Source organism: Loxodonta africana, chromosome 23 (genome assembly GCF_030014295.1).
Source record: "Loxodonta africana isolate mLoxAfr1 chromosome 23, mLoxAfr1.hap2, whole genome shotgun sequence".
NCBI lineage: Eukaryota > Metazoa > Chordata > Mammalia > Proboscidea > Elephantidae > Loxodonta > Loxodonta africana.
Window position 1 is genome coordinate 52,226,087 of NC_087364.1, and position 1,153,433 is coordinate 53,379,519.

Consider the following 1,153,433-nt stretch of genomic DNA (forward strand, 5'->3'; position numbering starts at 1 on the left):
CATAACATGTTTATGAAAATACCTCATGGGGGAGGGTGTGGTTTGCAGAAAAACATATAACACATGCATTATTTGTATAAAAATACGGTGTGTGTGTGTGTATCTGTTTATATGTGTGTATACACATGCACACATGCATATACATACATACATACATGTATATATATAAATAAGACATTGTTGAAGGTATGATTATGCTTGCCAAACCTCCATGATGACCTAGAGAAAAAAAGTGTATGAGATTTTTGGTTATATGAAACTAAAGGGCTGACTCTAGCAATGAATCATGATAAAATTAGTGAAGTCCATTAAGTAAATAGGTACCCCAGTGATGTTTATTTATTCAGTAAGAAAAAAAAAAATGGCCAAAAGGGACTCTATTCTTTTGCTTAGACTATTTTTAATAGTATTTTAGCAGTTGTGTATATATATCTATGTCTATATATATATAGATATAATGTATATGTGGCATAGTGGTTAAGTGCTACGGCTGCTAACCAAGAGGTCGGCAGTTCAAATCCACCGGGCACTGCTTGGAAACTCTATGGGGCGGTTCTACTCTGTCCTATAGGGTCGCTATGAGTCGGAATCGGAGAATTCAAATATATATATAATACATATAATTTTTACATATAAATATATATTATATATGTCATACTTATCCCCACCCCCAAAAGGAGTATTTGGCTGAAACAAAAACAACTATAAAGAATATAAAATACATTTGAAATGAAGACTTCTTTTAATCTAACATTTTAGGGAACAGAGTGAATATTTAGTTTCTAATTCTGTAATTCTTTATAATAGAATTATTTTAAGTGTAGTTGCTTTTATTTATACTAAGTGTGTTTAAAATTTATTATTACTACTTTGTGCTAAAAGCAAATATTTATAGATTTAAAAAAAAGTAATTCAGTGAAAATATTTGTATATCTTGCCTGCCTTGTATATCTTCCTTTAATGAGGTTTTTTTTTTTTATGTTTTCACCATAGCATTTTAATTGATTAAACCATTTTAGCACAAATGTTTCAGACAAGAAGATCTCCAAATCTGATGACATGTTCTGTGCTTGACTTCTGGTATTCACCAGCTTTTAATGGTACATATAAGTCACTGTTAACATTTGTGGTGTCTTACCCTACCTTTTAATCTAAGGATTTCAAACAGTTTTTAGAAATATACTTTAAAGATATCACTTTCTTATTTATTGGAGCTTTAATAACAAAAGTAATCATTTTTTCTCTCTGTCTCTGTCTTTGTCTCTCATGTATATATGTGCAGTCTTTATTGTTTACAAAGCCTTTTTGTACATAATCTCATCTACATCATACAGCATCCTGTGATGTGGGAAGAGATTACTTTCATAGTTTTATAGGTGATGAAACTGAGACTCCATGAGGATAAATTACTTGCTCAAGGTTACATTGCTAATAGTTAACCAAAATTGAGACTTGGACTTACTATTAGAACTAGCTATTTTTTTAATGCATAGCAGAGGTTACAAAATCAGATGCCTGCAGTGACCCATGAGTGAATGGAAATGGGTGATGCTTACTGGATACAAAGCATTGAGTAGTGCTGTTGTAAACTGGAAACACATGCCCTGTTATCTTAGTTTTCTAGTGCTGGTATAACAGAAATACTACAAGTGGATGGCTTTAATAAAGACGGCTTTATTCTCTCACTGTCTAGGAGGCTAGAAGTCTGAATTCAGGGTGCCAGCTCCAGGGAAGACTTTATCCGTCTGTCTGCTCTAGGGGAAGGTCCTTGTCATCAATCTTCCCTGGTTGAGGAGCTTCTCAGTGCAGGGACCCTGGGTCCAAAGGGCAGGCACTCCTGGCTCTTCTTGCTTGGTGGTATGAAGTCCCCATATCTCTCTGATCACTTCTCTCTTTTATATCGCAAAAGAGATTGGCTTAAAATACAACCTAATCTTGTAGATTAAGTTTCATCAATATAACTGCCACTAAGCCCGTTTCATTAAAATCATAGAGATTGGATTTACAACACAGGAAAATCACATCAGATGAGAAAAATGGTGGACAATCACACATAATATTGGGAATCGCGGCCTAGCCAAGTTGACAGATATTTTGGGGGGGAAACAATTTAATCCATGACACCTATCTAAAGGGAGTAGCAACATTTTGGGTGTACCTGCCTATTGCCGTGAGCAATTTTAGGCTCAGAGTTGCTAGAACTTTTGCTTTTTAAAGATAAGCTCAGAAATCTAAATTTTATGTGAAAAGCTTTTGTCTTTAAATGTAGGCAACTAATTCAAAACTTGAAAACTAAAATGATCTAAACAAGATTTGTCTGAGGGCTGATGCAGTTTGCCAATTTAGAACTTGTGATGTATCCTTAATACGTAAGTGGAGTTATCCTTAATTCTTAAGTGGAGTATGTGTGGGGAACCTGACAGTTCATGAGCTAGTGTGAGATGACAAAGATCTTACCCTAAATTTCATTCTCCACGACTGATGAGGTTGAAGAAGAATATTATACCATGTTTGACCTCAAATCTCAGCCCCAAACATTCTAGTGGTCAAGAAAGTTCTACAAAAAAGAAGTGCTGGAGGCCAAGTGGAAAGCTCATAGTGAGGGTAGCACTTGCAAACACATGTTTCATATGTAAAATCGTAGCCCCTTTACACAATGTTGAAGAATGCTATAAGGGTGTATACACTCACATACATAGGTAAAACAAAAGTCTACTCTAAATGTATATTTCATAGTTGCATACAACTCTTTCATGTGGATAACACCAAAAAGAAAAAAAATGCTACCTTATTTTATAAAATGGTTTCTCATATAGTACTTCCTTGTTTTGGTCTGTTATAGTACAAGTGGATTGAACATTGTATAGTTAATCACAACGTGAATTTTCTGAATTCATTTAATTTCTAATCATACTTTTAGTAGTGTTTCATTGTTTTAATGCCACAAAAGACCTTTACACATATAACTTTATATGCAGATGCAATTGTTCTTTGAAAATGTGCAGGTATGAGGAGTATATTAGATTAAAAATTGAACTTGTGTACCTTAGCTGTTGCATGTTTGTAATTGTAGAGATAATAACATACGTATGTATTGTGTGTGTGTGTGTATGGAGAGAGAGTTTTTTTTTTTTTTAATTTTTATTGTGCTTTAAGTGAAAGTTTACAAATTGAGTCAGTCTCTCACACAAAAACTTATATACACCTTGCTACATATTCCCAATTGTTCTCCCCTAATAATAAAAAAAAAAAAAAAAAAATTTTTTTTTTTTTTAATGAGACAGCCCATTCCCTCCCTCCACTCTCTCTTTTCATGTGATTTCACCAGCTTCTAGCCCCCTCTACCCTCTCATCTCCCCTCTAGGCAGAAAATGCCAACATAGTCTCAAGTGTCCACCTGATCCTAGAAGCTCACTCCTTATCAGCATCCCTCTGTATCCCATTGTCCAGTCCAATCCCTGTCTGAAGGGTTGGCTTTGGGAGTGGTTCCTGTCCTGGGGCAACAGAAGGTCTGGGGGCCATGACCACTGGGGTCCTTCTAGTCTCAGTCAGACCATTAAGTCCGGTCTTTTTAGGAGAATTTGGGGTCTGCATCCCACTGCTCTCCTGCTCCCTCAGGGGTTCTCTGTTGTGTTTCCTGTCAGGGCAGTCATTGGTTGTAGCCAGGTACCATCTAGTTCTTTTGGTCTCAGGCTGATGTAGTCTCTGGTTTATGTGGCCCTTTCTGTCTCTTGGGCTCATAATTACCTTGTGTCTGTGATGTTCTTCATTCTCCTTTGGTCCAGGTGGGTTGAGACCAATTGATGCATCTTAGATGGCCGCTTGCTAGCGTTTAAGACCCCAGATGCCACTCTCCAAAGTGGGATGCAGAATGTTTTCTTAATAGATTTTTTTTATGCCAATTGTCTTAAATGTCCCCTGAAACCATGGTCCCCAAACCCCCACCCCTGCTGCACTGGCCTTTGAAGCATTCTGTTTATTCAGGAAACTTCTTTGATTTTGGTTTAGTCCAGTTGTGCTGACCTCGCTTATATTGTGTGTTGTCTTTCCCCTCACCTAAAGTAGTTCTTATTCTTATCTACTATCTAATTACTGAGTACCCCCCCACCTTCCCTCTCTCCCACCCAAGAGAGAGCAGTTTTATTTCCTTTGATGAGTTTGACTGATGAGTGACAACAACCTGGTATCACTAATTGCATTTCTCTTTCTGCCCTTATGCCAGAGAGTTCAGAGCCTAATTGGATATATAGTCTTAGAAACTTAAATTGGCATACTTGTTACTTTCGTTTTTGGGGGTTCAGATTTGCTAATTATATTTTGTACATATCTTTTCAATATATGGAAGCCCTGGTTGTGCAGTAGTTAAGAGCTATGGTTGCTAGCCAAAAGGTCGGCAGTTCAAATCCACCAGCGGCTTCTTAGAAATCCTGTGGTGCGTTCTGCCCTGTCCTATGGGGTCGCTATGAGTCAGAATTGATTTGAGAACAACAAGCTTGTTTGTTTTTTTTTTAAATATGTGGGAGCCTTGGTGGCGCAGTGGTTAAGAGCTTGGCTGCTAATCAAAAGGTCGGCAGTTTGAATCCACCAGCCACTCCTTGGAAACCCTATGGAGCAGCTCTGCAATTGACTTGACAGCAATGAGTTTGGGTTTTTTTTTTTTTTTTTTTTTTTGGTTTCAATATATGCTTATGTATACCAGGCACATAGAACATCTTTGCTCTTCTTAGTTTCCAGTTACCCAGCTGAGTTTTATTTTCAGAACACTGAGAAGCATGTATATGTTTTGTTATGAGCACCACCATCTGTATGGAAATAGGCTGGAGGGAGAAAGGAAAGAATAGCAGAGAAAAAGAAATACGTTCTTCCCTGCTACACGCATATACACAGATGATTGAGTAGAGTATAAACTACTTAGGTGTTTCTCAAGTGTCAGAGTGAGTTCACGTGGGAGCTCAATGTAAGACCTTGGATTCCTATTTCTCTTATCTCTTGATATAAGTAGGACATTTTTTAGACTGAATATCAAAAACTTTTTGTTCTCCTTTGACAGGACATTACCATAACTATCTTGTACCAAAAAAACCCAAACCTGTTGCTGTGGAGTCTATTCCGACCCATAGGATATTCAACAAAATATGTCTTGCACGTTTTTCTAAGAATTGGAAAGATATGTTATAAAGCGTATAGATCAAGAAAAATTTACATATCCTCTGTCATAAAGGTGATCATGTTTCAATAAAAACAAGTCAATAATAATAGCTATAATACTAAGTGTCATGGATTGAATTGTGTCTCCCCAAAATAATGTGTCAACTCAGTTAGGCCATGATTCCCAGTATTGTGTGGTTGTCCTCCATTTTGTGTTTGGTATAATTTTCCTATGTGTTGTAAATCCTAATCTCTCTGCCTGTGGTTAATGAGACAAGATTGGATTATGTTGAAGAGGATTAGGGTGGGATGTAACACCATTACTAAGGTCACATCCCTGATCCATTGTAAAGGAGTTTCCCTGGGGTATGGCCTACACCACCTTTTATCTTAAAAGAAATAAAAGAACAGGTAAGGAAGCAGAGAGTGGGGGACCTCATACCACCGAGACAGAAGCACTGAGAACAGAGCACATTCTTTGGACTTGGGGTTCCTGTGTGGAGAAGCTCCTACTCCAGGGGAAGATTGATGAGAAGGACCTTCCTCCAGAGCCTACAGAGAGAAAAATCCTTCCCCTGGAGCTGATACCCTGAATTTGGACTTCTAGCCTACTAGACTGTGAGAATCGACTCGAGGGCACTGGGTGTGGGTAGACTGTGAGAAGATAAGTTTCTCTTTGTTAAAGCCATCCCCTTGTGGTATTTTTGTTATACCAGTACTAGATGATTAAGACACCAAGCATCTTTTAACCTGTTTTTTTCCCTTCCTCTTGAACAATAAACAGAACCTCCTGATGTTGGTGGAATGTGGCCCAGAGATTGGGAAAGGGAATATAACATTAATTCCAAGGTACCTTCCTTTGGCTAGAACCACTTTGGGTGTGTCTTTGTAATTACTGTGAGGGAGTTTGGATATTTATAGAATATTGTTTCTGAAATAATGCTCTTCAAGATGCTTCTGGAAAAGTCAGTCAAGAAAGTGTGCAAAACACTATATATTTGTTACTGCCTTTGGGAATTCATTGTTTATGTAAGCATATTAAAGACTCCCAGGATGCCTACCATTAAAAAGCTGTTGCATTTAATGTAATCCAGTGTTACCCATATTATCTGACCACAGACCCCCCTCTCTACTAATAACTATATTCACATCACTTAAAACTATTGTTCAGGAGAACACACTAGTTAAAAATCAGTTCCGAAGGTGCAATTTCTCTTAGAAAACTTTTTCTCCTTTTCAGTGCTATTGTAACAGCAATCAGGGTAGATGTGGACCTCATTACCCCCTTGTCTTTTGTTGCTGAGAAATGAGGGCATATTATAGGTAACTTGAGTAGAGAGAACCTCAGTTGTTTGAATAGGAAATTAACAATGCACACAATGTTGTTTCTCTCATTAGATATATTCATTTACTGATTGTTTTAAGATGCCCTAAAAAAGTAATGCCATAGAAAAGTAATTTATTGTGTTTAGCAAAAAAAAAAAAAGGTTTTTGTTTTTGTTTTTGCTGCTTTTATCCTCATTCATTACTTCACCTTACTATGAGAACAACATAATGAGTTCTTTAAGAAAGTCTTTGATGCTCCCTTTTCTTCAAGAAAAAGCAAACAAACAAAAAGTAATCTGCTACCTTATGTAACTTTTGCTTATGTGTTCTATTTTCTAGATTTTTATAACTTTGGAATTGTAGTATAATTTAGAAAATGATTTAAGAATCAATGTTCATGAAATTTGATAATATGTCCATGTAGTATCATTGAACTGAAAATCCTCTGCTCTATTGTTATCAGTGCTTATAATAAAGTTCCTTGGTAACCAGCACAACAAATGCTGCTTAATGCTTGTTTAGCTCCATCCAGGCTATTGGCCTTTAGAAAGTTAATAACTGAGGAGGACAACTCAGTTTATTATGTAATCTAGCTGAAGGGCAAAATAAACCCTTGAATGGATATATGCATCCTGTAGTAAAGTCAGTACAGCATATGAACAAAAAATGATAGGAAAGATCATTGAGAGGAAGCTGAAAAATAGTTTGTGAGCAGCTTATACTAGTAGTGGAAACCTTGGTGGCGTAGCAGTTGAGAGCTATGGCTGCTAACCAGAAAGTTCAGATCTACCAGGCGCTGCTTGGAAACCTTATGGGGCAGGTCCACCCAGTGCTGTGGGGTTGCTGTGAGTTAAAATCGACTGGATGGCAACATCTTTGGGTTTTTTGTTTGTTTGTTTGTTTTTGGTTTTTGGTATACTAATGGCACCTTGCATTTGTATCAGTCTTTAAATCTTGGTTACATGAATCCCTTTTTTTTTTTTAATTAAAGAAATAAATTAGGTCTTATGACTCTCATTGTTTTTGAAAGGAAATAACTGGGAGACTGATATGTTAAGTCATTTGCCAAATATCACGTGGCTAATAACGGGACAGAACTCAGATTTGAAACATTTTCTTTTCTAACCTCTTATTTGTGCGTTTTCTAAAGTTAGGCTACGGGACAGAACTCAGATTTGAAACATTTTTTTTTCTAACCTCTTATTTGTGCTTTTTCTAAAGTTAGGCTTTGATAAATAGGCTAAGAGCATGTTACGTTTTCTTGTCTCTGCCTACACAAAGGGAAACCCTGGTGGTGTAGTGGTTAAGTGCTACAGCTGCTAACCAAGAGGTCGGCAGTTCAAATCCGCCAGGTGCTCCTTGGAATCTCTATGGGGCAATTCTATTCTGTCCTATAGAGTCGCTATGAGTCAGAATCAACTTGACAGCAGTGGGTTTTTTGGTTAGTGGGCCTACAGAAAATTTTGATTTAGTAGCTTCTTATGCCCCTTTATTTTTAAATGAAACTTATTTATTGAAGTACAACATACATATACATAAAAGGAGTCCCTGGGTGGTGCAAACTGTTAAGCACTAGATTACGAGCCAAAAGATTGGTGGTTTGAACCCATCCAGAGGCACATTGGAAGACAGGCCTGGTGATATGCTTCCAAAAGGTCACAGCCTTGAAAACACCATGGAGCAGTCTTACTCTGTACCCAACCATGTAACCCCACACCCAAGTAAAGAAAATGTGCATTACCAGTGTCCCAGAAGCTCCTTGGGTACCCCTACTACTCACTGTCCCTTCCCTCCAAAGGTAACCACTATACTGACTTTTAACGTCATAGATTAATTTTGCTCGTTTCTGAACTTCATATAAACGCAATTATATATGTTCTCTTTTGTATTTGGCCTATTTTGTTCACATTCTTTCATCCATGCTGATGTGGGTAGTGCGTACAGAAACAAACACATATATAAAGACATTTGATTTATGTGAAAGGCAACACAGAAGAGCAGTAGATAATGGACGAATTTTTCAATAGATGGTGCTGGGTTAATTGGATATCCATATGCAAAAAATAAATTTGACTCCTACCATACTTTATGCACAAAAAAGAAATTCCAGATCTAAATGTGAATGATAAAGCAACAAAGCTTCTAGATGATAACTATTTTGGGTCATCTGAGAAACAGGTACTAAAAGAGAATTAGAAGTGCAAAAATCTTAATTAGGGGAAAAACCCTTGAGGGAAATTGGAAAGGAGACAGGGAAGTGGAAAGAGCCATCAGCTTATAATGATGGCTTGACTTCTGCGGTGGAGGTAGGGAAGGAAACAGTTGGGTAGAAAAGTGTTATACTGCCGTGCAATACTAAGAATGTTCAGCAAGACTGATGAAGTCCTCCAGCCAAACCCACCCATCACAGGAGTCTCACACCTCCCAGGAGCAGGCCTGCCTTAGTATCCCTGCCACACTCAGGCTTGGGCTGGGAGCAGATGGTAGAAAGTGTGGCCTCCCTGAATATAGCGATAGATTTCACAGAGCAGCAGCTGGGGCTCTCAGTTAATTATACTTCCCAGAGGTGGAGATTTGTGGCCACAACAGTGCCATAGGGGGAATATCTTAATGATGTTTAGGATTGATAAAGATTTCGTAAAAAGGACAGAGAAAGCACCAACCATTTAAAAAAAAAAAAAAGCTATATTGCATTAAATAAAGAAATTCTATAAATCAAAATACACCTTTAAGAGAGTGAGAAAGAAAACCACAGAATGAGAGAAGATATTTGCAATACACATATTCTACAAGGCGTGCATATGTAGCAAATATAAAGACTTCCTATAAATCAATAACAACCTAACTGAAAATGGGTAAGAGGCCTGAACAGTCAGTTTACAAGAAAATATATCCCATCTCTATGTTTTGTTTGTTGGTTTCTTTTTAAGTCAGTAGAGCAGGTTTGGGGTGGAATAAATGCAAAGATTTCCGTCTTTGGATGTTTACAATTTAGTAGGAGAGAAAAACATAAAAGAAAAACCTTCCTATCAGGTATAATGTGTTAATGTTAGGAGAGGTTAATGCGCTCGGCTGCTAACCAGGAGGTTGGAGGTTGGAATCCACTCAGAGGCACCTGGAAGAAAGCCCCGGTGATCTAATTTTTAAAAAATCAGCCATTGAAAACTCTGTGGGGCACAGTTCTGCTCTGATACACGTGGGATCCCCGTGAGTCCGAATGGACTCGACGGCAACCGATTTGGTATAATGTATGAAGTGCCGAGAGAGGCTGGACCTATTCCTGTGTGATTTCAACACAGAAAGTAATTTTCTTACTGGGAACACTAGGCAACTCTTCATAGAGGTGGGAATGTTTGAGCTGGTTCTGGAATTAATAGTAGTATTTATATGCATGGATGATAGCAGGGTTGCTAGAGTTTAAGGAACTGTTCAACAAGCGCATTGACAAGTATTTTGCAACCAGATATTGGAAGGTCTTTTTTAACTTCATCAGCCAAAACACTCAATAACTTTATGTAAATTAAGTATTAATATTGAGAAGGTATTGATTTATAACATGAAGGTCTATGAATAAAATCATGTTTTATTCTTTCCTCCAGCTTCTTTTGCTTAATCTCATTGACTCCTTAGATTCCTGAGGTTCTGTAAGTCTGAGAAATGCATTGATCACACATAAACATTTTCCTCTGACTTATTTTCAGGAAAGCAGCTAGAGTTTTTCTCAGGATTTATTTCATTTAGCCTTCCCCTCCTGTTGTGTCACAATATTTAGTAATGGAAGGGCTGACCCTTTCTGCATTGCATCATTTATGTCTTTGGCTAAATTCCTCTTGGCATATAGAGAGGAGACAGTGGTCAAATCCTCTTTTTTTTTTTTGCATTATTCTGTTCCATGCTTTTGGTAAACCATAAAACTCTGTCAAGATCTTAGTGTGTACTATAGTTCCTCTGAAGATTTTGAAGGACACAAGGATGCCCAATATCAAATTATCATAAGAAATAGAAAATGTCACTAGGCAGAAATAAAAATTTATAAACAACATTTAACTTTTCAAAGCTGCTTGTTATTTCCTGATTTATTCAATCAAGATTAATCAGAAACTATGATAATAACATCAATGACCATCCTGAAATTAAGAGTCTTGTTGTCTGGTGGTAAATTAAAAAGGACTAACTTGGCATTGTTAGAGAGTATTTTTTCCCCCCAACTGCTATAATTATTCCTAAGAAATAGCTAACAGAAACCTGTGAGATTTACCAAAAAAAGAAACCATCCTGATATTCTAGTAAACATGTCAGAAATACGCATCTAACCTGATCTTATACACAGAAGACCCTAAGGAATCCTCCAGAAAACTACTGAGACTAATAGAAGAGCAAAGTATTGGGATACAATATAAACATACAAAAATCAGTTGGATTCCTCTACACCAACAAAAAGAACATCGAAGAGGAAATCACCAAATCAATGCCATTTACAGTAGCCCCCAAGAAGATAAAATACTTAGAAATAAATCTTACCGGAGATGTAAAAGACTTATACAAAGAAAACTACAGTACACTTCTGCAGGAAACCAAAAGAGACTTATATAAGTGGAAAAACATACCTTGTTCATAGATAGGAAGACTTAACATTATAAAAATGTCTATTCTACCAAAAGCGATCTGTGCATTTAATGCAATTCCGATCCAAATCCCAACGACATTCTTTAATGAGATGGAGAAACAAATCACCAAATTCTTACGGAAGGGAAAGAGGCCCCAGATAAATAAGGCATTACTGAAAAAGAAGAACAAAGTGGGAGGCCTTATTTTACCTGATTTTAGAACCTATTACACTGCCACAGTAGTCAAAACAGCCTGGTACTGGTAAAACAACAGATACATAGACCAATGGAACAGAATTGAGAATCCAGACATAAACCCATCCACATATGAGCAGTTGGTATTTGACAAGGGCCCAAAACAGTTAAATGGGGAAAAGACAGTCTTTTTAACAAATGGTGCTGGCATAACTGGATATCCATCTGCAAAAAAATGAAACAAGACCCATACCTCACTCCATGCACAAAAACGAGCTCAAAATGGATCAAAGACCTAAATATAAAATCTAAAACAATAAAGATCTTGGAAGACAAAATAAGGACAACATTAAGAAAAAAAAAAAAAAAAAAACATTAGGAGCCCTAAAACATGGCATAAACAGTATACAAAACTTTATTAAGAATGCAGCAGAAAAACTAGATAACTGGGAGCTCCTAAAAATCAAACACCTATGCTTATCCAAAGACTTCACCAAAAGCGTAAAAAGACTACCTACAGATTGGGAAAAAGTTTTTAGCTATGACTTTTCTGATCAGCACCTGATCTCTAAAATCTATATGATAGTGCAAAAATTCAACTACAAAAAGACAACCCTATTAAAAAATGGGCAAAAGATATGAATAGACACTTCACTAAAGAAGATATTCAGGTAGCTAACAGATACATGAGGAAATGCTCACAATCATTAGTTATTAGAGAAATGCAGATCAAAACTACAATGAGATTTCATCTCACTCCAACAAGACTGGCATTAATCCAAAAAACACAAAAGAGTAAATGTTGGAGAAGCTGTGGAGAGATTGGAACACTTCTACACTGCTGGTGGGAATGTCAATTGGTACAACCACGTTGGAAATCAATTTGGCACTTCCTTAAAAAGCTAGAAATAGAATTACCGTATGATCTAGCAATCCCACTCTTTGGAATATATCCTAGAGAAATAAGAGCCTTTACACGAACAGATATATGCACACCCAGGTTTATTGCAGCACTGTTTACAATAGCAAAAAGATGGAAGCAACCAAGGTGCCCATCAATGGATGAATGGATAAATAAATTATGGTATATTCACACAATGGAATACTACACATCGATAAAGAACAGTGATGAATCTGTGAAACATTTCATAACGTGGAGGAACCTGGAAGGCATTATGCTGACTGAAATTAGTCAGTTGCAAAAGGACAAATATTGTATAAAACCACTCTTATAAGAACTTGAGAAATAGGTTAAACTGAGAAGAAAACATTGTTTTGTGGTTATGAGTGGAGGGAGGGAGCGAGTGTGGGAGAGGGGTATTCACTAATTAGATGGTAGATAAGAACTACTTTAGGTGAAGGGAAAAAGACAGCACACAATACAGGGGAGGTCAGCACAACTGGACTAAACCAAAAGCAAAGAAGTTTTCTGAATAAACTGAATGCTTCGAGGCCAGTGTAGCAGGGACAGGGATTTGGGGACCATGATTTCAGGGGACATCTAAGTCAATTGGCATAATAAAATCTATTAAGAAAACATTCTGCATCCCACTTTGAAGGGTGGTCTCTGGGGTCTTAAACTCCAGCAAGCAGCCATCTAAGATGCATCAGTTGGTCTCAACCCACCTGGATCAAAGGAGAATGAAGAACACCAAGGACAGAATGTAATTAGGAGCCCAAGAGACAGAAAGGGCCACATAAACCAGAGACTACATCAGCCTGAGACCAAAAAAAACTAGATGGTGCCTGGCTACAACTGATGACTGCCCTGACAGGGAACACAACAGAGAACCCCTGAGGGAGCAGGAGAGCAGTGGGATGCAGACCCCTAATTCTCATAAAAAGACCAGACTTAATGGTCTGACTGAGACTAGAAGGACCCCGGTGGCCATGGCCCCCCAGACCTTCTTTTGGCCCAGGACAGGAACCATTCCCAAAGCCAACTCTTCAGACAGGGATTGGACTGGACAATGTGTTGGAGAGAAATGCTGGTGAGGAGTGAGCTTCTAGGATCAGGTGGACACTTGAGACTATGTTGGCATCTCCTGCCTAGAGGGTAGATGAAAGGATAGAGGGCATTAGAAGCTGGCGAAATGGACACAAAAAGAGAGTGTGGAGGGAGATATCAGACTCTCTCATTAAAAGAGTAATTGGGAGTATGTAGCAAGATGTATATAATTTTTATTGACTTGATTTATAAACTTTCACTTAAAGCACAATAAAAATTATTAAAAAAAAAAAGAAATATGCATCTATATAAAAGTCATCCTTCAAAAGACTCAAATTGGGAAGTTCTTCCTATGTTCTACTGCTGTTTCTGTGGCTCAAATCATTTTGGGGTTGCTTCACATTGGAATTGTTTCTAGTTTATGAGCCTTGTAATAAAGTCACTTTTTTGTGTGATTTTATCTTTACTTTATTTTTGACCAACAGTAGTATTGCATTCAGCAGTTTCTACATGTACAATTCAGTGAGATTAATTTCATGCTTCGAGTTGTGCAACCATTCTCACCCTCCTTTTATGAGTTGTTCCTCCCCCATTAACATAAAGTCACTGCCCTCTAAGATTCCTATCTAATCTTTCTAGTTGCTTTTGTCAATTTGATCTTATTGTAGATAGATCTTAAAAGAGCATATGCTCAAGGCAGACATTTTTTATTAGTTAAGCTATTGTTTGCTTTTAAGAAGACTTCAGGAGATATTTTTGGCTTAAGGTTTAAAGATTATCTCAAGACAATAGTTTGAGGGGTTCATCCAGCCACCATGGCTCCAGAAAGTCTGGAATCCATGAACATTTGCAATTCTATTCTACATTTTCCCCCTTTTGATCAGGATTCCTCTATAGAATCTTTGATCAAAATGTCCAGTAATGATAAGAATTTGATAAGAACTCGAAAAAAGTTTTAAACACAGAAAAAAGCATTCTAACTAGACAGTAGACAAGAATCAACTTTGGTGACAGGAAGGACAACACACAGTATAGGGGAAGTGAGCACCACTGGACCAAAGCAAAAGCTAAGAAGTTTCCTGGGCAGATCAAACACTTTGAAGGACAGAGTAGCTGGGGCTGGGGGGGGCCTCAGGACCATAATTTTGGGGGATATCCACACCAATTGGCATGTCAAAGTTTATTAAGAAAATCCATATCCCACTTGAGTGAGTGGCATCTGGGGTTTTAAAAGCTTGTGAGCAGCCATCTAAGATAGATATCAATTGGTCCCATCCCACTAGGAACAAAGGAGTATGAAGAAAACCAAAGACATAAGGAAAATGTTAGCCTCGAGGGACTAAGGGACCACGTGAAACAGAGACACCACCAGCCTGAGACCAGAACCACTAGATGGTGCCTGGCTACCACCAATGACCACCCTGACAGGGAACACAACAGAGAGTCCAGCACAGAGCAGGAAAAAAATGTAGAGAAGAATCCAAAGTCATATAAAAAGACTAGCCTTAATGGCCTGACAGAGACCAGAGGAACCTCCAAAACTATGGCTGTTAACATAGATCTGAAACCATTCCTAAAGCCCACTCTTCAGACAAAGATTAGACAGGGCTTATAAGACAAAAAAATAATACACGTGAGGAGTGTCCTTCTTAGTTCAATCAGATATAAAAGACCAAATGGGCAGCTCCTGTCCAAAAGCAGGATAAGGCAGGTAGGGACAGGAACTGGTCAAATGGACTCAGAGAACCCAGGGTGGAGAGCGGGAGCGTGCTGTCACATTGTGGGGATTGCAACTAATGTCACAAAACAATATGTGTATAAATTTTTGTGTGAGAAATTAACTTGAGCTGTAAACTTTCACCTAAAGCACAATAAAAAAAAAAAAAGGAGGGGGAGAAATTCAGTAATGGTAGCTGGGTACCATCTAGGTCTTCTGGTCTCATGGCCGAAGTGGCAATTGTTCATGGAGGCAATTATCTACACATTCCACATCCTCCTTCTGTTCCTGACTTTTCTTCTTCCTCTGTTGCTCCAGACAGAGACCAATTTTGCCTTGGATGGCCGCTTGCAAACTTTAAGACTCCAGGCACTATCCAATGAACAGATTATTAGTCTAATTAACTGGGATGACCCATGAAACCATGACCCTAAACTTCCAAACCAAGGAACCAAATCTTACGAGATTTTTGATAGTATATAAGCAGCCTCAGCATCTACTATTTTTTTGTTTTTTTGTCATTGTTGTAAATATATCTATCACATAACTTTTGCCAATTCACCATTTTACAGATGTACAATTTATGGATAGCAATTGCAATAGTCGCTTGCGCAACCCTACCCTTACTCAGTAAGATTTTTCCATCACTGTTATCCCACCTCTTTCCCACTCCTGCCTGCCCTAGTAACTTCTAATAATCTTTGGTCTCTATACATTTGACTTTTTATATAAGTGAGGTCATACAATATTTGCCCTGATTGATTTATTTCACTCAATATATTGTCTTCAAGCTCCATCCGTGTTGTAGCATGTATCGAGACTTCATTTCTCCTACTGGCTGATTAGTATTCCATTGTATGTATGTACCACATTTTATGTATCCATTCATCTGTTGATGGGTATTTAGGTTGTTTCCACCTTTTCGCTATTGTGAGTGCTGAAATGAACACTGATGTACAAGTCTCTGTCTGAGCCTCTGCTTTTCACTTTTGAGTATATATATATTTTTTTAGGAGTGAAGTTGCTGGGTCATATGGTAGTTCTACTTTTAAGTTTTTGAGGAACTGCCACACTCTTTTCCACAACGGCCATTCCATTTTACATTCCCACCAGCAATGGACAAGAGTTCCGATTTCCCCACATTCTTGCCAATATTTGTTATTATCTCTTTTTATTTTTTATTTATCTTAGCTATCCTGGGTTTTTTTTTTTTTTTTGGATCCTAGTGGAAGTGAAATAGTAACTCATTGTAGTTTTGATTTGCAACTCTCTAATGGCTTATGATGTTGAACATCTTTTCATGTGTTTAGTGGCCATTTGAATGTCCTCTTTAGTGATTTTGTCACTGAGATTCATACATGATGTCCAGAGAAATGAAATTGAAGGAAAGGGAAATTGCCAAGTTCCTCAGAATAGATAAAAGAAATTTGAAAATACAGATAGTCTGGTATGACTGATTCATGCATTGAGCAAGATGTTGAACTTATTTTAGCAAAACTTTCTGTAACTTTGAATAGAAGCGGCTTAACTTCCAGCAAGATGTGATTAAATTGAGAAAAGAATTTAAAAAATGAGTGCTGTTGAATAGCAAAATATCACAGAATTGATGTGAATTCTAAGCAATAAGAAAGTGTTGTGTCATAGTTTAATTTGCAGTCATTTTATGTTCTGGTACTAGTATATAAAAATGTTGCATCCGCAACTGATACCATCTTGTAGTTGATGAAATCGGTATTAAGAATAACCAAAAATTTTAGAGATCTAATTATTAGACTTGGTGTTATAGATAAATTATTTTGTTGTCATTAAGTGCCATCAAGTCAGCTCCGACACATAGTGACGCTATGTGCCACAGAATGAAACACTGCCTGGTCCTGCGCCATCCTCGTGATCTTTGCCATGCTTGAACCCATTCTTGCAGCCACTGTATCAGTCCATCTTGTTGAGGGTCTTCCTCTTTTTCACTGTTCCTCTACTTTCTCAAGGGATTAGTCCTTCCTAATAACATATGCAAAGTACGTGAGATGAAGTCTTGCCATCCACCTTCTAAGGAGCATTCTTGCTGTACTTCTTCTAAGAAAAATTTCTTCTTTCTTCTGGCAGGCCATGGTATATTCAACATTCGATATTCTTCACCAATACCATAATTCAAAGGCTTCCTTTCTCTGTTATTATCTCTCAGTATTTTATATTTTAATTTTCTGCCTTCCACTTGTGTTGAAGTTACAATAATACATGGTGTCCTCCTTTTCCTTTTGTTCAAACTTGTTGTTGTTGTCGTTAGGTGCCGACAAGTCAGTTCCGACTCATAGCGACCCTATGCACAACAGAATGAAACACTGCCCAGTCCTGGGCCATCCTTACAGTTGTTGTTATGCTTGAGCTCATTGTTGCAGCCACTGTGTCAATCCACCTTGTCGAGAGTCTTCCTCTTTTCCCCTGACACTGTACTCTGCCAAGCATGATGTCCTTCTCCAGGGACTGATCCCTCCTGACAACATGTCCAAAGTATGTAAGACACAGTCTTGCCATCCTTGCCTCTAAGGCGCATTCTGGCCAAACTTCTTCCAAAAAAGATGTGTTCATTCTTTTGGCAGTCCATGGTATAATCAGTATTCTTCGCCAGCACCACAATTCAAAGGCGTCAACTCTACTTTGGTCTTCCTTATTCATTGTCCAGCTTTCAAATGCATATGATGCGATTGAAAATACCATGGCTTGGGTCAGGCGCACCTTAGTCTTTGCTCTTGGTGACATCTTTGCTCTTCAACACTTTGAAGTGGTCCTTCGTGGCGCATTTGCCCAATGCAGTGCATCTTTTGATTTCTTGACTGCTGCTTCCATGGGTGTTGATTGTGGATCCAAGTCAAATGAAATCCTTGACAACTTCAATCTTTTCTCCGTTTATCATGATGTTGCTCATTGGTCCAGTTGTGAGGATTTTTGTTTTCTTTATTGTTAAGGTGTAATCCATACTGAAGGCTGTGGTCTTTGATCTTCATTAGTAAGTGCTTCAAGTCCTCTTCACTTTCAGCAAGCAAGGTTGTGTCATCTGCATAACACAGGTTGTTAATGAGTCTTCCTCCAATCCTGATGCCCCGTTCTTCTTCATATAGTTCAGCTTCTCGTATTATTTGTTCAGCATACAGATTAAATAGGTATGGTGAAAGAATACAACCCTGACACACACCTTTCCTGACTTTAAACCAATCAGTATCCCCTTGTTCTGTCCGAACAACTGCCTCGTGATCCATGTAAAGGTTCTTCATGAGCACAATTAAGTGTTCTGGAATTCCCTTTCTTCGCGGTGTTATCCATAGTTTGTTATGATCCACACAGTCGAAAGCCTTTGCGTAGTCAATAAAACACAGGTAAACATCCTTCTGGTAGTCTCTGCTTTCAGCCAGGATCCATATGACATCAGCAATGATATCCCTGGTTCCACGTCCTCTTCTGAAACCAGCCTGAATTTCTGGCAGTTCCCTGTTGATATACTGCTGCAGCTGTTTTTGAAAGATCTTCAGCAAAATTTTGCTTGCATGTGATATTAATGATATTGTTCTATAATTTCCACATTCGGTTGGATCACCTTTTTTGGGAATAGGCATAAATATGGATCTCTTCCAGTCAGTTGGCCAGGAAGCTGTCTTCCAGATTTCTTGGCATAGATGAGTGAGCACCTCCAGTGCTGCATCCATTTGTTGAAACATCTCAATTGATATTCCATCAATTCCTGGAGCCTTGTTTTTTGCCAATGCCTTCCAGAGCAACTTGGACTTCTTCCTTCAGTACCATTGGTTCTTGATCATATGCCACCTCTTGAAACAGTTGAATATTGCCTAATTCTTTTTGATATAATGACTCTGTGTATTCCTTCCATCTTCTTTTTTTTTTTTAATTAATTTTTATTAAGCTTCAGGTGAACATTTACAATTCCAATCAGTCTGTCACATGTAAGTTTCCATACATCTTACTTCCTTCTCCCACTTGCTCTCCCCCTATTGAGTCAGCCCTTTCAGTCTCTCGTTTCGTACCAATTTTGCCATCTTCCCTCTCTCTCTATCTTCCCATCCCCCCTCCAGTCAAGAGTTGCCAACACACTCTCCAGTGTCCACCTGATTTAATTAGCTCACTCTTCATCAGGATCTCTCTCCCCCTCACTGACCAGTCCTTTTCATGTCTGATGAGTTGTCTTCGGGGATGGTTCCTGTCCTGTGCCATCATAAGGTCTGGGGAGCATTGTCTCCGGGATTCCTCTAGTCACAGTCATACCATTAAGTATGGTCTTTTTATGAGAATTTGGGGTCTGTATCCCATTGGTCTCCTGCTCCCTCAGGATTTGTCTGTTGTGCTCCCTGACAGGGCAGACATCGATTGTGGCTGGGCACCAACTAGTTCTTCTGGTCTCAGGATGATGTAGGTCTCTGGTTCATGTGGCCCTTTCTGTCTCTTGGGTTCTTAGTTGTCGTGTGACCTTGGTGTTCTTCCTTTGCCTTTGTTCCAGATGGGTTGAGACCAATTGATGTATCTTAGATGGCCGCTTGTTGGCATTTAGGACCCCAGATGCCACATTTCAAAGTGGGATGCAGAATGTTTTCATAATAGAATTATTTTGCCCATTGACTTAGAAGCCCCCTCAAACCATGTTCCCCAGACCCCAGCCCTCCTTCCGTCTTCTTTTGATGCTTCATGTGTCATTTAATATTTTCCCGATGGAATCCTTCACTATTGCAACTCAAGGCTTGAATTTTTTCTTCAGTTCTTTCAGATTAAGAAACGCCAAGCGTGTTCTTCCCTTTTGGTTTTCCATCTCCAGCTCTCTGCACATGTCATCATAATACTCTACTTTGTCTTCTCGAGAGGCCCTTTGAAATCTTCTGTTCAGTTCTTTTACTTCATCAGTTCTTCCTTTTGCTTTAGCTGCTCATTGCTCAAGAGTAAGTTTCAGCATCTCCTCTGACATCCATCTTGGTCTTTTCTTTCATTCCTGTCTTTTCAGTGACCTCTTGCTTTCTTCATGTATGATGTCCTTGATGTCATTCCACAACTCGTCTGGTCTTTGGTCACTAGTGTGTTCAATGCGTCAAATCTATTCTTGAGATAGTCTCTAAATTCAGGTGGGATATACTCAAGGTCATATTTTGGCTTTCATGGACTTGCTCTGATTTTCTTCAGCTTCAGCCTGAACTTGCATATGAGCAACTGATGGTCTGTTCCACAGTCTGCCCTGGCCTTGTTCTGACTGATGATATTGAGCTTTTCCATCGTCTCTTTCCACAGATGTAGTCAGTTTGATTTCTGTGTGTTCCATCTGGTGAGGTCCATGTATATAGTCACCGTTTATGTTGGTGAAAGAAGGTATTTGCAATGAAGAAGTCGTTGGTCTTGCAAAATTCTATCATTCGATCTCCAGCATTGTTTCTGCCACTAAGGCCATATTTTCCAACTACTGATCCTTCTTCCTTGTTTCCAACTTTCACATCCCAATTGCCAGTAATTATCACTGCATCTTGATTGCATGTTTGATCAATTTCAGACTGTAGCAGCTGATAAAAATCTTCTATTTCTTTGGCCCTAGTGGTTGGTGCGTAAATTTGAATAATAGTCGTATTAACTGGTCTTTCTTGTAGGCGTATGGATATTATCCTATCACTGACAGCGTTGTACTTCAGGATAGAGTTTGAAAGGTTCTTTTTGACGATGAATGCAACACCATTCCTCTTCGAGTTGTCATTCCCAGCATAGTAGACTATATGATTGTCCCATTCAAAATGGCCGATACCAGTCCATTTCAGCTCACTAATGCCTAGGATATCAATGTTTATGTGTTCCATTTCATTTTTGATGATTTACAATTTTCCTAGATTCATACTTCATACATTCCAGGCTCTGATTATTAATGGATGTTTGCAGCTGTTTCTTCTCATTTTGAGTCGTGCCACATCAGCAAATGAAGGTCCCGAAAACTTTACTCCATCCACGTCATTAAAGTCGACTCTACTTTGAGGAGGCAGCTCTTCCCCAGTGATCTTTTGAGTGCCTTCCAAGCTGGGGGGCTCATCTTCCAGTACTATATCAGACAGTGTCCCGCTGCTATTCATAAGGTTTTCACTGGCTAATGCTTTTCAGAAGTAGACTGCCGGGTCCTTCTTCCTAGTCTGTCTTAGTCTGGAAGCTCAGCTGAAACCTCTCCTCCATGGGTGACCCTGCTGGTATCTGAATACCGGTGGCATAGCTTCCAGCATTACATCAAACTTAAACATATATAATTTTTAGTATATTATAGATTTCTCAAAAACTATAGTTAAAGATAATGATTCACTCCAGTATATTGCTTCTTAAAATTCCTAATTGGCCCACACATGATCCGTGCCAAAAAAAGCATTTAATTTTTTTGTATATAGATACTTTGTGGACAAAGTATCTATAGTTTTAATCCGTTCTCAGAGATTTGGTATTTAAAAAATGTTAAGAAGCATGGTTTGAGTAATATATGGGAAAAAAGTGTGATCTTAAATTGAAATCACTTCTTTAAACTTTTGTGTATTCACATTTAGTATCTGAGATTGATCAACTCTTCACAACCTGAGCTATGGGGATAGTAATATTAAAAAATATATATATTTAAAAAAAAGAAGAAGGGCTGAGCTAGGAAACTAGGAATAAAGAGAAAAGATAGTAACTAGAAGATTATTTCTGCCTTTTTTTATAGATGGTTTCATTTTAGTGAAGGTATGCACTGCAGTGTTTTAGATTTACATTTTTTTTATTATTATGAGGTTTGTATCAGGTTTAACTAATTTATGCAAGGTTGTTGCTTAGGAAATTTTCTTTTAATGCCTTAATTTTCTACAGATGACATTTTCTGAATAGTTATGATATCTAAGAATAAAGTCCATTTCTTCATCCAAATCAATTACCTATTGGTAATAAATGAAATTTTTAATTGAAACAAGTGTCAACACAATTTGAAATGCCATCATTAAGTTGAATTGCTATTAAATATATACTAATTTTCACTAATTTAACAAAGAAACAAAGAGAAATATGAGCTTATATTTTTCAATATGAATATATTGTTTATTCCTTTTTTTTTTCCCCATTTAAGTTGAAATCTAGTTCATATGCACTACTATATGCATTTGAAAGATAAATAGGAAAAGAACTTATAAGAATGAATTCTTAAAGTATAGGACAATAGCAAACTCATGTTTTATTCTCAAACCCCAGCTTCATTGTTATCATACAATAAATACGCTGGTTATTTTCTGTTTGCCTCTAGAGATCCGTTCTTCTCCTTTCTGCTCTGCTCTATGCCCTAGAAAGTTGATCTCAGTGGACTGCAATATCCAAAACCAACAGCCTTTTAACCCATTGGCTTCAGCCGGTGGGAGACAAGCAAAAGTTTGGAGAACAGAAGGACAGAGGTCACAATATTTATCTGTGACCCTCACGGGGCTAGGGTTTGGGTTGATGAAAACAAATCCATCTACCCTGGATCATATCTCCTGTCGCTTTGTTCTTTTCTCACAGGTCCCACCGTTATCTGGTTCCAGTAACATTGCTCCCTCTCCTGTCCCTTCAGAAAGCAGGGACTTCCTATCGTTGTTAGTCCCTATCTGCTTCACTGTTGGTTCCCTCAACCCTGCCCTCATCTCACTTTGAGCATGCCATCTGTTTATTTCTGGATAATACCCACTGCCTGAAATGGTTGGTGTTCAGTGTGTGCTCTTTGGGACTAAATTTTGAAGTGAATGTAATTATCTGAATATACAGAGTCCAAGAAACAATTTCATTAAAGAATAAAAAAAAGATGATAAATACTTGATAGGTACTTGAATGCAAGCCACGTAGTAATGTCTATTAGTAATTGAATATTTAGCTACTTCCCTAGAATATATTCCAATCTTATATTCACAAATATACATTTATAATAGGAAACTATGTTTTTATTATTTTCAGATACACTAATGGAAGGAAAGCTTATTTAAATGATTACATTTGTGAATTTAGTTAAGCTAGTCTCAGATTCCTCAATGTTTTTGCAATCTTTTTTAACTGACAAATGTAATTTTCACTGAATAAGGTTAACTTATTCAGTATTAATATAAGCATTATTTTTTTTATCTTTACATGATTTGCAGATATTATATGATTGGTCATCTTTACATTGGAAAACTGATTATTTGTATTCATTAGATATAGAAAGTTAAGTCACCTAGATATAAAATGATTTGTTCAGAATCATAATATTTGTTAAAAGTTAGTAGGTTGATTTTGAATCAAAGATATTAATATCTGTTTTAGTATAATAACAATATGCTGCATCTCTGAGGATGTGAAAGGATGAGTTACCCAAAATGTCATATGCAATTTTAAGTTAATTCCTGGACATTTCTTAGTCTTCCTGCATTTACCATGAGAAATTTCGCTGAAATCAGCAGTCTTTTCCCTCTGACTAGTTCTGTTTAAGAAAAAAAAAAAAAATACATTGGATTGATAATAAACAAAGGAACATAATTTTTGTCTTATTATTAAAGCTACGGAAGTACATTCATTTTTTAGAACAAGGGCAATAATATACTGTGTTAAATAAAAAGCCATTGACCCAGAAATCCTTGTATAAATATAGTTTATCTTAAAAAAAAAAAAAGCATTATATTTGAGCCTGTAGTTTCTTTCAAGATTATTAATAGAAAAGCATTATTTAGACCTGTCAGGAAAATCAATATGGAAACACTTAGGTACAGGGTAAAAATGGTGTACCATTATTGATGGTTATTTGATAGGGGAAAATGTAGCTACTACATGTATAGAGGTCTCACTCTTAATTAAGTATGCTTAAATTAAAAGATTCAGTTTCATTAAGATCTTTGGCACCTAAATTGTTCATTTGTTTGTGGCTGGAACATGCCTATAATTATTTTCTGAGGAAAATCTTGGCCTTTTCCACAGTTAATTTTTCAGGTGGCATCTATTCAAGATCGGCTTTGATTAAAACTCTTTAATGCCAACCCCAGAGTTCACCTATTTGATTTTTCATCAATAACATAGAATATTATATCCTATTCTTGGAAGATATAACAACTCAACTGTTAACTGCTCAATTTTTGTGATTGGGTTAGTTTTTATAATTATATTAAATGAGAATTATTTGAAGGATATTCAATTTCTTAATAGTCATGAGTCATTGGGTCTTGTTTAAGCATTTTTTTTTCTTGAGGGATAGAACATTTTTGAATAGCTCTTTGCTATAGTGACTTACAACATGAAGGAAAGCAGCCTAGAGAGGACAAGTCTATATGTTGGGGGCATATATAGTCCCTGCAAGTGGGTCTGATGCCTCTTGGTGTCACTTGCCCTTCTCCCTCAAGGAGGGGTGGATTTACTGATATGCCTGTGTTTATAAGTTACGCACAGGATTAATTGTACTACTTACTGACTAATCTGTAGTACACAATTTCACCCCAAAACAGGTGACACTGTGCATTCCAGATTAGCATAGAAGCACAATTAATCCCGTGCTTACCTTGCTTATTGGGTAATCTGTTTCTGCCCCAAAGTCAAGAAGGTGTAGTAACTAAGAAAGTGATTAGACTGGCATAGGTTATGGCTCAGCGCTAGAGAAAATTTCAGTTTCCTAGTCTTTAAAGGCAAAATTTTCAGTTATGTTGAGGATTAAAGAAATAATTTATATAACACTTTTTATCTCAGCTTGAAATGAAGAATATAAACAGTGTGAAATTTCCTTCTGTATTTATTTATCATTAAAAAGTTATTTAGGATATCATCAAAATCAGTTTCCCCTTTAGGAGGAATATTAGGAGAAACTTTGAACAACTTCATTATAAACTTGATTTCCTAGTTAATCAGAAAGCTTAAGACATAATTTAACCTTTTCTAGCTGACCCATGGTTGTTACCAGTATCAACTATTTTACAGATCTGTGGTCATGTCCTGGAGACAGTAGATAAGGAAATAAATACTTACCCCAACAAGGAGATAAGTGAGGCATGATCAATTGACAGGAGTTTATAAAAGCTTTCCTGGGGAGAGGAAACTTAAAATAGGTAAATGAAATGTGATGAGATGATCTTGAGAAGAACACATTTTAAAAAAATCCAAATTTTAGGATAAGTGTGAAGAAATCCCTTTCGTGGAAAATTTATCCTGGCTGTGTAATTCTTGTTACGTTTGAATTATTGGCTATGGTCCTTATTTACGACCACTGTGTATGATCATGCAGGATGTGCTCTACACCACCGCACTTGGGACATTCATAAAACCAGGAAGTAAGCCACATACCTTGAAATTGTGAGGGCACAATCTTCACAGCCGTATAAGCAGCTCTGAATTTACTATGTATTGACATTCAGGACTTGACATATGTATTTTACATAGATGTCATATATCTAACAAAGTAATAAAGGTTTTAGATGTTGCCATTACTATTATGTAACTGCTTTTTTGTAGCAGACTTCAGTGTTAAAATAATAATACAACAATGGCTTGCAAATTGTTAATTTTTATGTAAACAAGACTAGTTTAAAAACCATATTCCATGGCTCTTAAAAAAGGGAATATAAATTTACTTTGAAATACTGAAAATTAAATTTCTGTTTAAATGTAGTAATGACTCATTGGAGACAGCCATGTTTTTCTACTGAAATTACCTCAGCTCCTTTTGAAAAGTGGGTGAAGTACAAATAATAGGTGGAATAGGTTTAAGTCTTTATAAACATGTACATCTGAGGACAATATTGATCCAGTTGTGGAAATAATACTGAATAGTAATAGAGATATCATTTGAAATATACACTGTGTGTCTTGGCCTATTGCAATTTGGCCAACCCCTCTGAAAGTATAATAAGTAAGAGCTATACCACTGCTGAGAAAATATCAGATCAAAAACAGTAGTTGTAATTAAATGGAAAAATTCATGTAAACCCTATGTTTAAAATGATTAATAAAATGACATTACTTCTTTATACTCTAAAATATTTTATTACAAATAAAAATTAATTGCCTTCCATTATATTTTCCATAGCCATCTGACATATCTTACATAAGATGTCCAGATTGTAGTTAAGCAGATAGTCTCACTTTGACTGTGAGACTTTGATCACTATATAAATCATGAACTATGTGAATCCTTCTGTGGGGTGTTTAGAAGCATTGAGTCTCATACCAATAAGCAATTAATGATTTTTTAATGACTTGTTTCAAATACTAACATCAATTAGTGTTTCCATAAATATTTCATTCTTAGATGTTGTGTCTTTTCTGGTAAAATGAAAAAAAAAAAATTTTTTTTTTTTCTGGTTAAAAAAAAGAAAAAAATCAGTTAAATACTGCCTGTGTTTTAAAATGTTTATACCTACATATGTTTTACCGGTTATCCGTTCGTGGTTCACAGTGGGCGGTTCAATGGTCAAAACATTAAGTTTCTGATATTTGGGTTGGATGATAATTCTTTTTGGTGCCCTTATCTCTGGCAGGTGCTGTGCTGCTGTGCTTACTGCTTTGTCTCATAATTTAAGGAGAATATTGATTTACTATCTCACTGGGTTGAATGTGTCTGGCATTATACATGCCGACTGATGCAAATTTTTCAGCCTTCCTGAAGTTACTTGATAGATCACTGGAACCAGCAAAGTCCCACAGGTCTTCATTCTGTCTTTCAAAGCTTTAGAAGAATTTATCGCGTACCAAGCAACTCGTGCCATGGTGGAGCATTCAGTTGCTGAACCACAAGGCTAGCTCGCTATTTTTCATTTTCTAAATATCAGCACCATTTTTCATTTCAAGGTAGACTCTAAACTCAGTCTTGTGGAAATTGTGTCCAGGTCTGGAACATTTATGCAGCACTTCTCAGCACACTTGGAAAGGAGAAAATGAAACCTGGTGGATGCACAAATTAAGGGAAAAGCATTTTCCTCGGTATTATTGTGAGATTTATATAGGGATTTTCTGCCCATAGTGGGAAAAAATATGTATCAACAAAGTGTCCTGGATTTCCAAATTAGCAGGAAATCATTAGACATGGAGTCAGAAGACCTGGGTTCTGGGCTTGGCTCGGCATCTAGCTATTGATAGACTGTAGGAGAGAGATTTTATTCCCTTGGGCTTCAGTTTGTTTCCTGTATCTCTTCTCCCAGCCCCCACTCCTGGATTTGCGAAGATAATTTCTATGGCTCCTTCTGGCTCTAATATTCTATATTTCCATAACCAAGGAGTTTAAATGTCTTTGTTAAACCCTCTTGGGGTTTAGATTAAAAGGTATTGAAGTGATTTTCTGGATTTCCACATGTTATTCTGATTTCTCAGACAGCAAATTAATGTTGGTTTTTTAAATTATTATTATCAGATTAGTGAAGTATACATACCGAAAAGTGTGCAAATCAAAAGTTTTCAGCTTGATGAATTTTTGGGGGGATAATAATTGTACCCCTATATCTTCCACTCATCACAAGATAATATATTATTATTACTCCAGAAACCTTCCCCCCGACAAAGATATCCATTATCCTAACTTCTAACACTATGTATTAGTTTTACCTTTTATTGAACTTTATAAAAATGAAATCATACAGTATGTACTTTTTCATGTCTGACTTTTTTCCTTCAAATTATGTTTATATCTATCCATATTTCTGCTGTAGCAGTAGTACATTCATTTTCATTGCTATGTATTTTTCCATTGAAAGAATATATCAGTTTATTTATCTATTCTGTTGTTGATAGTCATTTGATTGTTTCTATGAATATTGCTGTCCTGAATATTGGCACATGTATCATCTAAATGCACATTTATATGCATTTTGGGAGAAATATAACTAGAAGTAAAATTTTGGGGTTATATGATATGCATATGTTTTATTTTAGTAGATACCAGCGAGTTTTCCAAAATAAGTGTCCCAGTTAACACACCGAGCAACATTATATCATAGTTCCAGTCACTTCACTTCCTTAGCAACACTTGCTATTGTTAGTGTTTTAAAAATTTTAGCCATTCTGGTGGGTGAGTAGCAGTTTCCCATTTTTTCTGATGACTAATAAGATTGACCAACCCTTCATATGTTTGATGGACATTCCATAATCTCTTTTGAGCATTAACTTTTGAGTCAGGGAAGCCACATTTATCAGTGGGTTTTCTGGATGATGGTGGGTTCTATGAATATTTGCATTCCTTCAATGTAGCAATGGAATAAATTGCTCTCATCTAAAAAGTCATAAAATCATGGGACTCCAAAGTTTCCCTAGCCCAACCATCCCTAACAGATGATGAGACAGTCTTTACGTAAATATCTCTACTGTTCTGAGGCAGCTTCCATTTGGGAGGGGCTCAAATTGTTGGAAAGCTCTTTCTTATTTTGAGTCAAAATCCATCTTCATGTAATTTTGGTCTGATGATCCAAACGTTATTTTAGCAATACAGAATGAATTGACACCCTTTTCCACATGTCATTTCTTTAAATATTTGAATAGTGCTATCCCTCCTGTGCCTTTTAGGATACTTATCTGAAGGCTAAAATATCTATTTCTTACAACCGTTTCATGTTTGTCTTGCTTGCTAAACCATTCATTCTTCTATACGTCTTTCTATGGATACACTTAAGTTTGTCGTTGACTCTTCAAAACTGAAATGTCTAATTTGCCCTCAGTTTTTCAGGTATGATCTTAAAATGCTGAATTGCAACTTTAATATCTATAAACTCATGAATTTGCAAGGTTGAGTTAAGTACTATAATGGGAACCTGCTCTGCTGTCACAGGAAAAAAAATTCTATAGAAATACAAGTGAGGATTTAATAAAGAATTAAGGACAAAGTCCATTTTTATAATACATAATGTAACATGTAAGTTGGTAGGGTGAGAAACTGGTCATTGAAAACAAGTATGTCTTGGCGTATGCAATCATATTCATTTTACAATAGACAGTTGGAAGTCTTAAAAATACATAGCTCATAGATTTTAGGCATCTGATTTCATTTTATGTTTTTTTCCTTGTTTAATATGTGTGGTTTAATATGTAAGAAACATGAAGGTAAATGAAAGTATTGGCATTCAGGAATATATTGTCTGCAATCTTGGCTGTAATTACTTTTATTATTTCTGGGACTCTTACCACATGACAGGTTCTGCTCATTATATATTATTTCATTTAATCTTCACAATGAAGATATTTCTGCTTTAAAAGAGAAAATGGATGCCAGAGATAATAAGTGACTCACTCAGAATTAGACTGCAAGTAATCAGTGGAGCAGGTTTACATCCAGGTTTGTGAATCTCCAATCCCCGGGCTCCTTCATGCAAATTTTGTTCCCTCACACATACCCATGATTGTGTGTATACAGAGGAAAATGTGTAACATTAACACTAGTTTTGTTGGGTGTAGTTAGAATGGAACAGCAAAATAGCATACAGATACCAGATATTTTTACCAACTGAAAAATAGATTGGAATAATTAACATTCTCATTAAATTAACATTCTCATTAAATTAACATTCTCATTTTTTTTTAATGTAGTAATCATAGATGTACAACAATTGCCAAAGGTAAAAAAAGCATGAACCAAAATTATTTTTCAGCTATTATAAGCCCCAAAAGTGAATTGTAAGTACGAAGCACCATTAGAAGTTTTAGTTTGACTCATTACTTTTAAAACAACTATGTCTTTTCTAATTTAAAAATAGCTGTATTCCAGTGTAAAATTGATTTTAACTCTTAAGTCAACTTCTTTATAGATAATTATTCGTGAAGAGTGACTTAAAATTCATGGCTTCTATGGCCATTAAATGATTTTATTTGGGTATAGTATTTGCTTTCTTTATACCAACATGGAAACAGATAATGCATTGAACCAGCTATTGCAATCCCTAATATGGATTAGACTATAAAAATTTGATTTGTCTGCCAATGGATAGCCACAGTCACCCATGTCTGTCATAACTGCTCAATTCTTAAGAATGAGAAGTGAAGAAAATTGGATATAACTTGTTCTGAAGCTTTTAATCCTTTACTTTTTTAGCTACATTTTTAGAGTGGAGCTAAGAATGAAAAACACAGCAGTTTTATTGTTGGCTTGCCTTTCCCTTTCTCTGGGATATATTAGTGTCTTTACCTATCATTTGCTTTTTTCATCTACCTCTTTGTGGCTCTCATTTGTTTATTCTTTCCTCCCACATGGAATCAAACAAATTTTCTAAGCACTAAATGGATTGGTGGTAGGGTTCAAAGTACTGCTCAGTAAGCCTGAGAAGCGCACACCATTTTTCTATACAGGAGGAGATCATTAGTGTTTCTTTGTGCCCTGGAACAGTCGAGCCATGACACGTACTCCAAGTCAGAAAGAGTGAGAAAGTTTATTTATTAGGTGTCCACCACCAGGAATCCGACAGTAATGCAGACTGTCTCTATGGGGTCTCAAAAGACAGTTTTACATTAGAGCTTATACCTGATTTTTATAAGGGTTAGAAGTGTCTTTGTAGCCCACAGATAGCATGGCTGGGGGAGTTATTCTGTTCATTACAAGATAATGAGAAGAAACTCTATCAGACTAAAGAGATACATGCCGGACATCTCCTTATCAGGCTAAAGATACTTATGTCAGATACCTGGGCTTTAATCTCCATGTGGGGAGGCAGGTCATAAATCACAGGTGGCTGGACAGAACAAAACAAAGTTATTTGCATCAGATCAAAACAAAGAACAAAGTCATTAGCATTAGATCAAAACAAAGTCATTAACGAAGGTATGGGAAAGAGGAGGCAGGCAAAGGAAGAAGAACTTATAGGTTCTTCATGGCATTAGTTATGTCAAGCTCTCAGTCATCCATTTTGAAAAGAGTATTAGAGTCACATTCGTTATCAAGTGTTTCCACTGTTGATTTTCTATGGACTGAACCGTATGACATTGCCAATATTTATATTTAAAAATAACAATATCATATAATTTAACCTAATATTTTCTGCTTGCCTTAAAGGTCATCTGGTTCCTCCCTCTGCCAGTGAACCTATCCTTCTGAACTGATTGTTCTGATACCTGCTAATAAGCACTCACTCACTTGCTGTTTATACAACTTCAATGAGGGAAATGTTAGACATAACTGCTAGAAAACTTTGCAACTTTATTTACTAAGAATTTGCCTCTCTGTATAGTCCATTGTTGGAGTCCTAGTTAATTCATTTTCCCCAAAATTATTTGCTCATTATCTGTTGTTGTTGTTAGGTGCCATTGAGTTGGTTCCAACACATAGCGACCCTGTGTACAACAGAACAAAACACTGCCCAGTCCTGCGCCAGCCTCAATTCTAGTTACACTTGAGCCCACTGTTGTAGTCACTGTGTCAATCCATTTCATTGAGGGTCTTCCTCTTTTTTGCTGATCCTCTGCTTTACCAAACATACTCTAGCAATTATTCTCCTAAGCATTAGAAAGTCAGCAGTGAGCAAACAGACACAGACCCTGCTTCAAGGGGCTTAGGTGGGACCACAGAAGAAGCATGGTTAGGGTAGAGCAAGAGGAGCTGTTTCTCTACCTAACACATTTTTGCAAGGTTACACCCTTTCAATACTGTAGGTAGCATGGTGACTTGAAGAATTTTAAGACCGATGAGAAGATGTTAAGTAGCAATATGAAAGGTAAACCATGAAAAATTGAGAGAGGGTAATTAGAAGTGAAAGTTTTTAATGTAGTCACCTCCCCATCCATCATTATGAGCTTGACCATTTACCTCACCTGTTAACCCCAAGTTGCTCTGCTAATGTTGGAAACTTTCTTTGCCTCTGACCCAATGAAAATATATCTAAACACTTTCCAGGAAAGAAAATATCCATTGAATATGCTAAGATAGATTTCCTGTCCCCCTGCCCCCTTGCCTTCTCTTCAAGTGAAAGCATGTACAACTGCCAGAGGTTACTAGCATGGCACTGGAGTTGTAGCATCCTGGGTCTGAAGCCCAGAATTATTACTTACTAGCACTGCAAATGTGAGCCTTGATTTCCACATATATAAAATGGAAAGCGTAGCAGTTCTGACCACATATGGTCTCTATGAAAATCAAATGGGATAACTCATACAAGGTGCTTAGTGAAGTGCCTCTTACTTAGCTCAATAAATGTTAACATCCGTGGTGATGCTGCTGAACACAATTTTTAAACAATCGTGAGTCAGTCTTTCTGAGCCATCTCATGTGTACATCTGTACATTACCTACATTCTAATCAGACATCCTAATTAAGTTAAGCCAGGAGACAACTGTGATTCAATGTTCTCTGTCTTTGTGTGACTCTGCTGCCCCATGACAACACATTCCAATGTTTATTTTTTCCCCTCTCCCACAATGACTAAACTTTCATTCTTTACCCTCAAGTCTTAGGATATATCCATTTCTATTAAAAAACAACAACAACAACAACACAAACTTTAAAGTGGAACAGGGCTACAAATGCCCACAAAAATCTGTTTACCTATTCAAAACACCAATTCAATCAACCTTTCTTAAGTATTTATTGAAGAGCGACTATGGACAAAGCTCCCTTCTAACCTTTGAAAATAGAATGCTGAAAAAAATCAGTAAAAAAAAAAAAAAATGCTGCCCTCTGGAGCTGCTGTTCCAGTGAGATAAATGAGTAAATGTATATAATATGTTAGGTAGAAATAATTGCTAATGAGGAAAAATAGAGCAAGGAAAGAGTAGAGAAAGTGCCAGGGATGTAATTTTATATAAAGTTGCTAAAACCTGTCACCATCGAGTCGATTCCAACTCATAGCGACCCCTATAGGACAGAGTAGAACTGCCCCAGAGAGTTTCCAAGGAGCACCTGGTGGATTCAAACTGCTGACCTTTTGGTTAGCAGCTGCAGCTCTTAACCACTATGCCACCAGGGTTTCCAAGGTAGCTAAAAACAAAACAAAACAAAACACAAGAGAGGTCTAAATAAGATGACTTTTGACCTCTGAAGGAGTTCAAGGAATGAACCATGCGATTATCTAGAAGAGCATTCCAGGTAGTGGGAGACGGAAATGCAAAGGCCCTGAGGTGGGGAAGCAAGTATGCTTGAGAAGATGTGAGGAGTTCACCTGGGCTCAAATGGAAGGGTGAGGTAGACAGTGGAAACAAATAAGGTCAGAGAGACATGGGGAACCACTGTGAGCTTGTGAGCAAAGGGGTAACACACTCCAATGTATGTTTTCATAAGATAACTCTGGCTGCTCTATTCTTTAGAGCCACCTTAAAAGGTGCTGAGTCTTGGATAATGATGTGAGGATTATTTTAAAATATGAAAGAAAAGGTGATGTGTTGTTTTCAAGTATGATAATTAGGCCAACAGAATATTCTCTGCTGGAGGAATTTCAACATAGATAACATGTACATTTTACTAACCCACTTTGTGCAAGTCATTGTGCACGGTGCTGGTGATTACAGGTAAATGACATTCTTCTCTTTCCTTCCAGGGGCTCACAATTTAACTATAATGCCAATCCAGTTTCATAATAGAAGTAAGAACCAATCATGGAAGAAGAAACATTTAATTTGGATTGTGAGAATCTAGAATAGTCTCATAGATGAAATGTATTTGCTTTAGACCTTGAAGGAACAATAGAAAATTGGCAGGTTACCAACGGGATGAGACAGCCATTTCAGGCCAAGGCACAAAAATGCCTTGTTATTGCAGGTACAGAAAACCTACAAATAATGTGAAATTGAGCTTCTTGATTTCAAGGGAAAATAGCCCACTTTCACCAACTACCTTCCCAGTTCTTTGCACCCCTCCCCATGTCTTTATGTGGCCTTTTACTTTTTAATGGTTTTCACATGTTTTTGTTTTTTATATAAAATTTTTATTGGTGAAAATATGCACAGCAAAACATACACTAATTCTACCATTGCTATGTGTACAATTCATTTTCACACATATCACTGAAAATATTTGTTGGGTATTAAGTTTTTGTGGAAAAACTCAGAGAATTACCTTTAAATCACGTATCTGCCTTTTTACTGGGCCCAGAGCAGGTGTAGGAAGCAGCAAATGATTGGAATCAAGGAAGGAAGAGAGTTTATTTTATTAAACAATAATTTTCCTTCCTTCTCTCATTTCTCCTTCCAGTGTTTTTCTTCATCCTCATATTTTGCCTCTTTCTTTCCCATTCCAGAATTCACTCACTGATCTATCTCAATGCAATACTGTGTGTTATTATTTGTTTATAACATTTATACCTTATTTTTAATAAACTATTTTAGAACACTTAGGTTTACAGAAAAATTGCACATAAAGTTCTGACAGTTCCCATTTAACCCCTCACTCACTCCGCTCCCAATCAGTTGTAATTGTTAATAAATATCTTGCCTTAGTGTGGTTATAGTTGATTAACCAATTAATGCATTATTACTTAATGTTCATAGCTTACATTAGGGTTCACTGCTTTGCACAGTACTATGGGCTTTTTTCAAATGCATAATGTCATGTATTCAGCATTATAGTATAATGTAAAATAGTTCCACTGCCCTTAAAATGCCCTGTGCTCCACCTATTTCATCCCTATTCCTCCCTACCCCGCAGCTTCCTGGCGACTGCTGATCTTTTTGCTGTTTCTATAGTTTTGCCTTTTCCAGAATGTCATATAGATGGAATCATACAGTATATAGCTTTTTCAAACTTGCTTCTTTCACTTAGCAATATGCATTTAAGGTTCCTCCATGTCTTCCTGTAGCTTGATAGGTCATTTCTTTTTATCCTTGAATAATACTCCATTGTATAGATGTATCATAGTTTGTTTATCCATTCACCTATTGAAGGACATTTGGTTGCTTCCAATATTGGGCAATTATGAATAAAGCTGCTATAAACATATGCGTGCAGGTTTTTGTGTGGACATGGGTTTCAACTCATTTGGGAAATGTATAGATGCATGATTGCTATATCATATGGTAAGGGTATATGCAACTTTGTAGGAAACTGCCAGACTGTCTTCCAAAGTGCTGTACCATTTTGCATTCCTAAGAGTAATGAATGAGAGTCCCCTTAGCGCCATACCCTTGCCAGTATTTGATGGTGTTAATGTTTTGGATTTAGTCATCCTAAGAGGTGTGTAGTATTATCTCATTTGTCGTTTTAATTTGTGATTCCCTAATAACATAAAGGTGTTGAGCATGTTTTCATATGCTCGCTTGCCATCTGCATGTCTTCTTTGGTGACGTGTCTGTTCATATCTTTTGCCCATTGGGTTGTTTATTTTCTTATTGCTGAGTTTTGAGTGTTCTCTGTATATTTTGGATAAAAGTCCTTTATTAGACACATGTTTTTAAATATTTTCTTCCTGTTTAGAGTTGGACTTTTCGTTCTCTTAATATGCATTCCCTTTGAACAAGGCAAACATTTTACAAAGCCTCTTTACAAAAATTGTACATGTTCTCTTTAATTTTTGTTTCCCATGTGTTGGTAATCCGGGACAAAAAACATTTCTTAATTTAGTTGTGTATAGGCAGTGTCGTTGCTAGGTGCTGTCGAGTTTGTTCCAACTTATAGTGACCCTATAGGACAAAGTAGAACTGCCCCATAGGGTTTCCAAGGATTGGCTGGTGGATTTGAACTGCTGACCTTTTGGTTAGCAGCCAAGCTCTTAACCACTATGCCACTAGGGCTATATACCTTATTAATATTTGCCTGAATGCTGTTGATTTTTAAGATCTGATTTAATTCATTTTTTACCCCTCCATGTTTTAATGATTTCTGCTCTGAATTCCCAAAAGTGCTATGTATTTGCCTTACCTTTCTTAAACTGCAGTTCCTGAGCTTCAAGAGATGTTTCGTTCATTTAGTGACTTTTGGAAATAAGTATTCTATTTTTAAATTTACCAGTTTAGGAGAGGGGAAAAAAACTAAGGAAGCACGGAGATTATTTCTGGCTCTGGGAGAGACTATTTAGGCTGACATTTGCACTTGAGAGCTGCTGCAGAAATGGGTTCATCTAGTTAACCTTCATCCGAATTGCCATCCTCCACTTTATCCTATGAAACAACTGGTGAAGGAGAAAATGTTAATTAGGATGCTTTTCAAGACTAATTTTTTTCAATTTCAGAAAGTGAAGTGTTCACCACTTTCCATGTTAAATAAGGTTCCTCGCTTGACAACATAGGCTTTGCTGCAGTAATTGTGTGCTCGCAGCAAATACTTGATGGTAGAAAAGACAAGTGCAAAAAGCAATTTTTGCAACAGCCAACCAGAACAGCCTGTTCTGTTCCCAATAAATTAATGGATTTAACCTTGCAGCTGTAGCGGTGTTATTATGCAAATATTCTCTGAGTATTATGAAAGCCAACTGATTCTCTATAGAGAAAGTTGTTTTCTTTCTTCCTGAGAATTTTAAGTGACTAGATAATTGACACATTGTATAACCATGTTAAGTGAAGGAAAAAAAAATATTTTCAGTAAGTCTACTGAGTTTCATTTTATGTTCCAGTGTTTTCAGCAATTTGCTGAGCCTTTTACTTAGAACAATATTACTTAGCACAGTAAATTCCAGTGTTCACAAACAACCTCCTAGAAAAAGAAGTAATGGGAAACATTCCACAGCTTTATTTTGTGTTACGTTTTTGTTATTTCAGGCAGAAATAAAAATCCTTTACTTATTCAAATACAGTTTTGTGCCATGTTGAATGGCTTAGAATTAATACATTGGCATTCTGATTCATGATGGGCTAGGGAATTGTAAGCTAATTTTTTGATCAAGTTGATAGACACTTTGGTTTTTAAAGCTGATCTTAGATTCATACCACATATAAAACACTTAGAGTTGAAGGTTCTTTCTTGGTAATTGACCAATTGTGAAGATCACTCAAAGTGCTCTTCACTGAATTGAAATTCCATAGTTAATGGAAACTTTGATGATTTAAAAATATTTAACACAGAGAATAGATGAGTGGGAACACTGGTAGTTCCATTGTGGTATAGCTTCCAGTTAATCTATGGGAAGATGATGATTTTGGGAATACGGACAATTCGCATATATTCTTTTTGGTTTGTCATTACCAGTTTTCACTTTTATATGAGCTTTATATATTACTAAAAAATATATATTACTAGGTTATATAAAATCAAGTGTCTTTAAACTGTACCCAAGAAAATTTTGTAAACGATTGCGTACATATACAGATTGTTGTTGTTCGTTGCCTTCGACTTGGTTCCGACTTATAGCAGACTTATGTACAACAGAATGAAACATTGCCCAGTTATGCGCCATTCTCACAACTGCTGCTATGTTTGAGCCCATTGTTGCAGCCTCTGTATCAGCTCCTCTTTTTCACTGGAAAAAGAGGAAGTGTGACATCATTCTTCAGGGACTGGAACCTTCTGATAACATGTCCAAATACATGAGACGAAGTCTTGCCAACATCACTTCCAGGAAGCACTGTGGCTGTACTTCCTCCAAGACAGACTTGTTCATTCTTCTGGTAGTCCATGGTATATTCAATAGTATTCTATGCTAAACATATACAAATATCAGGTATTATAATAACTGCAACTGTATAATTTAAAGAGCACTAGATTTAGATTCTGAAATCCTAGAGCTTTGTACTTTGATCTTTATTAACCTCTTAAAGATCTTTTCTTCATCTATAAATAACAATATCTGAGAATAGATTTAAATAAGGCAATGTATAGAGAAGAGTTTTATAAACTTTAAATCACATGATCAATATATTTTTAGTCTTTAGTAATGTTGATCTATATGCTCTTTATCTTTCAGTAAATGACTTTATAAACTTACATTTCACCTCAGTTTAATAATTCCCACATTTGCATTTCAAACAAAATATCTTGAAATTACTGTATTAATTCCAAATTATAAAATTTTATCAAAAATTAAGTCAATATAGAAAAATATTTATAAGTATTTATAAAATGTGTAATGTATAAAGCTGACAATGAACTAAATTTAACAAGTATAACATTGCCAGTGCTTTTTTTAAATATTGGTTTATGTAATTGGATTTAACAAAATTCCCGATTTGTAACAGGGTCATCATTTGTTACACATACTCTTTATGTATCTATCTAGGTAGATGTTCATTCATTTATGTATTAATTCCTATATATTAATAATACCCTGAATACTTCTGACCCACTGATCAATTTATGTCTATGTAAAACTTTTCATCTTTTCCTCTACCCCGTCTTCCTTCCCTAGCCCTGCAGTGATCTGTATCCTGAATTTAACATTTATCATTTCCTTGATTTTAGCCCTCATGCTTTGACATACATCTTCGCGTCCTTGAACAATATATTTAATTTTTTACATGGTTTTGAGTTTTATAAAAAATATCATGTGGAATGTTCTTAGTACTTTTTTTTTCACTCAACATTATATTGCTAACATCATGTATGTAATTGCATGTAAAAAAAAAAGCTGTGATTAATTCATTTTCACAGTTGTATTATATTCCACCGTGTGAGTATACCACTATTGATTTACTTTTTCTTCTGTCATTAGTTATTTGACTTGTTTCCATGTTGTATTTTTAATATAGGCAGTGCTTCTGTGAACATTGTTATGTTTGCCTCTTAATGCTGGGCTTCTGAAACATTAGCCTGTGTAAGAACCACTTGGAGAACTTTGGAAAAGTCGGATATTCCTAGATGGTAACCCTAGAGTTTTGATTTATTAGGTTTGGAATAGGGTCCCAGAATTTTAATTTCTAGCTTTTAACTAGTGGAGCACTTTCTTAGTAAACAGTTATAAAAATGGGCTAAGGTATGTACTTTCCCTGTAATTGTCAGACAAAGGTTATGCTAATTTGCCAGGTCATACATTGTGCTTACCTTCAACTTTACATGTTGGAATGCGAATTTTTTCCAATGTTATACAAATTTACATTCAACGTCAGCAGTGTTCTGATTGATCCATGTCATCACCAATATTTGATATAATTAGATTTTCTAATTTTTGCCAATTGTTTGATTTTTTATTTGCATTTCCCTAATCACTGAAAAGGTTGAGCACCTTTCCATATGTTTAATGCCCTATACATTTTTTCTTGTGTAAAATGACACTGTATAAATCTTTTGTGAATGGGTTTTTGGTGGTGGACTAAGTTAAATTATTAAGTACATGAAAGTTTAGAATTGGTATATTTCCTCAGTGAATTGTACCATTTGTCCTTATGTATTGGCCCTCTATTGCTAGTAATTTTTTGTTGGCATATATTCTAAGTTGATGGCTATTTTCTGTTAGCATATCACATTCATGATCAACATTTGTTCCTCTTGCAAAGTCAGCTATCACTTTAACTGCCATTTATTTGAAGGTGACCTACTTTTCTCTTTGGCTTCTTGTAAGAGAAATTCTTTTCAATTGTTGTTCTACAGTTTTAATGTGCTCTGTCTAGATATGGATTTCTTTTTATTTATACTGCGTAAACTTCATTAAACTTCATAAATGTTTAGATTGATATCTTTGACCAGTTCTGAAAATGTTCATCCGTTATCTCTTCTGACATTGCCTGTTTCCCATTCTCTCTTTGTTCTCCATCTGTCACTCCAGTAGAACTTGATTTAACTCTGTCTGTATCCTCAGTGTCTTAACTTGTCTTTCATATTTTCTATCCCCAAGTCTCTCTATGCTGCACTAAGTATCATTTCTTCTATCTATTTTCTAGTTCACTGATTCTCTCTTCAACCTGCCTAAACTGCTATTGAAACTCAAGAAGTATGAAAGTTAATTAGCATATTTTAAATTTTAGAATTTCTATTTGATCCTTTTGCAAATATACTGATTTAAAATAGATTATTCTTTACTGATGTTTTAAATCCCCTCTTATTTATCTACAAACATATTAAACATACCTTAAATACTGTGTACAATAATTCTAATTTTAAGTTACATTTGTGGCTCACATTATACCTATCACTGTTCTACAGTAGTACTCTAGCAATTGAGCAGACATCCTGGACCATGAGGTAAAGGAACAAGATAGAAGGAGCCTGGGGGACCTGTAACCAAGGACCTGGTCTGAATGAACCCCCTCAACTTCTGTTATTTGAGACAGAATCCTCTCTTACGTAGGGACAAAGTAGGTACAGAGAGGAAATAAACAATAAACTAATAAAAACATTTCCGACTAATATAATGTCAGGTCCTGGTAAATGCTAAGAAAAATAAATAAAGCAGGGTGAGGTTATAGAGAATAATTAGAGGAGTGGATCAGTATTTAAGGAAACGTCTCTTTAGTGAGCGGAAATTTCAGCAGAAACCTTAATAAAGTGAGGTTCCAGTCATATTACTATTGGGCCAGAATGTTGAACTAGTATGTGCAATGGAGAAGGGGGAAAACCATACTCTCCTACAGCAGTACCGGAAGTATGACTTACTAGAGCTCTAGAAAATGCAATCTGGCAGCAATTATTAAAGTTAAAAATACACAAACTTATGCACCACAATCCCATCTCAGGGACTGTATCTTGTAGGGGAAAGGTGTAAATACGTTAATGTGTATTTTATATGTATAAGGGCAATAATTGTAGCAATGTTTTTAGTGGCAAATGATGGAAACAATAAATGTCTATTAATGGAAGGGAGTAGCAGAATAAATTAATACACTTTTTTTTCCTGATGGAATATTATGCCACCATTAGAACATGAATTTTAGCCCTAATTATTGTTATTGGAGACGTCCATGTGGCATTTTTGAGGGAGAAAGTCGAGGTGTAGAAAAATGTGTATATTATGATCCTACTTCTCTAAAATAGACACAGAATAAATCCATTTAAGTGATTAAGTGTATAAACTTATAAATACATATGTACCTAATTTTATCAACAGGTAGAAAAATACAAAATTTATTTATTGGCTTATTGACATGAATCACTGGTGGTAGGCGGAAAATACTGACAAAAAATATATAATTCATTGCAGGTCTCATGCTATGTTCACATTTATTCACCTTTGTAAAATAGTGCATAACACATTTGAATTTCTAGCTTCTGCCTAGCAGAACATTGTCTTAGTAAACAAGTATAAGAATGCTCTAAGGTATATACTTTCCCTGTAATTGCCAGTCAAAGGTTATGCCAATTTGCCAGGTCATACATTATGCTTACCTTCAGCTTTATTCTTTTCAACATATACACTTTTCAACAGTTTTCCGTTATGTCTTGAATATTTACCTAATAGTGGTCCTCTACTTGGCCACAAAGAAAGAAAAATACTAAAAATAAGAGATTTGGTAGGTCACACTTGCACGTTTGCTTATTGGAAAGTAATAAAATGAACACTCAAAAAACCCAACAAAAAATACTAAACCAAAAAAAACAAACCCACTGCCGTTGAGTTGTTTCTGACTCGTAGTGACCACATAGGCTTTCCAAGGCTGTAAATCTCTATGGAAGCAGACTGCCACATCTTTCTCCCATGGAGCTGCTGGTGGTTTTGAACCACTACCTTTCAGTTAGCAGTTCATCACTTTACCCCCTGAGCCACCAGGGCTCCTACAAAAACTACTACCATCAACAACAACAACAAAATAACCACATAGGGTGAAACATAGAAACAAAACGTTTTTCTGAATAACCCCTTGACCAAAGAGGAATTTGGAACTAAAATTATGTTACCTAAAAATTAATGAAACGCAAAATATTTTATTGCAAAGGATATTTTGCCATGAATATAGCTAAAGCTATGTGAGAGAAAATATGTAGTGTTAAATGTTCATCTTCAAGTAATCTAAGCATTCTAATTAATAGTGGACTAGAATAACTATACAAAATAAAGCAGAAGAAAGTAGGAGATAATTGATAAAGATTAACACCATTAACTAAAAAACTAAATGTATAAAAAAAAATGTATAGAAAGGATAAATCAAATCAAACTTGGTACTTTGAAAATACTGAAACAAAATGTCTGATGAGGCTGGTTAAAAAAATACACAAAATTGAAAATATAAATTCAGGACATGGAAGGAGCCAAAACCACAGTGTAGAAGATTTTTAAATAATTATGAGGTCATTCTGGATATTTTTAAAACAATGAGCTTGGAATTCATTGAAGTAGGAAAAAAAGTTAAATTCTAAATAAAATTAGAAAAACAAAAGTCATTGAACTAATAACAGGCTTAGTAGGGTATGTTCCGGTGATATAAGATTGGTTTACTTTAGAAAATGCATCAGTATAATCTACTATAATATCAAATTAACATAGGAAACATATGAATTTATGTATCAAGTTGGAAAGCATTTGATAAAATGCATGAATACTTTTGAATTTGAAAATGTAAGAGCACTATGAATCAAAAATTACCTAAGTATGATAGAAATTAACATTAACATGTTCTAATAGCTGATAATAAAGCATTTGCCATTTTAAAAGAGAAGAACTGAGACAAGAAGGGCAACCATTACCACATTTATTCAACATTTTGCTTTAGGTTGTTGCTGATGTAGTCAACACACACACACACATGCACACATTAAATTATATTAATATAGGAAAAGAAGAGATGGAATTGTTAATTGTAGATGATCTGATTACATGCCTGGAAAAATATAACTCTGTTAGAACTAAGTAAACAAGTAAGGTGAATAGATTTAAAAAATACTGTAAGATCTGTATCTTTTCTTGTGACCATCATGAACATTTATTAATTGAAGTAGAAAATAAACACCTTATTTTTAATAATAAAAAATTGTAATACACTTAAATTTGTCATATAAATGGCACAGGATCACAAAACTTACTTTAAAATATTGCTAGAAGATAGAAAATTATCTGAACAATTGTAGATGCTTGATTGGTGTGAAGACATGCCACGTTTCTAGATGGAGTGATTAAACACTAAAATTAAAATAATTCCCAAATGGTTATAATGATATATGATCCCATTTTGGAGTTTAAGGAAGACAGCAGATTGTTCACATTGATTACTGAAAACTGGTGGGATTAGAAGGAATAGAAGAAGGCCACTTTTGCTTTATACATCGCTGCCTTGTTTGAGTTGTTTCAACAAGGTTTTCACTTTTGTGAAAATACAGTAGAAGTCTATGTTTAGTCTGTGGGCTTTGGAGAGAGATGATACCATGCTGGTCCATGCTTGTTCTGTCAAATTTCTAGAGAAATTGTCTTGGGAAAATCATTTAACCTATCTAAACCTTTATTTGCAAACCCTGGTGGTATAGTGGTTAAGTGCTATGGCTGCTAACCTAAAGGTCAGCAGTTCAAATCCACCAGGCGCTCCTTGGAAACTCTATGGAGCAATTCTACTCTGTCCTATATGGTCGCTATGAGTTGGAATTGACTCGATGGCAATGGGTTTGGTTTTGGGTTAAGCCTTTATTTCCTCATCTTTAAAGTGGGGGGCATTATTGGTTATTACCTCCATATGGTTGATGTGAGGATTGAGTGAGCTCTATGAAATGCTAAGAACACAAATGGTTTAGCAGTGTATCACATTTTTTATGCAAATTGCATGCATGTTACTTTTTTTTTTTGCCAACCACACCCTCCCCACAAGGTATTTTTGTAAGTACGCTATGCTGATATTTTCACAGCAATGTTAATAAGTGAAAGCCATTGTCTCTTAGATAAAAAGGGGTCTTACTCTGATGGTACTTTTTTCTGAACCTGCTTATGTTTGTTTAACAGTTTCCCCCCAGACAGTTGTAGTAGAGGGGAAAGAACATTGTGTCTTAAACGTGTGAAGCAGTGAACATGGTAAGTTTGAAGACAGGCTTGTTATAATGCTGCATAAATAATAAGGTTTTAAAAATAGTTGATGACCAAGCTGTTATTTAGTTAATTTTTATATTTTTTGTTATGGACAGCCTGATAAATTTGCATCTGTGACCACTTCTAATATATTGTTTTATCAGTCAAGCTGTCAGGGTTGAAATGTTGCTATTTTTTGACTTGCATGGGATCCTTTATTTTGTTAATTTATCCAAAGTACATTATATTCCTGGCATATGACTAGAATTTTCTTTAGAGAGAAAATACAATCTCTTAGGACTGTCCAGAATAGTTTGATAAAATCTGCACTTAGAATCATGATTCTCGTCTTTGGAAAAAACATGTGCCCTTTGATGGTATGGGAGGGTACTCAATCGTCAGAGCGTGGGTATTGGCCTCAGGGATATCATTTGACTTCATGATATTGACTGTGTTTTTGTTCCTTTCCAAAATGCCTTATTCCTGAAGTACACTAGAAACTTCAGAAGATAACCAGTTATTTCCTACTGAGGAATAATATCAAAATTCTTAATAATGAAATACAGTTTTGGAAGTCCCTCTACAATTTTGCAGTGTTAATAAAACTTGTTTTTGTTTTTTCTCAGTAAATTTAAATACACCTTTGATAACATCATCTGTAATATATGTTTAGACTTAAAGTTAATTTCCTTGTTTGGAAGCACTTCAACATTTGAAAGGAAATATTTTTTCCTTTTTTAATCCAAGCTCCCAAGTCCTAGATAAATTCATGGATGTCCAGTGCTCTCTGGCTTATCACTTGTGAGGATCTTTGCGCTATGCCTGTCTTGTTTCATTCCTCAGGTATGTCCCAGTGTTTTCTGTTACAGTGAAGATCACTCCCATGCAAAAGGATGCTAATTTAAGTAGACTTATTTTTGTTTTCTGATTGCTTTTTGTTTGTTTTGACAGTGTCTAAAAAAAAAGAACCCAGGAAGAACCCTTGATTTTGACTGTAGTGTTATAGTTTTAAAAATTTCTTGACCAATGATATATGAAGAAATCTGTCCCATTATAGCTTATTTTATTTTAAATTTGGAAGCTCAAACTCAACTGGCAATCTCTGGTTTTAGATATTTTGTGTCCTGTTCAGAATTTCTACCCTACAAACTTAAAATGGGGACAGTGACATGCTGCATAGAAAATAATATGATGACATTACATGAATTGTGGTCATGAGAGCAAAAGAAAGGATATGATGAACTTTACAAATAGATGATTCATTTATTGAAGAATTTTTTAAAATGCCAAAACTAGGTGCCATAATTACACTTTGTGATAAAAAAATATAGTTGTTTCATACTAACTTTCATGGATCCTTCATTCTAATAGGTATACTAATATTGGTCAGGTATTCACACACAAAAAATACAGGTATCTCTTGCTTTTTTGAAAGTTCACTTTATGCCACTTTGCTTTTACGAAAGACCTACGTTAGAACCTGTTTTCGCTAACCAAAAGAAATCCGAGAAGGATTTTCACTTCTATGAAAAAAGTAAAAAGGGAAACTAGCATTGAGCTTTTGTTTTGCAGCTAGCCGTTAAAGAGGCAGCTCGCATCTGGAGCGGTGAGAGTGGCTTCCAGCTCCTTTCCCAGGAACTATACTCAGCATATCAGCGTCAAAGCCACCATAGCCTTGAACTCTGTGAAACACTGTATGTTAATGTTATTTTAGGTTTTGTGTTCTCTTTGGTACGATTTGGTAGGTGGTTTTTTGGGTCTGGGAACATGCAAAAAATTTTCCCATATAAATTAATGGTAATTGCTTCTTCACTTTACACCATTTCAGCTTACGAAAAGTTTCATAGAATCCTCTGCTTTCTGATAGCAGGGGAAACCTGTATGTATAGGGAAGGGAGAAGTAAAGGATGGTTAAATCCAAAGGATGAAGAGGACTAAACTACATTACACAAAGAGGAAAGTGTATTCCAGGCAAAGGGAACAAAATGTTAAAATATCATAGTGGAAGTAGGGGGCTCTAGTGACTGAGGCAATGCTGAGTTAACATGCACTGAGACTAAGGGGAAGAACAGAGAGAGAGATGAGAGAGGTAAGCAGGGGCCAGACCATCTTGCAGAAAATTAAAACTGTGATTCAAGGAGAAGCAGACTTTGATTCTCCTTTCCCATCCACTAAGTTGTATGGACCTCAGGAGTTATAATTAAGATTTGGAAACTGTCTTGAAGATCTAGGGTTTGTTTTCATAAGGAAGTTTAATGCCTTTCAACTTCATAGGGCTTAATGTGGTAGAGATCAAATGAAATAGTATGTGCATAAGATCCTGGTCCAGTACCTGAAACAAAGAATTCAGTGACTGTTAGATTCTCTTCATTTGTCAACAGCATCTACTCATAACCACATGTTTCCTTACACACACACACACACACACACACACACACACACAATATCTAGCTATATAGGAAAGTTTTAAGCTAATCTTTTAAATAATGATGATAATTTAAAAGTGTAGATTTATTTGGTGAGGCGAATATTTAGACGTCCTTTAATTCCCTTTTTCTCCTTTGGAAACAAGAATTTTATCAAGCCAGTTCAGGATAAAACCAAACACATTTTTAATATTAAAATTTAAGAAAGTACCTCTACATGTCATCAACAACATGCTGTGGTAGAATATTATATTAATTTCCCTCAGTTTTAAATTAATAACATTAATTTTTTTAAATGTTGTTGTTAAGTGCCATCAAGTTGGTTCTACCCCACAGGGACCCTATGTACAACAGAACAGAACACTGCCCACCCTCACCATCGTGGCTATGTTTGAGCCCATTGTTATAGCCACTGTGTCAACCTGTCTCACGGAGGGTCTTCCTTTTTTTAACTGAGCCTCCATTTTACCAAGCATGATGTCCTTCTCCAGGGATTGATGTTTCCTGATAACATGTCCAAAGCATGTGAGACAAAGTCTCACCATTGTCACTTCTAAGGAACATTCTTACTGTACTTCTTCCAGGATAGATTTGTTCATTCTTCTGGCAGTCTGTGGTATATTCAATATTCTTCATCAACACCATAATTCAAAGGCATCAGTTCTCTTCTATCTTCTTTATTCACTGGCCAGCATTCACATGCATATGAGGCAATTGAAAATACCATTGGGTCAGGCAACCTTAGTCCTCAAAGTGACAACTTTACATGTTAACGTTTTAAAGAGTTCTTTTGTAGCAGCTTTGCACAATGCAACATGTCTTTGATTTCTTGACTTTTTTTTAATTCCATGAGTGTTGATTGTGGATCCAAGTAAAATTAAATCCTTGGCAACTTCAGTCTTTTCTCTGTTGATCATGATGTTGCTTATTGGTCCAGTTGTGAGGATTTTTGTTTTCTTTATGTTGGAGTGTAATCCATACTGAAGGCTGTAGTCTTTGATCTTCATCAGTAAGTGCTTCAAGTCCTTTTCACTTTCAACAAGGAAGGTTGTGCCATTTGCATATCACAAGCTGTTAATAAGTCTTTCTCCAATCCCAATGCAGCATTTTTCTTCATATAGTCCAGTGGCTCGTATTATTTGCTCAACATACAGATTGAATAAGTGTGGTGAAACAATACAACCCTGGTGCACACTTTTACTGATTTTAAACCACACAGTATCCCCTTTTTTCTGTATGAATGACTCCCTGTTGGCCTATGTACAAATTCCACATAAGCCCAATTAAGTGTTCTGAAACTCCCATTCTTTGCAGTGTTTTCCATAATTTGTTATGATCCACACAGTCGAATGCCTTTGCATTGTCAGTAAAACACAAATAAACATTGTTCTGGTATTCTCTGCCTTTGGCCAAGATCCGTCTGACATCAGCAAGGATATCCCTTCTTCTAGTTCCTCTTCTGAATCCAGCTTGAATTTCTGGCAGTTTTCTGTCAGTGTACTGCTGAAACAGTTTCTGAATGATGTTCAGCAAAATTTTACTTGTGTGTGATATTAATGATATTGTTAGATAATTTCTGCATTCTGTTGAATCACCTTTCTTTGGAAAAGTCACAAGTAAGGATCTTTTCCAGTCTGTTGGCCAGGAAGCTATCTTCCAAATTTCTTGGCATAGATGAGTGAACACTTCCAGCATCGCATTCATTTATTGAAACATCTCAATTGATGTTCTCTCAGTTCCTGAAGCCTTTTTTTTCATCAATGCCTTCAGGGCAGCTTGGACTTCTTCCTTCAACATCATCGGTTCTTGATCATATGCTGCCTCCTGAAATGGCTAAACATCAACCAATTCTTTTTGGTATAGTAACTCTGTCTATTCTTTCTATCTGCTTTTGATGTTTGGTGTGTCATCCAATATTTTGCCCTTCAGTATTGCAACTCAAGACTTGAATTATTTCATCAGTTCTTTCAGCCTGAGAAATGCTGAGCTTGTTGTTCACTTTTGATCTTATAACTCCAGGTATTTGCACATTTTATTATAATACTTTTATGTTCTTGAGCTGTCCTTTGAAATCTTCTGTTCAGCTCTTTTACTTCATAATTTCTTCTGTTCACTTTAGCTATTCTATGTTCAAGAGCAAGCTTCAGAGTTTCTTCTGACATTCATTTTGGACTTTTCTGTCATTTTAAAGACCTTTTGCATTCTTCATGTATGATGTCCTTCATGTCATCCCACAACTCATCTGGTGTTTGGTCATTAGTGTTAAAATGCATAAATTCTTGAGATGGTCTCTAAATTTAGGTGGGATATACTCAAGGCATTTTATTTGGATCTACATCCAAAACCCATAGAAGCAGCAATCAAAAAATCAAGCAACATTGCATTGTGGAAATCTGCTGCAGAAGACCTACTAAGAGTGTTAAAAAGCAAAGATGTCACTTTAGGGACTAAGGTGCGCTTGACCCAAGCCATGGTATTTTCAATCACTTCATATGCATTGAAAGCTGGATAGTGAATAAGGAAGACTGAAGAAGAATTTATGTATTTAATTATGGTGTTGATAAAGAATATTGAATATATCATGGACTGTCAGAAAAATGAGCAAGTTTGTCTTGGAAGAAGTACAGCCAGAATGCTCCTTGGAAACGAGGATGACGACACTTTGTCTCACGTACTTTGGACATGTTATCAGAAGGGACAATGCTTGGAGAAGGACATCATGTTTGGTAGCGTAGATGGTCAGTGAAAATGAGGAATACCCTTAATGAGATGAATTGACACAGTGGCTGCAACAATGGTCTCAAACATAGCAACAATTGTGAAGATGGCGTCGCTATGAGTAGGAACTGACTTGATGTCACCTAACAACAACAACATGTTCCAGGTCGTACTTTGGCTCTTGTGGACTTCTTTTAATTTTCTTTTTCTTCAACTTGAACTTGCATATGAGCAACTGATCTGTTCTGCAGTTGGCCCCTAGCCTTGTTTTGACTGGTGATATTAAGATTCTCCATTACCTCTTTTCACATATGTGGTCGATTTGATTCCTATGTATTCCATCTGGTTAGGGCCATGTATATAGTCACCATTTATGCTGTTGGAAAAAGGTATTTGCAAAGAATAAGTCTTCGGTCTTGCAAAATTCTATCAATCTCCTGTGTCATTTCTATAAACAAGACCATATTTTCCAACTGCTGATCCTTCTTTGTTCCCAACTTTTACATTTCAATCACCAGTAATTATCAATGCATGTTGATTGTGTGTTTGATCAATTTCAGACTGCAGAATTTGGTAAAAATCTTCAGTTTCTCTATCCTCGGCATTAGCGGTTGGTGTGTAAATTTGAATAATAGTCATATTAACTGGTCTTCCTTGTATTTTAAATATTGACCATAATTAATTTTTATAGCCATAAAGAAATGCTAGATGATTAGCCAACTTGCGTTTCAATAAGCTCTTCTGTTCCTGAGTACAAGAATCACATGCACTAGGAGCAGAACTTAACAGATGCTGGGGTTTCAGAATACTTCGCATCTATCATGCAATGGTTCCTCACTTCCTTTCTAAAATAGCTCCTCCCTGTTGTTCTCTTTATTATTAAATGTAGCCTGTGTGTAGGATGTTTCAGTTCTAAAATTGTAGACAATTATTATCTTGATGATTGGTTGTACTCCTGTGTGAGGGTGTACAGCATTCAATTTTCTCAGCATCATTTTATTGATTTTGTTCTGGGTCACAATTAGAAGCACCATCAATAATCTCAATACAGCATAATGCTGTAAGGATGCAAAATTTAAATATTTGCTCACTGAGTTGAATCTTACGCTGTCAGAAGAAAAGCACAGTTAATAGGATAATAAGTAACTGTGGTGATATTAAAGCAGATATAACTTTAGATGTAACTAGTAGACTCATATTTATAAGTCATAATCATGTTGTTTGTTTTCTTTATAATGTGCAGAAGTGAGAAATCATCTTCTGTTTTAAATTCTGTATTTTTATCATCGTAAAAATGAATATTAAAAAACAAACATTACATTTCAATTATTTTATATATTCAGTTTACTCTAGTATGCCTACTTGGCATTAGACTTAGAAAGCAACCAACATTTCCACTTAAGTAAAAGATTCAAGATAAATGGAATTTGTACCAGAGGTAACAAAAGAGGTAAGAGTGCCAAAATTGAACCTATTGTAACCGCATTATTTTCTCTAGCTTTAATATGCTTCATTTCTAAACCATATGAAATAAAAATATTGGAATAAGTCAGGAAGGAAAAAAAAACCTGAAAAAAACACAAAAAATACCGAGTACTATACAAACTTCAGTTCCCTCATATAGTTATTATTTATCTATATTGATAAGTATAGATGGATAGAGAGCTTCAAGAGTGTGCGTGTGTGTGTAAGTGCACTTCTTTTTAACATTTCTTTAACAATTTGGGATTTCCTGAACTATGCCCTCTCTGGTAATAGAAAGAAATGCAAGTAACTTTTTCCAAAAAAAAAAAAAAATTGTTACTTCAACTTGACAATTTTTAATCTTGCTTTAACACTACAGCCTAATATTTATCACACTGTGCATGCAATTTAATGTGAAAATGAGAAAAATACATTTTTTTCAGAACTGCAGACTATTGGTCTGTTTAAAATAGCTTAGGTTTTTTTAAGATTTGTGTTAAGGAGAGTTTTTAAAGAAACAGTTCTTATATTCATTTCAATTTTAACTTAATCTTTATTAGGTTTCAATGTATTACATTTAGGGAATATATAAAAACAAAGAAAAAAGTTCCGACTCATAGAGACCTTATAGGACAGAGTAGAACTGTCCCATATGGTTTCCAAGGAGTGCCTGGTGGATTCGAACTGCTGACCTTTTGGTTAGCAGCCATAGCTCTTAACCACTATGCCACCAGAGTTCCAGGGAATATATAAGCTTCAGTTTTTGTTATTCTCATATGCAAGAGGCTTGTCATTTTAATCATTATTTTTACAGATTAAAATCACATGTACACAACTTCTTTGTGGAATTTACAAACTTCCTTTTACATGCTAGATTCACATTTTTCTCTTTAATAATATCTTGACATTAAAAAGAGTATTACACAGTTACAGGACCTGTATATTTGATCAACAGCTAATATAGGTGAACTGTTTAAATACAATTGAGTAGATATTCACAATTTTTAAAAAAAGCCAGTATAAAATATGAAGTTTACAAATATTTATATTATGTATAAATTAAGCTCATGTATTCGTTGAAACTGCGCCTACAGGTGTCTGTTAGTCTTTTATTTTTAGAAAATTGACTTTAAGTTTTAGAGCCAGTTTGAATAACTGCACTCAGTCATAATGAATGCTACTGAATTTCTTTAAAATATTTAAAATTTAAAATTCTTTAAAATTTAGATTTTTCAGTTACTTAAAACATTTAAAGCCTATATTAGTGAGTTTTTTCCCCCATACTTATTTCCAGTAAACTCCAAACAGTATTTTATTTATACTTTTTCTAGGACTAATATGGCAGCTTCTTGAAGAGAGGCTATCTTCCCTGATTGTGCTTTATCATTTATAGATGGTAGCTGGGCCTGTGACAGGCAGTTGTAGATTAAATGTGTGGTTATTTTAAAATTCAGTGCACATTCATGACCAAAATTCTTAGAAAACTGTGAATGGAAGGTTACTTCCTTACCAGGGTAAAGAACCTGATTCAATCCAATAAGCTGTATCATATTCTCATTAAAGCACTAGGCAAATTCTCATTGAAGTCAGAAAAAAGTATTTTTTAAATCACATGGCTACTGTGATGAAGTTGATCTTATAATAGCAGTTCACTTTGCTTCCAGATTGTCACTCTTGGTTTTCCTCTTCCTTTTCTCCCTTACTAAGTCTCACGGTCTCTTCCTGGTTCCTAAAACTTTCCACCTGAAAGTGAAAACCAAACCAAACCAAACCCGTTGCCTTCGAGTCAATTTCGACTCATAGTGACTCAGGGCTTATTTCATGGGCCTTATTTTCTGTGTCTACACTTACTGTCTTGATGAGATCACCCAATCTCATAGTCTTAAATACCAGTTACACACTCAGTGGTCCCAAATTTATATCTCATGCCTAGCTATTTCCCCTGACTTCCTTTGAACTAATATATCAATTGCCTTAGATATCTAATAGGCCATCTCATGTGTAACATGTCCAAAATGGAACTCATGATTTTCTCACCAAACCTGCTCTTCCTTCAGCCCTTCGCCTCTCATCTGAGGCCAGAAACATTTTCCTCGTGATTGTTCCTTTCCTTTCAAACCCATGACCAATCCATCATCAAACCCGGACACTTTAATCTCTAAATATATCAAAAACCCCACCGATTCTCATCACCAACAGCTATCACCAGGTCTAAGCCACAGCTGTTTCCTACCATGTCTCCCATCTTCTGCCTTTGCCCTTTTTCAGTGTCACAGCATCTGGACTGATTTGCTCTAGTTTCTCCAATGGCTTCCCACGCTCCTCAGAGTAAAAGCCAAATTCCTCACATTGGCCTCTACGGCCTCCACAGTCGCGTACCTGCTCCTCCTCTGACCTGTCTCCTAACCCTCTCCACTTCTCTCACTTTTTATCTCCCCACTTGAAGTCTTGCTCTTTCTAGAACTTGCCAACACCCTCCTTCTTCAGAGCCTTTTGTAATTGCTAATCCTTCTGCCTGCAGCGTCCTTCCTCTTAGATCTTTATGGGTTGGTCCCCCAACTTCTTCATGTGTGTATGCTTCCCTTAATACCCTGCTTCAGAAACAACCCACAGACTTACCCAAAATACCCTGTTCACCTTACCCTAACCTTTTTTTCTTCACAGCACTAAGCACATTGGTGTATCATATGTGTACTAGTTTTCTTGTAATGTATGTGTCACCCCGTTACACGTAAAATATAAGAGAATCAACTGCAAAATTTGTATAACCAATGAGAGAATTAGGTAGCCATACACAGTGGTGTGCTGATAAATGTTAATGCCTGGCTTTCTGGGGGGAATAGGAGATGGGGGTGAGGAGCACCTAAGTTGTACCATTTGCTGACTTCCTTGGAGAAACTACCTCCACCTTAGCAGATTTCAAGCTGCTAACATTGTGTCACTAAATGAGGAATTGAGAAAAGATGTGTGCTAGCATCCTACTGTATAGATTTCCACCAGGCAAATATAATAGACATAAATAACTTCATGAGCATAGATAATAGTGAAATGCAATGAAATAATTAGGAAGTGATGAGTATTCATTTCCTTAGTTTTCAATGGAATTTGTTTAATTTTAAGTGTATATGATTGTAATAATGGACGTGTTTAACAACTGGTTTGCAAAGTTCCTGAAAATTTAACTATCATCTTTCTCAAGCCTTTATAAGTCGGCTCCAGCCTACAACTGAGTACTGGCACCACCATTTATGAACTCTATGGCCTTGGGTAAGCTATTTAAGCATCCCTTACTCAGTTTTTTTTTTCATTTTCAAAGTACACGTAATAGCAGTCACCGCTTCACAGTAAATTAAATAATAGACGCAAAGCACTTAGACCTGATATGTAAGTAAGCAGTTAGTAACTGTTAACTATTATTATTAGTAGCGGTAGTAGTATTACAATTATTATTATAAACAACGTTATAATTAGTGCAGAAAATGTAATAAACATATTAGTCACATAAAAGCAAGTGTGAGAGGCGGTGTGAAGAGCAGATGCAATCATAGGTTGTTATGAACATCAAATGGGTATACATACAAAGAGTGTTAAGAATGCTATCTAGCACATAGAAAGCCATCTCTAAGTTTTGGCTATAATTATTCCCAATAAATAATGCATTAAAGTAATTGAGAAATTATAATAGGTATTTGAATAAATGAAAAGTTATTTTATATTTCTATATAGTGTCTTTTTTGAGAGAGAATAAAGGAATACACATATTATGAAAATAGCATTTTTTAAGACAAAGAGCAATGATGAAGAGAGACTTGCCTTAGTAGATGCTGAAATATGTTTTTTCCTAGTCTATAATGGTCACTGGAAGTAGTGTTTTGTGGATCAAAACTTAACTTTGGAGTTTGGATCCAGCACTAACTCATGGTTCAACTTTAGCCAAGGCAGTTAACTTGTGACTTTTAGAATCGTCATCTTTAAAGTGGTTATACCATCACCAACAAAAAGATCTACGTTCCAGAGCTGTTCCAAGAACACACCGAGGAGAACAGATGAGAAAACACTTTATAAGTGGCAAGGCAATCATAGATTTATGTGATTACTGACATGAATGATGAACACAATAAACATGATGTTTAATTTTTGTTGCTGTTGTTGTTAATTATAAACCTCTTATTTCCCCCTGGTAAAATGGATTTTCTGCCTTCCAGATTGTTTCATATCCTCTCCAAACATGCTGCATTTGATATTGTTAGTTTTTTCCCCTTGCCTGGATTGTCCTTTTTCTGTTACCTCTGTTCAGTGAAATAATCCTCAGGCTTCAAGATCTGTAAGAATGCAAATTGTTCAATGAACCGGTTGCCATCGGATCGATTTTGACTCATGGCAACTCTTATGTGTCACAGAGTAGATCTGCTCCATAAGGTTTTCTTGGCTGTAATCTTCACAGCAGCAGATCACCAGGCCTTTCTTCCACAGCACTGCTGGGGAGGTTAGTAGTCCAGCACAAACCATTTGTGCCACCCATCCCCATTCCCATATCCTTTACGTACTGGAACAATCTTCCCTTCTTCTGCATGTCATGGACCTTCTTCCATTTTTCTAATCAATGAGCCCATTCTGCCTTTGAATCCCGTGCATCTGTGAGTAGCCTGTGAATCTTCTGTATGGACATCAGGACAGAGCTTATTAGAAATGCACAATCTGAGGCCACCTCCCAAACCGAGATTTTCAGGTGAATATTTACATATTACACTTTGAGAAGCACGTCCTGACTAGTCATAAACTCTTTGTGGGTGAGGATGTGTGTTTGTGAGGGGACGCCGTATCTTTCCTTAATACCCTCTACAATCCCAGCATAATGTAACACTGTGCACATATAGGTCTTCACTAAGTGGGTAGTGAACTGAATTGAACTTTACTTTTAATATTTGGAAGCCAAAAAAATCCAGTTTAGGAAAACTCAAATGCTGAGGAAAGGTGGTTCTAAAGTCAGAGCCAGAAGAAAGCTATTCATTATTGATGCTATTCACATCAGCTAATCAATATTTCTTGGTCATCAACTACTACTGTACTTTTTCATGCATAAAATATTAGTATGGATTCCTGATCTTGAAAAAACAAAAAAAAGATCTTCAGTCTAACCTTCACCTTCAAAGAATTCACTTAGATAACTGAATCAAAATGTGGTTGCTTTGTCATCTTTGTAAATATTTAATGGCTGCCATTAAAAGTCACGAAAGAACTTTAAGATATTGTGTATCCAAAAATGACTAGTAAATATCTAGACGTGATTTTATTAAATTATTTAAACAAATCAAGTCATTATTTGTCTTGATTTTCTAAAAAAATGGTGAGTAAAATAAACATTTCTCATTTATAATTAAAGTAATATTTTATACTGTACAATATGTCCTTTTTCAGTGTATGATGTTAAGTCGATTGTGGTATTTTCCCCCTTTACGTACTCAATTCTTTTTCTCTCTCGAATTCCATTAAAAATTTAAAAGAGAGATGGTTATGACAACCGTTAACTCACATTTCCCTGTATGGATATGCTATTAAAAAAAAAAAATGCTATTAATGTGGATTAAATTAAGAGAATCATTGTGAGTTGTTTCTTTCCATTGCCTACCCAGCCCCAGTGCCATTGAGTCCATTCCGACTCATAGCGACCCTATAGGACAGAGTAGAACTGCCCCATAGAGTTTCCAAGGAGCACCTGGCGGATTTGAACTGCCTAGAAAGTTGCAAATCTGCCTCTCCCAGCTATCACCTGATCCGTGTATAGGGAACAGAAACTAATCTTAACATTAGCCTAAGCAAAATATAATTAGGAAGGCTAATCTGCTGAAAAATACCCCCAGTAAAATCCCTTTTTTATGTAATGCCGTTTTAATGGAAATGGCGTTTTTTTGTGAAATTCACAGGACAAAGACCTGAAAGATGCCTGAGAACCTTTTATGTAATTGTGTGTGTTCCCTAAATTGTTAATAAAGGGAGAGAGTAGGAACATTCATTCCTACCATTTTAGGATGTGGAATAGATTTCTAAAGTAGAATCCTTCATGTAAATGTTCAAGTTAACCTAAACTCATTTTTTAAAATAACAAATCTAGGCTGTGCTTGGTTTTGTAAAATGCGGAATCTGTTCCTGTGCGTGTGTGGGGCTGTGCGTGTGTGTGTGTGCAGGCGTGTGTGTGTGTATCTGGGATGGCAACCATAAGTAGAAGAGCTTTGGGAATCATCTCATGCTTCTTATCACTGCCTGTTTCCATTAGTGTGGCTAATTGAAATTGAGTTGCCTGTGTGATTTTCCTTTCTTTTTAAAAACAAATATTCTGTATTTAGAATTTAAATACTAAAGGCAACTTCGATTAATAATTCTCCTAAAAATAGCAACTCTTATTATTACCGCAATTTATAAGTTTTTGGTTTGTTCCAGAAACTATTCTAAGTGTTTTGAATTTTTCTTATTTGATGCTATAACAACCTAATAAAAGCAAAACTGTAGATTATGAGACTCAGTTGAAGACTGGGGAAGTTTAAGGGAATTTAATTTTAAATGAATAAGTTGAAATGTATCAGCCTAAAGCCAATACCAGCATTCTTAACCCATAGGCCCTAATGCCTCAGTGAAAAAAAAAAAGTTTCTTAGTGCTATGCTAGAAACCACAGAGACAGAGTAACATGTACACATGTGACGGTTTTTCTTGAGTCGTGTCTGAAAATGAATTTTGGACTTGAATTTTGGTGTCACTGCAATGTGATTTCAGTTTGAGATATCTTCTCTAGAATCCAAAATTATATAAATGATCAAAGCCTTTTGTGAAATATGTGAGGTGCAACTGTGCTTTTCACCAACAGACGTGCGCTTAGATGAGAACAGGTAATTGTCTAAGCACATAGCCATTAGAAAGGAAATGCTAATAATTTACCCCACCCTTTACCGAAACTCAAGTACTTTCTGAAAGGGTTCCTGTTTCTGAATTTAACCACTGTGTCTTCATTTTGACAACCCAGGGTGATTTTACCTTTTGACTTAAATTTGAATATGATAAAAGTTATATCTTCAATTTTGGTAATGTCACAACCTATTTTGGAGATTAAATCATTTTGATTAAGGTATCAGCACTTTGGTTGTATAAGCTAAGGAGAGCACTAGCATTTACAAGATGAGGCATGTGAATCCATGTTCTGCCACTTACCAAGTGGAATGCCACAACAAATTCGTGGAAAGGATACAGAGGAGCGCCACAGGATGTTTTAATGTTCCAAGGGAGACGCAGAGATCTCAATGTTTGTAGGACATCTGTTGGACACCATGGGAACTACTAGTTTAAAATAGTTAACAGTCGAAAAGCTAGATTGCACTGCATTCCTGTCGAGGATACCGTACTGTATCTTTACAAAGCTAGGTTTTGAAAATTTGCTATGATAAAAAGCAAGTACCGTGTGAACAACAATGTGAAACAGGAAATGAGGGTGGCAGTCTCCAATCTGATTTCAAGTCTTACGAAATGGTTAGTGCTCAAGAGGAGCTTGCGTCCCACTACTAAGTAATTGTGGTTATTTAGGAATAAAATGCATATATTACTTTTCCTTTAAATGTGTGTGTGTATCTTTTTTTTCAAACAGCTGCTAAGATTATTAGGACATAAATATTAAGTTGTTTGGTTCTAACTCCTTAAAATATGAAACTTATCTATTTATAGATACATGAAATAAGCTTTATTAAGATATACTTCACATGCTGTTAAAACAAAACAAAAAAACAAACCCAATGCTGTCGAGCCGATTCCGACTCATAGCAACCCTACAGGACAGAGTAGAACTGCCCCATAGAGTTTCCAAGGAGCACCTGGCGGATTTGAACTGCTGACCCTTTGGTTAGCAGTGGTAGCACTTAACCATTATGCCACCAGGGTTTCCCACATACTAAAAATTCATTGTTTAAAGTATAAATGGTTTTTAGTATATTCAAAGAGTGCAACCATCGCCAAATTCAATTTTAGAACATTTCCAACACCCCCCCCCCCCAAAAAAAGCTTTATAAGCATATTCAGTCACTCACTATTTCCTCAACATCCTAGCCTTAGGTAACTGCTAATATAGATTTGCCAAGTCTGTACATTTCATGCAAATGAAAGCATAAAATATGTTGTCTTTAGTGACTGGCTTCTTTCACTTAGCATAATGTTTTCAGGATTCATTCATGTTGTAGCATCTATCAAGATTTCATTATTTTTTATTGCTGAATAATATTCCACTGTTGCTAAGTGCATTTAATTTTTCCATTTCTCAGCTGATGGGCATTTGGGTTATTTCTACTTTTTGGCTATTATGAATAAAGCTGCTATGAACATTTACGTAAAAGATTTTGTGTGAACCTGTGTTTTCAGTACTCTTAGATACATACCTAGGAGTGGAATTGATGGGTTATATTATAACTCTATGTTTACCATTTCGAGGAGCTGCCAAACTGTTTTCCAAAGCTGTTGTATCATTTCATAATCCAACCAGCAATGCATGAGAGTTCCAATTTCTCCATATCCTTGTCAACATATTATCATATGTTTCTTTGAGTATAGACATCTTAGTGGTTATGAAGTAGTATTTCATTGTGGTTTTAATTTTCACTTCCCTAAGGGTTTTTTTTTTTTTAAGGGTTAATTATTTAGAGCATATTTTGATGTGTTTATTGGCCATTTGTAATATTCATTTGGGGAAATGTCTTTTCAGATCATTTGCCCATTTGTTAACTGTTGTTGTTTTTTTTTTTTTGTCTTTTTATTATTGAGTTATTTGTAAGTAACTCAATTGTAATTATTGTAAGTTACTCGTATTTCTTATCATATATATGATTTGTAAATATTTTCTCCCGTTCTCAGGTTGTCTTTTTACTGTCTTGAAGCACAAAAGTTTTTAGTTTTAATGAAGTCCTATTTTGTATTTCGACACGTGTACTTTTGGTGTCATATCTAAGAAGGCTTTGATTAATCCAACTTCAGATATTTGCTTCTCTATTATCTTCGAGGAGTTTTATTATTTAAGTTCTTACAGTTAGGTCTGTGATAAAGTTAGAGTTAATTTTTGAGTATGGTTTGAGGTAGGGGACCAACTTCATTCTTTTGCATATAGATATTCAGTTTTCCCAACACTATTTGTTAAAAAGAACATTCTTTTCCCATTGAACCATCTTGGCTTTTTTTTTTTTTTCAAAAATCGATAGACTGTGAATGTGAGGATTTATTTCTGTATTCTCAAACCTATGCCATTGATCTACATGTCTATTCTTATGCCGATATCGAACAGTGTTTATATACTGCAGCTTTGTAGTAAGTTTTGAGATTAGCGAGTATGAGTCCTCCAAATTTGCTCTTCTTTATCTAACGTTTTGGCTATTCTGGGTCCCTTGAATATCAATATGAGTTTTGTGATCAGTTTGTCAATTTGTGCAAAGAAGGCAACTGGGGTTTTGATAGGAATTTCACTGAACCTATAGATCAATTTGAGGAGTATTGTGATCTTAACGATACTAAGAGTTCCAATCCATGAATGTGGGGTATATATCTTTAATTTCTTTCAGTGTTTTATAGTTTTCAGAGTATAAGTTTGTACTACTTTTGTTAAATATTTCCTAAGGGTTTTTTGTGTATTTTGATGCATTTGTAAATGGAATGGTTAACGCCATCTTCAGATGTTTGTTGTGAGAGTAGAGAAATACAATTCATTTTTATATATTGATATTGTACCCTACAATCTTGCTGATACTGTACCCTAGAATCTTGTTTATTAGTTCTAATGTATTTTTTAAATGGATTACTTAAGATTTTCTGTATGTAAGGTCATGTCATCTGTATATAGAAATAATTTTACTTCTTTCTTTCAAATCTGGATATCTTTTATTTCATTTTCTTATCTGATTGCTCAGGGTAGAACTCCTGTACAATGTTGTACTAAGTGGTGGTAGCAGACAAGTTTGTCTTATTTTTTATCTTAGGGGAAGAGCATTTATCATGAAAAATGATGTCAGCTATAGGTTTTCCATATATGTATGGTGTTTATCCAGTTGAGAAGGTTTCCTTCTATTCATAGTTTGTTGAGTGTTTTATGATAAAAGGGTGTTATATTTTTCAATTTTTTTTTCTGTGTTGATTGAGATGATTGTGTGGCTTTTGTTCTTTATCCTAATGATAGGGCATATTACATTAATTGATTTTTGGTGTAAATCCCAGTTGTTTCAATTTGGTAGTATTTTATCGAATACTGTTGTGTCCATGTTCATACAGTATCATTTTTTATAATTTTAGTTTCTTGTGATTGTTTATCTCTGGTTTTGATATTAAAGTAATACTGGTGTCATAGAATGAATTGGGAAGTGTTCCTATTCTATTTTTGGAGGATTTTGTGAAACTTGGTATTAATTTTTCTTTAAACATTTGGTAGAATTCAGCAGTGAAGCCATCTGGGGCCAGGTTCTTTGTGAAGATGAAAAGTTGTTTTAACATCCAAAAATCAATCTCTGTAGTTTTTATAGGTATATTTTGATATTCGTTATAGATATATCCTGATTCTCTATTTCTTCTTAAGTCAGTGTTAGTAGTTTGTGTATTTCTAGGAATTTGTCCATTGTATTTGTCTAAATTTTAAACATATAGTTATTCATAGCATTTCCTTATAATTGTTTTCATTTCTTTAAGGTTGGTAGTAATGACCATTTTTTACTCCTAGTTTTAGTAATTTTTATCCTTTCTCTTATTTTTTCTTGGTCAGTGTAGCTAATGGTTTTTCTGTTTTGTTAATTGTTTTAAAAAAACAACTTTTGGTTTCATTAATTTTCTCTATTTTTAAAAAATTGTTTATTTCATTGATTTCAAATTTTTACTATTTTATTCCTTCTGCTTGCTCTAGGTTTAGTTGCTCTTTTTTCCCCCAGTATCTTTAATGGAAGGTTAGTTTATTGCTTTAAGATATTTCTTCTGTTTAAATTATAGATATTTATGTCTATAAATTTCCATCTAAGTATTACTTTAGTTGCATCCCATAAGCTTTGATATATTGTGTTTTCATTTTCATCTGTCAAGGTATTTTCTAATTTTCCTTGTGATTTCTTCTTAGAACCACTGGTTATTTAGGAGGGTGTTACTTAATTTCCACATATTTGTGAATTTTCCGAATTTATTTCTGTTATTGATTTCTAATTTAATTTCATTGTGGTTGGAGAACATAATCTGTATGATCTCAATCATCTTAAATTTATTGATGCTGGTTTTTATGGCCTAGCATTTGGTCTACCCTGGAGAATATTCCAGATGCACTTAAAAAGAATATGTATTCTACTAGTATATATTAGAGTATTCTGTTGATGCTTGTTGGGTCTAGTTCATTCTTTAAGCCATGTATTTCCTTGTCAAACTTGCGCCTAGTTGTCCTGTGCATTATAGGAAGCAGGGGTATTGAAATGCCCAACTTTAACTGTTGAATATTCGAGCTATTCTTGCAATTTCACTTCATGTTTTTTGGTACTCTGTTGTTAGACACGTATAAGTTTATAATTGTGTCTTCCTGATGGTTTGACTCTTTTATCAATATGAAATATCCCATCTTGTCACTAGTAACATTTTTGTTTTGTCTGTGTTCTCTGATATTAATGTAACCACTCCAGATGTCTTACAGTTGCTATTTTCACAATATATATTTTTTATCCTCTTACTTTCATATAATTTGTGTCTTAAAATCTAATTGTATATCCTATAGTCAGCATATAGTTGGATCTTAGTTGTTTATCCAGTCTGATAATCTCTGTTCTTTGACTGGAATGTTTAATCCACTCGCATTTAATGTTTCTATTTTTTATTGATATAGTTGGATTTATGTCTGCATTTTACTTTTGATTTTGTATACCTTCATAGGTTTTTTTTGTTCCTCTGTTCTTCCTTCACTCCATTTGTTTGCATTAGGTGAACATTATCTGATATAACATTTTAATTTCTTTGACGAGTTTTTCAGTTTATTTTTTAGCTATTTTCTTAGGGTTGCTCTATGGCTTAGCATGTTCATCTTAACTTATCAGAGTCTACTTCAGATTTATACTAAATTCAGTGAGATACAGAAACGTTGCTCCTTTATAGCTCAGTTCCCCTTTCTGCCTTTTTTAATGTTATTTTTGTTGCATACTGCATGTATGTATGTTTAAAAGAAAAAAAATCCATTGCCATCATGTTGATTCAGACTCATAGTAACTCTATAAGACAGAGTAGAACTGCTTCATAGAGTTTCCAAGGAACACCTGGTGAATTCGAACCACCAACCTTTTGGTTAGTATTCATAGCACTTAACCACTATGCCACCAGGGTTTCTGTATATATGTTATATACCCAGTAATATATTATTATAATTATTATTTTATATAATTTTTTTTTTATTTTTTAGAAAAGCTAAGAGAATAAAGAGAGAAAATATGTATTTTTGGAGTTTATTATATTAATTCTTGTTCCCTTCATTTGTTCTTGTAAATTACAGTTACCTCTGGTATCATTTCCTTATTGTAATACAGCATTTCCCCCACGCATTTCTTTTGTACTGTTATATTATCAAATATATTAAATTTCTGTACATTATAGGCCTAATAATATGGTTATATACATATTGTTTTATATAATTGCTTTTTGAATCAGTAAGACAGGAGAAAATGAATTTAAACTGTCTTTCGCAATTACATGATTATCTTTAAATATGCTATTTTTTATTATTATTCAATCTGATGATAGGGTTAATGGTATACAGTGTACTGTTTGTAGGTACACATGTGAAATCACACCTTACTTGAAATTCAACATATAAACTTTAAGTTCAAATGAGAAATGAATAAGTGAAAATCAAAGTCTCTGCATCTCTTTAAGTCATTGATTAAAGTAGAAGCCTCAGTTTGCAGTATCTCTTGAGAATTAAGACCCAGTAGGCACTAATGGCCTAGCACTGCCCTCAGGGCCATCAGGTCTTCACATCTGGTCATTAAATAAAAAAGACTCACCAGGAAATCTCCTGGTTTTGATCATTATTGCCTTATTTGTGTCAATTTAAAACTGAATGCCAAAGCCCACGCAGCTTGAATGTATGAAAACCAGCTGATTTTATGACATGAAGAGCTTATTGCATTTCGTTTCTTAATTCACATTAAACTTTCAAATGCTTTACTTGATGAAAGTAGACTCTAGGTCTCTGAACCTTTCTTAAAACACATTTCATCTTGAAGCACCCAGAAGAAATATATTCTTAAGGATTGTGGGGAACAAAATGCTCATCTATTAGTCTTTATTTCACTACCAAGTATTTCCCAACTCTAGTATTCAGAATCTATGACATGAAAGTTCATATGACTTTTCTTTTTTTTTTTCTTACTGGCAAAAATATGGAAAAACAACAATTCCATTGTAATTATGTTGGAAAGCTTGATGTAATGTTATATCTTTGAACTGCCTTCAAGCACTATAAAAATACTTAACTACTATTAAAAATTGGAGGTATAATTAAAGAAGTAAGAAAGGCGACTAAGACTTCTATTTGGATTAAAGATGTAAAAGGATGAAGAGGCATTGATTTTCACTTTTCCTTTTACTTATTTCATTTGTTCTTAAAGTCTATACGTTGAATTTCAAAAAAGGTGTGATTTTGCATGTGTGAAGAAGTAAGAAAGAAGTACTGATAACACTGATTGTCAATAGTACAGGAGAGAGAGGAATAGGAGGCAAGGCGTACAATTAAATATAAAGGGGAAAGTTTAAAGGTTGATATAGCATAGCATAATAACTAACACTTCCGTGGTTTACAGAGGACTAGGTACAGTGAAACTTGTGAAAGACAGAACTCAATGGGACTATCTTGTTTTTCCAGATCTCACGCATTTTCCTCCTTTGACAGGGTGCAGTCTTACGACTTTTCTACCACTTGTTTTAGCAGAAAATATTTTAGTTTTCGTTCTCTGACAGGTTTATGCCTTACACAGGTTCCCTCAGGTTTTACTGTATGTTTGCCTGTCAGTCTCCCTCTCCTAGTCAGTGGTCCTTTAACTGAAGAAAGAGTAACCCAAACCCACTCAAACTTACTGCACTGAAAACGGAGTTAACATTATTAGGATCCTGGCAAATTTCATAGACTCCATTTGCTAGAAGTATCACTGGGCCTCAAGGGACAGGAAAGCTGTAGTGTCTTGCCTTTGGGGATATATATTCTTTTCCCTTTGTTTCTTTCTTTGTACCTTCCTCCCATTTACCTCTGAAAACTGGTTATCTTAGCAAGGCTCTCAGTCTCTGCTTCTTCATAATTTCAGTTCCCATGTGGCTTTATCTTGCCCAAGTGCCCACTCTGACTCTCTTTTGCTACATATTTCCCCTTTTCTTCCTCCCTGTAGCTCATTCACTCTGAATCAGCACCTATTTCCAAATTCCACATAGAGAGATTATGATCCTCTGAATTTGTATTAGTTGTTTGCTCTTAGTCTAATTACCATGTCTGAAAGGATCCAAGTCTGTATTGTGTTGGACTATTCCTATGAGGGTTGTGGGTGGTACTGACTTTCTAAGAACAGGAAAGACATATTTGCATATCTATTATGTAATGTCTAGTAAATGTCTTGAGGGAGATATTGTGTCTTATTAATTTCTTTTCCCCAACACCTTGCACAGTTTTAAAAGAACATTGAATAGTCTTCATCATTTGAAGGGCAATTTGCATTTCTGCCTCCAGGGGACATTGCTGTTGTCACACATGAAGAAAGGATTCTAGTCTCTTATTTCTAGTGACTATAATCAAGAACATTTTATCTTGAAAGAATAGTTCTTAACCTTCATTGGAAAGTAGGCTTCCCTGAACAAACTTTGAAGACATTTTCATACCTGGGAACGGAGTAAAAATGGTAGTTGCACCTATCCATTTTTGTAGACCATGATTCTCAAATTATTTTTTAGCGGTGTGTTTATGCTAACATATTATATAGAACCCAAATAAATAAAATATATAAAAATAGAAGGCAATAGTTAGGGCCGATGTAAAAGGCCACGCTCTGCCAATTAACCACCTTCACTGTATTCATCCTCTGACAAACCCTCTCCAAACCTTTGAGATACCTATATAGAACCTCAGTGGTCCTAGAGACCCTGGTTTTTAAACCACTGCTTTTAGATTCAAAGAAAATTACTGTCAACATGCTCAATATTTCAATGTATTTATATGCTTAATTACGTAAGAAGGTGATATAAAATATTTTTAAGACACAAAAAGGGGTTATATTGTGTACTTCTTCCCATTGCTGCAAATGTCTTAGATTCGAAGGCAGAAATTCATTTATTTGATATACTTTTATTGAACATTATTTGCTACGTTCTGTTCTTGGCTTGAAAAGGTGAATAAGATGGGCTTCTGTTTTCACATGTCTAGAGTCTATTAAAAAATTGTAGATGTTGGGAACATTTTTATTTAATTAGACTTACTGTAAAATAGGCACCATACTTAGAGCCATCTGTGAAAAGAACTAGCAAATATTTCAGGAGACAGAGGATGCTGAAGAGTTCGGATTCTTCCATTTTCATCTTGCTTAGGAACCATCGACATAAAACTATAATCTCTGACGTTTCTGTTTCTGTTGTGCCTTTGATTTCTCTCTGAATCCCTAATATTACATGAGACATTGATTGCCTATCAAAAATTTCAAAGCGTCTGGAATTTTTACAATTTGCATTGCTGGACTAGTATAGTTGCACTATACTGAAACTAAAAGAATAAATATATCTGCTTGTATTGAAAAAGTATATTATAGGATTTTTTTTTTTTTGGTTGTGAGAATAGTAAAAGGTTTATAAGAAAATGAGTTTGTCTGAACCTAATGGACCTTCATTGCATTGTAGACATTAGAACTGAAAAAGAGTTTAGAATTCATTGTAGACACTGTGATTGCCTACCAAATATCCATTCACCAGGTCTTAATTTGCAACAGAATTTCAGTTTTGTTCAGAGTGGAAATGTGCCTAACTCCAGGTAATAGATTTTACCCAGAGGAGGTTTCATTCCTCTAAGTAGAATTTAGAAATATTTGAAAATGTTTTAGGGTGTCAGAAGGACTTAAGAGATGCTACTGACATTCAATGCTCTTAGGCTTTAGATACTAAATGTCCTGAAACATACAGAACTGTTGCGCATAACAAAGAAGTTCAGCCTAAAATTTCCCTAGTATCCTCTTTGAAGAATAAAGTTTGCCAGCTTACTTTGTAATGAGTGTAGAACCTAGTTCTGTAGAGTGAGACGTAAGAGGAAGTACTGTGGAAGGTGAGTGTAGTGGGGGGTTTCAGGAAAAAATTAATTTTTGCTCTGGGAGAAGAAGGACAAACATAGCTTGTCGTTTACTTGAGTGTATGTAAATACATGGAGCTATGGCAGCCATCTTGAAATCAGTAAGACCAAAGGCCACCAGCCAAATTTGGAAGAGTAAACAAATGGTAGCACCTGTGTGTCTTTTGAGCCGCTTAATTAACAGTTCTTTTTATGTGGTAGCCAGATTTCTTGTTCTACGGGAAAGAAATCAAAAAAACCCTTGATTGTTAAGCTATTCTTAGTTGGGTTTTCTGTTACCCACAGTTGAAAATATTCTTGACTGACACAGCTGTCATCTAACTAAACACATTGCCTTTTTTCCACCTCCAAATCCTTTATTTTATTGGGAAAAAAAGAAAAATAGGGGCCAGGTAGGCGTAGTAACTTGAAAAACAACTGCTTAGTTAATTTAGTGCAGACTTGAAATACACGTATGTATCTCTACAATACTAACTTGGGGTTATTAGACTGTGGTGTTTGTGTACGTTTGTGTGTATTTTCCATTTTCTGGAAAAAGAATTGTGCATTTCATAATTTTTTTCGTTTGAAATCTTGATATACCTGATGAAAAATAATAAATGAACCTAACTAAATATAATAAACATACCCTGACATTACAAAACAATATTCAGAATGTGTTTTAAAATCAAAGTTTTTCAGCATGGTTCATCCCCTATATTATGAGAGAGAGAAAAAATAGTCTTTCTTAGCAATATTTGCTAAATACTCCCTTAGCCAGTACAAGAGAATTCAAAGCAACTGGTTTTAAGCAGAAAAGAAACGGGCTAGCTCTTGTAATGAAGTAAACTCTTACAGAATGAAATACTATAGAATGTAAAATATTTTAAAATGTAAAGCCATTGCTCATTTTCTGATTGTCTACAAACTTTGGAAATATTTTGCATAATTTTGCCTTTGCAGTATATATATAAAGCTTCTCCCCACCCCCAGTGCTGTTGAGTCGATTCCAACTCATGGCGACCCTATAGGACAGAGTAGAACTGCCCCATGGAGTTTCCAAGGAGCGCCTGGGGATTTATACTGCCAACCCTTTGGTTAGCAGCCGTAGCACTTAACCACTACACCACCAGGGTTTCCATAAAGCTTCTAGATGATCGAAAAATATTATTAAGGAGCTCATCCTTACAGAGCAGCGGTTGCATCTTCTAGGGAGCCAGTAGGTCTGAAAGAAAAATCCGAACGTAGTATTTCCTTAGAAAGATAATCAAACGAGCATACACTTCTATAGAGCTTTTAACCTTGTCTACAATATCAAAGGTGCAATCATTTAAATATTTTCTGTGACTAGAATTCTGTTAGAAGTGAAATGCTACATTTGCAGAAGTGTCATATCCATTAGAAGATCTAATGGAGATAAATTTGAAGGCTTCCAAATAAGACACATTAGCAGAGACTCTTGAATGGTTGAAAGATGCTTCTTTCTTAACACCCAATAAACAGACTCAGTGATAGCCACACTCCAGAGTATGTTGAAGCTGACGAGGTATTTTGAAGTGACACTTAACATGATAGATACAGAAATGGAATCATACAATTTGAGAGCCGAAGGAGATATTAGATATTAATCAGTTCAGTGTTTCTCCCATTGAAATAGCTTCATAGATGCCTATGAATGCAATCAATATATCACGAACCACTGGATTTGACGTACATTATTATTACTAAACATAACCTAAATATGAACAAACATCAAACTACATATACATCTCCTAAATTTATAGCTTTAATGTAACTAAAAAAACAAACCAAAAAAATTTAAATATAAAGCCAATAAAATTAAAATTAAATGTATTTCATATCATGTTTAATGTGATTTTCTCAAAAAAATCATTAATATTGAATTTAATAGAAGAAAGATATAGTCTCAAGTAGGGTTCTTGATTTAATCTGTCTCTGATTTTTCGTTAAACAACTTCGTTTACAGTCACATGGCAGAAACTTTTACAGTTTTTATTTATCTGACAATGTTTTAATTTTACCGCCATTATTGAAATATAATTTTACTCATTTTATAATTTTAGGTAGACAGTCATTTCCTCTAAGGATCTGAGATAATATTCTACTGTCTTCTGGCTTACATATTTGCCATTGAGAAGTCTGTTATATAACTACTGTCCTGCTGTCTTTTCTCTTTGACAGTTTTAAAATAATCCATTTGTTTTGGGGATTCTGTGGTTTCCTTAGTGGCACAGTGGTTAAGTGCTCAGATGCTAACCAACAGGCCCATGGTTCTAACCCACCAGCTGCTCCACAGGAGAAAGATGTTGCACTCTGCTTTCATAATGATTTACGGTCTTGGAAACCCTATAGGACAGTTCTATTCTGTCTTATAGGATCACTGTGAGCCTGAATCAACTCAACGGCAGTGGGTTTGATTTCGATTCTGGTTTCCTTATTTTGTACCTAAGTTTTTATTTCTTTTTATCTTATTTATAATCCTTTGTGCTTCCAGTTTATATAAATTATTTTCTTTACATCCAAAACCGATTGCCGTCCAGTCAATTCCAACTCATAGTGACCCTAAAAAAAAAAAAAATAGGATGGAATAAAAACCCAGTGCCGTCGAGTCGATTCCGACGCATAGCGACCCTATAGGACAGAGTAGAACTGCCCCATAGAGTTTCCAAGGAGCTCCTGGCGAATTTGAACTGCCATCCCTTTGGTTAGCAGCCGTAGCACTTAACCACTATGCCACCAGGGTTTCCACAGAATGTAGTAAAGCTGCCCCAAAATATTTCCAGCAAGTGGCTGGTGAATTGGAACTGCCGACCTTTTGGTTAGCAGCCTAACACTTAATCACTGCACCACCAGGACTCCTTCTTTGCGTCAAGAAGTTACAGAAAATCCAAAGCTGAATAGCTCTTTAAATACTGCTTTTCCTACATTCTCTTCTGTGACTTGACTTAGGTAAATTTTAGGCATTTTCATTTGATCCTGAAGATATTTAAAATTTATTAAGCTCTCCATAACCTTTACTTTCTTTGATGCATTGTTGGTAATTTCTTTAGCTTTTTGGCCACTTCTTCTCTTCTGTATTCATTTTAGTGTAAGCTGGTGTTTAGCCATATATTTCTAATTTGAACAATTACATTTTATTTCTAAGGTATAATTTTATTTCAGTTCTTCCTGTTAATTTTGGTAATAAATTCTTTCTGGTTCTTTTTTATGATACCGTAAGTTATTAAAAAAAAATTTTTTTAAGTTATTACTGTAAATATAGTATACAATTATACTATTGTCCCTAGCTATAAATTCTAATATATGATTTCCCTGCTGGTATAAATCTGAATTTATGAATAAAGAAGATCGAAGAAGAATTGATGCCTTTGAATCATGGTGTTGATGAAGAATATTGAATATACCGTGGGCTCCCAGGAGAATAAACAAATCTGTCTTTAAAAATGTACAGACTGAATGCTCCTTAGAAGCAAGGTTGGCGAGACGTTGTCTTATGTACTTTGGATGTGTTATCAGGAGGGACCAGTCTGGTCCCTGGAGAAGGACATTATGCTTGGTAGAGGGTCAGCGAAAAAGAGGAAGACCCTCAATAAGATGGACTGACACAGTGACTGCAATAATGGGCTCAAGTGTAACAACAATTGTGAGGATGGCGCAGGGCTGGGCAGTTGTTTGTTCTGTTGTACATATGGTCGCCATGAGCTGGTACCCACTGACAACAATGTATATCATTTATGGTTGTTGATATTTCTGACAAATCTCACTCATGGGGTTTTGTTTTTTGCAAGTTTATGAGCTTTAATTTTGAGCTTATATGTGATTAATCTTTACTTATGAAATGTTGGACCATAATTTCAAGATGCTGTTTTTTTTTTTTAAAGAATTACATTTGCTTCTGAGAATCTTGGGGAACTACTGACCTTGGAAAAACCTAATACACCTCTAAGGTCCCAAGAATAATCTGGAAGTGTCAAGTATAATTTTCTCCCTTGCCTTTTATGAGGGCTTATGACTGGGTTTTGGGTACTGTATTTATGTGAAGTTTTCTCTTCTTCTGAGACCATGGATGTAAAAAAAATTCTGTTCGGTGCAAGATCTAGTTGTGCCACTATGTGAATGCCCAAAGGTTATCTAGTTCACAAAATGGATGAAAGCAGAAGTTCTCTAAGTTTATATAGTTTCTGCTACAAAAATTTTAATAACTAACTTTAAGATTGTTTAAGTAAATAAGTAAAGATTTCCACCTTAAAAAAATAGCAATATTTTGAAAATAATTTGACTGAACTTCATTTTATTCAACTTTATATTCCCCTTGGAATACATTTATCTCTAGTCATTATAATCTTAGATTCAATCTATTTAAATAACCAAACCTATCATCAAAATATGCTTCCAAATATAACCATTAAAAAAAAATGTATTGTTTTCCTTGGGACAGCTATGAGAAAGGCACCATACTGACTGACAATCAACCTTGCTTGCCACACTGAAATCATGCTACAGTATTAGCCTTTCATTTATTTGAAAAATACTTATTGAATGCCTTCCTTTGTGCCTGTCTGATCTAAGCTCTTGGGTTACAAAGGTTAACAAAATAAAGCTGGGGCCACACGTTACTTGTATTCTACTGATGGAAGAGAGGCAATAAGCAGTACCAAACCAAAACTAAACCCAGTGCCGTCAAGTTGATTCTGACTCATAGCTACCCTATAGGACAGAGTAGAACTGCCCCATAGAGTTTCCAAGGAGTGCCTGGCGGATTCGAACTACCGACCTTATGGTTAGCAGCCATCGCACTTAGCCATTACGCCACCAGGGTTTCTGCAATAAGCCATAGGAGGATAAAAAGATAAATTCAGAAATAAGTGCAAGGAAGAAAATTATACAGGATAATGTGATAGAGAGTGACTGAGAAAGGGTAGACTTGGCTACTGTGATTTGAATAATGAGAGATGGTTTTCCTGAAGAAGTAGGAGTTGAGATGATGGGGGAGGGGGAGGAGTAATGTTAACAAAGTCTTTAGCAAGTGCAATGGCCCTGAGGGAGAATAGTGTTTAGCATGTTAAAGAAACAAAAAGAATGTTCCTATGACTGCAGAATGGCGATATATTGTTAGAGTGTTATGTTAAAGAGACAGAAGAGGAGTCTTGAAAGCTGTGGTAAAGTGTTTGGGTTATATTTTAAGAGCAGGAAGAAGATCTTTGATAATTTAAACTAGTTGAGTAAATATTTATGTACTTATACATGTTATTTTTTGAATAACGATAATTAATTATAGCAATTTAAATAAATATAATCATAGTAATCAGATTACTATGATTATAATACTTATATGGTTGTTTCAAAATTATAAAATAATAATCATTAATATTTTATAAACAAATTATACATGTGCAGATGTTTACATATATAGGTTCATGTGTGTGTGTATGATATATATCACACAAACTTGAGAACAACAACAACAGCCACAAAAACCCAGTTGCTTTGAGTCAATTCCAACTCATGGCAACCCCATGTTTTGCAGAGTAGAACTGCACTCTATAGGGTTTTCAAGGCTGCAACCTTTTGGAAGCAGCCAGCCAGGATTTTCTTCAAACTTCCAACCTTTCAGTTAGTAGTCAAGTGGTTAACTGTCTGTGCACCCAGGACTCTGGACTTAAGAATAAAACCCAGTGCCCTCTGGACTTAAGAATAACCACCAAAAATTGTTGAGCAGATGCCAAAAAAGGGAAGGGATGCTGTGAGCTAGCCCGAACTCATTACCCATTGCTGTCGAGTCGGTTCTGACTCATGGTGACCCTGTGTGAGCTAGCCAGGTATCTGAAATCAATCTTCTCATTGATTTTCATTACCAAACTAAATGTGTGTATTTATTTATTTATTCATTCATTCTTAGAATCCGTCACCCTTTTATTTTGAAAAGCTTTATTAAGTTGTGGAACCCTGGCAGCGCAGTGGTTAAGAGCTTAGTTGCTAAACAAAAGGTTGGTGGCTGGAGTTCACCAGCTGCTCCTTGGAACCCTAAGGAGCAGTTCTACTCTGTCATATAGGGTTACTATGAGTCGGAATGGACTTAACAGCAACTTTTTTTTTTTTAATTGAGATAAAATTGGCATACAATAACATACACATATTTAAAGTATACTATTTGAAAGCTTGATATACGTGTACACTTTTGGATCCATCACCACAGTCACGAAAATAATCATGTCCATTATCCACAAAAGTGTCCTAATGACCATTTTTAATATTTCAGTCCCACTCTCCTCTCCAATCCCAGGCCAACACTGCTTCGCTTACTGTCACTAATTAAAATTCACTATAGATTTAGAATTTTCTGTAAATGGAATCACTCACTATGTACTCTTTTTTGGTACAGCTTTTTTGACTCAGTATAATTATTTTAAGATTCATATATGTTGTAGCAAATATGTAACAGAGTGACGTTTTGTGCTGAGAAGGATTCTATTGGGTGTGTACACCACAATTTGTTTATCCGCTCATCTGTTGATGGGCATTTGGATTGGTTTCAGTTTTAAGCAGTTTATAAATAACCAAACAGTTGTCCTTGAGACAGTTCCAACTTATGGTGACCCCATATGTGTCAGAGTAGAACTGTGTTTTACAGGGGTTTCAGTGGCTGATGTTTTAGAAGTAGATTGTCAGGCTTTCTTCCAAGGTACCTCTGGGCAGACTTGAACTTCCACCGTTTTTGTTAGCAGCCTAGCACATTAACCATTTGCACCACCCGGGACTCTGTTACAATAAAGTTCCCTCTGAACGTTTGTGAACAGTCTATGTGTGGACGTATGTGTTCATTTATCTCAGGTAAATACCTAGGAATGGGATGACTCTATCATAACTTTTTAAGAAATTGCCAAACGGTTTTTCAAACTATTTTCTAGTTGTACCATTTTTCTGGTGGTGCAATGGTTCAGAGCTCAGCTGCTAATCAAAACGTCGGCTGTTCGAACCTACCAGCTGCTCCTTGGAAACCCTGTGAGGTGGTTCTACTCTGTCCTACAGGGTCATTATAAGTCAGAATCGACACAGTGGCAACGGGTTGGTTTGTTTGTTCACCAGCAGTATATGATACTTCCAATTCCTCTACATCTTCCAGACTCGCCAACACTTGGTATGGACGATCTTTTTAATTTTAGCCAATCTAATAGGTTTGTAGTGGTTTCTTATTGTCATTTTCATTTTCATTTTCATATTGACTAATGATGTTCATTAGCTTCTTTTCATATGCTTATTGGATCTCCATATATCTCCACATATACTTGTGAAGTATCTGTTCAAATATTTTTATTGTTGTATGTTAAAATACTTTTGTTGTTGTTTTAATCAATATGCAATGTTATCCTAGTAGCAGACATTATAGCTTCTTTTCATATGCTTATTGGATCTCCATATATCTCCACATATACTTGTGAAGTATCTGTTCAAATATTTTTATTGTTGTATGTTAAAATACTTTTGTTGTTGTTTTAATCAATATGCAATGTTATCCTGGTAGCAGACATTACAGAAAAATAATTCTTAATTTCATTTTTATTTTTCTGTTTTTAAAGGAATTTGTTTATTAATCCATTCGACATTCATTAAGTGAGCTTCTACCAAATCCCAAGAACTGAATATGCAATGAAGGACATCCTGTATCTATTTTCAATCAGCAGATAATAATATTGCCAATTAAAATCCAATGTAATTATAATGTATTCACATTGCTTAATATTTTACAGCTTATGATTCATTATGTGCATGCTTTCTCTAAAAGACAAGGTTAAGGGAAAGGTATGATATTAAGGTAAAATTTATCCTGCCTCAGTTTTCAAAGAGCTCACACACCTTCGGAGAAGCAGACAGAAAGCTGAAAAGTATGGTACTGAAAGTAAATTCCAATATTAAAAAAAAGTTGCTGTGAAGTTAATTCCAACTCATGATGAACCACGTGTGTAGAGCCGTGCTCCGTAGGGTTTTCATGGCTGTGACCCTGAGGAAGCAGATTGCCAGGTCTTTCTTTTGAGGCACCTCTGAGTAGACTCAAACTGCTAATCTTTTGGTTAGTTGTATTTGTTGTTGTTAGATGCCGTGGAGTCAGTTCTGACTCACAGCAGACCTATGCACAATAGAACAAAACACTGCTTGGTCCTGCGCCATCATCACAATCATTGTGATGCTTCGGCCCATTGTTGCAGCCACTGTGTCAATCTGTCTCAACAAGGGTCTTCCTATTCTTTGCCGACCCTCTACTTTACCAAGAATTATGTCCTTCTCCAGGGATTGATCCCTCCTGATAACATGTCCAAAGTATGTGAAATGTAGACTTGCCACCTTTGGTTCTAAGGAGCATTCTGGTTGTACTTCTTCCCAGACAGACTTGTTCATTCTTCTGGCAGTCCATGGTATATTCAATATTCTTCATCAGCACCACAATTCAAAGGCATCAGTTCTTCTTCGGTCTTCCTTATTCATCGTCCAGTGTTTGCATGAATACGAGGCAATTGAAAACACCATGGCTTAGGTCAGGTGCACCTTAGTCTTCAAGGCAACATCTTTGCTTTTCAACACTTTAAAGAGATCTTTTGCAGCAGATTTGCCCAGTGCAGCCCGTCTTTTGATTTCTTTTTGGTTAGTGCTTGAGTGCTTAACCATTTGTACCACCTAATAAATGTCCTTGTAAATAGAGGTTTCCTGGAGGAAGTGGGACTTAGCTTCCAGAAATTCATATGATTTCAATAAGAAAATAAGAGGAAGCAGTGCGATTAATGAGATGATTGGCAGCAATAGTCTTTAAGCTTTTGAAAAGCAAATGACATGCTGAGCCAACTGGACTGACGCGTTTCTTGGGACTCATGGGAGTTAAGAATACACTGTTACCCTGACCACGGGTATTTGATAATTGGTGAGCTGTTGTCTCATTTCAGATGACATATGCCTTTGAAAGACTTCTTAGTAAAGTTTATACTAAAAACAAAACAAAACAAAACAACCAAACTCGTTGCTGTTGAGTCAATTCCAACTCATAGCTGCCCTATAGGACAGAGTAGAACTGCTCAATAGGGTTTCCAAGGAGTGGCTGGTGAATTTGAACTGCCAACCTTTTGGTTAGCAGCTGATCTTTTAACCACTGCGACGCCAGGGCTCCAGACAAATGTTTAGAGGGTATTAATCTTGTTAGCCAGTACCTGTCTGTCAATTTATTGTACTGTGGTGGCTTGAGTGTTGCTGTGATGCTGAAAGCTTTGCCACTGATATTTCAAATACCAGCACAGTTGCCAGTGGTGGACAGGTTTCAGCAGGCTTCCAGACTTAGACAGATTAGGAAGAAAGACCTGGTGATATTCATCTATAATTTAGCCAATGAAAGATAGCCCTATGGATTACAACAGAACATTGTTCATTGGCTTGCTTTGGACACATCATCAGGAGGGATTAATCGCTACAGAAGGGCATTGAAATTGGTGAAGGAGAGGGCTAATGAGAGCATGGGAGACCCTCAGTGAGATGGATTGGCACAACAGCCACAATGATGGACTCAAACTTGCTGGTGATTGTGAGGATGACTCAGGATTGGGGGACATTTTGTTCTTTCATACGTAACGTTGCTATGAGTCAAGGTTGACTCAATGGCAGCTAACAACAACAGCCTTCTTAGACATCATAAGTGCCTATGAAGGCATGACTTCGCAATTTTTTAGTAGGTGAATAGAATTTTTAGTTATACAAGATTATTCTATAGATCCTGGACAGAATGGAAAAAAAATGTAGAATGGAATTCATATTCACGAAAAAAACAAACAAAAAGAAAAACACAGACTTACTGATCTGACAGAGACTGGAGGAACCCCCGAGACTGTAGCCCCGGATACTCTCAGAACTGAAACCATTCCCAAAGCCCACTTTTCAGACATAGATTAGACAGGCCTACAAAACAAAAAATAACACAGTGAGGAAAATGCTTCTTAGTTCAATCAAATATACAAGACCAAATGGGGAGCTCCTGTCCAAAAGCAAGACGAGAAGGCACGAAGGGACAGGAACTGGACAAACAGACACAGGGAACCCAGGGTGGAAAAGGGGAGAGTGCTATACATTGTAGGGATTGCAACCAATGTCACAAAATGTGTATAAATTTTTGAATGAGAAATTAACTTGAGCTGTAAATGTTCACCTAAAACACAATAAATTAAAAAAAAAAGATTATAGAATTTATAACGTCAACTAAGGTGCAGTGTTCAGCATAGAAAGTGGACTGAGGATCCCACTAGAAGGTTTACTTACTTATTTTTATACCTAGAGACATCTTAAAAATACACTCTACTTTGCTCTAAGAGTTTTACTTTTTGATTTGCTTCCTCCTGTAACAGCTAAAACAACATTCTGAAATTCTGGGGAAGTGTGACCTCTGGCCTCCTAGGGTGGGAAAATTTTCTAAGTCTGTACATGTTCTATGCTGGATTGAATGCTAAGTACTTTAAATTGGAAACTCACTGAAAAAGAAGAGTCTGCTTTATTTATCTATCAGCTCAGAAAGTCACAGGACGTGGGGTAGGAGACACTGATAATATTCATTCTAATGGAATGGGCTAAGACATACCGAGGCTTCAAGCTGAAGGTCATTCACTCACTAATAGATTTTTTTTTAAAACTTTTCCTTCTTTTTTGTGAGTGCTAGCCACTTAGAATTAAAGTGGGACTCAGGAGAACAAACTACAGAAATAAATAATTGCCTTTTATGAATTCCTCATTTCTATAATTTCAAATACAGATTTCATAAAAGGATCATCATCAGACAATATTATACAGTATATTAATATGATTGGAAACCCTGGTGGTGTAGTGGTTAAGTGCTACGGCTGCTAACCAAAGGGTCAGCAGTTCGAATCCGCCAGGTGCTTCTTGGAAACTCTATAAGGCAGTTCTACTCTGTCCTATAGGGTCGCTATGAATAGGAATCGACTCGACGGTACTGGGTTTTTTTTTTTAATATGATGCGAAGAGTGTAATAATTGAAGAAGAATATTCGCTTAAAGCTAGTGAAGAAAGTTTAGAAGTGGCACACTAATGTTTTTAATTAGTATTGACAATTATTGAATTATTATTTATAAATTCATAGAAATAGATTTGTTTATAATACTAAAAAACAGTCATGCAAAATGATACTTAGGATTACCACACACACAAACCCATACGGTGTGATGAAAACTAGGTCAAAACTTCAAAATACAAGGAAAAAAATCATCAATACTAGCCCTATGGATTAACTGGATGATATCAGACCCATTCAGTCTATAATACTTGGCTTTTGAAGACCAAAATTCTGTGATAGATCTGAGTCCATGTACGTAACTGTTACAGAACGCTAAGTGTATCCTCCGCTTTTTGAAAGTTCACTTCACGACACTTGCTTTTAAGAAAACCTACTTTAGTACCTGTTTTCCATAACTGAGAGAAAACCAAAGAAGGTTTTCGCTTTTACGAAAAAAGGCGGAAATAAGGGGTCAGCGTTTGTTTTGCAGCAAGCTGTTGAAGAGGCACCGTACACCCTGAGCGGCGAGAGTGGTGTTGAGAGAATGTCACTCCCACCTGCCTCAGGGCCTTCCGAAGCTCCCTGAGAGTGGGAAAAGGGCAGCACCGTGGGTCTCCAGCCAACCCTTCACGCTTGGTCCCCCCCGCCTTTCCTCCAGCACAACCCTTCCCCACTGCACTTCTTTCGCCCACCCCCTCTCTCCAGGTTCCCTGGAGCCATGATCCATAGTGCCAAGACTCCCGGACAGCCTGGGCAGGCATGCCAGGGGCTGGTGTTGTGCCCTCCTCCCAGGAGAGGGAGCCTCTGGTGGGGGCACTCCAGCGGAGGCCAATCACCCCCCACTCCCCAGCGTGTGCCTTCTGCCACCGGTCAGCCTCTCTGCAATGGCCTTGATCCCAGGCCCTGATGGGGGGGCGGGGCCGCAGATTGGGCCCTCCTTCTTGGCTTCTGCCCAGGCATCTGGCAGCCTCTGCCTTTGCCTTGTCCTCTCTGCGCCAAGCCCCAGCCACCCCTGGGCTGCGGGGGTTGGGGAGCCCCCAGTCCCTCCCGGAAGGCCGAGATGCTGGACACACTGACGCATGAGTTGGGGAGGGTGGTATCCTGGGGGTTGGCAGCCCTAACCTGGGAGGGGGTTGGCCCTCGGCGTCTGTGTCCCAGTTAGGAGATGTGTCTGACCTGGCCAACCTCCTTCCCCGGGAACTACTCTTAATCATCTCAGCGTCGAGCCTCCATACCTTTGAAACGTGTCTGTGAGCATCTGCGCTTTATCTCGATTTATTTATCATGCCATTCCAGTTTTTACTATACAATAGTGTTATTTTAGGTTTTATGTATTATTTGGTAGGTTATTCTTTGGGTCTGGGAACATTAAAAAAAAAATCCCTTATAAATTAGTGATAATTGCTTCTTTTGGCTTTCGAAGGGTTTCATAGGAACACTCTAATTTTGGATTCTTGGAAAGAAGGATTCATTTAAAAATTCCAGTTCTGGGTCTTTTAAGTTGTCTCAGTGTTGGATAAGCTGAGAGGTGTGGGTGTGGAAGAAAGGCCGTTCCTATACTTTAGGCAAGGGGAAGTGAATTTCTCAAGGTCGTACATATATAGCTGTGGTGAAAACAGTTATGGAACTCGAATTTCATGATTCCGAATTTGGAGTTCTGTGTATTACAATATTCCTCTTTTCAATTCTTACTCAACCCATGCTTCCACTTCTATTATTTCTTTACTTGTTCTACAGATAAATTTATTTTAATGTAAAATTTAGCCAGAGGAAGTGCTTGTAATCAGAGAATAATAATACTAGAATAAGGCCATTAATATAAAAAAAAATTTTTTTATATGTTAATATAAACACATATAAAACAGTAATGGAAATATTGTTATAAAACCATCTTATTTATGGTGAATTTATTTTTGCCAAGGAAGTCTAAACTAGTCAGTAAAGTATAATCTTTTCAACAAAAGGTGCTAGGGCAATCAGAGTTGTACGCTGCCTCACACCATATAAAAAAAAAAAATTAAAAACAATCAAAGACTTAAATATAAGAGCTTAAACAATAAAACTATTAGAAGAAAACATAGGGGTGAAATCTTCGTGACTTTCAGTTTGGCAATGGTTTCTTAGACATAACACCAAAAGCACTGATGGAAAGTAGATAAATTAGACTTCATGAAATTAAAAAAAAAAAAGAAGTGCTTCAAGGGAAACCATCAAGGAGGTGAAAAAACAACCCACTGAACGGGAGCAAATATTTGCAAATCTTATTATCTGATAAGAGGCTTATCACATATAAATATACAGATACATAAAAACTCCTACAACTCTAATAAAAAGACAAATAATCCATTTAAAAAATGGGCAAAAATCTGAATAGACATTTCTCCAAAGAAGAATACACAAATGGCCAATAAGCACACTAAAAGGTACTCAACATCATCAATCTTCAGGGAAATGTGAATCAATACTTGAATGAGATACCACTTCACACCCACTCTGATGGCTGTCATCAAAATGTCAAATAATGAGTTTGGTCAAGGATGTGGAGATATTGGAATCCTCTTACAATGAAGGTGGGAACATAAAATGGTTCAATCACATTGGAAAACAGTCCAACAATTCCTCAAAAGGTTAAACATGAATTACCAAAAGACCCAACAATTTCATTCCTAGGTATATGCCCAAGAGAAAGAAAAACATGTCCATGTAAAAACTTGTACACAAATGTTCACAGAAGCGTTATGTACAATAGCTGAGACATGGAAACAGGCCAAATGTTCACCTACTGATGAATGGATAAATAAAATATGGTTTATACATACAGTGGAGTACTTTTCAGCAATAAAAAGGAATGAACTGCTGATACAGGCTACAGCAAGGATGAACCTTAAAACCATTATGCTAAGCTAGTCACGGAAGACCACATATTGTATGATTCCTTTTATATGAAATGTCTAGAATAGGCAAATCTATAGAGAAGGAATGTAGATTACTGGTTTCCAGGCGCTGGGTTAGCAGGGAAATTGGGAAGCCATAGTTAAAAGATATGGTGTTCCTTTTGGGGTGGTTGGGAAGAAATGGAAAGTGACTGCTAAAAGAGTATGGGTTTCCTTTTTGAGCAAGTGATAAAAATGTTTTAAATTGTGGTGATGGTTACACAATATAATAAAAAAACATCCCAGTGTACACTTTAAACTGGTTAATTGTGTGATATATTTTTGTATCTCAACGTAACTAATACTATATATATATATAAATATATATATATATATTTTGCTTTAAAGAAGCTTTAAAATTTTTGACTAGGAATATCTTTTGAAAAGTAAATCTTTAATTTGTGAAAAAATAACGTTATATTGAAGTAAATTTAGGTTATGATTGCACCTGCTATGTGGAGCAGTGAGAACATGGATCAAGTATTAATGCTTCTTTGTACTAGAGTCAGGGGCCTAATTTCTTTCTACTGAGTTTCGTAGGATAGCATCACAATCATTTTTGCAGAAATCCCTAAGAACTAAATTAGTTTTTCCATAGGCCTTTCAACCTTGTGATGTATTTAATTATTCTCTTAAGAAGATAGAAATGGTGATACTATAAATATTGAACCATTTGTATAACTCATTGCCATGGAGTTGATTCTGACTCATAGCAACCCTGTAAGACTCTGTAACCCATAGGGTTTCAAAGGAGCAGCTGGTTAATTCAAACTGCCAACCTTTTGGTTAGCAGCCAAGCTTTTAACCACCAGGGTTATATCGTCAGTTATAAAGCCAAAAAAAAAAAAAACCATTGCCATAGAGTCAGTTCCGACTCATAGCGACCCTATAGGACAGAGTGGAACTGCCCCATAGGGTTTCCAAGGAGCGGCTGGTGGGTTTGAACTGCAGACCTTTTGGTTAGTAGCTGGGTTCTTAGCTGCTGTACCACCAGGACCATCAAAAAAACAAAAGACCAGGGCCATGAATGGCCATAATATATGACTGTATTCCCTGAATGTTCTTGTGGTGTTATCATCTTTGTCAAATATCTTTTATTATTAACTGTTTAATTCTACCAGATCCTTATTGGCCAGTAACTTTGAACATGATTCGAACCATTTTTGAGATCGTTTTCACTGACTTCATGGAATTCCTCAACTTTTGAAAGATTTTCAGTTTCAGCTTGCAATTTATTTGCATATACCTGCATTGTGTACACTGTCTCACAATCAGTGAGAGACGGATCTGATAAAGGCAACAGAAATGTTGATGTGACATGTGGAAGACAGACACAGTTGTTAAATGGAAAGGAATGTTTAAGAGTGGACTAATTTTATAAGTGGTGAATTCCTTAGTGAATATTTTCATGTTTTGGTGAGGTTTACGACTTTTTCACCCATGTTTACCTCCCACCAGGCGCTCCTTGGCAACTCTGGGCCAGTTCTACTCTGTCCTGTAGGGTCGCTATAAGTCAGAATCACCTTCATGGCAACAGGTTTGCGTTTTTTTTTTCTCGATGTCTCTAAAGGAAACACTTCATAGCAGCTAATTACTTCTCCTCTCTCTCTCTTTCTTTAAGCTTCCAAACTTCTTCCAGCCTTTGTTTGCCTTTATCCTAATTCATCCTTTCTCTGGACAATATCTTTCAGCCTTCTCCCCACACCCAGGACAATATCCCATGTCCCCTCACCCCCCCTCCCCCCAGTAACTACTGTTTATAATGTGGATCAATTTAGCTTCTCTGGGATTCTTCATATTTATACTTGCATTCATTATTCTTATTCAAGTCAACAGAGACCCATACTGTAAAAGTCCTTCACTTCCTTTTACCATCAATACAAAAATTCTCTATCTTTTAGGAACTTAAAAATATCCATAATATAAGGAGCCATAGACAATTTACCAACAGTTGCCATTTGAATGTGTCTAAATAAATCAGAGTTTAAGAGCTAGGAATGGATATATTTTTATATTATTTGACTCATGCAAGTTCCTGTTTATATGATTCGACTCAAGTTCTTTTCTATTCACCTTTTTATCCCCCTTTTCTGACTATGTGAAGTTCTGGATATAAGAAATGGAAGGGACAAATGGGAAGGTGGCTTATTTTAGCAAAGTAAAAGCACTTTCTACTGGGAAACTCCCCCCAATGAAATAGGAAATTGTTTAAACTACTACCATCCACACAGTTTATTGCTTGCCAATATATTTGTTTCTCCAAAATATACATTCTTGTTCTACTGAAGGAGTAAAGAATTAATGAGTACCATATCACCTATTCCAATTTTTCGATCAAACTTTGATGCAAGATGAGCCAAATTCAAATCCGTAAATCCAGACTCCTGAGAAATTTAAATCCTCCTAATCTCACCCCAACTTTGGCAATAATCCCTTAGTGGCCATGATGTTTGTAAAACATAGTTATAAATGAATGCCATTTTGTAAATGGCGACACTGAAGTTTATAAACTTTACGAATCAAATGCTGAAAAGACATTTTTGGTTTGTACATTTATTCTTCAGACATACCTGTGTTGCTCAAGGCAAGCGGGTTTTGACTTAACTCACATATGAATCCTTTTCTTAAATGACCTTTTCAGCTTTGCTTGAATTAGTAGCATTTTATGCAGTTCTGTTATGTTTGGGACTATGAATTTAAAGGATTCAGAATTTAAACTTTAAAGGAGGCATTTTAGAAATGCTGCAGTGGAAAAAGAATTTTCCATGTTTGGTTTTCCAATCCAATCTCTTTTAACATAGAAATGATTTTATTTCTTAAATAAAGAACTACATTATTTGAATCAGATATTTTTCTATATTTTTCTCATTATAGGGAAAACCTATTCCTTAATCTTAACTTATCAACCCAACATGGTCTGAATTTACCTTATGTTCTTCAAACAAAATATAGACATTCATAGTATAGATACGAGATTATGGATACTTAATGTATATAATATATTTATTCTTTTCTTTAAACATACTTTCATTCACTACAGAATTACAGGTATCTTGAACAGAGCATCAAGAACAAGGGATAACAGTAGTGTGGAAAATCAAGACAGGATAAAAGAAGAATAAAAACTTGCCATACCAATTTCATATGTATTCATAACAGTTGATAGGCAATTTTGGCTCTAAAATTTCTGACAGCCAAATTAAGAAAGGAGACCTAGCCTCTTCCATCATATTCATTGTTATAATGACACACACACACAAAAAAGTACCTCCATTCCTAGTTATTAATTCTCACAAAATTTTCTCATGGAGAATTTTGTAGAGGGAATTCCTAATTATATGGTAATGGGTTTTTTTTTGCAGTGACAAATTTCTTTGATTAAAGAAAAAGTAACACTGAAACATAACTTCAGGAAGATGATTCTGGGTTTCCTCATTTTTTTTTTCTTCCTGGGGAAAAACTGGCTACATCAGCTTCAGCTTCAAATGCATATACTGGGTATTCCAGAAGCAGAGAGATAGCTTCTTTACATATTCAGCACATAGCATTCTTCAAGCCACCTGGATGATTCAGGTTGCTGCAATCAGTAGGAAACCTGGCACCGGATTAGTGAAGCAACCATGAACACTAAATGTAGAAAATGCCACCTAAGTGAAATTACATAAAATTTTATGCAAAAATTTTCATTCCCTACCCTACCCTAAATATAGATAAAACCAGTTCTTATGAGAAGATCCTGATTTTTCTATTAATTCCATAACAACAATAGAATTATACCTTTCATCCACAATTCCTCTTATATTATGATTAACTATGAAAAAAAGTAGAATACTCAGTTTTTGTACCTCCGGGAAAGTGCAGGGATTTTTCCAGTACTTGGCTCTGCTCTTTGCCTATTTGTTGACCCATTAAGGGTAAACTTCTAAAGTAAGCTTATTTTTTATTAAAATCAGGCTATAGTCCCTTCCATTTTTCAAAAACAACCCTTATTCTCCCTAAATTACAGACCGTTTACTTACTAACTATTCTATCCTGACTATACCTTTGTTTCTTTCTTGGTTCATCACAAGCCCGGGCTTCTCCGGCCAATATCCTGCATGAGTTTGCTGTATCACTCTTACTAATTGTTATATTCTATCACATTGTGGTGCAGTGGTTAAGAGCTTGGCTGCTAACCAAAAGGTCAGCAGTTGGAATCCATCAGCAGCTCGTTGGAAACCCTATGGGGCAGTCCTACTCTGTCCTGTAGGATTGCTATGAGTTGGAAGGTACTCGATGACAACAGGTTTGGTTTTTCTTTTTTTAATCGCATTGTAGTCTATTACGTTCTATCACATTCAAGATAAATACGACTTTTTTCACAGTTCTGATAATTTTTTTTTCTTACTCTTTCCCTAGACAGAAATTTATTATTACCTAGTCTGTATGAGTTGTTGTTAGTTACCCTCTCATCACTTCCAATTCACAGCGACCTTATGTGTAATAGAACTGAACCTTGTCGGCCCCGCACCATCCTCATAATCGTTGCTGTTTGAACTCATTTTGGTAGCCATTGTGTCATTCTCTCTCATTGAGGGTCTTCATTTTTTTCGCTGCCCTCTACTAGTGGTGCAGTGGTTAAGTCCTAGGCTGCTAACCGAAAGCTTAGCGGTTTGAACCCACCAGCCGAACCCACCACTAGACAAAGCCACCAGCTGCTGTGCAGGAGAAAGTTGTGGCAGTCTGCATCCGTAAAGACTACAGCCTTGAAAACCCTATGGGGAAGTTCACCTCTGTCCTATAGGGTTGCTATGGGTCAGGATCCATGCGATGGCAACAGATCTGTATGAGTTAATGATTCTCAATACAACGTGAAAACTACTTGGAGAATATAGATTAGTCACAGAGTCTCTTAATGGATTGTTTGGTAATTTCTAATGGGCTAAACAAGGGTATATTCTGGTCCCCCTTCTTTTTAATATATTGTAATATCATGATAATACTTTTCAATCATGTCTATCTATACGGCCTCTATTAAAAGTGTTACTCCTACCCCTAACCCAACAGTAGTCTACAGAAAAGAGAAAGATACATTTGCCTTCTAACTGGTGACAGTTTTTTTTGTTTTTTTTTTTTAAGTTCAAAAGATGGAAATGGCCCTTGTTAGCTATCTGATTGCTTTCCGGGAAGAATGATTTTAGATCTACTCAAAGTCCAAATTATTTTCAGAAGCTCTTCTTTGGTGTTTCACTGAATTATATCTACAAAGTACTTGCTTCAAATCAATGCTTCTAGATACCTAGGCATACAGCTTGCAACCAGTTTATCTTAAAGGATTCATCAATAGTTATGTTGCATAAAATCAGAAGTCTTGTGGGTGCATGGGTACATTGTTGAGATTATTCTATGTGTCTGTTAGTTATACATGATTTAAGTGTTTTCCATGCTGGATAAAAATTATCAGCACTACTTGTGCATTGATAGAACAAGCCCAGGGTTTTCTTTAAGAAAATACTGGTTTTGTTCTCACATATTTTCTTAACTTATCCCTGTGCTCGGAGTCCTAGTGGCGCAGTGGTTAAGAGACCAGCTGCTAACTGAAAAGTTGGCAGTTGGAATCCACCAGCTGCTCCTTGGAAACCGAATGGGGCAGTTCTACTCTGTCTTGTAGGGGCATTATGAGTCAGAATCAATTTGACAGCAATGGTTGGTTGTTTGTTTTCTATCCCTGTGCTGAGGTAGAGAAGCCTAATATTTAAGTATGAGTAGGCATTCTCAAATTTCATTAGGGAGTAGATTTCTTACTCTCACACTGGCTGACAATGGAACCTATTAAATATGTCTATCATTTACAGTTTTTTTAATCAGCAACAGCTCTGTTTCAAGCAGTACTATGTATAATTCAGGATTAAGCTAGGTGGTTACAGAAGGCATACTTGCACTGTGTTGTTTTGGCTCCTCCCCAGTGTTTTAACGGTGGCTGTATTAGAATAAAAACCCACTGCCGTCGAGTTGATTCCGACTCATAGCTACCCTATGGGACAGAGTAGAACCGCCTGATTGAGTTTCCAAGGAGCGCCTCGCGGATTCAAACTGCCTACCTCTTAGTTAGCAGCCATAGCACTTAACCACTATGCCACCAGGGTTTCCGTATTAGAATAAGAGACTTATAAAACGTGTTACTTTGGATATTTACTTTGGGTCTGCGGTGGTGGTGGGATGGGGAGGGCGTGTTATGGATGTAAGGCTTATAACACCACAGTGACCTCTCTTGTTATTAGGTGCTGTCAAGTTGATTTTCTACGCATAGTGACCACCTGTGACAGAACTGCCCCTTAGGGTTTTCTAGGCTGTAATCTTACCGGAGAAGATCTCCAGGTCTTTTTTCTATAGAGCCGCTGGGTGGGTTTGAACAGCCAAACTTTTGGTTAGCAGCTGAATGCTTAACTGTTAGGCCACCAGTGCTCTTTGTGACCTATTTGTAAGGCCGATTGAAGATATTTCTTCTGGTTTTCAGTTCCAGTAGGATCTGTGATTTTTCCTAAGCAACTGGCCTGTTTTATTTTTTTGAGAATATAAATGTTTCTTTGATTGCTAAAGCTCGCAGAGTCAAATTTTTGGTTCTTCTCTTGCATGCATATACCTTATTCCAAATATTTTGTTTACAAGGCTTCTTCCTAGTGCTTGACCTTTTCTACCCTATTCTTTCCACCTCGTTTCCTTATTCACTTTTTATCTCATCGTGTATGATATCCTTAACCAGTAAATAGTCCTCCTCTATTTGAAAACATCATTCTCTCTGATGGATGGCCAAGCTACAGGAAAACTACCCATAGACAGGTGAGCTAGAAAAGAAATACCTGGTAGGCAGACAGATGAGCTGACACTGGTGGCGAGCGACTGAGCAGTTATTTATGGCAGACCACTCTCACATCCATTGCTTATTATATTTGTTCATTTGTCCCCCTACCCTCAAAGGATACTAGTCTCAAACCCTTTAAGTAACGAGGCCTTTACATAGAGTTCCAAATGTGATGATATAGAAAGACTGGTGTTTCAAATCAATATAGTCTGTATCAGTTTAAGAAAACTCCACATTTGTGTTATATTTCTTGGTATATATAGGAAAAAGATATAGCAATGAAGTCACAATATAGGGCATACATTATTCATTGCCTCATAATAACAGATAATCTGTTAATAGAATGATTCTCTACTTTAGGCTTAAAAAAAGAAACACCTGTCTAAGGTGCATCTAATAAGGAAAATAGATGCCTGGCCCAGGTCCAGAATCTTTTAAGTTTAACCTGGATATGTATATATATTTATATATAAAAACAAAAATCTCCAGGGGTGACTGATGTGTAACTAGGTTTGAGAATCACTGTGTTAAGAATGTATTATCAAGGCACAGAATATAAATGTTATTGAAAACCTAGCTCCAGAGAACAACTCCATCTCTGAATTAAAGGAGAAATGTTGGTAGCTTTATACATATTTGAGACGTGTTTGGGGGAAGACATAAAGAAAATGGGAGTGATATTTTAGAATTGCTTTTTTTTTTTTCCAAGGACTTTGTTTTATATAAAAACAGAGATGAGCGTGGTACATTACGTTTTGGAACGTGAGAGTAGAAAATGCCCTTTCTACCTCAGTGGTCTGAAAACCTAGACTGTTAGAAATAGAGATCATCTTTAGAAGCAATTTTTTACTTCCTGAATACTAATCTGAAGAATTTAATGGTAGGAAAGGAAGGAAAAAATATCAGGCCTTAGAATAGCATCTTCCCCTGTCTTGCTGGTAACTCTATTTTTTTTTTTTTTTTTAATTGTGCCAGTTCCCAGAGAGACTCATTATAAAGCTGAGATTGCAGAAAGTAATTAATTCAGGAAGGTTGATATTGGTTTTGATGTAGCAGAGACTTTTGGTTCGTCTGCTTAGGTGTAAAAATAATGCCAGGGACTGCAAGATAGAAGGAGGGAGGAGTGACATGGCAATCTGATTGGATGCATCTAACAATATACAAATTGAAAATATCTTCCATTTGTAAGAAAATCTATGTTAATTAGAAGGAGGCTGGAAAAAGATCAACCATTTAATCTTTCAATTTAGTAAGTCCAATATATGCTTTTCAGACCCATGATAAAAAGCAATTGAGATTTTTTTCCTGCCCTTCAAAAATATATTACCAGTGTAGTAATTACATTTTAAGGACCTGTAATTTATGTATCATTAGCAACTGCCCCTTCCAGCAGCTTCCAGATGTTCATGACCTTCTCGTGGAGTTTTAAATATGTAATAAGAAATAATGCTGTAGAGCATTGCTTTCAAAATTTAGAAATTTTAGGGTATTTTTCTTTCTCCTCAGTCCTTTGATGTGCATCCAATTCAATTTTTGTTTTGCTTTGTTTCTTCTTCAGATAACTCTTCTTTGGTTATAAAATATGTTATTGAAAAAAATCTGCAATGAAGCATCCTACTTTTTGGATTTATTTTGCTTTTCCATTGCCTATCAGTATTTGAGGTTGTATGTTGTATAAACGATGATAACTGTTTAGTAATTTATGTCATTATCTCCCAGTCAAGACCATTCCGCCATTAAGTTCTTTAAAGCTATTTGCAAAGAATGACTGGCAGAAAGAAGCGACTAAACCCTGTTTTGTGAAATCAAAATGGATTTTTGAAATAAGTAGAATCTTTAAAAGTTACAGCCAAAGAATTCTTACCCTCATTATTTTATTAACAAAGACACTGATGATCAGAGAGGTAGAAAGCTGGTCACAGAGTACTTAATAGCAGAACAAGGGAAAGAAACCATCTCCAAAAAAGTAGAGGAAAGGGACCTGACTTGCATTGAGTGTCCAGATTTTGCCCTCGAGACTGATGTTACTATCTCTATTTAACCAGATAAGGAAGCTGAGGTTCAGAGAGGTAAAGCAATTTAACTAAGGTTCCCAGGGTAGTGAATTTCAGAATTCAGATTAGATTCCGTGTCTGAATCCACATCTGTATCTGCCCAAAGCCTGTAGAATAGCAATCCTCTTTCAATCGCAGGTCCTGAAGGATCCTGCAGTCAACACAAATATGAGTAGAACACCAGTGATATTCACGTAGGCAGTAGTATCTAAATAAGTGAGCAGATTGGTATAGTAAGATCTAATGAAAACAGAAAGAAGTAATAGAAGGGGAAAAAATCGAAAATAAGATTTTTTTTTTTTTAATTTTCCTTCTTCCTGGTTGGTCAGCCAAACCTTTGAGAAGCCACTCTGTGTAGGGGAAAATAACCACGTACACCTGACAAATTTCTGACGTTATCACTGTGTAGTACGTTGCACATGAAGATGATGAATCATTAAAGAAAGGTAGTTTATATTCAGCATGCTCTATTTAAATGGAGCATGCACATTTCATTTAAATTTTTAAAAAAAAATTAAAACATATATTTAAAAATATTCAGGTTATTTTAGTAATTAACATTTGTGCAACTTCTCATGCCAGTGACACTAGATGACTCTTACAGGCCATGACATGTATCAACTTTCTCTTGAAAATTCTCATCTCTTTACACTTTGATGTTGAAAATGCAGAGATCAAAACCATACATTCTGTTTGGAAAAGGTCCTATGCAGTGTTTTTTTTTTTTTTTTTTTCTTTTAAGCCTTAAGTTTATTACAATTGTGATTTTAAATGTTGTTAATTTTCTACTCATTGCTTAGGAGGTGCTGAGCTTTGTTTGGAAACAAATCATGGCGATGGTTGCATGGTGTGATAAACATAATTAACGTCACTAAATTGTGCTTTTAAGAATGTCAAAGTTGCAAATGTTTTGTTACATATACATTTCCACAACTAAAAAAAAAAATACAAAAAAGGATATAACTTTAATGCCTAAATGCTACCTATTCATGAATTCTTGTTTCTTCTGTTTTATAAGTGAAGGAATAAGAAACCAAAGAGGTTGAGAAGAACTTCACAAAAAGCTATTACTTTTATAGGTTCCCTCCCTAATACTAGCTTGCAGCTGTTATCACTATATATCGTGATTGTTTTTTTAAATCTTTTGATTATTTTCAACTTGCAATTTTAACCGTAAACATAGTTGAGAAGTAGAGTGAGAGAGAAGCATCAGTATCTTCCTGAATTTGAGATGTTTGAAGCACTATTACATTTAGGCAATGGAGTGCTGTGCTAATACATTCTGTCATGAAAGCTGACTGAATTTGACTGTAATCTTATTAAAAATATCCAGAAATAATTTGCTTTATGAAAGTCAATGTAATTTTCATTTTTCTTTAAATAAAGGGCTGCAGAGAATTCATTTTGATGTAAACTTCCATTAAAGTAATATTTGAAATGTAATATATTGTTACTTTTTTTTTAAGGTGTATCATTGGTTTAATCAATTTTTTGAAAAGTGAATTCCAGTGTATTTGTGAGTTTTAGAAGAAAGACACTGACATGGCTATCAGTAAAACATTTCTAAAGCAGTATTAAACCAAAAATCCAAACCCACTGCCGTCAAGTTGATTCCAACTCATAGCGACCCTATAGGACAGAGTAGAACTGCCCCATAGAGTTTCCAAGGAGCGCCTGGTGGATCTGAACTGCTGACCTCTTGGTTAGCAGCCGTAGCACTTAACCACTATACCACCAGGGTTTCCAAGTAACAATAAGAATTAATTTTTTGCACATTGATAAGTAATCATATATACTAGATATGTATGTAAAACCAAACTAGTTGCCATCAAGTTGATTATCACTCATGGTGGCCCCAAGTGTTGCAGAGTAGAACTGTGCTCCACAGGATTTTCAACAGTTGTGATCATTCAAAAATAGATCACCAGGCTTTTCTTTTGAGGCACCTCTAGGTGGATTAGAACTACCAACCTTTTGGTTGGTAATTGAATGCTTAACGATTTGTGCCTCCCAGGGACTCCATGTATATATAGCTATAGATATATATACTGTACCCTGTTGCCATCAAGCCTATTCTGACTCATAGTGACCCTATTGGGCAGAGTAGAGCTGCCCCACAGAGTTTCCAAGGAGCACCTGGTGGATTCAAACTGCCAACCTTTTGGTTAGCAGCTGTAGCTCTTAACCGCTATGCCACCAGGGTTTCCAGCATATATATGTATACCAAAAACCAAACCCATTGCAATTCAATCGATTCTGACAAATAGCAACCCTACAGGACAGAGTAGAACTGCCCCACAGAGTTTCCAAGGAGCGGCTGGTAGATTCGAACTGCCAACCTTCTGGTTTGTAGCTCTTAAGCACTGCGCCACCAGAACTCAACTAAGTGTGTACCAAAATCAAATCGGTTGCTGTTGAGTTGATTCCTATTGGACCCCTGGTGGTGTGGAGGTTAAGAGCTACAGCTGCTAACCAAAAAGGTCAGCAGTTCAAACCCACCAGTTGCTCCTTGGAAACCCTATGGGACAGTTCTAGCTTTCTCTATAGGGTCTCCCTGAGACTGTATGTGTAGAGGGATATAAACAGAGATACAGATATGGATATAAATAAAAATATAAATATATGGGTAGAAATGAAAAAATACTTTGTTAGAGACCCTTGTTAATTTAAATTTATATGACACCATGTATTTTAAAGCTTGTAACATAATAACGAGGAGCCTTGGTGGTACAGTGGTTCAGTGCTCGGCTACTAACTGAAAGGTCAGTGGTTCAAACTCACCAGCTGCTCCATGGGAGAAAGATGGGGTAGTCTGCTTCTGTAAAGATTTACAGCCTTGGGAATCCTATGCGGCAGTTCTACTCTGTCCTATAGGGTCACTATGAGTCGGAATCGACTCGACAGCAATGAATTTGGTTCGGAAATATAATAATGCATTTTGCAATTAAAGCTATGGAACTAACGTTTTGGAACTCTGCCGTGAAATGTTTGTTTATAAGCATGTGTAAATGAAAAAAAATCATCATCGTTGCAAAAGTGGGCGTTAGGGATACAGATGGGACAGCTGTTGTTCTTTAATTGTGACTAGATTAATGAATTGCCGTTTTTACAACCCATTTAAGACTTATCACTAGGGAATACATTTTAGTACCACTTTGGGTGTCTTTTGGTTAATAAATTCTTGCCTTTTGAGTGTAAGTATTTGGCTTCAAATCCCAGATACAAGTTTATTAAAAATTGTAATAGTTCTTAGAGACTATAAAATGAAATGAAGTGCACAAAATGTGTGTTTCCGGTGCTTGACTTTAAAACGATTTTTTACATGACTAATTTCAATATTTTCAACTGAAACAGACTGTTGTTGAATTTAAATGATTATTAAATATTTAACCAGGGAGAGAGAAAGAGAGAAATGATATCATTTTTGAGCCAAGTTTTCTTTCAAATTCTTAGTAGTTTTTTTAAAAATAATAAAATATTTATGTGAAACAGGTTGTAACTTTAGATCTGAGGTGTAATAAACATGTTCAGTACAATTAATAAGAAAGATTTGTGGAATAATCTGTCAGAAGATTTTTAAGAGGTGATAAAATACATTTTTTTTTTTTAACCAAAGCTTTTGGACATGACGTTGAGTATTCCTATCTTTTAAAAATTCTAGAATTCAGAGTCTTTGTCCACCGTGCTCTTGCCTTGTAGACTTCACCTCACTGGCTATTAACACTGAATTTTCAGAGGGGGGACTGTTCATTAACACGCTTTTTTTTTTTTCATTCGTTAGTTTGATGGAGAGCAGTTAGTAGGATAATCCTGAAAATAAAAAAACAAAAACCAAACCCAGTGCCGTTGAGTCGATTCTGACTTACAGAGTTGCTATGAGTCGGAATCGACTGAAACCCAGTGCAGTCGAGTCGATTCTGACTTACAGAGTTGCTATGAGTCGGAATCGACTGAAACCCAGTGCAGTCGAGTCGATTCTGACTTACAGAGTTGCTATGAGTCGGAATCGACTGAAACCCAGTGCAGTCGAGTCGATTCTGACTTACAGAGTTGCTATGAGTCGGAATCGACTTGACGGCACTGGATTTGGTTTTTGTTTTCTTATTTTCAGGATTATCCTACTAACTGCTCTCCTTCATCAAACTAACGGATGAAAAAAAAAAAAAGTGTTAATGAACAGTCCCCCCTCTGAAAATTCAGTGTGAATAGCCAGTGAGGTGAAGTCTACAAGGCAAGAGCACGGTGGACAAAGACTCTGAATTCTAGGATTTTTAACGAAAACTGACCTAAAAGGAAAAGGTGGCTCTTCATTCGCAATTCTCTCCCCTTAATAGAATAAACTTTTTGTCTGCATAAAGTAGGTTTGAGGGTGCGGAGCAGAGCTAGAAGAAGCAGACCACTCACTGAAATAACCATATAAGCTAACAAGTGAGACTACCACAGTTCCGTAAATGTTGACAGAAGACACAAGACTCCTGCAGTTACTCAGCACAAGCGGAAGCCAGAGTAGCTGTACTGATTCCCAAGCCCAAAATACCACAGGGTGATGCCGAGCACCTGCTGGAGTGTGCGTACGCAGTGGGTACTCCACTAGGGAAGAAACCTGAGCTTAGGGGGTCCACCACTTTTATAGCAATCAGTAAGCAAGGGAGACTGGGTGCAGTTCAGACTATGTGATGCATGCCTGTGATATGTTACCTCATCACTCAGGAATGCCAGTTTCAGAAACAATCCTTAAAAGTGGCTCTGGTGAAAGAACAGCCAAAGACAAGGGCTCAGCAGGAGTATGGGTACCAGAGGCCCAGCTATGATTGACTGTCTCCCCATACTTTACTCCTTCTTCAGTTATCTAGTGCTCTTCCCCCCTTTTTAACCTGTAAAAATCTCCACTCCATTCATCATTTCAGTCATACCCCTAGGGTTCCCCAAAGGCAGAATCCTCCTCTGAACCTTCCATCACCCCAGGAATACCGTGGTCCTTAACATGCATTGTGTTCCTCCTCTTTGGGGGTATGGTCGTAGGGTTGGGTTGAGGAACCCTTAATATTTTTAGAGGCGCTCAGTACATTGATAAGATACCTGTAATGTTTCTCTTCTCTTCTTTCCAAGGAACCCTAATTTTTCAGAAATTTTCACAGGCTTTAACCTTCCCATATTTCATTTATTTAAAAAGGGGTTAAAAAACAGAATAGAAATAACAAATTTTCATTTATTGACAAAGATCTTTTCTACCAGTTTAGTTACAAATGTTAATAGAATCAGTTGGCACGTGCAAATATATTGCAACAAAATTTAGTTAAAATTATTGTTGGGTTTAATTTTAAAAAGGCATTTTATTCACTTGCTTTTAAAGTAAAAGAGCAAAGGACATTAATTCAGTAAATCATGTGGAAGAGTCCTTGGCCTTGGGTCATCAGCACACTCTAATAGCAGAGTTGACTGGTTTAGCTTGCTAGTAGATCTTCTTTTTATCTTATCAAGTTATATGTGTGTTTTCTGTGTAAAGTCTATATCTAGTTGAAAAGTCTTTCTAACAAAGCTCTTCCTTTAGTTATTGTATACGTATATCATATATTTAATCCTCTTTTCATGAAGAAGAAAATGGAAAAGTAAATCCCATATTATAGCCAGAGAAAAAGAGAATAAGCTGGAGTGAGGAACTAAGAGAGAGGGACTCACTCTTTGTCCTCTGATTGTATCTTAAGCACACTGAGGAAGTTGGGTGAACATAATACTTGAAGTTTTATCTCCTACTAGTTGTGTGGTACTAGTATAAGTTAATTTACCTTTCTGAGCCTCTTTCCTAACCTTTAAAACTGGGATGATAATAAATACAGGATTGTGATAAGGATAATTTGAGAATTGGTTGTGGTTTCTATCAAGTACCTAACACTTGTCCCCAACTTGGTATTTAATAAACAGTCACTATTAATTTGTCAGTTTGTCATACTGTGGTGGCTTTTGTGTTGCTATGATGTTCAACAGCCTCATATTCAAGCTGGACAATGAATAAGGAAGATGAAGGAGTTGATGCATTTGAATTATGGTGTTGGCAAAGAATATTGAGTATACCATGGACTGCCAGAAGAACAAGCAAACCTGTCTTGGAAGAAGTATAGCCAGAATGCTCCTTAGAAAAAAAGGATGGTGAGACATTGTCTCACATACTTTGGACATGTTATCAAGAAGACCAGTCCCTGGAGAAGGACATCATGCTTGGTAAAATAGAGAGTCAGTGAAAAAGAGGAAGACCATCAATGAGATAGACTGGTAGAGCGGCTGCAACAATGGGCTCGAGCATAGCAACGATTGCGAGGATGGCACAGGACTGGACAGTGTTTTCTTCTGTTGTGCATGAGGTTGCTATGAGTCAGAACTGACTCCTTGGCACTTAACAACATAATGTTGCCACCAGTAATTCAAATACCAACAGGGTTACCCATGGGGGACAGGTTTTAGCAGAACTTCCAAACTAATTCAGACTAGGAAGAAAGGCATAGCCATCTACTTCCAATAATTAGCCAATGAGAGCCTCATGGATCACAACAGAATATTGTCTGATATAGTGTTGGAAGATGAGCCCCCTACCCACACAATAGCCGTGACAAGGGTCTCAAACAGACCAACAGTTATAAAGATGATAAAGGACTTGGCAATGTTTCATTTTGTTATACATGAGATCACCATAGGTCAGAGCTGACTCGATTGCAACTAACAACAACAATAACAACACTATTGTTATTGATGGTACTGTGTTGTACTTTGAAAGTAAGGCCCTGAATACAGTAGAAGTTTCGGTGGCCCAACAAATCAGAAGATATTAAAGGGAAGAGAAATAAACGTAGAAATATAACTCATTACATATTGAGGTTTTTAGCATTTATAACAAAACTAACAGTTGGAAAAATATTTAATTTTATACAAGTTGGCCTAATGTAAATTAAAGGGTTGACTACTATTAGTATCATGCCCATCGTTAAAAATCCCAACACTTTGTCTTTGAATAAATATTGATGTGTTTATTCATAACATTTTTGAGTGTTAGAAGAAATTCCTTTAAAGCAATGGGGAACCTATTTGGAGATAACTGTTTGCATGTGACAATTTTTTTTCCCCAGGGTCCTTTTGATTCTTTGAGGCTGTGTAGTTTGTGACACTTAAGCTGATTTTTAGAGAGTATGACATAACACATATTAAAATAAAATATGAAAGTCCTGCTCAAAGAAAAGAAATTAGATGTGAAGTTTTAATAAGAGCTAATAATTAAGAATTATCCTTTTGGAAATTCACCTCCCTCATAGCTGTAGGGCAAGGTTGCATTTTTCACAATATGATCGTAAGTGATGTGTTTCTAAAAATATGTTGAATGCTGTCTTCTGCTTATGTGCTTTTATATTTTGAAACAGACTGTATGATAAGCAGTTGGGTAATTTTGAGATAATCCCTAAAAACTATGTAAGCACTTTTGAATATTTTAGAATACAAATATTGATATACTGATGTAATGCTATGTCTATATTTAAATACAGTTTACTCTTTCAGGAGAATATTGCTATTTTAGGGAAAAGTAAATGACAGACTAGAAAATATTTGAGTTCTGAAAGACTAGAAAGGGACTTAGAAAAATCACATTTAATGCATATGTTGTAAGTTCTCTAGGGATGGGTTTTTTTTTTTTTTTTGATTTATTCATTACAAATAGTAAATATTCAACAAATATTTATTGACTGTATTTTATTTGACACATCCACAGATCTAATGTACTTTGTTATAAGTAATTTCCATCAAGTGATGTTTTTGATGGAATGATTGAACTATTTTGCACTAAATTTCTACTATCAAGTCTATCATGTATAAATGGTAAACAGAAACAATAAGCCTTAAATGTACCTACGTGTCATTTTCAGTGTTTTTAAAAATTTGCCACCCTTGGTAATTACCTGGGGAAGTTTGTTAGAAATGTAGATTCTAGGCCTACCCACTCAGCCTCTGATTTTGGTGCCTTCAAGTCGACCCCAACGCATAGTGACCCTATGGGACAGAGTAGAACTGCCTCATAGGGTTTCCAAAGAGTGGCTGGTGGATTCTAACTGTTGACTTTTTGGTTAGCAGCCAAGCTCTTAACCATTGCGCTGCCAGGGCTCCAAGGAATCTGTATATTGAAAAAACCCAGAGGTGATTGATGGAGTTAGGTTTAGCCTACTTTGAGAAGCGCTGCCTGCCAATATTTGAAGAGAAATTCATTTGCTAACTTGTACTACATTTTTTTCAAAGAACCGTGCAATGTGTTAACTCCATCTGTTAGACATGTCCCTTATGAGTGCTCGTCCATTTCCACTTCCCATAGCAGAAAATGTCTTCTATACTTTTTCTCATTTAGCCACCGGTAAAAATATAGGTCTTAAGGGAATCCTGTTGGCTTGGCAAAACTATAACCTAATTCATCTGACTTTAGCCTTTTGAGATTAGTACCACATAACAATTAAAAACGTGGTTTTCTGCTTGAAGTGTTTAATTCTGTTTTAATTAGAAACCTTCCCACTTTTATTTACTTAGTACTCCTTCACCTTTCATTGACTTTGGAGATTGTTTTCAGTGGGTCATCATGAATACATCTGCATTTGCATATTCATGCCGGAAAATTCTAAGGGTAAAGACGTAATTAAGTTTCAAGGATCATTCTGTATCCGAAATTGCATTTATAAACCAATTTGGAATTTCTCCCATGAGATATCTATGAATCTAAAAGGTTAACAAGTAAATATCTATTACATGTTTCAAAGTGAATACAAATATTATTGCAAAACCATAGCTTTCATTAATTTTTTTAGTTGCAATCATTCAGGTTTAGAGAGAACTGTTCTTTGTAGATTCCTGGGATGTAGTATATTTTTGAGAAAGATATACCGACGTACATATTGCCAGAAACATTTCAGAAATATCCTGATTGAAACCTAAATGATATTGATCAGTTGACATAGAGCCTCCTATGTAAATAAACAATGTGATGTCACAGTGAAGATGCTTGTCTCTAAAGCAGCGCAGTTCGGATGACCAGTGGTTTTCTTTATTTTTGTTTAAACTATATTTTGTCCCCCTGTAGACAGATTTGCAGCGATCAATTTGAATGAAAGAGCAGTTTAGAAGTGGTATTGCCTCATGGTTTATCTACCCTCTATCCTCAAACATCTCTTTTTCTAACTCTTTGCCTTCAATTTATTCTCTCTTCAACCACCTACAGTCTTGCGTCTCCCTTCACTACAGCATTGAAAGTACTCCCACTAAGTCATCAATGGCTTTCTAATCGCTAAACCCAAAGGAAACTTTCCTAGTCTTAGTGTTGGGCCAAGCTACATCAGAACATGTAGCCAAGCTACATCAGAACGTGTGGCAAAGGAAAAATTTGTGTCCCTGTATACACTTATCAAAATATTCTCCCATATTTTGAACCAAGTGGAAGAAGCTAATAAAAGCCCCACAATCAATACACATGACTATATATAAAGCCCATGTCAACTAATCTGTAGGCACACCATTGTCAATCCTCATAAATCTCTTTGGTGGGGGAAGTAAAAGTTATGTGTGTCCAGGCACCACAGGTTGTGACTGGCAAAATAACACCAGATCGCAAAACAAACAACTATCTTTATTTAATATTTTTATATTTTGTTCACTATGGGCTTTTTTGCATTCATTTTTGTATTTTAAAATACTGCGTTAATGTGCTATTCACCTGGATTATTGAGTTTTTGATCAAACATACAATCAAGATTTATTGATAATTAGTGGTGATTGGAATGCAAAAGTGGGAAACAAGAATCAATACTTGGAAAATATGACTTTCTGATAAAAATGATGCAGGAGATTGCACGATAGAGTTTTGCAAGACCAACAACTTCTTCATTGCAAATACCTTTTTTCAACAACATAAATGGCAATTATACACGAGGACCTTACCAGATAGAATACACAGGAATCAGATCAACTACATCTGTGAAGAGAGACAATGAAGAAGCTCCATATCAGTCAGAACAAGGCCAAGGGCCAGTTGTGGAACAGACCATCATTTGCTCACGTGCAAGTTCAGGTTGAAGTTGAAAAAATTAGAACAAGTCCACGAGAGCCAAAATACAACTCTGAGTATATCCCACCTGAATTTGAAGACCATCTCAAGAATAGATTTGTTGCATTGAACACTAATGACCAAAGACTACACAGGCTGTGGAATGACATCAAGGACATCATAGGTAAAGAAAGCAAGAGGTCATTAAAAAGACAGAAAAGAAAGAAAAGACCAAAATGGATGTCAGAAGAGACTCTGAAACTTGCTTTTGAACTTGGAAGAGCTAAAGCAAATAGAAGAAATGATGAAGTGAAAGAGCTGAACAGAAAATTTCAAAGGCTGGCTCAAGAAGACAGTAAAGTACTATAATGAAATGTGCAAAGACATGGAGTTAGAACACCCAAAGGGAAGAACACTCATCATTTCTCAAGCTGACAGAACTGAAGAAAAAATTCAAGCCTCGAGTTACAATTTCAAATAATTCTATAGGGAAAACATCAAACAACACAGGAAGCATCAAAAGAAGATGGAAGGAATACACAGTTTCACTGCACCAAAAAGAATTGGTCAATGTTCGGCCATTTTAGGAGGTATGATAAAGCATACAATCAAGAACTGATGGTACTGAAGGAAGAAGTCCAAGCTGCACTAAAGGGAATGGCAAAAAATAAGGCTCCAAGAATTGACGGAATACCAATTGAAATGTTTCAACTTGACTCATCTGTGGCAAGAAATATGGAAGACAGCTTCCTGGCCAACCAACTAGAAGAGATTCATATTTGTGCCCATTCCAAAGAAAGGTGATCCAACAAATTGTGAAAATTATGAACAATATTATTAATACTACACACAGTAAAATTTTGCTGAAGATCATTCAAAAATGACTGCAGCAGTATATCGACAGGGAACTGCCAGAAATTCAAGCTGGATTTAGAGGAGGACATCAAATGAGAGATATCATTGCTGATGACAGATAGATCCTGGCTGAAAGCAGAGAACACGAGAAAGATGCTTCCTGTGTTTTATTGACTATGCAAAGATAGTTAACTGTGTGGATCATAACAAATTGTGGATGAAATTGCAAAGAATGGAGATTCCAGAGTGCTTAATTGTGCTCATGATGAGCCTGTTTGTAGACTAATATACAATATTTCGAACAGAACAAGGGAATACTGCATGGTTTAAAGTCAGGAAAGGTGTGCATCAGGGTTGTATCCTTTCGCCATAATTATTCAATCTGTAATGTGAGCAAATAATCTGAGAAGTTGGACTATATGAAGAAGAACGGGGCATCAGGATTGGAGGAAGACTCATTAACAACCTGCGACATGCAGATGACTCAACCTGGCTTGCTGAAAATGAAGAGGATTTGAAGTACTTGCTGATGAAGGCCAAAGACTACAGCCTTCAATATGGGTCGCACCTCATTATAATGAAAACAAAAACCCTCACAACTGGCCAATAAGCAACGTGGTAAACAGAGAAAAGATTAAAGTTGTCAAAGATTTCATTTTACTTGGATCCACAATCAATGCCCATGAAAGCTGCAGTTGAGAAATGAGGTATTACATTGGTCAAATCTGCTACAAAAGACCTCTTTCAAGTGTTAAAAAGTAAAGATGTCACTTTGAGGACTAAGGTGTGCCTGACTCAAGCCATGATATTTTCATTCACCTCATATGAGTGTGAAAGCTGGACAACAAGTAAGGAAAATGGGAGACAGATTGACGCCTTCGAATTGTGGTGTTGGCGAAGAGTATTGAATATACCATAGACTGCCAGAAAAAAGAACAAATCTGTCTTGGAAGAAGTACAGCCAGGATGCTCGTTAGAAGCAAGGATGGCAAGACTTCGTCTCATGTACTTTGGACATGTTATCCGGAGGGACCAGTCCCTGAAGAAGGACATCATAATTGGTGAGGTAGGGGGACAGTGAAAAAGAGGAAAACCCTTAACTAGATAGACTGACACATTTGCTTTAACAATGGGCTCAGGCATAACAAGAATTGTAAGGACGGCACAGGACCAGGCAGTGTTTCATTCTGTTTTATATAGGGTCCCTAGGACCCTATGTTTTTACACACGTTACTAATTGTACCCCCACGTCTTGGAGCATGTGTGCTGCCATAGTCTTTAATCCGAAAGTTTAACCTAGTGACTGATAGGCTAGATCCAGCCTGGTGATATACTCTATTTTACTCACACTGTGTGTGTGTGTGTGTGTGTGTTTTAACTGATTTGTCACAAACATTTAAAAACTAAGAAATTATACATCGGCTTTTATTTCTAGTGTCTTTGAACAAAAAGAACTGAGCTCGCTAGATTATCCCACATGGGAACAATCTGCTGGAGCCAAGTCCTTGCACAGTCCTTGCAAATTTTCATTGCTTTGTATCTGGTGGCTTCATTCTGCCTCAAAAAATCTCAAACAGATTTCTCCCTTGAAGCCAATGGACATTTCTCAGTTCTGGTTTTATTTGACCTCTCTGCCACCTAAGCCCTTGCACGTTGTTGAAACTCTCCACGCTTCTGTATCCATGACCTTATTCTCTTCTGAGTTTCTTCTTCTCTTATATGCTTTCCCTGTGGACTCCTTTAAATGTTGATGTTCCTCAAAATCCTATATTTAGTTCTTCTCCCTCTATACTCTCCGATTGGGTAATTTGCCACTTCCAGAGTATCCTTCAGGCCCTGAGCTCCATGCTATTCCCTCTTTATATTACTGGTTTCCATTAATGTCACTGAGATCAAATTCAAAGAAATTGTTGGGGATATAAAGTGTCCCAAGGAGCCACAGAAGTCATCAAAGGAATAGGGACTTGTGATACTTTTTAAGAGGAGTGGCATATCACAAGTTCATTAGTTGGAAGCACTGGGAACAAAGATGGAAACAAAGATACACATCATGAAAACAGGCTGGAAATGTTCAGTTTGTTCTCATTAGCCTAGTAATAATAGTGTGGACCAGGGGGACAGATGAAGCTTCCAAGGCTCATATTTATTTAATAGTTAAAAAAAAAAAAAAAAAAGATTCTAAAATTAGACTTTAATCTTAGAGACCAATCAGGGAAGGGAAAGAATCTTTAGATCTTTCGCTGGTACAGGATAATTTTTTAATAGCGTGTATATTCATACAATGTAATATTACTGAACAATAAAAAGGAATGAAGTGCTGATACATACAACGACGTGGTGAAACTCAAAAATCTTATGCTAAGTGAAAGAAGCCAGAAACAAAAGGCAACATATTGTTTGATTCCAATATCACTTGTCTAGAAAAGACAAATCTGTAGAAACGAAGACCAGTTGTTGCTTGAGACTAGGTTTGAGAGTAAGAATGAACTACAATGAACATGAGAAGACTTTTTGGGGTGATAGAAATGTTCCAAAACTAGGTAATTTTAACAGTTGAATTATTATATAAATTTACTAAAAATCTTTGAATTATATACAATGAGTGATCTATGTAAATTACGTCCCAATAAAACTATTAAAAATAGCAATAAATATTCTTTTTTAAAGCATTTACTAAGGTACAGTTTGGCTAAGTAAGGTGCTCTAGCACACATAGCTGATAAATATCAGGGCCAGGATTTGAACCCAGATAGTCTCTCTACAGTGCTAAGCATTTTGTATGAATTACTTGTGTTTAAATCCTCAGTATAACCCTATGAAATTGTATGATTAACTTTTTTTTTTTTTCCGTTTTACAGATGGGGAAATAAACTAACAAATTAAGTAACTTGGCCACTGTCACAGAGCTTGTAGTGATGTTGGGATTGAAACACAAAGAGATTGACTTGTAACTTACATCTGTTATTTTTCGAGTTAATTGACCAAGCAGCAATTATCCTTAACATCACAGATACGAGTTTATATTTATGGACAGCTGGTGAGGGTGTTGTCACTGTAAATGTGAAACTCAGAAAATCAAAACCAAAGTAGCCTAATGTTTTACAAATAATTGGTTGGGCCAGCCTAGCTGAGATCAAGAACTTGAGATACAATACAAGGCCTAAATGACCAAGGCTAACACCTATGGACAGACCAGTGTGGTCTGTGGAGGAAGAGTCAGACTTTTTTTTTTTTTAACATGAGTGAGAACAACTGTTTATTTACATAGTTAGCCTTATTAAGCAACTGACTCATTTTTAGCAGTACATTAGTAAATAAGTCATGTACTAAGAATTGTGGCTTGTCACTCTTATTGGCCTTTCTGACATATTCTAGACTAATTTCCTAAAATCTCCTATCCTGTTAGTCACTGTACGCACTAGTAGCAGATGGTAATAATATTAGGTTCCTGTTACTGAGTGCCTACTTGTAGCAGGTTCTGTGCTTTACTAGTATTGTCATTAATACTTAGAAAAACCCTAGAGGAAGGTTCTATTGTAATCTCTCTTCATATTCAGATGAAAGAACTGAGGCATAATGAGGCTAAGTAATGTGCTCAAGGACATACAGCTAATAAGTAACAAAGCCAGGGTGTAAGCCCGGGCATCTGGCTTGGGTCTAAGTAACCACTACATTAAGGGTATATCTCAAGGACTTAAACTCCAGCAGAGACCCCTGCCCAGAGGGGAAGTGCTCACTTATTGCTACCCAAACCCCACTGCCATTGATTCGATTCTGACTCATAGTGACCCTATAGGACAGAGTAGAGCTGCCACATAGAGTTTCCAAGGAGTGACTGGTGAATTTGAACTGCCAACCTCTTGGTTAGCAGCTGTAGCACTTAACCACTATGCCACCAGGGTTTCCACTTATTCCGACATCTAGTATTTACTGGTTTCCAACTCTGTGTATACATTGTGTTAAGACATAGTTAGGTAATTAAACATGTTTTTAGCTATGCAAATTTGACTAATTCTTTGAATTTAGTATTTTAAGTGGACTATTCAAGAGTATTCATTACCTCTTAATTATTTCTCTTATCCCACTATCTCCCTCTTTTTTTGAAAAAAAAGCACCATGAGCTGATGTAATATAATGATAGTGAGAATAATCTCTAAAGCATTTCTATCTTCTCACTATTATTAAAATGTGTGTGAAATCACGACAGTTAGATATGCAAAATATGAGTAAAAGAAAAACAAGTTCATTTAGTACAGACCACTAGTATTGAATAAATCCCAATGGTATTTTGGCAAAGATGGGCTCTTCTCCAATTTTAAATAACTCGGTTGAAGAAGCTTCAGCTGGAAGTTGATTCTAGAGGCTAATGGGCTTGTTATGAAAGTTTTCTAACATTTACCCTAATTTTCCACTCCCTAAGACTTCAGAATATTACTCCTTTTTACTTCTGTAAGCTACTCAGCCTTTGCTGCTTCCGTGTTTCCTGCCATTTGTGACCCACCATCCTTTTGACCCACCATCCTGGTGGCACAATGACTAAGAGCTACAGCTGCTAACCAAAAGGCTGGCAGTTCAAATCTACCAGCCACCCCCTGGAAACCATACAGGGCAGTTCTACTCTGTCCTATAGGGTCACTATGAGTCGGAATCTACTCGATGGCAATGGGGAATGGTTTGTATTAAGTATGCCACATTATGTATTCATTAATCTGTGACTTAAATTGGTGAATTTTGAGTTTTTGAATTAGAATCTAACAAATCATCTGAAAGAGTGGTCTGTCATTTGCTGAATTTATAGGTGTAAAATCCAGACCTAGATTTTCCAGTTATTCTATTACATAACAAGTCTGAACACTTATTTTCCAGACATATGTATCAAAATACAAACACTCTTAAATGAATATTGAGTAAACATTTATACAGATTTTAGGCATATGGAATCATGTGTGCCACTTTTCAAAAGAGAAATAATGCTTATATTATTGTGGGGAAGCATAATGATTTTTTTTATGACTAGGAAATAATACGAACTTTCTACAGGCTTTCAGTCAATAGTTTATTCTTATTGATTGACATATGTTTCTTTTAACCTTTATGTACAGACTCTTCAATAGGTTAAATAATTTTCCTGTTTGTTTCCTGATATACCTGCCAAGCTTTCCACATTAAAAATATGAAACATTGAGGCATGTGTTTTTCCAGAAGAAATAGCTTCATCATGCAGGTCTCTTATCGATACTTTGCCATTATTTTTTGTGTATTACAATGCTTTCGTATCAGAGCCATAGCTGCTAATGCTAGGAGTTTGTATTTTAGAAAGAAACAATGAAGAAGGGGGGTTTACTATAAAGTGCGAACATATATAATTTTGTGGAAAAGTGTATATATTATACAATGTGATTATAATATATTTTTATCATAGGGAGTACTAGCTAGTTACTACCTTCCACAAGGCTTGGTGGTGATTATTTCTTATTACTACCCCGGTACCATATGGAAAGGGCTATCTGGCCACGTTTGTGACTTTGAACTGGGGATAAGCATGTTGGAACAAATCCTTGATTAGCAGAGTCTCATTCTGAGCTGCAGTGTGCCTCTCCTGTGTCCCTGCTGGGACTCATTGTGCAAAGGTTTGTCTTGACAGGCAGTCCTGTCAAGACTGGAACTTCTCTGCTATATTGCTTTGATATTTCAATCTATTTTCAGATAGGTTTTACACTTTGGCACTTGGTATATTGTCTTGCCTTTGGATATACAGCTGGTGGCTGTATTAGCATTTATTGAAAGTGCTGTAGCAATTCCCACATCAAGGTAAGCTTGCTCCTTAGCGTTCTTTCAGAGTAAACCCAAGGTGTCACTTTTAGGGCAAATGAAATATGGTTGATGTATTTTAATCGCTTAGAATCTCTGAAGAAACTGGATGTGCCGCAGTCAGGACAAGTCATTATAGCCACATCTGAATAATGTCTCCTCCATTTACCTAATTTAGGGCTTCTCAAATTTTGTGTGCATTAGTGTCACTTGGGAGGAACCCTGGTGGTGCAGTGGTTAAAGCCCTCGGCTGCTAACTGAAAGGTCGGCAGGAGAGCTGGTTTAAACACAGACTGGAGGGCCCCATCTCCAGAGTTTCTGGTATAGTAGTGTGGAGTGGGTCTGAATATTTGCATTTCTAACGAGTTCCTAGGTGATGCTGAAGATCCTGGCCAGGGGCCACACTGAAGAATCACTGGATTACACAGTACTGTCTAACAACTGTTTGCTTAAAGGCTGTCACTGAGCCAAACTCATTTTGTCTGGAGCCTACACTTGAGAACCACTGATCTAATCTAGTGGCTATCAAACTTCTCTGTAATGGACTATGTAATAAATATTTTAGGCTGTGGTCCAGATGGTCTTTCTTGTAACTACTCAACTTTATTGCTATAAAAGAAAAGCAGCAATGGACAATAGGTAAATGGATGTGCATGACTGTGTTCCAATAAAACTTTATTTACAAAAACAGGTGGCAGGCAAGATTTAGCCCATGTGCCATAGCTCACAAACCATCTGTATCCTATAAAGCAACAAGCAACTATGTGCCCAACTCTGATCTACGAGCTGTGGGGGATATGTAAGACATAAATTTGATTTTTCCTTCTGTCTTTAAAGAGATCGTAGTTTAGTTATTTTAGTCTTGAATCAATTAGAAATTCAATGCATAGTCTGGGATAAATGAAATGGTATTGGTAAATGTTAGAGAATGTGTGGAAACTGGGCAAAAGGAAGAGAAAAGGCATGAAGGTAGCAAACAGTGTGTTTTTCCAAGGAATAGTGAGAACACCTGCAATAGGGAAAGGCTTGTGGAAATATCTAGAAATGCTAAGAGTCGCAGATGCTCTTCAACTAACATTTATTGTGCAGACTCTAAATATTGGCACAGTGTCAGATCCTGGGAACATAGCTAACCACATCATAGCCCTTGCTTTCAGGAGGCTCACATGTGAATCAAGATATTAAAGAACCCCAAAGCAAAATACAAGTATTCGGAGTTGATAATTTTAGACCATTAGACCATGGTAGACTTTCCATGGATATTAAATTGCAAATTGAATTTATGTGATTGACAGCAGAAAATTTTTGTTAGATCTTGATCACTAGAGTGGCTTGAAAAAAATTGTTTTGTTTTCTTTGATTTATATACAGTGCTTAAGAAAATTCAAAATTAGTGTATTAATATATTTGCATCAGGACACCATGAGAACTGATGATAATTTCCAAAGAATTGTACCATTTTATAGTTCTGATATAATGCTATGACATTTAAAAGACTCTATATAGAAAAACTCTTCACAGACAAGTGGGACTTTTTATTTCTGATATTTTACTGCTAAAACCTTGAATATGAGAGCTGGATGGAGCCTATTATCAATAAAACACCTAGGGAGACCTGGTGGTAGGTGTTAGTGTGAGTTTTGGAATGAGATAAGCTTCCTTTTAGTTCTAGCATCTGACTTCAGGTAATACTTGCAAGATTCACAAGGAACAAATTCAGGCAAAGTTGCCTAAGATCCTGAGAAAAAAGCATCTTAAATCATGCATTTGAATACAAGAAACTAGCAATGATTTCATTTAGTAAATAAAAATTTAAATTTGGGATTAGAAAAAGCAAAGATCAGTCAAGGGGATTATGTTAGACAAGTTGATATGACTTTTCAGCTAGTTAACCCAACCTATAAAGTTTTATTAATCAAATGCAGGAATGCAGAGGGCAACATGCCATTTTTATCCAGGTATACACCAAATGAAAAGTTGGGAAGAAAGTCACATATGGCTTAGCATTGACTATGATTTGTAGTTCAAGGACATAGCCTCTAAGAGCATACCTATAACCTTTTCGTTATGTCTCCTTTCTCATTTTCAATGTTGACGGCCAGTGGAAGCCAATGTTTTACTAAGATGATAATTGATGTCTTGCAAAACCTTTCCCATGAAAATAATCTTCAGATTCTTTTAAATAAAAGTTGAGAATTGAGTAGTGACCTTGAGCCTTTTGTGTTCTGTATTCCTTTTATTCCCCACGAATGAGATGTTCTTTAATTTCCTGAACTCTGTGTGTTCAGGAGTTGTGTGTGTGCGCGTGCGCATGTGTGTGGTGGACATGTGTGCTGAAGATCTGAAGATAAAATCACTAATTTTGGAACCAAAGCATTTATCTGAGAACAATTGAGTCCAGGAAACAAATCATTCATGTAGTTACTGTATCTAGAGGCTCTAGAATTTGTGAGAAATCAAAGAGGAAGAGTTAGATGAAACTTTCAAATCAAGTGAATCTAAAGCTTCTACCTTAAACAAATTTCCCCTGAAAGCAGAAGGAATTTGAGATAAAGAAAGAAAAATATTATTTTACTCTACATTTAGGTAACTGAGTACTTCATGACACATTACTTGGTAGTTGATTATGGCACCTTATTTATTTCCTATTACATAAAGATTTAGAGAGATGTGAGATTTTTTAAATGAGGAAGAAAAAATTAGGAGAACAAACAGAAAGCAAACTAAAATAACAGAAGGACAAGAATTTTTTTTTTTTTTCTCAATCCCATTGCTTGTACAACATGTCAAGTTCTCCCTGATAGAAGAAAATAATATCAGCTTATTGTGAGTATGGTAATATTCAAAGGAGTATATGAAATACTTTATAGTTTTCAAATATCTCAAAGTTTAGATAAAAAATAGAAAAATAGAAGCAAAAATAAGTATCTTTAAAATAAATTTCATTATTATTTAATATCATAGTATATTACTATGAAATGCAGAATAATTAGAAGATATAAAATACAACACGGAAAGACTGTCAACATCCTAAAAAAAAAAAAAAAAACTATGTAAAACTATCAAACATTTATTGAGTATCTAGTACATGTCTCCTCGAGGACTAAGGTGCAACTGACCCAAGCCATGGTATTTTCAATCACCTATATGAATTAGAAAGCTGGACAATGAATAAGGAAGACCAAGGAAGATTTGATGCCTTTGAGTTATGGCGTTGATGAAGAATATTGATTATACCATGGACTGCCAGAAGAACAAACAAATCTGTCTTGGAAGAAGTACAGCCAGAGTGCTCTATTAGAAGCAAGGATGGCAGGACTTTGTCTCATGTACTTTGGACATGTTATCAGGAGGGACCAGTCCCTGGAGAAGGACATCACGCTTGGTAAGGTAAAGGGTCAGCAAAAAAGAGGAAGACCTTCAGCGAGGTGGATTGACACAGTGGCTGCAACAACGGTTCAAACAAAGAAACAATTGTAAGGATGAGTCAGGACCAAGCAGTGTTTTGTTCTGTTGTACATGGGGTCACTATGAGTCGGAACAGACTTGATGGCAACTAGTACTAGTATTGGTAGTATATGTTGGGCACATACTGGGCACATTATATGCAATGTCTGTAATTCCCCCAATAGTTCTACAGGTTATCTATTTTTATCCTAATTTAGAATCAAGAAATTGAGATTTAAAAAATTAGGTAAACTACCTAAGGTCACAAAAAAGTTCAAAGGAAAAGCCAGGATGTCAGCCCTAGATGTACTTTTTCTACTACATATCTCTTCCCCTGCTTAACCATTTCTCCCCAAAGCGTTCAGAAAGTTCATGTCTAGTTTGTCTACTACTTCTATTATGTTTAGTGCATGGTATAAAGTAAGTTTACCATTTATGTTGGTGAATTAAGGTGCAAATATAAGCACAAAAATTGGAAGCAAAAGTATTTGTATGATTGCGTATGCATTTGTTCTTGACATATAATGCTATGCTTTAAAGAAAAAAAAAAGTATAGATTCTTGACTTCCCAATAATAATGAAGAACTTCAATCTGCTTACGATAAAGAATAAACAAACCAATAAAGTAAATTAATGGAAGCATTAACTAAAGAGTGAAATCCAAGAGCCAATTAATAAATTATCTGATACAGCTCCCAATTTAAATTGATCACCTCTTATTTTTTGATTTATGAACAGGAAGTGAACTTTGACTGTTAGGCACCTGGATGAAGAGCCTTGGATTCAGATTGTCAGGCTCCTGTAACCTGCAAAGACACTCTCGTTGCACTAGGGTCATTCGATTGAAGTAAGACCTAATTGCGTTAATTAGAATGTAAGACTTTTGAATTAACTTTTAATAAGGTGACTTGGCATATCTCTACGGTGTGCCAATAACTACCAATTATGAAAACAAATAAGAATGCAAGTATTATTCTGTGGCAAAATCTTATGTATTCTGCCTTCTCATTTTTTATTTCGTGGGCTTGAGCCCATTTCCTTTCCATAGTATTACCTAAATATTTTAATATGTGTGGCTGTCGAAACTGTTACAACCTCCTTGCCTTTGTGTGTCTCAATTATTTTTGATACAATTGTACATTTTATTGTAACTAATCAAATCAAATTAGTTTTAGCTGGCCCACTGAGGAGCCCCAGTGGCACAGTGGTTAAACACTCAGCTGCTAACTGAAAGGTCAGCAGTTTGAACCCAAAAGCTGGGAGAAAGATGTGGCAGTCTATTTCTGTAAAGATTCGCAGCCTTGGAAACCCAGTGGGGCAGTTCTGCTCTGTCCTATAGGGTCCTATAGGGTCACTGTAAGTTGGAATTTGACTTGATGTCAGTGGGTATTTTTATGCAGTAGGTTTCCCTCAAAAGTGACAACAATGCAACTTGTGGCACAGGACAGAATGGCTTTGCATCATTTATTGACCCCAAGTTCATACAGATTTGTTGACCTTTTGGGACACTCCTCTGTATATGGCTGTTTGCCACAGGTGGACTGTAAACTTCCATTTAGTCACAAAACTTAGAAGATATACCCAGAAGGAGAGTTCATAATTCTTCCTGGAACCCTCCTGTTTTTTTGAAGAGACGATGTCAATATGTTATTGAAATACTTTTTTCTATCAAGCAGTAGGTGCCTTCAATGTTCAAATGCTCCTTCAGGCTGACAATATAGAAATTTTACATGGCATAGATGATGCGGAAGATAAATGACAGCAAATAACCAGAAGCCAGGAAATCTGAGCAGACTCAATGTGGCCACCAACATACTTTAGGAACTTGTGTAAAACTTTAATTTTTCTGAGTGTTCCCTCACTTCGAAAGTGAAGGGGGTAAGATTAATTCAGGGAAGGGTGAGTAATCCACTTGTCTTGAAAGGTCAGGCAGATAATACAAATGTATGAAGTAGGGAATGGTGGGCCTGTGGGGAAAGAGGCTGTGTCCATCATAAACCATTCAGATTTAAAATTTTTAAAACTGGACAAAGAAATAAGCTGTGTCTGGGTTGCGGGGTTTGGTGGAGGTAGAGGTGGGGTGAGTCCTTGAGTTTGGTGATTGGACTGAATAAAGTCTAAGTTCATTTCCAACCCAATATTATGGCTGTAAAATTTTGTTACTATGTAAAGCACTCACAATGTTGCCTAAAAACTAAAAAAAAAAAAACCCATTGCCGTCAAGTCGATTCCGATTCATAGCGACCCTGTAGGACAGAGTAGAACTGCCCCACAAGGTTTCCAAGGAGTGCCCGGTGGATTTGAACTGCTGACCTTTTGGTTAGCAGCTGTAGCTCTTAACCACTGTGCCACCAGGGTTTCCCAATATTGCCTAGCTTCTGCTAATTAAAAATAAATGAGTAAATAAGAATAAATAGCTTTTTGTTTGAATTTTCCTTTGGTTTTTATAATACTTTTAGTGAAAAAAAAAAGTGATTTTTGACTGTAAAATTCTGTATTACATGATTTTTTTGTTACTATTTTATCAGTTTAATTCCCCCCCCACCCAAGGCATTTTTATTTAATTTATTGACATGGAATGAGAACTTTAAATATAGCACTGTAAACCAAGAACAAAACCTAGCCGGAAAGTGACGGGTTAGAAGCTTCTCTTTTAATTGGTACTTTCACTAAGAAAGCATGTGAACAGCCAAGAAGGAGAGTCATACCACCTATCTGAGACTAGTGTTATGACTCTTTAAGAAGTACGTGAAAGTTCTAGTTCCTTTACATTAATATCTAACTGGATGGTACAGTGGTTAAGAGTTTGGCTATAAGCAAAAGGGTGGTTCAAATCTACCAGCCACTCCTTGGAAACCCTATGGGGCAGCTCTACTCTATCCTATAAGGTCTCTGAGTTGGAATCGACTTGATGGCAACAGGTTTAAATATTTTAATAAAGCATTATTTTATACAGAAAAAAAAGAAAATTTCTAGTTTAAATCAGTGTATTTTCTAGCATATATTTCCTAGCTCCATCAGTTTTTACTCTTACATTTTCTTGTATTTCGTCCTATAACCCAGTGCCGTCCTATAGCTATGGTAAATATATTCATTTCTTTTTGGCACATTTTACTGCCTTTCAAACCTGCACTTCAGCTGAGAAAATATATAATCCAACAACAGTATTTGAGGCTTTTGCTTTAGATGTTATTGTTAATAGTAACAACTCATGGCAACCTTCTATGTAACAGAAGGAAACATCACCTGGTCTTGCAACATCCTCACAATTGCCAGTATGTTATAGCCCAGCCATATTGCAATTATTTTGAGTATTGGTGTCCATCTCTTTGATAGCCAAGTCAAACCTGAAGACCTCAGTTGTTAATGCTCAACTGATCAGAACTGGTTGTATTTGTTCTTTGACTGACCCATAGCATCTTATTGACTGTATCATTATCCTCTCTGAAAAAAACAAACCAAACCCACTGCCACTGAGTAGATTCCAACTCCTAGCAACTCTATAGCACAGAGTGGAACTGCCCCATAGGGTTCCCAAGGAATAGCTGATGGATTCGAAGTACCGACCTTTTTATTAGCAGCCAAGCTCTTAGCCACTGCATCACCAGGGCTCCTGTGAAGGCTCTACATATTATGGAAAACAAGAAAAAAAATAATAATCTAAACATACTGAAGTTATATACTGAAACTTTCTAATAGTGCTGTGCCTTGTCTTATATGCTTTATAGAAGTACTTTGTAAAAAAAAAAAAAATTACCAATGTGATTAAGAATTCTCTTTAAGGAAAAAATTCACGTGTGTGTATTTTCAAAGCTTTGGTAACACATAGAATATATGCACAAAGTAGACATTTAAGCAGCAAACCAAACTATTTGTATATTATCATCCTAGACTTAGAGGATTAATGACAGGAATCTCAATCCCATTGCTTGGCTCACTGATTCTCAACATGAAAATAAAGAAATGTAAGTCTCTGTATTGAGGTTGTTTATTTTCACCTTTCTTGGATGTACACCTCTTCAGTGGTTCTGAAACTAAGAACCTTCTGACTTGAATTCCTTTCCTGCTAGGAAAGATGCTCTGATAACCACTTAACATAAATTCACCTTTAGCATTTGACATTTATGAGTCATGGTTTTCAAATGAAGTGCTTAATTAAAATCAAAGTGCTGTTGTTTATAATAACCCAGAAAGAATGGGTCTGAATTAAATTTTATAACAAAAGATATGACAGTGGGTTTAAAAGTGCTATAGCTCTTGTCTGATTACTGTAGTTGTTTGAGAAATTTTATAAAATATTCTTATTATCAAAATCTAATTTAAAGTTTAATGATGCAGGAAAGTTGAGATGTTCACAAAGAAACCAGAATAATAACAGTAAAATTTTAGCCATAGCTTAGTACAATCTAACCAAAATTTTCTGGTCAATTAGATTTGATTGTGTTAAACAGTGACAAACTAAGAAAGTAATTAGAAATCACATATTAGTGAGTGGCTGGATGCTGGGGCTAGTTAAAAGCACTTAATGCCACCCTCTCCTGGGTCTCTGTAAAGCAGAGTAGATGCAGTAAATGCGATTTTTTTTTTTCCTGAGAAGATCTTCACTAAACCGTTTAATAAATATGATTTGTCCCAGAATTTACTCTCTGCTATTTTATTTTCCTTAAGAGGCAGCCTTTGCTTAGGGTGTAAGACCAATAAAATAATTAGGACAGTTAAATGATCTAACAGCAGCTATTCAATGGGAAAATAAGACCTGATCTCATAAACAGTCATATAACACTCCGGAGCTTCGCATTTGTAGCCCAGTGGATTTGAATAAAGAGTCTTGCTGACATTCTAAGTTCTGTCTAAGGGAGAAATAGGAAAGAAAGCTGATGGACAAAGATCTTAAGTTACTTTCCATGTTCTCTCCTTAAATTTTCCTCCTGTCAAAAAAAAAAAAAATTAAACAGTGGTTTTCCAGTTAATCTACTCAACGTGAGATTAGTTCTGTTAGGAAAAGACAGATAGTATATTGGTTTTAAAATACATTTTGATAAAATAATTTTAATGTTTTTGATTTGAACTGTATCATGCACTTGAAAAAACCACTTGCTGTCAAGTTGATTCTGACTCATGGCAACCCTACAAGTGTCATAGTAGAGCTGTGCTCCATGGGGTTTTCAGTGGCTGATTTTTCTGATGTAGATTGCCAGGACTTTCTTCCGAGGTACCTCTGGGTAGACTGGAGTCACCACTCACGAAATCGGTCATGCAATTAAAAACCAAAACCAAATCCATTGCTGTTGAGTTTATTCTGACTCACGGCAATGTCCTGTGTTCCAGGGTATAACTGGGCTCCATAGGGTTTTCTTGGCTGTAATCTTTATGGAAACAGATTGCCAGGACTTTCCTTCGTGGTGCTGCTAGGTGGGTTCAAAGCACCAACTTTTCAGTGAGTAGTGAAGCGTAAACCATTTGTGCCACCCAAGGATCTATCAGCACTTAACTGGTGTACTCATTGCCGCCTAGGAGATTACGGCTCATTGCGACTGTACGTGTTAGAGCAGAGCTGCTCAATAGGTTTTGCTGGCTGTAATATTTATAGAAGCCATTCACCAGGCCCTCGTTCCACAGAGGCACTGGATAGGTTCGAACTGCCAACCGTTAGGTTAGGAGCCAATCACAAACCGTTTGTACCATCCAGGTTCCTTTAACTAAATAAATGCTTACAAATGATTTAGATATAACAACTATTAACATTTTGTTACAATATTTCATAGTAGTAATTTTTGAAAAAAAATTTTTTTTTTTTTTAGAACCTATCATTGAATCTGAAATTATATTAAATTACTTTTTGTATTTTTTTTAAGAATGTTATTTCCTCTTGGAAGGTAAACTTGAAATAGTTTCCTTTCTAAGTAAGAAAAGAAAACAACAACATCCATATGGGTAATAAAAAGTTAGCCATTAAGGTCTAAATAACATTTTAAAGAGAAGAACCCTGACTGATTAATGTTTTAGCTTTATATAGATGTTAATTGTTAGACACCCCTTGCCTAATTTCATGTTTTTTGGAGCTTTTTTCATATAGTTCTTTAGATAAGTTTCAAAGGTATCAACCTTTAACCGTATTAATCAGTTTGGCAGCAATTCATTTAGTACTTGATGCTGAAAATTATCTTTACACAAGTGGTTTCATTTCCTTCTGTAACTGAAAGAAATCTGTAATATTTCCTTCCAAATTTGACATATGGTCTCTTGTTAACTTAAAAAAAACATATATTTTTTTTTAACTTACATGGTATGAATTTCATACTTGTGTGTGCAAAGTGCTTTCTTGTTCTTGAAATGTTTTTTTTAATATTTGTTTTTCCATGAGAACTATTTCTAAAATTGGTTATTTTCAAGCTGAATGTTCACCTTTTAAATAAAACATTGTGCTGCTGCAAAACTCATTCTCATATTTTTCTTATTGTTTTATATATAAAATATTTCCACCAAATGTAACATAGATATTTTAAAAAATACTCTTAAAAATTTTTAATGATAAATTCATTTGATAAATATTTATTGTGAGCCTATTATATGCCAGACACTGGGAGGTACTGGGGGAAAAATATATATATATTACAATTCCTTTCCTTAGAATTTTCATTGTTTAGTGAGAATACAGGTAATTATAATAGAGTGTGATATTATAATAATATAAGCATATAAAAAGTAGCACAAAGGAGGGGGTGTATTTTTAATTCCTCAATATGTATGTATTTCCAACCCAGACCAATCACCTGGGCTTCAGGTACAAATATTAGGGTGACCAACTTTTAGAAAGCCAGCCTGGGACAGAGTCATACTAAACCAAAAAAGGCATATATAATATACTATATGTGATATATATTATACAGGGGCCCTGGTGGTGCAGTGGTTAAGCATTTGACTGCTAACCAAAATGTCAGCAGTTCTAATCTACCAGCTCCTCCTTGGAAACCCTATGGGGCAGTTCTACTCTGTCCTATAAGGTCACTATGAGTTGGAATTGATTTGATGGCAGTGGGTTTGTTTTTTTGGTTTTCTGGATATATGATATACGACATATGATATAATGTAATACAAATGATACACATGTGTTATTATTTTAACATTAAAATATGAAAAATAGGTGTTTATTTCAAATTATATATTAAGCTTTATCATTTACTTTTTTCCATGAATGCTATTATTTAAAAAAACACAATAGGACTAGTTGAAAGTGGCAATTAGTAGTAATTAAAATAAGATTAAACAACTCATTACCCATTGCCATAGAGTCGATTCCGACCCATAGTGACCCTATAGGTCAGAGTAGAACTGCCCCACAGAGTATCCAAAGAGCACCTGATAGATTTTTAACAAATACGTAAGAAAAAACACAATATTTTATGTTTCTTTCTGTCCTCTGCTACAGCAAATTATTTTAATTATTTTTACCTTTTTATTGAATATTTAAATTTTATAGACCATATTATCGTTTTTTTAAGATACATACCATATTTTTACACAAATAGCATCTACCTTCTGTGTTCATTGGCCAACAGTGCCCCCCACCACGAAATATTTTCCTAAGTGCTGCTTTGCCAATTTTTTTTTACAAGTTGCTGTAAAAAAGATTAGCATAGTGTGCTTACAAAAATATGTCATAGGGGAGGGAGCTGTTGGCAAACAAATGTAGAAGGTGCACATTATTTGTGTAAAAATACAGTAAACGTCAGGTCTTAAAAGGAGAATGTAAATATAAAAGGCTAAATAGATTAACTTATATGTAGTACAAAATAACAATGGCACATTTCTTTTTGTCCCATGACACATAAAGGATGTTTTTACTCTTTCCGTTTCCTTTTCCAATAATACTTCTTTGAACAGCCTGCAGCTTCTAGGTCATCCTTCTTTTCTTGTATGTAATGGCAAAACTGAATACAATCAAATGTAAAATTCACTTTGATGTAGCTTTGCTCTTACCAAATCCCAATTCTTTACACTAATTTTTGATACCATGCAAAGTGACATCAAGCTAAATATTCTCTCAACAAAATTGTTTGGCTCTTTAGAATTTTACTTAGTAACAAGAGCAGCAGATTTTTAAACTCGTTGGAATTAAATTCTAGATCTGTCTCTCCACTTTGTATCTATAGGTTTGTTTTGATAGATGAGCTGTTTGCCAACCAAAACTATTTTTTGTGTAAATTTACTGTATAGGCTATGCCTGTCAAAATATCCATCATTTTTAAGCACCAAGAAGCACACTGGATGCCATCATAAGTTAAAACTATCTTTGTCATAGAAAATGACTTTAATACACAGAAGTAAATTGAACTTGTAAATCAAAATTGGAGTCCAAACAAGTTACAGTTTTGGTAAACAAATGAGTAGGTTCAATTTAACTTGGTTATCCTTTTCCCATGACATATTTTGGTTTTCGGAAACGGTCTGTAAGAGCTTTTTTCCTCAGGCTAAACATCAGACAACTCAGGCACACTTCATTTTTTCCAGACTCCTTATGGCCACTATCCAAGATCATGGGTTTTTCAGAAAAACAACATGTAAATATCTGTTTTATTGTAATCCTGTTCTCCAGTCTCATTTCACTTATTGACATGGTTAGGGTTCCAAAGACCAGGTTGTCATATGAAAATCAGGGTTATGCGAAATGGAGGATAACCACATCAGATTACAAAATGGAGAATGACTACCTTATTACATAATTGCCAAATTACGTCATTACATAACTGCCAAATTATATCACTACATAACCGCCAAATCACTGAGGATCATGGCCCAGCCAAGTTGACCCATAACCTTAACTGTCACAGCTAGCATTTCTCTCAGCTCACACCTTGGCATTCAGCACTACCAGACATATGTCTTTAATGCACAAAATAGTAGGATAGTGGATTTTTTTACTATTGTTGTAAATACAAAATATCGGATAACAAGGTAGTCAATAAGTATAATACACTCAAGTTGCATACAAGTCATATCACGTGGCATGATTCAGCACTGGATGATTCATTATTATGAACTACAAATCATGGTTGCTAACATCAGCAATTTGGGGAAAAATTACAATGATGATACCAAAAAAATATTTTAAAAAGACCCATTGCTGTTGAGTCTATTCTGACTAATAGTGACCCTATAGGACAGAGTAGAACTGCCCCGTATAGTTTCCAAGGAGTGCCCAGTGGATTTGAGCTGCCGACCTTTTTGGTTAGCAGCTGTAGCTTTAACCACTACGCCTCCACAATGGTGATAGAAGGTGGCTAATCTATGCCCAGCCATTTGAAACTAAAAGGTACTGCTTTCAGCCTGAGTTTTTCAGCCACCATGTGGGTTTTGTTCTTTTCCCCTTACCTTCTATACCCATTGCCAAAAAATGGCACTTTTTACATACTAAGGAGAAGATTTCCAGGTTGTGGGACTTTCACTGCTAAGCCCAGAACTTTTTGCGTTTTATTTTCTGAGCATGGAATGTATTCTCATTGTTCAGAAATTTTTAATACAAAAAAGTACACAGAGAAAAATTTCTTTCGTTTCCACTTTGTACCCCATTTTCTGCTCCCACCCTCCTATAAATCTATAGCCTCTATAATTAGTTTCTTTATGAATATATGAATATCTTTATGAATATACATGTAAACACAAATATAGTTTTTTACTCTGCCCCATATAGCACTGCCATTTGAAAAGGAATAATAGACACCGCATTGCAGTTAGAGGTTCTTAGCAATTTTGAAATCTATCTGGGTAAATATTATCAGGTCCTGCTAGTCTGAGGGTAAGAAAATTACCTTGAATTAGGTCTTCAAACTGTTCCTTGAGTGTAGTTTTTATTCTCCATGCATTTTGACTTTACCTTTTAGAAATATCTTCCATTTCCAATATGCTTTATAGTAATATTTAGAAGGTATTGGAGAGTGTCCCCTTGTCAAGATTCTCTAGAAAAACAGCCAATAAGCTATAGATAGACAGATAAGTATTAGTTGCCTTCAAGTCAGCCCTGACTCATGGTGACCCCATGCACAATGCAACAAAACACTGCCCAGTCCTGATCCATGCCCATGATCAGTTATGGATCAGACCATTGTAATCCATAGGATTTTCGTTGGCTGATTTTCAGAGGTATATTGCCAGGCCTTTGTAGATGGATAGATAGATCAATGGATGAATGGATGGATGAATGAATGGATGGATGGATATATAGAGAGACAGATAGGTAGGCAAGTAGGTAGGTACGTAGGTAGATGGGACTGGCAAGTCCAAAATTTGTACGTCAGGCAATAACCTGGAAACTCTGGCAGGCTGTCTGTTTACAGTCTTGAAGTAGAACCCTTCTCCTTCAGGGAAACAGTTTTCTGCTCTTAAGTCCTTCAACTGACTGAATGAGGTCCACCCACATTAGGAGGCTAATCTGTATTACTTAAGGTCACAGATTTAAATGCTAATCACATGTAAATACCTTCATAGAAACATCTAGCCTAGTGTTTGACCAAATAACTGGGTACCTAGCCAAACTGGTGTAAAAATTAACCATCACATTCCTCTTTGGAGGCTCAGCAGCTTTCTCAGACAGCTTCCTGCCAGTAGAAAGTTGGGACTTAGAGATCTCTTTTGTCTCACCCAGTTACACTCTCTTTGACAGTAGAGCTCTTTCGAAACCTTATTTTATTTTTTTTCCAGTGTGTTCGATTCATGTCAACTTCATATACCAACAGCCAGTTGATTCTATTAGATATTCTAAGTATTAAAAAAAAAACCCGCTGCCATCAAGTCAATTCTGACTCATAGCGACCCTATAGGACAGAGTAGAACTGCCCCATAGAGTTTCCAAGGAGCGCCTGGTGGATTCGAACTGCCAACCCTTTGGTTAGCAGCCGTAGCACTTAACCACTGTGCCACCAGGGCTTCCATTCTGGGTATACAGCTATGTTTTCATATGGTCTGCAATTATTCGTAGTTTTACCTTTTCCTTTCCAAAGTATGTATTTCTAATTTTCTTTTAAAAAAATGATTGTGGTAAAACGTATATAATAAAACAACTGTCATTTTAACTATTTTTAAGTGTACACCTCGTTGGCATTAACTACGTTCACCGTGCTGTGCAACCATCACCATTATCCATTTCCAAAAGTCTTTCATCACCCCAAACAAAAGCTCTGTACCCCTTAAGCAATGACTCCCCATTCAACCCAACCCTGGTAACCACTAATAAACTTTTGTCTCTATGCACCTGTCTACTCTAGATATGTCATGTAAGTGGTATCGTACATTTGTCGTATAGTGTCTGACTTCTTTCACTCAGCATAACTTCTTCACGGTTCATCTCTGTCATAGCAAATATCAGAACTTCATTTCTCTTTATGGCTGAATAGTATTCTGTTGTATGTATGTACCAAACTTTGCTTATCCATTCCTCTGCTGATGGACGCTTGGGCTGTATCTACATTTTGGTTATAGTGAATAATGCTACAATGAACATTGGTGTACAAATATCTATTGAAATCCCTGATTTCAATGCCATTGGGTATATACCTAGGAGAGGAATTGCTAGGTCGTATGGTAATTCTATGATTAACATTTTGAGGACCTGCTCTATTGTTTTCTACTATTTTACATTTCCAGTAGCAATGCGCAAGGGTTCCAGTATCTCCATATTTTTGTCAACAGTTATTTTCTGTTTTTCTAATATATAGCCATCCGAGTGGGCATGAAGTGATAGCTCATTGTGGTTTTGATTGTGTTTTCCTAATGAATAACAATGTTGAGTATCTTCATGTGCTTATTGGCCATGCACATATCTTCTTTGGAGAAATTCCTATGCAAGTCTTTTTTGTTGTTAAGTTATAAGATTTCTTCATATATTCTGGACATTAAAGTTTTATCAGATATATTGTTTTTTTTTTTATTGTTATGAAATGTTTTCTCCTTTTCTGTAGGTTGTCTCTTCACTATTGATAAAGTCCTTTGAGAGAAAGTTTTTAATTTTGAAGTATTGTACCATTTTATCATCTACTTATATTTTATTGAGTATTTTAATAAAAAAGGTCTATTAAATTTTGAAAAATAACTTTTTAGCATGTATGATGAGAATAAAATATTTCTATTTATATTACCATAAAATTTTATTAACAGATTTCTTAAAATTAACAATTCTTGATATAAACTTCACTTGTACGGGTCCTTTCATGTACAACTGAATTTTATGTGCTAATATTTGCTTTAGGGTATTTGCTTTGATGAGTGTCGTAAGTGCCGTTGACTTGAGAGTTTTGAGTATGTGAGTGCTATCTTTGTTGGCCCAGGTAGCTTTATTCTCTATGTTCCAGAAGATATTTTTAGAAGAGATTTTATTTGACCATTAAATATTTAAAACTTTTCATCAGGAAACCATCTGGGATTGGTGCTTCTGGGTTTATCTCCTGACAAATTTTTCCCTTTCTTCTATGTAGATTTTCTATTTCTTCTATTTATAATATTCAGCCAAATAGTCTATGAGTCCTTTGAATTTACCTTGTGCTTATTTTTCTTTAATCGTTTATTTTGTGAATTTCTGCCTTATTTGTTTTTTAAATCAGGCTCACCAGTGATTTTCTTCTTTAAAATAATGAGGTTTTTTTTTTTAACTTATGTATTAATCCTATTGTTGTTTTATGTTCTTATTACATGCTTTTTCTTTACTAATTAACTCTGTTGTCTTTCAGTATACTTCATAATTCCATTTCTAAGTCTTGAAGTTAGATGCTTAATTTATTTTCATTGATTCTTTTAGGCACACAGTGTTTAAGAATATTAATTCTTCCCTGAGCAATGGGCTTCACTTTGGAACTACATTTTGTAGGGAGAGTGGAAGTTACATATTCCACACACACAAAAAGTTAGTTATATTAAAAAAAAAAAAAGTTATATACAGAGGCATAAAACAGCAAGGTGTGTTTTTCTGCAGCAAAATATTAGCTTGGAATGCTTATGGTAGATAAAGCTGAGTCAGATCAGGAAAGGGCTCTTTACAGATTTAATAGTTTGCATAGAGGCATAGTGGTTAAGAGCTACAGCTGCTAACCAAAAGGTCGGCAGTTCGAATCCACCAGGTGCTCCTTGGAAACCGTATGGGGCAGTTCTACTCTGTCCTGTGGAGTCGCTATGAGTCAGAATTGACTGGATGGCAATGGGTTTGGTTTAGGTTTATTTGGTTATTCATGTATTAACATTTTCCATGCGTATAAGGGTTTATAATGTATAATTAACATTTGTGTATGTGTATATATGTGATTTGGGGGTGTATATCTCTAATAATTTGCTGACAAATTTTCTTGTCGATACCCTTGCTCTTTAAGAATTTTACTCTAAAATTAATGAGAAGGTTTAAATGACCTTTGAGTTAATTCCCTTCTTCTTTATAGTCTTTAAAGTTGGTTTTTGTGTTGGATTTCATTTGTTTTCCTATTTCAGATTTATGGTTTTAATCCTTTTGATTTCTGAGGAAATGGACAGGTATTGCATTGTAAAATCACGTTTTTATGATATTTAAAAGTACTCTGAGGGGCTGGATAACTATGCACTTTCTGGCCTAGCTTCTGGTAGAATCAAAGGATTAGAAGGGTGAGGGTTTAGAGTATGTTCACAGCTCTTCTCCTCCAGCCAGTTGTCATCCTTTGTCTATTCATATCAAGTGACATTTCACCCTTTTAAGGAAGCCTCTGCTATTGACTCTTTCTAAAGTATTTAAAAGATTAGTTTCTATGGTGGCAATGATTATAGTGGGAAATTGGACATTGGGAAACTGTTTTTTTTTTAAAATCAGATTTTCTTTAAAGATACATATATATATTTTAAAATGTGTATCAAGGATATGCGAAGTTATTGTAAAAATGTGAATTTATAAAATGTAACGAAAATATTGTTTCAGTTTAGAACTTACTATTAATATGCTTGATTAAATTCTTGGAAATGTGTGATTTTATGTGAATGAAGATTGACAGCTATACAAGGAGGAAGGCACATTTCTACATATATAAATTTAGAGTTGTTTGTTGTTTTTGTTGTGGCTTTGTTTTTGAAATTGGAAATTTTGACTAAGGTATCTTCAGAATGGGTCAGGATAGAATGTGAATATTATTAGATGATCTTGCTTTGGGGTTAACACCTGTAACTGTGGTTTTTAATCTTTATTTTTAGTCTTGTCACACTCAAGGGTTATCACACTCTCATTAATACAGGCAACTAAGAATGCTTTTTGTGCTTAATATAATTTAGTGTTTACTACCACTCTTTGTGGAAACCCTGGTGGCATAGTTGTTAAGTGCTACAGCTGCTAACCAAAAGGTAAGCAGTTCAAATATACCAGGTACTCCTTGGAAACTCTATGGAGCAGTTCTACTCTGTCCTTGTAGGGTCACTATGAGTTGGAATCGACTCGACAGCAGTGGTTTTTTTTTATAGGACCAGTCTTTGTGAGAGATTTTATTATCTTCATTTTGCAATGAGGGAACTCAAAGTAAGAAAAGGTAAGTACCTCTTCCAAGTTTATATAGCTGGATTGTGGCAGGGCTAAAGGTTTAGATTGACCCATGCTCTAACTCTTAAATTAAGATTTTATGAGTGTGTAGCCAGTGAACTTCCTTCATTAGGTCAGAAACCTGGTGAAATCATGGTTCAATGGAGCTTTGTTTTTCTCTGATGACTACTCTGACCCATTTTTGTGAAATACCAGATACATTCTTTAATAAAAATTTTGAGCTAACCCTGATTTGCTGGTGTCTTAAACAGCATCTGTCTTTTGAATAATGTCGTTCAGCATATTGACAAAGAACTTAACAGAGCAAGGCATCTGGTAGATTTTTGGGAAAAAGAGGACATATATCCCTATCTCCAATAACTATTAGAAATTAGTTCCTTATCATCATTATTTTATATAAGCACAAATTGAATAGTTCTTCCATGACTCTCGTAAGGCTTTAACTGATTCCATTGGATTTAAGATGTTTAGCTGATATGTAGTAGTTGAAATGTCTAGTCAAAATATCTACTTCTCCATAGTTATCTTTTAATGTGTATAATTCTGCTTGCTAATATGTTCTCAAGTATGAATCTCCATGGCCAGCTCTCTGCTGTTGCAATTTCTAAGTGTAACTGTGTCCATAGGTCCATTGTATAGGCTGAGGTTTTAAGCCTATAGCCTGCTGCATTTACTGATCTATTTCTTAATAATTCTATATCAGGCAATCACACAATTCATGAACAGTCTGAGAGGGAGAAAACACACACACATTACCATCAGTGAGAGACTGAAGTAGCCGTGCATTAGAGACCCTACTACACATTTTAGCCTTGTCTGTGTTACGTAGAATGATTGTGAAGCACCACGGTGAGACTTTTAAACAAATCAGAATTACAGCTTTCTGGTTCTAAAATATAAATGTTTCTTTAAGGAATCATTTTGGTACTTGTCTAAGGTTGTTTTCCCCTTCACTATGAATACGATGGGAAATTTTCTAAGTCCAAATTAGGTGATTAGCCGAGCAGTTTTCAGTAATGTTCAGTCTTTGCTCTCAAATGTGCTTTTTCCATTTTGCGGCTCTGCTCAACTGGACTTCTGCTGTGTATTCTGGGCCAAGCAATGTTCAGCTATTCTGACGTCACCTCTGCTCCATCTACTGGAATAATGATTTTTTACTACGTATACTCTTTTTAGCAAAATCATTATTTTTATAATGGCTTTTTAAGAAAGTTTGTCAAATCATGGTGCCAAAGACCATTAAAGTTATTTAGTTAAATGGAGACACATCAGAACAGAATTAAAATGAAACTATTAATCCCATCCAGTTGTGCCCAAATGTATACAGCTGGTGCAGTCGTCTGTCATGGAGAGATAGAGAACCACTTTGCATGGAGGGAGATGCTGGTGCATGAGGGCAGAGAAGTAGGTGAATCGTGAAGTAAAGCTGGAAGAGTGCAAACATCTACAGTATTCTCTTTGCTGTAACTACTGTCTCACAGGCGGAGAGCTCCTTGTTCCCATACATGCCCTGACTTCTCATGTCTCCTTGCCTTTGTTCTTTCTCCTTAAGCCCCTTCCTCCTCCTTTATGCCCTGGAAAACTCCCATCTGTTCTTCAAGATTCCTGACAGTTCCTCGCATGTATTTCTTGAGTCCCTGAGGCAGATACTCTGTGACACTATCCAAAACCAAACTCATTGCCTGCAAGTCGATTCCAACTTACAGCAACCCTGTAGGACAGAGCAGAACTGACCCGTAGGGTTTCCTAGGCTGTAAATCTTTACGGAAGCTGACTGCCACGTCTTTCTGCTGTGGAGCAGCTGGTGGGTTCACACTGCTCGCCTTTTGGTTAGCAGCTGAGCACTTAACCACTGTGTCACCATGGCTCCTTCTGTGGCACTACAGTACATTCAATTTCTGCTTTAGTATGTTTCACAAAATAATTTACTGTGTGCATGTCTGTCTTTCCTCATTGGACTCTGAACTTCTGGAAGGCAACAGAATATTGTTGTTGATGTTATTGTCACTTATGACCAACTGCTTTTGTTAAGTAGGGCAAGTCTCGATCCTTACATATCCTTTGGCTTCCAAAGTCCTTGGGTTTAAGTATTCAAGTCTAGAGAAGTTGAGGCAAAGCAACTTTTCTCTGCATAAAAGAGACATTTGGGGCAAGTGAGGGTGCTGAGACCAAATGCAAAGAGGCACCCAACGAGCAAGGCTGGGACAGAATTGGTGGAGGATCGTGGTGAAGGGGTATCTGGTTAGATGCTTACCCACAAAAACTTTGGCAAATGACATGATTTAGGAGCACTTTGGAGGTGGGAGACTGTGGCATATGAGATGTCTGTCTTCTCCGATCTTTATAAAGTATTCGGTTTATGTTGTTTGCCTATGGTTTTGCGGCTAAAGGATATTTTGGGAGTACACAAAGGGATGCTGTCATCTGTAACAAGGTTGGCCAGGGACGAAAACAAAGATGACATGGCCGGGGGTAGTCAGATACCTACCTAGTCTACAGTGAAAACCTCCAGACTAACAGAATACACGGGACATGAAAGTACTTAAAAAATGAATGAATAAAGGAATGAATGATGAATCTTTAACAAAATGTAGAATGGGCCAATAATGGATTTCAACTTGTTTATTTTCAGGAATTGAAAGGTCTTTAAAAGGAGTAAGGGAGAGAAGAACACATAAGAGACTGAAAAATTATATTCTTGGACTATCATGTTTCCTTTCAGTCCTCAACAGGGCAAACACAGTCTCAATTCTACATTTAGAATCTTTTTTTCATCTCTCGATGAAACACAAATCTCTCTGGAATGTGATTTTTTTTTTTTTCCAAGGAGGCAGTATGTTTTAGTGAAAGATGATGGAGGTCATATGTTTTGATCCCTTCACCAACACTTTGTAACCTTCGTTAACTGCCTTCAGGTCAATTCATGGAATAGTAACATATGAAACAAGCATAGAACCAGGAATATAATAGACTGTCAATGATATTTTCTTTGCCTTCCTTGTCTGTCATTCACCCCCTTGGCAAATGGTCATCAGCGATACTGCAAAGAGTACATTTTGGTTGTATATGTAGCAGAGTGCTTAAGGATAGCCTCCTGGACACAGGATTAAAAAAAAAGTACCTAAAAAAGGGGAGCCTTGGGCTTGGAACACATTCACCTCTTTCCCAGGTTTGCCTGAGGTTCCCTGAAGGATCAACCTTTTGCCTTGTAAGCAGCTGCTTGGCACCAGGAGGAAGCCTGTCCAGGAATGGAGCTTCCTGTTTTCCTTGTCCTTGCTTAAACTAGGAAACCCTGGTGGTGTGGTGGTTACGAGCTAAAGCTGCTAACCAAAAGATTGGCAGTTCAAATCCACCAGGCGCTCCTTGAAAACCCTATGGGGTAGTTCTACTCTGTCCTATAGGCTCGCTATGAGTTTAGTGTTTTTTTTGTTTTTGTTTTTTTTTTGCTTAAACTATGGAGATGGTTCCAGGTTATTGAATGGTTTACCTGTCTTGTAATGTGGATGAATGTTCAGTCTGTCTAGGTTGAGGCTAACAACTCCTTTTCATTTGGATCTTCGAAAAGCAGATATTTTTTTCCATACTGCTGCATCACATAGTTAAAAAAGAAAAAAATCTAACCATTTTATAATGGATTCATTGCTTTCCTGTGGGCCTTATCCAGACTGTTTTCGTTATCTGTAAAGTACTTACGTGTATAGTTTGTAACGGGTTTGAGAAAAATAAGTGAGTGCAAGTAATTATGCAAGTAAACATTCCATCTAGTTATGATTGAAGTCGTTTCATCCACATATTTTCCTTTTGTCAGTAAAACTTGTAAGATTTGTTTCTCAAGGAATTTAGAATTAACTAGAAAATGTGTTTTGCGTGTATGCTACCAAAATTATTTGTGTATTTTGGCAGCTGGGATTAGCCTACTATTTGCATTATTTTATGAAGACTGCACTCAATGTGTGTTGTGAATTTACATTCAGACCATTTATCTGGAATGATTCAGATGTTTTAAATGGATTCGTTTTTAGATTGGAAAAAAAAGATCATGTATCTTTTACACGATTTACATAAAAGATCCAGATGTAAATTTATTTGCCTTTGCAAACTCTTTCACTGCATTTTAAGAGGTGAAATCCTCATTTCCCACACAGGCTGGTTTGAACATGGTGTGCTGCCTAATGACTGGTAAAGCTGCAGGTTTAAAAATGCTTGTTTTCCTGCTTAAAGTTTATTGATTTTCTAGTTCATGGAAATAAAAAAAAAGAGTACACAAAAAGGAGAAACAGCAAGCATGTGTACCACCCACTTCAATGGCTTGTTGTTGTTGTTGTTAGGTGCCGTCCAACTCATAGCAACCCTACGCACAACAGAACAAAACACCGCCCAGTCCTGCACCATCTTTACAATCGTTGCTGTGCTTGAGCCCACTGCTGCGGACGTTGTGTCAATCCATCTTGTTGAGGGTCTTCCTCTTTTCCGCTGACCCTGTACTTTACCAAGCATGATATCCTTCTCCAGGGACTGACCCCTCCTGACAACATGTCCCTTAATGGCTTAAAGGTCCATTAAATATTAGTTTTCATTTAAAGTAAATTTTTATCATCAAAATGGGTATGTCAGTAGAACTTTAGAAGTTGTACTAGACCAAATCTAATAACATGCTTTTCTACTATGCTGTTAAATACCGTAACAATAACTTCTGTTTGGCTAATGCTTTACAGTGTATAAAACATTTTATTACATTTTAGTTAAACTTCCCAATCCCCTATAAATTAAATAGGGTGGGCAAAACTTTTCTATTTTGCACACAAGGAAACTGAGTCTCAGAAGGGTGGAGTAGCAGACAAGTGGAAGGGCTGCGAGGAACCCATAGCCCTTCTCATGCCTTGCTGGCATCTCCAGGTCAGTGAAGCCTATGGTGGCCCCACACTGCTGGTCATTTCTATTCATAGTTTTGAAGAAGCCTCCCCATCAAGGAGCTGCGATAGTGATTCTGTAGTGAAATATGAAAAGGCAGTTGAAATGTCCAGTCAAATTGTAAATTTTCCAGGTTGGCCAATATTGAATGCATTGGCTGGAGATACTCACACAGAAAAATCATTCATTCTCTTAATGTGCTACCATGCGAGGGACTGTGGGCAATGCAGATAAATGAGCCCCAGATTTGGAGTGATTCTTTGATTTATTTTTGGATTTATTTGTGGCGGAGAATTGAATGACTCGTTGGTATAGCATCGCCTAGAATAGGCAACGTGGCTTTTTCCCTGAGGTAGCTACAGATTTAACATGTGAATGATCACGGGATCACTTTTGTCAGGCTCTTGCTGTCGTTGTTGTTGCTTTCTAGGCGTGTCAGTTAAATTTATAATGCAGCCATTTATTAGGGATTTTTGGCTGCTACTTGGAGTTGGCAGCGTTATAAACATTGGCACTGTTTCCTGCTTGAGGAGAAAATGTTCCTTGTTATGCCAGTTAAACCATATATGCTTGTTTTGAATTCTATTCAGTTGTCTTAGTCTTTTTTTCCTCTTCACTTTCAACTTTTGTTCTTTGCCATTGTTCAGGTCTAAAAAATGAGTGGCAAAGAGAAAAGAAGTTATTTCTTTGTGGGCAAACATTGTATGTGATCTCTTAATGCCTAGTGATCTCCATACACTGATGTAGTACTCTAGGGTTCTCCATGGGCCCTTTAAGGATAACTTTCTCTTTCCAATATCAAATCCTAGATCTTTTCTACAGTCATGCACACTGCAGTCTATCACCTAATCTCACATGTCATATTACCTTAAATCCTTCGCTACTTCTAAAGAAAATAATTGTTCCAGGTGAACGGTGCTATACCAGAATTGGTTTTCAAGTGGTTTACAGTCTCCACTTTATAACGATAATTGGATCTGATTTGGAAAATTTTACTGGACCCCGATTTTATTGGTTATCTTATTAAGGCTGTTTGATATTTTTCCACATGGATGCTAATATGGAAAGCTAACACTACAGCAAGCTTTAATATTAACTAAACCTCAAACCTCAGCTATTTTAAGAGAAAGTACTAAATGTGAATTAAAAGATATTTTTGATGTTTTATAGTAGGAAAATGGCAAATTAAAACTTACCACATGACATATAATACACATTATTCATGATGTTCTAGAAGCATATTTCAGCAGAATCTGCTGCTTAGGTTGTTATGTATAGATGATCATATTTATTACGGTTTATCTAACAGAGAAAAAAATTTTTTTTTTCCCGACGGCAGTGGGTTTTTTTTTTTTTTTTTTTTTTTTTTACTATATTTGAATTCTCTGTTCTGAGTTCCTCTTTGCAAGTATAGGCAATCCCCAGATTAAGAACAAGATCAGTTCCTAAGGATGTCTTTAACTCGAATTTGTAGGTAAGTTGGAACAGGTGCATGCGGTTCTTATTTGGCCTCACGTTAGTTCAAGAAAAGCCTCAAAGTCTTTTCAATGGTTTAAAAGCTTCACATGCAGTAAGTGAAGGTGATGGTGATGGAGAAGTTTGTTGTGAGTAGGAGTTGGTTCAATCGTTTCAAAGTGGGGACAAATTTACAACTTTAAAGGGCAGGTACGAGTTGTCGATAAGTCGGATGTTTGTAATCTGGGGATTTACTGTAAATATTAATATTTATTATTTTAGAAAATTTCACATTTTTCAACTTAAGTGTTCAGTGTTTTGCCTCCAAATCTATAGTCACATGTATCATATATTTTAAAGCCCTATTGAATTTCTCTATTTTTTTTAATGAAAGAAAATAATTTCTCCAGAGGAAATGATCTTTTGAAACAAATATCTTCTATTTGGGACCTATATAACCCACCTAAAACCCATTGCCGTCAAGTCGATTCCAACTCATAGCGACCCTATAGGTGAGACTAGAACTCTCCCATAGGGTTTCCAAGGAGCGCCTGGTGGATTCGAACTACTAACCTTTTGGTTAGCAGCTGTAGCACTTAACCACTACACCACCAGGATTTCCTCCTGATATACACATGTTGAAAAATTTTAAATGACCACAAAGTCACTTATAACATAATAAGAATTTAGCATTTAAAACTTTCCTTACATTTAGCATGCAATAATCAGAAATAATTTTTTTGTAATAATCTTGAGAAAGACAACATACTTGGACAAGTTTTGGGAAAAAAAAAAACAGGAATATGTGATTCAGTATATTGTAAAATATATCCCTATGTTCCCCCCCGCCCCCATTTTTTTTAGGAGGTGTGAAGTGAAGGAGAGGGATGTAAATTTGGAGGAGAGAGAATACATCACTCAGGATTCTCCTGAGAAACAGAACCAATAACAGAGAGAGAAAATTTTAAGGAACTGGCTCATGCGATTGAGGAGACGAGCATATCTAAAATCTGTAGGGCAGGCCAGCAGGCTGGAAATTCAGGTTAGAGTTTGTGTTGCAGTCTTGAGTACAAAATATGTGGGGAAGGGTGGAAACTCAGGCAGGATTTCTATGTTACAGTCTTTAGGCCGAATTCCTTCCTCCCCAGAAACCTCAGTTTTTTCTCATAAGGCCTTCAACTAATTGGATCAGGCCCACCCACATTATAGAGGATAATCTCCTTTACTTAGAATCAGCCAATTATAAATGTTTTCACACATCTACCAAATACCTTCACATAAAGTTAATATCACAGAGGGGAAGAATCGTATAATTAAAACAATTCTTAAATTCATCATTACAACCATTCTAAATGAAGTTTCCTGCTTAAAAAGATTAGGAGTTTCCTGTCTGGAGGGGAGATGAGAAGGCAGAGGGGGACAGAAGCTGGCTGAATAGACTCAGAAATAAAGGGTGGAGAGAAGGAGTGTGCTGTCTCATTAGGGGGAGAACAACTAGGACTATATAACAAGGTGTATATAAATTTTTGTATGAGAGACTGACTTGATTTATAAACTTTTGCTTAAAGCACAATAAAAATTTAAAAAAAGATTAGGAGTTAAATCTTTTTTTTCTTTCTTTCTTTTTTTTCCATCTGCCCTGTATTTAAATGCTAAAGAAGATCACTGTTATGTGATTACAGTAAGATTGCCAGATTACTAGGTTATTTTTCCTTCATTCAAATCTTGAAATGATTATTCAGGCTTTTGTAATTTCATGGCTAGGCTACCACCACTTTTCTTTGTTGGCTGGATGATCTGACAAAGTTCAGCTTAAGGTTTTGATATTTACAAAATTCTGACATTTGATTATAATTTTTAATAAATTAGTGGAAAGTGCTAAGAACGAAGTAGACAATTTGAGGATACGTTGAGATCTTTACCCTACTGGAGGTAGCATATCACAATGACTTATTTATACTCTATTCATTTATGGCTTTTAAATAAGGATAATATGACCTTGATTCAGCTTGTCTTCCTGAACCTTTAAGCCAAATTTCTAAAGCTTGGATTACAAGTACACTTGAAATAAACATCACTTCCATGTGCAAATCAGATAATTGCTCACACAGCTACCTACCAATTAGTCACTTACTGATGCAATTCGTTGGATGTACAGCTAATTTGGAGTGAAGAAAACATGTGTCAATTCAAAATGAAAACGGCCTAAAATCTGGACTAGTGGTTAGTTTGATTTGGAATGAAGAAAGCTCATCTTCGTGCAAATATAAGATAGGGCATAATTTGAGGTATTGACTGTAGTATATAACCCAAACTCAAACCTGTTGCTGTCCAGTTGATTCCAACTCATAGAGACCCTGTAGGACAGAGTAGAACTGTCTCATAGGGTTTCCAAGGCTGTAAATCTTTAAGGAAGCAGGTTGCCATACCTTTCTCCTGTGGATCAGGCTGGTGGGTTTGAACCGCTGACCCCTCTGTTAGCAGCTGAGTGCTTAACCACTGAGCCAGCAAGGTTATTCATAAACATGTGGTCATTTGCTCCAGTTTTATCATAGTTTGGTATTTCTGACTTAGACCTTGACAGGCATGGTTGCTGGAGGAAATGCAGGTCCTTTATACGCTGCCTCTTTGTCTTAAAAAATCCCATAAACTTCTGTACCTTAATTTCCTTATCTATCAAATGAAGGTAAGGTACCTTCCTTCAGGGCTGATTTTAAGAATTAAATAAAATTAAATAGCTTAAATCAAATACAGCATAAAATAATCATATCAGTATCTGTCCTTTACTCATCTGCTCACTGAGTGATAGGTACTCCACTAAGTAATTCATATGCATTATCTTATTTTCATCTTCCTTACAACTCTTTGAAAAGATACTGTTCCCATTTTACAGATGGGGAGATTGAGGGTTAGAGTTTACATAATTTGCCCAAGATCTCAGTGGTGGAAGTCAGATTCTAAGTTAAATTTGGCCAACTGTAGAGTCCACCATCCTTAAAATATCACTGTACTACTTTGCCATCTAAAAACAAAACTTGACACTGAACGATCATTGAGTTAAATAAGCTTCTTTCCCTTTTCCCTGGGCCAGGGCTAGGTCTATTCCAGTTACTAAGGGAAAGGAATGAATGGAAAAAAAGTTATTGGAATATTTTGTATCCAGGGCTTTCAAAGTAAAAATTGGAGCCCTTTGATGTATGGATGTACTTCATGGTGATAATACATTCTCTCAGAGTCATACTGAGGCAATTCTGCAACATCAACTCCAAGTTTATTGAAAACTTATTATTTAGAAAATCAGATTGATGACTGATACTCACTAGATAACAGGTGGTAACTTAAGTATTTGCATTAACAGTCTATTAATGGAAAAGTCTCATCTAATGCCATAGCTTTAAAAAAATCAATATTTTAAAAAATTTTAATAACTGGGATATATTATTACAGTGTAAAATTTACTATATCATATGTATCAATTGGAAACCCTGGTGGCATAGTAGTTAAGTGCTACAACTGCTAATCTAAAGGTCAGCAGTTCAAATCCACCAGGCGCTTCTTGGAAACTCTATGGGGCAGTTCTACTCTGTCCTATAGGGTCGTATGAGTCGTAATCGACTCGACAGTGGTGGGTTTATGTATCAATTACAGTGTAATATTTGAAGTGTCTTGATTTAAGAGGGAAGTTTCAAATAATGATTGAGAGTAAAGAAGCAAAGCCACAATTTCAGGAGAATTTAACCAATAAACAGTTACTTTGCCTCTGGTTTTGTTTCTAGTTTGTAAGTTACAACTGTTGAGCCTAATATAAGCAAATTCTCTAAAAACATTGTATTGACCTCATTTTATTAAATTATATGTTCAGCATTGATCTATAGATTTAATTTGTACCTTGAGAATATTCATGAATTTAAATTTCCACTTCTGTTCAGAGGGATATATGGGTATAATAATTAATACAATAAAATCTTAGGACTTTATGCGCTGAAGCAGATTATTAAGAGAGAAAAATGTTGACGTATCATTTATCATGAACTCATTCTTTAGCTGCAGCAAGGAAAGTTCAGTGAATTTGCAAATGTATCTAGTGTTAATGGGGTAGAAAATGAAAAATATCTATGGAAATGGTCAAGTTGATAAATATTGTAGAGTGAAAATAATTTGAAATTGGATTTGTGTGTGTCTCTGTGTGTGTGTGTGTGTGGTTTATACATCAGTTTTCTAGTTTTCCATTCTTGCTGGAAAACTCCAAAAAAATTTAAAATCCCAGTTTTAGAGCCATATCATCTTAGAGATTGTTGGAGCCTAAAGTTCAATAAACAACCCCTGCCCCCATTTTAAATGCGAAATTGAGGCTGAGAAAGAGGAGATAGGGCAACAGAGTCTTTAAAGTAGAAGAGGCTTTGGAAATCATCTAATCCAACTCTCCAGGCTGAAACATTTGCCAAGAACACAGTAGTAATTACTGCTGGAGCCAGGACTATCAACCACCTCCTTTCTACTATCCAATATTTTTCATCAAAGTTAAGATTAAACATTATTATTCACTCACCTGGTAGATTACCAAAAGGTAGTAACTATGTTCATATATACCACAGTTCACAATCTTTTGTCTTAATTCAGTCTTAATCAAGGCAGCTATTGTATGACATGTGCAATTAACTCACATTCCCAAAACTTAGAAATGAAAAGCAGACATAGAAAGCACACATTACACTGCTTTTCAAAGGTTGAAATTGACACTTAGGTCTTAGAAATTAATTTACAGAAACTTTGATCCATAATGAGATAGGCCACCAGTAAGTAATGTTTGGGTAGGTGAAGATGAGGGCATGTATTGGGAGAAGAGTTGGATAATGGGAAATTCATTTGTGTGCTAAAGTAAATAGAGAAAAAAATTGTTAGAGAGAATGTGGAAGTTGTATATGTGCAAATTACTTCCTACCATCTTTGTTTCTTTCTATTTCTAAGGCAGCATGAAAAGAGAGGCATTAAATGGCCAGAAAAATAAAAGCTAACTGAGTGATTTAATTGGAACAGGAATAAAACACACACACACACACACACACACACACACACACACACCCCTTGGCTAAACTGGACCCACTTGAAGATATTAGATACTACACTACATGGGGAAGTTCGTTCAAATATGTTGTAAGGAATATGCATCTTTTTGTGAAGTCCTTAGATTTATGTTGTTGTTGTTAGGTGCTGTCGAGTCAGTTCTGACTCAAAGTGATCATATAGGACAGAGGAGGACTGCCCCATAGGGTTTCCAAGAAGCAGCTGGTGGGTTTGAACTGCCAACCTTTTGTTTAGCAGCCAAGCTCTTAACCACTGTACCACTAGGGCTCCACTTAGATTTGTAGTGTCATCTAAAGTCAAGTTAATAACAACTTTCATTACCAGCAGTAAGAGAACACCAGTCTTATCTGGTCTTTTCTAGGCTAATTGACAGCAATATTGCTTAGGTTCAAAATCTTTGAACCTTAGGTGAATCTTTGTTATTTATTTTTGAATACAGGATTTAGGGCAACTTTGAAACCCCAGTGGTGTACTGGTTAAGAGCTAATGCTGTTAACCAAAAGATCGGCAGTTCAAATCCACCAGGCGCTCCGTGGAAACCGTTATGGGGTGCTTATACTCTGTCCTATAGGGTCACTGTGAGTCAGAATCAACTAGAGGGCAATTGTTTTGGATTTGGTTTTTGGTGGCAGATGAAAGGTTTTTATATCATACAGTAGAATGCCATTTGTTTGCAAAAGGATAACATAAGAAATTGTTCTGTATTATTTTCTATCACTTGAATTTTCTCACTATATAACACCTGCCTGCCAAATGAATGTGATATCCTCACCTGACAGGGTGACGGTGAGAAAAGTAATCAGAGGAGAGAGAAAGGCCCCCTGGTCCTGTGCACCAAACTCGAGGAGTAAATTTCTATTGCCAGTTTGAATGATACTCATGTACAGAGCCCTCAGGGAACAGCTAGACATAATTAGAGCTCTTGTAGGTAAAGCAACCTTATGTGCACTGTTGGGTTACCTCAGGACCATTTTAGATAAGCACCCCTCAACAGTTTCAAAAGTTTGGATGTTTTGACCACAAATTGCTATTCTATTAATATACGTCCATATTAATTTCAGAGATAGTTCTAAAGGGAAGAGGCATCTACTTTCACTGGAGGATACCCACTTATACCATCCTTGTTCTTTCTCTTCCTGTTTGGGTATCATTATGCAATCATGTTACCTTCTTGGGTCAGTTTTGCTTTTCAAAATTCAGTCACCACCCATTCCTTTGATGTGACTCTTGGCCCATGAAGTGGCCATTTAGATGCAGCCTGATATGTCCTCACAGTCACTCTTTCTTAAAGATGTGTGTGCCACAAGCATTTTTGGTCCACACCTCATTTCTTACTGGATGCTTCACACATCGCTCTCTTCAGTTTATCCCTTAGGCTCTCGTGAGGTGTGAGTCAGTAATGAAATAAAGGTAAGGGGTGGGTGGGGCTGTCTTATATGCACACATTATGTTTCAATAAGCAAAGCTATGAACTAAGTAGTTTCTTTTTCAGGCAACATCAAAGGGTACCCACTGCAAAGGAGACCTACAAACCACTTAGAACATGATTATGGCTTCTTTTATTGTCATAACTTCTGTCTTAGTCATCTAGTTCTGCTATAACAGAAATACCACAAGTGGATGCCTTTAACAAAGAGAAATTTATTCTCTGTGTCTAGGAGGTTAGAAGTCTGAATTCAAGGTGCCAGCTCCAGGGGAAGGCTTTCTCTCTCCATCAGCTCTGGAGAAACGTCCTTGTCATCCGTCTTCCCCTGGTTGAGTAGCTTCTCAGTGCAGGGACCCCAGTTCCAAAGGACGCACTGGTCTCCTGCCTCTTATTTCTTAGAAGTATGAGATCTCCCTGTCTCTCTGCTTGCTTTTCTCTTGTATATCTCAAAAGAGATTGGTTTAAGTACAACCTGCTCTTGTAGATTGAGTCCTGCCTCATTAACATAACTGCCGCTAATCCTGTGTCATCAATATCATAGAGATAGGCATTAGAATACAAAAGAAAATCACATCAGATGGCAGAATGGTGGGCAATCACACAATACTGGGAATCATGGCCTAGCCAAATTGATACACATGTTTTTGGGGGACACAATTCAATCTATGACAACTTCTTTCCAGTATTCTCTTTATTTAAAGACTGGTTGAACCTTCCTCCCTGTTCTCTGAATTTAGGGTCCTCAACAAATATTTATTGAGAGTCTACTTTGGAACAGACATTGTTTCAGTACTTGGAATGTATCCCAGAATAAAATAGACAAAAATCTCTACCCTCTACTCAAAAAAGCATTGCAGTCAAGTTGATTCCATCTAGGACAGTGTAAAACTGCCCATAGAGTTTCCAAGGAGTGCCTGGTGGATTCGAACTGCCGACCTTTTAGTTAACAGCCATAGCACTTAGCCACTATGCCACCAGGGTTTCCCTGCCCTCTACTAGAGGGTAGATAACATAAAGTAGCATATTGAGGACTGACCAGACAGAAGTTTCCCCACTACTTGTGGATCTTGGCCAGGGCCAGTATATACAGTTATGTGTTTTCTGTACTACATGACTCCTGGGAGTGCCACTCATCTTTTTTTTGGCCATGTGAATGGTGCTGCTTGAAATTGTGTAGTGCACAACCTATGCAGCATTGGATGGCAGATCTGTTGTTTGACCAGGTAGAGGTGACAGCTTTTCATCCATTCCCACATGTCCTCTTGAGAATGCATGGACTTGAATTTTCTGAAGGACTTAAAGCTTGATAAAAATAAGCACAAATGAGCACTTTGATCGTAGTGTCTTCTAGAAGTTAGAGTAGACTGCCGTTTATTATGAAGGATTATTTTAATAGCAAATTATATCAGGGATATCAGACTTATCAAATCTCCCTATTTCCTGGTTTGAGACATGGTCAAGTTGATGGCAAGGCTAATTTTCCTGTCCTGTGTGGGATTCTTCAAGATACCCTTAAGAAGCCCCTTTTACCAATAACCACATCATTTGAAACATTAGCATATTACCTACCATTGCAAAAACAGCCTGTCTCTAACATTCAACTACTGAGTAAAATTTCTTATTGCCAATCAAGCATCATCATGCTGCAATGTCCGAAAGTTACATGGTGTTGATTAGACAGGCTCTTGCTAGGATCTTGTCTACTTCTGTTGTGATGCTCAGTGGGAGGCTGTGCTCTGGCAGACACATGCCAGAAGGGCTGAACCTGACTGGCCTGGCCAGGGCTACCACGTGTACTTAAGAGAGACAGTTCCTGGTATTGAGACATGTTCACGTAAATGTCCAAGGTTTGACTTTCTCTTGGAACTTCTGTTTTCTGATCCTCTTTTCTCACTCCCTCAAATGTATATTATCGGAAGCATCTAGGCTTAATAGAAGAATTCTTCACGTATTTTTCTTTTCCTATGAAGGTGCTAATGTAAACCTGAGCGATTGTGCAATGAATGCAAATGTAGTTATTCTATTGGGAGTAAAATGCAAAGGTTTGGTTCTGATCTAAACAAGTTTGTGGCTGTAATATGGGCCAGCAAATAAAGCAGCTGCCCATACAACAGAAATATGGAAATAAAGTGACCATTTAGAACCTTGGAAATGCTGGTGTCATAGTGGTTAAGTGTTATGGCTGCCAACCAAAAGGTCAGCAGTTCAAACCCACCAGGCGCTCCTTGGAAACTCTGTGGGGCAGTTCTACTCTGCCCTCTAGGGTCACTATGAGTTGGAATCAACTTGACAAAAGTGGTTTTTTTTTTTTTTTTTTTAAGAACCTGTAGGAGCCCTGGTGGCGCACTGCTTAAAGCACTTGGCTGCTAACCGAAAGGTCGGTGATTCAAACCTACCACCCACTCTGCAGGAGAGAGATGTGGCAGTTTGCTTCCATAAAGATTACAACCTTGAAAACCCTATGGGGCAGTTCTACTCTGTCCTACAGGGTTGCTCTGAGTTGGAATTGACTCCATGGCAATGGATATTAGAACCCGTTAGCTCGGTTCTAGCCTGGAACATTTTGATGTAGGTTAAGTAAGAGACCTAAGGGAAGCTAGTCACCCAAACATATTGGTGGATGTAGAGAAAAGAGAAATCTTATCCCAGAGTACTCAGAAATCTTTCTGCTAAATTACTACAGGCGGTCCCCAGGCTGTGAGCAAAATCTGTTCCTAACTATATCGTTAAGTCAAATTTGTAGGTAAGTCAGAACAGGTGCATATGGTTCTTATTTAGCCTTACGTGTATTTTTGTGCAAGAAAAGGCTTGAAGACTTTTAAATGATTTAAAAGCTACACATGGATCAAGTGAAGGAGACTGAGATAAAGAAATTGTTGCCAGTAGGGGTTGGTGCAGTTGTTTCAGAGTGAGGGCAAATTTACACAGCATTAAAGGGCAAGTATGAGTTGTCCGTAAGTCAGATGTTTGTAACCTGGGCACTACCTGTATTTATTTACTTTAACTTTAGCAATTCCATTTTGGTTTCTTTGAGTAGGAGATTGATAAATTGACTTGAAACTGTGTTTTTCCTGGCACTGCATTCAGTGAGAAAATCATAATAATGAATTTTTATAAATTAGCATAAATAGATGATATAATAATAATGTCTTTAGCTGGGAAATAGTACAATTTAGTGATTAAGAAAATGAACTTTTGAATAAAATAAAATAGGGTTTATATTTTAGTCTGCTAGTTATTGCTGATGACCTTGGGCATGGAATACTAACTCTGAGCTCAGTCCCTTCGTTTGTAAAGTTATAAAACCTAACACAGGGTAGTTGTGCAGATTAAGTCAGATTTGACTCAAATGAAGTGCTCAATCAGTTGTTGCTGTTTACCAGCATTAGTTTACTATTTGGAGATATATTTACTATTTTTTACAATCGTATTTTTATTTTTCTCATAGAACAAATATGGCATATTACTGCATTTTTCTGATATGAGCAAATTATAGGATATGGTTAAAAGTCTGAAAAAGTTTGCTAATCCTTCAGATTTTGGTTTCTTTGGTGGAATGGATTATTTAACAGTCCTCTCAATTACTGAAATGTGCTAATATAGAAAAATTATATATTTGATTGAAGTTTCCCACTTTATCATCATATAATTGAACTTTTAAAATCTTTGGTTACTGTATCACCTTTTTTATTTTTTAAGTTTGCTGTATGTTATTTCCAAAAAAACTTTAAATTTGTATATTAATGATGCTATATTTTTAATTAATATATTTTACCTTTAATTTCATCTTGATAAATGGAGAAAAGATTGAAGTTGTCAAGGGTTTCATTTTACTTGGATCCACAATTAACAGCCATGGAAGCAGCAGTCAAGAAATCAAATGATGCATTGCATTGGGTAAAAAAAAAAAAAAAAAAAGTATTTTGGAAGTTTCTATATTCTCACTTTTTTTTTTTTTTAGTAACATTTTATTTTTTTTACTTTTGAGGAGCCTTCATTTTACTATTCTGGAAATAATTATAATTTTCTTTCTGATTTCTTATATACTGTTTTCTTTCATTTCTTTGAAAAATAAAGAAATAACTACCAGTCTTTAACCTAAATCCAAACCATTGTCTTTACTTACTGAAGTTAAAATCTATTGTCTTTACTTATTGAAGTTAAAAATCTTTTGTTTCTCTAATACCAAATTTTAGGTGATAGACGTCTCCATGTTATTTTACAAGAGACAGTAATTATATTTTTAAAAAAATTATATATTTTCCAATAAATATTACTGTATAAACTATTCAGTGCCCATCTTTAATAATTATGTATCAATGTCATATCCACCTGGACACTCATTTAACCAAATCACAAATCATACAAACATACATGCATGTGCAGGAAATGGACTGTATAACTAACGCATACACCTTCCTCTGAGGAATGTTAGCACTGTGAGTTAAAATGGAGACACTAGAAACTTAGTATTAGATATACTAAGAGTGCCTGCCAATTTGGAAGAGAATCTAATAGCTGATGAAAAAGTGATGTGTAATCATTAGTGTTGATCAGTCAACAAATTTTAAGACATTAAGTTGGTGAGAATGGCACAACATTGAAAGTCTGGAGGTCTGCAGTCTAAGTCTGTGTGAACTTGGGTAATTTCCTTACTTCTCATATCAATCTAGGTAAGATTGATAATAATTGATAGATAAATTGATTGCAGGTTTAGTGAAAAAGCAATTTAAAACATTGTTGTTAGGTGTTGTAAAACTGTGTGGGGGCAGTGTCTGATCTCCTTCAACCCCACAAGAGGTAACGACAGCCAGGATCAACAGCCCAAGGCTAATTCCCATGAGGTGGAAGTCAGACATGCCACCTCTCTCCTCCATCTCTGTCAATCTGACACCAGTTGTCCCTCCCACAGAACTCTCTGCTGGTTTCGATAATTCATTGCAATGGCCACACAGAATTCACAGACCATTTTATGGGGTTTATTAGGGAAGTAACAGTTACAATTCAGGCTCAAGAACAGCCAGGATAAAGTTCTTCCATCAGGATAGCCTCTCCCCAGCTATGCTCTCAGGCACACTTCTCCCTGGCCCTCAGTCTCCGCCCAAAGGCACTCAGCTTTCTCTCTCCATGGGCCAGGAAGCCTGACGTGCTGTCTCCTGCTGTGTCTCTGCTGCTGGTTGCTTCCTTCCTTGGTGGTGGTGGTGGTGGGATCCTATCCTGAGCTCTAGAATTGGCTCTCTTTTAAGGTAAAACTGACCAACTACCTTGGATTATCCTATCACACAGTCCTGCCCAACCACTTGGGTGGCAGTTATAAGACATTGGTTAGAAAAGCCACACAAAAATAATGAATCCGTAATCAATCACACCACAGGTGCTGTCCAGTCGGTTCCGACTCATAGCAAACCTATATACAACAGAACGATATACTGTCTGGTCCTGCACCATCCTCCTAATCTTTATGCTTGAGCCCATTGTTGCAGCCACTGTGTCAGTTCATTTCCTTAAGGGTGTTCCTCTTTTTCACTGACCCCCTAATTTACTAAGCATGATGTCCTTCTCCAGGGACTGGTCCTTCCTGATAACATGTCCAAAGTATGTGAGACAAAGTCTTGCCATTCTTGCTTCTAATGAACATTCTGGCTATACTTCTTCCAAGACGCATTTGTTTGTTGTTCTGGTAGTCCATGGCATATTCAATTTCTTCAACAACACCATAATTCAAAGACATCAATTCTTTTTTGGTCTTCCTTATTGACTGTCTAAGTTTCACATGCATAGGAGACAACTGAAAACACCATGGGTTGGGTCAGGTACATCTTAGTCCTTAAAGTGACCTTTTGGGTTTTTAACACTTTAAAGGTATCTTTTGCAGCCAATTTGCCCAGTGCAATGCATCATTTGATTTCTGGACTGCTGCTTCCTTCGGGGTTGATTGTTGATCCATGTAAAATGAAATCCTTGACAGCTTAAATCTTTTCTCCATTTATCATGATGTTGCTTACTGGTCCAGTTGTGAGGATTTTTGTTTTCTTTATGCTGAAGTGTAATCCATACTGAGGGCTGTGGTCTTCGATTTTCATCAGTACGTGCTTCAAGTTCTCTTCACTTTCGGCAAGCAAAATTGTGTCATCTGCATGTCACAGGTTGTTAATGAATCTTCCTCCAATCCTGATGCCCTGTTCTTTTTCATGTAGTCCAGCTTCTTGGATTATTTGCTCAGTGTACAGATTGAATAAGTATGCGAAAGGTTAGAGCCCTGACACCCATCTTTCTTGACTTTAAACCATGCAGTATCCCCTTGTTCTGTTTGAACAACTGCCTCTTGGACTGTGTACAGACTCCTCGTGAGCACAATTAAGTGTTTCCATTCTTCACAATGTTATCCATAATTTGTTATGATCTACACCGTCAAATGTCTTTGCATAGTCAATAAAACACAGATAAACATCTTTCTGCTGTTCTCTGCTTTCAGCCATGATCCATCTGACATTAGCAATGATATCCCTTGTTCCACATCTTCTTTGAATCCAGCTTGAATTTCTCGCAGTTCCCTGTTGATATATTGTTGCAACTGCTTTGAATTATTTTCAGCAAAAATTTACTTGTGTGTGATATTAATGATATTATTTGATAATTTCTGCATTCTGTTGGATCACCTTTCTTTGGGATGAGTACAAATATGGATCCCTTCCAGTTAGTTGGCCAGGTAGCTGTCTTCCACATTTCTTGACATAGAGAAGTGAGCACCTCCAGAGCTGCATCCATTTGTTGAAACATCTCAATTGGTGTTCTGTCTATTCATGGAGCCTTATTTTTAGCCAGTGCCTTCAGGGCAGTTTGGAACTCTTCCTTTAGTACCATCAGTTCCTGATCATATGCTACCTCTTGAAATGGTTGAACATTGACCAATTCTTTTCAATACAGTGATTCTGTGTATTCCTTCCATCTTCTTTTGATGCTTCAGGCATCATTTAATATTTTCCCAGTAGAATCCTTCAATATTGCAACTCAAAGCTTGAATTTTTTCTTCAGTTCTTTCAGCTTGAGAAATGCCCAGCGTGTTCTTATATTTTGATTTTCTATCTCCAGGCCTTTGCACATTTTATTATAATACTTTACTTTGTCTTCTCAAGCCACCCTTTGAAATCTTCTGTTCAACTCTTTTACTTCATCATTAATTCCTTTCATTTTAGCTACTCGATGTTCAAGAGCAAGTTTCAGAGTATTTTCTGGCATCCATTTCGGTAGTTTCTTTCTCTACTGTCTTTTTAATGACATTTTGCTTTCTTCATGTATGATGTCCTTGATATCATTTCACAACCCATCTGGTCTTTGGTCATTAGTGTTCAATTTGTCAAATCCATTCTTAAAATGGTCTCTAAATTCAGGTGGGACATATTCAAGGCCATACTTTGGCTTTCGTGGACTTGTTCGAATTTTCTTCAGCTTGAGCTTGAGCTCGCATATGAGTAATTGATGGTTTGTTCTACAGCAGGCCCCTGACCTTGTTCTGACTGACGATGTTGAGCTTTTCCACTGTCTCTTTCCACAGATGTAGTCGGTTTGATTCCTGTGTATTCCATCTGGCAAAGTCCATGTGTATAATCACCATTTATGTTGTTGAAAAAGGGTATTTGCAATAAAGCAGTTGTTGTTCTTGCAGAATTCTGTCATGTGATGTGAGGCGTCATTTCTATCACCAAGACCATATTTTCCAAATGCAAGCACTTCTACTTTGTTTCCGGTGTTCTCATTCCAATCACCACTAATTATCAATGCATCTTGTTTGCATGTTTGATCAATTTTAGACTGCAGAAGGTGGTAAAAAAAAAACCTTAATTTCTTCATCTTTGGTATTAGAGGTTGGTGTATAAGTTTGAATAGAAGTCATATTAACTGATCTTCATTGTAGGCATGTAGATATTATCCTATGATTAGCAGTGCTATCCCTCAGGACAGATCTTAAAATGGGATGCCATTCCTCTTCAATTTGTCATTCCCAGCATGGTAGACCCTATGATTGTCTTATTCAAAATGTCTAGTACCAGTCCACTAGCATATCGATCTTTATGTGTTCCATTTCATTTTTGGTGACTTCCAATTTTCTTAGATTCATACTCTGTACATTCCATGTTCCAGTTATTAACAGATGTTTACAGCTGTTTCTTCTTATTTTGAGTCATGCCACAGCAGCAAACGAAGGTCCTGAAAGCTTGACTACAGAAGGTCGACTCTACTTTGAGGAGGCAGCCCTTCCTCAGTCATATATTGAGGTCCTTGAGACACTAATATAATTGAGTAGGTTATTTATATTAAGGAATACGTAAGTTGCACTAAGAAGTAAACATTTCATTTAAATTGTTTATAGATGCTTAACACTGTTAACTATAGTAATTTTAATATTCCTTTTACTACCTTTCCAAAATACGTTGTAATCAAACCCTTTGTCCAGGCACGGACCAGTAACTTGAAATTTGCCTCCAAAAATGGAGGGTGCTGAGAGACCAAAGAGGGAGAAAACTCCAATGTGGCAGTGAAGGGGTCTTTATTAGGGAGATTTATGTACCGAAGCAGTGCTTCCTGGCAGCAGGAGGACCAAAGCAGATCTCCATACCCAGCAGTAGGGGGAAGGGGCAGAGGTTTTATACTGGTCAAGGACAAAAGTGGCCACAGGCCAGAGAGTTGTATAAGACCACCTCAGCAAGATCACGTAACCAAACCAAAAACCAAACCTGTTGCTATTGAGTCGATTCCAACTCATAGCAACCCTATAGGACAGAGTAGAACTGTCCCATAACATTTCCAAGCAGTGGCTGACCTTTTAGTTAGCAGTCATAACTCTTAACCACTGTGCCATCAGGGCTGTAGGTCGTAACAGGGCTTGGAAAACAGAAGAGAACTAGCAAAAGCAGCAGTGAACTAACTGAAAGCATGAGGGCAGCCATGTTCGGCCTCGCAAAGCCTGTTTCTCTCCTTCACGTTTTGTTCAAATACGATAAACTTCATAAATTTCTGTCCAGACCTTGTTTAAACCACAATTAGTTTTAGAAATTGTATAGTCTGAATTATTGAAGTTCTTTTTTATTCAGATATCTGGATATTTATTTCTATCATTTTGTTCATTTATTCGTTGTATTCTTTTTATTAAATATTTTCTGAAAGCCCAGCACTCTTCTGGGTGTCAGGAATATGGATGAGAAGCAAAGCCCCTGGTCTCATGAGGAGATATTGATATAAATAAATACTTGAAATACACAAAAATTAGAGTTAAAATTAAAATATAATAAGAACATATCCACTTCTGTCTGAGGAAGTTGGGTGAGAATTATGTATTTATATAAAATAAGGATTTATTATTGAGTACAATATACATTTCTACCTAGCACCCAGTGCAGGACCAGGGACATGATTGTTGCTGAATGAATGAAAGATGGGGAAAGGTAATATGCAGAATTTCAAAGGCATACCAGAGCATGGCTTGTTTAGTGTGTAGTGAGACACCGGGTGTTGCTGATACGTAGGATACATGAGATTTGGGGAGGAATGGCCAGATATGAGCAGGAACTAGATTAAAGACAAATCATGACCTTGTGTGTTTTACTAAGATGTTTATATTGTATACACAAACCACAGCTAGTGGAGGTATGGAAGTAGGACTGTGATATCTCTGTCCTGTTATTTAGAAGGTTCTTTTCTTTTTTTTTTTTTTTAATGGTACAAGGGAAGAAACTATTGGAGAGATTGTCATAAGACTTTGAGAGGAGAAAACTCAGAATTTTGTGTAGCTTTTAAGAGAAGTGGAAATTCCCGGAGACATTTGGGAGGTAGAACATACAACATTTAGTGACTGACTGGGTTTAAAGAATGATTAGGAGATAAGGTAAAGATTATTTGCTTCATGTGAGGACTTAATCGTTCATCCACACTGTTATTAAGATATGCATGGTCAAATATTGCTGTAGGTATGGGGGATACAGAAACAAATAGAACCCAGTTTTTTTTCCCTTAAGAAGCTCATTGCTTGGTGCTTCTCCCAGGAAGCTTTTGGTTTTGATGATCATGATAATAACTGATGTAAATTTTCTTGATATATGGGATATGACTAAGGTTTCCCAAAATATAGAAATGAGTCCGTGGGTTAATTTCAGTTGCTCTTTCAAATGTTCATTCTTTTTATTTCAATACATTTGATGTCGCTGGGCTGGGATGCTACTCTCTGTCTCTACTTAAGTGAGTGAGAGAATGGAAATGTGTGTGATGCAGGGGTTTTCAAGAGTAATTTCTTACTACATTAGGGAAAAATAGAAACATATTACCCCCAAGATTTTTATTGCAGTTTCCTTTTGAATATTCGTAGATTCAAATTGAGTAGAGAGGATGTTAAATTAGTGTGCAGATTTTTTTAATTGTCTATAATAGGAAGCTAATTGGTGTTTTGCTTAAAGAATGAATTTAAGGAAATGTGATCTGAAAAGCGTAGTGTTGTTAATTGTGCTGATCCAAGTAGCAGAGACTATTGATTGAGTAAAATAAGCAGTTTTGATTGTTTAACTGCAGGCTCCATCCTGGGAAACCAAAATTAGATGGTGGTAGTAATAAAGACTTAATATACAATGATTCTGACCCAACTCTCTGTGGATTTTTATAAAGATTAAATCATTAGTTTATATGACCTGAATTCTGCATTTGGGTATTGGTAGGTTCTGATACAAGATGGTGTAGTAGGTTACAGTTTAGATGGGCACACATGAGATAAACACATGAAAAAATTTATAAAAAGACATTGTGTCAGTATCATTTACTGATATAACATGCTAGAGTGTGATGGGACAAACGACTGAACATATTCAAGCACTCTGCTATTTTGGACTACAGAGAATGACTCTAAAAGGAGTTCAAGGAGTTTAAGAATAAGAGGATGGTATGAATGCAGGTCAGAAGGATGGCTAATAAATGTATTCATGAAAAAATGTGGAAGGTAGGATAGTCGTATAGGTATATAGATTGATAGAATAGCCATATAGGATGAGAATAGTGTGAACAAAAACAAAGCTGAGGCATTGGAGGGATGTGAAAGCCACACTTGTAGACATAATGTGGCTGCTGTCATGCCGGAAATTAGAAAAGAGAAGGGCATAAGGGTAAGAGATTGAGTGGAAAGAAAGATCTACCTTTGGAGGCCTGTTGAGGAATAGAGGACCTTGGAGAGACCAAAAGTGTCTAGCAGGCCAGTTAAAGTATAAAGGAAGAGAGGGAGAAGATACCCTCTGCAAAGATGATATCCCACAGAGTAAAGTAAAATTCTCTCCTTTATTACTTTTAGATAGTTGGGAGGTCTGAATTATAAATTCAGCATCCCCCAGGGAACAAAATAGACAGCTGGGGCTAAAGATAGGCAATGGACTGATCTACCTATGAATTCTGCAAGGGCAGGCTTTGAGTTTGCCATCTGAGGCCCTGCAGAAGATCCCTAAGAAGACAGACTCCCCACCTCTTCAGCTGCAGGATAATGTGGACATGAAACTTGCAAGGGACTGGGAATTTCCACATACATGTGAATATATCTATTTAATGTTGCATATTCTTCCAAATATTACTTAAATTTCTATTTAGGTAATTCACTAGCAAAAATGCCTCTCTCGTATCTAAGGTAGTGCCAGGGAGAAATTAAGGATGAATACTCTAATACAATGAACACTTAATATAGTTGGGTAAGGTCTCAGTAATAGCATTTTAGAATGTCAAATATTTGAAATGATGCATAGTATTTTTAAAGTCTTTCATTAAGTCACTTCACATTAAAAACCATTGGCTGTTGAGTTGATTCTGACTCATAGTGACCCCATATGTGCCAGAGTAGAGCTGTGCTCCACAGGGTTTTTGATGGCTGATTTTTGGGAGTAGATTGCCAGCCCCTTCTTCTGAGGAGTGTCTAAGTGGACTCAACCCTTCAAACTTTTGGTTAGCAGTTGAGCGTGTTTACTGTTTGCACCACTGTGGAACACCAACCTCACATTAGTTAGGTCCATTTGTTTTGAATCATCCAACAGTGACCATTTAATAGCAGGAAACTAATTATCTGTGGCCTTATGGAGACTATTTTGGGGTGTGTGTATGTTTGTGAGAGAGAGAGAGAATGAGAACAATAGAGAGTGCTGATTTACTGAGAAATCTCTATTTGAAGGTGGTATAAACATAAAATTGATTCACCTTTTACACTTTCTGGTTCCCACTTAGCTGTTCTACTTTTCAAACACTTAAAAACATCTTGGGAAAATTCCCTAACTTTCCTATTCCTTCAGTGACAGTCCATGCCAATTTTAAAAGTCAATCTTAGTTTCTATTTAAAGCTCTCCACCTCCCTCTGTACAGGCTAGACTTGTAAATTAAAGGCTCGGTGATACGTATGTGGGGAGGGAGTGGAGGCTATGGTTAGGGAGGCCTAGAAGGCCAGGCCCTGGCTGTTCTTTTCAAATACTCATAGCTGTATTCCTTCCCACCTCTAGGCTGTAGCTGCTGAGTGGTAGAGACTGAGAGGAGGGATGCGATGGGTAAAGGACAAATGTCTCTTAACTGGGTGAATATTAAGTTCTGTCTTCATCAGGATGCGCTGTCCTTTGGCTAACACTGACTTGCCCTATGAGGCAAGCCTTACATAATTCCTCTTTCACTGGGTACAGCTCTGAGTTCTTCATGAGCTCCTCCATCATCTTCCCATTCCACCCTTTTAACTCTCCCAACTTTTCTCCCAAATACTTTCATCTAACCTAATGTTGTTCTTGCTGTTGGAGTCCCACTGCTCTACATGTGGCCCTCTTTGATGGAATTACAACTCTAACTACCTTCTGAGAAATCCATGTAGTCCTCCAGAGACTCATATATCCTGGTCATGTCAAACGTTGGCAATATAGGCTGGTCCTCTACTATCTTTTGTGTTAGCTCTACCATCTCCAACCCTTTTTTCCCATCATTTAGGCAAGCTCCGAGGCAGATATGTTAGTCAGCTGCCTATACAGACGTCTAATCAGGGGATGAAATGCTTAAATCCCTTTTTTGAATGAACTTGCAAAGAGTTTCTCAGCAGTACCTCCACACCCCACTCTTGGCTTCAAGGAGAGACCACAGACTCTCATCCTCAACATGTATTCCTGTAGGGCAGAGGGCTTATAACAACCTTTTACCTCCTGGAGATTGTCCAAGAAGAGGTGATGTGTAGCTAGTGGGGGCAGGGCCAGTTTTTCTTTCTCTTAGTAAGGTGTCTCACCCTTACTTTAGGTGATTCTTACTTCTCTTTTAAATGTGAAATACTTAGCATCTTTGGCAATTTTATGTCAAAAGAAAAGTCTCCAAAACATCCTCTTGGAAGTGTATATACACCTATGTAACCAACAGACTCTGAACACCTTTATCCATCCTGATGGCAAAAGTAATAGAAAAATAAACTTCTAAGCAGTGAGAGAGCTCTGTCTCAGAGAGCCTTGGCCTTTCATTTTCTCTAACTTTAGATTAAAATCTTAGACTTGTATGTAAATTTAGCTTTGCAGTTTTACAAATTGGGTTGTTTCATTTTCACTTCGGTTCCCCCAAATGTATAAAGTTAGGCTGCTCTGTGTTCATGCACTGAGAAGTGACAGTAAAGAATGGGCATGTGGCCTCCCATAGTTCCTTAATGCCACTGTTGTAAGTATAATTTCTCTTAAAACCCAGAAGGTACATAACTAAATAAATGCTTTAACAGCTTTATTGAAATAATTCATGGACCACAAAATTCACCCATTTACAATTCAGTACATTTAAACTATACAGTTCAGCAGCTATCATTATATTTACAAAGTTGGCCAAGCAGCACCACAACCTAATTTTCATTCTTGTCACCCCAAAAAGAACCCTATTAGCAGTTACTTCCCATCCCTCCCCAGCCCCTTTTTGCCTCTGTAGACAGGCTTGTTCTGGACATTTCCTAAAAACTGAATCATACAATATGTAATCTTTTGTGACTGGCTTTTTTTTACTTTCAGTTAGCATAATGTTTTCAAGGACCAAGAATGCTCTGGCATGTATCATTACTTCATTTTTATCACCAAATAATATTACAAATAAATTTTGAAAGCTCTTTGTTGCAAGTTGGATTCTCCCTGAAGCAAACTTAGAGTTGGAGATAGACATGCAAAAGGTTTATTGGTTAGTAACCAGTAACCAACGAGTCAACTCCGATTCGCAAATACCCGATGTGTGCCAGAGTAGAGCTATGGTCCATAGGGTTTTCAACGGCAGATTTTTTAGAAGTAGATTGCTACACATTCTTTGCATCCTGCCTCTGGGGGAATTCTAACCTCCCACTTTTTGGTTAGCAGCTGTGTTAACTGTTCGCACCACCCAGGGATTCCTTATTTGTGAGTAATACCTGTGAAAGGAAAAGAGCAGAAGCAGAATGGATAGGAGCATTATTAGACCTCCATGCAGTTCTCCCAATAGTGTCCCCAGAGCAAAGATTGCCCACTGAAGAGTTCCCCCGTTACAAGGAAGTGTCCAGGGCCTTGTACCATTGCCTTACTCAGAGTCATTGGCCAGGGGCTGCCCTGAGAATATTGTGACCTCAGCTAGAAAGCTGAGGATGGTATCACACAAAGCTAACAGCTAGAGGCTATTAGAATTACACTCCTTGCAGGTAGGCAGCATGTCCTTTCTTAAAGAGGTCACATCTTCTTGGCTACTATGGCTAAAATAAGTGTCTGTTTAAAAAAGTGTTTCAGTTATCTAGAAGTGAATCCCTAGGATGGTGAATTAAAAATATGCCACACTTGTATATTCATTGGTTGTCTTCTCTCCCACAGTAGCTCTTTGAGGTCAGAGGCCCTCGCCTCCTTCCTTTGTGAGTTGAGTTTATTCTCTTCAAATAAGATCCTTCACACACAGTGGGAGCTCTATAAATGCTTTTGATTGACAGGCTCAGCCAAGCAAGATAAATATTCTTATTTCAACCTGAAGTCTTTCTTCTTTGAAGCACATTAAAAGAACATACCCACTTTGGGACATAACGACTTTGGAACACAGCTCGTAACTTGCTCACTTGCAACTCTACACTGTGAAGTTCCAGGTATTACAAAGTAGATATGAAAATTGGCCTGAGGCCATTGGGTGACTTCCCAAAGGGTATACGATCAGAGTAATGATACTCAGAGTTATCACCAGATAGAGAAACCGTCATCCTTTGCCGTGCCTACAGCTCATAGCGCACTGACAATCCTCAACCGGTAGTGTGTGGCCATGTTAGGTAATAGGTTTTAAAGACTTACACCTTTGTTAATGCTGCAGCTCCACAGCTTCCAGAGATACTTTTTATTGAAATCTTCATGTGAATAATATTGAGCCATATGCTTCATCCAGCCCCCAGGTGCCCAAAACCTTTCCAAATTTCACAGACCTCATTGTGAGCTGGGAAACTCATCTGCACTCCCTCAGCCATGAAATTTGCCATTCAGAAAACTACATATTCATAGTTTGGGAACCTGTAATGATGCATTGTAACTGATAGATGATCTAATCTCTAGGCACATATTGCTTTTGGTTTTACTTATTGAAGATGGAAGAGATTTTTCTCATTTCTGTGATGGATCTTTGTATATTTTTTACGAATCATGGTGGCAGTGTGATAAAATTAAGATATTCCATTGAATCACAGTTATGAAGAACTCCACTGCTTGCAATATGTGATAAACTTGCATTATTGTTTGCACATAATATACATATTTAAGGAAATAATTCATCTTCAGAGTGCACGGCACACTGTACGATCATAGAGAAAGCATTTTTCCTCCTTAAAATTCTTTTGGGGCAAAAGCTATGGAAACACGTTTGAAAATAGTGGAAAGTCATACATAATGTGGAATTAATTAACTAATGATTATTACTTCACACACCTTAATTTCAATCACAGTTATAATAAGTAGAGTGATTATATGAATTTGCCAACAATCATAGTATTTTCAAGGAAGAGAATACAGCAGTATCCTCCTCGATACCTTGGACACCAGCCCAGAAATCACCGTCTTACCTCCTGTGAGGAACTTCTCATTGTGAAATATACAATAGCAGAATATTTTGTAAAACGTAAATATGTATTTCATACTTTATTTTAATGAAAATATTGCTAGGGTATAAAAAATATGATACAACTTTTTCTCTGTTCTGACACAAGAAAATTCTGGAAATCATTAAGTAAAGCTGGGTTTCAAGTCCTTAAAATTATTCAAAAGTTTGAAAATATTGGAAAGATAGATTTACACTTGAGACCTAATTGTAATCATTTTTATGGAAGATACTTTTGAACTGGTTGCAAATCATCAAGGTTTCTGGAGTTTACAGGGGCCTTCCTGCAATCTTTGCTCAAAAGATTATTTACTGTCAGAAGTAGAAAAACAAAAGTACATTTTCTGAAGATAAAAGTCAAATGTATCTAATGATATCTAATGTAGACCTGAGCAATGTTACGTATCTTCCAATAACATAGCTGTTGAATTGCACTGGGCTTTATTCTTTCTGTCTTGATGTGAGGTCTGATTTCCTGAATAACTGAAAGTTAAAAGAATGAATAATAAAGCAAATGATATATCAACTCTAAAGAACTTGCTCTTTTCAACATGGAGCTTGGTCGATCATCCTGTTTTTGCAATTTGAGCTTCTCCTTTCCACATGTAGAAACATATACACATTATCATACCTCTTTCCTTGTGGCTCCAAAGTCTTCACCATCAGTTTTTTTGTGAAAAGTTGATAGAGACCCAATCCAGTGCTGAAGAGCTTGGAAGTCATCTCTCCCGTGATCACAACAAGAAAAAAATTTTAAAAGCTGAAAATAAACAAACCTTCTTAGATCCTTCAGAGAATTTAGATACCATGGCTTGGAGGCCCAGAATTAGGTAAGGGGCATAGTTTTGTGAGTTTTACCTCTAGAAGTCCCATCACTGTGAAGCCTGGATAAAAACACCCTTATGCTTCTGACAAGGGAAGAGGAAAATTAACCATTTTAAAATAACGCTCTATATCCTCCTAAACAGTGGCCTGACCCTAAGTGAAAGTACTTTGCCAGAGTCTAAACCAATATAGAGAAACCCTGTTGGCCTAGTGGTTAGGAGCTATGGCTGCTAACCAAAAAAGTTGGCAGTTCAAATCCACCAGGCACTCCTTGGAAACCCTATGGGACAGTTCTACTCTTTCCTATAAGGTCGCTATGTATTGGAATCAACTCGAAGGCAGTGTTTTTTTTTTTTTTAACCAATGTGGAGTAAAGAAATATCTAACTTCAGCTCCTCTAGCTGTGAAAGAAGAAAATTATCAAACTCCAGACCCCTTCTAGTCCTTAATATTGGGGAAGGGAAATACCCAACTCTAGCCCCTTCCTGTTTCACCTAAGGGGTGAAACAAAATGAAACAAAACAAAAATCTGAGAAGGATTGAAGGTGGAGACTTTTCTCATTTCTGTGATGAATCTTAGTATTCTTTTTATGAATCATGGTGGCAGTGTGATAAAATTAAGACATTCCATTGATTCACAGTTATGAAGAACTGCACTGCTTGTAATACACGATAAACCTACATAGTTGTTTGCACATAATATACATACTTAAGGACATAATTCATCTTCAGAGTGCATAGCACACAGTGTGATCATAGAGAAAGCATTTTTCCTCCTTAAAATTCCTTTGGGACAAAGCATTGAAAACAGTGGCAAGTCATACATCATGTGGAATTAATTAATTAAAGGTTATTACTTCACACCTTAATTTCAATCACAGTAATAATAAATAGAGTGATTATATGAATTTGCCAACAATTGTAATATTTTCAAGGAAGAGAATACAGTGGTATTCTCCTTAATACCTTGGACATCAGCCGAAAAATCACTGTCTTACCTCCTTGCAAGGATCTTCTCACTCTGAAATACACATTAAATTAGCTGAGGTAGTATAGATTAGTTTTCCCAGTTGACAATGAGGTCTGTGAAATTAAGAAAGGTTTTGGGCACCTGGGAACTGGATGAAGCATATGGTTCAACATTATTCATATGAAGATTTCAATAAAAAGTGTCTCTCAAAGCTGTGGAGCTGCAGCATTAACAAAGATGTAAATCTTTAAAGCCTGTTACCTAACTTGGCCATACGCCACAGCCACTGGATGAGGACTGTCAGTGTGCTATGAGCCTCATTCAGGGACCATTACAACTTACCTCATGGATATAGAAAGGAAAATAAATACTGTGAACAACTCTATGCCCACAGATTTAATAACTTAGATAAAATAGACCAATTCTTTGAAAGATACAACCTACCAAAACCCACACAAGGAGAAATAGAAAATCTGGGTAGATTTATATATCTAATAAAGAAGTTGAATCAACAACTGATAACCTTCCAAACCAGAAAGCACCAGGCCCAGATGGTTTCACTGGTGAATTTTGCCAAATTTAAAAAAGAATATCAATCCTTCTCAAACTCTTCCAAAAAGTAGAAGAGGCAACCTTCCTAACTCATTCTAGAGGTAGTATTACCTTAATATTGAAAGCAGATGAAGGCATTACTAGGAAGGAAAACTACTGACAAGTATCTCTCAAGAACATAGTTGAAGAAATCCTAAACAAAATATTAGCAAATCAAATCTAAAAATGTATAAAAAATAATTATATACCACAACTAAGTGGGATTTATCCCAAGTATGCAGGGTTGGCTTAACAATCACAAATCAATTAATGTCATTCATCAGATCAATAGGCCGAAGAAGGAAAATAATATGACCATATCGATAGATACAGAAAAAGCATTTGACAAAATCTAACACACATTCATGATTTAAAAAAAAAAAAAAAAAAAATCAAATTAGGAATAGAGGGAAATTCTTCAACTTGATAAAGACATCATCTATAAAAAATCTAGTTAAGATAGTTATTAGTGAGGAGCTAGATGATTTTCTCCTAAGATAAGGAACAAGACAAAGATACGCCTTCTCACCACTTGTATTCAACATTTTACTGTAAGTCCTCACACAACACACAAAGTCCTAGCTAATGCAAATAGGCAAGGAAAGGAAATAAAAGCTATACAAATTTGGAAGGAAGAAATAAAACTGTCCTTGCTCACAGACATATTACTGTCTATGTAGAAAATTCCAATTTATTGACAAAAAAAACTCCTGAAACTAATAAAAAATTATAGCAAGGTTGCAAGATAAAGTTAATATGCAAAAGTTAATTGTTTTCTTATATGCCAGCAATGAACAAATGGACCTTGAAATTAAAAACACAACACCATTTAGTTAAACAAACAAAAAAACCCAGTGCCATCTAGTTAACCACCCAAAAAAAGAAATAATTAGGTGTAAATCATGTAAAATGGTCTTATGAGGATAGCTATAAAACTCTGATAAAAGAATCAAAGAAGTTTAAATAAATGAAGAAATAGTCCATGTTCATGAATAAAACTTGTTTTTTCAAGTCGATTCTGACTCATAACCACCCTGTAGGGCAAAAGGCCCCACAGGGTTTCCAAGGCTGTAATTTTCACAGAAGCAGACTGCCACATCTGTCTCTCACAGAGTAGAGCCAACCTTTTGGTTAGCAGCCGAGTGTTTAACCGTTGTGCCACCAGGGCTTCTATTTCCAGCTTGATTTATGTTGGGTTGTTGGGCGTTGTTAAGGTGATTTTCAACTTGCAGTGGGACCCCATGTGACAGAGTAGAGCTGCCCCAGAGGGTTCTCTATGCTCTAGGGTCACTATAAGTCAGAGTCCACTTGTCGGCAATGGGTTTGATTTTGAGTTTTGGTAATCTTTACAGGAGCCCTGGTGGCTCAGTAGTTAAGCACTTGGCTGTTAAGTGAAAGGTGAGCTGTTTGTACTCACCAGTCACTCCCTGGAAGAAAGATGTGGCAGTCTGCTTCTGTAAAGATTACAGCCTATAAACTCCTTTCCATTGACTCTGTTCCGACTCATAGCGACCCTATGCTGCCCCAGAGAGTTACCAAGGAGCACCTGGTAGATTCAAACTGTCAGCCTTTTGGTTAGCAGCCATAGCACTTAACCACTATGCCACCAGGGTTTCCTACAGCCTATACGGTCTGTCTTATAGGGTCACTATGAGTTGCAATTGACTCGACAGCAACTGGTTAATCTTTACAGGAGAAGATCACCAGGTCTGTGTCCTGTGGAGACACTGGGTGGTTTTGAACTGCCAACGTTTGTGCTAACAGCTGCGTACTTAACAGTTGTACCACAAGGATATAGCAGCCGAGTGCTTAACAGTTGCACCACCAGGGCTTCTTAACTTGACCTATAGATTAGATGAAATCACAATCAAATTCCAAGGAAGTTATTTTAGGATACTGGCAAACTGATTCTAAAGTTTGTATGGAAAGTCAAAGGACCCAGAATATCCAACATAATACTGAAGAAAAACAAAGTTGGGAGGACTGACACTATTCAACTTCAAGACTTACTATAATGCTACAGTGGTCAAGACAGTGTGATATTGGCAAAAGAATAGACAAATAGATTAATGGAGCAAAATGGTGTCCAGAAATAAACCCACAAAAATATAGTCAACTAATCTTTGACGAAATAGCATAAGATACTCAATTAAGAAAGGACAGTCTTTTTAACAAAGGGTGCTTGAACACCTGGAAATCACATGTGGGGGAAAAAATTAATCTAGACACAGAGATTACATCTTTCATAAAAAATAAACTCAAAATAAGCCGTAGACCTAAACGTAAGACACAAAGTTCTCTAGCTTCTAGAAGATAACATAGAAGGAATCTAGGTGACTTTGGGTTTGGCAATACTTCTTTCAGATTAAAACCAAAAGCATGAATTCATCATAAAAGAAGAACATTGATAAGTTGAACTTCATTAAAAATTAAAATTGTCTTCTATGGGAAAGACACTGTTAGACAAGCCACAGATTGGGAGAGAATATTTGCAAAACTCAAATCTGATACAGGACTTCATCCAAAATATACAGAGAACTCTTTAAACTTACCGATAAGGAAACAAACAACCCAGCTACAAAATAAGCAGAAGCTGTGAGCAGATACATTACCAAATAAGATATACAGATGGCAAGTAAGTGTATGGAAGGATGCGCAACATCACTTTTCATTAGGGAATTGCAAATTGAAACAACAATAAGGATACAGCCACACACCTATTAAGGAGCCCTAGTGGCACAATGATTAAGCACTTGGTTGCTAATGAAAAGGTCGGCAGTTTGAGCCCACCAGTGGCTCCATGGGAGAAAGATGTGGCAATCTGCTTGGAAACCATATGGAGGTAGTTCTGCTCTGTCCTATAGAGTCACTATGAGTCAGAATTGACTCAATGGCACACAACAACAACAACACACCTATTAGAATGGCTAAAATCCAAAACACTGACAACACCAAATGCTGATGAGGATGTGGAGCAACAGGAACTCTCACTCCTTGCTGGTGAGTTTGCAAAACGGTACAGTCACTTTGGAAGACAGTCTGGCAGTTTCTTACACAGCTAAACGTAGCCTTCCCATATGATCCAGCAATCGAACTCCTAGATATTTTTCCAAATGAGATGAAAACCCATGTCCACACAAAAACTGGCACACAAATGTATATAGCAGCGTTATTCATAATTGCCAAAACTTGGCAGTGATCAAGATGTCCTTCACTACGTGAATGCATAAACTGTGGTACATCCATACATGTAGTGTTATTCAGCAATATAAAGAAACGAGCTACCAAGTTATGAAAAGACACGGAGGAGCCTTAAATGCATATTGCTCAGTGAAAGAAGCCAATCTGAAAAACTTACACATGACATTCTGTAAAAGGCAAAACAATATAGACAATGAGTAGCCTTTGGGGTCTTAAAAAAGTCTGTGAGCAGCCATCTAGGATATTCTACTGGTCCTACTCTTTCGGGAGCAAGGAAGAATGAAGAAAACTAAAGATAAAAGGGAAAGGTTAGTCCAAAGGACTAATGGACCACATCTACCATGGCCTTCACCAGACTGAGTCCAGTACAACTAGATGGTGCCCAGTTACCACCATTGACTTCTCTGACAGGGATCACAACAGAGGGTCCCAGACAGAGTTGGGGAAAAATGTAAAACAAAATTCTAACTCAAAAAGAAAGACCAGACTTGCTGGCCTGACAGAGACTGGAGAAACCCTGAGAGTATGGTCCCTGGACACCCTTTTAGCTCAGTAATGACGCCATTCCTGAGGTTCACCCTTCAGCCAAAGATTGAACATGCCCATGGAACAAAACAAGGCTAAAGGTGCGCACCAACCCAGGGGCAAGGACCCAAAGGCGGGAGGGGAATAGAAAGTTGGTAATAGGGAACCCAAGGTTGAGAAGGGAGTGTGTTGACATGTCATGGGGTAGTTAACCAATGTCATAAAACAATATGTGTATTAACTGTTTAATGAGAAACTAGTTTGTTCTGTAAACCTTCATCTAAAGTACAATCAAAAAAAAAGAAAGAAAAAAAAATCAGCCCTTGAAAACTCTGTGGGGCATAGTTCTACTCTGACACATATGAGGTTACCATGAGTCAGAATCGATCTGAGGAAAACTGGTTTATGGGCAATGGTAGTTCAGTGGTAGAATTCTCCTCTTCCATCCCAGAGACCTGGGTTTGATTTCCAGCCAGTACACTTCATGGGTAGAATTGTGTGTTGCTATGATGCTGAACAGGTTTCAGTGGAGAGAGTCAACTACGTCTTTTGGGGGATGATCTTAGAAGGCTGTATAAATATAAGGAGCAGATTTGAAGTGGGCCATAAAGGACGGATGCAATTCATTTCATATAAAAGGAAACAAACTGCCTAGGACAAGATAACAAAATAAGTAAAATAGTTGCATAGACAACTGTCAAGTTGTTGAGACTTGTCAAATTATTGGAGGGTGATATTGAGCATCCTGGCTGCGATCATGATTTGTGCAGAGGAATAATGGGGACTTGGGCTGGAGAAACAGGTAAGGTCTCTGCTAAGGAGGGCAGCACACGCCAAACTCTAGCATGCAGTAACTTTGCAGGTCTGTGCGGGGTGGGGAGGGAATGTTCTCCTTTATTGATGGAAATATAAAAGAATACCCTGTGTGTTCATTTATTACTTAATACAAGGTTTTTATGCCCTAGGAGACAGATCAGGGTCACTGTTTCCTTTTTCCAGTGTCATTAAAACTTGAGATATACCGTATTTTTATGCGAATAATGCTTGCCTTCTGCGTCTGTTTGCTGGCTGCATCCTCCTCACGTGAGGCACCCTCGTAAGCACTGCCATGCCAATCCTCTTCCATATGTTCTGTTAAAAAAAAAAAAATTAGCATAGCGCCCTTATGAAAATACTTCATTATCTTGCAGGGGGGAGGGGCTTGGCTGGTAAACAAATGCAGAAGGTGGGTGTTATTTGAGTAAAAAATAAGGTACTTGAGTCTTTTCACTTTGTAGGGAACTGTAAAAATGGACACCCGTTATTTTTTACTGTTGCCTGCTGCTTTCAGTTCACTGCTGAGATAATAGTTTACTCTTACTCAAGCTGTTAGAGTACTGGATAAAAAACAGGGTGTAAGTAGCAAATAGATGATCCAGAGAATAACGTTGTCCCTCAGCGTACAAGGTTACACTTCAATCAAGGGTGATCTTCGAGTGAAATATGGTTCAAGTAGTTAGAAGGCAGAAAAAGAACTAATCCAAAAGTAGTGTTTTTTTTTGTTGTTGTTGTTTTTTTAAATAAACTAGTGACCCTAATTTTCAGTGGTACATTTACAACAGGCTGACTTTTACACAGTTATGTAATGTGCAAAAATAATTCCAATATTTGCATTGACACAAATGGCACCAAAAACAAACAAAAAACTCCCTGCTGTTGAGTCGATTCTGACTCATGACTCATGGTAACCTAATATGTTACAGACTAGAACTGCTTCATAGTTTCCTTGACTCTAATCTTAACTGAAGCAAATTGCCAGGCCTTTCTTCTGTGGTACCACTAAGTAAGTTCAAACTGCCAACCTTTAGGTTAGTAGTCCAATGCAAACTGTTTGTGCCACCCAGGGACTTTATAGGTGATGAAAATTGTTATAGAAATCTCTGAGTGTATGTATGTGTACATATGTTTATATTTAGATACACTAAATGCGTGTATAATAATTTTATTTGAACTACTCACCAAATGGAGCAATAATGAAGCTAAATTAGTCAATGAAGTGCATGCATTCTTTCATTTTTAAGGTGAAGGTTCTTGAATCTTTTAGCTGGTTTTACTCTATTTCTTAGATTACAGCCACATTGTATTTGCATGTAACAATAATCTGAATATACAGATGGCCAAAAAATTTTGCGATACCGACTCATTGAGTCGGCACTTTACTTTTCCATTCATATGCTTTTTTTAATTTGCATTATTTTAAATATTTGTGGCTTTTGAAACTCCCATGTTTAAGTGTAGAATGGAAAATATTATTTGCATGATTTCTCAATTGAGGGCCTCAGCTGGACGAAGATATCATCAGAGTTTATTGAATGAAGATATTATCAGAGTCTTCCACTTCCTGGTTTGTCCCCTTCAGGCTTCTCTGAATTTCCTTTACAAAAGTGCTTAACTGATTAAGATGAATATTACTTCTTGGCACAGGGAGCCCAATGGATGCTGTCCCAGAGTACAAGGATATTGCACTGTGCACAGAAGAACTGGCTAAATCCTAGCCAACCCCAGCCATCATCACTGAGCTTCATCATTGAGATTAGGGTTCATTGTACTTGGTGCAATCAAATAGTGTGAATGCTGCAGTGGTAGCAAACTTCCAAACTGTAGTCTCAATTCAACCCGTAGAACTGTTTCTTTAATCCTCTGGGACTTATATATATATATATTATATATATATATTATATATATATAATATATATATATATATAGAATACCTTAGTGAGGGAAACCCTGGTGGCGTAGTGGTTAAGTGCTACGGCTACTAACCAAGAGGTCGGCAGTTTGAATCCACAAGGCACTTCTTGGAAACTCTATGGGGCAGTTGTACTCTGCCCTGTAGGGTTGCTGTGAGTTGGAATTGACTTGACGGCAACTGGTTTGGGTTTGGTTTGGTTTAGTGAGGGCTGCAACTCTCCTGTTTGCTTCTTAATCCACTTTATTTGGGCACATATACGTTATTTGTCTGGCCTTGCAATCATTGGAGATTGTGTGTCCTGACGTGACTAGAGGAGTCTGTTGTTGAAGTCCGCGGGAGTGACAGCACAGACTCCCAGTCCTAGCCATAGACTGTTAGTTTCAGTAGGATTGGAAGGCTTCCAGGGCATCTGCATTTGAAAAAACAAAACAAAACAAAATGCTTCTCAGGTGATTCTGATGTGCAGGCAAGGGTGAAAAACACTGTGTTAATTTTAGAGTACTTCTCTGGATAAAAGGAACAGTTTGCCTCACTAGATATTAACTAAACCCACAGTATACGCTAATTAAAAGCTTAGGCTGTTGAAGTAGTTCTCAAAGGAAAAAACAAACAAACAAAACCACAAAAGCTATATTAAAGGGGAAGCCTTGGTGGCATAGTGGTTAAGTGCTCTGACTGCTAATCAAAGGGTCAGCAGTTCTAATCTACCAAGCACTCCTTGGAAACTCTAGGTGGGGCAGTTCTACTGGGTTCTGTAGGGTCACTATGAATCAAAATCCACTTCACAGCAACAGGTTCGGCTTGGTTTTTATGTGTTGTTTATGTGTCGAATCAATTCTGACAGAGTACAGCTGTCCTGTAGGGTGTCCTAGGCTGTAATCTTTATGCAAGTAGATCACCAGGTTTTTTCTCCCACAGAACAGCTGGTGGTTTCGAACCGCCAACAGTTATCAGCCAAGTGCTTAGCCGTTGTGCCACCAGGGCTCCTTTACTATCTGCTAAGCACTCAGATATGTTATCTTAGTCTGTACTAATAGAACATTTTCTCATTCTCACCTCTTGGTTTTTGGCCTTGAACTCTGTGTTAAATTCCTCTTTCATCCTTTGCACATGTCGGTACCTTACTCTTTGCCTTCTTACCTGGATTATTTTTTCCCTGGAAATTCATTTTGCAACTAAAATTATTGTATCTCTGCTTTTTTGCTGCCCTTCTCCTCCTCTACAATGTAAGCTCATGTTTTGTTTATTTTTATATTTCATGGGCCTAGAATAATGACTGGTCCATCATCAGAACTCAATAGACATTTGTCAAACGAATAAATACCTATTCATTCCTGTTCTCCTTAACTTCAGATTGCCTCTTCTTTGTTTCCTTCCTGTTGATTAAAAAATTCTAGGATGTAATTTGAGGACAAATTTTTGGTGTCTTTAAAGAAAAAAAAAACTATAACATCTTCATATTTCTGAAATATTAACTCATTATTGCCATAGTTGTGATCACCCAACCTGGATGATTCTGTTATATAGGAATGTTTTAAGAAGAATAAAAATGAATAATGAAATTGCTTTCTCATTTTTACATTTCCAATCTTACTTGTAATGGTAGCTTTACAAACCTCACAGAGGTGTTGTACTGATTAATATCTGTTTAGTAATTTCAAAATCATAAAGCACTCTGAACCCCTGAGGGAAAAAGAGTTCTATAAATGTGCATAATTAGTATTATCGTTTTCTCATTTGTAGAACAGAAAGAAAATTCCTATTCACATTTGCAAGGGTATTATTGGGATTAATTAATTAATGTTTACAAAGCAGCCAGAATGTGGGGAAAAAACAGTTTCCTTGCTATTCAAAGACAAAGAGGCAAATTATATTTGCAGTTTAGAGTGATTTACTTATTTATCCTAAATGCTCAGATAAACTATTTTTCCACTTGTCCACTTGTCATAACACATACCAGATCTTAATACTCTTGTCATTTCTGTGTAACTCTCCGCTTTTTTATTTCTACAAAATGGAGGTAACTGGTCAGTGCAAAATATTTCTTATTTCCAAAAAGGTAGCTTATTCTGAAAAACATACCAGTGCTTTGTAGTTGTTAGGTGCCATCGAGTTGGTTACGACTCACAGCAACCCTATGCACAACAGAACGAAACACTGCCTGGTCCTGTGCCATTCTTACAATGGTTCGCAAACCCTGGTGGTGTAGCGGTTAAGACTTCAGCTGCTAATCAAAAGGTCAGCAGTTTGAATCCACCAGGTGCTCCTTGGAAACCCTATGGGGACAGTTCTGCTCTGTCCTACAGGGTTATTATGAGTCAGAATTGACTTGGTGACAACCAGTTGCTTTAGTCCAGTTATATTCTTCCTTTTCTGAGAAGACAAAGTTTGCCTTTTTAATATGATTTTCTGTAAAACTACTGAGTTTTTGCATTTTCCATCCAGACAGATGTGGGTTCGCGGCTGCTGTTTTGATCCTTTACTGTGACTGTCACACGACTTTGTATCACTGCATGTCAATTGAGTGGATATTACAATACAGAAGCCGAGAGAGTGAAAGACAGACCACTGTCATGTTGCTTTCCTGCCGTATTGATTTATTTTGTCTCATGCTGGTTGAAGTTTCTGAAATTAAAACTATGGGTTTATGATTTTTTTAATTGGTTTCCCGTGTGAATTTTGGGCTGTACAACTTGTCCGAGTGCTGTACTTCCCTATTTGAGATTGCCTCTGCGGCACCTCCTTAGCACACAGTGTTTTCAGTGGATTACAGCAGGCCCTTCTCAGTTGATATTGATTTTTTCCCTAATTTAATGCATATTACACAGCCAGTGATTGTATAAAGGCACAAGGATTGCATGATTAGCTGTGGTAGCTTTATATCAACTTCTGGTTAGTTAACTGGTACCAAAAGGCCAGGACATGGTCGGGAGATGTAGTTAAATTAGCACCAAGCTGCCATCTGATTATTTGTGCAAGATCTCTTGCTTTGCAAAACACTTTATGGAAAAAGTAAAATTATGCTTGTTATTCTTGTGTGGAGAGGAGGACTAACCTGCTCTGTATTTCTTTCCTACCCACCTTCCAGAGACCCTCCTGGCATAGTGGTTAAGTGCTACGGCTGCAAACCAAAGGGTCAGCAGTTCAAATCCGCCAGGTGCTCTTTGGAAACTCTATGGGGCAGTTCTACTCTATCCTATAGGGTTGCTATGAGTCGGAATCGACTTGACAGCACTGGGTTTGGTTTTTTTTGGCTACCCACCTTCCACTTACCCCTCCCTCAATAACAAGGATACCTGAAATTTTTGGTTTTCTCTTTTGTTCAGGAAATCTTTTTGCCAATAATGGATAAGAAATTTAGGGAAGGATAATACATATTGATAAGAAAAGAACAGATGTAAAATTGAATTGTAAAATTACATTAGTGGCATAGGTCCTTGGTGGGTTGAGAGGAAACACAAGGTTTGCTTGAAAATTAGACAAAGCTTATGCCCTGCCGTAGTAACAAAGACAAAGAGAACATCACTCAGCTTCCTCCTTCTACCCCCAAGATACAAAAATCAAATTAGCTTCTTTTCTAGTGCCTTATCAAATAAGTACAGCTATTCTGATACGAAGTTAGAACATCTGGTTAGTTCTGCACATCAGGAAAAAAAAATTAAATTTGGATTTTAACTAACAGGTTAATAAACATTTTGTTTCATATTGCTTCAAAGACCCACGGAAGTATGAGATAACAGCATCTTGGGGGGTTGAAGTTAGATCTGAATTCTTTAGACATGATAAAATTTTTTAAGTTTTTTTTCATTTCTCCTCCAAACTGACAAAATATTTCACAAGTTAAGGGAAGCATTGAAAGTGTAATGAAAACACAATGCCCAAGACTGCATAACTGCATCTTGTTTTATTTATATTTCTAGATTTTGCAAAGCTGAATGATATGATTTCTTCATTGTTTTGACAGAGCCATGCTGAAAAGTAAACTAACATTTCTTTTGTGGTGTTTTGAACTGTAACAGAAACTCACAGGCGAGGCTAGAAATATACCTCAATTAACAGAGGGTTTGCCAGACATGTGCTTTTCTCTCTTGTCTTCAGATTGGTTAAAGATTATTTAGTGTGTTATTTTTATACTTTCAAATTTGTTCAGCAGAAGATGGAACTATATCACTGTATACATGTGGATAAATAATTATATCTTTACAAAGACATAAATAACAATGCAGCTAATTATTGCCTTGTTCTGTTGCACATAAATTTTTTTTTTGTTTGGCTAGTTTGTATGTTATGAAGTTGTTTATATTCATGTAAATTAATACCACTATTTTTATAATAAAGGGTTCTCTGCCTTGAATCCAGATGTTTATTTTTTTTTAATTTAGGATAGAAAAAAATGGACATATGAATATGCAGTTTGATGGTTCTATCAGAGGTGTATTTCTCTAAAAACTCCAGCCACATTATATGAAGATAAGCCATTGCACTGCAGCTCAGCTTTTGTTTGAAGAGCCTCTATCTGCCTTTACTTTTTTGTTTCATAGGCCACAACCCATATTTACTTAAATAGAGTCACCAGTGATCTCATTATGGTATCCCAAGAGTTAGCACAGTGCTGGGTGGAATGAAATAATTTTTATTGGGTAAATGTGTTACAGATGTAAGAGTAAACTTAGATATCATATTGGAAGGTGGTTATGAGGGGGGAAAGGGTGTTAAAATTAAAGTCATTGAGCAATTTTAGCAAATGTTGGTGGGTTCTATGTACTCAAGGTCTTATAATAGTAGAGAATCACATATGCGTAGAGAAGCCCTATCACTTGGAATGAATGTGATAAATTCTTTAGGCCGAGACACAGGTTTCCTGTTTAAGTGGGGGAATAATCCTATAACTCAGAATTGTTGAATGATTAGCCTCTTGTTTTCCATGAACCTTATTGTCTATACCCCTTGTTGAAGCAATTAATCATGCACTGCCTTGCCATGTTTCTTTGGTTGTTGCCTTGTGGAGTTACTTAATTCTTCCATTGTTTATGTCCCCATGTAGAATATAAAAACCCATTGCCATTGAGTCAATTCCTACTGATACCTACCCTATAGAACAGAGTAGAACTGTGCCATAGTGTTTCCAAGGAGTGGCTGGTGAATTTGAACTGCCAACCTTTTGGTTAGCAGCTGAGCTCTTAACCACCGTGCCACCAAGGCTCCATGTAGAATATCCAGAAAACCCAAAAACCAAACCCAATGCCTTCGAGTCGATTCCAACTCACAGAGACCCTATAGGACAGAGTAGAACTGCCCCATAGAGTTTCCAAGGAGTGCCTGGTGGATTCAAACTCCTGACCTCTTGGTTAGCAGCCATAGCATTTAACCGCTACACCAGCAGGGTTTCCATGTAGAATATAGCCTCAAGTAAATTATTGAGGCAGGGAACAAGGCTTTCATATATATATATATCTGTGAAAGCGAGCTCCGAACTCAGTAAACATTCAAAAATATTGCAGATTTGATAGTGTTTTAAAGAATTCCAGAGGAGTCAATATTACAAAATAGGGTAGAGCTGTGTGATAAAAAAAAAAAAAAAAAAAAAACACTACTTACCACTGTATAACCACTGTTGTGTGATTCTGAGCAAGGGTCTCACAGATAAGCGCTGACCCCTAAAAGAAGTTGAAAATAGGAAGGGAATCTATGGACTTGGAAAAAACTGTGAGTTAGTGAATGTAGATGTGGGTAAGGAGAGGAAGTCTTGAATGACAAAACAACTTTTGTATCCCAGATCTAACTGCAATACAAAATTTACTGTGGGAAATAGCTGGCTCTATCTTTTTGTCCATGAAGCTATCTACCACAGTACATTGTATTCTAAAGTTTTGGAATGTATTAGTATCATATACATTAGTATAGTGCAGTGTAGTGTAATGTAATATAGTATAAAAAAATTACAGTATTAGTATATTAAAGAACTCTTCTTATCTAGGCTTATCTGTGATCAATCTGATTTCTTTCAACTGCTAAATTACTTTGGGGAAGTGTATATTATTTTCAGGTGATACACAAAAACTCCATGAAATAAACAGCATGGCAGAGGTGCATTGCTTTTTCAGATTTAAGAATCATTAAACGTTAAGATTTAAGCACCGCCACAAAGAACGGTGACTTATTATAGATTTCCATGAGGAAAAGTGTCTAGGAAAGCAGCCTAACAAAAGGCAGGAATCAAGTCAATGTACACATTCATGGAGGAAAGACAAGCATTGCTATGGTAACAGGTATTTGGTGTTAGAAGCAAACTTTTACTGTGTGTAAAAGATGACTGTAAATGAATAGATAAGTTATATTAGAAAATCAGCAAGGACTGAGTAATTTTTTTTAAATTTTGCTGTTTTCTCAACTCAGGTAATTCAGAAGTAGCTTGCTGAACAAAATTACATACTTAAAACTCTTAGAATTGTCGGAAAACTATAGTTGTTAATCATTTTCTCTTTGGAATAGAGCTCAAATGTATTTTTTAAGCTTTTTTTTTTTAAATACAAGACAAACAATAATGATAAATAGGAAATAAATCTTTCTGGGTTTTTTTTTTTTTTTAATTGTGCTCTAGGTGAAAGTTTAGGGAGCAAATTAGTTTCTCATTAAACAAATAATACACAAATTGTTTTGTGACATTGGTTGCCAACCCCGCAATGTGTCAACACTTTCTGGTTCTTGACCTCAGGTTCTCCATTTCCATTCATCCAGTTTTCCTCTCCCTTCCTGCCTTCTCATCCTTGCTGTTGGGCTGGTGCACCCATTTAGTCTTGTATACTTGGCTGAATTACATGTGTTATTGCTTGTTTTATAAGCCTGTCTAATCTTTGGCTGAAGGATGAACTTCAGGAGTGACTTCAGTACTGAGTTTTAAAAGGGTCTAGGACTTCTGAGTGATTGGAGTACCAGAGCAGGGAGGGATAACAGAAAATACAGAGAGAATTGTTGAAGATTTTTTGGCAGAAAACTTCCCTGATATCGTGAAAAATGAGAAGATATCCCTCCAAGGTGCTCATCGAACTCCATATAAGGTAGCTATTAAAAGAAAGTCACCAAGACATGTTATAATCAAACTTGCCAAAACCAAAGATAAAGAATTTTAAGAGCAGCTAGGGATAAATGAGAAGTCACCTACAAAGGAGAGCCAATAAGAATAAGCTCAGACTACTCGGCAGAAACCATGCAGGCGAGAAGGCAATGGGATGACTTATTTAAAATACCGAAGGAAAAAATTGCCAGCCAAGAATCATATATCCAGCAAAACTGTCTCTTAAATATAAAGGTGAAATTAGGACATTTCCAGATAAACAGAAGTTTAGGGAATTCATAAAAACCAAACCAAAGCTATAAGAAATACTAAAGGGAGTTCTTTGGTTAGGAAATCAATAATATCAGGTATCAACCCAAGGCTAGAACACTGGGCAGAGCAATCAGAAGTCAACCCAGACAGGGAAATCAAAAAAACAAAGCAAGATTAAAAAAAAAAGAAGAAGCAGCTCAAAACAAGGTAACAGCAATGTTAATATATAAAAGAAGACAACATTAAAACAATAAAGAGGGACTAAGAAATGTAATCATACACCTTCCACATGGAGAGGAAGATGAGGCGATACAAAGAAGTAAAAGTTAGGTTTAAATTTAGAAAAATAGGGGTAAATAGTAAGGTAACCACAAAGGAGACAAACTATCCTACTCATCAAAAGAAAATACAAGAAAAAAATACAGACTCAGCAGAAACAAAATCAACAACAAATGTGAGGAAAGGACTATATATAAAGAAAATCTACTCAGCACATAAAATCAAGTGGGAAAAAGAAACAGTCAACAGCACACAAAAAGACATCAAAATGATAGCACTAAATTCATACCTATCCATAATTACGCTGAATGTAAATGGCATAATGCACCAATAAAGAGACAGAGAGTGGCAGAATGGATTAAAAACAAGATCTGTCTATATGCTGCCTATAAGAGACACACCTTAGACTTAGAGACACAAACAAACTAAAACTCAAAGGATGGAAAAAAATATATCAAGCAAACAACAGTCAAAAAAGAGCAGGAGTGGCAATATTAATTTCTGACAAAATAAACTTTAAAGTTAAATCCATCAGAAATGATAAGGAAGGACACTATATCATGATTAAAGGGACAATATACCAAGATATAACCATATTAAATCTTTATGCACCCAATGACAGGACTGCAAGATACATAAAACAAACTCTATCAGTATTGAAAAGTGAGATAGACAGCTCCACAATAATAGTAGGAGACTTCAACACACCACTTTCGATGAAGGACAGGACATCCAGAAAGAAGCTCAATAAAGACACGGAAGCTCTAAATGCCACAATCAACCAACTTGACCTCATAGACATATACAGAACACTCCACCCAACAGCAACCAAGTATAGTTTCTTTTCTAGTGCACATGGAACATTCTCTAGAAAAGACCACATATTAGATCATAAAGCAAGCCTTAGCAGAATCCAAAACATTGAAATATTACAAAGCATCTTCCCTGACCATAAGGCCATAAAAGTGGAAATCAAGAACGGGAAAAGAAATCAAACACTTGGAAAATGAACAATACCCTGCTCAAAAAAGACTGTATTGTAGAAGACATTAAGGATGGAATAAGGAAATTCAGAGAATCCAATGAGAATGAAAACACTTTCTATCAGAACCTTTGGGACACAGCAAAAGCGGTGCTCAGAGGCCAATTTATATCAATAAATGCACACATCCAAAAAGAAGAAAGGGCCAAAATCAAAGAATTATCCCTACAACTTGAACAAATAGAAAGAGAGCAATGAAAGAAACCCTCGGTCACCAGGAAAAAACAAATAATAAAAATTAGAGCAGAACTAAATGAAATAGAAAACAGAAAAACAATTGAAAGAATTAACAAGACCAAAAGCTGGTTTTTTGAAAGACTCGACAAAATTGATAAACCATTGGCCAAACTGACAAAAGGGAAACAGGAGAGGAAGCAAATAACCTGAATAAGAAATAAGATCTATTGTGATCCCTGTCAGAACAGTAGGTAGTGTTAGCTGGGCATCATGTAGCTGTTCTGGACTCAGTCAGGTGGAATCTGTGGTAATTGTAGCCCGTTAGTCCTTTGGACTAATCTTTCCCTTGTGTCTTTGGTTTTCTTCATTCTCCTTTGGTCCATACGAGCTGGGACCAGTGGATGTATCTTAGATGGCCGCTTACAAGCTTTTAAAACCCCAGGTGCTACTCACCAAAGTAGGACACAGAACATTTTCTTTATAAACTATGTTATGCCAGTTGAGCTAGATGTCACTGAGACTGTGGCTCCCAGCCCTCACCCCAGTAACTCATTCCCTCAGGGAGTTTGGATGTGTCTATGAAGCTTCTATGACTTTGCCTTGGTCAGGTTGTGTTGGCTGGGCTTTCTTAAAATCTGTGATCAGCTTGGGTGGCCATTTTTCATAACTTCACGTGCTTTCTGGTAACTTTTTTATCTTTTATTTATGTAATAGTCCCTAACTGAACTGGAAAAGAACAGTGATAAATTTGCTTGGTTAATAACCAAATCGTTGGTTCAGAATCACCTGTACAGTGTTCGTGATATGAAAATTAGATAATAAATAGATGTGTAGTTGTATGGGTAATAAGTACATAAAGATAGATAACCCCCTTGCCCTCTGCAGGAGACTGAAAAGGAGGTATGGGGTCTTTTGCTTACTTTTTCAAATATGAGTTCAGGACCCATTATGGGAGGCTAATGGGCTTTTCATTGAAATCCTAACCCTGGGGGTGCAATTAGAGAGCTACAAGCTTGCCTTGAGCCAGAGAAGCCTCCGTAGAACTTGAAATCACTTAGGTCCAGCAAGATAGAAACAACATGATGTCAAGAATTGTGATATTATTGGGTGGTATTGATCAGAAAAGAAATCTATTTTATTAAAGAAAAGACAAAGGGATCCAAACAAAGAAAAGCAGGCTATAGAGTGCTTACATTTTGAAGATCACCAAACTGAGGTGAACCAAACTCAGAAATCCAAGTGGAGCAGAGGGTTCAGCTGAGACCAAACTTCACAGTCATCACTGCTGGTTACCTAGATTGTAGGTCCCCTTTTCATGCTCTTGGCATCCTAATCCAAAAATCTGCAAGAAAATAAAGAAAACTATTAAGGGAAAAATGGTCATGCACTTGTTAAGCCCGCTTTGGGGGGGAGTTTGTAAAAAAAAAAAAAAATCACAAAAGAGCGAACTAAGTTTTAAATGGAGGGATTGTTGTGAGCCTGTGAGATTGGGATTTGCTTGGCTACTGCAGAGCTATTATATCTTCTTCTGCTGAGGTCATTGTCATGTAAGTAAAATAAGTGTTCTTCATTAATTCATATTGCTTCATTGCTCTTCTGGGTGGCCAACAGAACAAAAAGAAACGCTAGGACTGGGAGGAAACACAGCTGTGTTGAAACAAGGGCTATTATACTCACTACATCTCAAAAAATTCCCGAGATACTGGAATGCTACCAAATGTAGGTTTTTGCAGTGTTTTGACTCTTTACATGAAACAGTTTCATGAAATGGAGTTGATTTCCTACTTAGACCTAGGACAACCAGGAGGCTGCCTTGTGCTCTATTCTTTCCACACTTCTCTCTGGCTATCCTCTGGCCACATCCCTCCCTAATGGGAGGTGCCAGCTGGAGCCCAAGTCTTCCACAGACCATACTATGGGTACCAGGGACCCAGAAATTCCCTGCTCTAAAGGCCCCATCTTGCTTCCTGATCCTATATAGGCCTCTTCCAGCGTGTCTTCTGGGGGAAGATGGGGTGGAGAGAGGCGGACAGGCCTCAAGTGTGGCTGGTGGTCCCCATGCATAGGCAAAACTTCCGATTGTGCTGATGGGACTTAGTATGGCAAGAGAGGGACATGCGGATGAAGGCTGGGGCCTTCATGTATACTCTTACTCCCTGCCTTGCAAATGTTTTCAGTGGGCCCCAATATTGAAACTTTAAAAAACAAATTAGTTGTTTTTGGATCAAAAGTAACATTCATCTGTTTCTGATAAATGAAAGAGAACTAAGAGGCAATTCAAATTGCATGAGTTAACTCTTTAAATGAGTTTATTTTTCAAATAGTGTCCTTCTTTATTGGAAGACTTATGTTCATGAGTATGATATTTACTTGCTAATTGTTGATAACTTTTGTTCATTAAAGACTCAGGCCATATGAAACTCATTATTAATTAATTCTAGGAATAAAACCAAAAGAAAGCAAACAAAAAACCCTGTGAAACCATATGTAGTGCAGTTCTTCTGTATTTTCATATAAGCTGTGTCTTCTTTTCAGTTAGGCTTTTTGTCTTTCTTTTTGTTTTAATTTAAATAAGGCTTATTTGGTCTTCTTCTAAATCTATTCTGTTTACCGAGGACTAGCTTAACCATATTCATGGATTTAATGCAACATATCTTTATATAAGTGACTACTCAAATATTTTGAAGGTAAAGTTTAGGAATTTATGATTTTTTTTTTTTTAGTCATTTCAGGACGGAGTCAAAATTGAGGGGTTATAAAATAAGTTTGGAAGTTATAAAAAATAATTTAGAGTTTGCATGGAAAGTGAGAGCTCAATGTAAAAGAAGCTTCATTTGTACAAAAACCAATTAATTGAGCTTTGTGGTAAAGAGTTTAGAGTTGATGGGAGTTGGGAAGAACATGTAAGAATCATACTATGGAACAGGAAATGATGACTCAGCAATCCACTGTATGGAAGAGAGAAAATAAACATGGGTAGGGAGCGCCATGATTCTAAGTTGGTCCTGAAGTTAGACAGTGGCACAGATAGTGACTACGAGGCACCTGAGCAATAGGCAGTAAGCAGCAAACTCTTATCTGGTTTTAGAGAAGCATCTGAATTAAGAAGAGAAAAATGGAATCAGTATGTGCTACCACAGAAATGTAGACAGCAAAAAAATAGATATATAGATTTCATCCAACAAATATTTATTTAACACCTTTTGTGGTTTTGGGTATATGCCAGGTAAGGGGGCAGTGGTAACTCAGTGGCAGAATTCTCACCTTCCATGCAGGAGCTGTTGTTGTTAGGTGCTGTTGAGTTGGTTCCGACTCATAGCAACCCTATCTATAACAGAGTGAAACACTTCCCTGGTCCTGTGCCATTCTGATAATTGTTGCTATGTTTGAGCCCCTTGTTGCAGCCACCGTGTCAATCCATCTCATCAAAGATCTTCTTCCTTTTTTTTTTTTTTTTTGCTGACCCTCTACCAAGCACGATGTCCATTTCCAGGACGTTTTCATGCAGAAGACTCAGGTTCAATTCCCAGCCAATGAACCTCAAGTGTAGCCGCTACTCGTTTGTCACTGAAGGCTCATATGTTGCTGTAATGCTGAACAGGTTTCACCATAGCTTCCAGACTAAGACAAACTAGGAAGAAAGGTCTAACAATCTACTTCTAAAAAACTAGCCAATGAAAACCCTAAGGATCACAAGGGTCTGCTCCCATTGTACGCAGGGTCACTGTGAATCGGGGGCTACCTTGACAGCAGCTAAAATAGCAATAACAAAAACAACAATATGTACCAGGTACTGAGTTAGGTACAAGACCCTTCGGTGAACAGAACAAAGGTCTTGGCCTTCTGTGGAGTGAGCATGTATAGTTTTAAAACCAAGCTTGTTCTTCAATTGTTTCTGAAAAGATTCATATTTAATGTTATATTTTCCAAAAATCCATAAAGGCTATGAATTAAACACTTAAGATGAAATCAAGATGTCCATAATTAAAAAAAAAAAATTCTTGCAATAACACAAGTTTTTGATGTACAAACAAATGAAATACTAATAGGACTAGGGAGAAATTTATTCTAGAAGAAAATGTTGAAGATATTATTAGTGACCAAATTGCATATCACACTGAACAATTTGACAACTCGAAGGTTGATTAAAAACATATTTTTCTCATTGTAATTATTGCTTCTCTTTCACTTTTATAAACCTAATGGATGTAGAAAGAGTAATTAATTCTTGAAGTCTCTATGTCTAACCCTCAATCCACTACATAATCTTTCTGCTTCCACTGCTCAGATTCTAGCTCTCACAGAATTCTAATAAAACTGCTCCATCTCCTTGCCCTTCAGCTTTAGGGGTGGTAACAGCTTCCTACCTGGAAGCTTTACCATCCCTCATTGGTTTCAATAGTTATTCTGTAGATTATCTATTATTAACTGTCAATATGTCTTTGATAAAAGGTGTTAAATAGCAGTGATGAAAGGTAGCTTGGTTACTGATAACCAGGTAGGTTCAGATTGCCCTCGCAGCATCTTCCTCCATTTGGAGAGTGGAAGAATGTACCCATTCAGAAGATTTTAACATTGAGAAGGCTTGAACAGAGGCCATCAAGGGAGTGCTTCAATTACAAAAGCTGACAGAGTTCATATACTTGAACTTCATGCGTTGAAAACCCACCAAAACTCATAGACATATTTAGAACCACTTTTTCCAAAAACATCTCTTTTGTTACATTTGAAAATATTCTTCCCAGAATTCTATTGCATTAACTTAGTGTCCTTAGGGACACACACCAAATCAGAGAGACTAAGAATTATGTTTCTTCTGTTGCTTAAGCTGATGGTAAATGACCCATGTTGTGTGACAATTCTCTTGCCCCTTATGTAATACTCAATCCATCTTTCTCCAGACTGGTGTAGTGGGGACAGAATAGCCCCTACTCAACACTGCCCTCTGGCCCAGTTGTGAAACATCCATCCAAAGGTAAGCTGTGTAACAGTAAATTGCCTGAATTTGGTTTGTCTCTATCATACTTCCAGAAGATTTTTTATTGTCCCTTCTTATCTTGTTTTAAAGAAGGAAATCATCTCTATCACTTGAACAAATTCAGCTAAAATTTCAAAATTGAAAGCAAAATCCAACAGTATTAAGAATAAGATTCTATGAACTCTGGGTTTATAACTCCTAAGTGGTAGTAGCAAGCATAGATGGAAAATGTATTTTGAATTGTCTTTCCTAAAATACAATGCTCTCTGTCTATATATGCTCCGTTGTCAGTTTTAAAGAGTCTTAGAATGTGTACATATATGTATTATAACTTAGCTGAGTTTTAGATGGATCTATGTATGATAAAAAATAGTCACTTTATCTTCCTACAAAATATATCGTAAGTGTTGAAGTATGAAGACTGAAGTTGAGTCAATGGAACCACTTAACTTAAAAGGTGTTTGCAAGGATAACAGTGTCCTTAAACCAGTAAGTACTTAGTGGATTGTGATGGGGCATAAGTTTTTAGAAAAATAAGCAGAATCCCAGTTCATTTTGTTTTGCTATCATAACATTCACGTGTATTATATGGTAATTTATGATTCCCTTTGGTTAAAATCTCTCTATTGGTCTTCATATATAAAAACTGAATTTAAATGTGTTTTATATTTTATTAACACAAGCCAACTAGAGCCCTGCCATGATGCGTAACTTCTAGCCTGCATTGGGCTACTTCAGGTTATCTAACAATACGTAATTGCAATATATGCTATATATATATATTTTTTTTTTGATTCAGAAAACAATTACCTGTTGGCAATACTATTTGGTGGGCACCATGATGCATGCTTCGGAAACTCTTTAAATAAGACACAAATCACCACTAAAGCTATGGTCAAATCATTTATCCATTGGTAGTTCTAAGTAGTGGTAAGTCATATGGTGCTCCTGGATGAAATTATCCAAAATCCTTTGCTGTTTTGTACAATCTTACTGATAAATGTAGATATTCTCTTCTCTAGCCTCCCATTACCAAGCAAGACAAAAAATATAAGTATTGACTGCTTTATAATGAATTTGGAGTCCTTGTTTGGTACAAAAAGTTAACATGCTTGGCTGCTAATCAACAGGTTGGTGGTTCAAGTCCACCCAGAGACCCCTCAGAAGAACGGCCTGGCTATCTACTTCTGAAAAATTAGTCACTGAAAATCCCATGGAGCACAGCTCTACTCTGACACACATGGGGTAGCCATGAGTCAGAACTGACTGGATACTTTTTTTTTTTTAAATAATTTTTATTGTGCTTTAAATGAAAGTTTACAAATCAAGTCAGTCTCTCTTTTTTTTTTTTTTTAAGTAATGAATCTATTCCTATGGCTAGATCTCATATAAAGAGGGTATAATTTAAATGATCATATCAACTAAATATTGTTTAGTTGTTTTGAAAAAGGACTTATATTGTCCCTGAGTTTTTACAGATCTTATCACAAAAGACCCAAAAATACATAATCTCACTGGATGCTTTTATGTCTGCATAGAAGCCATTTGAATTGTGCAGGATGGAAGACACTTGAGCTCATTCAGTTTCCAAACGATGTTTCCTTTCTTCTCAAAGAAATTACTTGGCTTAACAATAGCGTTTCTTTTTTAAGAAAGAAAAATAAAGCTCAGAATTGTTCCATGTCTACTATGAATGATTCTAATACAGTTACAGTTGCCAAGCAACTGGGGAGAATGTGAGAAGTCCGTCTCCAGAGTAGCAAGAAGCCCAGTTTTTAATAGCGTTGGTTCATTTGGTTCCTTTTGAAAGTAAAACATATGGATGAACTTGATTTTATCCCACTTTTGAATATATTAATATTTGATGACAAGCAGGTTAGATTCAGAAAGTGAAAGCCTTTTGCCTAAGGTGATTGCTCTAATATTTACCCAATAAATCATGTAAAATAATAGGAAGTATTTTACTTAATTCATTCTCTGGCTTTAGAGGTGCTAGACAATCTTACCAGAGCCCTGGTGGTGCAGTAATTAAGAGATATGGCTGCTAACCAAAAGGCCAGCAGTTCAAATCCACCAACTGCTCCCTGGAAACCCTATGGGGCAGTTCTCCTCTGTCCTATAGGGTCTCTATGAGTTGTAATTGATTCAGCAGGAGCAGGTTTTTGAGACAATCTTATGGTCTTAAAAATAGAGTTTAGGCTGTAAAAATCCGCATCAATATACTATTACCATCTTTTGTCACATTTATCCTTTGTATTCTAGCCGTATTAATGAAAGAGGGAGAATGAGAGAGGACAGAGAAAATTTAAGTGTGAAAAATGAGAAAAGGAATAGTTTTCCATGTTCATTGATACCCACTTGCTGGAGGCTGGCAACAATTTCCTTCCAGAGTCATTGGTGTGTTGCCCACCTAGAGAGTCTTTGTTCTGTACTTAAGGTTCACCGGTCACGAAAATATATTCTACATAGAGGTTAACAAAGTTAGACATTATGATCCTTCCCATGTGCAGCTTACTACCCAGTTTAAAGTTTTGATTTTAAAAAGATTTTTTAGAATTATTTTTTTTAGGAATATCAAAAGTTAATGTATACTTGAGTCGTTAAGAAATAAAGTTCTGTAAATATCTAATAGTCTTGGAATTATAATTGAGATATTGATGATTCTTTATTATTTTATTCTCTGTGTATTACTGATATATTGCTTATTAGAACACCAAAATTATGATCCATAGAAAGCCAATGTCCTCATGAAAAAATTTGCATCATGGAAAATTAAATAATGAATGTGCAAAAGAATAAAAGAATTTTTAAAACAATGGAAAAGGAGCATTGTCTTATAATTTAATTTAAAAGTTGAAAGTTCTAGCATATAATTATTTAAATGTACTATAAGAGTTTGGCTAATTGTTTGAGTATATGTGTATAACTTCCTGATATCTTTTTAGAGTCTTAGAACAGTCTAATGTCAAAAATTATTGGAGAAAAAACAAATGTGCATGGTATCTAGCCATGAGTTTATTTCACTACCTCTCTGTCTCTTTTTTACTTTTTTTGAGGTTTCTTACAAAAGAAGTGATCAAATCATTTTTAAAAATGGAATTAAGTGCAAATGTTGGATGACTATATAGAAGCTGGCATCTCTAGACCTAGATTCGTGCCGATACTTCTTTAAGCAATTATTATATTAATTAAATACCTTGTACCCAGTTAGGGAATCAGGAAATGACTTGTGAAAGCACATCCAATTTTCAGATTTTGTCAAGTGTCTTTGAGCTAAAATTGTTTTTAAAAGACCAAAATTTACTGATTTTTTTGGCCATTGATGCCACTTGTAGTTACTGAATTTTAATACTTAGAGCCCAAGAGATAAGAGACATTGTGGGAAATAAGAGTGTTCTTTAAATTAAAATTTAGGAATGAAATATGAATAAATGATTCTTAAAATGCTCTATAATGTCTGTGAAAATGGACTAACAAACATAATAATTGAGTGATTAAACTTTCAAATAAATTGTAAGTAGCTCAGAGATAGCATAAAATAAGAGATATATGCTTAACATTTGAAAACCAAGTAAATTACCTTAGCTAAAGAAATATTTCTTTTTTATTGTTTCCCTAACACACGTTTTGGGTGGACTTGTTTTCATTTTACTGGATATGTACCTAGGAATGGAATTGTTGAATCAGAATCAACTCAACAGCGACTGCTTCTAGAGTAACTTAATATCTAACCTTTTGAGGAGCTGTTATTTTTCAAAGCAGATGTACTATGTTACACTCCCACCAGCAATGTATGAGGGTTCTAATTTCTCTACATCCTCACCAACAGTTGTTATTGTCTGTCTTGTTTATTATAGCCATCCTAGTTTATGTGAAGTGGTATCTCATTGTGATTTTGGTTTATATTTCTTTAATGACTATGATGCTGAACGTTTTCAAATGCTTATTGTCCATTTGTATATTTTCCTTGGATAAATACCTGTTCAGATCTTTGCCCATTTTTTAATTGGGTTGCCTTTGTATTGAGTTGTAAGAGTTCATTATATATTCTAGATACAAGTCTCTTATCAGACATAATTTGCAAGTATTTTCTCCCATTCTATGCATTGTCTTTCCCTCCCCCCCCCCACTTTCTCAATGACATTGTTAGGAGCCCAAAAGTTTTTAAGTTTGATATAGTCCTTTTTGCTGTTGTTGTTACTTTTTCCTTTGGTGTTGTATTTAAGAAAACCCGAAACTAAACCAAACCCATTGCCGTTGAGTCAATTCTGACTCATAGCGACCCTGTAGGACAGAGTAGAACTGCCCCATAGAGTTTCCAAGGAGCACCTGGCAGATTTGAACTGCTGATCTTTAGGTTAGCAGCCCTAGCACTTAACCACTACACCACCCGGGTTTCCATATTTAAGAAACCGTTGCCTAACCCAAAGGCATGCAAATTTACTCTTATGTTTTCTTCTATAAATATTATAGTTTTAACTTTTGCATTTTAAGAGGAGGCTTACTGGTGCAATGGTTAAGTACTTAACTTCTAACCAAAAGGTTGGTGGTTTGAATCCACCCAGAGGCTCTGTGGGAGAAAGGCCTGGTGATCTCCTTCCATTAAGATTATAGCCTATAAAACCCTGTGGGCCAGTTCTTTTCTGTCACATCAGGTCACTATGAGTCTAAATCGATTTGATTGTACCCAGTAACAATAACTCTTATATTTAGGTCTATTATCCATATAAGTTAATTTCTCTCTCTCTTTTTTTTTTAATTGTAATTTAGATGAAGGTTTACAGAACAAACTAGACTGTCATTAAACAGCTAGTACACATATTGTTTTGTGACATTGGTTAACAACCCTACAACATGTCAACACTCTCCCTTCTCAACCTTGGGTTCCCTATTACAAGCTTTCCTGTCCCCTCCTGCCTTCTAGTCCTTGTCCTTGGGCTAGTGTGCCCTTTTAGTCTTGTTTTGTTTTATGGGCCTATCTAATCTTTGGCTAAAGAGTGAACCTCAAGATTAACTTCATTACTAAGCTAAAAGTATGTCCAAGGGCCATACTCTTGGGGCAGGAGCCAGGGGTCTACTCTGGGGCACTATGCTCCACAGGGCAGTGCCAGGGGACGATGAGAGGTAGGGTCTAGTGGTCTGGGGATTCACGCCAGTGCCACTCAGGGGCATGGTGCTTGCTGGGTGGAGCAGAGAGGCAGGAGGAAGGGCAGAGGATGCTATGTGCAGAGATACGTGGTAAAACCAAAAACACAAACCCAGTGCTGTCAAGTCAGTTCCGACTCATAGCAACCCTATAGGACAGAACAGAACTGCCCCATAGAGTTTCCACAGAGCACCTGGTGATTTGAACTGCTGACCTTTTGGTTAGCAGCCATAGCACTTAAACACTATGCCACCAGGTATTCGTGAGATAGGTGGTAGGTAGACAGAAAAGAGAGAAGAGAGAGAACCAAAGGAAAAAAAAAAGAGGCTTGGCAGAAGCTGGCAGTTGGAGGAAGGGTAACCCTGGGAGGACATGTGAATGTGGCTCTCTAGCTGAGAGGTGGGACATGACCCATTGAGAAGGTTCTAGGTGGGTGGTAGGCAGGAGAAAGGAAAGGAAGGAAGGTAAAGAAAGAGAAGAAAGAAACTAAAAAATATGGTGCTAAGTAAGGGAACTAGCCATTGGGGGTGGAGCTGAACCAGGATGGCAGAAGCTGGTGTCTCTCTTGCCAGGTGGCATGGCATGACCCTTCAGAAAGAGGCAGAGGCAGCACAGGCAGCTAGGTGGGAGGCAGAAGAGAAAGGGAGAAAAGGAAAGAGAGAAAAAAAAAATATATATATATATATATATGGTGCTGAGGGAGCTGGCCAATGGGGGCAGGGTAGATTCAGGCAGCAGCGAGCCGCTGTCTCTCTGGCTGAATGACTGTGGCCCATTGGAAAGCAGTGGAGGCAGTGTATGGGGCAGAAGGGTGAAGGATAGGAAAGTAGGTATCCCTGCAGGGAGCTCCGTGAAGTTGCCTTTCCATACCCTCTGTCCAGAGTCATTGCTGGCTCTGCTCTGAGATGGCTAGCTGGCAGGAAACCTCCACTCTGTAGCCCTCCTCCTTCCCTGTTACTCTGTCAGTTTCTTCTTCCATTCGGTTCTTGATCTAATTCTTTATTCCCTCATTTGATGCTTAGGGTTCCAGGATTAACGTTTGTATCTGTTTTACTTAGTTTGTCAGGCCTTTGCTGTAGAGGGATGGCATGGTGCTTCTGTGAATGGCACCATGTTGGCTCCACCTTTTTTAAAATCTTTTTCTTCGAATATTTTTCAGTTTCCAGTGTTCAAGTCTTTCTCTTCTTTTATTAAGTTTAGTCCTAAGTATTATACTTATTTTTATACTACAGTAAAAGGAATTGTTTTGTAATTTTTGGGGGTTGTTCAATGGAGAAGTAAAAAGTACAACAAATTTTTGTATTTTGGTATTGTATCCTGCCCCCTTATTGAACTCATTTATTAATTCTTGTAGTTTTGGGGGGTTTCTTTGGATTTTCTATGTGAAATATCCTGTAATCTTCAAATAGGGTTAGTTTCATTTCTTCCTTTAATCTGGATATTCCCCCCACCCCTTCCTTTCATTGGTCTGAGTAGAACCTCCATTACAATGTTGAATAGAAGTGGCAAGAGTATACATCCTTGTCTTGTTCCTGATCTTGAGGGGAAAATATTCAGTATTTTACCTTTTACTCTTTTACCTTAAGTAAAGCTGCGAGCTTTTCATAGATGCCCTTTATCAAGTTGAAGAAGTTTCCTTTTATTCCCAATTTGTTAAGCATTTTTATCCTTAAAGGATATTGGATTTTGTCAAATGCTTTTTCTGTGACTATTGAATCGATCATATGATTTTGGTTTTTTATTCTGTTTACATGGTGTATTACATTAATTATTTTTTGGAGTTGATATAATATTTGAAGTATGTATGGAATGAGTTCCTTTTTGAGATGGTTTAAGGGACCACCAAAAATGTTACACCTGTGCATCTCTTAATTTGGTTAATGGTGTGTGATCGGTGTTTCAGAAATTAATGTTGAAATTAATTCAGTAATCTCATATCCTTGCCACCAATCAATAATTTAATCAATGATCTTTACACACATTTAAAAGTATTTCAATTGGCATTTTCAAAAATGTTTTCTGTACGTTTACAACATCAAAATCTTTTCTCACATCAATTAGGTATAACATATTGTTTTTTTAAATCATAATACAGTTAAATCTCTGAAAGCCAGAACCTTCTTGCGTAAGGCAGAAATCTGTCAGAGAAAGAAAATGCAAACGTTTTCCACTAACAGAGAACAATAGAAAGTGATAAGACTGCACACTGTCAAAGGCGGAAAACTTGCAAGACCCCGAAAAGCAAGGCAGTCCTGCCAAGTTCTGGCTCTCACAGGTTTCGCTGTACGTATATTGGCCTTTATCATGTGTGAAGTAAATTCTCGATTGTTCACGAACTGATTTTAACTGGGTTACAGTGTGAAGGCTTCTTTCCTCTCTTTCACTAAAACATTCAACAAATAATTATTATTCCTTTACTTGGTCTAGGTCTATGCCAGTTGTTGAAGATAAGTGTAAACAAATCTAGCAGAATTTCTGCTTTCATGAAGTTTATGGTATTGTATGGAGACAATCATTAAACAATTGACTCAGAAATAAATGTATGATGACTGATTGTGATAAGTACCGCAAATAAAATACAAGAGAGAAAACGATGGGATATAAATCTTGGGTGTTTAGGAGGAGGAAATAAAAATAGCTTATTATTTAGCCTTGAAAATCTCTTAAATGGCCTATAAAATATAATATACATGACCTCTATATATAAAGCTGTATAGAAATTTTATGACATGGACACAGAATTAGACTAACTAAAGAATAGAATGGAATTTATATGAAAATGTCAGAACATTTTAAGGAAATAACCTAAAATCCCTATGGTGAAAGAAGTATGGATGGAGATTTCTAAAATATTTCTGTTTTCCTGATTTACTCTTTCATTTAAGACTTATTTATTAACATATTTGACATGTTTGTACCCCTTCTTACTTATCGACTATCTCATTATCCAACGTTTCTCATTTACAAAGACAGTAAAAAATCTACTACCCAACTATTTTGCACATTAAAGATGTACATCTGGCAGTAATGAATGCTGAGGTAAGAGGTGAGAGCAAGCTGGCTTTGATGGTTAGGGTTATTTGTCAGCTTGGCTGGGCCATGATGCTCAGTGGTTTGACAGTTATGTAATGATATAATTTGGCAGTTATGTAATGACGTAATTGGCAGTTATTTAATGATGTAGTCATCCTCCATTTTTGTGACCTGATGTGATCATTCTTCATTTTCACATAACACCAATTTTGCATAATGACTTGGTCTTTGGAACCTAAGCGTGTCAACAAGTGAGGAGAGGTTGTGTCATGGACTGAATTGTGTCCCCCAAAAATGTGTGTATCAATTTAGCTAGACCGTGATTCCCAGGATTGTGTGATTGTCTACCATTTTGTCATCCAATGTGATTTTCCTATGTGTTGTAAATCCTGTCTGTATGATATTGATAAGATGGGATTAGCAGCAGTTACGTTGATGAGGCAGGACTCAATCTACAAAATTAGATTGTGTCTCAAACTGATCTCTTTTGAGGTGTAAAAGAGAGAAGCAAGCATAAAGACATGAGGAAACAAGAGCCAGGAGAATAGTGTGTCCTTTGGAGTCCCTGTGCTGAGAAGCTCCTCAACTAGGGGAAGATTGGTGACAAGGACCTTCCTCCAGAGCTGACAGAGAAAGCCTTTCCTGGAGCTGGTGCCCTGAATTTGGACTTGTAGCCTACTAGATTGTGAGAGAATTAATTCTCTTTGTTAAAGCCATCTGCTTGTGGTATTTCTGTTATAGCAGCACTAGATGACCAAGACAGGGCATATATTGTGAAGATTAAGTAAGATACTGTATTACCTAATTTGGCTTAGGTTCTACACTCTCTAATTATATACAGTAAAACTTGCAAAAGCCAGAGCCTTTGTAAGGTGGAAACCTGTCAGAGAAAGATAACACAAACAAGGAACAGAAAAGTGGTAAGACTGCACCCTGTCAAAGGCGGAGAAAAGACTTGGAAAAACAGGCAGTCCCGTTGAGTTCCAACTCTCACAGGTTTTACTGTATAAGAGTTATTCAAATCCTGGCGGTGCCATTTGAGCAAGTAGTTAATCTTTCTATTGTTCAATTTTTCCATCTGTAAAATGGGACTGATCAATGTTCCTGCCTCATAATGTATCTGTTAGGGTTAAAAAGAAATAATCCAGTTAAAGTATCTAGCATAGTATCTGGAACATAATTGAACTCAATAAATGTCAGCTCCTTCTAGTGGTAATTAGTTTAGGGGGATCCTTTTGCTGTCAAAGTGAACATTTAGAAAAGGTGAAACCAGGAGTGGTTGCTTCCTACCCATTCACAAATCTAGTATTTGCCATAGTGAGATTTGAGGAATGTCATGTATTTTATAAATTTACATTCCTTGTGTCTACCCTTCACTAACGTGGAAATTGGTAAGAAACAAGGACATATCTGTAAGGATTACTTAGTTTCTCAAAAATTATAGTGATTAACTGGTTTGTGTTTATTTGATTAATTTAGTGTTACCCGCTGCCATCAAGTGGATCTGACTCATAGCGACCCTATTGGACAGAGTAGAGCTGACCCATAGGGTTTCCAAGGAGTGCCTGGTGGGTTCTAACTGCCAACCTTTTGGTTAATAGCCGAGCTCTTAACCACTGCGGCACCAGGGCACCTTGGTGTAGTGCATTTAAATATGGCTTGTTGATTGCTGCCCAGTATTGTCTAGAACAGTTCGGCAGAAATAAAAACATAAACCTTTAGTCCTATTAATGCTATCTTATTAACTGCTAATACCCATCAAATCTTTTCTTGTTTAAATAGTATGATGTCATGTTAACATTTCAGGAATTATCATACACCAGCTTCAGTCTATTTTGTGAAGTCTCCACTGTGCCGTTTTTTTTTTTATCTTTACCCACTAATTTCCTTACACAGTTTGTTACAAAAGCGTAATCAACTCACTGTGAAATTGAGATGCTGTCAAAGGAGGGCCACTGAAGAATCCAATGAATTACTTCATCAAATTTTTCCATCTTAGATTATATTTGCATATTTGAAAATAAAAAATATGAGGCAATTTGTAACTATTTAAGAAAATATATTCTGCTTTAATTGTTTAGGCATTTGATATGAAGATATATTTTGGCCTAAATTATGCATATGGCTGCCCTGGATCTCTATCAATCAATTAATTAAACTAACTTTCTTTTTGACTCTGTATTGATATTTTCTCTGTCTTTGTCACAACCCTGGTGGCGTAGTGGTTAAGTGCTACAGCTGCTAATCAAGAAGTCGGCAGTTCAAATCCACCAGGCGCTCCTTGGAAACTCTATGGGGCTGTTCTACTCTGTCCTGTAGGGTCGCTATGAGTCGAAATCGACTCGATGGTGGTGGGTTTGGTTTGGATTTGGTATGTCACAGCAGCAATTATTTATCTGTGGTGGAAGTTTATCATTTAAATTAATTGGTTGAAGATAATCATAATAGCCTTCACTTATGTATTGGATGTTTAACTAGTTGTTAGGCCCTTTCTATATATGTGTAATCTTTTGTCACTGGTTGGGCTTCTCCAGAAGCCAACTGAAACCTGGAATATAGGGTGCAGGATGCTTGCTATGGAGTACAATTGGGATCAATACCTGTGGAAGGGATGGAAAGAAAGTGGGACAAGGGAGAATTTGAGCTGCTCTGCAGGTCCCGTGACAGCCTCAGCCAACACCACAGGGAGATCTGGAGCTAGAATGACTTTTTAGAATTGTTCTGAGTTGGGCCCCAAGGATCAGGTCAGTCATTCAATATGGGGAGTGACCTTGGTGAAGTGATTCTCTGAATCTGAGTCAAATCCCTGAAGAGACAGACAGTGAAGCCTTTCTGCCAATGGCACTCAGCCCCTTCCTTGAAGCAGAATCTGGGAGATGCATCACAGATTTAATAATTCCGTAAATTCTGTATGAAAAAGATACTATTATCCCCATTTTACAGAGAGCAAAACTAACATTTGTCAAATCGCCTAAATAATAATTACCCAAATTAGGACTCAAGACAAGGATTGTTCGTCTCCAGAGCCCTATACTTTCCACTATACTTCATTGCCACCTCAGCTTGTTGGGTAGTGGTAGAAGGGCTAGAAAGATACTGTTTTTTTTTTTTTTTTTTTTTCCAAGCCATGTATATCCAACAATCTGATTTGATATCTGTCATGGATTGAATTATGTCCCCTGCCCCACCAAAATAATGTATCTATCAATATGGCTGGGCCATGATTCCTAGTATTGTGTGGTTGTCCTCTGTTTTGTTATTGTAATTTTATGTTAAAGAAAATTAGGGTGGGATTGTAACACCCTTACTAAGGTCACATCTCTGATCCAATGTAGAGGGAGTTTCCCTGAGGTGTGACCTGTACCACCTTTTATCTTACAAGAGGTAAAAGAAAGGGAAGCAAGCAGAGTGGGAACCTCATACCATCAAGAAAGCAGCACCAAGAGCAGACTGTGTCCTTTGAACCTGGGGTCCCTGAGCCTGAGGAGCTCCTGGACCAGAGGAAGACTGATGACAAGGACCTTCTCCAGAGCCGACAGAGAGAGAGAAAGCCATCCACTGGAGCTGACACCCTGAATTTGGACTTGTAACCTACTAGACTGTGAGAAAACAAATTTCTCTTTGTTAAAGCCATCCACTTGAGGTGTTTCTGTTATAGCAGCACTAGATGACTAAGGCAATATCTATATCCACCTTCATTTATTTGACTATAGTCATTTTATGTAGCTCTTATGCTTTTATGGAAACCCTGGTGGCGTAGGAGCTATGGCTACTAACCAAAAGATTGGCAGTTCGAATCCACCAAGCGCTCCTTGAAGCTCTATGGGACAGTTCTACTCTGTCCTATAGGGTCACTATGAGTCAGAATCAATTTGACAGCAATGAGTTTTTTTTTTTTTTTTTTGGTTTATGCTTTTATGCTGTGTTATACTTTACAGTGCATTTTCACAGATATAATACATTCAGATAAGATTATTGAGTCTTTATAGCCATCTGGAAAACAAAACAGTTTAAACATCATTGTTCCCAATTATAGATTAGGGAACAGACACAAAAGCAATTGGGTGACTTGACACGGTCACAAGATAATAAATGAAAAAACTTGAAATTGAACTTGATTGAGTCTTCTGACTCCAAATCCAGAGTCTGGATACTATCATTCGTTAGGAATGTGCTTGTGTATTTTAGTGTTTCAGCCTTAGAGAATTTAAAATTTTATTAGCTCATGTACTAGGTCTTTATGAAGTACTACTTTAATTAAATAAGAATCTCTCTCTTACATCAGCATTTTTACTATGGCACTTTTTTTTTTTCCCTTCATGAGTACCATAATAGCCAGCCTTTGATGTATTCAACTTCTGCTTCTAGTTAACAAAAATGTGTACAGAATTTGCACAGTGAAGTGAGAAAACACTGATAACCCCATTGGATAGGATTTACATTTGTTAATAATAGATTCTGGTTCTCCCCCATACAATGCATTCAGCTGTATCCAAGTTGAAGCATAAAGATAATAGCCACTCTATTTAATCAGATATTGTATTCACTGGACCCAGAATTTAATTTATGTTAAGATATTCTTTTTTCTGTTTTGCTTTTTCCCTGTACATATTTTTCTTTTATAAGCTACTTGTCTGATATGTGGCCATGCTGATAGCTTGTGTAAGTTTTTCTTCCTTGAATTTGTAGTTTGCAAGTAGTATATGCCTTGTTCAAACCCTAGGAGTAGAACTGAACATGACAGGCTTTAATGTTAAAGATCTTTCTTTTCTTCATCCTCTTTTGTAGGTTATTTTCAATATCGGGCTCTATTTTCTGTTTTTAATTGAAATACAGGGGATTACTGAGATTTAAAACACAATTGCATAGCGATACCATCTATAGTTTCAATGTCGATGTTACCTTAAATTTAAAAATAATAATTTGCTTGTCACTATTCTCATTGTTTGATATATAGTTTGATATAAATATATTTATATTTCTTTTACAGGTACATACATATATTTTTTTTTTTTTTGGCAGAGTAACAGAATATGTCTCTATTATAAACGCAGATTAAGTTACTATATGATTCCTTTTAAGGCATAAAATTTCATATTTTGTCCACTAAAGACATTTGATTTTTAAACAATTTTTTGGTACATTATCCTCAGAAAGATTTATTTGAAATTTGCAATGTGTTTTTTGTTTATTTTATTTTTTGTTTTTAGAATTGTAGAAATACTATCAATGGAAAATTAACAGTTTGGTGTTTTGAATCTCTTAGGTATTTTTTTTTTTAAAACTATGAATTAAAATTCCCACATGCAGGTATCCATAAACAAAGTCACTATGAAGAGTTAACACTTACAAAATGACAAAGTACCTATGGATTAATTCACCAAAGTATGAAAATTTAAAGTTGAGAAATCATTTTAAAAGGGCTCACTGTACCTGGCTAAACATTTCATCACATGTTATGTGATATGGCTGTCCAGCTCAGGTCAGTCATTCAGTGCAGGATACCACACGAGGGCAGTGACCTTGGTGAAATGCTTCTCTGAATCTGAGTCAGATTCCGGAAGGGGCTGACAGTTGAAGGCTTCCTGCCAACAGCCCTCTTAGCAGCTGGGACTTCAAGTCCTCCCTTGAAGGAAAATCTGGAAGATGGGTCACAGATTTAATATTTCTATGAACGCTGCATGGAAAAAAAAATACTCTTATTCCCATTTTACGGAGCGTAAAACTAACATTTGTCAAGTTGCCCAAGTAATAACTACCCAAATTGGGATTCAAGATGAGGATTGTCTGTCTCCAGAGCCCTAGGGGAGTTCTGAAAGTAAGTACAACCCGTCCAGAATGCAAATGGCCAAACAAAAGAAAAAAGAAAGCAAAACTAGGCAGCTACTTTCTCAAATTTAAATAGTCAGAATATTCCCATTTATGCAATTATGTGAGCTAAATACACCATTAAAGATATATGGCACCATAGAATTGAGAAAATGCTGCAAAAGTTAGTAGAGCAACTGCCTTTATTTAACAGGCATAATATACTGTTTGGCTATGCTGAGATTACCATTTTTCCAGAAACCTAGCCACCACCTTTAATAGCTTTATCATTGCTCATTTTTACTGCGTAGATTCTTTTCCCCAAGAAAGGAACCATTTCTGATTGTTAATGGACGATTATGGGAAAAATAAGATTTGGTTTAGAGAAAGCTTTTATAGACAGTTTTCCAAAATCATATTTATCCCCCCCAAAAAGAAAAAAACAGAAAAAACATCGCTATGGTCGTTGTGCTTGTGTGTGTGTTTGTATGTATGTGTGTATATCCATATTTCTATGCTTCTGTATTCCACCCAAACTTTGAGTCCTTCAGCTTGTACGGATGAAATAATTTCAGAAATCACATTAAAAAGCATAATTTACATAACCACAGCCTTCTATAAACCTTTCCTCATGTCTATCAACCGATAATGTAACCTATTTTGTTTCAACTACATATTTACCTAATGAGGCCTCTGTACTATTGAAAAGCTTAATTTTATAACAAAATTAGTATAAATATTTTATGTGGAAAAATGAAAAATTCTAGTGAAATCTTGATTGTGAATATTAAGTGGGTGTTGTTAGCTGCCATAGAGTTTACCCTCTACTCATGGTGACCCCTTGTGTTACAGAATAGAACTGCTCCATAGAGACTTCTTGGTTGTATTTTTTATGGAAGCAACTTGGCAGTCTTTTCTTTTGCAGAGCTGGTGGGTGCGTTCAAACTGCCAAACTTTAGCTTAGTAGCTGACCATGCACTGCCTACTCTACCCAGTTTTCTTCATTAAATAGATAGGAAACCAAATATGTAGTCAGATATAGAAACAGTACTGGGAATGTATATGCAGGCTCCGTTTGCACTGGAAATGTCTCAGGTTTCTTTTTTTTTTTTTTCATTTTTCGTTTTGGCTATTAGTATAGAGTAGCAGCAGCTTGTATTACAAGGAACCATGTTATGTAAAATTAACAGAAATACAAGTAATGAAATTTTAGTCCAACATACTACGTTGTAACCTAGATATATAAAATATAATATTGCAAGAGACTAGGACTTCATTTTCCTCGAAGTATTAATATATTCATATTTTACCAATTGTACTTTGTAATAAACCAAAAAAACCAAACCCAGTGCCATCGAGTTGATTCCGACTCATAGCGACCCTATAAAAAGCTTTGAAGTTCATAGTCCCTTGTACAGTGACCACAAGGGACCAGTCTCTGGAGAAGGATGTCATGCTTGGTAAAGTAGAGGGTCAGCGAAAAAGAGGAAGACCCTGAACAGGATGGACTGACACAGTGGCTACAACAATGGGCTCAAACATAGCAATGATTGTGAGGATGGTGCAGGACCAGGCAGTGTTTCATTCTGTTGTATATAGGGTCATTATAAGTCGGAAGCAACTCCACAGCACTTAACAACAACATAGTGATCAAGTGCGTATAAAGCTGCCACAAGTTTTCAGGGAAACCGTAGCAAAGTGTCAGTGTGTGCAAAATATTGTCCAGAGACAGACAGACCCAGTGCCGTCGAGTTAATTCCGACTGGTAGCAACCCTATAGGACAGAGTAGAACTGCCCCATAGAGTTTCCAAGGAGCGCCTGGTAGATTTGAGCTGCCAACCCTTTTGGTCAGCAGCCTTAGCACTTAACCACTACGCCACCAGGGTTTCCAAAATATTGTCATGCCTTCATATTCAAGGGGTTGACATGACACATCACTTAAAAAATAACCACTGTGCAATTGGTTAACATTTTCTATTACATAAAATTACTTGAGGGCAAACAGATGATACCTAAGTATTATTTAAATTAATTGTCATTTCTTGATCCTCTGTACCAACATCATAAGACAGCTTATTTTCAGGAATCTATCTGTAAAGATGCTACTGTTATCCAGGTAGTGTAAGTGTTCCCATAGATAATATCTTTTTGTTTTTGAAATTAAATGAAAATAGGAAAAAATAAATATTTAAGCTCTGAAACTTTTATGCAAGTATATAGTATTAGATATTCCTTCAACATATATTTAGTGTCTCATATATGTAAGGCACTTTATTCTCCTCCATAAATCCTCATCCTGCTGTACCACATTGTAAAGAGAGCTATTTCTTATGGAAGATTAATGTGAATATGAATAGTGCATGCGTAGAAGAAAGGCTGAGAACTGTTGGTCTAGGTGAATATTTGAGGACTGGGAAAAATTTAAGTGTATCTTATGTATGGTTTTTATATATGGAATCCTATAATTTTGTGCACTTTATGGTATTCTAATGAAATGATTAAAGGACATTTCATGAAGTGAGATCAAACGACTAGGCTTTTGTATTGATTCCAGAGCTCTCAAGACAGAACAAGTCTATTTAAAATTTCCTGAGAGGTCTTACCAGCACTTCACATGAAACTTGAATCTTGCTTGTACCCTATTCAGAGTCTTAATTCAGTTTATGTGGCAATCCCAGCAAATTTATTTTAGGGGCTGTCTTAGTCACCTAGTACTACTATAACAGAAATACCACAAGTGGATGGCTTTAACAAAGAGAAATTTATTCTCACCATCTAGTAGCTTACAAGTCCAAATCAGAGTGTTGGCGCTGGAGGAAGCTCCTTGTCCTCAATCTTCTGGTCAAAGAGCTTCTCGGGCGTAGGAGCCCTGTGTCCAAAGGACACGCTCTGCTCCGGGTGCTGCCTTCTTGGTGGTATGAGGCCCCCACCTCTCTGCTTGCTTCCCTTTCCTTTTGTTTCTTCAGAGATAAAAGGTGGTGCAGGCCACACCCCAGGGAAACTCCCTTTACCTTGGATCAGGCAGGTGACCTGAGTAAGGGTGGTGTTAAAATCTCACTCTAATCCTATCAATGTAAAATTACAATCACAAAATGGAGGACAACCACACAATAGTGGGAATCATGGCCTAACCAAGCTGATACACACATTTTGGGGGGGACATAATTCAGTCCATGACATTCTACCCTTTGGCCCCCCAAAAATCACATTCTTGCAACAAGCAAAACATATTCATCCTATCATATCATAGCAAAAGTCTAAACTCCAAGTCCCAAATCCAAAATTCCTCTTCATCTGTGAAATCTAGAATACAAGTTATGTGCTTCGAAAGGTACAATGGCAGATCCGGCACAAGATAGAAATTTCCATTACAAATGGGAAAAATTGAAGGGAAAGAAGGCATAACACGCACCAAGCAAGTTAGCAGAACATATTACATTAGCCCTCAAAGCTTTGGAAATAATACTCTGTTCTCTGAGACAATTTACACAATGGCCCTACCCTACAGACATACTCTAGATATTGGCCACACTCTCCGGATTTTGGGTGGAGGCCTCTCAGCCCTGGGCTTCAGCTCTGCCTTCCAGGCCCACTGGGACAGCAACTCTGCTCCTTCGGCTATAGGCGCACAGTTCTCCTAATCCATGTGAGTGGCAACTCCACCCTTAGAAACACCAGGGGCCACGGCTCCACTCTTTGAAGTCCCTGAGATCATGGCCATACCTTTTGAGAATGAGGCCACTCAGCTTCTTGTGTTGTTCCTTCAGCTTCTGCTTCCTGGTTTCTTGGCCTCTGGGCTCCTTGGGCCTCACACTTGCATCTGCCCTGCTGGGGCAAGAGTTCCAAAGCTCTGTAGCTCCACCATTAAGTGCCTGGAGGCACAGCCCTCCACCAGGAAGCCTCGTGCACACAGGCACTCAGCTCTCTCACTCTATGGTTCGGCTCCAGCGCCGTCTAGCGCTGGTCTCCTGGTTCTGCTGCTGCTGGTTCTCTGCTGTTGCCACTTCTCTGCCACTGCAGGTTCTCTGCTGTGCAGGTCCTCTGACGCTGTTGCAGTTCTATCTGTTCACAGTTTCAAAACTGCTTCCACATTTTAGGTATCTGTTAGAATAGCACCTCACTTTCTCGGTACCAAATTCTGTCTTAGTCATCTAGTGCTGCTGTAACAGAAATACCACAAGTGGATGGCTTGAACAAAGAAAGATTTATTTTTCCACTGTCTAGTAGGTTACAAGTCCAAATCTTTACAAGTCCAAATCAAGCCTTCAGCTCCAGGGGAAGGCTTTCTTTCTCTGTCGGCACTAGATCAAGGTCCTTGTCCTCAATCTTCCCCTGGACGAGGATCTTCTCAGGTACAGGATCCCCAGGTCCAAAAGATGTGCTCTGCTCCTGGTGCTGCTTTCTTGGTGGTATGAGGTCCCCAACTCCCTGCTTGGTTACCTTTCCTTTTATCTCTTGAGAGATAAAAGGCGGTGCAGGCCACACCCCAGGTAAAATCTCTTTACCTTGGATCGGGCAGGTGACCTGAGTAAGAGTAGTGCTATAATCCCACCCTAATCCTATCAACATAAAATTACAAGCACAAAATGGAGGACAACCACACAATACTGGGAATCATGGCCCAACCAAGTTGATGCACACATTTTTGGGGTAACATAATTCAGCCTGTGACAGGGGTTGAGACTGAACCTTAAGATAACAGTATTTTTCACCTACCATTATAAGTATATGTGGAAACCCTGGTGGCATAGTGGTTAAGTGCTACGCCTGCGAACCAAAGGGTTGGCAGTTCGAATCCGCCAGGTGCTCCTTGGGAACTCTATGGGGCAGTTCTACTCTGTCCTATAGGGTCGCTACGAGTCAGAATCGACTGGACGGCACTGGGTTTGGTTTGATTTTTGGCTATAAGTATATGAAAGATATGTGTCATCCTAAGAGTTGGAATTGACTCGATGACAACGGGTTTTTTGTTTTGTTTTGTTTTGTTATAGCCTGATTGTAGTCTGTGGGTGGCACAGTTAAGAGCTCAGCTACTAGCCGAAAAGTTGGCAGTTCAGATCCAACCAGAGGTGCCTTGGAAGAAAGGCCTGGTGATCTATTTCCAAAAGATCACAGCCATTGAAAATCCTATGAAGTACAATTCTACTCAGAAACACATGAGTTGTCATGAGTCAGAAACAATTTAACATTTTTTTGTAATGCTTTAATAATATAACTTTTTAAAAGTTATTTTGGTCTAGGAATTGCCTTAATGAGGAGTTCATTGTTCAGTTTAACTAATACTGTAAGAAATAATAACTTACAATTGCCTATCCTGAAACAAAAGTTATTGTTTTGGCAGCTATCTTCCAACACGTAATTGGTTTACACATAATTACAGTAACGCACCATATAATGTCTGATCAGGCAACATCTGACCACATATAGGTCCTGACCCCTTAAGGTTATAATACCAAAACCAAACCCAGTACCGTTGAGTCAATTCTGACTCAAAGCGACCCTATAGGACAGAGTAGAGCTGCCCCATAGAGTTTCCAAGGAGTGCCTGGCGGATTCAAACTAGAGTTTAGAAATCCTGATGGGAGAACAGGACGTAGCAGATGTGACCAGACTTAGTGAACACAACAGCTTCCTGCATATAACGTGTATCTCATGTCTCTTGTATATGAAGCATATACATATATACCCTATAACACATAGGCCTTGATCCAGACCCATAAAAAATGCCTGTGTTACTGGCTTATGTATATACTGCATTGTACTTTCTATCATTATTTTATGTGAACTTTCCCTACTTACAAATAAAAAGTTTACCATACAACAGTGTATGCTTCGACTTGTAGGCAGCAGCATTCAATCTTGTGTATAACGCATCTCTTGAATGCTGTAGCATCATCTCTGTTTAATTTTCTTTTGAAACTATTACCGTGAAGTGCATCATGGCTCCCAAACACAGGAAAACCAGTGCTAATGATAGTAGTAGCAAGAGGCAGTGGAAAAGTACTGATTTAGAAGTGAAATAAAAGGTTTCCCATACAGCTTTGCTAGGTATCTAACGTGGTGTTCACAGAATGTCCAAATCACATAACATCTTATTTCACAGAACATATCGTGGACATTAAGTGACTCATGACTGTACTCCATATAGCAAGCAGGTCAGCTCTTTCAGTTAGCTACTTAGAGGTACATTTCACAATTAATTCTTTCTGGCACTTTGATTACAAAGCTATGTTGCTCACAAAGAAGTAGACTGTGTTACATTATTCAGGATTTTCTATGCTTTAGGTAAATGTCTAGTACTTCCACTTCAAAAATTTTCTAGGCCAAAATAATTTCAGACATGCTCTACGACAGCATTTTATTTTGCTATCGTGTGCTTTAGATATTTCACATAATTTGGAATTAATAGATTAAAAAATACAAAGCTGAATTTTTATTAGCCCATGTGCTGGAGGGGAACCAAACTATTTTAAGGGAGTCCTGAACCTAGTTTTATAGAACCCTTGGGCTCATCCCTTTATTGAGGTGACTAGCCATCCATTCGGACAAGAGTATAGTTTAGATATATAGCCCTTTAATTTCAAAAACAAAAAACCGAACCAAAGCCATTGCCGTCAAGTCGATTCCGACTCATAGCAACCCTATAGGACAAAGTAGAACTCTCCGTAGGGTTTCCAAGGAGCACCCAGTGGATTCAAATTGCCAACCTTTTGGTTAGCAGCCAAACTCTTAACCACTACACTACCAAAAGGGGAAAAAAATGAGTCTATCAATTACCCCGTTGATTGACAAAATGCATTCCCATAGATTATGTGATTATACGTGCCTTAATATTATATAGGATACGTGCACCTGATGCACACACACTCAATCATTCCTTCAATAATCTGAGATAGGTTATTACTATTGAGGACACTGACACATAGGAGATTAAGTAATTTCTTCAAGGTCACCCTCACGGCAAGCTGAGCAGCAGGCTTTGAATTCTAACCTAGGTATGTCTGATTCCCAATTCTTGTTCTTAACCACTATTAAGACCTTCTTGACTTTTGTCTTGTTCAAGCTGGTTTTCCCCCAGCTCTGGTAGTTCTTTACTTACATTTTACATTTTATTATTTTTGTTGTGGGAAGTCAGCCCTGGAATTTCTGAAACCAGTTCAGTCTTAAGGAGTGCCATGCTATTGCCAAGCCACCTACCTTCTGGTATTAACTGAGTTGGTGTTGTTGTTGTTCGTTGCCATGGAGTCAGCTCTGACCTAATGTATAACAGTAAAACTCGGCTCAGTCTTGTGCCATCTTCTAGCACTATATTGAACAATACTCTGTTGTGATCCATAAGGCTTTCATTGGCTAATTTTTGGAAATAAGTCACCAGGCCTTTCTTTCCTAGTCTGTCTTGGTCTGGAAGCATTGTTGAAACCTGTTCACCATGGGTGACTCTGCTGGTATTTAAAGTACCAGTTCCAGCATCATAGCAACATGCAAGAGTCCACAGTGTGACAAACTGGCCGACAGGTAGTGGTTCTAAACTGGTACCCAAAACCCAGTGCCGTCGAGTCGATTCCGACTCATTGCGACCCCATAGGACAGAGTAGAACTAACTGCTGCTCCCCGTAGAGTTTCCAAGGAGCACCTGGTGGATTCGAACTGCCGACCCTTTGGTTAGCAGCCGTAGCACTTAACCACTATGCCACCACGGTTTCCTTCTAAACTGGTAGCAGACCGTATACAGGAGTATTCAATGGCGTAGTTGAGAAGAAGTAGTCATGGATGATGTAAAATGTGATGGGAGTGTTTTAGTTCGCACCTTCAGACAGTTCACAAAAGGTACACACTTAGAGCTGAGAAATATGATTTTAGTTTTTGTTATTATTTGCTTTGGTGGAAGTGTTCGAGATGGCAAGACAGATATCAAAAAGAAAGGGAAACAAATTGAGCGACTAGGTAATTCACAGGAATCGAATAAAATGACAAAATCAACTACAGTCTTAATAATAAGTCGCTGAATAACTGAGTTGGTTATTTTTTCATAAGGTACTAAAAAAAAAAATCCCTGCAAACACCTTACATGAACATATGATAATGTGATTCTTATCAAAAGCTATTAAAAGTAAAAATTAAGATGAATATAAAATTAAAAATGAATATTTTCAAAAAGAGCATTAGAGATATTTTATCGCCTTCCTTTTAGAATAATGCACATAAGGTTTTAATTTTACAAACGTAGCTTTTAGTTTCTTTATAAACCCTCAGTTTAGCTCCTTGTCAATCAGCATTTTGGAATTATTTTCTAGCTCTCACATGTGTTTATCTTTTGAAAATAGCCTTATCAGGAAACTTGTTTGTTTTCAAATTGCAGATAGCTGCTTGCTCACTGTCAATAATAAAAACAGCTCCATACATTTCTGTCTTAACTTTATTCCACAGAAAACTCATGACTAGATTTTGCTCTTCAAAGTGCAAGCCCTGGGCTGCCTTCATCTGATAACCATTTTGGATTAGTCATTGATTTGTCTCTGTTGTCAGTACCAGATTGCAAACTCTTAAAGGACGCAGACTGTGTACTCCGTTATACATCTTTACCCCATGGTGTCGTTTGAAATGCCAAGAGCTCTGAAGTTGTTTAATAAAAATCACTTGGATTGATTTTTATCTTTGCAGTCAAGTAGGCGAGGACAGGTGTCATTTCTTTTGACTTTAAGATGGTCAAGCACTCCTGGAACAGAAATTAGGAGTCATATCTTCAGCTTCCAAGCCCAATTCTGATTCCACTAGTTTAATACATGGCTTCTCCCTGAAATACCACTAACAATAGAGATGAAGGAAACACATACCTCTGTGGTGGGGCTTTGTTGGTACAAGATCAGATGTATTGCTGGCTGGAATTTTCCTTGAAATCATCTATTTTATCTAAAAAAAAAAAAAAATTGTAAATACTGCATTGTATTTGTTGTTGCATTTATTTGAATAAAAAAGCAATATTGCATATACTTAACATCAAGCAAAACAGATGTACCAGGAAGCTGTGCCACCTTTTTCTCACAGTTCCTGGTATCCACTACCCCCTACCAATCACACTGACTACACCCTAGAATACGCATGCTTCAGTTTAAGAAGCCCTGGTGAGATCTTTCACTAAAGTTTCTTTGCTTTAAGGTTGACAGTAAAAATACGTCAGATACAGAAATTCACATGGATAATACAAATTCATGAGGTTGCCCTTGCTCTGTGGGATTGAGCAGTGAGTTTCATGGGATCCTGAATTCCTATTGGAGTCCATGAGGGATCACTGCAGGGTGAATGTAGAGGGGAGTGGAGAGGTCTTCTACTCTTTGCTGCAAACTGAGCAGCTCCTCTCCCACCTGCTTTTCTTCCAAGATTTCATTTTGTAAGGAGGTTGATCTATTTTTATTTCTTTAAAAAGAAGCGGGTACTGGTTCAACTGAATTACAGGGAAGAAATAAGGAAATTCAACATAAGAAATGAACATTGAATTTCTATATTCTATTCAACCAAAGGTCAGCAGTTCGAATCCGCCAGGCGCTCCTTGGAAACTCTATGGGGCAGTTCTACTCTGTCCTATAGGGTCGCTGTGAGTCGGAATTGACTTGATGGCACTGGGTTTTTTTTTTTTTTTATTAGACATTTGAAGCCCTGGTGTGCAGTGGTTAAGTGTTCAGCTGCTAACCAAAAATCTGCAGTTCAAATCCACTAGCCCCTTCTTGGAAACAGTATGAGGCAGTTCTACGCTGCCCTATAGGGTGACTATGTGTTGGAATCGACTTGATGGCAACAATTTTGGTATAAGACATTCATTCTTGATATGGGCTTTCTTTATTTCAACCGAAATTCTTATAAACAAACAACAAAAAGGACCCAATATGTCAAAAGTAGATATCACATCAACTCAGAGCTGTGAAAGGGCCATACATGTATTCTAGGCCTCACTTCTCATTCACAGTCATAATCTTTTTAGGCGGCGTACTACTTCCAGAAATAAGGAGTTCACAGCTTTATTCAGCAACCCAATACTTCATTGCACAGCTCTCCTTGTTAGCAAGTTTTTTTCTAAAATGGAAGCAGAAAGTTTTTCTCTGTAATTTTTATCCCAAGCTATATAGTTCCATGATCTACAGAACACATAAATTCCTCATGTACAAAATAACACTTTAGTAGAGCCAGATTTACTGTGAAATTAATGAAACTTAGATTCAAGCCCCTCACGGCATGAACCACTTCCAAAGCCCTTGGAGGGGCCCAGACAGTAGTTCTCATGGTGTATGAATTGAATTTTGTCCCCCCAAAATATGTGTTGGAGCACTAACCCCTCTATTTGTGGATGTAATCTAATCTAATGTAATGCAATCTCCCTCCACAATGCAGTCTAATGTAATGTGATCAATCAATCAGTTGAGGTCTTACTAGTGTAGCATGGATCCTATACCTAATCACTTCTGAATTATATAAAGAGCAGAATGGTCACAGATGCACTCACACAGGGGGAAAGACAGATGCCACGTGAAGATCACCAAGGAATGGAGGAATCCCCAGGGCTACCAAGGAAGGAATCGACACAGCCAAGACCTTGATTGGGATTTTTTAGCATCTAGAACTGTGAGAAAGTAAATTTCTGTTCTTTAAAGCCACCCACTTGTGGTATTTGTGTTACAACAGCACTAGTGAACTAAGACACACAGTTATGTTTTTTCAAATTTACAAAAATAAGATATTTTATTTGCAATCAGTTAAGACAGCTCTCTTCCTGCTCCAACTTTTCCTCCATTCTATGCCCACTCTGGTGGTGTCCAGAAGCTGTAGGCAGTTTTGGTATCTGTGAAAGGGTGGTTGAAGTTGAGAGTGTACTTAGAGTTTAGCGAGGTGTGTTTATGTGGTTTACAGTAGTTTTCATGCATATTTAAGTTATTGCTAGCCATCCTGTTACATGGAAACTGTTTCCGGAAATCTCCTACTGCTCGCTCTGCTGTGACACAAAGATGTGGGGCCTGAAGTCATGCCATGATATGAACATGTTCAAAGATGTCTCACAGCAGAAGTATGTGGGTAATGGAGCTTTGATTATATGGAATCAGACATTTGTCCATGATAATTTGCCTAATTATCAGATGTGCAAAATCGTTAAGTGGAAGATTCACTAGCCACATTCTCTGCTGTCAGGAATATACTCAGTAATGGAGCATATGCAATTATTAAAAAACACCATTCTTGTTTTTGGTGATAATTGCACAAAATCATGTAATTCAACAGAATTTCTGTGTTTGTTGTATATAAAACTGTGTTGTTAGCTGCCATAAAGTCAGCCCCCATTGTGACCCCACGCACAATAGGATCAGACCACTGTGATCCATAGGGATTTCACTGGCTGATTTTTCAGAAGTAAATCACCAGGCCTTTCTTCCTAGTCTGTTTCAGTCTGGAAGCTCCACTGAAACCTGTTCAGCATCATAGCAACACACTTACAGATAGGTGGTTGGTACATTGGCCAGGAGTCAAGCCTGTTTATTCTGAATGGAAATCAAGAATTCTACCACTGAATGAAACTGTGGCAATACTATAAAACACAAGACATCTGTGATGGCTCAGATATGAAAGAAATTTGATAGTGGGTTCCCTAATTTGATGATTCTAAAATTTACATGTCATCTCCAATGATTAGTTGTAAAACTTAAAGGAAACTTTCTAAAATATTTTCTTAAAACCCCCAACAAATTTCCATTAACCACACTGTCTTAATTTCCCAGTGGTGCCATAACGAAAGTCCCACAAGTGGGTGTCTTTAAAGAGCAGGATTTTATTGTCTCACAGTTTTGGAGGCTAAGGGTCTGAATCTAGGGCCTCAGCAGCTTACGCTGTCTGCTCTAGCAGAATCTCACTCCTTGTCTCTTTCAGTCGTGGGCATTTCTTGGCTTTAGTTGGCTGGTAGGTGGATCTTCACATGTGTCTCTTCCCTGTGTGTGGCTTTTCCTGTCTGTTTCCCCTATTTATAAGCCATCAGTCAGAAAAGATTAGGTTTAGGACCCTCCCTACTCCAAAATGATCTCATTAACATAAAAAAAGAACCTATTCCAAACAGGCTCATGTTTACAAGTACAGGAATTAGGACTTTAACATATCTTTTTGTGGGACAGAATTTGATCCATAACACATGCCAAAAAATTAATTCTTTCTCCATTTCCTCTGTAAAAAAAAAAAAAAAATTTAAATCATTATCATAAGAAGGAACAAAGAATATGCAGCCAAAAATGTAGAGAAAAGGGTGCTATAAAAGTGTGCCAGGAAGATAACTAATAAAAATAATATAATACTATTTTCTATGGATGCCTGGGTGGATGTGGCATTTGTCAGCTTTTTAAAAATTTGCAATTTGTTTTTTCCTCCTTCTAAATAAAATATTTACTTTCATAACTAATTTTACATTTGTAATTCTGTGCTGTTTTTCATTGTATGATCTTCAGGCCCCCAAACATCTGGATTCATCTTTCAGATAATCAGAAACAGTCCTTGGGTTTCTTGCCTAGTTTTTCCAAAGTAAACATCTTCATTTGCTTTGCCTTCTCTTCATGCGATTATATATTTTTTCAGATTTTTCATCACCCACCGATCTGTGGTTCTTTTGCTCATTAGCTAAGGGCCCACTCCCCTAATGAGACCAGGAAGGAGCAGTTTTGAATACTTGGAAGAAGACACAGCTGGTGAAGTGAAATCTGTACATGCTTGTCATCAGGCTTAGATAGGTTTGCGTCTCAGAACTTCAGGTTCGCAATTCTATGATAATTAGGCAATATGTTTTACTTTTCAGATACAGCTCCCTCATCTGCAAAAATGGGGATGATAATACCTAATTCAAGTTTGAGGGATATGATTTAAAAAAAAAAAGGGGGTTAAAGTCACTTGGCTCAGTACTTGGCATGCAGTAGATGATATGGAAATATTTGCTCTTCTCTTTATTGGTGTTTAGACAGAAACAAATGCTTTCTTTCTGTACCTTTCACAAAAACTGGAGAAAGCTTGATTACACTTTTTAAAAATGTGGTCTCTCTCATTTTACAAGTGATGAAAAAAACTGTTTTCCCTTGGTGAGCCATCAGACAGATTGAGCAAGGGAATCACTAGTCACTGAAATGAAGCCTACCCGGGCCTGGAGGAATTTCAGGCAATTATATAGGATTCTGACTTCCCAGAGGACCCCGCGGTTGTCAGATGATGCCAGAAACTGTTGGTAGGAACTTCTGGTGCTTCTGTGTTCAACCCTGGGCAGGGAGCCAATTATCTGGGAGGAAGGTAAGAGCACAGGCCATTGTTTAAACGAATTTCTTTACTTATGGATTAATTATTCAGATTGAGAATTAACAATACCCTTCCCCCCTGACAGCCTTTCTTTTGGCCATTACGTGTTTAGCACATTAAATAGGAGAGAAATGGCTGGGAAGGGGATGGGTAAAGATTTTTTAATACATTTAGAAATGAGTTTGAAGTGAGGGAATGAAGAAGTTGTGGCTAAATTGGGTGCAGTTATAAAGGTAATGGGTAGGAATAACTGATGTAAACCAAACACAAACCCACTTCCTGTCGAATCGAGTCCAACTCAAAGTGACCCTATAGGACAGAGTAGAAGTGCCCCATAGGGTTTCCAAGGCTGTAAATCTTTATGGAGGCAGACGTGCCACAGCTGGGTCTGAACCCTGACCTTTCCGTTAGCAGCCAAGCACTTAACCACTGTACCACCAGGGCTCTTTATATGTGTACTTGAATTATCTGTTATGTTCATTTTCCCACAGCTTAGAGGTGTCAAAGTCAAATTATATTGCAGGCTGGGACAACAAAAATAACCGAGATAAACGGGCTTGGTATAGAGAAATAGTTCTTTGTGATAAGAAAAACAGTACAAATATAACTCTATGTGAGAGGTGATGGACACAGAACTGGGGACATAAGAGGGAGGGTGGTGAACCCGAGAGCTCCTGCTTATTCTGCAGGATCAGCTCCATTCCAGGGGGGTTCGCCATGTAAAGTGGGGACCCACTGTAACCAGATCTTTTTTCCAGCAAAGCTGGAAATCTGGACTTTATGGGAAATCATATAATATAAAAATATTAGACCATTTTAAAAAGAAAACACCACCATAAGGGCCAAATACAAAGTTTGCCAGGGCTGGTGTGGCTCATGTGTAGATGTTGTAACCTCTGCCCACAAATGGGCTGCGTAACCATCAGAGGAACACATAATCCCCGAAAGGAACCAGGGGCCAGGAGAGGCAGAAGCCCAGAGAGAAGCAGCTCAGAGGACTGGCCTATGAAATGAGCTGCGTCTTGAAAGATACGTGGGAATTAAGAGCTGGGCTGCTAATCAAAACATCGGCAGTTCGAATCCACCAGCTCCTACTTGGAAACCCTACCGAGCAGTTCTACTCTGTCCTATAGGTTTGCCATGAGTTAGAATCAACTCAATGGCAATGGGTTTGGGTTTTTGTTTTTGTTTTGTATGTGTAAGGTGCATTTTAGATACAAGAAAAGGTACACGCAAAGAAAGACAAGGACAGATGGAGTGTGTGACTTCTCAGATGCTCCATCACAAGTTTTGTTCTGGGAACACTGGAGGTCTGAGGAGAGAATTGTTGGTAGCCTGGATGGTTGGAGAATTTATAATTGTTTTATTTTCCATTCAATTTTACTCCCTGCCCCTTTGTCAGGAGTGTTTAGTTTTTTTCTTGGTCTTTCTGTAGTGGAAAGATGGAAATTTTCATGAGTAAACAAAGAAATAGTTCAAAACAACAACAAAAAAAGAAAACACACAGAATTTCTGTGTCCCTGTATTTTCACTTGGCTATAATATTTAGGTACATTTTGTGAAAGTAAGTTCTGCTAAAGTCATTAAACCTGAAATCAAACCCATTGCCATCAAGTCAATTCCGACTCATAGCAACCCTGTAGGACAGGTTAGAACTGCCCCGTACGGTTTCCAAGGAGTGGCACGTGGATTTGAATTGCTGCAGCCTGAGCTCTTAACCACTGTGCCACCAGGGGTCCACTAAAGTCATTAAAAAAAAAAAAAGTCATTAAGAGGATGTAAAAGATTGGTTTTTATGTTTACATGATTTAGAAGAATTTACTGCCATCAAAAATGGATGTAATTAAAAAACCAGGTTTGCTCTTTATCTCAACTGTCTAAATTTTCCCTTTTTTATTTTTTGTAAAGACAGAAAATACACTTTTACTCTTCATAAAAAAAAAAAAATTGCAATTTTTCTCATTGAAAGATTCTAATTAAAATGTTCCATTTGAAGGATTTTTTTTTTTTTGCCAACCCAAATTCTTGTTAAGCAAATGCTTTATACTCCTTGCCGGAGCATAAAGCTGCAGTATTCCTAGAGGACAAGTTTATAAAAGACCTAGAACCCAAATATGTAGCAACATACATTATAGCAATACCTTGAAATATAGAGTGCTATAGAAATTTTTAATGCAGTGGTCAGCAGATTTTTATATGTATCTCTTTGAAAAAATGAATTAATACTTTAACATCATCTTTAACTGAGTATTCTCTTGCTTTATATATATATATATATATGTATATGTAGAGGGTTAGCAAAGAAAGGGAAGACCCTCAACCAGTTGGACTGACACAGTGTCTGCAACAGTGGGCTCAAGCATAATAATGGTTGTAAGGATGGCACAGTGTTTTGTTCCGTTGTACATAGGGCGGCTATGAGTTGGAACCAACTCCATGGAACCTAAGAACAACAGCATATATACAACACACACGCACACAACCCTCCTCTCACATGCCGCTGCTCCACTTCATCACAAGTGAAAAAAAATTAAAAATGTTTGCCGTAATACAAATCGTTCTTTTTGCAGTATCATTTTAGAATCTACCTTTTTGGGTTTTTTTTTTTTTTTTAACCTAAGAAGCCATCAGTGAAAAAGAAAACCCTAAACGAGATGGACTGACACAGTGGCTGCAACCGTGGGCTCAAACATAGCAATGATTGTGAGAAGGTCGCAGGACCGGGCAGTGTTTCCTTCTGTTGTACACAGGGTCACCAGGAGTCAGAAGTGACTCGACGGCATATGAGAAGAAGAAGCCATCATATATTTCAGCAATTTCTGTAAAGTAAATTTGAAGCCTAGTTACATATTCGTCAATTCTTAACATTTTCTATAAACAGACATTAATTCTTCCCTTTGTATCACCTCTTATTATTCTTAGGGATCAGGGATAGAGGAGAGTAATCCACCATAATAATTTAAATGGATCATTATGTTGCTCAACTGAGTTGAATAGCTAAATTATTGCTTACACTTTGTTATAATTATAATTGTCTATAATTTTGTCTAATGATGTGTCATTTTTTTTTGCAATATCTGTCACATTAAATTTATAACAATGGAAAAATTAGTTTATGTATTTATGGAATCCAGTATTTTAATTTATTAAATATTAATAATTATAAGGACTATTTCTTTTATTTTAATGAATTTGTAGAAAGCAGACATTTAAATGTGTGCATATATATGTTTTACCCTTGTTAGGAATAGAATATTATTGATATTTCATTTTTATCAAATTTTCTGAGAAATATTCTGTTTTTGACTATGAATGTAAATACTATGGTTAAATATATTTAAATAAAGCAAGCTTCTAAAGTATGCAATTAAGATGACATTCCAAGTAAATGATATGATTTATTACTTTGAGAAATATATTTTTTTGAGTTATATACACTTGCCTGTGGGCACTGTACAATAGTTTATATATCATTCATTAAAATAATTGATTTCACTTCTAATCAACATTGAAAATTATAAAGGTCATTTACTTTATTTAACATTTAAAAAGCTGATCAAATAATCAGTAAATTAAGATTGAACTGACCAAGTGAACCATCTGCTTATTATTTATTCTATAGAGGCCTTTGTTTCTGCAACTCGGGTAGCTGCCATTCAGTAATGGCTGTGCTTCGGTTGCTTATGGAATCAAATGGCATTATTGTTCCTTCAGCATAGATACATGTATAACTTTGGGAATTATTTCTTTTATTAAGAAAAATACCAAACCAAACCCATTGCCATTGAGTCAATTCCAACTCACAGTGACACTATAGGAAAGAGCAGAACTGTACCATAGATTTTCCAAGGAGCAGCTGGTGGATTCAAACTGTGGACTTTTTGTTTAGCAGCCAAGCTCTCAACCACTATGCCACCAGGGCTCCATTTCTTTTATTACACATATATAATTCTCTGTGAAAATAAGATTTTAAATTTTGATTAATAGTTCATATTATTAATTTTATAGAAAAATCTATTTTAATGAATAATTAAAGAAATACAAAACCAAAGAATGCTATTTAACTATGTCTTTGCTTCTGGCACACTGGTCTTCCTTCAGTTCTAAGAAAGGGCCAAGTTCTTTTCTTCTCCAGGCATTCTCTCTGCTGCTGGTACACTCTCCTCCCTACCACTCAAATATTCCTATTCCTCAAGTTTTATCTCTGTTTAAATGTTACTTCCTTCAAAACCTTTGACAAGTTGTTATTCTTTCACATTGCATCCTACTCTTTTCTTACAAAACCCTACTAAAATGACAAAAAACCCAACCCACTGAGTTGATTCTGACTCATAGCAACCCTATTAGACAGAGTCCCAGAAAAAAACTGCTTTATTGAGTTTCTAAAGCTCTAAATCTTCCTGAAGTGGACTGCCACATCTTTCTCTAGCAGAGCAGCTGGAGACACCTTTCAGTTAGCAGCTAAGTGCTTAACCACTGTGCAACCAGGGCTCCTTTACTACGATTAACTAAAACAACAACGACCAAAAAAAAAAAAAAAACCTTGCTGTTGAGTCAACTCCGGCTCATAGAACCCTATAAGACAGAGAAGAACTGCCCCATTGTTACCGCAAATTGCGGATTCGTGCCGCCTGCCGCAAAGCCAATACTGAGGCAGGAGGAGGTAAGCAGTAAGAGGGCTGTATTGACTACCGGTATTCAAGAGACAGAGAGGGCTAAATTGCTCTCAAATTCTGTCTAAACTAGAGGACTAATTGGAAGGTTTTTATAGGGGGAAGGTCAGAGTTTAAAGATTTTCAGGAATGTTGGTTTTTCTTTGAGGTAGATGTGATGATAGAGTGATCTATTATTGAAGTTCTGCAAGTCTCTCCATGTCATCCTGTAGTCTTGCAAGTCTATTCACGCCATCCTGGCTTCTGTCACAAGATGGATCTAAGCTTTGTTCAGCTACCTTGGTTTTGTCTGTTTTTTTCTTCCTTGGGAAAGGAACATAGTTTAATCAACAACTAAAAAGTGATTACCTTGTTCTTCTTCATAGAAACAGTCATGAGACGGATTTCAGAGCAAGTAATTATGTTTCAAAAACTAGAAATTAATCACAGTTTATACAGGTATACTAAAACACTAGAAATATATTTTCTCTATTCCAATACTAAAAACACTGATAGAAACATATTTTCTCTACTTTGATACTAAAAACACCAAAATCCAACCCATTGCTGTTGAGTTGAGTCTGATTCATAGCAACCCTATAGGACAGGGTAGAACTGTCTCACAGAGTTTCCAAGGAGCGCCTGGTGGATTTGAACTGCTGACCCTTTGGTTAGCAGCCACAGTACTTAACCACTATACCACCAGGGTTTCCAAAAACACCAGAAGAAACATATTTTCTCTACTTCACCATAGGGTTTCAAAGGAATGGCTGGTGAATTCGAACTGCTGACCTTTTGGTTAGCAGCCATAGCTCTTAGCCACTACACCACCAGGGTTTCCCTACTACAATTAGTATTGATTTATTTGTTTTTTGATTGCTTTCACCTGTCACTCTGGCTAGAATGTAAGTCCCATGAGCGTCAAGACTATGCAGGTATGTTCAGCCCTCAGGGCAAGACACGCAGTAGAAATACTGGCTAGGAGCCACTAAGAGCCAGACTGCCTGGGTTTGAATTTGACTCTACCATTAATAATCACTGTAAGCTTGGGTGAGGTTCTAATGTTTTTTCTGTGTCATCTGTAAAATGGCAAGATAATAGAACAAGGATTGAGTTAATTAACATATGTAAATTACCTGGCATATAATAAAAATATAAGGCCTTATTAAATGTCAGTAAAATAGATATCATAGTGTCTGGTACGTAGTAAATAATAAGCATTTGTGAGTGATACAATGGGGCTTTGGTGTCAGAAAGACTGGAGTTGAATGTCAGTTCCATCACTTATAACCTTGGCAAAATTATTTACCGTTTTGAACCTTAATTGCTCAGCATATAAAATACTGTTGACTTTCTGGGGGTCTTTATAAGGATGAAATGTGGTGCTCTATATGGCATGTTTTATGGTTTACTTTGGTTTAAAAAAAAAAAATTGTTTTTTTTTTTTTGGTTTAAAAAATCTTGTTGTTCTGCCCATAAAGTCATGTTGTTGTTAGTTACCAAAAAGTCGATTCCAACTCATAGTGACCTCATGTATATCAGAGTAGAACTGTACTCTAGCGTTTTCAAGGCTGCAACCTTTTGGAAGCAGATCACCAGGTCTGTCTTCCAAGGCACCTCTGTGTGGGTTCAAAGCACCAAATTTTTGGTTAGAAGCAGAGCTCTTAACCATTTGCGCCACCCAACGAGCAAAAAAAAATTTTTTTTTAATGAGCCTCAGCCCTAGATAGTGTTCCCCTTCTAAGTCTGTGGTGCTCAAACAGCCCTGCCTGAAGCTGTTTTGTCCCTGTTGCTGGGATAGTTATTCTTAACAGTTCCAGTTATTAAAACCATTTGGTTATAAATACAGAACAAGTTCAAGCTAAATTTAGCCTTAATAAGCAAATTTATTTTAAGTGTAACTAGCAGGTTGAACAAGATTCATTCATGATATATTCACAGCCTATTGAATTTATTTATGTTTGTTATTACCCCTTTAAAGTTTGCTTACTCTTCCCTTTTCCTGGATGGTAACCCTGACACATGTCGTGGCTTTTCTTCTCCAACAGGATAGAATAGTCCTGTAGTCACTTTAGGTCACCAACATAATTTCAATTCATTGATCAGAACATCCTGGTGTATTAGTTTTCCACTACTGTTGTAACAAACTTCACAAACTTGGTGGGTTGAAAACAAAACAAATGTATTGTCTTAAGTCTAAGGTGTCAACAGGGATGTGTTTTTTTTTTTTTTTTTGGAGGCTGTAAAGAAGAATCTGTTTTTGCCTTTTCCAGCTTCTAGAGGCCACCCATATTTTCTTAGCTTGTGGCCCTCTTCCTTCATCAAAGCCAGCAAAGGTGGATCAAGTCCTTTTCCTTTTGCATCTCTTGGGTCCTCTCTTCTGTCTCTTCTTCTAACCGTTTTAAGAACTCATATGGCCAGATTGGGCCCACCAGGAAAATCCAGGTAAATCTTCCCAATTCATTAACCTTCTCACCTGATTCATGACCTCATTTGCATCTGCAAGCTTAATTTCGTTTTGCCATTTAACGTAGCATATTCACAGGTTTGAGAGATTAGAACATGTGCATCTTTTCAGGGGGTAGACGTTATACTGCTTGCCACACATGGCCTATATAACACTCAGAATTCCAGCCTGCTGGATTGGAATTTGCTGTATTTCAGCTTTCTCAGGCATGAACCAGATATCTTTCCTTTTTACCTTCCAATGGTAGCAAATACATTTTATATTTCAAAGTTTTCTCTTTGAAGTGCCTTATCCCCAGGCGAGGGACTCAAAGTTACCATTCTCCCAATACTACCCGGAAGAGCCAGATCAGTCTCGGAGCACATCACTGGCTCTGTGCAAAGAAAAGTTCTTTGCCAAATGCTGTCTTCTACTCTCTCTGATCATTAGCAATATCATTGGTCAGGGCAAGGGCTTTGAACATAACAGAACAGAATATTAAAACCAATTCCTTATAAATCTCACTGGTGTGGGATCAGAGAGGGTAGATTCTTCTCATATTGTTTGAGAGAAGAAGAATCTGTGTGTCCTGGCACATAAATTCGGCCATTGGATCATGAAACCCAAAAGCTAGGGCTCTTCAATGACTGAAATTTAGGATTAAAAAACCATAGATAATTCAAACTTATTTCCCCTCCATCTTTGGTTTCTGCTGCTTGCTACAAATCAGCTTCTTTACTTTCCCTTCTGTGAATATCTGTTCTTTGGCCCCTGGATTCTTAACTGAACATATTTATTTATGCACGTAGTTCCTGAGTTACAAGCCCCCAAATCAATATGGAGATCGTGACACTTGCATTATTTTTTATAAAAGTGTGTGTTATGGATTGAATTGTGCCCCCTATGTCAAAAATTTGTGTCAACTTGACTAAGCCATGATTCCCAGTATTGTGTGGTTGCCCTCCATTTTGTGATCTGATAATCCTATGTGTGTTATAAATCCTAACCTCTATGATGTTAATGAGGCAGGATTAGAAGTAGTTATGTTAATGAGGCAGGACACAAACTACAGGATTAGGTTGTATCTTGAGTCAATCTCTTTTGCAATATAAAAGAAAGAAGAGGCAGGAGAATACTGCATCCTTTGAACCCACTCTCCCTGCACTGAGAAACTCATAGACCCAAGGGAAGATTGATTGCAGGGACCTTCCACCAGAGCCAACAGAGAAAGAAAGACTTCCCCAGGAACTGGCACCCTGAATTCGAACTTCCAGGCTCCTAAACTATGAGAGAATCAATTTTTGTTTGTTAAAGCCATCCACTTGTGCTATTTCTGTTATAGCAGCACTAGATAACTACCACAGTATGGGTTTATAAGAATCAAACTGTAAAATATCTGTTAAATGACATTTACCCCTTTTATTCATGAATAGAATATCTAAGCTTTATAGCTTTTTAATTATATCACAGTTTTTCTTCCTATGTTCCTTTAAGGAATTCTTATTAAAATTTACAAAACTTTATTTCCTTACGAACTAAATGTATCAAATATTTATTGACTGCCTATCTATTTATCTATACACAAGTACTTTTTTTTTTTAATATTAGCTATTTACCAACACTTAACAGCTTTTTTTTTTTTTTATTTTTTAACAGCTTAGATTCCTTTTTAGAAACACTGGGGATATAAAATATAAACAAATGGTATATAAGTTTGGCATTTTTTTGAAAACAGTTTAGGTCCCCTTGTCATTTAATCTTCTCAATATAAAGGATGGTCAAAAATCATAAATATTAATATTTTATCGAAATCATAAAAAAAAGTTTTATTTCTTTTGATAATGGAAGTAATACACAGCTTGTTTTAAAAGATATAAAACTCATGAGGCACATACGGAAGAAGTTAGACAATTACTAATAACCTGATAATGCTGAGCTAGCCATAGTAACATTTTAATATATATATATATCTTTTTTTTTTTTACAAGCATATAACACAACCATGTCTTGGACCTCTAAGTCAAAGAATAGTTTTGCATTACCATTTTTAAAGATTGCCTATTATTCCATTGTGTACCTACGTAATTTATTTAAACAAGTTCTTATTGTAGAGCACTTAATTTCTTGCACTTATTCTTACTATATACAACCCAGTTAACACCGTTACATTAACTCATTTGCGCACTTTTCTAATTATTGTCTTAGAAAATTTTCTAGTAGTGAAATTGTTTGTAAATACTATGATTTTTATTTAATATTTTAAATGTGTTTTGCCAACTTGGCCTCTAGAAAGATTACACCATTTCTGCTGATCCCATGAAGAATGAGTCCTACTTAATCCTGCCATAGTACTAAAAAATGGGCAGTACATATGAAGCAACTGTTTTCAGGCCTTAGACAACACACAGCATGGTACTGTGATCCTCGAGAAAAGGCCATCAAATGAGATGAGCCTTATGATCATGCTGGCTTTCTACCTGAATGCAATTTCCAGAGTATGGTGAAGGAGGAAGAACCAAACAAAAGCCTGTGTTGAATAGACAGAGGCTGAATTGACGGATTATGAGCCACTAGAATTTGTGGTGAGCATATTGGAGACAAAAGGGCTATGTATAGAAAGAGCTCCACGCATCTGCAGAGAGGTTATCTCAAGTCTGTACTGAATATCAATCTGTGCAAAGAGTGAAACTCCATGATGTTGGACAAAGAGCAACTGTTGGGGAAAGCATAACTACCAGGCAGTTCTAAACTGAAAAATTTTCAGAGCTTACACAGCACTAGGAATTATTTTAGTTCACACTAACAAGAGTGGAGAGACGTTGTTGACTACATGAGACATTTGGTAGAGATCTAACGGGTCATACCTTAGCACTGGGGCTAAAGTAGCCTGAGAATAAAGGCTACTATAGACCTGCCCTAAAAGATATGCAAAACAATTTTTGAAATGCTCAAGCTGATCCACCAGTAACTTAATTGCCTGCCAAAACAAAGTCCAACATCTTTAAAGAACTACCAAAAAAAATCACTTAGCAATTTACAAGTCACAAAATCACAATATTCTGCATCCAACTAGAAATTATTAGGCATGCAAAGAAGCAGAAGATTTATTCAGAATCAGGAGGAAATTAATTAATAGAAATAGACCCAGAGTGATGTAATTAGCAGATTAGGACTTTAAAGTGGCTATTATAAATATGCTCAAAGATGTGAAGGCAAACGTGAACTTAATGAGGGAAAAATGGAGGATATAAAAATGACTCAAATGGACATCCTAGAAATGAAAAATATCTCAGAACTGAAAATTTTACTGGATGGGATTTAGAATAGAATAGGCATTGCAGAAAGCAAACAAAACAAAACAAAATTTGTTAAATGAAAGGCATAACAAGATAAACTATCCAAACAAATACAGAAAAATAAAAAAGACAAAAAAAAAAATTAACAGAGCTTCAGGGACCTATTGGATGTTAAGCCATATGTACATATATGCATATATAACATATGTGTAATTACAGTAATAGGAGAAGAGTGAGGTAAGGCCAGACAATATTTTAAGATGGACATTATTAAGGTAATTTTTTAATATTTTGGTGAATTTCATAATTTGACATGTCCAAGAACCTCAACAAATAGCAGGTGTGATAAACACAAAGAAAATAACATCAAATCACATAATCAAATTGACTGAAATCAAGTGATAAAGAGAATATATAAAAATGGTCAGAGTGGCCATCTAAGATACTCCACTGGTCCCACCCCATCTGGACCAAGGGAAAATAAAGAAAGCCAAAGACACAAGGAAAAGATTAGTTCAAAGGACTAATGGGCCACAACTACCACAGCCCCTACCGGAATGAGTACAGCCAGCACAACTAGATGGCTCCTGGCTACTACCACCACTGACTGCTCTGACAGGGATCACAATAGAGGCTCCTGGACAGAGCAGGAGAAAATGTAGAAGAAAATTCAAACTCACAGAAAAGACCAGACTTATTGACCTGACAGAGACTGGAGAAACCCCAAGAGTATGGCCCCCGGGTATCTTTTTAACTCAGTACTGAAGTCACTGCTAAGGTTCACCCCTCAGCCAAAGACTAGACAGGTCCATAAAACAAAATGAGACTAAAAGGGCACACCAGCCCAGGGGCATGGACGGGAAGTCAGGAGGGACAGGAAAGCTGGTAATGGGGAACTCAAGGTCGAGAAGGGGAGAGTGTTGACATGTTGTGGGATTGGCAACCAGTGTCACAAAATAATATGTGTAGTAGTTGTTTAATGAGAAACTAATTTGCTCTGTAAAGTTTCATCTACAGTACCATTTAAAAAAAAAGCCGGAGAAAAAATACGTGTGGCATACAGAAGATAATAAGAAACACATAGACTTCTTGTCAGCACTATCTAAACTAGATGACAAGGAACAACATATTTAAAATGCTGAGAGAAAAAGAAACATATCAACCTAGAAATGCAGTGCAAAGGAAATACAGCTTCAAGAATGAAAGTTAAATAAAAACATTATCAGACAAACAAAAGCAGCGAGAATTACACACCTAAGTATTTGCCCAAGAGAATTAAAAATGTATATGTATTCACAATAGCCCACACCTAGTGTGGTAGTTGTAAAATACATTCACAATTTCTATGATACTCTCTTCTTCAAGAAATTGAGCTTAATCCTCCCTTCCCTTGTGTGTAGGCTGAATTTAGTGACTCATTTTAATGAATAGATTATGGTAGGAGTGAGGGTATATGATGTCGGAGATTAGTTCACAAAAGCCCTTGTGACTTTCCTCTTGCTTCTTCTCTTTGATAGCACGCTCTGCAGTTGCTATGTTTTTTTTTTTTTTAGAACACTTAAATAGCTCAACAGAGAGGTTTATGCAGCAAGGAACTGAGGACTACTATCAACAGCTGACAAGGAACTAAGGCTTCCAGTTAATGTTGGAAGTGTATACTCCTGCCCCAGTCAAGCCTTCATATGATTGCAGCCCTGGCTGATATCTTGGCTGCAACTTCATGAGAGACTCTGAACTAGAACAACCTGCACAAATCACTGTGCTTCTGACAGAACTATGTGAGATAATGGAGTACACAGTATGATTCAATTTGTATAAAATTCAAGAAAAGACAAAACTAATTTGTAGAGTCCCTTGGGCTTCAAATCACTTCCAAATCATTCTGAGAATGTGCATTTCTGACAAGTTCCCTGTGGAGAAGGTACATTTTTAACAAGTTCCCAGGAAAGATTCTTATGTATAATTTCCTGGGAACTTGTTAGAAATGCATTCTCAGCAGGGGGTCAAACCAGAACGAACCAGTTTGAAGCCCTGAGTGTCACAGAGGAGATCAGTGTTGACTAGTTTCTGGGTAGAGTAAGAGGTGGAGAAAGAAGAAGGATTAAATGCAAAAAAGCACCAGAAAAAAAAAAAAAAACTTAGAAAATGTTCTGTATCTCAAATGTTATGGTAGTTACAAGAGTGAATACCTTTATCAAAACTAATCAAACAATACACTTAAAATGGGGGTATTATATTTCACATACATTTTATCTCAATAAAATTTAATTTAAAAATTATGGTTATACCAAATTTATTGCAATCATAGTATGAGAGGATGTGTTGTTGTTAGGTGCCATCTAGTTGGTTCTGACTCATAGTGACCCTACGTATAACAGAATGAAACCCTGTCCAGTCCTGTACCGTCCTCACAATTGTTGCTGTGCTTGAACCCATTGTTGCAGCTACTGTGTCAGTCAGTCTCCTCGAGGGTATTTTTTGCTCACCCTCTACTTTACCAAGCATGATGTCCTCTTCCAGGGAGTAGTCCCTCCTGATAACACGTCCAAAGTACATGAGACAAAGTCTCACTCTCCTTGCTTCTAAAGAGCATTCTGGCTGCACTTTTTCATTCAATATTCTTCACCAATGCCATAATTCAAAGATGTCACTTCTTCTCTGGTCTTCCTTATTCATTATCCAGCTTCCGCATCCAGGGTAGGAGACTGAAAATACCATAGTTTGGGTCAGAAGCACCTTAGTCCTCAAAGTGCCATCTTTGCTTTTGAACACTTTAAAGAGGTCTTTTGCAGCAGATTTCCTCAATGCATTGTGTTGTTTGATTTCTTGACTGCCGCTTCCATGGACGTTGATTGCGGTCCAAGTAAAATGAAATTCTTATCAATTTTAATCATTTCTCAGTTTATCACGATGTTGCTTATTGATCCAGTAGTGGGAATTTTTGTTTTATGTTGAGGTCCAATCCATACAGAGGGCTGTAGTCTTTGATCTTCTTCAGTGAGCGCTTCAAGTCCTTTTCACTTTCAGTAAGCAAGGTTGTCTCATCTGCATATCACAGGTCGTAAATGAGTCTTCCTCCAGTCCCAATACCCGGTTCTTCTTCATATAGTTCAGCTTCTCCAATTATTTGCTCAACATACGGACTGAATAAGTATGATGAAAGGATACAACCCTGACGCACACCTTTTCTGACTGTAAACCACACACTCTTGTTCTGTTTGAACGACTGCCCCTTGGTCTACATATAGGTTCTTCATGAGCACAATTAAGTGTTCTGGAATTCCCGTTCTTCACAATGTTATCCATAATTTGTTATGATCCACACAGTCGAATGCCTTTGCATAGTCAATAAAACACAGGTGAACATCTTTCTGGTATTCTCTGCTGTCAGGCAAAATCCGTCTGACATCAACAGCGATACCCTGGTTCCATGTCCTCTTCTGAATACGGCTTGAACTTCTGCAGTCCTTATTGATGTACTGCTACAATCACTTTTGAATGATCTTCAGCAAAATTTTACTTGTGTGTGATGTTAATGATATTGTTCAATAATTTCCACATTCTATTGGACCTCCTTTCTTTGCAATGGACACAGATATGGATCTCTTTCAGTCAGTTGGCCAGGTAGCTATCTTCCAAAGTTCTCAGCATATATGAATGAGTACCTCCAGTGCTGCTTCAGTTTGTTGAAACATCTCAGTTGGTATTCCGTCAATTCCTGAAGCCTTGTTTTTTGCCAGTGCCTTCAGTACAGTTTGGACTTCTTCCATCAGTACTAGCAGTTTTGGATGATATACTACCTCCTGAAATGGTTGAAGATTAACCAATTCATTTTGATACAGTGACTCTGTGTATTCTTTCCATCTTCTTTTGATGCTTCCTGCATCATTCAATATTTTGCCTGTAAAATCCTTTAGTATTACAACTGGAACCTTGAATTTCTTCCTCAGTTCCTTCAGATTGACAAATGTTCTAACTTATTGGTTTTCTACCTCCAGGTCTTTGCACATTTCACTATAATACTTTACTTGATCTTCTCAAGCCACCCTTTGAAACCTTCTGTTCAGCTTTTTTGCTTCATTAATTTTTCCATTTGCTTTAGGTACTCTACTTTCAAGAGCAAGTTTCAGAATCTTTTCCGAAACCCATTTTGGTCTTTCCTTTCTTTCTTGTCTTTTTAATGACTTCTTGCTTTCTTCATGTATGATGATGACCTTGATGTCATTCTACAACTTGTCTGTTCTTCAGTCACTAGTGTTGAATGTGTCAAATCAGGTGGGATATACTCAAGGTCGTACTTTGGCTCTTGTGGACTTTATTTAATTTTTTTCAGCTTTAACTCGAACTTATATATGAGCAAGTTCTTTTACAAAAGAAAAAAAGGAAAGTATGGTAAAAAGCCTTTTTTTAAATATTTTTTTGTCTTTCCTTATTTCAAAGAGAAAAATTAATAACAAGCAAACAAGCATCTTATTTTGATTTTGAGGTTTTCTCTGAAACATAAAACCAAAAAAAAAAAAAAAACCCACTGCCATTGAGTCGATTCCTACTCATAGCAACCCTATAGTAAAACCAAATAACCCATAAACCCAATATTAATAGTTAAAAAAAAAAGCCTGACCCATACTGTAAGAAGTATTAACTCCCCCACCCCCGGAAGCTGCTCTACAGCAATGTAAATTTGTATTTTCCTATTAGAAAAGGGTATTGTTATCTGCCATCTATTCATTATTGATTCATAGTAACACCATGTGAATGATAGAATTGCCCAGTAGGGTTTTCTGGCCTGCAGTCTTTACTGGAGGAAATTGCCAGCTTTCTCCTGTGGAGCTGCTGAGTAGAATTGATCCACCAATTTTTGGGCTTGCAGCCAAGTGTTTAACCACTGATCCAAGAAGGTAGTGAATAGCAAAACCATTACCTTGTGACCACCTAGTAATATCAGCTGATCTTAGTAAAAGGAGGAAAGAAGGGTTCAATCGATCAAGTTAAGATTAGCCAGTGGTTGATTTCTTCTTCTTCCTCTTCTCTTTATAAACTTCATTGTAAGTAGCCTACCTTGAGCCATTTGCTTTTTTTTTTTTTTTTAAATCAGAATGGTTTTCCTTTATGCATACAGAATAGCTGCTCAGATAAGCCTTATGCTTCAGTTTCTTTGAATTTTGAGTATTTGAACCGTTGTTACAGGTTAGTTTCTCTTTATATTAGAAAATTTCTGAACTAAGTTGTAAAATTAGTCACTTAATAAAATTATATTCATCTAATTAATAATTTGAAATTCCATAAAGCACTTCAAATATGTTGATTTAGTAGTAAAGATTTATATAATTTTGTGTATTTACATTATAATGGTTTCATGCTAACATGGGGGAGAAATCTCTTGGTTATCAAAAAGCCGGGACTCACACACTGGAACGACTCAGTGGCGAGGCAAGTAACAAAGTGAAGAGGATTATACAGTGAGAAGTGAGTCCTTTGGTGAATGGGAAACTGATTTTGTTGTTGTCGTTGTTAGTTGCTGTGGGGTCAGCTCCAGGATTCCACTTTAAAAAAACAAGATTCTGGCCAAATAAAAGTTTCTGAGGGGAGATAAAGTCTAGAATTTATGACGCACTTAAAAAAAAAAAAAAAAAAAACTCTTAAGTTTGAAAGTAGAAAGCTCTCTTTAAATTTAATTTCAGTGACTTTAATTGCCGAAGAGCACTGGTATATTTTACACTTTCATCTTCGGTTTCAGTATTTAACTTTTTTTTCAATTAGATAATGTGCAAGGTTTCCAAAAAAATTAATTTCAGTTAATTTCTTCAACCATAATAATTTTAGCTTTGTCAACAATTCTGAATACAAATACCATACCAATTAAATAACAAATTTATTGGTTTTTAGGAAAACTAAGGAATTTAATAGCTCTCTCAAAGTGTAAATCTTGTAAATATATAGGATACTTTATAAACAAGCAAAGCAGGAGTACTTGAAAGTTTTTGAATAAATAAACTCCCTTATGTCCTTTCTTAGTTTTATTGTAAACATTCTGAAAGATGAAATATGATTTTATGCTTTTCATTAATCAGTTATCAAATGTTTATTAAAATTTTATGAAACTGGCATATATAAAAAGAGTAACTAAAAATACCCTAAAGCTGGACCTTGAGATTTGGCAGACAGGGCCATGTTTGCCCTGAATAGTTTTAAAAATGTTAAGGAAGAAAAAAATTGTTTTGTTAGGATATAGGGAAACTAAAACTTTAGAGGAGGTGGGAGAGACATGTTGAAATAAGTGTCAGAAGCTAACTTTAGCTGTGACAATGCTATCTCTATTTTCATGTTTATTCATGAAAATTGCTCATGTTGTGAACCCATCATTGCCCAAGGTGATCAGATAACATATTTTCCTGCGTCATCCTGAGATTTTTTTTCTTTCTTAGATTTCTTCCCATTCAGCCTATTATCCTTAAAAATCCTTCCAGAAAAGCTATGTTTATCTCTCCCTGCACTTTTATTCTGTCTCCTTTTTTTCCACTCATTTTGTAAATCTGGTCGCCATAGGAAAGACAGCAGACATTCACTTTAGAGAAATGTCTGTTTTAAGCACTAGCTGCTTGGGGACAGGTTGGAGACTTTAATCCTTCATCTCCTTTTCCTTAACAATGCTAGCTCGCAGCTAGTCAGCCGGAAGCTAGAAGAGGAGCTTTCAGGAGGAAAACATGCTCGGTAGAAAGTAGTAGCCCATTATGATGTTGAACAAAAGTAGTTCTCCTTGTAACGGTTTTCTGGAAGGCTTGTTATGCCACTTTGACTTATTCAAAAATAAAAGAAGAAAAAAAAATAAATAAAAACCTCAGGTGACAAAATGAAAACTATTTTTTCTCTGGTTCCTTCTAATTAATTTGTTATTGTTGACAGCTACTTTTGCTCGGACTTCAGGTAGGAACCAAGGTCCCAGCCCAGTGCCGTCGAGTCGATTCCGACTCATAGCGACTCTATAGGACAGAGTAGAACTGCCCCATAGAGTTTCCAAGGAGCGCCTGGCAGATTTGAACTGCTGACCCTTGGGTTAGCAGCCATAGCGCTTAACCCCTATACCACCAGGGTTTTCAGGAACCAAGGTACTTAGTGTTATTTAATTTTAATTTCTGAAGACATGAGAAACCTCATCTCTTACCTCAGCTTCAACTGAGTCCGTTTGGCTCCTATTTTAGTTGGAGCCCTGATGGTGTAGTGGTTAAGAACTTGGGTACTAACTGAAAACTTGGCAGTTCGAATCCACCAGCTGCTCCTTGGTAACCCTATGGGGCGGTCCTACTCTGTCCTAATGAGTCACTATAAGTTGGAAGGAACTTGATGGCAAAGTTTTTTTTTTTTAATGGTGAGTTACTCCTAGGCAGTCCTATTGGGTCACTGGAAGTCAAAATTGACTCAACGGCAACTTTATTTATTTATTTGTTTATAATGGTGAGTTACTCCTGAACAGCTGTCAAATATTGTTTTCACTTAGCTAGTTTTTGCTAAATTCCTACGTCACAGTTAGCATTAATTGTCCTTTTTTTTTTTTTGAGGCTATAGGGAAGAGTCTGAAGCTTGGAAGATATTTTGCCTCTCGGAATGATTGACTGGGTTGTATTTGCAGAATATTTTCAGAGCTCTGTTAAAACGATCTTTCTTGTGTTTTGGACATGTAACTTCCGTTTTAGGGACTGATCACTTTCTTTCAGGGTGTTTTGATGAAATCAGCTTTTCCCCATGTTAATACGTGCCATTTAAGCATTTTAGGAACATGACATAGAGAAATCACTCTATCTCACTACTTTGGTGTTCTAGGTTTTATCTGTAGATTTTTATAATTTCCTAAAAACTCCCAGATGTTAACTTTACCATTCTATACTTAATCAGGCATTTAGCATCCATACAGCTTTTTCTGTAATGTTTTTGTAGTGTTCCTTTTAAGCAAGTTTTGCTCCAGTTTGTTGAACAGTTTATCTGTATATATAGATCAGGCAGATATTTGTGTGTGTGTGAAACCTGAATTATATTTTATTTTATATTTCTATGTGAGTGGTAAATATACATTTAAACTTCCCTTAACTATTTTTTCCTTTTACAGATGATGTTTAGATGGCTATCCCAGCCCACTCTTATATGAGGTTGGATGAGAGAATGACTTTTCTGACCTGAAGAAGTAGGTTTGTGCTCCTGGAACAAATCTAGTCCTCCCACTGTCAGTAGACTCATGCAGATGAGCGTGAGATTGCTAAGAAGAGTATATTACTTTAAAACTTCTTGGCATTTAAGCCAAGATTTCATAGGATCCTCATATAAATTATACATCACTGTGCACTATGATTATAAGCGTGTATTCAATGTCTTGTTACACAATTCTTCCACAATTTGGAATAGAGTTGTTTTCAGCAGCAGATTAGAATGCTTTGCGGTATCACTCCTACCTGATTTGGCACCTTGGCACCTTCAGGTGTCTCTTATTTTTAGATGAGTCGTTGTATGTCTTAATTACGTGAATTTACCTGCAAACCATCAATAATTGTTAAGCAACTCCATGTGCGTGTGTGTATGCGTGTGTTCGCATGTAATTTATATAGTTCCTTGATGTCTTTTTTAATAAAACTGCAGTGGAAAGCTCATTAAAATGACAATACTCTCCTTGCCATTAATTATGACTTATCTTGTTTCCTTGTTAATGAATGATCCTTGCTACCGAAAGAGTTGCTTTTTTTCTTCTCCATTAATATTAATTTTCTCGTTTCAGTTTGCAGTTTGATGGAAAAAAGGATAAAGAATTAGTAGTGTTAAAAATAAAACTTACCAAAATTTGAACATAGGTTTATTCTGCACAGTTATTCTATATACACATAATCAAAAAAATCAAACCCATTGCCGTTGAGTTGATTCCAACTCAGAGTGACCCCATACCACATAAACCAAACTCATTGCCATCAAGTCAATTCCGACTCATAGCAACCCTATAGGACAGAGTAGAACCACCCCATAGTGTTTCCAAGGAGTGCCTAGTGGATTTGAACTGCTGACCTTTCAGTTAGCAGCCGTAGCACTTAACCACTATGCCACCAAGGTTTCTAGCAAACCTATACCGAAAACCCAGTGCCGTTGAGTCAATTCTGACTCATAGCAACCCTATAGAACAGAGTAGAACTGCGCCATAGAGTTTCTAAGGAGGGCCTGGTGGATTCAAACTGCCCACCCTTTGGTTAGCAGCCATAGCACTTAACCAGTATGCCACCAGGGTTTCCAAACCTGTAGGGAGGCCTTTTTGATTCCAGAAAAACCAAATGGCTCAAAGAAGGTAGGTACTATGGGGCTTATAAAGAGAAGAAACCCGTTGTTGTTCAGTCGATTGCAACTCACAGCAACCCTATAGGACAGAACAGAGCTGGCCCACAGGGTTTCCAAGGCCATAAAACTTTACGGAAGCAGACTGTCTCATCTTTCTCCCGTGGAGTGGCTGGTTAGTTCAAACCGCTAACCTTTAGTTGGTAGCCGAGTGCTTTAATCATTATGACATCAGAGAACAGGATGAAGAAATATAGAAGATCAACCATTGACTAATCTTAACATGATTGATTGACCCCTACCTTCCCTCCTATACTGAGATCAGCAGGTATCAGGTTACTTTTGGCCTGGTTGTTAATAATTTGGCACTCCACTCACCTGCAGCCAGGAGGTTTTTTGAGACTTAAATTAGGAAACAATAGTTTGACAACTATCCTTTTCTAGCAGAATAAGACACATATGCATTGCCATAGAGCAGTTTCTGGCAGGCTTTTGCAGTTTGGGTCAGGCTCTTTCTGGTTAATACTTGGTTTTATGGATAAGAAAAACCTTAAAATTAAAGTAAGATGTCTGTTATTAATTTTCCTATTCAGCAACAGTTTAAGTAATAGTATCTAAAAGATGCTATTACTCACTAGTCAATCCTATACAAAGCATGGCATAAGTTTTACTTTTTTGGAACTTTTTTTCCCAATATATACTTACATTTATAGACAAGTAAATATGATTATGTGCATATTACTATGATCAGCAAATTAGATTTATAATACCAAGTGTGTTTGGGGTTGTCAGGTAAGCTTTTAACAGTGTTGCAGGGCAAGGCTTCGCAGCTTGGGACCAAGCCCCGCCTAGGTTCTTGCCTTCTACTGACCAGGAATGACCACACCAACAGAGGTTTATTGGCGGCAGAAAGAAAGTGAGGGCTCGCAAGCCAGGACAGAGAAGGACCAAGCAAGGCTAGCCTCTGTTCCCACAACAAAAGTTTTTCTGGGGCTTACAGGAGTTTGGCAAGGATAACACAGTAATAAATATTTAGTAGGTTTCTTTTAAGGGGCGGGTACTTCTCAGAATGGCGGTGCTCACTAAATTAGGCTTTGAGGGTGCATCTAGAATCCAAGATGGAACCCCTAACAAAGGCTTCTGGGACTAGGTGGCAGGACTTATTACAGGGTGTCCCCCCGTAGCGCGGCTTTGATTCCTATTTCGGGTACTTGCATTAGCAGAAGTCATCTGTGGGTCACCTTGCGAATATCTGTGCATGCTCCAGGGACCAAACTGGGTTAGTCCTTCTGGAGTACATTGTTCTTTCCTTATCGCACATTCCAGGATGGGGTTTGGGATTAGCCAAGCACATACTATTGTAAGTAAGTTGCAAGTTGCAGGTGTTGCAGGGCTCCTTGCCTAGGGGCTCAGTCCCCGTTTCTTCCCTATCTCAGGAGGAGGTAAATGATCTAAACGTTGATGGAGGGATAAGAGTCAATGAAACATAAAGTTGTGGTGATAAAATCATGGCATTACTGGGTAGGCCGTGGGGCCAGTGAGCGTATGTGAACATGGAACTGGCATGATTGCTGGCAGATCTCTCTGGCAGATATAGGGAGAATATGGATTAGAAGGAAGATTTCATTTAGGGGTTACCGTCTGGGCAAGGGAAACCCTGGTAGCATAGTGGTTAAGAGCCATGGCTGCTACCCAAAAGGTCTGCAGTTCGAATCTACCCGGCACTTCTTAGAAACAGTATGGGGCAGTTCAGCTCTGTCATATCGGGTAGCTATGAGTCAGAATCAACTCGATGGCAACAGGTTTGGTTTTGGTCTGGGCAAGTTCTGAAGAAAGATATGGCAGTGGCTAAGAGAACGGCTGCTAACCAACAGGTCTGTAGTTCAAATCTATCAGCTGCTCCTTGGAAACTCTATGGGGCAGTTCTATTCTGTCCTGTAGGGTGACTATGAGTCTGGATAGACTGGACGGCAATGGGTTTGGTTTTCAGTTGGTCTGGGCAATAGATGATAATGACCTCACCTAGAGGAACTGAAATTTAAAGTGGTATATTTCAATGAGGGGTCCCTGGGTGGCACATATGGCTGATGCACTTGGCTGCTAACTGAAAGGTTGGAGGTTCAAGTCCACAGAAAGTTGCTTCAAAAGAAAAGTTCTGGAGATCTACTTGCAAAAATTTGGCCACTGAAAAATCTATAGAGCACATTTCTACTCTGACACACGTAAGTCGTGTCAAAGAGCAAACTGGAGTTTCTGTTAAATTTAAAGTAAACAGTTTTATTGAAGGAACACAGTGATTCAGATCGGGCAGCACTTTGTGTGGAGTCTCAGAAACACTCCATGGAAAGGAAAGTTTCACACAGTTTAAGTATGGAAATACAGGAATTCATAAGGAAAAAATTCCGATTGGTTGACATTTACAAAATCATGATTTAACAGGCAGCAGGCAATTACAAGATCCCTTAAGCACTGTTTTGTTAATCATAAAGCTTGAGTCAGTTAACATCTTGTTAATCTTTGAATACATTGGGAGGCCAGCCTGAGTAAGTATCCTTCCTGGGAGCATTCTGTGAGAGGAAGGGAGAAGAGGGGAGCCCGCAGGCTTCCTGGGGCATTCTGGTTAGCTGACTTTGGAGAGTCAGCTCAGAATGAAGAGTAAACAACAAAAATGGAATCCGGCCTACATCTTTGGCAGAAGCCCCTCCTTATGCCAAGCACCTAGATTTTGGGGGCTCCTTCACATGAGTCAGAATCAACTGGGTGGCAACTGTTTTTTTTTTTTTCAGTGATTCTGAAGACATACAACTGATAAGATTCAGTGATGAGTTGGGGAACGTGGAAAGTGGAGCCAAGGATAAATTCCAAGTTTCTGTCTCGGGCAATTACCCAGATCCAGAGGAGGGGAGATAGAATATATTTCAGCAGTATTCAGAAACATATGAAAACCTTGTTTAATTTTACCTACCTATTCTTCTTTTTTTTTTTTATTCTTCTTTTATTTAAATAAATAAATAAAAATCAAACCTATTGCCTTCAAGTTGATTCTGACTCATAGTGACCTTGTAGAGTAGAACTGTCCCATAGGGTTCCCAAGGGGCAGCTGCTGAATTTGAACTGCTGACCTTTTGGTTAGCAGCTGAACTCTTAACCATTGTACCACCAGGGCTCCATTCTTCTTTTATAATGTGTATTTATTTCCCTTTCCTAGCTTACTTAGCTATCTCATTTCTAGTGGGACTCAAAACTATTTAGCATGCACCAGGATCAGGCAGTGCCACCACAGAAATTCTTGGCTACAAAAAACAAAAACAAAACCAAACCCATTGCCATCAAGTCAATTTCGACTCATAGCAACCCTATAGGACAGGGTAGAACTGCCCCATACAGTTTCCAAGAAACATCTGGTGGATTCTAACTGCTGTCCTTTTGGTTAGCAGCCATAGCTCTTAACCACTACGTCACCAGGGTTTCCATTGGCTACAATCAGCAAAAGTTTCAACTTCAATGATGAAGTTTTACTCTGGAGAACTAGATAATGGAATGTCTGGGTCTAATGCCATACTGCTCAAATTTTCAGGTTGAAAACTTCATCATTTTATACTATTGACTGCTTTATTTTAAAGTCAAGAAGGAAATTTAGAAAAAATGGGCTTAGCTTATAAAATTGTGTGTGATATCTGCTCCCAACATTAAAAAATTTGTCAGGTTTGGGGGAGTTGGCCAGGGTTGGGGGTTGGTGTTTTTATTGACAAACTCTCCATTCCATTACTTGCCTAACAGACACCATACTGAACATTTAAATATTATTGCATTTAATTCTTTCAATAAGCTCTGACTTATAGATGGGGAAACAAACAGTTTAACCAGCTGTGTTAGAACTGGATGTGACTAGATCTGCTTTACTCCAAAGTGCATGCACTTGAAAAGAGAGCACTTCTACCTAAATACTTGGAACCGTAATCTCCAATATTTATCCTAGTGGCTCATAATGCTTATATTGGACTCATTCACTCATAGACTTCCTCTCCAAACAACATACTTCCCAGTAATCTTCTTGATATGTTTTATTAAGATGTCAGTTTCCTTCTCATGTTTCAGTCTAATATCACCAATCTTTTGTTTTTGGTACATGGGAGCTTGTGTTTTAAATCTAATGCAGTCGATATTTTTTTTTCTCTCTCATTTACTTCTGTGCTTGATTCTTTTTTGTTGGAAATTTTCATAAATGTCCTCATATCATGTATCTTCTGGCTCTTATCATTTTTCCTCTGGCAGGTAAATCTCCCTATTCTTCCTTCATCTCCTTTCACTTTTGAACTCCTGGAATATCTTCCATCATCTTCTTTGCTAACCCGTGCCCTTCTTTTCTTTGAGACCCTTTAATTCTTTCTCTCTGATGATGGTAATTTGGTCAGTCTTCACAAAATTTGGTGAAGACATAGCATGTGCTAGGCACTGTGCCAGGTTCTATGGATATAGGGGTGAACACAGAAAGGGTCCTTGGCATAGCAGTTTGCAGGGACAGAAAGAGTTAAGCAGCAATTACAGAACAATATGTTAAGAGCCGTGGTGAAAGGGAAAGTTCTGAGTTGGTACGGGACATCCGGGATATCCGGGATATCCGGGAGCACGTAGAAGGGGCCTCAACCCAGACTTAGTTGTAGAAGAATCCCTATGTATGAATTAGCCAGGCAAAGGGGAGGTGATGAAATAAGACAGTTTCAAAGCCCGTACAAAGGCCCAAAAGAAAGTGTGTGCATGATGTTTTATTAGTATTAAAACTGGTTCACTAAAACTAAATGTATATTTATGTGACTTTCTGAACAGCTACAAAAACCTTTAAAATTTTGGGTGATTTAATGTTTCTCTTTGTATGTTTTTCCTCTGCCAAGGATAAGATTCCTCTGGTCTACTTTCATTGTAACTTCCCATATGCCATAACTGGGCTGGTAGAAAATGGGTGCTTTATAACTATTATTGACTCATTTTAGATGCCTGTGGCAGGTATGTAAATACATTTCCTGGTTTGTCATAATGAGTGAGTACCGCTATGTGTGTTTCTCCTCGTATGGGGAAGTCAGGAAGTGATGATTATAGTGTTTTATTGACAAACACTTTTGGTAAAGTATGTAGCTTGCTGTATATGTTATAGGATGCACTTGTACTAGGCAAAGGGTTACTGTATCCTGAAAAAAAGTACAAGCTGTATTTTTAACAGAGACTCCTGATGTTATAATGCTCGCCCAGGCCTTGGATATTAAGTGGTCCAGCACCTTCTGAGACCCAGAGTGGTAATAAATGGAGAGAACTTTAAGTTAACTGTGATAAGGATTTTTACACATTATGTTTACTTTTAGTTCTGATACTTTTGAGAATAGCTACTTTGGCTGTTTGTTGTTCTTGCTGTTTACATAATTTATGTAATTTTTTTTGCGTTAACAAACTAGCAAAAAGGTATATTAATTCCTTTCCAATTGAAAATTAAATAACTATTAAGGGAGGACTTGTTTGAACGTCAGATTTTTTATTCCTAGGCTGGCTGAAACCAAGTGCTGAAATATTCTAAAGGGAAAAAGGGGAGACGGCTTTTGATTCTACGCTTCCTCCTTCCTATTTAGACAAAGCTTAAATAAATAGCCTTATTTTTGTGATCTACTGCCTTCTTTCCCATACAAATGAATATGTAAAGATAAATCACCAATGTATAGCTCATCTTTGCTAGAGATTATTTTCATTTGAGATGCAACAACTGTTTAAGTTCATATTTACTACCAAACCGAACAGGTTGTTGTCGAGTCAATTCGGACTCATAGTGACCTTACAGGACAGAGTAGAACTGCCCCGTAGGGTTTCCAAGGAGCAGCTGGTGGATTTGAACTGCCGACCTTTTGGTTAGCAGCAGAGCTTTTAACCACTGTGCCACCAGGGCTTCAGTCCTAAGAAAAAGGCAGTGTAAACAGTATTCGTCTCTTGCAAATAATGACCTTCAGACTTTCCAAGGTTGAATAATTTCTGTGAGGTCTCTTAGTTAATAAACAGCATGTCTGACATCAGAATGTAGTCAGTGCTCTAGTTCAGCATGTTTTCCGCTCCCTCAGCAGGAGAAGAAGAGGGAGAGAAGGAAGAAGATGAAGGAGGGAAAGGAAGTGGAGGAAGGAAGAAAAAAGAAGCATATCATTTATTGTATGCTCACTCTCTGCCAGTGACAATGTTTAGCACAGTCATCCGTTATCACTTTATAATAGTCTTAGGAAATGGATAGTATTTCCATTTTATATTTGAAGGAACTGAGTCTCAGGGAAGTTATATTTCTTGCTTATAGTCACACAGCTAGTAATTATTAGATACTCCAATGCCCGCCTTTCAACCACGGCCCTACACTGAATTCTACAGTGTTCCTTATCTCCGTGTATTTTTTTTTAATGGATGTTACAAACTCATTTTAAATTTCGTTTCAGTTCTGTAAATGAAGCATATAAGAAACACTAAAAACAAAACAGAAAAAGAAAAAAGCAAAGCTCTGGCTCTGCACCATGGTGTGTTGGTAATATTGATTTTATTTCAGGGCGGGGGGAGGATCGTAAATATTTTTCTACACTGAAGTGAAAGTAGGGAATTAAAAGTTAATATCAAAACTGAAACAAAGACCTGTTTTGTGAGGCACGCATTAGGAGCAGTACATTGGATCAAAGAATGTGATCTCACTTCAGAGTAAAACAGGTCCTGCCAGCCCAGGTAACTCAGGAAGCAGAATGGTAATTATTCACAGAAGAAAGCAGGCAGTATACTGTTACAACACTACAGTAGAAAGTCAGAAGGTCACAAAGCTTGCGCGGTAACTGACACAACTTGAAACTGCTTGGCCCGCTTTAAAAAGAAAAAATAAAATGGGAGAGAATGAAGCAAGTTTACCTAACATGTCTTTGCAAGGTAAGTGCCAACAACCTTGGAAATGTTTGCAAGCAGGAATTTAAGCCGTGTCAATTAGGACGCATGGTTGTGTGTGTGTGTGTGTGTGCCTTTGCCCTCTCCTCCCCCCACGTGGTTAAAGGTGTGTTTTGAGAGTGGGGAAATGAAGCCGGGATAGTTGCTGGTTCGGAGGAAGCATGCTGTCTTTGTTGTGCCTAGCAACTTGATTAACACAAAAACACGAATTTGGTGGAAAGTGGAGAAAGCCTTATCCGCACTCCCCATGGGGCGGGGGCGGAGATTAAAAGTCGAGACCAACTTCTGATACGCATTGGACCTTTTCCAATATTGGCCAAATATTGATTTTTGTCTTCACCTGTGGAATTTTAATTCATAATCGTTTCACCTTCACTGGGGTTTACCAGCTAAGTGTCCTTGTAATTAACGTTTTTAAAGTAGAAAACTGGGCCCTGGGGAGAGCATATCAGTTAGGGAGAGCCGTTTACTTTACAGTTCTTACCTAATCAAATACCCTTGTCCTTTGAAGGGCTAGGCATTTGTTGACATTGGCTTGACTAGGCTTCAATGGTTAGGCTTGTTGATAGATACAAGGTTGCTCACACATTTCGCTTTTCTAAATAAGACAAGTTCTTTTATAAAAAATTTTTTAAAAAATAGGCATATAGAGTATTTGTTGCAATGATTTCTGATAGTTCTACTCTTATGATTTACCACCTTTACAAATGATATTTTTGATCAAGGCGTTTTTAAAAAAAATCCACTTGATAATGACATTTTTGTTTGTCTAATAATGTTTTTTTGAAGCTACCATCAAGGAAATCCCCAAAGCACCCACTTTTCCATAAAGTGCATATAATCAAATGTATAACTATATCTATGAAAAACAACACCTATGAAAATAATAATAAGATGCTCATAGACATGCCGGGTCTTTGGAAGTATATCACCCTTTTATAGTTAAATTACTTTCTAGAATGTCTGTATTTCTTCTTCTTCTTTCCTTTAATCCTTCCTTTACTTAACCTGATTAAGAATCCCAGCATCTTATTTTTATATTTGGTGAAAAATATTTTTAAAATACTGTGCAAAATATTATTATAAAACTTTTTTTTTAATTTAAAAGATTTAAAAAAATTCAGTGAATTTGACTGAAGAAAAAACAATAGGGTAAAAAGATTTTTAGCAAAATTGAATGAGAATAGTTTACTGTATTTTTTTATGTACAAAATGGTATTATATATGTGATTATCACATATGCCCTAAATGTCTGTAACATTTTTTCTTGGAAGCGTCCAGACTGTTAGAGTTGTTGATATAAAAATGATCTTGTGTAAATACATATGACTGGTGAGCAGCCACTAGAATAGTCTATTTTAGGCTGTGTGGGTACAACATAAGTGTCCCTGTCCATAGGTTGAAATACACTGAAGAAAAACCAGGCCTCTTCCCTCTCCTCTTATTTTTCCTCTTTATGTCAGAGCCACGGATAATGGTATTTACTTCTTAGAGTTCTTGAATGTGTTTAGATATATTTTTTCCTCCACTGCTTTTGTGTATATTTCTATTAATGTATTCTGCTGTATGAGGATAGCATCTCCTTCCTCCAACCCAAATATGTGTATGAAACTGCAAATACTTTCAGAATTAATCATCAGTGTATATCAGAAAAACATGCACACAATTTAAAACAAGTGCTAAAATGAATAATTCGAATATCATGGTTTAATTAAGGAAACAATGTGCCTAGATCCGTGAGTCTTCGCTAGATGGGGAACAATTGTGAAATCAGTTCTATTCCAGAGTATTTTCCTTGGTGTTCTCTATGAAAAATTTTTCCATAAGGAGTGTGTTGTTTTCTTCTGATCTTATCTGAGTTGAAATGTATCCTTGGTAGGTCTGCAAATAGTTTAGATCTTTTTTCTTAGAATATTGAAATGCTTCCATTCTGTTGTATTTACATTAAGATTATTAAAGGAACCTAATAATCAGAGTTCATGAGAAATGAAGGTACTTCAGTTGTTGGTTTAAATTATTTCTGGATTTTTTTAAATTATAAAGAAAAGTACTGCAGGGATAATTTTCAGTTTTATTTGTATGAGTGAAAGTAAGAGATTTTGATAAGTTTGTTTAACATTTTATACAATGAATCAAGATATATCCTGGGGTGTTCATTTATTGAATGTTTCCTTTATGGAACAGAAATTTTGTTTCAAAATGATCACAGTAAATGAAAAAAACATTTTAAAATGTTGTTTAATTTTGCCTTTGACTTACCAGTATTTATTAAAAGACCCCAAAGTTCATTGAAACAATAGTAATTATCAACCCTGCTTACAAATGGATGTTCTCTGATAGAAACGACTATATTCAAATCCTATGTATCATATTTTAAATAGAGAAGTGATTTTACTGTTTTGGCTATGAGGATAAATGATAGATTTTCCTTAGAGCTTCGTCGTGTACTTTGAAAAATGGTTTTCTAAGACTATATATCTAGATTGCCTAAATTCACTAGGCTGTCTCTAGTCACAGGTTGGAGGCTAACCATAGATATCTTCAAAGATTTTTTATTTTAGTGCCATTTCTTTTAGATATCTGAGCCATTTTTACAACAGGGGGCTAAGGGGCTGATTGACTCTGCCCAAGATAGTGAAGCTCCTATGCTATCAACAGTTCATGTTCCCAGTTGTGCTATCAGGCATCTCTCTATTTAACCCAGCTCAGCGCCAATTGTGCAAACCAGTCCAGGGAGACTAAGATCACTCACTTCTGATCCCAAATTGTATAGTGGAGTAAATCTCACCCCACATGCAAACTGCATCATTTGAAGATTTCAGCTTCTCTTCCCTTTTCAGTTCAGACTGCAGCTGCCCACACAGCCCTTATCTCTGTCATCTCCTGTCATGGGGGTTGGGTCAGAAGGTACCAGCTACAGGCTTGGGAATCCACATGACTCCCCTCACTTTAGACCAACCAGCCCCAAACCTGAGGATTTTTTCCACCTCCTCAGGGTACCAGCTGTAAGCCTGAGGGTGTATATGACTCCCTCTGCTTCAGACTGGCTGGCTCCTCCTTTGAGTCTGATAATATGCTAGGACAACTCACAGAGCTCACAAGAAACACCATACCTGCGATAACAGCTTTAATATAACAAAAAAAGATACAAGTGAAGAGACACATAGGGTAAGGTCTGGGAGAGGTCCTAACACAAAGTTTTCTAGTCCCAAAGAAGATGCACTACCTTCCCATGAACGGTCACCAAGCTGGAAACTTCATCTGTGCCTCAGAGCTCAGAGATTTTATTGGCTTGGCAACATGACCATGATAGATTGCATCTCCTGAGCTTAATCATACTGGGCCCTTAGTAACCATCTGCCCTCAGGGCTCTCAGGAACAAAGGCCAAATTGCTTCTTACAAGGTGATCCCGCCTCTTGTAACAATAGTATTGGGAACCCATTTTCTCCTGAATGCAAGTAAAGTCTTTCCAAGGTTATCTTCAGTTCAATGTGAACATACCTCAATTATCTGTTCAAATGGAAAAAGAAATGTCTCCCTTTGAGTCCCAATGACAAAATAATCTCACAGAGATAGTCTCAGAATTTGAAAAGTAGATTATCTGGAATAGGATAGAATATGAGAATTTTTTTTCCTAATTTTGAAAATATATAAATAAAATTTTATAAGTAATATGGCCTAAGGAATGGGAGCAAGTACTTCCTTAGCACCATTATTTGTTGAGGAAAGGGAGCATGGCTTCCTTGTATGCTATCTGCAAACTCACAAGTACACTGAGTGGCATCCATCAGCCTGTGACCCTGGTGGAGAAGGCATGTCTGGAATGGCGTGAGAGTAGCAGCCCCCTTCCTGGTAGGCAGCTTACCTGGAACATGCTTTAGGCTAAGATTTCTTCATAGTGTACCCTTGGGTACCCTTTCCTCTTCTCTGCTAAGAAGAACATGAATTTTCTGTTTCTCCCAGGATTCTTATTAACAGGCCAAGTAGGCCCTAGTCAGAATCATAAAACAGGGAAAGAATCTGTTTCTCTCTGGCTGTGGACCTTACCCCCTGTGACTCTCCTACCTCAGGAACCTAGTCTTCATGAGCTTTTTCTGTTTCCTTTCTCTTCTTGGTCAAAACCTGTTTAGACTACCTACCTCTTTGTAAACTAATAAACTAATTAAACAATAATTAACTAAGTAAGTGATAAACTGTGAACAATAAGTTAATTCACCCTTGGGATTATTTAAGTAAGAATTATCTGAGTTTCATGCAAGAACAACCTTGTTTCCCCTGGGCTGCTCAACAGACCCTACTCATATAGGCTGCCTAGGCAACAGCTGGTTAGCCGTTTTGGATAGTTTCTAATCACAGCTCTTTTTCCAACCCCAGTACTTCTTAGTTCTCTAAATCCCAAACCAAACCAAACCCATTGCCGTCCAGTCGATTCCGACTCATAGCAACTCTATAGGACAGAGTAGAACTGCCCCATAGAGTTTCTAAGGAGCACCTGGAGATTTGAACTGCCGACCTTTTAGTTAACAGCCATAGCACTTAACTACTACTCCACCAGGGTTTCCTTTTAGTTCTCTAGATCTAGGAAAACTCTACTGTAAAGGATACAAAAGTTTAGAGCTCAGGGGGAAAAAAAAAAAAAAAAAACTTCTGAGAGTTGGCTATACCCTGTGGAATGCAGAGCCAGCTCTAGATAGCCATCAGTGGGAGGAGGGAACACTTCACCAACACCCTCTGAAGGAGAATTTGGTTGTCAGAATTAGAGGGAAAAAAAAAATCTCAAGAATCTTAACATTTTCAAACTAGAAATGAGCTGAGAGGGTCTCAGGTCCAATGTCTTAACTTTGTAGAGCAGTACACCGAGGCTTCATGAAGGTAAGAAAGTTGTCCTGGGTCTCATGAACTAGTTAACATAATCCAGGTCTCCTCCTGTGTTAGTCATCTAGTACTGCTATAACAGAAATACCAAAAGTGGATGGCTTTAACAAAGAAGTTTATTTCCTCACAGTAAAGAGGCTAAAAGTCCAAATTCAGGGTTTTGGATCCAGGGGAAGGCTTTCTCTCTCTGTTGGCTCTGGAGGAAAAGTCCTTGTCCTCAATCTTCCCCTGGTCGAGAAGCTTCTCAGGTGTGCAGGGATCCTGGGTCCAAAGGATGTGCTCGGCTTCTGCTGCTGCTTTCTTGGTGGTATGAGGTCCCCCGTCTGTCTGCTTGCTTCTCACTTTTAAATCTCAAGAGATTGCCTCAAGACACAATCCAGTTTTGTAGATTGAGTCCTGCTGCACTAATATAACTGCTACCCATCCTCCCTCATTTAACGACATAGAGGCAAGGTTTACAACATATAGGAAAATCACATAATACCAGGAATCATGGCCCAGCCAAATTGATACACACATTTTTGGGGGACATAATTCAATCCATGACACCTCCTTAGCTTCCCAAGGTCATTTATTGTGTACTTACATAATAAACAAACAACAAGAAAAAAAAAAAAAAAACAGTTACCATCAAGACGATTCTGACTCACAGCAACCCCATGTGTATCACAGTAGGACTGTATTCTGTAGGGTTTTCAAAGCTGATTTTTCAGAACTAGATTGCCAGGCCTTTCTTCCAAGGTGCTTCTGGGTGGATTTACATTTCTAGCCTTTTGATTAGCAGCCAAGGGCACTAACCGTTTGCACCACCCAAGTACTGTACTCACATAATACACTATATTTTGATGGAGGATTTGGCACATTATTTTCTAGAGATACTTTCCTGTTTCAAAAGTGGAAAGTCTTGTAAAGGCTTTCTGTCTTGATATTATTTTTAGTTTCTCTACTTATGGTCTTTAAAACGAGAACATATGAATTCCAGTGTCTATTTAGCCTATTATGGGACGGGTCCACCCAGGCCTGGACTTTCTAGCAATTACCTCAACACTACCTTGGCTTTTAAGACATTTGCTTAAATTCCATCCCAAGCAGGAGAATTCAGCTTGGAAGCCCATAGCCACATGCATTGGATGTTTCTCAAGATAGAATCATCACGTTTAGGAATCATATGTGTTCCATTTCAGTAGTAAAAGTTAAAAAAAAAAAAAAAAGTCTAAGCAGAAAGGTGCCTAAGTGTCTGTGCTTCTAAGTTGCAGCCCAAGGGCAATAGTACTGTATCCTCTAACCTGTTATACTGGTTCAGTGTGCATGTTTACTTTCTGTGGTGGGAAAAATATCTCTGCATTCATCAACCTCAGCCATGCCTGTGAGTGCCTTGAAATCATTCTAAAACCTCAAAGAGGACTAACCAGTTTGCAACTCTTCCTTTTCGGCCTCTAGAACTTTAACAGCATTCTCAATTAAGGAAATGCAAGAAACTCTTATTTAATCCATCAGTGTTGCAGTCGAAAGGTCTACAATAGCCCTTAATGGGAGGTGCTAACAGTTGAAGACCTGAGGCATTTTGGAGTTGAAATGTAGATACTGAAGTAACAGGGCATTTTGGAGTTGAAACTACCAGGTGCTCTGCTGGAGAGGTCTCATAGACCTAAGAATAAAATCAAGCACTTTTGGAGCAAATAACATTGCAGAGAATGTCAAGGCCTGAAATCCCAGGTGAGTCTGATTTAAACGGGCTAGGGAAAGGTGTATGTGAAGTTGGGCTTGGGGACATTTCTCAGGTACAAGGCAGAGATTCCTTGGTGCAGACAAATGAGATTAGGAGATGAAATCTGAAGTAAATTAGAAAAAATAGTAAAATCACCATAACTGAGCTGAAGTTCTTTTTTCTTGCCTTTATAAATGGAAGTAGTTATCTTTACCTTATCAGAAATAACATAGTGAGCAATGTACTTGAATGGAACGTGAAATTAAGCTGGTTTCAACATGGTGGTTAGTTAAAACTTGCTGTTCAGAGAGAGGCCAATTCGCAAACACTTGGAAATGTAGAATTTGTTCCAGGACTTTTAAACGGTCTGAAAGGTGCAGTTTAATCCCCTTTGACTAAAATGATATTTTATAACGTGGAAATTGTTTTAAGGGGAAACATTTCAAGTTTGAATTAAAAAAAAAAATAAAGTCAGTGTAAAATATTCTTGAAGAAAAGGTGATACATACCTACAGGATGACTTGATTGTTTAAACACTATTATTAATGGTGCAATTAATTTTTTTTCCATGTATTTAAAAGACTGGCTCAGTCTTTGAATCTGCTTCCTTTTTTCGTAAAAAAATGAAACAGGGTGCAGTAATAATCTGATGATTATATGTATATAAACACCATGTAATTATTACATTGTGTGCCTGTTCTCTGGGTTTTGGAAAGAGTTTAAACAAATTTAGCTAACTGAGTAGGATAGTAAGCCAACTTTCTTTGTAACACAGTTTTTTTTGGGGGGGGGCGGGAGATTACTAACTAAGCATTTACTTGACTTATTATTGGAATCTATTACACTTGATAAATAAGCGAAGGAAAAAGAAGCAACTGACACAAATGCAAAGAAAATAATATTAGGATGAAAACAGAAAAGGACATTGAGCTTAGTTGATACTTTAAGCTTCTAATCTCTCTTAGGAAAAGTATGTGTAAATTGTTTTATTAGACAGGGCTATTTTGTTGCACTGTTGATAGGTAAGTATAACCATCTCCAGTGTTGAGCACTTTGGAAGGCACATTCATAAACACCTTCAGTAATTTATATGGAAAGACAGTTTACCTGTCTTCTTTAAGCCTGGAGCAGTACCTTGAAAACTGTGTATCATGTACCAAAAAAATTGAGTGTGACGTAGAGGATAGATGTAAAATCGTATCTACTAAAATAAAAAAGCCCAGAAGAGAAACGCTTTGAAAATTCAGCTACTGAATTTAATGCAATTCATATCAACGTGCACATGTTGTGTGTGTGCACCTGTTAAATAACACAACTGACTTAGCTGGATGACTCCAGGCCTTGGTGAATGATTCATTTTGAGAGTTGATTAAACTCTTGAAGTCTATTCCATCTCTGCGATTCCTTTGTTTTCTTAAAAGTGAGCTCCTTTGAAAACAGTGCATGAGAAGCGGACAAGATTGAAGGATGACTGTGCTTTATTTTCCTTTTTGTTTATGGATCCTTATTGCAATCACAGACAAGTCTCATCTTCCTTAAACTATTGATAAATCTTGAAAAATTTGTCATCACATCCACATTTCCTGGTGGCAGTTTTCAGAGATGGAGAAATAAAATGGGGAAGGTGCTTCCATTTTTGAATTTTTGATATTCTTAGAACTACAGATAGGTACCTAAGATTTTATAAAACGAATCTGGAAATTTATAGAGAGTTTCATAGAAAAGATATGATTTGAACTGACTCAGGAAAGATTAATAAACCAGAGTAAGTGGCCACAAGAAAGAAAATCTGGTTCAAAGAACAGAAGAGACAAGGCATAAAAATTGTGTCCATCCATGCATTTGCTTACTTTATTTTCTTCTCTTATTTGAAAGCAAAAAGCAGTTTCCAAAATTTTCTGCTTTGCAATAGCCTACAAATAAGTAAACATAGGACAAAAAATAAGTATAGAATAATACAGTACCAGTTAAAGTTTGTATACAACAATCAAACAGGTCAAAAATTTGGTTCCAAGCTTCCTGACAGCCAAAAGAAAGAAATTGGTTTTAAGATTTATGATGCTCAAATGATATGAAAATGTGGCAGTTATTCCAAGACACAGAGGTTCTTGATTAGCATTGTGATAGAGAAATCAGAATAGCGTCTATAGATTACAGCAGACAGAACCAAGTAGAACAGAGTGTTTTTATGAGGCAACAGTAAGAAATAAATTTAAAGTTACAGAGATAAGGAAGGTAGTATTATTTAACTCAGAATAAATTCATGTTCTGCCATCTTAGAATCTTGTCACAGATGATTTTATTTTGAGCTTCTTAAAATTGTTGGACCATCCTATGGGATGTTTTTCAGGAAAAAAAATTTACTCAGAAAAAATTTCAAATGTTAAATAAATCTGAAAATAAAAGGAAAGGAAAAGACTTATTAATAAATATTTGCATAATTTTTCCCACTATTAAAGTTCAGAACCTAAAAATAGATTGTTTGGAAAATTAGGCGGCTATTTGTATTTTATAAGCATAAGATATTATTCAAGTGTCTCAGAGTTCCTGCTGGATTTTATATAGGTGCTGTGCATTCATTTTGGGTAAATGAATGGCTCAGTACAGTCACTATAACACATTTGAAGGGGGCATAGAGAGTAAGAATAAAGAAGAGTGCACTGGCATAAATTATATTCATGTTGTGTTGTGAACCTATGTTAAAGACTTTAATCCATGACCTTCAGATACATTGAAGTGATGATGTTGCCTTAAGTTTATATTTTCAATCCAAGTAAATAAGAATTTGAGGGGAAAAAGAAAATTTTAATAAGAAAATAATAGTGTTTTCATTCTCGAGTCTGATTTCTTATTCAGTTTTAGAATCAAATTTTATGCTCTTTCTACCCTACCCTTTGTTTGACCTATATTGATTTCTTTTGGGCATCATTTTTTCTAGATTACAAAATCCACAGTATTGCTTCTATTTCTTAGAATTACTAATTAGGAAAATATATTTATCAAAAGGCTTGTATGTGACTTAGTGACATGATCTGCAATAACATAGGTGTGGAGGTCACTGAATGCTCTGGAGAGGTAGCTTCACATGACATTCAGGTACTTGAATTGGTTGGTTAGTAAATAGTTTATCTTCTTAATCACGGAAATGAAGAAGGGGAGTTAACTAGCATTACTTAATTTAGTAAATTTAAGGCAAGAAACTTACTGTTGTCATTAGGAGCCATCAAGTTGGTTCCAACTCATAGAGACCCTATAGTTGGAGTAGAACTGCCCCCGTTTGGTTTCCAAAGAGTGGCTGGTGGATTTGAACTGCCAACCTTTTGGTTAGTGGCTGAGCTCTTAACCACTGCACCACCAGGGCTCCTCAACAATCTTGGCCTTCTCTCTTTTCCTCCAACAAACACACGACGATCCCTTCCTTAAGATCTCTGTGTACTAAAGTTGTTCCTGCTGACCATCATGTGGTTTGTTCCCTCTTGTCATTCAGTTATTGAATTAAATATAACCCCAGTGATGCCTTCCCTAGACTTCCAAACTAACGCAGCCATTTTCTGTCTTAACACCTGATTTTCATTATTTTAATGTTTTCTTTTGTGTGTATATTTGTTCATTGCCTATTTCCCTACAATAAAATGCTCTATTCCTGAGGTAAGAGAATTTGTCTAGCTTGTTGACTGCTGTATCTCTAGTGCCTAAAACCATATGTAACACATATTAGGTTTTCAATAAGTGTACAATGCTCAGAAAAACATAGATAAAATGCATATATTATTCCTATGTGTCCATGCAATTTACATTTATTGTATCATGGAAATTAGTTGAACATAAAGTAACAGTTGCTTAATACGGTCAAAACAAAACAAAATACTTGAAACATTGGCAAATAAAAATACTCTTAAAATTGAAAGATAACTTGTTCTAGAAGAATAATAGTTGGCGGAAGTCTCTTTATTCTAGATGATCGAAGGTGGTATTTGTTCGTCCGTATTTCTTCTAGTACTGTGTTGCAGTAACTTTGGTTGGGGTTACCTAGATGACTCCACAGGCAGTCGATTTATCAAAAGGCAAGAGAACAAATGAAACTCGAAGCTACAGAATTTTAAGGTACCATTTTCTACTAATGGTAGAATTAAAAGGGGTGATGCTCATTGGTTATGGGAGGCTCATTTGTAAGGGACGATTCCAACATGATGCTGCAGTACTGGCTTTGATGGTTGGCTGTATATCTGCTGTAACTACTGGGTCAGTTGTGAGGGGTAGCAGAGATTATTTTGAGGGGGAAAAAATATTAGTTGAATATATTACATTTGAGGTAATTACAATACATTGCATTTGAAGTAACACTGAGGCATCTGGGTACCAGTGTTTTTGTTCACTGTGGTGTATTTTACCATAATTGTTCTAGACGTGCCTTTGATGATTTCTCAGTTCTTAGAAAAAGGTAGTCATGTAATTATATTGATAGTTATATCAGTCACTGCAAATTAGTTTTCATGCATTTTTCTCATTTAATTCTCAAAACACTATTAGGGATATACTACTATTATCTCCTTTTCACGAATTTTGCAAAAGTCTCAAAGTGGATTGCCGTTAAAATAGTTGAGAAGAATGTTTGGAAAGTTAGATTGGCAACAAACAACAGACAGCCTTTTGTGCTTTGCTAAGGTCATTGATAGCTTTTAAAGTGTAGAAAGACAGAATTGTACTGATACTTTACCAAGAATCTCTGATGGCAGTAAGAAGGTTATATTGAGATAGGGAGATTTTGGAAGGCAGAGTAACCAATTAGGAGGTTCATGTCTCAGTTCCGTCTTTTGCTAGCTGTTTCACTTTGGGCATGGTCTTTGATTTCAGTGCCTCAGTTCTCCCATCTGTAAAATGAGAGTGATGATAATACTTTCTTCATTGGGTGATTGTAAAGATTAAATGAAATAATACATGCCAAACACTTGTAGTAGTCCTTGGCAGATTGTACACGCTCCATAAATATTTGCCTCCACACCACCACCACCATCATCATATAACAATTATCTTAATCTTCACCTCCATCCTTACCCTTGTCCATCATCTCCTAGTGATGAAGAACTGAGTTGATGTAATGATAGTGGAATTTGAAGAAAAGAAATTGGAGAGATGTTGTTGTTGTCAGGTGCCATTAAGTTGGCTCTAATTGATAGCAACTTGATGTGTAACAGAACGAAACGTTACCCGGTCCTGCATCATCCTCACAATTGTTGCTACGTTTAAGCCCATTGTTAAAGCCACTGTGTCAGTCCATCTCATTGAGGGTTTTCCTCTTTCTCACTGACCCTCTTTTTTACCAAGCATGATGTCTTCCTCTGGTGATTGGTCTTTCCTGATGACATGTCCAAAGTAAGTGAGATGAAGAATCGCTAATAAGACCATTATGACTATATTTCCTCCAAGACCGATTTGCTTATTCTTCTGGCAGTCATGTTTAATATCCTTCTCCAACGCCATAATTTAAATGTGTAGATTCTTCTTTGGTCTTCGTTTTGCACTGTCCAGCTTTTGCATGCATATGAAGTAATTGAAGATACTATTTTTTATTGGTTAGATCAGGCACACCTTATTCTTCAAAGTGACATCTTTGCTTTTTAACACTTTAAAGAGGCCTTTTGCCACAGATTTGCCCAATGCAACATGCCGGTTGATTTCTTGACTCGTCCTTTCATGGGCATTGTTTATCCAAGAAAAATGAAATCCTTGACAACTTCAATTTTTTCACCATTTATCACAATGTTGTTTGTTGTTTATTTTCTTTATGTTCAGATATAATTCATACTGAAGGCTGTAGTCTTTTACCTTCATCAGTAAGTACTTCAGGTTGTCTTCACTTTGGCTAACAAGGTTGTTTTGTCTGCATTCTCAGGTTGTTAACAAGTCTTCCTTCAATCCTGATGCCACATTCTTCTTCACAAAGCCCAGATTCTTGGATTATTTGTTCAGTATATAGATTGAATAAGTAAGGTGAAGGAATACAACCTTGACACACACCTTTTCCAATTTTAAACAACTCAGCTTTGTCCTGTTTGAATAACTGCCTCTTGATCCATGTACAGGTTCTGCATGGGCAAATTAAGTGTTTTAGAATTCTCATTCTTTGCAATGTTATCCATAAGTTGTTATGATCCACACAGTCGACTGCTCCGTGTAGATGGTAAACTATAGGTAAATTTCTTTCTGGTATTCTCTGCTTTCAGCCAAGATCCACCTGACATTAGCAATGATGTTCCTTGTTCCATGTCATCTTCTGTGTCTGGTTTGAATCGGAAAGACAATAGGTTTAAACTTGGTGTTTTTATGTGTGAGTGAGGAAAGAGGAAGAGGTTGAGAAAACTCATAGGTCTCTGGCTTACGTAACAGAGAATAGTATTGTTAACTGAGACAGGGAATGTATGATGGGAAATAGTTTAGGTAAGAGAAATATAATGATACTGTTTTAAACAATGATTTAGAACCATAAGTGGTATATCTAGAAGAAAAGGTCCAGGGCTTAAACTGGAAAAATGAGTCTAGACTTTGGGAGAAAGAGCTATGATGAAATGAAAGACTTGGAAATTCTTTTTTATTATTATTTTTATTGTGCTTTAAGTGAAAGTTTACAAATCAAGTAGTCTCTCTTACAAAAATTTATATACACCTTGCTATATACTCCTGATTGCCCTCCCGCTAATGAGACACCACACGCCTTCTTTCCACCGTGTATTCCTGTGTCCATTCAGCCTGCTTCTGTCCCCCTCTGCCTTCTTATCTCCCCTCCAGACAGGAGCTGCCCACATAGTTTTGTGTCTACTTGAGCCAAGAACCTCACTCCTCAACAATATCATTTTGTATCTTATAGTCCAGTCCAATCTATTTGGGAATGGTTCCAGTCTTGGACTAACAGAAGACATGGGGATCATGACCTCCAGGGCCCTTCTAGTCTCAGTCAGACCATTAAGTGTCTGGTCTTTTTACGAGAATTAGAGGTCTGCATCCCACTGCTCTCCTGCTCCATCAGGGACTCTCTGCTGTGTTCCCTGTGAGGACAGTCATTGGTTGTAGCTGCACACCATCTAGTTCTTCTGGTCTCAGGCTGATGTAGTCTCTGATTTATGTAGCCCTTTCTGTCTCTTGGGCTCATAATTACCTTGTGTCTTTGGTGTTCTTCATTCTCCTTTGCTCCAGGTGGGTTGAGACCAATTGATGCATCTTAGATGGCCGCTTGGTGCCATTTAAGACCCCAGATGCCACTCACCAAAGTAGGATGCCAAATGTTTTCTTAATAGATTTTATTATGCCAGTTGGCCTAGATATCCCCTGAAATCATGGTCTCCAAATCCCCACAAGACTTGGCAATTCTTAACGAATATGCGATAGATGACACTGTAGGTGGGGGAGATTACATAAGGATAGTTGATGGAGTAAGAAGAGAAGACAACTGATGATAGGGTCTTAGAAAACACTAATACTAAGATGTGAGCAGAAATAATGAAACTGAGAGAGGTCATGTGAAAGAGAAAAGATGCAGATGACAGGGTTTCAGGGAAATTAATGGTAGAGTAAACAGTATCAAATGACACACAAGGGTCAAGTAGCTAGAATTTGGCATTTCCAGCCTGGAATTAAGGTGAGACTTGAAGAAAAAGACAGATCTGAGAATCATCAGCAATGATGATCATCAATTATAGGGTCAAATTGTAAGCAGGATTAAAATAGTAGAAGTTCAATAATTGAACCCTGGGAAATAACCATAGTTAGGGAGTGAAAGACAGAAGAGTGAACAAAGGAGGTGGTTATTTCACAATAGTTACATGAGGTAAATATAATTTGCCCATTTCACTAATGTGGAAACCAAGTTTCAGTGAGAAGAGAATGAAGATACTGAAAATAGAAGGCTTGCGTCTGAGCAAGATAAAGACTTGAACCATTAGAGTAACTTTAAAGAGCAGGAGGACAGCTTTCTCTTTCTGCAAAGAGGAATAGAAGAGTGAGTATAATGAGATTCCCTGAGTTACAGAGAAGAGTGAGTGATGGAACTCATGCCAAATGGCCTGCATCTTTGCGGTGAAGGATGAGTTCATCCAGCCAAGGGTTAGGGTGGGGCCGTGTGGAGTGTTAAATCCATGAAACATAAAAGGATTGACCGGCTGCAGCTGCAGTTAAGTTGAAGAAATGTGTCAGCGAATGTGGGAAAGCAACAGGAAAAAAAAAAGGCTGATTATTATCAGTTGTCACAGGGACATGAGCAAGTTTGTGTGAGTGTGAGTGTCTGTGTGTACATGTGTGTATGAGATTGACTTGTCCACATATTTAGCTAGAGATGGCAATTCAGAAATATTTAGGCAGGTAGCTTCATCATGTACCGTAGCCTATTCCAGCTAGTTGCATACCACTGGGTTAAAGCAGAACTATAGAGGGGGGAGTACATTTTATTTCAAATCCATCCAGCTTCTAAAAAGCAGGGGAAAACTCTGAGCTCACTGCCAATAAGTTTTTATAGTGGTATCTTCTCATATATATAATATTAAGAAAGCACCCATGTATATGCCACTGGCTATGTATCATACATGTGACAGACTTGGGAGACCTTGGGGACATGCCCTCATTTAGCTGTTTGAAGAAAGCAAAATGAGTTAGGAATGAATGTTTAGCCTCTCTAAGGTTTTAGGACACTTGAATAATTAGTGATTGACTTAAGGGTTCATAACAACATGTTATTATTATCATCGTTAATAAGAAGAAGAACAAGTAATATCACGTGCATTTGCTAAAGGCCAGTAAGTGGCAATGCTTGGATTCAAAACTAGGAATATCTCACTCCCCTGTTTCTTAACAACTATATTTCCCTGGGGTGCCATTTTAAAAGAGTTACTTTTTTTCTTTTTTTTCCATAGAATATCCAAGGAGAGTATTTCAAATATTTACCATTTATATTCATAGCAAAAATTTAAAAAAATTAGTGACTGTTAATTTTTCTTATTGCTGAGAGTGGTATTTTATCCCCAATCCGTTCTATAGCTCATGTGTCTGCTTTTCTGTGGCTACTGTGTTTTCCGAAAACTCATGTAACTTTATATATGCACGTGTTGTTTTCTATTTGGGTGCATCATAATTCCTCTTGTCCTATCCTCACATCCTTATGATATTTCCATCATACCTACATTCTTGGCACTTTTATTGAAGGTGATAAAGCTCTGAAGAAGTAGTTTGAAGTGAATGGGTTCTACTAAATTCAAGGATGTTTTGACCATTAACCTTCAGCTTGAAGTTTTAGGTGACCACAAACTAGTATAAAGGAATATAGATTTACCTCTACAAAATACACCTTAAAGAGGTTTTTCAACAATTGATGCTTTGCTGATGCAGAGACTATTTCCTCTACAGTGTTTCCAACTTAACAAATTACATGTAAAAGCCATAAAGTCCTTTATATTATCCATAAACATAATAAAAAATGTTACACCACGTAACTTTGACTTAGTCAATAATTCTAGGCTTAGCCTTAGGGTTTGAAGAGAAAATTATTCCTGTTATACATTTTAATTATGCTATAAACTTTGGGAAGTAGCTATTGATCTTCAGCATCTAGCATCAGAAAGTTGTTTCTTGTTTCTTAGCCAGTGAAAGTTTGCAATGCAGGCTAAAAATGGAGAATTTCACAGAAATCAAAGTTGCTACAAAGGTACAGTAAGAGACATTCTTATGTTGTATCTCAGTAAGCCAAATGTCAGGAGACTTAAAACTTGTCTCCTCTAAATAGCTCTCTGCTGGAAACTAGCAATCAGCATTTGAGTTAAGAAAACAATTACCTTGTTTTAAGGAAAATATATTCCCTGGTGGTACTCCTGATTATCTTTAATATTTTAAAACATGAATAGGAAGGCCTAAGCAGGAAATCTGGAGCCTTGGTGGTGCAGTGGTTAAGAGCGCGACTGATAACCAAAAGGTCAATGGTTCTAATCCACCAGCTACTCCTTGGAAACTCAATTGGGTTCTACTCTGTCCTATAGCATCACTATGAGTCAGAATCTACTCTTTGGCGATGGGTTTGGTTCGGTTTTAAGCAGGAAATCTATCCTTTTAAAAAAAAAAATTCACACTTTAAACTTCTCAAAAATTTAGAATGGTAAACATTGGGATTAGCAAACCCATTGCTGTCCAGTCAATTCTGACTCATAGCAACACTGCAGAACAGAGTAGAATTGCCCCATAGGATTTCCAAGTCTGTAAATCTATATGGAAGCAGATAGTCACATCTTTCCCCGCAGAGTGGCTGGTGGGTTTGAACTGCCAACCTTTCAGTTAGCAGGGAGTGCTTAACCACTAGTCACCAGGGCCTCTCCAGATTAGCATATTACAAGTGATTATTTCACAAATTTGCATCTTTGAATCAGTAATAGGGGTTAGAACCCCACTCTGCCCAAATTAAATAAAAATATAACATCTATTAAGATGATGAAGATGCTAAGAATAGATACTATCTACTGCACTTTTTCTTTTTTACTGCACTTTTATTAAGGGACGAGCATTGCTATAAACACATTGTTGCACGTGTAGCCAGATTTAAGCCTCATACCCACCATGTGAGGACATAGCTCAGTTTCTCCATTTTACAGAAGCCTCAGCAAGGTTAATTAAGTCACTCAGGGTTACATAGGATCTAAATGTAAAACTGGGATTCAAACCCAAGTCAGTCTGACTCATATAATCATTTGTTGTTGTTGTTAGGTACCATCGAGTTGGTTCTGACTCATGGTGACCTTGTGTACAACCCAGCTAAACACTACCTCATCCTGTGCCATCCTCACAATCATTGCTTTGCTTGAGTCCATTGTTGCAGCCACTGTGTCTGTCCACCTCATTGAGGATCTTCCTCTTTTTCATTGACCCTATACTTTACCAAGCATAACGTCCTTCTCCAGGGGCTAGTCTCTCCTGATAACATGTTCAAACTATGTGAGATGAAGTCTTCCCATCCTTGCTTCTAAGGAACATTCTGGCTATTAGTCTTCTTAAATGGACACAGGCCCCTTCAGTCACCATATTCAGAAAGTTAGAAACCCCTTTAAGTTTAGAGCATTTATTTAACTGAAGTGGGTTTGTATTTAAATGTAAGTGTACTACGTTCAGTATTATGTGTGTTTTCATTCAACAAATGTTTATTGAAATATGATTATGTATCAATGTAGTATCAGGAATAGTACAGGTAAAAATCAATGAGATACAGAAAACTGCAGCTCATAGTCTTCTAAGGGAGACATTACACTAATGTGAAAGACCTATCTATCCATCCATCCATCCATCCATCCATCCATCATCTATCTATCTATCTATCTATCTATCTATCTATCTATCTATCTATCTATCTATCTATCTATCTATCTATCATCTATCTACCTACCTACCTATCTGTCTGTCTATCTATCTGCTTCTCTATCTATCTATCTAAAACTCTGGTGGCGTAGTGGTTAAGAGCTATGGCTACTAACAAAAGGTCGGCAGTTTGAATTCACCAGGAGTACTTGGAATCGGGTCGAAGGCAGTGGTTTTTTGGTGTGGATAGATAGATAGATAGATAGATAGATAGATAGATAGATAGATAGATAGATAGATAGATAGATAGATAGATAGATAGATAGATAGATAGAGACAGAGATAATTGTTGGTTGTTGATATATGCCGTTGAGTTGATTCTGGCTCATAGCAACACTATATGCCAGAGTAGAACTGTCCCATAGGGTTTTCGAGGCTGTAATCTTTACAAAAGCAGATTTCCACATCTTTCTCCCGAAGAGCAGCTGGTGGGTTCAAACTGCTGACCTTTTGGTTAGCAGCTGAGCACTTTAACCAGTGCACCACCAGTGCTCCTATATATAGTGTGGAGATCTCAGTAGCCTTTATAACCCCATCCATATATATATATATATGTACACACACATACACTCACACACATACATACATATATACACACGTGTGTACATATGTGTATGTATACACGTGTGTGTACATATGTGTGTATGTATTTCACATTAGTGTAATGCCTCAGAAGGCACACTTATTTGTGTTTGCGCACATACCATACACATACATACATGGATGTGCTGTTTATGGAGCTTCCGAATTCTCTGATAAACATTATGTAATTACCTCCTGTTGAATTTTCGAAATCTAATTAAAGGCGTGGTAATTTAACTTTGATACTGTGATGCCTTGTCCTGTCAGCTTGGAGCTCTCAGTAGCCTTTATAACCCCAGCCATTAGAGATGCTATTTTGAGAGCATCAGCAGGGAGCCCATATTGACTTTTCTTGCCATAGGGCACTCTTGTCACAGAGGGAGCTAATGAGTACTAATCTTCACCCTTGTCTTCCCCACCCATTTCTTCTTATCCCACAATGTAATTAAACTCATTGGTTAAACAATCTGTTGAGCATTTCATCTATATAATGCCCTGAATAGTGACTCTAGATGCAGTCCTTTGCACTGGTTGACTTAATTTAGTTTTATATAACTAATTAAATTAGAACTCAATATATAATTTTTGAAAACTCATATGTAAGTCTGTAGTTGAGTGTGTGTGTGTGATTTTTTTTTAACAGAAAAGTGATTGTCTGCAACTATGCTTTAATTTGGGGGCTACCATCTAGCTTGCCTTGAAACTTTGGTACAAATTGCAGTTATAGTCTGGTAAAAATAAATCATAGGGTCATCAATTTAATGACATGTCAAGTTAGAAGCAAAATTTTAAATTCCAAATTTATTTTGGGTTTTAATTGTGAGTGTCGAAGAGGGAAGGTGATGGTAGGTGGCAATTGTCTCTGATCCACATTATAACTTTCTCCAAAGTTCTATACTCAAGATTATGTGGAATAAGTTGTTAGACAGTTAAGTGCCTCTGAACATACATTAATCGTGAGATTTAGGCATTTTATAAAATTTTATGTTTTAAAACGATATATGAGAAACTTACTATATTTAAGGTACTGATCCTGGGAATTTTCTTTATTTCTTTGTTCTCACAACAGCATTTATTCTGCCTGGAAGCAAATGAATGAATAGTGGGGAAGTTAACCAGAGAAAGTGATATTTCGTTCTTAAGAATGTGAAGTTTTCCAGTCAAATAAGTAGGAAAGGAATTGCAGGGATTAGAAACCAGCTTTACAAAGGCATGCTGGCATTATTGGTATGTTTGGTGAATTTCAAACATTAATTTGTAGTATGTACCTAATAGGAGCCCTGGTGGTTCAGTGTTTAAGAGCTTGGCTGCTAACCAAAAAGTCAGCAGTATGAACCCACCAGCCACTGCTTGGAAACCCTATGGTACGGTTCTACTCTGTCCTATAGGGTCACTAAGAGTTAGAATCAACTTGATGGCATTAGGTTATTTGAGTGCTAAATTGTTTTTTCTGGGCTAGTATAAAACATGTTTACAGCCCACTGATTATTAGCTAAATTTTAAACAGAATGGTACATTTTTACTTCAGCTCATCATATTAATACCTATATAACCGAGGCATTGTGCCCATTCACTAGATTGCACATGAGTCTTATCATGGCACAGATGTTAACCACAGCTTGGGTGAGCTGCTTTTGTGGAATGCACCAGATTCTCTCATGAATTTGCTCCTGTATGAGAACATAACACCAATGCCTCTTGACTTCAGTCTTCCCTACTGATACTTAATATGCCAAGTTAAAATACTTGCATAGTGGACAAGAAGGCTGCATGGGGATTTTCTGGCCCTCTTCTCTGCCAAATTGACAGGTTGCATTGCAGCAGGTGCACAGCAAGGCGATTAAGAATGTACAGGTTGACAAAACATGTGATGTGACTGCGGGCGTTTTATATGAATGACATGCCATGGTAAGCATTGGCCTCAAGTGATTATACCTACGGCTCTGGGGTGGGAGGACAATCTACATGCATGTAATAACATCATTGAGACGATGAGTGCTTGAGGAAAAGTAACCTGAATTGGGAGTCGTTTCATAAATGAACTACATTGCAGTGCAGTGTTTATTTTTTGCTACTTAAATATTTTACAAATGTCCTATTTCTGAGTCGATGCAATAAGCACTTGTCTTGGGTGATGTGATTTTTTTTGACTGCTGAACAGGAGGATTGTGAGGGCCTGGTTTGTTAAAATTCATGATTGGGGGCAGGGAAAAATCCAACTCTATCCAATTCATTTTAAGAACACCTTTAACCTTCACTGTCAATCTTCCAGGTTCTAGGGTGCCCAATTTACTTTAAATGTGACAAAAATAAATTTGATGTTAGTTTCATTGCCTTGCTCACTAAATTTCAGACATGATCAAAAAGCAGAAGTCAAAAAAGCAGATTTTAGATGGTGAATAACATAGTTGTTTACCTGTACATGCACACAAACATTTACATAGAAATTCAGGATAGATATGGACCACCAGTCCACAGAACCACAGATTGAAGATTTTAATGTTCATGGACTTTTTTTAGAGAAAGGGTGTATAGATTTTATCAAATTTTAAAAGGAAACCATAAATTTAATAGCATTAAGATAATCTCTAAAGCTTTTTGTTTATCTACAATCATACAATTTATTTGATGTCTAATATATTCCTGTTGAGACATAGTAACTTTCCCTTAGAGAAACAGAAATATGCCTTATTGTCTAGAGGGAAAAAAAAAAAAGAATGTCCTTTAATTTATGACCAAACTAACCATTATTTACAGTATTAAATTTATAATGTGAAAGAATTTTCTGCATTTCTGACCAGCATTTAAAGGCAATCTCGAATTAAAATAATATATGGCCAGTGAGGAGAAGGTGAGATTCTTTGCCTATTCTTCATTTCACATGGACCGTTAAAACTAAATGTGAAAGTGCCATCCATATTTTTAGTGTGGAAATAAATGCATAAGGGAAATAAATATACCTCTGTAATGCTTATATAATACCTTAACTTTTAAAATTCCTTGTTTCTAATAAACTTTGAAAGGTAGATAGGAATGAAATTCATATGTGTGTGATATTTTGGGAAAAGCAAAATATGTATTTTGAGGCCTGCACAGAAACCTAATATTTCAACCAAGTTTGTTTTCATCATGTACATTGTAATGTGTACCATATATTCATTTTATGTGATCAAGTAATAATCAGTAGCACAAATAACCTTAGACTTTAGCAGCATAATACATTTTGCACAAAAATAGAATAAGCATTGTGCTTCTCCATTATTGTATGAGCAAAGCTAGGGAAAGGTAATGAATAGGATTTGGATACGTGTTCTATGGTTCCTTCAGAGTAAAACAATGAAAGAAATAGGACCTAGTGAAAATAATTGTGAAATACTTGAAATTTGCTTTTGTTTTTACTCTTTGACTGGTTTGCTACGTTTTCCTTTCTTGCATGCCTAACCACTCCTTTCCACTCTGTCCCTCCTATCACAAAATCTTCATGTGATACTTTGGCATAAAATGATCCAATACAATTATTCGTAGTAAATTGTATTGAAATATTTGTAATGTTAGAACTTCAAGCATAGTAGGAGATACATATTTGGTGTGATAGCTAGCATCTGCTCTGTGTCCTTCAGAAATATTACATAGATGATGTCTGTTAAGATTTCAACATTGCTGAACCCTGGTGGCATAGTGGTAAATAGCTACAGCCGCTAACCAGAAGGTCAGCCGTTCGAATCCACCAGGAAATCCTTGGAAACTGTATGGGGCAGTTCTACTCTGTCCTATAGGGTTGCTATGAGTTGGAATTGACTTGATGGCAGTGGTTTTGGTTTTTTGAGTTTGAGGTCTTTCTATTCCCCCTTCCTAATTGTTAATTTTTCCTCATATGTTGGTCATACCTGAAATTCCATAGCATTAGACTCTTTTACAGCTAAACCAATTCTGTTGTCTGCATTAATGATTTATCACCGTCCTCTCTTATATTGTGTTTTAACAACCATCTTTTGTGAGCTTGCCTGAAGGGGAGATATTTTGGATAGGAGCCTTTCTTACACGCCCTTCTAGGATTCTACTTTGACTCTTACTTTTCAGCCCTCCCACCCACTGCTGTCGAGTCGATTCTGACTCATAGTGACCCTATAGGACAGGGTAGAACTGCCCCCTAGAGTTTCCAAGGAGCGCCCGGTGGATTCCGACTGCCGACCTCTTAGTTAAGAGCTATAGCACTTAACCACTATGCCACCAGGGTTTCTTTATTCCCATATATTTTGTATAGAAATATTTTGTTTCTAGAAAATGTATATATTTTTTGTTTTATGTTAAGGTGTAATCCATACCAAAGGCTGCAGTCTTTGATCTTCATCAGTAAGTGCTTCAAGCCCTCTTCGCTTTCTATCTTAAAGTAATTGAATACCTGTAAGGTAGAATATTGAACAGAATTGTTAAGTAAAATTGCCAAGCAGATAGTACTAAGATCAATAGACAGTAGCTATAAGGCAAGAGATTTTAACTGAATAAAGGAGGAGTTTTTTTTTTTTTTTGTATAGTTTAAAGATGACATGATTTTTTTTCCTTCATAACAAAGTAGACTCAGTATCATATGATACTGAATTCCCTATAAATAGAATATATTCCAATATAAATTGAATAACCACTATTTAGGGATGATATAGAGGAGACTTGTGGTTTAGGAAACTTCCAAAACAAAGGCCGTACTATTCAAATACTAGAGTTCTATGTATCCATTTGACATGAAATATACTTGTAGAAGAGCACAAAGTGACATAGTGAACCTCTCAAATTTGGTTACCTCGTGTCTTACTTTAAACAGCTTTGCAATTAACCCTGGGTGTATAAAATTATATAATTGATAAAATGTATAGGCATAACTTAATCTTCAAAAATAAACAAATTTCATCCTGAAAGATTTCTATATTTTAGTTAATGAGTATTTTTTTCTGAGCTTTTTTTTTTTTTTTTCATCTTAATGGATCTATTGTTTGGGATTTGCCAAAGTGTCAATTTATTGTCCTTTGAGAAAATTTATAGCTCAGCCATCTCAAACTGCTTAACATGGCTTGACAGGGTCTGTTTCTGTGAAAAAGCCAAAACATTGCAAAAGACATTGTTTCGGGTTAGGTTTTTGAAACCACTTTGTTTTATAGATTTTGCTTCCTAGGATGAAGTGTCTCCTGTTATTCTGCACCTATTATCTGTGATTGTTGTTTAATCCATTTATGGGGATGAAATGGCTCTCTTTACCTATACCTGTTGCTGTCGAGTTGATTTCGACTCATAACGACCCCATAGGACAGAGTAGAACTGCCCCATAGAGTTTCCAAGGAGCACCTGGTGGATTTGAACTGCTGACCTTTTGTTTAGCAGCCGTAGCACCTAACCACTACGTCACCAGGGTTTCCTGGCTGTCTTCATTCTTCTCAGAATTTGCTGTTTTTGGTAATAAGCTCAAGTTAAAAAAAAAAAAGAAACTTTTTTTTTTTCCATTCTGCTGCTCTTTTCTTTTTGTCCCTGTGCACTGCAGCCAGCTGGTTTCTCCCTACCATCCTCCTTCTGCTGTTCCTTAAAGACATCATGTCTGATGCCTGACTCTCTTTCTCAGAATTATTGTACCTCAGAAGACACAAAGGATAAAAAAAATAGGCAGTTAAAGAAGAGCCGTGTGTCTGCTTTTTTTTTTTTTTTTCCTTTTTATTGAAAGAAGATGTGGAATAAAGAAGAAAACTCAATGTGCCAATGCCTTGCTTTACCATGGTGTTGTGTGGCCTCCAATGTTTATATAAAATTCTGAATTACTGTCTTTCTTCAATCTCTGTAATAATATTTAGATAAAGTTATATGTAGCTATGTACCATAAAGATTTTACAGCTTTCCCAGCATAGGAGAGACCAAAACAGCTTTTTTTTTTAATATGCATTTATAGAAGCATAAATAGCTTTCCAGTATACAAAGAGGGCTTTGAAGACATTTTTTCTTTCCCAAATATATGTCCTTCTTTAGTTACCATAACCTTCTTTGTTAATTTGACATGGAGAATAAGTAAGCTAAGTTTATTTTATTGAGGAACACCTTGACTATAAAAAAAAAAAAAAAAGCTTTAATTGCAAAGATAAAGAAGAAACCCAATTTTGCTTCTTAATCTTCTCAAAGCCAGATTTCCTAGTTAATCCCCTTCACTGTAGATAGCACAATAAGGTCTCCCATCTGAAAGTCGAAAAAAAAATCAGGTTCTGGTTTTCAGTGACCTTGTCTTTAATGTATATATTAAGTGGCTTCTGGTTATGGTCTCATAATATGAATGTTATTTTAGTTGCATTTTCCCCCCTTGAGGTGAACTACTTTCTGTATGATTTTTAAATTTTGATTATTGGATTTTTATAAATCTAGAAGGATATTCTTTATGATTACTTTGCCTCAAAGGATTTAAAAATCTGCATTTCTAAATTTAAGTGAATAATAGGTTAATCATAGTTTTCTTGGCCTCACTTCTCCTACACCAGCTGTAATCACTCTTTTTTTTCCCCCTTACTCCTCTTTGTAGCAAAATTCCCTTAATAATTGTCCCTGCTTCATGCCTCCTATTTTTCCCTTCCTCTTTCAAACCCATTCCCATCAAGATTTTCTCTGATCATTCACCAGAACTACTCTTATCAAAGTCACTAGTTACTTTTAAATTCTCAATCCTTTGATCTCTGAGCAACATGTGACGGGGTGATCACTCTTTCCTTCTTTCTTCACCTCAGCTTTTGTTGTGTTAGTTGTCCTTGAGTTGATTCCAACTCATGGCTATCCCGTGAGTTCCCTTGGCATTATGGTACCACATTTTCTTTCTGTTTCACTAGTTGCTCTTTGCCAATCCCCTTTACTTGTTTTTCCACTTTTACCTGACCTCTTAATGTTGGAGTTGTACTTTCCAGGGATGAGCCATTGGCCCTCTTCTTTACTTCCCTTCCTCATTTTAATGATCTCATATCATCTCTATGCTAACTGCTCTCAATTTTCCATTTCTTCTCTTGAGCTGAACCCTAGAGCCATATTGCCAATTGTTGTTATAGTATGCTGTCAAGTCAATTCTGGCTTATAGTGATCCTACGTGACAGAGTAGAACTGTCCAATAGGGTCTTCCAGGTTATGATCTTTATGGGAGCAAATTGTCAGACTTTTCTCCTTTGGAGCCTCTGGTGGGTTCAAACCACCAACCTTTTGGTTAGTAGCCGAGTGATAAACCATTGTGCCACCAGGGTTCCTTTCACAATATCTACCTGGACATTAAGTAGACATGTCAAACTAAATTAAATTTCTGGCGGTCTCCTCCAAACCCACCCTGGAATTTCACATCTCAGTTGGTAGTAACTGCATCTTGCCAGTGGGTCAACCTAAAAAAAAAAAAATGATCTCTTCACAACCTCCATTTAGTCCATTGAGAAGTGCTAATATATCTGCCTTCAGAGTATGTTCAATTATTCTACCTGCAGATATCTACTTGGCTAACTCCCTTCAAGTCTTTGCTCAAATGTTACTTTCTTAATTAGGCCTACCTTAACCATCCTGTGTAACATTGAAATCCCCACTTTTTGCTTTAAACCTATAATGTCTTTTTCAATGTCTTTGAGGCCAGATGTGTTTTGGAATTTTGAACTTTTTGGATTTTAGCAAGGTAATATGGTGCCTGTGCCACATTATATACTACCTCCAGGGGGGCTTGGGGCAGCACTTCATACTCACACACAGTAATGCTTCTGCAGAGAAGCATGGATGATGGATATTTACATTAGGGTGTAAAAATAAAGTATATAAATATCATTACATCAGTTCAGGTCAGATTTTGTTTCCCAATTACTTTGTGTTGAACTTATCAGAAAAATTTTGGGTCTTTTTGTTTGTTTAAAATATACTTGTTGATTATGGCTATTGTGTATTATTTGTCTTACATCTATGCAATGTGAGTTCATGAGGGCAGCATCTTTGTCTGTTGTGTGTGTGTTTTTCCCTAATGTGTTCCAAGCTCCTAGAACTGTCATCGGCATATGGTAGGCTTAATATTTTGAGCACCTCCTAATGCTGCTCACCTCAAGAATGTTCTCTGGAAATATGGGTCCGAGGAGAATATGCAGAGAACAAGAGAGAAAAAGATGACCTCAAACAGAGATAGGAGGAAAGATGACATTAAACATATCTTGTAAATATGCCCTCATACCTCGTTTAAGATGTGCCTTATTTGGGGGAAGGTCTTTAGTAAGTGAGCATTTGTGAATTGAATAGTTGAATTATTTAACAATTTATGGTAATCTATTTATACTATCTTTACAGAGTAGATTTTAGCATGAAGATGGACAAGAGAACAAATTTTGGTTATGTTCTTGTAAAGCTTTAATATCCTTTTAGGAGTAACTCAGAAAACATAAGCTGTCTTCTCCCTGGATTTACGGTGATACAGACTCCAGGATATTTCATCTATATTTATTTAAGACATCTGAATTTGTAAATCTTATAATTTGCCACTGACTTTATAATGCACACGACTTGTGTATGTGTTCGGGCAGGGGGAGACTTAGTAAGAATGCCAAACTACGCAAACATTGTGGAGAACTTAAAAAATTGTCTTTAATCACTTATCATAGGGATGTTGGAGGTTTTTTTTTTTTTTTTGTCTCAGAAGTCCACAAAATAATTATTTTAAAAACTGTTAAAATGCTGTGGGGTGTCCTTACATATTCCAGATATTCTGATAATGAGCTAGGGAATATTTTTAGTAGGATAGTCACATTCTCCTGGTGCCAGACTCTACCTCAATAATGTGAAATACAAACACACTTAAATGACATAATGATTTTTTTCCGTGTATCTGGGCAACTATTCGGAAAGGGTGAATGATTCTAGATGACATTGATAACAGCCAAAATGAGTGGTGGAAATTTAACTCTGTATTCTAAATGTAAGTCTCAGTTGGGATCCAGCTCATACTTAGCAATGTCCATCCACTACCTCTCTTCTATGATCGTTTAATTTCTACTGGCCTCTTTGGCCAGGTCTTTAAAAAGTTCCCAATTTTCTTGGCCTTCCTTTCACATTTAAAGAAACAAATAAACCCAGCAACCAAATAAACAAACAAGCACACACACATTTTTGAGCAATTCCTCCTTTCTAATTATCAAGCTACACTTCTGTCTTCAATTAATCCTTATCTATAGCCTATACAAAGAGCTTCCATTTCCTCATTTGCTCTTCACTTGAGCTCTCTGCAGCTTCTCTTCCACTGCTACCCATATTTTGATGCTGTTCTGGAAAAGGTCATTAATTGTAAACTTAGAGGCCTTTTTTCAGACTTCTCCTTTGACTGCTCTACACCACTTAACACTATAAATGTCTACTAAAATGAAATATGATTTAGATAATCTATATTAATCTTTTAATCAATGTCATCATAACTAAATACTGAAAGATTGCTTTTTGAACATATATTATTATTGTTACCTAAATTCAGGTGATTAATATCTTTATTAGTTACCTACCGTATATATTCCTCAGTTTAGCCTTGTCTTTCATTTTCTGGGCTTAAGTTAAAAGAGCAGAATGATCTCCATATTCATTTATTTAAATATTTTTGAGCACTATCTATTGTTCTAGGTGTGGATACAGTGATGAGTAAAATATGTCTCTACTCTTGTGGTGCTTTCATAAAATATGTCTCTACTCTCGTGGCGCTTTCATAATAATGGAATGTAACAGAAGGGATAATGAATGTAACAGAAGGGAGACAATTAACAGAAGGGAGACAATTAAGGAATAAAACTATACAAGAATGAGATTTTATCAGTCAGTGATCAATGTTATGAAGAAAATATGAGAGTCATGAGATAGGGAGAGTATGGGAGCTTAGCTTCTTTAGATAAGATGGTTAGGAAAGACCTCTTGGAGAATGTAATACATGACTTGTGCCCTAAATGATGGGAAAGAACCAGAAATGTAAAGATCTTAGGGAAAAGGGTACCTAGCAGAGAAAATAGCAAGAGCTAAGCCCTAAAGAAAGAATAAGGTTTTTGAGTGAGAAATAAAAAAAATAATCAGGAAGCCTGGAATGTTGTCAGCAAGAAGAGAGCTATGAGATGATGAGGCATAAAAGTAGGCAGTGGCCGGGTAATTGAGGGCCTTGCTGCCTTAGTCAGGAGTTTTTATTTGATTCTAGGTACAATGGGAAACCATTGTTGTTAGGTACCATGAGGTCAATTTTCAACTCATAGTGAACCCACGTGACAGAGTAGAACTGGCCTGTAGAGTTTCTACGCTGAAAACTTTATGAGAGTTTTTTTTTTTTTAAACTTTATGAGAGCAAGATCACCAGGTGTTTTTCCTGTGGAGCCACTAGGTGGGTTCTAGTCGCCAACCTCTTTAGAAGCTGAGTGTTTAACTGTCGCATCACCGGGGCTCTTTGGGGGGTCATTAAAAAACCCAGTTGGGGGGTCATTAGAGGGTTTTAAAAAAAGGGCAGTGACATGAGGTCATTTAAGCTTCGAAAAGAACACTTTGATTTTTTGTGTAGAGAATGGATGAAAATGGACTCCAAAAAGTTTGCCTTGTTTGTAGTTTGAAATGTATTATGTTGGAAAACACTGTGACCTGCTTTCATCTGTACCACTTATTGGGATTTAGCCTGTAGAACTGAGTCACTTAGTAAGCATTAAATAAATATAACTAATGGCCTATAAATGCAAAATAGAATTGACTTTTTTTGGTAAAGGATATATACCCTGCAGAAATGCATGACCAAATAATTTTAAATGGCCTCAAAAGTGATATTTCCCAGATCATAGACTCGCTGTTGTAAAGAAGCACATGAAAATAAATTTAAATGATTATTTGTAATGGATTTTCATTTAACATCCCTCAAATACTTGGGTACTTCACATGAGTTGCTTACCTTGTAGCAAATTGCAAAGATAAATCAGAACATGGCATTAAAGCTCAAAGGCTCAAAAAAAAAAAAAAAAAAAGTATATGTCTTTGTGCCTCTGATAAAATGTATTTATTTTTATTCATATTAACAACTTACTCGGAGGGTCACAAAATTTTACTTTGATTTCTATCTAAAGGAATGAGACATTTCATGTGGAATTTGGTTATCTTAGCAGCTGCTTCTCAGACAGGTTAGGTTCAAGTCAAGAACCCAAGCTGGCTCTGCAATCTTTTCCTCAAAGTACTTGATTTTTCTTTTATTTTGTAACAGAAAACGATGTAATATTTATATTTTCTTCCTCTTTTTCAATTCTTTACAGTTTTTTTTTGATGTAATTTTTGGTTTAGAGTTTAAAATATCTAACGGAATGATTTCAGTTGTGATTTTGCTATGTGTATTGGCAGCTGTCTTTTTTGTACCAAATGTGATGAGTATCCTCTATCTAAGCAAAATTTTGATGTCTTTTCCCTTACCCTCCTCATGTTACTTTCAGTTTTTATTTATATCATCTTGATTATTAAATCCATTTAAACTTGCTAAATTATTATTTTTTATATTTACCTGTCTTCATTCAAGAATTATTTTTTAATATTTGCATGTTTATAACTGTACTTGCAACAATTATTTGCATTTTATTCTATGCCATTTCAATACCAAGTAATTTATACTTGTATATCACGATGTTAGTTTTCTTGGACTCCTTATTTTATCTTCTAAGTAGCTGGAGAATATCTTTCAGTAACCATCCTGAATAGAAATGTAAGTAATATACCTTGCATATATTGGAAATACCCTCTTTTGCCTTCACACACAAACACTTTTACTGGGTAATAACTTTTCTTCCCCAAACTTGAAAGACATTGCCCAATTGCTTTGTGGTATTTAGTAACGCAGAACCATATTTCAAAGTGAGCCTAGTTTTTGTTTCATGCATAGGTAATTGGAAGGATTTTTCTTCAGTCTTGAAATTAAAAAAAAATTCACTATGATATGTGTAGGTGTTACTCTATATTGATTCATTTCTCTGTAAACTCTGACATTTAAATCCATACACTCATGTCTTGCTTTAGATTGGGGAGGGTTGATGTCATTGATTTTTGTTTCTACCTTGTTCTCTGCTTCTAACATTTCTATTATAAGTAAATTTGAGCTTCTTAGAAACCTTCCAGATTTCTTCTCCTTTCTCCCTATAATTATTTTTTCTTGACTGTTTTTCTGTGAATTCTAGGAGAATTTCTTGAGCTTATCTCTTGCTTCACTTATTTAATTTTCTGTAGTATCCAATCAGCTATTTACTGCCTCTATGTCAATATTAAATTTGAAAACCATATTTTTATCCCCAAGCAACCAATTCTTTCTTATCGTTTATCCAATTTTTATTATTGCCCACCTTAATTTCTTAGATGCAGTATTCTCTCAAATCTTATAATTTTGAATCAAAATTTCATTATTTTCTTTTATTTTTGATGTACATGTGTAAAGAAGATCAAATCAGTGTCAAAGCAATTTATTCCACTCAATTCAGTAAATGAGTAAATCAGTACATCTTCCCCTTATCCTAACCACCGAAGCTAAGTTAGATCTCACAAGTTAAAAGATCTCACAGATTTCCCTTTGAACTGTTTATTTTGACTGTAACAGATTTGTTCTGACATTATGACCAATTTCCCCACATTAGGGACAAGATGTGCCAGTGCCCAGTTTTTTTCCTGGTGTTTCTATTTACTGTTTTGTGGCATCCTGCTGACCTCGTGCCAGTTTCTGCCTGCTGTAGCCAGTGGCATTTGAAATGCTCTCTAGTAGTTCCCTGAAGAGCCGCTTCCAAATGCAGCCAGTCAGCAACGATGGAAAAGAGTCTAGTTGTACAGGACTTGACTTGTTCAAACTCTATTCTTACCTCCAACCTGTGTCTCTTTGAGCGAGTGGATTTTAGTGGGAATCAACTAGCAGCTACTCCATTTATTTCTCAGGCTGAGTAACTGCTCAGAATAGGGCACAGAAGGTTGACCCTTAGTATCTTTCTTTAGCTGAGTTCCACTACTGTTGCAAACCCTTGATGATTCAAGCATGAGAATAGCACCATTTCTTGGCCTCAAACACAATCGTTCATTTTAATGGGCATGTGGAGCAGTGAAGAATTGACACCTGTGCACATATATCAACATCTGGAAGTCTCAATTTGAATTCCTTTTGCAGTATAAACACTCATTTTCGAATAAAAAATCTGGCAAAAAATACAATAGCCCAGTGTAATATGTTTGCATTTAAACTACCACAGAATCCAATTAAGATACTGAAGTAACAAGGTAAAGACTAAGAAATGTCATTCTTTAATGTTCAGAAGTAGTTTCACAAAGCCTAAATGCATCATACCTTTTTCTCTTCCGAACTGCCAATGTGCTGATATTGAAACAATACCAAATGTAAAGGGAATATTGACCTTTTAGAATTTGTTGATCATCTGAGACCTCTTATGCTTCCTAGATTTTAATTTCAGGCAAGGTTTACTGATGTTTCCCATACAGTCAGTGAGGACAGCAAGTACAAAGCTTGGAAGTGAGGTTGGGCAGCCAAAATGAATCACTTAGGAAGTTGGCTGATTTCATTTTGCCTGTCAGGACTCTGTACCTATTGGCTGAATTATTATAATGGTGGTAATAATTTTTGCCTCTTATGGATTATGATTATAAGGTATATTTTTACTCATAGTTCACAGAACGTAGTTTGCTTTCGCTGACAATTTGTTGTTAAATAAGCTTCCTGGATTTAAATTAAACAACATGATATAGTAATAACAATCAGATTGGTATTTGAAGGTCTAGTTAAAGGCTGGACTGAAAAAAATCGTGAAATCAAAAACAGTATATAGGTAAAATAAGAAGTAGTTCAATTGTTAGAGTAAAAGTAACCTGGTGTTATTGGTGAATACCATAGTCTTCAGTTCAAATAGCAGACTTAGTCTTCACTCAAAGGTGATTAAATATCTTCCCTCGTTGCTTCTTCCACACAGTTTGTTATCTGTAGTTTTCATCATAGCCAATATTGTCAACATACATATGAGAAAATGATGAACCTTGCTTTACTTAAAATGTGATTCTAAGAGAAACCCGGGCATCTGGGGAATCTGCGGTAGTGACGTCTATCATTTGGGACATTTGTTTGATCAACCTTACCAAACTTGCTCTCTGAGCGTTTGTATTCTGTGCTTATGTTCTATTGCCTAGAAGTAACTAGCATAAATATGTAATTATATGGTTTGTTTTGTTGGTAATAGATTTCAAAATATTATTATGGTGCTGTTTGAATTCTGTTTACTATATCAACATAAACGTATAAATTGAGGCAAATTATTTGCTTGGTTAACGGCAAACCACAAGATATTACAATGCTGTCAGTTTCAAAATTTTGCGTGGCAATAAAACCATTTGATTCCCTTTGGAACATCAAAAACTGGGTAATTGTTTCCCTTAGTGTATTAGGCTCAACTTTTGGAGAAGGCAGTAGGTGTATTTCTCTAGCACCATGCAAGGGCCCCAAAGAACTACTTAAACATGCTTTATAATACCCATAATGACTTGTGGCTTATTTGAAGTTGATGGCTACTGTTAAATTCCAAATTTTTTTTTCCCTTTGCTTGCATCTCTGATTCATCCAACATTTACAAAATAAAATTTAGCATTAGAAAATTCCAAGGAATTTCTATTAAAAAGTTAGTATTTCTCATGATGTTTCTTGTCTTTTGAATTTTCATTAGGTAACTCAATCATGCTTTTAACTGCTGGGCGTCTATTAGGAAATAAAATTGTTTATAATCCTTGCTATTTGTAATCTATTTTATAACTGCTTCTCTTTTCGTTTTCTCAGGCTTTTAAATAAAGACAAACAAAAGAATGTGGGGTTAACATCTAGCTTTCTCTAAACATCTGATTCCTCCACTTGCCTTTAGTTTGCCTCCTCTCCTGCTGGCCTTCATTGCTATTATTTCCCAGCTGCACTGTCTGCCCTTAGTTTCCTCCTTCTCCATCCTTCTTCCCTGCTTCTAGTGAATGGAAAGAGCAAATCTAAAACCAGATCCAACACTGTGAGCCAGAAGACACAGAATATTTCATAATTCGTGCATTAAAAAAAAAATGAAAAATGGCTTTAATAATTGACAAGACTCATGACTGAATTGTCTTGCATTTCCATGAAAGACAGAAAAAAAGAAAGAAAGCTACTAGGAATGCAATTGGTTCTTTTCATTGTTTTTCTGATCTCATAATTCCGTGCTTCTTGAAATTCATATTCCGCTAAGGTCAGCATCCATGAGGTTATATGAGAAACCTCTGTCAAATGAGTAAAAGGATGCCCCTCTTAATGCTAGAACAACTGTGAAATGTTCCTTTTCAGGATACAGCAAATGGAAAAACCATTCTCTTTGGGGGCTGACAGCTCAGGTGTGGGTGTTTGATTCTTTGAGACATTATCAGTATTCGCATGTCCTGGAACACTGTTTTTAACAACTATGACAATGACTCTAACATTCTATCAGAGTAAAATCATGGAATAGAAGGTGTATAGAAGCAAAGAAAAATAATTTTTTCTTCTATATTTGACATTCTTTATGTAAAATTACAATACATTTAGAATATGAGGAGCAGGGTAAATTTGAGATGGAGAACCTCATACTACTCATTCGTTGACACTGTTATCAGTGTCCTGGAGGAATTCAAAATCCAGTGTTAATGACTTTAAAATAACTCTATCGTAAAAGGGGGCTGTATTAAAGAAATAAATTGATTGAGGAATCTGAAGAACTGACTGCTGATTGAAGTAGATCTTTAAATGACAAAAAGAAGCACTGTTCCATGTAGTAAACGTAGGAAATTTCAGAATGAGGATATAATGGGTATTAATTAAGGCAGAGAGATGTGTAGGGGTACAGGGAATGACAAGTTGTCCAGGGTTACTGAAACGAATTTTCACGGGAAGGAGTGGCTGAAGAAAAAAGCCAGATCAAAGTTGTGAAAACCTTTATATGCCACCACGGAGTTGCTACAGCGTATTGTTATTTTGGTTTATAGCTCGTTCAGAGGTTCTATGTGGTTATATGTTAACCAACTCCTGCTTTTTCTTGATTCTGCCAACAATAATTATTAAGTAAATACAAGATAAGGAATCATATAAAGATTGACATTTTTATACGAGTAAAACCTAGCACTTGTGGAATTCTTACCTTGTTATCTTCTAGAGCAGGTTAGAGATAATATATGAAAAGTACCTAGGATAGATTCTGGCTCATTGTAAGAATGCTTCCCCCCCCCACCCCCCAGTGGTAACTATTAATGTAATTATTACATAAAAGAAAAAGGGGATTTGGCTAAAATAAGTTGTACATATGAATTAAAAAAAAAAAAAATTTGAATACAGAGGCAAAAGTAACAATTAATGGAGAGACTCATGACCAGGGAGATACACGAAAGAGTAGCAGCACTTAGTAGTGAATCAAGTGAATGTAATAGGCAGCATTGTTGTTGTTGTATGCCCTTGAGTCAATTTCAACTCATAACAACCATATAAATCGGAGTAGGACTGCCTCATAGAACTTCCTAGGCTGTAATCTTTATGGGAGCAGATTACCTGATCTTTTCCCCTTCTGAACCACTGGTGGGTTCAAACCGCCAACTTTTTGGTTAGCAGTCTAGCTCTTAACCATCGTGCCACCAGGGTAAGAGTGATCTTACAGAGTCATGTTTTGAGTTTTTAAGGAGATATTGTAAACTCATAAAATACTTATCTATTGAATAATAACAAGATGGACTTAAAATACTGTGGTCAACTCCAACTTTATTATTCTGGTATTCTGAAAGATGGAGCATACACAGAAGAGGGCAACTGTGTTGGCAAATTGTCCAAGAAATGTTTCAAGTGGAAATGTTTGAAGAACCGTTGGGTGGGATAGGGAACCATATCAAGTGGGAAAAGGAATAGCCTTTACTTTCTTACCCCTAGGGGCAAAACTGAGTCTGATACCCCAAGATTAGGTTGGCAGATTTATGCTCAATATAAAGGAACTATTTCTAATTGTTAGAGATTTGAAAAAGGAAACAGTTTTCCCAAAAGGTACGTCCCTATTGTAGAATGTGCAAACAAATGCTAAATGACATTTTTGCAGGGATGTTTTAGACCAGGCTCTGCTAAAACTCCACCACTCATCTGTCAGTTTGTCGTAGTGTGGCAGCTTGCATCTTGCTGTGACACTGGAAACTATGCCACTGGTATTTCAAGTACCAGCAGGGTCACCCATGGTGGACAGGTTTCAGCAGAGATTCCAGACTAAGACAGACTAGCAATCTATTTCTAAAAAAAAAAATTGGCCAATTTCATTATGAATAGCAGTGGAACATTGTCTGATATAGTGCCAGAAGTTGAGCCCCTCAGGTTGGAATATACTCAAAATAAAACTGGAGAAGAGCTGCCTCCTCAAAGTAGACTCTACGTTAATGACATGGATGAAGTCAAGCTTTCAGGACCTTATTTACTAACGTGACATGACTCAAAATGAGAAGAAACAGCTGCAAACAGCCATTGATAATTAGAATGTGGAATGTATGAAGTATGAATCTAGGAAAATTGGAAGCTGTCAAAAATGAAATGGAACGCAGAAAGATCAATACCTGAGATGTTAGTGAGCTGAAATAGACTGGTATTGTCGGTGATAAGATAATATCCAAACACCTACAAGAAAGACCAGTTATTAGGATGCCAAAGATGAAGAAATTAAAGATTTTTTACGAGCTTCTTCAGTCCAAAATTAATCATATATGCAATCAAGATGCATTTATAAATACTGGCGATTGGAATGTGAAAGTTGGAACCAAAGAAGAAGGATCAGTAGTTAGAAAATATGGCCTTGGTGATAGAAACGATGCCAGAATGCATGATAGAATTTTGTAAGACCAATAACTTCTTCACTGCAAATGCCTTTTTTCAATAACAAAAATGGCCATGATACATGTGGACCTCCCAAGATTGGATACGCAGGAATCAGATCAACTAAATTTGAGGAAAGAGATGATGGGGAAGTTCAATATCATCAATATCATCAGTCAGAGCAAGGCCAGGGGCCAACTACAGAACAAACCATCAATTGCTCCTATGCGAGTTCAAGTTGTAGCTAAAGAAAATTAGAGCAAGTCCACGAGAGCTAAGGTATAACCTAGGTTATATCCCACCTGAATTTAGAGACCACCTCAAGAATAGATTTGATATATTGAACACAAATGACCAAAGACCAGAAGAATTATGGGATGACATCAAGGACATCATACATGAAAAAGGCAAAAGGTCATCAAAAAGACAGGAAAGATATGTCATACCCCCAAACTTTTCATAATCTGTAGGTTCTCTTTTTACTCTTTTGGTGAAGTCTTTTGATGAGCATAAGTGTCTAATTTTTAGGAGACCCCATTTATCTAGCTTATCTTCTGGTGTTTGTGTATTGTTAATTATGGTTTGTATAATTTTTTTTTTTATGTTGTCTATGCCATATATTAGGGCCCCTAGTGATTACCCTATTTTTTCTTCCATGAACTTCATAGTTTTTGGTTTTATAGTTAGGTCTTTGGTCCATTTTAAATTAGTTTTTCTGTATGATGTAAGGTATGGGTCCTGTTTCATTTTTTTTTTTTACAGTTGGACATCCAGTTTTGCCAGCACCATTTGTCAGAAAGACTTCTTTTCTCTAATTAATGGATTTTGAGCCTTTGTAAAAGATCAGTTGGCTGTAGGTAGATGAATTTACATGGGAGCTCTTGATTCTGTTGGTGGGAATGCAAAATGGTACAACCATTTTGGAACACAGTATGGCGCTTCCTTAAAAAGCTAGAAATAGAAATGCCATCCAATCCAGCAATCCCACTACTAGAAATATATTGTGGAGAAATAAGAGCCATCACACAAGTAGACATATGCACACCCATGTTCATTGCGGCATTATTCTCAATAGCGAAAAGATGGAAACACTCCAAGTGCCCATCAATAGATGGGCACAAACTATGGTACATCTCCACAATAGAATACTATGCAACGAGAAAGAACAAGGATGAATCTGTGAAACATCTTACAACATAGATGAATCTGGAGGGCATTATGCTGAGTGAAATAAGTCAACACAAAAGGACAAATACAGTATGAGACCGCTATTGTAAAAACCCGTGAAAGTGATTCCACATAGAAAGAAACAATCTTTGATGGATATGAGGGAGAGAAGGGACTGGGAGAGAAAAACACTAACTAGATAGTAGATAAGTGGTAACTTTGCTGAAGGGTAAGACAGTACACAATATTGGAGAAATCAAACAAAAATAAAGCAAAAAATAAAAATAAATAAGGCCAAAATGGATGTCAGAAGAGACTCTGAAACTTGCTCTTGCACATGTAGAGTGAGTGACTAAAGCGAACGGAAGAAATGAAGTGAAAGAGCTGAACAGTAGATTTCAAAGGGCAGTTCTAGAAGACAAAATAAAGTATTATAATGAAATGTGCAAGACCTGGAGCCAGAAAGCTGAAAGAGAAGAGCACACTTGACATTTCTCGAGCTGAAAGAACTAAAGAAAAAATTCAAACCTCAAATTGCAGTATTGAAGGATTGTGTGGAGAAAATACTGACCGATGCAAAAAGCATCAAAATAAAATGGAAGGAATACACAGAGTACCAAAAAGAACTGGTTGACATTCAGCCATTTCAGGGGGGAGCATAGGATCAAGAACCAATGGTACTGAAGGAAGAAGTCCAAGCTGCACTGAAGGCATTGATGAAAAACAAGGGTCTGGGAATTGACAGAATACCAACTGAGATGTTTCAACAAACGGGTGCACCTTTGGAGGTGCTCACTCCTGTACACCAAGAAATTGGGAAGATGACTACCTTACCAGCTACCTGGAAGCGATCTGTATTTGTGCCCATTCCAAAGAAAAGTGATCCAATGGAATGCAGAAATTACCTAACAATATTGTTAATATCACACACAAGTAAAATTTTGTTGAAGATCATTCAAGAGTGCTGGCAGCAGTACATCAACAGGGAACTGCCAGAAATTCAAGCTGAATTCAGGCAAGGACATGGAATGAGGGATATCACCGCTGATGTCAGATGGATCTTGGCAGAAAACAGAGAATACCAGAATGATGTTTACCTGTGTTTTATTGACTATACAAAGGCATTCTACTGGGTGGATCATAACAAATTATGAATAACATTTTGAAGAATGGGAATTCCAGAACATTTAATTGTGCTCATGCTTAACCTGTTACATAGACCAAGAGCTGGTTGTTCAAAAAGAACGAGGGAATACTGCGTGGTTTAAAGTCAAGAAAGGTGTGTGTCAAGGTTGTGCCCTTTCACCATACTTATTCAATCTGTATACTGTATCTTCTAAATAATCTGAGAAGCTAGACTACATGAAGAAGAACGTGGCATCAGGATTGGAGGAAGACTCCTTAACAACCTGCAATATGCAGGTGATACAACCTTGCTTGCTGAAAAGAAAAAGGAGTTGAAGCACTTACTGATGAAGATCAAGGACTACAGCCTTCAGTATGGATTGCATCTCAATATAAAGAAAACAAAAATCCCCACAACTGGACCAATAAGCAACATCATGAGAAACAGAGAAAATACTGAAGTTGTCAAAGATTTCATTTTACTTGGAGCCACAATCAACACACATGGAAGATGGAAGCAGCAGTCAAGAAATCAAATGACATATTGCATTGAGCAAATTTGCTGCAAAAAACCTCTTTAAAGTGTTAAAAAGTAAAGATACCACTTTGAGGACTAAGGTGCACCTGACCTTATATTTTCAATTACCTTATATGCATGGAAAAGCTGAACAATGAATAAGGAAGACCAAAGAAGAACTGATGCCTTTGGATTATGGTGTTGGTGAAGTGTATTTAATATACCATGGACTGCCAATAGAATGAACAAATCTGTCTTGGAAGAAGTACAGCAGAATGCTCCTTAGAAGAAAAGATGGCAGAACTTTGTCTTAGGTGCTTTGGATATGTTATCAGAAGGGACCAGCTCCTAGAGAAAGACATCATGCTTGGTAAAATAGAAAGCAGAAAAGTGGAGGACCCTCAACAGGATTGATTGACACAGTGGCTTTAACAATGGTCTTAAGTATAGCAATTATGGTGAGGATGGCTGAGGCCTGGGCAGAATTTCATTCTGTTGTACATAGGGTAGCTTTGAGTCAGAGCCAGCTTGTGGGTATCCAACAGCAACAACTATTAAAACTGGGAGTTGGTTATGCCCTTCAACTCTAAATTCTAGTGCTCTAATATAGTAGATTTTAGTGAAGAAATAGTAAAGAAATACCCCTTCATTGATTTGATTGGCTAAACATAAATGATTGCTCATCCAAAAAAAAAAAAAAAAAAATCTTTAAGAATCTTATATAATACAAAGACCCAATAATATTTAATGTTGTAAAGTTTTCAAAATGCTTGTTTGCACATATTTCATTTAATGTTTCTTTTTCAATTCATTAATTTCATTTTCTCCCAAACTTCATTAACTCTTGTGATTTATCAATTTATAACTTTATCAAAGTTTGAGATGAAAACACACAATGTTACATTTCAGGCTTTTATTTTTTTTTGAGTATCACAGACAATTTGACTTTTTTTTTGAGACTATGGTGAAATAGTGGAAGTCCTTTTATTTAATGCTTTTAGACTGGGCACTTGTTAATTTATTGAAAGATTCCTCTTAAGTGAGAAGTCTTAATGTATACATACCTGATTTTTATAACTATCAGTCTGTCTATGTATATAAATCAATGCAGAGTTATTCACTAATATTTTGGGTTCATTGATTGGATTTTCACATGTACCACCTTACTTGTATCAATCACATTCTTATGATTTACACTTTTTGTTAGTTTTTAATGGAACATTATTTATAAAGCAATCTGAATACAAAATGCTTCTGTGTACTCCACCTCCATCTCTCCTTCCTCTGCCATGACCACTTTGTATTAATTAGGTATGCTTTCAACTGCAAATAATCAAAATAATCTTACTATGGCTTATATAAATTCCTTTCATTCCTTATTCACTTCTCCTGCCTGCCATCTTTTTTCTCCCATCCTTATTTCCTTTTGTCTCCTCAGAATACAATACGTGTAGCAGTAAATGGCAAAAGCCATTAGGGTAGGTATTTTCTGTCCGCACATCTGTTCACCTTTCCCCTTTAGTCGTAAATGGCTGCCACATGTCCAAACATCAGGATCACATTCTAGAGACATGTGTCATCTCATGTTCTAGAAACATCTGTCCACTTTATGAAGAAAGCAATATTTTCCTAATTGTTACAATCAATGAATGTTTATGTTTCATTGGCTAGAACTGTGTCGTATGACCACATCAATTTGTTGTCTCTGCCTGTGTAGTGAAGGCTAAAGAAAGAGAAGGGCTTGGGAATCGGTGTTAGGTTAACCACCACCAATATCTGCCATTCTCATTGTTTACTAACATGTCTTTACAAGTCATTCTAAAGAATTGACCTGCTTCTCATAGAAATAATTCTTCTTTTTGGCACTCATGTTTGATTAGTGTTTGTAAAACTTTAGTAAATTGTACTGGTACAATATTAAGTAAACTGGCATATGAATGAGAATAAATGCAACTGATTTGCACAAGCATACAGAGTCCAAATGCTTCGGCTGCTTGCATTATCTTGCTATTCACTCCCATTGTCATCTGCTTCTCATCTGGGACCCCACTTAAACTTTAGTTTAAGCCCTTCAGTTGGCTGAATGGTCCAGGCAGAATCCTCATGAGCTTTCTTCAACTAGAACAAATGGATTCACACTTTAATCCCCTGTAATTTAGCATCATAGGGTATTGTTAAAAGAACTGAGTAGAGCCCCTTCCACTTAGCTTGAGGAGAATCCTATACATGGTGTCTTTTCCAATAAACATAGTCTTTAGATACAATTATCAAAAGCTTCTTTTATCATAGAGGCTTTTTATTTTGTGTAATGAAGCAAAGCCTGACAGCTTTCACCAAACTAATCTGTTGGAGATTAGAATCAATAACTGAACCATATGGCAGACTCATGCGTTTCCCAGTAACAATTTCAAAAGGGATCAATTTATGGGACCCAAAGGGAGTAGCTGTTTAGTTTAATAAAACCAAAGGGAGAACTTGGTCCCAAGATAGCCCAAAAGAAGGAGTTAGTTTTTCTAATTGGGTTTTAATAGTACCATTAACTCTCTACTAGTCCTGAAGACTGGGTATGATAAGGACAGTGAAACCTTTGAAAAATTGGAAAAATTGAGCAAATTTCCTTGATGACTTGACCAGTAAAATGAGTACCCCAATCAGTACAAAGAGTCTTAGGGGCATCCCAAGTTGGAATAATGGTTTCTGAAAGTTTCTTGGCTACAAAGCTGGCAGTTGCATGCCTGCTGGAGAAAGCCTCAACCTAATGTGAAAATCTGCAAACCATAACAGGAACATATTTATAGCCACGGGAAGGAGGCATCTGGACAAAGTTAATTTGCCATTCAAGCATAAGCACAGTTGGCAAAGAATATTGACCCCGAGGGGGGTGAGAAGGTTTGCCTGAATTAAATTGAAAACAGGTAGGGCATTGTCTTGCTATCTGTCTGCTGCCTCCCAAAAATTTCCCTAATGATATTTGTTTGATAATTCCACTAATTTATCTCAGCCTACCTATTTATGTTTATGAATATCTTTAATCAATGGAAGCTGTAAAGATTTAGGCCTCACCAACTTGCGATTGGGTAGTGGTCCCTCTGAATAATCTGTATCCCAATTTGGTCAACAGCACTCTTCTTTCCATATGCACTTTTCAGTTTTTGGAACCATAATCTGAAGGTTTCTGAGGCAATTCCAGATAGTTTCTGTAGGAGCAATTTCCTTAACTAACAAATCTTCAGTAACTGCTGACATGTGGTGAATAGGCTTTCCAGGGACCATCTGCTACCTTTTCAACCACAGAAGCTTGGACCAAGTGGAGGGGTGAGTCTAATGTTGGAGTATGAGGAGGATTCCCAAAATCATAGTTAAGCACAGAAACTATGGCTGCTTAATAAATTGCCCAAAAATGTTAATTCAAATTACGGACTAGGTCATTGGTTTCCATAGGCCTGTAAATGGTCAATAAAGTCTTATCCATAAAAGGATGCAAGAACCTTGGAAGGACCATTTAGTCCAATACACAGACAAGTAATAGGGTCTTGAGTCCAGGAGGTGACTTCGTCATCTAGGTCCAACTTTAAGTAAGTGGCTGTGGAGGCCATATTTACTTGAGAATTAGTGTGGCTAGGTCAAAATATTCAATCATTCCCTCCTTTGGGGATTGTTTTTGGAGTGAGTTAGAGATCATTTGTTTGGTTGCGGCATCTGCTAAGTTATCGTTTTTAACTTCTTCAGTTTGGAGCATGCCTTTTGATTGAGGAGCTAGTATTTTAATCACTGCTATTTCTGACATAGCAAAAGGGTCTCTAAAAGGTCGACAGCCAAGGGGCCATTTTTAATCTGGGTCCTGGAAGATGTTAGGAACCCTCTTTATTTTCCTAACATACCAAAATTGTAAACCACTTTGAATTTATACTTTGAGTCTGCAAAGACATTTACTAACTGTTCAGGAGACAATTTTCAAGCCCTTGTAAGCATGATCAATTTAGATTTTGAGCTGAAGTGACTACAGGAAGGGTGCCACTTTTGAGGATCTCAGTAGATGTGGTCACAGCACAGCTTTTGTGGTCATGAAAGCTAGTAGACTTAAGTTTTAAATATGACCCATTAACAAATAAAACTATATTAGGATTTGACAACAGGATTTCTGGTGAGTTTTGCTTAGGAGATGAAAGCTATTTAGTAAGATTTAAGCAATTATGGGGTGAATGGTTATCATCATTAGGTATACGTAACAACTGTGCTGGACTCAAGCAAGTATAGTGTGCAGCTGAATATTGGAGCCTGCTAAAAGGAGGAGTTCATAAGTTAATCTATTATAAAAAAGAAAAATCTAAATTATTATTTGGAAATCTTAATGCTGGAGTATTTATTAATCATTCTTTGAATTTCGTGATGGTCTTCTTGCCATTTTCTGATAGTTGAAAAGGGTCAGGCTCCAAAGTCTTTAAATTTTTATATAGTGGTTGAGCTGATAGAGGAAAATTTGGTATTCCAGTCCTGCAGTGTGTGAACATGTTTCTTTGAAGATGTGCAAGTATTAAAAAAGAAGCTTAAAATTTGTCTATATTTTGGCATAATTGAATGGGACAGTTCATGAAAATATTTTAAGTATATTGTTTTTTATTTCTATAACTGTTTTATTTTTAATAGTCATATCATTTATGGTTATATTGAATTTAATGTTATAAACAATCTGAAGTTGCAGTTGCAAAAGTAACTTTATTAGCCTTTAAGTTTATATCTTAGACATTTCTCTCATTTTCTGAGGCAAAATCTGAGTTTGGGTTTTCATATATTAACTTATAATAATAATAGTTTTTAAAAATGAAAAACTTCATGGGAATTAATTAGAAAAGTAATGCAAAGCCAGATAAAGTCAATGAAAAAGAAACTTTAGATAAAAAATCTCTAAATATAATATAAACAGTGTAAATTTTCTAGTAAAACCATTGGCTTTGATAATAAGGCTGCAATTGAAATAACAAAGTTATGACATAATATTGTGTGTTTGTTGTTTGGTATTAAGCAAATAATATTGACATAAAAATTTAATTTAAAGAAAATTTGGCTCTTCTCGAGTTGACAACGTGCTTCATGTACTTTAAAAAAAATTTATAACCTATTAAATAAGCCTTTTTAGTGTTTTTTTTTTCTTTATAAAGCAGAAACAATTTTTTTTGTTGTTGTTGGTTTCCTACAAATCTTTAAAACTGTTAGGAGTTTATTGTAGGAACAGTACTTGAGCCATTTTATTAAAGATCCTAAAGGTAAAACTTCAGCTGATTCTAAAGCCAAGTGGCATGGTTTTTTAGTTAAGGACATAAAAACTAATAGAAACACAGAACTTTTGTTTTCTAGGCAGATTACATAGACAGCAAATCAAAGAAACAAGACTATCAGGATTTAAATTTTCTTTAAATAAACCTTCTAAATTTCTTGTTATTCTGGAATGAATAAAAATTCCTTTCCTTAAATAAAACATTTTATATAATATTTATCTTAAGTTACTTAAATAGGTTTTGCTGTCAAGGTCAATATAAACAAAACTTTTTCCAGAATGAATTCACTTCTATTAATTCCTGGGAATATTAAAAACCATCCTGGGAATATTAGGACTATTTAATTTATATAAATATTTATTATTAAACCATAGTATGTTTGTGAAGAAATATTGTATCTGATTTAATAATCATGCTTTATGAGATATACCTTTCTGAGGTTTTGTTATATTCATTAAAATAAACAATTACTAATTTATATTGAAGTCTCTCAAAGTAGCTATTAGAAGTCCAGGCATAAGAAGTAGTTTTCCTTAGAAGAGAAGAGAAAACAACTAAGAATTTAGGCAACCCCATGGAAAACATCTGCCATGGCTTTTAATTTTATATAAAACTTGTACACAATATTTTAGACCAGAGGCAAGTTCTCAGAACAAAATGAAACACTGGTTGGTGAGGCCAGCTCAAAATAAAAAGAAACAAAAAATCACCAAACTTATATAATACCACACAACATAAGCAATTTAGTTCCTTAGCATTAAACAAAGTTAACTCATTTTCCAGAATGGAAGAAAAAGAGCAGATGGAAACTCAATTTTCCTAAAGTGATCACTGAAATTCTGAGGTTTTTTTAGTCAAGTTATACTACCTGGGAACTGGCATTTTCTTGCATGATTTTTTACGAACATGAACTCAAAGCAGATTGTGCACCAAAAGACCTAGGTCAAACAAACCTTAACTCAAACTTGCAAGTGGAAAACCTTCACCCAAACCTGCAATCAGAAAACCTTAGTAAATGTATGTCAGAGGTGGCATCCCCTCATCTTACTAAGTAACAGCATGTGCCAACAAAAGAAAGGTGTGCTAAAACTGAATGTCCCCTTAGAGAAATGAAGGAAAAAAGGCTTGTGTCGGGAGTTATACTTTTTGTCCACTACATGATAGACTTGTTACGCTTCAAATTGTTCAAACTACAAACAGAACCAGAAACAACCAGAAACAACCAGAAATCCAAAGACACCCTGAAACTTTTAGCACTTTTAGTAATTGACAAAACCTCTCAGGGGATTTCCTCTGTATTCTTGCAGCTCATAAAACCTGGAAATGCCTCAGTAAACAACTGTTAAAACTGCAAGTTAGCGCAAGAAAACAGAAAGCTGAGCGTGAACACAAGTAGATGGCATTCTTGTAATGCAATTGAAAGCACAAACCTCAACAAGCTTCTGTGGAGAGAAGGTAAAAGTGGAACACAAGCCTCCAACAAGATTACAAGCTTATTTAACCACAAATGAGAAAAAAAAAAAAAAAAACAGGAATAGAAAATGGCTTTAATAAATCCCTACAAAGGTGCACCGAAATGTTTGGGGCTTAATTCTTAATAGTGTTGCATCAAAAATGCTCAGGACTCATTTTTCAGGAGCACTTACCTCCAGACAGACCCCTAAGAGTTTGAAAAAGTAGGAGGGCACACAAAGGGGCCATTGTCACCTGAGTCCAGTTTTTCAACTTTTCGAGTCCTCAAGGGTAGGTAACTTTGAGATCCTGCCAACTACACCAAATGTTTTAGTGAAAAGTCTCTCCAGCTCCACTGAAGTACAGTCAGAAGAGATTTATTGAAGCCAAAGTAACATTGTAATGGGAGTCTACGAAACTTCAGGCTGAAGCTCACAGATCTCAGGGAAAAAAATGCAAGTCACAAGTAATTATAGCACTGAAGGGGGAAAATAAAACTACAAGATTCTCGTTGGTTTACAGTAATTAAGGTCAGCCAAAGATGGATCAAAGTAAAGTATAAGCTTTATTTGTTACATAAATACATTAATTGACTAAAAAACATAATTGAAAGATATGAGGTCAAGGGGGATTTCATGTTGGTTACAAACAATGATATGACTAATATTTCTGGAATAGTTTGTTAAAAATTACCTTGCTCAGCGCTTTTGATCTCTGGAGGAGAGTGGAAATAAAAGTTTCCAAGATGTATCTACCTTGTCCAGTGAATCAGGAAACTGGAGGAGACTGAGATCAAAGAATTTCCATGAGGTATTCACATTCTTTAACTTGACTGCAAAGAAACTAATTTCCTTAATGATAATGAGTTTGTTCGTAGGCATTGAGGTAGAATCTAGGGGAAAGGTTATATGGAGCTGCTGGACAGCAAATGTAAAATCTATATGAAAGATTACATTGAACTCTTAGAATTAATTCAGTCACTTTACAGATAGGTCAGATGCCTCGGTTTTGACCTTACATCCCTTATCATTACATACCATTGCATGTACCTCAAATTTTTAAGATAATAGGTTTTATGAGGGTTGGTTCATGACTACGGGTTGTATGTAAGGCAGATTTCGTAATCTGGAGATTGCCTGTGTGTGTGTGTATATGTATGTATATATATATATATATATATAATGTATGTACATATGACTGTCCTGAAATCCTTTCTAGTTATGTACTGTATGTTTATAAATATATATATTTAAAAAATTCTGATTTGAACCCTCTCTTCTATAGAAATGCAAAATCCTACTTGTGTGCAAGCTCTTCAAGAGGTCAGTCTGTGTCTTATTTATCTTTGTGTTGCCAGTAGTGAACATGGTAGCTGGTACACAAAAAGGTCTAGAAAATGTTTACATTGAATAATGATGAAGATGTTAGTCAGAAACCATATTTGGTGGTATATTGCCAACTTATTAAGAATCTAAAAGATTTTCTTATCTATTTTTGTTGTTTTTAATTTCTCCATAAGTCCAAGTGAAACAGCTTTCACCTTTGTTGTCAGGTGAAAGTTTACCTTGATGGTTTGGCACTCTATGATTTAGTTGGCATTACCTACCAGGCAATAAAAGCAAAAGATCCTTCCCTGTATAACCAAAATTTTCCTACACATTGATAACAATTTTATGTTGTTTGGTTAGTTGCAAAGAAGCCTACTAATGCCAAAGACAGTAACATACTGATAATCTAATATGTAATATTACAAGTAATAGACTGTAAATATTTAAGGGGGGGAATATTTTATGCATTCACTGTTAGACACCAGTGTCATTTCCTTTCACAAATGAAAGGATTTCCTATTTCTGTTTATTATGTTAGTATCTTTTATTTTGTTGATTCCCATACTCTTGATGGCGTCAGGCAATAAATTCACTCAATTTATGTGAAATAGTTACATCACCAGTTTTGCTGCTCTGTATATTTTCACTGGGTTTTGGAGAAGTTGTTTTAGTTATTGAATATGTTTTTGCTCTACATTTTGTGTGATAATGGTAGTTTCCATTTTAAATTATCTAAATTCAGATATATAGCATTAGCTTTTTTTTATACATGTTCCCTATAGGTTTGCTGTTGAATTTTTGAAGGCTGTCATCATAATTACTCATTCTGTACCAGTTTTCTTATTTTGTAATAAGTTTAGAATTAATCCAGTGGTAATCAGTTTCATATACCTAATAGATATAAGAAATGTTCCAAATTTAATGTTTTTAATTCTAGAAATTCCACAAAGCCATATTAAGGTTTTTAAACTACAAAGCTTTATATAGCCAACAACATCAAAACGTATTCAGTGGTTATCCATATGCTGCATCATTAAATAACTCAGTACTTAAATGCTAGTTATTCTGAACTGTGGCACAACCAATCATACATTGCTTACCTTTGAATAGAATTTTAAGATCATCACTTTTCTTGACATCAATTACCCCCAGGGAAGTTATATTTAAATAAGAATTTTGATAAATTTGGGAATAACTGTAACAACCAATATGTTTGTCTACTGTGAAATTAATTGGCATCACCAATATGGTGAAATGATAATAGGTATTAAAGGCTATATTCACAGAGAAACCTGACCATGAGATGTGAACACCATTAAGCATTATAACAAGTAAAACTTTTAAAGTAAAAAATGAAAACCCAAATGTGTAACCATGTAATTCCTGCTTAAATCTTTTAAGCCTGTTAATTATTGTTAGCAAAATATTTTATCTCGGTCTTTCACGTTCTGATCTTTAGTCTCACCTGATAGTGATTTGGGAATTTTTTTTTTTTTTTTTCACCAGAGAATCTGCGTGTGGGGAAGCATAAGGAATTGACTGAAATGCATAAGACAGCCAGGGCTGGTCTCCATTGTATTATGGAGTTCTTTATACTAAAAATACAAAAGAGACAATTGACATTTGAGAGAGACCACCTAAGGAAGTGTTTCTCAAAATGTGATTTATGGATCTTATGCATCGGAATCATCTGGGGTGCTTATTATAAAGCAAAAAATCTATGCTCTTTCCAATCCCCAGAGATTTGATTTAGTGCAACTGAGGCATAGCCTGGAGATTTATCTTTGTACATGGATTATAGTTTAATCTTAAGCATAATAAGTTTTAAAAAATCACTGACATATTAATTCTTCACTTCCTTAATTTTTTATCATGTTAAATAGCTAGTAAGCAGCATTGGGTTTCTCCCCATTCTGCCTACATTCATAGCTTTATATTATGGTATGAATACAAAAATGCTTCTGAATATCTTACTACGCAACTGTTTAGGACATTGCCTATTATATTGTTCAATGATTTTTCAAATCTATGAAAAAATATTTTTAAATTATTGATAGAAAGAAGTTTCTATGCACAATTAATAGCTATCCTTTAACATGTAATAAGAACTGTATAACTGGTGGCTTTTTCTCTTTTTCCTTTGAATATATAGAAGCTGTGGTAGGCAGTCTCTAAGAAGGTTTCCAGAGATCCCTGCCTCTTGGTATTCATGCCCTTTTCTAATCCCCTCCCCTTTAGTGTGGGCTGGATTTACTGATTTGCCTCTAACAAACAGAGGGTAGCCTGAGTGATGGAATGTTACTTCTGAGATTAAGTTATGAAAAGACTGTGGCTTTCATCTTTGATGCACTCACTAGCTCTGAGGGAAGTCAGATGCCATGCTGAGAGACTACCTGGTGGAGAAACCCCCTTAGTAACGAAGTGAGACAGGCCTCTGGCCCACAGTCGGTGAGGAACTGAATTTCCAATCTCATAGCCCGCAAAGAACTGAATCCTGCCAGCAACCTCGTAAGAGATCTTGAGCCAGAGGCACTCAGCTAAGCTATGCCCTGATTTTTGACCCACAGTAACTGTGAGATGATAAACACTTACATTAAATTGCTAAGTTTTGGAGTAATTTGTTTTGCAGCAATGGGTAACCAACTCAGAAGCTTAAAACCTCACTGACCATCTCGCCCCGGTTTTAGTATCATGATTTTTTTGCTTTCTGTGTTATATCTGATCTATCTTCCTAAATAATTTTATCACAGATGAATTTCAATTTTAAACTGTTTCCAATCCTTTTTTATAAATAAGAGTGGTATGACACGTAAAAAATCATACAGGTAACTCACACCCCTGTGCTTACTTAGGGAGTGAAGCCCTCATCCAGATAATTGTATCACTCAATCCGAATCATAATTGTAAATTCATTTATGTTTGGTTTGAGATTTTATCATATCTCTCAGCAGATTTACCTTGCTAGTACTTAGGCCGAAATCATAGCTTGTTAGCACTGGAATAGTAATTGGAATAGTAATGGAAATCATCACTTTTATAGATGAGTAATCTTAGGTTTAATAAAAATGAAAAAAAAAAAAAAGTAATTTACCCAAAATGAAGCCAGTGCTTGAACTGATATCTAGACGATCTTTCTCCAGTCCTCCTTTGATTCATTGACCATAAACTGATTGAATGTAGAAGGAGCTAAGAAGCCTTTTGGCAAATGAGGGATGTCTAGTCTGGGATTTAAACATTGTCTCGTGTAGCTCCCCAAATGGGATATCTCATTTGTACTAATATTTCAAAACTGTTCTCAAACTTCAGTGGCTCTATACACTATAGAGCTATCTGTCTTTACAATAAGTTTGAGATTCAAACAGGCCAAAATCACCTCCCTAGAAGGTAATCTTAACTGTATTTCTTATTAAACAATATTTCACTAAGTCTCTCGTGTCTTCCTTTTCTATGATGATATAGACAGAGGTGTTTTGCTTCCAGATTTCAAAAGCAAACCATTAACAGTGTAAATTAATAGCTTAAATGGAATTGCATTTTGGATCTATTAGTATACAAGGCACCTTGGATTTATTTCTGAAAAAACAAAAGGAAGGGAAGATTGAGACCCAGATAATACTGTAGGTAGAAGACTCACTGCATAAAGAGTCAGACCTTTAGTAGCTGACTAGCTTCAAGACCCTGAGAAAGCTATTTCATGTCATAGTGTTACTTTGAATGAAGATATAAGATGATGCTATAAAAAATGTTAACTTCTTTCCCAGCATAAAACAATAGATGCCTTATATACATCAGCTATCACTTTTCAAAACACAGAAGGTGTTGAGTTTGTCTTGGTCTAAAATAAAATGTTTTCCGCCATCTTCCCCTTCATTTTCCAAGTATGACCACCTGTTGTGCTAGTTTTATGTTAGCACCTGGAAGGTTCTGGCATATGTATCTGGTTGCACTTTGTGGTGGAGTTATTACACAAATAAATGCCAGGGAGTCAGGGATTTGCTTTTTCATCGCCCTGCACCATTGGAGGCATTACTCTCATCTCTTGTTTAAATAAGCTTCACCATCTTTTTGCACCTCCCAGTCCTAAATTAAATCAAAACCATTTTTGAGCTCAAGAACAGAATAAGTCACTATGGGAAAGTTGGACAAAGGACATCAGGCATGCCAGATGGAAAGTTCAGACTGGCCAGTATCTTTAAAATGTCAGCACTGTATAAAAAGGCTTTATAAGCCATCAATCAACCATCGCTCCAGTGCCACGGCAGGTAGCCACAGAAATTAGTCTTTCTTCACTAAGCCTTAATAAATTATGTTCAAACTGAACTGAATTTGAAATCTACTATGCAGGTATTTCTAAGGAAGAGAAAGAGAGAGAGAGAAATGGAGAAAGATTTCTAGTAAGATCTAAACCATCACTGGAAGAATAATCCCTTGTTTTCATAAATAGTAGGGTCTAAGGGTAAATTAAACAAAATCTTCCATATTTTTCTCCCATTATGCTGAAATTTGATTTAGTTGCTCCAAAAATTTATTTATTAAATCAGGCAAGATTTCAACATGGCTTTCTGATGTTTTTATTTGTTTGAAAACAAGATTAAAAATTGACATATTTCTCTTTTGTAGATGACAACGAATCCATAGTCCTATGCCAATATTCACTCACATAAAGATAAAAATGTAAAGTGAAACTTCTGATTTTCAAGAGAGTAAGAACCTTAAAGACAAATGGCTACAGCAACCTCCATGGCATAGGAAAAGCTCTACAGAAAAGCCTAAAAAAAACCCACTAGAGTATGCGATTTCCTTATAGTGGAATCATGTCCTTAGTTCACGCTTATTCTTAACAAAATGCTTAGCCTTGTAGCTATTCCAGTTTAACTGAGTTCATGCTAGGTAATACATACATGTAATAACATTAACACTCGTGGACTTTTTTTGTTCACTCTCTGTTGTTGTTGTTAGGTGCTGTTGAGTTGGTTCTGACTCATAGTGACCCTACGTACAACAGAACAAAGCACCGCCTGGTCCTGCGCCATACCGACAATCATTATTTTTGAGCCCATTGTTGCAGCCATTGTGTCATTCCATCTTGTTGAGGGTCTTCCACTTTTTTGCTGGTCCTCTGCTTTACCAAGCGTTATGTCCTTCTCCAGGGACTAATCCCTCTTGATAACGTGTTCAAAGTATGTGAGACGTAGCACTCTCTATGAACTGAATATCTATGCTAATTTATCGTGAGCAGCTCTGTGGGAAAAAAGACTTGGCAATCTGCTTGCATAAAGATTAAAACCAAACCCATCGTGGTAGAGTTGATTCCAAATCACAGAGACCCAATAAGACAGAGTAGAACTGCCTCATAGGGTTTTCAGGGTTAGTCTTTACAGAAGCAGACTGCCACATCTTTCTCTCTGCCGAGAGGCTGGTGAACTTGAACTGCTTTCCTTTTAGTTAACAGCTGTGTGCCTAATCACCGAGCCACCAGAGCTCCTTCCATAAAAATTACAGCCTAGAAAAACCATGGGGTTGCTGAGTCGGAATTGACTACATTCCTATGAGAAAATGGGTTTTAGGTAACCTGTATAAATCTCTTTTTGAACACTTAATCCCTGCCCAACAAAGATTTTTAATATTTTTGAAGCATGCAAACTACTTTGGTGCCATCAAGTAGATTCTGATTCATGGCAGCCCCATGTGACAGAGTAGTACTTCCCCATAGAGTTTTCTTGGCTGTAATCTTTATGGTAGCAGATCACTGTGTCTTTCTCCCGCAGAGCTGCTGGGTGGGTTCAAACCACCAACCTTTTGGTTAGTAGCTTAGCATTTAACCGTTTACACCTATTAGCATCCAAAAAAGTCATTTTTTATAGAAGAAAATGTTTTTTGAGGTGGATTATGGTGACTATTAGTTTTGGTGATTTGGCATATGTTTTTACTTTTTTCCTGAAACTGGCAATAGAACAAATAGATCCACAGATATGGATAGGTGACTCAGTTTTGTTCTAATATTTTATTGTGTTTTAGATGAAAGTTTACACAGCAAATTAGGTTCCCATTTAACAATTATTATCCAGATTGTTTTATGACATTGGTTACAATTTTTACAATGTGTCAGCATTCTCATTGTTTCCATTCTGTTTGTTCTGTTTCCACTGGTCTAGCTTCCCTTCCCCTCCTCCTTGCCTTCTCATCTTTCTTTTGGGCACCTGTTGACCATTTGGCCTCATATAGTCAATTGTTTAAGGGAACACATTACCCACAGATGTTATAAGCCAGTATATTATTTGGCTGAAAGGTGACCTCCAAAAATAGCTTCAGTTCCAAGTTCAAAGGGTATCTTAGGGCAACAGTCTCTGGGGTTCCTCTAGTCTCTAATTGTCCAGTAGGCTTGGCCTTTTTTGGAATTTGAATTTTGTTCTACGTTTTTCTTCCGTGCTATCCAGGACCTTCTATTGTGTCTCTGATCAGAATAGTCAGTAGTGGTAGTTGGGAACCATCTGTCACTCAGTTTTTACTATTCTGTTGTCCCATTCCTTGGGACGCAGTGGCTGGCCCCTAAGTGAGACTGGAGCACAAGCAGAGACAATCAATCAGAGATCTTCCATGGAATTAAATGTTCTGGAAGAGAAAACTCTTGTGCTTCTGGTTAATATAGAATAGCAGAGCATGAATATACCTTCCTGGCTGAAATAAATAACGGTTGTACACAACATATGGAACATGGCACCAATGACATTGGATATCAGGCAACAAAGGGAAGTGATTCCTGAGAGACCAGAAACAAGGTGAACTGTACGATTGCCTCACCTTACCGCCTGAAGAAAGATTTCGGGCCCTGGCTCTGGGAAGGAGAATCCAGGTACAGTTCGACGGTCTTCCAGAGTTGAGAAGACAAGCTGGGGTTTCTGGGAAGTCAAGGTAGCTCTAGCGTTTACGTTCATTTTTAATGTTAAGCTATTTTATTTAGGTTTCAGTCACTTTTAAGGAAGAGTCTTAATACACCTTCTTATATTTCAGTTTAATGTTGATTTCCCTTATTCCTGAGTTCCATTTTTAGTCAGTCACACCTCAGACATTGCTGAAGTCACATGCTAAGATCTGACAAGTGCCCTTTACTATGTAGCATCAAGTATATAAGCTGCAAGAACCACAGCCTTTAGAGTGATCTTTGAATTAAATTGTTAAAATGTATTTTTAACTTAGTACTTTCTGAAAAATCTCTTCTTCTGCAGACAGGCTTACAGCTATCTTCCATTAGGGCTAGAAATTGACTTTTTAGCCACTGACACTTGACAGGATGTTTATTTTTCCATTATAACAATTGCCAATTGTCCACCAATTTCTCTTCTTACAGATGTAACGAAGGTCAGCTGTGATGAACTACACTCTCAGTAGTCTTTCTCTGACAAATTCTTTATGCCGATATTTGATATTGGTAATTCTCTCCTTTCCCATAGAAGAGAGAAAGAAAAAAAAAATATGAAGACAGTCCGTGCCAAGTTCTGCTGTTGAGGGTAAGATGGCAGGAAGATATAGGTCTTTGCATGTTATTCTCAACCTGACTTCTAAAGCCATCACCTAACAAGGGTGGGAAGTCAGCACAGATGCACTTTTCTTTTCCTTTTTTTCTGAAAAAGGTCTGCAGCTTCAAGATAAAATGTAACCTTGCAGTTGCTAAGGAAACTTTTTTTTTTCCTTTTTTCCCCTCCTCCTTGGGAAAAGCAGAACAAATTAGGTAAAGAAAACTTCTGTAATAGCTAAATGTTTCATTGGAATCCGAGGTAACCAATATGTGTGGCGAGTCGCCTAAAAGATGTCTTTGTTGACAATCTCGTATATTTCTTGAGCAGTTTAATTCAAATGCAGCAAATCATATTCACCCCTCCTTTCCTAGCTCTGATAGCCTTCTTCCCCCTTGTTAATTTTATGTAACTTAATGGCTACCAATGTTCCTAAGAATGAGGTCCAGGATAGAAAAATTTCATGGTCACTTCATGACCAGCGCCAATTTAGAATGAAGTATTGATATTTTCCTGTAGCTGCTATTCCCTGAAGTTTATGGTGTGGCATCATTAATCTCTCATAATTCTGCTGGCAGGATTATTTATGAAAATATTTAGGATTACAGAATAATGGCTTTAATGTGATAATCTGGTTGTGTTTGCTTCCAAAGTATCTCAGTGTATTTTGACATTAAAAAGATTGACAATGGCTCTGATATTTCATAATTTCTGAGACACCCATTTTTTCCATATTTTAATATTCCTGAAATCAGGATACGTCTTCCAAAGTATGGTCCCTTGCAATTGCCATTGGCCACTTCTTCACATTTTAAAGTGTCATGCAATGCATATTATAATCAATGGTGGATGAAATACTACATTATGACTTAGTGGTTTGAAAAGAATTTAAATAGAGTGTTCCCTATAAATTAGTTTCACCTTGTCTTCCCAAACAGTACATCACCAACGAAACATGAATTTCTTTTATCTTAGTGCCATCACTGCAGTGTTGTTGACATAGATGTTTTCACCTGCATGTGTTCAGGTGGATTATTCAGGCATTACAGGATCATGCCTCCAGTTCTTCCTGTGCAAACAACGCTTTAAGACAAACCAGTTAACAACACAGATCCACTATGAATACACCCCTAGAGGGTAAGCTGTGTTTACTGGTAATTTATGTTTCATTAATACTGCCTCAGTGCCTGGTGTAGAAACTCTGAGTTGTGGTGGGCTTCAGAGGCCATCTCACATATACCTCAGCTTCAACTTAAGACACTCACTAGTGTGCCAACTGACAAAGTCAGCTAACTTCTCTTAAACTTGAACTCTTATCTGAAAAGGGGAATAATTATTTCACTGATTTCGTTGTTGTTTGAAGACTAAACCAAGTGAAATAACGTATTGCAGCCTAACTGGTACTCAATAAATTGTGTTTTCTTTTCTCTATACTTGCCATTTGAGTTACGAGTTAGCTTTTCTTTTCTACCAAATTAATGAAATTATATGTCACAATTTTGAAATTATCATTACTAGTCTTGACATTTTCAAGTATCATGAAAAATTATAACTAATAAACATTAGTTATAATTTTTCATGATACTTGAAAATGTCAAGACTAGTAATTATCTAAGTAGTTAGTAGAAGGTCAAAGAAAAAGAGGAAGAACCTTAACAAGATGGATTGACAGAGTGGCTGCAAAAATGGGCTGAAGCATAAGAAGGAGCATGAGGATGGCACAGGGCCAGGCAGTGTTTCCTTCTGTTGTACATAGAGTCTCTGTGAGTCAGAACTGACTGGATGGCACCTAACAACAACGGCCTCATCTAACTAGTCTCGTGAGGAACCTGTACATAGATCAAGAGGCAGCCATTCAAATAGAATGAGGGGATACCTCATGGTTTAAAGTCAGGAAAGTTGTGCATCTGGGGTGTACTCTTTCACCATACCTATTCAATCTGTATACTGAGCAAATAATCCAAGAAACTGGACTATATGAAGAAGATTGGAGGGAGATTCATTAATGACCTGCAATATGCAGATGATGCAACCTTGAGTGCTGAAAGTGAAGAGGACTTGAACCACTTACTGATGAATGTCAAAGACCATAGCCTTCAATATGGATTACACCTCAACATAAAGAAGACAAAAATTCTCACAACCGGAACAATAAGCAACATCATGATAAACAGAAAATATTAAAGTTGTCAAGGATTTCATTTTACTTGCCTGCTCAATCAACACCTCTGGAAGCAGCAGTCAAGAAATCACAAGATGCATTCCATTGGGCGAATCTGCTGCAAAAGACTGCTTTAAAGTGTCAGAAAGCAAAGATGGCAGTTTAAGGACTGAGGTGCACCTGACTCAAGCCATGGTGTCTTCAATTGTTTCATATGCATGCAAAAGCTGGGCAATGAGTAAGGAAGATGGAAGAAGAATTGGTGCCTTCAAATTATTTTGTTGGCAAAGAATATTGAATATACGATGAATTGCCAAAAGAATGAACAAATCTGTCTTGGAAAAAATACCGCCAAAATGATCCTTAGAAGCAAGGGTGGCGAGAATTCACCCCACATACTTTGGACATATTATCAGAAAGGAACAGTCCCTGGAGAAGGATATCATGCTCTGTAAAGGAGAGGGTCAGCAAAAAAGAGGAAGACTATCAGTGAGATGGATTGACACAGTGGCTGCAACAATGGGCTCAAGCATAACAATGATCATGAGGATGGCACAGAGCTGGGCAGTGTTTCGTTCTGTTGTATGTAGGGTTGCTATGAGTCGGAACCCACTAAAATGGCACCTAACAACAGCAATCACAGCCTTATCTAAGTTGGAAAATTAGAAGAATTAAACCTGTTGTTTTATAAAGTGTAGACTGAGGAAAATAAAATTCTAGAATTAGTTTTCAAAATAATTTTTTAACCTCTATAAGCTAGAACTAACATATTTCACTTGTAGGGTCAACTTTTTCAGGCTTTATGTTTTATTGCATTAAAAATCAAATTAACCCATTGACATCGAATCGATTCTAACTCATAGCAACCCTATAGGCCAGAGTAGAACCGCTGCATGGGGTTTCCAAGGAGCATCTGGTGGATTTGAACTGCTGACCTTTTGGTTAGCAGCCGAGCTCTTAGCCATGATGCCACCAGGGCTCCAAAAATCATATTAGATAATGGATATCTGGTGCCATATGGAGTAGAAGGGGCATAGACCTGGGAAATAGAGAGATCTGAATTTGTAACATAAGTGAATGTTTATAGCTGTGAGACTTTGAGAAAAATACTTAACTTTTTTAGGGCCCAATTCACCATAGGTAAAATTAGACTAATCCAGTATTGGTGGGGAGTATTAAAGGCGTGTATGTCAACTGTCAGACATAATCTATGACTTAGTGTAGTCTGCAAATAAATGTTAGCTCGCAGAAATTTTTTCACAGAAATTTCTTTAGAAAGGAAGTTTTTCTCATATAGGTAAAATTCAGCTACAATAAACTTCAAAAGTTTTTTTAAATGCAATTTTGTTAAAGACGAATTTATTGGAGCATCAATATCTGTAGTTGGAAGTGACTCGATGACAACTTTTTTTCTTTTTTGATAGAAGTTTAGAGACAAAACAATTCAGATTCCCAGAATCTTTGTAGCTGAATGTCAAGTTCTTTGCACTCAGTAAAGGAATAAAGATAAAATATCATAAACATATACGCCAACCCTGCAGTTCTCACCCTCCACTCTTGGATGTTTTTGTGTACCAGTTTTGATGAAAAAGCTGGAATTTAGCAGTTTTATTGCAGTCGTTGGAATGTTTGAGATGGGAAAAGACGGAGGGAGTTAAAGGTTAATTGCTTCTTTATGTCCTTAAAAAATAAAAATAACTGCTATAGTTAAACTCACAAACTCTTTCTCGGATGTGGAAAGGTTTTGAGAATTCTGGAAAATAAGACAATATTGGAAAACTGATGTCTGATTGTCTACTTATCAAAACATAGATATAAGGAGCCTAATACATGCCTAGTATCTTTACCTCTATCAGATTTCATATGTGATATTTTTATCACTGTATCTACCTATTCACCCTTCCTTGTATACCCGTGATGGTAAAGTGTTTCAGGCAATAGTTCTCATCTGAAACTTTATTTGTTACATGCTGGGAGCTCTTTTAAAATTAAGAATTTGATTTAATTTTGTTTCAGCAATTACTTCCAATTTTCAAAATGTAAATTAATATCAATCCAAAGGAGGACCAAAGAAGATTGAATTTTCACATGGTCTATAAACCTCAGTTTTCTCTATTCTTCCTGTGCTCCTTCATTACAAATTCTTAACTGGTCATGAATTTAATCAAGAGCCTGTTGATGAAAAGAAATATAATATCAAAGACAGCATATTTGCCTTACGCTTACTGTGGTTAAAGTATATTATACATTCCAAGGCAAGAATGTATGTTAAAAATGCCTGGTCACATACTTTAATGACATTGAACAAAGACCTGTAACTGAATATAAATGTACTGTAGCTATAGCTTTGATGTTGTTTAAGATATTCTTTAATTATAGTAACATGTAGCCTCAAAAATATCCCATGGGTTTCATTTCCGACAATCCAGGATACTGTTATTTAGTTCGCTTGAATACCTTTAGCATAACTGGACCTTGGTTAGAGGCTGTCTGAACAACCATCTTTCCCATTTCAAGTTCTTTAATAATTACTTGGAAAGTGTTTTCTAGATTAAATGAGATTAACTATTTGGAACCTATACTTTATGGCATAATTAAAAGGAAGTTATGCTTTAGACTCACTTTTATTTGTTTTATGTCTATTTATTACTCTTTGCCTTTTTCGAAGCATCAATTTTAGGGAATTAAAATTAACTAATGATAAGTATCAGCTGCAGTCCAGCCCCAAAAATGTTTGCACATAACAGACTATTGAACTAAAGACCCTCCAGAATTTTTATCAGAGTTTTCTAAGCTCAAATGACAATTTATTTTGTGTATTTTAAAATTGAAAACAATGTTAGCATCCAATGTCTTCAAGAATATTTATGTAATTACATTATTATATTATAAAATCCATATTAACTACTTGTGATGACAATAAAATATGCTATTTAAGAAATAAATATGAAAAGGCATATTTTGAAAGCATCCATTACAATACTTAATAATTTTTACTAGGCAGCATATTAGATTTCATGTTAAAAACAAGCACGTGGGATGGTGATGAAAGCATATCAAGTATAATACATGTTTCTTTCATCAGAGTAATTTTTAGCATTTGCTTCTTCAGAGCAGATAACTCGCATTAACTGGGTCTCAACTGTCGTGAACTCGTGAACTGGGTTTAAGAAAAACACTTGGTATGCTTTACAAAAGCAATAAATGCCAAGAAGGAACTTATGAGATTTGGGGAAACAGTACTGCACAATGGAAAGAGTAAACCTTGGAGTCAGACAGATGTGGGATTGCAGCTCTGCACTTGGAGGCCTTTTTTAAGTTTCTGTACCTCAGTTTCCTTATGATCAAAATGGAGGGGGGAGGTCCCTGTATTAACTATTGCTGTGTTACAAAGTACCTCAGTACTAGTGACTTGAAACAGTAAGGTGTTATCATCACTCACTGTCCTACAGCTCAGCTGGACTCCCTTGTGCATCCACAGTCAATTGTGTGGATGAGGTAGATTGTTCTGCTCATCTAGGATGTTCTCACTCTTCAACAAGCTAGTCCAGGCTTGTTCTCCTGGCAGACACAAGCATCCAAGAGAGTGGGAAGAAGTAAGCAAAGCCTACTGGAACTGGTACCCTATCAATTCTGCCATGTTCTTTTGGTCAGAGCCAGTGGCAAAGCCAACCCAGATTCAGTGGATGTTGACATGGAATACCACACTTGATGGAAGTAGCTTCAGAGTCATATTACAAAGTGTGAGGGTAGAGGAAGAGGTAAAAAATTGGTGCCATTTTTGCAATATACCATCATACCTGTCTAACAGTTTAATATTAAGTATCTAAAAGAGTCTTTAAGGAGGCTTGGTGGCACAATGTTTAAGCACTTGCTCCTAACTGAAAGTCTGGCAGTTTAAACCCACCCAAGTGGCTTCAAGGGAGAAAGACCTGGCCATCTGCTTCTGAAAGGCCATAGCCTTGAAAACCCTATGCACCACAGCTCTACTCTGACACACATGAGATTGCAGTGAGTCGGAATTGACTTGAGGGCACTAACAACAACTGCAAAAGAGTATTTGGCAAAAAATGTGTGCTCAAAAAATTATTTGATTTTATAACTAAGCCACTTGTATTCTTATATTTTTGTTCTTTTTCTTCTGAGACCTTCATATGATTATTTAATTTCTTGCAAGTTATATATGTAAAACTACTTAAAATAACTTTACTCAAATGTAAAAAACAAAACCGAAGTTCAGTTGTGCTGACTTCCCCAGTATTGTAGACCAATGTAAAAGCTAAGTAGTTGCCTGAACACAACCAAACACTTTGAGGGACAGAGTAGCTGGAGTCTGGGCAGTAAGGACCATAGTTTTGGGGAATGTCTAGGTCAACTGGCGTAACAAAGTTTATTAACAAAGTGTTCTGCATCACACTTTGGCAAGTGGTGTGAGGGGTCTTAAAAGCTTGTGAGTGGCCATCTAAGATGTATCAATTGGTCCCAATCCACCTGGAGCAAAGGAGAAAGAAGAACACCAAAGACACAAGGAAAATATGAGCCCATGGGACAAAAGATCCACATAAACCAGAGACTCCATCAGCCTGTGACCAGAACTAGATGTTGCCTGGCTACCACCAATGACCGCCTTGACAGGAACACAACAGAGAGTCCCGGATGGAGCAGGAGAAAAGTGCAGAGCAGAACGCAAATTCAGGTAAAAGACCAGATTTAATGGTCTGGCAGAGACTGTAGGAACCCCTGAAACTATGGCCCCCAGAGGCTCTGTTAACCCAGAACTAAAACCATTCCCAAAGCCCATCCTTCAGACAAAGATTGGACTGGACTATAAAACATAAAATAATACTTGTGAAGAGTGTGGTTCTTAGTTCAGTCAGATACACAAGATCAAATGGGCGGCTTCTATCTGGAGGGAGGATGAGAAGGCAGGAAGGGACAGGAACTGATTGAATGGGCACAGGAAACCTGAAGTGGAAAGAAGTGTGCTGTCACATTGTAGGGATTGCAACTAATGTCTGATAACAGTAAGTGTATAAATTTTTGTGTGAGAAATTGACTTGAGCTGTAAACTTTCACTTAAAGCACAATTAAAAAAAATCCAAATATGGCAAAATTTTATCAAAACAATCCATGTAGAATATTACTTTGATAAATTATGTTCTTAGAATTTTAAAAGTCAAAACATCCATGTGGTGGGAAAATACTTTCACTCCGGTGTGTGGGCATGGATTGGAGCTCTCTACTGCGCTTTCATGTGTTAGTATTTGCTCCATCATTTTCTTTGTGGTGGAAGAAAGCACACATCAGTAAAATGAAAAATTGTTTTACTTTATTAAGATAAATTATCTTTATTAAAAAAAATTTTATTTTGAAATTTAAACATACCAAGAAGTTGCAGAAATAGGACAAAATGTTTACAAATATCCTCCACCTCACTTTCCCAAATATCAATAATGCATGTAGCTACAGTGCGATTTTTAAAACCAGGAAATTAACATTGGCACGATACTATCAGTTAAACTACAAATCTTACAAAATTTCATCAATTTTCCCTCCTAATGCACTTTCTGTCTTCCAGGATCCTATCCAGGACCCCACAATGCGTTTAGTTGTTATTTCTCCTTTGCCTCTTCTAGTCTGTAAAGGTTCCTCAGTCTTTCCTGGTCTCTCAGGGACTTGAAACGTTTTAAGAGTACTGATCAGTTATTTTGTAGACAGCCCCTCAATTTAGGTTTGTCTGATTTTTCTAATGATTGGAATAAAGTGGTGCAAATTCTGGCAGTAATACCACGGACATGATACTAGGTCCTCAGTGCATCATCTCAAGGGTTTATGATCTTGGTATGTCTTATTACTGCTAGTATTAACCTGATTACTTGATGAAGCACATCTGTGAGGTTTCTCCACCATAAAGCTACCATCTCTCCATTTTTAATTAATACATATCTTGGGGTAAATACTTTGAGATTATACAAACTCAGGTCCTAGTTTATAAACACTGTTCTCTACTAAAAGGAGCTGGACTTCCTTGGAAAAGTGGCCAGGGAAAATGCAAGATGAGCCTGAAACATCTTGTGGTGACAGAAAGTAAAGTGCTGAAAAAAAGTGGGAGCATGTTAAAACAAAACATAGGAACCAACCAGAAGAAGCTCCTAATGGCTGGAGCTGGAACAACTTGAGCAACAAAATAAAAAATAGTTTTGGATTTTAACCCATAAAAAAAAAATTTGTGAATTCATAACTGATATAAATAAACAACTAGATATTATTCATAGTGGAGAAGGGCCAGGTATTCCGTAGAGTACAATTCCAATTAAAAACAGAATGAAAAAAGGAAATAGAAAATCACCATTAGGTCAAGAACATAGAAATGCCTACTAACCCAGTGCCTACTAGTGGATCCTAAAATTAGTTGGCAAAAGTTTGAAGAGAAACAGTATTTACATAGTATCTTCTGTTTTTAAAACTGGTAGAAGTTTTCTAAAACATACCAGCATTTCCCTTGTTATGCAGTTTTCTTACCACACATCCAGTGTCACCATTTTGTAATACCGTATTCTCAAGTAAGGAGCCCTGGTGGTGCAGTGGTTAAGCATTTGGCTGCTAACCAAAAGATAAGCAGTTTGAATCCACCAGCCACTCTTTGGGAATCCTATGGGGCAGTTTTACTCTGTCCTATAGGGTCACTATGAGTCAGAAACGACTGGATGGCAAAGAGGTTTTTTTCATTCTCAAGGAGACCTGGTAGGGCAGTGGTTAAGAGCTCAGCTGCTAACCAAAAAGGTCAGCAGTTCAAACCCACCAGCTGCTCTTTGGAAACTCTATAGGGCAGTTCTGTTCTGTAGAGTCGCTATGATTTGGAACTCACTTGACTGCAACGGGTTTTTTTTTTTTTTTTTTTTGGTCTAAAGTAAAGAGAGAAAATCATACACTTTTTTTGGTGTGTGTGTGTCTGGCTAAACACAGAGATATAGAACAAAAAAAATTCAGTTCCTCAGTGTTTTTGCCAACATCTTCTATAGTTTTGTTAACTTGGCACTGCAGAAGTAGACAGCAAAACTTAATTTGTTCTATCTTTTGGAAGTGCACCAGTTCAAAAAGGACCATGCCCTGTCCTCTGGCAGAATGCTTATTAGAAGAACACATGCTGTACTGACATTCATAAATCTAACCAGCTGTGCATGGAAATGAGGCATAGAACTAGATTTGTAAAAGCAGTACGAAATGTTCCAGAACATTCTATGCTTTGTTACATATGTTCTGTATAGAGCTGATAGAAATATTTTTAGGATTAAAGGCAGATAACTATAGCCACCATCTTAATTTTCCATGTATTTTTTTCTTTATGTATATCTATGGGATTAAAAAATTAGAGGGATGTAAATGAAATTAAAGGGAAAAAAAATCAGCAGATGTAAGTGAAAAATTTGAGTCAAAATATAAGACCTTGAAGGGATACCAGAAGTCATTCAGTTCAGCATGTTCGATTAACAGATGTGAGAATCATGGCTCAGAGGTTAAGGAATTTTCCAAATTTGCTATGATGTCAGCCTTCTGTGAAGTTTGTAGTGACCTGATCATGATTAAAGAAGTCTGACTTATTTAGAAGAGATGCACAATTTTATTTTCAGAATCAGTTTTTAGCAAACAGAAATTCGCAAACCAAATAATGACAAATTTATTGCAGCTGAGTTTAATATTTAGTTCATCACATTATAAAGCATAGTTAAGTTATAATAATCATAGCTAACTATAAAAATTATAATTGTAATAGGGATTAGAAATAGATAGCTCTGGGAAAAATATATATATTTCATTGGTACATATATATACATACACATTTATTTTATTGGTAATTATGATAGAAGTAATAATGTTTAAATACAAAAGTCATTTTCTTTGGATTTTCCTTTATTTGTGATTGATCCGTTTATTAGTTCATATATAGTGTGAAAAATGAAACTCATAGTGCCCCTTGTCTGTGTAGATCTTAGAGTCAAGTAGAGGAAAACCAGTAGGAAACAAATAATTAAATATTTAATTTTGAGTTTTAAAAGCTGATGTGTGGGAGATATGCCTCTCATAGGAGATAACGTGTAAGCTGATAGTGATAGGGGTAGAAATGGAGCCAGCCACATGACGCTGGAGACAGAGCATTCCAAGGAGTGCAAGAGCTTGTCCCAAGCCTCGAAGGCTGGGAAGAGGGCAGTGTATGGGAGCAGAGGAGAGCAGGCTCTGAGTTTGTGGTAGCCAACATAAGGAGTTTAGAAGTTATTCTCAGTGCAATGGGAAGTCATTGAAGAATTTTAGTGAGGGGAGTAAAATCTCCAACTTACGGTTGTAAAGAATTATACTCACTGTTGTATCAGGGGAAATAATGGTGAATGACCTAGCTAGTGATTGTTTTTTCACGTTTTTCCTTATTCTACCTTCAATGTCATCCTTCTCTAAAAAAAAATGTAGAATTATGCTTATAGAATTGTGTTTGAAGAATTGAAGAATTAGACCATCCTTTTAAGTGTATATACAATTATGTATATCTATGTATGTTTGTGTGTATGTATATATATATATATATACATGTATGTATAAATACACAATATCATGATTATATAAATATATATTATGATATGTATTCTATATTATTCTGAACATAAAGTAATTATATTTTTACTGTTTTTGATTGAGAAGTTTTTTTTTGTACTTTAGATGGGCTTTACAGAACAAACTAGTTTCTCATCAAACAGTATACACATTGTTATATGACATTGGTTAACGATCCCACGACACGTCAACACTGTCCCTTCTCAACCCTGAGTTCCCTATTACCAACTTTCCTGGTCCCGCCTGCCTTCCAATCCCTGCCCCAGGGCTGTTGCACCCTTTTAGTCTTGTTTTGTTCCATCGGCTGTTCAATCTTTGGCTGAAGGGTGAACCTCAGGAGTGACCTCATTACAGAGCTGAAAGGCCGGCCAAGGTAAGAAAATACTTTTCCATTCCTTTCAGTTGGGCTTCTTTCAATAATTCCTTCAATCAACATTATTGGCTTATCTATAGATACAACATTTCTGTCTTTGTTCTCTGACTTTTTTTTTTTCTTCCTTTACAAAATGTTCATATGTATTCTAATGAGAGGTCATTTTAAATTGGAATCATGTCTTTTCCTTGTTTGGCTACTGGTTATATAATCTTGGTCAAGTTAATTAACATTTCTTTAAGGTTTCTTAGCCTTTTCTGTAAAATAATACATACCTCATAGGATTTTTGTGAAGAATAAATGGCATAATGTTTGTAAATAATTAAACACGATGTCTAGCATTTGGTATTTACTCAACAAATGTTGTTTTAAATTTTATTATAGATTCATACAGTGAAGTCTTTTAAACTTGAATCCTCTGCTCTGTCTTTGCTCCAAAGACTTTTGTTTCTCTCTTAGTGTACTTTAAATAGATCTGTATGTACTTGTCTTCCCTGCCCACTGATGTTGTTGTTAGGTGCTATCAAGTCAATTTCAACTCATAATGACCTCATGTGACAGAGTAAACTGTCCTATAGGGGTTTTCTTGGCTGTAATCTTTACAGGAGCAGATCACCAGGTCTTTCTCCCACAGCGCCTCAAAGTGAGTTCAAACTGCCAACCTTTTGGTTAGCAGCTAAATGCTTAACGATTGTGCCACCAGGGCTCCTTTGCTCACTGACAGAAGTCTGCTTAGATAACCAGCAAGGACATAAGTGAAGGAAGGTGCATGTGAATTTAGAATGTAAAAAAGAAACAGACAAAATAATATTAATTGCGTTAGCCAATTACAAGAACACATTGAATTTGGAAAGTTAAGAGCAAGGCCATTTGGGATATTTTGAAACCATAGCAAGATTAGATATGGTGGGTTTTGTTTATTTTCATTTCACATCTTGTCATTTTTTTAAAAGTACTTAGTTACATAACACATACCTAGTGTAGCCTTATTGATGCTATGTATGTATGGAATGTAGCCAACTTGACCAGATTTTGAGTAATTCTTTCTAGGAGAGGTGATTTTCTGGTTATTGTTTTTGCTATTTTCATTACTTGGATGGTTTCTTCAACTCTTGTGGTTGTATTTCTTGAAGATAGCCTTAAACAAAGCTTTCTATTGACTTTTTACCAAAATGGAAAAATCAGATATGATATAAATGCCTTTGAAAAAGTGTGGTTACCTCATACTCTAAATAGAATAGTTATTTAGTATCTCCTTTAAGTAACATGAGTATTTTAAGTGTTCTTTGCATATATCACATTAAAGTTCAATTAAATGGAGTCCCTTGTGACCTTCCAAAATATCTGATATCCTATTGGCTTCTTGACAAAAGTTATTTCTTTTCTCACACTTTGAAGGGGACACAAATGAAGTATGTTTATTGCACTAATAGGCATTTTGGGGCTTATAATTCAAAATACATCTGTTGACTGTAATAAGTCCATGTCTCTGTGTCACATAAAACCATGCAACAATTAGTCTATAACCTGTGCCCATCCCACAATTTGAGAAACAATTTCTAGTTGGTAAGATTATATATTCACAGAGAATGACATGTAATGCAATACAGAATAGGGGTTAAGAGCATGGGCTCTGAGGCCAGGTGCCTGGGTTTGATTCCTGGTTCTAACAAGTCAGGAGATTCGTGACTTACGGGAAGTCACGTAACATCTCCCTGTCTCTGTTTCTCATCCATAAAATGGGAATAATACCAAAAGTGCATGTATCATAGGGTTATTCTGAGGATTAAATTAGTTGAATTATAGAAGGCACTTAGAATAGTTTCTGGCACATAGGTAAAGGTCAGGTTATTATTATTAAGGAAGTTTTGGGTTTTGTCAAATGGAAGATATAGAGAGTAGTTTCATATCTGTATTCAGAGGAAAGAAATGAATCACCACGGGACATCCTCATACCAGTACTAGAACATTAACCGCCTCCCTTCAAGGAAAGATGCCATCTATGTTTGCTGGGTTATAAGAACAAAGGCATGGAGGTGGGAATTAAGAAAGTGTTTGGGACACAGTGAAATTTTTGACTAGAATAGAGGGAAAGATCCTTGCAAGTGTGTAGTGAAAGAAGTGGTATGCAACCAGGTTGACTCGGCCCTATAATGTGAAAAATTGAGGGCTGAACAAATCACTAGCCAAGAGATAAGGTGACTTCTTTTGGAGCCCTGGTGGCATAGTGGTTAAGAGCTCAGCCTGCTAACTAAAAGACTGGCAGTTCAAATCCACCAGCTGTCCTTGGAAACCCTATAGGGCAGTTCTACTCTGTCCTATAGGGTTACAATGAGTCGAATTGACTAGATGGCAATGGGTTTTTTATTGCAAGGCAGATTATTATCTGTTTCCACCTTGAATTTTGCAATCCAAAAGTTTAGACTTCTTTTCCCATGTAGAAACGATTGAGTAAACTCAAATAACTTCACCAATTTTTATTAGTTTTTAAGAGATGAAATCAGTCCAGTGGTGGCAGTGTTCTGTGTTGAGAGGGATTTTTCTTCTGGTCATATTTGAAACATGTTCACCAAAGTCAAAGTTTCATAATTTATTGGAAACTTTAAAGACATAAACTTATTATGGTAATTTCGACCCCCGTTGGAGGCACGCAGTGCAGCTTACAGTGTCTCTGTCACCAGAACTGCAGAGTACAACGTTTCGTTGCTTTCTCCCCAGGAGTTGCTGCATTGCCAGTTAGACTGTATCTAACAGCATATCATTAAACAGACACCACTGGATCATCAAAACAAAGAAACTGCTGAAGCTGAATTAGATATTCTCACTCTAATAATGAGCACAGTCACACTGTATAAAATTAAGACAGGAGCAACAAGACAGAAAGCCTGGGCTAATTTCCTGTATTTCCAAACATTAGATTATTAACTTTATTTTTTTCAATTTGACTTAATTTCTCAGGAAGTTTCCAGGTGTGAGAAGCCATTGGCTTCAGAAAGATATGTGTAAAGGTGATTGAAATAGGAATTAAACCCACTAAAATTTAATGATACTAAAATGAACAGTCACTGGGCATATTACTTCAGTCCTGATTGGAGAATGGCTGGGCTCTCCTTGGCTTCTCATTTACTAATAAGCCCCGCTAGATATTGGAGTTTCTTGGATGCTTCATTGGCATGGTCTCTGAATATCAAAATACTGTGCAGTTCTTTATTTTTAGTATATTGGGCATAACATTTAACACTGTTTAAAAATCCTGGGATTTAATTTTGAGGCTATGACTCATAGCAATATATTCAAGGTCACCTTTACTGTAATGTGTTATTTAGAAAGCATTACTTGGAAATATGTAACAGAAAAAATTATCTGCCTGATGTCTTTGCCGAACCTTGGTGCCTTTTTGTTCTTCTAATTAAGGATATTACTATTGAATAATAAAATAGCTTCTCTTTGAAGAGGGAATTATTTGGAACTTTAGATTTTTAAGGTCAGCTTTTTCTTCCCATGGTGTAGACACATTTTCCCTTTTAAATCCATGATAATTGAGATGTTTTTTCTCTACTTTAAGCTACTGTTTCTTCCATGAGCGTCTGTTACAAATGGCTCTTCCAGTGTCTTCTGGGAATCTCTTCATGACGTTTTGAGCTTTCAGTTGTTAAACTGTGTCAGGATTCTGAAAACATAAGTCATGTCTCCCCACTGCAGATACTGACACTTTGTTAATTTTTGTAGGTTTAAACTAACATAGTTTGTCATACTGTGGTGGCTTGTGTGTTGCTATGATCCTGGAAGGCATGCAACATGTATTTCAAATACCAACAGGGTCACCCTGGTAGACAGGTTTCAGCAGAGCTTCCAGACTAAGACAAACTAGGAAGAAGGACCCAGCAATCTACTTCTAAAGAAATTGGCCAGTGAAAACTTTATGAATATCAGGGGAACATTGTCTGATACAGTTCTGGAAGATGAGCCCCCCGGGTTGGAAGGCACTCAAAGTATGAGTGAGGAAGAGCTGTCTCCTCAAAAGTAGAGTCTGCCGTAATATGGATAGAGTAAAACTTTTGAGACCTACATTGGCTGATGTGGCACAACTCAAAATGAGAAGAAACAACAACATTTATTAATAATTGGAATGTGGAATGTATGAAGTATGAAATGGAAATTCATACTTCAAAAATAAAATGGAACACATAAAGATTGATATCCTAGGCATTAGTTAGCTAAAATGAACTGGTGTTGGCCATACTGAATCAGACAATCATATGGTCTACTATGCTGGGAATGACAAATGGAAGAGGAATGTTGTCACATTCATCATTGAAAAGAACATTTCAGGATCTGTCATGAAGTGCAATGCTGTCAGCAATAGGATAATATCCATACACCTGCAAGGAAGACGGGTTAATACGACTATTATTCAAATCTACACAAACAACCATTAATGCCAAAGATGAAGAAACTGAAGATTTTTACCAACTTCTGCAGTCTGAAATTAATGTATACAATCAAGATGCATTGATAATTAAATGTGATTGGAAACAAAGAAGAAGGATCGGTGGCTGGAAAATACAGACTTGGTGAGAGAAACGAGGCTGGAGATTACATAATAGAATTTTGCAAGACCAATGACTGGAAATACCTTTTCCAACAAAACATAGAGACTATACACTTGGACCTCACCAGATGGAATGAGATTGACTATATCTGTGGAAAGAGATGATGGAGAAGCTCAATATCATCGGGCAGAATAAGCCCAGGGCAGACTGTGGGACAGACCATCAATTGTCATATGCAAGTTCAAGTTGAACCTGAAGAAAATTAAAATACATCCATGAGAGCCAAAGTATATCCTTGAGTATATTCCACCTGAATTTAGAGACCTTCTCAAGAATAGATCTGATGCATTGAACACTAATGAACAAACACTAGATGAGTTGTGTGATGACATCGAGGATATCATACATGAAGAAATCAAAAGGTCATTTAAAAGACAAGAAAGAAAGAAAAGACCAAAATGAATGTCAGAGGAGACTCTGATACTTGCTGTTAAATGTGGAGTAGCTGAAGTGAATGGAAGAAATGAAGTGAAATAGCTCAAGAAGACAAAGTACAGTATTATAATGAACTGTGCAACGACCTAGAGTTAAAAAACCAAAAGGGAAGAACACACTCGGAATTTCTCAAGCTGAAAGAACTGAAGAAAAAAATTCAAGCCTTGAGTTGCAATATTGAAGAATTCTATGGGCAAAATATTGAATGATACAAGAAGTATCAAAAGAAGATGGAGGGAGTACAACAGAGTCACTGTACCAAAAAGAATTGGTGGACATTGAAACATTTCAGGAGGTAGCATATGATCAAGAGCCAATTGTATTGAAGGGAGAAGTCTAAGCTGCAGTGAAGGCATTGGGGAAAAACAAGGCTTCAGGAACTGAGAGAATGCCAACGGAGATGTTTCAACAAAGGGATGCAATCCTGGAAGCGCTCGTTCATTTATGCCAAGAAATTTGGAAGATAGCTACTTGGCCAACTGACTGGAGGAGATCTATATATATGTGCCCATTCTAAAGAAAGGTGATCTAGCAGAATGCAGAAATTGTCAAACAATGACATTAATATCTCCAAGTTAAATTTTGCTGAAGATAATTCAAAATGGTTGCAAGAGTGCATCAAACAAGAACTGCCAGAAATTCAAGCTGTGTTCAGAAGAGGACATGGAAGCAGGGATATCATTGCTGATGTCAGACAGATCTTGGCTGAAAGCATAGAATACCAGAAATGCAAAGGCATTTAACTGTGTGGATCATAATAAATTATGGATAATATTGCAAAGAATGTGAACTCCAGAACTCTTAGTTGTGCTCATGAGGAACCTGTACATAGACCAAGAGACATTTGTTTGAACAAACAAGAGGATACCGTGTGGTTTAAAATCAGGAAAGGTGTGCAACAGGGTTGTATCCTTTCACCATATTTATTCAATTTGTATGCTTAGCAAGTAATCTGAAAAGCTGGACCATATGAAGAAGAACGGGCATAACAATTAAGGGAAGACTCATGAACTACCTACAGTATGCAGATGGCACAACCTTGCATGCTGAAAGCAAAGAGGACTTGAAGCACATACTAATGAAGATCAAAGACTACAGCCTTCAGTCTGGATTACACCTCAATATAAAGAAAATAAAATATCCTCACAACTTGACCAATAAGTAACATCATGATAAATGGAGAAAATATTGAAGTTGTCAGTGGTTTCAGTTTCAATGATCCAGAAACAATGAATGCCCATGTAAGTGGCAGTCAAGACATAAAACTAGATATTGCATTGGGAAAATCTGCTGCGAAAGACCTCTTTAATGTGTTAGAAAATAAAGTAGTCACTCTGAGGACTAAGGTCATCCTGGCCTGAGCCATGGTGCCTTCAGTCGCCTCATATGAGTGTGAAAGCTGAAGATTGAATAAGGGAGACCAAAGGAGAATTGATGCATTTAAATATGGTGTTGGTTAAGAATATTGAATATATTACCAGAAGAACTTTCTTCTGGTAAAGCCATCTGAAACATTAAGCTCTAGCAAAAAACAAACAAACAAAAAACCCACTAAAATAGTTAAGTTAAGAATGTGGTTGCCTACTCTGTATCTTTCTATATAGGTGAACATTTCATGCTATGAGTTAGAATAACTGATTTTATTGTAAGATATTTGCCATATAATAACCAAACCAAAACCAAACCCATTGCCGTCGAGTCAATTCTGACTAATAACGAACCTATAGGACAGATTAGAACTGCCCCTTAGAATTTCCAAGAAGCACCTGGTGGATTTGAACTGTTGATCTTTTGGTTAGCAGCTTTAGCTCTTAACTACTACACCACCAGGATTTCCTTCCATAAAATAAAATTTGTATGGAGGAGTAAACTCTCATTATTTGAACATGTTTATCTCTGATACAGTGCCCACATTTTGTTCTGTGTTTTAGGGAACAGCATTTGGGTTTGGGAACTAGGTTTTGCCAATTTATTTTGACTCTTTCTACTTTTCTGATTTGGTACCCCAGGCAAGTTTCTTTTAACCATTCTGAATCTCAGTTTCCTTTTCCTTGAAATCATAAGTATACATGTTGCAGATTAAGGATTAAGACATTGTCTTTAGATAATGTGTACAAAGTGCTTAGCATTGTGTCTGACAGGTAATTAGCATGCAATCATCAAAGATTTATCCACCCCATTTATTAAATAAGCATTTATTTAGTTCTACTACTACTTCTATTACTAGTGTTATTACTACTGACAACAGTAACGATAACCTACTTCCTATTTTTAGTGCCCAAACTAGGGTTTCTCAGCCTGAATAGTGTAAGGTGTTTTCACTTGGGTACTAACCTAAAGGTTGGCTGTTCGGACCCATCCAGCAGTGCCATGAAAGAAAGGCCTGGTCATCTGCTTCCATAAAACTTTGTTGTTGTTGTTGAGCATCATCTGGCTTAGTTTGGCTCACAGTGACATAGCAAGAGTAGCAGTACCCCACAGGGTTTTCTTGGTTGTAATCTTTGTGGAAACAGATTTCCAGATCTTTCTCCCACGGAGCTGCTAAATGGGTTCAAACCACTGACCTTTCAGTTAGCAGCCCAGTACTTAAGCATTGTGCAACTGGGGCTCCTTCTGTATAGGTTATAGCCTAGAAAATCTTATGGGGCAGTTCTAGTCTGTTCGGCCTGTATGAGGCAGACACTGTTAGGCCCTGGATAAATAGTGCTCCATCAGAAACTTGTCAGTCCTGTCTTAGAGCACTCAAATCTAGTGGGAAAGACAAATGCCTAAAACGTAGTAAAAAATAAAGTTGAAGAATATTATGATACGAGAAATACAGGATATTGTTCGATGATCTTGAGTCTTTTGCCTGCCATCCTTTTTGCTGGAGCATTGACAGCGTTTATGAAAAAGTCCACCTCCATTAAGTCGTGTCATCTGCACTGTGCATGAATTCTAGTAGATTCTTTTTCAAATGAGCACTGCAAATGCACTGCCCTGCCTAGCGCAAGATTATGGTCTTGCTTTTCCATTTCTAGGGTATTAGCTTATTCAACTTTAGATATTTCTAAAACTGAAAAGATCCACACGTTCAAAGGGTTTCCTGTAAAGTTAATTTGATATGATTGTTCATACGAGATTGGAAAATCAACTGCAAAAGATGTTCAGTTTCATGTATACTATTGTTCCGACTATACAAGAGTTTTTCCAATGCTGCGGCTCTTAAGCAATATTAATGAGGGACTATTTTGTAGTTGGAAACCCTGGTGGCGTAGTGGTTAAGCACTAAGGCTGTTAGCCAAAAGGTCGGCAGTTGGAATCCACCAGGTGTTCCTTGGAAACTCTATGGGGCCGTCCTACCCTGTCCTATAGGGTCACTATGAGTTGGAATCGACTTGACGGCAATTTTTTTTTTTAATCTTGTAGTTGCCTAGGTGGTGTTTGGAGATGTTAGGACTCAATGGCAGAGGCAAGAAACAACTTTCTCATATTCATGTAGAATGAAAATATAATTCATAATAAAAATACTGGTTCATGTGTCTTTGACATTAACTGTTACCAGTTACAAAACAAACCAAAAACTCAGAGCCATGTTGGTTATTTAGAGACAAACCTTGGAGATATTGTGGATTCAATTCCAGACCACCTCAATAAAGTGAATATAGTGATAAAGTAAGTCACATGAATTTTTTGGTTTTCCAGTAAAAAAAACAAAATTTTTTTTTTTTTAATAGAAGTTATGTTTACAATCTACTGTAGTGTATTAAGTGGGAAATAGCATTATGTCTAAAAAGAATGTACATACCTTAATTAAAAAATACTTTATTGCTAAAAAATGCTAACCATCATCTGGGCCTTCAGTAAGCCGTAATCTTTTTGCTGGTAGAGGGTCTTGCCTCCCTGTTGATGGCTACTGATTTATCTGGGTGGTGGTTGCTGAAAGCTGAGGTGGCTGTGGTAATTTCTTAAAATAAGACCACAGTGAATTTTTCTGCATCAATTGACTCTTCCTTTCACAAAATCCTTCTCTGTAGTGTGTGACATAGTAGAACTTCTTTTGAAATTGGAGCTGGTCCCCTCAAGCTCTGCTCCTGCTTTGTCAACTACATTTATGGAATATTCTAAATCCTTTGTTGTTATTTCAACAATGTTCCCAGCATCTTCACCAGAAGATTCCATCTCAAGAAACCACTTTCTTTGCTCATCCCTAATTGCTTGCAGCAATTCAGTCACATCTCCAGGCTCCGCTTCTAATTCTAGTTCTGTTGCAATTTCCACTGCATCTGCAGTTACTTCCTCCGCTGAAGTCTCCAACTCCTCAAAGTCATCCACGAGGGTGGAATCTTCTTCCAAACTCCTGTTAATGTTGATATTTTAACTCCTCCCATGAATCATGAATGTTCTTAATGGCATCTAGAATGGCAAATCCTTTCCAGAAGGTTTTCAATTTGCTTCGCTCAGATCCACCAAAGGAATCGCCTTTATGGCAGTGATAGCCTTATGAAATGTATTTCTTAAATAATAAATCTTGAAGGTCAAAATTACTTCTTGATCCATGGGCTACAGAATGGATATTATGTTAGCAGGCGTGAAAACAACATTAATCTTCTTGTACATCCCCATCAGAGCTCTTGGGTGACCAGGTGCATTGTCAATGAGCAGTAATATATATATTATGATATTTTGTGCTTTAGATGAAGGTTTACAGAGCAGGTTAGTTTTTCATTAAATAATGAGTACACATACAGTTTTGTGACATTGGTTTTAGGGAAAGGAATTAGGCTTAAAAAATAAAGCATACAAAATACATGCATAAACATTTTATCATAATCATAACATAAAATTACTCTGTCAAGTGATCATAACAATTTTAACACTTAACTCTCAATGTCTGGGCTATCTCACTAGGGACTAGTAACAAGCCTATCACTGAGACTTAGTGGCCCACAAACAACGCTTTGAATAGCACTGCTGTAGGAAATACTGAAGAAAGGTAAGATAGGGTCCCTGTTTCTCCTGAATAGTAAAATGTGCGTAACTGTGAAAAAGCTATGTACCAGTATAAGACAGCATATGATGTGGTTCCAAAGATAGGGCTTATCAATAGCCAGTAGAATGAAGAAAAGCAAGGACTTTGTAAAACAGCAGGCCTGGATTCAAACTCAGTTTCTTTCATTTCCTTCATTTCAGACTATAGGCAAGTTATGAACTTCCTTGGAGCCAGTTTTGTCATATGAGAAACGGTAAAAATAATATTCCCTTCATAGAGTTCTTTGTATCTCTTTTGGCAACATGCGTATAGTAAGTATTCAATAAATATTTGTTAGCTGAATAAAGAGTCTAAAAAAATTGTAGTTCCACAGTTGCTAAGCAACTTGCCAGAGTGTAGTAGTTACTGACTATTGCTGATCTCCTGCTGGTTTATGATTTCTGTCTAAAGGCTGGATTTAAACCGTTTTCTTATACGTGAGTCATTTAATTAAAAGAAGCTAAACTAGTATTAGGTAGTATTTGGAAATTTCAAAGGTGGTTTCTCTTTATATGAATATTACAATGATCTTCAGATTTTCTGCGGGCCACAGAAAAACATCTGTTTTATAGATAAACCAAAAACACCAAACCCTACTTTTTGTAAAAGAGAAAATATTCAAAGTAGTATACAACCATACATCCCTTAATGTCCAGGATGCATTCTGTGAAATAGGACGTTATGTGATTTGGACATTGTGCGAACAACTTGGTCAGTGGCGCTCCTGGGCGCACAGGCGGGGGTTGCTGTTAAGCGCACTGTGAACGCCTCAGGTGAGTGCTCTGCCTGGTCCTACTTGATGTGCAGCCCTGCAGCCCCAGGAAGGTCACAGCAAAGAGGTTCTTGAGGTTGAGCAGGGCACCGCAGGAGTGGCCTCTGCCCACCTTGGGGGCTTGGGAGCAGGATTAGCTACCCAGTCCTCCCAGCGACAGGGGTGCCTGTTCTAGGGGGTGGAAGGCAGGGTGGGGGCTCACTGCCAAGATGAACTTTGGGCATCCCCTGGAGGGCACCCACTGGACCACAGACGTATATGTGGTTGGACGTATATGTGGACAGACAGACATTGCCTGAACAGATGTTATCCAGCACATGACTACTTATTTCTTTAGCAATTCTTTTGTATGTTAAGTTCATTGAGTATGTATGCATTGAAAATAATTTTCAGGGTAAACTATTACATGAAGTAAAAACATACCTTCTAGGTTTTCTGGTTTCGCGGTTTCTACAGAAAACAGGGATCTGAAACAAACATGTATTGGTACAGTAATTGTAGAAGTGAGAAATGAATGTCTCCATTTATGAAATCAGAGGTAAACCAGAGTTGATAGAAATCCTACTGGACCAGACTGTGAGCCAATTACTTTTTCTGACATCTCATTTAATCCCAATAACTAATCTATGAGATTAATACTGGTATGGCCACTTAAGAAATGAAGGAACTAAGGTTTACAAAGACCATCTTGGATGAGGGATGGTAACTGGAGAAGTGGAGATTTTCATTTGGGTCTGTTGGTGCCACCTTTTCTGCTGTTTCCTTGATCGTGTCCTGCCCAGTGTCTACAGTTTTCCCTGTATTTAAAATTCTAATCCTTAATCTCTCAGATGAAAATTTAAAAGCAGAATAAGTTACAACACTTTTGAATAGGTGATACCTGAACTGTATTCCCTGAATTCACGGAGGTTTTCCAAAGATATTCTTTTTTTTTTCCCCAAAGATATTCTTTAATAGAATTCTGAATGATTTGGAGCCCCTGTATCCCTAGACATTCAAGGCTGAATAAATGGAAATTGAACATAGCTTGATTCTATAAGTAACTGGGAGGCCTATACTTAAAATCCCAGAAATTTATGGTTGGTGAGGATTTTTGATTTTTATTAGTTAGAAGAATGAAATTGCTGAGGTCCCCTTGAGGACTTTCTCTTAATTTTCGAAATATTCTAAAGAGTGATATAGGAAAAATGAGGATCAACCCCACAAATGCTCTTTGATTGAGTTCTGCATGTAGTTCTCTGGTTCTTTTCAGGTTCCCAAAACCTTTACAAGAATATGAGCTCCCAGGTACTTCCTTTTTTTTTTTTTTACTTAAAATTTCTCAATCAACATAAAGGAAACAAAAATCTTCACAACTGGGCCAATAAACAACACCATGATAAATGGAGAAAATATTGAAGTTGTCAAGGATTTCATTTGGATCTACCATCAATGCCCATAGAAGCAGCAGTCAAGAAATCAAATGATGCATTGCACTGGGGAAATCCTCTGCAAAAGACCTCTTTAAAGTGTTAAAAAGTGAAGATGTCACTTTGAGGACTAAGGTGCGCCTGACTCATGCCATGGTATTTTCAGTCACCTCATATGCACGTGAAAGCTGGACAATGAATAAGGCAGACCAAAGAATTGACACCTTTGAATTGTGGTGTTGGCAAAGAATATTGAATATTCCATGGACTGCCAGAAGAATAAACAAGTTTATCTTGGGAGAAGTACAGCCAGAGTGCTCCTTGAAAGTGAGGATGGCGAGACTTTGTGTCACATACTTTGGGTATGTTATAAGGAGGGACCAGCCCCTGGAGAAGGATATCATGCTTGGTAAATTAGAGGGTGAGCAAAAGAGAGGAAGACCCTCCATGAGATGGGTTGACACAGTGACTGCAACAATGGGTTTAAGCATAGCAGTGATAGTACAAGAAGAGCCAGTGTTTCATTCTGTTGTACACAGGGTTTCTATAAGTCAGAACCAAGTCAACGGTACCTAACAACAACATTTCTCTATCAAGTACGTTTTTATAAAAATGAGCTAACTACTGTTAGTATGTTTGGTGGCCTAGTATAAATAAGATCTACACCACAAATTCAGTAATAGAGCTTATGAAAAGAAGGCAGATTTTAGAATCACACTGGCTAGATTTGAATCTTGGTTTCCTAATTGCATAATAGCTGTGTTCCTCAGTTTTCATATCTGTTAAATGGGGATAATAATGGTACCTGTCTTGTAGGGTTGTTTGGAGAATTAAATGAGGTAATACTTTCCAAACACTTCTAACAGTGCTTGATATAGTGCATAGTAGGTTTGGAAAGTATTTTCTTGTATTAATCATTTTCATTTGTATGGATTTGAAATGTTTTTGTGATTTCTCACCTTTTTTGGACAAAAGAAAAAAGAGTGAGGGAAGAAGGAAGTGTATGAGGGAAGAACGGAAGAGTCAAAGGAGGAAGGAAGAAATGAAAGATGGGAGGAAAGTAGATATAAGAAGGTCGATGAGATGTGCATTTTGACATACAATGAAAACTTCCTAGACTTTTTTGCAATCTTATATTCATTTGTATTGAATACATGAATATTTCTTAGATAAGTTGTTTTGCTACTAAAGCTTACAGTCTTAACAAAAGAATCAGACTTATTAATAGAAATAAACATTAAAAAGTAGTGAAGTAGGAGTGTCACTTACCTAACCCTTCACCTCAGCTCACAGCCATATAAAATCCTTGATATATAACTGTGCTTAAACAGGGTAATTGCCTTGTGCACAGTTAGAGTGTCATAACTTGTCTACAGTACATTTATCTCTGGAAGGGTCAAATGTATAATTTCTCTGCCACACAATGCTGATTTTTCTATATTATAGTTACTTTGGCCAGGTTGTAGGTTAAAAGCTACTCTGAACATTGTCTGTTTTCAAATGTAACATGACTGCTTTCCTTGCACAGGATTACAAGCTAAGTTATCCGAGCCTTTCTAAGCAAAATTTACAGTGCTTCCCGGAAAAGCAGAGTTAAAGATTGCTATTTTATGGTTTCACTTTGATCAAATTTATAGGCATAATCTGAAGATGACCTTTTGGTAAGATTAACAATTCCTTCCTTAAATGCTGACCAAGGTAAGGGATGGTAGTATTGTAATTTGAAATTTTAAAAATTCCCTGGGAGGTACTATTCTTTTCAAGGACAGATAGAAGCAGAATGGGGGACTCCAAATGAAAATGGAATTTGAGAATGATGCTAACACTTCTTATCTCCAATTTTACTATTAGAAAAAGTCTTAGTGAGAATTGTTAAAAATTTTTTTTTCCTTTGGTCTTCTAGTTTTTTTTTTTTGAATATGGTCAATGCAGACCGGAGAACCCTGGTTGCACAGTGTTTAACCACTTAGCTGCTAACTGAAATGTTGGCCGTTCAAACCCACCAGTCGCGCTGTGGGAGGAAGATATGCCAGTCTGCCTGCTTCCACCAAGATTTACAGCCTTGGAAACTGTGTGGGGCAGTCCTACTCTGTCCTGTAGGGTTGCTATGAATCAGAATTGACTCAAAGGCAATGGGTTCAATGCAGATACGACTGTTTTAAAGAACAAGAATATTAATATTAATATCTGATATTACCTTTTATGACCTAACCTGAGAAGTCACATAGTGTCACTTCTGCCATATTTGCAAGCTCCCCAGACTCAAGGGAAAGGGTTGTTATAGACAACATCTCTCAATAGGAGTGTCAGAGTAGAATTGGAAGAAGAGCATGTGATGGGAGAAGAGCATGTGAAATGGGAGATTTTGTTGTGGTCATCTTTGGAAAACACAATCTTTTGTATTGGTATTATACACACACACACACGCACACATATGTAAATCCAAACCCATTGCCATCAAATCGATTCTGATTCATACTGACTCTATAGGACAAACTAGAACTGCCCCATAGGGTTTCCAAGGAGTGGCTGGTGAATTCAGACTGCGGACATTTTGGTTAGCAGCTGAGCTCTTAACCACTGAGCCATGAAGGCTATACCCACCCAACCCAATACTGATTATAGGTTTAGGTATATATATATATACACGAAGGCTGTATGTATACCTAAATCTATAATCAGCCATTATTGGTTCTTTTTCATTTATTTTGCACTATGTTTTTAATTCCACCTATAATCTTGGCATTTGAGCTAAGGCCAGCATCTCAAATGAACCATAGCATCAACATAAAATAACATTCCATTGTGTCTTTTACAATGGAATATAAGTATAGTCTTGCAGTTCATCATAGACAAATGATCGGTGTTCTGTCCTTTAAGGACTTGGCCAAAGAAAGCAAACAAAGCTACCTTAGCTACAGTAGCTAAACATTCAACAGGAGAATATGTTTTCATTGCAATTCAGAAGGATAAGTGTGGAGCAATAGTAATACTGACTTGCTCTAAATATTGTGATAGCTGCCCCATTCAGAAGTGTTCTGTGTTCTTCCTTCTGCACTGGTCTTGAGTAGCAATGCTCACATTATTATTCATTGACTACTTATAACAAAATCATTAAGGGAAGGGGTCAGCACACTACATCCACTGGGCCAAACCTGGCCTGAGGTCTATTTTGTATGGCCTTTGCCAAAAATGTCTTTTACATTTTTAAAGACATTAAAAAAGCAAAACAAACAAGCAAACAAAAAACACAAAGAAAAATATGCAACAGAAACCAGCCAAGATTAAAATATTTATTTTCTGGCCCTTTACAGAAGATGATCTAGCACACTTAATAAAATTCAGATTCTTCATTTTCACCATAAATCTGCTGAAATTGCATTTGGTAGTGGGTGGAATTTGGAAATTTGCATTTCTGAAGGTCCCAAAGAAATTTTTTTGTCTTCTTTTTTTTTTGATACCTTTTGAGAACCACTAATTTTCACTGTCTGTAAATACTTGGAAATACTTGACTTAGCCAATTTGACCAATGAACTGCTTTTTATTATCAGATATTGCAGTTTGAAACATAGACCTAATTCTGTTCATCACAGTGGAATGTGTTATGTCTAATGAGGAAAGACCGAGTTGAAAATTAAGTGAGCACTGTTTTCTTGAGGGTAAAGCTCCTTTTTTAAATTTGAACTGTATCCATTATCCTTGTGCTTTACCATTTTTCTTGAGGCATATGTAGTGTGTTTGAAGATGACAAGGGCCTTTTTAAATATTAAGGTTGTACACAGCTTTATCACAACTTTGTTTTTACTTGCCATGTCAAGAATTTGAAACAAATTTTAAAGCATCAACCCATCTCATTGAGGATTTCACTCGTTTTTTGCTGACCTGCTATTTTACCAAACATAATGTCCCTTTCTAGGGACATCTAAAATACACAAACTGAAGTCTTGCCATCCTTGCTTCTATGGAGCACCCTGGTTGTATTTCTTCTAAGCCTAAGTTGTTTGTTCTTCAGTTAATCCATGGTATATGCAATACTCTTTACCAACATCACAATTTGAATGTATCAATTCTTCTGTCTTCCTTTTTCCTTGTCCAGCTTTTGCATGGATACGAGGCAACTGAAAAGACCTTAACTGCAACCAGGCACACCTTAGTTATCAAAGTGATATTTTTGCTTTTTGAATATTTAAAGAGGTCTTTTGCAGCAGATCTGCCCAGTACAATACATTGTTTGATTTCTTTACTGCTATTTCCATTGGCATTGTTGATCTAAAGAGAATGAAATCATTGACAACTTCAATTTTTTTCTCCATTTATTTTGGTATTTTTTATACTGTATGCATAATATGGCATATGCATACATACCAGTCATTAAATGATGTTGTAGAAAATTAATTAATGAAATAGAAAAATTATACTAAAAGTGAAAGTTAAAAGGGTAATAATACATAATTATCTGTGACTTCCATATATACATATCTTTCTATGTCTATCAGTTTATCCATCTACCTCTCTATCCCTTTACCTATCTACCTACTTATCTGTGTTTCTCTCTACCTATCTGGGTACCAGCCTATTTTGAAAAAGGATAGAAGGACATGTCAAAATGTTAATGGCAAATTTGACAATCTGCACTTTTTCATTTTTCTACTTTTGTGATAAAGAAAAAGAGTGTTACATTAAAAAAAGAAAATAATGCTTGAAATGTCAACTTCTGTTATTTCCTGAAGACTCTGCTTTGGGTATCTAAAAGAATTAAAAATATTCAGAATGAATAAAAATGTCTCCATGAGTCACTTGAAGTTGAGGTATGAATGTGGTTTTCAGAAAGCGACACTAAAATTACTACAGATCCAAGTAATAATGAGCTGAGTTGCTAATTAAAGGTTGTCAGTTCAAACTCACCAACTGCTCCTTGGAAACCCTATGAAGTCAGCAATGTGTTTGGTTTTTTGGTTTTGTATGGGTTATGCTGATAGGTATGACCCGACTAAGATAATTAAAAAAAAGAAAAAAGACAACTGATTTGATTCATTACCTCTGATATGCTTGAAAGGATATTTCGTGGTGAAACTAAGAAAGTGTTTTTGTTCTCCTTCTCCTTTATTTCTAAACATTTTGTTATTGTTGATATGGATGGTAAGGGTACATATCTTTAGCTAAAGTTTGTAAAAAAGGGTTCAGATTTTAAAACAAAAGTGCTGTGAAGTAATTTTGATTTTCTTTTCACTTACTAGTGAAAAGAATTTAAATCCTGTAATTTATATAAACTTACGTTGTATCATTCTGACCTCATCAAGAGTATTATTAGGAGTTAAAACTTGTATTATAAAATTTAGTTATAATTATATATGGCTTTATAGGGTCACTATGAGTTGGAATCAACTTGATGGCAATCGGTTTTGCTTTGGTTTTTATATTTGGTATTGATTGATCAAGTTAGGTATTTTATTGTTTTTCCATTTCAGACTATACTTCCTGAGAGTGGGCATTATATCCATACACTTTTTTTGAATTCCATGAAATATCTAGGAAAATGCTGCCAAGATTTCTATAAATACTTGTTGGTTGTTATTTTTTCTAGTACAACAGCCTCATTCATGTTTCCATAGTTTCTTCTTCCTTAAATTAATTGTGTCCAGTAACATGCAAGATTGAGTCTTAGCCTTGTCTTCTATTATTCCTTATATCCTAGCAGTAACAAATTACATTCAGTTCTTTGAATCTAACATATTTTTTCACATATCTATGCTTTTGAACGTGCCTTTTATCTTATCTTGAATTCTCTTTCCCCTCCCAATTCATTTGCCAAGGTGATATTCATTTCTCTGGGCAAAGGTTGAATATTTCCTCTGTAAAAGCTCCTTTGCAAGAGCCTCTTAGTTTCCTAGGGCAGCTACAACAAAACACCACACACTGGGTGGCTTATGAAACACAGATTTATTGTCTTACAGTTCTGGAAGTTAGATATCCAAATAGGTTATAGCCCACGTTGATTCCTTCTGAGAACTCTGAGAAACTATTCCGTATCTAGCTTCTAGCTGCTGGTGGCTGCTAGCTTCTGGTAGCTCCTGGAAACCTTTGGGATTTCTTGTCTTGCATCTGCCTCAGTAGTTATATGGCTGTTGGTCATCTCTATCTCTGTCCATTCTCCTCTTCTATAAGGCACTTGGATGGGATTAGAGCCCTGGTGCCACCGTGGTTAAGAGCATAGCAATTAACCAAAAGGTTGGCAGTTTAACTCTACCATCTGCTCCCTGGAACCCCTATGGGGCAGTACTACTCTGTTCTATAGGGTTGGAATGGACTCCACAGCAATGGGTTTGATTTTTTTTGGCTGGGATTAGGACCCACCCTGCTCCATTATGACCTCCTGTTAACTGATAACATCTCTAAAGACCCTATTTCCAAACAAGGTAACATTCACAGGTACCAGGGGTTAGGTCTTCAGCATATCTTTGGCGGGAGGGGTGCAACACAATTCAATCCAGGACATCCTCTAAATGAAACTACTTTTGGTACCATTATTATAATTTATTCCTCTCTTTGACAAAGCACTTACCACTTTACATTGCACTGATTTTCTCCACTACACTTAAAAGTACTTTCTTGTCTTATTTTATTTAATCTCCAGCACATAGCACCTAGTCAACACCCAATAAGTGTTTGTTTTATATATGAACCATCACTTCCCTTTATAACTCTTAACATTAAATATTGTAACCTAATTACATAATTCTGAGATTCCACGCTCAGAGCAGTTGCTTTCCTTCCTAATTTTACACAGGAGTAGTACGTGACACAAGTTTCTCTATTGTTTTAGAAATAATTGAATAAAAGAATAAAGCCAGGAATATTTGGTCTTAAATATTGAGTTTGGCATACCCATCCATGCTTTTATTATGAGCCACACATTACTGTAAATAATGAGAGCTGTCCTCGATCTGTAACTGAATGTCACTCGGGTTCTTGTCCTGTCTTATTAGCCGATTGAAATAAGACAGACACTGATTGCAACGGAAACAGAAAGTGGCAAGTTTATTGTCTGCGCAAGGAGCACGTGGGGTCTAGTGACCTTAAGGCCACGTGTTCGCTGACTAATTGGGCTGGGGAGCTTTTTGTTTCCAATGGCATCAGGGGGTTGGGTTTGGTACCCGGAATTTTCTGCCTTTAGCCCTCCCATGCCTATATTTGGGGGCGAGGGGGTCAGCTGAAGGATATGATTTCGATCTGTGCATGCTCTGAGGTGTAACTAGGGCTAGTCAGTGGATGGAGCCACTACTTCCAGTGACTTCCTGCTCAAAACAAGCTTGTGGTTAGTAAGACAAAGAGACAGGGGAAGGGGTATCAACTGGGGTTTTCAATATGGCTGAGCAGCCTGTTTCAGATCTAGTGAGGAGGCAAGCGTGTCCAGATAATAGAGGGAAATATTTGATTGGAATAATACAATGGGAAGGTACTTAAGGAGGTAGCTGAAATGGTTGTATTTGTAAGCCACTGAATGTAGTGTTCTAAGTTGGAGCCTACGGTGTAGCTTTTAAGAATGGTAACAACAACACAGTTTGTACTAAAGATTTCTATCTAGGTCTGAGTGTAAGAAGGCCTGCTTGATAATCAGATTTGGGCAATGAGTAGGGGAACCAAATGTCACTGATTGCTCGATAGTGTGCAGATTTACATTTGTTGTATGTCAGTTGATGATTTTTAATCTATTTCAGTGCACCGCCCCCTTTACCCTGAAAAGTGTCCCAATGAGGATGATTATATATTGCACTAGAGACGAACCATCTCTTTAAGGGAGATTAATAATTGGAGGTCTTAACATGGGAGGTGGTATTCATTGAGGACCGCTCAATATATTTTCCCATTTAGTACTCACAACAATCTTACGGGGAGTTCCTGTTATTAAATTATCTTATTTTTACAGAAGGAAAAACTGAGGCACAGAAAGGTCCAGAAATTTACCAAAGTCATATGGCTAATAAGTATAAGAGGCAAGAATCAAACGAGGGCTTTTTTCAGAACGTTTGTACTATAACCTTAACTTTTAGACCACACTGCCTCCTGGTTAAAACCATTTTATTCAGATAGCAAAATGATGTGGAGAGCTGGGTTATTAGGACACAAAAAATATAACAATATTTTAAGCTTTGCTGGTCTCTTACAAGTGAATTTTGAAATATTCAGTGAATGAAACAAAATCCCTGCTCTTAGGGAGTTTGCATAGATCTCCAGAGTTGGATGTTTACACTGTGTTTTCATGTTGCCACTTTGCAGGTATTTTGGTGAAAGTCAATGCTGGGTTCTGTGTATAATATAAAACAACAAGTTTGTCTGGGTGAGTGAGGCAGGAGGATACAACCATGAATGTACCGTAGTTGAGTAATTGTGTCTATTTCCCTGGGCCTTGCCATTGTATATTCGTTCAACTCAGCAAACATTTATCAAGTGTCCACCATGTGCTAGGCACTTTGCTGAGCTTTCCCTAGGCACAGGCTACCACATCATTCTCAGAATGGCTATAAGAGAAGTGCATCTCTACTCTATATTTCTATTAATTGTTAAGTGGAATTAGTTGTTTTCTAATTATTTTTTTTTACCAACACAAAACACACACTGAAACGCACAAATATTTTGTCCCCAGTAGCTGGGTTTCAGGGAAATGAAGGTACCTAAAGCTATATTTGGAAACCCTGGTAGCAGTGGTTAAGAGCTATGGCTGCTAACCAGAAGGTCAACAGTTCGAATCCACCAGGTGCTCCTGGGAAACCATATGGGGCAGTTCTTCTCTGTCCTATAGGGTCGCTATGAGTCGGAATCGACTCGACAGCAACGGGTTTTTTAAAGCTATATAACGGGTTTTTTAAAGCTATATAACGGGTTTTTTAAAGCTATATTTGGAAATCCTGGTGGTGTAGTGGTTAAGAGTTCAGCTGCTAACCAAAAGGTTGGCAGCTGGAATCTACCCGATGCTCCTGTGGGGCAGTTCTACTCTACCCTATAGGGTTGCAGAGTCCGAATCAACTCAATGGCAATGGGGTTTTGTTTTTTTTTTTCCTTTGGTTAAAGCTATATTTGAGTCCCTGGTGGCGCAAGTGGTGAAGTATTTGGCTGCTAACCAAAAGTCATCAGTTTGAATCCACCAGCCCCTCCTTGGAAACCCTGAGGGGCATTTCTGCTCTGTCCTGTTGGGTCACTATGAGTGGGAATCAACTTGACTGCAACTGGTGAGAGTAAAGCTACATTAATAACAACCTTTATTCTTTTGCATGATCATGTTTAAAGAAAAGCTCCCAGTAGATTTTAATGTCACTATTCCTTGGAGTCTATTTAAATATGGCCTTGGCATATCTACCAGGGGTTTTGACACCATTAGTTGTGGTCCATTTAGCAAAAGTCCTGTTTGTAATGTCCCTCCCAGCACATGCTTTAAATGAGATCAAGCATACTGTTGTAATCGTGCAGTCTGAAAACTGACTAAAATAAATAAATAAGGGCACTGGAGAATTTTATTAAGTCTGACATGCAATGTTTGGGGCATCTTAATTACCAAAAACCTAGTTATTTTCCACCCCCACTACTTTTAAATCATTTGGGAAATGTTATGTTGATGTAACTTGAATACAGCTGTTTGTAGCTCCATTAAAGGTTAAATTTGCATAAAAATTAATTCATTAAATGAAAATCGTACTCTTTGGAGGCTGCATTATATTGTGATTGACTAAAGCTCCCTTTTGTAGATTGACACTGAGATTTAGATATATTTACATAATACTGGTAAATAAATAAATTGGAAACCCTGGTGGCTTAGTGATTAAGAGCTGTGGTCAGCAGTTTGAATCCACCAGGCACTCCTTGGAAACTCTAGGGGGCAGTTCTGTCTTTTAGGGTTGCTATGAGTCAGAATCCACTCGATGGCAACGGGTTTGATTTTTCTTGGTTGATAAATAATATCAGGAGACCTTATTAAAAGGAATCAAAACGTTGAGGAGGTCAAGTCATCTGGATACTAACTTTTTGGTATAGTTCTGCTAAGAGAGTACATAATATGTGTCCATAGGGAGATGTAAGTGCTACGGCTGCTAACCAAAGGGTCGGCAGTTTGAATCCAACAGGTGCTCCTTGGAAACTCTATGGGGCAGTTCTACTCTGTCCTATAGGGTCGCTATGAGTCAGAATCGACTCGACGGCACTGGGTTTTTTGTTGGGTATAGGGAGATGGGAGCTCTGGTGGTGTAGTAGTTAAGAGCTTGGCTGCTAACCAAAAGGAAGGCAGTTTGAATCCACCAGCTGCTCCTTGGAAACCCTATAGGACAGTTCTACTCTGTCCTATAGGGTCGCTATGAGTTGGAGCCGACTCAGCGGCAGTGGGTTTGGTTTGGGCTTTTTTATAGTGAGATGCTGGTGTATTTGTTCTGTTAGCCCAGTGGAATAATAATTAGTATACTGAAGTAAATAATCCTCTTAATGGAATTTAAGGGCCAAGAACATAGTGTTGTTGTTGTTCTTAGGTGCTGTGGAGTCAGCCCCAACTATGTGACCTCACCCACAACAGAACAAAACACTGCCCGGTCCTGTGCCATCCCCTTGCTTGGTTGTAGATCGGACCATTGTACTCTATAGGGTTTTCATTGGCTGATTTTTGGCAGGCGATCACCAGCCCTTTCTTCCTAGTCAGTCTTAGCCTGGAAGCTCCACTGAAACCTGTTCAGCATCATAGCAATACACAAGCCCCCACTGCCAGATGGCGGATGCCTGAGGTGCATTGGCCGGGAAGGAAAGAACACATCAGAGAATGTTAAAATGGTACGAAGAAGGACAGTAGCCTAATATATGAAAGGTAAAATCAGATGGCGCCGGGATCTGGGCTGTGTTAACAGACATCGTAAGAAAAGTTCATAAAACATTTATATCTGTAGTTAAAGCTTCCCTAACTTAAGAGCTGGAGCGTGTGTCTTTTGGATAATTCATTGAATTTGCAGTTCCAGTTGTGCTTAGTGTAGATTTCTGCAATTTCTACATCCATTAACAATAACATACTATTTATCTTTTTTTAAAAAAGACTCCTTATAAAAATGCTTCATGAATCTAAATGTAATTCAAAGGGTAAAATTCATTGCCTTTACGAAATGTAATTGGAAACATTTTTTCTTACTCCTCGAAAAGATTGAAGTGGTTATTCAAGTAATGAAAATGGTGCAGTGAAAAATTATGGCCTCCATAGGCCATCAGTTATGCCATTGTCTTCTGTTTACACATAACCTTTTCTTGAAGTCAAAATACAAATATAATTTACTACACATTTTAAAAGTTGGCAAGTGTACCATATCAGGAGATTCTACCAATTTCTAGCTATTTTGAAAACAATCCCTTTCTCATTCAGTGCCAAATAAAACAAGTTTGGAGAAGGCTTCCAGATTGATTGCCTTTGAGGGCCCTGAGGTTCCTTACAGTTTCTTATCATTCTAAAACAACAGATGGTTGTTTGGATGTTCTTTTTAAGTTTGCCCTTAAATTTTGGAAAGCAGTGAAGGGTTTGAGGAAGTGAGAGTAGTTAGAGATCAGCTAACAGCTCTGATTCTTTCTTTGTCTTATTTACCCACCTGGGGGTAAATAATGATATCCCTCAGAGACACCGACTAAACAAAGTTATCCTCTCCTTGAATTGGTTGTCTGTCTGACTACCACCTTTGTCAGAGAAAGTGATGTGTCAACAAAAGAGTTAAATAAGCCTTAAATGGAGAAAGATAGAGACATGAGAGGCTGAGACACTGGCTTCTGAGGCAGGTTGCCCCCATACATAACAGCCCGTTTGTTTAGCTCAGTGTTTCTCCAACTTTACCAAACTTCAGAATCACTTGGTGGCCTTAGAAAACAAAAACCAGATTACCAGGCCCCACCCACAGAGGGTGTGATTCACTAGGCCTGCCTGAGGTGGTATCCAGTAATTTGCATTTCTAACAAAAGTTTCCAGGTGACAAAGGTGATGCAGTGCCTGGTTTATTCAGCGCATTCCAGCCTGTGGGTCTGATCTTATTGGTCTAAACACTCTATGTTGTCATTTCACTGAAGTCAACAAGGATCTTGGAGACTATCTCCTGCATGCCCAAATTCAGGAAGTTTAATGTTTAAATGAAAATACTGGGTGGTTCATATGCTGCATGATGGCTGGAATACCTCTGTCTTGATGGTTTTAGTTTTCTTCTGGGGTCAGTAGTCATTCACCTCTGAAGAACTCCTATTCTTCCTAGACCCTGTTTGGACTCACTTTTTTCAAACCACTTAGCAGCTTAGAGGGGGTCATATGAGGTCAGTTGCAAAAGATCAGCCTTTATAGACAGTAGTCAACACGCAGGAGAGAACTAGGATTGGTTTGCAGATTCTCATTACGGCTGTTAACCAAAAGGTCAGCAGTTCGATTCCTAACCAAAAGGTCAGCAGTTCGATTCCACCAGGCGCTCCTTGGAAACCATATGGGCGGTTCTGCTGTGTCCTATACGGTTGCTATGAGTAGGAATCGACTTGACGGCAACAGGGTTTTTAACGGGGTTCATTTTCTTGTCATGTTTAGGAGTAATCCTGTGACTTAGGTAGCTGTATCATCTATTGTATAGTAAAATTTTTACGTTTGTTCTCCATAAAATCTTCAAATACTGTTGTCCTCAAGGACTAATATAACCATAGTAGGTACTGTTGACAACTTGTTTGTTTTTTTATTAAGTAGACTGTTGTCTACAGAATATAAAGGATATTTATATTTAACACAACAGATATCCACTTATGAGAAGGACAGTGATGTAGATTTCCTGGGTTCAAATCCTGGCTCTGCCTCTTTCTAGTTGAGTAACCTGGGCAATTTACTTTTTCCCTATGGACCTCAATTTTATCACCTATAAAATGCTGAAAATAAAAGTATATATATTTTATTGGATTTAATGGGATTAATTAGATCATATAAGTCATATAACACACTGCCTGATATGTAGTAAATATTCAATACATGTTATCCATTAGGCTTTTTTGTGTGTTGCTGTTGTTAGGTGCCCTTGAGTCATCCACAGATAAGTGGGGGATAGCTCTCTCTGCCTGTTGTTGGATAAAGAAATACTTCTTTGGAGTCTTTGGTCTGCTGGCTCTGGGGAAGCCTAGAGTAGGGAGGAAAAGTGGGGTTAGATCAGGGGGATTGAGATGAGGTCTTGTTCCACTGAGGTTATGACAGAGTGTGGGATGAGAGGAACATCTCCAGACACAGGTTCACAGCAGAAGAGGTTTCCAATGGTGATAACTGAGAAGAAACAAAGTAACATTTGGTAGTAATTGTAATGATCAATCAAATCGGTAAATCTGTTCCACTTCTTTGACACCAGCTAAACTGAAGAAATTCAATTTCAATTCAAATCTGCTCAATTCAGTTCTAATTCAACTGCATATGTAACACTTCCTCCTCTGATCCTAACCCCCAGGAACTAGGTTAGAGCTCACAAGTTAAAGGGCACAGTCTTCCATACTGCCAGGACTGCTCAAGACTTCAGAGGCCAGCCACAAGCTGCCTACCAATTCAAGGATTTCTCACTACCTCTCAGGATGCCAAGCGTAGGGATCCCTACATCCCCCTCATTTCCGACCTGCTGGCTCTCACTCTTCTCTCGGTTTCATAATTCCGTAGAAGGACTCACAGACTCATGGAAGTGCTGTACATACGATTACAGTTTTATTATAGCAAAAAGCATACAATGAAGGGACACATAGGGTAAGGTCTGGCAGGGTTCCCTAGCGAAGTTTCCAGGTCTAAAAAGGGACAGGTTACTCTCCCACCTACATCAATATCTTTTATCAACCAGGAATCTCATGAGATTTCTGTGTCCAGATCCTTTCTTGGGGTCTTTTCACAGAGGCAGGATTCATTGAATCAGCACTCCACCCTTTTTCTGATATTGGCTGGTATCACCGGGTAAGTCTTTCTGGCCTGGCAAGCTCCCACCCAAGAAGCAACCTCATTAGCATAAGCCCTCAGGTGTGGTCTGGAGGCCTCATTAAAGACACTTCAATTATTGGAGAAATTCCAAGGTTTTAGAGAGAATCTCTCAGCAACCAAGGACAAAGATCAAATTCTTTGGGTGCAGTTAAATTCTTTACCACACAGTGATTCTCTGGGATAAAAGGAAATGATGAAGGGGATTTTCAACTTTCTTTTTTTCTTTCTTTTTTGGCCACTGGCCCTTTCTCTTCCTTTTTGAGGGTTTAGCTTTATCAGTACCCTGGTGGTGTAGTGGATAAGTGCTACGGCTGCTAACCACACGGTTGGCAGTTCGAATCCACCAGGTGCTCCTTGGAAGCTACGGGCAGTTCTACTCCATCCTATAGGGTTGCTATGAGTCAGAATCGACTCGATGGCACTGAGTTTGGTTTTGGTTTATCAGTACCCAGCATTTCTCTCTTTCTGTGGCCTTAGTCATGCAGTGGCTATCTCTACTCTGTTTACACATAAAGAATGTTTAATAGGTTTTTGTTGTTGACATTTATTTATTTTCTGGTAGCTTTAGTTTTTTTAGTTTAGGCCACAGAACTGAGAACAATAGGTGACAAGTGTTCTTTCCTAATTTTAAAGGCGGGTGTTAGGTACAATAGCAGAACCTGCTAAGATAGTTAAAGCAGTCCTGAAACTCAGCCCATCATCTACCTTATGGGTGTAGAAAGATTAGGAATTCTAAGGGGTAGGGCAGTTTGAAGCCTCCTGTCTTTAAAAGGAATTGGCTTCGTAAGTGGTGGTGGGTTGGAATATAGTGGAAGGTGGTCCCCTACCAGCTCAAGCCAAATGAGGGCGTGCTCAAGAGAGGCCCTCTGAGTTAGGGTTGACCAGTTGACATCTTGTTACAGTCTGGGAACCATGGACCCCAAAAAGTAAGTCCTTGTCTTGCCCAGGAGAAAAGAATTACTCGGGGAGACTTGGCTGACTTTTAAAAGGAAAGCCTTTCTTAGAAAATGAAAAACTCTGCGCAGTGGGGTAGCAGCGGAGCGTATAGCATTGTAGCAGGCTACTCCTGTGCACAGGTCTTTGTCTCAAGCTTTTACCACTCGCTAAGAAAAGGAAGTGGGCTAACGGCGAATCAGCAGCTAGGATTTCAAATCTTTTTTTTTGGTATAAGCAGTCCGACGCGGCTCTTCAGTTACTTATCTGCGCGCGCACTCTGCCGGTAAGATGGAGTCCGTGACAAAGGCTTCTGGGAAGGTTGTCAGCACTTATTATGGGGTGTTGCGTCTGCGCAGCCCCTCCTGTGGGGCAGGGTTGATTCCTGTCTTGGGTACTTGGATCAGGCAGAAGTCATCCGTCAGTCACCTTGGTCACCTTGCTGAAGTCTGCGCATGCTCCAGGGACCATGTCAGAGGTCTTTCTGAAAAAAGAGTCTTACAAGAGAGTACATTGTTTGTTCTTTCCTTATCTCATATTCCAGGATGGGGGTTTTGTGTCATTAGCCAAACACGTAGTATTGTAAGTAAGTTGCAAGTTGCAGGTGTTGCAGGGTTCTTTGCCTAGGGGTTCAGTACCTGTTTCTTACCTATCTCAATGTGACACCTCACTGAAGGATTATTTCATCATCGAAACATCCAAAGGGGAGAGTGATGAACGACCTTCGAAGAATTGAAACTATGTTGCCTTGTAATTTGGGGAGAACGTACAGGCTGAGGCTTGGAAAAGATGAAAGGTAAAGGCTGGCTAGAGATTCCCACGGTTGCACAGTAAAGAGGTATGCATTGAGGACAACCTGAATGCCTGGAGTCCTGTGGCACATAGATGTGTAGTTTCCCATGGGCCAGAATGAACACTCTGGAAAGGAGGTGGACTGCTTCTCATTATTTCGTTCTCACCTGCTGCTGGAAGAACAGGAATCAGCACACTGAGCCAGGAGATAAGAAAGGAAAATAGAGAGTAAAAGACCTGATGCAGCCCCTCTTCACTTCTGGTTATAAGATTAGGTTAGGCCTAAGTTAGGAAAAGGCAAGAAGGATGATGTTGTTTGTAAGATACATGTTTTGATTTTTATTAGAATGGACTTCTTAATACTTAAAAATGATATGGGTATACAATTCAAAGGCACTTAAGCTAGGCATTATGCCCAAGATATTATTTAGAGGCTGGGAAGGAAGACACAATGAAGAAGCCTTAAGTTGTGGTGGAAGAAGACTAAATTTATTTCTTGATTCCACCTGTTGGATCCATCCCAAGAAATCTGCCACCAGCCAGTGCAATTTTTGGCTTTTTGATTTATTTTTAAGGTTGTATTGAACTCCTTAATAAATAGCATATTAACTTTAAAAGGTGATAGATTAATAGTTTCGTTCTACAGGCTGTTTTCAAGGTGGAAAGGGGTATAAAGAAGTTCAGTGAATTGTATAAAGGAAGCTTTGAGGATCAGTGTGGCTGAATTAGATCAATGAGTGAGAGTAAGGAAGGCAGGAGAGTCAGGATTCCATTTCTCTCCAATTAATTCACGCCCTAACTCGTGCAGTCTGCATAAACATTGACAACCTAATTTCTTTCTCTATTGTCAACGAAGTTGGCTAATGTAGTTTCCTCTCTCCAGGGCAGCTTTTGCCATCCTGACATATGAAAAACAACCCCCCATCTTGCGCATCACATCTTCCATACAATCTTTCACCATACTCTGCTGAAGCCCCCCCCGCCCCCCGCCCCAGATGTAATTGACTGCTCGCTCCCTGCTTCAGCATTGGATGATATCCAGGCTTCTTTCAGATTCCCTTTACTGCAACTGTTTATTTACATGTCTGCCTCTGTCTAATTAATTTGTGAGCTCCTCAAGGGCAGGGACCTTGCTATATTCTATTTGTATTCTTAAATTTTCATACGGTGCTCAAAATATGGTAGATGTTCACCACATACTGAATAAATGAATAAAGATGTTCAAAGAGTGGCTTTGTCTCCAAAATAAAGGCAACCAGGTAGATGGTCCAAAGTGGTTGAGATTCAGATGTTATTGTCTGGAGACTCCAGTGTTTGTTACATAATTACCTTTATCAATCCCCCAGGGTTTAACAGACTTTATTTCTTCATTGGTTATTGAAATTGAAATGGAGTGATTCAGTTCCTGATTGCATGTGCAAAAACGGTTCAAACCTATTTACCTTCTGGTTTGTTTTTCCTGAGTGAACCTATTTGTGAAACAAATGTAGCACAAGTGGAGTTGTATCACTGGAATAATAAAACTGCTACATTTGTATATTTCATTCATTCTTTTCCTTTTTTCTTCTTGCATTACAAATTGAGTAATTTGTTTGTTGAAACTGGGATACATTTTAATTCTTGATGAGTTCTTTCAATATTTAGACTGCTTACATTCAATCAGTGTGAAGTTGGTGAAGACTGTCTTGTATCTTCATAGTAAATTTAATTATATCAGTTGTTGCTTGTAGATAATATGATTGCTTAGATTTGGTTTGTTATAGGAGGCATTTATAAGCACTCAGCAGTGCAACCAATTGTTTATGTAATAAGTATCTTTCAAAAAGTAATTATTTCCAAATTGTTGGCGAGTTCGCTTGAGGTATAACACACCATCTCCTATTGGTGTTTTGATGCTGGAAAAAAAAAAAAAAAGTCTGATTAAGGAAATTGTGAAGTGAATTTGGTGGACATCTGCGTTGATAGTAACCGTGACAACAGTTCCTCAAAAATTGTTTCACGGCCGTGTACTTAGTGACATTGGAATAGTACAAGTTTGAGTTTGTGGAAAGCAGGCCAATTTTCAATTGCTTTTTTGCAGTAGCATATGTGTTTGTTCGGCACTCGTAGAGTCTCAGCTGGCATGATGTTATTGGTAAACTGTTTGATAGCTTTTCACGGGGTCTTGTAGGAGGATAGACACCTGAACATAGACATTGTAAATACCTTAAAATTGAGTAAAAATATATCTAATCTTGGGAGTCTATTATTTTGTAGGTAAAGCAGATTCTGTCTGTTCCATTCTGCTGCCAGCTACACAGAGGACCTAGAAATGTACAATTGGCAATTGTTCTAAGGATCATATCACAGAGGGGCATTAATGCGGTGATTTGCCCAGTATTCAACTAGATTGCTGGGTATTGACTAGATGCATTGGAGAATTCCTTAGCCCACAGATTCATTGAAGTCCTGGCCAATATGCCGAAGTATGCAGTCTGGATTATGTTCAATAAAAGCAAAGAAACTGAAAGAGTTTAGCATATTTTTCTGGAAGCAAATCTGTTGCACTGTAAGTGGTAATTTGTTATCTCTGGGCAAAGTGAAGTTGCCTGAGCATTGAAAGTAAATGTTCTAAATTTCAGTGATAATATGCCCAAAGATAAGGGCTTCAGTCCAAATGACTTAATTGAACACAGGGCTTAAGCATTCACCCTCCAGTTAGATTATGTCATTTAAACAGTTAACAAATTACCTAGATTTGTTGTTGGTATCTTGACATTACTTTGATTCTCAGTTGGTAGTTATCACTTCTGACAAGATTTGTCCTCTTTCTTGCATCAAAGTCATCAGGTTAATTGTCCCTTATAAGGTCTGTTTCTTCTAGAGTTTCATGGCCAGTTCACAATAGGCCTTGGGTCTGTTGATATGATGGGAGCCTTTTCGGGGTACTAATATGATATTTTTTTTAATATGATACAGACCCTGTAGTGGATGACTGGGAGTAGATGGAGGTCTGTTACCAAACAGAATGAACTGGGTATACATTTAGGCAATAAGTGGTAAAGTCAAAATTCTTCATTAACCATTTTGTTTATAACTTTTGGTAAGCCACTATCTGTTCCAGTCCTCAGAGTTCTCATCTATAAAAGCAGGGGGTTGGAAGATTGTTAAGATCCCTTTTTGTTCTCTTCTTCAGTAATTTGAAAGTTGTATAGGTTTGAAAGTTGTATAGGTAATACCATAGCTGGTCAACAACTCTGAGTCCTCCTCTTTCTGGGAACACTGCTAGCCTGTAGTTTCCAGTTTCTCTTGCAGTAAATGTGGCCATGTGACTGAGTTCTAGCAATAAAATGTGAGTGGAAGTGATGTGTGTCACTTCTGGGCCAGGGTGGTTAAAGAGCAGATATACCATTTGGTTCCTCTCTTTCTACTTCTGCTGGTGGCCTCAAAACCAAGAAGATGGCAGAATCACAGGATGGAAGTAACCTGGGTCCCTTAATCACCATTTAGGGGAAGAATTACCCTTTGGTCAAGAATACTCACTTTGGACTTAATAGAATGAGAAGTAATAGAGATTTAAGTTTTTTACTGTGTTAAATTATTAAGTTAACTAATAATTTGGGACTTTCTAATTATAAGAAAATGTCCCAGCATGGAGACTTCCCTGTTTTATCTGTCCATCTAGATATCAGTGGCATTTATGGGCTTTTTTTTTTTTTTTTTTTTAATTCCAGCTAGTGAATAGACAGGAGTTTTGAAAATATGATCTTTGATGATACTGAAGAATCAAACACTATTTTTTTTCAAATACTGTTTCTCCAAAATATTGAACAGATTCCCTGAAAACTAATTACTTAGAGCCACAGTCCAGGGTGTTGGAAGTACCTCCAGGTAACCCAGATGCTGGACATGATATTTAAAAGAACAAAATTGAATCGTCTAGGTTACTATCATGTGTTTCAGTTCCATAAGTATACATTTTAATTATTTCAACTCTGCATCGTTAGTTTCAGTAAACTTCAGAGCAAGATTTAATGTGACTTCATTGGAAATCTTATTTGTTGCAGGCAGCGGAGCTTAACTGTAGGTGTAAGGAAATATGTAGAGGGTGCTCAATCCAGTCACATCTACAGTGGATATCGGAAAATGCTGCACTTTATAAACTAATTTACCACGGGGAAGAGAGACCAAAAGACCTTACAGATAAATATGCAAATAACGTTTGCAAATGATGTTTAAATCCCAAACCAAACCCCTTGCCTTCGAGTCATTTCTGACTCATAGTGACCCTATGGGACAGTAGAACTGCCCCATAGGCTTTCCAAGGAGCAGCTGGCGGATTCAAACTGCTGACCTTTTGGTTAGCAGCTGAACTCTTAACCATTGTGCCACCAGGGCTCCAAACGATGTTTAGGATGAGCCTAATAGACAAGAATAAATAAATTTCCAGGAAAAGTAAGAGAGTTATAAAGGAAATTGTTGTCTAATGTGGAAAGTGAAAGATCTCTTAGATGGAAATCCAACTTAAAATGTACTTTCCTATATGCAAAACTCAGAAAAAAATGTGTTAATATCTTACAATATTGCTTACAAAGCAATTTTAGAGACAGGAATTCCAAGATATCCCTGGAAATGATGATTTATGCACTTTGAATAGAAGGGTGAGATGGGAAAAAAAATATTTTTCATGTTTTAATTCTTGAAATTTTAGACAGAGGAAGAATAACATGGTGGAATTGTTGGATATTAGAACTAAAAGGGATAGTGCAGTGTTTTTTTTTTTTAATCCTAGTGCCCTATCTTCCTGATGAGAAAACTGAAGAAAAAAGAGATTAAATAACATGCTTAAGTCCCACAGTTATTGGCAGGACTGGAATTATAATTCTGCATACTGTTGGCCATTTGAGGAAATGAGAAGATGCCTTCCATGGTTTTTCCACCATTTTGCAGTTAGAAAATTATATTCTGTCTTTACATCTAATTCATTGATTTATCAATTGATGCTGCTGTTACTGATACTAATATATAAAACTTATGTAACACTTATTCAGAACCAGACATGATCCTACATGTTTAACATATATTGACTAATCATGTTCTCACAACCCTGGAACAGTCAGCCTCTAATTTGGTCTCAATGATTTTGTCTCCTGGCCTGGTATTCACATCTTTCTATAGTTTCCTCTGACATTGTAGTAGGGTTAGGGTTAGTCTGTCTGATACGTGATCGTTTACCACTTCTGAGATGAAGCTATGAAAGATGCTGAAGACTCTGCCCTGGTCACACCTTCTTCCTCTCTCTCTCTTTGTCTCTGTTTCTGTTGGATCTCTCAGTCAGGGCAAAGCCAGTTTTCATGTCATAAGCAGTCCTATGGAGAGGGCTGATGAAGATCAAAGACTATATAGCCTTCAATATGGATTAAACCTCAACATAAAGAAAAAATTTTCACAAATGGACCAATAAGCAACATCATAACTAACAGAGAAGATATTGAAGTTGTCAAGGATTTTATTTTACTTGGATCAACAATCAATACCCATGAAGGCAGCAGTCAAGAAATCAAGCAACGTTTGTGTTGGGCAAATCTGCTGCAAAGGACCTCTTTAAAATCTTAAAAAGCAAAGATAACACTTTGATGACTAGGTGTACCTGACTGAATCTGTGGTATTTTCACTTGCCTCATATGCATGTGAAAAGCTGGACAATGAAAACGGAACAACGAAGAAGAATAGATGCGCTTGAATATAGCATTGGTGAAGAATATTGAATATACCATGGACTGCCAGAAGAATGGACAAATCTGTCCTGGAGGAAGTACATCCAGAATACTCCTTAGAAGCAAGGATGGTGAGACTTCATCTTTCTTACTTTGGACGTGTTATCAGGAGGGACCAGCCCTGAAGAAGATCATCATCCTTGGTAAAATAGACGATTGGTGAAAAAGAGGAATACCCTCAATGAGATGGATTAACACAGTGGCTGCAACAGTGGACTCTAAAATAGCAATGACTGAGGATGGCACAGGACCGGGCAGTGTTTCTTTCTCTATGGCACCTAACAGCAAAACCTGGTGAGGATCTGAGGCCTCTTGCCATCAGCCCTGTGAGTGAGTTTGGAAGAGGATCCTCAAGCCACAGTCAAACCTGCAGATTGCTGCAGCTTCCTCAAATAGCTTGACTGAAACTTCATGAGATATTTGAAGTCAGAACCGCCCAGTTTTGCTACTCAGGAATTCTTGCATTCTATGTAGGTTACTCTTCCCAGCTGTGTTAACACCAAAGTTTTATTGTTTCTAGTTTCTAAGACATAATGTTTTTTAAGGCTGCATTTTAGAATCTGCTTCATCTGTAGAAATTGTTTTGCTCTTGGTTATAGCTTTAAATTAGGGTGGTCTCACAACCAGACCAGAGATAATATTATGCAGAAGAGAGTTGTGACTTAAGTCACAGGTGCAGAGTAGTTCAGGCAAGGTGATAAAGTGGGATGCATTACCTGAGAAGAAGGTTGCTGAGGGTGACCCTCACCTCAGACATATGATTGCCTTCTGCCTGTTAAACTTGGAGCTGAAACCTGTTTCCTTGGTTACAAGGGATGTGATGCTCAATAGTCAAAAGTAAAATGGTTTCAAGAGTATTTGTTTCATAGCTGAGTGAGCTAAGAGAAAATATAGCTTTTCTTGGACTAATACATTCTTTTATATGACTCTTGTGATATTAAGCTTAGCATATTATCTGGTTTGAATTACTGATACTCAACAACTGAAGATATTGGAAAACTTGGTGTGTTTCATGTGGCCTAGATACAAAAGAAGATTCAAAATGAATAACTTTGAAGAATAATTCGTTGGTAACATTTATAGGATTAATATAAATACTTCAGTCACATTATACCTGTGGTGGTTTAAAAAAGATATTTAAGAATTTGTATTAAGGATACTGGCATGGAAAAGTGTATGAAAAAGAGCCTGTCTAAATGTTTTATCTAAATAGGAAAAAGAGAAGGAGGAACAATTAGAAAACCATTGAAAATTTATGACAAATTGGATGCATTTTTAATTCTGTTGGAGCAGGCTTTATAATAACCACACCTGGTGAGATATGCTACAACTCTGGGAGATCTTTCCAGATTCCCTTGGCACAGTTAGTTGACCCATCACCTTCCTTCCCATATATATGTTCCTTACACTTTCGACATGGCATTGTGATTATTGATTTCAGGTTCGCTGATGCCATGGTATTGTGGATTAAATTGTGTACTCCCCCCCCCCGCCCCGCCCCACCGCATATATGCTGGAATCCTAACCCTTATCCCTGTGGATATAATAACCATGCTTGGAAATAGGGTTTTCTTTGCTACTTTAATTAGTTCATAGCCCAGGAGGGTGGGTTCCAAATCTAATCACTTCTGAGTGATATAAAGAACAGCATAGACACAGAGACACACGTGGACACCCAGATGTCACGTGAAGATCTCCCAGCATCCGAGGAATGCCCAAGGCTACTTACAAGGAAGGAATCAATACTGCCAAACTCCTGATTCAATCTTTTAGCCTCCAGAACTGTAGGAAAATAAATTTCTGTTCCTTATAGCCATCAACTTGCGGTATTTGTGTTATAGCAGCACTAGGTAAAATGGTATTATAAGCTGGCTAGAACCAAGTGTTATTTGTCTTTATATCACACTGTGTGTAGTGCTTGCCACATTTTAGGAGCAAAACAAATTGTTAGACAATTGAAAGATATACACAAAATAGTATTTAGAAAAGGTAATGATTCATAAATTATTTCAAATATAGATGGATGCTGTTATACACCACTAAGATTTGTAGAAATCTAGTGACAGGGAAGCAACTATTTGATTATATATTTCTTCAGTTATTTAAATGAAGATGGAATATGATCATGTATTACATTTGCTAACAAAACAAATGATTTTAAAGGTCAAATTTAACATAAACACAGGCAAGGAATATGCAATGATAATTTTACTCACTATACTTACTCTGTATGTTATTTAATTATTTTACATATGTCTCTTTATAAGATTTCTAAATAAGACTTATAAATAAATTTATTTATATTATCCAGAAGTTTTAAATGATTGACCCATTTTTCCTTCACACACAGATACTGATTCATTTAACATAATTTCTATGTTCCTAACATGTGCCAGGCACTGTAAAACACAGAATCCCAGCACCTAGAAGATGGAAGGAATATACAGAGTCACTATACCAAAATGAATTGGTCGACGTTCAACTATTTCAGGAAATAACATATGATAAGGAACTGATGGTACTGAAGAAAGAAGTTCAAGCTGCACCGAATGCATTGGGGAAAAACAAGGTTCCAGGAATTGAAGGAATACCAATTGAGATGTTTCAACAAACGGATGCAGCGCTGGAAGTGCTCACTCACCTATGCCAAGAAACATGGGAGACAGCAACCCGGACAACTGACTAGAAGATATGTATTGTTGTTGTTGTTACGTGCTGTCGACTCGATTCTGACTCATAGCAACCCTATGCATGACAGAGTGAAACACTGCCCCGTCCTGTGCCATCCTTACAATCATTGTTATGCTTGAGCTCATTGTGGCAGCCACTGTGTCAGCCCGCCTCGTTGAGGGTCTTCCTCTTTTCTGCTGACCCTGTACTCTGCCAAACATGATGTCCTTCTCCAGGGACTGATCCCTCCTGACAACATGTCTAAAGTATGTAGGATGTAGTCTCGCCATCCTTGCCTCTAAGGAGCATTCTGGCCACACTTCTTCCAAGACAGATTTGTTCGTTCTTTTGGCAGTCGATGGTATATTCAGTATTCTTCGCCAACACCACAATTCAAAGGCGTCAATTCTTCTTCGGTCTTCCTTGTTCATTGTCCAGCTTTCACATGCATATGATGTGATTGAAAATACCATGGCTTGGGTCAGGTGCACCTTAGTCTTCAGGGTGACATCTTTGCTCTTCAACACTTTGAAGAGGTCCTTTGCAGCAGATTTGCCCAATGCAATGTGTCTTTTGGTTTCTTGACTGCTGCTTCCATGGCTGTTGATTGTGGATCCAAGTAAAATGAGGATAACTATATTTATGCCTATTCCCAAGAAAGGTGACCCAACCAAATGCAGAAATTATAGAACAATATCATTAATATCATATGCAAGCAAAATTTTGCTGAAGATCACTCAAAAGCAGCTGCAGCCGTATATCGACAGGGAACTTCCAGAAATTCAAGCCAGATTTAGAAGTGGAGTGAAACCAGGGATATCATTGCTAATGTCAGCTGGACCTTGGCTGAAAGCAGAGACTACCAGAAAGATATTTACCTGTGTTTTATCAACTATGCTAAGGCATTCGACTATGTGGATCATAACAAATTATGGGTAACATTGTGGTGAATGGGAATTCCAGAACATTTAATTGTGCTCATTAGGAATCTGTACATAGATCAAGAGGTAGTCATTCAAACAGAACAAGGGGATACTGATTGGTTTAAAGTAAGGAAAGGTGTGTTGTATCATTTCACCTTACATATTCAATCTATATATAAAAAATACTGAGCAAATAATCCAAGAAGCTGGACTATGTGGAGAACATTGGAGGAAAACTCATTAACAACCTGCTTTATGCAGATGACACAACCTTGCTTGCTTCAAGAGGACTTGAAGCACTTAGTGATGAAGATCAGAGGCCACAGCCTTCAGTATGGATTACACCTCAACATAAAGAAAACAAAAATCCTCACAACTAGACCAATAAGCAACATCATGATAAACAGAGAAAAGATTGAGGTTGTCAAGGATTTCGTTTTACTTGGATCCACAATGAACACCCATGGAAGCAGCAGTCAAGAAATCAAAAGACATGTTGCAATGCACAAATTGGCTGCAAAAGACCTTTGAAAAGCAAAGATACCACCTTGAGGACTACGGTACATCTGACCCAAGTCATGGTGTTTTCAGTTAACTCATATGCATGTAAAAGCTGGACAGTGAGTAAGAAAGACCTAAGAAGGGTTGATGCTTTTAATTGTGGTGTTGGCAAAGAATATTGAATATACCGTGGACTGCCGAAAGAACGAACAAATCTGTCTTGGAAGAAGTACAACTAGAATGCTCCTTAGAAGCAAGGATGATGAGAGTATGTCTCATATACTTTGGACGTGTTATCAGGAGAGATTAGTCCCTGGAGAAGGACATCATGCTTGGTAAAGTACAGGGTCAGCTAAAAAGAGGAAGACCCATGTTGAGATGGATTGACACAGTGGTTGCAACAATGGGCTCAAGCATAGCAACAATATTGTGAGAATGGCACAGGATCGGGCAGTGTTTTGTTCTGTTGTGGATAGGGTTGCTATGAATTGGAACTGACTCAATGCCACCTAAAAACAACAAGGAGTGCTTGGTGTGAGAAACTTCCTGCAGTCTTAGAAGGTAAAGGAAATGAGATGTGGAATGAAAGATTTTTCATTTTGCTTTGCTTGTCTTAAAGGACAGCATTGAGGCATATTTTGTGCCTATAAAACAAAGCAAACCAAACTCGTTATCTTCTAGTTGATTCCAATCATAGCAACCCTGTACAGCAGAGTAGGAATGCTCCACAGGGTTTCCAAGTAGTGGCTAGTGGATTTGAATTGCTGTCCTTTTGGTTAGAATCTGTAGCTCTTAACCATTGTTCCACTAGACAGATTTACATAAGGGAGAGAAAGAGAACACTTCCTTAAAGCCCCTGGGTAGGTTTGGTATGGGAAGGGATTCATATGCAAAGGAGGGAATTGGTATGCTGCTTTCACAGAAATCAGAGGGAAGGCAGAGCATAGTGGGTGCAGAAGCAAGTCCCAAGGGGAATTTTGTAGAGAAATTGTAAGGAAATCGTTTCCAACCTGTTTTCCTTGTGAGGTATTAGGTGAGTACAGCAGGTAAGAAAAAGGGGTAAGAAGGGGGATACTGGGGATTCAAGGAGAGAGGAAATGCAAAATATTAGTTTGAAAAGTAGGAAAGTGAATTTACCATGAAAGTGCAGTAGGAATACCTGACTTTTCTGAGCGTCCATTTGAGATTTGTGCTCATAATCATAAGTCAGTCCAGTCAGCACATTTGTGGGATTCTGACCATTATAGGATTATTATTACCGCATGCCTGAGTTATTACAGTAGTTATGCAACAGCTGTCCCTACCCCAAGGTTTCCCCTACTACTGCCACATAAATCTTAAAATGCTGTTTTTCAAGAATTAAGCCCTAGGTCAAAAACTTTTATAATTTCCTCTTCATCTTGGAGGCGAAATATTTACATTTTGCTCCCTAGGCCTGCCATACTATGGCTTTAGAGAGCTTCTCCAACCATGGCACACCGTTAAATAGATTTCATTGGCAGTGAATTGATTTACATTTTAGAGAAGAAATTATGCCAGCAGTTATGTGGAAACATTGGGGATTACTGATTCAGAGGGCCCAGCAGAGGCTATTGTAGTAAAACAAGGTGATGGTCTCAGTTAAAGCTTTTTGGCAGTGGGAAGAAAGGTGAGCTGATGGGGATGAGAAATGTTGTCGTTTGTTAGTTTCTGTCGAGTCAGCTCTGACTCACTGTGATCTTAGGCATGACAGAACCAAACGTTGGCCAGTCCTGTACCATCTTTGTGATCTTTCGTATGTTTGAGCCCATGGTTGTGGCTATTGTGTCATTCTGTCTTCCTGAGGGTTTCCCTAATTTTCCCTGACCCTCTGGATTACCAAACATGATGTTCTTTTTTAGCGACTGGTCTTTCCACGAGCTCTTCACCACTGCACCACCAGGGCTCCATAGAAAGTAAGAGAAGGAGTGTTTTAAGACCACAAATATTTGTGTTAAAAAATAACTGAGAGAACTTAGACACAGTGGTTCTCAACCCTCAATATTTGTTAGAATCATCTGGGGATCTTGTAAAAGAGAAGAGGAGAGGAGAGGAAAGAAGAGAAACAAAAATGGGAGGGGGGGAAGAGAGAGAATACACAATGTCTTGGCCATATGCCCGATCAATTTAAATCAGAAGATTTGAGTGGTGGGAGGTGAGGTCCTGGGAACTCTATTTTTTCTTAAGCTTCCTGATGATTCTGTTACAGATTAAATGTAGAGATCTACTCAGATCAAGTGATTTCACTATCTGCATGTTTTATATTTTATATGAAAGAAGATAAGGAGGAATGGGGTAAGACTAAGTTTCATGTGGCGATAAAACTTAGGTAGTACTATTACTGTGAAAGGGTAGGGAATATGAGCTAGCTGTATAAATTTTTTTTTTTTTTTTTTTTTGTATGTGGCAGATTGCAAGAAAATAAATTCTTAGAAATTCCTCCTATGCATGTATGTACAGACAGTCTCTGGGTTACAGACAAGACCCATTCCTAAGTCTGTCTTTAATTCAAACTTGTAGATACTTTGGAACAGGTACATACCATTCTTATTTAGCGTTAGTTGGTCAAATGTTTGTCTTAGCATTTTAAGGAAACCCTGGTGGCGTACTGGTTAAGAGCTATAGCTGCTAACCAAAAGGTTAACAGTTGGAATCCATCAGGCACTCCCTGGAAACCCTATGGGATAGTTCTACTCTATTCTATAGGGTCACTATGAGTTGGAATCTACTAGATGGCAACGGGTTTTGTTTTTTTTAATGCATGTAAAACACTTAAGAAACACTTCCAAACTGCGCAGTGTTTTCATGAGCACCACAAAGTAGTGTGTGTGTCCATTATCATGAACCATTGTGTTTCACCAAAATTTTTAATAGGCTTTATGACAGTCCATTCTTAAATATGTGTTGTCCGTAAGTTGGATGTTCTTAACCCAGGGACTTATTATACTTCCTTTTGCGATTTGACTTTGCCACCCCTCTCAGGGGGTATAGTCCATTTCTCTTCCTCTGTAATTTGGCCTGGCCTTATGATTTGCTGTGACCAATGAATATGGCAGTGATGCTATTCAGAAGTTCCGAGCCTAGACATCAAGAGAATTTGCAGGTTTTGTTCTCATTTTCTTGCTGCCCTGAGACCACCCTATGAAGAAGCCCATGCTCCCGTCCTTGAGGATGAGAGAGCATATGGAGGGGGAAAAAAAAAAAAAAAAAAAACCAGTTGCTGTCAAGTGAATTCCAATTCATGGTGACCCCAAGTGATTCAGAGTAGAACTGCCCTCCACGGAGTGCTCATGGCTGTGATCTTTCAGAAGCAAATTACCAGGCCTTTCTTCTGAGGTCCTTTTGGGTGTGTTTTAACTGCCAACCTTTCCATTAGTAGCTCAGCACTTAACCGTTTGTGTCACCCAGGACCTGCTATGGAGAGAAAGACCCTGCTAATAGCAGTATCCATCTACCAGACATGTGAGTGAGGCCATCCTGGACAATCCAGCCCTAGCTGAGCAGCCAGATGACTGCATCTGCATGAATGACCAAAGGCAAGACCAGCAGAGGAACCTGAGAGCTAAGCCCAGCCCAAATAGCTAACCAACAAAATTGTGAACAAATAGGATGTTCATTGTTTTATTTTAAGCCACGAAGTTTTGGAGGAGGTATAACGCAGCAATAGGTAACTGATATACTGTGCAAGAACCAAGTATCAATATTTAGGTATAACTGACCGTCTCATATATACATATTTCTAATGTTTCCTGCAAAATTTGTTTTAAAATCTCTGACCACCCAAACCTTATATCAACACTATGTCTGTAACACTCAAGTATTTTTTTGGACGATTGTTGAGATCTCTTTTAATTATTTCCTTTTGGTACATCTTTTCTAATGATTTGTTCCTCTCGCTTTATTTCTTACCTCTCGCTTTGCATATGTAGCTAACAGAATGTAGCCGGAGATGGTTTGTTACTCCCGATAGCTGCTATTGCTGCCGCTACTCCCACTATAGTAATACAAACAACTAACCTTTATTGAACACTTACTGTTTGTCAATAGCCCTCCCATGGGTTTGGCCTTTAGTATCTCATTTTATTCTAACATTTTGTGACCTGGGCACTACTATCTCCTCATTTTACAGATGAGCAAGTCAAGTTTCAAAGAAGATAATCTCTTCAAGGCCACACAACTAGTGGCTGAACAGTGACTTGACACAGATTTGACTGAATCCACAGTCTATTTTCTTACCTAATTTTAGAAGTCATTTGGCTCCACATCAAAAGCACTTTCATAACACGCTTCCAAAATTTCCTTTTGTGCATTAGCTGCAAGAGAAGTTTAGGTGATTTTTCTTATAAGAAAACAAAATTAACATTCTTGGAGGGCCCGCTATTGTGCTAGGCATTTTTATTATATAGTATCTCATTTAATCCTCACAGTCATCCTATATGGGAGATATCGTCTCTAGTTTTATGGCAGATAAAACAAGAAGATTAAATAATTCCACCAATGTTATAGAACCTAGAAACTGGACTTAGACTGTAATATAGCCCTGTGGGGCTCTAAACCCCAAACTCTTTCTATTATGCTATTTGAGTTTTTTATTTGAATGGATATCCAGTGATAAATTCCATTTTATTCCCCAGACTCCTAGTTCTTCCTCCAGGATAAACTGCTAGCAACTATTCCATTCTTCAAGCTCCCATCTTAAATGTCATTTTCTCAGGGAGCCCTTCCCCGATCTCCCAGATTAGTCTGGGTTTCCCTGTCTTTTCGCTTTTGGAACACTCCTCACAGTTATAAATGCTTCAGCTTCTGTCATCCCCACTAAACTAGAAGCTCTGTGAAGATAAGGACACTTTGTCTTGTGCACTAGTGAAACCCCAGCCATGAACTGGCACAGAGAGGTCCCTCAATATATATTTTCTGGATTAATATATGAACTTTTAAACTATGGGTATGCCTGGAGAAGTGACATATGTATATTTAAATTTATCATAAATGTGATCCCATAATACAGAAAGAAAATCTTGGTAATAGAGTGCAGAATAAATACAGATTTGAGATGGGGCAACACTTTCCGTGCATTAAGGCCATGTGACTGTGAAATCGTCTCTGCTTCATTAGAAGCTTGTCACGGAGCCCATAGAAACGTTATGCTTGACAGCTGTTTGCTTGTTGTGCTGTCAAAGCGCGCGTCATAGACCACTGCACTCGAGGAGTCTACCGTTGGCTCCAGGTTTGTTTCCATGGACATCTCTCAGACAGAGAAGATAGAAGATAAAGTGGACCAAAGCATAAGATGTGGATATCATATTGCAGTATTAATAAAGACAGAATTAAGGAAGGAAAGAATGTATAACTGAAGTCAAGGCTAAGAAAAATCACCTGTTCTAGATTTAAAAAGACAGTCAGATCCCGAGCTGATTAAAATAAATGTGAGTTCCTCTGTCATTTCCTTTCATCACCTCGAATTCTTTTTGAGATAAATAATAGGCGAGATTTATGTCTCTTAATGTTTAGTTTGATGACTGCAAAGGTGCATAATTTGGCTTATTGGAGAAACTGGAAACAGATGACTTGGAAGTGGGCAGAGGAAAATGTATGATTGGTTCTATTATTCGGTTTCATCCTGGAACATTAACACTGAATAAAGCCAGTCATAAGACCACATTTTAATGCAGTTGGAAATAATTATTTCAAATAAATACATAAATGTGAAAAATATAATCTATGTAAATCTATGTAAATGGATGGTTATAGTGAATTAGTATATAACATTCCTGAGTGGATTGTTCAGGGCTTCATTAAATAAAAAGTCTCAAGACCTGGGTAAGCAAGAAAAAGCTCTTTTGCTCTGTTTCAGTTGCTTTAGGTTGTTAATCTGGTCCAAGATGATCAACTTCTCATTAATCATAATAATTAGGTGTAGATTTACTGAGCATTAGTGTAATTTTTAATCATGCTAATAGTCGTGCAATTCTCTGTTCATTAATATAAATGAGGTAAATTAGAACCATGACATTATAAAGAAGAGGCAGAAGCTGCGGGAACTTTCATGGATACTCCCGAAACCCCGTTAATTTAATTGTAATACGCTGTTCCTCAATACTTATTTTCACTCTCTCTATTTTCTGTTGCTAATGGTTCTTCAGATTGGTTAATGAGCATAGTAACCTCTTCATTGAAGTGACTGCGGTGGTGTGACCTAAATTGTACATACTTATCTTGTCATTTATCTTTAACCCTTTCTCCTATGTTCAGTCAACAAGCATTTATGGAGTAGCCACTCCTTCAGTTTGGAATTTTATCAACACGATATTAAAGAAATAGGAGGTGTCCTCTATATTTCAGGAGGCCACAGTCCAGAAGATATTGTGGGTTGGATTCATGTTTCTATCAAAAATACGAAAGCAATTGCAAAGTAAAAATTTCCTTCTTCATGGCTTCTTTAAAGTTTTTATTCACATCATAAAGAAGCCAAAATAAATCACCTTCTTCATCTCTTATATATCTTTAGACGTTCCTGGAGAGGCCTTTCTTGAAAACATTACCAAAATTAAAAACCAGTTGCTGTCGATTCTGACTCGTGGCGACCCCGTGTGTTGCACAGGAGAGCAAACCAGTTGCTGTCGATTCTGACTCGTGGCGACCCCGTGTGTTGCACAGGAGAGCAAACCAGTTGCTGTCGATTCTGACCCGTGGCGACCCCGTGTGTTGCACAGGAGAGCAAACCAGTTGCTGTCGATTCTGACTCGTGGCGACCCCGTGTGTTGCACAGGAGAACGGCACTCCGTAGTGTTTTCTTGGCTGTTACCTTTCAGAAGCAGATCACCAGGCCTTTCTGCTGAGGCACCTCTGGGTGGGTTTGAACCATCGACCTTTCAGTTAGTAGCTGAACGCGTAACATTTACCAAAGAACTTTTACTAAAATTAGGCTCCTCTTTTATGGTCTTTTATCTGTGCTTTTACTTATTTATTTTCATAGCATGTATCAAAATTTTAAGTCTATATTTACTTTTATAACTATCTATATACTTTCTCTTCCTTTAGAGTATAAATAAATTGAGGGCAAGAAAAATGGCTGTATCCCTAGGTTCTCTCATATTGTCTGATATGCAATGGTGCCCAAGTAGTGTTTATGGGTAAATAAATGAGTGACTAGCCATATTTATAGTGTTGATGCAGGAATAAATCATGAAGAAAATTGCTTGACCTTATCATCTAGGATCTAACTAAATTGTCTTCTTGCAAAAAGAAAGTATTAGATTGGACTATTCTACCGTGAATGGAATAAGAAAGCTTATTCCATTTCCTTTAGTGATGTAGTCATCCCCATTAGGAGAGTTTATTCTTTCAATCTGTGTATTAAAGGAGAAACTTCATCTAACTGGAAAAAAAAAAAAAAAATTCCGACCCAGGGAACTTCTTGACTTCAACTTTAGTAGACCTTCTGACTTGCAGTGACTTACCTTCTCATTCTCCCCACGTGTCTATCAATTTGTTGTACTGTGAGGGCTTGTGTGTTGCTGTGATGCTGGAAGCTATGCCACCAGTATTCAGATATCAGCAGGGTCACCCATGGAGGACAGGTCTCAGCTGAGCTTCCAGACTAAGACAGACTAGAAAAATATTGAATATACTATGGGCTACCAAAAGAACAAACAAATCTGTCTTGGAAGAAGTACAACCAGAATGCTCCTTAGAAGCAATGATGGCGAGACTGCGTCTTACATACTTTGGACATGTTATCAGGAGGGATCAGTCCCTGGAGAAGGACATCGTGCTTGGTAAAGTACAGGGTCAGTAGAAAAGAGGAAGACCCTCAATGAGACGGATTAACACAGCAGCTGCAATAATAGGCTCAAGGATAACAATGATCGTAAGGATGGCGCAAGACTGGGCAACATTTCATTCTGTGGCACGTAGGGTCGCTATGAGTCAGAACCAACTGGATGGCACCTAACAACAAAAACAACACCTTCTCATTCATTCATTGAGAAACATTTTACTGCCTTCTTTGTACCAGGCAGTGAGAATAACTCTGGGGATGTTATGCACAGCAAGGTCACTTTTCTTAAAGAACTTGGTCTTGTAGGGAAAACAGTAATGAGAGGCACTCACACAGCTAGTAAATGACAGAAATGGGATTTGATTGTATTCCAGTGGACTAAAGCCTGTTCCTTTCCCATTAAAACACATGGCCATTTCAAAAGAATTTGGGCTTAACTTTTGACTCGACGGCACTGGGTTTTGGGTTTTAAAGAAAAATCATTTATTGTTCTAGTGAAGTTTTTTTTTTTTTTTTCTCCCCCTTAACTAGAAAACAAAACCAAACCCGTTGCCATCTGACTCATAGCAACCATACAGGACAGAGTAGAACTGCCCCATAGGGTTTCCAAGGAGCAATTGGTGGATTAGAAATGCCGACCTTTTAGTTAGCAGTCGAACTCTTAACCACTGTGTCACCAGGGCTCCTTCTTAAGTAGAAGAGTCAGTATTTTTTAAAAATTGTTTATTATGGCCCAAAAATTGAAAAGAGAGAGACCTGAAATCCAGGATACCAATTAGGGAGCCATTGCTCCTGCTGGCAGGAGGTAATCCAAAGGCAGCAAGGCAGAAGCAATAGGAATAAAGGGGAAGGGGAAAAGATGGCATCCAGAGATATTCAAATAAAAAAAAAAAGGAGATACTTAATAGGACTCAGTGACAGAGTAATGTGGGAGTGAGAAAAGACATGATGAGGGGAAGGATAGGGTTAAATAAGATCTCTTGTTTGTGGCTTGGGCAACTGGGTGGATGATGTTCTTCACTGAAGCAGGAAATACAGAATGAGAAGCAGGTTGAGGAAATAGAATAATTTCAAGTTTCTTTTCCTTATAATAGTGTGGGAGCATATGGGAAGGGTGCCTGAGTATTTGCTGAGATGTGCTAGGCATGTTTCTGCTCTTGTAGTTGTTTATGGTTGCCACTACCACTACTGCTACTGTTGCTACTGCTGGGTCTCCCATTTTTAAACATTTGTTCTTGACTATATTAAGATATGTCTCTCTACATATATTATCTTTACAATCCTTACACGAAGCTTTGAGATAAATGTTAATATATTTATTTTATACTGAGTAAATTAAGGCTTAGCAAGGTTTTTTTTTTTTTTAAAAATCAAACCCACTGCCGTGGAGGCACTTCTGGCTCATGGCAACCCTATAAGATAGAGTAGAACTGCCCCATAGGGTTTCCAAGGCTATAAATCTTTACGGAAACAGTCTGCCATATCTTTCTCCCATGGAGTAGCTGGTGATTTGAACCGCCAACCTTTTGGTTAGCAGATGAGTGCTTTAACGTTGCACCATCAGAGTTCCTTTAAAAAACAAAAACCCACTGCCGTAGAGTCCATTCGGACTCATAGCAACCCTATGGAAACCCTGGTGGCTAGTGGTTAAGTGCTAAGGCTGCTAACAAAGTGGTCAGCAGTTGGAATCTGCCAGTCGCTCCTTGGAAACTGTATCGGGGAGTTCTACTCTGTCCTGTAGGGTTGCTATGAGGGTTCTTTTAAACCAAAAAAAAAAAAAAAAACCCAGTGCCATCGAGTCGATTCTGACCCATAGCGACCCTATGGAGCAGAGTAGAACTGCCCCATAGAGTTTCCAAAGAGCACCTGGCGGATTGGAACTGCCGACCCTTTGGTTAGCAGCCGTAGCACTTAACCACCACGCCAACGCAGTTTTCTAAATAGTGTTAAATGTCTCTAAGATGCTTTCTATCTCAACACTCTCTGGTCAGTTTTACTTGTACTTAAGTTTGAAATTAGAGTGAATTGATTAAGGAGAAAACTATGGCTAAATTTCTTTAAAGTATCAAGATAAAAACTAATTCTATGATTTAGTCAGTCTTTTTTTTTCTTTTATTGAAATTGAGAGTAATATCTGATTCCAATGAGTTGCATGTGTTTATATCAGGTGTTTTTTTTCTTGTATTTTTATGTGGAATTAATGTTATAGCTCTAACTGATACTCTTATTAAGGTATCTAGACCTTAAAAGTGTATTTCATTTAATTCATAGGAAAAAATAACATTAAGATTAAAATGTGAATCTTTTGCTTAGTTGAAAAACTTATTTTAAGTTTAATTTTGCATGCCAGGAACCTAAATAGGACTGGTGAAACCCGTATCCAAGTAAATTGGATAAAAAAAAATAATAATAAGGCTATTATAATATGTATGTATTAAGATACATTAAATTTCCCATTGACCAAACTTTGTCAAAGAGGTTTTCAAAGGTTTTGCCAAACTGATTGAATCACAAAGGAGAAAATAAGATATATAGGAAGGTAGATTATTGTTTTCATTGCCTATTTGCTGAAGGAGTGGTTTAAGAGTTTAATAGTGACTGTTGAATGTCATATCAACCAATTTTATACTTTGTCCTTATTGGGATTTTGCAGGGTTATTTATAAAATAACTTCCCCTGAATTGAAAATATCAGCTTTTTACCGTCCAGTTAAACTTGCAGCATTTTGAGGGATGAATGTTTTGAGTCTTTTAGCTTTTGGCAGAGTGCTGTAAAGGAAACGCAATGGCTTTTAGAGAGAGATATGCGTTGTTTAATTGGTTAGTCATTTGTTAATTTAATCATTTGTTCAACAAACCTTCATCAAGGGCCTCGCAGGTTAAAACAATGCCAGTTATTATCTGTGGGGCCTGGGCAAGTCACTACACCATTATGGGCCTTGGTTTTGTCACATGTTACATAGGAATGTTAATACTCTTCATGACTATTGAGAATATTAATTGAGATAGTGTTGTAAAAGCTCCTGGAACTGGGCAAACATATAGCTTGTCAATTTTCTTTCCTTTCAATCTAGCTTCCAGAATTGACTCTCTTACTTGGTGATTGCATGGATTTTTTTTTTTTTTTTTTTTTTAGTTTATTTTTTGTATTATACTTTAGATGAAGGTTTACAGAACAAACTAGCTTCTCATTAAACAGTTAGTACACATATTGTTTTATGACATTGGTTAACAACCCAACATGTCAACAGTCTCCCTTGGGTTTCCTGTTACCAGCTTTCCTGTCCCCTCCTGCCCTTTCATCCTTGCCCCTGGGCTGGTGCACCCCTTTAGTCTTGTTTTGTTTTATGGGCCTGTCTAATCTTAGAGGAAGGGTGAACCTCAGGAGTGACTTCGTTACTAAGCTAAAAGGGTGACTAGGGGGCCATAGTCTTGGGGTTTTGCCAGTCTCTGTCAGGCCAGTAAGTCTAGTCTTTTTTGTGAGTTAGAATTTTGTTCCCCATTTTTCTCCAGCTGTATCCAGGACCCTCTACTGTGATCCCTGTCAGAGCAGTCAGTGGTAGTACCTGGGCACCATCTAGATGTACTGGACTCATCTGGTGGAGGCCACGGTAGTTGTGGTCCATCAGTCCTTTAGACTAATCTTTTCTTTGTATATTTAGTTTTCTTCATTCTCCCATGGTCCATTGATGAGACTGGTGGAGTATCTTAGATGGCAGCTCACAGGCTTTTAAGACATCAGACGCTACTCACCAAAGCACACTGTAGAACATTTTCTTTATAACTGTGTTATGCCAGTTGAGCTAGATGTTCCCCAAGACCATGGTCTCCATACCCTCAGCCCAGCAATATTGGTCCCTCAGGGCGTTTGGATGTGTCTAAGGAGATTCCATGACCTTGCCTTATACAAGTTATGCTGACTTCTCCAGTATTGTGTACTGTCTTATCCTTCACCAAAGGATTGCACGGAATTTGACTTATGGCAATAGAATCTTAGAACTTCAAAGTTGGAAGAAACCTTAGTAACGATATTGTTTCCTCTTTTTAGAGATGAGCAAAGTGCAAATATGATTTTTTACTTGTAACCCAGAAGGACTTTTATTTTATTTCATAACTTGAAAATGGACCTGACCTATTCAGGAGATACATTTGTTCAATTGGACAACATTATTTAATTTTATCCATGTGTTTTCCTTGATCATTGCATCAATTGATAGCGCGGTAAGAGAAATAGAGAGAAAGGCAGGGTGAAGGAGATGGAAAGAGAAAAGGAGAGGGAAATGGAGGGGAAGGAGAGAAGGAGAGAGAAATAGAGGGAGAGGAGAAGCAATAAGGTTGAGTTGTTTTCACATTATTTCTATTGTGAATTTCGTGGTATGGCCAGATGTCTAATTATTCGGGCTTCTTCTTCTCCCTTCCTCTACCTTTGTTAAATAAATAAATAAATATGGAAGTTCCATTTTGAAAATAGACTTTTTGAAATTTTGATAATCTGGGAAATTATGGAAACTTGCTTTATAGTTAATTTGGTTTTAATGAATTAAGTGCCCTTTAAAAGAAGAGTATTTGCCAGTTTCTTTCAGAACTGATGCATTAGCATCAGGTTGCCATCTGCCTTTCCTTAATATAGGAAGTGTGCCATAGCACAGAGCTGGGGAAACAGACCGTGTGCCAGCATTCTGGGTGCTGTTCCCGCTGCCTTCCCTGAGTGACTTCACAGCTCAGTGAAGCTGACCTCATGTCTTTCTGTGTCTGTTGTCTCCTTCACTAAATGAGGTTAATAATGTTTGTTGACTATGGTGATAATGATGTTATTAGGAGAACTAATAATTTCTGTAAAGTGTTCATGGAAAGATGCCCTAAAAGGCATCCATTGGGGCTATACTATTTTAAATCATATTGCAGAGAAGACAACTTTGTGGTGGTAGGCGGAATTCTAAGATGGCCCCCTAAATTCCAGTGTCTTGATGTACCAAAAACTGACTATTGTCGAGTCAGTTCCAACTCATAGCAACCCTATAGGACAGAGTAGAACTGCTCCATAGTGTTCCTGATGTACACACCTTGTATAATCAATTCCTTCCTCTCGGGTGTGGGTAGAACTTGTGGATGTGATGGGAGAGTTGCTCTCTTGACTAGGTTATGTTATATGGCAAATGATGTTAGAATAGTCACTCCCCTGATTCACTTTTATAAGACGCCACTTTAGTAGAGGACTGGAGGGGGGATCTAGAGTCAGAGAGATGCTCTCCTACTGGCCTGGAAGAAAGCAAACATCCATGTCATGAACTGCCTATGGGGCCATATGGCAAGAATCTTCTGGCACCTTCTAGGACTTGAGAACATTTTTCATCTGACAACTAGAAAGAAATGGGATCCTCAGTTCAATAACCACAAGGAACTAAATCCTGTCAACAAAGCGAATGAGTTGGAAGAGGATGTGGAGCTCCAAATGAGACTACAGGACTCCCACCACCTTGGCTGTAGCCTTGTGAGACCCTGCAATAGGATACAGCTAAGCCATGCCCAAACTTTCAACCCACAAAACTATGAGATAATAAATGTGTTTTGTTTTAAGACTCTAACTTTGTGGTAATTGGTTATGCAGCTATTTTTTTTTTTTATCTAGTTCAGTACAAATATAATAGTTATAGGTGATCTTATACTTCTATATATCTCATCCCTGGGTGGCATAAAAGATTAAATGCTGAGCTAGTAACTGAAAGAGGCACCGAGAAAGAAAGTCCTGGCAATCTGCTTTCCAAAGGTCACTGCAGATCCCTATGGAGTGCAGTTCTACTTCACAGCACATAGAGTCACCATGAGTTGGAATTGACTCAACCATGTCTTTTTTTTTTTTTTTTTGTATAGTTTTATACCTAATTGGATTCATGTTTGTTTTGCAATTAATGTTCTATAAAATGTGAAAAGAAGACCAGCAACTAAAACTAAATTATTTTTCCTTTGGTGCGGGGAGGAGGATTTGAAAACAGATTTGCAAGATGACTGATACCATATTTCCTTAAAACGATTTTAGAGCTTTTGGGTATAATTCAAAGTGGGATGCTTTTCTCATCTTTGATGAAGCACTAGAAGCATTTGAACCTATACATTATATTTTTGCTATTCCCTAGCATTTGTTTAGTAAAAGTCTAGCTTGTTTAGGGTGCCTTCTTGTACATACTATCTTGTGTTTCTGGAGGAGAGGTATGGGGAAATGGCATTTCCTATGCTTTTGCCTTAGTGCAGCAGCTGAACTACTACTGATTATAAAAGCAGCCATTTAAGCTGCCAATTTGGCTTCATATGTTAGAATGCCCCACTAATAAGACCAAGTCTTAAGTATGTGCCAGCTAGATTTGCTGCATTCTACAAGGTGGAAGTGGATAAAGACACTCAAACTCAATCTCTTAGAGAAATCACCAACAATGTACAATTACCAAAGGGCAAGTCAGTGGTGTAGTTCTAGACAAAGGACAGCAAACCATTGCTAGATGCCCACAGAAGTTCACTCTGTGACCACTGAAATGTTTTAATTCCTTTCCTAGTCCCAATGGAGATGTAAAAACATTACATAGATATTAATTACATAGATTAAAACCCAGTGCCATCGAGTCAATTCTGACTCATAGTGACCCTATAGGACAGAGTAGAACTGCCCCATAGAGTTTCCAAGATTACATAGATATTAATACCCCAGGTTTAAAATTTCTTGCTTTAATGGCAAAGGTTGTGGGAGTCTGAATCAAATGTTGCTTTCATTTGTTTGGCAATTTATTCCAGTTCCTAGCTGTGAAAATTAGTAAAATCTTGAAGCAGCCACCCAGAAATATCTGTACTGAATATTGTTTCTTGAGTTCAAGTAGTTATACCTGAGATTATGGACTTTGTAGATATCATATTGGACTATCAGACCAAATAGGATGTGAAGAAACTGAAGTTTGTTTTTTATTTTTTAAAAAAATTTTAACTACTGTATAGACAAGCATTTTATTGTTCTTCCACAATTAAATGTGATTATCAAATTGTGACCAAAAAAACTAAAGTATGGACTGTGAATTCCAACTGGGCAGGGCCTATGTCAGTTGTGTTATTTTATGTATTCCCAGGGTTTAGGAGAGCCCTGAACATTGTCATGGATTGAATCATGTCCCCCGCCAAAATGTGCGCATTGACTGGGCTAGGCCATGATTCCTGGTATTGTGTGATTTTCCTGTATGTTGGAAATCCTGCCGCATGATGTTAATGAAGGAGGATGGGTGGTAGTTGTGTTAGTGAGGCAGGACTCAGTCTATAAGATTGGATTGTGTCTTGAGGCAATCTCTTGAGATATAAAAGAGAGAAGCAAGCAGAGAGATAGGGGACTCATACCACCAAGAAAGCAGCACCAGGAGCAGAGCGCGTCCTTTGGACCTGGGGTCCCTTCACAGAGAAGCTCCTATCTAGGGGAAGATTGATGAGAAGGCTAATAAAGAGAGAAAGCTTTCCCCTGGAGCTGACACCCTGAATTTGGACTTTTTAGCCTACTTTACTGTGAGAAAATAAACTTCTCTTTGTTAAAGCCATCCACGTCTGTTATTTCTGTAATAACAGCACTAGATAGCCAAGACAAGCATATAGGTGTTCAATAGATACTTGTTGAACAAAAAAGGAACTGAATTATAATACTGGCTCTTCCTTCAAATGAGATAGCAGATAAAACACTGTAAAGGTGCTGACCTTAATGGTTGCATTGCAACTGTGCTTGTATGTTGTGGCTTAATTTCATCTGATAAGCATTTCACTTTGGTGGTTTTGAAGGAGGCTGAAAGAAGATATAACTGAAACAGATACTGTCCTTTTCCCAAAGAGCCCACCGTCCATATTGTTCCTATTTCCTCCTTCCAGGCTCCTGCACTGCCAGCTGGATGTGTTATTTTCCTCCTCTGAACCCTGTTTACTCCTTTGTTTGTATCGTAAAGTATATAGAATAAGGTTGAACAGTAAATAACACCTGCTTTGCCAACAGCAATTCTAGTTTCTTGAAGAGAAATTTATTTATGCACTAGGGTAGTATGTATAGTATTTGCCTAAGACACCAATTGTTTTATTATTATTCTTTTTGTCTGTTACTTCTAAATTTACTGAATAACTTCTTTATTTTTAGAAGGATGACTGATTTTTTTTTTCTGATATGCAATTACCACTGTCATTTGCAAAACTAAAAGCAACTGGACAAATACATATACAAATGAGAATAATGAAACAAACTGTGTTAACACACATGCTGACATTTCTCTCGATGGCCATTTGAAGAAACTTAAGAGGATGCCGAATAATTTAAATAATGCTTACTTAGCTTGGTTAGATATATGAATAAATTATTTTTCTGGAAACATACATAAATCTTTATACAGACACAGATAAACAGATTCATTTTTTCCCCCAAAGCTTATTATAATATTTTAAAAAAATTCTTTAAATCATAGTCATTGACAATTCTTGGTAGTATTAAAATTTAGCAAGGGAAGAACTTATATGCGAGTATAACTGTTACCTAATAAAGTATACAAATTAAGATATGAAGCCTAAGCCTAATCCATATAGTGATTTGTTCATAGCATTTTTGCCCATGAGGTTTTGCTTCCCATTTTTATGTAAAGGCAGCTGTGTTTTCCCTTATATTATTTACCTGTTTATTTACCATGGCCTTAATCTGTATTTCTGTGTGTTTTCCAGTGTTGCTTTGCCCTGTGGCTGATTTAGGATTTCTCTAGTATCATCAACTGCCTCAATAACAACTCTGAATTTTGTTTTAAGTAAGTGTGTTATGATTATGGGCACATTATTACTGGGTATGAAAGTATAAGTGTCCTTTAAACATGAAACTTTCATCCTTTTGTTTCTAAGTTGAAAATGTTAGACTATTATGAAGGATGAGAAAGGTATCAAATAACTTTGTCTTCCTCCTCCTTCTATTTTTCTTCCTTTCTGCTCTTTTTTTCCCCCCCTTCTTCTCTGTAACAGTATGGACTTAGGAAAATATTAAACAATATGATTGAGGTGAACAAAATAGAGATTAATTTCTTCTTTCCTCCACTTACTCTCGTTACTTTTCTTTTGCTTATTGTCTTAGTCATCTAGTGCTGCTGTAAGAAAAATACCACAAGTGGATGGCTTTAACAAAGAGAAATTATTTCGTCATATTAAAGTAGGCTAAAAGTCCAAATTCAGGGCGTCAGCCCCAGGGAAGGCTTTCTCTCCCTGTTGGCTCTGTAGGAAGTCTCCTTGTCATCAAACTTCCCCTGGTCGAGGAGATTCTCAGGTGCAGGGACCCTGGGTCCAAAGGATGCACTTTGCTCCTGGTGCTGCTTTCTTGATGGTATGATGTTCCCAACTCTCTGCTTGCTTCCTTTTCCTTTTATCTCTTGAGAGATAAAAGGTGGTGCAGGCCACACCCCAGGGAAATTCCCTTTACATTGGGTCAGGAATGTGACCTGGGTAAGGGTGTTACAATGCCACCCTAATACTCTCAACATAAAACTACAATCACAAAATGGAGGACAACCACACAATACTGGGAATCATGGCCTAACCAAGCAGATACACAAATTTTAGGGGGGACATAATTCAATCCATGACACTTATGTATATAACAAGTTGAGATGCAGAGAAGTTGGCAAATAAGAAGTAAAAAAGGAAGAGGAGAGAAAGAAGGAGGAAATCTGTTAGAAGAGAAAATGGGAAAGATGTTTTTGAGGCAATAGGCCTAAGCTCTGAAGTAGGCATGTTAAAATGCTACAATACAAAACATGAGTCCTTGATCCTGGGCCATGACTAAATACAGCTATCAGCTCTAAGTGTTCTAAATCTGAAGATATTTACTAGATCAAGGACCATTTTCCTTAGCCATATTTTGGTTGTATTTTTATACTTTCAAATTTTAGATAACTTCAAGTTTTTTTTATATACCTCTAAAAAAAAAAAAAAAATTTTTTTTTTTTTTCCTCTAGCATGGGTTTTTTTTTAATATGTGATATTTTTACGCCTACCAAGTCCGAACAAATGAATCCATTCTTGGTGCTGTCACTGGCATGATGAGTTAATAACTTAACCCCAAGAAACGAACAGAAAATGGAATCTTATTTAATATAAAATTAGACTCCGTATCAAAAGTTATAGTGTATAGTATTTACAGTGTAGTGTATAGTGTAGTATATAGTAAACTCTGTCGGGCAGTTCTACTCTGTCCTATAGGGTCGCTATGAGTCGGAATCGACTCGATGGCAGTGGGATTTCTTGGTTTTTATATAGTATATAGTACTTAGTATTGGAGAAAAAAATAGAATAAAAATAAATCAGACACATTTGTAACAATAGAATTTTTAAAAGATAACATTTTCTTTATAAAGTAACACATGCTTATTAAAGGAAATTTGAAAATAGGTAAATAGGTAAAAAAATCAAATCACCCATAATCTCATCACCACCTGATAATAGCTTTTCGTTCCTCAGTATGTATGGTACTGTAGGCTTACGGTAGAAAGGAGGCTGACGAGTATTTGGTCTTAAACAGAATAGGAAAGCCACTGGGGTATTTTAAAGAAACTGATGCAGAGCGCTTGGCAAATTTTTGTACAAAACACCTTTCCAAAGCAATCTTGTACAGTGAATTTCAGCTTGATTTAAGACTGTGAAACCCATTTTTCATGTGAAGTCTTTTATTTAACTCCAATATATAAAATAATGATATGTCCCAGCTTTTTCTCTTTGCAACCTCCCACCGTCCCCACCCTCACTCTGACTCAGCATGGAGTCCTAGGGAGTCTGCAGAATGTAGGTGAAAAATACTGGCCCCAGACAGTGCAGCTTCACTCAAGATAGTTAATACTCGTAACCAGGGATGCTGTTCCACATATTTAATCACGAGGGCATGAACAGAGTTCCTGGGTGGTGTAAGTGGTTAATGTATTTGGCTACTAACCAAAGGTTTGTGTTTGAATTTACTCAGAGGAACCTAGGAAGAAAGGCCTGGTGATATACTTCCAAAAACTGAGTCATTGGAAATCCTATGAGCACAGTTCTACTTTGACACATATGGGGTCACCATGAGTAAGAGCTGACTCAGTGGTTACTGATGAGGGCATGAACACTGACACTCAAAATACGGACTACCTCTAGGTATCCTGTCAGACTCTATGCCTAGAGACTGAAATTCAGCCCTGCCTATAATTGAGGATTTAATTCTTAAAATGTAAAATGGTTTCATTGTATGTAGTTAAAATGTTACATTTCTGGGAAATATTATTGAGAGACAAAGCAAAGCTTATTTAATACTTATACAGTGGTAGTATAGGCCAAGCCTTGTTCAAAATGCTTTACATATACTAAGTCACATAATTCTCTCAACCATCCCATGAGGTAGGTGGTATTATCATACCCATTTTACAGATGTGCAAACTGAAGCATAGGGAAAACTGAGGCACAGAGGCAGATAAACTCAAAGACATACTAATGTGCAGGAGTCAGGATTTAATACAGGAAATGTGCTCTAGAGTTTGGGCTCTTAACGGTATCGTATGTTATGTTTTGGCATCAAATGTGCCAGTCTGGAAAATTTTGGTAGAGTTAAAAATTTTTAAGTTGGAAATCTTTCTCCTCTGTCTTCGGTATGCATATCATTTAAATTATTTAGTCAATTTTAATATCAGTTTTAATATTTATTTATGGATGGGGGATTTGAAGAAAGGCTTACATGCTAGTTGGTGAAAATCTCAGCAGAAGCAAAATTATTTTTCAGGTATACACCCTTTTTTCTATAATACTTTTTTTTTTTTTCAAAGCATTGTTTTTTGTTGGAAATTTACAGCTAACAGAGTGGCTATTGCAAAATAAGGAAAGTCATTTACTAGTTGCCACTTCATTGTTATATGTGACAGTAAATAAGGAGAATTTGTTAATTTTGATAACCATGACCTCTTAATATTTATGATAAAATGTTTTTCCCAACAACAACAAAAAAATTTCATTGCCATGAATAAACTTTAGAAGGTGATTTTTCCTAGTATGGCCAGGAAAAAAAAATTAGAAATTATTGTTAATATTTAAATATCATTAAACTTTTTAACCACGAAGTGCTCTAGAATATTATGAAACCCCATTATACCAACTAATTAAGAAAAGTAACCAATAATATTTTGAAATGCAAGAGACTCAAAAAGGCCCCAAGAAATGATATAATAGTTTCTCTGAAGGTATCTGAATTTACTATATTTCATATAGGGCAATGTCTATTTTAAAAAGCAATATTAACTAGAAAATGTCTGGTGATAAATTATCTATCTCTGTGAGTCAGTAAATAAATCACATGGATGATTAATTTTTCTCTTGTTTTTTTTGGGGGGGGAGGGAGAAAAAGAAACAGAAAGAGGGAACTATGATATTTCAGGAGCTATGTTGCCTATTTAATCCATACAAAGGGAAAGTGTGTTTTAAGACAGTGTCTAAGACATCTTTCGGAGTTTCTTAGTAAATTGGTTTTGGCTCTCTTGACCTTTTCTTGTAGCTTCTATTTTCTTCAAAGAATTTTTATGCTTTCCGGGGTCATCTAAATTTTCTTATTTGTTCAAATCTGTATTTTCTTCACAGTATTGTAATAAAAGACTTACAAGTATCTTTTATAATTCAAATTTTGTTTCTGTTATGTATAAGCATTTTTCCAGTTATAAATACAAAATGCGTAATGGTATAGCAATCTATTTCTTTCAATTTAAACATATTTTTCTTACCCAACAAGAAAAAATACTGCAAATTTAATGGCTAGGCATGATATAGAGTATCATATATAACATATTAAAAAATGCTTACGTTACTGTTGATTCAATACATTTACTGAGATTCTATAAATCTTAGTTAAGCAGTGCTAAGTGCTGTGGCTGCTAACCAAAGGGTTGGCAGTTTGAATCCACCAGTCGCTCCTTGGAAACTCTATGGGGGCAGTAGTACTCTGTCCCATAGGGTCGCTATGAGTCAGAGTTAACTTGACAGCACTGGGTTTGGTTTTTTTGGGTATGCCTGAAATGGAAACCCTGGTGGTGTAGTGGTTAAGTACTACGGCTGCTAACCAAGAGGTGGGCAGTTTGAATCCTCCAGGCGCTCCTTGGAAACTCTACGGGGCAGTTCTACTCTGTCCTGTAGAGTTGCTATAAGTCGCAATCAGCTCGATGGCAGTGGGTTTGGGTTTTTTGGTATGCCTGAAACATTCAACAGTGTTAATCATTTTACAACGCTGCTGAAAACTTTTTAATGGCGCCCCGTTACCTTCAGGATTATGTCTGAACAGTTCATATGGCCCAAGAAGCCCTATGGGATTTGACTTCTTAAGACAACTTTGGCTTTATTGTTGTCAGTATCCCACTTCCCGGAGCCAGGCTTTCTCTCTTTTACTCCTGAGTCCACAGTCTGGAATAACTTACTAACCTTTTCAACTCTTACTCTGTTTACGTGTTACCTTCTTTTAGAAGTCACCTCTGGCCTTCTGAGGCTATCCTAGCATTCTCTTATCCTAAATAACGGTTGCAATCCCTATTTAATTATCTGCCTCTTCAGCAGACATGGAGAATTCTTTCTGGGCAGAGACTGTTTTACTCATGGTTCTATTCTAGAACCTAGTATAATACACACCATACTGGCGGCATTTGAGGAATATCTATCGATAGGATGTATCACTTAAAGAACGATGATTATAAGAGTTAACCCAAAAAACCCAAAGCACTGAGGAATCACAAAACATTTTCTACATCAGAAAGAAAAGGTAAAATTATTAAAAATATTATTTTAATATGAACATGTTTCTTTAGACTATTCATAAATATATGAATGCATGTTTAGGATAAATATAATGATTTTTTGTTAAGTAGACTATTTGATGAATAAGAGAAAAAAATTAATTATGCTATTTAGGCTTATCAAAAGTGTATTATGTTTATAGGAACACATTTTATCCATATTGTTTGTTCTATAAGATGTAAATAATTGTCCTTTAGTTGAATATTGATTTAATATGATATGTCATATGTCATATATTCTCAACTTAATTATTAGCATGGTTCTAACCATATGAGCATAGTGGTTAATAGCTCAGCTGTTCAAATCCACCAGCCACTCCTCCGAAACCCTATGGGGCAGTTCTACTTTGTCCTGTAGCGTTGTTACGCATCAGAATTGGCTCGATGGCAATGGGGGTTTTGGTTTAACCATATCCATTATATCTTCAAAATTGTATTTTTAAAAAGCTGTGGTGTTAGGTGCCACCTAATTGGTTCCAACTCATAGTGACCCTATGTACACCAGAACGAAACATTTCCTGGCTCTGCGCTATCCTCACAATTGTTATGCTTGAGCCCATTGTTGTAGCCACTGTGCTCCCAAGATCTAGTGTAAAGCACGAGAATATTAAACCCTATTTAAAACTGAAGAATTGTCTGTAATTTGTAATCATTAGTTCATAAAATAAAAATAGAGCCCTTGGGTAAATTCTAGATTTTATAAACAAACCTGAAATTATGACAACAGGAACCTTTTTCTCTTTGAAAATTCAAAAGCATGATATAGTAACAGAATGTTAACTGGTTTTCCCCATAATCTTGGAGACTACAAATGGAGTTTAAAGTAGATTTTCTTTTTCCCTAAATTCATTCATTAACACCCCTTTGGTGACTCAATTACTTTTACTCTGAAGTTTTTGTTGATACCATGTGTTTTCATTAATGGAAGCATGCTGAATCATTGAGCGTGTCTGAATTTTTGGTAGGTAATATGAATTTTTTTTTTTTTTTTCCCCTTTCCACAAGCCGAACCTAAGTGTTTAACGGTACATATGAAGTACCACTGATTATATGCCAGAGTCTCTACCAGGGTCTATTAGTACATATGTGTAACAAATGAAAAAAATTCAAAATTTCTCTTTTTCCTACCAACAATTCAGATACCTCATACAACACCCTGTAAAAACAGTAATTTGCAGCAGACACCTGTTTCTTCAGTTTCAAGCAGTCAGAAAGGCCCTTCCTTACCTTGTGGCAGCATGCTCTGTCAGTGGTACAGCAGCGTCCCAATAAACCTGAAAGGCTGAAAAAGTTCACTGTCACTATATGTACCCTCAGGTGTGAAATGGTTAAAAAGTACTGCTGTGTTTAAGTTTACTCAAGAAGTGCATTATTTCTCAGATAGTGCAGAAGTCAGGAGAGAACTCTAAGTTAAATCACTTAGCAGTGTAAATAAAGACAAACTGGTTAAGTAAAAAGCATGTGATTATAATATTCTAACAACCTCTAAAGTATTCTATGTGACTGAAGAATGGTAGAAAAGGTAGTATTTGGGCATGTAAGCCATAATAACAAATCAAATATGGGTCAAATATTTGGTATTATGTTTTCTGGTAGCGAACATAAAAGACGAAAATACAATCCTTTACAAAGTTTATGTTTCCCTTTAGGAAAAAGCCTACCATTTCTTTAAGAGGAACAACAAAAATGTGGTACCCAATTCTGAAAATTATTTTTGTAGTGTTCATATGCAGTAGAATAAATAATGTAATGGACAGTATCCTGGTTTACATATAAAAAATGAATAGACTATCAGTTTTTTTGTTTTTGTTTTGTAGTTTTGAACAGAGAAAGCTGAGGGTCTGCGTCACTTAGGATTGAGTACAGAAAACCAACCAAACAAAAAAAGCTCATGACTTTAGCAAGCAAGATAAAAGTTTGTTCTTCTCATCTGTAAAAAAATCTGTAAGTAGTCCATGGCTGGTGCAGTGATATCACCCATATCTCAGGGACTTTCATGTTCCTGAAGAGTGAGGGTTAGCAAAAAAGAGGAAGACTCTCAACAGTATGGATTGACACAATGGCTGCAACAATGGTCCCAAAGAGAGCAAAAATTGTGAGGATGGCGCAGGATCTGGCAGTGTTTTTTTCTGTTGTCCATACCATCGCTATTAGTCAGAACTCACAGAAGACACCTAACAACACAACGACAACATGTTCCTTCCTGTACCATGCCTAGAATATGGCTCTCATTCTCATACTCCAAGATGACTGCCAGAGCACCAGCCTTCTGATCTGATTTCCAGTATGCATGATGGAAGAAAGGTCAAAGAATGGTGCACCTTTTTCCTTTAAGGAGACGTTTTGTAGTCACACACAGCACTTTCATTTAATGCCGTTTACTAAAATCCAAGGAACCCTGGTGGTGAAGTGATTAAAGTGCTGCTAACGGTGGCATAGTGGTTAAGTGCTACAGCTGATAACCAAAACGCCGGCAGTTCAAATCCACCAAGCACTCCTTGGAAACCCTATGGGGCAGTTATACTCTGTCCTATAGGGTCGCTGAGTAGGAATTGACTTAATGGCAGTGGAATTTTTTTGTGGGTTTATCACAAAGATTAGCAGTTTGAACCCACTAACCTCCACAGGAGAAAGATGTGCAATCTTCCGTAAAGACTGCAGCCTTGGAAAACCTACGGGGCAGTTCTACTGTGTCTTACAGGGTTATTATGAGTCAGAATTGACTTGACTGCAACTGGTTTACTAAAACTTAGAAACGTGGCCACACCTAACTTCAAGGGAAGCTGCAAAGTCCAGATTTTTAGTGAAAGTTTTATTACTAGAGAGAATGGAAGAGTGTGCTTGGAAGGTGACTAGACATCTCTATAGCAGGGCGTAAGAAAGACCAGAATGCAGTTCAGCAAAAGGAATTCCACTGGAGTCAAATGTAATGTGATAGATACATGAAGCAGTGTTGGTAGTCTGGTTGAATCCAGAGACAAAACCTGTGTCTAGAGCAGTAGTTTCGCATCAACAACAATTTATGGAAAACCTAATTTGTGTTAGATACTTGGGGAACTGGCTCATGATTCCTAACCTTAACAATTTGTAGTCAATAATAATAGCATCAGAACTCTTAAAAAATTACCAAGAAACTTAATATGTACAAAGTTCAGACAGGGGCTCCTGGTATTTAAGTATTCCTTACTGAAGATTTTGTCATTATGAGTTATATAGGGGAACAAAAATACAGTATAACATAAAAATATGTTAATCTTGCAACAAGTGTAAGACTTCATGAATTTATTGTAGATGCTGTTAGCAAAGCGATTAAATTATGTGCAAAGTTATCAGTAAATGACAAGCTGGCAGAGAGAACTTCCGTTACCACATCATGCAGCCTGCACCATTCCCTTCACCACCTCACCCCCAACAGTTAGTCTCTTAATTCTATGCATGTCTGCAACTCATTTTTTCTAGTTAGGCTTTCTAAGTGATGATTATAAAATATGCTCATAGGAAAGATTCAAGATAATAGCAGCATAAGCTTTTCAAAAAGAATGCTATGTGTATTTTCCAAAGACTTAAGAGGTCTTGGGGAAAAAAATGATGTTTTAAACATTATTGAAATGATACTTTTTTATGTTCGTGACATAAATATCAAATAGTAAGTAAAGGACCACGTGTCAACTATCAAAAATCATTCTAAAAATTTATAAAAATCTCTATAAAGACTTGATTCATTAGTTTTTCATTATAAAAATTAACACATAGCTGCAATTATGGCATGTTTTTTGATCATTACAGAAAAAACTTTTAGTTTTGTTTTCAAGATGAAGTCTTAGTCAAACCCTTTTCCCAGGGTTTAATATAAAATTTGGTGATCTATCAAAAGTAGTGATTTTTCATTCCTAATTTACCTTGGGTAGTCTCACCCTTTTTTTTTTTTTTTTTTTTAGTCTCACCCTTTAGTATAGAACATAAAAATCGAACTGTTCTGGATGAAACTAGGATGGTAGGAGAAGGGGGAAGAAGAAAAGAAAGACTGGTTTAGTGCTGTCGCCACCCAACACCACAATCTCCTGGATACCTTCTGGTCTCTGCAGAACGTCTTTAGGAAACTGCAGATTTAGATCTGTGTTTCAAAAGTTTCATGCAGAGTTTTATAGTAACATTACTTCAAGAAACACTGGGTTAAGCAAAATTAACAGTGTACTTTTTATGGCCTGTCTTCTTAGAACTATTAAAATGTTAAAATACATTATGAATCTCCAAAGAGGAATACAGAACTTCCCACATAATTTTTTTTTTCCCTTCTGAGCATCTTCTAGGATGAATGTGTTATTGAGTGTGCTTTGGAAAACATTGCTCTAGAGAACAGTAAGGAAGGAAAGTCATGTCACATCTTTGTGCTTTAGCTGGTTCATCTGTAAGATGGAAAAATAAAAAAATTAGTCAATTCTCTCAAGTTGGTCTAGAAGATCGAATTATATTGTTTCTGTGGAAGTGTTTTAAAACTAGATTGCAGTGTGATGAAGTATATTTGATATTATACCACTTATTATTTTGTATTAAAGCTTTTTACTTATATGGTTCCCTTCTATGCTATGAATTCTTGTTAGGTGCCCTCGAGCCAGTTCCAACTAATAGAGAAGGAAACAATGCCCGGTCCTGCGCCTCGTCACACTTGTTGCTATGTTTGGTCCCATTGTTGCACCCACCGTGTCAGTCCATCTCATTGAGGGTCATTTGACTGCTGCTTCCATAGGTGTTGATTGTGGATAGTGCCTTCAACCTGAGGGATTCATCTTCCAGTAATATGTCAGACAGTGTTCAGCTGCTATCCATAAAGCTTTAACAGGCCAATTTTTTTTAGAAGTAGATCACTAGTTCCTTCTTCCTAGCCTGTCATAATCTTGAAGCTCCACTGAAACCTGTCCACCGTGGTTGACCCTGTTGGTATTTGAAATACTGGTGGCATAGCTTCCAGCATCACAGCAACATTCAAGTCACCAAGGTATGACACTGAGAGAAAAGTGGTGGATGAATTCTTTAAGGACAGGTTTTTATCTTCATTATAGATTCCCAACATCCAATATAATACTTTACTCAGAATAGCCCCTCAAATACGTATTAAATGAATAATTTGTGAGTAGACAAATGATATCTGGGCAGTGATGTATCACTACGGTATATAACATTTAGGAGAGTAGTCTTAGAGTCTAATAGACCTAGTAGGTTCAATACTGTTCCCCAATGCTAACTAATTGTGTTACCCTGGGCATGTTGCTGACAAATAGGGTGTGGTGCTCAATCAAATAAATTGTGAATAATTTGAGGGTTTTTAAAAAAAATTTTTTTAATGAATTTGTTATTTTACCCTTTTGGAAAACATAATAGAAACAAACTATCAAAATATAAAATGTATGTTGGTCAAAATTGTGTCAACTAATATAATTGTCACATGGTACTTTCTTTTGGATTTAACTGTGACAATTTGCGTTGGAAAATTCTAGCACTTGTTTTGCTCAGATATCAAGGGGAAACAAAGAATTGCCTGAGTATGTGTGTTTTTAGTTTTCCAGATGTATCCAGAATGTGTCACTGGTTGGTACACCAAATTTGACCTATTTGACCTTTGAATGCAGCCTGCTTGCATTTTTGTTGTTGTTGTTGTAAAAAATAGAGCGGTAATACTCCAAGTGTGTTACCAGGAGCAGAAACATTAGGGTCACTTGGAAACTTGGGCCAATGAATCAGAAACTTGGGCCAATGAATCAGAAACTGTAAGGGCACGGGTTCAGTAATCTGTGTTTTAACAAGCTCTCTGCATGAATCAAGTAGCCCAGGTGGCACAGTGGTTAATTACTCAGCTGCTAACTGAAAGGTCTGTGGATTGGACCCACCAGCTGCTCCTGGAAGAAAGATGTGGCAGTCTCTTTCTGTAAAGATTACAGCCTTAGGAACCCTATGGGGCACTTCTACTCTGTCCTATGGGGTCGCTGTGAGTCGGAACCAACTGGACGGCAATGGGTTTCCGTCCTATAGGACAGAATGGAACTGCCCCACAGCGTTTCCAAGCAGCAGCTGGTGGATTCAACTGCCAATCTTTTGGTTAACAGCTAAGCTCAGTTCACATAAATTGGAAGCAGTAGAACACGAAAAGGAAGGAAAATTTTTTCCTGTCCTCAGGTCTTGTATTACTTACAAATATTGTCTCATAATCATCGTGGAAACCAAGTGATGCATATGTAATAATCCTCATTTTTTGAGATGAGAATTTGAACTAAAAAAAAAAAAAAAGAAAATAACCATTCAGCCAGTTAGTTGATAGTAGAGTTAGCTTTAAATGTGAATTCATATAAATAAATTTATACTATGTTCATTAAAAGGCAACTTAATATGATGTTTCTATTTTTAATGAATTAAAAAAGGGAAGAAAGAAAAGTTGTGATGAACAGTTTGCTGGGAACAATATCATGTAAGGGTTGGGATGGCCAATGAGTGATTTTAGCTTTTACATTTTTGGTAGGTAGAAGCACTTTTTATTGGGACAAGGTGAAATAGTGGGCTTAAAAAAATATTAATCTGTCAGTAATATGCAAGATGGATAGGAGGAAGAAAAAGATGATCACAATTAAGACCAGTACAGAAGTTGTAGCCAGTAACCAAACTTGAGGATTTAAGGCCCCAAAGAGGGCAGTGATAGTGAGAATGTAAAACCCAGGACAGGCACGAATATTTCACAAAGATATATTTCATAAGACTTGGTTGTTAATTGCATATGGAAATAGTGAAATCGGGATGATGAGGTTTCATGCCTGGACAACCAAGGAAAATGATAACCTCGGTATATAGTAAGGAGATTTTACTTTCTGTTTTAATTTCTTCTTTTAATTATATTTCTGGATTTTTCCCTGTTGTCCTATTCTCATAAATTTCTTTGCTGTTTCACTTGGTGTCCCTAAATAACAATGGTCATCAATTCATTATGGAAACCATAAAAGCTGATATCATTTTGAAAAAATACGGTGTTATGTGGAAGTAAATCAATTTGCATGAGGATAGAACAGAGCATTATCCAAATGATGGATGTCGTGACACATAATTCAGTTTCCGCAACTGCATTTGCAGCATTACTCCCCTGTGATGAACACCTCCATCACATCCACATACCTACCAAAGTCCTAAACTGAAACTATTGACTTAATGTTCCTTAAGTTATTGGCAACCTAGGATATTCTTGCTGTCTTATCTGACTATGTTGGCACAACTGTGGGATACTCGGCTGTCACATTGCTATGTGTGAAATACGTTTTCTCAGTCATGTTATACAGTGTGTAATTTACATGATATCCATTACCAATCCCGAGCCAAAGAAAAGGAATGAGGAAACGAAGCCTCGTATCTCTTAGGAAATAAATACCATTTTCTAAATCAATTCAGGAGACTTCAGTTCCAAAAATATTCAGTAGTTGGAGGGTTTTCTAAAAGTTCTAGAGAACAAATTAAAGTGAGAGACTGATTTTTTTGAAGATAGTTTTAAATAACCATAGCTTTTTATAACCGTAAGTATGGAAAGCGGAAAGGAACTTTTCAAATTTGATAAAATAGGGAAACGCTGGTTTGTATATAGCAGGATACATTTTAAAGGCTTGAAACTGGTGTAGGAACTATATACAAATGCATTTTCATTGCTATCTACCTAGATCAGTGGTTCTCAACACTGTCTGCAAAGTTGAATCATTTGGGGAGCTTTTAAAACAGTACCAGTGGCCTTATTCCCAGTAGATTCTGATTAGATTGGTGTGGGCCTTGCAGGACAAAGGCATCACTACTGTTTAAATCTCTGCAAGTGACTGTTTTGCCATCAGAATTGGGAGGTTCTGCTCTGGAGTCCTTGGGTGGTGGATATGGGTAATGTGCTAGGCTGCTAACAGGAAGGTTGGAGGTATGAATTCACTCAGACGTACCTTGGAAGAAAGGCTTGGTGGTCTACTTGCCGAAAAAAACAGCCATTGAAAACCACAGCATAGTTCTATTATGACACAGATAGAATTGCCATGAGTCAGAATCAACCCTACATCAACTGGCTGGTTGGGATCTAGAGCTATGTCAACTCGTAAATTCCCTTGTTAAGACCAGTTCACTATCAGCTATGAGTCCATTTTAGTGAATAAAAATATAAGCAATTATGTAAGCATTGTACACAAATATCAGTTTCTACCATGTTTTATAAGAACCTCCTTTCCTTGAGATGAACAAAAACTTTATTTTTAGGAAATTAGCTTTGTGGAGCAGAGAAATAAAAAAATTGATGAATATTTTCAGTTTTCCTTTCATTATTTTAAGTATATATTAAGTACAATATATTCAGTATATTAACTCCATTTACATGAGCAACAATTATGTACTAGGTAATATTGTAGGTGCTTGGGGTAGGGCAGTTAATGAAAGACACGAAAATCCATATCCTCATGGAGCTTATATTCTAGTGGTAGGGATTTAAAATTCATTTGATATTAAAATCATTGTTTCATTTTCTTTGTATTTTTTTTTTAGGTTACCTACTGATTTTTCTTTTTCTCTAAGAATATGAAACTTTTTTATATTAAACATATACAAATGTTAAGATTGAGTCAACTTAAAATATGTAAGATAATTAACGCCAGAGGTCATACCCTCATATGTCAAAATTATGGAAACTTTGTAGGAATGACAGATTTGTGGGCTCATTTTATCACCCATATGTAGACCCTGGAATAGCTTAGCTGTCAAAATAGAGTTAGGAAGCTCTATTTATAAAGTTTATTCTTTAGAGTCATTTTAATTTTTTTCATTCAGCATATGCTGTTTTTAAACTTTTTCTAAGACCATTAGCTATCATTCAGTACAATCAGATATGCCCTGCATCCTATTCTAAAACTTGCCACCTTATATGTGGAACAACAAAAAGCTGAAAGGCAGATGAAGGAGGAAGAAGCCAAAAGAGAATAAGCAATTAAAATATGCTTCTGTATAGAGATAGGAGTGATAAAGGCTGTCCTTGAGAGTAAGTTGATTTGAAACAGTGGAGCACAAGCCCTATTGTTCACTTGAGAGAATAGGCACATAATGATCTTTCTATGAGTTAGTTTTATGTTTGGAAACATTAGCATTCTAATTAAGTATTATGCATAAGATTACTGTGCCTGTTTGTACCAGAGCTTTGAACCAGTTTGATACAGTTTAAACCACTGCCGAGTATCTGCATTTCTAACAAGTTCCCTGTTGAGAATTTGCGTTTCTACCCCAGATATACTGCATCAGAATCTACATTTTAACAAGATTCCCAGATGATTCTTATGTATAACTTTCTGGGAACTTATTAGACATACAAATTCTCAGCAGGGGTCCAAACCCAAAGAAGCCTGTTCAAAGCCCTGGTTTGCACATGACTAAATAAAACATTCAGGAAAGGCAAGGTTTATATGAATGCAATGCTTCTAGTCTTGTTTTTTGTGAATATTTACTTGCCAATAGAGCTGAGTCATCCTAAAGCAATTAATATTAAAATTGACCTGAAAAACAAGCAAACAAACAAAAAAAAAACCCATTGCCATTGAGTTGATTCCGACTCATAGCAACCCTGGATTCAGAAGAGGGCTTGGAACTAGGGATATCATTGCTGATGTCAGACAGATCTTGGCTGAAAGCAGAGAACACCAGAAAGGTGTTTCCTTGTGCTTTATTGACTATTCAAAGGTATTTGACTGTGTGGATCATAACAAATTATGGATAACATTGCAAAGAATGGGAATTCCAGAACACTTAATTGTGTTCATGAGGAAGCTGTACATAGACGAAGAGGCAGTTGCTCAGACAGAACAAGGGGATACTGAATGGTTTAAAACCATAAAAGATGTGTGTCAGGGTTGTATCTTTTCACCGTACATATTCAGTCTGTATGTTGTGAAAATAATTTAGGAAGCTGGACTATATCAGGATTGGAGGAAGACTCATTGTGCAGATGGTACAACCTTTTATGCTGAATCAAAGAGGGCTTGAAGTACTTACTGATGAAGATTAAAGACTACAGCTTTCAGTATGGATTACGCCTCACCATAAAGAAAACAAAAATCCTCACAGTGGGACCAATAAGCAACATAATGATAAATGGAGAAAATATTGAAATTGTCAAGGATTTCATCTTGCTTGGATCCACAATCAATGCCCATGGGATCAGCAGTCAAGAAATCAAAGGGCACATTGCATTGGGCAAATCTGCTGCAAAAGACCTCTTTAAAGTGTTAAAAAGCAAAGATGTCACTTTGAGGACTAAGGTGCACCTGACCCAAGCCATGTACATGTGAAAGCTGGACAATGAATAAGGAAGACTGACGAAGAAATGGCGCCTTTGAATTATGGTGTTGACAAAGAACTGAATACTGAATACACCATGGACTGACAGAAGAACAAACAACTCTGTCTTGGAAGAATTATCTTAGAAGTGAGGTCTTTAGAAGTGAGGATGGCAAGACTTCATCTCATGTGCTTTTGACATGTTACCAGGAGGGACCAGTCCATGGGGAAGGATATCGTGCTTGAAATGAGTGAAACAGAGGAAGACGCTCAATGAGATGGATTGAAACAGTGGCTGCAACAATGGGTTCAAACATAGTAAGGATTATGCAGATGTCCCAGGACTGGGCAATGTTTCATTCTGTTGTATGTGCTATGAGTCACACCTAAGAACAGCAACAACATCATATGTGACATGACAAACTAAGATGGGGCATTACCCTTGTTGCAGAGATCAGTGGGCTTCTAAGTGGACTCCAAGGAGAAAAGGTGTTTCCGTTGAGGACTTTTGTCTGTATAGATGAGTATTTGGATATAGCCTGCAAAGAACATGTGTAAGTCATTGCTATGGAGATTATAAAAATAAGGAATAATTGTTTATAGTATGAAACCCAGGTAATGGCTAAAATAGTCTGTGTTTAATCCTTTTATTGGGGTATTATAACAGAAGATAGTATTTAACTGCTATTTGTGAAAACTTGCCTTCAACTGTATATACAGTTAGCCATCTGTAACCGTGGGTTCTGCATTCACGGATTCAACTAAGCATGGATTGGAAATATTCAGGAAAAAAAAAAAAGAAGTTTCCAGAAATCAAAAGTTGAATTTGCTGCACACCGAACCCTACGGTGAATCCACGTGAATGAAATGATGTGTAGACATACACTGGTGTAGCCCCCTGTCATTTCACAGAGCCTTAGTTTCTCTCCAGCGCTTGTTTGAGCTTACAACGACTGAGGAAGCATTAAGTGTTGCACGTAAGCATGAACAACTATTTCCATAGCATTTACATTGTATTAGGTATTATAAGTAATCTAGAGATGATTTAAAGTATACAGGAGGATGTGCATAGGTTATATGCAAATACAATGGCGTTTTATATAAGGGACTTGAGCATTCTAGGATTTTGATAGCCATGGGGGACCTGGAACAATCTCCCTCGGGTATCAAGGGATGATTTATTAAAGATCAGAAAAGTGATGAAAGGGCTTTCAGAGGAAGAGGGAAAAAATGCCTTGGGCATGCAATTAGAAGCTAGAGTTCTGCTAGTATTCATCTCTCCACGGCATTTCAAATCTTTACTTTTGTAAAGGGGATGACCAATACTTCTGGAAAATTTGAACAGTCTTAAAACTTGAAAATACACAACTAAAAAATTAGATAAACTGTGTATTCATTTTTTGTAGACAAGTAAGGATAATTTTGGGGGGAACAATTGCCTCTTAAACACATCCATTATAGCTTGCTTGCTGCTTAAATTTCTGAATGTTAACATTATATGTTATATTCCTTCTACGAACTAAACTCTTCCATTCTTTTAGTTATCAACAAAACATAGCATAATATAATTAAAAGACAAACAATTACATAAGAATATAGCAAAAGCAAATGGTAATAGAGGCCACTTAACCAGAATTTCTTCCATAAAAGAGTGAGAAAACCCACAAGATGTGGATTTGATGATGTAAAATTACAGGTGCTCATCTGCATAGAGCTTATCCGGCTGTTTCATGGTTAACACAAAGGAATGCAACAAGAATTTTGTTAATCACCATGATTTCATTAAACTGGGGTCAAATTTGGTTTAGAATTTGTTAAAATTTTAATTTGATTTAAAGACATATCTTTTTTAAATACACTCCATTTTTCTAGGAATTAGATTCGTAACTTAGAGTTTACATGTTTGCTTTATTATGTGGTTAATCTTCTTAACTGTTCTTTTCATAGCTTCTTCATAATACTCATCATTTGTCAATGGTAAGCACGGTTTGAAAGTTGCTTTGGTACTAACCCTATTGTAGTAGAGATAAGACCGAATGGTGATTTTTTGCCTATTTGTGTTTCTGGGTTTAAAAGGCAATGTGTTCACTGTCCTATACACTGATTATCACAGTTCAAGGACAGCGTGAAAAGTCAGAGGAGAGAAAACAAACAAACAAATCAAAGACTAGAAAAAGAATGGCAAAGGCATGTTGAGAAAACATGGCACCTGATATCACACACTCTTCCTTTTATTGAGTATTTATCCAGATAAAACATTTTATTTTTACACAAATAACATGTGTTTTCTGAGCTCTTTGCTGGCTGTGCCCCTCCTTCTCCCAGAGGTATTCTTGTAAGCCCACCATGCTAATTTTTTTTACAGCAGTATGTGGAAGAAGATCTGCTTGTGGGGGTGCCCCACGGGTGTGGGGATGGGAAGAGCACAGCTGGCAAACACACACAGAGGGCGCCCATTATTTGTGTAAAAATGAGGTAATTTACACAGCTAAACCAACTGGTGGAAACTCTGGTTGCATAGTGGTTAAGTGCTATGGCTGCTATCCAAGAGGTCGGCAGTTCGAATCCACCAGGCGTTCCTTGGAAACTCTATGGTGCAGTTCTACTCTGTCCTGTAGGGATGCTATGAGTTGGAATCGACTCCACAGCAGTGGGTTTGTTTTTTTTTTTTGTTTAAACCAACTGGTTAACAAGTCAAAACATCAGTCAGTTTATTATTTCTTTCTCCAATGCTGTGACGGAAATAATCTCCTTGATGCCATAGACTCCTCTCTTCATTTAATTTAGAAAATAAAAAACTTATGGTAAGGAAATCAAGTATAGCTTTAAAGAACTCATCCTTTGTCTCTCAAAGCAGGAAAACTTCTACTAACCCTTATACTTCATGAACAAGCACACCGTTCACTCAGGGAAAGTTGTTTGTGTTGGTTGTTTCGTTCTCTCACATTGATGAATTGCAGATTTTTCAGGCCCCTTATTTTCCATCACATAATTTTCTGACCTCAGTTATACTTCTCAGAATACAACAGGTAATGGAGTTGTTCATAGGGCTTTTAAAAGCTGCACTTAAAGAATCAGATAAAAACATAGAATTTTCTGGTAGAACAACTTGTATTCAGCCAGGTTGCATATGAATTGGAATTTTTTAAGTCAGTGCTTTAAATCTTAGCCTTTGCACAGTATGATTAAAAAAAAAAAGCGGTGCAAATGTAGACATGTGGGTGTTTATGTCCAATTCTAATAATGAGCCTTACCCGTGTGGAGAGAATAATCCAGACGAGGGGGAGTAGTACATGATTGCACAAGCGTTGGTTTCAGCTTACTCACCACGTGTCTGGGCATAAGGAGAGTGGGGAGAAATGAGAAAGAAGAGAGGGAGGCAGAAGATGTAGCTTCCCACTGCACTAGAGCACATAGTTAACAATTTTCTTTGTCTTAATCCTACACATTTTTAAAAAAAAAAAAAAAACTAGATGTTGTATTACAGCTCTTATACAATACAGGAAACTGTGGAGGCATAGTGGTTAAGAGCTACAGCTGCTGATCAAGAGGTCGGCAGTTTGAATCCACCAGGCACTCCGTGGAAACTGTATGGGGCAGTTCTACTCTGTCCTATAGGGCTGCTGTGAGTTGGAATTGACTCAGAGGCAATAGGTTTGGTTTTGGTTTTTGTTTTTTAATACGATAGAAGTTCCACTGACTAACCTTTCCTTACTCAACTAGCTTGATTTACCTATCCCTCCGTGTTCTCTCTCTAAAACAGACTGCATTAAGGTCAAGGCACATAGAATGCTTTCAGAGTTGCCTACCTGGGAGCCGCTGCTCCCTCCTCTTGAGTTGTATGCCTGCCAGTACCTAGTACCTAGTTGAAAACCAGTAGAGCCTTGATCATTAAGAAAGCTCATTCTAAAACTCTGTTTTCATTGTTTTTGATTTCTGTCCTCACCAATTATCTACAGTAATGACAGACAGGTAAAGTCTACTACTCCTTAAAAAAGAGAGCAAGTGGAAATAAAAAAATATTAGATTGAGAAATATGCTTGAAGACAAAAGATAGGGAGATGCAAAAATAAAAATAAAAACGATGGTAAGGATTGGTGAAATGAGCCAGTGTTTTTAATCATGTTCTCTTGGATAAGATTTTCTGCAGTTTTTTTACTCAGGGACTGGAGGGAACATGAACATTCTTGTCAGTATGAGTGGGCTGCATTATCTAAAAACTTTTTATTCTCATTTCTAATCTTCTCCAAAAATGAATAGGAATCTAGGTATTGAAAATCACTTGTTTCGTCTTCTATAATAATAATAGCTAGCAGATATGTAGCACTAACTATATACCAGAGCCCTGGTGGCACAGAGGTTAAGAGCTCAGGCTGCTAACCAAAAGGTCAGCCATTCGAATCCACCCAGCCGCTCCTTAGAAACCCTATGGGCAGGTCTACTCTGTCCTTTAGGGTCACTATGAGTCAGAATCTACTGTATGGCAACAGGTTAACTGTATAATACTTCAAGCATTTTGTATGTATTCATGTGATCCTCACAACAACCTATGAGGATGCCTTGTTATTATCCCATTTTGCAGTTAAGGAAACTGAGGCAGCCAAACCCTAGGATGTATTAATTGGAAACCTGTATCCCTTCCCCATGACACACACACACACACACACACACACACACACACCAGATTATTTAGTAGGATTTAAATTGCAGAGAACATGCTCTTTTAGATTTTATGTATGTTCTGGCCAAACACCTCATTTTGCACCTGAGGAAACTCAGGCTCAAAGTATAGACAAAGTCTTCATCACGGGCCTAGGGACGCTTGCAGAAAGTGAATACTGGGACTTAGCTTAGGTTTTCTGATAGTAGTTCAGTGCCCTCCATCTCTGAATTGTGGATCAGGTCAATAGATCCTTAAACAAAACCTGGACACATTTTAACTTCATATTCAAACCACATATCTCTGCAAATCTTCAGTTGCTTCGTGTGAAATCTGGTTGCATGATGGACCAGATTCTGAAAAAATACCTAGAGGTTGAACAATTGTTCAACACATGGGAAACTCATCTTTGGCTATAATTCTCCACATGTCTAAGAAAACACAAATTTTTATTGAGAATCACCTTCCCCATTCCAAACCTGGTGTAAAAACTATATGTAAGTTATTTGTGTCTATAGGTCATTGCTACTACCCAGTTTTCCGTACTGTCATCAAATTGTGTCTGCTTATGTTGGCAGCAAAGAATAATAATTTATTAGAAGTAAGCCATCAACTTGTAGAAATCTTGAACTTTTACAAGAAAAGTCAATACCTATAGGGTTAATCTTACCTGAGATACGTAAAGACTGTAACTTTGTGATGACTGCAAAAAGCTGAAACATTCAATTAATTTTTAAATATAAAAATGTAAACTCAACTGTTAGAGATGATTTCCTACTAGCTTTCCAGAGTTTAGGGGATACAGTCCATATTTCCTTTACTTCTGAGTTGAAACAAAAGTAACATAGCTAATAAGGGCATCTACTCTATTTGGTATGTAGAATTTAACATAAATGGAAAATATTTTTCTTCAGTCCATTGGTCTGGCATTTTAAAAGTTTTCCAAAATTGATTTGACTTTATTAACATGAAAAAGCAGGCTAATAGCAGGAGCTAATAGGGAGAAAATTATGTTTAAAAGATTAATATTTTTCAATTTCCTCTACAAAGATTTATTTGAGAATTGTCTTTCTGTACTGCATATGCTTTCCTTAAGGAGTCTTGACCCTGACATTCATTAGATTTATTTGCAAGGTATTAGATTGTGTGTTCTCCAGTTTACTGAAGACAGCATATCTCTAGCAATGATCACTCAAAAATTCATCGGTTATTCATAGAGTAACCTCTTGATTAGTACCAATGGCCATATTACTCTCTGATATTAAAACAGTAAGGTAACTTTTTCGAACTAGCAAGGAATTTAATTGCAGCTAACATTTATTTGCAGATACATTAGGAAGTCCGGCTTCTGAGTTGTACCGAATAAGTACCTAGGGTACCATTGGCTAATTAGCTACTGACAACGCCTTTGTAATGTTAACTGAGGCTGATCAGGCTTCGGACACAGATATTTTTCAATATTATCAAATTGTTATTTTTATATACAACGTTTTGCTTTGTGGGCTTTATTAGATTTTTTTAGGAGGCCGAAAGAACACTTTCTCACTCCAAGTGGTAAACTTCTTGCTTTAGACTTAATTACCTTTCACTGGTGTGCCAGATAGGATATTTGAAAAACATAAAAATAGCAAATTTGCTGTTAGCTAAAAAGTCAACTGTTCACCCGAAGGATCTAGTACCTTTTAAAAGAAATCTAAGTTATTCTCAGAATTCATTGACCTGCTCTCCATCCAAAATATGTAACTTACAGAAACTTTAGCTTGTAGCTCAGTTCAGTTCAACATGCATTTATTGACTGACCACTTTTATGAGCCATGTTCTTTGTTAGGTTCTAGAGACAGAAAGATAAATAGCATATGATTACTACCCTTGAGAGGCATTCAGTTCATCAAGAGAAGACAGATAATAAACGAATAATGTCGGTACAGCACGGTCCTACAATAGAAGTATATGCATGCATACGGTCAGCCAGAATATGTTATGTGATCCTTTTTGAAATCTTGCTAAAATTGTGTAAATAAATTTAGGGTAAGCAAACTTTTTCCATGAAGGTCCAGATAGTGAATATTTTCAGTTTTGCTGGCCATTTGATCTTTGTCACAATTACTCAGCTTAGGTTTGTAGCTCAAAAGCAGCCATAGACAATACACAAATGAATGGACATGGGTGTGTGTGGGGGGGGTCATGTGAACCCCTACTATAAATAATCAGTGCCTGCTGCTAGGGGAGCACCTTTTTTTTTAAACCGTACTTTAGTTGAAGGTTTCCAGAACAAACTACCTTCTCATTAAACAGTCAGTGTTTTATACATGCTGTTTTATGACATTGGTTAACAACCCCATGGCACGTCAACACTCTTCCTTTTTGACCTTGCGTTCCCTATTGCCAGCTTTCCTGTCCCCTCCTGCCTTCTAGTCCTTACCCCTGGGCTGGTGTGCCCCTTTTGTTTTGTTTTATGGGCCTGTCTAATCTTTGGATCTGGAGTGACTTCATTACTGAGCTGAAAGGGTGCCCGGGGGCCGTACTCTAGGGGCTTCTCCAGTCTGTGTCAGGCCAGTAAGTCTAGTCTTTTTTTTTATGAGTTAGAGTTTTGTTCTACATTTTTCTCCAGCTGTGCCTGGGACCCTCTATTGTGATCCCTTCAGAGTAGTCAGTGGTGGTAGCCGGGCACCATCTAGCTGTACTGGAATCAGTCTGGTGGAGGCCGTGGCAGTTATGGTCCTTTAGTCCTTTGGACTATCCTGTCCCTCATGTCTTTAGTTTTCTTCATTCTCCCTTGCTAGGAAAGCACATTTAATCTATTTACCCTTCCCATCACACATACTTTATTCTCTGTCTTATATTTATTTTCTTCTCATTCTTTTTTACATTCTTATGCCTAGTTGAAGCCTACCAGGGAGTCCATAATCATAATCGGCTGTGTTTATAGCACTGAAAACAAAGAGATTTCAGGCATTTATTTCATGTTAAGAACTATCCATTGTAATAATATCCAACATTTTAAAACTTATTTGAATACAAAAAAAAAAAGATTTTTTTGAATACAGGACATGCTAATTACATTATAACCTATTTAATTCTTAAAACCACCCTGTGAAGTAATCAGTTTCATTTTGCATATGAGAAACCAGGCCTTAGAGAGGTGAAATGGTTTGTTCAAGATAATACAGCCGGCAGAAGACAGGAAGCAATATGCTAATCGCCCTGGATCACGGGGATAGCTTTTCCGTACACAGAAAGCTCTGGTCCCATCTATGAGATCAGTAGCTAAGATCCTGCAACTAACTTGCCCTCATTTGTCCAGGACTGAGGGGTTTCAGAGGACAGAGGACTTCCACTGGAAAAACCAGGAAATCTTGACTGATCAGGACAAGTTGATTACTCTCTTGATAGCCCCAGCACCTGTACTTCTCAAACATGAAAAGAAAAAAATAAATTTTTGTATGGAAATCAGTTGGAGATTTTGTTAAAATGCAAATTGTGATTCTGATTGAGCAGGCGAATGGGGGTTGAATCAGCATTCTAACAAGCTCCCAGGTGACGCCTGTGCTGCTACTTACACTTTGAATAACAACGTCGTTGTTGTTAGTTGCCTTCGAGTTGATTCTGCCTTGTGGTGACCCCATGTGTGTCAGTGTAGAACAGCTCCCTGGGGTGTTCAAGGCTGGGAACAGCAAAGCATCCTTGCCCAATCTCAGGGCTCCTCATGAATCAGAATCTGCAGTTTAAGAAGATTCCCCAGGTGATTCACAGAAAGTTTAAGAAGCTCTGCTCTAGTTCACATCTGATTAGAGTGAAATAATCTTCACCTCTGCACATTGTTCCTGGCTTAATGGAGACTTTCTGATGTGTGGATAAGGCTGTACAACGTCCTTCACTAATCTGCTTTATTTCACCTTCCTGGAAATCCAAACACTTTTTTTTTTCCTGTACATTTATCCATCTACTCATTCCTTCATTTTCCTAATAATCTTTCCTAATACAACTTTCTCGAACTCAATTATTTAGCTCCATGCTGGGTGTTTGTTTCTGTGACTCTTATTCTATAGAAGAAAATCATTTGCATCCACTTGAAAAAAGCAGTTTGCTCAGCATTAAAAAAGGCACCCTTAGAGTCCAACTGTAGAACTGTCCATCAGAATACAGAATACAAGATTGTCAGTACAGTAAACAACAGTAAATCACTGCCTCAAAATTATGCCCTTGTGGTGGTTTTTGTTGTCGTTAGGTGTCGCCGAGTCGGTTCCGACCCATAGCGACCCTATGCACAGCAGAATGAAACACTGCCCGGTCCTGAGCCATCCTTAAAATCATTGTGATGCTTGAGCTCATTGTTGCAGCCACTGTGTCAATCCACTTCACTGAGGGTCTTCCTCTTTTCCGCTGATGCTGTACTTTGCCAAGCATGATGTCCTTCTCCAGGACTGATCCCTCCTGACAACATGTCCAAAGTATGTAAGACGCAGTCTCGCCATCCTTGCTTCTAAGGAGCATTCTGGTTGTACTTCTTCCAAGACAGATTTGTTCGTTCTTTTGGCAGTCCATGGGATATTCAATATTCTTCGCCAACACCACAATTCAAAGGTGTCAGTTCTTCTCTCTTCCTTATTCATTGTCCAGCTTTCACATGCATATGATGAGATTGAAAATACTATGGCTTGGGTCAGGTGCACCTTAGTCTTCAAGGCGACATCTTTGCTCTTCAACACTTTAAAGAGGTCCTTTGCAGCAGATTTACCCAATGCAATGCATCTTTTGATTTCTTGACTGCTGCTTCCATGGCTGTTGATTGTGGATCCAAGTAAAATGAAATCCTTGACAACTTCAGTCTTTTCTCCATTTATCATGATTTTGCTTATTGGTCCAGTTGTGAGGATTTTTGTTTTCTTTATGCTGAGGTGCAATCTATACTGAAGGCTGTGGTCTTTGATCTTCATTACTAAGTGCTTCAAGTCTTTTTCACTTTCAGCAAGCAAGGTTGTGTACCAGAAAGAAAAAAAAAAAAGTGAAGTGAAATTTATTTGGAATAGGTACTTCCTACGCCATTGCTTAAGTGAAAAGTTGTAGACATTGTACTTAGTTGTAGTTGTTGTTTTCACTACATGCCAGGCATTCCCCTAAGGAATTTGCATTTTAGTTTATTTAATATTCATAATGACCCTATGTGGTAGATACTGTTATTATCTCCAATTTTCAGGTGAGGCAACTGAGCAGAAAATGTTAATAACTTGCTCAAGGTCAAAGAATTTGTAAGTGATCTAGTCCAGATTATGGATCCAGGCAGCCTGGATCCAGCGCAATGCTCTTAAGCACCACACAAGCCATTGACTATATTTCAGCCCCATGTTTATTTCCTTCATACACTGACCGCAATGTGCAATTATCTATTTTTACTTTCACTTTCAGTCTACTATCTCAAGAACGAACCCCCTTGTGAACAGGAGTCATGTTTGCCTGGCTCTCTATTATATTTCAAGAGCCTGATGCCTAGCAGATGATCAGTAAATATTTGTTGAGTGAATGAATTAAGCAATAGCATACTCTAAGGCCTGTAGTTTATGTAAATGAAAAGTATAAGGGTCCACAGGAGAGAGAGAGTAAGTCAGCCTGGGGGAGTTAAGGTCTCCAGGAACACTCCTACTTGAAAAACACTGTGACTTCAAATGCTGGGTTGACACTTTCATGACATCTATTGATCAAGCCTCCATCTGAGACAGTTACAAGTCATCATGTTTATAGTACACTGGAAAGAGCTTTTCAAGAAGCTATAAATATATTGTTTGGCTTATGTTGCATTTTATTTTAGGTTTAAGAAATCAAAGTAGTCATTTTCTGCTTTGGTTTTAAAAAGTCTTTGGGCTTATTTGGAAATAATAATTGCTGTCATAAAGCATCTTCAGAAGATTTTAAAACTATCCTTCTAAGTTAACTTGTAAGACATTGTAACAACATTTGGCTAAAAGCAGTAAACTGAGTTTGCAACATAGTTTGAATTATTCACTGTGGCTAAGAAAGTTTATTATCTGATGTGCTGGGTAATAGCCTTAAATATACCCTACTGCTCTAAACCCAAACCCCATGCTTGGAGCCATTACCATCTCTTTGTGTTTGTTCATGCTTGTTCCCTCCTGGAATGCCTTTCCCTTTGACCAGGCCTGTTTGAGACCTTGTAGCTCCTTAAAGGCCCAGCTAAGATTCACCAGCTCTCAGCAGGTGGTGCTTCTGTAAGGATTAGAGCCTTCGAAACCCTGTGGGGCAGTTCTGCTCTGTCATATAGGGTCACTATGAGTTGGAATTGACTTAATGGCTACAGATTTGGTTTTTTTTTTTTTTTTTTGATGCAACTGTCCAAGGGGACTCCAGCCACCATGACATTTGCCTCTTCTGTCCTCTGTTAACTTTCACTTCTGCCATAACATCTGTTGTCTCCTTTTGGGGGGCACCATGGTCTTTCCTTATTCCCTTGTCATTTGTTATGAGTAATTCCTATCTCCATAAATGTTATTGTTGTTAGTTGCATTCGAATCAGTTCCAACTATGGCAGCCCCATGTGTACAGAGTAGAACTGTTCCATAGGATTTTCAAGGCTGTGACCTTCTGGAAGCAGACCGCCAGGTGTGTCTTCTGAGGTGCCACAGGTTTGAGCCACCAACCTTTCAGCTGGTAGTTGAGTGTTTAACTGTGCCATTCAGAAACTCTGTTTCCATAACTAGATAATACTTTTGTAAATGCAGGGACCGAATCTTACATGGTCTCTAAGGCATGCCAGATCCAGCACTGGGATATATCAGGTGTGTAGTAAATACTCCTTGACTGATTCATTTGGTTTGAACATTATCTAAAGCCGCCTATGTGTCATTTCTGTCCAACTTACAAGGAATGTTGTTTACTCCAGGACTTTTTCAATCTGATTTAAATCTTCCTCTAAACCCAAATATAGCTAGTGGAAGGTTTTCTGTTTATTATTATTATTTTTCTTATGGAACATAGTTCGTTGTGATTGGGAGTCTAAGGTAGACAGATAGCAGAGAGAAAGAAACCGTTTCATCTTCCTGCTAAGTGGATAGGGCCCTTGGGGCCTTTAACAGCCACCTCTAAATCAATTGAACAGGTATTTTCACTAAAAGATGGGACATAGCTCCTGAAATACTGCGAAGTTCCTTTGTCAAATTGTTATTACTGTTTGCATTTGGCATTCAACAAAACCGAAAACATATTTGGACATATTTTTACTAAACCTTTTCTTTTTGGATACTGTGAGCATCTGACTTATGCATTCTTATATGTGCATAGCTTTGCAAGGAGGAATATAAAAGTTATTTGCATATATCGGTTTGAATTTTGGCACAGTTTCATCACTGTAACATTTTTATTTCAAATTAATCATTATTATTAAAGGTACATAAATGATCTATGAATGCAAATTAAGTATTCCGTGATGCCTCTTCACTCTTCCAAGTATTACAGGTGCCTAGTTAATTACTTTTACAGAGTAAGAAATGTTACCCTAGTAGACAGAAAAAGATATTGGTGTGTATACAATCTGTTCTACTGCTAGTAAATTGTGAATCAGTTTACAAATTAACAAGTATTGGATTGAGCGCTTAGAAGCAAGTAGGCTATGGTAGGGCCAAGAGCTAGAAAAGTGAGGTGCTAAAAATGGATTTACCTACTAGGCTGAAGGAGAAGATACCGAACCCTGCCCAATTGTAGAAAAGGATAGAGGATGACCAAGTACACAGGCTGCCTTTAGGCAGGTGAAAGAGAGTTAGGGAGAGAGCGAAGAGGTATCAGGGGAATATCCTAGCCCCTTTATTTTTGAGGCCAAGAAATAGTACCTGGCTGATCATCAGAGAGAAGACTCCTGGGGGAACAGATTTAGGAAATCTGGATTTCCCGTGTCTGTTCAACCATCTCCTGTCCCTTTCTGCCTTCTTATCCTCACCTTGAGACAGGAGCTGCCCATTTAGTCTCATGTAGCTACTTGAACTAAGAAGTATGCTCTTCATGAATATCATTTTATGTCTTATAGTCCAGTCTAATCTTTGTCTGAAGAGGTGGCTTCAGGAATGGTTTTAGTTCTGGGTTAACAAGAGAGTTCAGCGGCCATGTCTTCCAGAGTTCCTCCACTCTCAGTCAAACCATTAAGTCTGGTCTTTTCCTAGAATCTGAGCTCTGCACCCCATTTTTCTGTTCCATCAGGGACTCTCTGTTGTGTTCCCTGTCAGGGCTGTCATTGGTGGTAGCTGGGCACCATCTAGTTCTTCTGTTCTCAGGCTGGTGGAGTCTCTGGTTTATGTGGCCCTTTCTGTCTCTTGGGCTAATAGTTTCTTTATGCCTTTGCTGTTCTTCATTTTCCTGATTGGGACCAATTGATGCATCTTAGGGGGCTGCTGGCTACTTTTAAGACCCCAGACACCACTCAGCAAAGTGGGATGCAGAACATTTTCTTAATAAACTTTGTTACGTTGATCGACCTAGATGCCCCTTGAAACCTTGGTCCCCAAACCTGTGCTCCTGCTACTCTGTCCCTCAAAGTGTTTGGTTTTATTCAGGAAACTTCTAAGCTTTTGGTTTAGTCCAGTTGTGCTGACTTCCCCTGTATTGTGTGTTGTCCTTCCCTTCATGTAAGGTAATTCTTGTCTACTATTTAGTTAGTGAATACCCTCTCCATCCCTTTCCACCCTCCAAGAATGTTTTCTTCTGTGTTTAAACCTTTTTTTGAGTTCTTATAATAGTGATCTCATACAATATTTGTCCTTTTGTGAGTAATTTAACTCAGCATAACGCCTTCTAGATTCATCCATGTTATGAGATGTTTTGCAGATTCATTGTTGTTCTTTATCGTTGTGTAGTATTCCATTGTGTGAATATACTGTAATTTGTTTATCCACTCATCCGTTGATGGGCACTGTCATGGATTGAACTGTGCTGCCCAAAAATGTCTGTCAACTTGGCTAGGTCATGATTCCCTTGTATGATTGTCTACCGTTTGATCTTCTGATGTGATTTCCCTATGTGTTGTAAATCCTATCACTATGATGTAATAAAATGGATTAGCAGGAGTTATATTGATGAGGTCTACAAGATTAGGTAGTATCTGAAGCCAATCTCCTTTGTGATATAAAAGAGAGAAGGAAGCAGAGAGACGTGGGCATCTCATACCACCAAGAAGCAGCACTGGGAGCAGAGCGCATCCTTTGGACTTGAGGTTCCTGCACTGAGATGCTCTCAGACCAAGGGAAGACTGATGACAAGGACTTTCCTCCAGTGCCAATAGAGAAAGAAAGCCTTCCCCTGAAGCCAGCACCGTGAATTTGAACTTGAAGCCTAGTAGACTGTGAGAGTATAAGGTTCTCTTTGTTAAGGCCATCCACTTTTGGTATTTCTGTACCAGCAGCCCTAGATGACTGAGAAAGGCACCTGGGTTGTTTCCATCTTTTTGCTATTGTGATTACTATTGCAATAAACACGAATATGCGTGTATCTATTTATGTGACGACTCTTATTTCTCTAGGATATATTCCAAGGAGTGGGATTGCTGAATCCTATGGTACTTCTCTTCCTAGCTTTTTAAGGAAGCGCCAAATAGATCTCCAAAGTGGTAGTACCATTTTACATTCCCACCGGCAGTGTAAGTGTTCCAGTTTCTCCACAACTTCTCTAGCATTTATTATTTTGTGCTTTTTTGATTAATGCTAGACTTGTTGGGGCAAGGTGGTATTATTGTAGTTTTGATTTGCATTTCTCTCAGATAATTTTTTTTCTTTTTTTTTGTGGTGTCTTTACCTGGTTTTGGAATCAGGGTAATGCTGGCTTGATAGAATGAGTTTGGGAGTATTGCATCCTTTTCTATGCTCTGAAATACCTTTAGTAGTAGTGGTGTTAACTCTTCTCTGAAAGTTTGGTAGAATTCTCCAGTGAAGCCGTCAGGGTTAAGGCTTTTTTGGGCGGGGGGGGGGGGAGTTTTTAAATTACCTTTCCAATAACTTCTTTAGTTATAGGTTTATTTAGTTGTCCTGTTTCTGTTAGCTTAGGTAGATATTATATTTCTAGAAATTCATCCATTTCCTCTAGGTTTTCAAATTTGTTAGAGTACAGTTTTTTGTAGTATTATGTTATGACTCTTTTAATTTCAGTTGGGTCTGTTGTGATATCGCCCATCTCATTTTTTATTCTGGTTATTTGCTACCTCTCCTGTTTTTCTTTTGTCAGTTTGGCTAATGGTTTATAGATTTTGTTAATCTTTTCAAAGAGATTTTGATTTTCTTAACTCTTTCTATTCTCTATTTCATATAATTCTGCTCTAATTTTTATTATTTGCTTTCTTCTGGTGCCCAAGGGCTTCTTTTGCTGGTCTCTTTCTTTATGTTCATGGTGTAGGGTTAATGTTTAGATTTTGGCCCTTCTTTTTGGATGTATGCATTTATTGCTATAAATTGACCTCTGAGCACAGCTTTTGCTGTGTCCCAAAGTTCTACTAGGATGTGTTTTCATTCTCATTTGATTCTGTGAATTTCCTTTTTCTGTCCTTAATTTCTTCTATAACCTAGTAGTTTTTGAGCAAGGTGTTGTTCAGTTTCCATGTGTGTGATTTTTTTTTTCCTTTGATTTTTCTATTATTGATTTCTACTTTTATGGCTTTATGGTCAGAAAAGATGGTTTGTAATATTTTCATGCTTTGGATTCTATTAAGGCTTACCTTATGGCCTAATATGTGATCTATTCTGGAGAATGTTCCATGTGCGTTGGAAAAGAAAGTATACTTGGTTGCTGTTGGGTGGAGTGTTCTGTATATGTATATAAAATCAAGTTGGTTGATTGTGGCATTTAGATTTTCTGTGTCTTTTTTTTTTTTATTGAGCTTGTTTCTGGATGTTCTGTCCTTCACTGAAAGTTGTATTGTGGAGCTGTCTATCTCACTTTTCAATGCTGTTAGAGTTTGTTTTATGTATTTTGGAGCCCTGTCATTGGGTGCGTAAAGGTTTATTATGGTTATCTCCTCCTGGTGTACTGACCTTTTAATCATTACATAGTGTCTTTCCTTATCCTTTGTGGTGGATTTTACTTTTAAGTCTATTTTTTCAGAGATTAATATTGCCACTCCTGCTCTTTTTTGATTGTTTTTTGCTTGATATATTTTTTCCCATTCTTTGAGTTTTAGTTTGTTTGTGTCTTTAAGTCTAAGTTGTGTCTCTTGTAGGAAGTATATAGACAAATTATGTTTTTTTTAATCCATTCTGCTACTCTCTGTCTCGTTGTTGGTGAATTTAGTCCATTTACATTCAGGGTAATTATTGATAAGTACGAGTTTAGTGCTTTCATTTGGATGTATTTTGTGTGTGTGTGTGTGTTGTTGACTGTTCCTTTGTTCCACTTGATTTTCTGTGCTGAGTTGTTTTTCCTTATATATTTTCTTTTCATTGTTGTTGATTTTGTATTTGCTTTTCTTTCTTTTTATTTTGATGCATAGGATTGTTAGTTTTCTTTGTGGTTACTTAATGTTTACCTCTATGTTTCTAAGTTTAAACCAGTTTTTTATTTCTTTATATCACCTTGATTTCCTCTCCATATGAAAGATCTATGATTGCAATATTTAATACCTCTCTTTTGTTTTAATGTTAACAGAAATCATGAATCTGAATGCTTCATTATGGTCAAATCTATTATATACTATATTTTTACTGTCTCACAGCACTTAATACTCTGACCTCTAAGGAGTCTGTGACAGATTCATTCATTTTTTTTTAACATAAATTCTAACTATGAATTTTTAAACATAGGAGGAATAATATGTCCACTCCTTGCTATTGACATAGTTAGGTTTCAAAGACCAGGCCATTACACAAAAATCAGAGTTATGTGAAAATGGAAGGTGAACACATCAGATCCCAAAATAGAGAACGACTACATCATTACATAACTGCCAAATTACCTTATTATATAACTGTCAAGCCTAAACCACTGAGGATCATAACCCAGCCAAGTTGGCCCATAACCTTAACCATCACGGCCAGTTTTACTTTCACCTCACACTTTGGTGTTCCTTACTGCCTGATGTATATCATTAGTGCACAAAATAGTCAGATTGTAGATTTTATACTATTGTTGTAAATGAAAAATATTGAATAACAAGATAGTCCTATGTGAGGAGTGAGTATATAGTAAATTGAACAAAGAATAAGTGTTATTTATTAGCATTTTTTTTTATGGAAGGATTAACAATTATTATTTACCTCTGGCTCAATGATCAGAAACATGGGTTTGTGTTACTTTGATCAAGTTTCCTCATTGGTAAATGAGGGATTGGACTATCACTGGGTGGTCTCAAAATACTTTCTCAGTTGTTTCATTCATTGATGCTAAGATTTCAACAACAATATTAATTAGCTAATCTTTTCTACTAAATGCAAAATCTAGGATTTTTTTCTAAACATAAGTAAAATTTCCTGATATTTATTTATGCCAAGTCTATTTATTAGTTTCATATCAAAATAATATATTTATAAAATATTGTATAACAGAAAGAAACAAATGAATAGTGGATAAAATAGAACCTAAGGAATTGATTTATTTGCTAAAATGTTTTTTTTGACTGCCTTTGAGTTTAATCACACAAGATTGAGCATGGTGTAGTTGATGAAAGTTTAAACTCTCCAGTTCTATGGGGCAGTGATTAGAATCCATGCATTTACAGTTGAGGGATGGGTCTTGATTAACCCCATACGGAAAGTTATTGCAAACTAATCTTATGTAACACATGATTTTCACCTAACTAATAATATTACTTTTAGTCTTTGTTCCCCATAGATAACCTAAGGGAGTAATGGAGGAATCCCCTTGGCTGTCTGTTGTCCAAATCAAGAAAAACATTAGACAACAGCCATATGGTCTAAAACTATTTATCTTCAATTTTATTTAGTCAAAGTCAATTATGCCACGTCTTCAAAAGGGAAAAGTGTGTAATGGGGGATATTTTGCTGAGAGAACATCACTTTCTAAGAGCTTAAAGCACTTGACCTTCATTCCATGTCTCCAGTCTGTTTCTGTAACCTGTTCTTGTATCACCATCTTGCTTCTGTGTTGCTTCAAAATGTTTGTTTTGGAGCAAAATTCTCTTAACAGAGCTTTGTTAAGTGATGTAATTTTTTTTTTCTATTTGAATTTAAGGAATGCTTATCTCAAAGGATCCACTCTCAAAGAATAAAAATAGAGAAACACAATAATTTTGTCTGTATTAAGCCATTGATTTACCAGCTGTCACCAAACAATTTTTTTTCAGCTGAGGGGAAAAATGAAGCCAGTTTTGCTAATGAGCTCTTATTTCCTTTGTCTTTTTAGCTGAAAGAGTTGGTGCTTCCCATGGCAGCATTTACCTCAGCTGCCTATTGTAGTCCTAGCAAGACCTTGATGTAAAACCAGTTGCCATAGATTTGATTCTGACCTATTGGTGACCTCACGTGTGTCAGAGTAGAAAAGGCCTCTATAGGGTTTTCAGTGACTGATTTTTTGCAAGTAGACCACCAGGACTTTCTTCTGAGGTAGCTCTAGGTGGACTCATATCTTCAACCTTTTGGTTAGTAGCCAAGCGTATTCACCGTTTGTACTACCCAGGGACTCCTGTCTATCGCTATGGTCTAGTATAAAGCGGAAGGTGTCCTTTAGTCCAGGATAGTTTAGAGCTCTCAGATTCCATTCGTTTGTGCATCTTACGCTTGTTGCTCACATATAATCTATATCTTCACCCACATTTAACATTATCTGCAATTATTTTATATACGTTTGGTATAAATTAATAAAAAGATTACTACAATCTTTTTAGAAATGCACAATTACTAATTTCAGCATTACCAGTTTTTCACTTCCTACCAAAATGTCTTGGCTCTTGGAATGTACATTATTTCATGAGATTTACTATATAATACCTCTCATTCTTCCAGGAACTGATTCCCCCCACCCCCGCCTTGATCCATAGAGCTCCCTTGGAAGCTACCGTATTTGTACTTGGCCCTATTCTTTTAGCCACAGGGAATGGGCCCACAGGTGGGCTTCTGACATAATCTTGCAGATTCAGCCACTGAAGAGTGAGATTATTATTTTTTCTTTTTTATTGTACTTTAGATGAAGTTTTACAGAAAAAAATATCTTCTCTTTAAGCAATATACATATTGATTTATGATATGGGTTAACAACCCCACAACATGTCAACACACTCTTCCTTCTTGATCTTGGATTTCCCATTACCAGATTTCCTGTCCCTTCCTGCCTTCTAGTCCTTGCCACTGGGCTGATGTGCCCCTTTATCTTATTTTTTTTTTATGGGACTGTCTAATCTTTGGATGAATGTGAACCTCAGGGGTGACTTCATTACTGAGTTAAAGGGTGTCCGGGGGCCATACTGTCGGGATTTCTCCAGTTTCTGTCAGGCCAGTAAATCTGGTCTTTTTTTGTAAGAACTTTGTTCTACATTTTTCAGTCCGGGACACTCTATTGTGATCCCTGTCAGAGCAGTCAGTGGTGGTAGCTGGGCACCGTCTAGTTGTACTGGGCTCAGTCTGGTGGAAGCCATGATAGTTGTGGTCCATTAGGCCTTGGGACTAATCTTTCCCTTGTATCTTTGGTTTTCTTCATTCTCCCTTGCTCCTGAAGGGGTTTGACCAGTGGAGTATCTTAGATGGCTGCTTACAGGCTTTGAAGATCCCAGATGCTACACCAAAGTAGAATATAGAACATTTTCTTTATAAACTATGTTATGCCAGTTGAGCTAGATGTTCCCGAGACCATGATCCCCACAGGCCAGTGCTTTTTTTTGTTGGGAGTTTATTATTAATGTTATTATTATTATTACCTTTTCAGTCTCTTCTCTTGTTATGTGTCTGTTCAGAGTTTCAACATCATTTTGTATTAGTTTGGGTAGGTAGTATGTTTCTAGAAATTTGTCCATTTCCTATAGGTTTTCAAATTTTTGGAAGTGTAGTTTTTCATAATACTCTGTTATGATCCTTTTTATTTCAGTTGAGTCTGTTGTAATGTCTCCCATTTCATTTCTTATTTCAGTTATTTGCATCCTCTCCTGCTTTTCTTTTTTGAATTTGTCCAGTGGTTTGTCGATTTTGTTGATGCTTTCAAAGAACCAACTTTTAGTTTTGTTGATTCTCTCTATTGTTTTTCTGTCCTCTGTTTCACTTATTTCTGCTTTAATCTTTATTATTTCCTTCCTTCTGGTGGCTGTGGACTTCTTTTGCTGTTCTCTTTCTATTTGTTAGTGTTGTGTAGCTAATGTTTTGATTTTGCCCCTTCTTTTTTGATGTGTGCGTCTATTGCTATAAATTGACCTCTGAGGACTGCCTTTGCTGCGTCCCAAAGGTTTTGGTGTGATATGTTTTCATTCTCATTTGAATCTTGCAATTTTTTGGTTCCATCTCTGATTTCTTCTATTACCCAGTGGTTTTTAAGCAGGGTGTTATTTAGTTTCCATGTAACTGATTTTTTTTCCTTGCTCTTCCTGTTGTTAATTCCTACTTTGATGGTGTTGTGGTCAGAGAGGATATTTTGTTTTAAAAGTGGGATTAATTTTGATTATTCCAAGTTTCACAGCCTGAGGAACATCTCACTGGGTCAGCTTTCTGGTCCTGGACCACTTCCATATAAAATCTCAGGCAGTTTCTGCAAGTCTGCTTTCCATTCTTTACAGAGTGATGTAATATGTAGTGAGAGAGAAGAATAAAGCTGATGTTAGTTACGCGGAGAAGAGAGTTGGAGAATCTTGATGATTTTGGGTTTGTAACTATAGTTGTGCATGAAGCCTTGTTACATCCTGGTCTGTAGTGCAGCTTCATTATTCTTTGAGAAACTCCAATATCCTTCAAAAAGTGTTCACATTTTGCTACATCAAGTTTGAGTTAGCTTACCAATAATTGTAGACAAGTCCAAACTAATACATAGAGACACTAGAAGTCCTGAGGGCTGCTGTGTGCCAAGAGAATGTGGTCCAGCAACACTTAGAGTATGATGGTAAATTATGTCCCCTCCAGCATCCTCCTTGTGGACTACATTATTTGTAGTCCATAATCAAAAAAACTAAAAACAACCCATTGCTATTGAGTTGATTCTAACTCATAGCAACCCTATAGCACAGAGTAGAGCTGTCCCATAGGGTTTCCAAGGAATGGCTTGTGGATATGAACTGCTGATCTTTTGGTTAGCAGCTGAGCTCTTAACCACTGCTCCACCAGGGCTCCATATACTATAATATTGACTTCAAATGGCACATGTCCATGCTTTGTGAATCCATATTTTTTATTATTATTTTAATAAAATTAACATCATAACTGGAAAACATTACTTAAAAGCACAGAAAAAAAAACGATGAAAAGCTATCACCAACTATAGTCAATATGAGGTTATCAGCTGCATTGGAAAAAGCTACTCCTTAGAAAAAGCACAGGAACAAGGTTATACAATAATGCCAGTAGTTAAAGAATGTGTTAAGCCTAAAACATACTGAGTGTGTCCAAGCAAAAATTCCTATACAAGAGACAAAGATGGGAATGTGGCCAGTATTGTAGGTTAATATCCTTTGAGGCATTGTGAACAAACATTTTAATAAACTTTTTCTTTATTCTTCATATTAATATGTTGTGGCTGTCATCTTTAACTCCTTCTAGAATGTGGTTGGCAAACTATGAACCTTGGGCCAAATATGACCCCACCACATATTTTTTAAATACGCTTCTTGGAACAACTCATGCCCATTTATTTAGTGTTTTTTATGACTGCTTTCACACTACAATGGCTGTTGAGTAGTTGTGATAGAGAGCGTATGTCCTCCAAAACATAAAGTATACTAGGGTGGGTGGGAGCCCTTTACTGAAAGTTTGCCAACTCTTGTTCTAGAAATACCTTTTCTAATCTTCATGTAAGAAAATTCATTTTCATTTAAACACATTTTGTGTAATCCTCAAATTTTCAGGGATAAAATTACTGTGTAAATTTAGAAACAGATGTATACTGTATTTTTACACAACTAATGCAACTTCTGTGTTTGTTGGCAACGCCCTCCCCATGCAAAGTAATTTTGTAAGCATACTATGCTAATTTTTTTTTTTTTTTAATACAGCAACATGTGGAAGAGGACAGTGAGGGTACTTCATGGAGGGAGGGTGCAGCCGGCAAACAAATGCAGAAGGCACGTGTAATTTATGTAAAAATGTGGTACATTTTGTTCTTGTAGCCAATGTAGCATTGGAGTATGGATGTTTGTTGGAATGAATTAATATATTGCTTAACTCTCATAATTGTTATTGTTGTTACTTGCTGTTTAGTTGGCTGTGCATGGCAGCCTCATGCACATGTGCATGGCAGCCTCATGCACAGCAGAATGAAACGTTGTTGTGTCCCGCACCATCTTCATGATCATTGGTATACTTAAGTCCATTGTTGAAGCCACTGTGTATTTTAAGTGCATTCTAACCTGGGGGCTCACCTTCCAGCTCTCTGTCAGACAATATTCTTTTGTGATCTGTAAGGTTTCCAATAGGTAGTTTTTGTAATAGATCAGCAGGTCTTTCTTCATAATGTGTCTTAGTCTGGAAGTTCCTATGAAACTTGTCCACCATCGTTGAACCTGCTGGTATTTGAAATACTGGTGGCATAGCTTCCAGCATCATAGCAATATACAAGCCACCACAGTGGGACAAAGTGACAGACAGGTGGTAGAATTCTTGTGATAGCTCTTCTAATTAAGTCTTCCAATTGGGAAAGTTTTCAGAGAATTTGAATCACGTGCCTGAATATTTTCTAATATTCTAGGCCCTCCAGAAATGGCTATTCTTATATACAGTTTACCTGGTAATGTAGTTCTCTGGGACTAGCAGAGGTTTTCCTAAATTACTTATGTTCTACTATGCTGATTACCATCCCTTATATTTTTATTGGTCCTCAGAATCACCCTAAGATGAAAAATTCTTCAAAATTTGAGGTGCAGCAGGACTTAGGCCCTAACCCCATGACACTAAAAGTTCATGCATTATCTAAGCTCTGTGTGGCATACTCTATGAAATTTGGATCAAAAACTGACATCCAGCTTCATATCTCACCTGTTCATTTACCAAGGGTACTATTAGGGAAATCACTTAACTTTTACAATGGCCCACAAGGCCGTACATGGTCAGAAACACAAACACGCACATGTGTATAATGGTGGGTGTCTGTACCATTACCTTTCTGACCTCAACTCCTACTGCTCTCTGCCTTCCTGTGTTCTTCACACATCACAGGTGTGCTCCCATCTTGAGATCTTTGCCCATGATGTTCCTTCTGTTTGGGATACCTTCTCCTAGACATCTGTGTGGTGTACTCCCTCACATCCTCCTGGTTTGGATTCAGTCACCTGATCTTGATGCTTTCCTTTGCAACTCTATTGAAAATCATACAATCCCCACAACACACACACTCCCTATTCCCTGTTCCTTTTTTCTTTAGGATTTATCGCTCTCTGACATAAAATATACTTTGCTGCTACCTATTTTCTGCCTAATAGAAATTAGGCTCATTGAGCACAGAAATTTTTGATGTATTCCTAGTATTTAGAACAGAAGGTGCTCGTAAAATATAGATTGAACAAGTGAACATAGAGCACAAACCATTTGGAAGTGAAAGAAACACACATACCATTTGGAAAGAATATAGGTGCTATAGATCAATTGTGTATAAATTATAAAAATAGCAGATTTCTTTTCTAGTTCAATTCAAGTGTTCTAAAGTTACTTGCTTTTTGCCAAGATTAAAAAAAAAAAAGTTTCTGCATTATTAGAGTAACTCGCCAATGAACCATCAATTTATAGTCTTTGAATTTAGGCTTCATATCCTGACCTTAGCCATCTATATTCTTAGGGTACTAGAATCTTACCTAGTTAGATTGAAAATCCACAATATTTATACTAATGGAAATACAAAGCTTCTCTTACTAATTCATTGTTAATTCACTGTCTCTCACTTTTTCTTCCCTTTTCCCTCCCTCTCTTCATCCCTCCCTCTTTATCTCCTTCTTCTTCCCTTTCATAAGGAGCCTAGTATTTTACATTCCACATGTAGCTTGACATATTCAAAAAGACTGCTTTTTATTTTATTCATGTAATATTAGTCAAGAACATACAAGATTTTTTCAGTAAGTATGTCAGATAGTGAACACTATGTGTAATTACAAACAAATCAATGACATACTATCTCATGGAAGCACAGACTTAGAAAGTTCATCGTCTCGTGCAAGGAAAACTGAATTTAAAACATCCTGCTTTTTTGAGACCAGACTGAAGAATGCACCATTTGGTGAACTTAACACTTTAGTATCATGTGCAGCTTCACCGTTTACTATGTGAAATGAAACCATGACAATGTTTGAAGGCATTTTTCCAGATTTTTCAATTAATCAATGTATATGCGGGCATGCATTTTCAAAAAGCTCTTAGAAGAACGAATATGAGAAGCTTATTCAAAATAAAGTGACTCAAGCATTAGGGAAAGCCTGTTCTGTCATGAGAGCAGTACAGTCTACAGCTGCTGCATGAGTGGTCACTCTCTTGTCACCCTTGCAAACAGATTTTTGTTATTCTGTTTGTGTGAGGCCTGCTAATGTGTAAAGATGATTAATTTTAGGAAGCACTTATGGTGATATCTATTCATCGCAGCAAAGGCACTAAGAAATGTCTGTGTTTTCCTTGCATTGTTGAAATCACACTAACTGTGGTGTGTCTCAGGAAAAAGAAGGAAAATGATAAATGACTTAGTTGCATACTGGCACTTAAAAGCTGATTTAGACCTAGATTTCAACGTTTTTTTGTTAACAAGCTAAACTCTTAATTTTGCTAGCTACAGACATGATCAGCATCTTTTGAATAAAAACTTGTTTATATTATTGCAATAAAATCAATGCCTTATCAAATATTTTGTTGGCAAAGATATCAAAAGACAAGTAATGTATAAGAAAAAAGTTTTTTAAAAAAGTATGCTATCAAATTTCATATTTCTGATCATATTTCATGTGATAACATTTAAGAAGTTAATCATATATCATGGATTCAAGCTTAGTTTTCAATTTTATTGATATGAATTCACTAATAATCAGTCAATGAATTTATCCACTGATTTGAATCCTCCAAGCATTTCTTTATTTGCTTCAGTCTGCCATTCCTCTTCCTTTTTTATTTTTTGGCTTTTCTTTACATGGTAAGTTCCTCATTACTAAGAACTCGTCTACATTTTGGAGAAACAGAGGCTGATATTCTGAATAGTGTATTATTCACCTGCAACTCTTTCAACATTTCTCAATTAAGCAGTGGAAAATGATTGTATCATGTATTATACATCTTGGTAAATCAAAAGACCAAATTATACTATTCCCCATTCATTCTTTCATTCCACAAATGTATAGAAAGAGTGCCTACTATGGGCAAGTTTAATTCATAAATATCTCTGTGTGGCATTCCGGGATACTTTGGGGGAAAAAATAAATCAGGTTGTTTCTGGTTTGAATTGTTTTTCCAAAATCTTGTCAAGAGGACTCGATAAAGGCATTTTTATTTCCATTAAAATCAGTTGAAATAATTAACAGATACCTAAATTTTAAATTAGTAAAGTTTGTAATCCTACTTTAATAGGATTTGTAGAAAGCAATAGGTTTAATTACATGTTTTCTAGAGAATCTGAATTTAACTATATATCATGTGCATTTGGAATGTTAAAAAAAACAGTTTGACAAAATTCTAGCCAACAGAATTCAACAACATATCAAAAAAAAATAATCTACCATGACCAAGTGGGATTTATACCAGGTATGCAAGAATGGTTCAATATTAGAAAAACCATTAATGTAATCCACCACATAAATAAAACAAAAGACAAGAACCACTTGATTTTATCAATTGATGTGGAAAAGGCATTTGACAAAGTCCAACACCCATTGATGATAAAAACTCTCAGGAAAATAGGAATAGAAGGAAAATTCCTCAACATAATAAAGGGCATTTATACAAAGCCAACAGCCAACATTGTCCTAAATGGAGAGACCCTGAAAGCATTTCCCTTGAGAACAGGAACCAGGTAAGGATGCCCTTTATCACTGCTCTTATTCAATATTTTGCTGGAAGTCCTAGCCTGAGCAATTAGGCTAGACAAAGAAAGAAAGGGCACCGAGATTGTCAAGGAAGAAGTAAAATTATCTCTGTTTGCAGATGACATGATCTTATACACAGAAAACCCTAAGGAATCCTCCAGAAAACTACTGAAACTAATAGAAGAGTCCAGCAGAGTATCAGGTTACAAGGTAAACATACAAAAATCACTTGAATTCCTCTACTTCGACAAAAAAAACATCGAAGAGGAAATCACCAAATCACTACCATTCACAGTAGCCCCCGAGAAGATAAAACACTTAGGAATAAATCTTACCAAAGATGTAAAAGACCTATATAAAAAAAATCTACAAAGTACTGCTGCAAGAAACCAAAAGGGATCTACGTAAGTGGAAAAACATACCTTGCTCATGGATAGGAAGACTTAACATTGTAAAAATATCTATTCTACCAAAAGCCATCTATATATACAATGGGCTTCCGATCCAAATTCCAATGACATTTTTTAATGAGATGGAGAAACAAATCACCAATTTCATATGGAAGGGAAAGAAGCCCCGGATAAGTAAAAAAAAAGTAAAGCATTACTAAAAAAGAAGAACAAAGTGGGAGGACTCACGCTACCTGATTTTAGAACCTATTATACTGCCATAGGAGTCAAAACAGCCTGGTACTGGTACAACAACAGACACATAGACCAATGGAACAGAATTGAGAATCCAGATATAAATCTATCCACACATGAGCAGCTGATATTTGACAAAGGCCCAGTGTCAGTTAATTGGGGAAAAGAAAGTCTTTTTAGCAGATGGTGTTGGCATAACTGGATATCCATTTGCAAAAAAATGAAACAGGACCCATACCTCACACCATGCACAGAAACTAACTCCAAATGGATCGAAGACCTACACATAAAATCTAAAATGATAAAGATCATGGAAGAAAAAATAGGGACAACGTTAGGAGCCCTAATACATGGCATAAACAGAATACAAAACATTACTAAAAATGCCAAAGAGAAACCAGATAACTGGGAGCTCCTAAAAATCAAACACCTACGCTCATCTAAAGACTTCACCAAAAGAGTAAAAAGACCACCTCCAGACTGGAAAAAATTTTCAGCTACAACATCTCCAACCAGTGCCTGATCTCCAAAATCTACATGACTCTGCTAAAATTCAACCACAAAAAGACAAACAACCCAATTAAAAATGGGCAAAGGATATGAACAGACACTTCACTAAAGAAGACATTCAGGCAGCTAACAGATACATGAGGAAATGCTCTCAATCATTAGCCATTAGAGAAATGCAAATCAAAACTACAATGAGATTCCATCTCACGCCCAAGAAGGCTGGCACTAATCCAAAAAACACAAAATAATAAATATTGGCGAGGCTGTGGAGAGATTGGGACACTTATACACTGCTGATGGGAATGTAAAATAGTACAACCACTATGGAAATTCATTTTTTTTTTTAAAGGTAGAAACAGAACTACATACGAACCAGCAATCCCACTCCTCAGAATATATCCTAGAGAAATAAGAGCCTTTACATGAACAGATATATGCACACCCATGTTTATTGCAGTACTGTTTACAATAGCAAAAAGATGGAACCAACCAAGGTGCCCATCAATGGATGAATGGATAAATAAGTTACGGTATATTCACATAGTGGAATCCTACGCATTGATAAAGAACAGCGATGAACCTGTGAAACATTTCATAACATGGAGAAACCCGGAAGGCATTATGCTGAGTGAAATTAGTCTGTTGAAAAAGGACAAATATTGTATAAGACCACTATTATAAGATCTTGAGAAATAATTTAAACTGAGAAGAATACACTCTTTCGTGGTTACGAGGGGGGGAGGGAAGGAGGTCTAGGAGAGGGATACTTACTAAATAGATAGTAGACAAGAACTACTTTAGGTGAAGGGAAGCACAACACTTAACACAGTGGAGGTCAGCACAACTGGACTAAACCGAAGCAAAGAAGTTTCCTGAATAAACTGAATGCTTCGAAGATTAGCGAAGCAGGGCCAGAGGTTTGGGAACCATGGTTTTTGGGGACATCTAAGTCAATTGGCATAATGAAATCTTTTAAGAAAACATTCTGCATCCCACTTTGAAGAGTGGCGTCTGGGGTCTTAAATGCTAGCAAGCAGCCCTCTAAGATGCATCAATGAATCTGAACCCACCTGGATCAAAGGAGAATGAAGAACACCAAGAACACAAGATAATAATGAGCCCAAGAGACAGAAGGGGCTACATGAACCAGAGACTACACGGTCCTGAGACCAGCAGAACTAGATGGTGCCTGGCTACAACCGATGACTGCCCTGACAGGGAACACAATAGAGAACCCTTGAGGGAGCAGGAGAGCAGTGGGATGCAGACCCCAAATTCTCATAAAAAGACCAGACTTAATGGTCTGACTGAGACTAGAAGGACCCCGGTGATCATAGCCCCCAGGCCTTCTCTTGGCCCACGACAGGAACCATCCCTGAAGCCAACTCGTCAGACATGGATTGGACTGGACAATGGGTTGGAGAGAGATGCTGGTGAGGCGTGAGCTATTTGGTTTGGGTGAACACTTGAGACTATGTTGGCATCTCCTGCCTGGAGGGGAGATGGGAGGGTCGAGGGGCTTAGAAGCTCACAAAATGGTCACGAAAGAGAGAGTGGAAGGAGGGAGCGAGCTGTCTCATAGGGGGAATATGTAGCAAGTTGTATATAAGCTTTTATGTGAGAGACTGACTTGATTTGTAAACTTTCACTGAAAACACAGTAAAAATTATTTTTAAAAAAAGTTTGAAAGAATGAAAACTATTAGGAGTCGATTTTGTATATATATTATATATATATACATTTTTGTGGGTTGTGTGTGTATATATATATATAAAGGCTCTAATTTGTAAAAGAAATCTTCCATAATGCCAATTAAAGGAGAAGAATCTTACTAAATATTTAGTTAAGATGACAAAAGATATGATAAACGTGAGCCTTTTTCAGGAAAAATTAGTCATAAATTGATAAGTGTACAAAATTAACAGGCACTCCCAATATAAGATTTTAGGGTTAGATGCTCCTGTATAAGACAGGAAACCAAGTAACAGTATTTCCACAGAATAGACAATTTACGATACCGAAAGAAGTCCAGAGATAGGAAGAAAGGCAAATTAGTGTGGTGCTCAGTCTGTCTTGTTATCCCACTTGGCTTCCACTCTAGGTCAGGATCAGTGCTTGAGCCCCAGCCATCACATCTGTACGTGTCAGTTGGAAGAAGGGAGTTTAAGGGTACATCCCCTCCCTTTAAGAATACTTCTCTGAAGCCACCCTCGATATGACTGTTCCTATCCGTTAGGCCAGAAGCTAGTGACGTGGCTGCACTTTGCTGCAAGGTAGTCTGGGAGCTCTAGTTATCTTTCCAGCTGGATACGTGCCTAGCTAAAAATCACATTTCAGTTTCTTGTTTAATGTTTGTCTTCCTCGCTAGAGAAGGACCTTTTGTATTTCCTTCACACCTTTATTTCTAATACCTAGAATAGAGCCTGAAGTATATTAATAGTAAGAACTAATTGTTTGCTAGATTAAAAATATTCTTTACTTTTATAAAAAAGCCACTCATGTATTAACATCTAAAACATTTTAGTGAATATTTTCTATACTCATTTATTGTATGTTGCTTTCCCAGTATCTAGCATGATGTTTGTCATAAGAGTAGTTACTTTATAACTTTTCTGAATGCATAGAATTACAAAGTTGTTTCTTAAAACCTTTGACCAATAATAACTGCTTCTTATGCATAGCAGAGATGGTGTGAGGAGCTAGACATACAATAATAACTAAAAAGAAAACCTAGCATTGATTTCACTTTCATGAAGCTTCTATTCTAGGATAAATAATTTACATATTTAAATCTGCTTTTTAATAATAAAATATGGTACATTCATATAGTAGAATATTTTGTGGCCCATGTAAACAATGTGGTATTAACATATATGTTGACAAGGAAATGTGCTTAGGCTATATTAAGTAAAAAAACAAATCAGGTTGCAAAACAACAGTATAAGATTCTAGTTCTGTGTATAAACGTATCTGGAAGGACTTGATACCATTATGCTAAAAGTGGTTATCTCTGACAGTGTGCTCTTACAGGTCTCTTTTTAGATACTTCTCTTTCAGAATATGAGTATATTTATTAAGAAAAAATACAGAAATGTCATTAAATAAGATAAGTGGATTTTCATTTTAATATTTTTAGACCATTTAAAAAAAAATATATGAGCTTCTTGAAAAATCAAATAGTTACTTGGTATGAATGGTGGAGTGAATCATAATGGGGTTATGTTTCTTGCTTAGAGTGTTTAGTTGAAGATGCAGCATAACGTCTTACCCAGTAGAATGGGCGTAGGCAGAAATAATAACTTAATTGGATGGTTTCAAATAATTTACTCACGTTAATTTCCATAGACATATATTTATACCCTATATCCTTTAGTACTGATTTTGGCTGTAGTGGAATTGAACTAATAAAATAGCCACTATTTCGTGAATACCTGCTATGTTATAAGCATCAAACTAGATACTACATTCAGTTGCTAATCCTCCACCATTCTGCAAGGTGGATGTAGATAACTTGCCCAAGGTTACTCACTAAGTGGCAGACCAGGGGTTTGAATCTGCCCAACCAATTCTGGCACAGCGTGGATGTCAGTAAAAATGGCGAAGGTCATGCAGTTCTGTACACAGAAGGAACGCTCCTTCCTGGAACCTTATCATGTTGACAGCATGTCCTGGTTAAGCCTCCAAAATTCTCCAGGGTCAACAGGCCTACTCTCATGTGATTGGTAATTTATATTTTCCTGAAAATATTCTCGCCTAAAAAAGCTATTTCAGGGAGTTAATGAAGACACAAACTAAGAACAAGGAATATACCAGTCTCAATGCAGAATAATTTTTTTACTTTTTTTTTTCCCACTTTGGGAAACATCCAGTTATCGCTAAAAAATATTTCCAGTTGCTGTTCATTCATGACAATGAAGCAGTTCCCTCCTCTGTTTTGCGCTTCACAATGAAGAAAAAATCAGGCGAGAGCCTTCACCAACCCTTTCTGTCTTTTGTCAGCTGCCTTTGAGACACATGTGCATTCCTTAGGTTCCGTGGCCTCTGCTACTAAGCAGAGCCCCTGAAGTTCATTACAGCAGGTCATGAAAGTGGTCCTACAACACCATCCCTCACTTGTTTAGGGTCATATAAAACCTGTCAAAAATGATATCAGCATCCAGTGCAGTCATGCCACCTTTTGGATAAAAGGTCTCCATGTTTATATTCAAAAATATCAATCATTCTAAATACTGACTCAAGTTTGTCTTTTAGTAGCAATATTTCCATTTGCGGTAAAGATGTATGGGGAAGACTCTGCCATGTTCACGGCTCTTACATCAATGTCAAAATTTGTATATAAAGCATCCATCAAATATACACACAAGGTGAATTGGTCATGCCTTTTTCAAAGTTCTATGTATGTGGCATTTTACTAGGCTTTTCAGGCACCACTGGAAACAAACAAATTGACAGATGCCACACCGCTTTTCATAAGCAAAGTACAAAAGATAACAAAACATGGCCAGAGAGTTCCATTAGTATATCTGTCTGGAAGTTTGAGTGCTTAATTTCTGAATTACACTTGAAACATTCATGAACGGTAGAAAATATTTGCATTTTGTTTTCAGACATGGTAAACATAACAGACCTATTTATAAACAGATGAGAAATATGTATTGATGGAAGACCATAAGTAAGCTTATCTCTGAATATTCCCAACTCAGCAAGTACACAAATACTTTATCCTTTTATAAATGTAATTTACCATATGGGATATATTTTCACTACCACAGGTTCTATGACATTCAACATATTGAAAGTGACTGGTGTCACTCTGCTGTGTGGCCCTCTTTGTACCTCAGAAACCTGATATCTCACCTGATTCTCCATTCCAAATAAGGTGCCCAATATTTTGTATCCATTGATACAATTATCTTTACTTTGTCACAGGAACACAACAATATCAAAGGCTGGCCATTGAAACTTTAGAACCTGCATGGAGGTTTAGTGTCTTTTGACTGGTGTTCATATGGGAACATTCAATGTATTTTTTTTTCAGCCAGTTTATCTTCCTGAAAAAGGCAATCTCCTACTCTCCTCTGTATTTTATAAATAACACAGTTTAATTAAATCCCCCCCAAAAGAAAAACAAACAAACCCATTGCCATCAAGTCGGTTCTGACTCACTCATAGTTTAATTAATGTACCATCATACTCTCAACCCCCCCACATGTCTGTCAGCTTGTCGTACTGTGGGGGGCTTGTGTGTTGCTGTGATACTGGAAGCTATGTCACTGGTATTCAGATACTAGTAGAGTCACCCATGGCAGACAGGTTTCAGCTGAGCTTCTAGACTGAGACAGACTAGGCAGATGAACCCAGCAGCCTACTTATGAAAAGAATTAGCCAGGAAAAACCTTAAGAATAGCAGCAGAACACTGTCTGATATAGTGCTGGTAGAGGAGCCCGCCCACGTTGGAAGGCACTCAGATATGACTGGGGAAGAGCTGCCTCCTAGAAGTAGAGTCAACCTTAATGATGTGGATGTAGTCAAGCTTTCAGGACCTTCATTTGCTGTTGCGACATGACTCAAAATGAGAAGAAACAGCTTCAAACATCCATTACTAATTGGAACGTGTAATGTTCAAAGCATGAATCCAGGAAAATAGGGAGGTGTCAGAAATGAAAGGGAATGCATAAACATCAATATCCTTGGCATGAGTGAGCTGAAATGGACCGGTACGGGCCATTTTTGAATCAGACAATCATGGGGTCTACTATTCCAGGAATGACAACTTGAAGAGTAATGGCGTTGCTTTCATCATCAAAAAGAACATTCCAAGATCTATCCTAAAATACAGCGCTGTCAGTGATAGGATAATATCCATACGTCTACCAGGAAGACTAGTTAATGTGACTATTATTTAAATTTATGCACCAACCACTAAGGCCACAGATGAAGGAACTGAAGATTTTTTACCAGGCCCTGCAGTCTGAAATTGATTGAAATGCAGTCAGGATGAATGGATAATTACTGGTGATCGAAATGTGAAAACTGGAAACGAAGAAGGATCAGTAGTTGGAAAATATGGCCTTGGTGATAGAAATGATGCTGGAGATCACATGATAGAATTTTGCAAGACCAACAACTTCATTGCAAATACTTTTTTTCACCAACATAAACGGTGACTATACACTGGACCTTTCCAGATGGAATACAGAGGAATCAAATCGACTACATCTGTGGAAACAGATGATAGAAAAGCTCAATATCATCAGAACAAGACCAGGGGCCAACTGCGGAACAGACCATCAATTCCTCACATGGAAGTTCAAGTTGAAACTGAAGAAAATTAGAAGAAGTCAATGAGGGCCAAAGTACGAGCTTGAGTATATCCCACCTGAATTTAGAGACCACCTCAAGAGTAGCTTTGAGGCTTTGAACACTGATGTCCAAAGACCAGGTGAGTTGTGGAATGACATCAAGTACATCATCCATGAAGAAAGCAAGAGGTCATTAAAAAGATAGGAAAGAAAGAAAAGATCAAAGTGGATGTCACAATAGACTCTGAAAATTTCTCTTGAACATTGAGTAGCTAAAGCAAAAGGAAGAAATGATGAAGTAAAAGAACTGAACAGAAGATTTCAAGGGTGACTCAAGAAGACGAAGTATTAAAATGACAGGTGCAAAGAGCTGGAGATAGAAAACCACAAGGGAAGAACACGCTTGGCATTTCTCGAGCTGAAAGAACTGAAGGAAAAATTCAAGCCTCGAGCTGCAATAGTGAATGATTCAATGGGGGAAGTATTAAATGATGCAGAAAGCATCAAAAAAGATGGAAGGAATTACACCGAAAAGAGTCGGTCGATGCTCAGCCATTTCAAGAGGCAGCATATGATCAGGAACCGATGGTACTGAAGGAAGAAGTCCAACCTGCAGTGAAGGCATTGATGAAAAACAAGGCTCCACGAATTGATGGGAATATCAATTGAGATGTTTCAGCAAACAGATGCAGTGCTGGAAGCACTCCCTTGTCTATGCCAAGAAATTTGGAAGACAGCTACCTGGCCACCTGACTGGAAGAGATTCCAGAAATTATTGAACAATATCATGACTATCACCTGCAAGTAAATTTTTGCTGAAGATCATTCAAAAGTAGTTACAGCAGTATATCGACAGGGAACTGCTAGAAATTCAGGCTGGATTCAGAAGAGGACATGTAACCAGGGCTGTCATTGTTGATGTCACATGGATCCTGGCTGAAAGCAGAGAATACCAGAAAGATGTTTACCTGTGTTTTATTGATTATGCAAAGGCATCCGACTGTGTGGATCATAGCAAGTTGTGGATAACATTGTGAAGAATGGGAATTCCAGAACATTTAATTGTGCTCATAAGGAATCTGTACATAGATCAAGAGGCTGTTGTTCGAACAGAACAAGGGGATACTACATGGTTTAAAGTGAGGAAAGGTGTGCAACATGGTAGCATCCTTTCACCATACTTATTCAATCTGTATACTGAGCAAATAATCTGAGAAGCTGGACTATATGAAGAATGGGGCATCAGGATTGGAGGAAGACTCATTAACAAGCTGCATTATGCAAATGACACAATCTTGCTTGCTGAAAGTGAAGAGGACTTGAAGCACTTACTGAAGAAGATCAAAGACTATACAGCCTTCGATATGGATTGCACCTCAACATAAAGAAAACAAAAATCCTCACAACTGGACCAATAACGAACATCATGATAAACGGAGAAAAGATTGAAGTTGTCAAGGATTTCATTCTACTTGAAATCCACAATGAACACCAATGGAAGCAGCAGTCAAGAAATCAAAAGACACATTGCATTGGGCAAATCGGCTATGAAAGATCTTTTTAAAGTGTTGAAAAGCAAAGATGTCATCTGGAAAACTAAGGTGCGCCTGATCCAAGCCATGGTATTTTCAATCGTATTATATGCATGTAAAAGCTGCATGATGGATAAGGAAGATTGTAAGAAGAATTGACACCTTTGCATCGTGGTGTTGGCAAAGAATATTGAATATACCATGGACTGCCAAAAGAATGAACAAATCTGTCTTGGAAGAAGTACAACCAGCATGCTCCTTAGAAGCAAGGGTAGTAAGACTAAGTCTCACATACTTTGGACATGGTATCAGGAGGGATCAGTTCCTAGAGAAGAACATCGTGCTTGGTAAAGTACGGGGTCCGTGAAAATGAGGAAGACCCTCAGTGAGATGGTTTGACACAGTGGCTGCAACAATGGGTTCGAGCATAACGATTGTGAGCGTGGCGCAGGCCTGGGCAGTGTTTTGTTCTGTAATACATAGGGTCACTATGAGTTGGAACTGACTTGGTGGTATCTAACAGCAACAACGACATACTCTCAATCATTGCTAATGATTACTATATGGCATAATATGACACCACTTCTGCTGACTGGCATTTGTATTATGATTTATACCTTTTAGAATAGTTTTCACGTAAACCATGTGGCCTACACTGCTATTTATTGAACTGTGTTACATTGGCTCTTGCGAGTGTTCATGGAATCGAAGCTCCCATGAATCATCTTCATCTGATCTACAACATGTAGCACAGTGTCTGCCTTGCTTCTGTTATATTCAGTGTGTTGAATGAAATGCTAAGGAAATTATAATCAGCTAGGAAAATATTTGAGAAAATAGTTCTGTGTACTAATTTTGTTTTATTTATTTTTATTGTCGACAGTATTGTGTTCATCTATCTACTTATAAAGTGTTTTGGGTTTCATTGCTCCTAAGCTTCAGCTAGACTTGGCTTTGGCATATTCTAATCAGTAACATGATACAGAACATTGAACATGCACTTATCCTTGTTCCCAGGAAACTAAATGAGCCATTAAGTTATAGCCGTTAGAAAACTGACCAAATGGTATGAACCTAAGTTATGAGCTTACTAGTGATCTAATTTCACTTCATTTACCATTTTCGACCTCCTCCCTCCTTCCCCTTCCCTGTGGAACTGCATGAAGCATTCGCAGAGCACTCTACTTAAAAATGGTATTAACCTGGGCTCTCTGATTCTACGATTAGAAGCAGGGTACGTTCTTCAGCATCAAGGATTTCTCGGTGTATTTATAAATGTCATTTTCTTATGTGACTTCAGTTAGCCACCTGCAAAGTTTACACACTTGATTCACTTCGACTTCAGCCTGAGATTGTTGTAGACGGAAGCTTCAAGCATAGGTCACTGGAAAGATGGAGCTTATGAATGCAGTCCAGGAATCACAGCTAACCCCCATGAGAGCAGGGACCAGATCTCTCTGGCTTGTTGGCCAAATCCCAATGGTCATCATAGTTAATACACATAATAAGCACTCAATAAATACAAATTAGTGAATGAATGAAAGAATAAGTGCTGGAAATACAGAGATTCTATTGGGACGAGTTTAGCATCCAGGGGTTTCTTTTTGTCATGTCAACTGGCCATAATCCTACCAGATTTCCAAACTATGATTTACCACTATTGTAGTAACACATAAAGAATTGGTAGTTCTTGGTTCTTGCCAATATTACGGAGAAATGAGAAGTTACTTAATATTTCAAAAGCTGGCAGAGGACACGACCATTGCTGTGTGTAATGAAATTTGTGAGATGACAAAAATGCTTACTCTTGACCTTTGTAAGTTTCAGAGAGCTTTCTTCAAAGCTTTAATCGTGAATCTCCAAGTGCTTGCAGTTTATTACATGTGAAAACATGTCATTATCTAGATTTAACTTCTTATCTCTTATTTCCAATTTTTTCCATTTTCCTGGGAAACCTGATTCTGTGACATCACCATTCTCTCCATCTTCAGACTGGAACATTCGGAGTTATATTTTTAGTACCTCTGGTACCAACATTGTCTAGGCACTTGAAAGTTTGTCCCTGAACTATTGTAGTAGCACCTCACCTTGTTTTACATTCCTCTTTGTAGCAGTATACGCTGTATCTAACTTCCAGGTTATTATCTCAAAATATCACTTTGATTCTGCCACTTCCCAGTTCAGACATCTCCAAAGGCTCTTTAGTGCCTTCAGGGCAAGCAGCCAAACTACTTGCATTTACTATCTATTGTGATTAGCCCTGGTTTCTCTTTCTGGTCTGTCTCGCACACTCTCTCCACATGTCCTTGCCTCCCGGGTTCCTGGCCAGGGCTGCTTGTTCCCCAGTGAGGATATCAGCACCTTGGGGCAGTGTGGTTTGCAAAAGTATATTCAGTATTAAAATGAATATTGTCTTTTGGGAGAAACACCGTGATTTTCAGAATACTGACTACAGAACATAAACTTGACAAAATTTCCCTGGCAGGTGGGGGTAAACAGATCAAAGACACATTCATTTTCATTTTTTTAATTATCAGTGGGAGAGTGGTATACCGTAATCTCCAGGAAATAAAAGAAATTTGTTATCCAAAGGATAAAAAGAGATAAAGCACAGCTCTCCTCATTCAAAGATCTAATCACTGCTTTCTGGGTGTGTCTAATTCATCCATTCTTTTTTTCATTCCTTCATCCACAAACTTTAAACTTCATAAAAAACCAAACCAAACCCACTACCATTGAGTAGGTTCCAACTCATAGTGACCCTATAGGACAGAGTAGAACTGCCCCAGAGGGTTTCCAAGGAACAGCTGGTAAATTTGGACTGCTGACTTTTTGGTTAGCAGCTGAGCCCTTTAACCACTATGCCACCAGGGCCCCTAAGCTCCATAAAAGCAGGGACCATATATCTTCTGTTAGCCATTTTGTTTCTAATGCCTGGCACAAAGTGTTACTGTTCGACAAATATTTCGACAAGTACATATTTCTTGAACTAACCCAGTGCCCGGTACTAGGCTACATCTTGGGACTTCAAAGTAAAAAAAAGGCATAGCTCTGATTCTCAAAGATTTCACAGGATATTAGCAATACCAAACTCATAATGGGAATAATTACAAGTGAATGGAAGTGTGTACAGAATTCAATAGTCTGCTGGTTTTTCCCCCCTAAGTGTTTCGTGCTGAGCTTGTGGATGAAAATCAAGCAAGTCTCTTCCACATGGCCTTACCATCAGTTGTGATCTTCATGGTCTGGCCCTTCTTATTTTCAAAGTCACCTTCTGTGCCTTCTTATAGGTTGCATTGCTCTTTAATGGGTGAGTTGGGGTATGGGAGTATTATATATCTGTATGTGTATCTCATTTCTTAAATTAAGTCATTAATTCCTCGAAAGCAACAACTACTTGACAGACTTTGTTTTTCCAGGGGCATGTGGGAAAGAACTTTGTTCATAATAAGTATTTAATTGTTATTTTCTAATTTATATATTTTTTAATTTATAGATTAAATGCAGCAAAGCTCATAGATTGCAAAATCATTAACGCTGCTTTTGAGGAAGTTGGATATTATAAAGATACAAATAAATACTATGTAACTATTCTGGAATGTTTCTGGACTTGGGCATACAGATTGTAAGCAAGAAATTTCAAGGACCTTGAAACCTACTTGATGTCAGAGAATAGAGCATGGGACAGTTTTCTGAAAAATGGATTCCTATTTTGGCTCATATTACAAACTTACAATGTAGCATATGTCATTAATGTCTCTCAAATATGCCTTTCATCCAAGTACATAATAGTTGGACAGTTGGAGAGAATGGTGTAATGAAAGGTTATGAGCATTGCTGCTGTCTATAGCTGTGGCTGGTTAACTCAGTTACAAGTGCTAATAAGGTGAGGGCCAAGAGATTAATCCCTTTGTGGTCCCATTATCTTTCACTACATTTCTAGCCAGAGACTAGACACCAAAGCCTAGCCTGCCAACTGTTTAATTCAGGCTTTGGCTGAGGAAGATTGACTGGGAATATTGAGGGATCATCAGAAATTCATCCTACTAGGAAAAAGAAAAACTGCTCAAAGCATATCTCACTAGCTTCATCTTAATTGATTTGTTCATCCATTCAAAATTTATAGACCATTTACTTGGGTCCAACGCTCTCCTAGACCCTGCTTTAGAAGAGCTCTCAAATTTGTTTCTTATAAGGACCTCGTATTTTCCCGAGTTGGTTGTTTTGACTGATAGTAGGATTGTGGTATTTTTCTTTGGTTGGCTGGTTGGTTAAAAGATGTTTGTACTTAAGTGACTACTTTTATCAGAAAGTCTTCCAGACGGGTCTTTTGCCCTGCCAAAACGGTTTTCAAACCTAAAGAAATAATATTGGCTGCCTTTCGATGAATGCGCTATCATTTTTGTAAGTTTCCTGAAGCTTTTGGGAGGATTGACAATAATAAAGTTGCTACTATTTAGAAACAAATAGAACATTTTATTACATGCTCACAAATGGATTTTCTAAAAGAACAATAAATAGTCAACTTATGAAGTAATGTTTTAAACTCTTTCTATGTATAAGATGCCAGTCTATTAGAGAGACGTAAGTATAAGTATAGCCTCCTAACTTAAAGAAAATTCCAAATCAGCACTCAAGTCATCAAGATGTATTTATACAGAATAAATGACATGTATATAAAAATTCGAGAGAATTTTTGAAAAACAAATTTGTCTTTCCTTGATTGTAATTTTTTTTATTTATATTTAAGTATATACCTCATTATTTCTGAAAACTCTTCAGGGTATCTTACAAGTAGTTTTCATTCAATAAGAGAGAAAATAAACTAGTAGGAAAAGGTATAAAGAATGTCTACCCTAAAACTTTGTATCATTTTTTTGATTGAAAAAACTAATCTGACTCAGAGCTTCCTGTTGGCCACAAGAAAATAAGAAATATCATTGGCTCCATGCTTTCATTATCAAAAAGTGGAAAGCTTATCAGTTTTTCAGTGGAACAAAGATCTAAAAAGACTTTAGCTCTTACCACACAGAGATACTGAATGACATAATAGTAATGGTCCTCTAAAAGAGGTTTATAACAAGCATATCTGTTTCTTGACAACAGTGATAAAAATGAAAAGGCTCACATTGGAATGGAAGATAATAAACATGATTCGGTAAGAGACCAACCTACTGTGGTCAGAATATGGCACTTTCTGATACTACAACTTTATTGAAGACTATTACTTAGATTTCTGCAATGTATATTTGGGTTCCAAATCCCTTTCTATTTCTCCAAAGTATAATTTGTCTTAGTCAGTTCATTGATAAGGGATGGCATAAAATGATAGAAAATTTTACCTCGTGAAGGGAACACAAAGTCCTTTAACTAACGAAACTTTGTGGAACTATAGAATGGTGTTGGAAAGACTCTAATGTCTGAAAATAGTTGGTTTCACCATTTTTGGTCATATCCACATAAGTTACATCCCTCTTCCCTTTAGTTTTTTTTTTTTTCTTATAAAAATGTGGGGATAAAAATACCAACTCTCTCTATCACATAAGCTTATGAAGTTGAAGATAATTTGTATGGATTCTTTTTGTAAACCATCCATTCTACATTGAATTATCATTAAACGAGACTGATGATATCATTAAACTAGATTAATCTGTACTAAAATTTTGAGTGTCCTAGTACTGTATGACAGTCAATGTGTCATTATTAAAAAAAAAAAAACTATTTATGCTTTGTAGAAAATCGTTAGAAGATTATGTGACAGAAAAATATAGTGAAAAAAAAAGGCAATAAATTACATAGCACCAAATTAGTGGACTACTAAAATTCAAAAAGGCCAAAATGTAGACATTTTGTATCCTAACCTGGGCTAGAAGACACCTTCTAGATGAGTGGTATCTTAAAGTGAAAATGTAAAACCATTGTTTTTCTTTATAGTGAGTAAATTTTATTAAAAGCCATAGGTAAGAGCTCCCCAAAACCAAGCCCATTGCCACTGAGTCCACATCAACTCACAGTGACCTTACAGGACAGAGTAGAACTGTTCCATAGGGTTTTCAAGGAGCACCTGTTGGATTCGAACTGCCGACCTTTTGGTTAGCAGCAGTAGTGCTTAACCACTACACCATCAGGATTTCCACAGTTAAGAGGGGATGAAAAAACAAAACAGTTTATGGGGAAAGGTGATAACTTTTCCAACAATATTGTTGTGTGCATTAATAGTGTCAAAAATCAGAGACATTTCCTTAAGCAGTGCTGGAGATCAGTATACTAGATTGAAAAATAGCAATGATAGTCTTATTTTTTGCAGTTTTACTTTTTAATAAGCTGAAGACCCTTTGACAAAATTACATACACTCTAGCAGAGGTAGCAGCTTTCAGTTGTCAGAGCAACATACACATTTTGGAGAATCAAGTGGTCTGATGGAGCTGCTGAGATGCTAAGTGATAACAATAATGGAGCTGAGTCTGAGGCTAGTATTACCACCCACGCCAGACATATGAAAAGCATTTTATATATAAAAATGTTTATTAGGTATAAGGATGAGACAAAATGAGAGTGTCTAAAAAGCATCTGCTACCTTTTGAGATGCTTTAAGTGAGATAACTAAAATGCTGCATTTCCAAAATGGAATTTGAATTAAATTCTCACTTTTTTCACTTTGGTTGGCAGTAATGATTGCTTTTGATTTCTAGATACTTCAAACTGTTATCGGTGGTTCTTATAAAACAGTGTTAGAGTGTCTCCAACAGAGAATAACAAAACGTGCTCAGGAATCTGGGTTGTGATGAGGGTTTCAGTGCCCACAACTGAAGCTGTGGGCATGTGAGAAATGTTTGCATGTATATGTATTTCATCTGTGTCAATGATGGGTTAAGAGTGGTCAGTACTATGTAGTGAAAAGCTGTTAAGTGATGAGCAAGGATAAGGATAATGGGGGGTTAAGAGTATCACCTTTAAAGTCAATGCATGTACAAATCATAGCTCTGCCATTTCCTAACCACCTGATTTTAGCCAAGTTACATGACTCCTCTGGTTCTATTTCCTCATCTATGAAAAAGATAACATATAACATATGAAAAAGATAACATATACTCCATAGGAAACCCTGGTGGTGTAGTGGCTAAGTGCTATGACTGTTAACTAAGAGGTCGTCAGTTTGAATGCACCAGGCGCTCCTTGGAAACTCTATGGGGCAGTTCTACTCTGTCCTATAGGGTTGCTATGAGTTGGAATCGACTTGATGGTAGTGGGTTTAGTTTTTTGGCTTTATACTCCATAGGGTTATTGTGTGTATTAAACAAAATCAAGCATCTAAAGTACATAATTTTGGCAACTGCTGTTGTTATTATGGAAAACTTTTTGTGGTTATGCAAGTATATATTGCCAACCTTTGTCATAAGATGTCTTTAAATACGTAAGGGAAGTTGTCCTAAATGTAGAGCACGTGAGATTCCAAAGCAATTTATTTTAGTATAATACACTAAAAGTATTTTTTTTTATGGGAAAAAATCAGAATATGAAGAGGTTTAAGGAAAATACAAGTCTGTATTTGCCATTTCTCCATCGCAGTTTTATCTCGCTTCAGTTATTCTAACATGAGCTATTAAATTAACAGTAAAATTTAAACTTTTCTGCACGAAGAAAGACTTGATTCTGCAGATTGAATGGGTTTACAAAGTTCCAGGCAATGTTGATGAGCAAATACACAGCTCTAGGCATATGCTGGTATATTCTCATGTACTATGGAGGTCAATGAATTGTTTGAAGAGTGAATAAGAGGTAAATATTTGGCCACAACTGGGCAGGAGTCGAGAAAGTATGCCTAGGAAATTCAAAATCTTCCTGTTAAAGGTGAAAAGTGTTTATGGTAAAGAAAAAGGGGAAAAACTCCCTAGCAGAGGCTCCAACCCCCAGTGCCTTCAGGAGCAAGGGAGTCCAAGTAGGGGAATAAGGTTGAGTGTAAGGCAGTTGGGAGTATAGGTGACTGTGGTACACTGGGCAGCGCATCAAAGATTTGAGTGGGTTGTTTTGAAACTTGTGAGCAGGCCAAACAAAATGATTCATCAGGCTGAATTCAGCATTTGGTCTTCACTGTATCCCTAGCTTATCCATATCCTCTGCATATAGCAACGATAGCAACAGAAACCATTACACTTCAGCATTACCTCTGGCAACCTGATTCACTGAAGGATGGATGGATAGCTTTGGGGGCTTCATATTTATGTACTATTCCTCAAGTGCCACCCTTGGAAAGAATGTCAACATTTTATCTTATACACACATGCACACGCGCGTGCACACACACACAGACACACACACAGACACACACACGCACCACTCCTCCATAAAACAAAACCTTGGTTATTCATTTACTGGGCATTGCTTCAGATTATAGCAGGTGCAAACATATCCAGTAAAAAATTAGAGTTACTGCCAAACCAAACCTGTTGCCATCGAGTCGATTCTGACTCATAGCGACCCTATAGGACAGAGTAGAACTCCACCATAGGGTTTCCAAGGAGCGGCTGGTAGATTTGAACTGCCAACCTTTCGGTTAGCAGCCAAGCATGAAAAATGAAGTTACATGCAGGTAATTTCTTCAGTGCTCCTAGACCAAAGCAGTACAGGCAGAGAAATACTGTATTAAATTCAAAATTTTGTAGCACTTTCAATTGCAAACACCCCTCCAAAAAAACAAAAACAAAACAAAAATTCACTGTCATTGAGTTGATTCTGAGTCAGAGTGACCCTATAGGACAGAGTAGAACTTCCCTATAGGGCTTCCAAGGCTATAAATCTGTATGGAAGCAGACTGCCACATCTTTCTCCTGCAGAGCTGCCGGTGGGTTCGAACCACCAATGTTTTAGTTAATAGCCGAGTGATATAACCACTGCATCACCAGGACTCCTTATTGCAAACACAAAACCAACCAAACCCATTGCTGTAGAGTTGTTTCCATCTCATAACAACCCTATATAACAGAGTGGAACAACCCCAGGGGTTTCCAAGAAGCAGTTGGTGGATTTGAACTGTGGATCTTTTGGTTAGCAGCCGAATGCTTTCCACCCCAAATCAGAACTCCTAAGGAAACGACAATGTATGGTTTTATTATGTAATTTTATCAGTTCAGTGGAAAAGGCTTATGTTACCAGATGTTTAATTGACAATAAAAAATGAGCTCTGATAACCCTGATGAAACCATGTTAATTCCATATTTGAATGACTGGAGCATTCAGGATGCTTTTTCCCCAAATTCTTTGGATTCACAATTTTCTCCCTTTATTCTACCAGTAGAAACTACACATATATGCTGTTTAGAGTTATCATAGTCTTAATACAGTATTTTTTCTAGACCAAAAAAATACAAGACAGATATAAAACACTAAAACCAAAAAAAAAAAACAAACCCAGTGCTGTCGAGTCGATCCCGACTCATAGCGACCCTATAGGACAGAGTAGAACTGCCCCACAGAGTTTCCAAGGAGCGCCTGGCGGATTTGAACTGCCAACCCTTTGGTTAACAGCCGTAGCACTTAACCACTACGCGACCAGGGTTTCCATATAAAACACTAAAAAAAAAAAATATATAAAACACTAGTACAGAGTAAATTGCTTGCCCTTACTTAGAATTTTTATGTTTTTGGCAATAACCCAGGCTCATGTGCAACACTTTGAAATGGCAAATGGCTGCTTTTTAAGTTTTCAGGTCAGAGCAGGCATTTATTTTGAACACCTAGCTAAAGAAAAATAGCTTCTATTTGTTTGTGTTAGCACGTTTTATCTTGGATCTAGATGGAGCTGACCTAAAAGTGTATCTGGAATTATTCACCTATAAGAAGGCAAGGCAAGTCAATACAAACAAGGGCAATTTAGCTAGAAGTTGCAGTTAACCTTCGGAAACTTTGCAATCCAGATGTGAGCTGCTCTGCACCAGCAAGGAGAACAACTATCACTTAACAGAGTAAGAGGTTTCCTGTGCCAATCAAAAGTAAACAAGGCCATGTGATCCAATACATGGATATGTACAGTTTTTTGATATGTTTGAGTCAACCGGTTCCTTCTGCTTTAGAAAACCAAAATACTTCTAAAAGCATCTTTTGCTTTGCGGGCTAAGTTATCATGAAATGTGTATCATGCAGTAGGAACACTTGTAACAAAAGTAACAGATATACAGCTAAGGTTTAACATTTTTTTTGTTGTTGCATTTTTACTCATTTAAATATATGAAAACCTGTGGACCTATGGGTAAGGGTAATTGTTTCAAATTTATATAGAATCTAAATAAGAATGAAAATTCCTCACATGTCCTTGGCAGACTTGAATTTGGAAGTTATTTTTGCATTATTTTTCTCATAATCAAAAGTAATTGAGCAGTGTACATAAATTTAAATCAGTATTTCAGAGATTTAAAATCTAACATTAAAAAAAATGTAGATGTTATTAAATATTTTCATGAAAATTCTACCTTAGAAGTTATTTTCCCTATAGCCTAAAAATTTTTATACATTTCAAATTGCATGCTTTGTAGTCGACTCAAGGATTATTGATGGTATTCCCTAATAGTGTTAAATTCATAAGATAAATCATCAAAAAACATAAAAGCTTATATTCCGAATCTAAAAAAAAAAAAACTAAAGAATGCTTAACTATTTATTCCAGTTCTCAACACTTTTTGTCAAAAGCCAACATTTGGAAAATAAAAATCAATTCTTAATTCTGCTGTTTGTGAATTAAACTAAAAATCTTAGTTGAATCTTAAATAAGTCTTTCATTTCAATATGCTTCTATGTTTTCCATTTGTAACTGGCTGAACAAAATGTCCCACAGGTTTTATAGGTAAGTGGTTTAAATTGTGTAATTACAGATTCCTTTAAGAATTAGATGAATACTAGCATTTTCTCCCCAGAAAAATATACATGTACAAGCAGTCCCAGGATTATGAAGGAATTCCTATCATTAAGCTGAATTTGTACTTCAGTTGGAACAGTTGGGTACGTTTGTATCTAATGTCAGTCGAATGTTTGTCTTAGTATATATAGTGTACCTTTCCATGCATAAAAAAGAAAGAAACACTTCCAGATACACTAAAAACATCTTTAACACAATAAAACAGTAATAATAATAATTTTGATGTGCATAGCAAAAAAAAACCCAAATCCTTGCCATGGGGTGAATTCAGACTCATAGCAACCCTATAGCAAAGTAGCACCCAATCGTTATTAGGAAGAATTTACCATCTCCACAGTTAAAGAGGTACCTACAGGGCAAATATCACCCAAAATACTCAGAAGATTGTGTTCTCTAAAATCTTTGAGACCAATTAGATACTTTATTATAGGTTCTGAACTAAAAAAATCTCTGCTGTACCACCGGACTGCATTTCTCCTTGGTTTTGAACCCACCTCAGCAGAGGAAGGGAGAGTTGAGGGGATGGGTGGGATGGTGCTGAGACCAGAGGAATCGTTCCCGCCTTACCTCCTCAGCAGACCTTTCAACCTCACGTGCCAGCTATGAGGCCCCTGCCTCAGGGTGCAAGGGAGAAATTGCCACTCAGGATGTGCTAAGAGCAAGCCAGGGGCCCAAAGTTTGGGAAGACGACACTTAGGGAAACCCAAGTTGGAAATGCTCCAGGGATTCCTAGAAACCATATGGACACACAGAGGTCAGGAATCTAAGACTGCGCACCTCCCACCCCCCATTCCAGCCACCAAAAAGCCAAGAACCGCTGCAATAGTGAAATCCCACATGTGTAGGGTAGGGGAAACAGAAGCCCAGAGAGGTGATGCGATGCCCCCAGGCTGCACAGCACAGTGGGCGGGGTGGGATGGAGTGTGGCAGAGCTGGGTAAGGGGGCGCTGCGGAGGACCAGCTGTGTGCCCAGTGCGACCCAATAACTGGTTGTACTCGGAGAACACTAGAGTGTGGCACCAGTGTCCTGCAGACAGCTGCCATGACCTGCAGGCCTGCAATGTGCAGTGGAGCGGCAGTTTTCGGATTAGGCAGACCGTGGGGCAGGCCCTTCCCAGCTCCGACGGTGGCGGGTGCATGTAGGCTCTCTGCTCACTGCTGCGTGCCACGGGAGGGCACACCATGTGGCAAGAGGCCTGCCTGCTGCCAGCAGCCGCCCAAGAACCCGCTGTGCCACCTCTGCACGTGGAAGAAGTGGGACCTGTTGTGGGAGCCTGGGGGCCTGAACCCGTAGTTACGAACCAACTCCCTACCAGTCAGTTTTTTCCTGGTAGGGAGTTGGTTCCTAACTACGGGTTGTAGGTCAGTCAGATGTTTGTAACCCTGGGACTGTCTTTATATATGTCAAAATATGCATGTGATTTCAAGCTGTCTCCATTTTGTATAGCCTAACCATGGGCCATGAACTCACTGGTAAGAACTTTTTATGAAATATGGTGCAAGGAACTGTAGTGGCAAAGCTACTAATCCAAAGCTAGAAACTCTTTATTTTGTAGTTCAGCCTTCCTGAACTGTAAATTATGGATCTGTCCTTTTCCCATCTCTCTCTCCTTTGCCCAACTGCTTCCTTTAACAATCGCTTTTCAGGTAAAATGTCCATGAGAGTTTAATCCCTTCGTCATACTATTTCAGTTTTAAAATTTGTGACACTGAGGTTGATCCTGAGTGAGACTTCTGATTTCTTGTTGAAGGTGGCAACACGCAACATTTACTTGAAATACACACAGACATCCGAGTGGTTCTTTGTCGTCCATTGCAGGCCTTACAATTAAAAGAAAAATTAGGAAATGGTGTTGATAGAGAGCAAACATACCGGCTTGCAAATACATACATGCAAATAAACTGAAAGATGGAAGAATTCATCCCAGTTAATAGTAGGAAAAATGTAATTTTATGAAATAACAACACATATACAAATATAATTCTATAATTTAACATGATATGATGATGATATTGAAAAATGAAATTCTAGTATAAGAAATCTAACTTAAAATATCTTACGGTGAAATGTCCTTATAGGCAAGAATGGAATTCAACCCACCAAACCTCTGAGTTTTCCTACACTATAAATGCCACACAAATGGTCTTCATTATAAAAGAAACTTTTTTTTTTCTTTGTGTAAGAAGGAACAGCCCAAAGGACGTTATCTTTGTGTGAGTATTCCAAAGATTTCTGTAGCATCTTGCAATAGGTGCTTTAAACACTTATTTTTTATATAGTACTTTTTGTCAAGCAATATATATGTTAGAAATTAGCAGTGCCTCCAGTTGTAAAACCTTGACATTGACTATAATTGAGGAGGTGAGTGTTGGCGTGCTCATAAGTATTACCTGTCATTTGAAATATGACAGTGCTGTAACTGTAAGACCTTGGGGATACTTGTGTGTTGGCACTGCCATCTGACTGCCTTATAAACTGCTAGAGACAGTCTTCTGACTGCCTCAGACCCTGGGATAATTAACAAGACCTTGGCGGCTTTTGCATTTTTGCACACTTGTTTAATAAGATGTTTGCTGCTATGCTTTCCTCTGATTTAACAATGTGCTTTTAAGAAGAAAGTTACTTCAGTCCCATTAAGGTTGCTGTTAGAGGCATTACCTCAGTATACAAGTGGTCTGTTGCTTTCCTGAAAATTAAAACATATTCCTAATGCTATATTTTTAATCTTGCATTTTGGTTTCGATAAATGCATTTTACAAAGAGGCAAACAACCTATCAGAAATGTGGGCAGTTGCTTTGACAGTTCTGTTATGTATCATGTAGACTAGCAAATGATAAAATAGGAGCCAAAAATAAAAGCAAGTTTAAAAGGCTCCAGGGCAGATTGGATGGGATATTACTTTCTACCTTTCCAAGGGCAAAGCCAGGAGTTAAAACAACCTACATGTACTTGCTTTAAGATAAGAGTATTGATTTGCAATTAGTACTGTGTAGAATTTGCAAAATTGGTTCATAAATTCTGAACAACTCTATGTAAATCAGCTTTAAGAAACTTAAAGGGAAGACGAGTATATTCGTACAAATTTTTAATGTGAGAAGTCATAAAATTGCAGAGTGGGCTTTTACAAGCAGCTGTATTGGTCGAATGTGTTCAGTTTCACCTACGAATCACATCTTTGTGTGTGAAAGAGTTAATAGAATAATTTGGGAATGTATATTTATATTCAGGGAGTTACAAATATAAATATTCCCAAATTCTATTATTATCTATATATTCTAATTATTATTCAAATTATATACATATATATAATTCTTTTTTCCCAATTATAGAAATAATAAAAAGTAATTATAGTAAATTTGAAAAGTACCAAAATGTATAAAGAATAAAACACAATTTTCTTTAGTTCTTAATCCCTAGAGGTAATGTTTGTCAATATATTTCCATTTGTTTTTTTTTTACATACAGTTTTCTGTCCTAATTTTTTAAATAAATATATTAGTATTTTCCATATCAATGTATTTCAAATATGTGATTTAAAGTAAAAAAAAAATCAATTTAACGTTATAATTTTTAAATAGTTAAAAATCACACCTCATCCAAAAACAAAGCCGTTGTTGTCAAGTTGATTCTGACTCATAGTGACTCTGTAAGACAGAGAAGAACTGGCCCCATAGGGTTTCCAAGGAGCATCTGGTGGATTTGAACTGACAACCTTTTGATTAGCAGCTGAACTCTTAACCACTATGCCACCAGGGCTTCCAAATGCTAGGGTAAAATTAATCAATTGTAACTTTAGCTTTAGTGGTTTCACCTTAGTGCCCTCATTTTCAGAGGAAGCTGCCGCCATCATTTTAAAAGAGAGAGCCAATAATATATGACCTTTAACCTCAGAGGTGGTATATGATCTCAACCTATTCTTTTGATTTGTTGTCTTTTTACTTGACCTAATGCCATGTTCCATCATATGAAACTACAGAAACCATTTCTGCATGCTTGGAAGGCCACAGAGAACTGGGATAGAGACACTCTTGAAGTCAGTTGTTTTAAGCCCTATGAAATCTGTGGACTAGGAATAGGCACCAATGTTTACATTTGTGTACATCACATTTTAAAACTACCCTTCCTCCTCACCATAGTTAGAGGAAATTAACAGAAAAGGAGAAGGTGCCATGTTTCTGTGCCCCTGGATTACTCTCCCAAGAGCTCCCTCAACATGCTGTGCTCTGGTGGAACATCAGTGTAGGCTGGTGGCTACCATGGCTCATCAACGAAAGCTCACCAGCTTGGGACAAGATGTGAACATTCCCTTCATGCCAACACCTCTAGTCTTCATGAGGGAGTCTCTCAGAACACTCCAGTTGCCTTTAGGGGAAAGGAAAGCAGACAAAAGCTATAGATTCTCCTTACAATTCCTTCACTCCTTATAAGCCTCGGGATCCTTTTTCCTCTTTTTAATCTTCTTATATTCACTGAAGGGTAGCGGGTAGAGTGAGCTGGTTGTTTGTAGTGTTAGGCTGGTTCTCCCATTCATATAGTGTAAAAACACCATTATCAGGTTAATATTTGTGGAATATTGAAAAATTTTTGAAAAAATTTAGAAAGCTCTTCTTTGCCCATCAACATGAACCCCTTCTCAGCCCTAACCAACCCTTTCTCCTACTAATCTGTTGAGACCCACTCGTATTAAAACAGCTTAGAAGGATTCAAGTATGTGTTAAAAATTTATTCAGACCTTCTACAAGTAAACTTTTAAAATGAATAGCCCCAATTTTTTTTTTTTCTTTGTAGAAATATCTAATAGGAAGAAACGGTACCTGCATAATGTTGTTAGCCCAAGTTCAAGAAAAGAACACCTGGTTAAAAGTTAGTAGGTGTGTCATAAAGGTGATGGTCAGCTGAATGTCGATCATCACAAGATCGATAGATAAATCTAAATTTCCAGAAGAGGCTCTTGGTTTCAACAAAGTCTTTCAGAAAACTCCTTAAACATTTTATCAGAAATGCTAGACACTTCCCAGAAGGGACGGCTGTTTATATCACTGAACGAAGAATGTTTCAGAATACTACTTAGTTTTGAGACAATTTTCTTTCTCATCCATTTTTTAAAAACTCTGTTTTTCTGAAAACCTTTTCAAACTGCCCAATCTGAAGCGGTCTCTGATTTTTTTTTTTTAACCGTATCGGCCCTTTTTGATAATTAATTCATGACGTGATTAGTCATGTGAGATCTACTCTATTATTTTTTTTCTGAATTATGTTAGTATTTATTGATAATTAGTATTTTTCGTATCTATATCTTTTTTTTTACTAAATACTGAGTTTGTAATGTCAGGAAATAGCTCTTCTACGTTGTTGTATCCTCTTGGTGTTTTGAGCACAGAAGATTCTTTCATGTTGAAGTAATCCCTGAGTGTTCTTGACATCCAGCCGGTGGTCGGTAAATGCTAATGATCTATCTGTAAATGAGAGGAGTGACCCTGAGTTCCCAAGCTCTGAGTTGGATAAGAATCCTCTCTTTCCTAACAACATAGTACTTTATATATTGTATAGTGCATATATATGCATTCTTACTTACCTGTATATTATACACACATATGGTGTGTGTGTGTGTTTCCACATTCTAGCCTTAGAACTATCCCGACAGGAAAAGAAAGGTAATATCAACCTTGTATACTGAAGTGGGTATACTGAAGAAATTAAGGCCTAGGGAGGCTGAGCACGACAAAACTTGGATTAGAGCTCAGGTGCTTAAAGGCATAATGGTCTACTGGTTTTTACCTAGAGGACACCTAAAATATTGATAATAATGACAGTAATAATAAAAATATATTTTCAAATTCTAAATTTACAAAGCAGGCAAGGGAATTACTGTTATCATTGCAAAAGGGTAAAAATAGCAGTATTTAATCCTTTTTTTAATTCCAAAATTGAAATTTATTTTCATTTCAACAACAAGTTTTATTGTTGAAATGGCAACTCGATTTCATTATATTTCAGCTTATGATAACTTTTATCAGCTATATGGTCATATTTTGGAGCTGAAAATGCAGAGGTACAAATCAACTTCTTGCAATATCGCTTCTAGGAAATTGTATCTCAAGTTTTAAGCGCTTCTTTGAGCACAGTCATTCATTTCATAAATTGGCGATTGCCTAGTCTCAGCAATTGAACTTGAAAATCTACCAGCTATTTGTCCAGTGAAAAGATTTTTATATTATATCTCCTTTAACTAGCTAGTGTTTTGTCTAGTTATATATATCAAGACTACTACTAAGCTAAATCCGACCTCTCAAAACCACAGTATATTAAACATATACTCCTCGCTTATCAACTATCTCATTTTCTGACATTTCACGTTTACGACAATAGTAAAAATCTACTATCCAACTACTTTGTGCGTTAACAACACATGTCTGACAGTAACAAACACCAAGGTGCAAGGTAAGAGCAATGCTGGCTGTGATGGTTAAAGTTATGTGTTAACTTGGCTGGACCATGATTCTTAGTGGTTTGCCACTTATGTAATGGTGTAATCTGGTAGTTATGTAATGATGTGGTTTGGCAGCTATGTAATGATGCAGTCATCTTACATTTTTTGATCTGATGCGATCAACCCCTGTTTTCACTTAAGGCCAGTTTTCGCATAACAACGTGGTCTTTAGAACCCAACCATGTGGATAAGTGAGAAGTGGATGTAAATACATATGTATAGACATATTTACCTATATAATTAAATCGGGCAACAGCAATATCTCTCCATCTATATAATTGCACTTACACCTGATTGCATTATTTTGATTTATAACTCAAGGCAAGTATAATAAACTTGATAGATATAATACCTCATTCTCTAAAAACTCAACTTTTGCACCTCTATTACAGTCTTAGATTTTGTAATCTAAGCAGAAGACCTGCAGCTAATTAAATGTATAAAGTAACCATCTATAGTTTGTGTATTAACAAATAAACAGAAATCTCTCTTCATTAAAGCAAATACTCAAGCAATCGTTGCATGAACAGGAGTGAAAGAAAGTTCCATTACATCGGCATACTGGAAATTACAAGACAAATCAATAGAGCTTGCCATGCACATATGGCAGGAAATCCTTTCAATCTGTGGTGCTTGATGAGGTTATGATACAAAGGAAGAACTGGAGACTTATAGAAACATCACAGCTAATGACATGATCATAGGTTTAACGTAAGCACCCAGGCAAAGTGTCTATATCACTTTACATCAAATATTATTTGGGTATGCTACATAATAACGATGTTTTTATAATGATGCTCTGATCCCCTAAGTGCCACACTACTCAGTCATCACAGATAGTTACTTGATGACAGTGAATGTCCTGAATGTGCCCCAAGCTGGCCAGGGCAGCTGTGTGTCTTCAAATATTCCCTCCTCATCTAGAGCTGAGAACACGGAACTCTCTTTTAAACTGCTTCACTGACCATGAAGTCTCCTAGCTTACCTGTAGAAATTACTTTTCCCCTCTAGTTTTCCTAATTTCCATTCTCTTCTCCCTGCTTTTAGACCTGTCTTTACCTAAAATTGATCTTGGTCTCTTCCTACTTTGCTGTCTTCTGGTCATTTTCCTTGGTTCCATCCATGCTTGTTGCGTTGTCATCCCCATCAGTGTGCAAACATGCTATAAATTCATCCATCTTAAAAAAAAAAAGGCTCCACATATCCTACCAATTATAGTCCCCTTCTTTGCTCCTCTTAAAGCAAACTCCTCAAAAGAGTTATCTTTACTTTCTGTCATCCCATTGTCACTTGAATTCATCCCAATCAAGCTCTCTCCCCACCACTTTGGAGAAACTGTTCTTGTCAAGGTCATCAGTCATCTCCGAGTTGCCAAATCAGTAGTCATGTCTCAGTCTTCATTTAATTCCATCTAGTAGGAGCATATGACATAGCTGATCTCTCATCTTTTCTTGAAACACTTTTTTTCATTTAAACTTCTTTGACACCACTTTTTTACTGGCTGTTCCTGACCTCTAAATACTGGAATATCACAGAGCTTACTCTTTGGAACGCTTCTTTTTTTACACTCACTCCTTCTGTGGTTTCATCCAGCCCCAGGGCTTTAAATACCACCTGGTGTTTGCCAACATCTGAACCCAAACCTCTTTGATGAACTGGAGACTCAGATATAGTCTATCTATATTGTCAGATATAGCATTTCCTATCTGACATTACCTCTTGGGTGTCTAATAGTATCTCATACTTAACATTTCCAAAACAAAACAACTTGAGGCCTTGCACCCCTCCCCACCCCATACGCACAGCCAAACCTGTTCCTCCTGTGGTCTTTTCTACTTAAGAATATGCCATTGTTCCCAGATCTCAGTAAAAATTGTGACGCATCCTTAACTTTCATTTCTCCCATACTACATCTAATTGGGTTTCTTTCTTCAGGATTGGATTCTGTCTTACCACCTTCACCTTTTACTCTTGCTAAACCGTTTTTTGCTGTTGGCACAATGACCTCATTGATCTCCGGCTTTTGTCCATTACCCTGCAATCTGTTCACCACACAGCAGTTAGAGTGATCTTTTAAAGCTTAGGTCAGATCACATCATTCCTCCGCTACCTCTTAGCCTTTATCTTCTTCCACTCCACCCCTTTGCACATTGTACTCTAGCCATACTAATCTCTTAGAGTTCAGCAAATGTGCATATTCAACATTAAGGCTTGATACAAGCTCTGATTCTCCTTCAGTTAAGTTGATTAGTTTTTCCTAAAGTTGAAGTAAATCGTATTCTGATGTCAAACACAGCTCCACTTTAGAAACTATGTACTTGATATCCTGTCTGCTTGGAGTTGTTTCTCCCCAGATATCTCCATGGTCAGGTCCCTCACTTCATCTCAGGTGTCTGTTCAAGTGTCATATCAGAGAGGCCGCCCTGACCACTGTATGTGAAATAGTATACAGCCTTTCTCCATTACTCTGTATTCAACATAAATGCTTTATTTTGTTTTCATTGTACATATTTCGTATTATTCATGGTAAGGCATAATGAGGACCTAAGAGGATAAATGCTGGAGCCAGACTACCTACAATTGAATCCTTGTCTCTCATTGCTGGCTGTGTGACTTTGGGCAAGTCACTGAGTCCTGGGCCATGGGAGTCGTCTTTGAGCGTGTCGATCACATCAATTCTGCATGAACTATGCACATACTGAAACTTGATATTAAACAAATAGAGTTCAGATGTAGAAGAAACAGGTTTGAATTGGTGGATGGGCAAGTTTTAAGAAGACAGCAGACCTTAAAATGGCTTTAAATTAGGGCAAACTTTGATGTTTATGAGGGGCAGAGAGGGGTGAAGAGATTTCAAAGTGGAGATACAGTGTGACAGCAGTATCAGTGTGGTCACATACAAGGCCAAGGTCAGGTAGCAAGTCAAGGTACCTTCAGTGGGAGGGCAATTTAGGATAAATCAGATGTGGAAGGCCTAGGACAAGAGATAAGGGGGATCTGGCTTTATGCTGTGGTCCTTTTTTCTGCCTCTATACTCCTTAAGCGTACAATATACTTCTGTTTCTAAACTTGGCTCAGTCAGTGTTGAGATTCAAGCAAATGGAGGTGCTTGTGTAGGTTAAAATTCACCCAGGCTAATGCTGCTGCTATTTCTCTTTAGCAAGAAGATATTTTAGAAAACAACGGTTGCTGAGTTGATTCTGACTCATGGCGATCCCATGTGTTTCAGAGCAGAACTGTGTTCCCTGGGGTTTACAGTGGCTGATTTTGTGGAAGTAGATTACCACACCTTTTTTCCATGGTGCTTCTGGGTGGACTCAACCCTCCAAACTTTTAGTTATCAACCGAGTGTGTTAACTGTTGTCACTACCCAAGGAATCAACTTGACAGCAACTTGTTTTTGGAATTATGTATGTTGTTAGTTGCCATTGAGACAATTCTGAGTCATGGCGACCTCGCGTATAGATTAAGTTTAATTAGGGCTTTCCTGTTCATTCAGAATCTTTCCAAGTAGAATCCCCAGACATCTAGTACCAGAATCAGTTGGGAAGTCTATTGAAAATGCATACCCCCTAGGTCTCACCACAGACTTACCAATTCTGAATTTGTCAGATAGAGCTCAAGCTTCTTTATTTAAAAAAGCCCCCTCCTCTCCTTTCCTCCAGCAGACCTTTGCTTATGAAAATTCAAGAATGGAATGCCTTTAATGAGTTTCAATAGGGCAGGTAAAGCAGGGAGACCTACATAAAAGGCAAAGCAATTAAACGATGAAAGGATACACAGCAATTTCACTGGGTCAGTAATTTGGAAAATATACAAATTCCTTTAATTTACTTTTCATTTAATTTTTGCTGAAATGTGCCAGTTTAAGTAAATGTTAAAAAATCTTAATTAGAATCAACATGACATTAAATTAGCTTTCAACATTTAACTTGTCTAAATATTACCTTGTTTATGTTTCTCTTACTCTATGTGTCTTCTATTTTTTCTTTATATTTATCCTTTTTCTGATTATAAAGTTAATATATGGTCATTTTAGACAGTATAGGATATTCAAAAGGGAATGAACAACAAAATATTACTGACTTTTTCAATTTGTGTTTTTACTTGTGACCATACAGGACAAACTGTTTTATAACCTAATACTTTTTTCATTTACTTATATTTTAAAATATTGTCTTGTGTCAACGTCAGTTTTTCCCTAATGCTCCTGTTGGCCAATTTCATATTTTGAGACCTGTTCTCTTTAGTTTTCCTTTACTTGCCACATAATAACAACAACAAAAGAATAAATGCCTTTAAATAACCTCAGTGTTCTCCTAGCCTTAAGCCTTGCTGCCTCCTTACTGCCCTTTCTGAATGGGTCCAAAGTCACTTCCTCTGTCTCCAGCTCTTTCTGATTCACTCAGAGCCACTATCTCTAAGTACACATGGCAGGCAGCATTGCTTGAGACCTGGACAATAGAAGCTAGGCCCAAAGACCCTGCTCTGCCTTTCTCCACCCACACTTCTCACCCATGGTGACTGGCAAGGCGGACAGATTCGTTCAGTAAAGAAACAATGGATGCATTGTTTGTGGCTGCATACAGTTTATTGCTTACATAAGCCTCAAAAGCAAGATGAGCAAAGGTGCCAGTTCTCTACTTGCCTTGTCCCAAAGGACAACCCTGAAACAAATGGGCCTGGTTAGTGTGACAAAGCAGCATCAGTGTTGGGGCATGCTGTTGCTAAGTCTCCCTGTTCCATGCTGCAACTGATGAGTTTTCTAGCCTGCAGCTATACCCTAAGGAGGGGTGTGTGGAGAAAGCCTCACACCTCAGCAGAACCCAGGAGTTGATGATAAACTGTCTGACAACTTCCTTGAAAGTTAGGGAGACAGGTGGGAAAGGGACTTGTAACATCTGACAAAACTGTTATGGTCTCAAGTTTCAGGGAAATCACAGGGCATTCTAACCCCAAGACTTGGGGTTAAGCTATGTAGCCTTTGTGGAGATGTTAAAGGTTGTCAAGGCTACATGGTACAGCAGTACCCCTGAAATGGGGCCCATCTGGATCCCATAGTACTTCCCACTCCAAGACTAAGCTCTATGGAGTACCTGGATCATGTAATTCTCTGACCAAATAATCCCACCCCGGTTTGGTGCAGTGATTAAGAGCTAAGACTGCTAACCAACAGGTCGGCAGCTTGACTCTACCAGCTGCTCCTTGGAAACCCTAAGAGGGCAGTTCTACTCTGTCCTTCAAGGTCGCTGTGAGTCAGAACCCCATATACCTGTTGCTGCTAAGTTGATTCCAGCTCATAGTGACCCTGTAGGACGAAGTAGAACTGCCCCATAGGGTTTCCAAGGAATGGCTGGTAGATTTGAATTGCCAACCTGTTGGTTAGCAGCCAAGTTCTTAACCACTAGGCCACCAGTGCTCCTCAGTTGTTCTTAACTAGAGGTATATGTCAGAATCACTTGCTGACCTTTTTAAATTAAGCAGATCACTGGTCCCAAGCTGGTTGACCTCCTGACTCAGAATAGCAAGACTTGGGGACTGAGGACTTTTTTTTTTTTTTTTAAACTTTCACATAAATGGTGATTATTCAAATAGTTTTTCATGGCAACTGGGATACATTTGAAAGTGAAAGAGGATGCTTCATGTTGGGACAAGAGGGATAAACTAGGACTGTCTAAACCAGTGACTTTATCCACAGGCTATTGCAATATGCTACCTAGTCAAAAACAAAAACTGCAACTCTCTACTAGCTAAATTAATCCCATGGTGCAAGCACCTGCAGTTGTGGGCTAGAAACAGCCCTATTCTTGGCCAAGAAAAACAAAGAACAGTCTTTTTAAGTAAAGAAAAAATCTTTCCTTTCATTTACACATTTAATTCACATTATAAGTTTCTGAGAAGAATTACATAGAGCTGTTTTTAGTTTTAAATGTAATGTATGTTTTTATAGACTTTTTAATAGATAATATCATGAGTCATAAAAGAATAGATCACATGCTGTTCTATTTTGTATTCTTCGTGTGGGAGTATTTTTACCATTTACTATTATTAGTTTTAAACGTACAGGAGAGATGAAGCAGAAGACAACAGTTTATGGTGCTCTACTTGTAGGAAATTCTATCTGTGAAGTGTTTACCAAGTAACTAGAGTTCAGTACACAGCAGAAAACTGTATTCCGTTTTCCCGTACAACTTTCATTTAAATAAACCTGGCTTTGATCAATGTATGTAACTTCTTGTTCTTGCATTCATTTCTTCATGCACTCATTCACTCCTTCAGTTTTACCACTGAAGGTATAAATGTGTGCAATGTATATCTAACACTCTACAGATTTTTATTTTTGCTTTGCAAAGCCATATAGATCTTACACAGCTTTGCAAAGCCAAAGTTCAAAAGATGTACACATGCACAGATGTGCATGCACACACACAAACATACACACTCAACCCCAACCCAGATCTCTCATGTAAGCTCTATACTTATAAGTCAATCTACCTACTTAACATCTCCATTTAGATGTTCCAAACACTCCTAAATCCACAAGTCCGAGTCTGAACTTGGAATTGTTTCTTTCCAAGCTCTTCTTCTCTCAGTGGATCATTTTTTCATCATCTCACCCCACTGTCCTTCTGAACACCCAAACCTCAAAAACCCATTAATTGCTGGAATTAATTTCATTTTTGTTTTTCTTCCATTAGCCTATAAGCTTCATGACAGCAGGGTCCACTTTTTTTTCTTTTAGTTTCGTAATTTTATTTCCAGCATCTAGCATAGCACCTGGCACAAAATAGATACTCAGTATTTGTGAAATACAGGAATACACACGTAATTTCACTCATCCTAAAATACTCCTAGCCTTATGATAATATGCTGACAGATATCATTTCCTTAAAGTATTAGTGTAATATAGGGATAAATGTATGGAGAAATACTCAAGATTAGTAGTCAGAAGCCCTGCTTTGCTTTTCCATCTGCCCCATCTCAACCCCTACTTCCTGTGTGGCAACTTTGCTCTGAATTTCATTTTATACCTCTATAATAATAATCCCTTTCTCATCTCCTGTAGTATATTATTTCAAGGATCAATTGAGATAACAAGTGTGGATATGAAGTGTTTGGTAAACTGTGAAGTCCTATATAAAAAGGAAAGCCATTTATTTATAAAATCCTCTATTACACTTTTATAGGCAAGTCCACAAAATAATATTCAGTCTCCGTGAAGGGCATTCACCCTTCTGTGTTTTCAAGATATACAGTATTAATTCTGCACCGAGATATGCTGAGCCCCATATTAAAAAATATATACATCAACTCAGGGCCCAGGAAACATTCCTGCCTGGGCACACACCAAGCCTGCATGCCACTGCATATTTACAATATATTTTTATTCATTCCCTCTTTCCTGCCTTAATTTTTTTCTGTCAGCCAGAGAAGTTGCTTTCTATTCATGCTGTGGCCCTATTTTTGCAACTGTCTCTTGGAATACATTATTATCAATATTTTGCATATCGTGGGTATAGCGCTTTTTGGTCTGAAAACTCACTTTTCATGCTGATGCCACGTTTCTAGGTCTAGGGTCTAGAATACATTATTATCAACAACATTTTGGAGTACATAGTTCTTCATTTGTTCCTTCTTATCTTCAAGATTCTTCAGATATATCCAGTATAATTAAGACTTTTAGCACCTCTAGTGTTGGCTTGTCAGAAAATCTACATTTTGTATCCTGAACCATGTTCAAAGTTTGCTGTTTTGATGTATGTATGTTTGCAGAATTACTTGAAGTTTTTTTTTCTCAGAACAGCCACTCCCTTCTTCTGTAAACACTTCTAAGTAGTCATCCACTACACAAAGCTTCAAGGAGGCCTTTGAGATTTGGTTGAGATATTGGAATCCAATTCAGGTCAGAGTTATAACTCCTTTGTTTAGAAGGTCCTGGTTTTCCTTTGCTCATGGAAGCAACCTGCAAAAATACAAGAGGATGTAGCATCCTTAGAACTGTGGTTTCTATGCATCTCCTCAGCATGTTCACCCAATGTCATTGTAGCTCCCTTAGTGGCCACATGTTCCTCTCATTCCTGAGATTTATATACACATGTAGGCTATACAGGTAAGGGACACACTATAGTTTTTACAGTTGCTCCAGAAAGGGATTTTCCATTTTAATTTAGGCGTAACATCAGATCTTGATGTTAGAGCTGAGAAGAACGAGTGTGAATGCTCTGTTTCTCGCTCTTCTCCATCTGAGACCATCCTGCTTTGTGATGTCTGTGTTGCCACTGTTTTTGCCTCATGCTTGTTCAGATATTGAGATCGTAAATGCATTAATTATCTGTCTCATTATCTGTATCATGAATTTCAGGAAGACACTGCAACTTTTTTATCTTCCTGATAACTCATTAATCATGGGAATTTTGAGGTGCCACGTGAAATTCAATCAAAGCACTCATGGGCACCCATGTAACCTTAAGCCTAGAAAATAAGCTGCATGTGGTGGTCACTGGTAACTTTCAGAACATAGAATGGGATGTGCCTAAGCATTATGAAGGGATGGAATTCTAGTTTCAGTTGCTGGCTGTGCTGTAAATGACAAATAGATATTTTTGATATCTAGGAATGCTGTAATATAAAATTAGAAAGTGGCATACTTCCATCATTTGGAATATTTTTATAGGTACATTTGGTAGGTTTCATGTTCAATGATTGAAGACTTATAAGTAGATATTACAGAATGATGGTTTTGTAATTAATATTTTCTGTAGGACCATGTAGGCTAATAAGATCTATTAAAATGTTGCTGGGAGGAGATTTAAAAGTATCAAAGTCTAATGGGTCAGTTTTGATTCTTTGTAGCATCTTTCACTTCTGGATCTTGCTCAACTGTTGCTGCTTCTCATAGCTAAATTGTTGCCTTCTTTGCATTTGATTTTCATTTTTGCGGAGTTTCTCGTTGAGTAATTCTAGTTACGTATGGGTAAAGTTTCTGATTTTTAAAAAAATTTCAAAGCTTATTTTATTTTCCTTTCATACTATACTACTATTTTAAATGTGTATAGTTTTCTCAGTTAATATTTTATTCTCTTATCCCGCTCCAACCTTGAAGATATTATCTTCTACATAAAACCTTGCTGATAAGAACTCTAATGGTTGTATGATTCTTGTTCCCTTGTAGAAAGTCTGTTTTTCCTCCCAAAATTCTTTAGAATTTTTTTTTGAAATTTAAGTGATATAACTGTTAGGCTCATTTTCATACTTCATAGTGTCACTGGCATACTCCATCTGACAACAAGAGTGTTTCTTTTAACAAAAAAGTTCTTTTAGTTCTTTTGTTTTCTCTTTTCCTCCATTGTCTTTGTTATCTCCTAATATTTATAACTCTTGGATCTCCAGATATTTTAACTTTCCTTTGTAGAGTCTCTCTCTTATAATTTCATTGTACATTTGGGGAGATCTCCTTGATTTTTTTTTTTGTCTTCTAGGTTACTAGTTTGATATTCAGCAATGTCCACTTTATTATTGTCAAAATCTGTGAAGGGTCTGAAATTTTAATCTACTTGCAAGCTAATAAATTCACCTCCCACAATTTCATGGATATTGGTAGAAGACATGAGACTCTTCCATCAGAGACAAAGGACTTTATTACTCAAGGCATAGCAGGCATCAGGAATATCTATGCATTTGTGTCAGTTTTCTTCACCCCTCAGTCCCTCAGGGTGGCATGGATGAGCCTAGATGGATGCCTGATCAAGCATTACAGGAGAGAAAGCCTGAGCTTAGAAAACCAGAATATTTTACAATGCACACTATGCACACTTGCTCTCTGTTCCAGACATAATTACCATCTGTCTCTTCCAAGAGATTAGTCCGTTGCTCCAGGGGGAAACACTATCACTATCTTCCAAGCCTTTTCTCTATATAAACACCCTTGAAAATACAGTGTGGAATAAAAGCAGTCAATGACCTTCTTTGTAGGATATGTAGAAATGTGAGAGACCCATGAAGAATTGCCTCTCAACAATTATGATGATGGTCCATTCTTTCTTTTTTTTTTTCAGTTTTGGAAATCATATTTTTTCATAATTTCATAAGCATCATTTCTAGGGTATGGAGATTGTTATGCTGGAGTTGAATACTTTAGCCTTGCTACTCAAAACAAGTTTTGTTAGAAATGCAGAATCTTTGGCCTGGCTCTAGACCTGCTGAATCAGATTTTGCATTTAAAAAAATTTCCTGGGTGATTTATAGTTGCATTAAAGTTTGATTAGTGTGGCTTTAATGCCTTTAACTCCTTAGTGGTTTGCCACCTGTCTTGCTTTCTATTTTACTCTCTATCACTTGCCAGAGTATAAAACTCGTTGCTGTCGAGTTGATTCTGACTCATGGTGACCTAATAGGACAGAATGAAACTGTTCCATGGGGTTTCCAAGGAGCAGCTGGTGCATTTGAACTGCCAACCTTTTGGTTAGCTGTCAAGCTCTTAACCACTGAGCCACCAGGGCTCCTGTGAAAGTATAGTTACCGTAAATATAGTTTTGTTTCTCAGGTCCTATTAACCCTCATCAGGAACCCCACGGAAACCCAGGTGGCACAGTGGTTAAGAGCTATAGCTGCTAACCAAAATGTTGGCAGTTTGACTCCAACAGGCAGTCCTTGGAAACATTATGGGACAGTTCTACTCTGTCCTATAGGGTCGCTATGAGTCGGAATCGACTCGATGACAGTGGGTTTGGTTTTTTTTGGTTTAGGAACCCTGCGCATATAGAACCTACACTTTCTGTGAAAGCCAATCTCTGGCTTTACCCCTGAGGCCAGAAGCCACCTCTGGCAGTTGCTCTATTTCCTCCAGGGAGAAATGGGATGGGCTCAAATGTTTCAGCTGTTCAAATGGAATTTTTCAATGTAGCAGGCCTATATTCATGCCAGCTCCTAGTTTTTTACTGATTCTGTGCTTCATGATGCCTTGCTTACATTTCTTAAGAAGGCCTCATGTTTGCTTACCTCTGGGGTTTAGGGGACTTGATTTTCTTTCCCTCGGTTAATCTAATTCTATTGACTTTCTGCAAGATTTCTGCTCTGTAAATATTATTATTTATTTACTAATGCTATCACAGCTCCTTTTTGTTGTTGTTCTTATTTACATTTCTGTAACTTTACTGGGATTTTTAGAAGGAATGTAGATACATGTCCTCATTTTGCCATCATTACTCAAAAGTCTTCTATGATGTTTCCATTCTGTCCTGTTTGATACATCAAAGCAATTTTGGTAATATATTTTTTTATTGCATTTCCTGTGTTACTAGTGAGATTAAGTATTTATCCGTATGTAGAGTTTCTAATTATATTTGTTTTGTGAATTGTTCGTTTGAATGAATTATCTGTTTACTATAGAGATGCTTTGTATTTTTTCTTACCATTTTATAGAATTTCATATAATTTCTTTTGTTTATCATCTTTACTATAAATATTTTCTCTAATCTATTTGACTTTTAATTGTGGTTACTTTTTTGACATATAGAAAAGTTAGCTTTTGATTTACCAAATCTATCATTTTTTTAATATACTTCTAGTCCATTCTGGAATGGATATATATATAAATATATATATATTTTTAATAATTTCCTGTAGTGTTATATATAAAAAGAGCCCTGGTGGTGCAGTGGTTGAGCACTTGGCTGCTAACTGAAAGACTGGCCGTCGAACCACCCAGCTGTTCTTCAGGTGAAATATGTAGCAGTCTACGTCCGTAAAGACTACAGTCTTGGAAACCCCGTTGGGCAGTCTACTCTGTCCTGTATGTTCACTATGAGCTGGAATTGACTAGACAGCAATGGGTTTGGTTTGGGTTATATATAAAACTCTTTAATCCTGCTGGAATTTATTGCCATGGTTGTTGTATATTAAGTGTTTAAGCTGACTATTTTTTTATGTTTCTGATGTGACTAACCAGCTTTCCAGCTTCTAATTATTAAGCAAACCTCTTATTTTTCAACTTTTAAATATTGCCTTTATTATGTATTGTCACAGATTTTTTTTTCTTTGGCCGCATTTTATGTGCTTTTAATCCTACAAAATTTTTTTAAAAAGCTGCAAATTGTTTTAACCTCTTAATTCGCCTATGTTCAATGAATTTGGTGAATATGATAAAATACATGTATTTCCCCAAGCAGTGTGGCGATGGTTCTTGTTCTGTCAGGAGCTTTGGTACATAAAATATACGTCTTCCCAGGTGACAAATTAATGATAATTTCATCCTTCAAATGTTTATTGACAGTGCATTTAAGGGAATGAAAATGCAATTTGAGAATTCCCTGATAGTGAGAACACAATTTCTAGTGCTACTAAACCCAGTGCCGTCAAGCCACTATGTCTTTTAAAAGTTAATTGCGAAATACATGCAAACATGTAATTTCCCCCTGAAAAATCTAAATTAAAACAAATATGTGATAGTCAATTTACTCAAATTAACTTTCAAGTTTGAATGAGCCAGAAGGTTTTAGATAAAATTTAGTAGAATATTTAACATAATTTTTCTTTTGGTATTTTGATAAAATGATAATAGATCAAAGAATGAAATAAACAGATATAATTTTTAATACGATTAAAGCATAGGTGAAAAGCTCTGGCATTTTACAGTCTATCCCAATTCCTTTATCTGATATTCGCTTTTCATATATTCACAACTGGCAAACACCTACCTTTAAATAACACATTTGTGTGTGACCTTTTAAGAAAATCACCAATGTCTTTGTTCAGAGTGCAAAGGGCATGGATTTCACAGAGCATTTCCCACTAAATGGAGTACATTACTCCAATATCACAGCCATGTTGTCGGAAAGTGGCACTTCATTAAGATAATGTAACCTTTAGAATATTCTTCCAACCTTTTACTATGTCTTTGGTTGTGGATTTTGTACTGTAATTTCTGTGGCTTTTTGATAAGTTGGAAATAAAAGTAATTGAAGGCTACTGCATTCTTTTTTTTCCTTCACCTATACATTGTGAGTGGGTTTTTCCCCTCTTAAAATGGCAAAAAATGTCAAATAAAGGATTTTTGTTCAAACTAGGGGTTATCTGCCAGAAAAAAAAAAAAAGTCTTTTAGAGCTAAAATCAAATTGGCAAGTTTATGTCTGTTGTGGAAAGAAAAAAAAGGAGAAAATGGCTGTGTTGAAGAAAGCAAAAATTGTTCTTTACTGCATTCCCAAAGAAGCTGGGATGGGTCCCCAAAGCCTTTTTTCTTGTTTCATGATGACAGTGAGATAATTTTCCAGTGTGCTTGCTGTGAAAACTTCAAATTGTTTGCTCATTCGGAGCCATCATTGAAGGCAGAGATTGAACTGTTTCTAAAGCCATTTTTATTGAAGAGCTAGACAATTTAATGGAGAAGAGAAGAGATGAATGCTCTGGTTAGACCATTTGTGTGTCATTTGGTTTATTTATAGGGTTGGATTTTAGGATCAGAGTCATGTCTTTTACTTGATTATTTTGCAATATATTTACAGCCAAGCATTGTTACTATTTTAATGTGTAGACACTGTTAGGTGCCAGAGCCATGTATTTCTTAATCACATATATTGCCAATGGTAAGACTGAAGTTCTCTTTGTAATGTATTTGAAATGGAACATTTGTATTACACCCTGGGAACATGCATATTGTATCCTGGCTGCGTTAGGTGAAATGTTAGCATCATTTGGTGTCAAGAAAGCAAAAAAGGGAGCTTTTGGTTCTTCTACTAGATATGGGTCTTTGAAAAATCATTTAACTTCCTTGACCTTCAGTTTCTTTATTAGCAAAATAAAAGTATTCGTTAGAAATGCAAGTAACAGAAAATCTGTCTATAGTGATTAAAAAATAGAGGTTGATTTTTCTCACATAACCAGAGGACAGGATGTGAGTAGTCCAGGGTGATGTTACTATTCAATAATGTTATCAAGGGCTCTATTTTTATTATTGTTCTTTTCTACTTGTGGCCTCATTGTCAAAATACAGCTGCTAAGCCTCCATGAATCCTGTCTGCCTTCTGAGCAGGAAGAAAGGAAGGGTAAAGCTTTGCTCCTGATAAGGTTTTTGCTATTTCATTGATAAAGTGGATTCATACCTAGCAAATTCGCTCCATACCAGGGCTTTGAACCAGTTCTTCCCAGTTCAACCATGGCCAAGGAAGCAAAACCAGAACAGATATGAATTTTTAAAATTTGGAAGAACTGGAACGTTATCCAGAATGAGAAAAATTATGGGTCAAAGCCCTGCTAGAAACCTAATCTCTCCCTTCAAAAACAAGGGCAGTGTATGTGTTGCATAGTAACCAAATCTCCTTCCTATAGGATTTTGAGCAGCGTAGGAAACAGCAGCCCCCTGCACAAAGGTGGTGGCCATTCATGCTGCCTTGAATGTGTGTCTCTCTACAGTCTGGCCAATTCAGGCAGTCCCCAGGTTAAGAACAAGGTCTGTTCCTGAGTGTGTTTTGATGAATTTGTGGGTAAGTCGGAAAAGGTGCATACGGTTATTTGCCTTACTTTAGTGCAAGAAAAGTCTGAAAGCCTAGTCAATGATTTAAAAGCTGCAAGTGCAGCAAGTGTGGATGACTGTGATGACGAATTTGTTGCCAGTAGGGATGGGATCAATCATTTCCGAGTGAGGGCAGATTTACCTAACATTAAAGGGCAAGTATGACTTGTCTGTGTAAGTTGGACGTTTGTAACCCAGGACTGCCTGTAATTCTGTCTCACACATCAGGATCCTGGAAGAGCTTACTACACCTCTTATAAGTTTGCCATTGCAGGCCTTTGACTCATAATTTTTCCCATTCCTGTTATCATTCCAGTTCACCCAAATTATAAAAAGTTGGGTCTGTTTCGGTTTCATTTTGTCGTCCATGACTGAACCAGTTCGAACCGGTTTGAAGCCCTGCCTATACCTAATTAGCCAGAATTATGTCATATGGCCTCCTCTAGCCACAAGGGAGGCTGAGAAATCAAGTATTTTGCTTCCTAGACCATAATAGAGAAAGACAAGGAAAAAAAAAATGTTGAGAAGGGTGTTAATTAAGCTAATCTATAATATGAATATGAACAAGACCGTGAATAAGGAAGATGGAAGAAAAATTGATGCCTTTGAATTATGGTGTTGGCAAAGAATATTGAATATACCATGGACTGCCAGAAAAATAAACAGGTTTGTCTTGGAAGAAGTACAGCCAGAGTGCTCCTTAGAAGTGAGGATGACAAGACTTTGTCTCATGTATTTTGGACATATTATCAGGAGGGACCAGTTCCTGGAGAAGGACATCGTGCTTGGTAAAGCAAAGGGTCAACAAAAACGAGGAAGACCCTTGTTGAGATGGATTGACACAGTGGCTGCAACAGTGGGCTCAAGCATAGCAACGATTTTGAGGATGGCACAAGAACCAGGCAGAACTTTGTTCTGTTGTGCTTAAGGTCGCTGTGAGTCAAAACCGATTGCCAGTATCTAACAACAACAATATATATGAACCACAATTAAATACCATGTCTATAAAATCTCTTTAACATACTGAGGTTATAGATATAGTGGTAATCCAGCTGAAAGGGGTTTAGCATTGTAATTATAGTTTATGATTTAAAAAAAAAAAAACCCATTGCTGTTGAGTTGATTCCAACTCATGTATTTTATGATAGCCACATCTAATTGAGACCATTAAATATACTTCTGAGTGCATCTAAGAGTTAATGTACCTTCAAATATATGTGGGGAGGATGGGAGTTGTGTTGAAAATATGTCTATGTCACCTAAGGAAGAGCTGAAGGAATTAAGGTTATTTTGCTTGGAGAAGATGGTATTTACTAGAGTCATAGAGTTATACCCAAATATTTGAAGACAAAATAATCCTATTATGGGTTAAGAAAACTAGCACCAGTAAGGAAGACAGATTTGGGGCCATATAAAAACACTTTCTAAGAATCTGAGCTGTGAACTTCTACTTCTGTTGAGTTAGAAATGATGTAACAATCTATTGCCCTCCTGATTGAAGATGGGAAATTTTCAGAGATGATGCTTACCAAGAAACTATTTCTTGTTGAGTCAGTCCAACTCATGGTGGTCCTGTGTGTATCAGAGTAGAGCTGTACTCTATAGGGTTTTCAGAAATAGATCACTAGGACTTTCTTCTAGGGCATCTTACGGTAAACTCAAGCCATCAACCTTTCAGTTAGGAGCCAAGCACATTAATCATTTGCAACACCCAGGGACTTCAGATAATCCTTACTGTCCCCTCCAACCCTAATATTTGAGGATTCCTTCTATCTATTATTATAACCAAATATGGATAATACTTCAATGGTGTATTAGTTTTCTATTGCTACATAACAAATTACCACAAACTTAGTAGCTTAAAACAGCACACATTTATTATCTCACGGTTTCCTTTGGTCAGGAGTCCAGGCATAGCTTAGCTGGGTCCTCTGTGCAGGGTTTCAAGGCAGCAGTCAAGATCAGTCAAGCTGCATTTATTTCTGGAGCTCATGATGTTCTAAATCTCACGTGGTTGTTGGCAGAATTCAGTTTCTTATAGTTTTAGCACTGAGGTCTCAGCTCCTAGGGATCACCTACAATTCCCTCACATGTGGCCATCTCCATAGGCAGTTAATAATATAACAGCTTGCTTCTTCAAGGCTCATAGGAGAGTCTCTCACTTCAGACAGCTAAGACAGTCTTTTATGACATAATCATAATCATAATCATAATCATAATCATGGGAGTAAAGTCAATGGTCATATTCCATTGTTCAGAAGCGGTCACAGTATCGTAAGCAGTCACAGTTCCTTTTGCTCTCTGTTAGAGATTATATAATGCTGTGGATACTGTTATTGTTTTTAGGTGTCATTGAGGCAGTTCCAACTCATAGTGACCCTATGTACAACAGAACGAAAAACTGCCTGGTCCTGCACCATCCTCACAATTGTTGTTATGCTTGAGCCCATTGTTGCAGTCACTGTGTCAATCCATCTCATTGAAGGTCTTCCTCATTTTCGCTGACTCTGTACTTTACCAAGCGTGATGTCCTTCTCCAGGGACTTATTACTCCTGATAACATGTCCAAAGTATGTGAGATGGAGTCTTGCCATCCTCACTTCTAAGGAGCATTCTGGCTGTACTTCTTCCAAGGCAGATTTGCTTGTTCTTCTGGCAGCCCATGGTGTATTCATTACTCTTTATCGGCATCATAATTCAAAGGTGTCAAGTCTTCTTTGGTCTTCCTTATTCATTGTCCAGCTTTCACATGCATATGAGTTGATTGAAAATACCATGGCTTGGGTCAGGCATACCTCAATCTTCAAGGTGACATATAGTGCGGGCACTAGGGAGTGAAAATTATTAGGGATCACCCTAGGGTCTGTCCACCACAAACGGTATTTAGAATTGCCTTTTGAAGAACATTGAAGGCAAAACTTGGCTGTGGCTTTCAGTTATCCATCTGACTTCAAATTGATTAAGGCCCAACTGAACATTTAAAGAGAGCTTGCAAGAAAAAGCAGAAGAGGCATTTTCATTCTTAATTGTGCTCAATGTTGCTTGCTTTGACACGGCTACTTTAAGGCCGTGGGAGATTGTTCCTTGTCACGATGTTATTCTTTTAAAAATAACCTTATTGGGCAAGAGCTCTCATAGCCCAGAATCCATTTATTAGAAAAGTAAATAGGCAAAAAATAATTAATGTGAACTACGAACTTGCTACAACTTTAATGGTGTTGTTATTTTTCACAGGTATTTTCAATCTAACAAAAGTGCCTGAAATAACCAACCCAAGATCTGATTTACACAGACAGAGTAGTGTCCATTTGAAAAGTCAGAGCAACTCTAGATGTATTTTTATGGCTAAAAATAAATACAGTATGTTACTACTTCTTCTACCCACACCCCTCCCCCCAAATTCCCAAGTATCTTAATGGTAAAGCTGGCATCTCAAGTCCCAGTGATGTAGGAGTCTTTCTGTATTTTCCCTGACTTCCTTCACTACTCTTACCCTATTAACAATTTATAACCCCTGCACCATCTGGGGAACAGGCTGTTGGCTGCCAAGTAGACTCATTAACATTCCCCTCCAGGAGCTCTGCTGTTTAATTAGGCTGTCTGCTGGATTCAGGCAGGGAGAGCCTTAGGTGGCTGTGTAACAAATCCATGACTCCATGCATTCCAATGTCAAGGTCACCAAATATCCTGCTTATGCTCCATTCAAGAAAGGGAGTCTAGAGTGGTGGCTACTAAAATCCAAGTTATCAATGACTTCACCTTCAAGGGACTTTCACAGTTAATGGAGACACTAAGTTTTTCCCCGCTAAATTCACAGCTGTCACTACTGAGTTGTTTGACAGTCTTGTAACCCCTAGGCCATCAGGTCTCGCTTTCAGGCCAACCTTCTTGTCAAACCTACTCAATAGTGTTTGTAGAGTACTCTCCAAACCCAATAAAAAAATTACGATATGTGCCATAATTAAATGTATGCAATTAATTAAATTCTATCAAGACGGATTGCTGAGTGTGTTAGCTTCGGACATATTTGATTTAAGTAGAACAGATAGTCTCCTTTTCAAATGCCAAATTGGTAAGGCTCTATTGTAAGAAAAGTGCCTCTCAATCGAATGGTTTGGTTAACATTGAATAAACCTTTTCTATCACTTTTTTTTTATCACTAGTTTGAAGAAAAGGCAAAAGATTATTGTGCAAAAGATGTCAATCCAGGGTTTTCCAAATCTAGGGGCAGAACTATTACGAGTGCACGCCAACCAATTTTAGTATTTTTTGACTGATTTAAGTACTTATCCATCCACTGATTTATTTATTCATCAAATATTTCTTGATTACCATCAGCTAAGCCCTGAGGTTGATGTTATGAATGTAACAGCGAGCCAGATAGAGATTGGCCAGGTCTCCACAACTATGATAAGTAAACATACATACTTCCGTGAGCTCTCATGGTCAAGAGTCTTGACCTAACCTGGGGAACAAGGAAGGTTTCCCTGAGGAAGATATTTGAGCTGTTAAGAAAAGAAAGATAAATTACATATAACAAGGCCACATTTGAAGAAGAGAGGACAGAAAGGGACTTTCAAAGAGAGGAAAAGGACATACGGATGCCCTGTGTAAGGAGGAGCAAGGAACATCAGAAAGAACGTTGGTTGGTAAGGTTGGTTTTTAGAGAGAAAAGGGAATTGCACTAAGTGAGGCCTAAAGAAAGGCTACCTAGATTATTTAATTATTTTCTCCGTCCAGCTAGAGAATCACCTTATAGGGGTGTCCTGAACATTAACTTATGCTGTTTTCCTCCTGTTAGACCGAAAAACCAAACCTGTCGCCATTGAGTTGATTCCAACTCATAGCGACCCTCTAAGACAGAGTAGAGTTGCCCCATAGGGTTTCCAAGCAGCGGCTGGTGGATTCAAACTGCCAACCCTTTTTTTTTTTTTTTAATTAATTTTTATTAAGCTTCAAGTGAACATTTACCATTCCAATCAGTCTGGCACATGTAGGTTTACATACATCATACTCCCTTCTCCCACTTGCTCTCCCCCTATTGAGTCAGCCCTTTCAGTCTCTCGTTTCGTGCCAATTTTGCCATCTTCCCTCTCTCTCTATCTTCCCATCCTCCCTCCAGTCAAGAGTTGCCAACATACTCTCCAGTGTCCACCTGATTTAATTAGCTCACTCTTCATCAGCATCTCTCTCCCCCCCGCTGACCAGTCCTTTTCATGCCTGATGAGTTGTCTTCGGGGATGGTTCCTGTCCTGTGCCATCAGAAGTTCTGGGGAGCATTGTCTCTGGGATTCCTGTAGTCACGTTCATATCATTAGATATGGTCTTTTTATGAGAATTTGGGGTCTGTATCTCATTGGCCTCCTGCTCCCTCAGGAGTTGTCTGTTGTGCTCCCTAGCAGGGCAGACATCGATTGTGGCCGGGCACCAACTAGTTCTTCTGGTCTCAGGATGATGTAGGTCTCTGGTTCATTTGGCCCTTTCTGTCTCTTGGGCTCTTAGTTGTCGTGTGGCCTTGGTGTTCTTCCTTTGCCTTTGCTCCAGATGGGTTGAGACCAATTGATGTATCTTAGATGGCCGCTTGTTGGCATTTAGGACCCCAGGCGCCACAATTCAAAGTGGGATGCAGAATGTTTTCATAATAGAATTATTTTGCCTGTTGACTTAGAAGTCTCCTCAAACCATGTTCCCCAGACCCCAGCCCCTGCTCCGCTGACCTTTGACGCTTTCATTTTATCCCGGAAACCTCTTTGCTTTTAGTCCAGTCCAATTAGGCTGACCTTCCTTGTATTGTGTGTTGTCTTTCCCTTCACCCAAAGCAGTTCTTATCTACTGATTGATCAATAAAAAACCCTCTCCCTCCCTCCCTCCCTCCCCCCTTTATAACCACAAAAGTATGTGTTCTTCTCAGTTTTTTCTATTTCTCAACGTCTTATAATAGTGGTCTTGTACAATATTTGTCCTTTTGCCTCTGACTCATTTCGCTCAGCATAATGTCTTCCAGATTCCTCCATGTTATGAAATGTTTCACAGATTCGTCACTGTTCTTTATCGATGCGTAGTATTCCATTGTGTGAATATACCACAATTCATTTACCCATTCATCTGTTGACGGACATCTTGGTTGCTTCCAGCTTTTTGCTGTTGTAAACAGAGCTGCAATAAACATGGGTGTGCATATGTCTGTTTGTGTGAAGGCTCTTGTATCTCTAGGGTATATTCCGAGGAGTGGGATTTCTGGGTTGTATGGTAGTTCTATTTCTAACTGTTTAAGATAATGCCAGATGGATTTCCAAAGTGGTTGTACCATTTTACATTCCCACCAGCAGTGTATGAGAGTTCCAATCTCTCCGCAGCCTCTCCAACATTTATTATTTTGTGTTTTTTGGATTAATGCCAGTCTAGTTGGTGTGAGATGGAATCTCATTGTAGTTTTAATTTGCATTTCTCTAACGGCTAATGATCGGGAGCATTTTCTCATGTATCTGTTGGCTGCCTGAATATCTTCTTTAGTGAAATGTGTGTTCATATCCTTTGCCCACTTCTTGATTGGGTTGTTTGTCTTTTTGTGGTTGAGTTTTGACAGAATCATGTAGATTTTAGAGATCAGGCGCTGGTCTGAGATGTCATAGCTGAATATTCTTTCCCAGTCTGGAGGTGGTCTTTTTACTCTTTTGGTGAAGTCTTTAGATGAGCATAGGTGTTTGATTTTTAGGAGCTCCCAGTTATCTGGTTTCTCTTCATCATTTTTGGTAATGTTTTGTATTCTGTTTATGCCCTGTATTAGGGCTCCTAGGGTTGATCCTATTTTTTCTTCCATGATCTTTATGGTTTTAGTCTTTATGTTTAGGTCTTTGATTCACTTGGAGTTAGTTTTTGTGCATGGTGTGAGGTATGGGTCCTGTTTCATTCTTTTGCAAATGGATATCCAGTTATGCCAGCACCATTTGTTAAAAAGACTATCATTTCCCCAATTGACTGACACTGGTCCTTTGTCAAATATCAGCTGCTCATACATGGATGGATTTATATCTGGGTTCTCAATTCTGTTCCATTGGTCTATGTGCCTGTTGTTGTACCAGTACCAGGCTGTTTTGACTACTGTAGCTGTATAATAGGTTCTGAAATCAGGTAGAGTGAGGCCTCCCACTTTCTTCTTCTTTTTCAGTAATGCTTTGCTTATCCGGGGCTTCTTTCCCTTCCATATGAAATTAGTGATTTGTTTCTCTATCCCCTTAAAATATGACATTGGAATTTGGATTGGAAGTGCGTTATATGTATAGATGGCTTTTGGTAGAATAGACATTTTTACTATGTTAAGTCTTCCTATCCATGAGCAGGGTATGTTCTTCCACTTAAGTATGTCCTTTTGAATTTCTTGTAGCAGAGTTTTATAGTTTTCTTTGTATAGGTCTTTTACATCCTCGGTAAGATTTATTCCTAAGTATTTTATCTTCTTGGGGGCTACTGTGAATGGTATTGATTTGGTTATTTCCTCTTCGGTGTTCTTTTTGTTGATGTAGAGGAATCCAAGTGATTTTTGTATGTTTATTTTATAACCTGAGACTCTGCCAAACTCTTCTATTAGTTTCAGTAGTTTTCTGGAGGATTCCTTAGGGTTTTCCATGTGTACGATCATGTCATCTGCAAATTGTGATAGCTTTACTTCCTCCTTGCCAATCTGGATACTCTTTATTTCTTTGTCTAGCCTAATTGCCCTGGCTAGGACTTCAAGTACGAGGTTGAATAAGAGTGGTGATAAAGGGCATCCTTGTGTGGTTCCCGTCCTCAAGGGAAATGCTTTCAGGTTCTCTCCATTTAGAGTGATATTGGCTGTTGGCTTTGCATAGATGCCCTTTATTCTGTTGAGGAATTTTCCTTCAATTCCTATTTTGGTAAGAGTTTTTATCATAAATGGGTGTTGCACTTTGTCAAATGCCTTTTCTGCATCTATTGATAAGATCATGTGGTTTTTATCTTTTGTTTTATTTATGTGATGGATTACAGTAATGGTTTTTCTGATATTAAACCAGCCTTGCATACCTGGTATAAATCCCACTTGATCAGGGTGAATTATTTTTTTTGATGTGTTGTTGGATTCTATTGGCTAGAATTTTGTTGAGGATTTTTGCATCTATGTTCATGAGGGATATAGGTCTAAAATTTTCTTTTTTTGTAATGTCTTTTTCTGGTTTTGGTATCAGGGAGATGGTAGCTTCATAGAATGAGTTGGGTAGTATTCCGTCTTGTTCTATGCTTTGAAATACCTTCAGTAGTAGTGGTGTTAAGTCTTCTCTGAAGGTTTGGTAGAACTCTGCAGTGAAGCCGCCTGGGCCAGGACTTTTTTTTGTTGGAACAAACTGCCAACCTTTTTGTTAGCAGCTGAGTTCTTAACCATGGTACCACCAAGGCTCCAAAAGAAAAAGAATTGAATAAATTACCTAGCTCAGTTTTGCTTCCTTTTTCCCCCTTCCCCCCCTACCCGATATATCAGTCTTGACTAAGAAATAATATGATGAATACTCACAATCATCACAGGGAACCCGGAGGGGTTTCAGTGGCATTGCTTTAAAATGGCACTTTTCTGAAAGTTTATCAAAATGCTTGGACCAAGAGATAATTATTAGTATTAAACTTTAAATAAAATAATGACACCTTTGATAAAGTTTTTCAAAGCTATTTTACCTGTTTGTGTATTTTCTTGCTTCTTTTCTTTCTTCAAACCTTTTTTTTATTAAGTTCCTTTTCTTCCCAATTTTTCAGCAGAAAGGAAATATGCTGTTCTCTCTATATTATGGTTTTTGTGTGTGTGTGTGTGTGTGATTACAGATATTAATAGTAGGCTTTAAGCTGTGTTTAATTCGTTCCAGTTTGTTGGGGGAAAAAAATAAGACCCCAACTGCATTTATCAAACATTCATATGTTCTGTTTCTGAGAGAGAGATGGAAGTTTATAGGCTGCAAGATAAATCATACTTGGGGTTCAATATTTTATTCTCTGCTCCCCTCCAAATATTTCAATAATAAAGATAGATACCTGTGGGAAAAGAAGAATACTTTGCAAGTACAAATTGAATCTTATCTACGTATTTTCAAAATGCTGTGATCTCTGTTTTCTAAGCTTCATCTACAAAAATGGTCACCGTGCATGAGCAATCTCTCAAGTATTCCACAACTAGCAAATGCTGGAAGTAACATAAAAAAAAAAAAAAAAAGTAACATAAGAGCGTTATTATTTTTAAAATTTTATTTATTTTTTTGTTCTTATTGAGAATATACCCATATACCAAGTCAACAGTTTCTACATGCACCATTTAGTGAGACTGATTACATTCTTTGAGTTGTGCAACCATTCTCACCCTCGTTTTCAGAGTTGTTTCTGCCCTGTTAAGATAAACTGGCTGCTGCCTAAGATTCCTATCTAATCTTTTGAGTTGCTATTGTTAATTTGATCCTGCATGGATAACTCTTAACAGAGCATGACGCTCAAGGCAGATCTTTTTTACTAGTTAAGCTAAACTAGTGTTTAGTTTTAAGATGACTCAGAGGATAGTTTTGGTTTAAGGTTTAAACATTATCTCAGGGCAATTGTTCCAGGAGTTTATCCAGCCTCTGTGGTGCCAGAAAGTCTGGAGTCCATGTGTCTTAGTCATCTAGTATTGCTACAACAGAAACACCACAAGTGGATGGTTTTAACAAAGAGGAATTTATTCTCTCACAGTCTAGGAGGCTAGAAGTCCGAATTTAGGGTGCCATCTCCAGGGGAAGGCTTTTTCTCTGTATTCGTTCTGGGGGAAGGTCCTTGTCATCATTCTTCTCTGGTTGAGGAGCTTCTCACTGAAGGGACCCCAGGTCCAAAGGATGAGCTATTCTCTGGCTCTTGTTTCTTGATGGTATGAGGTCCCCCTGTCTCTCTGCCTGCTTGTCTGTTATATCTCAAAAGAGATTGATTTAAGACATAACCTAATCTTGTAGACTGAGTCCTGCCTCATTAACATAACTGCCACTAATCCCACCTCATTGATATATATCATTGAGGCAGGATTTACAACACATAGGAAAACCACATCAGATTACAAAATGGTAGACAACCACACAATACATGGCCTAGCCAAATTGACACACATTTTTGGGGGGCATAACTCAATCCATGACACCATGAGAATTTGAAATTCTGTTCTGCATTTCCCCCTTTTGATCAGGATTCTTCTGTAGAATCTTTGATCAAAATGTTCAATAATGGTAGCATTCTCTTCAAGGGGTTCAATTGATGATTTTTGCCCTGTATATTTCTTAAAAATTAGACCTAATTGTATTAATACTGTATTTATTAGTCATAGTTCAACTTCTTAATATTTATACAGGTAATATAAATAAAAAAAGTGGTATAACTACAACCTAAAATGGTCTTTAAAATCTGAGCACTTAAAAAAAAAGTCTGTATTAGTTATTACATTGTATTAGCTACAAGGTATATGTTAGTCAAACAAACAAGATCTGGGAGCCAAGATGAGCCATAAGATGGCTGTGGATTTATGTGGAAATCTTTGGAAAATACTTAATATTTCTGAAATTTTAATTTTAAGAATACTCATGCAATCATTATTCATTTTTCTTTTCTTTGGGAATGTGAGGTATTTAAGAAAAGAGCAGAGCAGGGAAATAATGCTCATTAAAATGCCAGAAAATATTACCCATGGGAAAAGCCTAAATGATTTGGAATTGGTTCATGTGCAGATGAAAAGCTAATGGTCTTTTCATATGTCAGTAATAATTTCAAGCAGTAGGGAAAGTGTTTTATGAGCAGGACTGTGATCAGCTGGTTTATTATTCAGTGAAAATAAAGTAAGAGAAAACAAATCTACACTGGAATTTTAATCAGGGAGAAAGTCCATCTGTCTAGTACAGTCTGTCTAATATAGTCTGTCTGTCTAGTACAGTTGCTCATTGCTGTTGTATATGCTGTGTGTTGGCCTGTTTAAAGTCCTCATTCAAAAACACTTCAAATGCAGAGCCTTACGGTTTTCTCCTAGATCTGTCTTCATTTGTGGCAAAAGGAGTGAGACCCTCTAGACTATTTCAAATCTAGGGAGAAAAGACACGAGGAAAAAGGAGATTTAGCAGTGCTCACATTTAAATTATGAGAAGTCTAAACTTTGGACCTTTTTTTTTCAGCCTCTGGAAATTTAGATTGTTTTTCTTACGTTCCATTCATTTTCCAAAGGTGTACAATTAAATCAGCAATTCTGTTTAATCTGGCCAATTGTATAAAATATATATATAAACCATACACTTTCGTATTGTAATATATCTGTGAGTTAGCGTTCCTGTGATTTTGCCTGCTTTGGCCATTTCTAAGCTGTACAATGAAAGCCTTGCATTGAAAGAGATATATAGGTGCACTTGGGTAAATATAGAAGTCTCCAGCCGGATTCAGACAGATGGGATTTAAACCACAAGTTGTACTTGTACGTCACAGTAACAAAAGAACAGGAACACAGGTGCCAGGGAGGCCCAGGAGTTTTCTTGGTAAGTTTAAAGAAAAAAAAAAAAAAGCTAAAAGGAATCTTTATTTATTTTTTTTATTTAACATTAAAAGAAATTAATTATTTGTCAGAACAGTGGAAAGGGATAGTTTTACATTAACTTTGAATGATAGCTTTATGTTAACTTGGAACTAGTTGGGGACATCTGGTGCTTGGAATCTTTTCTAATTTAGACTTATTGTTTTAGATGTGTTAATAGAGATGGCAACTTCACCCTGAAGGAAGAACTGTGGGAAGTTGTTGTCATTACAAAATGTACTTTTGCCATCCTGACAGGATTATTGATAGAGAACGAAGCTCAAGGTCAGAGGCCATGATGTTTTGCTCGTTCTATGGTAATCTTATTTCTGAAGATTGTTGGCTCAGCTAGTTCTTAGCTAGATGCTGAGAAGATAAATTTGAACTTGAGCTTGTGATACCACTTAACTTGTAATAATGATTGTTATCAGTGCCTCTCTGTCCTGTTTGGAGGGCAGGAAGTTTGGCTATGTGTGTGGTTTCTTCCTGAGTGTGAATGACATTTGAAATGTTCAACTATTTCTCCGAAAGTGATGTGTGGGAATTACTCCTACCTATAATAGGACTATAAATACATTTTATTATTTAGGGCACGAAGATGCTATTAAGCAATGTATCTTTAGCTATAATATGGCTAAATTTTTGTTTGATTTCATAAGCCTTACCTTAGCCAACCATTTGGCAAGGTCTGTTAGCCGTCAGGTATTTTTTAAGTCTAGGAAACTCACTGTATTTACTAAGAAACATTTTTACTTTTAAGTGTTGTGAGACCTACGTTAAAATGATTTTGTTCTACTTATATTTTTCTAAGATTGTTAAAGAAGTAGGGCTTGCCAAAGTAGGATAAGTGTGTAGTATTAGGAAAATCAAGCTAGTCAGTGGAAGTTCAGGGAAGGGAGATAACAAAATTATAAAGCAAAGGCACACGGTTTGTTTTTGCACAGTTGCTCAAGCTTTTCCACTTAAAACAATCAACTCTAAAGTACAATTGTCTATATTGGTCAACTACATACGAATTTATCCAAATCAGTAAATTTTATATTGACATTTTTAAACAATATTTTTTAACTGCTGAGTGATTCAAGCGTTTTTATAATCCTCAGCCCTATTGAGTTACTCTGTGATATCTCAGTGACTTAGCTGTAACTTTTAATAGTCAAATTTCCTTGACTGTTAAAGCATCAGGAAGGTCAGAAATGCTGTTTGCCCAGGAACCAGGATCACAGGAGTTTACCCCAGGGCTCTTCAACCCAGAGCTGTCTGAATCTGTATATATTTTCACCAGAGACCAGACAATACCCTCAGTTGGTATTGTCGTTGGGGTTGGCATAGAGATTTGCCATTAGGGAAATAGTTAAACTTAGGGAAAAGAAAATAAACAAAAAAGCAAACAATAAAAAAAAAAAAACCAGGCCCAAACAATGTAGTTTCTGGTTCATAAGTATGCTAAGAAATCAAGTGATGCTGCTAGATGACATCTCCTTTCTTTAAAGTCCAAGTCCAGAATATGTTATTCATTGGAACTGTATCAGTCAGGAAATGGATGGCGCACTCAGTTGTGCTATCAGTATAGGTAGGTTCCAGGAAAGTGCCCCTGGGCACTACAGGGGATCCTGGACCCACCTATGCCTAGGCAGGCAAGAGGAGGAAGGTGGAGCAGTAGTCATAAAGGAGAGCGTGTAGAGGATGTTATCTGAGGAGTTGTGGCCTTCGGTCAACCTACAATTACCTGGCAGGGAAGAAGCTGGGACCTCACTCTCCTCCTGCCCTGTGATCTCCTACTGCTGCCTCTCATTAGTGGGATCCAACTAAAAGCCAGATGGCAACGGGGCCCCTTAATGTAGCACACACAGATCAGCCACGTTGAGCTCAGGGCAGGGTTGATAACGGTAGAGTGCTGGTCTGGAGGGGCCAATGGAAACTCTCAGTATACAAGCCTTCCTGGTGTAGCCGTGTTTGTGACTCTCTAACTAAATCGGCCCAAGCTTGAAGTGGAAGGAAGCCTTTTGTTAATTTAAGAATATGGTTTAATAACATGTAGTAAGAAAAAGTACTTTAACTAATCGCTTATTGATTTTAAAAAATTCCTGTTCAACAGTTAAAATATATATTAACAATGTACATTGGAGTAAAAAGTGAGAATAAAAAAATAAATCTTCTAACCAACATTTGAACAAAAGTGAGAGCCATAATGAAGGCAGCTAAGAGATATGGAAGTTCAAGTAGCTTTAAGTGTCAGAGCTGAGTTTGAATCCTGACTAGGGCATTACTAATGAGACCACGTGCAATTTCCTGAACCGCTGGACCAATGCTGCCTGATGGGCCTACATGCAGTAGGTGCTGAAGGTGCTGTTATTGCTATCATCAGGACTCCTTGTTGAGTCACTGGGAATGCAAATAATATCCATTTCAGTATCATAATGAGCCTTGCAATCTTGCTTTAAAAATGTTAATGCCTATTATTAGCCTCCTTTCAGAGTAAAGAACTAAGTGAGAAAATTCTATATAGAATTTGCTAGGGGATATTCTTCATTAGATAATTCATGATCTCATTCACTGATCTTTGCTGAAACATTCCAACAGGACACAGGAGGTATGGGTAATCCTAACTCAAATGGTTGAATCCCTACCAGACTCATCCACCATCATCAGTAATGAGAACCAACGCTGTGTAATTCAAGTCATTTTAGACATGTGTTCATGTTGAAAACAAGGAATGTAAGAGCAGGTGTCAGAATAGAGTTTTCAACACATGGTAAGCTCTTCCCATCCAGCTGGCTACAATCTTTGTCATAGGTCACGGAGACAAAAAGATACAGAGAAGGAAGTGCCTATGTGTTTCAAAAGTACACTCAGGGAACTGTACATTGTTTATAAACTATTTTCTCTGAAACTGAGAAAAAAGTTACTTTTTAAAATCTATAACACAGAGTGAACGGAAAGCTGATTCTGAATTTGGTTAATTAAGACTCTATCTGAATGTGAGGCAAATCAAGAAGGTCAATAATCTTCTACATTGCAGGGCATGGTCTTAATATGCTATCAAGCTCCAAATCTAAATAACACATACACGACAGGGAAGATGGTAATAGAATGTACTTGGAAATTCAACCACAGATAGCCCTTGAGCTTTTGGAATCACTGTATTCCAGAGAAAAGGGGGCAATCTTGAGATGTAGCTATTCAACTATCAGCAAAACAGGGTGGTCATTATACTACTTTCCAGAACTCGGTATGTGGAAGGAAAGGTTGATTAGAGGATATCCATGTTCAGGGGTGGATTATCCAATAGGCAAGGTAAGTGCAGTGCTTACCTTGCTTACTAGATCATCTGTAGTGAACAATTTCATGTTTTTCCACTACATCAATGACTGTGTTTCTGGGTATGGCTGACAGCTCTCTCTCTCCCAACCCCACGGCACCTTCCTACAGAACCAAAGCCTCCTTTCAAATTTGCAATCCCTATGAGGGGTGCATGACTCAGTAAGCAACGTAAGCATGGGCTTACTTGTGCTGTGAGCAATTTCACTACAAATATTCACTACAGATAATCTGGTAAGCAAGGTAAGGACCATACTTACCTTGCCGGTTGGAGACTCTATCCTGTCCACATTACAGGAAAAGACACAAAATCACAGTCTTCACAAGGATAATGTGACATCACAGGTACCAGGAAGAGGGAAGTGGTTTGGATAACTGCCACCTTCTCTGAGGAGTCTTCCCTGACGCTCTAAGGGTGGGTTAGGCAGCTCTCCTGAGTATTCCCATGCTCGCCCGCACTAAGGTATTACTTATCATACTGCTCTGGGTATACTTACTTATCTAAATAATGCAGTAGGCTGGAAGGTCTATAAGGAAAGTGTCTTCAGTGTTCACTGAGACAGGAACAAAGTAGATGATCAGTATGTGTTTGTTTTTGTTGAGAAGCAAGAACAACTAAAATGCTTGTAACTGGGAAAGAAGAACGTGCTGGCATTGAAGTAGCACTTCACTTTTCACCCTGGTTTTTGGTGAGGCAGAATTATTCCTTGGTTATTTGGACACTTTTCATGGAATATGTTGTAAATATATGCATGTTTAGAGATCAACCCTTGGGCTTCAGAGTTTATTTTGATATGAGGTAAGCATATCTACTCTATTTATTCTTCATGCTTGTCCCCAGCTAAGACTGAGTCAGGCTTTTCAGTACCTGGCTGAAACCTTCTAAGTGCAGGTGACAGATGACCTGGGAACACCTGTCAGCACCCTGGACTTGGCTCACAGCAGAGCCAAAGGACTCCTGAGACCTGTGTTGTCATTTACTAATCAAAAGGAACTTGACTGGATCCTGTAAATCTTTGTGAATGTAGAGGCCCCTTTTATATGTTTCCTCTTGATTCACAAACTTGGATAACTTAAGGAACACTCAACACTGAATCCTTGTTTACCAAACAAAGGTTGTTGACTGCTGTTTTCAGTGGAGGATCCAGATAGAAATGTGCTGACATTCACCTCACCTGTGAAATGTAAAAGGAAAAAAAAAAGTTTTGGAAGAACACTATTCGAAGTATGTAAAAAGCTACAGAAACAAAAGAGTATGACCATGATGAAAGAAACTTTAGAACTTAACTGTTAAATGAATAATGTTCAAAGTCTTAAGGGAATTAAAGCAAGCAAACAAAAAACATTGCAGGTAATGGTTGGGCACCCCACAAGAAAGGCATTTGTGATGATTGTGAAAGACCTAGATATCCTGCCAGCTAATGTTACCTGTACCAAACTCAGTAGCCTTTCGTTGTAAGCATTCTCAATCAACAAATACTAAAAGGCCAACTACAATAAAATGAGTCTATGACATAGTGTTTATATTAAAAGTGGTCTTCATACTGGGTTTTCAGGAGGTCAGTGATACTGAGGGAAAGATCAAAGTTTGATCCAATTCTTATTGTCAAGTCTGCTTGGCAATTAGATAAAAAATTAGTATCAAAGAGAGATAACCCTAGCTCCTAAGCTAAAAGTAAAAACTTATGAAGAAAATGTTGTTTTTGTTAGGTGTAGTTGAGTCAATTCTGACTCATAGACACCCTGTACGTAACTGTCTAGTCCTGCACCATCCTCAGTACCATTGTTTTGTTTGAGCCGATTGTTACAGCCACAGTGTCAGTCCATCTCGTTGGGGGTCCTCCCCTTTTTTGCTGACCCTCTGCTTTACCATGCATGATGTCCTTCTTCAGAGATTGGAGGAACCAATGTAATGTAAATGAGATGAAATATCACCATCCTCACTTCTAAGGCTGTACATCTGTATTCTGGCTGTACATCTTCTAAGACAGATTTGTTTGTTCTTTTGGCAGTCCATGATATTTCCAATATTCTTCACCAAAGCCATAATTCAAACGCATCATTTTCTCTTCAGTCTTCCTTATTCATTGTCCACCTTTTGCATGCACACAAGGTGATTAAAAATGCCATGACTTGGGTCAGGCACAACTTAATCCTGAAAGTGACACCTTTGCTGAACACATTGGAGAGGTTTTGCAGCAAATTTGCTCGATACAAAACATCCTTTGATTTCTTGACTTCTGCTTCTATAGGCATTGACTGTGGATCCAAATAAAATGAAATCCGTGACAATCTCTTATCCGTTTATCATGATTTTGCTTATTGGTCCAGTTGTGAGGATTTTGGTTTTCTTTATGTCGAAGTGAAATGCATACTGAAGGCTTTAGTCTTTGCTATTCATCAGTAAGTGCTTCAAGTTCTCTTCACTTTCAGCAGGCAAGGTTGTGTTATCTCCATTTTGCAAGTTGTTAATAAGTCTTCCACCAATACTGATGCCATGTTATTCTTCATATAGTCCAGCTTCTGGGACTATTTGCCCAGAAGACAGACTGAATAAGTGTGGTGAAAGGATACAACCCTGACACATACTTTTTATGATTTTAAACCACATAGCACCCCGTGTTCTGTTGAAACAACTGCCTCTTGGTCTGTGTATGGGTTAAACGAGAGCACAGTTAAGTGTTTTAGAATTCCCATTCTTCACAATATTATCCATAATTTGTTTTGATCCACACAGTTGAATGCCTTTACATAGTCAATGAAACACAAGTGAATATCTTTCTGGTATCCTCTGCTTTTAGCAAAGATCCATCTGACGTCTGCAAGGATATCCCTCGTTCCACCTCCTCTTCTGAATCCAGCTTGAGTCTCTGGCAGTTCCTGGTTGATGTACTGCTGCAACTGCTTTTGAATTATCTTCAGGAAAATTTTACTTGTGTGTGATATTAGTGATATTGTTTGATAATTTCTGCATGCTATTGGATCGTTTTTCTTTGGAGTTACACCCATTTGTTGAAACATCTCAATTGATATTCCATCAGTTCCTGGAGCCTTGTTTTTTGCCAATGCCTTTAGTGCAGCTTGGGCTTCCTCCTTCAGTAGTATTGGTTCTTGATCATGTGCTACCTCCTGAAATGTTTGAACTCAACCACTTGTTTTTGGTAAAGTGTGTGTATTCTTTGTATCTTCTTTAGGTGCTTCCTCTGTGTAATATTTTGCTCATAGAATCTTCAATATTGCAACTCAGGGCTTGATTTTTTTTCTTCAGTTCTTTCAGCTCAAGAAGTACTGAGCAAGTTGTTCTCTTTTGGTTTTCTAACTCCAGGTCTTTGTACATGTCATTATAATACTTTGTCTTCTGGAGCTGTCCTTTGAAGTCCTTTCAGCTCTTTTACTTCATCATTTCTTCCATTAGCTTTAGCTGCTCTACTTTCAAGAGCAAGTTTGAGAGTCTCTTCTGATATCTATTTTGGTCTTTTCCTTCTTTCCTGTCTTTTTTAATGACCTTTTGCCTTCTTCAGTATGCTGTCCTTGATATAGTCCCACAATTTGTCTGATTTTGAGTCATTAGTGTTCAATGCCTCATCTATTCTTGAAATGGTATCTAAATTCAGGTGGGATATACAATTGAGGTCATACTTTGGGTCTTATAGACTTGTTTTAATTTTCTTCAGCTTCAACTTGAACTTGTATATGAGCGATTGACGGTCTGTTACACAGTTGGCCCCTGTCCTTGTTCTGATTGATGATATTGCATTTCAGCATTGTCTCTTTCCACATATGTTGTCGATTTGATTCCCGTGTATTCCATCTGGCAAGGTCCATTTGTGTAGTCATTGTGCATGTTGTCGAAAAAAGGTATTTCTGATGAATAAGTTGCTGGTCTTACAAAATTTTGTCATGCAGTCCCTGGCTTCCTTTCTATCACCAAGGCCATATTTCCCCACTACTGATCCTTCTTTGTTTCCAACGTTCACATTCCAATCACAGTTATCAGTGCATCTTGATTACATATTTGATTAATTTCAGACTGTGAAAATTTTAAAAATCTTTAATTTCCTCATCTTTGGCATTAGTGGCTGGTGCATGAATTTGAATAACTGGTCTTCCTTGCAGCCATATGGATATTATCCTATCACTGACAGCATTGTACTTTAGAATAGATCTCACAGTGTTCTTTGCGATGCCATTTCTCTTCACTGTCTTATTCTTGGCATAGTAGACCATATGATTGTCTGATTGAAAATGGCTGATATCAGTCCATTTCAGCTCACTAATGCCTAGTACATCAATCTTTATACATTCCATTTCATTTTTGCCAACTTCTAATTTTTCTTGATTCGTACTTTGTGTGTTCCATGTTCTGATTACTAATGGATGTTTGCAGCTTTTTTTTTTTTTTTTTTTAAGTCTTGCAACATCAGCAAATGAAGGTCCAAAAAACTTTATTCCGTGCACGTCATTAAGGTCGACTCTACTTTGAGGAGGCAGCTTTTCGTCAGTCGTATTTTGAGTGTCTTCCAACCCGAGGGGCTCATCTTCTGGCACCATATCATACAATGTTCCACTGCTATCCCTAAGGTTTTCACTGGCCAATCTTTTTTGGAAGTAGATCACAGGTCCTTTTTCCTACTCTGTCTTTGTCTGGAAGCTCCATTGAAACCTGTCTACCTTGGGGGAACCTGCTGACATTTGAAATGCTGGTATCATAGTTTCCAGTAGGACACAAGCCACCATAGTACAACAAACTGATAGACAAGTGGTGATAGGAAGAAAATAGTCCCTAATAACGGGCTCATGATTCATTTGTAAACATCAACCTAGTTATATTTTTAGTACAATGAATAACCATCTAGTTAGTCTTCTACCATACAGAAAATTTGCACTCTGAATTCCATTAAAAAGATAAGCACTCAGTATCTTCCATGTAAAACTCTACTGGAAGCATAGAATCCTCTAAAATGTATCCACTATTAAGAAAAGGGCCAGCAAATTTGTGTTGGCTAAAATTACCATATGCTACTTTTGTTTTAATTATTTGGGGGAGAAAAAAAGAGCCAGCCAAGGCTCAATTAAAAAATGTCTTAAGTGCATAAGTTTTCAAAATATTATTTTAAACATTTTATATAATCCTACCCAAATGTGCAATTTTTTATTAGGACTTGAACATAAAACTATTAGACCTCTATGATGATTAGGTAAAACAGGGAATTTTAAAACACTATTATGTTAGGTTTTATTACATATAATTAGAACCTCCCAGATGGTATAGAAATCATTAAAAATTAATTTTGTAACCACTGGACTTGTCTTAAAGTGTCTTGAACTGATAAGCATTCCTAATCTTCTAATATTGCTCCAGGTCATTGGTGAAGTTAAGTGGCTGGCTTTTGAAAATTGATAATCCTATTGTAATTATCAAAGTGTAGCGCATTCATTTTGCCTAAGATATTTAAAATGAGTTCCCACCCCAATGAAAATTTATGCCATAGTCTGGTGAATTCCAAACATTTCAAGTATGAAGATCACTTTTAATATAATTATATTGCAGACTCATTGTTGTAGTCGGCCTTTTATTTGTTGATTGAGAAGGCACTTGATGCAAAGTTACTATGGATGCAATATCTCTTTAAAGTAAACACGAATTTACCTCGGCTGCCATTCAAAAAATGCTGAAAGAGCTTGACTGCCTTTACACCAAGGAAGACAGTGTAGCATTGTGGTTAGGAAACAGGGAACCATGTATCCTGAAATCCCGACTTCATCCTGCCGATTAGTAACCGTGACCGTGTGCCAGTGACCTAACCGTTCAATGTTTTGGTTTCCTTCACTGAAAATAGGGACCACTGAAGAACAGAGCACTAGCTACCAGTTGCTGTTGAGTTGATTTTGACTTATGGGAACCCAATAAATGTCAAAGTAGAACTGTGTTCCATAGCTGATTGTTTTCAATGGCTGATTTTTTTTTTTTTACATAGATTCCCAGGCCTTTCTTCTGAGGTGCCTCTGGGTGGACTTGAACCTCTGATGTTCTGAATAGCAGCCAAGAACTTTAACTCTGTGCACCACCCCGGGGCTCCAGTGTAGAGCAAGCCCTCAATAATGCTAGGTCCTGTTGTTTTTATAATTATGATTATTAAATTGGACACCAAATCATTGGATATTAATGTTTGAGACTGTGTCAAATTATGTAGGCATGTTTAAAACCAGAACGGCCATGCTAAAGACCTCGGTAAAAATTTTATTCCCTCTTCTGATTCTGAGGTAGCTCTCCAAGTTACAAAGCAGAATGGCTATTCTTCCTGTACAAACACTGTTACTAGAATGTTCGTTGTCACATGTATCATTAAAAGGTTCCTGATTTCCTTTCTTTTGTATGATTTTAATTGTAATATGTGTTAATTACTGAAAGTTGAGAAAATAAAGTTTTAAAGAAATGAAAAATGTCATCCTATTTCTTCACATATAATTGCAATGACAATTTTTATTTGCATGTATTTTATTCCATTTTTTTAAAATTCCTTAGGCTACATTATTAGAAGTGGTAAATAGATTTAGACAGTTTAAGCCTTGATACGTCTAACTAAATTGTTTTTCAAAATTGTTAGGCCCCTGTATACTGCCACCAGTGGGTTTGGTTGGTTTTGGATCTCCTTGCTATAAACAGTATTGGAATGGAGTGGTAGTGTTTTGAGAGTGCTACCTTCTTCACAACCTAGTTGGCACTCAGTGATTGTTTAATACTATTAAAGTCTTTTGAGACCTAACTTGTAAATTAAGGGGGAGCGTTGGGGTTGGTTAAGAAGCACTGAGATTCATTGCTGGGCTACTAAGCAAAAGGTCAATGCATGAAACCCACCAGCTGCTCTGCGGAACCTGTTCAAAGGCATCAGGTGGCGTACAAATTGAATAGCACCATTGCCTTCAGTCCTCAGTTATTAATCAGAAGCTATTTGGTTGGCAGTATGTTTGTTTTCAAAAATTAAGACCAGATTTGATCATTTTATGTTGGAAAGGGTAAGGCTTAAGCAGGATCAGAGTTTACCTTGTTTGTTGTTAGCATTGCCTTGAAAAAAGTTTTACTTGGTTCTGTACCAGAGGAATAACTGCAAGACCATAATTTTACAGCTTTGAGATCAGTCATAGGAATACAGAGCAACTCTATATCTAAATCATCACCCTAAGTCATGTTGAAGGGAGTCATACAGACGGTGTAATTCAATAGCTCTGAAAAGGTGTTACCATAGTTACCTAAAGCTTCAGACTGGAGGCTTGCTTTTCTTCAGCTCATTGTACTAATGCAATTACGTGTCTGAATCAAAGAGAAAATGTTCAAGGGTGCATTTTTGTTAAACCTTGTGAGTAGCATAAATCATATTTTTATTTATTCTGAAGTATTGTGAAGGATGTATTTGAAATCAGTATTGCAAGCTTTATTTCAAAGAAATCCTTTGTGACCTGCTTGACCTACAGCTAAATTTCAGTGTTTATGTTCGCTGTTACTCAAGACTTGAATTGAATGGAAACCAGTGGTTAGCATGTTACTGAATACTCATTATATTAGTCTCTATCTTCCCTCATGAAAACCCTGGTGGTGTAGTGGTTAAGAGCTTGGCTGTTAACCAAAAGGTAGGCAGTTCGAATCCACCAGGTACTCCTTGGAAACTCTATGGGGCAGTTCTGCTCGGTCCTTTAGGGTCACTATGAGTCAGACTTGACTCGAAGGCAATGAGTTTGTTTTTTGGTTTTGGATTTCCTTCATAAGGAGCCCTGGTGGCACAGTGGCTAAAGCGCTCAGCTGCCAACCTAAAGGTGGGGGGGTTGAACGCACCAGCCTCTCCACAGGAGAAAGATGTGGTGGTCTGCTTCCGTAAAGATTTTCAGCCTTGGAAACCCTATGGGGCAGTCCTACTCTGTCCTCTAGGGTCACTGTGAGGTGGAATGGACTTGATGGCAGTGAGTTTGTTTGGCTTTGGCTCTCCCTCATATAAACAGTATTGGAGTGGAATGACAGACACAAAAAGAGAACCTCACTTAGGTCTTTTTTGACCACCTTTTTAAAACTGCACACCTCCCACTCCCATATACCCATACTTTCCTTTTTCAGGATTTTTTCCTCTGTGTACCATCTCACTCGTCATATATTTATTTATTATTTTTCTCATCCCGTTTGAAGTAAGTTCCACGAGGGCAGGGACTTATACCATTCTTTTCATTGCTCTGTTGCCTGTGTCTAGAAGAGTGCCTGACAGCACACAGTAGGTGCGCAATAACTATTTTTTATATTGATGAACAAATTTACCAAATATATTATATTTATAGAAAATGCATGGAGAAAATAAGATGAATAAATCTACTAGTTCTTTGGGGAAGAACTGCTAAATTTGTTTTACTTTTAGTCCTCAGAGGTATAGCAATGTAACATAAAGCTAATGAAAGCTATTAAAATGCAAGATTGATATTAAGATATTTTAGGCTATGTTTATAATTTGTTATTTACTTTTATCTACTTAACTAAGATGTTTCCAAAGCCAAAATTTCAGTACCTGTTAAATACCATGTATGACCAAAGTTAAGAGAGATCTGGAATTCTGGTTAATGCTGATTTCCGTTTCCTTCTTCTGCCTGCTGAAATGGTCAAACTATGTCACTGAATCTAAGACATTATTGCAAGGTACACTATTATTTTATGCAGTGGTTAAGTCCTATGGCTGCCAACCAAAAGGTTGGCAGTTCGAATCTACCAGGCGCTCCTTGGAAACCCTGTGGTGCAGCTCTGCTCTGTCCTAAAGGGTCATTATGAGCCAGAATCAGCTGGATGGCAAAGGGTTTGTTTGCTTGTTTTACACAAAGATTTTTAAAAATCGCATATCACTCTTCATTCCACATGAAACAAAAATATAAACAAAATAGATTAAGTTCTTCCTAAAACTTTTTCACATTTAGGGGAATTACTCATTCAAACCGCTTTTGATTCAGATGGTTTCCCTCACATAATATCATCTTCCGTGTCATCAGGAGCAGTTGTGACTCTCCATTATTGTCTCTAGGACTGTCTTCTAAGCCACTGAGTCCCATTCTTAAAGTTGCGATGCTGGCACTTCCCTGAATTTACCAAAAGGTGTCTTTGGGGAGTTTTCAACAACGACTGAGACTCCTATTCCTTCTTCAAATGATGCTTGAGTGGGTCAATAATTTGAACCCTAGGGTGAGTGCAGTTGTGTAGTCAGGCCCAGAATAATAACCATGGTAGCACATGCGCAAACAGATAAAAGTATGTCACAACGGCTATCTGGACTGTGGTGATTGCAAAGACTCACTATGGATTCAGGGATATCAAAATGTGGAAAAAAGTAAATGTCTCAGAATAGATGCAATACAGTAGATCTCTTAGCTAGATATTGGGTGCACAGGGGTTCATATATGTGTATATGAAATATGTCACTTAAAAAGATGAGACATGGGGCGGGGCCAAGATGGCGGATAGGGGGACGCTACCGCGGATCCCTCTTGCAACAAAGACTCGGAAAAACAAGTGAATCGATCACATACATAACAATCTACGAACTCTGAACAACAAACACAGATTTACAGACGGAGAACGAACAAATACGGGGAGACAGCGATTGTTTTCAGAGCCAGGAGCCAGCATACCAGCGGATTTTCTGGAAAAACTAGTTTCCCAGTGATGGCTCGGAGACAGCAGTCCATATCAAACCACATAAAGAAGCAGACCATGACAGCTTCTCCAACCCCCCAAACAAAAGAATCAAAATCTTTCCCAAATGAAGGTACAATCCTGGAATTATCAGATACAGAATATAAAAAACTAATTTACAGAATGCTTAAAGACATCTCAAATGAAATTAGGCTAACTGCAGAAAAAGCCAAGGAACACACTGATAAAACTGTTGAAGAACTCAAAAAGATTATTCAAGAACATAGTGGAAAAATTAATAAGTTGCAAGAATCCATAGAGAGACAGCATGTAGAAATCCAAAAGATTAACAATAAAATTACAGCATTAGTCAACGCAAGAGAAAGTCAGAGGAGCAGACTCGAGCAATTAGAATGCAGACTGGGACATCTGGAGGACCAGGGAATCAACACCAACATAGCTGAAAAAAAATCAGATAAAAGAATTTAAAAAAATGAAGAAACCCAAAGAATCATGTGGGACTCTATCAAGAAGGATAACTTGTGAGTGATTGGAGTCCCAGAACAGGGAGGGGGGACAGAAAACACAGAGAAAATAGTTGAAGAACTCCTGACAGAAAACTTCCCTGACATCATGAAAGACGAAAGGATATCTATCCAAGATGCTCATCGAACCCCATTTAAGATTGATCCAAAAAGAAAAACACCAAGACATATTATCATCAAACTTGCCAAAACCAAAGACAAACAGAAAATTTTAAAAGCAGCCAGGGAGAAAAGAAAGGTTTCCTTCAAGGGAGAATCAATAAGAATAAGTTCAGACTACTTAGCAGAAACCATGCAAGCAAGAAGGGAATGGGATGACGTATACAGAGCACTGAAGGAGAAAAACTGCCAACCAAGGACCATATATCCAGCAAAACTCTCCCTGAAATATGAAGGAGAAATTAAGATATTTACAGATAAACACAAGTTTAGAGAATTTGCAAAAACCAAACCAAGGCTACAAGAAATGCTAAAGGAGATTGTTTGGTCAGATGACCAATAATATCAGATACCAGCACAACACAAGGTCACAAAACAGAATGTTCTGATATCAACTCAAATAGGGAAAGCACAAAAACAAACAAATTAAGATTAATTCTAAAAAATAAATAAATAAACAAAATAATACACATAACAGGGAATCATGGAAATCAATAGATAAAAGATCACAATAATCAAAAAGAGGGACTAAATATAGGAGGCATTGAACTGACAGATGGAGATTGATACAAGGCGACATAGAACGATACAAGTTAGGTTTTTACTTAGAAAAATAGGGGTAAATAATCAGGTAACCACAAAAAGGAATATCAACTCCATAACTCAAGAAAAAAGCCAAGAAATACCTAACGACTCAACTAACATAAAGTTAAACTTTATGAAAATGAGTATTTCACAATCTACTAAGAAAAACGTCTCAGCACAAAAAGTATGTGGAAAAATGAAATGGCCAACAACACACATGAAAAGACATCAAATGACAGCACTAAAAACTTATTTATCTATAATTACCCTGAATGTAAATGGACTAAACGCACCAATAAAGAGACAGAGAGTCACGGACTGGATAAAGAAACACGATCCATCTATATGCTGCCTACAAGAGACACACCTTAGACTTAGAGACACAAACAAACTAAAACTCAAAGGGTGGAAAAAAATATATCAAGCAAACAATAAGCAAAAAAGAAGAGGAGTAGCAATATTAATTTCTGACAAAATAGACTTTAGACTTAAATCCACCACAAAGGATAAAGAAGGACACTATATAATGATAAAAGGGACAATTGATCAGGAAGACATAACCATATTAAATATTTATGCACCCAATGACAGGGCTGCAAGATACATAAATCAAATTTTAACAGAATTGAAAAGTGAGATAGACACCTCCACATTTATAGTAGGAGACTTCAACACACCACTTTCGGAGAAGGACAGGACATCCAGTAAGAAGCTCAATAGAGACACGGAAGACCTACTTACAACAATCAACCAACTTGACCTCACTGACTTATACAGAACTCTCCACCCAACTGCTTTAAAGTATACTTTTTTTTCTAGCGCACATGGAACATTCTCTAGAATAGACCACATATTAGGTCATAAAACAAATCTTTGCAGAGTGCAAAACATCGAAATATTACAAAGCATCTTCTCAGACCACAAGGCAATGAAACTAGAGATCAATAACAGAAAAACTAGGGAAAAGAAATCAAATACTTGGAAAATGAACAATACCCTCCTGAAAAAAGACTGGGTTACAGAAGACATTAAGGAGAGAATAAGGAAATTCATAGAAAGCAACGAGAATGAAAATACTTCCTATCAAAACCTCTGGGAAACAGCAAAAGCAGTGCTCAGAGGCCAATTTATATCGATAAATGCACACATACAAAAAGAAGAAAGAGACAAAATCAGAGAACTGTCCCGACAACTTGAACAAATAGAAAGTGAGCAACAAAAGAATCCATGAGGCACCAGAAGAAAACAAATAATAAAAATTAGAGCTGAACTCAATGAATTAGAGAACAGAAAAACAATTGAAAGAATTAACAAAGCCAAAAGCTGATTCTTTGAAAAAATTAACAAAATTGATAAACCATTGGCTAGACTGACTAAAGAAAAACAGGAAAGGAAACAAATAACCCGAATAAGAAACGAGAAGGACCACATCACAACAGAACCAAATGAAATTAAAAGAATCATTTCAGATTACTACGAAAAATTGTACTCTAACAAATTTGAAAACCTAGAAGAAATGGATAAATTCTTGGAAAAACACTACCTACCTAAACTAACTCATTCAGAAGTAGAACAACTAAATAGACCCATAACAAAAAAAGAGATTGAAACGGTAATCAAAAAACTTCCAACAAAAAAAAGTCCTGGCCCGGACGGCTTCACTGCAGAGTTCTACCAAACCTTCAGAGAAGAGTTAACACCACTACTACTGAAGGTATTTCAAAGCATAGAACAAGACGGAATACTACCCAACTCATTCTATGAAGCTACCATCTCCCTGATACCAAAACCAGGTAAAGACATTACAAAAAAAGAAAATTATAGACCTATATCCCTCATGAACATAGATGCAAAAATCCTCAACAAAATTCTAGCCAATAGAATCCAACAACACATCAAAAAAATAATTCACCCTGATCAAGTGGGATTTATACCAGGTATGCAAGGCTGGTTTAATATCAGAAAAACCATTACTGTAATCCATCACATAAATAAAACAAAAGATAAAAACCACATGATCTTATCAATAGATGCAGAAAAGGCATTTGACAAAGTGCAACACCCATTTATGATAAAAACTCTTACCAAAATAGGAATTGAAGGAAAATTCCTCAACATAATAAAGGGTATCTATGCAAAGCCAACAGCCAATATCACTCTAAATGGAGAGAACCTGAAAGCATTTCCCTTGAGAACGGGAAGCAGACAAGGATGCCCTTTATCACCACTCTTATTCAACCTCGTACTTGAAGTCCTAGCCAGGGCAATTAGGCTAGACAAAGAAATAAAGGGTATCCGGATTGGCAAGGAGGAAGTAAAGCTATCACTATTTGCAGATGACATGATCTTATACACAGAAAACCCTAAGGAATCCTCCAGAAAACTACTGAAACTAATAGAAGAGTTTGGCAGAGTCTCAGGTTATAAAATAAACATAAAAAATCACTTGGATTCCTCTACATCAACAAAAAGAACACCGAAGAGGAAATAACCAAATCAATACCATTCACGGTAGCCCCCAAGAAGATAAAATACTTAGGAATAAATCTTACCAAGGGTGTAAAAGACCTAGACAAAGAAAACTACAAAGCTCTACTACAAGAAATTCAAAAGGACATACTTAAGTGGAAAAACATACCTTGCTCATGGATAGGAAGACTTAACATAGTAAAAATGTCTATTCTACCAAAAGCCATCTATACATATAACGCACTTCCGATCCAAATTCCAATGTCATATTTTAAGGGGATAGAGAAACAAATCACTAATTTCATATGGAAGGGAAAGAAGCCCTGGATAAGCAAAGCATTACTGAAAAAGAAGAAGAAAGTGGGAGGCCTCACTCTACCTGATTTCAGAACCTATTATACAGCTACAGTAGTCAAAACAGCCTGGTACTGGTACAACAACAGGCACATAGACCAATGGAACAAAATTGAGAACCCAGATATAAATCCATCCACGTATGAGCAGCTGATATTTGACAAAGGACCAGTGTCAGTTAATTGGGGAAAAGATAGTCTTTTTAACAAATGGTGCTGGCATAACTGGATATCCATTTGCAAAAGAATGAAACGGGACCCATACCTCACACCATGCACAAAAACTAACTCCAAGTGGATCAAAGACCTAAACATAAAGACTAAAACCATAAAGATCATGGAAGAAAAAATAGGGACAACCCTAGGAGCCCTAATACAGGGCATAAACAGAATACAAAACATTACCAAAAATGATGAAGAGAAACCAGATAACTGGGAGCTCCTAAAAATCAAACACCTATGCTCATCTAAAGACTTCACCAAAAGAGGAAAAAGACCACCTCCAGACTGGGAAAGAATATTCAGCTATGACATCTCAGACCAGCCCCTGATCTCTAAAATCTACATGATTCTGTCAAAACTCAACCACAAAAAGACAAACAACCCAATCAAGAAGTGGGCAAAGGATATGAACACACATTTCACTAAAGAAGATATTCAGGCAGCCAACAGATACATGAGAAAATGCTCCCGATCATTAGCCGTTAGAGAAATGCAAATTAAAACTACGATGAGATTCCATCTCACACCAACTAGACTGGCATTAGTCCAAAAAACACAAAATAATAAATGTTGGAGAGGCTGCGGAGAGATTGGAACTCTCATACACTGCTGGTGGGAATGTAAAATGGTACAACCACTTTGGAAATCCATCTGGCATTATCTTAAACAGTTAGAAATAGAACTACCATACAACCCAGAAATCCCACTCCTCGGAATATACCCTAGAGATACAAGAGTCTTCACACAAACAGACATATGCACACCCATGTTTATTGCAGCTCTGTTTACAATAGCAAAAAGCTGGAAGCAACCAAGGTGTCCGTCAACGGATGAATGGGTAAATGAATTGTGGTATATTCACACAATGGAATACTACGCATCGATAAAGAACAGTGACGAATCTGTGAAACATTTCATAACATGGAGGAATCTGGAAGACATTATGCTGAGCGAAATGAGTCAGAGGCAAAAGGACAAATATTGTACAAGACCACTATTATAAGACGTTGAGAAATAGAAAAAACTGAGAAGAACACATACTTTTGTGGTTATAAAGGGGGGAGGGAGGGAGGGAGGGAGAGGGTTTTTTATTGATTAATCAGTAGATAAGAACTGCTTTGGGTGAAGGGAAAGACAACACACAATACAAGGAAGGTCAGCCCAATTGGACTGGACTAAAAGCAAAGAGGTTTCTGGGATAAAATGAATGCTTCAAAGGTTAGCAGAGCAGGGGCGGGGGTCTGGGGAACTTGGTTTGAGGAGACTTCTAAGTCAATTGGCAAAGTAATTCTTTTATGAAAACATTCTGCATCCCACTTTGAAGGGTGGCGTCTGAGGTCTTAAATGCTAACAAGCAGCCATCTAAGATGCATCAATTGGTCTCAACCCACCTGGAGCAAAGGAAAATGAAGAACACCAAGGTCACATGACAACTAAGAGCCCAAGAGACAGAAAGGGCCACATGAACCAGAGACCTACATCATCCTGAGACCAGAAGAACTAGTTGGTGCCCGGCCACAATCGATGACTGCCCTGACAGGGAGCACAACAGACAACTCCTGAGGGAGCAGGAGATCAGTGGGATACAGACCCCAAATTCTCATAAAAAGACCATACTTAATGGGCTGACTGCGACTAGAGGAATCCCGGCAGCAATGCTCCCCAGACCTTCAGTGGACACAGGACAGGAACCATCCCCGAAGACAACTCATCAGACATGAAAGGGACTGGTCAGCGGAGGGGAGAGAGATGCTGATGAAGAGTGAGCTAATTAAATCAGGTGGACACTGGAGAGTATGTTGGCAACTCTTGACTGGAGGGGGGATGGGAAGATAGAGAGAGAGGGAAGACGGCAAAATTGGCACGAAATGAGAGACTGAAAGGGCCGACTCAATAGGGGGAGAGCAAGTGGGAGAAGGGAGTAAGATGTATGTAAACTTACATGTGACAGACTGATTGGAATTGTAAATGTTCACTTGAAGCTTAATAAAAGTTAATTAAAAAAAAAAAAAGATGAGACATGAAAAGTAGGTTGGGATTTGATTATGCCAAAGTTTATATTTCACGCTGCAGGGATTTGTTTGTTTTCTAGAAGAAAATGGGTAGCTAAAGAAAGTTTTAGGAAAGGCAGAGACTAAATCAGAATATGCTTATTTCTAAAAGATAACTGATAGCGATGTGGAAGATAGACTAATTCTGGCAGGAGGCAGCATTAAGAACTAAGAGAAGCACCAAGGGGGACAGAAAGCGCTGGGTGAACGTGGGTGACTGTTAAAAGTGAGAGAGTGGGCTAAGTGAATGACAAAAACCCGTAGGTGCTTCATGAATAAATACCAGGAATATCTTGGCTTGCTATTGGCCTCATCTTTTGAAAAGTCAAATATTGAATTAAATTACTTTAGTCTGGTACCGTGTTTTGGTATCTAAATGCAAGGAGAAGGGTGTTTATTTTAGTGGTCCTGATTACAGGTTGGAGCATAGTGTAATATCTGGATGTTACTAGGGAACAGTTGACACTCTCACACTTAATACTGTATTTAGTTTTGAAAGCTATAAAACATTTAGCCAGTGTTTCAAGTGTAAATTCTTTAAAAGTACTACTTATTTTCAAAGACATTGTTCAAATGTAGGTCTATAGTACAAGTGATATGTATGTGCAGACATGTAATTATTGAGAATCTATTAGAGTCCCATGATAACTGGCATATGGTGTTATATAACAGTACATAATAACATATGATGACTGTAATTAAGTGCATCGACTTAAGACTTTGTCTTTTAACGACCCTCAGTGGATACCGAATGAAAGGTAAATTAAAGGTTCATTAAGCTGAGTTCAGAAGGGGAAAAAAAAAAAATGTTTTCAAATGGTGGATGTACTGTGAAGTAAATTTTATTAAAATCTGCTCTTCAGTATTTTTTTTTCCAAGTGACAAGTCTAGCCTGGACTACTTGAAGTGTTTTAAGAATTGAATAAAAGAATATTTATAGTACCAGTTTTTTTTTTTTTTTTAAACATTTTAAGCTTTGAATGTGTAAAACAATTGGGAAGGCATTGGAAATTTGGCTGTTCCTACATCCAAGTGACCTTTAGTGTGGTTTTCTTTAATATCTGGTGTCTGAAGTGAAAAGCAAAGTAGAAGAGAAAACAACAATAATGTATGCTGTAGAATTAAGCAAAACATCTGCAGCGTCCAGCGTATTTCCATTTATATTAACCCCAGCACTTAAACTGAAAAAAAAAAAAAAAAATTGTCTTTTAAAATATGTATAGGAAGTCAGGAAATTACAGGGAGGGCAACATTACTAACATTGATTCTCATATTTAAAGGTGTCAGGAAAGCGTTTATAAATATTAAAAATGTAATGAATTTGAGTGTTTTCATACGCTTACCATTCCAATAGCATTATTAGGCATATGGATAAGGACAATACTATTTATGTAGTAATATTATTATGAATGTATTTTTCAGTATTCCAATTCCCTGGCACATGAATATTTACTAACAGAGGTGGCTACTATTCTAAAAAACAATCACTTCTGATTCTAGTATCCTGTATATGAAGAGACTTTAATTTTCTAAAAAAAAAAAAAATCCCCAAAAACATCCATATGGGTGTGTGTGTTTCTTTTATAAGCAAACACAAGTAGGTAGATAAGGAAGGGCGGGGGCGGTCATTAACCTTACCAGTGGTCAATGGATCCGGAAGGTAAGACATTTCCCTGCCTAAAAGCTTCCCTTGCGGAAGTCTTAAATATATAGTTTTACTTTTGTACGCCTCTTTGGCAATTTGGGACTCTTTGCTTCTAGCCCATATAGACTACCTGGACTCTTACCAGGAACAATTATTAAAAGAAATTTTGGCATGACTTTAGGAAAGGAAGAAGTAGGAGAAGGCAGAGCATGAGTTTGTAATAAACTTTTTTTTTTCACTTTTGAAAACATTTTTATTGAGATATAAACCATGTGTCATACAATATGCACATATAAAGTATACAGTTCAGTCATTGTTAGTGTATTCAGAGTTGCAGCTATCACCACCATTTTAGAACATTTTCTTCATCCTGAAATGCAACCCCTCATTCATTAGCAGTCACTCCTCATTTCTCCCCTTCTATCCCTCAGCTTTTTTTTTTTTATCCCTCAGCTGTAGGCAACCACTAATCTACTTCTCTCTATAGACGTCACCTATTCTGGACCTTTCATATAGACTTAACCTATTCTGGACCTTTCCATATAAATGGAACCATATAATGTGGTGTTTTGCGATTGGCTTCTTTTATTCAGTATAATGTTTTCAAGATTCATACGTGCTGTATATACATACACAGATAGATATATACACAGATACATATATACACACCCGGGTACATATATACATATATATGCACATACACAGATATAGGTATACACAGATATATATGTATATGTACATATATATGTGTGTATAAAATGTATTCTGTTGTTGCCATGAGCTGAAATTGACTCAACGGTAACAACAAATGGTTATATATATATGTGTGTGTGTGTGTGTGTGTATGTATAAACAGTTATTTTTTTCTATTACAGGCTGGGAAATGAATCTTAGAAAGATTAATTTCCTGGCCTAAAGCCACAAAATCTGTAAATGGTAGTATTGTGATTCAGACCCTTTCTTTCTTACACCCACATGCATGGTCTTTGCTGTGTTATGCTGTAAAATTGCTACCGTTTTTTACTTATAAAAACCACTGCCGTCAATTCTACTTATATGACATCCTTAATCCATGTATCACAGGGGCTTTAAAGGGCCTTCTGGTTTTAACTGGAATAGATGATTTTGTTTTTGATTATTCGAATCTATTTTTTAGATATATCTGCCTTTTAGGTTTGTGGTTAATCATTTATGCTCTATTTAGCTCATAAAGTGCTCTCTGTGTCCTAATTTGAATATCACAAAATTAGATCTATCCCAAGAAGATCTGAATTCAGCTTTATCAAAACTCGTTATGTTTTAGCTTGAAAGTATGTCTTAGAGATGAAAAATGAAACTTGGTGAACAAAATCAATATTGACTGACAATTTTGATTCCACTTTGAGAGGAAGGCAGAGAGGGAACAACTTTTTTTTTTTTTTTTTTGAGACCAAAACTAAAACTTCTTGCCCTTGAGTCAATTCCAACTCATAGCGACCCTATATATAAAAAAAAAAAATTTTTTTTTTTTAATGACCCATAATTTTATTGCATTAAAATAATCAAACTCTATTTAGCTTTTTTAATCCTCCTTCCTATTTTTAAAGAATCAATAAAAATATTTTTCTTTGGAACAATTTGTTCATGCTTTAGGAGCCATTTAATTAAATTATTACCTGCTGGAACACCATCTGTTTTTGTCTTAGAAATAAGAAGCGTAGCCTTCTTTTACACAGGCTTGGTAAATATGTGGAAGGTGCCAAGAAGCAATAAATATCATCAGCAGATGGACTGAGGCACTTCAATCTCTACGCAGTTAGTCTTGATTGTTCTGGGCATAGCTAAATGAATTTTTCTGGAAAGATTCCTTTCAAAATGTATTATGTGTGGGAGGGGAGTTGGATTAATCTCTTCCCTTGATCTCTTCACACTTTCCCTCTTAAGATACAGGGCTGGTTTGTGTTTTTAACTCTGTATACACACATAAGAGACATCGGTCCTGAGAAGTATGTGAATAACAATTTCATAATGTGTCAAGGGGCTTGAACTTGGGCTTTTCAGGACCACCCCTCCAAAGGCTGCTCCTTTTCTCCTCCTAGTCTTGTGTCCCCCATTTATGGGGATAAATCTCCATATATAACACACAGCCTGACATCTCCTTTTTTGTCGCCTCATTCCAGGCTCCTGTGTCCTGTTCAAGAATAGGAGAAATTCACGTACTCACAGTTCAAATTTACTTTATGGTTTTCCCTTCCTACAGCTGGGATGCTGGACGTGTATGTACATGTGAGAAAATGATTCCTATAACTGACATTAACCCATTTTTATTCATCATTAATAATTGTTCATTCATTAATTAATATGATAAATAGTACTTAAACATATTTATGAAATTATACCATTTGATTTTCATTTTAAAAAAAAATCTATTTTTACCTATAAAAAACTTGCCCTGGGGTTCATAGCTAGTAATTGTGGATCCACAGTTCAAACCTAACTCTCTTGATTTAAATAGTTAAATGATGGTTGTTACGTAGGATTTTACAGTTTATCAAATTACTTTTGTTACAGGATTTAACTTTATTCTTCAATTAACTATTAGAAATGCATAGAACAGGTATTACTGTCTCCTTTTGAAGACTGGGAAACCCTGGTGGCGTAGTGTTAACCGAAAGGTCTACAGTTTGAATCCATCAGGTGCTCCTTGGAAACCCTATGGGGCAGTTCTACTCTGTCCTATAGGGTCGCAATGAGTCAGAATCAACTCGATGGCAAAGGGCTTCGTTTTATTTTTTGGTTTGAAGACTGAGTGACCCCGGAGGCTGAAGTATTTGGGACAAGTCACATTGCTGAGAAAATAGCAATGTCTGACCATAAAGTCTATATTCTCTTCAAGATACCATGCCCATTTGAAACCTATCACTTATTGAACAGTTACAGGTGCCAGGTACTATGATAGGCTGCACAGGTGAAAGGTGACTGAACAAACTAATTACACTCAAGAATCTAAAAGTGATGGCAAAATAGGCAGTTGTAAAGCATGTGAAAAGTATGCTTAGAAGAGAGCCATGAAAGCAGGGAGTGGAGGAAAGATTGAGAATGAAGTAAAGGCCAGGTCATAAAAGGTCTTACATGGCTTGGATAGGAGTCCGGGCAATTTCCTGTTAGTGCAGAATTAAACACCTCATAGGATTTTAAACAGTCATGTATCATGATCAGATTTGTATTTTGGAACAATAGCTTTACAGTAGTGTTCTGGTTATTTATTGCTAGGAAACTAGAACAAAATTTAGTGACTTAGAACAACAACCATTTTATCACGTCTCATTATTTGACCGGGAATGCGGGCAGGCCTCAGCTGCCTATTTGTTTGCTCCACAAGTCATGGTCTGCTTGTCACTCAGCGGTATTCGGCTGGTGGCTGGTCTGGTCTGGAGGGCAAGATGGCTGCACTCACATGTTTGGCACTTGGGTCTGAATGGCTAGAAGCCTGGGCTTAGCTGGTCACCTTTTCCATATGGTCTCAGGACCTTGTCACATGGTCTCATCAACAGAGTAGGTGTACTTCTTAGTGCTTAGGGCTCCAGATATTTCATCTGCAAGAGTTATCTGTGCCTTGATTTCAGTGCTTTTAAAAACAATTTAGAAAAGAAATATTGTATTATCATTCAGTCTGTCTTTATGAACATGTCACATTTAAGTTAAATGATTGCCTTTAAAGTATACATGCATTACCAAAAGAGTGTAGATATAAATGTGAAGGAATCACTGAATTATTTGGAAGTTGTCAAAATTATGGATTTAGTCTAACAAACATTTATATGCACAAAGAATTTGCCTCAGTTTCTTAGTGCTGCTATAACAAAAATATCACAAGTGGGTGGCTCTAAAGAATAGGAATTTATTGTCTCACAATTTGGGAGGCTAGAAATCCAAATCAGGGTATTGTCCTTCTTTGTTCGTAGCTCCACAAGTTCTTTAGTGTTTCTTAGCATACCTTGCCATCTGTTTTCCCGTATGTATGTGTGTGTCTATTCTGTACTTTTTATAAGACACCTCTCAGAGTGATTAGGTTTAGGATCCACTCTACTCAGGTATGATCTTGTTAATATAACAAAAGAAAAACCCCTTTTTCAAAGTGTGTCATATTTACAGGTACCAAGACACAAAAACAAACCAAAAAAACCCTTGTCATTGAATCATTTCCCACTCAGGGCGGCCCTACAGGACAGAGTGAAACTATCCCATAGGGTTTCCAAGGAGCAGCTGGTGGATTTCAGCTGCCGACCCTTTTGTTGACAGTCAAATGCTTAATCACTGGTAAGAGGTTAGGATTTCAACTCATATTTTGTAGAGACATGATTCAATCCATAACAAAATTATTATTAAAAATGGGGGATATGAAAATATAAATAAGATCTAATTCCTGGAGACTGATTTAAGGAGGAAAAGCCTATTAAAAAGAAAAAAAAAAAATCATGGATATAGGCAGCCACGCAAGTGAATGTGAAGTGTGTTTGGAGAAGCTGCAAGCTTTCTGTCATTATAGCAGAGTGATTAGGAATATGGACTCTGTAATCACACTGCCTGGCTCAAATCTTGTGTGATTAGGGCAAGTTGCTTCGACTCTCTCTCTTAAATTTCCTTATTAGTAAAATGGGAATGAAGACAACAATAATTTCATGGTGTTGTTGTGAGGATTAAATGAATTAATGTTTAAGTAGGGGGCACATGTTGTTCTTGTTAGGTGCCGTTGAGTTGATTTTTACTCATAGGGTTTCGTAGGCTGTAATCTTTGAGAAAGCAGATCCTCAGGTCTTTTCTCTGGCGGAGCCACTAGTGGGTTCAAACTGTTGACCTTTTGGTTCTTAGCCGAGCAGGTAACCATTGCGTCACCAAGGCTCCTTAGAGGGCACCTACTGCTACATAATTGTGCTTCCCTCCCTCTGTTAGTACTACCTTCTTTAGTACAATTAAAGTAGCTAAGGACATCTACTACTAATACCTTGTGTTGCAATATATATTCCTATTTTAATTCTGAACTTAACTTTGATTTTCTACATCCTTAAAGATTATTCCCCCTTTTTATGCAGAAAACATAATATTTCCAATATTTTTGCATGTATCCTGCCTGGCTGAAATCTTTGGTTTCTATTGGACTCTCAAGTGTTTTGTTTTACTCAGGGAGCCATGATAGACCTGAAAGTTTTATGGGTTAAAAAGAAAGAAAGAAAAGGGATTTTGGGTTCCTCAGACATGTAATTGAGATTTAGATGTTCTGTCTGGGGGGTAATATATAGGTTAGAACTACAGAGGATGATTGGAACCAGAAGGTTCACCAACCACAATAGTTGATGGGAGTCTATGTAGAACAGTTAGAGAGATAGGTCATTAGTTCTTCATACAGAGTGTCACAGAATACAGTTCCAGGACACCATCTTAAGGATAATTTAAGTTTTACTGTTTTGAAGGATCAGGATTTGGTATATTTGGAATGGTACAGCAGAACATAGTCTTTGATTTGGTCATCATTTCAAATTAAAAATATATATGTATAAACTATATATATATATACTGGTTCTATATATATATACTGGTTCTTTTTAGTTCAAGATATATCACTGTCAATATGTTAGCTGACTGCTAACCAAAAAGGTTGTCAGTTTAAATCCACCAGCTGCTCCTTGGAAACCCTAGGTGGTAGTTCTACTCTGTCCTATAGGGTCGCTATGAGTTGGAATCAACTTGACAGCAATGGGTTTACATAAAAAAGGAAGAAATGGACTCCATATGGTCTGTTGTTTTATTATGTTTAAATGTATCCCTGAGTCATTAATAGTAATATAAGTAAGAAGTGGGAAGACAAAAACGAAATAGTGGGAAAGACTGAAGGGAGGCTAAGTAAATAAATAAAGAGATAGGAAATGCATATGGGAAGAAAGGAAATATATAGAAAAAGCTAAAATTCATGTTGGTAAAGTAATAATATTTGACATTTTAAACTGAAGTATTAGGTGAATTTTAAAATTTTATATGCATTATTATAATAAACTGCCTTTCAATGATGTCAATTATGTAAAAGTTCTGTTAAATGTTTTACATGTCTTTGTGAATACTGCATTTTCATGCCTTTTGCCTGACATTTAATTTCATATCAGCATTACTTTTATGTGCCATTTGAGATCTTTCATTTTTTATATTTCCACTCATAAATAAAATATAAATGACATAAGCAGTGCCTAATATATTTTTCATAGTTTCTAATAAATTGTTTAGTTGCTTTAATTTACCTAAAACTATTAGTATGCATGTATATAACTAGTAATAAAAATTAGCTTCTCAGTGTCCAGCTGTCATAAATATAATATATTGCTCTAGGATTTATCATCCTGTTTCTTTCCCTTATTGAAAACATGTTTTGTTTATTGATAAGGGCAGTAGTATTATCATACTTAACAGAAGGTCCCCTATAGAAAGGACTTGAATTTGGTGCTGTTTAAAATAATAATCTAATCACCTATTTTAGATAAAATTCCATATTTATGTCAGTGAGAGGCCTAGAAACAAACTGTAAAAATGTATTCCTATTTAGCTGCAGGTTTATGTATATTTGTGGATATGACATTGTAGGAGTCAAAAAGAATAATTAATGAATCTTGGGCAATTTATTTCTGTCTTATGTTGGATGAGTTAATTCTTGGGAAGCAGTTTAATCTTGATCCTACCATTGATTGTCAATTGAAAGTTAAATTTTGTATTTTCTTAGAAATGACTGAACCTCACAGTTTTTGGTTTTCTTACCATTGTGTTCCTACTACTTTGGAAACCCTAATAATTCACTTTATCTAACTTTGAGCACTAAGATAAAGAGTCATGTTTGTCTTACCAGGAGTACACCATGCAGTTAATCTAGAAAGAATTCCTATCGTTGCAGTATTTGTGGTTAGCACAGCAATTAAGATTTTAACAGTTTGAAAACCAAATGCTAAAAGTTCTACATTTGGATCTCACTCTTGGATATTTAGATAGAGAATAGATTTTCAGAATTTACCCAATATACATTTTCTGATGGTTCATATGCTTGCGTATTTTCTTGTTAACTGAATTTAAAGTGAACATGTACTGTACAAACGTTCCTTTAGCTGCCTGAGAGCCTTTTCCTTTTCCATCACTAACAATGTCTTAACTCTTTTTCCTAAAAACAACTGAATGGAACAGGCAAGAAAAGGACCATTTCAGAAAATAAAAAGCACAGATTTTGAGTGCCCGAGATTCCCACTCTGGGTTATTTACCCTTGGGTCTCAAGCAGGGTTTCTGTCTTATGACTTAAGGAACACCGCCATTTGTATTTTCGGATACAGCACTTCCGGTTTGTGGAAACCTATTGATACTTTTTGAAGAGCAAAGATATTTAAAAAGCAAATAAATAAATTACCATGGAAATACGTGAAAAATAGAGTGCTTAGTGGCCTCAGGTAAATAAGAGCCTCATCTGCCCATTCCTGGAACTCTAAAAGCCATAGTAAAAAAGCAGCAATTTAAGATCATTCATGCTGGCTGAAAGGATAAAAAAAATTGTAGTGTATCTATGAAGCTACGGGGCTCTTCCTGACAGGGGGCTCTGAAAGAGCCAACTGGTGATTCTACTGACATGTTATTAACACCCTCACAGCCGTCTTATGCCAGTGTAAACCACACATAGTAGGGAGTAGAACAGGATGCACCAAAGGGTTTTAATGTCTGAAAATACATCAGCAGCAGGTAGGATGTGAACTGCAGCTTTCAAGTCCTAGGAAGAGTTGCTTGGCTCTTTGGCTCTTTGTCCCTTAGCAGCAGGTAAAAGGAGAAATTTTGAAAGTGTTGTTAAGAAAAGACCTTAAAGTAGAGGTTGGGCTTTTCCTTAGAGTTCTATGCTTGGAAGCAATTCTCCTTTATTCATAACAACAGTGCTGGGGAACAGATGCCTCCCGGGGAGCTACCGAGAACAAACAATGGAGATCTTTCAGGCCCTGGAGCCAGAGCAGCCCCCAGGGATTTAAGGATCAAGGCAGCAACATTAAGATGGAATGGTTGCTATAAGGTCACTATGAGTCGGAATCCACTCGACGGCAATGGGTTTGGGTTTTTGGGTTTGGCCATTAAGACTCCTGTGCTTACAGTCACACTGGAGGGCAAAACCAGGGGTACCCAGACCAGGAAAATATTTCAATTTGTTAACATCATGCCAGAGAGCAGGGGTGCTGTAATGTTTAAAAGGTGGATCTTGGAGTTTGACAGGCCCAGTTTGATATTCCAACTCTTCCACTTGAACTTTTAAGCCTCATACTACTCAGCTGCAAAATGGAGGATAATAATAAAACCAAAAACCAAACCCAGTGCTGTTGAGTCGATTCCAATTCATAGCGACCCTGTAGGACAGAGTAGAACTCCCCCATAGAGTTTCCAAGGAGCCCCTGGTGGATTCGAACTGCCCACCCTTTGGTTAGTAGCCGTAGCACTTAACCATTAGGCCACCAGGGTTTCCAGAGGATAATAATAATAATAGGACTTAGCATATAGGAATTTTTGATTAAATATACTTATAAAACCCTTATACTTTATATACTTATAAAACTCTATGTCAATAGTACGTCCTGGCTCATTTGAAGCCTTCATCTAGTAACATTATTTTGGATTAAAAAAAAAAACAAAAAACCCATTGCTGTCAAGTCGATTCCAACTCATAGTGACCCTATAGGACAGAGTAGAACTGCCCCATAGGGTTTCCAAGAAGTGCCTGGTAGATTCAAACTGCCGACCTTTTAGTTAGCAGCCGTAGCTCTTAACCAGTATGCCACCAGGTTTTCCTTGGATAATACAGCATGAGGAAACTACTTGACAAATGTTGCTTCTGTGTATGAAAACCTAAATGTAAAAGATAAAAAGGAAATTCAGATTTCTGTGAATAGATAGAGTCTTCTCAACAATGAAATGAATATCTGCAAAATGAGATAACTTAAAAAAAAAAATCCTTCGGTTAAGATTGACAACGTTATATATTGACAATTGCTATCAGGTAAAAGTTGATGGAGCTTGAGAAGGCCGGGTAGATACATCTCTTTGCCCTGACTGCAGTGAAGCTCAGAACTACATTTAGACTCAAGTGCAGTGGCTTTCTTTAGGCAGAATATCAGCAATTTTTCTCCTCTACTCTTCTTTATTTTGTATTTTTATGTTTACACTTATCTCCTGTATGTGTACTTCTAATGTAAGTGACTTCAAACACCCTGAAGGAGGAAAGATACACATTTTCTAGAAGTGAATAAATACTTCCAGAGACTTTACTATAATTGGAAATGAATCTAGATGGAATCAGATGCCAAAAAGGACCAGGAAAGAAGGAGCCCACAGCAGGAAGGTTTAACCCATTGTTGTGAAGTCAATTCTGACTCATGACAACCACATGTAATTCTGACTCACAGTGACACCACCTGTGATGGAGTAGAACTGCTCCATAGGATTTTCTTAGTCATAATTTTATAGAAATAGGTTGCCAGGCATTTCTTCTGTAGTGCCACAGGGTGGGTTTGAACTGCCAGTCTTACGGTTAGTAGCCGAGTGCAAACTATTGGTGTGAAAGATCATTAAATGGTCAAATTGCCTGTTCAGGAAAACCATGAAGTGTACTCTGCCTAGGTTCGATTTGTTTTAATTAATTCCTATGTTTGCCTGAGCCTAAATTGACTTATATCATTCTGATATTGCAAGATCATACCATAAAATACGTGAACTCAGGTGACTCCAACTATCCATTCAGTTAAGGCATATTACCTGAACAGGCACCCAAAGAAAGCCTGGCCCACTTGAAAGACTGGCAGGTGGTCATGCATATGCAAGTGATCTAAAACAAATTGACACAAACTGGCTGGATTTCGTCAAACAACTTTCCTTCAAATGGTTTTGACTTCATTTTACAATTTAGAGCTCATTCATTTGGTTTTTAAGCATACCTATTACATGTAATTGAGCGATTCAGGTAACTCAGGCCTCTGAGTACAACTCCACAGGTCGAATATTTGCTGTCTAAATTCCATGTATTTTTTCCTTTAAGAGTGGGCCTAGCTTTTTTTTTTTCCTAATAGTAAAGCACAGGTAATATTTTCCCCTTACTCTGTATGTACACTGTTTATTCAATTAATGAAGCATGAGCAACATATAATTATTGTCATTTCTTTTATGCAGTTGACATACAAAATTACAATTAAATAAGGAATCCTTGATGCATCTACAGACACTATAGTAATTGCCAGGATCCCTGGTGATGCAGTGGTTAAGCGCTTGGCTGCTAAGTGAAAGGTCAGTGATTTGAACCCACCAGCCGCTCCACAGGAGAAAGATGTGACAGCCTGCTTCCGTAAAGATTTACAGCCTTGAAAATCCTGTGGGGCAGTTCTACTCTGTCCTATAGGTTTGCTGTGAGTTGGAATTCAACTCCACGGAAGTGGGTTTGATATAGCAATTGCTAGGGCCATTTCAAAACCACAGGTGGGAAAACAAAACAAAACAAAACTCATTCTACTGAAAAATTAAGTCAGGGAACAGAGTCTTCTGAATTAGTGTTTTTATAGTTTTATCTTTTGCCCTGCACTCAAGCTGAGACCATTAAAGCTTTCAACAACAAAAAATTTATTCAACAAACATGGACTTTATTGGTACAAGCCAGCTTCATACTAAAAAAATTATGTGGAATGTTTTTAGCCTATAAGGAATATTCTTAAATGTAGATTTAAAAATTCCTCTGGATACTCATATAGTTCACTGCTACAGTACCTAAAGTAATACTGCATAAGGGTGCATAATGAATGCCTTTTGATGAGGTACTGACATTTCTAAAAAATGCCTTTGCCTCAAATCAGTCCACTCCAGCTAGCAAATGACTTGATTTTTGGAACTTCAGGAAACACTATATGAGTATTTTTCTCAATGCACAGGGAAGATTCAGTCACAGAACTCATAGTAAATTGAGATTCTGCCTTCTGTTTTAAAGTTAATCTGAAAGAATCATGCATTTGTTTTACTTGTAAAATAACTTTGACAAGCAGGACAGCCTTTAGATGTTTTTCTAATTCTAAGAAGACCTGTACTGTCTTCTATATGGTTTAAATTAATTAACATAATATCAGTAACATCATAGTCAAGGCATCAGCCACCTATGACAAACATGGTTTTCTACAACATATGTGTGTAACTCATGTTCATAGTCTCAGGGTTATGTATAACTAACTCTTGGAACTATTAAACAGAAACCCTAAACATTACAGAAAAGCTCTGTGATTCTTTTTGTAAATAAGATTTAAAAAACTCAATTGTGTAATGAAAAACTATGGAATTGGTATCTGCAAGCAAAATATAACAACAATTTCTATATAAACATTAGCTAAACTTCTCTGTTATCTATCTGAACCATACCCATTGCCATCGAGTCGATTCCAACTCATAAGGACCATATATGACAGAGTAGAACTTGCCCCATAGAGTTTCCAAGAAGTGTCTGGTTGATATGAACTGCTGACCTTTTGGTTAGCAGCCGTAGCACTTAACCACTACGCCACCCGGGCTTCCACCTGAATCGTAGCTAAGGATTAACATGATGCTTAGCATTCTCAAAAGCTTTTGGGTCCACAGTTCCATTTCTCATCCTCTCCAGGTTCTTGTTTTTGAAACTCAAGACCCCTGGTCATACTTTAGTCTAATCAAGCCTGCATTTTAAAACTCTAAGCTCCAAATATTTTTATTTTTCAGAATCTATAGAATTTTTGAAGAGAGTCACTTTTTGGTTAGTGGACCACTTACATGGTGTTAGACTCTATTCTAAGCACTTGAAATATTTTATCTCATTTACTTCTCACAATAACTGTTTATCTCTGGTGCTATTATTATTCCCATTTTACAAATGTGGAACTTATGCATAAAGATATTAAGTAACTGGCCTAAAGGATGAAGCAGAGCTAGGGTTCGAACCTGGTAATCTGACAAGAGTCTACACATTTAGAGATTTAGAAGGTTAAGACATCCCTTTAATAAGTGCCCTCATTGTGATTGCTGAACAAGACAGTAAGGGTGCTGTGAGTGGGTTGCTGAGTAGAATTATAACATATAACTCATTAAACAAAACTTTCCTATTATACATATTTATCATTGAAAAAATTTGTTAGGCTAGGTCTGCAGGAGCTAGAGATTACATTTTGCATATGGAATTTTCAGCCTATTTCTGTATTCATCTTTCATCTCTGTATGATTTACTTAGTTTTAGCCAGCAAGAGTGTGTGAAAGAAATAGCATTCAGAAGTATGAATTTATTTTTAAACTAATCATACTCTCAGTATGGATGCAAATTCATTTTTTATTGATTCAAGACTGTCATAGTGCAGAAAAATATCTTTCAGTTGAGCTTGTATCTGCTTTATTTTCCTTGTAGAAAGATGAGCATATAGAAAAGATAAATGTTTTAGTACATTAGATTTTAAAAACAATTTAGACTTCAGTGTGGGCCTGGGTGGGAAATAATCTTACCTGAGTAAGATGTGCTGATGAAAATGATATATTGAAAATACGAAGAATATATTCTACTTTTTATAAAAATTGCATTTTATGAAGAAGACCAAGTGGCACGTTATAACATATAAGGGTGTTACAGGTATTTCTGTTTGAAGAAATGTCACAGTTTCTATAGCCTTATCTACACCAAACTGCATCTCTTTTAGGGAAAGATTCATGCAGTCGATTCTGAAGTCTACCACATGGATTTTTTTTTTTTTACGTCATCAATGTGGGACGCCATTAAAGTAATATGACAGTGTAAATCAAATGGATATGTGTACCAATAATGGGAAATCTGTGAGGTTCGAATGATGTAATTCTATGACCACATCTAATACCTGCTGACTTTACTGATGATTTCTCTTTATAATGTTACATTTTCATTTTATTTGGGGATTTTTAAATTCTGGTGAAATAAATGTTATATGTCCTTACGTCATGAAGCATCCATACTTTAAAGACAGCGGCGTCCTATGGGGCACCAACAAAGTAATTTGTGCTGACTCACAATTGAACCTGTTCTTAAAGTTATGTTTATTTGGTAGCTTGTTACTCAGTTTAGTTTTTGAGGGATTCATTTAATTTACACTTGTATTTAAAGTGAAGCAAAACTCTCAGGGAGGAGGTTTATGTTATATTTTTGCAAGCAGTCTATACTATTTTAAAGAAATAAAATACATAGAGTGAATGAATTGATTTTTCCAAGTAAGTGGTTAAAATGCTTCATTGTATATACTCTCATATAGTCATTTCCATGGTCATCTTCCTGAAATACTTTATTTTGTTACGTCGAACAGCTCCATCTACATTTGACCTAGATGGTGGCTTCTAAAAAGATAGAATTTAGTGAAAATTTATTAATGTGTAATGAGCACGAAAGTGGTGGTGAGGGTGTTAGACACATATCCATCATGGTGAGGAGTTAATATCTGTATCTGCATTACATTCTAATTGATAGCTCTGTCGGATGTTTGAAAAGCGTTAAATTGTTGATGTACCTGTGATGGAATGCCTATTGTCAGGCTAGAGATGAAAACTCTGCCTCATCGTTGTAGTTGGCCTTGAAATGATTTGTAGAGAAATGACTTTGAATGTTTGTATTAGAGGTCAGAACTATATATCTCACACTTCTGTAGTCACTCCCATGTGCCAAGCCTTACTTGAGCATAAACTATGTTCTATAGTTCAGTTTTTTAAAAAGCCTTTAGGAGAGACTCTGACTTATTAAAATGGAAGAAAAAAATCAAGTGAATTGCAATGGGACAGCGTCTGAGTAAATTAAGCAATAATGCATGAATCGAACTGTTAAAGAAGTAAATAGCATAATATCATGTCGAGATAGCAGCAATTTATTGATGCTTATGCCAAAGAAGAAAAAAAGTGAGTAGTGCTAAGACATAGCAGTTTATAACGTGCATTAAAATAAAGTGGATTAAAGGGTTTTCAACATTAGTTTACAACCAACCGTTAGTCTCGTATTTTATAAAACTACAAGTCACCTTGGAGGGTATGTGCTCAAACATCACTTTTCTCAGTCCTAACAGAGTTGTTCCTTTTGAGGCCTCAGTTACCTCTTCTGTATATGATGGGTGTAGAATCATGGATTTTAGAAATTATGTAATCTGTTACCTTCAGGTTTTTCCTATCCTCTGGTATTTTCTTCTAACCATTTTCTTTAAACCAAGTGTGATTTAGAGTCTCTATCATTTAATCAGCCACCGCATAACTTATCTGAATAATTGTTGCTATATCCATGTATTACACCCTTTCCCTGATCATCCCAAATCCTTTTTTTTTTTCTTTCTGGTTGCCATTGAGTCAATTCCAACTCATGGCAATCCCGTATGTGTCAGACTAGAGCTGTGCGTCACAGGGTTTTCAGTGGCTATAACCTTTCAAAAGTAGATCAGCAGGCCTTTCTTCCGAGGCACCTCTGGGTGGACCCAAACTGTCAATCTTTTGGTTGGTAGCCAAGCATTTAACCTTTTGCACCACCCAGAGACTCTTTGCTGTGCTTCCTTAAATCATTTTGGAAACCAGGCCAAGCTGGAAGGGACAGAGGGAGGGAGGGAAGAAGGGAGAAAAGAAGGATGGAAAGGAAAATAAACACCCGGCAGAATTATTCCTGACGCTGTTCTAACACATAGTACCAAATACTTGCCTGCATGAAAACGGTTTTTGTATCACATGGTAATTTTTATATTTTAGTCTTCGCACATAGACTAAAATGTAAAAACACAAACTGTAGCCTGTTTGCACCTATGTGATGTGTGTGTGTGTGTGTGAGGATGACACAGCCTCCTCCACTTCTCCACAATGTCTTGTAAAATTATACAGTTTCTTCTGCACTTTTGTACTTATTTTATTTCTGCCAACATTTGCCTTGTCTTCCCTTGTCAAAAGCACATCAGAGGTCTCTCTCTTAGGGAAGCCTTGCCCATATTACGAACTAAAATCAATCATTCCTATTTCTATGCTTCTTGGCACTTTGCATATTTTGACTTACTTCTTTGGTTATATATTCATCTCTCTGGATGGGAACCCTGGTGGCGTAGTGGTTAAGTGCTGCAGCCGCTAAACAAAGGTCAGCAGGTCGAATCCACCAGGCACTCCTTGGAAACTCTATGGGGCAGTTCTACTCTGTCCTCTAGGGTCGCTATGAGTCGGAATCGACTTGACGGCAGTGGGTTGAGTTTGGTTTGGTTCTGGTTGGAATGTACCCTCCCTGGGGATACAGGCCCATTTATCTTCATTGCCTATCTGAGTGCCTGACATGCAGTTGAGACCAATTTTTGGGGGGTGGGCCTCAGTTTGTGAGTCAACTTTGGGTAAGAATGAATCTTAGATTAGCATATGAGAATATTAGTCCAGCACGAAAATTCTTTCTAGACAGAATTGCAATTTTTATTTTGAAAAACCTAATATTCAATTATATTTAAACTTCCTTAAAAAATTCAGAACATTTTAATTATATGGGCCTGCCAGTCAAAAGCAGACGTGTATATACCCACAAGTCTGTACTTAATGCCACTCTTTTTCATGAAGTCCTTGTTTATATCTTTTTCAGTAGAGCTCAGTTGTCAGCTACTAGCCCTAAGGCAATTAGCTAATCAAGTGTCAATTGAGTACCTGTTCTTTACCCACCACAGTGGGGCAGACAGAAAAATCATAAAACATTGTGAGGGACCTAAGAGTCCAGCTGAGGTGACAAATCTAATACACAGAAAATGTAAGTGTAAATATTCTTAATCTGCAACCATAATACACCAGTGGGTTACTGAATGCAGAGTTAAGACCACTTGCAGTTAATTAGCCCAGTTATCCTAATACCGCTCTGCAGGACACAGCCACCTGTCATCCAGAACTGTGAAGGGGAGAAAAACCTCCATCTGCCAGTCCTGTAGCAAGGTTATGAAACTATACTCTCCATGCCTGGCAAAAGGCTTCCTGTTTGGATTTCTGCCATCTCAGACATTTATTTAAAGTTCACTGAACCAGACCAATTCATGTCACTAATTCCTTAAAATATCTTGATCCTTTTCAATGACCTTAAAATTTTCCAATCCTTCTGGTAACTTATGACAACATAATATGCCATATTTTGTTTTTTGTATGTCCGTAGAGTTGGTACTTCGATCGGTTGTTCTGTCCATTCTTATCCTGAATTTGTGTTTTCAAAATTATCTCTGGTAATGTAGATCACTCTACCCTCTACCCGTTACTATCAAGTCAATTCTGACTCATAGTGACCCTATAGAACAGAGTACAACTGCCCCCGTAGGATTTCCAAGGCTGTAATCTTTATAGGAGCAGACTGCTACATCTTTCTCCCATGGAGTGGCTGGTAGGTTTGAACCACTGACCTTTTGGTTAGCAGCCAAGCGCTTTAACTACTGTGCCACCAGGGGTCCCATAAATAATTCCAGACTCTTGTTTTTTTCCCTTAATTTACCAAATCGTAGTTTTACTGTCTCTGGCTTTAAAATTTTTTTAAGTGATCTTACTAATTTTTAAACATTAAAATTTTCCCTTCATTTTAATAATTATCTTCCAGTGTTTTGTAATTGTGACTTTATTTTTTTATTCTGAACTTCAAAGACTAACAGTGTGTATAACTTTTTATTTTTTTGTAATTGTTTTCACCAAGTACCATCTATTTTTATTTTTGTTGTCTTTTTCTACAGTAAAATAAACAATAAAAAATAGAATTAAAGAATTAGTATATGAATTTCTATAGGAAGGATATCTTTCTCTGATTATAATCACTGAAAGTTTAGGGACACCAGTATGATATACTGTTTTGCCTTTATCTTACGGGGGTTTTGTTTGTTTTAAGAAAATATATGTATCTTATTTTCACAGGTAAAAAGATGGCCTATCAGAAAGTCCATGCAGATCAAAGAGCTTCAGGACACTCACAGTACTTAGACAATGATGACCTTCAAGCCACTGCACTTGACCTGGAGTGGGACATGGAGAAGGAATTGGAGGAGCCTGGTTTTGATCAATTCCATCTGGAGGGTGCTGAGAATCAGAACCTGGGGCACTCAGAGACTGAGGACCTTAATCTTGATTCCATTCAACCAGCAACTTCACCCAAAGGAAGGTTCCAGAGACTACAAGAAGAGTCTGACTACATTACCAGTTATACAAGATCTGCACCAAAGAGCAACCGCTGCAACTTTTGCCGCCTTTTGAAAATACTTTGCACAGCAACCATTTTATTTATTTTTGGAGTCTTGATAGGTTATTATACTCATAAAAATTGCCCTTCAAATGCTACATCTTCAGGAACAGATGATCCTCTTCTATACCAAGAGATTCTCAAGGCAATTCAAGCAGAAAATATTAAGAAGATGTTCAGGTAGGTGTAGAAGAAATGCATGGTGGTGGGATGCGTTTCCTGGGAAATGCATCTCACAGGTGGCATTGCACTGGTGATTTTGCCATGGTTTACAGGCATCTTGCAAGCTGAGAAACTAACTTGCCAGCACACCATGAATAGGTACTTCTCATAGAGAGAGTGCACATTTTCAGATTTATGGGACTGCAATACAAATTCATGATGCTGTTTTATTAATTGATGATAAGAATCATTACTACTATGGAGGTTCAAAAGGATCTCTGGTGGTTCTGTGGTTAAGTGCTTAAATGCTAACCAAAAGATCGGTGGTTCGAACCCACCAGCAGCTGCTGGGGAAAAAGATGTGTCAGTCTGCTTCTGTAAAGATTTCAGCCTTGGAAATTCTATGGGGCAGTTCGGCTGTGTCCTATAGGGTTGGTATGAGTTAGAATTGACTCGATGGCAATGGGTTGTGGAGGATCAATAACTCTTTCAGGATCTGTGTAAACTATGGTTGCCTACCCACTTTTTCCACTCTCAGGTTTTTTCAGAAGCCACTTTCCCAGTAACAGTGCTTGCTGCCACAAGGCAGGGGCCTTTATGACTGTTTGAAACTGAAAATATAGGGGTGTGCCTCACATCACTGTTTCTACATAGTGTTATATGAGGTGTGTGTATTTTTGATAGGAAAAATAGAAAAATGTTATGTGGGAACCCATATGTTCCAGTGGACCCTGGAGGCTCTCTGTGAATTTTGGGGTTTGAATTAGTGGGACAGTGTATTGTCCCATTGGACTCTGAGGTTCGGCTTGTAAAAGGGGCAAGAAAATAAAGTCCATACTACCTTCCAAAAATTCAGACACACTCAATGATTCAGCACGCTTCCATTAATGAAAATACGTAGTATCAACAAAAAAGGGATAATGGAAACTTCCAACCGGTTTCTTCTCCCTGTTGAGAAGCAAAGGTAGGCCAAATTGGGATGTAAAGATTGCAGGATACATGCTGAGTAAAAACTAGGGCGTTAGCCATACGATTCTAAATTTTAATGTCATCAGAATAAAACAAATCTGCTTTATGGATGGAAGCAACTGCCTCCTGTGGTCAGAAGCTAAGGTGGACACTGGCAGTGTTGGATCTTCTGCATCCATGAACTTTCCAATGAGCATATTTTAATTTAAACTCGTAATGTTACACACATTAGACAGTTTCAAAAGCTCATCTCTCTCTTTAAGGCAATTTTGCATATGCCCTCTCTAGCTGGAATGTGTTCATTTTTAAGTTAAACTATTAAAAAAAGTTCTTTAGTACGCCTTAATTCTCATTTCTTGGGAAAAGCTTTAATTATGTCAGTGGCGCCACTAGTGGGTACTTGAAATTTTTTGTTTGTTACGTTGTTAATGTTTATGTTGATTTTTAAAAGGTAACTTTAGTTTGCATATTTAGTGAAGAACTGGAAGGGGAAGATCAGATATTAGCTTCTACATATACCTTCCATATTTGCATTGAAAGGACAGTCCTAGGTGGATCATACATGTTATCTGAAGATAGGTAGTGTAGGTGGAGTATTGCATTGCTAGGAAAATCATTCCAGGCCATGCCGATTTATTACAACCCAGATATTGGTAGTAATGGATTTTTAGGGTTCTTCCCAGGAGAACATGCCCACAGAAGATGCATAGATTAATTCACATGTGAAATCTCTTGTGTGTTGGTGTTGGTGAATTATAATCTTATGAAAGATCATGCCTGCGTGACTGGTGGGGTTTTGTTTTCTTCACCCTTCTGTAACTGCTTTTCACTGTTGCATAAGCATCCCTGGAAGGTGTAATATGCAGAAAATAACATGTTCCATGTTATTTCCCAGGTGAAATTGTTTATGTTGAATGGAGCCTGAAAGATACGCCATTGTTTTATAATGAGTGATTGTATTGATCAGGATTCAAGTAGGACAATAGAAAACTCTCTGAGTATTTAAAAGCAGAGAGCATTTTAAGTAGGGAAATAGTTTCATTAGTGAGGAATAGCTGAGAATCCTGATAACTAGGGGACACTGAGGCAGCCCAGAGATTAGCAACAACATGAAGCCATTATGAAACCTAGGCTGGGGGGACAGAAGGACTTGGGGTAACTTGACAGCAGCTGGAACTTTCTGGAAATAAAAGATCTGGAGGTACAGCTTCAGCCAGAGATCACTGAAGACAGAGAGAGGGTAAGAAGTACCCTAGCTCCTTCCTTTTTCCTACTCTCAATACCTCACATTGGCTGAATCCAGCGAGAAAACTGCTGTCTCGCAGTCTGGGACTCTGATCTTGAAGGGACTAACTCCCTGCAAAATAGGGTGGGATGGAGTAGGGAAGAGCAAATCATTTGCTGCAAATAGATCTAACTTGCAGAAGAGATATTTTAAAAGTACAAAAGAGAGAAAATAGAAAAACCCTATAAAACTTTATTTATAACTTTGTTGTAAACATTCATTCTATTACAAAATGTCTTCTGCAAGAGGATCCATGGAATTAATTTCTTCTTAATATTAAGAATAATTATGTTTTTCCTGAGCAATTGGTTATTTTTTAATTTATAGACAAAGTGAATCTCATTGCCTAGCCAGCTTCCCTCTTCAGTTTGGCTATTAGTAGATTTATAGTCAAATTTGTATTGAATTTGCATCAAACTTCAGGGCATGCATTTTGTTTACTAACTAAGCTACATATTTATTTTCTGGCCTTATATTTCTTTGTCTTTGCCTTACTTATTTTGATTTTTTCCAGCATTGTATAAGTCTTTAAAAGCTGACCAGTCCTCTGCAAATAGGCAGCTCTTTCTAAAATTAACACAAATAATTAAATATAAATATGTATAATTTCCCACGGAATAGAAGCGGCATGAGAATACTCCCCTCTTAAACTACAAACTCAACAAAATCAGACATATTTCAAAAATAACCACAAAAATATAACCACCGGCAATTATTCTCACAGATAGTATTTGGTGGTTGGATACAGATGCACAATTATGCTCCGTCAAATAGCCAGTCTTTTTTAAAATTGAGGAATAGAATTTTTCTTTAAAAAATTATATTTTTGGTACAAACATGTTTACAGTAACTTTCTCTGAATCACACCTCCTTGTTGAAAGACAACTTTTCTCCCAGTAGTCATGCTAACACATACTTTAGTATCAGTTCCTGTCCTTCCTAAGTCACCTCAGCCAGCACTCTCTGTACATCACTGATTCCTACTGTTACTTTTCTCAATTTATGATCAATTTTGAATTCTTACAGGCCCACTAATTTTTTAATCAAATGCTCTCTCCTTTCTCTATTGGTTTCCTTCTTATTCATGCCCTAAAGCTATGTCACTCTTGTCACACATCCTAATGGTTGTCCAATAGAAAGGGTTTTTTTTTTTTTTTTTTTTAATAATAGACTGTATACGGCAGACACCATGAAGGAATGGATAAAACTTGCATTAGACCCCCATCATCTAGCAGACATTGGATAAGAATTTTCTAAGTGAGGAAATTTAACTGTGTTTTATCAATAGATCATGTATTTTGAAAATTATCTTCCTTACCATTAATTTTTCATATTATAATTATATTTAAAATATTACTATTAGAAATATATTTACATATAGAAAGAATAAGATATTTTTCATAGTATTTGTAATATAATTACTCAGAGGATATGCTAATGTTCTGATTTTAAATGAGTGACAACTGATATCAAAACCAGGTACTGTATTGTGAATATGTTGAAATGCCACTATTGATGTCTGAATTCCAGCTGAGCCTTGAGCACAATTGATACTACATCTCTAATTGAGACCAGTGTACAGAATTTGAAAGAAAGAAAAAAAAAAAAAGCATTAAACAGGTTTTATAACCCTGATAAGATCACTCATTTGTAGCCTATGAGAAGTTGGAGAAGGTGAGGAATTGGAAAGTGGAAAAAGGGAGGATTTTTGGAGAGAGCTGTCAGTATGTTGTAAGACTCAATCTTTCTCAAGGAGGAAGCCTGAGGCCCAGTACAGGGGGTTGTGGGGACCTTTAAGAGAACAACTTGGAAGACCTTCTTTCTGCCTCACACAGAATGTCTGAATGATACCCAAGAACTGGAGAACTCTAAGAGATTTGAGATGGGCTGACTAGTGGCTGATAGAGGGACAAAAGGAGAGGTGGCTGTGTAGGGTGGCCTATGGCAAAGTTTGTTTCCGTGGACTCTGTATAGGCCATTTGAGAGAGAGAACTGGAGGAGATTCTTGTAGATCTTTCCTGAGAGAGCTTCCCTGAAGGCCAAATAAACCTTTCCAGGGAAAAACCAAAGGTGTGGACACATGTCTGGTAGCTGAGAAAGGAGTAAACCCTAAACTGCAGGAAAAGAGTATTACCCAAGTCAATGGGAGGTGAGAAATCCCCAGTCATGGGATGGATAGGTCTCTAAAAACCCACAAAACATGCACAAGAAAAAAGTCAACTGACAACTTCTGCTAGGTTCAGAGAGTACCATGCCAGCTTATGAGAGAAAAAAAAAAAACCTGTTGCTGTTGAGTCAATTCTGACTCATAGTGACCCTATAGAACAGAGTAGAACTGCCCCATAGGGTTTCCAAGGAGCGGCTGGTGGATTCAAACTGCTGACCTTTTGGTTAATGGCTGTAGCTCTTAACCACTGAACCAGCTCATGACAGTATTCATCTAGTGAGAATTTTTTGTTCCCCCTTTACCTATTCTATTTTTTTTTTTTTTAATATATATTTTACCTATTCTTCCTACCCTCTGTTCTAATATTGGAGGGGAGTGTAGTTCTGTGAGAGAAAGTGTAGAAACACAAAGCAGGAAAGAATCTGACTATCCTCCCTTCCCTGACTGCAAGGCTACTGATCTAGAACTAGTCAAGGTGCAGGAAAGGGAGAAGGTTTATTGTTAAGCTGAGTTCAAAGTTCTCACTATTAAATGATAATGAACACCTTATTACTCAGGAGAAGAACTTGCTATACTTAGCAGTGACTAGATTGCCTGAGTTTTCATCCAGGAACAGGGAAAGAACTAATTCCAATGAATAAATATAAATCGACAGTGTAATTAACAAAACAAAGCAAAAACGTTGCTTTATGATTATATTTTGAGTCATGCTTCTTCACTGCAGGGATTCCACATGATTATTTCCATGTGTAATATTTTAGAAAAGATTTATTTAATAATTTGTTGATTTATAGAGAATCATTGATAGATGTACAGCTGGATATTACAGCTTAAAACCTAGTTACCCAGTAATAAAGCCCACATAAAAAAATTTTTCTTTTTCTCAAAAGGTTTACTTAAGCCAAGTACTTGCTATCACGTGGACTCAAATAAAAGACAATCCATCAGAAGTTTTGTTAAACTTGATGGTGTTTGTAGACACCATGGTCAAAATTAGCATGGAGTTATGAAGACCATGTATAAATGTGTGTGTGTGTGTGTATGTATGTGTATCAGTGTTTTAATCACATTCTCTCAGTCACTACTATCTATGCTTAACTTATTGCTATTTAGAACATGCATTTGTTCTTAGGTTACTAGATTATTTCTTCCATACAATTTGCTTTTTTTTTCTGTATAGATTATTGGCACAAATGGTTTGTGCTCAACTGCTAACCTAAAGGTTGGTTTGAACCCACCCAATGGTAATGCAGAAGAAAAGATCTGCTTCCGTAGAGATTATGGCCAAGAAAACCCTATGGAACAGTTCTACTCTGTAACACATAGGGTAACCATGAGCTGGCATGTCGTTGATGGCTGTCGTTGAGTCACCCCCCAACTCGTGGAGACCTCATGTACAATGCTGCCTGTCTTTTGCCATTCCCATGATCAGATACGAATCAGACCTTTGTGATCCATAGGGTTTTCATTGGCTGATTTTCAGAAGAAGTAGATCACCAGGCCAGGCCAGGCCTTTCTTCCTAGTCCATCTGAGTCCGGAAGCTCAGCTGAAACTTGTTCGGCATCATAGTGACACATAAGCTTCCAATGACAGAGGGATGGTGACTGCATATGAGGTGCATTGGCTGGGATTTGAACCTTGGACTCCCACATGGAAAGTGAGCATTCTACCACTGACAAGATATTATAATAAGGAAAATACATCAAATCCAAAACAGGTCACTAAAAGTTGCTTTAATGTATGCTTTTGCTGACTTGGGACAATTGACTACTTAGATAATGCAAGTTTATTGTAAGCATCAAAACAAGAGGCTGGCTCTCACACTAATCTATGAATAGGATTTGGCCTTACTGATACGAAATCTGGATCCCATCGGCTCAAGGGACTTCAGTAGCCAAATTCTCTGATTTTCACTGAAGTATTAAACCACCAAAATGACTTAACTCTCTTTCCATCTGTACTAGCTTTTGTGTGTCTTCTTGCTTCTTCTCCCAATTTTGTCGTTGTTAGTTGCCATCAGGTCAGTTCTGACTCACAGTGACCCCATGTATTGTAAGAGAGCAAACTGTTGCCCGGTCTTATGACATCTTAATGATTGTTGTTATGTTTGAGTCCATTGTTGCGGCCGTTGTGTCAATACATATCACCCCCATCCCTTGCCTTCACTGGCCCTCCACTCTACCAAACATGATGTCCTTCTCCAGTGCGATCAGTTCGTCCTGATAACATGTCCAAAGTAAGCAAGTCGAAGTCTGGGAAAATGTTCTGTCTTCTCCTCGCTTTAGCAACTGCTACATTCTCCAAAACGTTATTCCTCAATTCCTATTCCTTGGCCTGAAATATCATTATCATTATTATTTTTCCAGCCAGAGATGTTTGTGGCTCTGTGCTAAGTGCTCATACCTGCCCTAATCGGCCTTGTCCAGTTGGGATGCCGCCTGTCACCTGACATAAATGATTTTTACCTAGGGCTATTGAGGGAACTCTTTAACTTAGAAAAAGCTTTGACTGTGATACATACAATATTTTGTTTCTATTATGTAGTCACTGAGCCTTTATTGAATACTTTGGAGTGAATGACATACATACATACATACTCTGCTGAACAGCAAAAAATACTGACAACTTCAAAATAGGTTAGCAACTATAATATTGTAATAATACATTATGTGAAGTGGATGAGCCAATGTGATTAAATATATTTTTGAGTGTAGGAATATGTTTGCCTTTTGACAGCTGTGGATGCTGTAAAATGCTGAGAAGAAAAAGAGAAAATGTGTTATGTACTAATTTTGGCTAATATAGCTTTTTATTTTTTTAAGTGGAAAGAGTATTCTTACTTTTCCTAATTATGAGTATTATATATACTAAAGGTTATAAAGTAACTAAGTGAAAACCATCCATAATCCTACCTCCTTTTTTTCCCATTTTTTATTTTTTTTCCTTGTCAATCAACAAATCTATCTGTCCCTATCAATTTTACCACATATATTCTTTTGATAAGCTGCTTTAGAATTTCTTCTTTACTTAAAAATATATTCAGAACCATTTTTTCAAGCCAGTAATTGTATATTTATTTATTTATTTCAATCTGAAAAAGAAAACTTTTTATTTATGTTATTGTGATTTCAGTGAAAGTTTACAGACCAAATTAGTTTCTCATTAAACAGTTAATACACAAATTGTCTTGTGACGTTGGTTGCCAACCCTGTGATGTCTCAACACTCTCCATTTCTTCACCCCATGTCCCCTGTTTCCATTTGTCCAGTTTTCCTGTCTTGTGCTGCCTTCTTGTCTTTGTTTTTGGGCTGGTGTGCCCATTAGTCTTGTACACATGATTTAACTATGAAGTATGCCCCTCATGTGTGTTATTATTGGCCCTATAGACCTGTTTAATTTTTGGCTGAAGAGCGAACCTCAGGAGTGACTTCAGTACTGAGTTAAAGGGTGTCCAGGGGCCAAACCCTTGATGTTTCTTCAGTCTCTGTCAGACCAGTAAGTCTGGTCTTTTGTGTGTATGTGTGTGTTTGAACTTTGCTCTACATTTTTCTCCTGCTCTGTCCAGAATCCTCTATTGTGATCCCTGCCAGAGCAGTCAGTGGTGGTAACCGGGCACCATCTAGTTGTTTTAGGCTCAGTCTGGTAGAAGTTGTGGTAGTTGTGATTCATTAGTCCTTTGGACTAATCTTTCCCTTGTGTCTTTGGTCTTCTGCATTCTTCTTTGCTCCAGCTGGGATGGGACCAGTAGATGTATCTTAGAAGGCTGCTTACAGGCTTTTAAGACCCCAGTCACTACTTACTTACAGTCAAATGTAGAACATTTTCTTTATAGACTATGCTATGCCAATTGAACTCGATGTCACCTGAGACTATGGTCCCCAGCCCTCAGCTCAGGGTGTTTGGGTATGTCTAATAAATGCATATTTAAAATATTTCTTTAAAATACTGTCTTGTGTTCCATTATATCAATGTCATGTAATTTATTTAACCTGTTCCCTATATCTTTGTAAACATTCTTGTAAATCTTTGTGTACTTAATTAATTATTCCCTTCTGATAAGTCCCTGGAAGCAGATCACAGCTTCAGGGAGTTTAAATTTGTTTAGATTTTTGCTTTGTGTTACCAAATTTCCTTGCATAACCACCAGCCTTTTTTAAATTTTTTGATAGGCCAAAATAATGTTGAAAATCTTTCATATGTTAATTGACCATTTGTATTTCTTTTTTGTGTGTGTATGAGCAACTTTTAAAAGCATTTTCTCCGTGGCTGTTATAAGTTCCTTCCTATGGTTTTTACAGGTTCAGAAACTAAAATACCGTAATGATAAACTACTCGATCACCTTACATATGGTACCGCTTATTTTTTAATTTTATTTAACAGTGGACATTTTATTTATGGATTCACACAGTGGCTGCAATGATGGGCTCAAGCATAACAATCATTGTGAGGATGGCGCAGGACTGGGCAATGTTTTGTTCTGTTGTACGTCGTTGTGAGTGGGAACCAACTCAACGGCACCTAACGACAAGGGATATTTTATTGGTAGAGTTAACGCATAATATGAAATGGAACAATAAAATAAAGTCTGTAGAGATTTATCTATTTTAAAAATGGCTGCATTATTTGGGCAGGGACAGTATTTTTCATCATTATCTGACTTGGTACAGGTAAAACAGCATGAGTTACGTTATACTGTGAAATGGTCTTTATAAACATAAGTAAAACACTGTATTTTCCTAGCTAGTGATTAACTTTTTAGGAAGTTTAAGAAATGTTATAAATTTTCTTTAACGGTACCTTAATGAATGAGACTTTGTCTGGAAACCTAGTTAATATCCAGTGTTGTTTCAAATATAGCCATATTTTAGATATTACTTAAGATAATGAATTGAAATGGATTCCCAAATCTAGTTTGTTTTCTTTCTTCTGAAATATATTTTTAAAGACTGTCTCTTTTTTCTTCCCTGCTTTTCCTCCTCCTCCCTCACCTTCCGGCAACCAAATAGTGTATTTAGTTATCATGTATATTCAACTTGGCTGGTATATTTTGTAGTAGCATTTGAAACTTTCTATTGATACTATTTGGCTATGTTACCAGGCTATGTTACCTGGTTTTAGTGACATTAACCCCTATGGAGGGAAAGGCAAATTTGCAGTGTACATACTGTCACTTCCTGTTTTATACCTCTTTATGCCTTTAATGAAGCCCTGGTGGCACAGTGGTTAACAACTTGGCTGCTAACCAAAAGGTCTGCGGTTCGAATCCACCAGCTTGGAAATGCTTTGGGCAGTTCTACTCTGTCCTATAGGGTTTCTATGAGTCGGAATTAACTTGATGGCAATGGATGTGGCTTTTTTTGTTTGTTTGTTTTATGCCTTTAATAGTCATTGCAGTCATTTTTACTTGTACTCAGATCTTGTCTCAGGATCCTTCTCAACCCAATGCTCTTGGCAAGCATCACTAATTGATCAGAGGTGATAAGAGAAGATTGGCCATTGTTAACCTATGTTATCCCTACACTGGATCACATCATAACAATTGTTTTTATTGTTGTTAGGTGCTATCTAGTCAGTTCTGACTCATGGCGACCCTATGCACAACAGAACGAAACACTGCCAGGTCCTGAGCCATCCTTACTATCATTGTTATGCTTGAGCCCATTGTTGCAGTCACTGTGTCAATCCACCTTGTTGAGGGTCTTCCTCTTTTCCGCTGACCCTGTACTCTGCCAAACATGATGTCCTTCTCCAGGAACAGATCCCTCCTGACAATATGTCCAAAGTATGTAAGATGCAGTCTTGCCATCTTTGCCTCTAAGGAGCATTCTGGTTGTACTTCTTCTAAGACAGATTTGTTCATTCTTTTGGCAGTCCATGGTATATTCAATATTCTTCACCAATACCACAATTCAAAGGTGTCAACTCTTCTTCGGTCTTCCTTATTCATTGTCCAGCTTTCACATGCATATGATGCGATTGGAAATACCATGGCTTGGGTCAGGAGCACCTTAGTCTTCAGGGTGACATCTTTGCTCTTCAACACTTTAAAGAGGTCCTTTGCAGCATATTTACCCAATGCAGTGCGTCTTTTGATTAGTCAACTGCTGCTTCCATGGCTGATGACTGTTGATCCAAGTCAAATGAAATCCTTGACAACTTCAATCTTTTCTCCGTTTATCATGATGTTGCTCATTGGTCCAGTTGTGAGGATTTTGTTTTCTTTATGTTGAGGCGCAATCCATACTGAAGGCTGTGGTCTTTGATCTTCATTAGCAAGTGCTTCAAGTCCTCTTCACTTTCAGCAAGCAAGGTTGTGTCACCTGCATAATGCAGGTTATTAATGAGTCTTCCTCCAATCCTGATGCCCGGTTCTTCTTCATATAGTCCACTTTCTCGTATTATTTGCTCAGCATACAGATTGAATAGGGGACTGCCAGAAATTCAGGCTGGTTTCAGAAGAGGACTTGGAACCAGGGATATCATTGCTGATGTCAGATGGATCCTGGCTGAAAGCAGAGAATACCAGAAGGATGTTTACCTGTGTTTTATTGACTATGCAAAGGCATTCGACTGTGTGGATCATAAAAAATTATGGATAACCTTGAGAAGAATGGGGATTCCAGGACACTTAATCGTGCTCATGAGGACCCTTTACATAGATCAAGAGGCAGTTGTTCGGACAGAACAAGGGGATACTGATTGGTTTAAAGTCAGGAAAGGTGTGCATCAGGGTTGTATTCATAACAATTCGGTTTATTTAAGTAGGAAAGGAAAAGAAGCCCATACTTTTTACTAGGACACCTAGCTGCCGCAAGAACCCCAGACTCAGGGCCGTTTTATAATGCCCATGAATCCAAAATATTAGTGCCCTGATTGTTTACATCTACTAAATTTTTATGATCTTTTTCATTCTGAGTTGATTACCTGAATGGAGTAAAACTGTTCAAGCTATCTAGACACAAAGTATATAATTTCCTCTCCTACCCTAATTTACCATTTCTTGACATAAGAAAGAAAGTAGCTGTGCCGGTTCTCTCTTCTCTTCTTTTGATTCAAACACTTGGTTTCTTCACTTGTTGTAATATCATTGTCTTTCTTATGCATACATTCAGTCACTTCCTTTCTTTCACCCTCCCTTTCCATACTTACCACTTGTATTTACTTTCTTCTCTTTGATACCAAATGTACGTACTCTTTTTTACTAAAGAATGAATGTTCTAGCTTCCTGTTCAAGAAAACTGACAACTACATATTTCGTACAGTCTTAAATGAGGGGAGAAGGGTAATCCTCACCTAAGGATAAGCTGGCAGTGGAGTTCACGGAGACCCAGGGACTGCTTTATTGTCAGCAGAGCACTAGAAAGACTACTTTAAATCAGTGGTTTGTGTCTTCTTGACCTCACAGGAATATATGTTCTGCCATTATGCTTTTATACAAATGCAAGATTTTGCTGTTGTTTGATGATGTTGATAACATCAGCAATTTTTCTCCTTTAGTCTCTACCCTTACTTCCCAACCAACTTTTGGCTCCTTTTCAATTTTAATTCTTTTTGTATCTCTCCTGTTTACCCTTTGTAGGTTTTGTTCTTCCCCAGTTTCAGCATTGAAGGGAATGAGAGCAGGAAGGTTGGGAGAAATGGAGAAAGCAATACAGCAACTGCCATTGTAATCGGAGAAAGTCATGTAAATGTATAACAAAGTGCGCATAATTCAATTTATGCAAATGAGAACAGAATAGATTTAAAATTAATAGAGTGATGGCTCCTAAAGGAAATAATTAGCTATTCTATCATTGATCTCTCCGGATAACAAATGTACATTGTTTTAAATTTAATCACAAAAGGAATACATAAGATAAGATTTATTTAATTATGCATAGTATTTCATTACTCTAGATTTTAGATAAGGCAATTACTTAATTCAGAGTTGCTAAGTGTTATGCGGAATGACATTATTTCTCTTAAATCAGTGGATTCAACTCAAAGATGAGAGCTTATGCCCTTTTCGTAAGACATTTGGCCAGAGTAGTGATCACCAGTAGAATGAGTGAGGCTTGTTGGCAAAGGGACTTTTCCTGCAGTGCCCTTCTTAATCCTGACCTGCTCAAATTCTATGTATCCTTTGAGTTCTGGTTCAGGAGCCAACTCCTTCATGATGTTCTCTTTGATCTTCCATACAGTTGAGTTCTCTTTCTCCTTGCAACTCTCAGTACTTCATTTTCTCTCTTCTTATAGGCACGAATCACTTTCTACTTTACAGTAGAGAAAGATCTGTGAGTCTGGAGCAGTACCTAAGTCATAGTAGGCTAACACTCAGTATATCTTTACTGCATAAGAGAATGAACCCAGAATACTAACCTTCTTGCTAAAGCCTGTGCTTCCATGTGGATTATATATATATATATTTAAAGAAAAGAATGCGTACTTGTAGTTATTCATTGTCTTAGTTATCTAGTGCTCCTGTAACATAAACACCACACGTAGGTGACTTTAGGAAACAAAAATTTACTTTTTCACAGTTTAGAAGGTTAGAAGTCTGAATTCAGGGTGCTAGCTCTAGGGGAGGGCTTTTGCTGTCTGTCAGCTCTGGAGGAAGGCCCTTGTCACTTTCAATCTTATGTCTTGGCATCTCTCTCCCCCCAGCTCTGCTTGCTAGTTTGTGTTTAATCTATTTTATATCTCAAAAGAGATTAATTTAAGATACAACATACACTAATCCTGTTATATTAAAATAACAAATACAACCCATTCCCAAATGGGATTATAACCACCAGCATGTTGTTGCTGTTGTTAGGTGCCCTCAAGTCATTTCCCTGTCATAGCAACCCTATTTACAACAGAACAAAACACAGCCTTGTCCTGCACCATCATCAAATCCTTGCTATGTTTGAGCTCATTGTTTCAGCCTCTGTGTCAATGCATCCCCTTGAGGGTTTTCCTCTATTCTGATGACCTTCTACTTTACCAAGAATGGTGTACTTTTTCAAGGACTGGGCCATCCTGATGACATGTCCAAAGTATATGAGATGAAGTCTCTCCATCCTTGCTTCTAAGGAGCATTCTGTCTGTATTTCTTCCAAGACAGATTTCTTCCTTCTTCCAGCAGTCTATTCAATATTCTTTGCCAACACCATAATTCAAATGTATCAATTCTTCTCCAGTCTTCCTTATTGTCCAGCTTTTGCATGCATATGAGGCAATCGAAAATACTATGGGTTGGGTCAGGCCCACCTTGGTCCTCAAAGTGACATCTTTGCATTTTAATACTTGAAAGAGGTCTTTTGCAGCAGATTTGCCCAATAGATTATACCTTTTCATTTCTTTAGTGCTGCTTTCCTTGGGTGTTGATTGTGGACCCAAGTAAAATAAAATCCTTGAAAACTTCAATATTTTTTCTGTTTATCAAGATGTTGCTTATTGGTCCAGTTGTGAGGATTTTTGTTTTCTTTATATTGAGGTGTAATCCATACTGAAGGCTGTAGTCGTTAATTTGACCTTCATCAATAAGTACTTCAAGGTGTCTTCGCTTTGAACAAGCAAGGTTGTGTCATCTATATATTGCCTTCGTCCAATACTGATGCTGTGTTCTTATTCATAGAGTGCAGTTTCTTGGATTATTTGCTCAGCATACAGATTGAATAAGTATGGTGAAAGGATACAACCGTGACATGCACATTTTCTGATTTTAAACCGCTCAGTATCCCCTTGTTCTGTTTGAACAATTGCCTCTTTGTCCCTGTACAGGCTCCTCATGCGCTTAATTAAGTGTTCTGGAGTTCCCATTCTTCACAATGCTATCCATGCTTTGTTATGATTCACACAGTCGAATGCCTTTGCAGAATCAATAAAACACTGGTAAACATCTTTCTGGCATTCTCTGCTTTCAGCCAAGAACCATCTGATATCAGCAATGATATTCCTCCTTCCACCTCCTCTTCTTAATCCTACTTGACTTTCTGGAAGTTCCCTGTCGATGTACTTCTGTAAAAGTTTTTGAATTATCTTCAGCAAGATTTTACTTACTTGGGATAATAATGATGTTGTTTGATAATTTCATCATTCTGTTGGATCACCTTTCTTTAGAATGGGCATGTATATGGATCTCTTCCAGTCAGTTGGCCAAATTTCTTGGCATAGATGAGTGAGTACTTCCCATATTGCATCTGTTTGTTGTCACATCTCAATTAGTATTCTTTCAATTCCTGGAGCCTTGTTTTTTTGCCAATGCCTTCAGTCCTACTTGGACTGCTTGCTTCAGTATCATCAGTTCTTGATCAAATGCTACCTCCTGAAATGGTTTCATGCTGACCAAATCTTTTTGATACAGTGACTCTGTGCATTCCTTCCGTCTTCTTTTGATGCTTCCTGCATTGTTCAATATTTTGCTCATAGAATCCTTCGGTATTGCAATCAAAACTTGACTTTTTTCTTCAGCTTGAAAAATGCCGAGTGTGTTCTTCCCTTTTGCTTTTCTAACTTGAGGCCTTTGCACATTTTATTATAATACTTTGTCTTCTCGAGCTGCCCCTTGAAATCTTCTGTTCAGCTCTTCTACATGATCATTTCTTCTGTTCACTTCAGCTACTCTATGTTCAAGATCAAATTTCAGAGTCTCTCCTGGCATCCATTTTGATCTTTTCTGTCTTTTGCTTTCTTCATGTCATCCCACAACTCTTCTGGCTTTCAGTCATAAGTGTTCAAATCATTAGCATCAAATCTGTTCTTGAGATGGTCTCCAAATTCAGGTGGGATATGCTCAAGGTCATGCTTTGGCTCTCATGAACTTGTTCTAACTTTCTTCAGCTTCAGTCTGAAATTTTATATGAGCAATTGATAGCCTGTTCTGCGGTTAGCCCCTGGTCTTGTTCTGACCGATAATATTGAGTTCCTTCATCTTTTTCCAGAGATATAGTCAATTTGATTTCTCTGTATTCTATCTGGTGAGATCCACATGCATAGTCACTGTTTATGTTGATGAAAAAAGTTATTTGCAATGAATGAGTCATTAGTCTTGCAAAATTGCATCACGCAATGTCTGACATCATTCCTGTCACCAAGGCCATATTTTCCAACCAGCAATTCTTCTTCTTTTCCAACTTTTGCATTCCAATCACCAGTAATTATCAATGCATCTTGATTGTATGTTTGATCAATATCAGACTGCAGAAGTTGGTAAAAGTCTTCCATTTCTTCTTCTTTGGCATTAGTGGCAAAAATGGCATAAATTTGAATAATAGTCATATTAATAGTCTTTCTTGTAGATGTATGGATATTTTCCTGTCACTGACAGCATCATACTTCAGGGTAGATCTTGAAATATTTTTTCTGATGTTGAAATGTGATGCTATTCCTCTTTATTTTGTCATTCGCGGCATAGTATAGCATATGATTGTCCAATTCCAAATGGCTAGTACCAGTCAATTTCAGCTTACTAATGCCTAGGATATCAATCTTTGTGTCGTCCATTTCATTTTTGATGGGTTCCAATTTTCCTAGATTCTTACTTTGTACATTCCACATTCTGATTATTAATGGATGTTTGCAGCTGTTTTTTCTCATTTAGAGTTGTGCCACATTAGCAAATGTAGGACCCGAAAGCTTTATTCCATCCATGTCATTAAGGTCTACTCTACTTTGAGAAGGCGTCTCTTCCCAAGTCGTATTTTGAGTGCTTTCCATCCTCAGGGCTCATCTTCTGGCACCATATCAGACAATGTTCCGTTGCTGTTTTTAAGGCTTTCATAGACCAGTTTTCTTAGATCTTCAGGTCTTCGTCCTAGTCTGTCTTAGTCTGGAAGCTCTAGTGAAACCTGCCCTGCATGGGCAACCCTGCTGGTATTTGAAATACTGGTGGCATACCTTCCAGCATAACACCAACATGTAAGCCACCACAGTAAGACAAACTAACAGATGCGTGGTGGAACCAGGCCTAGAAGTTAGGATTTACAACACATATTTTGGGGTGATACAATTCAATCTATAACTCTCATATTTGCAGTTTTAAGTTACAATCCCTACTTATACTTTAGATATTTGATTTTTGACAATATTTTATCTACATTCTCATAGCATGTCCTAAGAAGTTGCTTTTGAAAGGAGTTTTCTTTTCTTCTATTTAAAGTGTGCTGAATGTCTACTGAATTCCAGGCATTCTGCCAAGTACAGTACAGTTTTTAATGACATTCTTTTTAATCTTGAGAGAACTCACATTGTGTTAAGAAGAATGAAGGTAAAAATTTCATAAAAAGTTATTCTTATGATTACAGGTATAAGGAGATACAAAGTAAATCCCAGTCACAAATCTTCGTATGCCCTGTCAGTGACAGAAAGTTTTATCTCTATGTTGGGCCAGCCCTTCCTAATGGTTTCTTTTTTCTTTCTCAGTGGTGAAGCAGGTTTAGTGAATTCTCCCCTGTTCTTGGTCTCACACTCACTCTCTCTCTGACACACACACATACATTTATACACAAAAAATATTTTGCCCTCGAAGTTACATACTGGGATTAAGTTACTTACTTTCCTATTAAGCAAATTTATTTCCTTAATCTTTTCCACCCAATCTATGTGACTTAAAAAATTAGGGCTGGGCTCAATTATTAAGGATCAAGGAACCTTTAATTCTTGTAATTTGATTTGTTTCTTTCTTAGAGGTATGAATTGTAAATAATGAAAGGATGCCCCCCCCCTTTTTTTTTTTTTTTAGTGACTATGTTCTATCATCCAATATTTCCTTCAGATATATAAAGGTCATTTGTGCTGACTGGCTGCCTATCCTGAAAATTTCTCAACCTTAGGGATCATCACATTTTTCTTGTATCTTTCTCCGGCGTTGACTATAATATGCTTTTTCATCCATTCACTTCTTGATCTTACTCATTCCCAAAAAGGAACAAGATCAGTCAGATGTAGTACAAGGGAAAAACAAACCTTTTCCTTTGAGGCTTAGGTATGTCAGTTTCCTGTGGATTCACTTGACTTTCGGACACTCTTGAGAAAGAAAAGTTGGTAATGGTCACATTTAGTAAAGTGTAAGTTAAACATGGAGAGGTTGGGAAGTGATTATAGGCTTCTTTTTTCATGTGCTTTTTAATGTCAATGAAATCAGGATTCAAATGGCAGACAAGGCCCTTCGATATTTGCAATTTGAAAATCCCAACTCATGCTTTAGGGATTAAGCAAGGTATTTTAAAATTGCACCTAAAAGTATTAATTATATAGGCTCATAAGATTATTTAGCCAGAAAAAAATGTATTTTAAAATCTATTAGTTATACAAAGCATTGCCAAATCAAATTATTTCCTTTGTTATAGTCATTTAGTAGATATTGCAAATGGTTGTTTTTAGCTGAGTGAAAGTAAAGTTGCCTGAGAGGTAATTCAGGTACCTAAAATGGGCCATGAAAGGTCACCGCTCCCATCTCGGAAAGCTATCACAGAATGGATAGATGACTTCATTTTCCAGTTTTAGATGCTTATGTAACCACAGATTCAGGAAATTTGAATAAACCAGCACAATTTGCCTGAGTTTCTTTATTCCAGAGTAAGTTAGTCAGTCGTTAGAATTAGACTGAATAATATGAAAAATTGATACAAATTAAAAAAAAAAAATTACCAATGCCCACCATTACTCAGTTTCACCAATAAATAAATCTCATGTCTTCATTTATAATGTGAGAATATAGTAACAAATTTAAGAGAGGATAGACTTCGAGTTTATATCCTGTCTGTCTCAGAAGTATTTCAAAAAAACCTCACTGAAGATACTCAATCATTTTCTTCACCTGACTCAGTTTGTGGTGTCAAACTATAGTCAACTCTTCAGGCAAAAATGTGCTTCCCAAATTTTAAAAAGTATCATTCTCATCTGAATTAATAAAAAAAAAAAATGGCATTGACGTTTCCTTCTCTTTTATTATAAACTGGAACCAATATATTAAATTTTATATGCCCGATTTGGGAAATCAGCTTCTGTCTTCAATAACTGATTGTATGTTAAAGCTGGGTCCTTTGCAAATGAAGTGCATTTCTATTGCTTAAAAATTGCTTTCCTGTGCAACATGATGTAGTAATGAATTAAATCCAAATGTGTCTTATATTCACAATGTCATAATATGTAACTTGTCCCGTGTGGAACTTTTTTATTATCTAATACAAGGCAAGCTAATGTCTTCCTCTCATGGCTCACTTCTCAGAAGGGTAGGCAGCTTTCAGTATTAGAAATAAAGAAAGAAAACTCTGATTTGAGATCAAATTACCTTTTTATAAACTCTCTAAATCACAGAGAGCACCTTAACATGTCCCCAGATATGCAAATCACATTCTGATAGAACAAGAAACAAAAGAAGCTGTTCCAATTCTATGGAGTATATTTCTATCTGTGAGAGAAAAATGAAACTGAACATTTTTCTTTGAACAGAAATGTGTGCAGGTGGTTTTTACCTTCAATAAAAATAAAATAAGTGTGGGCGTTTTCTCTCTGTTTCTTCACTTAGCTTCATCATATTAACTCTATTCTGTAGGGAACAACTTGTAAGATCAGCTTGTACCAATATTGTAGTTCAAGCTGCTACATAGATTTAAAAGCACTAATTTATTACCCTGATAATTTTTGTAATTCGACACAACACAGCAGATATTCCCTTATTATAGGCATGTCTGGGTAGCATATTTGAATTTAACTGGATGTTTTAAGATGGGTCTTGCTATTTCATGTGGGCAAAGAGCAAAGGGAGAAAAATATTTATTTTAATCCAGTGGGCAGCCAAGAGAAGCTGCCCATTAGGTTTTCACAGGCAGCGACTTCTCGGGGCTTCCTGTGGGGTTTATTTGCCCGGGTCCCTTGCAGATTTTTTTCTGCTGCTTGCTCTTGCTCACCATAGCCGGATCTGAATCAGTTGCTGCTTGGTATAACACGTGATCCAGAGGTCTGTAGTTTCACTTCAGCTTTTTAAGTGAAGAATCTACATTTCTACAAGCCAATTCAAGTTAGATTATTTCTCTTGGTTTAATTGGTAAATATATTTCAATGAAATAATTAAAACCTCACATAAAAGCCAGCAAATTACCTATTATATAGAAAATTACTAGGGAATAAGAGGCAAGGTCAGCACTATACATTGTTATGGCGAAAGGGGGCACTTTGACTTTCTCATTTAAGGGGCTGTATTATTGTTCTTCGTCAGATTTATATTCTAATTTTTAAATGCTACCTGTTTTTTTTTTTTTGTTACCTGTTAGCATCATAAGGTGTATTGAAGTCACCTTTCATTGCTAGTGTATTCATTCATGCATGCGTTTATTTATTCCACAGGTATTTATTGGGATCTTATTAAATGCCAGTCACTAAGCTGGCTAAGCACTAGAGGAAAAAGCTGTGAACAAGATAGACAAGACACCTGCATTTATGGGGTTTGGTTCCCACGGGCCAGATGAAGGCAATGAGAACACATTTACATAAACAATATAAAACTAGTTGCTGTGGAGGTGATTTCTCCCCAGGGCGACCCCATGTGTCTCAGAGTAGAGCTGTTTTCCACAGGGGTTTTGGTGGCTGATTTTTCAAAAGTAGATTGCCAAGCCTTTCTCCTGAGGTGCCTTTCAGTGGGTTCAAAACTTCAACCTCTTTTGGTTAGCCGCCGAGTGTGTCATCTATTTGCACCACCCAGGGACTCCGTAGACAAATATTATGGGGCACAATTACACACTGTGGTAAGTAGGGAGAAGGAAAGAAAGAAAATGATGAGATGAAGTATAATTTGCAAAAGCCTCCAGGGTGATAATTCGAGATGTAGTGATAAGTTAAATTTCAGGCGGACATTTACTGGGGTCTGCCCTAAAGCTCTTCTCCTACTACTTTATTTGCTTTTTGCCACCAAATTTGCAAGAAAACAAACCCCTCCTAAAAAGCAAGTTTGTCTGGGGAGTGGAGGGTGGAGTTATGATCACTCTTGCTAACTTTTGTTTCATTTGGAATATACAACATGGAATTTAACACTTGCGAACAAGAAGCACAGTGCTTCATTTCTACCTCTTTTTAAAATTATTGAGGACAAAATAACTTATTAAAGTCCTGTTTTTCTGCTCTAAATAGCCTCACTTCTAAGGATTGCTTCATCCCTTCCAGGTACCCCCACCGCCCCGCCCATAATTTTCAAATTAGCCACGCTTTACGTACAGAACTGGTTTGATATGAGACTTAACAGAAAAAATCTTTTCTTTCTGCTCAGTCTCATCTGAAAGAGCCATTCTAAGGATTTTAAGGAAACCCTGGTTGCGTAGTAGTTAAGAGCTATGACTGTTACACAAAAGGTCACAGTTCAAATCCACCAGCTGCTCCTTGGAAATCATATAGGGCAGTTCTACTCTGTCCTATAGGGTCGCTATGAGATTTTAAGGATGGTGTGTCAATCCTGTATTCTTTCGTTCTCAGATCTTGTCTATGCAATTGTAATCTTTTAAAAGAGTTACAGTTTGCTAATTGTATGCAATTATGATTCGGAATCGACTCCATGGCACTGGGTTTGGTTTTTTGGTTTATGGTCTGACACCCAGTGGTGTATGCTAACTTTTCAAGAGTGCATGTTAACATCAAATGGAGCAAGTTGCTTTACAGACCTGAAAGTTAAAGATATTCGTGAAATTTTTTTTGACATCTCCTTACACTGCAATTTCTGTCTTTCAAAGAAATGGGGACAGGGTATTAGCAGGTGTTCTTCCAGTGCCTTTTCCAGCTACCTATTTGGCCGAAGGAGCCCTGGTGGTGCAGTGGCTTAAGAGCTTGGCTGCTAACCAAAAGGTTGGCAGTTTGAATCCAGCAGCAGCTCCTTGGAAACCCTATGGGGCAGTTCTGCTTTCACCTGTAGGGTTGCTATGAGTCAGAATTGACTCAACAGCAACATTTTTTTTTTTTTTAATTTGTCAGGAAATGGCAGTGGGCAGAAGGGAGAAGTGGGGCTCAGAGGATTTGAGAAACTCAAGAAATGGGTTCTCAGAATTGAGAGAGTAGTAAACCTTATGGGAATCATGAAGATGAAGATGATAGTGATTGCTGCTAGCGATTTTCACTCTAGAGAGAAAATTCCTTTCCTGTGTTGGGAATAACAGCACACTGAACGACAGACATACTGATATTAGGTATTGCTACGATAATCTGTAAGCAGGAAGAAAAAATTGGGCCTTGTGAGAAATGTCATTTGGAACATAATTTGCTGATTAGTTGGGTAAAAAAGATGTGGAAACAACACAGCATGACTAAAAAAATAGGAAAAGTTAGATAACAGTCTGGAGGGAAACAGTCACCACCAAAATAATTGTTTCCACTTCCTTGTTGACTTGAGAGAGAGTTTCTGGAATGAGTGCACCTGGGATAAAAAGTAATCCAGGAAGGCAAAGCTTCCATGAGAATCTAGCCTGGAAACTTCTCAGAAGAGAAATAGAGAGGTTACAACCTTGACTAATGGAAAAGGGTCCAAAAGAGAGCACAGAGAAGCTGCTGCAACTGATCAGATCTGAGAGCCTCCCCAAACCCCCATAGCCTGTGTGGGACTGTGTACAGGGGCTGGTACTGGGAATGAAGGTGATGATTTGCCTCAGGGAAGATTTATCCAGTCTGGGTCTGAAAAATGAAGTAGGCATGTGACTTGGAATCCAGAGAGAGTGGCACAACTTTGAAGAGAACCAAACACTTGTAGGTCTCACACAACCTTGAAAAGTTGCCCAAGACTTTAGAGTTATCTACATCTAAGCTACACACTCAGTGTTTGAAAGAGGTCATGCACCATTTTTCTGTGGATTAAACTCCTCAATATAACTCTGCCATTGGAGTGTCTATGTCTAGTGTTTCTGAAATTCCCCAGAGTGCTGAGAAAGAGAAATATGCTACCCAGAGTTATTGGTGAAATGAAATATAATGCAGGTGTTACAGTGGAAACCTACATATCAACCAATGATCCTTTTTTAGGCAACTACAAATAGCGTTAAAAACAAACCCATTGCTGTTGATTCCAACTCATAGCAACCCTATAGGATTGAGTAGAACTGCACCATAGGGTTTCCAAGGAGCACCTTGTGGATTTGAACTGCCAACCTTTTGGTCAGCAGCCAAACTCTTAATCGCTATGCCACCAGGGTTTCCACTAATAGTATTAAAAATTTTTTTTTTTTTTTTTATTAGTTGCCTGAAAAAGGATCACCCTGCTGGTGCAGTGGTTAAGAGCTCAGCTGCTAACCAAAAGGTCAGCAGTTCAAATCCAGCAGGAGCTCCTTGGAAACCCTATGGCGCAGTTCTACTCTGTCCTGTAGGGTTGCTATGAGTCAGAATCAATTCAATGACAATGGGTTTTAGGTTTTGGATTAATAGTATAGTTGGCAAAATAAAATAATTAAATGAAATAAAGACTTGGTTTTGATCTTGCATCGAGTTAGTTTCACCCTGAAGCTACTGCTCTTGGCCTAGCTGTGGACCACGGGTAACTTAAGCACAAGTCACTTCTGGAAACGTGTTCATCATGATTCATTGCTGTTATCTCTCCATCAAGGTAGTCAGAAAGAGGTAAATATGCGTCATTCCACATATATCTTTAAGCCCTGCAGTGCTAATACTACATGCCTGTGTGGACAGATCATACTGTTTAGAAACTTTGAAGAACCAGAGGACTTTATATCGCAGCAACACTAACAACCTAGAGATTAACCTGAAATTGATTTGACTGGGATCAAAGTCTTACTCCAAGACATCCAGCTGTATGATCTTGGACAATTCACTTCAATTTACTATGATACAGTTTTCTCATATAAAACACAGGTAATAATCTCCCTGATGTATGGCCAATGGGAGAATTAAATGTATAAATAAATAAAAAGTACTTAGGGCTGGCACATATGAAAAAAATAATATTATTGTTATTTTAGTTCACAAAAGGTCTTCCTTCAGCCATACTCCACTAGCAATCTCTCGCTGACAACCATCCTACAAAGGTTAGCTTCTGTGGATGTTGCCCAGCCCATCTCTTTTTTCTGTCTTTCCTCCTGCCTCTCAGCTTTGCTTTCCTCTTCCCATATTCATGTTATTTTATTTTTCCTTGTCTTCTTTTAATGCATGTCACTGGGGTCTCATCTTCCATACTTAGAGTTCTAAGCGTTTTTATGTCAACTAAGGTAATATTTTTTTTTGTTTAACCAACTACACAATCATATTTGTAAAGTAAGCTTTTATTCTACTCATGAAGAACTTAAAATACTGTAAGACTATCTTTCCAAAATTTGTATACAGCAAACCACATTGGAAGATACCGTATCTCCTCAGTGGAAAAGGGCAGGTTGGCTTACAGCCTTGAAAGATGAATACAGTGTTTCCATCACAAGGAATAGACAAGCATGCTTTTTGTCCAATATAAACAATTTGAGATCTCTAAGCTCAAGTTCTCTCCACTGTAATGCAACCAGTACATGTGCAGGTGTCACCTGGCCCTCTTTTCATCAGACTGGGGGAATTTGGGTTTGAGGAAGTCATGCAAACATGATGCTTCCGCTGAAAGTATCCATGAAACTGTGACATACTAACTTGTTAGCTAAGTAGCTTGGTAAAATTTCACAACTTTCACAAATGATCACTGGTTCTTGGAAGAAATAATTGATATAGATTCTGAACTCCCGAAGCCTGAGAATTTTAATTTTAATAAAAATTGGGAAAGAGATTTAAAAGCAATTTTCTATATTATGCCTTTCATTTTAACATTGGTCTTTAAGTCTGTACATCTCCACAGATGCTCACTAGTACGTGCCTCATTGATCACACATTTGACAAATATTTATTAAATGCCTTTGTGAGTAAGTGTTCGGCTGCTAACCAAAAGGTCAACAGTTTGAATCTACCAGCTGCTCCTTGGAAACCCTATAGGGCAGTTCTACTCTGTCCTGAAGGGTCACCGTGAGTCGGAATTGACTTGATGGCAGTGTTTTTTTTTTTTTTTTTTAATTATGAAACGGGCACATGTAACCATCTCTGAAATGTCCTTTTGTTTTCAGCCTATCCTTGTCTCCAATATTTCCTTTAGACTTATATTCTGAAAAGACCTACCTGGTCTTGAATTTGGCCCTACACAGAATTATTTGATGATTTTTCACTACATTCAGCAACGAATTCTAACCATCAATTTCATCTAAAGCCTTCCATAAAATTATCCTAACTCACTTCTCAAGCCTTTTATTCTACTAGCTACTCTTTTCTCAAAAGTACGCACTCACTTGTAACAAAGACAACCCTTCTCCAAATGGAATTTTAACTGCAGGCAAAGAGGTTAGAACTTACAACACATGTTTGGGGGGACACAGTTCAGTCCATAACCGTCCGTCATAGATATCAGTATAGTTTCTTGACATGTTGCCACCAAAATCTCTCCAAAGTGCATGGCAATCAGTAGATAGGAGAAATTCAATTTATTTTTATTTTTCTAAATAAAAAACACTAAGAAAACATGTTTACGAATCACCTGTAAAATGCGACACAGTACTTCCGTGCCCAATCTACAAGTACAAAGTCCACATAAAAGAGCATGTTTTAGACAGGCAGGTGCATATATCTTCTACATTCTGATGGATTAAAAATGATCCATTTAGAAAGTATTTGTTAGGCATATGGGTTGAGAGACTCTCAAGGTCTTTAAATGAGGGAGAGGTAATGGCTGATATTACTGCTTGGATAACATATTTGCTTATTCGTCTCTCCAGTCAGATTTAAGCATTTCAACATGCTGAATAGTTCAAAATGTCCTCCCATATTTTAATGGCAGCCACAGAGCGATCCCAGAATGAGAATGAATTGCCAGACTATTGTGTGTCTATAAAGATTATGCTAGTGGGGCTTGGATCATCAAAAAAGATAAATAAATAAAACATAAAAAAATAAATAAAATAAAAGTAGCCTTGGGAACAGGCATGAGTTATCACTTCATAATCACCAACTGATGTGTCTTAATGAGAACAGCAGGCGGGAGGTGGTAAACAAACCATTAAACTGTGACTAGACCAGTTGCCACACGGTACTGTGGTGCCACACACCAAAGAATGATGACTTATTCGTGGGTCTCTTTTATTCAATACTCTATAATGTCTAAATCAAAGTTTCTAATGCATTTTTAAAAATTCAAGTTATAAAAATCTGCAATAACATCCTGGGTCAGTGAGCACTGTCAGGATAGATTACAGTTCTACGCAATCTCGGCTGTAACAATATCATGATAAATGCGGAATGACTCCAGCTGCCCGTTTATCTCCTAAGATTACTGTTTTGATGATATTGATTCTTCCTGTGGCTTCATAGACTCAAGATTATAGCCCAGGTTGTTTTTTTTTTTTACTGAGATATAATCAGTTTTGTAAAGTATGTTTTTAATGTGGTCCAATTTTTACCTTCTTTGGCTAAGATGTGCTGGTCAATAGCTAGGATGAAATCAAATTGCTATTATAACCCTTGAGTATTTCCAAAATTAAAAATATTTGTTTTGTATCCATAGAATAATAAACTCAAATTCCTAAGTTGTAGTTACACATTTATTTAGTGGACATTATTGAGCATCTGTTGATAATGGCAGAGGATATTGGGGTTCAAGAAATTTACAAATTTAAAAATACATAAAATAGGATCCCTGGTTGCAAAAAGCTCAGAGACTCTTAGTAAGTAGGGGATGGGGATGTTTGATGAAATGATATAATTTGAATAAATGTATTATAAGGAAATGATATGGGAACATCTAGGTAGGAGCTAATAATGAGGTTTTGAAGAACAAGGGATAGCTCCACAAAGGGGTGATAATGCTTTGGAATGAGTCTTGAAGGAGTTTTCCAGGCAAAGAAAGGGAAGAAGAATATTCTAGGCAAAGATATAGAGGTACAGAGTTACGTGGAGTTTTGGAAATGGCTTCTAGTTCTATGCATTAGGGTATGCAGGGGCAAAGGCAGTATGATTAGAGAGAGAGAGATTGCGGTCTCATTAGGAATGACCTTGTAGGCCATCTTAAGATGTTTTCTGTTTGTTTGTTTTGTTTTTAACCTGAAGGCTGAGAAGTTACATAACCCGATATGCATTCAGGAACAAGAACAGGAAACAGTGTTGCAGATGGATCGTATGGAAAAAAAAAAGGAATAGTTAAATCAGGGTGAGGAGGTAGGAAGGAGGTAAGGACGCTGTTGTTATGATTCAAGTGACAGTTAATCAAAGCGAGGTCCATGAAAATAGAGGCAAGAGGATGGATTTAGAGGGTATTTTAGAGGTAGCGTCAAAGTAAATTACTGTTTAAGCAGCTGAAGAAGAGGAGCCTGGTCCTTCCTGATTTCTAATTTCCTGATCTTGAGGAACAGACAATTTTAAGCAGATCATATCTATTTTTTATCTTTTCCATGCAGTCACTGAACAGCTATTTTCTGGGTGCCTACTAAGCAAAGCACAATGCTATGGACTATAATGTAGATTATAACTCCTATTTAATGTGCTATTTTTTCGATGTTAAAAACATAAAAGTATATCAAAACAAATTGTCTAAAAGGTATGAATTTCTAAACAGTGTTTGTAGAAGCATCTGGTCTTCTCTACTTAGCAGTTTATTAATCTGGGAACTGCTATTAAAGCAGAGAGCTTAATCTCATAATAAAAAAGAACTGTGTGTTGTTCCACTAAGCTAGTATTCATGCAGTTCTAACTGAAATGATAAGAGTGAAGGCCATTAAAAAGTAATGCTTGGAATCGATCAGAGAAAATGAAATTGCATTGGCCCAAGTATTAATCAATTTTAATAATTGTGTGTTACAATGGTCTTGTAATAAAAAAGGCTGTTATTTTCAATTCAGTTCACTTAAGCTATGTCTACAAGATTGTAACAACTGATTGAAAGGTACAGCCATTTTCAGCACTTGTGCTGTGATCTGTTTGATTATTGACCTTTTTTTTTCCCCCCCTTGGCAAATTCCATACAAAAAACCTGAGTTGTTTAATTGATAAAACTGGGCAAACCTACTCTTGTTTTGTTGTCAAACAGATATAACCTTAAAAAGTTAGCCTTCAAATAGAGCAAGACTAATTTGGGCTAATAGAAAATCAATTGTTCTCCTAATGGCATCTTGATCCATAAGTCTTTCATAAAGCTATAAATTACTTTGCTAAAAGAATTATCAGTGCAATCATGAACAACTCTTCTGATGCTCCCCATTTTTGCCTCTACTTTTTAAATGATACCCAACATTCTTATGAATTGTTTGTAAAAATTAATTCCTTCCAGTGTGTGTTAATATTTTCTCTGATCATGATTGAAGACAAGTAATAAGCTTACATAGTGCAAAGGAATAGAGATTTGCCTCAGGCTGATCCTGAGGGTCTGGCCAGATTTTTATGAGGAGATGATCAGTGTGTTAGTAATGGCTGGGTCATCAGGCTGGTTGCAGGACTTGTCTGGGGTCTTTAACTCTAGACTTTAACAAAGAATGGATACATGTGCTGCTTTCTCCTTAAACATTCAAGTTTATTTTACTGCTGCACCTGGTTACCCCTTGGCCTGCAAAGTGAAAGGGAAGGAGGTTTATAACCAGCCTATAAGGTTGCTATGAGTTGGAACTGACTCGATGGCACTGGCTATGGGGTATGCTAATGGATAGGGAGAATAGTAGGAATTTATTTTGGTGACCTCTTCTGGATGAAGAGATCACATTCGTTAATTGGACTTCAGTGGTTGCAGCTGTCCTAGCGAAGTGTCCCTCCTAATTCAAGCAGCCTGAAGGAGAGATCGTGGGGCACTCTCTTTTATGAGACTAGATGGATATATCTAGTCATTGCTCTTATGAATAGGCAGTTCCAACACCCGATTAAAATTCAAACATACATTTATAGCAACATCACAGTTTTGTTTAAAATTGTAAGCAGTATCTCAAGGAAGAGCCTCACTGTAGAGTGCCTTGGGCCAGGAAAAGCTCAGACTCAAGTGGATTTTCTGAGCTTTCCTCGAGGTTGGTTTGACTTCATATTAATTAAGGTGCCCTCTTTTCTTTACTCTTCTTGAGAGTAGACGCCAGTATTTGAGATTGACTTTTAGGTGTTCAAGCTCCTCACTGCTTTTCACTGGTTTCATTCTCTTGTCTGTGATTTCTGAATTTATCTTTCCTTATCATCACAATAGTGACACATTGCAATCGCTGAAAGGAGATAAGAATACGTAATTATGCTGTCCTGTATTGATAGTTGATTGAACTCAGCTTTGAATTGTTAGGGAAGCTAGACAATGAAGAGGTGGAACACAACTTTGAATCCTACTTTTACAACGGATTTTTTGGTATAAATAAGACTCTGACGATACTGATATAAACTTGTGTTCATGATTGCTTCAAGATGGAAATGGTTGCCAGTTCTACACTGGGTTTGATTTGCACTAGGCCTCTGTAATCAACAGGAATAAAGATGGGTTGATTTCTGCAGTGGAAAAACTTGATTGTCTGGATACTCAGTGAGGTTCTCCAAATTCATGTAACTGTGAACCAAGCACTGATTTTGGCCAAGGTCTTGTTTTTCTTTTAAATGCTTCTGAAAGGTGTGGTGAGACATCACGGCTCAGGTATAGTCTTTCAATTGTTTATTAATAGGTATGATGAGACATCAAGTATTAAATACTAGCAAAAATTGCTTAAAGGGCTTCAAGGAGAAAATTGATTGGCATTTCAGTAGATGTGAAAGGAAGCCATGAACACCACTCTCTAAGAACTCTTTTTAGGTCATAAATTGGGAGGAGCCTCCTGTTTAACTCTCCAGACTGGCTTGTTTCTCTCTGGGATTTGGCTCAGAGAAACTTTTTCTTTATTATTTCCTCTTCAATCCCCCACACCACAAACAAACCATGCAAGTTTTTTACATTACTCAGAGAAAAAAAAAAAATTATGTGGAGATCTTTAGAAATTACTTTTAAAAGTTTAAAATAGAAAGGACAAAAAAGCATTTGGAAAATATCTTTAGCTAAGAGCAGAAATAAGTATATGGAGGTATCTGTTGATTATAAGATGCTCAGACTTTTCAACTGTGCCAATTATTAACACGGTTCAGGATATGCAGTAAGATTAATGGATGGTGGTGCTAATAGATATTAGGGCAGTGGTCCCAAGTCATGATTTGTGTCATGAAACTTTTTTAGCTTCCCAATGCTTGGCATAGCACCTATGAACATTAGTACTTGGGTGATCTGCTGAAATAAAAATTTGGGAATGTTCTTGATGATTCCATATTATCCCTTGTTGCTTATAGAGCAATGCCCAATTTCCTAATCATGACTTCAAGGCATGACTTGGCTCCTCTTTCTATTAGCAATGGTCTCTCTCTACTGTGTCCCTCAGTGAGGCTACCTGCAGTTCTCCAGATGCACTCTAATGGTTGCTGTCCCTGTGTCCTTGCCTTAAGCTGCTGCTACCTCAAATGCCTTTCTCTGTGCCTGGTGAATACTTACTAATCTGTCAAGAATCAGTCCGAATAGTTTCTTCTGTATGGTTTTTGCTCATCCTTTATCTTTTTATCTTTATTTTTTTATCTTTAATGTGTATGTGTGTGTGTGTGTGTATGCTTAAGGAGACTTTTGAAGGTGCATAGGAGGAGGTCAAGGAGGATGAAGTACTCAGCTTTGTCAAAATGCCCCTGATATTCATAAAACAATGAGGTCTGGAACTGATCATTGGATTTAGCAATGAGGAGGGAGGCGACCACTGGTGTTTGCAACAAGCATAATTTTCTGGGGAGTGGTAAGGACAAAAGCCTGACTGGAGTGGATTCAAGAGAGACTAGAATGGAAGAATGGGAGATACTGAAAATAGGAAAAAAAAAAAAAAAAGTGATCGATTTAGGAGAAAAAAGCTCTAATAAATTCTGACTGTGCAGGATATAGGCTTTAATTTGATAGAGGTAAAGGGAGAAAAGTACATTTTAAAGCAGACATAATTCCTTTTATTAGTTCTTGGATCAGCCGAGCTGTCTCACTCACTGCACACAATATTGGCAGTTTCGCTGATTTAGAGCTATCTTGTTAACTTTATCAGCCAGTCAAACTGGAATTTTAAAAGTAACCGAATGACTCCATTTTTTAAGATTCAATCTTCATTCAAAGACATGTTAAAGGAAAATATTTGCATTTCAAGTTAAGAATTGCAGCTTGTTTTCTAAGAAAGAAAGTCTAAGAGTTATATATCATAATGGAGAGTTTATGCAATTAAAAAGAAAAAATAGTTTTCCGTCAGCTGCTAAGCAGAACAATTAATCAAGGAAAATGTATTTAATACCTAAATTCAGAAAGTTTCCTAAATTTTAGATACAATCATAAATGTTTGGAGTTAAAATCTCATAGACAGGCTAGATTTAGCAAAACCCAAAGAGATGAAACCATTGGCCAAGGGCAGTCAACTTGTTCAAAGATTTTTTTTTTTTAGTGAGCATCCTGAAAATTGAACGAGAGATTTTGCTCTTGTTGAAATATGTTTAATGTTGTGAACACTGAAATTAGAAAATAGTTAATATGAGTCTGAGGAGAGAAGAAAGAGCTTACTTAGGGAAACTGCTAGAAGCAACCTGTTGAACCTCAGGGTCATCACTTTTACCTTGGCCTCTGTTATGGATTGAATTGTGTTCCCCCAAAATATGTGTTGGAATCCTAACCCCTGTATCTGTAGACGTAATCCCATTTGGGAATAGGGTTGTCTTTATTATGTTAATGACGCCATCTCAATGTAGGGCCTGTCCTAAACCTAATCACTCCTGAGTTACAGAGATAAGCAAGCATAAACACAGAGACCAGCCACCACAAACAGGGCAAAGATAGATGCCACCTGAAGATTGACAAGGAACCGAGGAATCTCAGTCTACAGAAGCTGCAAGAGACAAGAATCTTCTTCAGAGCAGACAGAGAGGGCCTTCTCCTAGAGCCAGTGCCCTAAATTCTAACTTCTAGCCTCCTGAACTTGAGGAAATAAACTTCTGTTCTTTAAAGCCACTCATTCGTGGTATTTCTGTTACAGCAACACTAGATAATTAAGGTAGCCTCTCTTGAAGTAAGCCTCCAGAAGTGCTGGTCTGTTGGCCACAGTTCAGGAACAGTCTGCTCTCTACGTTGTGTTCAGAGATGTGCTCAGCTTATGAACATATTCTTGGACGTCATGACATGTTATTCCAGAATAAGGAAATAGAATATTTATTTTTGCACTTCATCACCCCCTTTAGTACACCTCACCCCTCCTCAAAAAAAAAAAAAAAAAAAAAGCATATTGGTCTAAGCCATAGATTGCTCCTCAGGCAGTGGTGTCTCGGATGAGTTAGAACTGTTCTAGCAACTGCCCTTCTGTAGGGTATCACTGTGGTAAATTTCAGAGATTCCTGAAGCTGACATGGGGAATCCACGAATAGTAGAAAGTGTTACTCTCAGGACTGACGTGTGACACCAAATGACATTGTAAACTATGTTCACTCAATCCATAGAAGGGCTCCTCCTGACCTTTCAGGAATAAGCCTATTCCTATTATGTTATTGACCATAATATCAATGGGATTAGAAGACTAGGAAATGTCATTTGCATTTCTTTCAGGTAGACTGCATTCTTAATTGGACTTTAATGACTCTCTCTGGAACTATTACTATTAAGTATCCTTTACAAGGGGCCCAGGTGGTACAGTGGTTGACAGCTACCTCATGCTATGGCTGCTAACCAAAAAAAAAGACCAGCAGTTCAAAGCCACCAGCTGCTCCTTGGAAAACTTATGAAGCAGTTCCATTCTGTCCTATAGGGTCGCTGTGAGTCGGAATTGACTTGATGGCAACAGATTTTTCAGGTATCTTTATATAGTTACCTTTTTGCTGACTGCACTTACTTAAGTTCATTAATTTAAGAGATTATTAATGAAAAATTTTCATACTGTGTTTACATTATAAATTAAATGTTAATTTTAAATATATGACATTAAAAATAGAAATTACTACAGTAAGTATTAATAATTGAAGTAATAGTGTAATTATAAGTCATCGATTTACTACTTTGTACTTTTATGTGTTTTGTATTTTCTGCAGAAAATTTGTGTTTATGATCATAAAATACATGATTAGAAATAGATTTTGTGTAGGGTACATGCATCTATGCATATAATCATCCCTGGTGGCATAGTGGTTAAGTGCTATGGCTGCTAACCATAAAGGTAGCTGGTTCGAATCCACCAGGCGCTCCTTGGAAACTCTATGGGGCAGTTCTGTTGTGTCCTATAGGGCCGCTATGGGTTGGAATCGACGTCAAAGGGTTTGGGGTTTTTTGTTTTGTTTTTTCTGCTAGTTAATATAAATGCTGTCAAAATTTCTCTTTTAGATCACCTTGAAGCATTATTAGAGAGCAAAACACAAACACAGGAATATCTCGAGGAGCATTTTAGAAAATTATTATATTAAAAACCCAAAACCCAAACCCATTGCCGTTGAGTCAATTCCCTATGAGACGGAGTAGAATTACCCCATACAGTTTCCAAGCCTGTAAATCTTTATGGAAGCAGACTACCACATCTCTCTTCCATGGAGCAGCTGGTACATTAAAACCAACAGCCTTTTGGTTAACAGCTGAGCACCACCAGAGCTCCCTCAATTAATGTATTAGCTATGTTATATTTAAAGGATATTTAGTTGAAAAGGAAGTGCTTGCTAATAAAATCAATTTCAGTCTTTCTTTAGAAGGAAAAACATAAGGTTAACCTAAAGGGAATTTCTTATTTTCAGGTTCTTAGGTATATTCAGGAAACCCTGGTGGCCGGGTGGTTAAGTGCTACAGCTGCCAGCTGAAAGGTCGGCAGTTCCAATCCCCCAGGAGCTCCTTGGAAACTCTATGGGGCAGTTCTACTCTGTCCTGTAGGGTCACTATGAGTCGGAATCAACTTGATGGCAATGGGTTCGGTTCAGGTATATTCATAGTATAGCTATCTAATTTTTAACATTTGGAATAAATGAAGGAATGGGCAATAGTTAAAGTTTGACTATTCAGAGAATCATAGGGTCATTTGATTGGTATCATTTCCCTAATTTATCATTTTTCTTTCTCTTTGGTGTTTGTAGTAGGCAATTCTAAAGCCTGCCAAAATCCTATCTCCTAGATTTATTCTGTATTCTCATCATGGCACTAATGATTGGAAAAATGTTTTATTCTATTGTTTCAGTTCATTTGAAAACTGAACCGCAGGTACAGAGAAATACAAGGAGAAATGTAGTTTCAATATCAAGATTTAGATAGGAGTGAATATCACGAAATAAATGTGAGAGGACGGACATTCTTTTCTTTGATTATTTGCTGTGACCTGCTGCTTCTTTTTTGATACTTCTGAAGAGTCTTACTTTCCGTTGTACATTGTTAAATGTCATCCTAAGAATGTCTTTTTGTTTTCGGTATACTGCTAGCTATAAAGTACCAGTACTTTCTTTTCTATTCACTATGTGATTCTATAGATTCTATAGAATTTCTATAGATTCATAGACCCACAGAATGTTAGAATTAGAAGGGACAATAAATTTCATCAAATCCAGTATCTTTACATTTAGATGGTAGAACTCTAGGTCAGAAAGACTTAGTGACTTCCCAAGGTCAAGCAGCTCGTTGGCGTCATCTTTAAGCACGTAATGCAAGTTGTTCAATCCCCCAGATAATATCTTACCTGGCATCTTGCTAGTGGTTTTCTGTGTTTCTGTAGAGTTATATGCACGGCGAAGTTTGGGTATGTGCGTGCACACACACATATTCGCACATAATATGTCTTCTGAGTGTGCAGGGTTTGTCTACAATCACAGTTTACTTGCTTCTTTGGTTTTGATTTGGTTTCATTTCCCCTTTTTGCTTGATGTGTGGTCAAGGGTCATGTAACACATCACTAAAGGACCTGAGCTCCCTTAGAGAATTCTCTTAGACAAAAAGCTTCAGGGTAACTTGCAGTCACTTACCACTTTTTTTTTTTTTTCCCAAGTGCAGAGTTATTTGTTCAAATTTTTATACTGTATCTCTTGAAAATGATGATGCTTAGCCTACGTCAGCCATACATCACTTCAGTGTAAGTCTCCATCCACTGCTGGTTTCTTTTTGCTTCTTTTTCCTGACTCAGTTTTGTAGCTCAAATATTTACAATGGCTGGCATATATTGAGCCTATGTGCCAAGTGTTTTATATACGTTATCTCTAGCCCTCAAACAACACTGAAACATGGATGTTATTTTTCCCAATTTACAGCATTAGAAGACAAGTACAAAATACAATGGAATACAAATAGAGTCTATAGTTTTAGTAGTTAATAATGCTGTCCTGAAGAATTTGGGTAGGGTAGAGTGTTAAATAAGAGAGATAAAATACAGTACTGAAAAAGGAATAATTTAAAATTTAGTAGCATACATCACTGTTCTTAAAAGTTCCCCCACCTTCCTTGCTGTGACACTGTGAATAGCTATCCACCCTCTTAGTCTTGGCATGTGCCCACAGTGCTGGCTTGTCTATGTTTGGAACACTGGTTAAATTTAAATTCATCCTCATGTGTACAGCAAAGGCACTTTAACAAAATGCCAAATCCTAGAGGGGGTATACCCCAAGATATCCTTGTTAGGGATTTGCCTTCATAATAGGCAAAAACAGAACTTATTAAATCTTTAAAATTCCTGGAGCCATGGGCTTTTGTCACTGAACCCTATCTCTTATCTACTCTGGCATGTTTGCTTTTCTTTCTTCCTACTAAGACAATTCCAAGGTAATTGACAAAAAGATGCCTATAGATTTTATTATAACAAAGCAGAAATCAAATTACTGAAATTAATGATCATATAGGTTTGAACAGATTATAATTTAAATCATAAGATATAGAATATAAACACAGAGTAAGCCTGTGATAGGTAAAATTTCCCTTTTCTTTTTATGGTTTCCTTTTATGTAATTCAGATATATAGTAATTGTTTCCTTATGGTGTCTATAGCTCTTTATTTAACAAATGGGTGGCTCCTGACCTATCACTATGGAAAAATACTACTTTGTTAAACAAATATCACTAACAGTTTAAGCTGTTATAATTAAGTACCCCATAAATGCTCCAGAGAGCAGTTTTCCCTATTGGTAGAAATGAGTTAACTCTCAGTTAATGTGAAGAATTCTAATAGAGTATCGTCATTACCTGTGAGAGGTTTGTTTCAAAATCATTTAACATACTTGCCAAGAAAATTGATAATTCATTGTGTTGGGAAGATGAATGACAGCACATATTTCTTTTTACAGTAATGGAAAAATCCTTGAATTTCCTTTGCTAATATCCCTAGGCTCCCCCCTAGGAATGATATGCACACAAACACATATAAACACAGATTTGGTAGTAAACATATGTAAATAACCAACATGATAAACCTTATAGTAGAATTTTTATAGGCATATGATAATTTTTAGTACATGGCCATCATTTTAGCCAAATAAAGTGATTAAAAATTGCTGGTAAAAAAAATAAAGAAAAAGAGAGACAATAGATCTCAGTGAATTCCATCATTAAGTTCCTGGAAAAAAGGTTTAAGTGGGGGTTTGTGGAGCAAATTCTATCACATGGACAAGTATCTTTTTCCCTTCAATGATGTGTCTACCAATTTTCTTTTCTTTTTTTTTGAAAAAGTATACTAGCTTTTCAAGAGTTATTTTTAAAACCAAAACCTTATTTGATGATCATTTCAAATAAATGTCATGATTTTTTATTGACATAGGCAAACTCAAGGTCACTGTGACCTAACTGCCAAAGCTGGTAGTCACAGCATTCTTCAGAAAGTAGAACTCTGCTAAATAGTGTTGCCCTGCATCAATCAAGCCTTTAATTGGTAGCAGATTTTGAAATATGAGGTCATTTTTGAAGAACAGCCTCATTACTGTGAAAATCCTTTTTAGCGACTCCAGGAAAAAAAAAACCTGAATTTTGACTTTTCCCTTCAGGCATGCTTATAAAAATGTGCGCCACAATGTCTCCAATAACAGAGTATAGAGGAGCAAACAGGTAGAGGTAGAGTTCTCTCTGCCCATCTCAACTGCCTGCCTGACTCTAACCTTAAAACACGTTGCTGTCCAGTCGATTCCAACTCATAGTAATCCTACAGGAAAGAGCAGAACTGCCCCATAGGATTTTCAAAGAGCAGCTGGTGGGTTTGAACTGCCAGCCTTGGGGTAGTTAGCAGCTGAACTCTTAACCACTGCACCACCAGGGCTCTGAACATACCTTATGGCAGGTAAAATGGCTGTCTAAGAATGACTCTACCAAAAACCCATTGCCTTTGAGTTGATTCCGACTCATAGCGACCCTATAGGACAGGGTGGAAGTACCCTACAGAGTTTCCAAGGAGCACCTGGTGTATTTGAACTGCTGACCTTCTGGTTAGCAGCTGTAGCACTTAACCACTAGCCACCAGGGTTTGCAAGAATGACTAGCTCCCCTAATTAACCCTTCAGTCCATAGCTGGAACTGATTACCTGCCACCTGCAACCTTAGTGCCACAGAAACCATCCTTTTTTGGGGGAAGTTTAAAGTACTAGAGTAGCTGAGCTTTATCCATCTTTCTAAGGGATGTCCAATAACATTTAAGCTAGACACACTCACACATCAAATACCCACAGGACTTTTGGTAATAACTACCTTAGAGCTTCTTGCCCCCCTTACAAGATAATTAGCAGTACTAAAGTTCTACACTGTAAAGCTTGATAGTCTTTTATATGATGGAAAAATAAGTATTTCTCATTGCACAGTAATAATCTACTATCATGGAAAAGGAGTGCTGGTGGTGCAGTGTTTAAGAGCTCAGGCGGCTAACCAAAAGACCAGCAGTTCAAATCCACCAGCCATTCCTTAGAAACCTACGGGGCAGTTCTACTCTGTCCTATAGGGTTGCTATCAGTCAGAATCAACTGGACAACAACAAGTTTGGTTTGGTTTTGGTTTATTATGGAAAAAAATTGAGAAACACATAGAAAATAAAAGATGCCTTCTTTTTTTTTTCATTAGTCCTACCACAATTAGCATATTGATATGTTTCTTTTGCATGGATACACATACTTAAAAAAATATATCTCATATATCATTTTGCCCAGTTTTTGGACTGGGTAAAAATTCTATCATTAGAATTTTATAACACATTCTTCCTAATTGTGTTTTTACTTATTCTTGATAATTATTATTTTTAAGGGTTGCTTTCTGTAACATAGAGTAACATACTATCATTTATTTAATTCTTCTTTATTGTGGTGCATGCAAATTATCTCTACTTATTTCAACCTTATAAATTATACTTCTGCAAAGAACCTTTCACATAAAATACATTCCATATTTAGGATTTTGACTTTAGATTCCCATAAGTGGGATTAGCATGACAAAGGGTTGACCCAAGTTTTAAATCTCTTGATAAAAAATATTGTCAAATATCATCTTTCCAGGAAAACATTTTATCACTTTATTAATTTCCCTCAATTAGGAAAGTTTTTCTTCTTTCTGTAAATGCCTACTCATGAGCCCAAGGGACCATTCCTAGAGGTTCAAATTGGCTATGGACAGAGAAAGGAGTTTCTTCCTCAAAGCAGAGGATAAAGTGAAAAACAAATGCCATAAGGGAAAGTAAATCTGAGAGAAGGCTGAGAAAGTGAAGTTCAGGGAGCCAAAAGCAGAATCCAGCCAATTGTCACAATGCCTGTTCTAGAAGACAGGATGCAAAGATATGGAGATTAAGAGAATCCCCCAGTGAATGAATGTTGTAGAAGGTTAATATGGGTCATGGACAATCACCCAGAGATACAGATGTGCAATTTCTCGTGCACAACCCTTGGGGTCGGGTATGTTTTCAATCCAGAAGTTTTAGATTTTTTTTTAATTTTAGACTTATGCATTATAGTAACATAATACGTAACACCTCAGCGGGATTTTGGGTAGCACATGGTAACAAAACATATTAATATTTTTGCAGCCAGACATTTGACCCGTGGTGTATATTGTATACCTAAAGATTCTAAGTTGTCTATTGTCAGTAAAGATGACATTTTTGCCAGCAAATATATTTGCTGCAATCTTAGCAAAAAACAAACAAAAAAGAAAAGAAAACAAAAAAAGCTTTGGTTTACAGAACCTTTTGGACTTAGGTAGATAAAAAAATTGTGAATTTGTGTTGCTGTTGGCAGTTTGCTTTTTGAGCTGTGGCGCATGAGTAGGTAAATTGCACTGAAGGATCAGAAAAGTACTTTGAGCTTATTTGTGAAAAAAAGAAAATAATGGAGGTTTTATTCTGTTTCCCTTTGGTCTTTAGAAAAAAAAATTTTTTTAATGATATATAAATGAAGCATTTTAAGTGTACTTTCTTGCAAGAATTTAATTACTTTGAATTATTATATCAAATAGAATAGTTAAAAAAAATACAAATCTCCTTTGGAAATCAGGGAGATTTTGTCTAAAAAGTCTCCTGGTGGAAATTAGATTTTTCAAGAATATATAATGAATAAATAGTAGGGCGATATGAACTACCATATTTAGGAAGAAGATAAATTTACCATCATGTTTGTTAATTTCTTTGACAATTACTATATTTGTGTTCTGTTTAAAATTTATCTTTGTTCTGGTAATCATAAAAAAAATAAATGAATAAAAAACTTGGCATCAGATATACATGTAATACCAGAAAAAGTATATATAGAACAAGGGGATACTGATTGGTTTAAAGTCAGGAAGGTGTACTTCAGGGTTGTGTTCTTTCACCATACCTATTCAATCTGTGTGCCGAACAAATAATACAAGAAGCTGGACTGTATGAAGAAGAGCAAGGCATCAGGATTGGAGGAAGACTCATTAACAACCTGTGTTATGCAGATGACACAACCTTGCTTGCTGAAAGTGAAGAGAACTTGAAGCACTTGCTAATGAAGATCAAAGACCACAGCCTTCAGTATGGATTGCACCTCAACATAAAGAAAACAAAAATCCTCACAACTGGACCAATGAGCAACATCATGATAAATGGAGAAAAGTTTGAAGTTGTCAAGTATTTCATTTTACTTGGATCCACAATCAATAGCCATGGAAGCAGCAGTCAAAAAATCAAAAGATGCATTGCATTGGGTAAATATGCTGCAAAGGACCTCTTCAAAGTGTTGAAGAGCAAAGATGTCACCCTGAAGACTAAGGTGCACCTGACCCAAGCCATGGTATTTTCAATTGCATCATATGCATGTGAAAGCTGGACAACGAATAAAGAAGACCGAAGAAGAATTGACACCTTTGAATTGTGGTATTGGTGAAGAATATTGAATATACCATGGACTGCCAAAAGAATGAACAAATCTGTCTTAGAAGAAGTACAACCAGAATGCCCCTTAGAAGCAAGGATGGCGAGACTGTGTCTTAAGTATTTTGGACATGTTGTCCCAGGAGAGCTCAGCCCCTGGAGAAGGACATCATGCTTAGCAGAGCACAAGGTCAGCCTAAAAGAGGAAGACGCTCAACGAGGTGGATTGACAGTGGCTGCAACAATGAGCTCAAGCATAACAACAATTTTAAGAATGGCTCAGGACCGGGCAGTGTTTCGTTCTGTTGTGCATAGGGTCGCTATTAGTCGGAACTGACTTGATGGCACCTGACAACAACAACACCAGAAAAAGTAACTCATTGGAAGAAAAAAGTTTTGAGTTCCTTTCTACTTTGTAATTTGTGTTGTGGAAAATTTTTTTCCCCTCTCTTTGTAAATTGAAGTTGATCTTGCTTAGAAATGCAAAAACCATCATTATTTGCTAGGAAGGATAGGAACATACAATCATAAACCTAGAAAACATAATTTATTTCCTATGTCTCTGCTATTCTAATAGATACTTCTCTATCTACATTATTCTCAAATTCTACGTAGATGGTGATTCTTATATCTTCCCTTGGTACCATCCTCTTATATTTCATTATTCATATGCAGAGAATTTTGCTCAACTTCTAACCTAACTCATTATTGCTGTAATTTAAATCCTTCACCTCTAAACCCTGTCTTCATTTGAAAGAAAGAGTAGGTGCTTATCACCAAATTATATCTCTTCTCATATGTGGAGATTGCATTAGTCTACAGCTTTCATTTCTCCACAGTAAAAAACATTCCTTTAAAAATTATGCATTGCAAATCACTTCCTTGCCCTTTGTAGTTGAGTCAAAAGCAAACCACAAAAATCTAATAAAACAATGATAAAAATGGTCACATTTATCATTCAGTCAACTCCTATTTATATGGGGCTAACTGGGTTGTCAGGCATAGTGTGATGATGAATAAATGAATGAATGAAGTGACATGAATAGATCAGACATAAGCCTGCCCCTGCACAGCTTACAGTCTAATAGAGGAGATTACATTGATAAAGTGAATGACAAGGCTTCAAGGATTTAAAGGTAGTCAGACGAGCCTTGGTTTGACTCTTAGCTCTATCTTTATCTGTATTAGGCCTTCAGGCACATGACTGAAGTCATGAGTTTATGAAAGATAATTGTAACCTTCTGGTGTGATCTCTGTGATGATTAAATGAGCTAATGCTTTTCAGGAGCCTATCTCAGTTCAGGCCCTTGGTATCAGAGAAGGTTATAATGGTAACTAAACATTCATTAAAAGAAACATTGAGTATCTGTTTGGTGCCAGGTGCTCATGTGTGACTAGAGGAGGAGCTATGCATAAGGTCATGTCGCTGTCATCAGAGGGCTTCCAGTCTAGCGGGAACAGTAATCATGCACACAGGCAACTACACCACACTGCAATAACGAGCATGAGAGTTAAGACAGGGTGCTAGGGATGTGGTTAATAGGGACACTTAACACCATTTTCAGGGGTCATCGTTAGCTGTCTGAGAAACTAGCTGAGATCAGAAAGAAAACTGGGAATTAATAAAGCAAAGAAATGGGGTGAAATATTTCAGCACAGAGGAGAAAACATACACCAAGGGGAGAAGAGCAGTAGCGGAATGATTTCTGGACACGAAAGTATTAAACCTGGCTGAAGTATGAGCATAAAAAAAGGAGTGAGATAGGGAAAGATGGAGAAATAAACAGGGGCCTGATTACAAACTGGAAGGTAGGCCATGTGAAGAAGTGTGGGCTTTATATGAGTGCCAACTGGCAGCTATTGAAGTGTTTCAGAGGAGCCTTGGTGGTACAGTGGTTAAAGTGCTTGGTTGCTAACTGAAAAGTAGGCAGTTCAAACCGATCAGCCATTGCACAGGAGAAAGATATGGCAGTCTGCTTCCGTAAAGATTTACAGCCTTGGAAATCCTATGGAACAGTTCTACTCTGTCCTATAGGTTGCTGTAAGTTGGAATTGACTCAATGGCAATGGGTTTTGAAGTATTTTTGTAGAAGAAAACAGAGAGAAAATATAAGCACAGATAAGTACATAGATATGGTCTCAAAAGTCCCTGGTGGTACAGTTAATGCACTCGGCTGCTAACCGAAAGGTTACAAATTTAAGTCCAGCCAGTGGCACCTCAGAAGAAAGGCCTGGAGATCCACTTCCAGAAAATCAACCATTGAAAACCTTATGGAGCAGTTTTACTCTGACACACATCAGGCCACTATGAGCAGAATCAACTTGATGGTAACTGGTTCACGGTGGCACAAGTTGAGAAAGTTCCTGACTGATATCTTATATTTTTTTCTTTGCAATGGGTAGGAGCGGAAAGAGTCAGGAAATCATGGAATAGGTACTTTTCAGCAGAATGGAGACTTTTCTCAAATAACTACAGTGGGGTTTGAGTTGCCTATGAGATTATAGAAAGATTCCAGGATAGCGCAGAGAATACAGTTGAAATTAGAGTTCTTAAGTATGTGGCGTGGTAGACATGGAGCCATACCACCCAGATTTCTCAAGGCAGGATACTGCCCAGCTGTGGGAGTGTGTGTGTAGATACAGCCTCCACTTGTCAGCTCCATCAGGGCCTGCTTCAGCTGCAGGAAGCCACCTCCGAAATAACAATCTTGCTCTTGAAACTCTGTCTCAGTGACCTCTTCTGGAGAACTCATGGTGTGAAATATGGTGATATCAGCCTGAGAATGTGTGTGACTCTTTTTTCCAGAATTCTCAACAGGCCTAGTTCAGACGCAAATTAGGTGGACCACTGTTGTAATCTAGGGCTGGGGTCTAAGAGACTGGTAAGGCAAGAAATGGATTCAAGTGATGAATAGTCGACATTGTTGTATAGAAGAAAATGAAGATAGGAGGTGTCTAATAGATGAGTGGAGGGGCCAGATGTTACCATGAATTAGAAGTAACACAGTGTGAGTAACGATGCATGATAAGATATAAAACATGAACTATTCTAAGAAATATCATTCCTTTATTACAAGGTAGGAGTCTATACATTTCTTAGGAAAGTACAGAAAAAGCTGCTGTGGTGTTTAGAGGATATTGATGCTTAGGTTGGGTGGTAGGTGGGTTTACAAAGATTGACCTGAAACTACAGTGCTGGGAATATCCGTCCTGTTTTCTCTCCCCTCAGAATTCTCAGAGACTAACCAATCAATTAAATAAACTAATTTCGAGCTAAGTTATGACACTAGTTTTTTTTTTTTATTTAATGGTTTAATGTGCTTTGCTTCTAGAGAGTTTTTATACTATAACAGGGGAATTTACATTTTAAGTAATGGCAGAAGCAGTTGAAGATGTAATTTAGGAGGCCAGGAGAACCCCCAACATCCCTCAGAGAATGTTTATAGGTCACCATTTTCTGAAAAGGAGCCGTGGTGGCATAGTGGTTAAAAGCTCGGCTGCTAACCAAAAGGTCAGAAGTTTGAATCCACCAGCCACTCCTTGGAAACCCTATGGGGCAAGTCTACTCTTTCGTACGGTCACTATGAGTCCGAATTGACTCTATGGCAATGGGTTTTATTTTCTGAAAGGACTTCCTGGGTGGTAAAAACTGTTAATGTGCTTGGTTGCTAACTGAATGGTTGAAGGTTCATGTCTACCCAGAGTTAGAAAGGTCTGGTGGTCTACTTTTAAAAAAATAAGCCATTGAAGACCCTATGGAGTACACTTCTACTCTGACACTCATGGAGTTCATATGACTCAGAATTGCTTGGGCTGATTTTTTTCTCTGAATATTTAAAAGCATGGCCTCAACGAAAATGCCATATGTGTTTGCATTCTTATCTTCAGTGTTAGCTTATGAGCTCCTGAAGTCCTGTTCATCCTTAGACTCCCAGTGCCTAGCACAATGCTTGGCACATTTTAAGATCTTAATATATGTTTGAAAAATCAATGGTTTGTAATGGTAGCCTTGTACTCTTGTTATACTAGCTGCATAAATTCCATCCTTTCTTGTTTGTGCATCTGAGTCTGAGAAATTTCCCAAGGTGAATTAAAAAATATGGTAGTTGGCGACTGTTAAATCTACGGTGCTTTTGCCTTACATCATTTATGCTGATATGCAACTTTTGAATCAATCATGTTTTACTTTTGAAATAGTAAGCTTTTGCTTAGACATAGGCATGCTACTCTAACTTTTAACATTTATCGAGATCTTAGTATGTATCTTGGAAACCCTGGTGGCGTAGTGGTTAGGTGCTGTAGCTACGAACCAAAGGGTCGGTAGTTCAGATCTGCCAGGCGCTCCTTAGAAACTCTGTGGAGCAGTTCTACTCTGTCCTATAGGGTCGCTATGAGTTGGAATCAACTCAACGACACTGGGTTTTTTTTTTTTTTTTTTTTTAGTATGTATCTTACTATGTATTTTATTTTAATTTTCTGAACAACCATATGAGGTAGTAATTACTATTATCTTCATTTTATAAATGAGGAAACGGAGGCACAGAGCTATGAAGTAATTTACTCTAGGCTCCTAGAAAGGATCAGAACCTGGATTTGAATGCAGGAGTCTTATACCCACTATGCTTTATAGCCTCAGTTCTTTTTTCAAAATAGTGTTTGAATAATTTCTCACAGTTTCAGTCAGCCGCAGCCTATGTGAACTAACATTTGCAGTTTTTTGATCCAAAATTTTATAGATAAGTTTGTTCTATGGATGGGTATCTACTTGATTCTACGAGGATGATAAAACTTTAATTAATATTTGATTCTCACATGATATCAGAAATTTGAAAGGGATTTTAACTTGTCAAATTCTATTTGAAGGGGGATATGAATACCTGTCATTAGTGTATCTTTTCACCTGTGCTATAGAATGTTTTTTCGCAGTGTTATCCATAGTTTGTTATGATCCACACAGTCAAATGCCTTTGCATAGTCAATAAAACACAGGTAAACATCCTTCTGGTATTCTCTGCTTTCAGCCATGATCCATCTGACATCAGCAGTGATATCCCTAGTTCCACGTCCTCTTCTGAAACCAGCCTGAATTTCTGGCAGTTCCCTGTCGATATACTGCTGCAGTCACTTTTGAATGATCTTCAGCAAAATTTTCCTTGTGTGTGATATTAATGAATAATGATATTGTTCTATAATTTGCACATTCAGTTGGATCACCTTTCTTGTGAATGGGCATAAATATGGATCTCTTCCAGTCAGTTGGCCAGGAAGCTGTCTTCCGTATTTCGTGGCATAGATGAGTGAGCACCACCAGCGTTGGATCTGTTTGTTGAAACATCTCAATTGGTATTCCATCAATTCCTGGAGCCTTGTTTTTCGCCAATGCCTTCAGAGCAGCTTGGACTTTTTCCTTCAGTACCATCGTTTCCTGATCATATGCCACCTCTTGAAATATTTGAATATCGACTAATTCTTTTTGGTATAATGACTCTGTGTATTCCTTCCATCTTCTTTTGATGCTTCCTGCATCATTTAATATTTTCCCCATGGAATCCTTTACTATTGCAACTGGAGGCTTGAACTTTTTCTTCAGTTCGTTCAGCTTGAAAAATGCTGAGTGTGTTCTTCCCTTTTGGTTTTCCATCTCCAGGTCTTTGCACATGTCATTATAATACTTTGCCTTCTCGTGAAGCCCTTTGAAATCTTCTGTTCAGTTCTTTTACTTCATCAATTCTTCCTTTTGCTTTAGCTGCTCGACGCTCAAGAGCAAGTTTCAGAGTTTCCTCTGACCTCCATCTTGGTCTTTCCTTTCTTTCCTGTCCTTTCAGTGACCTCTTGCTTTCTTCATGGATTATGTCCTTGATGTCATTCCACAGCTCGTCTGGTCTGCGGTCACTAATGTTCAATGTGTCAAATCTATTCTTGAGATGGTCTCTAAATTCAGGTGGAATATACTCAAGGTCATATTTTGGCTTTCGTGGACTTGTTCTGATTTTCTTCAGTTTCAGCTTGAGCTTGCATAAGAACAATTGATGGTCTGTTCCACAGTCGACCCCTGGCCTTGTTCTGACTGATGATATTGAGCTTTTCCATCATCTCTTTACACAGATGTAGTCAATTTGATTTCTGTGTGTTCCATCTGGTGAGGCCCACGTGTGCAGTCGCCATTTATGGTGGTGAAAGAAGGTATTTGCAATGAAGAAGTCGTTGGTCTTGCAAAATTCTATCATTCGATCTCTGGCATTGTTTCTATCACCAAGGCCATAGTTTCTAACTACTGATCCTTCTTCTTTGTTTCCAACTTTTGCATTCCAATCGCCAGTAATTATCAATGCATCTTGATTGTATATTCGATCAATTTCAGACTGTAGCAGCTGATAAAAATCTTCTATTTCTTCATCTTTGGCACTAGTGGTTGGTGCGTAAATTTGAATAATAGTCGTATTAATTGGTCTTTCTTTTCCTTGTAGGCATATGAATATTATCCTATCACTGACAGCATTGTGCTTCAGGATAGATCTTGAAACCTTTTTGATGATGAATGCAACACCATTCCTCTTCGAGTTGCCATTCCCAGCATAGTAGACTATATGATTGTCCAATTTAAAATGGCCAATACCAGTCCATTTCAGCTCACTAATGCCTAGGATATGAATGTTTATGCATTCCATCTCATTTTTGACGATTTCCAATTTTCCTAGATTCATACTTCATACATTCCGATTATTAATGGATGTTTGCAGCTGTTTCTTCTCATTTGGAGTCGTGCAACATCAGCAAATGAAGGTCCTGAAAGCTTTACTCCATCCACGTCATTAAGGTCGACTCTACTTTGAGGAGGCAGCTCTTCCCCAGTCATCTTTTGAGTGCCTTCCAACCTGGAGGGCTCATCTTCCAGCACTATATTAGAAAATGTTCTGCTACTATTCATAAGGTTTTCACTGGCTAATGCTTTTCAGAAGTAGACTGCAGGGTCCTTCTTCCTAGTCTGTCTTAGTCTGGAAGCTCAGCTGAAAGCTGTCCTCCATGGGTGGCCCTGCTGGTATCTGAATACCGGTGGCATAGCTTCCAGCATCACAGCAACACTCAAGCCCCCACAGTACGACAAACTGACAGACACATGTGTTTTATTGACTATGCAAAGGCATTCGACTGTGTGGGTCATAACAAACTATGGATAACACTACGAAGAACTGGAATTCCAGAACACTTAATTGTGCTCATGAGGAACCTTTCCATAGATCAAGAGGCAGTTGTTCAGACAGAACAAGGGGATACTGATTGGTTTAAAGTCAGGAAAGGTGTGCATCAGGGTTTTATTCTTTCACCATACCTATTCAACCTGTATACTGAACAAATAATATGAGAGGCTGGGCTATATGAAGAAGAATGGAGCATCAGGATTGGAGGACGACTCATTAATAACCTTCATTATGCAGATGACACAACCTTGCTTGCTGAAAGTGAAGAGGACTTGAAGCACTTGCTAATGAAGATCAAAGACCACAGCCTTCAGTATGGATTGCACCTCAACATAAAGAAAACAAAAATCCTCACAACTGGACCAAGGAGCAACATCATGATAAACGGAGAAAAGATTGAAGTTGCCAAGGATTTCATTTTACTTGGATCCACAATCAACAGCCATGGAAGCAGCAGTGAAGAAATCAAAAGACGCATTGCGTTGGGTAAATATGCTGCAAAGGACCTCTTTAAAGTGTTGAAGAGCAAAGATGTCACCCTGAAGGCTAAGGTGCACCTGACCCAAGCCATGGTATTTCCAATCGCATCATATGTATGTGAAAGCTGGACAATGAATAAGGAAGACTGAAGAAGAGTTTACGTCTTTGAATTGTTGTGTTGGCGAAGAATATTGACTATACTGTGGGCTGCCAAAAGAATGAACAAGTCTGTCTTGGAAGAAGTGCGGCCAGAATGCTCCTTAGAGGCAAGGATGGCGAGACTGTGTCTTACATACTTTGGACATGTTGTCAGGAGGGATCAGTCCCTGGAGAAGGACATCATGTTTGGCAGAGTACAGGGTCAGCGGAAAAGAGGAAGACCCTCAACAAGGTGGATTGACACAGTGACTGCAACAATGAGCTCAAGCATAACAATGATTGTAAGGATGGCTCAGGACCTGGCAGTGTTTCGTTCTGTTGTGCATAGGGTCGCTATGAGTCGGAACCGACTCGACGGCACCTAACAACAACAACAACAATAGAATGTTTTTGTACTTTCTGTCACACTGTAGCTAATAATAATGAATGATCATGTACATATTGAAAAGACTTCCTTTTAAAATATGTCTTTAAATTGAAAATTTTTATTCCTCCCTCTAGAAGAAATAATAAAGGTTTAGAACCTTGGAGATTTGACTGTAAAATTCTTATACCACCACAGTATATTATATGACTTTGGGCAAAGTACTTGCATTGATTTCTTCACTCATGAAAGTGTAATACTTGCCTTGAATTGTAGCAATAATTTTATATGTATATCTATAGATATATATACACACACACATATGTATATGCATATATATGCACACACATATAACACACAGTTGATTTTCGTTATTTGTGGTAATGATGTTCTGTAAAGTCTTTGCAAATATTGAATTAGCGAATAATGAACAAGATTGTTCAGCTGAGTATTTTTCACTGCTGTTCATTTGCACGTGTCTGTGAATTACTACAAAAGTGTATGAGTATTTTTAGCAAGGAGTTCCTGGGTGCTACAAATTGTTAAGGCACTCGAGTGCTAACCAAATGGTTAGAGTTTTGAGACCACTGTGAAGTGCCTCAGAAGAAGGGCCTGACAATTTACTTCCAAAAAATTAGCCACTGAAAATCCTAAGGAACACAGTTCTACTCTTGCACACGCGGGGCCACCATGCGTTAGAGTCAACTCCAAGGCAAATCATGATGTTTAGCAAATATGCAGATTCTCAAATACAGAATCCGCAAATAATGAAAATTGAGCATACACATGCACACGCCATATATAAAACATGTAATAAAGCGTCCGTTCTTCAGCAGGTGCTCAATAAGTGTTCTCCACCTTTTGGTATGCCTCATGTTCAGCTATGTTAATTCATACAAAGATAAATTCCAATGATAAATACTGAACTATGAAAGTGGTTCCTTTGACTCTGAAGAAAAAAACATTCTGTAATCAATTCTTATCCCTGGGAATGTTTTAACTAGGGTATGCGTTTTGGCAATTTTAAAAATGGGCTCTGGCAAGTTGTAGAACTGCTAACTCTGCTCTGTGCTAGCCACAAACAATTGACAAAAGTTGCACAACTTTGGTTGACTTCTCAATCTAAACTGAATGTTGAAAGTTCCAGTAATGTTTTTATTGTGTCAAGAAAAAGAGAAAGAAATAATCTAGCATTCACATTTCAAAGTCACTTCTATGGATTGGTTAGTGTTTAATGAGGGAAATGCTTTTAAAATCAGTAAATACATCTAAGGAGAAGTTTAAAGAGAGGCACATTACTTGGTGTTTAGAAGAAAAACAGGGACCGAAGAACGTTCCAGACCATGTGTTAAGTGCTTTATAGAAATTAATTTATCAAATCCCTTAAATGACTGTAGATAGTAGTGTTTGGCACATGGATCTCATGCCACAAGGAGCTGAGGAATAAATGTATTGGCAGTTAGATTTATTTTTCTTTAACGGTGTGGAATTTGTACTCAGAATTTTTAACCTCCCTGCCTAATGGCGTTCAGCTAGTAAAGAGTCGAGCTGAGGTTTATCTTCAGTTTGTTTATCCTCAAAGCTGGTGTTCCCTGCACTATACCATGCTAGCTTGCTGTATGCAATACATGATTGCAGAAAAGAATTACTGATTTTTTTTTCTGTCTTCATGAAAGATTAAAGGAAGTTATGTTCAGTTTTCATTAGGAGAAACTAAAAAAAAAAAAAAAAAACCCATAAAGAAGAATTTTTTAAAAGAATTTAAAAAATCATAAAAATATTAGACCTTGGGGCTAATTTCTTTTATAAGATTATTCTATTTTATTTCCTTTTGGGTTATTAAAGAAGACCGTAAAACACTATTCATCTTGAATGGCATAAACCAAGAATCAGTCAGCATACCATGCTATTAGAAGCTAATATTAGTTCTGAATTTAAGACTCATGAATGTTAAAGCATGCAGATAAGACAGACAGAGAAGACAGAGGAAGAGAGCCTGAGTGAGCTAGCTTAGGGTAACTAAACTCCATTCTTCTAGTTTAAAAGTAGCAGCTTTTGCAAAGGCTCCAGTGGAAGACTGACAAGACAGCAGAAATTCGTTATCATATTGTGGAAAAAGCCAATATATCAGTGGACCCTCCTAGAGAAAATATGGGTCAATTTGAGCCTGTGTGTTTTTCTTCTCTATTTTTTAAATTCTGTTATAAGTGTAATACATACTAATTGTAAAAATGCTTTATATTGAGAAAATATAAAGAATAAATGCAAAACTCACTCATGATTGCACAGTCCAGAGCCAGTCACTTTTAACACTTTGAATATTTCCTCTGTTTATTTTTAGTGAATGTATTCCCCACTTGATGCCCTATGGGGCAGTTTTCTATAGAGTCGCTATGAGTCAGAATCAAATCAAAGGTAACGGGTTTGTTTTTGGGTTTTTTTTTTGGTTTTACAGGTTTAAAGTCTTTGACATCTAGACCCATGAACAGGTTCATATTTGTTGAATGCTACCACTATGGAAACAGAAATGTCTATAAATCGAACTGGAGAAATAAGAACAACCTTTAAAACTAAAAATTTATGCATCTGACAAGAGTGTTAACATGTCAGTAGGTACAGCAGATATTGCTATAGAGGGGTGAGTTAATTCTTATTTCTAGGAGACATCAAAACATGGTATATGTTCATCTGACACTATTTGTCACCATTCAAATGACAGTAAGGGGTCCAAGGCAATATTGCTTGTCAAAATAGTAAACCACAAAATTTTGAGTGCTGCTTGTTTTGCTCAATTTTTTTTTTTCTACATTCTTGGAAAGTCTTTGAGGTTTATTCTCTAAAGCCCTGATTTCATTTTCTCCAGTGCTAACTCTGCTGATTTTAACTTTGTGTTTGCGTTTTCAGGTTTCTTGGGTTGTTTCCTATTTTGACAAGGATTCTTTGAATCTCTGTCTACTGACTGTTCCTCTCAAACAAGATTACATGACTTCAGAGACCTTGTAATCTCGTATGTTTTCAATAAACTAAGTTTCAAAATTCTTCTTCACTTACTAATACTTACCTTTTTTTTTTTTTTTACTATTCCGTCTATATATTTACCACCATGTTCTTCTTCCCTTAGCTCATTGCAATACTTTTTTTAGATATAAAAATTTAAAATCTCTTAATTCATTATTAGATAAGGATGGATGTTGAGGTATCTAGTATTTGCCAATAGGGTAATTTGCCTTGGACCCCTTACTGTTATTTGAATGGTGACAAATTGTGTCAGATGAACTTATACCCTGTTTTGATGTCTCCTAGAAATAAGAATTAACTCACCTCTCTATAGCAATATCTGCTGTATCTACTGACATGTTAATGCTCCTGTTAGATACATAAATTTTTAGTTTTATAGGTCGTTCTTATCTCTGCACTTAGTTTTATAGACATTTCTGCTTCCAAGGGTACATACATAATGGTAACATTCAACAAATAAATAAACCCATTTATCAGTCTCCAGTCTAGATATCAAAGACTTTGAACTGGTAAAACAAAACAAAAGAAAAGAAAACAAAAAAGCCCAAACCCATTGACTTTGAGTCAATTCTGACTCATAGAGACTGTATAGAGCAGAGTAAAACCGCCCCAAAGGGTTTCCAAGGAGTGGCTGGTGGATTTAACTGCCAACCTTTTGGTAGGCAGCCTAAGCTCTTAACCACTGCGCCACCAGAGCTCCTTGAACTGGTAATCTTTAGAATTAATTAATGAACTTGGAGAGAAATGGATAAAACTTATTGGAAAGAACATATCATTTTTTTCCCGACTTGGTCTTTCTTGAGCCTGGATTTATAAATTTAGTTAAAAGATAAAGCTTATTTAGAAGTAGTACTGAACTAAAGGACTTACTTAGTTTTTGGGTAATTTAGTGATAACCTAGGCCTTACATTTTGTATAACTGTCTTGATATTCTTCCATAGTTTTTCAACTGAATTATTAAAAAAAATAAATAAAAATTTTTTTGCACAAATGCATGCTTCCTATTAATTTTGCACAAAATTATTTTTCAATATCGATTTACTGCTCTTTATAATACTTATAATCTTTAAAGCTTTTAAAAAATACCCTAGAACAGTCCTTTGTACAATTTCAAAGAATTGTGAAGTTGTTTGAAGTGCACTGTCTCTTTTGACAAATATAATAAAGTTGCTGTTCAACCTCCTTTTTACCATTTCAGACAGATAACCAGAATCAAGTACCGACTGACTCCTGTGGATGTGGAAATTGTTTTGTATCTTTTTGTAGCATACAGATTGGATTAATGTAATTCTCTCTTTTCACCTTTGTCAGCATTCTCATTGTAGGAAATGTGACACATATTGAATCTGGTAATAAGTATGATGCGTGGTTCCCACAGGATAGTGAAAAATCACACTAGTCAAAGTCTCCCTATTGGCTTATTATTGTGAATTGTCTTGAATTTTAAATTTGGCCCGTGCACATCTGTTGAGTCTCCAGCAACATTTTTCATACAAAATAATAGATCCATTTCCACTAAAATTTATTTTGAGTAATTTTTAGGTCACAAAGAGAGTTTCTTGTCTACCCAGAGACCAGAAAAGGCCTATTAGGAAACAATACAAAATGTTCTGAAATGAACATCAAGTACATCCCCTACATATACCTTTGATAGAAAAATGAAAAAAAATCAGTATTATGTTTATTTGAGTTATGTGGCCTTAGGTTTTCTCCGTCTGCCCTCTGGTGGGACTGCTAATAAGTAACTGACAACCTAAAATAATTAGTAGAGAATGGGAAAGAAAAATATGGATAAGTCAGATACAAAATGAGGTTCAGAGGGAGTCTCACTTATCTTACTTTACAAACTAGGACGTACTACATAAACTACTGATAGCTTCCTGGATGAATTGGATTTTGAAGGATTAAAGGCTTCAATCACATAACTTGAATAGAAAAATAACGAGAAAGACTCAAAGTTACTGTTTTCCTTCATTGTGTATGTTTTCCCCTGTAACTACTTGATGTCAGAATAGTGGTAAGAAGACCAACTGCTTGTCTGTTATGCCTTCTGGATGGAAAATTGCTAGTTTGATTTTTCCCGGTTTTAAAAAGAAAAAAGTGTGTTCTTTTATTAAAGTATAATTTATTGACATCATGTAAATACAAACTCTTCTTCCAAGATCTGAAAAGGATCATTTGTTTTAATCACACACATGTACACAACACACATAAACTAAATTGTGAAATGTAATATAGCTTCCTGATTTATTTGCATTTGAGAAGCTCTTACCAGATAAAATGACTGATTTTCACTGTGACGTGATTTTAGTAAAAAATCAGCTAATATTCCCTGAAGTGAATATGGAGTTAAGGAAAACAAACCTGTCTTTAAATATTAAAAGCATAGTTATTTTGTATTTTATTTTTTCAATTTTTTTAATGATCATCAGCTTCTTTTACTAAAAAAAAAAAAAAATTATTTTTTCTTTCAATGGCAAAATCGAAATTGTCATCTACTATCACCATTTCATAAATGGATGCTTATTTTAACATCATAAAGGGGGGAAGGACAATTTCAAATTTTAAGAATTGCACTTAATTTTATTATTTTATTAAAACTCATTACCTTTCCTAGTCAACATTGTAATGTTTTCCTAACTCTGAGTGTATTATGTTGCTGATCTCTCAACCTACCTCAAATGTTAACTCTCCATCTTTTTCAAAAAAATAATATTTTCTTCCCAGGCTTTCAAAATCATTTGGTGAGTTGCCATAGCAGCAGGAAATCATTTATTTGAAGGAAAATGGTGACACATTTTGGCTTATAACTATTTTCCTTTTTTTATTAGTGACGTTAAATGTTAGAGTTTTTATTCCTTCCATTTAAAACATAGTTATAAAATTGTCTGTCAGTACCGGCAAAATAGATTGAACCTGAACAGATTCAATCCGTCATTAGAAGAAACCATTTCCTCTTTATGTAACTGGATTAGTGTGGTATGGTACTTAAAATCTTGGACTCCAGAAAGCCACCTGCTTCTGTTGAGGTAGTCAGACAAAGATTCTTGGAAGATGGCCAGGTCTGAGCAATACTCAAACCCATTGCTTACGTGTTTGACAGTAACATCTGGTAGCACAGATGCTGGATTCTAGAGAGTAGTAATTATTTTGAGAGAAGGGAGACGTTGTCTTACACAGTTATTATCATGCTACTACTGCAGGTATTAGGAAGAGGCAGTCATTTTGTATTTCCCTGCCAGCATATGTTTTCTCAGTTTTGGAGATGAAGTTCTTAGATCATGTACAACATTGAAATTAAGAATTATTGTGTTTTTAAGCAACAGAAAGGATTCAAAAGAGCATAAAAGATGTGATGAAAATGTTTGGTTTTCTCCACATGGCTGTTCAAAAGTTGTTGAGCTAGGTGCTAAAAATTCATAGGTTAGCATATTACAAAGAAATGTTGATGACAATAACCTTTCCTGGTTTCACATGCTATCCTGAAGCCGTTCAGAAATAAGACTGTCAGACTTTTTACCACTGAAAGAAATTCGTCTTAGCTTTGTTTATCTCAGCTGTTAAGAACTCCCTTTTCCCATTTCTCTCTCCCCCCTCAGACAGATTATTATTAAAAAGGTTATGACGGGTGCCAGTGCATCTATATGTTGTCTGTCTTTTAGAAGCAACATCTTATATGTTGAGAGCACTCACAAAAATAATGGTTTAGAGTCTCCTGGTAACCTTCACCTACAGGACTCAGAAACTGAAATTTATAGTTTGGTATCATAGCAACCGGTTTAAATAACCTGCCTAAATCTGCATCCATTTGTCATACTTAATTTGAGTAAATAATGGTCATTTTTAAGGAATACAAAAGTTACCAGGATGAGCATGTACAAATTTTGCCTCCCCTCTGTTGCTCACTTTGAAAACCTGACTATGGAGCTGCCATTCATTCATTTATAAATTCTTTGTTTCATTAAATATTAATAATTGCCTACAATGCAGAAGCACTCTGGTATGTACTGAACACACAGTAGTGAACACTACCTTCCTGTAGTTTATTGTTATTCACCAAAACCAAACCCGTTGGCATCAAGTCAATTCCAACTCATAGTGACCCAATAAGACAGAGTATGACTGCCCCAGAGAGTTTTCAAGGAGCACCTGGTAGATCCAAACAGCTGACCCTTTGGTTAGCAGCCATATTTCTTAGCCACTACGCCATCAGTGTTTCCACACCTATTACTCACATCAGTTATAAATTAAGATGCCTTCAGAGCAAAGAAGGTAAAGAAGATAAGTGAAGCCTATAGGTGAATGTAAGCTTGTATTTAGTAGTGGGGGCTGTGGCTAAAGAGAGAGCAAATGCTGTACTGGATTGAAATTCAAAATTTGTTTAAACAATGACACATCCCTAAAAAAAGAAAAGAAAAAGAAAAAAAAAAAAAAGATGACACCCGCAGTCCACATACTTTATTTGGCACTTGGCCTATGTGTTTGTGGCTTCTGGTAGTGAATAAGAGAGTAGGAGAACTGTCTATTTGCACACTGGTTCTCCCACTTAACCACGTACTATCAGGCAGGAGCCATGGAGAAATCAGCAACAGGAGTGCTTGGATGAGTTTTTCAGTTCCCAATAACAGAGCAACTGTGTTGTATCTGGTTAAGTAGTCCTGGTGATCAGGCCAGATTACTGTCCACTCTGGTTAGGTTAGGGGATCTGGCCAATATGCTGATTTATTTTACTTTCAGTAGCTTTTCTGCCTTTAACATCCTATTTTTCTGAGTATTGTCTTTTAGTTCATAATATACAGGTAGATTGTTTTCTAAAGAATAAACTATCATGAGATTATATTAATGTGAGTGTAAGCCAGACTACTTCTAGGGAGAAGTCCCTAAACATTTTGATTGAGCATTGGTAGCAGATAAATAAATACACAAACAAGTCAATAAATGAAAACACCAATAATCAAATTTGACTTTACACCCTGTATGTACATATTCCACTCTACTATATATTATGTGAATTAAAAAAAACCTATGCACAAAATAGAGATTTAAAAAAGAGTGAAATATCTTAATATTTTCTTTACATAGTTTAAAAGTTTGCTATTCATAGGCCACTAACTAAATGATATTAATAATTAATGATGGAGGAAAGTGTGCTTCCATGCTCTCTCTTGCTTGCCACATCTACCACACCTGCTGCCCACCCAATCACTAAGTGCCATTATCTGCTCCCCTGCCACTGGACCAATGACAAACATCAGCCAGCGCCCCTCCCCCCACAGCCTGTCCTCGGCAGCCCCACACAACCAGAAAACAGAGACCTGTACCCATACTGCTAGCCACTGCCTTGCCCATCTGGAGCCAGGTAGTGTGCTCCAGTGCTGCTAGACTAGTGACAAACACAGCATGCCCACACCACCTAAAAATCAGCACACAGCCAACAAATATGCAATCTATAAATAAATATAACACTTTAATGACTCAGAGACAACAGACAATATTGAATCACATAAAGAAGGACAAGATGCCTTAAGCAAGTGACCAAAATAAAAGGCCAGAAAACCTTACTGAGGAAGAAGTGGTAGTGGAATTACCTGATAAGGAATTCAAAAAGACTTCTATATAGAATCCTTCAGGAGATCAAGGAAGAGATCAAGGAAAACACAGACAAAATCAAGGAAAACACAGACAAAACACTAGAATAATTCAGGAAAACAATAAAAGAAGAAAATGACAAAATGAATAGACAGAAGCCATACATACAAAAATAACAACAGAAATCCAGAAGATTAACAATAAAATATCAGGAATAGATTACTCAATGAAAGGACATAGGGATAAAATTGAACCAATGGAAGACAGAATCAGCAAAATAGAGGGCAAATCCCTTGACACTAATTTGTTTGAGGAACCATCAGAAAAAAGAATGAGGAAAAGTGAAGAAACTCTAAGAGTTATGTGGGACACAATCAAGAGGAATAATTTATGCATTATCGGAATTCCAGAATAGGAGGAGACAAAAAAAAAAAAACAAACAGAATTTTTGAAGATGTGTTGTCAGAAAGCTTCCCCGATCTCATGAGAGACAAGAAGATATCCATCCAAGGAGCTCAAGAAATGCCATACAAGATAGATCCCAAAAGAAAATCATATCATAATCAAACTTTCCAAAACCAAAGACAAAGAAAGAATCCTGAAAGCAACTCAGGAAAAATGAACTATCTCCTACAAAGGGGAACCAATAAGACTGAGCTCTGATTTCTTGGCAGAAAACCATATTGGCAAGAAGGCAATGGGATAGCATATATAAAATTCTGAAAAAAAAAAAAAATTGCCAACCAAGAATTATATATCCAGCAATATTGTCTCTCAAATACTATTCCAAAATTAGGACATTTTCCAGATAAACAGAAATTAAGGGAATTGTAAAAACCAGATCAACCTTACAAGAAATATTGACGGGAGTCCTTTGGGCAGAGAACCATCAACATCAGACAACAACACATGACAGCATCACCCAGACACCAACCCAGATGAAGAATTCTCAAAAACAAAATAAAGCTACAAGAATAAAAACAGGAAACCAGAGACACCAATCTTTAATGATGATAACTTCAAAATAGAAAGGGGGACTACATGGTATAGTTACAGACTTCTATATAGAGAGGAAATCTAGGCAATATCAAAATATAATGGATTGTTTTAAACTTAGAATGATAAAGGCAAATTTCAAGATGACAAACTTACCAAAATGTAAATGAAGAAAACCATAAAGACTCAGTAAACACAAGATAAACAACAAAGAAGGGAATGAAAAGAAAATCCATAAAGAAAAGAACTCAGTACAGAAAAGTAAGTGAAAAAAAGAAACTGTCAACACCACAAAAAAAAAATCCCACCACAAAATAGCACCAGTAAATTCATAGCTATCGATAATCACCCTGAATGTAAATAAGTTAAATGCACTAGTTAAGAGACAGAGAGTAGCAGAATGGATTAAAAAAAAAAAAAAAAAAGATCCATTAATATATTTCCTAAAAGAGACACACCTTAGAAACAAAGATACAAATAAAAATCAACAGATAGGAATAATATATCAAGCAAACCATAACTAAACAACAGCAGGAGTGGAAATATTCAAACCAAACCAAACCCACTGCTGTCAAGTCGATTCTGACTCATAGAGACCCCAAAGAGTTTCCAAGGCTGTAAATCTCTACAGAAGCAGACTGCCACATCTTTCTCTCACAGAGCCACTGGTGGTTTTGAAACGCCGAGCTTTATATTAGCAGTTGATCGCTTTAATGGCAATATTAATCTCTGACAAAATAGACCCTAAGACAAAATATAGCATAAGAAACAAGGAAAGGCACTATATAATGATCAAAGGGTCAATTAACCATGAGAACATAACCATGATAAGTATTTATGTACCCAATGACAGAGCTCCAAAATATATAAAACAAACTCTAAGACTCTTGAAAAGAGAAATAGACAATTCCACAATAATAATAGTAGATTTTAACACATCACTTTGAAGAAGGACAGAACAACTACTAAGAAATTCAACAAAGATATGCACATCCATGTTCATTGCAGCAGTATTCACAATAGCATAGAGATGGAAACAACCCAAATGCCCATCAGCTAATGAATGGATAAAGGAACTGTGGTACATATACACTATGGAATACTACTCAACAATAAAGAGTAAAGATGAATCTGCAAAACATCTTACAACATGGATGAATTTGGAGGACATTATGCTGAGTGAAGTAAGTCATTCACAAAAGAACAAATACCATATGAAACTACTATAACAAAAAGTCAAGGAAAGGTTTACACACAGCAAGAAACATTCTTTGATGGTTACCAAAGTGGGAGGGAGGGTAAAATCACTAACTAGATAGTTGACAGGTGTTAACTTTGTTGAAGGGAAAGGCAGTACACAATAAGGTGGAAGTCAGCACAACATGACCAAGGCAAGGGATGACACTGAGAGGTAAGCAAGAATCAAAGGCAACTAAGGTAAATACCATAACATATACAATTCTGTAAGTTTGGGAAGGCATATGGGTGTACATCCACATACATATCTAGCTTTGACTATGGTTGGTTCTACATATATATTTATATATTCTACATGTATATTCATATATATAATAGAGCACACGGGGCAGTCATGGAAACTTCTAGACAAAATCAAACACCTCATGGGCCTGAGTTACTGGGCTTGAAGGCTAGGGACCATAATTGGAGTGACATCTAGGTCAATTGGCATAACATAGTTCATAAAAACAATGTTCTACATCCTACTTTGGTGAGTAACATCTGGGGTCTTAAAAGCTTTGGAGTAGCTGTCTAAGGTAGAACTATTGATCTCTTTCTGTATGGAGCAAAGGAGAGTGAAGACAACCAAAGACTCAAGGAAACACTTAGTCCAAAGAACTAATAGACCACAGGAACCACAGCCTCCACTAGCCTGAGACCAGAAGAACTAGATGGTGCTCAGCTACCACTGCTGACTGCTTTGACTGGGATCACAATTGAAAGTCCCAGTTAGAGTGGGGCAAAAAATGTAGAGCAAAATGCAGATTCATAAAAAAAATCCGACTTACTGGACTGACAGAGACTGGAGGAATCTCTGAGCCTATAGCCTTTAGACACCCTTCTAACTTGTAACTGAAGCCACTACCAGAGATAACCTTTCACCCAAATAATAGACAGGCCTATAAAATAAACAATAACACCTGTGAAGAAAGTGCTCCTTAGAACAATCATGTATATGAGACCAAAATGGCAACATCTGCCCAAAAGCAAAGATGAGAAGGCAGAAAGAGGTAAGAAAACCAGAGTAAGTAATGGAAACAGGGAACTCAGAGTGGTAATGGGGACAATGCTGATACATTGAGGGGATTGCGATCAATGTCACAAAAGAATATGTATACAAATTATGGATTGGGAAACTAATTTGCTCTGTAAACCTTCATCTAAAGCACAATAAATTGTTTAAAAAAATGACATCAAGGTTCATTAGTCTACTTACTTAGAAGTATTCACAGACCCTTTAGGCAATAGATCAAGCTGCAAAAAAAAAAAAAAAAAAAAGTTACATAGAGAATTTTTATAAATTATGTCATTTCCAAATATATTAACTTGTGTCTTACCTAGTGCAAATCTATTTGGAGTGGATGGCTTCAACAAAGAATTTTTTTTCTGTCACACTTTAGGACGCTAGAAGTCCAAAATCAGGGTGCCAGCTCCAGGGGAAGGCTTTCTCTTTCTGTGGGTTCTGGAGGAAGGTCCTTGTCATCAATTTTCCTGTGATCTAGGACCTTCTCAGCACAGGGATCTCAGGTCCAAAGGACATGCTCTGCTCCAAGCTCTGCTTTCTTGGTGCTGTGAAGCTCCCCTGCCTCTCTGCTCTCATCTCTTTTATATCTCTAGAGAGATTGGCACAAGACACAATCCACTCCTGTGGACTGAGTCCTGCTTCATTAACATAACTGCTGCTAATCCCATCTCATCAACATTATAAAGATGGGATTTACAACATATAGGAAAGTCACATCACACAGTACTGGGAATCATGACCTAGCCAAATTGATACATATATTTTTGGGGGACACAATTCAATCCTTGAGAATTTGGTATATGAATTTCTATCTGTATTACCTTGCATTAGTAAATCCTATAAAGGGTTTTTGTTGTTGTTGTTTATTTTTAGACTGTAAATAGTTCCTCATTTTATCTATTTTGAAACTTCAAAAATGCTGGGTTTATTTTGTTGTTATTGACTTGGTCTTTTTTTAAAAGTGTAACATGATAATGAATGATAGTAAATAACAGTAACAACAATAAAATAATAAATACTAACATTTACTAAGTGCCTATTATCTCAAGACACAATTAACATCAGAGAAATGGAGCAATGTAATTACCGGATATATTTTCTAACTTATTTTTATTATAAAATATAATTGTTATGTCTATTATTACTATGCTTTTTCATTATTTAATAGATTAAAAGTAATGTCTTCCTTATAGGTTGTGTTTGTTTTTAATAGCTGATGTCAATTGGGTAAAGCCTTATTAGTTTTCTTGAGTAAGCTGGATTTTCTTTGATTAAGGGTTTAAAAGTATGTCTATATTGTAGATGGATACTGGCAGTGATTTCCAAAACTTTAAACAGAAAAATTGGCCCAGATAAATGATAAAGAGATCTAGGCTTCTGTACTAAACATAGCATCCATCGGCTGTATAGAGGTAGTTATATGCTTTTTGTCTGTAATAGGTCATCCCATGATAAATTAAACCTAATACAAATTTGTTCTATGATTTGAGCCATCAAAATATTGTGAATAAATTTAGAAAGCTTTTGATATGTTCTTTCTGCAATGGTACAAATTTTAAAATGGGAAAATAGGAATATAATGCTCATAGTATGTGGGTGCATAATTCATAGAGAAGATTAAGGAAAACCCATACATCAAAAAGTTTGTGAAGAAATAAGACAAGAATTTGCTGGTGACCGTGACTGGAAAAATAGTATGAATATTCAATAATCGCTATGCTATATAGAATTCTAACACACGTAAGTAGGGTCCAAAGAAAGGTATCTTTGAGATTTAAAAAAAAAAATAAAAAATTCCAGGATAAGGGTCATGAGATTTTATTCTAAAATAGTGAGCGAGCGAGCGAGTGAGCAAGAGAGCTGCCGTTGAGTCGACTCAACTCATGGCGAACTTAGGTAGAAGAATCTTTCCTCTGTCTTGCACCATCCTCACAATTGTCAGCATGTTTGAGCCTCTCTTTGTGGCTATGGTACCAATCCATCCCAAAGAGGATCTCCCTCACTGTAGATGTTTTCCTGCAGTCATTGATCCCTCCTAACGACAATGTCTAAAGCAAGCGAGTTAGTCAGTGTTTTGTTGTGATACATAAGGTTTTCATTGGCTAGTTTTTGGAAGTAGATTGCCAAGTTTTTCTCCTGAGTTTTTATAATTAACTTGGGTTCAATCTTCCTAGTCTAGTGAGATATCTCAAGAGATGAAATTGTGTTTTTATAGTGTATTTTTTTTTCTAATGATAGAGATGTCAGAAAATCACCTTGAAATCACTAAAGGTAACCCCCTGTCCACAGACGATATAGTTATATGATTGTTGTAATCAACTCTGAAGTATCCCTTAGAAAGATGAATTACTTTGGAGGTTCCTTTAGAAAATGGAGTCACTTTGAGTAAACTGAAACCTACCCACTATGGATGAACCTGCTGGCGTTTGAAATACTGATAGCATAACTTCTAGCATCACAGTAACACACAAGCCACCACAATATGATAAACTGACAGATGGGTGGTGATCTTGTAAAATAGGGATTACATATCTACTAATATAAACTTTGTAACAAGCTTCAAAGGCAAATACATGACTTCCTAGGTTATTAGTTAAGAACCTGCATGCTTTATTAACAAAAAGTACACCACCTCCCTCTTAAAGATCTCCTCTCCAGCTGAATTGCCCAAATCTTAGGAATTTACACATTTCAAAAGGCACCTAGTTTTTCCAAAGGAGCCCTGGTGGCATAGTGTTTAAAGTGCTTGGTTGCTAACCAAAAGGTCTGCGGTTCGATCCTTCTAGCTGCTCTGTGGGAGAGAGATGTGGCAGTCTGCTTCCATAAAGATTTACAGTCTTGGAAACGATCTGGGACAGTTCTACTCTGTCCTGTAGGATCGCTATGAGTTGGAATCAACTGGACGGTAGTAGGTTTGGCCATGGGGTTCTAGCTTTTCCAGTGAAATGGGGAAAGAAATTAGAGCCTGTTCTGCCCAGTCTCCAGATGCTGTTGATTTTTAGCACTATATGCTGCCACTGTTGAAGACTGGAATGCCGTTCTGAAGAATGGTGTGCCTGGTAGCAAGGAGCCTCCCACACGCAGGACCATTTAAAGGCCACCCTGGTTCCATGAAAGGAAAATTGTACCTTCTCAGTATAACCCCAGCAGAGTTTGCCCTGTGCTTAAGTCCTCAAGGTTGCAGATCTTGTGTGTTGCTTTTTTCTGTTCACATGAAGCTTGTCCAAGGATACCTGTCTGCAGCAGGGGCCCTAGGTCAGTGGTGGTCATAACCTGCCCTATATCACACACCCAGAACTATTGTCACTGAGAGCATTGTGGGGCTTGGGTAGCTTTTAATTTTAATTATTTAAAACAAAAACACTTGATTATATCCTCTGTTGCTGAAAGAGAGCACTACTAAATATCCGAAACCAAAAAGGTGAATTTACTGCTTAAGTAAGAGAGAGCCACGCTGGTCAGGCACAGTCTTGCTGAGCTAGGTAAACTTCTCGAATTTAGATCTCATTGGCATGTGGATTACAGACATGAGAGTGGGTTAACAGAGACCTTAGAAGCTTTTCCACTAGACTGAGTCTCCTCCTGATTGGCTGGCTTTCCAAGAGTGAGGTTTGCACTGACCGGCGTTCAGGGGCTATCTGCTAAAGCTAGTTGACACTGATTGATGAAAATTTTACAACCAGTTCCGGGCCATTAGATCAGGTGGACTTTCCTTAGAAGTGTGGATCTTTCTGTATTCTCATCTCTTTCCCTGGCTAATGGAATTACCCACCTTTTTTATACCAGCTCCTTGGAAGGGAGTTACCGGGAGCTTATTCAAAGTAACTGTTTTCTGAAGGAGCCTCCAAAGCAATTTATCTTTCTAAGGAATAGTTCATAGTCGATCCCAACATGCATACAACTATATTTTCTGTGTAGTGATTTCAAGGTGATTTTTTTCTTTTATCACTAGAAAAAAATCCTATAAAAACATAATTTCATCTCTGCTGAGACATCCCATTGGACTAGGAAGACTGAATCAGAGTTGATCATAAGCATAACAATATGGTAACCTCTTTTACCACTTTAGGAAGGGAAATCTTAACTCTCACAGAGGCGTCATAGCATAGTAGTTACGAGCACAGATGGTAAGGGACAAATGGTCTGCCACCTACTTGGCATGGGACCTAAACCTCACCATGCCTCTCTTCCCTCATCTCTAAAATGGAGCTAAAATATTACCACTGTGTCAGGTTTGTTATTGGGATTAAATGAGTTAATACATGTGAAGTGTCCAGAATAGTGCTGGTGTATAGTACTGTATAGTAATGTTTTGTGTATGTGTGTTTGCTTTTATTATTATGCATATCATAGATTAAAAACATAAAGGCATTATGCATCTGAGTGCTTAAAAAGAAAGTGCAATTTTTTGTCATTTTTGCCATGTATTTTTTCACTCCTAGGAATAATGTAGGATATCTTTGACATCTAAATTGTGAAGAATTGACACTGAAGATAAATTAAGCAACATATAACAGAAGGATCAAAGTCCGAAATAACTCGTTACCTCTGACAAAAGCCACTCTGTGATTTAGAGGATTCATAGCAAATCAAGTACTCTCCTTACTCCACACGGCTATTATTTTACAGAATTAGAATAAGTTCAAAATGAATAAGACCAATCTTAGGGTAAATATAAAGGGAGAAAATGCCAGAAAGAATAGTGTGTGAGGTAGTGAGAACATTGTTATCATGAGGATATTACAAATTGACTATATGCTTACGACCTTTGAGATTTTTCAAACTCATTTAAGTCACTGGTTCTTAACTCTGGCTGCATATCTCAAACATCTGGAGAGGTTTCAAAATATAAGATGCCTGCACTCCACCTCCGATCTCCCAGGCAGTGGAGTCTGGGTATGAGCAGTCTTTCCTAGCTCCCCAGAAGAACAGAGTGTAACTGGGGTTGAAAACCGCTGACTGGCAAGTGCTGCCCTGGCTGGTGGCTGCCTGGTTTCAGCAACAGCTGCAGCAGTTACCCTTTGACTCTTACTCCTGTAACAGGTACCAACCTCATTCTGCAAACTTTAGTACCTGGAACTGTAAAACTCAAAGTGACAAGAATGAATCTGGCTAGGAAAAAAAAAGCCACAAGACCTTGACCATAGTAAAGTAGTTCAGGAAGCTTCTACTAATAATGGAAAATAAAAAAGATAATGGAAGGGGAGAGTAAAAGGAATGGCAATTTTTGTACTGGGAGTTAGCCAATGGACTAAGTGTCTAAGCAGGTTGTTTTTTTTTTTTTTTTTTTTTTTTGGTGTTTGTTTTAATCTCCCTTTCTATTTGTTTTAAATTATGTCCTGAATACAGCTGTGTCATGCATGATTATTATCCATATTAATGTTTTAATACGTAGTTGCAATTTCTCTAGATATTTATGAGTTTTGCACTTAGAAGATGTAAGGCAATGTTTCCAAACAATGGTTGTGCCAATCTATGGAGCTTTTAAAAATACAGATTCTTGGGTATCACCCAGACTCATAGAGACCAAAGAGCAAAGTAGAACTGTCCCAAAGGATTTCCAGGAGTGGCTGGTGGATTTGAACTGATGACCTTTTGGTTAGCAGCTGACCTATATGGTCACTATGAGTTGGAATTGACTTCATGGCAACGGGTTTTTGGTGGGCAGTACCCCAGACCAAATGAATCAGAATCTTTGGAGGTATTGAAATTTTCTTAAAAAGATCCTAAAATTTCAATAATGTGCACCCAGATTGGAGAATCACTTACTTAAAAGATGCAGCTAAAACACTAATTGGAAACAAAAACAGAAGGATATAAACTGAGAGAAAATAAAAATACTTTAGATTAAAACTTGACAGAAATATTGATTAAAAAAACTAGTATGTAGTCTTACAGAAAAATTCTAGAGTCTCTTTCTTAGTTGATTATTAATAAAGTAGTAGATTAAACCTGTTGCTGTCAATTCCACAATCAATGCCCGTGGAAGCAGTATTCAAGAAATCAAATGATGTATTGCTTTGGGCAAATCTGCTGCAAAAGACCTCTTTAAAGTTAGTGGATCAAGGTGCACCTGACCCAAGCCATGGTATTTTCAATGGCCCCATATGCATGCAGTAGCTGGGCAATTAATAAGGAAGACCAAAGAAGAATCGACGCCTTTGAATTATGGTGTTGGCGAACAATATTGAGTATACCATGGACTGCCAGAAAAGTGAACAAATCTGTCTTGGAAAAAGTACAGCCAGAATGCTGCAATAGAATCGAGGATGGAAAGACTTTGTCTCATGTATTTTGGACATGTTATCAGGAGAGAACAGTACCTAGAGAAGGACATCACGCTTGATAGATTGATTGGAGACTCAGCAAAAAAGAGAAAGCCGCTCAACAAGGTGGATTGACACAGTGGCTGCAACAATGGGCTCAAGCATAGCAATGATTGTAAGGATGACACAGGACGGGGCAGCGTTTCATTCTGTTGTACATGAGGTCACTATGAGGTGGAACTGACTCGGCAACTGACCACCACGACAAAGTAGATTAAATTCAAACCTGTCCAAATTCAAGAAGGTTGAATAAATGATTCTCTTAGGTTGGTATTAGACTAAGGGTTCTTTTTTTCTAGATTAAATTGACTGTCAGAAGTATTCTTCAGAATTTTGACACTATCCTAACACCTCAGTAAGATAGTGAAATGAATCATGGATTTAAAATGACACCATAATCCTTTTGATATATCCTAGACTCTATGTTCTTTATTCCTAGACAAATCTTTAGATAAATAGTTCTACTACCTCAGTGAAGATAATATTAATAATTTCCTGCATGGGTGAAGTTCATTATTTGAAGATGAAATACGTGATTAGTATATATTGAATTACATATAATGTGATCGATGATTGATTATGCATATTATTTCCTACATTGCTTTTTTATTTGAACACTGTGTTGAAATCACACCCCTCACTGGTTTTGAAAGGTATTAGAAAAAAAAGCTGCTCTAGAGTTCTGGTATAATAAATTGTTCGATGTATCCTATGTTTTTTGTGTCATTTTAAAATGTCATTCGATGATGAGATATTGATTATACTACTAAATCTTATCCTTTATTAAGTTACTAAATCTGCAGCAGAATAAATAACAGATTGTCTTTCCAAAAAGCTGGCTAAAAGGACTTCCAGCTAATCTAGGATTAGCAATTTAACAATTTAGAACATCCCCTGTGATCCTAGATCTCACATACTTAGTTGGGTAGAGATGACCTTCAGAAAAGCAGGAAGTGACCTACATCTAGAACTATTATGTTTAGGTTAATAAATATTTCAAATTATCTGATCGGTTATATATCGCCTCCATGGGCTCAGCACAAAAGTTTAATCAAGCCAGGTCCTAGCCATTTTCCTAACACCATAATGAGTTGTGTTTTTTTTTTTTTTTACATTACAAAGCCACTACCACTAAGTCCCACATTCAGCCCGCCTGTCCCTCTTTTCCTCCTTCCCTCTCTCTGCCATGGGGGGAAGAAGGAGAGGGAATAGCGTTTGTCCTCACGGTATATACCTCTGTCAACATTCTATACAATTTGGAAGATGTTTGGAATCTACTGAGTTAGAAAGATCATTAAAATAATTCTTAACTAAAATTATAAAAATGAACAGGCTTATATTAGCTTTGGGGCTGCCTATCTGCAGTTGCTATAGTTCACTTGATGATTTCACACTGGTTTCCAGCACCAGTGAATCCTGTCACCAGGATGATAAAAGACTGTCTACATCTAGATTAAAATACAGCACACAGTGCAGAAGGCAGAATTGTGTAGTTGTAAAAGCTTGGAGTTTTGAGTTAAATCTGGGTTCAAATCTTGTCTCAAGTCCTTATATGCTATATATCCTTCAGTTCTCTAAGCCTTGGTCTTACTATTTCTAAAATGAAAAGAATAGTATTTACTGGTCATGGTTGTTATAATTACATAAGGTAATATTTATAAATAAGCTGACACCTAATAGGCAGTGAAGAGTAAATGGGTTTTATTAATGTTTTCATTTTGTATGTGTGAAAAATTAACAAATAAACAACTGAATTAGCATTTTTATTAGAAAGTCTAAAATACCGTAAGCTCGATCTGGACATCTATTTACAACCATATTCGTATAGTAATGTCACAGGATCAGACTGCTGTCACTTACCATTTATACATCTGCAATAAGCTAGGTGAAAATGAAGAGGAACAGGGAATCATGCCATTAACTGGGATTCTAAGATTGGCTGTAACCACCCCATGTTTGACTAAAAGGTTATCTTATATCTGTTTCTATCCTTTGGGGTAGATGTAATCTCAGCTGGCGTTTAAAGTTTTCTAAGTAACTTTCAGTACTGCAGTTGATCAACAAGAAACCCCTTCCCTCCTGGGTTATGATTGTGTTGCTCATTGAGTTATCAAAATCTGATTTTCTAGAAAAATGAAAATTGACAGTACAGACTAATACCCACTCACAAAAGCAGTAAAATAGTAGATGAAGCTTATATTTCCCCTCTGGGGAACTAAAATAAAATAAGTACTTTGTGAGGGAAAGATGTTCTTACTTTACTTAAATCTCTTAGTTTTGAGGAGTTTTCTTTATACAGAGAGCCAGAATTTAGATCAACTGGACGGCACCCCGCAACAAAAAATTCATTTCTCTGGTTAGCAAATATTTCTTCTAAATTCTGAATCATCATCTTTAATACTCCATAGCCCAGTCCTTTAGCTTATGTCAATGTTGTTGTTGTTAGGTGCCTTCCAGTTGGTTCTGACTCATAGTGACCCTATATACAACAGAATGAAACACTGCCTGGTCCTGTGCCATCCTCACAATCATTGCCATGTTCGAGCCCATTGTTATAGCCACAATGTCAATCCATCTTGTCGAAGGTCTTGCTCTGTTTTGCTGACCGTCTACCTTACCAAGCATGATGTCTTTCTCCAGGGACTGGTCCCTCCTGATAAACATGTCCAAAGTATGTGAGACGAAATCTCACCATCCTCACTTCCAAGAAACATTCTGGCTGTAATTCTTCCAAGACAGGCTTGTTCATTCTTCTGGCAGTCCATGCCAACACCGTAATTCAAAGGCATCAAATCTTTTTCAGTCTTCCTTATTCATTGCCCAGCTTTTGCACACATATGAGGCAATTGAAAATACCGTGGCTTGGATCAAGTACACCTTAGTCCTCAAAGTGACATCTTTGCTTTTCAACACTTGAAAGAGGTCTTTTGCAGCAGATTTGCCCATTGAAGTACGTCATTTGATTTCTTGACTGCTGCTTCTGTGGGCGTTAATTGTGAATGCAAGTAAAATGAAATCCTTGACAACTTCATTCTTTACACTGTTTATCATGATGGTGATTATTGGTCCAGTTGTGAGGATTTTTGTTTTCTTTATGTTAAGCTACAATGCATACTGAAGGCTATAGTCTTTGATTTTCATCAGGAAGTGCCTCAACTACTGTTCGCTTTCAACAAGCAGGGTTGTGTCATCTCATAACACAGGTTGTTAAAGAGTCTTCCTCCAACCCTGATGTGGAGTTCTCCTTTATATAGTCCAACTTCTCGGATTAGTTGCACTGCATACAGGTTGAATATGTATAGTAAAGGGTACAACCCTGGTGCACACCTTTCTTGATTTTATACATCACAGTAGTGCTACTGATTTTTTAACACCCCATTTGACGAGAAAAGAAGTTTTTCCTGGGTTTGTCTGAGAATAAAGGCCACTTTCACTTTAAACAGAAGATGGAAGATCAGTGAACTCCAGTGGTCAGCCATTATCATATTCTGTTCCATACAAATATCACACTATTCTGAACTGGCAGGTCAACAGGTGAAGGAATCAAAGGAGTCCAGAGTTGATGGCCCAGGGTATTTGTGAGTTAAAGAGATGTGTCAAATCTGACTGGATATTAAGGAACAAAATTTCTGGACTCCAGTTTACTTCAAATCTTGGGTGTGTAGTTTTATTTTCAGAATTTATCAGAAGAAAAATTAATGAAGTAGATATACAAACCAAAAGCAAACCCATTGCTGTCAAGTCGATCCCGACTCATAGTGATCCTATGGGACAGAGTAGAACTGCCCCATAGAGTTTCTGAGGAGTGCCTGGTGGATTTGAATTTCCGACCTTTTGGTTAGCAGCCGTAGCTCCTAACCACTGTGCCACCAGGGTTTCTGAAGTAAAAATAGACATATTTGGCATTTTCAAAGCACGTGATTGGAGAGGCAAGTCATAGAGCAGTGAGAAAAGTTAAAGGACTGGCTTTCCGATTCAGAAGACCCTGGGTAAGCTCTTTGGTGTTGCCTCTTGGTAGCTCTGATTTCAGGGAGGTTACATTTCCCCAGGCCTATTTTCTATCTATAAAAGGAAGCTTTGGGGCTAGATCACTGGTTCTCAACCCATTAGTATCACCTGGAAGAACTATTAAAAAATACTGATGTGTGAGTACCATTCCAGGTATTCTAATTTAATGAGCTGGTTGTGGAGACTAAACATCAGCATTTAAATTGACTTCCAAATGATTCTACACCACAGCCAATCTTGAGAACCACTGGACTTCAGGTTCCTTATGTATCAGTAGTGTTATTACTGATGTAAAGTTAGTCCTGGAAGAGAGCTGAAAGGAAGAAGTGCACATTGAACTCAATTTAAGTATATTTTTAAATTGATAAACATAAATTGTTTTGTAAGTTTTTAAAAGCAAATCATGATTCTAATTTTTTTTCTATTTTGTTTTTGAAGTTTCTTTTTTAAGTCGTGCTTTAAGTGAAAGTTTACAAACCAATTCTGTCTCTCATACAAAAACTTGTATACCCCTTGCTGTATACTCCTTGCTATATATAGGGTCGCTATGAGTCAGAATCGACTTGACGGCAGTGGGTTTTTATATATATATATATATACTCCTAGTTGCTCTTCCTCTCACTTCTTACCTCCACTCTCTATTTCGTGTCCATTCGGCCAGCATCTGCCCCCCTCTACCCTCTCATCTCTTCTCCAGACACGAGCTATCCACAGAGTCTTATGGGTCAACTTCATCAAAGGAGCTCACTCTTCACCAGTATCATTTTCTGTCCCATAGTCCAGTCCAGCCCCTGTCTGAAGGGTTGGCTTTGGGAATGGTTCCTGTCTTGGGCTAACAGAAGGTCTGGAGACCAGGACTGCTGGGGTCCTTCTAGTCTCAGTCAGACCATTAAGTCTGGTCTGTTTAGGAGAATTTGTGATCTGCATCCCATTGCTCTCCTGCTCCCTCAGGGGTTCTCTGTTGTGTTCCCTGTCAGGGCAATCATCAGTTGTAGCCGGGCACCATCTAGATCTTCCTCTCTAAGGCTGACGTAGTCTCTGGTTTATGTGGCTGTTTCTGTCTCTTGGGCTCGTAATTACCTTGTGTCCTTGATGTTCTTCATTCTCCTTTTGTCCAGGTGGGTTGAGACCAATTGATGCATTTAGATAGCTGCTTGCTAGTGTTTAAGACCCCAGACACCACTCTCTAAAATGGGATGCAAAATGTTTTCTTAATAGATTTTATTGTGCCAATTGACCTAGATGTCCCCTAAAACCATGGTCCCCAAACCCCTGCCCCTGCTACACTGGCCTTCAAAGCATTCAGTTTATTCAGGAAACTTCTTTGCTTTTGGTTTAGTCCAGTTGTGCTGACCTCCCCTGTATTGTGTGTTGTCTTTCCCTTCACCAAAAATAGTTCTTATCTACTATCTAACTAGTAAAAACCACTCTCCCTGCCTCCCTCCCCACTTTCGTAACCATCAAAGAATATTTTCTTCTCTGTTTAAACCATATTTCGAATTCTTATAATAGTGGTCTCATACAATATTTGTTCTTTTGCAACTGACTAATCTCACTCAGCATAATGCCTTCCAGGTTCCTCCATGTTATGAAATGTTTCACGGATTCATCCCTGTTCTTTATCGATGCGTAGTATTCCATTGTATGAATATACCATAATTTATTTATCCATTCATCCATTGATGGGCACCTTGGTTGCTTCCATCTTTTTGCTATTGTAAACAATGCTGTAATGAACATGGGTGTGCATGTATCTGTTTGCGTAAGGGCTCTTATTTCTCTAGGATATATTCCAAGGAGTGGGATTGCTGGATCCTATGGTAGTTCTATTTCCAACTTTTTAAGGAAGTGCCAAATCTATTTCCAAAGTGGTTGTACCATTTCACATTCCCACCAGCAGTGTATAAGTGTTCCAGTCTCTCCACAACCTCTCCAATATTTATTATTTTATGTTTTTTGGATTAATGCCATCCTTGTCGGGGCGAGATAAAATTTCATCGTAGTTTTGATTTGCATTTCTCTAATGGATAATGATCATGAACATTTCCTCATGTATCTGTTAGCTACCTGAATGTCTTCTTTAGTGAAGTGCCTATTCATATCCTTTGCCCATTTCTTGATTGGGTTGTTTGTTTTTTTGTGTTGAGTTTTTGCAGTATCATAGAGATTTTAGAGATCAAATACTGATCAGAAATGTCATAGCTAAAAACTTTTTTCCAGTCTGTAGGTAATTTTTTTTTACTCTTTTGGTGAAGTCTTTGGATGAGCATAGGTGTTTGATTGTTAGGAGCTCCCAGTTACCTGGTTTCTTTTCTGCATTGTTAGTAATGTTTTATATACTGTTTATTCCATGTATTAGGGCTCCTAGCATTGTCCCTATTTTTTCTTCCATGATCTTTATCATTTTAGATTTTATATTTAGGTCTTTGATCCATTTTGAGTTTGTTTTTGTGTGTGGTGTGAGGTATGGGTCTTGGACAGCACCATTGTTAAAGAGATTGTCTTTTCTCCATTTAACTGACTTTAGGCCTTTGTCAAATATCAGCTGCTCATATGTGGATGGATTTATGTCTGGATTCTCAATTCTGTGCCATTGGCCTATGTATTTGTTGCTGTACCAGTACCAGGCTGATTTGACTACTTTGGCAGTATAATAGGTTCTAAAATCGGGTAGAGTGAGGCCTCCCACTTTGTTCTTCTTTTTCAGTAATGCTTTACTTATCCGGGGCCTCTTTCCCTTCCATATGACCTGGTGATTTTTTACTCCATCTCATTAAAAAATGTGGTTGGAATTTGGATCGAAAGTGCGTTGTATCTATAGATTGCTTTTGGTAGGATAGATATTTTTTACAATGTTAAGTTTTCCTATACATGAGCAAGGTATTTTTTTCCACTTATGTAGGTCTCTTTTGGTTTCTTGCAGTAGCATCTTGTAGTTTTCTTTGTATAGGTCTTTTACATCTCTGGTACGATTTATTCCTTAATATTTTATCTTCTTGGGGGCTACTGTAAATGGTATTGATTTGGTGATTTCCTCTTCGATGTTCGTTTTGTTGGTGTAGAGGAATCCAACTGATTTTTGTATGTTTACCTTGTATCCTGATACTCTGCTGAACTCTTCTGTTAGTTTCAGTAGTTTTCCTGAGGATTCTTGAGGGTATTCTGTGTGTAAGAGCATGTCATCTGCAAGTAGAGATACTTTGACTTCTTCCTTGCCAATCTGGATGCCCTTTATTTCTTTATCTAGCCTAATGGCTCTGGCTAGGACTTCCAGCACAATGTTGAATAAGAGTGGTGATAAAGGGCCTCCTTATCTGGCTCCTTATCTCAAGGGGAATACTTTTAGACTCTCTCCATTTAGGATGATGTTGGCTGTTGGTTTTGTATAAATGCCCTTTACTATGTCGAGGATTTTTCCTTCTATTCCTATTTTGCTGAGAGTTTTTATCATGAATGGGTGTTGAACTTTGTCAAATGCCTTTTCTGCATCAATTGTTAAGATCATGTGGTTCTTGTCTTTTGTTTTATTTATAGGATGGATTACAGTCATTGTTTTTCTAATGTTGAACCATCCCTGCATACCTGGTATGAATCCCACTTGGTCATGGTGAATTATTTTTTTGATATGTTGTTGAATTCTGTTGGCTAGAATTTTGTTGAGGATTTTTGCATCTAAGTTCATGAGGGATGTAGGTCTCTAATTTTCTTTTTTTGTGGTGTCTTTACCTGGTTTTGGTATCAGGGATTTGCTGGCTCCATAGAATGAGTTTGGTAGTATTCCGTCCTTTTCTGTGCTCTGAAATACCTTTAGTAGTAGTGGTGTTAACTCTTCTCTGAACATTTGGTAGAGCTCTGCAGTGAAGCCATCTGGGCCAGGGCTTTGTTTTTGTCGGGAGTTTTTTAATGACCTTTTCAATCTCTTCTTTTGTTATGGGTTTATTTAGTTGTTCTACCTCTGTTTGTGTTAGTTTAGGTAGGTAGTGTGTTTGTAGAAATTCATCCATTTCTTCTAGGTCTTCAGATTTGTTACAGTACAATTTTTCATAGTAATCTGATATGATTCTTTTAATTTCATTTGGGTCTATTGTTATATCGCCCCTCTCATTTCTTATTTGAGTTATCTGCTTCCTCTCCTGTTTTTTTTTTTTTTTTGTCAGTTCGGCCAATGGTTTATTAATTTTGTTAATTTTTTCAAAGAACCAGCTTTTGGTCTTGTTAATTCTTTCAAATGTTTTTCTGTTCTCTATTTCATTTAGTTCTGCTGTAATATTTATTATTTGCTTTCTTCTTGTGCCTGAGGATATCTTTTGTTGTTTTCTTTCTATTTGTTCAAGTTGTAGGGTTAATTCTTTGATTTTGGCCCTTTCTTCTTTTTGTATGTGTGCATTTATTGACATAAAGTGATCTCCGAGCGCTGCTTTTGCTGTGCCCCAATGGTCCTGATAGGAAGTGTTTCATTCTCATTGAGTTCTATGAATTTCTTTATTCCATCCTTGATGTTTTCTATAACCCAGTCATTTTTGAGCAGGGTATTATTCAGTTTCCAAGTGTTTGATTTCTTTTCCCTGCTTTTTCTGTTATTGATTTCTACTTTTATTGCTTTATGGTCAAAGAAGATGCTTTCTAATATTTCAAAGTTTTGGATTCTGCTAAGGTTTGCTTTATGACCTAATATGTGGTTTATTCTAGAGAATGTTCCCTGTGCACTATAAAAGAAAGTATACTTGGCTGGGTAGAGTGTTCTGTATATGGCTATGAGGTCAAGTTGGTTGATCGTGGCATTTAGATCTTCTGTTTATTGAGCTTCTTTCTTGATGTTCTGTCCTTCACTGAAAGTAGTGTGTTGAAGTCTCCTTCTATAATTGTGGCATTGTCTATGTTACTTTTTAATGCTATTAGGGTTCGTTTTATGTATCTTGCAGCCCTGTCATTGGGTGCATAAATATTTAATACAGTTTTATCCTCCTGGTGTATTGTCCCTTTAATCATTATATAGTGTCCTTCCTTATCCTTTGTTGTGGATTTAACTTCAAAGTCTATTTTGTCAGAAATTAATATTGCTACTTCTGCTCACTTTTGATTGTTGTTTGCTTGACATATTTTTTTCTATCCTTTGAGTTTTAGTTTTTTGTATCCCTAAGTCTAAGGTGTGTCTCTTGTAGGCAGCATATAGGTGGATCGTGTTTTTTTTTTTTTTTTTTTATCCATTCTGCCACTCTCTGTCTCTTTATTGGTGCATTTAGTACATTTACATTCAGTGTAATTATGGCTAGGTATGAGTTTAGTGTTGTAAACTTGATGTCTTTTTTTGTGTGTTGTTGACAGTTTCTTTTTCCCACTGAATTTTTTGTGCTGAGTAGCTTATCTTCATATATTGTCTTTTCCTCTTATTCGTTGTAGTTGCTTTTGTTTTTGCTAATTCTCTATTTTTTCTTGTATTTTGTTTTGATGAGTAGGATTGTTAGTCTCCTATGTGGTTACCTTAATATTTACGCCTAGTTTTCTAAGTTTATTTCTTTATATCACCTTGTCTTCCTGTCCATATGAAAGATCTATGACTACATTTCTTTTAGTCCCTCTTTATTGTTTTAATGTTGTCTTCTTTTACATAATGACATTGCTGTTTCCCTGTTTTGAGCTTTGTTTTTTAAATCTTGATTTATTTTTGTGATTTCCCTATCTGGGTTGACATCTGATTGTTCTGTCCAGTGTTCTAGTCTTGGATTGATATCCGATATTATTGGTTTTCTAACCAGAGAAGATCCTTTAGTATTTCTTGTAGTTTTGGCTTGGTTTTCATGAATTCCCTGAACTTCTGTTTATCTGGAAATTTCCTAATTTCACCTTCATATTTGAGAGACAGTTTTGCTGGATATTCAATTCTCGGTTGGCAGTTTTTTTCCGTCAATGTTTTATGTAAGTCATCCCATGGCCTCCTTGCCCGCGTGCTTTCTGCTGCATAGTACAAGTTTATTCTTATTGACTGTCCTTTGTAGGTAACTTTTTGTTTATCCATAGCTGCTCTTAAAATTCTTTCTTTATCTTTGGTTTTGGCAAGTTTGATTATAATATGTCTTGGTGACTTTCTTTTAAAATCTACCTTAATTGGAGTTCAGTGAGTATCTTGGATAGGTATCTTCTCATCTTTCATGATATCAGGGATATTTTCTGCCAAGAAATCTTCAACAACTCTTTCTGTATATTCTGTTTTCCTTCCCTGTTCTGGTACTCCAATCGCTCGTAGGTTATTTAATGTCTTGATAGAGTCTGACTTGATTCTTAGGTTTTCTTCATTTTTTAAATTCCTTTTGTCTGGTTTTTCTTCAGGTGTATTGGTGGTAAGTGCTTTATTTTGAATCTCACAAATTCTGCCTCCCACTTGCTGAACTGTGCTCTTCTGACTTTCTATGGAGTAGTCTAATTCTGTAATTTTATTGTTAATCTTCTGAATTTCTGATTGCTGCCTCTCTATGGATTCTTGCAGCTCATTAAATTTTTCATTACGTTCTTGAATAATCTTTTTAATTTTTTCACCTGCCTTATCTGTGTGTTCCTTGGCTTGTTGTGCATATCGCCTGATCTCCTTCCTGATGTCTTGAAGAGTTCTGTATACTAATCATTTGTATTTTGCGTCTGGTAATTCCAGGGATGCACCTTCATCCAGAAGATCCCTTGTTTCTTTGTTATGAGAGCTTGTTGAAGCAATCATTGTCTGCTTCTTTATGTGATTTGATATTGACTGTTTTCTCTGAGCCATCTATAAGTTATTGTATTAGTTTATTTTATGTTTGGTTACTGTATCCTAGCTTATTGCTTTTTTTGTTTTGATATGCCCAAATGGGTTGCTTGAGTGTGTTAGCTTGATTATTTTTACCTTTGAAGCTCTAACGTCCTGTCACCAGATGGCTGGAGCTGTTACCAGGTATATGAGCCTAGGAGTCCATTTGCTTTTCTTGTATGGATTCAGCTCAGGTGTCCAGATAGTTGGTCATCAAGTGTGTGGTAAAGGCTCTGTCCTACAGTCTTAGGGGGACAGAAGTGATTGGTGTACGTACCGGTATCTGGTTGCAGCAGGAGGTCACTTCTGAACAAGGGAGGGAGCTGTGAGGAAAGTGCATTCCTGTTCCCTAGAGTGCACAGGTGGGTGGGTTCTGCCGATGAACCTTGGGGATCCAATGCTTTTGGTTGTAAGGACTGGGAGGTGCCAGTTATCCTTGGACCCAAGTTGCAGGTGGCTGGGTGACCTGAGTGGAGCCACCTGTCCTTATGCCCCTGGTGTGGGAAGGTGAGGACCCTGTTTAATAGGCAAAGTGATGTCAAATGTCAAAAACCCAGCTCCCCATCGCACAGCTGTAACAGTTGCAGTCTGCCAACAAGGTCCTATTCTCCTGAAATAGGCCTGCACAGGTCCTTGCAGGGGGAAAGGTATTCAAAGTCCACAGACCATTTATGCCTGGACAGGAGCCACTTCTGTCCAGAGCTATCCAGGTTAGTGAAGCCGGCAGATTATCTTTTCCCCAGCTGTGAATTTATTCCTTCTCCAAGACTGGGAATTTATTCCTTCTCCAAGATTGGGGAGAATGGCTCACAGTGTGCACCAGGACCTATCTCAAGCCCAGGGAAATTGACAGCCACTGAAGCTGGCTTTGGGGCAGGGTGGGGGGGATGGTGGTGATAAAATATACGCAAGTACTTAGCTTTTGCTGAGAGCAACATTCCTCTCTGGTCCCAGAGGAGTGATTAGGCTGTGCGGCTGGATGATTCTTCCTAGGAAACTGCAGCCGAACACTACCACCAGCCCGCCGCAGGCGTTCCTGGGAATGGTGCCTGAGGGCTCCCAGTGCTTTTGATGTTCAGGGCTTCTAGCTTGTCATAAATGTAATCTTTTCACTTGTTTTTTTGGGTCTTTGTTGTAAGAGGGTTCACCAGAAGCAACTGAGTACTCCGCCATCTTGGCCCCACCCCTGTGATTCTAATTCTTCTGTGCCTATATAATAATCACATGGTTTTCATTTAAAAGAAGGAGACTCATCAGTTTTGTTCTGATTCAGCTAGCAATGATTTTACTATTTGATTATTTATATTAGCCTAGTATGAGTCTTGGCCCACTTGAGATTGCATGCTTATGTCTTTACTTCTTTGGTTTTGCATTGCTTGGCTCCCAGATTCCTTGCTCTGAGTCGTTTGCTATTTGTCCTCATTTTTATTAACTGCAAAAATAATATTAAATTTATTTTATTACTTTATATCATTTTCATAGAAAAATGTCTAAGGTAAATCACTTTGCCAATAATAGCAGTATGTATGGAGATATGTTATTAACTGTTATCAATAAGCATAGAAATATAGAGATAATTCTGATCATTGTTTGAAATTTGTAAGAACAGTTGAAATGTACCTTTACAGTTTAAAAAAAAATAGGTCTTTTCCTTGTGTTTTCCTTCTGAGTTCCAGTGTTTAGAATTTTAACACCAATGGAGCTGGCAGTGAACATTGTTTTTCTAAGAAAAGAAGTAGAATGAAAAGAGCTTTTAATCAAGAAAAATGAAGATCTTGAAATGATTAGAGAATTTGAATAAAGTTAAATGCATTTGACACCATTGAAATTTCTAATGAATAGCCATATTATGATAACACTATCCCTGAAAAATTACCGTATGCTCTTTCAAAATAGGGCATAAAAATGCAAATTTATCAGAATTTTACTTTTAAATTATTTTTGACATGTATGCTAAGTATAATGCATATGTGATAAATTTATTTCATCTTGAGTAAGTTTAAAGTTTTTTTAGTTTTGAAAATCCAATTTACAGATAAAAGAACAATATGTTAATTCAATAGTATAATTGGATTACAACAAAAACAAATTCAAACTGGACTCATCAACTTAAAAAAGATAAATGAGTAAAATATTTTAGATTAAAATTTTCTCTGCAAATACGCAGATAGTTGCCAGCTCAATGAAAAACCATCTATTTATATTTGTAAGAGCATCACAAAAATGTTTGATTGATATTGAGAATACAAGAAGACCCACTTATTCAGAGCTGTGAAGCATATCTGCAGCGAAAAGAAGCTGATTTAATTCTTATGTGTATCTGGGGTTGTAAAGATACCAATAACAAACGTTGAAATTTTAACACAATTTTAACCAGGTTTAAGAAGAAAGGATCAAGAGAGTGTGTGTGTGTATACACACACACACACATTATAGTATATATCTTCCAATTTAACCTTGATGAGATTTTTGACAGAAAATGAAATAATTTTGAGATCTTTCTAATGTTTCTGTCCTTTGTAGGATCCAATTTATGCAATGCATCTAAGATAACACTGGCAATTCTTCAAAATCTTTATAACAAGTTCTAAGCTATACCATTAAGGAAATTATTTTCTTAGAGCTACATGAATTAGTAGCAATACCTAATTAGCTTCCAGAGCTTATTAAAGTAGTAGAAAATGTAGCAAATGATTTTTTCTTAATGAAGATTATTCACATTCACACAGGTCATTAATAAAGTAGTAGACTGGATTATTATGTTTTAATGCAAATAACATGCACCTTCTAACTGCTCCCTCCCCCTACAAGGTATTTTCAGAAGTGCTGCTATGCCAATTTTCTTTTTACATGTTGCTGTCAAAAAAATTAGTGAAAAAGAGGAAGACTGTCAAGGAGATGGATTGACACAGTGGGTACAACAATGCACTCAAGCATATCGATGATTGTGAAGATGGCACAGGACTGGACAGTGTTTCCTGTTGTTGTTCATAGGGTCACTATGAATTGGAACTGTTTGGATGGCACCTAATGACAACAAAGAAGAAATGGTGCCTTTGAATTACGGTGTTGGCAAAGAATGTTGAATGTAGCATGAACTGCCAGAAGAACAAAAAAATCTGTCTTGGAAGAAGTATAGCCAGAATGCTCCTTAGAAAAATTACAAGATTTCATCTCACATACTTTGGGCATGTTGTCAGGGGGAACCAGGCCCTGGAGAAGGACATCATGCATGGTAAAATAGAAGACCAGTGAAAGAGAGGAAGACCCTCAAGGAGATGGATTGACACAGTGGCTGCAAATATAGCAATGATTGGAGGATGGCACAGGACCAGGCGCTGTTTTGTTCCATTGTACATAGGGTTGCTATGAGTTGGAAGTGACTCAATGGCACCTAACAATAACAACAACAGCATGAGAAAAGGGTAAATTGGTGCCTTGACACTCTATGGGTATCGATCATCACAATCATTTTGATGGTGTCTACAATACCTGGTGGTATTAACTATTTAACAAGTGAGCCAGTATATAACATCCTTCTCAGAAATTTAACTGCTGATAAAATTTTTACAGGGTGTCATATTTGGGTGTGACTTTCAGAAATTCTTCTGTCTTCTGTGACATCATAGTTATAGATTTAGAATTTTACCCTGTAATTTTCTCAAGTTTGTATATTGGAGACTGTAGGTGGCTTTTGCTGTTGTTCGCCACCCTACATTAATTCTAGTTCCTACCGTTCAAAAAGGTTTAGTGTAAGGTGTAAACTGAGTTTTAGGGAAGAGACTATTAAATTTCCCTTTTTCTCTGCTCCTTAAACGGGTATTGCAATCATATTACCTGTCCCTCAGATTAAGTGCCCTGACCTTCCTTTTACCTATGAGAGCCATTATTGTCTGTATTCACAATGTTTTGTGGCCCCCTGCCCATTCTTGCCTATTGGAAATTTACACTGCACTGAGTTGTGATGTCTGCATAGTTATGCAAAAGAATAAAAATTGCAGGTTGAAATCATGTCTTGGGTTTAATGGGCAGTGGAGAGAAGGATCTTTTGTCATGTTTCTGAAGGAATACCACAGGTTTCTGTTTTCTTCAGTTCTGATTGATTGCATCTGTTTCTTGTACAGAGCTAATTCAAATTATTTGCGCCTCTTGAATATATAATATGAGCCAAAAGTTGCACTACATCCTCATACTGTTTGCAAACTCTCTAAGTGATTCTTGCCAGGAGCCAGCACTCAAGAGGAAAGTTAATATTCCAGGATATTCAAAGAGCTTGATTTGATTTCATTTTCAAAGGAAGCTTTGTCAAGGTGTAAGAGATGTAAGCCATGAAATTTTTCATTCATATTGATTTGTATGTTTCAATATTTGTTGTCTTTTCTCTCTTTAGACAAACGGAGATGCCTGTGTGATAGTTAAATATTTTAAATCAAATATCTGTTTCACTTTTTAGAACATTTTCTGGCCATATAAATGTCTCAGATCTGATTCCTCAAGCATGCAGACGAGGTTGACATATGAAGAAAACCTAAATGAAGTTACATAGCCTGAATCTGACCACTTCTTTCTTGTCTCAGGGCTTTAGAAAGGAGATAAGGTTACAAAGAATCTCTGTGATTTGATCTTCATGATGTACGTTGTTTCTGAAAAGCATTTGTAGTGAAGTAGTCTGTATTTAGTTCAAAGAAACAGGTAAACCTTTGTGTTGTGCTTAAGGTATATATGATATGAAGCTGATGTTGTCAGACTAGAGAAGATAGCAGAGTAGGTTTGAGTGATTGAAAAAACTTGACCAATTTTTCACTTTAAAAAGTTTACTCATGATGCAGAGGAAACCTTCTGAATGACTGCGTGTGCTCATTCTGCCTCCAGGTTATATAAACTTCACTCTTTCCAGGTGATGAATGGCACGTTATTCTGAGACACTTATGTGAAGAGTTACAAAGTTGTTCGCAAACGTAGTTTTCAATTTTTTTTCTAGAAACTTTGTTTTGTGAGGTATTCCTCTCAAAAATGAAAAAGATAGGCATAGTAAGGCTTTTAGGTTGTTTACATAGATAGGCAAAATATAGAGATTTAGCACGAACTGAAATTAGTGTAGCCAAGCAAAAAGAAAGAAATGTGAGGACAGAGGGGAGCCATAAAGTGCACACCATAATATTCCACCCATGTATTGAAAGTTGGGTAGACACATGGCCTTGTGTTTTCTTTATTTGCTTATTACCATAACAATTATCCATACTTGACTAGTAAAAAGAGACCCATGGTTCCATAGCACTGATTTTTTTTTTTAACTTCCTATTATACTGTAAATTGATTAATTTTTTTAATCCATTTATCTCGGCCCATATGGTAGACTTACATAGTTCTTTTTTTGTGTGTGTGCTTTGCTGCACCTTTTGGTTTGTGCAAGGTTTCAGTGAACGCCAGACGAGCAGCTGCTTACACACTGGGGAAGGAAAGTTAACAATTCATGAAGGCACATAGTAAAGAGCAAAGACAGTGTTTGTTCTCAAGGAGAGTGTGCAAAATTTTACTCTCAACGATGCAGAAATTTGAATGTGAGACAGATTCCATGCTTGGTATTTTGCTGGAAATCTCTACCTTTATTGAAGTCCGTAAAGTAAGGGTGTATACAGATTCACATGATACACATGGGGAGTTTAAAAAAAGTGATTGCATATTTACCACGTGCAGTAGCATTTTCTTCTAAATCTGGTTAATTTAGTGATCTAACACTAAGTCTAGTTCTAAGAGATTGTTAATAACAACTTTTTTATTGTTATTTTAATATGCAAAATAAATGCATGTGCTTCAAGGGAAAAAAAAGCAATAATTCTATTTCTCATTTCGCTTTTAAAAAGTATATAATATGTAACTTTTTAGTCAACAATATGGGTAGATAGCTTTCCATTAGATATTGTTCTTGTTTACTAACATTCTGTTCTCCACCTTTCCCTAAACTCTTGTTGTTGTTGTTAGGTGCCATCAAATCAGCTCTGAATCACACTGACCCTATGGACCACAGAAAGAAACACTGCCCGGTTGTGCCATCCTCACAATCATTGCTATGTGTGATTGTTAGCGTTGTGCGTCAGCCTGGCTGGGCCATGATTCTCAGTGGTTTGGCAGTTGTGATGTAATCTGGGAGTTATATGATGGTGTGATCACTTCCATGATAAGATTCAGTATACTGTGATTGCCTCCATAATGGGATCTGTTGTGAGTAGCCAATCAGTTGAAAGGGAGTTTCGTTGGGCATGTGTGGCCTGCATTGAATGTAAGTGGACATTCTGGCAAGACTCGTGGGCCTTTGCTTGCTTTGGATCCTGCAGCTGGCTCCTGTTTGACTGACCTCCGGTTCTTGGGACTCGAGCTAACAGTTTACCTGTGGCCTTGCCTGCCGATCTTGGGATTTGTCAGTCTTCACAGCCTGTGAGCAGGAGTGCTGCTGTCTGACCTGCCAATTTTGAGTTTGCTAGTTCCTGTGGCTACGTGAATCAGGAGAAGCCTCCTGCCTGATGCGTAGATTTGGGATGTTTCAGCCTGTACAACCCCATGAGCCATTTCCTTTATATAAATTTCTCTATATACATTTATTTATAGTTTTGCTTCTCTAGAGAACCCAGCCTAAGACACTATGTTTGAGCCCATTGTGACAGCCACTGTGTTAATCCATCTTGTTGGGGGGTCTTCCTCTTTTTCGCTGACCCTCTATTTTATCAAGCATGTTGTCCTTCTACAAGGACTGGTCCCTTCTGATAACTTGTTCAAAGTATGTGAGTCAAAGACTCACCATCTTCACTTCTAAGGAATATTCTGGCTGTATTTCTTCCAAGACAGATTTGCTCATTCTTCTGGCACTTTATGGTATATTCAATATTCTTTGCCAGCATCATAATTCAAAGGCATCAATTCTTCTTCAGTTTTCCTTATTCGTTGTCCAGCTTTCGCATGCATATAAGGCAATTGAAAACACCGTGGTTTGAATGAGGTGCTGTTTAACACTTTAAAGAGGTCTTTTGCTGCAGATTTGCATGCTGGAATGTCATTTGATTTCTTGACTGCTGCTTCTACAGGCATTGATTGTAAATCTAACTAAAATGAAAACCTTGACAACTTCAATATTTTTTCCACTTAACATGATATCGCTTATTGGTCCAGTTGGGAGGACTTTTGTTCAGGAATAATCCACGCTGAAGGCTGTGGTTTTGATCTCAAGTCCTCTTCACTTTCAGCAAGAGGAGAAGCTAAGTAACTGGGTAAAGGGATTGTAATTATAATTTAGTTTCTTCAAAAGAAAAAAAAAATTGATTTTTCTTTTATTAGGACTTCAAAAGTTCTTTGAGGAACAGAAAGTGCATAGGAGACAATGAAGTATATGTTGAAAATTGGTTTGTATAGTGTAAACTGGGGAAGGGGGATCTCAATAATATCTCTCCCTCTGAGTAGAATGATATTGACTGGGAAGTTACATACTTGGTGTGTTTAATATGGTAACGTATTAAGATGTGTTGAAGGAGTAAAAAAAAAAAACACACACCAGGCTAGTTTTTTTTTTTTTTTTTTACTTAGCCATAAGAGCTCTCAGAGTTTGAGGAATCCCTCAGGAGGACATTGCAAACCACAATGAGCCTTGTCTAACATGCATTCTTAGTCTATGCACTCGTTCTTTTTTTTTAACTAACTCCCTGAAATGTACTTAAGGGATGATAGAATACAAAACATGGGAAGCTGACGAATTCTAGAAAAAGGCAAATGAATGTGCAGTATCTTTTAATATTCTATACCTTCCAGTTAGAATTATTTTCTGCCACATCTTGCCATTTATACTTTCAACAAATACTTATTGTGTATCACTCTGAGACATGTAGCCTTATAGGCATGGGGAATACCAAAAAATCCCATTGCCATCGAGTAGATTCCAGCTCATAGAGACCTTATAGTATAGCGTAGAACTGCCTCATAGGGCTTTCAAGGAGCAGCTGGTGGATTTGAACTGCCAACCTTTTGGTTAGCAGCCAAACGCTTAACCACTGCACCACCAGGGCTCCATATAGGGGATGGAGTGGTAGAAATGAGAAAGTCTAGGTACTTCTCGAGCTTACATTTAATTGCTAATCTTCCTTAATCATTCAATTCACTTATTACTTCCACTTGAGGCCTTTCCCAACACCCCAAGCTGAAACAGAAAGTCCATCCCCATACTTCCGTAGTACTTAAAAGAGTTGTCACCCTTATAATGTGCAAGGTTTTTGTATTAATCTTTGAATCCCCAGTGCCTCACGGAATATATGGCCAAAAACAAATTCTTGAGAAATACTTTTACAATGAATGGGTGAATCAATCAATGAGAAAATGATAAATGAATCAATAGACTATCTTCCACAGGAGAACAAACTAAATTTTTTTAAATTTGCCTTTTAAAATTTAAAGCTCAAAAGTTGTAATAAAAAAAAAAAAATCACAAAGGTGAACTTATATTTATGTACCAAATCCTAGAATTCAGAAAAAAAATATAATGGCATAAAGACTAAAAGAATAAGCATTTATGTTTCAAATACAAATTTGAAAAAAATAAATGGTTATATTCCTCTCGCCCACAAATGTTTCTGTAAACTAGGGACATAATGCTGAGTGTGTGTGGTATAATTTCTCTTCTGTGTTGAAGTGTTTATGATGTAAAGCACACTCCTTTTGACTGACATTTCCTGTATCCCTCTCTCTGGTGGATACTCTTCCCACATACAGAGACACCTCAGATCAAGGGATGCACTTAGTGTCTTTCCTTGCCTCTCAATGGCCTTCACTTGAATCACGACACTATCCTTCTCTCCTAACTGCTAACTGCTGACATCTTCCCTGTTTATTTTCCTTCATTCTGCAACATCTGTTCTTCAGCACTAGCCTCATAGTCTTATTTTTATATTTTGTCTTCTTCAGCATCACTAGGGCAAACATTCAATAGACTCTGCTTTTCTTTTCTTGTTCTTCTAAAATTCAATTATTTTTTAAGCTATTCTCCGATACCCACTTGAATTGTCATATGCTGGGATTTTTAACTACCATTGCCTTCAGAGTATCCCTTGAATGCAACTTGCGAAGTTGGTTTCCTCCCATTTCCCATTCAACTGCATATAAAACAGTTCAAGAATGTTTTATTCTAAACAAACACACAAGAAAAATAAAAATTATCCTCTTTGACCCTCATCTGAACTATCCGTTCTCATCCAATTTTTTTGCATCCCCCAAATTTTCAAGGACTTGTCTTCTCACTCTACCTATATTTCTCCTCATTCATTCTTCACCGTCTTCAATCTGACTTGGTAGGAAAGCCGCTAATAGTGTTTGTCATTGTTCTATGAGAAAATCCTGTGGACACATTTCTGTCTTTAGCCTACTCAGTATCTCAGTAAGATATAAAATTCTTGGCGATTCCTTTCTCACTAAGAGTCTCTGTTCTTTTGGCTTCCAAGACACTGTACTCTCTTAGTTTTTCCCCTCCTGTAGGCCATTTCTTCTCTGGCTTCTTTGTTAACACCCTCTCCCAAATTGACCATTAAGACTTGTGTGGCCTTCACTTGTCTCCCTAGATGATCTCATCCATTAATGTGAATATAGCTGCATCTCCCTATGGATGAATCCAATATGTATATCCCTGCCCCTAGTCTCCTCGGAGATCAGGTTCTAGTGTCATAAATCTAACTGCTATTTAAACTTTCTAACTCTCTCATAGCGTCTTAAACCGCGAGTGGAATAGAACTCTTAATTTTCCCCTCACAATGCAGTAGTCCACACCCAATCTTACCTGTCTTAATAAATGGCATCACCTTCCACCCAGTTGTTCAACACCCAGCTCACATCTAATCAATGACGAAATCCTTCAGTTAAACCTCCTAAATGTATCTTGAATCTGCTGCTTTCTATCCTCATTTTCTTATACTTCTTTATCCAAGTTTCATAAGTTATTTCTTGGTGAGAATGCTTCCCATCAAATCTTCCTATCTCCATTCTTGCAAGCTTCTAATCCAGGGGTTGGCAAATTTATTCTGTAAATGGCCAGATAGTAAATAATCTAAGCTTTGTGAACCATATGATCTCTGTTGAAACTAGTCAAATCTGCTCTTGTAGCATGAAAGCAGTCATTCCATAAAAAACCCATTGCCGTCGAGTCAATTCTGACTCATAGCAACCCTATAAGGCAGAGTAGAACTGCCCCATAAAGTTTCTGGAGAGCACCTGGTAGATTTGAACAGCCAATTTTTGGGTTGGTAGCCATAGCACTTAACCACTGTACCACCAGGGTTTCCAAAGCAGTCATAGACAATACATAAAAGAATGGATGTGTCTGTGTTCCAGTAAAATTTATTTACAAAACCAGATGGTGGGCCCTCCTGTGATGCAGCTGGAATGAGCTCTCTAAATGAAAATATTGTCATGCCATTCTCCTGCTTAACAGTTTGCCACATCTTAAAATCAAAACTTTTTACATAGCCTTCAAAACACTACATGACTTGTCCCTTTCTTACCTATTCTACTTTATCTCAGGTCCCATCTCCCTTAATTGCCATCCTTCTTCCAGTTTCATAAATATATCCGGCATTCAAGACCAGCTACATAATTTGCAAAGACCAGTAAAAAATGAAAATTGTGTCCAAATGTATTAATAAATTCAAAAGACAACAGTAGAGCATTAAACCAATCACAAGACTCTTCTAAGCATGAGGCCACAAGTAACTACACAGGATGCACACTTGAAGCATTCATTTCCGTCTTATAGTCTTTGAATATGCTCTTTCTTGGGCATTACTATAAATTCCATCCCTACCTCCCAAGCTGCTCTTTCTCATCTTTTTAAATTTTAGGTTAAGAACAGCACTTCCTCAGTCAGGCTTTTCTAACTACCATGTCTAAAGTAGAACCTCCCTCCATGATCACATCTTATAATTTTATTTTCTACCACAGTATACTTTTCATTTCTTTCAGAGTACTTGTCATAATTTGAAATTGAAAAAAAAATTATTTGTCCTTTAGATTGAATTATGATAACATGATGGTAATCACTGACTCATGTTTTAATGACTAAAAACAAATAAGAATGGATTCATAATGAAAACCCCTAAGTATGGCATATGAAAATAATTCTGGGTGATGAATGCGATTGTTTAAATCCACATTTCTACATTATGATTTTGAGGCTTATCTTAGTTACCAAGTGCAGCTATAATAGAAATACAACAAGTGGATGGCTTTAACAAGTAGGAATTTATTTTCTCACAGTTTAGGAGGCTAGGAGTCTGAACTCAGGGTGCTAGCTCTAGGGGAGGGCTCTCTTTCTCTGTCAGCTCTGTCAGTCTCCTTTCAACATCCATGGGCCCAGTATTCCTCGGAAATCTACATGTGTCTTGGGATTAATCTTGACCTATGTCTAGGAAGTTCTCAGCACAAGGACACTGGGTCCAAAGAATTAAATCCATTCCTGGCTCTTCTTTTTTGGTTGTAGTGAGGCCCTTCCCCTCTCTGCTCACTTCTTTCTCCCTTCATCGCTTGTAAAATAAAAGGTGTGACTCAAGCAAGGGTGTGATTTGAGTAAGGGTGTAACTTGAGTTATGGTGTGAATTGAGTAAGGAGTGGCTTGAGTCACACCCTCTTATAAAACTGTGATTCAAGATACACCCCGTATTGATCCTGCCTCTTTAACATATAAAAAAAGAAATCTCTTGCTGTTGAGTCAATTCTGACTCAAAACGACCCTATAGGACAGAGTAGAATTGCCCCCTAGGGTTTCCAAGGAGCACCTGGTGGGTTCAAACTGCTGACATTTTGGCTAGCAGCTGTAGCACTTAACCACTACGCCACCAGGGTTTCCGGTCATTAACGTGTGGAGGTTAGGATTTACAATACATCACAAAATGGAGGATAATTATATCACATCACAAAATGGAAGACAACCACACAATACTGGGAATCATGGCATAGCCAAGTAGACATACATATTTTTGGGGGACACAGTTCAATCCATGGCAAGGCTATATGGAAGAAACACAACTCAGGTACTAAATAAGTCAGTTGTTTAAGTGAGTAATAGGATAATATCCATATGTCCGCAAGGCAGACCAGTTAAAACAACTATTATTCAAATTTATTCACCAGCCACTAATACCAAAGATGAAGAAATTGAAGACTTTTACCAACTCCTGCAGTCTGAAATTGATCAAACACACAATCAAGATGCACTGCTAATTACTGGTGATTGAAATACAAAAGTAGGAAGCCAAGAAGGATTAGTAGTTGGAAAACATGGCCTTGGTGATAGAAATGATGCAGGAGATCTAATGATAGAATTTTGCAAGACCAATGACTTATTCATTGGAAAAACATTTTTCAATGACATAAACAATGACTGTACATGTGGAACTTGCCAGATGGAATACACAGGAATCCAACAGACTACATCTGTAGAAGGAGATGACTGAAAAACTTGACATCATCAGTCAGAACAGAGCCATCAATTTCTCATATGCAAGCTCAAATTGAAGCTGATGAAAATTAAAATAAGTCTACATGAGCCAAAATATGACCTTGAGTATATCTCATCTGAATTCGGAGGCAATCTCAAGAATAGATTTGATGCATTGAACACAAATGACCAAAGACCATAAGAATTGTGGGATGACATCAAGGGCATCATATATGAAGAAAGCAAAAGGTCATTAAAAACATAGAAAAGAAAGAAAAGACCAAAATGGATGTCAGAAGAAACTCTGAAACTTGCTCTTGAATACAGAGTAGCTAAAGCCAATGGAAGAAATGGTCAAGTAAAAGAGCTGAACAGAAGATTTCAAAGGGTAGCTGAAGAAGACAAAGTGAAATATTGAAATGAGCAAAGACCTGGAGTTAAAAAACCAAAAGGGAAGAATACACTCAGCGTTTTGCAAGCTGAAAGAACCGTAGAAAAAATTCAAGCCTCGAGTTCAATATTGAAGGATTCTCTGGGCAAAAATTGAACAACACAAGAAGCATCTAAAGAAGATGGAAGAAATACAGAATCACTCTACCAAAAAGAACTGTTTGACATTCAACCATTTCAGGAGGTAGGGTATAATCAAGAACCAATGGTGTTAAAGGAAGTTCATGCTGCAGTGAAGGTATTGGAAGAAAGTAAGGCTCCAGGAATTGACAGAATGCCAATTGAGATATTGCAACAAACGAATAAAAAGCTGGAAGCGCTCACTTGTCTATACCAAGAAATGTGGACGACAGCTACCTGGCAAACCAACTGGAAGAGATCCTTATATGTGCCCATTCCAAAGAAAGGTGATCCAACAGAATGCATAAATTATTGAACAATATTATTAATATCACATGCAAGTAAAATTATGCTGAGGATAATTTAAAACCAGTCACTGCAGTACATTGACAGGAATCTGCCAGAAATTCAAGCCAATTCAGAAGAAGACGTGGAACAAGGGATATCGTTGCTTATGTCAGATGGATCATGGCAGAAAGCAGAGACTACCAGAAAGATGTTTACTTGTGTTTTATTGACTGTACAAATGCATTCGACTCTTTGGGTCATCACAAATTTTGAATAACATTGCAAAGAATGTGATTTCCAGAACACTTAATCATGCTCATGTGGAACCTGTACATAGACCAAGAGGCAGTTATCCCAACAGAATAAGGGGAGGCTGCATGTTATAAATGCAGGAAAGGTGTGTGTCAGGGTTGTATTCTTTACCATATTTATTCAGTAAAAAAAAAAAAAAAATGCTGAGCAAATAATCCTAGAATCTGGACTATATGAAGAAGAATGTGGCATCAGGATTGGAGGAAAACTCACTGACAGACTGTGATATGCAGATAACACAACCTTGCTTGCTGAAAGTGAAGAGGACTTGAAGCACTTGCTAATGAAGATCAAAGACTACAACCTTCAGTATGGATTACACCTTAACATAAAACAAAAATCCTCACAACTGGACCAATAAGCTGCATTGTGATAAACGGAGAAAAGATTGAAGTTGTCAAGGATTTCGTTTTTCTTGGATCCACAATTAATGCCCACGGAAGCAGCAGTCAAGAAATCAAATGGCATATTATGTTGGGCAAATCTGCTGCAAAAGACCTCTTTAAAGTATGAAAAAGCAAAGATGTCACCTTGAGAACTATGGTTCACCTGTCCCAAGCCATGGAATTTTCAATATACATGTCAAACCTGGACAATGAATAAGGAAGACAGAAGAATAGATGCATTTGAATTATGTTTTTGGCAGAGAATATCAAATATACCACAGACTGCCAGAAGAATGAACAAATCTGTCTTGGAAGAAGTGCAGCCAAAATCCTCCTTGAAGTGAGGATGTCGAGATGAGATGTCGAGACTTCTCTCATGTACTTTGGACATGTTATCGAGGGGACCAGTTACCAGAGAAGGTCATCACGCTTGGTAAAGTACAGTTTCTGAGAAAAAGAGGAAGTCCTTCAAGGGCATAGATTGACATATGGCTGCAACAATGGACTCAAAGATAGCAACGATTGTGAGGATGGCTCAGGACCTGGCAGTGTTTAGTTCCATTGCTGTAAGTTGGAACCAACTTGATGGTACCTAACAACAATTACAACCATGTAACAAGAGACCTTAGGCAAATAAATTAAGTTAGTAATTTTTTTCATACAAATTTTTTTTGTTGCCAAGATTTATGCTAAAATAGAAACAAATATATTTAAAGCCAGTGCATAACTGAGGTTATCTTAAGCACATGGAAAGTCAGTGCTTTTAAGAACCAACTTTAGGCCATTTATAATGCATGCAAAATTTATATATATATTGCCTAGGTTACATGAATGTTTTTCTGACAACAGGAATTATGTATGTTCTCCTGTAGAATGTTTTTCTGGAAAGTAAGCAAGATAAATTTTCAGGACATTTCTTTGATAAAATACAGTGTGATTTCCTGGACAATATCGCGCGACATAGCAGGCAATATGTTCAGTTTAGAAGTCCTTGGGGGGCTCAAATGGTTAAGCTCTCAACTACTAAATGTTGAAGGTTTGAAACCACCCAGCGGCACCTCAGAAGAAAGGCCTAGCAATCTACTTTCCAATGATCACAGCTACTGAAAACCCCATGAAATGCAGCTCTAGTCTGAAACACATGGGGTTGCCAGGAGTTGGAATCAATTTGTGGGCAACCGGTTTTTATTTGTTTCTTTTATCTTTAGTTTTACCTTTAAAGATACCAAACCAAAACCAAATCCAGTGCCGTCGAGTCAATTCTGACTCATAGCGACCCTATAGTTTTTAAAAATATTGTTCATAGGTACTATTTATGTCAATACTCTGAAGTCTGAACATATCACATTTATTTCTGAAAAATTTTGTGATAAATCACTTGAGTAATTCCCATAAGGGACTGAGATAATCAGATTAGAATTTTTTGCTTTTGTTCATTTGTTTTAGTGGTTCCACTTATTGCAATAATTAAAAATTGGAGATCTAAAACATGAATTCAAGTCCATTAGTTTTTTTTCTTTCACACCCTTTCTAATGTGTTTATCACAAATATATTTTATGTTACTTATTAAAAAATTAATATAAACCGACTTACGGGAAATCTTTGGTTTTGCTATCAACATTTAAGAGCTAGAATTTTATTGTTGTTTTAACACAAGTCCCAACATTTTGTTATACTCATGAGAAACAGGTTATTAGAGGTAGAGCACAATAGAATTTTTTTTGTAGCTCTATGATTTTTTTCAAATATGGATCATCAGATTAATTCTACTATTCAAATATTACCATCAAAACCTGACCCAATTGAGTTAAAAGGAATCAAGTGTCACTTTGGCTGATCATAACTACTAAATCGGATAAGAAACCAAATATTATTTTTAGAATATTATCTTCTAAAATACAAACTTTTTAATAGTTTATTTTAATTTTCTTTGTCATTTAGAACATATACAACCGAACATACACCAGTAAGCCATTTCTACATGTACAATTCAATGGCATTGATTACATTCTTCAAGCTGTGTAACCACTCTCACCCTCTTTTCCAAAATTGTTCCTCCTCTGTTAACATAAACTCACTGACCTCTAAGTTTACTTCTAATCTTTCTAGTTGCTGTTGTCGATTTGATCCCTTATAGATAGTTCTTAAAAGAGCACAATGCTCAAGGCGGACATTTTTTACTAGATAAGTTAAATTACTGTTTGCTTTTAAGAAGGATTCAGTGGATATTTTTGGTATAAGGTTTAAGATTTAAAAATTATCTAAGGGCACTATTTCAGGGGTTCATGTCTCTATGGATCCAGAAAATCTGGATTTCATGAGAATTTGAAATTCTGTGCTACATTTTCTCCCTTTTGATCGGGATTCGTCTGTAGAGTCCCATTAAAGCATTCATTAATAGTAGTCAGGCGCCAGCCAGTTCTGCTAGTCTTCTGACAAAGGAAGCAGTTGTTAATGGAGGCAATTAGCTACCCATTCCATTTCCTCCTCCTATTTCCAACTCTTCTTTCTCTTCTGTTGCTTCAGGCTCGTGGGGAGCAATTGCTGTATCTTGGATGGATGCTTGCAAGCGTTTAACACCCCAGGTACTACACGATGAATCAGGAGATAGAACAGAAAGGCCAAACAGGATGTTAGGCCAGTTAACTGGGCTATTCCATGAAACCATGACCCTAAACCTCCAAACCAAGGGACAAAATCCCATGAGGTGTTTGGTTGTACATAAGCAGCCCCAGCAGCTGCTCTTTTTTTTGGTAAATATATCTATGACATAGCTTTAGGCAGTTCAACTTTTTATAGGTATACAACTTATTCACAGCAATTACATTAATCAGTTGTACAACCCTACCCTTAACCAATGGGATTTTTCCATCCCTGTAAACTAAAACTCAGTGTTTCATAAGAAAGCTAGAGAGATATACTTGCTTCAAACATAAAATTTTCAGCAATTTTTCTATCAGATTACTAATAGCTTTTGATGTATTTATGCCTGCGTTTTTTTTCTTCTTTTATGGAAATTAGTGTCAGAGATAAAGAATTTTTTCTGGAGTTAGAATAGCTTAGAGTTCTGGTTCGGCTAGTCACTAGTTATCATCATGGGCAGGTAATCTATCTTCTGTGGATTTTGATTTTATATGTAGCATAGCTTTAGATGTTCATGGCTCCATAGCTAACAGGAAAGTTATAAGAACCAAATAAGATACCTACAAACCCCTGCCTTATAAGTGTTATTATTGACGATGTTTTTCAATCCTAATGATTTTGTAGGACTTCTCAAACATGGCTGAAAAAATTGATTGCTTTTGGTTCAATGTGATATTCTCATTTTGTGGGAGTTCCCCCCCTTCTGTTTTTGTTTTGTTTTCATTTTTATTTTTCTTGATTACTTTGTACATTCGTTCCGTGATATATCCCTTGTCATTTTCTGTACTGCCAGTTTGGAAATATGCCAGAGTATATCATTATATAGGTTTGACCAGCTATTTTGTTGGATGAGAGCTATTCCATTGATTTGTTACATGTTGCATAGGAATAGATACCTGGAGACACATATTTATTGACGTCCTGATATGGCTTGCAGTTGCAGATGGTGGTTTACACAATTTAACATCGTTCTCAACTATCTAGTTGAGAATTTTTAAAGCATTTTCTTGGTATGAGTAAGTTCTACACATTTTATTCCCTCATGTTTAACTTTTTACAACCTGGTTGGATTTCACTTAATGGAAGTGTTCTGATAAGCCTGCTTTATTGACAGCTTTTAACTCCATTTAGATGTCATACTGAATTGTTTTTTTTTTTTAAATAACCAATATGCAATTTCTGTTATATATTGTACTTGAAATGAATTCCTAATTCCCAAACCATATTTCCCTTTTCTACTTTAACCTGAGAAAAAGAACTATAGAATAGCCATTACAAAATCATGCTGTTTTCCTGTTATTTATCAGTATTTCTTCTCTAGCACATGAAAATAATTTGGTGATTTGCAAGAAGAATTTCTTCTAAACTTTCTTAAAGATAAAATAAATTGTTCTATGTGATGTGTATATGTGTATTTCTACAGCATTTTCCTAGAAGAGAGATGAAAGATGTCTTTAACATCTTTTTTGCCACCTCACTAGTTTATAATCTATATTCCTTGGCTATAAAACTACTTTTCTGTAAATTTGTTCCAAGGAAATTACCAGGGATTAACATGGAGTTTCATGGACAAAGATCTCCACTGGAATACTATTTATAAAAGAGAAACATAAGAATCAGAATAAATACCCCATAATATGGAAGGAATTAAATAAATTTTGTGGTGTATTTGTATGTTAGAATGTGTTGCCATTAAAATATGTATTCATTTGTACATGTTTAGAATGTAGTATAAAGGCTATATAACGATATGAAATTGTATATTCAGTATGACCCAAGCATGGAAATAAACAACATATATGAGCCTGGTTTTTGATGAGCCTGGAAGGAAATATGCCAAAAATGCTAGTAATGGCTATCACTGAAGAATGATATAAAAATGATTTTAAAATATTTTTCTATTTGTATTTTCCTTATTTTCCTAATTTTTATAATGACTACAGAAGAGTTTAAAACAAGAAAATTATTATTAGTTAAAAAATATATAGTAAGAATAGATTTTTCTTTTTCCTCCTGAATGGTATGATATCTTTATCCTTTTCAAAGTCTTAGAATTTTTTACAGACACTCCAAGTTATAATTAACTCAGGTGCTATTATTTGGTATTTCTATTTTACTCCCTTACCATGTCATGTATTTTGCAAAGAAGCAGTATTTACCAAAAATCAGAAGAGTAGGTGATGTTGAGACTACAGTGTTGTTGTGGTTAGGTGCCTTCCATTTTGCCCTGACTCACAGAGACCCTATGTACTACAGAACAAAACACTGCCCAGTCCTGTGCCATCGTTATAATCCTTGCCATGTTTGAGCTTATTGTTATAGCCACTGTGTCAATGCATTTTGTCAAGGTCTTCCTCTTTTTCACTGACCCTCTAACTTACCAAGCATGATGTCCTTTTCCAGGGACTGGTCCCTCCTGATAACGTGTCCAAAGTACATGAGAAAAAGTCTCACCATACTCGATTCCAAGGAGTACTCTGGCTCTATCTCTTCAAAGACAAATGTTCTTTCTTCTGGTAGTCCATGGTATATTCAATATTCTTTGCAAAAACCATAATTCTTTGCAAACACCATAATTCTTTGCAAACACCATAATTCTTTGCAAACACCATAAGCCAAAGGCATCAATTCTTCTTCTGTCTTCCTTATTCATTGTACAGCTTTTGCATGTATATGAGGCTATTAGTGGTGCGTCTTAGTCTTTTGATTTTTAAACACTTTAAAGAGGTCTTCTGCAGGAGATTTGCCCAGTGCAATACATTGTTTGATTTCTCAACTGCTGCTTCCATGGGCATTGATTTTGGATCCAAGTAAAATGAAATACTTCACAACTTCAGTCTTTTCTTCATTTATCATGATATTGCTTATTTGCACAGTTGTGAGGAGTTTTGTTTTCTCTATATTGAAGGTGTAATCCATTCTGAAGGCTGTAGTCTTTGATCTTATTCAGTAAGTGTTTCAAGTCCTCTTTACTTTCAGCAAGCAAGGTTGTGTCATATGCATATTGCAGATCATTAATGAGTTTTCACTAATCTTAATGCTGTATTCTTCTTCATATAATCCAGCTTCTTGGATATAGATTGAGTAATTATGGTGAAAGAATACAACCATTATGCCCATCTTTCCTGCTTTCAAATCATGAAAGTATCCCCTTGTTCTGTTTGAACACATGCCTCTTAAACTATGTACAGGTTCTGCATGAGCACAGTTAAGTGTTCTGGAATTCCCATTCTTCGAGTGTTATCCATAATTTGTTATGATCCACAATGACAAATGCTTTTGCATAGAAAATAAAACACAGGTAAACATCTCTCTGGTATTCTCTGCTTTCTGCCAAGATCCATTTGTCATCTCCAACGATATCTCTCATTCCACACCCTCTTCTGAATCTGGCTTTCATTTCTGGCAATTACCTGTCGATGTGCTGCTACAACCATTTTTCTGTTAGCTACAGCAAAATTTTGCTTGTGCATGATATTAATGATATTGTTCAATAATTTCTGCATTTTGTTGGATCATCTTTCTTTGGAATGTGCATGTATATGAATCTCTTCTAGTCAGTTGGCCAGGTAGCTATCTTCCAAATTTCTTGTTATTGACGAGTGAGGACCTTCAGCTCTGCATTCATTTGTTGAAACATCTCAACTGGTTTTCTGTCAATTTTTGGAGCCTTACTTTTTGTCAATGCCGTCAGTGCTGCTTGAACTTCTTCCTTTGATACCATAGGTTCTTGATCATATGCTACCTCCTGAAATGGTTGAGGGTCATACAGTTCTTTTTGGTACAGTGACTCTGTGTATTCCTTCCACCTTCTTTTGATCCTTCATTAGTCATTCAATTTTTTGCCCATAGAATCCTTCAAAGGGCTTGACTTTTTTTCTTCATTTCTTTCAGTTTGAAAAATGTTGAGCGTGTTTTTCCCTTTTAGTTTTCTATCTCATTTTAACAGGTAATATGTACACTTAGAAATATTGTAGTACCTGTGGTTTTAGGGGGCTTTGGAAGTATGGAATATAGCATATTTTCTCATTTATTCGTTGATACTATGAAATATGTATTGATAATCCTGATCCAGCTACTCCGTTGCAGGCTGAAACAGCAGAGCCCTTATTTCTTTTGACTACACTGAACCTTTCCATTATTTTACTCATCTGTCAAATATTCCTCCTTCTAATTTTTTTCTCTCACTCTGTATGTAATCATTGTCTGTGGATAATGTCACATTTTCAATCTTAGTGTAAGTAATATATAATGAAAATATGACAACCATTTTAGGAGTTATGATCAAGAACCGATGTTATGGAAGGAAAATATCCAAGCTGCACTGAAGGCCTTGATAGAAAACAAGGCTCCAGGAATTGACAGGACACCAGCTGATATGTTTTGACAAATGGATGCAAGCCTGGAAGTACTCACTCCTCTATTCCATGATATTTGGAAGACATTTACTTGGCCGACTGACTGGTAGAGATCCATATTCCAAAGAAAGGTGATTCAACAGATTGTGGACATTATCAAACAATGTCATTAATATCACGTGAAAATAAATTTTACTGAAGATAATTCAAACACAGTTGCATCAAAACATCAACAGGGACCACGAAAAAACCCACTGCCATCGAGTCGATTCCGACTCATAGCGACCCTATAGGACAGAGTAGAACTGCCCCATAGAGTTTCCAAGGAGTGCCTGGTGGATTTGAACTGCCGACCTATTGGTTAGCAGCCATAGCACTTAACCACTACAGCATCAACAGGGAGGTACCAGAAATTCAAGTTGGATTCAGAAGAGAATGTGGAATGAGAGATACCATTGCTGGTTAAATGGATCTTGACTGAAAGCAGAGAAATCCAGAGAGATGGTTATCTGTGTTTTATTCACTATTCAAAGACATTTGTCAGTGTGGATCATAACAAATTATGGATAGCATTGCAAAGATGGGAATTCCAGAACACTTAATCTTGTCCATGTGGAACCGATATGTAGACCAAGAGACAATCATTAAAACAGAACAAGGGGATACTGCATGGTTTAAAATCAGGAAAGGTGTACGTCAGGGTTGTATCCTTTCACCACAGCTATTCAATCTTTATGCTGAGCAAATACTCTGAGAACCTGGACTTCATGAAGAAGAACCCAGCATCGGGGTTGGAGGAAGACCCATTAACAATCTGTGATATGCAGACTGCACAACTGTACTTGCAGAAAATGAAGAGGACTTGAAGCATTTTCTGATGAAGATCAAAGACTATAGCCTTCAGAATGGAATACACGTCAACATAAAGAAAACAAAAATCCTCACACCTGGACCAGTAAGCACCATCATGATAATGGAGAAAAGATTGAAGTTGTGAAGGATTTCATTTTATTTGGATCCACAATCAACATCCTTGGAAGCAGCAGTCAAGGAATCAAATGATGTATTGGGCAAATAAGCTGCAAAAGACCTCTTTGAAGTGTTAAAAGACAAACATGTCACTTTGAGGACTATGGCGGGCATGACCCAGGCCATGCTATTTTCGATCACTTCATATGCATGAGAAAGCTGTACAATACATAAGGAAGACCAAAGAATTGGTGCAATTGAATTATGGTGTTGGTGAAGAATATTGAATATAATGTTGACTGCCAACAGAAAGAACAAATCTGTCTTGGAAGAGGTACAGCCAGAATGCTTCTTAGAAGCAAAGCTGGCAAGACTTCATGTCAAATACTTTGAACGTGTCGTCAGGAGGGACCAATCCCTGGAAGACACCATGATTTGTAAAGTAGAGGGTCAGCGAAAAAGAGGAAAATCCTCAAAGAGATAGAGTGACACAGTGGCTCCAACAATGAGTTCAAACATGGCAAAGATTGTGATGACGGTGCAGGACCAGGAAAAGTTTTGTTCTGTTGTACGTAGGGTTGCTATGAGTCGGAAGCAACTTGACAGTGCCTAACAAAAACAACAATATGTAATGAATATCTACATTTACTTTATTTACAAATGATTTTTTCTAGTAAAAAAAAATTTTTTAAAGGCATTTTTAAAAGAGGCTGTGTGACATGGAAAACATGATCTTCATAAGCAGTCAACAGTTTTATTATATTGTCATTTATTCCTTTATTTCGGATATATTTATTGAGAGATTCTTTGAATCTGGCACTATCCTAGGTGCTTAATGTTGTGCAAAATAGAAGTTATTTCTCTGTTCAAGGGGCATAACTGTGTAGTGAGTCAACAAGCAATGTGTTCACATCGAGGCACACATGGGATGCTATTGGAGCCTCACAAATCATTTTGTCTTGACTGTTTGTGTTTCCGCATTGCCTTTTCAGAAAAGTACATGAGATAACCAAAAAAAAACCAAACCTACTGCTGTTGAGTAGATTCTGACTCATAGTGACCATATAGGACAGAGTAGAACACCCCCACAGGATTTGCAAGGAGCATCTGGTGAATTCCAATGGCCCACCTCTAGGTTAACATCCGTAGCATTTAACCACTATGTCACCAGGGTTTCCATACACAAGATAAGGTAATATTATTAAACACCTTCAATTGCATTTTTCAAATTGATAATCTTTCTTGAAATGTTGAGAAGAGTACAATCTAATAGATGAAATGAGAATTGAGGCTTATCTGCTAATAAAATGTATTTGTGCTTTTTTTTTTTTTTCTCTTTGGATAGATTCTTTATGGCTATAAAAGTGAAGTCTTCCATTGACTGGTGAACTCTAGAACCATAGAATGGTGTAACCAGGAATGGATTTTAAGCACTGTGTAATCCATCATTTTACAGTGATATCAGAGACATAAAGAGACTTGATGAAGCTCATACGGATGGTTGATGACAGAGCTGAGCTGAGCCCATGACTGAGGTGTGCAGATTCCCAGTCCCTTGTGTTTCTATGTTACTACCCGGCATGGATTGAATTGCATCCCCCAGAAATGTGTGTCCACTTGGCTAGGCCATGATTCCCAGTGCTGCATGGTTGTCCTCCATTTTGTGATCTGATTTAATTTTCCTATTTATTGTAAATCCTAATATCTATGATGTTAATGAGGCAGGATTAGAGTCAGTTATGTTAATGAGGCAGGGCACAATCTACAGGATTATGTTGTATCTTAAGTAAATCTCTTGAGATATAAAACAGAGAAGGGAGCAGAGAGAAGAGGGACCTCCTACCACCACGAAACAGGAGCCAGGAGAACAGCATGTCTTTTGGACCCAGGGTCTGTGAGCTGAGAAACTCCTAGATTGAAGGGAAGATTGATGACAAAGACCTTCCCCCAGAGCTGACGGAGAGAGAAATCCTTCTCCTGGAGCTGGTGTCCTAAATTGGGACATCTACCCTCTTAGACTGTGAAAGAATAAATTTTTGTTCATTAAAGCCATCCACTTGTGGTATTTCTGTTATAGTAGCACTAGATAACTAAGACACTACCATGGAAATCTATAGGAAATCTTCTTAAATCTTTTTTATAAAGTCATTAGTCACAAAATATGTAACAGAATAGTATTCTCAAAGAAATATTAATTTAAAACTCAATTATTGATCTTACAATAAATCAAAATAAAATTTTCTCAGTTAAGTACAGAACATAAAGACTGATCAAAGTTCATAGGGAGAATTTTTACGTAAAAGTGCCTTATCTAACTCTCAGACTTTATATGGTATTAAAATTTCTACATTAATAGATGAAAATGAAATGGGACACATAAACATCGATATCCTAGGCATTATTGAGCTGAAATGGACTGGTATTGGCCATTTTGAATTGGACAATCATATAGTCTACTATGCTGGCAATGACAACTTGAAGAGGAATGATGTTGCATTTATCGTCAAAAAGAACATTTCAAGATCTATCCTGAAGTACAATGCTGTCAGTGATAAGATAATATGTATACGCCTACAAGGAAGACCAGTTGATGCGACTATTATTCAAATTTACGCACCAACCACTAGGGCCAAAGATGAAGAAAAAGAAGATTTTTATCAGCTACTGCAGTCTGAAATGATTGAACATGCAATCAAGATGCATTGATAATTACTGGCCATTGGAATGTGAAAGTTGGAAACAAAGAAGAAGGATCAGTAGTTGGAAACTATGACCTTGGTGATAGAAACAATGCTGGAGATCAAATGATAGAATTTTGCAAGACCAATGACTTCTTCATTGCAAATACATCATTTCGCCAACATAAACGGCAACTATACACATGGACCTCACCAGATGGAACACACAGAAATCAAATTGACTACATCTGTGGAAAGAGACAATGGAAAAGCTCAATATCATCAGTCAGAACAAGGCCGGGAGCCAACTGTGGAACAAACCATCAATTACTCACATGCAAGTTCAAGCTGAAACTGAAGAAAATCAGAGCAAGTCCACAAGAGCCAAAATATGACCTTGAGTATATCCCACCTGAATTTAGAGACCATCTGAAGGATAGATTTGATGCACTGAACACTAGTGACTGAAGACCAGACGAGTTGTGGAATGACATCAAGGACATCATCCATGAAGAAAGCAAGAGGTCATTGAAAAGACAGGAAAGAAAGAAAAGAACAAGACGGATGTCAGAGGAGACTCTAAAACTTGCTCTTGAACATCGAGCAGCTAAAGCAAAAAGAAGAAATGATGAAGTAAAAGAAATGAACAGAAGATTTCAAAGGGCGACTGGAGAAGCAAAGTGAAGTACTGTAATGACATGTGCAAAGAGCTGGAAATGGAAAACCAAAAGTGAAGAGCACGCTCGGTGTTTCTCAAGCTGAAAGAACTGAAGAAAAAATTCAAGCCCCGAGTTGCAATAGTGAAGGATTCTATAGGGAAAATATTAAATGATGCCGGAAGCATCAAAAGAAGATGGAAGGAATACACAGAATTATTAAACCAAAAAGAATCTGTTGATGTTCAACCATTTCAAAAGATGGCATATGATCAGGAACCGATGATACTGAAGAAGAAGTCCAAGGTGCTCTGAAGTATTGGTGAAAAACAAGGCACCAGGAATTGATGGAATATCAATTGAGATGTTTCAACAAACACATGCATCACTGGAGGTGCTCACTCATCTATGCCAAGAAGTATGGAAGACAGCTTCCTGGCCAATTGACTGGAAAAGATCCATATTTCTGCCTATTCCCTGGAAAGGTGATCCAACCGAATGTGGAAATTATAGAACAATATCATTAATATCCCACACAAGCAAAATTCTGCTGAAGATGATTCAAAAGTGGCTGCAAGCAGTATATCGACAGAGAACTGCCAGAAATTCAGGCCAGTTTCAGAAGAGGACATGGAACCAGGGATATCGTTGCTGATGTCAGATGGATCCTGGCTGAAAGCAGAGAATACGAGAAGGATGTTTACCTGTGTTTTATTGACTATGCAAATGTATTAGACTGTATGAATCATAACAAATTATGGATAACATTGCGAAGAATGGCAATTCCAGAACACTTAATCGTGCTCATGAGGAACGTGTACGTGGATCAAGAGGCAGTCGTTCAGACAGAACAAGGGATACTGATTGGTTTAAAGTCAGGAAGGGTGTGCGTCAGGGTTGTATCCTTTCACTTTACCTATTCAACCTGTATGCTGAGCAAATAATCCAAGAATCTGGACTCTATGAAGAAGAACAGAGCATCGGGATTGGAGGAAGACTCATTAACAACCTGCGTTATGCAGGTGACACAACCTTGCTTGCTGAAAGTGAAGAGGACTTGAAGCACTTACTAATGAAGATCAAAGACCACAGCCTTCAGGACGGATTGCACCTCAACATAAAGGAAACAAAAATCTTCACAACTGGACTATTGAGCAGCATCATGATAAATGGAGAACAGATTGAAGTTGTCAAGGATTTCATTTTACTTGGATGCACAACCAACAGCCATGGAAGCAGCAGTCAAGAAATCAAAAGATGCATTGCATTGGGTAAATCTGCTGCAAAGGACCTCTTCAAAGTGTTGAAGAGCAAAGATGTCACCCTGAAGACTAAGGTGTGCCTGACCCAAGCCATGGTATTTACAATCGCATCATGTGCCTGTGAAAGCTGGACAATGAAAAAGAAAGAAGAACAGTTGACACCTTTGAATTGTGGTGTTGGCGAAGAATATTGAATATACCATGGACTGCCAAAAGAACGAACAAATCTGTCTTAGAAGAAGTACAGCCAGAATGCTCCTTAGAGGCATGGATGGCGAGACTGAGTCTTATATAGTTTGGGTATGTTGTCAGGAGGGATCAGTTCCTAGAGAAGGACGTCAAGCTTGGCAGAGTACAGGGTCAGCAGAAAAGAGGAAAACCCTCAACGAGGTGGATCCACACAGTGGCTGTAACAATGAACTCAAGGATAACAACGATTTTAAGGATGGCTCAGGACCGGGCAGTGTTTCATTCTGTTGTGCATAGGGTTGCTATGACTTAATGGCAGCTGACAACAACAACAGTAATGGTAATAAGACATTTAACAAACCCACCAACCAAGCAACCAACCAACAAACAAATTAACAAACAATAATTTATATTCATTAAGGTAAAAAAAAGCTGTTTTAAGAGATAAACCACATATTCTCAATAGGATTTATTTTAATTTTAAACGGTTAAAATTTGCCACTCGTGTCATACTGTTCTTAGTTAGATGGCAGTCCATGTGATCAAAGTCTATTTAACAAATTTCCATCTTGTGGGTCCTCACAATACTCTCCATTAAAAACGCTAAAGGGGAAGTAGGCAAGGATAGGATACCTGTACCCATTGTCATTGAGTCAATTCCAACTCATAGCGACCCTATAAGACAGGGTAAAACTGCCCCATAGTGTTTCCAATGAGCAGCTGGTGGGTTCGATCTATTGACCTTTTGGTTAGCAGCCAAACTCTTAACCACTGTTCCACCAGATATTCAAGGATGGCAGGGGAGTACAAATGTGGGCAAATAGAAAAAGTAACAATATCACTTTTGTCCTCATTCTGTTAGGAAGAACTCTTTCATATTGCCACACCTCACTGCAAGGGAGGCAGGGAAGCTATAGTTCAGCTATGTGCATGAAAGAATAGAGAACAAGTTTATCATCTTTTGCAGTTACTTACTATAGGGGGCTGAATGATTCAGCTTGCTATCAGTATTTAGGTGAATTTTAGGTAATAAATTGAAATGGCTTCTTGTAGGAATGCGTTACTCTACGTGATCCAATAAATTGTTAATTTAGTGTCTAATATTTTAAGGACAGGCAACAAGATCTTTACTGAGATATTGAAAAGAATAGTATTTCTTTTGAAAATATAGTTTGTACCCATTAAAGAGAAAATTTGATGATTCTAAACATGTCTAGAAAAGTACTTTTATGTCTCAGATTTGTCTTGGGGAAGATAATTCTTTCAAGATACTGTGTGCTGATTGAAATATGCAAAGTCAATATCTGGACCCTGAGTAAGTTAGTGTATAAATTTATAGTTTTAAACATAACACAAAATATTATAAAGAAGCTATACCCTCCACTGTAGTGCATATTCTGGGTCAATGAAGGTGGATACATCCAGCTGGCATCCTAACAGAAATGCTGACTAAATTATTTTGAGAACAACTTTGAGGGAGTCAATTTATTTAAAGACTTTAGAATAGTAAAACTAGCTTTGTTTTCCTGGTTTTGTAGTCTTCTAGGCATAATTAACAAATAAAGCCTTTCAAGGATATCTTTCTGAAAACAAACAAACAAACAGAAACACCCACGTAAATCCAATTTCTTTTATAGAGTACTTAGAGCCCCTGTAGTTAGAAAAGCCAGCTACAGCAAAGCATTCAATATTTTGAAGTTCAGAAATAATAAATGACTGTTTTAATGGGAAGATAAGATATAGCAATAATTGAATAATATCCCACAGCCTCATTATTGATGGAAGACGCTCACACACACATACACACACACACACTTTGTCATTTCACCACTGACTTAACAAATTCAAGCTACCAATAAATTTAGTCCAGATCCAACAACTGCTTTGACTATTGAATTGTCTTTGCTGTCAATAAGACTAAAACTTAGTTTCATGTATAGACAAAATGTGCCTGCACGCATTGTGAAGGAATTATTTTGCTAATCCCAGTCACTATCCAAGAGATAGTATTTGTAGCCCTTCATTCCTTAATGTCCTATGCCAGTGTTTAAAAGTAGTAAAAATATCTCTACCTAATAATATAATGGTTACCCACTTGGTATTTGGCCAGCATTTTGTAAAGAATTCTTGAAATTTGAGGAATTGCAAATAGTCCTAATCCTTAAGAAGTTTTCAACTTTGCGGGAAAAATAAGAAAAACATACATAAATGAGACACAAAGTTATTTATGACCTATAAATACTAGATGGTAATTAAAAAAGATGGTAATTACATACTATCAATTATGATTGTGAATTCAGTAAATAGAAAATTAAGTATAGTGAAGGAGTTTAACTGAAGGAATAGCAGTGAGTTCTAAGAGACATTTAGGTCTTAAGCTATTCAAAAGGAGGCACAAAACTATCTCCTGAATCTCGTTTACTTTGGTTAATGGTTGTATGATTTTACTTAAGGACACTGTTGCATGAGATTCAGATTTATTTTCCAATGTTGTATATGGCACCAATTAGAAGTTTGCAAGCAAAGGAGCTGAAGTCCAGTCTTTCAGTATTCTATTGCAATATAGCCATTCCACACTGACTTCGTATTTCAGTAAGTCTGTTTGAGGGAAAACAGTGGTTTTATCTTGTCTTAACCATTATTCATCCACCAAATTATGCTTGGTATATATGGTTTTGAACTTCCGGGGCCATATAATGATATGCTACAGTAGTTAAGGGGCCATTGGTCATTCAGTGGTAGAATTCTTGCCTTCTGTATGGGTAACCCAGGTTTGATTCTGGTTGGGAATGGACGCAGGACCCAGCAGTGTTTTCTTCTGTTGTGTGTGCCATCGGCATTTGTTGGGGGCTGACTTGACTGATAGTAACTGTCTTAGTCATCTAGTGCTGCTATAACAGAACTACCATAAGTGGATGGCTTTAACAAAGAGAAATTTATTTCTCACAGTTCAGTAGGCTAGAAGTGTAAATTCAAGGCACCAGTTCCAGGGGAAGGCTTTCTCTCTCTCTGTCAGTCCTGGAGGAAGGTCCTTCTCATCAATCTTCCCCTGGATTAGGAGCTTCTCTGCACATGAACCCCAGGTCCAAATGACTTACTCTGTTCCAAGGTGCTGCTTTCTTGGTGGTATGAGGTCCCCACCTCTCTGCTTCCTTCCCTTTCCTTTTATCTCTTGTAAAATAAAAGGTGGTGCAGGACACACTCCAGGGAAACTCATTGGATCAGGGATGTGACCTTAGTAAGGGTGTTACGCTCCCACCCTAATCCTCTTTAACATAAAATTACTATCACAAAATGAAGGACAACCACATAATACTGGAAATTATGGCTTAACCAAGTTGACACATATATTGGGGGGACACAATTCAATCCATGACAGTAACTAAGAACAAAGAACAGCAGTAGTTAAAAAAAAAAAAAATGAGTGACACTACTTTCATCTTTCTGTTCCCTGTTGGTCTGTTTAGCTTTCCTCTTCTTCATTGTATTCAAACATTCTAGATGCAAGCACCTTGGTTATCCAACGTTGTACCCATCTTTCTGTCTTCCCAGTTCTCGGGCAGTTATGTTGCATATATTAGCCATTCAATAAATGTGTGAAACTGGATTCCTACAGTTTTATTTTCTGGATTTAAAAAGGCTATTTTTATTTTTTAATGTCTGCATTTTGCTTCACCTCAGAATAATTGTCAATACCGTAATAACAGAGCTGTCAAATACATTCTACTTTTGAGGATAATTCCTCATTTTAACTTTTTTTTTCCCCACCTCTGACCCTCCAGTTGGAAATACTTATGAATTTATAAGGAATGTTATTATATCGCTGTACTCAGCCATCTTTAAAACACTGAAATGTAAAATTTAGGAAGATGTCATTTATGAATTGTGATAAGGCACTGTTAAATAACACAATCCTAATCCCATACACAAATATTACACAGGAAAACTTATAAAATGTGGACACATTGCATGCACTAATTTATTCTGTGCTTCAAATTATTGACCAATCCATATAACAAATGTTTAACATCTTATTATTACAAGTTAATCAGTGTTCAATAGGCTTCCGCCTTCATTCAAACAGCACTTGTATTCATGACCATTGACATTGCCACCTAAACAACTTTTTATATTCCAGATTTGTCATTTCAAATAAGCACTTATAGTTACTGCGTATTATCACTTCTTGATAGACAATAGGTCAGTTTTTATAGCATTTCCATCTTTTTTGAAAAGCAAGGTTTGTGCAGTTACTTGAGTAGTTAGTTGAATTTTTATATTTTCCTCAATATTTCATATAAGATCATGAAAATGGAAAAATTATATTGCTAACACAAATAACAAAAAGTAATATTCTTATACTAATAAAAATAGAACAAAGATGAAAATAATTAAACTTAGAAGGGTGATATATTTTTTAGGCTCAATTGGATACTTACTATATTTACAGAAATTATGGGAATTGTAAGTATGAAAAATAGTAGGAAAAATAAAGATCACACATAAAATTCTGTCAACATGTCATTGGAGATTATATATAAAATTGAGATAAAACTCAGGAGTTTTATATATTTTTTGGAAATCTAGAAACAGAACTCTAGACTGAGATCTAAATCTAATGTTCAACTTTGCCTATTAAAATTCCATTGATGAGCATTAACTAAATTCTGTTTTTAAAATATCCATTTTTTTCTTTCTATTTTCCATTGGATCATTGCAAATTTCATGACTACAGTATAAATTATAGAAATCAGTTTAATGAAATGTATACACCTTCCTTCTAGAAAAGTCTTGATTTTTTGATTAATCAATAAATAGGATACAAAAAAAAAAGGAAAAAGAAACCCAAACTCGTTTCATTGCTGTTGAGTCATTTCTGACTCATAGCAAGACTTTAGGACAGCAGTGAATTGCCCCATAGTGTTTCCAAGGAGCGGCTGGTGGGTTTGAACTGCTGACCTTTTGGTTGGTGGCCTTAGCTCTTAACCACTACACCACCAGGGCTCCAAATAGGGCATCACTGAAATGTGCAGAGCCAAAATAATCAATTATTCTTTCTTTCAGAAGTAAGCATGTGTAAATACTTTGGTACTTTGGTAACATTTAGTGTCTGAAGAGTATCCCAATTGTTTTGCCTTTCATTTTTGAGTCATATTTTTACAATTTTTTTTTAAGTACTCCATATTAAATTTCAGTTCATTGACAATTAAATACATGTTTTTAGTATGCGAACAGCCTTGCTATTGTCCCATCCAGTCTACTCAATAACTACATCTTATACATCTTACTCTTCTTATTTTGAATATAACCTTTGTCTTGATTTCATTCTTTGTATTTGCTTATATTTCTTAATAGTATCGTTTGTTATTTCGGACTTTGCCTATTTACACTTCAGCTTCACAACATTTTAATTATTTGAATTTTTTATTTCCTGGTGTCTGCTGATTTCATGTACTTCTGTATTCTTCACATCACACTCTACTGCAGATGTACCTGTGTTGTTTTTGTTTTTTGCCTGTGTGTTTAGTTTTCATCCAAAGTACTCAGTCCCTTCCTGTTTCAACAATTAAACAAGTGATGTAGAATAATTGACCTGGCCTTTGTTTTTCTACTTTGGTTTCAGTAGTTTAATTATCTTTTCTGATTTTTATCCAATTATGTATTTCTCTCATATGCTCACTCAATCTGCACTAGTGAATCTATCATTATGTTCCAAACGTATAGGAAATATCATTTTAATATTTAGATGTCATACTGGGGGATAGACGCATATTGACACAAAATTAGATGTAGCAGTGAATCATAAACTATCTCCTTTATTTGAGAAATACATCTTCAAATCTTATCTCTGCTTGGCATCTTTTTGTATTCTGACAGTTGTTCATGTACCTGCAAATATACATTATGCTATGCTATTCATCTGGAAATTGTTTTGAAAAGACAACATTCTGTTTTGATGCTATAAAAGGCAATTTTTATGAAGCCCATTTTCATCAAGAACTGGTTTATTTGAATCTGAGCATTTTATACTGAATGATTTTTATGTTTGCATGGGTAAAATAATTGTAAATATATCTTTTGTGGTCATAAAGCTGTAACTCTTTCCTGCTGTCTGGAAAATGCCATTTTTTCTTCACTTAGATTTCACTCCACTTTAATGAATTGTTCATTGTCAGACAAATGCATAGTAATCAGTTATTATGTGATAATAGCAACATGTGGGTTTACTAAAGAGAAAATCATTTTTTTTTTTTTTGCATAAACATGACAGGTAGTTTTATGAATCTAGGAACACTCTAACACATGACATCTTTCAGTTGCCAGCCCTTTGGTAGGTTTGTACTCAAACACAGCATCCTCAGAGATTAGAAAATGATTCTGGAAGGCAGATAATGATCCCCCAAAGATGTCTGAGTCCTGATCCCTGAAAATTGTGAATAGATGACCTTACATGGAAAATAGGACTTTGCAGATGTGATTAAGGTAAGGCTATTGAAGTGTGTTATTCAAAATGCTCCCAATGTAATCACAAGGGCCCTTTTAAGAGAAATAGGGAGGCAGTAGAGTTTGAGAAGGAGGTGTGATGATGGAAGCAGAAGTGAGCGTGACACACACACAGAGATTTGAAGATCCTACACTTCCTATACTGCTGGCTTTGAAGATTAGAAGAAGGACAGGAGGCAAAGAATACAGGTGGCCTCTAGAAGCTAGAAAAGTCAAGGAAACAGATTCTCTCCTGGAGCCTCCAGAAGGAAAGCATCCCTGCTGACCCCTTGATTTTGGCCCTGTAAAGCCTATTTTCTGTTTCTTTCCTCAAGAACTTTAGGGTTCTGTTTAGTGTTTTCTGCTTGTGTTTTAAGTCACTCAGTTTGTGGTAACTTGTTACAGCAGCAAGAGGAAACTAATACAGCAATCATTCATATATACGTGGCTGCATGTAGGAAAGAATGGCCAGCCCAAGCTTAATTACAAAGCAGGCAAAGTTCATCGTTGGGGCTCTCCTCTCCTGTTTGTCTCTTGAATATTCTCTAATGAGAGAGTAACCTTTCCTGGACCTTTCTTCCACATCCCAGCACAAGCATCTTGTCCACAGCCTCTCTCCCATTCCACTCCAATTCCCTGTCTGTTTTTCTCTAATACCTTACCGTCTCCCCTACAAACTCTCTTATTCCTATCCTTGATCCCACGCATTTTATTTGTGTCTGATCTTTGTGCTTGCAAGTTATAAAACAGCTGATTTCTATTTCTCCATAAGACTTTGTAGCCAGCATGTGTTTCACATCCTTTTTATAAATTGTTATTAACATTATTCCAATCTATTTAAAGAGAGGAATTTGATAGTAAGCAGGTCTTTCTGATCCTACTCCCAACACTCAGATTACCACTAGTATAAAACTACTAGTATTGATTTAGAGAGTGAATTGGGCTCTGTCTTGGTTAATTAGTGCTGCTATAACAGAAATACCACAAGTGGATGGCTTTAACAAATAAAAATTTACTCTTTCATAGTTTGGGGGGCTAGAAGTCCACATTCAGGGTGCCAGCTCCAGGGGAAAGTTTTCTCTCTGTTGTTGGCTCTGGGAGAAGGTCTTTGCATTAGTCTTTTCCTGGTCTAGGACTGTCTCAGCAGAGGGAACCCTGGTCCAAAGAACGTGTACCACTCCCAGCTCTGCTTTCTTGATGGTAGAAGTTCCCCTTGTCTTTCTACCTGCTTCTCTCTTTTATATCTCAAAGGAGATTGACTCAAGATACAACCTAATCTTGTAGATTGAGTCTTGACTTGTTAATATAACTTCTTCTAATCCTCCCATTAACATCATAGAGCTAGGATTTACAACACATAGGAAAATCACATCAGATGACAAAATGGTGGAAAGTCACATAATACTGGGAATCACGGCCTAGCCAAGTTGATACACATTTTTTGAGGGGACATAATTCATCCATAACAGGCTCATTCACCTGTATTCTGTGGCACAATATTGGCAATTCCGCACTCTCTGTACCGTGGCTTCCTTGACACCTTTCACTTGCAGATCCAGATCTGGTATCATCGTGAGAGGACTTGACTTGGATATTCCAGTGACCTTGTGCATCCTGGTGACCTGAAAAAGTGAAGATGTCAACATCAGGGACAGGTTCAGGAATATCCAACCACCACCGTCTCGGTGCTCTTGTTTGGCATCCTCTGCCTCATCAGCCTAGCCTACTTCTTCCTCTGGCCCGAAGCCTTCCTCTGTGGCTTCCATATTTGGAGGCCAATCACTGCCATCTTTAATTTCTCCTTGGATCAAGGAACTGGATTTCTTTATTTGATCAATTTATATTTCTTATATCAGTATTCTACACGACTGAAAACAGGAGCTTTCATGGGAGGCCAGCAAACCATTTATCTGTACTTCTCTTCAACTAAACTCACATCCTGATTATTGGTTTAGTGATAGATATGCAGTAACCTTTCTTCAGCTAGAGATGTTTCCATAAAGATTACAGCCTTGGAAACCCTATGGGGCAATTCTACTCTGTCCTTACAGAGTCGCTGTAAGTCAGAATCCACTCGATGGCAATGAATTTGGTTGGGTTTGGATCCTTGGATTAAACTGTATATCATCAGAGGCTCAGTAATAAATGAGCCAATTGGAAATTTTGTTGGGTATCTTTAAATCTTTTTAATGTTCAGATACCCAGTGGACTTGGGAGGAAGAAATTTTCTATTCACACCTCAGTTTTTATATTGCTGGCTGCCCTGCAGGAGAGAAGGGATCTGGGATTTGGCATGAAGTGAGATGCCGATCAGAATGGTGGAAGCAGGAGACACAATTGGGGCCAGGGCTTTCTACTTGGAGACCAGTGAAGAGCAGCCTCTGGCCTGTGCACCAGCTGTGCTACTCAGATGCTGTTTCCTCCCAGTGGTGGGTGTGCTTGACAACTGAGTTCTAGCTAACGCTGTTGGATCTGACCCACACTGAATGTAGTATCTGAGTACAAAACAAATTTGTTTAAATCCTGAAGAAAAATATGTGTTCTTCCAGTTCAATCATTCTCATTCAAGCCCTCACTTCTATGAAGAACAAATATAAACTGTACAAATTTCAAAACTGACTGTATTTTTTGATGTCTTCTTTCCTTTCCTTTCCATCTGAATAATAGGTTTGAACAGGCCCTCTGCTGGCACCAAGCTGGGTATCTGGGGCTTGGTAACTATCTTAGTTATCTAGTGCTGCTATAACAGAAATATCACAAGTGGATGGCTTTAATAAAGAGAAGTTTACTTTCTCACAGAACAGTAGGCTAAAAGTCCAAATTCAGGGCATCAGCTCCAGAGGAAGGCTTTCTGTCTTCGTCAGCTCTGGGGGAAGGTCCTTCTCATCAATCTTCTGCTGGACTAGGAACTTCTCTGCACAGAAACCCCGATTCCAAAGGACGTGCTCTGCTCCTGGCACAGCTTTCTTGGTGGTATGAGGTCTCCTTGTCTTTCTGCTCGCTTCTCTCTTTATATCTCAAAAGAAACCGGCTCAAGACACAATCCAATCTTGTTGATTGAGTCCTACCTCATCAACACAACTGCCTCCCATCCCCTGCCCCATTAACATCATCGAGGCAGGATTTACAACACATAGGAAAATCACAACAGATGACAAAATGGTGGACAGTCACACAATACCAGGGATCATGACCCAGCCAAATTGATTCTTTGGGGGGACATAATTGAGTTCATGACAGTAACCAAACCTTTGTCAAAAGACTCTTTATCTTGCACACACACTTTCCTCTTATTTTTCCCAGTGCCCAAATTGGCAACTAGAAGTTGTTGTTGTCGCTGCGTGCCATTGATTTCAATTCATAGTGAACTCAAGTGACAGAGTAGAACTGCTCCATAGAGTTTCCTAGGCAGATTGCCAGGTCTTTTCTCCGGTGGGTTGGCTAGTGGGTTTGAACTGCCAACCTTTCTGTAAGCAGCCAAGTGCTTAATCATTGTGCCACCAGAAGTTGCCTATAAAATGGTTTTGCCTTTGACACATTCTTTTTGTTTATTGATGTTTGCCAAGGTTTGGTCACAAAGAACTTGTCCACACAGTTTTTCCACCCTTTTGTAGCAGAACTGTGACCATAGGGAAGAAGACTGGAGCAGTAGATAAAGAGTTTTCTCAGCTTTTAGAATTGCTGTGACTTGGCATCAGATGCAACCATTTGCCACATCTTCAGATATTTTTATAAAAAAAGCACCACTGAGTCAGTGGGGGGCACAGATTTGTATTAAAGAGGTAGGGTTTTTTTTTGCTAGGCATTTTTTTCCCCTAAGTGATCAAAACTATTGTGGAATTGCATCTTACACAGGGATTAGGTTCAAACTATGGTGGTTGTAATATAGATGTAGGGCACATTGGCTTTGTGTATACCTAGAGCAGTTGGGTTGTGTTGTCTTAAAATCACAACCCATTGCTGTTGAGTTGAATCCGACTCACAGAGACCCTACAGAACAGAGTAGAACCGTCCATAAGTTTTCCAAGGCTGTAATCTTTACGGAAGCAGACTGCCACATTTCTCCCACAGAGTCGCTGGTTGGTTTGAACCGCCAACCTTTTGTTTAGCAGCCAAGTGCTTGACCGTTGCAACACTAGGACTCCTATTTGTACTGTGTTATGAGGCTTCAAATCACATTTGCCACAGGGTGATGTTCTCTCCTGGAGGCACCTGGTCATTAATTCCATTTCATTCTCATTCTGGATATATTTTCTTTGAGTAGAATAGAGGAGAGAAACTCCTGCCCTGTTTCAATTGTATTTCTTTTTTTTTTGCTAAGTGCATCAGTTAATTGTGAGGAAGGTGCAGCTCCCCTGTACGTAGTTGATGATAAAGCTCATATGAGCACATCTAAGTGATATACAAATAATTTGGGTTATATATGCTTTAGAATCATTTGTGTTTGAGGGATTAGCATTTATTATTATTATTATTTTGAGTTGTATATGTACAAGCAACATGGAAGGCTTAAAATAAATGTTAGATTAATTAATTTCTAAGTAAATAAATGGTATAGTGAGTTGTGATAAATTCCAACCTCTGTTTTAAAAATATAAATATATATAGAATCACAGAGACACACAGAGAGAGATGATGGTGATATCCGACTGCTGTATATCAAGACCATAGTTGAATATTATTTAATCAGGGAGCATCATCTCGTATAAATGTAGTTCTCAAGATAGAGTCAAGTCGCCTAAGGAAGTTCATTGTTGCTTCTTAGAAATTCAGAATACTTGCTTATTTCCTTCTTTTGTGACATGAATATCATCTAGTGTTCCTGGTTGCCTAGAAACCTTTAGAGACTTATAAAACTTTATAGCTATTTGTAGGTTCTGTGGAAGTGGGTTACTTCCACAGAGAACTAAGTCTTAGCTACTGTCACTATTATAAGGTCTTTTGAGTGAATTGCTGAGATTTTAAAGCGTAGCAATTACATTTTTATTTTTATATTTGTCGTGGTATATTTTGTTGCCTTTAGGCTACTTTATCAGCTTGATTTATACTGGTTCAGAATCTCAAGCAACACATTTTGATTAGGCTGAGCCTTGGAAAACTATTTCTGACAACACAGTATGGGTATGCATGGATTTTTGTTTGCATTTAAGCACAGTCACTGACAGCAGTAACTCAGCTTTGAAGCACATTTCAACTCCTACAATTCGGCTGATTGTTCAGATCAGGTTTTCGAGGCTCATTTAGCAGACCATAAGGTGTTTACTTATAGGTGCTGATGGAGAACTCAGAAAAGGTAGTTGTAACCAACAAAATGAAAATATTTAGCCTGTAGTTAGTATGCACTGAATATATTAGAAAACATTGATTCAGATAGCTGGATTTTGCTGAATTATAACTATGCTCTGAGCATGTATTATGAGCTGATTATTTAGATTTATTTAAATTAAAAAAAGTCAGAACAAAAGGAATATCAAATGCTCTTTCTCTTGACATATGTAAATGTGTAATATGTTCACATATTGGCTATTTCAATATCTTATAAGATAGTTGGAAGGATATAATCCTATTCTTACTATAGTTATACTGCTACAACCACCTTCTCATTGTCCTATGTATTGTTTGGCAATCTATTACCATTAGAGAAGCCCAATAAAAATTGAGCACAGAAGTTATAAGAGCATCATGAGGACTTAAAGATTATTAGTGAAATAGTAAAACCACACTTGAAAGCAACCTCGCAGGCAAGTTCTCAGTTTAATTCCCATGCTTGTACCTCTTGGTAAATGCTTGGTAACAAGTAGGAAGAAGAGAAAAATTTTAAATTTGCACTAATAATTCAGGGAACAATAAAGAGGACTTATGCCATTTATTCCAACCACCATTTAGCCATCATCATCATCATTATAAATACCATCCATTATTTTAGTTATGATTTATAATAGAAGTATTCGTATTATTATTGTTCCTTAGCATATTATTTCTTATTATGTGGCAGGCACTTCTTTTTACAATGGATCTATCAGGTAGACACTATTATTATTCTCATTTTACAGATGGGGAATCTGAGGTGTAAAGAGGTTAAATAACTTGACCAAAGTCACGTAGATAATAAGAAGTTGGACTCAGTGTGGGCCCAGGCAACAGAACTCTAAATTTTGTGAATTACTCTGCTGTTTAGCTGCCTGTGATTGAAGAACCTGACCAAGTAGATATTTCTGCTGTATTTCACATTTCCTGTGACATTTGCAGACACTCATACAATATCCTTAAGACCTTTGTCTATTAGAATTTGGAGTGGGGGCATTGGACTAAAATATATCTCACTGTAAGATAGATCTGATGATTCTAGTTTTCCGCTTTGGTGTATGGATTCTATTGGTTCATTCTCATATTCTCATGTTCTCTATCTCTCCTCATTCGATCTTATCATGGAAAACTCCTGTATAATTGAAAACAGCTAATTTCACATCCTTTGAATTTGTGATTTTCCAGACTAAGAGGCCTTGCATTATTTCTTTGTTGATAGAGCATAAGGCCCAGCATATGTCAAACAATTATATTTAATCCATTATCCTGGAAGAAGCTATTTTTGAGAGTCTTGCTTTGGCCACCATGTGACCATCTATCTCCACCTTTAAAATGAGAATATAAGTTTTCTGTCTTCTCTCAAGCTCTTCAGATTTCTGCCTTCAAAACCGTGTAGCTATCCTACCTCTGACTGTCTCATTTTCTACCATGGGCACTCCTCAGAAGTCAGAGTCTCTTCTCCACACCTAATATGCTGTCTTTCCATGATGTTACAAAATTACTTTGACCTTCTATGACTGTAGTTGCCCTTGGCCCCATTCGTAAGATTCTTATTGTAGGACAGGTTCATCACAGATGTGTCTGGCAGAGCTGAGTTTGTATGAGAATGGCTTTAATTCTGTTTGATTCATTCTTCTTTAGAGCCTCAGAAACTTTTTCCTCTTTTATATTAAGCAAAGTATGAGGTGATGATTGATTGGTTGAGTTATCTAAATAAAAGTCAGAGAGGGATGCTATCAATAAGTTAAATCCACAGGTAATCATCCAATTTCATTTTAACTGATCATTTATACTGTAGCTTTTAGCAGTTGTATAAGTGTTGAACACAATTGACTATGTTTTGGAAATCCTGAGGAATACTGAAATTTAGCCACTGATGAAAGCATCAAGAGGTAGTTGGAAAATCCCATATTTGTGTACAACGGCCTCTAAATAAATAAAATGAATTAAAACTGCTTTCTCTTCACAGTGTTTTATAGATTGTTGCTTGAGCAAAGTAGACTAAGCCCTGGCTTTGGATTCGACTAATTTGGTTTGAATGATGACTCTGTCATTTATCAGCCCTGTTGCATTGGGTAAATAATTGAACCTCTGATTCAACTTCGAATTTTCTCTTGTACAAAACAAGGATAATAACACCTACATTGCCAACCTTGCCCTAAGAATGAAATAAGATAATGCACGTTAAGTACCTACTACTGTGCTTAGCAAATAATTGTCCCACAGTAAATAGTAGCTGTTATTGTCATTATAATTACTGTATGGTGGGCTGTATTTTGTTGTTGTTAAGGACTCTCATTGTTTCACCTCAGAGCATTTTAAGGATGAGAGATTGGAAAATTCTTTGGTGCTTCTTGATTCTGGGAAGTGAAGTGTAGTTTCTGAAGCATGTGATAAGCAAGGACCCCATGCTTCAGAAACTACACTTCACTTCCCAGAATCAAAAGCACCAAAGAATTTTCCAAACTCTCCTTAAAATGCTCTGAGGTGAAAGCAAAAAGAGTCCTTAGCAACAACAACAAAAGTACCTTCACAAAAACCAAACCAAGCCTGTTGCTGTGGGGTTGATTCTGACTTACCAAAACCAAACCAAACCCATTGCCGTCCATTCGATTTCGACTCATGGTGATCCTATAGGACAGAGTAGAATTACCCCATACAGTTTCCAAGGAGCGCCTGGTGGATTCAAACTGCTGACCTCTTGGTTAGCAGCTGTAGCTCTTAACCACTATGCCACCAGGGTTTCTGATTCTGACTTAGGAGGCAGTAAAACATAATTTGGTGAACTGGACTCGTTGCCAGCGACACTTAATTTTCAGTAGTGGAAACATATCCACTGGTCTTTCTGATCCTCTATACACTTTCAGATTTCTTAATTACAGTATTTTCAATTCAGTCATACAATGCTTTTCTCTGTCATTTCGCAGCACAGAAAATAGATAAATGAAACAAAGCCAATTTTACAATTTAACTTTATTCCATCTAGTGATAATGGAGAACACTCAGCTACCAGTATTACACTAAGTCTTTACAAATATTCACCATTGCTTGCAATACACTAATGGATGAGTGATGAGCATACAATATGTATTGCTTTTTCCAATACAGTGAATTTTGTACAGATTAAAAATAATATAGCTGGATTATAAAAATATAACACAAAATGGAGAAAATATTAGAAAAAAAAATTGAAGCCTCACTAAATGGAACACTGAGGAAACCACAGAAACTTTTATCCATTCTGGTAAATTGGTAGAACCACTTGATATTATCTATAAAGCCAAGAATGCACATAACCCATGTCCCAGCACCTCTACTCCTTAGTGGGAGTCTTCTGTGAATGCATAAGGACACATGTACAGGAATGTTTTTAGTAATGTAGTTTATACCCACCCACCCCACGGTCTTCCAGTTGATTTCAGTTCCTAGCAACCCTATAGGATAGAGTAGAACAGCCCCATAGGGTTTCCAAGGCTGTAAGTGTTTCCGGAAGCAGACTGTCACATCTTTTCTCCTACAGAGTGGCTAGTAGGATTGAACCACTGACCTTTCAGTTTGCAGCCGAGTGATTTTAACCACTGCTCCATGAGGGCTCCAATGTAGGTTATAGTAGGAAAAAAAGAAATGTCCCTCTCTAGGCAGATAAATTGTAGTCTATTCATACAACAACAGCAAAAAATATATGAAGTAAAGTTATTGATACTAACTTGGATGAATCTCTCAAATCGGATTGAATGCAAAATCTATATGCAGGGTGCATAATCATGATATATCTATGTAATAATTCAAAATATACAAAGCAGTAGTACATAGGTATGTACTGTAGTTATGTACATCTATGTAAAAGCATAAAGCCATGCATACATGGGAATAATTAGCATTGAAGGCAGGCTACTGGTTATTTTTAGAGGGAAAAGAGGAACCCGATTATGGAACTGATGGTCTTTTATTTCTTAAGCTGCTGGTGGTACATGGCATTTATTATGTATTTTTTTTTAAGTCTTCTGTATATTTACTGTATTCAGGAAAAGGAATATAATGTAATATGTCAATATAAGTATATAGTCAAATTGAGCTCTTGTGACTTGCTAACCATTTCTGTTCTTCATCTGTATTTTAATGCGTCATCAAGCTTTTATCTTCAAATATATATTATTTTTAAGTTGAAAACTTAAAAATTTTCTTTTGTACTCATTGAGTGAGTTTCAGTATCAACTTTTAGAAAAGTCATCCAGTTTTCACTCCTAGTAACTTGTCTTTGTACTTCTTTCAACCTAATTATTAAGCACCTGGAGGTGTCAGCTTGGGATATTGAGTGGCATAACTTAATAAGGCATGAGTTTAAATATTTGACCGTATGAGTGATGTCTGACATATTGTGGATGTTGAAGAGATGAACTTAGAGAACTAAAATGATGAGAATTAATTTTAGTGTCAGTCTTCATTATGCAGTAATCTTAGACATGACCACTTTATGTTCAGAGAGAATTGTCTTCCTTACCTGGCATTCCAGCTGCTACTTTGATCTTCTCCCTGTCACACAGGGCTGCCAGCTACCCCCAGCCCCTCCCCGGATACAGGCTTCCAGAGCTTCATCAGAGGCCCCTACACTTCCTCATTACCGTCTCCCACATTTCCTTTGACTTAAAAAAAAATTATTGTTTGAGCACTTTAGAAATAAAAACATTCAAGTTCTCTCTTCATTTAAATCTTTTTGAAAGCAACCAAAATTATAAAAAATCGAGTGGCCATTTAGAATTTTTGGCTTATATAAAGAAATTAACATCTAAAGTGTTAAGCTATTTCTTTTTTAAACATAACTTGCTTTTCCTTTATTAATTCTGTGTTTAATATCAAGTACAGAAAGCTTTCTGGCAAAATGTGCTGAACCTTTGGTTACCTGGGGGTCAAATTCCTTGAACTGCGTAGCTCCGAAGAGCTGGTTGTCTTTCCCGTCTCACTCCCACTGCAAGTAGCTTATGTATATCACTGATGCTGCTCCAGCTAATTAAAAGTGTGTCCTGACTTGGCCTTTGTCTACTACTCAGAGCTGTGGTAGATTTTTCTTCATGAAATAGAAAAACAATAAGAGAAAATTTCCCCAGGTGGGGAAAACAAAATAATGCAATGACAAAAATATCCTTTTAGCAGTCATTTAGTCAGTCCATCATTTTATTTTCTGACTCTTCGTTTTATAATAAATAAAACCTAAATTCATACTGCTCCCTGGGAAAGACATCATGCTTGGTAAAGTAGAGGGCCAGTGAAAAAGAGGAAGACCCTCAATGAGATGGATTGATACAGTGGCTGCAACAATGGGCTCAAGCATAACGACAACTGTGAGGATGGTACAGGACCTGGCAGTGTTTCATTCTGTTGTGCATGGGGTCTCTATGAGTCAGAATTGACTCGACAGCACCTAAGAAGAGCAATAGCAGGTGATGTCAAAGGACCGATGTTTCTGGTATGTCATGCTGTCTTCTAACATTGTGTAGTACTTGGCTGCTGCTGCAATTGTCAAGGCCTTGCTGGTGAGACTACTCCTCAACCAAAGGATGGCTTTCTACATTTCATTGACAGCTGTTCATTCACTCATCTATACATACACTTGGTCATTCATTCATTCATTTCAAAAACATTTTAAAACATACCCTGTGCTTCTTGTAGTTCTTACCCTGTAGAAACTAGTGAGATGGGACAGGTGAGAATAAACATGGCCATAAAAAAATTCTGTGATGACAGAGAAAGTGCTATCACAGAAGTTTGCATACAGTGGTGTGGAGATTCAGGCTGATTACTGGCTCTCTTTGTTTATGGACTCCAAAATTTATATTTCTTTTATATTGCTTTGCATTTTATGTTTTCTAATTTTTTTTTGTTATTCCCCCAAATACTATAAGCTTTAGATTTGAGTCTGTGCCTTCTCCTAGCTTGTCTTTTTCACCTGCCTTTGATTAGTGCCAGCACATTGTAGATGATAGTCTCAAAGGCATCTAAATGATTATTTTATTATATATGTTTATATGACCTCAATTATTTAAAAAACTTTTTTTTTTTTACTGACCAAATTTTCAAAAACTCTTTTTAAGTACATCATGCAACTATATGTAATCAACCCTGGTATGACTTGGTCTTGGTCTTGTTCTAACCAGTAGAACAAGCACCCACTCAGTAAGCACTGACTGCTTTAAATATTATGTGTCAATCACCATTCTGGGCTCTGAATGGGGCTGAGGGGACTTAGGGATGAGTGAACATGGTCCTTGCCTTCAAGGAGCAGACAGATGCATAAACACACTATTGACATGAAGTGTAGGTGCTCTAATTTCACACAACGCCTTGCAATACTAACTCCTTGCTTTTCCATTTGTAGATATTTTCCTTAGTTCATGTGTATTTTAGTTGTGATCCAAGTGCATTCTTGTGCTTTTAGCCAATGCAGGTTAATTCAACAACTGAATGGCTGATTCTAGGTTAGCAAAGATTAGTGCACCACACATCAAAACCTCTTTTATTCTGCAGTGTGTGTTGTTGACTCTGTTACGAACTCTCATTCATTTTGTACTGTGGTGGGACAGATTTGATCCACCTTTCCTGACATCAGTGTATCAAGTGATATTGCTGGACCTAATATAAAGAACCAGAGGAAAGATAATATGCAAGATCTTAAAATGCAAATTTTATAGAAATTCTAGGAATGCTCAAGTAGTCAAAGAAATGAAGAATGACTATAACCATGTAATTGTGGTAGAAGCCTTTATAGAGGGCATTATAAACTCACTGCAGCTCAGAGGATTGATCAATTATTGTATTACCGAGGACATGCTGGCCATGGGGATGCTCTGATTTCAGGGGCCTTGGAGAAAGCAGAAGGGTAGTTATCAATATATGATGCTAGAGCTGCATCTCCATTACCGTCTCCACAGTAATAGCTCCAGAAAGCATCTCCTGAATTAAACCAAGTCTGTTTGCAGTAGGGTGGGGTGGCTTGCCCTGTGGGAGCAGAGAGGAAAGGCCTAACTCTCTCAGGGGAGTCAGGGAAGGTTTCGCTGAGTGGTAAGGTTTGGCAGAGTCTGAATGATATCAGTAATAGTGTGTTCATTTTGATTGCACTTTACAGCAAGCATTATTTTTTGGTGGCACTGTGTAGGTTAAACCTTTCATCTAACAAGTGATCTCATTGATTTGTTGAAGAAGTGGCTGGAAAACATGAGGCTATTTAGAAATAGTTCCACTTCTTAGAATTTCTCTTGTAGTACTACAGCTCTTGTCCATCTCTAAGAAAAGGATGTGCTAAGAGCACCCCCGATAGAAGACTTTTTTTTCCTGCAGGGGTTCTCTTTATGTAATTGAGGTGTTATGTAATTTGTGGCATCTTAGTTATATAGTGCTAGCTTTAACAAACAGAAATTTATTCTCTTTAGGAGGTTAGAGTCTGAATTCAGGGCACCAACTCAAGGGGAAGGCTTTCTCTCTCTGTTGGCTCTAGGGGAAGGTCCTTGTCTTCTTTCAACATCTGTGGGCCCAGCTTTCCTTGCAAATCTCCATGTGCCTTGGCATTAATCTTCGCCTGGGTCTAGGAGGTTCTCAGCATAGGGATCCTGAGTCCAAAGGACATGCTTCACTCTTGGCTATTCTTTTTTGGTGGTAGGAGGTCGCTCTTCTCGGCTTGCTCCTTTCTCCTTATATCTGTTGTAAGATAAAGGTGATGCAGACCACACCCTAGGAAAACTCCCCTTACATCAGATCAAGACTGTGACCTGAGAAAAAGTGTTGCATCCCACCCTGATCTGCATTAATGTGATTTCCTGCCTCATTAATGTAAGGGACAGTTCACTCCCAAATGACTTGGAATAGATGCTAGGATTTACAGCACATTACAAAATGGAGGCTAATCAAATCACAAAATGGAGGACAACCACACAATACTGAGAATCATGGCCTAGCCAAATTGACACATATTTTAAAAAAGGGGACACAATTCGCCCCATGACTAGTAGTCTCCAAAATAAACATATTTGTTTCCACCAAAGTAGAACAAATTTAAGGTCCTTTTCAAAAATAAAAACTGAAGGTGGCAATTATTTATGTAACTGATTAATTTATTTTGTAATAACTCTCATTTAACTTTAGCATATTCTAATTTCCCTTATTTTATCCCAACAAGTAGGTTTAAAAAAATATTCCTAAAGTATCAGGCTTTAATTTAGTAGTCATTGAAATTGTTGCAAGGGGTATACTCCATCTTGTGGCAAGATGAGTTTTCAAAGGAAAAATTTCAGAGTATATAAATGTGCTTATATGTGTATTTGTGACAAGTATATATATAAAAATGAAGCCAATTTCCAGCAGGAGATCAGTGGGATGCAGACCCCAAATTCTCACAAAAAGACCATACTTAATGGTCTGACTGAGACTAGAGGAATCCTGGCGGTCATGGTCCCCAAACCTTCTGTTGGCCCAGGACAGGAACCGTTCCCGAAGACAACTCATCAGACATGGAAGGGACTGGACAGTGGGTAGGAGAGAGATGCTGATGAAGAGTGAGCTATTTTTATCAGGTGGACACTTGAGACTGTGTTGGCATCTCCTGTCTGGAGGGGGGATGGGAGGGTAGAGAGGGTTGGAAGCTGGCAAAATCGTCACAAAAGGAGAGACTGGAAGGGCTGACTCATTAGGGGGAGAGCAAGTGGGAGTATGGAGTAAGGTGTATATAAACTTATATGTGACAGACTGACTTGATTTGTAAATGTTCACTTGAAGCTCAATAAAAAAAAAAAAAAAAGCCAATTTCCAAAAAGGTGGTTCATTTAGAAAAACTGAAGATTTTCCATCAGAAAATAACTACTTACATTCTTAAGCTTCGTATCGGTGGTTTTTAAAATAATTAAAATTCTAATTCCTGTGTCTTCAATGGGATTATATGCCCTACCATGCCATTTGTATATTGATTTTGTCATATTAATTGAGCAGAAAGTTGATTTTTACCTTGTCACATTTGAATAACTTATTACAGGTCCATTTAATGTATTTTGTCATCATTTCCTAGGCGATTTGTAGCTAAAATTTTGTTCACAATAAATGTAGAACATTCACTTAATTTTCCTTCTGAGTTTCCAATGGATTGGCCATCAAAGGTAGAACAAAAAGAATTAATTAATGTTCTAAGTAAAAATATAACAATAAAAATTCATTGCATGCATTTTAATTATGATAGCAGACATTGCTTTTGTGTTTTTTTCTGAATCATGATTAACATTGATAGTCAAATATTCCTGGCAGTCATTTCTCTTAGCTACTATCCAATGCATATTCTTCAAATTAGTAGTTGTTTTGTTTTCTGAAACAATGTTTTTAGCAACAGATTGGTAATTTTTTTTTTTTAAAGATTATCCAAAACAATTTGAAATTGTTTCTGATAAAAAAACCCAAAATGAAACAATGTTTTTAGCAACAGATTGGTAATTTTTTTTTAAGATTATCCAAAACAATTTGAATTTGTTTCTGATAGTATCATTCAATTTAAGAGTTTAGTTATAGACAGCATGTAATAATAAATCTTTAAATTTTAGAGCTGGAAGAGACCATAGAGTTTATAGCTCTTATTTTTTCAAGTAAAAATGAAGCTCAGAAAGACCAAGAGACTTTTTTTGAGGTCACATATATACCAATGGATTTGAGATAATAAGATATTATGCTACTTAGATTTTTGTTTGATGCTTTGGAAGTCTCCTGATTTGGGAGAATTTTAAATTTTTCATCTATAAAATGTCAGGGATGCATGTTTAAGTGTATGTAGTAGGGCAATGATTGGGCTAAATGTCAGAAGCCCTACATAGATTCCATATCTACCACTTACTTGTTGTGTGTTTTTTATTCCGTTATTCCTCCTCTCTGAGCATTGGTTTTCCTATTGTAGTATGGGAACACCTAAGCTCACAGATTTGTTTAAATAATAAATATAATGTAGATAGGAAAGGGTTAACTTTAGAAGTAGTACTGTAGTAGTTTATCTCAACTGAAAAGAAACAAACCAAACCTATAGCCATTGAGTCAATTCCAACTCATAGTGACTCTCTAGGACAGAGTAGAACTGCCCCATTAGGGTTTCCAAGGAGTGGCTGGTGAATTCAAACTGCCGATTTATTGGTTAGCAGCCAAGCTCTTAACCATTATACCACCAGGGCTGCTTACCTCTACTACAACACAGCTATTCCTCTAAATGGGCCATTCTGCATGTTTAATGGTCAGACAGGAGGAAAAAAAAAAAGCCACTCCAACATTAGCCCTAAATCATACTATTGTCAGATCAAAAACGGTGATTAAAAACAAACAAACAAATAAACCTGTTGCCCTTGAGTCACTTCCAACTCATAGCCACCCTATAGGACAGAGTAGAACTGTCCCCTTAGGGTTTCCAAGGCTGTAAATCTTTATGGAAGCAGATTACAGTATCTTTCTCCCTCAGAGTGGCAGGTGGGTTGGGACCACCAATTTTTTGGTTAGCAGCTGAGTGTTTCACCACTGCGCCATCAGGCTCCTGAGGATACCGTGAGGGCTTCTTTAAGGTGAAAATGCTTTATTTCTGTGTAAAATGCTGATAGCCCTTTCTTGGGTGTATATATACGTATATATATGTCCTCGTATGATTCAAAAAATATATCCTATACTTACGTGTGTGTTGCTGTGTGTAAATTGAAGTGCAGAAGGTCACTGTAAAGAACTTTGTTAAAATATTGAGTCTAAAATTCATTACCTCATATTTTAGAAGTGAATGTTATTTTTTAAAAACGAGATTTTAAAACTAAGATTTTAATTAAATGATTTTTACATTGGAACCAAAGTTAACAGGTTGAATGAAAATTTGCTTATGGCATCTGTTGCCATTTTTAGGAGGTGATTAGTCATTTTCTTTTTCCTGCAAGTTTTTGACAGAAACTCAAACAGGAATGAATCATAGTTTCAAGCTGTTGCTCACCTCATCCCCATCAAAAAGGAGAGCCTGGAAATCATCCCAACAAATCCAAGAACTAAATTCTGAAAATGCCTTAAGGGGCTTGACAGAAGTATTTAGCAATTTGAAAATTACAGCAATCTGTCACATCAAATTTTAATGAAAGTTAGGCTACAGAAACTTAGAAATGATGTGGCAAGAAAAAATTCCAAGTAAAATCTTAATCTGAATGTTTTAAGACCTACTTGCCTCTATAAATATTGAAGTGTTATTGGACTGCCATCCATCAGAATCCACTTGGCAGCAACTAACAACACTGGGTTAACGTTTATAGGGATGGACTCATGGATAATCAGCAGTTTGTTATGCAGACTAGATGCGGATTTTTTTGAGGGAGAGGGGACCAGGGCTTTAGTAATTTTGGCTCCACTGATGTGTATACACAATATCGTTAGGACATGTGTATTCAAATATCCTGTTTAGTTCAAGTTGCTAAGATATTTTGCCTTTTAAGGGAAACGTATCCTTGTAACTTTGAAATAGTCACAATATTAAGAGAAAAATTACTTAATTATGAAGGTTTTTCCCTCAAACATGTTAATATGGGTAAGAAACTTAAATTTACCAGCTGCTATTGGACAAGAGTCAAGTTTAGCTGGAGTTACCATTTAAACAATGAAGTATTATTCCCTTAATGCTTGAGGTAAGTGGAATTCTATTTGTCTATGGAGACCTGACGGCACACTGGTTAAATGCTTGGCTGCTAACTGAAGGATTGACAGTTCAAATCCAACAGCAGCTGTGTGGGAGAAAGATGTGGCAGTCTATCCCCGTAAAGATCACTGCCTTGGAAACTTTATGGGGCAGTTCTACTCTGTCCTTTAGTGTCATTATGAATTGGAATTGAGTTGAAGGCATAGGGTCTTATCTGTATGTCTACCTACCTACCTACATACTCACCTACCCACCCATCCACCTACCCTACCTACCTGTCCACCTACCCATGTCTCTCTCTCCCTCCTTGCATCCATCATGTAATTCCCCAACACACATGTTCATGGACTATTCTTTTAAAATTTCTTCTCCTTAACTATAAACTTACACATATGCACGTGATTAGGTTAACGCAGCACGGGACACTGATTGGTGCCAGTGTTAGTAGTTAATTTGGATAATAACTAACAAGAAAAAGAGAATCAGATAATGTCTTCCCTTCGCTCATTTAATTATTCACTCAAAATATATTTTGGAGAACCTAGTAAGTGTCGGGCACTGTTCTAGGTGCTGGGGGTGAGGAGGAGCAATGAGTAAAATAGTCCACAGATTTCGTGGCACTTAACATTCTAGTGGGAAAAGACAGAAAATAAATAAGTAAATATATCATATGTCAAGTGGTAAATTAATGAAAAATAATAGGTTATAAAAAATTTTGACAGGCATCTTAGGATGGATCAGGTCGCAAGAAGGGGATGTGGGATAATTTTTCTGATAAAATTGTGTGCGAATGCCCTTCTGATAGGTGATTTTTGAGCATACACCTATGGATATGAAGAAAGGGAGAATGTGAGTCAAGAGAAAAACTAAGAGTGTTTCAAGCAATTCTCAGAGATAGGAGTATACTTGATGTTTCCAAGAATAGCAAGGTAGTCCATGTGGCTGGCGTTGTGTGAACATGAAGGTGAGGAATCGAAAGGTATATACAAAGGAGAACAGATCATATACATATGTAAAGACTAGGGCGGAAACTTTGAATGAAAAGGGAAGCTACTATTAGGTACTTTGTGGCAAAGTAATTATATAAGATGATGTATTTTAAGGGGGACGCTCTGGCTACTTAGTGGAGGAAAGACTAGCTGGGCAAGGAGAATAGAAAGGAGATAAATTATAAGTAGAAATCTAAGTCTAAAATCGTAATATTTTAAAACAGGATGGTAGTGGTGATTATGAACTCTTTTACAGCATACCTTTTTTGGTTCAAACTCCTGTCCTGTGTGATGTTGGTCATAATATGCCTCAGTTTCCTCAACTACAGAATGAGGATAACCATTAGCTACCTCGTATGGTTTTTATGAAGATTCAATGAGAAAATGTTGCTAAAGCATTTAGCACAGTGCCCAGGACATAGCCAGCACTCAAACGTTAACTATTGTCATTAGTTGCTCTATGGACTCTTATTGTTTAGTAGTTTTACTAAGACTAATTGCATCCACTGTTGAATTTTATTATTATTATTTTTGTTATCTTCCCACAGTACCCATTATGTTTCTGTATGTACTTGCATATTACAAGGGTTAGTCAGCCACAGAAGGCCCATTAGTCAGGTCTCTGAATGCTTTTTCTACGATAATTTTCAGTCTTCTTCTATACGTATTCTTCTTATACATCAACGTCAACCCTGGTTTAAAAACTGGCTTCTCAACATGTCTTTTGCTTTTTCATCTCAATACATCAACTTTTATAAATGAATTCTTCCTTCCTCTTTGTCTACCCCAATCCTAAGGATACTCCAGATATTCTACTTCAAAATCACCCCACCTACCTTGGTCAACTGGAATCTATCCCTTCTTTGTACTTATAAAAGAGTGTCCACAACAGTCCTTGGGAAAACAAATTATATAGCCGTAGAGCTGGAGACTGGAAGGTAATATGGGATTTATCCATTCCTAACAGTTTATGTATAGATGAAGAATGAGGCACAGGCATATGGACTGATTTGTTCAAAGTTACCTAAACTTTAATTAGTAAGAAAAGCCTTAATTAAGATGCGTTGAATAGATAACTACATGTCAGGCATTGTAATAGATATAAAAAATATAGGAGTAGACCCAATAAACTTTGTCATCAGGAGCAGACTCTGAGGGAAAAATATGAATTCAGGTGGTTTATTTGGGAAGTCATCTCAGGACTCTTCTGTAGGGAAGTGTGGAAATGAGAAGAAGGGTAGGAAGCCAACAAAGTGTGCATTTTTGAGAAAACTACCACTAAAGGCAATTGTAGTTCAGTCCTGATGGGGAATGCTGGAAGAGAGTGTAGAACAATGATTCTTAAACTCTCTGTAGGGAAGGACCCTTTTTTAAAAAATAAATAAATAAATAAATAAATAAATTTCTAATCTGTTATAGAAGATTCTTTGATGCTTTTTAAGATTATTAGATCCAATAGAAATAGTTATTCTGTAAAATTGCTATAAAAGTTTTCAGTCACATATATTTCCTTAATCATAGACCAATAATAAAACATACTGAAAATAAACACTGAATAACATTGGTGTATAATATGACTTAGAGTTGTCCCCAGCCCCAGCCCTCAGCAAGGGTGGGACAAAGCTTATGCTACAAGTCAATTTTAAATTCTAAGAATCTAGTCGTTTCGCTAGTTATAAAATTTGGGTTATATACTAATGGAAAAATAATCTTTTTTTAATGTTTAAAAGTATATTCTCCCATTCTTATATATCACATCACACCTGATAATCTTTATGCCGTGAGTGTCTGCTATACCACGTACAATATTTCATGTGATATTAGTCCCCCCAAATTCGAAGCTCAAGCTTATGAAGTTAGATACATGAGTTACATGAATAGTAAATATGCAAATATATGAACTATACCTGTACACTTACAGGATTTATATACTCACATAATTTTAAATATAGTGTACCTTCCCAACGCTTAAGCTTCTTATTCATTTTACCATGAAGTGACAATGTTGGAGGACAAACATAAGGGGGAATAAAGTCAGGCAAAATTCTTGTCCAGCCCTCTTGGCCAAAAGTTTTAACTGTGCTAGAAGGAAACTTGCCTGTACCTACAGCATTAGTTCCTAGAATTTAAAACTTTTAAGAGTCATGAATTTTTTGCCCAAAACTCTAGGTATTTGCATAAGGTAACCAACATTGTGTATAAAATAATACAGTGGACTTTAGTAATTTGGAAGCCCTGGTAGCATAGTGGTTGAGTTTGGCTGCTAACCAAGAGGTTGGCAGTTTAAATCTGGCGGATGCTCCTTGGAAACCTTATGGGGCAGTTCTACTCTGGGTCGATATGAGTCAGAACAGACTGGATGGCAATGGGTTTGGTTTGCTTTTCTAGCTTAGTATTTCAGTAGTATCCAGTTTCAATCCTTGGGCAAACTGATTTATGTGTCTCATAAATAGGACCTGTTTTTTCATCTGAAGCTCAGAACTGATATTAATAGTTATTCAGTAAATATTTACATCTGGACGCTCTAAACTTATGTTTTAATTACTCTTTCAACAAATCACTTTAGATAAAGTACTGTATTAGATGCAATACAACCATTTTCCCTTTGAGACGGATATTGTGTTGCCTGTGACAGCCTAATACAAGTTTTTATAACCCTGAAGATAAAAGTGGAGGTGCCTGCTGCTAAAAGAGCACGGAACTTTCTCCAAGGCCTCTCTGAATGACATTGAATGTGGAATATTTCCCAGCCCAATTGTAGCTTTTCTCTCTGGGTTTATGCTTCATCTAGCAGGAGACAAGTTGAACTGCAGTTAGACATGTCTGAAGGCAGAGAAAGCAGGTTATAGCCTTAGTATCTTGTTTCTTTGCTGTGGTTAGGAGTCACATATAACTCTTGTTGGACATTTTGATCTCAGCCTTATATCTAAGTATAAATATGAGTTAAGTATTTTGTTCTTTACAGGGCTCTGCTGTGAAGGAAGATAAATTGCTCCTTTAGAGAGTAAGTCAAGCAAAGCCATATGTGTTAATTGACTAGCATCTTCAACATTGAAAGCATTTTGAATAAAGTTTTTGTTTTCGTGTGATAAAATTGTCCAATAGCATTTCCTCTCCATTAAAAATAATCGAGTAATTGAAAGCCTTTATGGCCATTTCATGTCAGTACGTAGAAAATCCAGTAAGCTTGTATATTTGTTCTCCAATTTTTAATTGATATTTTCCAAAGATTGTATATCTTTTGTCATCCATTTTGCAATATCCTTACCTGAAATTTATTTTAAACTCAAATTATTTAGTATATAACTTACTTCCTGGTTATAAAATTGGCATATGCCCAATGTAAAAGTTTAGAAATTTCAAAAATAATCATTTATGATCCTTCGGCCCAGATTAGCCAGTCGTAATTAGCATTTCCATTTAATGTCTTTCTACCTATCATGCACAGAAATACACACAGGTCAGAGAAAGATGAGATCATGCACTATGTTAAATACTTTTCACTTATTTCATTGTGTTTTTCTATGGTATGACAACTTTTTATAGACATCAAAATCCCCCTATCCTGTGACTCCCCATTATTTATTTAATTACCTACATATTGTTGAGTATTTTTGTTTGATATGTTGAATAATATAACAGAATAAACATCTTTGTCAACTTTTGTGTGTGTGTATGTGTGTGTGTAGGCACTTAAAAATGCAATGACTAGATCAAAGGGTATACATACTTTTATTATACTTGATGAATAAAGCCAATTGATATCAAAACATATACAATATGCTATCGCCCATGGTGTATGAGTCGAAATTGACTGACGGCACAGGTATGGCGTATGAGATGCCAAGTTCCACAAATTCTTTATTGAATAACCTGAGCATTGAGTGCTTTAAAACCTCATGGCAGTTTTAGTCTCACAGCATTCATGCAAAGTTAATATTATTGTTTCATATTAAATATGAAGCATTTTATCCTAAATTGATATTTCCAAAAATTATGTATATTTATGATGTATCTTCCAGTAAGTTTTAGTCTTTCCTGATTGCCATCTTGTACCTTTATTGTTCTGTTTGGGATAGTCCTTTCATATACTAGGAAGACAATTCCATGTAATGATTTATTTTTGACATATCTTTATTTTCGTCATCCCTCCTTGTCCTTTATTTTTTCTCACACTTTATTGTGTTTTAGGTGAAAGTTTAGAGCTCAAGTTAATTTCTCATACAAAAATTTATACACATATTGTTATGTGACACTAGTTGCAATCCCTGTAGTGTGACACCACACTCCTCCTTTCCACCTTGGGTTTCCTGTGTCCATCCAACCAGCTCCTGTCCCTTCCTGCCTTCTCATCTTGATTCTGGGCAGGAGCCATCCATTTGGTCTCTTGTATTTTCTTGAACTAGGAAGCATACTCTTCACAAGTATTATTTTATGTTTTATAGTCCAGTCTAATCTTTGTCTGAAGAGTGGGCTTCAGGGATGGTTTTAGTTCTGGGCTAATAGAGTGTCCTAGGGCCATGGCTTTGAGGGTTCCCCCAGACTCAGTCAGACCATTAATTCTGGTCTTTTTACATGAGTTTGAGTTCTACTTCACACTTTTCCCCTGCTCCATCAGGAACTCTCTCTTGTGTTCCCTGTCAGGTCTCCAACTACATCTTGATACTATATCATACTCCTATTCAAAATCTTCTTGCTGTGCTAGGTTATAATGTTCTCTTTACATAATATGTAAATAGTGCTTGAAAGCTCCACTGGAAGCGACCTGTGCCCTTTTCACTGTCGTAACGCCATCTGCTTGGATAGTAGCAAGCACATCGTAAATATCTAGTAAATATTTGTTAAGTGAATGTGTGGATGAATGAACAACTGCTCAGTAAGAGCTATCTCATGCATGTACAGGTCAGCAATCACATATGTGTCTGCCTTTCTCTCCTAGACATTAGTTTTACTCCATTTCCTCCATATCTCATATGCTTTCCTAGTTCTCTGGCCAGGGCAGCTGATTGGCTCACTGCTAGGGGGCTGTAGTCTCTGGATCTTGTTCTACATGTGGTGGGGCGAGGAGGGGGGTACTCTTTTCCACTTAGTCTACCTGAACCAAGGTTATTATTGCCACAGAAAACCATGAAAAATAATACAGATTAACCAAAAAGCGAATGCATAAGCATAGAAGTGGATACATTTCACTTCTGCTTCCCAAAGTCCAGCTTGGCATTGGCTTACTTAATATGGCTCTGTCCAGCTCAAAAGTTCTCACCATCAGTTTGTTTGAAACTGGTTATATTAAACTGGTTTTACTTTTGCCTAAGCTTAGTGTCTTCATTTATTATTTTAGATGACTCAACGAGCTTTGAAAGCTTAGAAAGGTTATGCCTCTACCCATACGCATTGCCACTGAGTCAATTCTGACTCATAGCAACACTATAGGACACAGTAAAACTGCCCCATAGGTTTTCCAAGGCCATGAATCTTTATGGAAACAGACTTTCACATCTGTCTCCTGTGGAGTGGCTGGTGGGTTTGAACCGCTGACCTTAGCAACTGAGCACTTAACCACTGCACCACCAGGTCTCCTGGTATCAAGCTGGTTTTACTTTTGCTTAAATTTAGCATCTTCGTTTATTATTTTAAATGCCTCAGTGAACTTTGAAAGTTTAAAAAGGTTATGCCTCTAATGGGCCACAATTGTGACCCTGGTTTTAGCCTAAGGCATGTGGCTAGTTCCCAATTCAATTTCAGAACCATGATGAAAGACATATCAAGACAACAATAGGATGAAATCCTTTCTCACTCTGTTCACCAATTTCCTTTTTTTAAAAAATGCAATTCCACTTTTTCTCCAAGTGAAACATTAAGAGCATAATATAATAATAGTACACCAATAATAAAATATTGAACAACAGGGAGATTAATTTCCTGTCGTATACATTATAATAGGAGATTAAAAGTAAACTCACTGTTTCAAGCTGTGTATATTCCAGATGTATTTCTCAAAAATATCTCCTTAGATGTTTCGTGGTTATGCCAAGAATCAATTTCTGTAACGCTGGTCTCATGTCTTCCTCCTTCTTTGCTTTCACAATGGTACCCGGAACAATCACCCTCCCAGTAATGGGGGCCAGAAAGCTAGGTGTTAAACTTGGCCCACATGCAATGAGTTACCAAATCTGATTAGTTCTGGCTGCCTTAAATCCTTCCAATGCTCCTCCCATTCTCCTTTGTCATTGCCATAATTAAGGTCCTTAGCATTTCTTACCTAAATTGCAAATGAGAATCTCTTTCATTCATGCAAAACAGGTCATGGCTTTCAAAGGTACTCACTGCCGTTTTAAAAGGACTGGTTTAAATTTCAAACTACTTAGCATGGCCTGTTAAATGGATTTCTTACCAGCTCTTCTCACCCCCACCCAACTGACAGCATTCCAGCACTTTGCCCTTGACTCTATGGTTTGCTTCAAATGCCCTTCTCCATGATCTTTTCAAGGCTAACTTCTACTAATGCTTTAAAAAAAAAAATAAAACACAGCACAAATAGCACCTCCTCCAGGAAGACCCTTCTCAAATCTCTCATTCATTCCCAATCAGAATTAAGTAAACTCTTATGCTTCCCTAACACTTCATTTTTTCCTCCTTAGTAACACAATGTTTTTAATTGCTTCTTGAATGTCTGTTGTGTCTAGAATACAAAATCCCTGAGGATTGGAGCTGCAATTTTAGTCTGTGGATCTGTATTGCCTGTCTTCCCATCTCTGGCAGGTCATAAGTGTTCCCTAACATTTACTGAATACAAGAGCAAAAAAATGGATGACTAAATGATGAAAAACATATTGTAGTTGATAAAAATTAAACATTAATATATATATGCTTACACCTTAACTTTTTATAAAGCTTATTTCTCGCATCGGTAGCTAAATTATGTTGCAACCTTTTAATTATTCTCTACTTGTTTATTAAGTAAAATTTTCCCCTATGGCATATAGTATTAAAACCTCAGATTGCTTCTTATTCTAATATTATTATAATCAGTCAACATATCATGAGTCCCGTGGAGTCATTTAACTTTTCAATTTTAGATTCTGCATATGGGAAGCCATGACATATTTTAATAACATTTAAAAGTAAATCTAAATCATTTCAGGCATTACCTCATTGTTATTACACTGTTTCTCTAACAAATAGAGTGCCACTTAGCTTTTTCCAATTCTTCTTTAAATAACTGTATTCTTTCAACTTTGTTCTCTAATTTCCTTTTGTATGTTTCTCACCATCTGTTGTGTGACTCTTTCCTCCTTAAGTATCATTGCTTTGCCTAGCTAGATAGTTATCCAATTGAAGGTACTTATCTGAAAACAAAAATTCTCAAAACTGTTGCTAAAGGGGAAGGCAGAAAAGGAAATTTTGGAGGAGATAGATAAATAGAAAGACCCTTTAATTTGTTCCCCCCTCAGAAACAATACACTTGCTTTAGTCAGGGCATTTCTTAACTTTTTGTAACTTGTATCTTATATGGTACTTGTGATGTTCTTAGCACTTCAGCAGGCATTATCTCATTTAATCCTCACAACAGTCCTACCAAAGTCAATACTGGTACTTCTAATTTCAATAGCTTGCCCAGTGTGTCAGAGCTGGGGATTTGCTAGGCTGCAGTTGTCTTTTCAGAATTAGGCTTCATTTTCAACTGGTAATGGCGGTCTCCAGCCAAGGCAGCTTGTTAGTCTTGTTCCAGCCACTTTTCTTCCTCCTTTGGGAAGGAGAGTTCTGTATTTAATAAGCCCTGACAATTCTTTTATCCACCATCTGTGATCCCTACATTTCTCGCCTTATTTTAAGGACACAATTCTCAATGGAGGGGAAAGGGTATGTTATGGCTGTTTAGTGCTGGATAGGGTTATAAGTTCAGGAATGCCTGATATTGGGTCTGTGAAGAATTGTCCCATACAACATGTATTCAAGGAAAAGTAGTTTGATCATGCTTGGCTAACTGGCCTAAGGAGGAGTAGAGAGAATTATCATTCAGCGATGATGTCAGAAGTCATTGGCAGAGGAGAGGGATAATGCCGTTGCCACTTTTCCTAGCTTAGGTTTGCTAACCTTTCCAACATATTTAGTGATGGAGAAACCTGGCTCAGTCATCACTTTTTTTAGCATCCAGTATAGATTAAGATCATGATTAAAAAGTAGGAAATAGAACCCAGGAGGGGCGGGGCAAGATGGCGGACTAGGTGGACGCTACTGTGGATCCCTCTTGCAACAAAGACTCGGAAAAACAAGTGAATCGATAACATATATAACAATCTACGAATTCTGAACAACAAACACAGAGTTAGAGACGGAGAACGAACAAATACGGGCAGACAGCGATCGTTTTCAGAACTAAGAGCCAGCGTACCAGCTGATTACCTGGAAAATCTAGTTTCCCAGTGATGGCTCAGAGACAGCAGTCCATATCAAACCACATAAAGAAACAGACCATGACAGCTTCTCCAACCCCCCAAACAAAAGAATCAAAATCTTTCCCAAATGAAGATACAATCCTGGAATTATCAGATACAGAATATAAAAAACTAATTTACAGAATGCTTAAAGACATCACAAACGAAATTAGGATAAATGTAGAAAAAGCCAAGGAACACACTGATAAAACTGTTGAAGAACTCAAAAAGGTTATTCAAGAACATAGTGGAAAAATCAATAAGTTGCAAGAATCCATAGAGAGACAGCATGTAGAAATCCAAAAGATTAACAATAAAATTACAGAATTAGACAATGCAATAGAAAGTCAGAGGAGCAGACTCGAGCAATTAGAATGTAGACTGGGACTTCTGAAGGACCAGGGAATCAACTCCAACATAGCTGAAAAAAAATCAGATAAAAGAATTAAAAAAAATGAAGAAACCCTAAGAATCATGTGGGACTCTATCAAGAAGGATAACCTGTGGATGATTGGAGTCCCAGAACAGGGAGGGGGGACAGAAAACACAGAGAAAATAGTTGAAGAACTCCTGACACAAAACTTCCCTGACATCATGAAAGACGAAAGGATATCTATCCAAGATGCTCATCGAACCCCATTTAAGATTGATCCAAAAAGAAAAACACCAAGACATATTATCATCAAACTTGCCAAAACCAAAGACAAACAGAAAATTTTAAAAGCAGCCAGGGAGAAAAGAAAGGTTTCCTTCAAGGGAGAATCAATAAGAATAAGTTCAAACTACTCAGCAGAAACCATGCAAGCAAGAAGGGAATGGGACGACGTATACAGAGTACTGAACGAGAAAAACTGCCAACCAAGGATCATATATCCAGCAAAACTCTCTCTGAAATATGAAGGAGAAATTAAGATATTTACAGATAAACACAAGTTTAGAGAATTTGCAAAAACTAAACCAAGACTGCAAGAAATCCTAAAGGAGATTGTTTGGCCTGATGACCAATAATATCAGGTACCAGCACAATACAAGGTCACAAAACAGAACGTCCTGATATCAACGCAACTCAAATAGGGAAAGCACAAAAACAAACAAAGTAAGATTAATTCTAAAAAATAAATAAATAAACAAAATAATACACATAACAAGAAATCATGGAAATCAATAGATAAACGATCACAATAATCAAAAAGAGGGACTAAATATAGGAGGCATTGAACTGCCAGATGGAGAGTGATACAAGGCGATATAGAACGATACAAGTTAGGTTTTTACTTAGAAAAATAGGGGTAAATAACAAGGTCACCACAAAAAGGAATATCAATTCCATAACTCAAGAAAAACGTAACGACTCAACAAACATAAAGTTAAACATTTTGAAAATGAGGGTCTCACAATCTACTAAGAAAAACGTCTCTGCACAAAAAAGTATGTGGAAAAATGAAAAGGCCAACAGCACACATGAAAAGGCATCAAAATGACAGCACTAAAAACTTATTTATCTATAATTACGCTGAATGTAAATGGACTAAATGCACCAATAAAGAGACAGAGAGTCACGGACTGGATAAAGAAACACGATCCGTCTATATGCTGCCTACAAGAGACACACCTTAGACTTAGAGACACAAACAACCTAAAACTCAAAGGATGGAAAAACATATATTAAGCAAATAATAAGCAAAAAAGAAGAGGAGTAGCAATATTAATTTCTGACAAAATAGACTTTAGACTTAAATCCGCCACAAAGGATAAAGAAGGACACTATATAATGATAAAAGGGACAATTGTCCAGGAAGATATAACCATATTAAATATTTACGCCCTGTTAAATATTAAATGACAGGGCTGCAAGATACATAAATCAAATTTTAACAGAATTGAAAAGCGAGATAGACACCTCCACATTTATAGTAGGAGACTTCAACACACCACTTTCGGAGAAGGACAGGACATCCAGTAAGAAGCTCAATAGAGACAAGGAAGACCTACTTACAACAATCAACCAACTTGACCTCATTGACTTATACAGAACTCTCCACCCAACTGCTGCAAAATATACTTTTTTTTCTAGTGCACATGGAACATTCTCTAGAATAGACCACATATTAGGTCACAAAACAAATCTTTGCAGAATCCAAAACATCGAAATATTACAAAGCATCTTCTCAGACCACAAGGCAATGAAGCTAGAAATCAATCACAGAAAAACTAGGGAAAAGAAATCAAATACTTGGAAACTGAACAATACCCTCCTGAAAAAAGACTGGGTTATAGAAGACATCAAGGAGGGAATAAGGAAATTCTTAGAAAGCAACGAGAATGAAAATACTTCCTATCAAAACCTCTGGGACACAGCAAAAGCAGTGCTCAGAGGCCAATTTATATCGATAAATGCACACATACAAAAAGAAGAAAGAGCCAAAATCAGAGAACTGTCCCGACAACTTGAACAAATAGAAAGTGAGCAACAAAAGAACCAATCAGGCACCAGAAGAAAACAAATAATAAAAATTAGAGCTGAACTCAATGAATTAGAGAACAGAAAAACAATTGAAAGAATTAACAAAGCCAAAAGCTGGTTCTTTGAAAAAATTAACAAAATTGATAAATCATTGGCCAGACTGACTAAAGAAAAACAGGAAAGGAAAAAAATAACCTGAATAAGAGACGAGAAGGACCACATCACAACAGAGCCAAATGAAATTAAAAGAATCATTTCAGATTACTACGTAAAATTGTACTCTAACAAATTTGAAAACCTAGAAGAAATGGATAAATTCTTGGAAAAATACTACCTACCTAAACTAACACATTCAGAAGTAGAACAACTAAATAGATCCATAACAAAAAAAAGAGATTGAAACGGTAATCAAAAAACTTCCAACAAAAAAAAGTCCTGGCCCAGACGGCTTCACTGCAGAGTTCTACCAAACCTTCAGAGAAGACTTAACACCACTACCACTGAAGGTATTTCAAAGCATAGAACAAGACGGAATACTACCCAACTCATTCTATGAAGCCACCATCTCCCTGATACCAAAACCAGGTAAAGACATTACAAAAAAAGAAAATTTTAGACCTATATCCCTCATGAACATAGATGCAAAAATCCTCAACAAAATTCTAGCCAATAGAATCCAACAACACATCAAAAAAAATAATTCACCCTGATCAAGTGGGATTTATACCAGGTATGCAAGGCTGGTTTAATATCAGAAAAACCATTACTGTAATCCATCACATAAATAAAACAAAAGATAAAAACCACATGATCTTATCAATAGATGCAGAAAAGTCATTTGACAAAGTGCAACACCCATTTATGAGAAAAACTCTTACCAAAATAGGAATTGAAGGAAAATTCCTCAACATAATAAAGGGCATCTATGCAAAGCCAACGGCCAATATCACTCTAAGTGGAGAGAACCTGAAAGCATTTCCCCTGAGAACGGGAACCAGACAAGGATGCCCTTTATCACCACTCTTATTCAACATCGTACTTGAAGTCCTAGCCAGGGCAATTAGGCTAGACAAAGAAATAAAGGGTATCCAGATTGGCAAGGAGGAAGTAAAGCTATCACAATTTGCAGATGACATGATCGTATACATGGAAAACCCTAAGGAATCCTCCAGAAAACTACTGAAACTAATAGAAGAGTTTGGCAGAGTCTCAGGTTATAAAATAAACATAAAAAATCACTTGGATTCCTCTACATCAACAAAAAGAACACCGAAGAGGAAATAACCAAATCAATACCATTCACAGTAGCCCCCAAGAAGATAAAATACTTAGGAATAAATCTTACCAAGGATGTAAAAGACCTATACAAAGAAAACTATAAAACTCTGCTACAAGAAATTCAAAAGGACATACTTACGTGGAAGAACATACCCTGCTCATGGATAGGAAGACTTAACATAGTAAAAATGTCTATTCTACCAAAAGCCATCTATACATATAACGCACTTCCAATCCAAATAACAATGTCATATTTTAAGGGGATAGAGAAACAAATCACTAATTTCATATGGAAGGGAAAGAACCCCCGGATAAGCAAAGCATTACTGAAAAAGAAGAAGAAAGTGGGAGGCCTCACTCTACCTGATTTCAGAACCTATTATACAGCTACAGTAGTCAAAACAGCCTGGTACTGGTACAACAACAGGCACATAGACCAATGGAACAGAATTGAGAACCCAGATATAAATCCATCCATGTATGAGCAGCTGATATTTGACAAAGGACCAGTGTCAGTCAATTGGGGAAATGATAGTCTTTTTAACAAATGGTGCTGGCATAACTGGATATCCATTTGCAAAAGAATGAAACAGGACCCATACCTCACACCATGCACAAAAACTAACTCCAAGTGGATCAAAGACCTAAACATAAAGACTAAAACGATAAAGATCATGGAAGAAAAAATAGGGACAACCCTAGGAGCCCTAATACAGGGCATAAACAGAATACAAAACATTACCAAAAATGATGAAGAGAAACCAGATAACTGGGAGCTCCTAAAAATCAAACACCTATGCTCATCTAAAGACTTCACCAAAAGAGTAAAAAGACCACCTACAGACTGGGAAAGAATATTCAGCTATGACATCTCAGACCAGCGCTTGATCTCTAAAATCTACATGATTCTGTCAAAACTCAACCACAAAAAGACAAAGAACCCAATCAAGAAGTGGACAAAGGATATGAACACACATTTCACTAAAGAAGATATTCAAGCAGCCAACAGATACATGAGAAAATGCTCCCGATCATTAGCCATTAGAGAAATGAAAATTAAAACTACGATGAGATTCCATCTCACACCAACTAGACTGGCATTAATCCAAAAAACACAAAATAATAAATGTTGGAGAGGCTGCGGAGAGATTGGAACTCTCATACACTGCTGGTGGGAATGTAAAATGGTACAAGCACTTTGGAAATCCACCTGGCGTTATCTTAAACAGTTAGAAATAGAACTACCATACAACCCAGAAATCCCACTCCTCGGAATATACCCTAGAGAAACAAGAGCCTTCACACAAACAGATATATGCACACCCATGTTTATTGCAGCTCTGTTTACAATAGCAAAAAGCTGGAAGCAACCAAGATGTCCATCAATGGATGAATGGGTAAATAAATTGTGGTATATTCACACAATGGAATACTACGCATCGATAAAGAACAGTGACGAATCTCTGAAACATTTCATAACATGGAGGAATCTGGAAGACATTATGCTGAGCGAAATGAGTCAGAGGCAAAAGGACAAATATTGTATAAGACCACTATTATAAGGTCTTGAGAAATAGAAAAAACGGTGAAGAACACATACTTTTGTGATTACAAAGGGGGGAGGGAGGGAAGGAGGGAGGGAGGGAGAGGGTTTTTTATTGATCAATCAGTGGATAAAAACTGCTTTGGGTGAAGGGAAAGACAACACACAATACAAGGAAGGTCAGCCTAATTGGACTGGACTAAAAGCAAAGAGGTTTCCGGGATAAAATGAAAGCGTCAAAGGTCAGCGGAGCAGGGGCTGGGGTCTGGGGAACATGGTTTGAGGAGACTTCTAAGTCAACAGGCAAAATAATTCTATTATGAAAACATTCTGCATCCCACTTTGAATTGTGGCACCTGGGGTCCTAAATGCCAACAAGCGGCCATCTAAGATACACCAATTGGTCTCAACCCACCTGGAGCAAAGGCAAAGGAAGAACACCAAGGCCAGACGACAACTAAGAACCCAAGAGACAGAAAGGGCCACATGAACCAGAGACCTACATTATCCTGAGACCAGAAGAACTGGTTGGTGCCCGGCCACAATCGATGTCTGCCCTGCTAGGGAGCACAACAGACAACTCCTGAGGGAGCAGGAGGCCAATGGGATGCAGACCCCAAATTCTCATAAAAAGACCATACCTAATGATATGAATGCGACTAGAGGAGTCCCAGAGACAATGCTCCCCAGAACTTCTGATGGCACGGGACAGGAACCATCCCCGAAGACAACTCATCAGGCATGAAAAGGACTGGTCAGTGGGGGGGGGGGAGAGAGATGCTGATGGAGAGTGAGCCAATTAAATTAGGTGGACACTGGAGAGTGTGTTGGCAACTCTTGACTGGAGGGCGGATGGGAAGATAGAGAGAGAGGGAAGATGGCAAAATTGGCACGAAACCAGAGACTGAAAGAGTTGACTCAATAGGGGGAGAGCAAGTGGGAGAAGGCAGTAAGATGTATGTAAACCTACATGTGCCAGACTGATTGGAATGGTAAATGTTCACTTGAAGCTTAATAAAAATTAATTAACAAAACAAAACAAAACAAAAGTAGGAAATAGCGGGTAAAAAGTAGGAACGTGTACACACAAAGTAAGAATACACACACATACACACACACATATGTATACATACATATCTAATACATCTAGAGAGAGATTAGATAGCTAGATATAGCTAGCTGTCTGGATGATAGCTAGCTAGGTAGGTGGATAGATAGAGTGCTAGCATCAAAGCAATTGTATATATATGTATGTATATCTTCTTGTAATGTGTATATATGTACATGTATATTCCAGAACATCTCAGGAAAAATACACATAGACCCATAAGAGAAAATATTAGAAAATGAATGTGTATGTGAATAAATTCATGGATGGGAGGTCCTCCTTGATGTATGCAAGAGGGGATGTCAAAACATGTGCAAAGAATAACTGAATAAGAATGTAATTGAAAGGAGAAGGAAGAACTGATGAGAAGATGATATATTGGAAAGAAAGCAGTGAATAAAAGGAGTTATAGACAAAATGAAATCAAAGATAGAAAAATACAAAGGTACAAATAAGAAAAAATTAAATTGAATTATAAAAAAAGAAGATGAAGATAAGAGAAAAATTCAGTGAGAACAGAACACTTACTGAGAGGGCCACTTCTTTAAAATGCTGCATCTGGGAAGACAAACGTAACAGTGCATAGAACTTTGTAAGAGCTCAATTAATATTTGTTGAATTAACGTTTGAATAACTAAACTAGTTGAGCAAGTCAGTGTTATAGCTGATTAAATGCTGATATTTATATCAGGTAAAACCAAAAAAGCAAACCCTTTGCTCTCGAGTCAACTCCAACTCATAGTGACCTTATTGGACAGAATAGAACTGCCCCATGGAGTTTCCAAGGAGCGCCTGTAGATTTGAACTGCCCATCTTTTGCTTAACAGCTGTAGCACTTAACCACTATGCCACCAGAGTTTCGTATAGCAGGTCAGGCCTCCTTAACATTAGCACTGTTTGTAGAAACTATTGGAGACTTTGGAAGGTTTGAAGTTGAGACCAGGTCAATCAACAAGTGGGTAAAGGCATAAAATTGATAATTTGAGCTGTGATCTTAAGTGTCTTTTTTTTTTTCATTTAAAAAAGACATGAACATTAATGTTACGTTTATCATATTGCAAATGTGCCATAGCTTCCAAAGCTTCAATTAATACAGGATTTTTTGAGTTGCCTGTCTTTCTGCTTACTACACAACAATAGCTTCCCACATCAGGCTTTGAGAATTAAACATTCATAAAGCAAAACGGCTCGTTCGTATGTTTTTCTCAGCAATTCAGGTGATTGCACATTAAAACACATTGTTACTAGGGGGCACCTTTCTGTTTAATTTTAATTCCTCAACATCTGCATCCCCTAGTTGCCTATCCACACATTTTCCCTCTCTTGTTTTCCCTTGTTTGATTGTTCCTTCATTTAATGCTTCAGTGATGGGAGTTGGAAGCCCATTAAGCTGAGTGAAACTTATTAAATCTTCCCTTTATCTAATGTTTAGATTGAAGTGTTTAAAAGTGTCTGAAAAACGGGCCGTTCTAAAGGCATCCAGAATTAAACGTACTGAAAAAGCAGTGGTGTTTTGTCCTTCATTTGATAAATGAAAGAAATGGACTTGGCTCCAGAGAAAAAAGAAACCAACTGGGCTGCTGAATGTATATTTGAAATCAGAGAATCAATGGATTGAGGAGAAGATTTACTTAAGGGAATATAAGCTGAACGAGGACACAAAAACTCTTACTGGAAAGAAATATAAAGTACTTCAGAAGCTAAACAAATGGGAAGGATGTAAAAATAGACTACATATCTCTTGAGAAATAAAATGTCTACTGCTTCTTTTGTTTGTTCACAGTTCTCCATCTGGCCATTGTTTAGGAAATCACATGTACTCAACCCATTCTCATTCTCTAGTAAACTTAATTTCTTTGTCTTACCGATACTTATTTCTCTCTGTCCCAATCTACTTATGCTCTTGCTTTTGACCTGTTCGTATTTTGCATCTCTGCCACCAAATTAGTTGTGTTAATTCCTTAAAAAATTGGGCAAAGACTCGCTTCTTCTGTCCAAACCTTTCTTGTTTTGCTGGCACCCTTGCCGTTGGATCTGCTAAGTATCTAAAAGGTTATAATATACTGTAGTACCATGCACGAGCGTCTGTTTTGGCTTTTATGCTTTCTGGGACATTTTTGTGCGCTTTGTTTGTCCTCCCCATTCAGAGCCTTCAAGAAAGACTTAATGTTCTCTTTGCTTTGATGGCCACTATGACCCCTGTCACTTGACAGTAGCTGGTCAGTCATGTGTGCTTAATGGATGAACTCTGTTATGAAGTGAAACCAACAGGTAATATCAATGACTCAGCTGAAATGTAGATGAATATGATGATTCTCTTTTACTTCCTACCGATGCAGCATATTATTATATTCTCCCAAAAATGCCTTTTTTCCACTAGACACATAGGTCTCCATAGCGCTGAAATTTAAAACTCAATTTAAATGTCCAAGAATAACTAATATAGCAAATGGGGACAAGTATTAATGCCAGAACATGTTTCATATATCACATTATTTGAAGAACAGCCGTTTATCACTTCTACCTTTGGAATAAACTCTTAGTCTTTGAGAGATTATAAGGGTCAACCCAGGCATAGATTGAACTAAGTTGCATTTTAATATGCTTTGCCTTCTCAATTATAGAAAACTTGGGATATTTTTATTTTGTGTTTTAATCTGTTGCTTTTTTCAATTTTTGACAAAATTATATGGGTTACACTTTTGCTGTGACATTGAAAAGCAACAGCTTTAGTTGAAGGAGAGGCATTTATTTTGTTGAATGTTTGATATCCTTTCTCTACTTTTAGTGAATCATAAATAGGAGGTGAAGTAGCTAAAGGAACATCAAAGAGAACATGTTGTCTGTTCCTAAATAAACTAAAAATGGTTTAAAAAATTGGTTTTCTGAATTTTCAAGGTAGTGTGCGTAGATGTACTGAATTTATTCAGTAACTATAAAAGATATTGCTGAAGATAAAAGCAGTAAAAATGCATTTAGTTCAATGCAGACTCAAAAAGTGATGCTGTGTTCCTTCTATCCAATTACTGCCAAACTAGTCAGGGAAAAGTACATCTCTTTAAAGAGCAGAACAGAACTAGTACGCACTTATATTACAGTTTTAACAAACATCTTTGAGAAAGAAGTTTATTCTTGAACAGGACTACTGTTCTTTTAAAATGTTTGTGGTGTTTCTACCATTTATGTAATGAGTACCAACAGTGTTTTAGAACTTTAATAAATTCAGAAGATTAACTATCGGAAAACTGAGTAATGTTTCGTGCATGTCATCATATTATATGATCAACAAAAGATTAAGCACATATAATAGATTTAAAGAAATATAATATACTGCTAATTTACTGTGACGTGTTACTGGCACATAATATTTATTTTGGGTATACATATTGGTGAATATCATGAATAGCAGAGTGTTCTGACAAACAATAATGATGAATATTTATGTCATAGAACCCAAGCAAACATTTTACTTTTATTTAAAGACTTTGAGTACCTATAAATATCATCAGTGTGGACAGCTTTCTCAGTGCTTAAATTCATTTGCTCAATCCTTTTAGCTAGACCTGTAATATATGATGGAATTATGGGAAAGTAAATATTAAAAATTGACCCCTCCAAAAAAATTCACACTTTTTAAGTAATATTTTCTTCTACCTTGAAACAGGCACTAAATTAAAAATTATCCATAAAAAATAAAGGGAAAATTATTACTTATCAAAATCCATAAAAGCTAGCAAAAGCTTAACTGAGAAGAAAATCAATCTTAAATAACTTTGTTAGTAAAGAAATAAGATAAATAAAATAATTTATTACTCATCCTAAATAATTAAAAATGAAATAGCAAAATCAACTGTAAGTAACCGGGAGTAGAAATTAACAAAAAAATAAAAAATAAAAGTTCAGTACACAACTAAATACAAATATGTGTTCTTAGAAAAGACTAATAGGTTAGATTGAACCTCTCTTACAAGTTCAATTCGGGAAAACAGAGGAAGATCAAATAAGACAAACATTGGCATTAAGAAAGGAGATATAATCACAGATGCTAGAGAGATTAAAAAAACAAATTATTCCAGAATACAACATAAAACTAAATCAGAAAACCAAACTTGTTGCCGTTGAATTGATTGCAACTGGACCCTATAGGACATATAGGGAAGAACTGTCCCATGGGTTTTCCAAGGAGCAGCTGGTGAATTTGAAATGCCCACCTTTTGGTTAACGGCCATGCTCTTAACCACTGTACCACAGGGCTCCAGTCTAAAATTAAGGAAACAAATTTAAGGCCTAGGATACATAGATGATTTTGTATAAAAATAAAAATTATAGGAGATTTAAAAGATTGAATAGTCCACTTGTCCCAAAAGAGATTACAAATGTGTTTTGAGTTCTTCAACAAATACCAGCTAAACAAAATCAGATCTTTAAATAAATTATCAATTTAATATCACTTAAAATTATTGCAGACCATAAAAATTTTGAAAAATGGTCTTAATCATTTAATGATTCCAACATATAGTCATAGTACTAACACCCCTGATAAGCATAGTACAAAAGGTAAAAATTAACCTCACTTATGGGTATAGAGAAATTCCAAATAAAATGTTACAGAAAAGAACCAACTATGCATCAAAAGTTTAGTCTACTATAACAGGCAGGGCCCACTCCAGGATGAGGAAATCTAACATCATAACCCATTATGTCAGCTAGTTAAAAAGAAATCTAGATGGTCACATCAAAAGCTGCTAAAAAGGCATTTGATAAAAATGTAGTAGCCAAACTTGATAAAAACCCTGTGGGACAGTCCTACTCTGTCATATAGGGTCATTATGAGTTGGAATTGACTCAGTGGGAGTGGGTTTGGTCAATTTATTTATTTAGAAATAACTATTCATTAAAAAATTATAAAAAAGAGAAATGTTTATTAAAAATAATAAACCTCTAGGATCATTTACATTAAAACCAAAAACTATAAATTTAATGACAGGATAAATAATCATTATAGCTATTAGAAAGAATATATCTGTGGTTATATCTCTTTTTGTGGCTGGTGATACCATATACATAGAAAACTTAGGAGATTCTACGAAATACAAAGAGCTTGGTGAAGTATCTGAATACAAGATAAATGGAAAAAATCAGTTATATTTCTTCACATAAGCAATTAAAACTAATAATTGGGATATTTTTCAATACTCAGTAATAACGAAGTTGAATAAAACACTTAGGAATAACGTTAATGAGAAAAGATTGGGAGGTAAGTATCTTTTAAAAAGTATGAAAGCTATTGAAGGATTATAAATTAAGATCTGGTAAAATGGAAAGACAAAGTCTTCCCTTTATGGGAAGATTAATGTCAAAAAGATACGAATTTCCTAAAATCAATATATACATTTACCCAGGACAGGAGCCATTCCCAAAGCCAACTCTTCAGATAGGGATTGCACTGGACTATAGGGTAGAAAATGATACTGGTGAGAAGTGAGCTTCTTGGATCAAGTAGACACATGAGACTATGTGAGCAGCTCCTGTGTGGACGGGAGATGAGAAGGTAGAGGGGGACAGGAGCTGGCTGAATGGACATGGAAAAACAGGGTGAGAGAAGGAGTGTGCTGTCTCATTAGGGGGAGAGCAACTAGTAGTATATAGCAAGGTGGACATAAATTTTTTGTATGAGAGACTGACTTGATTTGTAAGCTTTTGCTTAAAGCACAATAAAAAATTAAATATGTATATATATATATATATACACACACACACATTTAATGCAGTTCTAGCTAAGAACTTACCCATTTTTTAATTGGAAAAAAAAATCCTAAATTTCATATAAAAGAATAAATACCTGAACAAGGCAAGGAAATTATTAAAAAAAAAAAAAGAAGAATGGAAGTTTGCCTTATAAATAAACATTCTAAAAATCTGTAATAGAATCCCAACGGTAATAATATGTCAATAGATTAAAAAAAAAGTGTGAAACACAATGTAAAATCTATTAAAGAATGACATTAAAAATAAAGATTTTTTAAAATATAAAATAAAGATATTTCAATTTGGTGTCTAACGTGTGAATGCAAGCCATTCCAAAATAAAGTTGGAACTTTAAATTAAACTATATACAAATTAAATTTTAAAAAGATTAACATATTTACATGCAAAAAGTAAAAAATAGTTATTAGAAACAGTCAAGGAAAAAAATCTAAGAAACCAGATTTTCAATAAAGTGGTAAGGAATGATTCTTAACCTAAGCAACCAAAAAGCCAAACCAAACCCATTGCTGTTGAGTTGATTCCAACTCATGAACCTAAGCAGGGACACCCAAAAGCTAGAAAAGGAATATCAACAAACTTAAGTCTATAACTGGAAACCCTGGCGGTGTAGTGGTTAAGAGCTACAGCTGTTAACCAAAAGGTCGGCAGTTCAAATCCTCCAGGCACTCCTTGGAAACTCTGTGGAACGGTTCTACCCTGTCCTATAGGGTTGCTGTGAATTGGAATGGAGTTGACAGCGATGGGTTTGTTTTGGTTTCTTGGTAAGTCTATAATTATAGTGAACTATGTTTAAAAACTGCAACACAAATGTCAGAAAAGGAGTGGAAATCTGTAATATACAGAGAGCTCTTTCAAGTTGGCAAGAAAAAGACAAACAAGCCAAAAGAAAAATTAGCCAATGATTCTATAGGAAGTTCACTGAAGAGCAAATCTGAATGGCCAAACAAAACATGAAAGTAACTACTCACATTCTGTAGTTGTCAGGGAAATAAAGTCTGTACCTACACCCAGCAATCCTACTTCTGGAAACCTAGTTTGTAGAAGAAAAAAAAAAAATCACTGTGTACAGGGATGTTAATTTCATATTGGTGGAAAAACTGGAAATGAAGTTAAACATCACCAGAAATATGACTCAATGCTCTATGGTTTACCATAAAGCATGAACTAGTATTATGCAATCTGTAAAGTTAAAAAAATAATAAAATTATTGGAGATATTCCAGATGACTGGGAGGGATTTCCAAGAGGTAAAATTGAGTATAAGATACAGAAAAATAGGTACATTTTTATTACACTTTTTGTAATTGTAAAACAGTTTATACATATGTTTGTGTATGTATGTGTGCATGTGTGTGTTTTGGAAGAAAATACTGAAGAGTGCTTTATGATACATGTAATTAAAAATTTTTTTTTTATTGTGTATGAATTATGTATATTATACAGGATAGACAAGTGTGGGTGGACAGTAGGAAGGCAAAACAAAGAAAAGTGAACAGGATAAGAAAAAGGAAAAAAAAAACCCATAAAACATTATGAGATGATCTATCTTACGGATTGTATACAATTAAGTAATAAAGATAAAAGAAAAGTTAGACCCCTATTTCTGTGGTTCCTAAATGAGTACTCTTTCCATTAGGCCATGCTGTCTATATCAGTTTTAAAATATCTTAAATTTCCAAATGTTTAAACATAAAAATATTTATTTCAGAACTTATCTACCTTTAAAATTGCTATAATTATAGAGGCTGAGCAAGATTTATTTATTAATTGGCATTTACTGTAATTACCTTACATGACTTAGTGTTTCAATAATAAGGCCTAGTGTTTTCATATTGTAAAATTTTATTCACAGGAAATGAAATATAACATTTTAAATAAAAAGGCTCATTAGCTCTGAACATCCTTTATATTCTAACCAAGACAGAACTCCCTTAATTAGGTCAAAGGATGAAAACTTTGAAATAGAGCAATTTATTTTAGTAAAGCTTGGGTGGGGGCGGGGGGATAGGAATGTTTCAGTCTAAAGTGATGCACTTTTTTATTTCATTTATGGAAACTTCTTTGGGAACAACACCAAATAAATAAGGATACTTCAGGATTGTTATTATATTTTATGCACATGTTCAAAAATGCTCTTGGCAAAGAGAAACTTGAAGTATGGGCAGAAATTGAATAGCGCAAGTTTGTGTGTCCAGATGGAAATAAGTAATAAGAGGGATCTAAGGAGAAGTAGCTCAATGATTTTATTTTTCTGAAGACTGAACTTGCCTGTTGAATCTGGGATATTACATCTGACTAGCTTTAGAAACTGTAATGTATATAAAAGTACCCTTGCGTTTAAAATATTTACACACTACACTATAAAAAAACTTAGAAGTGGCACATTCTTCTATATTGCTCACTTATATTATCATCCATATTTAAGTAGAGTCATATATTCCCTGAAATTATGGCATCATTAAAATAGATCTATGAAGTATTGCCTCATGCTTTCTGTCATCAAGTGAATCCAGTGTATTTAAATCTATGGAAGTTGTTTGATCAACAAGCAAGATTAATATAAAAATAACACACTGTGATATGCAACTATATTTCTTAATCAAAAGTTTGCTCAAGAAAGCACTCTTAGCTTTCAAGTTTTATTCTTGAAAAGATGAGCATCCATTTACAAAAAAATATTTGCTTAATCTGAAAAATAGCCAGTCCTCCCTTTTTGCAACGTCAGAGTTACAGATTTCAAGGAGAAATACAGTCACTCACCAAAACGTTCTGTTTAAGCACAATGAAATAGCCACATGTTGGAAAGATCTTATTTTTATCAGGATATTTGTTATTATTCAGGCACATCTATTGGATAATGGTTTCAAATTTCTTTTTTCAAGAGAGTAAAGGATAATTTATTATTCTCTACTGAAAAATAATAGCAGTAAAAGGAGAACACATTAAAAATAAAAATAAAATCAATCTAGAATGGTTCCTATTACCTTCAGTGGTAATATTCCTGTATGGATTCTACGCCTATTAGGAAAGCAAACAAATGATAGCCTATTTTAAATACATTTTAAAAAAATAATTTTTATTGTGCTTTAAGTGAAAGTTTACAAATCAAGTCAGTCTCTCACATATAAACTTAAATACACCTTACTACATACTCCCATTTACTCTCCCCGTAATGAGTCAGCCCGCTCCCTCCTTCCAGTCTCTCCTTTTGTGACCATTTTGCCAGTTTCTAACCCTTTCTACCCTCCCATCTCCCCTCTAGGCAGGAGATGCCAACAGAGTCTCAAAAGTCCACCTGATAAAAAAAGTAGCTAACTCCTCATCAGCATCTCTCTCCAACCCATTGTCCAGTCTAATCCATGTCTGATGAGTTGTCTTCGGGAATGGTTCTTGTCCTGGGCCAACAGAATGTTTGGGGACCATGACTGCTGGGATTCTTCTAGTCTCAGTCAGACCATTAAGTCTGGTCTTTTTATGAGAATTGGGGGTCTGCATCCCACTGATCTCCTGCTCCCTCAGGGGTTCTCTGTTGTGCTCCCTGTCAGGGCAGTCATCGGTTGTGGCCGGGCACCACCTAGTTCTTCTGGTGTCGGATGATGTAAGTCTGTAGTTCATGTGGCCCTTTCTGTCTCTTGGGCTCTTAATTATCTTGTGTCCTTGGTGTTCTTCATTCTCCTTTGATCCAGGTGGGTTGAGACCAGTTGATGCCTCTTAGAAGGCCACTTGTTAGCATTTAAGACCCCAGACGCCACACTTCAAAGTGGGATGCAGAATCCTTTCTTAATAGAATTTATTTTACCAATTGGCTTAGATGTCCCCTGAAGCCATAGTCCCCAAACCCCTGCCCTTGCTCTGCTGACCTTCGAAGCATTCAGTTTATTCAGGAAACTTCTTTGGTTTTGGTCCAGTCCAGTTGAGCTGACCTTCCCTGTATTGAGTGTTCTCCTTTCCTTCACCTAAAGTAGTTCTTATCTACTATCTAATCAGTAAATAACCCTCTCCCACCTTCCTCCCTCCCCCCTCTCGTAACCACAAAAGGATGTGTTCTTCTCAGTTTAAAATATTTCTCAAGTTCTTATAATAGTGGTCTTATACAATATTTGTCCTTTTGCATCTGACTAATTTCACTCAGCATAATGCCTTCCAGGTTCCTCCATGTCATGAAAAGTTTCACAGATTCCTCACTGTTATTTATCGATGCATAGTATTATGTTGTGTAAACATACCATAATTTATTTATCCATTCATCCATTGATGGGCACCTTGGTTGCTTCCATGTTTTTGCTATTGTAAACAGTGCTGCAATAAAAATGGGTGTGCATATATCTGTTCGTGTAAAGGCTCTTATTTCTCCAGGATATATTCCGAGGTGTGGGATTGCTGGGTTGTATGGTAGTTCTATTTCTAGCTTTTTAAGGAAGTGTCAAATCGATTTCCAAAGTGGTTGTACCATTTGACATTCCCACCAGCAGTTTATTTTGTGTTTTTTGGATTAATGCCAGCCTTGTTGGAGTGAGATGGAATCTCATCGTAGTTTTAATTTGCATTTCTCTAATGGCTAATGATCAAGAGCATTTTCTCATGTATCTGTTAGCCACCTGAATATCTTCTTGAGTGAAGTGCATGTTCATATCCTTTGCCCAATTTTTAATTGGGTTGTTTGTCTTTTCGTGGTTGAGTTTTAACAGAATCATATACATTTTAGAGATCAGGTGCTGGTCAGAGATGTCATAGCTGAAAATTTTTTCCCAATCTGTAGGTGGTCTTTTTACTATTTTGGTGAAGTCTTTAGATGAACATACAAAAACCCAGTGCCGTCGAGTCGATTCCAACTCATAGAGACCCTATAGGATGGAGCAGAACTGCCCCATAGAGTTTCCAAGGAATGCCTGGTGGATTTGAACTACCAACCCTTTGGTTAGCAGCCATAGTACTTAAGCACTATGCCACCAGGGTTTCCTAGATGAGCATAGGTGTTTGATTTTTAGGAGCTCCCAGTTATCTGGTTTCTCTTCGTCATTTTTGGTAATGTTTTGTGTTCTGTTTATGCCTTGTATTAGGGCTTCTAACATTTTCCCTATTTTTTCTTCCATGATCTTTATCATTTTAGTCTTTATGTTTAGGTCTTTGATCCACTTGGAGTTAGTTTTTGTGCATGGTATGAGGTATGGGTCCTGTGTCATTTTTTTGCAAATGGATATCCAGTTATGCCAGCACCATTTGTTAAGAAGACTATCTTTTCCCCAATTAACTGACACTGGGCCTTTGTAAAATAACAGCTGCTCGTATGTGGATGGATTTATATCTGGGTTCTCAATTCTGTTCCATTGGTCTATGTGCCTATTGTTTTACCAGTACCAGGGTGCTTTGACTACAGTGGCTGTACAATAGGTTCTAAAATCAGGTAGATTGAGGCCTCCCACTTTCTTCTTCTTTTTCAGTAATGCTTTACTTATTCGGGGCTTCTTTCCCTTCCATATGAACTTCGTGATTTGTTTCTCCATCACATTAAAAAATGTTGTTGGAATTTGGATCAGAAGTGCATTGTATATATGGATGGCTTTTGTTAGAATAGACATTTTTACTATGTTAAGTCTTCCTATCCATGAACAAAATACGTTTTTCCACTTCTGTAGGTCCTTTTTAGTTTCTTGCACTAGTACTTTGTAGTGTTCTTTGTATAGGTCTTTTATATCTTTGGTAAGATTTATTCCTAAGTATTTTATCTTCTTGGGGGCTATTGTGAATGGTATTGATTTGGTGATTTCCTCTTTGATGTTCTTTTTGTTGATGTAGAGGAATGCAAGTGATTTTTGTATGTTCATCTTGTAACCTGAAACTCTGCCGAACTCTCTTATTAGTTTCAGTAGTTTTCTGGAGGATTCCTTAGGGTTTTCTGTGTATAAGATCATGTCATCTGCAAATAGAGATAATTTTACTTCTTCCTTGCCAATCCAGATGCCCTTTATTTCTTTGCCTAGCCTAATTGCTCTGGCCTGGACCTCTAGCACAATGTTGAATAAGAGCAGTGGTAAAGGGCATCCTTGTCTAGTTCCTCTTCTTAAGGGAAATGCTTTCAGGCTCTCTCCATTTAGAGTGATGTTGGCTGTTGGCTTTATGTTGAGGAATTTTCCTTCAATTCCTATTTTGCTGAATTTATATCATGAATGGGTGTTGGACTCTGTCAAATGCCTTTTCTGCATCAATCGATAAGACCATGTGATTTTTGTCTTTTGTTTTATTTATATGGTGGATTACATTAATGGTTTTTCTAATATTGAACCAACCTTGCATACCTGGTATAAATCCCGCTTGGTCATGGTGGATTATTTTTTTGATATGTTGTTGAATTCTGTTGGCTAGAATTTTGTTGAGGATTTTTGCCTCTATGTTCATGAAGGATATAGGTCTGTAATTTTCTTTTTTTGTGGTGTCTTTTTTTTGTATCAGGGATATGGTAGCTTCATAGAATGAGTTAGGTAGTATTCCATCATTTTCTATGCTTTGAAATACCTTTAGTAGTAGTAGTGTTAACTCTTCTTTGAAAGTTTGGTAGAACTCTGCAGTGAAGCCGTCCGGGCCAGGGCTTTTTTTTGTTAGGAGTTTTTTGATTAACTTTTCAATCTCTCTCTTTTTTTTTTTTTTTAATTAACTTTTATTGAGCTTCAAGTGAATGTTTACAAATCAAGTCAGACTGTCACATATAAGTTTATATACACCTTACTCTGTACTCCCACTTGCTCTCCCCCTAATGAGTCAGCCCTTCTAGTCTCTCCTTTCGTGACAATTGTGCCAGCTTCCAACTCTCTCTATCCTCCCATCCCCCCTCCAGACAGGAGATGCCCATACAGTCTCAAGTGACCACTTGATATAATTAGCTCACCCTTCATCAGCATCTCTCACCTACCCACTGTCCAGTCCCTTTCATGTCTGATGAGTTGTCTTCGGGGAGGGTTTCTGTCCTGTGCCAACAGAAGGTTTCGGAACCATGACCGCCGGGATTCCTCTAGTCTCAGTCAGACCATTAAGTATGGTCTTTTTATGAGACTTTGGGGTCTGCATCCCACTGATCTCCTGCTCCCTGAGGGGTTCTCTGTTGTGCTCCCTGTCAGGGCAGTCATCGATTGTGGCCGGGCACCAACTAGTTCTTCTGGTCTCAGGATGATGTAGGTCTCTGGTTCATGTGGCCCTTTCTGTCTCTTGGGCTCTTAGTTATCGTGTGTCCTTGGTGTTGTTCATTCTTCTTTGATCCAGGTGGGTTGAGACCAATTGATGCATCTTAGATGGTCGCTTGTTAGCATTTAAGACCCCAGATGCCACATTTCAAAGTGGGATGCAGAATGTTTTCATAATAGAATTATTTTGCCAATTGACTTAGAAGTCCCTGCAAACCATGGTCCCCAAACCCCCGCCCTTGCTCCGCTGACCTTTGAAGCATTCATTTTATCCCGGAAACTTCTTAGCTTTTGGTCCAGTCCAATTGAGCTGACCTTCCATGTATTGAGTATTGTCCTTCCCTTCACCTAAAGCAGTTCTTATCTACTAATTGATCAGTAAAAAAACCCTCTCCCACCCTCCCTCCCTCCCCCCCTCGTAACCACAAAAGTATGTGTTCTTCTCAGTTTATATTATTTCTCAAGATCTTATAATAGTGGTCTTTTACAATATTTGTCATTTTGCATCTGACTAATTTCACTCAGCATAATGCCTTCCAGATTCCTCCATGTTATGAAATGTTTCACAGATTTGTCACTGTTCTTTATCGATGCGTAGTATTCCCTTGTGTGAATATACCACAATTTATTTACCCATTCATCCATTGATGGACATCTTGGTTGCTTCCAGCTTTTTGCTATTGTAAACAGAGCTGCAATAAACATGGGTGTGCATATATCTGTTTGTGTGAAGGCTCTTGTATCTCTAGGGTATACTCCGAGGAGTGGGATTTCTGGGTTGTATGGTAGTTCTATTTCTAACTGTTTAAGATAACGCCAGATAGATTTCCAAAGTGGTTGTACCATTTTACATTCCCACCAACAGTGTATAAGAGTTCCAATCTCTCCGCACCCTCTCCAACATTTATTATTTTGTGTTTTTTGGATTAATGCCAGCCTTGTTGTTGTGAGATGGAATCTCATCGTGTTTTTAATTTGCATTTCTCTGATCGAGAGCGTTTTCTCATGTATCTGTTAGCTGCCTGAATATCTTCTTTAGTGAAGTGTGTGTTCATATCCTTTGCCCACTTCTTGATTGGGTTGTTTGTCTTTTTGTGGTTGAGTTTTGACAGGATCATATAGATTTTAGAGATCAGGCGCTGGTCGGAGATGTCATAGCTGAAAATTCTTTCCCAGTCTGTAGGTGGTCTTTTTACTGTTTTGGTGAAATCTTTAGATGAGCATAGGTGTTTGATTTTTAGAAGCTCCCAGTTATCTGGTTTCTCTTCGTCATTTTCGGTAATGTTTTGTGTTCTGTTTATGCCTTGTATTAGGCCTCTAGGGTTTTCCCTATTTTTTCTTCCATGATCTTTATCGTTTTAGTCTTTATGTTTGGGTCTTTGATCCACTTGGAGTTAGTTTTTGTGCATGGTGTGAGGTATGGGTCCTGTTTCATTTTTTTGCAAATGGATATCCAGTTATGCCAGCACCATTTATTAAAAAGACTATCTTTTCCCCAATTAACTGACTCTGAGCCTTTGTCAAATATCAGCTGCTCATATGTGGATGGATTTATATCTGTGTTCTCAATTCTGTTCCACTGGTCTATGTGCCTGTTGTTGTACCAACACCAGGCTGTTTTGACTACTGTGGCTGTATAATATGTTCTGAAATCAGGTAGAGTGAGGCCTCCCACTTTCTTCTTCTTTTTCAGTAATGCATTGCTTATCTGGGGGTTCTTTCCCTTCCATATGAAATTAGTGATTTGTTTCTCTATCCCCTTAAAATATGACATTGGTATTTGGATTGGAAGTGCGTTATATGTATAGATGGCTTTTGGTAGAATAGACATTTTTACTATGTTAAGTCTTCCTATCCATGAGCAAGGTATGTTTTTCCACTTGAGTATGTCCTTTTGAATTTCTTGTAGTAGAGCTTTGTAGTTTTCTTTGTATAGGTCTTTTACATCCTTGGTAAGATTTATTCCTAAGTATTTTATCTTCTTGGGGGCTACTGTGAATGACATTGCTTTGGTGATTTCCTCTTTGGTGTTCTTTTTGTTGATGTAGAGGAATCCAAGTGATTTTTGTATGTTTATCTTATAACCTGAGACTCTGCCAAACTCTTCTATTAGTTTCAGTAGTTTTCTGGAGGATTCCTTAGGGTTTTCTGTGTATAAGATCATGTCATCTGCAAATAGAGATAACTTTACTTCCTCTTTGCCAATCCAGATGCCCTTTATTTCTTTGTCTAGCCTAATTGTTCTGGCTAGGACTTCTAGCACAATGTTGAATAAGAGCGGTGATAAAGGGCATCCTTGTCTGGTTCCAGTTCTCAAGGGAAATGCTTTCAGGCTCTCTCCATTTAGAGTGATGTTGGCTGTTGGCTTTGCATAAAAAAAAAAAAAAAAAAATGCCCTTTATTATGTTGAGGAATTTTCCTTCAATTCCTATTTTGCTGAGAGTTTTTATCATAAATGGTTGTTGGACTTTGTCAAATGCCTTTTGTGCATCAATTGATAAGATCATGTGGTTTTTGTCTTTTGTTTTATTTACGTGGCAGATTACATTAATGGTTTTTCTGATATTAAACCAGCCTTGCATACCTGGTATAAATCCCACTTGGTCGTGGTGAATTATTTTTTTGATATGTTGTTGAATTCTATTGGCTAGAATTTTGTTGAGGATTTTTGCATCTATGTTCATGAGGGATATAGGTCTATAATTTTCTTTTTTTGTGATGTCTTTACCTGGTTTTGGTATCACGGAGATGGTGGCTTCATAGAATGAGTTGGGTAGTGTTCCGTCATTTCCTATGCTTTGAAATACCTTTAGTAGTAGTGGTGTTATCTCTTCTCTGAAAGTTTGGTAGAACTCTGCAGTATAGCCATCTGGGCCAGGGCTTTTTTTTTGTTGGGAGTTTTTTGATTACCGTTTCAATCTCTTTTTTTTATGGGTCTATTTAGTTTTTCTAATTCTGATTGTGTTAGTTTAGATAGGTAGTGTTTTTCTAGCAATTCATCCATTTCTTCTAGGTTTGCAAATTTGTTAGAGTACAGTTTTTCAGAATAATTTGATATGATTCTTTTGGTTTCAGTTGGGTCTGTTGTGATGTGGCCCATCTCTTTTCTTATTTGGGTTATTTGTTTCCTTTCCTGTATTTCTTTAGTCAGTCTGGCCAATGGTTTATCAATCTTGTTAATTTTTTCAAAGAACCAGCTTTTGGCTTTGTTAATTCTTTCAATTGTTTTTCTGTTCTGTTTTTTAATTCATTTAGTTCAGTTCTAATTTTTATTATTTGTTTTCTTCTGGTGGCTGATGGATCCTTTTGTTGCTCGCTTTCTATTTGTTGAAGTTGTAGGGACATTTCTCTGATTTTGGCTCTTTCTTCTTTATGTATGTGTGCATTTATCGATATATACTGACCTCTGAGCAGTGGTTCTGCTGTGTCTTAGAGGTTTTGATAGGAAGTGTTTTCATTCTGATTGCATGAATTTCTTTATTGCCTCCTTAATGTCTTCAATAACCCAGTGTTTTTTGAGTAGGGTATTGTTCAGTTTCCAAGTATTTGATTTCTTTTCCCTGATTTTTCTGTAATTGATTTCTACTTTTATGGCCTTGTGGTCTGAGAAGATGCTTTGTAATATTTGAATGTTTTGGATTCTGCAAAGGTTTGTTTTATGACCTAATATGTGATCTGTTCTAAAGAATGTTCCATGTACACTAGAAAAAAAGTATAGTTTGCAGCTGTTGGGTGGAATGTTCTGTATAAGTCTATGAGATCAAGTTGGTTGTTTGTAGCAATTAGATCTTCTGTGTCTCTATTGAGCTTCTTACTGGAAGTCCTGTCCTTCTCCGAAAGTGGGGTGTTGAAGTCTCCTACTATAATTGTGGAGGTGTCTATCTCACTTTTCAGTTCTGTTAAAGTTTGTTTATGTATCTTGCAGCCCTGTCATTGGGTGCATAAATATTTAATATGGTTATATCTACCTGGACAATTGTCCCTTTAATCATTATGTAGTGTCCTTCTTTATCCTTTGTGTTGGATTTATCTTTAAAGTCTATTTTGTCTGAAATTAATATTGGCACTCTTGCTCTTTTTTGATTGCTGTTTGCTTGATATATTTTTTTCCATCCTTTGAGTTTTAGTTTGTTTGTGTCTCTAAGTCTAAGGTGTGTCTCTTGTAGACAGCATATAGATGGATCTTGTTTCTTTATCCAGTCTGAGACTCTCTGTCTCTTTATTGGTGTATTTAGTGCATTTACATTGAGCATAATTGTAGATAAGTATGAGTTTAGTACTGTCATTTTGATGCCTTTTTGTGTGTGTTGTTGATAATTTCATTTTTCCACTTTTTTGCACTGAGAAGTTTTTCTTTGTAAATTGTGTGTTCCTCATTTTCATAGTAGCTGAATTTATGTTTGCTGAGTTGTTATTTTTTCTCGGTTTTTATTTTGAGTTATGGAATTGTTAGACCTCTTTGTGGTTACCTTAATATTTACCCCTATTTTTCTAAGTAAAAATCTAACTTGTATTGTCCTATATCGCCTTGTTTCCCTCTCCATATGGAATATCTATGCCTCTGTATTTAGTCCCTCTTTTTGATTACTTTTACATAATGACTTCAATGATTCCCTGTTTTGAGCATTTTTTTCTTTTTAAAATTAATTTAATTTTGTTTTTGTGATTTCCCTATTTGAGTTGATATCAGGATGTTCTGTTCTGTGAGCTTGTGTTGTGTTGGTTTCGGATATTATTGGTTTTCTGACCAAACAATTTCCTTTAGTAATTGTTTTAGCTTTGGTTTGGTTTTTGCAAATTCTCTAAGCTTGTGTTTATCTGTAAATGTTTTAATCTCACCTTCATATTTGAGAGAGAGTTTTGCTGGATATATGATACTTGGCTGTCAGTTTTTCTCCTTCAGTGCTCTATATATGTCATCCCATTGCCTTCTTGGCTGCATGGTTTCTGCTGAGTAGTCTGAACTTATTCTTATTGATTCTCCTTTGTAGGTGACTTTTCTTTTATCCCTTCTGCTTTTAAAATTTTCTCTTTATCTTTGTTTTTTGCAAGTTTGATGATAATATGCCTTGGTGATTTTCTTTTTGGGTCAATCTTATATGGGGTTCAATGAGCATCTTGGATAGATATCCTTTCGTCTTTCATGATGTCAGGGAAATTTTCTGCCAACAGATCTTCAACTATTCTCTCTGTATTTTCTGTTATTCCTCCCTGTTCTGGAACTCCAATCACATGCAAGTTATTCTTGATAGAGTCCCACTTGATTCTTAGGGTTTCTTCTTTTTTTTAAAATTCTTTCATCTGATTTTTCTTCAAGTATATTGGTGTCAATTGCCTTATCCTCCAGCTCCCCCACTCTGCATTCCAGTTGCTTGATGCTACCCTTCTGACTTCCTGTTGAGTTGTCTAATTCTGTGTTTTTACTGTTAATCTTTTGGATTTCTGAATGCTGTCTGTCTATGGATTCTTGTAGCTTATTTTTCCACTATGTTGTTGAATAATCTTTTTGATTTCTTCAACTGCTTTATCATTGTGTTCCTTGGCTTTTTCTGTAGATTGCCTTATGTCATTTCTGAGGTCATTCCTGATGTCTTGAAGCATTCTGTATATTAGTTTTTTATATTCTGCATCTGGCAATTCCAGGATTGTATCTTCATTTGGGAAATATTTTGATTCTTTAATTTGGGGAGTTGTAGAAGCAATCATGGTCTCCTTCTTTATGTGGTTTAATATAGACTGCTGTCTCTGAGCCATCTATAGGATATTGTAATGATTTATTGTATATTTGCTCACTGAGTCTTATCTTGTTTTGTTTTGTTTCAGTATACCCAGATAGGCTACTAGATTGTGCTGTCTTGATTGTTGTAGCCTTTAAATCACTTATGTCCTATTACCAGGTTGTTTGGGCTGTTACCATATATATAAGCCTAAGAGTCCACTCACTATTTTTGAATAGAATCAGCTTAGGTGTTCTGCTTTTGGGTCACCAAGTGTGTGGTGTAGACTGTCACCTATTAACTTAGAGGAGAAGAGGTGATAGTTGGTTGCACCAGATTCTAGTAGTGGCAGGGGGTCACACTCTGGGGGGGAAGGGTGCTGACAGCCTTCCCCCACGTGCCAGTGAGGTAGGTGTGTCTCTATTCCTAAAGCACTTTGGTGGGTGAGTGCTGCAGTTGTACCTTAGGCACCCAGTGCTTGTACCTCTAAAGATTGGTAGGCCTGAGTATCCTCAGACCCCTTTGGCTGGTGGCTAGGTGGTTTGGGTGGAGTTTCAGCCCTCAGTTCCCTGTTGTGGATCAGTGAGGACTCTGTTTAAGAGGTAGAGATGTCAGACCTGGGAAAGTTGTCTTTTCACTGCTTTGCTAAAACAGTTACAGTCAGATCTCTATCAGAATTGCCTTTGCATTATAATAGCCATCTTGTTCCCTGTAGGGATGAAAATGAAAGACTGTGGATCTCATATGCTTGTCTGGAGCTGGTTCTGTATTTTTATTCCAGTTTAGGGAAGTCAGGGAAGGATTTTTGTCCCTGTTTTGTTAGTAGCTGCTTCTCCGAGGCCAGGAGAATGGGTTAGGAAAAAAAACAAACAAACTGTGTAGCACTTCACTCCCTGGCCTAGGAAATTCCAATGTTCATGAAGCTGCCTGGGGCAGGGAGGGGAGGGATCAGATAGATAGGAGAGAGTAGCACCCAGCAGTATAGACAAAGTTACTTATCTTGCTTGGTGATGACTGTTTGTGTGAGATTCCTGAGGGGCATGTAGCCTGTGTGTGCTGGCTGGGTTGAGATTGCCCTGGAGGGTCAGGCCCATATCCCGTGCTTCTGCTGCCTCAGAAGCCGTGGTCAGCTCCTCCACTCCCAGTCCAAAGCCCAACGCCAAGTTTCCCTGGCTGGGACACCGGCTCCAGGCTCCAAAACCAGTTGCTGCCTCCTGGTGACTTCTCCTCCTGTCAGCCCGCATCATTGCGCTGCCTGCATGTGCTGGCTGTGCTTCCCCCGAGGTCACTTCAGGGGGCTAGGGCTGTGTCCCGTGCTTGCGCCATCTCAGGAAGCCGTGCTCAGCTCCTCTGCACCCAGTCCAAAGCCTGGCGCCAAGGTTTTCTGACTGGGACGCTGGCTCCAGGCTCCGAACACAGTCGCTGCTTCCCCATGGTTGCTCATTCTCTCGATAGCTACATCAATGTGCAGCCTGCTTGCACTGGCTCAGTCTCCACCGAGTTTACCCCAGGGGGCTAGGGGTTAGGGCTGTGTCCTGTGCCTGCCCTGCCTCAGCAAGTCGCAATCAGCCCCGCCACTCAGCACCAGGGAACCGCGAGGGCTCAAGACTGTGGAGTCAGACGCTGGTTCCAGAAGTGGTCGCTGCTTCAGGGTGCGGCATTTCTCTCCCCTGTCACTCAGGTCAACTCTTTAGATCTGTGTTTGATGGTCAGGGTTTGTATATTGTCATGTATGTGATCAATTCACTTGTTTTTTGGAGCCTTTGTTGTAAGAGGGATCTGTGGTAGGTTCTACCTAGTCAGCCATCTTGGCCCTGCCTCTCCCACAAATACATTTTGTAGAACATTTATACACTAGGTAGCTACCAACTTACCATCATATTCTAACCAAAGCAAAAATCAAACCTGTTGCCATCGTGTCAATTCCGACTCATAGCGACCCTATAGGACAGTGTAGAACTGCCCCGTGGAGTTTCCAAGGAGCGCCTGGCAGATTTGAACTGCCGACTCTTTGGTTAGCAGCCATAGCACTTAACCATGAAGCCACCAGTGTTTCCCATTTTGTTCTACTAGAGTTAATTAGCCAAGCCTTGGTAAAATGAAAAATATATATATATATTTTTTCTTTTAAGTTGTAATTTAAAAAAAGAAAACAAAATTAAAATGATTTAGGTTTAAATCCTGTTACAGTTTGATTCTATGGTAAAATCAAACTGTCCTGAAAATGTACCGGGTCTTCTTCTAGAAAAATCATAGGGCAAAGCAGTGTATATTTCCAGGTATAAACAATGGCACGCATCTGGAATATAGAAATAGCGAATTCCTTCCTTGTTTTCTTCCTTCCTTCCTTCCTCCCTTCTCCATTCTTTCCTCTCTTCTTCTGTTGTTTCCTCTCTCCCTTAACTCAGCACTGAGTTATTGATTACCTACTATAATTTTAAGTTAGCTTTCCAAGAAATGAGATGCTGTAAAAGAAATTTAAAAGCCTATTTATTTCTACACTGTGGAACTAACATAAGAGCTGGTGATACAAAAAGCTCAGGTGAAATAACTACACAAACATAGAGGTCTGTGTAATGCTTTACAAGCCAGCTGTGGATTACAAGAATTTGAAGGATGGAAAGCTGAGAGTTGTCTGGTCTATTCAGAAATAGTTTCCTGGAGCAGCTGAGGGGAACAGGCTGTGGTGGTGACAGTGAGCATGGCAGTCTTAGGTGATGGCCAGACCTGGCAGAAATGCTGGCTTAAGCTAGAAACTACTTATTGAGTGCTTATGGTATACCTGAACTGTGCAAGCCAGGTTCGAAACACCATCTCTTTTAACAGCAGCTCAATGAAGTGGTAGTTATTATGAGGCATTTGAGGCTTCAAGAGGCTAAAAATCTTGTCCAAGGTCTCATCTCTAGGAAGTGGGAAAACCTACGGCAGGTTGGCTCTCAATTCCTTATTCTTAAATATTGTGGTGTACTGCCTCCAGATCACCCAACAGTGGAAGTACTGCAGTAGATCAGATTAGAAATAAAAATGGGGACAAGGTAGTGATCAAATCTAAATACTGGAAAACAGAGTTTGGTCTTTGACCTATAGAAAATAGGGGAGATTTAGGTAGTTGAGCTGGGGAGTTATGTAATCAAAGCAAAATTCCTACTTAAACTTTTATGTCTTGAGACATAAAAGTCTCAGAGTTCAGGTCATGATTCATCAAGAGCTGGTGCTATCTGCTAGTCCACAAGTGGATATTTATGAAAAGCTAGTTAATTGATATATCTTAAACAAATGAATATCCATGCAGATCTCTTGACCTAGGTAAGAATATTCTAGGTAGGTAGCTAATGCATTTACATAGAGTAGTAGGAATGGAAGATGGATCATGATAAACTGAGTCCTAGATTAGTACGGAGTACAGTCACTGAACTAAGTCCTTTAAAGGGGATTACTTATTTAATCATAGCAACCCAACAATGTATGTGTAATTACTATATCTATTTTCCAATGAAGTGATGGGGTTTAAAGAGCTTTAATAATTTGCCCAAGGTCATTCATTTAGTAAGAGGTAGAGGGATTTGAGCACATTTTGTCTTGCAAAGTCATACTTGAATTCCCACCATTTCCCTGTATCTCTCGTCTCATATGAAGTGGGATATCCTGTTTGCTTTACAACTGTATGCCAATGCACTGTTAGAAAGAACTCTTATGGCAATGATCCAAAACAAACAAACAAAAAAGGAAAACAATAAGTGTTGATGAAGTTGCGGAGAAACTGGAACCCTTATCCATTGCTGGTGGGAATGTAAAATGTTACATGCACTGTGGAAAACAGTTTGGCAGCTCTTTAAAAAAATGAATACCTAATTACCATATGACCTAGCAGTCACAAACCTAGGAATATACCCAGAGGAGGTAAAGGTAGGAACACAAACAGAAACTTGTACATCAATGTTTGTTGCAGTACTTTTTGCTATACTAGCCAAAAGGTGCAAATCACAGAAATGTCCATCCGTAGCTGAATGGATAAACAAACTGGTGTATACGTACAATGGAATATTATACAGCTGTAAAGAGAAAGAGTTCTGGTGCATTCCACAACATGAATGAACCTTGAAAATGTTATGCCGAGTGAAATAAATCAATCACAAAAGGATAGATACTGCATGATGTCACTTACATAAAATAAGCAAATATATAGAAACTGAAGATTATTAATGGTTACTAAGGGTTGCAGGAAAGCAGGTGGGAAGAGGGGGTTTATGTCTGGGAGGCACTGAGTTTATGATAATGGTGGAGGAATGTTTTAGATGAGGGTAGTGATTGATAATGGTGGCACAATATGAAAAATATAATTAATGTTGTTGGGTTGTAAATGTGGAAGTTGTTGTGTTGGTGGTTGCTTTGGTGTGTGTGTTTTCACCATAATTTTAAAAAAGAGAGAGAGAGAGAAAGAAGGAACACTTATGGGTTAAATACAAATGGTAAACCCCACAATGGCTTTGTGAAAATAATGGGACGAAAACCCATGTGAAAATTTGAAAAGCAGAAATGTATTATCATATATAATAAGAAATAGTCAATATAAGCCAACACGCCTATTTTATATAAATAACAGAGAATATTTTTTTTCAAAAAATACATCAAGACATTTTGAGAAGTTCACTTTGAGATTGCTTTTATGTACAGAAACACGTGCCCGTCAAGTTGATTCCTACTTATGGTGACCCCATGTATGTCAGAGTAGACCTGTGCTCCATAGGCTTTTCAATGACCAATTTTTTACAAGTTTATTGCTAGGTTTTTCTTCTCAGATGTCTCTAGGTGGACTTGAACCTTCAATCTTTCAGTTAACAGCTGAGTGCTTTAAATCTTTCACCACCCAGTGAATCCCTTATGTATAGAGATTATGTTTATTATTGTCATATCGCTAACAACATTTTAGCCTAATAAATCAATGTCTGGAATTTATAATTTACATAAAAATCAGACACACTTCTTCGGAAACCAGTCATTGTGTTAGCTTTTACAGGAGAGCTGGAAATTTCTTTGTGTCTTTCAGATGAAACCTTCTTTTAGTAAAGGATGTCTTCCTGACAGTTATTTATCTTGGGAGGCTGTAAGCCTTTGGATTAATTGCATGTTTTGTACAAATGTCAGCTACTGATTCAGTTTTGATGGATCTATTCATGTCCTGTCAGAGCTTTAGGTGAGTTAAGGTACTGCTTATCATCAGTCTTCTTTGAGTGGCCCCTGAAAAGTAAAAATTAGACATCATGAGAAAACCATTTTTTTTATAGAGTCTTCAAGAGATGAAAACAAACACATTCTTGTGCTGTTAGATAGAACTAAGAAGCTGGTAGAGATATTAATATTATGAATGAAATTTTAGCCAGTTTTGTTCATTCTTACTAGACTGACAACTTCAATGTATGTAGATATCACAATGAATTGTAATTAATAAGGAGATGATTTTATTTACACGCATTCCTAATTAATTCAAGCCTAGTTATTAAGACCTGCAATTCAGCAGTATAAAAAATATTGTGTGTTATTTGGGATCCTTATATGTGCATGGTTGTTTTTTAGGGGGGTTGTTGCTTCACATTACACAAATATATGATGTGTTTCTGTCAATGAGGTTTATTAATTCCCTGGGTGGTGCAAATGATTAACACACTCAACTGTTAACTGAAAGACTGGTGGCTTGAATCTATTCTGAGGTGCCTCCGAAGAAAGGCCTGGAGATCTACTGCCAAAAAAAATCAGCCATTGAATACCCTGTGGAGCACAGGTCTACTCTTACACACACAGGGCCACTACAAGTCAAAGTCAACTTGATGGCGATTGTTTTATTTTTTTTAACTTTTTTTTTTTTTTTACTAATTCCTGACATTTTTACAGTACTTTAGAGAATACAAATTACTTTCCCAAATATGATCTCATTCAGTGATATCCAGCTGCCACAGCTCTTTTTTCCATATCTGAAGTCACTTGCTATCTACATGTACTCAAACATCATCACAGCCTCTGAAATCAGTCACTATTAAGGGGGGATATGACAGTCTCTAACTCAACCTTTCTGAATCTCAGTTTCCTCAACTCTATTGTTTCAATGCAAATACTTTTCAGGTTGATGTGAACATCAATAAATCATTATTATTAGTGCTAGTTCCCTTTTTTTTTTTTTTTAGTTCATCACTAATCAGTAACCAAGAACAATTTGCTTTTCTTCCATGCTAATATCATGTCCCTTTTCCTGTAACAAGATCGCAGTACTTGAGTCACAGCCCTGATGTATCATATGGCTTCCCCTCTTATAACTCTTTAGTTTGCATTTATTAATCCTCTCTGCCCAGAGCCTGAAGACCTGCCTGAGAACTGTAAACCTGGCAGGGGACTTACTACTTGCTCTGACTACCTGATGATAATAGACTGCCTACCAGGACTTTTGCATATTGCCCAGACCCATGTGCCCACTCACCAGGCTCTGGCCACCTTTTTGATCACCTTTATGGCTTCTCTAATATCCCTCTGCAAGTCGTGACCTCAGGAATTTGGCAAATATTGCCTCCTAACCGCTGGATCATAAGCCATTTTAGGGGATTCCTTGCCTTACTCTTGAAAATGGTTTTGTCGTCTCTATATCCCTAATTCATTAATCGCCTCTTCAACTTCAAACCATACAGGCTAGACTATACTCTTTCCCTTGTAAAATTTTAAAACAATCTATCAATTCAGAGTCTGACTCTTTTTATAATTGAAATAATTCTTCTGAGTAAGGCATGAAGTAAGACTAGAATGAGCATTGGTCTATTCACACAGACAGGCCAGGTGCTAATAAATATATTCTTGGAGAAAAATATAGGACTAAATGGAATTATCTCCAAATAGAATGATTTTTTTCTATTAATTTCTATGACATGGTGATATGTCAGTAGATCCTTAATGGATGAATAATTTTAGTGCCAACTTATAATCATCGTTTCCAAAGATAACTTAAATGCATTTTCCAGTCTGCCAATAATCTGTCACAAGTATACTGCCTGGCCTCTTATTTGATTTGTAAAATTCTCTTTTGACTTTTAGTATGACAAGAAATAATATAAATGCAGTCATAAGAAAAAAAGATGACCAATTATGAATATTACATATCTCGAGTCCCCATTCTCTGATCTCTTCATGTATGCCAATGTCATTAATATTAAAACAAAATTAAAATTTGCTCTGGTTGTTTTCTTTAACGTAATTGTTGGTTCCATTCATTTTTAGGAAATAAGTTGAATTACCTCAGGCTTAATGAGGCCTCAAGAGAGTATAAAAATGCTCTTCATTTAAAGATAGATGCAAATAATTACAATAGATTCATGAAAAAGTAGGTGATTTTTTGCAATTGCCTCCTTTCTGAAGTATATATTGTAAGGTCAGAGGTTTAAGAACTGCAAAGTCTACTCCGGACAAGCAGAAGTGTAAATTAAAAAAGAGAGTAGGGGTAAGATTATCGAGGGTGGAGGTGGGACCTGTAATGAACTGTCGAGTTAATGTTGCATCTAAAAATGGTGTCAGAATTCTGCAAGTAATGCCCCCTAAGTCATATACCATTCTATGATTCCTTGTCTCATTTTCCTCTACACCCTGACTTCATTCATCAACACTTCAATTCTTGCCATACAGGCTAGATGCCCTAGTACTCCCCATTACCAAAGATTGTTAACAACTAAGAATTCTAGACTAGCACTGTCAGATCTTCAAATAAGAAAAGGGAGAAATAAGAAAAGAAAGGGGAAAAAAGAGGAGCCAGCGATTTTGGATTTTTTAAAATGTTCCAATGTTAAATATTGGTAAAACACAAGCTATCAGAACAACAAATTCGGCTTGAAAAAAACAAGTTTTCAGTCCCTGGAATTTATTTAAAATGTTGATTCACACATGCTTTAGGTGTATTGTGTACTATTGTTTTCAGAAAGTATGTGTTGTACCATAATTGAATTCAGAAAAAAATCAGAACAATTTTGTTCCCTTTGTTTATCTCTGGTTATGTATGGCTGAGTCTAGACAGCTCAGGCACATATACCTGACATCTATAGAGGGAAGTTTGGAAGAAGATAAAATAAGGACATTCCAATTCTTTGAGAGAAACATTGAGGAAACCTTACCCAGCAGCATGTACTTATTTCATTTGCAGTCCTCACAGAAGCTTTGTTTTTCCAAAAATAACAGGGAAAACAAAAACTCTGCTTTGCACCATTCTCTTACTTAGGAGTTAAATGTTTCTTTTTTTGTTAATTTTACATGTACCAAAAATTAGTTCAAGTATTCCCAAACAGCATGATTGCATATGGAAATATATGCACATATTTTTGAAGACTCTAAAAATAGTCTGCTGGCCATCCAGGAAAAGTAGTAGTAAAAGTGGCAATTAACAGATGTTGCTTAGTTGGGAGTTATTTCCCACAGTTAACTTAAACAGAGTTCAATATGATTATATAACATTGTTATAGTTGTGAATAGAGCAATGACCATCGGAAAATTAGAGCTTTAGTTTTAACTATATACTAACTCAAGCATCCCCCACACATCTGTCAGTTTGTCGTACTGCGGGGACTTGCGTGTTGCTGTGATGCTGGATGTCAGAAGGGATTCTGAAACTTGTTTTTGAATGTAGAGTAGCTAAAGCAAATGGCAGAAATGACGAAGTAAAAGAGCTGAACAGAAGATTTGAAAGGGTGGCTCAACAAGACAAAATAAAGTATTATAATGACATGTGCAAAGACCTGGAATTAGAAAGCCAAAAGGGAAGAACACACTCAGCATTTCTCAGGCTGAAAGAACTGAAGAAAAAATTCAAGCCTCATGTTGCAATACTGAAGGATTCTATGGGGAAAATATTAAACAATGCAGGAAGCACCAAAAAATGATGGAAGGAGTACGCAGAGTCATTATACCAAAAAGAATTGGTTGACGTTCAAGCATTTCAAGAGGTAGCATAGGATCAGGAACCAATGGTATTGAGGGAAGAGGTCCAAGCTGCTCTGAAGGCGTTGGGAAAAAACAATGCTTCAGGAATTGACAGAATACCAATTGAGATATTTCAACAAACAGATGCAGCACTGGAAGCTCTTACTTGTCTATGCCAGGAAATTTGGAAGACAGCTAACTGACCAACGAACAGGAAGAGATCCATATTTATGCCTATTCCAAAGAAAGGTGATCCAATTGAACGTGGAAATTATCAAACAATATCATTAATATCACACACAAGTAAAATTTTGCTGAAGGTCGTTCAAACATGTTTTTACAGCAATATATGGACAGGGAACTGCCAGAAATTCAAGCCTGATTCAGAAGAGGATGCGGAACCAGGGATATCATTGCTGATGTCAGATGGATCCTGACTGAAAGCAGAGAATACCAGAGAGATGTTTACCTGTGTTTTATTGACTATGCAAATGATATGTAGGTCATAACAAATTATGGATGAATTGTGAAGAATGGGAATTACAAAACACTTAATTGTGCTCATAATGAACCTGTGCATAGATCAAGAGGCAGTCATTTGAAGAGAACAAGGGTTCTGTGTGGCTTAAAGTCAGGAAAGTCGTACATCACGGTTGTATCCTTTCACCATATTATGCAATCTGAATGCTGAGCAAATAATCTGAGAAGCTGGACTGTATGAAGAAGAATGGGGCATCAGGATTGGAGGAAGACTCATTAACAAATTGCAGCATGTGGATGACACAACCTTGCTTGCTGAAAGTGAAGAGGATTTGAAGCACTTACTGATGAAGATCAAAGACCCCAGCCTTCAGTATGGATTGCACCTCAACATAAAGAAAACAAAAATCCTCACAACTGGACCAATAAGCAACACCATGATAAACAGAGAAAAGTTTAAAGTTGTCAACGATGTCCTTTTACTTTAATCCACAATCGACACCCATGGAAACAGCAGTTAAAAAATCAAAAGACACAATGCTTTGGGAAAATCTGCTGCAAAGGATCTCTTTAAGGTGTTAAAAAGCAAAGATATCACCTTGAAGACTAAGGTGTGCCTGACCCAAGCCACATACACATGCAAAACATGGACAATGGGTAAGGAAAACCAAAGAAGAATTGACCCCTTTGAATTGTGGTGTTGGAGAAGAATATTGAATATACTATGGACTGCCAGAAGAACAAACAAATCTGTCTTGGAAGACGTTCAACCCCAATGTTCCTTGGAAGCAAGGATGCTGAAACTACGTCTCACATACTTTGGACATTTTATTAGAAGGAATCAGTCCCTGGAGAAGGACATCATGCTTGGTAAAGTAAAGGATCAGGGGAACAGAGGAAGACCCTGAAAGAGATGGATTGACACAGTGGCTGTCAAAATGAGCTCAAACATAGCAATGATTGTGAGGATGGTGCAGGACCAGGCAGTGTTTCATTCTGTTGTACACTATGAGTCAAAACTTATTCAATGGCACCCAACAACAACAACAACTCAAGCATGATGTGGCCTTGAGCTAACAATTGAACCAGGCCATGAAAATAAGCTTACACCTGTGTTTTCAAAATTTTTTAAAAAACAAACTGGAATAATGGGCTCTAAAGAATTAATTTATTTACCTTATCTTTCTCCTATTATCTTTGGATTTTTGGCCTTACAGTGATTTCCATTCGTTAGAAAATTTCAAATGTATTGGTAGAGGAGAGGAATTGAATCCTAGTTTATTTACATAGAAACCATAGATAGGGTGGAGACTAAGGAAGGAAGGAGCAGGAGGAAATTAATCAGGGAATGCCTGAGCTAATTCAATTCTTTAATGAGTGAAAAAACAAACCAAAAAACCCCTTGCCATTGAGTAGATTCTGATTCATAAAGACCTAGTAAGGACACAGTCGAACTGCCACATAGGATTTCCAAGAATGTAAATTCTTATGGAAGCAGATTGCCACATCTTTCTCCCAGGAAGTGGCTGGTGGATTCAAACAGCTGACCTTTTGGTTAGCAGCCACTTAACCACTGTGCCTCTAGGGCTCTTTAATAAGTAGCCAGACCAAATTTCTGGAAATTATTATGTTCTATTTCAGTTCTTTGCTGACTGAACTTTTAGGATAAGATTAAGCATACTGGATGATTAGTATTGCTTGTTATCATTTATAAGCCAATATCTCTAAGAACTACCACTAGTCTGTCAGTTTGTCTTAGTGTAGAGGCATGAGTGTTGCTGTGATGCTGGAAGCTATCACACCAATGTTTCATATACCAGCAGGGTCACCCATGGTGAACAGGTTTCAGCAGAACTTCCAGACTAAGACAGACTAGGAAGAAGGACCTGGTGATCTACTTCTGAAAAAATTGGCCAGGGAATACCTTATGAATAGAAGTGAGATATTGTTTGATAGTGCCTGAAGATGAGGCCCTCGGATTGGAGGGCACTCAAAATACAACTGGGGAAGAGCTGCTTCATCAAAGTAGGGTGGACCTTAATGATGTAGATAATTAAAGATTTTGTGTTAAAATCCTATGGGTTCTCTAAAAAAGAAACACCCAAAATTCATATCAGAGAGTCCTTAGGATCTCACATTTTAATTTATTCTACCTAGCATATTTAAAAAAAAAAACCAAGTGATTAAATGTTGTCATTGTGGGTCTTGATAAGGCAATTGTACATTTCTTTAAAGGTGATATGGTTCCAAGGGAAATTTATTTGTTTTTATATTTTTTTTTATTGAAATGTAGCATGCATACAGTAAAATGTACAAATCTTAAATTTTATACAGTGAACATACTCCCCAGAGGACCCACTTATGCTCCATCAGTCATTAATTGCCCCAAATATAACATTTATTCTTACATTTGTAGAACATGAATTATACATTGATTTCGCCTGTTTCTTAATTTTATGCAAGTAGAATTATAAAGGATATGTTTTATTGTATCTGGATTCTTTACTCAGTATTATGTCTGTGACATTTATCTATAATATTGCATGCATTCACTCATTACTATTTTATTGCCATATAGTATTCCATTGTGTGTTTGCGTGTGTGTGCGTGACAATTTATCCATTCAATTATTAATGGACAATTGAGATGTCTGTCATTTTTAGCTGTTGTAACTGATGTTATGGATTATTCTGGTAAATGTCTTTTAATCCACATTTAAGTGCATTTCCATTCGGCTTATGCTCAAGAGTAGAGCTGCTGTATTATAAAGTATGTTTCCATTCTTACCAGAAGATCATAAGCAATTAGTTGTTCCATATTTCTGCCAACACTTGATATTTTTGGTTTGCTAGCCATTTTAATGTGTGTTAGTAGTATGCATTTGTCATTTTAATTGCTTCTTTATAACTTATCATGTTTCCTCATTTCCACATGGTTATTGGTCCTTTGGGTATTCTATTTTGTCAAGAGCTACCTCAAATATTTTTCCAATTTTTTAATATCATTTTTTAAAAAGTTTTATTGTGCTTTACGTGAAAGTTTACAAATCAAGTCAGTCTTTCATACAAAAACTTATGTACACCTTGCTACATACTCCCAATTGCTCTCCCCTAGTGAGACAGTCCACTCCCTCCCTTCACTCTCTCTTTTCGTGTCCATTTCACCAGCGTCTAAACCCCTCTATCCTCTCATCTCCCCTCCTGGCAGGAGATGCCAACATAGTCTCAAGTGTCCACCTGATCCAAGAAGCTCACTCCTCACCAGCATTCCTCTCTATCCCATTGTCCAGACCAATCCCTGTCTGAAGAGTTGGCATTGGGAATGGTTCCCATCCTGGGGCAACAGAAGGTCTGGGAACTGTGACCACCAGGACCCTTCTCGTTTCAGTCAGACCATTAAGTCTGGTCTTTTTATGAGAATTTGGGTCTGCATCTCACTGCTCTCCTGCTCCCTCGGGGTTCTCTGTTGTGTTCCCTGTCAGGGCAGTCATTGGTTGTAGCTGGGCACCATCTAGTTCTTTTGGTCTCGGGCTGATGTAGTCTCTGGTTTATGTGGCCCTTTCTGTCCCCTGGGCTTGTAATTACCTTGTGTCCTTGGCGTTCTTCATTCTCCCTTGATCCAGGAGGTAATATGATTTTTTTAATTGATTTTTTTCTAGAGGCTTTTGTATCATTTGGATACAATCCTTTGTCAGATGTATGTAATACAGATATTTCTGGAATGCCTTGGATTACTTTTTCAGTTTCTTAAAGTGTTTCTTAATTATCATAAATTCTTAATTTCCATGAAATATATCAATATTTTCCTTTAAAGTTAGTGCTTCTTTATATCTTCTCGAGATAATAAAGATGTTCTTCTTTGTTATCTTTATTATTCACCTTTATCTTTAGTTCTGTAATCAATCTAAAATCTGGTAACAGTGTATGTTTCTGGACTCTATACTCTGTTCCTTCATTCTATTTTTCTATTTTCCTTCATTTTCCACAGTACAAGTCTATATGGGGAAGAATCAGCGTCTTTATAATATTGATTGCCTCAGTTCATGAACATGGTATATTCCTGCAGTTATCCAGGTCTTCTTTAATTTCTCTCAATGATAGTTTATGATTTCGTTTGTAACAGTCTCACTTATTTTTAAATAGATATATTCTTAAATATTTTACATTTTTTGATGCTACTGTAAATAATATTGTTTTTAGAATTTTTCATTTTCTAAATGTTGCTAACAAAAATACAAATGATTTGGTATATTGACTCATACTGAGTGAGCATGCTATATTCATTTATTCATGCTAATAGTTTACCTAAGGTTATTTTAAATTTTCTACACATACGATCATGGCATTGCACATCCAAGGTCTTTCCAATTCTAGACCTTTTTTTTTTTTTCCCCTCGTCTTGATTTCAAGTGCATGTAAAATAAAACCTGTGATAGTGGATATCTTTGCCTTGCTCATGATCCCATGGGAAGGCCTTCCCTATTTCACTACAGTAGTTGCCTCTTATCAGTGGCTTTGCTTTCTACAGTTTCAGTCAGCTGTGGTGTGAAATTGTTAAATGAGTAGGGTGATAAAATCTCCCACTGTCCTACTCCATCCTTCCCAGGGAAAACATTCGCACAACTTTTATTACAGTATATTGCTGTAAGTATTCTATTTTATTATTAGTTATTATTCTTAATCTCTTACAGTACCTAATTAAACATTATCATAGGTATTTATATATATGACAAAATATAGTGTATATAGGTTTCCGTACTATCTGCGGTTTCAGGGATCTTGGAATGTATCCTCCACACATAAGGAAGGACTATTGTATTATGTTTGATTTTTGCTGTATTTTTTTTTTTCCCTTAAGATAATTTTTAAGAGTTTCAGGAAGTTTCCTTTTGTTACTATTTTTCTAAAAGAATTTGACTCCTAAGAGATGTTGAATTTTAATTTTTTCATGTGTGTGTATTTATGGGTACAGTATTTTGTTTTCTGTCCTTTGTTCTTTTTCATGTGGTAAATTAAATTGACTAATTTTTGAAGGTTAAAAGAAACTTGTATTCCTAGAGTAAACCTAACCTGGTCATGATGTACTTATCTTTTTATATAAGTACAATTTGCTAATGTCTTGTTTATAAATTTTGCAACTATGTTCACGAAGGACATTTCTGAAAATGCCTTTGACATTTTTTGGTGTTAACATTTTGCTGGCCTCCTAAAAAGAGTCTTAAAAACTTTTCTTAAAATCTATTCTCTGAAATGGCATGTTACAACTTATTTCTTTCTTAAACATTTGAAGTAATTTCCTGGTGAAGCCATCTGGGTTTTGGGGGAGCATAATAATATACTTATCTGCAACAGCAAGAACAGTGCTTGCCATGTAGTACATATTCAGTGGATTTTTTTTTTTTTTTTTAACCTGAATTTATATGAGAATAATAATAGATATCCAATGGCAAGGTCACAAAAACTTTCATGGGCCAATACAAAAAGAGAGTTGGCCAGTTGCCAGAGACATTAACATGTTTTTTGTTTTTAATTTTATTGTGCTTCAGGTGAAAGTTTACAGTGCAAATTAGTTTCTTATCCAAAAGTTTACACACAAATTATTTTGTGACATTTGTTGCAATCCCCGCATTTTGTCAACACTCTCCCCATTTCCCTTTCTACCCTGGGTTCACCATGTCCATTCGTCCAGTTTTCCTGTCCCCTTCTGCCTTCATATCTTTGCCTGTGGGCATGTGTTGCCCTTTTGGTCTCATATATTTGATTGAACTAAGAAGCACATTCCTCACATGTGTGTTTGTTTTATAGACCTGTTTAATCTTTGGCTGAAGAACCCTGGTGACTCAGTGGTTAAAGTGGTTGGCTGCTCCACCAGCTGCTCCAAAGGAGAAAGATGTGACAGTCAGCTCCCATAAAGATTTACAGCCTTGGAAACACTATAGGGTCACTATGAGTCAGAATTGACTTGACAGCAGTGGGTTTGGTTTGGTTTGGTTTGGTAATGTTTGGCTGAAAGGTCAACTTTGGGAGTGGCTCCAGTTCTGAGTTAGCAGGGTGTTTGGGGGCCCAATATCTCAGGGATTCTCTGTAGATCAGTAATTCTGGACTTTTTTTTTTTTTTTCTATGAATTTGAATTGTGTTCTTCCTTTTTTCTCCTGCTCTATCTCGGAGCCTCTATTGTGATCCCTGTCAGAGCTGTCAGTTGTAGTAGCCAGGCACCATCTAGTTTTCTAGGCTGAGGCTGATGGAGGGTTAACATGATTTTGACAGCTTTTACCAGTTAGAAAATTTTACATTTTCTTGTACATAGTAGATTTTCAACAGATACTTTTTGAAAGATGGAAGTCCTAATATCTTTGTTCCTTCCTGAATCTGGAAACATATTTGCTTTATGTTTGTGCTTTATCAGTTGGATTAGTGTCACTAATACATAGACAACAGTATGAACCTAGGTGCGCACACACACACACACACACAGAAATCTTTGACTTAGATTCAAGAAAGGTTTACTGTCTCTGTTCTTATTGGAAAATATAATAATTCTATGAAACTTTCCCCACTGATCTGCTCTCCAGACTTGATGCGGTGAGCCTGCTCTACCAATCTTCATTAACTGGCATCTCTGTATGCAGGACCAGAGAAATGCTTGTTACTTATTGTACTCTCAGATGTTTCTAGCATTTCCCCATGATACATAGTTAAGGAAACCCTGGTGGTGTAGTGGTTAAGTACTACGGCTGCTAACCAAAGGGTCAGCAGTTCTAATCCACCAGGCACTCCTTGGAACTCTATGGGGCAGTTCTACTCTGTTCTGTAGGGTTGCTATGAGTTGGAATCGACTCCATGGCACTGGGTTTGGATACATATTTAAACATGGATACAGCAATGATTCTCAAATGCTTTGGTCCCAGGACTCCTCTACAATCTTAAAAATTATTGAGCTCCCCAAATAGGTTATGTTTATAGAAATTTTATCTGCCCATATTTACTGTTTTAGAAATTAAAAGACATTTTGAAAACACATATTTATTAATTTATCTAAAAATAATAAAAATCCTACTACATGTTAACAAAAATAGAATATTTTATAAAAATAACTGTTTTTCAAAAAAAGAGACCAGACTTACTGGTCTAACAAAGACTGAAGAAACTGCGAAAGTATGGCTCCTGGACACCCTTATAGCTCAGTAATGAAGTCACTTCTGAAGTTCCCCCTTCAGCCAAAGATTAGACAGGCCCATAAAACAAAATGACACTAAATGGGCACACCAGCTCAGGGGCAAGGACCAGAAGGCAGAAGGGGACAGGAAAGCTGGTAATGGGGAACCTAAGGTCTAGAAGGGGAGAGTGTTAACATGTCGTGGGGTTGGCAACCAATGTCGCGAAAAGAATATGTGTATTAATTGTTTAATGAGAAACTAGTTTCCTCTGTAAACCTTCATATAAAGTTCAATAAAAAAAAATTTAAAAATAACTATTTTTCAAAGCAAAAAAAAATGAGAAGAATATTATTTCACAATTTTCAAATCCCTTTAGTATCTGGTTGAATAGAAGACTTTTGGATTCTCATATCTGCTTCTATATTCAATCTGTTGCAATTTGTTGCTTTAGTTGAAGTATATGAGGAAAATTTGGTCTTTTACAGATATGAAATTGGAAAAGGGTCTGTGAATCGCCCTTTCGGTAATTATGGATATTCTTCTTCGACAAGTGGTAGTTTATTAAAGTTTAGGTGCGTTGTGGAATCTGAAACTGTATCCATAGACTTTTCGTACTTTATTATACAAAAATACAGTAATGCATCTTGGACTTCAAATGGACCTTTTTTCCATGCTTGAGTTTGTACCATACATTGATCATTTAAAAAATGTTGCTTCACTGAGTAATGCAGATATTCTCAATATTGGCATATTTCATGATGCAAAATTTAAAAAATCACATTTTATGATTTATCTCAGCAGAAAAATTTTTAAGTATTGAAAACCTATCAAAGTCATCATGGCAAGTACAATTTTTCCAGAATTCTCATTTTTGCTTGAAAACATGAATGTTTTCATTGGCAACAAAAATGTCGGTTATTTTCTTGAAGTGTTACTTTGTTCGTTTTTGAGAAATGTCTGCCAATGCCGGAGTCTGATCTACCATAATTTGGCTATCGGTAATTATTTCAAGTAAAAGTGGTGCTTCTTGAACAGAAACGCCAGATCAGCTCACAATTCAAACAAGTTCTTTTTCTAGAGATGAACTCCAATACTTCAGTACGCAGCATAAGCCCTTGATCCACACTTCCCGTTTCATCACAAAGGTTAAGAAAGAAGATGCGTACACATGGTTGAGATTTAATAAAATTTATTTATGTTTATATCTTCATCAGTGATAGCAGCATTAATTGAAACTGTTTTTGTTTTTGTTTTTCTTCAAGCCCATCATAGTGGGGAATATAATGACTACTAGTGCAGTCTCCTGCCAAACTTACTTGTGCCAAAGGGCCAGCAGTTTTACACACCGTTGCTTTTACTCCATTTTTGCAAATTTCAACTCTGTGAAAAAAAAAGAAAACAATGGCTTAGTATTATGAAAATCGCTGTGATGATCTCATAAAAAACAAACAAAAAAAAAACCCATACCTGTTGCCAACAAGTCAATTCTGACGCATAATGACCCCATAGGACTGAATAGAACTGCACCACAGGGTTTACAACCCTGTAAATCTTTACAGAAATGGGTGCCACATCTTTTTCCCACAGAGCAGCTGGTGGGTTCGAACAGCTGACCTTTCAGTTAGCAGCCAAGAGCTTAACCACTGAACCACAGTTCTTCTAGGCCCTCCAAAAGAGTCTTCAGGACTCCCCAGGGGTTTGCAGAGCACATTTTGAGAACCACTAGTCCAGAGAGTTACCTTATGAGCTATTGTTGGTTGGCTTGGACCAGGACAGAAAAAGCACATTTCTAGATCTACTCCTTTCTCAGAACCTGGGATTTATAAATTTTTTTTTCTAGGTTCACTTTAATATAATTTTAATCCTTGTGTGCTGGATTAGAGCTTATGTATATAAACCATTTAAAATCATGCATAAGAGAAAGCAAACATCCTGAAAATGTTGCTAGAGGTGACAATAGGAGTAGTGGCAATTACTATGGATGTTTGTTTTCAAAAGCATTCAAAGCGTGAATTCAATTTTACCTACTGGTGATTACCCCTAGAGCATTTTCCTGATGAGACCATTTGCTTGGTTTCTTTTGTTAGACATTTTATTTGTCTGTGTTTTGTATTTTTTTCTTCAAACAAAAAACCAAAACCAAACCCACTGCCGTGGAGTCGATTCCAACTCATAGCGACTTTATAGAGAGAGAACCCCTGGAGGCATAGTGGTTAGGTGCTATGGCTGCTAACTATGGGGTTGGCAGTTCGGATCCACCAGGTGCTCCTTGGAAACTCCTATGGGATAGTTCTACTCTGTCCTATAGTGTTGCTATGAGTATTTTTTTTTGCAGTAAATATTAAATACTTATGTAATAATAGAAAAATATTTCAAAGACAGATGATTTTAATTTTTCTATGAGGAATCAGTAATGAATAAGCTGAGATCCTTGCTTCTAAATCTACCTTTCCCAATATGCTGTCATCTTTGACTATTAATGATTTGTAAGAAAGAAAGGAAATATATAAAAAAGCTAAATCCAGTATCAAGTATTGTATATCCAAATATCATGGAATGGAAGTCTTGGCAACTAGGGGCTTTATGATTTCAGCCATTAATTGTAGGTAAGTTAATGCATAATTCTGACATAGTCCTTACACCAAAGTTTATGCTATTACTCTTCTTTTAGGTCTTGGGACAGATCATTCAGGAAAGAAAGAGAGAAAGGAAATACATTTATTGATTATCTACATTATAGTAGAGATTGTGCTAAAAACACTTTATATATACTAACTCATTTAATGATCTCAACAAAGCAATAAAATGTTACTATTAAACAAATGACAGTGTTGAAACTGAGGCTCAAAAGATACCCCTATACACAAGGTAAGCCACCTTGTATGCAAGAACCGGAATTTAAGCCCTCTCTCTCTGAATCCAAAAATCTACTATCTCGCTCCTCCCAAAGCTCCCATCTCCTCTCTTGCTATTGGCTGCCAATCTTTTTGTTGACGGTCAGTTCTCAGAGTGTTGTGGATTATTCATTAGGTTCAGCAGGTTAGATTCTGGCCCAGGAGGAATAGTGATATGCCACAAACACACCAACATCAATGTGAATCATTTCTTATCTAGCAATAAACATCTTTTTTCTCTCTTCAGGTATACGATCTAGATGAAGCGCTTAAATGACAGCTTATTCAACTATCACAATGTGTGATAGGCTTTTCTTGTCAAAACTCTCCTCTTTATCGTTTCAGCATTTAGGATTTTCAATTTTTTTCCATACAGTCATGAATTCCAATGGCAAGCCATCTCTACAGATCGATTTCAGTGCATTTCATCAAATTGGTGGGCTAACAGCTGGTTATCTCATGATTTATGAAACGTGTCATGGCATGAAGTATGATTTAATAAAGATTTCACTCCTGGGTGCTGAAATGAGTCTGAACATGAAAGAAGGTAGTCTCAGTTAACAACTGACCAATAATATTTAAATTCTTACTGATTTTAATTATTTTCTGACATAAGCATTATCATACATTGTTATGATATAAGTTTTAACCTATTTGCACTGTCACAGAAAGAAGACATCTAAAACTTATTTTTAAAAGCTTTTTTTTCATATACTATTACCTTCCTTGTTTCCATCAACACTGGAGTAGTACTCAAGATTTAATTTACAATATTGGAAAATAAACTATAATTTGTATATATAATATTAAAATTATATTTTCAAAATGCTGTTAAAGCTATATTTATTTAGTTAAAAACATTGAACTAATATTTGTTATGGTGCAGGGATTTTTAAAAAGGTTGGACTCACTACATGCCTTAAAGAAGCTTTTAAGAGTAGTAAAATGCATTAATAATCTTTGTGTTAATGAAAAGATAAGTAAATCATGTTTAATGTTTCATATAGGAGGAGAGCAGGAGTTATAAATTTTTTTTATTCTCTGTAAATATGCTTATGCTGAAATACAATAGAAATCAGTCAATTCTGTTAAAATCTTATTAAAATGAAATGTGTTTCTCCCACTTCTTTATTTAGTAGTGTCTTCAGTTACCTGAAGGAACACTGGATCGTAGATTAGTGGCTCTCTTAATCAAAAGTCTGTATTTCTGCACTATCCAAGTTTATGTCATTGCATTAGAGAACCAAGCATATGACACTGAAGACTGTAATGTCTTGCTAATTGGATTAACTTGTCTAATTTGAGCCTATTTTTAGATTTGTTTTAGGTAAATTACGATAATTCAATTTGAAAAGTGACCTTTGACAGCTCTTCTTTCTGAAAATCAGAAATAGTCTCAGAACGCAGACACTGTGAACAATTAACTGTAGTATTCTCATGCAGGACCGGTACATTCTATAAAATAGTATTAGCCACAATGCCGAGAAAGCCTTCATTTTGTTCAGTCACGTTTCTTCCTTCTAAAATGTATTTTTAAATGCTTCATCATACAGATACTCTCTTGTATTTATTTTTCTTGCAATCAAAATACCCACAGTATTAACAGGAGGTAAAATTATCTTTTGTACAAAGGTGTACAAGGGTGGAAGAAGTAGCATTATTAACAGTACATTTTTTTCTTTTCTCACACAGGTATCAACAGATGTGTTGACAGGATTTTATTTCTGCACCCTGGTTATTTTAATCAAGCTCATTTTACTGTCTTGTGGATTGTAAGGTTGAAAGAAATAGCAAATTAATTAAACAAGTATTTATTGAGCATCAATTTATGCCTGGGACTTAGCTGGAGGTCACCAAGCCCTTTGTCTGGCTTTGATAACTTGCAAAGCAGACACCTATTTACCATGTTCTCTTTGATTATGAGGATAAGGAGCTATTTAGATCTCTTTCAGTTAATCTGTTTCTGTGCTAATTTTTTGTAATGAAATATTAAAGAAGTGGGTTTTTCTTTTTCTTGCTCAGAAGGTTCACAAACTCTGAAATTTGGACTATTTGTATGCTTGAAATCGTTAACTTTGATTTTCCTTAGGGTCGCTTTCTGATACATATATTTGGTATATATATATATATATATATATAAACGTATATGTATAATATCTTTCTCCCAACCTCAAATCATCTGGCTTTTTATTTTTGCACCCAGATACCCTACTTTGTAACACTCAATATTTTGATTGCTTTTGGGATGCATGCCAGATTGGGTGACTTTATACTCTTCCTAAGAAGCAGTGTAAAACCATTTGCATCAAGTCAATTCCAACTCCTGGTGACCCTGTGTGTAGTATAGTGGAAATCCGAACAGCCTATTATTTAATCTCAACATTTTACATCTTGCTTATGTTAAGACTTGAGTTTTTTTTTTGCAGCACCTTAGCCTAATGCAATATTAAAATAATAATAGGTTTTTTGTTCTTTTTTTTTTTTGTGATGACTAGATAAAGGAGTGGGTTGGTGGGTGGGTAGATAAAGGAAACCCTGGTGGTGTAGTGGTTAAGTGCTATGGCTGCTAACCAAAGGGTCGGCAGTTCAAATCCGCCAGGTGCTCCTTGGAAACTCTATGGGGCAGTTCTACTCTGTCCTACAGGGTCGCTATGAGTCGGAATGGACTCGATGGCACTGGGTTTGTTTTGTTTTGTTTTGACCAGATAAAATTACATTTATAAAATACTAGCACAGTGTTTTGAATTAAATACAGAATTCCCAGTCAGTATGCTGTTTCACAAACTAATGAGTAGTTCAGCAAGGAAACACACCTTCATTTGCCAGAGATTGGTTGCTGACTTGCAAGGGAAGGTGAAGGATGTGATATTTCCCTCCTGATTGTTTAATTTCTTACCATTTTGTGTGATAAAATTTCTGCTGGCATTGTGTTCTAATATTAATAGTTCGAAAGCAAAGAAAGTCATTCTCCTAAAAAAAAAAAAAAGCCTGTTGTCATCAAGCCAATTCCTACTCATAGTGACCATATAAGACAGAGTAGAACTGCCCCATAGAGTTTCTAAGGAGTGCCTGGTGGATTCGAACTTCCAACATTTTGGTTAGCAGCCATAGCATTTAACCATTACCCCATTAGGGTTTTCTTCCATGATACAGAGTCTTTAAATTCCTCACACATGTATAGTACATGATTCACAACATTGCATATCAAGTCAAGTAATAATCTTAGAGAAACTATTGACTTTATGATATGAGAAAAATATCAAGTGACACAGTCTGAGTGTATGCACGTGTTACTGTGTACACATGTAAAGAAATCTCAGTAGGCATGTAGTTAATGTGCTGAACTTTTTCTGTATGATGCTAGTACCTTTCTTTTGCTGCTTTCATTCTCCACTCACTTACAGTAAAGTCTTGGCACTCACCCCGGTACTAGGAATTCTACATGCATCGCTTCCACCAGTTCTGACATCAGTGTTGCTCTGTGGCTCATCCAGGAGCAGGTGTTGAACATTGATATAAACAGAATGTTGTCTACTAAAGCCAAAATCCTCCCAGTTTCAGTCTCCATTGGCCAATGAAACGCTAATGCCAAAGTTACTTCCAAATTCGGGTCTCAGGCATGACACTTCGTTATGCTGCCTGCCAAAACTACTGGCTTGTGAAAACCCTTATTTTAAAAATTAAGGCAGAGTAAAACTCTCTGTCAAATAAATTCCTTGTGATTTTAGGTGACACATTATTAGTTTTTGCAGTTTTCTTTGAAATTAGTAAATTGAGACTACATTGCAGCTAATTGTTAAATAACATTCTTATTTTAATACGCCAAACTACCTATTTATAACAGAGCTCTTCACCATGTATTCCAATATTTATTTTTTTGGAAAAAATGTCAGAACAACTGTAGAAATTTACAAGAAAATCTAGGTATTTTAATTTTCTAAGGAATTTCACATGATTAATGAATAGAATTTTTGACCAAAACATTTGTATCTATAGTTTTTTTTTTGATGACCACTTATTTATATAACACAATTTAGATTTAAATATTTCATAATTTCAGAACATAGAACCCCTATGACCCTTTTTAAATCATTTTTTGGAATAAGAAAGATATAAAAAAATATATAGGTAAATTTAAAATACAATTTAAAAAGGCAGCAGAATTAAAAAGTGATCTGAAGAAGATAACTAAAATGGATGTTGATTAGTTTATTATTAATTATTTGGAATATCTATAAAGAAATTGTGTTTCTATCATTTTTTTTATGACCAGTGTTTCTAAAATTGTGTAAAATTACAACTTTATTCTCATCTTTCTTGGATGCATTTTTTATATTAATATATAGTGGTATGTTAAATTACTAAAAGGTTTTCTTATATGTCCTTTATCCAGTCAACCCTCACAGTATAACAGATGTGAGTATCTAATCTCTAATTGTTGCTGTTGTTAGGTGCCCTTGAGTCAGTTCTGACTCATAGTGACCCTGTGTGCAACAGAATGAAACACTACTCAGTCCTGTTACATCCCCACAATCTATGCTGTGTTGGAGTTTGTTGTTGCAGCCACAGTGTCAGTCCATTTCACTGAGGGGCTTCCTCTTTTTTCACTGACCTTCCTCTTTACGAAGTATGATGTCCTTCTCCAGAGACTGGTCCCCCCTGATGACTTGTCCAAAGTATGTGAGACGAAGAAGTCTCCCCATCCTCTAAAGAGCATTCAGGCTGTACTTCTTCCAAGACAGATTTGTTCATTCTTCTGGTAGTCCGTGGTATGTTCAGTATTCTTCATTAATGCCATAATTCAAAGGCATCAGTTCCTTGGCCTTCCTTATTCATTGTCCAGCTTTTGAATGCATTATTAGGTGATCGAAAATACCGTGGCTTGGGTCAGGCATTCCTTTGTGCTCAAGGTGACGTCTTTGCTTTTTAGATAGAACCTCAAAGAGGTGTTTTGCAGCAGATCAGCCCAATGTAATATATCATTTGATTTCTTGACTGCTGTTTCCATGGGTATTGATTGTGGATCCAAGCAAAATGAAATCCTTAAAAACTTCACTATTTTCCCCATTTATCATAATGTTGCTCACTGGTCCAGTTGTGAGGATTTTTGTTGTTTTTACGTTGAGGTATAATCCATATTGAAGGTTGTAGTCTTTGCTGTTCTTCAGTAAGTGTTTCAAGTTCTCTTCACTTTCAGCAAGCAAGGTTGTGTTATCTGCACATCACAGCTTGTCAATGAGTCTTCCTCCAATCCTGATGCCACGTTCTTCTTCGTATAGTCCAGCTTCTCGGATTATTTGCTCAGCATGCATATTGAATAAAAACAAAAATCCGTTGCCATCGAGTCAAATCTGACTCATAGCGACCCTATAGGAGAGAGTAGAACTGCCCCCATAGAGTTTCCAAGGAGCACCTGGTGGATTTGAACTGCCGACCTTTTGGTTAGTAGCTGTAGCACTTAACCACTACACCTATAAGTATGGTAAAAGGATATGACCCTAACATATGTCTTTCCTGATTTTAAACCATGTACTGTCGCCTTGTTCTGTTTGAAGGACTACCTCTTGGTCTATGTACAGGTTCCGCATGACCACAATTAAGTGTTCTGGGATTCCCATTCTCTACAGTGTTCTCCAAAGTTTGTTAACGATCCACAGAGTGGAATGCCTTTGTGGATTCAATAAAACATAGGTAAACATCTTTCTGGTATTCTCTGCTTTCAGCCAAGAGATATCTATTATCAGCAATGATGTCCCTTATTCTGTGTCCTCTTCTGAATCTAGCTTGAATTTCTGGCAATTCCCTATTGATTCAATGCTGCAATCATTTTTTAATTATCTTTAGCAGAATTTTACTTGACTGTGATATTAATGATATTGTTCAATAATTTCCACATTCTGCTGGATCACTTATCTTTGGAATGGGCACAAATATGGATCTCTTCCAGTCAATTGCCTAGGAGGCTGTCTTCCATATTTGTTGGCATAAATTAGTGAATGCTTCCAGCATTATATCTGTTTGTTAAAGCATCTCAGTTGGCATTCTATCAAGTCCTGGAGCCTTGTTTTTTGCCAGTGCCTTCAGTGTAACTTTCATTTCTTCCTTCAATACCTTTGGTTCTTCACTTTATGCTATCTCCTGAAATGGTAGAATGTTGACCAATTCTTTTTGGTACAGTGACTTTGTGCATTTCTTCTATTTTCTTTTGATGCTTCCTGTATCATTCAATATTTTGCCTGTGTTTGTGTGTGTGTGTTTGTGCCATCAAGTTGATTCCAACTCACAACAACACTATAGGTTACAGTAGAACTGCCCCATAGGGTTTCCAAGGAGCAAGTGGTAGATTCAAACTGCTGAACTTTTGGTTAGCAGCTATACCTCTTAACCACGGTGGCACCAGGGCTCCCCACGGCATCACCAGTAAGATTAAAATGTTTTTGTTTTGATTTTATAATATGTAATTAATATATTTAGTTCAGCTTTCTGTTGTTTTATTTCCCTGTTTTAACATTTTTCATCCTTTTTTTAAAAAAATTTTTCTAGGTAGATTTTTTTTTCTTTAATATTGCAGTTTGTCCATGAAATGGTGATTTTAGATCTTTTGATATTTACAGTGGTTACTAATATATTTAAATTTATTTCTACTCTCTTACATTCTGCTTTGCATTTTCCTCATCTACTCATTCTTCTCCTTTAACTAGTATTAAGTACTAATATTTTTCTCCACCTTGGTGATATAAATGACTTTGGAGATCACATGATAGAATTTTGCAGGACAAATGACCTCTTCATTGGAAATATCATTTCATTTTTTCAATGACACAAATGACAACTATACACATGGACTTCAACAGATAGAATACACGGGAATCAAATTGACTACATCTGTGGAAAGAGAGGATAGAAAAGATCCATATCATCAGGCAGGGCTAGACAAGGTGCCGACTGTAGAACAGATCATCAATTGCTCTTATGCAAGTTCAAGTTGAAGCTAACCAAAATTAAACAAGTCCACGAGAGCAAAGGTATGACCTTAAGTATATAGCACTTGAATTTACAGACCGTCTCAAGGACAAAGCGGACACATTGAACATTAGTGACTGAAGACTGAACAAGTTGTGGGATGACATCAAGGACATCAAACATGAAGAAAACAAAAGATCATTAAAAAGAGGGAAAGAAAAGACCAAAATGGATGTCAGAAGAGACTCTGAAACTTGCCTTTAAATGTAGAGTAGCTAAAGCAAATGCAAGAAATGATGAAGTAAAAGAGGTAAACAGAAGATTCCAAAGGGCAGCTTGAGAAGACAAAGTAAAATATAATGAAATGTGCAAATACCTGGAGTTAGAAAATCAAAAGGGAAGGACACACTCAGCATTTCTTAAGCTGAAAGGACTGAAGTAAAAATTCAAGTCTCAAATTACAATATTGAAGGATGGAGCCCTGATGGTGAAGTGGTTAAGAGCTCAGGCTTCTAACCAAAAGGTCAGCAGTTCCAATCCACCAGACACTGCTTTGAAACTCAGTGGGGCAGTTCTCCTCTGTCCCGTCTTGACTCAATGGCAATGAGGTTTTTTTTTTTTAAGGAGTTAGTATAGGATACACTAGTTTTAAATTTGTATGCATACAATGTAATTTTAAAACAAAATTAAAAGTTGACATACGAGAAATTTTTTAAAACTCCCATAGTAGTATGAGATTTTAGCAAATCTTTCAATAATTAATAATGATTAAGCAAATAAATGTAAACGAGGGTAAAGGACTCAAATAACAATTTAAGATCTAATGTTTATACATAGTACTAATATTACATGATAAGGAGCCCTGATGGCCTGATGATTAAGCTCTCACCTGCTAACTGAAACATCGGTGGTTAGAACCCACCAGTTGTTCCATGAGACAAAAGACCAGCAATCTGCTCCTATAAATATTATATCATAGGAAATTCTATGTGCAGTTCTCCTCAGTCTTATAGGCTTGCTATGAGTCAGTATTAACTGAACAGCACACAATATTGTTATATAGGACATAGTGATGGTCCAGTGGTAGAATTCTCACCTTCCATACAGGAGATCCTGATTCATGTCCCTCCTGATGCACCTCTAGCACAGCTGTCACCTGTCAGTGGAGGCCTGCTTGTTGCCATGATGTTGACTAGGTGAAAAGCCTGGTGATCTACTTCAAAAAATCAGCCAATGAAAATCCTATGGATCGCAAAGGTCCAATCTTGTTGTACGTGAGGTCACCACTAGTTGGGGCCATCTAGATGGTAGTGAACAACAACATCATTGATGTATAAAGGAATCAAAGAAAACCTCCATTTATTGGTCCCAAGTTGTTTATTTCTTCTTCTCAAGCTAAGGCCCATTAGCCCAAAAAGCCCACCAGTGCCTCACTCAAATTTATACACATCTAATCATTTTTACTTTTTAGTTGTTAAATTTTTATTGTGCATCAGGTGAAAGTTTACATAGCAAATTAGTTTTCCATTTAATAGTTTGTACCTAAAGTGTTCTGTGACATTGGTTTCATTCCCCACAATGTGTCAGCATTCTCCCCATTTCCATCCTAGGTTCCCCATTTCCTTTCGTCCTGATTTTCTACCCCCTCCTGCCTTCTCATCTTTGCTTTTGGGTGAATTTTGCCCTTTTGATCTTGTATAATTGATTGTTCTAAGGAACATGTTCCTCTCGGGTATTATAGTTTGTTTCTTTTTATGGGCCTGTCTATGGTTTGGCTAAAAGGTGATCCCCCGGAGTGTCTTCAGTTCGAGTTCGGAAGGGTGTTTTAGGGCCATGCTCCTGGGGGTTCCTTCAGTCTCTGTCAGACCAGTAAGCTTGGTCTTTTTTTGTGAGTTTGATTTTTTATTCTACAATTTTTTTCTCGCTCTATCTGGGACCCTCTGTTGTGATCCCAGTCGGAGCTGTCAGTAGTGGTAGCCAGGCACCATCTAGTTCTTCTGGTCTCAGGGTCATGTAGACTGTGATTCATGTAGTCCATTAGTCCTTTAAAGTAATTGCTCCCTTGAGTCTTTGGTTTTCTTAGCTCTCCTTTGCTCCGAATGATAAGAGACCAATAGCTGTATTTTAGATGGCTGCTCTCAAGCTCTTAAGATCCCAGATGCTACTCGCCAATGTAGGATGCAGAACTTTGTCTTTATGAACTGTGTTGTGCCACTTGACGTAGAATATCCCCTGAGTCTACGGTCCTTCTTCTTCAAACCAAATCATGCAAGGTGTTTGTTTATGTCTAAGACTGTGGCCCATATGTGCTCTATTGTCTATATAAACATATAAGCAGCACCTACAATTATGTACGTAGAAATATACACCACCAAACCTATAGTTGCTGGTGTGTGTGTGTTCCCTTAGCACCTCTCACACCTCCAATTATTTTTAAAATAACCCAAATAGGCAAATTTATAACTACTTAGTACTAGCCTGCTTTACAGAACTCACAAAACTGCATCTAACATTTGCTAGTCATAAATAAAATCCTGTAGCTATAAGGACCCAGAGATACTGCTTTCTTTCAGAGCTCTCTGACCCAGAGACTTCCCACCTTGCTACTGAAGGACACAGTGTAGGCATACTTAAGCCTCCTCCCTTTCTCTTCTCTTCTGCAGAATTTTCATTCTCATTTCCCCTTCTGGTGGCTCCCTGCCTATGCCTATGGAAAACTTCCTGCATGCGGCTGTCAATGCATCTGGTCCCCATAAAAATCTTGTTGTACAATTCTGCTATCTCATGTTCATATCTTTTTTTCCTGAACTTCCTCAAACACATTGCAACAATGTGATGAAAAATACATATAATTAAAAAAAAAAAATACACATTAAGTTGATCATTGTTAGACTATAAGGCAAGTCTCAGCAAATTTCAAAGACTAAAAAAACTCTCTCATCATATTGTTGAACAAAAGCTAACAAAAATAGGTACCAAATTTGGAAATTAAAAACCACACCTTTAAATAGTAAAAAAAAAAATATGTAGGTCAAAAGATAAATCATTTAGGTATTTAAATGTACAAAATATAACTAAACTGTTTTCTCACTGGATATTTTAGTTTTAAATGCTTATATGAGAAAAAATAAGACACATAAACTGAATAAACTAACTTTGCAGTTGGAAAATAACAATATAAACCTGGAGAAACTAAAATTTTTTAAGAATAAGAGCAAAAATAAAATATAAAAGAAGATTTAAATTGGAGGATCAGCAAAGGAAACATTTTTTGTTTTGTAAGCAATGGACCAGCCTCTATTAAGATTCATTATGAAAATAGCAGAGAAGACATAAACAAAAGACATTAGGAATAGGAGAGTATGCTTACCTACACATAGGTACATACAGTGAATTTTAAATAGTTAATGAGAGAGTAATATGAAAATCTTACATTAAGAAATTTGAAAGCTTAGATTAAATGAATAAATTCCTATAAAAACATATCTTACCATAACGGATTCAAAGAAGAAATTTAAAAAAATTCTTACAGCATTAAAGACATTGAATCAGCAGTTCACAGTTCTCTCATAAAAAGAACACCAAGTACAGATAACTTTAAAAGTAATTTCTATCTTTCAAAAATTGTCTTATTCAAACTCTCCCAGAGAATACAGCAAGAGAGAACATTCCGTATATCATTTTGTGAGGTTCATATAACTTCAAACCAATACCAGACAGAAATAATACCTGAAAGGAACATTGTATACCAATTTATCACATAAAAAATTGATGCAAAAATTGTCAACAAAACGTTGAAAAATTCAATCTTATTACAGCTAAAAAAGTATATGTTCTACTATGTACAGTTTACCTTAGGAATGAAAGTTTGATTTAATGCTAAAAAAATTAATGTTATTCACTATATTAAGGAAAAGTACCATGTGATTATCTTAATATATCCATCAAAATTTCTGATAAAATTCAATATCCATTCATAAAACATCTCATCAAAGGAGGCAACATATTTAATGGAATATTTAGAATAAAACATGAATGTCTGTGATCAAACTTATTAAATGTTTTCTGGGGGCCTTAGCCTGCACAGTAATCCAAAAAGTAATAAATGTATGAATGTCCAGAAAGGAAGTAATAAAACCTTCATACATGTTTTATGTAGAATACCTACAAAAGGAAGACTAAATAGAATTGATAAGAGAATTTAGCAGAGTTATTTGATAGAACAAATAAATTAATAGTATTTCTCTATGCTATTAATAAGCACATAGATATTTTAATTTTAAAACATATGATTTTTGTTAAAACCAAATAGATATTTGTAATGTGATGGATCACTTATTTATGGCCTTTCTCAGCATGGTCTTGTAACTCCCACCCAAGTGTTTGGGTGGGACTGTGCAGATAAAGTGCTTGTTGTCCACCAAGGAGACCAGACATTTTGCTAATAATACAAATAAGGTGCATGCCACCATTTTGGGTGTGGGACCATGCAAATAAGGTGTATGGAACCCTAATGAGGGAATTGGTCAGTTTTGCAATCCCACTAAGCCCCCATCTTGGAGGCAGAAGGGGGAGATCTGACTGCCACCAAGAAGAAGAGACAGGAGCGGAGTGCATCCTTTGGACCCAAGATTCCCCATGCTGAGAACCTCCTAGACCCAGGAGACAGAGAGAGAGAGAGAGAGCTGTAACACAGGAGATGGCAAGATGGTGAGAAGCAGCAGCAATGATGGCAGCAGAGGCAGCAGAACCAGGAGACTGGCAGGAGATGACTCAATGAGCTTCCTAGCTCATAGAACAAGAAAACTGAGTACCTTTGGGCAGAAGGGTGGTAACAGAGTAGGATGCCTCTGGGCACTTGTCAGCAGGGCTAGGGTTACTGACCCGTGGAGTGAGAGAATTAAATGCCTTCGGGCCAGTGCTTATTGGCAGAGTAAGGTGCCTCTGGGCACTTATTGGCAGAGCTAAAGAGCTTTGTAACACTTGCCCAAGCAAGGCAGGGGCCAGACCAAGGGGCCAAGGGTAAAAGAGAGGCCTACTGCAGGTACCACTGAAATGAGGCTGTCCTGATCGAAGAACTGTATCCTGAATTGTAACCTGTTATTTCCTGTAACTGCCAGTATGGTCTGTGAGTTCTGTGTGGCCATTGCAACGAATTACTGAACCTAGCAGAGAAGTAGAGAATGCAGTGGGAGGCACGGCTGGTGTCAGACTGGTAAAAAGGTTGGAAGGTCAAGGTAAGTTTGACCTCCACTTCATAGGAATCAGCCTAGGGCTGTTGATCTTGTTTCTCCTTCCCCCTTGTGAAGTTAGAGGATGTTGGGCGCCCCTGCTATGCCACTTTTATAGTATTTATAAAGTAAGGAAGATTGTTAATTTATAATAAGGATGACATTCCTCATTAAACTGATCTGTACTCTCAATGTAATTCCAACCACGATCGTGGCATGGAAATTGACAAGCTTATTTCAATATTACTGTAGAAAAGACGCATTGGGTTTTTTGGGTAGAAAAGACAGATAAAAAATAGTGAAGATGTTCTTGAAGAAAACCAAGTGGAGGGACTTGCCATTCTGCATATTAACATATATTATAAACTAACATGAAAACAACATATTACTATGGAGAGGGATCAAAAAGACTAATGAAATTAAATAGGGAGCCCAAACACAGACCCATACACATCTGAACACTCATATGTGTCAGAGCTGTCATTGCACATTAGTGGGGAGTATTTGACAGAATATGCTAACACAATTGCTTATTCATATAGAAAAAAGTGAAGCTAAATTCACGCATCACACCACACACATAGACACACACACACGTACACATTCCAAGTAAAGAAAACACCGAAATGTGAAAAACAATTCTTTAAAACTTTTAGAAGAAAAAATTTTTGAGAATAACTTCATGACCTCAAATTTGAAAAGAAATTTTTGAAGAACATCAGAAAAACATGCAAACCATTATATTACATTAAACTTACGTACCTTAAAATGATGAACTTCTGTTATTTATAACTAGATAGGGTAGTACAAATAGTTAGGCACTCTGCTACTAGCCAAAATTTGGTGGTTCGAACCCACCCACAGGCACCTCAGAAGACAGGCCTGGCAATCTGCTTCCAAAATGTCAAAGGCCTGAAAATCCCATGGAGCAGCCCTGCGTGCATGGTGTCAGCATAAGTCAGAATGAACTCGATGGCAACTAATAACAATAATATATTGAAAATGAAAAAAGAAGCCAAAAATTGAAAGAAAATATGCTCCATAGTTATGACCTAAAAAGGATTATCCAGAACACACCAAGCACTGCTATAAATCAGTTAGAAAAAGAAAAACATACCACCGGAAATACCAACAAAACACATGGACAGTCATTGTGTAGAAAAGGAAATAGCTAATTAATACATGAAAAGATCCTCATTAGTAATCAAGGAAATGCAAATTAACACCGCAATGGGATATAATACTACTTTCGATGGATAGCAAAAATTGAACACACTGACAATGGGACCTCTTAAAATGTTGCTGGTACAAAGAGCTTTGGAAAATGATTTGATCTATCCTGCAACCCAGCTATTGCATTTCTGAGTTAAAAACATAATGAAATACCATTTCAGAACCACCGCATAGGCCAGATGTATACAAGTACATCTCCTACAACCCAATAATACCTTGCCTAGAGAAACTCTCTTGCCCGTCTATCAGGAAACATGATCAAGAATGTTCGGCGCAGCACTGTTTATGATAAGAACTAATTGGAAGCAACTTTAAAATATTTTTCTCAGGAGAATGGATAAACCTGGATGAATCTCAGAAACCTAATACTAAGTGCATAATTAAGCGAAAAAAATATACATAAAAAAAGGGTACTAATTATATAAAGGTCAAAAACACGTAAAACTAAGGAGATGAATTTTTAACAACACATACATATTTATGTATTATATCTATAAAACAAGGCAGTGGGAAACACAAAAATTAGACCAGTGGTTTTCCCTGGAGGGAAAGAGCATCCAGGGGCTTCAGTGATATTGGAGATGTTCTACTTCATAAGCTGGGTTGTTCGTTACATTATTTTTTCATACTATGTTATACATTCTTTATGTGTTCAAATTATTTCATAATGTTAAGTGATGCACAGTCATAATGCATATCCCTTAAGTTGAAATGGAAGTAGAGAATAAAGACATCCTTTTTCTCAGTGATTTTAGCTTAGTACAGAATAACACTTAGAAATTCTCCAGCATTAGAACAAATTCCTGATTCTTCAGTTGAGCCCCTAAAGAAGTATTTGATTTGCCCTTGGGAGCCATGTTGTATCACTTATGCACCTTGAAACATTCACTGTTCTGTTGACTTGTTTATACAGTAAAGCCGTAAAGCACTTTGGAACTGAGAGCAACAAAAGGAACAGTAGATTAAGCATCTTGCACACTCTCTGGTGAATTTATGCTCATCAATTAACTGGGTAGAGGAGCAAACAAAATCTGAGCCAGTACTACAAATTTCTCTTTTCTGTTGCTTATGATCATATATAGGTAAATGTGCATAAATAGAGTATTTGTCAATACACTTTGTACGTATTTCAAAAGAACACTACTGGTGCATCTTTCTAAATGATGTTCTAATCAAATGGAGTTAAGTTTCATCTTAACTGAGTTATTGGCCATCTCCCAGATAGGACAATCTTAGAACTTTGATAGCAGTAAGAAATGAGTGTCAAGGGTAGGAGATCAGAAAAAGCTAGAAAAGTACAGGGTAGAAGGCAGAGCAGTCTTATATAGATTAAGAAATGGAATTCCAATAAGCTCTTCCATAAAATTTAAGTGGCGCTGATAACCCTAGTGGCTCGGTGGTTAAAAGCTCGACTGCAATCCAAAAGGTTGGCAGTTTGAATCCACCAGACCCTCCTTGGAAACCCTATGGGGCAGTTTTACTCTGTCCTATAGGGTTTTTTTTTTTTTTTTTTTATAAGGTTGCTGTGAGTTGAAATTGACTCAACAGCAGTGGATTTTTTTTTTTTTTTTTGGAGGCGGGGTGTGATAACTGATCGAACTAGGTTATAAAAAAAGAAAAAGGAATGGGGGTAGCCTTAAAAAGATAGATGAGAACTGGGAAACAGTTTATTATTTCATCTTCCTAGATCGGCCAGCTTTGAAACTGTGTCAACAGACCTAACTTTTGTTTCCAGTGGTATTTTTCTACACTACTACTGTGTACCCTTGTTACTCCTTTTCTAAATGTGTTTTGTTTTAGGATGCTAAGGTAAACAGGGTCCTGAAAGAAACAAGTTTGTATGTGTGGGAAAAAGAATTATAATGGATAAAAATAACAATAACATCACAGTAAACATTTAGGTAATATTTTGGATAGCATTAAAATTCTTATAAGAAGAAAAACTTTTGCCCCAAAAGGAAGTTGGTGGGGTATATTTTGTCCTTTTTCATTTCAGAGGAAAAAAAAAAAAAAAAACTGTCTAGATTAAATTATTTTTAAATCTCCAGGTCAGATTATGTTCTAGGCCCTATACAAATTTTTGAATAGATTTTGTCTTGTTTCTAGGATGTCATAGCCAAACTGGATTACAGAACAGGTATAGGAATAAATTATAGACTATAGAAAGCACAACACAAAAATTTATTTCATATTGGTATAGCAATCTGTGTTTTGATTTTACCGTGACATACTGATTTTTTTGAATATCACTGTACTCACAGCATCTCATAATTTGACAGGTAATTTATATTCAAAGTGTCTTCTCTGTATTATTTAAAATAGCAATAACTCTAACCAGTCCTTGTTGAGTCGATCCCGACTCATGGTGACTCCATGTGTGCAGAGTAGAACTGCTCCATAGAGTTTTCAAGACTGTGGCCCTTTCAGAAACAGGTCAACAGGCCTTTTTTCCGAGGTGCCTCTGGCTGGTTTTAAACCACCAACCTTCCAGGTTAGTAGTCAAGCACTTAACTGTTTGTGCCACACATTAATCACATAGCTTTGTACAGAATCGCAGTAACTGCAACACAAAACTGTCTCAATCAGTGTGATAACTGGTTTTGGAACTGAGTTTTAAGTGGATTATGTTGATGTTGATAAAAGGACTAGTTGACATTAATAGCACCTTTTTTTATAGCCCCACAGTGCTGTTTTAGTTCTTTGATTTAAGCACTTATTTCCTTCTGCTTTGATTTAGTGTAATTTCTGTGTACAAGAACATTACCTCGACCAAATTGTAAGCTTCTTGTAGGAGGGTCCTGTTTCATTCATCTTTCAGTATCCCACTGTATCTCTCAATAATTGTTCCTTTACTGAACAGTCATATCTCAAAAGAATAAAGACTTTCTTTTTTTAACATATACTTCTTAAATTTCTTTTAGAAATCTGGTCCAACTGTATAAAAGTGAAGATGACACAGAAATTTCAAAGAAGCTTAAGACTCAGTGGACTTCTTTGGGCCTAGAAGACATACAGCTTGTAAATTACTCTGTGCTGCTTAATCTGCCAGGCCCTTCTCCTAGCACCGTAACTCTGAGGAGCAGCGGCCAATGCTTTCATCCTAATGGCCAGCCATGTGGCGAAGACGCCAGAAAAGATAGCAGCCAAGATCCGCTCTACTCATACGCAGCCTATTCTGCCAAAGGAACTCTTGAGGTAATCTGACCGTTTGTCTCTGTCATTTACAGCGAAATGGAATTAGAAAACAACAGCTTTCATCTAAATTGAACTAACTGCAAGATGCAACATACGAAAGTAACCATTAAATGTTCACAGTGTGGTAGTGCTGGGAAAGGAGAAGGGAGATTTGAATTGCCTGACCCTTCCTTGTCATGTCTGGAAAGTGAAAACGTGTTAGGAGAATTTAATTCAAAGGTGTTGAATATGTGACTGATTCATTCACATTTTGCTTAGTCCATATAGCACAAGTTCATTTCAATGTAAGGTTTTGAAGAGGCAAGTTCTAATACACTGATATGGATAGAAAGAAGAAACATGCGTGGTTGGTGTTTTTAGATCGTGTAGGCACAGAGGAAATGAGGTAAAAAGTCGATGGGCTTATTCATACGTTCAGATTTGAAACACGTCAGCTGGGTGGCCAGGTGGGATTAATTGTCTACCTTCCCTGGGTGGTGGTTGTTTTGGTGCAGTGGTTTCCTTTTCTTTTTTTTTTTTTTTTAAACCTAGTGGTTAAGTGCACAGCCTCTAGAGTCACCCTGACTAGTTTCAAATCACAGATCCTCCACTAACCAGCTGTTACCCATCTAGGGCTGACTTTTCTTCTCTCTGTAAAAGGGTTAATAATAGTTCTAACTTCATAAGGTCATTGTGATGATTAAATTAGCTAACATATGTAAAACGCAGAAGACAGAGTCCATCCTGTATTAAGGACAATATACCACTTACACATAACAGTATACAATTGGTTACTAGCTTCCTTTATGGACGCCCTGGTGGTGCAGTGGTTAAGAGCTATGGCTGCTAACCAGAAGGTCAGCAGTTTGAATCCACCAGGCATTCTGTGGAAACCGTATGGGGCAGTTCTACTCTGTCTTCTAGAATCACTATGAGTTGGAATTGACTCGATGGCAATGGTTTTTTTTTTTTTTAACTTCCTTGATATAGACAAGTTTTCTGCTTCAATGTGTGTCATTTTAATAAATACATTTATTGTTTTATAAAACTGTAGATTACCTCATTAAGTATAAATTAAATAATGTGATGTTTGTGATCTCTGCTAATTCTTATTATAATTTTTTAAGAAGCTAGAAAAAACTAGTTTTTTTTAGCATAATATGTTAGTAACATATAGGAAATTTAAATAACATAAAATTTACCTTTCAGAAATAATATAACAGTGCATGCTTATTCCTGATATTGTTTTATTCTTTTTTGAAAGGGGACAACTTTATTGGTGATTCAACATTGCTTCAATTCTTGTGTTATACTCTGACTTTTCACAGAAAGATTACTTATAACCAAGAACTACTTTAATAAGTCTTACCAGTAATTAAAACTTAGTATAGTATGAAACGTCTGCAATATTTCCAGTGTATGACTTCTGTAATTTGGTTTGATTAATATACACTATTCCTGGTAGGCAATGTGGGTAATGCACCTGTGTTTTAATAAAAACAGAGAAAGGCAGCCAGCCTCCTTCCTTGGCTCAGAAGCTTTGGTGTGAAGCCAAGAGTCTAAAGTTACCCCATATATTTCTCTCAAACTTCTAGTCATGCATAAACCCCACTCATTTCCAGCCTCCTCTCTATCCCAATTGGCTCTCGTCCAGCAAGATAATCTCCTCCCTGAGTCAAAATCATGTCTAAAACAGAGCAGTAACAACAGAAACACCAACAGCTTGAGTCGATCCTTGGAACCATCCCCACCTACCTGAGTTTTCAACCTCCTCTGGTGAACATTCATTATTCCTTGGCTGAGGTGATATGAAAAGCTATGAAACTACGTGTGTCTCTGTTTCCTCAGCATGGCCCTCTTTAATTATCTGCTGTTCCCATTGGATTGGAGGTAGAATGATTGAATACATTTCACAGATATGAGTCCACTACAAAAAAAAAAAAAAATGCCTCTGCATTTTCATGCCGCAGCAATCCAGTTAATGTACAGATCAAGAAAGATACTTCTTTTCGTAGCTACCCTTGGTTTCCCAAGTCCCTTATAGGAGGATATAGTTACCGATCTGCTGTTTAAGATGGAGGGTCACTGGATCCGGAAACCTGAATTCATATACTGCTGTTTATGCCTGGGGCTTACCTCATAATAATGAGAGTGGTGGGAGGGGCTGTTCACTGAAATCTATTTGCTTTGGTTTAAAAGGAATATTCACAGACATAATCATTGTAGGCTCTTGGTTTGTGAGTCATACCCACCAGCAGCACGCCCACATCCTCAGGGAAGTGGTGTGTGTATGTGGGTGGTAGGCAAAGTCAATGACAAGGTAGTTTGGAAGAATCTGTTTGGCTCCATCTTTCTAATATTGGGCAAATCCACTTTCCCACAATGTTTGTGCAGATGTTGAGATATGGAGTATTATGTATTAGTGTGTGTGTGCTTCCTTATCAGAGCCAAAAAAATATTAGTTACCCCTTTCTCCTAACAGATTGCTGCTCTGAGACATGTGATATTCACCTTTTATTTACTTCATCCTCCCATACTTCTACAATTAGGCAACTACACGGTCAAGTGTTCCGTGTTCAAGCAGTGTTTAGTAATAGAAGTTCACCTGTAAAGGGTCCATTGTTAGGCTCCTTCACACACTACTGTAACATCATTTTTTGAATGTACATTAAGCCATTACTTAAAACAATGTCAAAGTTAGATTTTTTTTTAAGGAAAAGATAAATATGTGAAAATAAAAAATTCTATGGCTGCATGCTTCTTACTTTAAGGACTGAGCCCACTTCCAGGCAGATTGTAGATAGATACACTGTGATTATGAGTAAGAATATAAAAATTAAAATATATTCAGGCCCAAATTATATTTAAAAGTTTAGCATTTATTGTTTATAGAGCCCAAGTTTATCACTCCTTAGTTCAGCTTCAGCTCCATTTTTATCCTTTTCATATCATCAGAGTTTAGAAACTGGAAATCTGAATTCTAAGGACACTGATGGCTCACTCTCATTCTCTCTTTTCTACTCATTAGAATAAGAAACTGTAGGGAATAAGTAATTATTATATGTATTCCTAGTAAATGTTCAATACCCATGTTTTCAGATCCCTTGATATGAAATATTTGCTCTACTTAACCAAATACAATCATGTGTCCTTCCTATCTTCCTCTTCTTTTTCTATTCTTTTCCTGTTTTTCATGTTAAAAAGAGCGCAATAAATATTTGAATTAAATGTTTCCTGAAAACAATATATTTAACTTTTCATACTCTGTATGTGTGTATAAATATGGCCCTTGTGGTGTAGTGGTGAAGTGCTACGGCTGCTAACCAAAAGGTCAGCAGTTCAAATCTGCCAGGCCCTCCTTGGAAACTCTATAGGGCAGTTCTACTCTGCCCTATAGGGTCGTTATGAGTCGGAATCGACACCATGGCAGCGGGTTTGGTTTTTGGTTTTGGTATTTTGTTTTCCCAGCCTGTTTCTTCAAAGGTTTCTGTGAAAACCAAGACATTTGGGACTAGCAGGGCCCAATAGTACATTCCTCTTGCGTCTCAGTCTTTCCCAACTAAATCAACGCACACCGATTTCTCAGGCTTTGGCACTGTATCGACACAGCTAATTTAAAAGTGGATAACTTAGAGAATCAACTGTTGGTTGGTTTCATCTGCTTGCTATCAAAGAGGGGTCATTTATTTTTTACAAAATTATTTTCCACCATTTTGTTAATGCAACTGAGTTTTTTATATTCCTGTATAACCGTACCTCTGAGAGTTTTCTACACATTTCTCATTAGTTTTAGATGTTTACATTTTTTCTTTGTTTCACATAAAACTAAGGTCTCCTGCAGAATCATGGGGTTATCCAAACACCCAAAACCAAAAACCAAACCCATTGCCGTTGAGTCAATTCCTACTCATAGCAACCCTACAGGACAGAGGAGAGCTGCCCCATAGGGTTTCCAAGGAGCAGATAGATGGTGGATCTGAACTGCCGACCTTTTGGTTAACAGCCATAACACTTATCCACTGGGCCACCAGGACTCCACTGTAATGCCTGAAAAGACAGAAATCATTTAAGACCCTATTTACCATTTGTAAATGCTATAAAAGCTTTTTTTTAATAAAGAAAAATTTTAAAGACTTAAAACAACTATTAAAACAGAGAAAATAAAGTTAAGTATAGATGTAAAAATACACTGGTTTTGAAATATTAGGTCTAAACAAAAGGGACTGCTAAAGGGATTAAAGTACAATTGTGACTAAAACACCTTGCATTTCAAGAATATAATTGGAGAAATTAACCATGCAAATTAGATGAAGACACTGACAATAAATATTTTTAGAATTATATTAATATAGTAGAAATCTATTATACTAAGTACATAATAATTTAACTACCGATATCAAGAAGGGATACAATAGTTATTGATTTTTTCAATCTCAGACTATATTGGTATGTTTTTCAATGCAAAGCAATTTCTAGGTGACCATTTTATATTTATATAGAATACTTGCAGATATTTTATATATGTGTTTTTTTGGTGTTTTAGATGTATTATTAAGATTCATCTATTCTAATTAATAGAGCACTGAAGACTTTTCTGTATTTCTTCAGACTATTCCCTAATTCAAATCAAGCTTGCGTGGTTGCTACTGATGATTCTGGCATACCTCCTTTTGATTTTGAGTATGTTGTGTTTGCATGAATTTCTATCAGGCAGAGCTATTAACATGTTCTTAAATTATTCTAGTCTGACTGCCAGCAAAGCTCCCCACTACTTTTGCTTTTGACAAGGTTATTTGTGGAAGAGGAGTGCCCCTTGTCTTTGAAGACTGTCGTGTCCATTCATCATATGGCCGTTTGCACAAGCTTCCAATTTTTGCTTTCTGGTAACAGCCTAAACAGCATTTGTGATACTGGAGATCTACTTCAAAAACCTCCTTAGTGCCAGCATGATGGATAGTGTACTTTGCAACTTCTTTGTAATTCATTGTGCACTGGAAAGGTGACATTGTTTACCCCATCATAATGACAGGTGGGTCAGTAAAAGGGTCCTAAGGAGAGTGTCCTGTCACTTGCAAAATACATATTAAAGTGGATACATAAATAATTTAGCATGAGTGAGGCTAGCTTCAGGAAGTAAAAAGTGATTTATATTTTATTAAGAGACAAATATCAACTATAATATCACCATAGTGTTAAAGACATTGGTAGTGATTGCTGACCATGGCTAGTTGACTTTATAAATAAAACACACGGCTTCTATGTGATTGCTATGCAATTATTATTATTATTTTCTGTCCTTTGTGAAACCCAGACAGATGCAGAGAAGCAATGGCAACAGTTAATATTTGATATATGTTGGTCAGACGGGGTCCACTACCTTCTCATTTTTGAACATGTGATTTGTTTTATTTGTATACATTTTATGAATTTTGGATGCTTTTCTTCTGTGAAGTATTATTTTGTGTCCAAAGGATGAGTCAGATAACATGATTTTATGGAGAAACTTTACCCCATTTTTTAATGACAGGTGACAGAACCCATCTTTTGGTCAACAACTTGCCAGCTGTGCATAAGATACATTGTTATCAACACATTTATCACTCTCATTCTATAGAGAGCAGAATGCAAGAGTCCAGAACAGCACCCTTCCTTATTAGCTGTACAACTCTAGGTAGGTCATTTCAATTCTTTAAGCCTCAGTGTCCTCATATGTATAAACCAAACCAAACCAAACCCTTTGCCATCAATATTCTGACTCATAGTGAGTCTACAGAAGAGAATAGAACTGCCCCAGAGGGTTTCCAAGGAGTGGCTAGTGGATTTGAACTGCTGACCTTTTGGTTAGTAGCTATAGCACTTAACCACTGTGCCACCAGGGCTCCTTATCTGTATAAGGGGGAAATTAGTAACTCAGATATTTGTTGCAGGAAGAAATTATATAAACCATGTTAACTGCCTGGCACTTAAAAAGCACTCAGTAAATGTTAGGTTAATTATTGTTGTTATTACTTGGTAGAAAATAGATACATTTAAATAGGGAAAATTAAGAAAACATCACAATTATTTATCATATGATTTGGACATTCAGCTTTTATTATATTGCTTGAAAATAATCTGTCTTCTGTTAACATGACATATCATCTTTAGAGAGAAATATGTCTTGATATGAATGAATAAGTAATAAAATATACATAATACCCTGAACATATATTTTAATTAAAACTGGCATTTCAAAGAAATTCAGAGTGAAATGTTTTATTCTTGAATGCAAGATGATAAATCGTGTCAAGTTGGGGCCTAAACCGTATTGCTTGTCTTTGTGAGTAAAATATTAAGACACCGTTGGTTAACACATGAAATCTGAACACCGTATGGAATATTTTGTCAGAATGTCTTAAAGAGAAAAATAGAACCACCGCATAGAGCCCTTGAATAACTTACCATCGGGCATCTATTTTTTCATAGTTGGGAAGCTTTCTCTTTTTTTCTAATATTTTCAAACAAAAGCAAAATTATCAGTGCTATGGAAAAGCCAGAGCTACCTGCATTTGACTCCGAAAGATTCCTGTTATAGGCAAAAATACCAAGAAACTAGAGGAATGAAATGGAATAGTAGTATTTTAACTTTTATTGTCTGGGTATGAAGATGAAGCTACTGTATCATTAGTATAGAAATGTGAGTTTGAAGTAGTTTTCCAATGGTGAAAGTCACTTTCGTTTTACCTGTCTCTCTCCTTTCTCGCTTGTGAAATCCATCTTTTGATCATTAATGCACAATCAGGAGACACATGACTATGAACACAGCTGTATATAGCTTTTATTATTATTATTATTAAATAAATGTCTAATGTCTTAGAAGAAGTACAACCAGGAAGTACAGGTGGTGAGACTGCGTCTTACATACTTTGGACATGTTGTCAGGAGGGATCAGTCCCTGGAGAGGGACATCATGCTTGGCAGAGTACAGCGTCAGCGGAAAAGAGGAAGACCCTCAACGAGGTGGATTGACACAGTGGCTGCAACAATGAGCTTAAGCATAACAACGATTGTAAGGATGGCGCAGGACCGGGCAGTGTTTCTTGTTCTTTTGTGCATGGGGTCACTAGGAGTCTGAACTGACTTGACAGCGCCTAACGACAACAACAATAACAATGTCCTTTGGGTCAATGTGAACTTCTGATGCTGGTTTCATGACTTCTATGCTAAACAACCAAGTGAAACAATTCCATAGCTGCTGCTTTCATATTTGAGGATAATAATTATGGCTGTCAAACCAAAACCAAATCCATTGCCGTTGAGTTGATTCTGACTCATAGCGACCCTATAGAAAAAAATAGACCATGAATATATTAAACAAAACAAAACAAACGCAAACCTGTTGCCTTCGAGTCGATCCTGACTCATAGCAATCCTGAAGGACAGAGTACAACTGTCTCCTAGAGTTCCCAAGGAGGACCTGGTGGATTGACCGTGAGTATAGTTTCCACATATTTGAGAGATATTTTCTGTGTATTTAAAATTAAGGCTTAAGCATTTACAAAGAAGTGACCTAAAACAGCATCTATCCATAGTTAAACAGGGAAGTAACATCTACCTGCAAAAGAAAACGAAAGCTTATTTTATGAAGTTCAAGTTTTAAAGCAGAGTTGAATTCAACTAAGTGTTAAAGTGCAATGGACTTTTTCCCCTTCTTTGTCAGAACACTGAATTTCTGTTGAGAAAGTTTGAAAACAGACTTTTAATTTGCCTAAAGTCATTTCTAAAGAGTTGGAAACTCTACAATTGTTATTTGAAGGAAAATTCTAGATCCCCATTTTTATTTTTTTTTCTGATTTGTTTTAGAGTATACCACTTATGAAGCTAAGTGATAATGTTAACTTTCTCAGCAAGCTTAATTTATGTTTTAAATTCTGTAAGATACCAGTATTTAAGTATGTATTTTACTATTGGATGTACCTCATTTCAGACCTCATTTCAGTAAAAAAAAAAAAAAAATTTTTTTTTTTTTAACTAGGTCCTAAAAATTCAATCTTTTCAAAACTAGAGAGACCTGTGAAAAAGTTGGTCCTTAAGTTTATGTACTATCTTAATATACTAAACCAATTGATTTTAGAAGAAGCAGGATTGTGTCTTATATTACTTTTATGGCCTCTAGAAAGAATTCTCTTGATTGAATTTGCAACTTCTTCAATATCCTCACCTTAATAAGTTGAAGTCATTTATCAACTAAAATGGCGTATGGTTATTAATCTGTTATTCCTTATATTTTAATTTAATACTGAAACATTCTCTGACTAATATAGAATTTACCAGCTGGATCTTACTAATATAACAGTTAACATTCAACACTAAGCAAATACATACTCAGTGCTTCTTACATGCCACTCACTGGGGACACAAGAATAAATGAGAAGCCTTTGTCCCCTGCCCACCCTCAGCGGACAGTCCAACAGGAGAAACCGATATTTAGGTAAGCAATTACAAAACTACATATCTCCATAAATCGTAAGCTCGGTATCCTCATTTATAAAATGGTTGGAAATATCTAGCAAATGTGAACGTTCAGAAGATGGACTGAAAACAATTTATGTAATCTGCTTAGTAAAATGTCTGGTACAGGGTACATAATGGTTACATATTGATTTTATTTTCCCTTTATGTCATGTTGTAAGAGTTCTGAATAGTTTATCTTTCCTCTACACACACAGACGTACATACACACACACGGACACAAACACACACAGTCAATTTCCAATTTCCTAACACCTGGGGTTTCTGTGCACCTCCTTGTACTCTCACCCATCCCTTGTTCTTGTCTGATTCTTGAACTCATCCTCTGCCCACTGTGTCAAGGCCTAGGCGCAAATGTCAACCCCTATTTCTAGTTCATACCTGTTTTCTGTTTTCAACCATCTAGCAAAGTCTTAAGTAGCATCTAGCACACTAGCTATTATTCCTTCTGATTGATTAGGGGTCTATTTAAATAATTAGTGCTTGTGCTATGGGTTTGTTTGTTGTGCTATACAAGGTATTAAATATTTTAAATATCTCTCCTGCTTATGCCAACTCCTATCTAATTGGTCTTGGCAAGGTAGAATACAACCTAGAGTACATGAGGAGGATTCTGAAAGGATTGCGATTGATTAGTTATATCTGCCCAGGGATTGGGCAGTGGGCATCTTAGTTTTTATACCTCACTACATGTGGTCTTCAACATTACTTCTATGATGGTAAACCTTTGCATGAATTTTTTTTAAAGTGCTAATTATTTTCTTTTAAAAAATTCCAACAATCTCTGAATTTTGAACTCTGTATAAATACTAGTATGCTAATTATTTTAAGAAAGAAAAATATGCATAGAAGATCATTTTGAGTTTACAGCTTTTTGATATGCATTAGCGCTTTATTTTGAGCAGGTTAAAAGCTAGGATATATAAATTTCATTAAATTTCTAAAGTGAAAATGTATTTAGAAGAATCATAGTTATCATAAAATTTTATTTTATCAGTATCAGAACTGCTTGGGTTCACCATATCTGACTTTGGTAGAAAATTATTGTTTTAGTAGACGCATGCTCTTCAAATATTCTGTACCTTCTGAGTCTCTCTTAGAGAACTAAGAGGATTCAGAATGATTGATTTGGTTGAAACTGTCAAGCCTAACAAATCTCAAATCATTAATCATTTCATAAGCAGGAGTAATTTTTGCTACTTCAAGATGGAGGAGAAGCATGGCAAAGGTTTATTTCCTGGGGTAGAGCCCAGGCCACCCACTGGTAGATTGTCTCTTGGATGCTTACTGTCTTCTATATTTCAGTGAAGTTCCTCAATAGAAAAACTGTGGTGCACAGGCAATGAATAGAGCAGCCAGTACCTACGTTCCTGCTCGTTTGACATTTCCCAAGGGGACCAGTAAGATGTGACTTATTCTCTGGTATTTGGACATAAATTAAACACCGTACCCCAACCAGTAGAGTAGATAATATCCTAGGATGACAGGATAAATGCAATAAAAAGAGGTTCATTTTAGCCAGGAGGAATGTGTAGGAAGAAATGGCTTGACATTTTATCATATCTTTGTGTATTGATTTGTGCCTCAGAAAAATTCAATATGCTTTCTTACAGCTGTGATTTTCAGTTTGCTTGAGGGTAAATAGGAAAGACTTTCAGAAAGGAACTGGTTCAGAAGCAGTCTTTGGAGGCAGTCTATACTTTTTTATTATTGTTTGCCAAGCCATCAGAACATCGAGACCTCTGTAGTTATTGATTTTTAACACATAGCCTCAAAGTGCATATGCAAAAATAAATTGCTGTAATGATACTTGTGAATGAGGAATATTTTTGTGGAAAAAAGCTTCTTGCATTTTAAAGGGCTTTAATCTATTGACATGTGTTACCTATTGCACATGAGTTGAAGGGCACTTTAGTTGAAATTGCCATTGTTGATTCAAGCTATAGCTATTTTACAGCACTTTTTTGTAACTATCATAGGTTTATGGTATCTAAACAATCGAAAGTCGTTGCCTATGACCTCTCAAATTTCTCTACGTATTCTAAAGATATGTCCGCTAAGATAAGTAGATTCAAACTAATGCTATTTTCCAATTACATAAATGCCTCTTTCAAAGGGGTATGTGTGTGTGTTTGACTATCATACATTTCTAGTTATAAACAAACAAAAAGTCACTGTCTTGCCCATATTGTCTCAAACCAGTTAAGGCTCCCCTGCTAACCAAATCCTACTAAATATAAAAAGTGTTAGTAATTATAATCAATTGTGTAATAAACCAAAGCCACCAAACCCATTCGCGTCAAATTCCAACTCATAGCAACCCTATAGGACAGAGAAGAACTGCCTTATAGATTTTTCAGGGCTGTAATCTTTATGCAACCGTATTGCTACATCTTTCTCCTGTAGAGTGGCTGGTGGATTCAAACCACCAATCTTTTGGTTGGCAGCCGAGTGCTTTAACAACCGTACCAATGTGTTTCAAGATGCTGCCACTGGCTTGCAGATAATTAGTAGCTTAGAAATTTCAAATGAAAAATAGGAATTCTTTCATTTTTGCAATATAATAATTAATATTATGTGATCATTTATTTAATCAGTTTTTTAAAAATCATAGATCAACAGTTATTTATATGGTAACGTATCAACAGACTCAAAAATCATGTTAATAAGGCACTGATACGATCAAGTTTTAATAGGAACAAAATTGTAATCAAAAACTATTCTGACAAAAGTGTTTTTAACAATTAGGTTTTCTAGGTGAAGCACTCTGAAAGTACAGCTTAACTTTTAAGAGGTGTTGTATAAGATATAGTAATTTCTATTCAAAATAGATGAGCCAACAGCCTATGCTAGATTCCTGGGTAAAAACATGTGTCTGTGGTTGGCATGCCACCAAAGAACTCTCCCTGTACTGGAAACTGAAACTGACAATCAGATGCCTTTACCAAGCAACCGGTCTCATGAGGGCTTTAAGAGAGACAGAAACACACGATCCAGGATTCAAAATAGAGAGGGTTCACATATAATTCGGCAACAGACAAGTAGAATTCATGAGGAAGGTGACATTTGAAACCAGTCTTAAAGTATTAGTAGAGTTTTGACAGAAGCAGATGAGTGTGAGGGCTAAGGAAATAGTTCATTCCAGAAATGTCCCTTCTAAAAGTTAGATTTACCTCTCTCTCAGTGATATTCAGATGTTCTAGAGAGGGAGGTTTTTTTCTTCAGATGAATCTTCTATGGGAAGCCCTTTGTATATAAGTAGTTGAAATGCAGTGGTTTCAGTTGAGAAAGATGGGGTATTGGCGATCTTAACTTCCCATCTCCATCGCTTTTCGTTTTTGCCACCACTAACTTCTCTTACCAACACTGCTATGAATATATGCTATATTTTGAAGTAGTATATTCTGTATTATAATTTAATGTTATCGTTGGAAAGCATGACAACTCTTATCTTTGTAATAGCAACTATAGAAAGTAAAGCTGGCTGGTAGAAGTAAGTGTTGGATAGTTCAGTACTTTTTAAGTAGTACTTTTTAAGGAGGAAGGAGGGGACAACGATCCCAAATAATTCTTATTAGACTCTCCAGAAAGGCATGGGATTTTTGCATTTAATTAAAGAGAGCTTTAAAAATGAGTAATATGGTTGTAGATAAGTACATAGTGACTGGTGTAGATAACCACGGAGAGTAGTAGGAAATAGTTTGGGGCCATATTCTAAAGTCCTTGAATGCCGGATCAGCACAGGTGGTTCTACAGGTTGTACCTTGCACAACCCCAGGGTTGTCATTCACAGCTTGATAAATGCACAACCTGAGCAGCTGTACATTGCATGATGATGGTACTAGAAGCAAGGCTTTTGAACTTAATTTGCATAACAATAGAGGGTTTTTTTGCATTTTCTTCAAGCCTGAGAACCATATGATTATTGCTGAACTTTAAGAAATTTAATTTGCAGTTATGTATAAAATGGTTCAAATTCCAGAAGCATGGATATAGGATATACCACACATTGGGGTCTGTTAGAGGAACAAACTGGTGCTCGTAATTTATATACAATGGAGATGGTGAAGCAAAGATGACTACAACTTTTCCCCAAATGACCGTAAGAATTATTATACCTGATGAAAATAAAAAGGTCATGTTTGTGGTGATTGGGACTGGTAGAGATAGAATCATTTGTCTTTTGAACATTTCAAATTATTATAAGTAATTTTTTTTCATTCTAAGTGTGCACATAGCTCTACTTTCCCCTATAAAATTTTACTGTTCTCTCTTTTTCAGGCTGAAGTCATTGATGTGAGTTATGGAACTGCAGATGACTTAAAAAGGATTAAGAAAATGAAAAACACAACAAGTCAGATTGCACTCCTGAAATTAGGAAAATTGCCACTACTATATAAGGTTGGTGAAATAACTGATTCTTCAGTGGGGTAAACGCGTGTTTTGTTTGTTGGAGCTATGTGCCTCTGTGAGTATGTGTGTGTGTGTGTATGTGTGTAGAGTGATAGACAGTGAGACAAAGAGGCAAGGAGTGTCACAGAAAGGTGACTTTTGAAAAGTAGAATTTTTACTTAAAAAAAAGAGAGAAACTGATGTCCTTATTCCATTAGACAGGAGCTGCCTTAACCCAGATACTGGTGAGTTTGTGGGAACTCGATAAAATGGGCGTACTCTTCATAGTAGTACCTATCTGGAATGCTAAAAATGAAAGTCATGGTGTCTTCCCCTTAGGACATATGTGAAAATTCCTATCTGTTATCCAAACTGCCTAATTACCACGTGCTGTATGTTTTTTTTTTGTATGTCAGATTAGTACCTAGCTGATTTACACTTTGTAGTGATTGATTTTGTCAACAGTGTAACTTCACAGTTACTGACTGTTCTGGGAATTTAATTAAAATATAATGTGCAAAGGAGAAGCAGAATTTTGATGTATTTGATTTAAATAGAAGTTTATTAACACTCATCCACTCGTTGGATTTACATAATTAAAGCATCTCAGTCTAAGTGTCTGATAATGAGCTGCAGCAGACAGCCACTTCTGACTTCATTTGCTTTTTCTGTTTGAAAAGAATGGTCAGTGTGATTATGTCACTGGAACTCCCTCTTCCTGATGATATATTGGATTTCTTCTCATCCAGCTCGAAAGGAACTGTAAATTCCCAGGTACAAAAAATTTTCCAAAAATCTGTTGGCACAATCCATAAGGAGACAAGAGAACATTCTGTGCCTGTTTTTTATTATCTTCCAAGGATGCCCTTATATATTTAAATTGGTGTCTGATAGCTGATGACTGGCCAGAATTTTAAGATAGTCTCCAAAATATAGTATGCATTGGTATTAATTTCTTACAGATTAAATTGTCAATGTGTATTGAATGACTTAAAATAATCACATTTTGATCTAGTAAATCTAGTTCGATCAGTGTTCTCTAAGGGAAAAACAGATATGGTAAATACAATAATGACTAGTGATGTGATAACATATTAGAAATGACATTTATGTCAGTTTAGCATCAAAAAGTATTACTATATTTGTACTGCTGAATAAAAACCACTGCCATTGATTCCGACTCACAGCTACCCTAAATGCTCTACAACAATTACAATGTATAGAAAAGCATTGAAGACATGGGTAAAAATGCTCATAATTAAAGCAATTTATAAAAAGCATATTTATACTATTCTAATATTTAATTATTATATTATTACTTCTAAAGGTAATATTTTTAATATGAACTAGACATTTTTCTAAGCATTTTTTATGAGAATATTTACCTTAGGAAATGCTTTCGCCCTGTCTACGAAAGTCGTGAAGTAGTGGTTTATCTAGAACAGGACACAATTATCCAGAACCAGGTATAAGTTTCCCTTTTTATTTTCCGTACAGGCTTATGAATAGATTTAAACCAGCATCCAGACTGCCACAAACTTGACATGACCTTCGAGGCAAAGAAAACATGGCACCTTTTCCTTAATCTAAATTCCACTGTAGCCATCACTGTTTTCTGTGGATTGTCCCAGAGATTTGGGGAACATTTTGGTATTATAACTATGCACAGTCACATGGTAAAGAAAAAAGAGGCATGGATTAGACATAGATACATAGCATGATTACAAGTGAGCTTGCCTCACAGGGCTATCAAACGTATTCTGGGGCTGGAATTCAAAAGTGAGGTAGTGTAGTCACACATGAGGGTTGAAAAGGCAGAGGACCAACTGACTTCTTTTGGAAGTACAACTGTTAATCATGCCTCAAATGAGCATCTTGACTGGGAACATGCAGCTGAATGAGTAAAAAGTTAATCTTGTTTTAGGTGTGCCGTAGTGGCTAAATCATAGTTCAAAAATGAAATTGGGAGGGAATTTCTGCATCTGCAATACAGAGGGCAAAGGAGAAACATAATTGTGGTATTAAATTATCTCCTAAAATGAGTAGAAACATAATCTGCAGCCAGGAAGGAGGAGATCTCATTAGTTTTATCATAAATACTATATACATGTTAATTTAGTCTCCAGGAAGCGATTGATGAGAAAATCCCTATGTTGTACAGCAAGAATTGCAAAAGCCAAATGACTTTTAGATATACGCCTTGACAGCCACACACATTGTTGCAGTAGGAATCAACCAAGAGTCTTCCAGAGTGCTGGTTTCCTTCAGCTGAGACCCTGGAGAAATGGTTTTAGGTTCATTTTAGCTTTGTATTTATGGCAGTTTATTTTATGGGAGAGTGCTTTAATTCTGTAAGCTCTGAGACAAAAAAAAAAAAAAAAACAAGTATTCTTTTATTTGGCATAATGGACTCACTTAGATTTCTCTCAGTGACAGTCTGGGGCATAGTAAGTAAAGCAGACCCAGAGACCCTCACCAATTCCCCAATTGCTGAATAGCACTCTAGTATGAAATTTACTTTATAAAATGCAATAAAGGTGTTTGGTTTTCTTTGGGGGGCCATTTTTACAGGAAGCAACAATAAAAAACATTACTGTGTACCCCATGGCAACAAGAAATCAACTAAATCACACTGAAATGTGGGAGCCGGACCATTGTTTAAGTCAGAACCATGTATCAGCTCCACCTCCTGTACGAGTCAGATTTGTACTCAGTAAATTTAGAAATGAGTATATAACTTGATTAATTAGACCGTGCATAGTGAGACTACACATTAAAATCTACAAATGTTAGTGCTATTTATGTGCAAATAAGTAATATGTGTGACATTCCTAGTACTCTCTGTCATATAGTAAGATAATGGTAAATATTAGCTAACATTTGCATTATTCTGATATTCATTTTTTATCCTTATAATCACAATTTAATGACCTAGGAATTCAAATGATTTTGTCATTTACTACAACTGAGATATTTTCAGCCAGTTTGTTAAATACGTTTTTTCTTTTAATATCAATTTTGCATTGTTTGCCCAGAATATAACTTAACTACCACTTCATCTCATGTAGTATGCTTCAATTGGTAGGCAGTTGGGAAGAGCCTGGAGGGAAATGGCAGACAGAAGACAATAGTTAAATGTTTACACCTTAAAATAGATTATTTTTTTGCAAATTAGGGAGGATAGCACAAACAGCAATGATATTATTTAAGAAACGAAAACCCACCTCATGCGATTTGAATTTCAAACCCAATTTAAGCCACAAAATAGGTAAATTTAAAACACTGACTTGTGGTTTTGTGAGGAAAGTATCTATAAATATTCATGATTTGACACATCAGTAGTCAATGAATGGACAATTCGAAGATCAGTAAGGAAACTTCTATTTTAGGTAGCTGAAGTTAATGCTGAGAAACACTCTATTTTTAAAACTAACTACTTGAATTATTTGCATATTGGTCCTATTTGTTGAATTCAACTTTGAGTCTTTTTCCCTGATGACATTTGTTCAGCCCTAATAACTAAGAACTACTTTTTTTCTTTATTCAAGTGAATAGAGAGCAAGATTTACTCTTCCTTATGTGGTAGGACTTCAGAGATGGTATACACAAAATTTATGGACATCGTTTCGTTAATTTTAAGCATCAAAAATATGTAGAGGTTAGTACAACAATGTGCATAAAAGGGGAATTCAGTATTTGTGAGGATAAAATCTCGTGGTGTGTATGTTGTGTGTGGTATATATGCACACTGGCAAGCTTATATGCAATGCGACGGTGAGACTGGAGACGGCAAAGAAGAGGCTAGGACTCATTTCCTATTGGAATTTTGATGCGTTTTAATTTTCCCTGGTGTGGATTAACATAGCAGATCTTTTTAAGTGACCATCTGTGAAAATTTCAGATAAAAACAAATGTTTAATTCAGTGGCCTTGCATAATGTTTTTAGTAATCATTCTCTCTATGGAGGCAAATTGCTGCTTTTTTTCTTTAGACAATTTTTGAAGGCATTTTATAAATAAAAATTAAAAAATGAACACAATCCCGTATAAAAAAAAGACTATGCTTCTTCACTGAATAGTTTAATGAAACACTTCATACCCAATTCTTAAAAGTAATTACAGGGGACCAGGGCCTCCAGATTTTGTGATTGTGAAACTCCAGAGCTTCTCCATTGGTCAGGGAAAACATGGACAGGCCCAGAACACAAAATCTGAAAACAAGAGTTTAATGCATTTTTCAGTTAAATCTGCAGTTGTATTTCTTAACCAGAATACTTGTCATTTTCCACTGACTGACTTTAGTTATTTTTCTAAATGATTTTGATCAAATATTACCATATCTACAAAAGGAAACTAATTTTCGTTGAAATACAACTTCAATCATAAGTTATAATGAAAAGACTTTAGATTGTGTCATTATTCTGCCATTTACAACTCAGACTTTAAGAATAACTAAACGAATGCATTATAAGTTTCAGATCCTATTCCTAATACTAAAATACTTTTCATTGCTTAAAACAAAATGGAGATGTGTCTAGAAATCTTCAAACTCAGTCATGAGTCAGTCCTACTATTTGAAAGTCATGTCTGTGTTTCAATTACATAATAGTACAATTTAATTAAGCTTCCTGGGTATTTGAATATTATGAAATCATAGCAATGATATCATGTATCAGAAGGGCATATTTTTACATATATCTTATTGTAATATGGTTAGTCTAAATAAAACCAATGTATTAATGCAAGTTTAACATCATTTAGAAAAGGTGCTGAGTATTTTGTTTCTCCTAAGTGAATTTTATAATACAAATTAACAAAAACAAACAAGCAAAACAAAAAGAAAGAGTAAAATATCCCTTTTAGTTCTCCCCTAAAATTACCCGGGCTTAAGAAATGTTTTTTGTATGTTATATATTACTCTAAAATCTGACACAGAAGCTTTGTTGTTTTTGCTAGGTGCTGTCAAGTTGGTTCCCACTCATACCGACAACAGAACAAAACACTGCCCAGTCCTGCGCCATTCTAACAATCTTTGTCACGTTTGAGCCCATTGTTGCAGCCACTGTCAATCCATCTTGCAGAAAGGGTCTTCCTCTTTTTCGTTGGCCCTGTACTTAACTAAGCATGGTGTCCTTCTCCAGGGACTAATCTCTCCTGATAACATGTCCAAAGTATGTGAGATGTAGTCTTGCCATCATTGCTTCTAAGGAGCATTCTGGTTGTACTTCTTCCAGGACGTATTTTTTTGTTCTTTTGGCAGTCCGTGGTATATTCAATATTCTTCACCAACACCACAATTCAAAGGTGTCAATTCTTCTTCAGTTTTCCTTATTCATCGTCCACCTTTCACATGCATATGAGGTAATTGAAAACACCATGCCTTGCATCAGGCACACCTATCTTCAAGGTGACATTTTGGCTTTTCAACACTTTAAAGAGGTCTTTTGGAGCAGATTGGTCAAATTCAAAATGTCTTTTGATTTCTTGACTGCTGCTTCCGCAGGTGTTGATTGAGGATCCATGTAAAATGAAATCCTTGACAACTTCCACCTTTTCTCTGTTTATCATGATGTTTCTTATTGGTCCAGTTGTGAGGATTTTTGTTTTATGTTGAGGTATAATCCAAAATCAAGGCTGGGTTCTTCGATTTTCATCAGTAAGTACTTCAAGTCTTCTTCACTTTCAGCAAGCAAGGTTGTATCATCTGCTTATCGCAGGTTATTAGTTAGTCTTCCTTCAATCCCTCTACTGTATTCTTCTTCATATAGTCCAGTTTCTCAGTTCATTTGTGCAGTATACAGACTGAATAAGTACGGTGAAAGGATACAACCCTGACACACATCTTTCCTCACCTTAAACCACGCGGTATCCCCTTATTCTCTTCAAACAATGGCCTCTTCATCTGTTTCCTCATGAGCACAGTTAAGTGCTTTGGAATTTCCATTCTTCACAATGTTATCCATAATTTGCAATGATCACATGGTTAAATGCCTTTGCATAGTCAATAAAACAAAGGTAAACATCTTTCTGGTATTCTCTGGTTTCAGCCAGGATCCATCTGACGTCAGCAATGATATCTGGGTTCCGTGTCGTTTTCTGAATCTGGCTTGAATTTCTGGCAGTTTCCTGTGGATATACTGCTGCAGCCACTTTTGAATAATCTTCAGCAAAATATTGCTTGTGTGTCATATTAATGATATTGTTCGATAATTTCTGCATTAGGTTGAATCACCTTTCTTGGGAATAGGCATAAATACGGATCTCTTCCACTTGGTAGGCCAAGGTGGTAGCTGCCTTCCAAATTTCTTGGCATAGACAAGTGAGCACTTCCAGTGCTGCATCCATTTGTTGAAACATCTCAGTTGGTATTCTGTCAATTCCTGGAGTCTTGTTTTTTGCCAATGCCTTCACTGTAGCTTGGACTTCTTCCTTCAGTACCATCAGTCCCTGATCATATGCCACCTCCTGAAATGGTTGAATGTCAACCAATTCTTTTTGGTATAGTGACTGTGTGTATTTCTTCCATCTTTAGATGTGTTTTAACTTTATGATAATTAGTTGAATTCATTAATACATCTATGAATATGTTTATGGTACAGTGAGGTTTTACTGAGCTCTGCTTTCATGTTTTAGCTTTTCCTTCTCCTTCTGTGTCTGGCTGACAATTTTTACTTTTCTAGCTGTCAGTAGGTTTTTCAGCCTTTCCAATGTGTTATATCTGTGTTCAACGTGGTAACTTGTTTTAAATAGTGAAGCAAGGTGGGAGTGCTTCAGAAACAAACAGAAGTCCCAACTCTTCTACCAGATGGTTACGTGACCTTAGACTATTACCTAACCCCAATGATCCTTATAGAGTGACTATGAGTCAGAATCGACTCAATGGCAATGGGTTTTGTTTATGAGCCTTAGTTTTTTTTTTTAAGTCTCTGTAGTGGTTACATGGGGATCAAATCTGAGGATGCATGCATGATAAATCCTTAATAAATATTAAGTTATTACTATTAATCATACCTTAAAATTCAAATGAGCTTCTAAAGAGTAAATGGTACAAATTTATGGATGAATTTAATGATGGGAAATTGTCACAGTTGTTTCAAACTTGTAAAACCTAAATGAAGATAATAACGCACTTATGTGATAAACAAATTACAGAAAAATATTTTATCTCTCAAGATTGCATGTTTGTATTATTTAGCAATAAGTATTATGTTGGTACCATGTTGCATAATTTGAATCTTTGAGTTAAAGACATTGAAGTTACTTTTTTAATTTTCTTGTGGAATAACCCAGATATAAATAAATGGAGAAAGGTATATTAACAATAAATATAACTTGACTTTTAATTAAAGATGAATATAAACAATGACCTAACAGGATAGTACATGCTTTAGATTTTACAGTCGTTAGTGTAGCTGTCGCTGTGAGTCAGAATCGACCCGACGGCACTGGGTTTGGTTTTGGTAGTGTTGTTGTTGTTTAAATCCATAGATTTTATTTGGAAGTGGTAGAATTATACACCATTTAGAAAACAACATTTTATTTTTGGGAATTAGAACTACAGTACATTTATAGAGTAGTGGTGATCTGCTTCTGAAAAGTCATAGCCATGAAAACCCTGTTGAGAAGCTCTACTCTGCACACATGGAGTTGCCGTGAGTTGGAATCGACTCCATAACAACTAACAACAAGTATAAACCAAGACCAATTTTAAATTATTTTGAAAGTTGAAGTAACACGTATGGGTCCAAAAGCATAGAGAAATTCCTTAGAAGATTGTTGAGGAAATTGAGATAATACATGGAAGTACTCAGCACAATACCTAGCACATACTAAGAACCCGTTAAAAAGAAGCAGTCATTATTTTATTTAATCACACAAAAAGGTCTTATCAAATACTGCATATTCGACATTTATTCCATTTTCTGAATGGTCACCATTCTATGTGGTCAAAATCTCGATCTCGTCATTGCTAAATGGTATAATCCCTAACTCATTTGGTGGTTTGCTTGTTTGTTTTAAATAAAAGCTCAGTACTTGAGCTCACGGTTTAGATGCATTTCAGGAATGATTATTATGCTAAAGATTTTAGTTCAGGTTTTTCTTCAGTACTTGAATTTGAATCCTAAAATAGACTTTGAAATTTTGCCTAGTTCCTTTCATTTCTGCCTTGATATTTCACAGGGGTGATAGGTGTAGAACAAAAACAAACAAAAAAACTTGTCATATGCTGACAAAGTATTAAAAAAAATCCACTGGATGTCTAATTATTAATCACTGTGTATATGACCCTAAGTTTTCTTTTTTTTTTCCCCTCTCTCTATTTCTTGAGAAAGGAGCCCTGGTTGCACAGTGGTTAAAGAGCTGCTAACTGAAAGGTTGGCAGTTTGAACCTACCAACTGCTCCATGGGAGAAAAATGTGGCAGTCTGCTTCTGTAAAGATTTACAGCCTTTTTTGAAACCCTACAGGGCAGTTCTACCCTATCCTATAGAGTCGGAGTCCATATGAGTCAGAATCGACTCCAAGGCAGTGAGTTTGGTTTTGTTTTGTTTTCGTCTCTGGAGAAAAATAGATGAATTATCTTGATCTGGAATATATTGGTGATTAGAGAACTTTTTTTTAATATAAGGAATACTAGGTACCAGCTTGGATTTTACCAATATGTTACATGCTGTGGCTGTTAACCAAAGGGTCAGCGGTTCGAATCTGCCAGGTGCTCCTTGGAAACTCTATGAGGCAGTTCTACTCTGTCCTATACGGTTGCTATGAGTTGGAATCGACTCGATGGCACTGGGTTTGGTTTGGTTTTTTGGTTTATTGCTATAAAGGTCACCCTGGTGGTGTAGTGCTTAAGTGCTAGGGCTGCTTACCAAAAGGTCGGCAGTTCAAATCTGCCAGGTGCCCCTTGAAAACTCTACCAGGCAGTTCTACTCTGTCCTATAGGGTCGGTATGTGTCGGAATGGACTCCACGGTAGTTGGTTTTTTTTTTTTTTGGTTATTGCTGTAAAATATGTGGAGACAAAGTTAAATTACTTCTGGAAGGTAACATCATTGAAAAGATAATATTTGCTTTGGAAAAAAAAAAACCCTCTTCCTACAATTTATATAATTAAAATTAAAAAAAAAAAAAATACAGCCACACAATGTATTACACTGGTTTCAAATTCAATAGACTTCCTATTTTATAACAAATTAACCTTTAAAAAGCTATAAAACCATTATCTAGCTACAGAAACTTAAAATATTCTCACTTGAACTTTGAAAACAATATGCACTCAATAAGCTATTTTAATAGGTCATTATTAATATATAAGTTAATTTATTATCCTCATAAATATTCATTAAGTTGCTGTTTAACTGAAAATATATATTTGCTGTGTTTATGCCAAGCTATCGGGAAGGTTTTTATAGCCCAATATATATTATAGTTAAGAATAAACCTTTCATGGTTTTAATGATGAGCAGTTTGAAAAAAGCCTTTATATTACAGATTAAAAAAAAAAGTTACTTTTTACTTACTAGATTTCCTCTTCTGAATGTCATAAATCTTTACAAAAATTTTATTTTGTATGTTTTCTCTTGTATTGCATTTTAGATTGTACCTAGTAATCTCATTTAGTACAATAAATTTCTTGTGAATTTTCTTAAATTAATAATTTTTTTTTTTTAAATAAGTAATGCATAATTACTTTGATATCCCTGGTGGTGCTGTGGCTAAGAACTCTGCTGCTAACCCAAAGGTCAGCATTTTGAATCCACCAGCTGCTCCTTAGCAACCCTATGGAGCAGTTCCATTTTGTCGTATAATGTCCCTATGAGTTGGAATGACTCAAGGGCAATGGATTTGGTTTGGTTTGTTTTGAAGTCATTTAGTGTCTAAATTTAAAAACACTGTATTAATAATTTCAAAATATACATATTTTAAATCCATTTGTGTTCTTTGGAAAAAATCAAAAGTCTCTGTAATCTCAGAAATAAATGTAATATAATAATAATAAAAATAAAAAACAAATTTAGACTAATATTCATAATCAAGCAAATTTGTCAAAGAAAGTCATGTGTATTCTACTTTCATTTGTAATTATCTGTTTATTTTAATCTAAATCTTCTACCTGATTGTTAAAGGAGCCCTTGGTGGTGCAATTGGTGGTGCAATGGTTAAGTGCTTGGCTGCTAACCAAAAGGTTGATGGTTGGAACCCACCAGCCACTCTGTGGGAGAAAGATGCAGCAGTCTGCTTCCATAAATATTACAGCCTTGGAAGCCCTATGGGTCAATTCTTATCTGTCCTATCTGGTTGCTTTGAGTCAGATTTGACCCTATGGCAATGAGTTTGGTTTTTTGGTTTATGCTGTGTTTCATAAGTATATGAATTGTTGCTGTTGTTGTTAGGTGCCATCAGGTCAGTTCTGACACATAGCAACCCTATGTAAAACAGAACAAAACACTGCCTAGTCCTGCACCATCCTCACAATCATTGTTATGCTCGAGCCCATTGTTGCAGCCACTGTGTCAATGTATCTTGCTGAGGATTTTCCTCTTTTTTTTGCTGACTTTCTACTTTACCAAGCATGATGTCCTTCTCCAGGGACTGATCCCTCCAGATAATATTTTCAAAGTGTATGAGACATAGTCTCACCATCCTTGCTTTTAAGGAACATTCTGGTTGTACTTCTTCCAAGACACATTTGTTCATTTTTTTGGCAGTCCATGGTATAGACAGTATTCTTCACCAACACCACAATTCAAAGGTATCAACTCTTCTTCAGTCTTTCTTAGTCATTGTCCAGCTTTTGCATCCAAAGGAAGGAATTGAAAACACTGTGGCTTGAGTCAATGTGCCTTAGTCTTCAAGGTGACATCTTTGCTTTTCAACACTTAAAAGAGACCTTTTGCAGCAGATTTGCCCAATGCAATGTGTCTTTTGATTTCTTGACTGCTGCTTCCATATGTATTACCCATATAAAAATTCTTTCATAATTCTCACACAAAGACAATTCTCAGGCATCCATAGAGTCAGTTTTATCATATGTAAAATAAGTTATCAAGTGAAATGCAGGAAAATCTCTTAGAGTTCTAAGATACTATGCTTATTTGGGAGGTTCTCAGTTTGCAGTTGGTTGCCAACCTAAAGGTTGGTGGTTCAAACTCACCCATCAGTGCCTGCAAAGAAAGGCCCGATAATCAACTTGCATAGAGATTACGGCCAAGAAAACCCTATGGAGCAGTTCTACTCTGCAACACATTAGTTGGTGTTGCCATGAGTCGAGATTGACTGAACAGTAAATGTTTATGCTTATTTGACATTGATCCTATGACTAATTAATGACAGTTGTAATATATTTTTTCCTTTAAACAATAGTACATTTGTAATTAAATAATAGAACAAGTTGTTGATGATATTATGTATATTAAAACAGATGGGATATAATCTAGTATTTTTTTAGTTCTGTTAAGAAATGGACAATTTTAATCCTCTGCTTTTCATTATATTTTGGAAGATAGAAAATTTCATGATAATTATTCTATTCACAAGCTCAAGGATTTCTTAATTTTAGAGTGGGAATTGCTAAGAAGCTTTGTTAATATTTGGCGGATTAAAACAAAATTGGTTTTTCTTCCAAGTTGCTATTATATGACAGACTGGCAAACTGTATTGTACCCATTTCAGATCTTTTCTTGCTGAGAAGTTTTATGTGTCTTCCATGGGAGCTATCTAAACCTTTCACACACATGTACTGTGCCTGAACTATTATTTTTTAAAATTTTACATAGTAAACAAACCAGTAAATCTACCTCCATTGGCTTCCTGTGGTATTATATGTATTTTTTTTATATGTTTTAATATCTATAGTTATTGCTTTGAACATTAAATATTTTTTGATGGGAAACAGCCTCTTTTGAAGTAAGCCAAAGATATGGGTAATCACAGGGTACAATTGTGATTGAATTGTAATATTTATTGATTGGATTATTAATGAATTAATTTAATTTCTAATGTTTTTACAGTTGTCTACAGCACTCTGGATTCTTTATTGTCTCTCATTCTGCTAAATGGCAGAAAGTGTTTTATGTTAAAACAGATTACAGAGGCTTAGAAAAAATAAAGTAATCTCTTTTGGAAAAATGAAATAAGGCATGGTTATAAATGTCTTATTTTCTGTGATAATTTGCAAAACATATATGCAAATAGTTTTCTTGGCTTTCAAAAAATCCCTAGTATGACTTATTATGTAGATTTATTTTTCTTGTTTTGCCTAGCTTCATCATTTGTGTGCTGTAATTGATTACAAAACGGGTAAATACAGTCCATTTTTAGAATAAAGCCACATACAGATCAGACAACTGGTAATCTAGGGAATCATTTACTTTACACTTGAGGTTTTTTTTTTCTTTTTTTAATTCTGATCAACTAGAAAATGAAGTTCTAAAGGCCTTTACCGTGAAACTAGGAACTAGGAAACATGTATGCAGATGGCCCTTTACAATAAGGTAGAAATCACTTCCTGTGATTTTAGAAGTATTGTAAAGACCTCTTTGGCCTGAATTCTATCCATTAAATGCTGAAATTTATAAATTGCTCTTTTATGTTTTTATTGGGCAGTTTCTTAAGATGTCATTGTACCTAAGGAGATGCTGTAATTTAAAATATTTTATTGAAATTAATATCAGGATAATGCCAAACTTAGTATAGGCAAGTGCATGGAATTTCTGTATCTGGAGTGATAGAGATGGGGTAGAACCAGGTAGCTAAAGACAGATTTGAATTTTTCACGATTTGAATATGAGTGTTCTTTATGTACACTTGCATCATTTGTTTGTTTGTCCTTATGATAAATTTCCTACTTTCCATGCCATGGGTAAAGAATAAAATCTCATCAGATTTTGGAGCAACTTCATTGCCATGCTCCAATCTTTTAACCTCTGTAAGACTTCATTTCCTTCCTTGTAAAAATAGTGTAATAATAATGTTGTCTTCATATCATTCAGCCTTTAGTAAACAGTGTTCATTATTATCGTTGTGGTGTAATTATGGTAAAAGAACAGAGTTCCTACCTTCCCTGGAGATTTTAAAAGTGAAATTACTTGAACAATATCTGTGTAACACTGTAACTTTCTTTCTTATACATTATCTCATGTAAACATTAGCAATCCTTACAAAATCCCTGTGAAGGAGGATCGTCCATACTCTACAGTGAATAAATAGGGCTTCGAGAGTTTGACAGTGTTACCCAATGCCATACACTTATGCTGGGAAACTAGAGCTCTTACTTCAAACCCAGTGCTTGATAATATATCCATGTTTATGAATGAATTTGACTTTAAGATGACTTCTCTCAGACATTAGCACCACTGTGGCTTCAATCTTGGTTCCTTACAACTAATCACGAATATTTCCAGGGTGCTTGCATATAGTTTAGAAAGAGAAATGTAAAAATAAAACAAAAACAAGTCACCCCCCCCCAAAAAAAAGACTACTAAAACTGGCAAAGATAGGAGAATGGTATGTGAGTGTTCAGAATACTGTTTTTTCAATGTTCCTGTTGAAAATCTTCAGAATAAAAATTTTCAAAATGAAAAATAGGGGAGGAAGAAAAAACAAAAACAAAAAACAAAGAAACTTAACTAGGATGTTCAGCAAGTGACTGAAAACGCTCCCAACTGTTTTATCATTTATTTGGCTTACTCCCACCCATGGGAGTTGATTGAGTGGTTACAAGAAAACTTTGCTTTTGGGCAAGATTTCCCAGTGACGTGGAGAGTCTTGCAGTCAGCTTCTGCCCTTACTCAATCAGGCATACCAATTAGAAAAATCAGGTTTACCTAGTTAGCTGTCCAGAATCCAACATCACTTAAGGGATAGAAATTCTCTCCCTCCCCCTGCAAAGAATTGCAAAAATCAACCAGTGTGTTAGATATGGCCATTACAGTTAAATTACTCTTCATTTGATCGACTGAATTTTGATACTTTTATCAGAATACTGACAGCCATGAAGACATAGCCTCAGGCACCTAAATGAAAGAATGCTGAACATGAATTCGTGTTGAATTTGTTCTCAACCAGAGTGCTTGGTGAAATCATGGGGTGCTTGTGTATCTGAGCTCATTTATTATTACAGAAGAGTTCCCATTAACTTCTTGGGGGAAGTGTTGCCATTAAATCTTGAATGAGAAGAATTTGTAACTTGAAAATATTTATGAATATTTCATAAGAATCATCTAAGGGTGCATGCTTGTGTGTGATAGCCTGGCAAAGGTTGACAGATACGTGGAATATTGTAATAGCTTGATGGATGCATATGGGATGTTTAATGAAAAGTGAAAAGTGCCTGCTGGGCTGCTTTGAACATCTTCCAGTATTGTGCTGATTTTTGTTGGATGTTAACAAAATCTTCACAGAGAGAAAGAGTTTCTATTAATGCATTGAAAATGGCAGGATTTTTTAATCGCCTTCAATAGGCTTATATGAAACATGATGGGGACTAAGGGTTGATGATTTTATTCTTTGTTTCTGTTTACTAAATCTGGTTTTTAAAACACATATCTGAACAAACTAGGTCCTAATGAGTAAGCATATGATTGTTTTCTCAAGTGAGGATCCTATATAATTGTGTACTCTCATAGTTTAATGGCTCAGAATCCCTGGGGAATTTCACTACCTTTCACATCTATAGGAGAATATGAGTAGTTTAGCAAAGAGCAGCAGAAAAAAAAACCAGCAGATACTAGCACAGTTTCTAGTCGACCAAAAAGAATTGGTCTATGTTCAACCATTTCAGGAGGTAGTATGTGATCAAAAACTGATGGTACTAAAGGAAGAAGTCCAAGCTGTACTGAAGGCATTGGCAAAAAACAAACTCCAGGAATTGACTTAATACTAATTGAAATATTTCAACAAATGGATACAGGGCTGGAAGTTCTCACCTAACTATGCCAAGAAATTTGGAAGACAGCTACCTAGCCAACTGACTGGAAGAGATTCATGTACTCATGCAGAACCTATATATAGACCAACAGGCAGTCAATGGAACAGAACAATGGGATACTCCATGGTTTAAAGTCAGGAAAGGTGTGTGTCAAGATTGTGTCCTTTCACCATAATTATTCAATCTGTATGCTGAGCAAATAATCTGAGAAGTTGGACTATGTGAAGAAGAGTGTGGCATCAGGATTGGTGGAAGATGCATTAACAACCTGTGATATGCAGATGACACAACCCTCCTAGCTGAAAGCGAAGAAGGCTTGAAGCACTTACTGATGAAGATCAAAGACTACAGCCTTCAGTATGCATTACAGCTGAACATAAAGAAAACAAAATTCCTCAAAACTGGACCAATAAGCAACATCATGTTACACAGAGAAAAGATTGAAGTTGTCAAGGATTTCACTTTACTTGGACCCACAATCAACACTCATGGAAACAGCAGTTGAGAAATCAAATGATGTTTTACATTGGGCCAATCTACTGCAAAAGACCTCTTTAAAGTGTTGAAAAGCAAAATCACTTTGAGGGCTAAGATGCAACTGACCGAAACCATGGTATTTTCAATCGCCTAGTATGGATGCAAAAGCAGGACAATGAATATGGTAGACCTTAGAAGAACTGAGACCTTTGAATTATCCTGTTGGTGAAGAATAATGAATATACTATGGGCTGCTATAAGAACTAACATGTCTGTACTGGAATAAGTACAGCTAGGGTGCTCTTTGGAAGACTTCATTTTACATACTTTGAACCTGTTATCAGGAGGGACCAGTGCTTTGAGAAGGACCTCATGTTTGGTAAAGTAAAGGGTCAGCGAAAAAGAGGGAGACACATTCGAGAGATGGACTGACACAGGGGCTGCAACAATGGGCTCAAACATAGCAAGGATTGTGAGGATGGTTCAGGACTGGGCAGTGTTTTTGTTCTGTTGTACATAGAATAGAGTTGTTACGAATTAAAAGAGACTTAAGGGCACCTAACAACACAACAACATGGAAAGTTCTATAAGTTTTGGAAAGTTCCCCTTCACAGATGCATCAATTTAATATGTATCTTTATCTTTGAAAAAAAAAAAATCGCAGGAACATGTTTGTGTATTTTGGTAAGAAAAAAATTTATCATGTATTTTCTATCAAATTACATGAAGTATTACAGAATAGAGCACTGTGTAGATGGATCAGTTATTTTCCTTTTTGAAGTTTACCAGTGTTTATACTACTCTGGCTAAGAAAATGCCTGCTTGGACTACTATATTAATATTATAAGAAGGAGGCTGCCATTCCTCAGTGCTATAACCTGCGTGATCTTCAGAGACCATCTCAATGAAGTGCAGACCTGATTTATTTTTCCAGGTAAGTCATTCATTAAGTAAAAATTGATCATACTTCCATTTAAGGTAACCATCAGTTGTTTTGATAACTTCATTTAAGGTGACAATCAGTTATTTTGATAATTTCATTATTCTTATTGTCTAAAACTGTCCTAACAATGCATTCCTATGTAGACTGTCACAATAGACTATAAAAAGGATAAAGGGCATTTATTCCCAGTCACCACGGCCCCTTCCATCACTTGTTTACAACCTAGGAAATGGAAGGCCAAATCATTTGAAATGTGCCACTTATGCTTTATGTTATCATTCCAGTCTCAAGGAATCTTTGTGGCAGAGCTAAGATTAATTAGCTTAGTGGATCTGATTACTGTAGACCCTGATTTCTGTTAATAGCTGTGTTTATCATCTTAATGTTAAATTTGCTTCTAGCAATTTACTTGATCACATAAATGCATGATGCATTGAACCTGCTGCATTTGACATCAGATAAATATTGAGGGTTGAGAAGCTTGCTTCTGCTATACTATGTCATCCCTGGGACAGCCCCCTCTATTCCAGAAAACAGTTTGAATTATCCTTTTTAGTAGAGAATATGTATCTGGGAAGATATGAAAATCATACAAATCCCATTTCTCATATCAAATGAGATAATTTGGTCTGTAATTTTAGGTCCACAGAAATCCAAAATTTTAGGTTATTTAATAATTTCTCTTGGGTTATTTATCTGTTTTAGGGTAAGGGACTGGAATTTTACTTTTAAGCAAATCCTTTTCTGAGAAGAGGAAAAAACCAATAGCAAAAATAAGGCTATGAGAAAAGTAGATATCATCATAGCAATATAGTAACAATATATAGTAATAATAGCATACAGATGCATTACAGGTCAGAATGAGAAGTAAAACCATTTCAGTTTCATCTATTAAAAAAAAACCATTGCCATCCAGTAGATTCTAACCAACAGTGACCCTGTAGGACAGAGTAGAACTGCCCCGTACAGGTACCGTTTCCAAGGAGTGCCTGCTGAATTTGAATTGCCGACCTTTTGGTTAGCAGCCGTAGCACTTAACCACTATGCCACCAGGGTTTCCAGTTTCATCTGTAGAGTATCCGTTTTTCAAGATCTCTCTCTAAACATTCGGTCTTTGTAAACTCAAGTCAAAACAAAACCTACTGCCGTCGAGTCAATTCCGACTCATAGCGACCCTATAGGACAGAGTAGAACTGCCCCACAGAGTTCCCAAGGAGCACCTGGCAGATTTGAACTGCTGACCTCTTGGTTAGCAGCTGTAGCTCTTAACCACTAGGCCACCAGGGTTTCTCAGAATTTATATAATTTAAGATTGTTGTTGTTGGTTGTCATCAAGTCGATTGGAACTCATGGTGGCCCTACTTACACAGAGTAAAACTTCTCCATAGGGTTTTCAAGGCTGTGACTTTTCAGAAGCAGACCACCAGACCTGTCTTCTGAAATGCCTCAGATACCCATAATGATTTTAGTATATATTTTATTTTAGTTGCAAAGCTTTAGGCTTCAAGGGTGTAACTTTGTTTATAATTATCATGTGTTGTTGTTAGGTGTTGTCCAGTTGGCTCCAACTCAGGGACCCTATTTACAACAGAACTAAACACTGCCCAGTCCTGCACCATCCTCATTATCTTGTAGGCTCATGAATATATATGAGCATGAATGTTCATTGTAGGTTGTGACATAAGTGTTTGGTAGAATGCTAGAGTTATTCGTATGTTTATGTTCTTACAATTTATCACACACATGACATTTATAGACATGAAAAATTCATCCTCTTTATTCACCAAATTTTAATTTGGTAACATATTTGCAAGTAACCAAGACAATTTATCTCCCTCTAAGTATTTCATTTTAAAGTATTCTATTATAATACCAGTTTCTTATTATAAACCAATGCCAAGGATATTTAATTGGTATACTCGGTTATCTTCTATATTAAAATTGTGTTGTTTCATTTATTCAAGAAAGATTATTAATAAAAGATCATCTATAATAAATTCTTAATTTAGAATAATATACAAAGATATTAAGAAACTTACATAGATCAGTTATTAGAAGAAATAGTAAAAAAGACCATTTATTCTCCTTTGTAACCCTACTCCGAGAGTATTTCACAAGCATACTCAGCATGTGTGCTTGTGTGTGTGTGTTAAAAAAATTTTTCATCACATTTAGTTTTGTGATATAAATTTGTAATAAGAATACAAGTTTTTTTTTCTTCACACATTTCTGTTCATTCAAAATAATGTACAATGAGCATGTATGACACATATTTTTTTTCAATTCCACAAGTAAAAGGAGTTAAGAGGCTTAATCAATAAGCATTTCTTTGAATTCTTTGAGTTTTAAAAAGAAACTGGCTGTACATTGGAGCCCTAGTAGCATAGTAGTTAAGAGCTTGTCTGCTAACCAGAAGTTCAGCAGTCGTAATCCACCAGCCGCTCCTTGGAAATCCTAAGGGGCAGTTCTTCTCTGTCCTATAGGGTCGCTATGAGTTGGAATAGACTTGTTGGCAATGGGTTTGGTTTTTTTAGCTTTGGCTCTAGATTAATTAAGTGTTGCTAAATATAAATAGAAATGTTATATTTCAAAATACGCAATATAGCATAATACAGCAAACGACTATCTGAAAATAAAATAAATGTATATTATATGGACACTATTTTTTTATTATGACTGAGTCCCTGGATGGTGCAAGCACTTAAATCGCATGGCTGCCAGCTGAAGGGCTGGAGGTTTGAGTCTCCCGAGGCCTCCCAAGTAGGCCTGGCAATTTACTGTCAAAAAATCCATCACTGAAAACCCAGTGGTGTCCAGTTTTATTCTGACACACAAGGAGTCTCTGTGAGTCAGAACTGACTCGACAACAACCAGTACTGGTACTGTTTTTTCAAACAGCTTCTCAATGCTTATTCACTTTTTACTGAATAAAGATAGCTCCACAATTTGAAACAGTGGTAGTAAAGGCATGGCAGCATTGTAGAAATTTTCTGACATTAGAAGGAAGCCAGGGTAGAGCGGTGGTAGAAAGAAATTGTGAAAATCAAAGACCACGTTCCAATTTCATTATGTGTATAGGCGTTGGCTGATTTAAGATGTACAAAGAAAAAAATACAAGATAATTTATCTTGTTCATCTAAGTAGTTTGTTAAAGAATGTACACCCATATATATTTTCAGGAAGATCTTAAGATTCTCAAAAAGTAATCAAGAACCTTATTTCCTGAAAACTAAAATTGTGTATGAAAACCCATTGTTGTTGAGTTGATTCTGACTCACAGAGACCTTATAGGACAGAGTAGAACTGCCCTATAGGGCTTCCAAGGAATGCCTGATGGATTGGAACTGCCGACCTTTTGGCTAGCAGCCGTAGCTCTTAACCACTATGCCACCATAGCTTTTCCTTTTATACCCAAGCCTGGAAATCTTTTAGCTGGCCACTGTGTACAGTTGGGCAAGGCATACAGGGCACATCTTATGGGGCAACATTCACAGCACAGAATAAGGAGTCTGTCTATTTCTTACAACCAATTTCTGGGAGACAGCGGTAAAGCATACCTTCTAACAAAATCAATATATTGTGACAAATTTTAGCTAGATGGAAGTCAATTGTCTTGAGGACCCTTGTCTTATAGACACTTCTAAGCCATATGGCTTCTTTGTGCATTTCATTAAGAGCTCAAAATTTACCCAGATAAAACTGTGACTTTTTTAACCCTCAAATACAAAGGTCAAATATGGTAACACATGACAATTTTAAGTACTATGCCTAGACGCTCAGCAAAATACATTAACACTCTTTTTGTCACTATTATTAGCTGTAACAACAATAATAATTTTTAAGAAAATAACTCCAAAGGCCATTTCATTTTCTAGAATCCATGACAAAATATGCCAGAAGTTAGTATGGCACTTACATGGTGTAGACCATTCTAATTTGCTCTTAAGTCATAAACAATGAATTTCTATAAAAAAGTATCCATATAAAAAATGTTGCTTTTTAAAAAATAAAATCATACCCTGTTAAATATCGGTATGAACTAGATAAATTTCTAAAAGATGAGTAAATTTAAATAACAACCTAAGGAACGGGGCTTATCATAAATAATCATTGTCTATGATTTGATTGGAATCAATTCATTGTTGAGTTTATTCAACTACTAAGGTCTGTATTTCTCTTTGGGTTATAATTCTTGCCCTAAAAAGGCTTTTGAGGATCTTATTGCAAATGTATTTTTTAAATTAACCCCACTGCTTTCAGTAGTTTTTGGCAAGAAAACAATTCTTGAAAGTTATACAAAACTGACTAAGCAGCTGTGAAGAACATTCAAACAGAATTTTTATAATTGGAGTAGTGAAAAATAGAAATTCTATAAATAAAATTGTATATTTAGGATAATGAGGAAGTTCAGTTTTCATTCAGATGAAATTCAGTTTTTTCATCTTCTAACAACAGTAGTACAAACTAATTTGACTTTAACCAAATCACTTCACCTTCTCAATTGTTGTTGGTGTTGTTATGTGCCATCAAGTCAGTTCTGACTCATAGCGACCCTATGTACAACAGAATAAAATACTTCTAGATCCCTTGCCATCCTCACGATTGTTGTTATGCTTGAGCCCATTGTTGCAGCCATTGTGTCAATCCATCTCGTTGAGGGTCTTCCTCTTTTTCACTGACCCTCTACTTTAATATGTAGTATCACCAACCTTGAATGAATGTTTGCAGCTCCTTCATCTCATTTTGAGTAATGCCACATCAGCAAATGAAGGTCCCAAAAGCTTTACTCCATCCACATCATTAAGATTGACTCTACTACTTTGAGGAGGCAGCTCTTCCCCAGTCACCTTTTAAATGCCTTCCAACCTGAGGAGCTCATCTTCCAGCATTATATCAGACAATGTTCCGCTGTTATTTATAAGGTTTTCACTGGCTAATTATTTTCAGAAGTAGACTGCTTTGTCCTTCTTCCTAGTTTGTCTTAGTCTGGAAACTCAGCTGAAACCCGTCAACCATGGGTGACCCTGATGGTATTTGAATTCCAGTGGCAATTCACAAGCCCCCACAGTAGGACAAACTGACAGACACGTGGGGGGACCTTCCCATTACCATTCCTCAATTCCAGAGTCAGTAAGGTATGGCAACTACTAGTGGTTGGACCTAATTTTAATCAAGAGTTGTTATCTACAAGCTTAGAGAAACTCTTAGCAAAGAACATTGATAATTCTGCAAAGCATGACTTCCAGTAGTTCACTCAAAGCCCGAGCATATAGAACCACCGAAGCTAATATGTTTCTATATATTTACCAGGTGTGGTACCACCCACTGAAATTTTTATTCGATCTTGATAAGATTATGTCTCTGGTATGTTAACAAGTACCCATATTTTGCCTATCTATACAAATAATAAATTATAATATGAGGTGACCATTGAGGCAAAATTCCGAATTTATTCCCTCCTTTCTGAAAACAGGAAACCCTCGTGGCATAGTGGTTAAGAGCTATGGCTGCTAACCAAAAGTTCAGCAGTTCGAATCCACCAGGCACTCCTTGGAAACCGTATGGGGCAGTTCTACTCTGTCCTATAGGGTTGGTATGAGTTGGAATCAACTCGATGACAATGGGTTGGGTTGGTTTGGTTCTGAAAACATCAAGGTTATGGCAAGGGCTATAGGCTTATAAACCACTACAGGGGAATGAAGATTTGGAACCAACAGTATAGTATATCAATCTACTACAATGGCCATACTCTCAGAAACAGAATTGTCTTCATCCACTCTTGTCCTTCTTCAATTTTTCCTTCATTCAACAGCCAAAGTGATCCTTTTCTAACACAAGCCTGATTTATCAAACCATGGTTAAAATCTTTCAGTGGACCCTATTACTATCAGCATAAAGACCAAAATGGTTAGTATCATTTACAAATCTTTTCATAATCTAACATCTACTTAACTCATCTTATACAACTTTGCTTCTTAGCTATCACCTAAGATTTGAAAATATACCATTTACCACTTACCTCAGGACATTGTTCATTTTAATTCTCTCTACATAGGTCTTCTCTTCCGCACTTTTCTCTACCCAAATCGAATTCCACCTTCAGATCGCATTGTCATTGCCTTAGGTAATCTTTCCTTGAACACACAGAATATATCAGGCCTAGCCATGTACTGGCTAAAACTAAAAAATCTTTTTTTAGTTTTAGCCAGTACATGTTTACGTAGACTTATTTTTTTCATAACAAATACCACAGTCTACAATATATTTGTGCAATATTATTTGTATTTGACTAGTCCAACGTTTAAGCACTTGGGTGCTAACCAAAAGTTGGCAGTTCAAATGAACCATTAGCTTTGTGGGAGAAAGACCTGGAGATCTGCTTCTGTAAAGATAACAGCCTGGGAAACTCTATGGGGCAGTTCTACACTGTTACATAGGGTTGCTATGAGTCCAAATTGACTTGACAGCACACAACAATAACAAAAAGTAGACAATAAATTCATATAGGAATAGAATTTGTTTTTGGTGGCATAGTGGTTAAGAGTTCGGCTGCTAACCAAAAGGTCTGCAATTTGAAGCTACTAGCATCTCCTTGGAAGCCCTACAAGGCAGTTGTATCCTGTCCTATAGGGTTGCTATGAGTCAGAATCGACTGAATGGCAACAGGTTTATTATACCTTTAACTATTGGCACTATCTCTAGTCCTTGATACATAGTAGGTGTTTCTGAAAAATTATGTGTTGAATGAATAACTTAATTAATGTATCTAGTTAATATTACCAGAGAGAAATTCTAAACCTAACTCAATTTTCAACTCTAAAACCACTTTTTATTAGCTTATTGCCTAGCTGGGTCTAACTATCCCACATATTTAAGATTCAGGGGAACAAGAGGAATCTAAGCCAGTGCGAGTAAGATTAGTCAAACTCTAATCAGAGTAATTTTGAAAGCAGAAACGTTTCCATGGTGTGCCAAATTTATTTTGTTATTGAGAATACACACAACAAAATGTACACTAATGCAACTATTTCTACAGGTACAATTCAGTGACATTGATTACATCATTCAAGTTGTGCAACCATTCTCACCCTCCTTTTCTGAGTTGCTTCTCTCCCATTAACATAAACTCACTGCCCCTTATGTTTACTATCTAATTTTTCCAGTTGCTATTGTCAATTTGATCCCATATAAGTAGATATTAAAAGGGCACAATGCTCAAGGCAGACATTGTTTACTAATTAAGCTGAACTATTGTTTGGTTTTAAGAAGACTTCAAGGACTATTTTTGGTTTAAGGTTTAAAGTTTAAAGATTAAACCAAGGCAGTAGTTTCAAGGGTTCATTCAGCCTCCATGGCTCCAGAAAATCTGCATTCCATGAGAATTTGAAATTCTATTCTGTATATTCCCCCTTTTGATTAGAATTCTTCTGTAGAATCTTTGACCAGAGTGTTTAGTAATGGTAGCTGGGCACCATCCATTTCTGGTCTCATGGCAAAAGGGGCAGTTGTTCCTGTAGGCACTTAGCCACATATCCCACTTCCTCCTCCTATTTCTGACTCTCCTTCTTCTGTTCCAAGCGAGTAAAGAACAATTGTTGAATCTTGGATGACCTTTTGGTGTCCTTTCCTTTTCCCCCTTAATAATGTTACTTTTGAATTTATGTACCCTTTCTGATGAGGCGACTTTACACTATACCTGGTGATATAGTTATGTGACTTCATTTAAATGTAATCCTTTCCAAAATCCTATTTGTAAGGCATCACTGTATTCACTGTAAACATGGGTGTACACAGTGATTATGCTGCAATTACATAGTTTATTAAAGGCAGAACATAAATTAGAGGATTCAAATCCAGGACTGGAAAACCCATGCTCTTTCCCTACTCCAAGTTGTGGTGACCGCATCTATCTATCCAGGTAAACTTACGAAATATTTATCTATGTGGTGAGAGATTATATTTTACAATGTAACTTCTCTAGAGGTAAGATTCTCTTTTTGTTGTGGTATTTTATGCAATAGTTCTACATTCCAAACAGAATGAGTTTACACTTCCATACATTTTCTTTCTCTTGCAAAAGTTCACACTGAGTGTTTTTCATCTCAGAAGAGTTTTACTCTTCAACCAAGAATAAAACTACTACTTACAATTAGAGCTTTATCTTGCTCACAGAAGTAGATAGATCACCAGACACAGGCCCTACAAGTAATGCACTGTTGACAGTGACAAGTCAGATGCAAAAGGAACTCTCAAACTTGAATTCATTTTATATATAACCCTAGGGCAAGTGGATATTTAATCTAGGCTAACTGTATAGATTATCCTTCTTATTGCCAATGTACTCATTGAAAAATACTAAAATATTCTAGTAACAGCTCTAGGAGAAGAAAAAGAATTTACTCCTCATAATTCTGCCTGAAAGCTAAACCTCCTTAAAGTGGATTTTAATGTCAGTTTTCATTTTAGATTCATAATGCAAAGTGCTGATGCTTTTGATTGAAAATATGCCTTTAATTAAAAGCATAAGAGATTTCTTTTGAAAAATCTTCCCATTTGGGTTAAAACACATAGTAAATCTGTTGCTGGAATGTATTCTAGGCATAAAATCATATATTATGTCTCTTCAAAACCACACAGTTTAATTCCTAGTTCAAACCATCTGGGCTTTTTTTTTTTTTTTTATGGTGGAAAATATTACATAGTATTTTATTACTTTCTGAAACTTAGAGAGGAAGAATGATCTAGAGTGATAATGTTGGGAAGGTCAACATGATGAAAAATGGTTCTGAAGTTTGCAACAATCTGTGAATAGAACCCTCTGCATGTTAGTATAAGTACGTATTATAAATAAAGATGTACACCACAAACTGCACTCAAATATTAAAAACACTTGGTATAGAAATTAATCACTGAATAGATAGGCACTTTCCTAGAATTTTAGAAACAAAAAGCCATGCAAATTTATGGTAGGAAAGGTGGAGATGGGAAGAGATTTCTTCTTCTTCTTTGTTCTTGATGACTAGAAAGTTGTCTTTGTTTTTATTCTTCCACTGTAAAGTTATTTTTAAATACTATCTTTGCTTTGGAGAGAGTCTTGGGAAACAATATTCATATTCAGAACTGGATAGATAAGGAATCAGTTTCTTCTTGCCATTCTGTTGCCGGGAACTCTGGGTTCTGCTCGATGTGACTCCATTAAGGCAAAAAAGACAGAGATGGAGTCGAGGAGAATGAAAGGCAAATTTATTGTTTGGCCAAGCAAGGAGATGGGGGCTAAGTGCCTTCCAAGACTGCTTCGCAGGCAGCTTGTTGAGGCTGGTATATAGGCAGGATCAGTTTAGAATACAGAATGGTGCATTCAGGCTCAGAGAATTTAAAGTGAGTAAGCACTTTTTTTTTTTTTTTAATAATTTTTATTGTGCTTTAAGGGCAAGTTTACAAATCAAGTCAGTCTTTCACACAAAAACCCATATACACCTTGCTACACACTCCCAATTACTCTCCCCCTAATGAGACAGCCTGCTCTCTCCCTCCACTCTCTCTTTTCCTGTCCATTTCACAAGCTTCTAACCCCCTCCACCCTCTCATCTCCCCTCCAGGCAGGAGATGCCAACATAGTCTCAAGTGTCCACCTGATCCAAGAAGCTCACTCCTTACCAGCATCCCTCTCCAACCCATTGTCCAGTCCAATCCATTCTTAAGAGTTGGCTTTGGGAATGGTTCCTGTCCTGGGCCAAGAGAAGGTCTGGGAGCCATGACCACCTGGGTCCTTTGAGTCTCAGTCAGACCATTAAGTCTGGTCTTATGAGAATTTGGGGTCTATATCCCACTGCTCTCCTGCTCCCCCAGGGGTTCTCTGTTGAGTTCCCTGTCAGGGCAGTCATCCGTTGTAGCAGGGCACCATCTAGTTCTTCTGGTCTCAGGATGATGTAGTCTCTGGTTCATGTGGCCCTTTCTGTCTCTTGGGCTTGTAATCGCCTTGTGTCCTTGGTGTTCTTCATTCTCCTTTGATCCAGGTGGGTTGAGACCAATTGATACATCTTAGATGGCTGCTTGCTAGCGTTTAAGATCCCAGACGCCACTCTTCAAAGTGGGATGCAGAATGTTTTCTTAATAGATTTTATTATGCCAATTGACTTAGATGTCCCCTAAAACCATGGTCCCCAGACCCCTGCCCCTGCTACGCCGACCTTCGAACCATTCAGTTTATTCAGGAAACTTCTTTGCTTTTGGTTTAGTCCAATTGTGCTGACCTCCCCTGTATTGTGTGCTGTCTTTCCCTTCACCTAAAGTAGTTCTTAAATACCATCTAATTAGTGAATGCCCCTCTCCAATCCTCCCTCCCTCCCGCCTCTCTTAACCAGAAAAGAATGTTTTCTTCTCAGTTTAAACTATTTCTCAAGTTCTTACAATAGTGGGCTTATACAATATTTGTCCTTTTGCAACTGACTAATTTCACTCAGCATAATGCCTTCCAGTTTCCTCCATGTTATGAAATGTTTCACAGATTCCTCACTGTTATTTTCGATACGTAGTATCCCATTGGAAACCCTGGTGGCATAGTGGTTAAGTGCTATGGCTGCTAACCAAAGGGTCGGCAGTTCGAATCCACCAGGCGCTACTCGGAAACTCTATGGGAATTGATTCGATGGCACTGGGTTCTGGGTTTAGTACTCCATTGTGTGAACGTACCATAGTTTATTCATCCATTCGTCCGTCGATGGGCATCTTGGTTGCTTCCATCTTTTTGCTATTGTAAACAGTGCTGCAATAAACATGGGTGTGCATATCTTTTCGTGTAAAGGCTCTTATTTCTCTAGGATATATTCCAAGGAGTGGGATTGCTGGATCGTATGGTAGTTCTATTTCTAGCTTTTTAAAGAAGCGCCAAATTGATTTCCAAAGTGGTCGTACCATTTTACAATCCCACCAGCAGTGTATAAGTGTTCCAGTCTCTCCACAGCCTCTCCAACATTTATTTTTTTGTGATTTTTGGATTAATGCCAGCCTCGTTGGAGTGAGATGAAATCTCATTGTAGTTTTGATCTGCATTTGTCTAATGGCTAATGATCGTGAACATCTCCTCATATATCTGTTAGCTACCTGAATGTCGTCTTTAGTGATGTGTCTATTCTTATCTTTTCTCCATTTTTTAATTGGATTATATGTCTTTTTGCAGTTGAGTTTTTGCAGTATCATGTAGATTTTAGAGATCAGGCGCTGATCAGAAATGTCATAGCTAAAAACTTTTTCCCAGTCTGTAGGTAGTCTTTTTACTCTTTTGGTGAAGTCTTTGGATGAGCATAGGTGTTTGATTTTTAGGAGCTCCCAGTTGTCTAGTTTTTCTTCTGTATTCTTTATAATGTTTTGTATACTATTTAGGCCATGTATTAGGGCTCCTAACGTTGTCCCTATTTTTTCTTACGTGATCTTTATTGTTTTAGATTTTATATTTAGGCGTTTGATCCATTTTGAGCTTGTTTTTGTGTGTGGAGTGAAGTATGGGTCTTGTTTCACTTTTTTGCAGATGGATATCCAGTTATGCCAGCACCATTTGTTAAAAAGACTGTCTTTTTCCCATTTAATTGTTTTGGGGCCTTTTTTGGTCAAATGTCAACTGCTCATATGTGGATGGATTTATGTCTGGATTCCCAATTCTGTTCCGTTGGTCTATGTATCTGTTGTTGTACCAATACCAGGCTGTTTTGACTACCGTGGTGGTATAATAGGTTCTAAAATCAGGTAAAGTATGGCCTCCCACTTTGTTCTTCTTTTTCAATAATGCCTTATTTATCCAGGGCCTCTTTCCCTTCCATATGAAGTTGGTGATTTGTTTCTCCATCTCATTAAAGAATGTCGTTGGGATTTGGATCAGAATTGCATTAAACGTATAGATCGCTTTTGGTAGAATAGACATTTTTATAATGTTAAATCTTCCTATCCATGAGCAAGGTATGTTTTTCCAGTAATGTAAGTCTCTTTTGGTTTCTTGCAGAAGTGCACTGTAGTTTTCTTTGTGTAAGTCTTTTACATCTCTGGCAAGATTTATTCCTAAGTATTTTATCTCCTTGGTGGCTACTGTAAATGCATTGATTTGGTGATTTCCTTTTCGACGTTCTTTTTGTTGGTGTAGAGGAATCCAGCTGATTTTTGTGTGTTTATCTTGTATCCCGATACTCTGCTGAACTCTTCTATTAGTTTCAGTAGTTTTCTGGAGTATTCGTTAGGGTTTTCTGTGTATAAGATCATGACATCTACAAATAGAGATACTTTGACTTCTTCCTTGCCAGTCTGGATGCCCTTTATTTCTTTATCTAGCCTAATTGCTCTGGCTAGGACTTCCAGCACAATGTTGAATAAGAGTGGTGATAAAGGGCATCCTTGTCTGGTTTCCAATCTCAGTGGGAATGTTTTCAGGCCCTCTCCATTTAGGGTGATGTTGGCTGTTGGCTTTGTATAAATGCCCTTTATTATGTTGAGGAATTTTCCTTCTATTCCTGTTTTGCTGAGAGTTTTTATGATGAATGAGTGTTGAACTTTATCACTTGTCTTTTCTGCGTCAAGTGATAAAATCATGTGATTCTTGTCTTTTGTTTTATTTATGTGGTGGATTACATTAATTGTTTTTCTAATGTTGAACCATCCCTGCATACCTGGTATGAATCCTGCTTGGTCACGGTGAATTATTTTTTTGATATGTTGTTGAATTCTATTGGCTAGAATTTTGTTGAGGATTTTTTGTATCTAAGTTCATCAGGGATATAGGTCTGTAATTTTCTTTTTTTATGGTGCCTTTAAAAATTTTTTTTTTTTTTTTTTTTTACCTGGTTTTGGTATCAGGGATATGGTGGCTTCATAGAATGAGTTTGGGAGTATTCCATCCTTTCCTATGCTCTGAAATATCTTTAGTAGTAGTCGTGTTAACTCTTCTCTGAAAGTTTGGTAGAACTCTGCAGTGAAGCCATCCAGGCCAGGGATTTTTTCTTGTTGGGAGTTTTTTTAATGACCTTTTCAATCTCTCCTTTTGTTATGGGTTTATTTAGTTGTTCTACCTCTGTTTGTGTTAGTTTAGGTAGGTAGTGTGTGTGTAGAAATTCATCCATTTCTTCTTGGTTTTGAAATTTGTAAGAGTACAATTTTTCATAGTAATCTGATATGATTCTTTTTATTTCAATTGGGTCTGTTGTAATATCACCCATATCATTTCTTATTCGGGTTCTTTGCGTCCTCTCCTGTTTTTCTTTTGTCAGTTTGACCAGTGGTTTATCAATTTTGTTGATTTTTTCAAAAAACCAGCTTTTGGTCTTGTTAATTCTTTCAATTGTTTTTTTTCTGTTTTATATTTTATTTAGTTCAGCTCTAATTTTTATTATTTGTTTTCTTCTGGTGCCTGTGGATTTCTTTTGTTGCTCTCTATTTGTTCTAGTTATAGGGATAATTCTTTGATTTTGTCCCTTTTGTCTTTTTGGATGTGTACATTTATTGATATAAATTGGCCTCTGAGCACTGCTTTTGCTGTGTCCCAAAGGTTCTGATAGGAAGTGTTTTCATTCTCTTTGGATTCTCTGAACTTCTTTATTCCATCCTTAATGTCTTCTATAATCCAGTTTTTTTGAGCAGGGTATTGTTCAGTTTCCAAGTATTTGATTTCTTTTCCCTACTTTTTCTGTTATTGATTTCTACTTTTATGGCCTTATGGTCAGAGAAGGTGCTTTGTAATATTTCAGTGTTTTGGATTCTGCTAAGGGTTGCTTTATGACCTAATATGTGTTCTATTCTAGAGAATGTTCCATGTGCACTAGAAAAGAAACTATAGTTGGTTGCTGTTGGGTGGAGTGTTCTGTACATGTCTACAAGGTCAAGTTGGTTGATTGTGGTATTTAGATCTTGTATGTCTTTATTGAGCTTCTTTCTGAATGTCCTGTCCTTCACTGAAAGTGGTGTGTTGAAGTCTCCTACTATTATTGTGGAGCTGCCTATCTCACTTTTCAATGCTGGTAGAGTTTGTTTTATGTATCTTGCAGCCCTGTCATTGGGTGCATAAAGATTTAATATGGTTATATCTTTTTGGTGTATTGTCCCTTTAATCATTATATAGTGTCCTTCCTTATCATTTCTGATGGATTTAACTTTAAAGTCTATTTTGTCAGAAATTAATATTGCCACTCCTGCTCTTTTTTGATTTTTGTTTGCTTGATATATTTTTTTTCCATCCTTTGTGTTTTATTTTGTGTCTCTAAGTCTAAGGTGTGTCTCTTGTAGGCAGCATATAGACGAATCTTGTTTTTTAATCCATTCTGCCACTCTCTGTCTCTTTATTGGTGCATTTAGTCCATTTACATTCAGGGTAATTATGGATAGGTATGAACTTAGTGCTATCATTTTGAAGTCTTTTTTTGAGTGTTGTTGACAGTTTCTCTTTCCCACTTGATTTTATGTGCTGAGTAGATTTTCTTTATACATTGTCCTTTCCTAATATTAGTTGTTTTTTATTTTGTTTCTGCTGAGTCTGTATTTTTCCCTTGTATTTTATTTTGATGAGTAGGATAGTTTGTCTCCTTTGTGGTTACCTTATTATTTACCCCTATTTTTCTAAATTTAAAACTAACTTTTATTTCTTTTTATAGCCATATTTTCTTCTCCGTATGGAAGGTGTACAATTACATTTCTTAGTCCCTTTTTATTTTTTTAATGTTGTCTTCTTTTATATAATAACATTGCTGTTACCTTGTTTTGGGCTTTTTTTTTATATATATATAATCTTGTTTTGTTTTTTTGGATTTTCCTGTCTGGGTTGACTTCTGGTTGCCCTGCCCAGTGTTCTAGTCCTATGTTGATACCTGATATTATTGTTTTTCTAACCAAAGAACTCCCTTTAGTATTTCTTGTAGTTTTGGTTTGGTTTTTACAAATTCCCTCAACTTGTGTTTATCTGGAAGTGTCTTAATTTCACCTTCATATTTAAGAGACAGTTTTGATGGATATATGATTCTTGGCAGGCAAGTTTTTTTCTTCAATTTTTTAAACATGTCATCCCATTGCCTTGTTGCCTGCATGGTTTCTGCCGAGTAGTCCGAGCTTATTCTTATTGGTTCTCCTTTGTAGGTGACTTTTCATTTATCCCTCGCTGCTGTTATAATTCTCTCTTTATCTTTGGTTTTGGCAAGTTTGATTACAATATGTCTTGGTGACTTTCTTTTAACATCTACCTTATGTGGAGTTCAATGAGCATCTTGGAGAGATATCTTCTCATCTTTCACAATATCAGGGAAGTTTTCTGCCAACAAATCTTCAACAATTTTCTCTGCATTTTCTATTATCCCTCCCTGTTCTGGTACTCCAATCACTCGTAGGTTATTTCTCTTGATAGAGTCTCACATGATTCCTAAGGTTTCTTCATTTTTTTTTAAATTCGTTTATCTGATTTTTCTTCAAATATTTTAGTGCCAAGTGATTTATCTTTGAATTCTCAAATTCTAGCTTCTACTTGCTCAGTTCTGCTTCTCTTTCTATTGAGTTGTCTAAATGTAATTGTATTGTTAATCTTCTGAATTTCTGATTGCTGTCTGTCTATGGATTTTTCCAGCTTATTGAACTTTTCATTATGTTCCTCAATGATCTTTCTAATTTCTTTAGTTCCTTTTTCTGTGTGTACCTTGGCTTGTTCTGCGTATTGACTCATTTCCTTCCTGATGTCTTCAAAGGTTCTGTATATTAAACTTTTGTATTCTGCATCTGGTTATTCCAGGAATGCACTTTCATCTAGAAGATCCCTGGATTCTTTGTTTTGAGAGCCTGTTGAGGTCATCATGGTCTATTTCTTTATGTGACTTGATATTGACTGTTGTCTCCAAGCCATCTATAAGTTATTGTATTAGTTTATGCTTGCTTACTGTGTCGTAGCTGCTTGCTTTGTTTTGTTTTGTTATACCCCTATGGGTTGCTTGAGTGAGCTAGCTTGATTATTTTCACCTTTGGAGCTCTAGTGTCCTGTCCCCAGCTGGCTAGAGCTGTTATCAGGTATATCAGTCTAGGAGTCCATTCAGTTTTCTTGTATGAATTCAGCTCAGGTTTCCAGGAAGCTGATCATCAAGTGTGTGGTACAGGCTCTGTCCTACGGTCTTAGAGGGTCAGAGGTGCTTGGTGTATATACTGGTATCTGATTGCAGCAGGGGGTCATGCTCTGAGCAAGGCAGGGGGCTGAGAACCAACCCCCAAGTGTCTCTGAGGAAAATGCATCTCTTTTTTACCCAGAGCATGCTAGTGGTTGGGTTCTGCAGATGGACCATGGGTACCCAAAGTTTTTGGTTGTAAGGACTGGGAGGTACCAGTTATATTTGTACCCCTATTTCAGGTGAGTGGGTGACCTGAGTGGAGCTACCAGTCCTTAGGTCCCTGATGTGGGTAGGTGAGGACCTTACTTAACAGAGAAAGCAATGTCATACTTCAAACACCCACCTCCCCTCGCACAGCCGAAATGGTTGGAGTTTGCCAACAAGGGCCTATTCTCCCAAAATAGGCCCACACAGGTCCATGCTGAAGGGAAAGGTACTCAAGGTCCATGGACGGTTTATGCCTGGACAGGAGCCACTTCTGTACTGAGCTCCCCCGGTTAATGTAGCTAGCAAATTATCTTTTCCCCCCAATAGCAAACTTTTTCCTTCCCCAAGGCCGGGAGGATGGCTCTAGGTTCTCACCAGGGTCTATCTCAGGCCCAGGGATTCAGCTGCTGAAGCTGGCTTGGGGGTGGGGGTGGGGTGCAGTAAAATATACACAAGTACTTAGCTTTTGCTGAAAGCGCCATTCTCCTCAGATTCCAGAGGTGTGAGTAGACTGTGTGGCTGGCTGCTTCTCCCTGAGGAAACTGCAGCCAAACACTAGTACCAGCCCGCTGCCACCTCTGCATCAGAAATGGTGCCTGAGGGCTCCCCACGATTCAGGTTCGGTAACTCCTCTCCACTTCTGAACAGTCTCTTCCTCCCCCTGCCCCTCCGTTCATTGTCTAAACTTGCCTTTGATGCTCAGGGCTCCCAGGTTGTCATAAATATACTCGTTTCACTTGCGTTTACGGGTCTTTGTTGTAAAGAGGGCTCGCCGGAAGCATCTGTCAATTCCGTCATCTTGGCTCTGCCTCTTGAGTAAGCACTTTTGGAAGTCTTGCTCATTCCCTAAAAGAGGAAGTTAGCCGTTTTTGTTCATTAGCTTGTCAGCTCTCTACCCAGAGGCAGAGAATTTACCATGCATGAGGCAGTTAATGAACTTGAGGCCATTTGGAGTGCCAAGATGGAGGGCAGCACCTGTTTTAGTTGGTTTGGCCAGCCTGTGACTGTTTCTCTTCAAGAAGGTCCTGAGGAGGAAAAGAAACAATTCCACTAAATCGGTTGAGCATGCAGCTCTTTTGAAGCTAAGAAAAAATGGCTCTATGGTTCTAAGCAAAAACCACCACCATGGTTCTAGTCCTGTCTAAATTCCACTAGTTATTCAACTGGTTGTTCCTTGCTAGTTCTTCAGTTTTATTTTAATTTTTTTTTCCTATCTATAACTGCCCTTCTTTGCACCCTTGATTTAAAACTATTTCTTCTTTTAAGTCTACTTCTCTTAGATTCTTTTAGCACAAGGTGAAGGCAAATGTTTTTTCTTCTCCCTTACCAGAATCCATAAAGGATTAGAGATTTTGTGAAAAAATTCATATACTCAGGAAAAATATTCTTAATTTTTTAGTTTTATGATTAACCTCTTAGCTTATCTGCATTATATATTCACAATAAGCTGTGTTTGGAATTCACTCTCTATTGCACCCTGCTGGGAGATAACGAGGGAATAAGACTAGGCAGGCTGTTGCATCTCAGTGAAAGCTTAGAGAGATGCTAATTGAACTATATATTTTTACCATTAAAAAATTATGATGACTTTCTTAGGAAATGTCTATGAAATTGAAGAAGACCTTCTGTTCGAGGGAACGAAATTGGTCTGGCCTCTCTGTTATGCTCTCAAACATACTCTGTTACATAAACACATTGTGTCTCATTTGGTCCCTGGGTGGCACAAGTGCTTTATGATTGGCTGGTAACCTTAAAAAGTGGCAGTTTGAACCCAACCAGCAGCTCTGCGGATGAAAATCCTGGTGAATTGCTCCTGTAAAGATTACAGCCAATAAAAACCCGTGGAGCAGTTTTGTTCTGTAACAAATGGGATTGTCATTAGTTGGATTCAACTTGATGACAGTGTTTTTTTATTTGTTTGTTTTGTTTTAAAAGAGTACATAATTAAGTTCAGGGTGGCAGAAAGGTTAACACATTTGGCCACTAGCAAGTCCACCGAGTGGCACCTCTGAAGAAAGACCTAGTGATCTACTTCCGAAAAATCAGCCACTGAAAACCCTATGGTGCACAGTTCTACTCTGAAACACATGTGGTCTCCATGAGTTGGAATCAACTCAATGCCAACCGGTTTTTATTAATAAAACCTGTTGCAGTCCAATCGATTCTGACTCATAGTGATCCTATAGGACAAAGTAGAACTGCCCCATAGTTTGTCCAAGGAGCAGTTGGTGGATTCAAACTGCTAAACTTTTGGTTAGCGGCCATAGCTCTTAACCACTGTGGCGCCAGAGTTTCCATTTTTATTGATAGAGTTATGCCTTTCTAATAATTGTTTCGTAACTCCTCTTCCAAATGTGTATCTATAAATATCTTTATAGGTAAATGCTAAAGTATTTAATTATTGCATGGTTTTAGGTCATTTATCCTTAGGTTCACTCAGAAGGAAATCTTTTTGAATATGTTTATAGATTCTTTTGATCATTTTATATTATCTTTATCCTGATGTTATATCACTGTATAGGAAACCAAAAAGAAGCAAGTTTAATCTGTTTTACTTAAGTTTGTGGAGAAAAATCGTTCTTCTATAAATAAGCACACAAATGAAAACTGAAATAGGGCCAGAAAAATTTGCAATATCTTCAAGCTTGGCGAGATGCAATATATTTTTTTTTTTATTCTAAAAGCAGATGTCTGTAATTTCAAATATTACTTAAATCCTGTGAACAATTACACACTTTGCATTTACTCATTAAGTGCCAACATCCTCTTTGACAAAATAGATAAATCCTTGCTTCTGGAAATATTGTTCTTATACCAGTAGCACCGCCTCCTCTCAGAGCTTGTTAGAAATGCTGGAGCTTAGCCCTCTCTAAGCCCCCTCTCAGAAATTACATTTTAAAATAAGATTCTTAGGTCATTCAGATGCACATTAAAGTCTGAGAAGCAGTAAAATAAGTAACATTTTGTTTTTTCTTTTAGAACTATATAGTACTTCATATTAAAAATATTTTAACAAGAATTATATATATATCATTTTTGTGTGTATATATGTATGTAAAGAAATAATAATTACTTATTCATTTTACCTAAATTAGCTCAATACATTTAGTCATTTCAAAATTTTTGTTCCTAAAGTTGTCTCTAGTCTGTAATAAAAACCAACCAAACCCATTGCTGCATTATGCAGATGACATGAACTTGCTTGCTGAAAGTGAAAAGGACTTGAAGCACTTACTAATGAAGATCAAAGACCACAGCCTTCAGTATGGATTGCACCTCAACATAAAGCAAACAAAAATCCTCACAACTGGACCAATGAGTAACATCATGATAAATGGAGAAAAGATTGAAGTTGTCAAGGATTTCATTTCCATTTGCCATGGAAGCAGCAGTCAAGAAGTCAAAAGACACATTGCATTAGGCAAATCAGCTACAAAGGACCTCTTTAAAGTGTTGAAGAGCAAAGATGTCACCTTGAAGACTAAGGTGTGCCTGACCCAAGCCATGGTGTTTTCAATGGCATCATGTGCTGGACAACGAATAAGGAAGACCGAAGAAGAATTGACGCCTTTAAATTGTGGTGTTGGTGAAGAATATTGAATATACCATGGACTGCCAAAATAATAAATCTGTCTTAGAAGAAGTACAACCAGAATGCTCCTTAGAAGCAAGGAGGGAGTGACTGCGTCTTACATACATTGGACATGTTGTCAGGAGGGATCAGTCTCTGGAGAAGGACATCATGCTTGGCAAAGTACAGGGTCAGAGGAAAGGGGAAGACCCTCAACGAGGTGGATTGACACAGTGGCTGCAACTATGACTTCAAGCATAACAACAGTTGTAAGGATGGTGCAGGACCAGGCATTGTTTCGTTCTATTGTGCACAGGGTCACTATGAGTCGGAACAGACTCGATGGCACCTAATAACAACAACAACATGGTATTTTTATTTCTAACTTTTTAAGGTAGCACCATTCCTTTTTCTATAATGATTGTACCATTTTACATTCCCACCAGCACTGCATAAGAGTTCCAATCTCCCCACACCCTCACCAGCATTTGTCATTTTCTGTTTTTTCTTTTGATCTTTGGCATTATTACCAGGATGAAGTGATATCTCATAGTTGTTTTGATTTGCATCTCTCTAATGGGAAACCCTGGTGGCGTAGTGATTAAAAGCTACAGCTGGCAACCGAAAGGTCAGCAGTTCGAATCCATCAGCTGCTCCTTGGAAATTGTATTGGGCAGTATAGGGTCACTATGAGACAGTTTCAACTCAACAGCAATGGGTAATGTGTAATACTCACGAGCATCTCTTCATGTACTTGTTGGCCCCCTGAATGTCTTCTTTGGTAAAGTGTCTGTTCATGCCCTTTGCCCATTTTTTAAGTGTATTTTTATTCTTGTTGTTGAGGAGTTGATATTTTCTATAAGTTTTAGGGATTAGTCCCTTGTCAGATATGTCATTGCTAGATTTTTTTTTTCCCAGTCTCTAGGTTCTCTTTTCACTTTTTTGGAGAAGTCCTTTGATGTGTATAAGTGTTTAATTTTTAGGAGGTCTTTTCAGTCGACTAGTTTATCTTCTGTTGTATGTGCACTTTTCTGTATGTTTGGTAGTCTATTCATGCAATAAATTAGAACCCCTAGGTTTCCCTAGGAAGAAAGACCTGGCAGTCTACTTCTGAAAAGCATTAGCCAGTGAAAACCTTATGAATAGCAGCAGAACATTGTCTGATATAGTGCTGGAAGATGAGCCCCCCAGGTTGGAAGGCACTCAAAAGATGATGGGGGAAGAGCTGCCTCCTCAAAGTAGAGTCGACCTTAATGATGTAGATGGAGCAAAGCTTTCGGGACCTTTATTTGCTGATGTGTCATGACTCAAAATGAGAAGAAACAGCTGCAAACATCCATTAATAATCAGAACCTGGAATGTACAAAGTATGAATCTAGGAAAATTGGAAATCGTCAGAAATGAAATGGAATGCATAAACATCGATATCCTAGGCATTAGTGAGCTGAAATGGACTGGTATCGGCCATTTTGAATCAGATAATCATATAGTCTGCTATGCTGGGAATGACAGCTCGAAGAGGAATGGTGTTGCATTCATTGTCAAAAAGAACGTTTCAAGATGTATCCTGAAGTAAAATGCTGTCAGTGATAGGATAATATCCATATGCCTACCAGGAAGACCAGTTAATACGACTATTATTCAAATTTACACACCAACCACTAGTGCCAAAGATGAAGAAGTAGAAGATTTTTATCAGCTGCTGCAGTCTGAAGTTGATCGAACATGCACTCAAGATTCATTGATAATTACTGGTGATTAGAATGCAAAAGTTGGAAACAAAGAAGAAGGATCAGTAGTTGGAAAATATGGCCTTGGTGATAGAAACAATCCCGGAGATTGAATGATAGAATTTTGCAAGACCAAGGACTTCTTCATTGCAAATACCTTCTTTCACCAACATAAACGGCGACTATACACAGGGGCCTTGCCAGATGGAACACACAGAAATCAAATTGACTACATCTGTGGAAAGAGATGATGGAAAAGCTTAATATCTTCAGTCAGAACAAGGCCAGGGGCCGACTGTGGAACAGACCATCAGTTGCTCCTATGCAAGTTCAAGCTGAAACTGAAGAAAATCAGAGCAAGTCCACGAGAGCCAAAATATGACCTTGAGTATATCCCACCTGAATTTAGAGACCATCTGAAGGATAGATTTGATGCACTGAACACTAGTGACCGAAGACCAGATGAGTTGTGGAATGACATCAAGGATATCATCCATGAAGAAAGCAAGAGGTCACTGAAAAGACAGGAAATAAAGAAAGACCAAGATGGATGTCAGGGGAGACTCTGAAACTTGCTCTTGAGTGTCGAGCAGCTAAAGCAAAAGGAAGAATTGATGAAGTAAAAGAACTGAACAGAAGATTTCAAAGGGCCTCTCGAGAAGACAAAGTAAAGTAGTATAATGACATGTGGAAAGAGCTGGAGATGGAAAACCAAAAGGGAAGAACGTGCTTGGTGTTTCTCAAGCTGAAAGAACTGAAGAAAAAATTCAAGCCTCGAGTTGCAATAGTGAAGGATTCCATGGGGATTATATAAAATGACACAGGAAGCATCAAAAGAAGATGGAAGGAATACACAGAGTCATTATGCCAAAAAGAATTAGTCGATATTCAACCATTTCAAGAGGTGGCATATGATCAGGAACCAATAGTACTGAAGGAAGATGTCCAAGCTGCTCTGAAGGTATTGGTGAAAAGCAAGGCTCCAGGAATTGATGGAATATCAATTGAGATGTTTCAACAAACAGATGCTGCGCTGGAGATGCTCACTCGTCTATGCCAAGAAATATGGAAGGCAGCTTCCTGGCCAACTGACTGGAAGAGATCTATATTTATGCCAATTCCCAAGAAAGGTGATCCAACCGAATGTGGAAATTATAGAACAATATCATTAATATCACACGCAAGCAAAATTTTACTGAAGATCATTCAAAAACGGCTGTAGCAGTATATCGACAGGGAACTGCCAGAAATTCAGGCTGGTTTCAGAAGAGGACGTGGAACCAGGGATATCATTGCTGATGTCAAATGGATCCTGGCTGAAAGCAGAGAATACCAGAAGGATGTTTACCTGTGTTTTATTGGCTATGCAAAAGCATTCGACTGTGTGGATCATTACAAACTATGGATAACATTGAGAAGAATGAGAATTCCAGCACACTTAATCATGCTCATGAGGAACCTTTACATAGATCAAGAGGCAGTTGTTCAGACAGAACAAGGGGTACTGATCGGTTTAAAGTCAGGAAAGGTGTGCGTCAGGGTTGTATTCTTTCATCATACCCATTTAATCTGTATGCAGAACAAATAACACGCAATTTGGAGTATATGAAGAACGGGGCATCAGGATTGGAGGAAATCTCGTTCAGAACCTGCATTATGCAGATGACACAACTTTGCTTGCTGAAAGTGAAGAGGACTTGAAGCACTTACTAATGAAGATCAAAGACCACAGCCTTCAGTATGGATTGCACCTCATCATAAAGAAAACAGAAATCCACAACTGGACCAATGAGCAACATCATGATAAACGGAGAAAAGATTGAAGTTGTCAAGGATTTTATTTTACTTGGATCCACAGTCAACAGCCATGGAAGCAGCAGTCAAGAAATCAAAAGACGCATTTCACTGGGTAAAACTGCTGCAAAGGACCTCTTCAACGTCTTGAAGAGCGAAGATGTCGCCCTGAAGACTAAGGTGGGCCTGACCCAAGCCATGGTATTTTCAATCACATCATATACATGTGAAAGCTGGACAATGAATAAGGAAGACCAAAGAATAGTTGACACCTTTGAATTGTGGTATTGGCAAAGAATACTGAGTATACCATGGACTGTCAAAAGAACGAACATGTCTGTCTTGGAAGAAGTGCAGCCAGCGTGCTCGTTATAGGCAAGTATGGTGAGACTGTGTGTTACATACCTTTGGACCTGTCAGGAGGGATCAGTCCCTGGAGAAGGACATCATGGTTGACAGAGTACAGGGTCAGTGGAAAAGAGGAAAACCCTCAACGAGGTGGATTGACAGAGTGGCTGCAACAATGAGCTCAAGCATAACAACGATTGTAATGATGGCACAGGACAGGGCAATGTTCTGTTCTGTTGTTCGTAGTATCGCTATGAGTCGGAACCAACTTGACGGTACCTAACAACAACAACAAGGTTTACCCCTATTTTTTCTTCTATGATCTCTATAGTTTTAGGTTTAGGTCTTTGAGCCATCATGAGTTAGTTTGTGAGTATGGTATGGGGTATGGATCCTATTTCATTTTTCTGCAAATGGATATCCAGTTTTGCCAGCACCATTTGTTAAACAGACTACCTCTTTCCCAGTGGCTTTTGGTCCTTTTTCAAAGATCAGCTGTCCATGGTGTATGGGTTTACTTCTGGGTTTTTGATTCTGTTCCATTTTTCTATGCGTTTCATTGTACTGGTAGGAGGCTGTTTGACTACTGTGGTTGTATAGTAGTTTCTGAGGTCAGGTAGTGTGAGACCTTCTTGTCTGTTCTTTTTTCTTCAATAATGCATTGCTTATTCTTTCCTTGTATATTAGGTGATTAGTTTTTCCATCTTGTTAAAGAAGTTTTATGGAATCTGGATGAGGAATGCATTATATCTATAGGTGGCTTTGGGTAGTATTGACATTTTCACAATTTTAAATGTTCCTATCCATGAGCATGGTATATTTTTCTATTTATGTAAGCCCATTTTAGTTTCTTGCTGCAGTGTTTTGTAGATTTCTATGTATAAGTTTTACATTGCTCGTTAGTTTTATTCTCAAGTATTTTAACTTTTGGGGGGCTATTGTAAATAGTATTGTTCTCCTGATTTCCTTTCAGTAGTTCTCTTTGTTAGTGTAGAGGAATCTGAATGATTTTCATATGTTGATATTGTAACTTGCCACTTTGCTGAATCCTTCTATTACTTCCAGTAGTGTTTTTGTGTAATTTTTTGGTTTTCTGGGCATAGGACTGTATCATCTGCAAATACACATAGTTTTACTTCTTCCTTACCAATTTGGTTGCATTTTATTTCCCTTTCTTGCCTTATCGCTTTAGCTAGGACTTCCAGTACAGCGTTGAATAAGAGTGTTGATAAACAGCATCTTTGACTGGTTATTGTTCTCAAGGGGAATGCTTTCAGTCTTCCTTCATTGAGGGTAATGTTGGCTGTTGATATTGTGTAAGTCTCTTAATTATGTTGAGGAATTTCCTTTCTATTCCTATTTTGCTTAGAATTTTTATCAGGAATGAGTTTTGAATTTTATTAAATGCTTTTTCTACATTGAATGATACAATCATGTTGTTCTTTTCCTTTGCTTTATTTGTATGGTGAATTATGTTGATTGATTTTCTAATGTTGAATAATCGTTGCATCCAAAATCAGAAAACCAAACCCGTTGCCGTCGAGTCAATTCTGACTCATAACGGCCCTAAAGGACAGAGTAGAACTGCCCCATAGGGTTTCCAAGGAACACCTGGTGGATTCAAACTGCCGACCTCTTGGTTAGCAGCCATAACTCTTAATCACTGTGCCACCAGGGTTTCGAATCCTTGCATACCTAGTATGAATCCCACTTGGTCATGATGTATTATTATTTGATATGCTGTTGTATTCTATTGGCTAGGATTTTGTTGAGAGTATTTGTGTCTGTGTTTATGAAGGATATTTGTCTATGATTTTCTTTTTTTAGTGATGTCTTTGCCTGGCTTTGGTATCAGGGTTATGCTTGTTTCATAGAATGAATTCAAGATTATTCCATCCTTTTCAATGTTCTGGAATAGTTTGAGTAGAATTGGTGTCAGCTCTTCTCTGATTGTGTGGTAGAATTCTCCTGTGAAGCCATCTTGGCCAGGGCTTTTTTTATTGGGCTTTTTTATTTTTATGACCTCTTCAATTTCTTCTTTTGTTATGGCTCTGTTCAAATTTTCTATCTTAGTTTGTGTTAGTTTGGGTAAGTAGTACGTTTCTATAAATTTGTTCATTTGTTCTAGGTTTTCAAATTTGTTGGAGTATAGATCTTCATAGTATTTTGTTATGATCCTTTTTATTTTAGTTGGTCCTGTTGTAACCACCTTGTTTCTTATTTGTGTTATATATATCTTTTCCTTTTTTCCCTTTGTCAATTTGGCCAGTAGTTTTTCAATTTTATTAATCCTTTCAAAGAACCAACTTCTGGTCCTGTTGACTCTTGAGCTCTTTCATTGGGTGGATAGATATTTATTGGGGTTACATCCTCTTGTTGGATTGATCTTTTAATTATTATATAATACCCTTCCTTGTCTCTTATACTTGTTTTTGTCTTAAAGTATATTTTATCAAATATTAATATTTCCACTTCTGCTGCTCTTTTTGTTTGTTTGTTTACTTGATATATTTTTTCTATTCTTTGATTTTTAGCTTATTTTTTTCTTTGTGTTTAAGGTGTATCTCTTGCAGGAGCATATTGATTTGTCATATTTTCTTATCCATTCTGCCACTGTCTGTCTTTTTACTGGGGCATTTACTTTCGGTGTAATTATCGTTAGGTATGTATTTAATACTGTCATTTTGTTGTGCTATTTTTTGTAGTTGTTGTGTTGATTTCTTTGTTCCCTATACTTTTCTGCACTCAGTTCTTTTAATGTACATGTTTTATTTTCATTTTCTTCATTGCTGTTCATTTTGTGTTTACTGAGTCTTTATGACTTTCTTCTTTGTTTTATTTTGATGAGACCATTTATTAATTTTTTTTGTGGTTACCCTGAAATTTACTTTTATCTTCCTAAGTTTGAAACAGTCTGTTATATCTTGATGTTGCCTTGACTTTCTCTTCATATGGAAGTTCTGTAAGTACACCATTTATTCTCCCTTTTATTTTGAAGTTGCCATCGCTTATAGATTGATGTCTCTGGTTCCTGTTTTCGGTCTTGTAGCTTTGTTTTATTTTTGAAAATTCTTTATCTGGCATTCTATTCAGGTGATGTTGTCATGTATCTTAATCTCAGGTTGTTGTGTGATGTTGTTGATTCTGTGTCCGAAGGACTCTCATTACTATTTCTTGTAAGGTTTGTCTGCTTTTTATAAATTTCCTTAATTTCTGTTTACCTGGAAATGTCCTAATTTTGCCATTGTATTTGAGAGACAGATTTTCGATATAATTATTTTTTGGCAATTTTTTTCCTTTCAGGACTTTATATATGTCATCCTATTGCCTTCTTGCCAACATGGTTTCTGCTGAGAAATGCGACCTTAGTCTTATTGGTTCCCCTTTATGTTAACATTTCGCTATTCCCGAGCTGCTCTCAGAGTTCTTTCTTTGTCTTTGGACTTGGAATGTTTGATTATGATATGTCTTGGTGATTTTCTTTTGGGCTCTATCCTGTGTGGGATTCTTTAGGCTTCTTGGATGGATATATTCTCATCTTTCATGATATTACAGAAGTTTTCTGCAAAGTTTCAGCACATCTTCAAAAATTTCTCTGTACTTTTTTAAAATCTGTTCCTGTTCTGGAATTTCAATCACATATAAATTTTCCTCTTGATAGTGTACCACATAACTCTTAGGCTTTCTTCATTCTTTTCTCTGATTGTTCCTTAACAGATTGGCATCAAGTGAATTGTCATCTATTTCACTGATTCTGTCTTCCATTGATTCAATTCTCCTCCTTTGTCCTCCCAATGCATTATCTCTTTCTGAAATTTTAGTGTTAATCTTCTGGATTTCTTGTTGTTTTTGTATAGTTTCTAATTGTTTATTTTGTAATTTTGTTCCTGTATTGTTTTCCTGAATTCTTCTAAGGTTTTGTCTGTGTTTTCCTTAGTTTTGTCTATTTTCTGCTTGATCTCTTTTAGGATTCTATATATCTGTTTTTAATTCCTTATCAGGGATTTCAATTATTATTTTTTCCTCAGGAAGGTTTTCTGGTCCTGTATTTTGGTTGCTTGCTTAAGGCATCTTGTCCTGTTTATTTATATAATTTGATATTGTCTGTTGTCTTCAAGGTATTAAGGTGTTATTTAATTTATTTATTTATCAAATTTATTCATTGTGTGTTTGTTTCATTTTGATGTTTCCTTTTGTTTTGTTATATTTGGGCTGGTGGGGCTTGCGTGGTTTGCTGGACTCAGGTCTGGCAGTGCTGGAGTGCTTGCTACATGTCTCTGGATGAGTACGGCAGTAGTTTGTAGTATGAGTGCACTTTTGTATTCATTGGTTGTGCGGGGTTGCTGCAGGTGGTCTGGGCGGGTGTTGGCCACCATCTGTCATCTACCCAGTGGCATAGGAGTGGGTGGTTGCACTTGTCAAGTGGATAGGACCGCAGGTCTGGTTGCTGCGGGATGAAGGTGCTATCAATCACTGGGTGGGGACGGGGAGGATGGAAGTCAGGAGGAGGTTGGTTTGTGGGTTGTCGAGCACATGGGACCATGGTTGCTTGCTAGTCACTGAGTGGGGGGAATGGGTGACGGGTGAGCAAGTGCACAGTTGCATACTTGTTGTCAATTGCCAGGTGAGGGTGGGTGGGTGATGGGATTGTGAGTGTGTGGGCACACGGTGGAGCCACCACTTGGCTATTTGGGAATGGCCTGCTGCTGCCTGATGGGGTCAACAGGTGGGAGGGGCAGAGTGTGTGGCTGATGTGACGCCGGAATGGCCTGCCACTGCTCACCAGGGTTGTCATGGGGGGGTGGTGGCAGGTGGTAGGAAGGTGGTGGGAAGGTGATGCTCAGGCCTGGGTGGGGGAGAAGGTGGAGCTTATACCCTGATCTCTGGCAGTTGGGCCTGCTGGGATGAAGCGATTTGTGTCACTAATCACCAGGAGAGTAGGGGGAGAGGGAGCATGCTCCTCTGGTCACTGGGTGAGGGTGCCTGTCCTCTTTCCATTGGCTATAGCCAACAGTTAAGACTTTATTTCACACTGGGTATATCTTTTTATATCTATACAGTTACTTTGTGTTCTGAGGAGAATTCTGTGAAGTTACCTTCTGTGCTTCTCACCCACGATTGCTGCTGTCTTTATCTCAAGATGGCTGTATTGTATCAGGCCAGCTGGTAGGACTTTTCCACTCTGTCTCTTTTTGTTCACTGTTTGCAGTTAGTTTCCTCTTCTGATAGGTACTTGATCTAGTTCTTTATCCTTTATTTTGATGCTCAGGGTTCCACGATTGTCATCTTTCTCTGTTTTACTTGGTTTCTTGGGTCTTTGCTGTAGAGGAGTGGTGTGGTATGTCCGGTTAAGCTGTTATTTTGGCCAGAAATCTAGATTGTCTCTTCTTGTAGCACTTTCCATGTTTAAGGTTCTTAAAGTTGATTGTAAACTATCACTTTTACATGTTATAAGTATTGATAATGGATTAGTCTTTTTTTAATTTCATATTTTCTCTACGTTTAACTGCTTTACCTAAATTTATTGATCAATTTGATAAGTCTGACACATTTTTAAAAGGTTATTAAAATTAATTAAGAAGGCAGTGTCGGAGCATGTTAAAACTCTTTGAGTGATTGCCATCTTTGAATTGAATACCCTTGGAATAGTAACTCCCACATTAACAACCTTCAAATTCCTGACAAAGGCTTCATTTATTCTTGTGGATATTTCAAGTTTTTTTAGTCCAGTAAACTGGTTCTACATTTGTTTTCAAATATTTTCTATTTCATTTTCCACCTAAAATGCACAACCTCTTCTTTGTCACTTTTCACAATTCTTCTCCTATAAAACCTTCCCACTCTGTCTTATAGGGTTGCTATGAGTTGTAATTGACTTGACAGGAATGAGTTTACTATTCGAGCAGCAGACTTAGATTTCTCATTTAAAATCCAACTGTAGTGATGATTTTGTTGTCATTGTTGTTTCACACAAATTATTTGAATCTTTCCAAAACAGATTAAATACAAAGATCATGTTTTATGCTTCTTTTATACCACTGTTTTTTTTTTTTTTTTTTATCTCTTCTTCCTTCCACCAGATCTATAGGACAGAGTAGAACTGCCCCATAGGGCTTCCAAGGATCACCTGGTGGATTCACACTGCCGACCTTTTGGTTAGCACCCATATCACTTAACCACTGTGCCACCAAGGCTCCAATAAGTAATTAAATCAGAAAACCCAAACCCATTGCCATCGAGTTGATTCTGACTCATAGTGACCCTATTGGACAGAGTAGAATGGCCCTATAGAGTTTCCAAAGAGTGCCTTGTAGATTCGAACTGCTGATCTCTTGGTTAGCAGCCGTAGCACTTAACCACTCTGTCAGCAGAGTTTCCAAGGAGTAATTAGACACCTAAAATTCACTTTAAAAAGTATTTTATGATTTAGTGATTTAGTGCTCTTACAATCTTAAAACCACCATGACAGCCTTTAAATTCTCTCAGATGTCTTAGGGAGGAGGCAGAGGGAGGAAGTAAAAGGGAAACCATCTGGAGAAAAATGAATTAACTTTGAATAGTTTTTCAAATCCTCACTTACCTCCTCATGTCCCCAACCTCCCAAACTCCACTGGAAGTCCTGTTCATCTTGCGGGTTACTAGAAACATGATGGTTCTAGTCAGAAACGTTTTTGGTAATTGTTGTTACTTTTATTCAGCATAGTCAGCTGATGTTATTTAAGGATGGGGGAGGAAAATAACCCTTGCTTGAAGCAGCAGAAACAGCAATGTCACTCATAAAATCAGTAATTAACTTTTAACTCTGAAAAAAAATCAGGGCGACATGAAGGCATAGGAACATTTGATTCAATACTGATAATCAGCTAAGGGAAACAGAGCCGAAGGACTTTAAAATATTGAGAACAGTATCCTCAGAGTGCAGATAAACTGATTATCCATTTGCATGCATGCTTTAGGGTAAGATTCAGCTTACCATATGCCAAAAACTGCATGATCACCTTTTTCCCTCTTCTTCCCTCACTTTTACAGAATATTTTGGTAGATAGAAAGTACATGGAAGCATAAATCTCAAATAAAATTCAACTGCAATTTTCATTTCCTACCTGCAGGATACCTATTGCATTTGCTGTTATGTGCTATACTACCTAAAATAATAGAATTTGTGAAGTTAACAGAAGTTATGTTTTCAGTGTACTTTACAAAAAGTTTTCATTAAATCAGACAGGCCTGACACACAATTGGCATTCATTTTATGTTAGTTGTCTTCCTCTTGTCAGAGAAGGTATTAGTCAAGGTTCTCCAGACAAACAGAAGTAATAATTAGAGAGAAAGAGAGAGATTTACTTTAAGTAACTGGCTCACATGATTGCAGAGGCTAGCAAGTCCAAAATCTGTAGGTCAGGCAAAAGACTGGAAACTCCAGCAATTTATTGTTTTCAAAATCAATAAACTAGGTAGCAGCAGGGTAGGAACTCTGGCAGGATAGCTATGTTAGAATCCTCCTCCCTTAGGAAACCTCAGCTTTTGCTCTGAAGGCTGTCAGCTGCTTGGATGAGGCTCACCCATATTATGGAGTGGAATCTGCTTTACTTAAGGTCAATTTATTTAAATATTAATCACATGTAAATGTTTTCACAGCAACATCTAGACTAGTGTTTGACCAAACAACTGAACACTATAACTTAGCCAAGCTGACACATAAGATGAGCCATCACAGGGTAACAGAACAATCCTGCCAACAAAAAGAGTTCCCTGTACCAGTGGTAGAGAATTTAACTTATAGTTGAGTAAGAAAAGGAGCCCTGGTGAAGCAAAGGTTAAGCGCTCACCTACTAACCAAAAGAATGGTGGTTGGAACCTACCAGACCCTCCACAGGAGAAAAGACCTGGTGATCTTCTTTTGTAAATATTACAACCTAGGAAACCTGAGGGGGCAGTTCTACTCTGTCTCATGGGGTCCCCTTTGTTGTGCGCCTTCAACAGATTCATCTGAATGTAAAGGAGCTTAAAATTGATTACAATGTTAGGGCAAAGTGACACACATTTGATACGACAAAGCAGAAGAAGGAATAACTTCTCTTATCTCCTGGAGAAGAGCCTCTACTCTTGACAGGCTCCCGAGCTTATTTCAGAGGTAGCCTCTACTCTTGACAGGCTCCCGAGCTTATTTCAGAGGTACATTTTTCCCTGTCTAGTAGTTATTTTGGCCTCAGCCTTGGTGATATCTCTGTATTGTAAAAGCTGAAATCCAAGCTTAGTTGCTAGAAAGATTTACCTCTACCCCAAAGGTAAAAGAAGGACTCAGATTTTACTTTCTCTCTCCAAGAAAGCGCTCTTACGAGAAGAGGGGTCTCTTTGGCCTTTATAAGTGGAAAAACTCATTTTCATTTATCTTTACACTCTCAACATCTTACAGTCATAAAAAAAACACATTTCCATCCTAAACAAAATTTGTTTCTTCCTAAATAGTTTTAATTTGGAGAAGAAACATAATTATAAATAGAAACGGAATGTCTTGAAAATGGGAAAGACCATAGTAAAGGATGATTTTTCTTTTCTCTTTCCACTAGGGTTTTTTGTTTTGTTTTGTTTTTGCTTTTATTCTGGTGTACATATGTGTTTTAGAGATTGACTACGGATGACTTATACAGACTTTCTTGAGTCTACATTCTGAAGTTAGATACAAACGGAGAACACAGTCATGAAATATTCAGCATGTGGATGAAATGGGGTGCCTCTAAATATTTTATTTTCTTATACTATTACATTTATGTTTTCCTTTTGGAAAATAAAATAATATTCTGGTATTTCATAAGTAGATGAGTTAATGTACGACTTAAAAGAAGCCAGAGTTATTTGTGTGGGGGCCTGATAAGAGAAGCTGGGTTCTTAGCTAGCTTATGAACGCAACAGATTGTTTCTTTTCTTCTTAAAATTTCTATAAAGAACAGAATTCTTGACAATTTGGTAGTGCCTGTTTTTGAAACGTTTGAGGAATCAGATTTTTCCATCTGATGAAATAAACATTTCTTAACAGATAAGAAGAGAAAGCCCCTAAGTAAAAATAACAACAGTAACAAAACTTGTTTTTGTAATGTGTAATCGGGTGCTAAATCAAATGTCTTTGTGTTGGGGAGAAAAAAAAGGTGTTTTCTTAGGTTTGGTCTCTGGAATCAGGTGTATGAGTTATGTGAAAGCGAAGCTGGAAATGTAGCATCTTCCTTGGCTACCAGTCAAACTCCAAGAGTGTAACATAAAATGACTTGTTATCTGAACACAAACTAGAAGTTAGAAATGTCTGTTTTATCATGAGATTTTCTTACCCTAGTCTGAGTCAGTTCTTGAAAATACTCTGATTTTTTGTTTTCTGACTAGTTATTTTGGCATCCTGTAAACCCTTAAGTGTTCATTAGGAAATTTGCTAGATTAGTAAATACTAGCATCCTCAAAAAACATTTTATGTTTAGGTAAACTCCATTACATATAGTAGCACACAAACATGCTCACTCTCAAGTATATAATGCACAAATCCGATCATCTTCCCTTTCTGGTACTGGGCAAAATACCTGGAAAGACCTGTTATATCAGTTCGCTAATCATCGAAATTAAATTATTTACTTAAAAATCCTGACAAGTCACTACCTCTCACTTTCTACGTTTTTCATCCTTGTATAGTTATACTTTTGTTAGTGAACTTTTTAGTGAAGTCCACTATACATATGGAAAAATGCACAAATCATAAGCATTCAGCTCAATGACTTTTACAAAATTTATATATTTGTGTTATTAGCACCCCAGAGCTACCCCTGTGCTCCCTTCTAATCACTAACTCTCCAAGAGTAACAATAGTCTTACTTTTAATAATTTAGTTTTATCTCTTTTTGAACTATATTTAATGGAATCAAATATTACATACTCTTTATTGCTTGTCTTCTTTTGCTTAATATTATATTTGAGAAACGAACTTATCTGTGTTATTGCTGTTGTGTGTCATTTGTAATTTTGATCATTCTTGTTGCTATATAAACCAAAAAACCCATTGCCGTTGAGTTAATTCCAAATCATGGTGATCCTATGTATTATGTAGTAGAATTATTCTATAGGGTTTTCTTGGTGGTAATATTTATGGAAGGATTCCTCGTGCTGCAAACAGTGAAGCACTCAGCTGTTAACGAAAAGGTTTTAAGTTCAAAACAACCTAATGGCTCCAAAGGAGAAATACCTGGCAATTTGCTTCTGTAAAGATTACAGCCAAGAAAATCCTATGAGTCAGTTCCCTGCCATATGGGTTTGCTATGAGTTGAAATTGACTTGACAGCACAAAACAACAACAACAATAATCTTTATGGAAGCAGATCACCAGGGCTTTTTTCTGCAGTACTGCTGGGTGGGTTTGAACCATCAACCTTTAGGTTGGCTGCCAAGCACAGACCATTTGTACCACTCGGGGACCTTGTTGCCATACAGGAGTCTATTATATGAATAACCCATTGCCATTGAGTCAATTCTGACTCATAGTGACCCTATAGGATGGAGTAGAACTGCCCCATAGGGCTTCCAAAGAGCGACTGGTAGATTTGAACTGCTGACCTTTTGGTTAGCAACTGAGCTCTTACCCACTGTACTACCAGGACCCCATTATATGAATATATACCACAAATTGTTTACATATTCTACAGTTGGTAGATATTTGGGTTGCTTCCATTTGGGGACTATTATGAATAGGTGCTATGGACGTTCTTGCACATGTCTTTTGGTGAACATGTGTACCAATTACTATTGGGTGTAATCTTGAAAGTGGAATTCCTAGGTCATAGGGAATTTAGGCAATTAAATACTCTGTATATTAAACAGCATTGGAGCAGTTAGTGGGAATGGTAGTTTCTTCGAATCAGGCTTCATAAAAGGGAGAATATAGTTCTAGGATTGCTTCAGTCTCACATGGCCCTGTCAGCTTATGAATAGAGAAGGTGCATTTCTGAGTTGTGGTCATATGACATCTTATAAGAATTTAGCAAGATACTGGCCTGCCCAGGCTCAAGAGAATCACAGAGTCCTTCACAGGAATAAATAGAAGTATATCCTTGACACCATGGTATTAAAGTAACTTCATTAGCTTCATCTTGTATGAGATACTTCTGCCTCCTTTGGTGTGTCTACCTTTATAGATAATTATGATGCCTTAACACAGTCTCTTCATTTTTAGAGATATTGCTGCTTTCTAACATTTTGATCTCTTATTCTTTTTTGGAAAAAAAAAATCTGAAGGATGCATTAACACAGGTTCTATGCGAGGTGAAGCTTGCATCATGTTTTGAAATCTCATAAGACATTTTAGTTGTTCAGGAGTCAATAAGGGCAATTTTCTAGGAAGATGGTTATTTAATCAAGACATAGAAAAGATGCGTCACCTGCTGTACCAGTGCTTCAGGATGTGACCCTGGAAATAAACCTGCTCTTCCTCATCTATAAAATAGCTGTATCAGTCCCTTTGGATTTTTGTTTTTTTTGAATCAAGAAAACAACCCCATTATTGTTTCTATTTTTTCCCTAATTTTTAAACAAGAAACATTCAAACGGCAATTTCATATATGAACATTTCATGGTGTCCTTCAAAGACGGTGTGGAATAAACTGAGTCATATTCATTCTAATAGAGTGACTCACTAATGTAAGAGTTGTTCAATGATAGAAGGGAATTCGCTAAGAAAAGCAGACAAGTAGCCTAATTTTTTTTTTTCCTATTTGTGCTTTTTGTCCTCACTTATTATCACTTTTTTTTTTTTAAGTTTGGGATTTGCATCTCTAACTTTACAAGTGTTCCATTTAAAGCACTTACTTTCTGTTTTTATTTTGTATACCATGCTATCGACTTTTTAAATAATCATTAATTGTTTAACATGTTTAAAATATAAGGCACTGTTACTTATAGCCAGTGCATCCTACTGTGAAACCTATTTATTTTGTATACTGAAGCCCTATAGATATTCATCACTCCTCTGATTTTGAGGGAGTGGAGATACAGCAGAAATATTAGAGTATGGTTTCTGCCCTTGAGGATATGAAATTTGGTTAAAGAAATAAGAACCATATATTCATAAAAACCATAACGTAAAATGTATTATGTTAAAATGAACAGAAGTGTAAAACTGCATGTTTTTTTGTTTGTTTACAATTTTAATCTCTTTCCAAATAAGTTGTATACATAAACTGGTTCAGAAGAGTTGTGAATTTCTTTATTCGGAACAAGAACCCATATGTGAAAACAGGTAGGATTATGGAAAGAAATTGCAAAATGCAGGTTATCTGTTGAGTTTAGAAGAAAAGAACAACTTTATTATAAGCATTCTAGCTCTGGCTGCTTGCACATCAAATGATAATACAAATTAGTCCTGAATGATAGAAAATGCTATTGAAGAAGGGCAAATGTATGCAGATCAGAGGGAAAATAAAGCTTTGTATCACCTTTCTCTAGTGTTTCCATCCTAATTCCTGATTAGCAGGGGGTGATGGGGAGAGGTTGGCAGGGAGACATTCCATACAGCTTCTCTGAGGGCCTTGATGGGGCACAGCTGGCAAAAGGCTGTCACTTCCAAGTTGAGGTGTGAGCTAAGGTATTATCATAGATACCTATTTAAGGTTGTGATATCTATACACAGGCAGTTAGAAACGATTTTACAGCAGAGACTCAACAGAACTGGAGCTTTGAAGACTTTCAAATCTCTAAGATCCAAAATAGTGAACCTGCTTTCCCAATGCTATCTACCAAATATATCCTTTGCCTGAAGTTATGAGGCTATCTCTATCATGTTTACGATTCTGTCTCTGGATTCTCTATTTTATTCCTTTGTTTCTCTTGCAGTACCACACGTTTTGTGTTTATGAGTTTGTAATATGTACTCATATTTGGTAATACCTGCCTTCCATCTTATTTTACAAAATTTTTTTATATGTTGATGTGCATTTTAAAATTGATTTTAATTTAAAACTTATTTCATTGAGACTTGCCATCTTAATAATGTTTTCTTATTCCATACATGATCGTTATGTTTCTTCAGTTATTTAGGTCTTTCTTCATGTCTTTTACTACAGTGTTAACTATTTATAAATGTTTTATGAGTAATTTTTCAAGTTAATTCAAAGATACTTTATAGTTTGATTGCTATTAAAATAGTATTTAATTTTCAGTTACTTTTTATTGAAAAAATTTTATGATTAAATATTTCAAGTATCTAGAAAAGTATAAAAATGACATAAAAGACACCTATATACCCAGTAAAAGAAAACATTTAGCTTTATTAACCTGAGGCAGTAAAAATTGCTACCATTTTTCAGTGTTTATTATATGCCATGCACAGTTACAAATGCCTTTGTGTGAGTTAACTAATTAACCCTTATAACATCCTCTCAGGAAGGTACTATAATCTGCACTTTACAGTTGAGAGAACTGACCTATGGAGAGACTACATAACTTTTCCATGTTACACGGCTGATAACGGGCAATTTGAATTCTAGCCTATGCAACCTGGCTCCAAAGTGTGTGCTCTTGCCCACTCTTCTAAGTAAATGAAGTGTTACAGATAGAACTAATGCCTTATCTATTCAGCCCTACCACGTCTGGTAATACAAGTCGTCAACTTGCAGCTACAAAGGGAGCAGGTGAATGATCCATGAGGAATGGAATGCACATGTTTATACTTGTATCCCAGCGTCTAAAACAGTGCCTAAAACAGAGTACATTCTCAGTAAACCCACCTATTTAACTGAGTCCTGGTGGCGCAGTAGTTAAGAGCTTGGCTGCTAACCAAAAGGCAGTTCGAGTCCACCAGCCACTCTGTGGAAACCCTACAGGGCAGTTCTACTCTGTCCTATAAGGTCCTTATGAGTCAAAATTGACTCAAAGGCAACGGGTTTCAGTGGGTTAGATTTATTAGTCATAGCAACTAAGAACAAGAAAGAAGAGAAATTTGGCCCATGCCCTAGATTTTTTCTTAGAAATTTTTCTTAGTTAATATTTTTATATCATCAACTCCAATGATTTGTTTCTTTCAAGATTAACATTTAATGTTTATATTATCATATGAGCATCTCATGATATATCAGATAGAGTTAACCAATTTTAATTTTTAACTCCCCTGGATTTAGACTTGACTCACTTCTATACTTAGACAAATTTTGGGAAAAAAGTAGTTGAGATTTCTAGAGTTTAATCATTAGTTATGATCAACCTAAGATTTTTCATATAGAGGGGCCCTGGTGGTTCAGTGGTTAAGAGCTCAGCTGCTAACCAAAATTTTGGCAGCTTGAATCCACCAGGCACTCCTTGGAAACCCTATGGGGTAGCTCTACTCTGTCCTGTAAGCTCACTATGAGTTGGAACTGATGTGACCACAACAGGTTTTTTTGATATATATATATGAACAAGAGAGAAAGATTGATTAAGGATTTGGTTCACACAATTCTTGGGGCTGGCAAATCTGATATTTGCAGGGCAAGATGCAGGAAATTCTGGGAGGATTTCATAGTTACAGTCCTGAGACAGAATTCCTTCTTCTCCAGTTGATTTCAATTTTTTCTTCTAAGTCCTTCAACTGATTGGATGAGCTTACTCACACTTTTGAGGCTAACCTCCTTTACTTAAATTCAACTGATTGTGAATGTTAATCACATCTACAAAATACCTTCACAGCAGCATCTAGACTAGTGTTTGACCAAATGACTGGGCACCATAGCCTTGCCAAGTTGAAATGTAAAATTAACCATCATGACTATAACCTAGATAGTAGTCAAATGGCCAAATTGTATTATTGTGGAATGCTGAGCTATATTTTTGCCAAACTAAATCAGTTACTGACTGTTCTCATCAAACGGTTGAACTGTGGATGTCTTCCAAAAAGCTTTTTGAGGTATTTCATTTTGGTAAAACAAGCTACGTAGGAGTTCAGAAGAGAGAAAACTGATTTATAGGTCTCCTGAAAGCAAGCATGACAAAATAAAGATAGCATGGAAAACCTAGTAACAATTGATATGCTTAAGGGTTAATATATTTGTGACTTTACCCTTTCTAAACTGTGAATTAGATTATTCTTTTATAGGATTTATGTAAATATTTAGCCCTCATCTACATTATTAAGTATTTGTAACCTGTTATATTACATAGCAATTAGCAAGAAAATGAACATCTTTAGGTATCATTTTTCATAAATACCAATTATTTAAAAATATAAATTTCTCTGTAGATTTTTTTTTTAAATTTTAAGGGACAAACTAATATTCTATTAAGTTTCAAAATAAGTAATCATTACATTAAAAATAAACTGAAGTTTGGAAGATTTATACTAACTGATTTTAAGACTTCTATGAAGCTGCAGTAACCAAGACAGAGTGGAGTTACAAGTATAAGGATAGACATATAGGTCAATGGACAGAGTCCAGAAATAGACCTACACTTATATGATCAATTTATTTTCAACAAAGTACCAAACAGGGAATCTTGGTTCTGATAAAAATACTCAAAAGTTAAGACAAAAGGGACTATAGGCTTAAAATAAAGCGTTAAAAAATCTTCCAGCAGAAAACATAGGAGAATATCTTCATGACCTTGAGTTGGGCAGACAAAAAAAGCCCAAAACATGAAAGCAAAAATAAGTTGCACCTGGACAGAATTAAAAAATCCAGCTCTTAATTAAAAAATGAAGACAAATCATGGCTTGTGAGATGATATTCTCAATACAAAATTTGTCAGAAGACCTATATCCAGAATATATTAAAAGCTCTTGCAGCTCAGTAATTAGAAGACAACCCAATAAAAAAGAAAATTTGAGCAGACATTTCACAGAAGTTACACAAATGACAAATAAGCAAACAGAAAGGTATTTAAAAAAAAAAAAAAAAACAGTGCCATCGAGTCGATTCCGACTCATAGCGACCGTATAAGAAAGGTATTAGACCTCATTAATTATCATGGAAATAGAAATTAAAACCACATTGAAATAGCACCACAAGTCCATGGAATGGTTAAAATTAAATGACTGCCAATACCAAAATGGTGACAAGGAAACAGAGCCACTGAAACTCTCATAGCTTTCTGGTAAAATGCAAAATGATGCAATTACTTTGGAAAACAATTTGGCAGTTTTTTAAAGATAAACATGAATTTACCATACAACCTAGCAATTCCAGACCTAGGTATTCATCCAAGAGAAATGAAAACACACCCACAAGCACTTTTGTTAATAATAGTTCCAAACTGGAAACAACTCAATTGTTTGTGAATAGGGGAATGGATAAACAAATTATGTTATACTTGTTTAGTGGAATATTAAACAAAAACAAAACTAATTGCTATCTAGTCAATTCCAACTTATGGGGATTTCATGGGTTTCAGCGTAGAACTGAGCTCCATAGGGTTTTCAATGGCTCATCCCAGGAACCTCTAGGTGGACTTGAACCACCAACCTTTTGGTTAGTAGCCCCGTGCTTAACCATTTGCACCGTATTACTCCACCATAAAGTGGAACAGACTACTGTTATAAGCAACAATATAATGATCTTAAAAATACTAAGCTGAACTAAAGGAGGCAGACCCAAAAGAGTATATACTGTATGATTCCATTTATATAAAAATTTAGGAAAACCAATCAATGGAGACAGAAAGTAGATCAGTGGTTGCTTAGGGTCAATGGTGGGATGACTGGTAACAAAGCAGCATAGGAAACTTTTTGGGGTAATGGTAAAGTTCTATACTTTGTGGTGGTGGTTACATGGACATTTTTTTTTCTCCAAAACTCACTAAAATATACATTTAAAAACTGGTGAATTTTATCCTGTGCACATTTTTCTTCAATAAAGGTTATTAAAAAAAAAAAAAGTAGTGAAGTCTTCCAAACCTTACTGTAACAGTAGGAAATGAAATTAAATCACATAGGCTCTCCTAGGAACTTCTTATCTGCCTGTCTTCCTGGTAAAAACAAAAAACTAACCTGCTACTGTCAAGTCAATTCCAACTCATAGCGACCCTGAAGGAGAGTCAACTTCCCGCAGGGTTTCCAAGGAGCCGCTGGTGGATTTGAACTGCTGGCCCTTGGGTTCGCAGCTGAGCTCTTCACCACTGCACCACCAGGGTTCCTTCTTGGTGAAAGGAAACATATTCTTCAAATTGAGTGGAAAAATTGACAAATCTTGTTCTTTTTCTCTACCACTATCACTATTTCCTCAAAACAATGACTTTCCTGGAAACAGGAATGATATGCACATCCTTGGGCCGGTATGACTAATGTGATTTATTTGCAAACTGGATGTATAGGTCTTTTTTCCTTTAAAGCATTATGCTATTTTACCATTTCTCCTCTGCTGCTTACCTTTAGACTTAAAGTACGTAAGTGTATCTATTTGGCTTATGAACACAAATGCCTATAAACCAATAATTAGGTAGAGAATAATTTTGTATTAGTTCAATAGCAGAGTCAAAACGAAGCCACTGATTCACTATGAATCTCGAGGTATGCAGTCCCTTGAGCTTTTAAGTGATCACCAGATGCTTCTGGTAATTTCTTTTTAATGCAGGCATATTCTTGGCAACAGTTGATTTGATCTAAATTAGACTTTTCCCCGTTTACTGTGTTTTATTACTTATTTGTATATGTTTTTCTAATAGGAAAGATAAATGAGCTTGTCTTGCAATATTGATTTATTTAAAGATAAGCTTTTTCAAGTAATTAAGCATCCCATGTCTAATTTTGTAAAGAAATGTAAAATATTAATTGGCTGATTAATTTATTCCAACTGATATACACCTAACCTTGCCTGGAGTTATATAGCTTCCTAAAGCTGGAAATAATTAAAACAGAACAAAGTTTAAATATTTTACAAAATAATGTGTCATGTATGAAATGCCAGAGAAATATTATGAAACTATTAGGCTGCTTTGCATGCATGACACACTGGAGCTTCATTCCATTCCATCAAGCAATGACTGATGGAGTCCTGAGTATTCATAGATTTTCTAGGATAGGATATTCATTCAAGCAATGACATTAATGCAATGACATAGTGAAGAGAGGGAAGAATTCACAAGCCAAGACCGCTGAAAACAATCATCTTTAAGACAGCTGAGAGTTCCAAAGCTACAATTACCCAGTGTAGTAAATGTGATTTAGTGATTAAAAGGCTGAAGATAATTGTTATTTATACATGTTTTAAGAACATATACTAATACTGGCTCATTTACTCATACACACAAGGCAAATATAACTTCTAAATTTCTTTCAATCTCTTATTAATCTCCAATATGCTTTGTATATTAGCTTTGCAGACAGTTTTTACAAAGTTATTTCAAGAATGCCATTTGAGCAACAAAATTTGGGTTTTTATGCACATATATTGAAATATACCATCTTTCTCTTCCCCATCAGATGTTCTTTTCTTGATGCCTTTGTCTTGAATAATAGCGCCAGACTTTGGTCTTTGGCTGTATATACCGAGTTTACCTCTAGATACAAATTCTCACATTAATTTAAATGAAAATGAACAAAAATAAAGAGCAAAGCCCAGCAAATGATTTTCAAGTCTTAGGAAGGCTTCTGCCCAGGTCTCTTGCCTAAAGTCCTCTAGAAACACCCTGATTTACCGTTGTAGGTCATGGGAATATAAGCTAGTATTTAACTTTATGACAGCTTCAAGATACACCTGTACTTTTAATGATAGAAACTTTGTGTTTGTGTGGAGAGTGATTCTGTGGCCTGCCATTTTTTATGTTGGTAAATTCTAGCTACAAATTGAGTAACTCTTTGGTTTGGTCCATGGAAAATCATTTCCACCTATAGTCACTATCTGTCAACGGCACATTATAAATTGAGCCTCTGCAAACACATGGTCAGTTGTCTGATTGTGAGTTGGGACTTAAATAATCTTTTTTGACACCTAAGGACATTCTAGGTTTATCAGATAATTCAAGAGTCACTCTGATAATTCAGTCATCCATTCAACAAACGTTCATTGATCACCAACATGGTAGGCCATGTACAAAAATAAAGAAGATTTGGTAACTACAGGGAAAAAGGTTAGTGTAAGTGTGACTGTTTTCAGCCCAGTAGGAAAAGAGAGAGTCCTTTCAAGACTCTAACCACAATTAATTTTCTCGGAATGGAACTTGTTTCTCTAAGTAGGTGGGCACTGCAGGGGCAGAGCTGCATAGTAGGTATCAGGTAGACATGGAACTAAACTCAAGCTTTGACATTGATGAATTGTGTGACTTTGAACTAGCCATGGCCCTGAACTTCAGTCAGGTCTTCTGAATGAAATGCATAACATATATATTTCCACAAATTTGTTTTGAATTTTAAATAACATAAAATATTTAAAGTACCTAGCCCACTGCATGTTTATAATTGATAACTGTTATGATCTCTATTAATAAGGAAAAAAATTGTGTATATACACCCTTTTTTCCTGAGTATACTTTTTTGTCTGAGTATACGTTAATTCTGAAGACAGAACATTTCCTTGAACACCAAGCTTTTAGGTGGCCTTGGATCTCATAGGTCAGGCTGTACACAGAACTAGAGTTGATTAGCCTTTGGTTTTTAGCCCATAAAGGCAAAGGAGGTCGTAAAGAAGTTATTCCAAGGCAAAGTCAGCCCATGTCAGGCAGACTGCCTCCTACAGCTCTGTACAAAAGCACTGAGTGGAAAGGTTGCAGGAAGTACTAACCCAAACCAAACCCAGTGCTGTCAAGTCATTTCTGACTCAAAGCAAAGAAGTACTAGGCAAGATGAAAAGTACCCAGTGACACAAAATCCTAGTTAGTGAATTGGAAGGAACAGTGAGAGAAGGATCCTGGAGGAATTCCCTAAAGGCTTACAACATAGCTGGTGGAGCAGAAGCTGTTAAGGGCACCAGGCCAGCCCAGACAAAAATAAAAACAAGGCAAATTTATTGTTTCCTACATATGCTTTTTTGAGTTTATTGTTCTTTTGTTCATTGCAGACTTAATACCTCCTTCTTTGTTTTTAACTTCCCTGTCCATTTTGGTATACTATATTTACTTAAGAAAATGTTTTTCTAATCACCACTGTGTGTAGAAAAAAAGAGACAAATAGGTAACGTTACCTGGTATTCTGGAAAATAACCTTATTTTAGAGCTTTCTTGGTAAAACTATATACTGGGGATTTATGGTATGCTAAAAAAAAAAAAAAAAAAGTCTTTTTTCTTGTATTAAGCAGTCAATATACATTTTCATTTGCAATTCTCGCAACCACCCTGTGCAGTAGACATTACCATGCTAAAGATATTGAAACCTCTGAGGGGCTATGGCAACTTCTTTAAGATCACGTAGATTGTAGGTTGGCAGAGCCACGATTCAAACCCAAGTGTGTCTAACACTAAAGCTCATATTGTTAACCAATGTCTGTAGTTTGAAGGAAAAAAAAAATTTTTTTTTTTCTTTTTTGTGAAACTAGAATTAAATACAATTTATTGGGAGAAATCTATAGAACATGGCCATGACTAAAAGAGCATGAGAAAGGACTGCTGTGTCAGAAGTGCTAGAAATACTCAATTCTCCAAAAAAATTTGGGTGACTAAACGTTTATGATCAGTGGAGTGACTGCCAAGCATGTGAGTCAGTGTAGTGCAGGAGAGTCTCCAGTCTACCTAGGTTAAAACATGGTTTTCAGTTAAAAACCGTGTGTTTGTGAAAAATGTAACTGGTATCACTGAATACCTGTGTAGAAATTGTTGAAAGAGAACCTAATTTTCTGTGTAAATTTTCACCTTAATCACAATAAAATATTATTTAAAAACAAACAACAACAACAAAATAAGTGTTGAAACCCAAACCGCTGGACTTGTAAATATGACTCGGTTTAGAAACAGGAGCTTTTCTTTTATTATGCTAATGAGGTCTTATCAGAGTAGTGTGGATCATAAACCTAATAATTTCTAAGTTATAAAAAGTATAGAATGGACAAAGGGGGGAGATAGACCCCAAGAAACTCCAAGGACCACAGGCCCAAACTGGAAAATAACCTGGACAGAGACTCACAGGAGTCTACATAGTCAAGACCCTGATTTGGACTTTTATCCTACAGAACTGTGAGAAAATAAATTTCTATTATTTAAAACTAAAAAAACAAAAGGAAAGTTGAAGAACGTGGGAGTGTTTAAGAGGGGGCCTGATAATTTCTGGAGATATTTCAAGGGCAATAATAGATAATAATAATAATAATTAGATCAACTAAAAACAACCAACCAAACAAACAAAAAACCTGTGTGACCGAGTAGAAGTTTAGAGCTAGTTAGCTTCTCTGTGCTTCAGTTTTCCTATCTTTAAAATAACCCTTTGCTGTTGAGTCGATTCTGGCTCATAGCAACCCTGTAGGACAGAATAGAACTGCTCCACAGGGTTTCCAAGGAGCAGCTGGTAGATTTGAACTGCCAACCTTTTGGCTAGCACCCAAATGCTTAGCCACTGCACCACCAGGGCCAGTAAAAGAACCTTCCTTATAGGGTTGCTGTGAGGATTGCATAAATCAGTACTCAAATCACGTAGAGAAGTGCCTGCCACAGAATAAGAATTCAGCAAATGTCAACATTTTTTATGTATTTTGTGGAATTCAGTAATGAGGAAATATACCCATAAATGGTCTTGTCACTGATAAAAAGGACTTTTCTGATCATCTTCACTCCCTAGGTATTTAAGGGGAGTTTCAAATGCTTCATCAAATGGAGGACTAGTGTTTACTTTATTACAAAGTCTGCAAAGTGGGGTTGTCCATCAAGGACTAACCTACTTAGCTTTTTAGTTTTGCTGTAACAGAAATAACACAAGTGATGGCTTTAATGAGCAGAAGTTTATTTTCTTACATTTTAGAAGTCTGAATTCAGGGCTTGGGCTCTAGGGGAAGGCTTTCTCTATCCTTTCTAGGGGAAAATCCTTGTCTCAGCTCCTAACATTTTTCTTGGCAGTCCTTGGAGATCTCCACATGCAGTCTGTCTTTCCCCCACTACTGCTTGCTTTCCTGGGTGCCTAGTCTGCTCCCTTTATATCTCAAAAGTGATTGGTTTAAGACACACCCTACATTGACAAGGGTCTCATTAACATAAAAAAGAAAACCTTATCCACAGGTAGGATCACCTCTACATGTATAAGGTCAAGATTCCAACACATATTTTGGGGGGTCACAATTCAACCCACAACACCCACTGAGTTCTTGTCTTAGCTATCTCGTGCTATCTACCACAAGTGGGTAGATCTGACAAACAGAAACTTATTTTCTCACAGTTTAAGAGGAAAGAAATCCTAATTCAGGTGAAGGTTTTCTCTCTCTGTTGGCTATGGAGGAAAGTCCTTGTCTCTTCTGAGCTTCTTCACATGGCTTGGAATCTCTCTTCCCATATCTCTGTGTGCTTCTGTATGCCTATCTGCTCTTTTTATATCTCAGAAGAGATTGACTCAGGCATGCCCTATGTTTCATTAACATAACAAAGAAAACCCATTCTAAAATGGGATTATAACCACAGGTATAGGGGTTAGGATTTACGACACATATTTTGAGGGAACATAATTCAATCCATAACAGTGCTAACAACTCCAGTGTTTCAGAAGCACTGTAACTCAGCATGGTCAAACATGAGCTCATTTCTTTTTCCCAAAGTCCTTTCCACCTCTATCTATATATGTATGTATATATATAATTTTATTTTTTTCCAAAGTGAGTGGTACAACCATGTTCCTCCTTACTCAAGATAGATTTCAAGAAATCACCCTTGATTTTTCACTAATCATTTTCAGCTTTTATTTCACTTTATTATTTTCTTATTTTAATTATAAATCAAAATCTAACTGATTGTAGTCCTAGTGCAAACCCATTCTGGTCTCACTGTTTGCAGTGCACTTTCCTTGTGACCAAAATTTTTCAACATAGTTTGGTCTCAGCTATCCCAAGAAGTCTTCATTAACCTATCTGCCTGATTAGGCATACATCTTCTATTTTCTCATAAAAACTTTAAGCATAGCTTTATCATTGCCCTTGGTTATATTAAATCTATCGTAAGCTCTCTGAGGACACAGTCCATAACTAAATTCTTTTTGTATTCATTGCATCAGTGGCCCACTACCAATATCTCATTGGGAATGTACGAGCATTTTTTTCAATTGTCATAATGACCCAGAGATACTGTAGGCATTAAATGCCCAGGGACAGGGATACTAAGCATTCTGCATTGTGTCGGACAATTTCAGGAAGGAAGAATTGTCCAAAAAAAAAATCTGCTTTAGAGTGTACATCTCTTGTGTTCAAAATAGAGCTGAGCCTCACCACCAAAAAAGAAAAAAAAAAAAAAAAAAAAAAAAACCTGTTGCCATCAAGTCAATTTCCAACTTACAACAATTCTATAAGACAGAGTAGAACTGCCCCATAGGGTTTCCAAAGAGTGACTTGTGGATTTGAACTGCCAACTTTTTGGTTAGCAGCTGAGCTCTTAATCACTATGCCACCAGGACTTGGAGTCTCACCACAGTTTTGCCCAATTGGATTTCAAGCAAGTAGGTCTAGGGCATGTACACATTTAAAGCTTCCCTAGTAATTCTGATGTACTCTCCTGTTCAAAAGCCACTAATAGAGTCCTGTGTTTTTCCTTTTACTCTGGCTGACAGGAAACTCAAATTTAATTTATTAGTGCAAGATGACTAGTGTCTCCACACTCCTCTTGGTAGATTTGTTTGTCCTTCATGTCTCATTAGGGTTTCTTTTGTAAATTTCCACAATACGTTTTGAATGTCCTCATGAAATAAATGCTAAATGATAAAAATAATAGCAGTAAATTTTATTAAGAATTTAAATAAGGATGCACATTCGGTCCACTGTTGCTTCTCAGGGGTTTACCAGAAAAATGGAGTGACTTCATTCTCCCTTCCACGGAGAAGAAGCTGCCTCATTTTCTGAGTGATCAGTAAGCCAGAGTAAAGGGGAAGGAGCAGGAGGAAATGACTGAGAATGGCCACCAGGGCTCTGAGGAGGAGCTTTACATAGAAGGCCACAGAAGGGCTCTGGAGGAGGGTCAGCTGTAAACTTTCACCTGTGGATCAAATCCAGCCACAGTCTGGTTTAGTAAATAAAGTTTTATTGGAACACAGTCACTACTCTTTGTGTACCAATTGTCTGTCTCTTTTCATGCTACCACAGCAGAGTGGAGTAGATACAACAGAAAACAGAGCCTAAAACATTTACTATCTGGCCCTTTACAGAAACGGTCACTGACTCTTTCTCTCCAGCAATGGTTTACAGCAAAAAGCAGATGGAATATTAAGGGCTCAACAAAGTACTCCTGACTTTTGATTTAGCAGTATTAGGACATTAAAACAAATTATCAACTGCCATCACCAGAATAAAATGTCCGAATAAAATGCCCAAATAAAGGATAGCCCTTTCCGAGAGGGTTGCAAACCATGCTGACATTTCCACCATGGATTGATAAAAACATCCTCGTGATCTGGGGACAGATCATAAGCCACTTTATGGATTAGTGTTGACGAACCAGCTGCTGGATCCAAAACAAACATAACTTATATGACAATACTGTTTTTTTGTTTTCTGTTTGTCTAATTCAGATGGCTTCCCTTTATCACATTTGGTACAATTTTTAGTCATTTTGCTAAATTTTGGGATATAAACTTATTATTGTAGAGTAGCCCATTAACTATTGGTAATTCACAGCTTTTAATTGGTCTGTATTGCTTAGAATTTTCCACTGTCTCTTGATCTTGATATGGGGTGCCGTATCAACCCTTGTTGTTGTTAGGCGCCGTTGAATCAATTTTGACTCATAGTGACTCTGTGTGGCACAGTAGAATGCTGCCAGGTCTTTGTACCTTGGAGCCACTGGGTAAGTTCAAACCGCCAAGCTTTTGGTTAGCAGCCTTGTGTTTAACCATTGACCGCTTTTATTATTGAGTCCTGATCATTGATGTTAATATATCCACCTGCAGATTAGAGTTGATGTATTTTAGTCAGTGGTCCAAACTCATAATTATGCTAGTTGGGGTGATGGATCTTGTGAAGAAGTAATATGTGCATTTTCTATTTTACATGGTAAATATTATTTGAATTTCTTCTGTCTAAAACTCTGGCATAACCACAGATACTGAATTCTGAAGACTTAATGCCTGTAAAGCATTGTCTTCCCTTAAGAAATGGATGGAAATAGTTGCACATTTATGTTTGTTAAATGGTGAAACCCCAGAACCTAGAAACAGTCTAGCATAATATCCCTTTTGTTACCATTGGCATAAATGGTTTGCCAGCCACTTTTTATGCCTCTGGACCTCATTGACAAGGCATTATTCCAGTTCTGATGCATCTAGCGTTAAGCTGGGTCCCTTTTGAAATGTGTGAAGCTCAACAGCCCAAGGTGGAGCCTCACTGTTGTGCACGTTGAGCATTCTAATAGGTGATGCTTCCAGGATGTGTTAATTTTGTAAACTTTTGCCTTTTTTCCCATTTATGTCTGTGAGATAAGGCTTGCAAGCATAGTTACGGCTTTCCTGTGTGATAGTTGGAGTGCTGGTGCCACAGTGGTTATAAGCTCTGCTGCTAACCAAAATTCAGTAGTTCAAATCCACCAGTCACTCCTTGGAAACCCTTTGGGGCAGCTCTACTCTGTCCTATAGGGTTGCTCTGAGTCAGAATCAACTCAACAGCAATGGGTTTGGTGTTTGGTTTTTGTATGATAGTTAGGGAGCCCTGAGGGGTTTGTTCTGGAAAGGCACCCACAATAAATGATACTTCTAGTTTCTACTGGCATACTGTCATGCCACAGATCAGTGGTTCCACAGTGCCACTAGTCTCATTGATGGATTATATTGCCATATCATATTTCTCAAAATTCATATTAACAACTGAAAATTTGCACACGCTCAATAGGTAAACATGCACTCCAATCCTGGAAACGAATGCCTTCAAAAAAAATTTTTTTATATAAAATTTGGTAACAAAAGGGACATATGGGGGCCCTCAATAAATACATGTTGAGTGACAGTTGAATTCATGAAAAAATTCCTTTGTATTTTATACCTTTGGCAAGTAAGACTTGGGTGAACTAAGTAGCAAAATACTCATAGGCAACCATTAAATTTTCCACATTCTCTTTTTGGGCTTTATTTTGCTTCTTAATGAAACTGTTGCCCCTTTAAAATCAACTTGTGGTAAAGTCCTCTGAGTAGTGACCTTGATGAGCAATGGATTGGATGGACTTTGAAGCTTGTTTAATTATTTCCTTAGTATAAATTTTTAGACATTATATTCCTGAGCAAGCACTTTCATTTCACTGCTTTTGAGCTCAGATTATTGCATTTTAGTTATGGCTTTGTGGAGAATGAAGAACACAGTTCACGAATCTGATAAAACTCAGTCAACAGACTTCTAAGAAGTAACAAGAATTTGCATTAACCTTGGAAACAAGAAACTCACAAAAGGAAAGAATAAAAAAAAAAGGAAAGCCTTCTTCCTTTTGAACTTCACATTTCTTGGGCTCATATTGTTCAACTTTAAGTCTAGAAAACCACTGAAATTAAAAATTTCTCTCCTAGCTCCACCCCCCAGCTCTGCTGGTATGCCCTGTTTCTCAGCCCTTCATTCCTATTTCCCTTCCAGAGCCCTGGACTTCAGTAAAGCCAAGCCTCTTTCTTTCAGTTATGTCTTGTGCGTTTGTATACTTGGTTCATTTAATCAGGATAAAGAAAAACCCTTATGTTATCCAGGAAAAAACAGTTTTAGGGCTTAAAAAATCGACTTCCATTTATAGGGAAAACGCACTTTTGTGAAATACCTTATTCTCTTAATGAGGTACAAAATAGTGTTTATTGTTACCCTTTTATGAAATCTTTGTGTTTTCCATAAACTACCTTTGGAATTATATGTTGGAATGTTTTCTTTAAGTGCAAGTAAAATGAAGCGCATTATTATATATTTATTGATTTTAAGTTTTAAGTTGTTTTTATGAAATTGATGACAGACTTGGAAGCATCAGGAGAGTATGTGGAATCATGTAGATACTACTACGAAAATGCCACACAGCTGCCTTTTTCTCTTTTGCATTCTTAAAACACTGTTAATTCCCATTTCTCTATTACACATTTCTGATTCACTGACTATGGAAACTGGTACTGAAGAAGCACATTCAGTTAGCTGTGATTTAGCCCATCGATGTAATCCCGATGGGTGCAGAAGAGAAAATGGGGAGAAAATAATTACTGAGATATAGAATTTTGGCAGAATTGATAACTACTAATGTATAGCAGAAAGAATGTGAATGATGAAATTCCACTGTTCCCAAATAATCCTCCCCTTTTGTTAAGTGAAGAATGGTATCTAGCTCCAAATTATAACACCAGTCGTAATGGATATTCTTTGTGAATTACTCAATAATGTTGGTGCTTTCACAGTCTGAGGATCTGAGGCTCTTTGCTTTGAATCTGAATTGAGACAAAATACAAGAAAGATGTGCACATACGGTAAATCTACTTGCCCTTCCAGTTTGGGACACCCTTTAACTGATTAAATCTACTCTTGCGACTGGCCAGCTGTTAGCCAGAGGCATGAGGGATGGTTTAATTTACTTTAAGAAGATAAAGCGTAGAATGAATTTGATCATGGGGATGCAGAAAGCAGTAATCGATCTTAAGGTAAGAGGAGCAAGAAATAATTTCTCATTTTTTAATGTGGGTAATTATTTAAGTACTCTAAGTTATCCAATCTATAATTCTCCTTAAAAAAAAAAAGTTCTATTGAGCCTAAGTTATTAACTACTATTGCATTCAAGGAATTATAGCTTGGACTATATAATACCATAAGAATTAAGTAATATTTAAGGGAGAAAGAGGTGGAAATCTATGGGTTTTTTAAGGTGAATGATAGGTGAGAATCAATCAAGGACAAACATGTGTTTTAATGACACGTGTACTTCAGTGGATTAACTTTTAGGCTGTTATTATTTGTCCACCTTAATTAAAAGTAAACCAGCTGGGGTTTTAGGAATTTGGTAATATAATTATGATTCAGTAACCACTTCTCAGAGTAGTAAACTTTTTCAGTAAACTTGTCTTACTATTTGAAACATAGACTACTTAATATATAGCTCCTTTAAGAAAATGCAAATAATATGTAAACTCATTCCTATGTATAAGCTTAGATGACAGAACATACTTTGTAGAAAGGTACAGATTTTTTTTGTGTGTGTGTCTCAAATATGTTATATTACTAAAAACTCTTATGCTTTAAGATGAGATTTTTTTTTTTTACATTGAAAAGACACTTGGAAAAGTAGGTAGTAGATATTTTATAAGCATTGAGCAGTAGGTCTGGTATTTACTCAAATTAAATATAGCCACAAGCATTAAATGTGTGTATGTGTTTCTATCTTTCTATCAATCTATTTATATTGTCTGTTTTTTATAGCTACTTTCATAAGTACACGTGATTAGAGTTAAGGAAGTGAAAAGACACAGGTAAATGAACAGAGGACAAGAGAAAGAGAAGAATTGTATTTGAAAGATCAGTGGAAAGGAAAATTTAAAAGCAGTGAACAAATTGATAAAGGTAAAAGACATTGACAGGTGACATGAGAAATACGTAGACATGTTAGGTAGAATAACATTTCCTTGGGAATTATTTTTTTAAGAGACCTCCCTGTTGCATGACATGATGGAAAAGACATGGGCTTTAAAGGCACACAGACATGGTTTTTCGGTTTGCTTTGTTCTGTTTTGTTTTCCCAGCCCTGCCACTTAGTCCTGAGGGATGTTAGAAAAGGTACTTAAACTTTTGGCCTAAATTTTCCCGTTTGTAAAATGGAATTGACAATAGTCACATTTTTGTATTGTTTTGTAGCTTCAACTACAAAGTTTATGTCAGGAGAGAGGCAAATGTTAAATAAATGGTGGTTACTTCTAAGAGTAAAACCTTGTCACCACTAAGTAGCTTATATAACAGTCATATAGTTTTTAAGGTTGCTGGAACGAGTTTCAAGAAGCTTTGAGATTTTCTTAGTGTGAACAGGGAGAAAATCACCAATAAAACCATTTCCTATATTTCAAAATCCTAACCTGATTTTTCTGCTTTCTAACTTTTTTTTTTTTCTTTTTAACCCCTAAAAGGGAACCCTGGTGGTGTAGTGGTTAAGAGCTATGGCTGCTAACCAAAAGGTTGGCATTTTGAATCCATCAGGTGCTTCTAGGAAACCATATGGGGCAGTTCTTCTACTCTATCCTGTAGGGTTGCTATGAGTCAGAATCGATTCAAGGGCAACAGGTTTGGTATTTTTTTAACCCCTAAAATATATAAGGCTTGACAGGAGTATCTTTATCAGGTAACTTCATTATTACTGATTATTAGTTTCTCTTTAAGATCTTGTTCTCAGAAATTGGGTTATTATAATTATCTTAAACTACACTACGCAGTGTTTTGAGCAAAATGGTTTGACCTCCATTCCCATTTTTAAGTTTTCCTTAAAGATCGTACTACTGGGGAAACTTGATAATACCAATTATTGTAATAGTGATGGTTCCAGACTAATAATTTTTTTATTAATTGCATATGAAAATTATGACTATTTCTGTCGTTATCAGCTTTAAAAAAAAAAAAATACAGGTCTGAAATGGTGTAGCTTCTCATTCATTCGATTTCATGCTTTATCTACTGCACTGCTTTACTATACTCCTTTCTAGATGTTAGTTATGAAGTCATCAAGGTAGCAGAGGACAGCAGGTTGAGTTGTAGTACACGGCTGTTAGTTCTGTACCTCATACACTTGTGAAAGTACAAGTTAGTACCCCGATGGCGCCTTGGCGATTCAGTGGTAGAATTTGCATCTTCCACGTGGGAAACCTGGGTGTGATTCCTGGCCAATATGCCGTATGTGCAGCCGGTACTTGTTTGTCAGTAGAGAGTGTGTGTTGCTGTGATACTGAACAGGTTTCAGTGAAATTTCTAGACTGAGACAGAACAGGAAGAGAAGCCAGATAATCTACTTCCAAAAATCAGCCAATGAAAACCCTGTGAATCACGATGGTCCAGTCCACAACTGGGCAGTATTTTGTCCTGTTGTGCTTGGGGTTGCCGTAAGTTGGACCAACTCTATGACAACAACAACCCAAAGGAAACCCTAGTGGATTATTCACAAAATTAGGGTTTTTTTCCTGTATTAGGATGAAAGAGAGAGAGAAAGGTTAGAGATAGACCTACACAACCAAATGTAGATAGTGATTTTTTAGTCTTATTTTACTTTTAATAATTTTAAGAATGAATATCATTATGAGATTGATAAAAAATAATTCATTATTGTCCAAGAGGGGAAAAGTGGAGACTTTAAAGGGCAAATCTGCTGTGCTTTATCACCACCTGTCTGGTTCTTGTCATGTCAGTGTCAGTCAGGAAATTGGAAGTCATGAGCTATTCCATTTGCAGAAATGAACTTTTTAGTGGATGTTTTAGTCATCTAGTGCTGCTATAACAGAAATACCACAAATGGATGGTTTTAACAAAGAGAAATTTATTTTCTCACAGTCTAGTAGGTTACAAGTCCAAATTCAGGGTGTTGGCTCCAGGGGAAGGCTTTCTCTCTCTGTCGGCTCTGGAAGAAGGTCCTTGTCCTCAATCTTCCCCTGGTCAAGGAGCTTCTCAAGTGCAAGGACTCCGTGTCCGGAGGATGCGCTCTGCTCCTGGTGCTGTTTCCTTGGTGGCATGAGGTCCCCAATGCTCTGCTTGCTTCCCTTTCCTTTTATCTCTTGGGAGATAAAAGGTGCAGGCCACAGCCCAGGGAAGCTCCCTTTACCTTAGATCTGGGAGGTGACCTAAGTAAGGGTGGTATTACAATCCCATCCTAATCCCCTCAACATAAAAGTACAATCACAAAATGGAGGACAACCACACAATACTGGGAATCATGGCCTAAACAAGTTGCCACATATTTTGGGGGGTACATAATTCAATCCATGACAGTGGACAATCCCCTTGTCTTCAGAGGTTCACAAATAAAAGAAACTGGTCCTCCTTTCCTTTCCATCATCTCCTATCCAGGGAGATTACAGACGTACAAGCATGTCCAAATGTTTATGGTCAAAATATTCAACAATTGAACCTGATCAGTCTGATACGACTCCCCTCTTTGCAGATTTTGCTTTTATAATTGAGACAAAATGACACATGCCTGTACTAATTTCTATATTAATTTGGCGTTGTTTCTGCCTGTGGTTGGCTTTATTAAAGGCCCTTCCCCTTGGCAGTCTTCTCTTCAGTTTCCAAGTGAAGCCAGTACTCATTTTGACTTGCAGGGTGTGCCCAGCAGCTGCCAGACCAGATGCTCCACTGCTTGATATTTTGTCTGATTTGAGTCTAGGGACATGGTCAGGCTGCTTTGGAAATATTTAATATATCCATATGCCACATTCTTCAACATGCTGTCAGTTGTGATGAATCTCTTCTGTTCTTAATGTTTGCACATATTACGATGTGCAAATACTTTTTGATGATACACAAATTAACACGTTAAATGCTTTTCTCCTTTTTCGTTGTTTTCTATTTTAATTTTTTATGTTACATTAAATAATTTTATTTCTTCATATTAAATAATTTTCTCTTCCTGTTTAGTTTTGTGCTTTGTTTTCCAGTTTCTTAAAATTAAAGCTAAATTTCTGTGTAAACTTCATATGAACTATTAAATTGTAAATTTTTATCTGAGTACAAGTTCCATTGTGTCCTCAAAATTTTGGTCTTATGTGTGCTACTTTTCATCGAATTCTCGATGCTTTTCATTTTTTCTGTAATCCAAAATTATTTTATGATAGATTAAATTTGTTTATTGTTTTATGATTCATATCCAATTGATTAAAAAAATTTTTTTAATCAATTGATTAGATTATAGTAAATGGTAAATTCTAATTTTTAGAATTTGTTTAGTCTTTCTTTGTAGCCCACTGTGTGAAATATCTTGTAAAAATGATTGTGTGTGTATGTGTGTGTGTGTGTGTGTGTTCTCTGAAGAATGTAACTCACTACTTGAAGCTTATTTTTGAATTATTTAGTTCCGGTATGTCCTTACTTTTGGCTTTCAAGATTTGTCTAATCCTGGAATAAATATAAGATCTCCCATATAATTCTAGTTTTATCAGCTCTTCTTGCATTTCTAATACATTTTTATTTTGTGGCTATATTACTTAGTACATTTGGGTGTATAATATATTCTGTATATATTTATTTGATGCTTTTATCATTATGTAATATTTATCTTGAATCTTTATATTGCTTTTAATGTCAAATAGTCTATATTAATTTACCATTCCTTTGCTCCTCCTCCTCCTCCTCCTCCTGCTCTTCCTCTTCTCCTCCTTCTTCTTTTTCCCACTTGCATGGCATCTATTTATTCATCTTTTTTTTTTTTTCAATCTCTATTATTTTGCTTTAAGAATGTTTCCTGTAAAAGGCATATTGCTAAAATTTCATTACCTTTAATCTAATTCAAACATCTCTGGTTTTAATAAGATGGTTCATCTGTTTTTCCTTAGGGTAAAAACTTACATGATTTATTTATTTTACCGTACTTAATGTTTATTATTTATGTTACTTTCTTTTTTTTCCCCCTATTTTCTGATTTGATCAGATAATTGGTCATTCTCGTTTTCCCCTTATTAATTTAAAATATTTGAAGCACTATTCCATTTAACTAGCAGTTGTGTTTTCTTCCCTGGCTGCAATAACCATATATACATTTCCCTATTGCTTTTTCATAAGAAAATATCAATTGTATTTTCCATGAAGTTACTATATTCTTTCACTCCTTTATTCTGCTATCTCACTAAGATAATTTATTTACTTCCCCTCTACTTCAATTTCAGGCTTTTACGTAGATAATTTTGTTCTTTTAGCTTCATATTAAGGAGCCCAGGTTGCACAAACGGTTAAGCCCTTGGCTGCTGACCAAAAGGTTGGCAGTTCAAACCCACCCAGCAGCTCTGTGAGAGAAAGACCTGGTGATCTGCTCCCGTAAGGTTCACAGCCTAGGAAATTCTATGGGGCAGTTCTACTCTGTCACATGGGGTCACTGTGAGTCAATATCAACTTGACAGTATCCAATAATTAGCTTCATATTACCACATGACATTGCCTATGAATGTCTTTATCCAACTTTATTACACACATAATTTTTAATTTTCTTCAACACTTTTGACATCTTCTCATAAAAATCTGATAACAGAATTAATGATGATAATGGTGCTATTTACCATATACCTGTTTCAAAGTGCTATTATATGACCTTATTTGTCTTATCTAATGTCTTTGACCTATACAAGACAGGTGCTATTAAAGAAGTTGATTTAGATAAAACTTCTGGCTAGTTCGGGAGTGGCTTCTATGAACTTCTTGACAGATGGGCATTTCTCCTTTGCATAAACACTATCTCCTGAAGAAGTCTTCCTTTCTAATAACTCTGATTATTTGAATGTCTGTTCTTATATAAAATTCCAGAGATACTTGGAGATACTGTCTAGGACTATTCTAAAACCATTGCTCCTTAATCCAACCCTGTTCCCAAAGAACACTCTTTGTGAAAATGGAGCCATTTCATTTTGAATATGCAGGCACAGATATGTGATCAGCCCATTGTGATCTCAAACTGAATTCTTCATGAAACAATGGAAAACACAAGAGGGGGGGACAAAAAATCATTTACTCAGCTCTTGGCCCAACAGTATTTCCTTCATTCATAGTCAGTTGTTTTTTTGGTTTTTTTCCACTATTTCTTCTATTAGTTTCAAATCAGTGTTCACATGTTTGCTCTTACAAGATTCTTAGCCATGGAAAAATCCGATTCTCTTACTGAGTTACAATTTTTTAAAGTTAAAAAACAAAACATAAGAAAACAAACAGAATAAGACCAAAAATCTCCCAAAAAACCCAAGGGTAATCATAAAAATGTCCTGGGGTAGTTGTGACAATTAAATATTTTAAGTCAAGCATTTGGGAAAGTCTTTTATAAAAACTACTATTTCCATTTTTTAAAAAAGATTATAATAAAACATTTTTAAATATGAAATATATCATGCAGTCTTAGAAAGCATACATACAGAAATTGTGAATAATAAAGACAAAGGTATCTGGAATATTCTTGGACCCTTGAATATCTCGAAATATATATGTGTATATATATATGATATGTAATCAACTGTGAACCTTTGAAAATACAATAGAATTGTAAAAGTTTGGGAAGCATGCACTTTAACAATATCAGCATTTTTTTTGTCTATGAGCAATTCAATTATTTTGTTTCTGAAATAAATTAAGTAAAGCTTATTGAGTCTGATCAGCCCTTGTTGCCAGGGAATTGCAGTTCAATTTCATTTTTAATTAGAATTGAACATTGTAGATTTTGTAGCACTGGTAAGCAAGATCTAGCAATAAAGTATGTACTTAATTTGTATTAAGTTTCTGAAATTTAGTGCAGAGAGAGAGCAATATGTCTGGTTAATATTTAAACATCTCACAATGTTCTGTTGTAGAAGTTTCTATTTATAAAAGCTGCTCTATAACAAATTACTTTCACTTTCAAATAAACCTGTTATCACAACATGAGTAAAACTTATTCAATTAAAAGAGAAAACAAAGTAATTATTTACTCTCATTTGAAGTGCACAATAGCTTATAAAGCATCTAGAAATACCTAGAAAACGTAGATATGTTGGCTTCAACATTACTTTTTGCTTAAATAAAAAAAACAAAAAACCAAACCCACTGCCGTCGAGTCAATTCCGACTCATAGCGACCCTATAGGACAGAGTAGAACTGCCCGATAGAGTTTACAAGGAGCGCCTGGCAGACTCGAACTGCTGACCTCTTGGTTAGCAGCCATAGGACTTAACCACTATGCCTCCTGGGTTTCCTTTGCTTAAATAGTATTATTTTAATAAAGTATAGATGTTTTCTTATGGGATAGACATTTCTCTCTGGAAAATCTTTCTCCTATGAAAGCAAAGAGACAAGAGATATATTTCCATTGTGATGGCACCACATGAAAAGAAGCCGTTAACCATAATATCAGTTGTACTAATGTTTTTGCTTCCATTTTGTGTCTCATTTGTGTAATGTTACACTTGTAGTAGGCATCAAAATGGGGCTAGTTGAGAGCTGTACATCCAATGTATCTTTTTTCATCACTTCTGTGCACTAAGGTATTAAACTGGAGGTTCTCTGTCCAGCATCCTGTCTTAATACAGTAATGGAAGGGAGGGAAAGAAGTAGGGGAAGCTTGAAGTGGGTGCTTCAGTTACCAGGGATACAGTGCGTTGAAATAATACTTTCAACTATACTCCTAGACATCTGTGATGAGAGCTGTAGCACGTTGATTTAACAGTTAATGTAGTGTTCAAAAGGTAAGTCAGGGTCAGAATAGACCTTTGCTACCTTATCTATTTAAATAACATCTAAGCTCTGAATGAAAATGTACATGTAGCTAATTCTTTTCTTCACCCCAAAGAGAATAGGAGTGCTCAGGAAAATCAAAAGCCTTTCTGGGCCAGAGAGGTGGAAACTCTGCCTGTGACCTCTGATGGGTCTGTGTTGTAAGAAGACCTTGTCAATTCCTGTCAGTCAGGCTTTGCAAAGGCACCAAATGGTGATCTATAAATGGCACAGATAGGAGACATACACTCTGACGCTTCTTTGGCAACTGTAAATCTTTCTAATTAGTGAAATTAGGAAGGATGCTATGAAAATGTTTTCTAGTCTAATTGAGTTTTCTACATGGAGTATATATCAGATTTGTTCCCTAAAAGAAGAAGGTACAAATATCCATGTGTATTTTATATATATATATATGTATATATATATCTTAATCGTGCCTGGAGCAAGGTCACCCTTAGCTGCTCATGTCCAGTTAGTTATCCTATGTCTGGCTAAAATTTCAAGTTTTATATCATTAGATAAATTATGTTTAGGAGGGTTTGATAAATTATGTCTCAGTGAAGTAGATTGCTTTTTTTTTTAATGGAGAAAAATCAATAATAAGATGACAAAAATACTGTTTCTTTGATTGGCAAAAGTATAATAAATCACTATCCTAATTCCAAACCAGACATAAACTAATATGAAAAGTAATAGAATTATAAAAGTTAAAGGATAATATAGTTTGTGAAAAATATAGATGAATGGGAAGATTTCAGAATTTATATTTCTTAGTTCCTCTAACCTAAAATACAAGGAAAAGCAAACTGGACCTGGCAATAGATGGGCAGAAATGCAAAAGAGTCTTTAAGTTATATGAATATTTACTTTTAGAAATAAACCCATGAAATTTTATCATTTGCATGTCAAGGGCCTTTTTTCTCCAGAGTAGTTTTTCTTTTCTTTCCTGATACCACTCTTTGCCCCAGACAAATTCCTTCCAATATCGACCTGCTTCTCTTCCTTCTCCTCTTCTTCCTTATTATCACTACACACATACACACTGAATAACTAACTAGATAAATAAAAGCTCACATATTACGTAGCATTTTACAGTCTTTTAAAATCCTTCAGGCATATTACTTCCTTTAACCTCCCAGTCATTTTGTGCAACCTTCGGGGCAAAAATCACCCCATTTTTATGGATGAAAACATCGAACCCCAGAGCTTTTCAGTGGCGTGCTCAGCATCCCTTGCTTAATGGCTACTCCAGGACAACTCCTTTACTCTTAGACCAATGATTTTTCGTGTACTATCTTGTTCTCTTGTTCACAAGCCAAGCTATAGAGAACAGAAAAATTCAAATGAATTATTAACACCTTTTTTTTAAAGTATCATATAACACTTGTAATTAGTGAAAGATTTGAAGTTTTTCTATTATGAAATTTAAATATTCGGCATATATTTTTTATGTTAATATTCATTTAGTTTTCCCTCATCTATCTTTTCACATCTACCCACCTTGAAGAAGAGTTATATGTGGAAATTTCAGTGAAAAACAAAACAAATAAACCAATGAACAAACAAAAAAAAAACCTGCCAAAACTTGACTTTATTTTTTTTCTTCATCCTCACAAGATGATTTATAAAGTAAAGCTATGAATTAAGACATTCAACACCAAATATACATCTAGTGACCAAGAAAATTGGGAGCTCTGTTTAAAATTTCAATTTTAGAAGCAGTTCTGTATGCAGTAGAAATAAAAATACTATATACCAAGTCTTATACACATTGAAAAATTATTTGTCAATAAACCTAACCAATAGTTAATTTCTGATAGTCCTTTAGAGATATGTCTTTCTTAAGAGCTAATACCCATCATTTTTCCCTATTGATTACGGCTTTAGTTAAATATGCTCTTAGTTAAAAATATTGGTAACATCTGATAAAATTTCAAAGGCTTAATGATGTGATTTTGGCTATTCAACTTGCAAATTACATCATCCTGAAGATGCATATGGGTGTGTATGTGAGATTGTGCCCTTTTCCTCCTGTTTATTCCTCTCTCATATGCTGACTTAAGTTGGTAAATCAGAAGCTCACTGTTTCTATGACTTATTTTCTAAAAATATACAGTACTGATATTCTTTTCTGTTCCTTTTGCACATGAGTTATTTGGCAGGAGCATTTCTGCAGATGGAAAGAGAAGTGCATGTAGTTGTTGATACGATTTAATTTTTAATACAATTTTTGATACAATGACTTAATAATTTAATAACAATTAAATATATATTTTTTCAAAATTGGTTATGAATAACAGGATCATGTTAGAGAGATTGGTAAAGACAAATGTCCTTTATTCTTTTCCATTTATGAACCATCTTGGCAGAGGAAAATACCCTAGACTACTTTGTTTCCAGTCCCCATCTCAAACCTCCACCCCTCCAAAAAGAAAAGCGTTTAGGAAAATACTTTCTGGTCTCCTCACCCTTTCATTGTATGTTCACCTGGGACCCGAGATAACATATCCATATATAGAAATTTCAGTGAAAAACAAAACAAGTAAACCAACCCAAAAAGATAAGGCCTTGGGTTTCCCATTACCAGGTTTCCTGTCCCTTCCTGCCTTCTTGTCCTTGCTCCTGGGCTGGTGAGCTCAGTTAGTCTTGTTTTGTTTTATGGGCCTGCTTAATCTTTGACTGAAGGGTGAACCTCAGGAGAGACTTCGGTACTGAATTAATAGGGTGCCAGAGGGCCATAATCTCAAAGTTTCTCCAGTCTTTGTCAGACCAGTCAGTCTGGTCTCAATTTGATTTATATTGTTGTTTTAATGCATATTAATCACTATAATAATACTCTAAAAATTCAGGTCTTTTTAGCAATCTGAATGAACAGACATATAATTCTTACAGTATTGATTGCAGTGATTTCTCAGAAAGCAGATCACAGCAAGAAGCATCTGATATGTTTTATAAATTCACCCTTTAGCCAGCCTATTTGTCTTTGTAAAGGATGAAGATATCATTGAAAGATATAATTTGTACTTTGGTAGAAAGGAATTCCACTGAATTCAGAAAACTCAAGTTTGATCCCTGGCATTACCACTTACTCACCCTGACTCTGGACCACACCCTTCACCTCTAACAGCAACTATACAATGGGAATGGAAATTACTTATATCAAATGATCTGAATAAAAATCAACAAATAACTTATGAGATAGTGCCTGGCCCATAGTAGATGTTCAATAAGTATTCAATGATTTGGCTTAAACTGGGCTCAGAAAACGTAGGTTCTAATCACAGTTATGTCCCTGAATCTTTGTATAGAGTTTGGCAAGACACTTACCTAATGTGGACCTTGATTTTATCTTTAAAACGAAGGCATTTTTGTTATATTTACCCTTGCTGTCCACATGAAGACTTAGAAGACTTTTCTGGGTTTGGAGGTCAGTGGTATGGTCTTAGTGCTAGAATGATACTTTGAAGAAGCTAAATGATGAAAAACAACACAAGCTTCCTCATTTGGTTCTTGGTATCCAGGTGGTAGTTCAGAGATGCCATATGCATTCAGACTAATGAAAAAGAACAGGGCTGACTTTCAATTGGTTCAAGACAGTGAGTTGAAACTTTAGGAGCATCTTCAAAAAAATTGAAGCCTACCTGTGGAATTTAATTAATATTCCCCTCCTGGACTCCTAGATGGCACTGGGTTTGTTTTCCTGGACACTATGAATAATTTCCCCAGGTCATCTTAATGACAATAGCAACAACAGCTTCCTTCTAGAGTAGAAAAGTTATTTTGGTTAAAAGGTAAGAATGAAAGTCAACAAGGAGAGAATTTAACTGGCAGAAATTAGAGCAGGGCTCTTTCCCTTCCAGCTTTGCTGGCTTTGATTTTCTTTGAAATTTGTTCATTTTTTCCCCCCTGAATATCATGCTGCCTCCAAGGTCCCAAATGCTGTCTGCCCAAGGCAATGGAAATGTAAAACAAATGTTGAACCATTTTCAGTTACCCAATTGAGAGAATAATTCTGAGGGGGCTTAGTGTTCCTGTAAGCTCCATCCAATAAGACTGCTGCATCTTGCCCATAGAGTGGCAGTACAAATTATTTTGCAAGTTGTTATTTGACAACTGACAGGATCTAGCTTTATAGATTATACACATTAAGAAATGTATTAATATGGTTCACAGCAAGAAATTTGGGATCAACCACCTTGAAGTTGGCCAAAGACATGAACCTATAAGATCCTATCAGCAGAAAAAGCTCACGTGTTCCAACCACATTGGGCCAGTCTCCACCCCTGTCTTTGTATCTACTCTTAGATAAAAACAAAACAAAATGAAACCGAAAACAAACCTATTTTTAACTATGTATTTTTGGAGAAGAATAAGGAGAGAACATAAGACATTTAGTTAAATGTGTTGCTTTTTTAATTTCAAAAGCAAGCTGGTTTATTACTTATATTTACATTCTAACTGGTCTATTTAAGATGCCGTAATAAAATGCGTTACTTATGTTTTTCAGCCGGTGGATGTGAAGAGTAAAACAAAATATCATTCATGTAATACACTTGTACCCATAGGTACTGTTTTTGATTTATTCATGCATTCATCCATTTATTAGTGGATAAATGCACTAATTTATTCAATTAACAGCAACAAAAAAATCATTTTGTTCCAGGCACTGTAACAGGCAATGGGATACAAGATGAAGCTATAGCCTTCCTGCCCTCAAGCACGTCACAATCTAATGCTACTGAAGTTACCCACTAAAACCCTTTAAACTCCTGGAAAGATAAATGAAATAAAAATTTCACTTTTGGAGACCAGAGACACGATTAACGCGCTAAACAATGTCTTTTTTGTTGGTGGAATTATGACAGGGCTTGAAGAGAACTGACTAAATTAGAAACACAAACTGTCTCAGGATGACTAATGATAATTTCTTGGTTACTAGTCTAGCAGCAATGTCAGGTATGTTGGGAACATTGAGATTTTAGTACTCATGAAAACTGGACAAGAATCACGTTGGCTCAGTGCTTAGTTGTTCTGTGAGTTCAACAAAAGGTGAGGAGGCACGAAAGTAGATTGGTTTAATGATGACTATTTTCACGGCAAGCATCATGTGAAATATTTTTGGGGGTAGATTCTTAACTATGGACAAATTAGGGATTATCTCTGATGGGCATTTTGAATAAACATGTTCAGTAAATTTAAACAATATTTAACTTCCCTCCTAGAAATAAAATACTAGTTGAATTACTTATTAGAGTAGAAATATTTCCAATATAAACAGAATGTTGATAGCTGTGTTAAAATACCCTCCATTTAGCTTTGTATGATGATTATTGCAATTGTAGATTTGTGGAATAATTTAGGGTGTAAACATTTTGAAAGATTAAATTAGTAATGCACAGTGTATTAAATTAGACTTGGAAAATGAAGAAAAGATTAATTCAGTTACCCACAAAAATTTTGTTGTATGGATTCTAAATGTTTCAAATTTCCTTATATTTTGCTCCTAATGAAGTTTATGGAAACCCTGGTGGCATGGTGGTTAAGAGCTATGGCTCCTAACCGAAAGGTTGGCAGTTCGAATCCACTAGGCACTCCTTGGAAACTCTATGGGGCAGTTCTTCTCTGTCTTGTGGGGCCACTGTGAGTCAGAATCGACTCGACGGCAATGAGTTTGGGTTTGGTTAATGAAGTTTATTACAAAATTAAAATATTGATTGTATATATTCTTACAAACAACATCGGAAACCTATTTTAAAAGTCATTCTTATTCATAGAAATTGTGTTATTTTTGGTGAATATATTCCTGACCAGTAGTTAAAAGGCAAGTATCATGTGTGACAATCTATTTAAAAATACAGTAAATATGCCTTTATAAACATTTTTAAATTCATAGGGTTAGACTATATGATTTTTCATATAGAGCAGAAAGCCTTCATGAGGACAGTGTAGTTTAATCTTTGCATTTTATGGATGATGAAACCAAAGGCCTGGAGAGATTATGTAAGTTGTCACATTGCTATTTGGTGTCAGCGTATGTACTGAAATCCAGTCCCATGTCCTAGCCTGTTGCTTTTCCTGTTGTCTTGGTTATGGATTGGTCTATTTGCAAGTGACAGAAGTTATCAGAAAAAAGGAAACAGGAAAATCTTACTCACTCTAAGTGAAAGGAGTACAGCTGGACTTGGAGAGTCTGTGCCTGGCATTCCCTTTCACTCTCATCCTCATCTCCATTTTCTCTGAATGCCTGCTTCTTTTATGTTACTGCAGACTAGATTCTTTGGCAAGGCTCATAGTTTCTATACCCTGAAAACCTCAGTTTGCACATGTTTGACATTGGTTCTGAATGGGGAAGCTATTTTCTCATATGGTACTTTGTGTGAATTAGGAAATGGTGTCCCCCCACCAGGTGGATACAGCCTTGGGATAATGTGCACCACGGCAGCCTGTGGCCATGGCCAGCTTCTCTATGACCTTATAGCTCTTGGGGCCAACACCATTCATCTTCATTTTTTGTGTCTCCATTCTCAAGTTCTCACTGCCCCTACCTATGTCAAATGTGTTAGTTTACAGGGTGGTTGGCATGACAAAGAACCATCATGAAGTTATCATTTTAACCACTCTGTACATTTACTCACTTCCTATAGAGAAGTAAGTTCAAGGTCAGTAAATCTTCACATCCCATACCTGCTTCTGTTTTTCAGGAATTGAAGACCTGGTATAATCTTCATCCTCGGTCTGAAGCTCTCTCAGGCTGTGAGAGTGCTGAGCAGGGTTACACACTTCCATCTGTGCACCCAGAGATAGTCTACCACCAGCCAAAGCAGATAGCCTAATGTCAGCTGGCTTCATCCTTTTTGCATTGGCTTGCCCTTCAGTGCACTTAAAAAATATATAATGCCATCGAAGTAGCAGGCCTCTAGAACATTTTAGCCAACCCCAACCTCAGCATGTTCAAAATACAAAGTTAACAATACAATGAAACATTTTTTATTTGATTAAATAGGCACTTTCTTCTATTGCCTAACTTATCAGTAATTTGTTGTTGTTAGTTGCTGGGTTGATTCCAACTCACGGCAACCTTCCGACTAGCAGTTGAGTGCTTAACCATTTGCATCACCCAGCCACTCACGTCGGAAATTTACTGGTAGACAAGCTAGCTAAACTACTGACTAAAGAGTCTTACCACTGTAATTTAGGGATGGGACCAGGAACCACAGCTGACAACATCACAGAGGTGTCCATCTCATGTCCGACTCATTGTAGTTGGAGGATCAGAAGAGGGAGCTAGATCACATAAAGGGTTGTCCCTTCAGAGCTGTGGAGCAGTGGTCAACTGTGGCCAAAAATAGTATAGTATTAAGCCAGACTACTTTATCATAGGCCATCGGCTATAGAAAAAAGAAATCATGATATATATTGATTATAAAAGGGAGGTCACACATATTACCAGATAAACACAGAAGAGACAAAATATACAATTATGATAAATCTAAAACACTCGGTATCATAAACATTAAACAGTCAATAAATAGCTATCCTATTTGGCTTTTTAAAAAGAATTTTTTAGGATATTTTGACTATCCCACCAAAGCAGAATCAAAAAATTAAAAAAAAAAGTATGTATAACCACTTCCCTTTCTTGTGCCCATGACCAACATCACCCATGGGATCATTTTCCATTGACCCTGAACATGGTCTCACAATCCTTCTCCAGGCAGCCATTCGTTGCCAGTTAACTGGGATTAGCATTCAAGGGAAACTGTTGGTCGTTCCACTAGTAGAGTCAACCTCCTGAGAGCAGTAGAGACCTTGTTTTACTTATTTCTGTATAACAGTGGCAGTGTATTACCTGCAGAAAAAGTGACACTAGATACACAGTTGCAAATGGATAAGTGGCTCAGGAATGTTAAAAATAATTTTACACAAGTAGGCGATTTTCAAAAGAAAACATCCAAATGCCTAAATCATTTGCAAAAAATGTTTAACCTAACTTGCAATTAAAAAAAAAAAAAAAGACAAATAACTTTTAACTAGATCAGCAAATATTTCTTAAAAAGTAGTTTCATTCATTGTTGGTGAGGTTGAGGGAAAACAGTACTTACAGATGTAGCTGATAAGAACATAATTTATTACAGCTTTTCTGGAGGTTAAAGAGTTTATCAAAAATCATGAGAACAGGAATAATTTGACCTAGAAATTTTTCTCGTGGAAATACATTTCATGAAAATAGTTATTTGTGCAAAGATTTAGCTACAAGGAAGTTCACTGCAGTATAACATTAAAAAAAATTAAAAACGATTTTTATCACCAACAGTTAAAGATTGGTTAAATAACGTTTGATGGTCTCTGTATAATAAAATAGTATATGGCTATTAAAATTATATAAAATATACTTATTACAATGGACAGATGTTTACTATGTACTATTAAGTGAAACAAATAGATTATAAAATAGTATTTATATTATGTTATCTTTTTGGTAAGTGTATGTGTGTATGTGCATAAATCCTAATGTGTCCAGATACGCCACTGTGTTAACATTGCTATCACCTGATAGATAGGATAATGGAACTGCCTTTATCTTTTTTAATTGTGCTAAATATACATGTAGCAAAACATTTTGCCATTTCAACATTCCTCACGTGTATAATCCAGTGACATTAGGTTCATCGGGTTGCGCAATCAGCACCATCATCCATTTCCAGATTTTTCCATCAACCTTAACAGAAGCTCAGTTCCCCTAAGCAGTGAGTCTCCTTTTTTTTTTCTTTCTAATGATCATACGTTGGTTTAGTAATAAGAAAAAATATTTTTCATATTTAAAAATATTGCTACCCAGATAAGTTTGCATTTCTTTTGATACATTCTTCTATAGTAAGCAGAACATTCAAAGTCATTCCATTGATCATTCTTTTTAAGAATAGTGATTTCAGCATCTAAACCTTAAAAGTCCTCCCAAAGGACTTCAAGGATAAGGAATTGGAGAGCAAGTCTTAAATCTGGCCTTATTTGCATATTCTTTGCTCTTTTTCCCTCTTTTCTTTCCTCTTTCTCTTTAAATTCTACCCTCTTCTTCATTAAAATGCTGAAGGGAAAATAATGACAGAAGTCTTATCTTGTTGGTTTGTTATAGAAGGAAAATGCAAGTCAATTATACTTTACTCAGGTTCTCAATGTTAGCGCTTTTTTTTCCTTTCTATAAAAATAATAGTACATGCTTGCTCATTACACCAAAAATTGGAAAGTACAGAACATTTTTAAAAGGACTAGGAAAAATGCCAGTAATGTGGCATGCTTATATTTTGTACCAGTTTTTATTTTTCTTTATGCTATGTTCTTTATACTTAGTTGAAATCATGTTATGTGTACAATTATAAATTGTTTCTTTCCTTATAGAAGTACATGTTAAGTCTTTTCTCCGGATTCCCTTTTCTTTAAGACTAGCTTCTGCACTAATCTGCATTAGTAGCATCTTTCTCATTCATTCTTTCATTTAGCAATACCCTTGAGTGCCTACTATGTGCTTGACCCTGCTAAGTACGAGGTGTACAATGGTGGAGACGATAAGCATGATCCCTGCTTTCATGGAATGATGGAGCCAGGGGCCCAACCTATTGCCTTGCTGAGTCCACAGTAAAACTCAATGAACAATACTGAGATTCTGTTAAGGGTAATGGGAAGTTTGAAAACAGATAACGGTGATGACTGAGCAACATGATAAACATAATTAATGTCACTGAATTGTATACGTGAAGAATGTTGAAATGAGAAACAATTTGTTACATATATTTTTGCCAAACCAATAGTAAAATTTAAAAAAAGACTCAATAAACACCATAAGCAGTAATTGGAAGTGAAGTATAAGTGTTAACTGAAGTTACAAATGAGTAACAATATGATCTTCGGTCATATTCCCCATTTTTCCTTTAATGTGCCCTAATTACACGTGGAGCCCTGGTGGCACAGTGGTTAAGAGCTTGTCTACTAACGAAAAGGTTGGCACTTGGGATGCACCAGCTGCCCCTTGGAAACCCTATGGAGCAGTTCTACTCTGTCCTATAGGGTCGCTATGAGTCGGCGTCAAATTAACGGCAACGAGTTTGGTTTCTTTTTTTTTTTTTAATTACATATCATCGCTGATGCAGATGGATCTTGGCTGAAAGTAGAGAATACCAGAAAGATGTTTACCTGTGTTTTATTGCCTGCGTGAAGGCTTCCAACTGTGTGGATCATAACAAATTATGGATAATTGCAAAGATAATTTTGCAATTATGGATAATTGCGAATAATGGGAATTCCAGAACATTAAATTGTGCTCATGAGGAACTTGTACGTAGACCAAGAGGCAGTCGTTCAAACAGAACAAGGAGATACTGAGTGGTTTAAAATCAGAAAAGGTGTGCATCAGGGTTGTACCCTTTTACCACACTTGTTCAATCTCTATGCTGAGCAAATAATCCAAGGAGCTGGACTACATGAAGAAGAATGTGGCATCAGGATTGGAAAGAGACTCATTAACAACCTGTGATATGCAGATGACACAACCTTGCTTGAAGAGGATTTGAAGTACTTACTGGTGAAGATCAAAGGCTGCACCCTTCAGTATGAAATATACCTCAATATAAAGAAAACAAAAATCCTCACAGTGAGACCTATAAGCAACATCATGATAAACGGAAAAGATATTGAAGTTGTCAAGGATTTAATTTTATTTGGACCCACAATCAACACCCATGGACACAGCAGTCAAATCAAATGATGTATTTGCATTGGGCAAATTGGCTGCAAGAGCTCTTTAAAGTGTTAAAAAGCAAAGATGTCACCTTAAGGACTAAGATGTGCTTGACCCAAGCAATGGTATTTTCAATCACCTCACATGCATGAGAAAGCTGGGCAACGAATATGGAAGACCATAGAAGAATTGATGCCCTTGAATCATGATATTGGCAAAGAATACCGCAGACTGCCCGAAGAGTGAACAAATCTGTCTTGGAAGAAGTATAGTCAGAATGCCCCTTAGAAGTGAGGATGGTGAGACTTTGTCTCACTTTGTATGTGTTATTGTACATCATGCTTGGTGAAGAAAAAGGTCAGTAAAAAAGAGGAAGATTCTCAATGAGCTGAATTGGCACAGTGGCTGCAACAACAGACTCAAACATAGCAATGATTGTGAGGGTGCACTGACCCAAAAGCGTTCCATTCTGTTGTACATGGATTTGCTATCAGCTGGAACCAACTCGATGGCACCTAATAACAGCAACAAGAATAATAGCTTTTATTCTCTCGTGGGAAATACATAGAATTAGCAAGTCATGACTATTGTTTCTAATATCAAGTGAGTTACACTAAGATGAATACTACCCTTTTCCCCCAAAATATCAATTTAACACATTAAAGCAAAAAGAACATGGTATGTTAATACTTCCATCCAGTCATGCTCAACTCTTGTATACTTATTAAACATCTGAGAAGAGTCTTTATATTGAATAGATTTCAAATGATGTAATCGGGCAATTTTCAAAATGTTTAACGACAGGAACAGAGCATTCAGAAGGAGGCCCCCAACTGGGCCATGCATCAACACTTCAGTTATTGCTCAGTTGCTAGATCTATGTAAACTGACTGAGAAGTCCAGTGTGACTATCATAGTGAAAGTGCTCAGGTTGTTTAGGACAGTGGCTAATAGCCAGACAATGTGAACATATTTCAAGAGAACTGAAATCACCTATAGAAAATATATGAGTGTGGCTTATATAGAGGAAAAAATGGAAGAGGCCAGGAGAAAAACCCTCTGAATGGGCTTGGTAATTGGGGAATATGAAATGTTTGATTATTTTTTAAAAGAAAGTGTCCAGAAAAGCAAATCATTCTATTTTAGCCACATTTCTGAAATGGTAGTATATGAACTTCATGTATTTTGTGAACTTTGAACAATACGTTATAATGTATTAATACTTTGATCCCCTCTTTCAGCTCTCGTTACTGGAAAAAGCTGGATTTGGAGGTGTTCTTCTGTATATTGATCCTTGTGATTTACCAAAGACGGAAAATCTTAGCTATGAAACCTTCATGGTGTCGCTGAATCCAGGAGGAGATCCTTCTACGCCTGGTTATCCTAGTGTGGGTAAGTTCATTATTAATCTTTATTACTCTTGTAATCATTATAACATTGCAGTTTATAAATACATGCTGCTTACTTATTCAAGGGATAGTGAAGTTGAAGCAGAGTTCTTCCCCCCTTATTTTTTGAAAAGTGAATTTTTTACCTTCTCAAAATGAGAAACTACCAATTTGTTGCAATAAAAGTTCAAAAACAGTCTGTAATAAATTTTTGTCTCAACAAATTGCGGTATCATGAAGACTATAGATATGTTTTATGTGCTATTATTGATCGACTGATAAGATAAATTTACACCATGAGAGAGCGGGCATTCCAAGTAGGTGGGAAGTATATGCAAATAGCCAGTAGCCTTAAACGTCTAATGTTTGGGGGTAACTGTAATAACTTTAAGTCCAGAGTCTAGGGGTGTACATGGTCAGTTGAGGGAGAGAGCTGTGGGAAATGATGCTGGAGAAGAACACAATTAGTATGGTCAAATTGTCTGGCTTCTTCAGAAAAAAGATTTCATTGGTTAGGCCATTCACTGACAGCTAGAGATGGCCATCTTTGCATCAAACATCCTTCTCTTCCCCAGTAGTCTGTGTTAATGATAGCGGGGGGTCATGTGGCAGAGAGAAGACAACTGTATTTTTGGCAGGTGTTCACTGTTTTATTGAATTTCTGTCCAATATGTCATTGACAAATATCCTATTTATACAGACTTGGCTGAGGAAAAAGTTCTCCAAATCTTCTTTCAGGGTGACACTAACCCCATTAACTATGACATTTCAGCCAGTAATTACAAAGTCCACATAATTATATGTGTTCTGCCAGTATTTCCCCTCTTTCCCATAAAATATCACAAAAGAACTTGCAGGTATCATGCTCAAGCCCAGTTGTCTTTTATCTATCATCTGTCCATCCCTCCATCCCTCCATCCCTCCATCCATCCATCCATCCATCCATCCATCCATCCATCCATCCATCCATCCATCCATCCATCCATCCGTCATCTATCCATTAAGTTTCCCAATTAATAATTTTCTTCAAAAAGGAAACAAACTGAATCAAATATGAGTTATAGTTTCTGAATTTCTGTTGGGTCTACAGATCTGCCTTGTTTTTCATAGACTACCAAAAAAAAAAAAAAAAAAAAACCCGTGGCTGTCAAGCTGATTCTGACTCATAGTGACCCTATAGAACAGAGTAGAACTGCCTCCACAGGGTTTCCAAGGGAACGCCTGGTAGATTTGAACTGCTGACCTTTTGGTTAGCACTGAACTCTTAAGCACTATGCCACCAGGGTTTCCATACACTACAAAAGTACCCCTTTAATAATCCATCTAAGAACCTTCCCTGGGACCTCCCTGTTCAGCATCTGTCTTTATACCAGCTTTGTAATTAGAATTTGTAGGTGTCCATCTACAATTTCTAGGCATCACCAAAAACATGGGTCCAGCTGTCTAATTTGCAAATGCTTTCGCTACCTTGGGTTGTAATTGCTCAGCTCTGGAGGCTTCTTATCACAGCTTACAGGTCTTTGTGGAAAAACAATGGGCTACAAAGCTCCCTCAAAGCAGATACTTTATCGGTACTCTGCTTAATTTGGTAAAGTTGCCTGCTTAGCAACATTTAAACTTAACATTTTCTTGGCCCAGGTAATTTCATAAATATAGAATTCAGGTATGTCTATCAAAATAATAACCAGAGTCTGAAGCAATCTCAGAATACTTATAAAAATATTGAAAAAATAGTATACATGAATCTGTATACCTTTTCTCCAACATCATCTAATAGAACATAACATTACATAGTCATAGTACCATTATCAAATTAATATTGATAAAATACTAGTAACAAATATATGGACTTTCCAAAAACCAAACCAAACCCATTGCTGTCAAGTCGATTCCAACACATAGTGACCCTATATAACAAAGTAGAACCACCCCATATGGTTTCCAAGGATCAGCTGGCTGGTGGATTCGAACTGCCGACTTTTGGCTGGCAGTTGAGCTCTTAACCACTGTGCCACCAGGGATCCATATACCTTATTTGAACTTTATCAAGTCTCCCACTGTTTTCTTTTTCCTGGTTGAATATCCAATCCAGACTTGCACACTGTACTTCCTTACTCTTTCTTTTATAACCTCTGCACTTATGAAAAACACTAGCTGATCATTCTGTAGAATATCCTTAAATTTGAGTTTTTTCAATGTTTCTAATGATTAGATTGTGGCTAGCATTTATAGCAGGAATACTATAGAAGAAATGCTGTGACCTCAGTGCATTGTATCAGGAGGTACAGATCATTGATACATCTCATTTTTCTTGATGCTAAATTTTATCCCTTGGTTCATGTGGTATCTGCTAGTTTTCGTGGCTATAAATGCATAGTGTTTTTCTTTTAATTAATGATTATATTATGAGAACATACTATGAGACTATGCAAAAATACTGTTACTTATGTTTCTCCACAAAATTTAGCATCCATCAATATTCTTCCTTCTACAATTACTACTACGGTGCTTGCCAAATGATTTTCTATTCCCTTTATTCTAATTCTTTTTAAATATTTGTTTTTACAAGATGAATAGCCATACTTGCTGACCACGTCACCAAATAGAGATGAAATGGCTCTCTATCCAAATAAATTGTAAGTCAGTCTCCTTAGTTTCAGTGACAAAATATCAGATTTTTAGTGGTTCACCTGAAACCTATATAAAAACCCACCCAGTGCCGTCGAGTCGATTCCGACTCATAGCGACCCTACAGGAACCCTATATAGTTAGTAAGAAATTAAACTTACTTAACTGTTAGTTTTATTTTGTAAACAAAAAATATGCATATGTGTATATATTGTGGAAATAACTGATATTTGAGAAAGTTGAAGAGACATGTTAACTTGCCAGTTCTATTAAACTCCTTATTTAAATTGAGATGCTCAGAAAAGATTAGATTATTTCAGCTTCCATTGAAATGACTTCAACAATCACGAATTATGTTATTCCTTTAGTTTTTTTAATTAAGAGTTTATATTAAAAGCAGATATTTGAAGATGTTTCTATTTCTCATAAAAAGCACAATAAGTAACATTAAAAAAGGAAAGATATAACTCATTGTATTTCTCTTTTTGCCTGACTGCTAAGAAACTCTGATTAACAGCAGTCATTTATATCCCTGACTCATTTATCCTTCCCTCTTGAAATTTTCTTAAACTCTTCTGTTATCTTTATGGTTTGGTTTATATTTACTGTATTTTTATGCAAGTAGTGCACATTATATGTTTTATTGCCAACTTTGCCCTACCCCAAACATTTTCAAAAGCGTTCTATGCTAATTTGTATACAGCAACAAATAAAAAAATTAGCATAGTTAGCTTACTCGAAAATACCTCTCGAGGGAGGACATGGCAAAAAAAAAAAAAGTCTAACAAGTGCATTATTTGTGTAAAAATATGGTATTTTAATTATGTTTTTCTATCCTCTTCACCAATCTCTGTTAACTGTAAACCACTGTCTTGCCATTCTAAAGCATTGGTGGGTCAGTAGTAGATTTCTCACCTTCTCTGTGGGAGACCCAGGTTCGATTCCTGAACAATACACCCCATGCTCGGTCACCACCCGTCTGTCAGTGGAGGTTTGTATGTTGCTATGATGCTAAACAGGTTTCAATGGAGCTTCTAAACTAAGACAGACTAAGAGGAAAGGCCTGGTTATTTACTTCCGAAAACCAGCCAATGAATACCTATGGATCACAACAGCCCAGTCCTGGGAATGACCCGGAATTGGGTGCATTTGGTTCCATTGTGCATGGGGTCGCCATCAGTCAGGGATGACTCAATGGCTGCTAACAACAACAACATCCACCAAGCTTTTTTTGTAAGGAAATGAAAATCTTGAGCTCCATCCCAGATTTAAATAAGGACCTCTGAGGGAGGGGTCTAGGGAACCATACTTTATAAAGCTGTCCCAGTGACTCTAATGCAGTTGAAGTTTGAGGACCACTGAAGTAGAGAACCTTTACTGTTCTTCACATTCCGCACCTGAGTGGGAACACAGGGACTACCGACCTGAACTGTATGACCTCATGTTCCGATTCTCACAGAGTCTTGTATTTCTGACTTTTCATGTTTGCTTCCTCTGCTTCAATCAGGGTTCTGACCTGAGTGTTCTGGACTCTCACCCCAATTCTGGTACTCGTTAAGCTCTCAGTAAATGTCTGTTAAATGAATGACTTGTTGCCTTTGCATGATTGGTTGTCTTTGTTAATTTTGACCTGGATTGTACCCTGACTTTAATTAACCTAGGCACATTGGCGGGAACCCTGGTAGCCTACAGGTTAAGTGCTATGGCTGCTAACCAAAGGGTCGGCAGTTCAAATCTACCAGGCGTTCCCTGGAAACTCTATGGGGTAGTTCTACTCTGTCCTATAGGATCGCTATGAGTCTGAATCGACTCGATAGCACTGGGTTTGGTTTTTTGGTTTAGTCACATTGGCTCAAAAAAGTAAGGCTAAGCACGTTCCACTGACAGTTTTGCTCACAAAATACATGCCTTTTCTCCTTAAATGTTTCTGTTAGTTTTCTCACATCTCTTCCAACATCCCAAATAGCAAAAGTCCCATCGATTCGAAAAGTTGTGAAATACTATGTACAATATTAGGAAATCACAGATCTTATCTATTCCCTTAATTCCCTTCATAATTTATCAATTGTTTCAAAGATTAAATGCCCAGCATATCAAATTCTTCATCATAACTGCTTCCACCAACTCGCTACAAGTGCTTCAACAATACTAAACTATGGTCCAAGCAAACTTCAGTCCCTAAAGCAATATGATTTTAGACTTTTAAGAGACTTTAGGGTTCATATAGGGAAATTCTATTCTTAATCTCGAAGCACAAGACACTTGATCATTTTAGCTGGGAACTCAAGCAAATGGGGCATAAGAAATGATATTTACAGTAACTGATCATAATTATAACACCAATGGTCAATTAAAATTGAAGATGTGCTTGGCTTTAAAACGCTGACCAGCTTAAGGTGAATCTGAAAGCAAAGAGATAACCAGAAAGCTAGGGGGTGAGCATAAAGATAGGAAGTGTGAAATAGCTATCTTTGACAAGTACTCCATTTTGTCTGTGTTGAAACATGGAATGAAACAATCCTTTCACAATTTCTCAGCATAAAGAGTGCCTGAAATCTGAACTAGAAATAGTATTAAAAACCCATTGCCACCAAGTCAATTCTGACTCATAGCAACCCTATAGAACAGAGTAGAACTGCCCCATAGTTTCCAAAAAGGACCTTGGTGGATTCAAACTGCCAACCTTTTGGTTAGCAGCCATAGCATTTAACCACTACGCCACCAGGGTTTCCAGAAATAGTATTAAAAAAAAGAAATAGTATTAGGAGTCAGAAATTCTATCTTCCTTTGATAATTTGTTTTCTGAATTCTCCTTTGGGTGCAGTGTTGATTTTAACTTTAGTAGCACCTCCAGATAACTGCCTGGCTAATCTATGGACTACTTCTTGTTGTGTGCCATGGAGTTTATTCCAACTCACAATGACCCTATAGGACAGAGTAGAACTGCCCCATAGGATTTCTAAGGAGTGGCTGCTGGATTCAACTGCCAACGATTTGCTTAGTAGCCTGAGCTCTTAACCACTTCACCACATGGACAACTAGTTAATTAAAATCCAGATCATTTCTTTCATCTTGACTTAGACATTATTTTCCTTATACCATACCTCAGTTCCATAAATCCATCCAGATTCATGGCTTCGTGTATATGCCCCTCTGTCTATTTACTATAATCCTTTTTTTTTTCTTTGTTTTAAATTCTGTACAGGAAAGTCTTTTCAGTGATTTTACTCTAGTGAAGTATATCAAATGACACAGTTTATTTAATATTCCCAGTGTTACAATTCAGTGAGTCTGTGTGTTGTTTATCTACTGTCTGTTCAACATCACCTCCGCCAACCAAAACTATTCAAAGAATAAAGAATACCACTGTAATTTGTGACAAGTCTTCACCAGGTGTCCTTGGTCCAGTTACCTGGACAAATGTAGAAAGACTTACTTGAATTGACACTAAATCAACTGAGACAGTGTTGAGCTATTCCCTGACTAGAATAGCAGAAAATATAAATATTTGCCTAGTTGTCAAAGCAAAGTGTTAGATATTCACAGCATGAAATGCCTTGTCACTTGGTTGGGGAAAAATAAAAAGTGTGTATACTTACTGTTTCACTCTAACTGACTGATGGTTCTTGCGTGTGTCCTTAAAGCTACATGCATTATTGTTCTGCCTGGTTCTTAGAATCATTTAAAGGCGAGCTCGCCATTAATCACTATGATATTTTTCAAAAAGTTTAATTCACAATATATTGAAAAAACAGACTCTTTAAATTCAAATTGTTCCTTTAAAATTTCTAATTAAAAAACATTTGTTAACATAAGTTTTCCCAAACAGAAAAATTTCTTATTGACTGTGGAAATGCCTAAGGTTATTGTAGCCTGCAGAGAACATTTATTGTTCATAGGAAGTCAGTGTGCTCTATAGCCCATTGTCAACATTACTTAATGTTGTACTGGGAGCAATCTTAAGAGTATTCTATCAACAGAAGCAGTTTATTTTGTTTAAGAAACAAAATGTTCACAATAAATCATGAGTTCTTCTAAGAAGATAATAGCATCCACTGCTTTAACACAATACTAATGACTTGTCGATAAACTTCCACCACAATAAATGCAAGAAGCTAATTGGAAGAAGAAGAGAATGAGTTTTACATTTTATAGAGCTTTTTTTTTCTCACTCTATGGAGTCCTGGTGATACAGTGGCTAAGAGCTACAGCTGCTAACCCAAAGGTCAGCAGTTTGAATCCACAGTCGCTCCTTGGAAACTTTATGGGCCAGTTCTACTCTGTTTTATAGACAGAATCGACTCCATAGCAACTTTTTTTTTTTTTTTCCTCATTCTTTACCTTATTTGGTTCTTCCAACTTTCCTGTGAACTGGAAAAGCTTTTACTAACTCACTTTACAGACAAGAAAAGTGAGTCTTAAAGAAACTTAGCCTTAATTAAAGTGACTTGACTAATATAATCAGGACTAAAATCCCAGGCTCTCTAACTTCGAAACTTGTGGTGATTCCACGAATATTATTTTGCATGTAGAAATGAGCTAAATTAGAACCCAAGACTACTTAGTCAGAGGTCGCTGTAACAAGGGAAGAAACCACCGTGACTTGCTTTTGGCAAAGGCTCAAAGCAGGCAGGGGAGTAGGAAAGCTTTACAGTTGAGAAAAAAGGGAGGCGGCTGGCCTCCAATCCAATTGTAGTTGAGCTAAATAGATGGACATCCTGTGTGACTGGTTCCCACAAACCCAGTGCCGTCGAGTCGATGTGATTGGTTAGGGGAGCATATTTGGCTGTCAGTTATTAATCAAGTCCTGGACATTATAGGCCCATTGTTACTGGGGTTATTTTTTGTCTGCCTAATTGCTTGTTGCAGCTTGTGGGTCAGAGTTTTGTTTTTATTTATGGTGGCCATTGTCTTTTTGTATATTCAGTCTCTCAGCATCCACCATAGACCACCATACAACTTAGGAAAATGAAATTTGTGTAAGTTTGAGGTGATAACACACAAGTAAAATCCACAAGATGAATATTTAAAGCACAGTGATTTTATACAAAATTTGGTCATTATCTACTGTTTTAGATTATCCATGAGACTATTTCAGTGCCTAATCTTGGGTAATTGAGAATTGTTTGTCTTTTTTACCAGTTGAATTATTTGAAGACTGTATTTACAAAGCAGACTCTAAGAACCACATGTTAGATATGCTTCAGGAATTCTTTTATGATTTAGTGTTGAAACAAAACATAGTTGAGTGCTCCTAAAGTAAATATTTTCCATTTTCAGAATTCTCTGAAGAGTTTTTGAATTTTAAGTACACAAAAATAAATCTTGTAATGCTACTTTAAACTGTTATCGCATTTTGCTTCAGACCATTGGCATTGTAACTTTCGATCCCATACAATTTCATCTGGGAGATGCATCCTGGATGAAACATACATACATATGTTCTACTTTTGTTTTGCTTATTGACAGCAACTCAGTCAATTTTTGAGTGAGAACTGAAAATTAAATCTTTTAAATATGTTTATTTGAGAGAAAATCATTTGCTTGTTAGATTTGGGGGAGTATAAACTTGAACTATTTTTGGAATATGTTCAAAGCCAGTCTTTGGTAGACCCTTTGCAGAATTAAGCTTTGTCTGGTAGAAACAATAGTATTGAGGTGTTAGGTCAGGTAATGAGATTCCTTTCCTGACACCTGTGTAACAGGAAATGACACCACTTGTACATTCACAAAAGAGTGATTTTCGCACATGTGTACATCCCCATATGATATTTCAGTAACTGCATAACTTCCTATTGGACACGGGGGCTCCTGATAGCTTTTCCTCTCTCTTTTATCCCTACTCTTCTCATTAATTCTTCAGGCCTGTGATGGGATAACATTTATGAAGGTATATTTGGTAAATATGTTAGAGAAATGGAGGTCAAACTAAGCTACACAGATGTTTTTACTATAGAACTTTTTGACCTATTATAATTCAAATGTGTTTTTCAAATCTCCAAAGAGACTATAGTCAGGAAGATTTCCCAAATTTATTTGACCATAGAATACATTTTTAGAAAAGCATCTGGGAGCTGGGAGAACTATCATTCAGTCAAACATACTATGGGATTGTTGACCTATAGCACCAGTCCTTTCTCCTTCATGTCTTCCCCAGTTGTGTTCCTACATAAAAAAAAAAAAAGAAAATTTTTTTTACTACATAGAGATATGAATTTGAACCTTAGCATTTGTAGATGGTCTAGTTTAAGATATGATGTAAAAAGTAATGCAGAAGCTCTGAAAAGACAGGGCTGATGAGGTCATATGGTAATGGAAGACTTAACGCCTGCAGGTAGGTACACCTGCTTATGAATAAGCAGGAAACAAAACACCCAGCAACAACAATAATCTGGTTGATCGTTTAACAATTAAAGTTGTAATTAGATTTATAATTGAATTTTTAGTGTAGTCTAAAACCCAGAATTCTAGAGCCCTGAAAATCAGTGTATTACACTCATCTTTTACCCAGCATGATCTATTCAGGTTCATTGCTAACCATATTCAAAAATCTTAAAAAAAACCACACACACACACAAATTTGAACACAATTCTTAAACAGCCTTCTCTAACCAGTCCCATGGGTGATTTTTCCCATTTCAGTGACAGAATAGAAATTGCAATTTTATCCTGAGAAAAATGATGAAGTGACAGTTTTTATGATAATACAGATATGCACATTTTCTAGCAATAGGCCAAAAAGATAATTTGCTTGAGGCAATTATTTCTAGAACACATCTCATTGAATTTTTTCAACTGTTCCACAAACACGCTTAAGTTACTATGGTACTTCTTTGAAGGTCTCAGTGATTTTAATAGTCCCAGACAGCTTTAGAATTCAGTGAATGTAAGATCCAGCCAGTATACTACTATTCAGTAACCTTACTCAGAGGGGTGTCTGGTGTTTTGAGGGTAGCTTTACGACCACTAGGAAAAACTGGACAAAACCAAAGAATTTGTTTTAAACTTAGGGTAACCATATAATGTACAGACTAATCAGGACATTTTTTAGAGTGAAAGCTTTTGCTATGAATAAGTACATAAGGTAAGAGGTGTTTATAGGGAGGTGTGGTGACCCTATTTAAACTGAAACTAAGATTTCTCAGATTAATTGGACCATGGAATCTAGGTGATATTAAGTCAGAAGGAAACTCTAAAAACAGCTTCTTTGCCTTGATTAGCATAAGAAGAACAGAAGAAAGAGATAATTTCAACATCCCTCTATTTTCACCATCTTTAAGAAAGAAAAAAGTGTAACAGCTATGATGGTATCTTGCTAATCTGTGTTTCTAAGTCTAACTAATCTGCACTGGTTTCTGGCTTGCTAGTGTTATTTGGACAAATTAGTATAACTGAGAAGAGCCTCGCACCCTACTCCTGGAGTCATCTCTGATCAGAGGATGGTGTGAAAACCTGCCCAATAATTTAACCCCAATCCCTCACAGAAAAACAAAACAAAACAACCATACTTTTATTGTTTTTGCACTAGTAAAGCATAGAAATGAGTTTTTAGAAAACTCACAGACCAAAGCTATGTCTGGAGTGTGGTTGTCGTGTGGAGGACTAAATTGCTGTGCCTTAGGAAGACATGGGAGAAATCCTGGTGGCACAGTGGTTAACAGCTATGTCTTCTAACCAAAAAAAGTTGGCAGTTCGAGTGCACCAGGCAGTCCTTGGAAACTCTATGGGGCAATTCTACTCTGTCCTATAGGGTCACAATGAGTCAGGAATCAACTCAAAGGCAATGTGTTTGGTTTGATTTTTTAAGGAAGACATGGGAACCCAGGAATACAGCTAGAGAAGGAAGTCCAAAAACCAAACCGGTTAGCACAGAGTCAACTCTGACTCATGGCGACCCCACGTGTGTCAGAGTACTTGATGAAATTTGTAATGGCTGACTTTTTTTTTGGAAGTGAATTGCCAATCTTTTTTCAGAGGTGCTGCTGAGTGGAGTTGAATCTCCAACCTTTTGGTTAGCAGCTGAGTGCTTAACAGTTTGCACTGGGAGGGACTCCAGAGAAGAAAGAGGGGTTCTTGAAAGAAAAGAGAGGTGGAAGAACTCCTGTTCAGTTTATACTGAGGGAGGATATAGCCAGAAAGAAGATACCTATTATGGAAAAGACCTGATGCATTTTTAAGAGTCCCCAACCAAACCAAACCCATTGCTGTAGAGACGATTTGGACTCTTAGTGATCCTATAGGACAGAGTAGAACTGCCTGGAAGGTTTTCTGAGGCTGTAATTTTTACAGAAGCAGACTGCTGCATCTTTCTTCCACAGAGTAACTGGTGGGTTTCAACTGTCAACCTTTGAGTTAGCAGCCTAGGGCTTAACCGCTGTGCCACCAGGACTCCTTATTAAAGGTAAAAGAACAAAACAAAAACAAAAACCCATTGCCATCTAGTTGATTCTTATTCATAGCAACCCCAAAGGATAGAGTAGAACTGCCTCATAGGGTTTCCAAGGAGCGGCTGATGGATTCGAACTGCTGACATTTTGGTTAGCAGCCAAGCTTTTAACCACTGTGCCACCAGGGCTCCTATTAAGGGTAGTGATGGTTAATATTCAGTTTTAAATTGTTGCCTTCTTTTGTGTGTTTCCACAATCCTAAACCTTTTTTAAATGTCTGCTGAAGACAATAGCTCTATTTTAAGATGCTGTGGTATGGTACAGGGAAATGACAATAGTTGCAGGAAGTAAGGAGCTGAGGATTGAGAGCAATTTTGAAATGGGGTTCTGTGGCAGGCCCCAGTTCTCGTGACTACATTATAGAATAATTATAACAAAGCCCCAGTTTTAGAGCTGCAGAAGCAGTGGGGCAGGTTATCAACATAGAAAGGGCACGGGAATGAGAATAAAGCAGGGACTGACTTTCCAGAACTGGTGTGAAGAACTTGAGGTCCCAGACAAATCCCAGTTACTAAAATACACAAGCACAAGACTTTCTTGGGTTCCCTTAAAATAAGGTAAGGATTGGCCTTACACCCGGGCTGGGGCTGAGCTTCCAGGCAAATGTCAAGAGAGGTGCAGAAAGAGGCACATTCAAGGAAGTCAGTGAGTCATTACCCCAGCCATGCAAGGTGCAGGATCTGCACAGAATGGAGGGAAGGCAGCAAAGTAACCACATTGGTGTTGTACAGAGTGAAGTGTGGTAATTAGAAACAGAGCTGGAAGGATTTGAAAGATGCCCTGAAACACAGCCTCCAGGCTGCCTCTGGCAATACAGTGGCACTCTGGAGGAAAGGAGAACAGAGCTGGCACCCTGAGCTGACGTGCAGTTCAAAGAAATATCTCCAGCCAACTTTAGTAGGATACAGTTAAATCTTTGAGTCACTGTTGCAAATTAGTGACAGTCACATCACACATGGACTACAATCAGTAATCAAATGATAGAGAGCCTGTGTGACATGAAGGGGTTGGGCAGGATAATCCCGCTTTATGTATCTTCCAGCTCTGAACTCTAAGGGTCAGTTTCCTGAGAGTGTGGTGTGAAAGGTCCAAAGGTCCTGCATTGTTTGCTTGTTTTCTCTCTTTATCTCCATTGCTGTGTGTGGATAATGATCCTTGATTTTAGGTTTCCAGCACTGGAGGGGATCTTGGGGGTCATGAATGTACTCTGTGCTGTACAAAAATGAAGAAATAGAAAACTTATCTCCTTGATTACACGGTTAAATGCCAGAATCCATAAATGGTGTCTTATATTTGTCTTTAGTTTCTTAAAATATCCGACTAGATATTGAGGACATAGTAGCCCTGAAGAAACTAGTGAGTGTTATGTCGAGAGAAATGGACACAAAATATAAGTGGAGATCATTACCTGAAATGCTGACAGCTTTAAGAAATGCATCCTCTTCTCAGAAAACTGTATGTAGAACATACTTTAGAAAATTGCCTATAATTTCAGAGGACTCATGAATCCCCCCCGCCTTGGCAAAAAAAAGAATCTTTAACGATAACTTCCCTTATGGACCTACTGAAAACAGATTAAGAATTCCTTTCCTTCAGTATCTATGACTTGTTAGGATAGATCCTATATCCTGGGTAAATGAAAAAAAAAAAAAAATGAAGGGGGATATAATTTCTGAGCTAACATTCTCTTGGTGAAAGAAGGTTCCAGGCTAACAAGGAAATGTGTTAAAATCTAAACACTGAGATGATATCTCAGAGAAGAGTTGTATCATTTTTTGAAGGAAAATTAACCTCAACACATCACCGTTTAACAGTCTATAATTAAGTTACATGGACAATAATTTTTAGACTCTGGAGACTGACTTTCAAATGTGTGACATGTGATATTGGCAATCACTGCTAAAGCTCTAATCATTTTAGTTTCTCTTCTCCAAACCAAGAATAAAACATAGGATAAGAGCCATTTTAGTAAACAAAACTCAATACTAGTTATATTGTCATTTAGTAGGTAGCCCGTTGTAAGTCATAAAAGAAATACTACAGACTTTCTCTTGACTAACACGAAAGATATGCTGCAAATCGTACAAATATGAATGTAACTATATAATTAGGACTGCAGTATAAGCATATTTGAATACAACAGGGCAAACGCTGATGAAATGTGACTCTTTGACTAGGCCACACTTATCAGTGCAAGGATGGCAGAGGTTTACATCAGGATGGTGGACAAGGCCAGAGATAAGTGAGCTGTACAGCCTCTCCAAATTTGCACTCTATTTACTGCTCCAAGGTAATAGAGCAGCTCTCAGCACCTCTTGATGCATCTTTCCTTAAAGAATTTCTATCAGGACCTAGACTAGCTGGACAACTAATTTTCCCCTTCTTAGTGCTTCATGGAGGAGGTAGTTCTTAGTGTGGAGTTTTAGAAGTAGTTTTGTGGCAACATAGCTTCTTCAAGTGCCCCTAGGGTTGTGGTACAAGCCCCGTCACACCGTTCAATGTCATTTTACCAGATGCTCTTTAGCAACATTTTGGTATTGCTGGAGTAAGGAAGCAGTAGATACATTATCATAGATACTGTCTTTCCTCAAGGTGTATTTATGTGACCTAAGAGTACACTACTTTATTCAAAAGTCAGTAATTATTTCTTGATTTTCTATTATAAGTGAAGAATAAGAAGTCAAGAGTCCTGTTCCTCAAGAAGTTAACCATCCAGAAGAGACAGACACAGATGAGAATTTATTACAAAATAATTTTACAATTAATTCATCAGAGAAGCATAAGGGGCTACAGGAATGGGATCCCACCAGAACAGACACCTTCCTGAGTCTAGAAGGTCAGTTACAGAAGAGATATAGCTTCGACTATGTTTTGAAAGTTTAATAGATGATGGTTAGCCAGAGACACAATTTCTTGGTTAAAATGCTTTTGGAAAGAGTAGTGTCACTACAAGAAAGAGAATATACCTAAAGCTGAGTACTGAGATTGGCGCCAGGTCAAGAGGAGCAGTACGACCACCAGCAATGAGCGGAGGAGCAAGGACTTTGTGATTGCATATGACATAAAAAATAAAAATAAAAAAATTTTTTTTATGGCTGAGACATAGGGTGGGTTGTGTGCAAGGTGAGCATGTGGAAAGATATGCATGGTCAGAGCATGAAGCATTTGTCCTGTAGGCAGTTAGGAGCAGGACTATGAACCAGTATGTTCCGGTTCGAACCCCTGCTGAGAATTTGCATTTCTAACAAGTTCCCAGGGGATGCTAATGCTGCTGATTAGGGACCAATTCTGAGAATCACTAGTAGAGCAGCTGTTCTCAAAATTTATCATACACGAGAATCACCTGGGGATCTTGTTAAAATGTAGATTCTGATTCAGTATATCTGGAGTGGAAATGCAAATTCTCAGCAGGGTTTCAAACGGGAACTAATGGTTAGAAGCCCTGGTCAGGGGTCATTAAATTTGAAGGAAAACCTTCTTTGTTGTTCCAGTGTTGAACCGAGTACTCCCTTCTGGTAGTTGCCATACATACACACATATATATGTAACCCTGGTGGTATAGTGGTTAAGATCTACAGCTGCTAACCAAAAGGTTGGAGTTTGAATCCACCAGGAGCTCCTTGAAAACTCTGTGGGGCAGTTCTACTCTGTTCTGTAGGGTCACTAGGAGTCGGAATTGACTCAACAGCAAGAGGTTTGTTTTTTATGTGTGTATATGTATATTGTATACACATATATGTATGTACATATACACACACATACACTTACACACACACACACATATATATATACTACCTCCGCTCTCCCAAATAATACAGAACTGCACTTATACGAAGTAAATCTGAAGAGGAGCCCTGGATATTTTATAGTTAATTCCCCAAGATAGACGTTCAAAGTGAACTTTAATAGTGACTCTGACTTTCATAAATTATGCACATTGATAATGGCCAAAGAAATAACAATGAATTAAGAGAAAAAATACTCATTATTTTTCTATCTTCAAACTTCCCTTTAGTTTTTTTTTTTTTTTTGGCTTGTTTTGTTGCTTAATTGAAATTTCACAACTGGTATTTCCTTCAGAAATAGCTCTGTATTCATGCCCCAAATTTAATCACCCAGGGTGAGGGAGACTGTGCTTTACACTTCAGTCCCTATGGAAAAGTCCGGTACATTATGGTACCAATCAGTTACATGAATGTTTGCAGTGTAGTGAAATTTAGCACAATATTTCATTCAAATGCCTTAGATGGAACAACAGCTCTATAAGTGTAAAAACACATGTAATATGTGTTGTAATGTGTATGTAATATGCACGTAGAATTCTGAATAGTAGAATTATGTTAATAATAAATAGCTACCACAATTCAGTCTCTCATTTTTCTCAAGTCAAATTACTTTCAAAGCAATAAACTCCCTTGAGTGCATAGAATTTCTCTATTATATAGATGAAAAAAATTGAGGTTGGATTAATTAGAACATTGCCTCTCTCCAGCTACAACCCATTTCCATGTTCTTTTCTTAACAAATTTTAGTTATAGTTATTGCCGCATTTGCAATAAATTACAATAGCTTAAGGAACTTTCTGAACTATGTTGATAGTCCAGTTTGGCAGCCAAGAAACCAAAAAAAGATTAAATTATGGAAATTAAACAAGGGAACTAAGACAGACACTCTCAAGTTCTTGGTTTCCACGGTTTAGTTCACGGAGCTGCCTGGTCTTTCATTTATTTTGTGTCAGCCCAGAAACTTTGTGTGTATTAATAGTTCTTTTTTTTTTTTCTTTCCATTTGATCATACCAGAGAAGGGGCCAGAGGTGTTTGATAAAGAGGAACTGACAATGAAAATATGCAGCATATGCAGCGCAAAGCTTAAAAAAAAAAAAAAAAGTTGCCGTTAAAAAGTATTAAAAGTGAAAGAGGGCAATAGAAGGGCAGGAAAGAGATAGAATAACAAATTGAATGAGAAGATATAATGAATCGAAACACTATTAGAGTGACCCACATTTCATCTGTAAGGGGAAAAGAGATTGAACTCGTTTTAGGCTTAAAAAAAATCTTCATCCTTTTGTGCTGCAAGATTCTGGAGCTTGTCTCAATTCTGAAATAACTCCATTTCTCTCTCATGAATATAATTCTGCAAAAACACCAGTTTAACGCTGACAAGCTGCCTTATTTTTTCTACTGGGATTACCTGTGTTCATGAACCACTTTTATAAAATCCAGAAGGGTTCTACTAGTGCTGCAGAAAGCAGTCAAAGTGTTTATGGTTGCCGTTCAGGTACATCTCATTTTATTTGGCAGTTTCTTTACCAGGTACATAGAAATCAAACTTTCTCTTCAACACATTTTTGTTTACTTAACCAGTTTCCTTTTTGGCAGTTTATACCCACCATTGCAGCATGCCTAGAATTCACTAGCGCGATGAGCAGGAAGTCATGTTCCACTTTTATACTTCGGCCTTCCTGAAACATCCACACAACGTGTTGTCTGTTAGTCAGGTATGCTTATTCTGCCCCAAGCAACTCCATAGATGGGGTTATGAGAAGCCAATCTTTCTACCAAGCTCTTTTTCTTTCCTCCTTCCCTCTTGTTTTCAATTGGTTAGTTGGAACAATGGAAATAATTTCAATATGACTTTAAAATTGTAGTAATATTTTTATATTTGTATTTTGATTTGTATTATTTACTTGATAATTATGGACTATTAACACATGGGTCTATTTAAAAGATAAAAATGACCTTACCTGGTCATTGCAGAAATAATGAAGAGGTAAATATGGATATTATAGTATTAATGCTGCTAATATGATAAACTATAAAGTATATTAGGGATTACAACTTTCTTTTTGATTTAATGTTTAAGCAATCCAGAAAAAAATGTATTAATCACTTAATACATACCAAGCACTTCTATAAATGTTATGCAAGTAGTACCTTGTTGAATCTGACAATAATCTATGAGATAGGTATTTTCATTTTCATTATTACTGCTATTATTAATCTACTTTACAGATGAGGAAACTGGGGCAAAAATAGTAGGTTGCCCGAAATCACACAGGTAATAAGTAGAAGAAAAAAAAAATAGAGGAGCTGATATTTAATTCAAGTACTCAGAGTTCAAAATCTGTGCCCTTATTCAACACATCATGCAGCCAAAGTAAACCAGCCAGTCAGATAGTAGGTCAATTTATCTTCTAATTCCTTTCCTACAATACTGGACGCGGGTAATGAGAGGGTCAAATGACACTCCACAGAAAAAATGAGCGTACGATGTAAAGGAAGTTACTTTCAGATAAAAAGAAGAAGGACCTTTCTGGTTCAAGGAAAAGGAAGAAAGAGTAAAATGAGAGCAAGTCCTAGCATTCTATTGTTGATCTTCTGCATTCTAGGAAAAAATAAATAAATACACCAGGCAGACACCACCCCAACTTGACCTTACATGGTAATCACAGCAGAGGAGAAATGGCAGTGTGTTGTGTTTGGGCACAAGGAAGGTCTCACATGGCACTGAGAAGTCTCTCTTGGCATTCTTGTAGCATGGAATGGGATAGGTGTGAGATGTGGCTGAGAGATGATAGTGTTGGAGTGGCATAGGTTACCATGTGAAGCTACAGCACCATACAGAGAAATTCAGATGAGCAGCCTAAGCTGTGTGGCTGAGATCTAGGAAATTTACAACACTGGAAGGACAAGGGTGAGGTCAATTCTTAAGTGGAATGTAGACTTTGGAGTGGATTTAGGGAACAGTTTACATAAATTTTTGGCATCAACAGACTTCCATAGCAGCTAGCAGTAGGGCATTTTATAAGTAGATGGCAAAAGGAAATTACTGTAGAGGGTAGCAAAATGTTAGAAGACCCCAACATGATATGCGTGTGGCTAATAGACCCACTTTTCATTGAACCAAGCCCTACCTTTGAAATGACTGATGCTTTTACCTTATTTAAAATAATTTTTAGGGGGAGCAGTCTGAGACTTCTTTAACTGGCAAGTTTGTTTCTCCAGGGACAAAGGAGACGCATGAGAAACTTCAATGAAATTCAGCTGCGTTGAAATTAAAAACTAAAGCTGCCTTTTTTGCATATTTGAGTGTAGTGCGTGCATCTTTCTTTCATCTCAAGGATGTAATTGTATTATATCTTTTCTGAATATATAAATAACTTAGATTCATTATAAAAATTCAAACAGTATATACAAATAAGAAGAGAAAGGCCTTCTGAAATCCTATCACACTGAGATAACCCTGCTATTTTGATGGTATGCTTTTATGCATCTTTGTGTAAATTTATACACACATAACACACACACTCACACACACATGTGTATGCATATTGTTTTACCTCAGCGGGATCATATATATTCCATATGTTGTTTTTACCTCTGCCCTTCTCCCTCAGTGTCATCCTTCTACAACTCTTCATCCTCCTCTCACCATGGGCAGTAGAATTTTCTTTCTTTCAAAATATGAATTTGTCTTACAAAAAGGTACTAATGAAAATTAAGGGTTTCCTTTTTTGATTATTAGCCATTTTTTTTTTTTTAGTAAAGTTGACATTATATATGACTTGTTTAAAAAATCTGTCAAAATGGCTCAATGATTCTGAGACAGAACAAGACAAAAAAATAACATTTTTCATTTCTATGTGCTATGGTTAAAATCATACACTGTTAGAACCTACTCAACCCTGTCATTTCACAGATGAAGAATCTGAGGTCAAGAGGGTTAAAGGACTTGCTCTAGTTTAAATGGCTTGTTAGAAGCAGAAACTGTATAACCTTATTTGGATCCATAATAAAAAAAAAAAACAACTAAATATGTCTTATGAGTTGAACAACCACCTACCAAAACAAAATAAAAACAGTAAAAATAATAGCAGTTATCATTTAATGAGCGTCTATTAAATGCCAGGAACTGCCTTAGGCCCTTTACAATGATTTAGACTTGCAAGGCAAGTATTACTGGTAACATTTTATAGATGAGGATAATAAAGCTCAAAGAAGGCAAGTCATTTGCTCATATCATGCAGCTCCTGACTCCAAAGCATGTGCTGTTTCCATTACAGTGGCCTGCCTTCCAACAACAGCAGCACCCAGGAGGCTGGTGACTCAGGGCTTGTTAAGCCACCCTCAGCATTAATTTTCAGCTCTCAACCAATACTGCTGACATCTACCTCTCCCTTTTGTCAAAAGGTGAATTCAGCTAAAAAGGGCTTGGATTGTCTAATCTCTTTCCAATTGGCTAGCCCTGGAGCTACTAGCTGTAAAGCAAGTTTATGCTTGTGCTTTATAAAAGGAATTGATGCTATGTAAATTGACTATTGACTATGTACTTAAGTGGAGTATTTAAAACTGAATATACTAGGGCCACTCCCTAAGGCTTTATATTATACTTAGAGCACAAGGGGAATAAAAAAGATTGAAGCAGCTACTTATAATTTTTACAAGAACATACCACACAATCACACAGGAAAAGAAAGAAAGCAGGCACTGGCATTTAGATAAGTAAGCCACAAACACACAGAATAAGAAGGAGGAGGAGGAAGGAGAATAAGGTGGAGGTGGTAGTGGTCCATGAACTTGATCATGGCCTTATGTCAAGATTTCCTTAACGAAGTGAAATAAGTTTAGATAGCCTACAGAAAAAACATAACAAGATTTTGATGTCTAAAGAGACCAAGGCAGATTTCAAGAGTTCTATATACAAAATGGCTAGACTTTGTCTCACATAATTTGGATGTGTTATCAGTCCCTGGAGAAGGATATCATGCTTGGTAAAGTAGATGGTCAATGAAAAAGAGGAATACCCATGACAAGATGGATTGCTACAGTGGCTGCAACAATGGACTCAAACACAGCACTGATTGGGAGGACCAGACAGTGCGTCATTTTGCTGTACAGAGGGTCACTATGAGTAGGAACTAACTCAATGGCACTTACAACAACAACACCGTATACAAAATCTATTTTCTTCCTCAGCAATACTCCTAATTTAAACAAGAAGATTTATAGTGGATTATCATAGAATATCATCTCTTTTTAACTATTTTTTGTATTACTACCAAATAATTATATAAAAATTAGAAAACACAGAAAAAAAAGAATATAAAACGTCAATGTTAATCTTACCACATAGATATTTGTCCTTAATACTAATGTGTTTTTGTATGCATACACATAGAAATACATACACTCATAGTTTGAAAAAAAGAAATTGATTGTTCCAAACATATTGTTGAGCTCTGGACATATAAGGCTGACCAAAAACAAACATGGTTGTCATCCTTAGAGAGTAAGAAAGGGAAAGAGGGAATTATAACCATACAAATGAATAAACTGCACTCAGTGAGGGCTACAAAAGAGATGTGTGGTGCAATTAGAATCCATGATGGGGAGCCAGAGAAGCGACTGATGTGGGTTTTGAAGTATGCTTAGAGTTTAACTATCATGTGAAGAAGAGAGTGAAGCTGTCTAAGAGGGAGAAGACCACATACCAAGGTCCTGGGGCAGGAGGTACTATGACAAAGGCAGAATGAAAGAAGGCCTCAAAGATGGAATGTGCTGAGGGGGAAAAGAGGCATGAGCTGTGATTCAGGAGAGAAGTGGAGGGGGCTAATAAGGCCTGTTAGGAAGGAGGGCTGCCTTCATTCCAAGAGCTGTGGAGAAGCCACTGACTTCTGTGTAGAGTCTGCGTTTAGAAAATATGTTTGAGAGAACCCCTGCCACTTACGCTAGCCACTCTTCCCTTCTTTGTGGGGTGTCAGTGAATGTGCACAAAAGAAAGTTTGGGAAGCCAGGTTCAGTATTTCTGTTTGGGGTAGAATGGATAGAGAGCCAACACCCTACTCTACTGGCACCATGTACCAGTCATACATGTTCTTTTAAACTATGTCAAGAACTTGGTGTGTCCTGAAATTGAAGTTAATGATTGAGGGCTGCCTACCTACTCATGCCCTTTCCTCTCACATGAGCGAGGGGCTGGTGAGCATGTGCACTGGGGCCATCAGAAGGGGGAACTCTGGCTCAATTTGCCAGGCACTTGAGAACACGGATTGAATTTTGTTTTCATCTTTGTGTTCCCAGTGCTTGTCACAGTATCTGGCACAAAATGAATACCAAACGAACATTTACTGGATGGATGAAAAGATGGATGACAGTATTCTACTCTCAGACAGACTTATAGCTACTAATACCTGGGTCTTTTTTCAGATCTGTGACTTCCCTGGAAGCACTAAATGCACCTTTGGAGTTTCTCGTGCTTTCTATTACAAGGCCGAGTCTCAAATGAATTTAAGATATAATTTTATTAGTCACCAATAATAAGAAATAGCTTCTTTTAATCAGAAAAATATATTTCCCTTATTTTAGTAGACTGACTTCTCTCTCTCTTTTCCCCTCCATTGCTCCCTGTTTTTTTTTTTTTTTTTTTTTGCATATTCCTGGTGGTGCTGTGGTTAAGAACTATGGCTGCTAACCAAAAAGTAGGCAGTTTGAATCCACCAGCCACTACTTGGAAACCCTATGGGGCAGTTTTACTCTGTCCTGTAGAGTCATTATGAGTCAGAATTGACTAGATGGCAATGGATTTATTTGTTTGTTTTTTAATTAAAATATTAGGCAATATAAGACAGAAGAGTCAATAAAAGTATGTGTCTACTTTTAGCAAAATTGTTCTTATAAACCAATAAAAATTAACTCTTCATTTAATTTAAGTCCCCAACCCTGGGGAACAGGAACAATGAGGAGAAAAAATGTCAAGAAGAGATTCAGCTCTTCTGCTTTTGGTATATTTTGCTTGTTTGGGTGGTGTGATGAGAACTTACTTAAACCCCTGACACTGAGGAGCAGGCATGTTTCAAAGGGCTCAGCAGCAGTCAGAGCTCTACTACCAAAGGGGTCATTGGAAGGGGTGGGAGCTAAGTACTCCAGAAGAAGGACACCATTGCTATCAGTCTTCCATTTGGCATTTTACCCACATCATGAGTCTTTTTTCTCCTTTTCCTCTTTGATCTCAAACCCAGAAGAATTCAAGTGAGAGTTGTGGTTGAGAAATTGGAAGAGAAGGGGTGGGAAAACAAAGATGGTATCAGGTATTTCTTCTGTGAAGGAAAGTCTCTCAATTCCTGCATGGAAGAGCCATGAAAGATTAGACTGTCTCCCCTCCCGTCTCTCGTTCCTTTAGCTAACTTGAAGGCCTCTGGCACAAATTTCATTTTAAAAAATAATTTGCCCTTTTATTGAAACTTCTAAATTTTTAACAGAAAGTAACTTTTGAAATTTTTAAATAAAATTATCTCTGCTATGAATCCAATTTTTTTTTTTCTTTCCCTCAAGCAGACACTTGCACATACATACACACAGTCCTGGTTCTCTTTAGTATTAAAATAAGAAGAGATGGCTTTAGAAAAACTAACTTAGCATATAAATAGTTTTCCTAAAAGAGGGGGAAAAAAAGAGCAGCTTTGAAACAATAAAATGTGAATTGCATACACTCTGGAGGGTGATTTAATATGTTCTTTAAAATGTGCCGCTAACTTGTAAATTGTACGGAGTGCCTCATATAATGGCTTCAGTGAACCTCACTTTTCAAGGCCACATAGGTGAAATGTAATAAGTGTTCGGTGTGGCAAAACTCCATTCGTTTTATTAATGTTATCTATGATTTTTATGACATATTTTTATTGATTAAAAATAGCAGAATACATTTTCCAAGAAATAATAAATATGTATGGCCATACAAATTAGCAGACAGGGTATGAATATGCTCAGGTATGTGTACTTATAAATTACATTACATAATTTTTTCACATACCCGTACACACAACTTCAAAACTGATATTTGCATATATAGTTTTCTCTCATAGGCAGTTAGCTAGTAGTGTAGATTTAAATTTTTGAATAAATCAAAAGTTTTATCATTTATACTGAGCAATAGAAGAAAAGAAGTTGAACAAAAGGTATAAAGAAGAATATGACAACCTGGCCTGCAGTGGTTTTCCCCATAGTCCAATGACAGGAATGCTGGTGAATTTGCATATATGCATAATCCAGGGAGGTCATAAAAGGAGTTGAGAGATCTTGGGATATTAATGAATCTGAAACAACTTATCAAAACAAGCCATCAAATTTAGAGAAAGATGACAATGGGCAAGATGGAGGGGAGCGCAGAGAAGGGAAAAGCGGAAGGGAGACAATAATTGGGTTTTCTCCAGGAAAATGTAAGTGATGCCTTTATGTGACCTTAAAAATACTACATGCTAGGAATAAATAAGATATTCTACTAAATCTCCACAGGATTTATTAGAACTACCAGTACCATTTGCTGTAGAGTTGATTCCAACTCATGGCAACCTCATGTGTGTCAGGGTAGGACTGTGCTTAGGATTGTCAATGGCTGATTTTCAGAAGCAAATCACTAGGCCTTTCTTCCTAGCAAGATATTACAGGAGCTCCATAGTATTGGGAGGGGCTGACACCCAAAATTGTGTTTGGATGTCAAGACTTATGACACCAAACACATCAAGAGGGTATGAAGAGGTTTAAAACTTATCATGAGGCTTTCTGGGGAAAACAGGTGGCTCTCAAGAAGGTCAGACAATGACTTGAGAACAGTGAAAGGAGACTGGCTTGGGGTTTTTAATGGCGGCTTTTTGGGGGGTGGGGCTGGTATGAGAGTTCCTACGCATTAGTTGAATTTCATGCCACCACCCAAGGAGAGAGCATTAGGGCTTTCTTATCAGCTTGCTCCTATGTGGGGCAGAGGGAAAGAAGGAGTGGCTAGGCTTAACAGCTCTCAGCATTCAAACATCAAAAAATGGAGTCAGATTCTATTAAAGAAAAAAAAAAAAAGGATCTGAATATGTGGCATACTGAGTCCTCATCTGACAAATTCACTACCCTAAAATCCAACCGCAGCTCATTTAATCCAGACTCAAGGAAAGGTTTTACGTATTCCTTCAAGTTGCTTACCTTGCTGGTTGAGGCTTACGAAATTCTCAAATATTTTTCTTTCTGCCAGTCATATGATATAAAGTGTTGTCATTCAAGATCCGTAACTAGTGCCTTCAGAATCTTAAGAGAAGGAAACACTCGGAAGTTTCCACAAACAATACCCTAATAGGGAGCCTTTTAACATAGAATTGAAGTTCAGGATTTGTTTTGAGACCAAGATGGAGCAGAGGGAATCGAGCAACAGCTTGAAGAAGGGGCACAAAGACATACTACGATGATTTGTTTATTTTTTTTAATGCTTTATTTGTGCCAAAATTTTACTGAATTTAATGTGTGTGCGTGTGTTAAAAAACAAAAAGACAAAGAGAAATTTCAGCCCCAAAGGAACCCTCACAAATAACTGAGTATCAAACCTGCCACTTATTTCTGGCATGTTTGGACTCAAGCAGATACTCATTACTTCCTCAGCTATTGTTTCCTTGAAATCAGTGAACTCAGAAAGATAGGGCATTCACACTAACTCAAAAGGATAAAGCTATGGAGTTTCCGTTATTTTCTCTTCAAACATTGTGTGTGCATTTTGTTTAGTTCTGTACTGTTTTTCATTTGGCAGTCTTGATGTATTTCATTTCCATATGAAATAACCTGATTCTATCCTTTTTCTTTTTAATTTTAGAAAAGTGTGAATTAGAACCTTAGTATCAATTCAGTATATATTCACTTAACGTTTTGGGAATTCTCCAATCTCCAAAGCATTTAAAATTCCTTAAAAATCTAAAGTTACAGCAGCACAGTGTGCTGTATAAAAAACTTAACAAAAATGTTATTGGTTTAAAGAATTTCAAAAGATAAGAAGACTGAGACATATATATACAATCTAAGTAATTTACTGAAGGTCACAAGGCTGGAAACCTTTCCAATCTGTTGTCATTCTATTATTTTGAGTGTCAGAGACACGTAAAAGATATCCAAGAAAATTTAGGTTTTGTTGACATGCCAGCTGGCTAGAAAAAAAATTGAAATGAAAAGAAAAGACACTTATTTTTAAACATCTAATTCCCTCAAATCTAGTTTTCAAATATAACAAGTTTTTCACTCAACATATTTTGTCAGAGTGGTTAGTACACAAAAATAACATCTCCTTCTATGAAACAGCCAAATGAAAACTAAAACCGCCTTCATAATAACCAAGAATCATATGGAAATTCAGTCATTTGGCATTACCCAACAGCTGGGAGCATGATATATGTGTAAAATATTGGAAATTTATATATTTGTAAGTTATTTCCAGAGTTTAAATTATGGAGGTATTTCACTTAATATAATTACCATTCTGTTGCAGGGCAAGGCTTCCCAGCTTGGGACCAAGCCCTGCCTAGGTTCTTGCCTTCTACTGACCAAGAATGACCAGGAGAGGCTTAGAGGTTCCACAGGAACAAACGTTTATTAGTGGCAGAAAGAAAGTGAAGGCTTACCAGTGGGGAACAGAGAGGGACCAGGCAACGCTAGCCTCTGTTCCCCAAACAAAGGTTTTTCTGGGGCTAATATTGGTTTGGTGAGGGTAATAAAGTAATGAATATTTAGTAGGTTTCTTTCAAGGGGCGGGTACTTCTCAGAATGGCAGTGTATACTAAATTAGGCTGCTTGCGCATCTGAAATCCAAGATGGAACCCGTAGCAAAGGCTCCTGGGACTGGGTGGCAAGACTTAGCATGAGGTGTTGCGCCTGCTGAGTCCCTCTGCGGTGCCAGTTCAATTCCTGTCGCCGGTACTTGCATCAGGCAGAAGTCATCCTTCTGTCACCTTGCAGACATCTGCACATACTCCAGGGACCGGATTGGGCCGGTCCTTCTGAAAAACATCTTACAAGGCAGTACGTTGTTTGTTCTTTTCTTATTGCACATTCCAGGATGGGGGTTTTATGTCCTTAGCCAAGCACATAGTATTGAGGTCGCAGGTGTTGAAGGACTCCTTGCCTAGGGACTCAGTCCCTGTTTCTTCCCTATCTCAATTGTACCTCTTTTCAGCTCAGTGGTTAAATGCTCAGTTGCTAACCAAAAGGTGAACGGTTCAAACCTACCAGCTGCTCCATAGGAGAAAGATGTGGCAGTCTGCTTCCATAAAGATTTACAGCCTTGGAAACTCTGTGGGGAACTTCTACTCTGTGCTACAGAGTTGCTGTGAGTCGGAATCAACTTGACAGCAATGGATTTGGTTTTGTTTTGTTGGTAGCTCTTTTAAGATTCACAACCCATTATCACTCTCCAAGCTTTATTTCCATTGCTTTGTTAAAAATCTAATGAATCATTTTCAGAGAAAATTGTCCAACCAAAGAAACAATAGTAATGAATCTTATTAATGACACTTTGATATTAACTGTCACTTTGAGATAAGAAAGGATCAGTGCTGTATTTCAACCAAATTTTACATTTAAATATGTAGACACTATTGCTATTTAACAAATTAAAGCATATTTTGATATCTATTATAAATTTTCCAAAATTCATTTGAAAAATTATATATAAACTTGCAACTGACAGTAGAAAGGTGATAAAATCTTAATACTACTAGTATCATTCAGGGAACAGTAGGACAGGGGAGAATGATACTTATTTTCATTATCTATTTTAAAAGTTACTGACACCTTTTCAAGAATATGCTAACAATTCCTGTCCAGAGATGATTCTGTCACACACACACACATTTTATATATTCTACCTTAAGATGGAAGTTGTCAAGGGTTTCATTTTACTTGGCTCCACAATCAACACCCACGGAAGCATGAAAGCAACATCCATGGTCAAGAAATCAAACGACGCATTCCATTGGGGAAATCTGTTACAACTGACTTCTTTAAAGGGTTAAAAAGCAAAGATGTCACTTTCAGAGCTGAGGTATCCCTGACCCAAGCCATGGTATTTTCAGTCACCTCACATGCATGCAAAAGCTGGAAAATGAATTAGGAAGACCACAAAAGAATTGATTCCTTTGAATTACAGTGTTAGAGAAGAATATTGAATATACTGCAGAGTGCCAGAAGGATGAACAAATCTGCCTTGCAGGAGTACAGCCAGAGTGCTCTTTGGAAGCAAGAATTGTAAGACTTTGTCTCACATACTTTGAACATGCTGTTAGGAGGGACCGGTGCCTGGAGAAGGACATCATGCTTGGCAAAAAGTAGAAGGTCAGTAAAAAAGAGGAAGACCGTCAACAAGGTGAATTGACACAGTGGCTGCAACAATGGGCTCAAACATAGCAACAATTGTGAGGATAGCACAAGACCAGGCAGTGTTTCACTGTGTTGTACAAAGGATTGTTATGAGTCAGAACTGACTTGACAGCACCTAACAACAACAACAAAAACCTTAAAATGTGAAATTTTTTCAATCAGATAACTGGTTTACTTTTTTTTTCTTTTGGCTTGAATTATTTAAACATTGCCTGTATTACTTTTGAGCGGAATTGAGCGAGATATCCACTCAGTCAATCAAACAACGAATATGAGAATCAATATTTTAGGCATTATGGAAGAAAAAATGAAAACATAGTATCATCATAACTATCTTTAGTGACTTTCCAGGCTACGTGAAGCATCAAATGAGACCACATATCATTAAGAGTCTCAGTTTGGACATCCCAGAGCTAGGTTTATATCAGTGTTGGTAGTTACTGTGTTATTAGAAACCTTATTTAAACATAGTAACCCTGAGTTTCCTCATCTGTAAAATGGTGATAATAACAACAGCAATATCTACTTCCAAAGCTTCCTGTGAGGATTTAATGTAAATAAAGCATTAATACAGTGCCTAACCCTCAATGTGGATTTAGTAAATAGTAGCTATTATTACTATTACCAGAAAAGAAACAATTAGAAAACAATTAGCAGCGTAATTTTGGTGAGTACAGTAGTTACTAGAAATGATACCTCATTGACAAGTGAAACTTGATGACCTTGACAAATGGGTAGGGAGAAAGGAGAAGATTTCTCCTGTGACAGAAATCATAAACAGAGGTAGGAAGAGCATGAGATTCCTAAGGACGTGGGTAACAGCCTGAGTGGCATGAACACTCCATGTTGTGAACTGCAACCAATAGTATTAATAGGGAAACAAAGTTAGGTTGACAGAAAGCCTTGGAAACCAATGGAGAAGTTGACTCTGAAAAACATACACAATATTTACTAAATACATTTTCATCATTGTATTAAGTTGAGGGTAGCAGGACGGGGTGGTAAAATGCAGAGAAAAGAACAAAGTCCTCAGGGTCCTTGATGTGAAAAAAGAATTCTTGTAATAATGGTTCTTACAACTGTAAGGATAGTGTCAATCATATATATATAGCCTTCTTTATCAAAGAAAGAAAATTTCATTTTATGCATACAGAAAATAGAAATAGAGGGAAACATTAAAAGGATCTTGAATATTCATATTTGGCATTATGGTTAAAGAAACAAAAACAAACAAAAAACTTGGCAGCAGAGTGTAGGGTGAAAGAAAAGCAGAGAGCAGTCATGAGGACGCATTTAAAGCCATAGTACAAAAAGAGGATTGTTTTTGCTCATGATGATGACCTGTGACAGGTCTAAGCACATGGTCACATGTGTTTATGGATCCGCTGACACCATTTCTAACAGAGCTCTTGTTGCTGAAATTGTGTGTTGACTCATGGAAGAGCTGAGAAAGTGTCCATATTACTGTAACTATTGCTATTCTTCCCTTCTCCGAGAAGAATCTGAAACTCTGGTTTCCTCTAGTGGAACTTTTGTGGTATTGTTGTTAGCTGCCGTCAAGTCCATTCTGACTTGTGGCGACTCGGTGTGTGCAGAGTAGAACTGCTCCATAGGTTGCCAAGGCTGTGACCTTTTGGAAGCCTGTCTTCCAAGTTGCCTCTGAGTGGGTTTGAACCTCCAACCTTTTAGCTAGTAACCCAGCACTTAATAGTTTGGCCACCCAGGGCTGGTGAAAGTGAATGGTCCTAATAGCCCAAACCCCTCAAGTTCAATGTGGAGTCTCTTTGCTTACAGTATTTTCAAACCATGCTGCTTTCTCAATCATTTCCCTCGCTCTCTGTGAGTGATAAATCCTTCCCTTTTTAAAGAGAAAAATCATCCTTTAAACATTTTTATATACTCTCAGCACTATTTTTTTTTTTTAATTCCACTTGGCTTACTTTAATAGACATATTCTATCCACATGCAATCCATTTTCTCTTCATTTTTTGAAAAATGAGACCTAAGGAATAGGTCACACAGATCAGTTGGAGAAAGTGACAGGCTACAATGCTATATTATTTAGGTTTGACTCATCTTAGGTCAGTTACATTTATCATAGAAAACTAGGAAATTATTGGAAACAAGGATTTTTCATAGAAAAATCACACTTAAGCTGCTGCCAAAACTATTACTGCATTTTTTTTCCCTTTTATATTCTCCACTAAAGATAAGGATCTTTCAGAAATATGTTGGGAATTATAATTAAAAAGAAAATTATTTCTTCATAACAAATAATTGTCCCACATATTTTTCCCCTTGCCCTATTGGATATCATATTTTGATGTGTATTCTAATGCTAGTGAACAAATGAACCATCACTCATACTAAAAAGTTGGGTATACAATATTTACAGCAAACACCCAAATAATTGAATGGCTTGTAGTTCTTAGCCTAGCTTAAGATTCTGGTAAAGCCTCAGTGGTTAAGACCTTGCCGGCTAACCAAGTGGTCCGTGGTTTGAATCTACCAGCCACTCCTTGGAAATCTTATGGGGCACTTCTACTCTGTCCTATAGGGTCACTATGAGTTGGAAACGACTTGATGGCAACAGAAGGGCAATGTAAAAAATGATGAATTTTTTTGTCCTCCTTATATATAAAAAGTTGATCACTTTGTGGCCATATCAATCAAGGTTTAAAAAAGACAAGGGAAAAAAGGGAATGTGCTTTAATATTTTTAAATAAATTAATTATAGTGAAGGGAATTTGTTGTGTCAGGGCTGGCAAAACTGAAAAGCCAAATGAGGGATGGTGGGGAAACTCAGTGGGTAGCAACAGTAGGTAGCCATTCCTCCCAGAAACTAGCTGGCCTGAAAGCCTGGGAAATGTTGGTAAAGGCACCAGCCCACCACAACATGAGGCAGGGCACAGCAAGGGTAGAGAGTATACCTTACAGCAAACAGGCCTAGAGTCAGCGAAGGGGCTCAGCTCATAGAATTATCAAATAAAGAAGAACCTTAAGAAGTGATGGTGAAAAGCCACACATTTCCTAAATGAAGTAAATATTCTCATAATGTTCTTAGAACTAAACAATAGAAGAAATGAATGATTGATTTTGCTTATTGTAAATTTCCCCTTGTGGAATCTCTCTCTGTCTCCCTTTCTGGACACACACACACACACGCACACACACATACACTGTTTTATAGTTTTAACATGCAATCGTTTTCTTCTGTATCTCTCTAACTTTATTGCTGTGGCTCAGAAAATCCAATTTATAGTTTTCTGTAATTACGATATCATTTTGGATTTTCCATTCTTTTTTTACAGGAGTGATTACTCCCTTAGGTAACCTGATTAAAACACTCAATTGGTTGCCATTTTATTTATTTATTTGGAAATCAAAGAGCTAAAATGTCCTAATAAAGCTAAAGAAGACAGCCCCCAAAAGGATTAATGAGACCCAGAGCCTGAGCCACTGTCTTTTAACCTATGAAAGTGACAGAATATTATCCTGTCAAATATGAGTTAAGGCCTAGATTTTTTCCCAAGGGTGGATGATAAGCTCAATTTTCCTTTATATTATCCTCTGTTTCTCTACTTTTGCCTGTTCCTAACTCACTGAAGTGATAGTTGACAGATAAAACAAAGTGGTAGTCTAGCAAACTATTTTATATTACTGATAGCCACTACCCCTAAACCCCACACTTTCCAAGGATAAGTGGAGGATTGGAGCACAGCGCAAACGTGTTTATACTTCCAAATTTGGCACAGTAATTAAAAGGAATAGGAACAAGCCTTTGGAGTCACTGGTGTGGGGAGAGGATGACCCCACCAGCTATGACGTGACATGGGGAATGCACAGGTCTGCGAAAGTGACCACCCCTGGGACTATAAAGCCACTGTTTAAGGGTCTGCCCTAGTGTGTTGGAGCTATAAAGCAGCCATTTAAGGGCCTGCCCTAGAGTGCTCTATTAGTTTCCTTGAGCTGTTGTAATAAATGACCACAAACTCGGGGTCTTATAACAACAGAAATTTATTCTTTCACAGTTCTGGAGTTCAAAGCCTGAAATCAAGGTCTTGGCAGTCCTGTGATTCCTCCAAAGTCTCAAGGAGTGGAATCCTTTCTTACCTCTTCTAACTTCTGGTCACTCCAAGAGTTGCATAACCATAATTTCTTCATCCCTGTTCACATAGCTTTTTCTCTTCTCTCTCTGTCAAATTTCCCACTGTCTTTCTCTTATTAGGACATTCAGCATTGGACTTAGGGCCCACCCGGATAATCCAGAATGATCTCTTCCTCTCAAAATCTCTAATTATATTGGCAAGGACTCTTTCTAAACATGATAACATTCAATTTCTTATCTTAAAAGTAATAGCCACTGGTTTAGGGGGTTAGAATATCGATATATATATTTGGGGGGCCACCATTCAACCTACTAAACATGTTAAATGATGTCTCTACGGAACATGCAGGGAAGCAATTGGCTTAAGTATTGAAAATGCAGATTTAATTCCTGTCCTCCAGTGCTCACTTCAAGCAGCAAAGCAACACCAGTAGTTATTGCATAATCTCAAAAGTAGCAGTCTCCTACAATCAGTTAAACTCATTGCCCTTAAATATGCCATTCTTGCCAATACACAAGCATCATTTAAAATAGTTGACAATTATCCAGCCTACTAAAATGACCTTCCAAAAACTGATTACCTTGGGGAAGCATTACGTGTTCCCTACCCGCTCCCCAGGGGCAGAAGCATTTGAATTAATGATTTTTCCAAGACCATCTTAGAAAAACATACCAGGATTTTCTAGTTTAATTAAAATAACAAAAATAACAGCGAGCCACTCCATTGTGTTAAGTGAGACTGGGAAAAATAATGGGTGATAATAACTAAAAAACTAAAATGTACTTTCTGCCATCCATGAAATAACTACCTAATGGAAATTAAGAGAAATAATTAAATTATTAATTCAATTTGATCAAATCAAAAAATTGTGCACATAGAATGTGCCTTTAGTTCAATATCTTAACACTGTAAACATTTGCTTTGCCTGATATATGAATAATACAAATTGCCTGTTCATATTTCATGATTACAATGAAATGATAGAGCATAGGATTTCTCAAAAAATTAAACAATAGATTATGTTGTTGTTAGGTGCCATCAAGTTGGTTCTGACCCATAGCAGCCCTATGTACCACAGAATGAAACACTGCCTGGTCCCGCTCCATCTTATAATCGTTGTTATGCTTGAGCCCATTGTTGTAGCCACTGTGTCAATCCACCTCTTTGAGGGTCTTCCTCTTTTCCGCTGACCTTGAACTTTACCAAGCGTGATGTCCTTCTCCAGGGACTGAATCCTCCTTAGCATATGTCCACGTGTATCAGTACAATTCTCCAGAGAAACAGGACCAATAGGAGATATATATGTATATGTGTTTGCATGTGGACATATATATGTATAAAAGAGATTTGTTTTAAGGAAATGACTCAAGCAATTGTGGGGCCTGGTAAGTTCAAAATCCCTAGGGCAGCTCAGTAGACTGGAAACTCAGGCAGCGTTTCTATTTACAGTGTTGAGGCAGAATTTCTTTCACCCTGGGAAACTTCAGTTTTCTTAAGATTTTCAACTGATTAGATGAGATCCATTCACATTATTGAGGTAATCTCCTTAACTTAAAGTCAATTGATTATAAATGTTAATCACAGGTACAGAATACCTTTACAGCAACATCTGCACTAGTTTTTGATCAAACAACTGGGGCATCACAGCCTAGCCAAGATGACACATGAAATTAACCAGAACAAATATTAAATTAAATGTCACATGGATTTTTTTTTTTAATTGAATGTCTGTAGTTAAGAAGGGATTTAATATTATAAAACCTAGGGCAAGGAAAAAAGAAAGAAAAAAAGGAAGGGAGGAGGGAAGGAAAGTAAGAAAGACCAATTTGTTGTTCTACCTCTTCTGAATTTCCAAGTCCACTCCCTAAAGGAAACCACTTTAAATTATCTCAGCTCCTTCTTTTGCAATTTAGTTTTGTTACCAAATACTATTTTTGTACTACTATTTTGTGAATATTGAATTGACATCTTCTCATTAAATCAGATGACTTGGAATTCTTACATCGCCAGCAATGATATGCTTCATCCTCCAGCCCCATCCTCCCATTTTCCAATTTTTAAATAAATGTAATTTAATGTTTTTCTTTTTATAACTATGTAAGCATTGTTCACAGATCACCTATGTCCTATAGAGTAATTATATTTCTTGTGTGAATTTTCCAAAAGTTAGTGATTGCTTTGTTTCTTAATTTGTTTAATTTTCAAGATATTTATCATAAATTCTTTCCCAAATTCTTCATTCTCACTGTGAAATCTCTAAATATATACAAAAATGTTAGTTAAGCTTCGTTTCTGTTCTTTTTATGCTGGAGTTACCGTACTGCTCCAGAATGGTCTGAAGTCTCTCTTGACCTTTGCCACTCTTTACCTTTATCATTTTGTTTTTACAAACAGCCTAATGAGTCCCTTTACCCCTCTCCTCTTGCCTCTTTTCCTCCTTGTTTAATTTCTTTATTTTAGAGAAACGTTCTCTAGCAGCTTCCAAGAAGAGGTGGGTAGGAGGTAAAAGTGACATGGATTGCATGTTTAAAAATATTTTTATTCAGCTGTGTACTTGGCTGATACACCATGTTTTTATGCAAATAACACACGTCTTCTGTGTTTGTTTGCTGAGTTTACGAAAATATCTGGAGGGGTGAGGATGCATGTTATTTGCATAAAAATACAGTATTGGTTAGATATTGGCAACAACAACTCAAAAGATTAGAAAGGAAACTTAAGGGGCAGTGAGTTTATGTCAATGGAGGAGGAACCATTTAGAGAAGGAGAGTGAGAATGGTTATACAACTTGAAGAATGTAATCAATGTCACTGAATTGTACATGCAGAAATTGTTGAATTGGTATGTTCTGTTTATATTCTCAACAAAAACAACAACGAATAGAATTTTTTTTTTAATGGTAAAAACTAGGCTAAAAAAATTTCTTTTACTACTTTCTAATGCTTTCTAGCTTATAGTGTTGATATTGAAAAGGTCAATGCTGCTATAATTCCCAGTCCTTTGTGTAGGATGACATGTTTTGCCTCTTCTTACCGCAGGAAAATTTTAAGATTTTTTTCCCTATAATGTTCACTGGTATGAGTCTTTTTTGTTTGTTTTGTTTTTTTCATTAATTTTCCTGGGTGCTCAGGGGGTGTTTCAGTCTGGATACACAGTCCTTTAGTTTGGGGAAATATTCTTAAATATTTTTATAAAATACTTCCCTTCATTTTCTTTGCTCCCTTTTCTAAAGCCTCTGTGGACATTTGACCACTTGTACTGACCACTAATTTTCTTTTCTTTTCCATCCTATTATTCTTCTCTTTGTTTTCTTGCTCTGCTTCTGGAATACGCCTTGACTTAATCTTTCAACTTTATGTTTAACTTTTGTTTCTGCTGTCATATCTTTACTTTCCAGGAGCTCTTTTTTGAACTCTGATATGTGTGTTTTAAAATTGTACTGTGTCTTTTTTTAAATAAATTTAGAATTTTTCCTGTAACATTAATTACTAGTATACATTTTTCAGTTATTTCTTTTCTTTGCAAATTCTTTCTCTGCACATCTTTTTTTGCTTGTTTGCTTAATTTTTTTTTTTTTTTAAATATTGTGGCTTTTCCTCAAATACCTGGTGGCGCTATGCTGGCTTTCGTATTTAAAAATGAAATACTAAAGATGACTGGAGTCTGTGTGGGAGGTAGGGGCAGGAATATTTATCACATAGATTTTCTTTCCTTTGTGAGATAGGGTTTTCTCTCTGTCTTTCTCTCTCTCCCTCTCTGACTGTTTCTGTCTCTCTCTTTCTCTGTTGTGCTCATTCTGTGTTTCTGTCTGTATCTGTGTGCATATATTATATATGTGCCATCCTAGATATGTATAAATATATAAAGTGAATTAATCTATGATGACATGTATATATATATGTAATATGTGCACACAAATGCAAAGAGAAAGAGAGAATGAGTGTGATAGACAAACAGAAAACCAGATTCAGAAGAGGACTTGGAACAAGGGACATCATTGCTGATGTCAGAGGGATCTTGGCTGAAAGCAGAGAAAAGCATAAAGATATTGTGGTGGATCGAATTGTGTCCCCCCAAAATGTGTGTCAACTTGGCTATGCCATGATTCCCAGTATTGTGTGGTTGTCCACCATTTTGTGATCTGATGTGATTATCTTAAAAAACAAACTCAATGCCGTTGAGTCGATTACCAACTCATAGCGACCCTATAGGACAGAGTAGAACTGCCCTATAGAGTTTCCAATGAGCGCCTGGTATATTCGAACTGCTGACCTTTTGTTTAGCAGCCATAGCTCTTAACCACTGTGCCACCAGGGTTTATGTGTTATAAATCCTAACCACTATGATTTTAATGAGGCCGGATTAGAGATAGTTATGTTGATGAGGCAGGACTCAATCTACAGGATTAGGATGTATCTTGAGTCAGCCTTTTTTGAAATACAAAAGACAGAAGTGAGCTGAGAGGAGACCTCCTACCACCAAGAAAGAAGTACCATGAATAGAATGTGTCCTTTGGACTTGGAATGCCTGAGCTGAGAAGTTCCTAGACCAGGGGAAAACTGATGACAAGGACCTTCTCCCAGAACCAACAGAGACAGAAAGCCTTCCCTGGGGGCTGGCACCCTGAATTCAGACTTCAAGCTTGCTAGACTGTGAGAGAATAAATTTCTGTTTGTTAAAGCCATTTACTTGTGATATTTCTGTTATAGCAGCACTAGATGACTATGACAGGTGCTTACTTGTGTTTTATTAACTAATCAGAGGCATTCATCTGTGTGAATCATAACAAATTATAGATAACATTGTGAAGAATGAGAATTCCAGAATTCTTAATTGTGCTTATGCAGAATCTGTACTTAGACCAAGAGGCATATGTATGAACAGAACAAGGGGATACTGAGTGGTTTAAAATCAGAAAAGATGTGCATCAGGGTTATATCCTTCCACCGTACTTTTTCATTCTGTATGCTGAGCAAATAATCCAGGAAGCTGGGCTACTTGAAGAAGAAGGTGACATCAGGATTGGAGGAAGACTCATTAACAACTTGCAATGTGCAGATGACACAACATTGCTTCCTGAAAGAGAAGAGGACTTGAAACACTTATTGATGAATATCAAAGACTACAGCTTTCAGTATGGATTATACTTAAACATAAAACAAAAATCCTCACAACTGGACCAATAAGCAGCATCATAAAAAATGGAGAAAATATTGAAGTTGTAAAGGATTTCATTTTACTTGGATCCACAATCAACGTTCATGGAAGCAGCAGTATAGAAATCAAACAATGTATTGCATTGGGGAAAGCTGCAGCAAAAGACCTCTTTAAAGTGTTGAAAAGCAAATATGTCACTTTGAGGACTGAGGTGCACCTGACCCAAGCCGTGGTATTTTCAATCGCCCCATATGCATACGAAAGCTGGACAATGAATAAGGAAGACCAAAGAAGAAATGATGCCTTTGAATTATGGTGTTGGCAAAGAATATTGAATATGCCAAGGAGTGCCAGAAGAAGGAACAAGTCTATCTTTGAAGAAGTATAGCTAGAATGCTCCTTGGAAGCGAGAATGGAGAGACTTTGTCTCACGTACTTTGTGCATGTTTTCAGGAGGGACCAGTCCCTTGAGAAGGACATCATGCTTGGTAAGGTAAAGGGTCAGTGAAAAAGAGGAAGACCCTCCATGAGTTAGACTGACAGAATAGCTGCAACGATGGGCTAAAACATATCAATGACTGTGAGGATGGCACAGGACCAGGCAGAGTTTTGTTCTGTTGTCCATAGGGTTGCTATGAGTCAGAACCAACTCCTCAGCACCTCACAACAACAGCATATATATATATATAATTAAGAAAACTATTAAATGTTGGTGATTTTCCATGGTTCAGCTGAGCACACACATACACACCTTATATGAAAATCATTTTCTTTTTCATTATTTTAATAATGTTCTTATTATTACCCAGAAAATCTGATTCATGGGCTCTCTCATGAGTTAAGATAGCATTTGACCCTATTCTTTAGGATGTCTGTGCTGTAAGAGTACTAATAAACTAGGGAATCTGTAACAAGTCTCCAAATCTGTAACTAGAATTTTGTTGTAATTTTAATTCAAAACATTTTCCTCAGCTGTGTAATCTTGCAAGTATAGTCACAAACAAAAACTGGGTATGGAAGATGCATATCGAAATGTCATGTCTGTTAGAAATTAGTTCCTTGGTGAACAAGCTGCTTCAGAAACAGATTTGATATTTGACTTGAGTATTTGGGCATTAACATAATTGCATTTTTATCATTATATCTTTGTGCTTTGAGGCAGTTATAGGTATATTTTTGCTAGCTGTAGTTCAGGGGAGAAGTGTTCGTATGTAGGAGCAAGTAGGAAGAGCTTTCTGCCTGACCACCTCATGTAATGAAGTTTATTAATTACAGAAAGAGACTCAGACAGAGAGAGATTAATCAATGGACACACAACACATACACAAACAATATTTTTGTTTCCTTTTCTCCTTAGGAAAATATGAAGGGATTAATCAATGGGCACACAACACACACACAAACATATTTTTGTTTCCTTTTCTCCTTAGAAAAATATGAAGGGCCTAACTCATCTCTCTTTAGTTAAGATCAGGGAATATAAATCTTTATCTCGACATAAAGCCAAAACAAAATAATAGTTCAATTTTAAGACCATTAATGGTGAATAGCGAAAATCAAAGGAAGAGAATATGATGGCAGGGGCAGGGGAGGCAAAACAGAGTATGGTAGAAGAAATGGATCAGATTTCAGAATCTGAGGAACTGGTTAGAAGTCTCATGGACGTGTAATTCTCTGGGGTTTTGAATTGCAGAGTGGTGTCACCAGTTATCCACTCTTCTTTAGTGTCTTGTTTGGGTTACTCAAACCTCTTAGTATTCCCCCTGAGTCAAATAACACATAGCCTATAACCCAAATCAAACCAAACCCACTGCCGTCCAGTCAATTCGTAATCACTGTGACCCTATAGGACAGAGTAGAATTGTCCAACCCTATGGTGGATTCCAACTGCCTAACCTTCTGGTTGGAAAACCTGGTGGTGTACTGCTTAAGTGCTACAGCTGCTAACCAAAAGGTCAGCAGTTCAAATCCACCAGGTGCTCCTTGGAAACTCGATTTGCAGTTCTACTCTGTCCTATAGGGTCACTATGAGTCAGAATTGACTCAATGGCAATGGGTCTACCTTCTGCTTAGCAGCCAACCTCTTAACCGGTGCCCAATCAGGGTTCCACATAGCTTGTAGTAAAGGAAAATATTTTTGGAATGCAGAAGCTGAGACCCAAGCTTGATGGCTCCAAACCACCCTACCCCTATTAGTTTCTGCTTGCCTCAGTTGGTGATGTAGTTAAGTGCTTGGCTGCTAACCGTAAGGTTAGTAGTTTGAACCAGCCAGCCAATCCATGAAAGAAATATGGGACAGCGTGTTTCTGTAGATTGCAGTCTTGTAAACTCTCTGAGGCAGTTATACTCTGTCCTATAGGGTCCCTATGAGTAGAATCCACTGGAGAGCAATATTTAACTCTCCATTTGTTATGCAGAGAGAACTTTCTTTTGAGCCAGGTATAAAATGGTAGATGAGCCTCTGTCCTAAATTTGGGGCAGATTATAAAATTGTATTTGTGTCAGTATAATCGGAAACCCTGGTGGCATAGTGGTTAAGTGCTACGGCTGTGAACAAAAGGGTCAGCAGTTTAAATCCACCAGATGCTCCTTGGAAACTCTATGGGGCAGTTCTACTCTGTCCTATAGGGTCGCTATGAGTCGGAATCGACTCGAAGGCACTGGGTTTTTTGTTTTTTTTTGGTATCAGTATAATTAAAGTATTTATGACAATAAAATAAGTGCAGGGACATATTCAAAACACAGATTACAGGTTAGACTGATGGATAAAGCAGACATATCTTAGAGGAGATAAAAATCAAACTGACAATTTTTAACAACTATTTTTTATTTATATTCTCTATGACTCCATCTGGTAAGATAGAGACAATACATTTCTGCTTGAAATATGATATCGTTACTGCACTGAAATAATCTTCTTTAACTGCTAAAGGCAAATTATGTATCAAATAACGCTGCTTTCCATACAGCCTGCTTCAGTCACTGCTCAGAAATTCATTCTAGGGAATTGGATGGATGATAGATTTGATTGTGTGTAATTAACACTGTTTTTAAGGAGAAAAGTAAAGCAGGTGTGTCTGATGGGGATGCAATGAATGTTTGTTGTAATTGCTCTAGATGTTAGCCCAGAACACGTGGGGAAAGGTGTATTTGTGACCTAATTATAGTGATGAGTTACAGTGGTAATTTGTTATTACATGTTCATGTAAAGTTAACTTTGGAATGGCATTCTTATTCATTGCACTATTTCATTATTCTGTTAATTCTTGTAAAACCACAGGTGGTATTATTATCCATATTTTGCAGAACAGGAAGCTGACCCTGATTCAGAGTTTTAGCAAATTGCCTCAGGTCTCATCACTAGTGAATGGCAGAGTCAAAATATAACCCAAGTCTTGTGACTCCAAATACTATCCCATTTTCATAAAGGTTAAACCTCCCATGACCTAGCATATACTTTGATAAATTTATATAAAATTGCATTTTGTGAATTTTGCTTATTCCATCAAGTCAAAATAACGTGTTGTGTGGTCGTCTTTCTCAGTCCAGGGATCAAAATATCAGATCTGAATATTGTGTATACTACTGAGTTTAGTAAGATTGAACATTGGAAATTGGATGCTGTTAAAAAATCTCAGATATAAAGGTTTGTATAGAGACAGAATCGCGTCTTTGATTTTAAATGGCATTTTTATAATTTTGTAAAACATTGTCTAGTAAGTTTGAAATCTACTGTAATGAAAATGGTTACATTTTACAAATTTGACTTTCTGGTTTTGGTTAAGTCATTTCTTTTTATACTTTGGTAGGACTGAAGCAGGGTTTAAATTTTTTTTTTTTTTTTCTTTCTGTGCTACCAGCAAGAGTTTGGAATAGAAACACTAGAAATTTTTTACCTAACAGGTGTGCTAAGTAAAAGACCCAAGTTTTACAAATTTGTGTAGCCCAAAGGAAAGAACTCCATGTTTTTAGGGAATTGTGTCTATTTGCTTCAATTTCTTCCATCTGATTGTGTGCTAAAATTTAATAAATAACTAACTGATCCTTTTACCTTCATGACATTCTGTTGAAATAACAAAATCTGGCCTCTTGGTCCCTGAAGGATGATGTTCTCCTGAAAATAGGTTTGCCTTAACCACATAATAATAATAATAATAATAATAATAATAATAATAAGGCTCATCCAGCTACCGTAGGTGTGAAATTGAGAAGAGCCTGCTAAGACTAAATTTAATATTGTCACGTCATCTGAGAGCTGCTTGTCTAATCATGTTGCCACTGTACAAAGTAAGCCCGGTGACAAAGAATAAAAGATTGATTATTCCAATATTCAGACCTACTTCAGTGTCAGACTCTCAACAAAATGGAAAAATATGTTTTATCTCATGTGATTTTTTTTCTCTGGGAAGGCATTTACCTAGCTACTTTGTTAGTAGAAGAGCAGAGGTAATGCGAGAAGTCTTTAGTTATTCTTACCTATGATTTTAAATATGAAATTTTAATAAAATGGGTTTTGGTCCTTATTTCTTTTTAAGTGTCTAGTATAAGAAAGCATAGTACTGGAAATTTGTTTTATGCAAACGTATTTGTGAACCATAAAGCTCTATATGAAATCGAGATTATTATCATTATTATTAACTGCTATGGCTTCTAAGCTTGCACTCTAATGGTTAGAAAAACTGACTAGAATGTAGAATTACTGCTAACAAATAGGGGGATTGTAAAAAGAAACAAAAAAAAGCTTTATTCATTGAATGCTGAATAAGAACAGGAAGGACTCTGGCTTTAGGAGTCACGTGTGGTTTTTAGATCTTGTTCTGTCACTGACTAAATATGGGGCTTTGAGAAATCTTCTGGCCTCTCCAGCATCCCTGAAAGGTAGAATGGGGGTGTCGGATTTAATGATACCCGAAACACACTTCCAATTCCAACATTCTATGGTTTTGTGACATTTCTTCCCTATTACTAAAGAAAATCTAATTTAAAGGTGTAAACACTGTAACACCTTTTTTTTTTCCCTTGCATTATTTCAATAGAAGTGCAATGAAAGCAAGCTGACAAGTTCAGGCAGCTTTCAGACTGTAAAGGAGAAGAGGCTGACAGCTTTTGAGAACCTCTTTGCTTTCAGCTGAAAGCAAGTAGAGAACTCTTGCTCTCCAGCCCTGTGTGTCATAATATTGTTATGTCCAGAGCAGTTGAAATGCCTGACAACGCTGTCAGTGAAAAGTCTGAACAACTGGGCCGTATTTGCCGTTCTAGGGCAAAGGGTAGTTTGAAAACTATAAGTGTGGCATGAATTATCCTGAAAGAATGATTCAGTTTAGACAATATTAACAAATTATCCAATCATAACAGGCGTAGTAGTTTTCTTCTTACTTTTTTCTATCTTTAGATTTATCTTAAAAATCCTTCTTCATTGGCAGTGCTTCATAAGATGCTAGGTTTAGAATTCTGGAGGGAGTATCCACTAATATGGTGTATACTATTATTTAGAAACCATTCTGTGTGCTACACAAGTACTTTACAAATGGTTTGATAACCACTGAATGGCTCACATTCATCTTTCTAAACCTGTTATACCCGGAAGTTCTGTGTGACCTTTAGAAAAACTACATCCACAAAATGTTTCTTCTAGCTTCCTAATAATTTTTAGGAGAAATATTACCATAATTAAAACAGTTCTATTTCCTTGGGCCAAATTTCTGTCACAACATAAAACAGGCAAACACAATTAGTCCAAAAGAAGTTCAGCTATAGTATCTTAGACTTTAAAGGAATAACCCTTGGGAATTAGCTCATGCAATTTCCTATTCACTGCTTCATAGGCAGACCTCATTTAATAGGGTTGTTATGCTGCCCTATGGACTCTGCTAAACTGCCACAGTGCAGAAGAAGGTCACTACGTTGTTAGCAAGCCCATGCAGTTTCCTTAAAGCTCCAACATGACGTTCTTTGTTATACTGAACATATATACCTATATTTAACTTACTCAGACTCTGCTTCCTGGAGTGAAAATATATATGGCTGTGCATTTTTCACATCTACCTAATATCTATTAAAGTTTTGTATTTGGCTACATGTAACAGAATTTCATTAACAGTGTGTTTGTTCCAGTACCCAAAAAACCCATTGCTGTCCAGTCGATCCCGACTCATAGCGACCCTATAGAACAGAGTAGAACTACCTTAGGGTTTCCAAGAAGCACCTGGTGGATTCAAGCTGCTGACATTTTGGTTAGCAGCTGTAGCTCTTAATCACTATGCCACCAGGGTTTCTATGGAGGGTTGTTTTTCTCACAAAATGAGGAGTTTAATGAAAGGCTTGGTGTTGGTTCATTTTCTCGAAGATATTAGACCCAAAGTCTCTGCCTTTTCCTTATGGTTGCAGATGGAAGCTGAAGCTACAGCATCCCTTCAGTATTCCAGTTGGAGGGAGGAGAAAGAAGGCCACGTGCTTACTGAATCTGCCTGATCTTTTAAGGGACTTTCCTTAAAGTAATGGTCAACAATTTCTCCTTATATTTTATTGCCTTTGGCTAAAACGGAGTTTAAGAACACAACTTTTATAGCTGGGCACATTTCCATACCCAATAAAACTGAGATTCTGCTAAGAAGGAAGTAGGAGCAAATCAATACAGGCATTGAGCAGGTCTCTTCCACATTAACCTTCAAGTATTTTAGGACAGTTATCAGATCCCAACTAAATTTTGTCTTTCTCAGCTAGAAGCAATTCCACCTATCTCCAACATTCTTTTGAGATTCCTCATTCTGACCATGATCATCCTCTGAAGATATGCCATGCAAAACTGGACACAATATTGTATACCATAATATATATTATATAACAGCATTATATAACAGCATTACATAATATTATATAATGCTACTATATAATGCAATATTATATAATAGCAATACTACTATGATCCCGAAGTTACTGCATTTATATTCAAATTGAGATATCTTTTTTCATAACTATTTCTTTTTGGTTCAAAATGGACTTGCAGTCAACCAAAACAATCTGGAATTTTTTACATACAATGCACCAAAGTAAAATTACTCTAGACTGTATGTTTTTAATCGACTTTGTTGATGTACAAGTTACGGACAACAAAATACACCCATTTTAAATGTAAAATTTATTGTGTAACCACCACTGCTAGTTAGATGTAAAACATTTCTGTCACTTTGAGAATTTGAGAATCTTTTGTACAGCATGTTTTTTATATTCAGCCATGTCGTTGTGTGTATCACTAATTTCTTCATGATTAACCAAAAAAACCAAACCCATTGCCGTCGAGTCAATTCTGACTCATTGTGACCCAACAGGACAGAGTAGAACTGCCCTATAGCATTTCCAAGGAGCGGCTGGTAGATTTGAACTGCCGATCTTTTGGTTAGCAGCTGAATGCTTAACCACTGTGCCCTCAGGGCTCCCTCTTTCTTTGTATCCACAGACCACAATTGATTTATCCATTCTCCTGCTTAATGGCATTTTGATTATTTTTTTGATTGGGGGCTATTATGAATCAAGCTGATGTTGTGCACAAATCTGTCTTTTTTGAACAAAAAATTTCATTTCTTTTAGTAAGTACCTGAGAATAGAAAAGCTGGGCTTTATAGTAAGTGTATGTTTAACTTTGTCAGAAAAATGTCCATCTGTTTTCTAAAGTGGTTGTACTGTACACTCCAGTCAACAATGTCTGTGAGTTCCTTGGCTCCACATCCTGGACAACACCTGGTATCATCAGACTTTTAAAAAATTATTATTTATTTCAAAATTCTAATATGTATCTACTTGTCTCTCATGATAGTTTTAATTTGCATTTCCCATACAATACATTATTTTTGGTATCTTTTTATGTGCTTATTGTCCCTGAGTATATCTTCTTATAGAAGTTATCTGTTCAAATCTTTTGCTCAGTTTTTTTTTATTTATTTAATCAAGTTAAATATCAGATTATTATTGAGCTGTAGTGATTCTTTATATATTCTGGCTACATGTTCTTTGTCACACATACACATTGCAAATGTTTTCTACCAATCTGTGGCTTGGATTCTAATTTTCTCTACAATGTTTTTTAAAGTGAAAGTTTATACTTTTGATAAAGATCAATTTCTCCACTTTTACGGTTCATGTTTTTGTTATACACATAATAGCTAAGAAATAAGTTTTCATTTCCAGTCCTGAAGATTTTCTTTTTTTTTTTCCTCCTTAAAGTTTTATAGTTTTAGCTTTTACCTTTAAAAAAAAAAAAAAATTTTTTTTTTTTTTTTTTTATTTGTATGATGTGAAGTAAGAGGCAAGTTCATTATTTCCATGCAGATATAAAGGTGGCCAACAGTTATTTGGTGAAAAGATATTTCTTTCCCCATTTATTCACCTTTGTATCATTGTTAAAAATCAATTGATCATATAAGGTTGAGTCTATTCTGTTCCAATTATTTATTTGTCCATCCTTATAGCAATATCATAGTATTGATTACAGTAGCTTTGTAATAAGTCTTGGTATCAGGAAATAAATGGTCATCCTCAGTATCTCTTTTTCTGTTTCAAAATCGTGCTGCATCTTTTATGACGTTTGAGTCTCAATATACATTTTGAAATAAACTTGCCAGTTTACACAAAATAGCGTATTAGCATTTTTATTGGGATTTTGTTGAATGTATAAATCTATTGGGAGAGAATTGAAATCGTATGCTGTTGTGTCTTCCACGTCGTGAATGTGGTAAGTCTTTTCATTTATGTAAGTGTTCTTTAATTTTTTTCAGCAAAGTATTCTGAAACTCTGTTATTATGTATGCATACAATTAAAGTTGTTTTATCTTCTGGAGAAATTGGCTTCTTATCATTATAAAAGGTCCCGTTTTTATCATGTTATTTGATACTAGTACAGCAACTCCAGCTTTTTCCATATTTTGACAAATCTGTCTTTATATTTAAAGTGAGTCTTGCTTCTTTATCCATTTTGAAAATCTCTGACTTTTAATTGGTATGTTCTCCCCATTTACATTTAACCTAAATATTGATATGTTTGGATCGTTTACCATCTTCCTATTTTCTATTTGTTCCATTTGTTCTTTGTTCTCTTTTCCTCTTTTACTTTAGTATTTTTGTTTGTTTTTAAGAGTTTCATTTTATCTCGTCTATTGGATATTAGTATTTCTCCTACTTACCTGCCAGTAGTTGCTTTATGGTTTGCAATATGTGTCCTTACTTACTTATTAAATTATGACACTTTACATATAACATAAAAACCTTACAACAGTGTATTTTCATTTTTCCCTCCCTTCCTTTATGCTACTGTAGAATGTTTAATTCTGGAAATACTAGAGATCAGACAACACATTGTTAACATTTTTATTTCACAGAACCAATTATCTTTAAAGAAACTGGAAAATAGTCTTTTTTCTTTATGTACATGTTTATCAGTTCTGGCCCTCTTCATTCCTTTGTGTGGATTTGAGTTTCAATGTGATAACATTTTCCTTCAGCCTGAAGAACTTTCTTTAACATTTCTTGTAGCATAGATCTACTGCTGACTAAATCTTTCCATGTTTTTTCTGACAATTTCTTTATTTTACCTTCCTTTTGAAGAATATTTTTACTGTAGAATGTCTGTTTTTAAAATTTCCTTTCAGCGCCCAAACACTTTCACGATGTTACTCCATTGACTAGTGACTCACATTGTTTGTGGTAAATCATTCTTATCTTTGGTTGACTACACATGAAACATTTATTTTTTTCCCTGGGTTCATTTACATGTTTTTATTTATTATCATCTATGGGGCTCTGTTAGTGGGTGGGTTTTATTTATTATCGGTTTTAAGCAATCTGAATATGATATGCCTTAGTGTACTTATCTTTGTGTTTATCCTATTTGGTGTTCCTTAGGCTTCTTGGATCTGTGGATGGTTAATTTTCACCAAATCTGAAAAAATTTCCATCATTTTTTATTTAGATATTTTTCTCCCTCCTTCCTTGAAAATCCGGGATTACATATATTACATCACTCAATATGGTCCCACAGATTGAACGAGGCTTAGTTCTTTTATTTCCTTTGTGCTTCATTTTGGATTGTTTCTATTACTATGATTTCAAGTTAACTGATCTTTTCTTTTACAGTGTCTAATCTACTGTTAAGCCCACTCAGTCATTTTCATTTCCGATACTCTGTTTTATTTTTTTGTATTTTATAAGGCTCATTTAGCTTCCTTCTCCATTCTGTCCATCTTTTCCTTAAAGTCCTTGACTATATTATTATGTGTATTTTTATGCCTGCATCTGCTAACTCTGTCATCTGTGTTATTGTGGGATTTTTTTCTGTTTCTAATTTTTCTCTGGTTATGTGTTTCACTTCTCTGCTTCTTTACATTTCCAGTTATGTTTTGATGCTGAACATTGTGAATGTTATGAGACTGAGTATATAGATTTTGTTGTATTTAAAATATGCTGTGCTTTGTACTGGCAGGAAGTTAACTTATTTGTGAACTTCAGTAGTCTTTCTGTTTGTGTTCTCTGGCAGAGATTCGTTATCTGGCCATGTTAAGTCTCACCCTGCACATACGCAGTTTAATATGCATCCAGAGTCTCATAGGAAACCTTTCTGGAGTTCTTTCTATGTGAAATTCCTCCTTCTCTGTTCTCTGTCCAGCAAATATTTGCTGTCTCAGTCTTCCCCAACTTTGGTATTCTGTCTTTCCAGCTCAGCACAATCACTGTGCTTCTCCATCTTTTGGAAAGTGTTTCTAGGCAGAAAGCTCAGATTGTTTGTTTTCTTACTTTAGGATTTTCAGTCTTCCACAGTCTAAAAATAATAGTTTCACAAATGCCCAGTTTTCTAGTTGCTCATTGTAGAAGGGCTAATCCCATATCCTTAATCATGTCTGGAAAAAGAAACCCTTTAGAAGTACTTAAATTTGGGAATTCACATTTAATTCTAGTAATTTTCACCTTATAGGTTGAAAACCTTCTTTTCAACAAGCCCACATTATATGAATCTTGATTATGTCATCCAGTAAATTAACTAACACTCCAAGGTTTTTATTGACTACAATTTTCAAGTGCTCAGTTTATTTTTTCCACTTAAGAACATGCTCTTGGGTCAAAAGTAACCAAGCTAAGCATGAAAGTAAGTGCTACACTCTTTATGATTAAGAGTGTGGATTTTGTGGAAAGATTGCGTGGGTCCATATTTTAGAGCCACCATTTAATATTTTGTGACCTTGGTAAGTTACTTAACCTCTCTGCACCTCTCTTTTCTTATCTGTAATATGGGAATAATTATAATACCTAGCTCATAGGCATGTTGTGAGGAATAAGTGAGTTGATATACATGCAAACTGCTTAGAAAAGTGTCTGTTCTACACAGTTAACTATTAGTATTATTAATTCTAATTCAAGTAGTAAACTATTCATACTTTGATCTCTTATTGACCTGTGTAATTTTTATTTAGCTTGTTCTTCCTCATATCTCATATATCTTCCAGTAACCATTCTCCATGCCCAGGCCTTAGGTCCCCTATATTTATGAATCTTCCTCAAAGGTGTACCTAACTGGGTATGGCTATGAGCCAGAGAGTTTTCTATTTCTCATCCAAATTATTGATTAAATATATTATCAGAGATGACCAGGAATTAAACTTTGTAGGATGCCACAATGAGTTAGCATAGGGGTTGTCGAAAGGTTGTATATATTCACCTGCAAAGCTTTTTTAAATTATATATGTCCATGTTTCTTTTCCTTCTTCTATCAGAATCCCCTTCACCCACCTACCAAGGTGGCCCTAGAATGTATATTTTTAAAAGAAATATCCATGCATTTCTGATATATCTTTTCCCCTCCCCACATAATATATAAGAATCACAGCAGGAGAGATATTTCTTCAGCTTGATATTTAATAAGATTTAATAAGACATAAATTTACTTTACTGTTTCATCATTTTGGTCTCATTTTTTCTCTTTGTCTGCAAGGATACCACATGACCAAAAAAAAAAAAGGCAAAATTCCTGCAGAATCTTCTATATGGAATATCTGCAGCATCCTTTCAGTCAACAATCTAAGTAGCCTGAGGAAAATGAAGGGAAAAAAGGAGATTTAAATTCTTTTATAGTAAGCCCATGCTGTATTTTAAGGACCAATCCTTTGTTCTCCTTGATATTCATAATCATATGTGTAATAACATGCATGGAATTTTATGTAGAACATTGCACATTTTAGGACATTGCCAAAAGCATCTTGTCTGTAGTTAGGCAGACCCTACTTAACTACGTTGCTTTGCCTACCATATCTTCCAATTTAAAGAGTTTGGGAACTCTGCTTCAGGAAATTAAATATAATAAATATTACATATTATTAAATTTTAAGTATAGATTTTTTTTCAACTTCCAGCATCTTTTTCCTATCTAGATATATCTTATTTAGGAGAGGAAACAAATGTTGGAAAACTAGTAGAAGTTACTCCTCACTGTATAACACATGAGATATGAGAACAGATCTCATTTATTAACATTATATAAAATGTTTTAAAAAAGTCAGTAGAAGATTCTGTAATGAACAACCCGAAAATTATTTTATTGCAGAACAGAAATACTTTGATCGCATCTTATACTTTAGGTCAAATTAATAATGTATAATAAATTTTAGGGGTGGAATAAAATTTCCTTATATAGCCTTAAAGTAATTTTGGTGATGAAGACATTTTCCAAGGTAGTGATTTAAAGTATTAATATATTCATAATTATTCTTAGTGGAAAACAATTATTTTAGTTCTGTTTGACAATTCAGATTTTAATTGGAGAGGGAGAGCAGGCACATGCAATATGTTTTATTTTCATATAAATAAACTTAGTAACAATGAGATTTAGGATTTTTTATTTTCTAAAAATATTTTCTATGATAATTTCTCAGATATGTCAATCTGTGTACTTGTTTTGTCTCAACAAGTTCATGTTTACTACAGATATATAAATCTGTATACTTGTTTTGTCTCAACAAGTTCCTATTTACTAGAGATAATTCATAATAATCTAAAACAAAGAAATTTACCAATTTTTAATAACATGTTTTATCAATATATCCTATAAGTGGACTTAATAAAAAAATATTATAATTTCTTAGTACATTTGTTTATTGAATATGTGTCAGTATAATATTATAGAGCTGTAATGAATATAAATAGTATTTTATTTTCCTTAAATAAGAGAAATAATGGAGAAAAATTTAATTATAAATTAAAATATAAATGGTCTGGCTTGAGCTATTAAAATTATTTTTCGTTTTAGAACATAAATAACTTGTAAAATTTAGTGTGAATAAGGTTCGAAGAATAGCAGAGTGTAAGTTCCTGTTTGGTGTGTGTGTCAGCTGTGGAACATCAGATGACTACTGATTTGGGACAGTGAACAACGCAGCAGGTGCTGGTAGCAATGGTTCGCACTGCCGGAATTTTAATGCCACCTGTCAGTGTGGTGAGAATGCTCTATTTTGAAGGGTGGCCTTCAGTGCCCTAGTTTTCCTATTAACCCACTTACTACCATACTGCTCACTTGCCCTTTTTGTGGACTAACTGCTGTGCCTTGTTCTATCTTTGATACAGAACCTTAAATGCTTTCAGTGGAAGCTGCTAATTTAGGATATCGGTACCACAGGAGGGTAGCACCTCAGAGAACTGAAGTACTGTTATATTTTCCACCTTCCAGGATAAAAGCATGCTGTTTTGATAAGAGCTGAAAATGGTTCAAGGGAAGAGTCCTAGATAAAAATAGATAAATAAATGAATTCAAACTCCATGAAGTCTTTTTAAATGGATCATGAAACAATATGACATTATTTCATACTCTTACAAACTGAAGAGTTTGAAGGATAAACATATGCCAGGTGGTTGGAAGCAAAAATCCTCACAGTTGTGAAATAAACATTGTAGACAGGAATCTTTCTGAATTTTTTTTAAATGATGTTTAGAGAAAATAACGGAAATTTTAAACCTTGTGTACATCAAACTAGAATATATTAACATTTAATATAGAACTTTGCCATCTGTTCTTTACTGAATTTAGAAAAGACCAATAGTCCAACAACAGAAATGTCCAATGTTTGTAGAAAACATCACTCTTTGGGCAAAACATGTTCCAGTATTAAAATTGGTAGATTTAAAAAGTCATATTTTATGGCCAGAAATCTAAATTGAATAGAACCATAATTAGTATACACTTAGCCATCAACGTATGAAAAAACAAAAAACAAAAAACCAAGCCCATTGCCATCGAGTTCATTCCAACTCATAGCGACCCTATAGGGCAGAGTAAAACTGCCCTGTATGGTTTCCAAGGAGTGCCTGGTGGATTCAAACTGCTGACTTTTTGGTTAGCAGCCATAGCTCTTAACCACTACACCACCAGGGTACCCCAATCAGCATAATGTAAATTCACACATTAGATTTAACCTTATTTCTTAGTTTTTGGAATCTATTTCCACCATTTGAAACTGAAATCTTCAAACTATGGCCCACTGCCTGTCTTTGCAAATAAAGCTTTATTGAAATAGAGCCATGCCTATTCATTTACTTCTTGTTTATGGCTGCTTTCGTGGTGATGCGATGGCAGAGTTCAATAGTTGTGACAGAGACCATATGTCCCACAAAAACATTTACTATATGGCCCTTTACAAAAAGTTTGCTGATTTTTGTCTAAGCCATAAAATAGTATCCATTGAAACTCAATGTATTCTAGAGAGAGTAAGTGTAAAATACACTCAGTGTTTTATCTAAGTAATATTTGTCTACAATACTTGAACATTTTGTGTATAAATATGCAGTGTTTCCTAATTGAGTTCAACAGAACACTTGTGATTTTTTTTTTAAATATATTCCATTGTTAAGCAGGAAACCAGATATTTTCTTTATCCCTATTTGAGAATTAGCAATATGCCAGCATAATGAGGATCTGAGAATTCACTCAATAAATTTATCACTTTAATTTAATTTAACCTAATATTTCCCAAACTTGTTCGACATTCCTTTTCTCCCCTCCCCCATGAAATAATTGTTAATCTTTTGCAGGATGTTGTATTCTGCAGAAGGCAGTGTTAAAAACTCTGTACTAGAAAATAGTATTTTTAAAATATTCACCTATAGGTCAAGTTAAATGACTGAATGAAATTTATAGAATTATGTACCTTAGGTTTAAAGGAGACACACTGTTTATTTAATCCAGTTTCCAACCTTAACAGAGGATTGTAGAAAAATAAATTTAGTAATTCAAGTATGCCAATCTTATTTTACTATGCAAGAGATGTCTAATTTAAAGTTTAACAAAATGCATTTAATGGGTTGTGTATGTATGCCAGTTTCACATGCTGGAGATGAGAGGCATCATTATACCATAATAAATGCTCAAACAATTGTGGCTTTTCGTACTGCATTAAATTGGTTAGTGCTATAATTAATTTTAATAGGATATCCATGAGTCCCTAACCACCTCCAAATTACTTTAGAACTAAGCACTGAATGCACCCTCTTCATGTTTTGTTATTTTAAAGGTGATGTCAATTTAATTATGTAGATAATCCAAGTAGATTTTTATTTTGCCTTCCAGATATCACTTTGAATTTATTGGCTTGACTGCTTCTTATCAATATTTGTGAATGGGATTAGTTGAATTTAAAATGGTGCTTTTAATATTGTGTGATCAAATAAATTTAGTAAAAGGGTGGATAGCCATGCATCAGCCAAAATTATTGAATCTGGTAAACTCTGATGAGTACAAATTCCAAAAGATAAAGTAGTCCCTTTCATTTACCATTTTATTTTAAGTGTGGCCACTCTTTGATGGATTGCCAGTTGATTCTAACATTAAAACAAAAGAATAATATGTGTACATATATATTATATTCATTTGTCTACTCAACTAACATTTCTTGAGAATTCGCTATGCATTTTATTAGAACATAAATTCCAAACACAAACATCTTGTTTTGTGTACTTCTATGGAGCCCTGGTGGCACTGTGGTTTAGAGCTCCAGCTCCTAACCAAAAGGTCAGCAGTTTGAATCTATCAGCCACTCCTTGGAAACTGTATGGGGCAGTTCTATTCTGTCCTACATGGTCAATCACTGTAGGGTTGCTGTGAGTTGGAATCGACTTGACGGCAATGGGTTTGGTTTTTCATTTTTATGTTCCTAGTGCCTGGGATATAGTAGTTACTTAAGACTATTTATTGAATGAATGAATGGTTCTGAACCCTGGGAGCAAACAAAAGTCCTAGCTCTCAAATTGCTTAGAATTTAGCAGACATTTGTAGGACTGTGTGACATACTCAACAGAAATAAGTATAAGGGCTATAAGATCACTTAAAAACCCTAAACTACGTTTCAAGAGAGAGGTCGGGGGAGACTTTCTTGCAGGATGCAGAATCCAGACTGTTGCATAAAGGATGAGTAAAAGATTTCCAGTTGAAAGGAAGGATTGAAGCGTTTTCCAGGCAGAGGGAGCACCATATGCAAAAGCCTGGAATACGGAAGTGACAGAAAGTGCCAGTTGTGGGCTATGATAAATGAAGCTTCTATGAACACACACGTGCAAGACAGTGTGGCCATATGTTTCCACATGTCCTGGTAAATACCTGTGACTGAAATTGCTGATTCTGGTAAATATTTGTTTAATTTTATTAGAAAGTGCAAAACAGATATCCAGAGTGATTGTATTGTAAAAATTTGAATTCCCACAAGTAATGTTTCAGAGTTCTACCTGTTAAACATCCTTTTCACAATATTGCTAGTATTTCCAACCTCCGCCTTAAATTAAGGTCACAGCCCTGAAAACTCTATAGAGCAGCACTAATTTGGACACGTGATGGAGTCGTCATGAGTCAGAATCAACTCGATGCAACCACCAGCAACAATGGATGCGTAGTGGTATCTTGTGTCAATAAATTATATTTCCCTAGTGATCAATGATGTTGAGCATCTTTTCATGAACTTATCCATTCAGATAGTCTTTGGAATATATATGTTCAAGTCTTTAGTCCATTTTTTTAACTGTATAGCTTATGTTATTATTGAATTATAGATTTAAATTCTGTACATAAGTTTTTTGTCAGATATATTTATTGTGAATGTCTCTCATTCTGTTGCTTGTCTTTTTGACTTCTTTTCTTAAAAGTGACTCTCAAAGAGCCAAAGTTTTTCATTTTGATTACCTAATTTATCAATATTTTTTCTTTTATGGTTTATATTTTTTAAGTTGGAAGAAATTTTTGTCTACCTAAAATTACAAATATTTTTCTTGTTCTTTCCTTTAGAAGTTTCATAGCTTTAGCTATTCCACTTAAGTCTACAATTTTTTTTGAGTTAGTTTTTGTGATGTGATTTAATCTTAATAAATAGGGGTGATGTTGATCCAAATTCTCCTTTATTTTTCATTTGTGATGACTGCAAGAAAGAAGTAATATAAACAAGGTCACACTTAGTAGGTTGTAGAGCCAGAATTAGAAACAAATCTGGCTTACTTCAAAACATTTTTTACTATCCAGCATACAATCTCATTTTACAAAAGGGAAAATGGAAGACTAAGGACTTGAAGTTATAAGTCAGACTTTAAATAGGTAAAGCAAACCACTGACAAAGCACATTTTTAACTTTTGCTTAATCAACATAAAACCCGAATATAAAGATGGTCCTAAAAAAAAGTCCTAGAGTCAAACAATTTTGAATTCTCTATCTGAGAACTATACATTTTTAAGTAAACATTTTTTCACAGTTTTTATACTCTCAAGTTCTTATACTCATGATAAAGTGTCGATAGCTCCTAACCAACCAGTTGCCATCAAGTCATTTCTGACTCATGGCAACCTCCTGTGTGTCAGAGTAAGCTGTGTTCCATAGTGTTTGCAATGACTGATTTTTCATAAGTAGAGTGTCAGGATTTTATTCCTGGGTGAACTCCAACAGCCAGCCTTTTGAAATATTCCTAGCTATTTTAAAGAAAACTATGATCTGGGTCTAGAAAACAGAATTTCAATTTCTGTTCACCTAATTTAGAAATATTTTCATGGAAACACATTTTTGCATTCTTTTAATTCCCTTTTATATTTGTTAATTAATTTATTCATTCAATAATTACTTATTATATGCTTACTGATTTCTGCATAAGGTTACTGAATATACCGAGGTAAAGAGTATCATTTTTATTTGTAATTAAATTTTTGATAAGAAATTACATTTTGTAAAAAGCAGCATATTTCAAAGATAAACCAGCATTTTATTTTTAACCTGAATGCTAGAAAAATTTTACAAATGTGACAAACAGAATGATATTGAAATTCATTCATATTTTCAAATCATAATTAATTCCTTCATACAGTAATGCAGTAAGGTTAATTATGTGCTGAATATTGGAGAAACTTAAAACTTTTGTTCCTGGAAGATTAAGAGGTATACCTACATCTTACTGCTGTGGGCTAGAGTACATATTCTCCCTTGGTCTTTGTATCTTTTCTCTTTCTTTGCTAGTCTTAGCTTTCAAGATCCAGTTTCACATGAATCTTTTCAGAAACTATATCAGTGATTACTCTCTCCTTTGGATTCCTGAGGCACTTATTGACTAATAATTATTTTGTATTTCCTATTTTCTCTCTCTATGGATTTGCCTATCCTGGACATTTCATATAAATGGGATGGAACCATATGTGATTTCTCGAGACTGACTTTTTTCACTCAGCATAATTTTTTCAAGGTTTATTCTGGTATATGTAGCATGCATCAGTACTTCATTTCTTTTTATTGCCAAACAATATTTAATTGTAAGGATATATCACATTTGCTTTATCCATTTACTAGCTGATAGACACTCATTTTTTTCCCACTTTTTGGCTACTGTCAATAGTGCTGCTATGAACACTTCTGCACAACTTTTTGCATTCTCAATTCCCTTTGGTATGCCTAGGAGCGAAATTTCTTGGCCATATCAGAACAACTCAATGTTTAACACTCTGAGTAACTGCCAAAGTGTTTTCCCAAGTGGCCGCACCATTTTACATTTCTGTTAGCAATATATGGGGGTTTGAATTTCTCTACATCCTTGCCATCATTAGTTATTACTTGTACTTTTGATTAAAGGCATATAAGATTAATTTTTTAGTGGCAAGTGGCTTTCAATGTATGAAATTTCAAAAATCAACAGCCCTGGGAGAGGTATTTGTGAGAAGCTGTGGGTTATTACGTATATCGTGTTATCTTCACCTGGGGAGGGGAATATTTTAAATGTATATACTTTTTTTATTAGAAAAATATACAGTTGAAAATAGGCTTTCCATATTTGTAACTCTCCATGGATTTATACAACTGGGTTCAGGAATCACTATTGCAAGTCAATGGTCTTAAATTAAAAATGGTAAGATTATTTATTCAAAAAATCACATTCACATTAATATTTCATTTGTCTTGGATCACATTTTTGGACACTATTAAATATTTTGTTTTTCCTATGGATACTATGATTTAATCAGTAGTCTTCCTATTTATATTGAACCCTTTTTAAAAAGGTAGTAATCCTATTATATATTTTTGGTAAAAACTAGTAAGGGTCTGAGATTTTATGCCAGATAACAAATGAGTTGGCCACAGTTTCACGGACAATGGCAGAAGACACAAGTCTCCTTAGTAATAGATAAAGTATTTTCTTACTACAGTAGCAATAGCCAGAACATCAGCATTTTCTTGTGCTGGTTCCCTAATCTCCAATTCCCTCGTGGTTACACAAAGAGAACCAGATGCTAGCAACACACAGTAGGCTGTGTTACAGTTCAGAAACTGTAACTTTGAGAAGGAAACCTTACCTTCCAATGTTGTTCATTCTATAAACATCCCTGAAAAGATAGGGTCAAAGGCAGCCATTTCTTCTGCTTGTAAGATGTATCAAAAACAAACAAACAAACAAACAAACAAATCCGTTGCTGTTCAGTTGATTCTGACTCACAGTGACCCTATAGGACAGAGTGGAACTACCACATAGAGTTTTCAAGGAGTGGATGGTAGATTCGAACTGCCAGCCTTTTGGTTAGCAGAGTTCTTTACCTCTGCACACAATAGAAGTGCTATAAACCAATGGAGAACTGACTCCCACCCAACAGAGTTGTTTTTCACCATAAAGGGCCTTTCAGAATGTTTTGCATTTAAGAAGTTGCCAAAATATATTTGGTGGTTGTTATGGCTTGAATTGTGTCCCCTAAAAATAATTCGGAATCTTAACCCCTTTACCAGTAAATATGACCATATTTGAAAATACAATGTTCTTTTGTTATGTTAATGAGGCCATACTAGTGTGGGGGTAGGTCCTAAACCTAATAATTTCTGACTTATAGAAAGAACAGAATAGACACAGAGACACACAACAGGGGAAAGACAGATATCAAGGAATACCAAGGAACATCAAGGAACATCACAGATCACCAACTATCTCCAAGGATTGTTAGCAGACACAAGAAACTAGGAAAAGGCTCACAGAAGAAGTCAGCATGCGAAGGCCTTTATTTGGACTTTTAGCCTCCAGAACTGTGAGAAAATAAATTTCTGGTTTTTAAAGCCACACATTTGTGGTATTTCAGTTATAGAAGCACAAGCTATCTAAGACATTTACTTAAGTTGGTTTTGCCATGTTGAAGATCTCAACAAGATGAATTTGCAAAAGAAATGTTTACTGGCTTCTATGATTAGTCCATGTGCTTCCCTTTTTATAACAATAATGATTTTGCCATGCTCATTATCTTCTCTGTGATCATTACCAAAAGAAAACTTATCTTCATAAAAGTAATGTATGTTAGACATACTACTTTCTCGAGTATGAGCTTAGCAGCTAAAATCAATAATGTGAAATCAAATGAATTAATTTGTAGTTAATTGCAGCAAAGCCAGGTGCTTACATGAAGCTTATGCCGAAAAACTTATCACTAATATTTTCTTTTTCATTCCTTTTTTTATTAGCTTGAAAATCAAAGGAGAGTATTCTAAATGTGGTCAAGCTGATGGAGCACAAAGAAACCATCATCACCCTTGTTCATATTGCTATTCAGTCTGTGCTAACCTCCTCCCCAGTAATCTATAAACATCTGATGAGAAACTATAATCTGTAGAGGGGTTATTTTCTTTCTTAACTGAGCCGTTGTCAAACCATGATTCTTTTCTCTTATACTTTGGTAATTGATTTTTTGTAACCTAAATGCAGAAATTAACAAATATCTCTTCTCATTTGTTTCATGGGCTTCAGCATATTGTCCTTAATTTTGTTGCGCTACTTGATGCATATTTCATTTCTTTTGATGATTCATTCATCCACAACAAATCTTCTAGTGTCTTTGCCCAACCAACTTTGAATGTACTTGTATTCAGTGAGTTATAGCTGCTATTTAATGGTCATATTCCTAATAACTGAAGTCAGTATTTTTTTATTATTTCAGTTTCCATGTATCTACCAAATAAATATATTTATCATTACTCCTATTATTTTATTAATAGAAGAGGAAGAGAGAGAGAAAGAAGGGAGGGAAAGAGGAAGAAAGAAAGAAAAGCAAGCAGGCTCAGAGTGATTTATCATGCCTTGTATTTATTGAGCCACTATTGGCCTCTTTGATCCCTTTTTGCTTCTCTAAATGCTTACACACCATTTATTTAAATATGTGTCCAGGATGTTTCTGAAGATGAATAGTAGTTTCACCAGAATATAGTTCCCTGAATTTGTTGGTCTCATTATTTTGAAAATCTAAATAATATTTGGCTTGTTTGTTTCTTCTTTATTTCTCACTATTATTTCCTTAACTTGAGAAATCCTCGAGAACTACTAGTAACCTAGTAATTCTGTTACTGTTCTGTTTTAGCGTTTTCCTGTATAAAATTGTTTCCTATAAGGTTGTTGTGTGCCGTTGAGTTGATTCCTAGCTTTGAGTAGGCGACTCACAGTGACCCTGTAGGACAGACTGGAACTACCCCCATAGGATTTCCTAGGCTATAAGCTTTATGAAAGCAGACTGATCACCGGGTCTTTTCTCCTGTGGAGTGGCTGGTGGGTTCACACTGCTGCCTTTCATTTAGAAGTCAAGTGCTTAACCATTGTGCTGCCAGGGCTTCTTTCCTATAAGGTAATTAGTATTAATTTTGAAGAAATATTTATATCTAATGACCCATTTTCTCTTTTAGAGCTTTCTTACTTTTTCTCTGAACTTTATGAAACCTGCTTTTCTAGTGGGGCATAATGGGAAGGTGGTGTCTTGAGTATGTGTTCATCGCTCCCTCTCCCTCCCAGTTCCCTGCTGGAGTCACTAAACTGTCCAGGTAGAAACAGGTTGTGAAGAAGACCTTTAAGTCTTTCAAGACAAAGATGCCATTTGTTTATGGACAAGTAGGAAGACCTCACATCCTGGAAAGAGCATTGCCTCTTAGGAGATCCTGAGGCAAAGAAGTTACTTCCTGAGGGTAGCTCTGAGACCATTGGATTACCTCAGCATATCTTGAAGAATACCCTCATCCACTTGCTTCTTATAGCCCTGTGACAAGCCCACTGGTACTTTTAACACCACAGGCAGGGAGCAGGAACACTGTAGGCGTGAACACTCTTGTGGCTGAGAAAAAAACAAAGTAAATATTTATCAAAGAGAAAATTTCTGTCATATCCGTTTTATAGAATTCAAATAGCTAGTAAAGGGAATAAAAACTGACCCTTAACTTTGAAATACATTCATAATATATTCTCAAATCAAAAGGTCAGCTGAAGATCATTACAATTTAACTTTTGAGTGGAATGCACACACATACACAAATGTACACATATACATGTGTGTATACTGAACATATATATATAGAAGTCCCCCTTTGTTTTTTAACAGTGACTTCTTCTGCAATGCAGATGTTATACCTTTCCATTCAGCATTATTTACGTATTAGTATGTCTTAAATTAAAAGTGCTGGGTTTTTTTTGTTTGTTTTTTTCCATATTCAATATATTGGCATAAAAACTCTGGGCCTAATAAATCTTATTATTTCCCTGCTAACTTGAGGAATCTTTAAGAATTACTGGAAACTACTACTGGTCTTCTGCTTTCCATATAGCTTGGAGTTTACTGTTCAGTCTCAAAGGTTTCATTGCACTTTAAAATTCAGTTAATGTCTTTTGACTTTTGCCTCAGCCAAATATTTTCTTCCTACTGTTTTGTAAGAGGAAACCCTGGTGGCATAGTGGTTAAGAGCTATGGCTGCTAACCAAAAGGCTGGCAGTTCAAATCCACCAGGTGCTCCTTGGAAACCCCGTGGGTAGTTCTACTCTGTCCTATACGGTCGCTATGAGTCAGAGTGAACTCAATGACAAAGGGTTTGGTTTTTTATTTTTATTTGTTTTGTAAGAAACATTTTTCTTTCCCTGGAGCCACTCACTGTGTGGTGTTGAAGAATATGATCCAGACAAACAAAACCTACTTTTTGACTTGAGCTACAGAGCTAGGATCACCCTTCTCCTGTACTCCCATTTTCCAAAGGGTTAACTTGATTTGTGCCAGTTATTTTCATGTCCAAGGTAAAACTGAACGTATTCTAGAATTTCATTCTTACGGTAAAATAGCAAAGATTTATTCACAGTTGTCTTGTTTATACAAATCTAAGGAGTGGATGATTCGTTCTTTTGTTAATGTTTTCCCTCACTCTGGGCATTAGCAATGACCTCGCCGTCACAAAACAGAATAGATTAATTGAAGCAGGGTAAAAAAACTCCATTTGAATTATTTAAGTGACGTTTTGAACGTTGCTTATATTAATGAGATAATATTTCAATTTGCCACTGAACTTACAGAGTCAGAGCAAAAGAAAAAAAAATTGTGGATGGAATTAGGGTGCAGTGCTTATTCCTTTTTGGATCCTTTTTGGATCCAACTGTGGCCTTTGTCAATTATTAGAGAATTTTTTTTTTTAATCAAATTCCGCTGAAACAAATCGAGCCCGATATTATCTTGACTTCAATATAAAAACACCTTATGTAGCTTGACAAAATTTTAGCCAATACACTCTCTTTAATTCTAGTAATTTATATTTTTATAGCTTCTGTACCATGCTTAAAATGTTGCTTACGCTAATTAGCTATGGTCAACAGCATCTTTAATTGGAAATATTGGTAATCTGTCCCCTGCAGCATTTCATTTCGTGTGTTTATGGTTCCAAGATGATTATCCTAATGAACAAAATGATAAAAAGTATCATTAAGCAGAAATGAAATAGAATACCCATCAGGGCAAAAGGATTAAACTTTTTTTAAATAAAAAGACAAGCTGTTCTCAGATACAGTATTAAAACTACCAATAAGTTAAGGAGTGTGTCTTTGAAATTCTATCAGTAGTGGATATCTGATATTTTGAGTTAGTTCTAACAGTTAGACGTAGAGTCTAAGATGAAGGACATAGGGTTAGCCTAAACAAATGGTAAATCCATTGAAAAACAATTCATATGGCACCAATAAGATTCCTGAAAATGACTACAATTTATGTGACAAATGTAGAAAAGAATGTGATAATCACTGCCAGTTTTGTGGATCTGTAATTAATATGGGAGTTAATTGCTGAGGCTGAGAAGAGAAGGGAAAACAGCCTTAGGTTCAGTGCAGTGTTGTTGTCAAGTGCATATATTAAAATGGGTGGTATTTATTTGCAATCTTTATATTTTATTTAATGATAGTAGTGCTTTCCTTAAGGATCCTTACTTTCTGAAATACCTTCAAGCATTTCCTTTATAATTACATGGAACATATAGATTTTTGTGTTTATGGGATTGACAAATTCACACCTACTGAAACTTTAATCACTCCCAGAATACATGATATCAGCAATGTCTATGGCTAAGTCTTATTTGGCATTGGTAAAGGATCTTCAGACTTTAGTAGGAGATTTATTGGGGGCTGTATAAGTTTGTAAATGTAGTCATATGTATTGGAAAAATACTATCTGAAGGAAGGTGACTAGCTAGTGCTTCTAATATCAGGTGGATGTATGAAATGTTTATGCAGATAAAATTGATCAGACTTTCATTTCGTAAAGTCTTTGTCATACTCAGTTACCAGTTCAAACAGTGGCCATTGAGTCCGTCCTGACTCATGGTGACCCCCATGGTGTCAGAGCACAGCTGTGTACCATGGGGCTTTCAATGTCTGATTTTTCAGAAGTAGATTTCCAGGCCTTTCCTCTGAGATGCTTCTGGGTGGGCTTGAACCTCCAGCTTCGTTTAGCAACTGAACACATTAATCATTTGCACCACCCTAGAGCACCTTTGATTCTTGATTTTTTGGGGGGGGCGGGGGATGAGAGATCATAAATTCCTTTCAAAATTAGATTGAACATATGGAGATTCTCTCCAGAAAAAAAAACATACATGCACACACAATTTCGGAAGAATGGTTGATCTCCTGGAGTTGTTCATGGACCCTTTAGGGGTCACTGAGGACCCAAGGTTAAAAGAGGCATAAATATAATATTAAGTGTCATTCAATCCTTCTAAGAAGACTAGGTATACTCAAAAGTAAAATGGTAATAATCCCTTTTTCATGGGGTTGTGAGTATTCTATAGGATAAATCATGTAAAGTGTTTTTAATAGACTCTAGCACATAGTGAGTACTCAGTAAATTGTGATTTTTTTTTTTTAATAAAATTAGTATTAGGATTTTATTTTTCTCTTTTCTTTATTGCCCATTTTGGGCACTAATAATATTCTAAACCTGAGGAAAACCTGTTTGTAAATGCAAATTACTATTTCAGTATATTGGGCAAATCCTCCCCAACTACATTAATTTTTTTCTGTTATATTTTTCAACTGTAGGTATGATCCACATATGTATTTGATTGATAGGTCATTTAACTCTCTTTTGTTCTATAGATTCCCCCCCTTTCACTGCCCCTTGCTATTTATTTTGAAGAAGTTGGTCATTTGTTTTGTAGAGTATTTCTTCATGTATGATTTTGAGCAAATCAATCTCACTGTACAAGAAAAGAAAATATTTGTTGAAATTAAGAGATGATTTTAAAAATTTTAAGGTAGAACAATGACATCGCAGGTATAGTATAGAGAAAGTCCTTAATTTAAAGATACATACTAATACATTACAGCTGAAATGAAATTGTGTCTGAGATTTGCTTCAGAATAATCCAGTTAGGTGGGATATATAGGAAAACAAAATAAAGAATTCCCACGAATTGATGAGTTTTTGAAGCTGAGTGATGGTACCTGAGATTATATTGTTCTAGTCTCTTTTTGATATATTGAAACTATATGTTTCTTTTCATTAACATAAAATTCACATATAGATATGAAACTGTTCTACTTTGTGAAGGATTGCCAGTGCTAGCTTCGTAACTGCTTTTTTTAATTCATAATTTTATGTTAAGTTAGTTTAAGGAAGCATGACTCAAAATGAGAAGAAACAGCTGCAAGTATCCATTAATAATCGGAACTTGGAATGTATGAAGTATTAATGTAGAAAATTCGGAAATGGTCAAAAATGAAATGGAACACGTAAACATCAATATCCTAGGCATTAGTGAGCTGAAATGGACTGGTATTGGCCATTTTGAATCGGACAATCATTTAGTCTACTATGCTGGGAATGACAACTCGAAGAGGAACGGTGTTGCATTCATTGTCAAAAAGAATTTTTCGAGCAGTTCAGGAGGCGGGGCCAAGATGGCGGACTAGGTAGATGCTACCTCGGATCCCTCTTGCAACAAAGACTCGGAAAAACAAGTGAATCGATCACATACATAACAATCTACGAACCCTGAACAACAAACACAGATTTAGAGACAGAGAACGAACAAATACGGGGAAGCAGCAATTGTTTTCAGAGCCTGGAGCCAGCGTACCAGCCAGGTAACCTTCGGCGCCCGATTTAGGGCAGAGCCCAGGGGAGCAGATGGCACAAACAAGGGGACCAGCCCTAGCCCCCGAACTCACTCCGGGAGGGGGCCCAGCAGGTTCCCTCAGGTGGCGTGGCGACGCAGCCGGTGGGAGAAGTCCCCTGGAGGCAGTGACTGGTCTTGGAGCTGGGAGAGCAGCGTCCCAGCCGGGGAACCATCCCACCGCGATTTTGACCGGGTGCAGGCACAGCATAAGCACGGAGAGCTGCTCAACTCCCCTGAACTAACCCCGGGAGGGGGCCCAGCCAGTTCGCACTAGCGGCGTGGCGACGCAGCCGGTGGGAGAAGTCCCCAGGAGGCAGTGACTGGTCTTGGAGCTGGGAGAGCAGCGTCCCAGCCAGGGAACCGTCCCGCCGGGATTTTGACTGGGCGCAGGCATGGCATAAGCACGGAGAACTGCTCCACTCCCCTGAAATAACCCCGGGAGGGGGCCGAGCCGGTTCACGCAGGCGGTGTGGAGACGCAGCCACTGGGAGAAGTCCCCGGGAGGCAGCGACTGGTCTTAGAGCGGGGAGAGCAGCGTCCCAGCCGGGACACGTGGTCACGGCACAAGCACGGGGAGCTGCTCCACTCACCTGAACTAACCCCTGGAGGGGGCCTAGCCGGTTCTCAGAGGCGGCACGGCAACGCGGCTGGCGGGACCAGAAGTCCCTGGGAGGCAGCGACTGATTTTGGAGTCGAGAGTGCACCGTCCCAGCAGGGGAAACTTGACGTTGGGCGTGGGGCTGGCATCGGAGGATCTGACTGTGACTTCAGCGGGCCAGACCCCCCTGGGGCAATCTCCACACAGACAGCACACATAGACGACGCGCCCTGCGGGAATCTCAGATATAATAGTCATTCCAAGCAAGACAAGCAACTTTGGCTATATTCTGAGGTGCAACTCTCCTATCTCTCTGATCCCTCCCCCACCCTCCCCAGGCAGCTCCATTAACATCCGAATTGCCTGAGCCAGAGGGAGAACTCTGATAGTGATCTGACTGCATTTTTTTTTAGCGGATTTTCTGGAAAAACTAGTTTCCCAGTGATGGCTCGGAGACAGCAGTCCATATCAAACCACATAAAGAAGCAGACCATGACAGCTTCTACAACCCCCCAAACAAAAGAATCAAAATCTTTCCCAAATGAAGATACAGTCCTGGAATTATCAGATACAGAATATAAAAAACTAATTTACAGAATGCTTCAAGACAACACAAACGAAATAAGGCAAACTGCAGAAAAAGCCAAGGAACACACTGATAAAACTGTTGAAGAACTCAAAAAGATTATTCAAGAACATAGTGGAAAAATTAATAAGTTGCAAGAATCCATAGAGAGACAGCATGTAGAAATCCAAAAGATTAACAATAAAATTACAGAATTAGACAACGCAATAGGAAGTCAGAGGAGCAGACTCGAGCAATTAGAATGCAGACTGGGACATCCGGAGGACCAGGGAATCGACACCAACATAGCTGAAAAGAAAAAACAGATAAAAGAATTTAAAAAAAATGAAGAAACCCTAAGAATCATGTGGGACTCTATCAAGAAGGATAACTTGCGTGTGATTGGAGTCCCAGAATAGGGAGGGGGGACAGAAAACACAGAGAAAATAGTTGAAGAACTCCTGACACAAAACCTCCCTGACATCATGAAAGACGAAGGGATATCTATCCAAGACACTCATCGAACCCCATTTAAGATTGATCCAAAAAGAAAAACACCAAGACATATTATCATCAAACTCACCAAAACCAAAGATAAACAGAAAATTTTAAAAGCAGCCAGGGAGAAAAGAAAGGTTTCCTTCAAGGGAGAATCAATAAGAATAAGTTCAGACTACTCAGCAGAAACCATGCAGGCAAGAAGGGAATGGGACGACATATACAGAGCACTGAAGGAGAAAAACTGCCAGCCAAGGATCATATATCCAGCAAAACTCTCTCTGAAATATGAAGGCGAAATTAAGATATTTACAGATAAACACAAGTTTAGAGAATTTGCAAAAACCAAACCAAAGCTACAAGAAATACTAAAGGATATTGTTTGGTCAGAAAATCAATAATATCAGATACCACCACAACACAAGGTCACAAAACAGAACATCCGGATATCAACTCAAATAGGGAAATCACAAAAACAAACAAATTAAGATTAATTAAAAAATAAATACACATAAGAGGGAATCATGGAAGTCAATAGGTAAAAGATCACAATAATCAAAAAGAGGGACTAAATACAGGAGACATTGAACTGCCATATGGAGAGTGATACAAAGCGGTACAGAACAATACAAGTTAGGTTTTTACTTAGAAAAATAGGGGTAAATAAGGTAACCACAAAAAGGTATAACAACTCCATAACTCAAGATAAAAGCCAAGAAAAACGTAACGACTCAACTAACGTAAAGTCAAACACTATGAAAATGAGGATCTCACAATTTACTAAGAAAAACGTCTCAGCACAAAAAAGTATGTGGAAAAATGAAATTGTCAACAACACACATAAAAAGGCATCAAAATGACAGCACTAAAAACTTATTTATCTATAATTATGCTGAATATAAACGGACTAAATGCACCAATAAAGAGACAGAGAGTCACGGACTGGATAAAGAAACACGATCCATCTATATGCTGCCTACAAGAAACACACCTTAGACTTAGAGACACAAACAAACTAAAACTCAAAGGATGGAAAAAAATATATCAAGCAAACAATAAGCAAAAAAGAAGAGGAGTAGCAATATTAATTTCTGACAAAATAGACTTTAGACTTAAATCCACCACAAAGGATAAAGAAGGACACTATATAATGATAAAAGGGACAATTGATCAGGAAGACATAACCATATTAAATATTTATGCACCCAATGACAGGGCTGCAAGATACATAAATCAAATTTTAACAGAATTGAAAAGCGAGATAGACACCTCCACAATTATAGTAGGAGACTTCAACACACCACTTTCAGAGAAGGACAGGACATCCAGTAAGAAGCTCAACAGAGACACGGAAGACCTACTTACAACAATCAACCAACTTGACCTCATTGACTTATACAGAACTCTCCACCCAACTGCTTTAAAGTATACTTTTTTTTCTAGCGCACATGGAACATTCTCTAGAATAGACCACATATTAGGTCATAAAACAAATCTTTTCAGAGTCCAAAACATCGAAATATTACAAAGCATCTTCTCAGACCACAAGGCAATAAAACTAGAAATCAATAACAGAAAAACTGGTTTAAGGGGACTTCTAAGTCAATTGGCAAAATAATTCTATTATGAAAACATTCTGCATCTCACTTTGAAATGTGGCGTCTGGGGTCTTAAATGCTAACAAGTGGCCATGTAAGATGCATCAATTGGTCTCAACCCACCTGGAGCAAAGGAAAATGAAGAACACCAAGGTCACACGACAACTAAGAGCCCAAGAGACAGAAAGGGACACATGAACCAGAGACCTACATCATCCTGAGACCAGAAGAACTAGTTGGTGCCCGGCCACAATCGATGACTGCCCTGACAGGGAGCACAACAGAGAACCCCTGAGGGAGCAGGAGATCAGTGGGATGCAGACCCCAAATTCTCATAAAAAGACCATACTTAATGGTCTGACTGAGACTAGAGGAATCCCGGTGGCCATGGTCCCCAGACCTTCTGTTGGCACAGGACAGGAACCGTCCCAGAAGACAACTCATCAGTCATGAAAGGGACTGGTCAGTGGGTGGGAGAGAGATGCTGATGAAGAGTGAGCTAATTATATCAGGTGGACACTTGAGATTGTGTTGGCATCTTTTGTCTGGAGGGGGGATGGGAGGATAGAGAGAGAGGGAAGCTGGCAAAATTGTCACGAAAGGAGAGACTGAAAGGGCTGACTCAATAGGGGGAGAGCAAGTGGGAGTATGGAGTAAGATGTATGTAAACTTATATGTGACAGACTGACTGGATTTGTAAACATTCACTTGAAGCTTAATAGAAGTTAATAAAAAAGAAAAGAATGTTTCAAGATCTATCCTGAAGTACAACGATGTCAGTGATAGGATAATATCCATACGCGTAAAAGGAAGACCAATTAATACGACTAGTATTCAAATTTACGCACCAACCACTAGGGCCAAAGATGAAGAAATAAAAGATTTTTATCAGCTGCTACAGTCTGAAATTGATCGAACATGCAATCAAAATGCATTGGTAATTACTGGCGATTGCAATGCAAAAGTTGGAAACAAAGAAGAAAGATCAGTAGTTGGAAAACATGGCCTTGGTGATAGAAACAATGCCGGAGATCAAATGATAGAATTTTGCAAGACCAACGAACTCTTCATTGCAGATATCTTCTTTCACCAACACGAGCGGCGACTATCCGCATGGGCCTTGCCAGATGGAACACACAGAAATCAAATTGACTACATCTGTGGAAAGAGACAATGGAAAACAATAACAATATCATCGGTTAGAGCAAGGCCAGGGGCCAACTGTGGAACAGACCATCAATTACTCATATGCAAGTTCAAGCTGAAACTGAAGAAAATCAGAGCAAGTCCACGAGAGCTAACATGTGACCTTGAGTATATCCCACCTGAATTTAGAGACCACCTGAAGAATAGATTTTATACATTGAACACTAGTGACCACAGACCAGAGGAGTTGTGGAATGACATCAAGGACATCATCCATGAAGAAAGCAAGAGGTCATTGAAAAGACAGGAAATAAAGAAAAGACCAAGATGGATGTCAAAGGAGACTCTGAAACATGCTCTTGAGTGTCGAGCAGCTAAAGCAAAAGGAAGATTTGATGAAGTAAAAGAACTGAATAGAAGATTTCAAAGGACCTCTCAAGAGGACAAAGTAAAGTATTATAATGACATGTGCAAAGAGCTGGAGATGGAAAACCAAAAGGGAAGAACATGCTCGGAGTTTCTCAAGCTGAAAGAACTGAAGAAAAAATTCAAGCCTTGAGTTGCAATAATAAAGGATTCCATGGGGAAAATATTAAACAATGCAAGAAGCATCAAAAGAAGATGGAAGGAATACACAGAGTGATTATACCAAAAAGAATTAGTCGATATTCAACCATTTCAAGAGGTGGCATATGATCAGGAACCAATGGTACTGAAGGAAGAAGTCCAAGCTGCTCTGAAGGCATTGGTGAGAAACAAGGCTCCAGGAATTGATGGAATATCAATTGAGATGTTTCAACAAACAGATGCAATGCTGGAGATGCTCAATCGTCTATGCCAAGAAATATGGAAGACAGCTTCCTGACTAACTGACTGGAAGAGATCCATATTTATGCCTATTCCCAAGAAAGATGATCCAACCGAATGTGGAAATTATAGAACAATATCATTAATATTACACACAAGCAAAATTTTGCTGAAGATCATTCAAAAATGGCTGCAGGAGTATATTGACAGGGAACTGCCAGAAATTCAGGCTGGTTTCAGAAGAGGATGTGGAACCAGGGATATCATTGCTAATGTCAGATGGATCCTGGCTGAAAGAAGAGAATACCAGAAGGATGTTTACCTGTGTTTTATTGACTGCAAGGGCATTCGACTGTGTGGGTCCTAACAAATGATGGATAACACTACGAAGAATGGGAATTCCAGAACACTTAATTGTGCTCGTGAGGAACCTTTAAATAGATCAAGAGGCAGTTGTTTGGACAGAACAAGGGGATACTGATTGGTTTAAAGTCAGGAAAGGTGTTCGTCAGGGTTGTATTCTTTCACCATACCTATTAAATCTGTATGCTGAACAAATAATCTGAGAAGCTGGACTATAAGAAGAAGAACAGGGCATCAGGATTGGAGGAAGACTCATTAACAACCTGTGTTATGCAGATGAGACAACGTTCCTTGCTGAAAGTGAAGAGGACTTGAAGCACTTACTAATGAAGATCAAAGACCACAGCCTGCAGTATGGATTACACCTCAACATAAAGAAAACAAAAATCCTCACAATTGGACCAATGAGCAACATCAAGATAAATGGAGAAAAGATTGAAGTTGTCAAGGATTTCATTTTACTTGGATCCACAATCAACAGCCATGGAAGCAGCAGTTAAGAAATCAAAAGACGCATTGCATTGGGCAAATCTGCTGCAAAGGACCTCTTCAAAGTGTTGAAGAGCAAAGCTATCACCCTGAAGACTAAGGTGCGCCTGACCTAAGTCATGGTATTTTCAATCACATCATATACATGTTAAAGCTGGACAATGAGTAAGGAAGACCGAAGAAGAGTTTACGCCTTCGAATTGTGGTATTGGGGAAGAATATTGAATATACCATGGACTGCCAAAAGAACAAACAAATCTGTCTTGGAAGAAGTACAGCCAGAATGCTCCTTAGAGGCAAGGATGGCAAGGCTGCCTCTTACATACTTTGGACATGTTATCAGGAGGGATCAGCCCTTGGAGAAGGACATCATGCTTGGCAGAGTACAGGGTCAGGGGAAAAGAGGAAGACCCTCAACAAGGTGGATTGACACAGTGGCTGCAACAATGAGCTCAAGCATAACAACGACTGTATGGATGGCGCAGGACTGGGCAGTGTTTCGTTCTGTTGTGCATAGGGTTGCTATGAGTCGGAACCAACTCGACTGCACCTAAGAACAACAACAGTTTCAGGAGGAGCTCTTTATGCACCTTTTTTTTTCACTTAATAAGATTTAAATATGCATACAGATCTTTCTACTTAAGAAATTACATCATGAATATATTTACATAATAAATAACCTAATATCGACTATCTTATATCTTTTGGGGGGGGCCAATATCAGGGATGACTATAGTATATTAAAAAAAAATGCATATAATTGTAAATTCTTAAGAAAGAGGAAAACTAAGAGTAAGATCCAAAACCAAACCAAACCCATAGCCGTCGAGTTGATTCCAACCCTCAGGGTTTCCAAGGATTGCCTGGTGGATTCAAACTGCTGATCTTTTGGTCAGCAGCCGTAGGTCTTAACCACTAGGCAACCAGGGTTTCCAGATAAGACACAATAATAAATAGAATTTCGAAGTGGAATCTGTTACTGAAGGCTTTCTTTACATTTTAAAGTAGGTTAGACAAGAATCAAATTTACCAGCAAAATTGGGGTGATTTGGGAAATATACTTAATAATAATAGTCTGAATCTTTTTTCTTTTATTATTTTCTTTTCCTTATGTTTTGAATTTGATGTCAATGCTTTGGACTTTCATTTATCCAAATGTTTCTATTTGTACACACTGATGTTCTCTTTTAATACACTTTGAGTAAGATGATGAGACAGATCCTGGAGTAAATGATCAGTCAATGACCATACGCAAAGTGTCCTGATTATGGATAGATGTGACTTGGTGGGGGATCCCCACTTGACACAAGACTCTGCCGTTGCACATGGTTTGTTCAACATGACCAAGATAAGGCCAAAGAAGCAGTTTATTATTTTTATTTTCTTCTACATATTCAGGAAAACCAAAAAAACTTGTTGCCATTGAGTCAATTCCGACTTATAGTGACCCAAAACACTGTATTTATGCTTACCCTTTCCTGTGGAAAATAAACTTAGTGATAAAAATGACATGTCGCTGTACAAACAAATTTAGGAGAGATTGTTGTTTAGCGATAGTGGTGTGGGTGATTCCTATTTCAGCTGGGATGCATGCATTTAAAGTGTATTTTTGTGCAAAAATGTTTAAAATATGTATCACTACTTACTTTTTTGTTAACTAAAGAACCAAGGAACGGAAACAACCTAACTGATAGTGATGATGTTAAATTAATCAAGAAAGTAAAACTATGATAAGTCAGGACCATACAGATGATGTTATATTTACAAAGCTTCTCCCCAAATTGTAGGTTTCTTCTGCTGATATGTGTACATTAGAAATAGGGGCTTTTCAAATTCTCCAATGTAACATTCTAAGTGGACTCCTCAAATGAATTCAAAGTCAGTATCCTCAGTAAACTCTAAAAGAATTTAGGATTCTAACAAAAATTTTTTTCCAACTCTGATTCAAAACAGCTAATCACCGTTATAGTAATAAGAGAATCGGAATATAGGAGTATTTACCATCATATGTAAAAGGAGAATGCAGGTCGGTGATCCCACAGAGAGAATTTAGTCATAGAATCAAGCTCTTGGAACAGGTAACTGCAACAGGGATGCTCAGGCAGGAGAGGAAAGAGAGATTCAGCATTTCTAATCCATGATCAAAATGAATAGGCAATGACTGAGGCTATCTGATTAGTAATAAGGGCCCTGAGGCAAGCAGCTACCCAAGTGAAAACAAGATTTTATGGAACAAGGCCAGTGTGAACCACGTAGTAAAATGGGGAGAGGTCTGAAATTATTACCTTAGTTACAGTGGTAAAAGTTATTACCAGTTGTTATTGAGAAAGAACTGGAAAATATTAATAGAACCCACTGCATGTCTTTATAGTTCATTACATATATATTCATAGTAGACTATACACCACTCTATTCCTTATAGAGTAAACCAAAAAACCTAACCACTGCCATCAGGTCAATTCTGACTCATAGCAACCCTATAGGACACAGTAGAACTGCCCCATAGGGTTTTCAAGGCTATAATCTTTACAGAAACAGACTGCCACATCTTTCTTCCATGGCGCCACTGATGGTTTCGAACCACTGACTTTTCAGTTAGCAGTCGATCACTGATAAATTGTACCCTTGTGAGAATTATGTCTCAGTGAGACCTATTTCTGTCTGAATGTGTTTTGTGATGTGATAATACTAACCTTTTAAGAACATCTGGTGTATGAAGACTTAAGGTCTCTAGGAGAGTCTGGTAGGATCGACATAGTGGCTACAGCAATGGGCTCAAACATACCTACTATTGTGAGGATGGTGCATAACGGAGAAACATTTCGTTCTGTTATACATAGGGTCAGTATGCATCAAAACCAGCTGGATGACACCGAACAACAACAATAGAGTCATAAAGATTGTTAGAGTGTGTTCAGTAATCCTCTTTATTCGATAGGCAAACACAAAAGAATATAGAGATCTGTTCTCAGGTTAGCTCTTCAGCATGTCAGGAATTCCTGGTTTGGGCTAACCTTTTCCTTCTTATATCACTACCTACCTCATGTTTTGGCTATTTAGCTGTGTCTTATCTTCCCTACTGTAGGAAGGAACCTCTAAGATGGTCCACAATGATCCCTGCTGCTTTTGCATATGGACTGGACCTAGTGACTCACTGCTAATGAATAGAATATGGGAAAAATTATGAGAAGTCACTTTCGAGATTAGGTTACAAGGTGACTGTAGCTTCCTTCTCTCGCTTGCTCACACTGAGGGAAGCCAACTGCCACGCTGTGAGCTGTACTTTAGAGAAGCTCAGGCTGCCAGAGACTGAGGAAAGCCTCCAGCCAACATCCAGTAAGAAATGGAGACCCTCAGTTCAATAGTTGGTGAGGAATTGAATGCTGCCAGCAACTACATGAGTGAGCTGGGAAGTGGATCTTTCCACAGTCAAGCCTTCTGGTGAGATTTCAGTCCCAGGTGATACCTTGATTTCAGCCTTGTGAGATGCATCAGGATAGAGACACCCAACTAAGCTGCTGGATCCTGTCACATAGAAATTGTTACAAAATCTGTGTGTGTTATTGAAGCCACTGAATTTTGAGTGAATTTGTTACACAGGAATATGTAATGAATTCGCATACTACGGAGTAATCTTGAAGGCAGAGTCTTTTTATGAGTCATATCTTTATTTCCCAAATAACTTAATTCAAGTCCTAGCACATGACAACCACGTAATCTTACGTTTATCAGATGGTCTGGATCATATTAGGTGATGAATAAATTGTTGTTGGGGCAATCTTATGAATAATAAGAATAAAAACATCTATTTAATGCTGAGAATGTGCCACACATTTTTTAAGTGTTTCACATGTGTTTAATCTTGTAATCATTAAAACAATGCTGTGCAGTTATTATCTCATTTTACGAATGAGGAAATTGAGCTCTGGAGAGGGTAAAAAATTTTCCAAAGTCACAAAGCTTCTAAGTGGCAAAACCTGTTATTGATCCCGGGTAGTCTGGTTGCAGAATCCCTAATCTTAGCCACCACATTTCGCTACTTCTATGTGAATCAATGAATACCCAGTCAATGAAAGAATAAATCGCCTGATCATATTTAACAGGCAGGCTTGTTTTTGTTAGGTGCCGTTGAGTCGGTTCTGACTCCTAGGGACCCTACGTACAACAGAAAAACACTGCCCAGTCCTGTGCCATCCTCACAATGGTTGTTATGCTTGAGCCCATTATTGCAGCCACGATGTCGATCCATCTCATTGAGGGTCTTTCTCTTTTTCGCTGACCCTCTACTTGACCGAGCATGATGTCCTCCTGCAGGGACTGATCCGTCCTGATAACATGTTCAACGTATATGAAATGTAATCTCACCATCCTTGCTTATAAGGAGAATTCTGGCTATACTTCTTCCAAGGCAGATTTGTTTGTTCTCTTGGCAGCCCATGGTATATTCAATATTCTTCACCAGCACCATAATACAAAGGTGTGAATTCTTCTTCGGTCTTGCTTATTCATTGTCCAGCATTTATATTAGGTGATTGAAAACATCATGGCTTGCGTCAGGCACACCTCAGTCTTCAAGATGACATCTTTGCTTTTTAACACTTTAAAGAGGTTTTTTTTTTTGCAGGAGATTTGCCCAATCCAATGTGTCTTGATTTCTTGTCTGCTGTTTTCATGAGTGTTGATCGTGGATCCAAGTAAAGTGAAATCCTTGACAACTTCAGTCTTTTCCCTGTTTATCGTGATGTTGCTTACCGGTCTGGTTGTGAGGATTTTTGTTTTCTTTATGTTGAGGTGTAATCCCGTACTGAAGGCCGTGGTCTTTGATCTTCATCAGTAAGTGCTGCAAGTCCTTTTCACTTTAGCAAGCACAGTTGTGTCATTTGCATAATGCAGGTTGTTAATGAGGTGGCTGTTAATAAGAATGGGGTGTTCTTCACATAGTACAGCTTCTTAGATTGTTTGTTCAGCATATAGGTTGAATAAGTATGGTGAAAGTACACAACCCTGAAGCACAGCTTTCCTGACTTTAAACCACACAGTATTCCCTTGTTCTGTTTGAACAAGTGCCTCTTGATCTATGTACAGGTTTCCCATGAGCACAAATAGTTAAGCTTAAACTTACATGTTTAACATTTCAATTGCAGTGGGCTATAGTCCCTCTTGCTGTATAGCAAACACTGACTAGGTACATTGAAGCTGTAGTCCCTGAACTATCTTTGTGAACCCCTCATTTGTTTAAAAATGTTTGATTGACTGGCCCTAACATATCTATATTTATTTATATGAATAAAACAATGCATGTATACTATTACATTAATATACATTAATATATAATACATGTACCTGTGTTACTAAGCTATGGTTGTTAAGTCGGTTCTGACTTATGGTGACCCCACGTTTGCAGAAAAGAACAGCTCCATAGAATTTTTAAAACTGTGAGCTTTCAGAAGCAGATTGCCAGGCCTGTCTTCTGAGGTGTCTCTGGGTAGGTTAGGACTGTCAGTCTTTCAGCTCGTAGTTGAGTGCCTAACCATTTGTGCCACCCAGAGATTAATTTATGTACTATTATACTACTATATTATATTAACATACTAAGCAGAAATAGACAAGTGTGTATTTATGTATATACACTTATCTCTTTGCTTCTATGTAGTATTTTTATAACTTTATATGTGTATATTTAAACATATATATTTATGCATATGTACATATATATACATGTATATCCAAGAAGTAGATAAATACAATCATTTCTCCCCAGAACTCAGTGGATAGTCACTGATTTACATTCAGCTTTTGAGGCTACTACCTAACCAAATGCAGTAACATTTTGGAGCCTTGGTGGTGCAGTGGTTAAGAGCTTTGGCGAGCTACAGCTACTAACCAAAAATGTCGGAAATTCGAATCCACCAGCCACTCTTTGGAAACCCTATGGGGCAGTTCTACTCTGTCCTATAGGGTCACTATGAGTTGGAACTGACTCAATAGCACTGAACAACAAGTAACATTTTAAAAAGGTCTAACATACAGAACTTTATTCTCTCTCGTATTTTGCCCTCACATACAGAGTCAAAGTTAGGTCAAATAATTTTAAATAATAGAAACAATTCAAAATTCAGAAGGTAAGCCTTATATTCTAGTGAAACAAGAATTCTGAAAATATGAGCTTCTACACTCTCCTCCCTTTTTTACCTTCTCTCTCTAAAACACTCCTGCTCCTTTTCAAATAAAATATGCACTCTTTGATGTAATTCTTGAAAGCATGAAAACGAAATTTATTTCCCTAATGATTTTCTCAATTCTACTTGTCTGGCATTGATTTTCTCCCCCTTTTTGTTTGTAACGTACCATAAACCAATAGGGTTTCATGTTGTTCTTTCCTAAAACCATGCACCTGCATCACTGATCATGCCAAGAAGAGCTAGCGCAACTTTGGAGGGTAAACCGATAGCCTCCTATGAAAATGGAGACAAGACAGCTTAGAAGATTGATTGTAAATTATAGAGCTGCTTACTGATCTGCAGCCACCCAAATTCTTACAGCTTGACAGCTGCTTAGTGAGCACGGGACCAACCACAGGCTTGCCTTCATGACCTAAATGGGGGCAATTTTCACAGTTTTTGGTGTAGTTTGCCTTAGAAAGGACTGCAAATCAAAGTCATTGGAACTAAATGGATGGAGTAGTCCTGTTTCCAAGTTTCTCCATCTTTAAAATGGGAATGAAGCCATCTGCAATTTAGAGTTCCTTGAAGGATGAGGTGAAATAAATTACGTATTTGAAACCTTTATTAGTGGTTAATTAATATCCAAAGAAGGCAGTGCTAGTTCAGTGATATAGAATTCTCACCTTTCATGAGGGAGGCCAGGGTTCGATTTTCAGCCAATGTACCTCATACACAACCACCACCCATCTGTCAGTGGAAGCTTTTGTGTTGCTATGATGCTGAACAGGCATCAGCACAGCATCCGGACTAAGATGAACTAGGAAGACAGGCCTGGTGATCTACTTCTACAAGTTAGCCAGTGCCAACCCTACGGATCACAATGGCCAGATTCCATTTTGCATGGGGCTCCCATTGGTCAGGGGCCAACTTGATGGCAAATAATAACAACAATATCTAAAATCAAAGTATTAGTTCAATTATTCTGATTAAGTTTGGAATAATATTATTTTAAATTTTACTACCACAAATTTGTCTCCTTTTGTAATTTTTTAAAATTAATATTTAATTTACAAGAGGGTTACAAGAATAATACAAAAGATTATACCCTTTACTTAAACACACCAACTGTTAACACTTTGTTTCATTTATTTAGTCATTTTGTGCCCACTCTCCACAATCTCTCAGGTGTACTTTCTCTCTGAGTTATTTGAAAGGAAGTTACCTCATAATCTAACACCAAGGTGGAGACATCATCTTTGTGTGTGTGTGTGGTGGTGCAGTGGTGTACAGCTTGGCTGCTCACCAAAAGATTAGTAGTTCGAATCTACCAGCTACGCCTTGGAAACCCTTTAAGGCAGTTCTACTCTGCTCTACAGGGTTGCTATGAGTTGGAATCGACCCGACGACAATGGGTTGGTTTTTTTGGCATTTTGTGAGAACAAGGGCATTCTTTTGCACAACCATAGTTCAATGATCAAAATCAGGAAATTTAATGTTGATATACTACTCTTGTCTGAACCACTGTCCATACTCAGATTTTGACAATTGTCCTCTTCAGGTGTCTCTCATCTCTATCCCACCTCCCCCCCCGCCCACCCTTTTTTGAGGGGAATCTCAGCCTTTTAAAATTGTGTTTAGTGTTTTGGACTTTTTAAAGAGTATCTGTAGGATAGCCCTCAATTTGTCTGATCTGTACTGTGTCATAATTTACACATCTGCAGGGAAATTTATTAGGATAGAATCTCTAAAGGTATTTTGGAAGATGTCCAAGAAGTAGATAGCAATGTTCTTTGCTATTCCCGAGGGGAAGGAAAAGTGTTCCATATTCCTTTGGAATTGTAGTACATCGATTTCACTTTGTTTCTTTTTGAAAGCTATTAGAATATTTACCAACCCCCTCTCCTCCACAGAAAACAATAAAAACAGTGAGCTATGATACCAACCTGAGATTAATTGTGTTTTACACAACACATATAGAAACAGAAACTAGAATTGGGCGCAAGTCTATAAACAGGTAGTTGTATTATCTGATGTTTTTATAGCCTTGAGACCAACATTGTACTGTAGTCATCTTTTTCACCAAGCTCTGAAGAGATGTTCACTCCCATAAAACCCCACACTCCAGACAAGTGCAGCCAGATTTCTCAGTAGCTGTCCTTTGGCAAACTAAAATAGAGAAATGGAGAGGGAGGGTAACGCATTAAGGATGCATTCCTTTAGGGAGTCCTAGATCCAAGTAATAGCCCCACGTTTCTAGGAAACTGTTCCGTCATTATAAGTAAAAAATTCAAGATGACCACATGCCGGGAATATAAATTCATCAAAGATCAAGGAACAACTCCAGATGCCACTTCCATTAAATCTGAAGTATAAATTACTGGTTTCTGCATAAGCATTGGCTATACAGGACAACAATCACAGCAAAACTGATTTGTGAAAAAGATAGACCAGTATTTCCAAATACCAAACCTTGCTAACATCATAGCATCCCAGTCTTATGCTGATCATCTCTGTGTAAGACTGTATTTTATGAAGAATGAAATGGCAATATGGACCAAGCCTTGACCTCTGACTTCTAAGAAATATATGAACTGCTTCTGCTATTTTAGTTCCTTTGTTTCTTTGCATATTACCAGCATTGGAACAAAGCAAGCATCATTTTAATTTTCATTTGCCAAAATGACTAAAATCCGTCTTGCTGTATTCAATAAACAACTCACTGTGTATAGATGGGCAAATTTTATTAGCAGGTGAATAGCAATGGAATCTTGCAGCTAAATCATAAAATAAAATCCATATATGTGACAAATTTCTTTCATTCCATGACTATCTTCCCAGGTAATCATGTATAATATGAAAGATGATTTTGTCTTAGGACCTTATGCATACAGGGTAAAATACAATGATGCTGTAAGTTATGATCTTCATACAAAGCGGTTTATTTTCAGTAAAATGTTAGAAAATACTCCCAAGACTAGGCCATCTTTCAGTGCTGAGCTGACCTGTTAGTCAACCATGGGCACTCTCTCTTTGGTCACTTATTTGACCAAGAAATTTTTATCAAAAAACTACACTTGGACAAAGAACTAGAAAAATAAAGATGAATTAGGCTGTAGTAATGCCTTCATGGAAACCATGGTGGCATAGTGGTTAAGTGCTACAGCTGCTAATCAAAAGGTCGGCAGTTCGAATCCACCAGACACTCCTTGGAAACTCTACGGGGCAGTTCTACTCTGTTGTATAGGGTCACTATGAGTCGGAATCGACTCAACGGCAGTGGGTTTGGTTTGGTTTGGTTTGGTTTGGTTTGGTTTGGTTTGGTTTGGTTTGGTTTGGTTTGGTTTGGTTTGGTTTGGAAATGCCTTCATGGGGCTTAGAGTTTAATTAGGGGGGATGACCTATCAGCAGACCATCACAACAGAGTGTTAAATGCCCAGATTCTTATGGAAGGACTCTCCGAGGAGTGAAGCCTAACCCTGATTTGGGAAAAGGTGACGTGAAATGTCATCCTTTTCATAAACCCGCCCTCTCCCTAGTCTAGGTTAGGCACCCTTTCTGTGCAGTCACTATGAATGTATATGTTTCTATCATGGTGCTTACTGCATTGTATTAAGGCTCAAACCCTTACTGGCTGGATGACTTTGACCAAGAGAGAGGACTATCTCACAGTTTTCTCCTTTTTAAATGGGAATAATTCATCCATTCTTTATTGATTGTAAATCTTCCCTGTGTTAGATACTATTTTAAGCATAATAATATATTTTTTAATATTACCTTATAGGGCTCATGTGAAGATTAAATGAGATAAATGGTATAAAGTATTTCACCCAATATCTTGCATGTTGTAAACTTTCATTAAAGTTGGCAATATAATTATTAGTATATTGCATAATTTTGGTGACAATTATATCTTTTAGTTAGTTTTCTATATTTTTAGAGTTCCCGGGTAGTAGAAATGTTAAAGCAGTCAGCTGCTAACCAAAAGGTTGGATGTCCAAGTCCACCTAGAGGCACCTGGGAAGAAAGGCCTGGCAATCTACTTCTAAAAATCAGCCATCAAAAATCCTGTGGAGCACAGTTCTACTCTGATGTACATAGAGTCACCATAAGTTGGAATTGGCTCTATGGCAACTGGTTTATAGTTTTACAAGCATGTTCTTACTGTATTCGAAAAATCATTGTAACTTTTTTTTCTTCTCTTATGAAAACCTGAACATCTTGAGAAATTTCAGATAAAACTTAATAGTATTCAACTATATATTTTGTGACTACCCTTCTTTTAGTCCAGGTCTTTGCCCATTGCCTGCCACACACAGGATTATTGTTGTTAGGTGCCGTCGAGTTGGTTCCCACTCATAGCTATCCTATGCACAACAGAACGAAACACTGCCTGGTCCTGCACCATCCTTACAAACATTCTTATGCTTGTGCCCATTGTTTCAGCCACTGTGTCCATCCATCTTGTTGAGGGTCTTTGTCTCCCTATTTTCCACTGACCCTGTACATTACCAAGCATAATGTCCTTCCGCAGGGACTGATCCCTCCTGGCAACTTGTCAAAAGTATATAAGATGCAATCTCTCCATCCTTTCTTCTAAGGCACATTCTGGTTGTACTTCCTCCGAAACAGATTTGTTAGTTCTTTTGGCAGTCCACGGTATATTCAGTATTCTTCTCCACCACCACAATTCAAAGGCATGAGTTCTTCTTTTGTCTTCCTTATTCATTGTCCAGCTTTTGCATGCATATGATGTGATTGAAAATACTATGGCTTGAGTCAGGTGCACCTTAGTCTTCAAGGTGACATCTTTGCTTTTTAACACTTGAAAGAGGTCCTTTGCAGCAGATTTGCCCAATGCAATGCATCTTTTGATTTCTTGACTGCAGCTTCCATGGCTGTTGATTGTGGATCCAAGTAAAATGAAATCCTTGACAACTCCAATCTTTTCTCCATTTATCATGACGTTGCATGATGACACACAGGATGCCGATGCATATTTGTCTATTTATTCAACTTAATTTTGTGAATTTCAGCTGGTTACAACTTTAGCCTAAAGATCAGCATCTTCAAATTAAGGATTATTAAATCATTTATTAAATAATTGTTTTGTATATATATTCACTCCTCTCTGTCTCCTGCAGGAATATATTCTTCTGAAAAGGAAGAAAAGACAGGCAAGTCTGTGCCTTCCAAGAACTGAATGAATGGGGTTCACTATTTTTTTCCCTTGATAGGGAGTTAAGGGCAGACTTTCTGCATACCAAATGATATTTTATAATATCGTTTGCAGAACTTTGATTGAACAAGCATGTAAGTGTCTGCTTTCTTACTCTCTGAATGGATTCATATACCTGAGGTATTGCAATCTAGGTATGAAATGCCAAGATTTTAATATAACTAATATTTGATAAGTAATGTTCAGTGCATAAAAGAGCCACACACAAAGACACTTTCACATAAATTCTTTGTCCTTTTTTGGTTATCAGAAAATACATCACTAACTGTTTGTTACCTTATTTTTCTTCTGGATAATACTTCTCCAGTATGAATTTCCACTGGGACCCACAGTTATTAGACCAAGTAAATGGAAGCAAGCATAGCCAAATGGATTGTTTTTTCTGGTACTAAATCCCAAAGCAACTGTTGTCATGTACCACCAAGAAAACCAAAGCCAAACCCATTGCTGTTCAGTTTGATTCCGATTCATAGAGACCATATAGGACAGAGTAGAAGTGCCTCATAGGGTTCCCAAGGCTGTAATCTTTATGGGAGTAGGCTACCCCATCGTTCTTCAGCAGAGCAGCCTCTGGATTCGAACCACTGACCTTTTGGTTAGCAGCCGAGTGCTTAACCCCTGCACCACCAGGGCTGCTACTGTCATGCACTAAAGGAGCCAGAAATCCAGGAGTATGATTACATTTATTGATGTCATTTGAGACCTGTCTTCCATTTAAAATATCTGTCTGTACCTATATATAATATAGCGCCTTGCCATCCAGTGTCATTTTCATATTACAATGTCATTAACAGAATGATCTCCACTTCATAAGGAGAAAACTCAGCTTGTAGAACCTCTGTTTAGTCCAGTTAAGGATTTTCATTGTATCAGAGCCACATCTGACTCATAGCCCTTCCTTCTTTAACCCCTGAGCTTTGAAGAATCCATACACTTACAGCAAGAAAGGAAAGAAATGCAGGAGATTCGATGACGGTTCTTCATTGCACATACCTTTTTTCACCAACATAACAGTGACTATTTTTTATACACGTGTACCTCACCAGATGGATACACAGCAATAAAATTGATTACATCTGTGGAAGGAGACAATGGAAAAGCTCAGTATTATTAGTCAGAACAAGGCCAGGGTTCTACTATGGATCAGATCATCAATCACTCATCTGCAAGTTCAAGCTGAAACTGAAGAAAATTAGAGCAAGTCCACAAGAGCCAAAGTACGACCCTAAGTATATCCAATTTGAATTTAGAGACCATCGCAAGAATAGATTTGACGTGTTGAACACTAATGACTAAAGACCAGAGGAGTTGTGGAATGACATCATACATGAAGAAAGCAAGAGGCCATTAAAAAGACAGTAGAGAAAGGAAAGACCTAAATGGATGTGAGAAGAACTCTGAAACTTGCTCTTGAATGTCGAGTAGCTAAATCCAAAGGAAAAAATGATGAAGAGCAAGAGCTGAACAGAAGATTTCAAAGTGTGGCCGGAGAAGACAAAGTAAATATAATGATGACATGTGCAAACAGCTGGAGATAGAAAACCAAAAGAGAAGAACATGCTCAGCATTTGACAAGCTGAAAGAGCCGAAGAAAAAATTCACCCCTCAAGTTGGAATAATGAAGGATTCTACGGGGAAAATACTAAACGACATGAAGCATCAAAAGAAGATGGAAAGAATACACAGAATCACTATATCAAAAAGAATTGGTGGACATTCGACCATTTCAGGAGGTAGCATATGATCAGGAACCAATGATACTGAAGAAAGAAGTGCAAGCTGCACTGAAGGGATTGGTGAAAATCAAGGCCCCGGGAATTGATGGAATACCAATTAAGATGTTTCAACAAAAGGATGAAGTGCTGGAAGTGCTAACTCATCTACACCAAGAAATTTGAAAGACAGCTCCTGGAAGAGATCCATTTTTATGCCTAGTCCTAAGAAAGGTGATTCAACCAAATGCAAAAATTATCAAACAGTATCGTTAATATCACATACAAGCAAAATTTTGTTGAAGATCATTCGAAAGTGGCCGCAGCAGTATATCGACAGGGAACTGCAGGAAATTCAAGCCAGTTTTAGAAGAGGGCACAAAACCAGGGATATCATTGCTGATGTCAGATGGATCCTGGCTAAAAGCAGGGAATACTAGAAAGATGTTTACCTGTGTTTTATTGACCATGCTAAGGCATTTGATGGAGTGGATCATAACAAACTATGGATACCATTGCAGAGAATGGGAATTCCAGAACATTTAATCATGCTTATGAGAAATATGTACATGGATCAAGGGGCAGTCTTGAACAGAACAAGGGGATACTGCATGGTTTAAAGTCAGGAAAGGTATGCATCAGGGTTGTATCTTTTCACCATACTGATTCAATCTGTATGCTGAGCAAATAATCCGAGAAGCTGGACTATGTTAAAACAAAGAGGGCATCAGGATTCGAGGAAGACTCATTAACAACCTGTGTTATGCAGATGACACACCTTTGCTTGGTGAAAGTCAAGAGAACTTGAAGCACTTATTCATGAAGATCAAAGACCACAGCCTTCAGTATGGATTACACCTGAACATAAGGAAAACAAAAATCCTCACAACTGGACCAATAAGTAACATCATGATAAATGAAGAAAAGATTGAAGTTGTCAAGGATTTCATTTTACTTGGATCCACAATCAACACCCATAGAAGCAGTAGTCAAGAAATCAAAAGATGCACTGCATTGGGCAAATCAGCTGCAAGGAATCTCTTTAAAGGTTAAAATGCAAAGATGTCACCTTGAGGACTAATGTGCTTCTGATCCAACCCATGGTGTTTTCAATTGCCTCTTATGCATGTGAAAGCTGGACAATGAATAAGGAAGACGGAAGAAGAATTGACACCTTCAAATTGTGGTGTTGGCCAAGAACATTGAATATACTATGGATTGCCAAAAGAACGAACAAATCTGTCTTGGAAGGAGCACAGCCAGCACGTTCCTCAGAAGCAAGGATGGTGAGACTATGCCTACATACTTTGGACATGTTATCAGGAGGGATCAGTCCCTGGAGAGGGACATCATGCTTGGTGAAGTAGAGGGTCAGTGGAAAAGAGGGAGACCATCAAGGAGATGGATTGACACAGTGGCTGCAACAAACATGGTAACAATTGTGAGGATGGTGCAGGACCAAACAGTGTTTTGTTCCATTGTGTGTAGGGTTGCTATAAGTAGCGACTGACTCAATGACACCTAACAACAACATAGAGTTGAGACCAATTTCTCTGAGCAGGTGAAACACATGCAAGTTAGATTTTCCCAGTGATGGAAGAAGAGAAAGACACTAATGAATTAGAGAGGTATAGCAGGGGATAAAAAGCCAGCCCCATCATCAGGGCTGTAAAGCTAATGCCCAGTATTCTTTCATTGTTAGTTCTTGATGCATATTCTAATTTTATGGTTTCTGTTCTTTCCAAGCACCCATTGCCCCTACCCTCTAAAATCATCAACCTTCCCTTCAGCTAGTCAGTGTTCTTGTGAGGAAAGTCCTGTAAAGTGTACATTGTATTGTTTTCAACCTCAATTTCCTGCTTTAAAAGTAGGTTACTTTTAAAGAGACCACTAAGAAAATTACATGTTAAGGTTGCAGAAAGCTTTCTTAGGATACATTTTCAGAGAAGAAACTGGGGCTTGAAATATGTGAGTCTTTAAGGTATTGATACATATTATCAAATTAGTTCCAGGAAAATTACACTCTGTGGGAGAGTGCTTGTTTCTCTGAATTCCACTTAACATTTTATTTGATTACTAGTAAGATAGAATATTTGTTTATTAACCATTTATGCCTCTTCTATGAATAGAAGCTCATGTTCTTATTGGTGCATCTGTCTTCTTCCTATGTCATCTGCCTCTTTCCAGTAATGCTCTAGCAGATAATTTAACATTAAAAGTGATGATACTCTAAAGTGAAGGCATTCGGGGCTATCTTTTGATATGTTCCAGATACCAAGCATGAGTTTTATTTTTAAAGATAAAAGCACTGAATTAATTTTTTTTTTAAATGAAATATTACACCCTGTCTTAGTTTTAACTAGTGCTGCTATAACAGAAATACCCCAAGTGGGTAGCTTTAAAGAACTGAAATTTATTTTCTCACATTTCTGGAGGCTAAAAGTCCCAATCGGGGTGTCCCCTGTATCAGTTCCTTTCTTCTTTGTAGCCCTTGTTGTTCCTCAGTTCCTTGGGGATCCTCCCATGCCGTTTGTCTTACCCAGTATGCGCCTGTGTCTGAGAAGTAAGTGTATGAACACACCCCACACTGGTATGATTTCATTAACAAAGAAAACTTTTTTTTTCCAAACAGGATCAAACCCACAGGCATATGGGCTATGATTCCAACACACATTTTTTTAGGGGGCACCATTTAATCCATACACCCCATTCTTTACATAAAAGGGGACAGGAATGAGCATTACATAAGTACTTGAAAGAGGGGTATATACATGAACTTGAAAAGAGAAAAAATTCTGATTAAGTTTGCTAAATTATTCCCATGATATTCTTGGGCTATATCTCATGCTGGGACGTTTCTCCTAAATTACAGAGATGAGTGATTTTTAAAAGTATTACCGTCTCTCCTTCTGAGTTGAGGAGCATAGAATCAGGAGCTTCGTCAACAGTGGCCTTGTAGGGCACTTTGTGTCGCAGACTCTCCTGTACGGTTCACAGGACAAATGGATGCATGCAGCCTCCTCTAGGACTGGGGCTATGTTCATCTGTGTCCTCTTCTGAGGCTGCTTCCTATTCTCCACTTACAAGTTAAAGATTAATGGGAAGAGAAGAAGCTGAAGATTGTTTGATCAATAGGAAGAGATAAAACAAATAAGGCAACAACATTGAAAGCGTAAGAGCTGCACAAAGAGAACTATAAGAAAAGATTGAGGTAGGTTTGCCATCTAGATTATTTATAACTAAAGTAATACAACAAACCTATGATATAAAGCCTGCGGTTCCATTCATAAAATATTTTTAAAGACAGGATTACAGTTATGTGTGTGTTTTTGTTTATATTTGTATATTCATTTTTACTTTATTTTTAAAGCAGTTTTAGGTGTATAGAAAAATTGCTAAGTACAGAGTTCCCATATGCTTCCCATTCCCACCCTCTGTATACAGTTTCTCCTTTTATTAACATCTTGCTTTTGTCTGGCCCACTCGTTACAACTGATGAACAAATATTGACATGTTATTATTAACTAAAGCCCATAGTTTACATTGTTTCACTCTTCGCATTGTACAGTCCTGTGGGTTTTGGCTTATGCATAATGTTATGTGTATCATTACATATTTGGAGAATATTATAGAAGCAATGCCATATTGTAGACTTATGTTGTAGAATCAACCTTATGGACTGGGTTAGCTAATAATGTCATTCTCTCCACCTGCACCCATGGTAGATGTCATTAATCAATCTGGCTTTTTATTCTGACTGGGCCTAGACAAAGTCTTAGAATCTTTCTCGACAAAACTCTCCAAGCAGTCATTATGAATAAAGCCTATTGGCATTTGAATAGAAAATTATTGCCGTCTGAGAGCTTGACTCACTTATCTCCTAGTGGCATGTTCGATTTTATTTAAGAATAGACAAGCCAGTTTGTACGCAACAAGCTGATCCTTTCTTAAGTCAGCAGCCTCCTAGTGTGGCTCCTTTCTTAGCTCTTAAGTGTCCCTTAAGACAAAGTTTCCCAACTGGAATACCAAGATTCATGGGCAGGTCAAAAAATGGGTACATATATTTAGGAGTAAAGTGTCCGTGGGTGGCATAAAAGGTTAAACACTGGACTAATAACAAAGAGATTGGTGGTTTGAAACCACTTAGAAGTACCTCAGAAGAAATGCCTGGTCAGTTGGTTCTGAAAGGTCATAGCCTTGAAAACCCTGTGAGGGCAGTTCTAAAATGTATGAATTGCCATGAGTCAGAATCAACTTAAAGAAACGGGTTTGATTTTGTGTATAGGAGTTATTGTTCTCGCAGCCCTCAGGTGACCATTTGCCCGCTAAGATGGTGGAAATCTTGAGCTGTCACCCCTAGCCATTAGCAGCCACATTAGTGTACTCCAGTGCTCCAGCGTGCCAATGTTAGAATTTTCTATACATATTTAGGAAAAAAAAGACACTTTTGTTTTAAATTATGGACCAACCAAATCAGAGGCATGTATTTGTCCCCAGGTGTTTTCCTTTATATAAAAATCTTGCCTCAAAATAGAGTTTTTTGTTTTTGTTTGTTTTTCATCATCTCAATAAAGAGACCAATTTTCATAGAAGATTATACTTACAAACGGAATATGTATGCATTCATTTTTCATTCTGAGACTCAACTGGTTCTACTGGAGTAGGAACATTTACTATGTGCTATATTTTCCTTAAAAAAAAAAAAAATGCCATGGAGTCAATTTTTACTCATAACAACCCTATAGGACAGAGTAGAGCTTCTCCATAGGGTTTCCAAGGAACAGCTGGTGGATTCGAACTGCTGGCCTTCTGGTTGGCAGCCGAGCTCTTAACCACTGCACCATAGAGCTCTATATTTCATAGGGCACAACTATTACTTGGAGCAGCTCCTGGCATTCTAAGCATAAAAGTCCAGTAGAAAATCATGAGTATTTAAGGAGCATCACTACATAATCCGGAAACCCTGGTGGCGTAGTGGTTAAGAGCTCAGCTGCTAACCAAGAGGCTGGCAGTTTTAATCCACCAGGTGCTCCTTGGAAACCCTATGGGGCAGTTCTGCTCTGTCTTATAGGATCACTATGAGTCAGAAATGACTCAACAGCAATGGATTAGATAATCTAGGTTATTTTGATGGCAGCAGATGTTACAAACCCTGCCTGAGATAAGCTTCTTATGATATAACTTCCTAAGACACTCATATGTTATCATTCATACTTACCTAACTTCCATCCTATGAACTCAAGACATTTATTATCAGGGTTATTCAGGGTTATAGATTGATTTGAATTAGCATATCCATGGCAAATGTATTTTCAGATACAATTACTCTTTAACCCACAGATATGTGTAGTATGAGACACTGCATGGGAACCAGGTGAGCAACATAAAACCAAATGTAATTTACCCATTAAATTAAGGGGGGAACCAATAAACCAAGAAAAAGCAAATTGAAAAAAAATTAATATGACAGACAAATGACAGATTTTTTTATGAAAGTAAATCATACATTATAAAAATCAGCTGATTGCTATGAAGTAATTCAGCAAAGCAGACCTAGTCTCCCTGTCTTTTGTCTGTGTCACCTGCAATCTTTCATTGTAAATTGTCTGCTTTAGATCTTTGAATGGCTCCTCACTGCTTACCAGAAAGACCCAGATTTCTTCAGTTAGTAAACAAACAAACAAACAAAAAACCCATTGCCTTCGAGCCTATTCTGACTCAAAGCAATGTTATAGGACAGAGTAGGACTGTCCCATACATAGGGTTTCCAGGGCTATAAATCTTTACGGAAGCTTTCTCCCACAGAGCAACTGGTGGGTTTGAATGGCTCACCTTTTGGTTAGCAACCTAGCACTGTAACCACTGTGTGACCAGGGTTCTTCAAGTTAGTGAACAGTTCTTATTTTGTCTGAGTTCTGTTTACAGCCTGGTTGACAACCCTTTATAATTTGTTCCAGCCACACTATACTAAACATTTACAGTTCCCAAAAATGTCATTCTGTTGTTTTCTTCAGTGTTGTCCAATATGGTGTTCCCACCATCCCATGCATTTATACCGGCAACTTGTTACTCTTTCAGGATTAGGTTTGAATATCTTTTGGAAACCCTTTGTAACATGCTGCTCCCTCATCCTTCTGCTTTGTTGTAAATTACTGTCTCCCCTTCCCCTTCCCACCTGCAGCACCTTGTGCAGTCCTCCTTGACCTGATTTACCACTTGGTGCTGTCACTTTACTGTATTACATGGTCATATTCATATTCCTAGCACCACACAAAGAGCCTGACACTTGTAAATACTTCATAAATATAATTGAAATGAATGAATGAATAAGTTCACAATTGTATATATAAAAATTATATACTCAAACATACTACTTCCTGGTTTGAACTTTAATTTTTGTTTATTTTGTTCTATTTTGCCTTGGGTGTGTGTGTGTGTGTGTGTGTGTGTGTATCCTCATAAAATGAATGCAGGAAGCAGAATAAAAGAAGGTTTGGTGTAAATAATGTGAGTTACTTTCCTCAGGTGGTTTCTGTGAGGTTTTCTTGGCCTTCTTTTTTCCTTTGTTCTCACTCTTACTCTCCTGTGTACTCCCCAGCTCTCCCCATCCTGCCTGACCTCTGCTAGACCTTTCACAGTCTCAGAGTCTTTCTTTTGAGGTTGTGCAGTAGAGGCATCCGGAAATGAATTGTTCCTTGGAGCTAGATCAACTATTTGTTTTTGTAGAAGTTCAAGAAAGGCTTTTATTGGGTTGCCACAGAATGTCGGGTCAGTACTGATTATGGTAAGAGTGTAAGAGATAAGTGGGTTTGTGTGAGTACCAGACATCAGGAGCTCCATGGAGATTTGTTGTTGGATAAATAAATAAGGAGACCTATATATTTCAGGAAAAGTGGGAAATCCCCTGCGTGGAGAAGCAGGAGCCCGAAGTGAAGGGTGTATATGTGATTATTTGTCTGAGGGCATGTTAACTCGTTTATCAGTAGACATATTAACATGACTTCATCTTTTGCCAGCAACTAACACAGTACTAAGTACACAATAGACATTAGGTAAGTGTGTGGAATAAATGAATGATTTAATAGGTCCATTAAATCCTTTGAGTAGGTACCATGTACATATGCTGATAAACAAATAACATTCAAACTTTTGGTACTAAAATAGATAGCTTGTGAGTAAATAATATTGTAGTGACAGCCAAATATATGCTTTTTCCCATTTTGTTTTACTAGTCAGTAGTTTTGTCTGAAATTTGAGAGAATGATTAATGTGGTTGGAAGAGGAGGAATAAGGAACTACTTGAGTTCTTTTCTGTAAAAACAAAGTGAGAAATGATTTCTATCATCATTACTCAAACCAGTAATGATGAGGGATATATTTGTTTTTGTTGGAAGTTTTATTAAAGTTAGTAGAGAAGACGAATTTTTAAAGAGCTCGTCTGAACGTGATAGACATGCTTAGGAAAAATAGGCTGGCGCAAAAATTTAGTCAGCAAAATTCCTAAGGTCATGCAGTATTACAACTGAACCAGAACTGGAGGCCATCCTATGAGTTCATTAGTTTTTAAATTTCATGTATTCATTTATGCAACAAATATTTAATAAGTGTCAAACATGGGCCCAACATTCTTCCAGGCCCTGGGAATAGCAGTAATGACATAAGAGCCTGTTGTATTACAAAGTAGAGGCTTCCACAGCCTGGTTTGTGATACTTCTGTATGGTCATGCATGTTATTAAAAGCTCTCAAAACATTTTTGGGAGTAGATTGCATAAACTAAAATATTTTGACTCCGTTTCTGGTTTCCAGACTGAATTATATAATGCCACAATTCCTTGCACCATTACCCTTGAGCCATTTTCAAGCAATATCTGAAGTAACACAGCATACTGGAAACAGCAAGCACCAGCTTTGGAGCCAGGACACCTGGGTCCCAGTCAGTCCTCAGGAGATTTGCCAGAATTTGGCCAGAAACGTGCTTCTTGTCTATGAGTGTCGGTTTACAGAATCGAATAATTTATTAACGAAAAGCACCACTTAGTCTCTGAAGACTACCACCCCTTCTGTACTCCCTAATATTTAGTGGCCACATTTTATTTGGGAGGATCTGTTGCAAAAGCCTTGAGAGCCTAACCTTTCTTCCAAACAAGAACCCACCCAAGGCAGTGTAATGAACTGTCGACCTTTTTGGTTTGTAGCTTATCTTGCCGTAGCTCTTAACCACTGTGCTAGCAGGGCTCCTGTAGAGCGCTAGAAAGGGTGTATGTTAACTGGCAGGACACGTGATCTGTTAATGGTTGTAAATATAAGACAGTAACTAGAGTTTAAATTCGTACCAAGTGGTGTGAAACATTCAATATAGAAATATTAGCAATAGATATGGTGAGGTAGAGAAACGCATGATGCAAAATTGTTTATTCCTGCTTCTGTGAGCTACTGAGAAAATTTAAGGTTGTACTTCTAAATGGAAATTCGTTCGAAGCTCCATCTGCAAGCCTGAATCAAGTAGGAGATGGTCTCATGTATCCAGGGCCACCAGTACTTCACTACTACCCATGTTGTAGGATAAATTAGTTTGACAACAAACATTTCTGCAAACATCATATTTACTGAGAATAGCAATTAATCACTTAAATTCATATTTGAATGAAATGTGTTTCCAGGAAAATAGTTTGATTTTATTATGCCCTTTATATTTTCACCGAGCAAAATTAGATGACTTAAAATAGAAAATGGATTTTCAAATAAATCGGAACTTGAAATTACAATCCATACAATCATTAAAATTTAAGTTTATCAAAAAAAAAAGAAACAACCCAAACCCTTTGCCCTCCAGTCCATTCCGACTCATAGCGACCCTATAGGACAGAGTAGAACTGCCTCATAGGGTTTTCAAGGAGCGTCTGGTGCATTCGAACTGCCGACCTTTTGGTTAGGAGCCATAGCAGGTAACCACTACGCAACCAGGGTTTCCAGCTTTATCCAGTGGGGCTTAATTTTACCATTACTTGTGCGTGTACAGCAGTGCACATTTTGATTCACCTGACATTTGTACCGCGTGTCTAAAGTAACCATATAAAGTAGATTCTTGGAGATTTAACATGCAGCATTAAGCATCTTTTAAAAATAAATCTAATTTAGAGATTTTTTTCTTTTTTGTCATTATCTTCTGTGCTTTGATTTAGAATTTCATGGCTATGGGAAATGATTTTTATAAGACCTTTTTTCCATTCAGCACAATAAATGATTATTACTTGAGGTTTTTAAGGAGATTTGTAATTTAAATTGAGAAAAGAGAAAGCCACCCACACCTTATTGAGCTCATTTTGAATAAGACATGTAGCAATAGTCTAATCGTCCTGAAAATTTGGCAAATATGCCAAAACTGTTAAAATTACTGAGATGAACTTAATTTTACATACCACAACATTTTTGCAAATATGAAACATTGCCATAAATTATTAATGTTATTTAAAAACTCTGTGGGCTTTCTTTTATGATAATTTCTTATGTATAATTAAATGCGCTAATATTTTCTTTCTAATACAATTTGCATACGTTAGAATTTATCAATCCTGATGCCTTAATGATTTCTTTACACATATTCTGTTGAAGAAGTAACAACTAACGATGATGAGTCTTTATTAAACACCTTCTCTGTGCCAGGCTGGCAGTACTTGCACTAAATCATTTATAAGTGTGGTCTAATTTAATATGCCAAGGATCCTATGAGGTAAGTACTGCTCTGTAACTTACCTTATTTTAATGTTTTCTTAGTAATTTTAGATATGAATATTCAGGGGAACAGCCTCTTATAGTTTAGTCTTGATTCTAGATATTTGCATGTTTCTATATTTATTCACATTTTTTTCAAAGCCCTGGTGGCAGAGTGGTTAAGCATTAGGTTGCTAACTAAAAGGTCAGCAGTTCTAATCCACTAGTCACTCCTGGGAAACCCTATGGGGCAGTTCTACTCTGTCCTACAGGGTTGCTATGAGTCAGAATCGACTTGATAGCAATGGGTTTGGTTTTAAGTGTCAGATAATGCTATTGTTGGGGATATAGTAATGAATAGGACAGACATGGTACCTGTCCTCACAGAGCTTATATCCTAGAGCTGTGGGACAGGCAAATATGAGCAAATAATATAAAAATTTTTGGTAGTGATTACTACCATGAAGAAAATAAAGCAAGTCAATGGGTGGGAGTAAAGGGAATGAGATTTAGACTGAGAGGTCAGGAATGGATTATTTGATGAAGCAACATTTGAGCTGATTCAGTAAGGGTGCCCTAAACAGAGGGGAAAGTGTAGGAAAAGACCTCAAGCGTTAATGAGCTTGTTATTTTCAAGGAAAAAAAAAAAAAATGGCCACTGTGACTTGAACTTGGTGAATAAGGGGTAGTATGAAATAAGGCTAGAGATGTAGGCAGGAAGTACATCATTCGGCAACTAGTATGTTGTAGCTTTAAGTTTGAATTTCATTTGTTAAGAAAAATTATTCAAAACTCAGGTTTAAATACAGCTGCATAATCTCTATGGTAGGGTATCCTTGTTTGACTTACTTTCACTCTTGGCCAAATCACAGCATTTTACAACTCTGTAAAGTTAGAAGTGAATTTAGAGAAACGGCAAAGATGAGATGATTTTCTTCTCTGTCCAGTAGAAAGGATGGGACCTCTAGCTGGCTGCTTTAACAATTTCAGATTTGTTGTAGATATGAATAGGGCATGACCCTCTATTACTCTTGGTTTTGGCACAATTTTTTCTTTTTAATATGTTACTACTAATTATTGATTAATTAGTTGCTCCTTCTGTAAATGCTCTGCTTGTACCTTTGAACAGTTATTTTATAAATATCAGGACCCTATTCACTATCCGCCATATGTTCCACCTTATCTTGCCTCGATTTGATCTCTTTTCCTTTTATTTATTTTATTTTTATAATGGCTGATAGAGGTTCTAAAGTTTCTTTTCCAAATTACTAATTCAGTTGAATACTGTGTCAGTTATGAATTTTGTATTTTTTTCCATATTAAGGCTAATATTCTATTGCACTTTCAGATTGTTTACCACCTTTATTATCCTACTCGACATTTAATGTCATCTCTTTTCTATTCATATATTATGACTTTCTGTTCGTTTGTTGTTGATGATGCTATTACTGCTTAATAAAAATCATGGATTTTTCCATTCTGTGTGGTCAACTAGTTCTCAGAAATTTTCTTCTGATTTGTATGTTAACTCATTTTTTCCTCGTGCTCTATTATGCTGAAACAAAGCTATAGATTGTGTGGTTGATGACTGGTCGATGCTCAGCTCTTAGGGCCTTCTAGATATTCATATAGTGTGACTGAGTTTGTTTTAAAGAATTTTGGTATATTCTGACACCTGGATGTATACTTACTATGATCTGAAAGAAAGCACTCCATGTTTTAGGTATGTACTTCTACATTACAGAACTCAACATGTCTGCTTCTAGGATGTTTGCCTCTTGCCACCCAGGGGAATACATACTTCCATGTGGAATACAATTTGCTCCTCCTTTTCATTCACTCATTTTCTAGGAATAATATTCCTCAAATAAATATGGAGGAAGAGATACTTAGTAAGAGGGAGAAAATGAGTTAACCATTCTACCTGATTCAAAAGGCGTAGCCAGAGACTTGCAATAAAGAAATGGTTTCTGGATGATACAGATTTCATTTCTAAACCAGAATGCATAAAATTGGGCAAATTCATTTGTTGTGTTTTCTGACAACAAACTGTAAGTAAACCTATAATTGATTCCATGATTAAGCTCAATTGGTCTTTTCATTATAGCATAGGAATAGCTTATCTGTCAGTCCTAGATTTCAATATTGTAATGAGAATACAGAAGAGGTGTGTTAGGTACTTATCATAAGATTCTATTTTTGCAGTAGTTTGCCAAGAATTTTAATTTATTTGGGGATGATTTCATCATTGAACATTATTTTTGTGATATCTAATTTTTTATCTATAAAACCTCAAGAAATATTAATGCTAACCTAACATTTTAAATTGATATTTTAAATCATATAACCAAAATAGCATACTAACTACCATTAGATAACCACTTTCTTTAACATTTGCATTTGAAATAATAAAGGATCTAGATTACACTTGGAACTTATTCTGATAGAATTTCCAAAGATTAAAGAAACTGAGAATGCACTGAATGTTTTAGAATGAATACGGCAATGTGCCTTGTGCACTACATAGAAGCTGCCTTGTGGTAAAATGGGTTGGGTTGGTTTACTTATTCGGGCATAAAAAATTTTATCATCTCTGCGATCACCTTGTATATTTATCAAAATACTAAAAGGTGTTACTACTATGTTTTTTCCCCTTATTTGAATAAATGACTGTCAATGAAGATTAGATGTAAAATAATTATATGGTAGAATAAGTAGCCAAATAGATTAAAATATTTGGACAAATTGAGGTTAAAGTATCACTAAATTTTTATAGAAGCTTAGTAGATTCATTCATAAACTAGAACCAAACTTCAATTGTTCTTTCCAATTTTGTTTATTGGTATTTTTAAAAATACTAATACATCTTTGTCAATTGCAATTTAGTGTTCCATCTAGTTTTCATTAAACTGAATAATTCAAAAATGTTCATATCTAATATTCTATTTTCTTAAATAACTTAGTTACACATGAAGTTATTTTTTCCACAAGAATTCTTAGTTACTTGCTCTTCTGTGTGTTGTGCTTATCAACCTTAAATACTTAATTTTAAATGCAGAATTATCTCTACAACTAAACTCTACAGTTGTGGAGATTATGATGGGGAATTTTCAGAAGACATCAGTGATTTTCTTTTTCCACTTTGGTACTCTAAAGAAAAAAAAAAAAGCAGACATGTGAATTAAGACCTACTTCTTAGAAAAGTTGTCTAAATATCATTGATTTATGAATATTTCCTTTTTCTTCTTCTTTTTTTTTTTTACTTTCTAAAAGTATTTACAACCATCACTTTGAGTAACTTGCCTTCGTAAATTCTTAGGTTAAAAGAATCTCACCTAGAAATCATTGATTCATTTTGCACATGAAAAATTCTATCAAATTCTATTTTGCTAAAATTAAATTCAAGTGGACTTTACTATAAATTATTTCAAGTGTAATGTATGGTTATCAAATTATAACAAGCGAAGTTGTAATTCAGCTTTATTTAGTCAAGAGAAAAGTTCATTTTTTTTTTATAGGTCTCGCTGCCTTAGAAAGCTACCAAGTTGTTTCAGATGGCTTGTACATATATTAATTTGCATATTTTAACATTTTTCTGTTATAAAAAAAATTTAGTAAATGCATGAGCTATTGAATACATTTTAACAGTTTACTGTGGGAACAATGCTTTCTCTTGTTTTCAGACACGTTTTAATGATGAGTAAACTTACTAGGAAACTATGATAAACTAACATATGCATTTATTAACATACTGTTTGCTAGGGAAATGGGAAATGTAAGCATAAAATCAAAACTGAAAAGTTTCAGAAGTAAAATGCATGTTTCAAAGGGAAATATCAGGGGATACTGCTAAAATGTGAAAGGTCATGAAGCAGAAGGGCCAGATGTTATTTAAAAGTGGAAGACCAACTGAAGAACTAAAGATAATTGTATGAGAGTCAAGGTTTGGGAAGACATTGGGACGGGTATTATAAATTAAATTCTCATTTTTATAGCAGGTAGTCAATTTAGATTATCTTACTATTATTTGATAAATGTAGAAATAGTATCATCTAGAAAGTAATTACTAGAAAATTCTCAAGAATACTTAAGAGAATGTCTGTGGGAGATGGGAGTAGGAAGGAGGAGATTAGAGTCAGTTTTCACTATAAGCTCAACTCTACTTTTCCTCTCTTGCCATATGCATACATTACTTTGATAATAGCATTTTAAAAATGTTGAGTAGCTTCCAAAATTATGTTTAAATTTTATTTAAAAGATCACAGGCAGCTAAGCCGAAAGTCACTAGGAACTAGCACAGAGAAGACCTACATGGACAATACTTGATATGGAACCAAGCTGTCGGAAAGAAAATTCAGGAGATTGCAGTCTTCTTTCTCTACACCCTTTTACTGATTTATTCACCAAATATTTATTTAGCCCCTGTTATGCCAGGCACTCTGTTAAAGCCCAGCAAAACATTGTGAGCAAAAATATGTGGTGTCCCTGTTCTCATGGAGCTATGAGAAGGTGGACAGTCAAATAATTTCACAAATAAATGTAAATTTTTTAACAATTTTACATGGTGATGTGAACACATGTAACAAGTGATTCGGAACTTGTCCTGGATGGGGAGGAGCAGCCAGGGAAGTCTTTCAATTGATCATATGAAGCATCCAAATCCGTTGCTGTCGAGTCGATTCTGACTCACAGTGACCCCATAGAACAGAGTAGTACTGCCCCACTGGGTTTCTAAGAAGTGCCTGGTGGATTCGAACTGCTGACCTTTTGGTTAGCAGCTGAACACTTAACCGCTGCACCACTAGGGCCCTAGTTGGAGAACTCAGCAGGTATTTGAGATGCAGAGTGAGTGGGATAGGCTATTATCCAATGGATGAACCAAACATGAAAAAGTAGAAGACATTAAAGAATTCTTTTGTATCCTGTTTGCAGAGGTGGGAGGAGGACATGATGTGAGGTAGAACAGGGGAGAAAGGTAAGAGACAGGCTTTATAGTTCATCTTTATGTCTTTAGTCTTTAAGTGTAATGAGAAGCCATTGAAATGTTTAAGGGGCCGTACTTATATTTCTTTCAAAGAGGTCATTTTGACACAGTGTTGAAGGCAGATTTGAAGGATGGGAGAACAGATATAATGAGGGTAAGGGTACAAGTGAGTGAGGATGGTCCTCAGAATACAGTGGTAGCAGTAGAGACAGGAACAAATGAGTGGAATTAACAGAAAGAGACAGCAGTGTCCTCTGTTGAATTGGACAGAGGGGGTGGCCTGTAATTCCTCCTTTTCTGGCATGCATAAGTGGGTGGATTGAAAGGGCATGAGCTAAAGTGGAACTACAGGAAGATATTCAACTCTGAATAGTGCTGCTTTTTCATTTGATTTGGACAGTGCGGTACTTGATAATATTCAGGTAGAGATGTTAAGTAGTCAATCAGATATACCAGTATGGAATTTGGAGGAGAGGTGTGGACTGGAGATAAAAATTTCAGTAATTCTCATCTATATTTAAATTAAAGGCTTAAGTGTGGATGAGATTTCTTAGAAAAAAATTTAAATAAAATGTACAGTGGGCTTAAGACATGGAATTGAGGGATCTCTGTTATTTAATAAAGATTCATAGAGGAGGGGAAACGCTGGTGGCATAGTGGTTAAGTACTACGGCTGCTAACCAAGAGGTCGGCAGTTGGGATCCACCAGGTGCTCCTTGGAAACTCTATGAGGCAGTTCTACTCTGTCCTATAGGGTCACTATGAGTTGGAATCGACTCGATGGCAACAGGTTTGGTTTTTGGTTTTTATAGAGGAGGAGTTGAATAACCACACTCAAAGAAATGTGTATGGTCAGAGAATGATTCATGGAAGCAGTTTTATTTGCTGACCAAAAAAAGGGAGGAGAGAATGACTGAGTCAGTTTGAAAATCAATCACAATCAACAATGTCCAAAAATCGCAAGCTACAGTGGTTTAATTTTTTTTTTTTTTTTTTTGTAATTAACTTTTTAAAACAAGTATGTGTTATCACTGGGTAATTGGTCAGTGTCTTCGCTCAACTGTAGGAGAGCAGCTTGTCAGAGCCACTAGGAAGTTAACTATGTTTGAATCCTAGATTGTGGACAAGAAGCCAGAGTTTGGTCTGCAAAACCCAAGTACAGAAAAGTCCAGAGTCAAATAAACCAGAAACTCTAAAATTCTAGATGAATTCTGTAAACAGTGGTTTATGATAGCAGGCTTCTAAATGCCCAAGGCTCTGCCCAAAGGGTAAACTTATGTCTGAACCAGAGTCCCGATTCTGAGAGCTGTTATTTGACAGTCTGAATTCAACATCTTCCTTGTATTTAAATCAGATTCAACTTTTATTTTTACTTGAAGTTGATGTTAAAACAAGAATCCATATACCATTTACTAATCCTTATAGTTTCCCCCACCCCCCTTTTATGCTAAGGATGACACAGAGTATGTTTATTATATATTATATATCATTTCGTTATATTACAAATTGTTGTTATTAGTTGCTATCAAGGTGGCCACAGACTCATGGTCACCCCATGCACACCTGCCTTGTCCTGCACTATCCTCATGATCTCTTGGAGATTGGACCCTTGTAATCTATGGGGTTTTCATTGGCTGGTTTTTGGAAGTAGATTGTCAGGTCTTTCTTCTAGTCAGTGTTAGACTGGAAGCTCCACTGAAAATTGTTCAGCATCATGGCAACACACAAACCTCCACTGACAAATGGGTGGTGACTGACCAAGGGGTGCATTGACCAGAAATTGAACCAAGGTCTTCTGCATGGAAGGCAAGGATTCTACCATTGGACATTACATTAATCTAAATAAACTTGTCCACTGCCATCGAGTTGATTTTGACTCATAGCGATCCTATAGGACAGAGAAGAACTGCCCCATAGTGCTTCCAAGACTGTAAATCTTTACCGAAGCAGCTTTCCACATCTTTCTCCCATGGAGTGGCTGGTGGGTTCGAACCACCGACCTTCCAATTAGCAGTTAAGGGTGTAACCACTGTGTAACCAGGGCTCCCTAAACTAAATAAATAAATCAAAAATGAAGAATTTTTTTTTAAGAAGGAGAGTTTTATTATAAATATCCTTTTCCTATATGATGATAAAGGGACCAAAAAAACAAAAAAACTATTTGAATAACTGTTCACTAAAGAAAATGTAGCCAAGCTATGTGGTAATTTTACTTGTTACCTTTAGGATAGGAGTAATCTTTTAGATAATTATTATTCTTTTGAAGAAATGAGCTGTTTTTAAATACCTCATTGCTCGGCATTGTCATAATTAAGCATCAAAATTTGAAGGGAAAAAAAAAAAAAACCCAGATGGTGTTATGAATGTTCTCATTGATGAGCCAGTCCCTTTGCTATATAAGGCTCAAATGAGTGCTCTCTCAAAAACAGAAAATAAAGATCCAAATTAATTCTTGACAAAAATATATATATAATCTTCCTCTCTCTTTTGTCAATTCTTTATAAACCGTTAAGGAAAGTGCCATTCCTGAAATTCTCTATCTGATCATGTCAAGTAGTGGGGCATTTTGGGCCACACTGTAATTCTCGGTATAGCCAAATGATTTATTTTTAATTAAAAACCTGGAACAGGTTGTATATGGTATTTGGGAGTATGATCACTCACTGAAAAGAACTTTATTTTAGTACGATAGCTGGATGCAAAGGTAGCCTCTAGTTACACTAGTAGGCAAGCTATCTCAGAAGTCATGGAATAGGGAAGCTCACAGACAAAATTAGATTGCTCAAATCTCATGATTTATTAAATCAATTGAAAACACATAGGGCGAAGCAATGGATGGGGGAAGACGGGCTAATTATACTTAGAATAAGGGTCAAACAAGTGGGAGAGACCACACTACCACGATTCTGGCGTATGCAACAGCCATACATCCTTTCTGCCACGTCAGCTTCCTGCACTGATTGTGCAGTTCTGAGCGCCACAGCTGAGGTTCCAGCAAGGAGGGCTACGAGGAGTACGCACCCTGTGCCAATGACACGGTCTATGGGAAAGACACGGGGACCAGTATGCCTGGCCAACAGCTGTAGCTTGCTAATTAGCCTTCTTAACATGGATTTTGTTTATGTTTCTTTGGTGGAGGACACATGAAGCCAGGATGCTTGCCAGCAGTGGTGGCAGAATTAAGGTCTTATGAATATTAAGTGCCCATACATTTTTAGTATATCATGAATGTTTCATGCACAGGTACCTTATGGGTGTTTAGTACCTCATACTTAACTGGTATCTCTTGGTCCCTCCATCTTTTTATATATGTGTTTAACACACATATACTCTACCTATTAACTGCTTATCTATTCTTTATGTATCTTAAAATGTTGTACTTATGTTTTCTGAACAACAAACATTCATCTTTTTTTAACAGAATTGAATGTCCTCCAAAGCAAACGCATATTACAAAACCTCAAAGTCAAAAGTCTTCCCTTTTTTATCAAATGTTAAAAAAAAAAAAAAAAAGGCTAAAATTTTAGTGCAGGTTTTAGGCAAAAGTACATTATTAAAAAATTGACTTTGAAAGGTGCTAAAGTAGTGTTCTTTCAGCTATAATAATTAAGAGTTGATAAGTTCAGGCATATCCAAAGGACAAACACTAAAAAGTGGTCTTGACTTTAGAGTAGATCCAAGTTCAATACTGGTTAAGGTAAAGGATCTACAGAGTTACAAGGTAAGAACATTACGTGAAGTTAAGCAGAAAAAATGCTTACAATTCACTTGCCAAGATAGAAAAAAAAAAAAAAAGGTATGGGAAAAATTTTAGCACATTGAATATTGATGAGTTCTCCTTCTGGGACGCTGTGTAGAGTAAACTTAGAATAAACGATGAACGTTACAACTGATCAAAGGAAACACTTTTAAGTCAAAACCTTTTCTTATGGGATTATAACTATAAAATAAACTTCCTTCTTTAGTTTTCTTCTTTATATAACTGTGGAAATGTAGGCCTATACACATACCTTTGTGCACATATATAGTTTTAATGATAACATCAAAAGGAATCGTTGCTAAACAGTAAAACTACTCACCCAAAATTTATGCAGAAAATACTGAACGTGGAAAAAATAGTTAAAATAATGAGAAATATGAAGACTAGACAAACATGAAATACGAATACTAAACACATACCTCACAAGGCATTAAATTATGCAATTTTAACTAGCCTTAAAATATCATTTTAAAACTATCAGAATATCAAAAAATATTATGAAACAAGAGGGGAAAAAAGTTACCACCAAATTCTGATAAACTTGTTTTAAAATGTATATGAAAAGTCATTGTTATTGATATTAGAAATAAATGCAACACATCCAGAAGGCTAGATGTAAGGTAATACGTAGCCAGGAACATGGTTCGTGCCCTTAAAATAAATAATTCCAATCAGAATTATATTTCAGATAAATATATCAATGTATGCAAACATGCTCAAATTCATTCTTTCAATGACTTTCTAAAACAGTGAATAAACCAGAACAACAAAATGTTTAATGCATTAGCAATGGAGTAATATGTTTAGTGGATTATTGTGATTAAAAATAAACTAAAAAATGTTACACCCAGCAATTCCACTTCTACCGATGTACGTAAGAGAAATGAAACCATAAGTCCGTGAAAAAATTGTACACAAATGTTCATACCGGCATTATTCATAAACCAATGTACTAATGGATAAATAAAACGTATATCCATAGAAGAGAATATTATGCAGGCATAAAAAAAAAAAATAATGCAGTTCTGAAAAATCCTACAATCTGGAAAACTTCCTGCTAAGTAAAAGAAGCCAGTTACAAAAGACTACGCATTATGCTTCCATTCATAAGAATTGCCCAGAATAGGGAAATCTCTGCAGGTAGGAAGTAGATTAGTGGTTCCTTTTTTTTTTTAGGGCTAGGGGATGGAGTGATAGGGAGTGATAGTTGTAGGGTGATAGTGGTAAGGTACGGGGTTTCTTTCTGAGGTGATGAAAATGTTCTAAAATTGATTGTGGTGATGATTGTACGTATCTGTGAATTGGCTAAAAAGCCATTGAATTGTATACAATAAATAGATGACTCGTATGGTTTGTGAATTATATCTCAATAAAGCTGTTAAGCTAGTACAGATGCATATTTTAAAAGTGCTTATGTGGACTTTTTCTGAAGCACTAGTTTTCACAATTGTTGTTGTTGTTGTTAGTGCCATCAAGTCAGTTTCAACTCATAGCAACCCTATGCACCAGAGAATGAAACACTGTCCGGTCCTGCACCATCCTCACAATCTTTGCTATGTTTGAGCCCATGATGCAGCCACTGTGTCAGTCTATCCCCTTGAGAGTCTTCCTCTTTGTTGCTGACCTGCTTTATCAAGTATGATGTTCTTTTCCAGGGACTTGTCCCTCTTGGTAACACGGCCAAAGCATATGAGATGAAGTCTTTCCATCCTCGCTTCTAAGGCTTAGATATAGTAAATTTAATTAATTCTGGTGCATAATTTACATCCTGCAGACTATTATAATAAAATCAGCAGTTTCTTACTGGAAAATAAGTTTTTATAAAAGCACAACTGCTGTGTTTGAGTGGCTTAGGGCTTTGTTTATCATGTGAATGATAGAAGTGAGAGGATTTAAGAATCATTATGCCAATGGCAAGGGTACTGGTATTAAAGGGAAGAAAGACCTTCTTAATTTTTGAAAAAATGATAGATACAATGCTGGATTTTCTCAATAAAATACAGGTTTTATAACTGTACACAGATAGTTATAAAACACTTTTGTTAAAATAACTACAAGGAAAAAAGAAGTTATCATTGCTAGTGTGAAAACTTTTAGCCCCAGGCCTCTTTTCTTCATTCAATCAGTTATTGTATGATTTTTTAATAATATGAGGCTTTAGTTATAAAGGAAAAAATATATTAAATATGACTCCAAAAATGTAAAATGAAACTATGGTTGCAACTCTGATACGTGAATGCATGTGGATGATAATATATGAAAACAAATAAGAATATGAAATTGAACCACGTAAATAGTTATGTTAAATGATTGGGTAATATTATCTTTGCAATGTAAGAATATAAAATTGGAGGGTAAATCAATATTAAGTTTGACTTTACAGGATATGAAGCAATTTTTTCAAGATACATTAATGAAAACCTTTATAAATTTGGTTGCAATTGTAACTTTGCTGAATAATGATAGTTAAGCAGTGATTATCAGAAAATAAGCAGTCCAAATGTAAAGCAAAAAATAAGGGGGAAGGAAAATAGTCCAGCCAGCCACCAAAACTGTCCAAAATATAACGGTTTCTTAAATGGCTATAGATAATGCAAACTCCTTTTTATGAGTCAAGGCAATGTAAGCTAAAATGTATCTGCTCTAATTAATTACTTGGCAGAAGAGAGTAAATAATTATTGAGCTATTCTGAAATTGGAAATAATTAGCACCTTTAATCATCAACCATAAATTATTTAATTCAGTAATAATCCTTGAAGAAAAATTAGTATTATAATCTTTTTCTTTTTATTTTATTTAAAGCTTATGATCATAATGATGTCAAATATATTTTTTTTAAAAAACTGTTTTGGTTCAACTACTATCTTGAGGATACATTAACTTCTACTGAGTAGGATAATGAGTTTAAGAAAGCCAATTCAATAATTACCTCAGTTCTAGAATTTCTATTGGCCATAAACCCATTTGCTTCCCCACCCCGCATGAGCTGTAACTCATTGACACTGTATTTAAAAAATTCTAAGTTGAGTATTGAAAACAAACAAAACCTCATTGCCCAGAAGCTAATTCTGACTCATGGAGACACCCCGTGTTACAGAGCAGAACTGCTCCTTGGGGTTTTCTTCAAAGGTTTATGGAAGCAGATCACCAGGTCTTTCTTCTGTGGTTCTACTGTGTGGGTTTGAACTCCCAGTCTTTGAGTTAGTATTTGAGTTCAAACCATTTGCACCTCCTAGAGACCCCAGAGGAAGGGCAAGCATGTATAAAATGATTATAATATCAGTTCTTTCTAAAGATACTTAGAGCTGTCTGAAGGGAAAAATTGGATGTTTGTTGTGTGCTGGTGAGTTGATATGGACTCATAGTGATTCCATGTGTTACAGGGTAGAACTGCTCCATAGGGTTTTCTAGATTGTAGTCTTTACAGAAGCAGATCACCAGGTCTTTCTCCTGTGGAGCCTCTGGGTGGGTTCAAACCCCCCAACCTTTAGGTTAGCAGTGAAAGTGCTTAACCATTGCACCACCAGGGCTCCTTTTTAGTGTGTAATAAATAATTTACCTGTTATCAAACATTTGATGTTTAGTAATAAAAGCCTTTAAATACTGTGACTGCATAAGAATAACACCTGAATACTCAAAGCTAACTATGGGAAAATGGTTCTTGATTTATGGGCTCCCAAGACTTTATTAAGTAGATCTGCTTCGTGAGTGAAGCTGAGCCCTTGGAAAGCCACGGAAACATGATTGATTTACATTGGAAATGAGGAGTTGTGGTGAAAGGAACTAAAATAAACTGGAAATGTGAAAGAGTTCTGCCTTGGTTGTGTTTGGAATAGTTTGAGGGAATTAGGAGAGAGACAACTGCAGTAGACAAGACCAAGCCAAACCAAACCCATTGTCGTCGAGTTGATTCCGACTCATAGCGACCCTATAGGAGAGAATAGAACTGCCCCATAGAGTTTCCAAGGAGTGCCTGGTGGATTCAAACTGCTGACCTTTTGGTTAGCAGCTGTAGCTCTTAACCAGTACACCACCAGGGTTTCCATAAGACAGGAAGAAGAAAATAGGGAGAAAAACTTTTAAGAATTATTTTTGAGAGTATGAATAAAATCTATGTTTTATATTGTCAAATGAAAAAAAAATTGGACTTAGATAAGGAGAGGCTTTATTCAAAGGGAAAGATTATTGCAAAGGGGCAAAGGGATTATGACAATAGCCCAAGCCAAGCCCTCTGCCATTGAATTGATTCCAATTCGTAGCGACCCTATAGGACAGAGTAGAACTGCCCCATAGAGTTTCCAAGGAGTGCCTGGTGGATTTGAACTGCCAGCCATTTGGTTAGCAGCTATAGCACTTAATCACTACGCCACCAGGGTAAGGGATTGTTATAATAGGGAGAACACTGATCTAAGATCATTGTCCCAAGACTTAGGCAAAAGTGTTTTTCTTTTATAAAGACAAAAGGAAAGAGTAAATCTGATTTACAATGACGCTGGTCTGCTTTCTGAGGGAGGCCCTTAGGAAGGGTTGTATGTTGGATCAGGCTGAGGGAAAGCCAAAGTTCAGAGACTTGGAGGAAGGAGAGACGCTTAATCAAGGTTTGGGTAACACCTGTTTTACTTCTGCTTGATCAGTGGGGATGAGAAGTTCAGTTAATTATATTTTAGGCAAAGATGGGAATTTCGAGGATTTGTGTCTGGCTTAAGGAGCCCTGGTGGTGCCGTGGTTAAGTGCTCAGCTGCTAATCAAAAGGTTGGTGGTTCTAATCCACCAGCCTCTCTATGGGAGAAAGCTGTGGCAGTCTGCTTCCCTAAAGCTTAAACCAAAAAAACTAAACCTGTTGCTGTTGAGTTGATTTCAACTTATAGCAACCCTATAGGACAGAATAGAATTGTCCCATAGGGTTTCCAAGGAGCAGTTGGTAGATTCAAACTGCCTACATTTTATGGCCTAGAAAACCCAATAGGACGGTTCTACCCTGTACTGTAGGGTTTTTATGAGTTGGAATCAACTCCACAGCAACAGGTTTTTTTTTGGTGGCTGGCCTTGTCATAGGTAAATAAGAGGGGGCACCCTTGAGTCTGTCCTGTTGAAGACATCAACTAATAGGTTCTTGTCAAGCAGACAAGCGAATTGAAGTCACCCAGACTCAGGGTTGGAAGAACAGAACGGTTTATTCACAGTTTGCAAACTGGGAGGCAGGCAGGATCTCGTGACCTAAAGCTGCCAGCTCCCTGAACCAGGGCAGATTTGCTCCTTTTATAGGGAGTGACGTACATACGCATGAACATTGAGGGGAGGATCTTTTGTGATGTGTGCGAAGTTCACATACATTTCTCGAATGAGTTTTTGCTTACGACTCTAAAAATATTGTGCACAGCCCTAAAAAAATGGTGACAGCTAGCTACGACCACCCAAGGAAGGTCATATAGCAAGTAGATTCAGAGTCAGTGCACCTCCACCTCAGCTTCCTGCCAGCAGGAGAAGAAACCTGGGGATTCAACCCATCAAGGTGAAGTGCTGTAAAAGTTGTAAGAAAAATGTAGCAAGAGTAGACTTTTTTGAAAAACAACTATTATGGAATGGTTAATAACCCTTAATAACCCTTTCATGACTGCCTGCTTCACTATGTCATGTGGGGAAGGGTTGTTTTTACAGTAACTTTTCTGGAACACAAAGGGTAGGGGAGATTTCCCCAACCGTCATTGTTTTTTAGGATCACAGGGTTCAGGTAAAATTCAACATTGTCAGTATTTTGGAAGACTTTAGTAAAGATTGTAATTATGTCTGCTGAACATGAGACCTCAGTAAATGGGTCTCAGGGAAGGAACAAGAAGCCCTTCACTGGATAACACATACCTGCTTTCTGTTACGGGGTATCTGCTGAATTACTCAGAAAGGAGTGTTTCACTTTTGTCAGGTGATTGTCCAATGCATGGCTGTGGAATGCAATGTAAGTGCTAGTACAAGTAATACGTAGTTGGATTGAATTTCTAAAGTGCATAGAACGTTCACATCCTTCACTAATGGTCTTAGAAGTGGAATCTATATGAGATTGAATGGCATGCACCATTTTCTTCTTCCTCTGAGCAATGCAGCACATAAAATAAATATGTATATAATCTGTAATGCTGCCTAGGTGGTTCATTTTCTCATTATCCGTGGAAGATGGTGTGCCAGCCTTCATTTAGAATTTGGAAGTGATTGGTACATAATAGCCTAATTGGTGTCGGTTGATGAAAAACAGTGAGGTCAAGGACAGTGATACTCCTAGTGCAGAGCGCAGATAATTGGAAAAGGAGTATAGATCAGAGTAGCCTGTTTTGCCATTTGGTTTGATGTTGCTTTGAAAAAGGAGAGGTTCTACAATAGTTCAGCTTCAGGCATTCAAAATAAATTGTTATAGTTTTATAGCTCATGTTAAGCATCTAAGGACACTTGAATTTTTGCTGTATTGAGAGCAATGGCAGGTAACCGAAAGCCTGTTTTTCTCAGCTCATCTGCATCAAATGGGCTAAACCTTCATTTCTTTAGTGATTACCATTTCTTTTCTTTTTAAGATTTAGAGGTAGAGATACACAGAGAGGTTAAATAATTTATTCTAGTTCACACAGCTGTTTAGTGTTAAACCTGGGATTCTAGCTTCAGAGCGAGTTCTCATAACCCTTTTACATGTTACCTCTGGAGGAGGGGAATCGCTGTGTGAATGGTTGTCTCTGCTCAAGCAGAATTATTTCGAACACCTTATCTTGAAGGCATGGTGGGGGGTTGGATGGGGGGGAGTAGGGAGTGGTGGTGAGGGTGACTTCTGAACTGTATTAGATTTATCCTGAAAATAAGTCAGCATAACAAGTATTTCTATAATTTAGGTGTAAGTTCTCCGTTTTTTATTTCTCAGTAAAACAAAACAAAACCAAAATCACAGAAGCTCAGAGACAGGTTAAAATTATGAAGTAACCCTCTAGGAATCATGCACTAGAAGACTTCTGGAGAAAATTATCTAGCCATTTCCTTCCTCCAGTATAGTGCAGACTATTTAGCAAATGTACCACTATTAGGTAACATGGGTTTTGATTCCAGTATTTTCTAAAACAGGCCTGATAAAAATTAGGAAACAGACAGAAGTCAGTGCATTCCTCTTTTGATGATCTGTACCTCCTCTGGATGTTTTTATCAGTGCCCTGTTTTCTCCATTTTAACCTTTAGGTGATTATTTGAAGAATGTGCTTCTAGTTCCATAATATTGAGAAATATGATAACAGTGTTATGGAGGAACAAGGGAGAAAAATTAAACTTGCCCAAGTGTTTGGAGATGAAGGGCATCACAATATGCTTCATAGAGGTTATTTCCAATGTCCGATAAAAATATATATATATACATCAATAAAACAGGAAACTGTAGTGAAAACCCCAGGAACAAATGGACACAAACACCACATTGAGCCAGAGTCCATTTGAAGAATAAAAACATCCTCTGAGTTTTTTTAATTGAATATCAGGGATGGAGTAGACGTGCCAGGCCTCAGTTTCTTCCAATCTTAGAGTAACCGTCCGTACTCTGATTAATGTAAAATTGAGAGATTTATTGAAAGAAAAGAGCTCAAGGTGGGAACAGACTCAACTCCATACAGTGGAATGTAGTAATTCAAAATGGCAACTCAGCAGGGACGTTTTGTAGGAGGGGAACAATGGATATGAAACATGTTACTTGATTGATATTTACAAATAGATCACTGGAAGACATTATTTGATTGGTAATTGCAGGCTTAAATCATCAAAAGACATTACTCGATTGGTAGTAGATCATTTTAAGGCAGGGCTTTCCGTGGTGGAAACTTGTAAGACAAAGCTTTCTGTGGCGGGAACTCATGAAGCATGGATTCCTGTAGCGGAACTTGTAAGGAGGACTTGTGTGGCAAGCTTTGTAAGGCAACTGGCTTAAAAGGGTTTATGTCTCTTTCTTAGATTGGTTATAGTGTGGTAATTACATGGGTACATGACTGGAAGGGTCTCAGTGTAGTTATGTCATCACTATCAGACATTGCTCTCTTATAAATAGTACAGAAGATAGTTGCCGCTAGGGTGAAAATTGAACCAACAAAGGAAGAATTGTACCCAATTTTCAAACTAGCCATTTTAGATTATATCAGGTACCTCAACTTTTCTTTAATTCCCTTATACACTCTGCTGTAAAATACAGACATTGACCTAAATCCAGATGAGATCTTTTCAAGCAAGGCTACTCAACAGGATCACCAATGGTGCTTTGTAAAGATACAGATATCAGCACTGAGAATTCCTCAGATCTCTAATAGGTTGTCTTAATTATCTAGTTAGCTATAACAGAAATACCACAAGTGGGTGGCTTTAACAAAGAGAAATTCATTTTCTCACAGTTTAGGAGGCTAAAAGTCCAAATTCAGGGTGCTGGCTCTAGGGGAAGGCTTGCTTTCTCTGTCAGCTCTGGAGGAAAGTCCTTGTCTTTTCAGCTTCTGCTTCTTCGGAGATCTTCACGTGGCTTGGCATCTATCTTATCCCATCTCTCCTCTGCTCAATTGTTTAATATCATTTATATCTGAAAAGAAATTGATTCAAGATACATCCTACACTAATCTTGCTTCATTAGCGTAACAAAGACAACCAATTTCCAAATGGGGTTATAACCACGGGTATAGAGGTTTTTTTTTTTTTTTTTTAAAATAGAGGTTAGGATTTGGAACACATATTTTGGGGGGACATAATTCAATCCATAACACAGCTTTACTATCAAAAAGAGAATTGCTTCTCTTCTGAAATGTCTGAGTGATTCTTATCTCTTCTGCTTGTTTTAGTTCGATTATGGTAGTACTTTACATCCTGGGTGAGTCCCTGGGTAGCACAAATGGCTAAGTGCTCAACTATAACCAAAAAGATGGTGGTTTGAACCCACCCAGAGGTACTTCAGAAGAAAATCCTGGCAATCTACTTCTGAAAGGTTATAGTTCTAGTCAACGTTTACTTTAACCTAGAGATTCCTCTGGGACATATAATTGATGAAATCAAAATATTAAAACTCCTATGTAATAGCCAGAACAATGTTAATAAGTAAAAGCTTCTGAAAAGCATTTTTTAAAAAGATAACTGTTTCAAATATTAACTCCAAATTCATTCAAGTTGACGCCCATGTTGGAAAAGCATTGTATAGTTCAACACCTGATTTTTCTCAAGTAGATCATTAAGTGGTTGCACTATATTATCTTCTAAAATTCCTTCAATTTTTAATATCCTTCAATTAACTTTTTGATTAAGGAGTTGAAAAAATAAGGAGTAGAGGCTGAATTTAACTGGCAATAAAATGAGCGATAGGCCTTTGTTAAGATCTCAGATATTACCGCTGATTTCTATTATGTTTGTTTGGCTGTCTACATCCTACATAAAAAGGTGGTTCTATTTTTTTTTTTAATCACATGATATTTAAGAATAGACATTTTCCGATCATACTTAAAGGCTGTAAGTGTTTAACAAGAAATTCCTTATGTTTAGGAACATACATGGAAGAGATTGTGCCCTGTTTCTTCATTTCAGCATTTATTTATTGTTGTGATTTTCTTTGCATAATAGAACAAATTATATTTTCAAAATATCAACAGGGATTCCTTAAATCAGTTTATGCATACTGTTATTGCTTGAATTTACAATCAGTATAGTACACACACACGCATCCCTTCCACATAGGCCTCATCTCCTAGGATGGAGAAATCAAAAAAACCAAACCCATTGCCATCAAGTCAATTCCAACATATATAGGACAGAGTAGAACTGCCCCATAGTGTCTCTGAGGAGCAACTGGTGGATTCAAGCTGCTGACCTTTTAGTTAGCAGCGGAGTTCTTCATCACTATGCCACCAGGGCTCCTAGGATGGATAAAGTGGTGCCAAGTACTAAGTACTCAGTTACAAAGGCTTTACCCTTTTAAAAGTACAATCCGATGGTGCTCAAAGTGTTATTTTCCAAAGCAGTATTATTTATATTACTTAGGAATTTGTTCAAAATGCAAATGATTCAGGCCCCACCCTAGAACTACTGAATTAGAACTGGGGGAAGGAAGGCTGAGAGTGCTGGGAATTTGCATTTTAATATGCTCCCCAGGTAATTATGATGCATGCTACAGTTTGCACCTGACTTTTGGTAAAATCCAAAGCTCTCTCTTTTTGCCCTAGCTGCTGGGAAGCTCTGATGAACTGCAGTCATTTTTTATCCATGATTTATTTATCTGTCCCTCCTGAAATGTTCTTAAACTTTCAGCGTCTTATGTTTTGTTTACATTTATTTTAATGATACAACCCTCCTCAAGCCTCCCCCCTCCTACTTCCACCCCTAGGGTAGGACGATGGGGGTGTGGGAAAGCAGGTTGTGTTTGTGAAATAGCAAAAAGGCCAGCAAGGCTAGAGGAAAGTGGAAAAAAGAATTAGTGGTAGAAAATTAAGGCCAGTGAGAAGGATGCAAGCTATCATAGGCCATAATTAGGACTTCGGATTTTACTCCGAGTCATTTAATCTCTCTGGGACTCTATAAAATGAAGAGTTCAAGCTGATGATCTCTTAACATTCCTTTTAACCCTAAAAATATTTTAAAACTTGATTCTAAGTTGCATATGGCAACAAGATAAGAATGAAATGAAAGGGATGCAAATTCTGTTATTGACAGTACGGAGTAAATGAAGACAAAAAGCAATTTCAAAATATTTTGTGATTAAATTGAACAAGTCTGTATTAAGATATACTGGGAAAACCCTGGTGGCATAGTAGTTAAGTGCTATGGCTGCTAACCAAAAGGTCGGCAGTTTGAAACTACCAGGTGCTCCTTGGAAGCTCTATGGGGCAGTTCTGCTCTGTCCAGTAGGGTCACTATGAGTCAGAATCAACTTGAGGGCAATGTTTTGGTTTTTTTGCGGGGGGGGGGGGAGGAGGTGAGCACAAGGTAGAATGGAAAAAGTTATTGATTGAAGACCAAAACCTTAAAACTTGTTCTTGTCTCAGGAATGTATGATGTATGCAATGAATCATCTTAAAGCAGATCCAATATACATTCATTAAAATGTAACGTCTTTCACCTCTGTATAATATTCCTGCTCTTCAGTTAATTTACCCTTTTTCAATAGCAAAATATCCTTATATAAGGCTACCTCTTAATTGCAGGACAGTGTAGAAAGGCCCAAGTACTTCCATTTAAATAATTGAGTGGCTACAGAATAATTCCACCTTCCTTCACTTAATGGGTTTAGAATAATGCTTGTAATTTCAAATAGACACCCCAGGTGAGATTCTTTTGCAACCTAAAGTTTGGAGTTTGTTATAGTGTCAGCTGAAACATGTCAGTGGGCTTAACAACCATGAGGAGATGGGGATGAAAAGATTCAAAAGATATTCTGGGGACTGAGTAGAAGCGAAGAGTGAGGAAAGTCTTGTATCAAATGATGAATAGAAGTTTCTGCCTTGGTTGGTATCTTAGGCTGGGTTCTCTAGAGAAGCAAAACCAGTAAAGCTTATAAACAGATTTATATCAAGGAAATGGCTCACACAGTTGTAGCCAAGTCCGTGGGTCAGGATAGAGGCTTCTTCTGATTCATGTAGCTGCAGGCGCTGGAGAACACAAGATCGGCAGGTCCAAGAGCAGAGCTGTTGTTCACAGGTTCCAAAGATAGATGAATTCCAAGATCAGCAGGCAAGGCTGCAGGTAAGCTGCTAGATCGTATCCCAGAACTAAAGGTCAGAGGAACAGGAGCCAGCAGTAGGATCCAGAGCAAGCAAAAGCCACAAGCCTTGCCAGAATGTCCACTTATACTCAATGCAGGCCACAAACTTAAGGAAACTTCCTTTCAACTGATTGGCTGCTCACAGCAGATCCCATCATGAGCGTGATCGCAATATCATACGATTGCCAAACCACTGAGAATCATTGCCCAGCTAAGTTGACATACAACCTTAACATCACAGGTGACTAAGAGTATTGTGGAACCATTTACTGAGATGGAAGTAGTAGAGGAAGAAGGACAGGCTCAATTTGGGAAGAAGAGAAGCAGGGGATAAGAAGAGTTCAGCTTCCAAAGTGTTGATGTGAGGATCAATAGAAAACACAAATAAATGTATAGGTGTGATGGTCCTTTATCTTCTCCAGATCATCTGTATTAACAGATTACTGTATTAATTGTAAGCCTTTATCACTTAATAACTTCTGGCCCCTCACTCTCTGTGCCTAACAAGTAGTATTGCCTCCTAAAGTTACAGTATTGAAATACTATTGTAAATTAAACCATTTATTCATCACGATAATACAATATATTCCTATTAAAGGAAAAGAATAAATTTACCCAGAACAAACATCTTCCATGAATTTTGTTTTTTTCTTATAATATAGTTGAGAAGAATGTGAAAACTAACCCAATTGGTCATTCAGGGGTGGTGACTGCTATGGTTGAATGTGCAGTGAAATTTTGAGTAACGAGCAAATTGGTAGGTCTTCCTAAGTGCAGTTATTCAGCAGTCTGCTTTGTGACACCTTTTCAGCCTGATTCTTTTTGCCTGAGAGTGATGAAAATGATTGTAAAGTCTAGGAAAAGATCCTTGTTGGTAAATGCCATCAACTCAGCTGAAGTAATTGCAAACATTGTCAGAAACAATGTCTGACAATTGGTGTGACACAAATAACTGGTCCAGTGCTCTGGCTGTGGCGAAGTGGTGTAAATCATCAGCTTCTCAGGCCTAGCTTTGCTTGAGTGTTCAGTTGCTATAGGAAAACTGCGACAAACACATTCATTAGAAAAAATATAATGTCACCTCATAACAGTCAGCTTCAAATCAAGGCTAACCCACAGATATGTTCTGGTTGCCTGTCATTATGTTGTTATTGTTTTGAATGGAATTTGAATACTTTAGTGGGGCGTTTGGACTTGAGTTGCCACCCACTACCATTGAGTCAATTCTGACTCATAGCAGCCCTGTAGCACAGAGTAGAACCGCAGGGTTTCCAAGGCTGTAAATCTTCACCGTTGTGGGCTGCCACATCTTTCTTCCTTGGAGCAGCTGGCAGGTTCTAACCACCAACCTTGTGGTTAGCAACCAAGTGCTTTGACCACTGCATCACCAGGGCTCCTTTGGAGTTGCCACAGGTCTCACCATTTCCCATAATCCTACAGAGGCCCTGATTTACAGTATTTTGTTATCAGTTGGCCCTATAAGTATTTAAGTTTGTGATCTTTTATTCCCATCTCGGTTTTGTAACTCTTGCTTTAGGATGAGAGATGACAAGAAGTCAGATCAAATTCTGTAAAAGTGCAGTATATAGCACAGCCTGATCTCCATTTTGTTAGGAACTAATAATAAGTGTTTTTTCAGTGGGTTTTTTGTTTGTTCTTAAGATAATTTATTTAAATATATATATATATATATATATATATGGCTAGGATCATCTCATTGTGGAGAAATATTTGGATATACTCAAAACACCATGCTTACGAGAATGTAAATGCATTTAAGTGATCCTCTAACCATGCCCCTTGTGTCGCAGCTGAGGAAATAAAATACCTGGCAGTGATGAATTCTGAGTCAGATACAATTGATAAAAAAGTGTTTGGGGGTTGGCAACCCCAGACTTTTGTTTCATAAAATATCATAGAGCATAGTGCCTGTCAATAAAGTACTGAAACATTATTTCTCATATTCAGTGTTCGAGTGAAACACGACTCAACACTGACATTTTTCTCATTGTTGTCCATCTGTAAGGATTGTTGTCATCAGTTGCTGTTGAGTCGATTCCAATTCACGGTGACCCCACGTGTGGAGGATGGAACTGCTCCACAGGGGTTTCAAGGATGTGACCTTTCAGAAGCAGGTCGCTAGGCCTTACTTCTGAGGCACCTCTGGGTGGGTTTGAACAGCCAACTTTTCAGTTAGTTGTCCAGTGCTTAACCCTTTGCGCTGCCCAGGGATAAGCCCACTTAAAGGCAAGATTGTTTATAAATTTTTTGTTATGTTTTTTCTTCCCATGTAGACTCTTTTTCTCTTTCTCATACACACACACACTCAGAGACTATAAATGGGTAGGCTTGCGTATGACTGCAAGAGTGTGCCTAAGTACACAAAACAAAACAAAACAAAAAAGTACATAGTGCTATAATATTCATGGGAATTGGTATTACCATGGTAATTAATATTTGGATCTATAGTTAGAAGTATAAAGTAACTTTTGTTATGATGAAACCATATTTCCACCTTACCACTTTCACACACAGAGCTCAGTGTATCAAACTAATATATGTGTCCTTTCTATTAAGTTTTTTTCTTTTTTTTTTTTTTGCTCAACTTCATAGCTTCACATTTGCTGTTTTAAAAATAAAGGGTCAGCTGGTCATCAAGCTGAATATTTTTAGCGAAAGCTGGGCAGCTGACAATTAGGGTGTCAGGGAAAGTGCCACATCTGTAGGGGATGTAATTCCACCCTTGGTTTCGTGATGAGTAGAGCCAGAATGTGCTAACTAAAATGACCTGGGCCACCTTATGATGACATGTTGCCTTGTTCAGACCTGTGACAAGTTTTGGTAGGTAATTATTTTTTAAAAGATTGCCAGACTGGTTTTGAACTTTTTTGGACATTCAAGGAAAAGAAAAGAAAAAGGAAACTACTCAGGTAGTCTAAGGTATATGACAGAAAGAAAATGTGTGACTACTTAGGTTATTTCTTGAATACAGGTAGTCCCCGACATACAACAGGGTTCCGTTTCATCGACTCCATCGTAAGTCGGTTCTCATGTGATTCAAATACCTCATTTTTTTTTATTATTATTGCCTTTTATTATCAGTATCTTTATAAATCTCATCTTTATTTGCCTTTGGGGGTTAGAAACATTACATTTAAACTTATAGATATGATGACATCAGCAAATTACAGGCTGAAACATTGTATGTGGTACATATTACTAACAATATGAAGTACAAAAAAGAAGAAAAAAAGGATGGTCATTAGTGTGGCTCATTGTAACTCAAATACATTGTAAGTTGGGAACTACCTGTATAAGCTACTCCCTATTTATTTTACCACTTTCAGAACTGGGAAAGGATCAAATTTTGCTGAACCAACTTTGAAAATACCCAAAGAACCTATTTTTTTTTTTTTTAAATCAACAACGCAGATGAAAGAAATGACACAAGTCAATATTTTCTGGTATTGTATCTCACATAATTTATTGCTAAGTCTTTTGTGCTTCCAGTGCTTAAGTACCCTGAATCCTATACATTTATTGAAAAAAGAAAAGGAAAAATGTTCCAAATATCATTGTTGTTAGTTGCCATCCAGTCAATTCTGACTCATGGTGACCCCTTATGTTCAGAGTAGAACTGCTCCATAGGATTTTCAAGACTGTGAACTTTCAGAAGCAGACCGCCAGGCCTGTCTTCTGAGATGCCTCTGGGTGGGTTTGATCCACCAACCTTTCAGGTAGTATTTGAGAATTTAACTGTTCTAAATACTATGAATTCCATTTCTTATATTCTTTCTGAAACAATTATGAAACCATTGCCATCAAGTCAATCTGACTCATAGCGATCCCGTGGGACAGAGTAGAACTGCACCTTAGAGTTTCCCAGGCTGTAAATCCTTACAGAACCAGATTGTCACATCTTCCTCTTGAGAAACACTTATACCCTTATTAAATAATTTACTCCCCTTTTCCATATACTGCTGTAATTACTGATCTAAGCAGATACCTGCCTCAGATATATATTAAAAAATTACCTCCAGGCAAGGAAATTGTAAAGCAGGTTGCTAAATTCCCTGGGAAACATGAATGAAATTTCACTACATTGACAAGTAAGAATTTACTTGATATGCATAACTTGAAATACTTTGTTTCTATCTTTGAATAGCTCATCATTCTCTTTGGCATATACTTTATACCCTTACAAATATTAAATTTCTTGTTTTCTACACTAAATGACTGATGCTTTTTTAGCCTTTTCTATTAGGCATATTTTCTGACTTTGTGATATTATACCTCGATTTTCAGGTAGGAAAACATTACAGTGATTCAATTTACATTCAAACATACCCACATGTTGCTTAATATTCTTCAAGCTATTACATTTCATAATCTTGTATGGCATTGTGTGAATACTTAGATTTGTAGAGAGGAAATTGGAGAGACGTGGACTTGTGATTCCTTCCTCATTCACATATTAATTGTTCAGCTATTTATATGCAACATTTCTTTACTGACCTAATTTTTTCATCTTTTTGCAGATACCAGGCATTGCATAAAAAACATAAAACAAACTAATCTGAAGTATAAAGATCAATAAGTGTTTCACATTTATACCTGTACAGCCATCATCCAGATTTAGATACAGAAATTTTCCAGCCTCTTGAGAAGTTCAAAGCTTTTTGTGTGTGTAGTAAACTTGCAGAAAATACCTGATTACTTCACAGTAGGCTCCATGAGGACATGTAACTTGACTTCAGTGTTTACCGTACCTTCGTTGTTGTTGTTAGTTGCCGCTGAGTTGGAGTAACTCATGTACAACATAACAAATTGTTGTGTGGTCCTGCACCATCTTCATAATTATAGGCATACTTGAGTCCATTGTTGCAGTCACTATGTAATTTGAGTGCCTTCCAACCTAGTGACTCCTCTTCCAGCATTATTTCGGACAATGTTCTGTTGTTATCCATAAGGTTTTCATTGGATAATTTTTGGAAGTAGGTTACCAAGAATATGAACATTTATTTTATCCTTTCTTATGCATTTCTGTATGTATCAGTCAGAGTTTTTCAGAGAAACATAACCAATAGATTACATAGAGATAGAGATAGGTAGAAAATGATTCGTTTTAACAAATTGGCTCACAATTGTGGGGGTAAACAAGTCCAAAATCTGTAGGACAGGCCAACTAGCTGGAAGCTCAGGCAAGATTTCTATTTACAAACTTGGGGAAGAATTTCTTCTGCTCTGGGAAACCTCAGTTTTTGTCCTTAAGGCCTTCAACTGATTATATGAGGCCAATCCACACTATTGAGGGTAATCTCTTTTACTTAAAGTCAACAGTAAATGTTAATCACGTCTACAAAATACTTTCATGGCAGCATCTAGACTAGTGTTTGGCCAGACAACTGGGTACCGTAAAAGCCTAGCCAAACTGACATATGAAATTAAACTATCACAATATATTTCTAAATTTTCACAAACACGTTAGGGAGTAGAGATACTTTACTGATTGCACTGTTCTTAAAATAAAGACGAGATTTTTCTCATGCCCTAATAGGCGATCTGTGATTCTCTGACCTTCTTTTGTACCACTCCAGTCAGGCTACACTTCTTTTTCTTCCTCAAATGTGCCATGGCCTTCACATATGCTGTTTCTTCTCTTTAGAATTTTTTTATTTACAGTCCACACTTCTTCATCTAGTGAATTCCTTTTTGTTGCTCATCTTCGGGGCTACAATTTCTCAGAAGCCTTCTTCGCCCCTTCAGTTGAGACTGGGTCCAGACTCCATAGCTCCTTGATCCTCTCCTTTATAAAACTCAGGGCACTTATAATTACTTCTCAGATTGGCAAAGACTGAAACATTTGATAACCAGTTTGAGAGGAGGGAATATGGGCCCTATCTTATAGCGATGATGGAAGTGAAAATTGGTATATCCACGGGAGAGGACAGTATGTCAGGTTGTTAAGAAAATTAAAAATTCACATATTCTCAGTCCTAACACCTCTTTTCCTGTACCAGTTTTTCAGAAAACCTCACACATGTGCAAGTGTCTGTATGTATAAGGATATTCATAGCAGATTTTCTTCTGATTTTTTGTTTGCTGTTGGTGAAAGGGAAGCCCTGGTGGCGTAGTGGTAAGGTGCTACAGCTGCTAACCAAAGGGTCGGCAGTTCAAATCCGCCAGGTGCTCCTTGGAAACTCTATGGGGCAGTTCTATTCTGTCCTATAGGGTCGCTATGAGTCGGAATCGACTCGACGACACTGGGTTTTTTTGGATTGGTGAAAGTTTACGTTCATAGAAGATTTGATTACAAAAACAAAACTTAGAAATGACCAAGTAAATTATAAAATATTAACATTACGGAATATTACACAGCATCACAAAAGAATAATATAAACCTCTAGATACTACATGAAAAGAGTTTTAAGGCATCTTTATGGAGTGAAATTGTTGAGTATATACACACTCACACACACTCACACACGCATACATATACAGTGATATGCATATTACAATGTCATTCACACACATATACATATACGGAGTGTTATGTATATTACAATATCATTTAAGTAGAATAAAATGAAATAGAGTTAGTAAAAAGAATATGGAAGTTTAGGGCACACTACGTTAGAAAGAGTGGTTCCTGATGGTGGTGGGAGGTTTAAGAGGGGGGCGGGGTCTCAAAAGGACCTTTCGTTTTATTTTCCATGTTTCATTTTTAAAATAAGAATATATTCATGTATTTTACTTAGTAGATTAGAAGTTAGCAAATTTCCCTACCTTCTCTCCCCAAAGAGAGAGAAATATAGATTATTCTATGGATCCTGTCATCTTTAATATTCTATGATTCTATATCCTTTGGGTTTTGAATCTTGCCTTCAGAACCACCATTCTGTTATACTCTTTGGGTGTTCTGTACGTTAATTTGGAAACTTAAAAGCACTGAAGACTTTTCTAAAGTCTCTAAGGCATTGTTTAGAACTATGCTTTTTTTATCATCCAGGGTTCTTAGAAAACTGTGGTTTTGTCTACTCTGATTGAAAGTATTCAGAACAGGATTAAGGGATTTTAATCTCACTATTAAAAGGGATAGTTCATCTTTTTTCTAATTCTCATTTACATTATTAAATAATATGAATAACTCTAGTTTATCTTCCAGCTAAAATCAGTGTAATGAGCCTCACAGATGTTATCATCTTACTACAACCTCTGTTATCCAGAAGTAGGATCACTGATTTTCTGTATTTTTTTCTATGTATTATTAATCTCCACGGAATTTTTCCTTATCAATACTACATAAGAACTTACCTTAGAATACATACATGTAGGTAGAGTTAAATAGAAATTTCATTTTGCCTTGCATTGAATAACTGGAGATAATATAATACATTTCTAAACATAAGATTAGCATGGAGGTTGATTTATAAAAGCTTCCTTTCATGACTATATCAAAAATGTCAGTGCATTGCCTGCTGATAACTAAAATACAGATTTAGACTGCTGAGCCTTTATATTATGATATGGCATGGCATTCGTTGATGAGCACTTGTCGATGCTCTCAGAATTGTTTATTCCTTCTGAAGAACTATTCAAGTTTAAAATCAATACTGGGTAAATATGGGCTGAGTAGATATAATGTGGGATGTTATGTATCTAGCATATCATTGATATTTTCATTGAAACTTGAAATAATTTTGATTTCTTTGAGAAGTTTAAATAAATCCTGACTGCAGGCAGAAAGTAGTTGACATCTTCTTTTGTGATGAAAAATGATTTTGACTTTAACATCACTTGTTCTAAAAATAGTCATCTTGTTCATATGATTTATGTTTTCTTTGAAGCAACCTTGTGTGCTGGTCTTTTTAGTCCATTTTGTACAGGTAATATGAGAAAGTGAGTATAGACTGTCCTATTATCTGTTTGATTTGTGTATCTCAGCCGGCTTCACAAGTTGGGCATAAAGCAGAAATTTGTGTTGTTGTTGTTGTTGTTTTCCAAGTGAATTTCAAAGAACGAAAAGAAGTGATAGTAGGACAATATACACCATCAGAAAGAGCAACAAGAGATTGGATTTTTTTTTTTTTTTTCAGTTCTATTGGCCAGTATATGGATAGTATTTGTCACTGGAATAATGTGGCTCATTTATATTGTACCTATTCTGTAGAGCTCAAAGCACTTTATGGGCACGTTCATTAACCCTAAAGCCTTGCTATGAGCTGGGTATTTGGCAGCTTTTGTCCTCACTTTATGGCCTGAGAGACTGTAGTTTAGGGACTATCATTGTGCAGGAATTTGCAAAAGGTTAAGAAAAAAAGCCTGTGGGGTTAACGTTAATGTGTGGACTATAACCAAGCAATAAAAATCAAAACTTTATATTTAGAAGTGTTCTATGTGAACCAGGTGAGAAGGACATTTGCCTTTATTTATAAAGGCTTTATGTTAATAAATGGTCAATGAAACCAAATACTAAAAGTAATTATTTAAAATATCCTGACTCCTCTTTACCTCTAGGAAAGTTTTCCTGCGGAATATATGTTATTAGTAAGACTTTCATTCTTCTACTCATCCAGGGATGGGGCCTTAGTTGCTTATTCAATACTACTTCTCTGTTCAATGCGTGGCCAAGTCTTGACAGTTTTACCTTTCCAGGCTTTCTCACATGGATCTTTACCCTTCTGCTTCAGAGATATCACCCTAGTTCATGCAGGTTAATACTTCTTGTTAAGAAACTGCAGTAACTTCAAACAGTATCAATATGGCACTAGAAGCTTAATTTTTGACGTCTAAATGAACCAAGCTCCTAGACTGCTTCTGTTGCTTACCAGCCATGTGATTGAGCATCGCAAAGGTTCTGAGCCTCTGAGTCATTTCTGTAAAATGGGGTTAACAATAACTAGTTTGAAAAGTTGTTTTATATCATGCGTAAAGTGTGGAAACCGAATGAGATAACATATGCAAAATTCCAAGTTTTGTGCCTGGCACTAAGGGATCTATTTTTATTCTGATGGTAATAATCCCCTTTGCTAGTTTTATTTATTTTTTTTTTCTGTGTGTCACTCTCAGATCAATATTCTAAAATCTATTTTCATGCTATGAATTCTCCACTCAAAATCCTGTAAAAGTCCCCCCCAAAAAAACCCCATTGCCGTCGAGTTGATTCCGACTCATAGCAACCCCGTAGTCCCCAGTACTTATTTAATATTCTCCACACTTCTTAATCTATTGTATGAGGCCATCCACACTTAAGGACCCTATCTGAGATTCTAACCTTTAACATACACGGTGATTTTCAGTTAACTCTAGTTACTTGGCATTCTATTTTTATACCTTTATTTTCCTACCACAGCTCATTTGATTATGCCCTTTTTTGGAGGGGGGGGGGACCTGTGATCATATTCCCTACATCCATTTTCTCTACAGTTTCAAACTTTGATATTATGTAGAAAAACTTGTCAAAGTCAAGATCATTATGGAACAAAACTCATTGCTGTTGAGCCAATTCTGACTCATAGCGACCCTACAGGACAGAGTAGAACTGCTCCACAGGATTTCCAAGGCTGTAGTCTTTATGCAAGCAGACTACCACATCTTTCTCCTGTGGAGCAGCTGGTGGATTTGAACCACTGACCTTTTGGTTAGCAGCCAAGAGCTTAACCACTGTAACACCAGGGCTGCTCTCATTATATACCAGTTGTAGCTAAGAAAGAGATTCCTGACAGTTTGTAGGGCTCTAGCCACTACTTGGAGTCCTTGGGTGGAACAAATGATTCAAGTCTCTACTGCTAATTGGAAAGGTTAACAGTTCAAACTCATCCATAGGGGCTTGGCAAGAAAGCCCAGACAATCTGCTTCCAAAAGGTCACAGCCATTGAAAACCCTGTGGGGAGCAGTTCTACTCTGAAACACATGGGGCTGCCATGAGTCAGAAATGATCTGATGGCAACTGATGGTGGTAGTGGTAGCCACTATTTTTGGAGTCCCTGGGTGTGCTTAGCTGCCAACCAAAAGTTTGGAGGTTTGAGTCTACCCAAAGGCACCTTGGCAGAAAGGCCTAGCTATCTACTTTCAAAAAATCAGCCATTGAAAACCCTACGAACAAAACAAATACTTTAAAACAAATATAAAAACATAAAAGGCAAGGAAACTAGATTAATAGAAATAGAACAAACAGAAAGGAAATATTGAGAATGGTCACACATTGTGAAGAATGTAACCAAGGTTATTGATAAATTTGTGTAGAAATTGTCAAATAGGAACCTAAACTGCTGTGTGAACCTTCACTGAAGACACAATAAAATATTATTAATTTTTTTTTTAAAGAAAACCCTATGAACACAGCTCTACTCCAGTTTATTTTTTGTTTCCACTGACTTCATTTCTGTCTTTTTCTGAAGTGTTTTTCTTTTATTTCTAGGGTTCGTATTCTGTTTATACATGCTGAAGCTTATTTCCTTTCTGGTTCATTTCATAATTTCTAGTCAAAGGCCTTGGATTTTCTGCCCACTTTTTGTACCTCTTTGACTACGTGAAGTCATGAAGTTGTACCTGTTGGATCTCCCATTTTAAGCCCTACTGCAACAAAAATAAATAGGGTTGCCAGGCAGGGATCTGATCTTGCTGTAGAATAACTTCTTATTTAATTAAATTTTCCAGTTGTGTGAGATCCTACTCTTTTCTTACCTTTTCTAAGAAACATTCAGTGGTGACTAAGAGTGACCTAAAAGTTTTTTGATATAAAGCACTAGTTGTAACTTTACATCATTGGATATTTCTAAAGATTAAAATCAAGGAGCTGGAAAGAAGATGTGAGACCAATGTAATTAATCTTGAATTTTGTTCAATCTCCATTATCATGGAAAAGCTTTTAAAATATGACTATCCATGGCAATGTCTGAAGTCCTATGCATAGCAACTGACAAAGACACCATTCTTATCCTTTAAAAACACCCTAGCTTATTAACTGGACCATTAGTACCATACTAAGCACAGCCATGTTTCTCATTGTGCCATTGCAGCCTTTCCTTTGACTGTGACTTCAAAGAAGACTTGCTATTTAGTGAAATAACCTTTCAATATACTGAAAAATATTATTTTAGTTAGAATATAGGCAGAATATTACTTAAGTTTTTTGGGGGGTATGAATTTGGATCTCATTACTTAAAATCCTTTGGTAAAATATATATCCAAAACAAGTTGCTAAATGACAGTCGCCAAATTTTAGGTCTTTTCTATAAGAAAATTCTCGCATGTATAAATTCAGAGGAAGAATTATTAATAGAATATCCCTGACTGAAGTTCTATGTACAGGCAATTATTAGTGGCCAATCTGTGGCTGATTAACCGAGGAGATATCTTCTATGGTAAATGTTTAAAACCTCTTTACTTTTTTCCTTCTATGTCCATCTTCTCCCAGTATAACTAACCATTGCTGCAGCAAGATGTTGGAGTGGTATTTTTCCATCACAATTCTGTGTTTGCTTAATAGTAAGGTAATAATAGTAATAGTAATAATAATAACGATGCTGTGAGAATAATGACAAACCAGGGTGGGAATGTACTGAAATCCATCCTATTATCCATCCCGAACATGAGGGACTTTTCTGTAAATTGCGGTAGGTCATTCACCTTAAATTTAGATGTAAGCATGTAAATACAAAGAACCTCTTTCAACCCCGAGATAAGAAAGATTTCTATTCATGTCAAATTATGAAATACTGTAAGGTCTTTTCAAACAATTTTGGAAAGTATTAAAACCAGTTATTGTCAAGTTGATTCCTACTCATAGCAACCCTATAGGACAGAGTAGAACGGCGGCTGCATAGGGTTTCCAAGGAGTGGCTGGTGGGTTTGAACTGCCAACCTTTTGGTTAGCTGCTGAATGCTTAACCAGTGCTCCACCAGAGCTCTTCAAGCATCCCTCATGGACAGTTTTAGAATCAGGATTTCAGAAATGGCAGTCTTTACACATTATATGCTTGAGGAGTTTAAGGCTTCAAAAACGATGAAGAACTTGTCCACAGTCTCTTCCCAGTTAACAGCAGAGTTGGGTCCGGACAGGATGTTGGTGTCTTAACTTCAGGCTAATGTCCCTCTCTTGTCAGTGTTTCCATATCGAAAACAGGGAACACACAAAAAGCCATGAAGATCTGAGAAAGACTTCGTACAGAATAGTTCATTTAATCTAGCCTCATCTGCATCAGTCTCATTATCAGAAATTACCTTAAAAAAAAACACAAAAACCTAAAAACAAAACACTGGCCTTCTGCCTGTTCACATAATCAGTTTCATAAAATAATATGTTTTCATTACAATCTGGTACGAAGAGTTTTATTGTAAATTAATGGTGGCGTACTTTTCAACTAAAACAAAACATATCAACGCAGTTTATTTACTGTCTTTTAAAAATTGCAAACTATGCTTTTTCTGAAACTAGAAACTTTGCAAATCATTCCAATGTTCATACCCTTCAAGTTGAAAATGGGATTCTTCTCGAGGGAATGCCTCTGAAGAGGATGCATTACTTATATTATATGTAGTGTGCAGATGGCCAATTATTCCAGTTATGAATCAAGACCATTCTCCTCCAAGTAAAGAACAAAGTAGATATATTCTCTCTCCTGTAGTTTGTTTTTCTTAGGATATGGTTTATGGTTTATTTCCAAATGTTCATGTTCTTGGAATGCTTCAGGGAATGAGCTAGTCTTGGAGGAGACAGATGATGGATACAAAATCAGAGAAATGTTTAGAGTTACATGGAATATGGAATCGGTTCTCATATATTCAACTATTCCCTGAAAATAGAATTTAAAAAACATTGGCCAATATCTAGACCAATGTTACTACCATTATAAATCTATTTATAAATTTATAAATATAAATTCAGAAAGATAAAATTCTATACCAAACAAAGTCTGTTTCTTGAGCAGAAAGGATCAGACTACAGTCTTTTTTTTTTTTTTTACTATTAGTCTTTAGGGCCTAGAGAATGACCCAAATTCAGCATAGCATGTTGCTTAACTACACACTAAAGTAAACTGTTTAATACAATAATAAACACTTCCTTAAATGAATGTTTGTCAGATTTGGAGCAACACCCAAGGCTGCAAAGTCACAATTATGCAGACATTCACACATATTTAGTTGAGGGGACAGAATGATGATAATTTATATTTTATGATCTTATAACTCAAGCACTTTCATTTTATCAATATGAATCTTGAATGTGTATGTCTAGACATAAAAGAAAATTTTTTTTAGTCATGGGAAAAGTTGTCTAACTCTTTCCGAGTCTATGACATATTCACAATCAATACCTAAGAATGAGCCAATTGGAAAGGGAGGGCCCAAATTAATATTAACAAATACTTTTCCTGTGAAATCTTTACAGAAATGAGCCCTGGTGGTGCAGTGGTGAGGTGCTCGGCTACTAAATGAAAGGTTCGTGTTCAAATCCACCAGCCACTCTGAAGGAGAAAGATGTGGCAGTCTGCTTCTGTAAAGATAATGGTCTTGGAAACTGTGTGAGGCAGCTCTACTCTGTCCTATATGGTTGTTATGAGTGGGAATCAACAAGATGACAGTGGGTTAATCTTTACAGAAGCAGACAGCCGCATCTTTCTCCCATGGAGTGGTCAGTGGGATCGAACCACCAATCTTTGTGTCAACAGCCAGTGCTTAACCACTGTCCACCAGGGCTCCTTACACTCTGATGGGTGAGACAAAAAGTTAAAAGAAAATTAGAACACAGAACAATAAGTAAGTTTGTAGTGAAAATGTACAAACAAAGGCTTATGTATGGACACATAAGCTTCCTTAGGAAGTGGCATTTAAGAGTTGGGTAAACTGTCATCAGCTAGCTTTTAGACCTAAAATTTATATTAATTTGAGAGGCAGCAGGAATTACGTTATAAAATTAAAGAAATAACAATTTTTATCTTAATTATGAGAATAAATACTGGTAATAAAATCCTACATGGTAAAAATATATACATATGAATGTACGTGTATGTGTGTTTATAAACACATGTATAGTGAAACCTGTGAGAGTCTGAACTTGATGGGACTACCTAGTTTTCTGCCTTTGACACAGTGCAGTTTTACACTTTTCTATCGCACTCTATTAGTGGAAAATACTTGAGTTTTCCTTCTCTGATGGGTTTTCCACTTTACACAACTTACAGCTTTCACAGGTTTTGCTATCTATATATGTTGCTGTGTGTCACAGAGCTGATTTTGACTCATAGTGATCCTATATAACGGAGTAGAACTACCCCATATGGTTTCCAAGGCTGCAATCTTTATGGAAGCAAACAGCCACATATTTCTCCTGTGGAGCGGCTGGTGGGTTCAAACCTCCAACCTTATGGTTAAAAGCTGAGCTCTTAACCACTGTGCCCCCAGAACTGGTTCAAATCCTGCCTCAAGTACTAATCAGCTCTGTGAGCCTGGGCATGTTCTCATGTAACATGGATTGACAGTGTCAGCAACAATGGGCTGAAGCATAACAAAAATTGTGAGGATGGTGCAGGATCCGGCTGTGTTTCATTCTGTGGTACATGGAGTTGCTATGAGTCAGAACTGACTTGAGGGCACCTAACAACAACAACAACATGTAATATTATAATGGTATCCTCCTCATCTGGTTGCTGTAAAAATTAAATAAGGGAGAGGGGGAAGGAGTAAGGAAGAGAGAGATTGATTTGAAGGATACATGGCACAAAGTGCTTTTTAAATGTTAAGCATTTTGTTTTTAATAATAACACAGACAACACAGTGCTGAATTTGACACTAGCTTAAGGAAAAATGGTGATGTTCATAGCCAACGAGTTATAAGATACTCACTGAGATAACAAAAGATCAGCTGTATTTACAAGGACAACAAAATGACTAGCCAATTTAGTGAACTGGTCATTTCTGGAAAATAACTATAAATTTAGTGAGCTAAAATAAAAATGGAAAAACATTTGTGCCAGTTATTTAATGGTCTGATTTCCGTCATAGTGGCAGTCCTCTGGAGAAAATCAAATCAGATATTTGGCGATAACATCACTGATATCAACTTGTTCATTTCATATATGGCTCTTTTTCATAAAAGTGCAGTACAAAATGAGTTTTTAAAAACCCCTACTTCCTCAGCTCTCCGATTGCTTGGTTCTCTGGCAAGTGGGCAGAATTCACATTTTCGGTTTGCCGGTCTTTTACTATAATGAATTATCATAGTTGAAAACCAGAAAAGAAAAAAAAAGGTCAGATCAGTTAGCTATTGTAATATATATTCATGGCTGAAATAAAGTGCTATAAATGCAATTTTGATCTTTGAGTCACAAAATTATCTTCAATGGAAGGACAAAAACAAAAAATTTCTCAGTCCATTTTAAACTTGTTATTTAGAGGGAGCTTATATGAACAGACTTTCATTCATTTTGCAGGAGACTCTGTGAGAGGACTTTTTTTGGGTGGTGGAGACCTGGTGGCACATTGGGTAACGCTTGGCTGCTAACCAAAAGGTCGGCAGTTCGAATCCACCAACTGTTCCTTGGAAGCCCTATGGAGCAGTTCTATTCTGTCCTACTAGGTGGCTATAAGTTGCAATGGAGTCGATGGCAGTGAGTTTGGTATTCATATAGTCAGAGGTTCTGTCAACATTAGTTTTGGGTAAGGTGAGCAAACCCAATTTTTTATTCTGCATCCTATTTATCCTATTTCTTATATCTTTTTTGCTAAAAAAAGTTATGAAAATCGTACTGTAGAAAAATATATAATGATTTGTTCAGTGGTTATCAAACTCTGGAGTCCCTGTGGTGGTACAAATGCTTTACACACAGCTAACTGAAATGTTAGAGGTTCGAAAGGTGCCTCGGAAGAAAGACTTGGCAATCTACTTCTGAAAAATTAGCCATTGAAAACCTTATGGAGCACAGTTCTACTCTGACATACATGGGATCGCTAGGAGTTGGAATAGACTGGATGGCAACTGGTTTTTGTTTTTTATCAAAATCTAATGTGCATATGGATCCCCTGGGGATCTGGTTGAAATGCAGATTCTGAGATTCTGCATTTACAATTAGTTTCCAAATGATGCCCATGCTGCTTTCCAGCTTACACACCGAATAGAAAGGATCTGTGCTTGTATTTGCAGGCCTGCTGGTGCAGTGGTTAAGAGTTATGGCTACTAACCAAAAGGCTGGCAGTTGAAATCCACCAGCCATTCCTTGGAATCCCTATTGGGCAGTTCTCTGCCCTATAGGGTTGCTATGAGTCAAATCCACGCAATGGTTTTTGTTCGTTTGTTTATGTTTACACTGATTAGTAAGGATCTCATGTTTACACCCCTCCCCCCTGCCCCCCCCCCCCAAAATGAGACAAAGAAGCACAGAGAGGCAGAGAGAGAGAATCAGATGCAGAGGGTTGAGTTATATACGTCAGTTAGGATTGTTGTACTATCGTGCTCTACTGAGTTATGTTATCATCACTGAGCCATGTGAGAGCCCTCTTGTTTTTTATTTTTATTTTTTTAACCAGCATATTCTGTACATTATCTAACCTCTCAGTGCCTTAATTCTGAGGCTCCCAGTGTCTGAGATTTCTAGTCTTTGAAGGTTTCATCTATTAAAAAAAAAAAAAAAATACTCTTTGGGTAATTGAGCCTTGCTGCTGAGCCCTGGTGGGATAGTCGTTAAGTGCTATAGCTGCTGACCAAAAGGCCAGCAGTTCAAATCCACCAGGTGCTCCTTGGAAACTCTATGGGGCAGTTCTACTCTGTCCTGTAGGGTCACTATGGGTCAGAATCGACTGGATGCTAATGGGTTTAAATTTTTTTTTTCTTTTTTTTGGTACGTGAGTCAGAATCCACCCGACGGCAATGTTTGCTTGTTTGTTTTGGTATACACCAGCTTTTCAATTCAGTTCAGGAGCATTCTATTTTGCCACCAAAAACAATATTGGCATCTAACAAAACATTCATGTTTTTTACACGTGCATAAATGAGTGAGCATCAATAATTTGCAAAAGCATAATGCAAAGCCTTTTTTTTTTACCATTGTAAAACATTTTTATTGAACTTCATTTCTTCTAAATTCCACCATTAGATTCAGCTCTAGGCTTCTGAGCTCATGACTGTTTTCAGCCATGAGCTGATGTAGCGTAAGTCAGAAGAGTGAAGACCCTTCAGGGTTACCTTAGTTTAAAAAAAAAAAAAAAAAAAAAATTAGTTTAGCACAGGTAAATTAAATGGAATGACAATGAGATTTTTTACTTGTCACATTTGAAGCAGTGAGTTCATAATGGAATCAGACTTAGGAGCCCACATACACAGTTTCCTCTTTCTACCATGCGCATGCAGCCTTGTGTCAGGATGGGTTTATTGATGGGGTGGATCAGTTTGCATCTTAACCTGGATTACAGAGAGTGAGTGAAGTTAAGAAAGAATTAGCTGTCTATTAAAGTAAAAGTTGGCATCAATCAGTCTTTATTGAGTGAAAACAACATATGGGGCATGATATAAATGCAGTAATGTAAAAGTTAGTGTGCTAAAATAAAACGTTCCAGACTCTGCTGTATGATACCCTTTGCATCGAGGCACATGATACACCTTGTTTTCATCTCATATAAATCAATTCTTATAGTTCACAATTTTTTATAACTGAATAAAAAAGGCGTGTTTGACTTTATGAAAACCTTCATAATTAAAAAAAAGAATTTCTTCTCTTAACTCTTCAATAAATGTTTCTTTTTTTAATGTAACTTTTGTCTATAATTTAATCTCAGTGTTCTGTAAGGTCCTGCTTTTAGTATCTGCTCTCAGAAGTGAACTGTTTGTCAAATTTCCATTAAGCAGAAGGTGAAAAAATTAATGAACCACTTATTTCGGATACCTCGAGACTAATGCAAGTCTATTAGTCATGCAGCAAATAAAAAAACAAAATTTTGGATATATTCAATTATGGTTTAGGGTTCACACATATTTAACTTTGAAATGTATTGTTTCATATGCTTAACAGAGCATTCTAGAGAATAAGGGAATACAGTTATAGATTTTTATTAACAGATAAATATGTCTTAGAAATGATTTTATTAATTGAAATCCTTTTTTAAGAAAATCTATGGATGGTAATTTTAAAACAAGGTTAATTAATGAGCTGATGGCAATGGAGGGGTTCTGAAAATCTATTCATATGTCTGCTAGGGGAGGGTGGGAGCTAGCCAGGGAGAAGGCATAAAAATACAGCAAGCATAGAATTATCCTTTACCCATTGGCTGTATTCCTGCTCCATTTTGTTGGCATTCAGAGAATCAGTTAGATGACTTGGGATTCAGAGTCTAGAGGAGAAAAGAAAAGTGTTTTTACATAATAATATTGCCAATTAGAAATGGCAACCACTGAGCTATGAGCTATAGGAGATGGAAATTGAATGGGCAAGGGGAAATCACATGGAGCTGAGGGCATCAGTCAAAGCTTTGTGGAGAAGGTGGCACGTGAGTTCAGCTTTGAAGGAAGTGCGTACTTTAGTCACATATGATGCAGGAGAAGATCAATGAGAGTGGAAGGAATGGCTTAAGCAAAGGCATGAAGGGTAAATCACCGAATATGCAGAGGAACAGCTTAAGGCTTAGCAGGAGATGTATGAACAGGAGTGACAGGAAATACTACTAGAGAGAGAAGTTGGTACGAGTTTGTGAGAGGCCTTGAATGGCAAGCTAAAGGGTTTAGTCTTCAGGCAATAGGAGCCCACTGGATGTATTTGAACTGGGAAGAGGTGAAATCATGTAGCATTTTAAGAATTGTGTCAGCACCCACCATCTCGTGAAAACTGCAAAACAACAAAGACTCCATATTTCACGTAAATACTATTTCACTGTCTGCTGTACACTAAATGCTTCAAAGGTAATTGATGAGGGAGAAAATGAAGGCTGAGAGAGTCAAAGTGGGATGGCTGTAGCTGGGCTTCCAGCTGGTATGACAAGGCACATTGTCTGTGCTTTGAGATATTAATCACTGGCCCCATGAGCAGGCAGGAACTGCAGGAGACTCAGAGCTCACGTGTGTCTGTGAGCAGCCTCTTTGTTGCCTGAGAATCCCCTTCAGTTCACCCCAGTGTGCTCTATGACTATGAGCATCTTCTACAGGAAGCATGCATTGTCTGGTTCGTGGGCACACAACACGTGAACCCCTCAGGAATGGCCACATGCTTAATTTAATGTTCTGCTATCACATTCTTGAATTTTTCATACTTTTGGGGAGAGGCCCACATTTTCATTTACTCTATGCTCCACAAATTACATAGACAGTCTTGGTACCGTGACATGAAAATGGTTGGATAGCAATGAACAACTCTACCTTCCAAATGAGCTGTCCTCTGTCCATCTAAAAGGACTTATGCACTTATGAGACCAGCACTGGGCTTATATAACAAAATAGATCCTAAACTTAAATCTTTACTATTTTTTCTTCAAAGCTGTGACTTCTACGGCTGCCACAGGCTTACACTAAATATCAGTTTTTAGCATCATGGTTTTCCAGATGATAAATTAAGGAAACACTTTTGTAACATATTTTCTTATTTATACTTTGCCTCCTGGAGCCTGGTTACCAGTATTGTTGAATTCTGCACCCCCTGCAGTCCTATCAAATTAAATTCTGAGAAAACCTTTAACAATTATTTTCCCTAATAAAAGTTCTGGAAAATATAATACTGTGTTCAAAAACATTATTGGTTGCCTGATAGAGTCAGTCTGTTGTATATTTCCTTTTCTGAGCCAGTATAAATATATAAGCTGAGTAAACGTTTTTTAGCTGTTTCCTGAACCACTATTTATTCTTTCTCTTTGCTCTGAATACTTGTGTATTTTTCTTTGAATGTTATCATCATAATTGTCTTCCCTCCTTATTTTGTTTAATATTTGTTTATTCGAAGTTAAATAGGAATGCAGCTTAAATAGTCAAATATGTTCTACAAGACTTAATTTATAAAAACAGAATTCACAGTCTCCTATTTATGCTGCTCTGGGCTCCCTTGCCCCTCTCTCTAACTCTAAAAGCAAACAATCACTTCTAATATTTTTAGTTGTTATTTACCTCCCTGTCTCTAAGCATGTTTACAAATATACTTCATTTTTCAGTTGTATCCATTATATTGAATGACTATTATGGAAGATAAAGATTTCATTTTGGGATTAGCTCAACAGTCATTACTTATATTCTTGTGACTCTGGAAATATCGTTCATATTGGAGTCATGTAGCATACAATAACTACATTTCTTTCCTGCACAACTTTTTTGCTTATTTTAAAGCTAACAGTTGCTTTGTTTTAGAAATTTCTCTTTTTTTTTAGGTATATCTAGCAATTCTTCAAATCTTAACTCTCTGAAATTACTGCGAATGTTTTTTCAGGACCTGAACGCGTATCTGGTATTCCCTTAATTTCATCTTACTGAGGACCTCTCTTTCCAATATCCCTGACTCCTTGCTCTCATCTGTACTAGGTCTGTTGCAGAGGCATCACTGTAGAGTTTTGCTTGGCTAAGAGCTCAAATTTCAAAATGGCAAAATTAAGTTGTTTTGAAGTTCTTTGTATGATTGGGATCTATTGCCTGATGGGTTTTAACGTAAGATGTCTTAGGTGAGTTGTTTTATTGGTTAAAAAAAAAAAAAAAAATTTTTTTTTTTTTTTATTGGTAGACCACCCCCCCCAATTTTCAATATTTTTACTTATTGTCTGTTGACCTGGTAATATTTACTAGAGGTGGGCCTTCTATTGCCCTTTCTGGGAGGAAGGTTCTGGGAGCCAACTAGAGGAAAACATCTGCAGATTCTCAATGTTTATAACCCCATCCCATTTTTGGAGTGCTACTGACACCTTGTTGTTTCTGATGTCTCCCTGTCCAGAGACTCAATTCAGTTTTCTGCTGGAGTGAGGGAGAAATAGTTACCCACATTGACTTGATGACAGGGTCAGGATTTCCTCAAACCCTGCTGTTTCCAAACTCTCTTTCACCCCTATTTTAATAGGTAGCTGGTGTTGCCAATTCCTAACCCTGTCTGGGGTTCGGTGGTACCGACTGTGTTGCTTCTCAGCCTCCCCTACCGCTGGCTTAAGCTTCTGTTTCCTAAGATCTGTTATGTTAGCTGACATTTATTCACCCACTTTCTTTTCAGTTCTCTTGGCCTCTGTGGATTAATGCTTTTTCATTCCTTTGTTGTCATTTTAGTGAAGTTTTGTGGGAAAACAGAGGCAAAGGCCTGTGTGTGGTTTGTTATCTTTAACTGGGGTTTATGACTGTATTTGGACTGAATTTTTGGTATGAAATGCCTCAAATCATTTTTAATAAGTGACAGGGTAAGTAATAAGCAAAGAAATAAATGAGTATAAACTTCTTAAATATTTATGACAACAAACTTCTTTAAAATATTTTAAATTTGTATTTACCAACGATTTGGTTCCTTTTTCCTTTGAACACAGGTGGAAGCTTTAGACAAAACCGATCAAACCTCACCTCTCTACTTGTACAGCCCGTCTCTGCATCTCTCATTGCAAAACTCATCTCTTCGCCAGAGCAGAGAACCCAAAATGATGTCTGCAGGCCTCTCAAACTTCCAAGTGATGGTAAAGTATTGAATGTATTTCTGTGTGTCCTATAGTTTTTGTAAGGATGGAGATTATTCTCAGTTACTTAAATTGACATATTTAGGATTATTCTTTTGAAAAATATTCACTTTTAATTAGGTGAGCATTTAATTCTCTCCTGTGACCCTTTAAGGAACACTTTTGGAAGGTAATTTTGATGAAGAGTGGGAGTTGACAAAACTGAGAGAATAGTGAAGGAAGAAAAAAAAAAACATTCTGGAATGATACAGAGAAAAGTAGCTTTACAAATAAAATATTTTGTACATTCATGAAAGCCTGCTTAACATAGCTTCCCAGGTTCAGCTTCAGCAGTCTCGTTGCCTGCCAAGATTCAGTGGATAGAAGTCAGCTATCTGGGGTACGAAGTCTTTTAGTATAAAGCATTAAAGCCTAATTCCTGCAATTGACTAAAAAATCCCCCTGGCTTTATGCACCAATGCCCGAGAGATGCTTCTGGTAAGGCAGTGCAGTTTGTCAGGCCTTGTTGGACCATGTAGGATAAAACTGAAGTAGTTAAGCTACCTGTGGCAGGATGAAAGCCATGGGCTGCATCTTATTTCTGCCTCCAGCCTCAGCATTAGAGTTCTAAAGAAGAGATCCTCTTTACATATGGTTAAATTTGTATCTGGTTGCTGTGAAGTACAGCTTGAGGGCTCTGTTTTTGTGTCCAGACCTGGGGCTCAGCTTCCCATGTTTTATCTCAGCTTGTCTTTCTCTTGACAACAAAAGCATTACAAACACATATTTTGATGAAGCCAAGAAAAAAAGAAATATCTGAATAAGTTCAGGATTGCCTTCTGTTAGAGAGGATGTAGGCACAGTATGCTTTCCAAAACTGTGTAGACTGAGAGCCTTCCAAACTGCTCATCGATTGAGGACCCACCCATTGCCATCAAGTTGATTATGACTCATAGTGATCCTATAGGATAGAGTAGAACTACCCCATAGGGTTTCCAAGGAGTACCTGTTGGATTTGAGCTGCCAACCTTTTGGTTAGCCGTAGCACTTAACCACTACGCCACCAGGGTTTCATCAATTGAGGAGAGTGGGAAAAATAAACACTGATAAGCCTATGTCCACAAAGCAGACATAAAGAGGCCCTCAAGGAGCTTTTTGTTCTGGGTTTTTTTTTTTTTTTCTCTTTTCTACTGTGAGCCTCACAAAATGACGATACGCCCTTTGGTTGTTGGGTCTCATCCCGTAGATTCTGACTCATAGTGACCCTATAGGACAGAGTAGAACTGCCCCATAGGGCTTCCTAGGCTGAAATCTTTACTGCAGCACATCATCAGGTCTTTTCTCCTGCAAAGCTACTGGTGGGTTCAAAGTGCTGACCTTTTAGTTAGCAGCTGAGCACTTAATCATTTTGTCACCAGGGCTCTGTCGTGGGCCCCGTGTGGTAAAAAATGTAGTTATCACTGTAATACTAGTTTAGCTGTAAGGAGAGCACTGGACTTATAAAAGGCCAGACGTAAGCTCAGATTTAATCAGCTAACTCAGTAAACATGCGGAGCCCCTAATGTGGTCCAGTCACTGACCTGCCCTCAGCGAGCTGATGTTCCATGACCACTCATGTGCCTCCTGCTTTCTGGACGCCTCTGTGACTGCACCTACCCAAGGAACTCAAATTGTCTACCATCTCAAATTGTGAGAATCGAGTTATTATATATATCTGAGTACTTTTGTGCAGTGAAAATGTTATGTGAATGTTAGAGAGTGTCTTCCTTATCTAATAGTATACCAATTTCTTTTCCAATATGTTGGGAAAAAAATAATGACTGTTCCTATATTAAACAAAACTTAACATCATAAAAAATGACAAGATTTTACAAAAGTAAAATTGAATCACTCCTTTTCAAAATGTGTATCTATATATATATTTGCTATTTTTCCGTATTAAAAATTTGATATATTCTTAGATGAAAATTAAATTTTATTAGAATAATGTAATGTCTGACTGTTAACATGATTTATTTTTTATATATTTCAAATGTATTTTGAAAATCTATCTTTCTAATTCGTTAGCAGCTATAGCTATGTGTGATTTGCATTTTTAGCATTTTTTCCAGCATAGGTTTGAAAACATATTGAACTTATTATCTTCCAAAAATTGTGGTTATACTAAAATTGCAAATAGTACATTTTAGATTTTGAAGAAATATTCATTAACAAGAAATGTTATTTAAAACAAAACATTATTTTTGGTTGTACGTGACTCAGTCTGTTCACAGTGGCCTCAATATTCTGTGTACATGCGAAGATCCAGGAGAGGAGTACATAATGCCTTTCGGGTTAAAGAATGTCTTGATATACATACACACATATGTCTTGATATATACGTATGTGTGTGTATGTATGCATGTTTGTATATATATACATGGTGTATGGGTATATAAAGACTGTCTTGCCATGTATTATCCAAATATGTCTTGCATGTTTGTGTCTCTAAGTTGTAAAGTCATATATATATATACATACATACATACATACATACATACATATATATATATATGGAAACCCTGGTGGTATAGTGGTTAAGTGCTATGGCTGCTAACCAAAGGATTGGCAGTTCGAATCTGCCAGGCGCTCCTTGGAAACTCTATGGGGCAGTTCTACTCTGTCTTATAGGGTCACTATGAGTCAGAATCGGCTTGAAGGCACCGGATTTGTTTTTTGTTTTTGGTTTATATATATGTGTGTGTGTGTGTGTGTGTGTGTGTGTGTGTGTATACACTTTCATGCCAAAAAATCACTCAGGCCTTAAACTGAAAATCTGGAGGATTTATTCAGCCTTAAAGGTCCATTCGAATGAAGGAAATCACCAGCTCACATAAGAGAAAACATGGCAATTCCAGAGAGAAAGTCTCAGGCAGGGACAGTTAAAGGGCTGGAAAAGGAAGTTACAAAAAGAAATCACTGATTGGTTAAACATTCATTGAGGTCAGAAGAAGAAGGGTTAAACAAAGCAGGGAAGAGGCTTTCATTGGATACGTATGCTTAGGTATGCTTTGGTAGGCTACAGAGATTGGTTATAAGAGTTACTTACAGAAGTTCATTTGGGCACAGAGATTTACAATCATAGCCACAAAATGCTTACAATGCATATCTTCCAGAACAGGCTATAAAAACAAATAGTTTGATGTAAAATATTTCTTTGGGTTATCTAATACCCAAGGCTGGTGCTAAGAATTGGTGCCAAGGCCCCTTCCTTAGAAACTACTTGCTCAGATGAAACTTTCCAGTTGCCTGGGGAATTTGATAACGGAGTTGGCTCCCAAGGTCTCTTTTCTGAGACATTGTTTTTTATCCCTATCATCATGAAAATAATATTCCTTGGGTTTCTTAGTTCTGTCTTACATAAATGCATATGTGCCAATGTCCCCTCCATGGTGTGCATTTCTTTCACATCCTGACTTGGCCAAAGAGAAAATAACTTCCTAGCTACCCATATGGTTACTAGCTGGATAAGGAATCTGAAGAGAAGGTATTTTTAACTTCAGTTTTAATTCTGCTGAATGCAGAGAAAAACGTTGGTTTAGTTCAAGCGTTTTATTTTGGTCAAAGATTCAGAAAAATTTCTCTTCTATAACACTCACACACACACATTTATGGCAAGACATTATTTTATATATCCATAAATCCATACCTCTTTATTGTCAATTGAGATATATCTCAATGGACAGTGGAGTAGTATGGATTTGATATGGTGTGGCCTCCCTTAAGTCCCAACTTGAGAATGAAACTAATACAAAAATATAAAAAGGGATAGGTGAGAAATGGAGAGAGACAGAGTGAGGCATAGGCACAGAGAGAGAGAGAGAGACTGACTTGACGGACTCATCCACTTCATTGAGAAGCTTTTTGGGGCATAGCAAGAGAAAATTCCTCAGTAGAGCTACAAAAGTAAGGTAACTAAAAACTTGTTATAGGACAAGCTTTGTTTTAACAGTTTCTGGGCATCAATATGGGAGAAAATATCCAAAAGAAGAACATGGGGAAAAAGATCACATGTGTGCATAAAGAATTTCCATATAGCATGCAAATGTATGGATTTGGTTGCTGCTCTTTATACAAAAAAATTCAGTGAGCTAGACCACTTCAGGAAAGACTGATCTCTGGAGATGAACTCAAGCTAAGAATTAGGAGTCACTGAACTGTGCAGTGGGGACCCCTGGTGGCACAGTGTTTAAGTGCTCAGCTGCTAACCGAAAGGTCATCTACTCAAACCCACCAGCCACTCACTCTGTGGGAGAAAGATGTGGCAGTCTGCTTCTGTAAAGATTTACAACCTTGGAAATCCTGTGGGGCCATTCTACTCTGTTCAGTGGGGTTGCTATGAGTGGGAATCAGCTTGACAGCAATAGATTAATCAATGGGTTAAACTGCAGTGGTGACGCCCAGGTTTTGTGGTATGTCAAGCAGCCATTTGCACAGTGAACCTAGGAGTCTGAGCTGGAAGCTGGTAACAGAGCAATCAGTAGAACTAAAGATCAGGTTTCATGAGCTGCCAGCCTGAAGTCTTTGGACAAAAGGAAAAAAAAAAAAGCTTTAGAAATCACTTTGAAGGACCATTCATCAAGGGTCTTAAACAGAGTGAGCATAGGTGGGAAACCTATTGTCCAAAGTCCGCAGAAAGTACTGTCAATTCTCTGTGCCCTGGGGAGTGCAGGTTGGGTTTACTGAGGGTGACACAGATCTGTTATTCACCCAGAACTTCTCAGGCTTCCAGCTTTCTGTCTCTATAGTTTTGATTTTAGGGAGGAAATGATTCAGCTTAGATTCAATCTAGAGTGTTTTTTTTTTTTTTTAATGTTTGCTAAAAAAGCCAAAGGCAACTTGAAACATACACTTTTAAAGAAAATTACTTTAACGAGCATTTTCTAATTTTTCAAAGTTTCTCAGCAATTTTTCCCAGCTTCTCACCTTCTTATCAAACTATTTTTGCAAGTGCCTGTTGCTTCTTACAAATTACAGAAGCTGCAACTAAACTTTGAAGTTTATATGTGTGATAAAATCCGAGAGAGCATATGCTATCTTTATATTTTGATGATCTGTTTTTCACAAAGAGTTGATGTTGTCACTTGCTAACTTAGAAATTGCCAAAAATTCCTCACTGACCTTCTGGTTCCATATCCTACTCTTCCTTTCATGTATTCTCTTTGGATCCCTATGTTCTGTATTATCCACATATGTCTTGCACCTTTGTGTCTCTAAGTGGTAAAGTCGTGTCCTCTACATCTTTCACTGCAAATGCCATCTCCTTTTTAAAAAGCCCTTTAGGAAAGATTAGTCCAAAGGACTAATGGGCCACAAGTACTACAGCCTCCACCAGCCTGAGTCCAGCATACCTAGATAGTGCCTGGCTACCATCATCGACTGCTCTGACAGGGATGACAAAAGAGGGTCCCAGACAGAGCTGGTGAAAAATGTAAAACAAAATTGTAGCTCACAAAAAAATAAAAAAGCCAGACTTGCTGGTCTGACAGAGACTGGAGAAGCCCCAAGAGTATGGCCCCCAGATATCCTTTTAGCTCAGCAATGACGTCACTCCTACAATTCACCCTTCAGCCAAAGATTAGACAGGCCCATAAAAAAAAATGAGGCAAATGGGCACACCAGCCCTGAGGCAAGGACGAGAAGGCAGAAGGGGACAGGAAAGCTGGTAATAGGGAACCCAAGGTCAAGATGGGGAGAGTGATGATGTGTTGTGGGGTTGGCAACCAATGTCACAAAACAATATGTGTATGAGTTGTTTAACGAGAAGTTAATTTATTCTGTAAAACTCCATCTAAAGTACAGTAAAAAAAAGAAAAGAAAAAGCCCTTTAGGGTTCCTCTCAAGTTGGATGCAGTCTTTCCCTTTCCCCATTATGTTTTTGACACTCATATGCTTCTTGACATTGTAATATGGGTTTATTTTAAACTAGATTGTAAGCAACTTTGGCTTTCATTGGAGTTGTTGCTTCCTCTTTCCTTCTATATCATTTCATTTCTGTAAGGTCATTTCCGTATGGCCCAGGATATGATCAATGTTCCACGAAAAACTGTGGACTGTGTCAATGGCGCGTGTAGTATACTCTATATGTCAGTTTAGACCTAACGTGTTAATAAGATAGTTCAAATCATCTATATTCTTATTACAAGTGTGAGAATCTCTCGCCCTATGTATAAAAAAACTTGTAATTCTGTCAAGGTAATTATACTTGCCACACAGGGTATAAAATTCTGGGTTGGTAGTTATTTTCTTTTGTTACATTGAATCTCACATTCTAATGGCTCCTGTCTTTTCAATTTTATTCTCTAGAAGTGATCTATTTGTTACTTTATTGAAGTTAATCTAGCTCTCTCTCAATATATCTTGGGATAAATATTTTATGTGCTTATAAATTTAAATTTTCCATGTATTTCCAATTATTGGACCACTTATTAGATCAAGTGACCTTCTTTACAGCTAGTAATACTTCACCCGAAATTTGATTTGGCCTAATATTTATTTAGCCATACCAGCTTTCTTTTGGTTACTATCTTTATATTTTTTAAAAATATTTTTGTACTTTTAAACTTTTTTTATCTTTATCTTTTACCATGTCTTATTAATAGAAGATAGTTTAAATTTTTTAATATAATAGGATCACCTTTTAACTGGAACATTTGGCCAGTTACATTTAATGTGATTACTGGTATATTCATGTTTATATTTTTCAGTTTTATTTGGGTTTCCTCTTTGTAGCTCATGTCTTTCCTTTCTCCTTAATTTTTTGTATTTTTCCCTCTATTATTTTCAAAGTTATAAACACTTTTACATTCTTCTAGAGTACACTAGAAATTAAGACCTACTAAAGTTTAATGTTTACAAATACCTTTTTCCACCAGTACAAAAACCTTAGAATACTTAATTAAGCCCATTTATATCTTTACTTAGAGTCGGAATCGACTCAATGGCAGTGGGTTAGTGGGTATATCTTATATGTTATTGTTCCACTGTATTTTAATTCTATCATATTTTTTAATTGCACAAGACCTTATTATTATTAAATGCAGTCAGTATCTATTTAAATTTACATACATAAACTACTTTCTTGCTCTTTATTTCTGCTTGCATCTCAGAAATTCCATCACAGCTCATTTTCCTTCTGGCTAAAGTACATTTTTCAGAATTTCCTACAATGAGATTCTGATGATGGCAATGTTGCAAGATACCTTGTTTGTCTTTTGAAATACCCTGATTATAAAATATGTATATATATATTTTTTTCCACTGGGATTTATTATTATTTTCTCATTGTCACTGTAACAAATTAACAAAGATTTAGTGGCTTAAACTACACAAATTTATTATCTTATAGTTCTGGATTTGGAAATCTAAAATGGGTTTTACTGGGCTAAAATCAAGATGTTGGCAGGACTGCATTCCTTCTGGAGTCTCTAGGAGAGAATCTTTTCCTTGAATTTTCCAGCTTCTAAAGGCCATCTGCATTTCTTGGCTTGTGATACTTTTCTCCTTCTTCAAAGCCAGCAGTGTAACATCTTCAGAGCTCTCTCTTTCTAGTGATTACATGGGGTCCACCCATGTCATTCAGGATAGCCATCTCATCACAAGATCCTTAATTTAATAACATCTACAAAGTCCCTTTTGCTATGTAAGGCAGCATAGTCACAGACTCCAGGCATTGGGATGTGGGCATCTCTAGGGGAAGGACATTATTCTACTGCCAAACGGTATAAAATTCTGTGTTGGTAGTTATTTTCTTTAATTTCATTACACATTCTAATGGCTTCTGTCTTTTAAATTTGTTCTCTAGAAGTGATCTATCAGTTTGTTACTTTATTGAGGTTAATCTGTCTATTTATCTCTCTCTCTTTTTTTCTGGCTGTTTTAGAAGTTTTTTTTTTTTTTTTTTTAATTACTATTACATCTCCTGCTTTGTACCAGTGTGGCATCATCATCTACGGCCGCTGCCTGAGGTGCCAATGTTGCCAGCTCCACCTAATGATTTTAGGCCTGAATCATTCAGGAAGAGAAAGGAAGTGAAGGGAAAGAGGAGAGAACACGAATTGTTTCGAGTGCAAGAATTTTTAATCGACATGTTGCCATATGTACACTTACCCCATTGCTTCTAGATGGTATATAATATCCAAAAGGGGACATTGACTGCATTTAATATTTCCATTACTCCAGGGATAGACACATAGATGGCCCTGCATTCCTTGTTTCCAAACATTCTAGGTTCAATTGCTCTCTGGTCGTTTTTTTTTTTTTTTTTTTATTTCGAGAACCTTATTCTATGGCTTTCTTGTATCTAGTATTAGTTTTGAAAAGTTTAGTATCAGTTTGGTTTTTGTTCCATTGTAAGTAATCTGCTATTTCACTTTGGGAACTTTTAGAATTTTTTCTTTGGTTTCTATAATTTCAAGTTTCACTGTAACATATATAGGTGCATTTCCCTCTTTTTTTTTCTGGAACACTTACTATTATTATTATCTTCAACTATATTCTTACCTCCATTGATTTTTCTACTTCTTCTGGGATTCTTTCAATCAACTTATTTGTATTCACCGTATCTCTTAGTTTTAATTTCATGTTTTTTTTTTTTTTTCATTCTTTCCTGTGGTTCTCTAGGAAAAAAAAATCCTCAATCTGATAATCTGGCTTTTTAGTTAATTCTTCAGTTGTACCCATATATTATCAACTGTATGTATCTACTTACCCTGTCTATTGGTATATTTATTCCAATTATTGTGTTTTCTATACCTATTATTTAATCTTTTTAAAATGTTTTCTGGTTTTGTTTCATATTGTTAATACATTCCTTTCTCTATTTGTGGTTAACTATAATGTTCATTTTAAATTCTTGTACTGTGTTTTCCAATATCTTTAATTAAGGTGGCATATGTGTTCAAGGCCTTAACTTTCTTTTATGGTGGCTATGAACCTCAGATATCTACTTATTTTAGTTTGGGAGTTAACATTGCCCTGGAGGTGTTAGCTCCCTTCTTGTGACTGATGTGGGGTGGGGGAACTGAAGCACCAGCCCTAGTCTGAATCGGTTTAAGAGAAGAGAGTTACTTTGTCCTTGCATACTATTCTAAAATATTCTAACCTACCCTTATTTTTTTTGAAAAATCGTGAAGCAGCTACAGTTTCCAAAAATTCAACACGATAATATGAAGTACTAGGAGAAGTCAAGCTCCTTACATTTTAATCCCACAGTCCCTGGGATTTTAGAGGAAATGAATAAAAGCCCAAGAGTACAGGTTCGCCCAAGCCTCTGTAACAGTGCCTCAAAGAGCAGATATGGGGAGCCTACCTAACCCAGTTTCTGTTCCATCTGTCAATATTTTATTTTCAGATTTTTGTCCATAAACACACACATTTTGCCTAAGCATATATATTACATATACCACTATGTATTCTATTATTTTCACTTACAGTATGTTCATGTTTCTATGTATTCCTTTAAAGCTTTCACAGCCACACATTTTATCTCAACTTTCTAAATCATTTCCTGTTTAGGATACTTACGTTGTTTTCTGTAGTTGCCATTACAGATTATACTGCAGAGAATTGAATTATTCCTGTAGGATAAATTCCAAAGAATGGGATTGCAATCGTTATTGCTATGAAGAATAGTATTGCCCTACCAATGGATTGTTCAGATTACCCATGGCAAAAGCAGTTGATGTGTCTTCAGAGTGCCAGTTCATCCAAGATTCTCGGACATTCATGATTAAAATTGAAACTGTATTCACGGTTCTGTTACTAGTTAAGGAAAATAGATTCTGTGTATTTGTTTTCATACATAGATGTGGAATAATATAAAACAATATATATTGGGATCAACATCATCTGTAGGATATAAATGAGTAGATAAAAGGCTTCCTTTTGCTATGTTAATATATCATTATTTGGACCTGACCTTTTCTGATATAGAAAGAGTCCTGACAGTTGGAAGGATCCAATGTAAATATAGCATCCTCCTCAGAGCAAGCCGTTGTATGCTTCTTTTTAATAGGAGCCTTAGGCTTCGGGATGCAGAACATCCCGAATAAAACAATTTTAAGTTCTTCCGTAAAAATGCCTAAAAATTCAGAATGAAGTGTAGCAAAAAATGTTTTTAAAAAGCAGCTGTCAAACAAGGAAGTCAGAAATCCAAAAGCAACGATGAAGAGAGTGCTGGAAATTCAGAAAGGTAAGTAAGAGTTGACTCTGTGGTTTCCTGGTGCTGAGAGGTTCTGACTAAAAAATGAAACCTGTCGCTGTTGAGTTGATTCTGACTCATAGTTCACCCTGTGGGACAGAGTAAAACTTCCCCATAGGGCTTCCAAGGAGTGGCTGGTGGATTTGAACTGCTGACCTTTTGGTTAGCAGCCTGAGCTCTTGACTATTGTACCACCAGAACTCCTAAGAGTTTCGTATCCTGCTAAATTAGAGCTCTGGAATATAACACCCACATGGGGAAAAGACACATGTGTTATGTGCTCATGGAAGACAGGGAGTTGGAAATAAAACTGTCATACAAAATCAGAACCATAGGGTAGAAGTGGGAGACCAGAAAGAGATTCATCCACAGGTACAGGAAAACTTTCATCTGCCAGAGTATTAGATGAGAAAAAAAAAAAAAAAAATCTTCCTTTAGAAATCAAAAACTCTGGCTCAGAATTTCAATTATTTTGTGGTATAGGAATCCCAAGCAAAAATAAAAAAAAAAAAGAATGAAAATTGATCCCAAGCCAGAGATTCCCCTGTGATGCCTGGCAAAAGCAAACACAATACTGGGACTATATGTGCCTGAGAAATGTGTATCAAATGGAGCAACTAAATTGACATCACGGAAATTGTGAGAAAAAGACTTTGCATAAAAATATTTGGGGGATAAAGAAGATATAATGAATTATTCATCAGAAAGATATAGCACTTCTAAACTTGTATATATCTTACAAACTAGCCTAAAAATATGTGAAGAAAGATTCCATACTATTGAGAGGATAAGCTGATAAATTCGCCATCATTGTGGCAAACTTTGACACGGCTCAGTAATTAACAAAGAAATCATATAGAGCAGTTAAAAAGGAAATCACTACACAATTTTCAGACTTAATCTACTGCACATATATATGAAATGCTGTACCCATCAAATAGGGGTTCACATTCTTTATATGTCATATTTATAAAGATGTTTATTCACTATTTATTAGATATAATAGTTTCTATGGTCACAAAACAAATCTCAACTAATGTCCAACTATCAAAAGCATACAGACTTGGTTCTCTGTCTATAATTAAATTAAGTTAGATATTGATAAATATTTGGATATTTAAAAATATACTTCAGAATAATGTGTATGTTATAGATAGAATTATAATAAAAGTTGAAAATTTTAAAAATATGTAAGATTATAAATATATATAAAAAATAATGAACTATAGTTATATAGAATATCTGTAGCCTTAAATGCATGTTTATGTATACATATAGAGAGAAAGAGGGAGAGAGAGAATGTAATTCAGTGTAACTATTTACCATTGAATCGATTCCAACTCCTGGTGATCCCACGTGTGTCAGAGTAGAGCAGTGCTCCATAGTGATCTGAGCGGCCTTTCATCCAAGTCACCTCTGGGTGAACTCAAACCTCCAACTTTTTGGTGAGCAGCTGAGCATGTTAATCCACCATTTCAGACATTATAAGTCTATGTTAATTAAAAGAGTATGGCTCTGCTTAAAATGCAATGCAAAGTAAGACTAAAAACAAATCTATATATGAATTAAAAATTAGAACTGATTAAATGACAACTTTATTAATATTTAGTGGTGGGAAAAAAAGGCAAATTATTAAATAAATTATATGAGAACAATTTGCAATTCCATGGATGCCTACTTCAGAACATTCTGGTTGGATTAAGGACATAATTTGGAAAACCAATTTTATAACTCTTGAGCAACATTTTCATGACATCAGAAAAAGAAAGTATTTCCTAAGCCAAACAAAACAAAAAATTCCCCACGAACGCTCAAGGCAAATATCAATAGGTTTGACTATGTTAATATTTTTAAAACCTAATAAATACAGTAAAAATGTAAACCACAGATTGAAAGGTATCTGTAATCTAGATACCTAAATCAAAATACCAAACCAGTTGCCTTTGGGTTGATTCTGATTCATAGCAAGTCCACGTGTGTCAGAGTAGAATCGTACATAACGTTTTCAATGGCTGATTCTTCAGAAATAGATCGCAGGCCTTCCTTCTGGGGCACTTCTGGTGGATTTGAACCTCCAACCCTTTGGTGAGCAACTGAGCATGTTAACTATTTATACCACCCAGGGACTCCAAACCAGTTGCTGTTGACTGCAACTCAGGACAACCCCATGTGTGTCAAGGTAGAATTGTGAGGGAATAATATTCATAATACATAAAGAACCTCCGTAAAACAAAGCAAAAAATGATAAACCACTCACAAGAAAATGAGCAAGGAATATGCACAAGAAACTTTAATAAAGTAAACATGAAAAATTGGTGAACTCCACTTTTAATCAGGGAAATGCAAATTTAAACAATAACGAGATTGTCACACCCGACAGATTGTGAAAATTTAAAAAGGGTGGGAAGTGGTTTTTTCACTACCTGTTAAAGATATACATGCCTTATAATCCAGAAATAATTCTTTTAGTTTTTTACTTGTAGAAAGTATGGCACATGTGTACAAGAAATGTAAAATTGTTCTTTACAACATTGTAAGATTGAAAAAAGTAGAAACAACCTAACTAATCCTCAGTAATGGAACTGAAAAATAAATTGAGATTGGTCTTACAGCCAAACACTACATAGCAGTTAGAATGAATAATTCAGATCTCCATTTATTTTCATGGAAAATTGTGATAAACATAATGTTTAGTGAAAAAAAAAGTGATACAACTTATGTAAAATTTTAAATCCTGTAAAATCTTAGAACATGTTTATGTCTATGCTTACGTCTTTGTCTATTTATAGCTCTTTCTATCTATCACTTATTTATGTAAACTTGCATGGGTATGATAATACATTAACTGCAGAGTAAGAACATAATCTATTTGTTGAAAAAGGGTATCAAGGAAGGAAATATAGTAAAATAACATGTTAAATCTGGATGTAGGGCATCATGATATGTTACATTATTATTGATTCTTTGATATATATGAGAAATATATCATAGTAAAAAAATAAAAATTAAGTCTTAGAGTTAGAGTCCCTTTATTGGTTACATAAAAATGTTATCTATATAAAGACCTGGGTTTGAGTCCCTGCTAAGTGTATATACCTCATTCAATCACGTATCAATATAAATAGTAGAACCTATTTCACTTGATAAGGAGCCTTGGTGGTGCCGTGGTTAGGCACTCGGCTACTAACCAAGTCAGTGGTTCGAACCTACTGTCTGATTTGCGAGAGAAAGATGTGGCTGTCTGCTTCCATAAAGACTACAGCCTTGGCAACACTATGGGGCAGTTCTACTTTATCCTATAGGGTATGTGTAAGTCAGAATCAACTCGACAGCAACGAGCTTGGGTTTGGGTTTTTATTTTACTCGGTGATTTCAATGATCAAATGCGAATTAGTGTATGTGAGAATGGCTATTGTCAATCGTAAGGCAATACATTATTGCAAGGCAATATTTCAAGCAGTGTATTTCCATAATGTGAGGTTTCTCACTGCTGAATTAGAAGAAAACATTAAAATTGAATCTTAAAAATCTAGGGAAATTTCTTCATTCGTATCTAACTCCAAAAGGATCTGGAGAGATCAGTAAAACTATAAGATAATGACTCTTTCTAACGTTCACTTATTTAGACTATTTGGAACAAACCTAGAACTGGAAATAAAACAAATGTTAAAAACAAACAAAATCTCTTAGCACCTAACTTAAAAACACAGTGCCCAGGCTCTAAGCAGCTTCCATTTATTAAAAGGTAAGGAGGTCAGGTATTTTCTCCAGTACTCTTTACACTTGCTTTAGTTAGAATTCTAATAGATTCAATGTGTTGATTGTCCATTTAAATTGTTAGAAGGGCTACAATCAAGGAAAGAAGCAATATACTTATAATTGTAATCTAGCAGTAAGAAGTGATATTTGAGAGCTTGCCATAATAATATGGCTACTTTCCATTAGGAGCTTTCTACTTGCCACCCCTGGCACTAATATCTTAGCTGCCCTGGAACTTCCTCTAGGAGCCCCAGACTTCCCAGGATTGAGCAAAGACAGGATTAACACTTAACACCTCAGTAGGCCTTCAAAGACCACTCCAGGGATGTGACTGGAATCTCTCTTGATTAGTGTCTTGCCTCATTGTTGTTAATATCTTTGAATATCAAATATGAGTGCAAGAACTCAAGGAGACAGAGCAATTAGTGGAGATTTGCCAGAGCGGTGAAGGGATCTACAAAGGAGGTGGAAATAAAAGATCCAATACACGAAAATAGGTATAGCTTTAAGAGCCTTTATCCTTTTAATTTCTGTAATGCTTCAGAGTTTTCAAAGTGCTAATGTAACAGTGAGTCATACAGGAAAGGTTAAATCACATCCTACATGTTCTTTTCCAGAAGATAGAAAAGTACTCAATATTCTTTGGAAATGTTCCTATCTGATTTTTTTTTTTTTTTTTTCCCCTGTTTTAATGTGAATTGCCCACATCTACTTGGGGTCCTCTTCCATGTGCTTTCATATTGAAACCCTATTTTAGCTCTGAATATGAGGTTTAAAATTGTTTGTTCATGCCTCTGCAGTTCTATGAGGCTAGCAACTGCATCTTAGCCATAGTTATATAATGTTGTTTGGTGCCGTCATAGCAACCGTATACACAACAGAATTAAAGAAACACTGCCTGTTCCTGTGCGATCCTCATAATCGTTGCTACCTTTGAGCCCACTGTTACAGCCACTGTGTCAGTCCATCTCGTTAAGGGTCTTCCTCTTTTTTGCTGACCCTCTACTTTACCAAGCATGATGTCCTCCTCCAGGGACTGATCCCTCCTGATAACATGTCCAAATTACACGAGCTGAAGTCTCACCATCCTTGCTTCTAAGGAGCATTGTGGCTGCACTTCTTGTGAGAAAGATCTGTTTATTCTTCTGACAATACTTGGAATATTCAATATTCTTCACCAATACCATAATTCAAAAGCATCATTTTTTTTTTTTCCATAGTCTTCCTTATTTATTGTCCAGCTTTCACAGGCATATGAAGCTATTGAAAATACCATGGCTTCGGTCAGCACGTCTTAGTCATCAAAGTGGTATCTTTGCTTTTTAACACTTTAAAGAGGTCTTTTTTTGCAGCAGATTTGCCCAGTGAAACGTGTTGTTTGATTTCTTGACTGTATTCAATATTTCTTCAGTTCTTTCAGCTTGTGAAATGCGAACCATGTTCTTCCCTTTTGGTTTTCTAATTACAGGTCTTTGCATACATTATTATAATACTTTGTCTTCTCAAGCTGCCCTTTGACATCTTTTGTTCAGCTCTTTTGCTTTATCATTTCTTCATTTGCTTTAGCTACTCAATGTTTAAGAGCAAATTTCAGAGTCTCTTCTAACATCCTCTTTGGTCTTGTCATTTTAATGATCTTTTGCTTTCTTTACCTATGATGGCCTTGATATCATCCCACATCTTGTCTGGTCTCCTGTCAGTGTTCACTGCATCAAGTCTATTCTGAGATGGTCTCTAAATTCAGGTGGGATATACTCAAGATTGTACCTTGGCTCTCATGGACTTGTTATAATTTTCTTCATGTTCAACTTGAACTTGCATATGAGCAATTGATTGTTCCACAGTCAGCCCCTAGCTTTGTTCAGACTGATGATATTGAGCTTCTTCATGGTATCTTCCCAAAAATGTAGTCAATTTGATTACTGTGTATTCTATCTGGCAAGGTCCACTGTATATAGTTGCCTTTGATATTGTTGAAAAAAATATTTGTAATGAATATGAAGTTGGTCTTGCAAAATTCTATTATCCGCCATCTCTGGCATTGTTTCTTTCACTAAGGCCATATTTTTCAATTATTGATCCTTTTTCCTTGATTCCAACTTTTGCATTCCATCACCAGTAATTTTCAATGCATCTTGATTACATGTTCGATCAATTTCAGACTGCAGAAGTTCGTAAAAATCTTCAATTTCTTTACCTTTGTCATTAGTGGTTGGTGCATAAATTTGAATAGTAATTGTATTAACTGCTCTGCACTGTAGGCGTATGGATATTTTCCTATCACTGACAGTGTTGTACTTCAAGGTAGATCTTGAAATGTTCTTTTTTTGGTGATGATTGCAACGCCATTCCTCTTTAGTTCGTTATTCCCCTCATAGAAGATTGTAAGATTGTCTGATTCCAAATGGCCAATACCAGTCCACTTCAGCTCATTAATGCTTAGGATATTTATCTTTATGTGAGCCGTTTCACTTTTGATGATTTCCAGTTTTCCTAGATTCGTACTTCATACATTCCACATTCCAATTATTTATGGATGTTTGTGGCTGTTTCTTTTCGTTTTGAGTTGTGCCACATCAGCAAATGAAGGTCCCAAAAGCTTGACTCCATCCATGTCATTAAGGTCAACTCTAATTTGAGGAGTCAGCTCTTCCCCGGTCATGTTTTGAACGCTTTCCAACCTGAGGAGGTCATCTTTCGGTACTATATCTGACAATATTACACTGGTATTCATCATTTTTTACTGGCCTTTCTTCCTAGTCTGTCTTAACCTAGAAGCTCCACTGAAGCTTGTCCACCATGGGTGGCCCTGCTGATACTTGAAATACCTGTGGCATAGCTTCCAGCATCACAGCGACACGGAAGCTACCACAGTGTGACAAACTGCCAGAAGAGTGGTGCTTGTTGTATGATAAGCACCTAAAATAGAGAATACACGTACTATTTCACAAATATTTGCCAAGAAAGTATAACTTGGTGTGATGGTTATTAATGTTATTTGTCAACATGCTTTTCTGTTGACAACAGATAAATTTTTAATAATTTAAGAAAAAAATTATAGATAAATAAGCATGTATTAAAACTTTCTTTTCAGAAATAAGAATTGTCAGCATGCACGTTCAGACAATCACAAAATTCAAAACAATTACAAATGTTGTTGGATATTTAAAGGGCTCAACATCTCCAGGTAAGTATGGTTAAGTATTTATAACCTTCCCCTTATACGAAACTTCACAGAGAAATGCTATATAATAATTTGATATAACTAGAAGTTCATACCACTCTAAGAGTGAGTCACTATAAAACCAAGAAGTAGAGACCTACTGTATTTTCTTTTGTACAGTCTCTCTTAAAAAATACATCTTAGGACTGCCCTGAGAAGGAGCACAACAGAGAACCCCTGAGGGAGCAGGAGAACAGTGGGATGCAGACCCCAAATTTTCATAAAAAGACCAGACTTAATGGTCTGACTGAGACTAGAAGAATCCCAGCAGTCATGGTCCCCAAACCTTCCGTTGGCCCAGGATAGGAACCATCCCCAAAGACAACTCATCAGACATGGAAGGAACTGGACAATGGGTTGGAGAGAGATGCTGATGAAGAGTGAGCTACCTGTATCAGGTGGACACTTGAGACTGTGTTGGCATCTCCTGTCTGGAGGGGAGATGGGAGGGTAGAGAGGGTTAGAAACTGGCAAAACGGTCATGAAAGGAGAGACTGGAAGGAGGGAGCAGGCTGACTCATTAAAAAAAAAAGGGGGAGAGTAAATGGGAGTATGTAGTAAGGTGTATATAAGCTTGTATGTGACAGACTGACTTGATTTGTAAACTTTACTTAAAGCACAATAAAAATTATTAAAAAAAATAGTAGAGAGTGTTGTTGCTGTTGTATGCCATCAAGCCTATTCCTACTCAAAGTGACCCTATATGACAGAAATAGAACTCTCCCGTAGGGGGTTCTAGATGGAAAACTTCATGGCAGCAGATCCCCAGTTCTTTTTTCCTGTGGTGGTGCTGGTTAGATTCGAACTGTGAGCCTTTCGTTAGCAGCCGAGTGCTTTACTATTGTACCATCAGGGCTCCTTAGTAGAAAGTGTAGGGAAATTAAAAATAAAACAAAAAAATAGTTGACATTTGTTAACCTGCCATGTGTCTGGTGAGCAAAAGCTGCAAAAGCTGCAAAAGCCATTCTTTTTCTTTTATTTACTGTAGTACCATTGAAATTTTAATATTTGAATGAAACAAAGACATTTAAAAAAAGAAAACTATTTAGTTTTAATGATTTTTTAAAATAAGAATTGTGATCTCCAAATTTAATTTCGTAATGTTAATTTTATGTCCCTTCCCCAACTCTTGGTCCACTTAAAATTGTATACAATGTTTGCATGGGTTCTAGGTTTTGAAGGTGCTTATGAAAATGACCTCGGTTAATTTTAAAATCATTTTATACCGTGTTAGGGACTGCTGATGGAATCTTCAGATGATACTATGCAGGTTAAAAAAGTGAAAGATAACTGGCACAAATATGAGTTAAGAGGCTAATACTAACACTTTCAAATACGTTGTTATGTTAAATCATACATTATTATCTGATGTGCTTGTTGTACAGAGAGACTATACCAATCTGTGTGTATGTCTAATTGATTTATATGGGATATTTACTCAAGTTTTTCTTTGCAAATAATTTCCTTCCATGACTTTAGTCAAAATTGACCCCATAATTGCTAACCAAGAGAATTTTGAGATCAAGTTTTACATCCCACCCGTGTCTTACCAGTCAACTCTGAAAAAATACCACAACAATGTTGCATACCCTCTGATCATGGTGTCTTTACATACAACATATTAAAAATTTAGAAATTGTTACTATTGAATTTCAACCATTTCAATGAATTTCCACCATAAGAGCTCTAATTGAATGCTAGAAATATTTAATCGTCATTGCTGCATTTGCAAGCTGTTATTGGAAAACCCAGCTGTACAAAATTATACCAGCTTTTGGATAAATGAGGTTTCCTTATTGAAATTCAATCTAAAAAACCATAATTAAAAAAAATAAATTTTACTATTACCATTATGTATATGATATGCAGAACTTGTCAAATATTTTATTTGCATTCTACACAAAATATTATCTGTTCATTCACATGATTTTTTTAATTTAATGACTATGAAATTAAAAAAAATTAGTATTAAGACATTTTTTAAATATTGTTTATCACGATAAAACAATCCCGTGTAGGACTTTCACATATTTCTAGGACATGGGTTAATAAATTCCCAGGCTTTCAACTTTTGCAGACCCACTACATATATGTTAATTTAATCTTGATAAAGTCTTGGCAGTTCAAATCCATTGCTGGTCCCAATATCAGTGTGGGAAGTTAAAATTGCTTGGCATAATGATATTTTCCATAAAGTAGCTTTCTGATGCTATAGATTCAAGGGTGATTCATGATTCGGAATAATTTAATTATTTATTCCATACATATATTGCCCTTGCTATGTGGCAGGCGTTCTTCAAAATAGTTTCTCAGTTAAAACTCAAAATAACTGAATGAAGTACGTATTCTTTTTATTCATGTTTAATAGTCAAGGAAACCAAGTGCTTTAACCACTGCATCACCAGGCTTCTTAAATTAAGGCATACCAAACCAAACCCATTACCACCCATTTGATTCCTACCCATAGTAGCCCTGGGGACAGAGTAGAACTGCCCCATAGGGTTTCCAAGGCTGTAAACCTTCTGGAAGTAAACTGCCTCATCCTTCTCCCAGAGAGCAGATGGTGGGTTCAAACCATGGTCTTTTCAGTTAGCAGCTGAGCAATTTAACCACTGTGCCACCAGGGCTCCTAACTAGGGCATGCCCATTGCTGCGGAATCAATTCCAACTCATAGTGACCCTACAGGACAGAGTAGAACTGCTCCATGGAGTTTCCAAGGAGCCACTGGTGGATTCGAACAGCTGATCTTTTGGTTAGCAGCCATAGCATTTAACCACTATGCCACCAGGGTTTCAAAAAAAAAAAAAAAGGCATAGACAGGTTAAATAAGTTTTCCAAGGTCACATAATTGGTTAGTGGCAAAGCCTGGATTTGCACCTAAGCATGCTGGCTCTAGAGTCTGCACAGTTAACCATTGTGTTACGGGACATCTCAAAATGAATAACACTCAATGAAGAAATCTTTTTACACGAGGACACATAGGGCTACTTGGCCAAATAAATTGAACTCTGTTCTTATTACTGATAGTATTCACCGACTACTAAAGTTCTGACAGTGTGTCGTTAGTCTACCTTATTATTGACAATTGCCAGTAATGTAAGTAAAACAGGCCACAACCATGTGTCATAAAGACCCTTCCTATAGTGAGTCTAATGGGCTTTGGATGATTGTATGAAATTAAATATCTCAAAAGACAATTTTTACAACAGTTTGGTGACTTCTGATGGTGTTGAATTTTTTTTTTTTTCTCAGAGAAAGAAGTGGGGACTAAAACTAACTTGGAAGCTATAATTAATTCCCCAAACACTCCATTTTTTGCAAAATCCATACCAGACTACTACATTTTTAATATTTACCACTACTGAATAACTGCTTCCTCATATGTATTAATAGTTCATTAATATTTACTGAGTATACACACATTGTTTACAGAGCACTTCCCACTATGACTCTGGAAAAATGTTAGATAAGGGTTTCATTGTGACATATTTGTATACTTCATTAATTAACATGCATGTTGCAAAGGACAGTAATGTGGATCTTAGCTCTGGATTCATAATTTGGTTCCGCAGCTGCCTCTGTTTTGATATACACAGATGTGTGAATCAAGACACCGGACAAAAAAATGTTAGTCTTAATTATTAGAACAATTCTACTTAATTGTTGCTCAGTTATGCAATAAGATTATGTAAATGTCATTAAATTTATTGTTAAGGTTTACATTTTCTTTTAATGGCTATTATTTTCTTCTGTTTCCAGACCGCTATGTCATAGTGGGCAGCCACCACCATACTACATACAGTTATAATGGACAAGAATGGGCCAGTAGCACTGCCATAATCACAGCTTTTATCCAGGCCTTGATGTTAAGAGTTAAGAAAGGGTGGAGACCAGACCGCACTATCGTTTTCTGTTCCTGGGGCGGAACAGCTTTTGGCAACATTGGCTCATATGAATGGGGAGAGGTAAGTTAAGATGCACATTAATGACTGTGCTTTTTTTTTTCCAGCTAAAAAGGCAAAGTGAAACTGTTAAAGCCAAGGGCAAGAATGTGCTTCTCAACCAGGGTGTCATATCTGCTAATTTGCTGTGATTACTTGTAAGAAATGAAGAGAAATTATAGTCAGAAAAGGGTGGATTGTGTAGGATCTAGAACTACCTTATCTGTGTTGCCACCGGGCTTACAACCACAATAGTAATTGTAATTAACCTGGTAATTGTAGTTAACCTTAGTGCAGTAGTTAGGAGCTCAGCTGCTAACCAAAAGGTCAGCAGTTCAAATCCACCAGCTTCTCCATAGAATTCTGTCCTATGGGGTCACTGTGAGTCAAAATCAACTCTACTGCAGTGGGTTTTTATTTTCTTTTAAGATAACAAGGTTGGTACCGGACAAGAAAAGATCGGGAGATATATTATCTTTACCTTTCTTTTATTTTTAATCTGGAATTTGGGCTTCACTTCCTATATTAAATGTTTATTGCCTTAGCCTTAGCATTTTAATGTATAAAATTTGGAGATTCAACTCAAAATAATTATTACCTGCCTTTTTTTTCTCCTCATGCTCTCCTTTCCCCCCTTTCTTATCTCCCTACCCGCTTTCCTTTGTCCAAGTGGAATCTAGCCAGCAATAGGGGTACAGTTAGATCACATATGCAGCATTTAAATCGCAAAAGTTTCAGGTATGTTTGTGTCTCATTGGATTGGTGCCACATTAACAACACTGGAAATCTTGTAAAATCTTATAAAACTCTTAGATATTCTGTTTACTTTTATGACTTTTTTTTTTTTTTTAAAGAGGTTGTAGGCAAGAAGAGCTACACGATTTTAGCTAGGCAAAGAAAACCATTTGATATTCTAGTTGGTTCACTACCTTAACTGTCTTTAAAAAGACACTAAATATCTAACATGACATTCTCCTTGCTTTTTTCTTAATTTAAGTAATCAAAAAAGGATAAAATATATTTTGAATATCAAATAAAATATCAAAGGTATATACAAGTGAAAACAGTGTATGTCTTTTTAACTTGAAGCAAAAAAAGTCTCAAAGATGTGAAAAATTTTACACTGTAAATTTCATCATGATTCACACATTGCAGATTGGAATGGTTTTCCATATGCAAATAAGTGGTGTGAATTTTTGTTCCATATTCAAGCGAACTAATTCAAATGAAGATTTTCCACCGCTAAAAGAACTTTCGTAAATTGACAAATTTGTAAGTAGGATTAAAGATGTAATAGCTAGACCAGCCTCTCAAACTTCTATTCCAAATTGTGTACTTTAAAGACCCTATCAAGTTAAACAACAATTTTGGGAATATATTGGTGTTCTGGATTGTTATTAATTCAGAAAAAAAAAATTTTTAATGATGAAAACAATGATTTAATCGTTCTTTTCAAATTCCAAATAATGTATTCTAGATAACTATCTAGTGACTTTCACAATCAATTCACGTTCATCCTAACATGTATATTTCTAAACTATGTCTAATAGTTTGCAGCGTAAATATCCTAAACGCCTACGTATGAGGAAAAGTCTTGCGGAAAGCCCTTAAATCCGTTTAAGCATCAGCGTCCTACCCTGAAAATTGAATCAGTAATACATTGCTTTTATGTAAGCAGTTTTTCTTTCCAATTAAGTAGCTATTTTTGTTGTTAATAAAATATGAATTTACGTTTTAAATTCTACTGAATCTATAGTACTGAAACCGGACCAAGAAGCCAAACTCTCAGACTCTGGTTTTGAGAGGAAGAGCTTATTTCGCAGACTAGCTAGCGGAAACTCAGAGGTAATCGACCTCAGATTGGGTTCCCCTATCTGCGCGAGCAAAGTACAATTTGTACTCATACGTATTCATCTAGGGGTAGAGGGAAATGGTGGGCAGGATCAGAGGTTTTACCTATTTATAGTTTCTATTGATTATTTATTGCGTGGCGGGGCTAAGATTACGCACAGAAGCGGCCGACAGACCAATCGTTTTTGAAATGGGTTCTACTATTGTCGACGATGCATTTCCGGTGACTTCCGGTTCCTTGGCGTGAGTCTCGCGTTATTGAGCATGTGCGGCAGCTCAGGGTTCTTTGTCAGTTCTCGTGGTCTGCTCTGCACCCGACTGAGCGGGTTAGATCCGGCGTCTTCCGGGGCTCTCCCGAGGGTCTGAAAAACAACTTAGAGGAAGTGAGTGAGGTGCTGGGGAGGTGGCCCGGAGTGGCCTGATAACCTGGGGGACTACTAATTAATTGGGTGTCTTCAGCCTCCAGAGTCCCCTAACGGTATCTTTCGGTAATTTTATGTTTTCTCAAGTAACAGATAATAAAAATAGTTACTATAATATAGGAGTACACGGAGGGGAAAATATTTATGTTAAAAACGGCTTTTCCTACTGAAAAAGATTGAGGACCACTGTCTTAGAATATCCATGCGTGTGTACTTGGTAACTGATTATATCTTCAGTCACTTTCTGGCTTTTCTCATGACTAGATAAGCAAAGGCGTATGAGTTAATCAAAATGAAGAACAGTATACAGATTTAGTTATTGGCTAATAGAATGTATTTTTGAAATTCACTGTGTCTCTGACAATTATTTAAATGTAATTCATGAAGCCATGTTGTAAACTATTCGGTTGAGGAGGTATTTTAAAAATTGTCAGTTGTCCTTTTCTGTCTACTCTGATTCAATCTACTCCTCCTTGGAATGAAAATTTTTTTTTTTTCCCCCACGGAAACCAGTTTACTCGCTAAGTGTATTCCCTAGTGAAGGTGAGTGAGGTAAGCACTTGTTGACATGTCACGTTGCCCTATTTAATTTTCCTTGCACACAAACCCCTTGAAGCCCAGAATTATAATTAAGAGGATTAGGTTATGTTGGTCAGTAAACTTAAAAATGGGATTTATAATGATAGAGTTATTAGAGAATTAAATCAATACCAACCTTGATCCTTGAGGAAAATCGTAACATTTTACTGAATAGGTTCTTTACTTTGGAAAAGTATCCTTCCTTCACCGAAGAAATCTTCATTTTTCACAGGCTATAGTGGAAGTGCTACAGATTTTAGAATCAAAGAAGTCAGAACCTTTCTCTGCCATAAACAATGTATTCTTAGGCAAGATTAACTTCTCTGAGACTCTCTTTCCTCAAATGCGTACACAAATGCCTATCTCATGAGGTTTTCATGAGACTTAACAGGAGTTACATTTAGAAACTGTAAATAGACATTGTTTTTGCATAGTGCTGAAGTAGAAATGGACATCTTTCTTAACGACATTATTTGCCAGACAGATTACTGAAACAAAGTTAATCATTTCTGTTTATTTAAAACAATTGTTAGTTTAGAATTGTCTTACCTCTCACAAAGGTATAGTTGAATTTTCAACATCAAATAGTAGTAACTATTTTATAGAAGTCTTTGTAATCTTGCATCTGACAGTGTTGGAGAGAAGAAAGACACTTTCTCAAGAACTGAAGTAATACAATTTTTAGGACTTGTCACCATGATAATTGTTATTTTTGTGTGATGTCAAGTCGATTTTGACTCACAGTGACCCAATGTGACAGAGTAGAACTACCCTATAGGGTTACCTGAGCTGTAATCTTTATGGAAGCAGACCACCAGGTCTTTTCTTCCATGCAGCCACTGTGTGGGTTTGAACTGCCAACCTTTCAGTTAGCAGCCAAGAGCTTAACCATTGTACCAACAGAGTTCGTCTCATGATAATTATTCAATAAATATTTGTGCTGTGCAAGAAAGGGAAGAAAATAACAAAAGGACTTCTTAATAGCAGCTTATTAAAATTTATGAGGGTAGAGGTCAGCAGACAAGTGGAAAAACTACTGAATCATTTAATGCTAGCGCATGAAATTCAAGTTTTATGTTATGTAATATTTGCAGGGACACAATGCTATTTTGCTTCATTGTACTGAAAATAAAGAGTCCCTCCATGCAAAATGTAGTTCAGTGCTTTGAAGGCAAAAACTGGCTTTATCAATCACTGAAGAAGTATATCCACATCTGTTCTCTAACTCAGTGACTATAAAATTAAGTGCTATTACTGAACAAATATCCTTTCATTATTCAGAAGTCAAATTCCAAAATATGTTAACTGTTTAAGAATACTTTTTCTTTAGAATTTTACTTTTGTCAGAAACATACTTTAAAGTATTTTATGGTATAGTCTCCCCAAACTCCTCACCACTCTTATTTAAAATCCTTTTATGACCGTTAAATAGTTTGAAATTGCTCTTAAAAAAAAAAAGGTACTTATGCAATATAGTGATTTTAAATAGGAAGTGTTTATTATTCAACATGTAATAATAAAGTAAAATCTTTTATTTGTATCTCTGTTAAAGATAGATTCTTTTTTTGGATTTTAGGATTTCAAGAAGGTTCTGCAGAGAAATGTTGTGGCTTATGTTAGCCTCCATAATCCCATGAGGGGTAACTCAAGCCTACATCCTGTAGCATCACCTTCTCTTCAGCAACTCGTAGCAGAGGTAAGATTAACCACTTTATTATAAAATGATTGTACAAACCTCTCCTTTTACCTATAATTTGACATTTTTTGATTTTTAAAAAAAAATTTTAAATTTCTTTTTAAATACACATAAATCTCTATAAAAGGGTTTTGAGGAATGATTTATTGCTGGATTTCTATCAGTATTCTTGAGCTAATTACCAATGTTCTGAATCCCACAATTGTTCATTTCCTTCTCTTTTAAGGTCATAGTTCTAGGACGTATGAATTGTAGAGTTATAGAGAAAGCATATATAAAATACAAATTTATTTCTTTAAGAAATGAATTTAGCTCTCAAAAATTCCCAGTTCTAACAATCTTGACGTTTTATGGTAAACTTGGTGACTTTTGGATTTTTGCCCACCTCACTCATGATTTTAGTAAATGTTAGACACGTCCAGTCTTTTCAACGACATTGTAAGCCCCTAAGAGCAAGATCTGTATCTAATTCCCAGAAAATGGCTCTAAGTTTAAGATTTGCACGCTGGTGGTACAGTAGTTGGAGACCCTGGTGGCGTAGTGGTTAAGTGTTATGGCTGCTAACCAAAGAGTCGGCAGTTCAAATCTGCCAGGTGCTCCTTGGAAACTCTCTGGGGCAGTTCTACTCTGTCCTGTAGGGTCGCTATGAGTCGGAATCGACTCGACGGCACTGGGTTTGGTTTTTTTGGTTTAGTGCAGTAGTTAAGAACACAGCTGCAAAAGTTTAAGATACTCAGAAAACATTATTTGAAAAATTATTAATGGAAAAAGAAAGCATGTATTTTCTTACAAAGTAAGTTAAAAAATATTATGTAAGTTTCAATGTCTCATTAGAGTAGTTAATTTTTGTAATTTAGTCATTTCTTGCTTATGTTAAAGAATTTAACAGAACATTTTTCCTATTTAGTGGAGTTCACACTTTTATATATGTATGATTTTCATGACTTTCAATACTGATAAAATGATAAGGGTTATTTCACAGTATGGAAACAGTTATACCACCACCGGTAGTTGGTTTCTGCCTAGCCCCAGTGATCATTCCTGTATATTGGAAATGACCTCTCAGATGCCCACAGGGTTTTCATGAGTATCATAGGAACTGAACTAGAAAAAGAGAGAGATAATGAATAGTGCTTTAGATTAGCCATAATTCTTGCCTGAATTGTAATGCAAACTAACATTTTATGACTTTCATAAAGTATTTTCTAGTTTAATAGTTTTCATTGACATTTCCATATGTAGTGTAATAAAGAAGACATTATGAAAGATGAAAAGAGTAAATCTGTACATTTAGGATCAGCCAAACCCCAATGTAAAGGCCTTAATTCATACCCAGATCTGTAAGTTAATTTCTCTTATGTTGTACACTGCTTTGAATACATTGATTTTATTTTACCTGCCTCTAAAACATAAAAAGAGGAAATTAGTTACAGATATCTCCTCTGGGAATTTAAGATATTTCTGAATAAGCAGGTTGGCAGAAAGCAGAATGCATGAGTTCAAGTATCCAGAAATTGAGGAGGGTTGGTTTAAAAAATATGTGTATGTGTGTTTTTTCCTTTTCATGTGTTACAGTTTACCTATTTTGAGAATTATATAGGATATGTAATCATGGAAATTCACGGGTAAATAGGAAAAACAAACAAGTAATATCAAGCCCATGAAATGCCATTTTTAAGAATATAATACTATTTAAAACAGTCTTGCATATATTATATAACAAAGGATTGTAAGGTATTTTCGCATTTAATGTAATTATGTGAGAATACAGCATGGTTTCTCAATAACAATAAGTATATGGAAAAATTTGTCTTCTTATTTGTTTGGGGAGGGGATCCTCTTTTTTGTTCTATAATGGAAAATTCTTTCATACCACCCTTACATGAATCAGAATTTCTTTCAATTTAGATTGTGTTTGTGTGTGTGTATTCAATACAATAATTTAGAAGGATAGGATTATCACAAAATCAAACCACAATAATATTATACAATTTAACAATGGGCAGTATTTATCTGCATATATTAAGTTTTACTGATGCAATACAAATATATATGATAAACTAAGATGTATTAATACAGAAAATTAATATCACGTACTTTTCTCTTGAAAATATATAAACATTCTTCAAATTATAAAGGTTAAAAGAATGAAAGGATATAAACTAACAATAAAACCTCACAGTAATTTATGTGAGTTAATTAAAATAATTTGACACTAGTGGCATTTAAAAGAAAGATTCAAAATAGTTCAAAAATAACTTGATAACATCAGAATTTATGTAACTTTATTTACAAAAAAAAGAGTTGTCATCAGTTTTCAAACACAAAGACATTGCATCAGTTGTTTGGATTCTGTTACTACATAAACATACCGTGCTCCACATTACTCAGTACAAAACAAACAAGAAATTCAAACTGATTTTCCTAAATAGAACAATATTTCTGTAAAGAAGACATGATAAATTGTGGATGACATATAGCGGCATGGATAGCTGATATTCTGTGTAGTAGTATTCAGATTCCAAATGATCTTGGTAGACTCAAGTGGTGATCTTAAATGTATCTGATGAAATTTTTAAAGAATTAATATGCTGTAAGGCATTTTCGTTTTGACAATAACTGGACATATATAGAAGATTTTAATGGATTACAAGCTTGATATGAACCAAACATATTAAATGGTTGCCCTCAATCAATTACCAGTTTAAACTGCATTAATAGTATGATATCCAAGTCAAGAAAGATGGTATTCAGTCCATCAGACTACATCTTGTTATGGAGTTTTTATTTGTCAGATTTATTGAATTTACAGCCATAATTTGTATACAGTAAAATTCTCCTTTTTTAAGTGTACGGCTTGATGAATTTTGACAAATGCATACAGTCATGTAAACACTATCATGATCCAGATACAGAGACTTTTCTTCACTCAAAAAAGGAGGCTCTGGTTCATGCAGGGTATTGTCATAGTTTTATACAAATAACAAGGGTGCTATGTAAGTGCTCTGTGCTAATGTTTTTTCTGTTAACATGTAAAAAAAAAAATTGGCAGAGTGGCACTTATGAAAATACCTTGTGGGGCGAGGGCACAGTCGGCAAATAGATGTAGAAGGTGCACGTTATTTGTGTAAAAATACAGTAGTTCTGTGGACTAGTTTCTTCTTTCAGCCTTTGGTTTCCTTCGTTCTCTTTTGTTCCTGATGAGTAGAGACCAATAGTTCTGTCTTAGATGCCGACTCATAAGCTTTGAAGACCCTGACCACTACTCACCAAACTAGGATATAGAACATTATCTTTATGAACTATGTTATGCCAAATGAAAATTTGGATAATTTTTTATGGTTTTTAACTATTATGAATATAACTACTATGATTATCCTTGTGTATTGGTAAAACAGGTACATTTACTTTTCTTTGGCATTTATCTCGAAATGGAATTGCTAGGTCATATCTTTGGCACATGTTTACTTAAGTAGTTACTGCCAAAGAGTTTTCTGAAATGGTTGTACCAATTATAATTCCACCAGCAATGTATAAGTGTTCTAGTTGCTTCATGTCTTCACCAACGTTTGATATTATCATTCTTGGCATGTGGTGGTATCTTTTGGACTTTTGATTTGGATATCCCTAATGATTTATAATGTTGGGCACATTTTTATATGCTCATATACTCATTGGCCATTTTGGTTATCCGCCTGTGTGAAGTACCTTTCAAGATTTTTGTGTATTTTTTAAGTGTTATACTTGTTTTTCTTTGTATACTCTGGATACAGATATTTTGTTGGTTACTGTCATAGATTGAATTGTGTCCCCCAAATGTGTCAACTTGGCTAGGCCATGATTCCCAGTATTGTGTGATTGTCCCCCATTTTGTCATCGGGTGTGATTTTCCTATGTGTTGTAAATCCTATCTCTATGAAAATAATAAGGCAGAATTAGTGGCGTTTTTTTTTTATGTTAATGAGGCAGGACTCAATCTACAAGATTAGGTTGTATGTTAAGTCAATCTCTTTTGAGATATAAAAGAGAGAAACAAGCAGAGAGACATGGGGACCTCATACCACCAAGAAACAAGAGCTAGGAGAAAAGCATGTCCTTTGGACCTGGGGTCCTTGCGCTGAGAAGCTCCTTGACCTGGGAAGACCGATGACAAGAACTTTGCCCCAGAGACAACAGAGAGAGGTCTTCCTGGAGCTGGCACCCCGAATTCAGATTCCTAGCCTCCTGAACTATAAGAGAGTAAATTTTGCTGTTAAGGTCATCTACTTGTGGTATTTCTGTTACAGCAGCTCGAGATGACTAAGGTAGTTATATATAATAAATTTTTATCCTCAGTCTGTGCTCAGCTTTTCATTTTCTTACTGGTAGAAAAATTATTTATTAATCTTTCTTATGGAAAATTTTCTAAATTGTATTTTTTGTTCCACATCTTATTATACAGAGCCTAAAGCCAAAAAACTAAACCCGTTGCTACTGAGTTGATTGTGACTCATAGCGACCCTGTAGAATAAAGTAGAACTGCTACATAGGGTTTCCAAGGAGTGAGTGGTAGATTTGAACTGCTGACCTTTTGGTTACTAGCCAAGCTCTTACCCACTGTACCACCAGGGCTCCTATACAGAGCATAATGAACTCAATTTAGCCTAGCATTGATGTTGAAGAGGCATTATATGCTCACTCATCTATGCCAAGAAATTTGGAAGACAGCTACCTGAACTAGAAGAGATCCATTTTCATCCCCATTGCAAAGAAAGGTGATCCAACAGAATGTGGAAATGATCAAACAATATCGTTAATATCATATGTGAGTAAAATTTTGCTGAAGATAATTCAAAATGATCACAGCAGTACATTGACAGGGAACTTCCAGAATATATATGTATGTATGTATGTATATACACATCTAAAATCCACTGCTGTTGAGTCGATTCTGACTCATAGCAACCCTAGTATTCTTTGCCAATGCCATAATTCAAAGGTGTCAATTCTTCTTTGGTCTTCTTTATTCATTGTCCAGCTTTCAAATACATGTAAGACAATTGAAAACACCATGGCTTGGGTCAGGCACACCCTAGTCCTCAAAGTCATATCTTTGCTCCTTACTTGAAAGAAGTCTTTTGCGGCAGAATTGCCCAGTGCAGTACATGATTTGATTTCTTAACTGCTGCTTCCATGGGTGTTGATTGTGGATCCAAATAAAATGAAATCCTTCAATATTTTCTCCATTTATCATGATGTCACTTATTGGTTGAGTTATAAGGATTTTTGTTTTCTGTATGTATGTATGTAGGAAACCCTGGCGGCATAGTGGTTAAGAGCTACAGCTGCTAAGCAAAAGATCGGCAGTTCAAATCCACCAGGTGCTCCTTGGAAGCTCTCTGAGGCAGTTCTACTCTGTACTATACGGTCGGTATGAGTCGTAACTGACTCAACAGCATTGGGTTTGGTTTGAGTATGTATGTATGTATATGTATGCCTTTCACTCTATTGGGGACTGTAGGCTATTTCTGTAGAGATGAGTAGAGTATCCGTGTTACCTTATGGGTATGAAATAAGAAATCTTTTTAAGGCCTACTTTCTGTATAAAAGGTCCTAAGAGATAATTTCCATTTACACTTAAATGTGCAATAAAGGATATACAGACCAGTAACCTCTTAGTTAATGAGACATGACTTCCTTCATGTAAAGTAAGTTATGAAATTAAAGATAAAATAGAACTTTTCCCCAAATAATAGTGTAAAAATGGTATGGCCAGAGCATCTGACCTCCGCTTACTTTTCAAGGGGGAAGAAAAATCAAGATCAGCGGCCCAAGGCTGCTGATTCCTATGAGGCGGAGGTCAGACATGCCTCCACCCTTCAAACTTTTTACCAATTCTGACACTAACTGTCCCTCCCACAGCACTCTCTACTTCTCTGCTGGGTTCGATAATTCATTACAGTGGCCACATAGAACTCACAGATAAAGCTCACAATTATGGGGTTTGCTAGGGAAGTAACAGGTTACAATTCAGGTTTAGGAACACTCAGGATACAGTTCTTCAATCAGGACAGCCTCTTCTCAGCCATGCCCACAGGCACACCTCTCAGTGGCCCCTTGGCCTCTGCCCTGCTTGGGAAACTATTACAAAGTTGTTTTTAGCTCTGCCGATAAGTACCTGGAGGCACCCCACTGCTTCAGGACGCCTCCTGCCTACACGAGCTTAGCTTTCTTGTTCCATGCTGCTGTCTCCTGCTGGTCTCCTGGTTCTGTTGCCTTTGCTGGCACCATTTCTCTGCTGCTGCTTCTTGCTTTTTCTTGTTGTTGCCAGTGTTACAACTCTCTCTGTCTCCTGGTTTTAGGAGGTTCTCAGTGCAGAGATCCTGGATCTAAAAGACGTACTCTATTTCTGACTCTTCTTTCTTGGTGTTGGTAATATCTTCTCTTCCAGCCTCTGGGAGAGCACATTTTAAGCCTCATGGACTGGCAAAACTGACCCATTCCCTCATTAGTGTCCCATACAGCTTATTTGTATGGCTCCATCCCCACAATGGTGCCATGTACCTTATTTATTTATTGTTTACATTATTATCCAGTCCCCTTGGTGGAACACAAGTACCTCATTTGCATAGTCCCACCCAGTCATTTAGTGGGAGTTACAAAGGTTATGGCTAGAAGGGCCACATTAAGTAATTCACTGTACCGCAAATAGCTTTAAACTTTAGGATGCAGCACAACCACATACATACTTCTCTCTATATATTGTTTCATCCTTAGTTTGTGAAATCATCTTTCATTGCTCACAGAGTGTATTGATTTTGCCTTTAGAAAAACAGAATTTGATCATACATTATTAGTCAGTGCTCTGTACTGTAAATCTCGAGTAAATAGTGGTGAAATTCGTAAGAGTTTATTTTGAGGGAGCCTGGAGCATTTGTATATATGAAAGTAGTCAATCTAGCCATATATTCTTTTTAAATGTTGCTTTCGAAGCACCTCCCGGAAGTTTGACAAATCTGATCAAAGCTAAACAATTTTATCAATATTGTAAAACTGTCCAGGGGATAGAAAATGTTTGTTGCTGCCTTTTTTTTTTATTTTATGTTTTTAGTCTCTTAAAAAAGTAGCAAAGATATTTTTCAGTTTCACAGAGTGTTTATTTTTATTTTTAATTTCATGTTTTCCTTTTTTTCTGTGCCAAAACCTCTCCAACAATAATTGAAGTACATCCAGTATATCTCAAATGAACTGTTTTGTAAGAGCATTGAGCCCAGAACCAAACTATATCATTGCCTCTTCATTATGAATGCCCCAGTCTGTTGCAGAGCTCTGTTATGTGAGAGATACGTACAAAACTGCACTCAGAATTGCTTTAGGTGTTGGAGCAGACAAAATCCCGTGTTGTCCAGGAGCTTACTATTTTACCGTGAACCTGAGATATTAAAAGCTGAAATACAGGGGTGAATGTGATATATGTTATACTGCATTGACAGGAAAGAGACAATGGGATTGGTTTAACTAATAAATATGCATTAAACTATAGCGACAAAAAGTTTGAATGGACTCAGAACCTTGAAGGAATTTAGCCATCTGTCTTTTCAAAGCTTAGTACTTCAGTTATGTAAACAAACTTCCATTGTACTGAGCCATCAGTGCTTCTTTTCAGTTCACAGGAACTGCGCTTCATTTTCGTGCTCAAATTGAGTGCAGTGTTGTTATGCTTCTTTTCCTCTTATGTGAGAAGTATTGAAATCTCACAGCTTTCTGTCCGTTGTGATATTTGTGCAGTTGCTACTCCGACAGCCACAGTGCTGTTTTTCATTCTACCCAACCATGTCACTATTCTTTAGAGGTGAAAACAAAATATGTGGGACATTTTACCACCAGAAGGTAAATAGTTAAAATACTTGAGTTACCAGAAGCCTAGTATTCGAGTAACAGAGTTTTGAACATCTTTTTCTTGATTTATGTTTATATACACTGAAATTTAAAACAAGAAGGACAACTGAATTTTGTTGTTATAATACATATCTAAATTATAACTTCAATAGGTTAAAAAGTAACAATATTTGAACAAAATCTAGGGTGAATCAATGGATAGTCCCTTGAGATAACACCACTGGGCTATATTTTTAATATGAGAGAGGATTTTCTTGAATGAGGGATCAGAAAAGTTATATTAGATACTTATCTTTCTTTGCACAGACAGCAAAGCATTGGGAGCCATATTGAAAGTTGAGCACTTTCTGAGAAACTTGGGTAACTCACAGGCCACCAACTCTAGAATCCGATAAAATAGGTTAGAATTATGCTTATGTTCCTTGGATATTTTAAAAAATATATACAATCAAGAATCTTTTAGAGCAGATATTACATTTTTTAACCATTTCTATTCGAAACACCTTTGAACTTGCCTTCTACATGGGCTGCATAAATACACCACAGCTGAAGTTCTTTTAGACTAATGGTGATATGTGGCATATTAACCTTTCAAAACGTTATGGAACTTATTTTATTTCCACTGGAAAGTTGACAACTTTATTTTAAAAATACTTGCCTGTTTACCTTTCTTCATCTCCCCCTGCCACCCTGCCCCAAGCTTTTGTCATGGGTTTAGGCAAATTGAATTAAAGTCTTAACCAGAAATAGCTTAATTTACTACACTAGTGTTTCTTTATCTTCAGTGCTTGTTCTCTTCCTCTTACATCATTCATACTATGTTTGTTATTCTATCTTTGAACAGAGACTTCTGTCTGCTCTTGGGTTTTCTTAACATGTTTTGCATGTTTGTTATTCTATCTTTGAAAAGAGACTTCTGTCTGCTCTTGGGTTTTCTTAACATGTTTTGCATGTATAGGTAATGGTAACTATGCGAGAGATGTGGAAAACAATATGAAACACAGTCTATCTGTGTGTTGTTCTGGGTTTGGGCTACGTGACTGTCCATCTACCTTTATAATTTGTCTCAATATACTTATTACAGTCTTAATTATTTTTGCTACATTTTATATTGCTTCACTTGTGACACAGTTGGTACTTGAGACTTTTCATTCTCTCATTCATTGTTCATTTTGTTACTTGCAATTTATTTTCTTTCACAAGTATCAGTGACCAAAATGCAGAGTGGTAGACTCCAGAAAGTATGTTGATAGAGTGAAATAGCTTTCTTTCATTTGCTTTCTGCTGCTGATAATTTTAACGGATAGTAGTGAAACTAAGCTTCATCTCTATTCTGCTTGCTCTAAAGTATAAAAAGTAAAATTGGCTTTGAAACATTGTCCTACTGGTTTGTCTTTCATGACACATAACATAGTTTTGTTTGTTTTTGTTTTTTTTGTTTTGCTTTTTCAGTAAGAGAAATTCTCTGTGCTTTTTTGTTCTCCATGAATTCTGACTCTTTTCAATAAATTCTACTCAATTTATCTTCCTTTCTGCTGGTGCTTCTACTAATAGTCAACTGAAGTGCATGTAAAGACTAATAAACTGATTTAAAGCCCTTCTTCATACTAATTTACCACTTCAATAAAGTCTCACATTTAAAATTGTGATTCTATTGGCAGGTTTATCTATCTCCTAGGTTTACAAGGTTTTGCTTTGTGTTAAAACCAAGCAATCCCTCTAGTTTATCACTGTTTTACAAGGTTTTCTGTTCAGTATACACTGACAATTTGTAAACCCCTTTTTATTTAAGTCTAGATATCGAGGAAAGTGTTAGTGAGATTCTGGCTAAAACCTTGAATTTTAGAAGGCATTTGATTTAAATATTTGGACTGTGTAGCCAAAGGACATCTTAAATAACTTGAACCATTAGCAAATTTAGCTCAAACTAATTCATACCATCAGAATTAATGTGTACATTTTTAAATGGCTTTAGTTATTTTTTGCCTGTGGCTTTTTATTTGTACATTAGACACCAGGACTCTATAGGACTCAAAAAACGACCGTTTATTCAGCAGAGGTATTGGTGACTCATCATTGTTAGATGATTAGTTTAGATACAGTTCTTTCACCTACACAGCATTATTGATGCAGTACAGTAGAGTATTTAAAATAAATAAATAAATAAAACCCACCGTGGTAAATTAATTGTCATTATTTTCTACCTGCACTAGAATCAGGTCTAATGGTCCGATTTAAAAAAAAAAAAAACTGTCACTAATGTCATCAGTTAATTTACATAACAATCACAATAGTAATGCTTTGTCCTCATGACACATGGTACTTTATTTCTGGCTAATGAAATAAATTTAAAGGTGCCGGGGGCCAGCCTCAGCAATGAACAGGGTCACCAGAGGAGGGGTAGAGTTCGGCGAAAAAGAATGAGAGGTAGTGTGTCTTATATTTTCATTTTGCAGAAAAAGAAGCCTGCTCTTTATTTTTTACATGGTCTTTTATATCATAAGCTTACAAAAGCATAACATCGCATGATCAATAAAGGAGCAGTACAAAATATAATCATAAACATCATTTCCCAGAGACATAATTTTCCAAGTGACACGTAGTACAGTTCCGCATACACACACAAGTACAATGAGTTTTTGTTTAATTGAAGAGAATATTTTGTTGATTTTTACACAAAGTAACAATTGACTTCATACTGCTTTACACTTATGCTTAATCTTGCAATACCTTCCACAGTTTTTATAATAATTAATCTTTTTGCAAAACCATTGCCACATAGGCTTTGTCCATTTTGTCCAGGGTGGCCAAATTCTTGTAGTCCAGCCACTTTGGGTTACGTCATATTGTCCATGATTATGCCGAGGACAATTAGCCCAATCTCTATACCCAAAGACCAGTCAAGCGCAGCAGTGAGCGGGGTAGACGAGAAGGTCGACCTGTAATTGGCTGAGAAATTGGCTGAGAGAACTCACTGCCTTTTGTTTTTCCACTTTTATGGGATCATGTGTGGGTGGTGGTTTAATCACAAAAAGGTCCTTGGTAAATACCAGGATTCCACCATCCTGTTTTTGTTTTCCATAGTTGAGCTATTCGTTTTTCCCCCTAAGACAACTTCATGTTGATCCCCAGGTAATACACGGGCTGTCCCTACCCGGGATTTTACCAGGGGATTATGAGTAGGACGCCCCCCTCCAAAGGTCCCTAAATCTATAACGGAATTTTATGCTTATACATTCTGCTATACACAGGCTGAAAATGAAACAGAAACATAACACAGATGACAGAGATATTCCTGACTTTTCAGGAATTCTTCGATGTTTATGCTAGGGGCAGTGGGTGCAGAGGGGCCGCCCTTGCAGCCTGGCTCTTCCTGACTTTTCAGGAATTCTTCAATGTTTATGCTGGGGGCAGTGGGTGCAGAGAGGCTGCCCTTGCAGCCTGGCTCCTCCTGACTTTTCAGGGATTCTTTGATGTTTATGCTGGGGGCAGTGGGTCCAGAGGCGCCGCCCTTGCAGCCTGGCTCCCAGCATAAACGGATGTGGTTTTATGTTGAAACAAGAACATTTTTGTGGGTGTAAGTGCTGGATTAATTTTTGTTATCTCTTGGTGTGTGCTTATTCATGATAAATTGTATAAATCATACCTCCCTTGGCTTTTGTTTATAGTTCTCTTTCTAAGTGATGTTTTGATCAAGTAGTTATATTAATATTTTAGATTTGAACGATTTGCTTGGTTCTTTAACAAAATAATTTGGTTCTCTGAAACAAAAGAACATTGATATAATAGTACCATTAAATAAATGATGAAACAAACAACTAAATATGAAAATGAATCTTGCTGTAAATCAGTACTTCCCAGTGTTTGTTGAAAGTTGTACAACATAGAGCCTTCAGTATGTCACAATGCATTCTGAAGATCCAGAGGTAAATAGAACATGCGGAGTTTTCCAGAACTTGGTTTATTCCAGAACCTTTTTCCTTCAGGCATCCTGTAAACATGCCACAGAAATGCTGCTTTAAACAAACCATGTATGTACCTAAAAGTTGGAATTTTTACAAAAACTTAAAAAAAAATAGCTGTTCAATTTATATAGGAATGATTTGCTTTAAAAATGAATTTCTTTAAATGACAAGCTCTACAATTTGCATGTACTTTCTCAAAAACACACCTCCATATACAGTGCTGAGATGTAAAGACATTGATTATTTCTTCTCTTTGATCTGGCATTTCACTTGCAAATTTATAGCCTGAAGAATTCTAAATAGTTCTGCAACTTGATACTAATCCCTCCATTTACTACTGTAACTGTATTTTTCAGTTGAAACATTATAATTTGAAGACTAGGATGATAGAGAAATTGAACAGCAGAAGAAATTAAGCAATTTCAGACCTGAAACAGGAATACTCCTGAGGGCCATGATAGCAATTTTCTCTGTCTCCAAGGAATTGAGAAACAATTTCATTTCAGCCTAAGGAGGAATTCTCAGATAGGAAGAATTATCTAAACGTGCTGGAACACTGTATAGATATTGTGAGACGGGATCAAACATTTTATGGATATTTGCAGCAGCCAATATTTATACAGTTATGAATTTATGCATTCATCCTTTATGTATTTGTATCTTTATTTACTTGTTTTGTTTTGCCTTAATAGTGTATAAGAGAGCCTGCATTTGGTTTCCTAGGCCCTGCTGTTTTCTAAACTGTTAGGTTTTTTGTTCATTATTTATTTATCTATATCATACCTTTACAAATTCTGACTCTAAGTCTATAAAAAAAATAAGCTATATATAATAACAGTTGGCAAAATACAAGAAACCATAAAAATTTTAGGTCTGGTGTTGATCTTTACAACTGTTTCCTGAGGCAATGTAATCACATAAACATGGTGGATAGCTGTAGACATTCGTCTATGATAACCATCTCACCCTGAAGGAACTGAAACTCATTTATCGGTGGCAAACAATGGTAACTAACTCCAAAAAGAATTTAAAAGGGCAATAGCTAAAATTTAAGATTGAAATACACGGGGAAGTCAGCACGACTTGACCTAGGTAAATGAAGACACTGAGAGGTAAGCAAGAATAAAGGACAACTAATTTTTTATGGTAATTGCTATAAGAAAATTTTGCAACAACAGTAATAACAAGCAAAATATATGTGAGTAATTAAACGGGTAGATATGTATTCTGTTTGGGTGAAGGAAGACATATGGAAGTACATGCGTGTGCATATGAAAGTATATTTGTGAGCATACGTATATACATGTTTATATGTACTACATGTATATTCACATATACAATAAAGCACATAGGGGACATAGTTAGGAATGCTTCCTAGACATACCCAAACACCTTGTGGGACTGATTTACTGAGTTTGAAGGCTCAGGACCATAGTTTTATTGGACAACTAGGTCAACTGGCATAACTTGGTTCATAAAGATAATGTTTTACATCCTACTTTGTTGTGAGAAGCCATCTAGGATACAACTATTGGTCTCTTCTCATCTGAAGCAAAGGAGAGTCAAGGAAACCAAAGACTCAAAGAAGAAATTAGCCTACAAGACTAATGTTCCACGCAAACCACAGCCCCTTCTAGACCGAGACAAGGAGAACTAGATGGTGCCTGGCTGCCACAGCTGACCTTTCTTACCAGGGACACAGTAGAAGGTTCCAGTTAGAATGGGAAGAAATACAGAACAAAACTCAAATTCATAAAAAATACGAGATTTACTGGGCTGATAGAGACTAAAGGTACGCTTGAGATTGTCACTGTAAGATACCCTTTTAACCTGGAGCCGAAGCTATTCCTGGAGGTCACCTTCCAGCCAAATAATAGATTGGCCTTAAAAATAAGAACATCCATAAGGAATGTGGTCCTTTAAATAATCAACTATAGGAGGTCAAATGGTCAACATTTACCCAAAAGCAAAGATGAGAAAGCAAGGAGGGACAGGAAAACCGAATGGATGGAAAAGGAGCAGGGAGGGTGGAAATTGTGAAAGTGCTGACCCCTTGCATGGATAGTAACTAATGTCACAGAACAACTTGTGTATGAATTGTTGAATGGGAATCTAATCTGCTATATAAACTTTTACCTAAAACAGAATAATATATTTTTTTTAAAAAGGAGTTTAATGTAGATTATAAAAGGTTAAAATACACGTGAATCTAGAGAGTATTATAGAAAAAAACTGTTCTAAAATCACAGCATCAAAAGTGTGATACTCTTTTTACAACACCTTTTTCAAGTAAAGAAATATTGAATTATTTACTTTGAACATTTCAGAAACTAAATGAAGAATGTTAATTTGTAAATCATGATTTGCATGAAGTCCAGTAGCCTTGAAGTAAAATGACATTTTTTTTTTTTTAGCTCCATATAGAATACCAAGCAAGTTTCAATTATATTTGGAAGGTAATCATAAAAAAATCATAGTTTTGAAAAATAATACCGCATCATATGATCCCCAAATGGGATAGAATCTTGCTCTATCTTGGCAAAGATCCACAAGGATTATTGGCATTTCACCTTATTCTAGAAAGAGGAATTTCGATAAAAGAACTGTGTACATTATAAAACTATTTTCAGGTAACTAATATGTTGTTGTTAAGTTACCGTCAAGACAGCTTCAAATCATGACAACCCCATTTATAATAAAACAAAACATTGCCCAGTTCTGCACTACTTTCATGATTGCTATCTAGTGCTGCTATAATAAAAATACCACAGTGGGTAGCTTTTACAAACAAATTTAGTCTCTCACAGTTTAGTAGGCTAGAAGTCTGAATTCAGGACACTAGCTCTAGGGGAAGGCTTTCCCTGTTTGATCTGGAGGAAGGTCTTAGCATCAGTCTTCCCCTGGATCTAGGAGTTTCTCAGTTTTTGGACCCCTGGCTCTTCTTTCTTGGCTAGTGGCTATTCTTTCTTGGTGGTAGGAGCCCCCTCCTCTCTGCTCGCTTCTCTGTCCTTTTATCTCTTATAAGATAAAATGTGTGTCTGAAGCAAAAACCAAAAACCAAACCCAGTGCCGCTGAGTCAATTCCGACTCATAGAGACCCTATAGCGAAGCCAAGGTGGTGCGTTCCACCCTAATCTTCATTATCATAACCTGAAACCCTGGTGGCGTAGTGGTTAAGTGCAACGGCTGCTAACCAAAGGGTCGGCAGTTCAAATCTGCCAGGCGCTCCTTGGAAACTCTATGGGGCAGTTTTACTCTGTTCTATAGGGTCGCTATGATTTGGAATCGACTCGACAGCACTGGGTTTGCTTTGGTTGTTTTTTAATCATATCTCCTTAAGGTAATAGATAACTCACTCCCTAATGGAACCATAAGCAGAGGCATAGAGGCTATGATTTAGAACACATAATTACATCAGATAACAAAATGGGGGAAAACCATACAATGCTGGGGATCATGGTCTAGCCAAGTTGACACAAGTTTTAGGGGGGCACAATTCAATCCATGACAGTATGCTTGAGTCCATTGTTACAGCAATTGTGTTAATCTCAATGAATGTTTACCACACCTTTGCTGGCCTTTCATTTTACCAAATATGATGTCCTTCTCCCGTGATTGATCCCTCTGATGATGCATTCAAAGTAAGTGAGTCAAGATCTCCGACAACATTTTGTGATCCATAGGGCTTTCATTGGCTAGTTTTTAGAAGTAGATCGCCAGACCTTTCTTTCTAGTCTGTCTTAGTCTGGAAGCTTTGTTCAAACTTGTCCACTAAGGTTGACCCTGCTGGTAATTGATACACTGGTGGCATAACTTCTAGCATCATAGCAACATGCAAGCCACCACAGTATGACAATGGGACAGGCAGGTGGTGGAGAACTAATATAGCTCCTCTTACTTTATTGTTTGTAAGAAAAAATATATATATATATTTATATATATATAATGCTTTTTCTTTTTTGCTCATATGAGCAAAAAATAAATAGCTTAATAAATCACCTATCACTGTGAATCAAAATCCACTCAGCAGCACCCAACCACAACAACGTACCATCACTATCCAGAGAGAATCATTGAGAACATTTTTCTAAGTGTATGTGTGTATTTAGCAACAGGGATCTGTGACTTGATTTTTTTTCCTCTTAGTATACTCTAAGTAGCTTACTATGTCAAGAAATACATATATTGTAATATCATTGGTATGTGGATAAATTTGGAAGAAATATATATGGAAATTCATTATGATATACTTACAATTTTTATGTAGATTTTAATTAAAAAAAAATTCAATTAATGAAGGCATGCTATTCCATGGTACATCTGTGTCACTATTTATTAACCAATACCCTTTTTTAAATACTTATATACTTTTCGGTTTTTTTTTTTTAATTTATTGCTAACAATGTTACTATATACATAGCTGTACATACCTCTTGGCCACTTTCCCAGCTAGTTTCTTTATTAGTCATTCGACAGTTTCTGATATCAGAAGCCATTCTCCTTAAGAAGAAATAGAGTTTTGTCGTGGAATTAGTTGTTACAATGTCTTTGGAAGGGTTGTAGGGGCCACCTTCAAGTCTTCCAAAAACAACTCACAAAAAAGCAAGGTAATAGAGTCCTTATGAGGACATTGCTGTCATTAATGCTGATGGTCAGGAAGCTGGTAAATCAAGAAGCTACTGCCTTAGCTGTCGACTATGATGTTATAGTACTTTACTAAGATCCAGGGAGTTCCAAGCCATGGCTGCAGTTATTGTCTCTAGGACCACACTGCCTCGGTCATGATACACAGGAAAATGAAGTGCCCTGTAACCTGACTCTTGAAACCCACAAAGCCAGGGACCACACATCTGTTACCACAGATGCAGGGCCACCAAACACCTCCGTGACCGTACTGTCAGAGCAGAAGCAGCAGAAATATAGTCGTCCTGTACTTTTCACTTTAGTCATCTCATGCAGGTACATGCACTTGGTGAAAGCTAGAGCTCAACAAGATATAAGGGGGCTGTTAGTTTTCCAGTCTCTGGTGTGCAGTAGAGAATTAAGTAAGTCAGTCTGCAATATTTCACACTCTCTTAGAATAAATTCCAAAATTTGAAATTTCTGAGTCCAAAAATATTTGTTAATAAAATCACAGCAGCATACCAGAGCACCTGTTCTTATATACTCCCTTTCACAACGTTGTTTAACATTATTTTTCTTATTTTTTAAAATATGCTAGTAAAAATGCTACTTACTACTTAGTTTTTATTTATACATGTCTTGTTGTATGAGGAGATGATTAGGTTATTAGAAGGTTGAGGGAACAACAGTGTGCATCACAGAGCAATTTCTAAGACACACAGAGCTCTTCAGTGTTAAGTTTTCTGATTGAAAGTTTATTATCGATTTGAAGCACTATCCTCTCCTTCAAGTCTTTACTCAAAATCATCTTCCAAATGAGAAATTTCTGGCCCCATTATAAGATACCACACTGACATTTTATAGCTCCTTTCAAAGATTTCTTTTTTTTCTCTTTAGCACTTATCATTGACATATATATTTTATTTATTTAGTCTGTTGTCTCTTTTTTTTTTCCCCCAGTGAAATATAAACTCCTTAAGGGCAGGAGATTTGGGCTATTTTATTCACTGGTGTATTCTCAGTGTCTGGTACCTAGAAGCCACTCATTAATATTTCTTCAGTGAATAAGTGAATGGATGGGTATACCTTTTCTCACATTTTATTTTCATTAAATGAAGCTTGCATATGGGAATTCTGCTTTCATCTAGGATATAAGAACTTGTAAGGGACTATTGTTCACATCCAAAAATGAGGCTAAGTATGATATATTACAAAATAATAGTAGTTTTCTTAAACCTGTTATAGAACTGAAGATACAAATAAGCCTAAATAAGCTAAAACCTGAAAAAAAATGGCTGTTTTCATCCATGGTAGAGTGATGGACAAGGCACAGTCTACCATTGATATAAAAAGGAGAAATCAGCAAAACTTCAATCATGTGATATTAAGATATAAATTTGTTACGTATTAATTAGACCTTTAAAAACTCAACCATTTACTGCTATACAGTACTCCTTACCCAAATGCCTTGCTTACTTAATCATAATCTTCCTTCTATCTTAATCCTACAAATCCTTCAAAATCCAGTTCAAGCCCTATTACTCTATGAGATTGCCCCGAGTATTTGAGACCTTCTAAGATACGTTTTCCAATGTGAGGCCCAGCACCACCTCCATCTGAATCATCTAAGATAGTTCAGTTTTAAAAAATAAAAGTTTGCTTCACTTCTGTAATTATGGACTAGATAATTCACAAAATGGTCTCATTTTATAAACAATCAAAGAAAACAAAAAGTGGATAAATATATATACCAATAAACACACACACACACACATAAACACATGTATATAGTCTTAAAGTATTAAAGAGCTAGTAAAAGAGTGATGATGAACCAGAGAGGGTTACAAAAATTGTGTGGGGATGATTCTGCTACCCAGGCCTGATTTTGCTCTCAGTACATCTGTCAATGCAGAGGAGGTAACTAGAGGTCTGACTTCCATTTGAGGGGTGGGATAAAAGTTCAAGTACATGATCCACTAGGAATCCTATTAAAGAACTCTTAGATTTGGCTACACCATGACGTAAGAGTGGGTAGTAAATAAACTACTCCTTGTACATTCTTAGCTTTGTTTCATTTGGGAAGTACAGAAAAATTCTAAACACCTGAACTTATATTAAAATGATCTTAGATAACTAGTAACCTTAGGCACCTGGCAAAGATAACTATCTGGAGGAAAAAAGTCATGTTTTTCTGCAAATAACTTTGCAAATGTACTGTCTAGCAAACAATCAAAGGTAACCTGGTACTTGAGGAAGTAAGAGCATAAATGAGAATTAATAGATAAAACAAACAGTACAAATAGATGTACAGGGACTCCAGATACCGAACATAGCAGGTATATATAAAAAAAAAAAATCCAAGTCCATTGCCGTCCGGTCAATTCTGGCTCATAGCGGCTCTATAGGATAGATTAGAACTGCCCTGTAGGGTTTCCAAGACTGCCTGGTGGATTTGAACTGCTGATCTTTTGGTTAGTAGCCATAGCTCTTAACTACTATGCCACCAGGGTTTCCATAGCAGGTATAGTAGAATGCAAAACATAAAGCAAACAAAAGTCAAATAATGCTTAGTATTTTCAAGGGAGATAAAAATACAGATGACTTGTTTCCATCTCAAGTTGAATAAAAATATCATAGACATTTAAACAGGCATTTTTTTAAAAGCTAGATGATTCCAGTGTATGCTAACATATGAAAACCTCAGAGACCATATACTGCCCTCCATTTTCTTTTCTCTCCATGTGTACTCTTCAGCCAGATTTCTTGGAAACATGAGGACAATAGTTATTCAAATTATATTTTGATAATAACACAAAAAAGATAGCACTTACTAGAAAATTAAGATCAAAATGTGTCCTGTCCGGTAGGTCCTGAACCTGCGTCCTTTCCAGTTATTTGCCTTACTTTAAATGAAATAGGTGAAGGAAAAGGAAAGAAAAAAGAGATCAGTAATTTCCTAAATATGAATTTTTCCTGCTCACATGCTTTAGACAAAAACTTTAATACATATATACCAAAAAAAACCAAACCTGTTGCCCTCGAGCCAATTCCAACTCATAGCAACCCTATAAGACAGAGTATAACTTGCCTCATAGGGTTTCCAAGGAGCAGCTGGTGGATTCAAACTGCTGACCTTTTGGTTTGCAGCTGTAGCTCTTGAACACTGTGCCGCCAGGGCTCCAACACGTATATACTCAATGCAAATTCTAAAATAATAATAATAGCCCTCAAAAAGTTCCATGTAATGCTTTCAGAAGCAAAAACTTATAATAGCATGGAGATTACATATAAGAGACTGTTGGGAAAAAAATTGTTTAAAAGTTACTTTTCCATCAGAAAGTTAGAATTAGAGAGACTAAAATATACTTATCTGAGGGACATGTATTAGCCAACATCTAGAAAATCTCAGCACGAATGTTAAAGTAATCATTAGAGTCTAAATCTGTTAAAATTACAATAATTTTGTATTCAGTGAATTCTTCGGTTTGCACAGGAGGCTTCTTAAATCTGAAGTTTTCAAGAGGCTGCTGTTCAGTATTAAATTTTCAATCACCAAATGTATCTCCAAAGATAAAACCATAAAAATTGTTAGCTTCAAATATGTAATAATAGAGTACAGACATAGAGATTATTTAGCCAAAAGCTTTTTAAGTAACTCAGGAAATCTGTGCAGTTGGCAAAGAAGGCCATGGGCTATGGTATAGTCTTTTAATCCGTCAGTGTCTTGAAAAATGTTTATTGTAGCAATATAACTTTCAGTTCCTGTTGAGGAAATCTTTCAGAGTACTATGTAAGGTGTCATGTGGATGTGTTCAGAAATATCTTTCAAAAGTTCTTTTTATCGTGTTTAAAATTCACGTAGGTTTGTAAAAGATAGTTGTTCTTATAGGCCCATTGCTTAATAAAAGTGATTTGTTAATGTCTATGTTTGTGCTAACCTGTTAGTTTTTATTTGAGATTACGGAGCCCCTATAGTTTATAAAGGAAACCCCGATGGCATAGTGGTTAAGCGCTACAGCTGCTAACCAAAAGGTTGGCAGTTCGAATTCACCAGATGCTTCTTGGAAACTCTATGGGCATTTCTACTTTGTCCTATAGGGTTGCTATGAGTTGGAATCAACTCCATGGCAACGAGTTTTATAGCTTATAAAATAAATTGTAAATTTAAGTCAGACTGGTATTTATCTCAGATGTCTCTGGGTGCTGCAAACGGTTAAGCATTTGGCTACTAATTGAAAGGTTGGCAGTTCAAGTCTACCCAGACATGCCTCAGAAGGAAAGCCTGGCAATCTACTTCTGAAAGATCATGACCATTGAAAACCCTATAGGGGGACACTTCTACTCTGACACACATGGGGTCACCATGAGTTGAAATCAACTCAATGGCAATTGAAAAAAAACATTATTAATTATTCTATTGTGTTGTCTAAACAATTCCGTTGCAAAGCTGTGACCTTTTGAAAGGGGATCAGAGGCCTCTGGTTGAGTTTGAACCACTGACCTTTCGGCTATAGTGGTCACTGTTTGCACCACCCAAGACTACAAATAACTGTACAAGTTTGGAATTTCATATTGAGATGGGATTTATTCAGGTTTGTAACAAACAGTTATGATGAGAGAGATTAGACTAGTAGATGTGTAAACTCCTGCTGGATTTATGTCTCAATTGTATTGCATATAATCCTGGAGGCAGGGTAAAACTATGACCAACTGAGCCTTTTGGTCAAACAGATATATTAGGTATTAGGGAGTGAAATAGTTCATCAGAAGGGCAACTTTCCAGCCAAAACCTTATTTGGGCATGGGCTGACATCAAAAGGAAAATACAAAACAAATAATTGTACTTTGACCATGAATACTATACACACGTGCACAAAGAGTGAAATATTTCTTGTTATTTTAAAAGTCCATCTGTCAGGAAAAACTATTTAGAGAAAAATTAATAGTTACATTTATAAAATGTACATGTTTGTAGAAACAATTCAGAGTTTATTTGGGTAACACCGTAATAGTCAAACCACCACTCGCCTATCAGCTTGTCTTACTGTGGTGACTTGTGTGTTTCTTGTGATGCTGGAAGCTATGACTTGCGTGTTTCTTGTGATGCTGGAAGCTATGCCACCAGTATTTCAAGTACCAGCAGAGTCACTTGTGGTGGACAGGTTCAGTGGAGATTCCAGACTAAAACAGACTAGCACGAAGGACCTAGTGATCTGTTTCTTAAAAAATTGTCCGGTAAAAACCTTATGAATACCTGTGGAACATAATCTGATGTAGTGACAGAAGATGAGCCCCTCAGGTTGGAAGGCACTCAAAATATGATTGGGGAAGAGATATCTCTTCAAAGTAGAATTGATATTAATTATGTGAATAGAGTAAAGCTTTTAGGACCTCAGTTGCAGACATCCATTAATAATCAGAACATAGAATGTATGAAATATGAATCTAGGAAAATTGGAAGTCATTAAAAATGAAATGGACCATGTAAAAATTGATATCCTAGGCATTAGTGAGCTGAAATGGACTGCTCTTGATCATTTTGAATCAGACAATCATATGGTCTACTATGCTCACAATGACAGTGAAGAGGAATGACAGTGAAGAGGCAGTTATTGTCAGAAAGAATATTTCCAGATCTATCTTGAAGTACAGTGGTGTCAGAGATAGGAAATATTCATACGCTTACAAGACCAGTTAATATGACTATTATTCAAATTTATGCATGATGGAATTTTGCAAGACCAATGACTTCTTCATTGCACATACTCTTTTTCAACAACATATGTGGTGACTATGCACATGGACCTCACCAGATGGAATACACAGGAATCAAATCCACTACATCTGTGGGAAGAGACAATGGAAAAGCTCAATATCATCAGTCAGAACAAAGCCAGGGGCCGTCTCTGGAACAAATCATCAATTGCTCATATGCAAGTTTAAGTTGAAGCTGAAGAAAATTAGATCAAGTCCATGAGAGCCAAAGTATGACCTTGAGTATATCCCACCTGAATTTAGATACCATCTGAAGAATAGATTTGATTTGTTGAACACTAATGACCAAAGACCAGACAAGTTGTGGAATGACATTAAGGACATCATACAGGAAGAAAGCAAGAGGTCATTAAAAACACAGGAAGGAAAGAAAAGAACAAAATGGATCTCAGAAGAGACTCTGAAACTTGCTCTTGAAAGTTGAGTAGCTAAAGTGAACGGAAGAAATGATGAAGTGAAAGAGCTGAACAGATTTCAAAGGGCAGCTCAAGAAGACAGAGTAAAGTATTATAATGACATGTGCAAAGAACTGGAGTTAGAAAACCAAAAGGGAACAACACTGTTGACATTTCTCAAGCTGAAAGAACTGGAGAAAAAATTCAAGCCTCCAGTTGCAATATTGAAGGATTTTATGAGCAAGATATTGAACGACTCAGGAAGCATCCAAAGAAGATGGAAGTAATGTACAGAGCCCCTGTACCAAAATGAATTGGTCAGTGTTCGAACGTTTCAGGAGGTAGCATATGATCAAGAACCAGTGGTACTGAAGGAAGAAGTCCAAGCTACACTTAAGGAATTGGCGAAAAACAAAGCTCCAGGAATTAACCTAACACCAATTGAGATGTTTCAACAAATGATGCAGTGCTGGAAGTACTCACTAGTCTATGCCAAGAATTCTGGAAGAGAGCTACCTGGCCAACCAACTGGAAGAGATCCATATTTATGCCTATTCCAAAGAAGGGTTATCCAACCAAATGTGGAAATTATCTAACAATATCATTAACATTACACCCAAGTAAAATTTTGCTGAACATCATTCAAAATTGGTTCCAGCAGTACATTGGCTGGGAATTGCCAGAAATGCAAGCTGGATTCAGAAAAGCACATGGAATGAGGGATATTATGGCTGATGTCAGATGGATCCTGGCTGAAAGCAGAGAACACCAGAAAGATGTTTACCTGTGTTTTGTGGACTATGCAGAGGTGTTCGACTCTGTGGTTCACAACAAATTACGGATAACATTGTGAAGAATGGGAATTCTAGAACACCTAATTGTGCTCTTGAGGAATCTGTGCTGTTGTTTGCCCAGAACAAGGGTATACTGCATGGTTTAATGTCAGCAAAGGTGTGTAATAGGGTTGTATCCTTTCACCATACTTATTCAATCTATATGCTGAGCAAATAATCCAAGAAACTGGACTATATGAAGAACGCAGCATCAAGACTGAAGGAAGACTTATTAACAAACTGCAATATGCAGATGATACAACTCTGCTTGCTGAAAGTGAAGAGGACTTGAAGCACTTACTAATAAAGATCAAAGACTATACAGCATTTAATGTGGATTGCACCCCAACATAAAGAAAACAAAAATCCTTACCACTGGATCAGTAAGCAACATCATGATCAATGGAGAAAAGATTGATGTTGTCAAGGATTTCATTTTACTAGGCTCTACCCTGAACACCCATGGAAGTAGCTGTCAAGAAATCAAAGACACATTGCATTGGGCAAATCTGCAATAAAAGACCTATTTGAAGTGTTAAAAAGCAAAGATGTCACTTTAAGATCTAAGGTGCACCTGGACCAAGCCATGATGTTTTCAATCACTTTGTACACATGTGAAAGCTGGGCAATGAATCAGGAAGACTGAAGAAGCCTTTGAATTATGGTGTTGGCGAAGAATATTGAATACTGCCAAAAGAATGTACAAATCTGTCTTGGAAGACATAGCCAGAATACTCCTCAGTTGTGAGGATAGCAAAACCTCGTCTCACATACTTTGGACATGTTATCAGGAGGGACCAGTTCCTAGAGAAGGACAGTATGCTTGGTAGAGTGTCAGCAAAAAAGAGGAAGACCCTCAAGGAGATGGATTGACGCAGTTACTGCAACAGCGGGCTCAAGCATAACAATGATCATGAGGATGGCACGGGACTGGGCAGTGTTTCATTCTGTTTTACGTAGGGTCACTGTGAGGCTGAAGCAAATCAATAGCACCTAACAACAACAACAATGTAAGTAATATAAATCATGTTTATAAAATATACTTTAATCATTTACAAAACTGCTGTCATCTCAACTAAAATGCCACTGTATTGATATTGTATATTCCAAATCAAGGATGTTATGTACTCAATTACTGTTGCATTTAATATAAGAAAGTAAGAACATAGGTCAACTCCCTTTAGTAAAGAAAATAAATTATGTTTTGGTAATGCCAAAATCATTCTAAAATATTATAATAGTGATGGGTTTTATAATGCACCCAATATACACAAAAAATTATTTTAACATATGTTATTTTCATAGATGTGTGCGTGTGTGTGTGTATATATGTATGTATATAAATACACATACAAAAATGGCATTCATTAGAACAGAGGCTATATGAGGCAGAGGGTTGATAATTAGATGTAGTGAACAGTTTCATTATCAATAAAAAATTACGTTCTTTAAATTACTGACATTAAATCAACAGTATACATAATTTTTGTTTTTGTTTTTTTAATTCTTTGCTTTTTGTTATAAGGACAGAAGAATTAGAAAACTTGTTTCTTTCTCTGTTAAGATAACAAAACTTAATTGCTGTTTTTATCGGTAGCATTTTTTGCTTGTGTAGAGTTCTAAGTTGCAATATAGGTCCTAGTTGCCTTAATAATTCTTGGCTTTGACCAACTGTATTGGTTAAGAATGAACAGAAATTAGCAACGCATCAATCACAAGACTTACGTATAGATCTGTGTCTATGGAGCGTGGCCCCAGCTTGACACTTTATTGGCTTTGTGACACAATTTGGCTAATTGTTTAACTTGTCTCACCTCAATTTTGTTTGTTTTTACAACGTATAAAATAAGGATAGTAATACTAGTACTGTCTTACCTACCTCAAAAAAGTTATTGTGGAATCAAAACAGATTAAGCCAACACACTTTTTTTTTTTTTAATAACTTTTATTAAGCTTCAAGTGAACGTTTACAAATCCAATCAGTCTGTCACATATAAGTTTACATACATCTCACTCCCTACTCCCACTTGCTCTTCCCCTCTTGAGTCAGCCCTTTCAGTCTCTCCTTTCTTGACAATTTTGCCGGCTTCCCTCTCTCTCTACCCTCCCATCCCCCCTCCAGACAAGAGTTGCCAACACACTCTCAAGTGTCCACCTGATATAATTAGCTCACTCTTCATCAGCGTCTCTCTCCCACCCGCTGACCAGTCCCTTTCATTTCTGATGAGTTGTCTTCGGGGATGGTTCCTGTCCTGTGTCAACTGAAGGTCTGGGGAGCATGGCCGCCGGGATTCCTCCAGTCTCAGTCAGATCATTAAGTTTGGTCTTTTTATGAGAATTTGGGGTCTGTATCCCACTGATCTCCTGCTCCCTCAGGGGTCTTCTGCTGTGCTCCCTGTCAGGGCAGTCATCGATTGTGGCCGGGCACCAACTAGTTCTTCTGGTATCAGGATGATGTAGGTCTCTGGTTCATGTGGCCCTTTCTGTCTCTTGGGCTCTTAGTTGTCGTGTGGCCTTTGTGTTCTTCATTTTCCTTTGCTCCAGGTGGGTTGAGACCAATTGCTGCATCTTAGATGGCCGCTTGTTAGCATTTAAGACCCCAGACGCCACATTTCAAAGTGGGATGCAGAATGATTTCATAATAGAATTATTTTGCCAATTGACTTAGAAGTCCCCTCAAACCATGTTCCCCAGACCCCCGCCCTTGCTCCGCTGACCTTTGAAGCATTCATTTTATCCCGGAAACTTCTTTGCTTTTGGTCCAGTCCAATTGAGCTTACCTTCCATGTATTGAGTGTTGTCTTTCCCTTCACCTAAAGCAGTTCTTATCTACTGATTAATCAATAAAAAACCCTCTCTCACCCTCCCTCCTTCCTCCCCTCGTAACCACAAAAGTATGTGTTCTTCTCAGGTTTACTATTTCTCAAGATCTTATAATAGTGGTCTTATACAATATTTGTCCTTTTGCCTCTGACTAATTTCTCTCAGCATAATGCCTTCCAGGTTCCTCCATGTTATGAAATGTTTCAGAGATTCGTCACTGTTCTTTATCGATGCGTAGTATTCCATTGTGTGAATATACCACAATTTATTTACCCATTCATCCGTTGATGGACACCTTGGTTGCTTCCAGCTTTTTGCTATTGTAAACAGAGCTGCAATAAACATGGGTATGCATATATCTGTTTGTATGAAGGCTCTTGTATCTCTAGGGTATATTCCTAGGAGTGGGATTTCTGGGTTGTATGGTAGTTCTATTTCTAACTGTTTAAGATAACGCCAGATAGATTTCCAAAGTGGTTGTAGCATTTTACATTCCCACCAACAGTGTATGAGAGTTCCAATCTCTCCGCAGCCTCTCCAACATTTATTATTTTGTGTTTTTTGGATTAATGCCAGCCTTGCTGGTGTGAGATGGAATCTCATCGTAGTTTTAATTTGCATTTCTCTAATGGCTAATGATCGAGAGCATTTTCTCATGTATCTGTTGGCTGCCTGAATATCTTCTTTAGTGAAATGTGTGTTCATATCCTTTGCCCACTTCTTGATTGGGTTGTTTGTCTTTTTGTGATTGAGCTTTGACAGAATCATGTAGATTTTAGAGATCAGGCGCTGGTCGGAGATGTCATAGCTGAAAATTCTTTCCCAGTCTGTAGGTGGTCTTTTTACTCTTTTGGAGAAGTCTCTAGATGAGCATAGGTGTTTGATTTTTAGGAGCTCCCAGTTATCTGGTTTCTCTTCATCATTTTTGGTAATGTTTTGTATTCTGTTTATACCTTGTATTAGGGCTCCTAGGGTTGTCCCAATTTTTTCTTCCATGATCTTTATCATTTTAGTCTTTATGTTTAGGTCTTTGATCCACTTGGAGTTAGTTTTTGTGCATGGTGTGAGGTATGGGTCCTGTTTCATTTTTTTGCAAATGGATATCCAGTTATGCCAGCACCATTTGTTAAAAAGACTATCTTTTCCCCAGTTAATTGACACTGGTCCTTTGTCAAATATCAGCTGCTCATACGTGGATGGATCTATGTCTGGGTTCTCAATTCTGTTCCATTGGTCTATGTGTCTGTTGTTGTACCAATACCAGGCTGTTTTGATTACTGTGGCTGTATAATAGTTTCTGAAGTCAGGTAAGGTGAGGCCTCCCACTTTCTTCTTCTTTTTCAGTAGTGCTTTGCTTATCCGGGGCTTCTTTCCCTTCCATATGAAATTGGTGATTTGTTTCTCTATCCCCTTAAAATATGACATTGGAATTTGGATCGGAAGTGCGTTAAATGTATAGATGGCTTTTGGTAGAATAGACATTTTTACTATGTTAAGTGTTCCTATCCATGAGCAGGGTATGTTTTTCCACTTAAGTATGTCCTTTTGAATTTCTTGTAGTAGAGCTTTGTAGTTTTCTTTGTATAGGTCTTTCACATCCTTGGTAAGATTTATTCCTAAGTATCTTATCTTCTTGGGGGCTACTGTGAATGGTATTGATTTGGTTATTTCCTCTTCGGTGTTCTTTTTGTTGATGTAGAGGAATCCAAGTGATTTTTGTATGTTTATTTTATAACCTGAGACTCTGCCAAACTCTTCTATTAGTTTCAGTAGTTTTCTGCAGGATTCCTTGGGGTTTTCTGTGTATATAATCATGTCATCTGCAAATAGTGATAACTTTACTTCTTCCTTGCCAATCCGGATACCCTTTATTTCTTTGTCTAGCCTAATTGCCCTGGCTAAGACTTCCAACACGATGTTGAATAAGAGTGGTGATAAAGGGCATCCTTGTGTGGTTCCCGTTCTCAAGGGAAATGCTTTCAGCTTCTCTCCATTTAGGGTGATATTGGCTGTTGGCTTTGCATAGATGCCCTTTATTATGTTGAGGAATTTTCCTTCAATTCCTATTTTGCTGAGAGTTTTTATCATAAATGGGTGTTGGACTTTGTCAAATGCCTTTTCTGCATCAATTGATAAGATCATGTGGTTTTTATCTTTTGTTTTATTTATGTGATGGATTACATTAATGGTTTTTCTGATATTAAACCAGCCTTGCATACCTGGTATAAATCCCACTTGATCAGGGTGAATTATTTTTTTGATGTGTTGTTGGATTCTATTGGCTAGAATTTTGTTGAGGATTTTTGCATCTATGTTCATGAAGGATATAGGTCTATAATTTTCTTTTTTTGTAATGTCTTTACCTGGTTTTGGTATCAGGGAGATGGTGGCTTCATAGAATGAGTTGGGTAGTATTCCGTCATTTTCTATGCTTTGGAATACCTTTAGTAGTAGTGGTGTTAACTCTTCTCTGAAAGTTTGGTAGAACTCTGGAGTGAAGCCGTCCGGGCCAGGGCTTTTTTTTGTTGGGAGTTTTTTGATTACCGTTTCAATCTCTTTTTTTGTTATGGGTCTATTTAGTTGTTCTACTTCTGAATGTGTTAGTTTAGGTAGGTAGTGTTTTTCCAGGAATTCATCCATTTCTTCTAGGTTTTCAAATTTGTTAGAGTACAATTTTTGATAATAATCTGAAATGATTCTTTTAATTTCATTTGGTTCTGTTGTGATGTGGTCCTTCTCATTTCTTATTCGGGTTATTTGTTTCCTTTCCTGTATTTCTTTAGTCAGTCTAGCCAATGGTTTATCAATTTTGTTAATTTTTTCAAAGAACCAGCTTTTGGCTTTGTTAATTCTTTCAATTGTTTTTCTGTTCTCTAATTCATTGAGTTCAGCTCTAATTTTTATTATTTGTTTTCTTCTGGTGCCTGATGGATTCTTTTGTTGCTCACTTTCTATTTGTTCAAGTTGTCGGGACAGTTCTCTGATTTTGGCTCTTTCTTCTTTTTGTATGTGTGCATTTATTGATATAAATTGGCCTCTGAGCACTGCTTTTGCTGTGTCCCAGAGGTTTTGATAGGAAGTATTTTCATTCTCGTTGCATTTTATGAATTTCCTTATTCCCTCCTTGATGTCTTCTATAACCCAGTCTTTTTTCAGGAGGGTATTGTTCATTTTCCAAGTATTTGATTTCTTTTCCCTAGTTTTTCTGTTATTGATCTCTAGTTTTATTGCCTTGTGGTCTGAGAAGATGCTTTGTAATATTTCAATGTTTTGGACTCTGCAAAGGTTTGTTTTATGACCTAATATGTGGTCTATTCTAGAGAATGTTCCATGTGCGCTAGGAAAAAAAGTATATTTTGCAGCAGTTGGGTGGAGAGTTCTGTATAAGTCAATGAGGTCAAGTTGGTTGATTGTTGTAATTAGATCTTCCGTGTCTCTGTTGAGCTTCTTACTGGATGTCCTGTCCTTCTCTGAAAGTGGTGTGTTGAAGTCTCCTACTATAATTGTGGAGGTATCTATCTCACTTTTCAATTCTGTTAAAATTTGATTTATGTATCTTGCAGCCCTGTCATTGGGTGTGTAAATATTTAATATGGTTATGTCTTCCTGATCAATTGTCCCTTTTATCATTATATAGTGTCCTTCTTTATCCTTTGTGGTGGATTTAAGTCTAAAGTCTATTTTGTCAGAAATTAATATTGCTACTCCTCTTCTTTTTTGCTTATTGTTCGCTTGATATACTTTTTTCCATCCTTTGAGTTTTAGTTTGTTTGTGTCTCTAAGTCTAAGGTGTGTCTCTTGTAGGCAGCATATAGATGGATCGTGTTTCTTTATCCAGTCTGTGACTCTCTGTCTCTTTATTGGTGCATTTAGTCCATTTACATTCAGGGTAATTATAGATAAATAAGTTTTTAGTGCTGTCATTTTGATGCCTTTTTATGTGTGTTGTTGGCCATTTCATTTTTCCACATACTTTTTTGTGCTGAGGCGTTTTTCTTAGTAAATTGTGAGATCCTCATTTTCATAGTGCTTGACTTTATGTTAGTTGAGTCGTTACGTTTTTCTTGGTTTTTATCTTGAGTTATAGAGTTGTTATACCTTTTTGTGATTACCTTATTATTTACCCCTATTTTTCTAAGTAAAAACCTAACTTGTATTGTTCTATATCGCCTTGTATTACTCTCCATATGGCAGTTCAATGCCTCCTGTATTTAGTCCCTCTTTTTGATTATTGTGATCTTTTACCTATTGACTTCCATGATTCCCTGTTATGTGTATTTTTTTTTTTTAATTAATCTTAATTTGTTTGTTTTTGTGATTTCCCTATTTGAGTTGATATCTGGACGTTCTGTTTTGTGACCTTGTGTTGTGCTGATATCTGATATTATTGGTTCTCTGACCAAACAATATCCTTTAGTATTTCTTGTAGCTTTGGTTTGGTTTTTGCAAATTCTCTAAACTTGTGTTTGTCTGTAAATATCTTAATTTCGCCTTCATATTTCAGAGAGAGTTTTGCTGGATATATGATCCTTGGCTGGCAGTTTTTCTCCTTCAGTGTTCTGTATATGTCGTCCCATTCCCTTCTTGCCTGCATGGTTTCTGCTGAGTAGTCAGAACATATTCTTATTGATTCTCCCTTGAAGGAAACCTTTCTTTTCTCCCTGGCTGCTTTTAAAATTTTCTGTTTATCTGTGGTTTTGGTGAGTTTGATGATAATATGTCTTGGTGTTTTTCTTTTTGGATCAATCTTAAATGGGGTTCGATGAGCATCTTGGGTAGATATCCTTTCATCTTTCATGATGTCAGGGAAGTTTTGTGTCAGGAGTTCTTCAACTATTTTCTCTGTGTTTTCTGTCCCCCCCTCCCTGTTCTGGGACTCCAATCACCCGCAGGTTATCCTTCTTGATGGAGTCCCACATAATTCTTAGGGTTTCTTCATTTTTTTTAATTGTTTTATCTGATTTTTTTCCGGCTATGTTGGTGTTGATTCCCTGGTCTTCCAGATGTCCCAGTCTGCATTCTAATTGCTCGAGCCTGCTCCTCTGACTTCCTAGTGCATTGTCTAATTCTGTTATTTTATTGTTAATCTTTTGGATTTCTACATGTTGTCTCTCTATGGATTCTTGCAACTTATTAATTTTTCCAGTATGTTCTTGAATAATCTTTTTGAGTTCTTCAACAGTTTTATCAGTATGTTCCTTGGCTTTTTCTGCAGTTATCCTAATTTCATTTGTGATATCATTAAGCATTCTGTAAATTAGTTTTTTATATTCTGTATCTGATAATTCCAAGATTGTATCTTCATTTGGGAAAGATTTTGATTCTTTTGTTTGGGAGGTTGGAGAAGCTGTCATGGTCTGCTTCTTTAAGTGGTTTGATGTGGATTGTTGTCTCTGTGCCATCACTGGGAAACTAGTTTTTCCAGAAAATCCGCTAAAAAAAAATGCAGTCAGATCCCTATCAGAGTTCTCCCTCTGGCTCAGGCTATTCAGATGTTAATGAAGCTGCCTGGGGAGGGCGGGGGAGGGAACAGAGAGATAGGAGAGTAGCACCTCAGAATATAGCCAGAGTTGCTTGTCTTGCTTAGAATGACTAGTATATCTGAGATTCCCACGGGGCGTGTCGCCTATGTGTGCTGGCTGTGTGGAGATTGCCCCCGGGGGGTCTGGCCCGCTGGAGTCACGGTCAGATCCTCCGCTTCCAGCCCCACGCCCAGCGTCAAGGCTCCCCTACTGGGACGGTGCACTCTCGACTCCAAAATCAGTCGCTGCCTCCCGGGGACTTCTCGTCCCTCCAGCCGCGTGGCCGTGCCGCACCCGAGAGCCAGTTGGGCCTCCTCCCGGGGTTAGTTCAGATGGGTGGAGCAGCTCCCCGTGCTTGTGCCGTGACCGAGTGTCCCGGCTGGGACGCTGTTCTCCCCGCTTGAATACCAGTCGCTGCCTCTCGGGGACTTCTCCTACCGGCTGCGTCCCACACCGCCCGCGCGACCCGGCTGGTCTCCTTCCCGGGGTTAGTTCAGGGGGGTGGAGCAACTCTCTGTGTTTATGCCGTACCTGCGTCCAGTCCAAATCCCTGCGGGACGGTTCCCCAGCTCAGACGCTGCTCTTTCTGCTCCAAGACCAGTCACTGCCTCCTGGGGACTTCTCCTACCGGCTGCATCCCATGCCGCCCGTGGAACCGGCTGGTCCCCCTCCCGGGGTTAGTTCAGGGGGGTGGAGCAGCTCTCTGTGCTTGTGCCGTACCTGACTGGTATGCTGGCTCCAGGCTCTGGAAACAATCGCTGCTTCCCCGTTTTAGTTCGTTCTCCGTCTCTAAATCTGTGTTTGTTGTTCAGGGTTCGTAGATTGTTATGTATGTGATCGATTCACTTGTTTTTCCGTGTCTTTGTTGTAAGAGGGATCCGAGGTAGCGTCTGCCTAGTCCGCCATCTTGGCTCCGCGCCCCAAGCCAACACACTTTTTAAATTGCGAAATGTTAGATAGGGAGTCACCAGGTAGCACAAATGGTTACCTCTTGGCTACTGTTGTGGATTGAATTGTGTCCTCTAAAAATACGTGTTGTAAATCCTAACTTCTATGCCTGTGGTTATAATCCCATTTGTCTTTGTTATGTTAATAAGACAGGATTACTGTAAAGTGTTCTTAGAGTCAGTCTCTTTTGAGACATAAAAGAGATGAACACGCAAGTAGAGTTGGGAGAAGAGAAATGCTAAGCCACATAAGGATCACCTAGAAGCTAAAAAAGAAAAGGACCTTTCTCCAAAACTGACAGACAGAGAAAGCCTTCCCTTAGAGCTGTCACCCTGAATTTCTACTTCTAAGCCTTCTAAATTGTGAGAAAATAAATTTCTGTTTTTTTTTAAGCCATCCACTTGTGGTGTATCTTTTATGGCAGCACTAGATAATTAAGACAGCTACTAAATCAAAAAGTTGGCAGTTCAAATCCATCCACAAGCACCTCAGAAAAAAGGCCTGGGTGATCTACCTCCAAATGATCACAGCCATTGAAAACCCTGTATAGTGCAAGTCTACTCTGAGACACATGGGTTCACCATTAAATGGAATCTGTTTTTGTTTTTTTAAACATTATATAAGCCCTATTTTCCCATAACAAAACCTGAAAAGAGCAATTGGAGTACAGTAACTGTTGCATTTAACGTAAGAAAGTAAGAACATAGGTCAACTCCCTTTAGTAAAGAAAATAAATTATGTTTTGATAAGGCCAAAATCATTCTAAAATATTATAATAGTGATGGGTTTTATAATGCGTCCAATATAGACAAAAAATTATTTTAACGTATATTATTTTCATAGGCGTGTGCTTTAGCCTGGTCTTCAGAATAGGATATGAGGATCTCAGCCTTTCAAGGTCCCTGTTTTCTTGGGATATGTAGGCCTCATAGAGCCTACATCCCCTGCCACTCTTCTTCATGTGGGCTCACTAATGAGTGACTGGAAGGACTCTTGTTGCCAGTTGGCATTTCTCCTTATTCCTTCATCATTATTAGCTTCATGAATGATAAGTTGGATGTGATTTTCAGAGTCTGCATTCAACCTCTTGACTTCTGTGATACTACTATATCAGCCTTCAGGCTGTGTGAGAAGTTATCCCTCCATCCTCCAGGGCTATAATCCTTAAATAGGTTCTTAAAGAGAGAAGGATGCCACACTCAATGTCAATAATTACTTAGAATAAAAACTCTTAGTGTGACAAAAGTTCCTTTAGGGTCTGGTTTAAAAATAAGGTAAGTAACATAAAGCAGGTTACCACACCAAACTGTTTTTTCTTGAACATAGTCACAACATGTCTCTTATTTGACCTCAGTCATTTTAATTCTCACCCAGTTGGTTAAGCCAAATGCCATGAAGTTGTTCTTCACCCCTCTATCTCACTCCACACATACTTCATTAGGAAATTTTGTTGGCTCTACCATCACCACTTAGCCAGAATGCAACCATGTCTTACAACTCTCTCTGTCTCTACTTTTGTCTACTCTAAGACAATTGTAATAGCCTTTTAACAGCTCTCCTTGCTTACATCTCCACCTTCTCATGCCCACCCCACTCCAATTCTATTCTTAGCTCACTGGTCAGAGTTATCCTTTAAAAACTTAAATCAGACCATGCCATGCTTTTCAGGGAAAAGGCTGAAGTCATTATAATGGTCCAAAAGGCCCTATAGAATCAGGCCCTGACTGACGTGGTTGTCCTCATCTCCTACTATTCTCTTCTTTGTTCACTCTCCTGCAGCCCAGTGGTCTCTCACCATACCAGTACTGCTCAGGCACACCAGGCTGACTCCCAACCCAAGGACCTTTGTGCCATCTATTCACTCTATCTGGAATTCTCTTCCCCTAGATACCTACATACATCTCTCTGTTTTCTTCTACTTTTGTTCAGTGAGACCAGCCCTCTCTACCTTATTTAAATTTGTAACCCCCCCCGCCCCATCCCAGTACTACTGAACCCTTGTGTCAAGAAAATTCCTGGCAGCTGCCTACCCTGACACATACAATAGCCATGGAGGACCATAAAGATCAAACCCCTTTCTGAAATCCATACCACATGCTATTAGTAATTTTCAGAATTATTTGCACACCATTTTCAATATATTTAAGCAGTGTCTAAACAAATCAATCTGAGTATGAATTTTAATTAAAAAATTACTTGGAATATTATGTATATGTAGCAGAAAAAGTGTTTAATCCAGATATTGCAAATAGTTCCTGTGGAAGGTATAGAATATCTGGCATTTGTAGGATTGTTAGAAATGGATGTTTTTAAATTATTTCTTTTTTTTCCTTTATCACAATATTCTATCACATACTTTTGTATTCTGGGGAAGAGTGGCACTAATTTAAGTAAAAGTGCTAATAGGTCAAACCAAAGCAAACATGGCAGAAATGGGAATGCCAAGAGGAAAAGTGACATGATAAAAATGACATTATTGAAAGAGAAAATGGTATTATGTTTAATAGCATAAGTAGCTGAGATAGTCACTTGTCAGGAAAACATTGTTCTTCACTGAAATACTTCGACTTTTGTTTAATTCTACATCGAAGATATTTCTTTGAAATGTTTGGCATAATTAGTGATTTCTTTTGTTTCTCTTAAATGAAATTGAACAAAGATTGTGGACAGGCATAATTTGAATTAGAGAACAAGCATGAATTAGTTTGAAGTCTTAGACCTCTCTTTATACTCATGTTGAGTCTGCCTATAATCTGGAATATGTAGACAATATGAGGATAAACAAGCATTCTATATTTGACCAGTGTTTGTGGAATATGCTCAACACTGCTTAGAATAAATTCACATGCCGGATTTGCCATTTGACTGGTATAGATAGATAGATGATAGATCAATAGATAGACAGACACACAAATATTATACACATAAATTATATATAATATATACACATATACATACACACATGCCAAAATAAGTTTATATTCCAGGTTTAACCATTTGACTGGTGTATATATATAAAACTAAAACCAAACCTGATGCCGTTGAGTGTATTCCGACTCATAGCAACCCTACAGGACAGAGTAGATCTACCTCATAGAGTTTCCAAGGAGTCTGGTGAATTTGAACTGCCAGTCTTTTGGTTAGTAGCTATGGTACTTAACCACTACATAGCATGAATACATATATACACGCATGCATTCATCTGTTTGTAAATAAAACATTTGTAAAATAAAATAATTTTCTTTGAAATTGAATTTTGTAGGTAGATCTTTAAATTGCCTGTAAAAATTCTAATAATACTAAACCAAAAAAAACCTCAAACCCATTGCCATCGTGTTGATTCCAACTCGTAGCGATCCTATAGGAGAGAGTAGAACTACCCCATAGGGTTTCCAAGGAGTGACTGGTGGATTCACACTGCTGACCTTTGGTTAACTACTGTGCTACCAGGGCTACAATAAGACTAAAAGCAACTTTAAAAGATATTAGCAAATACTTAGAAAAATATGATATGAAGGGGATATTTTGTCAAGTTAATTAATTAATACTTTATGGGGCAGTTCTACTCTGTATAGGGTTGCTATGAGTCAGAATCAACTCGACAGCACTGGGTTTTTTATTACACAAATAACTTCACCACTATGATCTCAAAGAAGAATGGGTTATAGTTTGAGCAGAATTGGATTAAGTGAGAATAATTAAATTGATGCATAGTGGTGATAGGCAAGAGTAGATATGGAGTTTGTTTTTATTATCCATCTTCCATAATTTTAGAGAGAAGAAAAAAAAAGAAGAATCAAATAAAAATAAGAAAGGCAGAAGATACCTGAAGTAATTCTGTTTTAGAAAGCCCTAAATGAGTTGTTGGCATATGAAATTTAAAAAGTTGAACAATACTACTAGAAGTTTTCATTTCTGGGTCAGTGATCTGAATCCAGAAGACATCATGTCATCGGGGACCAGAAGTCATCACCATAGTGTCTTATGTGAAATAAGATATTCTCACAGTTCTGTTCCAAGATGAGAAATGGTTATGTATACTATGAATTATTAGAAGAAAGAAAGGCTTACAAGTTTGTTGAGGCAAAGTAAGGAAGTTAAATGGAATACACATCTCCTACTCCTTTACAAACTGAACAAAACTCTCATTAAAAAAATAGAACATTGTTCGAAGAAAAATAGGCAGACTTTGAATTATTACATAATAGACAATGGCAAATTTTGGTTTTTATCAACTCCCTGTCTTTTAGGGATATAACACCCAGATTTTTCTGGGGGAAGCCATCCTCTTATTCTCAGCTACATGATGCTGAGTGGGTCTGTCCTAACCTTTACCTCTAGAGTTGAATTTTGATTGACTTAACCCAATCATCACATCCCATATCTCTGGCCACAGTGGTTGGTTCATGAATAGACATATCACACAAACAAAATCAATGAGTGTTAGGACATTGACTGTGTTTTGGAAACAGCAACTTTCTCTCTTTCCCCTGGGAACTGCTGGGAAAGACTACCTTTCTTCCCCTAGATGCTTTGTGTTGAAACTGTGATAGTCATTTTACTATCACAGATGAGAAGCCTGGAATTGTTAGGAGACAACTTGGCAGAGTCTGAGAGTAAAGCTAGAGCATGGGAGAGAAGTTAGAGAGACAGAGAGGAATTAGGTTCTTGGTGATAATGTTTAAGCTGCTGGGTCAATTCTTGCTTACTTTTAGACTTCCAGTTAAGAATGTAATAAATTCCTTTTATTTCTTCAGTTGAATTTTTTTCTCAATTGAAACATAAGAAGTATTCCTTTATATGGAAAGTGCTATTAGAAATGTAGTGGTAATGATAACAGATCTCCAAATGTGGCAGTGAATGATCTGAAAAGATGGGATGGAGGACATTGCCGACCCCCACCATCCCAGTCAAATTGGGAGGTCAACAATGCTTGTTACATCATAGCTGAATATCTGGGTATATTATCACTTTGTTGTATTTTGGGATTCAAACCAAGACTGTAAAATTAAGGTACTGGATAGAAAAAAAATTCAGTATCTTGGCATATGATGGCTAGGCAATACAGACATAAGGTTACTGTGACAGCGTAAGTGAACGTGAAAATAGACAGAGACTAAAAACAATTGAGTTCCTTTCTAGCAGCAGCATTTAGATCAGTTTGTCTCAGCTCTGAGAACATTTGGTAGCTCCCACTTCCAAGTACTTCCTTGCTTCCACAGTTCTTTTTCTTTCTAAATCTTGTCCTCAGCCCTTTTCATTTACTCTGGAATTTTCAGATAATCTTCCGATCAATTTTCTTTTGCCTAAATTAATCAGTTTCTGCTACTGTCACCAAGAAACCCAATTGGTTAAACATATTTCACACATTAATTTTTATCAGTCTTTGTTAGTCTAAATAATTTTAATTTTTAAAATATCTTTTAAACATCCCCTTACATATACAGTATCAAATTTGAAAGTAAAGAATTGTTAACTTTAAAATCAGGTATTATTGTTAATGTATTATTTTTCCATCACCATTTTCATCTTTTTGCTGAGAAGATTATTGTTTTTAAATGCAGACTCCGTTTTCTTTTTACTTTACTTGCAAAACCTCCATATGATCATTATTACAATTAGAAGGAAACTGAGGGTTCATGGGTTCCAACTCCCATTTAAGGAGGAATTTAGAGGCCTTTAGGGCTGGAGTCTCTTAATGTGGATCACAGGCTTCTAGGCTGTTTTGGCACATGTGGGTAAGGTAAAGCATTCTTTGGCGAAAGAGTCACCTCCATGGGCTCAATTATTTTCTTGAATAATTGAACAGGCAAGTGAATTTGCAATTCAATTCATTAGTGTGCCATTTGCTATGTTAGAAACATGAATTTAGTAAATGCTGGCACATTTACAGACAAAAAAGTTAAATTTGTCCCTGAGAATTTTTTTTTTTTTTTAAATATGCCTATATAGAAGGTCAATAAATATTTATCAGGTACCTACCATGCACCAAATGAATACGGTACAATTTCTGCTCCAAACTGGAGGAAATGGGCTGATTTTTTTTTTAATAGAAATGAAAATTCTGTGAAGGGGAACAAAAATGGCCTTTGATTCTAATTTATATGTTCTTTATTAATAGCATTAAGAGAGCATTATGACTAGATAACAAAAATTTCTTCCTCCAATATAATGCATTTTATCAAATTAGTCCTCCCAAAAAAAGGAAGAAAGGGTTAACATTCACAGTGAAATATGTGAAAAGACTTAAAGAAGAATGAAGGTTTTTGTTTTCTTCTGCTCATTATTTTTTTGGCTCTCTTATTGCTATCCTGGAAACCCTCGTGGTGTAGTGGTTAAGAGCTACATCTGCTAACCAAAAGGTCGGCAGTTCAAATCCATCAGGCATTTCTTGGAAACCATATAGGGCAGTTCTACTCTGTCCTGTAGGGTCCTATGAGTTGGAATCAACTCGATGGCACTGAGTTTATTGCTACCCCTGCCTTACTACTTTTTTGTAGAAGATACTGCTTCTTGCTCCTTAGTGACTAATGTAATTCATTAGTCACATTGGTGACTCATTCCAGAGTCTGGTCTTTTTTTTTAATCACTTTAAAGTGTCTTTCTTCCACTAATAGACTGTGTATGAAAAAATATATGACATACTATTATCCTTCGAAACTATCTCTTCATACAAAGAAATGCACAGAAGATCCAGTTCTGTTAAGTAATAGTTGGAAAGGGCTTTATATTTTGACTCATCCATTTATTCTTCAGAGGTTTTAAAAAACTAGGTATTTAAAGTAGTCTTTGAAATAGAACGCACATTCTTAATTCCCTACTGTTTTTTTGAGATTCTCAGTAATTCAATTTATTGGAATATTCCATGACTAATAATCCAATATACCATAATTTGATAAATTCTACTCATTTTAACTTAGGTAGTCACTTTTTTTGTATTGCCTCATATTTAAGTATATAATATATATTAACATTACTTAGTTCTATAGATAGATATATAGATACATAGATATAGATTTAATTAAAAAAATAGTGCTATCGAGTCATTTCTGACTCATAGCGACCTCATAGGGTTTCCTAGGAAAAAGAAAAAAAAAAAATCTTTTTCAAGTTAACTTTATGGATTAAAAAAAAATTGTTTTCTAACTATAGAGCAAGGTCAGAAAACTTTTTTTCTGTAAAGGGCCGGATAGTAAATATTTTAGACTTTGTGGGCCTTAGATCTTTATTGCTACTGCTCAACTCTGTCAGGAAAGCAGCCCTAGACAATAATAATCAATGAGCATGTCTGTTCTCCAGATAAACTTTATTTACCAAAACAGGCAGTGGATCAGATTTGGCTCACTGGCTGTAGTTTGCTGACTCCTCCCTTAAAATATGAAGGACAATTTTTCATAAAAAAATACTAATTTAAACGAGAGCAGAAGTAATAACTAAAACGTTAACCTGTTGTAAGCATTATTTTGAAATTCTAAAACAGAAGCCTGTCCTTAAATGTAAGAATCCTGTCTTGCCATTACATTCAGTAAAGTATGGTGTTCACCATCCGGGATTTATGAGTGTCTACAGCAACTGCCTCCTGCTGGGGCGTGACACCAATTTCTGTCTGAGATACATGCGTCCAATGCCTACCTACAAAAGAAAAAGATGAAAAGGCTCTGAAGAAGCAATTCTACCTTATGGGGTCATTAAAGAGGATAAAGAATATATAGGTAATATGCCTGTAATGATCCATGAAGATGACTGGAGAAAAATAAAATCAAAGATAGTCCATAGACTTTTTGTTTATATCATCTTCACAAAGGGGAAGTGTCTTTAAACTGGAAATAGTAAAATATCTCTTAGCTGAAGAGAAGATATCTAAAGAAGAATAATTCATCTTTAATTTATTCTGGTAAATAACAGAAGTCTTTTTCATAAATTTTAAAAAAAGACCTGAACCTGTTAAGTTATATCTCAGATCTTGAGAGAAATTATCAGAGAACTTGACAGCATCTGACAAAATGGTGGTAGGAGATATTTTGGCTTCAGATAAAAGGTTGGTAATTTCTGAAAGTCCTTTCCACTTCTAAGATTTCATAATTGTTGAAAGTATCCTGCCGCTAGCACCCTCATGCACTGAGGAAATATTACCGATTGTATATGTCTTTGGCTCTTAACTTTAATGAGGATGCAGTTGTTAGAAATGTACATTCCAAACAGACTATATCCAAGCCACGTGATCTTTTTATACCAACATTGTGGTTGTTAATTGGAATTCAAAAGAGAAGTCAGCACACTTTTCATCACAATAATGTTTTGGTTTTGTTTTTCCCAGTAGCGTATTCCCATTTGATACCGTATGCTTTACCACCTTGTACTTTTTTTTTTTCTTTTCAGGAAGGAGACTTACCTACACATAATTCTCTCTCTCTCTCTTTCTGACTTGCACACACACACACACAAGCACACACAATAAAAATTATGTTTTAACTTGGAATGGTGAGGCTTGACTCATCCTATAGTCGTGTTATTCTAATTTTGTTACATGGGCTTGCCAAATTTTTTTGAGGCAATTTTCTCCTCTGATTTAAATAATGTGTTAAGGCAAAGAATACTGGGGAAAATAATTGACAATCCTATTATAAGGCACTGACATTTTTATTTTTACGTAGAAACAATATGACAAAGTATTTGAAAACATATTTTAATTAGCCTAAATGTATAGAAGTAATTACGAAGGACACCATTAACTCTTCTTGCTCTAGATGAAGAGATGAAATTCAAAACAATAAAACCAAGCCTAATGAAGGAAAAGATATTTTTCTGTATCCTTAGAAGTAAAACCTTAATTAGCTGGAATTTGGGGGAATGAGATAATTCTGCTAATTTAATTTTCTGAATAATGGAAGATAAACAGATAATCCTTTAATATACACCTATCTTTGTTGCAGAGTTCCTAAAATGACTAATCATTATCTCTTCCTTAGTAAGTGTAATTTACTGAAAATAATTTAATTTTATGGTTCTTGAAGGTCATTCCAGAAAATTATCTCTCCTTTCTCAGAACTCATTTTATTGGAAACTCATATATGGCATTTATTGCAGTCTGCCTTGTGATGCGTGTGGTATCTCTTCTGCCAGTTTATAAATGTCTTGAGGCTAGGTGCCATGTCTTTGTCTTCATTTGCCCCTGTGATAAATAACACAGTGCTTCATATGTAATACATGCCCAATAAATATTGAATTGGATCATTACGAATTTTAATTATGACTGATATTGTAGATTCAGAAATTGCTTCTTGCTTATAAGAACATGTCAGAAATAATCATGGTTAATTATAGGCTCTGGCTAATCAAAATCTGATTTTGGATTTGCCTGATTAAGTCATAATCAAACCATAAGTCCTGAGGCAATTAAAAACATATTATCATGGATATGTCAAGTAACCTATAAAGAATATTATCTGCTAACCTGCCATCTTATTTTACTCAAGAAGAAAGCAAAAATTTTTGCTTATTTATTTTACACAAGAAATAACATGCCCTACATATGCAACTAAAATCCAGTTCAATCCATTGCCATCAAGTCGATTCCAACCCATAGTGACTCCATAGGACAGAGTAGAACTGCCCCATAGAGTTTCCAAGGAGCGCCTGATGGATTTGAACTGCCAACCTTTTGGTTAGTAGCTGTAGCAATTAACCACCACGCCACCAGGGTTTCCAAATATACAACTAGAAGACCAAAATATGCATAATGAAGTAAATAACCCCACCACTGTCAAAATATTGTTTATTAAGATATCAGTGTCACTTCGTATTTATTTTTACATATTTATGTAGTCTTACAAAGTGACAGTTTTCAATACAGGCAGTCCGTGGGTTATGAACGTCCAATTTATGGGCAACCTGTACTTGCTGTTTACTGTTAACATACATTTGCAAAACTTTGAAACAATTCCCAGCAAATTTCTCATCACAAACACCTTCACTTGCTGCACATGCCACTTTCAAACTACTGAAAAGTGTTCCAGCCTTTTCTTGCATTAAAGTAAGGCTAAATAAGAACCATGTGTACCTGTTACCACTTACAAATTTAACTTAAAGCACAGTTAGGAAGAGATCTCGCTCCTAACCCTGGGACTGCCTGTATTAACAAATGTAATTCTGTATGATTGTTTTCAGTGACTGATCCGTGTTCCAATCTATGCGTATACCATATGTTATTTAACACATTTCTTATTTTTGTATGTTTTCGTTGCTTTAAATTTTTCATTTTCATAAGCATTCTCATATACAAATTATATATATAATATATATAATCCCTATAAATGACTAGCTTAAAGCATACTCAGCTGTTTAAGGCTTTGATAAACTTTGCTAAGTTGCTCACCTAAGACATAATAATTTATAATTTCATCAATAAAATATGAGAATATCTGTTTCCTACAACCTTTGATCAGATTAACATTAACCTCTTATTTGATCAATTGATGGCAGGAGTATCTGAATGTTTTGTGTGGCTTTCTTTAATTTTTAATGCATTTGAACTTGGTTTTGCTTTTATTGACCATTTGTATTCTAGCTCTGGTAAACTTTGTTTACCTATTTTTCTCTTGGTGTGTTTGCCTTATGGGCTTATAAGTAAAGCTTATTAAAAATTTGTCTTATGTATTATAATTTTTCTTCAGTTGGAGCACATAAGTTTTCATTTTTATGTAGTTGAGGTTTTTACCTTTTACCTTTGTGAGGTTCCAGCTTTTGGGTTAAGATTTAATGACCCTTTTCATAGCCTAGAGATTTAAAATCATTCCCAGTGTATGTTGGTGGTGGTGTTATGTGCCATTAAGTCAAATTTGACTCATAGTGACCCCATGTGGCAAAGTAGAACTGCCCCATGGAATTTCCTAGCCTGTAATCTTTGTGAGAGCAAATCACCAGGTCTTTTCTCCAGCGGAGCAGCTAGATGAGTACAAACAGTGACCTATTTGGTTAGCAGCTGAACTCTTAATTATGGCACTACCTGGGCTCCCATTTCTAATGTATACTTCTACCTATTTTATGGTTTCATTTACATGAAATTGTATTGGTGAATAGCAGAAGTCTTTTCCAAATTGCCATTTTTTTTCATATTAGCTGTGGACAAGGCCCTCTGTACTTACTGCAATACAAATACATTTTAGAGCAAAATTTCCTGACTGGCCAAGTCATGGCACCCTGGCATGTTGTACTTGGGTTACTTGAGTAACCAGGGAAAGCCTGTGGCTGTCAGTACCTACGGTATGGCGTCCAGTTATGGGCAACTGACAACATTGATGGCAGTGATCCAAATGTTATCATTTTTATGTGTGCCATAATACGAAAAAGTTTGAAAGTCCCTTTTTAATAAAAACTATAATCAGAATAATTTGAAAATGAATCTACTATCAAAAAACAAAACTCGAAAGTTATGTCTTTGTTGTATTTTAACCTCAGCAAGGATATTCATTGCCTAGAATAAGTCTACCTTGTAAGGTCATATTAGAACCTATGAAGAAAGCTACATAACAGTCACAAAAGTACAGTAAATGCCAGACTTACAGACCTTGTTTAATGCAGGCAGTATAATAATCATTTTTCAAGAGAGTTTCCAGGGTAAAATTTTCTTTTGAGCTTTGAGATGAGAAAATACTGCCTCTTAATGTAGAATAATACTGTTTATCTCTTACAGTTGAACTCTACATCAAAAGTTTTTCCTTCTATAACTCCTTTTAGTTCAGCATGATTGGCCTCAATTGCGGCCCATTCTTTAGTGTATGGAGCACTCAGTCAGGCAGCTCTGAAATGTGCTAAAATGAAGCCCTCGATGTAGAATTTGCAGCTTTGAGAAATAGAATACTTTTCATCTACATTCCCACTTTTTATCATTGTCCTTGAAGTGGCTTAGAAAGGAAAGAAAGGCATTAAGATGTATGGTATATAAAAAGCTACTCAGATAAGATGGTAAATGCTATTCAAAGGGAGAGACTATACCCACGTAATGGATGATGATTGTGAGCGTATGATAGTTATGCCAACAAACCATGCCTTTGGCAGGAAAAGAATACCTTTTGTGAAGTCCAGGTACCAAAATGGCTGTAATTCCAAGCATTAGAAGGATTATCGCACAAATTTAAGCAGAAATAACAATTGCAAAAGCACACATATGAGTACGCACACATATTAATACATCCAAAAACCAACCCGTTACCATTGAGTCGATTCCAACTCATAGCAACCCTATAGGGTGGAGTAGTACTGCCCTGTAGAGTTTCCAAGGAGCTGCTGGTAGATTCAAACTGCTGAACTTCTTGGTTAGCAGCTGAGCTCTTAACCACTGTCCTACCAGTATACATTATATGTGTTCATTCTGTACATAAACAACTGTGTCAGAATTGACTCAGTGGCAACTATCAGCAATAACACATGTGTACATAGTTGTACAAAATGCTCTCTCACTACTTCTAAATAAATTTTTTGAAAAATAGTTACTGTATGGCAAAAACAACATCTAGTCTCTATTTTCATTATTAAACATGTATTTTTTAATCTACATGGCTGGTGTCTAGAACATACAGGTTTTTTTTCAGTCAAAAAATTGTGTTGGGAAAATTGGATTTCCACATGTAGAAAAATGAAACACAACCCAGGCCCCACACCATGTACACACAAAAAAATTCAAAATGGATTGAGGACTTAAATGTGCAAACTAAAACCATAAAATTCTTAGAAGAAAATGCAGGGACAACACTGTCAGTCATAGCTTTTAACAATGAATTATGTCGTATAATAACAAAAGCACAAACACAAAGCACAAAAGACAATAAATGGAGCCTCATAAAAATTAAAAATTTTTGTTCATCAAAGGGCTCTACCAAAAAAGTGAAAAGACAAGATACTGACTGGTAGAATATCTTTGAAAACTTTATATCTGATAAGAATCTAATAACCAAAATATGTGTAAAGTTTTGACAACAAAAAGACAAATAACCCAGTCATAAAATGGGCAAAAGAACTAATAATACATTTCATCAAAGAAGACATTCAAATGGCCACCAGAAACCATGAAAATGTGGTTAGAGTCATTAGCCATCAAAGAGATGCAAATCAAAACCACAATGAAATACCATTTCACTCCCATTAGGATGACTAAGGAAAAAAAAAATGTTGGTAACATTATGGGGAAATAGGAACCCTTATCTATTGCTGGTGGGAATGCAAAAGGATTACAGCTGTTGTGAAAAACAGTATAGTGGTTCTTCAAAATACTAAAAATGGAACTGTCATATGACCCAGCAATTCCACTCCTACGTATATACCCAAAACACTTGAAAGAAGAGACTCCAAAAGAGACTTGTACACCACTGTTCATTGCAGAACTATTCACAACAGCTAAAAGGTGGAAACAACCTCAATGTCTATCAACAGAAAAATGTATAAACAAAATGTGATACATGCATACAATGGAATACTACTCAGCCAGTAGGAGAAATGAAGCCTTGATACATGCTATAGTATGAATTGAGCTTGAAGACATTATATACCCACTGCCGTTGAGTCGATTCCGATTCATAGCGACCCTATAGGACAGAGTAGAACTGCCCTGTAGGGTTTCAAAGGAGCGCCTGGTGGATTCGAACTGCGAGCCTTTTTGTTAGCAGCCGTAGCACTTAAGCACTACACCACCAGGGTTTCCTTGAAGACATTATGCTGAGTGAAATAAGCCAACCACAAAAGGTCATGTATTGTATAACCTCACTTACATAAAAAAACAAGAAGAGGCAAATGTCTAGAGACCAAAATTTATTAGAGGTTACCAGGAGTGGGAAGGAGGGAGAAAATGAGGGTTACTGGTAATGGAAAAATTTCGTTGATTTAAGGATAGGGTTGCACAGCCAATTATAGTAATTGCTGTCAATAAGTTATGCACCTGTAAAAAGTTGACTTGGAAAAAGTTGTGTGATAGCTATATTTACAATGACTAAAAAAAAAAAAAAAAGAGTAGCTGCCGAGGCTGCTTCTGTACAACCAAACACCTCGTGGGATTTGGTTCCTTGATTTGGATGTTTAGTGTCATAGTTTCATAGGACATCCCAGTTAATTGGCCTAATAATATGTTTAGTGTTTCTATTCTATTTCCTAGTTCATTTCGTAGTGCATGGGGTCCTAAAAGCTTGCAAGCAGCTGTCCAAGACAACAATTGGTCTCTGTTCACCTGGAAAAACAGAAGAAGAAGGAGAGTCAGGAATAGGAGGAGGATATGGAAAGTGTGGCTAATTGTCTCCATAAAAAAACTGCCTCCTTTGCTTTGAGACCAGAAGAACTGGGTGCCCCACTACCATTACTCAACATTTTGATCAAACATTCCAAAGAAGAATCCTGATCAAAGAGGGGAAGTGCAGAACAGAATTTCAAATTTTCATGGACTCCAGACTTTCTGGAACCAGGGAGGGTAGATGAACTCCTGAAACTATTGCTCTGAGATAATCTTTAACCTTAAACCAAAAATATCCCCTGAAATCTTCTTATATCTGAACAATAGCAACTTCAAAGATTAGATAAGAATCTTAGGGGTTAGTGAGTTTATGTTAATGAGTCGGGAACAACTCAGAAAAAGAGGGTGAGAATGGTTGTACAACTCGAAAAATGTAAACATTGTCACTAAATTGAACATGTGGAAACTGTTGAACTGGTGTATGTTTTGCTGTGCATATTCTCAACAACAACAAAAGTAAAAAAAAAAAGGCAAACATATTTTAGTTCTTCTTACCATTTTGTTTAAGAAACTTATGGAAAATAAGTTTATGATAACTTTTTGTTATTTTATTATAATTTTAATGTTAAAAATGTTTCATAGAAAATATTATTTCGTGTATATATATGTTATATATAATTTATGCACTTATAATTCTATGTATATTTATGTGCATATGAATATTTATGTATTTGTTGTTGTTAGTTGCCATCAAGTTGATTCTGAGTTTTGGTGACCCCACGTGTGCCACAGTAGAACTGCCCCATAGGGTTTCCAAGGTTGTGGCCTTTCTGAAGCAGATCATCAGACCTGTCCCCAGAGGCACCTTTGGGTAGGTTAAAGCTGCCAACCTTTTGACTAGTAGTCATGCACTTAACCGTTTGCTCCTCCTTGAGACTCCTCTTATGTGTGTATACACGTATAAATGTTAATAACTAAATGTTGTGGACACCTCAACGGTAACAGTAGGGTCATGAGATTGTTGGTGATTTACTTCTGACTTCACACTTCTCTTTATTTTTTGTATTTTGATAGTAAAGCATTAATGTTATATCAGAAAACACAATAAAGCTATTCCCAGTAGATAAAAGACAAAGAAGAGCTGGTCTTTCTAGGAACATCATATTTGTATTATTTGCATTCAGATTCTTTAAAAACAAGGCTGAAGTTGTGAGAACTCTAATAAAACAAGGATCCTGTAGTGCTATCAAAATATATTCCACCTGTAGGAAATATCCATCTATGGAACATGTTAACCATTTACTAGTCAAGATCATCCAAACTCACTCCCCACATTACATCAGCTTACCAGAAAGCAACACAGCTTAACTACTTCGCCCTCCATAGCATCCTGTTTACTTCAGTTTAATTTTATGTCTGTGAAAGCTGTATCGTTTAACTAAGAGAAGCACAAAGCACTTAATTTTGGCCTCTGCAGCATTTCCTTTACCGAACGTTATGCTCATGTCTTTTCCAAAACACTAATATATGTTAGAGTCACCAGTAAAACAAATGGAATTGATTTTCAAATCTGCTATTACATATATTGTCTTATGTTGCTTTGCATTTTTTTTTAACTGGGAGCCCCATGAAGAAATTATTGTCAAAATTCTAAAATTTGTGAAAATATGTATATATATTTACATTGAGTATCTCTCCATACCATATTTATACAGAGCATATATATACACAGCATATGTAGAGTCACTGTGAATCAGAATCAATTTGATGGCAGTGGGTTTAGTTTGGATGTACACATACACACACACAGTGTGTATATCAACACAATATATATATCTGCACAGTATATGTGTATATGTACTTAAAAGCCAAAAACCTGTGCCATCAATTCAATTCCAACTCATGAGTTATGCTTTAGGATAGAATAGAATTGCCTCATAGGGATTCCAAGGTTGTAAATCTTTACAGAAGCAGATTGCCACATATTTCTTTCATGGAGCCACTGGTGGGTTTGAACCACTGACCTCTTGTTTAACGGCTGAGTGCTTAACCAGTGCACCACCAGGGCTCCTATGAATATATATATACACACACACGGTACATATATATATGTGTATGTGTGTGTATGTATGTATATATGTCTATGTATGTATCTAATTACATATATATATAGTGTATAGCTTTAGCTCTGGCTCCATCCATCCATGCATGCATCCATCCATCCATCTATCCATCCATCCATCCATCTCTCTATCTTCTATATATGGTAAAATCTATAAAATTTATAAAGTTTTTTTCCCCCTTCTGATTTTCTGAGAAGATAGGAAGCTCTGATATAAATTTTGGGAATAAAAAGGATTAGCTTGGATTTCTTGGTGTAGTTTTTTCCTCTCTTCCTTATCTTTTATGTAACATAAAATACATTAAAAAAAAAAAACTCTCTGTCATGTTAATAGAGTTTTATACTTCTTATTATTCCTTATAGACAATTTTAAAAATTCATAGAAACATAAGAAATGTAAAAATTATTTATAATCCAATCAGTTTGGAAATTAACCTGCCAGTGTTTTGACCATATGTATATCTTTATATATATTTAGCCTTTTACAAATAATTTACATACTCTACATTTTGTTTAATAAGAAAATGATGGAAAGAATACACACAGTCACTGTACCGAAAAGAATTGGTCAACACTTGACCATTACAGGAGGTAGCATATAATCAAGAACTCATGGTTCTTGATTATATGAAACCACTGATAAAAAACAAGGCTCCAGGAATTGACAGAATACCAATTTAGATGTTTCAACAAGCAGATGCGATGCTGGAAGTGCTCAGTTGTCTATGCCAAGAAATTTGAAAGAGCACTACCTGGCCAAACAACTGGAATATACCCGTATTTGTGCCCATTCCAAAGAAAGGTGATTCAACAGAATGCGGAAATTATTGAACAGTAGTTGTTTTTTATCATTAGGATCACATGCAAGTAAAATTTCACTGAAGATAATTAAAAGTGGTTGCAGCAGTGCATCAAAAATGTACTGCCAGAAATGCCAGCCAGATTCAAAAAAGGTCATGGAACGAAGAATATCATAGCTGATGCCAGATTGTTCTTGGCTAAAAGCAGAGAATACAAGAAAGATGTTGACCTGTGTTTTTATGGACTGTGCAAAGGTATTCAACTGTGTGGATCAGAACAAATTACCGATAGCATTCCAAAGAGTGGGAATTCCAGCACACTTAATTGTGCTCATACGGAACCTGTATGTAGACTGGGAGGCAGCTGTTTGAACAGAACAAGGATACTGACTGATTTAAAAATAGAAAAAGTGTACATCAGGTTTGTATCCTTTCACCAGTTTATTCAATCTGTATACTGAGCAAATAATCTGAGAAGCTGGACTATATGAAGAAGAACGTGGTATCAGAACGGGAGGAAGACTCATTAACAACCTGAAGTATACAGATGACACAACTCTGCTTCTGAAAGCGAGAGGACTTGAAGTACTTACTGATGAAGATCAAAGATTACAGCCTTCAGTATGGAAGAAAACCAAACATAAAACCAAAATCCTCACAAGTTGACCAATAAACAATATCATGATAAACACTGAAAATATTGAAGTTGTCAAAGATTTCTTTTTATTTGGATCCACAATCAATGCCCATGGGAGCAGCAGTCAGGAAATCAAATGACATATTGCATTGGGCAAATCTACCGCAAAAGACCTCTTTAAAGTGTTAAAAAGCAAAGATATCACTTTGAAGACTAGGTGTGCTTGACCTAAGCCATGGTATTTTCAGTCAACTCATATGCATGCAAAAGCTGGGTAATGAATAAGGAGGACCTAAGAAGAATTGATGCCTTTGAATTATGGTGCTGATGAAAAATATTGAATATACTGTGGACTGCCAGAGGACCGAACAAATCTGTCTTGGAAGAAATAAAATCGGAATGCTCTTTAGAAGCTAGGATAGGGAGATTTCTTCTCACATACTTTGGACAAACATGTATGGAGGACTAGTCCCTGGAAAAGGATATCATGCTTGGTAAAGTAGAGGGTCAGTGAAAAACTGATTTCCAGCTGCTCTGTGATCGCTCACAGGCCAGAGGTAAATGGAAAGTTAGTTTCTTTGTTTCCTGGTGCCAGGATTGCCTCAATTGCCTCAATGAGGTGGACTGACAGAGTGGCTGCAACAGTGGGCTCAAACATAGCAACAACTGTGAGGATGGTGCATGTCTGGGCGGTGTTTTATTCTGCTGTATATAGGGTTGCTATGAGTCAAAACTGACTTGATAGCATCCAACAGCAACAACGTGTATATTTAGCCTTTCATAAGTCTTTTACATATTCTGCATTTTGTTTAATAACCTTATTTTTCAGCTAATAATACATAAAATATTTCCTATATTATTAGTATTATGTAAAATTTATAATGTATACATATTTGGAGCATTAAACCATTTTAATTTTTTCTATTACTTACCATATGCTGATAAGTATTCTTATATACTTTGTGCATACTTCCTATGGTTTCCTAGGAATGAGGATGGTACAGTAACTGTGCTTACTTATTTTTAGACATTTATTACATTGTAAGCTGTATTAATTTCCTAGAGCTGCTGTAACAAATTATTACCAATTTGATGGTTTAAAACAAGAAGTTCATTTTCTCTGTTATGGAGGACAGAAGTCTGAAATAAAGTTATCAGCAGGGACTTGCTCCCTGAAAGCTCTAGTGGAGAATCTGTTCTAGGAGAGAATCTTTCTTTGCCTCTTCAGCTTCTGGTGGCTCGACATATTCATTGGCTTGGGACTGTATAACTCCAGTCTCTGTCTCCGTCTTCACATGACCACCTCCTCTTTTTGTCTTCTCCTCTCTCTTATAAGGACATTTGTCATTGCATTTTGCGCCAACCCAGGTAGCTCAACATGATCTCGTCTCAAGATCCTTAATTACATCTGCAAAGACCCTTTTTCCAAATGAGATCATATCCATAGGTTCCAGAAAATACAGGTTTTGAGGTATCACCATTCAACCCAGTACATAAGCTTGTATAGTCAAGTTTTAGACCTTGATGATCAAGAAAATGATAAATCCCATCTGTGATCCTGGTTCCTAGTAAGAGTCTTACTGATTTCCAGCAGCTCTGTGATCACTCACAGGCCAGAGGTAAATGGAAAGTTAGTTTCTTTGTTTCTTGGTGCCAGGATTGCCTCAGAGTACAACACTAGGTTCAGTATACTCCAAATCCAGAGAATTGTGTCCCCACCTCCCCCGCCCCGGCGATATAAAAACAGGCAAATGTTTCTACTTGATATTACCAGGAGCAGAGGTGTAGAGTTAAGTCCATTCTGCCATACCCCCAAGGCAATTTTTAATTAGTACAAAAAAAAATCAAGCTCATTGCCATTGAGTCGATTCTGACTCATAGTGACCATATTGGACAGAGTAGAACTGCCCCATAGGGTTTCCAAGGAGTGACTGGTGGATTCGAACTGCCAACGTTTTTGTTAGTAGCCAAGCTCTTACCCACTGCGTCACCAGGGCTCCTGGATGCCCCTTGAGTAGCCATGTATTGATTATCTACTGACCCCAGCTGTCAGATGTCACAGACCTTCTTATATATATTTGTGTTTTCTTCTGAGCTTAGTGTTTTTGAGGACTTTAAATGCAATAGATCCTTTTTAGTTGCTCTTCTATTTTTTTTTGTGGGCGGGGGGACTGGAGTGTTTTGATGTGCCATGCATGCTATTTCTTGAAATGTAAAGCTGATGTTTCTGAAGTCTTTACTTTGGCAACGTTTGTAATATTTTCTTTCCTGAAGTCTTCCGTCCTTTTCCTCCAACCTGGACCACTTGCCCCCTAAGGTTCCTGCATAGTGGCCATCCTGGGATTTCATATTGCTGCTCTTCTCTTTTGGGTTTTCTGATACACCCCAGAACTTTTTCTATTTTAGTTTTTTTTATCTTGTTAGAGCACATCTAATAGTAGCGTGCAAAGAAAGGATGCATATATGATAAATTTGTTGAATTTCTGAGTGTCTAATTTTTTTTTAATTTTGTTTCTATTTGTAATTATTAGTCTGATTTGGTATACAATCTAGATTGAAAACGATTTTCTGTCAAAATTTTAAAGACAAGTCTTTATTATCTTTTAGATTCCAGTGTTGCTGTTGAAAATGCAGTGCCGTTCTGGTTGATTTTCTATGAAGAGTAATCATTTTTTTCTTCTGGGACCTTGTAGCATGTTTATTCCCAATATCCTGTGCCTTCGTGAGGAGATTTCTGTATATACTGGTTAACTGCCTGGTGTGCCTGTTCAATCGTGTTCTTCATTTCTATTTCATTTGCTTGCAATTTTTCATGGGTAATTTTTTCTCTTTATTTGTTCTTTTTATCAAAAACCCCTCTTAGTTGACTTCTGTGAGATCTCAATTGATTCTCCAACTCTCCTGTTATTTTTTCATACTTTCCAACTCTAAATCTTTTCCAAAAATCTGAATTCTGGGAAATGTCCTCTTTTATCTTTTAATTTTTCCACATTGATTTTTTTTGATAGTATACTATTTTCTCATTTCTTTTTTTAATCAACACAGTATCTTTGTTGTTGTCCTTAGATCTCTCTGAAGACAATACTTAGCCTGGTATTTTCTTTGGCCCATCCATTATTTGTGTTTTCTACATTTTTTCTTTCTGTTTTATTTTCATGTCTTTCATTGTGTTGAAGTTCTCCCTCGCATATCTGATAATTTTTAGTTATTATTCACATCGAAGATAGAGGCTCGCCATCCTGGGCTGTGCCTCGTATCTATGAATGCCAAGCTATCACTGTGCTTCTTCCTTCCGGAGACAAACATTTAGTCTTCTTCAGATAATGGGTGCCTGGCTGTTGACAATTTCTGCAGAGGACCAGGAGTGGGAGCAGCAGAGTAGCTGACTTTCCATGGTTAGATTATCAGCACATGGTCATTTTTTAACACATGCTTCACTCTTTCACTGTGGTGTACTGTGGCCTCCAAGTCCTGAGCCTGTCTGGGTTTCTGTTGGTGAATTGAATCTTTTTGATTATACCTTCTATGCACACACTTTATTGTCATTTCCTCCTCCCTGCTAAATTACTTACACTCATCTCACCATTTTCCATCTCTTCTATTGATGTCTTCTCTCTTTTTTTCTGTATCTTTGAGAGCCTTTAATAGTTTTTATTCTTTTTTTATTTTGTGTCTTACGAGAGAGAAAATATATATTAATGTGTTCAACTTGACATGTTTTCACAGAAAATGATTTTGTGTTGCTTTTAGTCACCCAGATTTTTCCACCCACTCTACTAATAGCTAGTCCTAGATTTACATCTTCCAATTATATGTTTTACTAATGGCTTATCAATTTCTATAAATGATTTAACCTAATCCATCCCTCCATTTACTCAAATGACATGTATTGTGATGGCAAAAATGGTTGACACAAATCTCTCTGCCTAGGAAGTCTGTTATAGCTCTTTATATGAAATAATGCAAATCAAAAATAGATAAAAATAATAATAGCAAGATGCTGTATGGTTAGATGCCAAAATAAGTTGATGAAAATAGGTAACAGGAATATAGGGTTTAGCGAAGCCTACAGATTGAAAGTCTTCTGTATCTGCAGCTGTTGAGTCTCTGGAAACTTTAAAACCTGTATTATAATTATATTATATTTCTAATCTTTGTCTATAATTTGTCATATATTTTAATGCTATATCAATTTATTATACTTAAATTTCATAATAAACATTTCTTAAATTTACCTTTTTATTTGATTTTTTCCTACTCATATATTTTTCTACATCACTTAGTGAAATATTACTTTAATTTTATTATTAAGTTAATCTCTTTGTGAGCTGGATCCATGCCAATTTCGCCTTTGAAGTTCCTACTCCACAATGCCTTCAAGTTAATAGTTAATACTATTTATTGAACACTTAGTATGTGCCTGATACAGTGCTAAGCACTTTACATGGATCATCTTAATCCTATCCTCAACTCTACCAGGTAAATATTATTGTATTCTTGATTTATAGCCAGACTGTTTCTGGAACCCTACCCTTAACTAATACTTTATATACCGCTTGTACAAAGCAGGCACATAATAAATAAGTGATAAATAGATGAATGAAAACATTACTAACCTGTTCCATCCTTAAAGAGTTCACGTGTTTGCAGAATCAGCCTACAAGATTTGTAGTAATTTGCTATTTACTAAGGGTGAAAACATCTACCACAGTTTATTCTTTATTTGTATTGATACGCAGTTATTCATTTATTTCATATTCTCTTCAGAGTTTTTAAAAGCTGTAAATGCTTATGAAGTAGTTAGAGGATAGACAATAGCTATCAAATCATATGACTAGAGAAAATAACTGTTTATCCAAAGGATAGAATTTTTGTTTTTTTAAATGAATTTTATGAAAATAGCTACCATATTATGAGGATGCCACTCAAAACAGTACTTTAATTGAAAAGTATAATCCTGTTCTTAAAAATAAATAGTATAGATAAATATTACCCACTGCCCCCTCGAGTTGATTCTGACTCATCGCGACCCTGTATTACAACTTATGAATCAGACAGAGTAGAAATTGCAGTTTATGAATCAGACAGTTTGAGTAGAAATTACAACTAAGCTTGAGATTACTCTGTTGTAAATTGGAAATAAATAGTATATTTCTTTGTTTTGTTACTAGATTCAATATTGCCAGTACTTGAAAAGCACTTGTGTAGAGTCTGGCACATAGAAAATGTTTAATGTTAGTGTACACATGATATTTAAAAAGGTGAGAGAAGGGATTTATTTTTCATGCAACAGATTGGCCATTATTCTCTTCCTAGTATTTATTTGTGACTGCTGCTCAGATGGAAAAGTTTGCCATAAACTGACACTCTCCCCTAGTCTTTACAATTTATATTAGTTATATACATACACGTCTTCATCAGCATAATTATTTAATTCTTTTGGAATTCCTTACACAACATCGTAAATCATTTACTAGATGCTAGGGAGTCCCTGGATGGTGTAAACAGTGAAGTTCTCGGCTACTATCCAAAAGGTTGGTGGTTCAAACCCACGCAGAGGTGCCTCAGAAGATAGGCCTGGTGATCTGCTTGTGGAAGGCCACAGCCTTGAAAACTCTATGGAGCAGTTCTCCTCTGCACACATGAGATCGCCGTGAGTCAGAAGACTTAACGGCAACTAAAACAACCATAAGGAACTTGGAAATAACAAGAACACAAAAAACCTATACTCGTTTCTCTTTCAAATCTGGTAGAATTATAATGACCAATGTTGGCTGAAAAGCATGGGGATGTGGGAAAAAAGTAACATTAGCCCTTACCATGATCTTGTTTCCGTGAGTTTCTGTTAGGATCCTATATAGGGTCTCTAGTGCCTGGAAATCTCCATTCTAGAAAGGAGAACATGGACTGAGTATTCAATGAGTTGGGATCAATTTCTGATTATTACTTCCAAACATAAGTGTAACATTCAGGCATTCAGTTTCTTAGCTTTTAAAATGAGCAGCTTCAGACTTGATAGCATCTAAGAACATTTCCTGATCTAAATTAAATAGCTCATAAACACAGCTTCTGTTAGGACTATCCCTGCTTCTTTATTTTTGCTTTAGTTCAAAGCACGTTCACAAACTCATACTTCAATTTCCATGCACTAGTAGCTGACAACTTTAAGTATGCTTTCCTAGTGGTATATAACATTTTTTTCAGATCATCAGAACTTTTACATTATAGAGATGGAGAAGCTAAAACTTTCATTTGTTTTTTTACATAAATATTTTACCATTCATTTCAAGTTATTCTGCAACTGAGATTAGATGTCATTAAGAAAAGAAGAAAGAAAACAAACCTGCTACTTTTTCTTCACATCTAAATTTCATGAGAGTTGTGGTTTGAGAAAATAAAATGGGTTCCTTGGAACATTATGATATATGTGAAAACAGCAACAAAATGTAACATGCAACAAAACTGATAGATTGACGTCCAAGTATAAAAGTCAGCTTTTTTTTTTTTCCTTTTTTTAATTACCTTATCATATTGAGATTTACCCAGATCTTCAGGACTGGAAAGAGTTTTAAAAAGGATAAAGCTATGATCTGAGAAACACGAGATGCTTTGAATTCAGTAAATCTCTGACTTAATGTGAACACTCTGTGGATCTTATGGTGATTTCACAATAGTAAATGTCCTTCACGTGGTATTAAGTAGAATAGCAGAGAGTTCACAATGAAGAACTGGCATTCAAAGGTTTTCAAAATGGCATTTCTTCCCTGAGATAGATGAATATACACTATTTTAAAGTCAGTTTTTAAAATTGTGTTTTAAGTGAAAGTTTACAGAGCAAATTAGTTTCCCATTCAACGAATTGTAGACAAAGCGTTCCATGACATTGATCGCTATCCCCACACATATGAGTACTCTCGCCCTTTCTGCCCTGGGTTCCCTGTCTCCTTTTGTCTGATTTTCCTACCCCTTCTTGCCTTTTCATCCTCACTTTTGGGCAAATGTACTTTTGATATTGCATAATTGCTTTTTCTATGGAGCATGTCCTTTTTGGGTGTCAGTGTTTATTTTATAGGCCTCTCTATTGCTTGGCTGGGAGGTCTTTTTTCAGGAATGGCTGCAGTTCCATGTCAGAGGGGTGTCTTAGGTCCAGTCTCAGGGTTCCTGCAGCCTCTATCAGGCCACTAAATATGGTCTTCTTTATAAATTCGATTTTTTGTTCTACATTTTTCTCCTGCTTTGTCCAGGACCTCCATGAAGTCATTTTTTGGTGATTAGCTTAGTGTGTTACTAGTAACCAAAAATTTCAGTTCTGAAACTAGGGTTCAGAACATGATAGCTTTATTATACCACTAAAATAGGATTTAGAACTTCCAAATAACATAGTAGTTAAGAAATACAGTGCTTTTACCTTCTTCTTACTTTCCTCAATAGCATCTCTTTTAGTCAATCTGACTTTCAAACTTTTCTTCTCTCAGCTTTGTAAGTACATCTCTTTTATTAGATGAGAAATGCGGTTATTTCCATCTAAACTGTCCTGTCCTGTCAAACATAAGTGTATGCTTTTGCTATATATAGTAGGTTGCTACTTGAAGTACTTTCTAAAATATAATTTTTGTATATATGTGTGTGTGTATTGCAATGGTTTCTCTTACATATGGCCTTTTTAGCCCTGGATTTGTACTTCTTCCAAAATGATTGCTTAAGCCACAATCTTGTGAGTGATTGGTCTATTTACTGTTCACATAAGTGGATTGTAGGGATTGGTCGTTTTTCTTGTTGCATAAGCAGTTTGTAACCATCTAATAGCATTGAGCAGATTGAGGTCCGCTTGTGGGACTGGTTGGTTTGAGGTTGTGCTGGGAGGACCACAACTTGAGACTGCCTACATAAGGAAGTAATCCCACAGAGGTTTTGGGACCTCATGGTTGTCAAGAGCCTGAAGTGGAGTGTATCTTTTGGACTTGTGTCCCCTGTGTGGAGATCCTCCTAGACCCAAAGAAAAGAGCTGTAATATAGGTCAAGGGCTGTAACACTGTACACTGAAGACAGAGAAAGATAGTGAGCTTATCAGCCCACAGAGAGAGAGACTTTGTTGGGCTGGTCTGCCCATGGAGAGAGCTGGGTACCCCCGGGTAGAGGGTTGCTTGCAGAGGCTCAGAAGATTCTGTGCAGGGGTCTTTCTACAGCAAGGCAGAGCCAGTGACACCAGGCCCAGTAAAGCACAGCAAGGCCCAAGGAGGCCTGGGCAGTGCAGGTGGTGGAAGCCATGCAGCTCCCTCCCTTTCCAGTGTTGGCAGAGGCCCACGGACAGGAAACAAGGTAGGAGCTGAGCTGGAGACAGTGGTACATGAACACGGCATCTGACCTGAACCATGGCATGCCTGCTGAGCAACGTAAGCATGGGCATGGGTAATTTAGGGGAAGGATAAACAGTTCTCCTTTTAGATGTAAGCAATTTCTGCTTCTACAAAGTAAGTTATGTGTCGGAGGCAGGACTGATTTATTATAAGTAATCCATCCCTATTGTTTACTTTTTGCTTTCTGTAAATAATAATAATGGCTTTCACTTTGCCAAAACTATTTACGTGCCTCGTGTCCCGCTTGATCATGCTGAACATAACACCCATGGAGTGCTTGATACCGTTGGGTAAAGTAGTTTTATTGCTTTTTATTCCTAGCAGTTTTATTGCCACTTTGAATTTTGAGGCACAGTCCGTCTGGGTGTGTAATTCAGACAGACAGACAGTGTATATATGTGTGTATGTGTGTGTAGAATCTTTAATGGTACATTTATTTCTAAATTACCTAAAGAAGGCAGCAGCTGAGTAAGGTATTAAAGTATGGATACTATTTCATTTGTATAGTGAGGGAGAAAGAATTTTCTAGACTGAAGAAAGAGTATGCATAAAGGTGCAGAAGTAGAAACATGGACTTGTGGGCCTTCTTGGGGAACAGGAAGTTTTGTTTGGAGGAAGCCAAGGCCACTTTCATTCGTTCGTTATTTCTCCCTTTCATTCTTCAGTATACTTCTGATGAGGGCCTCCTATGTGTCAGAATGTGGTAGATGAGAAGATCATCATTAAAGAGATAAAATGAAATTCCTGTCCTTGTGTACTTTACTTTCTTTAGCAAACAACTGTATGCCAGGCGTGCTCAGAGTGCTTTACTAGTAATGACCTTAACCCTCACAATATCATTTTGAGGTGGGTACTATTATTATCTCCATTTAATGGATGGAGAAACTTATGCATAGAGAAGTTAAGAATATTGATCAATTTACAGAGCTAGGAAGTAGCAGATACAGAACTGAAACTCAGGAAACTGTCTCCAGAGTTCATGCTCTTAAGTGCTCTCCTGCTATATGAAATAGTGGATTGGGAGGTAAATCTCTATAGATAAAAAGACAGTCTGTGAATGGCCTTGAATGACAAGCTAAGAAGATTGACAAAATCAGAACTGTAATTTAGAAAGATCATTCTGGCAATAGTGGAAAAGATTGATTGGAACAGGGAAATTCTACAGCAAGTGGGTGGCTATTGCTTTACTCTAGATGACAGAAGATGGAGTTTTGAGTTAGGGTGGTAGCTGCGATAATACACAGAAGAGGATTTTATGGGATTTGACTCAACAGGAATTGAATAAGAGAACAAGAGTCAAATATAACAGCAGTGGCATCAGTCAGGACTTTGTAGATTACAAGTGACAGAAGCCAATTCAAACTAGCTTAAACAAAAATGAGAATTTGTTGGTATATATATTTGAATCAAGACATTCTGTCTCTTAGTGTTTCTCAGATATACTTTCCTTTTACCGATTCCGTCTTCTGGCAGGTTCTATATATGTGGGAGTGAAGATGGTTCCGGGCATATCTAGAACGACATTATCCTCAAGGCTAGGAAAACCTCCATCAAAAGAGAGCATCTTTTCCAGGTGCTTCAGCCAAAATGCAAATCATGACTCTCAATAGATCAACTTGGGTCAGATGTCACTCCTGGAGCTGGTTGTTGGGTCAGAATCTTTTGGATCCTATAGACTGAGACACAGGAAAGAATGATTTTCTGACAGGAGGAGGTACAAGAGAGGTACCAAATAGGTATTCAAACCACCAGTGCATTGACCCTTAGTGACTGAAAGTCTAATAGTGTCCTTTATAAGAAATAAGGCACAAGGAAAAAAGGCAAGAGCAAGTTTGAAAATGAAAGTGAATAATCATTTGGACACATGTCTAGTGTGAAATACTGACAGAACCTTTTGGTAGAAATGACTAGCGAAGAGATTGAAATTATGAAACTTGAGTTTAAAGGAAAGATGACTGCTAAAGAAAAAAAAAGTCAACCACGCAGAGAAGTGGTTGCTGAAACTGTATAATTTGAATGAGATGTAGAAAATGATAGCCACAGATATAAGAAAGAGATCCAAAGTAAAGTAGTATCATAGAAACCAAGAGATAAGAATTCTAAGAGTACAGATTAGTCACCAGGATCAAAAGCCACAGAGAGAAGAAAAGACTGATTAAAAGCCATTTTGTCTAGATAAATAGCAAGTCAATGTTGATCCTGAAGACAACAATTTCAGGTTATGAGTAATTAAAGAATAAATAAGGGAGGCTAGGTTGGCCTTGAATTTCCCGCCAGTCTACCAAGTAGCTAGCTATGTGACCATGGGCAAGAAACTCAAAATGTCTAAGGCTCAGTTTGCTCATGTTTAAAGCGAGAATAATAATAGTAATAATATTTGGCTTGTAGATATTACTTGAGATAGTAGTATTCAAATGGTTCTTCATATGTTGTTGTTTTTGTTGTTAGGGACCATCAAGTTGCTTCCAACTCATAGTGACCCTATGTACAATAGAATGAAACACTTCTGGGTTCTGCACAACCCTCACAATTGTACTTGAGCTTATTGTTGCAGCCACTGTGTCAGTCCACCTCGTTGAGGGTCTTTCTCTTTTTCACTGACCTTCTTCTTCTTCTTTTTTTTTTTTTTCTACTTTACCAAGCATGACATCATTCTCCAGGGACTGATCCCTCCTGATAACATGTCCGAAGTATGTGAGATGTAGTATCGCCATCCTCGCTTCTAAGGAGCATTCTGGTTGTACTTCTTCCAGGATGGATTTGTTCGTTCTTTTGGCAGTCCATGGTATATTCAATATTCTTTACCAACGCCGCAATTCAAAGGCATCAATTCTTAGGTCTTCCTTATTCATCGTCCAGCTTTCGGATGCATATAAGGTGTTTGAAAACACTATGGCTTGGGTCAGGCCCACTTTAGTCTTCAAGGTGACTTTTTTTTTTTAGCACTTTAAAAAGGTCTTTTGCAGCAGATTTGCCCAATGCAATACATCTTTTGATTTCTTGCCTGCTGCTTCCATGGGTGTTGATTGTGGATCCAAGTAAAAGTACTTAATATTGTGGCTTGCAAATTACAAGCTCTCAATAAATTTTAGTTTTATTTCCATGAATGACACATTGAGCAAGAATGGTGTGACAGCAGGAAAGTTTAGGGTGATTATAGGAAATTTTTTTTTCAGTGAAGGAAAATGAAGAGTCATGTGGCTGACTAAAGGTGACTATAAATTCTTTGATACTGCTTTTATTGAGAGATTCATCCTGGACGCTTCCACCTCCTGTTTCTTGGAACATTTGGCCTGGAGAAAGCCAACTACCATATTAGCAGTCCCCCTCCCCTAAAAATGTCATCTGTAAGGAGAGCTTGGCTACCCATGAGACGAGCCTGCATGAACAAAGAGGTGCTTGAGTAGTCCTCAGCTGTTCTGGTCATTCCAGCCCAGAGCCAGACATGTGTGTCAACATGACTTCTCATTACTCCAGCCCCAACCACCATCCAACTGTAACAACACGAGAGACTCCAAGGGAAAATTACCTACTACAAACGAGCCAACCTACAGACCCATGAGAGATAATAATAAATTGTTATTTTAAGCCACTATGATTTGTTTTGTAGCAAAAAAAAGAAAGACATCACTTGTGGCAATGACCAAGTCCAGAGAAGATGTTGGATTATGTTTTGTTGTATTCTGGTTTGATTTATTTATAAAGGAGACTTGAGATTTTAAGTAGACTGGGGATTTAGATTCAGTAAAGAGATAAAATGAAGTTACAGGGAAGACATTAGATAGTGAATATACCAAGGACCTGAAAGAGGCAATAGAAAATGTATTCAAGATCCTAGGTGGGGAGTTTTACTTGGCAAGAAGGATGAATACCTTCCTGAAAGGGAGTGAGTAGGAAAAGAAAGAGCAAAGTTTGAGCTATAGAATAAGGAACATGAGAGGTGTCTATGCAAGTTAATAAATTTACCCCATTCTTTTTAGACTCAACTCACAAAGACTTGCATCATTGCATGTTTTTAAGCCTCAGGAAGGCTGCTGCCTCCTTCTTGTGGGCTATGGTGATTAAAATCACTCCAAGGGCAATCAGGAGACATGGAAACTCAAGGTCTTACACAGGACTCAGCAGGCTTCAGGTTTTTTGTTACTACCTGGCTCCCCTTTGACCCAAGAGTTCTGGCTGTTGCTATCATTACCTTCTTCTCTTACCACAGGGCACTAAAATTATAAGCTATAGCACTTAAGGTGGTATAAAAAAACTTAAAGATTTCTCTAACACAAATATTTCATTGCTCTTTTGCTCAGGCGAAATGGATTAAAAAAAAGTAGATACGGAGTGCTTTGGCAGATCTGCCAGTTTATCTTTTGTAGTGTGTGCCATGTAAACACTTCTAACTTTAACACACTGCACATGCATCATCCTTGAATGTTTAGTTTTATTGCTGCAGAAGTAATTTCCGAAGGTCATCTTATAATGGATGGAAACTTGGAAGGTTCATACAATTTATGTTCATTTTAGATAATATTGTGCAACATTTAGGAACTATCAGCTTTCGTTCTCTAAATGTTTGATCTAATAATTTTAAAGATAAAAATATGTTATTGGCCTTTGGGGAGTATATTCCCTTGCTGTGAAAAATTATATTCAAATATGGATTGAAAAATGTAAACTTTCCTACTTCCCTTTCCTTGACAGATTTTAATTCATCTCAGTCACACTTCACCAGACTTCAGATGGGGGGAGGGGACAGAACACTTCCAGAGTATAAAAGTTACAGGAAAGAGTTTGCCAAATTCAAAATTGCAGTGTTGTCTTTAAAGCATATGTAACAAGTAGAGGCTTGTTAGGTATAATGTCTTGGGATGCTTAAATGTACTTCACAGGTAAACAGTAAAGTATATCTCCCATGCATATATATTTCAGTCTTATAAAAATGCTATTTACTTCGCTATGTATATCTTTTGGTTGCATAGTTATGAGATGTTCCTGATACCTGTCAAGGTTAACCCCACTTGCTGTGATGCTAACTTTATTTTATTCATTCCTTCCTTAGGGACTTCGCAATCCCCTCTCCTCACAAGTCTTTAGTCATTCCTTCTTCATTTCCTCTTGGCCTGTAAATAGATATTATTTTTTCCATGCTCAGAATAAAACAACTCAAGACAAAAATCAAGCAAACCTTGCTGCCTCTCTCTCTGGATGCTATCCTGTTTCCTTCTCTCTACTACAGACGCCTTAAAGGAGTTGTCCCCCCGAGTCCATTTTTAGGTCTTTGATTCACTCCTTCTCCCCAGTGATCTGATTTGCACTTCTGCTACTACATGGATATTGCTTCTACTTTGGAAAGAGTCAAGGGATGTGTCTTGGCTCCTACATCCAGGGGCCTCTTTTCAGCCCTTAACTGTCCAGACGGCTCTGAATTTCTTTTATTCTTTGGATTTATAAACCAGTAAACCAGTTGCCATCCAGCTGACTCATGGTGACCCCATGTATGTCAGAGTAGAACTGTGTTTTCGTTGGAGGATTTTTTGGAAGTAGATTCCCAGGCTTTTCTTCTGAGGTACCTCAGGTGGACTTGAGCCTGCAACCTTTTGGTTAGCAGGTGAGCACATTGACTGTACCACCCAGGGACTCCTTTGGATTAAAAAAAAAGGACATCATTAATGACTTTTCTTCCTGCTTCCACATTTATCCCTTAAGTGTTTCCACTCCATACATGTACATAAACAGTGTTTCTTCCTCAGGTTTTTCTTCTTCCTTTCTACGTACTCTTCCTAGATGATCTCATTAACTCCTATGGTGTCACCATTACCGACACTGTAGGGACCACCTGAACTTCTATGTTTAGTGCCAATCTATCCACTAGGCCTCTCTATTTGAATGATCCCGAGTACTTCAACTCCAAGAGAATTAATATTTATCTCTCTTTTGGTACTCCTTTAACTTGATTTTCTTCCTCTGTGTTCTCTCTCGGAGCCCTGGTGGCACAGTGGTTAAGAGCTCAGCTGCTAACCAAAAGGTTGGCAGTTTGAATCCACCAGCTGGTACTTGGAAACCCTATAGGGTAGTTCTACTCTGTCCTATGTGGTCTCTATGAATGTGTCGGAATCAACTGAACAGCAACGGGTGTATGCTCTCTCGGTAAAGGGGACATACACACGCTTAATCCAATAACTAGAGATCTAGGTATTATCCTATTAGGTTGAACCTTATTGCCAATATCCAACCATTTTTGACCTTCAAAAACAGCAATTATGTATGATTGAACTTAATAGAAAACTATTAGTTTTCTTTTCCTTTTAATTTTTTTTTATCCAATTAGTCATCAAGGTCCCTGAATTTTACTTCAGAAATATAGCTAAATCCATTTATTCTTCTCCATTTTCAGCTCCACTCCCCTAATTCAGGTCCTCATAGTTGCTTATTTACACTAATGAAATGATTATTGTAATTGGTCCTTTTGAATCTATTCTCTTTGTTTTGAGGGTTTACCAAACACTAACATTAGATTGTCTTTAGTAGCCAAGAACTCAGCAGAGCTCTTATGATTTGCCTATTCCTAGAGTGCAATATTTATTTTCACTATTATGGGATTAATGGCCTAATGTTAGATAAGTAGAACAGTGTCAACATTAACAACCCTCAGTTCCCCCATCGGATTTGCTCCCATTTAGAAATCCTACACATCACCTGTCAGTTTGTCATACTGTGGTGGCTTGCATGTTGCTGTGATACTGGAAGCTATGCCACAGGTATTTCAAATACCAGCAGGGTCACCCATCGTGGGCAGGTTTCAGTGGAGCTTCCAGATGAAGACTAGGAAGAAAGGCCTGGTGATCTACTTCAAAAAATTAGCCAGTGAAAACTGTATGGATCGTAACAAAATATTGTTCAACATAGTACTAGAAGATGAATAACAGCAAACTAGGAGGCAGCAATGAACTCAACATGCCAGCAATCATGAGGATGATGTGGGATCAAGTAACATTTCATTCTGTTATATATAAGGCCACCATGAGTTGGAGCTGACTCAATATCAACTAACAACAACAGGCATCCTATAGCCTAGTTTGCAAGAGTGGCTTTCCAGTCCAGAGCGTATTTTGTCCTCTAATACCATAGGCAGTGCTTCTAATGTGAATGTCTCTCTCACCCTAACACACCTGGAGATACCTAGTCATCCTATGAATGTTACCTGTTCTGTGAGGTCTTCCCTGATGTCCATACTACCCATTTCTCTTACATCAGATGAAAAAGAATTGCTCATTCCTATGTATACTATAAATACGTCTATCACAGTATTAATCACATTGTATTAATTATAAGTATTTATCTATTTGAATCTCCTGTCATAGTATTACATTGTAATATTTTACTTTGACTTCTTAAGCCGCCCTTTGAAATCTTCTGTTTAACTCTTTTACTTTGTCATTTCTTCCAATCACTTTAGGTGCTCTACATTCTAGAGTAAGTCTCAGAGTCTCTTCTGACATCCGATTCTGGTCTTCTCTTTTTTTCCTGTCTTTTTAATGAAGTTTTGCTTTCTTCGTGTGTGATGTCATTCCACAACTCATTTGGCCTTTGGTCATTACTGTTCAAAGCATCAAATCTACCCTTGAGATGGTCTCTAAATTCAGATGGGATATAATCAAAGTCATACTTTGGCTCTCGTGGACTTGTTTTAATTTTCTTCATCTTCAGCTTGAACTTGCATATGAGCAATTGATGGTCTCTTCCATGGTCATCCCCTAGCCTTGCATTTACTGATGATATTGAGCCTTTCCATCGTCTCTTTCCACAGATGTAGTTGACTTGATTCCTGTGTATTCCATCTGGTGAGGTCCGTGTGTATAGTTGCTGTTTATGTTGTTTACGGTCTGGAAAAATCTATCATGCGCTCTCTGGCATCATTTCTATAACCAAAGTCTTATTTTCCAACTATAGATCCTTCTTCTTTGTTTCCAACAAAGAAAATACAAGGTAAAATATTATAATGAAATGTGCAAAGACCTGGAGTTAGAAAACCAAAAGGGAAGAACACACTCAGCATCTCTCAAGCTGAAAGAACTGAAGAAAAAATTCAGGCCTCAGGTTGCAATATTGAAGGATTCTATGTCTAAAATTTGGAGCTCTGGTGGCTTAGTGGTTAAGAGCTCAGCTGCTAACCAAAAGCTAAACAGTTCAAATCCATCAGCTGCTCCTTGGAAGCCCTATGGGGCAGTTCTACTCTACCGTATAGGGTCACTCTGAGATGGAATTGACTCAACAGTAACAGAAAAACAAATGGGCAAAATATTGAATGATTCTGGAGATATCAAAAGAAGATGGAAGGAATACACAGTCATTGTATCAAAAAGAATTGTTCGATGTTCTGCTATTTCAGGAGGTAGCATATGATCAAGAAATGATGGTATTGAAAGAAGAAGTCCAAGCTGCACTGAAGGCATTGGTGTAAAACAAGGCCACAGGAATTGATGAAATAACAATTGAGATGTTTCCAAAAAACAGATGCACACTGGAAGTACTCACTCATCTATGCCAAGAAATTTGGAAGACAGCTATCTGGCCAACCAACTGGAAGAAACCCATATTTGTGCCCATTCCAAAGAAAAATGATCGAACAGAATGTGGAAATTATTGAACAATGTCATTAATATCACATGCAAGTAAAATTTTAATGAAGGTAATTCAAAAATGGTTGCAGCGATACATCGACAAGGAGCTGCCAAAAATTCAAGCTGGATTCAGAAGAGGTCTTGGAATGAGGGATATCTTTGCTGATATCAGTTGGAACTTGGCCAAAAGCAGGAAATACCAGAAAGATGTTTATCTATGTTTTATTGACTATGCACAGACATTTGACTGTGTGGATCATAACGAATTATGGATAACATTGCAAAGAATGGGAATTCCAGAATGCTTAATTGCATATAGACCAAGAGAAGCCTGTACATAGACCAATAGGCAGTTGTTCAAACAGAACAAAGGGATACTGCATAGTTTAAAATTAGGAAAGATGTGTGGCAGGGTTGTACCCTTTCACCATACTTATTCAATCTGTATGCTGAGCAAATCATCTGAAAAGCTGGACTATGTGAAGAACAGGGCATTAGGATTGCAGAAGGATTCATTAACAACCTGAAATATGCGGATGACACAACCTTGCTTGTGGGAAGCAAAGAGGACTTGGGGCACTTACTGATGAAGATCAAAGACTACACTGCAGCCTTCAGTGTGGATTGGACCTCAACATAAAGAAAACAAAGATCTTCACCACTGGACAAATAAACAACATCATGATAAACAGTGAAAAGTATTAAGTTGTCAAGGATTTCATTTTATTGGATTCATGATCAACACTCACGGAAGCAGCAGTCATGAAATTAAACAACACATTGCATTACGCAAATCTGCTGCAATGGATCTTTTTAAAGTTTTAAAAAGCAAAAATGTCATTTTGAGGACTAAGGTGCACCTGACGAAAGCCTTGGTATTTTCAGTCACTTCATATCCATGTGAAAACTGGGCAATGAATGAGGAAGACCAAAGAAGAATTGATTCCTGTGAGTTAGTGGTGTTGGCAAAGAACATAGAATATACCATGGACTGACAGAAGAAAGAACAGATCTGTCTTGAAAGAAATAACAGCTACAGTGCTCATTAGAAGTGAGAATGGCAAGGCTTCATCTCGCATACTTTGGACATAGAAGGACATCATGCTTGGTAAAGTCAAAGGTCAGAGAAAAGGAGGAAGACTGTCAATGAGAAGGGTTGACACAGTGGCTGCAACAATGGGCTCAAACATAGCAATGATTGTGAGGATGGCACACGACCAGGCAGTATTTCATTCTCTTGTACATAGGGTCGATGTGAGTCGGAATTGACTCAACTGTACCTGACAACAACCATAGTATTAGCTGTTTTGTGGACCTAGACTAAGTATTTAAATATTGATTGATTGAGTGAATTGATGGATGGATGGCTGAATGGATGGATGAGTGGATTAGAATGCGAAGTTCTTCTGTGCCTTACTTTTGTTCAATTAAACATGCATGGAACGTGTCAATCTGCTCTGTCATGACTAGTCTAGCAATTATGGTAGTGTAAGTGATCTTTAAGTGTCCAGATAAGAATGCCACCACCTTCTGGCTCAGTAGTAACAATTCTTTGGAAATGATAACAAAATAATAACTAGCATTTTGCAATTTTCAAGTGTTTTCCCATATATTAACTGACTCAAATTTTTTAATAGCTTTATAAAATAAGCACTGTTACAGGGAGGTTCCCACAAGTTGAAGCTTTTGTCCAAGGGCACACAACCAGAAAGTGACAGAACTAAGGAACCATCCAGGACTTCAGACTAAATACTGCTGGTTCCACATGGGGATAAGACTGACAGGGTTTAAGCCCCAGTTCTACCACATAGTAGCTTTATGCCCACTTCCTTTACTTCTAAAACCAGGATGCTAGTATTAACTACCCAAGAGGGTCCTTGTGAAGAGTAAATAAACTTAATGTATCTACAGTTCTTAGCAAACTGTCTGGCCTATAGTTAGTACTCTACAAATATTAGTTATTGTGTTATATAGCTCCTCTCTGGGAAGGGGGGACTGGACTCCCTCTCTCTCTGTGTCTCTTCTGCTCAGTAAACAATTTCAGAGGCTAAATTCAAAGGAGCCTGTGAGTTTAGGGAGTATCACAAAAAATAAAAAAATTAATAAAAATCACATGGACACATGTTAGTTGGAAGGCAAATCAGTCCTACCTTCCGTGGATTCTAGATGACCTGACGCAATCTAATCATAATCTAGTCTCACTTGACTCTTGGTAGAGACTGAGAAAGCTCTTACTCATTATCATCCCACAAGTTAATCAAGTGGAAACTGAGTTATGAAGATTTTTAGTGACTTGCTTTAGATCATACAGACTCTGCCAGAGCCATAAACCTGGCAAGCTCTCCTTCAGGGACAGAGTTTGTGCTTCTACATTAAATTCAAATACAGTAGAAAATTACAAATGTCAGGAACCTCCTGGGTAAAGAGCAAGTCCTTGTTACAGTCATGTTTTAACTCAGGATATGTTCAATTTTGTCTGGATTAAGCTTCAGGCAGTGGCTCCTTTCTACTAATTGGCTTAAGAAACAGATTTCTTAAACTTTTGAGAGATTTTCCTGAGCAATTAGGCCCTTTGTTAAATGCTAATGATCATGGATCAAGTCTGTGGAAACTATATCAGGGTCAAATAATATCAACAATTTAATAGAGATAACTGAACTTTTAAATTGTCGTTATTATTAGTACATTGCATGGTTAACCTCCCTAAAGCTCTTTCATTTACCTTTAATAAAAATTTTAAGAGTTTATGAAGAAAAGCATATTCTGGAAAAATAAAGTAGAACCCAACTTTTCTAGTACTTAAAAGAGGGAGAAATGAAAACTTCAGGTGATAACAAATCCACTTTTCTACAGTTACTTTTATCATATGAAAGACAGAAGATAAAGCAGGAATTGAAGGTAGTGTCAACATGGTGAAAAATGCTCTTGAGTAGGGGCTGAACGCTGTACAATTTTCTTGAGAGCACCAGCTCTTCCAAGTGAGATATTATCTGTCGTCACTTCTATGAAAAATGTAGCACCAGCTGCTGCATGTTTCTTCTCCTTTGAACAGTTTTCCTGGGTGAGCCCCAAGAGGTTGGCCAGCAGAGGCATACAATTTGCTTTTGTTTTCTGGGATCTGCAGCCTCTGAACTCACATTCTTTCAAATTCAAAGTTGAAGCGCTATTGTCTAGTTTACTGAGTTCATATATTTTTCAGACTTCCGTGTTTGCATTGCAGAATGAAAGAGCATATTCAGAAGTGACTTTACAAGGAACTACTCTGAAATATACATGTAGTTATTACTTATTGAACACACTGTTCTGAGCTCGATGCACTGTATTAGTTTATGTATGCTAATTATTGCAGTTCTTCTGGAGTTGGAAGCTAATCTCATAGTACGCAATCACAATTCCCTCACTTACTAATTCCATAAACGTTATTAATGGACCCTATTATATTGGCTGGACACAATTCTGGGGATAAAAAGAATAAGATAAAATCCTCCAAGAAACCAGTCTAGACTTGAGCTGTTCAATAGTGTAGCCACTAGCCACATGGGAATGTTTAAGTTTAAATGTAAATTCATGAAAAGTAAATTAAAGAATTCAATTTCTCAGTCATACTGAGCACTTTTTAAGTGCCCAGTAGCCATATGTGGCAAGTGGTTGGACTTTCAGAAAAAAACATTTTGATCATTGCAAAATCATAGTTGTAGTCATAGTTGGTATACTTTAATAATTTGCATATTTGAATAAGGCATAGTTTAATTCTGTTCATGATAGGCAATACTCTGGGGAAGCAAATCTATTTTAGGTGTGGTGGGGGAAAAGTAACTAATGGGTATATGTAAAAGACAAGTATCTTTTACTACTATTCTCTTCAACAATAGGGAAGCTGATTTATTGTGGCCATCTATAGGATGTCAGTGTCATACTAGAACAAGCAGGAGAGTGTGGCCTTCTGGATCACCAAGGTTTCGGAGAGGTGGACATTAGTGGTCAATACAAATACAGAATTACACAAACTGCTATCAGGGTTTTTCCAAGGTCAAGGAGTCCTGTCGGGGTTAGCAGAAAAATCTGTAACAGGTGCTCACACAGAGGTCTGCCATTCTGAAGGGCAGAAGAATAAAAAATGCAAAGTCAGGAGGCAAAACTAGGCTTAAGAGCCGGATGAAAACAGTGGATCAACCACAGGGCGATCCAGATGGATTTCATTGAACGGATAGCTTGCTGCCTCTTCCAAATGCATTGATTCTGAGAATTTACAAGTGACCTTTATGTCAGTCTTTTTCTGAAGCGATATGGGCAACTTAGACTTGTGTGGGATGGTGGTTAAGATTAATTTGGTAACTGCAGCGGAACTGATGCTTCTCCACCTCTGTTGTAATTCAGTTAATTTCTTAATAAATATTTGCAGTTATTTGCCTCTTATATTCTTTTGATTGTGCATTTATAAATTCATTACTAGAAGATTTAAATGGTAAGTTATGTTGTTCAAAAAAGGACTGAACATTATCACTAATGATGGAAAATGTACAGGTTGTACTAACATTAATAAGCTATTAACTATAACATAATGAAAGGGAAAATAGTTCTCTTCACTCTAAAGTGTAAACATTTTCATCATTTTTTTTCTCCTTTTTTCCTTTTTTGTGTGAGTTCAAGGGGCATTTCAGGGGACATATTTGGATATCACAGCATTTAGCATTGTGGTATTCTGCCAAGGCTCACTAAAGTATCACATTTTGATTTTTGAACTTGCTCATTTATGTGCTTGGTTCTGTGGAATCCCCTGTTCTGGGGGGAATGCATGGAGAGTACAGGTGGGGGGAATGGCAGGTGAGTAGAGAGCAGCGCAGGTATGAGTTTCTGTTATAGGCCGGTAGGGGTGTGTTGTCTTTGAGAAGGCACTGCTGGTGAAGGTGAGAAACGAAAGCACGGTCACCAAGCAAGCTGAGTCTTTGGTGTCTTTGGTAATTACTGAGAGGCAAGACTAGAGACAAATGACAGGAGAAAAATCAGATAAAAATGAAAGCTAGAGGTAGTACTGAATAGAATAGGAGAAAAAGTTGATAAATGTTAGTTCTGTTCGTGTAGACAATGTCAGCAACTGAGATTTTGATAGTTTCTTAGCAGGTTTTTCTGGACCATCTAGTCTATATACAATGCTTCTTCACCGAGAGTAAGTATCGGAATTACCTACGGAGCTATGAAATATGCCGCTGCCTATGCCACACCTTCCAAGAGATTCTGATTTAGTACTTGGTATCCCTTTTTTTTTAATCCCTTTTAGGCTTGTGGAGGCGTCTTTGTTTAAAAGCATGGGCTTTTTTGTTTAACTCTTGCAAAACTACCAAGGGATTCAGTCCTTATCATACGATTTGACCTATTTTCTCTTCTTTAGATCATGTGAGTTCATGTTTTCTTTTTGTGGATTTGCAGAAAGCAAAAGTAACACTGCCAACCGCTTGCCACGTTAAAAAAAAAAAAAAAAGGCAGTAAATTATTTTTAAGTGAAAGGGCTGTGTTACAGCAGGGATAACATGTTTCAAACAGAAATTGAAACCTCTGCTTGCAGGGCCTCAGCAGACAGTCTTGCTGACAACGCCCTGTTTCTTGCCATTTCTCTTTAATCTACTGAGAAGCTAGGGCCCTGCCTTCAGAATGCAGCCAAGAAGGGCAGTTCAGAGGCCCCTGAGATCCTATGGTCCCTGTTCCTAGCAACTCCAACATCCTTTTTATTTGCATCAGCTCAGTATTATTTGTAGAACTAGAAGGAAAAGTGTTCTATTATGCATGGTTTTGGTTGTAAGCAACAAAAGACAATTACTGGTTAATTTAAGCAAAAAAGAACTTACTAGATGAATACAAGGAAACGCTTGTGGCATAATGGTTAAGTGCTATGGCTACTAACCAAAAGGTTGGCAGTTCGAATCCACCAGGCACTCCTTGGAAACGCTATGGGGCAGTTCTCCTCTGTCCTATAGGGGTGCTGTTGAGTCGGAATGGACTTGACGGCAACGGGTTTGGTTTACGGGTAGATGAATACGTACCACCAGTTGCTGCTGAGTCAAACTGACTCATGGGGACCCCATGTCTGTCAGAGTAGAACTGTGCTCCACAGTGTTTTCAGTGACTGATTTTTCTGAAGCAGGTCACCAGGCTTTCCTTACAGGAGCCTCTGAGTGGCTGGATGGACTCAAACCTTTTTAACCTTTTGGTTAGCAACTGAATGCATTAACCCTTTGTGCCACCCGAGAACTCCTAGATAAATATACAGCTGCCTAAAGAATCTATAGGAAGGCTAGAGGAACAGGCTCTTAACTGGGCAGAAATCAAGGGGAGGTAGGCATCAGAAAGGCGGGTCAGATCACATCCACTAAAACAGCCTGGCTGGTGTGCTGTCAGTGACACTGGTGTCTCTAGATCTTTCTCCCAAGGGCTTCTCATTGCTGCTGTAAATGGCTTCTCAACTGTCCCTGCATTTTTGCACTCTGCTCATGACATGGAGTCCAGGTGTTTGCCTCTGATGACTGCGCCTAATTCATATAACTGCTCTAGATGTCAGAGCAAGAAGTAGTATCTGATCCCTTCAGATTTCACAGGAAAGGAAGTTTTGATTAATAATTTTCCACTACAAAATTATTTTAAAATAAGAAGGCTGTTTCAGTGAAGTGTAGCCAAAATGGAAAACTGTTTATGACAGATGCCACTCATAATTCACCCGGCCTTTTTATTAAAACCCAGAACCCAGTGCATTGATTAGAAGTGATATATTTGCTCTTTTGGTAGTTAGGAAGTAATTCTTAAAGCAGCGTCTGGGGGTTGCAGAGGCCATTTGTAACATTGCTTGTTGTCAATAACACCCATAAGAGTTGAGAGTACAGAAACACCAGCAAATGGAAGGGTCTCCAGAGCAGCAAGATATTCCTGTCATTTATCTTTTGTTTAGGTATTGGCCCACATATTTTCAGGCTAAGAAAAAGGCTGTTTCCCTGGTTACAAAGGCAAAAAGGAAGTATTGTACTAAAAAAAAAAAAAAAAAAAGGAGCACAGAAAACTGGCTACCATCAAGTTCTTGTGTAAATTTATGTATATGCTTGAGATTGTCTGTGACAAGATATACAAATCACTGCATGGTAGTGCTGCTGTGATTGAAATATGTACTCTTATTGACAACTTCTCGTTTAAAGGTCTGGGATTGGATGATCAAATCCCCTTCCTAAGACTGTGACCATAATAATGAAAGAAAATTATTATTGGAGAGGTTAATATGCTAATTGTTATTTTGAATATCTGGAGAAAAAAGAGACTTTCAAGAGTATTTTCATATTTTGAAAATGCACTAAGCCTGAACTATGGATGACTCTAAGTCATGAGCTCTTTATTCATTTCTTCCTTGTATATTGTGAGATTTTATTCAATCTTGATAGGTTCACATACAATGTTAACATATAGTGGATTAAAGACACTGTACTCAAAACAATCTCATGCTTTTTACCAATAAATGCTCCTTCTAAAGTCTGTACTTTCTATCCATAGTCTTAATAAGACGCATAATGGCTGATATGCTCTTATACATTTTATCAATAAGTGGATGAGTGTACCACAGTGACTTTTACAGTAGTGCAAAATGATAGGGTCCACCTATGACTTTAAATAAATGCTTAGTTTTCAAAATGTTAATGCGTTAATTATATCTAAACATTCCTTAATGTACAAAAAAAAAAAAAACCCGGAGCCGTCCAGTCGATTTCAACTCATAGCAACCCTATAGACAGAGTGGAGCTGCCCCACAGAGTTTCCAAGGAGCACCTGGCGGATTTGAACTGCTGACCCTTTGGTTAGCAGCCATAGCACTTAACCATTATGCCACCAGGGTTTCCAATAGGGGCTAAAAGTGTTGCAAAATATTTTTTTCTTCATTCATTATTCTTGTCAATTTATAAAATATTTTGTGCCACATTTCTGATAATGTCATACCAAAAAGACATTAAAGAATTAAAATGAAAATCTCTGGCACATACAATAAGCTTCATACAAACACCTGTAATTACTAATTTGCTGTTTGTATTATTTTCTCTGACATTAAACTTGAAGACCACTACAATGGTTTTATTTTATTGAACAGAATATTTAATTTTTTTTATCCTGAATTTGGAAACCCTGGTGGTGTAGTGGCTAAGAGCTATGGCTGCTAACCAAAAAGTCCGCAGTTCGAATCCACCAGGCACTCCTTGGAAATCATATGGGGCAATTCTACTGTATCCTATAGGGTTACTATGAGTCGGAATCAACTCTATGGCTTTTTTTTTTTTTTTTAAATCCTGAATCCAGACATGACAATGACACAGCTTAGAACTTTATTCATGAGCTCCATGTTTATTTCTGAGTCATGGACCTATTAGGATACATGGCCTACCTTGGGATAAAACCCATAAAAGAGATCAGAAGATGGAATAGTGCCCTCTTCTTTAGCCTTTTGTATTGTTATACAGTGTGCTCACAAACATATGTATACATACACACAAATTTGTGCCCACAAATACACATAGACACACATCAGTTGCAAGATAGAGACAGACCTGATACATATTAGAGACTCAGTAAATACTTATTCAATTAATAAATAACGCATTACGGAGGTGTCTGTTAAAATATAAATGGTCAGACTTGTGTATCTAACCATGATGATGAAATCAAAATGGTTAGTAAGTCAAATAAATTATAATCTACTAAATTCCTGTCCACCAAAATGAAAGATGAGATATATTGCTGATGCTTTAAAAAGGAAAGTACTGTATGAACTTTAAAATACCAGAAGTGTAAAATACTAAAAGGCAATGTTTTTGGTTATGATCAGTGTGATTATCCACATCATACTTGTATCTTTTCTGTTATCTCTGAATATCTACCTTACTTTAAACCATTTCGCTAAGGCATGTCCAACTAAAGATACCAAATTCCAAACAAATCTGTTTTTATATTTTCAGTGATTCTATGAATGTTTAACGGTAGAAAAAGAGGTTTAGATTAATAAGATATGATTGGAGAATTACTTGTGGATTTCAGTTATCCCTCGCAATGCTTACTCCCATCCTAATAGATAATTGGGGGAGATATATCTTAGTAGTAGCACATGTGGAAAAACTCTAGAGGCCTATTTGGCAGCAAACTAAATATGAATCAGTGGTATTACATGGCTGTTGAAAGGCTAAGTTTACCTTAAATTACGTTAACAAACTTTAGAGAAAGAATAGAGTTGGTACTCACTCTACTCTTCCCTTTGCTTGAGTTTTGAAGAATGCAATTTAAGAGGGCCATATGTTGAGAAGAAGGTAAACAAGACCATAAAGGAACTGGAAATTGTTTTATTTGAAATATAATGGAAGTAACTGGGTTGTTAAGCTTAGAAAATGAAAGACTTAGAGTGGATAAGAGAGCTGTCCTCACATATGAGAAAGGATTTAGATATATTCTATGTCGTTTAATACTGTAGAGCAAAGACCAATGGGGGACACTGAGAGACAGTGTTTGTTGATGGGCCAAGGAGAATGAAGAACACTCTGACATTTAAAGCTGTTCAAACAAGGAAAGGCCAAATTTAAAGGTGGCCCAACATTGGGAGGTATAATGAAAATCAAGGGCTAGAATCTAAAGTTTCATAATCAGTTAGCAAATTTGAGAAGGAAGATACTTGTTTATCATGTGAAAGTTTAATACTATCTTCTATCACTTCTAAATTACACAGACTGAGAAATACTTCCAGCAAATAAAACCTAAACATAGCAATTACATAATATTGACAATGTAAAATCTGGAAATGTTGTAAATTAAAGCCAATATATTTAGAGAGATGTATGGAAGGATTATAGCAAAATATTTACATTGACTTGTCTCAAGGGATTATGGATTTCCCTCCTTTTAAAATTATTCTTCCTATTTTTTAAAAAATGAATACGAATCTTTTGTAATCTGAATAACTTAAGCTAATAAAGACATGTCATGGTATTTTGGAACAAACTTGTACATTTTTACAACTCTCAAAATAAAAAAGATTTTGCTGCTGAAAAGTATGCACAATTTAAAATAGTTATAATTCTACCTTTTTGTTTAGTAAGTAAGCATAATATTCTGTTTTTGGTATTAAATGTTTAAGCGTCTATAGAAACAAATAGTTGTCAGTAGATGTTTACTAAATAGAAAACCACCAGGATAGTATCAGTAGTGAAAACAATAGTAAACATTTTCCTACTAACATTAGGTCATTAGTTAATAACGTTGTTCCTATATTATAGGAGTTCTGGTGGCACAGTGGTTCAGTGTTTGGCTGCTAGCCAAAAGGTTGGCTCTTTGAACCCACCAGCCTCTCCATGGGGGAAAGATGTGGCAGTCTCTTTCCGTAAAGATTACAGCCTTGGAAACCCTGTGGGGCAGTTTCATTCTGTCCTGTATGGTTGCTGTTCCATTCAGTGGCTATGGGTTTTTCCTATATTACTTCGTTTTAGAGCATGTTATTGGGGTTTTATTGGACTTTCATATTGCTTTAAAAAAGTAATTAAATAGCCAAGTGTTTTAAACTAAAAACTTAAGAATTTGGAAATCTCTCTCTCTCTTTACTCTCCTTTATTCTCTTCTGGGCATTTTTTTTTTTTAGGCACTGAACACTAATTAAAATTATATTTTTTATTTTATTTTTATGTTTATTGACAGTCTTTCACTAAAATATAAACTCACTGAGTGTAGTGACTTTGGTTGTTTTAACTATATCTGATAGAATAAAACCAAAACCAAACCGATTGCTGTCTAGTTGATTCCGACTTATAGTGAACCTATAGGACAGAGTAGAACTGCCCTGTAGGGTTTCCAAAGGAGCACCTGGTGCCTTCGAACTACCAGCCTTTTAGTTAGCAACTGTAGCACTTGACCACTAGGCCACCAGTGTTTCCATCATACAGCATCTCTGAGGTAATCTCTGGAGCAAGGAGATGGCAGGATCTGAACTGGCATGGCCTGGGGTAATGTGCTTGTCACTAGATTTTCTTTCAGGTCTCAATTCTAGGAAGATTGGCTGAGTTTCTGACAAGAATTGGTATATCTTCAACGTATAATTTGAAGTGTGATTGATCTTGTTTCTTTTTTGTTTTGGTTATTAGGAAGTTGTGACTTCTACTTGCAGACCATTTTCTAGCATACAATTTTGGGTAATAACCTGATCTCTGGCTTCATTTTAAGTTTCTAATATTCATTTTTCCCAAGCCTTTACTTACTAATTAATAATTTTTTGTTTCTTTTATGGTAAGTATTTTTTTTATACAACCCACAGTTTTTTTTTTTCCTTCTCCTTTCAAGTGAGGTAGAGAGAATACATAAATAAACTCCTGTGGCTCATAGGACTTAACATAAAAATTAATGTCTAAATTATACATGATTTCTTTTCTTGATATAGTTTACACCACTTCTTTTTTTTTTTTTTTAACATGATTACCGTTTCCCTGTTTAGATTGTAGCTTATTATCCTTCCAATATCATTTTTGTTTCTTCCATGGTTATATATTCATTAATTCATTCTTTTTCTTGAACCAATAATCTTTAGCATCCACTGTGTAGAAGACAGAGTCCTGGTGGCATAGTGGTTAAGAGCTCGGTTGCTAACCAAGAGTCAGCAGTTTGAATCCACCAGCTGCTCCTTAGAAACCTTATGGGGCAGTTCTACTCTGTCCTATAGGATTGCTATGATTTGGAATTGACTCAACGGGAATGGGTTTTGGTTTAGGTGTGGAAGACACTGAAAATATAAATATAGACAAAATAAAGCATTGCTTTCTCCAAGAGCTTACATGTCAACAAGGAAGACAGCTACATAAATCAATAATGACAGAGAAACATGCTAACTCTTACAATAGGAATATGCCGTAAGTGTATGGTGGCAAAAAGTAGAAAGATCAAATTTGGTAGAATGGAAAGGCTTTGTTTGTTGATTGATAGAAAGAGGAGCAAGTAGCTGAACATTACCTATGTATTTTTTGTTAGTTTAAATTTAAAAATTAACTTAAGTAGAAAAGTTATAGGTAGAGACATAGATGATATATAGATAGATAGGTAAGTAGATTGGTAGATTGAATCACTGAATTTCACTTTGCTTTGCCAGTTGATTCTGGTTGTTTTTGATCCAATTTACCATGCCTTCTTAATATTTCTTTTAAACCACCTTAAAAAATAAAACAATTACTGTTGAGTAGGTTCTGACTCATGGCAACCCTATGTGTAGTTTTAGCTATAAGTTATCTACCCACTTAATAAGCAAACTCATTCAGGTCCTTTTCATAAAGAGAATCAAAACAAAGCTCAGAATTAGAGCCTAACTATTTTTTATTCCTTTATTCTCTTCACTGATACTACCCTCCCATTTCTTCATCCACCTACTAATTCACTAGTATTTTCTCAAGTCTAGCATGCTGTGTACACATGCTGTGTACACATTGTGTACACAGTTTCATAACTTATTGATCAGTACATATTTAACAATCAAAAGATTTGAAACTATGAAGTTAGTTAAACAACAACCTGTTGCCATTGAGTGGATTCTGACTCATAGCAACCCTGCAGAAAAGAGTAGAACTGCCCTATAGGGTTTTCAGGGAGCACCTGGTAGATTTGAACCACCAACCTTTTGTTTAGCAGCCATAGCTCTTAACCACTATGCCACCAGTGTTTCCATAAAGTTAGTCAGACTTTCTGAAACCTACTGTTTCTCAAATTTTATTCCTCAATGATTACGAAAAAAAAAAAAAAAAAAAAATTGCTGACCAAATGCATTTGAGAAAATCTGAATTCATTAGGGATTTCATTATGCTAATAAGAACTCCCCAAGGGGTAGGATTATAATATACAATGTTTTCGTCTAGCATTTGACTATAAACAATTTGTTGCTGTCTGTTCTGACTCGTAGTCTGAATGAAAAAGTATCATCCATAAAAATATTTCCACTTTTATTATGGTATTTAAAAAAAAAATTCTTTTACTCTATGAAAATAACTTGGTCATTATTAATCATTATTACTTCTCCCTCCCTCCCCCCCCCCCAAAAAAAATTGCATTTTAACATTAGCCTTTCTCTATAGGGATAGGAAAGCCAAACCAGATCCAGGTTCTGTTGGGAGTGGGAAAAGTATTTTTAAGAACCTTAGTAGATTTTAGGAAGCCCAATCCTGGTGGTGTAGTAATTAAGAGTTACGGCTGCCAACCAAAAGGTTGGCAGTTCGAATCCACCAGGTGCTCCTTGGAAACCCTATGGGGCAGTTCTACTCTGTCCTATAGGGTTGCTATGAATCAGACTCAACTCAGTAGCAATGGGTTCTGGTTCAGTAGATTTTAATATTTATCGGGATTGCATGATAAAGAACAAGGAGCCCTCGTGACTGTGACTCAGTAATCAAACCACTTGACTGCTGATGGGAAAAGTCAGAGGTTCAAACCCACCAGCTGCTCCACAGAAGGATTTGACACCCTGCTTCTGTAAAGATTTCCAGCCTTGGAAACTGTATGGGGGCAGTTCTACTCTGTCCCATAGGGTTGCTATGAGTCGGAATTGACTCAAAGGCAATGGGTTTTGTTTTGATGTGATATAGAACAAGAACGCCTGGAACCTTTAAAAAGAATAATCTGCAATTCACAGCCAGTGTCTTTAAAATGTGAAGTATCAGCCTTTTTAAAAATGAGGACACTCTTATCAAATGCTAATCTTGGGCCTATTTTACTGCTGTTTTTGTAACAGTACTAGTGTTAGTACAGGAAAAAAAAAAACATAAAATGATTTGTGCATTTTTCAGTAAGTTTCAGTTGATCAAAAAGCTACATATATATTAATTATTTGCAACTGATACAGATGTGTTTTACAGTATCTTTGGCTATGTATATAAATGATGGTTAGAATTGACCTCTATTTTACATTTAAATGAGTGGAAGGAGAAGTTGTCAGTCATTACTCCCTCTGCTTGCTCTTTAAGCATCTTAGGCATTCCAAAAATAGTTAATGAGTTTGCACAGATTAAATCATTTCAGTTTTTGATAAAAATTAGGGCTAAAATTAAAATGAACTGAAACTTGTTCTACTGTTAAGAAACATTTTTTGTCTCTACAGCGTCTGGAGGCTAAAACGTGTTGATGTATTTAATGTCATTTCAGATCATTGAAGCAGGTAAATGAAGGCATGATATATAAAATATGTAAAGATAGGACGTTGAATGAGGGACTGGCCAGAAGGGGTGTCATTCTTCAGCTAGGCAGAGGCGTAGTGAAACAGTAACTCCCAAAAGAAGTCTGCAGAGTTAGAAAAGACCTACTAAAGATAAGAACACCAGTGTTATTCTGTCTTAATTGATTTTGGGGTCTATCTGCAGAGGTGAAAAAGCTTCTTCTGGGAAAAATATAAGCATTCTTTTCTCTTTTTAATAATTTTTGGGTGAGTCTACATTCTGAAATTAGATCATTTAGCCAAAGCCTTCTTGGCTGTTCTATTATCACATCAAGTAGGAAGTCACACATCATGCTTGATAAAGTAGAGGGTCAGCAAAAAAGAGAAAGACCCTCAACAAGATGGAATGCCCAGTGGCTGCAACAATGGACTCAGACTTAGCAATGATTGTGAGGATGGCGCAGGACCTGGCAGTGTCTGGCTCTATCGTACATAGGGTTGCTATGAGTCAGGGCCAAATCAATGGCACCTAACAACAACAACACTGATGTGGTCTCAAACTGAACAAAGAAATCTCTTTTGCCAAATGAGATTACATCCACAGGTGTGTTGTTGTGTGCTGTGGAGTTGATTCTGACTCATAGCCACCCTAGGCTGTCATTTTTCTAGAGCAGACTGCCAGGTCTTTTCTCCTGGGCAGAGACACTTGAGAATTTGAAACACTGACTTTTGATTAGCAGCCAAGCACTTAGACGTTGCATCACCAGGGCGACTTATGGATAATTTTGGTAAATGTTCCACGTGCACGTGTAAATCCTAGGGATTAGGATTTACAGCATGTGTATTTGAGGGACACAATTCAAACCGTAACAGTGAGAATATGGGGCAAAGAGAATGAACAAAGATTCTAAACAAGTTCTTCTGAAAGGATAGGAATGAGACCTAACAGAACACACAAGAGGAGCAGTGATCCAGTCCTGTGACTTCAGAAGGAAATGCAAGTGTGTGGAAGCCGTGATGCTAGGGAAAACTGCCTGAGACTGCATCGCAAGACAGAGGAGAAGGGTGGCTGTAAACAGTAAAATGTATAGACCCAAAGTGACTTTTAGAACTCTGTCGCAGAGGGATTCCGGTAAGGCTTCCCTCTTTGCGTTCTATTCCTTCCTTACCTTCCATCTGATAATCACTAATTGCAAAAGATAGTTTATTTTCAAAGATTTTTTTTTGAACTAAAATTTCTGTATTTCATAATATGAAAACATCGGTTTTTCTTACTTTTCCAAATATAATAACTTATTTTAATATGACTTTTTTTTTTTTTTTTTTTAAGAGCTGCTTCTACCCATTTACCTCTGGCAATTCTGATATTCTGATAGCAATTCTGATATTCCAGGGACGGACTCCTTGAATTAGAATTATTTATTTATTCTAATTACCCTCTTTTTAGTGATGAGGAAATTGAGGCTCTGAGATTAAATTGTTTTTCATGTGCCTGGGTCACCTTACTAGAATTCCATGTAGAGATTATAGGAGAAGCAAAAATACAACATCGCAAAAATTCAGGGCATATTTATTTGGAAGATTGTAGAAGAGTTTTCTGAATTTCTGCTTAGGGGACTCACTAGCAAATGGGGCAAGATTCACTCAAACTGATGGCAGATTGCCTGGTAAAAAGACTTCGAAGTTGATGACTTAAAATGTCGACTTTATATAACCAAGTTAAGATCTTCAGCAAGTAGAGGTTATTTTTAGCCTTGATTATATTGATTTTATCTGTTCAGAATGCCCTTGGTTTTGTTTTCATCATAAGACATATAGCCAGAAAGTCCAATGATGAGAAAGTGATTTTATTTCTTGTAAACTGTTTTTACCTCACAGTGTTTATTTTCTAAAATGCCTTTGCCATTTTCTCTTCCAGTGTTTTTTTTTTTAAATCTAATCTCCAGTGTTTCCAGCACCGCCTCCTCTGTCTCTCATCTAACAATAAGTCTAGCAGTAAAGAAAACATCCGGGTCCTTTCAATCAAATGTGTTTTTCTGATGCACATTTGGGGATTATAAGAAGCAAGCAGAAAGCCTTGCTTCCAAAATCAACATTGTAGAAACATTAAGTCTACAGGACTTTTTAAAAATTATTTTTATTTAAATATATATCATAATTATTAATGGAATTAATAGTGACATGTAATATTTATTTATCATAGAATTTAAAATTGAGTGAATTAGAAAAAGGAAATGTCAGCTCAAGGTTATACCTCCTAGCTGTACTTAGTAGTAGGAAATCTAGTGGTCATTCCTTCTGCTCAAATCCTTAAATATCTATCCCATATGAGAAAATCCCTAGCATTGAACTTTCAACATATTATTGTGAAAAGCAGTCTTACTTGCTATATAGGAAGGTTTCTATGAGTTCCAAAAGTTTTAATATTTAGGTGGTTCTGAAACATTTCAAGTGCAAGTGAAATCTATAAGAAAAGTAACATTTGAGTAGGTTGTGCTTGAGCTAAATAATGCTGGTGACTAAAAGAACAAAGGAACACACAACAGTCTTATATATGTCCTCTCTGGATGACTTCAGGAGTCCCCAGGGCTTCAGTTTCCACCTTTATGCTGATGACCCCCTTCATTTATATTACCAGCTGATGTCTCTCTTCTGAATTCTAAAGCTGGATATCCAACTGCCTGCTGGACATCTCTACCTGGATATCTTACAAGATTGTCAAGTTTTATATGCTAAAAATGAATTAATTGCTTCTGTACCCCCATACCCTTTCTGCCCCCAATATCAGGATGTTTTCATTTGCAACTAACAGATAACCCAATTCAACTGGCTGTTTAAACAATAAAGGAGATATATCGACTTAGAAGTAGTTAGGGCTACATCACTGGTATTACCAGATCTGGTCCCGATTCTCTAGGATATTTTGACTCTCCAGCTCTCTAAGAGTCAGCTGAGTTCTCACGCTAGATTCTCTCAAAGTTACACAGAAAGTGCAGTAGTTCCAGACTTTACTTCTGCAATCACATTGTTCCAAATAAAAAAAAAAAAAAAAGCAAATCTTGATAGCTGTTTCCACAGAGTAAGAGACCGTCTTTCCCAGAAGGACGTGAGGTCCTAGACCTTTCTGCCCAAGGCTTTGTACTTCTTGGCTTCAGTCTGGTTTTCCTAAACCAGTCACTGTGACAAGTTATTAGACTAATCAAGACTGATGCTTACGACTAGAAGTGGGCACTCCCACTCAATCCTATACCTGCTAGAAAACACAGGAATGATAAATTGGACCTTGGGAAGATAACCACAATGTTCACTCTTGCACATTTTCCCCTAAAACATTTCCTATTTTGAGCAGTGTCTGTTTATAAAAACAGAAACCTTAAATTAGCATAAGTGAAAAAGTTTGTTGAAAAGATTCAGGACAATCTCAAGAAACTCAATTTTAGGAATTACAGCTTGACATCAGAGGAACCTGAAAGTTTATCAGGCACGTACTCTGTCTCTTTATCTGTTACTTTATGTTCTCTCATCTCAGCTTAACTCTCAACCTGGCTTATTCTCCTGCTACTCTCCAGGAGAGTTCTTTTTTCTGTTTATTTAACAGAGAGTGCATAGATAGTCAAAAATGGCCACAGGTGCCTAGCTAATAAAGATTTATGCCTCCAATGCCCATTACTATCTGACTAGGCATACTTTCAGTCTCTCAATCTCAAATTCCTAGGATGAATAAGATGTTGAACAGTCCAGTTTTGCTGGGTATAAATCTTTCAGTTAATGGTCAGAGAGAGTGGAATGTGTTGTGTATGATAGGAGCATATGCTTACACTTTTTGAAAAATGGAACCACCGTGTACTTAATTCTTAAATTGAAAACCTGGGAATAATTTCTTATTCTTCTCAGTCCTTGAGGCTTCACCTCTTCCTGAGGCAGTATGACAAAATAGCTACATTTAAATCTAGTAGATATCCTGCAACGTGTAAAGTTCTCTGTATATGACGTCTCCTTTCATTCTCTCAACTAATTTATCAGTAACGCACTAGTACCTCCATTTTTTGAGGCCCAACTGGAGGCCTAAGAAAGTTAATGGAGTTGGCAAATGGCAAACCCAATGTTGTATCTCAGGTAGGGCTGATTCCAAAGTCCCAGCTTTTGGTGCTGTTCCATTTCTTCTGTCCATGGACTTTCGAACCAGAGAGATCTGGGTTTAAATTCTGGCTCTGGCAATTATTGATTATGTATTACCAAGTGACTTTTGTGAACCTCCATTTCATTTTCTTTAAAAATCTGAAGATGCCAGGGTGCCCTTGAAAAGTGCTTAAAATGAAAATTCAAAAGTAACTAGCCATGTGTCCACCAAATAGTCAGTTCTCAACAAACATTGGTTGTTGTCAGTTTCGTCTAATCAGTAGAACAATATAGGGGAAAAATATGTTGAAGTTAAAAAGACAGACAAGCCTAGGTTTAAATTCAGAGTTGCCACTTTCTAGCTTTTTGACCATAAGCAAGTTACCTAACTTATATGACTGAATATTCTATAGAAAGTGAAGCAGTATTAATTTCCTCTAAGATGGCTCTGAGGATTACATAAGATAATATCTGGAAAGTATTTTTTGCCCAGTCTGTTTTTCATGGAGAGGTGTGACTGAGGTATCTATATATAGGAAATACATGGTAAATAGTTACTGTTCAAATTTTAAATTAATAGACTTGAAAGATAGGCCTTTTAAGAGTGTATCATGATAGCCTAGGTGTATCGTTGTCATGTGCCATCAAGTTGATCTCAACTCATAATGACCCTATAGGACAGAACAGAACTGCCCCATAGGATTTCTTAGGCTGAAATCTTTATGGGAGCAGACCTCCAGGTCTTTTCTCCTGCAGTTCTCCTCTGTCCTATAGGGTTGCTGTGAGTCGGAATCAACTCAACAGCAATGGGTCTGATCTGGTCTGGAGTAGCTGGTGGGTTCGAACTGCTAACTTTTCAGTTATCAGCCGAGCACTTTACTATTGTATCACCAGGGGTCCAGGCGTAGGTATATCATATTTTAAAATAAACCTCTGCTATTTCCTCAGTTTGTTATTCAATGAGTTCTATTTATTGAGCTTCTCTGATAACCCAGATACTAGATTAGGTGATTATGCATTTGTGTCTGTATAACAACCTTGCAAAAATAGATACTATTTTCCTTTTAGAGATGAAGAAACTCATGTTCACTTACTGTATTTAATTTGTTTAAGAACATACATTTTAGTGGCAAAGTAAGACCACGTAGTTTCTTTAAACATGGCCATTTCCCAAAATATATTTTATATCTTAGAATGATTTGGTAATACTTTGGCTATATAGAAGATAACCTATGAATATGTCAATTATGTCTCTATAGCTTGCACTATTAGAGCAGAGGTAATTTTTTGTTTTGTTGTGTGGGGGAGCAGCAGGGGTGGCTATAGGAAAGATATGTTTTTAATTATATCCACAAAAAGTATTGGACAATTAGATGATAAATTAAACATTTATATTGACTTTCACAATTATGCCTCAGTTTTCTAGTGTACAGATGTCAACGCTAATTACCAGTTATAAGATACCAACAACTTTCAAAATACCATACAACTAGACCAACAAATTGAATTAGGACTGACTTAAGATAAATAAAACTAAAAGCAGAAAACCTTCAGCTGCCAGCTCTCATAGTAAAAATGTAAATGCTGTAAGCAGGGTCTCCCTAACTGATCTTTCCACATTTGTTAAAAGAATATAGCATAAATGATGAGATAAAAAAGGCCATGAAAGGTTAACAAGGTTAACCTCCTGGTTACTGATGTCTAAACATGTTTGAAGAAATAGGCCCAGCATACGTACAGCAGAAGACAAATGCTAGTGATGAAGTTAAATATTTAGCTGAAACGTCTGACTTGGCTATGTGGTGGGTCCCATATGGTAGACTGATGCCGTCTGCACATGTAAACGTGAAGGAGAAGAATTCCCACAAAATATGGTCGGCAAGGATGGATAATGTGTTTGTAGCACACATGCTTGATTTTCAGATACCATTTTTGCTTATGAAGCTTTAAAAGCTTGATGAGACTGTTATTGTTGTCATTAAGTTTTATTAAATTATCTTGGGAAGTGGAACATAGAATAAGTAATGTCAGTGACAGCAATTCTAGGGATTTCCTGAAGAGGTCATATGACTTTATTTATCTCGTACTGGAAAATGTCAAGATAAGAGGTTCATTGATTATTTAATACAATTGATATGTTAATAAAACACTCTAGCATTGCAATATCCTTTGACTTTAAAACATGCTTTTTTAATTTTAATATAACATTCCACCAATGGATTTTAAGAAAATCTAAAAGTAAGGTATAAAAATATTAACCATTTTTTTTCTTCCCTCCTCACAGCTAAAACAGATATTTGAGGAAGTAGAAAAGCTATGCCTTAGCTATGAGGCAGAAAAGGCTCTAGTTTGCCAATCCCATGGGAAATTAAGAAATGTGAGAGTATCTACATTGCACACAAAAATGTGAGTTCTACCAGCATAGGACCTGGCCTTGTTCAAACTTGTTTTCCAAACATAGTGGAAATCTCGTATCCTGACATCGAAAGTTCTAGATATATAAATATAGATAGGTAGGACTAGGTAGGTAGATAATCAATGAGTCAATTTTTTCTTCCATTTTCCTCCACTTATATTATTCAAACTAGCGTCTTGGCAGAAATTTTGATACAGGAAATTTAAGAAGGTGCCTCCTGTTTAACGTTTTTATTTCTTAACTCTTAAAGGTTTTGTGTCTGAAAAGATCTTCGTTTATTCAAAAAGATTTATTGAGTATCTGCTACATAATAGGCACTTTTCTGCATCAAGGTACTGGCCTTCGAGGAGCATACATTCTCTTTAGAGAGGAAACAATAAAGCATGTTTACTGTTGACTCCATGACTCAAGAACAGATTTACTGGAGCTATGATTCATAACAGGAAGTAACAAGGGTGGGGGGAATAACGTCAGTTTTCTGCCAAGTATAAAATTTTCTATTTAGTTTAGTAAGCAAAGATTCTTAATTTTTCCATATTCCTGTTGCTGTTGTTGTTAGGTGCCATTGAGTCACTTCTGACTCATAGCAACCCTATGTACAACAGAACAAAACACTGCCTGGTCCTGCACCATCCTTACAATTGTTGTTATGCTTGAGCCCATTGTTGCAGCCACTGTGTCAGTCCATCTTGTCGAAGGTCTTCCTCTTTTCCGCTGACCCTGTACTTTACCAAGCATGATGTCCTTCTCCAGGGACTGGTCCCTGCTGACAACATATCCAAAGTATGTAAGATGCAATCTCACCATCCATGCTTCTAAGGAGCATTCTGGTTGTACTTCTTCCACGAAAGAAAACCAAACTCTCTGCCGTAAAGTCAGTTCTGACTATAGCAACCCTGTTTCTAGGAGACAAAATAAACAACATTTGGGAGATGAATGAAAAGGTTCAGAAGTCAGGCCAAATATAGGACCTATTTCACTGTTGCAGTTGGAGAGATTCCCAAGATCAAGGAACCTCAGGGAATTATTCTGTAATTTGTCAAAAGCCTTAAGCCATAGAGGTGAGGAGGCCTTGACAGGATTTTGGTGAAAGCTCCAGCATTATCATCTGTCAATTCCCCCCAAACCGTAAGAAAACATAATTTTGGTCAAGCAAAGCTAAGTTCATTAGATTTCTACAGAAAGTTTGAGCACCATCTTGACAGAGTCTTAATGGTGCTTCAAAATGGGAAATTAGGGCAAGATATTTATAGGATCTCAGAACTTGGACTGGGTGATTCTAAAGTGGGTCTTGCAAGGTAGGGAACTGCTTGGCATTGGGCAGAATTCATTGGAGGGACAGCGAGGTGATGGTCTTAAAGTGAAACTTGATAAGTAAGCTGTTTATATTTCAGTCATATCTTCCATGAGCAGGTATTTCTTAGAGTAGGCAGATAAGTTATTTTGCTTCCTGTCAAGGCTGTCAAAGAAGAAAAATACATTTCAACAAAGAAGTTTTAACACAGGGGCAGGAATGTATGTATGATCTCAGACTGTTTTGTCACAAGGGTAGGAAATTATGTCTGTCCCCAGTGTTAATACAGACATGGACTTATTTTGTTTTCAGGTTTCAGACAACCAAGAGATATATTAATGTAATGCCAGTTGGTAAAGGGTGATATGAAGAAAAATAAAGCGGGACAGGAGGGTAGAGAATAAGGGATATTATTTTAAATAGTGTCATTAAGAGGTGATATTTGAGTAGAAACTTGAATGAAGTAAGCAAATGAGCCTTGTGTATATATCTGAGGGCAGAGGAAACATAAAATGCAAGGCTCTGAAGTGGGAGTGTGTTGGAGGAAGAACAAAGAGGCCAGTAAGCATGGAAGAGAGTGCCTACATGCCTAGAGTGGTAGATGATGAGGGCAGAGAGGGACTAGGTGCATATGAAGTCGTGCCTTGTAGGCCGCCACAAAGTCTTTGGGTTTTATTTCAAATGGGATAAGAAATCATTGTAGGGTTTCCAACTGGGGATCAGTGTGACTTAATTTGTTGTTTTAAAGATCACTGTGGCTGAGTGAGAAGAAGAGATTCTGAGAGAAGTAGATGAGGGAGGCCACTTGGGAGGCCACGTCGGAGGCCATTGAGTGGAACAGGGACATAATGGTTCTTTGGACCACTGGAATGGGGAGATGGATTTTGAGAGTAGAGATAACAGAGTTTGCTGATAAATTTAAGGTGTTGTGTGGGAGAAAGAGAAGAGTCCAAGGTTTCTGGTCTGACCAGCAGGATGAATGAGTGGTAGTGTCATTTCCTAAACAGTGACGTCTGTTAAAGAAGCAAATGTGTCAAACTTTCAGCTTCAGCTCTGTTACTTTGATAGAATCAAAGGTATCTTTAAAAATTATACCTCAAAGCTTATTACAAATGCAGTAGATCAGGAGTGGGGGCAGGTAGACCAGGTAAAACAACCAGGAGCTAGATGAAATAATTTCCAACAGTGATAAGTGTTATGAAGAAATAAATGCCTTTAGATGGGAAGATCTCGAGAAGGAATGAGGCTTGTGAGGATGGGGGAGAAGCACTGCAGACCAACTTCACTAAGCAGGCAAAGCCTGGAGACATCGTTCAAATACCTGTAGTCCTTTCACTATCCCTAACCCGTCAACTTGCATAACAAACTATTATTTCTTCTTAATTTCCAAAAGGTATTTTTTTTTTTTTTATAGTTGTACACTAAAGGCCAGAAGAGACTTACTTATTTTTCTTCCCCCTACCCAGATACTCTAAGGCTAGTATTTTTTTTTTAATTGTGTTAAATATCAAAAAAGAAAAATCCCATTGCCATCAAGTTGATTATGAATCATAGCGACCCTATAGAACAGAATAGAACCTCACCATAGGCTTTCCAAGGGGCAACTCGTGAATTTGAGCTGCCGACCTTTTGGTTAACAGGTGAGCTCTAACCAGGCCCCATGGTAAATATATATGTAACAAAATATTTGACATTTCAGTAGACTTCACATGTTCATTTCAGTGAAGTCTCCTGTTTATATTCAATTTTTAATCTGTTCTTGGAAGGAAGCCACTGTCCATAATTTCTAAACCCAGAGAAAGAACACAATAGGGTGAGGAGCAGAGGACATATGACATGAAGTGCTGGTTAATGCAATGGCTTTGAATTAGAGGCCATCAAAGACCATCAACAATTTACAAGTGGCCTCTTGAAAAAGAGGGAGGCACTTTTATTATTCTTAATTGTAATGACCTGAGCGAATTTCCTAGATGCAGGAAGATTAATTGACCTATTTTGTGGACAATGAGGACCCTCAGAATTTCAACTACATCTCCCAGATATATGTAATCAGGGTACAACACTTCTAAATTTCAACTACATCTCCCAGATATATGTAATCAGGGTACAACACTTCTAAATTTCAACTACATCTCCCAGATATATGTAATCAGGGTACAACACTTCTAAAGAAATCCCCACAAAGTTGGTTACATATGAACTGTGAAATACTTTGATAACCTACTACAGTCCAGCTGTGTTCTTTAAATACTCCCTCACCTTCTCATAGATTCTTCATCCTGGCATTATTTCAAGCTTTCTATGGTATTGCTTCAACCTACCCTTTCATCTCTGTTGCCAGAAAATTTCTTATATGTATCTAATTTTATCTAGTTTCTCTGGAATATTTCATTTCCAAAGAGAAACCACTCTCTGTTTTGCATATTTTTTTTCCACCTAGTATGTTGCTTTTCCCACTGGCCTCTCACATCGCCTTCTACAGTCTATTGGTATAGGTCCACACACCTCCCAAATCTTTCAAGGCTTATCTTGGAAGTTTTTATAGCTGACTCACCAAAAATACCATAAGAATGATCTGTAGATAGAGTCCCTGTGAGTCAGAATGAACTCAATGGCACACAACAACAGCAAGAAGTTCATTAGACCTACTGCAGTAAGCAAAAACAATACCTGGACAGTATCGGTGATTCAGAATGTGGAGGTCAGGAAAGGATATTTATAGGGTTTCAGGATATGAATGACAGAGTACACCAGGCTAGTTAAAAAGGTGATTTTATTTAGGTTATTCTGATAGGGAGAATGTTTATTAATGAAGAATGTCTCAAAGAAGAGGGAGAAAACCTGGGGTTTCCTATTAGAGACAGGTAAATAAAGGAGTGAGGCGGAAGAGTGAGCAGCAAGTATTATCTGAAGGGAGGTAGTTAGTTCTCAGAATACATGAGGGCAGGACGGCCCTTTGATATTAGTCCTTTCTCAGAATAAAAAAGGATGGAGGACATTTGGGAAAACAAAGGCATGGGAGCCCAGGGCTCCTATAAAAATTCAACATTGTCAGACTTTTGGACTCAAGTAAGGGAATGAAGGTCTCTCAAGTTGAGGAAATGGTTGGCATTGGGCAAAGTAGAATTACATTTGAGAATTGGTGGACTAAGCAAAATGAGTTCTTAAAGATAATCTTGATGAGAAAATTGTTGTCGATAAGCTGTTTGCTCTGGATGAGCAAATTTTTTATCTGGGTAAAATGGTTTGCAGGAAATTCCTAAAGCAAACAGTGATTTATTAGTTTACAGCCTTACCTCCTTGGCAAGAATTTTCTGGAGCACATAGTTAAATCATGGTGGCATGGATGACCTCACATCTCAGTTCTGGTAGTTGAGATACGTGCATGCAGGTGGACGCTATTCTCAAAAGTAACTTTCTCTTACATTCTTTTTGAAATCTTCAGTATTTTTCCTTTCCGCCACAATAGGACACTAAATGTTTGAAGCTAGACATCTAGGAATATACTATTAAAAAAACTTTCTGTTTTTTCAGTGAATGAGTGATTTCCATGGTTTCAATGTTTGCTTTTCCTGTTATATTTTCCTCATAAGTCATTTCACATTGTTGGTAGTGTTTGCAGATGGTTTCCAATTTGAATAATATTGTTGGTTCTCTGGATATTTAATAAGCGATAAGCTGCTAAAGGCATTGTCTCTGGCATGGAAAGCACCTTGCTTTACTACAGTGGTACATATTTAGTGTTGTGCTGTCCTGACACTTAACAAACCTCATTCCATATTTTAAAGGATATTCTACATTCTGGGACTTGTTAGTTTAATAAAATTTGGACCAAACTGTTGAATGCGGAATCAGGTGAACAAGAATACTAGTGTTCTGACTACATCAAATTTCTGAAAGACGTGGACATAAAAATGTTTGCATTTTTTGATATTTGAACATTCTAATCTAGGTTTGGCATTTAAATTCCTTATTGTATGTATTAGCTGTTATATATTGGTGCCCTGATGGCACAGCCATTAAGAATCTGGCTGCTAACCAAAACGACGACAGTTCAAATCCACCAGCTGCTCCTTGGAAACCCTACAGGGCAGTTCTACTCTGACCTATAGGGTTGCTATGAGTTGAAATCGACTCAGTGGCAATGGGTTTTCTATTATGTATTACTATATTTATCAGTGAATTTGACAAAATTTTTACTATGAACTTACTATGTGTAAGACAGTGTGATATATACTTTGTGGGATCCACATAGGAATAAAACAGACCTCTACTCTCAAATAGCTGGTGCTTTGGTAAGGCAGATAAGATATGTATGCAAGAATTATAATATAGCATAAAGAGATTTAAGTGAAGGGGTGGCAGGGGAGTTCCAGCAGGTAGACTAAGTGCTAAGGCACTGAGACACTAGAATCATTGCTTCCAGCAGGACAAATATACTGGAAGGTTTCACAGATGTCATTGGAATATTTGAATAGGAAGAATGGTAAATGATTGTTTTTAAGCATTTACTAAGGCCACTGTAGAAACTCTGGTGGCATAGTGGTTAAGTGCTACAGCTGCTAACCAAAAGGCCGGCAGTTCGAATCTACCAGGCATTCCTTGGAAGCTCTATGGGGCAGTTCTCCTCTGTCCTATAGGGTCTCTATGAGTCGGAATCTACTCATCAGCACTGGGTTTGGTGTTTTTTTAAATAATGCGATAAGTTAAACCAAAGAATGCATTCACAGAAGAAGGTATGATTAATGCTGTCTGAGTCGATGTTATTGTTGCCTGTTAAGGGTCCATGCCCTGGATCAGTCAAGCCAATGAAACTTACTCCAAGTCAGAAAGAGTTAGAAAGTTTTTTTAGGAGGTGTCCACCAACGGGATTCGACAACAACAAGGCAGGCTGTCTCTATGGAATCCCAAAGGCAATTTTACATTTGAGCTTGTATATGATTTTTACAAGGGCTAGAATTTCTTTGTAGCCTCAGGTGGCATGGCCAGAGGAGTTATTTATTACAAGATAATGACGAGATTCTTTATCAGACCTAAGAGGTACATGCCAAACATCTCTTTATCAGGCTAAAGGTGTACATGTCAGACATCTGGGCTCTAATCTCCCTGTGGAGTATCATAAGTCACAGGTGGTCTTACAGAGCAAAACAAAGTTATTACCATCAGATCAAAACAAAGTCATTAACATAGGTATGTGGAAAGGAGAAGTCAGGGAGAGGAAGGAGAAAAGCTTATAGGTTCATCATGGCACTAGTTATCGAGTTCTCAATTGCCCATTTTGAAAGGGAGAAAACACGTTGGGAAGTATTAGGGTCAAAATATTATACTGACAGTTTAAATGATGAGTGGGTGACTTGTACACAGATACTCACAACAGCAAAGACTCACAAAGGCAAACCGAATGCCTCTACCCCTTATTATACTACTTCTAACCCACCTCAGACACAGGACCGCCTACATTGTGTTCCCAAAGATCTCCAGTCATTTGGATTGTCTTGCAATCCAGGAAAAGTCAAGTTCTCCTTAATTAATAGGTCACTGAGTTTCTAAAGTTGCTTTTTTTTTTTTTTTACTTACAGTATGGTTGGAAATGGCTTGCTGGTACTCTATTCATGAAATATTTGGAGATTATAATTTATCTTCCCTTGCACATTTTCTCTCTTTCTTTTGTCAGATGGGTCTATGATGTGATCCTTAAGCCCATTTCTGTTACCCTATAAAAAATCCTCTATAAATATACTCATGCCACCACTTCTCTTAAAATGTGGAAACTCAGAATAGGAAACTTAAGTAAAGTTTTATGTGAGGAATTTTCTTTATGCGTATAACCGTTATTATTTTCCTTTAACTGACATTACAATTTATTCATATTTGATTTGTGTACTACTCTGAGTGCTACCTCTATTCTTAAAAGTATTTTTAGCATTATAAATACTCTATGTGTAGCAGCCCTGGTGGTGCAGTGGTTTAGCACCTGGCTGCTAAACGAAAGATTGGCAGTATGGACCCCCCAGCGGCTCTGTGGGAGAAAGACCTGGTAATTTGCTCCTGTAAAGATTATAGCCTGGAAAACCCTATGGGGACAGTTCTACTCTACCACATGGGGCCACTATGAGTCAAATATTGGCTTGATGGCACAACATCTGTGAAGCTAATTATACATTTGTACTTATGTAATTTAATTGTGGTCACTATGGCACTGTATCTAATCTGTCAACATAAAAAAAAAAACAAAACATAGTAGTGAATTATTTTCATGACTCCAGTGACAATACAGTGTTTTTTTTGGAGAGAATCAGAGAATATGAATTTGAAATCCCTGATGCACCACTGAACATACAACATAAAAATTCTATTTCTCATGTTCCTTTTTGTAAACTAATGTGAATAATTAGGGCTAATATATTTTCATACATTTACTGAATACCTGTTATATGCTGAATGTGGGCAATTCACAGTCTTCAAATAACATAGCTCTTTAAGACTTAGAGTTTGTAAGGTGCTATAACACTCAATAGAGATAATAATTACGAACGTTCTGTGAAATATGAGAGGTGCTAAGTAAGTTATTGTCCTTATTCTCCTAATAATATTTGAAAACTAGCTGGCTCACTAACATTTAAAAAATTTTTTTTTAAATCTTCAATCTTGGAATGTAATTTGAAGGAAGCTAATCTTTTTTTTTAATCATTACAGTTACCCCCATGGACTATCCTTTTTTCCCCTAACGTCTTTCAAGATGTGCAAGAATTTCTCTAGGAAACATGGCAGAATGTGATGAGATGTTGAGATGGAGCTTTGTGGGCTACAATAATCTATTCAAAGCTCTGAATCATGTGTAAAATATGAAATTTTTTCATGGAAAGGAGTTATGTGTCAAATATTTTTACTTTTGGTGATAACAGTTACAATGACTAAAATTTAGGGAGAAAAATTTTTTATTTATATACCTTTAATTCTAACATTAATTCCAGGAAGTGGGCACTATTATCTCCCCCCTTTTTTTTTAGAGATTAGGTAAGGCGTTGGTAGTTTGACCACCCAACCCAAGAATACAGAGGTTGCAAGTGGTAGAGGCAGGATGCTTAACTGCAAAAATCATTTAAGAACGTTTCCAAGTTATCTAAACACGACCCTTTTGCCAAAATTAAATAAATGATTTTTTTCCCCCAATGGAATATAACATCATGTGCCTCTCTTGTGGTAAATTAAATCAATAAATTTTTATTATGTTTCCAACAACTATTAAAATCTTAGAAATGTCATTTGAAATAAAAATTTCTTTTTACAGGTTGGGATTTTCCGAAGCGATTCTATTAGTTCATATATCTATACTTAACAAAAATTAGAGTATAGCTTTCTTTTTGATGCTCTCTTTTGTTTCCATTTTAGATAATATTTGTCTCATACAGCTAATGTGTCTAATTTTCAGAAGGTTTTATGGTTGAACACATTTGATTTTTATTAAGTGTTTGACAGATGATTCATGCAGCTATCTATATCATTAAATATATCACAGTATTTCCTAACTTCCCACTTCCATAATAGTGTAGGTTTCTGTTTTGATTACTCTTTGTCTTCAGCCTTCCTCCAAAATGGGACTTATTATTCCAGTTAATTCATTAAATAAGAAAACCACCTATTAATGAGATCACCCAGTTTCTTGCTATGGTTCCCACAGAGGTGGGGTCTACACCAGTGATTTTCAACTGGAGATATACCAGCTTTAAGGAATTTAATTAGAGGTATAAGGGCATAGGTGCTTTTCAGTCTACCTATGTTCTCTTTTTGTCTATGCAAAAGCATTCGACTGTGTGGATCATAACAAACCATGGATTAAATTGTGAAGAATGGGAATTCCAGAGCACTTAATTGTGCTCATGAGGAACCTTTACATAGATCAAGAGGCAGTTGTTCAGACAGAACAAGGGGATACTGATTAGTTTAAAGTCAGGAAAGGTGTGTGTCAGAGCTGTATTCTTTCACCATACCTATTTAATCTGTATGCTGAACAAATAATCCGAGAAGCTGGACTATATGAAGAAGAACGGGGCATCAGGATTGGAGGAAGACTCATTAACAACCTGCGTTGTGCAGATGACACAACCTTGCTTGCTGAAAGTGAAGAGAACTTGAAGCACTTACTAACGAAGATCAAAGACCACAGCCTTCAGTATGGACTGCACCTCAACATAAAGAAAACAAAAATCCTCACAACTGGACCAACGAGCAACATCATGATAGATGGAGAAAAGATTGAAGTTGTCAAGGATTTCACTTGACTTGGATCCACAATCAACAGCCATGGAAGCAGCAGTCAAGGAATCAAAAGATGCATTGCATTGGGTAAATCTGCTGCAAAGGATCTCTTCAAAGTGTTGAAGAGCATAGATGTCACCCTGAAGACTAAGGTGCACCTGACCCAAGCCATGGTATTTTTGATCACATCATATGCATGTGAAAGCTGCACAATGAATAAGGAAGACTGAAGAAGAGTAGACGCCTTTGAATTGTGGTGTTGGCGAAGAATATTGAATATACCATGGACTGCCAAAAGAACAAACAAATCTGTCTTGGAAGAAGTGTGGCCAGCATGCTCCTTAGAGGCAAGGATGACGATACTGTCTTACATACTTTGGACATGTTGTCAGGAGGGATGAGTCCCTGGAAAAGGACATGTTTGGCAGAGTATAGGGTCAGTGGAAAAGAGAAAGGCCCTCAACAAGGTGGATTGACACAGTGGCTGCAACAGTGAGCTCAAGCATAACAACAATTGTAAGGATGGTGCAGGACCGGGCAGTGTTTCGTTCTGTTGTGCATAGAGTCTCTATGAGTCGGAACCGACTTGACGGCATGTAACAGCAACAACAACAGCATGTTCTCTTTTTGCTCTCACCTTCTGGGTATTCTGATGAGCATTTCCTCTACTCGAGTAAACCAAAAAAAAAAAAAAATCAAACCCTTCACCATTGAGTTGATTCTAACTCATAGCAACCCTATGTGACAGAGTAGAACTGCCCCAAGAAGTGGCTGGTGGATGTGAACTCCTGACTTTTTGGTTAGCAGCCAACCTCTTAACCACTGCACCATAATGAATATATTGAGACCTGGAAATAATTTGGCAACAATTTGTCCAGACCCAAGACACTGTTTGTAAACCGAGAAAATTCAGTCCTACTCCCCAAAATTGTTTCTGTAACAGCAGTTTCCCATGATAATAATGTAGTTTCAGATCGTTAAGGGGGCTCCCGAGATCTCTATTTTGTTCTAAGCTAGTCCTAGTGTGGGCTTGTCCTTATAGGCTCATGTTGCACATTAGGCCCTGAGCTATACTCTGAAGTATGGAGGTAAGGTCTCCTTGTAACTACTTTGACATAAATTCTTAAAGGATAAGTTATTTCTTTCATTCAAATGTTAATAATAGACCAATAATAAGAGACCTACCAAGCCATGGTAAAATATTTTATACTGCTCAAACTGTTTAAAAGTTACATTATGTAACTTCTGATATTTTCCATACTAAATTACATCTTATTTTGGGATTATTTAAATTTAATAAGGTTAAATGGTTTTAAATCTTGTATCCATTTCTGTTCTATCATGCTGTTAGATATTTTTTTGAAGGCTAAAACAACCGATAGCCATTGACATTTGGAACAGAGTGGTCAGAAAACATTAACAGGACCTTTTAAAAATATTGGAGACTCCTGACAACATGATAGGACTTTTAGTGTAATCTTCGTCTAAAGTAACTTGCTCAACTACACAGGAGACCTTGATATGAAAAAAACAATTGAAAATGGGCTTTCAGAGAAGAGAGATCTGGAAAAGGAAGATGTGCATAAACCTATTTTGAAAACACAGCAATAGCTGCTTTGCTATAATTGTAGCTCGGTGAGACATGGCTAGACATGAAAGCAAATGCTATATGTTTATTGGCTATAAAGTTGCCATCGAGTTGATTCCAACTCATAACAACCCTGTAAAGTACAAATTATAAAATACAATTAAAAAAAAAGTTGTCAAGTCAGTTCCAACTCATGGCAACCCCTTGTGTTGCAGAGTAGAATTGTGCTATATAGGAATTTAAGGCTGTGTGCTTTCGGAAGCAGATCACCAAGGCTTTCTTTCAAGGCACCTCTAGGTGGGTTGGAATGCCAACCTTTTAGTTAATAGTTGAGTGCTTAACTGTTTGTGTTACCCAGAGACTCTAAAAACAATAAATACAGCCAAATTTCTTTACTGGTAAGATAAGGATATTGTTAGGGCTCTATTGGCACTTCATTTCCTTACTACAGGAGAGATGTGATTGCAAGCCCAATATTGGGACAGTTCAGGAAGGGTCTTAGTAGGAGGGTTAATATGCCTGGTAGAATAAATTGGTCTGACCTTGTTAGTATATTTGAAATGATGTAGGGCAAATACGTAAGGAACTCAAGTTGTTCAGTGGTTATTGAGCTGGTATTTCTGGCATAGCAAATTCAGATAAGAAGCAAATATGGCGGATTTCTGTTTAGGAGGAATCTCTAGATATATGCCATTTGAGGGGCAGCCTGCATATTTATAAGACATGTGGCTAGTGCCACATAGTTTGGAAAAATCACAATCATCAGGTTAGTTTAATGGCAATAGCTTATCAGAACAGAGGAGAGTTGATATTAAAGAATCTCAGGCTGTCCCTAAGATAGGTTTTGCTGTGGAAGCATCATTTGGGCTAAATAGTGATTTTTTTTTTTGACATAAAATCTACTTTGAGATCATGTGTGTATGTGTATGTGTGTCCTACCCACAGAAAAGGTGCATTTGGTAAGACAGTGTGAATTTGGCTAAGCTACAGACAACATTCTACTCTGTGTTTGGGACAGACAACATTCTACTCTGTCCTATAGGGTCTCTATTAGTCAGAATTGACTCGATGGCAATGGGTTTTTGGTTTTTACAGGCAATATGTGACCCTTTAATTATGTGAACTGGGCAACAAAGAGAGGCTGTAATGATGTGAATCCCTCATCTGGGGAAGAGACAGACACTTTATGAATGATTGTACTTAAAATAGAGGCCAATGAGCTCCCAAAGCATAGCCTTTCACAGGAGCGCCAGTGTTATAGAGTGAGGGAGCATTTAGCTTAAGCAACAACAACAGAACAACAGAAACAACAGAGATACAATGTCTTCAGTCATGTCTTGATCAGAAGCCTTATTTTTGGTAAATTAGAGCTGTTGCAGTGGCATAGTGGTTAAGTACTATGACTGCTAACCAAAAAGTCAGCAGTTCTAATCCACCAAGTGCTCTTTGGAAACTCTATGGGGCAGTTCTACTCTGTCCTATAGGGTTGCCATGAGTTGGGATCGGCTCAATGGCAACGAGTTTGTTTTTTTAGAGCTATTGAGAGAGCCCTGTTGGCACTACGGTTAAGAGCTCAGCTGCTAACTGAAGGGTCAGCGTCTGGACCCCACCAGCTGCTCAGGGGAAGAAAACCAAAACCAAACCAAACCTACTGCCATCAAATTGATTCCGACTCATAGCGACCCTGTAGGACAGAGAAGAACTGCCTGATAGAGTTTGCAAGGAGCTCCTGGCGGATTCAGACTGCCGACCTTTTGGTTCAGCAGCTGAAGCACTTAACCACTACGCCACCAGGGCTTTCCAGTGGAAGAAAAGACCTAGTAATTTGTTGCCTTAAAGATTACAGCCTAGGAAACCCTATGGGACCGTTCTACTGTGTCCTGTAGGGTTACTATGAATAGGAATTGACTCGATGGCACACAACAACAACAACAACAGAGCTGTTAAGTAATAAAATTGACTGGCTTCACGTTTTTCTTTAACAATTTTTAGTCTTTAAATCTTCTTTCCTCTTAGAATTAAATTGAGGGTCTCATTAAATTTGGGAAGTGTCAGCTCTCTTAAAGTGAGATTTATTCTCTGCTGTAACACTTAACATGGCAGAATTTGTACAAGAGGGAATTCTTTTCCTAGGCTGTCTCCTAGTATAATTCTGTTTTTTGGTAAATGTAGAAATTTTATAGCCATATTTTATTATATAATACACAGATGTTCCCTTTGGCAGGGTGAGGACTTCCTTAGATTTCCAATAGCAGACAGGGCAGTACATATAGGACTTTCACACAGAAGAACCTTTTATACTAAAATTATTTCGATATGAAATAAAATTTTTTTATTTTTAGGATGTAGATTTCATTTATGGCCTTGCTGTGGATGAAATCCTAATCTAGGTATAGGATTTAGGATCTAGGTTGATTCCTACATTAACAGGTCATTGATGAGTTACAAAGTGTCCATAAGTGGTTAAGTTCCAGCCTCATGTGGATGAATATTATAAGAAGGTTCTTTTCCTGATTAATATACGTGCTGTTAAAGTCACTTAATACTGTCATAATGTGGGATTATCTGGTAACATTACGAGTATGATGGTCTGGGGATGAGATTTAAGTTTCAGCTCCAATATGTAATCAGCTTAGAAGTTGCCATTCCCATTCTTACAACAAGAAAAAGCTGGGCAAACTGAAAATCATTCACTTTTCTTGGACCCCTCAGAACTGACATCATAGAACAAACCACCACCTTGGTCTCTGGAGAATCAAACCCATTGCCGTCAAGTTGATTCCACTTAGAGTTGACTCTATAAGAGAGAGTAGAATTGCCCCATGGGGTTTCCAAGGAGTGGTTGGTGTATCCAAACTGCAACCTTTTGTTTAGCAGCTGTAGCACAACCACTGTATCGCCAGGGTTTCCTATAAAGTAATACCTGTTGCCATCGAGTCGATTCTGACTCATAGCAACCCTATAGGACAGAGTAGAACTGCCCATAGGGTTCCAAAATAGCACCTGGTGATATCAAACTGCCGACTCTTTGGTTAGCAGCTGTGGCTCTTAACCACTATGCCACCAGGGTTTCCTATAAAGTGATGTTGTTGTTAGGTGCCGTGGAGTCGATTCCGACTCATAGTGACCCTGTGCACAATAGAATGAAACACTGCCCGGTCCTGAGCCATCCTTACAATCGTTGTTAGGCTTGAGCCCATTTTTGCAGCCACTGTGTCAATCCACCTCATTGAGGGTCTTCCTCTTTTCCACTGACCCTGTACTCTGCCAAGCATGATGTCCTTCTCCAGGGACCGATCCCTCCTGACAACATGTCCAAAATATGTAAGACACGGTCTCGCCATCCTTGCCTCTAAGGAGCATTCTGGCTGCACTTCTTCCAAGACAGATTTGTTCGTTCTTTTGGCGCAGTCCATGGTATATTCAATATTCTTCACCACCACCAGAATTCAAAGGCGTCAGCTCTTCTTCGATCTTCCTTATTCATTGTCCAGCTTTCACATACATATGATGTGATCGAAAATACCATGGCTTCCGTCAGGCGCACCTTAGTCTTCAGGGGGACATCTTTGCTCTTCAACACTTTGAAGAGGTCCTTTGCAGCAGATTTGCCCAATGCAATGCGTCTTTTGATTTCTTCACTGCTGCTTCCATGGCTGTTGATTGTGGATCCAAGTCAAGTGAAATCCTTGACAACTTCAATCTTTTCTCCGTTTATCATGATGTTGCTCACTGGTCCACTTGTGAGGATTTTTATTTTCTTTATGTTGAGGTGCAATCCATACTGAAGGCTGTGGTCTTTGATCTTCATCAGTAAGTGCTTCGAGTCCTCTTCACTTTCAGCAATGGAACGCATAAACATCAATATCCTAGGCATTACTGGGCCGAAATGGACTGGTATTGGCTATTTTGAATGGGACAATCATATAGTCTACTATGCTGGGAATGACAACTCGGAGAGGAATGGTGTTGCATTCATCGTCAAAAAGAACGTTTCAAGATCTATCCTGAAGTACAACGCTGTCAGTGATAGGATAATATATAAAGTAATAAAAAAAAAAAGATTTTTATAGGTATATTTAAAAACCCATGAATGTGGAGCTCCTTTAATATTGTGGCCCCCAGCAATTGCACTTAAATGGCTACTCTGAAGAATTGCTGGAGGCTGAATGTAGACTAGGATGAGAGTGAGAAAGAGCAGTTTCTGTGGGCCACAATATTAAAGGAGCTCCGCATTTTTATGGGCTTTCTCTATGGGAAACCCACCAGATTCTTCTGGTTTGGAGCTGAGAAAACCCCTGTGGGCCCAGATGGGAGATGAGAAAGACCAACCATTGTGAAACACCCTAGGGCTTCCCCATAACAAAGACCTTTTCTCCAGGGAAAGGATTTTGCCATAAAACAATTCTGAAACTTAATCCCAGCTGGGGAGAAGGAATGCCTCCACATTTTTGTCTCCTTCAGCCTTCCTGCTTCACCTAAGGGGGGAAAAACAGTCAAAACGGGTCAGGGCTTCAAGAAAATAAATTTAAAACACTGAAGCTAAGGAATGGAGAAGGGGGCAGGGGAAAAAAAAAAAAAAGCTGTCACTTGAAGAGGAACAGAAACACTTGTGAAGGCCACGGCCCGAAATCACAGGCCCAATAAATGCAATCAGAATATTACAATGTTTTGAGTGATTATAAGGTATTTGTTAGCGTAATGAATGACAGCATTGGCACATGGGGCGGTGGAGGGGAGGGTTTAGGGATGATCTGTCTTAATGTACATGCACTACACATGAAGCAACATAGTATTATTGAAGGTGGACTTAGATTATTTAAAACTGTATATTGTAAACTCTAGAATGACTACCAAAGAATAAAAAAAAATACAAATGAAATACTAAGTATATAGATAAAAAGAAATCATATACAACAGTTCATTTAAAACCAGAAAAGGTCAAAAAGATGGAAAAAAAGAAATAGCAAATACAATAAGAAGAAAACGGATACAAACATGTTAGGTATTAATCCAACTATATCAATAATCGCTTTAAACATGAATGGCTTAATAACACTAATTAAAAGATTGTCAGAGTGAATTCAAAAACACAACAAACACAAACAAAACAAAATACATAAGATCTGATTATATCTTGTCTACAAAAAACTCACTTTAAAGATTCAATTAGGTTAAAAGTAAAGGTGAAAGATATACCAAACTAATGCCAATCAAGAGAAAACTGTAGTAATTATGTTAATTCCAGACAAAACTGACTTCAGAACAAGGAAGATTATCAGGGATAAAGATGGGCACTACATTATGACAAGAGGATTAATTCTTTTTGTGAAGTTATAACAGTCCTTAATTTATATCACCTTTTTTTTTTTTAACAATAGAGCATAAAAATGTATATGCAAAAAAGCTGTTAGAACTGAAAGGAGAATCAAACAAATTAAAATACTATAGTTGGAGACTTCTACACACCTCTGTCAGTAGTTGATAGCTCAAGCAGACAGAAAATCAATCTCTAGATAACATGTACAGGCACTGTCATGGATTGAATTTTGTCCCCTCCCAAAATGTGTGTCAACTGGCTGAGCCATGATTCCCAGCATTGCGTGGTTGTCCATCATTCAGTGATCTGATGTGATTTTCCTAAGTGTTGTAAATCCTACTTCTTTGCTGTTAGTGGCAGTTATGTTAATGAGGCAGGACTCAATCTACAAAATTAGGTTGTGTCTTAAATCAATCTCTTTTGAGACATAAAAGAGAGACGCGAACAGAGAGACATGGGGACCTCATACCACCAAGAAACAAGAGCCAGGAGAATAGCGTGTCCTTTGGAGCCAATAAGCAATTAGACCAGGGGAAGATTGATGACAAGAATCTTGCCCCAGAGCCTACAGAGAGAAAGCCTTCCGCTAGAGCTGGCACCCTGAATTCAGACTTCTAGCCTACTAGACTGTGAAAGAATAAACTTCTCTTTGTTAAAGCCGTCAACTTGTGGTGTTTCTGTTAGAGCAGTACTGGATGACTAAGACAAGCTCTATCAATCATCTTGATTCAATTCAAATTAATAGAATATGCAGCAACAGCAGAAAACACATTCTTCTCAAGCTCTTACGGAATCTTCACCAAGACAGACCATGTTCTGGGACACAAAATACACCTTAAAACGTTAAAAAAAAAAAAAAAAAGGAAATCATACAAAGTATGATCTCAGGCCACTGTGGATTTAAACTAGAAATCAGTATCAGAAAGATAGCTTGAAAAATCCCTTAGTGTTTGAAAATTAAGCAACATATTTCTAAATAATACATGGGTGAAAGAAATCTCTACAGAAATTAAAAAATATGTATATCTTGAACTAAGATCTGGAGATGAGACTACACATTGCTCATATACACATTATTTCCTCACATTTAGACCTGGTTTTTAAAGTTAAGGCACTGATCAGACCCTTTCCTCCTTCTACCATACAAATACAAGAGAATAAGAGTGAGAGCAAGAGCGAGAAAATGAGGAAAACTCTCTGAACATCATTTAAACCTTGTTGACAGTAATCATTATCTGTATATTTATTATTTTCTTAGGAATTATTCCAAAGATGCTACTGAAGAGAGCCTTGGGACTTATGACTACAAGCAGATTCAGATTTATTTATTTTTTCTGGAAATCCTATCTATCTATTCTCTCTTCTTAATCTAAATTGCCTATCTATGAATTTTTATAATATAAATGCATCCAAATCAAGTCACCTTGAGACGTGGCTACCAGTATCTGTGTATGTCAACCTTGGACTAGAACTTTGACATTTAGGGACAGATTATTACACCCAAATTTCAAATTAATGAGGCTTTTTGTCTGTGACTGAGTTAGAATCTGCTGGACGTATGTTATATTTCAAGCACTCTCTAAGGAGAAATAAGACACAACAGGTCAATAGTTTTCTGACTAAAGAGACTCTATATAGGCAGAATCTTTATATCTATTACCATAAAAGGTTAATGTTCTCAAAGTTGGAGAATTTGTTCACAATATGGTAAGTGAATTATTACTGATACGGTTTTTTTTACAGCATAAGTAATCAAAGTCAGTTTTCTAATGCAAAACAATATTTTATGTTTCCAGGAGCCCTGGTGGTACAGTGGTTAAGCACTTGGCTGCTAACCGAAAGGTCAGCAGTTAGAACCCACCAGTCACTCTGTGGGAGAAAGATGTGGCAGTCTGCTTCCATAAAGATTTATATAGCCTTGAAGACCCTATGTGGCCGTTCTACCCTGCTCTACAGGGCTGCTATGAGTTGGAATTGACTTGATGAGTCAATTGAATTGGCAGTGAGTTTGGTTAGGTTTTTTGGATTTAAAAAAATACAATTTCTTCTAAAATAATATTTACAAGATTTCTTTTCATGCATAGTGGTTGCAAGTTAACTTTTCTGAGAGATTAAGCAGAACTTTTTAGGCAAGAGTTAACTTTCTTACAGACTCTTGTCTCTTCCTTAGTAAACAGTAAAATTGATAACTACATTTGATAAAAATACAACATGCCTATGTAGTTTTAAATTTAAATAACCCCCGTGGTACAACGAACTGGTCTTCAACAGTACTTTTTTTTCTCATTTAGTGTCTGTGGTCACAAAAGTTAAATATTCTTCCATAGTCTCTTCCCTGTTTTGTTGAGAAGGTAAAAATCAGCAGAGTAATGTGAATTCTCAAGGTACTTACATCAACAGGACTTTTTTTTTTTTTCTTTAAGTATTTTTAAGGAAATATTGCTGTAAAGTATAGTGTTCTTTGAATTTATGCCTGAATCAATGTTTTATGCTTAACACTTTTATTTTACCCTACAAGCTTTCTTATTATTATTTTAGAAATCTCCAGAATGGTGCTGTTAATTCCTTTCACTAAATGTTCGGTTACGTTGGAAAGGAAGAACTTTACGGTCCACAGTTGTATCTGTGGTGTGCACCTGACTTCATTCCCTGAGAGCCCTGCTCCCTTACTCCACACTAGAGACCAGGGTTAAGCCTTGTACCCATATCCATAGCACTCAGTGCTGTTTATAGCTAATCACAGTTCCAGTAACGAAGGAAAGATACTCAACAAGCTGAGATGGAATAAGCAATTGTCTTTTTGAGCATTTGGAACGGGAACACTAGGTAGACTTTGGGGCATCTTGAATTGACATTTGAAAAAGAGTATCTGTATAGAACATTATAGAATAAAGAACACATGTAACAAAGAAGGCAAACCTGCAAGTAACAAAAGTGAAACAGATTTCATAGAGAGATTGTAATAAGAGATCATTTAACTCTAAAGGGAGGATCTGAGATTTCTTGATTTCTCACAGCTTCAGTTCTAGGTTCAAATCCCTGGTAAGGCTGTTTTCTTCCAAATATTAGGGATTTATCTTAAAAAAAAATTGGGTTGTTTTCCTTACAACCAAGTGATCACTAAAAATAGTGAATTTTCTAATGGTTAGAAATGTTACCAAATATTACCTTTTGATTTATATTGTAGTATTTCTTGGCTTAAAGCAGTATATACTTTCAGGGTAATAACTATTTGTGACTAGACCACTCCTAGGTGCAAGACAAAAGCAAGGAGCCCTGGTGGCACAACAGTTAAGCACTCAACTGCTAACCAAAAGGTGGTTTAAATCAACCTGGCAGCTCTGCAGGAGAAAAGACCTGTAAAGATTGCAGCCTAGAAAACCCTGTGAGGCAGGTCTACACTGTCACATTGACTCATTGTGAGTCAAAAATTGACTCAATTGCACCTAACAACAACAAGACAAAAGTAAATACCAAAACGTTTAAAAAAAAAAATTTGTTAAATAGAAATATGAAATCTCTTGGCAATGCAGTGGGGTAAAGTATTGTCGATTCTTTATTTGAAGTTTCTGGAAGAACGACATAAAAACCAAAAACCAAACACAGTGCCATCGAGTCGATTCCGACTTATAGCAAAGAACAATGTACACATTAATTTATGATTTCTTTATATTTGCTCCTTTTTTACTCTCTACAATAAGGCCTCTAGCAAAAAAAGAAAATAGAGTGTTACATTATACATGCAAATTTTCAGTAGTTTGCAAATGTCTAGGGGAAATTCTGCCTGTTAAATTATCTTATTCCCAGTACTGGTATTTTAAGATGTTGAACATCCAGTTTATATGGAAATACACAGCTCTGCTTTCGTATTACCGAGATTTACCATATTCTGTGCTTGTTGAACTCTGCATGTTTCTTTTTTTAAAATTGTTAAGGAAATGTTCTATTAATATATGTGCTCTTGTCATAAGTCTTATAGTGCCGTTAGCAGATGAATATTTAATAAAAGTATAACAAAATGAGAGACAGGTATTACACAATATATTAAAATTTCCTTTTTGCCTATCTTTCATTTTCATATCATTTTATTGATTTAAAAACATACTGATGAACATAATGCATTGTAACATTTTCTACAGGTGAGAACTCAAAAATACTCCTATGATACCTCAGAAATTTCTGGAATTAATCACTCAATTAAGTGGAGAATGCGAGAAAGTTTAATCTCTTTTAATTTTAAATCGGTTTATTTTTTTTTTATTTAAAGAGAGTGCTGATTACAAATTGGCTAGTATTATACATTTTTACCAGTTTTTTAAAATTTTATTTTATGTACTGAAACAAATGCCAGCAAATTAAATTTGCTCTTAAAGATTGAGGCTTTCCATTTACTTCTTGCCTTTCAATATGCTTGCTGTACAAAAAGGGTTATAGGCAGCTTGTTAATATCCAAGTTTAAATCTTAATAATGGTTTTCAGTTTGTGCTGATAGCTCAGTTTGTTTTTGCTGACCATGTCAAGTCCCCAGAAAATAAACAGATTTAGGTTGAACATCTGATAGCTAAAGCATGTATTAGTTATTTCCTATAGCAGATACTGAATAAACATGTTCAAAGGCTAAGTGCAGTCTATAAATTCCAGACATTTCCTGAGCAATTACACTCCAGCTGGCACTTTTCAAACTTCCAGAAAGAATATATTACCTGAGAATTTGGCGACTTGGAATTTCCTAGTGGTCCTGTGTTATCTTGGCTCTAAACCAAATGATTAAAATTAGAATAACTTAGGGGTAGAATGTCCTATAAGAGCAAGTGATAAGGGATAAGATGATTTTAAAGTTTCCTGAAAAATCGTTTCCCAAATGTTTCTTGAAATCTAAGAGTGTTTCCCTGTTGAGCCCAAATCCTCCCATCTGTACTTGAACTAAGTTTTGTCTTCTCTGTAAACCTTCCTGAAGAACTATATCCCACATGAATCCTTTATTTCTTTGTGTAGCTTTGTAATTACACCTTGTACTTAATAGTTCACTTCTTAATTATATGTTGCTTTAGATTTTTAAAAATGTTTGATGTGGTGAAATTTTGTTTGCTTCAAAAACTGTAACTCCTGGATGTGGTTGACATCCGTGAGGGCTCTTTTGGTATCAATTCCAGAAGCTGTTACCAGGTTGTAATTGTAGGTGGGTATTGTAACCTCAAAGTTAGGCCTTCTATATGATGATTTGAAAATTGCCACATATTCCTATTTATGTATATGTCTTAGTTATCTAGTGCTGCTATAACAGAAATACCACAAGTGGATGACTTTAACAAAGAGAAACTTATTTTCTCAAAGTCTAGTAGGCTAGAAGTCCAAATTCAGGGCATCAGCTCCAGGGGAAGGCTTTCTCTGTCAGCGCTGGAGGAAAGTCTTTTCATCAATCTTTCCCCTGGACTAAGAGCTTCTCAGCACAGGAACTCTGGATCCAAAAGATGTGCTCTGCTCCTGGTACTGCTTTCTTGGTGGTATAAGGTCTCCCTTTCCTTTTATCTCTTGTAAGGTAAAAGGTGGTACAGGCCACACCCCAGGGAAACTCCCTTTACATTGGATCAGGGACAGGACCTGGGCAAGGGTGTTACCTCCCACCCTAATCCTCTTTAACCACAGGCAGAGATTATGATTTATACCACATAGGAAAATCAAAAATGGTAGACAGCCACACAATACTGGGAATCATGGTCTAACCAAGTTGACACATAGTTTTGGGGGGCACAATTCAATCCATGACAGCATATCTAGTTTTTCTCTTAAAAGATGTTTCTTTCTATTAACTATATGAATACTTACCAAATCTTTCATTCATTCAGGAAATATTTATTGAGCATCTTCTATGTTCCAGGCATAATATAAAAATTCTGGGCCCTGGTTATACAGTGTTTAAGAACACAGCTGCTAACCAAAATATCAGCAATTCAAACCCACCAGTGGCTCCTTGGAAGCCCTATGGAACATCTCTACTCCATCCTATAGGGTCACTATGAGTCAGAATAGACTCCATGGCAGTGGGTTATGGAGTATGCATCCTAGTGGGAGGAGCTAGGCATTATACAAATTAATTAAAAAACGAACAGGAAAATATCAGATGATTATGACTGCTGTACAGAAAATTAAAGCAAGATGACATGATAGTGACTGATTAACTACTTCATATTGGATGACCAGGGAGTCTTCTGAGAAAAGAGGACAGGTCAATAAAGACATGAAGGAGCTGGCAAAGCACAGATTTGGGGGGCAGGCTTTCCAAGTGGTGGAATTGATAGTATAGAGTGTGGGATGTCAGTGGTGAGGGAGAGAACAGTGCAGGAGGAGAGCAAGGAGGAAGTCAGAGGCCAGATAGGGTTGGCTTTGTGAGCTAGGGTCAGCATATGCAGTTTATTCAAAGTGCCATGGGAAAAGCTTGAATAGTTTCATCCAGAAGCGAGGCTCAGGTAAAATTTATGTTTTTAATGCTTAGTCTAGATGAATTAATTTTTCCAAAGCATTTCTCCTGCTACTAGCCTTTATAATCATGATGTTTAATGGCTGTATACCATGAGATGCAATTTAACCACTTATATTGTTGAACATTTAGGTTATTTCTAATATTTCCTGCTGATAGTATAAAATATATTTATATAGTATATTACACGACAAATAATGGCATGATGAATATCTTTATGCAAATAGCTTTCCTTTTCTGTTAGGTGGACTACAGGGATAGATTCTCGGAAATGGAATCCTTGGATGAAAGGATGTATTATCTTTTTTCAAGTACTAAATATATCCTGCTAAATGACTTTCTAAAAGACTGGTACCAATTCATGTTTTCACCAAGGCTATATGAGAATATCATAAATTGTAGGCATACCAACTTTAAAAATCATTAAAGAAAAGAAACCTTTTGAATCTAATAAGCAAAATCCCCAAATGATTACTTCCTACTTAGCATATGAGAAAATACTACTTAAAGTCAGAAGTTAAATAGCAAACACCTGTATCTAAACTATAACTTAGCATAAACAAACAATTTTAACTGTTGTCAATTACTACTTACCTTTTTCTAATTCTGTTATCCCTTTGAAAGCCCTGGTGGTGTAGTGGTTAAGTGCTACGGCTGCTAACCAAAAGGTTGGCAGTACAATCCACCAGGCACTCCTTGAAAACTCTATAGGGTCACTATAAGTCAGAATTGACTTGATGGCAGTGGGTTTGTGGGGTTTTTTTACTATCCCCTTTGTCTAATTAGAACACACCATGCTGCTTTCAGATCTTGGAATGTAGCCTGAATCTTGTTGATATACATCTAAGAAAGCCTTTTGTGAATTATTCTCCAGGCCTCAGAGAGCATTACAATTGGGCATAAAGCCGGTCACTTTGGAGACAGAAGCTTTCCATTATTTTCCAACTCTAGCTCCTTTGAGTCAGAAATCTATCTTTTGGTGTGTCCCAAACTATTTTACTCTTTTTGTGTGTGTGTTCCTTTAAGTTGTTATTCCCCGTTAGAACAAGAAACTAACACATTACTGCTTGACTACCTGCATTTGAAACAAAACCCAAACTTAAGTAACAAATAACCACATTAGTACCTTGTCTACCCCAGTGGTCTGTTATCAGAAACAGATCTTCTAGCTAGCAGCTCCTATTGTTGAAAATTCCTATTTCCCTTTCAAAGAGCAATAACTATAGATGATGGCATTATTTACTCACCTTATTGGTATTGCCAAATATTTATTATCAGTGTGTTTTCAGAGGCAATCTGCAAATGTATTGAATTTGTGCTAACTTAATTTTAAAAACTATATACTGGACACTTTGCTTTAAGACACCCTGTAAACACAATGTTTCGCCACATCATCTAAGTATTTCATATTGTTAAGCATTTCATATGTAACTGTATCACAAGCTCCTTGAGGATATAAAGTATTTTTGTTCATTGTTTATGTTTCTAGAGCATGCTGAACTTAGTAGATGTTCACTAAACAATTGTTGATTGTGCAATAGTTATAAAATATGTGTACACACACAGAGAAACTTCTACATATGTAGTGTTGATTTCTGTGATTATTTACTGTCATGACAACCCTGAGAGATTAAAACGAATTATTATTTGATAGAGGAGCACCTCCTTACTTCATTATTAGTGTCCTGCTAGGTTAATGGTTTCTTAGCTCCAGGATGCTTAATGGAAAATTTTACCTTCTCTTGAACACGTGAGATCTGAACTAAACTGACTTCCCAAAAGAAGGAGAAAGCAAGCAAACAAACAAAACTGCTCTTAATTATCTTTTTAAATGTCCTTTAACTTTTGAGCAGTCATCTTCAGGGACGGTACTCCTGATACAACCACTGCAGAAGGCAGTGCTCAGGGCACGGTCTCAGGAGGGCCCGTAACTGTGCGTGGCGTTTATCAACGTCATCAGCCCAGAACAGCAGAGGAGTAGGTGGTGATAACAGCTCACTGCCTGCTTCTTCTTTGGCACACATTCTTCAAGAAAATCAATTTCAAGTAGGGAAGAAGACTTTGAAGCAGCAACTAAAACAACAACAAAATTATATATATGTATATTTATGTGTGTGTCACATATATATATATATTTATTTATTTATTTATGTATACCCACACACACACAACTGGAGCCCTGGTGGTGCAATGGTTAAGTGTTCACCTGCTAACCAAAAGGTTGGCAGTTCCAATTCACCAGCCGTTCCTTTGTAACCCTATGGTGCAGTTCTACTCTGCCGTATAGGGTTGCTATGAGTCGGAATCGACTTGATGGCAATGAGTTTGGCTTGGTTTTATTTATTTATACGTGTATATATATTATATACCTTTGACAAGTCAAGAAGTAGCGGGAAAAAGCCTTGAGCAGGAGTCAGGTTCTCTTGGAGTCTCTGTTACTTATTATTTATATCATCATTGACAGTCACTTACCTCCCTGCATCTCGGTTTTCTCATCTGTCAAGTGGCTGTCATATGCTAATTATCTCAAAGTGCTTTGAGGATATTAAAAGACTATATAGATCAAAATTCCATTTAAAGTGTAAAGCACTTAAAGAATAGGATAACGAACTTTTAAAAATCTAACTCTCAATAGTTAGAAAATCATTTTCTGGCATCATTTTACTGAAATTCAGGTAGGCAGATTCTGCACTATGAAGACTACAGTCATTAGCTTTGAAAACGATGTATTTCTCTGAAGTTTAACAACTATTTTAATAAACTTTTACTCTGTGTTGTTATCTGTTTGCCTTCAGAATAGCAATAATTCATTTTATTTCACCTTTTTGTTATGCCATATTTATTGGTGTTAATGGGGACAGTTCTCACATGATCTTGACTGTCGAGTTGTTAGGGATAGCTCAGGAAAGTTTATACTGCTTCTCGGGGCTGGAGACTGAAACATAAAAAAAAAAAAAAAATTTTTTTTTTTTTTAGCTATGTAATAATAGTGCCAATAAAGACTAACAATTGGACTAATGCTATGCCTTCATTCAGGATTCGAACCAGTTTGTTGTCAGTTTGAAAAGCAGCTATAATGGAGATGTACTTAAATGTATTGAAGGAATTATCCCCCTATAAGCAAATTAAACTAAATATGTATTTTTTTTTGTAAGTATGTAAAGTATGTATGAAACCCTGGTGGTGCAGTGGTTAAGAGCTATGGCTGCTAACCAAAAGGTCACCAGTTTGCTCCTTGGAAACCCTATGGGGCCTATAGATAGGGTCACTATGAGTCGGAATCAACTCGATGGCAGTGGGCTTTGGAGTTTGAAGTATGTACAGATGAATGTTTATATGCATTCTCTAAGGCAAGAGAGGTCTTTGATATATTTCTCATTTCAAAAATTGCTTCAAATCATCCAAATAAAATATATTACAGCAAATACATTCCCTTTTATATCTGTGCTTTATCTACTAAAAATTTCTGGTATTTCTAACCTGACTTGAAGTGGGTTCTAAAAAGAAAGCAAGGAGAGAAGGCACAGGCTATTTCCTTCCTTATATTATTTGAATAATTTATTCTTCCAACTACTCTTTCATCTTGAAATGTGGAAAACTATCTAAGGCCTGCTGTTGAGAAATAAATTTAGTTTATAAATTTATAGCAAGTTTTAAAACTGATACATTATTACAGGTTTGCTATATATACTGTCTGTAAAACTTGTTATACTTGATCTCACATTTAAAAAACAAGGGAAAAAAAACAGTTATTATGTAGACTATTTTGGAACCTAAGTAGATGTAAAAGGCTTAATGATGGGGCTCTGAGGCTAATGATCCTTCTGTGTCATTTAAGTAGATTTTGTGGGCTTCAGTTTCCTCACCTGGCAGCTGAGGGTGGTGATTTCTACCATGAAGATTTTTGAAAGGTTTAAATGAAATAAGACACACGAAGTGAAGAGCATGGCATCCTGTTTAGTAGGCCCCATAGTAAGTTCTTAGCAAACTGTTAGAACTTCTAAAAAGCAATGTATTTTGTTTAACGCAGGGCCTGAATTTTCTTGTTGGGATAGTGCACAAATAATACTTTTGAAGCAGCTCCATTTGCTGGCTCTTAGAGTATGTGTTAATAAACAATAGTGTTTTAGGTCAGTTCCCTAGAAGCAGAGCTTGAGACAAAGATCTCAGTGCTTGTGAATTCTTCAGGGAATGTTTTCCGGAGAAAAGCTGAATGAGCGGATGAAGCTGGATAAGAAAGAGGCCAAGCAAGGCTACGGTTCCAGGTCAACTAGCCTTGCTCTATCTACAGGAGGGCGCTCTGGAACAGAGCCACTGCACAGAGTCTGTGTGGTGGGTGGTGGAGGGGAGCAAATATCCTTGTCCAAGGCAGTCCTCATCAGCCAGGGAATTCTCTGGAGTAGAGGGCAGCTGAGTGTCATCAAGCAGTACTCACAGCAGCTGGGGATGAGTTCATAGACCAGGTCAGTGGGATATAGGTGGGGCTCCACAGCATTTGCCTCCAGTAGTAATGCTAATTCTAACATACAATTATATTGGCAAAATGCATTGTGGTTTAAGAAGTGCTTTGTCATTTTATTATTATGAAGCAACTTCCTAAAAGATGGAGGGAGCTAATTATAGGGATCAATTTTATTTGAGAAATGATGCAATAGTTGGAATCGACTCAGTGGCGATGGGTTTGGTTTTTTGGTTTTGGATGCTATCCCACTTTTCAGCTTTGTCGTTATATTAGATCAATCCCATGAACAATGTTTAGAACATGAAACCAATTGGTTTTGAGGAATGTTGATAAATTGCTTTATTTTGTGCATAATAAAACTCAAAATGTTTTTGTTAATTGATTGTTCTATTTCTTCAGTAATTTTTTAAACAAAATTTGAACACTGATTTTGTGCTGGAAACTATTCTAAGAGTGTGGATAAGAGAGGTGAATAAAACAGACCCCTTATCTCATGGAACTATGTTTGCATGTGGCAGACCAACAAAGAAACAAATACTACAATAAAACACACTATCCTGTTATGCATGTAACCCACAAAACGCAGTTTCATAAAAAAATGGTGAGGTTAGCAAGATGAGTAGAGTTAATCTGTTATGGAGGGCAGGAGTCAGCCACCACCAATCATGTTATATATCAACACCAAATTCATGTTTAAGGCCATGGGGCAGTTAGAAAGAGGAAGAGGCTGTTATTTTTGTCAAATAGTGAGAGTGTTTAAAAAAAAAAAAAAGACAAGAGAATAGCAAATAGTGGAATCAGTAATACAGGGAGTAGGTGTTTGTTATAGATTGAATTATGTCCCCCCAAAGTATGTGTTGTAAATCCTAACCCCTGTACTTGTGAATATAATTCCATTTGGGAATGTGTTTCATCTTTTATGTTAATAAGGCCTTATCAGTGTAGGGTGTGTCTTAAACCAATCACTTTAGAAATATAAAAGTGGCATATTAGGCCCAGAAGCAAGGAGGCACAAATGGAGGGGAAGATAAACTCTACCTGAAGATCACCATGGAACCACTGAGGAAGAAAAACTGAAAGAGACAAAGCTTTTCCCCCAGTGTAGACAAAGACTTCACCTAAAGCTGACATCCCAAATTTGGACTTCTAAACTCTTAAACTGTAAGAAATTAAATTTCTGTTTGTTGAAAAACCACCCACTTGTGGTTTTTCTGTTATTGCAGCACTAAGAAACTAAGACAATGTTATTTTTGATAAGAATAAGGTAAGGTCCTTCTGAACAGGGTACCTTTTAATTAAGACTTAAATGAAATGAAGGAAAGAAGAAGGGGAGGAAGATACACTAGGTGGAGTAGGTGGTAAGTGCAAAGATTCTGAGGCAGACACGTTTGACTTGTTTGAAGAACGCCAAGGACGCCATTGAGGCTAAAGACGAGTGAGGAATAATAAATATTGTGTGTGTGTGTGTGGTGTGTATGTAGGTTACTTTACTAGTAAGGATAACTCATAATGATTCTACTTATCTATTAAACACTTATTTTGTACTATTTGTCAAGCACTTGGCATGTACCATCTACTTTAATCCTCTCAATTTCTTATAGTGTAGACATCATGTTCCCTTTTTTATATCTGAGAGATATAAAAGGCTCCAGAAAGTAAAGTAACTGCCCCCCCAGATCCTAGTGTTAAAATGAGGCACCAAACCATTTTCAAGGAGTGAGAAAGTGTCTATGTCATCTGCAGTCTACTCAAGGGGCATGAATTTGATTATTCTTTAATTCTTTTCTCAAGCACCTACCTTATCACAATATTATCTGTGATATCAGTACATTCGTATTGACTTTCTACAGGTGCATTCCTACAGCCTAAGGAATACAATAGGTTGTGTTCCAGTCTTGGAGTCTTGGATGTTGCAAATGGGTAACACACTCAGCTGCTAACCAAAAGGTTGGAGGTTTGAGTCCTCCCAGAGGGTCCTTGGAAGGAAGGCCTGGTGGCATACTTCCAAAAAAATCAGCCATTGACAATAGAAGGTTCCAGACAGAACTGGAGAAAAATGTAGAACAAAATTCGGACTCACAAAAAAAGACCAGACTTACTGGTCTGACAGACTAGAGAAACTTCGAGAGTATGGCTCCCAGATACCCTTTAACTTAGTACGAAAGTCACTCCTGAAGTTCATCCTTCAGCCAAAGATTACAAAGGGCCATAAAAGAAACAATAATACACACAGCACAACCCTGTATATGAGACTAAATGGGAAACTAGCCCAGGGGCAAGGCGAGAAGGCAAGGAGGGGACAGGAAAGCTGGATGAATGGAAATGGTGAACCCAAGTTCGAGAAGGAGAGAGTGATGACACATTGCAGTGTTGGCAACCAATATCACAAAACAATATGTGTATTAATTGTTTAATGAGAAACTAACTTATGCTGTAAACCATCTAAAGCACAATAATAAAAAAAAATAAAATTCAGCCATTGAAAACTCTACCAAGCACAGTTCTACTCTGATGTATGTAGGGTTGCCATGAGTCAGAATCGACTGAACAGCAACAGATTTTTTAGTCCAGTCTTACTTAAAAGTAGATTTTTGTCCAGCAAGAAATTCAGAAACAGAATTGTTATGACTCATTGAATTACCTAAGGTCATCCCCAAACTCCCTCCAGCTTCTTTGGCACTTAGTCATTTTTAGGACTAAATCTGGGCCGAATCACATGGTCTTTGTGTAGCTTTTCTCTTCTCTTCCTTGTCATTCTCTCCCATTGAAAAAGTAGTATATAACTGACCTCAGTTCTACAAAATTTTATAGTTTGTTTTATTGTGCTGATCAATATGGAGGAAATAGATGGGCTAAAAACATATAGGGAAGGCAGAAATAACCAGGGTTTCAAACTGGTTCATTTGGTTCGAACCCCTGCTGAGAATTTGCATTTCTAACGAATTCCCAGGAAGTCATTGTCTTAGTTATCTAGTGCTGCTGTAACAGAAGTACCACAAGTGGATGACATTAAAAATCTATTCTCACACAATCTAGGAGGCTAGAATTCCAAATTCAGGGCACCAGATCCAGGGGAAGACTTCCTCTCTCTGTCGGCTCTGGGGCAAGGTCCTTGTCATCAATCTTCCCATGGTCTAGGAGCTTCTCAGTGCAGGGACCCCAGGTCCAAAGGATATGCTCTGCTCCTTTTATATCTCAAAAGAGATTGACTCATGATACAACCTAATCTTATAAATTGCATCCTGCCTCATTAACATAACTACCTCTAATCCTGCCTCAGTATACATCATAGAGGTAGGATTTACAACACATAGTAAAATCAGATCACAAAATGATGGACAATCACACAATACTGGGAATCATGGCCTAGCCAAGTTGACACACATTTTGGGGGGACACAATTCAATCTATAACAGTTATACATACTAATCACCTGGGAATCTTGTTAAAATGTAGATTCTGATTCAGTATACCTGTGGTGGAAATGCAGATTCTTAGCAGGGAGCTTGTTAGAAATGCAGATTCTCAGCAGGGCATCCAACTGGACCAAACCAGTTCTAAGCTCTGGAAATAACACAATGGAAGGTTAAAACAAATGATATAAATGAAAAGACTCCTGGTGCATTCTGAGCAAAATAATAGCACTAACTCTAGTACAAGGAAACCTACTGTGTGGGGACTGACACTAGGGTGTGAGTTGTGGGTAGAGTCTGATTATCCCATTTACAGTGCCCCTTAAATCCACCAGTGGCCCACAGAAGCTCTGATTGGCCCAATACAGCAAATTTGTTCCTAAGCTGACAGTTATTTTGGCCCAAGATTTTAAGGTTGTGTGACGATGCTGTCATCTTTCAGGCTTAGACATATTACTGCTGATGGTGTTATTTTCTCTGTCCGATTTCTCACTCTCAGCACTTGTTTGAAATGGTAATGTGTGGTGGTATGCCATCCACATCCTTTTGCCCTCCTGCTTGCCAGGACTGCAGTTTTCAGCATCTTCTCCCCGTGCCCTCCTAAAATTAAATGAATTACTTTTAAAAAACGTGAGAGCACCCGCCTGATTTACAGCTGCCCTGTGACCCTGGTCACAGAGAGGACAGCAACCTTTCTCAGATCTCTAGTGAATGATGATAAATACATGCAAAATAATTCCAATTGTTTCCTTCTGGGTTTAGTTTTTTTGGGGGCGGTGGGGAGGAATGTCTGTTTTTTTTTGTTTTTTTTTTTTTTTTAGGAATAAGGAAGTTACTAAACTGTTTCATCTACAGATGATTTTGTTTAAATATTTCATTAAAAATACCTCCAGCCTGAGACAGTTAGTGTTGAATTGAAAACCAGTTAGGTTTTTCAGTTAATTTTTTTTAATGCCTGGCAGCTGGCATACATCACCGAAATGCTGACCCTGTATTATTTAAAATAGCATTGCCTGTGAGGCTAGGAAAACCTATTTAAGACAAACCTCAAGAAGGCTGGTGAAATAATAGCCGAAGTTATGTTATGTCAACCAATTCCTCAGCATGGAACAGCATTGTGAGGCCAGAGTTGTTATCCTTCACTGAGACACGAAATCTATACCTTGATCCTTTTGGTCATTAAAGGTCCTATGGGAATTGTACCCAGGGGAATACGCTTTCATCCAATGTGTTGGCCAAAGGTCAATTTGGATGGTACTGCTTCAGCTCCTCAATATACTCATATACAATTTCATTTAGGTATAGTGAGAGTACAATTTTTGGAAGGGCTCTGAGGTTGTCATTCTATGTATAGATTTGCAATTCCTGAAGAAATGGGTTTAGGTATTGGAGTGGCCAGTAGCAAACCTATTAAAGAAACACCAAAGTTGCAATAGGACCTATGGCGTCTTTTCATCTGGTGACGTATTTTGAATCACTGTGGCTCTTAAACTGAAAAGGTGATTTTAGTTTACCTGATTACTCAGCAGGTTAACAGCACTTTCTTGTACAAAATTAAGGACTAGTTTCTTTTGTTAAACCAAGACCAAACCAGTTGTAGATGAACTGATTCCAACTCATGAGGACCCCATATGTGCAGGGTACAACCGTGCTCCTTAGAGTTTTCAATGTTGAGACCTTCTGTAAGCAGATCATCAGACCTTTCTTCCAAGGCATCTCTGGGTGGGTTTGAACCACCAACCATTTGGTTAGTAGTTGAGCATTTAACCAAAAAATATTAGGCTAGAGGGGAGGACAATAATCTAGGTTAGAAACCTCTGCCTACCATTTGCTATCCTTTTATCTCTAGGAGAAAAAACTTTTCCTATAAAATGGAGTAGTGATACCTGTTTTATCCATCACACAGCTTTGCATTATGATTAAAAAAAAAGTTTGCAAATGATAAAACCTGTGTGTTTTCTTGAAGTGAGACAGAGTATATTTAACATATTCAAGAATAACTTGATACTTGCTTAGAAAATACCATAAAACCCATTGCCGTCGAGTCAATTTTGACTCATACTGACCCTATAGGACAGAGTAGAACTGTCCCCGTAGAGTTTCCAAGGAGTGGCTAGTGGATTTAAACTGCAAGCCTTTTGGTTACAGCCCAGCACTTTATCACTCCGCCACTGGGCTCCCTAGAATATAAAAGCACATACAAACCATCTGTCTTAGGCTAGGTTCTGTAGAGAAGCAAAACCAGTAAAGCATATAAATATATATAGAGAGAGATTTATATCAAGGAAACAGCTCACGCGATTGTAGAGGCTAGAATATTCCAAGTCCGTGGATCAGAACAGAAGCATCTCCCAATGCACTTAGCCGTTGGGACTGACGAACCCAAGATTGGCAGGTCGGAGAGCAGGGCTCTTGCTCACAGGGTGTGAAAATTGATGAATCCCAATACTGGCAGGCAAGCTGATAGCTCATGTCCCAAGAACCAGAGATCAGACAAACAGGAGGCATCTGTAGGATCCAGAGAAAGCAAAAAGCCAGAAAGTCTGCTTATATCCAGATGCAGGCCACAGCCCCAAGGAAACTGATTAGCTACTCACCACAGATCCCGTCATGGGAGTGATCACATATAAACACTGAGAATCATGGTGCAGCTAAGTTGACACACAATCTTAACCATCACACCATGTGAACAAGGATGGTCCTCAAGGAAATTATAATTCTGAAATGAATGGGGTTTTGTTTTCAGTTTTCCCCACTACCTTCTGGTCCTAGTCTTTCTGGGTATCCTCATGCTTATTTGGAATCCTCAGTGATATCTATCCCAGTGGGGGCCTACGCTGTGGTAGAAGTCATCTCTTACTACATGCTCTGTAAGAAAACCTGTTCTTTCCTAATAAACCACAGTGGCATTTATTATGCCTGTATTCACATTTTTGATGATCCCTTATCTGCATTATTTAATTAAATTATTTTTGGCGATGCATTTCTAAATCCCTCATTTCTAAACTCTTACGCATTTTTTTGATTTTAACATTTCTGAAATTGGGATATATATGTTATGTGACCTGTTTCTTCTCTACTATCCAACAAAACCTCTTGAAATGGTTGAACATTGACTAATTCTTTTTGGTATGATGACTCTGTGTATTTCTTCCATCTTTTGATGCTTCCTGCATAGTTTAATATTTTCCCCGTAGAATCCTTCACTATTGCACCTCAAGGCTTGAATTTTTACTTCAGTTCTTTCAGCTTGAGAAACGCTGAGCGTGTTCTTCCCTTTTGATTTTCTATCTCCAGCTCTTTGCACGTGTCATTATAATACTTCTCTTTGTCTTCTTGAGCTGCCCTTTGAAATCTTCTGTTCAGTTCTTTTACTTCATCATTTCTTCCTTTTACTTTAGCTGCTCGGTGTTCATAAACAAGTTTGAGTCTCCTCTGACATCCATCTTGGTCTTTTCTTTCTTTCCTGTCTTTTCAATGACCTCTTACTTTCTTCGCGTATGGTGTCCTTGATGTCATTCCACAGCTCGTCTGGTCTTCAGTCACTAGAATTCAGTGTGTCAAATCTATTCTTGAGAGGGTCTCTAAATTCAGGTGGGATATACTTGGTCATATTTTGGCTGTCATGGACTTGCTCTGATTTTCTTCAGTTTCAGCTTGAACTTGCATATGAGCAGTTGATGGTCTGTTCCACATTTGGGCCTTGGCCTTGTTTTGACTGATAATATTGAGCTTTTCCATTGTCTCGTTCCACAGATGTAGTCAATTTGATTCCTGTGTATTCCATCTAGCAGGCCCATGTGTATAGTCGCCGTTCATGTTGGTGAAAGAAGGTATTTGCAATGAAGAAGTCGTTAGTCTAGCAAAATTCTATCTTTCGATCTCTGGCATTGTTTCTATCACCAAGGCCATATTTTCCAACTACCTACCCTTTTTCGTTGTTTCCAACTTTTGCATTCCAATCACCAGTAATTATCAATGCATCCTTATTGCATGTTCAATCAATTTCAGACTGCAACACCTGATAAAAACTTCTATTTCTTCATCTTTGACCTTAGTGGTTGGTGCGTAAGTTTGAATAATAGTCGTATTATTCTTCGTAGGCATATAGATATTATCCTATCGTTGACAGCATTGTACTTCAGAATAGATCTTGAAATGTTCTTTTTGATGATGAATGCAACACCATTCCTCTTAAAGTTGTCATTCCCCGCATAGTAGACTATATAGTTGTCCAATTCAAAATAGCCAATACCAGTCCATTTTAGCTCACTAGTGCCTAGGATATCAATGTTTATGTGTTCCATTTCATTTTTGAGGATTTCCAATTTTCCTAGATTCATACTTCGTACATTCCACGTTCTGATTATTAATGGATGTTTGCTGCTGTTTCTTCTCGTTTTGAATCATGCCACATCAGCAAATGAAGGTCCTGAAGACTTTACTCCATCCCTGTCAGTAAGGGTGACTCTACTTTGAGGAGGCAGCGCTTCTCCATGCATCTTTTGAATGCCTTCCAACCTGGGGGGCTCATCTTTCAGCACTATATCAGACAGTGTTCCACTGCTATTCATAAGGTTTTCACTGGCTAATGCTTTTCAGAAGTAGACTGCCAGGTCCTTCTTCCTAGTCTGTCTTAGTCTGGAAGCTCAGCTGAAACCTGTCCTCCATGGTGATCCTGCTGGTATCTGAATACTGGTGACATAGCTTCCAGCATCACAGCAACACACAAGCGGATGTTCATCCATTTCAGGAAGTAGCATATGACCGGGAACCAAGGGTACTGAAAGAAGAAGTCCAGGCTGCTCTGAAGGAATTAGCAGAAAACAAGGCTCCAGGAATTGACAAAATTTCAATTGAGATGTTTCAACAAATGGATGCAGTGCTGGAGGTGTTCACTTATCCATGCCAAGAAATATGGAGGACAGCTTCCTGGCCAACTGACTGGAAGAGATCCATATTTATGCCTGTTCCCAAGAAAGGTGATCCAACCGAATGTGGAAATTATAGAATAATATTAATATCACACACAAGCAAAATTTTGCTGAAGATCATTCAAAGCCGGCTGCAGCAGTATATCAACAGGGAACTGCCAGAAATTCAGGCTGGTTTCAGAAGAGGACGTGGAACTAGGGATATCACTGCTGATGTCAGATGGATCCTGGCTGAAAGCAGAGAATACCAGAAGGATGTTTACCTGTGTTTTATTGACTATGCAAAGGCATTTGACTGTATGGATCATAACAAATTGTGGATAACATTGTGAAGGATGGGAATTCTAGAATGCTTAATTGTGCTCGTGAGGAACCGGTGCATAGACCAAGAGGCAGTTATTTGGACAGAACAAGGGGATACTGATTGGTTTAAAGTCAGGAAAGGTGTGGGTCAGAGTTGTATCCTTTCCCCATACCTATTCAATGTGTATGCTGAGCAAATAATCTGAGACGATAGACTATATGAAGAAGAACAGGGCATCAGGATTGGAGGAAGACTCATTAATAACCTGTGTTGTGCAGATGACACAACCTTGCTTGCTGAAAGTGAAAAGGACTTGAAGCACTCATTAATGAAGCTAAAGACCACAGACTTCAGTATGGATTGCACCTCAACATAAAGAAAACAAAAATCTTCACAACTGAACCAGTGAGCAACATCATGATAAACGGAGAAAAGATTAAAGTTGTCAAGGATGTCATTTTACTTGGATCCACAATGAACACCCATGAAAGCAGCAGTCAAGAAATCAAAGGATGCATTGCATTGGGCAAATCTGCTGCAAAGAACCTTTTTAAAGTGTTGAAAAGCAAAGATGTCACCTTGAAGATTAAGATGCGCCTGACTCAAGCCATGGCATTTTCAGTAGCATCATATGCACGTGAAAGCTGGTCAATGAATAAGGAAGACTGAAGAAGAATTGACGCCTTTGAATTGTGGTGTTGGCGAAGAATATTGACTATACCATGGACTGCCGAAAGAACGAACAAATCCGTCTTGGAAGAAGTACAACCAGAATGCTCCTTAGAAGCAAGGATGGTGAGACTGCGTCTTACATACTTTGGACTTGTTTTCAGGAGGGATGAGTCCCTGGAGAAGGACATCATGCTTGGCTAAACACAGGGTCGGCAGAAAAGAGGAAGACCCTCAACGAGATGGATTGGCACAGTGGCTACAGCAGTGGGCTCAAGCATAACAACAATTGTAAGGGTGGCACAGCACCATGCCGTGTTTCATTCTGTTGTTTTGTTGTGCATAGTGTTGCTATGAGTTGGAACCGACTCGACGGCCCCTAACAACAACATCCAAGAAAAGCTGCTACTTAGTTGATAGTACACCTTATAACCAATAGAATCTAAGAATTGAAGACATGGAATATATAGTTCAGAGGTGATTTGAGAAATATAACATTAATTTTTAGGTAAATGATACACTGACAGATTTAAAATTCGAAAGGAAAGAACAAATAGACAATGAAAAGTCTTCTTTTAAGCCTATTCTCTACCCATCTGTACCTCTTCCCGGAGGCAAATAACATTTGCATATATTACAGCATGTATACTCTTTACCTTAGCTTATTAAAATTATAGAAATGGCAGTATCCTATAGAAATATTCTGCGCATTGTTTTTTTCATGTAAAAATGAATCCTGGGAATTTTTTATTATTAGTGTATTAACAACTTCATTTTTATTTTTCTCATAAACATTTTTTTTTTTCTTTTCTGGTCTTTGAAAAGTAGAAGAGTGGACTTTGGGAATGGTTTCAGTTCTGGGTTGTCAGAGTGTTTGGGGGCCATAGTTTCAGGGGTTCCTTCAGTCTCTGTCAGACAATTAAGTATGGTATTTTTACGCGAATTTGAGTTCTGCTCTTCACTTTTCTTCCACTCCATCCAGGACTCCCTGTTGTGTTCCCTGTCAGGGAGGCCATTGGTGGTAGCCTGGCACCATCTAGTTCTTTTAGTCTTAGGCTGGTGGAGTCTCTGATTTATGGAGACCTTTAGCCCCTTGGTAAACCCTGGTGGCATAGTGGCTAACTGCCACTGCTGCTAATCAAAAGGTCGGCAGTTTGAATCCTCCAGGCACTCCTTGGAAACTCTGTGGGGCAGTTCTGCTCTGTCCTATAGGGTCGCTGTGAGTCGGGGTCGACTCGACATCACTGGGTTTGGTTAGTCCTTTGGGCTAATTCCCTTTTGTCTTTGGTGTTCATTCTCCTTTGCTTCAAGTGGGTTGGAATCAGTTGATGCATCTTAGATGACCTTTTGCCATCGAAATGAATCTTGGAAATTGTTATTGTCCTAACAATTTCATGTTTATTAAAAAAAAAAAATCTATTCCATTATGTGACTGTACTGCAATTTATTTAACCTTCATAGAATTTTTACCAGTGTTTAATTCAGCAATTTATGTGGCCCTAGATTTCCCCCCGTCCTTCCCAACACACTCCATAATCAAACTTTCCTCTCCAATAAGTTTTTAAAAGTGAATGTAGAGTTTTCTGGAGGCGGGGCCAAGATGGCGGACTAGGTAGACGCTACCTCGGATCCCTCTTGCAACAAGACTCGGAAAACAAGTGAATTGATCACATACATAACAGTCTACGAACCCTGAACAACAAACACAGATTTAGAGACGGAGAACAAACAAATATGGGGAAGCAACGACTGTTTTCGGAGCCTGGAGCCAGCGTACCAGTCAGGTAACCTTGGCGCCGGGCTTAGGTCTGGGCCCAGGGGAGCTGAACTCAAAATCTTATGACAGTACAAACAAGGGGAGCAGTCCTACCCCCCTGAACCCACCCCAGGAGGGGGCTCAGCCGGTCCGCGCTGGCGGTGTGGCGACGCAGCTGGTGGGAGAAGTCCCCGGGAGGCAGTGACTGGTTTTGGAGCCGGGAGTGCAGCGTCCCAGCCGGGGAACCTTGGCGCCAGGCTTTTGATTGGGCGCCGTCACGGCGCAAGCACGGAGCGCAGTCCTATTCCACTGAACTAAACCCAGGAGGGGACCCAGCTGATCCGCGGAGGTGGTGGGGTGACGCGGCTGGCGGGACGAGAAGTTCCCTGGAGGCAGCGACTGATTTTGGAGCCAGGAGTGCAGCGTCGTAGCCGGAGAACCTTGGCGCTGGGCATCTAATTGGGCGCTGTCACGGCGCAAGCACGGGCGCAGCTCTACTCCCCTGAACTAACCCCAGGAGGGGGCCCAGCCGGTCCACGGAGGCGGCGCGGTGACGCGGCCGGCGGGACGAGAAGTCCCCGGGAGGCAGCGACTGATTTTGGAGCCGGGAGTGCAGCATCCCAGCAGGGGAACCTTCATGCTGGGCTTTGGACTGGCAGCGGAGGATCTGACCGCGGCTTCAGCGGGCCAGACCCTTGGGGGCAATCTCCACACAGCCAGCACACGTAGGCGACACGCCCCTCGTGAATCTCAGATAAAATAGACATTCCAAGCGAGACAAGGAACTTTGGCTATATTCACAGGTGCTACTCTCCTATTTCTCTGAACCCTCCCCCACTCTTCCCAGGCGGCTTCATTAACATTGGAATTTCCTGAGCCAGAGGGAGAACGGCTCCGACTCCGCGGCGGCTTTGCTTCCCCTCCCCCTTTTTTTTCTTGGTCTTTTCCTAACCCATTCTTCCGGCCTGAGAGAAGGAACCACAAAAAACCCAGGGACCCAGAATCCATCCCTAATTGGACTAAAAACACAGAACCAGCTACAGCCAAGCATATATGATCCAAATCTCGTACGTTCATCCTTACAGGGAACAAGGTGGCGGTTATAATCCAAAGGAAGTTCTGATAGGGATCTGACGGCATTTTTTTTCTAGCGGATTTTCTGGAAAAACAAGTTTCCCAGGTCTGATATCTCTGCTTATTCAACAGATCCCTAACTGACCCACAACAGGGAACTGAGGGCTGAAGCTCCCCCCAGACCACCTAGCCTCTTGCCTTAGGGGTCTAAGGAGGGTGACATCTACCAATCAGAAGAGGTACTTGCATTGGGGGCCTAAGGTACACCTGCAGTGCCCTGCCACCAAGGTGCTATAGGAATAGAGACACACCTACCTCACTGACACTTGGGGGAAGCCTGTCAGCATCCTGCTGCCCCCGGAGAGTGAACCCCAGCTGCTAATAGAATCTGGTGCACCCAACTATCACCACTACTTCTCGAGGTGGATAGGTGTTAGGGTGCATCACACACTTGATGACCCAAAATCAGATTCTACTCAAGAATAGTGAATAGACTCAGGCATATATATCTGACAACACCCCAAACCAGCTGGTAATAGGTCATAAGTAAGTCAAGGGCTACAACAAACAAGACAGCACAATCTAGTAGCCCATCCACGTATATTGAAAGAAAACAAAACAAGATAAGACTCAGTGAGCAATTATAGAATAAACCACTACTATTTTTTTTATATCTTAGTGATGACTCAGAGACAGCAGTTGATATCAAACCACATAAAGAAGCAGACCATGACAGCTTCTACAACCCCTCAAACGAAAGAATCAAAATCTTTCCCAAATGAAGATACAATCCTGGAATTAATCAGATACAGAATATAAAAAACTAATTTACAGAATGCTTCAACACATCAGAAACGAAATAAGGCAAACTGCAGAAAAAGCCAAGGAACACACTGATAAACTGTTGAAGAACTCAAAAAGATTATTCAAGAACATACTGGAAAAATTAATAAGTTGCAAGAATCCATAGAGAGACAGCATGTAGAAATCCAAAAGATTAACAATAAAATTACAGAATTAGACAACGCAAGAGAAAGTCAGAGGAGCAGACTCAAGCAATTACAATGCAGACTGGGACATCTGGAGGACCAGGGAATTAACACCAACATAGCTCGAAAAAAATCAGATAAAAGAATTTAAAAAAATGAAGAAACCCTAAGAATCATGTGGGACTCTATCAAGAAGGATAACTTGCAGGTGATTGGAGTCCCAGAACAGGGAGGGAGGACAGAAAACACAGAGAAAACAGTTGAAGATCTGCTGACAGAAAACTTCCCTGACATCATGAAAGACGAAAGGATATCTATCCAAGATGCTCATCGAACCCCATTTAAGATTGATCCAAAAAGAAAAACACCAAGACATATTATAATCAAACTTGCCAAAACCAAAGATAAAGAGAAAATTTTTAAAAGCAGCCAGGGAGAAAAGAAAGGTCTCCTTCAAGGGAGAATCAATAAGCTCAGACTACTCAGCAAAAACCATGCAGGCGAGAAGGCAATGGGATGACATATACAGAGCACTGAAGGAGAAAAACTGCCAGCCAAGGATCATATATCCAGCAAAACTCTCTCTGAAATATGAAGGTGAAATTAAGATATTTACAGATAAACACAAGCTTAGAGAATTTGCAAAAACCAAACCAAAGCTACAAGAAATACTAAAGGATATTGTTTGGTCAGAAAACCAATAATATCAGATACCAGCACAACACAAGGTCACAAAACAGAACATTCTGATATCAACTCAAATAGGGAAATCACAAAAACAAATTAAGATTAATTAATAAAAAAAAAATGCTCAAAACAGGGAATCATTGAAGTCAATACGTAAAAGATTACAATAATCAAACAGAGGGACTAAATACAGGTGGCATAGAACTGCCATATGGAGAGTGATACAAGGCGATATAGAACAATACCAGTTAGGTTTTTACTTAGAAAAATAGGGGTAAATATTAAGGTAACCACAAAGAGTTATAACAACTCCAGGACTGAAGATAAAAGCCAAGAAAAACGTAACGTCTCAACAAACATAAAGTCAAACACTACGAAAATGAGGATCTCACAATTTACTAAAAAAAAGTCTCAGCAGAAAAAAGTACAAAAATGAAATTTTCAACAACACACATAAAAAGGCATCAAAATGACAACACTAAACGCTTATTTATCTGTAATTACGCTGAATGTAAATGGACTAAATGCACCAATAAAGAGACAGAGAGTCTCGGACTGGATAAAGAAACACGATCCGTCTATATGCTGCCTACAAGAGACACACCTTAGACTTAGAGACACAAACAAACAAAAACTCAAAGGATGGAAAAAAATATATCAAGCAAACCATAGCAAAAAAGAAGAGAAGTAGCAATATTAATTTCTGACAAAATAGGCTTTAGACTTAAATCCACCACAAAGGATGAAGAAGGACACTACATAATGATAAAAGGGACAATTGATCAGGAAGACATAACCATATTAAATATTTATGCACCCAATGACAGTGCTGCAAGATACATAAATCAAATTTTAACAGAACTGGAAAGTGAGATAGACACCTCCACAATTATAGTAGGAGACTTCAACACACCACTTTCGGAGAAGGACAGGACATCCAGTAAGAAGCTCAACAGAGACACGGAAGACCTAATTACAACAATCAACCAACTTGACCTCATTGACTTATACAGAACTCTCCACCCAACTGCTGCAAAGTATACATTTTTGGTAGCAAACATGAAACTTTCTCTAGAATAGACCACATATTAGGTCATAAAACAAACCTTTGCAGAGTCCAAAACATTGAAATATTACAAAGCATCTTCTCAGACCACAAGGCAATAAAACTAGAAATCAATAACAGAAAAACTAGGGAATAGAAATCAAATACTTGGAAACTGAACAATACCCTCCTGAAAAAAGACTGGGTTATAGAAGACATCAAGGAGGGAATGAGGAAATTCATAGAATGCAACGAGAATGAAAATACTTCCTATCAAAACCTCTGGGACACAGCAAAGGCCGTCCTTTGAGGCCAATTTAATCGATAAATGCACACATACAAAAAGAAGAAAGAGCCAAAATCAGAGAACTGTCCCGACAACTTGAACAAATAGAAAGTGAGCAACAAAAGAACCCATCAGGCACCAGAAGAAAACAAATAATAAAAATTAGAGCTGAACTAAAGGAATTAGAGAACAGAAAAACAATTGAAAGAATTAACAAAGCCAAAAGCTGGTTCTTTGAAAAAATTAACAAAATTGATAAACCATTGGCTAGACTGATTAAAGAAATACAGGAAAGGAAACAAATAACCCGAATAAGAAACGAGAAGGACCACATCACAACAGAAACAAATGAAATTAAAAGAATCATATCAGATTATTATGAAAAACTGTACTCTAACAAATTTGAAAACATAGAAGAAATGGATGAATTCCTGGAAAAACACTACCTACGTAAACTAACACATTCAGAAGTAGAACAACTAAATAGACCCATAACAAAAAAAGAGATTGAAACGGTAATCAAAAAACTCCCAACAAAAAAAAGCCCTGGCCAGGACAGCTTCACTCCAGAGTTCTACCAAACTTTCAGAGAAGAGTTAACACCACTACTACTAAAGGTATTTCAAAGCATAGAAAATGACGAAATTCTACCCAACTGATTTTATTAAGGCACCATCTCCCTGATACCAAAACCAGGTAAAGACATTACAAAAAAAGAAAATTATAGACCTATATTCCTCATGAACATAGATGCAAAAATCCTCAACAAAATTCCAGCCAATAGAATTCAACAACATATCAAAAAAATAATTCACCCCGACCAAGTGGAATTTATACCAGGTATGCAAGGCTGGTTTAATATCAGAAAAACCATTAATGTAATCCACCACATAAATAAAACAAAAGACAAAAACCACATGATCTTATCAATTGATGCAGAAAAGGCATTTGACAAAGTCCAACACCCATTTATGATAAAAACTCTCACCAAAATAGGAATTGAAGGAAAATTCCTCAACATAATAAAGGGCATCTATACAAAGCCACAGCCAACATCACTCTAAATGGAGAAAACCTGAAAGCATTTCCACTGAGAACGGGAACCAGACAAGGATGCCCTTTATCACCACTCTTATTCAACATTGTGCTTGAAGTCCTAGCCAGAGCAATTAGGCTAGACAAAGAAATAAAGGGCATCTGGATTGGCAAGGAGGAAGTAAAATTATCTCTATTTGCAGATGACATGATCTTATACACAGAAAACCCTAAGGAATCCTCCAGAAAACTACTGAAACTAATAGAAGAGTTTGGCAGAGTCTCAGGTTATAAGATAAACATACAAAAATCGCTTGGATTCCTCTTCATCAACAAAAAAAACATCGAAGAGGAAATAACCAAATCAATACCATTCACAGTAGTCCCCAAGAATATAAAATACTTAGGAATAAATCTTACCAAGGATGTAAAAGACCTATACAAAGAAAACTACAAAGCTCTACTACAAGAAATTAAAAAGGACATACTCAAGTGGAAAAACATACCTTGCTCATGGATAGGAAGACTTAACATAGTAAAAATGTCTATTCTACCAAAAGCCATCTATACATATAATGCACTTCCGATCCAAATTCCAATGTCATTTTTTAAGGTGATAGAGAAACAAATCACCAACTTCATATGGAAGGGAAAGAAGCCTCGGATAAGCAAAGCATTACTGAAAAAGAAGAAGAAAGTGGGAGGCCTCACTCTACCTGATTTCAGAATCTATTATTCAGCCACAGTAGTCAAAACAGCCTGGTATTGGTACAACAACTGGCACATAGACCAATGGAACAGAATTGAGAACCCAGATATAAATCCATCCACGTATGAGCAGCTGATATTTGACAAAGGCCCAGTGTCAGTTAATTGGGGAAAAGATAGTCTTTTTAACAAATGGTGCTGGCATAACTGGATATCCATTTGCAAAATAATGAAACAGGACTCATACCTCACACCATGCAGAAAAACTAACTCCAAGTGGATCAAAGACCTAAAGACTAAAACGATAAAGGTCATGGAAGAAAAAATAAGGACAACCTTAGGAGCCCTAATACAAAGCATAAACAGAATACAAAACATCACCAAAAATGACGAAGAGAAACCAGATAACTGGGAGCTTCTAAAAATCAAACACCTATGCTCATCTAAAGTCTTCACCAAAAGAGTAAAAAGACCACCTACAGACTGGGAAAGAATTTTCAGCTATGACATCTCTAACCAGTGCCTGATCTCTAAAATCTATATGATTCTGTCAAAACTCAACCACAAAAAGACAAACAACCCAATCAAGAAGTGGGCAAAGGATATGAACACACACTTCACTAAAGAAGATATTCAGGCAGCTAACAGATACATGAGAAAATGCTTTCGATCATTAGCCATTAGAGAAATGCAAATTAAAACCACGATGAGATTCCATCTCCAACAAGGCTGGCATTAATCCAAAAAACACAAAATAATAAATGTTGGAGAGGCTGCGGAGAGACTGGAACTCTTATACACTGCTGGTGGGCATGTGAAATGGTACAACCACTTTGGAAATCTATCTGGCGTTATCTTAAACAGAAATAGAACTACCATACAACCCAGAAATCCCACTCCTCGGAATATACCCTAGAGAAATAAGAGCCTTCACACAAACAGATATATGCACACCCATGTTTATTGCAGCTCTGTTTACAACAGCAAAAAGCTGGAAGCAACCAAGGTGTCCATCAACGGATGAATGGGTAAATAAATTGTGGTATATTCACACAATGGAATATTACGCATCGATAAAGAACAGTGACGAATCTGTGAAACATTTCATAACATGGAGGAACCTGGAAGGCATTATGCGGCGCGAAATTAGTCAGAGGCAAAAGGACAAATATTGTATAAGACCAGTATTACAAGATCTTGAGTAGTAATATAAACTGAGAAGAACACATACTTTTGTGGTTACGGGGGGGGGAGGGAGGGAGGGAGAGGGTTTTTTACTGATTAATTAGTAGATAAGAACTGCTTTAGGTGAAGGGAAGGACAACACTCAATACATGGAAGGTCAGCTCAACTGGACTGGACCAAAAGCAAAGAAGTTTCTGGGATAAAATGAATGCTTCAAAGGTCAGCGGAGCAAGGGCAGGGGTTTCGGGACCGTGGTTTAAGGGGACTTCTAAGTCAATTGGCAAAATAATTCTATTATGAAAACATTCTGCATCCCACTTTGAAATGTGGCTTCTGGGGTCTTAAATGCTAACAAGCGGCCATCTAAGATGCATCAATTGGTTTCAACCCACCTGGAGCAAAGGAGAATGAAGAACACCAAGGTCACACGATAGCTAAGAGCCCAAGAGACAGAAAGGGCCACATGAACCAGAGACCTACATCATCCTGAGACCAGAAGAACTAGTTGGTGCCCGGCCACAATCGATGACTGCCCTGACAGAGAGCACAACAGAGAACCCCTGAGGTAGCAGGAGATCAGTGGGATGCAGACCCCAAATTCTCATAAAAAGACCATACTTAATGGTCTGACTGAGATTAGAGGAATCCCGGCGGTCATGGTCCCCAAACCTTCTGTTGGCACAGGACAGGAACCATCCTCGAAGACAACTCATCAGACATGAAAGGGACTGGACAGTGGGTAGGAGAGATATGCTGATGAAGAGTGAGGTAATTATATCAGGTGGACACTTGAGACTGTGTTGGCATCTCCTGTCTGGAGGGGGGATGGGAGGATAGAGTTGGAAGCTGGCAAAATTGTCATGAAAGGAGAGACTGCAAGGTCTGACTCATTAGGGGGAGAGCAAGTGGGAGTACGGAGTAAGATGTATATAAACTTATATGTGACAGACTGACTTGATTTGTAAATGTTCACTTGAAGCTCAATAAAAGTTAATAAAGAAAAAGTTTTCTGGAAATAGGAAATAGTTGCAAGTAATTAAAAAAAAAGTGAATGTAAAAGATACATTCTTTTATGTTTCAAAGGCATTTATAATGATTTTTTCTGTGAAGTGCTGGCTCATAGTCACTATTTTTTTCCTTTTTTTGGCTTTGTGGTTTTCTTTCTATGTGTATTTCAGATACTAGCCATTTGTGTGTGAAATGAGTTGTAAATATATTTTCCCAGGTTTTTAACCATCCCTTTTTATGGTAATTTTTGTCATGGTGAAAAGTTGTAATTTTAAAGAGTCGGGTTAATTAATCCTTTCCTTTGTCTGGGTTTGTTTTCATACTAAAAAATGTCTTTCTCGTCCTGATATTATTAAAATTATATTTTATTGTTTCCATTATACTTTAATGATTCAGAATTTTGTATTTAAAAGATGGATTCATCTTAAATGTATTGCTGCATAAAATAACTTCTAATACTATTATTATCTGGTTACTGTTTTCATTTCAGTGGAGGTTTTTATTTTAAACCAACAGTTTGGTTGAAATGTGATATTTTGAAAGTTTTAAAATAACACACCTGTTTTAATTGCGTCACAGAAAACTTAGAGAGGAAAAAAAGCTAGAGATAGGTCTTCCTGCCGTCATGTGACCACTGTTGTTGTTGAATGCTGTTAAGTAAATTCCAATTTATGTAGACTCAGTGTGACAGAGTAGAGCTGCCCCATAGGGTTTTCTAGGATGTAATCTTTGTGGAAGCAGTTTGCCAGGTCTTTCTCCTGAAGAACCTCTGGGTAGGTTGAAACCAGACCTTTCAGTTAGCAGCCTGGTGCTTAACTGTCGTGCACCAGAATTTCTTCATGTGACCATTACTCCCTTAAGAGGAAGGGGAAATAAAGGAGGAGAGATGTTGAGGGAAGGAAGGGAGATAAAAGTTAGAAGCTATAGTGAAAAGAAAGACAAAGTCTTCATCATTTTCCATTTTTACACTTATAGATTGATCTTTCAAATATCCAGTAGTGGATAATTTTTTATTCAATGTAACTTGAAAATTTCAAATATAGAGTAAAATGTTTTCACATTCAATGAGGCAAAAATTGTATAAGTTAACAGAATAATACGAGAGTTTGAGTTCATTCTTTAATTTGGCAATTCTACTTGTATAAAATTGAAGAAGAACAATTCCTTACTGTATAAAGCTGAAAATACTTTATTAAAACTCTATAAGTAGGTTATTAAATCTTTTCAGAAACCTTGAGATTTTGAAAATCCCATTTTATGGGAAAGTTTCCACTTTTGTAATAAAAACTGTTTTCTTCTCTCTACCCTAGTTAAACTATAATAAAGGCATCACAAGGTATTTATTCATTTTTTTATGTTAGTTGTTGTGAAAGTATATTTTGTATATAAGAAACTCATTATCAGCTGTTGGTGTTTAGAATAACTTAAATAAGATTCTTATTTAAAATATTAAAGAAATTAGTAAACACAACTTCTCATCTCCTACCCAAGATTATTAGAGGAGATCTGCAAAGCATTATTAAGTTTTTGGTATTGAATTGCCTCTTGTATATATATTAGCACAAAAATACAAGCTAAAAATATAAATCAAATAGTCCACATCAAAAATAAATAAGCATTGAAGAAATGCCACTGATGTATAATGTATTATAATCATATTCAGTTATATAATATAAAGAAAAAGACTTATGGAATACCAAAGAAAACAAATTTAAGATAAGGTTGTTTTCCTGCATTTATGTGGTCTATATTTTTTTTTTATACGCTGGAATATATATCAGCATGATGGAGAAGAAAGAGCAATGTGTTTTGAGTGAAAATATGTAAGATGAGGAGCCCTGGTGACACAGCAGCTAAGAGCTTGGCACGTAACCAAAATGTTGCCAGGTGGGAAACCCCAGATTATGCTCGGTGCTTCTAGTCACAACCAATAAACAAGGGGCTGAGGTGGGAGATCAGAAAGATGCTTAAGGAGAGGAGCAGTTGGGAGTAGTGCCTTCAAGACTGCTCGGTGAGGGCTATTTTTATAGGACTGACAAAAAGATCATGTAACTCACATTAACAACATTCTTGGTCATATTATGCAGGCACAGCGGGGGCTATATACTATTACATAGGTCTCATGCTCAAAAAATGGCAGCTAAACTTCACCTAGGGGGCGGAGGAGTTAATAAACGTGGGGTACTTAATACTCTATAGTTTACCAAGAGGGCGTGAGGACTGGTCAAGACTGGTTCTAAACTGTTTTTGTGGCCCTCAGTGAGGCAGACAGTTCTTGGGAGAGGAAAACATCAGATGCTTAACAAAAGGGTTCTAGCATGGCCCTTTGTCAAAAAGGTCAGCAGTTCAAATCCACCAGGTGCTCCTTGGAAACCCTATGGGGTAGTTCTTTATCTTATGGGGTCTCAATGAGTCAGAAATGACTCAGTGTCCATGGGTTTTTATCCAGGATTAAATCGTAATTCTGTTGATCTGGGGCCTCAATTTTCCTAATTTTTAAAATGAAGCTGTTTTTCTAGGTGAGATTCTAACTTTTTTTCCTTCTGTGGACCCTTTGGCAGGCTGGTAAATCCTAGATAGAGCTGTTTTCAGAAATAATGTTTGAAAATGCTTAAATGAAAATACCTACAATTACAAAAGAAACCAATTATTTCAAAATCAATATATCCAAGAACTTAAAAACACAATTTATATTTTTAGTTAAATGTGAACTTTCAAGAATTAACATATTAAGCAACAAATTCAAGGATGTGCATAATAACTGCCATCTTTTCAAAGCACTGATGAGTTTAATGGGTATTTCAAGGTATCTGCAACAACTGAAATGTGATATGAAAATGTCTGATTTCTATTGATTATAATCAATGTACTTCTAGTACCACTATGGTTTGTGGCCTACTTCATATTTGAAAGGAATGCTAAACATCAGTTAGAATGTAAATGAAAAAAAAGATGTAATTTTTTTGTAACTTAAGTTCACAGATCCACCGAGTTCTTTCTGTGAGTCTCAGCAGAAGAACCCCTGGTCTTTAGGTATTTTTCATTTTTCCTGTGTCAAAATACAATGATATCTCTATGGTTCCTCCCCTTCTTCCATGCCCACACCACCCAGGGTCATATTTGTACAGTTTAAGGAGCTGTGGTAGTGCAGTGGTTAAGCTCTTGGCTGCTAACCCAAAGGTCAGCAGTTGGAGTACATCAGCTGCTCCAAGGGAGAAAGATGTGGCAGTCTGCTTCCATAAAGATTTACAGCCTTAGAAACCCTATGGGGCAGTTCTTCTCTGTCCTAGAGAGTCAGTATGAGTTGAAATTGACTGGAAGACGTTGGATTTTTTTTCTTTTGAAGCTAACATTTGTGTAACAAAATTTTGTGAAACTACCTCCAGTTGCTCAAACTCAAACATACCTCTCCTCTCTACCGTTAGTCAGAAGCTAAAAATTTAACTTTTCACTAGTTCTTATGAAAATATCCTAAAACAAAAAGGAATCATCTAAGAATGATTACTGTGAGAAGTCATTTCCGTGACTAGCGTAGGCATCGTTATCATAATTGAAGCTTTACTATACTGTGAAAACCAGGAAAACTAGTGAGATAAATTGTTCCCACACAATCATAGTTACAGGGCTAATATTGCGATGAAAATAACATGACATTATTTTTATTATAATGTGTAGAAAAGTACCACTTTGATTTTCAGTATTATACTTTTCTTGCTGTTCAAATAATTAATCGACTTAACTTTCCTATGTACATGGAGTGAATACTTAATGTGTGCAAAGGAATGCAGAGTGTGGGAGAAATAAAACTTTTTAATTATTAAATGTTCTTTAAATACTTTAGAAACTTGTCAACACATCTTGGCATAGCTATCTGACTATAATGCAAATACTGATTTAATTTCTTTATATTTCACTTAACTGATTGTTTATTATGAGTTTTTGCCTACCCACTTAAAAGAATGCACAGCCTTTGAACTGAGACAGCAGTTTTATTTCAGACCTTCAACAGACTTGTGGTGTGAAATTAAACAAGTGCCATAATCACCGTCTTTGCCTGAACTTGCTCATTTTATGAAGTGGAATAAAAATACTTGTTATCAAACATTAAGTATGGAGCATTTTGAACTCCTTGGATGAAACATTTAATATGAGTTTACTCAACCTTGTAAATAAATTAAAAAAATTAATTGACCTGCACAAATTTGTTACCAACCTTCCCTCTCCCATCGTGGATAAATTCTAGTGAAATAAATGCAATTAACATTTCTTTCTACTTCCTTCTCAGATATTAGTGCTTACATGGTTTGAGTAGATCAGTATCTATTACCTGATGTGGGTGTATTATAATCCACTGAGTTGTGAGGAAAAACTCTACATTAAGATTGAATAAGTGGTTAAGAGCTATAGATACTAACTAAAAGGTCAGCAGTTCGAATCCACTAGACACTCCTTGGAAACCCCATGGAGAAGCTCTACTGTGCCCTGTAGGGTCCTTATGAGTCAGAATCCATTGGACAGCAACTTTTTTTTTTTAAGGCCTGTGAATTTGGCCTAGATTTTAAAGGAATAAATAATGAAGAGTTAGAAGATAGGGTTTTTCTACTAAGAATATTCTCCTCCTTAAGGTAAATCCAAAGAGCCCTGGTGGTACAGTGGTTAAAGTGCTTGGCTGCTAACAGAAATGTTAGTGGTTTGAACCAACCAGCTGCTCCGTGGGAAAAAGATGTGGCAATCTGCTTCCATAAAGATTCCAGCTTTGGAAAACATACAGCGCAGCTCTACTGTGTCCTATAAGGCTGAAATGAGTTGGAATCTACTCAATGACAAAGGGTTTTTTTTTTTTTTTTAAGGTAAATCCCTAGATAAAATGATTGTGAAAAAATTTTGCCCTGCAAATTGGGTTCCTTTTTTTTTTTTTAAATAATTTTTATTGTGCTTTAAGTGAGAGTTTACAAATCAAGTCAATCTCTCACACAAAAACCCATATATACCTTGCTACACACCCCCAGTTACTCTCCCCCTAGTGAGATAGCCCTCTTTGCCTCCACTCTCTCTTTTCCTGTCCATTTCACCAGCTTCTAACCCCCTCCACCCTCTCATCTCCCCTCCAGGCAGGAGATGCCAACATAGTCTCAAGTGTCTACCTGATCCAAGAAGCTTACTCCCTCCCAGCAGCCCTCTCCAACCCATTGTCCAGCCCAATCCATGTCTGAAGAGTTGGCTTTGGGAATGGGTCCTGTCCTGGGCCAACAGAAGGTCTGGGGGCCATGACCCCCGGGGCCCTTCTAGTCCCAGTCAGACCATTAAGTCTGGTCTTTTTATGAGAATTTGGGGTGTGCATCCCACTGCTCTCCTGCTCCCTCAGGGGTTCTTTGTTTTGTTCCCTGTCAGGGCAGTCATCTGTTATAGCCAGGCATCATCTAGTTCTTCTGGTCTCAGGATGATGTAGTCTCTGGTTCCTGTGGCCCTTTCTGTCTGTTGGGCTCCTTATTGCCTTGTGTCCTTGGTGTTCTTCATTCTCCTTTGATCCAGGTGGGTTGAGACCAATTGATGGATCTTAAAGGGCTGCTTGCTAGCGTTTAAGACCCCAGATGCCACTCTTCGAAGTGGGATGCAGACTGTTTTCTTCAAATTGGGTTCCTTTTATCTGAATATTTTACCCTGAAGCTACTTAGGAACGAAAACGCAAGGGAACAAAATAAACAATGGCTTGAGGTAACATGCTTCCTCTCTTTGTCACTGGTTACCTCAGGAGATGGAAGGAGAAGGGAGAAATGTGGGGGGACACCCTCGGCTCTGTTGGTGAGAATCAGACCCCAGGACAGCTCCACAGGGAACTCTCTTCTGTCCTTAGGAACCACCTCACCACCTCTCTCTTGGAATGGCTTTGTTGAAGTGTTTACTGATCCATCATTTGGGTGTACTTGGACATGAAGCTCAAGAGGTAAATTCTCCTAGCTTAATGAAAAGACAAGTTACTATAACAAACCAAAACCAAACCCAGTGCCGTCGAATTGATTCCAGCTCGTAGCGACCCTCTAGAACAGAGTAGAGCTGCCCCATAGAATTTCCAAGGAGCGTCTGTCAGATTTGAACTGCTGACCCTTTGGTTAGCAGCCGTAGCACTTAACCACTATGCCACCAGGGTTTCCAAGTTACTATAGAGTTCATGTAATATAAACTTACATAAATGAAAAAGCAATACATAGTCCAATACCGTACTCTGTATTATCTACGGGTTGTTGTTGTTGTTAGGTGCCGTCAAGTCGGTTCCAACTCATAGTGACCCCATGCACAACAGAACGAAACACTGCCTAGCCCTGTGCCATCCTTACAATCGTTGTTATGCTTGAGCCCATTGTTGCAGCCACTGTGTCAATCCGTCTCGTTGAGGGTCTCCCTCTTTTCCGCTGACCCTGTACTCTGCCAAGTATGATATCCTTCCCCAGGGACTGATCCCTACTGACAACATGTCCAAAGTATGTAAGACGCAGTCTCGCCATCCTTGCCTCTAAGGAGCATTCTGGTCGCAGTTCTTCCAAGACACATTTGTTCGTTCTTCCGGCAGTCCATGGTATATTCACTATTCTTCGCCAATACCACAATTCAAAAGCGTCAACTCTTCTTCGGTCTTCCTTATTCATGGTCCAGCTTTCACATGCATATGATATGATTGAAAATACCATGGCTTGGGTCAGGTGCACCTTAGTATTCAGGGTGACATCTTTGCTCTTCAACACTTTGAAGAGGTCCTTTGCAGCAGATTTGCCCAATGCAATGCATCTTTTGATTTCTTGACTACTGCTTCCATGGCTGTTGGTTGTGGATCCAAGTCAAGTGAAATCCTTGACAACTTCAGTCTTTTCTCCATTTATCATGATGTTGCTCATTGGTCCAGTTGTGAGGATTTTTGTTTTATGTTGAGGTGCAGTCCATACTGAAGGCTGTGGTCTCTGAGCTTCTTTAGTAAGTGCTTCAAGTCCTCTTCACTTTCAGCAAGGAAGATTGTGTCATCTGCGTAACACAGGTTGTTAATGAGTCTTCCTCCAACCCTGATGCCCCATTCTTCTTCATATAGTCCAGCTTCTCGGATTATTTGTTCAGCATACAGATTAAATAGGTATGGTGAAAGAATACAACCCTGTCACACAGCTTTCCTGACTTTAAGCTAATCAGTATCCTCTTGTTCTGTCCAAACAACTGCCTCTTGATCTATATAAAGGTTCCTCATGAGCACAATTAAGTGTTCTAGAATTCCCATTCTTTGCAGTGTTATCCATAGTTTGTTATGATCCACACAGTTGAATGCCTTTGCATAGTCAATAAGATACAGGTAAACATCCGTCTGGTATTCTCTGCTTTCAGCCAGGATCCATCTGACATCAGCAATGATATCCCTGGTTCCACGTCCTCTTCTAAAACCGGCCTGAATTTCTGGCAGTTCCCTGTTGATATACTCCTATAGCCGCTTTTGAATGATCTTCAGCAAAATTTTGCTTGCGTATGATATTAATGATATTGTTCTATAATTTCCACATTCAGTTGGATCACCTTTCTTGGGAATAGGCATAAATATGGATCTCTTCCAGTCAGTTGGCCAGGAAGCTGTCTTTCATATTTCTTGGCATAGATGAGTGAGCACCTCCAGTGCTGCATCTGTTTGTTGAAACATCTCAATTGATATTCCGTCAGTTCCTGGAGCCTTGTTTTTTCGCCAATGCCTTCAGAGCAGCTTGGTCTTCTTCCTTCAATACCATCTGTTCCTGATCATATGCCACGTCTTGAAATGGTTAAATATCGACCAATTCTTTTTGGTATAATGACTCTGTGTAAGTAGTTCATATCGACAAGTGAAAATAATATAAAATACACCAAATACCACCTTTATTTATTTATGTTTAAATTCAGTTCCTCTAAGAGGTGCACATTGTGGGATGTAGTTGGCAACAATTGATCCATGCCTTTGTTCTGTTGAGGAAAAAAAAAAAATCTAAGGAGCATGTCTGAGATTTGAGGGGTAGAGAGGGTTTAGAGTTATGCACATAGTATGAAATTGAACCCAAACCTATATTTTCAATGATGCCAAGTAGAATGAGTATGCTGTCTCAAAAAGATGTTGCTCAGGCAGAGGGAAAGTAAATAAACTCCTTAATGAAAATGATGTTTAAATTCATTAGCTATGTATCTGGAGGAAGAAACAGCCAAATTCTATCTAAATCTCAGTAATAGCACAGAAGAGTGTTAATATCTAGCACTCACAATCTCAAATGCCTCTGGTGGCCATTCAGTAAATTTGAGTGAAGCAAACTGAGTGTGAGAGGTAGTGCTGGGAACATTGGAGAAGGTCTTGCCTGCCCAAGGCATTCAAGTTCAATAAGAAGAATGATTCTAGCTGAATAAACACTTTCAGACGTGTCAGTTTTCAATGCCTGGATCTCTCAAAAACTTGAGATTTTTAACATGATAGATAATACTTTTGTTTGCTTTTTATGAATTAGTACATCAGAGTAGCTCTTCTTTGGGATATTCAAGAGTCTCCCTAAACTGCCCCAGGCTGCTGTAAAACCTCATGGTGCCTTAGAATATATTGAAGGGTTAAAGAGGATTAACCCCCCTTTCAGAAAATTAAGCCTTTAAAAGAAGCAGACTAGTCTGGGTCACCATAAAAACCATCAAATGGATACCGATTATACTGTGTGATAAAACACTCTTTTTCTTCTATTTCTGAAGTGCTAATTACTCAAGATATTTGTAAATAACATTAAGCTGAAACCTACCTTGTTTATAAACACTCCCACTGACTTTCCATTTTAATTGATTTTAACCTTGTTGCCAAGATCTTTTAGGTCCCCAGAGAAAATTAGATAGGAAGTAGAACCTTATTATATACTTGAAAAATCTGAGACTGTAGTTTTAAAAAGTTGGAATAACTTCTTTTCTGGATATTAAAACACACACGAACCAGTGCCATCAAGTGAATTCCAACTCATGGCCACCCCATGCATGTCAGAGTAGAACTGTGCTTCACAGGGATTTTAATGGCTTATTTTTCAGCTGATTTTTCAGCAGTAAATCGTCAGGCATTTCTTCAAATATTTTGGTAGGTTATATTTAAAAGGTGAAGTCCCTGGGTGATACAAATGGTTAAGAGCTGGATTAGTAACTGAAAGGTTGGTGGTTTAAGTCCACCCAGACGAGCCTTGAGAGTAAGGCCTGGAGCAATTCTACTGTGAACACATGGGGTCACCATGAGTTGGGATCAACTTGATGGCAAGTAACAACAACAGCATATATAAAAGTGTTTTTGAAATTATTGCATGCCAAAGAAATATGGGAGGATGAAAAGATCATGTCTTGATTCAATGGAAAACATATTTTGAGCATATATGTTATGTCTGATGTTAAAAAGGTGTGATATTTTCACACTTACTGCCTCATAGTCTTCAGAATTATTACCCAAGAGATTGGTATCCTTTCACATTGTATAGTTGAGGCAACTATGTCTCAGAGAGGTTCTAAATATGTAAAATGATTTTAATCAATATTAGTCATAAATAAAACCTTTGCTTGTTTTTAATCTGTACATTTTGTTTTGTTTTTGTTCTTCATGATAGATATCTCTTAATTTAAGAAGTAGTTGTCTATCTTTTTATATTTTCCCAGATTTGCTGTGTGGTTCTCTATGCCCAGTGTAGTTGTTGGCATTTATGCTTAAGACATCTGAGAATGTATTTTTTAAGAGGAAATAGAGAAAATTTCTTCAGCAGTGTCCATAAACATTTTCATGAGAATGGAATTATATCACCGTTTAAATTTTTAGGAAAACATAAACAAACAGCAACAAAACCTAAAACTTTTTAGAGACCCAGTATTCTTTTGAACATTTTCAAATTAAAGAGCTATTAAAGTTCAAAATGAATCTATGATAAAAATGCTTTGGAAGCAACATTAATTAAACCTTATTTAGACTAGTGGTAGTCAAATTTCAGAGAGCATTTGAATCATAGAGGAGTTGTTCTAACACGGATTCTTGGGCCCTATCCCTAAAAGTGGAAACCCTGGTGGCGTAGTGGTTAAGTGCTATGGCTGCTAACCGAGAGGTCAGCAGTTTGAATCCATCAGGCGCTTCTTGGAAACTCTGTGGGGGCAGTTCTACTCTGTCCTGTAGGGTCTCTATGAGGCGGAATTGACTCGACAGCAGTGGATTTTTGGTTTTTATCCCTAAAGGCTTCCATTTAGTAGATGAGATGGAGACAAAGAATTTACATTTTGAGCAAGTGCAACTGATGCTGCTGATCCACGGACTATATTTTGAGTAATGTTGAGTTAGGGATGACCTGGGTACCATTGCTATGAGTCAGAATCGACTCCATGGCAAGGAGTTTAAGTATCATAGCATGTTTTAACAATTTAAATTCTGTTTTTCAGAAAAAGAATTTAAACTGTACCAGACGAGCTCAGTGCCCAGAAACCAATGTCAGCTCTGTCCAGATACAAGGTGATGCCGATTATTTCATCAACCATCTTGGAGTTCCAACCCTGCAGTTCGTTTATGAGGACATCAAAGCACTAGAGGTGATTTTTTCTAAAAATGCAACACCAGCTTACACACACCCACACACACAAAACATAGCAGACTTGCAGAATTAGATTTTATCCAGGCCATTCGTCTCTCTTACCAAATGGGTCACTTTAGAAAGCGGCTTCATTTAGAGAGTTATTCTTGTTGTTTAGAGGCGTTGTAGAGTGTTTGAAAACATCAGCTATTTTTAGTAGTGTTGAATTCAATTTAAAAAGATTTATACTGTTTCTCGCATTCTCACGGTGTGCCTTGCAACAAGAAGTTTGTGGTAGTTGGATTAACATCAAGACATAATTGTAATCTTCAGTATTCAGAGAAACAGATGACATGCGCAATAGATTGTCTCTCCCTTGCCCAAGGGAAAATGTGTTTTACGTGCTGTATAGCAATGTGAGTCTTGTGGATTAGGTACCCAAAGTTTGTCAATACTTTGCCTGCCTAAAAAGCACTACTTGTGTGTGTGTGTGTATACGTGTGTGTGAAACTGGAACTTTTCGTCCCAAAGAATATCACAGAGTCATGATTCACCTTAATTAAGTCTACGTTTGTCCATCTGTTGGACTTCCATCTATTTTACCTTTTTTAGAATTACATCACAGGAAGCTATTTCTCTGTAGATCTAAACCTGCTGAAATATTTTACCTTATTTTACAAATTGTGCACGGATTATTGGCAGCTACAAAGTAAACTATACCAAACCTGTTACCATCAAGTTGACTCAAACTCATAGCGACACTATTAAGACAGAGTAGAACTACCCCATAGGGTTTGCAAGGAGCAGTTGGTGAATTTGAACTGCCAGCCTTTTGGTTAACAGCCAAGCCCTTAACCACTGCACCACCTCGGCTACATTAACAAAATGTGTTTGAAAAGTAGAGTGATGCCTGCCTTGCCCTTCCACTGTAAATGTTCTTGAAAAGTCAGGTTTACATTGTATTATCATAGGCTCAACTTCAGATATACATTATCTTGATTTCTGATAGCCTTTAGCGGTAACTAACAATATTTGGCTTTATGTTTCTCTGCAGCCTCTCACCCCTTTGCTCCTTCTGTAAACAGCTAATGATCACTAACAGCAACTTAAATTCATGGGGTCGAGGGGTATTATCTAAAAAACCCTGGGAGATTCCCTATTGTGATGAGATAAATTCTTGAATAATATAAAAATTATCATAATGATTCATCCATTCTTTAAGTTTGGATTTTTATATGTCATTATTGTTTAAAAATAGGGTATGTGTATAGAAGTATCTTTCATGCAAACTCAATATATGCTCTTTAAAGAAGTCAGTGTATGAAAGTTTAATTCATACTTAATTTTCCTGCTTGATGTCTTTTATTATCTCCTCTCCCCATCCCAGTCCACAGGCTCCTGCCATGTTGACAAATTGAATTACAGCTTTTATTCAATAAATGTCTAATTTATCTTGGTTGTGATTTAAGCCAAGAATTTAGAGAGGCAGTGTAACATAGGCTTTGGAAATGAACTGGACTTGATGCCTGACTCTGACTCTGACTCTTACTAGATAAATTATTTAACATCTTTCACAACCCTCTTACAGATGAGGAAGTTTGGTTATGAAATCTACTTCATAGAGACATGGTGAACATTAAATGAGACTATACATGTAGAAGGTTTAGCTAACACCGAGCATATCACAAGCCCCCCATCAATTGTATCTGTCATTACAATTGTTGTCTAATCATAAATCATAGATCCACCATAACCCATTGCCATTGATTCTGACTCACATCAACCCTATAGGAGAGAGTAGAACTGCCCATAGGGTTTCCAAGGAGAAGCTGGTGGATTTGAACTACCAACATTTTGGATAGCTGCCAAGGTCTTAACCGCTGCACCACCAGGGCTCCATTAAAAAAAAACAAAAACAAAAAAACACACTCATTGCCATGGAGTTGATTCTGACTCATAAGGACCCTATAGGCCAGAGTCGAAGTGCCCCATAGAGTTTCTAAGGAGTGCCTGGTAGATTTGAACTGCCGACCTTTTGGTTAGCAGCTGTAGCACTTAACCACTACACCACCAGAGTTTACAGGGCCCCACGGTAGTGGTAAAATTCCCAAACTTTTTAGATAAGAAAACATCAGTGGAAGTCAGAGCTGTTAATTGTTAAGACAAATAAGATTCTAAGGCTGAAAAGCGTAGGATTTGATGAGGATCAGCTGAAGCAGGTCTCAGTGATCTTCTAAGAAGGTACAGTATCACTGTGAAACCCCTAAGGCTAAGGGATAAGCTAACTGAACTAGTCAAGTCTGAAGGGGCTAATTAGTTTTTCAAATTATACTCAAAATTATACCCATCATCAAAATAATTTTTTATTATATTTATCTTCAAAATGTAGTTAAAGAAATCCCTTATGCTTTGTAACAAATGACATTGCTTATATTGCTTCAGTGGGAAACATTTTAAAAAATGGATTTGTCCCTTTCAAAATATGAATACTTGAGATGAGATCATTCTGTTTGGTGAACTTTCCAAAGAACAGATATTAACCTTTGCTTTCTGTATTAACCTATAATAAATATTTGTAATTAGTTATTAAGAGCAATTATAAATATTGAAGGGCTTTATCCATGATGTAAAAAATATTTATCCTATGCCATTTACTAAAATAGGTAATGAGATTAGGATGTTTTTACCAAATTGCTATTAGATTTGAAATATATATATTTATAGAGATCTATTTAAATATCTATCTATCTGTACACACGCACACATATAGAGAGAGAGAGAGAAAGAGACAGACAGACATACTTTGTGTGGCTCAAGTGGTTCTGTGGTTGACTACTAGCTCAAAGATTGGCAGTTTGAACTCCCCAGAAAGGCCTCAGAAAACAGGCCTGGTGATCTGCTTCTAAAAGGTCAGAGCCTTGAAAACCCTGTGGAGCAGTTCTACTATGCACACATATGGTTGCCATGAGACAGGATCCACTTGATGGCAGCTAATGACAATATATATATAGTCCCATAAGGTTATAATAGTTCAAAAATCCTGAGAAGAGGATGTGTGGATATACTTTGCTAAGTACTATATAGGTCCTGTCAGAAACGCTGGTGGTGTAGTGGTTAAGAGCTGTGGCTGCTAACCAAAACGTTGGCAGTTTGAATTCACCAGGTGCTCCTTGGACACTCTGTGGGGCAGTTCTGCCCTGTCCTATAGGGTTACTATGAGTCAGAACCAAGGGTAACATGTTTGGCTTTGGTTTTATAGATCCTGTCTGTCTTTCATTAGCTCTCCTGGAGGGGGTCCCTGGTCCTTCTCCCACTGTGCTCATCTCAGGCAGGGGCTGCATAGACACCACCAGAGCCACTAAGCAGATGTCCTGAGAGGGGATGCCCTGAGACGTCACCATCCTACTTGGCCAGGGTGCCCTGTGCATTACTCCTGGGCCCAAGGCCACAGCTCCTCCCTTGATGGCAGCCACCTCTCAGTCCAGGCTTTGGTGTTGGTAGGAAGAGTAGCAAGAAAGGTGACCCAGGGAGGAGAGGCAGGTGGGGCTGGAAAAGTTTAAAGTCCGTTGGTGGAGAGGGAGGGAAGGCAGGAAGGGAAGGGAGCCAGCATCTCCTGGAGGTGACAGTTGAATGGCAAGTGTGAGCAGGATCAGCAACAGTGCCAAAGTTTTCACGCTGCATGGAGGGAGTGGTGTGGGTCCTGGGCCTGCCCAGTGATTGTCATTCATGCCTCTCTCCTGAATATAATACGATGCTTGCACAATGTCCAAACCATATTACGTCTTATTCATAGGATGTAATTGTGGATGTTAAGCAACACAAACTAGCATGTGTGTGTATAAAACCAAAAACAAAACCCATTGCTGTCAAGCCAATTTTGACTCATACTTCAGAAAAATCAGTCATTGAAAACACTATGGAATGCAGTTCCACTCTGACACACATGGGGTCTCCGTGAGTCAGCTTGACTCAGCAGCAACTGGTGGTATGTATTCATCTACCTGTAAACCAAACCTGTTGCTGTGGAGTGTATTTGGACTCACAGTGACCCTATAGGACAGAGTAGAACTGCCCCATAGAGTTTCCAAGGAGTGCCTGGTGGATTCCAACTGCATACCTTTTGGTTGGCAGCCATAGCTCCTAACCACTATGCCACGAGGGTTTCCATATATATGTTTGTATGTATATCATGCTTGGTAAAGTAGAGAGTCAGCAAAAAAGAGGAAGACACTCAATGGAATGGATTGATTACAGTGGCTGCAACAATGGGTTCAAGCTTAACAGTGATTATGAGAAAGGCCCAGGACTGGACAGTGTTTCATTCTGTGGTACAGAGGGTCACTGCGAGTCGAAACCAACATATATATATGAAAAAAAAAAAAAAAATTTTTTTTTTTTTATATATATATATGTGTGTGTGTGTGTGTATATATATGGAGAGAGACAGCTTGGTGATTTGAATAATATCAGGAAGCCTGAGTCTTCAAATCCCGTCACCACTTTTCATATCAATATTCAAGTTATATCTGTTTCTCTCTGGGCCTCTGTTTCCTTAACTAATTAAAAGCAAAATAAGCCAAAGATATTACTTACCACATACTAGTACTTGCTGTATATTTAGCACATTATTAAATATTTTATTCCTCTTACCTCATTTAATACAACATTCCTCTGAGGTAGCTATTATTATTCATAACACCTTTTTGGCTGAAAAGAAAATGGAGCATAGAGGTCAAGTAGCTGGTCCAAGGTCACAAAGCTAATAAATGGCCACAAAAGAAATTGATCTCAGATCTCCTTGAGTTTAAGCACATGTTCTCAACTCTTACCATGAGGTTGCAAATTTGAAGCTCGATGGCAAGTTCCAGTTGGCAGACATATTTTGTTTGCTCTGTAGGCTATTGAAAAATTGGGTGTTATGGCAGCCTTGGGCTTGTTTTGTTTTCTTCATGGAAACCATCAGGTAAATGGGGCAGAGTTCACCAGTTTGCCATGGTCTTTATAATAAAGAGTTGGCCATGTTGTTTGTCCTCAAGTTCAGTTAGGAAGAATATTTGGTCAACACCTGTTTCTATAAAAATTGGGAAGTGAATGGTCAACCTGAACGGCATATGTTTCTTCAAACTGTGTCCGTCATATTACCAGCCTGAGCTGTATAGGAACTGAGGTTACAATGTCTGCATTCACTTTGACTAAATGATTTGAAGTGGATGATTCTATAGTGCCTTATACTTTAAAAATTGTATGATAAAGGAGATAATTTTATGATTATACTTTTATTTTATAGAAATTATAATTTACTTGGGTGCTTATAATGCAAACTGGGGTTTCTGTCAATTATATATATATTCTTTATCCAGAAGAGCAATTATGGATCCGTTATATATTTCTTCAATTTCAGCAGTTGAATACTTGGATAATAGAAAAAAAAAATGCATTTTTTTAAGATAGAAAAAAAAAAATAACCTTATAAGATAGCTATGAGTCGGAATCGACTTGAATGGTGGTAGGTTTGGTTGGGGCTTTTATAAGAAAATAACTAGTGCCATAGAGACAATTTATTTTTTTTTCATGGACACGTAGGACATTACTAGTTTTAGTCCCATTAGTAACTTTTCCGTATAATTTCTTTGGATGCAAATATATTGCTAAAGATTGCTTAGAACTTTTTTCAACTTTGTCTTTTCTTGGCATCTCTACTCTAATTTTCCAATAGTTAAATTTCACAAATGCAATCTATGAATTTGCCAAATGTTAGAATGATTCATTCTCATAAGATGTTACCCTGTTAATTGAAACATCTCTAGTTGTAATCTTTATTTAAATAAGGTTTTCAATGTGTAAACACTGTTGCACCTGTTAGGAGAAGCATTCTGCCACCGATTAAATACAATGCAGAAATTGGTGAAAAGAAAATGAAAAGACAGATGCTTTCTGATTAAGAGTGCCATATTTATGACAGGCTGGTGGTCCAATGCACATTTCTTCTGTCACTTAACAGCTGTTTCACATAACTTTTTTTCTAGATCAGTGTATTTACTGTCTATAGGGCACGTCAGAGGTCTGCCTTTTTAGTATATCAAAAGAGTAACCCATGCCCTAGCCAGCTTTGTACCACAGAATTGAAACTCTGGTTCGTCACTCTGTTTAACCTTATATTTTTTGCTCTTCTGCTTGAAACATTTCTATTTTAAACCCAATTTACCACTGTAATGGAGCATTTAACATTTAAATAATGAGATAAAGGGATTAAAAAAAAGAGATAAAGGGATATTATAGCTTTTTATAGCAGAATATTTGCATAATTGTTTTAATATCATTTAGTAATCAAGGGACAGAACATCAAGCAGCATAGGTGTTTTGTAACTCATTAATTCTTTTGAGATTAGAAGACTTTGACACATTCTGATTCTTCAACTGATGATCACATGCACACACACACATACGCACACATATGGGTGTACGCACACACATGTATATACATAAAACTTTAACATTGAGGTAATTTGATGGAATAAAGTAATCATTCACTTGGGCAGATACAGTGCACATTTTAAACAAAAAAGCTCATAGTTTATGCATTATTTCTTCATGTTTTATTCTACTAAATAGAAAAAGAGTTTATCTTACTTAAAGGGTATTCTTTGATTAACTTTTCTGTTTAGAACCTAGTCAGTGTTGTTATGTTAGCAGATGTAACTGTTCTAATGTAAATTTAAACTCGTAAAGAACCGAATTGTTAACATTGAACTGTGCATAAGTGGTACTAACATTTTGCAGTATCTTTTTTCTAGATTAGTTTTCATGCTGACAGCTATAAAACTTGTGTGATGCCACTTGGAATGAGATTTTACCTTTACTACTTATGTGTCAGTTGGAAACAGGAGAAAAAGGAATTTTGGGGGGTTCTCTCTAGCTTCTTACCTTTTTTAGGAACATATTTTAGGAAAAGTACATACAATATGGAACTAAAATATATAGCATTATTTCTTTCAAATTTGATTGACTTCCTTTAAGACAGAGGTTCTTACACATTTTGTTCTAGAAATCCATTTGCCCTTAAAATGATGGATGACTCCAAAGATGAAAAGCTGTTTTAAAATGTGACTAATGTTTATCATATTAGAACTTACAACTGAGAAAAAATATGAAGTTTATTAATTTATTTAAAAGATCAAAAATAACTATATTACAAATTAATATAATTCATTTTATGAAAAATAATTATATTTACCTAACAGAAAACATTAATGAGAAGAGTGGCATCGTTACATTTTTGCACCTCTCTCGAATATGAATTAATACAAGAAAGCTGGATTCTCTTACCTGTTTCTTAATTTGTTGCAATATGTTGTTTTGGTGGAAATGTATGAAGAAAATCTGGTTGAATAGCCTTTTCATGTAATTAGTTATTTTTCTTTGATACTACACTGAAACTCTACAAGTGGTAGCTTCTTAAAAATTAGCTGCCATGTGGAATCTGAAACCATATTAATGAATTTTTGTACCCAGTACGTTGTGAGAGAATAAGTGTGAAAAAATCATATAAGTCAGTATTATTATGAAAATAGTTTTGAACTCAGGGGTCCTCAAGGATCTTCGGAGTATTCTTGGAGAAATTTAGGGAAACGGCCATGGTTAAAATAGTCTACTTCATTCTTTATAATATCTGACAAGGTCTTCAGTGTTGCTGTGATTCTGTATAAACTTGTGTGTTGTGTCTTTTTCAGTCATCTTTGAGTACTGCCATTCCTCGCATTCACCTGACAAATAACATGAAATAGAGAATATAACATTCTCTCAAACTGTGGCTCTACAAAGAATTCCACTTTTTAGAGTCAATCCTTTAGAAGAAAAGGTTAAAGCCCAATCAACAAATCAACAGTTATAGAGCAGACTTGAAAAGCTTTGATTGTACAGTATATGAAATGCCTGTCACAGAGGGAGTGCTATTAAAGTTGCTGGATGCTTCCAAGAGCCTGAGGAGTAAACACGAGAAATTGAAATACGAGACAGATATTGAAAAAACAAAGAATGGAAAAACTCTTAAGACTCAAATGGATAATTCAAAAGATCATACTTCAAATTGCCTAATATTTTGAAATGGCTGCAAGGAGGACAGATTTCCCCTAGCAGTTGTCCTTGCTTGGAATTCTAAATAAGAACATTTATTCTGAAACTCCGTCATCATTGGATCAAACATACAGAAGGCACGCCGCATTTTAACTCTAAAGCTGTTTTCAGGGATTATCTTGTGACCATCCCTGTTATAATGATGTTTTTGATAATTTTAATAATAGTATCTGCTGGTGGGTTTTATGATAGACCATGTTCAATTTTGGTCATCTCTGAGGTAAAAATGTAGGGCAACTGTGACATGATTTATTCAGATATTTATTGATTCAAAGTCATTCATATATTTAGCCAGCAGTTATTAAGTGCTTACTATGATTCAGGAACTGTTAGAAATACAAAGATAAATAAAATACGCTCCCTTTCCTCAAAGTAGTCACAGTCTGGATTGGGACTCAGATATATGAACAATCAAATTAAATAAATTAGAGTTTCTCTTAACTGACTGCCACTTAATCAACTTGCAGAATTAACTGTTCCAGACTTCTTGAAGTAGGTAGGATCCTTTCTGAATTTCTTCACATTTGTGCTCTGTCAGGTTCAGTGGTTTGCTTACCTAGAGTCGGATTAATTTTTAAATCTCTGTATGCCCTTTTTATATACCCTTTGGAGCCCTGGTGGTGCAGTGGTTAAGTGAAACAGTTGCTAACCAAAAGGTTGGCAGTTCAAATCCACCAGATGCTCTTTGGAAACCCTATAGGGCAGTTCTACTTTGTCCTCTAGGTCACTATGGGTCAGAATCAACTTAACAGCAACAAGTATATGCCCTTGATTGTTGTTATTAATAGCTAGGCCAGTTTTAGTTAGTTACATAAACTTGAAAAAACAGTATGAAAAAAATATTTCTCAGAAACCGATTTTTTTTTTTAATAATTTTTATTGAGCTTTAAGTGAACATTTACAAATCAAGTCAGTCTGTCACATATAAGCTTATATACACCTTACTGCATACTCCCACTTACTCTCCCCCTGATGAGTCAGCCGTTCCGGTCTCTCCTTTCGTAACAATTTTGCCAGTTTCTAACCCTCTCTACCCTCCCATCTCCCTTCCAGACAGGAGATGCCAACACAGTCTCAAGTGTCCACCTGATACAAGTAGCTCACTCTTCATCAACATCTCTCTCCAACCCATTGTCCAGTCCCTTCCATGACAGAAACCGATTTTGAAAACACTAAATGGAAATTTGCTAATTAATAATTTATGTTTAGTGGACCGGGCAACTGTCAATGACTAGGGGAAAAGTGTGATAATCTAGATGTATCCTGCACTCAGTTTGTTTCACAAGTACCATTAAAAACTCCACTCTTTAAACAACAACAACAAAAAACTTCAAATGTTTGTAATTTATACTGCAAGAAAGGAATAATAAAACTTTATGCAACAGATCAATGCTCAGAAAGAAGTTCTTGGCTTTACATCAAGCATTTGGCCCATAAATATGCACTCATGGACTTTAAATTAAAATACAATATTTTAAATATGCATGATTTTTCTTCTTTTTGTTTTTTTTTATATTATTTATTTGAATTGGCTTCATAGTTAATCTACCAATCGCTGGGATATATCATATTGGCTAAGATGGCTTCTAATATGGAGTGAAGTGATAGAGGCAGGAGAGTATGGAGGAAAAGTTTATTTAACAAATACTCATGTAACATTTGTAGCAGGTATTGTTCTGTTCTAAGTCCTTTGAATGTGCTAACTTATTTAATTTAATATTTACAATTATAACTCCATCATTAGTCCATCAGTTTGCTGTAATGTGGTGGATTGTTTGTTGCTGGAAGCTATGCCAGTGGTATTTCAAATACCAACAGGGTCACCCATGGTGGACAGGTTTCAGTGGAGCTTCCAGACTAAGACCGACTAGGGCATGGCAGTTTACTTCTGAAAAAAATTGGCCAGTGAAAACCTTATGAACAGCAGTGGAAAATTTTCTGTTATATCATTGGAGGATGAGCCCCTTAGGTTGGAAGGCACTTAAGCTACAACTAGGGAAGAGGTGCCTCCTCAAAGTAGAGTCAACCTTAGTGATGTAACGAAACAGAGATTTCAGGACCTATATTTGTTGATGTGGCACAACTCAAAATGAGAAGAAACAGCTGCAAACATCCATTAATAATTGGAACATGGAATGTACCAAGTATGAATCTAGGAAAACTGGGAGTCATCAAAAATGAAATGGAACACATGAAGATCTGTATCCTAGACATTAAAAACCCGTTAAATTCCAACTCAGAATGGACATATAGGACAGAATAGAACTGCCTCATAGGGTTTCCAGGGAGAGTCTGGTGGATTTGAACTGCCCATTTTTTGGTTAGCAGCTGAGCTCTTAACCACTGCACCACCAGGGCTCCATGCTAGGCATTAGTGAGCTGAATTGGACTGGTATTGACTACTTTGAATTGGACAATCATATGATTTACTATGCCGGAAATGACAAATTGAAGAGGAATGAGGCCACATCCATTGTCAGAAAGAGCGTTGCAAGATTTGTCCTGAAGTACAACACTGTCAGTGATAGAATAATATCCATATGCTTAAAAGGAAGGCCAGTTAATACGAGTATTTTTCAAATTTACACACCAACCACTAATGTCAAGGATGAAGAAATTGAAGATTTTTACCAATTTCTGCAGTCTGAAATTGATCAAATAGGTAATCAAGAAGCCTTGATAATTACTGCTGATTGGAATGTGAAATTGGAAACAAAGTAGAAGGATTGGTAGCTGGAAAATATGGCCTTGGTGAAAGAAATGACTCCATAGATCGTATGATGGAATTTTGCAAGACTTAACAACTTCTTTGTTGCAAATACCTTTTTTTCAATAACATAAATGGCAACAATACACGTGGACCTTGCCAGATGAAATACACAGGCATCAAATCGACTACATCTATGGAAAGAGCTGATGAAGAAGCTCAATACCATCAGTCAAAACAAGGCCAGGGGTCAATGGTGAAACAGAGCATCAATTCCTCATATGCAACTTCAAGTTGAAGCTGAAGAAAATTAAAACAAGTCTATGAGAGCCAAAATATGACCCTGAGAATATACCACCTGAATTTAGAGACCATCTCAAGAATAGATTTGATGTATTGAACATAAATGACCAAAAATCAGAGAAGTTGTGGGGTGACATCAAGGACATCATACATGAAGAAAGCAAAATTTCATTAAAAAGACAGGAAAAAAAAGAAAAGACCAAAATGGATGTCAGAAGAGACTCTGAAACTTGCTCTTGAATGTAGAACACCTAAGGAAATGGAAGAGATAATGAAGTAAAAGTGCTGAACACAAGATTTCAAAGGGCAGCTGGAGAAGACGAAGTAAAGCATTATAATGACATGTACGAAGACCGGGAGATAGGAAACCAAAAGGGAAGAACATGCTTGGAATTTTCCAAGCTGAAAGAACTGAAGAAAAGCCTCAAGTTGCAACATTGAAGGAGTCTATGAGCAAAATATTAAACGACACAGGAAGCATCGAAAGAAGATGAAAAGAATATGCAGAGTCACTGTCCCAAAAAGAATTGGCCAATGTTCAGCCATTTCAGGAGGTAGCATATGATCAAGAGCCAGTGGTTTTGAAGGAAGAAGTCCAAGCTGCACTGAAGGCTTTGGCAAAAAATAAGACTCCAGGGACTGACCGAATACACACTGAGATGTTTCAACAAACAGATGCCGCACTGGAGGTGCTCACTCGTCTATGCCAAGAAATTTGGAAGACAGCTACCTGGCCAACCAACTGGAAGAGGTCCATATTTGTGCCCATCCCAAGTAAAGTTGATCCAATAAAATGTGGAAATTATTGAAAAATATCATTGATTTTCACACTCCAGTAAAAGTTTGCTAAAGATTATTCAAAAGTGGTTGCAGCAGTACATTGACATTGAACTGCCAGAAATTCAGGCCGGGTTCAGAAGAGGACATGAAACAAGAGATATCATTGCTGATGTTTAGATAGATCTTGGCTGAAAGCAGAGAATACCAGAAAGATATTTACCTGTGTTTTATTGACTATGAGAAGGCATTCAACTGTGTGGATCATAACAAATTATGTACAATATTATGAAGAATAGTCATTCCAGAATACTTCAATGTATTTACACAGAACCTGTACATAGACCGAGAGGAAGTTGTTTAAATAGTACAAGGGGATGCTGCATGGCTTCAAATCAGAAAAAATGTGTATAGGGTCGTGTCCTTTCACTGTACTTATTCAGTCTATATGCTGAGCAAATAGTCTTAGAAGCCAGACTGTATGAAAAAGAACATGACGTCAGGACTGGAGGAAGAGTCAAGAACAACCCGTGATATGTGGATGACACAACCTTGCTTGCTGAAAGTGAAGAGGACCTTGAAGTGCTTACTGAAGAAAATCACAGATGATAGCCTTCAGTGAGGATTACACCTTAATATAAAGAAAACAAAAAACCTCACAACTGCATCAATAAACATCATCGTGATAAGCGGAGAAAAGATTGAAGTTGTCAAGAATTTCATTTTACTTGTATCCACAATCAATGGCCATGGAAGGAGCAGTCAAGAAATCAAATGACATGTTGTACTGGGCAAATCTACTGCAAAAGATCTCTTAAAATTGTTAAAAAGCAAAAATATAACCTTGAGGACTATGGTGCACTTGACCTAAGCCATGGTATTTTCATTACCTCATGCACATGGAAAACCTGGATGATGAATAAAGAAGACTGAATAAGAACAAATACCTTTGAATCATGGTGTTGGAGAAGAATATCGAATATACCACAGACTGCCAGAAAAACAAATAAATCTGTCTTGGAAGAAGTACAGTTATAATACTCATTAGAAGTAAGGATGGGGAGACTTCATCTCATGTACTTTGAACATGTTATCAGGAGGGACCAGTCCCTGATGAAGGACATCATGCTTGGTAAAGCAGGTCAGAGAAAGATAGTAAGACCCTCAGTGAGATGGATTACACAATGGCTACAAGGATGGGCTCAAGCATAGCAACGATTGTGAGGATGTCCCAGGACCAGGTAGTGTTCAGTTGTACATAGGGTTGCTATGAGTTGAAATCGACTCTACAGCACCTATCAAAAACAACTTATAACTAGTACCTGTGAGGAGGTTAATAGTATTGCCACATTCTTTAAAGATGAGAAAAATAAGTTACAGGGAGGTTAAGTAAACCTAGCCAAGGTCACACATCTATTAAGTTGTAGAATTTGGGCTCTTCTCCCTATTCTTATGCTATTTCTCAATGAGCCCTAATGCATGGCATAAACAGTATACAAAACATTATAAAGAATGTAGAAGAAAAACTAGCTCTAGGGCGCTCCTAAAAATCAAACACCTATGCTCATCCAAAGACTTCACCAAAAGGGCAAAAAGACTACCCACAGACTGGGAAAAGCCTTTTAGCTATGACATTTCTGATCAGCGCCTGATTCTAAAATCTACATGATACTGCAAAAACTCAACTGCAGAAAGACAAATAACTCAATTAAAAAATGGGCAAAAGATATGAATAGATACTTCACTAAAAGCTGACAGATATCTGAGGAAATGTTCATGATCATTAGCCCTTAGACAAATGCAGATCAAAACTACAATGAGATTTCATCTCACTCCAACAAGGCTGGCATTAATCCAAAAAACACAAAATAATAAATGTTGGAGAGGCTGTGGAGAGATTGGAACACTTATACACTGCTGGTGGGAGTGTCAAATGGTACAACCACTTTGGAAATTGGTTTGGCATTTCCTTAAAAAGCTAGAAATAGAACTACCATATGATACAGCAATCCCACTCCTTGGAATATATCCTAGAGAAATAAGAGCCTTTACATGAACAGATATATGCACTGTTTACAATAGCAAAAAGATGGACACAACCAAGGTGCCCATCAACGGATGAATGGATAAATAAATTGTGGTATATTCAGAGAATGGAATACTATGCATCAATAAAGAACAATGACCAACCTGTGAAACATTTCATAATGTGGAGGAACCTGGAAGGCATTATGCTAAGTGAAATTAGTCAGTTGCAAAAGGACAAATATTGTATAAGGCCACTATTATAAGAACTTGAGAAATAGTTTAAACTGAGAAGAAAACATTCTTTTGTGATTATGAGGTGGGGAGGGAGGAAGAGTGGGAGAGGGACATTCACTAATTAGATAGTAGGTAAGAACTACTTTAGGTGGAGAGAAAGAGAGCACACAATACAGGGGAGGTCAGCACAATTGGACTAAACCAAAAGGAAAGAAGTTTCCTGAATAAACTGAATGCTTCGAAGGCCAGCATAGCAGGGGCAGGGATCTGGGGTCTTAAATGCTAGCAAGCAGCCATCTAAGATGCATCAATAGGTCTCAACCCACCTGAATCAAAGAGAATGAAGAACACCAAGGACACAAGGCAATTACAAGCGCAAGAGACAGAAAGGGCCACATGACATCATCCTGAGACCAGAAGAACTAGATGGTGCCCGGCTAAAACTGATGACTGCCCTGACAGGGAACACAACGGAGAACCCCTGAGGGAGCAAGACAGCAGTGGGATGCAGACCCCAAATTCTCGTAAGACCAGACTTAATGGTCTGACTGAGACTAGAAGGACCTCGGTGGTCATGGCCTCCAGACCTTCTGTTGGCCCAGGACAGGACCCATTCCCGAAGCCAACTCTTCAGACATGGATTGGACTGGATAATGGGTTGGAAAGGGATGCTGGTGAGGAGTGAGCTTCTTGGATCAGGTGGACACTTGAGACTGTGTTGGCATCTCCTGCCTGGAGGGAAGATGAGCAGGTGGAGGGGGTTAGAAGCTGGTGAAATGGACAGGAAAAGAGAGAGTGGAGGGAGAGAACGGGCTGTCTCATTAAGGGGAGAGTAATCGGGAGTGTGTAGCAGGGTGTATATGGGTTTTTGTGTGAGAGACTGACTTGATTTGTAAGCTTTCACTTAAAGCACAATAAAAATAAAAAAAAGTGTATAATTAGATTCTGAAGTACTCAGAATTTACATTTCAAGCAAGTACAAGTGAATAAGTTAAAGCAATATACAAAAAAATACTTTTATAAATATTTCCTTTCCTAACATTTTTGAGTAAAGATAAGATGATGTTTTTGCTCATATGTCCTTTCCTTTGTAATATGACATCTTTATTGTCTATATTTTGTGAAGGCTAACAGTTTTCATATATGTATTTATTCTATCCCCTGGCTCCTAATTTTATTTCAAAGTTAAATTTGCAAGATGAGGAGATGGACAAATTAGTTCCTTCTAATTTTATTGATACTGCTATTTTTCTTCAAGTAGGATATTTTAGATCAGAAATTATTCTGGGGAGAAAATTATGATTTTTTAAATGAATATTTAAAGTATTAATAGCAGTTTTGACACCAATATGCTCTAGCAGTAAACTATAGGAGGAAATGGCCTTGTTGTTGTTAGGTGCCATTGAGTAGGTTCGCACTCATATTGACCCTACATACAACAGAAGGAAACACTGCCCATTCCTGTATCATCCTCACAATTGCTGTTGTGTTTGAGCTCATTGTTGCAGCCATTGTGACAATCCACATTGCCAAGGGTCTTCTTCTTTTTCGCTGACCCTCTACCTTACAAAGCATGATGTCCTTCTCCAGGGACTGATCCCTCCTGATAACATGTCCAAAAACGTGAGATGAAGCCTTATAATCCTCACTTCCAAGAAACACTGACTGTACTTTCTCCAAGACAAATTTGTTCTTCCTTCTGGCATCCCATGGTATATTTAACATTCTTCACCAACACTGTAATTCAAAGACATAATTATTTTTCAGTCTTTCTTATTCACTGTGCAAATTTTGCTTGTATATGAGGCAATCAAAAACACAATGTTTCGGGTCAGGTGTACCCTAGTCCTCAAAGTGACATCTCTGCTTGTTAACACTTTAAAAAGGTCTTTTGCAACAGATTGCCCAATGCAATTTGTCATTTGATTTCTTAACTGTTGCTTCCATGGGCATTGATTGTGGATCTAAGTAAAATGAAATCTTTGACAACTTCGATCTTTTCTGTTTACCATGATGTTGCTTATTGGTCCAGCTGTGAAAATTTTTCTTTTCTTTATGTTGAGGTGTAATCTATACTGAAGGCTGTGGTCTCCAATCTTCATCAGTAAGTGCTTCAAGGTCCTCTTCACTTTCAGCAAGCAAGGTTGTGTCATGAGCCTTCCACCAGTCCTGATGCCATGTTCTTCATATAGTCCAGCTTCTAAGATTATTTGCTCAGCGTATAGATTGAATAAGTATGGTGAAAGGATACAGCCCTGACATACTTTTTTCATGATTTTAAAGCAGTAGAGCTTAAACAGCTGTGGATGATGACTATGGCCATGAATGAATCCCCTTGTCCGTTTCCTAATGTGCACAGCTTCTTCATTCTATTTTATTTGAATCTGGAATTGTAAGCCTTCTACATCAGTCTCACAGTTTACATGTGCATATAAGCTTACAGTTTTTTTTTTTTAATAGGTAAATTGTTTCTGTATAAACCACAAAGAAAGACAAAACAGTGGCCTCAAAGTCTCATAAATGTTAAAAGTATAAAGCAATTGAAGCCAAGGCCACTTGGCTTATAAAGATCGCCACTGCTTCCTCATGAACATTCTGGCTTTTTTATTAGTCTCAAGAGAGCCGAAGTTGTCTTCTGTCTCCTTTCATGATGTTTCTGTCCCTGTGATTTTAAATGAATAGAGGAAATCCTGCTGAAAGAGAACAAAGTATTTATTAGTATTTTGATTTCTACATTCTCCTGCGAATAGCTTTAGCCTTGAAATTATTCACACCCAATTTTCTCTTCTCACTAAAGAACATTTTAAGTCTAAATAGTATAGTGTTTATGTTGCACTGAGGAGTGGGCAAAGGTAGAAAAAAACAGCCTGTAGCTTTATGTACAAGGTCACTTACAGTTCTTCTTGAAAATATTCTTTTGTTGCTTCATTTTTATTCTTTGATGATTCTAATCAGAGCTTCAGAAATTTTGTACATATTCCCTGTTTAAAGATAATACTTTCTAGTTTGTGACTCTTTGGTATACATATATGGCAGTTGAATTAAAAAGCAATGTGTATTGATAACACTGAAACCTGTGCTTGGAAATGGAAAAGATTAGGACATTGTTTAGTAGAGTTAAATTTAGGGCCCACTACTCTCTGTCTTGGCCATGCTACCCAGATAGGAACAGAGTCCCACTAGCCATCATTGCTTTGAAGACTCTCCTTAATTCAGGGGTGATTTAGGCCATACAAAGTAGTTAGCATGGATGAACCTTGAAAACATTATGCTAAGTGAAAGAAGCTAAATGGAAAAGGTCACATATTGGATGACTCCCTCTTTGTAAAATATTCAGAACAGGTAAATGTCTTAGTCATCTAGTGCTGCTATAACAGAAATACCACAAGTGGATGGCTTTAACAAAGGGAAATTTATTCTCTCACAATCTGGTAGGCTACCAGTCCAAATTCAGGGTATCACCTCTGGGGGACAGCTTTCTCTCTCTGTCTACTCTAGAAGAAGATTCCTTGTCATCAATCTTCCTCTGGTCGAGGAGCTTCTCAGGCACAGGGACCCCAGGTCCAAAGGAGGCACTCTGCTTCTAGTCCTGCTTTCTTGGTGGTGTGAGGTCCCCAACTCTCTGCTAGCTTCCCTTTCCTTTGTAAGTCTTGAGATATAAAAGGTGGTGCAGGCCACACCCCGGGGATACTCCCTTTACATTGGATTTGGAATATGACCTGGGTAAGGGTGTTAGAATCCCATCCTAATCCTCTTTAACATAAAATTACAATCACAAAATGGAAGACAACCACAGAATACTGGGAATCATGCCTTAACCAAGTTGTTACACACATTTTTGGGGAAACATAATTCAATCCATGGCAATAAATTCATTGGTACAGGAAGCAAATTAGTGGTTGCCAAGAGTTTGGGGAGGTGGGGCCAGGAATGACTGCTTAATAGGTATGAGTTTCTTTTTGTGGTGATGGATTTCCTTTTGTGGTGATGGAACTGCTCTGTAAACTAGATAGAGGTAAGGGTAACACAACATTGTGTGTGTACTAAATAACACTGAGTTGAACATTTTAAAATGGTTACTTTTATGTTATGTGAATTTTACCTGAGTAAAACAAGAGAACAATCTGCTGTTGAGGAGATATGGTGTCTGGGAGGTATGTTTACGCAAGAGTTCTTTGTGTTAGATTTTCTAAGGAAAGGATGCATGGTCAAATCTTGAACAAACTCTGGGCAAGGGTTAAATGCTAACTCTCCTTCTTGTATGCCATTTTAGAGATTATGACCACATGCCACTGTGAAGAGTTTATAAAACAGTATGTGTGTTAGGAGCCACATATAGTGTAGGTATAGCATACCAAGGAAACCCTGGTGGCATGGTGGTTAAGTGCTATGGCTGCTAACCAAAGGGTCGGCAGTTCGAATCCGGCAAGCGCTCCTTGGAAACTCTATGGGGCAGTTCTACTCCATCCTATAGGGTTGCTATGAGTCGGAATTGACTCAATGGCACTGGGTTGGTTTTTTATAGCATACCAAAGCTTTTTGAACAGATAAACATCTTTAGATATTTTAACAGAAAATTATTAGAATTTATGCATTTGAATGATCATGACAAAAATGTAAGCCCTAACCTAAAACGTAAGTCAGAAAGCTAGAAAGAAAGTAGGAATTGTTGGTTAAGAATTTATTCAGAATAGATTCCAATCTCCTAAATTCTCTTGGTAACTGCAGTACTTTCAGTTATAAATTGCAAAGAAAATTTTTTCTATGTAGCATGATATAAACAAAACATTATATCAGAAACATAGTTATCGGTAATTTTTTGTTTGTTAAATTAATGGATAGAAACTTTTAATTAATGTTTTTGTTACAGCTGCCTGTGCTTATAAACCTTAATCCCTTGTCTCTTTCTTTCTCCCATCCTTCCTCCCTCCCTCCCTCCCTCTCTCCCTCCCTCCCTTTCTCTTTCTCTCTGTATGTATTTCTTTCTTTCATCTAGTGATCCATCTAGCCATCTACCTATTTATCTATCTGTAGTTTTTTAATCAAGCTTTGATAAAATGGTGTATAAATTGTTCCTATTTATTTATTCAAGATAATATTAATATGATTTTTCATATTGTTTGAAAGCATAATAATAGTCCATTCTATAGTTGCATTGTAACTGATGTAACCATTCACCTGTTGCTGAATATTTTTACATTATTTTGTTCTTATACATAGTCTTTTGTTGAAGATGGTTAGATTTTATATTCTCTTCTTTAGTTCTTTTGAGATAAATTTTTAGGCATAAATTTTGGAACAAAATGTGAATACTTTAAGCCCCTTGACATGTTGAAAATAGGCCTTCCTGAACTGTGGTACATTTAAAAACTTTTGTGGAAGACTTTAGAGTGCCCTTTATTCCTAACCCTGCAGCAGCAGGAATTAAAAAATAAATAAATAAATAAATGCTAATCTGGTTGGTAAAATTACTATCCTATTGTTTTGATTGACTTTCTGTTATTATATTAACTAATTCAATATTAATTTATTGACTTGTTGGAATATTTTATAAGGATATTCAATGTAGGGCCAGGATTTACAAGTGAATATTTGGGCATAACCCAGTAAAACCCAGTGCCATCGAGGGCATAGATCAAGAGAATTTTCTTATTTCAGATAAAAAAAAAAAAAATAGAGATAATATATCACAGATGTTTGCTTGAGAACCCACCATAAGAAATCAGGAATTTGTAAATCATTAATTAATCACTAGGACAGTGATTCACAAAGACTCTATGTTCATGTTTACCAATGAATGAATCTTTCATCAGATCAACATATTCATATTTTGAAGGCCGAACTTCAAGAAGTTTTGAAGCCTCTGAAGTATTGACACTGGAAATAAGGAGATGTGTGATGAACATATTGATCGATAGGTGTCAGAAATTGCCTTATGATAGCCCCAATATGTTGTTTTAAACTACTGTAAGGATGTAGTATATACAGCTCCTTCAACTCTCACACCAGTTCCTAAGGAGACAGAAAAGAAGGGAAGATGAGAAGAATTGGAGTTAAATGTAAACGTAAATTGGGGCGTAATATGTCCAAGGTTATAATTTTAAAATTATATGTATTTGCTTCTAGCACTGAGAAAACGTATATGTGTGAGGTTTGCGATGGAGTTGAGGGGCTAGTTAAGAGGTCCAGAACATGATAAATGTCTCTGTCTGGTGGGCATGCCACCTCTTCAGAATAGCTTCTGCTGTTATGTGCTGTTACTACACTGTAATTAACCTGTAAGGCAATAGAAAAACAGAGTTACACTACATTGCACTCTATCATTCCCTGATGCTGGTTTTCAGGCGGGGTCATAAGAAAAAAAAAATGACACTTCAACTTGGTGGGTGGATGGATGGGGGTTAATGGGGAGGGGGAATGTATAAATTCCTGAGTCTAAATGCTGAATCAAAAATATCTTTCTTTTACTTGTTTTATTATTGGATTCTACCTATGTTGTCATGAATAATACATCTTTTTTCTCAAAATAAAGAATGACATTGAGCTTATTTTAAGCAGTAACTTCTACTCTGACAATAAAAGATATACCAGACTCATAGGACTGGAAATTTCCTAAGAAAATGTTGTTTATATATGTGAAGAATATTCCATGGTGGGGGGGAGGGGGGAATAATGGAAAGGGACAAATACTTTATGCTAAAGGAAAGAAATTTAAGCTTTTTCTTCCTTCAGAATAGTAATCATCATTATCAATTAAGTTTAATTGAGCACAAACTATGTGCAGAACACTATGCTATGCATTAAGAACATATAAACTATGATGCAATCCATGCTGCTTAAGGGATTTATAATCTCTTTAGAGCATCCAGGCATAAGCATAAACAAATATGTGGCAATAAAAGGAAACCAAGGCTTAGTGCCAGAAGAGTTCTATAGACAATAAGGATATCTGAACCATAGCAAACAGAGTGATTCACTTAAAATTTTAATTATTTTTATTTTCCTAGTGGGGAGAAACATGTATATTACATTGACATAGATTCTTGGACTCTTTATACAGTATAGATACACACACAGTAGATAAAATAACCTCAAGAGTAAACTGGGGGAAAGAATAAAAATCTGGGGCTATACCTGTCAGATGATAAATCAAAAAGATGGGAATTTCAATGGAGAGTGGGCCTTAAAAGTCAACAAACCGTTCTGCCTTTCTGGAAGTCAAAATGACAGGCACCACCATGAATTCTGTTCTTCCATAGTAATATTTAGGATTAGTTCCTGGAATCATCCGTGGATTGGCTATTGGGAGAGTTCATTTATGAATCTGTCTAAATCTGTGAAGCTGTGAGTAAGAGGGTGGCTTCGGAAAACAGAGTGTCTGGATTTGAATCTCAGGCCTGTTTCTTTGACCTGTAACATTTTGCAAGTAATTTAGTATGTTTTAGTATAGATTCAGAATACTTGATGTTCAGATTTCTGGTTAACATCAACTATCCAGAACATAGTCATAAACCTGTCTACCCAAGCTCTGATTCTTAAAATTATTGTTAACTATTTTCTTCTGCACGCCCCAATCATCAATTTCTTTAACTTCTGTTCTTGCCAGCACTCAGTTGCCAAGTTCAACTGATTTTTTCATTATAATCTATTTCATAGTTATCATTTTATCTCCAACAGTCACTACCCTAATTCAAGCCGGCTATTCTTTACGTCTGGATTTTGGTCTTCTAACTTGGAAACCCTGGTGGCATAGTGGTTAAGTGCTATGGGAGCTAACCTAAGGGTCGGCAGTTCAAATCCACCAGGCGCTCCTTGGAAACTCTGTGGGGCAGTTCTACTCTGTCCTATAGGGTCACTATGAGTCGGAATCAATTCGACGGCACTGGGTTTGGTTTTTTTGTTTTTTTTTTTTTGTCCTTCCCTGCACCAGTCCATCCTGTGAACTGCTAGATCAGCTTCCTAAAAAGTTCATTATAGCTGTTTATACACACACACACACACACACGTATGTGTATATATATATATATATATATATATATATATATTTTTTTTTTTTTTTTTTTCTCCCAAGGTTGTATAAGCTAGTCAAGGCTACAGATTTCAGCCTGAACATCTTTGTATACTGTATATGTACCTAGGGTGTAGAACCCCCAGACAGCACAATGACATAGATTAATCCATAACTAAACAGTACTATATTAATATGGACTGTGGAAGATTTTTTTTTTTAGGAGGCTGATCTGTAAGTCTTCCTTGACTATGTTGAACACTTCTATTCCTGAAATTGTTCATATAAGCCTATAAATTACACATAAAATATCTACATTTTCCATTCCTTCCTTTAAAAAAAACAAAAACAGTTGCTATTGAGTAGATTTGAACTCATGACGACCCCATGTATGTCAGAGTACAGCTGTGCACCATAAGGTTTTCAGTGGTTGAGTTTTCAGAAGCAGGTCACCAGGCATTTCTTCCAATGTTCTAGGTGGAACCACCAACTTTTCAGTTAGTAGTTGAGGGCTTAGTTATTTTGCGTCACCCAGGGACTGCCATTGCTTCCGTCCTCCCTTTTAATATATTTTAGTATAGATTCGGAATATTTGATGTCCAATTTTAAGCTTGTTCTTTAAAAAATAACTTTAGCAGCTTAGGTCATGTGGCACTGATAAACTACTAAAATATTTCCAAATGACACACCGTGCATTTGTTTATGTTCCAGTTAGCTGGGTTCATTGGTCTGCGTGATTATCTAATCACATTACTATACAATATTGCAAAGTAGAAGCTTTTCATGATTGGTCAGGATAGGAAATAGAATCAATTTGCTATGGTTCCAGATGGTGGTTTGCTTATAATAGTTTAGATTTAATTAAGACCATTATAAACTAAATGAAGCTAAATTGAACTATCTTAGAGAGAATTTTTATGTTATTTGCACCATAGGCTCTCGCAGAAGGTGTGTCCTTATCCATTGTAGGGATGAGAACAGATTGCTGTTACTATGCCATTCTTTGAATGTTGTCCTTCTCTTTACCATATGAAGAATTTAAACCTTAAAGATAGTGCTCTCCAGTTTTGAATGTTATTTATGTGCTGTTCATCTTTTGAGGGCATCAGACAGAATACTTTTTTGAAGTTGAGAAGCCTGTTGTCCAGTAACATGACAGCTAGGTTGAGATTATTACTAACATTATTAATTGTTTTTAGAAAATATTTTAGTGTACGCTAATATAAAATCTCCCTAGGCTTTTTTTTTTTTCAATGATTTATTGGCAGATGTAAATTCAGTATGCAGTATTTTATGCTAGCTGTCCAGAACCTAGATCAGTATGGTTTACAGAACATTTATTTTTATCACTGAAGTCATAAAAGTTGTTTTCTATATCTTCAGTAAAACTTAACTACAGGCACGAAAAAATGGAAAAATTACCTGTCACATTATTCACAGGCCAGACCAAGATACTGCAATACCATGGCCCACTAAGCTAATTTAGAAGAAAAAATGGAAAGAGGTTTTCAAAAGATGGCATTTATATGTAATATATGTAGAAGAGTTTAGGATTTTGACAGTTTGAGATTGTATCCTCTTTATAGAGAATGCATAATGACTTTTATTTCTTCTGAAATATGCATAACTTCTTGAAGGTAACTTTCAACTCTCATTAGCACTTCCCAAAGCAAATTTTCCATCTCTATGAAAGCAAAGGGTACAACATGCCTGAGCTTCGAATAGAGTGAGTGTTTGCTTATCAACAAATCTATCATTTCCCCTCTTTTTGGGGATTTTTATTCCATTAATTTGTAAGCAGAAAACCCCATTAACATGAAAGTGAAGGTTTAACTGATAAAAATGTTAATTCTCATACTTAACCTGTGTTACCCAACCCGTTGCCACTGAGTCTATTCCGATTCATAATGATCCTATAAGACAGAGTAGAACTGCCTCATACAGTTTCCAAGGAACAGCTGGTGGATTCAAACTGCTGACCTTTTAATTAGTAGCTGAACTCTTAACCACTGCGCCACCAGGGCTCCAATCAATATTACAGGCATATACATATGTAGTTCTACCTACACATTTGGATGCCATTAAGATCTGAAGCTAGACTGTCTGGATTTGAATCCCAGCCCTGTTTCTGCTGACCTATATCCTTTTGCAAGTTTTTTCTTAAGTCAGAATCTCTTCATCTGTAAAGTGAAAGATATGATTATACCACTTTATGGTAATGTTGAGTAGTATATCAGGGTTTTTCAACCTTGGCATTCTTGACATTTTGGTCCAGATAATTCTTTGCTGGGTGCGTGTGTGTGGCGGGGGAATATACGTATTGTGGATTACTGAATGTTTAGCAGCATTCCTGGCCTTTGCACAACGGATATAAGTAGAACCTCCCACACCCACAACCCGAGTTGCGACAACCAAAAATATCCCCAGATATTGCTGAATTCCCCCCTAGGAGGCAAAATCACTCCCAGTTGAGAACACTTGGATTAGATGAATATCCACATCTATAAAGCTTCGCACAGTTCCTTGAACACAATCAATGCTCAGTAAATTTTAGCTATTATTATCTTACGTAAAAAAACAGGGATTTATGGTGTCTTCTCTAAAGAGCAATACTGTAGAAAAGGAAGAGCACCATCTCTGTTCTCTATGTGGGTTCGTCTATATAGATATGTATACACATATATATGTACTTATATGACTGCATGTATATTTTCTGTTTATTTTATATTTATTAGGCAAAGTACAGAGAGACATAGCAAAATAGCTAAAATCTATTCATGCTCTTTGCTATAAATATTGTGTGAATTATGAGAACTTTGCAAAACACATGGACTTGAATTTATCTATTTCTTTACGACCCTGTAGATAAAATAACAGTAGCCCTGATGGCACAGTGGTCACGCACTCGGTTGCTAACCAAAAGGTCAGCGGTTGGAACCAACTGGCTGCTCCTCGGGAGAAAATTGTGGCCATCTGCTTCCACAGAGATTACAGCCTTGGCAACCCTATAGGGCAGTTCTACTCTGTCCTGTAGAGTCATTATGAGTCAGAATCAACAGTGGCAGATTTGGTTTTGGTTTAGATAAAAAGATAGGCAATGGCATATAGTAGATTGAAAAGATTGTCACCTATTATGTAACATCATTTGGACCATGGCCTATAAGGACTTTTTTGTCAACACCAAAAAAACTTCTAAGATTTTTTAAAATGCTGCTTGACTCCTAAAACCCTAAAATGCAAATTAAGCAGGGTATAAAAATGTAAGATAATAGTTCAGTGTTCACTTTTGTTAATGTTGATAATAATACATTGCTTTGTTTGTTGTTGCTAGGTGCCGTCTAGTCAGTTCCGACTCATAGCAACCCTATGCACAACAGAACGAAACAGTGCCCGGTTCTGAGCCATCCTTACAATTGTTGTTATGCTTGAGCTCATTGTCGCAGGTACTGTGTCAATCCACCTTGTTGAGGGTCTTCCTCCTTTCCGCTGACCCTGTACTCTGACAACCATGATGTCCTTCTCCAGGGACTGATCCCTACTGACAACATGTCCAAAGTATGTAAGATGCAGTCTGGCCATCCTTGCTTCTAAGGAGCATTCTGGCTGTACTTCTTCTAAAACAGATTTGTTCGTTCTTTTGTCAGTCCATGGTATAGTCAATATTCTTCACCACCACCGCAATTCAAAGGCATCAATTCTCCTTCGGTCTTCCTTATTCATTGTCCAGCTTTCACATGCATATGATGCAACTGAAAATACCATGGTTTGGATCAGGCACCCTTAGTCTTCAAGGTGACATCTTTGCTCTTCAACACTTTAAAGAGGTCCTTTGCAGCAGATTTACCCGATGCAATGTGTCTCTTGATTTCTTGACTACTGCTTCCATGACTGTTGATTGTGCATCCAAGTCAGATGAAATCCTTAACAACTTCAGTCTTTTCTCCATTTATCATGATGTTGCTCATTGGTCCACTTGTGAGGATTTTAGTTTTCTTTATGTTGAGGTGCAATCCATACTGAAGGCTGTGGTCTTTGATCTTCATTAGTAAGTGCTTCAAGTCCTCTTCACTTTCAGGAAGCAAGGTTGTGTCATCTGCATAACACAGGTTATTAATGAGTCTTCCTCCAATCCTGATGCCCCGTTCTTCTGCAAGTAGTCTAGCTTCTCGGATTATTTGCTCAGCATACAGATTGAATAGGTATGGTGAAAGAATACAACCCTGATGCATACCTTTCTTGACTTTAAACCAATCAGTATCCCCTTGTTCTGTCCGAACAACTACCTTTTGATCTGTGTAAAGGTTCCTCATGAGCACAATTAAGTGTTCTGGAATTCCCATTCTTCGCAATGTTATCCTTAATTTGTTATGATCCACACAGTCGAATGCATTTGCATAGTCAATAAAACACAGGTAAACATCCTTCTGGTATTCTCTTCTTTCAGCCAGGATCCATCTGACATCAGCAATGATATCCCTGGTTCCACGTCCTCTTCTGAAACCAGCCTGAATTTCTGGCAGTTCCCTGTGAACATACTGCTGCAGCCGTTTTTTGAATGATCTTCAGCAAAATTTTGGTTGTGTATGATATTAATGATATTGTTCTGTAATTTCCGCATTTGGTTCTATCACCTTTCTTGCGAATAGGCATAAATATGGATCTCTTCCCATCAGTTGGCCAGGAAGCTGTCTTCCATATGTCTTGGCATAGACGAGTGAGCACCTCCAGCGCTCCATCTGTTTGTTGAAACATCTCAGTTGATGTTCCATCAATTCCTGGAGCCATGTTTTTCACCAATGCTTTCACAGTAGCTTGGACTTCTTCCTTCAGTACCATCAGTTCCTGATCATATGCCACCTCTTGAAATGATTGAACACCAACTAATTCTTTTTGGTATAATGACTCTGTGTATTCCTTCCATCTTCTTTTGTTGCTTCCTGCGTTGTTTAATATTTTCCCTGTAGAATCCTTCACAATTGCTACTCGAGGCTTTAATTTTTTCTTCAGTTCTTTCAGCTTGAGAAACGCCGAGTGTGTTCTTCACTTTTGGTTTTCCATCTCCAGCTCTTTGCACATGTCATTATAATACTTTACTTTGTCTTTTCAAGCCGCCCTTTGAAATCTTCTGTTCAGTTCTTTTAAGTCATCAATTCTCCCTTTTGCTTGAGGTGCTCGATGTTGGAGAGCAAGTTTCAGAGTCTGCTCTGACATCCATCTTGGTCTTTTCTTTCTTTTCAATGACCTCTTGCTTTCTTCATGTATGATGTCCTTGATGTCATTCAACAACTCGTCTGGTCTTTGGTCACTAGTGTTCAATGTGTCAAATCTATCCTTCAGATGGTCTCTAAATTCAGGTGGGATACATTCAAGGTCATATTTTGGCTCTCATGGACTTGCTCTGATTTTCTTCTGTTTCAGCTTGAACTTGCATATGAGCAATTGGTGGTCTGTTCCACAGTCAGCCCCGACCTTGTTCTGACTGATGATATTGAGCTTTTCCATCATCTCTTTACACAGATGTAGTCAATGTGATTTCTGTGTGCTCCATCTGGTGAGGTCCATGTGTATAGTCGCCGTTTATGTTGGTGAAAGAAGGTTTTCGGAATGAAGAAGTCATTAGTCTTGCAAAATTCTATCATTCAATCTCCAGCATTGTTCCTGTCACCGAGTCCATATTTTCAAACTACTGATCCTTCTTTGTTTCCAATTTTCGCATTCCAATTGCCAGTAATTATCAATGCATCTTGATTGCATATTCGATCAATTTCAGGCTGCAGCAGCTGATAAAAATCTTCTCTTTCTTCATCTTTGGCTCTAGTGGTTGGTGCATAAAATTGAATAATAGTCGTATTAACTGGACTTCCTTGTAGGGGTGTGGATATTATCCTATCACTGACAGCGTTGTATTTCAGGATAGATCTTGAAATGTTCTTTTTGACGATGAATGTAACACCATTCATCTTCAAGTTGTCATTCCCAACATAGTAGATGGTATGATTGTCCAATTCAAAATGGCCAATACCAGTCCATTTTAGCTCACAAATGCCTAGGATATCAATGTTTATGTGTTCCGTTTAATTTTTGACAGTGTCCAATTTTCCTAGATTCATACTTCGTACATTCCACGTTCCAATTATTAACAGATGTTTGCAGCTGTTTCTTCTCATTTTGAGTCGTGCCACATCAGCAAATGAAGGTCCCAAAAACTTTACTCCATCCACATCATTAAGGTCGACTCTACTTTGAGGAGGTAGCTCTTTCCCAGTCATCTTTTGAGTGCCTTCCAACCTGAGGGGCTCATCTTCCAGCTCTGTATCAGACAGTGTTCCACTGCTATTCATAAGGTTTTCACTGGCTAATGTTTTTCAGAAGTAGAGTGCCAGGTCTTTCTTCCTAGTCTGTCTTAGTCTGGAAGCTCAGCTGAAACCTGTCCTCCATGAGTGACCCTGCTGTTATCTGAATACCAGTGACATAGCTTCCAGCATCACAGCAACACACAAGCCTCCACAGTATGACAAACTGACAGACATGTGGGAATTACTTTGTTTAGCTGTATATTAAAGGTCTTTTTTTTTTCCTTTATCATTATCCTTATCTGAAATAAGTAGCTCAGCTCTGCTATTTGTTGTATGTATCTGTTATTTACTGTTGAATCACACCCAACTCACTGTAACCACATGCTCAATGGGATTAGACCATGTTATACATAGGGGTTTCATTGGCTGATTTTTTTAAAGTAGATTGCCAGGGCTTTCTTCCTGGTTTGTCTTAGTCTGGAAGCCCTGCTCAAAGCTGTTCAGCATCATAGCAACACAGAAACCACCCCTGACAGGCTGTTGGTGGCTACACTTGAAGTGCATTGGCAGGCAATTGAGCCCAGGTCTCCAGCATGGAAGACAGGAACCCTACCACTGAACTTAATTTCTCATCTACAAAATGGTGAATTTAATTCCTACCTAAATAGCACAGCAGTTCACCATCTTATAGATGAAGGAATTGAGAGTCAGAGAGTTCTTACTCCCTTCAAGTGACAGATATGGGATAAATATTTTGACTTAAAGTGTAGAAGTTTCTCCATTAGCCTACAGGTCTTCAAATGTTTAAGCACAACTCCAACCGTAATTGCCAGTTGCTGTACTCAGAAACGTACATGATTTTCTCACTCTTAGAACCTTTTCCATATAGCTACCTTTCTTTCCAGTGTTTCAAGTTATTTAATCCTTCACGGTGCACTCAAGGGTTATTCCCTCTAGCTGGCTTTGTAATTCCCTTAGTACATTACTCCACATGAATTGTGCTCTTAAAAGTTCCCCTGAACACTCATTTAGTTGAGTTCTGTAGTAAGAGCACACTGACATTGTTAAGGTTAATGACTCAATGTTTTACAAGTTGAAGCACATTTGAGTTTGAATTGATTGTTTGAATCGTTTTATTCAGCAAAGTGAAGGCCTTGAGTGCTGGTGTTACTTACTGCCTTGGAGGAACATCTCTGTTATACCCTTACTAGTGTGTTATTGGTAGTGATGATGAATTAATGAACCTATCACTACTCTGACAGTCTTTCTGAGATACATACGTTGAAAATCACTGCTAATGAGGTTACATTGGCATATAGGTGTTACATGATAACAAATATTTGTGCAGAATTATATATACTGCATAGTGTGTTCATTTGTAATCCTGTCACATTTCACTGTCCCGATGACATTATAGGTGATCTGAAGTTCAGTCTCATGACCAGGTTGTACAATTGTTACATGGTAATAATGACAACAATAATTATAATAACAATGCTATAAATGCCTCACATTATTATAGAGTGTCTACTATGTATGAGACAACTCTGGTGGTGTAGTGGTTAAGTGCTACAGCTCCTAGCCAAAAGGTTGGCAGTTCACATCCACCAGGTGCTCCTTGGAAACAGTGTGGGGTAGTTCTACTCTGAGTTGTTATGAGTTAGAATTGACTCATGCCAACAAGTTTTTTGGTTACTGTGTACTGGGCATTATGTTAAGCAGTTTATTGTATATAGATCTATTTATTTCTTAGAAAGTTTAAGTAGCTTTTTATAGCCATGTAATCTGATTTCAAAGTACATTCCCTTAACTTCCATGCTAAACTTCCTCCCTGTACTACATTCATACAGCTGAGCTATGAGTAAGTCCTTCAAGTTCCCCTTCTGTCTCCAAGTTTTTGTCCATTTCTGTTAATATTCAGCCTTCTGCACCTTCCTTACAGTTTTGTGTCTCTCTCCCTTTGCTCAGTTGCCTCCACCACTCTAAAATTTTATGTTGATTGACCACTGTGTCTGGTATCTTGGAGCACTGATGACTAATAAACTAATGAATAAAAATTCAGTAAGCTACTTCTCATTGGGAAAGATACTTTTATTTAGTTATATATTGCCAGTGCTTAATGTACTTACTTAGGCACTCAGCAACTGTTAATGAATTAACCTATTCTTCTTAGATTATATATTTTCACAAAGCATTGAAAGTATCTACAAATAAATGACTTAAATATGAGCATTTTATATACCATATTAGACTGGTGTTGGAAAATTTTGAAAGTGGAGGAAAGTGTACAGGGCTTTATGCACATCTAAAATTTGACAACATAAGTAGTTGCCTTATCTCGATTACATGTAAGATTGGCCCTTCTTTAGCAATACTATTCTAATAAATCATTCCTAAAATGTTATATTATTATCACAAGAGACAGAAAGAACCCATAAGCTCCCAGTTATTAAAAACAAGCAAACAAATAAAAAATAAAAATCATGCTATCTACACACACACACATACACACACAAAATGAGTAGAGGGACAGTGAAAAAGAGGAAGACCCTCAACAAAGTGGATTGACACAGTGGCTACAACAGTGGGCTCAACCATAACAACCTGTGAGGATGGCACAAAACCAGGCAGTGATTTGTTCTGTTGTAGATAGGGTTGCTGTGAGTTGGAACTGACTTGATGACACCTAACAATAACAACAACACAAAAATGAGAATAACATTGGCATCAGAGTTTTCAACAGCAGCTTAGAATGGTAGCAGAAAATGGGAAAATACCTTTAAATTTTTGAGAGAATTATTTTCAACCTAACCCAGCCAATCAATCAATCAATCAAGTATACAAACAGAACCCAGACCTCTCTATTGAATGGCTGCAGAAAGTTTGCATCTCATGCATGTAGTCTTAGGAAAGTTTTTTAAAAGATGTTCCCCCCCAAAAAAAGTAGAAAAATAAGAAAAAGGGTGATATGGATTCAAGAAACAGTGGTTCTGCTTCGAAAGAACAGTGAATGGAAGACATAAGACTGAAGCTGTGCAGCCATCCAAGAAATCAAGCAGTAAAATTAGACACAGAAGGACAGAGGAATCTGGAAGAGTACAGGAAAAAAATCCAAAGCAACTAATAACACTATGAAAACCCAAAAGTTGTATAGGGAAGCTCTAGTCCAAATATGAAGTCAACGATTTGAATTAGAGTGTGAAGTCAATGGACTTTAACAAGAATGGAGTGAATTTCAAACAATGGATAAAGCAAGCAATTGTTAGCTGCTGTCAAGTCGATTCTGACTCATAGAGACCCTGTGTACAACAGAATCAAACAGTCGTTATGCTTGAGTGCATCGTTGCAGCCACTGTGTCAATCCATCTCATTGAGGGTCTTCCTTTTTTCACTGACGCTGCACTTTACCAAACATGATGTCCTTCTCCAGGGACTGGTCCCTCCTGATAACATGTCTAAAGTATGTAAGACGAAGTTTTTCCATCCTCGCATCTAAGGCACATTCTGGCTGAATGTCTTCCAAGACAGATTTGTTCTTTCTTCTGGCAGTTCATAGTATGTTCAACATTCTTGGCAAGCAATAATTGGCAAGAAATCAGCATATCATGAAGACAGAAAATGTTTCTTCTCTCAATAAGGAGAAAGAAAAAACAACACACATACCAAAACCGATTTATAAACTCTAGAGGTGGGAAGGGGACAAAAGTAAAACATGGTCCAAATATGAAGCTAACTAAAATGTGTCTTGATTTTGATCAGTAAGTAAAAGAAGAAAACCTGTATGAATAGTCTGTTTGAGTGGAATTTGTCTTACTGGGCAGAAGCCTGATTGGTTTTGCAGTGAACAGTAGTTACATGATATAAATTTTATAAATATTGTTTGTTGGTTTTTAACTTTTAGAATAAACCGATATGTAACTTAATTATGGCTATGAAAAGAATGTTCATAATAGGAAGGTAGTTCAGTAATTCAGAGAGGAGAAATGATTCAGTCAATTCACAAAGCAGGAATAAGAAATCAGAATCATTAACTCAAGAATTCACTTTAAGCAAAACTAGGTGCTCTGAATTTGTCTCATTCCTATTTGCTTTATTTTGTCACTGCTGAGCAAAATCAGGCAGTAGGAAACTCTTTGTAAATACTATCATCGTGGGCAGAAAATCTACAAATGGACTCCTTGAACTCCTTTTCAGCTAATAGAACATATGTTAACTTTACTCAGTTACAAGGTTTCTGTAGGTGTAGGCTTTGCTTGACCAAACTGGCCTCTTTGTTATGATGGTGCCACCCAGCCTTGTGTGTACAAATCAACAGTATTATAGGAACAGTTTACAATAGTTGCCTTCTTTTATTATCAGGTGATACTTTAATTTTTGGGTTACACACTTGTCTTAATTGTTCTCTGAATGCACATCTTTGGCCCATATCAACTGCAAGAGAACAGAAGAATGTCATATCCCACATTTTCTAGTGTTTGAATTCAAACAGTATATCATGTGTACTTAAAAAATTGAAGAAATAAGAAACAAAATTTAAATCAACGTACGCATAATTTTAAGGACTTACACCAATATTTCTTTACCTTAAAGACTGTTTTGTATGATTTTCAGTTGCTATACCCTTGCTATAGAGAAAAGTTCAGATAAATCTAAAATATGAAAAAATACAATGTCCTGGAAACCCTGGTGGCATAGTGGTTAAGTGCTATGCCTGCTAACAAAAAGGTTGTCAGTTCAAATCCACCAGGTGCTCCTTGAAAACTATGGGGCAGTCGACTCGACAGCAACAGGTTTTTTTTTTTTTTTTTAATACTTCCTAAGGAACCCTGGTGGTACAGTGGTTAAACCTTTTGGCTCCTAACCAAAAAGTCTGTGGATGGAGCCCACCAGCCGCTTCATGGAGAAAGATGTGGCAGTCTGCTTCTGTAAAGATTTACAGGCTTGAAAACCCTGTGGGGCAGTTCGACTGTCCTACAGGGTTGCTATGTGTTGGAATCAACTTGACGGCAGTGGATTTGGTTTATATCCCCTAGTTTCAAGACACTCCTTCGTAAATGAACAAATATGTACATATATGTAATCTTAAGTTTCTAAATGAATTATCATTGCATAACAGAAGTTCCATCTTTTAAGGTAAAACTACCATGAAGAAGATTTGGAGGAGTGCTAGGAGAGATTTGGAAAGCCTTTATATGTTAGATTTTGGAAACTTAACATGAACTCATTTTTTCTGTGTCCCTTACCAGTGTCTGCTCTTCATTTGCCTTTTGTCCTACAAATATATTTTAGTTGTAACCAAACTTGAGCCAACTAGCCAGACCAAATGTCATTACATTATTTTCTGTGACAAATGGACCTTGTTTCATTTCAAAGGCTTTGAACTTGAAATCACTCCCAAAGTTTTTAAAGCAAATGTCTTTCCTCCTGTCAACCATTGTCTAATTTAAACTTACCATCTGCATTTCTAATTATGATACAGAAAAATCTGTTTTGAACAAAGAATATTTTTTTTTCCTCTCAGAAAGGACAAATTTAAGCATATGGTTAAATGAAGGACAGTATTTTCATTTCATACCTTAACAATATCTTCTAATGGTCTTTTATTGATTTTTAAGGTACCAGAATTTTACTCTAAAATATATTTTAATATTCTAGTAATGGCTTACATGACCATTTGTCTGTAACATTTTAAAATATAATTGAAATAATTTACCAGGTCATATTATTTAATATAAAAAATATAAAGCATTTTTATATAGTCAAAAGTTATATTTTTTAAGGTCTTATTTGTGTACTCAGCAAAGTGGATGCTTTTCTCCAATATTTTCTTATCCTAAACAACAAGAACATTTTTATTATTTTTAGTCCTGTGATGTTGGACAAAATATGAAAAGCGCTGCTTTATTTTGACAAAGTGATTGAATATAATGCATGAGTCAGGAGCAAAAAATAGGTGGTGATTTCTGGAGCACGTTATAAGTTTACAGTGATCCAGTGACATGAAGAGTGTCAGAATCTGGCATTTTTGACTTTTTTACTCTTAAAATACCTTGAATAGATTGCACACGGTGAATGAATCATACTATCACCCATAGAGATATTTATTGTTCTGGGTAAAAATTGAAGTCAGTTGACAAAACAGCTGGGAATGCAGTCACACACGGTAGCTGCCTGTGGATAAACACAGGATTTCAGTCCTTAACACATAAATGCATTACTTTCCAGAAATGCTAAATACCAAATCTAAAAATCAGAATGTTGACTCTGTGGTTTTATAACATCTAATATCTTGAACTATAAAACCACATTTTCTGGAAGACTGATGATCATAACTATACCATAGTAGTACTTACCAGAAGTAGTTATAGAAATAAAAATTCTACTTTAACAAAATTAAGCTCTGGGCTACTTGCAATTCATCAGCATTTATTTGAGTTTCCATCAATGCTAAAATTATGATAAACAGGTATACTTTTTATAAGCCAAGCTTTAGATGGGTCTAGTTTTATGTGTAAATGTGTACTCCTTTAAACCTCAACTTTGTTAATTTAGGTATAAGAATTAATAAATATGGATTTTAAGGGACTGTTGATGCAAACAGGTAGGCACTCGACTAACTAGCCTAAAGGTTGCAGGTTTGAACCCACCCAGAAGCACCTCAGAAAACAGGCCTGGCGATCTACTTCAAAAGGTCACTACCTTGAAAATTCTATGAAGCAGCTCTACTCTGCACACATGGGGTTGTCTTAAGTTGGAATACACTCAACAGCACCTAACAATAGCAGCAACAGCAAGAACAAATCTTCTCTTTAGATAATATGGATTGAAATTATCTATACCTGTCATCGTTAGGTGCTGTTGAGTTGATTCCAACTCATAATGTCCCTGTGTACAACAGAACGAAACATTGCCTGGTTCTGCATCATCCTCACAATCGTTGCTGTGTTTGAGCCAATTGTTGCAGCCACTGTGTCAATCCATCTAGTTCAGCGTCTTCCCATTTTTAGCTGATCCTCTACTTTACAAAACATGAAGTTCTTCTTCAAGGATTGGGACCTGCTGAGAAAAAGCACATGAGACAAAGTCCCACCATCCTCAATTTTAAGGAGCATTTTGGCTATGCTTCTTCCAAGACAGACATTCATTCTTCTGGCAGTTCATGGTATATTCAGTATTCTTCATGAACACCATAAATCTAAAGCTTCAATTCTTCTTCAGTCTTTCTTATTCATTGTCCAGCTCTCACATGCATATGAGGCGATTAAAGATACCATGGCTTGGGTCAGGCAAATCTCAGTCCCCAAAAATGATTTCTTTGCTTTTTAACACTTTAAAGAAGCCTTTTGCAGCCAATTTGCCCAATGCATTGCGTTGTTTGATTTCTTGACTGTTGTTTCCATGGGTGTTCATTGTGGATCCAAGTAAAACGAAATCCTTGACAACTTCAATATTTTCTCTTGTTTATCATAATGTTGCTTATTGGTCCACTTGTGAGGATTTTTGTTTTCTTTATGTTGAGATGCAAACCATACTGAAGTCTGTAGTCCTTGATCATCAACAGTAGGTGGTTTAAGTCTTCTTCACTTTCAGCAAGCAAGGCTGAGTCTGCATTATCTGCGTATCACAGGTTGTGAATGAGTCTGCCTGCAATCTTGATTCTGCGTTCTTCTTATAGTTCAGTTTCTTGAATTATTTTCTCAGCATACAGATTAAATAAGTATGGTGAAAAGATAACCGTGACACGCAAGTTTCCTGACTTTAAACCACACAGTGTCCTCTCATTTTATTGCAGTGACTGCCTCTTTTTCTATGTATAGCTTCCTCGTGAGAAGAACTAAGTGTTCAGGAATCCCCATTCTTTGCAATATTATCTATAGTTTTTTATGATCCACACAGTCAAATGTCTTTGCATAGTCAATAAAACACAGGTAAACGTCTTTCTGATATTCTCTGCTTTCAGCCCAGATCCATCTGACATCGGCAATGATATACCTTGTTCCACTTCCTCTTCTGAATAGAGCTTGAACTCTGGAAGTTCCATGTCAGTGTACTGTTGCAACCACTATTTAATGATCTTCAACAAAATTTTACTTGTGTGTGATATTAATAATATTGTTCGATAATTTCTGCATTCTGTTGACTCACCTTTCTTTGGAATGTGCACAAATATGGGTCTCTTCGAGTTAGTTGGCCAGGTAGCTGTCTTTCAGATTTCTTGACATAGATGAGTGAGCACCTTCAGGGCTGCATCCGTTTGTGGAAGCATCTCAATTGGTACTTTGTTAATTCCTGGAGGCTGGTACTCTGTCAATTCCTGGAGCCTTGTTTTCTGCCAATGCCTTCAGTGCAGCATGGACTTCTTCCTTCATTAGCATTGGTTCTTAATCATATTCTACCTCCTGAAATGGTTGAATGTCAACCAATTCTTTTTGTATAGTGACTCTGTGTATTCCTTCCATCTTCTTTTTATAATTCCTGTGTCTTTCAATATTTTCCCATAGAACCGTTTACGAATGTGTCTCAAGGCTTGAATATTTTCTTCAGTTATTTCAGCTTGAGAAATGCTGAGCATGTTCTTCCCTTTTGGTTTTCTAACTGCAGGTCTTTGCGCATTTCATTGTAATACTTTATCTTCTCGAGCTTTCCTTTGAAATCTGGTGTTCAACTCCTTTTCTTCATCATTTCTTCCATTCACTTTAGTTATTCAGTGTTCAAGAGCAACTTTCAGAGTCTCTTCTGACATTGATTTCGGTCTTTTCATTCTTTCCTGTCTTTTTAATAACCTTTTGCTTTCCTAATGTATTATGACCTTGATGTCATTCCACAACTCGTCTGGTCTTCTGTCATTAGTGTTCAATGGGTCAAATCTATTCTTAAGATGGTCTCTAAATTCAGGTTGTATATAATCAAGGTCATATTTTGGCTCTGGTGGACTTGCTATAATTTTCTTCAGCTTCAACTTGAACTTGTGTATGGGGAGTTGATGGTCTGTTCCACAGTCAGCCCCTGACCTTGTCCTGACTGATGAGATTGAGCTTCTTTGTAGTCTCTTTCCACAGAGGTAGTCGATTTGATTCCTGTGTATCCCATCTGGTGAGCTCCATGTGCATAGTCACTGTTTATGTTGGCGAAAAAAGGTATTTGCAATAAAGAAGTTGTTGCTCTTGCAAAATTCTATCATGTGATCTCTGTTGTCATTTGTATCACCAGGGCCATATTTCCCAACTACCAGTCCTTCTTCATTTCCAGCTTTTGAATTCCAGTCATCAGTAAATTATCAGTGCCTCTTGATTGCCTGTTTGATTATTTTCAGACTGCAGAAGTTGGTAAAAACCTTCAAGTTTCCTCATCTTTGGCATTAGTAATTGATACGTAAATTTGAATAATAGCCGTGTTAACTGATGTTCCTCGTAGGTGTGTGGGTATTATCCTATCACTGGTAGCATTATACTTCAGGATAGATCTTGAAATGTTTTCTTTGATGATGAATGTGATGCCGTTCTTCTTTAATTTGTCATTCCTGGAATAGTGGACCATATAGTTGTCCTACTCAAAATGGCTAATACTCAGCTTCTCTCCAAAAAAACAGGATGAGAAGACAGGAAGGGACAGGAACTGGATGAATGGATACTGTGAACCTAGAGTAGAAAGGGGGAGCATGCTGTCATATTATGGGGATTGCAACTGATGTCACAAAACAATATGTATATACATTTTTGAATGAGACATTAACTTGAACTGTAAACTTTCACTTAAAATGCAATAATAATTAAAAAAATAAAAAGCCAATACCAGTCCATTTCAGCTCATTAATGCCTAGGATATTGATATTCATACAGTCCACTTCATTTTTGACAATTTCCAATTTTCCTAGATTTATAGTTTGTACATTCCATGTTCACATTATTAATGGATGTTTGCAGCTGTTTCTTCTCACTTTGAGTCATGCCATTTCAGCAAATCAAGGTTCCAAAAAAAAACTTTACTCCACCCACATCATTAAGGTTGACTCTATTTTGAGGAGGCAGCTCTTCCCTAGTTGTATTTTGAGTGCTTTCCAACCTGAGGAGCTCATCTTCCGGCACTATACCAGACAGTGTTCCATCCCTATTCATAAGGTTTTCACTGGCCAATTTTTTCAGAAGTAGACTGTCAGGTCCTTCTTTGTCTGAGTCTGGAAGTTCCTCTGAAACCTGTCCACCATGGATGACCCTGCTGGTATTTTTGAAATACTGTTTTAATAGCACAGCTTCCATCACCACGGCAATACGCAAGCCACCACATTACAACAAACAGACAGACTCATGGGGTATCTGTACTTAATAAACAACAAGAACAAAAATCAACTCCACGGCAACAGTTTTTTTTTTTTTTTGATCTATACCTAACCAACAACAACAAAAAATAAACCTATCGCCACAGAGTTGATTCTGACTCGTGGTGACCTCATGTGTTCCAAAGGAAAGCTGTACTCCATAGGGCTGTCTTGGCTGTAATCTTTACAGGAGCAGATCGCCATACCTTTCTTTTGTGAGCTGCTGGGTGGGTTCCAACAATCAACCTTTACGTTAGTGGTCAAGTACAAGCCATTTGTGCTTCCCGAGTACCTCCTGTACCTAGCCTAGTAACTACTGAAAAAAGAGAGAGCAGGTAGGAATATAGGAGACTAAGCAGAGAGGTATGATACGCTATTATGCACACACATGATATGTATACATATTTATATCTATTTCTTTGATTCTTTTTTGTGTACTAGTCACTTAGCATTCATATATTCTTTCATTTCAAGCTTTTATTGAGCACATAATATAGGTACTCTGCCATATTCTGAACTTAAAAATTCTGTACTAAGTGATATAAATGGTGTATCTGTATGTGTGTGTATGTTTGTGTGTGTATATATGTTCCCAGCAGGGACAAGCATGAGCATTTAATTCTGATTGGGAGGCCTAGAAATGGCAGCTCAGCAAAGATGTATGGAATCAGTAGATATGTAGAGGGAATAGCAAAGTTACAGAAAAAAATGCATGCTGTGATTCAGGAAGAATCAGTTTAATATAGTATTGTGGAAGCTGGGATGACAAGAGGCTGGAGAGAAAAGACTAAGGCCATATTGTGCAGGTCCTTAAATGCCAGATGCAGAGTTTGGGACTTGATTATGTGTTTGTTTGTTTTGTTTCTCAACAGTTTATTTGGAAATAGTTTAAAATTTACAAAAAATTTTCAAGAATAACACAGAGACCTGTATACCCTCTACCCAGATTCACCTGTTGTTAGCACTTTTCCCATTCATAAATTGTTTTCTGTCTGTCTCTCTGTATATGTATATGTATATGTATATGTATATGTATATGTATATGTATATGTATATGTATATGTATATGTATATGTATATACACATACATATGTACATGCGCATATAAATACACACAGACAAACACACGCACACAAATACACATCAGAAAGCCAAAACCCAATCCCATTGCCATCGAGTTGATTTCAACTCAAAGTGACCTTCTAGGACAGAGTAAAACTGCCCCGTAGAGAGTTTCCAAGGAGCGCCTGGTGGATTCAAACTGCTGACCTTTTGGTTAGTAGCTGTAGCACTCAACCAGTATGCCACCAGGGTTTCTCACGGACACACACAGACACACACACACACATTTCTATACGAGCTTAAAATTTCAAGTATTTAAACCTATTTAAAGGAACAAGTGCTGTACTGGGATTAAGCCAACCTAATTAATTTGTGGAAAACATGCTAAAAATGTTTTTCTATATGCAAGAAAGAAAGGTGTTGAGGCTGTGAATGGAATGTGGTTGATCTTCATAGCGAATTAATCTTGACCTTCCCGCCCTTTAGTCTCCGATACTAACTGTATATATACACACGTGTGTGTATGTGTGATATATATATATTTAAATCTTTAAGAGTAAGTTATTTACATCATGCTCCTTTTCCCATAAATATGTTATTTTTAATTTCCCAAGAATAGGGCTAGTCTGTTACATAACCAAAATATGGTGAGTAAAAACTCAGCAGACAACATCAGTACAAAGCTCACTGTTTAATCAGCTGTTCGTATTCTAGGTTTGTCAATTAGCCCAATAATACACTTTAAAGCTGTTATTTTTCTCCAGTAGAGGACCCGGTCTGGGATCAGGTATTACCTTTAGTTATCATGGTTTTTAGTCTTACTAATCTGGAATATTTCCACAGCACTCCTTTGTTTTTTATGACATTGAAATTTTTGAAACACACAATCACCCATTTCACTTTTTAGAATTGAATGTTCCTCATTTTGCATTTGTTCGTTGTTTCCTTATGATTAGGTTTCGGTTATGTATTCCTAGCTGAAGTATTATATACATGATACTTGGGGTTTGATTCTTTATATGATGAGGTAAAATTAAAAGATGTTAACCATGGAAGTGTCCTCGTCAGATCTGTATTTTTGGTGACTCCAGTGGTGAAACAGAAGTTAGACAAGAATCACAGAGACAAGTTAGAGGATGATTATAAAGGTCCAGGCGAGAGAGAATGAAGGTTGATCTAAAGGAGTGGTGGTACTTATTGGGTTGGCATGGGTCATTCATATAGTTCTTTGGAAAACCCATGGCTTAGGCAGGTTCATGGGTTATGTTTGTCCATTCAGAGTTGGATCTAAGTAAAGGATTCCCAAATCATAATATCAGCATACTTTTTGTTTGTTTCTTTCTTCTATGTACTTGTCTAGGGAGAAACCTCTTTCCTTTTATGCTCGGTAGTCCCCACACCCCTATCAGAATTAGAAGGGATCTGATGTTATTCGTCGACTCAGGGTTTCAAAGCCACTAGCCTCCTTGTTCTTCACTTCTTCATTTCCCTTCTAAGTGAAGACTCTTTAGTGTCTTGCCTTCTGAGTTCAAGTCAGAAATCAGGTGAGTCACTTGTGCTAATTGATAGAAAGTCTGTGAGAAGAATTTTTCAGTTAATGTGTTTGACCAAATCTGCATTTGCTTTCTAAGTTTTTATTGCCAGGTGTGAGTGGTGAAGATTTTATTTCATTAAAAGAAATTGAATGCATCAATAGGAAGTAGGGGAAACTTGGGAGGAAATCACCTTATGCATATATGTATTATGCAGGCCAAAGACTTTGTTAGGGTAACTAGGTACCTGAGTTGGTTAGAAGGATGATTTGGGGAGGGCAAAACACGGGTCCATTTGCCTTCATTTCCAAGCAAAGCACATGATTGTTGCTTTACCTCACAACCTTCCTCTAACCTTCATTTAATTTACACCTCAGCCTGAAGACATCTAGATGTATATTGCTTGCTTTTTATCTAAGCATTTTAGCCAACACTTAATTGTAGTTTTACAACACAGCTTCCCATTTCTGATGTTACAGAACAATACAATGCAGCCTAAATGATCTCTATATTTTATAATTAATTATTGGACTACAAAGCATGTCACTAGAGCATATCCCTCAGGGTGAATAAAAGCATTACTCTTTGCATAGTGTCATCCTGTAGCTCAGCATCTTTTGGTTGAGGGCAAATGCCAAAGAAAGCTCTTCATCACAAAGCTGGCAAGGAATGTGTAAACCCAAGACCATCGTGTCTCCAAGCCTGCTGACCCATCTGAACGTCTCTGCAGGTTTTATCAAGTGTTCTTGACGTTGCTGCCATATTTTATGAACCCTGAAGGGACAGAAGGAAAGGGTGAAAAGAGGAATAGCACCCCCCCCAAAAAAAGACTATTTCCAAAGGATGTTTAGCCAATTTTTTTAAACTGCCAAAGGGTTTCAGTCTGACAAAGAACTCCTCAGAATACAAATGAAGGTTTCAGTGCAGGAATTTAGATTAGAAACAGGTGCTGTGTAACTAGAGTTTGGTGAGGGATACTTGCAAAGAAGCAAAGGCACTGGAAATCCTAATGTTTAGAGGGCAAGGGAGGGGTATTCTCCCTTTTTTATTTTATTATTTATTTATTTATTTATATTAACTTTTATTGAGCTTCAAGTGAACCTTTACAAATCAAGTCAGTCTGTCACATATAAGTTTACATACATCTTACTCCGTACTCCCACTTGCTCTCCCCCTAATGAGTCAGCCCTTCCAGTCTCTCCTTTCGTGACAATTTTGCCAGCTTCCCACTCTCTCTATCCTCCCATCCCCCCTCCAGACAGGAGATGCCAACACAATCTCAAGTGTCCACCTGATATAATTAGCTCACTCTTCATCAGCATCTCTCTCCCACCCACTGTCCAGTCCCTTTCATGTCTGATGAGTTGTATTCGGGGATGGTTCCTGTCCTGTGCCAACAGAAGGTCTGGGGACCATGGCCACCGGGATTCCTCTAGTCTCAGTCAGACCATTAAGTCTGGTCCTTTTATGAGAATTTGGGGTCTGCATCCCACTGATCTCCTGCTCCCTCAGGGGTTCTCTGTTGTGCTCCCTGTCAGGGCAGTCATCAATTGTGGCCGGGCACCAACTAGTTCTTCTGGTCTCAGGATGATGTAGGTCTCTGGTTCATGTGGCTCTTTCTGTCTCTTGGGCTCTTAGCTATCATGTGACCTTGGTGTTCTTCATTCTCCTTTGCTCCAGGTGGGTTGAGACCAATTGATGCATCTTAGTTGGCCGCTTGTTAGCATTTAAGACCCCAGACGCCACATTTCAAAGTGGGATGCAGAATGTTTTCATAATAGAATTATTTTGCCAATTGACTTAGAAGTCCCCTCAAACCATGGTCCCCAAACCCCCGCCCTTGCTCCGCTGAGCTTTGAAGCATTCATTTTATCCCGGAAACTTCTTTGCTTTTGGTCCAGTCCAATTGAGCTGACCTTCCATGTATTGAGTGTTGTCCTTCCCTTCACCTAAAGCAGTTCTTATCTACTAATTAATCAATAAAAAACCCTCTCCTTCCCTCCCTCCCTCCCCGCCTCGTAACCACAAAAGTATATGTTCTTCTCAGTTTATACTATTTCTCAAGATCTTATAATAGTGGTCTTATACAATATTTGTCCTTTTGCCTCTGACTAATTTTGCTCAGCATAATGCCTTCCAGGTTCCTCCATGTTATGAAATGTTTCACAGATTCCTCACTGTTCTTTATCGATGGGTAGTAGTCCATTGTGTGAATATACCACAATTTATTTACCCATTCATCCATTGATGGACACCTTGGTTGCTTCCAGCTTTCTGCTATTGTAAACAGAGCTGCAGTAAACATGGGTGTGCATATATCTGTTCGTGTAAAGGCTCTTATTTCCCTAGGGTATATTCCGAGTAGTGGGATTTCTGGGTTTTTTTATGGTAGTTCTATTTCTAACTGTTTAAGATAATGCCAGATAGATTTCCAAAGTGATTGTACCATTTTACATTCCCACCAGCAGTGTATAAGAGTTCCAGTCTCTCTGCAGCCTCTCCAACATTTATTATTTTGTGTTTTTTGGATTAATGCCAGCCTTGTTGGAGTGAGATGGAATCTCATCATAGTTTTAATTTGCATTTCTCTAATGGCTAATGATTGAGAGCATTTTCTCATGTATCTGTTGGCTGCCTGAATATCTTCTTTAGTGGAGTGCGTGTTCATATCCTTTGCCCACTTCTTGATTGGGTTGTTTGTCTTTTTGTGGTTGAGTTTTGACAGAATCATGTAGATTTTAGAGATCAGGCGTTGGTCGGAGATGTCATAGCTGAAAATTCTTTCCCAGTCTGTAGGTGGTCTTTTTACTCTTTTGGTGAAGTCTTTAGATGAGCATAGGTGTTTGATTTTTAGGAGCTCCCAGTTATCTGGTTTCTCTTCGTCATTTTTGATAATGTTTTGTATTCTGTTTATGCCATGTATTAGGGCTTCTAAGGTTGTCCCTATTTTTTCTTCCATGATCTTTACCGTTTTAGTCTTTATGTTTAGGTCTTTGATCCACTTGGAGTTAGTTTTTGTGCATGGTGTGAGGTATGGGTCCTGTTTCATTTTTTTGCAAATGGATATCCAGTTATGCCAGCACCATTTGTTAAAAAGACTATCTTTTCCCCAATTAACTAACACTGGTCCTTTGTCAAATATCAGCTGCTCATACGTGGATGGATGTTTATGTGGGTTCTCAATTCTATTCCGTTGGTCTATGTGCCTGTTGTTGTGCCAGTACCAGGCTGTTTTGACTACTGTAGCTGTATAATAGCTTCTGAAATCAGGTAGAGTGAGGCCTCCCACTTTCTTCTTCTTTTTCAGTAATGCTTTTCTTATCCGAGGCTTCTTTCCCTTCCATATGAAATTGGTGATTTGTTTCTCTATCACCTTAAAAAATGACATTGGAATTTGGATCGGAAGTGCGTTATATGTGTAGATGGCTTTTGGTAGAATAGACATTTTTACTATGTTAAGTCTTCCTATCCATGAGCAAGGTATGTTTTTCCACTTAAGTATGTCCTTTTAAATTTCTTTTGTAGAGCTTTGTAGTTTTCTTTGTATACGTCTTTTACATCCTTGGTAAGATTTATTCCTTAGTATTTTATCTTCCTTGGGGCTACTGTGAATGGTATTGATATGGTTATTTCCTCTTCGATGTTCTTTTTGTTGATGTAGAGGAATCCAAGTGATTTTTGTATGTTTATTTTATAACCTGAGACTCTTCCAAACTCTTCTATTAGTTTCAGTAGTTTTCTGGAGGATTCCTTAGGGTTTTCTGTGTATAAGATCATGTCATCTGCAAATAGAGATAATTTTACTTCTTCCTTGCTAATCCGGATGCCTTTTATTTCTTTGTCTAGCGTAATTGCTCTGGCTAGGACTTCTAGCATGATGTTGAATAAGAGTGGTGATAAAGGTCATCCTTGTCTGGTTCCCGTTCTCAAGGGAAATGCTTTCAGGTTCTCTCCATTTAGAGTGAAATTGGCTGTTGGCTTTGCATAAAAAAAAAAAATTATGTTGAGGAATTTTCCTTCAATTCCTATTTTGGTGAGAGTTTTTATCATAAATGGGTGTTGGACTTTGTCAAATGCCTTTTCTGCATCAATTGATAAGATCATGTGGTTTTTGTCTTTTGTTTTATTTATGTGGTGGATTACATTAATGGTTTTTCTGATATTAAACCAGCCTTGCATACCTGGTATAAATCCCACTTGGTTGGGGTGAATTATTTTTTTGATATGTTGTTGAATTCTATTGGCTAGAATTTTATTGAGGATTTTTGCATCTATGTTCATGAGGGATATAGGTCTGTAATTTTCCTTTTTTGTAATGTCTTTACCTGGTTTTGGTATCAGGGATATGGTGGCTTCCTAGAATGAGTTGGGTAGTATTCCGTCATTTTCTATGCTTTGAAATACCTTCAATAGTAGTGGTGTTAACTCTTCTCTGAAAGTTTGGTAGAACTCTGCAGTGAAGCCGTCAGGGCCAGGGCTTTTTTTTGTTGGGAGTTTTTTGATTACCGTTTCAATCTCTTTTTTTGTTATGGGTCTATTTAGTTGTTCTACTTCTGATTGTGTTAGTTTAGGTAGGTAGTGTTTTTCCAGGAATTCATCCATTTCTTCTACATTTTCAAATTTGTTAGAGTACAATTTTTCATAATAGCCTGATATGATTCTTTTAATTTCAGTTGGTTCCATTGTGATGTGGTCCTTCTCGTTTCTTATTCGGGTTATTTGTTTCCTTTCCTGTATTTCTTTAATCAGTCTAGCCAATGGTTTATCAATTTTGTTAATTTTTTCAAAGAACCAGCTTTTGGCTTTGCTAATTCTTTCAATTGTTTTTCTGTTCTCTAATTCCTTTAGTTCAGCTCTAATTTTTATTATTTGTTTTCTTCTGGTGCCTGATGGATTCTTTTGTTGCTCACTTTCTATTTGTTCAAGTTGTCGGGACAGTTCTCTGATTTTGGCTCTTTCTTCTTTTTGTATGTGTGCATTTATCAATATAAATTGGCCTCTGAGCACTGCTTTTGCTGTGTCCCAGAGGTTTTGATAGGAAGTATTTTCATTCTCATTGCATTCTATGAATTTCCTTATTCCCTCCTTGATGTCTTCTATAACCCAGTCTTTTTTCAGGAGGGTATTGTTCATTTTCAAAGTGTTTGATTTCTTTTCCCTAGTTTTTCTGTTATTGATCTCTAGTTTTATTGCCTTGTGGTCTGAGAAGATGCTTTGTAATATTTCGATGTTTTGGATTCTGCAAAGGTTTGTTTTATGACTTAATATGCAGTCTATTCTAGAGAATGTTCCATGTGCACTAGAAAAGAAAGTATATTTTGCAGCAGCTGGGTGGAGAGTTCTGTATAAGTCAATGAGGTCAAGTTGGTTGATTGTTGTAAGTAGGTCTTCCGTGTCTCTGTTGAGCTTCTTACTGGATGTCCTGTCCTTCTCCAAAAGTGGTGTGTTGAAGTCTCCAACTATAATTGTGGAGGTGTCTATCTCACTTTTCAGTTCTGTTAAAATTTGATTTATGTATCTTGCAGCCCTGTCATTGGGTGCGTAAATATTGAATATGGTTATGTCTTCCTGATCAATTGTCCCTTTTATCATTATGTAGTGTCCTTCTTTATCCTTTGTGGTGAATTTAAGTCTAAAGCCTTTTTTGTCAGAAATTAATATTGCTACTCCTCTTCTTTTTTGCTTATTGTTTGCTTGATATATTTTTTTCCATCCTTTGAGTTTTAGTTTGTATCTCTAAGTCTAAGGTGTGTCTCTTGTAGGCAGCATATAGATGGCTCGTGTTTCTTTATCCAGTCTGTGACTCTCTGTCTCTTTATTGGTGCATTTAGTCCATTTACATTCAGCGTAATTATAGATAAATGTTTAGTGTTGTCATTTTGATGCCTTTTTATGTGTGTTGTTGACAATTTCATTTTTCCACGTAGTTTTTTGTGCTGAGACGTTTTTCTTAGTAAATTGTGAGATCCTCATTTTCGTAGTGTTTGACTTTATGTTTGTTGAGTCGTTACGTTGTACTTGGCTTTTATCTTGAGTTATGGAGTTGTTATACCTCTTTGTGGTTACCTTATTATTTACCCCTATTTTTCTAAGTAAAAACCTAACTTGTATCGTTCTATATCGCCTTGTATCACTCTCCATCTGGCAGTTCTGTGCCTCCTGTATTTAGTTCCTCTTTTTGATTATTGTGATCTTTTACATGTTGACTTCCGTGATTCCCTGTTATGAGTATTTTTTTTTTAATTAATTTTTATTTGTTTTTGTGATTTCCCTATTTGAGTTGATATCAGGATGTTCAGTTTTGTGACCTTGTGTTGTGCTGGTATCTGATATTATTGGTTTTCTGACCAAACAATATCCTTTAGTATTTCCTGTAGCTTTGGTTTGTTTTTTGCAAATTCTCTAAACTTGTGTTTATCTGTAAATATCTTAATTTCGCCTTCATATTTGAGAGAGAGTTTTGCTGGATATATGATCCTTGGCTGGCAGTTTTTCTCCTTCAGTGCCCTGTATATGTCGTCCCATTCCCTTCTTGCCTGCGTGGTTTCTGCTGAGTAGTCTGAACTTATTCTTATTGATTCTCCCTTGAAGGAAACCTTTCTTTTCTCCCTGGCTGCTTTTAAAATTTTCTGTTTGTCTTTGGTTTTGGTGAGTTTGATGATAATATGTCTTGGTGTTTTTCTTTTTGGATCAATCTTAAATGGGGTTCGATGAGTGTCTTGGATAGATATCTCTTCGTCTTTCATGATGTCAGGGAAGTTTTGTCAGGAGTTCTTCAACTATTTTCTCTGTGTTTTCTCTCCCCCCTCCCTGTTCTGGGACTCCAATCACACGCAAGTTATCCTTCTTGATAGAGTCCCACATGATTCTTAGGGTTTCTTCATTTTTTTTAATTCTTTTATCTGATTTTTTTTCAGCTATGTTGGTGTTGATTCCCTGGTTCTCCAGATGTCCCAGTCTGCATTCTAGTTGCTCGAGTCTGCTCCTCTGACTTCCTATTGCGTTGTCTAATTCTGTAATTTTATTGTTAATCTTTTGGATTTCTACATGTTGTCTCTCTATGGATTCTTGCAACTTATTAATTTTTCCACTATGTTCTTGAATAATCTTTTTGAGTTCTTCAACAGTTTTATCAGTGTGTTCCTTGGCTTTTTCTGCAGTTTGCCTTATTTCGTTTGTGATGTCTTGAAGCATTCTGTAAATTAGTTTTTTATATTCTGTATCTGATAATTCCAGGATTGTATCTTCATTTGGGAAAGATTTTGATTCTTTTGTTTGGGGGGTTGGAGAAGCTGTCATGGTCTGCTTCTTTATTTGGTTTGATATGGACTGTTGTCTCCGAGCCATCACTGGGAAACTAGTTTTTCCAGAAAATCCGCTAAAAACAAATGCAGTCAGATCCCTATCAGAATTGCCTTTCGATTATAACTGCCACCTTGTTCCCTGTAAGGATGAAAGTCTGAGATTTGGATCATATATGCTTGGCTGTAGCTGGTTCTGTGTTTTTAGTCCAATTAGGTGTGGATTTTTGGTCCCTGTGTTTTTTTTTTTTGTTGTTGTTGTTCTCTCACGCCGAAAGAGTAGGTTAGGAAAAGACCAAAAGAAAAAAAAAAGGGGGGGGGTAGCAAAGCCACCCTGGAGCCGGAGCCGTTCTCCCTCTGTCTCAGGCAATTCCAATGTTAATGGAGCCGCCTGGGGAGGGTGGGGGAGGGATCAGAGAGATAGGAGAAGTAGTACTTCAGAATATAGCCGGAGTTGCTTGTCTTTCTTGGAATGACTATTATATCTGAGATTCCCGCAGGGCGTGTCACCTATGTGTGCTGGCTGTGTGGAGATTGCCCCCGGGGCTCTGGCCCGCTGAAGTCACGGTCAGATCCTCCGCTGCCAGTCCGAATCCTAGCGTCACGGTTCCCCTGCTGGGAAGCTTTACTCCCGGCTCCAAAATCAGTCGCTGCCTCCTGGGGACTTCTCGTCCGGCCAGCCCCGTCGCCGCGCCGCCCCCACGAAACTGGCTGGGCCCCTTTCCAGGGTTACTTCAGGGAAGTGGAGCAGCTCCCCATGCTTGTGCCGTGACAGCGCCCAGTCAAATACCCGGCGGCACGATTTTCCGGCTGGGACGCTACTCTCCCAGCTCCAAGACCAGTCACTGCTTCCCGGGGACTTCTCCCACCTGCTGCGTCGCCACGCCGCCCCACCTGCGGTGAGTTCCGGGGGGTAGGGCTGGGCCCTTTGTTTACGCGGTCAGCTCCCCTGGGCTCTGCCCTAAATCAGGCGCCAAAGGTTACCTGACTGGGATGCTGGCTCCAGGGTCCGAAAACAATCACTGCTTCCCCGTATTTGTTCGTTTTCCGTCTCTAAATCTGTGTTTGTTGTTCAGGGTTCGTAGATTGTTATGTACATGATCGATTCACTTGTTTTTCCGAGTCTTTGTTGCAAGAGGGATCCGAGGTAGCGTCTACCTAGCCATCTTCCAGAAGCTCTATTTTATTTTTTTAAATAATATTTTATTGTGTTTTAGGTTAAAGTTTGCACAGCAAGTTAGGTCCCCATTTAATATTTTTTATACAGATTATTCCATGACATTGGTTACATTTTTTACAATGTGTTAGCGTTCTCATTTTTTCCGTTCTGTTTGTTCTGTTTCCATTAATCTAGATTCCCTGCCCCTCCTTACTTTCTCTCTTATTTTTTGAATTGTATTTTAGATGAGGGCTTACAGAGCAAATTGGTTTCTCATTAAGTAATTAATACACATATTGTTTTGTGGCATTGGTTGCCATCCCCACGACACGTCACCACCCTCCCTTTCTTGTCTTTGGGTTCCCCATTACCACCTTTCCTGTCTCCTCCTGCCTTCTTGTCCTTGCCCCTGGACTGGTGTGTCCATTTAGCCTCATTTTGTTTTACAGGCCTGTCTAATCTTTGGCTGAAGGGTGAATCTCAGGAGTGACTTCAGGACTGAGTTAGGAGGGTGTCAGAGGGCCATACTCTTAGGGTTTCTCCAGTCTCTGTCAGACCAGTATGTCTGGTCTTGTTTTATTTCTGAGTTAGAATTTTCTACATTTTTCTCCAGCTCTCTCTGTCCAGGACCATCTGTTGTGATGCCTGTTAGAGCAGTCAGTGGCAGTAGCCAGGCACCATCTAGTTGTGCTGGACTCAGTCTGGTGGAGGCAGTGGTACTTGTGGCCCATTAGTCATTTGGACCAATCTTTCCCTGTGTCTTGGTTTTCTTCATTCTCTCTTGCTTCAGAACGGATGAGACCAGTGGAGTATCTTCTAGTTTTTAAGATCCCAGACTCTATTCACCAAAGTAGAATGTAAACATAACTATGTTATGCCAATTGAGCTAGATGTTCCCACAGACCATGGTCCCCAGCTTTCAGTCCAGTAATTTATTCCCTCAGGGAGTTTGGATGTATCTGTGGAGCTTCCATGACCTGCCTTTGTCAATTGTGCTGGTTTCCCCAGCACTGAGTACTGTCTTACCCTTCACCATAATCACCACTTATCTATTGTCTACTTAATATTTTTCTCTCCATCACCCTGTCCCTCCCTCCCCTCACCTACCCTCCCTCATATGTTTTCCCTTTTCTGATGGTTCAACGAATGTCAGAGTAAGTGGAAAATGTCTTTGCTCTTACATGAAAACTATTTGCTGCAGGGGGTGTCAGAAAAGCACTGATGGGGAAAGGAAATACCAAAGGAAGCAGACACTTTTGTCTCATTCAAGACAAAGATATATTGCTTCAGGGTAAATTTGGCTAAAATCTACAAAGTATTTGAGGAATAGAGTTGCAGAACAATTACTGTGGAAATCACTGAATATTCACTTCCTTCTTGTAGGGTAAGATGTTGTGGCACAACAGGTTTGGCCTCTACTGTTTTGTGTCCCAGCTGTGTGTTCAGATATGTGAAAAGACTGTGTTGGATTTGTTCTTAATCTTTATTGCAGTTTGCCTCTACTTGAGACAAATAGAGTCGAGAAAGCCTAGCATACGTCCGTTCCTTTCTCTTGGTTCAGTTTCTCTAGCTGAAGTGTCAGGAGCAAAGCAATTTCAGGTCACTACTTGCTTTCTCTGTAAACAAGAGTAGGTGGGCAGGCATGCTGAAACTTCAGGGCAATGTGTGGCTGTCTGTGGTGATTTTGCTGGATCAGTGAATATCCGTAATGTAAAGTTGAACAAGCAGTTGAGTTGTTTATACTATGTTTTTGAAATATCTTTTCACGCCATACCAAATGGAGAGAAAAGAGAAACCACAAAGGCTATTGAACTGCAGCTTGCTCAGTGAATTAAAAAAAAAAAAAAAGAAGACGACGACGACGACAGCATAGAGGAAGCAGGTGTATTGTGAAGTTTGGCATCTTTTATGAACATGAGAAAAATTCTGACTTTAAGCCAAATGCTTTTCAGATGGGAGTTCCATTAAGCTTAGACTATATATATTTTTTCAATTCAAATGTTTTTGCTTATAAAATTAGAACTTGCACATTTTTGAAAAATCAGAAAGAAAATAATAGTATACAAAAGAAAAGCCATCAAAAATCCTGGATCTATTGTTAAATTTTCTTTTTCTCAGATGTTTTTCTTAGTATTGTACGTGGATGACTATAGTATGAATTTAATTTGTAATTATGCCTTTTTTCCCACTCTGCTGATTTAAAACAATTTTGTTATTGAAAACTTCCTTCTATTTGTAATTTCAGCTAGAGTTACATTAGAGTAACCCCTGACGGATTTACATACATGCAATCAGTAGAATCTAATCTTTATTTGGAAGAAAGTCCTGACAATCTACTTCTGAAAAAATCAGCCACTGAAAACCCTGTACAGAGTAGTTCTACTCTGACACGCATAGGGAAGCCATGAGTTGGAATGGACTTGACAACAACTGGCAACAACAGTGACAGCTACATTTTGTTGGGAAAAGCAATAGAGTCTGTAGAAATAAAGGTTGAATAAGGATTTCCACATATTATCTACTTGTTTTTGTCATATATTTATTCCCAAGGGTAGGCAAATAAGTGTTTGAAATGTTATAAAATCAGATAACAGCTATCATATAAGTAAAACTGTTTATAAGCTAGCATCTGTTGGAAACCTGTGATTATGCCTTTTTTCCTCAATCATGCCTCCAGAAGAGGGAAGACACTGACTCCTACTAAAAGGGATTTTGTTATCAGGTATCTTTGAAGATCAATCTTATGATTCTAATTTCATTGTTCTGGGCTGGGCTCAGGCTTCAGTGGCTTTCAGTAACTCTCCAGGTGATTCTAATATATGGCCAAGGTTGAGAAACAGTGGATTAGAGACAGAAGAGCAGGTAACAGCATGGAAAAAAATACCAAATGTAAAATCTGAGAAATATAGAATTTAAAAGAAGTTAGGTGTACCCAATTTATTGGAAACTGAGGTGCAATAATACTAAAGATTTTGCCTGTGGTTCTAGATTAGTATCCAAGACTGGGTTAGAATCTTATCTTTTGATTCTTATTGCTGCCAGAATGTACAGCCTCTTCTGTGTCATGTCCTATAGATATTAGTTTTTTTTTTTTTAATTAATTTTTATTAAGCTTCAAGTGAACATTTACCATTCCAATCAGTCTGTCACATGTAGGTTTACATACATCTTACTCCCTTCTCCCACTTGCTCTCCCCCTATTGAGTCAGCCCGTTCAGTCTCTCGTTTCTTGCCAATTTTGCCATCTTCCCTCTCTCTCTATCTTCCCATCCCCCCTCCAGTCAAGAGTTGCCAGCACACTCTCCAGTGTCCACCTGATTTAATTAGCTCACTCTTCATCAGCATCTCTCTCCCCGACACTGACCAATCCTTTTCATGTCTGACGAGTTGTCTTCGGGGATGCATCCTGTCCTGTGCCATCAGAAGTTCTGGGGAGCATTGTCTCTGGGATTCCTCTAGTCGCAGTCATACCATTAGGTATGGTCTTTTTATGAGAATTTGGGGTCTGTATCCCATTGGTCTCCTGCTCCCTCAGGAGTTGTCTGTTGTGCTCCCTGACAGGGCAGACATCGATTGTGGCCGGGCACCAACTAGTTCTTCTGGTCTCAGGATAATGTAGGTCTCTGGTTTGTGTGGCCCTTTCTGTCTCTTGGATTCTTAGTTGTCGTGTGGCCTTGGTGTTCTTCCTTTGCCTTTGCTCCAGGTGGGTTGAGACCAATTGATGTATCTTAGATGGCTGCTTGTTGGCATTTAGGACCCCAGGCGCCACAATTCAAAGTGGGATGCAGAATGTTTTCATAATAGAATTATTTTGCCCATTGACTTAGAAGTCCCCTCAAACCAAGTTCCCCAGACCCCAGCCCCTGCTCCGCTGACCTTTGAAGCTTTCATTTTATCCCGGAAACCTCTTTGCTTTTAGTCCAGTCCAATTAGGCTGACCTTCCTTGTATTGAGTGTTGTCTTTCCCTTCACCCAAAGCAGTTCTTATCTACTGATTAATCAATAAAAAACCCTCTCCCTCCCTCCCTCCCTCCCCCCTTCGTAACCACAAAAGTATGTGTTCTTCTCAGTTTTTGCTATTTCTCAAGATCTTATAATAGTGGTCTTATACAATATTTGTCCTTTTGCCTCTGACTGATTTCGCTCAGCATAATGCCTTCCAGGTTCCTCCATGTTATGAAATGTTTCACAGATTCCTCACTGTTCTTTATCGATGCGTAGTATTCCATTGTGTGAATATACCGCAATTTATTTACCCATTCATCCGTTGATGGACACCTTGGTTGCTTCCAGCTTTTTGCTATTGTAAACAGAGCTGCAATAAACATGGGTGTGCATATATCTGTTTGTGTGAAGGCTCTTGTATCTCTAGGGTATATTCCGAGGAGTGGGATTTCTGGGTTGTATGGTAGTTCTATTTCTAACTGTTTAAGATAACGCCAGATAGATTTCCAAAGTGGTTGTACCATTTTACATTCCCACCAGCAGTGTATAAGAGTTCCAATCTCTCTGCAGCCTCTCCAACATTTATTATTTTGTGTTTTTTGGATTAATGCCAGCCTTGTTGGAGTGAGATGGAATCTCATCGTAGTTTTAATCTGCGTTTCTCTAATGGCTAATGATCAAGAGCATTTTCTCATGTATCTGTTAGCTGCCTGAATATCTTCCTTAGTGAAGTGTGTATTCATATGCTTTGCCCACTTCTTGATTGAGTTGTTTGTCTTTTTGTGGTTGAGTTTTGACAGAATCATGTAGATTTTAGAGATCAGGCGCTGGTCGGAGATGTCATAGCTGAAAATTCTTTCCCAGTCTGTAGGTGGTCTTTTTACTCTTTTGGTGAAGTCTTTAGATGAGCATAGGTGTTTGATTTTTAGGAGCTCCCAGTTATCGGGTTTCTCTTCGTCATTTTTGGTAATGTTTGTATTCTGTTTATGCCCTGTATTAGGGCTCCTAGGGTTGTCCCAATTTTTTCTTCCATGATCTTTATCGTTTTAGTCTTTATGTTTAGGTCTTTGATCCACTTGGAGTTAGTTTTTGTGCATGGTGTGAGGTATGGGTCCTGTTCCATTCTTTTGCAAATGGATATCCAGTTATGCCAGCATCATTTGTTAAAAAGACTATCATTTCCCCAATTGACTGACACTGGTTCTTTGTCAAATATCAGCTGCTCATACGTGGATGGATTTATATCTGGGTTCTCAATTCTGTTCCATTGGTCTATGTGCCTGTTGTTGTACCAGTATCAGGCTGTTTTGACTACTGTGGCTGTATAATAGGTTCTGAAATCAGGTAGAGTGAGGCCTCCCACTTTCTTCTTCTTTTTCAGTAATGCTTTGCTTATCCGGGGGTTCTTTCCCTTCCATATGAAATTAGTGATTTGTTTCTCTATCCCCTTAAAATATGACATTGGAATTTGGATCGGAAGTGCGTTAAATGTATAGATGGCTTTTGGTAGAATAGACATTTTTACTATGTTAAGTCTTCCTATCCATGAGCAGGGTATGTTTTTCCACTTAAGTATGTCCTTTTGAATTTCTTGTAGTAGAGCTTTGTAGTTTTCTTTGTATAGGTCTTTTACATCCTTGGTAAGATTTCTTCCTAAGTATTTTATCTTCTTGGGGGCTACTGTGAATGGTATTGATTTGGTGATTTCCTCTTCGGTGTTCTTTTTGTTGATGTAGAGGAATCCAAGTGATTTTTGTATGTTTATTTTATAACCTGAGACTCTTCCAAACTCTTCTATTAGTTTCAGTAGTTTTCTGGAGGATTCCTTAGGGTTTTCCATGTATACGATCATGTCATCTGCAAATAGTGATAGCTTTACTTCCTCCTTGCCAATCTGGATACCCTTTATTTCTTTGTCTAGCCTAATTGCCCTGGCTAGGACTTCAAGTACGATGTTGAATAAGAGCGGTGATAAAGGGCATCCTTGTCTGGTTCCTGTTCTCAAGGGAAATGCTTTCAGGTTCTCTACATTTAGAGTGATATTGGCTGTTGGCCTTGCATAAAAAAAAAAAAATAGATGCCCTTTATTATGTTGAGGAATTTTCCTTCAATTCCTATTTTGGTAAGAGTTTTTATCATAAATGGGTGTTGAACTTTGTCAAATGCCTTTTCTGCATCTATTGATAAGATCATGTGGTTTTTATCTTTTGTTTTATTTATGTGATGGATTACATTAATGGTTCTTCTGATATTAAACCAGCCTTGCATACCTGGTATAAATCCCACTTGATCATGGTGAATTATTTTTTTGATGTGTTGTTGGATTCTATTGGCTAGAATTTTGTTGAGGATTTTTGCATCTATGTTCATGAAGGATATAGGTCTAAAATTTTCTTTTTTTGTAATGTCTTTACCTGGTTTTGGTATCAGGGAGATGGTAGCTTCATAGAATGAGTTGGGTAGTATTCCGTCTTTTTCTGTGCTTTGAAATACCTTCAGTAGTAATGGTGTTAAGTCTTCTCTGAAGGTTTGGTAGAACTCTGCAGTGAAGCCGTCTGGGCCAGGACTTTTTTTTGTTGGAAGTTTTTTGATTACCATTTCAATCTCTTTTTTTGTTATGGGTCTATTTAGTTGTTCTACTTCTGAATCTGTTAGTTTACGTAGGTAGTGTTTTTCTAAGAATTTATCCATTTCTTGTAGGTTTTCAAATTTGTTAGAGTACAATTTTTCGTACTAATCTGAAATGATTCTTTTAATTTCATTTGACTCTGTTGTGATGTGGTCCTTCTCGTTTCTTATTCGGGTTATTTGTTTCCTTTCCTGTTTTTCTTTAGTCATTCTAGCCAATGGTTTATCAATTTTGTTAATTTTTTCAAAGAATCAGCTTTTGGCTTTGTTAATTCTTTCAATTGTTTTTCTGTTCTCTAATTCCTTTAGTTCAGCTCTAATTTTTATTATTTGTTTTCTTCTGGTGCCTGATGGATTCTTTTGTTGCTCACTTTCTATTTGTTCAAGTTGTCGGGACAGTTCTCTGATTTTGGCTCTTTCTTCTTTTTGTATGTGTGCATTTATTGATATAAATTGGCCTCTGAGCACTGCTTTTGCTGTGTCCCAGAGGTTTTGATAGGAAGTATTTTCATTCTCGTTGCTTTCTAAGAATTTCCTTATTCCCTCCTTGATGTCTTCTATAACCCAGTCTTTTTTCAGGAGGGTATTGTTCGTTTTCAAGTATTTGATTTCTTTTCCCTAGTTTTTCTGTTACTGATTTCTAGCTTCATTGCCTTGTGGTCTGAGAAGATGCTTTGTAATATTTCGATGTTTTGGATTCTGCAAAGGTTTGTTTTATGACCTAATATGTGGTCTATTCTAGAGAATGTTCCATGTGCACTAGAAAAGAAAGTATATTTTGCAGCAGTTGGGTGGAGAGTTCTGTATAAGTCAATGAGGTCAAGTTGGTTGATTGTTGTAATTAGGTCTTTCGTGTCTCTATTGAGCTTCTTACTGGATGTCCTGTCCTTCTCCGAAAGTGGTGTGTTGAAGTGTCCTACTATAATTGTGGAGGTGTCTATCTCACTTTTCAATTCTGTTAAAATTTGATTTATGTATCTTGCAGCCCTGTCATTGGGTGCGTAAATATTGAATATGGTTATGTCTTCCTGATCAATTGTGGCTTTTATCATTATGTAGTGTCCTTCTTTATCCTTTGTGGTGGATTTAAGTCTAAAGTCTATTTTGTCAGAAATTAATATTGCTACTCATTTTTTGCTTATCATTTGCTGGATATATCTTTTTCCATCCTTTGAGTTTTAGTTTGTTTGTGTCTCTAAGTCTAAGGTGTGTCTCTTGTAGGCAGCATATAGATGGATCGTGTTTCTTTATCCAGTCTGTGACTCTCTGTCTCTTTATTGGTGCATTTAGTCCATTTACATTCAGCGTAATTATAGATAAATAAGTTTTTAGTGCTGTCATTTTGATGCCTTTTCATGTGTGTTGTTGGCCATTTCATTTTTCCACATGCTTTTTTGTGCTGAGACGTTTTTCTTAGCAGCTTGTGAGATCCTCGTTTTCATAATGGTTAACTTTATGTTTGTTGAGTCGTTACGTTTTTCTTGGCTTTTTTCTTGAGTTATGGAATTGATATTCCTTTTGGTGGTTACCGTATTATTTACCCCTATTTTTCTCAGTAAAAACCTAACTTGTATCGTTCTATATCGCCTTGTATCACTGTCCATTTGGCAGTTCTGTGCCTCCTGTATTTAGTCCCTCTTTTTGATTATTGTGATCGTTTATCTATTGATTTCCATGATTTCCTGTTATGTGTATTATTTTGTTTATTTATTTATTTTTTAGAATTAATCTTAATTTGTTTGTTTTTGTGCTTTCCCTATTTGAGTTGCGTTGATATCAGGACGTTCTGTTTTGTGACCTTGTATTGTGCTGGTACCAGATATTATTGGTCATCAGGCCAAACAATCTCCTTTAGCATTTCTTGCAGTCTTGGTTTAATTTTTGCAAATTCTCTAAACTTGTGTTTATCTGTAAATATCTTAATTTCTCCTTCATATTTCAGAGAGAGTTTTGCTGGATATATGATCCTTGGTTGGCAGTTTTTCTCATTCAGTGCTCTGCATACGTCGTCCCATTCCCTTCTTGCCTGCATGGTTTCTGCTGAGTAGTCTGAACTTATTCTTATTGATTCTCCCTTGAAGGAAACCTTTCTTTTCTCCCTGGCTGCTTTTAAAATTTTCTGTTTGTCTTTGGTTTTGGTGAGTTTGATGATAATACGTCTTGGTGTTTTTCTTTTTGGATCAATCTTAAATGGGGTTCGATGAGTGTCTTGGATAGATATCTCTTCATCTTTCATGATGTCAGGGAAGTTTTGTCAGGAGTTCTTCAACTATTTTCTCTGTGTTTTCTCTCCCCCTTCCCTGTTCTGGGACTCCAGTCACTCGCAAGTTATCCTTTTTGATAGAGTCCCACATGATTCTTAGGGTTTCTTCATTTTTTTTAATTCTTTTATCTGATTTTTTTTCAGCTATGTTGGTGTTGATTCCCTGGTCCTCCAGTATTCCCAGTCTACATTCTAATTGCTCGAGTCTGCTCCTCTGACTTTCTATTGCGTTGTCTAATTCTGTAATTTTATTGTTAATCTTTTGGATTTCTACATGCTGTCTCTCTATGAATTCTTGCAACTTATTAATTTTTCCACTATGTTCTTGAATAATCTTTTTGAGTTCTTCAACAGTTTTATCAGTGTGTTCCTTGGCTTTTTCTGCAGTTATCCTAATTTCATTTGTGATATCTTTAAGCATTCTGTAAATTAGTTTTTTATATTCTGTATCTGATAATTCCAGGATTGTATCTTCATTTGCGAAAGATTTTGATTCTTTTGTTTGGGGGGTTGTAGAAGCTGTCATGGTCTGTTTCTTTATGTGGTTTGATATGGATTGCTGTCTCCGAGCCATCACTGGGAAACTAGATTTTCCAGGTAATCAGCTATAAAAAAATGCAGTCAGATCCTTATCTGAATTATCCCTCTGGCTCAGGGTATTCGGATGTTAATGGAGCTGCCTGGAGAGGGTGGGGGAGGGATCAGAGAGCTAGGAATGTAGCACCACAGAATATAGAGCTGATCCCCGCGTTCACGCTCTGCCCCCGTCCACCAAAATCCCGGTGTGGACGGCTCCCCGGCTGGGACGCTACTCTCCCCACTCCGAGACCAGTCACTTCCTCCCGGGGACTTCTCCCTCCGGTGCGCCGCACCGCTCGCGCGAACTGGGTGGGAGTCTCCCGCACAAACGGGTGGGCCCGCCCCCGGGGTCTATTCAGGGGAATATAATTGGACCCCGCGCTCATGCCCGGCCTGCGCATGCCCAAATCCCAGCGGGATGGCTCCCCGGCTGGGACACTGCTTTCCGCGCTCCAAGACCTGTCACTTCCTCCCAGGGACTTCTCCCTCCGTTGCGCAGCACCGCTCGCGCGAACTGGGTGGGCGTCACCCGCACGACCAGGTTGGCCCGCCCCCTGGGTCAATTCAGGGGAATATAACTGATCCCCGCGCTCACACCCCGCCTGCTTTCACCAGAATCCCAGCAGGATGGCTCCCCGGCTGGGACGCTGCTCTCCCCTCTCCAAGACCTGTCACTTCCTCCCGAGGTCTTCTCCCTCTGATGCGCCGCTCCGCATGCGGAAACTGGGTGGGCGTCCCCCACACGAAGATGTGGGCCCCGCCCTGGGGTCGCTTTAGGGAAATATAGCTGTTCCCCCCGCTCGCGCCACGCCTGCTCCCGCCAATTTACGGCGGGACGGCTCCCCGGCTGGGACGCTGCTCTCCCCACTCCAAGATCAGTCACCGCCTCCCGGGTGCTTCTCCCTCTGGCTGCACCGCTATGCCGCCTGCGCCAACCAGCTAGACTCCCTCCCGGGATGGGTTCAGAGGGGTAGGGCTGGGCCCCTTGTCTGTGCCGTCTGCCTCCCTGGGCTCTGCCCCAGATCGGTCTCCGAAGGTCACCTGCCTGGTACGCTGGCTCCTGGTTCTGAAAACGGTCGCTGTCTGCCCGTATTTGTTTGTTTTCCGTCTCTAAGTCTGTGTTTGTTGTTCAGAGCTCGTAGATTGTTATGTATGTGATCGATTCACTTGTTTTTCCGAGTCTTTGTTGCAAGAGGGATCCGTGGTAGGGTCCACCTAGTCCGCCATCTTGGCCCTGCCTCCCCTTTAGATATTAGTTTGTTTTTCATTCAGTGGAAGATAATAGTTTCCAAATTCAGACTGTGGGTTATGGGCTAATTTATTCAAAATTGGCTTTATATTAAAATAGTTTTTCCATTTTAATCACTTAAATAAGCTATGTCAGATTCATTTTTTCTAAGTCAACGTTTTCTATTTTTTTTTTTTTAATTCAGGAGTGTATAATTTATTACTAGCAGTTAATCTGCAAAATGAGCCCCATGCCCAATGCTTTATTTATTGAAAAGGAAATCCATTCTTGAAAGAGACAGAGAGCCCACAGTGCAGACACAAGAATTATTTTTGCTCTGTTTTTTGCTCTCTCTTTTCGCCCAGTGTTTCTTTCTTCTTCGTGCTTCCACAGACTTTGGAATACCCTTTGAATGCAAAATGAGACAGTCCTTTGAGAATTTTAATACTAGTCTTGTACGGGTGTGGTATTTGGGATACAAGTCCTATAAATGTAGGTTGATATAATAATAACAGGTTTTATAATGGATTAAATTCATAGAAACTGAAGTTCTTTTATTTTTCCATCACACGCTTAGTGAATGTCTATTCTATTCACAGGATACACTCATATTAAAAATAGAAGAAATTATTGTTTTGCCATAATGTCTAACTTAGATTTTATTTATATCAGCAACTCTTATTATTTCTAAAATATTTACTATAAATAAATAAATGTTGTATGTGTCACCGTCCCCTGCCATCACCATAATACATACATGCAAAAAGATGATCCTATTGATCCCAAACCCCAAGTGACTTGGTTTTTCTAGTAGTGATGATTGTTTCCACTAAACCACTTTCTTTGCTGAGTCCATTCTCCTAATGGAGAGCAGTGCATATATTCAATACAACTAACTAGGATGGAAGTTGAAAGTCAGAAAGCAAGTATTTTCAGTGACCAGCACATTAGCCCACATGAGATTGAACCTTGACTTTGGCCTCATTGTTATTAATCAACAGAGCTAGCTGGTGAGGAAAAAAAAAAAGTGTGGCTTGGAACATTGATTGGGAACAGTGAAAAGTATTAAAAAAAAATTGAATTCTTAAGAATAGTCATACAAATTAAGACCTTATTAAAAAAAAATTTAGAATGATTCCAGCAAAGGAAGCGTGGGAAAGATTTTCCCTGAAAGTTAGTTAAATATATTTGACATTAACTTTATTAAAGAAATGCAAAGCGTGCATGCGTCTCTTTTTTAATCTTTGTACTCTGAGCACATGTATATACGGGTATTTGTGACTGTGACTATTCTTCTTCCATATATGGGAACAGTGTTACAATAAATACATTTCTAGAGCTCGTATTTCCACTGTGTGCAGCCTTTTTGGTCTCATGAAAGTATGTGAAGTTAGCAATGGACAGACTTCTAGACGCTGTACGGCGCAGCTGAGAGGAAATTGACTTACATATACCCTTTCTGCTGCTAGGCACTAGCCATTTTTATGCTGTGACTGGCAGTTTTGACGAGTGGTTTAGAAAAGTTGGAGCCCTGGTGGCTCAGTGGTTAAAAGCTCTGCTGCTAACCAAAATGTCGGTAGTTCAAAACCACCAGCTGCTCCTCGGAAACCCTATGGGGCAGTTCTACTCTGTCCTGTAGGGTCGCTATGAGTCCGAATCAACTCAACTGCAGCAGGGTTAGAAAAGTTACCTGGTGACAGGAAATAGCGGCGTGGTGACTGGAGCAAGCACTGGTCCCCTAACAAGAGCCTCAGGTTCTGTCTGCAGCCCTTCTGCTAACGAGCTCTTTTTCATACTGGCTAAATCCGTCACCTTCCCTATACCACGGTTTCTTCGTAAGTGAAAAGAAGGTATCACCTGACAAATTCCTAATGTCGTTCCCAATTCTGAGATGCTAATTCTAAATTTAAGATAGGAAGTCAAAAAATAATGTCAACAAAATTGTTAATAAGCTTACATTTGCTGGTGTTTTACCATTTACCGTGTTGAGGACTTAGTGTCCGTTATCTCACTTAAATAAAGAACAGGAAAGCGTCATCCAATGAAAGCAAGTTTGTGTCAGCTTTCCCTCTTCCTTAGTCAATTAGGATGTGAAAGTTGATCTGCAAACAATACACAATCTGATGGTATGTCATTATAGAAGAGAGGTAATTATACGGATAAAGACGAAAATAATCGTCATTGAGCTGGTTTACATGTTTTGAACATTACCAAATGTAACTGCATAAACAAAATTCTGCCACTGTGGTCAAGCTAATACAGGAAAATAGCTTTGTTTTGTAGAAATTTATCTGTGATTACTTTTGCAGCAGATACGTTTTCCTCCTAGTTCTGTTGGTAATAGTTTACATTCCTGAGTTGTAATGATAAAAATATTTCGGCAATTTTTAAATTAAGCCTGGCTCCTTTCATGGCCATAACTGCTTTGTTTAAGTATCTTTTCCAGCGTACGTACATATTTTCCATTTTATAGCCATTTTGTGGCCAAGACATACTTTATAAAAGTGGTAAAGATACACGGTTATGTGTATTTTTTACACTGTGTTTACATACACAAAATATTTCAGAAAAACAATTCTGCTTTAACAAATTGTTATTCACTGTTTTGATTTTAATCTCCAAATGATGCTATAAAAATGCCCCTAAATATCATAGACTGCTTGAAAAATAAAAAGTAATTTTTTTCCCTTTCATATGTAATTTTCGATTGTGTGTGATTTTTATATATAAAGATTTTTTAAAAATTTGTTTCATGTAAACATGTATTTATCAATGTATCTCACGTCATGCTAGTACTGGGGATGCAGAGTTTAGTGAGATGCCCTGATAAAATAATAATAATAATTTTACCTTTACTGAACAGCTTCTTTGTTCCAGTTCCCATTCTAAGTGTTATGTTTATGGTATTTATTGAATACAGTAATAACCCTGAGGAAATTTTATATCAAGATTTCAGTATTACACATAAGAGATTGAGTTTTGGAGAGTAAAGTGCAGTGTTCAATGTCACCATAAATAACAGAGTCAAAATTCAAACATCGTTACAAAATTTCTATTTTACCCAGTGTATCATTCTTTTTATCATTCTGCCTGTATGAGAGAATGGCGAAGGTTGCTGACCTCCAGATTTGGTTATTTTATCAAATCACAGTGAGATAACAGTAGTTGCATATTATGATGTTGTACTTAGATTAAAACCCTTCTCCAAAGGTGGCAGCCTTGGTGGTGCAGTGGTTAAGAGCTATGGCTGATGGTAGTTAGAATCTACCAGCTGCTCCCTGGAAACCCTATGAGGCAGTTCTACTCTGTCCTCTAAAGTTGCTATGAGTCTGAATTGACTCAATGGCAACTTTTTTTTTTTCCTCCAAAGGCAACTAATGAATAGTCTAAAAAGCGAAGTTAAATTTGAACACTCAACTTTCCTAAAAACGCCTTGTAAACGTGAAATTTGCTACATTATAAATATGTGAATATATACACGTATAACTTGAGAGAGTTATATATCTCCATCTCTACCTACCTACCTACCTACCTACTTACCTACCTATCTATGTCTTGCAGAAGAATAGAGTGGCCTGTAAAATGTTGATCAAGAATTTAAAAAGTTTTTCTTTTTCTCATTTTTTTTTTCCAATTTGTATCCCTCTTCAATTGATTCATAAATCAATTAATTACAATCAAGAGGCCTGAGGGCAGCAGGAAATTGATTCCAAATTAAAAAGAAAAGGAGGCAATTTGTTTTAAGTCTGAAAGTTTAACGTTTAATCGAAATTTAATCAGAACTGATCCATTGTTTGAAAAGTAGAACGTCATTGTCTTTTTAATTTCACTGTCATTAAATGAAGACTGGGAAAATCAAAAACAATGACTACTTATTCTCAAATGAAAATTTACTAAAGATGTTAACAGAAGTCAACTAAAAACATATTTTCTTTCTTTATATTTCAATTCTCAAAGGAAATAGTCATTTGTTCTATGTGGCAGTTGTATAATTCTTTGAAGTCAAACAATATAGTCTTTAGAGGTGTTTATCAACAGACAAATATGGCCATATATGTTTTATCCACTGGTGCTAAAATAGTGGCTCTTTTCTTTAATTCCTATTTATTCAAATAAATGAGTTTTTTTTTCCTTAATGAATTGCAGAATTAATTTGATGTCTTTTTTGAATCCAAATGAATAAATGGGAAGAGTGATGTAAATGAATGCATTTAGCTAAAGGAAAACTTTGCCCCAAATTAAAGATATTCTAGAAATCATCCTCAGTCCTTAAAATTAAGTCTACTTGTGCTCCCTGAGATACATAGGGAAATGAGGGCTTTCATCTAGTCTTTAGTAAGTAGTAGCCGGAATAAAAAAAAAAAAGCCGGAATAGAAATACACAATTTGCCCAGGGATATCTGAGTGCATTAATGTGAAGTCATTTGTAGATTGTTAAATGAGATGGGCTGGAAGAGGAAAAGAGGTATTTAAATAATCAGTACCTTCCAGAATTGTGCTCCTCAGATTTCTCTACAATTTTACCTTCATTGGTCTTAACATTTGATGAAAATAAAAAAATAGTACTAAAAGTAATACAATGAATAGTAAAATTTCAGACAGGCTACTGTTCCAGGTGTCATTTCCCTGGGTGTTTTCACCCAGATTATGAAACAGGAGGTCAAGGCTACGAAGGTAATCTCTTCCCATTTCTAGCAAAAGGAATTTGAGAGACTACGGTATCTCTCCCAGGATTTGGATAATGTATTTTGTTTCTTCTTAACCTGATGTTTAGACTCTTTTGTCCTTAACTTTAAGACCTTTAAATTCCTCATTTTTTCTCAGTTGATTAAATACAGCCCTGAGAAAAGCACTGGCTGACTCTTCAAAAGAAAGCTTTTCAGGAGGCTAACAGGCTCTGACCTCAAAGAAATGCTGTTGTCAAATTGACTAGAGACCTTACGAGGGAGACCAGGTTTTACTAAAGACCTTAATAGAGTTTGGATCCCTCATTATTGAGAAAACTTCTTTCCTTCAACATCTGAGAATACCAGTTTTCTTTTTCTACCTTGTGATTTATTTGTCCTGCATTTTCAGTGATGAGTAAAATGCTATTGTGTTATAATGCCACCGAGTATGACACTCCTGGCCCCATGTTGAAGTTCTGATTTGTTCAAACAGTTGGTTAACACATTCAGCTGCTAACAGAAAGTTGGAGGTTTAAGTCCAACCAGAGGCACCTTGGAAGAAGGGTCTGGTGATCTACTTTTTAAAAATTAGCTATCGAAAACCCTGTGGAGCACAGTTCTCCTCGGACACACATGGGGTCGCCATGAGTTAGAGTTGGCTTGACGGCAGCTGGTTAGCCCCATGCTTAGCGAGTGTGCACCATTAGAGCTGAACCAGTTATAACTAAACTTAAGTCAGCAGAATGGTACGTTGCTACCCCGAGCCCTTGTGAGTGCCTTTCCCTTGTCCATTCCTCCAGGGCCCTTCCACTGGACTTCTGAGTTATTGGTAAATATTCTTAGAACCACCTGCTGGTGCATGTGATATTTAAAAGAACATGTGTCTCCCAAAAGAGTAGAGGCAAGTTGAACTGAAAAGAGCACTCAGCTAGGCATTCAATGACATGAGCTTAAGGGACTGCCACCTTTACTTAACAGTCATTTAACTTCCTCTGAAAATGTAGATCATATCTCTGTTGCCAACTCCACAGTTCGTGTAAGGATCGCAAAGATTGTGGTGAGTTTTAGTTTTATGTTTTAAATACTGAAATGGGTTATAATAGTGTACAGATTTAAAATAACTGGAAGAGAGATGAATTTTTAGGTTAAAAAAGGGAAAAGCAAAGAGTTTAATTGATAACTTTATACAATTTAAATATGTTTTTATATTTTACTATATGCAAATATTGTTGTTGTAAGCCTGTCAAGTCAATTCCAACTTAGGTAGACCTCGTGTGTATGCAGAGTAGAGCTACTCCATAGAATTTTCAAGGCTGTGAACTTTTGGAAACTGATCACCAGACCTGTCTTCCGAGGAGCCTCTCGGTGGATTAGAACTTAACCGTTTGCACCATCCGTAGACTCCCTATGCAAATATTACATATTCAAAATATATATAATTCAATAAATATTGATATTTTAAGCAATTATTATTTTATGTATTTGATACTTATGTATTTATTATACTACTTATGTTAATAAGACCATTATTATTATCATTGCTATTGTTATTAAAGTACCTAGTTTTGATATATTTTTAATATCTGTATTTGTCCATATTGTCCTGAATGCAAATATGAAGTTTGTCATATGTTTCTGGTCAGAGATATTATTACTAACAGCGGTTATCACATTGGTTCCCTACATCCCATTCTTTTCCCCTCTGGAGTGATGCAGTGAGAGCCAGATGGACAGGCCTGCACGCATGAGGATTGTAACACAGTACATGAACCCTGGAAATATAAATCTGGGAGTTTATACACGTGTCTCCCTCTCCTCCTGCGAGAAGCAGACAAACTTAATTTCCCTAGTGTAAACAAATTCTTCTTGGCAATAGAGGGAGGTCATTGAGTTCCTACACTTTGGAACTGAAATAAATGTCTTCAGAGGGAAGATAAAACAAACCTTGGTTTGTTTTCAGGTTTCTGGATTTTATCCCTTTGAAATGTAAACACATGTCTCCAGGGAGGTAAATCTTTCCAGGTTTCTTTCACTATCTATTCAGTCATCCTTTGACATCCAAGACTTTTTCTTTAATCCAAGTTCCATTAAATTTGCTCAGAAAATCCTAACCATACAAAAACATGAAAATGTTCACTTCCTGACAATACAGTACATAGCAGACATTCAGTAAATGATAGCTACAATAATCATGATTATTATTGAACTCATAGTACATTAGATAACAGCATCTTCATTTCCTGTTTTTTTTATTTTTTAGTCTCCTAGTATTCCTCCTACATACGGAGCTTTGAAGTTTGTTTTTATTTGCAGTTTCAGGAGAGGTAAAGAATGAAAATATTATGTATAAAATTTGTTCATTTTATATATTTTTTCTGTTAACTGATAATTACTGTTTTTTGAATTAACAAAATTTATTCTTTGAGAATGTACATGTCCTCAACCCCTGTTTTCTGTGAATACTAAGAAAGGCTTCATTGATTTCATTAATTAAAAGCCATGTATATGTTTTTTATATAATATAATACTCATTTATAGAAGCTTTGGAAAGTGTAAAGAGACCAGAAACTGAAGACAAAGAATACATCTGCAGCTCTGTTCATTCAACAA

The 1,153,433-nt window shown here is 37.0% G+C and overlaps 2 protein-coding genes and 1 pseudogene across 2 annotated transcripts; all 3 read left to right on the forward strand.

Moving 5' to 3' along the window:
- Positions 1 to 235,813: 235,813 nt before the first annotated feature.
- NAALADL2 (N-acetylated alpha-linked acidic dipeptidase like 2) lies at positions 235,814 to 915,730 on the forward strand. The gene is made up of 6 exons (XM_064275490.1): positions 235,814 to 236,306; positions 481,544 to 482,045; positions 679,448 to 679,721; positions 692,493 to 692,612; positions 780,138 to 780,288; positions 914,552 to 915,730. Exons 1-6 carry the CDS (start codon positions 236,285 to 236,287, stop codon positions 914,728 to 914,730), a joined length of 1,248 nt encoding a protein of 415 aa, XP_064131560.1. The 5' UTR covers positions 235,814 to 236,284; the 3' UTR covers positions 914,731 to 915,730.
- Positions 573,289 to 594,736, forward strand: LOC111752329 (derlin-1-like; annotated as a pseudogene).
- A 15,742-nt stretch (positions 915,731 to 931,472) lies between the features above and the next one.
- Positions 931,473 to 1,085,785, forward strand: LOC135228572 (inactive N-acetylated-alpha-linked acidic dipeptidase-like protein 2). The gene is made up of 4 exons (XM_064275488.1): positions 931,473 to 931,860; positions 935,657 to 935,862; positions 940,267 to 940,386; positions 1,085,531 to 1,085,785. Exons 1-4 carry the CDS (start codon positions 931,785 to 931,787, stop codon positions 1,085,750 to 1,085,752), a joined length of 624 nt encoding a protein of 207 aa, XP_064131558.1. The 5' UTR covers positions 931,473 to 931,784; the 3' UTR covers positions 1,085,753 to 1,085,785.
- Positions 1,085,786 to 1,153,433: the final 67,648 nt, after the last annotated feature.

Bases quoted from the DNA above. Each gene is read 5' to 3' on its own strand.
- NAALADL2 (XM_064275490.1), top strand. From the start codon at position 236,285: ATGTCAAGGCCTGAAATCCCAG. The intron at 236,307-481,543 runs GTGAGTCTGATT...TTATTTTCACAG, and splicing joins GTCAAGGCCTGAAATCCCAG to GTAAAAAGATGGCCTATCAG. The intron at 482,046-679,447 runs GTAGGTGTAGAA...AATTTCTTTTAG, and splicing joins AATATTAAGAAGATGTTCAG to AAATCTGGTCCAACTGTATA.
- LOC135228572 (XM_064275488.1), top strand. From the start codon at position 931,785: ATGCACGTTCAGACAATCACAAAATTCAAAACAATTACAAATGTTGTT. The intron at 931,861-935,656 runs GTAAGTATGGTT...TTCTGTTTCCAG, and splicing joins AAAGGGCTCAACATCTCCAG to ACCGCTATGTCATAGTGGGC. The intron at 940,387-1,085,530 runs GTAAGATTAACC...TCTGTTTTTCAG, and splicing joins TTCAGCAACTCGTAGCAGAG to AAAAAGAATTTAAACTGTAC.